Here is a 1,094,527-nt window from a genome sequence, read left to right as displayed (position 1 = left end):
CGCCAGTGTATAGGAGCTGTTTTCGTAGACCTATCCAAAGCATTTGACAAAATCTGGCATTTTGGACTCCTGCACAAAGTTATCTCAGCCGGTACTTCACTAAAAATGGTACATCTAATCCACTCATATCTTCAGAATAGATCGATGCAAGTTAAAATCAACGGTTCTACATCGTCCCATATCTTTGTTGGAGTGCTGCAGAGATCTCTACTGGCTCCATTGCTGTTTTCTGTATACATGTCACGACATCCCGCACAATCCGATGGCTTCCATTTTGGCCCTGTATGCAGACGATACGGCAATACTAACCAGATCTCTCAGACCCCATTTCATTACCAGAAAGCTTCAAGAAAACCTTCTAAAGCTGAAGGGTTGGTTCTCCGAGTGGAGACTGGAAGTCAACCCCCAGAAAAGCTCAGCCGTTCTTTTCTCAAAAAGGCCAATGTCTCCTGCAGGAGATGTGTTACTATTCAATACTAAAATTCCCTGGCAGACAGAAACAAATTACCTGGGTGTAATTCTCGACAAAAAACTATCTTTCAACCAACACATCAAGTCTGTGTGCGCAAAGGCATCTAAAACCATAGCTCAGATCTATCCGCTAATTAATAGAAATAGCAAGCTCAGCAACAGAATCAAATTGCAACTATACCAGATGACGATTCGTTCTATAATCACCTATGCCTCTCCAGCCTGGAGCCACACCTCTAATACTAACATCATCAAGATACAAATATTCCCTATATTTTCTCTTTTCTACAATCCTTAGCATCCAAGTTTTTCCTAAAGATATCCACACACCCCAAATGATTTGGTTCAGCAAGCTGCAGCATACAAGGCAACGGACATATCCAAATATAGAAGACCAAAAGCTATATTAGCCTCCCTATAGCGATGCATAATCTCCATGCCCATTCAGGGCGAGCAAACTGCTCATAAATTTTACCCTCACTGTAACCACAACAGACAGCGGGGAATATGAAAAGCATCTTGCTTCACCCCTAATGACATAAATGTCAATTGTCAAAGTGGCAAGAACAACAACAAACAAGCTGTTTAAAATGCTACAGTTATAAAACAGGTCACTGTATCAAGCAATACATAATCTATATCTGAACTTACAGTCATCAGTTAAAAATAAAGTATGGGAAGTCATTCCGAAAAAATGAAAGTACAGGAAGATATTTGATGCAAAATAAAGTGTGAAACAAGTACGCATAGTATCTCCACTGCTATTACCTATGGATTACATTATGAAGGAGGAAAGTGGCACTAGACCTGACATCAAAACTGGATATGTTAATCTCAATTATTTTATGTACGTTTCTAACCTTTTAAGATCCTGTGGCTTAACAATTAAAAAAATACCTTCACCTATCAAGAAATTAGTTATAACTCTATCAAAATATAGGTTAGACAATTAAATAAGCTTGACAAAGATTAGATAGCATGAAAATACTTTGAAGACTCATTTTGGAAGGACCACTCATTTATATGGACTTCCAAAATTCCACAAAAAAAAGACTGTTCTGTAAGACCAATTGTGAATTGTATTGACTTTCTCACACATACAACTGCAAAGTTTCTTTCACACCTATTGACCACCAATATTGAATAATTCAGATTTTCATGAAGAATTCCACACATTTTCTTGAAAAAACTCAAGGATACTGAAATAGATATTTTAGTCAGTTTTGACCTTGTAGATCTATATAGCAACATTTCATTGTCTGAATAACTATTAGTTTTCTGTACGATGATTTCCCTCCTGATGATGATATGAAGATTTTTGAATTTATTATACAATGATGATATTTCAGTTGGATAAACAAGATCTATAAATGGACTGAAGGCACAGCCATAAGCAATCCTTTGTCATCACCCTAATGAACTATTATTTCAACTATCTATGGAAGATAACTTGTTTTTATCCTCAATCCTCTTTCTGGTTTCACTATGTCGATGACATTTTTGCTGTTTGGCCTCATTCTGAAAACAAACTTGCCACCTTCTTACATAGGATCAATAGCCTTCACCCATGTATTCAGTTCACCATGGAAAAAGGAAGTGCTGGAAGTTTACCATTCTTGCACAGCCTCCAGTACTTTGCCAACCAATGTTTATTGGAAACCTACCTTTACTGGCAGTTATTTACAACAGAAGTCTTCATACCTCCTAAAAATTGGTGTTGTCAAGTCATTAATTAATAGAGTGGATAATGCATGCTCTTCTTCCTCAGGCTTACAAGAGCTTCTCATTATCACAACTATAATGGAATTAAATGGTTACAACTCTTATGAAATCCAACAGATATTTGACTCCTATATTTCAACACCTAAGCATTCTTTGCTAGACTGCAGGATTACATTCCCATTTATTTCTAGCATCTCTGAACCTGCTGGAAGAATTTTGTATGAAGAATTTAACATTTTATTTTGTAATAAAATGTTACCTATATTTCTTAGCTGGTGTTTATCAGGTCCCTTATAAAAAAAATGGAAAATGCTGTGAAAAAAAAAAATAAATAAAAAATAATGAACATTGGTACTACAATGAATACCTGAAAAGTCTGGTCTAGCACTGCATAATACTGATATTAAACATAGTATCCTATGGAATGAAGTTGTCTTCTCCACAGAAGCAGTTTTAATATGACTTTCTTTTCAAAAGAAGTTGTGAAGCCCTTTTTATATTGGCCTAATCTGAATCGGAATGACTCTCTCACCCCCCCCCCAAAAAAAAAACGTTTTGGAGATTCTTATCTTATGTAAATATATCAAAAATATTTTTTTAAATTTATTATTTTTAAATATTTTTCTAGCATTCAGCAACCATCGAATGACTATTTACTTTGTATTCAGGTTCTTTGAATTGCTTGTTGTTTCTACATGCTATGTACTGCTAATTTTAGTATAAAATATCTGTGCTTTACATTAAAGTCCATCAGTGTGGTTATTGTGCCTCCCCAATACATTGTTATGTATATGATCTTATTCTGTTAAATAAATCCAGTACAAGTCTTCAGGATTCCCAAACTAAACTGAATAACTGCTGTCAAATTTAGCATTAACATCAGCAATAAAAAGACAATGACTATGAAAACAGTGTCAGGGAATAAAAAACATCAGATGCACACTGAACAGACAAGTATAAAACAAGTAAAACATTTCAGCTATTAGGTATGATTTTTAGCAAAGATGGCAGATTTAATGATAAAAGGAACAACAGAATTAGCAAAGCCGTTGTAAGGAGTAAACTGAATACATTTTTAACCCATGGATCTGAGTAAAATTAGAAGTGAACAGATGTCAATAACAGAATAATATTAAAAATGAAGATACTAGGAAAGAACTTGAAATTATTAGCATTCAGGAATGTATGATCAGAGCTAATTTCAGATAGTACAGTCACTTAAATAGAATGGCAAAGGAAAAGTTAACAAAACAAGTGTCCGATGGTAGGATGCAAGATGTGAAGGCCACTACATCTCCTACCACCATCTTATAAGATTCAATTATATCACTACTCATGAAGGCAACAAGTTTGAAGGGTGGCAGAAAACTGCAAGACTCCATCTTAACCATAAAAACACCATTCATCTGTGTTCAATTTACATATTTTCTTGAATTTAGAGATGGCAAAAGCGCTTGCCTAGGGATGGCATATACCCTATGCCATGAACTTGAACTCTTTAGTACAAAATGCAGTTTGATCTAGGCCAGTGGTCACCAAAGTGGTTGATATCGACACCCAGGGGTCGATATAACATTGTTAGGGGTCGACAGAAAAATATAAGACATCATTGTACGGGTAATATTTAATTCGGTTAATTTGGATTACCTCCATCCTGAATGACAACGCAATTAAGAGTGAATCGTGGGAACAGTGACATGAATAGGACCTGTAAGATGGAGCAAGGTCACGAAAATAGTTACGGAGGCCAATCAAGTAGGCCAAAATGACGTATTTACCAATAAATGGATGTCTGTGGTTCCCACCTGGCCAGCGTGGCGGGAGCGAGATTGCAACACGCGTGTGGTCGCTTATACTTACACGTATTCAACTCCAGTCTCATTTGAGCATCAACATATAAGTGAGCGTTAATGCTCTAAAATTCATTCGTTATTCATTGACGAACTAAACTTCTCTATGTTGAAGAGTTGAGCAGGGCTGGTAGTAATACCAGTGATATTACTAGTGATAGTAATAGTAGTAATATAATCATATATACTATATTATACATACAATAAACACTAACTATAAAACAAACAATCGAAAAACTCACATAAGTGTCTTTTTTGTTTGTCCTATTATAATTACGTAATAGTAAAATAGAGGGGGGGTCGATAAAAAATCAAACTCTTGAAGGGGTCAACGATCAAAGAAGTTTGGCGACCCCCCTGATTTAGGCATTAGATCAAGAGACAATCATTTTACCTCAACTTATTAGCATTCTTTTCTTCTGAACTAGGCATTTGCTTGCCTGATTTGGCTTCAAAAATTAACCTCCTCATTCTTGCTTTTAATTCTTTCGCTTCATTTTTGTTTTGGAATTTATTACTCTTCTTCTTCCAGCAGTGTTGGCATATTTAACTCCATTTTAAAATCCATATTTCTTCATGTCTTCCCTTTTGTAGCCTTTCACACTTATCCAGAATTCAGATCCGTATATTGAGTACTTGTTATTACAGTTTTTATTGCTTAATCAGTGTTTCTTTGTTTCACACATTCCTTGGAATTTGTGTAATTTATTATCACAACTAAAATATTTTAAGCATGGTACCTACTGTAGAATTTTATTTATTTATTACTGTTTATTCTTTCAGGATATTTCCATTTGAATGAATAGCTTTTATTAGAAATTTGCTTATTACATCCTCCTCAATATGACTTTCACAACTGTTACTGTGCATTCTGTAAACTACAGAAGTCCTTTGAACAACCAAGTCAAAGGTACTATTAGTTTCTCTGCATATTCCATAATACAGATAAGAACAACCCATCCAGTTCCACCTTATTAACACCACGGTTTACTCATTGTTTTAATGAACTTTCATGTTTTCTTCCTTCAGCGTTATATTCAATTGTATTTGCTTTCTTCCAAAATAAAATACATTCACAATTTATTTACAGAACATTTCTACTATATTTTTTGCTGTCTACCTAGCACCATCTTCAACAACTAGTGTTATTTGTCTATACTCACCCATCCTTTATTGGCCACATAACTAATGAACCATAGAAAAGTACCTGGCTTATTTTCATATTCCATTTTCCTTTCTTGACTATACTATATTCTACTACTCAAGCAACTGTTACCTTTTAGAGTAATAAAATTTTTCACATAATGAGCTATGAAAAATCCTTAAAATTTTAACCAGTTAATCTAAGGCAGCAATTTTCAAATTATTTTTTTGAATACGAGGGTGGTCTGAAAAGTTCTCGGCCTTGACCATAGATGGCAACACTATCGACAAGATTTTTTTTTTTCTAAGCTGGTACATCTGTCATAAGCATCCATGTGAAATTGCAAGTCATTCTATCAAGTAGTTTGTTTTATACAACTGTCTGAAGCAAAAGTGTCTGTATCCCTTGAAAGGATAAAATTGAGTATTGTGCGGTTATAAAATTCTTTGTAAAAGAAGGTTTAACGCCAAAAGAAATTCATTTGAAGTTCATAAAGGTTTATGGGCACTCTTCTACTTCGTTTTCAACAATTAAGAAATGGACTGCAGAGTTTACACGTGGCCATACCAGCCTCAAAGATGATCAACATGAAAGACGTCCAAAAAGTGTAACCAGAAATCATTGATCAAGTGCACAGTATGGTACTGGATGATTGGCGAGTCAAAGTGAGAGAAATTATTGAGACTACAGACATTTCAAAAGAACGTGTAGGATATATTTTGTATGAAGAATTACAAATGAAAAAGCTTTACACAAGATGGGTGCAGCAGTTGAACCATTTTAACAAGAATAAAAATGATTTTGTGCATCGATTTATTACTATGGATGAGACGTGGATTCACCATTATACACCAGAATCTAAACAGCAGTCAAAACAGTGGACAGAAGCTGGTTGTTTAGTGCCAAAGAAGACAAAAGTCAGTTCCATCAGCAGGAAAGGTCATGGCATCGGTGTTTTGGGATGCTAAGGGCATTTTGTTTATTAATTACCTTGAAAAGGATAAAACAATAACCGGAGAATATTATTCTGATCTTTTAACCAGACTAGACGAAAAAAATGCGTGAGAAAATACCTGGTTTGCAGAAGAAAAAAAATCATTTTTCATCAGGACAATGCATCTGCCCACAAAAGTGTTTTGGCAATGGGAAAATTAAGGGATCTGCACTATGAATTGTTGGAACATCCACCATATTCCCCAGATTTGGCTCCCTCTGACTTCTATCTATTCCCCAAACTAAAACTTTTCCTCGCTGGTCAACGTTTTTCTTCGAATCAAGAGGTGATTTCAGCTTTAGAGGAGTATTTTGCAGATCTTACTGAGAACCACCACAGGGATGGGATAATGGTGCTGGAGCATCACTGGAATAAATGTATTGGTCTTAAGGGAGATATGTTGAAAAATAAAAGTTTCTTTTTTTATAATTTTGAAATTATAAATTTCTTTTTTCATTGTTAGGCTGAGAACATTTCAGACCACCCTCATAAATGAGAGAAATAAGAATTCACATATAAAAAATATGAATCTAGAGAATGAGTTATTTTTTAACATATACTCTAAAGATCGATTTAATAGATATCAACGAAAAATATAGCAAAAATTTTATGGAAAAACATCAAAGAATAGATATTTATTTCTTGTGTAAGATGCAATATACAAATGAAGCAAGCAGCAGTGGTCATTACAGTATGTATATGAAACATTCCAGAAGCTAAATGTACATTCATTTCTACAACGGCAGTAAACTGAACAGTTTGGCTTACAAAGACTGGTGCCTGCTTATGCAAAATTCTGACACAAGTTGCTTTATATATATTTGTTTTTTTAAAAATCTGCAGTTTATCATACATTTATACAAATGTAGCAAGAACAAGCTAGATTTTCCAAAGGTTAATTTTTACAATAAATTAATTTTATGGCTCTAGAACAGCCACAATATCACCATCGACATTAGCTTTCTTATGAAAGACAAATGAGTTTCACACTCAGTATGAGGATTTTAACTATAGAAATACCAATACAAACATATTGCCATTTCTTGAGAATACAAAACTGTAGCAGCATTCAGTGGTGAGTAAACATAAAACAATGCATGGTAGGGACAAATGAGCAAAAAACTCTGTACATTTTCAAAGTTATTAATTTGTTTTAATAAAACAATGACTTTATTGCAATCAAAAACACATTAAGGCCATAAAATCATAAAGTATGACAAATATTAATATTTCACTTATCAAATGTAAATAAAATTAAATTAAATATTTTGCAATTTCATGCACTGTAAATATGATAACCAAAGAATTTAATAACATATACACATTTAATTTAAGAAATACATATGGATACCAAGAATGATACTTCTCTGTTATAATGTGAGACAGAATTTTGTTACCTTTTTTGGATGGCATTGAAACAACATATTTAGAAACCGTTTTTCTTTACAAATCCAGTTATTTCAAGCATGTGAAATATCAGAATATGACACATACATACACTCATACTTTTTTTTTAAAGACAAATTTGCACAGATAAATAATGCTTTCTTGCTATACAAAAAGCATACCTAAAGTTATTTCATGAGCACTTGATATGCTGTGGATAGAATTTTTGGCGTTTAATTGGTATATAAAAAATTATTTAGAATAAATGCAGAACCACTTTTTAAAGTTGTATAACTAATATCTAATGGGGAACTAGTATACAGCACACAGTGAAAACCTTTGGCTAATGGTTCTATCCTGCAGTGATTTCCTTCAATCCTTTTTCTGCAGAAGTGTCATAACAATGACATTTAGAACTATTCTGTTTATCTCTACATGATGGACTACTGTTTCTGCAGATCTCTGAAATGGTTGCTTATATGTTCATTCTTTCTGATAATCTTAACTGGATAGAATTTTGAATTTTTATAATGCACTTTTCCTGTATTTTAATTAATATTTTTCCATAGATGCTAAATTCTGATATACAATTCTTAAACATCACCAAGAAATATAATAACTAGCAAGAGCATTCACAAAGAGGCATAACTGATCATGAACTTTAAAATATGTTCATAAACTACTAAAACACATTTTATGCTACATCAAGTCTTTTCCAACCAAGAGCAATAGTGAGTGAGTATTCTATACTTATTTTGGCCCACCAGTGATATAATATACATTTCTTTCAATCAAAGTGTAATATTTGAATGTTGCACTACTAATCAAGCTGTTTTTTTTTTTTTTTTTTTTTTTTTTGTAGCTGTGTTTTTATAGTTCAAAAGGCATCACTTTCTCTATTCATTAGATGGCCTATCTATTTTGCCATTTAATTATCATTTATTCATAATAGAGTTACTGTATATTTGTAATATTTATATTTTAACAAATACTTGGATCAGTTTATATTTATGGTGGCAAGAAGAAAATAGTTTCAATTTTAAGAGAACATCCAATTTTCAAGAATGCAGTGAAACCATTGCAAAAAGAAACAAAACCAAAGAAAGTTCTAGAATACTGTATTACTAATAAAATTCTAAAGGAAAATGTAACTTTATGATACCTGATGTAAAAGACATATATATATATATATATATTTTTTTTTTAAATAAAATCTTGGTGAAATGCTCAGGACTTCAATATCACCAGAAGAAATCATGCATTTTTGATACATTATTATAATTACTCCTAATTCAAAAACAACATTTTGAAAAACAAAGTGGAGTAATCATGGTATAGGTTTAATTTCTATAATAATAATCATCATAATCAAGAGATATATAAAAATTGGATACATATGTTCATAAATAGATTATATAGGTAGAAAAAATAAAATTAAATAAGAGGAAGTGAAAGGATCAAAGAATTAAAGGACAGTGGATTTCCAGGAGAGAGAGAGAGAGAATTTTCTCAGAATGTTATAGAGACAAAAATACATTACTGGATGCTATAAAAACAGCAATTATTCTAGATTTTGTAATAATTAGAGACAACTGGTAAACTGATAAACATGCACATGATATATATACATTTGAAGGTAAACTACAGTACAAAATTTGTGCGCAAAGAGTACTTTCAGAAAATGAGAGAATAGGAGATAATGAAATTGAAGTTCATACAAAGAATACAGAAACTGAATAGAGGGGAATCCATTAAAATTTTGTTATTAGAACAAAAATCATATTTAGTCAAATATTTTGAAACAAATATTTGATAAAATATGAAATGTGCAATTGATTTTTTATATATAGATATGCCAGTTCCACATACAAGAATTAGAAGAACCTATAGAACACAATTTCCACATGCAGGGTGTAGAAGAGGGTTGAGACAGTAGGAACCTGTTGACATTTTTTTTTTTTTTTTTTTTTTTGTAAAGCTGAAGGTTGTAAATATTTAGGAACAAATCACTAAAAAGACTCTTCCACAGAATAGAAGCAGATAGGATAAAAGAGGAAGAAAAGCGGGTTCAGCATTTGAAATTAGACTGTTAAGGGCTGTGGTAGATGCTATTTGTTTTCACAGGCCTAGGAGAAAACAGAGGAATGATTACCAGTTCAGTGAAGCAGTGTTCATGGAGTATCTGTAGAAAAAAAACAAGAACTGAAAAAAAAAAAAGAAAAAAAAAAGACATTCTGCAAGAAAGTTGTTTGAAGTGAGTTTTAGTGATGAAGAGAATTATCTTTCAGCCAAATTTCTCTCTCTGGAGTTCACTGAGAATTTTTAGTGAGGTTAAGCATATTAAAGAGTATTTAAGGATAGGAAGATTTGGGATTTGCACAGAGTTAGTAGCTGAATGGGTAATAACATCTTGAATGGAAAATAATGCCTAGTTTTTAGATGCTGAGACAGTTACTGATATGATGTGCTTATTTGCAAGTTTGTTTTTCAAACTGCAGGTTGCAACATGTTGATGGGCCATGAAATGAGCTTAGTGAGTTGTAACTAGCTTTTTTTTTTTTTTTTTTTTTTTTTTTTTTAAACAAAATAAGATCTGAAAGAATGGGCATAGTGAGCAAACATCTGTTTACATGTGTGAATAAAAATAAATTTCTCTATTATTTTTACGGCTATTTAGCCTATTTTTGTTTAGGAGTGCCCCTTTTTATAACGTCATTGGCTTTTTACTCAAATTTTAGGGCATTACTGATGTTTTATATAGATAGATATACGAAGAGTATATAGGAGGAATAATTCAGACATACCTTTTGTAGGATGTTGCTAGCTGTCTACTTATTTGGCAGCATCCCAGTGTGTGGCATTGTTAAAGGAAGGAAGTATGACTGAAAGGGGGGGGGGTGGAAAGGGAGTGGAGAGAGATGTGGGAGAATTATTGGTGAGGCAAGGGATATGTGAACTTTTTGTAAAATCCAGTTTTTTTTTTATATTATTAAAGGTGGGCAGAGAATATTTTGGGAGGTGGGGTGAAAATAGAAATTTTTGGGGAAGGGGAAGGATATGATGGGATAAGATCATGGGTGTGAGCTGTTTTGACAGTGCATTGACTTCGGAGCTTATGGGGGAAGTCCTGATGCTCCATCAGGGAAGTCACAAGCTCCGAAGACAATGCACTGTCGAAACGGCTCACCAGTTACTCACACCCATGATCTTATCTCATCATATCCTTCCCCTTCCCCAAAAATTTCTATTTCACCTCCCTCCCAAAGTATTCTCTGCCCAACTTTAATAATATAAAAAAACCCGGATTTTTCAAAAAAGTTCACATATTCCTTACCTCACCAATAATTCTCTCACTTCTCTCTACCCCTACATTTCCAAACCCCCCCCCCTTCCTTCCTTCCTTCAACAGTAGATGAATGTATATTGCCACAAGCCAGGATGCTGCTGAATAAGAAGCCAGCCAGCAACATCCTACAAAGGTATGTCAGAATTATTCCTCCTATATACTCTTCATATATCTGTCTATATAAAACATCAGTAATGCCCTAAAATTTGAGTAAAAAGCCAATGACTTTATAAAAAGGGGGACTCCTAAACAAAAATAAGCTAAATAGCCATAAAAACAATATTTTCTTAGAGGAGTAACATGGGAATTTTCCAGAAATAGTACCTATAAATCTTTCTATATTTTATGGCAAGCACACTTGTCATATTATACAAAACATGCTCTAATTTCAGTTTGTGTATTTTTTATTTTCAGTTTATTTATTCTTTCAAAGTTGTATTTAATGTAGTTATGTTCGCATATATATAATGTGTGTGTGTGTATACTGGGCAGCAATGTAAAATGTATTTCTTATTATAGGTCTTAGAAAAGTCTGAAAACCTGTTTTATAATATGGTTACAACTATACTGGACAGAGGAGGTGAATACTAGATGATAATTTAGAAATATTTTAAAGATTTTGAAAGAATACTGTATGATAAATTACTGTTGAAACTGAGGGAAAAGAAGCAGTTGGCTAACTGAATGATAGCTTGGATAAAGGGATGGTTGAATGACTGAAATGAGTGAATTGTGTATGAAAGGGCAATATTTTGAAGAATGATGATGTAATACAGTGGTTGGTCCTCAGTGTTGTATAATCTACATACTGATGATATAATTTGAAGTATCATCGGTATGTACTTTGAGAAGAAACATTTCGTTGTTTGAGAATGATGCTAAACTGGATAGAATAACAACAGAAAAGTATGATGTGATATTGTTACAAAAAGATTTGAATTGGTGTTCTGCAGGTGCCAGTTTGATGCTTATAAGGTTCAGATTTGGCACCAGAGGAAATGGAATGAGGTGTACTATATTGGTCAGACATCAATTCAGAATGGTGGCAAATTAGGAAGTTCAATAGAGAGAGAGAGGGGGGGGGAGAGTATCAGATGTTAAAAAGTTATTCAGAAAATTGCTGCCATAATGTGAAAGAGAGCAAAAAGTAAATAGTACTATTGTATAAAGTACTGCTCAGTCCACATTTGGAGTTCTGTGTATGGATCTCTTCACCTGAGTGTTTGAAAAATAAGGAAACACTCAAGAGGGTGTGATGTGAACAGTTAGGACCATCTTGGTGTGGCGAATATTGAGTATGAGGACCAATAGATGGAATGTGTTTTGTTGACATAGATATGACTCCTGTTTTGCTTTAAGGAGATATAAATGTTCAAGAATAATACAGTAATCCTTCAATTATTCAACTATGGAGGAAGAAATTTGCTGGTTGGATAATTGAAGGTGCAGTTACATGGCACTGTATAAGAAGTCAGACTGACACACTAACCCATTCAAAGTTTGGTTAATTGAAGGTACATTCACTTGAAGGTAAGATAATTGCAAAATCATTATAATTAAATAATTTTTAAATTAAATTATTCAATGATATTTTGCCATGGTCACTACAAGGAATTTTTATAGACACAAAATATGATATGCATATGCATGCAGGACTAACTGCAGGAAAGCAAACAGATTGGATTCAAAATGACACAGTCTACTCTCCTAACTGGCACCCTCTGTAGGTGAAGGGATCTTGATTGTTCAGCTGGTCTCATGAAGATAGTCTCCCAGATTTTTGACAGAATGAGGAAGCTAAATTAATTAGTAAATTAGGTGAATGTTTGAGTTGTGGGTCATTTCAAAAACAGTAGCTCAGATTTGTTTTTAGATCTGTAATAGTAAAGAGGTTTTTAGAATAGAATCAAATGATCTGTATTAACAGCATGGTCTGCAACCCCACAGCAAGTATAGTAGAAATAGTGGATATATTTTTTTATGTTAATCCATTTAAATATTGCTCTTTATCCAGTGATCAAAATATATCAGTTTGCAGGATGCAAAGAATGCTGTAGATCCTATACACTGCCTGGAGGCAGTGGAGAGGATCTTTTGATGAACAGATAAAGGTAGCTAATTTATGATAAGACTTGAAGAAAGTCTGTAAGTCCTGAACATAAAGAATGGCAACACATTTTTTTGTGATCTGGGTTTTAGGAAGTGTCTGGTTTGAGAGAAGAATGCAATGTTATTAATTTTTGGAGGGGAAAGCCACTGACTAAAAAAAAGTACCACTAATACGGCTTATTTTCATGGATAGGGTTTCCTGCAGACAGAAAACGATCCATTAGGTAACGTGAACTATTGGACTAAGGTGCAATAACAAAAAAAAAGAAGCAAAGAGAGTATTGTTTTCGTTAAAAATACCAAGCAATTTTATAAGCTAGGTTTTAATCCTTTTTTTCCAAGTAAGCAAACAGACAAGTAAGTCAAGTTTGCACCTGAACATAGTTCAAGTCTGAGGCAACTCGTGGTAAAGGTGGAGTAAGCTCTGCTCACTTTCCTTAGTATTTCCCCCTAATGCAAAGCACATCCCCTTATGGAGATGTATGATGCTATGCATTAAAACCTGACTTACTTGTCTATTTGCTTACTTGGGAAAAAGGATTAAAATCTAGCTTATAAAATTGCTTGGTATTTTTAACATAGTATATCCAAATTAAAAAACTTTCTACATCTCACTCTCATCCTGAGATTTTTATTTAATAAGGACAAAGTACCTTGTGGCAACTTGTTTAGGTAAAATTTATAAGCTCTGCATTACTTCAACCTTGGCATTTTTTGGGTCTGGCTCCCACTGACGAGATGCTATGCATTAAAGGGAATACTAAGGAAAGTGATCAGAGCTTACTCCACCTTTACCACGAGTTCCTCAGACTTGAACTATGTTCAGACACAAACTTGACTTATTTGTCTGTTTGCTTACTTAGGAAAAAGGATTAAAACCGAGCTTATAAAATTGAGTGGTATTTTTAACATAGTATACCCAAGTATTGTTTTCGAGTTAGAATAGTAGAGTTATGCCATTATGAACCCTGTGTTTAGCTTCCTGCACTTGTGCTTGCAAAAATGCATATTATATCTTTGTGTTTAAATTATGCCTTGGCAACCAAAGTGAAATATTGGTTGATAATTTGATAAAGTTATTTAATTATTATTCCTAGATGTCTGTTTCTTCCTTGAAGCAAAAACATAAGTAATAAACAGTGTTTAAAATACCCATTTCAGGTTATGAGGAAGAGAAGTGATATGACAGGCTGCAAACATTAGAATATTTCATAAGAAACGTTCTTCTTCTGAAGGAACTACATCTGCTCAATTTTAAGATTACAATCTCCCCCCTCCAACCAACATCAAGAGCTCTTCAACTTATGATTAAGGCATTGAGATCATCTAGATGGTTGCCTACTCTTTATTCAGTAAGATTATTAATATTATTATTATAGTTTAGTTGTGCAATTGTCCTCAGATGAATTTAAGTAATGTGGTAACATCAATTAATTTTCTTTCATGGTTTTAAGTAGAGGTCATAGCAACATCAAGTTATAACATTTTATTCTATCCTTGGCTTTACTTTGCATGTAATGGTGTAGCTCTACTGGTGGTACTGCTAAATATATCTAACAACCAAGTGTACAGTTGTTAAGGTCAATTAAGTGTCCAAAAATTTACTGCGAGATTCCTCATGCAGTAAGCCACTGGACTCTGTGTGAATATCTTATATAACAACAATAATGTTAAATAATTGTATGTAGATTGCAGACTCTGGTTAACAGGAGAAAGAGGGGTGATATGATGGAGGTCTATAAACTTTTGAATGGGTGTTATAGCATTTCAAATGATGAAATTTTTCGTTATATGGAAGGTGGGAAGAGAACACAGGGGCATCCATGGAAGTTAAGGTTGTTCTCAGTCAAGAAAGGGTTAAGAGCTAGGTTTTTCTCCCAGAGAGCAGTGAGTGAGTGGAATAATTTGCCCTTATGGGTAGTGAGTGCATCTAGTGTGAATGAATTTAAGGGAAGGTATGATAGTTGGATTGAGTAATTTACAGCCTCCCTCGATGAGTACTTGACTCCCTAGAGGTCTCAGACAATAATAACAATAATAATAACAGCCATACAAATTCTGCATTATCCTAGTTTCCAAAAAAGAGAGTAAATACATGCAAGCAAACTTTCAAGCAGATGTATTCTTAATACTACAAACACCTTGATTAGCATTGTAATTATAAAATTTTGCTTATAATAATTTATTTCTTCTCATTATTATTATTTTAATTTTGTAATTATTATAATATTATTTATTATTTTTATATTTATTTTATAACTTAATTTTTATTAATTATAAAATAACAATAATATTAAAGTCCAATATAACTGTCTGCAGAACTGGTATCAATAATGCCACCATTACAAATTGCCATTACATGCCACCATTGGCTTACAAGTCTCATATGACAGGGTCATTTTGAACTTACAGTCTATTAAAATTCTATCATTTATATATTTCATGAAAATGAATACATTTAATGCAATTTCCCTCTACATTTTAATATGTTAAAATTCCTTTTATCAAGAGTGGCATGATATTTTAGTTTTCCAATCTAACAAGAATACTTTATTATTGTATTTGTCTGAAACAACAAAACATCAATATTATGCAATTCTTAGTTACTCTTAACTTGCCCAAATTGATATAACTGAAGATAAGAACTAATATTAACTAATTTATTTTTGTTATTCACTGTTATATCTATTTATTTAAATTTGATGTACTCATATTGATATTTATAAACAACAAAACAGCATAGATGATATAATAACTAAAAATGTAATTACTGTTTACTATTGCTAACAAAAGTCCAACCAACATACAGAGATATGTGCATAGATATATGAGACAAAGATATGTGCACATAAGCATCATGTGAGTGGGAACAAATAAAGAAACAAGACAAAAGCTAAAGTTCTAAAATATGTGCTTGATTAGGTACTGTTTGTCATTAGACCGATGGTATGAGGATAAGCATTTTTCAGATGTTTTATGCATCCAAATTTACTAAAGTTAGGATAGCAATTTTAAAGGAAGATTCAAAGAAGATGTTTTCATATGTGCATTTAATTTTGTGAAGTAAAGTGGCCTTATCCATGGCATTGTCTGCAAATCCTGATTGCTGTTCGGATGATAATAGGCTTTAAGCCTATTATCATCCCATATTCAAGTTTTTTTTGGAGAAGGGGGGGACAGAGTGCATAAGTGCGTGAGGATGTCATATTTTCTTTTAACTGGTGGGAAATGTAGCAATTTGTTATGAAGGTGCTAAGTATGTGTTGAACAGCAGTGGAAGTATTATAATTATTCTGTAAAACTGCATGCCTACTTTCATTCACAAGATATTTTGCACCTTTTAGATGCTTCCAATCCACGGGCAGCCAAATTATTTGAAACAATAAACAGTTTAACACATTGACAAATTCTTCGACCTCATGTAGAATGTTCAGCTTTAAGTATAGCCATCATTCAAGCACAGATTAATTAAGCTTTTTTCTACTACTCACAAGGCAGATGCCATCAGTACACAATCATGGGTTATTTGCAAGTATAAAAATATACTTGCAAATAACTTTGTGTCACAAACTGGGATTCATCCCATCAATGTCATTGATAACATTAGATTTAATATAGCCAATGGTCTCACCTAGACAAAATTTCCAAAAATAACCTTTTCAGCCTAAAATTTACATTAAAATAATTAAAGGATGACAGAAAAAAAAGTAAGGCAGATATGGGTAATCCTTTAGAATTTAAAACTCCTAAAAATGAAAACTCCCTACTTGTTCATAAAGGAGACATCCTGTACCCCCCCCCCCAAAAAAAAAATGACTCTATACATAACTTATAGATGGTAATGGACTTATATACATAAGTCCATTACCATCTCATATGCTTAGGCATACAAAAAACACAGCAAAAAATCCTGAAAAACTACAACAAAAAAATTGCATTCCTTATTTGCTCTTCTAAAATCAGCTACAATCCCTAGATTTAGGTGATATTTACCAGATGACTGCAAAAATATAGTTAGCATATTAGCTCTCCAGCTATAGGGCTGTGGGTTAGAATCCACCTTGGGCATGATGTTTGTGACTGTCTGTGAAAAAATACTAGTGGCGGGCAATAGATGGTGGCAGATGATGCAGTTTTCTGTAGTTGGTGGATTGAGTGGTGGAAACAGAAGTTATAGAGTAGGTGCCCTCCCTCGATGAGTCTTTGGACTCCTTGGAGGTGTCATGTAATAATAATAATAATATATATAATAATAATAATTCTTAGCCCTTCAGCCCAATGGCCAAAAGCAACCAATGTAGCCTATATATGTAGGCTTCACTAGTTGCAATGTAGGGTCTGCCTTGCTTATTTTATTATATCAGTTTCACTTATGTAGCATATGCATATCTCCACCTGCGCGTTGTTCCCTAAAGATGTAAATCTGATTTTGGTAAAATAGAGAAAGACTATATCTGGTATGTTTTGAGCAGGATAAAAATGAATATCATATTGAAAAGAAAAATACTTAAGAAAATTTTAAAAAGAACCAATGTCAAGCTGCTTTCAGAGGTGAACTATATTCAAATATATAAATATTAGAGAAAAAGATGACAGTTTGAAAATGATAATCAAAATTTGATCTCAATGGCAAACTGTGAAGAAAATACAACTGAATTAGCCGAGAGAACATGTGGTGAAGATGACTGCAAGAATAGTAAAATCAGAACACCATGGTGGACGACTCAGGAAGTTAAAGGGGTAATCATGAAAAAGAAGAAAGTGTACTGAAAGTTTCCAGCAAGTATATGCTCCAAGAGGATACAAAGAAAAATATGAGAAAGCAAGGCAACGTGTAAAAAATAGCTAAACAAACGTCTGGCTGGGGAAGACATGTAAGAAAATCTCATGAAGGAGGCAAAATGTTCTAAAAGCTATTGAAAAACGCTTAGAAACTAAGGAAAGAGAACTGTAAAAGGAATCAGAAATGATGGTGAACATCAAACTGAAGATAAATATATGCTAGATGTCTGGAGTAATTACTTTGAAAGAACAGTAATAGAAAATATTACATAAGATTGTAATCAGGAATATATGTTAATACTTGCACAAAAAATAAGCCATCAAAAATCCGAAGTACACAGCTAGAATTGATGATATTTGCCTATAAATGGTCAAATATTTACATATATAGATTTTACAGTGGTTGCAATAAATAATTCACAAAGCCTGGTCAGAAGTTCCAGATGATTGGATTATAGCTCTCACAGTATTCATTTATAAAAAAGAGAAATTAAAACTATGGGAGTTACAGAGGAATTTTCCTACTGTGAATATTCTAGATAAAATTTATGAAAGAATATTTGAGAAGAAGCTAAGAAAAATTGTGCAAGAAGTTCAGGATAAATAGGGATGCTCAGGATTTTCAGATTTTCACTGAGTCAAAAGAGAATACAAGGATTTGTATTCAAGTTTTCGAACTCTAAAACATAAGTACCAAAAGAATAGGTGTTCTAAATGCTACAATTATATAGTGTAAATGGGACATTATATTAAGCAATACACAGTCTATATGTGAGTTGTAACTCTGTAGCTAGAACTGAAGGAGGTACAGGAAGATGTTAAATTAGGTGGGATAAGGAGCACATTATCTTCACTGTTATTCATCATCCATATAGATCATGCTATGAAGGAAAGTTACATTAAATAAACCTTTTATCAAAAAATGAAGATGTAATCTCAGCTGTCTATCTTATGCAGAGGATGTCATGTTCCTAAATAAATCTTCTACCAGTCTTCAACCTGAACTGAATAACTTCCGGAAAAATTTCGAAGGCAAATCAGCAAAAAGACTAAAAATATACAGGAACATTAAAGACATCAACTGCATCCTGAATGGAGAATCTATAGAGCAAGTAAAATGTTTTAGCTATTCAGATTTAATTTTTAGTGAAAATGGCAAATTAAATATGGAAATAGACAACAGAATATGCAAAGCTAGGGTGATGGAATTTATATGAGTAAGAGAGAAATTAGTCAAAATACTAAATTAGTTTCATGCAAGAAATTCAAACTAATTTTAACTTATGGATTTGAGAGCATGGTTAAAAATAAAATAACTTATCAAAGATTAGAAACCATGGATATAAAAGTTCTGAGAAAAATTAATGGAGTGAAGAAATGACATGAATGGCATAATCGCATGAAAAATGAAGATATTAGGCAGGAACCTGACAACATTCACATTCAGGAATGTGCAAATAAATTTAATCTCAGTGGTATAGTCACTTAATGGGAAATGGAAAAGAAAAGGTTAGCACAACAGATGTTTGGTGCCAGAATAACTGGAAAAAGATCTTGGTCATTCTTCTGGATCTTGCCTGTAGGTGGATCGATGATTAAATGTTTTTCAGAAGACTGAAATATAAGATTTGACAATACTGGAATCCTGAGATAACAGAATAATTTGGAGGAAAACTGTCAACAGGAAGTTAGTAATAATTCAGATATTTCACATAGTGCTACAAGAGAGCCCTTAAAGGCACATATTAGCAGTTTGATAACAAGGAAAGAAATTAAATTATTTTACCCTATTATGTCATTCACATTGTCCTTTCCTTCTTAAAAATCTAATATGAGCAACAATCAACAGATAAACTTGAATATCGGAATTTAGTTTTACGAGTTGAATCATAATATTGAATTTCTTTCTTTCTTGAAAGCATAAATTTTTTTATGTTGATGATATTTTTTATTTTGCAAACTTATCTGATAAGTTTATCCACATTGTTAAAATGCTAAAAATAAGTTGTGACCCTTATTGAGGTATTAAGTGAAAGAACCGTATTTGTGCTGTATTTGTGCTAGGCAATACTATGACTGTATTAATTACAGTGATATAATTTATCATCCACTACTTGAATATAAGGTCTGATTGAAATATGAAACCTGCCTAGTGTAAACTATGAAGGGAACCAAATACAACAACCATACCACAAATATTAAATCTAAAATTTGCCTTAATGTCCACAATTAATGTATCTGATATTTATGGAAATTCAAATAATGAACTAAAGAAGTGCTTCAGCAAATATCAGATTTCTAAATTAAAATTTAAAAATGAATATAATAAAAAAAACAGTGACATATAGAAGGCCTATCAAATGATTTCTTTAAAATGAAAAAAAGTTACTCTAAATATAATAATTACAATATTTTATGACTAAATAATTTGAGCTTGGAAAAGGTAGTTAATTTTTTTTAGTCTGAATTTAGAGATGTTTATTGAATCATACAGAGAAACATATTTGTGATGCTGAATATAACGGAGAGATTATGAATTTATAAGGATTAGCACATTATTCTTTATACAGTCTCATATCATATTTTATGAAATGATGGACCTTAAATTCCACACAGTGATAATGTATCACATTAAAAACTCCAGCACCTCCCACATCATGCATTTCAAGGAACTTTTGCAGAGGTAACAGATAACAATCTAATCATGCTAATTAAATTAGTTAACTGAGAATTATAACGAAGTAACTGCACCAAATATTAGTATTTTTTTTTTTTTTTAACAATTATGGAATTTTACACATTCGTGGTGCGTAGCACAGCATTTGCTTTAAGCATGATACAAAAATGCAGCTGCAGTTTCGATGTCTTATTACTTCTGAGTTAATGGACTGTTATCTCATGATTCTATTTTCGATGACTTTCACAGAGTTTTATGACACTGGATAGCAATGAGATTCTAAGCAGGTTGATTTTGCTTTCAAGTCAGAAAGTAATAAGATCAACCAAATTACCTTTGGGCTGAGTCATATGCTCTGGAAAAAATTCTACAAGCCTATCAAAAAGTTGACTTCTACAACGAAAGTCTTCATCCACATCAAATTCCCCTAAAATTAAATAAAATTAAATTTAACATTCATACTCAATAAATAATATCTGAATTTGCAAATGCATTTAGAATACAATAAACAGGATGCTCTGCATGCAAATATTAAAAACTAAGTTCTACAGCTTCATATGTGAGATTGATATTATATATAAAATACACTCTGCTCTAATGACACAGCAAAGTAGTATTTTAAATTAAAGATGCCAAGAAATTTTATATATTTTTAATCCTTTATCAGAGTTTAAGCAAACAAACTGTAAAAACTCGATGTTACGAAAATTAATAAGATCTCCAGTACATCGATTTTTACTATAGGAACACACCTTAAAAACCTTGTATATAATGTATCTATGTTTTGTATGTTTAAACTTTGTATAAAGGTCAAAATAAGCCCAAAGGGAATTAACTCACTCATTTTTTAAGAGCAGAAGTAGGATGTTTGAAACCAAGGGTAGTGTCTGTAAGTCGGCAGTTCCTTTTGAAACGTATTTGCGAGTCCTGTAGCAGGTGACCTTCAAGGTCAGTATTGAAAAGGGATGGCCTTCATCAGTCGGAAAGTCCCGTAGGCCACGTAGCCGGATTAAGGACATCAAAGGGAAAGAATAAGTTTTATCGGTGAAAGTTCGAGAACTGCCAGTCACGTGCTGTTGTACAGGGTTCTCGTAACAAGACATGTACGGGGACATTTGGGGTCCAAGAAACTTAACCCAAAGTTCAGGGTATTGAGAATATAAGGTTTGGAATTTTGTTGAGAAAGGCTTCCTGTTTTCATCTTGTGTGATCTGTCCACAAGAGGTCAAGAAGGAGAGGTGTCGATTAGTTCCGGAGGGGAGAGATGGAAGTCCGTCCACAAAGGGAGTTTCCAGTCCGAAGCCAAGGATAAACTGGAGGTTACAGTCTAAGGGGAAATCTTGTCATACTGGTTCAAGCTTTGCCGCTCTGTTTGAGTACGTGCATGTCCACCAACCTACGCAGTTCCTCGCTGGTCAGTTCAAGATGCCGGAGGAAACCTATCCAGTATCCCGATGGCTGACGCGATCCCTCAATAGTGCCCTGTGACACCCATCAAGGAAAAGAAGAAAACACGGAAGAGAAAAGAAAAAGAAATAAGGAGGGAAGGCGTATGCAAGACAGTTAGAGACCCACGTGAGCCTGAATGTTAATTATTTTATGTTTGTGATTTAAGAGAATTCCCCCTCAAGGAACTGCTGAACTATTTAATATAGAAAAATAGTGGTTTAAGGTACATTAAACACTCGTAGATTTGTGAAAAAATTATAGAGTTTAACGTAAGCATAGTTAATTTCCCTAAGAAAGATTGGCCTAATTAAGATTTCCTTTGATTAATGTGTTTGCTTATTATCACATCATAGAGCTGTTTTAATCAAAGGGAATGAAACATGCCAATGTGATTATCAGTCAATTAACTAAGTCTTTAAGATGAGAATCTAAGAGTCATAATGAGTGTGTGGTGCATGGTTGATAACTAATTACGATTGTTAATGCGCACCTAGAAATTTCTTGTTCTGTGTGAATGATATTTAGTATTTGTGATATAGAATGCATTATCTGAGATTTTAATTAGAGAAAAAATAAGAGAGTTCACTAAGTAATGTGTGTTAATTTAATTGCTTATTATCACATCACAGAGCTGTTCTAATCAAAGGGAATGAAATACGCCAATGTGATTAATAGTCAATCGACTAAGTCTTCTTTAAGACGAAAATCTGAGAGTCATATAACGTGACTCTATGTGTGGTGCATGGTCGATGACTAATTACAATTGTTAATGCGCACCTAGAAATTTCTTGTTCTGTGTGAATAATATTTAGTATTTGTGATATAGAATGTATTATCTGAGATTTAATTAGAGAAAAAAAATAAGAGAGTTCACTAAGTATTACATTTGAGTAATTATTCATGATTAATGAAGTATGAATGAAGTTTTGAATTCATGTATTGTATGGTAACTATTAGATATCAGTAATTTTCTAATTTCTTGTCTTTTGTCATTTCAAGTCTCATTTTCTTGTCTTTTGCAATGCACTGATTCAAAAATAAATATGATAAAGAGATTTTGTTGTGAAAGATTTAATAACCTACTGGAAGTACTATATTTCTTGTACCATATCGAGGCATGGATGGTGTAATAAATCTAAATAAATACTTCCATTGCTTAAATTAAGGGGATATTAAATCCCGCATAGTTTTAAAACCGAATAAGATACTCAAAGATCGGAATCAGAGAGTTTCTTGCCGATTATAGTACTCTAATAGCATAAAGGTCATAAAATAAGAAGAGTTGGCTGATAAGGCCTTATAGGAAAGATTAAAGTGAGTGGATCTTCTTCTTCAAAGTAGAAGAAGCAGAGGATAGATCCAGCTAGGGAACCATGGTAGTGCCACTTCCCTTACAATCAAGATCATTGCCCTTTATGGCCCTGTTGGTTCACAAGTCCTTATTCACTATATCTGGACCACCCCCACCATATATACACACCAGAAAGTATATGAGGAATCAAATAACTTGATGTTAATAGCATGGTTTTGTTAGGGGGGGGGGTAATGTTTCAGCAATCTGAACATGTATTAAAACTAGGTAACAAATTCACTCGATAAAGGAGATGTATATATGGTGGTGTTCTTGGATTATTGAAAGGTCTTTGACAAACTGCCATGCAATAGGCTAGTAGCAAAATTGAAACAGATGGAATTAGATAAGTAAGCAGATAGTAAGCTGGATAGCTGATTGGCTTCAAACAAGATTCATCAAAGACTGTGTATGGTGGAGTGTTATCCCAAATTGTTCTCGGGTAGAAGGAGTATAGAATATAGAAGGTAGGAATCTGGAATATAAAAAGGGGAACGAAAAAAATTAAGTGACAATATATTACACTGTTACAGCATCACCTGGATATATATATAAGTCAAAGCATCACCAGGATATATAAGAATACAGATCAAACAAGTAACTAACGAGAAATAACAAGCCATATTTTTACAAAACTACACATGAAGCATCTTCACGACTAGGCTACTTATATATAGATGCCAGTAACTTCATATATTTTAAATATATAATTAGTGAAAAGGTGTAAAACTGTATTATTAGAATACTCTGGATTAGGGCAAATTGTTGCAAGTTTTTCTTACTAGGTTATAAATTAAATTAAAAATGTGAATAATAACATGAAATCATTTAGCCTCTATATGTAAGTAGCATGCAGTCAGGAATACATATCCATACTTGAAGTAGAAAAAGCCATCAAAGGCTTAAAATGTGGAAAGGCAGCAGGAGTAGATGATATTCGACCAGAAATGCTGAAGTAAGGTGGTATAAAAGTCTTACAGTGGCTGCACTGCATAGTTCAGAAAGCCTGGACAGAGGGACGAATTCCCGATGATTGGAGTACAGCTCTCATAGTACCCATATATAAAAAGGGAAATAAAACTGAATGTGAGAATTACAGAGGTATTTCCCTACTGAGTGTTCCTGGCAAGATCTATGCAAATATACTTGAGAAACGGTTGAGAAGAATTGTGGAAGAAAAGCTTGGTGAAGAACAAGCTGGATTCAGGCCAAATAGAGGCTGTCAGAATCAGATCTTCACTTTACGACAAATAGTCGAGAAAGCATGGGAATATAACAAAGATCTGTATTTAAGTTTTGTCGATTTGGAAAAGGCATATGACAAGGTGCCAAGAGAGAAGCTATTTAATACGCTGCAGTCATATGGTGTCAATGGAGCATTATATCAAGCAACTTAGTCTTTATTTGAGTTGTAAGTCAGCAGTTAGAATTGAAGGAAGTACAGGAAGTTGGTTTAATGTTAAATCTGGTGTGAGACAAGGATGTACATTATCCCCTCTGTTATTCATTATCTATATGGATCACAATATGAAGGAAAGTGGTATTAAACCTGATATCAAAATTGGAGATGTTAATGTCAGCTCTTTGCTTTATGCGGATGATGTTATACTTCTAAATAAATCCGCTACAAGTCTGCAAAATTCTCTGACTAAATTGAATAGCTGTTGTAATAGATATGGTATGAAGGTCAGCAATAAAAAGACAAAGACAATGAAAATAGGCAGAATCATTGAAAATGTCAACTGTGTGGTGAATGGAGAACCTGTGGAACAAGTAAAACATTTCAGCTACTTAGGCACGATTTTTACTGAAGATGGTAAATTAAATATAGAAATAGACAACAGAATCAGCAAAGCTGGTATGGTGGGAAGTCAATTGAATAAATTCATATGGAATAAGAGAGAAATTAGTTGGAGCACTAAATTAACTGTATACAAGACAGTGTTCAAACCAGTTTTAACTTATGGATCTGAGAGCTGGGTCAGAAGTAAAACACTTGACCAAAGATTAGAGGCGTGAACAGATGGCATCAATGGCAATATCATATTAAAAACGAGGATAGGAAATAACTTGACATTGGCAGCATCCAGGAATGCGTTAGCAGAGCTAATCTCACGTGGTATGGTCACCTAAACAGAATGGGAGAGTAAAGATTAGCAAAACAAGTGTTCTCTGCCAGGTTGGTAGGAAAACGACCCAGAGGAAGACCAAGATATAGGTGGATTGATATGGTACAAAGTGCCTTAGACGATAGAAATATAAGATCTGATAATGTTGGAGTCTTGACAAGTAACAGACTGATTTGGAGGAAAATTGTAGATAGGAAGTTAGTAATGAAGTAATTTTTTCATGTAGTACTGTCATATCCTGTACACCCCCTTGAGGGTACATGGCAGGAATTTGATGATGATGTAAGTAGCCTAGTCACGAAGATACTTCATGTGCAAACTTTGTTTGATTACACTTGGATAAAGAATTAAACAAGAACATACTTTCTTGGCATAACCAAACAAACAACAACAATAAAAAAAAAAAAACTTTCAAAAACTAGTTCTAATCCAGAGTATTCTAATAATAAGGCATTACTCCTTTTTGCTAAATGTATATGGGAAACATATGACTTCAGCATTACTTCAACCTTGATATCTGGTTTGAGTCAGACTCTTGCAATGAGACTCCCAATAAGAGTCAAAACTGGGCTGTGTAACGCTCCTCCCATAACGCATAGTATTATACACAACTGAAAGGATGCGTATTTTGCATTATGGGATACTAAGGCAATTAATGTGAAATTCGGCCTCTATATACAGATAGAGGCAGGATTTCTAGTCAAGAAGATGCTTCATGCACAAACTTTGTTTGCATACACTTGGTGATGAATGTATTGGACAAGGCAGATGCATATACTATACCCAGATTCTGCAAAGGCTTACGATAGATTATCACACCACAAGTTGGTAACTAAACTGAAGCAGATGGGACTATATAATAAATTAGTGAGCTGGATAGACAACTGGTTCTCAGATATATATCAAAAGTTGAGTATTGGATACAGTATACCAGAAGAGGAAATAGTCATTAGTGGTGTGCTACAGGGGTTTTTTGTGTTTGGGAACCATTGTTTAATCTGTATATTAATGATATCGGGATGGGTTTAACTGGTGATATAGAATTGTTTGCAGAAGGTGTCAAACTGGGGTGAGTGATGAGGAATCAAGTAGATGTTGTGACCTTAGAGGAGGACTTGAATAGATTATATGTGGCAAAAGTATGGAACTGCCAGTTCAATATTGCAAAGCATAAGGTCCTGAAATTTGGTAGGCAAAAATGGGATGCAAAGTATACACTAGGTGGGGAAATTTTGGAGAAAGTTGAAGAGACAAGAGACCCTGAAGTAATGGTGAATAAGGATTTACAGTTTAGAGGTCATACAGCACAAGTTGTGAAGTCATCACATCAGATTATGGCAATGATAAGGAGGACCTTAACGTGCAGAAATAAAGGGATTTTGGTTCCATGGTATAAGGCCTTGATCAGGACTCACAGGATTATAGTGCACAGATTTAGTTCCCTGGTTTTCATGGTGATGAGGATTTATTGGAAAAGGTCCAGAGAAGACTGGCTAAGGTCGTAACTGGTCTTTGGGATATGAAGGCAAATCGTGGAAATGCAGTTTGCAAAACTTTGTATAGGAGGAAGAGAGGGGATATAATTGAGACATTTAAGTTGTTAAAGGATTGTTACCAGGTTAATGTAGAAGAAATTTTTCATAGAATGGGAAATTCTGCCATAGGTGGAGCTTATGCTCATCCCTATGCTAGTCCTAAGCCCGGGTAAAAGAGGAAGGTTGAGTGATGGGTTAGCCCATCCTTGTAAAAAATCCATGATCACAGAAACCAAGAGTGAAGCAAGAAATCCCTTGGGGCAGAGTGATACAACTCGTGGTCCCCTGAAAAATAACTATTTACAGGACTTTGGCTCATCTCCAAAGTCCTGTAAATAGTCATTCCATAAGGCTTGGACCCATCTACGATGCAGATGCGGTCAATCACTCACCCTAAAATTAAAATTGGAACATGGAATGTTTGCACAATGCATTACATTGGAAAAACTAGTCAGATAGTCAATGAGATAATAGTCAATGAGTAAATACGGTATTGATATCTTAGGAATTGCATACTGTATTCTGGAGATGATGAAAGACATGCGAAAAGGAGTTGCAGTGATTGTAAGTGAGAAAGCAAGGAAAAGTCTGATGGAACCCAGTAAATAATTGAATAATTAAAGCTAGATTTTTCTCCAGGTTCATGAAATTGACCATTGTACAAGTATATGCACCCAAAAATGATGCCGAAGAAATGGAGTAAGCACAATTCTACGAACAACTTCAAAAAAGTGATTGATAAAGTTCCTAAACATGACTTATAAATTTTGATGGGAGACATGAATGCTAAAGTAGGAAAAAGAAAGACAGAAGATGAAAGTGCTATAGGAAATGAAGTGAGTGGTGAACAAAATGAAAATGGAGACTTTTTTACATCCTTCTGTGAATTAAAAACCTCATCATAGAAGGTAGTATCTTCAAACATAAGGAAATTCACAAAATAACATGGACCTCCCCTGATGGAAAAACAAAAAACCAGATCAATCACGTTGCTATATGTAATACTTTCAAGAGGACATTACAAGATATAAGGGTCAAAAGAGGAGCTGATGTAGCTTCAGACCATTTTCTGCAACTGCATTAGTTAAATTAAAGCTAGCAAGAAATTCAAACCAAGAAACAATAAAAAAATTAAATATAACATTAATATACTGAAGGAAAAGAAAACAAAAGAGAAATTTACCAATGACCTAAAGAATGGATTGTCAATTTTGAAAGAATCAAATGAAAATGATGAGGAAAATACGATTGAAGCCAACTGGGAAAAGTGTAAAGAAGTCTTCAACAAAACGGCAACAGATATTTTAGGAGTGGCAAGTGGGAAGTCACACAAAGAATGGATTACAGGAAATACATTATAACTAACTGAAGAAAGGAAGAAGATAAAAGAGAAAATAAATAACTCCAAGTCAGAAAGATTGTGTGGAGAATATCAGAAGCAATACCAAGAAGTACATAAGTTGGCGAAGTGCTCAGCCAGAAATGACAAGAGAAACTACTATCAGCTGTTGACTGAATATGCTCAGAGAGCGAATGATACCGGTAATCTTGGAGAATTTTATAAAATTATAAGGCAACTTGGAGGAACCTATCAGAAGAATGAATGTGGGATTAAAGATAAAAATGGTCAAATGTTAAATACGATTCTATAAACTCGAATATAGAGTCCAATTTCGAAGAGAATAATAAATGAATTTGATGTAAACATGGGAGAGATCACAGTACAAGAAATCATGGAAGCAATTAAGATCCAAAAGAATAGAAAAGCAAGTGGAAATGATAACATTAGTGCTGAACTGCTCGAAGTTGACTTCAAAATATCAGCAACTACTGTATAAACTATTTAATTTCATATGGGCATCTGAGAAGGTTCCGAGTACCTGGAAAGAATCACAAATAGTCAAAATTCCAAAAAAAAAAAAAAAAAAGGTGAACTTACAGACTGCACCAACTGGAGAGGAACTAGCCTACTGTCAGAAACCATCAAAGATCTTCACTAGAATCATAATAAGAATAAAAAAATAGCATTGAGAAAATTCCAAGAATAGAACAAGCAGGTTTTAGAAATGGAAGTAGTACACCGAATCAAATTTTTATTCTTAGAAACATAACTGAACAGAGTGTTGAACTAAATTCAACTATGTATCTCAATTTTATTGATTTTGCCAAAGCATTCTACAGCATAGACAGAGAATGTCTATGAAAATCCTGAAAATTTATGGATTCCCTGATAAAATAATAAATATCATAAAAGATTTGTATGATGGAAGTAAAGGACAAATTCTATTAAATGGAACAACTTCTAAAAGTTTTGACATCAAAACTGGTGTTAAGCAAGGATGTGTCATGTCTGGAACACTTTTCATCATTGTCATATATTAGATAATGCAGCATAACGTGAAAAACCTGATAACTGGAATAAGATGGAACATTGACACCACATTAGAAGATTTGGACTATGATGATGACACTGTACTACTATCAATCTAGATTTGAAGACATGAAAATTAAGACAACAAAGTTAAAGGAAACTGCTAAACTAACAGGCTCACAGATCAATGAGAAGAAAACCAAAATATTAAAAATCAACATTAAAAAGAATGACCCAATCCTTACTAAATGGAAATCAAGTAGAAGTGACAAACACCTTTAATTACCTCGGAGCAACTCTCAACATGGAAGATGGTACCAATGAGGACATTGCAATAAAAAATAAAAAAAATCTAGCTCCATGGAGGAAAGAAAATCCCTTTCTGAGAGATCAGGTTTCTTACCATCGTGTTATGAATTATTTATTTATTTATTTTTTTTTTTTAGAAAATAAAATTGATGCCTTCCAAACAAAATATCTTCGCAGAATTCTCAAAATTTACTGGCCAAAGAAAATCTCAAATATTGAAATATACAACAAAACAAAAACCAAACCCATTACAATAGATTTAAAAAAGGAGATGGATAGGCCATGTATTGAGAATGCCAACACACAAGAACAAAATTGACATGGGCGCCTGATGGTAAAAGGAAGAGAGGAAGACCCAAAATGACATGGCACCAGATGGTAATTGAAGAATGAAACAAAATAGGATGGTCAAGCTGGGAGAGAGCAAGAGAAGCAGCACTGGACCAAAGAGGATGGTGCACTAAACTCGTGGCTTCACGCACCTAATAGGTGTAAAGAGTAATAAGTCAAGTCAGTCAACGGGAAAGGGGACATTTCTGGAAGTTATAAAGAGGGTGTGAGCAGGTTCTCTGCATGGAGAGTGGCCAGTGCGTGCAGCACAATGCATTGCCTGACATTATGGTGATGCAGATACATTGAATGAATTTAAAGCACGGTTTGATGTGCTTTGTGTGTGTGTAACAGTGCATACCTCCCATGATGTCTGACTCCACCGAGGTCTGATGTTAATAATAATTTTGGGTGCAGATAATGCTATGTATTATGCGAAGGATCACTACCCAGACCAGTAAAAATGAATAATTGATGACATCACGAACTTGGATAAATGATTAAACAAGAATATCATTCTTGTTTAATATTAAGGATTAAACAAAAATATAATTTTTTCGCATCTGTTTTATAACCAAGTGAAAATATATATATATATATATATATTTTTTTTTTTTTTAAATAATTCATCTTCCTTTATTACAACACAAATGTTCTGTAAGAATTATGTTTATTTATCAAATAAAGCAAGACTATAAATATATATTAAGTAAAACAACTGACCAGAACAAAGTTTTGGAAGAATTTGTCACCTGATTCAGTTGCATATTACAGTATACATGAAATGATATTTTTCCATGTGTTTCATCCACATGGAAAAAGCAAACTTACACCAGGACCTAAAATGGACTAAATTTGCAGCATTAAGACATTGAAGGAGGCAAAGTAGCCAGGTTCCTCTCCATTTCATTATGTGTAAATTTCATTGAGATTGTCCCCCTCCCCACACACACCACTATCAAGACTTATGGTATGGATGTTCCCTGCCAAGGTTGAGACAATCAGGCTCATTTCTACATTTTGTGGGGCCCTGTGCGAAATGGAAAAGCGGGGTCCATGAAAGTTAGTAACTTTTATGGAAATTTTAAATGGAAGAATATCTTGTTAATTAATTAATTAAATCAAATATGAAAAATATTTATGCACATAAATAAACAAATATGCTCTTTAGCATCAATTTAAGTACGCCAGAATAATGATTTATTTAATAATATAAATAATAATGTAAAAATATGAAAAAAATATCCATTTTTACTGTAAAGAATGAAATATATGTATAACAACTTATAAGATTTAAAAGAAATCTTAATATATTAAATTTTATTTAACCTAATGCGCTTATCAATAAAATCATTGATAATGCTATCAAAATTCAAATTTTTTGCAATTTCATGCTCTATAGATATTATTGCCAGGGACGACAAACTTTCTTGAGACATAGAAGATCGCAAATAGGTTTTTATTAATTTTAATTTGGAAAATGACCTTTCTGCTGATGTGACCGTAACTGGACTGGTCAAAAATAATTTAAATGTCGTAGTAATATTTGGATAAATATCCGACAAATTATTTGCAATTATGAATTTTAAAATATTAACGGGTGCATCTTCTGGAACAATATTTCTAAAAATAATCAATTCATTGTAAAATTCCGATTCATCAATATCTATTTAATTTTTGATACAGCTGTTTGCAGCAAAATATTAATTCATTTTCTGTCATTTTTCTTATTAATTTCATAACATAAAGAAATCCGATTGATTTTTTCTGAATTTCATACAATTCAAATCTTTTTTTTGATAGATTGTAGAGCAGTACAGTAAAACTCCGAAGTTACGCGGTAGAGGGGACCAACAAAAAATCACGAAAGTTGAATTTGCATAACTCGGGGTATAATTTTGCATGTAATTTATATATATAAACATACAATTGGGAACAAAGGTTTACAAAAACACCTATATTTTTTAAGAAATATAATCATAATTGTAGTTTTTCGTACATAAAAAAAAAGAAAGTTATTTCGATGTCGATGGTTTCATAAAATCTAATAGATTCGTCTGACGGCATAATGTCTTTTTCTTGTCATCACGCAAAATTTCTTCATAGCAAGCTAATGATTTTTTTATACCTTGCAGCTACAATTCGTTCCTCGTTAGAATCAATGTCCTCCAAAATCTATAAACCTTTCTTTTATGATTGTTCTTACTGTGGATTCCTGTAGATCAAACTTCTTTGCTAGCTCACAAATTTTCATTCCGCCTCCAAAATCCTTAATAATGTTGAGTTTTGTTTCCAAAGTCAATGTTTTTCTTTTCTTGTTAGCTGTAGACGAATCGGACTTGCTTCTTTTGGATGACATTATTATTTTTTATGTGATAAAATTTTTATCAAGAACATTAAACATTAAACAATCGCAAGGTTTGTAGACTATAAAAATCATGTATGAATGGAGACTATGCAAAACACGTCAGTGCTTGTTCACAGCATGTGTGACACTGGCGAATGCAGCCGGCGCCTGAAAGATCCGACTGGTGGTGAGGCGTGAAGTGGAACAGGAATATGTACATATAAGAAACCGCATAACTCCGGATTTGTGTAAGTCAGGGTATGACTGTATCTAAAATTACAAAAAAGAAATTTATCCTAAAATTATCTTTGTTATCACCTATGTGTGATTCATCAGGCGTTTCATAATCAAAAAATACTTTTCTTCAACGTACTTGACTTTCTTTAAATTTAATTTCTATTTCTAATAGATTTGATAGTTCTTTAGCAATCTCAAAATAGCTATCAAATCCTGATATTCTCTGCTCTTCAAAGTACTGTATTAACTCTTTAATATGCTTAGTTGCTACGTCTATGGGAATTTTTGCATTTTGTAATACTTTACTTACTAAATTAACTTTTGACAAAAGCTCATACCAAATTACAAGGCTTAACATAAATTCAAATGAATGTATTTGTTCAAATATTGAAACTACTTCTACTTTGATAGTATTATCTGACGCAGTTTTAAATAATTCTTTTAGTGCATTTAAAAATTCTGGAATTTGAAAATGTACAGCTCTAACTGATTCTGTTCCACATTCCCATCTTGTATCACATAACGGTTTGGCAGTTAATTGTTCAACAAATTTCTTTAATATGTCCCAACGTGAAGTTGAGGCAGCAAATAATGTATATATTTTTTGTATAACATTAAAAAAATGTATTGTTATAACTGATGATTTTGCGACATCCCCTAAAATCAAATTTAAATTATGACAAGCATAAGGTGTATAAATTGCCTTTTCGTTTTCATTTAAATTGTAAGCACGGACTCCCTTATATACTCCTTTCATATTCGCACCGTTATCATACCCTTGCCCTCTACAATCTGACAATTTAAGATTTAATTTATTCAAAAGTGATTTTATATTTTCATATATACCTTTACCAGTGTCATTAGTTGTTAAAAACGTCAAAAAGTGTTCACGAATTTCAATATCTCATCATCATCAAATTCCTGCCATGTACCCTCAAGGGGTGTACAGGATATGATAGTACTACATGAAAAAAATTACATCATTACTAACTTCCTATCTACAATTTTCCTCCAAATCAGTCTGTTACTTGATAAGACTCCAACATTATCAGATCTTACATTTCTATCGTCTAAGGCACTTTGTACCGTATCAATCCACCTATATCTTGGTCTTCCTCTGGGTCGTTTTCCTGCCAACCTGGCAGTGAACACTTGTTTTGCTAATCTTTCCTCGCCCATTCTGTTTAGGTGACCATACCACGTGAGATTAGCTCTGCTAACGCATTCCTGGATGCTGCCAATGTCAAGTTATTTCCTATCCTCGTTTTTAATATGATATTGATATTGATGCCACCGGTTCATGCCTCTAATCTTTCTCAGGACTCTCATATCTGCGGTCTCTAGTCTTTGGTCAAGTGTTTTACTTCTGACCCAGCTCTCAGATCCATAAGTTATAACTGGTTTGAACACTGTCTTGTATACAGCTAATTTAGTGCTCCAACTAATTTCTCTCTTATTCCATATGAATTTATTCAATTGACTTCCCACCATACCAGCTTTGCTGATTCTGTTGTCTATTTCTATATTTAATTTACCATCTTCAGTAAAAATCGTGCCTAAGTAGCTCAAATGTTTTACTTGTTCCACTGGTTCTCCATTCACAACACAGTTGACATTTTCAACGATTCTGCCTATTTTCATTGTCTCTGTCTTTTTATTGCTGACCTTCATTCCATATCTAATACAACAATTATTCAATTTACTCAGAGAATCTTGCAGACTTGTAGCGAATTTATTTAGAAGTATAACATCGTCCGCATTAAGCAAAGAGGTAATAACATTAACATCTCCAATTTTGATATAATGTTTAATACCACTTTCCTTCATAATGCGATCCATATAGATAATAAATAACAGAAGGGATAATGTACATCCTTGTCTCACACCGGATTTAACATTAAACCATCTTCCTGTACTCCCTTCAATTCTAACTGCTGACTTACAACTCATATAAAGACTAAGTATTGCTTGATATAATGCCCCATTGACACCATATAACTGCAGCGTATTGAATAGCTTCTCTCTTGGTACCTTGTCATATGCCTTTTCCAAATCGACAAAACTTAAATACAGATCTTTGTTATATTCCCATGTTTTCTCAACTATTTGTTGTAAAGTGAAGATCTGATCCTGACAGCCCCTATTTGGACTGAATCCAGCTAGTTCTTCACCAAGCTTTTCTTCCACAATTCTTCTCAACTGTTTCTCAAGTATACTTGCATAGATCTTGCAAGGAACACTCATTAGAGAAATACCTCTGTATTTCTCACATTCAGTTTTATTTTCCTTTTTTATATATGGGTAGTAAGAGAGCTCTACTCCAATCATTGGGAATTCGTCCCTCTGTCCAGGCTTTCTGAACTATGCAGTGCAGCCACTGTAAGACTCTTATACCACCATTCTTCAGCATTTCTGGTCGAATATCATCTACTCCTGCTGCCTTTCCACATTTCAAGCCTTTGATGGCTTTTTCTACTTCAAGTATGGATATGTATTCCTGACTGCATGCCTGGTCAGTGTTTTTTACTACTTTGCTGTCATCACTGCTTGTTTCATTTAGCAGTTTTTCAAAGAAATTACTCCATACCTCAAGGATATCTTTTTCTCCCATTTTCATGTCACCTTTATGATCTCTAACTCCTTTTACAGCACTCTTTCCTCCATTCCTAAGCTTCTTCAACAACCTCCAGAACATTTTGCCACCTTCGTGATATTTATTTTCTATATTCTTGCCAAAGTCCTCCCATGAATTTTGTTTAGCTAGTTTTACAGTGTTTAGCATTCTTGCATTTGTCCCTATATTCTCTAAGGGCACAAGCTGACTTATTTGACAGTAACTTTTGATATGCTTTCTTCTTTTCCTTCACTGCCTCTTTAACTTCCTGTGTCCACCAGGGGGTTCTGATTTTTTTTATCCTTGCATACAACCTCACAACATGCCTCTCTGGCAGAATCAATCAATGTTTTCTTCAGAGTTTGCCACTGAATCTATAAGGTTTGGTTCCTGTTCTCAAACTCTTTCATTTTTTTCTTGAATAATCTTTGTGTATTTTAGTCTACAGTTCACATCTGAGAGCTGCTCAACTTTTATTCGCTTTAAAACTTTCTTACATGTTATTCTTTTCAATATGAAATTCAATTTTATCCTGCTCAAGACTAAATAGTGATCACTTCCAATTTCAAATCCTCTGTACACTCTGGTGTCCTGCACCAGGGAGAAAACATCACTACAACACAATAACATAGTCAATGGGACTTTTCTTATTCCTAGCCTCTTCTCTCCATGTGAATTTGTGCACATTTTTTTATGTTGGAACATGGTGTTAGTAATAACCAGTCCATGTCCTGAGCAGAAATCCAACAGATATTTGCCATTATTATTAGCTTTGCTCTTTTCTCCAAATTTTCCCAAAATATTTTTGTATGTCTCGCAACCTACTCTGCTATTTAGATCCCCAACAAGGACCAACTTTTCCTTTTTCATTGTGTCAGTTGCTTTTTCTAAAGCCTCAAAAAATTCCTCCAGTTCTACCTTGGTAGAACCTTCTGTGGGACCATAGGCACAAATAAGTCTCATTGTCCAGTATCCCATTCTCATATTTGCCCACATTACTCTACTTGAGACTAACTGCCATTCAAGAAGATTAGCCTCGTATTTTGTGTTGAATACTATGGCTACTCCTTCTTTTCCTTGATTGTCATTGCCTGAATATAACATTTTGTATTTATTGCTCAGAAAGATCTCACCCGTTTTTGTCTTTTTTGTTTCAGTCACCCCTATTATGTCGATCTGGTACTTATCTAATTCTTCAGCTAGCTCCATTTCTTTGCCATTCAGGCTTCTTATGTTGATAGTACTGATCTTTAACTCTGGTGATGTTGAGTTGGGGGTTTGTTTTCATATTTGTTCCAGTAGCTGACTTTTCGCTGTTCGTCCTGGCAAAAACAACGGGAGCCTTGTTTAACCGGGCGACGCCCCAGCGCCAGCATGAAATTTTGTCATGTTGTACCATCATTTTTTATTTTGGTTTAACCAATAAGAATACAATTTGGTTGGCTAAATCCCAAATTGTCAGCCCATTCTCGTTCGTTCAGTATCCAAGTTAATACCCAACAGGGTGCACGAGAAGGTGAGGATTGGACATTAGGTCAGCAGCCCTGGTCGGTTCTATGCATTCCTTTAAAGGCTATGTGGAGGTCTCCTCTCAGTTATATAGCTTTGACCCTTAAGCACCCCTTTTTCAATATTTCAATATCTGCTTCAAATATATGTAAAAATCTAAAAATTACTGAAATTTGCTCCTGATGACTAACATCAGGAGTACAATCGAGAATTATTGAATAGTACTTTGCCTGTTGTATCATATTTACAATATTTTGATGAATTTTGGTTCCCATATCAACAATGAATTCATTTTGCACAATGGGTGATAGATACGAATTTTGTTTCTTACCTATATACATCACATTAAATATCTTTTAAAAGTGGATCAAATTCTGCAATTAATTATATGATTCCAAAAAAATTACCATTATGGGCTGTGTACAAAGTATCAAAATTACCTCTAAAAGCTAAATTATGTTCGAATAAATAAAGAAATGCCATTCTGCTTAAAATTTTATCACATTTTGATTTACCTGATGAATTGTATTGTGATTTTTTAAATTACATTCGATTTGTGTCCATGAGTACATGCATTTCACGTACACTGGATTTTGTTCGTGCGACTTTAATCTTTCACTTACATGTTGCCAGTCAGAAAAGTCATTATTAGATAAATAATTATCATCAGAAGAAAATAATTTGCAACAAAAACAAAAAATAGATTTGGAAGAGTTTGAATATGCAAGCCATCTTTTGTTTTGCTTCTCTCCATTTGTAATTGTCCTAACATAGTGAGCTGTGGAAAAACACCTCTTGTTGTCATCTTTTGGAAAATCATTTTCAGTCAGAGGAGATGGTGGACCACGTTGTACAATTTGCGTTAGTGTTGCGTTGTTCAAAATTTTGGGCTATGTTGCTGGATCATCAATAGTAAATAGTTCACCTTCCTCTGGTGTCTCAGTTTTAGGATCTTCAATACTCATTGTTTGACCAAACGCATCGTGTTCTCCCCTTCCTTTGAGTATTTCAGAACTATCATTATTAATTAATGTTGAAGCCGAAGAACTGTTTGTAGTTATTTCAGAACTCCCGTTATCAACTGATATATCTGAACAAATATATGAGTTCAACTTCATAAATTTAAACAGTGAATTTCTTTGCTGTTCCTCAGCCGCTTCTTTTTCTTGTTTTCGCTTTAGTTTTTCATACCCACTTGGGTATTTTCTTCCATAATAATCTCTCTCACAACTAGTCATACTCTAGAATTAAATACAATAGATTTAATTATAAAATAAGTAAATAAATTAAAACAAAATTACTTACCTGATAAATAAAATATATCTCAAATAGATAATATTAGAAAATAAATAAATCTAATATAGAATGAAAAATGCTATTGAAGAAAAATTCTGATGTCGGATAACCTAAAACCAGTTTAAAAAATATATTTTTTAAGATGTTTTGCAAGTAATGTCACATAAAAAAATTGCCATAACAGTATGTATATATACTTACTTGTTCATAAAATCAAACTAAAATCAAAACTCCTTAAAATGATTAAAAACACCTGTTTTAAAATGCACTTTTCCCTATTTAACACCATGTTGTATGATATTGTTATAAATCTTAGAGTAGTTTCAAATACTACCGCTCTAGCGCTATGATCTTATTCGCTTAACAACAACAATAGTTGGTCGTAAAATTATATACATATATTTTTCTATATAATAACATTTTTTTATATAATAATTACAATATTAATTTATATAATAATTAAAAAAATTGATTTTCTTTTTTCAATTTTTTGCATTTTGCGGAGCCCTGTGCCACCGCACGGTTCACACACCCATGAATACGGCCTTGGAGACAATCATCTTCCACTGCATGTCACTGCTCTTTATTTAAGTCGTAAAAGCATAACAATGATAAGCAAATCAAATAAATATAGTGTTGCTATGGTTAAAAAAAAAATCCCTTACCAATTTTTGTGAAAGGTGTATATTTGTTTTTACTTATTTCCTCACACTCCAAGTGGTTCAACTCTTAAATTCATAACAAAAAGAAAACACCTGAACTCAATCTAGTCTGCACACAGATCCATATCCGAGGATATCTCATAAGTAACGTAGACTCTTAAATTCCGATTTAACTCCCATTAAGAGATTGAGTCTTCAAACATCTTATAGCCAAAATAAAAATCTTTAATTTACAAAACCCACAAATATATATAACACCAAATCTTAAATTACTTAACTATGTAAGCACCAACGTATTCTAAAATCACATGAAAAATACTTAAATGTGCATAACTTTCTTTCAGTCTTCATAAGCTAACAGTTATTCTACATGGATAAACCTTTTTTGCATTTCAATTTACTTTCAACAGAAATTTTTATTCCTTTGTGAATTCACATAAGAGAAAGACAGGATTGATTAACACAAAAGCTGCTCTTTATATGACAGAAACATAAGTCAAAAGTCTTCATCTGTAACTCCCTTCCCATATGGAACTAGCAGAAAGCTCCATTAAATAAACTACTTTTTAGCGGTTTACTTAATCATTACCTTATCAACAGTTTTTTCATCACTTCAGAACAACTTTACCTTCTATATGAAAGCTTCTGAAAAAATAACTAAAACCACATCAATAATTTCAATAACTAGTAAGATTGAGAATCCTAAATAAAACAAACATTAATGAGCCAATTTATGTAAAAATGGAGAGAAATAAAGTTCCTTTTGGCTTTAACTGAAATAAATCCTACATGGATTTATTTCAGTTAAAGCCAAAAGGAATATTATTATTATTCTTAATAATAAGAGGGACTCAGGGACTCATCGAGAGAGGTCACATACTAACCACACCAGCTATCATACCTGTTTTTGAATTCATTTCCACTACTTCCACACACAACATCTAATGGTAATCCATTTCAATCACACAATCCAATGCAATGAAACCATCTCTTCCTTTCCCCAAACTCCATAAAAAAAAATTCCATCTACTGATATCCTGTATGTTTCCTTCAAAAGTTTTCCTTCATAAGTCTCAATCATATCATCCCCCTCTTTCTCCTATCTGGTAGTGTCTGCAGTCCATGAATTCTTAATCTGTCTTCATAATTAGTATTCCACAAACCTGATATCATTTTTATCACGCTCCTTTGCGCGCTCTCCACTGTATCAGAATCACCACGGAAACCAGGACCCGTGCACAATAGTTCATGCAAGATCTTATCAGGGTCTTGTAAGTAGGCAAAAATGACTTTCTTATCTTTACATGTCAAGGTTCATTACAGCATTGCAATTATCCTCTGAGCTGTATTTGCAATAAATTGTTATATGCCTCTTAAACCTCAACTTACTATCCCTAGCCCGATCAGTTTCTTCTAGCATAATCCCATCAATATAATATGACACTGGATATCTCATCACATCAAAGTGCATGATTTTACTGTCTGACCACAGATATGAGACCCCCTCGACACCTCTCCACATGGTAGAAAGCAGTGAATCCATTCTGATAATAGGGTAATCAATGAGTGTTTATTATTATACATCAGAAAATTAGCTTTTCTTTGATGACAACTAATTTTTAAAGTGGTAACTATTTTGCTTATACAACAGTTGGAAAATTTTACATATAGCATACATAATTTCACATGTTAGTGACAAATTTGTACATCACCTTATTCCTTTCTCCACTTCCACATGAATTGACTCTTCTTGGTACTGTGCCAGCCAAGGTTCTTGTGTGTGTGGTCGGACAATACTTGACTAACACTGAACTGACAGCCATTTTCACATGCCTACAATTCCAGCTTACTCAAATCACTCTGCAAGTCCTGCATATCAGCCAATTTCTGATTACTCTGTCTATCTTTTTGAATCATCAACAAATAGCTGTATGTCATCTGTTAAATCCTTCTCAATGTCATTAATGTAAAGAGACTGAATAACAATACACCAAGCACTGATCCTTGGGGAACATGACTAGTTATCTTAAATCTTGCAGACTACCATCCCCCATATACCACTTTTTGATATTTGTCAGTCAGCCATTCTCTTATCTACAACAATATTTTATAATCCAATCACATATTCTCCAATTTATACAACAGTCTTCCATGCTGTGTTTTGTCAAATGGCCTTAGCAAAATACAAAAAAATATCATGGTCTATCCATTACACTTGTCTATCTATCTCAGTGGTAACATTAATCTTCACCACCACTGAGATATTGATAGGTAAGATAATTGGGTATATGAGTCTTTGTAACATCCTTTCATAACAGGTGAGTTTCTTTATCCATTGGAGAGGTAGCAATGAGCACAATATTAGACACACCAGGTTGATAGCTTTTTGCAAAATAGGCACTCATTACTTGAACAATCTCTTTTGCATCTATCACCTGCATATCTGCATTGAGTACACTTATTCTTTCATATTCATTCGTTTTACTTGCTTTTTACTTTTAACAAAAGAAATGGCATAAGAATATAATTCTTTTGGGTTGTGTTTAGCTTGTAGAACTAGTTTCTTTTCATATTCAGATTTAGCTTTCTGTACAATAATTGTGACTTTTCTGGCCAAATGCTTATCATTTTCATGAATGACATCATCATCATTCTTTGTACTTAGTAGAAGGGAAATTTCCATTTCACTTCTATCCTATTTATTCTTCCAACTCTAAGGACACATTCTGATATTTCATCATTTAAGTATTTTTTAAGCACTTCCTATGCAGTGTCAATATCCTTCCCACCCTACAACCGATACCATGGTGCAGAATCCTACATGCTCCTCAGTTGCTCATAATTTCATGCTTTATAGTTCAACATGTAATATTTTCTGAACTTAAGAAATTCTTAAACTTAAAGAGATTCTCAAATGAGTAAGACAAGATCACTGTCAACCAACCATAGGAAGAATGGTTACATCTTTAAATGACCCTCCCCCACCAACACTATAATCAGATCTAACACTCTTTTCATCTGGAATTCCTACTGCTTCATGCTGCTAAAGAAAGTTGTTTTGCAACAGTTCAATAAATTCGGTTTCATTCTTCTCATGACATTTCACCGCTATCTAATCAATGTTGAGATAATTAAAGTGCCCCATTATGACTACTATTTTCTCACCCATCATCTTTATTAGACACTTCAGCGGTGCTTATGTCTTCTAAGTAGTCCACACTAAGGCAACTCATGAATGCCAGGGAGTTTATTCCTATAAGCTCTCTGGTCAACTTACTGTAAAAAACTTTCAGTTTCTACATTCGGCTTTGAAATAATGCTGGATCTAATATCCACTTGGCTTATATAATTTTGCATTGCCAAACTAAAGCCTTTTGGCTCTTTATTTTAGTAATTATCTGTATGCATCGACTGAGAGTTTGCTTACAAAAAATACATTTCGATAATTGTTGCCATTATCCGATTTGAAATCATAATGTGGCTCCTGAATTTAAGGTTCCTGTCCACCATCATTCCCAGATCTCTCGTCTCCTCTACTGTAACATTTTCCCACCAAGTGTATACTTTGTATCCAATCATTGCTTATCAAATTTCAAAACTTTACACCTTGCAACATTGAATTGACAGTTCCACTTACCTGCCCATTCCATGCAATCAATTCAAGTCCTCCTGTAAGGCCATAACATCTGCTCGACTTTGCATTGCTTTCCCCAATTTTGTATCATCTGCAAACAGCTGCATATCACCAGTTAAACCCATCCCAATATCATTAATATACGAATTGAACAACAATGGCCCCAAAACTGACTCAGAGGAACACTACTAGTGACCTCCTACCTTCAGAATACTGCACCCCCTCATATACAACTTTCTAATACCTATCTGACAGCCAGTCACCGATCCACCTCAGAAGTGTGTTATCCAATCCGATTCGTTTCAATTTCTTCATGTGTCAGTCAGTCTATCAAAAGCTTTTGCAAAATCTAAGTATACCACCATATATGCATCTCCCTTGTCCAAGACGTATATCACCTTGTACATAAGTTAGTAAAACAATCTCCCTTTAACAAACCCATGTTGATAATCACAGAGAATACTGCTATTATCAACCCATTTCTGCATCCTAGTTCTCACCAATCACTCTCTGATACCTTCATCACAACCCAAAATATACAAGATCAGCCTAATCAGCCTAATCAAAATATACAAGATCAGCCTATCACCTTACTGACATCAAGTTTATTTATTTCCTGGTATGCTTGCTCACAATAAGCACATCCTCTCCTATGTCCTCTACACTTGAGTTTCTCATGATTTCACCCTGATGAAGATGCAACACCCTTATAAATTGATTGCCGAGTACCTCAACAATATCTTCTGCAGCAGTTGCCATTCTATCATTTTCATCCATTAATATCGTCCTACCATATTCATTCTTCCTTCTACTTGCTACATACCTAAAAAAAAAAAACTCCATAGGGTTTTTTTTTTTTTTTTTTGCCTGATTTGCTAATTTCTACTTATACTGTACTTTTGTTGTCCTTACCATGTCACTCTCCTGGCTTGCTCAGGGAGTGTATTCAGGGTGAGCTATGGAAATTTTAACAAAGGGCTCGCATCGGCGAGCAAAAAACAAGCCGTATTTCACACAAAAATTTTTATTAATACAGCTTGTGTACAAATGCCAATCAAAAAGTATGAGGGAACAATCAACTTGAAAAGGCTATCATTTTTAAACAAATATTTCATGATCTAAACATGAAATATTAGTACACAATCATCTGTGTTAATTTATCTTACATAAGAAAAACATTATTTAACTATAAAAATATAATAAGAATAAAATCTTTTATAATCGCACATATGAAATAGTCCGCATTTTTTATAAACAAAATAAATTTCTTTTATTTGCAATAGAAGTTTTTATGACAAACAATCTATAAAGAATAAATATATATTATCTAAACACAATAATATTGAAGTACATTATATTTCTCTCTTGTTTTTATACTTCAAGTGATAATCAACAGAACCAATCAAGGGGAATTATTTTATAGTCCTATTTATTTATATGCGATTACCAAAAGTGAATTCTTATTTGTAAAATGGTGGTAACAGTAACTATAATAGGTTATTTAATAAAATCACCTTGTTAGGTAACCGTATGAGTTTGTCGCTTAATATACATGGGCTGTTCAATAAGTAATAAGATTAATTTTACTGTGGCGAAACCACTCATCACAATATTAATTTCTGTGGAATAAAGAAATGTTGCTGTATGTATTAACAAAAGAGGTGACAGATGGCGTATACGGGCTGATGTACCAGAGTGTCACGTGACTAAACGCAAGTGCTCATCGGCGTGCCTACAAGGTGCGGCCAGTCTTCGAAATGGAAGCGTCCTTGGAACAGCGTTATGCGATTAAATTTTGTGTGCATTTGCAAAAATCGGCATCGGACACTTTTAATCTGATATGTGAAGCTTTCCATGATGAAGCAATGTTGAGGGCAAGTGTTTTTTGCTGACAAAAAACTTTTAAGGAAGGAAGGAAAAATGTGGAAGATCTTGAACGTGAGGGAAGACCTTCAACATCCATCACAGAGACAAGGATCAACACAACAGCGATCATCATCAAGCACGTCAAAAGGAAGCGTCCATTGCTGAAGAATGGCTTCTTATTGCACCACAATAATGCAAAGCCACATGTTGCTGGTTGTGTAGTGGACGTTTTGCAGAAGAACAACACAGATATCCTACCACACCCTCCATACAGTCCTGATCTCGCACCGTGCGATTTCTGGCTGTTTCCTCAGCTCAAGAAACCACTAAGAGGCTGCCATTTCGAAAGCAACAAAGCATGTGTAAAAGCTGCAGAGGCGGTTTTGAAAGAACTCTCAAAAAAACGGACGACTCTCACATGTGTTTAAGAAGTGGACGCATCGTTGGGACAAATGCATCGCGTCTCACAGTAGTTACTTCAAAAAAGACCATGTAAATGATGACGATTAAAGGTAATCTGTTTTCTGTATATATATAGTCTTATTACTTATTGAACAGCCTACGTATTTCAAAAAATTATTTTTATTTATTTATTTTTTTTTGAAAAAGCTCTGGCGAGCCCCTTATAGCTCACCACTCAGTGTATTCCTGTACTGCCTCCAAAGTGTCTTGTTCTTCCAGATTTCATGCTTAATTCTCTAATTCATCCATTTAACACTTACTTTATTCACCAGCCTGGTACTTCTACATGTATCCTTTACTCACAGATATCCACATATGGCTAGACACAACCCAGTTGATCACTTTCACCAACTGGATGAACGTGCAAAACCCCACTCACAATTACATTCTCTGATGAAATGATCAGATCCAAAACTCTCGATCCTCTCATGGCTTCCCTTATATGCTACCTGAGATAGTTGTCTCTCAAGAAATTCATTTTCCTTATTCATAAATGTAACCTCTTCATTCCAATCTATACTGCCATAATTAAAATAACACTAATCCAAGTTGTTTATACACTTTTTCATCACCACCCCCCACATTCCCTGTCCTATAGAAACATCCAACTAAATATCTCTATCCTGTCAACCTCCACCATCATACTGTCTCATAACCATTGCCACTATTTCCGCCTTTCATGTCTACCGTATGTAGACATAATTCCTTTGCTATTATCAACAGCATTCCCTCACTCCCTTATTTCTTTTTTATTCTCATGAAAAACATTGTACCATTCCATTTCTATTCCTGTTAGCATATCATCTTAATTCAACCATATTTCACTTATTCCAATGATTTTGGGGCGAATAAACTCAATATCAGAAACCATTTCATATCCTTTATTTCTGATACTCCTGGCATTTGTAAATAAACACAGCAGTTTACTTTTAGGTGAACTGCTGTCCATATTCAGTAATAATTATAGGTAAATTGCCGAATGATAGCATCTTCATTCTACAATTAATAAGACATAGGTTTGAATTCTATTGTGGAATGGATGATTATCAGTCTTTAGATATAGGTGTCAACATCTTGTGTGAGACCACCACCTAGTTTATTAAAAGTCACAGGGTGGCTTGAGAGAAAATTTCAAGTTTGATCTCTAGAGCAGAGTTCCCAGATTAGCTAACCCTAAGCTGACCTATGGCACTAATGTGATGTTTTTAACTTGTTGCAGATAATTCACATCAAATATGATGATGGTCATGCTTTTACCATCTAATCTGTGTGTTCAAATCTTTAACCTTTTGCTGCACTGTTGCATGTAATGAAGACAAATGGTATTAGCCTTGTTTGAAATTCATGTTTTGGCAGATTTCAGATGAGACTGAAGATGGATCTAAAATGTCTGTCTTCTAGACACTTGGAGTTTGGAATGTTTCCCTGACTGCAAAAATAGTCAGAAGCCAAAGGATAGGGTTTGTTCTTAGGAGAAAAATGTTGCTGGTTTGGTATGTGGTTATTAATGGTGTGAAGATGCAAAATAACCGAAATAAAGATATTATTTCAGTTTTTAAATTAATCCAGCCAATCGTTGTTACATACCAAATCACTGTGTACAAATTGTTTAGCAATTTTTCTGCTTGAGCCTTCAAGATTGGACTGTCTATTGAGAATCTAAGTAATGCTTCATCAGCCTTTGTCGGGCTTGCATTTTCTAATTTTTTTTCTCTCTCTCAGTTATATTGTTTTCCAGTGTCACAAGGTTGAGACTGCTGAAGAAGATTAGGAAAACTTTTTAAGCACTTTGAAAATATGTTCTAACTCATGAATAATTTTGACTTTTTGCGAACAGAGAGACACTTTCTTTCATTAGACATGTTTCTGATGGAAAGGTTCATTTTTAACTGATTTTACATTCATGGAGGTTTGGGTAAAGTAAGGGAGGAAGGCCAGAGGCTAGACACTAGTGAGGTAGGGAGAGAGGGGTTAGTTCCCATGGACAAGATTCTGATGAAGGTGATCATAAAAGCTCAGTTACTCCTTTCATTTTTGTCTATACCAAGAACTACAAAAGCAATTAAGAATGTTTGCATAGTTACCAAAATTTGTATGTTATATCTGTGTAGTACACTTGTCATAAAAGTTAGCAATTTCATGAGAATGTGTAAATTAAAATTATAGCCTTTTGCTCATTACAGTCGTGATCTCATTATTTCTGTGCTCATTACAGTCGTGATCTCATTATTTCTGTGCTCATTACAACAAAGTTTGACTCTGTGTGTATGAGTGATATATACATACACACACACACATATATAATGCATAACTTATTTTAATGGCATTAACACCACCAAATGAACTATTTTATAAAAATTATGTTTATTAACTGGCTTATATTCACTGGATTTCAAACCAGCATGTTAAAGTTTACATGTGACAACGAGTAAGTGAAACAATTCAAATTGTTTCTTTTTTGGCAAATTAATGCAACCATACTTGTTCAGTTTAGGAGAATTCTTCATAGCTATGACTGACTCTAAAATAATTTTTCTGATCTGTAATAACTTCTAAATAACACACTAGTTTTCTTCCATCTAATCTTGTGTGAAAGGGTGTCCAAAGCATAGTCTGCCAGTCCTGACTTGCCATAATAATGGTGGCGAATGTATTTTTTATGTTCTCTAAGACAGATGGTAACAGATCTTCCTGTCTGCCCATAGTAGGCCAAGTCACAGTCACAAGGAACTTCATACACAGGATATGCTAGAAGATGGAGTTTATCCATAAAAATTCACATAGTACAAAACAGATGGTGGAAACAAATCCAATTATATATGCAACACAAAAATACTTCACTGTCAATGACTACTGGTATAAAGAAAAGTGGTTTAACCACTCAACCGGCCAAGACGTATATATACGTCCAGGTCAGTTACCATGGATGCGAAGTGCATATTAAAATTGTAATACCACTGATATTACATTGAAATATATGATGGATATGAAGTGTAGAGGAGTGATGTATTTTATCCATATTGACGGTGACGTGGTTAAAACTTACATAACAGCAATTATGTGATTTCAGACATACTTCTGGAAGTACTATTAGCTCAGTTCTATTTAAAAACTCATTTACTAATCCTGCTGGAATTTTATTATTATTACTACTACTACATGCTCATGAGCAATCCGCAAAATACTGACAGCTCTCACTATATCAACTATAAAGACCACTGGAATAATCTCGTAATTTGAATTTCCTTAAGTACAGTATAGATTCTATTAGATAGTAAGTTGAAATTTTTGATATAACAGGAGTTACTGTATCTTATAATAAAAGCAAAACCAACAAAGTAAATTATATAAATACTACATTAAAAAATATAAAGGAAGCAAAATACCAGAGATATAAAGATAATCATGGAGAAATGTTTTGTACATCTTACTTTCCTCATATTCCTCTTGTTCAGCTTGCTTAAATAATTTAGAAGCCAATAACTGGAACTAAAATGAAATTAATTTAAAAAAAATGCATATATCTTTCCTGTTATATATAATAAAGTATAAAATTGATTTTATATTCTTTTCATAAGTGGTTTTACAAGACATTAAATAGTTCCATTAAATTTCATAGTTCCATTTGAGACCACTACAATTTTATTACATCACAGATTTGAAACGTGAGGTTTATGCTGTAATGCCAAGTCAGTGGAACAAATGGCATGAACACTATAATAAATAGTTTAATCCTTTTTCCAAGTGTAAGTAAACAAAGTTTGCACCTGAAGAAACTTCAGGACTGAGGCAGGCATCTCGTGGTAAAGGTGGACCAAGCTCTCATCACGCCTTGTCTTAGTATCTCCCATAATGCAAAGCACATCTCCTTGCAGACATGTATAATGCTGCATTAAGGGAAGGGCCACTACTTAATGGACCACCTTAATGCAAAGCATTACACATGTCTGCAAGGAGATGTGCTTTGCATTATGGGAGATATTAAGACAAGGAGTGATGAGAGCTTGGTCCACCTTTACCATGAGTTGCCTCAGTCCTGAAGATACTTCAGATGCAAACTTTGTTTGCTTACACTTGGAAGAAGGATTAAACTAAATTTATTATAGTCTGACCAAGTGGGAAAAAACTTCCAACGGCATGAACACTGTTTAACAATATTTTCACTAAACTGTATTTTGGTGCTGACAGTCTGAGCTACAGAGGCTACAAAAATTGTAATAACACAAACAAAAACACAAAAGCCTAATCCTATGAGGGGCACCCTCTATGGATGCTGTTAGGTGAGAGAATTAATGTTTCCCAAATCTTGGGATGTTTAACACAACCATATTTATTTCAATTATTATTATTATTATTTATTTTTTTAATCTGCTGTAGATTCTAAAAAAAAAAGTGTTTGAAGTTTGTACTTGTTGTGGGGAGGCACAGTAGTTTTTTTTCATTGGTTAGACTATAAATTATATATTTAGTTTAATCCTTTATCCAAGTGTAAGCAAACAAAGTTTGAAAAACTTCTCATCACTTGCCTTGGTATCCCATAATGCAAAACATCTCCTTGTAGACATGTATAATGGTATGCATTATGGGAAGGGTCACTACCCAGACTGGTTTCTACCTTTATTGAGGTCTCTTCAGTGGGAGCAAGATCCAGAGGTGATACCAAGGTTGAAGCAATGCATTAGTCATATTTCCATATACGAATTGCCAAAAGGTGTCTCACCTTATTATTAAATTACTCTGGATTAGATAAAGATGTTGGAAGTTTTTTCACTTGGTTAGACTATAAATTATATATTTAGTTTAATCCTTTATCCAAGTGTAAGCAAACAAAGTTTGCGTCCACCTTTGCCACGAGTTGCCCCAGTCCCGAAGATACTTCAGGAGCAAACTTGTTTGCTTACACTTGGATAAAGGATTAAATTAAATTTATAATTTATAGTCTAACCAAGTGAAAAAACTTCCAACATCTTTCTCTAATCCAGAGTAATTTAATAATAAGGTATGACATCTTTTGGCAACTCGTATATGGAAACATGACTTCTGCATTGCTTCAACCTTGGTATCACCTCTGGGTCTGCCTCCCACCGAAGAGACCTCAATAAAGGTAGAAACCGGTCTGGGTAGGGACCTTTCCCATAATGCATAGCATTATACATGTCTGCAAGGAGATATGCTTTGCATTATGGGATACTAAGGCAAGTGATGAGAAGTTTGTCCACCTTTGCTATGAGTTGTCCCAGTCCTGAAGATACTTCAAGTGCAAACCTTGACTTACTTGGATAAAGGATTAAGCTAAATATATAATTTATGATTCTGTGTAAGGTATCCACATGCATGGTCAGCTAGACCTGACTGATTGTCTTCTCCAAGGAGGATGTTGGCAGATCTAGTTTGTCCATAATATGACAAGTTGCAAGAAAAAGGAACTTTGTAAACATTCAGAACAAAGAGGAAAGTGTAAAAACAGTCATAATTTAAAATTATGAATATTTTTACAAATTGTTTATGTTAGTACATTATTAGTTTTGGTTTCATAACGTGCATTGTCGGCACTTGCGATGTGCCTGTTATTGATGTTATTTTGTCAAAATGAAATGTAAAACATTTAAACGATTTATGTACTTACTGGATTTGAATTGTAATTTAAAATTGTGAAGTGTTGAGATATTTATTGTGTTTTGAAAAGACATTCTCATTATGCTAATGGAGACGAGTCAGCCATTATATCTAACTTCTAGCTTGCAACTTACATGGAGTGCGCATGCTCACCGAGGAGTTTGATGTGTGATTGACAGCTGACAAGGAGAGTATTCAGTATCGAAGTAACGGGAGTAATCAAGAAAGAGAGAAAGAGCTAATGGAAGTTTAAGAATGCAGATTAGAGGAATTTTGTTCTTATGAAGTATATTTAGTTTTATGTGGCAGTCGGAAGAATATTAATATTAATAACAGATTCCAAAAAGGAATAATAAAACTGCGAGTCTTTAAACTGGAGGAGTTGAGACTGTCAATAAGTAATTAATAAATAAAAAGAGATATTAACCTTTTTTATTTACTAATTACTTTTTATATTTAGAACAGTCGATGTTCTAAAGGAATGTTCGAGGAAACACTGATTGGAAAGTTTCATCTGTCTTAAGGATGCCAGATATATTTGTTATTTCTACTGGATTGGGCGACAGAATTAGCTCAACTTAGATATGTTGTTTTTGAAGTAGTAGAAGAAACTCCCCCCTCTGGTACAAAAATTAGTATATTGTGTGCTAAATAAAGGGAGAAAAAAGGATCCTAATGGAAAGGAAGAAGAAAATTTTATTTCGGCAATGCACAATTATTCAAATTGTGCATCACCAAAGTGAAGCCTTTTGGCTCTCTTAATTCAGTATTTCTTGGTGCCTTTTGTGATGTGACATCTTTTTTTGGCAAGTCGTATGGTAAAGTATATAAGTTCTGCATCACTACAACCTGAGCATTTACATTTACATCTGGGTCTGGTTCCCACTGACGATACCTCAAGAAAGGTCGAAACCGGTCTGGGTAGTGACCCTCCCTCCCATGATGTATAACATCATACATGTCCGCTAGGAGATGTGTTTTACATTATGGGAAATACTAAGGATAGTGATCGGATCTTGCTCCACCTTTACTACGAGTTGCCCCTGTCATGAAACATTGGCTTATGCTTGGATCTGCCAAAACTTTTATGTTCGGCACGAAACTCTTGTAGTTTCTCTATTTGGCTTTGAAATAATGTTTGATTCAATATCCACTTAATTTGAATAAGAAAATTTTATATTTTTGGAAAAAGGCCTTAACAGAGAAACTGACTATGAACATTTTTGTTGATGTGAAAACAAGGTGTTTAGTCTGGTAGACTAAACATAAGTATAGAATGAGTCAGAGAATGGATGATTTTAATATTTTTGATAAGAAAATATCTAAAGCGTAGATTTATTTTAGAAGCCCTTGGATTCAGTATTTTGTAGTTATTTAAATAATTTTATTTTAATGTATATATTGCTTTCGTTTTATTAAATGTGTATATTTTTTGTATTGGGTCTTGAGTCAGTGATTTTCTGGATTCTGAAAGAAACAGTTTAGTCATTGCACCAATCGGAATTGAACCCTCATGTAATAATAAACACTCGGAATTAAAAAAAAAAAAAAACGTTATAGAGATAATATCAAAACAAGTGGTGCAGCCAATAGGATTGATAATTATCAAAATAAATAATCTAATCTTTACAAAAGGGAATGGATCTTTAGGAGAACAGATAAGGGACTACCAGTTTCAAATGAGTTTGAAAGCAGTACAGATATTATATTTCTTTAAAGGTCTGGATATTTTTTCTGAGGTGTTCCAGATATAGGTAATAGTAACAGCACTTATAATCTATGTGTTGAAAAGGATGGAAAAACAACTATTTTATTAATCTTTGCATTGTAGCTACTGGACAAAAAAAATATGACAAATAAAGAAGAGTTCAGCTGTGAGGGAAGCCTGGTTGGAACAGAGGTTGGAGGCTCTGTTGACAAGGGCTTTAATGCCATATTGTTGGGTGAAAGGGATGAGTTAGGATAAAAATTCTGTATGCGTCTATCATATGGATAGCTTTTCTATAAACTACAAAAAAAAAAAAAAGTGTCTATCGGGAAGATGTGTGATGATACTCTTCGGGAAATGCAGCCTATTGTTATTTTCTTTTTCTATAGTGGACTGAATTCTGGTGTGTGCTGACTGTTGAGGAAGAAAGAGTAATGTATATGAGCTATGAGGCCAAATGGAGAGCACACGATGAATGTACCTCAGCCAGAGAAGGTTTGAGAATGGCAGTATCAAGAGCACGTTTTTCAAAATGTTCCATACAGAAATTAGCTAGCGGAGAGTCCATGGCTACAGATAAAAGGGCAATGCTAATAATAATAAAGGTAAGTACCTGCTGGATTTCTGCTTAGGATATGAACTAGGCATTACTAACACCATTTCCAACATAAAGATGTGCACAAGTTCAGCTGGAGAAAAGACAGACAAGAAAAGCTTCACTGACTATGTTGATTAATTTTAATGGTATAGATGAGAACACAGAATGATAAGAAAATAACTATTTAACTTATTGTTGATATTTCGCTGGTCTATTCAGCATCTTCAGAGCACAAAAACAGTTTGTTACAGTACACGGAACAACAACAATCAGGTATAACAATGAGACTAGTTTGAACAATTGTAATGTACAACATAAAGTTCAAACTAGTCCCAATATTATACTGGATTGTTGTTGTTTAGTGTACTGTAACAAACTCTGTTTTTTTTATGCTCTGAAGATACTGAATAGAACACCAGTGAAATATCAGCAATAAGTTATTAAATAGTTATTTTCTTATCAGTCTGTGTTCTCATCTATACCATTAAAATTAATCAACATGTAAGATGAACTTATGCCTTTCTACATGCCTTCACTGACTATGTTATTGCTGATAGGGATATCTTAATACTGGTTCAAGATATAAGGTACACATAGGCTCTCACACTGGAAGTGATCATCATTTAGTTTTAAGTAGAATAAAAATGAATATCATAATGAAAAGATTAGTATGTAAGAAAGTTTTAAAATAATGAAAGTTTATGCAACTTTCATTCAACTGTACAAGCGTGGGGATGCAACTAGGCGAACATTATTCAGAAAAAAATGAAACAGTTCGAAAACAAGAACCAAACCTTGAAAACATTGAATGATTCAGCATGGATCAAACTTGAATCAAATGGGTTTCTTAAATCTCCTTTCTTTGGTATTTTTGCTATTATTATTCCTGTATTCTAATCCTTAGGGAATGTCTCTTTTCACCAGATATCTTGGAATAATGGATAGAGCATTATTTCAAGATATTGGAATAATGCTCTATCCAAAATCTGACACGACGACAATCTGTGATTGTTGTCGTGTCAGATTTTGGAGCTTCTGCCAAGATACCATCGTGTCCATTTCTTTCATTGACTTTCTTATAAAAAAGAGAATTGGTTGGCTCCTTTTCAACACGTGTTTTTTGCAAGCCTTCCTTTTTGGGTCAATATATATATCCATCAGATGTCAGCTCACCATTCTTCACAAAAACATGACATTATAATAATGCCTTCTTTCCAGAGCTCATTATCTGTGCATCGTCTGATTTACTTCAGAAAGAAATTTCTATAGTTAAAGAAACTGCCATTCTCAACAATTTTTCACCACCTTCTTCTATTAGAAGAGAAGACTGCACAGAATCACCATCCCATACATTAAACGCATTTCAGAATGCATTTCTTGCACTTTAAAGAAGTTTAATATTTCCACAATTTTCAAGCCAATAAATTCAATTAGCTCACTGATATCATCTCCAAAAAATAAAATTCCATCTCTACTGCTACCTGAAGTCTGTTCAGTCCCATGCAACTGCAAGTTATTCTACTTTGGACAAACAAGCCGATATGTTTCTGTATGCCTTTCTGAACACAAATCTTACATTTCCTCCAAGAAACAGAAGAACAGATAGGGTCTAACAGAACATGGGATTACTAATACTAGCCACAGGATCCTTTGGAATGATGAAATTACTATAAAGACATTCCTGTAAACAATGAGCATCTCTTTAAAGAAAGTTCCAAAGAACTCGGAATTGCATAAATCTCAACTACAATGATGGAGTCTATTGCCAAAAATCTGGGAAATTATTAAGAACTATACTGTTCAATAATATAAGTTTTCATTACAATAAATTAAATATGCCAAGAAATTATATTTTTGGTTTAATCCTTTATCCAAGTGTAAGCGAACAAAATTTGCATGTGAAATAACTTCACGCCTGGGCAACTTGTATATAGAGGCCACTGACTTCACATCACTTATCTTACGGACATGAATAATGCTATACATTATGGGAAGGATCACTACTCAGACTAATTTCAATCTTTATTGAGGTCTAATTAGTGGAAGCCCAGAAGGTATACTAAGGTTGAAGTAATTCAGAAGTCATATTTCCATATACAAGTAGCCAAAAGGTGTCACACCTTATTACTAAAATACTATGGATTAAAGATAGATGTTGTAAGTTTTGTTTTTCAACATGCTTATACTATAAATTAAAGATTCCGAGAAATTATATTCTTGGTTTAATCCTTTATTAAAGTGTAACAAACAAATACTAATGTTGGATTCTGATTATATAGAGATTGGAGTAATTATTATTTGTTTCAGAATCCAACATGATCTTCCATCACATAGGCTAGACTTGTAAATATTATTTAATGTAATTCACTTGTTTATAATTTAATATTCATATAACTACCTTTAACCTTATTTAATATTTAATTATTTAATCAAGGATATAAGTATTAATAATGAAAAGACTGTATTAAATATTATTAAGCTATTTTATTTATTACTATGTTAATATTATAAGAATTTGTATTTGATAATTTAACTGCACATTAATTGAAATATAAATATTCTTTATTTATTCCTATTTGTAGAAGTTTAGCGTTATGCAATACCTCAATTTTATTATATTTTGTTTGGTTGTCATGGAAACGTATGTAAGTGAATGAGCACGTTTTTGGAACAGAACGTGAGGAGAAAGCTGAAAGTTTACTAAAAAGGAATTAGTTAAAGAGATCACGAGAAGAATTTAGGTGGGAAAAACGGATATAAAAAGCGAGGAACGCTGGAAAAGGGAGAGCATTGGAGATTTATAAGAGAGAGAGACTGGCATTAGGTTGGAATCGGTGCATTCGGGAATCACAGTACGATAATAGCGAGTCGCCAAGTCACTCAAGCAGCTAATAAAGTCTACTAATCAAGAGGCGGTTAGCTAATAAGTTGTAGAATAACCATTATAGCTACGGAAGAGAGCTGAGTGACTACTAAATAGACTAGCAATACTTGAATTGAGATTTAATTTCAGGGCCGACCTTTCAAGGATACACAGAATCTTGAAATAAAGCATGGAGTTGCTAGAATAGTAGAGGCTGTAAAATTGAAGCTGTGCTTAGAATTATAGTGCCTAAAGAATTAATCGAATGCCGGAGGAATGAACAACTGTGCATATAAAACCTAAAGTTAAGGAATTATTGTGTATTGCCTTAATTCATAAGTGATCAGTAGTATTTCATGCAAGAACGTTTGTTTATGTGTATAGTGACCTATGATTAATTCAGTTATTGCTTAGAAGAATTATTTTAATGAGTGCCTTTTAATGTTTAAAGTGTTTACAGTTATAAAAAGTGTTTACGTATAAGTAGATGAAGAAAGAAGATTATCGGTAAGATTATTCCAACCGTTAATATTCCTATACAGAGAAGTGTGAGAGTTTCATCCTAGAATTTCCTTATATTAACAGTAACTATTGGGGAGAATTAACTGAAGTGTAAAATTAAAAGTGTTTGTTTGTGAAGAGGTGTGTTACTGCAATTTTTATTGTATTTGGAACTTAAGGAACTGTGAGAAGACTGTATTAGAGATAACAAATTTACCATTGTCTGAGTTTGTATGACAGTATTATCAGAAAGGCTGAAGTGTTTATAATAACTTAATTACTGATTTGAATTTAAGTGTAAAATTTGTGATTCTAAATTAAATGTTTGTTTTTGTTTATCTAAAGTTGTATTTTGCCTGAATCTCTTTTACTGCACCATTCATAAAATATTCGAACCAAAGCGGGAGAGATAAATAAGTTAAATATACTCGGCCAGTATATACAATATTAACACCTAAAAAGAGAGATAGTTGTGAGTTGGTTTATCTTCAATTCTTGAACTAATTCAGATATAAAGTGGCGCAGTCTTTAAATATAAATTTTCTTTATATTTGAATTAGAAATCAACTAGCAACCTTCTATTTTGTCTAAGAACATCGTAGTGGCTAATAAGTTGGATCCAAGGTACAGATTAAGAAGAAGTAGGATCCAACACTAAGGCAAGTGACATGAAGTCATTAGCTTATGAGTTGTCCAGTTGTGAAGTTATTCACGTGCAAACTTTGTTTGCTTACACTTGGATAAAGGATTAAACCAAAACTATACTATATTTACTCAAATATAACTCACACTTTTTTACCCAAAATTAAAGTTAAAAAATCATTATGCAAGATATATGCGAGGATTTTCAGAAACTAGAGGTTTTCAGGAAAAAAACTGAAAATGGTATGACTTACCCATTTTCAGTTTTTCCTAATATCCCACATTAAACTCAGTCAGTGTTAACTCACGGCCTGTTGCTCGATTGCCATGTTTTTCTGCAAAATTAATAACTATTTCAAGAAAAAATGACCAATAATTTACAAGATTTCAGATACATAATGAACAATCCTTCATGACTAATGAGAAGTGAGAGCAGAGCATGAAAAATTATGGAAAATTACGGAGACAACTACCGTGTTAGAGCAAAACTTTAGTTTAATATATAAACCAAAATGAACGCTCGATGTTTCTACCTTCATATCAAGGTCATCATCTGGAGCATACATGTATATATTATACAGAGATACAAGCTGCACTACAATCTACATGGTTTGCTAAAGTTACTAACCAACCATTACAACAATGATTGGCATGATCTGAGAGGCCTGCTTCACCAGAATTGTTATATTTAATGTGTTTTTGTGTTCTTTTTTGCTTATAGAGATTGTACGTCCAGTTTCACCAATATAAGGTAAGTTACAGGTGCAGTAGATGCAATAAACTCCAGGATGTGCCAATGGGAGGAGAGGATCCTTAGAGGAGGTGAATATGTTTTTTAATTTTATAGGTAGTTTAAAAGTGGTATTGAGATTATAATGGTGTAGGATTCTATTGATTTTTTCTGATAACCCTTTAATATGGGATGGCTATAGTTTTACTGTAAGCTATATTTTTTTTTGATGAAGTTTTATGAAGAACTTTATTAACAGTATTTTTGTTATAGCCATTATTTATAAATGTGTTGCTAATAATCTTTAATTCTTGTTTAAGATCTTACTGATTACAGCAAATTATTATAGGTCTGTTTTTAATGACTCCAAATTTTTGTGATGGGTGGTGACATGAGATAGCATGTATATTTGGAGTCATTAACACCCTTAAAAACAGAGCTATAACAATTTTCTCTAATCAACAAGATCTTAAGCAAGAATTAAAGATTATTATCAACACATTTATAAATAATGGCTATAACAAAAATACTATTAATAAAGTTCTTCATAAAACTTCATCAAAAAAGAATATAGCTTACAGTAAAACTACAGCCATCCCATATATTAAAGGGTTATCAGAAAAACTCAATAGAATCCTACACCATTATAATCTCAATGCCACTTTTAAACCACCTATAAAATTAAAAAAACATATTCAACTCCTCTAAGGATCCTCTCCTCCAATTGGCATATTCTGGAGTTTATTGCATCTACTGCACCTGTAACTTACCTTATATTGGTGAAACTGGACATACGATTCCTATACTCAAAAAAAAAAACACAAAAGACACATTAAATATAACAATTTTGGTGAAGCAGGCCTCTCAGATCACACTCTCAACAACACCTACACCAAATTGGTTGGAAAAGTACCTGCTCTTTACATCATACAAAAATCTGGTATGAAAGAAAATTTAAAGAAGCCTGTGAAATTTTGATTAACCACCTTAATCTCAACAATAATGCTGGCATAAAAATTCCAAGAATTTGGGTGGTACATATTCAGCCTGCTTAGTTTCTAGCATACTTTAGGACTTTAAGCAATTTTCAGCTTTTATTGGAAACTATTCCATACCAATTGGTTGAAATTTATATGTATAATCACAGTTATATATAAAGATGTTGCCCTCCAGTCCAATTTAATTTTGTAACCTAATAGATAATACTAATTATTAGGACTCTGGCTTTGATGTAGTAAAGGTTTTTTTTTCCCACCAGACTCACACCAATAATTGTTGTAACGGTTGGTCAGTAACTTTAGGAAACCATGTAGATTGTAGTGCAGCTTGTTTCTCTGTATATATGTGTATGCTCCAGATGATGACCTTGATATGAAGGTCAAAACGTCGAGTGTTCATTTTGGTTTATATTAAACTAAAGTTTTGTTCTAACACGGTAGTTGTCTCCATAATTTTCCATAATGCATTCTGATCACCATGTAAGCATGAAAGAAAGGAAACAGAGCATGAAACAGATAGCAATGGTAGGCCAGTAGAGATAGTGCAGCTATGAAGACATGCATATGATTGTTGAGGTATTAACAAAAGATTGTGCAACTCAACGACAAAGGCAAGCATACAATTGTGGAGTTGAAATGCTGATTCTCTTCAACTGAATTCCAAAATATCAGAAACTGCCATACCAACATTCACTCCTTGTCGTCCGGTAGCATCCTCTAGCAAGAGGATTGCAGCAGATGAGCAGCTCTTCTCCATTTCTCTCTGTCTGTCGCTTCCATCATTCTTAAACCAGTCCATTCCACGATGTCATTAAACCACTCTCTAGTTGGTCTTCCACGTCTTCTCTTCCCCTCAACTTTCCCTTGTAATATAGTTCTTGTCAGGTGTCCCGAAGAACCTCTCAGAAGATGTCCTGCAAATCTAGTCTCTCTTTGCATATTCTTTAACAGTGTTCTTTCCATCCCAACTCGTCTTAAAACTTCTTGATTTGATATTCTTTCTGTATAGCTAATCTTTTCCATCTTTCTGTAACACCACATTTCCAACTTAATTCTTTCCATATCTCTCTTTCTTAGTGTCCATGACTCACTTCCATAACTTGCAATACTCCAAACTGTTGCTTTAACTATTCCAATTCTAACACCTATTTTAGTGTTCTTGTTTATTAAAATTCTCTTCATTTCCATAAATGCCGATTTAGCTTTGCCCGTTCTATTTCTAATGTCCAACTCTGAAGTTCCTTTCTCTGAGATCCAGCTACCTAAATATTGAAATCTTTCCGCTTCTAAAATCTTTCCTCCACATCTTATTTTTACATTATCTCCTATTTTTCTACCCATTATCATTATCTTGGTCTTTTTTGTGTTAATTCTTAGTCCATACTCTTTACAAGAGTTTTCAATTCTTTGAATAATTTGTTGTAATCCATTTTCACTTTCTGCTATCACTACTATATCATCTGCATATCTTAAGTTATTAATGATTCTTCCGTTTATTTTTATTCCTTCTTCTACATCCTCAAGTGCCTCTCTAAAGATTTGTTCACTATAAAATGGTGATAACTTGCATCCTTGTCATCCTTGTCTAACAGGGAATTCTCCTGTTTCCTCTCCATTTACACATACTGACGCTATTTGTGACCAATATAATCTCTTTAAAATTTCCAAGTCATAAGAGTCAATATCAGTATTTTCTAGAATGTCAAAAAGCCTTTCATGTTTCACTGTATCAAATGCCTTTTCAAAATCTAGAAATCCCAAAAACAACTTTCCACCATGGTTTAGTGTTTTCTCCCCAATAATTCTTAGAAGACAAGTTATAGACTCTCTAGTTCCTCTGTTGGTTCTGAATCCAAACTGCTCCTCATTCATTTCTTTTTCTATTTTATTCCTAATTCTCTCTAAAATTATTTGCACCAGAATTTTTGCTGTGTGAGTTATAAGACTTATCGTTCTAAAATTATTGCAGTCTAAAACTCCCATCTTTTTTGGAATGGGGATAAAAATTGATCTTCTAAACTCCTCTGGTAATTCTTGTCCTTCATAAATTCCATTAATAATTTACCATAACACTTCCATACCTTTTTCACCTATATTCCTTATAAGTTCTATCTGTATACCATCTATTCCAGAGGATTTTCCTTCTTTCATCTTTTGAATTGCTAGATTCAATTCCTCCCTCATGATGCACAGTCTCTGCCCGCTATGTTCTTTCCTTTGATTTTCTCCTCTTTCCCTGTCTTCGTAAAGTTTACTTACATATTCTTCCCATCTCTGTAATATCTTCTCTTTTTCTATCAGAATTTCACCTCTTTCATTCTTGATTGCTCCAGTCCTTAGCATCTTTCTCCTTCCTGTCATCATATTAATGTTTTTATAAACATCTTTTATGTCCTTTCTTTCTGCCTTTGCTGTTGTATCTTTACTTATTTCATCTAACTATATATTCACTATATATTCTTAATTTTTAATGCATTCATGTAGGGGTGGTGTTTTGTGTACCACTTCCCTGTCATGCGGGCGGACTCAACTAACACAAAGTTTCAACCTTTCAGTTGAATTTTATTGCTGCTTGTTTGCACGCAGCTTACATGTCGAGCTGGCGGATGGACTCATATGCACATTATGCGACATGTTAGTTTCAATTCGCTGGTAGAATTTTATCTGAAGTTAGCCTTTGTGATCTGTCTTAATGACATCGAAAATTTCAAATGCAATCGAACAAACATTTATTTCATGTACCCGTATTTTTCAATAGATAATGCGCACCCCCAATATTTTCGCCACTCCTTATGATGTATAGATAATGTGCACGTACCAATTAGCATAGAGTTAGGAAATACAGACAGAGGATGGAGGAATTCTTTAAAAGCACATGCATTGCTAGTAGCAGTGGCCGATTTTTTTAATTCAAAATTTTACAATTTTCACATTATTGACATTACTATGATTTTTTGTGTGACCTGAAAGATAACTTGTGTGGGCTGCATCGTTCTCTTGTAACTACTTAGTTGCATCAACAATTGAAAGGTAGGTGTACATTTTTTGTACTGTATTTTATGAAGTTACATCATTCTGTACATCCTGTTTTACATTATTTCATAAAGTAAATCATTATTTGTTTATATTTTGTTATTAGATCTGAACTGCCCATGCATGAAAGACAGAAGTACTTCTTGGAGAAAATCCTACACAGTGCAATTCAAGCTAGAAGTGGTAGAAGTAGCAAAGGAAAAAGGGAATCGTGAAGATGGTACATTGTTCGGTGTTGGAGAAAGTAGTGTTCGTGAAAAGCAAAAGGCTAAAACAGTCCTGAAATGTTTGCATACTAGGAAATGTGCTCTGAGGTTTAGAAGGTGCTTGTGGCTAACCATAGGAAAAAACTGTTTGATTGGATTGTTAGTGAAAGAGCAAAAGGTATTGGAATATCTACTATGCGTGTGTTGCAGGAATCAAAAAGAATTGCACAAAATAATATAAAGGATTTCAAGGCCTACCCATCTTGGGTTTTTGGATTTATGAAAAGAAACAATTTAAGTGTGTGCTCCTCCACTAGTGTTGGATAAAACTTGCCGTGCGACTGGGAAGCAAAAGTAGCTAAATTTTGTTTGTTTCTGAGAGAAAACTTGTGTGGTGTTGATGCTTGTCACTTTGGGAATATGGATGAGGTTCCCGTAAGTTTTGACATGCCTAGTTCTAGGACTGTGAATCTGAAGGGAGCAAAAGAGGTTTCAGTAGCTACAACAGAGCACGAAAGATCTAACTGTACTGTGGTTTTCTGCGTAACTGCAGATGGTTCCAAACTGCCACTGATGGTGATTTTCAAAAGAAAGACTGTTCCAAAAGGTTGTGATTCCAAAGATAATATTGTTACTGCTAATGATAAAGGTTGGATAAATTCCAAGATTATAAAATTCAGTTTTGTTATTACATTTGATTTACCTCTCATACCTTTCAAATGTATACCACGCATGTTCATTTTTAATGAATTTAGATTTTTTTGTATAGATAACGCGCACGTTATCTATTGAAAAATACGGCAATTGAAAATTTGGACAAATGTTTGGACAATAGTTTTTAGTCAGATACTGTGTTTGGTGGTAGCATAGTTTCTGTGGGAGGGGAGATGTGATTCATTAGTTAGTACCATTTTTTAACACACTTGTCTCTAATTGCACTATCAATATATATGTTGACAAATATATTACACAGACTGCAAATGTCTATGTACCTTATTCAGTGATACAATAAAACTACTTGTTTTTCTTGCATCTGAAGTTTAGTGGCTGTTAGGGAGGGCAGTTTACTGCAGTGAGCAAGTTAATATCGCCCCGACATGAACATGTTTAAACTTTTTTTGTGTGTGTGCGAGTTATATTACAGTAATTTCTTGGCATCTTTCATTTATAGTATAAACAAGTGGAAAAACTTTCAATGAGTTTTTATTACATGTAACACATCAATTGATCTTTAATATTGTCTGTCCCTGTCTCATAACAGCATATACAGAAATATATATAGCATATCTTGTTTTGTTGTTTAATTTTATGATTTTTAACTATTTTACATTGATTAATGATCCACAATACGTGAATCAAAATATCTGCAATTAATCCATCTTAATTAAAAATATTATCAACTGTATCTACATGTTACTTATTCAAACCGAATAATACAGTTTTCTTTTGATTGGGAGCACCTGTGTGGTCGTTACATAGCAATTACCAAAACATGATAGTGATTTTTACTGAAAAGCCCCCCCCCCCCCCCACTTTTCTCTCCAACCATCATGGAGCTCAATGCATGCCACTGAGAATGTTCTTTCAGGTTCTTTAGGATGAGCGGAATAAGATGTTTGTGACTGGGACTCACTGCCATCAAATCTTACAAAACCTACAGGAATTCATAATGAACAACTGCAGTATTTCTCTCCAGAGTACTCCTTATGGAGCCAGGCTTGGAGAGCAGCTGTTCTGAAATGTTTGGTAGATATCTCAAACGAAATGGTCTTTATATATAATACTGGGAAGTGAAAAACATTAAATGGACACCTATTCAAAAAAAAAGAGAAAACAATCTATCAGCAAATGCATGATTTTTTTCCCCTTAAAATTTTTGAATAACATATAAATGTGATATCACTAGAAGTAATGTTTCAATTAACAGTGACATCCACTGCAGCACAGAATAAAAGAGTAACTAATAACGGGTATATCATATTTTACACTGGTGGGCATCACAAGAGGATTTTACAAAGATTCTACAAAGAATCTCTCGCCAAAAAAAAGGAGCCTAATACAGATGATGTGATAACTCCTGCCTCTCTTAAAATTTAAAAATCCTGAGATATTTACTTGTGAAACATTCATTTTGACTTGTATGACTAGCTCCACCTAACTTTCTTTTGGTGTATCTTACGTATATTGTGTTTGTTTGCATGCTATAAATTTTATTATATACTATTTTACTTAAGCATTTTATTAACTTCAGAGCACAGATTCCAGCTTCTATCTCCATCTCTTTTTTTCATGCAGTGAATGAATGAGTGATAACATTCAAGTCATGCCTAACGTTTAGAAACCCAAAGTTTCCTCCAATTTGAGGAAAAGGCAAGCAAAATGGTTTCTCTAAAGGCTTGGCCAGATAGTATGCAGCTTTGAACCTGATAGTTACACATTTGTAGGCTCTTGATTGGCTGGTGCATAATCCAACTACCACATATCCTGGCACATGCCTAGAGATGGGGGATCAAAGCAGTGGCATGTAAGAGGCACTGCTGAAACCATTGCAGGAAACTGGTTGCTCTCTGAGCACATACTAAAGAGTATCTCCCTCTTACTTCATGTGTCCCTATTGTCTATTCCAGTAATTAAACCATGAAAAGTACAACAAATGATCATAGTGTTACTATAAATTTTAAAAACCTCTTTCAAAGACACTAACAAAAATCATAAAACAAACCAAATATCTTAATCAAAAAATATAAAAAATATCAAATATCCTATAAAAATTCACTTTCAGATCCAATATCTGTGGCACCAATGCCAACATAAATAACATACATCAGTAATTTTTAACCGGGGAGATGTGGAAAATTTTTAGAACGTTACTAGTTTTTAAAATTTTGAAATCTTGTAAAATAATTATTTTTTGCTCTTTATTTTACTTTGTTTCAAACTTGTATCGTTTTGTATTAGTAATCTGAATTATGGTTTAATTCAGTACGTTTAATGCAATAGTTTCTTTTGTGGTGGTGCCACAAGTTGACTTTTCGCTGCTGGCAACACTGCCTGGACATGTGAATATGTGATTCTCTGAAGTTTTAAACAATACTAGAAAAATTCACGGAAGTTAATGTTGTTAAGTGCTACTTGAATTACTTTTCAACCTTTCAGTGCTGTAATGCTGATTTGTTATTTCTTAAAATTTATTCCCTTATAAAATGAGCAAACAAAGAACATTTGATTTTTCTAAATATAAATACACCTGGTATTTCAAAAAGAACACGTGAAATTAGTGATAGTGATAATTCCACAGATGATGTAAATGCATGTGAAACAGAAAATAATGGCAGTCGTAAATGTAAAAAAATAAGTAAAAGTAAACAAAGGAAATATGATACAAGTTATATAAAATTTGGATTTATTAGTGTAGAAATGGATGAAATTCAAAAATCACAATGTGTTGTTTGCAGTGTAGTCCTCTCAAATGAATGTCTGAAACCAAATAAATTAAGAAAGCATTTAGAAACGAAGCATCAGCAGTATAAAGATAAACCAGAAGAGTTTTTTTAATAAGAAAAAAGGATGAACTGAAATATCAGAAGGTTTTCAAGAATGCAATAACTGTTAGAAATAAATCATTAGTTAAAGCTTCATTTATAACAACTTTGCAATTCAAATCAAACCGTTTACGATAGGTGAAAGTTTATTGAAGCCATACATGATTAATATTTGCAAGGGATTGTTTGGAATATCAGAGGCTAATAAAATCAAAGAAATACCTATGTTGAAAGATATTATTTGTCATAGAACTACACTGATTACGGACAATCTCCAAGAGCAATTAATTCAAAATATTAAAAATTATCCATGGTTTTCACTACAAATAGATGAACAACTGACATTTCCAACAAGAGTATCTGTTTGGGATATGTGCAATATACTGACCATAATAAAGAAGATATATTTGAAGAAATGCTGTTTTGTTTAGAAATTGATACAACAAGTGAAAGTATATTTAACAAAATAAATTCATTTTTCACATCCCAATGACTTAGAGTGGCAAAACTGTATAAATCTGTTCAAATTGTGCAGCCGCTATGACAGATCATCATATCAGTGTTGTCTCTCGAATAAAACAAATTGCAAATTCTAATATAATGGCCACTCATTGTTTCATACACAGAGAACAACTAGCTTCTAAAGAAATGAGTGTGGAATTACATGAAGTAATGATGGTTGCTGTAAAAGTTATAAATTTTATAAAAGCAAATGCTCTTAATTCAAGACTGTTTTCTGCTCTTTGTGAAGAAGTTGGTGCTGATCATACATCGCTTCTACTTCATACATAAACTAGATGGCTGTCGAGAGGGAAAATTCTTGCTTGTTTATTAGAATTAAAAATGGAAGTCAAAATATTTTTAAATGATAAAAAATTCAGCCTGGCCATTTTGATGACAAAAATTGGATTGCAAAACTTTCATATTTGGCAGATATTTTTGCTATTCCAAATCAGCTAAATTTATCTTTGCAAGGAAACCAGTCTAACATTTTTACTATGCTAGGTAAAACAGAGGTAATGAAAATAAAACTGGATGAATGGATTCAAAGAGTATATTCAGATGTTTTTGAAATATTTGCGAACTATTCGCAGATGATTTCAGACTATAATTTTAAATTTGATAAACTACACTTAAATTCTTTAATTATATGTCATCTCCAGAGATTAATTGAAAAATTCAATAAATATTTTCCAAATAATGAACTTGATTGTAGAAAATTGTTGATTCAAGATACATATAATAATTGCGAAAATGCAAATTTATCACCAATGAATGATAACACACTACTGAAATTGACAAAGGATTTAAGTCTGATCTCTGTTTTCAAGAAGAAAACTTTCGTCAATTATGGATACATATCCGGAGGGAATATCCACACCTGTTTATGCCATTCAAAATTTGTTGCCTTTTGTTTCTATATATTTGTGTAAGAAAGAAAGATTTTCCACAATGGCAAATATTTATAATCGAAACAACAAAATCAACTCCAAATAGACTCCTGCATGCGAATAGCATTGAGTAACTCAAACGAAGAAAGAATAGATAAATTAGTAAAGAATGTTCAACAACAGAGGTCTTATTAAAATACATTTAAAAGTTGATTTCTGTTTTCTTTTTGTTATTATAATCAGTAAGTAAAACCACTATTTTTTGAAAAAATAGTAATTATTATTATTATTATGTTACTACAAACAACAGGGCCATGAATATATTTTAGGATATTTAGGGGGCTGTGACTACTAAAAGGTTAAGAACCACTGACATACATCATCATATTTGCATCTAGATCAGACCTATTTCTTTCAAAAATGAAAAAAAAAAAAAAAAAAAAAAAATTATCATGGCTGTAACAAACTTACAATCACCACTGTAAATTTAGAATCCTGTGCTTTCAACAACTTCTGTCTTAAAGTTTCTTTGTACCATTTGGTAACATTCATCTGCTGTATTTATCTCTCTCACTCCAAAATCTGAAAATCATCATATTTTACACTAGTGAGTAAACTGACCCTTTCAACTTTTTTATCCCTGTAGATTGGCTTTCTTGTAATCTACTTACCCAAACAGTTAAATTACAGTGAGTGACTTTTAACATCCACAACACCAATTGGCTTTCTTTTTCCAATTCCACTGACCAAGTTGGAAGAGGTGTATCTGCTAAAAGCAATGATCTAATGTAAATCATACATCTACTAACCTGAATGCCTAATAACCCTTTCCACCCTTCCAATACCCTTGACCTTTTCTTAATCAGTTCTTCTGGGCATATAAGTAGAAGGTACTTCTCTTCTTGGTAACTTAGACCATAATTTTGTGCAAGTCTCTCCTCCCACAGAATGCCCCCCCCCAACCACTCTCAAATTTGCAACCTTTAGCACTACAAAGGTGCCAAAGTGGGATGACTTCCAGAACTTCTACTTTCATTTCATGGTAGATTACTGCTTTTGCTCTTATGATCCAAATACCTGGAAGATACTGAAATTATTTTCACAAGGATAAAAGCCTTCATTTTACATTCAATCTAAAATTTCTTTCCACATACCAAAACAGGTGGCTTGAGATGAGAACTCCATCTTTATACTTAAAACTTACACTGAGGCACCCAAAATATGTAAAACAGTCATCAGTAAATCTGCATCTGATGCTGAAACTTGTGTCCTAATGGCAGTTGTGCCTTCTGGTACCTTGCAGAGGCCATCAGATTGAATTACTGCTCACTCACTCACTGGTGTTTCCATTTCTCTCTCTCATCCATATGGCACCACTGTTACAGCACCTAAAGATAAAACTGACCATCTGACATCCTTCTCCTCCTCTAATTCTTGCACAGCTGACCACAAGGCAGATCACTTGTTAACAAGCCAAAAATACCAGATTTTCATCCAAAAGACATCTGAAGAATCTTAAACAACCTAGACATTGAAAAGCTTTCTGGTCATGACTGTATCTTCTCCCTGATAGTACTCAAAAGTTGTGCTTCAGAAATCTGTCAACAGTCGACTTCTTCACTACCTAGAGGCTTGCTTGCTAATTAATCAATGACCACCAATATGGATTCTCCCACTTTGGATCCACAGCAGATCTCTTAGCCTATATCAACCATCACTGGACACATGCCACGGAAATGACTGTAGAAATATGTGCTCTTGATATTTCCATATAGCTAATATTATATCATATGTAGCATTAAGACCTATTCAGTAAACCGCTCTTTTGATTAAACTTTCACCCTCTATAACTGGGTTTCCAACTTTTTATCTAGTTGGTCATGCCATCCTTTTTTTGAGCTTCACCACCACTAATTGTTGACCAATAATCATAACAATAGTTTTATTAATAATAGTCCACTCCATTTCTTACTCGTTTAGCAAACCCTGCAGTAAACAAACATCCTATGCTTCAAGATAATTTATAACAGTGCTTGAACACTGATCAATGAGGCAAGGAAGAATCTCATCTGTTTTTGCCCTCATTTCAGTAATACCAATTATATCCATGTGATACTTCTCTAGTTCTTCTGTTAGTTCAACTTCTTTTTCACTTATGTTGATAGTACCCATCTTGAAACAGCTGATGTTAAGTTTGTTTATAACATTGTTTGCTTCTGGTTTAAGCCAAATATGGAATATAATTTCATCAGTTAAACTGCTATGCATCTTGGTTCATTCAGCATCCAATGGATACCTATTACTTGCATACATTATTTTTTATCTGCCTTATTCGTGTATACAAAATTTGGGAAATTTAAAGAAATGTATGGTAAAGACAATGAAATAAAAGAGATGTCCTTATATATGTTTATTGCAAAATATTTGGCATAGTATCATAGCTATCTTGTTCAATAAGTTAAAATAACCAGAGCTGGATTAGAGTATTTTAAGATAGAACAAAAAAAAAAGCATATAATACAATTCATACAACTGACATGTAATGTAGTATGATACTAGAATATTAGACCTAGCTCACTAGGTAAGAAGCTATGTCTGATATGTCATTAAAGTTTCATAGGTTAATAAACATTTCATAGAGTTTTAATTCCTTATGCCCAAGGTGCTTCAGGAAATATAGTGAGACATCTATGCTCTAGAAACTTGCATATTTCTTTTTGTCTTTTATTTGCAAGCTCTTTCTGCATTCACCATTGTTGGATTTCTGCTCAGGATATGGACTAGGTATTACTAACACCGTGGTAAAACATAAAAATGTGCACAAATTCACATGGAGAGAAGAGGAAAGTAATAAGAAATCTCATTGACTATGTTATTGTTGATAGCGATGTTTTCTCACTGGTGCAGGACACTAGACTGTACAGAGGTAAAAGTGATCACCATTTAGTCTTGACAGGATAAAATTGAATTTCATATTGGAAAGAAGAACATGTAGGAAAGTTTTAAAGTGAATAAACATTGAGCAGAGTAGGAAATGATTGTCAGACATACAAAAATACTGTGGAAAAATTTGGAGAAAAGAGCAAAGCTAATAATAATAGCAAATATTTCTTGGATTTCTGCTCAGAACATGGACTAGTTATTACTAACACCATGTTCAAACATAAAAATGTGCACAAATTCACACAGAGAGAAGAAGCAAGGAATAAGAAAAGTTTCATTGACTATGTTATTGTCGATAGTGATGTTTTCTCCCTGGTGCAGGACACCAGAGTGTACAGAGGATTTGAAATTGGAAGTGATCACTATTTAGTCTTGAGCAGGATAAAATTGAATTTCATACTGAAAAGAATAACATGGAAGAAAGTTTTAAAGCGAATAAAAGTTGAGCAGCTCTCAGATGTGAACTGTAGACTAAAATACACAAACATTATTGAAGAAACAGTGAAAGAGTTTGAGAACAGGAACAAGACCTTGGAACTTTGGGGATTCAGTGGCAAGCCCTGAAGAAAACATTGATTGATTCAGCCAGAGAGGCATGTGGTGAGATTGTCTGCAAGGATAGAAAAATGAGAACTGAATCAGAACACGGTGGACACAGGAAGTTAACTTCCTTTTTATAATAGAAAAATTGCTAAATGAACTAAGCAGTGACAGCGCAGTGGTAAAAAACACTAAACAGACTACATATCATCATACTTGAAGTAGAAAAAGTCATCAAAAGCCAGAAATGCTCAAGTATGGAGATATAAAAGTCTTGCAAAACTTTTATACAGTGAACTTTTATAAAGGTTTCCAGTAAACAGCGAAGGAAAGACTGCCAAAAGGAAGACGTGTGATAAGCGTATCTAGAAACGAAAGTGTGTTCTGCTTTTCAATCTCAATTGTGAACTATATGTGTTTGTGTTGTTTGTTTAGGTGGTTAAGGAAAGTGTCTGGCGGCCATGGGGCAAGATGGTGGCTCCTATTATTTCTTGTTGGTTGCTAATGTTCACTATGGAGAAATTCAAAAATGTCTATTGGTTTTGTCGATCTTTTAGTCTATGAAATTTGGATGTGAGATTTTCTTTCTTAATTTGAAGGATATGGTTTGTTGAGTTGTCTGTAATCTTCTCGAGGATAGTGAAATTATCTGTGTTCAAGTAGCTCAAAAGTTCAGATTTTAAATTTTGTACCTGGTTTTGAGTAAAGGCCAAGTTTTTTCTAGTCATCTGGATCTGTTCTCTGAGTAAACAATCACCGTCAGATAGAAGTAATGTAATCAACCTATCCAACCATGCCTTAAACAAAGATGAACTTTTGCTACTCAGAAAAGGTTTAAACTTTGCCGTAGTACCCAGATCGATGAACAAACTGGATTTTATTTATAATATTGAAAGAGGCTTAAGATTCATCCCAACTACCAAAGCAGATAAAATACATTTAGAAACCACCACCATTTTAAATGTAAATTATAAGAAAACAATAACAAGCAACTTAACAAAACACGAATTAACAGCGGTGAAATCACTAAAATCATATCTAGACATTATAATACCTAGAGCCAAAAAAGGCAATGCCACCATTATTCTAAACCAAACCACATATTTAGAAAAAATGAATCTGCTAGTCTTGGACAACAATACATATCAACTTGTTAACTACAACCCTACCAACAGAATAAAAAAGAAACAGAGGAGCTACTTAAATCAGTTACTACATGGCCTGAAGATACAATCAAATTACTTCCGCACTATGCTCGTTCCCCGAGAATTTATGGGCTATCAAAGATACACAAACAAAACACACCACTCTGGCTGATAGCCAAAGGTATAGACAAGCCAAATTACCACCTAGCCAAAATTAGTGTCAACACTCAAGGAGTTGGTAGGTCATTCCCCCCCCTCCTATATCAGAAACACACAGCACTTCAAAAACATAATCAAAGACATTACATTAGAAAAAGATGATTTATTAGTCAGTTTTGACATTCTGCCTTCTTTATGAATGTCCCAATCAATGACAATTGATTGCCATTATCCCCCTCTCCCATTGCTAACTTTTATATGGAACATTTTGAGCAACATGCTCTAGATTCTTCTCCTTTAAAACCCAAAGTCTGGCTCAGGTACACTGACGATGTTTTAGCAATCTGGCACCATGGCCACCAGACACTAGACACTTTCCTTAGCCACCTAAACAAACAACACAAATGCATACAGTTCACAATTGACATTGAAAAGCAGAACACACTTCCATTTCTAGATACACTTGTCACACATCTTCCTTCTGGCAGTCTTTCTTTCACTGTTTACAGGAAACCTTTATAAAAGTTCACTGTATAAAAGTTTTGCAAAACTTTTATATCTCCATATTTGAGTATTTCTGGCTTTTTGATGACTTTTTCTCCTTCAAGTATGGATATGTAATCTGTTCAGTGATTTTTACCACTGTGCTGTCACTGCTTGTTTCATTTAGCAATTTTTCTATTATAAAAAGGAAGTTAAGGAGTAAAAGGAAGTTAACTTCCTGTGTCTACTGTGTTCTGATTTTTCTATCCTTGCAGACAACCTCACCACATGCCTTTCTGGCTAAATCAATCAATGTTTTCTTCAGGGCTTGCCACCGAATCTCCAAGGTTTTGTTCCTGTTCTCAAATTCTTTCATTGTTTCTTCAATAATGTTTGTGTCTTCCTTCTGGCAGTCTTTCCTTCACTGTTCACCAGAAATCAACACATACTGGCCAATATATATACACATAAACTTCTACCACCGCCCAACACAAAAACTAGGTATCATTAATACTCTAAAAAAAAACAGAGCTTTGACGATTTGTTCCAATGAACAAGCACATAAAGACGAATTTAAAGTTATCAGCATTACTTTCCTAAAAAATGGTTACAGCCAAAATACTATTAACAAAATTCTCTACAAGAACTCAATAAAAAAACAAAGATAAACCAGACTACAATAAAACTATAACCATTCCTTACATTAAAGGGACATCAGATAAAATAAACAGAATACTACAGAAATACAACCTCAAAGCCACCTTTAAACCTCTTGAAAAATTAAAAAGCTTACTCAACTCATCCAGATCCACTCCCTCTGCTGGCCCACCCTGGAGTATACCGTATTTATTGCACCTGTAATCTACCATATATAGAGGAAGCAGGATGCACAATTCCTATCAGGAAAAAAGAACATAAATAACACATTAAATATAATAACTATGGTGAAGCTGGCCTTTCTGATCATGCCCTGAACACTTTACATAGAATTGACTGGAAAAGCTCTAATTGTTTACATCACACCAAAACATGGTATGAAAGTAAATTTAAGGAAGCCTGTGAGATTCTTATCAACAAGCCTAATCTTAACAATAATGATGGTCTAAAAATCCCAAGCATATGAAAGGCACATATTCTACCCACGGAACCTTTCTCCTGAAGAGTTTAACTATAAACAGGACTGCAGATAATCCAGAATCTTAAATCTAATATAACAATTGTCATGTTAAATTAGGGCATCATTGTTATTGTAAGAAAACTATCTATATGAAAGAATGTTTCTCTTATGTTATCTTAAATAGAATTTAGTTTTGATGTAGTTTCTAAATAATTATTTAATTTTATCTGTTTTTTTTTGATATTATATATATACATATAATTTTTTTTATATTTTCACTAGAGGTCATGCCAGTAGAATAACTGTTGATCAAATCGTTGTCTCTTTAGCATACTAAGTGAAATGTAACTCAGCTTGTCCTTGTATATACTCCAGATGATGACCTTAATATGAAGGTCAAAACGTTGGGAAATTAAAATAGTTATTTATAACACGGTTGTAAAGTCCATAATTTCTAAAATGAAAGCTGATCACCGCGCAACACTAAAAGAAAGGAAGTTAGTAAAGATGTAAGTCTTTCATGTAGTACTATCATATCCTGCACACCCTTTGAGGATACATATCAGGAATTTGATATAATAATGATGATAAAGAATAAAATGAATTGTAGCCAACTTGAAACAGTACCATCTCTGGTTTCTAGAGAAAGATTTCTGGTTATTTAACCTATAACAACAACATCCACAGTACTAAACATAAAACATGACCATTTGTGAGTGGAAATGACAAAAAAAAAAATAATAATAAAAATAAAATAAAATGAAATAATAATAATAATAATAAAATAAATAAACAATATATATATGTATAACTAAACTATTTGCTTAGGTAACAAACAATGCAATTTTAGGAAGATACCATTTCTCATATTTTTTAGCAACTTATTTGCTGTACTTTATAACTAATCTAGATCACGGCAAGAAGGTACTAATCTGGCTCTTATTCCAGTTATAATGAATGATTTTTTAATCAACAAGGATGTCATGACTGGATACAAGCATAATTTATTTTCTTATCAGGAAACTTGAGTGATATTTTAATGGCTGCTAGTTACCTCTCTAGTTTCATCAGGATCATTGTGATCTACAGTTACAGCTAATTCAGTTTGCAGATATTGCAAAGCAGCTAAGGGATCTTTACGGGTAATCTCTTGAAACTGATGTTGACGAATGAGACGACGACATTGACGAAGAAGTTGCTCCCTTGTTGGACGGCACAGCTAAGTACATAAATAATAATAATAGTAATTTTAAATATATATAGTTTATTATTATGGCCAAATTTTTGCATTTTTAGATATACAAATACAGAAAATTCAGGTTAATTTTAACATTTGAGACTATTTCATAATCATGGTAACATAAACATAGATTATTGACTTATTCCTATGTAAAGAAGTGAAATGAAGAGCTAGTTTCATAAAACCTGTCATGAAAATAACACCCACACATGTGCACTGAATAGCATCATATATACTAATGAAAAAAAGCTTAAAGAATATGCTCTTATGATTTGGATTATTAATTACAGAAATTAAGTCGCACATTGTGGAGAGCTTGGCTTAATGATATCAAATATCAAATAAAGATGTTCATGATATCAAAGTGCATGATGGTAATTATGTTGTCAGACTAGGTTGTATGATTACATATGAAAATGAAAAAGATATAAACCTAAAAATTGCAAAATACAGGGGGTCCTTGACCTACGTCATTTCGACTTTAAGGCAGTAATCCCATAAATAATTTAAAAAAATAAATTTCGACTCAAAGCAGCACGACGTAAAATTCAAACATCGCGGACGAACTTGTTTGTGAGTGCGGTGGAAGAATACGCCTTTACGCGATGTTTGTTTGGGAGAGGTGGCGTCGCTCGGGTCCCAGCATACACTCTTTGGGTACCGCATGCTTTGTTTACATCTGCTCTCTCACTTTTGTGTTTATATTTTTTTTTGTGGCTTTTTATCTTTCAATATGCTCTCAAACGTAAGGCAGACTCTTCCGATGGCAGTGTGTCGAAGAAAAGGAAAGCCATTACATTAGAAGTGAAATTAGACATTATTAAAAGGGAGAAACGCCAACGAACATCGGCCGCATGTTGAACTTAAGTTATACCACAGTTGGGACTATTATCAAGGATAAAGTTCGCATCCTTGAACACGTGAAAGGATTGCCGCCCATGAAATCGACTGTGATTATGAAAAAACGTAGTAGGCTCATGATTGCGATGGAAAGGCTTCTTGTTCTTTGGCTGGAAGACCAGCATCAATGCTGTATCCCAATTAGCTTCATGTTAATTCAAGAAAAGGCGAAAAGATTGTTCGAGGCATTGAAAAGTGAAAGGGGGAAAATGAGTGCAGGTGAAGAGTTTAATGCTAGTAAAGGTTGGTTTATGTAATTTAAGGCTTGGGGCAATTTACAAATTTACATAACTTCAAGGTACAAGGTGAAGCTGCTAGTGGTGATGATAAAGCAGCTGGTGAGTTTCCTGAGGGGTTGGCTGAGATAATAAGGGAGGGGGGGGGGGGCTACAGTGCTCAACAAGTGTTTAATGTGGATGAGACAAGCCTATTTTGGAAACGTATGCCTAATCGTACCTATATCGCCAACGAGGAGAAGGCAGCACCAGGCCATAAAGCTGGCAAGGAGGGACTGACTTTGCTTCTTGGGGCTAATGCTGCTGGCGACTTAAAACTGAAACCCTTGTTGGTCTATCAAGCTGAAAATCCAAGTGCACTAAAGGGCATTTGGAAGGGTCAACTGCCTGTCATCTCGAGGTCCAATAAGAAGGCACTGACACTTCAAATCTTCGAGGACTGGTTTAGGAACCATTTTGTGCCAAAAGTTCAGAGGTACTGTACAGCCGAGAGTCTGCCCTTTAAGGTCACCCTGCGCACTTGGATGACTTTCACTCTAATGTTAAGGTGGTTTACCCTTCACCAAACACCACAGCCCTTTTGCAGCCTATGGACCAGGGTGTTATTGCTTCCTTTAAGGCCTAATACCTCCGCAGGACATTTGCTATGGCTTTCAGGGCAACTGAAAAAGACAGGAACTTAACCCTCAAAGACTTTTGGAAATCGTATAGCATTTATAATGCCATACAAAACATTGAGAATGCTTGGGATGAAGTGAAGCAGAAAAATTTGAATAGTGTGTGGAAAAAACTGTGTCCCCAGTTTGTGAATGATTTCCATGGCTATGAGGAGACAGTTGAGACTGTCACAGAGAAGGTTGTTGCCCTGGGGAAGCAGATGAATTTGGAAGTGGAGGCCGAAGATGTCACAGAGCTTCTGGCAGCTCATGGGGAGGAGTTGTCAGCAGAAGACCTCATTCAGTTAGAGAAGCAGCTGATTGAGGAGGAGGAAACTCTTCCGAGGGATTGTGGATTGCGTACAGTGTTATAGGGAGATATACGAGGAGAAGAGGATGGTATCATTCCAGACTAGCCTGGAAAATTTTTTCACGAAGGTAGAGAGGCCTGCAGCAGGTGCTGGTACCTCAATTGTCTCTTCAACCACAGGATAAAAGATAAAGAATTGTTTTAATTTTTTTTTTAATCACCTGAACAGAATGTACAGTTTCATTTGTCATTTTGGGGATTGTTCTCATTTTTATGTATTTTTTTTTTTATTACAGTTTCATTTTTGTCATTTTTCTGTACTATACAGTAATTATGTTCTCTCTTTCATTTTCCTATGGCCTAGTTCTGTTTCTTGATATATGCGTATGACTTTAGGGTGTTTTAGGTTAGGTGAGTAACTTAGGCTATGGTAATTCCGATTTGCATCGAAAATTGCCTTACGTCGGTCCGTAGGAACGGATCTAAGAAGTAACTCGAGGACCCCCTGTACTTAAAAATAACAGATGTAATTAACTCTATATTTAAACCAAACCTAGTTCAAAAACAAACCAGACTAAAAGTACACAATACATTAGCCCTACCAGTCCTAATGTATGGAAGTGAAATCTGGACAATAAAACAAAAAGACAAACAAAGATTAATAACTGCTGAAATGAAGTTTATGAGAAAAACTGCAAAGTATACGCTATTTGATCACAAAAGAAATGAAGAAATTATGAAAGAATTAAACCAGGAATCAGTCATAGAAAAAATTAAAAAATATAAACATAAATGGATGGAACATGTTCAAAGAATGAAAACAGAAAGATTATCAAAACAAGCTTTAAAGTATAAGCCACTAGGGAAAGAGAAAACCAGGTCGTCCTCTTAAAAGATTCACTAATGACTTCTAAGGCTGGAACAGGCCACTCTAGGCCTAAATCCTTGATAGGCATGATGATGTTGACTGATTTTTGTCAGTTTTACAACTGATTGGTGAAAATACCACACATTTTATCAACCATATTTTCACTTAATATTAAAGACAAAGCGAGGAAAAAAAATGTGGAAAATAAAAAGGAAAAAAATGTAAGCATTAAAAAGGCATTGAGAAAGCAACAACATGCTACTTATATACAGAAATGTATTGTAATATTATTCACTTATTTTTTTTCACTAAAAGTGCAAAAAATAAAAAATTCTTGATATGATTTGCCTACTGGTATTGAATAATATCTATTTATTATTATTATTACCCAAGACCCCATGGAGTCAAAGACTCATCTAGGAAGTCCTTTTATCATACACACAGCTCATCATACTGTGCTTTAAACACACTCAAATTCTCTGCAGACACCACACTCCAATCATTCACAACTCTGCATGAAAAAAACCTGCTTCTCACTCCCCAACTTGCACCCTCTTTATATAGTTTCTAGGGATGACCTCTAGTTCTATGATCTATCATATCTCCCCCTCTTCCTCCTGTCCACCAGACTCTGCAAGTTGCATCTTCTCAATCTTTCCTTATACTCGACATTCCAGGGATAAGAAACTACCTTAGTCAATCGCCTCTGGACCCTTTCCAACATCTCTTCGTCCTTCTGAAAACCAGGTGACCAAATCTGGACACAATAGTCCATGTGTGGCCTAATCAAAGCCTTATACAACGGAACAGAATCTCCCTACTTTTACAAGTCAGTGTCCTCCGCATCATTCCCAGAAGCCTTTGTGTAGTCTTCACAATTTTGGCTATGTGTCCCCTAAATTTCAGATCCTTATCCACTATCACCCCCAGATTTCCTATTTCCTCCACCTCTGACAATATATCCTCATATATATAACCAAGCATAAATTCTGCATCCCATTTTTGTTTTCCAAATTTTAAAACTTTACATTTTGCAACGTTGAACTCACATCCCCATTCCCGTGCCCAATCACTCAATTTATTCAAGTCTTCTTGTAAAGCCACAACATCTTCTCTACTCTTCATGGTTTGTCCCAACTTTGCATCATCTGCAAACAACTGAATATCTCCATCCAAATCTTCACCAATATCATTAATATACAAGTTAAACAGCAATGGCCCTAAAACAGACCTCTGATGCACACTACTAGTAACTTTCCTTTTCCTGGATATCGCTCCCCCATACACAACTTGTTGATACCTATCAGATAGCCAGTCTCCAATCCAATGCATCAATCTAATATCCAACCCCATCCACTCTAGTTTGACTATCAACTTATCATGAGGTAATCTATCAAAAGTCTTTGCGAAATCTAAGTATATTACTGTGTATCCTTCTCCTCTGTCCATGGAAGCAGTCATCTTATTGTAATAAGAAAGTAGATTACTAAAACATGACCTCCCATTAGGAAATCCATGCTGTCCATCAAAGATTATACCATTGTTGTCAACCCAATTCTGGATCCTAGTTCTCACAAGCTTCTCCAACAACTAGAACACCTGACACACCGATAGGCCTATAGTTTGATGCTTGAGTTCTACCACCTCCTTTATGAAGTGGCACAGTCTTGCCCTCTGCCCACTCCTTAGGAACTTTATACCCAGTGCAAGACTAGTATTAAAAAATTATGTCAACTCCCTGGCACATTCCTTTAGAATACATGGTGATATATTATCAAGTCCCAAAGCCTTATTTACATCTAGTTTGCTCAACTCCCCAGACACCTCTTGCTCACTTACAGTCGGTCTCTCTTCCCCATCATCAACTGGTCTCAATCTCTCCATGAAGTCACATTCACAAGATTGAAAGATCTTCATGAACTGCTCATTAAGTATCTCCACCACACCTTCTGCAACAGCTGTATTTATACCATTTTCTCCAATCAATGTCATCCTTCCATAATCATTCTTTCTTTTGGTGGCTACATATCGAAAGAACTCCTTAGGATTCTCTTTGGCTTCATTAGCTAACTGCTGTTCATACCTCTCTTCAGCTACCCTCATCAACCAAGTCACCTGCCTTGCCTGGTCTTTGTAGTCCCATGAAATTCATTATTTTCACTTCTCTTATGCTGCCTCCATAATGCTCTTTTTCTCTGTATCGCAGTGTTTAATCTCTTTATTCATCCATTTCACACCTACCTTACTAACTCCTCACCCTTGGAATACATTTAGACATTGCATCTACTAGATAATTTTTGAAAATCCCCCAAGCTGCATTGAATCTCTTTTCCAGCTAACTCGTCAATCCATGCTACACCTGCAAGCTGTCTCCTGAGCTCTTCATAATCACCCCCTTTTAGTTCCACATATACCTTTTTCTTACAGAGGTCCTCACACTGCTGGCAACCACCCAGGTAATCACTTCATGGTCACTCTCACCAATTGGTGGGTGACTTGACACTTCATTTATAATTACATCCTCTGATGAGATGACCAAATCCAAGACCCTCAATCCTCGTGTGCCCTCTGTCACATACTGTCTGAAGTAGTTATCCCTCAAAAACTCAAGAAACTCATTTTCTTTAGTTCCAGTTGCTATCTCATCATTCCAGTCTATATTGCCATAATTAAAATTGCCCATAATGATTACTCTTTTCTTATTTGCTAGGCTAATATGATTATACATTTCATAGTCACTACCATCCACATTACCTAGTCTATAACAACATCCAACCAAGTATTTCATTCCATTCACTTCTATCTCACATCACACTGCCTCAAAACCACTGGTACTCTTTCCCTCTTGCATTTCCATTTTGTATGGACATAACTCTTTCTCTATCATCATAGCACTATCCATCACTTTTTATTCCTTATATCCTCATGAAACACATCATACCCTTCCATCTCTATTCCTGTCAGGATGTCGTCCTCATCTAACCATGTCTCACTTATTCCAACAATTTTTGGGTGAACAGACTCAATTAGTGCAACCATTTCACTTACACTTCTAGCATTTGTATACAAACACAACAGCTCATTCCTAGATCTACAGCTAGTTCCACTGATACTACTCATTTGATGTGATCTCTCCATGCTCGACTGGGGCCCATTTCCCTTTCTGCTTATTCATTTTGAATAAGAAGAAAGGGAAACAGTTGGAAACAATTCCAACAACTGTTCCCTCTTGATCCCAGGTCATCCCATTGCTTTCCTGTCTACATATGCTCTCACATCTTCTTGGAGCATCCACATTTCTGACGCTGTGTACCCCTGTCCACCCTAAGCCTCCCTGTTCATCTTGCACACCCATTCTCTCATTTTCCATACTCATGCCATTTACTTCCTCATTCATAACCACCTCTTCAATCTCTCCTGTTGTATTCTCCTGCTCTTCCACATCACTTCCCACTTGATCTGATTCATTCTCTATACTCACTTCTCTACTTCCAACAACAGTCTCTACAAATGACTCACACCATAACCACTCAAATGCAGTCCATTGCTCCCATACAGTTCACTTCGTCCTTCAAACTCATTCCACACATCAACAAACTATACTCTCCTGTCCTCACACATTTCAGCCAACATATCATTCATAATCCTTGCTCTCAGCCTCATCTCACCACAGTCATACCTAGGCAACACGCTTACTACCCTTCCTGTCACACTATTTTCTTTTATCTGTCTAAGCAGCCTCCTGATATCCATTCTTACTGCTCTTTGTCCTCTGTCAAGTCATTCGTACCTATTAAAACCAACTCCTTTGCTTGCTCCCTCCTCATATCCAATGCCTCAATCACTCTATTCATTTTCCTGCCTGGAAAACATACCTTTGGGCAATCTCTCATCCAGCACACCTTTAATAATGTAGTCTCCATACAACGCCACTCACTCGTCTTTCATTAACTCATTCATACCTACTTGATTTAATCCTTTTTGCCCGAATTTTCTTTATTTCATTCCGCATCTTTCATCTCTTGCCTCATCCAGCCCAATTCAACTTTCAAATCTAGCGTCACATTCTCTCTATCATTCAGTCTTTCTCATTTTTGAACTCTCGATTCCTGCTTTACACTTTCACTCTCATTCATCCTTTTGAGTTTCCGTACTTTCGGTCCATGCATCCAACTTTCACTTCCATTCATTCTTTCCATTTTTTCCCCACTTTCAAACGTTGCATCACACTATTTCTGGATTCATTCATTCTTCCAATTTTCCAACTTTCGAACCTTTGGTCATGCTATTTCCGGTTTCTTTCGTTCTCTCAATTTCATTGCCTTCCACCACATTCGCCTCACTTTCGTTCTTTTTACCATCCATTACGGTTTTCAAATCGCTCGTTTTCTTTTTCAATGATTTTTTAACAATTTTTTGCCTTTCTTTCAACACCATGCTTCTCTTTCGAATGAGCAGCACTCACTCTTCATGCGATATTCTGATTACTAACACACATTTATGAAATAACAGTAGTTAACTTTTATTTTTTTGTGAAATACAGTTTGAAAGCCTTTTAAGGACCTTTTTTTAAATGCATAAAAAATGTTCATAAGAATGATTATCATAAATATTCCCAATCCTAAATTTCACCAATAAAAATGATGTATATATTATGTTTTATGTTTTCTGGGTTGAGTTACAATTTTGATTTTCAGTTCTGTAGAGCTATCAGATCTTGATAGAAGAGCCTCATATGAGTATTGTGCAGAGATTTTTTCCCCTGGTTTTCATGTTGATGAAGATATCCTGGAAAAGATCCATAGAAGAATGACTAAGGTTGTAAATGGTCTTCAGTATATGGGATATGAAGGCAGATTGAGGAAATGCAGTTTGCAAAGCCTTGTGAATAGGAGAAAGAAAGGAAATACAACTGAGACAAGTTGGTAAAGGGTTGGTACTGGGTTAATGTGGAACAAAGTTTTCAGAGAATGGGAGAAGGGGACATTCCTTGGAGATCCTTTGCACGGAGAGTGGTTGTTGAGTGGAATGCATTGCCTGTTTGATGGACTTTATGTAACAGCATGTACCTCCTGTGATGAGTCTTTCACACTCCGTGGAGGTCTGCTGTTAATAATAATAAATATGCAAGGTAATAGATATAAACATAATGAGAGGTAACAACAAAAGAGCATACAAAGATATATAAAAACAGTTTTTACAGAAAGGATAAAGACACGGAGCACAAAAGAGAAAGGATGGAAAAGTGCTAATTGAAGATGATAATATAATGTATATTGCACCCAAGATGAGTGCAATATACCGAGACCTTCATAGAGTAGACAAATTACATAAATCACTCTTAGAGGAAGATGCTTCTAAGTCACCAGCCTTAAAGTCAGAATCTGATAAAAGTTTGACAAATAGAACTGAAATGACATAAGGCAACAGTAACCAAATCCCAGGAGAAATTATATAAGGACTGGGTGAAGGAGCAGAAAGTGAAGTATTTAAAATGATCAATTAAATATACAAAACTGGAGAAATTCCAAAAAATTTTGAGCTAAAAAAAAAATAAATAAAAGAAGAAGAAGAACACAAGCATGTAAAGATAACCAGATGTTAAGACTCTTACCTCACAGTTTTAAAATCCTAACTAGAATTATCGATGGCTGTATCAAAAGAAAAACAGAAGGAAAGAAAATCTATTTGTTGAACAATTTGGCTTCCGGAGACAGAGGGACAAGGGAAGCTTTACTAACTCTTTGAATAATCATAGAAAAAAAAAGCACTTAGAATAAATGTATCCCTACTCACAGCATTTAATGATATAGAAAAAGCTTCTGATAACATTGACTGCAATATTAAGTTTAAAGTCCTCAAAAATTTGAAGACCGATTACAATGACAAAAGACTAATTTATCAGTGATATAAAAATCAAACTAAAGTCATCGGAAAAAAAAGAAAGAAGGGAAAGACGCTAAAATAAGAAAGGATGTGGATTCTCGCCACTACTTTTTAATATAATAAATTTAGTTTAATCCTTTATCCAAGTGTAAGCAAACAAAGTTTGCACCTGAAATATCTTCAGGACTGAGGAAACTCATGGCAAAGGTGGACCAAGCTCTCATTGGTCGAAGAGGCACATTTTGTTTGTGTATTTTCGTCGTCCTTGACAGGTCAACATACATACTTCAGATGAATCAACTAGTAGCCGATAACAACACATATAAGCTGGTAAATTTTAACCCAACAAACAAGATAAAGGAAAAAAAAGAGAAACTACTCAAGTCCGTCACTTTTTGGCCACCAGACACGGTTAAAAAACCCAAACCCTGCTATGCCCTGCCCCCCAGAATATATGGGGTCACGAAAATACACAAACAAAATGTGCCCCTTCGACCAATTCGTAGGTCATTCCCCCTCCTACATAAAGAACACACAACACTTTATAAACAAAATTAAAAACATGACACTCGACAAAAATGACTTATTACTCAGTTTTGATTTTTGTGCCCTTTTCACAAATGTCCCCATCAATGCAATTCTCCTACTACAGAACAAATTTCCGTCCGACATTACGTCCCTCTTTGCCCACGTACTACAGTCCGGTTACTTCATCTGGCAAAACAAATTTTACCTATAAAAAGAAGGTACAGCCATGGGCTCACCACTATCCCCTCCCCCAATCGCTAACTTCTACATGGAAACTTTGAGCAAAGGGCTCTTGATTCTGCCACGCTAACACTGACAGTCTGGCTTAGATACATTGACGACGTGTTCGTGATCTGGCCACACGGGTGACAAACGCTAAATACATTCCTTAGCCACCTGAACAAACAACATGAATGCATACAATTTTCCATTGAAATCGAAAATCAAAACTCGCTCCCGTTCCTAGACAAACTGGTCACACGTCTTCCTTCAGGCAGTCAATCCTTCACGGTCTACCGAAAACTGACACATACACGGGCCAATACATACATGCTAATTCATACCACCACCCATCACAAATATATGGAGTCATTAACACCCTTAAAAACAGAGCTACAACAATTTGCTCTAACCAGCAAGCCCTGAAACAAGAACTAAAAATCATCAGCGACACATTCATAAATAATGGCTATAACAAAAATACTATTAATAAAGTACTCCATAAAACAACAACAAAAACGAATCTAGATTACAGTAAAACCATACCCATCCCATACATTAAAGGATTATCAGAAAAAATCAACAGAATCCTACAACATTATAACCTCAATGCCACCCACTAAACTTAAAACCATATTCAGCTTCTCTAAGGATCCTCTCCTCCCACTTGCACATCCTGGAGTCTATTGCATCCGCTGCACCTGTAACTTACCGTACATTGGTGAAACAGGATGGACAATCCCTATAACGTAAGAAAGAACACATTAAATATAACCATTATGGTGAAGCAGGCCTCTCAGATCACGTGCTCAACACCTTACACTAAATCAACTGGAAAAGCACCCTCTCTTTACACCATACAAAAACTTGGTATGAAAGGAAATTTAAGAAAGCCTGCAAAATCCTGATAAACCACCCAAATATCAACAACAAAGATGGCATGAAAATTCCAAGGATCTGGATGGCACACATTCAGCCTACCTAATATATAAGATCCAGCATAAGTCAGGACTCTAGCCAATCTTCAGCTAGTATTAGAAACCATCCCATACCAACTGGTGGGAATGTACATTTATAATCATGATGTTAACATATGCATATAGATAGATACATAAACTTGTTGTTGCGCCCAATGTATTTCTACAACCAACAGATAACACTAATAATAGGACTCTAGCGTTGATGTAAAAAAATTTTTTTTAATTAATTTATTTTTATTATTTTTTTCACCAGAGGTCAGGCCAACAATTATTGTAGCGGTTGGTCAGTAACTTTAACAAACCAGTTTGATTGTAGTGTAGCTTATTGTCTGTGTATAGTTGTATGCTCCAGGAGATGACCTTGACATAAAGGTCAAAACGTCGAATGTAGATTTTAGTTATATTAAACTAAAGTTTTTATTCAAACACAGTAGTTGTCTCCATAATTTTCAAAAATGTATTCGGATCACCGTGTAAGCTTAAAAGAAAGGATATCATTTTCTGCTTGTAGATTGTTATTATTTATATACAAGCAATCCCTAACACACACGCACACACAAATTTGACTTATGCGAATGGAATATGTGGATGCTTGGATCTGGAGTTAAAGATAATGTCAAAAAAACCTCTAACGAAATAATGTAACTTTATGCCAATCAAAAGTTACAGACAGCAAAGTAAAGGCACCAATGAAATTGCATGTTTTAGAGACAGCATATCATCCAATCTAAAACTGACTCATTTGTTTGCTGCACTTTCTACTGACTAGATAGCTATGTAATTGGAACTTTTTTTTAAATGTAATTTCAGATGATGTGACACTAGACGTGCCAGATTTTTATGTGATGCCAGAGGTGTGTTTGCCTGGAGGGATGATAGAAAATGTGGCTATGGCAATTAAGAGGGGTGAAAGGATGGATGAAATGATTGCGTAGTGGGCACGAATGACTTGAGAGGCAGTGTAAATCGGGAAGCAAGAGATCTGAGATTCTTGCTTGAAGTTGTGCAAAAGAAAATGCAGAGAGGGAAGATTGCGTGTGTGTTGCCCAGGTATGATAGTGACGAGCTGAGCAGAAGAGCAGCAATACTGAATCGCATAATTGCCAGAATGTGTCAGAAAAGAGCATTGGAATATGTGGATGCTTGGAGGGCATTCGAGGACAAAAGGGAATATGTTAGCGACTGCTTGAATTTGAATGAGGAAGGACGAAGGCATCTGGAAAAATTGCTGTTTTCTGAATGAGTCAGTGTGTCAATGCAGGGAAACTAGAATTCCCAGGGTGGATGGTAGCAGGGGTGGTCTCTTGTGGGAATGGGTGCTTGGGGCAAGGGGGATGACATCAAGTAACATTGAGCCCAAAGGGGTCGAGAAGGGACAATGATAGCTCTAGAAGCAGTGACGTTTTTATGCTCTATACCAGTGATTTTCAACCTTTTTCATAACTAACACAGCACACCTAGACTAATTATTAAAATTCTGCGGCACACTAAAAATATATTCTTTTATTTTTTTTGATGATCTGGCAAAAAATAGGCATAATTTTGATTGATTTACACACACAAGAAGATGGAAGACCAGACACTAATAAATAAATGCACAAATTACGACATTATTTCTTTCAATTAATTTGTTTTCATAAATCTCGTGGCACACCAGTTGAAAATCGCTGCTCTATACTAATGCCAGGAGTATCTGAAATAAAGGAGATGAATTGGTGGTGCTGATAGCATCAACCTGGCCAAAGATTATTGAGATCTCTGAGACGTGGTTGATGTAAGATGATATAATAACCGGAATTGAAGTGGCAGGGTATTTTTTGGCAGGATAGGAAAGGAAAACGTGGTGGTGGAGTACTGTTTATGATAAGTGATGACTTATGTCCTCTAAGAGTGAAGGCTTTGGAAGGCAGTGACACAAATGGTTTTGAAAGCATATGGTGTGAGGTAGAAGTGTCCAAGACAGGATATTTAGTGGGGTGCTGCTATAAACCAGAGAGGGTGAGGACCAGGAGATACTTAGGCGGTTGAGCTTGGCAAGTGCAAGAAGAATGATTGTTATGGGAGATTTTAACTACAGCTGGGAAGAGGAAAATGCAAGTAGTAAGAAGGGGATAGAATTTCTGGAATTCTTGAGGGACAAATGTCTTCAGCAGCATGTAATAGAGGGAACAAGAGGTTCAAGCATTTTGGATTTGGTCACAGCATCAGAAGAGCTGATTTTAACTGAGATGACATCTCTGTCCCCAGTTGGAGAGTGACCATGTGATTTTGACTTGGAAGATGAACAGACATGCAGGAGTATCAGAGAGAAAGGAATGTGTGTGGAATTATAAGGCAGGTGATTACAATAGTCTTAGACATCAACTTGGGGAAGTTTCATGGAGGGAGGAATTGGAGGGACAGGATATAATTAGTGCTTGGAAAATTGTGAAGGAATATTTGTTAGCAGCAATAGTAAGCTGTATCCCACAAGTGAAGAAGAGGACACAATTTGGTGTAAAGTGGATGACAAATGATATCAAACAGGAACTGCGGTTGAAAAAGAGATTATGGAAGAGATATAAGGAGAGGGGTGGAGGACAGATATATACGAAGAATAAAAGACGCAGGCCAGGAGAGTGACCAGAATGGTTAGGAAGGCAAAACTGGAATATGAGAAGAAATTGGCACTAAGATCCAAAGAAAACCCTAGGGAATTTTTTAGCTATGTGGCCACTAGGCAGAGAAACGATTGTGAAAGAATGACATTGCGGGATAAACATGGGAATAGAGTGACTGATGCAGAGGGAGCGGAGTTGTTCAATGAGCACTTTATTGGAGTATTTCATCCTGGAGGAGGTTTTAATACTAGAGGGATAAGGCAGGTTCAGGATTTACAGGTGCAAGAGGAGAGCGTGTTCCAAATACCGAATACTCTGGATACCAGTAAAGCCGTTGGACTGGATGGTATTTCACCACGGGTTTTGAGAGAATGTGCTACAGAACTGCCAGCTCCGTTGACCTCGCTTTTCAATAAAAGTCTGGCTGTGGGAAAGGTACCCAGGGAATGGAAGGAAGGTAAGATAGTGCCGTTGCATAAGGGCAGTAGCATACTGGAAGTGTCTAATTATAGGCCTGTTTGTGTGTCATCAGTAGTTGTTAAGGTCTTGGAGAAATTAGTGAGGGACTATATACAGCATTGAGCAGATGAGGATAATGTTATCTGTGAGAATCAGCATGGATTTGTTAAGGGGCGCTCTTGCTTTAGTAATATCATTGCCTTTTATAATAAAGTGACAAGAGCAGTTAATGAGGGAAAGGCATATACTACATTTTTTTGGATTTTGCAAAGGCGTTTGACAAGGTGCCACATGATAAGCTGATAATTAAGTTGCAGCGCATGGGTTTAAATGTTGGGTTAGTCAAATGGATTTAGGATTGGCTGACTGATAGGTATAAGAGAGTTGTGTATGGTGGGGCAATATCAAGGAAGCAGAAGGTTACAAGTGGGGTTTCACCACAGGGCTCAGTACTGGGACTTGTATTGTTCAACCTTTATATCAATGATAATGTCAATGGATTGCAAGGGGACATTCAGTTGTTTGCGGATGATGTGAAGCTGGGAAGGGTTATCAGTAATAGTGCAGATGTGGCAGCCCTACAGGAGGATTTGAATAAACTAGACAGATGGGCAAATGAATTGGGATATCAGTTCAATTCAGCAAAATGTAATGTCTTGAGGTTTGGGATCTATCGATGGGAGGATGCATACTCGATTGGAGGAGATGTACTGGAGGAGGTAGGGGAGACAAGAGATCTGGGGTTGATGATTGACAGAAAACTGAAATTCAGGGAGCATATTGTAAAGGTGGTGAGGGTAACTCAGAGGATTGCTGCAATATTGAGAAGGGCGCTGACCTGCAGAGATAAAAGAGTTATCATTCCGTTGTATAAGACCCTGATCAGACCACACTTAGACTACTGTTCTCAGATTTGGTCCCCAGGATTTGAAGGGGATAAAGTGACTGTGGAAAGGGTACACAGGTGGATAACAAAGATGGTTTTAGGACTGTACAATATGAGTTATGAGGATCGACTGAGGGAATATGTACTGCAGAGTTTGGTAGATAGAAGAAGGAGAGGTGATATGATCGAGACTTTTAAACTGTTGAGAGGCAGTTACAGGGTAGACATTGGAGAGTTCTTTCACTTGGTGGAACGGTGGGAAGGAGCGATGACAAGGGGGCCATCCCTGGAAGTCAAGAAAGGAGGCTGTGTGCAAGAGGGTGAGGAGTGGTTTCTTTGTGTGGAGGGTGGTTGAACCTTGAAATGCACTGCCTGAGTGGGAATAGTCAATGAGTTCAAGGAGTGGTATGATAAACTTTGTTTTTCCTAAAAATGACCTCCCACGATGAGTATTTTGACTCCATGGAGGCCTGGATAATAATAATAATAATTTATGGGGTTAAATGATGGCAAGCAAAAGACTAAGTGATATGAGCAGTGCACCTACTTTTAAACAAATATCACCAAGAAGTACAAAGATGCTCATGGCATTGCACTTGCCAAGAAATTATATTCTTGTTTATTCCTTTATCCACACATAAGCAAAGTTTGGGCATGAAGTATCATCACAACTAGGCTACTATAACTTGTGTGTGTGTGGGGGGGAATCCACAACTAGCTCTAAATCCTGATATTTTCATAATAAAGTCTTATACCTTTTCACTACTTGTATATGGGAAATATATGATTTCTGCATTACTTCAACCTTGGTATCTCTTCTTGGTCTGGCTATAACTGATGAGACCTCAGTAACGATCAAAACTAGTCTGTTTGAACAGTGGTCCTTCACATGTGCTTTGCATTATGGGATACTAAGGCAATTAATGTGAAGCCATTAGCCTTTATACACAAGTAACCTAGTCCTGAAGATATTTCATACACAAACTGACTACGAATTAATTTGGTATATATAAAATCAGTTAATATTTAAAAATTTTTTTGTCTGTTATGCTATCAAAGGCTTTCTTGTAATGCATAAAGGCCATGTGCTTCTCTTTAAAATTATTAGTTGAAAAAGAGAAGAGAATTTCATAATAAAAAAGAAAGAATTTGATAGTTATGTCTAGTGGATAGCATATTATATGTCTAATAGTTATTCTAATTCGGCAATGTTATATATGTCAGTAATTTTTATTTGTCTGTGTATAAATGTGTATGGAAAAAAAAAAATAGAAAGATGAGAATGAATGAAAAGGAGAGGATAAGCAGTGTATATACACAATCCCACCTATACGTGGATGATGAATTTTGTGGTATGCATACAATTTAAGGTTGCACTGCTTATCCCCCCCCAAGCCAAGTTAGTTTCAGATAGTAGGATTGATTTGAGCCTCCAAGTACACCAAATTTCCCCATCACAAACATAAAACCAAATCTGAATGCATCTGGCAGTGGCATCAAGGATAAATATAAATTTGGCTATTATGAATAATTATCATGTTAGAGAGCTTACTTTAATTAGATTAAAATAAAATTCATTTCTACCTTCATATCAAGGTCATTCTCAGGAATATATATACACTGGTATATACAACAGGTACATTGGATCTGGTATATACTTGGGTGGGCAAGGGGAGGAATAGAATCTTTAGAAGAGCTGAGTATACTTTTTATTTCTGTTGGTGGTTTAAATTTTTTTCTCCTTATTTTTATCCCAGACACATGAGAGAGAGAGAGATATAAGAACAAGTAACACATTAGAAAAAAGAAATCTATCAACATTTTTCTTGATAGATTTATGAGTTGGGAATTACATTATGAGAAAAGATATTCCAGAGGACAGAGGTTGATGGAACAAATGAGGAAGAGAAATAAGTTCGATGTGTTTCCAGTTGTACTGAAAAGGGATGTTGGGCAGCTGCTGCTCATTTTAACAGGCATAACAGTCAGTGGAGGAATTACGTTCCCCAGTTCACTGAGCAACGATCATGGAGACAAAAATACACGTTAGAGCAATTGCTTTACTTATAATTAAGAAAACAACACTCAATGTTTTGGCCTCTATATTGAGGTCTCCATCAGGAAAACATACATATGAACAAGATACAAGCTAAATGACACTACATAAAAGTAAGCTAATCTAACTGCTTTCACCTGACCTCTGATGGAAAAAAAAAAATAAATAAATATAAAATAAAAAATAAAATAACATAAACATATTTTATGCATAATAAATACAATAACATACAGATGATTTAAAAAAAAATTCCAGTGGAACTACATCAAATGCATCTTTACAGACCTGTTGGGTTAAGGTTTTCTTTTGTTGTGGTTCTGTCATCATGTTTTGGATCCCATATGGGTTGCAAATGGGTCTTCAAGATTCTTGGAATTATTAATCCATCATTCTTGTTATTCTTGTTGAGACCAGGATGATAAAACAACGTTTCACAAGCTTCCTTGAATTTTCTTTCAAAAAACATTTTAGCATGGTCTGCGGACTTAGTGACTTTCCAGTTAATTTTGTGACATGTTTTTGGGGTGTATGGTCTGACAGGCCTGATTACCATAGTGAAGGAATTTAATATAGTATTTGTGCTCATCTTTTCTTGTTGGAATTGTGAATCCTGTTTCCTCTATGTAGGATAAGTTGAAGATGCAGTGGATTTTGTAAATCTTTTGGAAGGCAAAGTAAAGAAGGGGAACATACTTTTTAATTTGGAGGTTTGGAAGTTGCCTTAATATTGTCTTTCTGTAGTGTTCTATATATTTTTTCCAATATTTTTCTGATGTATGGCATGGCTATGGCATTTTTGCAATTTTTTTTACCTTTTGTTTTACTTTTTTTTTTTTATCATTATTGTTCAGGATCTTGTGAAATGTTTTTTTTTTTTTTTTTTGGTGTAGCCATTTTATAATAAAGCCAAACCTTTATCTGAGATCCCTTTTCTGAAAGAAAAGAAAGGACTACATTTTCATGATATTGAAAGGTGATCAGGTTAACCTTGTCCTGAAAGTTTATTTTTCACTGGGTTAGACTATAATAAATTTAGTTTAATCCTTTATCCAAGTGTGAGCAAACAAAGTTTACACCTGAAAATGTCTTCAGGACTGGGGTAAGGTAGTACAACACCAGACAACTCATAGCAAAGGTAGACCAAGCTAACATCACTCCTATCTCAGTATCTCCCATAATGCAAAACACATCTCCTTGCGGATATGTATAATTTTATGCATTAAGGGAAAGCCACTACCCAGACTAGTTTCGACCTTTATTGAGGTCTCTTCAGTGGGAGCCAGGCCCAGAAGTGGAGATACCAGGCAGAAGCAATGGCGAGGTCATCTTTACCTATAGGAGTTGCCAAAAGGTGTGCCACCTTTTTATTAAATTACTCTGGATTTAGAGAAAGATGTTGAAAGTTTATTTTTCGCTTGGTTAGACTATAATAAATTTAGTTTAATCCTTTCCAAGTGTAGCTTGGTCCACCTTTGCTACGAGTTGCCCGGTGTTGTAGTACCTTATCCCAGTCCTGAAGATATTTTCAGTGCAAACTTTGTTTGCTCACACTTGTATAAAGGATTAAACTAAATTTATTATAATCTAACCAAGTGAAAAATAAACTTTCAACATCTTTCTCTAAATCCAGAGTAATTAAATAAAAAGGTGTCACACCTTTTGGCAACTCCTATAGGTAAAGATGACCTCATCATTGCTTCTGCCTGGTATCTCCACTTGGGCCTGGCTCCCACTGAAGAGACTTCAATAAAGGTCGAAACTAGTCTGGGTAGTGGCCCTTCCCTTAATGCATAACATTATACATATCTGCAAGGAGATGTGTTTGCATTATGGGAGATACTGAGATAGGAGTGATATTAGCTTGGTTCACATTTGCTACGAGTTGCACTACCTTACTCCAGTCCTAAAGATATTTTCAGGCACAAACTTTGTTTGCTCATGCTTGGATAAAGGATTAAACTAAATTTATTATAACCTTGTCTTATTGAAGGATGGTATGGGGATCAGTGCTAAAAGTATTGTGTGCAGGTGATCTTGATGCTTGGGAACAACATGGTTTTTTTAATTTTTCGACCACCAACTTTAATTCAATAATAAAATTAGACTGGGATATATTGGCAGGAGATTTTAATAACAAATTGAGCTGACTAGTTTCGTCAACTTGACTGTTGGCTTCGTCTAGGCATACATAAGGTGATAAAAAACAGTTTAAAACAGGTCAAGAAAGAAACATAAATGAGTACTAAACGTTATACCAATTCAAAAGATGCATTACATCAAACACATGGAGCGTGTGTGATGTCACACATTGTTATGCAAGTGAGTTCTGTAATTTGCAGCGAAGTTAAATTATGGTGTGCTAAGTGATCTTATGAGGGTCTTCCATATGTCAGCAAGGATTATCCCTTGATTCCTATTGGGGCTGCCTTTTGAATGGATTACCACAGTAGCTTCTTTGAATTTTCAGTTAGGAAAGTCTTCCTCTATCCAAAAAATTCAATTCAAAAGATACTTTTCTCGAACCCCCTCCCAACAGCAACCCAAAGAAACTCAATACAAATCTTCCATTGCCATTCCTTATGCTGGGACAGTTTCACAGAACACTGCAACCAAATGAAATAAGAGTAACTTTCAAACCATTTAAGACAATCTGCAACTTGTTAAGATTAAGAAAGGATAACAATGCTTTCTTCAAACATCCTGGCATTTACAACATCCCTTGTTCATGTGGTTTAAATTACATAGGACAGACTTCCAGAAGTTTGGAGATAAGAAAAAAAGAACACATCAGAGACGTTAATAATAACAGAAAAGATAATTCCGGGTTAGCCCTTCATTTCTTGAATACCAATCACAACATTGAATGGGACAAAAGTTCTATGCCATATTTAGAGGAAAGATGTTCGTAACCGAAACTTCAAAGAAGCTATCGTGGTAATCCATTCAAAAGGCAGCCTCAAGGAACCAAGGGATAATCCTTGCTGACATATGGAAGCCCCTCATAAGATCACTTAGCACACCAGAATTCAACTTTGTTGCAAATTACAGAACACACTTGCATAACAATTGTCTGACATCACACATGCTGCACGCGTTTGATGTAACACATCTTTTGAATTTTTATAACATTTAGTACTTGTTTATGTTTCTTTCTTGATCTGTTTTAAGCTGATTTTTATCATTTTATGTATGCCCAGGTGAAACCAACAGTCAAGATGGCAAAATTAGTTGGCTCAATTAAAAATCTTTGGCCAATATATCCCAGTCTAATTTTATGATTGAACAACATGGTTTGTTAAAAAATCCATGTGCTAAGGCTTAAGTGCTGGGAGGACATCATGCTGTAAGTTTAATGGAATATTATAGCACTAGGAAAGGATTAAAAACTAATTTTAATGTTTCCAATATTTCATCTCAGTCACTGAGAAATCTTTTGGGATTACAAATAACTCTTGTAACATACACACAAAGACAACACAATCTTAAATTAAACATTTGGTGGTGCATCCTCTACGGGCATGTAGGTGGCCTAGGATGCAAAGTGGGACCTCTGACAATTATGGTTTAAATTTGGTTGATTTCTAAGTGCTGCTGCAGATTCTAATTGTTAAGTTTGTGGATTTTAGGTAAACCATATATCCGGGGGGGGGGGGGGGGGGTTGAATTTTTTGTAATATCTGGTGGACAGGAAGATACTTTTTTTTAAGTAAGTTTTCCAACCAGCACCCCCCCCCCCCCCTTGACAGTATGGCATTATTAAAACTCTAAGCAATAAAGTTCAGTGGAATCTCTCCTTCAACCAAACTCAAATACATACACAACACCTTCTTTCCAATGGCTACAGTGATTACAGAATTAAAAAAAAATAATCAGCCCCACCTCCATTCCTTGGCCATCACTTCAGAAGGATTTCAGAAATGCCATCACTATCCCCTACATCCATGGCACATCAGAAAAAACAGCCAGGTCTTTAAAAAAGTACAATCTCTACACAGCTTTTAATCCTCGCTGGAAAATTGCTATCCTTATCCATTCTACCAGAGACCAACTCCCTCCTCTCAGCTTCAGGAGTATATACAGTACCATGTTCCTGCAAGCTGGCTTATTTCAGACAGACAAGTAAATAGGCAACTATCCATTTTTGAGGAACACATCAGCAATCATGACTACGGTAAATCTGGCCTTGCAGACCATGTACTCAATACAACCCACAGGATCTCCTGGAAGAAAACTACCATGCTCCACCACAGTAAATTCAAAAAGGAAAGATTGTTTTTAGAATCTGCAGTGGAACTGCAGAAATCAACTGAATTTAAATAAATGCAGATGCATAAAATTTCCCAAAATTTGGGAAATGATAATTGTCAGAGGTCCCACTTTACATCCTAGGTCACCCATGCCCATAGAGGACCCACCACCTAGATAGGACTTTAGAGTCACCCATGTGTTTCGTTTAGGATAGTGCTGTCATTGTGCGTGTTACAACAGTTATTTGTAATCCGTGAAGATGCATAAAAATTAGTTTTCAATCCTTTCTTAGTGCTGTAAATATTCCATTAAACCTCCAAGTTTGTCAAAGGAGTAGGATGAATGGACTGTGCTATCATCATCAAAGTTGTAGAGAGGATTGAAGGTGACTGAGAGAAGGTCATTTATGTACAAGAGAAAGATGTTAAGTGAAAGAACAGCGACTCGAAGTATTCTTGCATTCTGGAAAAGCTCAAAGAGAAGGTGCACCCACCATGACATGTAGTTCTAGTAGCAAGGCTTATATGTTGCTCATACATAACTGGTAATTAGTTTACGGAATTAACAACACATATAAAGTATATTAATTAAAGGTAACTTTAATAAATAACTTCTATATTTCGGCAACGTCAAAATGTAAGTCTCCCAAATTTGGGAGACTTACATTATGAGAACTTCAGCCCAACTGCCAAGACAACCAAATTAGTTCGCCAGAGGGCACCATTAGGACTTTAGGAACAATATTAGTTTCTTGCTTTCTTCATCATTTGCCTTTGTTAGTGCCTGCGTGCATATACCATATCTTTATGTTCCTGAAGATGGCAACGTGACGTTGCCGAAATATAGAAGTTATTTATTAAGGTTACCTTTAATTAATATACTTTATATGCGCTGTTAATTCCGTAAACTAATTACCAGTCATGACATGTAGTGAATGACTAGAGAGAAAGGCTCTATCCAATTCCAGAGGGTGGCAGGTAGACTGAAGGAAGGCAGTTTGCAAAGCAGGCCTCAATGCCAAACTCAATTGAAAGTTCTGGAAATGTAAAAGGTGATAGCACGTTTCTCCAAACCTTTCCACTGTATATATCCGGTGGTGGGGTGATGTAGACTAAGAGATCAACAGTGGATCTGGATTGGCAGAATCCATACTGATGGTTACTGATTAACTGGTGGGTTCCTACGTAGTGAAGAAGCTGAATGTTTACAACTTTCTCCATTATTTCAGAGCAGATTAAGGTGATGGTGATTGGTCAATAGTGGACGAAAAGCTTTTATCTTCTTTTATTTTTCTCTTTTTTATCTCCTCCTCTTTTTTTTTAATGGGTTGGATGTATACATGCTTCCATGCATTGGGATGGGTATCAGTTTAGTATAGAAAATTTAAGAGATGATGTTGGCTTTAGAGCACAAAGTCTTAGTACAATACGAAAGATTCCTTTGGGATCAGAAAATGTTTCAGAAACACACTGACAGATTTGTTTTTGTATGAGCACTTTTTCACATGATGATATGAAAAATTTGGAGAAAAAGGTTGAGATGATATATAGGGAGTACAGTTTGTGGATGTATGGCATGTGTTTGAGGGAATAATGAAATTATACAGGCATGATGGGTTGAATTTGAATGGCTTTGGAATGAGTGATCTGAAGAAAAGTGTTGCTGGATGGAAGTAGTGTGTATGATCCATGCAAGAGATCAGAAGAAAGGGTTGAAGAAAAAAATCAGGAGAGTAGTACTGAAGAGACAGAAGTACTTGACAGTGGAAACAGTAGTAGTGTGAGAGATAAAGAGAGAACAAGAATGCAAGAGTAACAGGGAAATTGGAGTGGAAGGAAGCCTGGGTAGGCAGAGAGATATGGCATAGGGAGAGTAGATGTTCAAAGTGGCAGTGAATGTCTGTATGAAGATGGAGCATATTGTGATGTGGGTGGGGAAGTTGAGACTGAGCAGATATACGTGGTAAGTGGGCAGATGTGGTGGGGAAATCATAACCGAAAAGTGGCTTGAATAGGACTGGTTATAGACCTAAAAATGAATTACTGTGTTTGTTTACAAATGCCAGAAGTATCAGAAATAAGGGAGATGAAATGGTTTCACTGAGTGAGTTTATTTATCCCAAAATCATTGGCATGGTTGAATGAAGATGATATTCTACAAGAATAGAAATGGAAGGATACAGTACGTTTTGCGAGGATAGAAAGGACAACAAGGAACGGGGAGTGCTGCTGATGATAGCAGGGGAATTATGTCCACATAAAGTAGACATGAAAGAGGGAAATAGCAGCAATGGTTATGAGGCATTGTGGTGTAACGTGGAGGTTGAGAGGAAGACATATTTAGTTGGATGTTGCTATAGGCCTGGGAATGTGGAAGGTGATGATGAAGAAATGTATAAACAACTTGGTTTAGTGAACAGAGGAAGGATAATTATTATGGGAGATTTTAATTATGGTGATATAGATTGGAATGAAGGAATAATTTGAGAATAAGGAAAATGAATTTCTTAAGTTCTTGAGAGATAACTATCTCAGGCAGCATTTGAAGATCAAGAGTTCTAGATCTAATCATCTCAGAGGACGTAATTGTAAATGGGGTTTCACACTTTCCTCCAGTTGGTGAGTGATCATGAGGTGATTACCTGGGTTGTGGCTAGCCATATGCAGACTTTTGTGTGGAAAGGATATATGTGAATTATAAGGCTGGTGATTATGAAAAGCTTACGAGACAGCTTGGATGCTGTATGGGAGCTGACAAAGAAATACATAACAGCATCAATGTATGAATGTATTCCGAAGGCCAAAAGACTGAATAAGGTAGGTGTAAAATGGATGAATGTGGAACTTAAGCATGAAATTTGGAAAAAGATGACACTCTGAAGGAAGTACAAGATGAATAATGATAATAATCATTTACATGAAGAGTATAAAGAACAAGTCAAGAGAATGACTCAGTCAGTAAGGAAAACAAAATTGTAGTATGAACAGAAATTGGCAAATAAGGTGAAGAAAAACCTAGAGAGTTTTTTTTTTTTTTTTTTTATATGTGGTAAGTAGAAGGAAGAATGATAAATGATGTTAATGGATGAAAGTGGTAGAATGGAAACTGCTGTAGAAGACATTGTTAAGATATTCAGTAATCAATTTATAAGGGTGTTTCATCCTGATTAGGGTGGAATCATGAGGTACTTAAGTGTAGAGGATATAGTAGAGGATGGCTTAATTGTAAATGAGCAGAAGGTAGTTGAGGAAATAAATAAACTTGATGTCAATAAGGAGATAGAATTTGATAACATATCACCACACATCTTAAGGGAATGTTCCAGGAATTGACAGTAACATTGGCATGTCTATTTAATAAGAGTCTTGCAACAGCACAGGTTCCAAGGGAGTGGAAGTATGGTAAAATTGTTCTACTGCATAAAGATGGTGAAAAGGCTGTAGCTTCAAATTATACGCCAATCTATATATCTGGAGATGTGGTGAAGGTACTGGAGAGATTGGTGAGAAGTAGGTACAGAAATGAGATGATAATAGCAGTATTCCCTGTGGTTATCAGCATAGGTGTGTTAAAGGGAAATCATGTTTCTCTAACTTATGTATTATAACAAGGTGACAAATACCTTGGTCATGTGAGATGTATATACAGTGGTGTATTTGGATTTTGTCAAAGCTTTTGATAGACTGCCACACGACAAGCTGTTAAATAGACTGAAATAGATGGGATTGGATAATAGATTTCTGAGTTGGATCAGTGACTAGCTGTCAGATAGGTATCAGAAAGTTGTATATTGGAGTGCAGTATTCCAAAAGAGAAAGATCACTAGTGGTGAACTGCAAGCAGGGCCACCGAGAGAAACCTTAGGGCCTGTGACAAGTCTGTGGTCTGGGCCCCACTTAAATAAGTGCATCACTTTTGTTTAATAAAAAAAAAGTCATATATAATATTAAACATTTATTTAAAAAAGTGTACAATAAATTCAAAATTCGATACATTACATACCATACAAAATACAAACATTAAATAAAAAGAGAATTTTAAAATTTTATTGCCTCATTCACTTTATGGTTAGCGAAATCTTTAATCATCTCGTCATAATCAGTTTTCATTGCCAGGTCATGTTCTATTGATAGCAAAGCTAAGCCGTTTAATCTTTCCTGGAGCATTGATGATCTACAGAAGCTCTTTATTGCTGAAAGTTTACTAAACGCTCTTTCACTTTCGGTAACTGTTACTGGCATTGTGCAAAAAATTCTGATTGAAGTACATTTCGGGAAAAACACCGTGAAGTTGAAATTTATAAATGGTATTTAATAAATCTAGTCCTGGTATAACATCTTTAAACGTGCCATTATAAATCTTTTTATGTGATAGATTTCGTCTTGCAGAGATGATATTAAATCTTTCAAATCTTTATTTATAAAATTATTGCACGAGTCAGAAATTTCTTGATGATTCATTCTTTCTTTTAGGGTTACACGGTGATCCGCATTCATATTTATAAATTACTAATAAAATAAAACTTGAAGTTTTGACCTCTGTATCGAGGTGATCATCAGAAGGATACAAGTGTATAAGGAACCAAGCTACATGCTCTAGCTCTGTATACTGGTAAACTAAATCTACATAGTTAATTAATCCTTTTCCCTAGCCTGACCTCTAGTGATAAAAAAAAAATTTTTTAAATAAATAAAAATAAAAATAAATAAATACAACTATAATAAAACTGCTAAAGTCCTCATGTATTAATATTCTTCTGGATTTGTACAGTTCTGATTGTTATAATATGATTTCTTTCAGTTGCTGTTGAATGTTACAAACACTTCACCAGATTGTCTTCTTGTAGTAGGATTTTTCTATGGCTAGTTTAGGTTGTTATACAGGTTGTAGATGGGTCCTCCACATTCTTGAAATGGTTAGGCCATCATTTTTGTTGAGATTTGGGTTGTGTTTGAGCATTTCACGACTCTTTAAATTTTCTCTCAAACCAGGTTTTGGTGCAGTGTGACTTGGTATTTTTCCAGTCAATTCTGTGGCATGTTTGGAATGCATGGTCAGAAAAGCCGGTTTTTCCAAAATGGAGGTATTTAATGTGTTGTTTGTGTTCATCTTGTCTGATTGGGATAGTTCGCCCTGTTTCCCCTATGTATGGTATGTTACATGTGCATTGTATTTTGTATACCCCTGGGTGGGCTAGGTGTGGAAGAGGATCTTTAGAACTGAATAGGTGTCTTAACTTATTTGGGGGTTTAAAGGTGGTTTTAATGTTGTATTTGCGTAATGTTCTGTCTATTTTTTCAGAAATGCCTCTAACATAAGGAATCTTTTGTGTTCTGACTGGTATCTTTATGGAGGATCTTGTGAATACTTTTTTACTGTATCCATTTTTTATAAACATTTGGTTGATGATCTTGTATTCCTGGTTTAGAGCGTGTTTATTAGAACAAATTATTAGAGCCTCTGTGTTTAAGGGTGCTTATGACACCTAGTTTTTGTGTTGGGTGGTGGTAAGAATTTTTGTGTATGTATTATATTTTTTTATATCACAAACCGACATCATAAGGAGCAGCCAATCACCCACAAACGAAGTTAGGAGCAACCAACCACCATCGGACCACAGCTTGGTTATCAACCAATCAAACCACAATTTCACCCAAGGTGAACTCTCACTGCAAAAGAAAGGTTTGAACTATGCCATTGCTCCGAGGTCAGTGAACAAACTTGATATCGTTTATCATATCGAAAGTGGTTTAAGATCCCTCCGCACCAAATTTGGCTGATAAAATACGAATGGAAACATCATGCATACTAAATTCAAACAAAAAACTAAGCATCAACTTAAATAAAACCAAAAATCTAGCCCTTAAATCCTTAAAAAAATAACCAAGACATTATAATCACGAAAGCAGATAAAGGCAATGCCGCTGTCCTTTTAGATCGTACAACATATATTGAAAAAATGAACCGTTTGATATCAGACCACAACACCTACCAAATTGTAAACTACAACCCCACAAAACATAACAAAAAAAAAAAACAACTGAATTAATCAAATCCGTCCACACGTAGCCCAAAGAAATAACAAAAAAATTATTACCTCATTATGCCCGTGCACCCAGAATTTATGGCCTGCCAAAAATACACAAACCAGGCACACCACTATGTCCAATTGTTGAAGGAAATGACAGCCCAAATTATCACTTAGCCAAAAAATTAGCAGCCACACTCAAGGAATTGGTAGGTCAGTCCCCTTCCTACATAAAAAATACACAACATTTCATTAATAAAATTAAAAACATTACACTCAACGACCAAGATTTATTAGTCAGCTTTGACATAACTTCCCTTTTCACCAATGTCCCAATCTTGCTCCTACAGAACATATGTCCACACAACATCACGGCCCTCTTTGCCCACGTACTCCGCTATTCTTACCACCACCCAACACCAAAACCAGGTGTCATAAGCACCCTTAAACACAGAGCTCTAACAATTTGTTCTAATGAACAAGCTCTAAATCAGGAATACAAGATCATGAACCAAACATTTATAAAAAATGGATACAGTAAAAAAAGTATTCACAAGATCCTCCATAAAGAGATACCAGTAAGAACAAAAAAGATTTCAGGAATGCTATTACCATTCCTTATGTTAGAGGCATTTCTGAAAAAATAGACAGAACACTATGCAAATACAACATTAAAACCACCTTTAAACTCCCCAAATAAGTTAAGACACCTATTCAGTTCTAAAGATCCTCTTCCACACCTAGCCCACCCGGGGGGGGGGGGGGGTATACAAAATACAATGCACGTGCAACATACCATACATAGGGGAAACAGGACGAACTATCCCAATCAGACAAGATGAACACAAACGACACATTAAATACCTTTATTCCGGCCTTTCTGACCACGCACTCCAAACATACCACAGAATTGATTGGAAAAATACCAAGTCCTTACACCGCACCAAAACCTGGTTTGAGAGAAAATTTAAAGAGTCATGTGAAATGCTCAAACACAACCCAAATCTCAACAAAAATGATGGCCTAACCATTTCAAGAATGTGGAGGACCCATCTATAACCTGTATAACAACCTAAATTAGCCATAGAAAAATCCCACTACAAGAAGAAAACCTGGTGAAGTGTTTGTAACATTCAACAGCAACTGAAAGAAATCATAGTATAACAATCAGAACTGTACAAATCCAGAAGAATATTAATACATGAGGACTTTAGCAGTTTATTGTAGTAGTATTTATTTTTTTTATTTTTTATTTTTATTTATTTATTTTTTTATCACTAGAGGTCAGGCTAGGGAAAAGGATTAATTAACTATGTAGATTTAGTTTACTGGTATACAGAGCTAGAGCATGTAGCTTGGTTCCTTATTCACTTGTATCCTTCCGATGATGACCTCGATACAGGGGTCAAAACGTCAAATTTTATTTTATTAGTAATTAATATAATAATCTGTTCAACACGTGTGTTTTTGTGTCCCTAAATTTATAAATATGATTGATGATTCATTGTTTGAAAATTTAATATTGATGAAAATAAATTCTGAATGTTTTTTAAAGATGTGAAATGCATGTGAAGTTGCAAAATAATTGTATTCAGTATAACAAAATATACAGTCCTTTCAAAATGTCCTTGTGTATCATCCCCATGTGCATTTTCTTCATCTGCTAGGTTTATTCTCTTCGCTTTCGACATTTTTCGAAAAATGTTCAAAATGGTCATTATTTCTAAAATGTTCAAGTTCTTTCAGAAGAGACTGAACATTTGCTGTTGCAATATCAATCGATATGGTACTAGATTGCAATATTTTATTTCGTTCGTCAATGGAAGCTAATATTTTAAACCAAATTGTTGCAAAAAGCATTTCTTTGAAATACTTGAAAAATATCGTTTTAGAGCAACAGCTTCAGAATGACCTTCATTTGATAATTTCCCAGTCAAAATTACATCCTCTAAAGCTTTTAAAACACTTGGAAGCTTCTGAACAACTGGGCTAACCGCATCGATTCTACAACTCCAGCGAGTCTGAGATAGAACATGAAGAGAACAGCCAGTTTTGTTCTAATAAAATTTGCTGTCTCATTGGGCTTGAGCTAAAAAAATGCAAATAAACACTCCAAGTTTCCAAAATATATTGTACTTTCCAAACAACATTTGGCTGCATTTATGCCCACTACATTCAGTGAATGTGCTGCACATGGGGAATAAAGAGAAGTTTCGTTTTCTTTTTCAATAAAAGACCGAACACTTTTATTTTTCCACTCATATTTGCAGCATTGTCATATCCCTGACCTCTGCAGTCTTGTAGGTCAATTTCTAGTTGACTGAAGCGTTCTAATAATTCTTTTGCTATATCTTCAGTTTTATGATAAAAATCAAGAAATTCTATAAACCTTTCAAGAATTATCCAATTTTGAGTTAAAGAATCTCTGAAAACATATCGTAGTATTAAAACATTTTGTTCGATATGTGACGAATCTGGAGTTGAGTCACAAATTATTGAATAATAAATGGACTTCTTTCTTTCGCTTCAAGTTTTATTTAATACAAAATTACTGCAAATGTTTTGACCTTTTGTTCTGATTGAATTTATTTTGAGTTTGCCATGATAAATAATGGGCCTGAAGTCGTTGGCCGTTGTTTTGCGATTCTTTTACCTTTTGTAAATGTTCTTTTAGTATGGGATCATAATGCGTAACTAATTCTAATATTCCCCAGAAAGCACCCATTATGTGGATTAACAATTTGTTGATTAGCACCACGAAATGATAAATTTCTGGATGCTAAAAATAAAATTACATGAAGCACTTTTAAGCAATTCATAAATTTTTTTTTTTTTTTGTTTCGTTAATAACTAAATTTTCCATTTTGTTGTTTACTCTGTTACCAGTTAGAGATCATTCTAATTACCTCAAGGATAAGTAGCACTCTTTATGAGATCACGATTTTTCATGATTAGGCAAACGTGTATATAACATTTGCCACTTTTGTTTTAGAGGACAAAACCCTTCTAATTTACTTAAATCGCTGACAAGTTTACTATTTGTATCATTGCTAAATAATAGGCAGGTAACCCAATATAAGGCTTGTTTGCTTGAACTCCAGCGTAACCAGTCTCGAACTAACTGATCATGGCGATTTGATAACTGAGAATAAAGTAAATATGAAGAAAGTTTTCTACCTTTACAATCTTTTGGCATTAACTTGACCATATCATTTAACTCATTCAGATTTTAGTCCTTCAACAACTATTAATTGCTGATTTATATCACTAAAGAAATCTAGCCAAGTACCTGGATCTTCGTAATGTATAACTTCGGTAGCTTCTAAGTTCATAGTCACTTCAGCTTCACCTCCAGTTGACGTAAATTCTTCATATATTAAATCGTTGTTACCAAGTGCATCGGTTGTAGTGCTGATTGTTGCTTCAATTCCAGGTCCAAGCAATTTTTTTCTTTATCTTGAAGGTTTAAATTGTCCCTAGCGTCTATTTCAGTGTTCACTTCAGAGTTAGCTGCTGCAAGTCCATGTGAAGAAGATACTTTATTACTTTTGTCAGCAGTTAAACTATTAGCACATTGTTTACTTGAAATTTCAATATCTTGGTGTTCTTCAGTCTTCAAATATTTCAGTAGTAAATGCTTGTTTTTTAAATCTTCTTTTGCCTTCTCACAATCCCTTTTTTGATTTCCAGTATGATGATACATTTCTGTTGGTCAAATTTTTATTATTAAAAATATAATTTTAATAATTAAAAAATCAAATTAATAAGAATACGTAATTTAATTTTTTAGCGCATGGCCTACACTATACAGTTGCACACTTTACAAACAATAACAAAACCTTCGTCTATCAAAATAATAACAAGAACGAAGCGTTCTGGCAGGGAACATCACTATGAATGCAATTACTAGCTAGTGCAGCCAACTGCAAAACAACCTTGCACGAATGCCTATTGATGCCATCACCTGCTATAACTACAGCAATCTGCGCCGAGAGAATCAGTGTCTTCTGGACATTCACGGCGATCTAAAGAGCGTAGGCGTCTGTCTAAAACAAAACACAGTATCATTCTCGATATGCCATTATTATTTATCATTGTTGTATTATTATCAGAATTAATCAAGGATGATATAGAATATATCATCAATATATCAAGGATTATATAGAAAATGATTCTGTCCTGACAACGAGATGTGATAACGATACCATCTTGTGAGTGTGAAAATTCACAACATAACAATAGTCAATGTCTATAAACCTCCTTTAACATCATGGTCTATAGATGTGATACCTACTTATCAACATCGAACAGTATGGATTGGTGATTTTAATAGCCATCATGAAGAATGGAAGGTACCGTAATAACAACGACTGCGGGACTACCCTCGTTCAATGGGCAGAAATAAATAATATACACCTTGTATTTGATGCCAAAGATAGAAACACCTTTAGATCATCAGCATAGCAAACAGAGTCTAATCCAGACTTATGTTTTGTTTCAATAAACACAGAAGGGCAACCATTACCAGCAAAACGATATGTGCTTTCTAACTTCCCATACAGTCAACATGGACCAGTGTTACTAGAAATTGGCATGACACTACCTATAGCAAGATCCTTTCCACGACCGCGTTGGAATTTTAAAAAAGCAAATTGGAGAAATTTTGTGAATGAATCGGATAAACGTGTTCGGTGGATACTTGCTAGAGTTGCAGAGTACAAGAGATTTGTAGGAGCAATCATATCAACTGCGAAAAAATATATCCCTAGAAGTTACAGAAAAGATTATGTCCCCGGATGGAATGAAGAGAGTGAACATCTCTATAGAGAGTTCCTGAAAAGTGAAGATCCTGAAATAGCAGATGAATTACTACATAGCCTGAACTCATGTCGAAAAACAAAATGGATTGATATGGTTGAAAACCTTGACTTCAAACGATCGAGTAGAAAAGCTTGGAATCTTCTCCAACAACTATCCACAACTAATCTACCTAAAAGAAAAAGCACAATCATCTCCCCTAAGAAAATAGCTAATCAATCGTTAATATATCAAGAGCACCTAGGGACCGTGAACATACCAAGAAAGTTAAGAAAGAACTTAGAGCTTTAAAAATAAATGCCCCTGCTTTCTCACAATATGCCTCAATCTTCAACTATAGATGAAGTAAAAGCCGTCATAAAAGATATCAAAGCAGGCAAGGCCCCCAGACTTTGACGGGGTCCATCCTGAATTTCTGATTAATAGCGGGCCAAATACTATAAAATGGCTCTGTGAATTCTTTTCTGATATATTATTGACAGGCCGACTACCTAGCCAGTTTAAGAAGTCAAAAACAGTTGCTATTCTTAAACCTGGAAAACCACCCCAGGAGGCAAAAAGTTACAGACCTATTGCTTTATTGAGTTGCACCTATAAAATGTTAGAGTGCCTTCTGTACAACAGATTGTCCATACCAATTATGCAGCATGTCCCAAATGAGCAAGCTGGTTTTAGTGAAAAACGTGGTTGCTGTGATCAAGTGCTCACTTTAACATCATACAAAGAAGCTAGATTTCAGAAGCAAGAAAAAACATCAGCTGTCTTCTTGGACCTAACAGCAGCCTATGATACGGTATAGCATGAAGGGCTTATATACAAATTTCTTAGCATTGTCCCATGTAAACAGACTGCACACTTAATTTCCTCCATGCTCACTGAACGTTTCTTTCAAGTTATATTAGGAAATAAAATGTCCCGACAATGAAAACTTAATAATGGTCTTCCACAAGGGTCAGTATTGGCACCCTTACTTTATAACCTATACACATATGACTTGCCTGCTACCATCTCATGCAAGTTCTGTTATGCTGATGACACTGTACTTGCCATTCGACACAAAAACATGAGTCAGACTGAAGACGTACTTACAAAAGATCTGAAAACTGTAGGTGAATATTATAAAAAATGGAGGCTCAATCCAGACAAAAGAGAAGTGTCAAGCTTTCACCTTAATAATCACATGGCAGATGTCACTTTATATATCTTCTTTGAAGGATGTTTACTACGACACAATAAGTTTCCAAAGTACTTGGGCGTTACCCTGGACTGCACGCTCTCTTACAAGCAGCACCTAACAAACGTTTCTGCTAAGTTAAGAACCCGTAATAACATAATACAAAAACTAATAGGCACGACATGGGGAGCAACAGCTGATAATCTGCAGATTACTGCTCTTGGTCTAGTTTTCTCTGTTGTTGCCGAATATTGCTCACCAGTGTGGCTAAATAGCACACATGTTAAACTTGCTGATAGCCAACTAAATAATACAATGAGATTGATTTCTGGCACAATTAAATCAATGCCCACACACTGGCTTCCAGCTCTTAGTAACATTGTTCCACTGAATCTGCACAGGACTAAGGCTCTCTTACAGGAGTATACATTTAGATCTCACATACTTAAGTGTACGACGATTGAGATCAAGACATCCACCACTACAATTATCCCAACTACTACTACATTCTAACTTTGACTTGAAGCAAAAATGGCACAAACAGTGGGAGAGCCATACAGATGACATCACAAAATTTTCTCTCAATGAATTACAAGAAAGTTTTGATGCTTGCTCACACCTCCCACGAAAATCCTGGACTCAGCTTAATAGAATACAAACTGGTCATGGTGTATGTGCAGACATGCTTTTTAAATGGGGTAAACGATCATCCCCGCATTGTGATTGTGGAGCTCAGAGACAGACTGTGAACCATATTGTGACTCAGTGTTATCTCAGAGCATATTCAGGAGACAAATTGGACTTTTTAAGTGCTACACCCGAAGCTATGAACTATCTGACCAATATGGATGTAACCTTTTAATTTTATTGGTTTTTAAAACGACTTTTGATTTTTAATTTTATATGTTATTAAAGTGACAGTGTATTGTACTGCATGTTTTGATATTCATGCCATACGAATAAATAAATAAATAAATAAATACGAGAATTAAAACCATGCATTATAAACACAGTTATGTGTCATGTCAGGCCCTTTTTGATGGTGGGTCTGTGACAAAAGTCTCAGATGTCACCTCCCCCCCTCTCGACGGCCCTAACCGCAGGGGTCAGTTTTGGGACCATTGTTGTTCAATTTGTAGGTTAATGATATTGGGATGGATTTAACTAGTGATATGCAGCTGTTTGCTGATGATGCAAAACTCGGGAAAGCAACATAGAGTCAAGCACATGTTATGGCCTTACAAGAGGACTTGAATAGACTGAAGAAAAGAACAAAACTAATAATAATGGATAATGGTAATAGGGCTTGATAAACACACTTGTCTGCCACATGGAGAGTGGTCCCAGACTTGAGAAAATAGCAGACTAGGTGTTACCCAAAAGTTTGGGAAATTTGAATAGCATGTGAACTGGCTGTAATAAGACCTTCGCCACTAAAAGGGTAAGCAAAAACCCCATTGAATGTTTAAAGGAAGCATTTGGAAGTCAACAAATTTACTGCTGCAGAAAAAAAGTGCATAAAGTTCATAGCAATCAAGTCAATGTTGATCGTTTTTGTTTTGACATCCAAGACACTGTCCATAAGGAATTCTCCCCCCCCCATTCCCAGTCAAACTGTCAATGGGAAATTTTACCATGAGGTTTTGAAGTGACTAAGGGAGAGCATTCGGTGCAAATGTCTAGGCAAGTGGAAGAACAACTTACAGGAATGCATGCAAACATGGAAAAACTGCTGGGATTGCTGTATACATATATGCTCAAGGGAACACTACTTTGAAGGAAACAGCAGAAACTAGAGGTAGGGTAAGCAATTTTTTTTTATGGTCAAATTCCTCAAACTTTTGGATAGCACCTCTTATTTTTATATTCAATAAAAAATTGTAATTCTTTTTTTATTAAATAAAACTACTAATGGAACTCCTACTGACTTATTGAAACATTAAAAAATGGGAAGGGGATTGTCCATTGAGCATATATATTTTTTGTGTGGTTTTGTATAATTTGTTGGGCCCTGATGATAAACTGTGACAATAATCAATAATTTCCAATAATTCTGAATGGAAGACTGTCAATGTTCTCAGTTGAGATGATAACTTTGCAATCACCTAAGCAAACATCTCAAGTGAGTTTTCATTGACAGCAGTGATTGTTATGCTTAAGATACCTTGGAGAACATTCTCCTTTTGGCATAACAATCTACTTCATGTTAGAACTTAAAGGATTTAGCTAGAAATAAATTTTTCGATAAAAAGAGAAAGATACTCCCTAAGACTAAGGTCTTTAACATACTGTTTCCTCCAGTTGTCAGTGCTTTCCATTGCAAAGAAAACTGAAACTATTGTTGAAAGTTTTTCACTTGGTTATACTATAAATTAAAGATACCAAGAAATTATATATTCGATTTAATCCTTTATCCAAGTGCAAGCAAACAAAGTTTGCACCAGAAGTATTTTCACGACTGGGGCAACACGTAGTAAAAGTGGTATAACTTCACATCTCTTGCCTTAGTATCTCATAATGCAAAGCACATCTCCTTGCAGACATGTATAATGCTATGCGTTATGCGAAGGGTCACTACCCAGACCGTTTTTGACCTTTATTGAGGTCTCATCAGTGGGAGCCAGACCCAGAGGTGATACCAAGGTTGATGTAATGCAGATGTCATATTTTCATATAAGAGTTGCCAAAAGGTGTCACACATTATTATAATACAGGTAATCCTTGCTTAATGCGGCGAAATTAATTGCGGCAAGCAATCCCTTGATATACACGGCAAGAGTTTTGATTAACACGCCTTTAACCCTGCAGATCGCAGCTGATCTGACAGATACATGCAAAATGTTTAACATAAATATTCTTACACAATTCAGTGTATAGTTTAGAGGTCATGAGTAGCTGTGCATTCATATGTTACGAGTGATATTCCGCAGTTTTTTGCTGTCAGTTTGGTTTAACATGTTATGTAAAGGTTTGTAATATTTGACGATAAATTGTATCTCAGAGATACTGCAACCTCCAATGTCAGTATAGTATGGTTTAGTTTTTTTTTTTTTTTATTCTTTGTTCAATAATTTCTAGATTGTAACTGAAAATAAATAAACCACCATGTATTACTGAAATAGAGAGCCAAAGGCTTATTTATCATATATGTCCTCTAGGAGATGTGCTTTACATTTATGGAAAATACTAAGGAAAGTGATCTGGAGCTTATTCCACCTTTACTAGAAGTTGCTCATAAGGTTGCTTATGGATGCATCTGCCGAAACTTTTAGTTTCAATATATTCAGCACGAAACTCTTGTAGTTTCTATATTCGGCTATGAAATAATGTTGGATTCAACATCCACTTAATTTGTACCATCATGTATTATATTTGCAGTGTTTTTTCTTTATGTTTTATTGCTTATTTGCCAAGGTCTGGAGAGTCATTTTGCTTGTTATCATAAAATTTATGCCGATAAGAAAAAAACTAAAACTGTTTAAACGACTCTTGATAACTTGTTTTGATAAAAAAATTGCAGTAAATAATGTAGGTACAAGTATTTATTAAACATTTGCTTTGCATTCATTTTTTATCTTTCCTAAGAGTACCATATAAAATGAATTATTAATACAGTAATCGATCATGGACGAATTGTAATTTTTACCTTGATTATTAGATTTGATTAACGTGGTAACATCAAGGGATTAATTAACTGCGTTAATCGAAGGTTACTTGTACTCTGGATTAGAGATAATGAGTTGTTGAAAGTTTTTCACTTGGTTATACCATAAATTAAGTTATACTATATACTACTGCATTACTTCAACCTTAGCATAACCTCTGGGTCTGGCTCCCACTAATGAGACCTCAATAAAGGTCGCAACCTTTCTGGTTAGTGACTCTGCCCATAACGCATAGCATTATACATGTCTGCAAGGAGATGTGCTTTGCATTGGAGTCATACCACCTTTACCACGGAGTTGCCCCAGTCTTGAAAATATTGAAAATATTTCAGGTGCAAACTTTGTTTGCTTACACTTGGATAAAGGATTAAACCAAGTATATAATATCTTAGTATCTTTAATTTATAAAATTGAAACTATATTTCATGTTTTAGGCTGCGTGAAGGTTTCTAAGAACACCAAATGGTCCAATGTTGATTATCAAATTATATTGTGTGTGTTTTCCAGAAATGGATATTACTTTCTTAATACAGTAGAGGTCAGGCATAGACATTTCTTCTGCACGCACGCACGCACGCACGCACGCACGCACGCACGCACGCACACACACACACACACACACACACACACACACACACAAGATTTTACAAAGAACACTGGTCAGAGTGATAAGTTGGGCTCTGTTTGCTAGTTTTGGATTCTTTCCTAATTTCTAAAGCGGTCTACAGATTCACGCCTTATTCTATTAACCTGGAAAACTGATCCTCAGTAAGTATTTTGTTATATAGTAAGAAGAAAAAATCCAGGAATCCAGAAAAATAGTATTTTATCTTATAATGGATATCATTAAAACCCTATAATACTAGCATAGGAGAGCAAAAGTTACTGTATTACATGAAATGGCTGCTTATGGTACTGTCCGACAACAGACCACAAATTTTCCAACTGTTGTACAAGCAAAATAGTTAATACTTTAAAAACTAGAATTTTCATAAAAGAAAAGCTAATTTTCCAACATGTAACAATAAATACTCATCCCACGAAACACACTGATTAACCTATTATTGGAATGGATTCACCTTCTTCTGCCATGCATAGAAGTGTCGAAGGGTCTCGCATCTGTGGTCTGAGGTAATCACTTCTTTTGTTGTTCTCTGAATATCAAAAATTTAGCGTGATATGAAGCTGTTGAGGTTATTTTTGTAAAGCTTTCTCTTAGATGTCTGTAATTGGTATCAACCACTGCATCCATAAATTCTGGATTCAAAGAATATAATTCTATATCTGCTCTTCTTTTTTGAAATCTTATCCAATACCACTTATGTAATGGTTGTATGACTGGCAGATGGTTTCTAGACAGTTTTTGACTGACATATAACTTAACATGCTTAGGCTTCAGCATGTTTATAGACTTGAGATTCAATGTGGTATCGTACCCATCAAATAGGGTTGGTGAGATGGATAGGAGGGTGGTTGACGGAGAGATATCAGAGAGTGGTTTACTCGGGAGTAGAGTCCACAAGACGGCCTGTGACTAGTGGTGTGCCACAAGGATCTGTTCTTGGACCACTGCTGTTTAATTTGTTCATAAATGATATAGGAAATGATCTGAGAGGAACAGTTCATTTGTTTGCGGATGATGCGAAGTTGGGTAGGGCAATAGTGAATGCAGATGACGTCAAAATTTTGCAGGATGATGTGGATAGATTGGAGGTCTGGGCTAAGGAGAATGGATGTCAGTTTAATGTGGCAAAATGTAAGGTTATGCATTTTGGGGTGAAAAGATTGGAGGCAGTTTACTGCATTGGTGGAACCCTGCTCCAGGAAATTGATGAGGCACGAGATTTAGGAGTGTTGGTGGATAGGGAATTGAAATTTAGGGGACACATTGCAAAAGTGACCAAAACAGCTCATCAAATCACTTGGTTGCTGAAGAATACGTTGACAAGCAGAGACAAGCAGGTTATTGTTCCTCTCTATCGAGCCTTGATAAGACCCCATCTAGACTACTGTGCTCAGATTTGGTCACCTAGGTTTCTTCTTGATGGGGAGGATGTGGAGAGGATCCAGAGGCGAGTGACCAAGATGATAGCAGGTCTGTGGAATGAACCGTATGAGAACAGGTTGAGGATTTGTGGGTTGCAAAAATTGGTTGATAGGCGGAGGAGGGGAGATATGATTGAGACATTCAAATTACTGAAGGGTTTCTATAAAATTAATTCAGAAGATATTTTTGAGAACAGGGCTGGTTGTGGGAGGACTAGGGGACATCCATGGAAACTGGGCAAAAGTGTGGTTAGTAAAGGTGTTAGAGCTGGGTTCTTTACTTTTAGAGTAGTGAATGAGTGGAATGCGCTCCCTGAGTCTGTAGTGGATGCTGTGACAGTGAATGAGTTTAAGGCGAGGTATGATAGATACTGTATGAATGTCAGATAGTTGTGATGAATATGATTTGGGGCCTCCCTCGATGAGTCTAATGACTCCCTGGAGTTGCCCGTAATAATAGTAATAATAATATACTCCATGCTCTGTTTTGATCTTTAACACACTAGTACTTGGAGTTCTGGATAGTGGAAATTGAGATAATGATGTTTTCAGATATGTAGTTGTTGCATGGACAATACAATCTGTTAATTCTACTAGTTGTGAAAAGGTAAGAAAGTTATAGTCTGGAAAATTTTTCACCTGGACATCAATGAAGAACATGGCTCCTGTGAAATATACTGCAAAGCATAGGAAACTGAACTTCCATATGTTCTCTTCAAATTCACACGACAAATGGAAGGATAACAAGAATAGATTTTAAGAGCTATTGTAGAGATGAGTGGGTAGGCATATGAAAGGTGCTACTGCTTTTAATCAGAGGAATGCTATGCCCTCTTTCATATAAGTACTTTCTCCCATTGGTGTTTGGACAAAACATAAGTCCATTAAAGTTGCACATAAGTATGAGGAGAGGCATCTGCAATACAAGATTATCAATGCAGGCCAGAGTTAACTCACAACCTGGTATACATATATGGAACATATTGTAATAAGAAATTTTGTTGCCAGGTTAATAGCCATTACTTCTACAGTAGTGTTAAATCAGATGCGATGAAAAGTGGTATGACTGCACATGAGGATAACAATTCCTTCACGAGCAGGCCCAACTCCAATTCTGTCACTGTAAATAAGATCTCAAAATAGCATATGATAAGGTTCCAAGAGAAACGCTGTCCAAAGCACTATAATTATATAGTTAAATGTTTGGTCTCTTTAGAGCAGGGTTTCTGGACTATGTAAAAATAAAAAAATTACAAATAAAATCCTTAGCCTACCCATTGTACAAATGTACTATAGGTTTACTAATGACCTTTCGTGGGTGAGAACTATATAAAAAAAAAAAAAGAATAAATAAATAAAAATGGGATATAATCCAAAGCAATATAAACCTTACAAATAAGATGTGAGTCAGCAGTTCGAATTGAAGGTAGTAAAAGAAATGGTTAGACATAAGACAACTGTTATTCACCTATCATATGAAAGAAAGTGACATTAAACCTGTTATCAAAGTTTAAGATATTCACAACTCAGCTCTTTGGGAAAATTGGCATAAAAAAAGACAATATGGAAATAGACAGGAACGTTGAAAACAGTAGCATCCAGAATGGAGAACTTACAGAAAAAGTTAAAAATTTCAACTATTTAAACACAACTTTTAGTGGAGCTGACAAAAGAATAAAGTTGTTATAGCGGGGGAGTAAAGTGAATATTTATATCTAGGTTCCTAATCATAGATACTTTTCATTTGTGTGGTTTATTACTGAAAATAAAATAAAATAAAATATTTTATTACATTTTATATATTTTATAAAAATACATGAAATTAAATTTTATATATTTTTTATGAATTTATGAAAATTTATATTTATGAAATTTTATTTCATCAATATTTCATTACAGTCAAAACACTAAACAAGCTATATACAAGAAAAAGTAATCAAACCAATATTAACTCATGGATCTGAGAGCACGGTTAGAAATAAAACGGTCAATCACAAGCTGAAGACCATAAATGCAAGAATTCTGATATCAGTAGAATGAATACATGTAATCAATGGAAGAATATTAAAAATGAAGATATCAGAAATGAATCTGGCATTGTTAGCATTCAGGAATGTGTGATCACAATCTCGGGTAGTGTAGTCACTTTAAACAGAATGGGAAAGGAAAAATTAGCAAAACAGGTGTTTGATACCAGGATGGCAAGAAAAAGGGCAAAAAGAATAACCAAAATGAATTGATGCAGTTAGAAGTGCCTTACAAGATGAAAATATAACATCTGGCAATATTCGAATCCTGACAAATAAGACTGTGATAATAATAATACCGATTTTTCATGTAGCACTATCGTAGTATCCTGTACTCACCCCATCCATTAATTTGATAATGTCAACAATTATTCTATACTATCATATTTATAAAGTATACTAACGTTATTCAAAGACATTTGAGCAACAGCCTATTCCTGGATAAGCATCCAAAATTAAGAACTGTCACTTAGTCAGGACAATCTTGGTACCAAAATCATGTGAAAGGAATAAACCAAACAAATTAAAAGTTAGATCTATGACTAGGAACCTGGATTGTAAATGAACAATGACCAGTTGCTTACGTTTTAACCCAGTTTGAGAAGTATATTTATCATCGCCACCTAAAGATACTAGTTTTCTATCAACAATTTCTGAATTTTTCTACTATTAATGATGTTTACAAGAGATTAATTTTAATTTAACAATGGAATTACCTGTAATGACCAAAAATCATCTAGTCTCATTTTTGGTAGATTAGATCTCCCAGGATTTCCTCCAAACAGATAGTGCACCTAAAAAAGAAAAGGTACACAATGCTTATTTAATAATGATAATTTAATAAGATAAAGCTTAATAAACAAACAGTATTTAAATTAAGTCTCTTTAATGTAAATTTTTTAGTATTAAAAAAAATGATAATCAATGCATCCCTCGTTACATGTAAAGTATGATGACCAAAATAGACTAACCCAATCAATTATAGGAATGCGGTCTGCACAGTTAGCCTAGTGGCTTTGTGCTTTGCAACCATATGCCTGGGGAAGGAGTGTCCTATGTTCGATTCCCGTCGATGATGCGAGGAACTTTAGGATCTTCCTCAGCCATAGCCAAGTTAGCCGGTCTTGGGCGTGGACAACAGGGTTTTTTCCTGCCAGTTTATCTAGTGTTTTTCATCCCGCAAGCAGGCAAACCAGTCTGAGGACACACGGATTACAGTCAGGAATACTGACCCAGCTATAGGTCTGGTTCGTCAGTCTATGCCGGTTCCAGAGCCCAGATAAAATTTGGGGGACTGAGATGGTGCTGTACCTCCCCTAAAGGGGACTCATGGCATAGTTCTATCATCATACAATTATTATTATTATAGGAACGCATAAGAAAAAGAGCACATAAGAAAATATTTTCTTGTTTCTGCATATAGTGCACTTAATAATATGCAACCAACAGCTGCATATATATTAAGTTACTTTACATGTATGCTTTGCGTGTATGTTGAGTATAGTATAGTGAATACTGCATAATAGTGTAGCAAATAATTAAATCACCATGAGTTACAGTGGCTTTCTACTGTAAGCCACTATCACAATGCGTTAAACTGGCTTATAGCAGAAAGCTCTAGAATTTAGGAACCTTTCAATGCTCAAAATACCTATCATATCTCATTTTGTGCATTTACTGCTCAGTTTGCAAACACATTCTATACCCACAGACTCCCAAAAAAATCTGCTCCTTACTCCTTTGTTCACAAAACCCTTATATATCTTTCTGGGATTGGCTCTGATCCTCTTATCACCCAGAGCCCTGATCAATATTTCCCCTCTATCTATCTGAGAAACTTCCATCACAAGCTTCAATTAATCATATTTCTTCTCGTGTTCACACCTGCCATATTCTGGAAATCACATTCCCTCACTCTATTCTTATATTTGATGACTCTCACTACAGTAAATACAATAAGAACAAACTCACTCACTAAAACAAATTACCAAAAACTAACTAAAGCACCACAAGTACACTGGTATTAAAAAAAAAAAAAAATTATACAGTAAACTTTTGTTATAACCAATTATTCCTGTGTAGTCACAGTGCATTAAGGATAGTGAAAGCAAATGATAGTTATTTCAATTTCCCCTAGGTATTCAGGAGAGTAGATTGTGCACAACAGTCCAGTGCAGCCTAATCAAAGCCTTACACAATGGCACAGTTACATTCTTAATTTAATAAGACAGCAATCCTATGAAGACTTTCAGAACAATGGAAATTTCTCTTAAAATCTGCTCTTTAACAAATATCATGAATCCCTCGTCTTTCCATTTCATAGATTGTAGTGTCATTGTAGTATATTACACTTAATAATTAAAATGCACAATTTTATACTTGCTAATGTTAAAATGATAATCGCCTCCCCATCATCACCAAATCCAGTGAATCAGCCTATTGAAATAATTCTAAAGTCATACCACATTGCATCAGAATACTTCACTATCACTTTTCCCAATTTTGCAGTATCTACAAACAACAGATTACCTTCCTTCAAACTTTTTATTATATCATAAGAATACAAAATTAAACAGCAGTAGCTCTCGAACATTACTTATTTCCTTCCTTATCTTTGAAACAGCATTTCTTGATTACAGCCTGTTGATATCTAATAGCCAAATGTCTTCATTCTCCTCAGTTTCAATACCATTCTGTCACATAGAGTTCTATCAAATGCTTTTGCAAAATCCAAAAAAATTACAATATATGCATGTCTCCTGTCTAATGCAATTATTCTTCTTATAAACGGTACCAATTATTAGCACACAATCATCCATAACATACCACATCACATAGGAATCTCTACAGATGATTATGCAGAGATTTACTTTCATCAATTTCATCTTGAATTCTTACTCATCAACCTCTCTGACATCCTCACTATTATAATGAATCCCAAGTTAATCTATAGTTTGATACCACTAATTTCCTTTATGCACTGACACTATCTTTCACTCCTCAGGATCTTTTCCTGCTGCATAACTCTCAATGAACAACAACATCAAGTGCAGTATTAGTTCCTTCAAACATGTTCTTAATATACATGGAGATGTACCATCCAGTCTTACAGACTCATTAATATCAATATTACTTAATATCTCAAACACTCAGCATTCAGAAACTTCGCAAGTCTCTTATCTTTCTTCATTGTTGTATTCAATGCTATGCCTTTCTCCTAACAAGGAACACACTGATAAAATAGTCATTTATTTCTTAATTTAATTTTTAAATATTTTTTTATTTCTTTATTTTTGCATAACATAAGAACTCCACTTTATAAAGACAATCACATAGTCTGTTGATTAGAGAGTGGATACGTTAATCATGACCAGCCAAGCTGGTCTATACTGCACCATATGCTGCTGTAATCCCAAGTAATCATCGCTAACAACCGGCATCATTCTTCAATATTCATTCTTCTTTTTAATTGGCCACAATTAAAAAGAAAATCAAAAACTTCCTAGAATTTTATTTGGCTGTAGATTTTCATATTCAATGTTCTCCCTCTTTACCAAACCTGTCACTTTTCTTGCTTGTACTTAACGCTTGTCGTGCAATTATGGTGGACCATTTTCCTGCTTGTGCCTCTTTCATATCTTCCGCAATATTAGTCTTGCATAATTTCATTATTGTTTCATTTCTCATCAACTCTTAAGCTTTTGATCTAGCTCTAGAAATGCAGCCTGACATAGCTGCTTTGAAAGGGTTTGAATTAACTCCCAGAAGCTATTCCTCTCCTAGCTCTTCACATCATGATAAGTCCCAAATGGCCTCCTTAACTTGTCACAAACTACAACTTTGTAGTTTCACATATTATCTTTCCTCACTGGGCAAAGCATTATTCAGTTCATTATACAGTTCTGTTCATCTTGTAAAATGGCTAACTCCTTTTCAGTTTGAAAAGCAACTATAAAGGCTGCTCGAATCTGAGATGGTTCAAATTTAGGTCTTTCCAACAGAAGCTAAGTACTTTTTATCATTCTCACAACTGCAAGAGGTGTCTGGTAGCATAGATACTTCATTTACTATCACAACTTCAAACACTATCACCAAGTCAAGTTCTCACGCTCACTCCTGTTCCCTTAATGAGAGCCTGTGTTAAGGCAATGGCCCTAAGCAACTTGATTCAATGGTCTTACTTTCATATGCTCTTTTTTTATTTCCAATTAATGTCATAAAAATTAAAATCTTCCATGATGATAACCATCCTCTGCTTACTTGCTCAGCCATCTTGTTGTTCTCTTCCTTCACATTTCCAGGCATATAACAGACAACCAAATACTGCAACCTATTCAACTACCCATCATTACAAGCCTCTAAGCCATTGTTAGTGGTGTGTCCTCCTGCATTACTACTCATAAAGGTAACAGTTTATATTATTATTATTTATGGTTAGAGTCATGGGATCAGCAAATCACAAACTCTTTGTCCTCATCTCTAACACTTCTGGCATTTATATATAAGCATAATTTCTATACCTTGGATTTAAACAGCATAGCAATCTTTTCACCCTCCATTCTCTTTCATACTTTTTGCATCTTCATTCCCTTAATGTACTTAATTTTGGTTCTTTCGAGAATGCACCTAGTGACAACTCTTCCTCTTTAGAAATCTCCACATCCAATTCTCTCTTAACATTCTGATCATTTATGGTGTTAACATCATTTACAGATTTCCATTTCTATAGGGCAACACAATTTTTTCTCACCTAATAGCAATCTAATAAATGTCACTCTTAATTAGATACAATTCTTTTTTGTCATTCAATTCCCTTTTACTTTTAAATCTTTGTCAGGACATCACCATTTTTAATTCCCTCTTCATTCATATTCTAGTTATCATATTCTTCTCCAATTACTGCCGTCTTCTTCAACTCTATTATATCTAGGCAAGAAGCCCCATGACATTTTGCCTCTCACTACTGCCAACAACACTTAAAAAAAAAAAAAAAAAAAAATGATAATAATAAAATCCTATACCACATAATTTACACTGACCACTCATTTGTCTCTTCTCCAGCCATCCAATGCTGACTTACAGATTCCTAAAAATGCTCATCAGTCTTAATTTTCTCCTGACTTATTTCACCTAATAGCAATCTAATAAATGTCACTCTTAATTAGATACAATTCTTCTTTGTCATCCAATTCCCAACTCCATTCCATCTGTTTATGTACGAATAGTCTTGCTACACCCTTTGTCCAAAAAAGAAACCAAACTTTTGAAGAAAATAAAACACAGGCCAATTATAATTATTCAAATAATTTATTTCAATCAATATACTCTCCCTCAGCTTCGATACGGCATTTGGCACGGTCAATTAATTCGTTAAATGAGTTTTTGATATCGGTTTTTGGGATACTGTTGGGGGTCGTGGTTACTGCCACGTGAACGTTTTCAATGGTGTCATATCGCTTTCCTTTCATCGGCAAATGAAGTCGGGGGAAGAGAAAGAAGTCACAGGGTGCTAAATCAGGTGAATACGGCAAGTGATCCAACACACAAACTTGATTTTTGCTCAAAAATTCTCTCACAATCTTCGAACAATGAGATGGTGCATTATCGTGCAAAAGTGACCAGCTGCCTGCATGACAATATTCATGCCATACTTAACGAATTCTCGCTATCAATCGCTTCAAAATTTCGAGATAAAACTCGCCATTGACCATTTGGACAGGCAGAACGAATTCTTTGTGAATAATGCCCTTGGAATCATAGAAAAAAATCAGCAATTTCTTTACTTTTGACTTCTCCAAGCAACTTTTTTTTGGATGCCCCTCTTCTGGTGGTCTACACTCAGCACTCTGTTTCGGGCTCATACTCAAAACACCATGTTTCGTCACCAGTAACGATCCTTTCAAGGAAGTTTGAGTCCTTATGAATAGTTTTAATGAGGTCCTTGCAGTGTTCAATTTGATACATTTTTTGGTCATCGGTCAACTTGTGGGGAACAAATTGCGAATTCAATTTACAAAGGCCCAAACTCTCAGTCAAAATGTTGTGCACAATTGATTTTGGAATCCTCAATTCATCTTCAATCAATCTCACAGACGATTTTGGGTTTTCTTTGATGAAATCACGCACTTTTTGAATGTTAACTTTGCCCAGTCCAGCTTTTCGTCAACCTCAAGCATCTCATAAACCACTTTGAAATCGCTTAAACCACTCATAAACTTGAGTACAGGATAAGCATTCATCACCGTATGATTTTTGAAGCATTTGATGCATTTCGGTAAAACTTTTACCAAGTTTAACACAAAAGTCAATTGCAGCTCTTTTAGAAACTCATTTTCCGAACTGTTCTTCAAAACATGCTGTCACTCTTGGCACTATAACTCTACTTCTAATAAAACAGTTGACAACACTAATGAAGGTTGCTGCTTTCGACAACAAAAGATACAACAGGTGCTGCCACTAGTTTCTTCTATTTTCGAAAAGTTCGGTTTCTTTTTGGACAGAGGGTGTACTTTCACTCTATCATTTTTAATTTCATTCACTCTTCCCACTTTTGCTTACTTCCTCATCACTTCTATATGTACTCTTATCTCTCTCTCTCTCTCCCTCTAAAATTATGTTTTTTCTTTCATTACTTTCAGCAACTCTGTTCTCTCTTTCTCTCTCCAGATTCTATTCACTCTTTTTTTCTTCTTCTTCTCACTTTCACCTTTTACTTTTCCTCCTTTTCATTTCTTCTCCGTTGCTTATTCACATTCTTATACTTTCTCACTCTTCCATGCATTAATAAACCTTGTTACTCTACAGTTGCATTTACTTTCTTACCTACAAACATCACACATCTCCAATACATCTGCAAAATAACCACACATTGACACTGTCTAATGTATCCTATGTTCATAAGCACATCTAATGAAGAATACAAAGTAACTGCAACACAGAAGCAGGCTGAATGTTCCCCCAGTTCCTTATTTGCCTAGGCTTGACAAAACATTAATTTCATGGCAATCACTTTCATTTGAAGTCTTAACTCAACTATGCCTTTCTTGTTCACCTTAGCTGAAGTCCACAAGAAACAGCTTAGATGTCAATAAAGAAAAAAGCATCGCAAAAACTCACTAACTTTTGTTAGAAGCCCTCAGTTGTGCCATCAATATATCAAACTCTCTTTGTATCACTCCCATTTTCATTTATTAACAATATACTAAAAAAAAAAAAAATTACAATTGCTTATAATATGTCTTAATAAAAAAGACATGCATGTTGTTTAACATGTTTTTGATGGGCTGTGTTCCTTGTTGACTAGAGCAAAATATGCAAAATGAGATTAGACACTTGCCAGAGTGTGAAAGAATAAAATGAAAGACAGCTCAGAAAAGGAGGTGGTGAATAACTCAAGAGTGATGTTGATGTATGGGATTCCAACATTAAAGATGTAGTGGAAGAGAGAATGGACAATGTTTTCCAGAAGGGAATATGAACAGCCTGACTGATGTTTTCAACATGAAAAGCAAAAGTACAAGGAAGATAGGTGGTAGGCTGAGCATGGAGAGAATGTGAGGATGCATATCAGAAGATTATTAAGGAGAATGAAAGACAATAGTGTGTTAGAAAGGGTAATTGGTGTGTTGTCTAGATATGACAATGATGAACTGAGATGGTGAGCAAAATCATAAATGGTAAGCTAGTGAAGTGTGAGAAGAAAGAAGTGCAAATTTTTGATGTGTGGAATGCATTCCAGAGATGAATAGAATTATAAAAGAGACTGATTATATTTAAATGGAGAGAATGTTGCTAGAAGCAGCATAATGAGGTGTTGCAAACAAGGGATCAGAGGAAATCAGATATGATGTGAGCAGTGAGGAGAGTAGTATGAGATATGAGAACAGGATGAGAAACAGCTGGAAAGGGAAATGGGAAAAGTCAGGAAGATATTCATGACTGCTTCCAGAATCAAATTTGTGTATGGGAATGGATTAGGATATGGAGAAGTTACAGATGAAGGTGGAATGGCTTGTTAGAGATCAAGAAATGAATTTGCAACACTTAAAGATTTTAAACTTTTTTTCCCTTTTTTTTTTTTTTTGTAAACTTATAGAAGTTGTGGGTGAGCTACAGATTTCTTTTTCTTTCTTTTTTTTTTTTTTTTAATTTTTTTATATATATATATATATATATAGTTTTTGTAATTTCATAGTCTGGAAATCCTGCTCTAGAAACCACAAATAGAAATTTTTCAAGCCACTTCAGGATTCCAATAAGTGAGGTGGTGGTGTCATGCTAGAAGATGAAATCATCCCCCACCTATGCTCATGGCAGGATCTGAAACTGTGTCCTGTGATTTGCGAGTGAACACAAACCACTCAGCCAACAAGACCAGTGAATGTTAAAAACAGAGGTGAAACTGTTGCACTGATGGAGTTTATTCACATGAAAGTAAGCTGAATAAGTGAAACATAGTTGAATGTGAATGATATCCTTTGAGTAATAGAAATGGATGGTATGCATGTTTTTTGTTAGGATAGGAAAAGCAACAAAAGGAGGAGGAGCACTGATGATAATGGCAATGGAATAATCTCCACACAACATGAAAGTACAAAGGGAAAATGGTAGCAGTGGTCTTGAAGCAGTATGTGAGAGGTGACGATTGACAGGATAATATATTTAGTTGGATATATGCCAGGGAATGTGGAGGCTGGTGATGAAGAAATGTATAGGTATCTTTGGTTAGTAAACAAGGAAAAAATGATCATTAGTGATTTTAATAATGATAATATTGATTGGAATGAACATCAGGGAATGAATGTTTTGAAGGATAACAATCTAAGGTAACATGTAACAGAGAAGTTGAGTCTTAGGTCTGATCATATCATTAGAAGATGTGATTGTGAATGAGTGTCTAATCTTCTTCTAGTTGGTGAGACTGAACATGAGGTGATCATCTTAGTTGTAGCCAGTCATATGAGAACCTTTGTGAGAAAAGAATATATGTGGAACTACAAGACCAGTGATGATGAAAAACTGAGGAGACAAATGGGAGCTATAACAGAAAGAGGAGTCAAAGTTGTTTGGGCACTGATCAAGAGATATTTAACAGCAGCAAAGTCTGAGTTTATTTCAAAGGTGAAAAGGCTAAATAAAGTATAAGTAAAATAGATGAATGAAGAGATTACACATGCAGACCAGAAAAAGAATGCCCTATGGAGGCAGTACAAGATGAAGGGTAATGATGAAATACACAAGTACAGAGTGGACCAGGAAGGTGACTCATGGTAAAGACAGCAAAAGTGTAGTACGAGCATATATTAATCAATCAAACGAAGAAAAATCTGTACAGTTCTTTTAACATGTGGCAAAAAGAAGAAAAAATTATCATGGTAGGATGGTGTTAGCGGATGAAATCGGTGGATTGGTAACAGGAGAGGATACAGTTGAGATATTCAATGAGTAGGGAGTATAGTAGAGGAGTGATTGATAGTGAGCAAGAGATATACCAAAGAATGAAGTAACCTTGATGTTAATAAGGACTAGAGAGTATATCGACCATGTGTCTTCTTAAAGGAATGCTGCAGAGAATTAATGGCAGTTGAATATATGCTTAACATAAGTCTTGCAACAAGGCAAGTCCTAAAGGAGTGGAAGAGAGTTCCTTCTTTTAAGGTTACATGGTGGTCAGCATTCATAGTGAAGAATTTATGGAGACACAACACATGTGTTAGAATAATTACTTCACTTAACATTAGGAAAGTAACATTCGACATTTCGACCTCTGTAGTGAGGTCATCATCAGGAAAAATACATATGTATAAGATATATATGTATCTTATACATACATATACAAGCTACATGACACTGCACTATACAAAAGTAATATGAATCTAGATGCTTGTTAATCTTTTAACTTAGCCTTACCTCTTGTGGAAAAAAAAAACAAAATTAATAAATAAAAAAAATAAAAAAATAATAAATAAATAAAATAAAAAAACAAATAAATTAAAAACGGAGCTGCATTAAACATTTCTAAAGTCATCTTCTATCGAGGTTTTTTTCCTGGGCTTGTTCTGGTTGTTATAAGGGTTGCAGATAGGGTCCTCCACATTCTTGGAATGATTAATCCATCATTTTTATTCAGGTTTGGATAATGTTTTAGCATTTCACAAGCTTATTTGAATTTTCTTTCAAACCAGGTTTTGGTGTGGTGTAGGGACTTGGTGCCCTTCCAGTTGATTCTGTGGCATGTTTGGAGTGAGTGATCTGATAGGCCTGTTTTACCATAGTGGAGGTATTTAATGTGCTGTTTATGCTCGTCTTTTCTGATTGGGATAGTGCGTCCTGTTTCCCCTATGTAAGGTAGGTTGCAGGTACATTAAATTTTGTAAACCCCTGGATGGGCCAGGTATAGAAGAGGATCTTTGGAAGAGCTAAGTAAATTTTTTAATTTTGTCGGGGGTTTGAAAATAGTCTTAATATTATATTTAAGTAGTGTTCTGTCTATTTTTTCTGAAATGCCTCTAATATAGGGTACAGCTATAGCATTCTTGGAATCTTTTTTTTTTTTTGTTTTTGTTTTTAGTAGTATTTTTATGGAGGATCATGTGAACCATTTTTTACAAATGTTTGGTTAATGATTTCAAATTCTTCATTTAGAGCTCATTCTAATTTGCTCTAATGAACCATCTAAAGTTGTTTTTGTAATATCTTGGGTTCTTCTAATTTATTCCTGTCCCTGATCACTGCACCAATTGTAATATTTTTCTTCTTATTATGTATGTATATTCTCTGTATTCTCACTGTTTTACATATATTCGTAAAATACATACATGTAGTGCCCTCTTTCTATATCTATCCTAATTTTATCTTATTTTCTATTAACTCAAACGTATATATCGCTCCACCTCTAATTTCTTTCTATTCTACCTTCGAGGATTCTATATTCTTTGCACCTGAGAGCATTGGAAATTTATATAGATTTCTGAATGCACCACCTTGCCTCAATATGGTACATGAAATATGATACTTCTGGTAGACCTCAATCATGCAATATTTATTAATTACTTCTTAGAACACTCACAGTTGTGGTCTCTTTACCTTATTACTTCACTCTAATGATTTCCTGCTTATAGGCTAGAATTATTTTAGATCAATGTATTGCAATAAATAAGATCAGGTGACACTCTTTAAGAAAATTCAACAAGCATATTTAATGATCACTAATTAAAGAAATATACAATACAAAGAGCAGGGGAACTATCCTCTGTTAATCTCAGTTCAAAATTCATGCAACTACCTATATATCTCTTACAACATTTTTTTTTTAGTTATTCGAATAGTTTATATTACTTTCCTCAACTTAATTCTCAATATCTACTTCTATTTGCATCAATATAACAACATGACATATATATAGCAATCAATCTTTATCAATAAAACAAAAGGTATTTTCCCAACATTTCTTAGCTAGTTTGTAACACTTTCCTCAGCCTAAGAATTATATAACAATCATAATCATATCAACAATAGGACAAAACTTAAATATCATACAAGTGTCAGATTACCTCCTAATCTCAATTAGCTTCTCAGGAATTAGCTATACTCATATACACATGCATTATCAATTCAATCTTAAGGGACATATCAGTTATTCTCTGGCTATGACTATCCTATCTTATGAATCTTATCAGTTCGTTAAAAACATCATTCTTGCACCACATAATCTTATAAGACACAATATCAGATTCACGTGAACAGTCCTCCTCTTTGATGCAACCTTTTCTTCAATATTTGTCATGCTGTCCTATGTTATCTTTTCCTTTCTGGGTTTTGGATTTTCTACCTCTGGATCCTCGGAGAACCGGCAGCTTCGTCGGGTTGGCAACCGGGATACGAGGAACGATTCTCCAGCGTTGAACACTTGGTCTAAGGATTACGATTGTCGGGCATTCACAGGCTCGGCTGAGCTGAATAGTGTCTGGACAGTTTTGTTTCTCCTTACATATTCACCTCTGGACATCCACACTCCTTGACTCGAACGGCTTAAGGTTGATCGACCTCCAATCTCCTTCCCCGGACCTCTCCGCAGAACCTCCCCATGTTCCTTTCTTTAGATGTCGATGCTGGTTGTCAAATCCCCGATCGTTCCCCAAAACTTGCCTTATATCCTTTTCAGTTTACAAACCTTGGGTTTAGTTTTGGCACCACCTTGCAATATCATGTGATAGCATGTTCTGGAACTTTCGACGACGACTTCTTTCATGTTCCTAATCCGTTTTTGTCGGTGCAGAGGTCACGTTTGATTCCTGCCGTCCCTTTCTGCAATGACCTTGAAGGCCACCTGCAACTGAACATGTAAACAAGAATCAAATGGCCAAAATGGACAGAAAAGAAAACAAATAAAACCGTAAGACAAGACCTAAACTATACAGATTCATTAATAGAAAAAGATCTAAAGAAGACAACTTCAGTGGTATGGACATGTCGAGAGAATGCCACCAAAAAGGCTACCCAACCTCAATCTATATGCAAGACTAGAATAAAAAAGAAAAAAAGGAAGACCAAGAACTAAATGGATAACATCAATAAAGGTCAACTCTGGATTACAAACTTATAGACAGCATACCAGTCACGCAAGAAACCGAGACTCCTGGAGGTTGTTGTGGAAACATGGAAGACTCAACCTGTCCTTGACGGAAGAGGACAGTAAGTCAGTGAGCATCAAGAGGGTGAAATAAAAGAAATATGATAAGCAAGTTAAACAATAAGCAAATTAATGCATGAGATCTACATGCATCAGATTTTTGGTAAGATTACCAAATTTGATATAGGATCATATTTTTTGTTACACTCGTCAGGCTATTTTGACATTTTCAATGGCTCCGAGTGCTCTGACAAAGAAATTGTAATTGATGTAGGAGATTTTGGTATGTTGCATAGTACTTGATATTTTATGTCTGTTGTATGTGCTGCTAGTCTTGATTTGTGTTTTCTTTATGTCCTTGATGTGCTCTGACATGTATCTCTCCAGACTGGCCAATCTATCCCGCATAGCAAATTCAAATGTGAACAAGTGATCTTATATATTTCTGGTTTTTTGAGTAGTGAACGGGGAGGTTCTGGAAGTGAAGGAGCCTTGAGATCTTGTTTGGTGGGGAGCAAGCAACTTTTACTTCTTGTTTATGTAATATCCTTCCATATCTTGTTCCTGCCATGTGTAAGGAAAGGATATTGCTCCTCTATATTCTTCTTTTTTTTCTGTCCATGTTTGTGGGAGGCTTCTTTAGAATGCTCTGAACTTTTCTTTCTTTTTTTTTGGAAGGATTGGACTAAGGTATTCAAGTTCTTAACTTATCTTCTCCATACTGCTAGGGAGACAAAGAGTTTTTATAATACCAATCTACTAATCTTTTTGTATGTTATCAACATTCATCACAGAATCAATTTCACTACAGAACTTGAATTAAATGGGATTATATGTTTCCCTAATGTCCTCATAAAAAGAAAATTGGGTGGTTCTCTATCAACATTTGTTTTTTTGAAACCTTCCTGCTCAGGTCATTATACACATCACGCTTCAGCTTACCATCCCTCACAGAAATATGGCATTATTAAATGCCTTCTTTCAAGAACTCATTATCTGTTCTTTGTCTGATCGACTTCAAAAAGAAATTTCTATAATCAAAGAAATAGCCATCCTCAACAGTTATAATCCCAAAACAACAGATAAGATTATCAACCATTCATCTCCATCCCCATCCTCTATTTGAAGAGAAGATAAGGTATTTCAGAGCACATTTCTTATACCTTAAAGAAGTTTAATTTTTCCACAACTTTCAAATCTATTAAACCTCTACTGTTACCTGGAGTCTATTCAGTCCCATGTAACTGCAAGTTATTCTGCTTTTGGCAAACAGAATAACTTGCAGAAAGTTATTCTGTTTGCACAATTGCACAAAATAAAAACAGAATAACTGTTTTTATTTTGTGCCGATCTGTTTCTATACACCTTTCTGAGCATCAGTCTTACATTACCGCTAAGAAATGGAACAAATTGGGGCTAGGAGAACATGGGATTTCTAATATAGACACAGGATCCTTTGGAATGATGCCAAATTACTACACAGATGTTCCCATAAACATGAGCATCTTTTTAAAGGAAGTTCTGAAGTACTTCGGCAACACCCAAATTTCAACCTTAAATGATGGAGTCCATGCCGAAAATCTAGGTAACTATTATTTAGAACTATATACTGTTTAATTATATAAGATTTTGTTACATGCTTCATTTTTTTTAATCACACACACACTTTATTTGATCCTAATAGTATCAACTCTTACCTAGCTATCTTGCAACCTCCATAAACATGAGCATCTTTTTAAAGTTCTGAAGTACTCCTGCATCACTCAAATTTCAACCTTAAATGATGGAGTCTATGCTAAAAATCTAGGAAACTATTATTTAGAACTATATACTATTTATATATTGTATATGCTGTTTAATTATATAAGATTTTGTTACATGCTTCATTGCTTGTTGTTTACTTTTTTTTAAATTTCCAGTTGTATTATAGTGATGATGATTCATGAATCAAAATATTTATAGTTAATCGATCTTAATTTAATAATTTTTCAACTGTCTATATATAACTTATGAAGAATTACCAACCAATTTTTTTTTTTTTTTTTTTTTGTTATGGCTAGTGAAGAGACTTAGTATGGAGATATTGCCCCATGTGCTTTGGTTTCCTATACATTATTTCTTTGGAGAGTGTCAAAAAAGGAAGGAATTTGTTGTTTTCTAATTCAATAAAGAACTTAATGAGGAAATGAACTGTCTTCATCTCCATATTAAAATAAACAACAAAATCTTGTAGTTTTTCAGAGCCAAGCCACATGATGAACACATCATCCACATATCCTAGCCAAAGTTTATGCCAAAAATGTAATTCCCCAGGGTCCCTGTTTTTCTAACACTACATTTAATCTGTACGACTCCCAACAATATATAAATCTTACATCTATCTAACATTAGAATATGGTCTTAACATTTTGAGGTGATGTTGTGCATAAACAGTCTCATTAACCTTCAATTCACTTCAATGAAGAGAACCTGCGAGAGTGAAGAATAAGTGGAATACGTTGCCAGAGGTAGTTACAAGTGCTCTGTCAATGAGCAATTTTAAGGAAAGGTATAACAGTCATTGTGGATAGTGCAGGCCTCAGACAATAAGTCTTCAGTCTCCACAGAGATCCTGCATAATAATAATAATCTCATCCCAACTGTTAATGTCTTACTATACTATGCAGATGATGCTGTGAGAGGTTCTCCTATATAACTGATAATAATGATTATTCATTATAACCATATTTTTGAATTCTCATTATCAGAGACTTCTCCATGTATGTTAATATTTTCCAGTATGAAAATCATATATTTGAATATTTGAGCAGCTAAATGCTTCAGTAAGAGATTATGTTCTTTTTCAAATGAGGAGCTGCAATGAAAACATTTTACATGTCATCTGATATTTATATATCTTTATTTATAAAATATCATATGCAAATAGTAGTACGTTTTAAATAAAACAAAAAAAAATTACCTTTCTTATGTGATCGTAAACTAACTGATGGGCAAAACGAGGACAAGGTTCAATAGTTTGATGGCCTTTGCTTCCACTATTCTGTTGTGCACCATATTCTGTCTGATATACACAAGACCTAAAAAACAACAAAACAATGACGTTATTTAAATCCCTACTTCACTATTCATTCAGCTTTGCAAAGAACAACAGAAAATAAGACCTGATATTTATTATTATTATTATTATTATTTCGAGCTACTCCAGGGAGTCCTTAGACTCATCGAGGGAGGCCCTAAACATCATGTCCACACAACTATTCGACATTCTCACAGTATCTATCATACCTTGCCTTGAACTTGCTCACCGTCATAGCACCCACAACAGACTCTGGCAGCTTATTCCACTCATTTACCACTCTAAAAGTAAAGAACCCAGCTCTAACACCCCTGCTAACCACACTCTTGCCCAGCTTCCATAGGTGTCCCCTAGTTCTCCCACCACCAGTCCTGATCTCAAAAATATCCTCTGAATTAATCCTATAGAATCCTTTTAACAATTTGAATGTCTCAATCATATCTCCCCTTTTCCGCCTATCATCTAGTTTCTGCAACCCACAAATCTTCAACCTGTTCTCATATGGTTCATTCCATAGACCTGCTATCATCTTAGTCACTCGCCTCTGGATCCTCTCCACCTCCTCCCAATCTAGAAGGAACCAAGGTGACCAAATCAGGGCTCGGTACAGAGGTACAATAACTTGCTTGTCTCTGCTCATCAAGGTATATTTCAACAACCAAGTGAGTTGATGAGCTGATTTAGCTACTTTTGCAATGTGCCCCCCTAAATTTGAATAAAGCATATTTTGTAATTTTTAAAACAATCACCATGTCAATTTTGAAGATTAATTTAAGGTAAAATATACCTAGGGCAAAGGCTTTCACCCATATAAAGAAAGCTTCACGTGAAGACTATGTATAATCTATAATGAGAAATCCATTATTAAAGATGCTTTTGTATGCAATATATCAATGTAATATCAAAAATTAGAAGTTCTAGGACTGCAATGAGATGCTTTTTTAAAATATATTAGCCACATACATGAGAGGTCACAAAATCTATAAACGCAAAGTACTTTTTGTGTAAGTGTGTGTGTGTGTGGGGGGGGGTAAGGACATGGCCAAGTGGGCCTAGAAGAAAGAAGGAATCTATTAATAAGTTTCCTGAAAAGCTGATGGCTGTATTCATATAAATCAGCAAATGGGGGCTGCCTCAGAGAAAAGAATCACATGAAATCATGAAATGAAGGAAGAAAACACAAGGCGCCAGTTCAGTATATCTCAGTTGACAATGAGTGGATTTTCACTGATTTGCATTCATTTGGTTTCTAGTGAAAATATTTACACATTTACAGTAAAATTAATATAACAGATCTATAGAGATGCATTTGACATAGTTCCAATGTAATTTAAAAAAATGATCTGTACATTATTATACTTATATATAAATATTTTGTTATTTTATTTATTCATCAGAGATCAGGCTACAATTGGGTTGGCTCTGATTGTAACGTGCCTTTTAAAGAGCTTTTGGAGCAGTGCTCCTAAAAGTCCCCTCAATAGTCTTCATTCTTTAAAGAAAAGTGCAATTAAGTCAAGCAATGACTCATTTCTCACCAATTTAATGCTCTCTCTCTCTCTCACTCACACACACACACACACACACACACACACACAGATTTTTCAATCGTTGTTATTGCATGTCTCATATAGACATTTATGATAAAATCATAAACAGGAAAATAACATTTCTATAATAACTACAGAATTTTCAGCCATATCTTATGACAAACTGTCAACATAACTAAGTGTTTAAAGGAACAGATTAACAAGTAAATAACCAGAAAGGGCAAGTCAGAATTATGAGGAAGATTGATCTGTATACCTATTAGAATCTAAAGTGAAAAAGTAAATGGTTCAAAAGCTGTTTTCAAGACAAAGTCATTTAAAAAAAACTAAAGCACTACAAAAAAGTTACATATATATATAAAAGATTGTATAGAATAAGTAAGTTGTAAAGCACTGATTCATCAGACTAATAATAATAATGACTTGAAATAATAACTGCCTCAAAATTTCAGTTTGAGAAGTGATGTTGCTAAATACATTTTACTAATATTGTAGTGTGTTGCCCCACTGAATAAATTAATTACTTTTTCAATCTAGACTGTAAATGGTACACAGACTGACACTCCTCATGCTTCTAACATCTCATGTTTATAACTTGCACTTTTTTTTTACATTTAATTTTTTTTTTAAATTAATTGTTATACTGATAATGGTTGTGTAACAAGACCAAAAATTCTGTAGTTATTTTCTTCTTTGTAATTTTTATCATACAGTCTTCTAGTTATGTTTCTATTTTTGATTACATAGATATTTCTATGTATGCTATTGATCTAAACTGGTATTGATAATTAACTTTCCACTAATTCTAAGAAGTGTAGAGATTAGTCACCTCACATTTACAGTTCAACTCCACTTGTAGAACAAACTTTTCTCCTCTTCAATCATCTACTTTTCTCTACTACTGTATTCTGGAACAATCTTTCCTCTTATGTGTATCCTAATGATCAAAGTGCATGCCATAAAATCCCCACGTTTACAAGTATCTCTCACTCTCTACCCTCAGCTTTACATCATCTGCAAATTTTATTGTAATCCCTTGTGTTTGGAATTACAATAAAATAAAAACATGAAGTAAAATAATAAGAACTCACTTGATTTTGTTCAGGATAATTAAAACTGCAAATAACAGCTTATAGGTTATTTGCAGTTTTTCTTAACTGGTAGTCACTTATATTTCATGTTAGTGCATGTGTCCTGTTTCATTCTGATAATTTTTTGTTATGTGCTCATGACAGACAGCTGGTTTTAAATATGAACAATAAATTTCATTCCTCTCATGAGGAGGAATGAAATTGATTGAGATTAATTTTTCAAAATTAATCTGTTTGTATATAGAGGTAGTTGACTTCACATCAATTGCCTTAGTCCAGTAATGCAAAAACATCATGCAATAAGTCACTACACCAAACACAAGGTCAAAACCAGACAGGTTTTGACCAACAAGAGGATACCAAGGTTAATTCATACAGAACTTAAGTCAATCCATATCCAAGTAGAAAAAGGTGTATCACTTAATATTAAACACTTTGGATGAGAAATAGTTATAGAAAGTTTATTTGATTGGTCAATGTATTATTATACATAAAAAAAAATTATATTCTTGTGTTAATCCTCTTTCCTACTTGTATATAGAAAATATATGATTTCTGAACTGACTTAACCTCTTGGATATGGCTTTCACTGATGAGACCTATAAATCTGAAAACGGAATAGTATGACCAGTCATAGTTTCCACATATTCCTTAATGAAGCAAATACATACCTTACCACTTACAGTGTTAAAACCCACAAACCTTTTTGCTAACTGAAAGAAGCATGGAAATAACATTCTTCAATATTAAGACTATTGTTATTATCATCACCATCCTGGTCAGATCTCCATGGAGTCAAAAGACTCATTGCAGGAAGTCCCTCTCTCTCTCTCACACACACACAACTCATTATTATTACGGGCAACTCCAGGGAGTCATTAGACTCATCGAGGGAGGGCCCCAAATCATATTCATCACAACTATTCAACATTCATACAGTATCTATCATACCTCGCCTTAAACTCATTCACTGTCACAGCATCCACCACAGACTCTGGGAGCACATTCCACTCATTCACCACTCTAAAAGTAAAGAACCCAGCTCTAACACCTTTACTAACCACACTTTTTCCCAGTTTCCATGGATGTCCCCTAGTCCTCCCACAACCAGCCCTGTTCTCAAATATATCTTCTGAATTAATTTTATAGAAATCCTTCAGTAATTTGAATGTCTCAATCATATCTCCCCTCCTCTGCCTATCAACCAATTTTTGCAACCCACAAATCCTCAACCTGTTCTCATAAGGTTCATTCCACAGACCTGCTATCATCTTGGTCACTTGCCTCTGGATCCTCTCCACCTCCTCATAAGAAGAAATCTAGGTGACCAAATCTGGGCACAGTAGTCGAGATGGGGTCTTATCAAGGCTTGATACAGAGGAACAATAACCTGCTTGTCAACGTATTCTTCAGCAACCAAGTGATTTGATGAGCTGATTTGGCTACTTTTGCAATGTGCCCCTAAACTTCAACTCCTTATCCACCAACACTCCTAAATCTCGTGCCTCATAAATTTCCTGGAGTACAGTTCCACCCATGCTGCTGCTAATCTTTTCACCCCAAAATGTATAACCTTACATTTTGCCACATTAAATTGACATCCATTCACCTTAGCCAAGACCTCCAATCTATCCAAATCATCTTGCAAAATTTTGCATTCACTATTGCCCTACCCAACTTTGCATCATCCGCAAACAAATGAACTGTTCCTCTCAGATCCTTTCCTATATCATTAATGAACAAATTAAACAGCAGTGGTCCAAGAACAGATCCTTGTGGCACACCACTAGTCACAGGCTGTCTTGTGGACTCTACTCCTGAATAAACCACTCTCTGATATCTCTCCGTCAACCACCCTTCTATCCATCTCACCAACCCTATATCCATCCCATATGCTGATTAGAATTCCATGTGGTATCCTGTCAAAGGCCTTAGCAAGCTCCAGTAGAATCACTGTAAACCCATTATCCTTATCCAGTTCAGCCATCACTGTGTTATAATACGTGAGCAAGTTACTGAGGCATGACCTACCCTTCACAAAACCATGCTGTCCCCGACACAGTATCCCATTTTCTTCTATCCAATCTTGTATTTTCCTCTTGACTATTTTCTCCAAGACCTTGATAATGATTCCTGTTATGCTGATTGGCTGGTAATTTTCAACAGCAGCCTTGGAACCACCTTTATGCAGCGGAACTATTTTCCCCTCTTTCCACCCCCTTGGGACTGACCCAGACCCGAGGCTCAAATTAAACAAAATGGTCAAGGGCACTGACAATTCTTTAGCCGCTTCACATACGACATGAGCTGGTATACCATCCAATCCCACAGATGTATTGACATTGAGGTTCTGTAATAGACTAGTTACCTCTACTTCGTTCATCACAATTCCAGTATAAGCTGTTGGTTCTTCCATTCCTGCAATGTCACCACCTGGATGATATACTCTTGCAAAGTGCTCGCTCAGTAATTCCACTATATCGACTGATTCGGTTACCTCCCTACCCTCAGCATTTTTTAAGATCATTCTACCATGAACATTTTTCCTTTTACTTGCAACATATTGAAAAAACTGTTTGGGATTCTCTTTAGCCTGCACAGCCAATTTTCTTTCGTAATCCACTTTTGCTTTTCTTACCACCCTTGTTATCATCCTGGCCTGAGCTTTATACTGTTCCTGCGCCTGCTGGTCACCTTTCTCCTTAAATTCCCTCCACAATTGTTTCTTTTTTTGCAGCTCAAGCTTAATAGTGTTATTCATCCATTTAACCCCTACTTGATTTATTATTCGGACTCTTGGTATACAGTCAACCATTGCCTCCTGCAAACACTTCTTAACCACCTCCCATGCACTATCAACATCCAGCCCTTACAGTTTTACATGCCATGACACTGAGCCAAGCACACACCTAAGCTTGTCATACTTACAAGCCCGGTAATTCCACATGTACCCTGTCTTAATTGTAAATTTCACGCCTTTAGCCACCTCCCAAGTCATGACCTTAATGACCCAACCATCTATTCCATCACCTGGTCTATAGCAGCACCCAATTGTATATTTTGTTCTGCTAGATTCTATTTCACACCAAACAGCCTCAAATGTGCTCTTTTCTCTATCCTGCAGTTCAACTTCTATACTCCTTGGCTGCAACTCATCAGCTATCATCAATAACACTCCTCCCCCCTTTTTATTCACCCTGTCACTCCTGAACATGCTATACCAGACGCATTCAATCCCACTAGCTTTATCATCTTCTGTCAGCCATGTTTCACTAATACCAACAACCTGTAGCCTGGAAGTGCCAACCAAGGCCAAACACTCTTCCCCCTTGTTCCTAATACTCCTGGCATTAGTGTACATGAATTGCAGAAGCCCATTTGTCCCATCCCTACTTTGATGCCTTATACTAACTATCCCATTCTGATTTGTTGTCCTTCGTACTCACTCAGGCATAATATACTCATTCATACACTCAACTGCCTCCCTAAAGTCTGCATATCTATTTTGTGACTTAAATGCATTCATTGTCTCTGCACTCACCACACTTTGCACTCTGATGTAATGCATTCTAATCGCCTACTATTCTCCCCATAAACCTACTCTCATACCCTTATATAGCTTCCATGTATAAAGGAGTAGGAGTAAGGATGTGAGAACAGGTTTGTGTGGAGGGTAGTAGGCGATTAGAATGTATTACATCAAAGTGCAAAGTGTGGCAAGTGCAGAGACAATGAATGCATTTAAATCACAGTATGATGAGTTATGTGTGTGTGTGTGAGAGAGAGAGAGTAGGGATTCCTGCAATGAGTCTTTTGACTCCATGGAGATCTGATGAGAATGGTAATGATAATAGCAATAGTCTTAATATTGAAGAATGTGATGATTTCCATGCTTCCTTCAGTTAGCAAAAAAGGTTTGTGCAGTTCTAACACAGGAAGTGGTAAAGCATATATTTGCTTCGTTAAGGAAAATGTGGAATTACAGAGAACACTATGAGAGACTCAATAATAGCTTGGGAACATATGTTGACATAAGGAAGTTATTGGGCAGGAGAATAATAGTGATTAGTTGTTAGATGATTATTTGGTAGTAGAGAAGTTAGACTTAGGAGGATATATGGAAAGGGTTTAACCATTTTCTACTGGTAAGAATTCTTTTGAAATGATGAAGATGATTTAGAGACAATTATTAACAGGAAAGAGATCTGAAATTGCACAATGAATATACAGGCTAGAAAAATAAGTGTGGTGAGAAAAAAGAAATTAGAATATGAAACAAGGACTTATGAAGAACTAAAAAGTTCTTTAGTTATGTATTCAGTCAAGGAAGAGAAAATAAACAGTGACTATGAAGGATGATCTTAGATGCAGAGGGTAGCAACCTGAATATGGAAGAAAATATAGTAGAAACATTTTATAAGCACATTTCATACTAGTCAAAATATGTTGACTACGTATTTTGCAAACATTCACAATGTGTCCCTTGGACTTTAACTTTAACTACACTGCACCTGAAGGCAGAAGATAATATGGAAATGGATGAGGGTGAAATATTTGCTATGCTGAGCAAACTTAATACCAATAAAGGAAAACAACTGCAAGAGATACCACCATTCTTTAAGGAAACATACTGGGATTAACTGTGCCTCTGACTTTGTTGTTAAATGAGCCTTTCATTCAGTGCAATTAAATGGTATACAGCTCTCATTTATGATTTGTAGAGTCAACAACCATTTGAGATGAAACTTCAATAATAAAATCCTACATTTCAGCCTTCACGTTAAATCTTCAGGAACATATACATCTATATACAACTGCTATATTACGGCAATTGGCAACATACTATAATAAGGCCACATTATATCTAAAACTACTTAACTTGCCTAGCATGACCTCTTGTGGTAAAAAAAAGTAAAATAAAATAAAATAAAACAAATTAAAGAATAACAGCTAACATAAAATTTATATGTAAAAAAAATGCAAGTAAGATTAATAATTAATTACATCATCCAATCAGAATATTCTTATTTCTGACATCTGGTTCTTACACCTTACTTTTAGTCTTGATACTTTAAATTACTATATTCTTTCACTGATTTGGTTTGACATAAGGTATTTGGCCTACAGTCCTTACATATGTATACACACAATTTTTTTTTTTTTTAAAGAAAGGGAGAGCATTAGGATTTCTTGTTGAAGTTATTTTTTAGTTTCATAATGCCATTATCTGATGTCAATTTATTATTTTTTTGTATTGTTACTGTTGTTGTGGAGACGTGTGTCACTCATGTGAGGTACTCTAGGTAATCAAAGGATGTGCTTTCTGTTGAAAGTTTATTTTTCACTAGGTTAGACTATAATAAATTTAGTTTAATCCTTTATCCCAGTGAGAGCAAACAAAGTTTGCACCTGAAAATATCTTCAGGACTGAATATAGTGTTGTACTATCTTACCTGGGTAAGTAGTGCAACACCAAGGCAACTCGTAGCAAAGGTGGAGCAAGCTACCAACAACTGTGTTATAGAGGTGCTATTTAAAGGGAGATATTTCCTTCTCTGCAGATTATAAAGGGGGAATGATGGATAGAAGTGAATGTTAAGAAACTCCAAATCCATGACACCTTCCTGTGACATAAAAAGAGTACTGGAATGCCATAGGAATGGGCAGGATTTTCATCTTCTAAAAACAGGTAAACTAGCTAGAATATAGCATGCATCTGGCAATATCTATAGACGTGGCCATTTGGGGGGTTAACATTAGAATGTAAAACTGGGTTGATCCTAGGAGAGAAGGAATCTTTCAGACAACACAGACTTGTGAAAAGAATTTGATTATATTTTACAATAAAGTGACAAGAGTAGAAAAGGGCAAGGTTATTCTGTCCTATGTCTTGATTTTGCAAGGGAATTTGAAAAGTTCTACATGATCGCTGGAAACGTAGATAATAGACTGGAGCATGGATTTGAAGATTGGCTAAACAGCAGATAGTGTTGTATGGATGCCATTGATAAATAACTGAAATATTATAGCATAGCACCTTGTTTAAAGGAATTTGGAATATTTATTACAGCTGAATCAACTAAAGATATCAAGACTAGTATATTATGTATGTTACCTGCACTTACTCTCTGGTCAGTTTGTTTTTTAGGATGAGTTTCTGAGAGGGAAAATTCTATTGCTTACATATAAGACTAGCAAATTTAGCCTCAGTTGAAAAGCATAATAAAGTTACCTAATGTCCCAGAAAGAATATGAAGTTAGGTCTTTCCAACTGAAAGACAAATGTCACATATTCTAACAACTGTGTTATAGAGGTGCTATTTAAAGGGAGATATTTCCTTCTCTGCAGATTATAAAGGGGGAGTGATGGATAGAAGTGAATGTTAAGGAACTCTAAATCCATGACACCTTCCTGTGACACAAAAAGAGTACGAATGCCATAGGAATGGGCAGGATTTTCATCTTGTAAAAACAGGTAAACTAGCTAGAATATAGCATGCAATTAACAAATATAATGCACTGCTTAAATAGCCCTATTTGCTTCCTGATGTAATTCTAAACAACAATAACAATGCTGGAATAAGGACACCAGTAAGTTGCAAAAGAAGTGGTTATTCCATTATATAAGACACTGACTTGAATAGATATGAGATGATAGTGCACAATTTGTTTTCTTGGGTTTAAGAAATTATTACTACTACACAGGCATTTCAATGGAGTTCAAAGACTCATTACAAGAGGTCTGCACTAACCATTATTCATACAATGCCATATGTCTTCTTAAAACTGTTCACAACTGCCTCTGGAAACTTATTCCACTCATTTACCATTTTCCAAGCAAAAAATCTTGTTCTTATGCCTTTGATAACCACAATACTGGGATGTCTAGAGTGACCTCTTGTTTTTTTACTGTCCAGCGTTGTATTCCAAATATATTTTTTTTTAGTATATATTCTATAAAATTCCTTTAGTAATTACATAGTTCTATCATATTCCCTCTTTTCTGCCTATAAGCTAAACTTTGTAACACCCCCCTGCAAAAAAAAGCTTCAGTCTACTTTCACAGGAAGCACTCCACAAACCAGTCATTTTGAAAACTTGCTTTAAATTTTCCACTGCTTCTACATATCCAGGAAACCCAGACAATCAAATTTTTCACAATAGTTCAGATGTGGTCATAACAAGGTCATAAAGAACGATCAATTGGATGTTAATCCACGTGCCCCTTTAAGATATTTTTCTCACTTTTACAATGTGTCCCCTGGACTTTAACTTTCTATCCACCATTACCTCTAAATCCCTAGTCTCATCAGTTTCTTATATGGGGTTACATCTATGTAATACAAAATCCTGTGGTTGTCACTCACAAAAAGTACATAACTTTATACTTTGATACAATGAACTGACAGCCTAATATATCTGCTCAAACTAACAGACTATGTAGATGATCTTGCTTGATCTCAACATGACCTTTATTAGCCATTCCCTCCCATCCTCACTCCCCAGTACAGCATAACTGGCAATCATTCTCGAAATTATTATATATACATTGAAGAACAGTAGCCTAAGTACAGGGCCTTATGGCACACCACTGGTGCGTATTTAGGCCAGCATCTAGTTTCTCACTGATACAACTCTCCATCATATATGACCTATGATCTCTCTTTATATCATCCTTTCTTATCCATATCAGCTTTTTAGGTTCATCCCCATTTGTTCCAACTCACATAAGAGTGTTCTGTGCAGAAGCCATCAAATGCCTTTGCAAATTTTAGCAATTGAGGTATAGCCATTTCTTTTAACCAGTAAATTACTAACATACGATTTCCCCTCCTGAAGCCATAGAGTATATATTCCTATCTATCGATTCATAAATTCTGCCATCACTCCAGAGATGCTTACTGAGTATAATTTGCTACATCTATCTTAAAGCTCTTTTATATATGGGGTCATCTTGTCCTCTTTATCCATACCTTTGAGATGCTTGTGCTGAATCTTAAGTTAAAGAGCTTAGTTAGGAGAGACTGTCATTACTTTTGCAGTTTCCCATAAAACACAGTCTGATATCTCAACTATCCACATGGTTATTCATGCTAAGATTTCCTTATGTCTTAAACACTTTCAAGTACATCTACCTCTATTCTCATATCAATCCTGTCATCACATGCCACTGCATTACCTCCACTTGAATAACACACATGTAAAGTGAGTATTCGGTAATTCAACTAGTTCTTCTGCTACTATAACATCTCTGTTAACAGCATTATTTAAAGTTACCTTTCCATAATCATTCTTCCTTTTGCTTGCCACATAGTTAAAGAACTTTTCATGAATTTCTTAACCTGCTTAGTCAATTTCCTCTCATAATCAGAACTGTTTCTGGTCACCCTTCTTGTCTATTTTATACTCTCATGCTCCTGCCTTTCTCCTTATATACTTTCCACAACATCCCCCCACCCTTTTTTTTTTCTTTTTGTAAATCTTATTTAATGATGTTACTTATCCATTTAAGACCCATACAATTTACTCTTCTGATTCTGGATATTCAATCTAAAACCTGCTTTTCTTAAATTCCCGTTCTTTCTATATAATATCCCTTACACTCTATTCCAGTGATGGGGGATGGAAAGTTCTGATAAACACCTAGAACAAAAATCAATTAATTTTATGTCTTCTTATATATCCTAAAAGAAAACAAACAAATTATTACAATTCAATTAAAACATGGAGGTTAAAGGGTTTTAAGATATGTCCTTTCTTGTGGTTATATCAGTTGTTTTAATATCATTTTTGTTCTAGGTAGAATATATGTGTGGTGTAAAAAATAAATAATATATATATATATTTTTTTTTTTTTTTTTTTTTTTGCCAAAATGCAAATATACAGAAGCATTAATGTTGCATGGCTTCATATTTAATAAATTAAAGCAAACCAAAATATAAAGAGCAATTATGATTGGAGTGTAATCTGTTGAGGGAACCTGCTTTTATGGTTAAGCAATCATTTGCAAAGCTTCAAATGTCAAAAGAAATCTGGTACTGTGTATTTAAAAAGAATGTAGATATCCTACCACTACCACTGTCATTTTTTTAAATTATTTTTTTTTAAATATTGAGCCCATGCACGAGAGGTTGGCTGATCAACCTATAGTATATCAATATTGTATATGCATAGTGGGTTGGGAAAAGCAGGAACTTCTTTACATTTGATTTAAAAGTCTATATACTGTATTCCTTGGGAAACACATCGGGGGGGGGGGAATAGTCCACAATACAGGAGCAGGGATGAAGGAAGAGGAAAAGAAACTTGTTCTGCAGGTTTCAAGGTGCACTGTGAAGAGATGTTGAGCAGCAGAAGCTGCACGTGTTCCAACAGGCTTAGTACTAAGTGGAAAATTATTGATGCTATTTTAGATGAACATTTGCCATGGAAATATTTACAGAATACACATATTGCAGAAACCAAATGTCTGTATGAAAGTGAGAGGAGTGAATTTGTAAGAGATTGGTCATTAATTAATTTAATTGCTCTCCTCTGTATTGAGTCAAGCATTTTGAGGGAGTTCCAAGGGGCCCTCACTCCGAATGTGAGAACAATCTTGTTTGGAAATTTGAATGTTGTCAAAACTAATACTGGGAGAAAATGGTTCTTATTTGTGAGAAATAAGACAGAACTAGGTTTTACTAGCATTGAAATTGATGAGGTTATCTGGACCCTACTGGAGGATGGCTTGGAGATCAGAATTTAGAGCAGTGGTTGTTGATGTTCTGTAGGTTGAGGTGAGTTGTGTACAGTAAAGATTATCAAATGAAAGGGAGGAGTGCAGTGTGCTGTCATCTGCAAACCTGTGTGCATTGGATTGGAGGTCAACTGAAGTAGGTCACTGATATACAGAAGGAAGAGGGTTGGTGAGAGAACAGAACATTATGGAACATCAGCATTAGTTGAATGGTGAGAGGATAAGGAACCATCCATACTAAAAATAGTGGGCATCCAGACAGAAAGCTGGCAATCCAGCTGCAGAGATCCTGAGACAGACCAAATGACGGGAGTCTGCTTAGTAAGCCTTTGTGCAAGAACCAGTCAAAAGCTTTGGAGATATCATGTGCAACCACTTGAGATTCACCAAACTTCTCCATGGCATTTTCCTGAGATGGGTGATATATGTGAGTAGATCTGTTGATTGGCAGTGACGGAATCCATACTGGTGGTTGTTTATTAGCTGAGTACCTTCGAGGTAGTGTAAGAGTTGGGAATTGGTTTTTTCCTATTACTTTGGAACCGGACTGAGGTGAGTGATATAGGGCGATAGTTTTACGTCAGTGATTTGTCGCCCTTTTTTGGGAATGGGTTGAATATAGGCCAATTCCAGGCTCTGGGATAGATACCAGTGGAGTAAGAGAGTATATAGAGGCAACATAGGAGAGGAGTCAATTCTGGTGCACAAACCTTTAGTACAATTGGAGAAATGTCATCAAGGCCAGGAGACTTTTTTTGTGTCTAATTTGGACAATATTTTTCTGATCTCTTTCAGGCAAAAGGATTTAAGGGGCACTGTATGTTGGACATCTGGAATGCTGAGGGGAGGGGAGTATTTACCATTATTAGCCGTGCATGCAATCTGTGAGTGATGATGCAATAGAGTCATCTGGGTATGATAGGGATGGAAATAGTGTTGGGCAAAAGTTACGACCAATTGCTTTGGCAAGAGACCAAAAGGCTTGGCTATCATTTGGACAGGCTGCAAGTTTCCTGCTTTTTGCTCTTTCAAACTCTGTTTTGGAAGCATTGATAGTTTTCTTGCATTTATTCCGGGCTTATACTCAAGGGGATGTTAGGGGATGGCAGTTCAGAGTAGTTTGGGGAATGTATGTTTTCATGCCAGTGAGGATTATTTTGTGATACGGTCGGTGCATATTTGGGTTGGGGAGCTAGAAGTAATAGTCCAACCATGGGAATGAGGCATAGAAGTCACAGAGGCTGTCCCATTTGGGACTGTTATAATGCTTAACTACTCTTGTATGGGAGTAGCTGAGTAAGCATTGTTGCATGAAGGAGGAGATGAGCACTAGATTGTGGTCAGAATTATCTAGAGGCACACCACATTCACTGTGTATTTGGAAGGGTCATTGGTTAGGAAGAGATCTAGGGTATTTGGGGAGTGCTTCAGGTTATCTGGTATTCTAGTTGGAATGCAAACAATTTGTGTAATTTAGATGTAAGGTGAAATGTACTTAATTCCTAAGAAACTTTTACTAAGACGAATGCTAAATTTTTAGCCAAATAACAAAGCAAAAAAACTACACAATTTGAAACAGAAGAAATAAGCTAATTTAAACAGCATTTCTATACTTCCTTATTTAGTTGCTTTTGTATAATTTGGGGGGGGGGGGAAATCACAGTAAGGCCCATATGAAATCTGAAATTGCAAGTTCCTCATCTGCTCTTAACTGTAAGGTGTGGAATTCACTTTGCCCATAAGAAATTTGGTATATCATTAAACTGAAACTACCAGATTCTTTTCCCCTCTGTATAATTTTAGTTTCAATGAAAACCATACATCTCAATTTCTAGTATGCATATCCCTCCCCATTGCAAACAAAGTATCAGATGATTAGTCGTAACCCCCCCCAGAACAATTAATTATAAGACTAGTCATCCTTGAATACATTAAGTTGTTCTAATCTTTGCAGTGATCAAAGAAAGCAAAGTTAAAAGCAAAGAGTCAAAACTTTCTGGATCTTTTCTTCACATATTAGTTTAAAAGTAACAGTGAGACAGTAAGGCACATTAGGTATATATCTGTCAAATGTGACCACTAGCCAATTCACGTAAATGCGTGTGTTTGTGCTAGAAAGAAAAATACGAGCATCTTGAAGAAAAAATATTACCAGCTTTGTCCAAACCTTGGTTTAGCTTCTGTGACCAGCATACTTAGAAAATGTTCCTCACAGTCTTGACAGAATTTGAATCCAAGCTTCCAATCAAATTGAATGTGCTATTCTTACTACTATGATATGGAGAAATCATCTCTTTTCTCACAAATTTTTTGATGAAATTTATACAATAACAAAACAGGAATCACACTTTGCACTTGCAAACTTCTTTAAAAGGAATCCTTCAAACCTGTCTGATTTTCTGAAGCAAATAGAGAGAAAATTTCACGGCAGTAAAAGAATAAAGGATTGAGAACAGGATGAATATGTCAGTTCAATGCATGAAGATTGATAACTACTTTAGGTATATAACCTAAACAAAATTTCAAATGTTCTCTTCATTACCTTCAAGGCACCGTAAATCTTTCATTTAAATCTTCATCCTAGCTGAATCAAAGCAACACCACTTGTCTGTCCACAGAATCAAGTTTACTTCTGGCTATATATAAATAAAAAGAATAAAACTCAAGTCCATAATTCCTCTCCTGACAAATGAAATTTTTAGTCATTATTTTAAATTTTCTCATTCCATCTAGAAATGCAGTACAAAATACTGTTCTTATCATAAGTCAACAACACTAGGAAAGTTGTCAAATTAAATCCTGGCTGAATATATCTAACATTTATTGGATTATTTCATCTATATCTTTCACTGAGAGAACAGACCAAAAAAGTTTCAGGAGAGTCCAACATCTTTTTATTAAAAAAACAAACAAACTATGGAATCTCTCACATTCTCACTATAAATAAAAGAATCAAAAAAGTGTTTGTTTCATCACAGAAGACTATAACAAGCAACAGAAATATTCAATAAGTAAACCCGAGTTCCTTGGTATGTCATAATCAAGATGATGATAAGTTCCAACTTTGAAGTACATAATAGCCTGAATGTTTGGTGAAATTTATCCAGTAAAATTAGAAATTAGTCTTTCTGAACTTTTTTTGAAGAAAACTTCCATCAATAAATATAAGTAAATGATTTGCTGTGTATGGGGGAGGGGGGGATTATATTCCTTAAAATCATACAAAAGTGATAATACAAATATTTGAATGATTATTGATTCATGCATCAATGGATATCAAAGGCAGAATTAAACTATATGATTTGCATTCATTTTTCTTTCATACTTACTTTGGCAAAAGTATAGAAAAAATTAAAGGGCAGAGGAAAGAAAAGAAAAGAAAAATAAATAAAAATGAAGTAATTTTTATGAACAAGTGTTCTAGATTACTCAAGACTTGCTCGCTTTTTTCTAACTTTATTATAAATAAAGCTTAAAAAAAAAAAAGTCACTACTGTCCTCTTGCATTTCCATTGCAGCCTAAGTGATCTTCATTACATGCGACTTTTTCAGTAAGTATTGTACTTATAAACAACAAATTACACAATAACCACAGTAATTAACTTTAATGAAATGAAAGTACATGTATTTTGTACTGCAAATAACAGTACATCATCAGTTCGTATAACAATCAGTGTACCAATTAAAAACGGTTGCCACGTGCCAGAAATTAATATATTAATAAATAATATTCAAATTATTTTTGATGTTTAAATAAAATGAGAATCTCCCAAACTTTTGGGAGAGAGAAAAAGACAATCATTCTGATTCAGATTTGGCCAAAGTAAAAGAGCTTCGTAATTTTCTTTGAAAAGGCATTCATAACTAAAACTGCTTCTATGGAGAAGACAAGCTTCACCCCAGATACTGTGGTATCAATAGTATGTTGTGCTAGACCAGACGTTTGAGGTTTTATGTATTCAATGAAGTCAACAAAGACGACAACAATCGAAATTTTATGAAGAACTTGCTACTTACCTTTCAAATCTCCAAATGCATAACTGCCACCTAATAGGCAGAGTTTAACGCACAAATTGGAGCAGACTTAGCAGGATCTACCAGAAATATAGGTCAATATATATATCACTACAAACAGATCACAACGGACACCTGCTTTCAGAACTTTGCAATGACCACAACTATATCGTTCTCCACACCAAATTTCCTCAATGTGCAAATAGAAAATGGACAAGAGAGCACCCAAATGGATCAAAATCCCAACTCAATCATATACTTATAAATGGTAAATGGGTTAGATCAACACAGAACTGTAGTGCCTACTACAACCTCTTTCTTAACTAGAATCACAGAATCATTAGTGCTCATATTAAACTTCAGCTAACAGCTTCCAGCTCAAAGAAAAGAGCAACAAGAAATATAAAATGGAACAGTTTAGAAGATCCCTGAACATATAATAAATATAAAGAAGACATTTGCAAATGACTAAGAAACCTAGTACTTACACATAATAACACTGAAAATAATAACTTCAATAATCTAATCAAAGAAGCTGCAACAGAAGCACTGGATAAATATATCCCTAAACCAGCAAAAAACTGGGTGTCACTGAATTCCATAAAACTGATTAATCACAGAAATATCCTCAAGTAAAGAATGAGACAACCCAACAGTGAACAGATAAAGCAAAACTTTGAGATAACAAATAACCAAGTATATGAGTCCCTAAAAAGAGACAAATAATTCCACGTACAAATGATATGTCAAACTTTGGAGGATTATCATAGAAATCATAAGACCAAAGAAGCTTTTCAGATTGTGAAACATCTTAGTAACAAAGAAAGGAAATCTAAAAAATTAAGAATTAAAGATAAAGATGGTAAAATTATAGACACAAAGATAAAGAATTATCAGAATGGAAAAACTCTTTAAAAGTTTATTTACCATTAAAAACACTTCACAAACTTCAGTGCCCAGAATCAAAATAAGTGAAGAAGTACCTATAAATTGCAACATCTTCACTCTTGACAAACTCAAAACAGCACTCAGCAAGCAAAAAACAGGTAAAGCTGCAGGGACTGATGGAATCACGGTCAAAGCTATACTTTATGGTGACATCCAACTAAAGAATATTTTCCTCAATATATGCAATAATGCTCTCAGAATAGGAGAAATACTTTCCCATTGGAAAGAAGGTATAATTATTCCAATACCAAAAAAAGGAAACCTAAATAAACCAGAAAACTACCGTGAAATAACTCTATTACCTATAGCTCTGAAACTTTATAATAAAATTATTCTTAATCGTATAGAATTTCCCTTATATTTCCCCACTATTAAGGAAAAATCAAGCAGGATTCCTAAAGAACAGAAGCACATACAGTGTAAGAAGATTACTGAAAGGTTCCAAAGACAGGAATATTCTTATCCTCACAATTTCATAGTCTGCACAAAAGTATTTGATTCTTAGTAGAATTCACATGTTTAGCATTCTTTATCATCATGGTATTCTCAAAAAAATTATTGAAGCAATTGCAGTACCTCATCAAGATTTTCATCACATTCTTGTCAATAAAGAATTGATAGAAAAATTTCCTATAACAACAGGAGTTTTACCTTGGCTTCCTTCCTCTTTATAATCACCCTAAACTACATTTTCAGGATAGTTGAGGACTGATTTGGTGCAATGCTAACAATCAATGATAAACAACTCTTCTCAGTGACCTCTGCTATGCAGACGATACAGTATTAATAGATTCACCTTTATCCAAGTTGCAACAACACTTTGACAAACTATGCCAAGCTGCAAAAATATTTCGATTGACAGTTAACTCAAATAAAACTAAAATACTCACAAATATAGTACAAGGTTCCATCAGAACACAACTATTAGAAAAAGTAGACGACCTAAAATACTGAGGTTCAAATATAAATAATAGTGTAAATGACATAATATCAAGAAAATATAAAGCTCTCAATCAACACAGAAATCTAAGAAATTTATGGAAATCACCCCTCATCACCTTAGAAAAAAAATTAGGTTTTACAAAGCAATCTCTCAGACTGTCTTCTTATATGGTGGAGAAACGTGGAACGTTTCCACTCAATAAAGCAATAAAATCCATTAATAGCTTTGATGCAACCTGCTTAAGACTGTTACTTGGTTACTCCTGGAAGGATCATATTCGTAATTCCACTAATTTAGAAGAGGCAAACCAAAAATCCTTGATTGAAACCCAATGCAGATGTCAACCTGATTGACTTGACATCAACTGAGACATCCTCCCCTTACCCATACTTTGATATCTTAGTTTTATATGATCCCTCAAATGGAGAAAGACAGAGAGGAAGACCAACTAAACAATTCTGGCAGTATATTAGCCACCTTATCAGCACAGATACTCTATCTCCATGAAAAATAATTCAACTAAATCAAAACAGAGAAGCATGGAAAGCTTCATATAATAATTAACTTTTTATTGTTCCTATCTATTTAGTTTGTTTCCCTATTTACAAATTGTAAAATTGTAAATAAACCATGATTATGATGATGTATTCAATATAATACTGATGTTCATTAATTCTTTTTTCCATAGAATGGCCTGTCTGCTCAAATTACATTCACAAGGTATCTGGTAAACAGCTAATGACAGAGGTGACAATTTGTCTTTTGTAGATGGTAACAAATGAGAAATTTTGTTGATAGGAAAATATGTGGGAATAAAGTGATACTTCTTTAAAATTCTACCAATAGGTTCAGAGATATGAAAAATCTGAAGGATTGGAACCCTGTGGTCTGTTGAAGAATCCTTAGGTGCTGGAACATAGGAGTTATTAATCTGCTGGATTTGATGAGGGTTATAACCATTAAATTCCATTAAGGTTTTGATAGAGAGAATTTCTTGTTGTAAGCATGAGAGGGAGCATACATTATGTGCTCTATGAATTCAAGACTTGATAACACGAAATTTGTGAGAGGTGTGATGAGCAAACTTCTGCTGAATGTATCTGCCAGTAAAGATAGGTTTTTGATAAGCACGGGTTGGCAAAAATTCATAAAGTATTGATGCTAAACACAGTATGGGATGAAACTTGTCTTCTCCATAGAAGCAGTTTTAAATATGAATGCCTTTTCAAAGAAAGTTGCGAAGCTCTTTTACATCAGCCAAATCTGAATCAGAATGATTGTCTTTTTCTCTCTCCCAAAAGTTTGGGAGATTCTCATTTGATGTAAACATCGAAAATAGTTTTAATATTATTTATTAATATATTAATTTCTAGCAACCAGCAACCGTTTTTAATTGGTATACCAATCGTTGTATGTACCTTGCATTCCTTTGTTTTGCTTGTTTCAACACTGATAATGTACTGTTATTTTCAGTATGAAATATGTGTGCTTTCAGCTTATTAAAGTTAATTACTACAGCTATTGTGTAATTTGTTGTTTATAGTTATGCCACAGGTATCTTTTAAAGATTAGTAAGTAATTATGTAGATTTTTTTTTCTTTATGTGATTCCCACCCATGAAAGGTTATTATTAAATCTTTTTTGTGCTATGGGTGTGGGCAAAGGATTCCCACACCCATAGCAAAAATTCCCAAAGTTCAAAAATCTGCTCTAGAGACCAAACATGGAACTTTTTGAAGCCACTTCAAGCCTCCAATAAGTGTGGCAGTGGTCCCACACCAGACAATGAAATTCATCTCCCACTTGGTATGGTAACCAATATTGGAGAGTGGGTATGGCAACCACTGACCACCATCTTACTTCTTACCCACCATCTCAACTGTTTATTCATTATTCTATATACTAATTAGACTTGCAGTGGTTTGTGTTAAATATTTGTTAAACTGTTAAATATAATTGATATTTTTTTTATCATAATTCAATTTAATAGATTGCTAAATACCACAGAAACATCTTTGTAGCAAGTTTGAAGATTTTTGAAACACACAAGAGATCTCTCTAACATTCTTCCCATCTTTTCTAGCCTCAACTTCGGTTCCCATCCCTTCTCTCTCATTCTGCAAGCAATCTCATTATTTACAAACATTAGTTTTGATTTAACTTATTACAATTTCAGCTCTGGTTTTGTTTTGAATAGTCCCTGAAATGTTATTGTGAAAGGTGCACTTGAATTATTTTATTCTCTATTTAAGAAAACAGATTACTGAACAAGAGCTGAAATTCTGTGATTACAAATTATATCAAATTTATAATTGAGGGTAATATATCAATTACTCACTATTTAAGCACACAAATTCTTATCCATCATCTCAACTGTTTATTCATTATTCTATATACTAATTAGACTTGCACACTTGGGGTTTTATTTATAGTGAACATTTCACCTGACATCACATTACAACAATTACAAATACTTCCTGGTTCAATGTTTTGTTCTTTATTGCTACTCTCAAATACAAGCACATCTTTAATGAAGGCAGTTCCTTCTGCCTACAAGAAAAGTAGTTGTTCATTCATCAGAACTGACATTCCTCATCAGAATGCAAAACATCAACCCCCCCCATATGATTTGCTTTGGCTCAAAAACTTCCTCATGAAACCATGTTACATTCATCTACTCTCTCTCTCTTTTTCCAAATTATGATCTCTTTGATAATCCATCTCTAAAGTTCAATATTCCACAGTCAAAATATTCAAATAACGAGGTTATCCACTATGCAAACTAGCATCTCCAATTTCAATTATCAGCAGACATGAATACCAAGGTTTTTTTTCTTTTTTATATATATACATATATCAGCCCCCCCCCAAACACACACAAGAGATCCCAAGACCAGGGTATCATAGTGCTGTGTGTGGGTGATTAGATGGCAGTGAGAAATCTGTTGATGCATTTTTGAAAACCTCAAAGTGGTAGTCATTGGGGGAGGACAGCATAGGGAACACTATTCCAAAGAGTAGAGGTGTAGGAAATGAAGGCAGAAGATAAGTTGGTTGATGAGTCTGAAGTTGAACTGTAAATGGGTGTTGACTGGCAGCTGCTCATGTTTATATATGAGTACAGGAAATTGGAGGGATTGTAGTGGTCAGCTCAGATGAGCAGTGCTCATGAAAATACCTATAGGTATTTTCATGAGATACAATGCAGCAAAAGAATGTCTATGGACAAATGATTGGAGGGATGTAGTGAGGGAGGTCATCAGTATATCATATTATGAAATAACTGCTTTAAAAAAGTTATATAAGAATAAAAATAGTGTAATTACTAAAGCCGATAAGGGTAATATCACAGTTGTCATCAATCAAGAGGATTACAAAAAGCAGGATCTCCTGGGTGACAGTTCTCTACTTATCAAATTATTAATCAAGACCTCCCCCCCCCCCCACTATGTCTCAAAAGTCTATAAATTACTGAAAAAAAATGCCTTCATAGCCCAAAGAAATCACCAATTAAGTAAAACCTGTTCATGTTAAATCACTCCATATTTATGGGGTACCTAAACACAATCTAATATCCCCTATGCCGTATAGCTGATGGCAGAGACAGTCCTACCTATAAACTTGATCAACACTTAGCTAAGTCGCTTTCCCCCCTTTCTGGCAGCTCCTCTACATTTATAAAAAAAATTCTGCCCATTTCAAATAATTTGTTAAAAATCACATCCTTAAAAATTTATACATAGCAGGTAGTTTCAAAGTCGTCTTTATTTACTAATGTTCCACAAATAGACACTTTTGATTTAATAAAGTCTAATTTCTTCTGATATCTTTGAATTATTCAAATTTACTATGCATGCAGGTTGTTTTACATGACAAGGAAAAATCTATAGCTAATGGTACTGCTATGGCTTCTCCCTCTTTTCCCCTTTTAGCCTTTTACATGGAACACTTCAAAAAACAAAATACTTACACAGCTACATACAAGCCCCTAATGTTGTCACACTATGTTGATGATGTGTTTGACATTTGGTCCGATGGACAAGACACTCTGGATGCTTCTGTCGCCTACTAAACAGCCAACATCCCAAAATTCACACCGCAGTAGAAAAAGAATCTAATAACTGTTTGCCTTTTCCATTTATAGAAAGCCCCCCCCCCTCCCTACACACATTTACATAAACAATCATATTATCAACCAGTCCAACAGTATGGTATTCTAAAAACACTTACATACAGAGAAAGGGCTATTTGTTCTGATGATGCAGCTTCCCCCCCTTTTTTTTATTGAACTCAAATATCTCTGCCATACTTTCCTGGCCAATGGCTACAGCTACTACAAAATAGATAAATACTACATGGCCCTCTTACTTCTCTCTCTCTCCGGTCCGGCAGAGACTAGAACAAAACACCACTATTCCAATTCCCTATGTCTGAGGTATATCAGAAAAGATAGCCAAAATACTAATAAAACATAACCTTTTGCTACATTCAAACTGCACTATATATATTAACAACTCTGATCAGCTCTTAGGGATAAACTCCATCCCCTAGCATATCCTTGAGACTTGTGTCTTTTAGCATTATCAAGGTACTAAATGGAATGTCCTCCATGAATTCTACTCTTCCTTTTCATGGTTGACTACTGATTTTTTTTTTTTTTTTTTTTTTTTAAGTCAAACCACTTGATCAGTACAAATAACAAAAAAATGCTCAGTGAAACAAGAATGTTCATCCCTCAATTCCTGAGTCTAGGCCAGGGTTCAACAAATATGCCAATACAGTTAAAGAAAAAAAATTCAGCACACTAGGAGAGGCTTGAGAGTAAAAATCCAGCATCACACTCAGACAGCAGCTCATAACAATTGCTAAAAAGCATCAACAAATTTAATTTTGATTCTGAAAGGGCCAAATACGTCAAAGTTACTGCCTGTTCAAATGGCCACATGAACCCCTTCTGGTCCCTCACCAAAGCCACTGGATGGAACTTTACCCATCCTCTGATATCCACATGATACTATGGTAACATTGCTCAAAGATAAGGATGACCTACTAGCATCACAAAACTCTTCTCATCAAATTCCTGTACTGATGACCAAGGAAAAGTTCCCCAACATAAACCATCACAACTTTATCACAAACTGATCATTCCATGCTACTTTTGTCAGAAAGAAATCAGAAGAATTCTGAATAACCTGGACACAACCAAGGTATGTAGTCTTGATGGTATCCCCTATATTGTGCAAGACACTTGTGCTCCAGAACTAACACACACACATCATCTCTTTATTTCTTACTCAACTACCGTGCTACATGGAAACAAGCCTACATTCAGCCCATTAATAAAATAAGGAGACTTCAGTTCTCTCAAAACCATAAAGGAAGTCATAACTGCCAACTTCTTCATCACCTCCAGGTGATGAAGAATTTGGCAGTTATGTAACTAATCAGTGACTAGCAATATGGTTTCTTACCATTCCAGATCCACAACTGATTCCATCTTTTCATTCAACCATGAACAGGTTCAAAGAAACTCACAGTTTTTATGTTGCTCCTACTCATGAGAGGTTATCTGCAAACCTACAGTACATTTTAAACCGTTGGTGGGCTAAAGATTTTTTTTCTATTTTTATCAGTTTTATATATTTTTGACATACGAGGCTGGTCTGAAACGTTCTCGGCCTCGGCCATAGATGGCAACACTATTGGCAAGATTTTTTTTCCCCCCTAAGTTGGTACATTTACATTTGTCATAAGCATCCATGTGAAACTGCAAGTTATGAAGTAATTTGTTTTATACAGCTGTATGAAGCAAAAGTGTTATCTGTATTCCTTGAAATGGAAAAAATTGAGTATCGTGCGGGTTATAAAATTCTTTGTAAAAGAAGGTTTAACGGCAAAAGAAATTCATTCGAAGTTCATAAACATTTATGGGCACTCTTCTCCTTCATTTTCGACAATTAAGAAATGGACTGCCGAGTTTAAATGTGACCATACCAACCTTGAAGATGATCCACGTGAAGGACGTCAAAAAAATCCAACATCCAACACCAGAAATCATTGATCAAGTGCACGATATGGTATTGGATAACCGGCGAGTCAAAGTGCGTGAAATTGCTGAGACTATAGGCACTTCAAAAGAACGTGTAGGATATATTTTGCATGAAGAATTGCAAATGAAAAAGCTTTGCGCAAGATGGGTGCCGCGCTTGCTCACAGCAGATCAAAAACGCACTCGCATTAAAATCTCTGAACAGTGCTTGGAGCATTTTAACAAGAATATGATTTTGTGCATCGATTTATTACTATGGATGAGACTTGGATTCACTGTTATACACTAGAATCCAAACAGCAGTCAAAACAGTGGACAAAAGCTGGTTGTTCAGAACCAAAGAAGACAAAGTTGGTTCCATCAGCAGGAAAGGTCATGGTATTGGTGTTTTGGGATGCTAAAGGCATTTTGTTTATTAATTATCTTGAAAAGGGTAAAACAATGACCGGGGAATATTATTTCGATCTTTTAACCAGACTAGATGAAAAAATTCATGAGAAAAGACCCAGTTGGCAGAAGAAAAAAAAAACATCTTTCATCAGGACAATGCTCCTGCCCACAAAGGTGTTTTGGCAATGGGAAAATTATGGGATATGCACTATGAATTGTTGGAACATCCACCCTCTTTCCCAGATTTGGTTTCCTCTGACTTCTATCTCTTTCTCACTATTCAGCATTTTTCTTCGAATCAAAAGGTGATTGCAGCTGTAGAGGGGGTATTTTGCAGATCTTACCGAGAACCACTACTGGGAAGGGATAATGACGCTGAAGCATTGCTGGAATAAATGTACAGTTTTAAGGGAGATTATGTTGAAAAATAAAAATAATTTTGAAATTATAAATTCATTTTTTCATTGTTCGGCCGGGAACATTTCAGACCCTTGTATATGGCTCATGATATTTCTAAGGAATCTGGTATAAATTAGAGGGGTTCCCCAAATCGTAATCTTAACATTATCTTGCTATATTTATATATCAGTTAAAACTAAACTTTTTTTTTATTTATTATGAACTATTTATGCTTTTCCTTTAGGAAATACATCGTTCATAAATCAGGGAGTAAAGAAAAAGTCCGCATTTTTTAATCCCTTTTCTTCAGAGGTTCATACGATAAGTATTTGGTTTCTTTCCATATTTATGGATATTTATTTTTTTATAATGATTCCATACACCAAGAAAGATTAAGCAGTATGTTAGCACCATGGACAGGCAAGAAGGAATTTACTGACATTTAGTTTCAAGAGCTGTAGATTATATTGCTTGGAAAACACATGTGATGGTTCCAGAGGACAAATGGTAGAAGAGATAAACAAGGAGGAGAAGAAATTTGTTCTGTCGGTTTGAAGTTGAACTGTGATGGGGTGTTGGGTAGTTGCTGCAGATGTTTCAACAGATTTATCACATGATGGAGGAATTATTGATGAGTTCAGATGAACATTGATTGTGGAAGTATGTGTAGAAGATGCCTGTGTGAAAGCAGGTGAAATATGAGTCATTAACCAACCTAATTTCTCTCTTCTGTATTGAGTCAAGTATTTTTAGGGAAGTCTTAAAAGAACCACCCTCAGATGTGAGAACAGCATTCAACAGTTGGGTAGATTTGTGATTTACAGGATTAATAGCTATTCAGAGGTAAAATAATGCCTCGAGCAAAAGAAAAATTGTAATTTTTTGAATACTGAAGATGCAATAGCTGTAATGTATTTGTGAGAATAAGACTAGAAGGAAATGGTTCTGTTTTGTGGGAGATAAGGTAGAACTGTGTTTTACTAGAATTGAAATTGACAAGGTTGCAAGAATCTCCAAGGTTTGATTCCTGTTCTCAAACTCTTTCATTTTTTCTTCAATAATCTTTGTGTATTTTAGTCTACAGTTCACATCTGAGAGCTGCTCAACTTTTATTCGCTTTAAAACTTTCTTACATGTTATTCTTTTCAATATGAAATTCAATTTTATCCTGCTCAAGACTAAATAGTGATCACTTCCAATTTCAAATCCTCTGTACACTCTGGTGTCCTGCACCAGGGAGAAAACATCACTATCAACAATAACATAGTCAATGAGAATTTTCTTATTCCTTGCCTCTTCTCTCTCCATGTGAATTTGTGCACATTTTTATGTTGGAACATGGTGTTAGTAATAACCAATCCATGTCCTGAGCAGAAATCCAACAGATATTTGCCATTATTATTAGCTTTGCTCTTTTCTCCAAATTTTCCCAAAATATTTTTGTATGTCTCACAATCATTTCCTACTCTGCAATTTAGGTCCCCAACAAGGACCATGTTTTCATTTTTTTTTGTGTCAGTTGCTTTTTCTAAAGCCTCAAAAAATTCCTCCACTTCAACCTTAGTAGAACCTTCTGTGGGACCATAGGCACAAATAAATCTCATTGTCCAGTTCCCCATTCTCATATTTGCCCACATTACTCTACTTGAGACTGACTGCCATTCAAGAAGATTAGCCTCGTATTTTGTGTTGAATACTATGGCTACTCCTTCTTTTCCTTGATTGTCATTGCCTGAATATAACATTTTGTATTTATTGCTCAGAACGATCTCACCAATTTTGGTCTGTTTCAGTCACCCCTATTATGTCGATCTGGTACTTATCTAATTCCTCAAGCTCCATTTCTTTGCCATTCAGGCTTCTTACGTTGATAGCACCGATCTTTAACTCTGGTGATGTTGAGTTGGGGTTTGTTTTCAGATTTGTTCCAGTAGCTGACTTTTCGCTGTTCGTCCTGGTTCCCTGGCGAAAACAATGGGGGCCTTGTTTAACCGGACGACGCTCCAGCCGGCATGAAATTTTGTCATGTTGTACCATCATTCTATATTTTGGTTTAACCAATAAGAATACAATTTGGTCGGCTAAATCCCAAATTGCCAGCCCATCCTCGTCCGTTCAGTATCCAAGTAGATACCCAACAGGGTGCACCATGAGAAGGTGAGGATTGGACATTCGGTCAGAAGCCCTGGTCGGTTCTCTGCATTCCTTTAAAGGCCATGTGGAGGTCTCCTCTCAGTTATACAGCTTTGACCCATGAGCACCCCCAGCAGTTTTTAACAGGGGAAAATTAACAGAAAATTAATCTAACATAATTTATTTATAAATTTATAATATATGTGTGTGTGTGTGTGTGTGTGTGTGTGTGTGTGTATATATATATATATATATATATAGTATATTCATATTTATATATAATGACTATAACTGAGACTAGAATAACAATTAAATTTATTCAAAACGCAACATGTTTCAGCGGATTGTCCGACTTCTTCAGGCATGGGAACATAGAAAGCAAATAAACACTATAAGAAACATCGTATCACTATACAAACGACTATTATAAAATTCAATTAGTTTTGAATTGTAGCTACAGTCCGTGTTGAAGTTCTATTGTTAAGCAGCTGCATGCGTCTGATAGATTATAGCTAAGGTTATTATTTATGTGATGAGGGTCCATAACAATTTCCTTAGACTCGACTATGCGGCGCTCCACCTCGTCACGGCATATATGAAGGTTTGAGGTTGTTGTCCAGTTTATCTCATGTTGACGGCCTTCATCATTTATGTTTACTGAAAATAGTACATGACTTGACAGGGCACTTGCTCTAGTTCTTTTGTAGGCAATGTCCCTCTGGTGTTCTTCCAGACGTAGGAAGATGGATTTTTCAGTTTAGCCATAGCATTGCTTCCCACAATCACATTTGATTTTGTACACTCCAGGGAATCGTAGATGATTGTGAGCTTGTTTGTATTTGCTAAAAATCGATCTTAGTTTAGGAAGAGTAGAGAAACAGGTTTTTATGTTGAACTTTCGTAAAATTCTTCTTAATTTTGTGGAGAGCGAGCTGATATATGGTAAGGAGATATAACCTTTGGGATTGTCTTGTGTTTCTGAGTTGTTTTGATCAGCGGTATAGATGCTTATTAATAGTTTTCGACGAGTAGCCATTACCTGTGAAGGTTCTTTGTAGATATTGTAGTTCATTTTTTAGATCGTCATCATCTGACAGTACAGATCTGGCACGATGTGCTAGGGTTGAGATGATACCCACTTTCTGTGCAGGATAGTAATGTGAGGACGCATGGAGGTATCTAATCTGTGTGTGTAGATTTTCTAAAGATTGAGATTTTAATAGAATCAGATGTCTTAGTAAGTCTTACGTCCAGAAAGGGAAGAGATCCAATTTCTTCAACTTCCATTGTTAATTTGATATCTTGGTGGAAGTTGTTTAAATGATTTAAAAAAGACTGAAGGTTATCGGTGCCATGTTCCCCGATAAGAAATATGTCATCTACAAATCTCAGCCAAATTTTTGATTTAAGAGTAGCTGAGGAGATTACCTTTTGTTCGAAATCTTCAAAAAATTGTAAAATATTTTAAAATATTTTAAATATTTTTAAAATATTTCGATATTTTTAGATATTTTAAAGAACAAGATTTCAAAAAAGATGTTTTCCATGCTATCACATTGCATTCACTCCGGCTACTTTTAATATGAGAAGAAAATCTACAAACAAAATAAGGGATTGGCAATGGGAAGCCCCCTGTTTCCTATATTAGCTAACATCTTTTTTTGAAGATTTCGAACAAAAGGCAATCTCCTTAGCTACTCTTAAACCAAAAATTTGGCTGAGATTTGTAGATGACATATTTCTTACCTGGGAACATGGCACCGATAACCTTCAGTCTTTTTTAAATAATTTAAACAACTTCCACCAAGATATCAAATTAACAATGGAAGTTGAAGAAAATGGATCTCTTCCCTTCCTGGACGTAAGACTTACTAAGACATCTGATTCTATTAAAATCTCAATCTTTAGAAAATCTACACACACAGATAGATACCTGCATGCGTCCTCACATCACTATCCTGCACAGAAAGTGGGTATCATCTCAACCCTAGCACATCGTGCCAGATCTGTACTGTCAGATGATGAAGATCTAAAAAATGAACCACAACATCTAAAAGAACTTTTACAAGTAATGGCTACTCGTCGAAAACTATTAATAAGCATCTATACCGCCACCATCAAAACAACTCAGAAACACAAGACAATCTCAAAGGTTATATCTCCTTACCATATATCACCACGCTCTCCACGAAACTAAGAAGAATTTTATGAAAGTTCAACATAAAAACCTATTTCTCTACTCTTCCTAAACTAAGATCGATTTTAAGCAAATACAAACAAGCTCACAACCATCTACGATTCCCAAGAGTGTACAAAATCACATGTGATTGCGGCAAATAATGCTATGGCCAAACTGAAAAATCCATCCTCCTACGTCTGGAAGAACACCAGATGGACATTGCCTACAAAAGAACTAGAGCAAGTGCCCTGTCAAGTCATGTACTATTTTCAGTAAACATAAATGATGAAGGCCGTCAACATGAGATAAACTGGACAACAACCTCAAACCTTCATATATGCCGTGACGAGGTGGAGCGCCGCATAGTTGAGTCTAAGGAAATTGTTATGGACCCTCATCACATAAATAATAACCTTAGCTATAATCTACCGGACTCTTTCAGCTCTGCTATCCGATATTGGCACACTCGTGAAATCAGATGCACGCAGCTGCTGAACAATAGAACTTCTACACAGACTGTAGCTATAGTTCAAAACTAATTGAATTTTATAATAGTCGTTTGTATAGTGATATGATGTTTCTTATAGTGTTTATTTGCTTTCTATGTTCCCACGCCTGAAGAAGTCGGACAACCTGATGAAACATGTTGTGTTTTGAATAAATTTAATTAATTGTTATTCTAGCCTCGGTTATAGTCAGTATATATAAATATGAACATATCCCAATACCGAGTTAATACTACAAATTGCTATATATAGTATATATGTGTATATATATATATATGGAGTAAAATATATAATATATAAATGGAGTAAAACCAGGTTTAAAATTGCTTGATATTCTTAATATATATATATATATATATATATATATATATATATTCATTTATTTATAATATTTTATAAATATTTTATTTTATTTATAGTATTTATTTATACATAAATTTATAATATCATTCAGTGTACAATTAATTATTGTATAATTAAAATGATTTTAATGATGTCGGTTTAAAAAAAAAAACGGTAACGAGAAAAATATTTATGCATCATAACTCATCATAGAAGTCAGCTGAGCACGGGAAACAGCAGAAGGATGTCAACTTGTCGGCGAAAAGCTTACCATATTTACTCGAATCTAACTTGCACCCCTGATTTTACTTTATGAAAAAAAGACATTAAAAAGTTTTGTATATACCTCACACACGAAAAATGTTTCAACATGTTCACATCGAGGCAATAGTAACTCGCTCCCTGTGGTTAACAACACGCCCCCCCCCCAACAACCATTATACTGCAGATGCAAGAAAAACAAGTAGTTTTATTGTATCCCTGAATAAGAAGATACAGAGGCTTTTGCAGTCTGTATAGTGATATGATTACAGACTGCTGGAATAAAAACACACTAACTAATGAATCATATGTCCCCTCTCACAGAAACTATGCTGTATAGACTCAAGCAAAACCATATGTTGCACTGGAAACATAGTATCTAACTAAAAACTATTGTCCAATTTTTCAATTACATGAAATAAGTGTTTGTTTTATTGCATTTGAAATTCTCGATGTCGTTATGACAGACCACCAAGGCTAACTTCAAATAAAATTCTACCACGAATTGGAACATGCCATATAATGGGTGTGTGACTTCGTCTGCCAGCTCAAATGCTAACAAGCATCAATAAAAATCAACCAAGGGTTGAAACTTTGTGTGAGTTGAGCTGGCCGGTAATGAGAAGTTCTGTCAGAACGATAAACGACACCGTCGTGAATGTGTTAAAACTAAGAATATATAGTGAATCTTGTTATGACGGTTTCAGATGTTATGGAATTCGGTTGAAGAGAATTAGCATTTCAACTCAATAATTGTTGGTTGCCTTTGTCTTTGACTCATGTGATCTTTTGTTAATATCTGCTCTCTCGTGTAAAACAAAATTTAACTTGAACGTATTGTAACAATTTAAAAAAAAAAGATTGAATAATTTATAAGTGTATAAAAAGATATCACTGACATGCCAGCAAAATTCTCGGATGTGCCACCTCTGGCAAGCTTGCCATAGGTTCGCCATCTACTGCCCACAACCACCACTAGTATTTTCAGACAATTAAAACATGCATGCCATGGCAGGATTCGAACCAACAGCCTTTTGGCTGGAGAACAGATATGCTAACTACTCAGCCAACCAGGCCAGCCATTATTACAATAAAATTAAACTTCACAATAGTATTAGTATATAAAATTGAAAAATTGCAATCTGCATGACATTACTGTAAATGGAGAGGGGATTAAGATTACTTAATGTGTAAATCAGCTAATTTATTAAAACTTATAACGTGGTGTGTGTGAATGAAAATCATTGAATACTTCATAAGCAGTACCACGAAACTCCAGTCACCTTGTTAGCCCCCCTGCTCACATGCATTTTATCTTTCAGTCTTTCATAAAGACAACCTTCAATGAGATGATTTGTAAACTTATACTATCAAAACTCAATCCCAAGAAAGATCTCTCTCACATAACTTCTTACTTGAAATAATACCCAAATATCCAAACATGATCAGATTTCCCTTCTTGTGTTGACCTATGCTTCCAGCCTTTCTTGCCACAAACATATCAATGGCACACTGAATAAATTCCAAATCTGTTCCACATTAGAATACTGCACCAAAACACTCTCTAAGACTGCTTGATGCTATTCAGAAGAGGACAATTCAGTTAATGGATGATCGCTCTCTTACAGATTCGCTCCAATCCCTCTTTCACAGACATTCAATTTCTGCCTTAAGCCTCTTCTGCAGGTTCTTTCAAAGGACAATGCACTGCTGACCTGGCTGCCATCACTTCTCCACCTTCTCCCAAAATGTTAACATCTGCTGATCAATGTCAACATCAACTTACAGTTCATCCCGAAATTTAACAAAGCAACTTCTCCTCCTCTTTCATTTCATCTACCTTATGTGGTTTGGAACATCACACACACACTTGCATGCGTGTGTGTACATTCACTGAGTATTTGAGACAGGCCAGATTATAAATAAGCCATCACATAAAATCTATAATCTACATGTGACATTTCTTCTATATTCTATAATAACTGAGAACAAAAATTGGTCATGCAAATTTTTTTTTTTATTGGATGCAACTGTTGCAAATATATCCATTATTTGTAAAATGATGCTGAAATATTCATTTTCATTATGTTTTAATGCCAATTCGCTATTATTTTCATCTTGTTCAAAGCTGTGAAAACTGTCCCTCTTTTTCTTTCACTTTCATTGAAAAAGCAGAGACGGGGGAAGAGAGGATCCTTTGAAATGAAATCAGGTGCACAGAGTAATTTTAAAGGATTTTATCATGTAATAACAAGAAATAAACTATAATGTTTCTCACACAAACACATTTAACCAGAAGAATAACTAAGATGTCACCAACACTATGCATGATGTTATGCATAGTGAATGCACAAAGGAGAGTGAAGGACTGTCCTATCAAGTGTCATCTCCATCCAGGAGGTTGACTATTATAGATATCTAAGATCCATAATATGCAGTAGAAAGATAAGATGGTAAGGCTTTAATCTCTTCCATCTCACAATTAGTATCCTATGACTGTAGACAGTGTTTGTGGGATCTTGTTTGCCTGTTGTGAGGGATGAAAAAACCCTATAACACATATGAGACCAGCCAACTCACTATTTGATTGAAAGCACCAGACAAAGGTTCCTCTTGTCATTGAGGTGATTAGAAACTGTATCTTTTCAACAAAAAGGCTTCTTTATACCAAATGAGTACAGAGGCTACTAAAGGACGATGGTCAGCCATCAAATGAATGACTGGTTACAAAGTGCAACAAAAATAAAAAATTAAATTTTTGTTTGATTCCGTAAATCAAGGTAGTCTCGCAATTACTGAGACTAAAGAGGAGTAACTTTATTTTTCCTCTCAAGTGCGAGCACAAAATATTTCCTATACATGACAGCTTTCTGCCTACCAGCAAATAGTGGTAATAGCATGAGAAATAATTATGGATTAAATTCACATCAACACTGAATAAAATAATTAGACTTTTTGATGAAGGTAATTTTTGCATGTATTTAAAAGGCAAACATTTTATTTTAATTATTTATTTTTTGGCTGTGCAACTCAAAATAATCTAATTAATTAATTAATGCTCTCATGTTTCTTACTGTGAATATATTTAAAAGAAGAATAAATTGCTACATTAGATAAATACTTTGTTAAAATATCCATGAGATCATTAGTTTCAGTACAATATTAGATATCAACTAAATACACTGGAAATATGGTGTTTCACATTCTTTGCACTTTTAATTCAAGAGTTTACACCCAATTAAGTGGGTGTAAACTTATGAATCTAAATCGCTTTTGATGACACACTTCAGGTTTAATGAAACAGTTTGGGCAATCCAAGAATATGCTTCTTTCTAAAAGCATATGCAAACTTGAATTGACTTAGCTGTGAAACGATGCATGATATCAATCCGATAGAAAAGGATCAAGACCAAAGCTGGGACATTTTTCCATACTTATATCCTACACGATCTTTTGAAGTGCCTATAGTATCAGCAATTTCATGCACTTTGACTTGCTGGTCATCCAATACCATATCGTGCACTTGATCAATGATTTCTGGTGTTGGACGTCGAACTTTTTGGATATCCTTCACGTGGATCACTTCACGATGTTCACTTCATTCGGAGTTCACTTATGAACTTCGAATGAATTTCTTTTGCCGTTAAACCTTCTTTTACAAAGAATTTTATAATTGCACAATACTCAATTTTTTCCATTTTAAGGGATACAGACAGCACTTTTGCTTCAGACAGCTGTATAAAACAAACTACTTGATAGAATGACTTGCAATTTTACATGGATGCTTATGACAGATGTACCAACTTAGAAAAAAAAAAAAAAAAAAATCGTGTCGATAGTGTTGCAATCTATGGTTGAGGCCAAAAACTTTTCAGACCACCCACATATATAAATTCAGTATTTTTGTAACTTTGGTTAGCTAATGTGAATACTAATTATCTGCATACCGAACTAACAATGCCTGCAAAATGATTTGCCAAATGACATGGACAGAAAATCAGGATATTACTGTATTTCAATTATTGAAATATGTTATAAATTCTTCATTCTGCATGCAAGCCCGGTTGACTGGCAGAACAGATCAGGTATCAACCTATCAACCAATAGGTCAGGGATTTGAATCCGACAACTTTGTTTGCAAGCATACTAGTGAAGCAGTAGCAGATAAAGTATTAACTCCTCAGGCAATAGATCATGGATTTAAATCCCATAACTTTGCCTGCAAGCAGACTAACAAATGTCTTTAGGTGGTAACTGAAGTGGCGTGAAAAAGTTCCATGCTGAGTCTCTGGGGAAGGGCTACTGAATTATCTAATCCTTAAGTCTTCCTGCATATATGAAAAAATTAATATAACCAATGAATGTCTTTTGCTTGTTTATTTCTTCAATAATTTTTTTTTTTTCTTGACAGCATGCAGCAGTGCTAACAGCTGTTTTATGAAATAAAGAATATGTTCTAATTATTTGGTAATATAACATTTCAACAATTCACTTTTATAAGAAATGTAAAGCTGATAAATCACTTTAGAGATTATAATCTCCCCTTACAATTCCTCTAAAAATCTATCAATACTGTGCTGCATTAGCTTATTAATATGCAATTTCTTCTCCCCCCCCCAAAGTTTTGCTAACATGGCTTGTGCTTGAATGAATTTGGCATCAAGTGCCTAGAGAAATTATTAATTGGAATGAGACCTAATGCAGAGAGTTAAGGAAATTAGATCATCTTGGGAGGAAAGCTAAGAATGTATATGTAGGTAAGCGCAGCTGGGATTTATAGATGCAATAACGATACACATGTCAATGAACATTGTTATGAATCTGCAGAATGAATTATGGAATGTAGATTATGAGGATAGTTTGAGAATATGTTGACTGTAGACAGAAGAAAGGGGGGGGGGGGTGACATGACAGAGGTCTATAAACTTTTGAGAGGACATTATAAGATATTAATTGATAATTATTTTTTGCTATATGGAAGGTTGGGAGAGGACAAGGAGGCATCTGTGGAAGTTAAGCTTGCATGAAAGAGGTAAAAGACAGATTTTTCTCTCATAGAACCATGAGCTACTGGAACAGTTTGCCTGTTGATTTAGTGAGTGCATCTAGTGTGAATGAGCTTAAAAGAAAGCATGACAGCTGGTATGGGTGATGTAAGGCCTATCTCAGTGAGTCCTTGACTCCTTGGGAATCTAATAATGATAATTAAACTCATGTTTACATGCTCCCAATAGCTGTTATTTCTATAAAATGAAAAATACTGGATTGATATTTTTATCACATGTATCATTGGGCACGTCATGGACAGTCTATAGATTGTTGCATAAATTATGTATGTGTTACATATACTAATTAATGACTTCCAGATGTAATGAAATATAAGTCTTTGTTTCTTTTTAGTGTGCTGTATAAGGAAATAATTGCAAAAGACTCTTTAAAAAATGTAAAACATACTCCAAACCTCAATAAGTATGGCTGTATAAATTTACAAAAAATCTGGGAGACAGTCATTTTAAGATATAATTAATACTTGTTTTCTCTCCTTTTCCAACATAGATGGCGCCAATTAGGACTTTAGTTCTTGTGTTGTGTGCTACAATTTTTTTAAACTAGTCCCACTGTTATATCAAACTGTTGTTTGTGTACTGTGACAAACTGTTCTTGTGCTCTAAAGATGACAGATATAATACAAGCAAAACATCAGCTAATATGTTAACAAATATTAATTATTTTCCTATCATTCTGTGTTTTAATCAATTTGGTTAAAATAAATACATAAGCTTTTCCACTCATTTAAGGAATCTTGTATACCCAGGATATTTGCAGAATGGAACCATGTTTTTAGGGCAATGTATGAAACTTTGTAAGATGTTAAGTGATTTGAAAGTCATTTGAAGGTTCAGCAATTTTAATAATTGTGCTATTTTTCTTAATGTGTTGCCTTAAAAAAAATACAGCTTTAAATAGACTCAAGAATGATGAAATAAAAAAACAAAAAAAAAAAAAAGAACTTAAAATCCTATTTGGTCAGTTCCTCCAAACTGGCTACTCAAAAAAGAGTTGGTAAAGAAACTGTTTTGTTTGAATGAACTGGACCATGTTAATCCAGAAATTAATTACAAAGCCATGGTCACCTTGCCATACATTGGCAACACAACAAGAAAAATAGCCCAATTATCAAAATCACTTAACATCAGAAGAGCCTTTAGACAAGTTAACATCTTAAAAGTTTCCTCTTCAAAAGACAACATTCTGTGTTTCTACAAATATCCTGGGATATACAAGATTTCTTGTTCTTGCAGAAAGGTGTACATGGGTCAAACTGGGAGAAGTTTTGAAATACATGTTCCTTTTTTTATCCTCTTATGGAAAATAAGAGAGAAGAAAGCACTCATAACACATCCTTGCAGAACATCATATGGTAGGTTGGCTAGCTTCCTCCATGCTTTACTTAGAAGAATACTTGCATCAGAACTTTCAATGAGTCTTCTAAGGTCATTTGCTAACATAGAATACTAAACAGAAACCAAGGACATATATTTCATGACATCTAGAAGTCAATAACACAGACTTGCAAAATTAAAGTCATGAAAAGCTGTCTGGAAACTATTAACTGTTTCTGATTTATTTTTGACCACTGATTTCAAATATCTCTTCCATTTTTCTCTATCATGTAAGGATCTTTCAGAAAATGAATCTCAATATTACAGTAAAATAGATTTAAAACACATTATATTAAGTAAAATAATGGTATTTAAGATTTTCCGCAAACATTTTTGGAATGCAAGTATTGTAAAAAAAAAAATTTTAATTAAAGTAATTAGATTAATCTTTTGTACATACTTTATATTTCATTGTGGTGTCTTTCTTTTTCCTCCAAAACTCCTTTTTGAACTTTTTCTGTGAAATTCTTTTCCAGGGTCATCTCTGTGCAACATCCAGCAATAGTCCGCCATCATGTTGACTTTCCACCTACTCTGATACCTTCTTTCCATCTCCTTGTTGTCTTGGTGGAATCGCTCTCCTTGTTGTCTCGGTGGAATTGCTCTCCTTGTTGTCTTGGTGGAATTGCTTTCCTTGCTCTTCGCTGACAGTTCCCAGATTCTCAGGAAAGTGGTCTAAATGAGAGTTGAGAAGGTGCACTTTTAAGCTCATGGAGCATCCCAAATCCTTGAATTTCTATAGCATGTCTTCCACAATCATTTTACAGTTGGGGTCCTTGTGATTTCCTAAAAATTTGGTCACCATCTCTTTCAAAGCTTCCCACGCTTCTTTTTCAACAGTTGCCATTTTTTCTCCAAACAGTTTATCCTTCATAAGTTTCCTGATGTCCGGACTGATAAAAATACCTTCTTTCAATTTTGCTGTAGATAATCCCAGAAATTTTGAACAGATGTATTTGAAACACTCTCCTTCTTTCAACAAAGCCTTGACAAATTGCTTCATCAATCCCAGCTTTATGTGAAGTGGTTAATAAAAGGATTTTTTCCCAAGCAACCAAAGTTTCGTGTAACACATTTTTACTTCCAGGTTCTAATGTGACTCTTTCTGGCCATTCTTTCTTGATCCAATGTTGCTTTCAATCTCGGCTGTCCCACTCACACAAAAAGCACGAGTATTTGGTGTATCCTCTTTGTTGTCCCCAAATCATAGATATGACTAAGATCATCGCAAACTGTCCATCCATATCATTGTACTTAAGTTTGCCGAGAATGAAGGCTAAATTTTCGTATCATTCTTTCAAATGCATGGAATGTGCTACTGGTACTGAAGCATACTTATTGTAATTATGGAGAAGCACAGCTTTGAGGCTTCTTTTTGAGGAATCGATAAACAACCTTCAATCGATGTCTTCATATTTTACATTGAATTTGCTCATTAGTCTGGGAATATCACTATAGTAAACTAAATCACCTTCCTCTGAAAAAGTAAGGAAGAAAATCTCTTTATATCTAAACCATGAGAAAGAAGTGTCAGTGGCTAACAAATTCTTTTTGTTTAGACTCGAGTCCAGCAGTTCTGCAGATTCCTTAGGAAGACCCAAATATCTGACCAAGTTGTTTAAATCGATTTGTGAAAAAAGTTCAGGTGAAAACTTTCAGAAATATGATAACCTTAGTAGTCAACAACTAAAGTTCAACTAAAGAATCACACAAGAAAATGCAAGTGTCTGTGACAACAGGAAAGTCATCTGTTATCTCGGCAAATCAGATTCAAAGTAATCACCTACACTTTTATCTGCATTCCTCCCTCTCCTATCTTAAGAATGAGAAGTTTCGTGGAAATTTCTTTATTTACCATAAAAAGGCACTTCAAAAAAGCACTTATACAACTAATTAACTATAAATAAAGGAGAATGAAAATAAATACCAATGCACCGAATTTAAATCCAAATACTACTAATAAAAATGATAAAATTAGAAATCAGGTAAAATCGGTGGGTGATGGAAATTTTTTACTATTTTTTCTGAACTCAGCACCTAAAAACTATATCAATTATTACTTCTCAGACAACTTTTCCATTATAAGCCTGTGTAATTAGTGTATGCAACATTCACGACCACTCTTATGCCAGCAATCACATGCAGAGATTACACAACAATGCATAGACTGCACGTGATTGTGCCTAATGACACCAGTGTTTACACTATCAATCTAGTGTATTTTTCAATTTATAGAAATAATGGTTGTTTGAAACACTTGAGGTTTTTTTTTTTTTTGTTTGTTTGTTTGTATGTGTTAAATACCTTTTTGAAGATGCTGTCAACCATAAAGATAGTGAAACATGTTGGAATAACATACAGTTTTAATGAATAAAAAGTCTATGAGTCAAACCTGGTTAATCAATCACAGTTGTCTGTTTTTAGGGAGTAAAAATAAGACCACATTGATCTGAAGAAGGGTTATGACAGATTGAGAAAGTTAAATATATATCATATACTATGGGAAAGATGTATGGTGAGAATAATACACAGTAATGCTATAAAGAAAGGAAATCCTAATTACAGAACTTGTTTGCGATAAATGCTAATTAACATAATTTTTCTGGATATTGAGCATGATTTTATGATCTCTGAATCAAAGAGAAGTCAAAATTAATTGAATACAAAAGATGTTCAAGAGAATTTTAAAATATGATTTTGATGTTACATTAATGGCACAACAATGATTCAACCAAAATAAGTAGCACACAAAATGCAGCATTTCCTTGAATGTTGCATTTTGTGAAAAATGAAGTAATTAATAGAAAGTTTTTCTCTGAAGTGAGAAAAACATATTAACAATTCCATATTTAGCAGAAAATGGATGAAGTGCAATTATTTTACATTAATTTTTCTGTAGATTAATATATAATATCGCCTCTGTAGTTGCTCAATTGCAGTACTACACAAGTCAGGCAAGAAGATAATTTAGAGGACAAGCCAGATACCAAAGAGTGCAGACATTGTGTGAGTCAGTGTACATGGTAACTCAAGCAATAAGTCCATAAGATACTGTGTATTATGTTTATAAATTTTATGTAGTATCCCATTGTTTTACAGATGGTCAGCAGCTCAGCTAATGCTTTTTATTTGCTTATAGGGATAAGTAAGGCCGTTTTATTCCTATCTAACTTTTATAGACTGAGTGAGCAGTTCAATCTCCACTGATAGGCAATCAGAGATAGATGGTTTAAGACTATCACTAATTTTAAGCATTTTACAGATGAAAAGATCTTAATTCTTACTTATCAGGAAAATCATGATGATATATTTAAGACTAAACCAATACTAATAAAAAAAAATTTTAAAAGTGAAATGAAATTCAGACTAAACATTTTAAGCATCATTAATGAAAATTACAGAAACCCTTATTCAGAGCTGGGTAATTAGAATTATAGCTAAGACAAATATTAATATTTCAAGTCTGTCAATTATGTGGATTTTCAGCTAATGTGCTTATATTGTAAGAGTCAAAAGCTGAGTTTCCAAAATGGGAAAATTTCTATTATTTTGATATGAGACCCAATAACTGAAATGGTTATAAGAGTCTAAAACATTTGTGTTATTGATGGATCTGAACCTATGTTCCAACCAAGATAGATAATGCCACTCTGAATTGAAGTGCACCACTGAAACACAGTTCTTGAACAGAAGATAACACTAAGATGAGAACAATCTGGTTAATGATCAGGGAATGTTCAGTTTGAGAATAAATATCCCACCCCCCCAGAATATTTCATAAAAAGACTTTAAAGTTACTTCATACAAAAAAACCTACGTGTAGCAAACAAAAACTCAGTTTGCATTATTAGTTGAAAAGATGTGTATGGCATTCCCAAGTGATACTACACATAAGTAAATCCTTATAATTCCATTAAATATATGATTGGGGCATGCACATACCAACACATACAAATGGGCTTGCCTGAAGATTTTTGATCAGGTGTTATGAATAATTATTACTTATAAGTCTAACTTGATAAATTTTAAACTTATCTTAGGAAATGATGTCTTACCACTTGTTATGAGCGATATCATACACCCAGAAAGAATTTTTCACATTTTCTTCTCTTTTATCCTTATTAGAACCCTTTGAAATAAATTGCAAAGAAAAATTTTAAACGTGCATTAATAATCTTAAGTGTAAATAACTGATAAGTAAAAAAAAAATCCAGTCTTTCAGCAAAAACATTGTTTTATAATTAGTTTCAAATTTTCCTCAAGCAAATTCCTTTGGTCTAGGAAAACATGAATTGAAATACAGATAATTTGTATTTTAAAGAAGTTTTCAAAATATTTCACCCTACAAACCTTTGCAAATTCCACATGCAAGGGATACTGGAGGCTGCTTCACAGCTGCATTAAAGCATTACTAAGCACATTTATAGCACAATACATCACATACATTGCATCCTCAACTGTAAAAAAACTTGGTACCTTTATAAATATTCTAATCTTATAGAAATCCCAAATCTACTCTGCTTTATTTTCATATTTGGAATGGTGGACCAAACATTTCATTTCATAATGAAATGTTTGGTCCACCATGATGCTACCGATAAAAGGGAACAAACGATAACTTTCAGATGCTCACATTAATCACCCACAATAAATGCTGTTCATTCTTCCACTTTCCTCAAAGCTTTTAAAGATCGTGCAGCTGCTGAACAATATCCATTCACAGCAGTTTAAAATCTATATCTTGTTCACATTTTATTTCATCTATTCAGTATTTTCAAATAGTTTTTCCACATATTATTTACATCCAGACTTCTAATGTTTCAAGAAAAACACATTATAAACTTTTCTTTTTTTTGAACCACTCACATACCTCACACACTCTTATAGATTTTGCAAACTTATCGCAGCATTGATAAGACAGTTAAACTGCTATTGTAAAATCATTCAAATGATAGATGTTTTCCTACTCTTAAATATAAACCACCAAAGAAGAATCTAAGATAGAATGGGAAGAGCTTGCAATCTCAAAAAAGTATAATAATTTTAGAAGTTATTAAATTAAAACCATCTATTCTTAATTCTAATGACATTAATCAAAACCAAAATAGAAACACAGAATTGCAGATAGATCTTACAATGATAATTCATAAAAACACATTAACAATATCAATTCTGGGATGATAATTTTAAACACAGGCCTTTCCTGACACCATGTTATATGGTGCTTCTACAATACACAAACCAGGTGTCTCAGTGTTACAGTACAGATGGAATGAGCTCTTTTACTTTCTTATTATCAAGATACTTTGCAAAACTTTTGCAACCGTAGGTATGAAATTTATCATTTTTTATTTTAAAAAATTCTACAGGGCTGATCAATAAACTAAAAATGTTAACCCTGTTTGCCATTGTTCTGGTAGGAGAACAAAATTTACAAACACAACCATAAGTTATCCAATGGCTTCAACACTGTCACCACCACCAGCAATCTATATATGTAGCACTTTTAGGAGTTGGCCTTAAAAGATGTTACCTTAACACCAATTGTTTGGTTGAACTAAGTTGACAGATAAGCTTGAATCAATAACATCCAAAATCAAATTCAGAACAGAGATTGAAAACGATGCCATATTACCATATCAAGATATTCAATATCAGCAAAACAGCAATTGGTTTCCTATTTATGTCAATGAAATTGGCATTGATGAAAGTGATGATTCATTGGAATTTATGAAACAGACAAAGAAGAAACCAGGAAATACCAGATGGTATATTTACATACTACCTCTCATCATCATCCTGCAGAAAAAAAAAAAAAAAAAGAGGAATGATCTGAGCATTATTAACCAACTGAGTATAAACAAAAAACACATGTAGATCACCTACTACAATATTATTAAATGGCTACTGAAAACGATATCTATGAAGAATACTTTTTGAAAACAAGTCCCATGACATAATGCCATTCATACAACTTTACCTTTAAGAGGTCATGAAACTTTGCAAGTGAGCTCTAGATGACACAAACTCCCAGCAAGAAAATATCTAAAAATATACAAAATAATTGCAACTGCTGGAAAACTATGTGGGAGAAACTAGACAACGCACAGCAACTACTGTTTTGACAAGACAGGACTTATGGCACATGAATCTATGTAAGGTCATGAAATGGACTAAGAAAACATCTGCATTCTATTTAAAACAGGCTATTATCATTATTATTTGGAAACTCTCTCCTCATGGGCATCATACTGCTGTGTAGATTTTTCAGATAGCAATGGAGAGCACTGTCTAGAGTATTATGTGACAGAAAGAATGCCTGTGTGGATAAAGGGGAATAAATAACAGTAGTATGATCTGCCATTACATATGGTGATGAATGTTGGTCTCTTAAGAAGCAGCAAGAATTGAGATGAAGCTGTCAGGGTGAGCTGGAGGCATTACTATGCTGGATAAAGTGTGCAACAAACATATCTGTGAGAATTAAGTTAGGTCTTCTGGTGATTACAGACTAGGAGAGCAGACCCCAAGTGAAACTGCATAATGGTGAGGACAAAGAAGAGTGATGATATATAGTGAATATATCTTAAAAATGAATACACATATAGTAAAACCAGCACAGGAATGTTTCTTTGCTATGAAAAGAAATTGAGAAAACAAACTGTAGACTGGTGGATGGGTTGAGAAAAGATGATTCTACTAGATTAATATGGCAAGATTTATTTACTGGCCAGAGGGGACAAACAACAGATTATCTTTAGAAGCTGTATAAGAATGTGGTGGGCAATGGCATGTAGAGTACATTTTTTTTTACATGGATGAGCAGAATACGTGACTAGAATGTCTTTTGAATGAGTTTAATGTGCAATATGAGAGATATATATGTTATTGTTTGAGTGACTTTGTAGAGGTGTGTTAATAGTAATATGAATATACATTAAGAACAGCTAGAGCTATTACTGTAAACAATTTCTGAATGAAAGACAACAAAACTGAATCCGTGATTAAATTTTTCTTTGTTTCTTCAGTTTGTCTTTGACTTGAATAATTCTCCAATGATACTTTCACATGGCCTGTCAAAGGCAAGCAGTGTGGATAGCATCAGCATTTTGTAACCAACAAATGTGTTTCTGTCCTGCTATGTCATGAATGTTAAAGTATTTATGTGGTAGATGATCATTCATGGTCCAATGCTCAGTGTGAGACCTTGGCCTTACTTATTTGGAGGCATCTGAAGTGAAAAAAAAAAATCCCTTGTTTATTCTCTAAATCAGAGTTCTTAGATTTATATGATCTTTAGTTAGCTCACAGTACTGAAAATTTACAACCTCTTGTTAGTGTGATTACCATTCTATTCTGAAAACTGCTGACCTGTCCATTCTATAGAAGCTTTTTTTAAAATTTTTTATTTATTTACTTTTTTTTTTCCTCCCTTGTAATCATGCTAACCAACTTCTAGAAGAAATCTCAATGCATTGGTATTGAGAACACACGAGTTTCTCTTTGAATTCATAGCTGATAAAGTGACTAAATTCTGAAACAGAAACACTAATTGTTCACATTTTATCTTGCACCTATCACAGCTGATAAACTGGTAACCTTGTATTGCATGATACAACCATTTGTCAGTCTTAAAGACTGACAAATAGTTGTTACTACTAGCATAAATATGCTATTTGAAAAAAAAATCATAAAAAATGAAATGATATAAAACAATATATATCTTTGTTTTTGAATGATTTTGCCATTAAAATGGTCCACTTGAAACCAAAAATGACTTCAGATTTTAATACATCTGCTAAATACCAAATTTTATTCAATTCTATCCAGCTAAAGAAGAATTTCTAATCATTTCAAATCATTTTACCAAATAAATATTTCCAATTACTGAAAAGAAAAGGAAAGAGAAATATCGAAATACACATCATGTCAGTACACGTAAACTGTTTTAAGGTTTCCATAATTGTTAATATTTGCCTTATTTTTAAAATAATTAATCCTTACCTTTATCTTTGACAAATTTACAGTCCAAGAGCTATATCAAATGATAGAAAATCTGTGTCAAAAGTAAAATAAATAATAATTACATGCTGTAATGCACTTTATTTTTAAAAGGAGTAGGGAGAAGCACTTTTAGCCACAACTCGCCTGATCTTATAGAAGTTAGTTATGCTAAAGGTGCTGCTCGTTTATCCACACAGTCACTCATTGAAAGCAGAGTCCAAAGATATCAATGACACAGATGCATTGGGGAGAAAGAGTACAGAAGACAACTTGTTGTCTGAAATAGCATGAATTCCATTTCTTGAGTTGTAAGGTTAGAAATCCTGTTTTTAGGAGGGGTTTTTTAATCCTGCAAACAGGCAGGCAGCATTTCATGGTCTGTAACCATGAAACACTTTATGCTTGTGCCAAAGATTGACTAACTGAAAAACTGATTAAAAAGAGTGTAGAACTTGTTCTAGCTGGAGACTAGAATTGAACCTGTAAATCTTCTTCTAGGAGTATGATATAGTTCACTTATGTTGTAATTATGGGCTTATTTCTCTATTTTAGATTAAAATATTTCTGAATTTGATATAAAAAAAAATTTTTTTTTTCAATTCCGATATAAATTTTGATTTATGTTTTTTTAAAAAAATATCAAATATATATATATATATATATATATATATATTTTAAGTCCAAGAAAAATATCACGCTTCTTAGTTTATTGATCTGAATTCAAATTGGTTTCCCATTCCTGAGTGCACATAAAATTTCCAAATATTCTGTTCTTATAAATGATGTAATTAAAACAAAAAAATTGGAAGTTTTGTTTTTATTTTTTACATAATCCAGACACCACACTCTTGAAATCAAAAAAACAACTTTTTCAAGTCAATTAAGACCTCCAGTAAGCAATGTGACAGTCTCATACTGGATAATGAAATTCGTCGATCACCTAAAGACAATCACAAACATCCAAGCCCACAACAGGATTTGATCACACAGCATGTTGGTTGGAGAGTGGATAACTAACCACTTGGCCAACCAAGCTGAGATGTTTTGAGAATTTTTTGTAAGAATCTAAATATTAACTTTACATAAACAGACTGATTTGCATATTGTTGATGTATTTCATTAAGAGAATTCTTGTGTTAAGTGTTTTGGTTAATCTCTCTTAAGTCATAATTTACTCAACTATAATGTCAGCCTTGCTTATTCTATTATCTATTTGCTAATAAGAATGCCCTATTTAGAATGCAATTGCTCTTTTCTATATTCCTGTCTAATTTCAGTTTTCATCTTTTTTCTTAATAGTCACTATATAAAATTTGTTACAATTACTAAATTTAGTAAATAATTCTGAAGATTTGTAGCAGATTAATTCAGGAGTAGAACACTGACACACACATAGTAAAGAACTACAGTGAGACAATAAAAAGTGGAGGAAATCTGCACTCCTGCTTTATAAATGATTTTATATCAAACCATCATTATATAGATCCTCCAGTTCTAATTGCCAACTTACAATTTAAGTACAGGCTATATATTTCTCTTTATATAATGTACTATTTACACCATACACTTTAGCATTTTCAACAGCTTTTCTTTTTTTTTGCCTCTTATCATATTCTTCTTTTTCAGATCTACCAACTTAAATATGGGTCCTTGTTATACTTCCACATTTTCTTGTCTATTTATTAGAAAGTAAAATTTTTGTCCCAGTAGCACATTTACCTTGAATCTAATTTGTTCTTCCCCAGATTTCTGTATGAATATTTTCTAGACTTTTTTTTAAAAAATATGTTTGCATAATTCTTATCTGGAACATGGGAAATTCCTATATAATTCTCATACAACAAACGTGTTTGTTTCCTTTTTAATTAACTTGCAAACTAAGAACTCCAACTCCAATTATCTGAGATTTGACACTTTCTGGACAAATCTTCTGAATTATGCATTAACACTATAAAACTGTAATATTCCAGTTTTATAGTTATTCGACAAATTAAGTATTTCTGCTTAAATATTATTTACACCATCTGCATTTCAGATTTCTATTAGGTTTATATATACATATAAACTACTCTATATGTATATAAAAACTACTTTTACAATATAGGTAAGCTATATGTAAAAGTGATTAAACAGAATACCTTTTTTGCTCTATATTCGTACATTTGCTATGCCTCAAAATTTCTTGTGTCCACTATAAAGGTTGAAATTTTCTATCCTTGCAATCCACATTCCTCCATGCTTTTCTAAGGAGTCAGTCAATATTTTCTTCACACTTCAAAAGATCTAAAGATTTCTAAAGTTTGTTACCTGTTCATTATTAACATTAGGTTCAAACATGAAGATGTTCACAAATTCACATGAAGGGAAGAAACAAGAAGCAAAAAAAAATTCTTACTGGCTGTTTTTATATTGATAGTGATATCCTTAAGCTAATTCAGGATGAAGGAGTATGCAGCAGGATCTGAAACAGGAAGTGATCAACATATGGTTCTGAACAGTAAAAATGAATATCATAATGAAAAAATAAATGTGTAAGATAGTTTCAAAAATAATCAAAGTCAAGAAGCAATTAGACATGGAAGAGCAGACTCAATATTGGTGACAACACTTAAGAAAACATTACTAGCAAAGGAGGCAAGAGGCAAATTATTCACTTGCAAGGAGAGGAAAAAATTGAATTTTGTGATGAACTTGAGATATTAAAGAAAGAGGTGGTCTGGGAAAAGAAGAAAGTATATTTTAACTTCTTAGGAATTAAGTCAACAGATGCCATGAAAGAATACTGAGAAAAATATAAGAAAACAAAATTATTTGTATAAGTATCTGAACAAAATTAATCTGTAAAATATTAATTAACATACCTGTGTTTCATCATCTTGCCTTGAAGGTAAAGATGGTGAAAATTTGACTAAGGACTTGATTAGAGCTGAGACAGTATGCAATTTCAAGGTGGATACAAGACAGCACAAGTGTAGAAATTACTTGAAGATAGACAAGAATTTTAAAACACATTTTCACCATCTTTAACTTTTAAGGCACAGGTATGTTAATTAATATCCTTCATTTTAAACCTTATTAAATTCAACTATTAATCCTGTTGTTAAACATGGGTCTGCTCCATTGCCAAAAACAGCTTAGCTTTTTCTTTCATACTGTGAACATTTTAGGAGCATCATGTTTGGTTATCTGAAGCAGTAATCTGAAGACAGTGATAAAAATATGAAAAGATAAATATTATGAAAGTGAGAAAATCTAGAGGCTGTTGGGAAAAAAAAAAGCTCAGAAATGGAGGAAACAGACTATAAGAGGAATCAGAGTGATACAAGTGACAGGAAAAGTAGAGTAATTAAGCTGAAAGGATGTTAAATGAGAGTGACAAAAGCGATAAAAATGGAACATTATAGGGGAATGCAATGAGAGGTACATATCAATACACGAAGTAGAAGAAGCCATTAGAGACCAGAAATATATAAAGCAAACTAGAATAAATTATATTCAACCAGAAATGCTCAAATATAGAATTATAAAAGTTTTATGTTAACTAAACTGCATAATTCAAGTCTAGTCAGAAATTTGAATTCCAGATAATCGAAGCTGAACTCTCACAGTATCAATACAGTTTTAAAGAAAACATATCTTCCCTAGCTGGAGGAAATGAGAACCACGGGTGGTAAATGACTTTCCCTTCGAATAAGCATGGCGGTAGTGAATGGCTACTGCCATGTCTGGTTCCAAGACCAAAACATTCCCAATTTCTACCCTTCCTTTCTGTTCATGTAGTGTGCATGAGAGCCTCATTGGTAGATGAATCACATTGTAGGGATCCTTATATACTTGGTTTAATCCTTTATTCAAGTGTAAGCAAACAAACTTTGCACCTGAAGTATTTTCAGGACTGGGGCAACTCATGGTAAGGGTGGTATGACTTCAAATCACTTGCCTTAGTATCTCATAATGCAAAGCACATCTCCTTGCAGACATGCATAATTATGGGAAGAGTCACTACCCAGACCGGTTTTGACCTTTACTGAGGTCTCATCAGTGGGAGCCAGACCCAGAGGTGATACCAAGGTTGAAGTAATGCAGAAGTCATATTTCATATATGAGTTGCCAAAAGGTATCACACCTTACTATTATAATACTCTGGATTAGAGATAGATGGTTGTTGAAAGTTTTTCCACTTGGTTATATTATAAATTAAAGCTACCAAGAAATTATATACTTAGTTTAATCCTTTATTGAAGTGTAAGCAAACAAAGTTAGCACCTGAAGTATTTTCAGGACTGGGGCAACTTGTGGTAAAAGCAATGTACCAGAGACTATGTACTTTCTCTTTCTCTGTGGGTGGGAGATTACTCTTGAGTCATCTTCACTATAAGTTCATAGTTTAATTTATTAACACATATTAACCAAGTATATAATTTCTTGGTATCTTTAATTTTTAGTATAACAAAGTGAAAAACTTATAACAACTGTAGGGATCCTAAGTGCCCTCATTTGAAGGTATAGCAGTGAAATGGTTCTGCAGGCCAGCTGCTAAGTAGCACACAGGAATGAAATCAATAGTAATACATCAGAAGGCTTCTCTATCAGTTTGCAAATAATCCTATCACCTACTCTGGTAAATCACGCTTGGACAGGGTCCAAATATGGAGGGGTGAGGAATATGTTGAAGCCATGCAATGGACCAGAGACTAGGTTCTTTCTCTCTGAAGAAAAGTGAAGATGACTCAGAGCCAACCTCACTATAAGTTAATAGTTTAATTTATTAATACACATTAACCGTGCAAGTCAACATAATTATATGGAGACCATCGGTGTAGCTACATAGTGAACATCACAAAAGCAACAAATTTTGTATACTCCTGTTTTTTTTTTTTTAATGGGAGGATGCAGAGGTATTGGAGGATGTAAGAACCTCAAAACCTAATACACTGGCAAAAAAGCCAATTTAACATTACAGTCAATTAAACTCAATTTAAAAAGTATACTGGAAGACTACAGAAAATCACTGTTGACTTGACATCCTTCTCAAAGTATCTAAGGAAGAAAAAAGGATTGATATTTTTAGTATACAGAAAACCAACCATAACTGGGAGGTTCTTATATGCTGCTTCATATCATCCACCACAAAAGATAGGCATGATGAAAAGGTAAGCCAGATGGGACACCTGGAGATATGCATGTCTGGACATGTAAAAGCTGAGAGAAAAAAAGTAAGCACAGATGAGGATTAGCCTTCCATATAACAAATATAGGCCACCAAGTAGTTCAGCAAGAAACAAAAATGTCACATATATCATAACTGTTCATCATCATCATCAAATTCCTGCCATGTACCCTCAAGGGGTGTACAGGATATGACAGTGCTACATGAAAAAAATTACATCATTATTAATTTACTATCTACAATTTTCCTCCAAATCAGTCTGTTACTTGTCAAGACTCCGACATTATCAGATCTTATATTTCTATCGTCTAAGGCACTTTGTACCGTATCAATCCACCTAAATCTTGGTCTTCCTCTGGGTCGTTTTGCTGCCAACCTGGCAGAGAACAGTTGTTTTGCTAATCTTTCCTCGCCCATTCTGTTTAAGTGACCATATCACCTGAGATTACCTCTGCTAACGCATTCCTGGATGCTGACAATGTCAAGTTCTTTCCTAATATCCTCATTTTTAATATGATATTGCCATTGATGGCATCTGTTCATGCCTATAATCTTTCTCAGGATCATAACTGTTTTATAAGAAAATTTAAAGATGCCTCAGAAATGCTCTGTATCCCGACACAATGTAACAAAAACCAACGTATAATCCTATACCAAGTTTGGTCTACATTAATTAAAAATCTAACAAATATCGAACTAGAATATGACATGCGTAGTGCTACAGAATGTGACAGCAATAACTAGTGTCGTTCTAATAGTTAAATATCAGTTAATACAATTTTTTTTCCCTTTTTTTTTTTTTTTGGCAAAGAGGCAGAAACATTGAATGCATCAACTGCATTCTGAATGGAGGGTCTATAGAACAAGTAAAATATTTCAATATTCTTACTTACTAAATGTCTTACGGAATTCACAATGTATGATAGAATATAAATTAAATTAATCTGTTCTAATGACAATGCCCTAACCACTGAACTAAACCACATACTCAACACTTTCTCAGTCAATGGCTCCCCCCCCCCCCAAAAAAAATACTAAAAACCAGTAAACCACAGCCCCCCCCCCCTCCCCCTTTCACAAAAAAGATTACTCTAAATTCATCACCATTCCCTACATCCAAGGCACCTCGGAAAAAATTACAAAAATCTTAAAAAAACATGCCTTGACCTCTTGTTACAGACCTCATAGAAAATTGGCATCCATTATCCACTCCACTAAAGACCAACCACTTCCCCTAGACCTACCTGGTGTATACCAAGTCCCTTGCAGCTGTAAGCAGTCCTACTTTGGCTAAACAGGCAGGACAGTGAATATCAGAATTTCAGAACACAAGGACTACATCCGGTTTCACCAGTACAGCCAATCTGGTCTTGCAGATAATGCGCTGGATACCTTCAAACTTCAGCCCAACGGCCAAGAATACCAACATAGCCCGCTAGGGGGCAACATCAGGACTTTTAGGAAAAACAATGGCTTCCTCACATTGTCCTCATTTACTGCATGTAGTGCCTGTGTGCACGTGTCTTTATTGTAAGTTCCTGTGAAGATGGCAACGTAACGTTGCTGAAATATTGGAAATAATTATTAAAGTTTAATTTAATTTATATTCTATTGTACGTTGTGAATTCCTTAAGTAATTTAGTAAGCATGTATAACCAACATATAAGCCTTTCTACCAGAATAGCTTAAGCTATTCTGGTAGAAAGGCTTAAGCATAGTTTTCATTGAAGATGGCAAATTAAATCTGGAAATAGATAACAGAATCAACAAAGCTGGTATGGTGGGTAGCCAGCTGAATAAATTTATATGTAATAAGAGAGACATTTATATTTATAAAGAGAAATTTTTTATATGAGAAATTTATAAATAAATTTATATGTAATAAGAGAGAAATTGGGGTACTTAAGGGTAAAAGCAGTATAACTGAGAGGAGACCTCCATATAGTCTTTAAAGGAATGTGGAGAACCGACCAAGGCTTCTGACCTAATGTCCAATTCTCACCTTCTCGTGGTGCACCCTGTTAGGTATCTACCTGGATACTGAACAAATAAGGATGGCTTGGCAATTTGGTTTTAGCCGACCAAATTATATTCTCATTGGCTTAAACCGAATATTAAATGATGGTACAACATGATGAATTTCTTGCCAACTGGAGTGTCGCTGGTTAAACAAGGCTCCAGTTGTTTTAGCCAGGGAACCAGGGCGAACAGCGAAAAGTCAGCTACTGGAACAAATCTGAAAACAAACCCCAACTCAACATCACCAGAGTTAAAGATCGGTACTATCAATATAAGAAGCCTGAATGGCAAAGAAATGGAGCTAGCTGAGGAATTAGATAAGTACCAGATCGACATAATAGGGGTGACTGAAACAAAAAAGACCAAAACTGGTGAGATCGTTCTGAGCAATAAATACAAAATGTTATATTCGGGCAAAGCCAATCAAGGAAAAGGAGTAGCCATAGTATTCAACACAAAATACGAAGCTAATCTTCTTGAATGGCAGTCAGTCTCAAGTAGAGTAATGTGGGCAAATATGAGAATGGGAAACTGGACAATGAGACTTATTTGTGCCTATGGTCCCACAGAAGATTCTACTAAGGTAGAAGTGGAGGAATTTTTTGAGGCTTTAGAAAAAGCAATCGACACAATGAAATTGATCTCCTTGTTGAGGATCTAAATAGCAGAGTAGGAAATTACTTAATTATAAAGGGCCAATAGGCTTCATTTCAGCAATGTAAACATTATTTAAATTAAGTTATTATTTATTTAAATAATAATATTATTATTATTAAATTAATTATTATTATTATATAATTATAATATTTATTATATTATTTTATAATAATATATAATATATTATATTATAATAATTATTAACTATATTATTCAATAATAATATTAAAAATATCATTTAAATTAATTTAAATAATGTTTACATCACCGAAATGAAGCCTATTGGCTCTTTATAATTAAGTAACTTAATAGGTGCAATTTTTTGGCAACTCGCATAGCAAAGTATATAAGTTCTTTTCGCTATACCCTTGGTATTACTTTGGTCTAGCTACTGACTGATGAAACTTCAATAAAGGTTGAAACCGGTCTGGGTAGTGACCTCCCACCATAATGTATAACATCATACATCTTCTAGGAGATGTGTTTTACATTATGGGAAATATTAAGAATAGTGATCAAAGCTTTACTCACCTTTGCTACGAGTTGCCCCAGTTTGTACTACATACTTTTAACTACATGCTTTAGCTTACACTAGTAGTCGCCGATACTTTTATAGTTTACTATACTATATTCAGCATGAAACTCTTTGATTCCGATCTTTGAGTTTCTTATTCGGTTTTAAAACAATGTGGGATTTAATATCCCCTTAATTTAAATCGAGTAGGAAATGATTGTCAGACATACAAAAACATTTTGGGAAAATTTGGAGAAAAGAGCAAAGCTAATAATAATGGCAAATACTTGTTAGATTTCTGCTCAGGACATGGACTGGTTATTACTAACACCATGTTCCAACATAAAAATGTGCACAAATTCACATGGAGAGAAGAGGCAAGGAATAAGAAAAGTCTTATTGACTATATCATTGTTGATAGCGATGTTTTCTCTCTGAGTGCAGGACACTAGAGTGTACAGAGGATTTGAAATTGGAAGTGATCACCATTTAGCCTTAAGCAGGATAAAATTGAATTTCATATTGAAAAGAACATGTAAGAAAGTTTTAAAATGAATAAAAGTTGAGCAGTTCTCAGATGTGCACTGTAGACTAAAATATGCAAATATTTAAAAAAAAATGAAAGAGTTGAGAACAGGAATCAAACCTTGGAGATTCAGTGGCAAGCTTTGAAGAAAACACTGATTGATTCTGCCAGAGAGGCATGTGGTGAGGTTGTCTGTGGACACAGGAAGTTAAAGAGGCAGTGAACGAAAAAAAGAAAGCATATCAAAAGTTACTGGCAAATAAATCACCTTGTGCTCTTAGAGAATACAGAGACAAATGTAAGAAAGCTACACACTGCGTAAAACTAGCTAAACAAAAGTCATGGGAAGACTTTGGTAAGAACATAGAAAATAAATATCAAGAAGGAGGCAAGATATTCTGGAGGTTATTGAAGAAGCTCAGAAATGGAGGAAAGAGTGCTGTAAAAGGAATTAGAGATAACAAAGGTGATATGAAAGGAGTAATTACTTCAAAAAATTGCTAAATGAAACTAGCTGTGATGACAGCACAGTGATAAAAAACACTGACCAGGTCTCATAGTACCCATATATAAACAGGGAAATAAAATTGATTGTAAGAATTACACAGTGTTTCTCTACTGAGTGTTCCTGGTAAGATTTATGCCAGTATACTGAGAAACGATTGAGAAGGATTGTGGAAGAGAAGCTTGATGAAGAACAAGATGGATTCAGGCCAAATAGAGGCTGTCAGGATCAGATATTCACTTTAAGACAAATAGTTGAAAAGTCATGGTATATAACAAAGATCTGTATTTAAGTTTTGTAGATCTGGAAAAAGCATATGACAAGGTGCCAAGAGAGAAGTTATTCAAAATGCTACAGTTATGTGGTGTCAGTGGATCATTATATCAAGCAATACTTAGTCTTTATTTGAGTTGTAAGTCAGCAGTTAGAATTGAAGGCAGTACAGGGAGATGGAGTGTTAGCACTAGTTCAAGATGGGGGGAGGTGAAGTCCCAAGGTTACAGAGCAGCAACGCGAAGGAGCTATGCACCCCATGCAGTCGCGTGCCGTCAGCACACGTGAGATATAGCGGAGAAAGCTGGATACCATGATGTGAGCCCATGTGAGTGCGTTGGGTGGACGTCACAGAATGTGAGCATCGCCGAGAAAGAAACGTGAAAATATAAAGGTCTAGCAAAAAAAGAGGCTTTTTTGTTCCTGGATCTCCTGGTGTTCGTCTCGCGGTGTTGTGAGCGGGTGAATGGTGGCAGTGCCTCCATTCCGGAGAGTTTCGATAGAGGCAGCGGCGGAACTAGACGTAGTATCTCTGCGGAGGGAATAAGCCCAGCCATCCATAGAAAGCCAGATTGGAGCACATGGGCATTTCGTCTAAGGAGAAGCAGATTCCGGTAGGCCTTTGACGCGATGCAGAGCCAAGGATAGATAAGTTGACTTGATTTGTATTTTGTTGATTGTGAATGAATGATTTGTGCCATGCTGTTACACCAGAGGTAGGAATATTAATGATAATAATTAGGACTGAACTGCAGTGATCTAGAGAGGATTATCTTAAATCTTACTGTCTCCTATTGTGATAGAGTTACATAATATGTTCTAGGAGGATAAGAATATGTTTAAAGTAAGGAATTGCTATCAATGAAGGGATTGTAGAATATATAAGTGCTATATTGTGTGGTTTGAATGAACTACTAAAAAAATAGAGAGTTATTGTGATAATCATGATTAAGGTATTTAAGAGAAAATATAAGAAATCTTACTTCAGAGATTTACAGTTTAATCAGTTTGAGTTATACATATATTATTGTATTGTTCTAATTCTATCCTGACTGTCAGGAACTCCCTTAAGTGGGAATTAAGCTTATTGTATTGTATGTACACTTTTATGATAAACCTTGCTTTTGTACCCAACTAAGACTATCTGTGATTTCTGGAATCCGATGCACTGCTTATAAAAAAAAGTATTACGAACCTAGGTGGGAGACTAGAATAAGAATAGATTTTGGCCACATCTGCATAATTACATGGTATCACTTAAGTACTGTCTTGAGATCACCTCTTGATTGACAATATTGTTTAATCTAAAAGCGCTAAGTGGCGCAGCGAAATATAAATTTCTTAGTGTTTTACAAGGGGTTGATCTCAGATAATCTGATACTCTGGTATTGGCTCGATCTCGAGGCAATTCCTTTGTCCCCCAGATGTACCACGTGATACCCGAATGAGAGTTTAACAAGGATTTGACCCAAAGACTAAAGGATAGATATATGACTAGAAAATACAACATAACAATGGATTACATTATGAAGGAAATGGTATTAAACCTGATATCCAAATTGGAGATGTTAATGTCTGCTTCTTGCTTTATGCAGATAATGTTATACTTCTAAATAAATCCGCTACAAGTGTGCAAGCTTCTCTGACTATATTGAATAACTGTTGTGATAGATATCAAAAGTCTGAAATGTGGAAAGGCAGCTGGAGTAGATGATATTAGACCAGAATGCTCAAGTATGGAGGTATAAAAGTTTTACAGTGGTACACTGCATAGTTCAGAGAAGCTATTTGTAAGAAGTTTTTAATTTGAACTATATGCAATTAGTTGTAAGAAGGACAAATAGTCCTTCTTACAACTCAAATACAGTATGAAGGTTAACAATAACAAGACAAAGATAATGAAAATAGGCAGAAGCACTGAAAATATCAGCTGCATTGGGAATGGAGAACCTATACAACAAGTAAAATATTTCAGCTACTTAGGCACAATTTTTAGTAAAGATGGTAAATTAAATATGGAAATAGACAACAGAATCAACAAAGCTGGTATGGTAGGAAGTCAACTGAATAAATTTATATGGAATAAGAGAGAAATTAGTCAAAACGCTAAATTAGCTGTATACAAGACAGTGTTCAAACCGGTTTTAACTCATGGAGCTAAGAGCTGGGTCAGAAGTAAAACACTTGACCAAAGACTAGAGACTGCAGATATGAGAGTCCTGAGAAAAATTAGGAGCGTGAACAGATGGCATCAATGGCAATATCATATTAAAAACGAGGATATTAGGAAAGAACTTGACATCGTCAGCATTCAGGAATGCGTTAGCAGAGCTAATATCAGGTGGTGTGGTCACTTAAACAGAATTGGCAAGGAAAGATTAGCCAAACAAGTGTTCTCTGCCAGGTTGGCAAGAAAAAGACCCAGAGGAAGACCAAGATATAGGTCGATTGATATGGTAAAATGTGCCTTAGAAGATAAATATATAAATATAAGATCTGACAATATTGTAGCTTTGACAGGTAACAGATTGATTTGGCAGAAAATTGTAGGTAGGAAGTTAGTAATGATGTAAATTTTTCATGTAGTACTATCATATCCTGTACACCTCTTGAGAGTAAATGTCAGAAATTTGATGATGATAAGAGAGAAATTGGTGAAAACACCAAACTAGCAGCATACAAGACAGTGTTCAAGGTAGTTTTAAGTTATGGATCTGAGAGTCGGGTTAGAAATAAAGTACTTGATAAAAGACTGGGGACAACAGAAATGGAGGTTCTGAGAAAAATTAGGGGAGTGAACAGATGGCATAAATTGCAGACAGAATCATATTAAAAATGAAGATAATGTTGTTATCATTCAAGAACATGTAAGTAGAGCTAAACTAAGGTATCCAAACCAAAGTATATTCCTATACCAAGTTTGGTCTACATTCATTAAAAATCTAACAACTGTCAAACTGGAATATGACATGCATAGTGCTACAGAATGTGACAGCAATAACTGATGTTGGCCAAAAGTTCAGCAAAACAGGTGTTTGATGCCATGATGGCAGGAAAGAGACCCAGAGGAAGACTAAGTTCTAGGTAGATTCAGAAGTGTCTTAGAAGCATAAAATGTTAGATATGACAATATTGGAGTGCTGACAAGAAATAGACTAATTTGGAGAAAAATTGTGGACAGGAGATTAATAATAATGTAAACTTAATCATGTAGTGCTGTCATAGTAGCCTGAAAACCCTTGAGGATACATATCAGGAAACTGATGTGAAGATGGAATTTTTTTTTTCCTGATCACTTTTTTACATGTACTAGTTGTGGAGTTGTGATAACATCAGCTGTGTGTGGTCAATTTTTTTTCCCAGTCTTTTGATACAAGTCTTGTACCCCTAATGATATAAGTCTGATTTATGAAACTTGCCAGGTCATATTGTTTATTTTAATAAAGCTGTTTTATGTTTAGAATCATATGGTCTTGGTATCAGAAATTAAATGAACTATTTTTCTTAGTTCTTATAAGGGAAAACATAGCTTCAAGTGTTTGAAGTTATTTTCTCCGCTTAGAAGTTTTGAAATAATAAATTAATTTACATAAAGTATGAACATTTTTATTTTATTTTCCATTAAAAAAACTCAAATGAATTAAGAGCATAAGCAAACAGTTATGTTAATAGTTAAAATGCTTTTAATTGCATTCAACTGCAGTTTGTATATCTGGATGAACAAAGTCTTGTACAATATTTGAATGATTCATGTATAGAATCTTCTTTTAAAATCAAAATTTATTTTTGATGATAATTTAAAAAATAAATAAACCGAATAAATACTTACAGACAAAACGTGAATTTCATTTGAATCAGGGTCGATGGTAGCCCTCTGTGTGAAGCCAGCAGGAGGCACTAAAATAAAATAATAATAATAAACAAAAATGGAAAATGGTTTTGCATATATCATAAAGATATCCATTTCCTTTTTTCTCTTTCCAATCTATGTCCCATATTTGTCATCCTCTATAATGATTACTTGCCATATATTCTTTAAGCTCATTTGCCAATGCATGCTATCAATATCTTGTCCTCTCCTCCTCCTGCCTATAGCCTATGAGATGGAAAAGAGTGACTACTAGGGATTTGAATCAAAGAATAGGCAGGTGACAAGGGTTGTTCAATTTGCATAGGAATGATATCGGTAATAATCTGATGGGGAATATCCAATTGTTTGCCAATGATGATGCTTAACTGGGGAGAGAACAGTTAATAATGGTGATGAAGAGATCCTTCAGGATGATCTAATAGATTGGTAATTTGGGCAAAGGATAATGGCCACTAGTTCAATACTGTCGAAACATAAAGTCGTGCACTTCAGGGTGAAAAAAACTGAAGGGTGTGAATGGAATAAATGAAAATGCATCTGCAAGAAATTGATAAGAATAGGGATTTAGGAAAAGTGAGATAAAGTTTGCAGGACAAAAGGGGACAAATTACACACCACCTGGCATCATTATCAAAAATTAACATAGCATGGTTTGAACCTGAGTTATGGGCCTAGCATGCTTCCACTACACCACTCTACTGGTATGCTAATTTTTGATAATGATGCCAGGTGATGTATACTGTAGTGACAGCGTGAATATGAGCTTAATGAGAAATCATTGTTTTGACATATTATTCATGATTTTTAGATAATGACTGGTTGTAGTATCCTTGTGTGTGACTGTGTTTTATTTTTTTTTGATATATTTATACCATTGTATAAATATATGTGGTTTTATAAATTAAAGCTACCAGGAAATTATATACTCGGCTTAATCCTTTATCCAAGTGTAAGCAAACAAAGTATGCACCTGAAGTATTTTCAGGACTGGGCAACTCATAAAGAAGCTAATGACTTCACATCACTTGTTTTGTGATGGAGGTGAACAGATGAATTATCTAGCTAGTTGTTGCTATAGATCTGGTAATGTGGAGGGCATGAGAAAGAAATGTATAGGCAAATCAGTCTAGCTAATAAGAAAAGGGTGATCATTATGGATGATTTTAATAATGGTAATATAGACTAGAATGAAGAGACAGCATCTGGAGACCAAAGAATGAATTTCTTTAATTTTTTGAGGGACAACTATCTTAGGCAGTACATAAGAGAGTGCACACAGGGATCAATGGTCTTTGATTTGATTATCTCATCAGAGGATGTTACTGAAAATGAGGCATCAAATCTCCCTCCAGTTGGTGAGTGTGACCATCATGGTCACTCAAGATTGCTTGGGTGGAGGTAGTGGTGGCCAGCCATGTGTAGACTTGCAGAGTGAGAAAAGGATATATGTGGAACTATGTAAGTCTGGTGATTATGACCAACTCAGGAGAAAGCTTGTGGCTATATAATGGAATGAAAAGTCAAAAGGAAAGCAGATCAATGCTGCTTAGGACCTGTCTGGCAGAGGCGATGTAGGAATGCATTCCAAAGGTCAAGAAGTCAAATAAGGTGGGTGTGAAATGGATGGAGAAAGACGAGGTGAAGAATGCAATTTGGAAGAAGACATTATGGAGGCAGCATAGCACATGAACAACAATTAACTAATGAGGCCAAAAGAAATCACAGGGAGTTTTTCCAATTCATGGCCAGTAGAAGAAAGAATGATTATGGAAGGATAATACTAGTTGGAGAGAATGGTAGAAGGATAACCACTGAGGAGGATATAGTATATGTTAAATGATCAACTCATAAAGGTATTTCATCCTTGTGAAAGTAACATCACATAGAAGTTAAGAGAAGTGGGGAGGGAGGAGCCACTGATGGTGGCTGAGTAAGAAGTATATGAGGAATTGAGTAAACTTGGTGTTTATAAGGCTGTAGTATGTAATGGTATATCATGATGTGACTTGAGAGAATGTTCCAGCAAGTTAAGCAACAGTTTGAAATCAAGTTTTTAACATGGTCTTAGATTTGCACAAGTTCCACAGGAGTGGAAAGAGTAAAAATTTCTTCTGCTTGATAAAGGCGTGATAAGACCCCTTTTATGGATCCCCTTCGAATTACAGGCCACTCTGTTTGTCTGGAGTTGTGGTAAAGGTGTTAGTGAGGATGAGAAGGATTCAGATTTGGGTTGATGACAACATTCTCCTTGATGGACAGCATGCATTTGCTAAAGGAAGCTTGTATTTTAGCAGTATACTTACTTACTATAACAAGGTGACAGATGCATTGGACAAAAGAGGAAAACATACAAGGTGGTATATTCAGATTTTACTAAAGCTTTTGATAGACTGCCACATGATAAGCTGGTAATTAAACTGGAAATGGGGTTGGATAGTAGATTAGTGCACTGGATTGGAGACTGGCTGTCTGATAGTCATCAGCAAGTTGAGCTCATCAATAGTGATGAGCCCAAGAGTCTGATTTAGGGCCACTGCTGTTTAATTTGTATGATAACAATATTGGAAGAGGCTTGAATGGTGATCAGGTTGTTCAGATGATGCAAAGTTTGGAAAAGCTATGAGGAGTAGAATGGATGCAGCCTTGCAAGTGGACTCGAACTAAATGGGTGAATGAATGTGGCTAACAGGTCAATGTAGCAAAGTGTAAGGTTTTATTCAAGTTTGGGAAGCACAGATGGGATGCAAAGTATAAGATTGGTGGGAATATCTTAAAACAGATGGAGGAGATGAGGGATTTAGGGATGTTGGTAGGTAAGGACCTAAAATTTTGGAGACATTTTGCTATATCATGATGCATTATGGCAATGATGCAGAGAACACTAACATGTAGAAGGATGTCATGATTCCATTGTATAAGGTTTTGATTGGACCGCATATGGATCATTATGCACAGATTTGGTCACCAGGTTTAAAAGATTGAAGAGATACTGGAAAGGGTTTAGAGACTATTGACTAGGGTGGGATCTGGTCTTTGGAATGTAGTGTATGAAAGCAGACTGAGGGAATGCAAATTGCAGAGTCTAGTAGATAGAAAGACAGGGTGGAACATGACTGAGACATAAATTAGTTGGTAGGGTCATTATCAGATTAATGTAGTCAGATTTTTCATAGGAGTGTAGACAGGAGGAGAACAAGATGTCATCCCTGGAAGCTGCATAAGGAAAGTGTGAGGAGTAGAGTTCTTTTGTGGAGAGTTGTCAGTGGTTGAAATATATTGCTTGGAAGTGTAGTTAGTATGGAGACAGTGAATGCATTCAAGTCAAAGTATGACGAGCGTTGTATATGATTTAGGGCCTCCTATGATGAGTCACTGACTTCATGTAGGTCTGATAATATCGCTACCCCTTCAGCCTTGTGGGTGGTGGGGATAGCAATACGCCACCATACTAGGGAGATGATTACAAAGCAAGGTGGTTTCCCATTGCCTTCCTTGCCATAAGTATTTATGACCATAGCCGTATGTGTTCACGGGACCAGTTTGCCTGTTTTGAGGGATGAAAAACCTGAGTTACCAGGAGAAAAAATCCTCCACCACGATACGAGACTGGTTATTTCAACTTTAGTCGAAAGAGACCAGATAAAGGTTACGCACGTCATGGACGGGAATCGAACAAAGGTCTTTCCAACCAAAGGGCTTCATCTATACCAACTGAGCTATGGAGGCTCACTGATAATAATAATAAAAATATTATCAGAAAGGATCAATTGAATGTTAAGAAATGCAAAGACAAGTGAGGATAAGGAAGTTATCATCCCTCTTTATAATGGCTTGATTACACAACTCCTGGGCTAATTTGCCTGGAATTGTGGATGTGAAAATGGCTGCGAGTTCAATGTTAGTAAATGTATGGTTATGCACTGAAAAATCAAGAAACCCATACATTTAGTAACATTGAACTCACAACCATTTTCACATCCACAATTCCAAGCTATTCAACTCATTCTTTAAGTGCTGCATGACTTCCTGATTACCCTACCTATATTTGCATAATCACAAACAGCTGTATGAGGGTGGTCTGAAAAGTTTTGGCCTTGACCATAGATGCCAACACTATCGACAAGATTTTTTTTTTCTAAGTTGGTAATGAAATTGCAAGTCATTCAATCAAGTAGTTTGTTTTATATAGCTGTCTGAAGCAAAAGTGTTGTCTGTATCCCTTGAAATGGATAAAATTGAGTATCGTGCGTTTATAAAATTCTTTGTAAAAGAAGGTTTAACGCCAAAAGAAATTCATTCGAAGTGCATGAAAGTTTATGGGCACTCTTCCCCTTCGTTTTCGACAATTAAAAAATGGGCTGCCGAGTTTAAATGTGGCCATACCAGCCTTGAAGATGATCCACATGAAGGATGTCCAAAAAGTGTAACACCAGAAATCATCGATTAAGTGCACGATATGGTATGGTATGACCAGTGAGTCAAAGTGTGTGAAATTGCTGAGACTATAGGCATTTAAAAGAACATGTAGGATATATTTTGCATGAAGAACTGCAAATGAAAAAGCTCTGCACAAGATGGGTGCCGCGTTTGCTCACAGCAGATCAAAAACACACTCACATGAAAATCTCTGAACAGTGCTTGGAGCATTTTAACAAGAATAAAACTGATTACTATGGATGAGACTTGGATTCACCATTACACACCAGAATCCAAACAGCAGTCAAAACAGTAGACAGAAGCCAGTTCATCAGCAGGAAAGGTCATGGCATCGGTGTTTTGGGATGCTAAAGGCATTCTGTTTATTAATTATCTTGAAAAGGGTAAAACAATGACTGGAGAATATTATTCCAATCTTTTAACCAGACTAGACGAAAAAATTCATGAGAAAAGACCCAGTTGGCAGAAGAAAAAATCATCTTTCATCAGGACAATGCACCTGCCCACAAAGGTGTTTTGGCAATGTGCATATTCAATGTGCAATTCATAGTGCAGATCCCTTAATTTTCCCATTGGGGAAAATTAAGGGATCTGCACTATGAATTTTTGAATCATCCACCCTATTCCCCAGATTTGGCTCTCTCTCTGACTTTTATCTCTTCCCAAAACTAAAACTCTTCCTCGCTGGTCAGCATCTTTCTTCGAATCAAGAGGTGATTGCAGCTGTAGAGTGGTATTTTGCAGATCTTATTGAGAACCACTACAGGGAATGGATAATAATGCTGGAGCATTGCTAGAATAAATGTATTAGTCTTAAGGGAGATTATGTTGCAAAATAAAAATAATTTTGAAATTATAAATCCATTATTTCATTGTTAGGCCAAGAACTTTTCAGACCACCCTCGTGTTGCCTGTCAAATCTTTCCCAATGTCATTAATGCAAAGACTGATCCCTATGGTATACCACTGGTCATCATACAATTTGGAGACCCCACCCCATACCACTTTTTGATATCTATCAATCAGCCATTCTCTTATTATCCATGCTAATATTTGGATTATAAAATATTAGCATGGATACATAGCAAGCACAGATATCCTCCTATTTATGCAGCAGTCTTCCATGGTGTATTCTGTCAAAAGCGTTCAAGTCCAAAATTATAATAGTATAACCATTTCCCTTGTCTAACTCAACAGTAAATTTATTATAAAATGTCAGCAAGCTGTTCAAAACCCATGCTATTCATTGGATCAAGTATAGATTTTCTGCCAACCCATTTCTGTATATATCTCAGCTCTTACTTTTTTAAAATCTTCCCCACCACTTCAGAAATACTTATAGGTCAATACACACATCATTCTTTGCAATAGTATGATGTGTATATTGACCCCCCCCCACCCTGTTTATGCAATGGGATCATCATATTTTTTTCCCATTCCAGTGGAATCATCCCTATTCTGAGGCTCAAATTATATAGCTGGTAAAAGTGACAGCCAATTCAGCTGAGTTCTCTTTTAGCATCAGTGTTGATATCTCTTCAGCCCTATTGCTGAATTCTTATTGAGTTTGTAGTGTTCAGTAAGAGTTTCTTCATCCAGTGAAGAGATATATACCTTTTGTATTCAGCAGAGAAATGTTGAATAGAAAAGGTCAGCAGCTTTTAGCCAAATGGGCACTCATTATTCGAGCAATCTCTTCTGCATCTGTCACCTGTATACCATACTATACCATCTATATTCAGGGCCGGCCCTAGGAATTTTGCCTCTCGATTCAATAGCATATTTTACCACTCCTTCCCCTTAAAAAAACTCATTTAATGACATCATAAAAACCATGATGTTAAGCTAGGCTTTAACATGTCTGATCATAAATTCCAAATAGTAGCATTAGCTAATGAAAATTCGTAAGTGAATGAAAAATGATCATAAACTTCATAAACTATATTTTTTACATAAAGAAAGAGAATTAACCCTTTAACAGTCGAATTTTGTTCTGAAAATGTGTATCTGCATGGGTAATTAAATTCAAGCGAAGACGAGTATATCGTCAAATGCAGAGTAAATGCACTTGCTGTAAATTTCAATTAAATTATAACAAAGCGGCAACTATTAAAAGTTAATTTATTTGAAAAATCAATAATTTTATTGCTCCAAAATTCATTAATATCACAAATATCATCAACACAACCTAAAAAAATATTGTTTTTATAATGTATTACCATTAACTTACATGTAAGTAACTCATAATGTCATGTAGAATGAAGAACTGCTAAATCACAAACACGTAATTGTGGTAAATATAATTTTTTCAGATTTTAGAACACATGTGATGTCTTAACATAATTTACATTTTCACTGTTAAAATGTAAACCTACTTATTAAAATGAATCTTTTCTTGCTTTCATATTCACAAAATCACAAATAAGGCCAGTGTAGTCTTGACCGATTTCATGTTCAATTGAAATCTTGGGTGCAATCAGGTTTCGGCCATTGTAGTACGTAAATAAGTTTTAATAAGCTTTAGTTTTGAAAGACTACACTCGCTGCTTGCAACTGTTACCTGTTATGATAGTAACATTCTTAAGGCCTACTGCAACATTAGGAGCAAAGTTATTTTCAACTATATAACGTAGCACTTCAATTGGTGATGTATTTTCTGGTACTAAATGGGAAACTACTCTCAATTCATCAAATTGCTTAATGGCAATTTTCTATTCAATGTGTCTATTTTTTGATGTGTTAGAATACCTTCTAGATTTTTGTATTTGTTTAAAAGCTCATTTGTCACCCAAGATTTCGATTTAGGGATATTATATAAAAACGAAAAATGTGAACTGTGGTATTCCAATTGGCTAAATCTATCATGGATAGAACTCGTTGCTACATCAATAATAAGAAAGTAAAACTCAATTTTAAGTTTAGTTTTGGGATAGGCTCATCTTTTGCTTCATAATCAAATTTTTTCTGCCGATGCACTCTAGCACTTACAAAACGTTGGTTTCAAATTAGGATCAGCTTCAACATTTTCCGATAATGTTGTAGTAGCAACATTAATTTCATTTAAAACATAGTGCCTATAACTAAACAACATAAAAATTTTAAATCTGTGAGCTTAAGGGCAAGAGTTTCGCTTCGTGTCTCGCCATTTTGTCCACTGACTCGTCATCAGCACTTTCTATCAAAGCATCATAAAATTCGTCAATATAATATCTTAAAGGGCGAATAGCTTTGATTCTAGATTCCCAGCGGGTGGTACTTAGTAGCTTGGGAGTTAGTGTTGTAATATGTTTTTTAAGGAATCCCCATCGCAATGTTGATTCTGAGAAAAACATACAATTTCTGAACTGTTTCAAAGAATGAAATCCCTTCACTAGATGACACAGCATCATTGGTAACTAAGTTCAGAGAATGAAAAGAGCAAGGTATATATATATATAAAAAAAAAGCTCTCGAGTTCAAATCCCTAATGCATTGTCGTCCTATTCATGTTTGTCGTAACCTTGGCCACGCATGTTTGCGATAGGAATATTCATATCTGAAAATTCTTTAAGAATACATTCAGTTAAAACTGAGCCTGTGGTGGCTTCCACAGGAATGAAACCAACAAAGTGCTCATGGATATTAATATCACCTGGATCCACTTTAACGAATCTTACAATTAATGTTAAATGTTCAATATTACTTAAGTCGGGAGTACAGTCTGGAACTATGCTGTAATATTTAGCATTCTGCAGCATAGAAATTATTTAACTTTTTATGGCCCCAGAGAAGAGAAATTCAATTTTCATTTTGAATGTCTTTCCCAAGATAATGTTGGGCTGATCCACGAAATATTCTCAATGTTCAGACATAGCATTATCGAATCTGGCAATTAATTCAACAAGCTTCAAAAAATTGCCATCATTATGAACATACAATTTATCAGATGTTCCCTGAAAAGGGAAACATTGTTGAGCTAAAAATTGAAAAATGGCAATTAGGCATTCTATTATGCTCCTCCAGTGCTGAGCCTCTGCATTTAACAATTTTTGTTGCATTAAATCAATCGTCTGTTCTAATTTAAGCCTAGACGACAACTCAATCCACTTGTTATGGGACTCCAAGTAGTTTTTAGATTTTTTGTGTTCATTAAGATACAGTTATAAATGCCTCCGATCGTTATATCCGTCAGCAGTGAGTGAAAATTTAATACTGGAAAACAACTTAAAACAGAAACAAAATGCAGAATCTTTTTCTTTAGAATAAACTAACCATGACCAATTAATACGTTTTCCATTGCTTAGTTCCCTAGTGTAATGATTTAATGAAATTTCCAACCATTAGAGCTGCGTGGAAAAATAAAATCACTTTTTGGTCTTGCCAGTGGACTTTTCATTTTATAATACATGAGAACTGCAGGTGTATCCAAGTAGTGCCACCGCATCTTTAATGAATCAGGTTGCATTAACATCTTTTTGAAAGATCTGATAATAGCATGGTGTCAAACTCATACCATAATGGTTATAAAAGAAATTAAACGTAAAACCAAAATAGGATGTATTTACCCTCTGTATGGGAACCATCGCAAATAACTTGAACTTCATCCATATCCACACTGTAAGTAAAAAAGTCACTAAGATATTCTTTTGACCTTTGGCCAGCAAAAATATACAGAAGACGAGATTTCTGTTAAGAAATTGGAGAGGGAGTAAGTAAATATTAAAACAATAATAAGGAATTTCTCATATTGCTAACTGCTTATACTATTCTTAATACAAATCAAGTTTTTACAAGCCATTTATAAAACTTTGCTAATATTTATGCAGGGCTAATTTATAATCAAAAATTCTGCATGAAATTTTTGTTAAATTTCATGTTGAATTAAATTTAAATGATAAAGTTAAATGTAGTGTCAGAAGAAAGAATCATAAATAAAATCAATATCCTAATAAATAGCACAGTAAATTTTATTATTTCCCACATATTTCTTGAGATCCTAGTTTACATGAGTTAAATTTTGGGATTAGCTATTTGGTTTAATGCATGTTATTTTTCATTTTGGAACCCACAGCATTTTTATTGTGTCCTGTAATGTGTGCGAGTGAGAGAGAATCTTCTGAATAAATGTTTGGTCACTTCATAAATAGGACAACCAGTATACTATCCACAGTGAGTCGCAAATGTGTATTCTATTGCGCATTTTTGGCAATCCATAAATTTGGGACAGCATATGGCTTGGGATTATATGGTTTGAGTTTTTGGATAGTTTCAGGAGCACAAAATGCTTGTCTAATAATTTTTTGAGAACTTTTTTTTTTTGTGTGTGTGTGTATGTGTGTGTTTGGGTATGCCCATTGTCAATTAGGTGGAATGTAGATTGGTCTGTGATTATGATATTGATATTTTTCGATAATACTCCGAGAGATCAAGTACTGCTATAGCATTATCCCACATCATGATATTCTGGTTTTGTTGTAGCTTTGTAAGTGTGCTAAATTCCTAAAGATAAATTTCTTTTCAGAGGCTTCATTGATTTTAAAATGTTGGCTATGTCTATTATTAGTAATATTAATATTGGGGGAGGGGGGGGGGCTATAGATACTTCATTCTATGTTTGCTATAATTTGCAGACTAGGTATTTTCCTTGGAATCACAGCACAGGTATGCCAAAGACTGAGGGTAGTGATAGCTTTTTTTTAAGACAAGCCTTATAAACTCAAAGAGCTATAGAAACTCATCCAGAGTAGACTTTTGCAAACATTCATGCCCACTGCAGTATTTGAAGCCACAATCTGTTGGCTAGAGAGATAGTATGCTATCTATTCAGCAACCATGCTGGCATTCTTGAGCTGAAAAGATGCCTGATTAATTACAATATGTTCACTTTTAAATTCTTTTTGCACTGAGGCACTGGAGCTGTGTGAGAGAATCGTCCAATGTTTGGCTTTCAACATATCAAACAGTTCATTCTGTGATTCTTGAATAGTGCCACTGGTGTGTCACTTTGACATATATGGCTTTTCTCTTCACAAAATCAACAGTGCTCTCTCTGTCCATCCTCCAAACCCAACTTAATCTCTACTCTGCAAAATCCAGAACACAAAATATTCATTGACATCCTCTACATCTAGGAGCAGCTCAGAAAAAATTGCATGCATTCTTAAAAGATATAACATACAGACCTCATAAGGCCATACCAAAAATTAGCTACCCTTATCTACTTGCTTAGGTAAGCAGATAGATAAGTTTTAGAGACCCACTTTACTTGATCATCCTGGTGTCCACAGTATCCTTTCCTCCTATCTTAGAAACTTAAATACTTCAGACAAACTGAAAGAACAACTGATTTCTGATGAGCACAGAAATGGTTTCTCATTTGCACTACAGCTGTTCCATGCTGCAGACCATGTCATGGATATAGATTGTTGGATCCAGAGGAAAAAACAAAAAAAAAATCTCCCTCTTATATAGCAGCATAAATCAGAGAGAATGTTTCTGGAATCAATCATAACACTACAACATTCTCCAAACCTGAACAAATTCAGTTGCATTATATCATCAAAAATCTGGAACACCATAATTCTGATATCTTCTGCAAACATTCCATCACCATACCAGAGCACAATATAAATAAGAGTATGACTTTAATTCCAATGGTAATATCCCTATGTAGGGTGTGTTAATTACCTCACAGACAAATTTGCAATAATGTACAGTAGTTTACTTTTTCACATATCTTATCTTCTCTTAACTTTTTATTATTGATTTTATTTCAGATGCATTAAGTATATTAAGTGGATCACTCCACTGCATCTGTACATGATCAACCATTATATATATAATCAACCATTCTTTCACAGTCTGCACTGAAGAAGCTCATAATACTAGCAAAACTATCTTTAACCAGTTAAGGTCGACTTTGACAGGACTAAATGGAGAAAATGTACCACCCTGTAAAAGCTGTTGGGTATAACTTTTGTCCACTGGTGTTTCCTCCTCATTCTCATACAAATGATAGCCTTGCCACATCACGCAAAGATAACGCTGATCTCCTGTCAGCCTTATTTTTGAGTAGTGATTAATATTCTTCTTTAAGTCTAATCTTTAAAGGTACTTGTGGCATGACTATAAACAACAAATTACATGATAACCACAGTAATTAACTTAAATGAAATGAAAATACAGATATATTGTCCTGAAAATATATAAAATCAAATAAAAAAATATAAAAAAACCGCATATAAAAAAATCATACATAAAAGGCCTAACTTACGTTGAAAAATTAGAGATATGTTCCATAATTTTCTGAAACCGCATAAAACCGAAGCAATGAATTAAAATAAACCTAAAATCGCATAAAAAAAGTTTATGAAAATTCAGGAAAATAAGAATGCCTAAGTTTGTTTTTAAGCTTTATTCATTTAATTTTATTGAAAAGTAACAATTCTTTTTTTTTTTTTTTTTACATTTTGTCATCAGAATTATCATCGCTATTTGGCAACGTTTGCAAACTGGTACAAAATCACTTTCATCACCAGAAAAGATAGTCAGCACATCAGATCTGTATGGTAAAGGCAATGGTTCTTCACAAACAGCTTCACCCTCGTTCTGTGCTGATTTTTTTTTTGACAATGTAATCAGTAATTAAACTTGATGATTTCACTAATTTTTTATACAGCTTGCGATATCCAGACATACAGTTCTTCAGCTCACGTTGGAATTTAAAGGCTCGTTCAGAATTTGTGTCATTAACAAGAAAATGATTTTCCAATTTATTGCACAGTTCAAGACCTTCTCTAATTATATTTGCAGTGAGGGGGACAGGTTTTTCTTCCGCTTCACTATCGTTTTCTGGATCTTCGATGATATCTAAAGTTAATCATCTTTTTTTTTTCACAATTGCTTCATCTGTTCATAAAACCGAAGAGCTTTTTTGTTTAATTAAATAACCACTTATAGGAATTCTTCAAGTTAATTCTTCAATCCAAATTACGAGCGCTCATTCCCTGTTTTCTAATAAAGAAACTCTTGAGTACGATGATAATTTCGCACTTAGTTTTGTGCCAGAAATGACAGATTTTCTTAATGCAACTTCATTCTTTTTAATTGCTCTTATAGTAGATTTGCCTAAATTGAAATGTTTACCAATCGCCGTAGATCCCTCTCCTTTTGCTATGCGATCTAAAATTGAAATTTTCATTTCCAAAGAAAAGCAATTTCTTTGGTGCTTCTTTCTCTCCATTGGGCCAAATTAAATCTTTAAAATAACAATTAGGAAAATTTAGACTTTCGATAATAAAAAGACAAACACTTACTCACGTGCAAAATTAAACTTCACGAACATTCACTGCTTACACGTCACGCCAAAATGTGCTGCTGCAACACACTGTTCATTATGTACAACAGCAATGAAAGAATTGGTCAACAACATGCAAAATCACATGCTTTATGGTAAAATTTTCCAACTGTTATACAAACAAAATAGTTACCGCTTTAAAAACTACAATGATCATAAAAGGGAAGTTAATTTTCCGCTGTGTAATAATAAACAAATCATTCACAATACGGGTTGATTACCCCAGGGTTTTCCAAACTGTGTTCCATGTAAGGTAAATAAGTGTTCCGCGAGAAGTTCTACTGGAATTTGTCATTTTAGTTTTCTAAGTAGTTTTCATGAATAAATATTTTATAGTGGAAATATTCTGAGGAGAATAACATTTGTGAATATGTCAAAAAGCTCAGACCCAGAACGTCTAAATAACATCTGTGTAGCAAATGTTAGAGACCAAGCCATGTATTTTTAAACAAGGAAGCATTCATGAATTATCGTTAAGTTTCACACATTGAAACCTTTCAATATTCGGGAAAGGGAATACCGCTGTTTATGACCGGTCATAAAAATTGCCTGCAAGCCGATTACAACAATGTGTGGTGTATCCTCTATTCTCAAAACTGAACGAAATAACATCTGTGTTGCAAATGTTAGTGACCAATCAAGCAAGGAAGTATAAAGAAAATTTTCCACTGAAATTGAAGATCAAGGTAGTCTGTATCCGGTTCTCATATCTAGTAATACTGAATACTTTCTTCACAAGTTTGTATTGTAGGGTGAAAGTGCTTGTTTCGAAACCGTAGTGCCGCGATTTTTTTAAAAGTGATAGGCCTACAGATTTAAATTTTAATATGAATAAGAGACAAGGGACTTTGTTTAATTTTGGTGTTAAGAAATTTCTCATTGAAGGTGTTTGTGACACAACAGATAGTGATTCATCCACCTGCAGCCTACAAAGCAATCTCCAGGATGTACAAAAGAAGGGAAAACTATCAGCACACAGGAGAAAAAGTCTGCATTCACTGGTAAGTACTTATAATATCATAAATTTTTGGTGATCAGAATGGGATATGCCAATGAAAATCAGCACAAATTAATTTAATGATGTTTATCTTTAATTAATGTTTAATTAATTAATAATTAATGATCAATTATTAATAAAAAATCTGCTAAATTAACAATTATTAATTAATACATTATAAACTAACCAAGGTGTTCCATGAAAATTTCAGGATTTGTGAAGTGTTCCGTTGTAGGAAAAGTTTGGGAAAAGCTGGATTACCCTATTATCGGAATGGATTCTCCTTCTGTTGACATGTGCAGAAGTGTCGAATGGTCTCGTATCTGTATGCTTACTATACCGCATAACTTCAAATCCGCATAAAAATAGACCCGAGTATACATACAACAATCAGTGGTTTACCAATTAAAGACTGTTGCCATGTGCTAGAAATTAATATTAATAAATATCATTATTAAAAACTGTTTTTGATGGTTACATAAAATAAAAATCTCCCACACTTGGGGGGGGGGGGGGGAAGGCAATCATTCTGATTCAGATTTGGCCAATGTAAAAGGTCTTTGCAACTTTCTTTGAAAAGACGTTCATATTTAAAACTGCTTCTATGGAGAAGACTAGCTTTACCCCACTGGGTAATGTGTTTAGTGTCAATACTATGTTGTGCCAGACCAAACTTTTGACGTTTCATGTATTCAATATAATATTGATATTCATTAATTTTTTTTTCCACAGAATGGCCTGTCTTCCCAAGTATGTCAAGATTATATTCACAAGGTATCTGGTAAATGCCAGCTAATGATAGAGGTGATAGTTTGTCTTTGGTAGATGGCAACAGATGAGAAATTTTGTTGATAGGAAAATATGTGGGAATAATTAGATACTTCTTCAAAATTCTACCAATTGGTTCAGAGATACCAGAAATATAAGGAATTGGAAACCTGCAGTCTGTTGAAGAATCCTGAGGTGTTGGAACATAGGAGTCAATTATCTGCTGGATTTGATTAGGATTGTAACCATTAAATTCCATTAAAGTTTTGAAAGTGAGAAGTTCTTGTTGTAAGCTTGAGCGAGAGGATCACACATTATGTGCTCTATTAATTAAAAATTAATTAAAAACTATTAGTTAAACACAGTTTTTTGAGATGTATGATGAGGGAATTTTGATGAATGTATCTGCCAGTAAAGGCAGGTTTTAGATAAACACTGATCAATGAATTACCAGAGGCTGTGAGCTTAAGAAGGATGTCCAAGAATGGTAAACCACCAGCATTTTCTTTTTCCATGGTGAATTGAATGCATGGATGAAGGTTGATCTGTTGTAGGGAACTTACTATTTCAGAATGAGGCCAAACAGCAAAAACATCATTAACATAACAAAACCAATGAGAGGGTTGGGGATGAACGCATGAGAACATGGAATCTTCCAGATGATTCAAAAAATAGTTTGTCAAAGGTGGAGACAGAGGACCACCCATGGCAGTGCCTTCAACTTGTCTATAGATCTTGTTTAATTACTTACTATTATAATAACGGAATTAACTCATGTAAATTATTTTTTATTCGTAGAATTTTCACCTGAGTATCACAGGCATCATCAGTACAGGTACAAAGGCTAATTAAACAATAACTGTTACATTCACAAAGCACCACCTAAGTAGCTAAGGTTAAATTTCCTAAATTTATTTAAAAAAAAAAAAAAAAAAATTCTTTTTTTTCCTTCAATATATATATGTGTGTGTGTGTGTGTGTGTGTGTGTGTGTGTGTGTGTACAATTACAAGTTAGGAAAGATTTGCTGATTTATAGAGTAGTATCTCCCACAAGGGGGAAAGACATAGACCATTGGATCTGTTTAGGTTAGGGTAGTGAAGTAACGTTTCACGTTTCTTTGTAAAGCCGTTCCATTAGGAACCAACTTTAATGAATGACTTTTGTCTTGTTCCACTGAACTCTATGTCTGGTGTTGATGGCATCTTGTTTAGTGAATTCTTCCCCTAATTCACTTATACCATGAACTCTGGATATTTTACTTGGCAGGGAAAAAAACTATACACAGATTAAAGGAACAGCTGTCAGCCACCCTCCCCCTTTCTCTTTGTCAATATTTCCATAGAACATTTTGAAAATACAGTCTTAAACTACACACCTCTCAAACCTACAACATGGATAGGCTACACTGCAGATGTGCTCTCCATTTGGCTACATGGTGGGGAAGTCCATAATGTTTTTAGTGCACCTGAACAGCCAATTTGTAAGGATCCACTGCACTCATCGATCATTGAAAAGGAAAACAAGAACTCTCTGTCCTTCATTGACAGTAGTTAACGGGCTACTCAACTGATCCATATCCTTTTCAGTCAACAGAAACCATACCCACATTGGAAGGTACATCCATCAACTGTCAGATTACCACTCCTCCCAGGAGTAGTGTTTGCTCAGACCACTAGCCTCTCCACTGAATTCAATCACATTCAGAACACGTTTATAGCTCTCTGTCAATCTCTAAACCCAAGCCACCTCCTACTAAAATCCATTACTATTCCCTATATCCAGAGCACTTCAGAAAAAATTTTATGCATTCTTAACTAGTATAACATAGAGGCTTTCTTGAGGCCATAACAAAAATTAGGTATCCATAAACACTTACCAAAAGATTGTCTCCATTACCTAGATCATTCTGGTGCCTACAGTCTTTCATGCTCTTGCACACTTACATAGTTGGAACAAACTGGAAGAATAGCTAATATGTCTAGAAGAACAAAATGTCATCATCTGCCCTACAGCTATTCTGAGCAGCAGACCATGGATCCAAAATGGGGATGGGTGAGAACCTGTATTTTATACAGAAGTAGATAAAATCATGGAGAAACTATTTCTGGAATCTGTCACAGTGGCATAACATTCTCCAAACCTAAACAAATTCAGCTGCATCACATTACCAAAAATCTGGAAGAATTATTTTGAATCTCAAAAAATCATTTTGAGACCTACAGCAAAAGTCCATCACTGCACACATAGAGGTTGCAAATTTGGACTGTAGGAGTCCCCGTTTAACAGTCTATGTTCACCTCACTTCTGGTATCCTTGCACACAGGTGCTTAGTATGTTTCATTTGCCCATGAAAATTATTGACTTAATAATTAAACTTCTTTGTATTAAAGGAAGTTTATTCAAAGAAAGCATAGAGGCCTTACTCCATCGTCCTAACCTGAATCGGAATGACTATATCTATATCAAAAATCTGGGAAAGTCTAATCAGGATAACTCATTAATTCATATTAATTTTATGTTATTTAATATTATTAATTAATATCTTTATTTCAATCATGTCTCTGCTTAAAAATATTCCCTTTAATACTTAGTGATATAACATCACGCGCTTGTTCTATTTTTAAATGATCTATTGTTAGTATTCCACCTTGTATTTTTTTTAAAACTGTTCTTGTAGTGCCACTGAAGATGGTCTGCTATTTCCAGACCGAAATATTTGGTTAATTAAATATCTTTCTTGTGTTTATGTGCTCATATTATTCTTTGACTTAATAATCTCAACAGCTAAATAAATTTAGTTAGTTAATTATTATCTTTAGATGTCTGTTTTCTCTATTAAGCATCACCATGATTCTGCTGGCTAAATAATCTATTCTTTGATAGAGTAACAATAAATCTTTCTTTATAATACTACAAAAAGCTTAAATACAATATATACAAGCAATTCAATTCAGTCGAAAATAATTGACTATTTAGACTTATATGCTGGTTTGAACTCATTATGGAGTTCAATGGAATAAATACAGCAAATATATATAAACAACATGTTTATTCACTCCTACATTTCATCTCATGAGGGGTACTCTCTATGGGTGCTGTTAACTAGCCTTAGCTATGTTGGGTGGCAGGCCTAAGAATTAATGTTCCCCAAATTTTAGGAAGTTTAATACAACATTTATTAAGTTCAGGTTGTTTTTTTTAAATTCTGCTGCTTATTCTAAAAAGATCTTTCAATTTTGTATTTTTTGTGGTGACATAATAATCTTTCTCCCCCATTTGATTCTGTGCAAGGCATTGCATATTTGATTCTGTGTATTCTGGGGTGCTGAATATCAAAGGCATGGTCAGATAGCCCTGACTGACCATACTCATACAACAGATGTGTTCTTTATGTTCTTCTAGACAGGTCTTTAGGGTAAAAATGACAGTCTGCTAAGATCTCCCATTTTTACCATAATAAGATAAGCTGCAGGAACCAGGAACTTGGTAAACACCTGGAACTGACAGAGAAGGCAGAGGGTCCTTGGGAGATCAGATAAGGGTAGCCAGCTTTAGATAAGGTTTGAATGTTGTGCAGAGTTGCACTTTTTTCGAGTTTTGGCTATTTTTTTTTTTTTTTTGAGGTATCACAGATATAAAGAATAATGAGAGCATTACTATAGTCAGCATGTTGAGAGGGATGCGAGAAAATGGGAGGAATAAATAATTTATTGATCTTTTTGGCTGGGAAATAAAAGAGATCAGCAGTAAGATCAGTCTTGGTAGAACAGAAATTGGAGGATCTATTAACAAGTGTTTTGATGACAACATATTGTTGAGAAGGGGGATGATGGAAAAGTTTTATATACCTGTGCGTGCGTGTGTGTGTGTGTGTGTGTGGGATTTCTGTAAATTTCCAAAGAAAGGATGCATTGAGTATACATGTGATTAGAGTATCTAAAAAAGACAAGCTGTTATTTCCTTTTTCAATAGTGAACTGTATTCTGTAGTGCTGATTGTTGAGATGGAGGAGGAAAAATTCTAATATGTTAGCCATGAGGCGAAATTGAAAATATATCATCAATGTATCATAGCCAGATAGAAGGTTTGAGAACAGCAGTATTATAGTTCGCCCACCGATTAGAGATCCTTCGACACTTCTGCGCATCTCAGAAAAAGGAGAATCCATTCTGATAATAGGGTAATCAGTCTGTATTGTGGGATGAGTTGTTTATTATTACCGGTCAGAAAATTAACTTCTCTTTTATGATTATTGTAGTTAACTATGTTGCTTGTATAACAGTTGGAAAATTTTACCTATAAAGCACGTGATTTCGCATGTTGGCGACCAATTCGGATGTCCATCATTTCTTTCTCCCTTTCAGCATGAATCGACTATTCCTGGAAAGACGTGAAGCAGGGACCTACAAACGGTGGACGAACTATATCAAGAGAATGTTTTTCAAAATGCTCCATATAATAATCGACTAGAGGAGCAAAGTCCATGGCTATATCTAAAGATTTGGAAAACCTTAATCCTTAGGCCTCCCACCCAACACAGCTAAAACTAGCTAACAGTACTCATACAGAGTGCTTTACCACTCATAGGACTTTAGGCTTTCAGTTTAATCATTTCCACTTATTGTTTGTGCAATTTGTGTGTTTTTGCAATTTTAATATTATTTCCCTGATGATGTCTTTTTTACTAAACAGCTTAAGGAAATTACAACGTATACTAGCATATACATTAAAATAAATTTTAATACATTTCCAATAATTCGACATCACGTTGCCATTTTCACAGGAACTTAAAACAAGACACGTGCATGCAAGCACAACAAACAGTAAATGAGGACGAAGCAGGAAGCTATTCTTTCTCCTAAAAGTCCTGATGGTGTCCCCTAGCGGGCAATGTTGGTATTCTTGGGCGATTGGGCTAAAAAGGTCTTCTGATGTAGGTTTCCCAAATTTCGGGCAGTCTCATCCAACCAAATTTGTTGAGGTTTGGATTGTTTCTTAGGGCTAAGGCTGATTCCATGAAAAGCCTTTCGTATTTGAATTTTACAACGGTATTATCGTGGCTTTTTTCCACCGTATTGTGTGGCGGGTATCCAACGCATGGTCTGCAAGACCAGAGTAGATGTGTTGGTGAAACTGGATGTAGTCCTTGTGTTCTGAAATTAGCTGTCCTGCCTGTTTGGCCAAAGTAGGAAAGCTTACAGCTGCAAGGGACCTGGTAAACACCAGGTATGTCTAGGAGGGGAGGTTGGTCTTTAGTACAGTGGATAAGGGATGCCAATTTTTCGTATGATCTGTAACAAGAAGTTAAGTCATGTTTTGTTAGGATTTTTGTAATTTTTTCTGAGGTGCCACAGATATAGGGTATGGTGATGGGTTTAGAGTAGTCCTTGTTGTGACAGGGGAGTTGTGGTTTATTGGTTTCAATATTTTTTGGATTTTTTTTTTTTTGGAGAGGGGGGGTAGCCATTGGCTGAGAAAGTGTTGAGAATGTGGTTTAGTTCTGTGGTTAGGGCATTGTCATTTGAACAGATAAGTTTAGCCCTCTTGTGTAGTGTCTTAATGACTCCATATTGTTGCAAGGAGGAGTGGTGGGATTGTTGGTGAATGCATCTGCCTGTATGGGTGGGTTTTCTATAGACTGAGAAAACCAAGGTTCCATCAGGCTGGCGGGTGACTAGTGTGTCTAAGAAAGGAAGGCAGTTGTTTTTTTTCTTCTTCCAGGGTGAATTTGATTCTGGGTTATTGGTTGTTTAAGTGTGTTAGGAAGGAGAGGAGTGCATCGGACATGTGGCCAAATAGCGAACATATCATCAACATAGAGAACCCATATGGTTGGTTTTTGTGGGACATAGTTTAAGGCTTTCTCTTCAAAAGTCTCCATAAAAAAGTTGGCCAAGGGTGGGGAGAGTGGAGAACCCATGGCTGTCCCCTCTATTTGTTTGTAGAATTTTCCTTGCCAAACAAAATAGTCTGAGTTCATTGTGAACTGAAAGAGAGCTGTGATATCGGTAGAAAATTTAGCTTGGATTAGCTCCAAGGATTCTTTAAGTGGGACATTTGCAAATAAGGAGGAGAAATCAAAACTGACCATTGCATCAATGCGTTTGAGTGTAAGGTTTTCTATGCTGGTTTTGAAGTGGGCTGAGTTTTTTATGTGTGAAGGTGTGTTGCCAGTATAGTGTGTGAGAGCTTTGGTCAAATGTTTAGCTAGTTTGTATGTGGGGGAATCAATGCCATCCACTATGGGACGTAATAGCACATTTTCCTTATGTATTTTTGGGAGTCCATAAATATAGCGGGGGGGGGGGGGGGGTATGAAGTTAAATGGTTTAAATTTGTTAGTGACTTGTACAGGCCAAGAAGTGACCTTCTTAAGGAGCCTGTGGAGTTTTCTAATTTGTGAGTTGGTGGGATCGTACTCGATAGGGAGGTAAGTAGCCCGATCTAACAATAGAGCATTCAGCTTACCTGTGTAATCCTTTTGGTTAAGAAATACTGTGCCGTTCCCTTTATCTGCTTTGGTGATTATTATTTCCTTGTTTTTCTTTAATTCTAGTAGGGATTTGATTTCCTAATATCAGAATTTCAGAACATAAGAACTACATCCGGTTTCACCAACACAACAAATTTGGTTGCATGAGACTGCCCCAAATTTGGGAAACCTACATCAGAAGACCTTCAGCCCAATCACCCAAGAATACTAACACTGCCCACTAGGGGGCACCACCAGGAATTTTAGGAGAAAGAACAGCTTCCTGCTTCGTCCTCATTTACTGTTCGTTGCGCTTGCGTGCACGTATCTTGTTTTTAAGTTCCTGTGAAAATGGCAATGTGACGCCAAAATATTGGAAATGTATTAAAATTTTTTTAATGTATATCCTAATATACGTTGTAATTTCCTTAAGCTATTTAGTAAAAATGTATAACCAAAGTCTAAGCCTTTCCACGAGAATCCTGATGATGTCTCCATAACTGAAATGAAATATAGGCATGATTAAACATATTGTTTATTTTTTTATATGTACTCTATTTATTACATTAAATCCCATAATTAGTTGAAAAACAAATACCATGAAAAGTGAAAAAAAAAAAAGCAAAAAAACTTTGATACACAGAAATTCCACATTTTTTGTGTGAAACATAATAAACCCCACCACCACCACCACCACCATTTAATTCTATGCAAGGTTTATCCAAAGGCATGGTAAGCAAGTGAAAGCTGAAAACCAGAATAAAAGCAAAAAAAAAAAAAAAAAAAAAAAAGGATATTGTTAGTGAAATAAATTGGTGTTATTGAGATGAAGTAGACTAACACAGATGATATCCTGCTAAGACAGCATGTATATTCAAGCAACATAATCAGGGAAAGGAGAAGTAGAGACATTTAACAGCAAACATGAAGATAAACTTCTTAGTTGTCAGGAAGTTTCAAGAAGAGTTCATTCAGGCAAATTTCAAAATGCAGAATTGGAAAATTATGATCATTTGTGCCAGGTCCGACAAAATGATCTAATTAAAAAAAGTGGTGGAATTCTTTGATTCATTAGAGAGAGCAGCTGATAAAGAAAATGGAAAAGCTGCTTCTTGTAGAGATCTAAAAAGTAGGATGAGAAATGAATCCCAGGGAGAGACATAAATGTTTTCGAAAAATTTGGAGAAAAGGGAAAACTAATAATTCTGGTAAGTATCTGCTGGATTTTTGTTCAGGACACAGAGTAGTCATCACTAGAACTATGTTTCAACACATGCACACGTTAATGTAGAGAGAAGATACAAGAAAAAAGAAAAGTCTCATTGACTATGTTATTCTTAATATTGATATTTTTACTAGTTTATGATACAAGAATATGAAACTGGACATAATCAAGTAGGATTAAAATAAATATATAAAAATGAAAAATATGTAAGAAAGTATTAAAAAGAATTAAAATTAAGCAGCTTTTAGAGATGAATCATGAACTCAATTATACAAATATTAATAGAGAAAAAAAAAAAAAAAGAATTTAAACAAGAACTAAGCCAGGGAACATTGATTCAGCTAAGTTGAAATGTGGTGAAGTTTTGAAAGAATGGAAAAATCAGAACTCCATGGTGATCAGACATTTAGGAATTGAGGAAAAGGAGAAAGAATATCAAAAGTTCCTAGCAAATAATTTGGAAGATACCTTGAAAGAATATAGAGAAAAATGTTTGAGAGTGGGTGCATGTAAAATGTGATTTAAAAACTGAAGATGACACTCTTGAAATCTAAAGTAATTACCTTGAAAGATTGCTAAATAAAACAAGAGGTGACAGAATGGCATAGACTATTCAGCTGGTATGTAGTCAGGTGAAATATATCAATATTTGACGGAGCATCTGCCTTTCCACAACATTTCAGGTTTCTGAAATGTTATGGAAAAGCAGATGGAGAAGATAATTGACTAGAAATGCTCATCTATGGAAGTAAAAATTCTGCAATAGCTATCATGCATAATTCTCAGGAATAGTCAGGACTAATTCCAGATGATTGGAGTAGAACTCTCGTAGCTCCCATCAGAAATTAAAATAAATTAAATTAAAATTAAATAAACTAAATTAAAAAAATAAATTAAAATAAATGTGAGAACTTCCCTATAAAGTGTTCTTTATGGAAGCATGCTTGTTAAGAGGCTAAAAAAAATTGTCGAAGAGAAACTTGGATGAAAACAAGCTGATTCCAGGTAAAATAAGGATTATCAGGATAAGTTATATCTCATGGCAAATTGTTGAAAAATCATGGGAATATAAGGATCTGTAATTATGTTTTGCAGATCTGGAAAAGTATATGAATATGTACCAAGTATATCCAAATGCTAAAATTATATGGAATAAACTGGACATTATACAGTGCAATACATCTTCTTCTTCTTTCTCATCTGTCAGGTGATAGCTTGAGTCCTCTTGCTGTATTTCTAGCCATTTTGTTCATTTGGTTATACTATACATTAAAGATGCCAAGAAATTAAACTCTTGGTTTAATCCTTTATCCAAGTGTAAGCAAGCAAAGTTTGACGTGAAGTATCTTTCAGACTGAGTTACTTGTATATAGAACCTAATGACTTCACATCAATTGTCTTAGTATCTCATAATGTAATGTGTGTGTGCGCACACACTTTCGAAATTTATAGTACAACCAACATGTATTCTACTATAATTATGCATTTCCTTTCCATAATGCATCATGGGAAGGGAATGTATAATTATACTGAGACCAGTTTCGACCTTTTTTTTGAGGTCTCATCAGTGGAGGCTAGACCCAGAGAAGATACCAAGGTTGAAGTAATACATACATCATATATTTAACATATACAACTAGTGAAAAGATGTATCACCTTATTATTAAAATAATCAGGATCAGAGATAGATGTTAAAAGATTTTTCACTTGGTTATAATATAAATTAAAGATGCCTAGATATTATATTCTTGGTTTAAGCCAAGTGTAAGCAAACAAAGTTTGTGCAAGAGTGGTCTGATCAATGGGTTTGGCTCCCTCTGTTGAGACCTCAATAAAGGTCAAAATCAGTCTGGGTAGGTGGCCCCCCCTCTCTCTCTCTCCATAGCATCCAAAAGGATGTATGCACTGCATTATGGGATACTAAAGCAATTGATGTGAAGTCATTAGCTTCTACATACAAGTAGCCAAGTGAAACTACTACATGAGCAAACCTTGTATCAATTTCTAAGGGTCACCCCTAGAAGTTATGTAAGAGTGTGGTTAGTAATGGTGTACAGACTAGATTTTTTGCTTGGAGAGTGGCGAGTGATTGGAATGGACTGCCAGAAGTAATTGCAAGTCCCCTGACAGTGAATGAGTTAAAGTAGAGATATAATAAATATTGTTTTTTTTTAAAGGTTAGTATGGTCAGCAGCAATGAATCTTTTAACTCAATGGAGATGCCACATAATAATAATAATAAAATAATGCAATAAGAATGGCTACATACTGATAGCAGGAAACCTAAATGATACAGTTCGAAATATTCAATGTCATGTATAAATATGGAGAAATTTGCATAAATAATCATGGTCAAGAACTATTAGATATTTAAATTTTCAATAATTTATAAATAACTAATATCTTCCAAATAAAAAATATAAATAAATATTCTTGGAATAGAGAAACAAGATGTATAATTGCCTATATAAATACTCATCATAAAATAGGCACCTATACAAAAGAGATCTTTATTTATAGGAAATAAACTCTTTTGACATCATTATTTAGTAGTTTCTGATATAGAAGTACTAACAAAATAGAAAAAAAAAAGAAATAAATAATAAGAAAAAGAAGAAATAGAATAATTATAAAATATAAATAAATATGAAGTTCTACTAAGGAAAAAACAGAGGAATTTATTTTTTGAAACATTGGCACTGGTACAATGAAAAAGGAAAAGTTGGTTCTTGTTGCAGATCTAAATAGCAGAATAGGAAATGATTATCAGATATATAGAAATATTTTGGGAAAAGTTTGAGAAAACAACAAAGCTAATAATAATGGTAAGTGCCTGCTTGATTTCTATTCAGGACATGGCATAGTTATTACTAATACCATGTTCCAACATAAACATTAACAGCGTTACTTAAAATAAGGGGATATTAAATCCCACATAGTTTTAAAACCAAATAAGAAACTCAAAGATTGGAATCAGAGAGTTTCTTGCCGAATATAGTAAACTATAAAGTATCGGCGACACTAGCGTTAGCAAATGCAAGTGATCCTAGTACGTAGTACAATACTGGGCAGCTCGTTGCAAAGGTGGAGAAATTCAGATCGCTATTCTTAGGTATTTTCCATAATGTAAAAACACATTTCTTAGGAAATGTATGCTGTTATTACATTATGGAGGGAGGTCACTACCCAGACCGGTTTCAGCCTTTTTTGAGGCTTCATCAGTGAGTAGCTAGACCTAATATAATACCAAAGTGTATAGCGAAAAGAACTTATATACTCTGCGAACGAGTTATCCAAACAGGTGCAACCATTAAGTTACTTAAATATAAAGAGCTAATAAGCTTCATTTCAGCAATGAAAACATTATATTCAGTTTTAAAACTATGTGGGATTTAATATCCCCTTATTTTAAGTAATGTTTTCATTGCCGAAATGAAGCTTATTAGCTCTTTATATTTAATTAACAGTGTTAATTAACTGAAGAGTGAGAAAGTGAAAATAGTAAGTATATTGCCTCGATATGATAAAAATGAATTAAGAAGAAGGGCTGTGATGGAAAATGATTCGATGCGTAGAAGGAATGGATGCAAGTTTTTGGAAGTGTGGAGTGAGTTTGAGGGAGTTTGTTACTTAACATTGTTAGAGAAACAATGTTAAGTAACAGTTTTAATTAAGGGAATGGTTATTATTATGGAAATGATTATGAAGAGAGAGCGATTCTGTGTACATCCAGTTGAAACCTATCAAGAATGTGTAACAATCTGCATGAGTAAGGAACAGAGATCTGCGTGTTGTTGAACTGTGTCATGCAAACCACAGATTAGTGTATGCAAAAGAGCATGCAGGTAATTTATTATATCTGTATGTGAATGCTTGGAGTATCAGAAACAAATGAGTACAGTTCGTTGCCCCTTAGTTAATATATTGGGACCTCATGTTGTAGGCATTAGTGCTTGGCTATCAGAAGCAGACATAAGTGGTATCAAGTGCAAAGATTATAGAATTTTTAGGGAGGATAGACAGGACAGGAGAGGGAAGGGCATGCTACTAATGATATCAAATGTCTTAAATCCAGTTAGAGTTGATCATGTGGCAGTGAGTTTTGAAGCCATCTGGGGGTGAGGTGAAGTCTAACAAGATTAAATACATAGTAAAAAAGAAATGCATCAACAAATAAATATGATGGGTGCGATAAGAGTAATTTTAATGGGGACTTTAATCTGATTGGATAGCTATGAAACTGCACAAGAAGAATGAAACTGAATTTATTGAGCTTTTACGAGACAACTTCCTCAAGTAACATGTGACAGAAAGAAGGAACTCAAGGTATAAGAGTGTTAGATCTGATTATAGTGTCAGAGAGAATTTCAGTTAAAGATGTAATGATTCTGCCTCCAGTTGGTGACAGTGATCATGCAGTATTCACTTGGGAAGTGGCTAAGTTTATGAATGTTCCATTTAGAAAAGGTTACCTGAACTACAAAGCAGGAAATTATGACCACCTGAGGGATATGCTGGATTCAGTGCCATGGCATCAGTTATTGAATGGGAAGTGTTTAACAAATATTTAAATGATGCAATATCAGAACGTGTCCCTAGAGTTCGAAGAATAAATTGAGTAGGAGGGAAATGGATGTGTAATCTAATTAAGCAAGAGATTCGTAAGAAAAACTGATGTGGAAAGAATATCATATGCATAAGGATGATGTCAGTCATGGTAATTATGAGCAGAAGGCCAGAGAATCACAAATGTTGTACGGAAAGGTAAGTCCAAGTATGGAGCCTCCATATCTCAGTCGGTATAAACCCTTTGGTTGGAAAGACCTGGTTCAATTCCCATCAATGATGTGAGGAACTTTTATTTGGTTTCTTTCAACTAAAGGTGAGTTAGCCGGGCTCATATGGTGGTAGAGGGTATTTCCACCCGAAAACTTGGGTTTTTCGTCCCTCAAAAATCCAATTTAAGTCCGAAATAGTCCGGGTATGAAAAGAAACCGGCTTTGCAAGTTGAAGACAATGTAAAAGAATTCTATCGTTATGATGCAAGTAAAAGAAAGAATGAATTTTAAAGAATAACTCTACTGAATGCAGAAGGTATGCAGGTAACTAATGCAGAAGTGACTGTTCAACTAATGAGCAGCCATTTTGCTAAAAGGTGTTGGTTGGTTAGAGCTCACATTCAGAAATGAGATGACAGAGAATCTTTACTTTGCAATGAATAACACGAGTTTAATAAGGGAAGGTCGTGTTTAACAACTTGCTAACATTCTATAATACTTCTACATAAATCCGGTACAAGTCTGCAAGATTCCTTGACTTAATTGAAAAAAGTTGTAATAACTTTGATATGAAAATCAGCAATAAAAATGGGGAGAAACATTGAAAACATCAATTGTATCCTGACTGGTGAACCTATAGAACAAGAAAAACATGTCAGCCATTTTAGGCACAATTTTTTGTGAAGTGACAAATTAAAGAATGAAATAGACAACAGAATTAGTAAAGCTGTTATGGCAGGATGATGATGACAGGACAGGAGAGGGGGGGGGGCATGCTACTAATGATATCAAATGTCTTGAATCCAGTTAGAGTTGAGACTTATGACTGTAATGCCAATACAGTGACTGTAATACTCTTAGTACCCATATATAAAAAGGGAAATAACACTGAATGTGAGAATTACAGAAGTATTTCTCTACTGAGTGTTCCTGGTAAGATTTATGCCAGTATACTTTAGAAATGGTTGAGAAGGATCGTGGAAGAGAAACTTGGTAAAGAACAAGCTGGATTCAGGCCAAATAGAGGCTGTAAAGATCAGATTTTCACTTTATGACAAATAGTTGAGAAGTCATAGGAATATAACAAAGATCTGTATTTAAGTTTTGTAGATATGGAAAAAGCATATGACAAGTTGCCAAGAGAGAAGTTATTCAAAATGCTACATGTGTGGTGTCAGTAGATCATGATATCAAGCAATAGTTATTTATACTTATTTATATACTTATCTTTATTTGAGTAGTAAGTCAGCAGTTAGAATTGAAGGAAATACAGGAAGATGGTTTAATGTTAAATCTGGTGTCAGACAAGGATGTACCTGATCCACCTCTATTATTCATTATCTACACCCTCTGTGCCCAAAAAGAAACCGAACTTTTCGAAAATAGAAGAAACTAGTGGTGCCAACTGTTGTATCTTTTTGTTGTCGAAAGCGTGAACCTTCATAAGTGTTGTGTCAACTGTTTATGACATCTGTTTCATTAGAAGTTGAGTTATAGTGCCAAGAGTGACAGTGTGTTTTGATGAACAGTCGGCTGTCATGATATTCATTCCGTGTGCAACGAATTCTCATTATCAATTACTTCAAAACTTCGAGATAAAACTCACTATTGACCATTTGGCCATGCAGAATGAATTCTTTGTGGATAATGCCCTTGGAATTAGAAAAATCAGCATTGTCTTTACTTTTGACTTCTCCAAGCAACTTTTTTTTTTGGATGCCCCCTTTTCTGGTGGTCTCCACTTAACACTCTGGTGCTTTGTTTCAGGCTCATACTCAAAACACCATGTTTCGTCACCAGTAATGATAATTTCAAGGAAGTTTAAGTCCTTACGAGTGGTTTTAATGAAGTCCATGCAGCGTTCAACTCGTGGGGACAAATCGTGAATTCAATTTATGAAGGCCCAAACTCTCGGTCAAAATGTTGCACACAGTTGATTTTAGAATCCCCAATTCATCTTCAATCAATCTCACAGATGATTTTGGTTTTTTTTCATGAAATCATACACTTTCGGATATTAACTTCGCTAAGTCCAGTTTTTGGACGGCCCAGCTTTTCATCATCCTCAGCGTCTCACGACCACTTTGAAATCGCTTAAACTGCTCGTTAACTCGAGTATGGGATAAGCATTCATCACTGTATGTTTTTTTTTGAAGCATTTGATGTGTGTTGGTAAGACTTTTACCAAGTTTAACACAAAAGTCAATCTCAGCTCTCTGTTTGAAACTCATTCTTTGACTGTTCGTCAAAACACACTGTCACTCTTGGCACTAAAACTCAGCTTCTAATGAAACAAATGTCATAAACAGTTGACACAACACTAATGAAGGTTGCCGCTTTCGACAACAAAAAGATACAACAGGTGATATGACTAGTTTCTTCTATTTTCGAAAAGTTCAGTTTCTTTTTGGTCAGAGGGTGCATATGGATTACATTATGAAGGAAAGTAGTGTTAAACCTAATATCAAAATTGGAGATGTGAATGTCAGCTCTTTGCTTTATGCAGATGATGTTATACATCTAAATAAATCCACTACAAGTCTGCAAGATTCCCTGACTAAATTGAAGAACTGTTGTGATAGATATGGTATGAAGGTCAGCAATAACAAGACAAAGACAATGAAAATAGGCAGAAGATTGAAAATATCAACTGCATTCTGCATGGAGAAGCTATAGAACAAGTGAAACATTTCAGCTACTTAGGCAGGAATTTTAGTGAAGATGGTAAATTAAAATGTTTTTTTAATTTACCACACCAGCTTTGTTGATACAGAATCAAAAAAGCTGGTATGGTTGTAAGTCAAAACACTAAATTAGCTGCATACAAGACAGTGTTCAAACCAATTTTAACTTATGGATCTGAGAGCTAGGTCAGAAGTAAAACACCTGACCAAAGACTAGAGACCGCAGATATGAGAATCCTAAGAAAGATTAGGTGCATGAACAAATGGCATTAATGGCAATATAAAAAATATCATATTAAAAACGAGGATATTAGGAAAGAACTTGACATTGTTAGCATTCAGGAATGTGTTACCATGCTAATCTCAGGTGGTATGGTCACTTAAACAGAATGGGAGAGGAAAGATTAGCAAAACAAGAATTCTCTGCCAGGTTGGCAGGAAAAAGATCCAGAGGAAGACCTAGATATAGGTGGATTGATATGGTAAAAAGTGCCTTAGAAGATAGAAATATAAGATCTGACAATGTTGGAGCCTTGACAGGTAACAGATTGATTTGGAGGAAAACTGTAGATAGGAAGTTAGTAACGATGTAAATTTTTCATGTATTACTATCATATCCTGTACACCCCTTGAGGGTAAATGTCAGGAATTTGATGATGTTATGGCAGGTATTCAGCTAAATAAATTTATGTAGAATAATAAAGAAATTAGTCAAAACACTAAATTAGCAAGACAGTGCTCAAGCCAAATTTAAATTATGGATCTGAGAGCTGGGTTAGAAATAAAACACATGATCAAAGACTGGAGACCACAGATATGTGTTAATAGAGCTAATATTAGGTGGTCATTATCATCATTAGTGTTCTGTCTCTTGACAGGTCCAATGGTATAACTCAGCAGATTCTCTTCCCCCAATTTCCTCTGTCTCTTGCTTCCTCCTTCTTTTCCTGATATCTTCTTGTTCCTATTATATCATCCAGCATCATTAGTCGTCTTCTTCCTCTTGGTTGCCTTCCTTCAATTTTCCCTTCTATCATTCTTTTTCAGTAGGTTGTTTCCTCTTAATACATGTCCTATCCAGTTATGCTTTATTCTTCTTATGGGCTTTAGTAAATTCCTTTCTTCTTCAACTCTTTGTAATACTTCTTCATTGGTGATTTTTTCAGTCCACTTTATTTTCTCCATAACCAGATTTCAAATGCCTCCAACATTTTAGCTTCTTTCTTCCTAATTGTCCTTGTTTCTGACCCCATATAAGGTCATACTCCAAATATAGCACTTAATAACCCTTTTTCTTTAGATTTTTATTCATTTTATTAATAAACAAATTTTTCTTGCTATAAAAGGCATATTTTCCTTTGTTAATTCTTTCTTTTATTTCCATGTCACATTTTCCATTTTCTTGTATTATACTACCAAGGTATTTGTATTGTCTCACCTGCTCTACACTTTCTCCATTCATCATCACCTTGATACTTCCTTGTTTCCTGGAGACTCCCATCACTTTTGTTTTCTTTGCGTTAATTTTCATACCATATTTCTTGCATATATTTTCAAATTTTTGCATTAGGTGCTGTAGTTCTTCTTCGGTATTAGCTAATATTGCTTCATCATCTGCAAATATAATATTTTGTATTGTTCTTCCTCCAATAGTGATTCCTCTTTCCTCTTCATAAAATGCTTCTTTTATCATTTCTTCTGCAAATATGTTGAAGAGCGTCAGTGACAGGCAGCATCCCTGTCTTACACCTCTGCCAATCACACATTTTTTTAGTTTTTCCTACTTTTGTTCTTATTATGGCCATCTGGTTCATATATAATTCAGCTATTAACCTTCGGTCTCTCCAATCTAAACCTATTTTGCGTAATATTTCTATCAGATTTTCCCATTTCACCATGTCAAATGCTTTTTCAAGGTCAATGAAATAAATATAAACTTCTTTATTTACTTCTATATTCCTTTCGCATATGGTCCTCATTACTCCAATTGCATCTCAGGTTCCTCTGTCTTTTTTAAATTCAAATTGATCATCCCCCAGAAAATACTCCATTCTATTATACAGTCTTTGATTTAATATTCTTAGCAGTACTTTGGAGGCATGTGAGAGTATGCTAATAGTTCTGTAGTCACTGCACTTAGCAGGATTGCTTTTCTTTTCAATTGGTATAAGAATACTCTCTGTGAAATCTTTAGGCCATACTCCTGTTTTGTAAATGCGGTTGCAGAGTTTCCATGTTTCTGTTATACCTTTGTTCTCCAGTTTTAGGATTTCACTAGGTATTCCATCCACTCCTTCCATCTTTCCACTTTTTAATTCCTTAATCGCTGTTTCTACTTCTCTCTTTAGTATTTCAGGACCTCTTTCTTATGTTGAGATTTCATTTTGCTCTTCCAATTCAATTTTTGTTGGTCTTTCATTTTTTGCGTAAAGTTCTTCGATGTATTCCTTTCATCTTTCACCCTGTATTTCAATATCATAAATCAGTTTTCCTTGCTTATCTTCTAATGGCAGATTTCTTATGCTTTTTTTTTAATATTTGTAATTTCTTTTGCTTTTTCAAACATTTTATCATATTGCCCCCTTTTTTTCCATTTCTTCAATTTCTTTGCATTCTGTTTTCAACCATTCCTCTCTTGCTTTATCAGTTTCTTTTCTCAGTTCATTATTTAACTTTGTATTTTCTTCTTCCCTGTTCAGTGTTTACATTTTTCCATCTTCTTCTTTCTTCCATTTTTCTTATCATTTCATTTGTAATCCATGGCTTTTTAATTCTTTTCCCTTCCACAAAATCTATCTCTTCAACAGCTGTTTCATATATCAAGTTTTTCAGTTGATTCCATTTTGCATTAACATCCATGGTTTCTTCAGATATATTCTCTTTGTTCCTTATTTTATTTTCCAGTTCTTCTCTGAATTTCCTACCTGCATCTCCTTTGAGTTTTTCTAGGTTCCACCATTTCTTGTGTTTACCTTTGTTTATTTTCTTATATCGTATTCTTAATTCCATAACAAGCAAATTATGGTCTGAGTCAATATCAGCTCCTGGATATGTTGATATCCTTTTTACACTGTTTCTGTATCTGTTTTGTATTAACATATAATCAATCTAGTGTCTTGCGATATCACCTGGCATTTTCCATGTATATCTTCTTCTCTTTGGAAGTTTAAACCAAGTATTACCAATGATTAGTTTGTGTCTTTTACAAAACTCTATAAGTCTTTCACCTCTCTCATTCCTTTTTCCAAGGACATATCTTCCTGTTATTCCTTTCTCTACCTTTTCACCTACCACTGCATTCCAGTCTCCCATCCAGATGGTATACCTTTTAGTTCTGTGTTCTTTCATTATCTATCTCTTCTACTTAATTTTCATCATGGTCACTTGTGGGCATATATATCTGTATAATCATTATGTCCACAGGCTTTGCTTTCAGTTTAATCATAATCACCTTGTCACTTTTATATATTATTTTTTCTACTGAATTTTTAACCTTTTCATTCAAAACAAACGCTACTCCATTTTTCCCCCATGTTCTACAGGAATATATAATTCTATAACCATCACTTTCAAAATCTCCTATATCTTCCTATCTGACTTCACTTAGACCAACCACATCCAATTTATTCCTCTCCATTTCTTTCTTCAAGTTCTCTAATTTACCAGCTCTTAACATTGTTCTTACATTCCAAGTTGCAACATGTATAGTTTCTATCTCATTCTCTCTTGGATGTCTTATTTTCTTCCTAATTTCTTCAATACTTGAGATCCCATCCTCATTGTCCATTTGAGGATTTCATAGGTTAACAACCTGAGAAGCCTCATTTCTTCTTCTGCCGGGCATGACATCCATCGTTTGCCAATAGACCCCATTTTTGCCAGTTGTGGAAACTAAATTTGCCGAGTTCACCATATTTTCTTGGAAATAATACTGAGGTGGTTTCCCGGTGCCTTCCTCAGGAAACCATTATGGAATGGTTTCAAACCTGGGAGAGCAGCAGACTCCCACTGCTTAAAATAGGCTACTCCTCTCACTACTAAAGGTAGAAAATAACACAGATATGTGTTAATAGACATAATATTAGCTCTCTTAACACAGATATGTGTTAATAGAGCTAATATCAGGTGGTATGGTCACCTAAACAGAACAGGAGAGGAAAGATTAGCAAAACTAGTGTTCGTTGCCAGGTTGGCAGGAAAAATACCATAGAAAAAATGGATTAATACAGTTAAATGATTTAAAAGACAGAAATGAAGACCTAAGCCTGTGTAGCTCAGTGGATGTGGCGTTTGCCAACCACGGTGCTTGGCCGCACGAAGGAAGACTTGGTTTCGAGTCTAGTCGGCGACTAGAGGAAATTTTTCTAAGCCTTTTTTCGACCGGTTCCCGAGTTAGTCGATCTCTGGCATGAGCAAGCAGGTTTTTCCTCCCGGAAACTCAAGAAAATCGACCGTAGAACCCACATTATTTCAGACATTAAATATATTGTGTTAGGGTTAGGGACCACGAGATGGCAGCACATTTGAGCCATCTCTCTTCACTGAGTACCGCTTAATTAGTGATAGCATTGGGCCATCTATCTCTGATTGGTACCAGTGGAGATTGAACTGCCCACTCACTCTCCAAAAGTTAGATAGGGCTAAATGGCCTCGCCTACTCCCCGTATACGGGAATAAAAAGACGTTAGCTGATTTTTTTTTTTTTTTTTTTTTTTGAAATGAAGACCTTATAATGTTGGAGTCGTGACAGATAACAGATTAATTTGAAGGAAAATTTTGATCAGAAGTTAGTAATGGTGTAACTTTTTCTTGTAGTACTATCATAATATACTCTAGAACCCTGAGGATACATGTCAGGAATTTGATAATGATGAATAAATATGAAAAAATAAGAAACAGAACAATTATACAAAGTTAATCTATTACAAGAAGAGAGATTATTAATGTCATTTCAATTGTGATTAACAGTTTACTTAAAGAAGCAGATATTAATGAAGATATTTGTAGAAGAATGGAAAAAAATTACAATAATTCATAAAGCTGAAGTTCTTGGAAAGAAATATATAGCACAAAAATTTTGGATCAAAAATACAGAAAGCAATGAAAAAATAGCAATTAGCATACATAAAAAAAAGACAGAAGAAATATCAAAAACAAAAAAAAAGCAAAAAAAAAAAAAGCTAAATACATAGTAAAGAACACCCACCAAGATTCTTATTAATAAAATAAAAGATATGTGGAAGACAATAAATATACTAAAACTATTAAAGAAACTGAATAAAGAAGAAAGACATATAATACAAAATTAACATTTATAATATGAAAAATAAATACTGAAAAGAACAAACACATATAAAACCAAGTAGATTAGAAGAAGTAAAAAAGCAATGAACTTTTTTTTTCAAAAAATAGAACAGTCTGGATTAGATGCCATAAATACTGAGTTTTGTAAATATTGTGAAGAACATTTCACAAGGGTTCCTAAAGTTAATGACTGGAGGAAATGTGAAATTCCATCTGATTGGTTGAAACTCTTAAGTTATATTTAAAAAAGGAGATAGAAATGACTGCTGAATTATTGAGAAACAAGCTTATTCAATATATCTAACAAACTATCATCATCAAATTCCTGACATGTATCCTCAAATGGTGTACAGGACATGATAGTACTACACTAAAAACTTACATCACCACTAACTTCCTATCTACAATATTCCTCCAAATCAATCTGTTACCTGTAAAGACTCCAACATTATCAGATCTTATATTTCTATCTTCTTCTTTTACTGTACCAATCCACCCATATCTTGGTCTCCTCTGGGACTTTTACCTGCCAACCTGACAGAGAACACTTGTTGTGGTAATCTTTCCTCTCCCATTCTGTTTAAGTGACCATACCACCTGAGATTAGCTCTGCTAACAGATTCCTGAATGCTAACAATGTCAAGTTCTTTCCTAATATCCTCGTTTTTAATGATATTGCTATTGATGCCATCTGTTCATGCTCCTAATTTTTCTCCTGTACACCCCCTTGAGGGCACATGTCAGGAATCTAATGATGATCATGAAGTTAGCAATGCAGATGGTCAGACATCCTAGAGTATATGGATGATCCAAATCAAAGAGAAGATGACTAGTGTTGGACCAAGGAAATATGCTATTGTTTGCTGATGATGCACAACTGTAGAGCAATAGCTGGTAAGAGATAATGAAAAGAGTCTGCATTATGAGAATAGATTGATAGTGAGGTATGGGAAAACAGTTGAATAGTGCACTTGGGAAATGAAGACATTGCAAGCTGCATATTGCATCAAAGGAGTGGACAGCAGGAGGTAGTCAGGGCTGGATTACCTATAACTGGATGAGTAAACCAATCTGCCATTTTGGTCACTCTTATATGGAAACATTCGCAGGTGGACAAAATGGCTCATTGAGCAACACACTGACAAACAGGGATAACATAGCTGTTGTCACCCCCTTATGAGTATTTCATGAGATAACCTATGGACTACTATGTACAGACCAAGTCAACTAAATTCCTGGAGAGTATACTGTATGTGATGTATTTGATATAGTAAGAAGTAATTGGCACAAATGAAAAAATAATTCTGAAGATGTTCATTCTCATGCTGTTTTTATATAAAAACAGTGTTAACATTTCTGATTTTTTCTTCTTTATTGCCTCTGTCATCAGGTGCTTTATTCCTCGCTCATATGCTGTGAAATTTTAGAAATACAAATGATTTCTTGTATAGTTAGTGTATTAAATACCAAGAGAAATACACACAACATACTTCATGAAATAGCATGGAGTGTCCAATTCGAGATCTAATTTCCTGAAGACCTGGACTTGGAGTTGGAGAATCATCTCGAAGTTTGTGCCATGTATTGGTAGGCACATGATAGGCATACAGTCCACTAAAGGATGGTTCTGAACACATTCTTTCATCTACTGTTGCTGAACTACTGCTGAACAATGGAGAAAAAAAATAAGTATATATAATTTCAAATTATAATTTATTTCTAAAAGTTAATTAAAAATTTTTTTTTAAAAGAGACTTTTTAAATCACATACACAGATACAATTTAGATAATAAAAAATACTTTTATATTTACCAAAATATAGAACCAAAAGGCTTCAATTTGGCATAGGTAAGATATTTAAATGGAGGATATTATGGATACAGCCATATTTTACAGCAAGAAAGAAACTCAAGAAAAAGTTTCTTTCTTGCTGTATAAAAGCATAGTTATATATATAGTTATATACAAGGGATGTCCAGAAAGCAAGTTCCTTTTTTAAATATTTTCACTGCAGCACTGCGATCGCAATGGTGCGCATGAGTGCTGAGTTTGTTGATTCCTTAGTAAGGCATTGGTGCCATTTTCAGACATTCTTGCAGTGCGTATGCCTTTTGGTGCATGTTAATTAACATATCTCATGTCTAAGAAAATTGAATTGCCCGCTGCATGTGAAATATTAGATCAGTTATCCGTTTCTATCTTGGGGGAGACCATACTCCTACCAGGCACATACTCCAGGTGGCAGAAATCCAAATGGGTTGCTCTGAATAAAGAGTTGTGGACCAAAGGATGTAGCAGAGGCAAGGCAAGCTGGCTACATTATTATGCTAGTAACTTCCATGAGCCGGAGAAAGTCTACAAACCGAGATAGTGCTACTGCATACAGGACAGTCGAAGTGCCTACTCAAAGACCACATAGAGTAGGTGAGACATCAGCAATGTAGTCAGCCAAGGATATCAAGGACATAGCCACCCTCAACATAAGATCATTATACCAACCTGGTATAATAATAAGTAAGTTCTGTTTTTAAATATTTTCACGACCTGGAAAATTGCAATTAGTCCAGGAAAATTTAAAAAGACTGAAACGGAGTAGTTTAGGTTTATCAGAGACACATTGGTGCGGAGATGGATTCATGGATTTACCAGAAGGAAGACTATATTTGGAAGAAAAAATAACATACACAGAGAAGGAGTTGCACTATTGATTAAGAAGAAACTTACACACTCAGTAATTGAAATAAAACCAGTTTCTCTTAGAATAATCACAGCCAAACTTCAAGCAAAAGAAAAAGGTCAAAAAATTAAAATAATCCAAATATATGCATCAGACAGTAACCATTCAGAGGAGGAAATAGAAAATTTCTATGAAGAACTACAACAGGAAATAGATAATTCCAAAAATAGAGAACTCATGATAGTGATGGGAGATTTTAACACTAAAATAGGACAGTTCATAGCAGACAAAAAAGATGTGATGGGGAAATTTGGATATGGAGAGCTTAATGACAGAGGAGAACAATTGTATAAAAAGTTTAAAAATTACCTGCACAATCAATATTATGAAGACAATTTCAAGTACTATAGGAATCTGATACTTCATAAATTAAAAGAAAGTAAAAACGAGTACTACAGAAATGAATTCCTAAAATGCCAAGGAAACCCCAGAAAATAATGTAAGTTTGTGAATAAATTAATCGGTAAAGATACACACAAACAAAACCTCCCCATACTTAAAGATATCGATAGGAATAGAGAAAATGGAGACAGAGGATTAGCTGAAGAATTCAATAACCATTTTACCACAGTCAGTGAAAGCATTCTGAAAAACTAAACCCACCCCTCAGAATTGCACTCTCAAGAGACTTGATAACTCCATATATCTTTTCCCCACTTGTGAAAACGAAATCAAAAATGTTATAGCTAGCCTAAAAACAACCAAAACTTCAGGATACGATTGTATTAACACAAGCATTGTGAAAGAATGCCAAATGTACATTTTTAACTTATCACTGATGACAGCACGTTTCCATCAGATTTTAAGAAAGCCATAGTTGTACCTATTTACAAAAAGGGAAATAAAAATAACTTAAAAAATTACAGACCGATCTCCCTTGTACCAGTCTTTTCGAAAATATTAGAGAAATAGGTAAAAATTAGACTCGTGAAATTTTTGGACAAAAACAACAACTTCTTTTCAAAGAATCAATTTGGGTTGAAGCAAAAGTTTAGCCCAGAACATGCTTTACTGAACTTCACAAACACAGTTTATACCTCCCTTGACGAACATAAACTAACATTAGCAGTATTTCTAGATATACACAAGGCTTTTGACTCTGTATCACATGAAATTTTAATAAAAAAATTAGAAGTCATAGAAATATGAGGTACTGCTCTAAACTGGTTCAAAAATTACTTAAATGCCAGATAACAAATTGTAAAAATAAACAACAGCTATAGTAGCTCCAAAACAGTAGACTGCAGTGTACCACAAGGATCTGTTTTGGGACCAATTTTATTTAATATTTATATCAATGACTTCTGCAATCTTAAACTAAACAGTAAAATAAATACTTTTGCAGATGATACAGTACTAATTTTCTCTACAGACACAGCCAAACAAATGAAAACCATTGTGAATGCTGATCTTTTGAAAGTAACAAATTGGTTCCAGTCAAACAAACTCAGTCTGAATGTCTCAAAAACTAAATATGTAAATTTTAACTTGCGAAATACAACTGGCAAAATGAACTTCATTGCACAATTAATTTTACAAGACAATTTGAATTTGTCTTGCATGGAATTGCAAGACAAATTCAAATTGCAACTGCGAGAAAATAGAAAAAGTCAGTTTAATAACTTACTTGGGATTAAAAATTGATAGTAATTTAAGCTGGAAACTACATATCACCGATGTTGTAAATAAAGTAAGGATTATGTTAAACAGACTTTACTACCTGAAAAGATTCTTAAATTTAAATATGCTAAAAATATTATATTCTGCCTGGATTCAAAACACACTACAATATGGTATATTAAGTTGGGGAGGAATCTATCGTACTACTCTAAAACCTTTAGTCTTGCAGAATAAAGTAATTAAAATCTTAACTAGAAACAAATATAAGGATACTGCAATGTGTAATAAATACACCATACTAAACATACTACCCCTTAGATATTTATACGTTTATAGGGTACTATTATTCATAAAAAACGACGATGAATAAGTAAATATCAAACAAGATACTTTCCTTAGTAGACATAAGGGCCTAAAATATTTAGTTCCAAAAGCAAATAAAGAAGTAATACACAAACATTATACTTATTTAGCGCCAAAAGTATTCAACACACACACACACACACACACACACACACACACACACACACACACACACACACACACACACACACACACAACCTTTAACAATAAGAAATGAAACTAACCCAAACAAATACAAAACTCTAATCAAAGAGTATTTATTTTCCCACAGAAATGAGGAATCTCTGTTCAAAATAATTGTATAAATTATTGGTTTTTAGCATATTTGTATTCAAGGATCAAGTCTTATGTGTTATTTAACTGCTTTGTTTTATTTTGTTCCTAATTAATTGTTATGTAACTTTCTCTATATGATAGTAAATCACAGATAAAATTTTATTTTATCTGTGATTTTATTATGTAATTATATTATAAAAATATGTAATATGTATATTATATGAATGTACATATGTGTATATAATGAAAATGCATTACATAAATTTTTGTAACTTTATGCATATCGTAACCTGAATGAGCTGTTGCTCTTAGGTTACACATATGATTGTTCAACATGTTGTACTATTATAGGAAGCTTACAAATAAACATGATTTTTTGATTTAAAAAAAAAAAAAAAAATTGCACCACTTCTGTAAAGCAAACAATCTAATGATTGCAAACACACTGTTCTATCAACACCCTAATAATAAATATACATGGACATCCCCAGATGGAAATATAAAGAACTGCATAGACTATATCATCATAAACAAACAATGGAAAAGATCAGTAAATAATGTACGAACATTAAGAAGCTTTGATTTCGACACTGACCACCAAATATTTACTGCCAAATTGAAGATAAAATTCAAAAGGAAAAACAATATCAAAAAAGAAGAAAACATCAACATATCAAAACTAAAAGATAACTCAAGCAGATGTTTATTTTTAGAACAGATGTGCTTGAAATTAAACCCCTCCATCTTCCAAGAAAAGCAGAAAATACTGGGAAAAAGGAAAAGAAACAGTGTTGTCAATTGTAAAAGACACTCTAGGTACCAAACCCAAAATAAACAAACCCAAGAAATTGTAGCTACAATAGAAGAGAAAAGAGAAGCCAAGATACTTATAAACTAAAAAAAACAATGAAGAGAACAGAGAAAAATACAGAGCACTAAAAAATAAAGTTGATAACCCATGCAAAAAAGTCAAAGAAAAGTGGATAGAAGAAAATGCTAAGAAATGCCAAGAAGCATACCAACAAAACAACCTAAAAGTCTTCCATTACACTATAAGAAAAATTACAAAGGAATTCTGAGCAAAAGCAGTAACAGTGATAAACAACAAGATGACCGAAAGCGGGGAATATTGAAGATATAAGAAAAATCTGGTCAAACCATTTTAAGACTATCTTCCACCAAGGAAACAAAACTATAATGCCAACAATAGAAAAAAATAACGACCGCCCAAAACTTTTACAGAAGTTAGATATGTAATAAAACAGATGAAAAACAATAAAGCACCAAGCATTGATACTATCCCTAATGAACTGTGGTCATATGGAGGCAGCATATCAATAGAATATTTAACAACCCTATTCAATAAAATACTACAAACAGGAGAGATCCCAGATGACTGGAAAGATCATCCCAATATGCAAGAAAGGAGACAAAAGAGACTGCAGAAATTACAGACCAATCACAATTTACTCTCCCACACCTATAAAATATTCATAAGAATTATACAAATTAGATTAAAAAACACCTATGAAGAACTGACAGGCATAGAACAAGCTGGTTTCCGAGGAAACTATTCAATAATAGACCAGATTTTCACATTGCACCAACTAGCAGAGCTCAGCTGGGAAGACCATAAAGAACTATATTGCTGTTTAGTGGACTTTTAACAAGCTTTCGATAGCATCAACAGAGAAATCCTTCTTAAAGTTCTACTAGAAAATACAATAGACAAATATATAATACAGTTTCTGATAAAATGTTACTCTAAGACAAATGCAATAATTAAAAAGAATACACTCACAAAAGAACCCATAGAGATCCAAAAAAGGAGTAATGCAAGGATGCCCATTATCCCAATGCCTATTCAACATATATCTAGACAAAGTTGTAAAGAAGGCAATAGACAATGAGATTGGAATCAATGTCAATGGTTTAAATATAAATAATATCAAATATGCAGATGATCTAGTCCTTATTGCAAGAACCCCCAATGAACTACTTTAGCTTGTTTATCTACTTTTGTAGTTCATTGGGGGTTGTCGGTTGTCTATGGAGCAGAAGCGTGGACAGTTAAGAAAAGAGAGGAGAAAAAACTGTTGGCATTTGAAATGAAATGCTTAAGAAAAATAAATGGAACAAATTGGATAGAAAAGAAAACAAACAGCAGAGTCAGACAAGAATTATTGTATAAAAAGACAATAATAGAAAAAATTAGAAAACAACAACTGAGATAGTTTGGCCACACTGTACGCATGGACGTAGACAGACTTCCTAACATCCTAATCAATACTTTTCCAACTGAAAAAAGAAGACCCGGAAGACCAAGAATTATAGTATGCCCACACTTGCAAGAGCTTCACTTGGTGACTTGCCAAGAATAGTCGATTCATGCTGAAGGGGAGAAAAAAATGAAGGATGTACGAATTGGTCACGAACACGCAAAATCACATGCTTTCTTGTCTGTCGCTGTACTAGTAGTAAATTGATTTTTGTTGTTGCAGAAGACGGATCGATTACCCTATATCGGAATGGATTCTCCTTCTTGTGACATGTGCAGAAGTGTCGAAAGGTCTCGCATCTGTGGGCATACTATACCTGGCTGAAATTAATAAAAAACATCTTGGGATGCAGAACATATAAGGAACTTTTTCAAACAGCAAGGAATAGAGAAGACTGGAAGATCCTGCTCAAGAGAAGACTCAACCCGTCTTAGACAGAAGAGAAGAAGATCCATTTCTTGAAAGCAAGGAAGGTTAAAGCAACTAAAATTAATAGGCAAATTATTGAAGTTTATGGAGAACATGAAATGAGTGATTCAATGTATGGAGATGGGTAAGACTTTTTAATGAAAGAAGGCCAGGTGTGCATGATAAAGAACGGAGCGGGCAACCATCTTTAGTGATTGATGATTTGGTGTGTTCAGTTGAAGAGAAGATTCAACAGAATAGGGGATTCACTATGACATCACTCTCGCTGCAATTTCCAGAAGTTTCACGTTCATGAAATTGTGTCGGAGAAACTGAATTATCAGAAATTATGTGCATGCTGGGTGCCGAAGTTGCTTACAGAACAACACAAAGTGCATCAGCTGGGCAGAGCATTGGAATTCTTGACACGCTACCATGTGGATGGCAATGCTTTCCTGAGCAGACTATTGCATGCAACCACTGAATCCAAACAACAGTTCATTGATTGGAGGCACATCTCATCACCAGTCAAGACAAAATTGAAGAGAATGGATTCCACTCGGAAAATCATGTGCACTGTGTTTTGGGACAGACAAGGAATTTAGCTGGTAGACTTCTTGGGTCAAGGCTCTCCACAATCAACGTGAGTATGTACTGCTAAACCCTCAAGAAACTGCATTGTGCGATCCAGAATAAACGACACGGCATGCTTACCAGGGGCATTGTTTTGATTCATTATCATGAATCAAAACATGAACCACCCGCACACGGCTGGCGTAACACAACAACTTCTTGCCACCTTCGGATGGGAACAATTCCATCATCCTCCCATACAGTCCTGACCTCGCGACAACCGACTTTCACCTGTTCAAACATCTGAAATCTTTCCTTGGTGGCAGGAGGTTTCAAGATGACGACGAGGTCAAAGAAGTAATCAATACATAGTTTGCGTCACAGGCAGCAACCTTCTACGACGAAGATATACAATTTTTGGTGCCTTGTTATGATAAGTGCCTGAACAATGCCGAAAATTATGTGGAAAAGTAGTGAAAGATGTCTACTTTAATTTCCAATAAAGTTTTTTTTTGTAAGTACATTTTTTCTCTGACAACCCATTGGAACTTACTTTCTGGATGTCCCTCGTACACACACACACACACACACACACACACACACACACACACACACACACACACACACACACACACACACACACACACAGAGAGAGAGAGAGAGAAAGACGGGGGGAACAGCTTGTGTATGCATTCTAATAACAAAAAATAGAAATGTAAAGAAAATCATGAAATTAATGTGCACTTTTTTCTGTGAATGTGCCACTTCACTAAAAAGTGCAACTACTTGTTAAGTTTTCACGAACCATTAAGGTTCTTAGTTGTGGACTTCATGATTACGACTATCTCGAGGATAAGGTGGTTGGTCCTATGTCTAGAAATGCATGTGTTCACGGGGTCAGTTTGCCTGTTCGGAGACAAAAAAAAACCGGGTTTCCAGGTGAAAAAACTTCCTACCTCCATATGAGACCAGCTAACTCACTTTTAGTCAAAGAGACCAGATAAAGGTTTTCCTCACGCCTTGGAAGGGAATCAAATTCAGGTCTTTCTGACCAAAGCACTTCGTCTATACTGAATGAGCTATGGAGGCTCAAAAAGTGCACCTAAACAGCTGAAATGATTTGATTTACTTATTCAATAGGATCTCCTCATAGAAATCAACTGATATCAATGTTCCTGTCAATTTCAGATCATCATCAAATTCTTGATATGTACCTTAAAGAGTAGTACAGGATAGTACAAAATGAAAAGTTTGCATATTACTAACTTCAATAATATTCATGTTTTCAATTTAAGGATTACACTGAAACATTTGAACAAATTTAAACAAACATAATGACAAAATTTCATTAAATTGCTTCCAGCCAATGCAGAATTATTAACATTAGTTCAAGTCTTTTTGCTAATAAATATGATCTGACAGAAAATAAACCATGGATATTCAAAGTCCCGAATTTTATTAAATTTCAGTCTGATGTTACTTATAATACCATGTAATTCAGATATGCTTTGTCCTTGTGTGATTCTAATGCTCTTACTAAAATATTATCATGATCAAATTTCTGACATATACCCTTGTGGGGTGTACAGGATATTATTGTAATAGTACTATATGAAAATAACGTCATGAGAGGATAACATGATAGAACTGAAAAATTATATAAGAATTTTTAATAGCAATTGTGGCAAAATAATGTTTATTAGATACAGGTATTCACAAGAATATAATTAATTTGATTGCTGCAAATATTTTGACCAGATAGCGGCTCCTCCATCAGAGGTGGAATAGCCTAGAGCAGGGCTGGCCAAAGCACTGCCCACGGGCCACATCCTGCCTGTGGGTTTTGATTTTCACGAGTGAAAAAATAAAATAACAATTTGAATCGAATGTGTATTAGATATTTTAATTCTATCACTAATCAATAATCTCGATGTTGATAATTTTATTTGGTGTTTTTACATCACTATATACCCACGTGTTTTTCAAATATTAGATGTGTCAAAGAAGGCTTTCTTACCACTGTTTTGTTCCAATGCGCATGCTCTGGGCACCCACGGGGAGTCACTGGAGCATGTGAGCGCGCGATTAGTGTGCAATTAGTGTTGTTCATTTGTTCAGCTTTCAAGGTTGTGTCACTGCTACTCACCAAATTACTAGATATGTATTGTGATGCGGCCCTCAGATTACCTAAGGTTGGATAGCCCTTGTCTAGAGCATATCAGATTCATGGGTAAGGTATGAGTAGGACTTTGGAAAGCAAGAGGAGAATTTTGGCTTGAACAAGGAATGCAGACCTTCATGTCAGTGAGTATAATTCCTGTGATTCACTCAGAGTCTGGATGTCTGGATCAGAAGAGCAGAAATTTGATAAGTTGCCCTGATTTAGTACCTTTGAAGTGCCAAAGGTACCAAACACAAGGCACTTGTACAAGACTGTAATCTGAGTTACTGGGAAGAGAAGCGAGTTCTGCAGCTTATCTGGAACATGATTTATAGATCAATAGGACACTGGCACAGTGGGAATTAATGTGGTTTACTAGATGTATAATTTGTATTAGGTTTTTACTTATAGCAAAAATTTTTGCATCTTATCCAGCTTAGTCAGTGGTATTAAAAGAGCTCATTATTTAAGTAGCTGGACTACAAAAAGCCAAGCTTCATGAGTAGGAAGGTGATGTTAGTTTTTTCCAGAATTTGAAGAAGTAAATATTGTAGATGAATGTTAGTAAACAGTGCAAAGAGACTGAGGCAGTGAGGTTAACTGAGATGCTGACAAATTTTTGTAAAGGTTGAAAATACTAAATTTCAGGTTGAATTCATTTCCCTCAGAGTCCACTGAGTATGAATACATTTACCCAGAGATAGAGAAGAAAAAAAAAAAATCTAATAGATGCATATGCATTTTGCAAAATGCACACCTAATAAAACAAATGACAATTCATTTAACTCTATATTATTTATGTGATGAAATTGAAAATGCTTCTATCTTACTTGATAAAAGTAATTTAGTTTTTAGTAATATTTGCATAATTACCTATTTAATATTCGCCCACCAAACACATAGATAGTATTTTTTTCTATATCCATACACATTTGGTGATCAAATATAAGACGAGGTCCTCCCATGGCTGCTGTGTCATCAGTTATCTGGGTCCACTTATTGGTATCAATGTCATAAACATGAAAGTCACTCTGAAATAAATAACATCAGATATTTCTTGCAAAAGTCTTATTTAATCTAGATAATAAAAGAAAGGAGGGAAAATAACAAATGTAAATTAAAAACATGCTCTAGTTTAAAATGTCTCATTCAATGCAAGTAACGCATTGAATGAGATCCAATGCAAGTAATGAATCAAGGGAGATAATGTCATTGATTCCAATTTAATGAATGCATAGTGAACAGAAACTATTAATCCAAAATCTCTTAAGTAAAAAATTCCAAAGTTGCATGTTGAAAACTCAAAAACATGAACTTTTGAAACAAAAATGCATTTTTACTTTGAAAGTACAAGCAGATAAAGTACAGGTGATCAAAATTAAAGTATCTCCATTTATGGTCTTGTGGAGCACAACCCAGTGATTCAAATACTGCGAAACTTTGCTGGAATATATTGTGCACCATGCAGAAGCAAATATCTGAGAAAAAAAGAGTAGATCGAAATTCACTACCAGCATGTTGTATGATTTACTGAATGTAGATATAATTTTTCTCGGTGTGTGTAACAAAAGCATAAATAACATTCTTATTCACTTCTCTTATGCATTCATAGGCTGTATTGACAGAACTGAAAAATTATATATATATATGATATAACTGATTTACTCAGCTGAGAGATAAAAAAACAGAAACATATTTTAATTATGTAATCTGCACAACTAGTTTCATCTTCTTAGAAGACTTCTTTGGATGCATAACATGAAGGAACTACCAACAAACATTGCAAAAGAAAAAATTACTACATTAAAGCATTAAAACATTAACGTTTGAAGCTGTTCTGTGTATCTCATCATTTTTGTAGAAAGTATTTTTAACTTGGGTATAGTTATGTTAAAGATACCAAGCAATTTTAAACCTGGTTTTACTCCATTTTTCCCAAGTAAGCAAACAGACAAAATGTCAAGTTTGCGCCTGCAATTGATGCAAGACTAGCTGATCCCACAGGTAGTGCAAGACCAAGACAACTCGTGGTAAAGGTGGAGCAAGCTCTGATCACTAATCTTAATATTTACCCTTAATGCCAAAACACATCTCCAAGAAGGGTATGCAAGATGTTTTGTATTAAAGGCAAGGGGCCACTACCCAGACCGGTTTCGACCTTTATTGAGGTCTCATCAGTGGGAGCCAGGCTAGAAATACCAAGATTTAGTAATGCAGAGCTTGTAAGTATTTTACCAAAACAAGTTACCATAAGGTGTTATAACCTTATTAAATAAAAATCTCAGGAGGAGATAATACTTTCTACATTTATATCTCCTCCTGAGATTTTTATTTAATAAGGTTATAACACCTTATGGTAACTTGTTTTGGTAATTACAAGCTCTGCATTACTAAATCTTGGTATTTCTAGCCTGGCTCCCACTGATGAGACCTCAATAAAGGTCGAAACCGGTCTGGGTAGTGGCCCCTTGCCTTTAATACAAAACATCTTACATCCCCTTCTTGGAGATGTGTTTTGGCATTAAGGGTAAATATTAAGATTAGTGATTAGAGCTTGCTCCACCTTTACCACGAGTTGCCTTGGTCTTGCACTACCTGTGGGATCAGCTAGTCTTGCATCAATTGCAGGTGCAAACTTGACATTTTGTCTGTTTGCTTACTTGGGAAAAATGGAGTAAAACCAGGTTTAAAATTGCTTGGTATATTTAACATATCTCATCATTGTTGGGCGTGCGCATGCGTTCAAGGGCTCGTGAACACCAAGGTTGGATAGCAGTGAATGACAGTCTGAGAGATTACAGCTGAGGTTAGTGTCGAGATGTACTGGATTGAGGACAATTTCTTTAGATTCTACAATTCTTCTTTTCAGTTCATCATAGCACAGAAAGATCTTCCTCAATCCAGTGCATCTCAACACTAACCTCAACTATAATCTCTCAGACTGTCATTTGCTGCTATCCAACTTTGGCATTCAATATGGCACTCAATATATAGTCTAACTGACTCAGTCATTAAACAAATAAATTGGTTAGACAATAGAGAGTGGGAGATAAGATATAGTAGGAATATATATATGGTGGCAGTCAAGAGTTAAGACAACCTACCATTAACCATAATTAAGCAAAGAGAAATTAAAGACAAAGCAAGATAGTGGAGGTACATAGTATAGTAAAAGGTGCAACCGAGAAGAATACTGAACATATAACCACACAATTATTACAACACTACTTTCTAAATCAAATCTTTATAACTTTAATGATGCTGCATTTGAGTTTTTTTAATCACTTTATGGAACTCCTAATAACGTGACATACTGGGACACAGCATTTAAAATATCAGTTATATTTGATTTTTGTGTGGCAAGTAGGGTTTTGCATAATTTGTTGAGCTATGTATACTTACATATAAATATATATTAAAAGCTATGTCATCATCATCATAATCATGCATATCAAGGATTTAAGCCTAGCATGGCCTGTTCCAGCCTTAGAAGTCATCGTTGAATCATTTAAGAGGGCGTCCTCGTTTTCTTTTTCCTAATGGCTTGTACTTTAAGGCTTGTTTTGGTAATCTTTCTGTTTTCATTCTTTGAACATGTTCCATCCATTTATGTTTATATTTTTTAATTTTTTCTATTACTGGTTCTTGGTTTAATTCTTTCATAATTTCTTTGTTTCTTTTGTGATCAAATAGGATATATTTTGCAGTTTTTCTCATAAACTTCATTTCTGCTCTTATTAATCTTTGTTTGTCTTTTTGTTTTATTGTCCATATTTTGTTTCCATACATTAAGACTGGTAGAGCTAATGTATTGTATACTTTTAGTCTGGTTTGTTTTTGAACTAGGTTTGGTTTAAATATAGAGTTAATTACACCTGTTATTTTTAAATATTTTGCAATTTTTATTTATATCTTTTTCATTTTCATATGTGATCATACATCCTAGGTAGCTAAATGAATTTACCTGTTCTAAGATCTTGTTATCTATTACTATTTTAGTTCTTGCTGGATCTTGTCCTTTAAAGGCACATAAAAGCTATGTGCTATGAATTAAGTTACCATTTTTTAAGTATGCTTTTGTACACTTAATCCTAAAAATTAAGACCAAAGAGGTTATGAAACAAATTAAAACTAATGCTGTTGTAATGGTAATGCAGACATATTTTCAGTAATTTTACACTTTATATGAGAAGTGTTACTATACATTGTTTTCCAATATTAATTATGGTAGGCTCTCGATTTAAAAGACTTCAGATCTAATGGATAAAAAATTTCTGTTCTAAAGGAAAAATTCAGAACTTTTTTTTTAAAATTCATGAATAGAGCACACTAAGTGGTTGGATCGATGAATCAGTATTATCTTATCATGCATCTGGTGTTGGGCTTTATGGTATTATATATCATTTAGGTGAGGGTTAATAGAGGGAGAGCAATTAGCAGTATGTGCATACAACATCAAATCTGCTATCTTGAATATGAGGGAGCATTTACATCTAATTTTTAAGACACTCTTCTGAGGACCAGCAACAAAAATGCAACTGAGAATGATGTGGAATTGGCTGCTCGAAAATGATGAAAGTGATCAGGGCTATTAAGTTTTTTCTGAGGTGAAGATTGTGGAAAATATTCTTCATGGAGAACAAGAGGATGATGATGAAGAATCAGTTGCACCTCATTCTAAATTGTCTGTTATAAGCAACATATGGATGACATCATACATTATATTGAATCATCATCAAACCCTGATTTGTTTCCTTATTATGAACATTTTAGAGAATAAGGAAGCAATAAGGAAGTAGTACCAAGGTGAAAGGCAACTGAAGCTTGATAATTTCTTCAAGACCACTTCATCAAGTGGACCTGTTTCATCATAATCTGCTACCAGCAAGGAATTAATACCTTTCCTGTTATATGACAGTTGTATTTCTGACTTGGAAAATTGTGATTCTTTTAATTAATATTATAGTTTTTGATGTGTTTAAGAATAAATTTTAGTTCCTGTCGTAAATTTATTTTTAACAGTTGTTAAAAATGTTTAATAAGTTTTTAGTGACATATATAAATTACTCAATGTACATTATAGCATTTTATTCATGCTTATACATTACAATAACATTTTAATACATCCTGTACATTGTAAGTTCATTATTAATATATGTTTTTTAAAATACATTCGATTTAAATGGCGATAGCAGACACCCCTTCCCCCCAATTAGTTGGTTAAATCAGGGGCCTACTGTAGTTTTAAAAACAATTTCTTTATGTATACCTTTAGCAAAGTTCACTAGAACTTTAGTTATAATTAAACTGTGCCTCTGTATTATCACTCATAATTCTATAAGACCATAATGTTAATATATTAAGTATATATGCCACTATCTCATCTTACAAATCATAATGAAGGTAATCATGACAAGTTGAGTGAAAATACTATAAATAAAAAAATAATTTTTAAAGGAATCCATAGTATTCCTCATTATGTCAGCTTGTCTCAGTCACAACACAGATCAAAATTCATTATTTCTTAGTAAGGAAAGAAAACAAAATATGACAAGCAAAAAAAGCAGTATGTCAAATATGGAAGTCTGAGCCCTTATAGTTAAGGTAAGATTCACAAGAGTTTGGAAGTTTTGAATATACGGAACCTAACCATAATGTTGCTTTAAATTATGAATATGCATCAGGAAATTTTATTTTAGTAGCCTCACAAAAAATGTAAAGTGCATCAAATTGTCATAAATTTATATTTTAAGATATTTTTTATAAAATGAACACAAACCTTAAGATTTTCCATGGAACGCATAGAAGAATCAAGATACCTTCCTAATGTGAAAATCTTTTTCCTTTCAGGATCAAGGCACATTTTGTGACAGGATCTAGGGCTTGGTCCACCCTATAAAAATCAGACTGCAATTTTTCTTTTTAAACAAAATTTAGTGGATGATTATAATCATGTATGTATAATACTGTAAAATTATAGTTATTAAAAGAACTTTCTATACACAGTCATTCTTTTTATCATATCTGAATTTTAATAAATATATTAAGGATGTTAAACTAATCATGAAATCAATTGTTTTTCACTGCATTATTAGTTAACATGATGCATACTTATGCAAAATGCAATTTTGCATGAGGTATGCTTATCTCATTGTTGGGCATTCATAAATCTAATAAATTAACAATTAGAGATTTCAGCAGCAGAGCTGAAAATTAAAAATTTTTCATAAACAGAAAATAAAAATAAAAAATAAAAAAAGAAATAAAACAACAGAAAAAAAAAACAATGTGTCTATAACTGCAAAGATACTGTTTTTTTTTTAATTCCTTTTTATTATTATAAAAAAAGTTTTCATACTTGATAAGTGCTTTAAGCTAAAAATATTTCAGACCAGAAAATATTTCAACTATTAGGGGGAAATTAATCAGCCACTGTGAGGAGGAAAGAGGGATAGTTTTTTTGGTACACGAAGAAATATTGATTATATTCTACAACTAAGATGAAATATGGACATATTTTTAGTCACAAATTTACTTTCACTTGATTCTACAAAAAATATCTATCTTTAAATCTTTTTTTCTAAACAGAATCAAAACTTTCTGGCACAGGGTTATTACGTGAATGCGAGTTATACGAGTGAGTGAAAAACAATTTGTTAACTATATGCTTTGTATCTTATTATTATCAGACCTCCAAGGAATCAAGGACTCACTGAGGGAGGCCATACATCACCTACACTAGCTGTCATACCTTTTCTTAAACTCATTCATGCTAGAATCACTCACTATTTCAAAAGGCAAACTGTTCCACTCACTCACGGCTCCATGAGAAAAAAATCTAGCTCTTACTCCTTTGTTAATTTTATCTAGCTCTTACTCCTTTGTTAACTCTGCACACAAAGTTAACTTTCATGGATGTCCCTTGACCTCTTCCTGGCTCATATATAATGAAAAATTTTATCAACTGGTATCCTATAAACACTATCTCCAAAGTTTATAGACCTCTATCATATCACCTCTCTATCTTCTGTCTACCAGTGTCTGCAGTCCACATACTCTCATTCTATCCTTGTTACTTCCCATAACACCGATATCATCTTTGTAACTCACCTTTGCAGCCTTTCCACAGCTGCTTTAAACTTTTGGGACTCAGGAGACCAAATCTGCAGACAGTAGTCAAATTTTCTATTCTTTACAAAAGACTGTTCTCTTTTAAAAAAGTATTACTTTTTAAAAAATGACTCTTAACAGTAAGCAAAATCTGTATATTCGATCCAAAACAAACTGATTTAATAAAACTTTTACTCTCAAAAACGTTTCATATAAAGCAATATAAGACTACATAGCAACATTCCTTTTAGACTGTGTAGCAACTGCAAACATACTGCCAAACAAAATCCAAGTTGTTCACTCAATTGTCTAATACTCCCCCCCCCCCCCCCCAAGGAAGATTGAAGCAATCCATCTAACAAAGATATTCAAAATGAAATGATTAGTTAAGAGCTTCAGTGTTCTGTTTTACATACACAGACACTCCTCGACATATGAAAGTAGATGTTCTGCAACTCCTTACGCAAGTCGGATTTCCCCTTCTCTTCCCCTGATTTTTCACAATAGACTTTGTCGTGTCAAACCCATATGCAAAAAATACACATGTAATGCAATAGAGAAATAATAAAATTTAATATTTCATATTAATATATAACAGTTAATATTAATTTTTTAAATATAAAAAATTATAAACATCCTGTATACATAAAAGGTACATACATTTCATACTATATACAGTTGGACAATTTTTAAACACCGAAAACACCAAATATGTTTACAATTTAACCATTTGAAAGCCAACACGATTTTTAAAACATGCAAACAAACTATTACTTGCAGTGAAGAACTTCAGGATTTCCCTTATGGTCCTCAAATAAACTTCTTGCCTTAGCCTGTATTGTCATAAGGCTCAAAGGAACATGTTTTTGGATCTGGTCTTCATTCCATATCATAAGCAATTTTTCCATCTACATCGGTGTGCCATCACGTTTTTTTGTTTTTATGGTTGCATTCATGTGGCTGTTCCTTGAACATGATCTTTTATACATGATTATTTACTGTCAACACTGCAAGACTGAGTTCACATGCCATACCTGATAGGCTTTGTCCACCTCCATATTTCTTTATCTGTAATTTCATGTCTAGATTGATTGCAATATGTTTGCAAGATGGTTCACGTTTTGATTCAAGGGCATGTTTACCACCAGACATTATGAATAACATTTAGGAAAAACACCAAAAAAAAAAAAAAAAAAACTTGAAAATAAGCACAATGTATTATAAGTGTGTTCACAGCAAGAGACATGCAGAACAAGGATGATGCAACATGTAGAGCTGAGCGAATTTCTTACGTAAGTACGGATTTACATATCTTGGGGTTTGTTTAACTCTCTCTCTCTCTCTCTCTCTCTCTCTATATATATATATATATATATATAAGGTCTGATCCTGCCTTAACTTGGATCTTAACTTACATCATCCTCAGATCTGAGTGAGAGACAGCACAATAACAGTTTTCACTCTAGCTGGTAATCCAATCAAATCTCAGGACAAATAGGATTTTACAAGAGTATCTATTTTTCACAAAGACTAATAAATGAATGATTCCTGAATCTTATATCCAAATTCAGAAGTAAATAAATCAGACTTTTTTGTGGGGAAATTAGAGTTTCCTCTTTTACACACACACACACACACACACACACACACACACACACACACACACACACACACACACACACACACACACACAGAGAAACAACTGATTAATAGATTTCATCCCCTTAAAGCATAAACTGAAAGAAATAAATATATTCAGTCTTGGTACTGAATTGAAAAATAAAAAATAAAAAATGAAATTTGCTGCTGACTTTTTTTTTTTTTTTTTTTTTTTTTAAAGACCTTCGAATCATTTGCACTATGAATAATATTTAATTTATAAATGATCCTTATGATGGCTGCAGTTCTTGAAAACAGTTTTACAAATAGTTTCAATAAGAAACTTCTAAATGAACACAACCAATTTTCTCAAAGATTGTGAGCAATATGCTTGTTTTTCAACGTTGGCATAAATAAATAAATAAAGTCACTGATAAGTTATTTTATAGAAATGACCAACACACATCTATAATAGGCATTCTGTGAATTGTAAATAAAATTTGATTTTGAGTATGCTTCCCATATTTCTTATGTTTAACATGAACATAAAATACACTATTCTGAAATAACTACTGAGAGAGAGAGAGAGCACTATATTTTAGAGCAACCTATGTTTCAGGTGCTTCAGCAGTATGTGGATGCCCTTGTGTTCTGACCATACTTTCGACCTTTCTGACTTGGTTGATTTTGGGTTTAATGGTGCAAGGACAGCCTAGGTCATACTGCACTAAAACATGAAAGGATTTTTTAAGCAAAGGATTGTCAAGAAAATGTTTGCCAATCTGAGATAAGATGATATAACGTGATCCAAAAAGGGAGAAAAATGTAACGATAATAAAGAATAATAATTAGTAGTAATGACTGTGATATAAAATAGCATAAACCTGAATATGAAAATTACAAATTTCCCTACTAGATGTTCTAGGGTTGATGTATGTACGCTAAAATGAGAAGAGGCTAAGAAAACCATGGAAAAGAAACTTGAAGAACAATAGGGTTTCAGACAAAGTAGGACTTGTTAAGATCAGATCTTAGGCTTAAGACATAGTTGAGAAATCATTGAAATATAAGAAGGATTTGTTTTTAAGTTTCATAGATCTGGAAAAGGAATAAAATAAAAACAGCTATTCTAAATGATATAATCATAAGATAATTATATGGTTTAAATAGACCGTTATATGGAGAAATATCCAGTCTATAAGTAGTAAATCAGTAGACAGAATTAAAGGAAGTACAGGAAGATGCAAAGTCACATGTAAGACAAGAATGTATACTATCTCTACTAATATTCAGCATCTGTATAGACCACATTGTGAAGAAAAGTAGCATTTAGCCTGGTATCAAACTGGAGATGTTAATCACAGCTCTTCACTTTATGCAGATTACACTTCTATAAAAATCTAATATAAGTCTGAAGGATTGCTTATCACTAAATTCAATAAATACTGTAACAAGTTTGGTAAGAAAATCAGCAATAAAAAGACTAAAAATATGCAAACTGACAGGAATATTGCATTTTGAATGGTAAATCTACAGAATGAGTTATAACATTTCCACTACTATGGCATAATTTTTTATTCAAGATGGCAAAATAAATATGGAAATGGACAACATAATAAAGAAAGTTGGTATGGTGAAGAGTTAAGTGAATAAATTTGTAAGGAGAGAAATCTGTCAAAACAATAAATTAACTATATATAAGACTGTGTGAACCAACATTAACTTATGGATCTAAGTGCAGGGTAAGAAATAACACAGCTGATCAAGGACTGGAGACTACACATGTGAGAATTCTGAAAAAAAAATTAAGGGAGTAAACTGACAGCACCTATAGCAGAATTACATTAAAAATTAAGTACATGATGTTCGATCAGAAATGCTCAAACATGGAGGTGGTATAAAAGTTTATTCAACTTATTGTTTTGTGTGGGTTATTTTCAATTTTAATATTGTATTTCTGAAAAGACGAAATAATGGAATGGTTAAACCTGCTGTTTAGTTATTTCTTTGTGCTGTATTCATTCCATTAAATTTTAATTAGTAGAAACCAGCACCTAAGCCTAAAGACATATATATGAAAGGAACTTATCGAAGTTGGCATTCAGGAATATGTGAGTGGAGCTAATCTAAGGTTATGGTCACAAACAGAATAGGAGAAGAAAGATCAGCAAAGAAAGGCTGATGGAAGAAAAAAAGGTTGTTGTCCATTTCCATATTATTTTGCCATCTTGACTAAAAAATTGTGCATTGGTAGCGGAAATGTTATAACTCATTCTGTAGAATTACCATTCAAGATGCAATGTTCCTGTCAATTTGCCTATTTTTAGTCTTTTTATTGCAGAGAAAGAAAAGATCTAGGTGGAACGATTCTGTTAGAAGTTCTTCAGAAGATTAAAACATTAGATATGACAACAGTGGGCTTCTGACATATAACAGACTATTTTGGAGGAAGCCTGTTAATAGGCAGTTAGTAATAGTTTTCATTTGGTATTATCATAACACCTGGTGCATAAGGAGGATTTGATGACCATAACTTTTTTACTGCATATCATGGTCTTCCAATAATCAAAAGCCCAGGAATGAGGTTCTTTACACCAGTGTAAATCTATACTGCTGTGGTTGCTGTTTAGTCTTATGAGCAGCTACCAACATCTAGAGATGCTATCTCTGCTTGGAGAAAGAGATCTTGTAGTCTTGAGTTGGAAGACTGAAAGACATGCAGAATTTTCTGATAAGTAGAGAGATATATGTGAAATTCCAAAGCAGGTGATTATAACAAGCTGAGGAGTCATCTTTCAGTAGTGTCATGACATAAGAAATTGGAGGGGAGAGATGTTGGTAGTGCATGGGAAGTGATCAAGGGGTGGTTGAAGAAAGCAGTATCAGACTGTAAACCCAGAGTTAGAAGGATAAATCAGGTAGGAGTTAGATGGAGGAATAGGAGCTGTAGTCAAAGAAAAGTTGTGGAGGAAACAAAAAAAATGGTGATCAGCCTGCCACTGAGCAGTACAAGACACAGGTTAGAAGGGTGACCTGTATGGTAAGGAATGCCAAAGCTAATAATGATAGAAGGCTAGCTAAAAGAAATCTTAAAGAGCTGGTCTGCTATCTGGAAAATAAAAACAGGAATGACTATGGAAGAATGACTTTAAAAAGTGCTGATGTTAGGTTGGTAACACAAGCAAACCAAATAGTTCAGTTACTGAGTGATCATTTTGCTAGGACATACATCTATGGGGTAATATTGCAATGCCAGATGCGATGCTAACTGATGGGAGAATAATGAGTGAAGAATTGGAGGTGTTTAGAATATGGTAAAATCTCAATGCAAACATGGTGATGGGATTAGATAGCATATCAGCCTGTGCATAGAATGTGCAGGGAAATTATCAGCGCTCCTGACCTAACTGTTTAATTTAAACCTTGGAATGTGCAATGGTGTAAAAAGAAGGTAAATAGTCTGACTGCATAAAAGTGGCCCCAAGAGAGAAGTGCAAATTACAGGACAATCAGGATCACAGAAATGGAGTTTACAGTATTGGAGAAATTGGTAAAAGACAGAATTCAGGACTGAGAAGATCTGAATCTGATACTTTATAAGGGGCAACATGGTTTTGTGAAGAATAGGTCTTACCTTAGTAATTTGCTTATTTTTTATAATAAAGTAACAATGGAATTGGATAAAGAAAATGGCTACTCAGTGATACTGCTGGATTTCCAAAAAACTCTGTTCCAAAGAAGTCATTCCACATAGAACTCTGTTGCATAAATTGGAACAAACAGGGAGGGATATGAATCTGGTGATTTCAATTAGAGGGTGGCAGATGGACAGATATCAAAGAGTGGTTTATTGAGGAGTTGAGTCCAGGAGAAGGCAGATGACTAGTGGTGCTCAGTATCTGACCCTCATTCTTTCATTTATATATCAATGATATAGGAAATGATTTGACAGGAAATATTCAGTTGTTTGCTGACAATGCAAAACCAGGAATGGCGATAGTATATGAAGATGATGTGGATCCTGCAGGATGATTTCAACAGATTGGGAGTATGGGATGGGTAAATGACTAGCAGTTTACTGTGGCCAAGAGTTTACTAAGCCTATTCTCTTATGCCTTTTAGAGGCCTAAGAGAATAGGCCTCTTTAATTCTCTTTCCATAGGCCTCCCACCCGACATCAAAGCTAATCAACAGCCCCCCCTTAGAGGGGGCCTCTCATAGAACCTCATAAATTAAGACTACAAATTCATAGGAATTTGTAGTCTTAATTTATTCTAATCTTATTTCTTCCACTTATTGTTTCTTGTGTGTTTTTGCATGTGTTATTACAATTTTAACATTGTATTCCTGAAGATTTCTCTGTGACTGAGATGAAATATTGAAATGATTAAATCCGTTGCTTAATTATTTCTCTTTGTGCTGTAACAATTCCCTTAAAGTGTAACATGAATATAAGCTGGCACTAAAGTCTAAATACTTGTTTGCTAAGGTCATCATCATCTAGCACACACAGACAGACAGTCACGTAGGGCTTAAAAAAATATTTAAAACCCTCGGCAAAAAATATATACTTCGCCAAGACCTTCCCCACATGCTCAAACACACAATTTTTAATGATATGTTCCAATAAGTTGATAGGAATTCCATAAAATGATTAGTGATGCTGTATCATGGCTGGAGATTTCCTTTGTTTGCAAACCATTCTGCAAAGAAAAAATGAACAAATAATAATAATAGACAGAACATTAAAAACAGCATTAATTTTATGGACATATAATTTATTGTATTAATTTTTGTTACTAAAATGGGCCTTTATTTATATGATATGATATATTCTTCTTTGCTTTTCTTGAAGTTAAAAATATTGTTTAGACAGGTGGGTGAAGGTATTCATTGAGCCCTGCCCATACAGCATATATATGCACACAATTTAACACTCCTTGAGAGTGCATATTAGGAAATTGATGATGATCTAACAAGCTACATGCAGTACATGTTGTACATGCAGTACAACAAAATATTATGAATTTGGTCAATTGCTGTCCTTATTTGACTGAGCTCGGGTAGAAAAAAAAAGTACCTCAAAGCTAGAGTTACATTTTTTACAGGTAGCTTGAGAATAATTTCCATCATATTATCTACTAGTTTTAGAAGACAGTTTAATACAGTATGGTGCAAATAAAAAAAAAAAAACAGTACTTTTTTTTTTGTGCCATTTCCATCTATATATGTATGTATATATAGATATATATAATATACATCACTCATACACATTACTTCAGGTGTTGACCTTAATATGAATGTTGAAACATTTAGTAATTATTAAGTAATTATTAAGTCATTTAGTAATTTATAATTTTGCCATAATGAATGCAGATCACTGTGTAAAGATGAATAAAAGGATGGTGTGAATAATGGTTAGTGGGACAACAATGAGTCTTTGAAGTTTGTAAAAGAAGTTGGTAGAATGGAAAGGGAAAAAACCCAGAGGAAGACTGGGATTTTAGGTGGCTTGATGTTGGCTATATAATAATAATAATAATAAAGAAAGAAAGAAAGAATAATGTGAGATACCAAAAGAGTACCACATAAATTTATATTATTACTAGCTTCCTATCAACAATTTTCTTCTAAATGTGCTGTTCTTTGTCAGAACTGCAACAATGTCAAGATCTTACGTTTTGGTTTCCTAAGGTACTAACATCAAGCTACTTAAATCTCAGTCTTACCATCCCAGTATCAAACACTTGCTCTTATAATCTTTCCTCTGATTCACTTCGGGTTATCATTCCACATCAGATAAGACTGCTTACACATTCTTTATCATCATCATCAAATTCCTGACATGTACCCTCAAGGGGTGTACAGGATATGATAGTACTACATGAAAAATTTACATCATTACTAACTTCCTATCTACAATTTTTCTCCGAATCAGTCTGTTACTTGTCAAGACTCAAACATTATCAGATCTTATATTTCTATCGTCTAAGGCACTTTGTAACGTATCAATCCACCTATATCTTGATCTTCCTCTGGGTCGTTTTCCTGCCAACCTGGCAGAGAACACTTGTTTTGCTAATCTTTCCTCGCCCATTCTGTTTAAGTGACCACACCACCTGAGATTAGCTCTGCTAACGCATTCCTAGATGCTGACAATGTCAAGTTCTTTCCTAATATCCTCGTTTTTAATATGATACTGCCACTGATGCCATCTGCTCACGCCTATAACCTTTCTCAGGACTCTCATATCTGTGGTCTCTAGTCTTTGGTCAAGTGTTTTACTTCTGACCCAGCTCTCAGATCCATAAGCTAAAACTGGTTTGAACACTGTCTTGTATACAGCTATTTTAGTGTTCCGACTAATTTCTCTCTTATTCCATATGAATTTATTCAATTGACTGCCTACCATACCAGCTTTGGTGATTCTGTTGTCTATTTCTATATTTAATTTACCATCTTCAGTAAAAATCGTACCTAAGTAGCTGAAATGTTTTACTTGTTCCACAGGTTCCCTGTTCACAGCACAGTTGACATTTTCAACAATTCTACCTATTTTCATTGTCTTTGACTTTTTTAATGCTGACCTTCATACCATATCTATTACAACAGTTATTCGATTTAGTCAGGGAATCTTGCAAACTTGTAGCGGATTTATTTAAAAGTATAACATCGTCCGCATAAAGCAAAGAGCTGACATTAACATCTCATATTCTTTAATATTCTTAATATTAAAGATTACACATTCTTAAATATCATTATTATCAACATCCTTTCTAATATCTTAAATTTTTAACATGATTTTGCCATTGATACCTTAATATTCTTCCCTAAATTTTCTTAGCTGATTCATACAGACTCTGGTCTTCGATCAACTGTTTTATTTCAATCTCCACTCTCAAATCAATAATTCAAACAACTTTTAAGTAGTATGGATGCTATTCTGGTGTGGATGATTTGAAGTTAATTGTCGTCATCTTGTTTACAGGAGAAACACACATCTGAGGATAATAATTAACTTTATTCAATTATTATAAAATCAATATTTTGACTTGGACAGAATGTGGCGAAATATTTGTACATCTTTGTGACGAAATATTTGTACATCTTTGTGGCCATATTTTGCCACAACGATGTACACAGTGACCAAGCAAAATATTGATCATATAATCTCATCTCGTCTTCTTTTTTCCCCTTTTGTCGAGGGTTTATTAATCATTGGACCTCAAAGTGTTCACAGGATAAAGTGGTCAGCCATATGCCCTGGTGTATCCTATGTCAGTAGTGTTGAGTTCTCAAGGCCGGTTTACCTTCTTTGCGAGATGAAAAATCTCAGGATAAACAGGGGAAAAAACCCTATTCCACGACCAAGACCGGCTAACTTGGCTATGGCTGAGGAAGATCCTTCAGCTCCTTACATCACCGACAGGAATCGAACCTAGGACATTCCTTCCCCAGGCATATGGTTGTGAAGTGTACAGCCACTAGGTTAGCAGTGTGGACTATTGGTCATATAATGTAATCATTAAATAAAGTTAGTTAATTATTATCCTTATATGTGTGTTTCTCCTCTAATTAACATGAGGGCTTTTAACATTATACTATAATTTACTTTTTTCTAGCTCGTTTCTCTCTTATCCTATTTATATTATTCGACTTGTTTCCTTTTTTCCAACTCCGCTGACCAAGTTGGAATGGAAATGGGGATGTCTGCTATGCAATGACCTAAAGCAAACGATTCATCTTCTAACCAAGGTTCCTGAATAATCTTCTCCACTCACCTGACAGTGTGGATCTTTTCTTGACCAGTTGTTCTTCCAGATAATGATAAAGTGGCAGCTCCTCTTAGTAATTCATATCACAATCTGATCCAAGTTTTATTCCTAGTGGAACACAAGAAATGAAGAGAAAGAAAAATTTGTTCTGTGAGTTTGAAGTTGAATTCCAAAGAATGTTAAACAGTTGTTACATGTGTTTTAATAGTTTACAGAAGCATGGAGATGCCAGTTCAGATGAGCAGGGACTACAGAAATATTTGTGGAAAATGGAAACAGAAGAAAGGGAATGTTCATGCAAAAAAGAATGGAATGAATTGTTGAGAGACAGGTCATTAATCAACACCTTGATGCTTTCTTCTGTGCTATATATACAGGGTGTTCGGGATAAATTTGACAGTTTCGTAAGGAAAAAGAAAATCTTCTTTGTATCTATTAAATTTAATGAATTGACAAAAAAACATTACAGGCAGAGTTAATTACAATACTATCAACAAGATTTACTCAAAATAACCACCATTAGCATCGATCACAGCTTCAATTCTGCTTCGGAACCTCGAACAAGCTGATGCTACAGTCTCCCTGGGAAGGGCCGCAAAAACTGTTTTAATTTTATCCATTAACTGGGCTTTTGTATTACTGGAAGTGCGATTGGTGTCTTTTTCAACTGCGCCCCATACAAAATAATCCATGGGGTTAAGGTCTGGGGAGTTTGGAGGCCAAACATTTGGACTGGTGAAGTCGTAGAAATTTTCAGACAACCATTTTTGACTTTTCCCAGAGGTGTGGCAAGGGGCCGAATCCTGCTGCCATACATACGGCCTACCATTGGCTACCCTTGTTATCCAGGGCTTGACTACAGTTAGCAACTCCACAAACAAAGCCCGAATTCCAATGCCAGGGTTCTTCAACACCTGTTCCTGCAGATTTGCGAGGAATTCTGCTGTACGAACGCAATCAGATCGTCTGCTAGGGATCTTTCTTCTTGCTACATCCTCGTAGTCACCATTGCAAGTCTCTAGTTCATGCCTGATTGTTTTTACTGTATTCAGGGAGCATTGGGCAGCAGTCGTAATATCCTTATTTTGATGGCGGGCACGAATCATCATGATACAAGTTATTCTCTTCCATGATTCAGGTGGGTTCCAGCTATCCATCCTTTCTGACATCTTGTATATGAATGAAGAAGGGTCCAAACTTTTAAATGAAGAGAAGTGTGTGTTAATACATGTAACTTACGGAAAAATATAATTAATTATAAATATGTCAAATTTATCCCGAACACCCTGTATATATAGGATTTCATGGAAATCTTAGTGGCACCACCCAAGGTATCAGTATATGCATAAAGTTAATAGTTGATCAATGATAACATGCCCAGAGGAAACCTAATTTCTAAGGATTGTGAAGAAATGGTGCTCATAATATGATTATGTCAAAGAAGACTAAAAATAAGGGCTATCTGGATGTTTTGAAAAAGAAGACTGAAAGTTTTTTTTATTGGGGGGGGGGGGGGACATAAAAGGGTAGAATGAGTTTTAATAGCATGAAAATTAATAAGATTTTCAGAACATCACAGAAGAATGATGTAACTGAGGATGGTAGAAGGTGATATCACAAATTTTGTTGATTTCTGTAGTGTGATCAGCAAAATTATGTTGCTTTTGCAGTCCGCTGATGGACAAATTGATATATATGAGGGAAGGGGTAGTGGAAAGTTCTAATCAACACCTAGAACAAATGCTATTTTTTTTTTTCTCTAGGTGTTGCTTCTTATACTGTATCTATTCAAATATCACTTGCTCTTGCGTATATCTCATGTCCCTGATTTTACTTTATGAAAAAATAAATTAAAAAGTTTTGCATATACCTTACACATGAAAAAAGTTTAAAAGTTTACTTTTTTCATGTGTGAGGTATATGCAAAACTTTTTGATGAAATTTTAAAACTTTAAGAAATAGATAGTGAATGTTGTTATGGCAGTTTCATATATTTTGGAATTCAGTTGAAGAGAATCAGCATTTCAACTGAACAATCATCAGCTTACCTTGGTTGTTCAGTAATGCGATCTTTTATTAATACTGCAATAATCATATGCATGTCTTCATAGCTGTGCTATCACTACTGGCCTATCATTGTTATCTCTTTCACACTCTACTTTCACTTTTTATTAGTCATTCGTGAAAGACTGTTCAGAAAGATTCTCAAGTCTTGTAAATTACTGATAATTTTTGGCTCGAAATATGGAGAAACGTTCAAGTTACAGTGCTGGTTTTAAACTCAAAGAGCTTATGATTTTGAAATGAAAAAAAGACAAGCAATAAAAACTGTTTGTTTAAATTTAATTACAGAAGAAGTGTCATGAAAGATTCACATATATCGGGTGATCAAGGTGAGCAGCTGATTAGGTAAATAATATTAATAGTTAAAGTTTAAATGGATTCATTTTATAAATCCTCAGTTTTATAAATACAGAGGATTTAATTAAGAACATCGATTTAGTTTTTTCCTGAAAAACTTTAGTTTCTGAAAATCCTCACATATATCTTGCACCACGATTCTTTAACTTTAATTTTGGGGATAAAAGTATAAGTTATATTCGAGTAAATACGGTATATTCTAAAAGAAAAAGAAAAAATTTGATGAAATGCGGGAAATGGTTTTAAGATATGTTTTTTCTTGTGGTTTTATCATCAGTTGCTTTAATATAATTTTTGTTCTAGGTGTTTATCAGCATTTTCCAGCTCCCCTCGTAGAAAGAAAGAAAGATTATATGAAAGAATGCACACTTCAGGAAAATCTCAGAATTAATTGCAAAGTTTAAGGCCAAAGAGCTGCCTAACATGGTATGGAGTGTGCATAAGAGATACAAAGAAACCATGCTGGCTACCGAGTTGTATATGGATGTCTTGATAGTTCAGTCAGTATGAATAATAACCTTTACTTGAAAAGATGTGGGTTCGAATCTCACCTAGGAAGTTACAAACCTTTATAAGTTATTTATTTTTTCATCTAAAGGAGAGTTAGCTGGTCTCATATGAAGGCAGCAAGATTTTTCCTACTACAAAATAGGCAAATCAGCCAAAATAATTCCAAATAGCCAACCAGTAGCAGAAGACAGACCACATGAAGGAAGCTTACTTAATTAAACTTTATGCTAAACATTTTCAAATGGCTTAGAGAGATCAAGAGAAATCACCACATATTCTCCCAAACTTTTCTATTGCATTTGTCTTAAGGTAGCTGACATAAGAAGATCTTATATTTAATAGCAGTGGCAGAATGCAAACTTGCCAATTGTCTATTAACTAAGAGGCTTCCAGTTAGCATAAAAATTGACTATTAATAGTTTTCTTTATTTTTATTTAGAAATAAAGAACTAAAGTGGTAAAAACTGGATGAGAATTTTATGGCCAAGATTAGTCGCTGTTCTTAGGAATGGATTGAATATGTATTAATATCCAAGTTGCTAAACAACCAATGTGGAATAGGAGATGATAATCAAATATTCATCTGATATTCATTAAGTTTTTTTTTTAATTTTCTGTATTCGTCTGACAGTCTTCCTATCAGTTTTCTTTAGCTGCTCTAACACATAACTTAGTTTTCTTACATTTTTCACTCTATTCTTTCTGGGCATATGCTGATTACTTGCAGAAACTATTGATATAATCTCTTCTTTGTCAGAACTGTCTCGAACTTCCTGATTCCAAAGGTGTGATATTTTTGTCCTTGCAGAAAACTTAACCAAAAAAGTTCTTTTTTTAAAATATTTATAGATATTTTATGCAGTACAAAAGATTTTTATCTTGGTTTTACAAAAATTTTGATCACTTCTTATTTTAAATCCCCTGTGTACTCTGATTTCCTAAGACAGTATAACGATATCACTATCAACAATAACAATCAAAAAGACTTATTTCTTGTGTGTTCTCTCCACAAGAATTTAGGCATTATTTTATGCTGTAACATGGAATTATTAATGATGGCTGTTCTGAAAAGAAATCCAGCAGGTCCTTACCATTATTATTAGCTTGACTCTTTTCATCAAATTTTTCCAGCACATTTAAACGTGCCTGTGAATCACTTCTTACCTGCTCTTTAGGTCTACAACAAGACAAGCTTTACCTTTTACCTTAGATGACAGTCTTTGCTCTCAAATGACTCAAAAAAATTCCTATCCTTCTTGTTTACTAGAACTTCTGAAAACCACAGGCATAGATGTCTAATTCCACAATCTGAAATTTGTCCTCATCACTCTACTTGAAACTGCCTACAATTATTTATCTTCATATTTAGTGTCGAATGTCATATTTATCCCTTTCTCAACATTAAACAAATATATCATCATTAACACTAATTATGCCAATATGGTACCTCTCCTCTACAAGCTCCACTTATTTACTCTTGAGGTTTCTTGTGCCCTCATATTTATCTCTGATATCATGTAATACAGAACGTAGTTTGGTTAGCTCAGTCCTAAGTTGTCAGTCCATCATTGTTAGTTCAGTATTCAGTTGGATACTTAATAACACGACGCAAGTTGAGAAGGTGATGACTGGACAATAGATTAAGATCCCTGGTCAGTACTCTGTATCTATTTGGAAGTCTTCTAATTATCTACTTATCGACTATATAAATAAATAAAGCTAACATATTACTGAAATGACATTAGTTAATACAATATTTTGAAATTTATTTACAGAGGGTGAATGAAGTAGTACATACATAAATCCTACCTGAAGCTGTGTATCCCGTGATAAACATGTCCAAGCTCCAGATGGAATATGATAGGCCCAGAGATCAGCCAGATCTTGCATACCATCCCATCCTCCAAATAAATATATAGTTTCTGTAAAGCAAAACATTTTTCTATAAAATTATTTTCTGAATGTCACACAGAAATAAACAGAAATGAATATTATTATTATTATTACGTGACACTTCCAGGGAGTCCAGAGACTCATCAAGGGAGGGCACCTACTCTACAACTCAGTCTCCACCACTCGATTCACCAACTACAATGAACTGCAACTACACCAACACCATCTTCCATCCACTACCACCACTAGTATTTTGATAGACAATCACAAACATCCATGCCCATAGCGAGATTCGAATCTGCAGCCTGGAGAGCGGATATGCTAACCACTCGGCCAACCAGGTTGATTGAATATAATATCAGGATGTTTTATTTTTATTTATTTTTTTTTGTCACATATTATTTAGATTCGGATGGTGGAAGTTAATTCTCTGAGAAATATTTACATGTTATATTTTTAGGATGATAATTATTAGGAAATTGCACAATGTATACAGATGTAAAACCAGTTAGATCTTAAAAGGAAATCTTTAAGTTTCATCATTGAGATATTAGTATAATAAATCATACTTATATGAACTCTAATAATTTGATGTACATTTACCTTTTAATCTATGGTGGCTAGCTTAGCATTGCTTCAATGAAGTTTCTACATGTTCATTTATTTTGAAATATATTTAATTTATAATCTGAATACAAAATGTATAACAGTTAACCATTTCATTCTGATTAATTCAAGGTGTACAAGATCAAATCAATTCTGATAATAATCCATTTATTACCAGAAATGCTTTCTTTCCTCTAAAAACATTTTGGACTTTCAAACAAATTTTGATCCATAAAATCATCTGGATCTTAATAATGAATATATAGAACAAGTAAAAATACTTCAGCTATTTAGGCACATATTTGATGATATGCCTCAACAGACGAAAGTGAACTGAATAAATTACTAAGAGAGAAATTAGTCAAAACACTAAACTAGATATACAGAAGTCAGTTTCAAACCAATTTTAACTTGGAGATTAAAGAATCCAGTTAGAAACAAAACGGTTGATCAACGACTAGAGATTGCAGATATAAGACTTCCAAGAAAAATTAGGAGAGTGAACTAATGGCATCAATGACAGTCATATGAAAATTGATGATAATAGAAAGGAACATGACGTTAGCATTCAAGGATGTGTGAGCAGAGCTAAACCAGGTGATAGCCACTTAAAGAGAATGGGAGAGGAAAGGGATTAGCAAAGCAGATATTTGATGGTAGGAAAAAGAATCAATTTCGGTCTTCTATGTCATTACTTACCGTATCGATCCAGATAGACATGGGCTATCAGGATTTTAATACTGTCAGCTATGATCTGACAGCATTGAAGTCCTGAGAGACAGAAAATTTATATCTAGGAAACATGTAAATTTCATGTATTAGTACCATCATCCTATCACAGTGCTTCCACATCTCAGTCAATTTATATATATATATATATAAAAAAAAACATTTGTTTGGTAAGATGTGGGTTTGAATCCTGTCTAGAATATGAACTTATCATGGCTTTCAAATGAAGGTGAGTCAATCAGAATGATATTGAGATGGCAGTATTTTTCCCTCCTGTAAACTCTGGTTTTTCATCCTGCAACCAGGCAAATTATCCAGGAGAATATATGCAATTTAGACACAAAAATACACATCTAGGTATAAGCCTAACATTATGGTTATGAAAACCAATCTGGGTATGCTGTGGGTTTTCGAGACCAGTAAATATCGTGGATTATTATTTATAATTATTACTATCAATTGTATCCTTTACACCTCTTGAAGGTTATCATGAATTTGATAATGAGGTTTTCCTTTAAATGGCACTGACAGAACTACAGCATCATGGGGGGGGGGGGTGCATATAGCAGAAAAAAACTGCCCTGCTTGTTTGAAGCAGAAAGTGGCTTAAAAAGTTTGTTGTCTGGTCTCTAGGGAAGTGAGAGATTCTTGATAGTTAAAAAAAATTAAATTTTTTTTTATTAAAAAGAAAAAAAACTTGGCCTGCACGTGATATATTAATGCGTTATAGGTTTACAACTTTTATTGTTCACAAGAAAAATATGAAACTATAAACATAGATATATATATCACTGTTAATAATATGATTATTAATGTGTAAATACTATTTTATAAACTCAATAAGTGCAATGGGGATGTTAATCCAAATGCCACTCTTTGCTATTTGCTTCAGTGGTTCCATATTTATCTTATTTCATGTGCAGTTTTGAAAATATACAAGTAATAAAGCTTTCAATTTCCATAAATTAATATTTTGGTGAAGTGATCGTAAAATAGTAATGAAATAAAAATGCAGGACCCTCCTGATTGTTAAAGAAGCTAGATATTTTGTGTGTGATAGATAAAGAAAAATACAACATAAATAATCAGCAAAGGAATTTTGAGAACTTACTATCAATGCAGTTTACCATATGTGAACATGACATCACCATACAAGACAATCTGACACTTTTTAAACTAGCTACTTTCCAGATAAGAAGTAGTAATAGCTATCACTTTACTCATTCATAGCACTGCTCAGCATGTAGGTGATAAAATGACTTTCTATAATCTTTTTAGATATGTTTGGGTAATGTAAGATGCCTTTTTCTAACATTGACTTAAGAATTTTTAAATTAGCTTTAGAATTTACTCATTTACTTAAACCAAGGTATGTGTGTGTGGGGGGGGGTTCAGTATTTTATCAATTTTCACTGCAATTTTTTTAACCCACCTTTGGACACAAGTCACAAAAAGGTTTGGGAAAAATATATGGGATTGCTCTTGACAATAATTTTCAATGCACTTGATCATGCCTGGCAGAGAGGCTTTCTTACCAAAGTAAGATGATATTTATTGTTTCACTCCACTCCCTACTCTTTATGACTGGGTTATTACTGTTACACCCTGATAACTTAAGAATGTGAAAATTTCAGTTATCATGGTGTAACAAGAGAAGAAATAAAAATCCTGTATAGATAACTAAGTAAGCAAGCTTGTTCCTAAACAGATATCATTAAGAGCCTTTGAAAGTAACGAATATAAATAAAATAACTAAATAAAAAGAAAGAAAAACACGCTTGCATCCAAGTGAAAAATATAGCTGAAATTGTTTGTTGAACTTAAAAAAAAAAGGGAAGGGAATTTTATTACAGTCGTGATATGATAAAATAAGGTTAAGTAAAGCAAAGACGATTAGTCATAGGATTTTGTATGTGAGAGGCTAGTTTTTACACTTGAAATAAGAGATTAAAGATTCAATTTAATTCTTAGAAAATTTTGGAAAGGGGATTATTTTAGTATAGATGACATAGAGGTTAGCTTAAACAAAAACCAAAGCTCAAGATCATAATTCCCAAATTGAAACTTCGTCACGTATCAGTCGCGTGTACATGGACCGCATGATGTTTTGGCAGAAAAACGCAGCTCTAATTGGTCAGTGAAATCGACTCCAGTAAAGGGGGAAGAAAAGAAATTGAAGAAGGTGCTGGTAGGGGTCATTGTATAAAAGGGTTAGAATTCCCCCCCCCCCCGAGTTTTTTTTTTTTTTTTTCCCTAAGAGAGTTTTTCTTCACGAGTCTTCGTATAGGTCTCACGCGGTTTTCCTGAGTGAAGGGTTAGGAGTTTTCTCCGTCCAACACAATAAGGAAACAAAGTGTGCGGGATTTCGATTCCATGATCCTATTGTAAGATATGAGGGATGCCGTTTAGTTAAAAAGAGAAAAGATAATGTCAGTGTGTTTCATCGTAATGAGAGAAAGAAAATTCTATAAAGGAGTCAATGCCCACGTGGTGAATTTCACAGCCATAGAATAGATGATCCTATGTATGTCCTTGATTGAAGAATGTAAGGTAAAGATTGTGAAAGCCCATCTTAGTGCCAAAAGAACTTAGGCGTGATAAGTTATAGAAGAGTCCATCCTAGAAAGGTAAAAATATCGGAAAAAGGTAGAGACCAGTGTAGAAGACCCAAGTCAAAAGGTAAAATCTCATGTCAATTCAAACCATATGTAACCATAGTCATTGTTCAATTACTGAACAGTTGAAAGGATTAATGAGAATTATACTAGGATTTTAGTACATGTCAAACTAGAATAAAAATGAGCTTGTTATTATTAATTAATACGTAATTCACGTGCCTAGAGATTTATGCATGTGCACTGTATTTTAATTAAGTGAGTTTTAAAGGTCAAAAGTGTGTATTAGCTCAGCAAAAGGATAAATTTAATCCATATCATCTTAGTGAGAAAATTAGAGTAACTGATTATATGTGTCCTAGAAAATACAGAATTATAGCATGATCAAACCAGTAAGGGACAAAGGATCAACTAGATAACAAAAATAAGTAAATAATAATAAATTTTAATTAATTCTTTTAGATAATCTTCCCAAGACCGTGCGGTTAGCCTAGTGGCTTTGCGCTTCGCAACCATATGCCTGGGGAAGGAGTGTCCCAGGTTCGAATCCCGATGTAGACGTGAGGAATTTGATGATCTTCCTCAGGCATAGCCAAGTTAGCCGGTTTTGGGCGCGGTCAGTAGGGTTTTTTCCGCAGTTTATCTGGCGGTTTTCATCCCGCAAGCAGGCAAACTGGCCCGTGAACATACACCTCTACAGTCAAAAATATATCCCCCCCCCCAGCGGCAGACCAGGCGACGGGTCGGTTGGAAGTAGTACTAACAAGATGTCGCATCTAAGTAACACGCGGACCCTGCGTAGGAAGCGGGAATAACGCGAAGAAGAAGAAGAAGAAGAAGAAGAAGATAATCTTCCCATATCCTCAAGATATGCAGAGAGTTGTTCTTTTTAAGATTTGATATTTAGGTTGATCAAGGAATGCTATTCATAACTGTTGAAACGATCTCTTGAATGTGCAAGAAATACCAAGAAGTTATGTAATTTGATTGAACTGAATCACATGTAAAGATGGAGTTTTCTATAAACAGAGAAGCTTACACATCCACCTGGATGGCTAGCATAATGATAGGCAATATGGTCAAATACTATTGGTTTTCTTTTAACAATGAATCCTATTCTTAATAGAGAATAATGACTCAGATTTTTACTAAATAGCTTAAGGAAATTACAATGTATACTAGGATATACATTAAAATAAATTTTAATACACTTACAATATTTCGGCAACGTCACATTGCCATTTTCACAGGAACTTAAAAAAACAAGACACGTGCATGCAAGCACAACGAACAGTAAATGAGGACAAAGCAGGCAGCTATTCATTCTTCTAAAAGTCCTGATGATGCTCCCTAGTGGGAAATGTTGGTATTCTTGGGCGATTGGGCTGAAGGTCTTCTGATGTATTCCCAAATTTGGGGCAGTCTCATGCAACCAAATTTGTTGAAGTTTGGATTGTTTCTTAGGGCTGAGGCTGATTCCATGAAAAGCCTTTCGTATTTGAATTTACTACGGTGTATTATCGTGGCTTTCTTCCACCATATTCTACGGAGAGTATACAGCATATGGTCTGCAAGACCAGAGTGGCTGTACTGGTGAAACCGGATGTAGTCCTTGTGTTCTGAAATTCTGATATTAGCTGTCCTGCCTGTTTGGCCAAAGTAGGACAGCTTACAGCTGCAAGGGACCTGGTAAACAGAAGGTATGTCTAGGAGGGGGGGGGGGGGGGATGGTCTTTAGTAGAGCAGATAAGGGATGCCAATTTTTTAATATGGTCTGTAACAAGAAGTTAAGTCATGTTTTTTTAGGATTTTTGAAATTTTTTCCGAGGTGCCTCGGATATAGGGTATGGTGATGGATTTAGAGTAATCCTTGTTGTGAGGGTGGGGGGGGGGGTTTGTGGTATATTGGTTTCAATATTTTTTGGATTTTTTTTTTTTTGGAGAGGGGGGGTAGCCATTGGCTGAGAAAGTGTTGAGAATGTGGTTTAGTTCTGTGGTTAGGACATTGTCATTTGAACAGATAAGTTTAGCTCTGTTGCGTAGTGTCTTAATGACTCCATGTTGTTGTGAGGGGGGGTAATTGTTGGTGAATGTATCTGCCTGTATGGGTGGGTTTTCTATAGACTGAGAAAACCAAGGTTCCATCAGGCTGGTGGGTGACTAGAGTGTCTAAGAAAGGAAGGCAGTTGTTTTTTTCTTCTTCCAGGTGAATTTGATTTTGGGATGTTGACTGTTTAAGTGTGTTAGTAAGGAGAGGAGTGCATCGGGGCCATGTGGCCAAATAGCGAACACATCATCAAAATAGTGAAGCTATAAGATTGGTTTTTGTGGGGCAGAGGCTAAGGCTCTTTCTTCAAAGGTCTCCATAAAGAAATTGGCCAAGGGTGGGGAAAGTGGTGAACCCATGGCTGTCCCCTCTATTTGTTTGTAGAATTTTCCCTGCCAAACAAAATAGCCCGAGTTCATTGTGAACTGAAATAGACCCCCTAGACCTACCTGGTGTTTACCAGGTCCCTTGCAGCTGTAAGTGTTAAAACCATTTAACACTTTCCCTTCCCATATTTATGGACTCCCAAAAATACATAAAGAAAATGTGCTATTACATCACATAATGGATGGCATTGATTCCCCCACATACAAACTAGCTAAACATTTGGCCAAAGCTCTCACACACTATACTGGCAACACTCCTTCACACATAAAAACTTAGCCCACTTCAAAACCAGCATAGAAAACCTTACACTCAAACACACTGACGTAATATTCAGTTTTGATGTCTCCTCCTTATTCACGAATGTCCCACTCAATGAATCCTTAGAGCTAATCCAAGCTAAATTTCCTTCCGATATCACAGCACTATTTCGGTTCACAATGAGCTCGGGCTATTTTGTTTGGAAGGGAAAATTCTACAAACAAATAGAGGGAACAGTCATGGGTTCACCACTTTCCCCACCCTCAGCCAATTTCTTTATGGAGACCTTTTGAAGAAAAAGCCTGAGCCTCTGCACCACAAAAACCAATCTTATGGCTTCACTATTTTGATGATGTGTTCGCTATTTGGCCACATGGCTCTGATGCACTCCTCTCCTTCCTAACACACTTAAACAATCAACACCCAAGAATCAAATTCACCCTGGAAGAAGAAAAAAACAACTGCCTTCCTTTCTTAGACACACTAGTCACCCGCCGCCAGCCTGATGGAACCTTGGTTTTCTCAGTCTATAGAAAACCCACCCATACAGGCAGATACATTCACTAACAATTACCCCCCCTCACAACAACATGGAGTCATTAAGACACTACGCAACAGAGCTAAACTTATCTGTTCAAATGACAATGTCCTAACCACAGAACTAAACCACATTCCCAACACTTTCTCAGCCAATGGCTACCCCCACAAAAAAATCCATAAAATATTGAAACCAATATACCACAACCCCCCCCCCCCCACCCTCACAACAAGGATTACTCTAAATCCATCACCATACCCTATATCCGAGGTGCCTCGGATACCATACCTGGTGTTTACCAGGTCCCTTGCAGCTGTAAGCTGTCCTACTTTGGCCAAACACAGCTTACAGCTGCAAGACAGGTGTAAGCTTTGGGCAGGACAGCTAATATCAGAATTTCAGAACACAAGGACTACATCCAGTTTCACCAGTACAGTCACTCTGGTCTTGCAGACCATATGCTGGATACCCTCCATAGAATACGGTGGAAGAAAGCCACGATAATACACCGTAGTAAATTCAAATATGAAAGGCTTTTCATGGAATCAGCCTCAGCCCTAAGAAACAATCCAAACCTCAACAAATTTGATTGCATGAGACTGCCCCAAATTTGGGAAACCTACATCAGAAGACCTTCAGCCCCAATCGTCCAAGAATATACCAACATTGCCCACTATGGGGCACCATCAGGACTTTTAGGAGAAAGAATAGCTTCCTGCTTCGTCCTCATTTACTGTTTGTTGTGCACGTGTCTTGTTTTTTTAGGTTCCTGTGAAAATGGCAACGTGACATTGCCGAAATATTGTAAGTGTATTAAAATTTATTTTAATGTATATCCTAGTATACGTTGTAATTTCCTTAAGCTATTTCTAAGCCTTTCCACAAGAATAATGATTCAGAGTTTAGCCTTCCTCCAACGTATTTTAAGTAACAGGAATGGTGATTTTCCAAATAAAGAACCTGAGCAAACTAATTGCAGCTGGTTTTTCTCTAATGTGAGAGATGCTTGAATGTCTGTATATTATTACTTTATTATTATTATGTGACATCTCTATGGAGTCTCCAAAGACTCATCACAGAAATGCAGTATGCACCACCAACACAATCCTACTACTACACCATGCCATCCACTTTCCACAAAATACACACACACACACACACACACACACACACACACACACATACGTGTGTGTGTGTGTATTTTTTTTTTTTAAAAAAAGTCTCATTGACTATGTTGTTGTTAAAGTAATGCTTCCCCACTGGTTCAGGATACAAGAGTATACAGATGATATGAAATAGGAAATGATCACCATTTAGTGTTGAGAGATAAAATTGAACTTCAGATTGAAAAAAAGGCCGGTAAGAAAGTTGAACAGCTATCAGATGTGAACTGTAGATTCAAATACACAAACATTATCCAAGAAAAACTGAAAGTGTTCGAAAACAAGAACCAAACCTTGAAGATTCAGTGGCAAACCCTAAAGAAAACTTTGACTGATTCAGTCAAAGAGGCATGCGTTTGAGGTAATCTGCAAGAATAGAAAAATCAGAACTCCATGGTGGACTCAGGAAGTTAAAGAGGCACTCAAGGAAAAGAAGAAAGCACATTGAAAGTTCCTGGCAAGTAATTCACCTTGTGCTTTTAGGGAATAGATAAAAAAAATGTAAGAAAGCAAAGCAGTGCATAAAATTAGCCAAACAAACATTGGAAGACTGTAAGACCACTGAAAATAATATCAGGAAGGTGGTAAAATATTCTGGAGGCTATTGAAAAAAGTTCAGAAAAGGAATAAAGAGTACTTAAAAGGAATTAGACATGATAAATGAGGATAAAGATTCCTGATGTATGGAATAATTACTTTGAAAGATCATTAAATGAAATTATCAGTGACAGCATGGTGATAGAAAACACTCAACAGGAATACCATCAGGAATATATATCTGCACTTGAAGTAAAAACGCTATCACAAACCTGAAGTGGGAAAAGGCAGCTGGAGTAGATGATATTAGACCAGAAATGTTAAAATATGGAGTTATAAAAGTTTTACAGTGGCTGCACTGCATAATTCAGAAAGCCTGGTCAGAGAGTGAATTATGGGCAACTCCAAGGAGTCCTTAGATTCATCGAGGGAGGCCCTAAACATCATGTCAAGAACAACTATTCAACATCCACACAGCATCTATCATACTTTGCCTTGAACTCATTCACAGTCATGGCACCCACAACAGACTCTGGCAGAATTAATCTTACAAAAACCCTTCAGTAATTTGAATGTCTCAATCATATCACCCCTTTTCTGCCTATCAACCAATTTCTGCAGCCCACAAATCTTCAACCTATTCTCATAAGGTTCTTTCCATTGACCTGCTATCATCTTGGTCACTCGCCTCTGGATCCTCTCCACATCCTCCCCATCAAGAAGAAACCCTGGCGCCCAGATCTGGGCACAATAGTCAAGATAGGGTCTTATCAAGGCTCGACACAGAGGAACAATAACTTGCTTGTCTCTGCTCGTCAAAGTATTCTTCAGTAATCAAGTGATTTGATGAGATGATTTGGCCACTTTTGCAATGTGTCCCCTAAACTTCAACTCCCAAATCCCTGGCCTCGTCGATTTCCTGGAGTACAGTTCCACCAATGTGGTATACTGCTGCTAATCTTATCACCCCAAAATGCATAACTTTACACTTTGCCACATTAAATTGACATCCATTCTCAGCCCAGTTCTCCAATCTATCCAAATCATCCTGCAAAATTTTGACATCATGTGCATTCACTAGTGCTCTACCAAACTTTGCATCATCAGCAAACAAATGAACAGTTCCTCTCAGGTCCTTTCCTATATCATTAATGAACAAATTAAATAGTAGTAGTCCAAGAACAGAACCCTGCAGCACACCACTAGTCACAGGCCGTCTTTTGGACTCTACTCTTGAATAAACTACTCTCTGATATCCATCCATCAACCACTCTCCTATCCATCTCACCAACCCTATATCCATCACCATATGCTGCAGTTTACTGATTAGAATTCCATGTGGTATCCTGTCAAAGGCCTTAGCAAGGTCCAGCAGTATCACTGTAAACCTATTACCCTTATCCATTTCAGCCGTCACGGTGTTATAAAACTTGAGCAAGTTACTGAGGCATGATCTACCCTTCAAAAAACCATGCTGTCCCCCATGCAGTATCCCATTTTCATCTATCCATTCCTGTATTTTTCTCTTGACTACTTTCTCCAAAACCTTGACAATGACTCCTGATATGCTGATCGGTTGGTAATTTGCAACAGCAGTCTTGGAGTCACCTTTATGCAGTGGAACTATTTTCCCCTCTTCCCCCCCCTCGGGACTAACCCAGACCCAAGACTCAAATTAAACAAAATGGTCAATGGCACTGACAATTCTTTAGCTGCTTCACATAAGACCTGAGCTGGTATACCATCCAATCCCACAGATGTATTCCATTAAGGTTTTGTAATATACTATTCACTTCCATTTCATTCACCTCAATTCCTGTATAAGCTACTGGTTCCTTCATTCCTGCAATATCACCACCTGGATGATATACTCTTGCAAAGTGCTAACTCAGTAATTCCAATATATCAACTGATTCAGTTACCTCCCTACCATCAGCAATCCTTAAAATCATTGTGCCGTATAAATTTTTTTTTTACTTGCAGCATATCAAAAAAACTGTTTGGGATTCTCTTTAATCTAGGTATACAGTCAGCCCATTACCTCTTTCAAATGCTGCTTTACTGCTTCCCATGCACTATCAACCTCCAGCCCTTGCAGTTTTACATGCCATGGCACTGAATCAAGCAATCTCCTAAACTTGTCATACTTACCAGCCTGGTAATTCCACATGTACCCTGTCTTAATTGAAAATTCCATGCATTTAGCCACCTCCCAGGTCAAGACCTTATGATCGCTCTCACTAATTGGTGGCAACGTGGTCATATTCAATACAGTCAAATTCTCGGATGTAATTACTAGGTCAAGCACTCTTGAACCCCTAGTATATTCCATTACATGCTGTCTCAGATAGTTATCCCTTAATAACAGCATAAAATCCAATTCCTTCCTCCCACGTGTCCTCTCCTCCTTCCAATCAATGTTACCATAGTTGAAATCCCCCATAATAATTACCCTCCTCCCACTCATAGTGTCTATTTGCTTATGCATACTATCTCCACCATCTATTCCATCACCTGGTCTATAGCAGCATCTAACTGTATATTTTGTTCTGCTAGTCTCAATCTCACACCAAATAGCCTCAAATGTGCTATTTTCACTATCCTGCAATTCAACTTCTATACTCCTTGGCTGCAGTTCATCAGCTATCATCAATAACACTCCCCCCCCCCCCATTTTTTTCTCTCTGTCCCTCCTGAACACAATATACCCTTCACATTCTATCCCACTAGCTATATCATCTTCTGTCAGCCATGTTTCACTAATACCAACAACCTGTGGCCTGGAAGTGCCAATCAAGGCCAAAAACTCCTCCTCCTTGTTCCTAATACTCCTGGCATTAGTATACATGAAGTGCAGAAGCCCATTAGTCCCACCCCTATCTTCATGCCTTATACTAACTATCCCATTCTGGTTTGTTGTTTTTCATACTAGCTCGGGCATATTATACACATTCTTACACTCAACTGCCTCACTGATGTCTGCATATCCATTCCCCCACCCACCCTGCCTCCCTAATAGCGCTAATTTCCCTGATTCTGAACATCCACTTTCACTTTATTCAGCAACACTTTTTCCAGTATCTGCACACCAAATCCGTTCAGATGCAAACCATCCATCTTGTATAAGTCCTTTCGCCCATCAAACTCACTCCACACGTCCAGATGATTGGAGTATATTGGAGAATTCCAGATGATTGGAGTAGAGCACTCATAGTACCCATTTATAAAAAAGGGAATGCAGCTGAATGTTCTCTACTTAGTGTTCCTGTTAAGATTCATGCAAGTATTCTTGAGAAAAGGCTAACAAAAATTGTGGAGGAGAAGCTTGGAGAAGAAGAAGCAGGGTTCAGGCCAAACAGAGGTTGTCAGGATCAGATTTTCACTCTAAGACAAATAGTTGAGAAATCATGGAAATATAACAAGGATCTGTATTTAAGTTTTGTTGATAGTTAAGCAGTTCAAAATGCTCCAGTTAAATAGTGTAAATGGGACCAAGCAATACATAGTCTCTATTTGAGTTGTAAATCAGCAGTTAGAATTGAAGGATGTATAGGAAGATGGTTTGATGCTAAGTCAGGTTTGCGACAAAGGTGTATATTATCGCCACTGGTATTAATCATCTATATGGATTATGTTATGAAGGAAAGCAGTGCTAAACCTGATATCAAAATCAAACTGTATGTGGATTGTGTTAGATCCTAAATGAAGGAATCTTGTAAAGAAATCATTCATTAGGAATCTAATATATAAAACTTCCTGACAAAGAGAAATACCTGCACATCAGCTGTAAGTGAAACTTCTTCACTTTATGTAAAATTTGTATTCTTTATTTCAAGTGCCTCATATTTAAACTGATGTGATTATATTAAGATTTCATTTTTAAGTATGTCTAAAAAGAGAGATAATCTGATTTAAATTTAAGCCTCACTTTAGCTATGTAAAATTTACTGTGAGTCATCTAAAAAGTTGCTAAATAATAATTCCTGGAAGGCATAAAGCTACACGTGTTCAGCGTAACGCTAGCGGCTATAGCTTACTTGGAAAATTACGTTGCCATGTATTCTGTGAATCCAAGTATAACAGCGAAGGATGAACCCAAAGGGGTGAAAAGATAAGGGCCATGTGCAAAAAAGGGACTGAGAAAAGAGGACGCGCTATAGAAGAATATAAGGGGTTGAGCCCATATCTGAACACTCTCTCTCTGGTCATAACGTTTTCCTGTTTTGGTGGTTCGGAAGTTAGCGGGCAGTTTCACGTGAGGGGGGTGAAGTCTGTGATAAGATGTCGGACTGCGAGCGTTCTTAAAATGAAGTAGGATTCTATGCAAAGCTGAAGGTAAAAATTCCAGTCCTAGCAGAATCAAGCCGTCGCTGAAAAGTCCCATCGAGTTGTTCCTGAAACGCAAAGATTAGAGTCCATTTTCGGCAGAAGGAATGAAGATAGCGTAACCCCTACGTTGGCGTATGGACAGCCAATAGATGAGACGTATCCAGACATACACGTGGTGCAGAACGACGTGGAAAAAGCTCGGCAAGGTGCAATTACTCTAATTTTGTGTGAAAGTTTATTAGAAGAGAGAAGATTGTTCACGAATGTGAAATTAAGAATTGTATTCTAAAGACTCTGTGGACAGTCTCTATTTAGAAAGTTAACCTCCTTTGAGAGTAAGAAGAATTGTTTGGAAGAGATCTTTTATAATTTTGTATGTGATAGGATTAACTTGATGAGATAAGAATAGTAGAATTTAGTATCTCAGTAACATTAGAATGTTTGTTAGTTTTCTCTTGCGAGTAATACTACTGAAAGGTATTTAGCTTAACTTCATATCATTTGCTATCTATCCCAATATGCAGTTACTGTGTTTAGCATGCTTTATAAGATTTAATTAATTTAGAAAGTGTTAACCTCTTAATTCGAGTTTTATTTAGTATTGAGCATAATTGAGTGTATGAATTTTGTATTGTGTTTTAGATATTCCAATAAACATGTCATATTTACCTGAACCTGAGTCATGCCTGATTACGATTCCAACTTACCACTTATAAAAATAGAACCTATTTTGGCAGAAAGGATTTAGAGAGTGAATATAATAAAAGATTTAGGTCATGACTGCAATAATCTAAATCTATACGGCAGTTTAAGTAAGATATCGTGTAAGTAATCTTCAGACTCTAGTATTGTCTCCCTGACCAAGGATCTTTTCTGCTATAGGATACTGGCTGGCATAGCAAAATATAAATTTGCCAGTATCCGAAGAGGAAACAATCCTAGATATAAGAATAAGAGTAAAGTAAATGAATAAAGAGAATAAATCACAAAAGATAAATATTTAACAACAGAGCAGCCGGTAGGATTTTGATTGTATAAGGTTTTAGGTAAGAAAGGACAGATTTAAGTAAACAGCTAATTAAGTATAAATCGTAATAAAACATCGATATAACAACTGATACACTAAAAAAGTGCCTTAGAAGACAGAAATATCTGATATCTGATACAGAAAGATCTGATAATATTGAAATGTTGACAGATAACAGGCTATTGTGGAGAAAAATCTGTTGATAGGAAGGTAGAAATGGGGTAACTGTTCATGTGGTACTATCAGAAGATTCTGTATCCCCCCCCTCCCCCGAGGATATATTTCAGGAATTTGATTTATTTTTTTTTTAATATGAATCCCACTCATGCAGGATGGTACCCAGCTCCCCTGCTCTAGAGACCAAATATGTGTAACGTTTTTTTACAAAAATTCATGCCATTACTAAGTAAGGGAAATTGTCTCACAAGCAACAAAAATCTCTGCCACAAACAGCCATGACAGAGAAATGCTATCCACTCGACAAACCACACACACACACACACACACACATGTATATATGTGTGTATGTGTATGTGTGTATTTTTCAGAGGGGAGGGTTCCCCCTTTACATCATCAATATAAATGTATAAATGTTCGCTTTTAAATGATTGTACTTTAATGGTTTCCAGCCTCTAAAAATGGTAGTTGTTATTTATATATTTATAAAATGTCTTTTTTTTTTTTTTGTTGTTGTTGTTGTTGGGAGTGGGGGGGGGGGTATTTAATTATTCCTCTTTTATATTCAATGGCAAGGAAAGTCAATTTTATTTGGAAGGATAATGTATTTTTTGCAAAATGAATGACCTTTTAAAAAATGAAGTGATCAGGGCTTCTGACCTAATATGACTCTAGATACTGAACAAATGAGAATGCACTGACAATTTGGAATTTAGTTGAAATTTGGAATTAAATTGACTGTATTATATACTGGCCAGCACTGTAGTATGGGTGGGATAAGTGGTGCTCACACCCCAGGTGGCATGTGTTCTGAGCTCTATCCCAGTTGCCAATTTATCTCACCAATACACTGTTACTGGCTTAAACCAATAAACCAAAAAACAATTATGGTACATACAAGCTGGGTCATTGACTATTCAATAGGACCCCGCCCCCAACCCCTTCTGTTTTCATCATAGAAACAGAGAGAGAAAACAATGAAAAGTCAGCTAATGGAACAAATACCAATTCAAAATCAGAAGAATACAAGATAGACACCATTAATGTAAGAAGTGTCAATTGGAAAAGAGCAGGGACTGACAGATGAATATGAGAAGTACCACACTGTCATAACTGACACTGAAAAAACAAGTAAGTCAAAAATAGGCGATTCTTCTAAATAACAATTACAAGATACTATATAAGTCTGTGTAGTCCTATGGAAGTGTCATTGGCATCCATTATGTTAGGCCACCCAAAGAAAGAGCATTCTAAATTTGATTCTAACAAATGATCCAAAAGAACCTTTTCTAAGCCTTTCTTTGACTGGTTATTAAGCTAGCTGATCTCCAGCATGGGCAAGTAGGGTTTTTGATCCCAAAAGCTTTGGGTTTTAATTCCACAAGTAGAAAAACTAAAAAATTATTTCAGGCAACGATATATAGTGTCAGGGGTACAGTTGTCTGCCATACTCTTTTCTCTGTATGCTGCTTAAAATTACAATTTCAAATAGAATGAGGTGGGTAAACATCAAAATGAGAAAGTGAACAATGATAGTTATTTGTGCCTATGGTTCCAGAGAAGGTGGTACTAAGGAAGAAGTAGAGAAATTTTTCTCAATCATTAAAGAAGAGAGAGAGAGAGAGAGATGACAAAGAAAAATTGGTCCTTGTTTGAGATTCAACAGCAGAGTAAGAAATGATGTCATTTCTTACTTTGCTGTTTTTGGAAAAATTTTGAGGAAAGAGTAAAGTTAATAATAATGCTAAGTATCTGCTATATTACTGTTCATAACACAAGACTAATCATTACAAATACCATGATGTTCCAACATAAAGATATATACAAATTCATGTGGAGAGAAGATACAATAAATCAGTATTATGTTATTGCTTTAATTTTAAATGCTGCTGCTTTGAATACTGCATTTTTGTGAAATAAAAGGTACGGCTACCACTTTCATGGAGATAAAACAGAATTATTAGTTGTCTTTATCAGAGTTCACAATGAACGGTATATAGTATAGATTTACACCTTTTACAATTGGGTTGGAAAATTCATCTCTGGTTATTCACAGTATGTAATGGTTGATAGCTTCATCTTCTCAAAAGCCTAGAATCCAGACTTTTAACCACTGTCTTCCTACTGCACATAAATGATCTTTTCTCACTGACCCTAAATCACATCCACAGTTTTGCTGATGATAGTACACTTCATTTATTCATTTGACAAACCCTGTAGTGAATAATCATTAGCCATTTCAAGATTTCCATAAAGAGTATCTAAGTGTGAATATAACTTGATATTCTTCAGTGGGGCAAGAAGGGCGCTGTGCACTTCAAGTAACTGAAACAGGTTTGTCTTATCTCAGCTCACTTCTCCTTCCCCTTCTGATATACCCAGGATCTAAAACATGATCAGGTTTTTCTTCTTTGGCTAACTTTTATCTCTATCCTTTCCTGGTACAAAAACATCTCAGCCATAGCTTCTTCACCCTCCAAAGGTTTTGTACTTTTATGTTCAGGACACTGCTTCTTGCCTGTACATCTACTAACTTGGTACAAATCCCAAATTCACCCAACTGCATTGGAATGTTCTGTTTCTGCTTCACCATGTCTCTCTTCTAAAGTTAGCTCCATTGAAAATATTCAGCTATTCAGCTGAACTGAACACCATCATTTCCTACTTTAATCCAAAACTGTATGGGCACAAACAGCTGTTAGTCAACCTCTATTTACTATCATGCTTCAAATTCTACACAAAGCAATCACTGAATTAGAAACCATTACACAGATGAATGTAAACATCACTTATGCACCCCTGCCCCCCCTCCCACTTTTCAGAGATGTATAATGCTAAGTGTTATGAGAAGGCCCACTACCTAGATCAGTTTTGGACCTTTATTGAGCTATGTTAAAGTGTAAGAATACCTCTCCAAAAACACTGAGTGATCTACAAGATTACTCTAAATCTCATTCACTGACCTTAAAGGATCATTACCAAACTCATCACACCTGAACTGAATGACTCCAGGGCAGGAAACTCAATGGTAGTCCACTCAATGAACTTCCTGCCACCAAGTAGAGCATCTCCACTCCCTAGAAAGCAAGCAAACTCAAAGACAACCAATTATCAAATGTCATGATTGGGAGCCAGACGAGAAGAGATACCAAGGTTGAAGTAATGCAGAAGTTATATATTCACCATATACAAGTAGTGAAAAGACATATCACCATATTTATTAAAATTACCATTAAAATTGTATATATTAATAATATTAAAATATTATTACAATACTCAGAGCCTGTGTAGCTCAGTAGAAGTGGCGTTTGCACTGTACGGCGCTTGACTGCACGAAGAAAGGATTTGGTGGTTCAAATCTAGTCACTGACTAGAGGAAATTTTTCTAAGCCTTTTTTCGACCGGTTCCCGAGTCAGTCAATCTCTGGCACGGGCTAGTGGGTTTTTCGTCCTGTAAGCTCAAGAAAATCGACCGTCAAACCCACACTATTTTCAGACATTAAAAATATTATGTTAGGAACCACGAGATGGCGGCACTAGCTTGCCGTCTTCTTCACTGCGTACCAATGAATCAGTGATAGCCTTGGGCCAGCTATCTCTCTGATTGGCTACCAGTGGAGATTGAACAGCCTACTCAGTCTCCAAAAAAGTTAGATAGGGTAAACGGCCCTGTCTACTCCCTATACATGAACAAATAGGCGTTAGCTGATTTTTTTTCTTTTTTTTTTATATTAGAATATTCTGCATCAGAGATAGATATTGCAATTTTTTTCGCTTCGTTAGCCTATATATTAAAAATTAACAGAAATTATATTCTTGGTTTAATCCTTTATCCAAGTGTAAGTAGACAAAAGTCTGCATTTGAAGTATCTTCACAACTGGGCTACTTGTATATACAGGTGCAAACTTTGTTTGTTTACACTTGAATAAAGGATTAAACCAAGAATATAATTTCTTGGCATCATTAATTTATATTTAAGAATGCTGCTGGTCAGTAATCACCAACAGTGTTCATTGCAATGGGAAAAACAAAAGATCTTTCATACGTTCAATAAAGGGCTTATTGTGGGTGCCTATCTCACTGGAGTCAAGTCACAACTTTGAAAACAGCAGAGCTGGTTTCTCAAAAGATGAGATATTCCAGGTGTTTTATCATTGGAAAAGTAAGCCACATTGCTGGTCTAAGAGGCATAACTGCATTCTTAAGACAATCTGTCAGGCATGAGATCACTGTCATCTGAGAAGGCTTGTATGGACAAAGAGAACTTCCTAAGGTTCTCAACCCATATTGCACAGGAAACTGAAAAGGATGCTACTGATCTTTATTAAAAGAAAAGAAAGTATTAAAAGAAAGTTTCCAATTCAGTGGTAGGTATGTGTATTTAATTTTCAATGTCTATTTATTGCAAGCTTCAAGCTTTAAAAAAGTGAACCTCTTTCCTTATATTTTCTCTGAAACAGCCTTCCTCACTTCTGTTTATCCCAAAAATTAAAATCTGCAGCTGTTCATGAAACACATGATCAACAGATTCCTGTTTTCTTCTCAACTGCCTTGAACAAACATGTGATACTCATTTTTACAGGTTTTGTAATCTGTGTGCGTTTGTGTCTGGATGGGGTTTGAACATATACTGCTTGGGAAGAAGTCAACGGACACCATATGGGCAATTTGCATCATGCCATATAACGAGTCATGTTTGCAGTCAGTATAAATTGTAGGAATATGATTCTCCCAAGTCACTGCAATGTTTCCAGGGGAAATGGCTGCAAGAAGGGAACTGATGGAGTCTAAAAGAGGCATTGTTACAGGCCTACCTGTTTGACAAATTAAGCCATCCCAGGTCAACAATCAGTGATACTATACTGAGATGGAAGCTCAGGGAGTCAACTGCAAGTGCTACCCACAGTGGATGACTCACCACACTCATTGAACATGACTGTAGAGTGCTATGAAGGATAATATGTAAAAATTGCCATTTGTCAGCTGACACATTGAATGTGGAGCTCCAGGCATCAACTGGAACAAAAATCTGCACATAAACATTCAGAATGAAGGCTCACAATATAGCTTTCCATGGTAGGACTGCAATATGTAAACCCCACATTGCCCAAATAGCATACAACATCATCTTCAGTGGTGCAAAGAACATGTACAGTGAGATGAGGAAGCTTGGAAAATTGTGCTATGGGGCAATGCTACATCCTTTTGTTTTTTCCTGGTTTGGCCTTAAATCTCTGTTTGTGGTGTTTCTACGGAACTGACCACCATCTCTTTTGGACAGACAATGCATCACGTCATAATAAATTTAGTTTAATCCTTTATCCAAGTGTGAGCAAACAAAGTTTGCGCCTGAAAGTATTTTCAGGACTGGGGTAAGGTAGTACAACACCAGGACACTCCTTGCAAAGGTGGAGCAAGCTACCAACACTCCTATCTCAGTATCTCCCATAATGCAAAACACATCTCCTTGCAGATATGTCTAATGTTATGCATTAAGGGAAGAGCCACAACCCAGACTAGTTTCGACCTTTATTAAGGTCTCTTCAGTGGGAGTCCTGGTGTTGTACCACCTTACCCCAGTCCTGAAGATACTTTCAGGTGCAAACTTTGTTTGCTCACACTTGGATAAAGGATTAAACTAAATTTATTATACTCTAACCAAGTGAAAAATAAACTTTCAAAATGCATCATGTCATAAGGCTGCTGTTGAAGCAGCGTGGTTTGTGAACGTGAACGTCAACATAACTTGAATGGCTTCCACAAAGTCCTGATCTCAGCCTTACTGAACATCTGTAGGATGGAACATCTGGTGAGGTCAAGGGACGTCTGTCCCACAACAGTACAGGAGCTCATTACATGCCTACAGGAAGAATGGTCCAAAATTCCCATTAATAGCTATAATATGCTTACAGAAAGTATTCCAAATAAGATTGCTGCAGTCATCATAATGAAAGGAGGTCCTACATCTTTTTAAGTTTGGCATCATGGCTGTGTGTTCCTCACACTATGGTGTATGTTGATTTCTTTTCAAGCAGTGTATATAACTTATAATTATGCAATATATTAATATATTTTCCTTTCTGTAGGATATTTCTGTTTGGCAGAAAAACATCACCAGAATTTTATATGAGAATGCATTTGCTTATACTATACTGCTTATATAATTTTCTAATGGAAACTCAGGATTTTTATACTACATACACACAAACCAGCAATGAAAACACATGTAATTTGCAAAAAAAAAAAAAAAAAATCATAATTATATAAGATAGTGCACTTGTTTATACGATACTGCTTATATAGTTTTCTCCTGCAAACTCAGGTTTTTCATCCCACATACACTTCGACTCCTTGGAAATGTTATGTAATAATAATAAGAAGAATTGTATCCTTTCTCTGATTAATGCTAACGAAGTCTTGTAGTATATTCTTTTGGCTGTTGCAGATTGGATATGTCCTTTTACTACTAAGAACTTTGGGATGACAGCAAAATCTCTACATCTCTTCAGAAATGTAAGGTGATTTAGTAACTTAGCTTTTTTGCATATGTCTTTTTCTAAGCACCGAACTTTATGTTTCATCTGTGAAGTTAAATTGTTCATATTTGGTCTAATGTATTAAAACTATGAACTTTTATTGTTAAAAGACCATAAGATTTAATGATTACAAATACAAAGAGTTAACAAGTTTCACTAGCCACTGTTTAGCATTTTCAAGGCTGTACTGGTGTGAAAACAAATGCATCAAGTTACATGAAAACATACACTTTAGTAACTGTTAGGCCGTTACAGTTGATAATTCGTGTTTGATGGTGTGCATGCGTTCGAATGCTTCAGTCAGAATCCAGTACATGACCACGTGTTGTGTAGCTTTTCACATATTGTAGTTCTGTTGAGCTGAGAGAACTGATGAGATATTTCCATATGTCTTTAAGAATAGCACCTTGATTTCTATTTAAAGTATTGCCTGTGCGTAGCACCACTGCTGATTCTTTGAAAGTTCTGTGTCTGTAGTCATTCTCGATGTAAGGCATAGAACTGTTTTTCCAATCTATAACGTGATTTGATGTTGAGAAATGATGAGCTAAACCAGATGTGATGACAGACTTATGTGTTCGTCGAACATGTTGTTTATTATTTTAACGGTATAATAGAACACAGAAACTAAGTAAATAATTAATTTATTGACTTGATGCTGATATTTCGCTGGTATTATAACCAGCATCTTCAGAGCACAAAAACACTGTTTGTCACAATACGCGAGACTAAAACTACATGGTGTACTTAACCAAAATTGTAGCAGCAACACAAAGACTAGAGTCCTGATTTTGGCGCCCTCTATCTGAAAAAAAAAAAAAAAAAAAAAACCGCTATCATATTACTAGAGTCCTAGAAACGTGCTAGTTTTTTCTTAATATGACTGTCTCCCAGATCTTCGGCAAGTTAATACAGCCATATTTGTTGAGATTTGAAGTGTGTTTTAGTGCTTCTGTCGCCTCTAAGAACAATCTCTCTGATTTATATGGGTTTCTGTGTAGTACTTTTGTGTTTTTCCAGTTGATCCTGTGTGCAGGGGTATCCAGAGCATGGTCTGCTAGGCCCGACTTCCCATAATGATATTTCCGGACGTATCGTTTATGTTCGCTGATGCGGATATTCACAGTTCTTCCTGTTTGACCGTAGTAGGCTTGATTGCATGAGCAGGGTACTTGGTAGACTCCTGGATGTGATAAAGGAGGAATGCTGTTCTTGGGTGAGCGGATGAGGGTGGCTAATTTGCTACATGGTCTGAATGTGGTGCGTAGTTTATGTTTATTGAGAATTCTTGAGATCTTTTCGGATGAGCCTTTAACGTAAGGGATGGTGACTGTTTTGTTGTAGTTCTCTGTGGTGGATGGTGGGAGAGGTTTCTTAGGAGTGTTTAGTATTTTGTTTATTTTTTGTGGATTGTAGCCGTTGACCAAGAAGGTGTGGCGTAAGTGAGTCAGTTCAGCAGTAAGAACCTTGTCATTTGAACAGATTGCTCTTGCTCTATGGGTTAGCGTTTTTAATATGCCATATTGTTGAGAAGGATGATGGTGTGATTGTTTGTGTAAGTATCTGCCTGTATGTGTGGGTTTTCTGAAAACTGAAAATGATAAGGAACCATCTGGGAGACGTGTGATGAGTGTATCCAGGAAGGGCAGACAGTTGTTGGCTTCCAGTTCCATAGTAAAGTGGATTTTTGGATGTTGGCTATTTAAATGTGCTAAGAATGTTTTCAATGTCTCAGGGCCATGTGGCCAAATAGCAAGCACATCATCAACATAGCGTAGCCAAAGTGTTGGTTTGAGAGTGGCTGTATTGATTGCTTGTTTTTCCAGGTGTTCTATGTAAAAGTTGGCTGGGGGGGAAAGGGGGGAGCCCATGGCTGTCCCATCAATTTGTTTGTATATTTTCCCTTTCCATGTGAAATATCCTGCATGTATTGTGAATTTGAATAGTTCAAATATATCAGGGAGGAAGTGTGACTTCAGTAGATTGAGGGTTTCTATTAGTGGTACATTTGTGAATAGTGAAGTGATGTCAAAGCTTACTATTAAGTCTGAGCTTTTTAGGGTGAGGTGTTGTAAGATGCTTTTTTTAGGTGTGCTGAATTTTTGATAAAGGAGGGAGAATTGTTAGTGAGAGTGGCTAGTAGCTTCGCTAAATGTCTAGCCAGTTTGTATGTGGGACTATTTATACTGTCCACAATTGGGCGTAGGGGTGTGCCTGGTTTGTGAATTTTTGGTGATCCATAGATCCTTGGTGTTTTAACATGGAAGGGTTTGAGTTTGTTAACTGTGTCTTTGGGCCAGGAAGTGACTTTTTTTAATAATTTTCGTGCCTTATTCTTTTGTGTGTTGGTAGGATTGCGATCTATAATTTTGTATGTTGACTGATCTTGTAATAGTGTGTGCATTTTGTTTTCATATTCAGTTGTGTCCATCACCACGGTTGTATTTCCTTTGTCTGCTTTTGTTATGGTAATCTGGCTGTTGTTGTGTAGCTCTTTTATAGCAATGAATTCCTTATGTGGGATATTATTTTTTGGAGGCTTGGACTTGATTAGGATGTTGGCCACATCTAGATGTATGTTGTTAGCTATTGTTGGAGGAAGGTCGTAAATTCCTCGTTCGATGGACGTGTTTAGTATTTTGTTTTTTTTTTGTGGATTGTAGCCGTTGGCCAAGAAGGTGTGGCGTAAGTGAGTCAGTTCAGCAGTAAGAGCCTTGTCATTTGAACAGATTGCTCTCGCTCTATGGGTTAGCGTTTTTAATATGCCATATTGTTGAGAAGGATGATGGTATGATTGTTTGTGTAAGTATCTGCCTGTATGTGTGGGTTTTCTGAAAACTGAAAATGATAAGGAACCATCTGGGAGACATGTGATGAGTGTATCCAAAAAAAACGCTAACCCATAGAGCGAGAGCAATCTGTTCAAATGACAAGGCTCTTACTGCTGAACTGACTCACTTACGCCACACCTTCTTGGCCAACGGCTACAATCCACAAAAAATAAACAAAATACTAAACACTCCTAAGAAACCCCTCCCACCATCCACCACAGAGAACTACAACAAAACAGTCACCATCCCTTACGTTAAAGGCACATCCGAAAAGATCTCAAGAATTCTCAATAAACATAAACTACGCACCACATTCAGACCATGTAGCAAATTAGCCACCCTCATCCGCTCACCCAAGGACAGCATTCCTCCTTTATCACATCCAGGAGTCTACCAAGTACCCTGCTCATGCAATCAAGCCTACTATGGTCAAACAGGAAGAACTGTGAATATCCGCATCAGCGAACATAAACGATACGTCCGGAAATATCATTATGGGAAGTCGGGCCTAGCAGACCATGCTCTGGATACCCCTGCACACAGGATCAACTGGAAAAACACAAAAGTACTACACAGAAACCCATATAAATCAGAGAGATTGTTCTTAGAGGCGACAGAAGCCCTAAAACACACTCCAAATCTCAACAAATATGGCTGTATTAACTTGCTGAAGATCTGGGAGACAGTCATATTAAGAAAAAACTAGCACGTTTCTAGGACTCTAGTAATATATGATAGCGGTTTTTTTTTTCTTTTTTTTTTTCAGATAGAGGGTGCCAAAATCAGGACTCTAGTCTTTGTGTTGCTGCTACAATTTTGGTTAAGTGCACCATGTTGTTTTAGTCTCACGTATTGTGACAAACAGTGTTTTTGTGCTCTGAAGATGCTGGTTATAATACCAGCGCAATATCAGCATCAAGTCAATAAATTAATTATTTACTTAGTTTCTGTGTTCTATTATACCGTTAAAATAATAAACAACAGATGTGATGATTCTATAGTGATTGACATCCCCTACATGTTCCTTCTGTCTTTTTTCAAAACTTCTAGAGGTCTGTCCAATGTAAGAAAGGCCACACGTGCATGGAATTTCATATACTCCAGGAAATTTGAAGAAAGGTACCTCATCTTTGGGTGATCTTAAGACTTGTCTGATTGTGGTAGTTGGTTTAAAAACTACTCTGATGTTATGAGCTTTTAACATTCTCGCCAATTTTGTGGATACTGAATTAATATATGGAATGACAGCTGTGGACACATACTGGGACTCCATTCCACGTTGTTGGAGGTTGTCTTTAAAAAGCAATTTGTTTAAAATGTTAGAAGGGTATCCATTCAGAGAGTGTTAGCTATTTGTGACAGTTCTCTCTGTACATCTACATCTACGAAATAGACCTTAAGGCTCTATCACGGAGCATATGAATGATGCTGTGTTTTTGTGATCTATGATGGTTAGACGAATAATAAAGCCCACTCCTAGACATGGACTGTAGTTGAGTTATGATAGTTCTGTCTGGATATGCATTATGTAGACAAACGGAAAGAACTCTCTGAATGGAAAAGATGGGAATGAAGATTTCTAAGGAATGAGCAAACAATGAACTTGACAGCAACAGCTATTATCTTTAAGATATATTGAAGTAACAATATAAGTAAATGTTTTTTTAGGTTTCTTTTCTTTCCATATCCTTTGAATCTCCAATTTTTCCAGCTAGCAAAGAACAAGTACTAGTATTTCTTCTTTATTTTTACACACACACACAAAAAAAAGCTTCCGACCTGAAGGGAGTTTGGAAGAAGTTCTTTCCATTGTTATTTGAAGTCTTTAAAGGTTTTGAATTTTCTTTGGAAAAGGTGATTGTGGTTGAAAAAGTAAATCTAACCTTAAATTAGTTGCCTCTAAAAGTCTCTAATGAAGATGAATATGAATTGCTCAACTTGTGAAAAAGAGAATACCAGTGAGGAACTTACTGAAATGGAAGAACAAGTAACTATTAAAGAATAAGAACTGAAGAACCTAATGTAACCTTACCTACACTTAACAAGAAATTACATTCCCGTTAATGACAAGAATGTAACTGCTTGTTAAGTGTACTTTAAATGGTGCAAAAACTTGATACAACATGAAAAAATTTGAAACTTCTTAGGAACGTACATTAAGAATTCATTGGAGTTCATTTATTCTCCAATATATTGGAGAATTCAATATATTCAATTGTTATTTGATAGATACATTGAAAAAAAAAATTATAAAATAAAATAACTAATTGTTCATACTATTATAATTTAACAGAATTAATATCACAATAACTGTGTTGAAGTTTTCATAAAAAGCAAAAACATTACCTGTATACACATCAATGCACATCTGATGACCACCACGCATTCCAGGCCTGTTATCTACCTCACCTTAAAAAAATATATGGAAATAAATTGACATATTACTAGATAGTATCGACAAGACTAGTTTCATCTTAATTAACTTTAAGTAACCATATTCCTATTGTTACTTTATATTGTCTGAATATTTTATTGAAATATTCTATGTAATTCAAGAAATTAATCTCTAAATTTAAATATATACTTCTGATTATGATATAAATCACTGATATAAGGAAAGAACCAATGAGTTCAACTTGAGAGATCAACATGCACTAAAACTTTTTAAATATTAAAAAAAAAAAAAAAATACAAATATCTATTATTATCTTATATATGAAGTGGGCAATTTTTTAAAGCTTCAAAGTGAATAGATTGCCTACTATGTACATATCTGGTCAACTGGGTTTCTTGGGGATGAGAATAAGGAAAAGAGGATCTAGAGGCAAGTGACCAAGATGGTAGCAGGTCTGTGGAATGAATCTATGAGGACATGCTGAAGATTTGTCAGTTACAGAAACGGTTGACAGGCAGAAAAGGGCATGATATGACTGAGGCATACAAAGTACTGAAGGAGTTTTACATGATTAATACAGAGGAAACTTTTCAGAACAGGTTTGATGGTGGGAAAACTAAGGACCATTCTTGAAAACTAAGCAATAGTGTAGTTAGTAGGATGTCAGGACTAGGTTTTTTTTGCTTGGAGAGTGGTAATTGAGTGGAATAGGTTGCCAGAATCTGTTGTTGGTACCATGACTGTGAATGAGTTCAAAGCAAAGTATGATAGTTACTGCATGGATGTTGGAAAGTGCATGGCGTGATGTTTAGGGCTTCCCTCAATGAGTCTAAGAACTTCACAGAGTAGCCCATAATAATAATAATAATATCTAACAGATAAGCTTAGGCGTTGATGGTTATTCATGACTTATATTTCACGGTATTAACAACACCACAAACACTTTTATCAACGCTTATATTTCGCTGATTTTCAACTCAGCATCATCAGAGCACAACACACTTGTAAATGCGACAGTGAGTGAGTGAAACAATATAATTGCAAAAGACAAAAGATCTAAAGTCCTATTTTTTGGCGCCCTCTAACGAAAAAAAAAAAAAAAGCAGTTATCCAGGAGTTTTTCTTAGGATAACTGTCTCCCAAATTTTTGGCAAATTAATGCAACCATATTTGTTAAGGTTGGGAGTATTCTTCAACTCCTAAATAGCACATTCATTTTCCTCCATCTAATCCTGTGTGAAGGAGTGTCCAAAGCGTGGTTTGCCAGTCCCGATTTGCCATAGTAATAGTAGCGAATGTAAATTTCTTGGCCTATTATGGGCAAACAGGAAGATCAGTGAACATCCGCCTGGAAGAACATGAAAGATACATTCGCTGCTATTACTATGGCAAGTCGGGACTGGCAGACCACGTTGGACACTCCTTCATACAGGATTAGATGGAGGAAAACGAATGTGCTATTTAGGAGCCGTTATAGATCTGAAAGATTATTTTTTGAGTCAGCAATGGCTTTGAAGAATTCTCCCAACCTTAACAAATATGGTTGCATTAATTTGCCAAAAATATGGGAGATGGTTATCCTAAGAAAAACTTCTGGATAACTGCTTTTTTTTTTTTTTCATTAGAGGGTGCCAAAAAATAGGACTTTAGATCTTTTGTAATTATATTCTTTCACTCACTCACTGTCGCGTTTACAAGTGTGTTGTGCTCTGATGAAGCTGAGTTGAAAATCAGGAAAAATATAAGCATTAATAAAACATCTTTGTTGATAAAAGTGTTTGTGGTGTTGTTAATACCATGAAAAATAAGTCTCATGAATAATAATAATAGTCATGCTATCTGAATGCAGAAAGGTAAGGTGAAAGAACTAATTGTTTTGAAGGATACTAATGATCTGAGAGGTGAGAAGTATTCTATGAGGAAGGATGTGAAGGAGTTGTTGTTGTTGTTGTTGGACTAACCCAAAACAGAAGAGTGAGAGATTATAATGTTAGATGATGATAAAGATTAAAGTCTCCTGCCATACTAGGAGGAGGATGTTGATAGCATACAAATCAATACACAGGTTGTGCAGAAGGAATGATGTAGGATTTGTGGACCTAAGGTCAGAGTTTGACAGAAAGAAGAATTTATATAATGCTGATGGACTGCATCATAATGATTTCAGCGTTAAGCGTCTAGAGAGAGTTTTATTCACTGAGCATACTGAAATACAAATTCAGGAAAACTAAAACTTAAGCAATTAGGGTGAATGTAGATGGGTGTATATGAAAGCATCCCATGAAGAAGATAAGTGTGAGAATGACTAACAAGTGCAGAATGTAATCTCTCAAGCAGAAATATTGAAGAGGATAAGTCAATTTGGGAATTAAAGATGGTTGGAGATCAAAAGGGGTGCTGCAGTTTCTATATACTAATGCCACAAGAATCAGGAACAAAAGGGAGAAGTTTTTTGCATTGGTTAGTGCAACTTCATCAAAAGTTACAGGCATTAGAGAGACTTGGCTAACAGAGATGATGTAGTTACAGAGATAGAATGCGAGAGGTTTGGTATTTTCATGGAAGGCAAAGAAGATAAGATGGGAGCAAGTATACTGCTGATGATAGCAAATGAATTGCAGCCAAAATGAATAGGAGATGGGTAGGAGGGCGGCTGTTCATCTGAAGCAGTGTGGTGCGAGATCAAGGTCAAGAAGTAAAAATATACGGTCGGTTGCTGCTATAGGACAGGGGGGGGGGGTTCAAGGAATGATCTGGAATCCCCAATCTAATAATGTGAGTGCAGGTGATTGCTATGTGGATTGTTCCAACTATGAAACAATGCAGGAAAGAAATGGAATTTATATACCTATTGAGAGTTAATTACCTGAAGCAGCATGTGATGGACAGGACTCTGAGTGTGAGAGTATTGGACCTAGTCATAGGATCAGAAGAACTATTCATAATCAAGGTGACGCTATATTGCCTCCACTTGGGGAAAGTTGCCATGGTCTTGACTTATAAGATTATAAAACATGAGGAATATTCTGTCAAGAATGGGTATATGTGGAACTGCAAGGCAGGTGATTATAACAAGGTTAGGAGGAAATTTCTAGCTGTGCCATGGTAAAACCCTGCAAGGGAAGGATGTTCGTAGTGTATAGGATAGTTAAGTGGGAAGATGGGAACAGGAATCAATATTAAATTATATTTATTCAGGTAGGTGTCAGATGGATTAGTAATATCATTAAGCATGAGCCAGAGAAAAGAAAATGATGTGGAGGGTATATAAGGAGAAAGTTGACCAGAAAACTCACAATACAATGTTCAATAGTACCATGGTCAGGCAAGAAAGGTAAACCACATGGGAAGGAAGGGAAAAGCAGATTATGAGAAAAAAATAGCCCAGTAGGCCAAAGGAAATCATAAAGAGTTCTTTTGTTATGTGAAGGAAGAATAACCTTAATGAGTACTGATGATCACAAAGTTGAGTTACAGAGAGACCATTGTGCAAGGGCATATCATCCAAGTGAGATTAATGCAGTGACATATGTGACAGAGACTTATGTGAGAACAGAGGTGGATGAATCAGAGATTCATAGGATATTGCAGAATCTCAATTTAAATACAACTGTGGGACTAGATGGGAAATCACCTCCCGTTTTGCAAGAATATGCAAGGGAACTTGCAATGTCTCTGACCAGGATCTTTAATTTATCTTAGGTGTCTGGTAGTGTTTTTAGGTGTTTAACATTCTTCTTCCAATAAATTTAGGCTTATTTCTTCTGCATGTGTTTTTATAGCTGATTTTGAATACTTTTTATAACTTATTTCTAGATGTTTGTTAATAGCTGCTTCTTTAGACTCATCCACTCTCTACTTTTCTGCTACTCCAGTATGCACGTTCATCCTGCAGAACCTAATTTCTCATCCCTCTAGAGTGAGATTCTTTACCAAATTTCTTGTTTTCTTTCATAGCACTAGGTGGTTATTTTGGTTTTTAATGCACTCTTATATTTACTGTCGTCATAAAGTGCAGTGAGAGGTGTTGAGTTCTAATTGCTGAAGATGTGTCACAGTACAAGTAGCAAGTTGTTCTGCTTGATTGTTTAATAAATTTAGTTTAATCCTTTATCCAAGTGTGAGCAAACAAAGTTTGTGCCTGAAAGTATCTTCAGGACTGGGGTAAGGTGGTACAACACCAGAGCAACTCGTTGCAAAGGTGGAGCAATATACCAACACTCCTGTCTCAGTATCTCCTATAATGCAAAACACATTTCCTTGCGGATATGTCTAATGTTATGCATTAAGGGAAGGGCCACTACTCAGACTAGTTTCGACCTTTATTGAGGTCTCTTCAGTGGGAGCCAGGCCCAAGTTGAGATACCAGGCAGAAGCTTTAGCAGGTCATCTCTACCTATAGGAGTTGCCAAATGGTGTGCCACCCTTTTTTAATAAATTGCTCTGGATTTAGAGAAAGATGTTGAAAGTTTATTTTTCACTTGATTGTTTAAATATAGTAGATGTAGTTTCAATCAGCATTCTTGTATGATGAACTGAATGTGGTATCATATGAAACAGCAACTGATGTTTCCTTCTGTTTTACTCCTGTAGATATGTATGTTATATTCCTCACTTTCAGAGCTTTCCTTCTTCTTAATATATGTTTTCTTAGATATTGAGGCTACTTACTGTGATGAAATGAAAGTCTGTAAAGGTTTGGATCAATGTTGGCATTTCTGTGTGTAGAGGCCTAAGTGCTGTGAGGACATCATGTTGGAGGCTTAATGGATTGTATACATTTCCATTGTATTTTCTAGAAGTAACTTCATATATACATATAAGACAGAATTCTTGCATTTTTAAGCAGATCAGTGTTAGACTGGCAATAATGTATGTTGCCTCAAAAAATAGTCCTATATCCTCCAGTTATTTGTATGGCTCTAAGGCACTGAACATTGTTCGATTTTTCTTTCATATTACTGCATCCCTCCAAGCAGATGTAGCATATGTCATGAATGGTAGAATGGATCCTGTATATATTGTCTTCAGTGCCCATAAGCCTAATCCCCAGTTTATCCTTGCCAACATAGCTAGAACATTTACTACTTGTAATAAGATGTTGTCAGCAACATATAAAATTTGCTTGCTGAAGTTAAATTTATTCTCTATTACTAAACCTTAGTATTTTATCTGTGTGGCTACCTATAGAATTTCCCCATTTAGGAAAACTGTAATAGGTTGTTTTCACTGTTTATATGAAATGTGAAACACTTTGGACTTGGTTTTATTGAATGCACTTGGCTCATTCTGCAATTTTAAAAAGTTCTTCATTAGCTGTTGTTTTAGGCTGCAAGCCATTGCATTCTTGAATCATGATCATCACATCATCGACAAAAGATATTACTTTTGTTTCTGAAGTGTAAGGAAGTCACAACGATGAGTGATACTGGCTGTTCCAGAAGCTTGGTCCATAGCAGGAACCTTGTGGACAGCCTTGTTTGAATTCTATCTTTACGGTCACGGTTTTCAACATCACGGTTGCTGTTTTGTCTTTAAATAATTTTCTGTAAGGTTGAACTAGTTTTTTCGGCATTCAAGATCCTTCAGTTAAGTAATTATGGCTCACCACCATGCCATATAAAAAACTGAACATTGAGGAAAGATCAATAGGATGTCATTTTTTTTCTGAGGGCTATCTTGTGTGAAATTTATGATTTCCACAATAGCATCTACTTTGCTTGACTAGGATCTAAATGCATACTGATTGCAGCTTAATAGGTCTCTTGAATATAATGCATTATTCTGTCTATTAGAAGTTCTTTCTAGTAATTTTCCAGTGAAATTTATGAGACTAATTCGTTTGTATTTACTAACTTTGTCAGATGCTTCTTTACTGGATTTGATAACTGGTATAATTTTAGAGTATTTCCATATTAAAGGAAATCTTCCTTTCTTGAGACACTGGCTGTATACAGACGTTATGAATTTGGGAAATTCAAGAAATGTTCTTAGGCATAATGCTGTTAATTATTCTGTCCTCACCAAGGGTTTTCTTTGAATCTGGATTTTCCTCGATAAGGGATAGGACATATAGGATATTATGATAATACTATATGAAAAGTATACATCATCCTATTGACAATTTTGATCAAAATTAATCTGCTATATGTCAGGATACAATACTGTCAGATCTCATATTTCAGTCACCAAAGCATTTGTTACTGTATCAATCCAGAATTTGAGCTTCCTCTGGTATTTTTTTCTACGTCCTGGAACAAACACTTCTTTTGCTAACCTTTCCTCTCTCATTCTATTTAAGTGGCCTGTCAAAGTCAGCTGTTTTTAATTTTTTTTTTTTAAACTTTGAGGCAATTTTTTTCATACTACTTTTCATACACATGCATTTCTGAATACTAAAATGTCAAGTTCTTCCTCATTTTTAATATGACTGTGCCATTAATGCCATCTGTCCGCTTACCTAATTTTTCTCAGAACGTTCATATCTATGGTCTCCAGTTGGTAATCAAATTTATTATTTCTAACTCTCCACTTTCGGATCCACAAGTTTAAAAATTTATCGCAGCTTATTTTCAGATTCTCCAAATTTTTGCCATTTTAATGCTCAAGGTGCATTCTCAAAGTAATTTTTATTTAGTTTTTTTTTTTTTTTCACAAGACAATGGTCACCTGCTTTAGGCGTTCCAAGTAGGTCCTAGATTGAATCATGTTTGCTTTTTTTTTATATGTTTAAATGTATACATATAGTGGAATATGTATGTCCCAAATCACCATGACTGAAATCTTTCTGCACTGAAATAACGTGCCTCAAATTTTACAAAAATAAAATAAAATAAAATAAAAAACCCAGCAGACTGAAGCTCAAAATAGTTGCATGGAGATCCTGATAAAAATTTGACATTTTTATGAGAGATACTCTTGATAGGTGGCTGGAAAAAATATTGGTCCCATTCTATTATTTTCATTCTTTCAGACCAGACAGCCTTTTGAAAATAAAGAAAACTGAACTTTTTTTTTGTTGCATCTTGCAGAATATTTAATTCATCCACTTTGGATATATAGAATTGCTGTTCAATAGACATGAGAAGATTAGAAATTGCTAAAACAACAGTTAGAGAACTGTCTAAAATCTGAAAGGATGGATCTGTCTCCACAGGAACAAAGTTCAGGATTCTGAATGCAGCTGTTTTTCCAACAGCGACTGATGGATGTGAGACCTAGAACCTAAAGAAGTCTGATAGGAAAAGGATAGATGAAAGGCTGTCAAATGAATAGATGCTAGAAAGGATTGGCAGAACTTTAAGGCTCCTTAAAAGATGCTGACAGAAGAAATGAGAAATACTTTGGACACATTGAAAGGATGGAAAGAAGACTCCTCAAACAGCAATAGAAGTTTCTGGAAAAAGAGAAAGAGATAGACCGTCAGTGAGATGGTTGGATGATGTGTCTGGAGTGACTGATCTTCAGAGAACTAAAGCCTCCAGAAGGGCATACAATGAGACCACCTGGCGAGGACTGGTGTGGCACATCACCAAGGAATGGAGTAACCATATAGCATCTGTGATGTATAATAAATAGATGGATGGATGCACTTAGGATAACAGTTTTTTTAAGACCTTCTGGGCAGTGAAATAAAAAATTACACAATGAGAGTTGTACATGTTACCAGCAACATTAGTAAAATATAACTTTTTACTTTCATACCAGTAGCACAGCTAAGCTGGCAATCAAATTTCATATTGTTGCCTTGCAAAGAATAGGAAGACTGTAGTTTTAAGTGCTTGTAAAATTTTGTTCCATTAAAACAGAATTTTACCTAGATAGGTAATAAAAGTAATTAGTACTCATCACTTAAAATGTAATTTTTTTTTTCAAAAAATGAGATCTCACTGTCAATTTTAATAACAATTTTAATTTAATTTTAAAACCAGAACAGGGGTCATGCAACCATTAACGACTCTATGATTACATTAATTTAGTCACCAAAATGGAGTATTCTCTTGAAAATTAAATTGAGTAATTTTTTTTTGGAAAAAAAAAGGGGAGGGATTAAATTATAGATTCAAGTTACTCCAATTAGACTTTAGATGCTTTGTGTAATTTGATGATGACAGATGATCATCATCAAATTTCTGACATGTACCCTCAAGGGGATGTACAGGATAATTATGATAGTACTAGATGAAAAAGTTCCAACAGATCCAAATTAATCTGTTAAGAGCCAACATTATCAGATAATATATTTCTGTTTTAAAGTGATTTTTATTGTATAATCTATCTACATCTGGGTCTTTTTCCAGTTAATCTTGCAAAGAACAAAACACTTGTTTTGCTAATCTTTCCTCTCCCATTCTGTTTAAGTGACCATATTACCTGAGGTTAGTTCTACTAACACATTCCTGAATGTTAACAATGGTAAGTTCTTTCCAAATATTCTCATTTTTGATGTGGTATTGATGCTATCTGTTCACTCCACTAATCTTACTCAGGACTGTCATAACAGAGGTCTCTAGTCTTTGATCCAGATTTATTTCACTCAGCTTTCGAATTCATAAGTTAAAATTGGTTTGAACACTGCCTTGTATATGGCTAATTTAGTGTTTTTGAGTAATTTCTTTCTTATTCCATATAAATTTATTTAGCTGACTTCCTACCATACCAACTTTACTAATTCTGTTGTCCCCTACCATCTTCACTAAATATTGTGCCTAAATAGCTGAAAAGTTTTACTTGCACATTCAGGATACAGTTGATGTTTTCAATAATTCTACCTATTTTCAGTGTGTTTGTCTTTTTACCTAGTCTGATTTTCTAGACAGATGAAAATAAATAAATAAATAATTAAAATAAAGAAATCAAAAAATTGCAGTTTTCTTTATTTTCAAAAGGCAAGCTAGGCTAAAGCGATGAAAATAACACAGAGGCACCAATTTTTTCATTATAGCCACTCGTCAAGAATATCTCTCAAAAACTTAAAATTTTTATTTTGCCCCTACATAATGATTTTTGGACTTCAAAGTGAACTGTTTTTAATTTTTTTAAAACTATGAGGTAATTTTTTTCATGCAATACTCCAGACTTGTAGATTCAATTGTTGTGTATGGCAAATCTGATTGTCTTGCTATTGCACATGCATGACATGAACCAACAGCACCCTCTTCTTGATCGGACTGTCTCTTCAAATTGATGAACCATGTATCACATTGTATTTGGGTATCAATGGGCCTTTTTGCAAAGTCTTTAAATATCTATTCTAGTGAAATGCAGCTGTAGCATTTTCTCTATTCTTCTAGAAACACTTCACAAGCAAGGCAACTTCAGGCAAAGTGAGATCCATTGTGTAAGTCAAATGAAGGTAGTCAGTTATGCTCTTTCATTTATAGTACCTTATGGCTCATGTGGTATGCAAAATTCATTATCTCCCCACCCCCACAGCATCTTTCCCTATTGGTCATTTTTGAACTAATTTTTTTTACTCAAAATTTTTTCTCCATGATCTGGTTAGGGTAACCACCAAGTTTGATGATATTTTGTCTACTTTTTCTCTCTACAGATTGCTCTGAATAGGGATATCTTAATTTGAAATACCTTGAATGTCAAAATTGAACTGTGATATCAGTAGGCTGAAGATAGTTTTTCATTCTATTCTATACAACCTCAATTATCATTTTGTGTTATGTGGATGACATCTTTGCCATTTAGCCTCACTCTAAAGATACTCTAGCTGCTTTCCTAACTAAAATTAACAGCTTTCACCTACTCTGTTCATTAAATATACATCAATGACATTCACAACGCAAAGTCAAATATAAAAAAACCCATATCAACTTCACTACAGAGATGGAAAAAGATGGATAATTATCCTTCTTGGACAACCTCCTCTCCTTCTGATGTACTGACTATTTCTGTTTATCATGAACCTAACTTCAGTGGTCATTATTTATGAGATTTGCACAACATCCATCTCAAAAAGCAGGCATCATCGAAACACTTTGATGAACAGAGCTCATGTTGTCTGCCCCAACCCTCATGATCTCAAACCACAACAGAACAATATCCAATGTATTGTGCAACAGAATGGCTTCTCCCCATGGAAGATTCAGAACATTTTTGACTCTTACAAGCCTACCTATCCCCAAGACCTCCAAAACTTGTACAGAGTACCAATTCCTTACATTGGTGAAATCTCTATATCAGTTTTTAAGATCCTCAATAACCATCAAACAAAGACAAGAACTGTCAAAAAGTTCTTGTCTTTGTTTACCTTCCACACCAAAGATAACTAATCACCTCTACCACTCCAGATGTCCACCAAGTTTCTTTAAAAATTCCAACTTTTAAAAGATATATTTTGGTGATTACACCACATTTTTTTATTATTCAGTTATATAAAACACTGAAATAATAGTTCCCGACAAGTTTCATAAATCTTAGGATTTACATCTTCAGAGGGTAAATAGTATAACTTAAAGTTTAAACAAGAGAATTAATAAATACAAATCAATCATAACCATCTGGCTATTCATAAAACTCAAATAACAGAATGCAGATATATAATGTTATTGACGTTGAACAATACTTGAAGTATTGTTCAACGTCAATAATGTTATATATCTGCATTCTGTTATTTGAGTTTTATGAATAGCCAGATGGTTATGATTTGTATTTATTAATTCTCTTGTTTAAACTTTAAGTTTAAAAGTCAGTGTTTTATATAACTGAATAATAAAAAAATGTGGTGTAATCGCCGAAATATATCTTTTGAACCAATTAGCCACAGAAGTCTATGCCTGCAATTCCAACTTTTGTATTTTGTACAAATAGGATATTTATCGGGGGAAAAAAATACAGGCACTTCCATCTTATATCATCTGTAATAAGTCTGAGAAGTCTGGTTTAGCACAGCATGGAACTGATACTGTCCACAGAATCTTCAAGCTTAAAACTAATCTACAATAGATGATCACTACAGGGACCAGAGACATTATTCATTGTAATGTAAGTTTGCTTTAATAAATTTATGGTTAAAAAACTTTAATCCCCAAACTCCATTCCCATGAAACAACAAAAACAATGAGAAATAAAGAACAGTGGGAAACAGAGCAAAGGAAATCATGAGAAATCAAAGGGAAACAATGCAAAAAAACAAAGGAAATTGCCAAACACAGAACAAAGGAAATGACAGACAAGTATCCTGAGGACAGCAAACAAAGGACTGGCAATATCCATTCATAAAGAACACAAAACACTTTCCTATCTCCCATTACTGTTTTCATTTTGTAAAAATGAAAACAGTAATGGGAGATAGGAAAGAACTATAAGATTAAGAAATTATAAAAATGAAAATCCAGAATTAATGTTTAAATTTCAAAATGTTACTTTCACTTAAATTAATGTCACTTATGTGAAATTTTCATAACAAACTAATATGAACAATCTCACCATTCAGATCAAAAGTAACCTGAACATTTAGTAGTCAATCAACATAGTCACCTCTAATTCCAAAGAGGAAGGTAACTAAAGTGATGAACATTGTTACATTAGTCCTCCTAAGGGGAGGAAAAAAGTGTCACCTGGCATAAATGTCAGCTTCCCAAATAGACAGACACACATTATGGGAAGAGCCACTATACCCAGACTAGTTTCGACCTTTATTGAGGTATCAGTGGGAGTCAGCAGGAGCCCTTCCAATAATACATAGCATTATACACACCTGAAAATATGTGTGCTTTGCATTGTGGGATACTAAGGCAATTAATGTGAAGTCATTAGCCTCTATATACAAGTAGGCTAATCATGAAGCTCCTTTATGTACAAACTTTGTTTGCTCACACTTGGATAAAGGATTAAACAAGAATATAGTTTTTTTTGCGTCTTTAATTTACAGCCAAGTGCAAAAACAAACTTTAAAGAAATAGCTATACTTCAGAGTATTTTAATAATAAGGTGTGACACTTTTCCATTGCCTGTATATGGGAAATATATGAATTCTTTATTACTTCAACTTTAGTATTGATTGAGATCTGGTGGGAATATTGATAGGTTTTCAACAAACAGTATTTTGAGTTGACAAGGTGACTCATTGAGATGTATTCATTCTATCTTTATTGACTTTGGGTTCGAGGCCTCTCCGGAGGTAAGTACCAAATAGTTTCTAGATTTATTCGATTTCTCTCTTCTTATCATTCTTTTTCACCACCATCTCTTAACTTAGAATTTAGGATTGTTCTACAAGCTTTAAATGGACAATTCACAGTGGGAAAGCCTACAGTTTGAGCAGGTTTACACAATTCAGAAGTTTTTATGACTTATTGCAAATGAAATGGCCCAACCAACTTTAGGTAAAGCTTGAGAAGCCAGCAACCACACAGATCATTGACAATAGACCAGAGTCCCAGACTCTGTACTCACATCATATTTAACCCAGGAAACAGCTGAGGAACAAGATGGATTCTGCGAAGGCAGAAGGAAACAACATCAAATGAAATTGCAAACCAATGTAAGGAAAGAGTTCCTTCTGTTATCCTGCGAGCCAAGGAACAATGGATGGAAGTGGCCAAGGCCCACAAAAACCCTAAAATAAATTTTAGGAAAGCCAGGAGCATGGATGAGAGGGGGGGGGGGGGAATGGGTCTGAATATAGCAAGAGATAGGAGCCGACTACCACATACTCACTAAACTTTTAGATAATAAAAACATCTAATACACATATTCTGTTTAAAAAGTGAAATAAACTTCCAAATGATACTGCACAGTATTACAGAATCCATCACCACCAAAGAAATCGTAAGAGACCTCCAAAACTGCAGACTAAACTCTATTAAATTTAGCCATATGCTCCGAATAGATAAATGCCCAATGTCTTGTCCTAGTGGAAATCAACAAACTGAGAAATCTATGACCTAAAAACAGAAACCTGGTTATAAAATCAGAACCATTAAGACAGAAGGCATCAACTGGACAATGCCACCATTGCAAAAAATTTGTCCACTTGCAGTGCTGCTACAAGGCTGATTTCTGTTGTGTTAAATGCAGCAAAAACCATGCAATGGATTCTTGAAAAATATCAAAAACAGAGCCAGCTAAATTTGTCAACTGCAGTGGACTACATTCCATCAACTACAGAGGCTGCAAGCAATACTTGGTCACACAAAAATCAATAAAATAAAATCTAAGATCACCATCAACAACTGCACAGACACCCACAGCAAATAACCCACTCCCCACAACAAACCACCCAAGCATGTGCCTTGCATACAGAGGTGGTGGCTTCAGAACCTCAGGAGAAACCCAAATCCCAATGCTCAAACAAATCTATCAACGATGCAGTCATAGTAGCAACTGTGGGTGAAATGTTGAGTTCAGCAAAGCAAACCCCAGCCAGGACTCCATAAACAAATTTGTGAGATATACACAAACAATTCTTACTTCACTAGTTGTTGGTTAACAAACATAGAAGGCCAAACTCTCTACAGATTGTATTCTGGAATGCTAATACTCTATGAAACAAAATGCATGAACTACGGGAATTTACAGCATGCTATCTCTGATCAGCTGCCATCCAAAGTTCAAGAAGTATGTTCTATACCACAATGACAGAATCAATGCGTGGGGAGAGCAAGCACAGCCATATTTGTCAAATTCAACATAGAACACAATAAAATTGTAAATGCTGCCATTACCAACATAGAAATCATGGAAATGGTTTCTATTTTCCACACAAACAGTTATTGGAAGCAGACCTGAATGCTAAGCATCACACAGCCTAGAACAGCAGAACTACAAATCAAAATGGTTGAAACCCTCAACAACTTTGCTGCCACCAGGAACAATGTGATTATAGACCCTCCAGAACCCACGTACTGCAACGTGGCAGGACTCCCTGATGCCCTTGACATAACGGTGCTACAAAATATCACGTATCAATACCAATAAGTGCAATGGATGACCTCAGCTCTGACCATGACCTAGTTTTGCTCCAAATGGGATTACAACATGAAAATAACCCAGATTGAGTCCTAATTGTCAACTGGAAAAAAACTACTAACTGCCCTACATAAATATGTTTCAAAGTTCGTTATGGAATCAAAGGGAAAAAATTTCAAGCCCAGAAAAACAGATAACTACATAACGGCTGTGATCATGGATGAGACACACACACACAAACTCCGACCAACTTCTAGATGAGATTAAAACTTGATCTCTGAAAGGAACAGAGCCAGGTGTGCTTAAAAAATCAAACCCAACAGTGGGAGACAAAATGTCAGTACTTAAAACAGATACTCTGAGAAATGACCAAAGCTCTACGCACAGACTGTAAACCCCTCCCACCAACCCATGGTGAACTGGTCTGATTTATTGTGATGTAGACACAGTTCAAGCTTTTGCTGACAGCCTAGAGAAGTGTAGTCCAAATTACACCCATATGGATCTAGACTTCATCAGTAAATACACCCTTGGGTACACTATACCTTAAAATGCACAGAGTACATAAACTGCATCCAAATGACATCATCTGCTACGTGAAATCGTCACCAAACTTAAGAATAAGAAAGAACCAGGCCCAGATAGGATTTCTAACATCATCATCAAATCCTGCCACATAAAGCTTTAATACACATTGTCGCTATTATTAATGCAATATTAAGATATCACTCCCTGCACAATGAAAAGTAGTCAATGTAATCTTAATCCCCAAACCAGGATAAGCAGCGTATCTTCCTCAAAGCTATCGCCTAATCAGCCTAGGAAAAATATCTGAGAAGGTAACACTAATAAGACTGCAGAAAGTTACTAAAGAATTAGATTCTGAAAGAGCACCGCTCAACAGAACAACAAGTTCTCATAAACATGGAAAACATCAGTATAATGTTCAGCTGGGAGCAGAACACAGGGCAATCTTCATGGACATTGTCCAAAGCATTCAATTCTGGATTAGAGATAGTTGCCCAGTCCTGAAATTACTTCAGGTGCAAATAAAGGATTAAACCAAGAATATACAGCAATCCCTCGAATAATGTGCTCTTTAAAACAGGTGGATTAATTGAAAATGCACTAATGGAATATAATAACCTATGGGAAAATGTACAATTCATTCCTCAGATTTCTTTTTTGACTCTTAATTTTTTTATAAAAGAATTAGGGTATATCTCGGGGCCTAGTTAAAGGAAAACCATGAAGCTGAAAGACAATAAAACATATTCAGAATATAAATTTGTTATTCTGCTTCTTAATAAAGAATTGAGCTAACGTAGTTTGGCAGGCATTCTGTTTCTTTTTTTCATACAACTGACGGTATGGCCCTATTGTCTCTTCTGCAAATTTTATTGGTTCTCTCTTCACCAGGGTCAGTCTCTAAGCATTGCTGCTTAAAAACTTCGATTGTACAAAAACTATTTTCAAATTGTTTCTGTGAAACCTCTTTGGGCTTGTCAGTGATTAAATTTTCTTCATATTCTTCCCGCTGTGATTCTAAATTTAGCAGGTCGGAATCACTCAACTTCTCAGAATGAGATTTAATTAACTTAGATTCATTTGAAAAGCCTCTAAAATCAATTGCACAATGTGGAAGAATGTGCTTCCAAAAGGCTCGCAGATTGCTAGCAATAATTTCATTCGATTTTACGACTTTATAACCAAGCTGAGATTTCTCTGATTTGGCTAGAAAAGTCTTGGAAGGCATTTGCTTCCAAAAAAAAAGGCTGGTTTCATCAACATTAAATATTTGTTGATCACAATAGTCCTCCTTCTTACACAATTTTCTTCAAAATACTTGGTTTAATCCTTTGTTCGCTTACATTTGGATAAAGGATTAAACCAAATATATAATTATACTTGATCCAGTCCTGAAAATAGTTCAGGTGCAAACTTTGTTTGCTTACACTTGGAAGTATTAAACCAAGTATATAATTTCTTGTTATCTTTAATTTTTAGAATGGTCTATATTTCATCAATTTAGAGTAAGTCTAAAAGATGAATTAAAGGAAGCAGCTTATAAGAAAAAAAATTAAAAATTTAGAATGTTATAAAATTGTTATGAGAAGAGAGGGAAAGGCTTAGAGATATATACCAATCCTCAAATCCCAAACAAGTACATTCTTTGGAACAAAAAAGTTCTATTACAAGTAATGTAGCATGTAATGCCAGAATGAAAGTCAAAATACTAAGGAGAGAAATATTAAGAAAAATTTTAAGGAATCAAATCAAACTACAAATCTTAATGCAGAAAACAATTCTAACAAAAAATCCATAGAATCTCATGAATTAGAAAGCCTTAAAGCTTTTATTAAATAGGAAATAGAAAAACAGCAAAAACCTATATCAGAAAGTCAAGAAAGGTTATTTAAAATGTTAGCTGATTTTAAGATAAGACTCCCTCTTAGTAAATCAGGTAGGTTGTTTAATGATACTGAATCTGATTCTAAACAGTGCACGAAAAGTTTATTCCTAAGTGTTATAATTGTAACAAGTTAGGTCACATATCCAAAAACTGTTTTAAAAAGTTTAATCCTAGAGGAAATAAATGTAAAGACAAGCTAAATTTAAATGTTGGAATGAAATATGATTCAAATATAGTGTTGGTGAGAACAAACTTACCTACAGATATTTCAGTTCAAAGTAATAAGTTAGTTTGTAATTCAAATCATCAAGGTGATTTTGCTGCTAGGTGATATCACATATCAGTAATGATAACCCTGTGACAATTTTATTAGATACAGGAGCACATATTTCTCTTATCTCTTGGTCACTCTCTAATAAAATTAGACTCAATTCCTAATATTATAAGATTGAAATATACAATTAAGTTAAGGTGTTTTTGAAACTGAAATTTCTACTTCTAAAAAGATAGATGTATTTCTTCATATTCCATGTTTTCCTCTGAATGTTTCTCATGAATTAATTGTTTTTCCAGAGACTTCTAATCCAAATATACAGGTTATTCAGGTCTTGATTTCCTGAAGAGATATCAGTTTGCCCGTAATTTCTCAGATGGTACTATTTCTCTTTGTGGATTGGAATACAATCTTAATAAGCAATCTATTAACAACATTCAAATATATACCCTGAAGTTTCTGAAGCCAAACAAGATGAGTATTGCTTGAAATTGAAGCAATAAATATGGATGAAAAGGAAGATTTAGTGAGAATAAAAGAAATCCTAGTAGAAAATATAATAAAGTTGGCAACTATAGTTAATAAAAAGAAGCTAATTAATACATTATTTGAGTCTGCTTTTCGGTTATTTTCTAATGTTTTCATTGAAGATATTTTATCTATGTCTTGTACTAATGCAATTGAGCATTCTGTAAAACAATATCAATCTCCAATGAAATATAGTGTTTTAAATGGTTGTTACAAAAGTATAAAAAGGCAGGAATTATAAAAAAGTCTAACTCAAAATGAAATAGTCCTTTAATTCTAAAGAAAAACCTAATGGAAGTTTGAGATTTGTTTTGGATCTGAGAGAAATCAATAAAATCACAAAGCCCATTGATTTTCCTCTATGTAAAATCAAAGAATTATTAATTGGTTTGGAAGGAGCAGAGTATTTCACTAAACTAGATCTGAACTCTAGCTATTGCAAGATTCCTTTAAAGAAGGAAGATAGAAAATATTTTGCCTTCACAATAAGATGGCAGAAGTACCAATATCATAGTCTTCCTCAAGGAGATAGAAACTCAGTCATGTCTTTTCAGTCACTAATGAATTCTACCAGATATGTTACATAAAGGAGTTATTTGTTTTCAAGATGATTTTCTTGTATACTCAAAGGACCTAACATCTCACAGAAATATTTTAGTGAATATTCTTTCTAGATTAGATGAAGCAAATTTATCCTTGAAGTGTTCAAAATGTCAGTTCTTTTTTTAAAGGAAGTTGAATATCTGGATCATAAAGTTAGTAAAGCAGGAATAATTCCTACTAAATCTCAGAAGAATTTTAAGAATGAGGATTTTCAAATTAAAAAGATAGATGAAATGGATAAGATTAAGGGTAAATCATCCAACTGACAAAACTGGAAAAAATCTCTTATAGTTGAAGATCAGAAAGAAGATTCCATTTTGAAAAATGTATACAAAAAAGTCCAAGGGGTGAAAGAAAATTCCTGAAGAATTTTTTTCCCTTCAAATGCTCTATTTAGATGAGTATGGTTTGCTTCTATCAAGGGAAATGGATGAGGGTAAGATAAAAGTAAAAATTTTAGCACCAGTTATAATGAAACCTTGGATTCTCTATAGATTTCATGATTCTTATCTGGCTTGTCATCAAAGATTTGAGAGAACCTGGCACAGAATTAAGGACAGGTATTTATGGAAGGGTATGAGAAATGATATTAATTCATATATGAAATCCTGTCATTTATGTCATATATTCAAACTAGGTCTACATTTAGGGGTAAAGCAACTCTACAACCCTTTCCAATTCCAGACCCACAACAAAGCAAGGAAATAAGTATATCCTTGTAGTCACTGATATGTTATCACACTTTCCAGAAGAAGTTCCTATGAAGGATCAGACTGCTAAAACTGTAGCTAATAAATTTGTAAAGATGATAATCTCGAGGTATGGTATACCTCAAACACTTTTATTTGATCAAAGTGCAAACTTTACAGCAGAACTAATGTTTCAATTATGTAAGTTAGTTACTAAATATAAAGAAGCAAACTATACCTTATCATCCTCAAAGTAATGGAATGTGTAAAAGATTAAATAAGACTTTAAAATGCACACACTATCTAAACTAGCTAACGGTAAATTGTCAAATTGGGATTCTTACTTGCCACAAGCTTTATTTGATTGGAAGACAGCAGTTCTCTGCTATTAAAGAAAAACCTGCTTTTGCACTATATGGTTTTGATCCTAACTTTCCAAGTGAGTTAAGATCTACACATATTAATTCAGGTTTCTCAGATGTTGATGAATATCTTGAGGATATAGTAGAAAGAAATTCATTTGTTCATGAGCTTATAGCAGAAACTAGTAAATTTAGTTCCCATAAAACACAGGCATTTATAAATAGATTCAAAAAATATAAGAATCTTAGTCCTGGTAATTCAGTACTTCCAGATAATAAGATTAGTCTTAGAAAGGGTGGTAAATTAGGAAAAAAAAGGCTTCAAGTCCTTATAGGATATTAGAACAATTATCTCCTGTAAATTTTAAAATATGAGCTGTAAAGAATCCAACTAAAATACTAATTGTATACATTCTGATAGGTTAAGATTATACCCATTAAGGAATGACAGTTTAGTATGCTTAGGAGATGATTTAAATAGAATAGTAAAGTATGATAGTTTTCCTGGCCTAAATAATAAGAAAGTAAAGGTTTATAATAATAAATCACAATATCAATCTAATTCTTCAAAAGTTCAAGGCAACAAAGTCATAATAATTACAAAAGATCATCTAGCTATGTACATAAGTCCACACCTAAGTTCTCTAAGGAGAAAGTACATAATAAATATAAGCAACATGACAATTCAAGTCATGAAAATAATTGTATTTCAGAAGAGTTAATGTCAGAATATTATAAATGTGTTCATGAAGATTCAATAGGTATTAAAGAAACTACATCTTCTAATTTAGATACTGTTAATGAAGATAACCAAGCTGTAAAACTGTTAATGAAGGCATTGCACTAACAAATGATAACTATATTGAAAATAGGCAAAGGCAATATATTTGAGGTCTAGATATCATTCATATGTGTGACTTTGTTCAAATTTAAAAAAAATGTTGAATTTTTTTTTTCAAAGAAATACTAAGTCATTATAAAAATCTCACAAATGTTTTGCTTATGTTCTTTTTTACAGTTTCTATATATGTTTGGTGAGAATTTTATTTTATCAGAAATACATTTTTTATGATAAGATAATCTGAAAGTATATATGTGATTTGTCATTTAGTATTGCAATTATATACTTAGTATTATCAGAGCTGCCATGTGATTAAGTGGTAGCGATACAAAATAATTTAACTGCAGTTATAAATAAGCAAACTTGCATAAGGGTAGATTGTAATTCACACAGCAGAGGTGAATGCATATTATAAAGTATGTTGTTTGTCATATTGTTTCTATATCAAATACTTGTAGCAGGCAAGCAATGTAGTGACAGCAACCATTTTGTGACTCAAGTTTCGCTTTGGATTTTGGTAACGGACATGCACATTGTTGTTTTAGAACAGCTGTCATTTGGACACAGGAATGCTAGAAAGTAAAGAGTAGGCAAGGGAGCAGAGCCAAAGAAGTTTCCATACAATAGTGGTTAACTAACCTTCAATTGAAAAGCAGCTATTATATGAATTTAATGGATAAAATTTGATAGTGTCCTGATGAATTACAAGATATTTATGGAGAGAGAAACCACATCTCTGATCAGACAGTGATCTACATTTGCACCTGTAGATGTATATCTACAGGAACCTCTATAGGAGACTATCTATAGCAGAAGTTTACTGTGTGGTTTCAAAAATGTTCTATATTACTGGTATAAGAAAGAGCTAATTATATAGCCACAGAGGGCTAATGACAGCTTTCATCAGTTTATAATAGATATTCCATCACTCCCGGACATTCTTTAGAGATATGTTTATATCGATAACAGTGTCATGAGCTGGAATTATTTTCAACTTATTCTGACATAAAATCTAGTTTACTTTCAAAATTTAACCCATCTTCCAGTCACAGATCTTCTCATACTTAGACAACTAGACAATTTTTGTACTCTTTATAAAGAAAGCAAACTAATATAAGCATATACATGGATGTGACATGTCACTATATCAGCCAAATGATGGGTAGCATCAACACATTAATCCATCATGCTCCCACTACTTGTTCCCGATATTACAACAAGAGTGACATTAACAAATTCACTATTGGTTTAAACATTCATATCTCACAGAAATCATAAGAAAAACTATAATCACCATTCTCCCTCCTTAAGAAGATATCCTAAGAGTTTAAGGTTCTCCAAGTGTGCTAGTCATTCTTTACCTGATTTGTAAATTAGCTTCCTTCGTATGTTTCCAAAAGACAGATCCATTTTTTTGTTTGACTTAATATATAACTTCAAACAGGAAAGATGCCATTTGTTCATTTATATGAACATCAAGCTTATATTATAAAGTACAAGTCAGGTCTAGATTAGCATGCAATCTCTTCCATTAAGAATTCAACCAAAGTCCTTTGGAAAAGCTTGTTAATTATCTTTTTTTCTACATTAAACATACCAAGAAATTATATACTTTTTTAATCTTTTCCCAAGGAAGCAAAACAAAGTTTTGGGTGTGAAATATATTGACGTTTGAGCTACTTGTATATAGAGGCTAATGACTTCATATCACTAGCCTTGGTATGTATCCCATAATGCAAAGCACCCCCCCCTTCAGACATGTATAATGCTATGTATAATGAGAAGGGCCACTACCCAGACTGGTTTCAACCTTTATTCAGGTCTCATCAGTGGGAGCCAGATCCAGAAGAGATGCCAAGGTTGAAGTAATGCAGAAGTCATATATATCTCATATACAAGTAGACAAAAAGGTGCTCAAACCTTATTAATAAAAATCTTTGAATGAGAATTTTGAAAGATGTAGAATTTTTTTTTGTTTTATCTTGGGTTTATTATATGTTAAACATCATCATCATAGTTTATTCACAATATGATACAATGTGAAAATGGAAAAGAGATTTATATTAAAAATTAAAGATTGCAAATTATGGTCTTCAGTCTCTCTCTCTCTCTCTCTTAAGCTAGCTGGTAGATGTCAGATGAAGTTTTGCAGTTCAGCCTACTGATGGTTTCCCATATGTATTGCCAAAAATTGTTTGCATGGTCTTCCTCTACTGTGATTGCCATCTTCTGGTTTGTACAGAATGAGGGATTCCAAAAAGGGTGAGACTTCAGGATGTCTGAGTTGATGTCCAAGCCATCTGAGTTGTAGTTATTTGACTATATTGACAAGTGGTTCTTGCTTAGCCAGATTTAGCACACTCAAGTTAGTTACATGGTACATTGAAGTGTATCCAAGGATCAGTCTGAGACATGTAGTTCCAAAGGAGTTAGTTAGATCTGTAGTTTCTTTGGTGCTTATTGTCCAGGTTTGAGAACCATACAATCAGATGGATCTACTGGTTACATGGTAGAGTCTTAATTTTGTCTTTAATAATATTAATGATGATGATTTCCAGATGGGGAGGAGTTTGTTATGGAAGACTAGAGCCAGCTGTTTACATTTTCTAATATCATTTTCTGTATTGCCGATGTATGATCCAAAGTATTGAAAGTCCTTTACTCTTTCTAACGGTTTATTGTTGATATGAAGTATAAAGTTTTCATAACCTACTGAGAATACTTTGGACTTTTGGATGTTGATCTGCACACCAATAAGTTAGTCTACTGTGCCTCTAGTAGACAGATGTTTTGTACATTTGTTGGTTCTGTATCAATAAGTACAACATCATTAGCAAAGCTAAGATCACAAGAACAAATAAGGTGCTAGTAAATCGTCTTGCAGGACTCCTGTTGTCACTGGAAAGGATTCAGATGTTTCTGCTTAAAGATTACTGTAGCATTGTTGTCTTTATAAGGTGCTGAGATTACTTGTATGATTTTTGGTGGTAGACCATAGAAGCTGCATATTTTAAACATTGCTTCTCTATTAATGGAGCCAAAGGCTTTTTTGAAGTCTTTCTTTTAAAACTTATTTTAACCCTATAAAGGTTAAAATAAGTTTTTATCATGTGAACCTTCTATGATTCTTCTGATGCAATGTATCTGTTCCACTGTACACCGTTTTTTTTTTTAGAAATCCAGCTTGGTCTTTTCTTAAAAGTGATGTTAAGTAAGGGTCTATTGTATTGAGTATCATCCTATTGTAGATTTTAGCTGTGGTTGATAGCAAAGTAATACCTCTGTAGTTACCCATTCTATTAAGAATGGATGTTAAACATACCAAGAAAATATATACTTGATTAACTTGATGGCTTTTTCTCCTTTATATGATATTTCACATCCAAGATAATTAAAGTATTTACCTATTCAATTATATTATTATTAATAACTATTTTATTTCAAACTGAAATTTGTCCATGAAATGACATTGTCATAATTGATCACAAAATGCCAATGCATAATTCATCATTAGATATTTTCATTCCAAACTGTTCTACTAAAATGTTTAAACCACATATTCTCTTTTGTAATTTGCATATAAAAATATATTTATTTTATTATTCTGCAAAATTTCTATACCTGTGTTATTTGAAGTGTCAAATTGTATTAACATTTCCTTGATATAAATATTAAGGCTTCCAGAACTTTCACTGACCTAACATCAGCTTATGACACAGTCTTGATCAGGGGCCTCCTCCTAAAGCTAGGAAATATTATAAGGTGCAAAACAACTTTCCAGCTTTTTGAATCCATTCTCCCCAACAGAAAGATTCAGGTCCATATTGGCAGAAAAAGGAGCAGGTCCAGATTCCTTCACAACAGTCTCCCACAAGACTCTGTTATCCCCTTTATCTATGTGTACGACTTACCACACACCAGCTCAAGCAAGTATATGTATGCTGATGACCTAGCGATCCTACATCAATCTACCTCCTTTGCCGTGTTCAGGTCTGCAAATTTCCTGTGGCCTTCATTTTCCTCCTTTCCCGAGCAGTTCTGATGGCATCTTCTGACAGCCATTTGCACTTCTTCTTGTTACAAACTATTGGAATATTCTTCTTTGCTTCTGTTTTAATTATATCTTTAATCACTTCCCATAGTTCATCTGGTTCTCTTTCACACAAATTGAGTGTGTTGAAAAACTGTGTCCACAGTATTTCACCTGAACAATGCAGAGGCAAATCGACACCTCAACCTTCCTTTCTGTGGAAAAATGGTAGAACACGAACCTCACCCAAAGTACCTTGGAATGAGCCTGAACAGAAGCCTAACCTATAAAAGGCACATCACCAGCTAAACTCTACCACGTGCACAATTAGTGGGACAGTGAGAAGCACTCGATTAAGGAATTCAATAAAGCAATGAGCAACCCACTCCTGCCCCTGCACCAGACTCTATCCACCTAGTCTTCACCTAAAATCTAGAAAGCCTTTCTGGTCCATGGAAGAACTCTCTTCAGCTGCCCTGCCATCAATACACGACATGTGGAGAGAATACTGGTCCAACAATCTCCCAACAAACGGCTTCCTGGTAGAAGATCCCTGTGCTCTGCAGCCTGATTTTGCTCTTCCTAGGAAGATTTGGTCATCAACCAACAGGATCAGAACTAACCAGGGCAGACGTGGCTACCTATTACATAAATGGAGGCTGTTAGACCACCCATATTGTGATTGTTCTCCCTTGGCTCAGACGATTACCCATATTGTGAATGACTGCCCAAGGCACCAATTTCACAGTGGTGGCCTACACGATATCCACAAGGTGACAGATGAAGCCTTGGATTGGCTTTCCAGACTGGACATTGACCTGTAGCTGTTCTGTATTTTCCTTTTGCCATAAGAATAAATAAATAAAATAAATATAAATATTAAAATATGTGTTGGAGACAGGACATTCCTGTCTAATACCTTGGTTTATAAATTGTTCTTTAGATATTTTTTCATTTATTTTTATTTCAGTATTGCATGTATTCAATACTGACTAATAAAATATTAGTTATTTATTCTTTGTACATGTACATAAATGTTTACACATAGCATTTGATGCACACTTGCATTAATGTATGTGCATATCAAATTTAAGCTAATTTAATAAAATTATATTTTTCTTTTATATAAATATAATTTATTTCACAGTAGTAAAATTAATCTAGATGCATACATACCAGAAGATTTTGGAGGAGGAATAATAGGAGTCCATTTAGGTTTATACTGCTGCTGCTTAAGGTAGTGGCTAAAGCTACCAGCTGAAAAATTGCAGAATTGAAAATACTAAAACTTGTAATAAGATGATTACATTTTTTCCCCCTCAGAAAAATTTAATAACTTAATAAGAAAGCATTCACTGTGTGATTAAATTTAATTCGACTTAAAATTAATATATATTTTGAATAATCTGAGAATTAATGCACTATAGATCGAATATGGATGCTTGGATGTTGATTATCACTTAAGTTGATGTTTAGGGGAGAAAATCTATCTCTAGAAATATTAATAACTAACTAAATTTATTTATCTAATAGTTTATTAAGCCAATATTTTGCCTTAGTCACCAAAGTATCTATCTTCATGGGCTCAAAGAAATGAAAACTAAGTATATGCACTCAGGCGCACTAACAGAAAGGCAAACACAGACCGAGTATGAAAGGTGAGATCTTACAGTTCTAAATGGTACCCTCTATGGATGTAGTGATGGAATTTTGCTCAAGGTCTCAAGGTAAATCTCCCAGACTTTTAGGTCTCCCTTTCAAATAACTCAAGGATTAAAATAAACAGATAGCCTAGCTGCAACCCTTTTAATTTAGCCTTGGAATATATTATCTAGTCATTGCTAGTAGATACTAAATGTAATGATAAATAAATCAGTGCAGACTGTAGTATATCACATTAACATCATGTCAAGAAACAAACATATTTAGAATTAGAAATTAGCATATGAGATGGGACTAAAAAGTAATAAAAATAAAATAAAATAAATAAATAAATAATAATAATAAATACCAAGCTGATACAAGTGTAAAAATTGGGAATCTTGAAATAGAAAAAGTGGAATAATTTAAATATTTAGGATTAATGATCACAAGTCAATGAAATGAGAAGATAGAAGTGAAGAATCGAATAAAGAGGGGATAATCAGGCTTTTTATTCTGTCTATCTCTCTCTCTCTCTCTCTCTCATGTGTATTCCACTCAAAAGATATCTATTGATATCCATTTGTTGTTACTCAAATGATAATTTTTAATGCTTAATCAAACAGTATTAAATTTTAACCAGTATAAGTTTTAAGTTAACAAAACTGAAATGTGCTTGTGTTACATGAATTTACAAATCATATTCTATATTTAGGATACAGTGTATTTGCATAGAAAAATGTCTGTTGGCAAGGATATCACAATTGTATAATGAAAAAATGAAGTGCTTCTTGGGAATGATGCTGTTGAATGGCTATTATTCACAATCAAGAAGGATGTTTGGGAGAATGCATCTCATATTCATCATTCTCTTGTTGCAAATGCAAGGAATCATGATAGATTTGGGGTTCTCTTTTGAAATTTACACTTTGCTGATAACACGAAAGTAGATGATTTTGATAAATTAACTAAACTCAGAACTATGGTGAATAATCTGAGCGAAAAATTTTTTCGGTACGCTCCCTTGGAAAAATTTTATAGTTTTCAAGAGTTGAGTGAATATTTAGCAAAGCATGGGTGTAAACAGTTCATTCATGGAAAACCAATTTGTTTTGGTTACAAAATTCAGTGTGTCACTACAACACTCAGATATCTGGTATGGTTTGAACTGTATAAAGGAAGAAATCCCACAACTGGAGCAGAGAAAGAAATTAGCTTTGGAATGGGAGGGGGGGGGAATCTTATCATATTTGCTGAAATTCTATTGAAATGCAATTCAAAACCTTTTCATTTCTGCCTAAGACAATTTTTTTCTAGCTAATAAATAGCAAGTTAAAAGCGATGTCAGTCAAAGCTACAGGAACCATTCATGATAACAGACTTCAAAATTGCCTAGTGAAAAAGAAAAATTATTAAAAGGATAGAGGCTTGGTTAACTTTAATACAGATACAAACGATGTATTGGTGTGTAGATGGAATGATAATAATGTTGTGAATGGCTGTTCATATTCAGTAGGTGCTAAAACTATTATTCAGGCTTTGTGCTATTTCTGATGTATCGAAAAAGTGCATGCTTATACAACAGCCATATCGTGTAAAAGTTTACAATGAATACATGGGTGGGTAGACAAAATGGACCAGAATATATCAAACTACAAAACTGATATTCAAGGGGAAAAAAAATAATCATTAAAAAATGATATTCTAGCCATATTACATATTTGATCAATGTAACTATTAATAATGCCTGCAGCTACACAGAATATGCAAATGCAAAGATGTAACGGACTTATTAAGTTTTCATAGAACTATAGTTAGATTTTATTTAGAGTGATATTGCAATGCACAACAAGATCAGCCAAGAAAGACCACAGCAAAACTTGAATAAAAGTCAATTTGACATGCACATCCATTGGGTTGTTCCCCAAGAAAATCAAACATGATGTATGCACTGCCACATGAAAACAACATTAGATGTGAGAAATGTAATAGAGAGTTGCATGTAAAATGATTCAAGGCTTACTTATCGTATTCAGTAACACTTAAATAAAATATTTTTTTATAAGATATTTTCCTATTGTCCTATATATAGGACAATAGGAAAATATTTCTCAACATTGTAAAATTCATAAAAAAAATTATTCCTTTCACTCCATTGGGAGCATAGGGCCTCAACCACAGATCTCCATCTGACTCTGTTTTGTGCTTCTCTCTTCTATGTCCAGATCTTCAAATCTTTCTTTCTTTTTGCTCTTTCCTTATGGATTCCAATCTAAAGCTGGTTTTCTTAGTATATGTCCTATCCATCTCCATTGTTTCTGACTGATGTCATACATTATTGGTTTTTGTTTAGTTTTTTTCCCATAACTCTTTATTGGATATCTTTTCTGGCTGATTTATTTGTAGAATTCTTCTTAAACATTTATTTACAAAGCTTTGCAATTTTTTCCTAATTGCTTTTGTTGTCATCAATGTTTCTGATGCATAGAGTAAAACTTATTTAATATTTGTTAAATAATCTAATTTTGTTTTTAAGCCTATTTGCTTTGATCTCCATATTTTCCCTAACATGTTAAAATTATTTGTGCTCTCTGTGTCTTAGATTTTATATCTTCCTCTGTTCCACCCTGTTTATTTATTATTCATCCTAGGTAATTAGTTCTCCACTGTTTCTAAAATTTTACCATCCAGTACTATATCTTCTTTTTTGTTTATTTCCATTATTTTTGTTTTTGTTTTATTTATTCTTAATCCAACAGTCAGGGCTTCGTCATTGAGTTTTGTTTTTTTCATCATATGTTGTTGTTGTGTATGTCTTAGCAAACATATATCATCTGCAACATCCAGGTCATGCAGCTGTTCTATTAAATTCCACCGTATTCCTTTTGTTTTTGATAGCATTTTTTATAACCTAATCTACAACAATAAGAAATATTGTTGAGGAGAGAATGTAGCCTTGTCTAACTCCTATTTTAATTTCAAACTTATTATTTATTTGTCACCTCCAGGGAGTCTAAAGACTCATCAAGGAAGAGCATCTACTCTGTCTCCACCACTCACAATCCACTAACTGACTGCAACTACACCAATGGCATCTATCGCCGACCACCACCATTAGTATTTCCACAGACAATCACAAACATCAATGCCCATGGCGGGATTCCAATCCGCAGCCTTTTGGCTGGGAGTGGATACGCTAACCACTCAGTCAGCCAGGCCGAGTGGTTAGTGTATAACTCGATCTATACATGACCTATTGGCTCTAAATCCTGCTTGTGTTTCTCTTAGTTTTTGGTCTATTTCTTTCTTTATTCTTTTTAATATTATTCTTGTTAGTATTTTTACTTATGTTTAATAATGATATTCCTCTTCAATTATTGCAATCAGTTAAATCTTCTTTTTTTGGTATTTTGAATCAGTAACCCAATATTCCATTCATCTGGCCATTCTTCCTGCATCTATATTTGAATAAGAAACGGATAGAGTATATTCACCATTAAATCTATATCTGCTTTTAATAGTTCATTTGGTATACCATGTATAGCAGCTGCTTTTCCATTTTTACATTCTTTTAGTGCTGTTTATATTTCACTTTTTTTTTTTTTAATTTCTTTGGTGTCTAGTTTCAATATTTTTTCTTTTCTTTCTGGTATTTGAATTTCTTTTCAGGCTTTTCTCTATTCATTATCACTTTGAAGTATTCTATCCATCTTTCTATTTTCTTTTTATTATTGTTTATATTATTTCCTTGTTTGTCTTTAATAATACCTCCTCCTCCTCTTCTTTTCTTGCCTGTCACTGTTCTTGTAATATTATATAATGTTTTAGTATCAGCCCTATTAGCTGCAATTTCTGTCTGATTTAGTAGATAGGTTTCAATAAACTCTCTCTTATCTTTTCTTGCATTTTTCTTAATCTCTTTATGTATTTCTTTATATTTCCTTTGTAAGCTGAGGTTATTCTTATCTTGTATTATTTTTTCTTAATTTCTTTTCTTTCTTCAATTCTGAGTTTTGTGTGTGAAGATATCCATTCTTTGTCTTTTCTTCTATGCACTCCTAGTATTTTACCATCCAGTACTATTTTTTCTGCTGCTTTATTGTATATTTTTAATACCTGTCCATATTTCTTCTGTTTCTGAATTCTTCATGTTTGTTCTGTCTAGTGTGAGTAAGAACTTCTAATGGTGAATAGAGTATATTCACCATTAAATCTATATCTGCTATATGTATGTCTTAGCAAACATATATCTGCAAAATCCAGGTCATGTAGCTGTTCTATTAAATTCCACTGTATTCCATTTGTTTTTCATAGCATTTTTTATAACCTAATCTACAACAATAAGAAATATTATTTCTTTATATTTATGTTATAAATTTATTAAGGAATGTAGCCTTGTCTAACTCCTATTTTAATTTCAAACTTATTGCCGGCCTGGTTGGCCGAGTCCCTCTCCAGTCAAGAAGCCGTGGGTTCGAATCCCGCCATGGGCATGGATGTTTGTGATTGTCCTTTAAACTTTGTGTGGAAAGGGAACTGCGACCCTAACACTTATTCTAGTAGAAGATATCATTGCCAAAACCATGTGAAGTACGGCAGTAACCACACGGAGTCTACAGACATCAAATGTGAATTTTTTTTTTTTTTCAGTCAGATAAATAAACAAACAAACAAATAAATAAATAATAAGTTTCTTTTTCAGGCTATTTATCAAAAACTTAATGCAAGAATGCCAAACTTAATGTCATATCAAGAGATGGTGTGTGTGTGTTTGTTTTTTTTGAAAGATGATTTTGGTAGCATTTAGTTATTGAAATTTAGTGAAACTATATAGTTATAAATTAAAATTGCTTTCCTTACATTTCAATTTTTTAAAGTACAAATCAAGTTCTTTATTTTCTAAAAAAATTAGAGATTGAAGATGAAATTTAGAGGGAAAAAACAGAGTTTAAAATGCAATTTAAATAATAATTTTAAGTTAGAAATACCATTAATTAAAATGAGAGAGCAAGAGAGAGAGAAATATTTGAATCAAGTAAGCTTCATTCTTGGTATTATTTTTTTTATGTGACTCCCCCCCCCTCACCAAAGTTTTTTTTTTTTTTTTTTTTTTGTAAACCTATAGTATATTTATAATGTGATTAGATCAAGGATTTTTTACATATATTTTTGTATTTTTTAAATTTATTTTTGCACAGCCTAGAAACCTTGCTCTAAAGACCAAACATGAAACTTTTTTCAAGCCACTTCACTAAGTGGAGTGGTAGTCTTGTACCCAGCAACAAAACTCATCCCACATCTAAAGACATTCACAAACATCCATGCCTATGGTGGGATTCAAATCAGCAAACTGTTGATTGGAAAGCAGATATGCTAACCACTTGGCCAACCAGGTGATATACCATACACTGCTATATACTAATACTGAATACCAGTGAAGTAAAGTAGGATAAATATTTTTAACAAAAGCCAAAGAAAATGAAGTCTACATTAAATTATAGTTTTAAATAATAACATAATAATAATAAAAGACCCTGCTAAGTGGTCTGTGGAATATCCCCATGAGGAAAGACTGAGGATTTGTGGGTTGCAGAAGTTGGCTGATAGGGGGGGAAAAAAATTGAAATGACAGAAACATTTAAGTTACTGAAAGGATTTCATAGGATTAATTCAGAGGAAATATTTCAGCACTTGGACAGAGGGGGACAGGACAAGAGGCCATCCTTGGAAACTGAGTAAAAGTGTGGTTAAGCAAGAGTGGGAGAACGAGATTTTTCACTTGGAGAGTGGTGAATGAATGGAATGGGTTGTGAGTGCTTTGTTAATGGATTCAAGGAGAAGTACAATAGATATTGAAAGTTTATTTTTCACTTGGTTAGACTATAATAAATTTAGTTTAATCCTTTATCCAAGTGTGAGCAAAAAACTTTCAACATCTTTCTCTAAATCCAGAGTAATTTAATAAAAAGGTGGCACACCTTTTGGCAACTCCTATAGGTAGAGATGACTTCGCCATTGCTTCTGCCTGGTATCTCCACTTCTAGGCCTAGCTCCCACTGATTATTATTTCCAAGAGACCTCAATAAAGGTCGAAACTAGTCTGGGGTAGTAGCCCTTCCCTTTAATGCATAACATTATACATATCTGCAAGGAGATGTGCTTTGCATTATGGGAGATACTGAGATAGGAGTGATGTTAGCTTGGTCCATCTTTGCTACGAGTTGTCCGGTGTTGTACTACCTTACCCCAGTCCTGAAGACATTTTCAGGTGTAAACTTTGTTTTTCTCACACTTGGATAGAGGATTAAACTAAATTTATTAAAGTACAATAGATCTTATGTGGAAATTTGTATTTTGAAGATTTCCAATTGAATTTTCTCTCCTCTTCACTGCAGGAAGTGAATTATAAATATTGTTATTGCACGGCAATAATGGGCATAATCCTTTCCTTTAGTGTTATATGGGGATCAGTATTCATTTCAGACAAATTATGGAGACTACAACCGTGTTAGAAATAATGTAATTTCCCGACGTTTCAACCTTCTTATTAAGGTCATCATCTGGAGTGTATACACATACATACATATATATATATATATATTACTTGTCTCTGTATATATATATATACAGAGACAAGTAATATTACAGTTAAAAACAAAAAGAACTGCAGACTAACAGTGCAATCTAATATGAATTTTTCCAAACAATGTAGTAAGGCAGCCAAGACTGCAAATTCTGGTGATAAGGTTCATGTTTATTATTACATAATATGTTATTTAAGGAAATGAACTAAAACATTGATAAATTTACTTATTATTTCCAACATTTCACAAAAGTGAAATTACTGCAAATTCTGGTGATAAGGTTCATGTTTATTATTACATAATATGTTATTTAAGGAAATTAACTAAAACAGATAAATTTACTTATTATTTCCAACATTTCACAAAAGTTAAATTGACATCTTCAATAATATGCTTGTATTAATACATGCAAACAGGCATTAATTCAGCATGAGAAATACAGTGATGCCTACAGTCCTAAAATTACACCACCTACTGGATTTGGTTGAATGTTCTTGGCAACTGGACTGATTGCCTGCAGATGAGTTTCCCATATGAGAAATAGTTTGCTGGAACCATATTTGTTCAGGTTAAGATAGTTTAGTACTGAGATTTGTAGATCTGGAAAAGGCATAAGACAAGGTGCCAAGAGAAATTCTATTTGAAATGCTACAGTTATGTGGTGTAAACAGGATATTATATCAAGTAATCATTTATACTTTAGTTGAAAGTTAGCAGTTAGAAATGACCGAAGTAAGCAAAGATGGGTTGATGTAAAGTCAGGTGTCAAAGAATGATATTAAGGGAGTGAACAGCCATCTGTTCACTCCCTTTATTTTTAATGGCATCATAGCAGAAACATTAAAAATGAGGACACTGGGAATGAATTTAACATTAGTATTCAGGAATCTGTGAGGACTAATACAGACTTGTCACTTGAACAGAGCATCAGAGGAAAGGTTAGCAAAACAAATGTTTTTTGTCAGGATGGCAGGAAAAAATCCAAGATCTAGATGGTTTGATAAGCATTTGTTAAATTAACTTAGAAAATCAAACTATGAGATTTGATGATATTAGAATCCTGACAAGTAACAGATTATGTTTGAAAGACAATTGTTGATAGGAAGTTGGTAATAATTTAAATCTTTCGTGTAGTATTATTATACTATCCTGTCTATACCCTGAGAATACATATAAGGAATTTGATGATGATCAATACCCTTTATCCACTGTACATAAAAAATGCAGCCAAAGTGCTAAATAAATATAATCTTCACACCACTTCCTTTAAACCATACACAAAACTACTAACCCTTCTCTGTTTTTCTAAGAACAAACTCCATTTGTTCATAAATTTAAATCACATCAATTATTCACATCATTAGTCTCCTTGTAAATGCTAGTTCTGATCCCATTAATATTTGTTATTGATAAGTCCTTTTCAGCATTTATACTACATCAGAAAATGAGTCTACTTTCAGAAATATGTCATTCCATCTATGATTTAAAAATAATAATTTTAAAAACAATGAACTATTCCTAACCTGTGAACAAGAAGACAGCAAACTGCCAAATTTGATATACCTACAAAACTCCTAAAAATAATACAAAATTATGTTATGGATTCTTTATAATAAAATGTTTAAGACCAGTTTCTGCAATTCATTAAGAATGAAACAACTGGGTGCAGTTTTGAAATTTATTCAGTTGCAGAATAAACAACATAAATCCAATGCTACAATAATTAGAAATTATCAATCAAATAATTTTCGAAGTCTGCAAGAAACAACAAGAGATGAGCTTTCAAGAGAGAAAATAACTAAAAATAAAATAATGAGGAATTCACAATATTAAATCTGATCTATACATATTATATGAACCATGCAAGTGCAAATTCATGTAAACATCAGTTTCAGGCATAAAATTGAAAATACTCACTGTCAGCAGCCTTCTCTAACAGCTGTTCACATGCTGTGAAATCTCCTTCAACCACCTGTAAATAAACTATAACCGTTATATGAACATCAAACTGCAGATCACTCCTTTTATTTACATTTTGAATTATCAGACCTAAAGAATGAAATTTAGGATAATTTTATATTGAATACTAAAGCATTTAAGCAAAATAAAACTTATTATTCCAATATTACTGTAGTGCAAAAAAAATGCACCAGTGTATGAAAAGATGTTCTGCATACAGAACAGTGTGAAAATCATATTAATGATAATTTGTGTTTGATTCTGAAGTTTAATTCACGACAAAAGAGAATAAAATAAATTAAATTAAATAAACAGAAACACCTGATTTTCTTAAATGTTCTATGTAGAAATTTAAAAGGGGGAGAGCTGCACTGCTGTACCATCATCCATTTGTCTATATTGTTCATTTCCGTACGAAATGAAAAGCATGTATTGTAAATATGAATTCAAATAAGTCTGGAGAGAAATGAGATTTCATCAAATAAAGGGTATCACAGTTAGTGGTACATTAGTAAATGGAAATATTGAAGATGATCATTTTGTCTGAACTTTATAGGATATTGTTTTTCAACACAGCTTAAAAAGTGAATAGAATTTTTCACAGAGGAGGAGTTCACAGTTAGAAAAGAGAGAGAGAGAGAGAGGTGGGGGGCAGGTATTATTGGAATTAGCAGCAGCTACATTGTTGTATCAATTTGTTAAACTGGGAAACAATTACTTTAAGACTGACATTACTGTAAACTCAATGCAGTGAAATCCAACACTAGGGCCATTTATCAACAATAAAAGGCACAAATGTAGGATTTCAGTTATTTGTGTTGTCCATTAAAATTTTAAACTATTAATTAATTATTGCTGTTTATGTACTGTGAAGAATTGTTTGTGCTCTGAAGATGATGGGTATAAAACCTGTGAAATACTGCAGCTAAATAATAAAATAAATATATTTCTTTTCTCATTTCTTTCTTTGCTCTTGTGAATTAAATCACAAAATTAAACATGAACAATTACCAACTACAGGTCTACATCAATGACATCTATACAACACTTTATCTCTCCCTCCTTCTGCATGTGTACACACATGGAAGGAGGGGGGGGGGGGGTGAGTTACTCATACAGATGTTTGAAAAAGAACTTCATTAATATACCAGGTGATTATAAAATAACATCAAGTGTTCAGAGTCCTCTAGTGAGTAATGTATTGGACAAAACACACCAATATTCAGTAGACGTACACAGTGGAACATGGGGATTCGATTTAATGAAAAAAAAAATAGTACCAAAAGTCGCCAACAGGGAAAATTTTGGCACTGCCAAATTAATTTTAGTAGGTGTGACTAATGAATGACTAAATGGCAAATGAGAGAAAGCATACATCAATTTCGTGACGTTTATTGTTAATTACAAATGAGGTTCAATATGACCACCATTCTGATGTTCCAGGAACTGCATACAGTGCACATTTTCCACAATGGCTCGCAACACATCAGAATTGATTTGTCTCACGTGTAACGTTATTCGATCTTTCAAAGTTGGAATATTGGGTACATGTCCTTGATACACAATGCTTTTAAGAAATCCCCACAGACAAAAGACACAAGGATTGAGATCAGGCGATCTCGGTGGCCATGGCATGGGAAATGCACGACTAATGATTCTTCTGTCAGAGAAATGTCGCAAAACACGCTATACCTGAAGTCTGATGTGGGGTGGTGCACCATCCTACATGAAGATGGTCGAATCGAGACATCCTCTTTGCTGCAGTTGTGGAACCACAAAGTTCTGTAGCATATTGGCATACCTGTTAGCATTGACGGAACAAGTCACTGGTCCATTTTGGTGATTTTCCTCATAAAAGTATGGACCGATGATAAAAGATGCCATAAATCCGCACCACACTGCGACTTTGGGCGAGTGGATAGGCATCTGCAGACACACGTGCAGATTAGTTGCAGCCCAAATGCAACAGTTGCGTGTGTTAATATCGCCATTCAAATAAAAGTGCGCTTCATCACTCCATAAAATCTGCTATGGTCATGTATCATCCACTTCTATGCGCGCTAAGAATCTCAAAGATAAGTCGATTCGTGTGGTCGCATCACCAGGACGCAATTCTTGAACATGACTGATTTTATAGGAGTAAAACTTCAACATCTGATGTTGAAGTTTTCCACACTGTTGTGTATGTGATATCCGTTTGCTGGGATATTGCTTGTGCACTGCTGGTACCCTGCACATTCTTCATCTCCTGTTCCACAATAGCAGTTGCAACTTGTTCAACTTGTTGGTGATTGATTGGTTTGTGTCCCCTGCCTACCTGCACTGCTAGAGTTCCAGTAATTTCAAATTGCCGAATCAGTTTTCATAAGTTTGTTACGCTAATCGGTCCTTTTCGTAAATTTTTCATACGGCGAAAATCACGAAGACAAGCACTGGCATTATTGTTCCGCTGATAATAGAGTTTGACTAACAAAGCACGCTCACGTAAGGTAGAGGCATCTAAAAGCAGTTCGTCTACGAATGATAAGAAATCTCACAGGCTTTCCTTTTATTGCATGATCGCTCACAAGAAACGAGATAATGCAAACTAATGCATTTTACTCGGTAAACAGTGCCAAAATTTCCCCTGTTGGTGACATTTGGTGCTATTTTTTTCATTAAATTGAATCCTCACGTTCCACTGTGTATGTCTACCGAATATTGGTGTGTTTCGTCCAATACATTACTCACTAGAGGGCTCTGAACACTTGACGTGATTTTATAATCACCCGGTACATTAGCTGCATATTTTAAGTACATCATATATTGTATGTTAAACCACACACACACGCTCTATATATATATTAAACATAATGTTTTACTTTTTGAAAGTGAGTGAAGAATCTCTCCCCCTCTCTCTCTCTCACTAATATCATTTAACCTCCCTACTGGCCAATGTGGATGAAATAGTGACACCAAATTGCACTTCTTATCCATGTTATTCAATGGGTTTTAGAGCTTCGTATCCAGATTTATCTGGACGTCTATAGATAATGCTCATGTCAAAATGATATTTGGGTGTGCGGGGAACAGGCATAATAACAGTCACTAGACCTGCTTCTCTTCTCTAACTTTACATCTTCTTCTGTCTTCCATCATCTATGTGGATGATGATGAGGCTGAATGAACTCTTTCCACTTCTGTCTTCCATCATCTATGTGGATGATGATGATGAGGCTGAATGAACTCTTTCCACTTCTGTCTTCCATCATCTATGTGGATGATGATGATGAGGCTGAATGAACTCTTTCCACTTCTGTCTGTCCCTAGAGCATTTGAACAATTCTGTCCAGTTCGGTGTCGCTTGTTGCGATTTGGTTTTCAGGTTTACTTTTATTTTGTCTATCCATCTAATTCTGGGCCGCCTTTTAGATCTTTTACCTTCCATCGTTATATACAGGACTTTAGTTGGTAATCTTTCTGTTCCAATTCTGGTCACATGGCCAAACCATCGCAGTCTTCCTTCTTGGATTTTGTCTATTATTATTTCTTGTTTTAGTCATTTCCTTAAGTCTTTTTCTTAGTCTATTCAGCAGAAATACTCCAAGTAATCTTCTTAGTCAATCCATTTCAGTAGTTAATAATTTTTTCTCTTAAGCTTTTTTGAGATTCCAGCATTCACTTCCACAGAGAAATATTAGGAGGACCATTGTCTCATAGATTCTTACTTTTGTTACTTGTTTGATGTCTCTTGACTTCCATATTTTATTTAGTTGCCAAAAGTTTGGGATGCTTGGCTAATTTGTCTGTTTATATCTTTTGTAATTTCTACCTGCTCTACATTTTAACTATGAATTTCAGTTTTCAGATTGGTGTTTCTTTTTCCTATTTGCATAATTTTAGCATAATGTCATCTGTTTAAGTTTGTTATATTTTTCCCATATATTTTGATTCTAGTCTTTTTTTGTTTAAGGCTTTACTGGTTGCTTCTTCCAGTGTAAGATTGAACAGGTCTGGTGATAGATTGCATCCCTGTCTTACTCCACTAGCTATGTGGAACCAGTTGGTTAAGGTGTCCTCCACTTGTACTGTACTTTCAGATTTCTCATATAGATTATGTGTAGCTCATTGGATGTGGCATTTGCACACCACGGCACTTGACCACACGAAGGAAGACTCTTTCAAATCTAGTCAGCGACTAGAGGAAATTTTTTTAAGCCTTTTTTCAACCTGTTCCCAAGTTAGTCGATCTTCTGGCATGGGCAAGCGGGTATTTTCTCCTGGAAACCCGGTTCTTCATCACGTAAACTCAAGAAAATCGACCATAAAACCCACACTATTTCAGACATTAAAAATGTGTTAGGATTAGGAACCACGAGATGGGGGCACTTGTTGAGTCACCTCTTCACTGCGTGCCATTTAATTAGTGATAGCCTTGGGCTAGCTATCTCTGATTGGCTACCAGTGGAGACTGAACTGCCCACTCAGTCTCCAAATGTTAGATAGGGCTAAAACAGCCTCGCCTACTCCCTATACAGGAACAAAAAGGCATTAGTTGATTCTTTATTATTCTTATAGTTTTCTTGGGAATTCCAAATTCTTTCATAGTTTCCCACAGTTCTCTTCTATGGATTGAATCAAATGGCTGACGAAAGTCTATGAAATTTATATAGCAACTTTGGTTGTACTCTAGGGTCTTTTTCCATTAGCTGTCTTAAGGTGAATAATTGATCAATTGAGCTTCATCCTGGTCTGAAACCTGCTTGTTCTTCTCTCAATGCTAGTTCCATATATGGCTTAATTTGTTTTTGGAGTACTTTCCTAAAAACCTGAAGAGGCTAATGCCTCTGTATTTATTGCATTCTGTTTTATCTTCTTTTTTGTATACAGGAGTTAGAACTGATTTGGTTTAGATATTGCTTCATTTTTGTAGATCCCTTCAAATAATGTTTTTAATGGTTCCAGAAGTTGTTCCTTTCCTGCTTTTAAGAATTCTGTATGTATCTGATCAATACTGGTGCATTCTTAGTTTTGAGCTTATCTATGCTGTGTGCTATTGTTTCTTTGGTAAAGATATTTGTTTCCTCTTCCATTTCAGTTGCTGGAATAATAACATCCTGAGAGCTGTTTTTATTATATAAGTCACTAAAGTATTCTTCCCATCTGGCCATTCTTCTTGTTTTACTTTCAATTAGTTGTCCCTCTTTGTTTTTGATCGTTATCATTTTTGTTGTCCGTGTCTTACTAATCTGATCTATTTGTTTATATAATCCATGGAAGTTATTTTCTTTTCATAGCTTTTCTGCCATTTTGCATTTTTCTTCTAACCAGTTTTCTAATTTCTCTGGTTACTCTATTATATTCATATCTGTTATAGTTCTATTTTAATTTCATGCTTTTCCTTTGGTCACTTAACCTTTTTACTTCATTTGAGATCCAGTCCTTTTTACTTTCACTTTCTGTGTAACCTATTGTATTTTCTGCCTATTTTAATATTATTTCCTTTAATTCACACCAATATTCTTTGATGCTTATATTCTGTTTTGGTAGTTCCTTCAGGTTTTTATCTAGTTCTAGTTGATATTTTCTTAGAATATTATTGTCTTGTACTTTATTGACATTCAGCCTCCTTTTGACTCTAAAAGTGCTTTCAGATTTCAACTTTATTCTTAGGTTTGCTAGTACTAGCTTATGGTCTGATCCACAGTCTGCAGCAAAGGATCTGCAATTTAAGATACTTGATTTCCATCTTTGGTTTACGATAATATAGTCAATAGTATTCTTGGTTTGTCTGTCTGGTGATATCCATGTCCATTTTCTTTGGGGTTTTGGTTGTTTAAAGAGAGTGCTGATTATTGTTATTCCATCATTTGAGCAGAAATTTAGCAGCCTTTCACCACATTCATTGCTTTCTCCATACCCAAACTGTCCGATTACTCATGGCCAGATATCCCAGTCTTTGCCTACTTTTGCGTTTAAGTCTCCCATTACAATTAGGAGATCTTGACTTGATGTCTGCTGTACTGCTTTTTGCAGATCTGTACAGAACTCCTCAATGTCTTCTTCTGATGATGTTGAAGTTGGTGAGTATACTTGAATAATAAGGAGTGATCCAATTGATGTTTTAAATCTTGATTTAATTATCCTAGATAAGATAAGATTGTAAGACAATAGAGAGTTTTGAGCCTTTGGTTTTAATTTAATATAAGTGCTACTCCCTCTTGTTGTTTGTTGTCCTCCCTGCCTGAAGTTAAAATTTTGTACTGTCCATGGTGAAATTCTCCTTTTCTAGTTCATCTGGTTTCTCAGAGGGGGTGTACATAGGGTGTCGAGGAGAGATAGTACCTCCCCACTTGGATGGTTGCACATAATTGTGGTTCAGCTGGATTGGTTCTCACTGGACACCTAACTCTCACTTATGGCTCCAAGAAGCTACTGTAAACTGGTAGCGACCATACCCTGGTAAACTGTGTCGACCCACAGACTAAACTAAGCGAGGGTAGCCAGATATGGTGATCTCAAGCAGTGACTGTATTCAGTGAATTGGCTGCAAACAGCTTCTGTACTCCATGTTAGGAGTGGCTGAATTCAGGTCAAGGAGTGGTGGTTGACACTTGATGAAACTTAACCATTGAAACTGAATGAACTCAAACAAACTTTACATACCAAGCTAGAAAAGAAGACAGTTTGTTATCATTGATGATTTAACACAAAGTGTTCACAATCCCATAAAAATTCCAGATAACCCTCTTCATTCTTGTAATACTCTGAACCTTTTCCTAACCAGCTCTCCAAAATACACTGTTGTTGTTGGCTCTCCTCTTGGCAAGCCTGACCATTACCTTGTTCAAATCTTCTTTTTTACGGTCTACCTTTTCCAAGTCAGTCATTCTTAACATCATATCCTGTGGAACTGCAATGGTGCCAAATGAGATGACTTCTTTCCATGGTTTGATTATTGCCCACACATGGCACTGTTCTGTCATAGGTTTTGGGACTTCCGTGTGAGGATGATATAAAAAACTCCACTCCAAATTCTCAGATCTTATCCAAACCTTGGTTCTCCAATACTTGTGCCAAAACAGTGAAAGCCAAAAATTCAGCATCATTTAAATATTATTTAAATGAATTCCAAGCACTGCCTATCTGAAATCCTTTCCATTAAGCAACCAATACCATAAAATAGAATCTAATATACTTCTCAGTTGGTCATAAATTTATAATTTCATGCTTTATAGTTCAGCATGTAACATTTTTAAAAGTAAAAAATAAAAATAAAAAATAAAAAAATTCATATACTTAACTGCTTCTCAGATCAGTATAGCATCACCCCTGTTACCAACTGGAGACAACACAGTTGTGTACATTACAATGGGATCTAACACTTTTTGACCTGAAGTTCCTTCTGTCACATACTTCTTAAGGAAGTTGTCTCACAACATATCAAAAGTTCAGCTTCATTTTTCTCATAAGATTTCACTGTTATCCAATCAATATGTAGATAATTAAAGTCGCCCGTGATGATTAATCATGTATTTGATCTTGTTAGATTCCACCTTACCCCAGCTTCAAACTCAGTGCAGCATGGAAAATTGTTACTAATATTGGAATCATAGCTTTGTACCCTAAATGGACTCAAATCATCTGACATTGGCATCACCCCCCCCATCTCCAATCTTATCTCATCATCAAATTCCTACCATGTACCCTCAAGGGGTGTCTATACTTACTAAAAAATACTTTACCCTTTACTTTCAATACCAGTAAGTACATCTGCTTCTTAGAGCCAGGTCTCACTAATGCCCATAATATGAGGATACAGCATATTTACTAAGGCAACAAACTCAATCCTTTTGTTCCTGATACTTCTAGCATTTGTATAGACACAAATAAGTTATCTCCTCTTTATTTATTTTTATTTTTTTTTGTTTACTCACCTCTATAGTCAGCATGACTATAGAGGTGACTATATAGTCAGCATGACCCAGTTGAGCAACTTTCAGATCACATCTAATGCTTCACTTACAAAGACATCCTTGCACGTCTGCACCAGATGAGCATACAATCTTCCTATCTCCATCATCACTTCCATGATTAAGCATATTTGTATCAATAGTGGCAGTTGAATAGCTTAGTCAACTAAGCTATTCAACTCTTAAACAAAGATTGTAACCATTCCTCCCTTGATATGAATCTAGTTCATTTAACTTTTTATGAAATATCTTAAAAAGATTTCTCAAGGACTCTGGAAAGATTCAGGATTCATACCCCGATCTTTTAGACTGTGAAAAGCATGCTGCATGGGACTAAACAAGCTATGGGGGGTTCTAATTTCTAATTTTAAACAGAGTAGTAAACAAGTGTGATACACTGCTGAAAGGTATGGTAAGTGAGGAACAGTGGATGAATTTAAGGCATAGTGCAAAGCACATGTCATTAAGAAATATTTCTTCTTATTACAGTTAAGTCTTATACTTACATGGAACTATGACAATAATGGAACACAGTATTTGAAAACCTTTTTTTTTGTAATTAACAATTTTGATTTAGCTTTCATATCAAATATTATGAAATGTGTGTTGGACTAGTAAATATTACTTATGTTGATGTTTAGTGGAGAAAACATGTCTAAAGCTTAGAAAAATCTAAGCTTTAAACTTAGCTAATTTAATTACTTTAATTATTTCATCATCATCATCATCAAATTCCTGCCATGTACCCTCAAGGGGTGTACAGGATATGACAGTACTACATGAAAAAATTACATCATTACTAACTTCCTATTTACAATTTTCCTCCAAATCAGTCTATTACTTGTCAAGACTCCAACATTATCAGATCTTATATTTCTATCGTCTAAGGCACTTTGTACCGTATCAATCCACCTATATCTTGGTCTTCCTCTGGGTCGTTTTCCTGCCAACCTGGCAGAGAACACTTGTTTTGCTAATCTTTCCTCTCCCATTCTATTTAAGTGACCATACCATCTGAGATTAGCTCTGCTAACGCATTCCTGGATGCTGACAATGTCAAGTTCTTTCCTAATATCCTCATTTTTAATATGATATTGCCATTGATGCCATCTGTTCACGCCTCTAATCTTTCTCAGGACTCTCATATCTGCGGTCTCTAGTCTTTGGTCAAGTGTTTTACTTCTGACCCAGCTCTCAGATCCATAAGTTAAAATTGGTTTGAACACAGTCTTGTATACAGCTAATTTAGTGTTCCGACTAATTTCTTTCTTATTCCATATGAATTTATTCAATTGACTTCCCACGATACCAGCTTTGCTGATTCTGTTGTCTATTTCTATATTTAGTTTACCATCTTCAGTAAAAATTGTGCCTAAGTAGCTGAAATGTTTTACTTGTTCCACAGGTTCTCCATTCACAACACAGTTGACATTTTCAATGATTCTGCCTATTTTCATTGTCTTTGTCTTTTTATTGCTGACCTTCATACCATATCTATTACAACAGCTATTCAATTTAGTCAGAGAATCTTGCAGACTTGTAGCGGATTTATTTAGAAGTATAACATCATCCGCATAAAGCAAAGAGCTGACATTAACATCTCCAATTTTGATATCAGGTTTAATACCACATTCCTTCATAATGTGATCCATATAGATAATGAATAACAGAGGGGATAATGTACATCCTTGTCTCACACCAGATTTAACATTAAACCATCTTCCTGTACTTCCTTCAATTCTAACTGCTGACTTACAACTCAAATAAAGACTAAGTATTGCTTGATATAATGCCCCATTGACACCATATAACTGCAGCGTATTGAATAGATTCTCTCTTGGCACCTTGTCATATGCCTTTTCCAAATCGACAAAACTTAAATACAGATCTTTGTTATATTCCCATGCTTTCTCGACGATTTGTCGTAAAGTGAAGATCTGATCCTGACAGCCTCTATTTGGCCTGAATCCAGCTTGTTCTTCACCAAGCTTTTCTTCCACAATTCTTCTCAACCGTTTCTCAAGTATACTTGCATAGATCTTGCCAGGAACACTCAGTAGGGAAATACCTCTGTAATTCTCACATTCAGTTTTATTTCCCTTTTTATATATGGGTACTATGAGAGCTCTACTCCAATCATCGGGAATTCGTCCCTCTGTCCAGGCTTTCTGAACTATGCAGTGCAACCACTGTAAGACTCTTATACCACCATACTTCAGCATTTCTGGTCGAATATCATCTACTCCTGCTGCCTTTCCACAATTCAAGCCTTTGATGGCTTTTTCTACTTCAAGTATAGATATGTATTCCTGACTGCATGCCTGGTCAGTGTTTTTTATCACTGTGCTGTCATCACTGCTTGTTTCATTTAACAGTTTTTCAAAGTAATTACTCCATACTTCAAGGATATCTTTTTCTCCTGTTTTCATTTCACCTTTATCATCTCTAATTCCTTTTACAGCACTCTTTCCTCCATTCCTAAGCTTCTTCAACAACCTCCAGAATATTTTGCCACCTTCTTGATATTTATTTTCTATATTCTTGCCAAAGTCCTCCCATGACTTTTGTTTAGCTAGTTTTACACACTGTTTAGCTTTCTTACATTTGTCTCTGTATTCTGTAAGAGTAAAAGCTGACTTATTTGCCAGGAACTTTTGATATGCTTTCTTCTTTTCCTTCACTGCCTCTTTAACTTCCTGTGTCCACCAGGGAGTTCTGATTTTTTTATCTTTGCACACAACCTCACCACATGCCTCTCTGGCAGAATCAATCAATGTTTCCTTCAGAGTTTGCCACTGAATCTCCAAGGTTTGATTCCTGTTCTCAAACTCTTTCATTTTCTTTTCAATAATATTTCTGTATTTTAGTCTACAGTTTACATCTGAGAGCTGCTCAACTTTTATTCGCTTTAAAACTTTCTTACATGTTATTCTTTTCAATATGAAATTCAATTTTATCCTGCTCAAGACTAAATAGTGATCACTTCCAATTTCAAATCCTCTGTACACTCTGGTGTCCTGCACCAGGGAGAAAACATCACTATCAACAATAACATAGTCAATGAGACTTTTCTTATTCCTAGCCTCTTCTCTCCATGTGAATTTGTGCACATTTTTATGTTGGAACATGGTGTTAGTAATAACCAGTCCATGTCCTGAGCAGAAATCCAACAGATATTTGCCATTATTATTAGCTTTGCTCTTTTCTCCAAATTTTCCCAAAATATTTTTGTATGTCTCCCAATCATTTCCTACTCTACTATTTAGATCCCCAACAAGGACCAACTTTTCCTTTTTCATTGTGTCAGTTGCTTTTTCTAAAGCCTCAAAAAATTCCTCCACTTCTACCTTAGTAGAACCTTCTGTGGGACCATAGGCACAAATAAGTCTCATTGTCCAGTTCCCCATTCTCATATTTGCCCACATTACTCTACTTGAGACTGACTGCCATTCAAGAAGATTAGCCTCGTATTTTGTATTGAATACTATGGCTACTCCTTCTTTTCCTTGATTGTTATTGCCTGAATATAACATTTTGTATTTATTGCTCAGAAAGATCTCACCAGTTTTGGTCTTTTTTGTTTCAGTCACCCCTATTATGTCGATCTGGTACTTATCTAATTCCTCAGCTAGCTCCATTTCTTTGCCATTCAGGCTTCTTACGTTGATAGTACCGATCTTTAACTCTGGTGATGTTGAGTTGGGGTTTGTTTTCAGATTTGTTCCAGTAGCTGACTTTTCGCTGTTCGCCCTGGTTCCCTGGCGAAAACAACGGGGGCCTTGTTTAACCGGGCGACGCCCCAGCCGGCATGAAATTTTGTCATGTTGTACCATCATTTTTTATTTTGCTTTAACCAATAAGAATACAATTTGGTCGGCTAAATCCCAAATTGCCAGCCCATCCTCGTTCGTTCAGTATCAAAGTAGATACCCAACAGGGTGCACCACGAGAAGGTGAGGATTGGACATTAGGTCAGAAGCCCTGGTCGGTTCTCCGCATTCCTTTAAAGGCTATGTGGAGGTCTCCTCTCAGTTATACAGCTTTGACCCCTTTAATTATTTATATTATTTAATTATTAATAAAATAATTTAATAATTTAGCTAATTAAGTTACTAAACCAATATTTTCGTGTAGTAATTTAATCATTTAGTAATTTAATAATTTAATCTAATCATTTAGATATCTTCATGGGCACAAAGAAATATACTCAACATATGCATGAAAGCATACCAGTAGAAAGGCAAATACAGACTGATTGTAAAAGGCAGGCTCCTCTAGTCCTAACTGGTGACCTCTATGGGTACAGTGATAGAATCATTCTGAAGATCTCAATATGATATTCTCAAAGCTTTCTGGTAAAGTGAGTACAAGACTGGCCATAATGGAAGCATGGGGAGACAAATGCCTCTCCATGCTTGAAGAAAGATGTAGATGATATGATGATGGGGCTGCCAAATTTTGATCCCATAGTGCTGTGGCAGATTTCAGAAATAATCTCACAGATTTATATTTACTGTAAAACAAGGATTTTCCCATTGGAACTGGTGATCTCTGATCATGGCATGCTCTGCAACTCCAGAATTGCTGTAGTGCAGATAATAGGCATAGTCAGTATGCTCTTCTAGATGGATATTATCAGTTCTTCATGTCTGTCTGAAGTATTTAAGTTTGCAAGAGCAAGTGATACTGGAGACACAGGATGGTCTAAAAATTTAAAGAAGAAATTCAAGATGTTTTACGCTCATTCTCCATGAGTAGTGATGCTGCAGCATATTTATCATAAATATTAAAGATAAGGCCACAAATTTGCCATTTCTCTTTAAAATATCCTGAAAAAAGGTTTAATAATGAATCCTATAAGAATTGATTATTAAATCTTTTGGTCTGAAGAAGTCAAAAATGTAAGAAATGTGGGCTGTTTTAGGCTCTTAATTGTCATATATCATCACTCCTAGACATGAGAGGCCACAAGAAAATATGGCAAATAAATGCAGTGTGGGCTCACATAAATGGTCAGAAACTGACTATCTATGCAACAGCAAATGAAGAGAGTCTGTGTAAGATTAACCAAACCTGTCCTTATCAGAACACGTATCGAGAATTTTTAACAGGGGATGTTGGAACATCACCCCTATATGTTAAAGTAGTATTCCAAGATTGGATGGATTTGGGATTTATACACAGTAAGTAACTGGAGAGATAAAATATGACATCTTGGAAAAAAAAAAGTATGACAATTTTTTTGAAACCTGGGGATGCTATAAAGTGATCAGGTTTTTGATCTAATCAGTCCATAGACGTGATGAAATTAAACCATGAAAAACTATGATTGAGAATCCCAGGGGAGGGAGGAAGAGAAAGAGATCTAATCTTGACTGTTAAGTTAAGCATTATCAAAAGGTACAAGGACTAAGAGTTGTTTTTTTCCCCCCAAGGAAAAAGAACAACTATGCGTGAATCAATGAAGTTGATTACACTATTATTTCCCCACAGTTCAGTGTTCAGGACATTTATTGTAGATGATCTTGAGATGGTTGAGCACTGCGAGGTTGGACATATGAACAGGAGAGTGTAATCATCAGCAAAACTGGATGGGAGTTTGAGGTCAGTGAGAGAAGGCCTAAGTAAATGAGAAAGAGGGTGGGTGAAGTAACAGAGCCCTGAGAAATACCTGCATTAGTCAGAAAATGTGAAGAGAGAACACCCTTTACCATTATACATGAATGACAAGAGGAAGAAAGATCATAAAATGGTAATTTGCAAGGAACACTCATTGCCAAACCCTATCAAATGCTTGGGGTATGCCAAATTAAGTGCAACAGTACAGGATTCTAAAGAATTAAAAGCAATGATGGCTCTCAGAAAAAACAAATACTCTTACCTTTCATCAAGCATGAAAGCAAGGACCATAATTAACCTTGATGTACTAAATTATAATTGCATCAGATGGTTAGGCTCTTTAAAGATGCACCATATATAGATTTATGCACTAACCCTACTACTAGCCAAATCAATCAACGAAATTAGTAGATAAAGTTAAGGTGATCTAGATTTAACTAACAGCAAAAGGCCTTCACCTAAAATTTATGGGTTTCCTAAGACATAACTAAAATTGCATAATCAATCAGGCAAACTCACAGGGATTTAGTCACTGTTCTCTAACAAAAAAATAAAACGGATAAAAATAAAATAAATAAATAAAAATAATAAAAACAAAATAATAAAGATATCCATATAGCACTTCAAAGATTTTGTAATGTAAAATTACAATTTCGCCCATCAATCCCAAAGGGAAAAATTATGTAACCACGCTCTTTACAAACATTCTTCTAAGAAACAGTCTGGAATTATCAGACGACTCTCTCTCTCCCACTTCCCATATCCTTATTTCTTCATTATGTACCATGGAGGGAGCAGAATGCTATCATATTAGTACTATATAATTTAGGTTGCATTATCACTAACTTCCATCAACAATTTTCCTCCAAATTAGTCTGTTATTTTGCAGAACTCCAAAATTTTCAGATCTTTTCAGTTTTTTAAGCTATTTCTAACTACATCAATCCAAACAGTCTTCTGAATTTTCCTGCATCCTAACATCAAGTACCTCTTTTGTTCCTCTTTACTGTAACATTCTGTTTAAGCAACAATACCACATTAGATAGCCCTCCTCACACATTCTCGGATGCTAAAAAGTCAGGTTCCTTCCAAATATCTTCACTGCTTTCTATAATTCTGCTACTGATATCATCTGTTCATTATTATTTTTTTCTATTTTTTTCAGAGCTCTCATTTCTGTAGCATCTGATCAACTATTTTAATTTTGACTTTTAAATCAATAAACTGAAGTAAACAGTGTCACATACTCCATTACGGACTAATTCTCTCTCTCTCTCTTATGCAATGGAAATTTAATCATCTGGTTCCCAATCCTATAGGCATTGTTTATTCTATTATCTATTTTGATATAGGTATTCTGGCTGTATTTCTCCTGATTATGTTTTACCAAAAATATTTCCTACTCCCAATCGAATAGTATGCTGTTAACAGTTTATGTAGGTAATCTACTTTATCTATGGAAGTTATTTCACTTAGAACAAATCAAATGAAGCATCTCGATAGACTCATTCCATCCATTTCCTCCCACTCACCCCTTCAACACCCTTTAATTGACAAATTATTCTGTGAAGAAGTCTCAATCAAAAGTGCTTTCTAATGCCAAAAACTAATTACTGAAATCACATTTTTGATCTATTCACCATATAATCATATGGAATAAAAAGCATAAGAAAAATCCTGGCATTCACCCACAGCCAACATCTAAGAATCAATTTATCAATAAAGCAGAGTCAAATAAGTTGCTATTAAAACAAATTCTAATTACAAGTAAATGACAGCTGTCTGTCTTTTTCAATGTATCAGAACAGCCATTCAAGTAAAGCATGACAAGTATTCTTGCTTAAACCAAACATCTTCCAAACACTAATCTCTAAAACATCTCACAGAGCCTGCATCTCTGTTCATCTAATCGACTACTTCAGCTAAAAATTGCAACAAATAAGTACAACTTGAATAGGATAAAACCTCTGTTTAATAATGGAATATATCTTCTCCCATATTACCAAAAGCAGGATATCTTAAGATCAAATCTAATGAAAATTGCCAAAATCCTTAATGAAAACTACAATGCAAATAAAACACAGGTCAAACTATAGAAAAAAAGTAGAACATATTTAGGAATGTAAGATATATATAGGAGATGTGTTTTACATTATAGGAAATATCAAGGATAGTGATCAGAGCTTGCTCCACCTTTACCACAAGTTGCCTTGGTGTTGCACTACCATGAGACTTGAACTACATTCAGGTGCAAACTTATTTGTTTGTTTACTTGGGGAAAAGGATTAAAACCAAGGTTATAAAATTACTTGGTATCTTTAACATATATTATACCCAAGGTAAAAAACTTGCCACATCTTTCTCTCATCCGGAGATTCTTACATGCAAGTTGCCACAAGGTCAAAGCACCTTGTGGCAACTTGCATAGGTAAAATTGATAAGCTCTGTATTACTAAAACCTTGGCATTTCAGGGTCTGCCTACTCACTGATGAGACCTCAAAAAAGGTTGAAACCGGTCTGGGTAGTGACCCCCACCCATAATGTATAACATCATACATCTCCTAGGAGATGTGTTTTACATTATAGGAAATATCAAGGATAGTGATCAGAGCTTGCTCCACCTTTACCATGAGTTGCCATGGTGTTGCACTACCATGAGACTTGAACAACGTTCAGGCACAAACTTATCTGTTTGCTTACTTAGGGAAAAGGATTAAAACCAAGGTTATAAAATTACTTGGTATCTTTAACATATATTATACCCAAGGTAATATATGTTACCTTGGGTATAAAAAACTTGCCATATACATATACAGGGTGTTCGGGATAAATTTGACATATTTATAATTAATTATATTTTTCCGTAAGTTACATGTATTAACACACACTTCTCTTCATTTAAAAGTTTGGACCCTTCTTCATTCATATACAAGATGTCAGAAAGGATGGATAGCTGGAACCCACCTGAATCATGGAAGAGAATAACTTGTATCATGATGATTCGTGCCCGCCATCAAAATAAGGATATTACGACTGCTGCCCAATGCTCCCTGAATACAGTAAAAACAATCAGGCATGAACTAGAGACTTGCAATGGTGACTACGAGGATGTAGCAAGAAGAAAGATCCCTAGCAGACGATCTGATTGCGTTCGTACAGCAGAATTCCTCGCAAATCTGCAGGAACAGGTGTTGAAGAACCCTGGCATTGGAATTCGGGCTTTGTTTGTGGAGTTGCTAACTGTAGTCAAGCCCTGGATAACAAGGGTAGCCAATGGTAGGCCGTATGTATGGCAGCAGGATTCGACCCCTTGCCACACCTCTGGGAAAAGTCAAAAATGGTTGTCTGAAAATTTCTACGACTTCACCAGTCCAAATGTTTGGCCTCCAAACTCCCCAGACCTTAACCCCATGGATTATTTTGTATGGGGCGCAGTTGAAAAAGACACCAATCGCACTTCCAGTAATACAAAAGCCCAGTTAATGGATAAAATTAAAACAGTTTTTGCGGCCCTTCCCAGGGAGACTGTAGCATCAGCTTGTTCGAGGTTCCGAAGCAGAATTGAAGCTGTGATCGATGCTAATGGTGGTTATTTTGAGTAAATCTTGTTGATAGTATTGTAATTAACTCTGCCTGTAATGTTTTTTTGTCAATTCATTAAATTTAATAGATACAAAGAAGATTTTCTTTTTCCTTACGAAACTGTCAAATTTATCCCGAACACCCTGTATATATATATGGCAAGTTTTTTATACCCAAGGTAAAAAACTTGCCATTATATATATATATACACAGTGGTATCTCACTAATCCGAACCTCTTTAGTCAGAAACCTCCAGTAATCTGAACTGCGGTTTGAAAGAAAAAAAAGTTTTATTTATTACGTATTATTTTGTGGACTATTATTTTTATTTAATAATTATTATTTTAACTATTATTATTTATTTTATTATTATTACAGTAAAGTATTTTTTTTCATACTGTCGATTCTACAGTTATAGTGTAGGCCTATTTTGATTTATTGTGTGTTCACTTTTGCTTGGAAGCCGTAGAACCTGAAGCAATTTCAGCATCATGGAAAAAACTGTGGCCTTCTAGAATTTACCAAGATAACTACGGTGATACACAAAAAGAAGACATTCAAAATGTGCATAATTTGGTTAAAATATAAACCAGATGTTGAAATTTCACAAACAGATGTTACGGAACAGATTACAGGTAGAACTGAATGTGAATTCTAATTCGAATCAGATGCTGATATTATAAATATGACGCTATAGAATGAATAAGATGATGACGACGATAAAGAACTCAAAGAAAAAAAAAAGTAAAACATGAAGAGGCAGTTGACAGTTTTAATGTGTATATAGAACGGACTAAGCAGAATAACACGCCATTCTACAAAATTTTATTGCTAATGCAGCTCCGAAAAGAAGCATTCGAAAAAAGTTTAGCTTCCAAGAAGCAAAAGAAAATCAGTGACTTTTTTACAAAGAAATTTAAAAAAAAAACTTTTTTTTGTGTTATTTTGTGAAACTTTTTTTTGTCTTGTGTACAAGAAAGTGATATTTTTTATGCAAATTAAGTTATGTACTAAACTATGCAATTTTATTAAATCAGAATCCTCAACAATACAGGTACATACAAACTAAATTTTTTACTAAAATAAACTTGTGTATTGTATTATTTTTTAAGTTTTACATAACAGTACATGCTGTTGTAGTGTTGTAATGAAGTAGCTTTTTTTATATCAGCTACTTCATTTATTTACAGAATTAAACTGATGTACCATTAGAATCTGATTATTTAACTTAACACTAGTTATTGTTAATTTATTAGTTCGGATTAGCAAGATACCACTGTGTGTGTGTGTGTGTGTGTGTGTGTGTGCACGCGCGTGTGTGTCATCATCATCATCAAATTCCTGCCATGTACCCTCAAGGGGGTGTACAGGATATGACAGTACTACATGAAAAAATTACATCATTACTAACTTCCTATCTACAATTTTCCTCCAAATCAGTCTGTTACTTGTCAAGACCCCAACATTATCAGATCTTATATTTCTATCGTCTAAGGCACTTTGTACCGTATCAATCCACCTATATCTTGGTCTTCCTCTTAGTCGTTTTCCTGCCAACCTGGCAGAGAACACTTGTTTTGCAAATCTTTCCTCTCCCATTCTATTTAAGTGACCATACCACCTGAGATTAGCCCTGCTAATGCATTCCTCGATGCCGACAATGTCAAGTTCTTTCCTAATATCCTCATTTTTAATATGATATTGCCATTGATGCCATCTGTTCATGCCCCCAATCTTTCTCAGGACTGTCATATCTGCAGTCTCTAGTCTTTGGTCAAGTGTTTTACTTCTAACCCAGCTCTCAGATCCATAAGTTAAAACTGGTTTGAACACCGTCTTATATACAGCTAATTTAGTGTTCCGACTAATTTCTTTCTTATTCCATATGAATTTATTCAATTGACTCCCCACCATACCAGCTTTGCTGATTCTGTTGTCTATTTCTATATTTAATTTACCATCTTCAGTAAAAATCATGCCTAAGTAGCTGAAATGTTTTACTTGTTCCACAGGTTCTCCATTCACAACACAGTTGACATTTTTAATGATTCTGCCTATTTTCATTGTCTTTGTCTTTTTATTGCTGACCTTCATAATATATCTATTACAACAGCTATTCAATTTAGTGAGAGAATCTTGCAGACTTGTAGCGGATTTATTTAGAAGTATAACATCATCCGCATAAAGCAAAGAGCTGACATTAACATCTACAATTTTGATATCACGTTTAATACCACATTCCTTCATAATGTGATCCATATAGATAATGAATAACAGAGGGAATAATGTACATCCTTGTCTCACACCAGATTTAACATTAAACCATCTTCCTGTACTTCCTTCATTTCTAACTGCTGACTTACAACTCAAATAAAGACTAAGAATTGCTTGATATAATGCCCCATTGACACCATATAACTGCAGCGTATTGAATAGCTTCTCTCTTGGCACCTTGTCATATGCCTTTTCCAAATCGACAAAACTTAAATACAGAACTTTGTTATATTCCCATGCTTTCTCGACGATTTGTCGTAAAGTGAAGATCTGATCCTGACAGCCTCTATTTGGCCTGAATCCAGCTTGTTCTTCACCAAGCTTTTCTTCCACAATTCTTCTCAACCGTTTCTCAAGTATACTTGCATAGATCTTGCCAGGAACACTCAGTAGGGAAATACCTCTGTAATTCTCACATTCAGTTTTATTTCCCATTTTATATATGGGTACTATGAGAGCTCTACTCCAATCATCGGGAATTTGTCCCTCTGTCCAGGCTTTCTGAACTATGCAGTGCAGCCACTGTAAGACTCTTATACCACAATACTTCAGCATTTCTGGTCGAATATCATCTACTCCTGCTGCCTTTCCACATTTCAAGCCTTTGATGGCTTTTTCTACTTCAAGTATGGATATGTATTCCTGACTGCATGCCTGGTCAGTGTTTTTTATCACTGTGCTGTCATCACTGCTTGTTTCATTTAGCAGTTTTTCAAATTAATTACTCCATACTTCGAGGATATCTTTTTCTCCTGTTTTCATGTCACCTTTATCATCTCTAACTTCTTTTACAGCACTCTTTCCTCCATTCCTAAGCTTCTTCAACAACCTCCAGAATATTTTGCCACCTTCTTGATATTTATTTTCTATATTCTTGCCAAAGTCCTCCCATGACTTTTGTTTAGCTAGTTTTACATCACTGTTTAGCTTTCTTACATTTGTCTCTGTATTCTGTAAAAGCTGATTTATTTGCCAGTAACTTTTGATATGCTTTCTTCTTTTCCTTCACTGCCTGTTTAACTTCCTGTGTCCACCAGGGAGTTTTGATTTTTTTATCCTTGCACACAACCTCACCACATGCCTCTCTGGCAGAATCAATCAATATTTTCTTCAGAGTTTGCCACTGAATCTCCAAGGTTTGATTCCTGTTCTCAAACTCTTTCATTTTCTTTTCAATAATCTTTCTGTATTTTAGTCTACAGTTCACATCTGAGAGCTGCTCAACTTTTATTCGCTTTAAAACTTTCTTACATGTTATTCTTTTCAATATGAAATTCAATTTTATCCTGCTCACGACTAAATAGTGATCACTTCCAATTTCAAATCCTCTTTACACTCTGGTGTCCTGCACCAGGGAGAAAACATCACTATCAACAATAACATAGTCAATGAGACTTTTCTTATTCCTAGCCTCTTCTCTCCATGTGAATTTGTGCATATTTTTATGTTGGAACATAGTGTTAGTAATAACCAGTCCATGTCCTGAGCAGAAATCCAACAGATATTTGCCATTATTATTAGCTTTGCTATTTTCTCCAAATTTTCCCAAAATATCTTTGTATGTCTCACAATCATTTCCTACTCTGCTATTTAGATCCCCAACAAGGACCAACTTTTCCTTTTTCATTGTGTCAGTTGCTTTTTCTAAAGCCTCAAAAAATTCCTCCACTTCTACCTTAGTAGAACCTTCTGTGGGACCATAGGCACAAATAAGTCTCATTGTCCAGTTCCTCATTCTCATATTTGCCCACATTACTCTACTTGAGACTGACTGCCATTCAAGAAGATTAGCCTCATATTTTGTGTTGAATACTATGGCTACTCCTTCTTTTCCTTGATTGTCATTGCCTGAATATAACATTTTGTATTTATTGCTCAGAAAGATCTCACCATTTTTGGTCTTTTTTGTTTCAGTCACCCCTATTATGTCGATCTGGTACTTATCTAATTCCTCAGCTAGCTCCATTTCTTTGCCATTCAGTCTTCTTACGTTGATATTGCTGATCTTTAACTCTGGTGATGTTGAGTTGGGGTTTGTTTTCAGATTTGTTCCAGTAGCTGACTTTTCACTGTTCGCCCTGGTTCCCTGGCGAAAACAACGGGGGCCTTGTTTAACCGGCGACACCCCAGCCGGCATGAAATTTTGTCATGTTGTACCATCATTTTTTATTTTGGTTTTAACCAATAAGAATACAATTTGGTCGGCTAAATCCCAAATTGCCAGCCCATCCTCGTTCGTTCAGTATCAAAGTAGATACCCAACAGGGTGCACCACGAGAAGGTGAGGATTGGACATTAGGTCAGAAGTCCTGGTCGGTTCTCCGCATTCCTTTAAAGGCTATGTGGAGGTCTCCTCTCAGTTATACAGCTTTGACCCTTAAGCACCCCATATATATATATATACATATATATATACACATACACACTGTGCTCCTTCAAGGCATAATTATGGATAGAAACTGCATAGAGCAGAAATATTCCTCTATCCTTATACTAGCAATACTATTTCTAAACACATGTTCATTTTGTCTCATGGTGGTTTAATTAAAATGCTAATACTGCTGGTTTTTAAGTGTATCCCACCTACGAAAGGCTGTAACCTACAGTAAAATGAGATATGTTCCACAGTGCTGCTGATACAAAACTAGACAATGACTTGTAACGACTTTATTGTACAATGAAACCTGTGGAAAATTCATGACCACAGTAATAAGTTTTAATAAGTAAATATTTCATCCTAAGTATCAAAGGCCATCACAGTACAGTTAATTCAAACAATACTAACATACAGTTAGGGTGCATGATTGCAATGGAATCCCAATATGCATGCAGTAACGTGTTATAGAATTAAATTAAAATATATCTGGAGGGGGAAAAAAATAATTACATTAAAATAAGATAACATATATAAAAATTATTATTGTACACAATTTTGTATGACAATTTCCCATATTTTAGGAATAGCAAGAACTTCATTACGGTTTAGATTTGGTCTGTGAAGTAGGGCTTCAGCACTTTCTTCATATAAACATTCATGTTTATATAAAGATCTATGTAGAAGTTTGGTCTTTTTCCAATGGATCCATGTTGTGCAAGGTCAGATTTCAGCAGTTTGATAAGACAGATATGGTCTTGATGTCCTGAAATGCATTTATGAACAGATCTACCTGTCTGTCCATAGTAAGACAATTTACAGGAGCATGGAACCTCGTACACACCAGGTAGCATCAGAGGTGAGAGTTTGTCTTTAGGAGAAAGTAACAAGTTATGGATCTGGTTGATTGGTTTGTAGGTAGTAGCAAATTTTTATTTCTTCATAATTTATGAAAGACGCTCGGAGATGCCTTTGACATAAGGTATGGGAATCCTATGGGCTTGTTCTTGTCTAGGTTGATGTGGGGAAGTGACTGATGATTTTTTGAGTTGTTTTAAGATTATATCCATTTAGTATGGCTGTATTTTTGATTATTTCCAATACTTTGTTCAGAGATTCTTCAGAGGAGCAGAATCTGTGTGCTCTGGTTACTAATGATTTAATGATGCCAAATTTTGGAGATGGACAATGCGATGAGCAAAAGAATTGTGACTGTAGCGACCAGAAAATGTTGGGTTGTGATAGACAGAAGTGGAGATGGAACCATCGTCTTTTTTTTTTTTTGGATGTCTAAATCCAGAAAAGAGATAACCTGTAGAGATTCTTTTTCTAGCGTGAATTTGATGCGAGGATGAAGAAGTTTATTTTATCTAGAAACAGGTGTAGTTCTTGTTCGGAATGACACCAGACAACAAAGACGTCATCAACATATCGTAGTCAAATTTTTGGTTTGGGTTTAAATGTGAAAATTTTTTCTTCGAGGTATACTATTGAAGCCAATAGACTTCGTTTCGAAATAGCCAAAATAATCTATGATGCCAAACCTTCGGATTTGAATACCCCACCATCAGAATTGAAAGTTCTTACCTCCTTAAAACATAATAAGAACATAATCATCAGGGAGCTGACAAGGAAAATACCACTGTAGTTCCAGATACCATATCAAATGACCAAAAAATGAATTTACTACTCCGAGAGTGAAATACATATGCCCAACTTGATTATGATCCTATAAAAAGACAGCTCAAGAAACTGAACAAGCTACTAGATGGAACTATTTCCTTAGATCAAGAAACAATAAAAAAACTCAGGACATACCATGCTAGGCCTCCTAGAATATACGGTCTACCTAAACTCCACAAGAATAAAGTTCCACTAAGACCTGTCGTGGATTCTATTGGCAGACTGACTTACAAATTATCAAGATTTTTATCTAACCTTCTTCATCCTCTCATAGGGCTCAGTATCTTCGATTAAAAATTCCACAGAGTTTCATGCAAAAATAAAAGACATTCAACTGTTGGAAACTGACATGCTAATTAGCTTCGACATTGTCTCCCTCTTCACTAACATGCCCCATAAGGAAACGATAGACTTACTAACTTAGAAATTCCCATCTAGCATTGTCGAATTATTCAAATTTGTTATTACATCTGGATACTTCACCTGGAAAGAGAAAATTTACAAGCAAGAGAAAGGAACAGCAATGGGGTCCTCCCTTATCAAGTAACTTAGCCAATGTCTTTCTAGAACACACCTGGAAGAAAAAATTTTCACGTTTAATCCTAAACCAAAAATCTGGCAATGATACGTTGATCAAAAATCCTTGCTGTCTGGGGTTATTCTGAACAAGAACTACACTTGTTCCAAGATAAAATCAACCTTCTTCATCCGCACATCGAATTCACGCTCAATAAAGAATCTCCACAGGGTATCTCCTTCCTGGATGTACAAATCCAAAAAAAAAGATGGTTCCATCTCCATTTCTGTCTATCGCAAGCCAACATTTTCAGGTCGCTACATTCACAATTCTTCTGCTCATCGCATCGTCCATCTCAAAAATTTGGCATCATTAAATCATTAGTAACCAGAGCACACAGATTCTGCTCCTCTGGAGATTCTCTAAACAAAGAATTGGAAATAATCAAAAATACAGCCATACTAAATGGATATAATCTTAAAACAACTCAAAAAATCATCAGTCACTTCCTCATATCAACCTAGACAAGAACAAGCCAATAGGATTCCCATGCTTCTTCTGTCAAAGGCATCTTCAAACGTCTTTCATAAATTATGAAGAAATATAAACTTACTACTACCTACAAACCAATCAACCAAATCTATAACTTGTTACCTTCTCCTAAAGACAAACTCTCACCTCTGATGCTATCTGGTGTGTATGAGGTTCCATGCTCCTGTAAATTGTCTTACTATGGACAGACAGGTAGATCTGTTCATAAACGCTTTTCAGGACATCAAGACCATATCTGTCTTATCACACTGCAGAAATCTGGCCTCGCACAACACAGAGTTGAAAACCCAAACCATAAGATCCATTGGAAAAAGACCAAACTTCTACATAGATCTTTATATAAACATGAACGTTTATATGAAGAAAGTGCTGAAGCCCTACTGCACAGACCAAATCTAAACCGTAATGACATTCTTGCTATTCCTAAAGTATGGGAAATTGCCATACAAAATTGTGTAAAATAATAATTTTTTATACGTTATCTTATTTTAATGTAATCTATTTTTTTTCCCTCCAGATATATTTTAATTTAATTCTATAACACTTTACTGCATGCATATTGGGATTCTATTGCAATCATGCACCCTAACTGTATGTTATTCCACGTATTGTTTGAATTAACTGTATTGATGATTCCTTTGATACTTAGGATGAAATATTTACTTATTAAAACTTATTACTGTTGTCATTATGTGTGTTTGTTTAGTCTTGTAATGACTTCTATGGAGTCCTCTGAATTTTTTTCATTTAATCCTGTGTGAAAGAGTGTCCAAAGCATGGTCGGCAAGTCCTGACTTGCCATAACAATAGTCACAAATGTATTTTTCATGTTCCAGACAGAGACATCAACATATCTTCCTGTCAATCCACAGCAAGCTAAGTCACAAGTACCAGGCACATCATGTACTCCTGGATGTGATCAAGGATATTGTTTTTCCTCAGGTGAATAGATGAGGGTTGCTAATTTAATATACAGAATGAATTTGGTATGAAGCTTATATTTATTAAACGCTCTAGATATCTTTTCAGATGAACCCTGAATATACAGGATGGTAACAGTCTTGCTGTGGTCTTGTGTAGTAGAGAAATAGGGGTAATTGGGGGACATTTAGTATTTTAGCTATTTTTCGGTGATGAGAGAGGAAGTCATAAAAAATCAGAAATGAAATTCACCATAAATAGTTCAATAAATTATCTATGCATTGTTCTAATAAAGTGACTTCTTAATTAATTAAAAAAACTTCAGAGCACAGATAATAAAATCTTTCAAAGGTTATCTCAAATCTATTAAAAAAAGGAGAGGCTAAATCCTCAAACAATTATTCAAAAATAAACTATGGGATAAGAATACTTACCAAGAGTTTATGGAGATTAGTTAGAAGAGCATCTTCCAACTGAACTCTTGTACGCTTTTGTAGTGATTCAAATGCTTCAATATAGTTATGCTGCCGGAAGTGTTTCAAACATAGTCTGATTGCTTCACGTTCCCTATACTAAAAATTAAGCAAAAAAACAATTTACATCATTTATATAATCTCAGATAATAATAATATCATAAATGAGATAGGAATTTTACGAGTACCAACTAGTGGTTACTGGTTATGGTGAATATATAGTATTTAAAAGTACAAGGGTAACTTGAAATTTGCAAAATCTGACAGTTCGATTATACTAATAACAGCATTAGGACACTATTATATAACAGCCGATCACTATAGCACAAACTCCTCGAGACCAGAGCCATAGTTCATTATAATGCAAGGTTCACTGTAGTGAATTTAGGATGAAAACAATTATGCCGCACTCTATTTCAATGAAACAAAGGAAATTGCTAGAAATAAAACAGAAATCACAGGAAATCATCAGAAACAGAACAAAAGAAATCATGAGAAATAAAGCAAATCATAGGAAATAATACAAAAGAAATTAAAAACATAAAGAACCAGCAGAAATCACCAGAAACAGAACAAAAGGAATTGTGAGAAATAAAAGAAACCAGAAAAAATGTAAAGGATATTTTAAAATCTTTATCAAGAACTGTGGTAAAACTTCATCTTTACATGTCAAAGTTTGTTTCAGCATTGCAATTATCCCCTAAGTTGTATTTACAATTTTGTTATATTGCCCTTGAACTTCAATTTTCAGTCTACTGAAACTCCAAAATCCCTAGCCTGATCAACTTCTTTTAACATAATCCCACCAATATAATACGACATCATAATCACACCAAAGTGCATGACTTTACATTTACTGACAAAGAAGTGACATTTTCCCATGCCCACAATTTCAGTCTATTGAAATCATTCTGCAAGTGTATAATATGATCATTTATATAATCTCAGATAATAATCTCATATCAGGAGCATTCCTGATTATCCTACCTATCTTTCAATCATCAGCAAATAGCCGTACGTCACTTGTCAAATCCTTCCCAATGTCATAAATGCACAGACTGAATAACAGTGGACCAAGGACTGATCCTTGTGTTATACCACCAGTTACCTTAAATTTTGCAGATTCATCCCCCCCCCCCATATACCACTTTTTGATATCTGTGAGTCAGCCCTCTTATCTATGCTAATGTTTTATAATCCAAACCCATCTTCCCCATTTTATGCAAGTCTTCCATGCTGTATTCTGTCAAAAGCCTTAGCAAAATCCAAAAGTATCCATTCCCCATGTCTAGCTCAATTGTAACATTATTAGAGAATGTGAGCAAGTTGCTTAAACATGTACTTTCCTTAGTAAATCTATGCTGTTCATTGCAAAGTAAATTCCTTGTTTCTGAATGCGAGACCTAACCAACTTTTCCAAAATCTTCACTACTCTTCACTTCACTATCACTTCTAAGCGATAGTGAAGAGTGAAGGTCAAAGGAATAGCCAGTTCAGCTGAACACTTTTAGCATTCATGCTGATATCCCATTAGTCCTTATCAGCAAAGTCTTATTCAATTTGCTAAAAAGCTCTAGTATCTCCTCACATACCCGAGTTTCTTCATCCAATAAAGAGGTAGCAGCGAACTCAATGTTGCATACACCAGGTTGATAGCTTTTAGCAAAATAGGTACTCATTAGTCATCCTCACACCATCTGCATTCAGTCAAGTTATTCTTTCATATTCATTCTTTCTTTTACTTGCATCATAACAATAGAATTCTTTAGGGCTGTCTTTAGCTTGCAGAGACAATTTCTTTTCATATTCAGACTTAGCTTTCCATATAACAGTTATGACTCTTCAGGCCTGCTCCTTATAATTTTCATAACCGACATCATCCTTATACACACAGTATTCCTTCCACATCATCCTTTTCTTCCTAATCTCTTGCTTAATAAGATTAAACATACATTTCACTCCTATCCTATCATTCTTTGAACTCTAGGGACACATTCCAATACTGCATCATTTAGGTTTTTTTTTTAAATGCTACTTGTGCACTGTCAATATACTTCCCATTCAACAACTGATACCATGTCAGAGAAACCAGTATACCCTTCAGTTGATCATAATTTCATGCTTTGTAGTTGAGTATATAACCTTTTCTAAATGGAACATTTATAAACACTTCGTCACTTCCCAAGTGAATACTGCATGATCCATCACTATCTGGTGGCAGAATAGTTATGTCTTTAATTGAAACCCACCTCTGACAATAATCAAATTTAACATTCTTTGACCTCAAGTTCCTTCTGTGACATGCTGCTTGAGAAAGTTGTCTTGCAACAGCTCAATAAATTCAGTTTCATTCTTTTCATGAGATTCTACTGCTACCCAATCATCATCATCATCAAATTCCTGCCATGTACCCTTCAAGGGGTGTACAGGATATGACAGTACTACATGAAAAAATTACATCATTACTAACTTCCTATCTACAATTTTCCTCCAAATCAGTCTGTTACTTGTCAAGACTCCAACATTATCAGATCTTATATTTCTATCATCTAAGGCACTTTGTACCGTATCAATCCACCTATATCTTGGTCTTCCTCTGGGTCGTTTTCCTGCCAACCTGGCAGAGAACACTTGTTTTGCTAATCTTTCCTCTCCCATTCTATTTAAGTGACCATACCATCTGAGATTAGCTCTGCTAATGCATTCCTGGATGCTGACAATGTCAAGTTCTTTCCTAATATCCTCATTTTTAATATGATATTGCCATTGATGCCATCTGTTCATGCCTCTAATCTTTCTCAGGACTCTCATATCTGCGGTCTCTAGGCTTTGGTCAAGTGTTTTACTTCTGACCCAGCTCTCAGATCCATAAGTTAAAACTGGTTTGAACACAGTCTTGTATACAGCTAATTTAGTGTTCCGACTAATTTCTTATTCCATATGAATTTATTCAATTGACTTCCCACGAAACCAGCTTTGCTGATTCTGTTGTCTATTTCTATATTTAGTTTACCATCTTCAGTAAAAATTGTGCCTAAGTAGCTGAAATGTTTTACTTGTTCCACAGGTTCTCCATTCACAGCACAGTTGACATTTTCAATGATTCTGCCTATTTTCATTGTCTTTGTCTTTTTATTGCTGACCTTCATACCATATCTATTACAACAGCTATTCAATTTAGTCAGAGAATCTTGCAGACTTGTAGCGGATTTATTTAGAAGTATAACATCATCCGCATAAAGCATAGAGCTGACATTAACATCTCCAATTTTGATATCAGGTTTAATACCACATTCCTTTATAATGTGATCCATATAGATAATGAATAACAGAGGGGATAATGTACATCCTTGTCTCACACCAGATTTAACATTAAACCATCTTCCTGTACTTCCTTCAATTCTAACTGCTGACTCACAACTCAAATAAAGACTAAGTATTGCTTGATATAATGCCCCATTGACACCATATAACTGCAGCGTATTGAACAGCTTCTCTCTTGGCACCTTGTCATATGCCTTTTCCAAATCGACAAAACTTAAATACAGATCTTTGTTATATTCCCATGCTTTCTCGACTATTTGTCGTAAAGTGAAGATCTGATCCTGACAGCCTCTATATGACCTGAATCCAGCTTGTTCTTCACCAAGCTTTTCTTCCACAATTCTTCTCAACCGTTTCTCAAGTATACTTGCATAGATCTTGCCAGGAACACTCAGTAGGGAAATACCTCTGTAATTCTCACATTCAGTTTTATTTCCCTTTTTATATATGGGTACTATGAGAGCTCTACTCCAATCATCGGGAATTCGTCCCTCTGTCCAGGCTTTCTGAACTATGCAGTGCAGCCACTGTAAGACTCTTATACCACCATACTTCAGCATTTCTGGTCGAATATCATCTACTCCTGCTGCCTTTCCACATTTCAAGCCTTTGATGGCTTTTTCTACTTCAAGTATGGATAAGTATTCCTGACTGCATGCCTGGTCAGTGTTTTTTATCACTATGCTGTCATCACTGCTTGTTTCATTTAGCAGTTTTTCAAAGTAATTACTCCATACTTCAAGGATATCTTTTTCTCCTGTTTTCATTTCACCTTTATCATCTCTAATTCCTTTTACAGCACTCTTTCCTCCATTCCTAAGCTCCTTCAATAACCTCCAGAATATTTTGCCACCTTCTTGATATTTATTTTCTATATTCTTGCCAAAGTCCTCCCATGACTTTTGTTTAGCTAGTTTTACACACTGTTTAGCTTTCTTACATTTGTCTCTGTATTCTGTAAGAGTAAAAGCTGACTTATTTGCCAGGAACTTTTGATATGCTTTCTTCTTTTCTTTCACTGCCTCTTTAACTTCCTGTGTCCACCAGGGAGTTCTGATTTTTTTATCCTTGCACACAACCTCACCACATGCCTCTCTGGCAGAATCAATCAATGTTTCCTTCAGAGTTTGCCACTGAATCTCCAAGGTTTGATTCCTGTTCTCAAACTCTTTCATTTTCTTTTCAATAATATTTCTGTATTTTAGTCTACAGTTCACATCTGAGAGCTGCACAACTTTTATTCGCTTTAAAACTTTCTTACATGTTATTCTTTTCAATATGAAATTCAATTTTATCCTGCTCAAGACTAAATAGTGATCACTTCCAATTTCAAATCCTCTGTACACTCTGGTCTCCTGCACCAGGGAGAAAACATCACTATCAACAATAACATAGTCAATGAGACTTTTCTTATTCCTTGCCTCTTCTCTCCATGTGAATTTGTGCACATTTTTATGTTGGAACATGGTGTTAGTAATAACCAGTCCATGTCCTGAGCAGAAATCCAACAGATATTTGCCATTATTATTAGCTTTGCTCTTTTCTCCAAATTTTCCCAAAATATTTTTGTATGTCTCACAATCATTTCCTACTCTACTATTTAGATCCCCAACAAGGACCAACTTTTCCTTTTTCATTGTGTCAGTTGCTTTTTCTAAAGCCTCAAAAAATTCCTCCACTTCTACCTTAGTAGAACCTTCTGTGGGACCATAGGCACAAATAAGTCTCATTGTCCAGTTCCCCATTCTCATATTTGCCCACATTACTCTACTTGAGACTGACTGCCATTCAAGAAGATTAGCCTCATATTTTGTGTTGAATACTATGGCTACTCCTTCTTTTCCTTGATTGTCATTGCCTGAATATAACATTTTGTATTTATTGCTCAGAAAGATCTCACCAGTTTTGGTCTTTTTTGTTTCAGTCACCCCTATTATGTTGATCTGGTACTTATCTAATTCCTCAGCTAGCTCCATTTCTTTGTCATTCAGGCTTCTTACGTTGATAGTACCGATCTTTAACTCTGGTAATGTTGAGCTGGGGTTTGTTTTCAGATTTGTTCCAGTAGCTGACTTTTCGTTGTTCGCCCTGGTTCCCTGGCGAAAACAACGGGGGCCTTGTTTAACCGGGCGACGCCCCAGCCGGCATGAAATTTTGTCATGTTGTACCATCATTTTTTATTTTGGTTTAACCAATAGGAACACAATTTGGTCGGCTAAATCCCAAATTGCCAGCCCATCCTCGTTCATTCAGTATCAAAGTAGATACCCAACAGGGTGCACCACGAGAAGGTGAGGATTGGACATTAGGTCAGAAGCCCTGGTCGGTTCTCCGCATTCCTTTAAAGGCTATGTGGAGGTCTCCTCTCAGTTATACAGCTTTGACCCTTAAGCACCCTGCTACCCAATCAATGTTTGGATAATTAAAGTGCCCCCCCCCACCACAATGATTAATCTTTTTGCACCCATTGTCTTTATTTTGTGATGCATTTCTTCATCACTAGCAATTGATTACTAGGTCAGTAACATTCTTAATAGCTTAAGGAAATTACAACGTACAATAGAATATACATTGAAATAAATTTTAATACACTTCCAATATTTCGGCAACGTCGCGTTGCCATTATCACAGAAACTTAAATACAAGACATGTGCATGCAAGCACAACACACAGTAAATGAGGAATGAAGCAGGAAGCTATTCTTTCTCCTAAAAGTCCTGATGGTGCCCCCTAGCAGGCAATGTTGGTATTATTGGCTGTTTGGGCTGAAGGTCTTCTGATGTAGGTTTCCCAAATTTGGGGCAGTCTCATGCAACCAAATTTGTTTAGGATTGGATTGTTTCTTAGGACTGAGGCTGATTCCATAAATAGCCTTTCGTATTTGAATTTACTACGGTGTATTATCATGGCTTTCTTTCACTACATTCTATGGCGGGAATCTAGCGCATGGTCTGCAAGACCAGAGTGACTGTATTGGTGAAACCGGATGTAGTCCTTGTGTTCTGAAATTATGATATTAGCTGTCCTTCCTGTTTGACCAAAGTAGAACAGCTTACAGCTGCAAGGGACTTGGTATACACCAGGTAGGTCTGGGGGGGGGGGTGGAGGTTGGTCTTTAGTGGAGCAGATAAGGGATGCCAATTTTTTATAAGGTCTGTAACAAAAAGTTAGGTCATGTTTTTTTAGGATTTTTGTAATTTTTTCCAAGGTGCCTCAGATATAGGGAATGGTGATGGATTTAGAGTAATTCTTGTTGCGAAGGGGGGGGGGGTATTGGTTTCAATATGTTTTGGATTTTTTGGGGGGGTAGCCAATGGCTAAGAAAGTGTTAAAAATGTGGTTTAGTTCTGTGGTTAGGGCACTGTCATTTGAACAGATAAGTTTAGCCCTGTTGTGTAGTGTTGTCTTAATGACTCCATATTGTTGTGGGTGGGTGTGTGGGTGGTGGTGGTGGGGGGGGGAATTGCTGGCAAATGTATCTGTCTGTATGGGTGGATTTTCTATAAACTGAGAAAACAAAGGTTCCATCAGGCTGGCAGGTGACTAGTGTGTGTCTAAGAAAGGAAGGCAGTTGTTTTTTTTCCTCTTTCAGGGTGAACTTGATTCTGGGGTGTTGGTTGTGTTAGGAAGGTGTGGAGTGCATCAGAGCCATGTGGCCAAATAGCAAACACATCATCAACATAGCGAAGACATATGGTTAGTTTTTGTGGGGCAGAGTTTAAGGCTTTCTCTTCAAAAGTCTCCATATAAAAGTTGGTCAAGGGTGGGGAGAGTGGAGAACCCATGGCTTGTAGAATTTTCCTTGTAGCTTGAGTTCATTGTGAACTGAAATAGGGCTGTGATATCGGGAGGAAATTTAGTTTGGATTAGCTCTAAAGATTCTTTGAGTGGGACATTTGTGAATAAGGAGAAGACATCAAAACTAAACATTATGTCAATGTGTTTGAGTGTAAGGTTTTCTATGCTGGCTTTGAAGTGGGCTGAGTTTTTTTGTGTGTGAAGGTGTGTTGCCAGTATAGTGTGTGTGAGAGCTTTTGTTTAGCTAGTTTGTATGTGGGGGAATCAATGGCATCCACTATGGGACGTAATGGCACATTTTCTTTATGTATTTTTGGGAGTCCATATATATATATATATATATATACACATATACATGGGGGTGGGGGTATGGAGTTAAACGGTTTCAATTTAACAATAGAGCATTCAGCTTACCTATGTAATCCTTTTGGTTAAGCAATACTGTGGAGTTTCCTTTATCTGCTTTGGTGATTATTATTTCCTTGTTTTTCTTTAATTCTAGTAGAGCTTTAATTTCTTTACTGGGCATGTTAGTTTTTGGTGGATTTGCTTTGATCAGAACACAAGTCACATCCAGTCTAATATCATTGGCGACAAGGTTTGGAAGGTGTCGTATCCAGCATTCAATTCGTATCATAATATCTTCAGCAGGTATTCTTCTGGGTGCAATGGTGAAGTTGTGGTCACATGAGAGAGCGTCGAGTGCTTCAGGTTTCACACTAACTGACGAAAGGTTGACTACCGTATTGGTAGGAAGTTGTGGTTTCGAGTTTGAGTTCTTTTTTAAATTTTCAAATTTTTTGATGTGTCGTTCCCATACTGTTTTAAATTCTTTGTCCGCAGCAGTGCACAAGATGTCGTATATTTGGGAATAGACCAAATCTTGTGGTTTAAGGTGCTGGAAAGCTCATCTTCGAGTGCCTGGATAGCTGAGTTAGCGTCACACAGGTAACGGCAAGTAGCGACGATTTGTTCCCTGAGCAAAGCTTGGCTGGCACGGTTATAAATACAGAGAGCCTTTTGGGAAACGAAACGGTGCTTGAATTTGACACAGTTCAGGATTACCTGGTTATCCTGGCAGCGTTTTAGGAAGCGAGACGATTCAGTTGTCTTGATAGCTTCAACTTCATTTTACCCTAATGTCAGGCCTTACGTCCTTGTTTACTGTGTGTTGTGCTTGCGTGCACGTCTTGTATTTAAGTTCCTGTGATAATGGCAACGTGACGTTGCTGAAATATTGGAAGTGTATTAAAATTTATTTTAATGTATATTCTATCGTATGTTGTAATTTCCTTAAGCTATTTAGTGAGAATGTATAACCAACGTCTAAGCCTTTCCACGAGAATTAGGTCAGTAACAAAACTAAAGGATGCCCTATTAGATTCTTGTTAGACTCTACTCTCCATTAGTTATCACACTAATATCATGTGTTAGATAAATGTATTCACAAGAATATAGTAATTTTATTAATGCAAATATTTCGACCAAAAACTAACTGATCATCATCAGCATAATCACAAGGTGAGGCTAGAACAAAGAATGTTAATCCTATTCACAAAGCTTAACTACGTGCCAGATGACATCCAATGGGTGGTTACAATAAATTAAGATTACAATTAAGGACCAAATTTTAAATTAAGTGATTTAAAATAAAATTTGATGTAATCGGATAATGGAATGACACACCATCATATTAAATTTAAAATAAATAAATAAAATAAAATAATAATTAAAACGACTCTCCCACAAATCTTGGCAATAGAGAGACAGTCATTCTGATTTAAATTTGGGCAGCAGAAGAGACATTTGGTAAGTCGCTCAGCTCTGTAAATAGGATTACATTCTTTGTTCTAGCTTCACCTTGTGATTATGCTGATGAACTAGAAACTAACTGATGATGATGACCAGTTAGTTTCTAGTTGAAATAGTTGTGGTAATAAAATTACTATATTCTTGTGAATACATATGTTTAATAAATATTATCATACCACAAATTCCATTAAAATTTCATCTGATATGATTAGCATCATGCTCCTTCCTTTCCAATTCTGTCTATCCTTCCTAAAAATACTGTACCCTTTATATTTGATACCAGTTAGTATGATTCTGATAGCCAGGTCTCACTAATGGCTTCAATTTCAGGTCTTAACATATTGATAAGGCAACAAACTCTAATCTTTTGTTTCTCATACTCCTAGCATTCATGTATATACATAATAAACTACCTGCATGAATTTTTGTGTACTCTTGTCTGCAGTCCGCATGACACAGTTGGACAACTTGCAGATCTCTGTTCTTATCTAGTGTCTTAATTATACAAACATCTCTGCATATGCTTGACAGGTCTAAACCATATTTGTTTTCTCCTCATAATCATTCCCATGAAAATGCCCATTCCCATCATTAACACAGTTACATAAAATACTCTTATACTTAGATTCTCACCATTCCTCCCAACATTATTTAGTTTCTCTGACTCTGTGTTAAGTTTTATACCAATTAATTACTTCTGCATTACTTCAACCTGAGAAATACTTTTTTTTAACAATAAACTATACTCTTAGAATAAAGGATGCCAAGAAATCATATTCTTGTTTAAACCCAAGTGTACGCAAACAAAGTTTGTACATGAAGTATATTCACAACTGGGCTACATGTATATAGAGGCTAATGGGAAGGACTACTATCCAGACTGGTTTCGACCTTTATTGAGGGTATGTTTAAGTGCAGGAATATCTCTCCAAAAACTTTCAGTGATCTACAAGATCACACTAAATCTCACTGAGTGACCCTAATGGATCACTACTAAACTCATTACTCCTGACCTGAATCACTCCAGGACAGAAACTCAGTGGTGGTTCCACACAGTGATAGGTAAAAACCAGCCATCGAGTAAAACTTCTCTGCTCTTCCCAGCAAGCAAGCAAACTCAATGGTGAACATCATTAAATGTCACCAGTAGTAGCCAGATCCAAAGATATACCAAAGCTGAAGTAATGCAGAATTCATATAATACTCATATATGAATATGAAGTAGTGAAAAGGTGTAATACCTTATTATTAAATTACTCTGCATAAGGTAAGGATGTTGAACGTTTTTTTCACTTGGTAATATTATAAATTAAAGATACCAAGAAATAAAGGTTGAAACCGGTCTGGGAAGTGGCCCTTCCCATAATGCATAGCATTATACATGTCCAAAAGGGGGATGTGCCTTGTATTATAAAGGCAACTGATGTGAAGTCATTAATTTCTATATACAAGTAACCCAGTTGTGAAGATACTTAACAGGCAAACTTCGTTTGTTTACACTTGGATAAAGAATTAAACAAGAATATCATTTCCTGGCATCTTTAATTTAATTTATAATCAAGTGAGGAAACTTTCAACAAAATATATTCTTGTTTTCACTCCACCATTTTAACCAAAGTGTATTATTGGCACAGGTAGCTTGAGCAGAAAAACATATCCACTCTCCAACCAACAGCCTCTATGTTTATATTTCAATGTGGGTATGAATCTTTATGAATGTCATAAGGTGGTAGTAAAGTTCATTATCCTGTTTGAAAATACCATCCCACCTATTCGAGCTGACTAAAGTGGCATGAAAATAGTTCTATGTCTGGTCTCTAGATTGGATTTCGGATAATCTAGCCTTTGGCTCACCAAAGTACTGATCCTAATGTAACACAGATTTCCCACTCAAGAAAGGTTCTATTCACATTATTTAAAAAAAAAAACAGTTTGAACATGAAATTTCTTCATGACTAAGATACTCATGCACAGCAAATTACTGATGTCACATCAAGTTATATGACATAATGTACATCTTTGCTCATGCGTGTATAACACTATGCATTATGGTGAGATTCACTGCTCAGACCAGTTTATCTTTCTTGACATCTTATCTGTGGGAGCTGAACCATTAAAATAGTAGGAGCTATTTATTCATCAAGTTATATGACATAATGTACATCTTTGCTCATGCATGTATAACACTATGCATTATGGTGAGATTCACTGCTCAGACCAGTTTATCTTTCTTGACATCGTATTTGTGGGAGCTGAACCATTAAAATAGTAGGAGCTATTTATTCAGAAGTCAAATTTTTATAGAAACAGCAAACATATACTGAATTCTATATATATTCTACTCTATATACAAGTAACATATTCTATATACATACAAAAATCAACAAGCATAATACCATATTATTACAATATTCTGAATAAGAGATAACTGTAGAAAGTTTTGTAAGAAGAAATATAACTCGGCCATTGAAACAGAACTCAAGTGTCTCGATGAATTAAAGATGTCAACAAATTATATTCTAGGTTTCAGCCTTTATCCATAAGCAAATATAGTTTGCATGTGAAGTAACTTCATGACTTGGCTACTTGTATACACAGGCTAATGACTTCACATCAATTGCCTTAGTATCTCATAATGCAAAGCACATATCCTTTCAGACAAGTATAATGCTATGCATTATGGGAAGGGCCACTACCCAGACCAGTTTCAACCTATATTGAGGTCTCATCGGCGGGAGCCAAACCAAGAAATGATACTAAGCTTGAAGTAATGCAGAAGTCATCTTTCCATATATAGACGTAGTCAAAAGGTGTCCCACTTATTACTAAAATATTCTGGTTTAGGGAGAGATGTTGAAAGTTTTTTCCACTTGGTTATACTATAAATTAAAGATGGCAAGAAATTATAGTCTTGATTTCATCCTTTATCCAAGTGTAAGCAAACAAAGTTTGCACATGAAATAATTTCACAAAGTCCTCAAAGAACTGAACCAATCAGATCAAACTAAGTAGAACCCAATCCACATAGGGACTCTCAACATAATGCATGGCATCATACACTGTTTGGAAAGAAGTCAACAGACACCCCCCATGGGCAAAGTGCATCATGTCATGTAATGAATCACGAGTTTGTAGCCAGTATAAACTGGAGTAATATGATGTTCCAAAGTCAGTGAAACTGTGGAATGTGAAAATGTGAAACTCCAGGTAAAATGGCTGCAAAAAGGGAACTGACAGAGAGTGAAAGAGGCATTGTGATAGGATGCCATGTTGCAGGCTTATCTGTTTGGCAAATTGTTGACAAATTGGCAATCCTAGGTCAATAGTCAATGATACCATACTGAGTGGAAGCACAGGGAATCAACTACAAGTGCTACTCGCAATGGATGATCCACCACATTCACCGAACGCGACTGTAGGGTGCTACGAAGGATAATATGTAAAAACTGCCATTCGCTGAATGCAGAGTTCTGGGCATGAATCTGCACAAAAACATTCAGAACCGAGGCTCACAACATGGCTTAACATGGAGAACCGCAATATGCAAGCCCCACATTACCCAAACCAACATGCAGTGCTGGCTTCAGTGGTGCAATGAGTGTGTACAGTGAGGCAACATGGAAACTTGGAAAGCTGTGTCATCAAGCGATGAATCACACTATGCTCTCTACTGAGTAGATAGACTAGTGTGGCTGATTATTATTATTATCTGAGCCCTCCAGGGAATCAAGGACTCATTGAGGGAGCTATAATTCGCCCAAACCAGCTATCATACCTTCCCTTAAATTCATTCACACTAGATGCACTCACTACCCCTAAGGGCAAATTATTCCACTCACTCACTGCTTTCTGGGAGAAAAACCTAGCTCTTACCCCTTTCTTGACTGCAAATAAATTTAATTTCCATGGATGCCCCCCCCCCTCTCATGTTCTCTCCTCAACTTCCATATAATAAAAAATTTCATCAGTTGATATCCTATAACACCCATTCAAAAGTTTATAGACCTCTATCACATCACCCCCTCTTTCTCCTGTTAACCAGAGTCTGCAATACACATAGTCGCAATCTGTTCTCATAATCTAAATCCCATAATCCAGATATAATCTTCATAACTCTTCTTTGCACCCTTTCCACAGCTTCTTTATCCCCTTGGAACCTAGGAGACCAAATCTGCACAGAATAATCCACGTGTGGTCATATCAAAGCCTTATAAAGAAGCAAAATTACTTCCTTATTATAGATGCCCAGTGAAAGTTTCTTATCAGAGTGCATAACCCCAATTATGAAATTCGGAGGTGGCGACATGATGTATGGTCCTGCTTTTATTGGTTTGGCCTCAGCCCTCTGTTTGTGGTACCAAAAACATTGGAACACCAAGCGGTATCTAAATGTTCTGGACAATACAATGCTTCCTACTGTGTAACATTTCTATGGAACTGGCCATTGTCTCTTTCAGCAAGAAAATGTACTGTGTCATAAGGCTGTTGCTGTAACTGCGTGCTTTGTGGACATGAACATCACCACACTTGACTGGTCTCCACAGAGTCCTGATCTCAACCCTATTGAACATCTGTGAGATGAACTGGAGCATCAGGTGAGGTCAAGGGATGTCTGTGCCACAGCAATCCAGGACCTCATTACATGCCTAGAGGAAGAATTGCCCAAAATTCCCATTGATTACTATCATACACTTGTGGAAATTATGCTCTAGTATGGATTGCTGCAGTCATCGCAGTGAAAGGAGATCCTACATCTTATTAAGGTGGGCGCCAGATGTTTATTCCTCACACTATGGTGTCTGTTGACTTCTTTCCAAGCAGTATATATTAAGGGATTATTCCATAATATATATGCATGTACATTATAAGATAAAGAGCGACTTGATCTGGAAATTAACTACTCTCTATTATACATGTAGCAACTCTGCACAGAGCTGAAGCTTTTGTTTTCTTATGCTTAATATAAAAAAGAAATAAATAGAGGATAAAAACAAGAATATAAAATTTATCTGCAAATATCTATAAATCAAATTATTGTAAAGAATTTTCCAGAATTCTATTACTAGGTGTCAGTAAGAAGCAAATGGGTCTTCTAAACATACAAATTAGCACCCTTTTCTGTGGTGCACCCTGCTGTTAGCACATGTTTGGATAGTGAATGAACAAGGATGGACTGCCTGCAAAAGTTGTATTCACTATCAGCTTAAACCAAAACAAAAATTAATGTAAAACTTAATAAAATTTTCTGCTAGTTGGGAAGGTGCCTAGTTAAACATGGCAACTCAGCTGTTTTCAACAGAGAACTAGAGCAGAATTCAAGATTGGCATCATCAATGTAAAAAGTAACAATGGAAAAGAAGTGGAACTGGCAGAAGAATTAGAGATGTATCAAGTAAACATAATTGGTACTACCAAAACAAAGATGAAAACAGGTGAGATACTGATAAATAACAAATAACAAGATGTTATATTCAGATAATAATAATAATCACAAAAAAGAAGGAATAAGTAAAATATTCAAAACTAAATATGGGGATAATTTTCTTGAATAGAAAGATATCAACAAACTTCAAATTAGGGAATTGGACAATGAGATTTTTTTTTCCTATGCTTCCACAGACTTAAGGATGAAGTGGGGAATTTTTCAAATCAGAGAAGGTTGCTGACATCAACAAAAAATTGGGCTCTAATTGGAGATCTGAAGTGCAGACCAGGAAATGAATATTAGATATATAGAACGCGGAAGAAAATTTAAAGAGGAAAGTTAATAATAATGGTAAGCACCTCACCTGAATAACTGTTCAGGACACAGGATAATCATTACGAATACCAAGTTCCAACATAAACTTGTGCACAAAATCATGAGCAGACACAAGAAATAAGAAGTCTCATTTACTATGTTATTGTTGATACTGATAAATTCATGCATTCAGAACACAAAAGTATACAGGAGATTTGCAATAGGAAGTGATCACCATTTTTAGTTTAGAGCATGATGAAGTTGAGTATCACACTGAAAAGAAAACTATGTATAAAACTTTAAAAAGAATCAGTTAAGCAGCTTTCAGAAGGGAACTGTAAACTCAAATGCACAAATATTATTGGAGAAAAAGTGAGTTTTAAAACAAAATCCACACCTCCAGAGAATTAATGGCAATCACTGAAGAAAATATTGAGTTAGCCATGTGGTGAGGTAGCAAGGATAGAACATTCTGAATTGTATAGTGTGAATTCATCAGAAGTTAAATACACAGTCGCAGCAAAGAACGAAGTTTACTGAAAATTCCTAATGAGAGTCAGCATTTATTTGCTCAGAGAAAAATAGAAGAAAGTGAAGATGTGCAAAAGTAGCTAAATAAAAGTCACGGGAAGTCTGGTAAGAATGCAGAAGACAAATATCAGGGAGGTGGCAGAATCCATATTAGTAATCATTTATTAGTTAGGCACCTTCAAGTTAGTGAGGAATTGGGTATTGATAGTTCTTTAAGAGAGGATTGAGATGAGAGAGAGAGAGAGATTGGCTGGTAGATAGTAAGAATTCATCACCCTTCTCAGTAATGAGTTGTACACAGGCTAGTTTCCAGAGTGTAGGGCAGATGCCAGCAGAATAAGAAAGCATAAACAATGCTACACAGAAGAGATCACTGAAGTGCATCAGGACAACTGAAGGATTCAGGAGTAGAGGATTTTTTTGATATCTAATTTGGATATGCAGGAATAAAAGGTTTGCAGTGGCTATGCTGCATAATTCAGAAGGCCTGGTCCAAAGGTCAAATTCCAGATGACTGGAAAAAAGCTTCCATAGTTCCCATCTGTAAAAAAGAGAATTTAAACTAATGCAAGAATTATTACTATAAAATTTCCCTACTTAGAGTTCCAGTTAAGTACTATGTATGCATGCTTAAGAAGAGACTAAGAAAAACTATAAATTCGAAGGGAATATATATAGGAAGGGAAATTTGAAGAAAAAGAATAGTTAAGTTCAGGCCAAATAAGGAATGTCAAGATCAGATTTTTATGTTATGACAAACAGGAATATTAAAAAGATCTGTACTTAGGTTTTGTAGATCTAGAAAACATATGACAAGGTGCCAAGAGAAAAACATTTTGAAACACTACAATTATAAGTGGAAATTATACATAGCAACACAGTCTACATTTAAGTTGTAAGTTAGCAGTTAAAACTGAAGGAAGCAGAGAAAAATAGTTGGATGTGAAATCAAGAGCAAGACAGGGGCAAACACTATCCCCATTCTTATTCATCATCCATATAGATATCACATTATGAAATAAAGGAAATGCATTAAACCTGATATCAGAATCAGAGATATCAAAGTTAGCTACTTGCTTTGTGGAGATGTACTCTTAAACAAATTCAGTGCAAGACAACGGATTTTTTTAAAACTAAGCTGAATAACAGCTGTAACAAATTTAGTATGAAAATCAGCAATAAAAAGACCAAAACTATTAATATAAACTTCAGCTATATTCTCAATGGAAAATCAACAGAATAAGAAAAATATATCAGCTATTTAAACACAATTGCTTTGTGAAAAAGGCAAATTAAACATGGGAATACAGGTATCCCTCGATTAACGCGGTTAATTAATCCCCCGATGTTATTGCATATATCAAAATTGCATTAATCAAATCTAATAATCAATGGTAAATACAATTCGTCCATGATTGATTACTGTATTAATAATTCGTTTTATATGGTACCCTTTTAGGAAAGATAAAAAATTAATGCAAAGTAAATGTTTAATAAATACTTGTACCTACATTATTTGGTGCAATTTTTTTATCAAAAGAAGTTATCAAGAGTCATTTGAACAGTTTTAGTTTTTTTTCTTATCGGCATAAATACTACGATAACAAGCAAAATGACTCTTCAGACCTTAGCAAAGAAGCAATGAAACATAAAGAAAAAACACTGCAAATATAATACATGATGGTACAAATTAAGTTAATATTGAATCCAACATTATTTCATAGCTGAATATAGAAAATACAAGAGTTTCGTGCCGAATATAGAAACTACAAGAGTTTCATGCCGAATATATAGAAACTAAAAGTTTCGGCGGATGCAAGCATAAGCAACCTTATGGGCAACTCGTATTAAAGGTGGAGTAAGCTCCAGATCACTTTCCTTAGTATTTTCCATAATGTAAAGCACATCTCCTAGAGCAGTGTGCTTCCCAAACTTTTGGATGCCAGGGCCCCCTTTGAAAAAATTAAAATATTTCACGGACCCCCCCCTCGAAAAAAATCTTAATATAGACATATTATTATAATAGTTATTGTATTTATATTTAATACAAAACATACACAGCAAATATTGCAAAAATCAAATGCAAATATTACATTTTTAGCATCTTACATACACATTTGACATGGCACATTATCTCATATTTTTATATATATATATAGATATATTATTATTGTACATTTGCGGTACAAGCACATGAAACATAAAATGATTAGTAATAAAGAAAGGGTTAAAAAAACATAAAAGAAGTTTAATAACAATTTAATGTGATGGATCTATTTCAATACTGCTATACCAATATCAGGTGAAATATTTGAAACTGAAATTCTTAGATTTCTGCTTTGAAATGAAACATATGAATAAGCATATATTTACTAATATTCATTAAGTGCCAAAATATATGAAAGAAGCAAAATTTGTGAACCCACACCAATGTGTAATTTTTTTCCATTAAAATATAAAGAATAACAAAAAAGAAATAATAAATAAAAATTAAATATGTTTCTTTTAAGATAAAAAAATCTACTTAGTCTTAAAACATTTTTAATTTGTTTTCATTATTTCACAGTCCCCTCAACAAAACCTACGGTTCCCAAGGGGGCTGCAGCCCACAGTTTGGGAAGTGCTGTCCTAGAGGACATGTATGATAAATAAGCCTTTGGCTTTCTATTTCAGTAATACATGATGGTTTATTTATTTTCAGTTACAATCTAGAAATTATTGAACAAAGAATAAAAAAAAAAAAAAAACTAAACCATGCTATACTGACATCGGAGGTCGCGGTATCTCTCAGATACAATTTACTGTTAAATATCACGAATCTTTACATAACATGTGTTAAACCAAACTGACAGCAAAAAACAGTGCAGAATATCATTCGTAATATATGAATACTATGCATGACCTCCAAGCTATACACTGAATTGAGTAAGAATATTTATATTAAACATTTTGCATGTATCTGTCAGATCAGCTGCGAGCCCCGCAGGGTTAAAGGCGTGTTAATCAAAACTCTTTCCACATATATCAAGGGATTGGCACAGCTGAATTCACCGTGTTAATGAAATCCCACTTTAAGCAAGGGATGCCTGTATATAAAAGAAAGGCTGGTATTGTAGGGAGCCAAAAATTAAGGAGACAATCAAATCAGGTTCTGCACAGAAGCTTTATCAAAAAGCAAGCAAGGACTTAATGTATTAAATATGTGAAACAAAGAAACAGTTTTATTTAAATAATGTTCAGTTTCTTGAGCTTGAAGACACTTTAAAACACATTCTTACTCAAGACCATTTTGAACTAATTTCTCATATTTCACTACCCTTGGCCAGATAAGCACATTTCATTCATATACATAGACATAGCCTGATTTATAAGTCTGAAATATCAGAAGGAAGAAACCACTACAATATTCAACCAATAACTGAATCTATTCTAACACAACTGGGTTATAAATTTAACCAACAGACCACTCACAAATGATCAACTGAAGTCCTAAATTTGCATAGTCTTCTTAAAGCATACTTCATTTAGAAATTATGTTAATGTGGAAAAAAAGGCACCCGAGAATTACACACAGATGAAGTTAATAAATTATGTTCAGAGATTGTCCAAACTGGATACAAAGAAAAACCACCTCCTTTGAATATACCCTTTTCAGAAGTACAAGATCTTCACTCCCTATACCAGAAAACTAATATTTTCATCACAAAGGCAATTCCTACTGATGCTATGAATACCACAGAGTATAATTGCAAAACTGATTTCTTATTGAGAGATAGATCAACCTATAGTGTGATCAGCAGGAATCCAACAAAAACTCAAATCAAAAAATTAAATAAATTATTGGATAATCTACACAGCTTTTAAAATTATAGAATTACATATGCAATCCAATGTGTAATCCTTTTGCCGAGGAAAGTCCTGGGTTCAAATCCTGTTTAGGACATGAAAAACCTTTATCATGGCTTTTTAACTGAAGGTGAGTAAGCATCTTATATGGAGGTAGCAGGATGTTTCCTCCTGGAAACTTGAGTTTTTCATCTCACAAAAAAAGCAAACTGGATATTAGAACACATGCAATTAACATACATAATACACTGGCCTCATAGCCTGAGTTGCTTCAGCCATAAATCTAAACCAAACCACTGGCTTTACACTGGATATCAGTAGCATCCCTGATTGCCCTACCTATCTTCACATCATCAGTAAACAATTGCACATCTCCTGTTAGACCCTTCCTAATGTCATTCATGTACAGATTGAACAACAATGGCCCAAGGACTAAACCCTGAGGCACACCACTGGTTATCTTAAATCTGGCAGATTCACACCCACCATATACCACTTTTTGATAGGTCTGTCAACCATCCACTGATCCAAGTCAAGAGTTTAAATTCCGATCCCATATTTTCCAGTTTATACAACAGCCATTCATGTGGTGTCCTATCAAACCTTTGCAAAATGCAACATTATCATAGTGTATCCATTCGCTTTATCCAACTTGGCCGTAACATTGCTATAAAATATGAGCAAATTGCAAAAACATGACTTTCCTTTAATAAATCCATGCTGCTCCTTGCAGAGTACAACTTGTTTGTCTACCTATTTCTGTATGCAAATTCTTATCAACTTCTCTAAACTCTTAACTACCCCACCCGAGATACTGATAGGTTGGTATTTAGACACATCAGTTTTTGGACTATCCTTGTATAATGGAACTATCATACATTCCTTCCATTCCTGAGCTGAGACTCAAGTCATGCAATCAAGTAAAAGGCCTAGCCAATTTGGCTGAACATTCCTTTAGCAAATGTGCTGATATTCCATCTGTCCCTATCAACAAATTCTTATCCAGGTTATGCAGCAGCTCTTCAACTTCATTTTCATGCACCTGTAACTCTTCATCCCATGTAGCAGTAGCACTGTGCACCGTTACATACACCTGGTTGACATATCTTAGCAAAGTGAACACTCATTAATCTTTAGCTTGAATAGCCAATTTCTTTTCATACTCCGATTTCCACACAATACTCGCTATTTTTCTGGCTGAACTTTATATATTTCATAACTCCTCTCACTCTTATTCTCATAATATTCTTTCCGCATCACCTTCTTGTGGATCCCTTGATTAATTAATAAGGTTGCACATACATTTCACTCCCAACCTATTTATTCTTTGAATACTAGGGATCATTCAGATACTACCTCATTTAAGTACTTTTTCAAAGATTCCATGCTTTGCTGATGTTTTTCCCATTCAGTAACTGATACCATGTCAACCAAAGATAGTTTTCTCCTATGATCATAATTAAACTAAATTTATTATAGTCTAACCAAGTGAAAAATAAACTTTCAACCCATAAGGTTAAACTGACAATGCATTTCTTCATCACCTACAAATAAACCACCATGTCTGTAGCAAACACTCTGCCATATATTTCATTTTGTTAGCCTCCACTTCACACCAGATAGCCTCAAACTCACTGCTACATGGGACATTATCATTGTTTACTTGCATTTTTACCCTAACTGGACTTAAGTTGTCTGATATCATTAGTAGTACCCTCCCTCCTCCTTTCTTATCTCTTCTGTCATTCCTAAAAATAGTGTACCCATTACACTCGATCCCAATTACCATATCCGATTCTGATAGCCAGGTTTCACTAATGCCAACAATTTTAGGCCACATTGTATTCAATAAAGCAACAAACTCAACCCTTTTGTTTTTGATGCTCCCAGCATTGGTGTACAGACATAATAGACAACTGGCCTATTCTTATAATTAGATATGCAATCTATTTAGACTTGTGGTAAAACTTTCTCTTTTCCCTCCATAAACATACTCAAAAGGTCTGAACTCAAAGCATATAATTCCACCCCTTCACTAGATACATAACCATGTTCAAAACCATTCATATCTTTATAATGTTTGCATACCATAGCCAAACTTCCACAATACATTTTCTTCATTCCTCCCTTGAATAAACTAGTTTCCCTGACTCTCTGCATTAGATCTTATACCAATAAGTAATTTTTCCAGGCTTCTGATACCAAATGAACTCAAGGGCAGGGCATTTCTTTTACACAGTCTGCACATGGAATCATTTGCTATCATTGCCCTCTTTCTTAACTATTGTATCTGTGTAGCAAACCTACAATGTTTACTCTCCCACATTTCATTCTCGTTTCTTCCATCAGACTTTTCATATTCTCTCTCAAATATATATATATATATATATATATATATGAGCCATTCACAAGCCAAATCGATTAACTTCACTTTTTGAATTTTTGTTTTAAATTTTAGTGTCAAAGCACTTGATTGACTCCTAACTTTTTATATTCATAATAAATTTCCCTAATAATAAGGATTAACACCACTAAATAACAAAATTTTTGTTGGCCATCAAATAATAAATAATTTATTTCAGAAGCCAATCTAAATTAACTCCATACTTTAATGTAAATCGTTGCAATAATGCAATTCAAATGCAGAAGTACTTGATGATAATTGTTTAGTGCTGTCTCATCACAAAAAAAAGTAAAATTCAGTTACAGTCTAACTGCCGCAGAAGTAAGTACTTGTGAATTTTAGTGTCAGTTGTTTTAAGGGGTGTTTAAGGGTCAAAGCTGTATAACTGAGAGGAGACCTCCACAGCCTTTAAAGGAATGTGGAGAACTGACCAGGACTTCTGACCTAATGTCCAATCCTCACCTTCTCGTGGTGCACCCTGTTGGGTATCTACTTGGATACTGAACGAACGAGGATGGGCTGGCAATTTGGGATTTAGCTGACCAAATTGTATTCTTATTGGTTAAACCAAAATAAAAAATGATGGTACAACATGACAAAATTTCATGCTGGCTGGAGCGTCATCCGGTTAAACAAGGCCCCCCGTTGTTTTAGCTAGGGAACCAGGGCGAACAGTGAAAAGTCAGCTACTGGAACAAATCTGAGGGTGCACCCCCAACCCAACATCACCAGAGTTAAAGATCGGTACTATCAACGTAAGAAGCCTGAATGGCAAAGAAATGGAGCTAGCTGAGGAATTAGATAAGTACCACATAATAGGAGTGACTGAAACAAAAAAAGACAAAAACTGGTGAGATCTTTCTGAGCAATAAATACAAAATGTTATATTCAGGAAATGACAATTAAGGAAAAGGAGTAGCCATAGTATTCAACACAAAATATGAGGCTAATCTTCTTGAATGCCAGTCAGTCTGAAGTAGAGTAATGTGGGCAAATATGAGAATGGGGAACTGGACAATGAGACTTATTTGTGCCTATGATCCCACAGAAGGTTCTACTAAGGTAGAAGTGGAGGAATTTTTTGAGGCTTTTAGAAAAAGAAACTGACACAATGAAAAATGAAAAGTTGGTCCTTGTTGGGGATCTAAATAGCAGAGTGGGAAATGATTGTGAGACATACAAAAATATTTTGGGAAAATTTGGAGAAAAGACAAAGCTAATAACAATGGCAAATATCTGTTGGATTTCTGCTCAGGACATGGACTGGTTATTACTAATGCCATGTTCCAACATAAAAATGTGCACAAATTCACATGGAGAGAAGAGGCTAGGAATAAGAAAAGTCTCATTAACTATGTTATTGTTGATAGTGATGTTTTCTCCCTGGTGCAGGACACTAGTATACAGAGGATTTGAAATTGGAAGTGATCACTATTTAGTCTTGAGCAGGATAAAATTGAATTTCATATTGAAAAGAATAACATCTAAGAAAGTTTTAAAGCGAATAAAAGTTGAGCAGCTCTCAGATATGAACTAGACTAAAATACACAATGATTATTGAAGAAAAAATGAAAGAATTATTTAAGTTAGGGATTGCCCTTTAGGGAGTGCCTTTTTGGTAATTCTCATAGTAGAGTATATGTGTTCTGTTCGCTACAAACTTGGTATTTCTAAGTCTACCTACTCACCGATGAGACATCAATAAAGGTTGAAACCGGTCTGGGTAGTGACCTTCTCTCACTCATAATGTAGAACAGTAATACAGCTCCTAGGAGCTGGGTTTCACATTATGGGGAAATATCAAGAATAGTGATTGGAGCTTGCTCCACCCTTACCATGAGTTGCCTCAGTGTTGCACTCCCTAAAGGGTCAGTTGTAACATTATCCAGGTATTTGCTTGGACTCGCCAAACTTTATATATTTATTATATTCGGCATGAAACTCTTTGAGTTTCTTATTCAGCTATGAAACAATATTGGATGTAATATCCCTTAACTTAAATAAGTTTATATATCGCCAAATTGAAGCCTTTGGCTCTTCATATAATTAAAAATGAAAGAGTTTGAGAACAGGAATCAAACCTTGGAGATTCAGTGGCAACCTTGAAGAAAGCCCTAATTGATTCAGCTAGAGAGGCATGTGGTGAAGTTGTCTGCAAGGATAGAAAAATTAGAACTCCATGGTGGACACAGGAAGTCAAAGAGGCAGTGAAGGAAAAGAAGAAAGCATATCAAAAGTTCCTGGCAAATAAGTCAGCTTGTGCTCTTAGAGAAACAGAGACAAATGTAAGAATGCTAAACACTGTGTAAAACTAGCTAAACAAAAGTCACAGGAGGACTTTGGCAAGAATATAGAAAATAAATATCAAGAAGGTGGCAAAATATTCTGAAGGTTGTTGAAGAAGCTTAGGAATGGAGGAAAGAGTGTGCTGTAAAAGGAGTTAGACATGATAAAGGTGACATGAAAATGGGAGAAAAAGATATCCTTGAAGTATGGAGTAATTACTTTGAAAAACTGCTAAATAAAATAAGCATTGATGACAGCACAGTGGTAAAAAACACTGACTAGGCATGCAGTCAGGAATACATATCCATACTTGAAGCAAAAAAAAGCCTTTCTGCTGCCTTTTCACATATCAAGCCATCAAAGACTTGAAATGTGGAAAGGCAGCAGGAGTAGATGATATTCGACCAGAAATGATGAAGTATGATAGCATAAAAGTCTTACAGTGGCTGCACTGCATAGTTCAGAAAGCCTGGACAGAGGGATAAATTCCCATGATTGGAGTAAAGCTCTCATAGTACCCATAAAAGGGAAATAAAACTGAATGTGAGAATTAGAGAGGTATTTCCCTACTGAGTGTTCCTGGCAAGAACTATGCAAGTATACTTGAGAAACGGTTGAGAAGACTTGTGGAAGAAAAGCTTGGTGAAGAACAAGCTGGATTCACGCCAAATAGAGGCTGTCAGGATCAGATCTTCACTTTACGACAAATAGTCGAGAAATCACGGGAATATAACAAAGATCTGTATTTAAGTTTTGTCGATTTGGAAAAGGCATATGACAAGGTGCCAAGAGAGAAACTATTCAATACGCTACAGTTATATGGTGTCAAAAGGGCATTATATCAAGCAATACTTAGTCTTTATTTGAGTTGTAGTTAGTCAGTCAGCAGTTAGGATTGAAGGAAGTACAGGAAGATGGTTTAATGTTAAATCTGGTGTGAGACAAGGATGTACATTATCCCCTCTGTTATTCATTATCTATATGGATAACATTATGAAGGAAAGTGGTATTAAACATGATATCAAAATTGGAGATGTTAATGTCAGCTCTTTGCTTTATGCAGATGATGTTATACTTCTAAATAAATCCGCAAGATTCTCTGACTAAATCGAATAACTATTGTAATAGATATGGTATGAAGGTCAGCAATAAAAAGACAAAGACAATGAAAATAGGCAGAATCATTGAAAATGTCAATTGTGTTGAACGGAGAACCTGCGGAACAAGTAAAACATTTCAGCTACTTAGGCACGATTTTGAGTGAAGATGGTAAATGAAATATAGAAATAGACAACAGAATCAGCAAAGCTGGTATGGTGGGAAGTCAATTGAATAAATTCATATGGAATAAGAGAGAAATTAGTCGGAACACTAAATTAGCTGTATACATGACAGTGTTCAAACTAGTTTTAACTTATGTATCTGAGATCTGGGTCAGAAGTAAAACACTTGACCAAAGACTAGAGACCGCAGATATGAGAGTCCTGAGAAAGATTAGGGGCATGAACAGATGGCATTAATGGCAATATCATATTAAAAACGAGGATATTAGGAAAGAACTTGACATTGTCAACATCCAGGAATGCATTAGCAGAGCTAATCTCAGGTGGTATGGTCACTTAAACAGAATGGGCGAAGAATGATTAGCAAAACAAGTGTTCTCTGCCAAGTTGGCAGCAAAACGACCCAGAGGAAGACCAAGATATAGGTGGATTGATATGGTACAAAGTGCCTTAGACGATAGAAATATAAGATCTGATAAAGTTGGAGTCGTGATAAGTAACAGACTGATTTGGAGGAAAATTGTAGATAGGAAGTTAGTAATGATGTAATATTTTTCATGTAGCACTATCATATCATATTCCTGCCATGTACCCCTTGAGGGTACATGGCAGAAATTTGATGATGATGTTGTTTTTAGAAAAAAGAAAAATTATACTATTATAATATCAAGATGGATGAGACTAATAATAATTATTTGGATGTGGAAAATGACGTATCTGATGCTTCTTCAATACGATTTATTAACAGAAAGCTCGGCTCAAGAAAACGTTTATGTATTTCTTCGGATTTGTCATCTGATTGCAGCAGTGAAAACATTACAACAAATAATTCGATTGGGCAGAAAAGAGGTTGTAATCTTGATAAATGGGCTCGAAATGTCCAAAAGCATAGAAGAATAAAAATTTGGAATACAGAAATAGAAGGGGAAATTTAATACCTGCAAAAACATTTGTAGATGGAATATGTTGATGTCGTCAGAAGTGCAATGAAAAAATTACTTCGGATGAAAGAGAAGCTGCCATGGAGACATTTTATAATTTAGACAGTCAACTCGAGCAAAAAAATTTTTTAAGATGTTGTATTAAAGTTAACGAAATAAAAAGAAGGCGCCTGAAGGATAACAGTAAAATGCCAAGATCAAGTTCTTTCACATATTTTTGAAATAGCTGAAGAAATGATATTTATGTTTGCAAAAAATATTTTAAGGATACTTATCAGATAAGTGACGGACGAATATACGACTGTTGTTATAAAGAACAAGTTTTGCCTTTGATTGATCGTCGCGGTTGCCATGTTCCAGGCAATAAAATCGATGACACACATGTTATAAAACATATAGACTCATTTCCCGCCTACACTAGTCACTACACAAGAGCTCACGACAAAAATTCAAGACAAAAATATTTAAATCCAGATCTAAATATTAAGAAAATGTACGAACTGTACATCACGCAATGTGAAGATGAAGATATAGTACCAGTGAAAGAAAAATATTACTACAAGGTATTCTCCACTAAATTTAATTTAAATTTTAAGCAACCATCTAAAGATACATTCCAAACTTGCGATTCTTTGCATATAAAAATTGAGTCTTCGGATAGTGAAGGAATTCGGATGGTAAAACTTGAAAAGGATGCTCACTTACAAGAGGCTGAACAGGCTCGTAGTCATATGGCTGCAGATGGAATGGCAGCATCTGAAGAAATTTTTGTATTTTCTTTCGACTTAGAAAAAGCTTTAGCCTTTCCTAAACTTACTTCATCGGTAGCTTATTATAAGTGAAATTTATATGTTTATAATTTTGATTGCCACGATTTTAATAAAAATATAAGCCACATGTTCGTTTGGCCAGAAACTGAAGGATCTCGTGGGTCTTAGGAAATTTCATCATGCCTAATAAAGTATATAAACACTTATGCTAAAAATTATGAAAAATAATAACCTATTCAGATTTGTGTACCAGACAAAATAGGAATAACAAAACTCTCTTAAGTTTATTGAAACTGGTTCAAAGTACAGAAATAACAGCTGAGTCAATTGAAATGAAATTTTTGGTAAGTGGAAATAGTTATTTGCCTAATGATTCGAATTTTGCCATTATCGAGTCACATGCTAAAAAAATTCAAAACATTTTTGCACCAGATGATTGGTACAATATAATCAAAACCGTAAAAAGAAAGCACCATTTAATGTGGTTCAAATGATTCATCAGGATTTTTTCTCAACAAATCCTTTAGAAAATACTATCATTAACAGAAAAGTAACAGTTACAGGGTTACCAGTAAATTGGCTTAAAATGCACTGGATAAAATAGAAAGGTCGAAACCCCTCGTCATACAATTCAAATATGACTTTAATGAAGATTCAGAATTTCATGCCATTAATATAAGAAAATCTGTAGCAGGTCTGAAAAACATAGACCAGCCTTTGTTATATCCTATAGGTAGAACTGTGATAAGAGAAAAGAGGAAAGATATGATGGATCTGTTGAAATTCATCCCTCCTATTAAACATGATTATTATAAAAACTTAAGAACAAATCGACATGACGGGACCTCAAATGCAGCTGACAAAAAAGACATCATTTATGTTGCTGATGAATCAATTTAAACAAACTAATAATAATAATTGTAACAATAAAAGAACAGTTATTATTCATTTTGTGAAAAATCTTTAATAAAAAATGTATGATAATGAAGTTTTTCTGTAAAAAAAAAATTATTTGAAGACTGAATTTGATGTTATTACTTTTTTTTCACTTGCCTAATCGATTAACTCCCTTAGTCACGTAAAAATTGTAATAATAATAACGATTACTCCAAGGATATTCTATCTTATACATTTTATATGTCGTTAGATAAAAGCTACATCTGCAATAATACATTCTACAATGTTTATTTGAATTTATATTTTAAAAGGAATTTTAAAAAACAATGTATATTATTTTATCACTTTTCGTTTTATGGAGTTAATCGATTTGGCAAGTGAGCAGCTCTCTCTCACACACATACACACACCCATACCAGACTGGTGTTGAAGAAAGGTGAGGGGAAAAATAATAAATAAATAAAAAGAAATCCTGTTTATGCTGAGTTATCACAGCATCCTATACAATTCTCCAGAACTGATTTTAAACAATAAGCAATTTACATTCCAAAAATATGACCTGTGCAGCAGATACATTAAGCAGGTCACATCTGATTATATAATGGAGTTTTTTTTTTTTTCATGTGGAAAATTTTTTACACTGATTTGTTAATTATTATTAAAGATTATAATTTTAAAACTATAAAAGCAATCAATAAAGAACACTACCATTTTCAAGACACTTACATAACTGAACCAATTCATACAAGACTTGACCATATCCCAATCATCAATACCCCGAAGCTCCACGTGCCATATGCTGAAATTAAAGCTTGGGCCCCAAGACTGAATAGGTACTAAAGAAATAATAATTAAATAATACTATATAGAACAATTAATTTGTAAAATAATGACAAATTTTTCTTAGACACTAAAGAATAAAAAGGATGTTTCTAAAGTCCATTTCTTAGAATATAAGAAAATTCATACAGGAAAATATACATGGTTTTCAAGACAGTACATGAACTTGTTCATGATAATTACACAAGTAGAAGATTAAGTTTCTAAAGTATCATAAACAACAACACTGCATAACCTTTGTTGGCCTTAGTAATAACTATGTTCTTATTATGCTTTAGAGAAGATAAGGCATGGAATTCCTTTTTTAGATAGATTGCTTTGAAGAAATATTGATTTGAATAAAATATATCTTGGCTGATATCTAATTTTACTAGCTACAGTATGAAAGTCCATAATTGGAATGGTTTTTGGAGATACAGCATAATTTAATCCTTTCAATAATACTGATATTTCTTCATTGGATAAAGGATGGCCTAAAATATTAATGGAAGTTTTTGAGGAGTCAATATGGTTATTAACTGGCATATTTATCTTATTCAATAGAGATTGAAATTTCTGCATATGACACTAAAGATCATGAAAACTTTTTCTACTGAATTGGAAGAAATCATATATATGGTATAAAATTCTTCAAAGGATAGGATATTAGATAATTCAATGGTAACAGAATTTTGGGAAGTTATCCTAATACTCACCATTCGTGCGTTTCGTAAGATGTAATTAATTAATCATTTACATTTTAAAATATTTTATCATTTTATTTTAAATTTATTTCTCAATATCTATTAATGCAGACAGTTATTCTCCTGCAGCCAACAGCACATATAATATCAAGTGCTTTCAATTTCGTTGTGTTCTCTCTTTTCATGGTTATCATCCTGTAATGTGTTTAAAATGGAAGAAATATAGTCAAAAATTATACAAATAAACAATTTAATACAAGTAACTTCCATCACTAATTAGTATTATAATATTATTATGTAGATTGTAACATAACTGGTTTCTTTGTATATATGTGTATACTGCAGATGATGAAGACACTGATATGAAGGTTGAAACGTTGGGCAATTATTTTGGTTTATATTAAACTGAAATTTTACTACATAATGTTTAAAAATGAAATGATTACCATTTATGAAAGAAAGGATAAAAAAAGTGATGATAAAGAACAAATCTGATAAAAAAAAATCCTTGCGGGCAAACATGGCAAAAAAAAAAATGAATTTTTGGAGTGACACCACTGCAGGCAAAGTATTATTATTTTTGCAAGGGCACCTTCATGGAGTCCAAAACTATCCACACAATATCTATTATTCCTCTCCCTGAAGATAGAGCGCTCACAACTGACCATTCTATTCAATCACCATCCAAGCAAAACATCTAGTCCTCATATCCCCACTAACCACACTCTTACTCAACTTCCAGGGATGACCTCCTGTGCTGCCTCCTCTATCCAGGTGCTGAAACATTTTCCCTGAATCAATCCTATAAAACACTTGAAGTAACTTAACTGTTTATATCATATCACCCCTTTTTTACCTATTAAACAACTTCTGCACCCTATAAACTCTCAATCTATCCTCATAGGGAGCATTCCCAGACCACTTGCCATTTTGGTCACTTACTTCTGAATCCTCTCTACCACTTCTTCATTCCTAAGAAACCCAGGATCAAACCTGAGCACAGTAATCCAGGTGTGGATATATCAATGCCTAATAAAGATCAATAACAACTTCCTTATTTTTATTTGTTAGTGTGTACTTCAACAGCCAAGTAAGCCCTCTACACTTCAACTCTCTATCTCTCCCCCCTAAAATCCCTAACTTCATCTATTTCCTGGAGTACAGTTCCATCAATGTGGTATATAGTTTGTAATCAATCCATCTCAAAATGCATTACTTGGCATTTCTCCATATTAAACTGACATCCATCATCTTTTACCCATAACTGACAGCCTATTTAAATCATCATGCAAGCTCTCCACATCTTAACAATTAATTAACAATTGCTCTACCCAATTTTGCATTATCAGCAAAGAATGGATATTTCCTCTCAGCCTATTTCATGTATCATTTATGTACAAATTAAACAGCAGTGATCCTAGCACAGAATCTTGTGTCATCACTTGCTTTCTCCTGGATTCTGCTCCTCCATGCACCACTTTTTGTAATCTGTCCATCAGCCACCCTCATATCCACATAACCATTGTCATAAAAATCAGCATTTGTTTTAATTTGTGTAACAGAGTTCCATGTGATATTGTGTCAAATGCCTGTGTAAAACCCAGCAGAATCATTGTAGCCATTCCTCCATATTCATCCAACTTAGCTGTCACACTGTATTAAAAAGTTATTAAATTACTAAAGGTATAACTAACCCAACACAAATTCATGCTGCCCCTCATAGTAAAGTAGAGATTTTTTGAATTCTCTCTTTGACCAGCTTTTTCAGTACTTTTACTACCACTCATGAGATACTGATTGATCTATAATTTACTACTGCTGTCTACGAGTCGCCTTTATGCAAAGGAATTATTCTGTCCTCTTTCCACTCCCTTAGGACTTTCCCAGAACTGAGAGTAGTGAAAAATAGTATTTTATCAATATACTCTGGATCAGAGACAGATGTAAGTTTTTGTCACTTGGTTATACTATTAATTGGAGTTATAAATAAATTGAGAATAAATTAAATTCTTTAATTTAAAATATAAGCAAATGAAACAACACTTTCAACATCTCTAATCCAGAGTATTTTATTAATTTCAAGTGATTCACCTTTTCACTACTTTTATATGGGAAACATATGACTTCTGCATTACTTCATCTCTAGTATCTCTTCTGGATCTGGCTGCCACTGAAGATGTTTAATAATGTTCATCATTGATTAACAGTCTTGTTAATCAATGCTTGCAAAACTCAATTCCGTGTTATTTTCTCACTCACTCTCACACACACACTTTTCTTCCAGCCTTACTCTTGACAAAATTCAAATCTCTGAACAAGACGAGGTCACCCAAACATCCAAAAAATTAGACACTGTCCCACTCTACGTCTTTTACATCTGAATACTTATTGCTTATTGTTCACTGCAAATCACAAATCCATTCATCCACCAAATACTGGTCTCACATTCAGAGTGTATTCTTAAGACTTTCTTAAAAGATGCTCAACTTAATACAAAAGAGAACAATTAGACTAACTAATAGCCACTGTCTCACCATCTCAATGCATTCTCTTTCATTCACTTGTTCATGTCTACTGTCTGCATTTTGACAGATTTCATGGTTGCTATTATAGGAAAACCAGATACTGAGAAAACATGAGATGCAAACAGATGCTTTACAAATAGAAATGGACTGATGCTCCATACTGTGTTTGTTGCAATTTTAACCCAGAACATTAAACATATCTGGTGACATATGTTCTTATCTTGGAACATACATGGACTTTTTATGTTAAATGAGAAGCTAATTGTTGATTCAGAACTATGATACCTTTTCTGCGTAATAGTTTTATTCTCTGTTGCTTTCTATCATTCACTAAACACATAATTGCTATTCATCACAAATAGCATGATCACTGCATGCAGCTACTTTACACCATAACTCCTTACAATATAATTCTAAACTTGTAGACTTTTCTTTGTTTGTTGTTTCTACTGCCATTCTTTGGAACAGCTTCTCTTCTATGCATTTCCTTAGGTTTTCAAATACCATGTTAGCAGTTTTCCCATCAACACTATACTGATGTGTCAAACTATTACAATAATAATTAAAAATTTGACTTCATTGCAAAGTCAGAGTGTGCTCTTGTCATTTGTAGCCTCTTTCATTTTTCTATTATTTGTCCAATAAAATTATAAAAGGGTATCTAATGTGAAATAATCATCACCATCATCAAATTTCTGATATACATACCATCAGCAGGTATACAGGATTTTAGGATAGTACTACATGAAAAGAGCCTCTGTAGCTCAGTGTATAAACGAAGCCCCCCTTGGTCAGAAAGATTTGGGTTCAATTCCCATCCATGACATGTGGGATGACCTTTATCTGGTTGCTTTCGACTAAAGGTGAGTTTATCTGGTCTCATACAGAGGTAAAGATTTTTTTACCCGGAAACTTGGGTTTTTCATCCCTCACAACAGGCAAACCAGCCCTGCGAACATATGCATCTACAGACATAAGTCATCCTCTGGAATAAGGATTAACCAACCTATTTCATGGGATTTCAGTCTCGAATGCCTACATGGTGAAGTGTAGGTGTATGCGTGAGCATAAATCAACAACAACAACTAAAAGATAACGTTACATCATTGCTAACATCTATGTATCAACATCATTACTAACTTCCCATCAACAATTTACCTCAAATTTATCTGTTATATGTCAAGATTCCAACATTATAAGATCCCATATTTCTGTCTTCTAAGGGACTTTTTACTATAATCAAACCACCTACATTTTCTTCTTCCTCTAAGTCTTTTTCCTGCCAAATAGCAAAGAGCACTTCTTTTGTTAATCTTTCCTCTCCCATTCTATTTAAGTAACTATACCACTTGAAATTAGCTCTGCTAAAACATTCCTGAATGCTAACAATGGCAAGTTCTTTCCTAATATCCTCATTTTAATATGATACTGCCATTTATGCCATCTGTTCACTAAACTAATCTTTCTCAGAATTTTCATATCTGTGACTCCAGTCTTTGATCAAGTGTTTAATTTCTAACCCAGCTCTAAGATCCATATGTAAAAATTGGTTTCAACACTGTCTTGTATATAGATAATTTAGTGTTTTGACTAATTTCTTCCTTATTCCATATGAATTTATTGAACTGATTTCCTACCATACCAGCTTTACCAATTCTTGTCTATTTCCATATTTAATTTGTCATCTTTATTAAAACTTGTGCTTAACTAGCTGAAATGTTTTACTTGCCCTACAGGTTCTCCATTCAGGATACACTTAATGCTTTCGATGTTTCTACCTATTTTCATTGCCTTTCTTTTTTTAGTACTAATTTTCACATCAAATTTATTACAACAGTTATTCAATTTAGTTATAGAATTCAGACTTGTACAGAATTTATTCAGAATTATAACAACATCTGCATAAACTAAGATTAACATTACCAATTTTGCTATCAGATTTAATACCCCTTTCCTTCATAATGTGATAATATAGATAATGAATAACAGTAGAGGTAATGTGCACTCTTGTCACAAACAAACCTGATTTAAAAAACCATCTTCCTGTATTCCTTCAGTTCTAACTGCTGACTTACAGCTTAAATAGAGACTATGTATTGCTTAATAGAATGCCCTATTTATCCCATATAACTGTAGCATCGTGAAGATTTCCTGGTGGCACCTTGTCATATGTCTTTTCTAGATCTACAATACAAATCGTTGTTATATTCCGAAGATTTCTCATCTATTTGTCTTAAAGTGAAAATCTGATCCTGAAAACTTCTATTTGGACTGAATCCTGCTTCTGTAGGCATATTCATTCACTGAATCCAGCTTGTTCTTTACCAAGCTTTCCTTCCAAAATTTTTCTTAGCCATTTCTCAAAAATCTTACCAGGAACATTTAGTAAGGAAATACCTCTGTAATTCTCAAATTCAGTTTTATTTCCTTTTTACAGATAGTACTATGAGAGCTCTACTTCAATCACCCAGAATTCAACAATCTGACCAGGCCTTGAGAATTATGCTGTGCATCCCCTGTAAAACTGTTATACTTCCATATTTAAGCATATCTAGTCAAATTTCATCTATTCCAGCTGCCTTTCCACATTTCAGGTTTTTCGTGGCTTTCTCTACTTCAAGTATGGATTGTATTCCTGCTGGGAATTTTCTACCACCATGCTGACATAGCTTGTTTCATTTAGCAATCTTTCAAAGTAATTACTCCAGGCATCTAAAATATCTTAATCTTCAGTTTTCATGTCACCTTTAGATATGATCTCTGATTCCTTTTAACAGTACACTTTTTTTTTCTTCCATTTCTAAGCTTTTTCAATAGCTTCTAGCACATTTTGCCACTTTTCTGATATTTATTTTCTATGTTCTTGCCAAAGTCTTTCCATGACTTTTGTTTATATAGTGCTTCACCCTCTTACATTGTATTCTATAAGAGCAAAAGCTGACTTACTTTCCAGCAACTTACGATATGCTTTCTTATTTTCTTTAACTGTCTCTTTAACACTTCCTAAGTTCACCATGGACTTCTGATTTTTGTATCCTTACAGACAACCTCACTACATGCCTCTCTCGCTGAATCAATCGTTTTCTTCAGGGTTTGCCAATGAATCTCCAAGGTTTGGTTCTTCTTTCCAAACTTTCATTTTTTCTTGAATGATGTTTGTGTATTTGAGTCTACAGTTAACCTCTGAAAGCTACTCAAGTTTGATTCATTTTAAAACTTTTGTACATGCTCTTCTTTTCAATGTGAAATTCAATTTAATCCTGCTTCCTATTTCAAATTCTTGTGAACCAGTGGGTAAACATCACTATCAACTATAACATAGTCAATGAGACTTTTCTAATTTCTTGCATCTTCTCTACATGTGAATTTGTTGAGATTTTTATGTTGGAGCATAGTGTTAGTAGTAACCAGTCATGCCCCAAACAGAAATCCAGCAGGCACTTAACATTATTATTGGCTAAATTAAGAGGATATTAAATCCCACATTATTTCAAAGCTGAATAAGAAACTCAAAGATCAGAATCAAAGAGTTTCATGCTGAATATAGTAAACTATAAAAGATTCAGCAGATTGTAGTATAAGCTAAAGCACATAGTTCAACACTAGGGCAACTCGTAGCAAAGGTGGGTAAAGTTCTGATCACTATTCTTAGTATTTCCCATAATGCAAAACACAACTCCTAGGAGATGTATGATGTTATACATTATGGTGGAAGGTCACTACCCACACCGGTTTCGACCTTTATTGAAGTCTCATCAGCGAGTAGGTAGACCAGGTAATACTGAGGTTATAGCAAAAAGAACTTATATACTTTGTATACGAGTTGTCAAAAAGGTGCACCCATAAATGACTTAAATAAAGAGCCAATAGGCTTCACTACAGCAATGTAACATTATTTAAATTAAGGGGATATTAAATCCCGCATTATTTCAAAGCTGAATAAGAAACTCAAAGATCGGAATCAAAGAGTTTCATGCTCAATATAGTAAACTATAAAAGTTTCGGCGTATTGTAGCGTAAGCTAAAGCACATAGTTCAACACTAGGGCAACTCATAGCAAAGGCGGGTAAAGTTCTGATCACTATTCTTAGTATTTCCCATAATGCAAAACACAACTCCTAGGAGATGTATGATGTTATACATTATGGTAAACAAGCCATTAGGAAAAAGAAAACCAGGACGTCCTCTTAAACGATGATTTCTAAGGCCGGAACAGGCCAAGCTAGGCCTAAATCCTTGATACGCATGATGATGCCATTATGGTGGAAGGTTCACTACCTAAACCGGTTTCGACCTTTATAGAGGTCTCATCAGTGAGTAGGTAGACCAAGTAATACTGAGGTTATACCGAAAATAACTTGTATACCTTGCTATACGAGTTGTCAAAAAGGTGCACCCATAAATTACTTAAATAAAGAGCCAATAGGCTTCGCTTCGGCGATGTAACATTATTTAAATTAAGGGGATGTTAAATCCTACATTATTTCAAAGCCAAATAAGAAACTCAATGATCGGAATCAAAGAGTTTCATGCCGAATATAGTAAACTATAAAAGTTTCGGCAGATTGTAGAATAAGCTAAATATTAATATCCCCTTAATTTAAATAATGTTACATCGCCGAAGTGAAGCCTATTGGCTCTTTATTTAAGTAATTATCATTAGCTTTGCTCTTTTCTCCAAATTTTCCCCAAACATTTTTATGTCTGCTAATTAATTCCTATTCTGCTATTTAAACCTCCAAACAAGGACTAACTTTTCCTTTTTCATTGTGTCAACTGCCTTCTCTAATGGAGGAATTTTTCTCCTTGAAAAAATTCCTCCATTTCTTCCTCATTAGAACCTTCTGTGGGACCATAGGCACAAATACATTTCATTGTCCAGTTCCCCATTTTGATATTTGCCCACTTCACTCTACTTGTTGCCTACCATTCAAGAAGATTATACTCATATTTAGTGTTGAGTACTATAGTTCTTTTTACCTGATTCTTATTGCTGGAATATAACATTTTGTATTTGTTGATTAGAAATATCTCACCTGTTTTTGTCTTCTTTGTATCAGTCATGCCTATTATGTCAGTCAAGTACTTATTCAATTCTTCTGCTAATTCCATTTCTTTTCTTTTGATACTTCTTACATTGAGTACCAATTCTGAACTCTGCTGATGTTGAATTGGGATATGTTCTAGGATTTGCTCCAGTAGCTAACTTTGCACTTTTTGTCCTGGTTCTCTGACAAAAATAATGGGGGGGAGAGCTTGTTTAACCAGATGATGCCCTAACCAGCACAAAATTTTATCATGTTGTACCATCACTTCACACTGTGGTTTAAGCCAATAATACAATTTGGTCAGCTAAATGCCAAATTGCCAGGCAATCCTCATTCATGAAGTATCCAGGGAGATACCTAACAGGGTGCACCACAAGAAAGTGAGGATTAGACATTAAGTCATAAGCCCCAGTTGGCTCTCTGCACTCCTTGAAAGGCTATATGGAGGTCTCCTCTAAATTATACAACTCTGTATCATAAAAAATATAAAAAAATAAAATAAAAGTAACTGTGTCACTACTTCTATGACAACCATAAGTTCTTTTCATACCATAACTGCAAGTATCCATTACTGTCTGAAAGATATCAGTAAATAATATTCATTTTAAATAAAATATAATACCAATAAGAGGTGACAAGCAAAGAGTAGTGACAGGTGCTTGGTTTTTTATAACATGCAAGAATTAGCAAGCATTACTGCATGTTAATTCCCTATATGCATTTTCATAAAGGGTGTAAAGTACAGTAAAATCTGAGCAAATATTGTTACATTACTGTACATACATATTTCACATTATGAATCTGAATGATGCCCATGTCATTTCCTGATACAATATATATTAAAAATTAAAAGAAGAGTTATAGAGATAAATTTTTTTTTATATAAAATTAAAAATGAAAGTTCACATATCTGTCATGGAGGGAGTTAATATCAAATGAATAACAAACTTATGAAATAAAAAAAAACGAGGTGACACTTACCAATTTTGATATAGCGACATGCAAATCTATTACCCCCAATAAAATGTTTTACTTTAAATGTTTCAGGTAAATTGTCATTCTTCAAACCACTGAAAGAAAACTAAATACAATTAATACTAAAATTATTCTTAATTACTGCCTCTCCTTTTTAAAAAATTTAATTACTGATTAGTACTTCCTAAATATTTAAGAGAGAAACTTTCCTAGTTTTATTATATTACCAGTTCAAATGCTGAAGAACAAACAATGAATAATATTTTCATATGTTATTAATCAATGATGTGTGTTCATGTTCTTAACCACTGTGAAAATGTCTGTCCACTGCATCTTTTTTTCTTTGAATTGCTTGAAAGATGTAATTTAATATGCAGCTAGACAAATTAATTACACAAACACCCACTATATAAAAACCAATTACATATCAGCATTGTTTGTGTTGTTGTTGTTAATAATGTACAAAACAAAGAAGTATTATCATCTTGAACTGACTCATATGACGAAGATTTTAATTAGCTACTTCCAAGAGAAAGTTTCGGAAAATAGGTAATCTGCAATAAATTGCACAGAAAGTATTAGGTTTGTGGGAATGGCTTTCATAACTTGAAGATGTAGTGGTGTGGTCTATTTTGATTCTGAAAAAAAAAAACTACCAAAACATAAATAAAAATCTCAAATGGATAGAAAACAGGGAGCTATACATTGTCACTTTAAGAGTGTGTGTGCGTGCCTATGTAGGGAAACTAATGAAATGGACCCAGATGCACAATGTATAGCTCCCAGCCAAGCAACTCCCTTCCCACCAAGCATCTGCAGCATGGACTGCTTCAAGAAATGAAGGAACTCTGAAACCCTGGAAAAGTAACCCTAAGGCAGGGTTACTGGTTTCTGCTCCATCCTTCTTATACATTGTGTAGGTGCCACCTTTCACAGGTTGGTCAAACATAGCATAGCATACTGTAACTAGAACTTTCCCATTTCAAAGGATACAACAATAAAGCAGTTCCACAGGCCAGTATTTTGCTTTCACTCTCCTGTAAAAGGTATCACCTACACAATGTATAAGAAAAATGAAGTGGAAACCACTTCATTTTTCTTATACCAAACAATGCAAAAGCCACTGGAGGTCTTCCGTAAATAAATAAGGTGGTGGTGCTCCAATAGACTATGAATGTTCTATACCTAGTAGTCTAATTTCCATTTCCTATAGTAATTTTTTTTTTTTATCTCTACATTGCAGATCCCTATTCTTTAACTCTCTCTTCTATAATAAATGAATAAATACAGTAATATTGCAGATGATAAAAAATCTTCCACAAAATACAATATCAAAAAATTATTTAAAAAAAATAAAACAAAAAAAAAATCACAAAAATCATTACAAAAAAAAAAAAAAAAAAATCATCCACTTAAACCAACATATATGACCAGACCATAATGCAGTTCTTAAAATGTACACAACCACCCAGGCCTAAACCAGATCTACTTCTAACATAAATAATAAACAATAAATAAATAAACCAAACTCTTTACTGGAATCCTCAACTGCCACTGCCCATGTCAATTATGTGAACTCTACTCTGCATGACTCCTTCTGTCACACGTTACCAATTTGCATAAGATCTAACATCCCATGTTAGAGTTTGGTGAAGAATGTTTTTTGATCTACTAAGACCCAAAATTTCATCACTGCACTTGGCTACATTCATTTGTAGTCCTTATTACTTTCCATATCTATCATCTTCCATTGATTATCTCTATGGCTGATTTTTTTGTAGTCAAAATACCAAAACAATAAGGTCGTTTTCCTAGAGGATATCAACATCCACAACTAAAACTGCTTTATTTTCAATTTCTCTTATCAAGCTGGGACAAATCATAAGATATTTACTGTTAGCAATGGGTAATACCACTAATCCTCCATCTTCTGTCACTTTCAATCTCACATCCTCGGGCACAACAACAATGGTACCAAATGTTTTTGTAGCCATTTTGTTCCAAACCATGAACAAAAGACAAAATCTAGTCTTTTTGTTCCATGGTTTGACTATACTTTCCATTTATGATCCAAATACCCACTCTGACATAACCAAAATAATTGTTACTAGAACGAAGGTCTTTCACTTACAATATTCAACAAATTATTTAAGTCCTGATTCTTTAAAGCAAGAGAAAACATTACACTGACTTCAGACAAACCTACACATTTTTTTACTTTCACCCATGCTTTTCCTCTAATAAATACATGACATTCATTAAGCTCAAACCCTGATTCTTCAAGGCATAAGACAATGCAAGAGAAAACATTACACTGACTTCAGACAAACCTACACATTTTTTTACTTTCACCCATGTTTTTCCTCTAAAAAATACATGACCATTCATTAAGCTCAAATCCTAACCATAGTTTTTCAGATGACACCCACTGTTCTTTTTTTTTTATTTTTAGTTACAAATCATATAGTGCTTAAATTCCATAATCAATGCATCTCCTAAATGTTCATCTCCTTGTCATCCATCTATTAAGATGAGGAAAAAATTTGAAAATTGTAATGTTACAAAAACAAATTCTTGTCCACACACCAAAAATCTCACTTTCCTTTACCCTTGATAATGTGCAGATTGCCAACCAAGTTGCATTTTCTCTTCTTTGGTTGACTTAGGCCTCCATCTTGTCTAATACAAGATGGCTTGGTAACCTCTTGCACTCAAAATACTGCTTTTCAACAAAACAAATGCTAATATGATATACAATTATGTCCAACTTTAGAATATCATCATCTAGAGTGGTGATCCAATAAAGCCTTCCTAAAAATAGTTATTGCTATCCAGAAAGGACAGTATAGTTATCAGGAAAACTCTCTCACAAATAAACAAGCACCCCAATTACTTTTCCACTGATTTCTATTTTATGCCTTTTGAAAATACCTATAGGCATTTTCATACAGCTCTTCTGCTAAATTGACTGCCATCATCATTCCTGTACTTTAATAAATTTAGTTTAATCCTTTATCCAAGTGTAAGCAAATAGTTTGCGCCTGAAGTATTTTCAGGACTGAGGCAACTCGTAGTAAAGGTGGATCAAGCTCTCATCACTCCTTGTCTCAGTATCTCCCATAATGCAAAGCACATCTCCTTGTGGAGATGTATAATGCTATGCATTAAGGGAAGGGCCACTACCCAGACCGGTTTCGACCTTTATTGAGATCTCATCACTGGGTCAGTGGGAGCCAGACCCAGAAGTGGTGATACTAAGCCAGAAGCAATGGAGAAGTCATATTTACCTATACGAGTTGCCAAAAGGTGTACCACCTTATTATTAAATTACTCTGGATTTAGAGAAAGATGTTGGAAATTTTTTTCCAATTGGTTATAGACTATAATAAATTTAGTTTAATCCTTTATCCAAGTGTAAGCAAACAAAGTTTGAGCCTGAAATATTTTCAGGACTGGATAAAGGATTAAACTAAATTTATTATAGTCTAACCGAGTGGGAAAAAACTTCCAACATCTTTCTCTAAATCTCAAGTCTCTGTATCTAATAAATGTAAGGCTCTCTGAAAGCCTTACATTTGTTAGATACAGAGAAGAATGAATTTTAAAAGTTCTATATATTTTATTAAGGATGCTGTCTTTTGGAGAACTCAAAAGGCTGTAGAGAGGCTCATAACATCCCTAATATTTAATTCATGAAGCAATACAAGTAGAAATACCACTGAGGCATGGAAGGAGATAGTTACTATTATATATGTAGATTTCAATTGTGGTGGTTTCTTTGTACACAGTAGTTTATAAACTTTTCTTTTTTTAGGATAACCACTGAGGATAAATGAATATTATTTTTCAGGATGTTAATGATGACAAATATTTGTATAAAACTGAAAATTTATGTAGAAATTTAGGATTAAGCAGATATTTCCAATATCTGTAAATTTTTATTTATTATTATTATTTTTTCTTTATTGTAAGTTGATGAAATGAAGATACTGAGATCAGGTTCACCATGCAGGACATGATATATTATTCAAACCCTACTCACCCAAGAACCCCCACCCCCTATTTTTTTTTAATATGTTCAAATAGTGCTTTTTTTCCCCTCTTTTGTCAAACAATAGGTGCCAGTACACATTCTTTGCTGGCAGCAAAAGTTGAAAATTAAAATGACACCACATTTGTATATAATGTGCTACTGTTAATAAAGGTGCTGATATGCCGTGCCATTGTGTACCATCCCAAAAAAAAGAGTTATACAAAATTAACAGTGTGTACTGTGGTTGGAAAAGTTATTTATTTATTATTTTTAAATTAAAAATCTACTTACAATTAGTAAAATCGACTTGCCGTGGGCTAGCAGGCAAATGTATTTATCAGGCCCTGTCACCATGTTTTCAGATATCTCCACCAAATAAGGTTTTAATTTAGCTTGAAAATAAGTTTCTTCAAATCTTTCCATGAACAGATGGGTCTATGAAGAAAGGGAAGTACCTACTACTGAGCGATACTGTTTGCTATAAAAAACTAATCTTTCCATTTGAAGAAATTAGAATGATGATATAATGCTGCCATCTGAACAAAATAGATTTTTGTTGTGAAAGGAAACATCTGCTAGCAATGGTAAATAAGAATATCTAGACCAGCTAGAATTAACAGAGGGTAATCCAAATTCTTTCAAAATTAATTGAGTATTTTTGATTTATGAATTGATATGTTCAATATGGTTCTTTATGAGCACTGCTAAGTGGAGCTCATTCCATCCAAAACATGGTATACTGGAGTGCCTGACTTATGAATACTTGGTAAATAACCCAAAGAGGAGTGGAGTTACAGGATAGTGCACTTTGAGTTTTTTTTAATGGGTTGGCAAGTCAAGTTTTTTTTTTTAAATCTAGTATCAATGAAGCTGAGAATCAGAGTACAGCAGTTAGTTTAGTTTCATAATCAGTCGTATTCATGTTAACTATTGTCTTTGTTTCTCTCTCTTTTTTTTTTCATTTTTGTCCCAAACCAATAACTCATTTCTAAGCTGGTAAAGAATTTATTTCCAAAGCTATTATATTATTACTTTTTTTTTTTTTTGAGCAGTAGCAGTTGACAGACGAAGTATTTTGAATCTGAGAGCATATACGTTACTTTTTTGCTAAGTATCTCATTGCCTTTTATTCAAACACTATATATTTAGTAATTTTTGTGATGTCATCAAGGATTAACATTGAAGCCATAAACCATTTTGACAGAAATAAAATTTCAATAGGTAATTTGAAGGGTGATAATTCTTTCATTGATTGAATTGAATAATTCAATAATTCTTTCACTTACTGAATTGACTGATTGATTCAGCTAAGGAGGTAAGTGGTCGAGTTATCTGCAAGAATAGAAAAATAAGAACACCATGGTGGACACAAGAAGTTAAAGAAGCAATCCTGGAAAAGAAGAAAGCATACCAAAGGTTTCTAGCAAATAAGTCAACAGATGTCCAAAAAGAATACAGAGAAAAATGTAAGAGTGCTAAGCTATCTGAAAGAGCTAAACAAAACAAAAAACTAAAGTCAGGGGAAGACTTCAGTTAGAATGTAGAACGTAAATATCAGGAAGGTGACAAAATGTTCTGGAGGCTATTGAAGCAGCTTAGAAATGGAGAAAAGAATACTGTAAAAGGAAATCAAAGATGATATAGGTGACAAAAACTGAAGATAAGGATAGTCTAGATGTCTGAAGCTGATTACTTTGAAAGACTGTTAAACAAACCAAGCAGTGAGAGAACCATACTAGAAAATTTTCAAGAGGAATGCAAAGAGGAGTAAATATCAATACTTGAGGTAGAAAAAGCAATCAAACACTTGAAATGTGGAAGGGCAGCTGGAATAGATAATATTCAACCAGAAAGGCTTAAATATGGAGATATAAAGATTTTGCACTGCATAATTCAGAGCACCTGGTCAGAAGGATGTCAAATTCCCAATGATTGGAACAGAGCTCTCATAGTCCCCATATATAAAAAAAAAAATAAATATGAATGTGACAATTACAGAAGAATTTCTCTAATAAGTGTTCCAGGTAAGATTAATGAAAGCATACTTAAAAAGAGGTTGAGAAATTGTGGAAGAGAAACTTGAAGAACAAGCTGAATTCAGGCCAAATAAAGACTGTGAAGATCAAATTTTCACAGTAAGACAAATAATAGAGAAATCATGGGCATATTACAAGGATTTGTATTTTTGTATATCTAGAAAAGGCATATGACAAGGTGCCCAGAGAAAAGCTTTTCAAAACACTACAATTATATAGGATGAATGCAACATTATACAAAGCAATGCATAGTCTATATTTAAGTTGTCAGTTATTAGAATTGAAGGAAATACAAGAAAATGGTTTGATGTAAAAGAAGGAGGTAAGACAAGGATGCACATTATCTATACTCTTATTCATCATCTATATCAGCAGTTCTCAAACTTTTTTTTTCTCAGAACCCCTTTACATTCTTAAAAATTACTGAGGCCCCCCCCATGAGCTTTTGTTTATGCCAGCTGTATCATTAGTGTTCACCAAATTGAAAATTAAAACTGAGAACTTTGTAAAATAATTCTTTATTTAATAATAACTCTAATAAAGTCTTTACATACTAACATATTGTTATGAAAAATAAACATTTTTTTCATCAAGTTAGTGAGATGAATGGCTTTGTTTTACATTTTTACATATCTCTTTAAAGTCTTGCTTAGATGATAGACGAATTCATATATCTGCTTCAACATTCAATCTGTTGTGATATGATGTTTGGTTGAGGCATATGAAGAAAATCCAGCCTTACAAAGAAAAGTGGTTGGAAAAGGAAGGAGTATTCTAACAGCCTTTTCAAATAATTTCAAATAAGAATATTCTTCTTTGATGCGGCACCAAAATTCAGGAGGTGGCAGTTTCTGAAAATCCTGTTGCAATGTGCAGTCTAAAACCACGTCAATGAGCTGTTCATAATCTGTTGCATTAAAATCTATTGGTCTATCTTGTACTTTGAATGAATCTATTACCCATGTATGATTTTGTAACATCATGTAGTGGTCATTTGGAAAATAGTGGTTCATAGAATCATTCAGATCTTCCAAATGTTGGCATATTTCATTATATAAAGAACGATTTTCGTTAATATCACCACTGATCTCATCAGAATAGCCTTGAAGTAATGGGAAGATGTCAAGCTGAGTTCGCAACTATGGACAAGTCTTCCAAAATTGTAATTTATGCTTGAAAGCTTCAATTTTATCATTGGCAACAAATACAGTCAGTTGCTTTCCTTGAAGTGACAAATTCACTTTGTTCAATTTCAAGAAAATGTTTGCCAAATATCCAAGTCTGAATAACCATATTCTGTCTATCAGTCTCTTCTCTCCTTCAAGTAAAAATCATGTTCCATGAAAAATGTAGCTAGTTCAGCATGCAATTCAAACAATCGAACAAGTGCTTTTCCCCATCATATACTTCAGTATGTACTAGAAGGGCCTTATGCACACTTCACATTTCATCACACAGAATATTAAAATAGCATGTATACTTAGGGGTCAAGTCTTAATAAAATTAATGATTTTCACTGTTTCATCAAGGTCATTTATAAGTGAAACTGGAACTGCTTTACTGCAAATGAGTGATGGTGAAGAATATGCCTACTAGTAATCCTTGGCCCAACTTCCTTAATTCATGCAATGGCACCAACAGCTTTACCTTTCATAGCTTTTGCACCATAGTGCAAATGTCAACACAATTATTCCAGGATGAACCCTGGGATTCAAAAAAGATTCAGAATACTGAATATTTCAACTTCACTTGTATTTGTTGTCAGATATTCACATAAAAGAAGATCTCATTCAATTATTAGTGGTGTAGATACCAAACAAATACAAGCAAAACAGCCAGTCCTGCAAAGTCAGTAGAATTGTCCATTTGTAAGGCAAAATTGCAATTCTGCAGACGAGATAACACTTGTTCTTAATGTTTGCAGATAAATCTTTAACTTGATGAGTTACTGTATCATTGGAAAGTGATACTGTCATGATTGCCTTTAGTGACTTTTCATCCAGCATGCATATGAGGATATATGAGGAAAGATAACTTTCCTCATATCTTCTTTTCTTATTTACAGCTTCTCCCAGTTTCCTTGGAGTAGATTTCTCCTTTTTCTGAGTCAGGGGGCTGTCTGATATTTCAGTTATATCTCCTACAGCATTTTTATAAGTAGATGTGCGAATGGGAGTTCAGAAAGCAAGACTTCTAATCTGCTATTTTTAAGCCAAATCCATCCTTAAATTAAAAAGCAATATTTTGATATAATATAAAATACTATTAAATTCAATAATAATGAGGTTTGGAAGAGGTTGTAAAAATTTGAATTTATTTAAAAGAAAATATTACTGCAAAATAAGACAAAAAAGTGTACTCACTTCTTTATGTTTTCACATAGAAGCTGATACTTCAAATGATAATCATAATTCACAATCTCAAATTAAGTGGAAAGCATTTGCTTGCCACTTAACTCAAACATCTTTAACAAAGAACAATCCTACTTCTAGAGCAAATGAACGCATAGTCAAGGTGTTGACAGTGATAGGAACTCCTAGTACCTTCGTAGACAGTATTCTGCGACTATGAACAAAAGGTACTATGCGCTCTTCTGCTAGTTTAATCTCGATGCGAGCTCAGTCTTGTGACCATATCTGAGAACCACATTAATAAGACTCCCTTCTCTTGGAACTACAACTAGTTCGTAGAACTCAAAAAGTTTATGAAATAGTTTGAAAGAATGTTTTGTTCTTTCATAACATACAGGAACTGGCTGTATCTCACTTATAGGAATAACAATAATAGCTAGTAAAAGCATATTAAAATTACTGAGAATAACTCAGTTAATCACTAGAAATGCACATACTTGTGTGTGTGTGTGTGTAATATATATATATATATATATATCCTAAGCAAAAAAAATTCTAGTAAACAAGAATAAACAATAAACACATTCTATTACTTGTCAAAGCAAAGAAATCGCACACCATGTAATCATTCACAAACACTTGAAGATCACCTGAGGATGTATCGGAGATCCCCAGGGTCTGTGGACCACATTATGAAAGAAAGTAGCTTCAGGGCAGATATTAGAATCGGATATGTCAAACTTAGCTCTTTGCTTTATACAGATGATGTTGTACTCCAAAACACATCTAGTGCAAGTCTCTAGTATTCTCTAACTAAACTGAATAACAGCTGAAACAAATTTGGCATGAAAATCAGCAATAAAAAGACCAAAACTATGAAAATAGGCAGGAACATAGAAAACTTCAGTTTCATTCTGAATGGAGAGCCTACAGAACAAGAAAAATATCTGTACTATTTAGGCACAGTTTTAATGAAGGTGGCACATTAAATCTGGAAACAGACAACAGAATAAGCAAAGCTGATATGGCCAGTAGCCAGCTGAATAAATTTATATGGAATAAAAGAGAAATGAGCCAAAACACCAAAACAGCAATATATCGTGGTCTCTAGTCTCTTTCATCAAATGCGGGTTCTAAGAAAAATTAGGAGAGTGAACCAATGGCATAAATTAAGATATTAGGAAAAAACTTGACATTATTAGCATTCAAGAATGAGTCAGACTGTAAAAATCTCACCAGGAATACTTTGTGGGTAATGCCTACAAAGTCACTTATGGTCGGAAACGACTAAAAGGGAAAATCAGATCACATCAATGAGTCAGCAGAGCTAATCTAAGGTGGTAGGATCACTTAAATCAGGATCAGCAAACTTTTTAGACCAGTGACATTTTCAGGAATTCTTGATCCCTCATTGACCCTCCATCATGTTAAATAAATGAATAAATTAGGAATTATAGACACGTTAACACAAGAATATTTTAATATTTGCCATATATTTTAGTCTGAAACTAACAGACTATCTTCAGTGGCTACATAGGAACAGTTCTTAACAAGGTGGAATACTAACAATTGATCATTCAAAAGTAGAACGAGTCGCATGATGTTACATTGCTAAGAGAGGAAAAATTTCATCCGAGTGATGATTAAATTATAGGTATTAATTCACAATTTCATATAATAATCTTAATTTATAAATAACATTAGACTAATGTAGGAATTAAAAGTCCCAATTAAAAAATATATATATATTTTAATGTGTTATCCAGATTAAACTTTCCCATATTTTTGATAAGGCTATACAGTCACTTCGATTCAAGTTAGGGCGTTGAAGTAAGACCTCAGCACTCTCTGTCCTACTTTGGACAAACAGGATGCTCTATAGAAAAAAAAAAGAATTCAAGAACATCAATCATACATTCTGCACAACAAATCCAATAAGTCTGGATTGGCTCAGCACAGGATAGAGACAAGCCACAAGATCCTCCGGTCCAAGACTTGCCTTCTATACAGATGTCGCTATAAATTCGAACACCTATTCAAAGAGAGTGCTCAGGCACTACTTCAACATCCTAACTTGAATCAAAATGACTGTATATCCTTATCAAAAATATGGGAAAGTTTAATCCGGATAACACATTAAATTTATTTTTATTTTTTTTAATTGAGACTTTTAATTCCTATATTAGTCTAATGTTATTTATAAATTAAGATTATTATATGAAATTGTGAATTAATACCTATAATTTAGTCATCACGCTGATGAAATTTTTCCTCTCTTTAATGCTTAGCAATGTAACATCACGCGGCTCGTTCTACTTTTGAATGATCAATTGTTGGTATTCCACCTTGTTAAAAACTGTTCCTATGTAGCCACTGAAGATAGTCTGTAAGTTTCAAACTGAAATATTTGGCAAATATTAAAATATTCTTGTGTTAACGTGTCTATAATTCCTAATTATAATGTCACAAGTGTCTCTCAAGAGTAAAATAAATGAATAAATGTTATATAATAAATTTCTCAATTTAAAAATCATAATTCCTTCACCCACTCTATAAGAAATATTTAAAGAAATTTATAAAGAACATCTTACTATAGCCTCCCTTGATGACTCTTGATTCCTGGAGGCATTTGTATAATAATAATAATAAATTTACTGACATTTTATTGATTTCCTTGGAATGGTTAATGAGAAGAATGTGTTTGATGAATAGTACCCAGTTGATGTTGCATGTTTACTGACATTACTCAAAATCGTTTTAGGTGTTTATTGACCCTAGATATTTATTGACCCCTGGATAGCCACATCGACCCCCTAGGGGTCGATATCAACCACTTTGCCGACCCCCCCTGACTTAAATCGAATGGGCGAGGAAAGGTCAGCAAATCAGGTGTTTGATGCCAAAATGGCAGGAGAGATCTAGAGGAAGACAAAATCTAGGTGGATTGGCAATATGACAATATAGGAGTGTTCACAAGTAATAGACTGATTTGGAGGAATCAGGTTAGGTTAGAACACCACTTGAAGGTACATATCAGGAAATTGATGATGATAATAATAAATCTTTCATAAGGAAGTGTAATTATTTCCTTTCTTTTAACTTATTTTTCCAAAAGCATTTTTTTTTCAAAAAAATGGACTTTGCGAGTTCAAATTAGTCTAAGTATGAACTATGAGGTTCATACTGTCTAGAGCAGAGGATAGGCAAAGTGGGTGATATCGATCGCTGGGGGTGTCGATGTGGCTATCGATAAATGTCTAGGAATCAAAAGGGGGTCAATAAACACCTAAAACAATTTTGAGTAGTACCTAATAAATATGCAACGTCAACTGACTACTATTCATCAAACACATCCTTCTCATTAACATTCCAAGCAAATCAATAAAATGTAAGTAAATGTTTAATGTTCTTTATAAATTTCTTTAAGTATTTTCTTTAAATTTAACTATTTCTATCGAGAAGCAGTAATGAAATAAAAGGATGAAGGAGTTATTTTTAAATTGAGAAATTTATTATTGATAACATTCATTCATTTATTTAACATGATGGGGGTCGGAGGGATCAAGGATTCCATGGTCTAAAAAGTTTGCCGACCCCTGGTCCACGTTTTCACGATCTGGTCCCATGGCCATCAGACACTAGACACATTTCTTAGCCACCTAAACAAACAACACAAACGCATATAGTTCACAATTGAGATTGAAAACAGAACATACTTCCATTTCTAGATACACTTGCCACACATCTTCCTTCTGACAATCTTTCCTTCTCTGTTTACCAGAAACTGACACATACTGGCCAATATATATACATAAACTACTACGACCACCACCTAACACAAAAACTAGGTGTCATTAATACTCTAAAAAACAGGACTCTGAAGATCTGCTCCAGTGAACAGGCACTGAAAGACAAATTTAAAGTTATCAGCAATACTTTTCAAAAAAATGGGTACAGCCAAAACACTATTAACAAAATTCTCTACAAGACATAAAAAACAAAGACAAACCAGACTACAATAAAACTATAACCATTCCTTACATTAAAGGGACATCAGATAAAATAAACAGAATACTACAAAAATACAACCTCAAAGCCACCTTTTAAACCTCCTGCAAAATTAAAAAGCTTACTCAACACATCCAAAGACCCACTCCCTCCACTAGCCCACCCTGGAGTATACCGTATTTATTGCACCTGTAACATACCATATGTAGGAGAAACAGAACGCACAATTCCTATCAGACAAAAAGAACATAAACGATACATTAAATATAATAATTATGGTGAAGCTGGCCTTCCTGATCATGCTCTGAACACCTTACATAGAATTGACTGGAAAAGCACTAGTTGTCTACACCACACCAAAACATGGTATGAACGTAAATTTAAGGAAACCTGTGAGATTATTACCAACCACCCCAATCTGAACAATAACGATGGTCTAAAAATCCCCAACATATGGAAGGCATATATTTGACCCAAGGAACCATCCTCTCTAAGGGCAACTATAAATAGGACTGTAGAAAATCCAGGATCCTAAGTCAAAAATAACAATTGTAATGCTAAAAATAGGACATCATTGTTACTGAAAGAAAACCATCTGTAAGAAAGAATGTTTATTCATGTTATCATAAATAGAATTTAGCTTAATGCAGTTTATAAAATTAATTAATTTAATTATTTTATTTTTTTCACTAGAGATCATGCCAGTAGAATAACTTGTGATCAATTCATTGTTTCTCTAGCTTGCTGTATGTAATGTAACCTAGCTTAACCTGTATATTTGTATATGCTCCAGATGATGATCTTAATATGAAGATCGAAACTTCGGGATATTAAAAGAGTTATTTATAACACGGTTGTAAAGTCCATAATTTCTAAAATGAATGCTGATCACCTATAACACTAAAAGAAAGGATTCTTTGTACCCTCTTTTACCTTGCGGTGTTGAAGGTTTATTAATCATCGGACCTCAAACCATTCACAGGATAAGGTAGTCAGCCCTATGCCCTGGTGTATTCTATGTCCTGTAGTGTTGAGTTCTCAAGGTCGGTTTGCCTGCTTTGCAAGACAAAAAACCCCAGGATAAACTGGGGAAAAAACCTACTGTTCACGTCCAAGACCGGCTAACTTGACTATGGCTGAGGAAGATCCTTCAGCTCCTCACGTCACCGATGGGAATAGAATTTAGGACACTCCTTCTCCAGGCATATGGTTGCGAAGAACACAGCCACTAGACTAACTGCACGGACAAAAAAAAAAAGTTTATTATTATTATTAACATTTGACCTCCATGGAGTCAGAGACTCATCGTGGGAAGTATTCACTATTGCATACAATGCTCATCCAACCGTGTCTTAAACTGATTCAATGTATCCACAACACACTCAGGCAATGCATTCCACTCACCAACCACCCTCCATCCAAAGAACCTGCTTCTCACGCCTTTGCTCACATCCTAAAATGTTCATTATAAGTAGAACAGACATCCAAGTAAATAAAAGATCTGATTACTAAATTTACACTATCTTACAAAACAATCAACCTAACAAAAATAAGAAAATCTTTACAATTATAATTACGGCTATTATAGCCTGTTTTTGTTAGAATATTTATAAAGAAAATCTTCATAAATACTAAAACTAAATAACAAATGAACAAAAATATTTTTTTATGACGTTATGAAATTATGAGTGTGCAATTAATCAGAAAATGCACACGGAATAGAAACTTACCTATCTAGGAGTTCAATCATGTTCTCATCGCTTAATCCACCAAATACTTTGAACTTCTTTAGATTACAAACATGAGTCTTTTCATACTTCCCAAATGTAATGGCTTCTACAACAGAAGGGTGTTCCAACTTTAAAATTAAATACTGAAAAAAAGAAGAGGGAGAAAAAAAAAAAAAGAATAAAGATATATAAAAGATAACTTGACTAATAAGTTATTTTCTTACTAACTATTTACAATATGTACAGGAAAAACTGCAAACTAGAAATATTTCAGCAAAAGATAATTAAGACGTTTCATCCCAAAATTTTCAGTGCAGTTCTATATGCATAGTTTACTATAGCAGAATGTAAATTACTTCGTTTCTCTCTGAAATTTATTTATGAATACCATAGTCCTCCCCTCCCTTATCCATGGGTTTGCTTTCTGCAGTTTCAGTCATCTGCAGTGAACCCTGGTCCAAATATATTAAATGGAAAATTCCAGAAATAAACAATTTATAATTACATAGGCAAAGTGAATACCAGATTCAACATTATTTCAAAGCCAAGTATTCATAGAAACAACTTACAAAACTAAAAGTTTTGTAAACTGACCTGAGAGAGTTTACGAGAATACAATCTACAATCCTCAGCATCCCTGAGTTGTTAAGGTGATAAAAATCCCTTGTTGTTTTTCAGCCAGTAAGCGAAACTAAGATCGAAAACTACGATCTGAAAGTTTCATGCCGACGAACTGTCAGCGTATCCAAGCGTAAGTGACTACTTGGTAGTGTCACACCACGGCAGCTCGTTGCAAAGGTGGAGCAAGCTCCCTCACTGTTCTTGATATTTTCTCATAATGTAAAAACACACAGCTCTTAGGAGATGTAGTACTGTTTTACATTATGAGGAGAGGTCACTACCCAGACCGGTTTCAACCTTTTTTGAGGTCTCATCAGTGAGTAGCTAGACCTAGAATATCAGAGTTTAAGTGAAAAGAACTTACATACTGTTGCAATACGATTGCCAGAAAGGTGTGTCACTATATTATATATTATAACATAGTATAATTATGATGAAAAGCCAAACAGCTATTTTTTTCTGGCGAGGTTGATCAGTTAAGGTGATAAAAATCCCTTGTTGTTTTTCAGCCAGTAAGCGAAACTAAGATCGAAAACTACGATCTGAACGTTTCATGCCAACGAACTGTCAGCGTATCCAAGCGTAAGTGACCACTTGGTAGTGCCACACCATGGCAACAGTTCGCTGACAGTTCGTCGGCATGAAACGTTCAGTTTCATGAAACGGCATGAAACGATAAGTTTTAAATTGTGCACCATTCTGAGTAGTTCTTGGTTATCGGATCGACAGTCACAGTATCGCAGTGCTTGTGTTCAAGTAACCCTTATTTTACTTCATAATGGCCCGAAAGCACAAGAGTGATCCTGGCAATTTGCATATGCCAAAGAGAAACCGTAAAGTGCTTCCTTGTGATACCTTATAATTTCAAGGTTTACAAAATTCAAAAGTTCCCATCTTTTCTCTTCTATTTGTGTTAAAGTAAAATTTTGGCCTTTGTTTTTGGCTTGCGTCTCCAGTTCATTTAGAATGAACTGGAGACGCAATATACTTTTATTTATCCTTTTATAGCCTTCTCGACTTCATAAAATAAATAAATAATAATAACAGAAAAATGTATGCTAATATTCCATTCACATTCAGCTAACTTTTATTACAGTATGTTGTTATAATTGTTCTATTTTATTATTAGTTATTGTTGTTAATTTCTGTACCTGTAATTACTGTGATTTATAAATTAAACTTTAAATTAAATCATTGGAAAAAACATAGTATATATAGGGTTTGGTACTATCCTTGGTTTCAGGTATCTGCAGGGTGTCTTGGAACATTTCCCCCCCACCACAGATAAAGGGGGAGGAGGAGGAAGGACTACTGTATCATTTAAATTACACAGGTATTTCAGTGAATGATTTAAAAGAAAATACATACATGGGAATACCAAACCTTAATTCCCAAAGAGAAGGCTTGTTATATATTTAATTCCCAAACCATTAAATTAAGAGTCATAAACCAGCAAATCAGTATAAGCACCTATATAAAAAATACCAAAGACAATGAAGAAAGAGAAGTTATTCTTCAAGGACGATACAGACAAATTTTAAAACAGATGTACAATACATAATTCAAAAAGGTTTATAAGTTTAAAAACAAGCCAAAAACAAAGGCCAAAATTTTACTTTAACACAAATAGAAGAGAAAAAATGGGAACTTTTGAATTTTGGAAACCCTGTAACAATAACGTATCACAGAAAATTACTTCTCAAAGGAACCAATCAACCAGCAACATGTATCATTATGAGCTTTGAAGTTATTTACACTAACTGCACTCACAATACACTCTAATACAATACAATACTAACAACTCTCCACATAGAAAATCTATTCCTCACATCCTTCTACACCATATCTTTGTACAACTTCCAGAAATGGCCTTTCATTGTTCCAATCTTAACATCCACTCTTTTTATAATTCCTTCTATATTAATCTGATAGAATCCCTTAATTAACTTCGTCTCTATCATATGTAAGGTCCCAAGCCTAGATAAAATGGGGGGGGGGGCAGGGAAGCAATGGTGAACTACCCTGTAAAAATCTCACCAGAAACAATCTGTGGCAAGAACACTTGTCTACAAATTTACATCATCATCATATGTACTCTTTTTTTCCTATCCACCAACCTCTGTAATCCACATTCTCTCAAATGCTATTCATGCATTTGATAAAATTTCTCTCAAATGCTCTTCATAACCAACAATCGAGAGTCCTGATATCACTTTATTTGTTTTTGGACCATCCCTAGTGTTTCCACATCAGAAAACTAGGTGACCAAATTCGAGCACAATAGTCCATGTGGTCTGACCAGTGCCTTATTATAGAGGCACCACTACCACTTACGTACTTATCACGACATGTCAATGTACTTTTTATTATTATTATTAAGGGTATCTCCATGGAGTCAGTAGACTCATCACAGGAAACCCAAACTATCAAAAACAATATGTATCATATCTCTTCTTGAATTCATTTACAGACAAAGAACTCACAACTGAGTCAGGCAATGCATTCCACTCATTCACCAACCTCCAGGTGAAAAACCTCGTTCTCACATCCTTGTTAACCACACTTTTCCTTAATTTCCAGGGATGACCTCTTGTTCTTCCATCACTTTCACACAGCTGAAACATTTCCCCTGCATCAATCTTATGAAAACCTTTTAGTAATTTAAATGTTTCTATCATATCCCCTCTTCTCCGCCTACCAACCAACCACTGCAATCCACAAGCTCTCAATCTATCAATGTAGGGAGCATTTTTTTACATCACTCACCAACTTAGTCACTCTCCTCTGAACCCTCTCCACAACCTCCTCATCTCCAAGGAATCCAGGTGACCAGACCTGAGCACAGTAATCCAAATATGGAAGTATCAACGCTTTATAAAGGGGAATAATAACCTCTTTATCTCTAGATGTTAGCGTGTTCCTCAATAACCAAGTAATCCTATGTGCAATCTTGGACACCTTAGCAATGTGTTCCCTGAACTTCATCTCCCTATCCACCAACACCCTGAAGTCCCTAACCTCATCAATCTCTTGGAGTACCGTTCCATTAATGTAGTACATAGCTGGTAATCTTTTAATCCCAAAATGCATAATTTTCCACTTTTCCACATTGAACTGACATCCATTACCTTTTGCCCATTTTGCCAACTTATTTAAATCATCCTGCAAGCTCTCAACATCAGCTTGATTTTTTATTGGGCTATGCAACTTTGCATCATCAGCAAACAACTGAATATCTCCCTTTAAGCCATTTCCGATATCATTTATGTACAAATTAAACAACAATGGCACAAGCACACCACTGGTCACCTGCCTCATCCTGGACTCTGCTCCTCCATACACCACCTTCTGGTATCTCTCCCTGAGTCATTCTCCTATCCATATCCCCATTTTAGTATCCATCCCCATCTGCTGCAATTTGAGCAACAGTATTCCATGGGGTATCCTGTCAAAAGCCTTAGCAAAATCCAGAAGTACCACTGTGTAGCCATTTCCTTTTCCAACTCAAATGTCATTCTATTATAAAAAGTTAATAAATTGCTAAGGCAGGATCGACCTTTAACAAAACCATGCTGGCCCCTATACAGTATCATATCCTGATCCACCCATTCTTGAATTTTGTCTTTAACCAACTTTTCCAATACTTTTACCACCACTCCTGAGATGGTGAATGGTCTGTAATTAACTACTGCAGTTTTAGAGCCACCTTCATGCAAAGGAACTACTTTGCCTTCCTTCCACTCCCTAGGAACCATACCAGAGTTCAAACTTAAGTTAAATAACCAAGTAAGAGGCGTTGACAATTCCTTTGCACATTTACGCAACACCCGAGCTGATATTCCATCTAAACCTACAGCAGTGTTTGCATTTAAATTTTGCAATATACTAAGTACCTCTGATTTCTTAACTTTGATTATCACATTAGTTATTGCTATGGGTACAGAGATATCCTCACTTGAGTGATAGACTTTTGAAAAGTAATCACTCAGTAACTCTACTCTTACATCTGAATTGGTCACCTCAATACCATCAACACCCACTAAAGTTATCCTTCGAAAGTCATTCTTCCTTTTACTTGCCACAGAGTGGAAGAACTCTTTGGGATTACCCTTGATTCTTCCTTGGCTAGGGTCTTCTCATAATCTGATTTAGCTTTTCTTACTATGCTGGTAACCTTCCTAGCTTGAGCCTTGTACTGCTAATGGGTGTACTGATTGCCTTTCTCCTTGTAAATTCCCTATAACATTTTCTTTTTTTGCAGATCAAGCTTGATGCTACTACTCATCCATTTAACACTACCTTGTTTGTCTTCCTGACCTTGGGGACACAATCTGATGTTGCCTTCCTCAGATACCCACTGATTTTATCCCATACACTGCTAACATCTTTCCCCTGCAATATGTTCTGCCATGGGATAGCTGTAAGCTCACTCCAAAGCTTGTTATAATTGCCTAACCTGTAGTTCCGTGTATACCCCTTCTTAAGAAAGAAATCTACAAATTTTGCAACCTCCCAAGTCAATATCACATGATTGCTCTCACCAATTGGAGGTAACGAAGACACCTTACTTATGCAAAGCATATCATAACAGAAATACGATGTGCAGTCTTTGTAACACTTGAGATGTGCCTTCAGAACTTCAGTCCACTGTCTACCATCCCTCCAAGATCCCAAATCTCATCCACTTCTGAAGTACAGCTCCATCAATACAATACATAACCTTATATCTCTGTATCCCGAAGTGTAATAACACCTTGCATTTATTAATATTAAAACTGCAATGGCACTCATTTGTCCAAGCTAAAAGTCTATTCAAATCTTCTTGTAGAGAATTAACATCAGCTCCTGATAATTCTACCTAACTTTGCGACATCGGCAAACATTTGAAGATCCATGTGATAGCAATAAATCCACATGAAATATTATTAACAAATAAGTTAAACAGTAGGAGCTCAAGAACAGAACTCTGAGGTATGATAATGGCAACCTTCCTTTTCTGAGACACTGCTCCATCATACATAACTTGCTGGTATCTTTCAGAAAGCCAAGCTTCAATCCATTCTAACCAATCTGCTATCTAATCCCATCTTTTGTAGCTTTAACACCAATCTGTCTTGTGGTAATCTATCAAATGCCTTTGCAAAGCCAAAAAAAAACTGCTGAATATCCCTTATCCAACACATTTGTCCCCTTATCGTAAAACATAAGCAGATTGCTAAAACAAGACCTGCCTTTCACAAACCCCATGCTGACCATCACAGAAAGTCTTGTGTCTATCAACCCAATAGACACAAGACTTTCTGTGATGGTCAGCATGGAAAGTCTTGTGTCTATCAACCCAATCCTGTATTCCATTTCTAATCAATTTTTCCAACACTTTGATCACAACTGCAGATATACAAATCGGTCTTTAATTGGAAACTTCTGTTCTCAAACTATGCTTGTGGAGGGGTATTATTTTCCCTTCTTTTCACTCCTCAATAATCTTCCCCACTGCAAGACTTTAATTAAATAACCAGGTCAAGGGCACGGCTAACTCTTTTGCATGCTAATGAAGGGTGGTGCTAATTCTTACAACTATGCTTCACAAAAACTTGGAGTCATTAAAACCCTCAAAAACACAAGCACTACAGTATTGCAGTGCTTGTGTTCAAGTAACCCTTCATTGTATAAACAAATTTAGGTATAGGCTTTTTATGTCCTGCTCTGCAGATGAGGTTGATCTTTCCATCTTAATCTTGGATGTCCAAGGTCTCTTCTTTTTATAAATAAAGGCGTAAGACAAGCCACAGGCTTGTCTTACTCCTTTATTTATAGTTATAGGTTCTGACAATGTGTCATCTGCAAATTTGATGCAAAGTTTTGTTTCTCTGTATAGACTTTTTATTGTGTTAATTAATTGAGGAGGTATTTTATCATCTTATAACATTTTCCAGAGTAGATTTCTGTTCAGGTTATCATACACTTTTTCATAGTCAATAAATAGAAGGAAAGTGGACAGGTTAAATTCTTTTCTTTTTTTCTATGATCTGTTGTATTATGCAAGAGGCATCTGTGCATCCTCTCCCTCTTCTAAAACCACACTGTTCTTCTTCTAAATATTTTTCTGTATATTTAATTAGTCTGTCCTTCAAGATATTTGCATATCATTTAATGCCTCTGTAATTTTCACATTGGTCCTTTGGACATTTTTTTGTGAATATTTATTACTATTCCAGTTTCCCATTATTTTGGGATCTTTTCATATTTCCAGCTATTACTGAAGAGTTTCAGTACATTTTCTTTTAAGCTATTGTCTGGATATTTAAAAAGCTCAAACATATTAAATCCAGGATCAGGCATTTTCTACTTCTTGATTTTTTAAAATTCCTTTTCTAATTCCTCCATTAGTATTTCTTCTGTACTTTTCTGTATACTGATATCTTCAGTTCTGTGAGTTATCTCATTGTTTTCTATTTCTTGTTTTTCATTCCACAATATTTTATAGTGTTCTATCCCATACTCTTTGGAAATTAGATTATTTCTTAAATGGATCATTTTCTGCTAGTTGTAGAATCATTTCAAGTTGTTTTGCTACCTTTTCCCCAATTCTAACCACATCTGTAGCTGCTGGTAATATTAATGACTCTCCAATCGTGTGAGGTTTTCCTGCCTTAGCTATTCTTAAACTGACTTCATAAGATGCCTCCAGAGTCTTCGTGTTAAATCCTGAAAATGAGGATATGTGTTTTTTCTTGCTGACAAATTGGACAGTTTTCTCTGGAAATATTCCAAAGGTTTGTGTTTTAAATCGACATGCTTGGTTTCAAAATGACGTTTAAGAAGGGAAGGCTTCATCGAATGTTTTGATGGCGTTTCATAACAAATCACACACTGGGGAACAGTGTGCGGTTTCTTCTCCAATATATGTGAAACCATATGATAAATAACTAAGATTATATTTATGGTGTGCTGTACGGGACTTTTTGTTGCATTCTTGTACAATGATGTCCTCTGTCAGTTGGTTAGGATTCGAAGTAGTGGCTTCTGGCAGAGAAGAATTGTTTCCCCTGCTTACACTCATTTCTCCCTTCGATCTTTTTTGAGACCCGCTCGTTAACCACTTATTCATGTTTTGGTTTCTATCCTCTGGCACAAACTACATATAAATATGACAATTTCACAAATAAAATCTCACATTCAAAGACAATAATCTAACACCACTACTTTCTTAACTGTAACTGCAGCTCGTGGCTAAACAAAGGACAACGGACAAACTGTTTCCCATTGTTGTCTGATCAAATATATTCAAGTGACTTTCTGTCACTGTCATTTGATTAATACTCATTGAATTCAAATTGAACTTCCGAATTATTTTTGTATATTATCATACAAAAATAACTGTTAAATATTTTGTATACATTTTTAATTCTCAACTCATGTTGCGAGTAAAAAAAATATGTTAATTTACCCTTTTATTTTATACTCTTTTTTCATGCCACCCGGCAGTGACTCATGTACCACCAGTGGTAGGCGTACCATAGGTTGAGAATCTCTGCATCAGAGGATGTCAGAAGATACTAGAATATTAAAAAAAAAAGTTAGTTGCACTTAGTCTTTATTTTCATGCTCTTTACTGACACATCCAAGTACAGCAATGACAGGGAGTGTGAGCACGATTGTATTTCTGATTTGAAGGCAAGGGTTCAGGATATAGAGACTACATGGACAATTGAGATACCCTGCTTTCGCTGATGATGCGGTTAACTGTAAGGATGATATTCTTTGTCAGTACTAAGATATTACTAAGATATCATCTATGCAAATGAGAATTTCTCTATAACTGGTCATTCCTTGGTCTCTTTTTTATGTATCTCCCACTCGTGAAAGGATTTTCTGTAAACCTATAATATACATTTGTACTGTAGGTGGACTGATTTTTTTTTTCTACTTTTTATTAATTTTATATTTTTTGATTAATATTTTTAATTTATTTTTATATTTGGTATTTTTAATTTATTTTATTTTTTATATAGTCTAGAAAAACTCTGGAATAAAGACCACACATGGACTCTTTCAAGCAACTTCAGGCCTACAATCAGCAGGGTGGTGGTCTCATACTGAGCAATGAAATTCATCTCCCACCTAAAGAAAATCACAAACATTTATGTCCATGGCAGGATTTGAACCCACAGCCTGTTGGTTGGACAGCAAATACACTAATCACTCAGCCAAACAGACTGCCAAAATTGGGAATACATTTCTTTGAGGAACACTGAGAAGGTTCTAATGTGATATTACTCCTCGAGAAAACTTCAAAGTATTCTCAGGGATTCCCTTGATTGGTATTTCCTTGAATGATGATGCCGCAGTTATTTCTGGGAGGATGTCTCAATAAGGATTCCAGAATGGAGTTTTTACTCACAGTTTTTGTGGGAGATTCTGCCAAACCCTTGGCAGGATAAAGAAGGATGAAAATTTTCCAAAAAACGGACAAACAACTGTTGCACGTATAATGAGAAAAGATGGTATAATTGAAAGTTCTCTTTTTCTGTTTCTTGTTATCTTCTTTTTCCTCTTTCCATTCACTAATGGATATAGGCCTCTCCCTTAATTTTCCAGTTCTGTTCTTTCTTTCCAGAACTGGAACTGGAAAGGCAGTTCTTGTCTATTGATATGCAAAATGTTTCTGTACTGGGTTGGGACTTGTTGAGGAAGCCCTTATAAACTTGAGGATGAAAAACTTATTCTCAAAGGCAAAATCAGAACCTGCCACAGAGCTAGACATGGACACCAGCTATCTGGCAAACAATGACTGTTCCCAAAAGTAGAAACATGAGAGCTATCATAGCACAGTAAGCCTTGGGCCTTTTCCCCAGACCATGGGAAAGAAAACAGCAATGCTCTCGACTCTTGCAGACAAACCAACTAGCAGAAAGCAATGGTTAAAGTAGTTCACAATCCCCATTTTCAGATGTTTGCAATTCATAGGGAACAGAGACAGATGAAAAATAAAAAGAACCAGCAGTACCATCACTGGGAGGTCTCTCACATGGAGGGACTAACTTGATTACCCTCCTCACTCCCAATACCCTTAATCTTTTCTTAATTGGTTCTTCTTCTGGGTATACTGTAGAGGTCACTCACACCATAATCTAGTGCAAGTTTCTTCTAAACAAGAAGATCCTCCAATCGCTCCTAATCCACCTTGTCCTTTGGCCCTACAAAGATGCCAAATGGGACAACTTCTGGAACTCCTGCTCTCCTTTCCATGGTCAGATAATGCTTCCACTCTTCTGATCCCCAAAGACAATTGTTCTAAGTTACAGAATTCTCACCAGCATAACATAACATCAGCATTCTCACTGCTATAATAGAAGTGAATTGAGGAGGAGGAGGACACTGATAGCAAACGAATCAATTCACAAGCTGTGCAGAAGAAATGATGTAGGATTTGTAGACTTATGGTCTGAGTGTGACAGAAAGAGGGATTTCTACAATACTGATAGACTGCACCTAAATAGTTTTGGTGTTAGGTGTCTAGAGAGCTTCGTTCAGTGGGCATGCTGAAGTGCAAATTCAGGAAAACAAGCAATTAGGGTGGAAGTAGGTCTGTGTATGAAGGTACCCATGAGGCAAGTGTGAGAATGACCAATAAGTGAAGAATCAAGTCTCTCAGGCAAAAATATTGAATAGAATAGTCATTCCAGGAAGTAAAAGTAGTTGGGGTCCTAAAGGGATGCTGCAGTTTCTGTATATTAATGCCAGAAGTATCAGGAACAAGAGGGAGGAGTCATGGGCAGTTCAGGGAAGGGATAACGTTCATGAGAGCAGATGAACTACAACCAAAAAGAATAGGAGATAAGCAGGGGGATGGCTGTTCATTTGAAGCAGTCTAGTGTGAAATCAAGGTCAATATGACAAAATGTATGGTTGTTGCTGCTATAGGCCAGGGGACTCCAGGGATGATCTGGAAGACATGTATCAGCAAATTGATATGAGTGCAAGTGTAGTGATCATTATTATTATGGGGGATTTTAACTATGGAAATATAGGTGTGGACAGACTTATGTGTTCGTCGAACATGTTGTTTATTATTTTAACGGTATAATAGAACACAGAAACTAAGTAAATAATTACTTAGTTTCAGTGTTCTATTTCAGTTACGTATAAATCAGAGAGATTGTTCTTAGAGGCGACAGAAGTCCTAAAACACACTCCAAATCTCAACAAATATGGCTGTATTAACTTGCCGAAGATCTGGGAGACAGTCATATTAAGAAAAAACTAGCTCTTTTCTAGGACTCTAGTAATATATGATAGCTTTTTTTTTTTTTTTTTTTTTCCTTCAGATAGAGGGCGCCAAAATCAGGACTCTAGTCTTTGTGTTGCTGCTACAATTTTGTTTAAGTACACCATGTTGTTTTAGTCTCGCGTATTGTGACAAACAGTGTTTTTGTGCTCTGAAGATGCTGGTTATAACACCAGCGAAATATCAGCATCAAGTTAATAAATTAATTATTTACTTAGTTTCTGTGTTCTATTATACCATTAAAATAATAAACAATATGGAGATATAGATTGAAAGAAAGAAAGATCACATAGTAGGAAGGAAATGGAATTTATACACCTACTGAAAGATAACTACTTGGGGCAACATGTGATGGAGAGAACTCGGGGTGTAAGTGTTGAACCTGGTTCAAGACTGACACCCTGAGTTCAGTCTTGACTTGGGAGATTGCAAAACATGAGGAATATTCTGTCAAGAGGGGAATATGCAGAACTACTAGGTAGTTTTTGTGGGAATTTGTTGTGGAGCAGGAGTAGAGAACAGTATCCTTTGTACCATTTTCTTAGCCTATCCATTACTCACCAGTAGTTGAAGTAGAGACTTTACTTCTTCTTTCATTTTTCCTTCATCTCTTGTAATAGAGCTCACCCTTTTCTTGAGTATATGTATAATACCTAGTTTATGTGATATATGGTGCACTGTATGAGTAGGCTTACATACACTCAAGAAATATATTACAAGAGATGAAGAAAAAAAAAAAAAAAATATATATATATATATATATAAGGGATAGAAACTGAGGATCAGTAGCAAATGTTGGGAATCTGTTGTGCAGCAGGAATAGAGAATAGTATTCTCTGTACCATTTTCTTAGAATATCCCTTACTCACCAGTAGTTGAAATAGAGATTGTAATTCTTCTTTCATTTTTTCTTGTAATATACTGTAATCTCTTGTAATATATTTCTTGAGTGTATGTAAGCACACTCATACAGGTCATTATCTATATGCCTCATCAATGCACCATATATCACAAAAATTAGGTATTATACATACACTCAAGAAAAGTGCAATCTCTATTACAAGAAATGAAGAAAAAATGAAAGAAGAATTACGGTCTCTACTTCAACTACTGGTGAGCAATGGATATTCTACAAAAATAGCACAAAGAATACTATTCTCTACTCCTGCTGCACACAACAAATTCCAAACATTCACTACAGAACCTCACTTTCCATCCTTTAGGAGATTGGCAATTTAGAAAGTTGGTAAACTTTCTAAATTGCCAATCTCCTAAAATCTTATGATATAAGAATGGCTTTCAAATCCTTTGTGACTATATGAGATTTATTACATTCACCTAAGAACCATAACCCTTTCAACAAACATCCTGGAGTTTATAATATTCCATTTTCTTGTGGCCTTTCTTACATAGGACAAACATCTAGAAGTTTGGGAATAAGACAAAAAAAGAATATATTGAGATGTAAATAACAACAGAGAAGACAATTCAGGCCTAGCTTTTTGCTTATCTCACACTCACCATAATATTGAATGGGACAAGAGCTCTATGCCTAACATACAGGCAACTTCAATGCCTACAACATGAAAGAATCTACAGTGGTTATCCAATCACAAGGCACACTTAACAGAAACCAAAGAATGCTTATTAATCTTTCGTTACAATGTGTTTTCTGTTTGTTACTTTTATGCAACTGTTTCCTACATGTTCTGTTTTTTTGTTATGTAATGGATCACGTTTACCTTTATTGTATTTTTTTTTTTTATTTGGACAGGTGATTTATTGTACAGATGATTATAGCAAAACTAGTTGCTATAATCATCTGTACTATTATGGCCTAATAAAACCCATTGTCAGTTATTTTACATCATAATGTTTCATACAGTTTATAACTATGTCCAGGAACTCAGTTGGTATTAAAAGTCACTGCTCCTGCAAAGCTTTGTTAAGTCACTAAAGATCTTTTTTTTGGGGGGGGGGGATTTTGAGAGCAGTAACATGAGCAATGGATATTGCTCAGGTTACTGCTCCCATATTGCACTGGCATATGGATGAACATAGGAGTCTAGGAGGATCTCATCTCCATAAGTTTTAGCATTCATGGTTCCACTAGGAAGCACATACAGGTCAGTGCATCCACCTAATGAGGTGCCTCACCAAATCATCACACTACCTCAATCATGTCTCCCTTTCAAGGATATTACAGGGAATGATAATGTGTCTCTAGTTCTCTCTACAAAGTGATACCACGCAGGATCTGATCTAGATGATGGATGCATCTATTGGTGTGAGTGGGTTTGCTGTAGGAATGGGAAAAATCATATCACATTCTCAAGTACATAACTTTGCCATGCTGAATTTTCATACTATTAATCTCAAATTTTCAGAGAATTTAGCATAGCTTATGCTAAACCAGTATAAGTTAAAGCAACAGGATTCAGATTCAAACAAAAACACGACATTGATGAAATATTATATTTTACCCAAACAGTCAGACAGCTAACATCAGTTCTCTACAGCAAGTACTGTGATAATAACATTTCTGGACCACATTAATTCTTCAATTCAGCTTGTCAATTAATTACCAAGCTGAGTAAATACTTTCAAAGAATTTCAAGGAAAAGGTTTTAGCGTAGAAACCAACTTTTTAAACATGGAATTTGAAAAAGTTCCATGTTTTGTCACTAGAGCAAGAGTTCTGAATATGCAAAAAACAAAAATTCAAAAAAATAATTAAGAAAATTCTGCAGCACAGTAGATTAATGAACTATTGGTTTTACAACCTTTTAGGAGAAGAATTCACATAAAAATAAATAACTAAAATCAGGGTCACATTAAAATAATTTTAGGAACTACAAAATTGGCTCTCTTATTACTATGATGTGAAAATTAGTTGAACACATAACAACTAAAATGGAAACATGTATGTAAATTTTATCATCAAAAATGAATTTTCAGCGAAGTCGCATGACAATTATCAGCATAGCTGTATGGTTAAAAAGAGAATGGAATAACAATTAAAAAACTGAAAAAGAGTACCTATTCATTATATTAAATGTTATAAGCATGATGAAATCTTGATTACATACCACTGAAGGCCAAAACAAAAACAAAAAAATAATAATAATAACTACAATGGTGAGACATGTTTCCCAAAAGCCGAAAAATTTGATGAAGTCAGATAATAAATCTGAACTTCATAATTCTATCTGTAATTATATTTCTTTTACAAAAACAGCTTTTACTACAGTTTTTTTTAGCTTTCTTCAAATTAGCTGGATGGTCTAGAAGACAGTGTGATCTGCAAGACCTGATAAAAAAAATTGTGCTCTTTTAACAGTAGCACTGCAGGTTTGACCACTCATAATATGACAACAGCTTGTTTGTTTTAGATTTACAGCCAAAGGAACTAATGCTATAAACCCAGCATTATTATGTCTGTAAATTGCATGTATTCTCCTCGAGAGTTAGTTTGCCTGTTTTGCAAGATTAAAAACTGAAGTGTCTGGGAGGACAACCCATTCACTTCCATGTGAAACACTGCAAAAGTAAGGAACCTGATATACTTCCAACATATGCAGTAAACATCCTTCTTGGTATTTATTTATTTACTTATTTATTCATTACTATTTTTTATGCAAATCCCACCATGAAAAGCTGTAAATCTCAAATATATAATACATTAATACAATGAATGGGATAGGAGAATTTTTTTTAATATATATAATATTTTTTATTTCTTTTTACATAATCCAGAAACTCTGCTCAGACCAAACATTGTACTTTTTGATGCCACTTCATGTTACCAATAATTAATTATTAATTTTTATTATTAATTACATTACACCTCCAAGGAGTCCAAAAACTCATCTGGGAGGGCACGTACTCTACAACTCTCCGTCTCCACTACTCAATCCACCAACTATAGCAAACCACATCATCTACACCAATGCCATCTACTGTCCACTGCCACCGCTGGTATTTTCACACACAATCACAAACATCCATGCCCATGACAGGATATTCAAACCCGCAGCTTTTTGGTTGGAGGGCGGATATGCTAACCACAAGGCCAACCAGGCTAGCCATAAGCAAGATTGTGGTACATATCAGACAAGGAAATTCATCTCCCACATAAAAACATTCTAAAAAAACATCCATGTCCATGGTGGTGGTTGGGGGACGGTGAATCCCTCAGCCTGTTGTTTTAAAAGAATACACTAATCACCATACCATTAAAGGAAGAGTCACTAACGACCCAGACTGTTTTCAACTTCTTCAGATGTTTCATCAGCAGGAGATGGACTTATGGAGATACTGAGAGCTAAATGTTATCAGATACATGTAAAAAGACATGATATCAAATACAACTCTCACTCTATTGAGATCTCAATATAAGTTCCCAAAAAAAAAAGGGAATAAGCTGGTATATACCAGGGTAACCTGATGTGTAGTCAACTGCTTTCTATACAAAGCAGCATAGTGGTGAAGAAATTACATCTGCAAACTTTTGTTTCCTCATGCCTGAGTAAAATAACAATGAAACAAAAATGAAATTTGTCAAGTATAATTTACTTTTTAAAAAAGTAAAGAGAATTTTTAAAAAATAAAAAAATAATAATTTTACAGATGAAATGGGGACAACTAAACAAATATTGTTTAAGATAAATGAAAGAATTCAAAAATAAGAACCAAACCTTGAAGTCTCGGTGGAAAACTGAAAAAAAAACATTGTTTAATTCAGCTAACGAGTTATATGCTGAAGTTGTCAGTTAAAGTTGTCACAGAAAAACCAGTACTCTAGTGGACTTCAGTTAAAGGGGCAGTAATAGAAAAGAAAGCATATTGGACGTTCCTAGCAACTAAATCAGCATATCTCTGAGATAACAGAGAGTGAGAAAAATTTAAGAAAGTGAAGCAATATGTAAAAGAAGCTAAAAAGTAAAAGAAAGACCTTGGTTTGAATATAGAAGATAAATATCAGGAAGGTGGCAAAATGTTCTAGAGGCCATTGTGGGGGGGGGGGGCTTCAAAATGGAGGAAAGAGTACTGTATAATGAGTGATAAAAGTGATGCAAAAACTGAAGACAAGCATATTCTGGAATATCTGGAACAATTATTCTGAAAGAATGTTAAATGAAAAGGAATGACAGAACAATGGGAAAATATTCAAGAGAAATGGAATTAGGAAGTACACATCAATATATAGAAGAGGTTATCAAAAGCCTGAAATGCAGAAAGATAGCTGGAGAAGTTTGAATAGTAGCTACACTGAAATTCAAAAGGCTGAATTTTGAATAACTGGAGGAGAGTAGTTCTCATAGAAAATTGAATCTCATTGAAAAGAAAATGAAACAGTTTGAGAACAGGAAACAAACCTTGGAGATTCTATGGTAAGCCCTGAAGAAAACATTGATTGATTCAGCCAGAGAGGCATGTGGTGAGGTTGTCTGCAAGGATAGAAAAATCAGAACTCCCTGTTGGACACAGGAAGTTAAACAGACAGTGAAGGAAAAGAAGAAAGCATATCAAAAGTTCCTGGCAAATAAGTCAGCTTTTACTCTTACAGAATACAGAGACAAATGTAAGAAAGCTAAACAGTGTGTAAAACTAGTTAAACAAAAGTCATGGGAGGACTTCGGCAAGAATATAGAAAATAAATATCAAGAAGGTGGCAAAATATTCTGGAGGTTGTTGAAGAAGCTTAGGAATGGAGGAAAGAGTGCTGTAAAAGGAGTTAGAGATGATAAAGGTGACATGAAAACAGGAGAAAAAGATATCCTTCAAGTATGAAGTAATTACTTTGAAAAACTACTAAATGAAACAAGCAGTGATGACAACACAGTGATAAAAAACAGTGACCAGGCATGCAGTCAGGAATACGTATCCATACTTGAAGTAGAAAAAGCCATCAAAGGCATGAAATGTGGAAAGGCAGTAGGAGTAGATGATATTCGACCAGAAATGCTGAAGTATGGTGGTATAAAAGTCTTACGGTGCCTGCACTGCATAGTTCAGAAAGCCTGGACAGAGGGACGAATTCCCGATGATTGGAGTAGAGCTCTCATAATACCCATATATAAAAAGGGAAATAAAACTGAATGTGAGAATTACAGAGGTATTTCCCTACTGAGTGTTCCTGGCAAGAACTATGCAAGTATACTTGAGAAACGGTTGAGAAGACTTGTGGAAGAAAAGCTTGGTGAAGAACAAGCTGGATTCACGCCAAATAGAGGCTGTCAGGATCAGATCTTCACTTTACGACAAATAGTGGAGAAAGCATGGGAATATAACAAAGATCTGTATTTAAGTTTTGTCGATTTAGAAAAGGCATATGACAAGGTGCCAAGAGAGAAGCTATTCAAAACGCTGCAGTTATATGGTGTCAATGGGGTATTATATCAAGCAATACTTAGTCTTTATTTGAGTTGTGAGTCAGCAGTTAGAATTGAAGGAAGTACAGGAAGATGGTTTAATGTTAAATCTGGTGTGAGACAAGGATGTACATTATCCCCTCTGTTATTCATTATCTATATGGATCACATTATGAAGGAAAGTGGTATTAAACATGATATCAAAATTGGAGATGTTAATGTCAGCTCTTTGCTTTATGCAGATGATGTTATACTTCTAAATAAATCCGCAAGATTCTCTGACTAAACTGAATAACTGTTGTAATAGATATGGTATGAAGGTCAGCAATAAAAAGACAAAGACATTGAAAATAGGCAGAATCATTGAAAATGTCAATTGTGTTGAACGGAGAACCTGCAGAACAAGTAAAACATTTCAGCTACTTAGGCACAATTTTGAGTGAAGATGGTAAATGAAATATAGAAATAGACAACAGAATCAGCAAAGCTGGTATGGTGGGAAGTCAATTGAATAAATTCATATGGAATAAGAGAGAAATTAGTCGGAACACTAAATTAGCTGTATACAAGACAGTGTTCAAACCAGTTTTAACTTATGGATCTGAGAGCTGGGTCAGAAGTAAAACACTTGACCAAAGACTAGAGACCGCAGATATGAGTCCAGAGAAAGATTAGAGGTGTGAACAGATGGCATCAATGGCAATATCATATTAAAAATGAGGATATTAGGAAAGAACTTGACATTGTCAGCATCCAGGAATGCGTTAGCAGAGCTAATCTCAGGTGGTATGGTCACTTAAATAGAATGGGAGAGGAAAGATTTGCAAAACAAGTGTTCTCTACCAGGTTGGCAGGAAAACGACCCAGAGGAAGACCAAGATATAGGTGGATTGATACGGTACAAAGTACCTTAGACGATAGAAATATAAGATCTGATAATGTTGGAGTCTTGACAAGCAACAGACTGATTTGGAGGAAAATTGTAGATAGGAAGTTTGTAATGATGTAAATTTTTCATATAGTACTGTCATATCCTGTACACCCCCCTTGAGGGTACATGGCAGGAATTTGATGATGATGATGAGTTCTCATAGTTCCCATTCATAAAAAAAAAGGGAAATATTGTTTTATTTGAACTCTCCAACTAAAAACAAAAAATATGTGAACATCAACCTAGATTCGGAACAAATACAGGTTTTCAAAATCAGATTTTCACTTTACAGCAAAGAGATGTGAAATCAGGAGAATATAAAATCTGTGTAAAGTTCTGTAGATCTCAAAAAACATACAAGGTGCCAAGAGCAAGGCTGTACACAGAATGCTGCAATTATATGGTATATGTGGAACATTAAATAAAATATATGATCTAATACAGTGTTTCCCAATCTTCTCAACCTGTTTTTTTTTCTTTTTTCTTTTTTTCGTGTGATGATACAGCGTTCCCACTTTTTATGGGAGTTCATGGTACCATCTAGTACTCCTAAATTTTATCCGTGTTCCAGAACTGGCATAGAATAACGAATCAGACCTATGGCTGGGTCAGTATTCCTGACTTTAATCTGTGTGTGTCCTTGGACCGGTTTGCTTGCTTAAGGGATGAAAAACTCAATCTGTGATCCACAACGATGGGACAGGTGGTCCACAGGCAGACTTAAATTATCATCATCATCATCAAATTCCTACCATGTACCCTCAAGGAGTGTACCGGATATGATAGAACTACATGAAAAATTTACATCATTACTAACTTCCTATCTACAATTTTCCTCCAAATCAGTCTGTTACTCGTCAAGACTCAAACATTACCAGATCTTATATTTCTATCGTCTAAGGCACTTTGTATCATATCAATCCACCTATATCTTGGTCTTCCTCTGGGTCGTTTTCCTGCCAACTTCGCAGAGAACACTTGTTTTGCTAATCTTTCCTCACCCATTCTGTTTAAGTGACCATACCACCTGAGATTAGCTCTGCTAACACATTCCTGGATGCCAACAATGTCAAGTTCTTTCCTAATATCCTCGTGTTTAATATGATATTGAAATTGATGCCATCTGTTTATGCCTCTAATCTTTCTCAGGACTACTCTCATATCTGCGTTCTCCAGTCTTTGGTTAAGTGTTTTACTTCTGACCCAGATCTCAGATCCATAAGTTAAAACTGGTTTGAACACTATCTTGTATACAGCTAATTTAGTGTTCAGACTAATTTCTCTCTTATTCCATATGGATTTATTCAATTGACTTCTTACCATACCAGCTTTGTTGATTCTGTTATCTATTTCCATATTTAATTTACCATCTTCAGTAAAAATCATGTCTAAGTAGCTGAAATGTTTTACTTGTTCCACAGGTTCTCCATTCACAACAAAGTTGATATTTTCAATGATTCTCCAATTTTCATTGTCTTTGTCTTTTTATTGCTGACCTTCATACCATATCTATTACAACAGTTATTCAATTTAGTCAGAGATTCTTGCAGACTTGTATCAGATTTATTTAGAGGTATAAAATCGTCCGCATAATGCAAAGAGCTGACATTAACATCTCCAATTTTGATATCATGTTTAATACTACTTTCCTTCATAATGTGATCCATATAGATAATGAATAACAGAGGGGATAATGTACATCCTTGTCTCACACCAGATTTAACATTAAACCAACTTCCTGTACTTCCTTCAATTCTAACTGCTGACTTACAACTCAAATAAAGACTAAGTATTGCTTGATATAATGCCCCATTGACACCATATAATTGTAACGTATTGAATAGCTTCTCTCTTGGCACATTGTCATATGCCTTTTCCAAATTGACAAAACTTAAATACAGATCTTTGTTATATTCTCATGATTTCTCGACTATTTGTCGTAAAGTGAAGATCTGATCCTGACAGCCGCTATATGACCTGAATCCAGCTTGTTCTTCACCAAGATTTTCTTCCACAATTCTTCTCAACCGTTTCTCAAGTATACTTGCATATATCTTACCAGGAACACTCAGCAGGGATATACCTCTGTAATTCTCACATTCAGTTTTATTTCCCTTTTTATATATGGGTACTATGAGAGCTCTACTCCGATCATCTGGAATTCGTCCCTCTGTCCAGGCATTCTGAACTATGCAGTGCAGCCACTGTAAGACTTTTATAACACCATACTTCAGCATTTCTGGTCGAATACCATCTACTCCTTTCCACATTTCAAGCCTTTGATGGCTTTTTCTACTTTAAGTATGGATATGTATTCCTGACTACATGCCTGGTCAGTGTTTTTTTAACACTGTGCTGTCATCACTGCTTGTTTCATTTAGCAGTTTTTCAAAGTAATTACTCCATACTTCAAGGATATCTTTTTCTCCCGTTTTCATGTCACCTTTATCATCTTTAACTCCTTTTACAGCACTCTTTCCTCCATTCCTAAGCTTCTTCAACAACCTCCAGAATATTTTGCCACCTTCTTGATATTTACGAGGGCAGTTCAATAAGTAATAAGACTAATTTTACTGTCGCGAAACCACTCATCACAATATTGATTTCTGTGGAATAAAGAAATGTTGCTGTCTTTATTAACAAAAGAGGTTGATAGATGGCGTATACGGGCTGATGTGCCAGAGTGTCACGTGACTAAACGCAAGCTTGTTTCGCCATGCCTATGAGCCGCGACCAGTCATCGAAAAGGAAGCGTCCTTGGAACAGCATTACGCGATTAAATTTTGTGTGCGTTTGCAAAAATCGGCATCAGACACTTTTAACATACTACAGAAAGCTTTCCACGATGAAGCAATGTTGAGGGCAAGTGTTTTTCGCTAGCATAAAACTTTTAAGGAAGGAAGGCCAAATGTGGAAGATCTTGAATGTGAGGGAAGACCTTCAACCCAGGAATACTGTAAACAGCTCATACTATGCGGATGTTTTATGGACAATGGTACAGCACGTCAAAAGGAAGCATCCATTGCTGAAGAATGGCTTCTTATTGCACCACGATAATGCAAGGCTACATATTGCTGGTTGTGTAGTGGACGTTTTTCAGAAGAACAACATAGATATCCTACCCCCTCCATACAGTCCTGATCTCGCACCGTGCAATTTCTGGCTGTTTCCTCAGCTGAAGAAACCACTAAGAGGCAGCCATTTCGAAAGCAACAAAGCATATGTAAAAGAGCTGCGGAGGCGGTTTTGAAAGAACTCTCAAAAAACGTACTTTCACGTGTGTTTAAGAAGTGGACTCAACGTTGGGACAAATGCTTCGCGTCTCATGGTAATTACTTCGAAAAAGACCATGTAAATGATGATGATTAAAGGTAATCTGTTTTCTGTATAAATATAGTCTTATATCTTATTGAACAGCCAAAGTATTTTCTATGTTCTTGCCAAAGTCCTCCCATGACTTTTGTTTAGCTAGTTTAGCTTTCTTACATTTGTCTCTGTAATAGGAGCACAAGCTGACTTATTTGCTAGGAACTTTTGATATGCTTTCTTCTTTTATATCACTGCCTCTTTAACTTCCTGTGTCCACCATGGAGTTCTAATTTTTCAATCCTTGCAGACAACCTCACCACATGCCTCTCTAGCTGAATCAATCAGGGCTTTTTTCAAGGCTTGCCACTGAATCTCGAAGGTTTGGTTCCTGTTCTCAAACGCTTTCATTTTTCCTTCAATAATCTTTGTGTATTTTAGCCTACAGTTCACATTCTGAAAGCTGCTCAACTTTTATTCGCTTTAAAACTTTCTTACATGTCATTCTTTTCAATATGAAATTCAATTTTATCCTGCTCAAGACTAAATAGTGATCACTTCCAATTTCAAATCCTCCGTTCATTCTGGTGTCCTGCACCAGGGAGAAAACATCATTATCAACAATAACATAGTCAATGAGACTTTTCTTATTCCTTGCCTCTTCTCTCCATGTGAATTTGTGCACATTTTTATGTTGGAACATGGTGTTAGTAATAACCAGTCCATGTCCTGAGCAGAAATCCAACAGGTATTTGCCATTATTATTAGCTTTGCTCTTTTCTCCAAATTTTCCCAAAATATTATTGTATGTCTGACAATCATTTCCTACTCTGCTATTTAGATCCCCAACAAGGACCAACTTTTCCTTTTTTATTGTGTCAGTAGCTTTCTCTAGGGTCTCAAAAAATTCCTCCACCTTCTACCTTAGAACCTTCTGTGGGATCATAGGCATAAATAAGTCTCATTGTCCAGTTCCCCATTCTGATATTTGCCCAAATCACCCTACTTAACACTGCATGCCACTCACGAAGATGAGCCTCGTATTTTGTGTTGAATACTATGGCTACTCCTTCTTTTCCTTGATTGTCATTGAATTAAATTAAAATTGAAAGACTTAAATTAATTAAATAAATATATATTTTTTAATTATCTAAACAAATTAATATTGAATAAGTAAGTAAAAATTATTGAAATCAAATGGAGACTTAAAAAAAAAAACAAATATTCAGAATGTTCAAAGGCGGAAGTAATAAAACTATGTTGTTGTTCACTTCACCCTTTTTATTATTCGTCATTCTGCCTCTAAATTTGTAGCTGCAGAATGACAATAATAAAAGAGGGGTGAAGTGAACAATAATATAGTTTTATTGCTTCCGCCTTCCTTTGCTGTTTTGTCAGATTTGAAGTGAACATGTGTTATCCACATTTCAACCAATGGCTTGTTGTTTATTGATTTTTATGATTGAAGGTTTCCCTCCTTCAACCAAGTATACGCTCAGTATATCTTGAGAAGTGCTAAGTGATACTTGGACAAAGTGTGTCCTGAGTTAACCCCAGTATTTTATAGCAATATATTTTTCGGAAACGTTTTTTAATAATGGAAAAGTGGCTTAGAAATAGGACTTTGAAAAGAAAAGCAAACGAAACAGGTGATGCTAACCCTAATTGTGATACAAGTGTTGTAACGGCGAGTAAATCTGATACTATTAAAGAAGAAGAAACAAGCAGTTCAAAGAAAAAATACAGTAGGAAATATAACAGTTCATATTTGGAATTCAGGTTTACTTAGTGTGGAGATGAAAGTGAACAGAAACTTCAATGTACTCCATTTGCCAGTGAACTCTGAAGAAGACTCTTAAGTCAAAACAGCTCATACACCATACATTTTTATCTTTCATTTTTAAATTTAGTAGTTCATCCTTGATACAAAGACATTGTGAAACCATTGTAACATCTGTTTTTAGTTCGCAGAATTTTAATTTCACCATTTTTAGTTTCCATATATTTTTCTCCTTTTATCCCCTTCTGGAAGAAAAAAAAAAAAGTTCTAATTTTTAATCCAACCGAAAGTCCTAAATGGGTTTCAATAGTTCATTACTCATAGTTCATTTTTAACCATTTAAAGTTCAGTTATTTATTATGTTTTACCAATTAAGCCGGCCAGGTTGGCCAGCTTAATTGGTAAAACAGTTAGCATGTCCGCTCTCCAGCCAAAAGGCTGCGGGTTCGAATCCCGCCGTGGGCATGGATGTTTGTGATTGTCTGTGGAAATACAAGTGGTGGTGGTGACAGGCGGTAGATGGTGTTGGTGTAGTTGCAGTTAGTGGTAGTTGGTGGATTGAGTGGTGGAGACAGAGAGCTGTAGAGTAGGTGTCCTCCCTCGATGAGTCTTTGCACCCCCTGGAGGACCAATAATAATAATAATAATATTTCTAATGCTGTTCCATCAAAAAGTTAAACTTGGGGATTCTATAAAGGTATGTCAAAAATTATTTTTCTTATATTATTTTTCTTTCAGTTTATGTTTTTAAAATACATATCACTAATGTCTTAATTTAACTGGAGTGAAAAAGCCAATGATTTAATACTTTCTTAGAATTTTTTGTTCTGAATATGATATTCGTTTTTATTCTGCAAACTAAATGGTGGTCACTTCCTAATTCAAATTCAATGTATATAAGATTTGTATCCAAAAACAATATAAAAATATCACATTATCACTATGTGAATTTATGCACACATTTTTTGTCAAAACATGGTATTAGTAATTTTAGTATCTGCTGAATTTCTGTCCCTCAAGCAGGTACTTACCTATTAGTTTTGCAATTTTATCAAAATTTTCCTAAAACATTTCTTTATACATTGCATTCATTACTTGCTGCTGTTTAGATCTACAACAAAACAAGAGCTGTTCCTTTTTCTTTATATATGCTGCTCTCTCTCTCTCTCTCTGATGACCTGAAAAATTCCTCTACTTCTTTCCTACTAGAACCTTCGGAATCAGAAGGTTCTAGTAGGCATAAGTCTCACTGTCAAATTTAGTCTACTCAAAATTGTCTGCCATTTAATAAGCTGAACATGCTTAGAGTGAATAGCACAGCAACTCTATCCTTGATCACTATTGTCTGAACATAGCACCTCATCTCATTTGTTAGTCATTTTTGTCTCTCTGTATACTAGTAAAATAATAGAAAAGGTATTTTCCCATGCAATTTTTTTAATTGCTTATGCAGGTAAAATGAGGGGAAAACAGCAATGTAATTTCTCGTCAAATATGATTTACTTTCTTTCCAGCTTAAAAACTCGCTCCTGCAAAGACAATTCAATGGATGCTATTATAAATTTTCACTACCCTTAACAAGAATGGCTACCTAAAAATAAACCAAAATCTGGAAGGTGAAATTCAGAGAGACATTTCTGGAATGTATCTCCTAACCGACTACACCCTCTGTCCAAAAAAGAAACCGAACTTTTGATAGAAAATAAAACACAGGCCAATTATAATTATTCGAATCATTTATTTCAATCAATATACTCTCCCTCAGCTTCGATACAGCATTTGTCATGGTCAATTAATTTCTTAGAAGAGTTTTTATATCGGTTTTTGGGATACTGTTGAGGGTCATGGTTACTGCTGCTTGAACGTTTTCAATGGTGTCATATCACTTTCCTTTCATCGGCAAATGAAGTCACAGGGTGCTAAATCAGTGATCCAACACACAAACTTGGTTTTTGCTCAAAAACTGTCTCACAATGTTCGAATGATGAGATAGTGCATTATCATGCAAAAGTGACCAGCTGCCTGAATCACGATATTCATGCATACGTGATGAATTCTCACTATCAATCGCTTCAAAACTTCGAGATAAAACTCACCATTGACCGTTTGGCCAGGTGGAAAGAATTCTTTGAGGATAATACCCTTGGAATTGTAGAAACAAATCAGCATTGTCTTTACTTTTGACTTCTCCAAGCAACTTTTTTTTCGGATGACCCCCTCTTCTGGTGGTCTCCACTCAGCACTCTGGCACTTTGTTTCGGGCTCATACTTAAAACATGAAGTTTTGTCACCACTAATGATTGTTTCAAGGAAGTTTGAGTCCTTACAAGCGATTTTAATGAGGTCCTTGCAGTATCTGATTCAATACATTTTTTGGTCGTCGGTCAACTTGTGAGGGACAAATCGTGAATTCAATTTACAAAGGCCCAAACTCTCGGTGAAAATCTTGTGCACAGTTGATTTTGGAATCCCCAATTCATCTTCAATCAATCTCATGGACGATTTCTGGTTTTCTTTGATGAAATCATGCACTTTTTTGGATGTTAACTTCGCTCAGTCCAGTTTTTGGATGGCCCGGCTTTTTGTTGTCCTCAAGCATCTTGCAACGACTTTGAAATCGCTTAAATCACTCGTAAACTTGAGTATGGGATAAGCATTCATCACCGTATGTTTTTTGAAGCATTTGATGCATTTCAGTAAAACTTTTACCAAGTTAACACAAAAGTCAATCGCAGCTCTCTGTTTGAAACTCATTTTCCGACTATTTGTCAAAACACATTGTCACTCTTGGCACTATAACTTGACTTCTGATGAAACAAATGTCACAAACAGTTGACACAACACTAATGAAGGTTGCCACTTTCAACAACAAAAAGATACAACATGTGGCGCCACTAGTTTCTTCTATTTTCGAAAAGTTTGGTTTCTTTTTGGACAGAAGGTACATAACCCAAAGATCCCTTACCTCTGGCAGCATAAGGGATCCCAAAGATCCCTTATGCTGCCAGACTATTGAAATAATTCTAAAGATCTATTAAATCAGCACTACATCTAATAACTCTCCTTGGATTTTAATCATCTGCATATCTTCCAGAAATATATTTGCAATATCATTAAGAATACACAGTACCAAGCCTTGCGGAGCCACTTGTTACTTTCCTTTTATTCTATCCTGCTCCTCTATACACAACTACTTTATGACAATGAATATTTCCGTGGTTTAATAAATCTTCATTTTCAGTTAGAAGACCGATTTTATTAAAATAAACAATATAACCTGATGAGTTTCATAAGTCAATGAGCTTACATCCTCAGGGGGTACAAGACTAGATAAACAGTGGTAAAAAAAAACATTGGATTTAACTAATGTGCAAGTGTCTGTACAATGCTAGTTGTCACTGATATGTTCATTCTGTGGCATAAAATATATCATATCCCAGTTCTGCAGTTGTTAGATTTTTGATGAATGCAGACCAAACTTGTGGAAGGATTAAACTTGGTTTTTGTTATTCATATTCATACTATGTGGGAATATGGAGCAATTCTGAGGCTTTGTAAAATTTTCTTATAAAACAGTTATGATCAATATAAGGCATTTTTTTTGCCAAACTACTTTGTGGCCTATTTGTTGTGTGGAAAGCTAATTCTGATCTGTGCATTGTTTTCTTATTAACATCCTTTATGAGTTCAGACATATGTATCTCTCCAAACTATCCTGTCTGGCCTACATAACAAATGCCACAAGAACAATGAATTTTATATACTACTGGTTTCTTTATGGGTGGATGTGGAGATTTTGATGGATGTAAGAACCTTGAAATCTTATACATTTGGGACAGATGTCAATTTAACACTGTAATTAAGAAAGAAATGCTGCAACTCTGCCTGCAACATTCTTGATGTACAATAATGTGATTGCATTTTTATAATATTGTTTATTTGAAGGAACTCTCAAAGGCAATGTCAAAAATTTTGTTAATCATCTTCATTTCGTATCCACCGAGGGAGAAAATATGCTTAAGGTAAAGTTCTTCATTCCTTTTTTCTGACATACTGGGAATGATATAAGCACTGTGCTGCAATGTTTTTATCGTACTTATCTTTTGTAATGGATGGAGTTGTGAAGCAGCATGCAAGAATTTTCTGGTTGTGGTTGGTTTTCTATATACTGAACAGATCATTCTTTTCTTCTTGTTCTGATAATCCAAGAAGGATGTCAGGGAATAGTGATTGTGATCTTCCAGTTCAAAAGTGAATTTTATATTTGAATGTGTAAAAATAATCATAATTAAAATTCTGAATATTTTTATGAATTGTTTATGTTAAAATGTTTATTAGTTTTAGTTTCATAACATGCATTGTTGGCACTTGCGATGTGCCCGTTATTGAAATTGTTTTGTCAAAAATGATATGTAAAGAAGTTAAAAATTGATGTACTTACTAGATTTGATATTTGTGTTACTTACAAGAATTTTATTGTAATTTAAAATTATCAAAAGTTGTGTTTTATGAAGACATTCTCTCTTGTCGCTAACAGAGACAACGTGTCAGCCATTATTTATAACTTCTTGCTTACCAGTTTCATGGAGTGCACATGCTTGCCGAGATGTTGGATGTGTGATTGACAGCTGACAAGGAAAGCGTTTGGTATCTGAGTAACGGCTGTAAACAAGATAGCGTTTGGAAGGAATTTAGAACACAGGCCGGCAGATATTTAGGTTCAGAGGAAATTTAAGTTTTTTTATGTGACAGTCGGAGGAAAATTAATAGTATATTCCGAAAAAGGAATCGGGGAACTATTAAGTTTTAATGTGGAATAAGTATTGATAAATAAAAGGGAAATATTGCTATAAATTGTTTTAAAAGGAATATTGGAGGAAACACTAATTGAAAAATTTACAGTAGATTCCGGAAAAGGGAATCGTAGAACTGTAAGTTTTTTTTAATTGGAAGAGTTAAGACTGTCAATAAGCATTTCAATAAGCAATATAATAAGTATTTCAATAAGCAATATAATAAGTATTTCAATAAGCATTTCAATAAGCAATAAGACTGTCAAAAGAAGAATTTGCTATTTACATTCTAAAGGAATGTTTGAGAAAACTCTGATTAGGAAGTTTCATCTGTATTAAGGACACCGGATCTGACTATTATTTCTATTGAAGAAAAGAGAATTAAGTTCGGAAGAATTAATGTGTGCTACATGAGTGGTGAGAAAGGATCCTGTAAAAATGAAGAATAGAGTGATATATCTTCAGAAAAGGGCCTTGACAGAGAAAGAAACTGGCTATGAACATTTTTGTGATTGTGCAAACAAAGTGTTTAGTCTAGTCTTAAGTGTAAGTTTATTTTTAAAAGGCCTTGGATCCAATTAATTTGTAGTTACGTGTGTGGAGGCTTAAGTGCTGTGAGGACATCATGTTGGAGGCTTAATGGATTTTTTACAACACTCAAAAAGAATTAAAATAGAATTTAATACTTCCTATATTTCGTCCTAGTCACTAGGACATCTACGGGGATTACAAAAACAATTAATGTAACATATGCACAAATAACAAACAATACTAAGCCCAACCACGTGGGTGACACTAAAGTCCTATCTAGGTAGAGCGCCCTCTAAGGGTAGTAGGTGGCCTGGAATGTAAGGTGGGAACTCTGGTGATGAGTGTTTCCCAAATCTTCGGAAGCTTAATGCAACCGTATTTATTGAGATTTGGTTGGTTTTTGAGAGCTGCTGCTGCTTCTAAGAAAAGTCTCTCTTTCTTGAATTTGCTGTGGTGGAGCATGGTGGTTTTCTTCCATGATACTCTGTGGGTGGTGTCCAAAACATGGTCAGCCAAGCCTGAATGGCCATAGTTGTGTTTGAAGATGTAAAACTTGTGTTCCTCTAGACGGATGGATGCTGATCTGCCTGTCTGTCCAAAGTACGCCAGCTTACAGGAACAGAGTACTTTGTAAACTCCAGGCAGAGAGAGAGGAGGGAGCTGATCTTTCGTAGAACGGATAAGGGTAGCCAGTTTGCGGTGGGGCTTATATGCTGTGTATAGATTGTACTGTTTTAGTATCTTGGCTATTTTTTCAGATGTGCCACGGATGTAGGGTATGGTGATGGCATTTTTAAAATCTTGTTGACGAGAAGGAAGGGGAATGGGGGAGGAGTTGATTATTATTTTATTAAATTTATATTAAATGTGTTTATTTTGTATTTTGGTCTTGAGTCAGTGATTATTTGGATTCTGAAAGAAAGAGTTAAGATCATTGCACCAACTCGAGTGAACCCTTGTGCATATAACAACATATAGGTACACTCAGAATTAAAAAAATAATTGTTAGAAACAGAGATCATCTCTATGGTAGGATTAAATATTATGATAATATCTATAAATATCTCCTCAATATAAAAATCCACCAATTATTAACAAATGCAAGCAATTATGTTAATACCAGTTTTTTTATGTATTGTAATTCATGTGATCACACCAGTAAGGTTTCATTAGGATGTTTCATTGCCATTAGGATGGCAATGTTTCCCCATTGCCGAATGTCAAAGGTTCAGATTATATACCAGAGTATAAGACAACCCCATATTTCAGAAACTTTTTTTCCTAACTTCAAATGCAGACATTTGCAGTAAACTCGTCGCTATAACAGTCTCGACTACATTATTTCAAATGAGCTAACAAGATTTGTAACTTTTAAGATTTTTAAATCTTTGAGGTTCAAAAGCTATTACTTTTCTTTTTAACACATTTCACTATCAAGTTCATCCATTAAGACTTTTTCTCCCTCTTCATTAATACAGTGATCTCTCATTTATTTGGCACTCAAAAAAAAAAACTGAAATAACAGTTTAATTCAACTTAAATGTGTGTTAGCTTGTAACTGTAACCCAGCAAACCCAGCAATCAAACTGATTTCCTAATATAACCAAATAACTAAGAGTTAGGAAAAGTTTAATTTTTGAATGCTACATAAAATCCTTACCTGAGGAGGATTATTAGAATCAGATGACCATCTAGAAGACTGATCACTTGGCTTATCACATAGTATATTTCTGAAATAAAAAAAAAATGTAATCAACAATGCTTTTTGACAAAAACATTGAAGATATATTCAAATAAATCTTCAATAAATTATCTTCAATATAAGCCTTTAGTGTTGATTTATTCTTAATTATATCAGTGTACATTAAATGCTTCACATACCTCATTTCAGAAACAATATTATTATCAATATATCTTGGAGCATCATCCTTTCTCATGCTGTGAGAAAGGATGATGCTCCAAGAGGATGTGAATGCATGTGCAGACAAAAAAGGGAAGGGGATGACCTGGGATCACAGGAAAACAGTTGGATATGAAGAAGATTTTTAAGATAAATAAGAAGAAAAAGAAATGGCTCAAGTATGGAGAAGTCGCATCTAATACTTGAAACTTGCTGTAGATCCAGGAATGAGTTATGTTTGTATACAAATTCTAGAAGTGTAAGAAACAAGGCAAATGAAATGGTTGCATTAATTGAGGCTGTTCACCCAAGAATTGTTGGAATAAGTGAAACATGGTTAGATGAGGATAACATCACGTGTTTCGTGAAGATAGAAAGAGTAAAAAAGGAGGGAGAGTGCTATTGATGATAGAGAAAGAGCATCCATACAAGGTAGAGATGCAGGAGGGAAATAGTGCCAATGGTTTTAAGTAGTATGATATGAGATAGAAGTGAACAGAATGAAATACTTAGATGTTATAGACCTGGTAATGTGGATGGTAGTGACCATGAAATGTATAATCAAATGAGCTAAGCAAATAAGAAAAGGGTGATCATTATGGGCAACATAGACTGAGATGATGAGATAGCAACTGAAAGCAAAGAAAATTAGTTTCTTGAGTTTTTGAGGGACAACTACCTCAGGCAGTATGTAACAGAGGGTACACGAGGACTGAAGGTTTGGATTTGATCATCTCATCAGAGGATGTTATTAGAAATGAGGTGTCAAATCACTCTCCAGTTGGTGGGAGTGACCATTATAAGCCTTTATAGGAGTTATTATTCAACCACATGTTGACTACAGTGCACAGATTAGATCACCGTTTTTGGGGATTGGGAAATGGTGGAAAGGATTCAGAGACGAGCGACCAAGATGGTGGCAGGTCTGTAGAATATTCTCTATGAGGATAGACTGAAGATGTGTGGGTTGCAGAGTTTAGCTGACAGGCAGACAGGGAATATGACAGAAACTTAGAAGTTAATAAAGGAATTCTATAAGACTGACACTGAAGAAATTTTTCAATACATGTCGAGGAGGGGGGAAAACAAAGGGTCACACTTGGAATGGATTGCAAAAGGTGGTTGTGAGTGCCCAACAGTGAACAGATTTAAGGAGATGTATGATAGGTATTGTGTTAATGGATAGAGTGGGTATCCTGCGATGAGTCTTGACTCCATGAAGTGCCCATATAAATTATAATAATAATAATAATAATAATAATATTATAATAAGGTGCCAAATGCATTGAATAAAGAGTACACAATCAGTGGAAATATCTTAGAAGAGGTAGAGGAGATGAGAGATCTGGGAATGATTATGGACAAGGACCTAAAACTTGGGGATATATTGCTAAATTGTGAGGACAGCATGGCAGCTAATGGGAATGATGTGGAGGGCACTGACTTACAGAAGTAAGGATGTTATGGTTCCCTTGTATAAGTCTTTAATCAGGAACATATGGATTGCTGTGACAGATTTGGTCACAGCAATCCAAATGGTTTCTGAAATGCTCAATATGAAGACAAATTAAGAAAATGCAATTTGCAGAAATTGGTGGATAGGAGGAGGAGGAGAGGGGATATGATTGAAACATAAGCTCTCACAATGAGTCTTTTGACTCATTGTGAGAGCTTATGATAGAAATTATTATAATTACACTTTTTCCAGAAGAAGAGATGGACAATGGTCATCCATACTTCCCAAAATCAATTGACAAATACAAGCCAGATAAAGGTAAGTTCTTAACCTCTCAAATCAGACAGGTCTACAAAGCCAAAAGAATAGGAAAATTCTTAGTAAAAATGCCATGGATTCTGCCAAAATATCAATGATATCAAGATCCTTCTACAGAAACACATCAGCTTATTTTTGCCTGCAAGAAACATATTTAAAACCCATTGAGGATCTCACCTAAGGTATTTCATCATTATTTGTAAAGATTGAATGCACCTTCTGTGCTTATCAGAGTGACTGGAATGACTTTTTACAAGTGGCTCCTGAAGCTGTGACCTGGATTACAAACTTAGATCTGAATTTATAATGATATATACTCCTTGGATTAGATCTGTGTTTTTCTTCAAAGTTTTAACTTAAAATATTTTAAATTCTTCAATTCTGTTAATATATAATGACATCATGATTCTCTTTTTTTAACATCATGTTTTTGCCATGAGCTATGTATGTAAAGACAGAACTAGAGATGGTCCTGCTCAATCCTAGTGGTAAACAACCTCCTTTCCAGCATGTCCAACAAAATACTGATCTGCAAACTGTGACCATTCATCAGAAAGTGGGATTTCTAATTTGTCATTGGGTTCAGAGAATAAGATCAACCTTAATCTTACACTGCAAATGCCTCAGCACATAATTCTCATGGGGGACTTTATGGCTCAACATTCTCTGGTGCAGTATCAACATGAATAAGCAAGGATGTATCATTGAGTTTTGCTTAACAATAACTTCTCCCTTCTTAATAATGAATGCAATATCTTTTTCACATCCCTACCCATCATTCTGCTAGAGATCTTACAAAATGCTACCCTGTCATTCTTCTAATGTTCATGTGAAATGCCGAAGAGAACATACGAGGACGACCTGAAAAGTTCTCGGCCTAACAATGAATTTATAATTTCAAAATTATTTTTATTTTTCAACATAATCTCCCTTAAGACTAATACATTTATTCCAGCAATGCTCCAAAGCCATTATCCGGTTCCTGTAGGGGTTCTCAATAAGAGCTGCAAAATATCCCTCTACAGCTGAAATCACCTCTTGATTCAAAGAAAAATGCTGACCAGCGAGGAAGAAAGGTTTCTTTCAGGTTTACAACTTTTCATGGATGAGAGCAGTGCTCAACAAATATGCTCGCTTAGGGTTTTGCATAATTTGAAATGCACTGGATGAGAATCATACAAAAGGAATGCAGCTTGAACTGAAATTCATTTGGCAACCTTCCTAAAGTAGTTAAGGTCTGTTCTCCATGCCATATCAAAAATTGATCTTGTACTCGGTCTTGGAAATTGCACTAAACTTCCCTTGCACTTTAAAATATGAAGAGCTCTGTATGAAAATAAGTTTTAACTAAGAAGGCAACAAATTTGCACAGAAATAGATCTGAGGATCATAGCATATATTGTCAAGCAGTCTTCCACAAAAATCTACAATGCAATTATGATTATTTCGTGACACCTCCGAGAAGTCCAAAGACTCATTGAGGGAGGGCACCTACTCTACAGCTCTCTGAACTCACCACTTAATCCACCAACTACAGCGAATCACAACTACCATCATCTACACAACACCATCTACTACCAACCACCACCACCACCACTAGTATTTTTTGTCTGTAAATTGTGTGTGTTCTCAAGACTGATTTGTCTGTATGCAGGATGGAAAACTGGAGTTTCCAGGAGAAAAAACTCTGCTACCTCTGTATGAGACTGGCTAATTCACCTTCAATTGAAGTTAGGCCTTTTCGAACTGAAGGATGCAACATACCATCATTCTTCCAACTGCACTACAGAGGCACAATTACCCTGAAGATTCAAGGGTAATTAAAGGGTAAAGTGAGTAGCAATGTGCAGAACATTACACACACACTTTAAAAATTGATGAAAGTTCATAGCTGTAGTGGTGCTGAAACTAAAAAAAAAAAAAAAAATAGCTTAACTGCAGCATTCTCATTGAATTGAAGAACATAGATCTGGAGGTAACCTAGCTGATACTATGACTTGCAATGCCTGGTCCTGACTGTAAAGCATGATGATGTAGGAATGTCTTGTATCAGCTAGGCTACCTCTGGATCCATGTTCTTCAATTCGATGAAAATGCTTCAGTGAAGTTATTTTTTTTTTTTTTAGTTTCAGTACCACAACTATGAACTTTCATCAAGTTTTTAAGGTGTGTGTGGGTGTAATGCTCTGCACATTACTACTCACTTCCATATTCCTTTGTGTGATGAAGCAGAATGATGTGTGAAATCATCAATGGAGGCCAATGTTACATTGGAACAAGAGACAATCATGTATTAAGAATGGTCAACCCAATAAATTTCTACGAAATATATGGAAAGCTGATTATAGGCTTACTTCTGTGATATAGGCTGAAGTAGATTGCAACCTTAATTAAGAAGGTAATATTTGGGGTCAATTTTTCTCAGGCATTCCAATACAATTGACAACATAATTTATATTCCAAGTAAGTAATAAATTTATTCCTTTTTTAATTATGTAGCACCCACCCACAAAAGGTTTTTCACAAACCTATAGTTTTGTACTGTGAGTGGACTAACTCCTCAACTACATAATATTCAATAAATTACATGAATATATAGATGAATAAAATATTATTTTTATTATACAGGTATTTCCACAAAGTCAAAAAGCTCACTGAAGAAAAACCATTATTCATATAACCCACATCATACTCCCCCCCCCCCCCCCTCTTAGAATCATTCTTTGATGAAGCATTCACAACCACTTCTGGCAACCAATTTCCTGCTCTCCAGATTATCATATACAAGAAATATTACAGTACAGAAAATAAAATTGTTCTCATGAGTAAAATCCCTATATTTATACACAACTGCAAACTATTAAATAATAACATCATTATGAATATCATTGCTTTTGTGTTTTCTCATTAAAGATTCTGCACACTGCTTATTCATACGCCATTTGCACATCAGTTGCCTTACACTTCATACCTTGTAATACTTCCTAGTTATTTATCATTCGTAAAATGTCAATTACTTACTTATCCTCTTCATGCTTTATGTACATAAGTCCAAGATCTGCTACTTCTAGAAGCCTCTGTTCTGAGCAACCAGTTCACCTTCTCTCCAACTCTTCCAGCCAGCCAGCCAGCAAGTCGTCTTTTCTCTTCTTCCATTCTCTGCCAAGTTAACTTAAGCCTTCCCTTTTTCTGTTTTCCTTCTGGGATCCATGTTAAAGCAACTTGAGGAATCTCTCTCTCTCTGCTGTCCATTCTAAGTATATGTCCAATTTAATCCGATAGCTGTTTTTTTTTTATTTCATCAGTGATGACTTTTTTTGTGTGTGCAGTCAGCTTATGTAAGTCATCATTTGGTATACGTTGGGGCCATAATATTTTACAGAGACATTTGGCTTGAAAACTATTTCATTTAACTTATTAACTGCTGGCCTGGTTGGCCGAGAGGTACCACAACATAAAGAATTAAGAAGAGGATAAATCACACTCAGTCCGGTATTAAACAATATCTTCAAGCTCCCAATACATCCACGGTATAAAACCTTCTTCTTTAAAGTGCACCATGCCTGCCTACCACCCAAGATGTGGATAGTGGCTAAAGGTATACCCCTTGAAGGGCATGCAGCATGTCAGTTTTGCCAGGAACCGGAAACACTATACCACCTAATGTTATATTGCAAGGAAGCAGAAGTAACTTGGAAAGCCGTTAAAAGATGGCTTCCCAAAATCAAAGTAATCAATGAAAAAATGTTATTCTGGCTAAAAGGAAAACATATAAACAGGGTGCAAACAATTGTTCTAATCCTAATGATGTATACAATTTGGGCTCACAGGTGCGACCAAGCATATGAAAGGGAAGATAGTCCCAGAACAATATCTAAATTACATCACTACATCCAGGAGGAGATCACCAATTCAGTACAGTCTAGAAGAATGACTACAGAAGAATGGACACAATTAACCTCCAACCTTACATCAGACGAACCCTCTAACCAACAACAGAACGACACCTTCATCACTCCTAGCGGAAATGGGGCAAATCGGAAGTAAATACGGAAGGATACTAACTCTCCACCTCCAGAGGAAACAGCGCCTGAGTCACTTGGAACAGATCTCCTACTGCAGGAAAAAAGAGTGCTTCCAACTTCATTGCATGTGAATGTCATTTCGCTGTACAGATGTATATATGATTTATCTTGTAGAATATATAGATTGTTAAATATATAATAAGTGTTATATATAATTATATATATGATATGTAAATATAATTAACTGTATATTCTTTAAAAAATAAAAAAATAAAATAAATAAAAAAAGTTGGCCGAGTGGTTAGCATATCCGCTCTCCAGCCAAAAGGCTGTGGGTTCGAATCCCACCATGGGCATGGATGTTTGTGATTTCTGTGAAAATGATAGTGGTGGTAGGTAGTGGATGGCGCTGGTGTAGATGATTACGGAAAGATGTAGAGTAGGTGCCCTCCCTCCTAGAACTCCCTGGAGGTGTCGTATAATAACAACTTCCTGTTTTTTGGTCAGCTTTCCATGTCACTGATCCATATAATAATATTATAGCCTTAAATTGTTACTGAAGATCATTTTGGTTTTATTATGATATTTTGAGGATTTTCATATATTAAATTTTCTGAAAGCAGTATTAGCATTTTTCAGTCTTTGCATTATATTCCTCTCAGTTTCACCTTCAGTATCTATGTTTACTCCCAAATACGTAAAATTCTTAACGTCTTGTATAGCATGTGGTTTGATTTTGATCTCTTGGTGGCATTTGATGTTTAGTTTAAGCACTTTTGTTTTAGTCAGATTTATTTTAAGATCAACCATTTCAGTTGTTTTATACAAGTCTTCCAATTTTATTCATATATCATGGTATTTTGATAATATCAAAACTATGTCATCAGCATTATCTAGATCTTCTGTGACATTGGATTCAGTTTAATTCCTCTTCTTGCACCTGTAAAACACTACCCTGCCTTACACCAGATCTTATCTCAAACCATTCAGATGTTGTTTGCTGTGCAATAACGCAACTCCATTGGAACTGTGGAATGTCGGGAACTTTTAATAATTAACCATAACATTTCTCTGTCAATATTATGGTTAATGTCAAATACTTTAGCAAAATTTATAAAATTAAGATATAACGGGCTTCTATATTCTATGCTTTGTTCGATAATGTTCCTTAAAGTAAAAATGTGATGCATAGTACACCCAGCTGTTCTAAACACAAAATTTTTCATGCCTTAATATCTTCTCTACTTTGTCTATTTCATCAATTGCTTCAGAAAATCCCCTTATGTTCATAACAACTTTTCACCCATGATCAGTATCTGACGAGATGTCAGTAAAAGGTTACAACATTGTTTGACCACTCATATCCAATTAATTACCGATATGAAATTTTCTAGTATGCTTGACTTAATTTATAATTTGATACATTATTTTCAAACTTTTTTTTTCTTTTTTGCGCATGTTCATTCATCCGACCACTTGAAAGGGAGAGAGGAATCATCGATGATTGAGAAGGCTTCCTAAATCTAACCGCAGTTTAGTGTAATGTTGCTTAATTATTATAATCACCAAAGAAATCTAAGTGGAAAGGTTTATTTAAAACGCTATTTCTGCTTTTCATGTACTTCAATTAATTCAAAAAAAAAAAAAAAACATGGGTTGGAATATGGTTTACCAACACCTGAAACATGCCTTCAATTGATTCACAAGTTTTGGAAGATTTAATTATTACATATGCATTTATATTTCCAGTACTGATGGAAAATATAAAATATATATTGTATTTTTATACTTTCCAAATATGTATTTTATATTTTTCAGCAACAAAATAAGAAATGCCATGCACACTGTGACAAGCGAAAAGTTAGGTGATACTGCACACTTCCAAGTCACCAGCAGTTGAATGCACGCATTCAAGAAATACGACTTCAAAATTTCGTAATACTCGGCGAATACGGTCTCCTACTATATATACTTAAGCCCATACATTACTCATAACATACACACATCGATCACAAGACAACTTACTCAGGAACATAACATGATGAATAGCTAGAACATTTATGAATTGAATACTTCAGCCTACGCAACTTTTCCGTGGCCATCTTGGAATTAACAGCCACGTAAAACTAGAGCACTGAATGACAAACTAATAAAAAAATAAATAACAAATAAATACAAAAAAAGTTTTAAAAAATCACGAAGAACGGTAAATCTACAGAATCAGTGATTTGTACTTAGTCATCTATAAATATTACTTGCTTTACTGAATACCATCATTCACACGTTTTTGTAGAAACTGAATGATATATATATATATATATATATATATATATATATATATATATATATATATATATATATATATATATATATATATATATATATATATATATATATATATATATATATATATATGACGATTTATTAACTCGGTTGAAATACATATTGTAAAATAGAGTTGAATGACTTAAACCGAGAGTTAGGTAAAAAAAAAAAAGGGGGGGGGTAATAGTAAAACACGAGTAGTTTCGGCTTAAAACAGCTTTCATCAGGGAACATTATAAAAGAAAAGAAAAAACACTAAACACTGAAGGTTAAAAAACTATGAACAACATAGAGAGTCTCTATACATAATTAGCATGATAACGTTGTAGTTGTATCTATACTGTTCTTTCGTTTGTTGCATTATTGTGAGAGTGCGTGCTTGCAGCATCACGTGAACGCCAGTACATGATTACAGCTGAATGACTATCTGGGAGGTTGTAGCTCAAGTTATTATTTAGATGTTCAGGGTTGAGGATGATTTACCTAGATTCTACGATTTTTCTCTCCAATTCATCATGGCAACGAAAGATGTTAGTAGAGCTGTCCCAGCGGACTGTATGACTTGAGTTTTCGTCATTAGAATCAGCCGAGAAAAGGATATGGCTTGATAAGGCACTGGCTCGCTGTCCCTTATAAGCAATGTCACTCATGTTCCTCCATACATAATTCAATAGATTTGTCCGTCTAGCCAAAATAAGGAATATCACAATCACACCATATTTTGTACACACCAGGTTATTTAAGATGATGATGATGACATGGTTTTGGGTGGCTTATTAAGGAGCGGATTTTTGGAAGTGGAGTGAACAAAGTACTTATATTGTATTTTCTTAGAACCTTAGCTAATTTTTGTAAAACTGAACTTTTGTAAGGGATAGATATATTGGCTTTAAATGCATTTATTTCTTCTGTGTGATGACTATGAGGATTAAGAAGGAATTTTTCGATAATTCTCTCAGAACATCCATTAAGTACGAAAGTAGTTTTAGGTTAGTTGATTTCTTTTTGAACTTCATTTGAATCATTAAGAAGAGAGCAAACTCTATGTCCCAAGGTAGAAATTATTCCAAGTTTTTGGGGAAGGAAGTGATGGGACTGACTAGGAAGTATTCTGTTGGTATGTGTAGGCTTTCTATACATCGAAATATTTTAAGTTTACCAGAAGAGCAGGTGAGCTTTACCTCTAGAAAAGGCGGGGATCTATCAGTTTCAAGCTCTGCTGTGAACTTTATACTTGGATGTCGACTAGTGAGATGTTCTGGGAAATCCATTAGGGAATCATGTGCAAAATGTCATCCACATAACGTTTTCAAACTTTAGGTGGTAAAGCAAAGGAGAGATAGCCTTGGCTTCAAAATCCTCCTAGTAAATATTTGCAAGAACAGGGGATTAAGGATTACCCATCGCCAGACCATGATTTTGTTTGTATATAGTATCTTGGAATCTATTTCAAAAATACTATATACAAGTATCTTCTATATAGTACAAGATACTCGTATATAGGCTTTCAAGTCCGGTTACTTGATTACATCAAGTAACCGGACTTGATGCAATGGGCAAGTAAGGCTAACCTTTTTTTTGGATAACTTGTCTTTGAATAATGTTATGGCTTCCTCTGTTGAGATATTAGTGAACAAGGAAATTATGTCGAAGCTAGCCATTATTTCATCTTCATTAACTGTCACATCCTTATTATATGAAACAAAGTCCGCTGTGTTATTGATAAAGTATGAAAACTTGCCTGAAAAACATTTGAGGTATTTTGCAAGATGTTTAGAAAATTTGTACATCGGAGAATCAATACCTTCCACAATGGGATGTAGTAGGATGTTTTCCTTATGGATTTTTGGAACTCCATATATGCCCAGAATAAGAGGATGGAGAGAGCGAAGAGACAGGAGAACGTTTCGAGACAGTTCAGTGGTAGTTTTCAATAAGTTGTGCCACACTCATCTCTTCCATATGCTCAACTCTTGTGTGTGTGTGTGTGTGTGTGTGTGTGTGTGTGTGTGTGTGTGTGTGTGTGTGTGTGTGTGTGTGTGTGTGTGTGTGTGTGTGTGTGTGTGTGTGTGTGTGTGTGTGTGTGTGTGTGTGTGTGTGTGTGTGTGTGTGTGTGTGTGTGTGTGTGTGTGTGTGTGTGTGTGTGAGCCTGCACGTAATGCAAGTTTAAGTGACCCGTAAAGTAGTACAAATCTAGGCAACTCTTGGTAAAGTTGGAATAAGCTCTGATCACTATTCTTAATATTTACCCTTAATGCAAAGCCCATCTCCTTGAGGAGATGTATGATGCTATGCATTACAGGCAAGGGGCCACTACCCAGAACGGATTCGACCTTTATTGAGATCTCATCAGTGGGAGCCAGGCTAGGAAATACAAAGGTTAAGTAATGCAGATCTTGTAAATATTTTACCAAACCAAGTTACCAAAAGGTGCTTTGACCTTATTAAATAAAAATCTCAGGATGCACAGAGTTTTTTATAATGTCGTTGTACAATGTACTGCAAATCATAATGCATTATTGCAAATCAAGCAGATCGGTTTACCATCCAATTCGAAAAAAATATATAAATATCACCTTTTTTTTCTTCTTTTTTTTTTTGCACTATTCTATTCAGTATCAACTTTTCTTTACTTTAGCATAATGTGGTTAGGAAGATATAAAATAATTTGTAAAACTAAAATTATCTTTAACGAAAGCAGAACACAAACACTGACAAGTACAGTACTTTGCTTTGCTTAATGCAATAAACAGTTTTATAGCCACTATATGTCTATATTAACAAAATAATTTAAAATTAAAAAAAATAATAAAATAACAATTTTTTTATAAAATCCAGCGATGAGCCAGAACCATCACTATGTCCGTATGGGTGACAACGTTGATCTATTCCAGATGAGCCAGGGAGGCTCTTGAATTAGAACTGAATTAACAATATACATTATTATCATATGAAAAGCTATTTAATTACACATAATAATAATCTGAGCTCGGTGGATGTGGCGTTTGCGCACCACGGCGCTTGGCCGCACGAAGGAAGACTTGGTTTCGAGTCTAGTCGGCGACTAGAGGAAATTTTTCTAAGCCTTTTTTCGATCGGTTCCCGAGTTAGTCGATCTCTGGCACGGGCAAGCGGGTTTTTCCTCCCGGAAACTCGGGTTTTTCGTCCCGTAAATTCAAGAAAATCGACCGTAGAACCCACATTATATCAGACATTTGAGCCGTCTCTCTTCACTGTCTACCACTTAATTAGTGATAGCCTTGAGCCATCTATCTCTGATTGGTACCAGTGAAGATTGAACTGCCCACTCAGTCTCCAAAAGTTAGATAGGGCTAAATAGCCTCGCCAACTCCCCGTATACGGGAATAAAAAGGCGTTAGCTGATTTTTCTTTTTTTTATAATTAACTAAAGCTGCATGTTACTATATTACAGCAGCCAGTTTCACGGATCTTAATTTCGCCAAAAATGGGAGCAGGGACAATTTTTTTTATCTGCCAAATGCCAATTTCTTTTGTAAAAAAGCGCTAATCGTCAAGGAAATTTGCAGAGATTTTATTTACCGATGATCTGAATACAAGTTTAGTTTAAAATAAGATACTCCGACACAACTTTTTTTTTTTTTTATTCAATCCCAAAGTAAGTGGCATGCTGTTAGCTCTGCCATATTATAGTCCAGGTGGTCTGCATTTTTTGCACCATCCCCGATGTTCAAACTATATCCACGGCGGGCAAAATAAGATAGAGTGTTCATGATCCTACACGCATGTTAATGTGAGTATTATAATCGTTCATCTGAGTTGTGAGATTAAAAACATGAATAGACTTCGGGAAGCCATTTGCAGATACTGATCAAGAGATGATCAGTATCTGCAAATGGCTGTAAAGTAACTATTAGTACATAGGAACATATGGTCTTTTTGTTACAATCCTAAAATCATTACGCTCTTCGACTAGAAAAGAACTGGGTTCTATTCTCATAGTGACTAGTGGGTTTTTCAATTGAAGGTGAGTTATCCCATCTCATATGAAGGTAGCAGGAGACTAGGTGGGCAGTTCAGTCTTTACTGGTACCCAATCACAGATAGCTGGCTCAAGGCTGTCACTAATTAACCGGAACGCAGAGAAGATCTCATAATCCCTAATCCTAACAAGATATATTTTAATGTCTGAAATAATGTGGTTTCTACGGTCGATAACTCGGGAACCGGTCGAAAAAAGGCTTAGAAATATTTCCTCTAGTCGACGACTAGATTCGAAACTTGACCGCGTGGTTTGCATACCACGCGGTCAAGCGCCGTGGTATGCAAACGCCACACCCACTGATCTACACAAGGCTATCATTGTTTAAAGAATTTAACCAAAGGGACTTCATACAGTTACAGTACAATGCCTGCAAGATAAACGAATTACTAAAGGCAAGTGGAATATGGTTTGAAAACGATAGTAGTGGGAAAGGGTGCAGAAAATGATCTGAAAGGGTGGGACAAAAAGTGCTTCTCAGATCGCGAGATTGAGGTGGTGGAGGGAACTGAGAATACACGTGAAAATGTGTGTGGAAAAAAAAATCATCTAACGCCTTTTTTATTCCCGTATACGGGGAGTTGGCGAGGCCATTTAGCCCTATCTAACTTTTGGAGACTGAGTGGGCAGTTCAATCTTCACTGGTACCAATCAGAGATAGATTGCCCAAGGTTATCACTAATTAAGCGGTAGACAGTGAAGAGAGACGGCTCAAATGTGCCGCCATCTCGTGGTCCCTATCCCTAACACAATATATTTAATGTCTGATATAATGTGGGTTCTACGGTCGATTTTCTTGAGTTTACAGGACGAAAAACCCGAGTTTCTGGGAGGAAAAACCTGCTTGCTCGTGCCAGAGATCGACTAACTCGGGAACCGGTCGAAAAAAGGCTTAGAAAATTTCCTCTAGTCGCCGACTAGACTCGAAACCAAGTCTTCCTTCGTGCGGCCAAGCGCCGTGGTGCGCAAACGCCACATCCACTGAGCTACACACAGGATTGTAAATGAAGATAAAAGTGATAAGATTGAGATAGACAGAGCAAAAGAGTTGATCGAGAGAATATTAGTATCACAGATGTAAATAATAAAGAGTTGGGAGATAGTTTGGTCACGTGGAGTGACACGCACGAGAAGCGAGAGCTGTAAGGAAAGCAGAAACGTCAGGTGAGTGGATCAGCTGATATCAGAAAGAAAGAAGTGAGCGATAAGAGAAATCACGGCTTGAGAGGTGCTAAAAGCAATAAAGTTGGTGTGGCTATTATACTGCAAAAGGGTGAAGTGAAAAAGTTGATCGTTTTGGCTGGAACAAATGATTTGAAAGATAGAGAGGCATGAAAGAGGACATGAAATAATTACTGGAAATAACAAAAGAAAAGACTGAGAGAGTTCAAATAGAGAACCTGTTGCTGCGGTCTCACAAAGTAGAGCTCAAAAGGAGGGCCATAATACCGAATTACTCAATGCACAGGTTATGCAGGATGGGTGGCGTAGAGTTTGTGGATGCATGGAGTGAGTTCGATAGGAGAAAGGATTTATACAAGAAAGATTCTTTGTATCTGAATCGATTTGGTTTTCAGAGTCTGGAAAAAGTGTTGTTGAGTGAAATGTAAGTGGGAGTGCAAAATCAGGTAAACTAGAGCTTTTAGGAAAGGATGAGGTGATGAGTCGATATTAGACATCAATGAAATTAAGTGATATTGCATATTACGTTAGGCGCAGACTACTGTTTATATAAGCGCAATTTATACCAGTGAGTGGACAGAACCTTGACGAAATGCTGAACCTACTTTACAGTTTCAAAATTTAATGGCAGTGATCAATAATCAACACAAGTTTTCAAATTGCTAAGGAATGTAATCCGGCTCTAAATTAAGAAAACATCATAAGTGTACCGTTTCCATGATTACTTAAAAATATCTTTTCTATAATCTCAGGAAAGTTATATTGATGACATTTCCATCATTTGGAGCTGGAACAGATTCTTTAAAAGTGTTCTTGAACCATCTCAACAGTATATATTCGAAAATATAATTTATTTTGGAGTTGAAAGTTAACGGTTCACTATCGTGATATCAGACTTGCTTGTGTGTCACACGTCATTATTATTATCATTATCCTCTCTAAAATCTTAGCATTATTTCTACTTTTGGTAAACGCGCTAACTCTCTCTTCAATGAAGAAGAGGAAGAAAATATCACCAAAGAACTAAAGTTTGCTGTTACGACCTTTCAGAAGAACCGTTATCGTAAACAGATTATTAATCAGCTATTATTTAATCAAATTGTTCACTGTATTGAAGATGGTGATTATTTAATAGGTGTTATATATCTACATCTCTTGGGGGAACCCTGTGACCTCTAGAGAGTGCATCCCCTGGGTGGCGGAATGGGGAGCCCACCATGTGTATGTGTGTGTGTGCGCACGCGGGCGTGCATGTGTGTACATGGTGGGGTGGTCTGACTATACTGAATAAGGACTCGTGAACCAACAGGGCCATAAAAGGCAATCATCTTGATTGTAAGGGAAGTGGCACTACCATGGAACTCTAGCTGGAACTATCCTCTTCTTCTTCTACTACTTTGAGGAAGATCTACTTACTTTGATCTTTCCTATAAGGCCTTATTAGCCAACTCCTCTTATTTTATCACCCTTATGCTATTAGAGTACTCGAGAGACATGGGGGTCTTTTCATTTCTGGCCTTACAACTATGTCCTCGATATAAACCTTGCTATTATTCTTCTATAATCTACTCATTCCCCTTTCAGTATACCCTATTCCTCCTATGGGTTTAAATTCAGAAGAAGGCTAGTTCAGAAGCCTTAAGGTAGCAGCCCTACTACTGAACTATTCCATCGTCAGGCTAGTCCCCTGACATGGAGAACATAATTCTACCGGTAAGTTGATAGAAAAAGATAATCGGATTGAATCTATGGAAAACGACCCTGGAATGGAAAAGGTAAAACAAATACGGAAACGACAAAATGTAATGGACATAGTAAACCAGAATGTAAGAGGAATAGCATATAAAGAAATAGAATTAGACCAACTATTGTATGTAAGAAATTTTAAAATAGCAGTAATCACTGAAACAAAAAAGAAATTGAAAGAACTGTGAGAACCGAAAATTTTAATGTGATATACAATGGAGTCGACAGAGACCAAAGAGCACAAGCAAGAGTCATGATCTGGATTCATCACTCCCTTTCAAAACAGTTAAAATATTATAAATTATGGAATGAAAGAATAATAGAAGCTGGAATAAAAATAGATAGAGGCTAGTTAACAATAATTGGTTTATATGCCCCAGAAGAAGGAAGAGAACAGGATAATATTGATTTTTATAATCACTACAAAACATATATAATAAAGTAAATAAAAATTATTACCTAATTTTAGCAGGAGACGTAAATGCAAGAATTGGAAACACAAAAATTAATAATAATAATGAAATACATGGAGCACATACTCTAAACAGGAATGGCAAAAATATGCATTGACTTTGCAGTTTATAATAACCTAAAAATAATGAATTCTTTCTATAAACATAAAGACATAAATAAATATACTTGGGCAGCAACAGGATCGAAATCAATATTAGATTATTTTATATTAAATGGAAAGACATCAAAATTTTCACTAGATGTTAGAATTCACAGTGGATATGAAATAAGTAGTGACCACTTCCTTGTTAAAATAAAATAAAGATTACCACGTAAATGGCCACAAGTAACATGAACAGAAAGAAAATTTGAAACATTTGTTTATGAAACTAGACTATTGAATGACACAAATGTACAATGGCTATTGAACAAAGAATTAACCAATATCTAGATAATATAAAACAAATTCAAGAAATAGAAATAGAATGGCTTAATATAAAAACGATTTTAAAGCAGCAGCAAATGAAAACTTAGGAAAGACCAAAACATTCAATAAAAATATAAAAACTGAAGATCTGGGATGATACAATAAAAGATATAATCAAAAAGATAAAAGAAGCCTACCACAAATGGTTAAGCAGTAAAAGATTAGAAGATGAAATAGAATATAAAAGAATAAGAGCTATAAGAAGTACAGAATGGATTTAGAAAAGGACGATCATGTATAGACCCAGCCTATTGCTTAAAACTAATAATAGAGAAAAGAAGAGAATACAATTTAGAAACCCATGTTGCATTTATTGACATTGAAAAATCATTTGACAAAGTTAAAAGAAACATATTATTTAACATATTAAAAGAAATACAAATACCAAATAATATCCGAAAAGCTATCACAAGTATATATGAAAGTAATCAAATACAAATAAGATTAAATCACAAGCTATCATATACGAGAGAGATAAACGAAGGAGTCCGACAGGGATGTCCGCTCTCAGCAACTCCTTTTAATATCTACTTAAAGGAAATAATAATTAAATGGAATAAAAATTTACATCAAGGAATTAAACTTTCTCCCACAGTGAACTTAAACACTCTCCTTTTTGCCGAGGACCAAATAATAATTACAAATTCTGAAGATAAATTACAGAAAGCTATTTTAGATCTAAATGATATAGTCAAAGATTATGGTATGATAATATCAACATAAAAATAAAAAATATGGCCTTTAAAAGACAAGATCCAGCAAGAACTAAAATAGTGATAGATAACAGGATCTTAGAACAGGACACTTCATTAAACTACCCAGGATCTATGGTCACATATAAAAATGAAAAAGATATAAAGGTAAAAATTGCAAAATTGCAAGATATTTAAAAATAACAGGTGTAATTAACTCTATAACCTAGTTCAAAAACAAACCAAACTAAGAGTGTATAATACATTAGTCCTACCAGTGTTAATGTATGGAAGTGAAATCTGGACAATAAAACAAAAAGGCATACAAAGATTAATAACAGCAGAAATGAAGTTTATGAGAAAAACCACAAAGAATACCTTATTTGATCACAAAAGAAACGAAGAAATTATGAAAGAATTAAACCAAGAAGCAGTAATAGAAAAAATATAAACATTTATTTATTTATTCGTATGGCATGAATATCAAAACATGCAGTACAATACACTTTAATAACATATAAAATTAAAAGTCAAAAGTCATTTTAAAAACCAATAAAATTAAAAGTTTACATCCATATTGGGCAGATAGTTCATAGCTTCAAGTGTATCACTTAAAAAGTCTAATTTGTCTCCTGAATATGCTCTGAGATAACACTGACTCATAATGTGGTTCACAGTTTATCTCTGAGCTCCACAATCACAATGCGGGGATGGTCGTTTACCCCATGTAAAAAGCATGTCCGCACATACACAATGACCAGTTCGTATTCTATTAATTTGAGTCCAGGATTTTCGTGGGAGGTGTGAGCAAGCATAAAAACTTTCTTGTAATTCATTGAGAGAAAATTTTGTGATGGCATCTGAATGGTTCTCCCACTGTTCTTGCCACTTTTGCTTCAAGTCAAAGTTAGAATGTAGTAGTAGTTGGGATAATTGTAGTGGTGGATGTCTTGATCTCAATCGTCGTACACTTAAGTCTGGGAGATCTAAATGTATTGTTAGGGCTGTGTTCTCCAAGATTTTCTTATACTCATGTAAGAGAGCCTTAGTCCTGCACAGATTCGGTGGAACAATGTTACTAAGAGCTGGAAGCCAGTGTCTGGGCGTTGATTTAATTGTGCCAGAAATCAGTCTCATTGTATTATTTAGTTGGCTATCAACAAGTTTAACATGTATGCTATTTAGCCACACTGTTGAGCAATATTCGGCAACAGAGAAAACTAGACCAAGAGCAGTAATCCGCAGAGTATCGGCTGTTGCTCCCCATGTCGTGCCTATAAGTTTTTGTATTATGTTGTTACGGGTTCTTAACTTAGCAGAAACGTTTTTTAGATGTTGCTTGTAAGAGAGCGTGCGGTCCAGGGTAACGCCCAAGTACTTTGGAAACTTATTGTGTCGTAGTAAACATCGTTCAAAGAAGATATGTAAAGTGACATCTGCCATGTGATTATTAAGGTGAAAGCTTGATACTTCTGTTTTGTCTGGATTGAGCTGGAGCCTCCATTTTTTATAATATTCACCTATAGTTTTCAGATCTTTTGTAAGTACGTCTTCAGCCTGACTCATGTTTTTCTGTCGAATGGCAATTACAGTGTCATCAGCATAACAGAACTTGCGTGAGATGGTAGCAGGCAAGTCATATATGTATTGGTTACAAAGTAAGGGTGCCAATACTGACCCTTGTGGAAGAACAAATATAAACATAAATGGACGGAACACGTTCAAAGAATGCAAACAGAATGATTACCTAAACAAGCCTTAAAGTACAAGCCATTAGGATAAAGAAAACCAGGACGTCCTCTTAAACGATTCAGCGATGACTTCTAAGGCAGGAACAGGCCATCTTAGGCCTACATCCTTGATATGCATGAAAATGATGATGATATATCGACATAGTGTAGCTCTGCTCACCAAAGTTACAGAATGATCTCTAGAAGCACAAATTCGAACTTCTTTTAATCTTGTAATAAAACTGCGTTACTTATTCGGTGTACCTAAATCGAAACGTGACAGCCTGAAGGATCCAGACAATTTATTGGGTTTAGTGAATCGACACTGTGTCCTATTGTTGTTCAGACGGAAATCTCATTGAGTTACTTACAGAAAAACACGTGTGAAAACGAGATCATTTCATTTGAACTTTACTGACACATTGTAGCCATCAAGCACAAATCATTTGATGGCTATAATCTGTTGGTAAAGTTTTTTTTCTAATTATACGAGCCAGCTGCAGAAAAAATTGTATTTTAACTTGGTAGGTACATTTTGGGCCACTTTGTATATAGATATATATATGTATCTATCTATCTAAGAAGTTCAACGAGTACTGAAGTTTTACTAACAGCAACAGTTCCCCTCTCTAGCACAACAACAGGAGTTGAAGGTCACAAGTTTCTGAAAACAAAGGAAGTGAAGCCAGCGATCTTTGACAAATGAATGGATTGCAATTTTAATATTAATTAATGCAAGGTGTTTTTACACTTTGGCATACAGAAATATAAGGCTAAGTTCTGTATTGATGGAGCTTTATTTCACGAACTGGATGAAATTCGGAATCGTGGAATGATCGTAGGCAGTAGACTGATGTTTGGAATGGACATCGCAAGTGTTGCAAAGACTACACTTCTTATTGCTACTATAACAAAAAGTACATTTATTGGTTCCTGTTTATAAGGCACTGGTCAGACCACGTATGGACTATTGTGCTCAAATTTTACTAGTATTCACTGAGGCAAAAATTGTGCCAAAGGCACATGACAAGTGTTGAAGATTCCACTTTTTATTGCTGCTATAATAAAAAGTACATTTACATTTAGGGATAAGGAGGTGGTAGTGGTGCCTCTATATAAGGTACTGGTCACACTACATATGAATTTTGCTAATTAGTTTTCATTGTAATATGGAATTACTAGAGAGATTCCATTGAAGAATGACCAAAGTGATATCGGGACATGGGAGTATTTTTTGTTATGAAGGTCGTTCGAGAGAAAGTGGATCACAGACGTCAGTGGATATGAGGAAAAGAATTTATGATGGAGACTTTCGAGCTAGTTAAGCAATTCTTTCAGATTAATAAAGAATGAATTAACAATAAGTGGTTATTAAGCTGGGAATAATGAAAGGTCATCACTGGAAGATATGGTGAAGAAGGGTGTGAGGAGTAGATTTAAAACCTTGAGTTGTTAGTGAGTAGAATGCATAGTCTTGTGAATGCAGGTTATGTAAATAACTTCAAAACTCATTATGATAGACATGATTCTGGATAACGGAGCCTCCCACAGTGAGTCGTCTGACTCTATCGAGGTTACTAAAATAGTAATATCAATAATAATAGTTGAAGTGGGTTTCCCAAGAAATTATTTGAAATCAACTGAAATGATTTAATGGCAAAAAAGAAATTGAATAACTGGAGTGTAATAGCAAAGCTGAATTCTATGGATTTTAGACCAGATACTTGCTCAGTACTCATGCCCTTTTGGCTGAATATGTTAAGAACCTATTTCATACAGGTTCAATTGAAGATTGGATGGCAACCGTAAGGATTATTCTAATTTTGAAAAAAAAAAAAAAAAGAAATCTGAGCTTTTCAAGTAATTGCTTCCCAGTAACTTGCTTGCGATCAGCATTTATTCGCTGGAGTTCTTCAATTTTTCAATATACGTACATAACGATAACAACTTCTGTCTATTCAACAGAAACTTCCATCGAATAAAAGACCAATTGTTAATTTACAAAATGAATTTGAAAATTTCGAAAAGAGAAACGTCAACTTTTATATGGCACGGATTGACTACCAGAAAGCAACTTGTTCATTGCCACATAGATTAGAAAATGTCTAGAAGAAAACAAAAAAAATCGTAAGAGCTGCTATGGCCACATGGAAAACTCAAATAATAGTCAATGGAGATGGTTTGGATCACTGATTATCAATTTTGGAATTTTCCAAAGTGATTCACTGTTACAGCTGCACCCTTACACTGATACCTCTAACATTAACGCTAAAGAAAACTGGATTCGAATATCTAAGATCAAAACAAGCAGGAAAAATCTCACATTTCTTTTACATGGATGACCTCAAATATACAGAAAATTATTCCGAGAAATGGAGTAATGCTCAATAAAGTCGGAAATCATCAGGGAAGAAATTTTTATAAAATTTGAACTTGAAAAATGCGCAACACCCTCCATAGAAAATAACAGGTAGCGAAAGAATCCCATTTAGAAATAAAAGGAAAAATGAAACTTATCACAGAATGAATCCAGACATAGCTAGGAATTTTTTTGCTACACAGAGTTTTAAGTTTACAAGTTAACTAGAGAGAGTTAGAATGTTCTTAAGTTCAAGTGAAGTGAGGCAACAATGAAATACCTAATCAATGCATGGGTCATCCATGCAATGAGATACACAGCAAGGATAATTGACAGGACAGAAGCTGACTTGGATGCAATTAATCGTAGAACATGGAAATTGATGATTACAGAAGAGAAACCTCAGTTCAAGACTTGGCTGATTGGAGGAACTTTTTCGAAGCTTATTTTCGACCGGATCCCGAGGTAGTCGATTGCTGGCACGGAAAAGCGGGGTTTTATTCCTCGTAATTCGGTTTATTCCTTCCGCTATCTTAAGGAAATTGCCTGTAGAACCCACACATTTCAGACAGTAACATATTCTTTAGGGTTAGGAGGGTATAAAGCGATGGCTGCATGTATGTGCCCGTCTCTTCAGTGGCCGCTTACAATCAGTGATGGTCATAGTCCAGCTATCTCTAGTTGGCTACCAGTGGAGTGCAAGGAGAAAAAATAAAAAATAAAAACTTCAGATTAATTCAGCAATCCGTAGTCAATATTTAAAAGATATTGAAGGGAAGGTTCACAGTTACTTAACTTGGCAATGGCTTCAGTAGGATAGCATCAAGAAACAGACAGAAGATCTGATACTTGTTACTCAAGAACAAGTACTACAAACGAACGAAAGCAATATTGGCGAAGACTGCAAAAAAAAAAAAACATAAGGATATCAATGTGCAGAGATAAAGAAGGGGGAGGGGACCATCTGCTTAGTTCATGCAGCTTTTCTCTCATATCGACTATGAAAAAACATATCGGTTGCAAAAAGTGTACATTGGAGCTTTGGAGCCTGTGTAGGAATTATAGTTTCCGAACATGCGTATTCCATTGGGAAAAAAACACCAAAAAAAAAAAAAAAAACAGTAACACCTTCGATTGTCTTACAGGCAAGGGCGTTTTAGCGATATCTGACTTTGGGTGAATGAGGGGGGGGGGAAGTACAATCTCCACCGGAGGCCAATTAGCTGACCCCTTGTTATCAATAACAATATTCGGTGTGGTTGAAGAGTGGCTGCTGACAAGTACCGCCATCTAGTGGTTCTTAATCATAACACTATATATTTATTATCTGAGATAGTTAGGGCTCTACGGTTGATTTTCTTGAGTGTACGAGATGACAAATTCGAGTTTTGGGGAAAAAAAATTCTTGCTTGCCCTTATAACATCTCGACTAAATCGGAATGCTTTATAAGAAAGGCCTACAAAATGTTCCTCTATTGGTGATTAGATTTGAGCCTAGTCTTCCCCCAGGCAGTCAAGTACTATGGAATGCAAACGCCACTTCCACTGAACAACATAGACTGGTTTGCATAGCGGTTAGCATTGCTGCCTTCCATTAGGTATACATAGTTGAAAAATTTTTAAATTGAAAATACCAAGAAATTTATGGGACTTGACAGACTTCTTGAAAGTAATATGCTAGATACCACTATAGTCTAACAAAAGCATGTTTGGTTTATTGCGGTACAGGGAATAACAGACTAGAGGGGAAAGTGCATGAAATACTGACCAAGTATATGGATCTGGAGATTGAAATGTATGACTTTGGAACAAGAAAAACCGTATGAGTTGTTAAAGAATCTAGGGATGTAAAGAGTTGTGGTTTATCGTGTTATGCGATACGTGTTTCTGTTGTTGATAGGTGCTTTTGAAGTAATTCTTAATAACTTTATTTAGTGTTTCAGATTTTTAATGCTCAGGATTTTGAGCATCGCCCTAAAAGGTTTAGTTATTGGCTATTGTATGTGAGGTCTCTAAATCACTGTTGAAAATAATTATCCTATGTAAAATTTCTTTTTTCGCTAGATGGCTTTTTGATTTCTTTGAGTAGACTGTTGTATCGTATCTGAGTAGCTATTCGCAAGTACCATGATATAGGAGTTTTTTACGTTATATGGAATTATGTCTTTTACTTGTAAAAGTTTTGCTACAATGATGTGGAGTTTAATAGGTAGGTATTCTTTGTTTTGTCCATTTACAGTAACAATCTATATAAAGGCCAAGGCTTTTTGCATGTGTTATGAGTATGATTTCGGGACATTGGCAGCAATTTTTGTTGTTAATATAGCGGTATGTGTGACAATGTAGTAATAGTGGTGCGGGGCGCTTGATTCTCTGATTATATAAATTAACATCTGCGTTTTGGTGCTATTCGTTATAATCGAGTTTTGGTAGCAGTAAGTTGTGATTTCGTTTAGGTCTTGTTGTGCTTTGGAAAGAGCGATGTTGACATCTTTGTGGACTGCTAGTTGTACGGTTTCGTCTGCGATTTGATATAATTTACTTCGTGTGGCGAAGTTGTGAACGTCGTTAATGTATATGTTGAACAGGATAGGTGATAACATGTCGCCCTGTGGACTACGTGTTTTATCTGTATAGCCCTGCTCTAATGTGTGTCTAATTTTGTTACTTGTATTCTGTGTGAGAGATACTTCCTGCATCAGGTATGCAGTGTTTCACTTATACTGACTGAATGTAGTTTGGACAGCAGTATATCCAGTGCGGAATTAACACGGTAAGCAGGCGATGCATCGCATCGGGGCGCCTTCTTCAAGAGGCGCTGAAGTGAGTAGAAAAAATAAAATAAAAACACACATTTTAATATTAGCGTTTATTAAATGTGGGCGCTCAACTTAAAATTGCATCCGGGCGGCAACCATAGAGCCGCCACTGAGTATGTCATGTTTAAGTGTATGAAAAGCTTTAGTTAAATCAATAAATATAAGGATTGCGAAATTGTTTTTATCGAGGGCTATGTTTATGGGGTAGACGATATCTTCTACTAAGGTGATGGCGCGCTTTGTATTCCGAAAAGTGTATTAGTTTTGTGTGATAATGCTGTACTTATGTAAATAGTTCTGTAGTCTAGTGTGTTTCAAGAGAGTGTGTTAAAAGTTCTATGAGTCTTATTTTGTCTATTCCTGAAGTGGTCTTTGGTTTTGGATGTTAGATCGCTTCCTCCAGATCCTGTTTTGTTACTGATGAAAACAGGATTAAACAGTTCGTAATATTTTGTTGATTATCTTTTTTTTTTTTTTTTTTTTGAGTGTGATATTGCTTGTGAATGAGTAATTCAATAAGTCTACCAGTTCATGTTGGTTCATATCCTGGCCAAAGCTTTTTGCATCAAATCTTGCTGTGAGGTTTTCTTTTTTGGACTTGGCAATTCGTTAAGTGTAGCATATGTTTGCTTCATACATGTATTTTCATTATATTCCGTAAATTTCTGATAGCCGTAGTGTCATTTTGCCCTGCGAATTTTTATTGTAATTTCTTGTGTTTTTATATTATGTTTGTAGATGATGGTTACTTGGTGTATTTTTTTAGTCTTTTCCGTAGAAGTTCCTTTACAGTAATACTATTTAGAATGACCCCATTATTCCATCGATAACTGTATGTTTGTTGCCTCATTTGTGTGGCTTTTATTGTTTTTTTTTGTATATTTCTGTGAAGATTAGTTGGAAGATCTCATATAAAGTTACAGTCTCTATACGTTGTTTTGAGTATGCAATTGTAGTCTGTTTTTGTTATTCTGTTGTTGACAATGCTCTTTAATATGAAGCCAGTTGTTCGGTGAAGTCAAGTTGTTCGGTCAGAGGCGTAGCTAGGGAGGGGCGGAGTGGGGAAGTCCTCCCCGGGCGACATTTTGAACTTTTGCAGTGAATTCTAAAATACAGTCTGGAGAACTCGTTTCCAATTATTGTAATAATACCTCGAATTTTCCTCACAATTGCTGTAGATGTTCTGGTTGTGAGAGGAGTTTTTCTAAATAAAATACATTAATTACCTACAATGTCATCGACGATTTTACTAACAGAAAAGCAAGAAAAATAACATTTTAGAATGTTGAAATTAAAGTTTTACTTCGAAAATAAACATATGTTTTCGTTTATTTCCCTATACGTTGTTTTGACTTTTTTTTAGTGTTTTTGGTGGGTATTGAGAAAGTTGAGACAAAGTAGTGAACTGCAATTTTACCGTTAATTACTGATGTGATAAATGTATGGTTGTGAGTCGGTATTTTGATATGGTCAATGCATGGTTGTATTACTGAAATGTTAAGTATTTCATCTCTTATCGGGGAGTTTATGACAGGGTTTACGTATGTTGTACTGACTTAGTATATCATGGTGTGTGTTAATGCTTGAAGTAGTATGGCCAAGATTATTTCTTTTAATGTCTCCTATTAGGATGAGCCGATGTGATGTACAGGGTTAAATGCTGTTTAGCCATGATTCTAATTCATGCAGAAAGCTGAGTGGATTATTGTCTGGCGGTCTGTGTATTATATTATGTTTATCTTTATTTGATGCAATGCTTGTAATTATTTGTGATTTCCAAAATTAGTGTGTCCGCATGTTCGAAACGAGTTTGTTTTTCGGTCACACAGTGTTTTTCTTTGATTAATGCCACCTATTCTTTTGTTTGGTTTGCATAAGGTTTAGGACCAGTGGTGAGCTACAAGGGGCTCGTCCGAGCCCTTTGTTAAAATTTTCAGAAATTTGCGAGCCTCTTGTTCTTCTTGTATACTTTTTTATTAAAAAAAAACCAAAAAATAAACATAATTTTTTTGAAATATATTAAGCGACAAACCCATAAGGTAACCTAACAAAGTGATTTTATTAAATAAAATACTGTTACCACCATTTTACAAGTAAGAATTCACTTTTGGTAATCGGATATAAATAAATAGGACTATAAAAGAATGCCTCTTGATTGGCACCGTTGATTATCACTTGAAGAATAAAATCAAAAGAGAAATATAACCTAATTAAATATTATTGTGTTTAGATAATATTTATTTATTATTTATAGATTGTTTGTGATAAATATTTCTATCGCAAACAAAAGAAATTTATTTTGTTTATAAAATATGCGAACTATTTCATATGTGCGATTACAAAAGATTTTATTCTTATTATATTTTGATAGTTAATGTGTTTCGTATGTAGGATAAATTAATACAGATGATCGTGACAAATATTTCATGTTTAGATCATGAAATATTTGTTTAAAAATGATAGTCTTTACAGGTTTATTGTCCCATCATACTTTTTGATTCGCATTTGTACACAAGATGTATTAATAAACGTTTTTGTGTGAAATAAGGCTTTTTTTTTTGCTCGACGATGCGAGTCCTTTGTTAAAATTTCCATAGCTCACCACTGTTTAAGACTGGTAGATATTAATGCTGATGCATAAGTTTCTGTGTCATTTATTGCAACTTCAGTCAGGATTAGCACGTTTATATATGTAAAGATTTATATGCAGTTGAGCAGTGTTATCAACGTAAGCCAGTGTTTCTTTAGGCTTCTTATGTTTGTGCATATGATAGAAAAGTCGGTATTAGCGAAAGTGTTCTCTATCCATTTCTTCAAAGAGTCAGTCGTTTAAATTTATATTTCCTGCCTGGATGTGTTCGACCAGATTTAAGATCACCATGATATAGATTTTAAAACAATTTTAAATCTTGTTCTTAAGTATGGGAAGAGTTAATGTACGATATTGGTAGACTGCTTAAATTGTATTCTCAAGCAATTATATAAACTGGAATATTTTCATTTTCTCTTAAATATCTATGAAGTCTTTGTTCACAGGAACTTGTAGTTTTTCTCTGTTTTTGTTTTGCTTGCTTGGTATAAATATTTTTAAAGTATGGAGTCCAGATATATATAGATTGGAGTTGTGAATTGCTTATCAGTTAGGATCGACGTTGTCGGCCTCGTTTTATTGCTTGCTATTAGAATGCGGTCTCTCAGATTTCTGCGTGTAAAACGAGTGATGATTAATGGCTCTCTCTCTTTATTTTTCTTGTGATCCTCGATTAACAGAGGTAATAATCCATCCATGGTTGTGTCAGTCAGTTGCACTATGGTGCTTAAATCTTCTGTCTTTTCTTTTGGTATTCCCAATATTTGAAGTTTCTTTTCCTTTCTTTTTGTAATATATGCTCGATTTGGCATTTGCGAGTGCTTAAATCGTTCTGCAATTATTAATTTTCGCGCTTGAGAATTTCTTGCGCTTCTATCGCTACCGTTAATTTTGTTTTTATGTCTCTCATTGTGTAGCTCAGTGGAAGTGGCGTTTTCACTGCTCAGTGCTAAACCTTCCGAGAAAATATCAGCTTTCCCTTCCAATAGAACAACTAACTCGGGAACCGATTGAAGAAAGGCTTATTAAATGTTCTTCTAGTCGGCGACTAGATTTGACCCTAAGTCTTCGTTCGAGCGATCAAGGACGGTCTGCAAACACCACTTCCACTTCCCATTTATTATTATTATTATTATTACGTTACACCTCCAGGGACTCCAAAGATTCATCAAGGGAGGACACCTATTCTGCATCTCTCTGTCTCCACCAACTACAACTAACCGCAACTACACCATTGCCATCTACCGCCCACCACTTATTTCCACATCCACAATCACACACATCCATGCCCACGGCGGAATTCAACCCGCAGACTTTTTGCTGTAGAGCGGATGCGCTAATCTCTCAGTCAACCAGGCCGTCATATATTTATACTATTCCATGTTTACTTAAAGTGAATGAATCTTGACACCTTCACACTTTTGACCATTTGACTGTAGGTGCTTTTGTCCGTTTTCGCACGACGTACACCGGAAAGTGGTTCGCTCCAATTGAATCACAATATTGAGCCTCCCCTGTCCTATCTCAGTATTGTAACGTTCTTTCTTTCTTTTATATTAATTAATTATTAGCGAAGCACTTTGTGAAGCTATCAAATCTCATTTAGATTTGTAACAGATTTCGTAAATTCTCTCTTTCTTGATTACGTTTAGTTTTTGATATATGACGGTATTAAGCCGGCAAAGGTTGGTCGATTGGTAGAGCCTCTGCTACTAATGGCTCGCAAAAAGTTAAGGAAGTTTGAGTGCGGTTAGTAGTTGGACGTCGACCAACTGTTCAATGCTGTTGGTACACTCTCCGTCGATGAGTCTTTGGACACCCTGGAGGTATCTAATAATAATAAAAGTAATAATGACTGAATTTATATCATTTTCGCCTTTTCTTAAATATTGTGGTATTTTCTATTTGTCGAACTTTAGGAGGCAGCACTGTCCTTATAATGGCGACCACGTTAATATTATTGTAGCATGTAGTTGACTCTAGATAAATGTCTATCTTCAGTGTGATCTTCCTGCAATTTGTAGTAACGATGTGGCAGACGAGGATGTGTGTACGAAGTGGTTACTTAGGTACAAACATTTTATGTAACCATAAGAGTAGTTTATATAAACATAAAAATAGTTTTTAATAGTTAACATGTCATTCGGAACATTAGAATTCGATGTTGAGGATGATGTGTGTGACCTACCAGATTGGCAACTGCCGATTGTTTTTACTAGTAAAAGACACGTTGAAAAGGTTGAGGGAAGCAAAACGGAAACAGAAGTGTGGAGAGTAGAGAGGGTAAGCATGGACAGTGCTCATGAATTCGTTATTTAGAATACTTATTTTTTAAATGATGTTTTTATTTTATTTTGTTATATAAAACCATTTTTGTGATTTTATACCAATTGATCACACACCAGGAGTATTTGAAAAATTCAGACACTCGCTTGTTATTATCGTCATCGCACCTCCAAAGGCATCGAGACATTGTGGTGGGTCTCACTATTGTATGCAATAAACACATTCACCATCATTGCATTCTCAGACAATGCATTCTACTCGCCTATCAATCGCAGCCAATGTGTCCTTATCATGTACTATTTTTTATGCAATTGACCTACTCCTCTGGTCACATCCTCCTTATACAACTTCCAGCAATGACCCCCATGTTCTCTCCCTGTCTGCCCAATTCTGTGTAAAACCTTTTTCACATCAAACTTATAATAATCCCATACACCTGATGTCTAAGTCATACTAGCCTGGTTAGTCACGTAGTTATCATATTGGTTTTCCAACTGACAAGTTGCAGGTTTGAATTCTGCCACGTGCTGGTTGTTGGTGATTGCACTTGGGCAGCAAATCAATTTTAGTCAAGTTTGAGACCACTACCCTGTTTATTGGAGACTTGAAGTGGCTATAAAAATTTATTTGTTTGCTTTCTATACCAGGGTTTCCAGATTATGTAAAATAAATAAAATATGACATTTATGAAAATTAATGAAAGTAGAAAAAAAATTGCAAGCATGCCTGTAGTACTAATGTGATATATGTTTACAACTTTTTAGGAATTATTATTATTGTTATTATTATTATTGCGTGACACCTCCAAGGAGTCCAGAGACTCATCGAGAGAGGAACCCACTCTACAACTCAGCATCCACCACTCAAATCCACTAACACAATGAACCACAATTACTATCATCATCTATGCCAATGCCATCTACCAACCACCACCACTAGTAATTTCACAGACAATCGCAAACATTCATGTCCATGGCAGGATTTGAACCTGCAGCCTTTTGGCTGGAGAGCGGATACACTAACCACTCGGCCAACTAGCCAGGATGAGAGTCGTATAAGAAAAAAAAAAATCCCTCCTCACATCCTCTGCAAATTGCATTTCTTCAGTCTTTCTTCATATTCATCGTTTCTCGATCCTTTCCAATATTCTCATCCTTTTGAAAACCAGGTAACCAAATCTGTGTAATGTAATCCATAAGAGGGTGGTCTGAAAGGTTCTCGGTCTCGACCATAGATGGCAGCACTATCGGCATGATTTTTTTTTCTAAGTAGTTTATTTTATACAGCTATCTGAAGCAAAAGTGTTGTCTGTATCCCTTGAAATGGATAAAATTGAGTATCATGTGGTTATAAAATTCTTTGTAAAAGAAGGTTGAACGCAGAAGAAATTCATTTGAAGTTCATAAAAGTTTATGGCCACTCTTCTCCTTCATTTTCGACAATTAAGAAATGGGCTGCCAAGTTTAAATGTGGCCATTTTAGCCTTAAAGATGATCCACGTAAAGGATGTCCAAAACGCGTAACAATACCAGAAATCATTGATCAAGTGCACGATATGGTATTGGATGACCGGCGAGTCAAAGCGCGTGAAATTGCTGAGCCTATATGCATTTCAAAAGAACGTGTAGGATATATTTTGCATGAAGAATTGCAAATGAAAAAGCATTGCGCAAGATGGGTGCCGCGCTTGCTCACAGCAGATCAAAGACATGCATGAAAATCTCTGAACAGTACTTGGGGAGCATTTGAACAAGAATAAAATTGGTTTTGTGCTTCAATTTATTACTATGGATGAAGCTTGGATTCACCATTACAAACCAGAATCCAAACAGCAGTCAAAACAGTGGACAGAAGCTGGTTGTTCAGTGCCAAAAAAACAAAGTCGGTTCAATCAGCAGGAAAGGTCATGGCATTGGTGTTTTGGGATGCTAAAGGCATTTTGTTTGTTAATTATCTTGAAAAGGGTAAAACAATAACCGGGGAATTTTATTCCAATCTTTTAACCGGACCAGATGAAAAAATTCTTGAGAAAAGACACGGTTTTCAGAAGAAAAAAAATCATCTTTCATCAGGACAATGCTCCTGCCCATGAAGGTGTTTTGGCAATGGGAAAATTAAGAGATCTACACTGTGAATTGTTGAAACATCCACCATATTCCCCAGATTTGGCTCCATCTGACTTCTATCTCTTCCCAAAACTAAAACTTTTCCTCGCTGGTCAGCGATTTTCTTCGAATCAAGAGGTGATTGCAGCTGTAGAGGGGTATTTTGCAGATCTTACTGAGAACTACTACAGGGACAGGATAATGGCGCTGGACCATCTCTGGAATAAATGTATTAGACTTTTTTCTGTGGTATAAAAGTGAAGTGTTTATAAGAAGGACCATAATTGCCAATGACTTTATGCACGGATTATGTTGAAAAATAAAAATAATTTTGAAATTATAAATCCGTTTTTTCATTGTTAGGCTGAGAACTTTTCAGACCACCCTCATATAAACAAAATGAAGGAGCGAGTGGAGTGCTGTACGGAGATTCGTTATTAAGAGGTGTGATAGTTGAGAGCTCGACGAAATCGTACCAACTGGGTGCGAACATAAAGGACGTCAGTGAGTCTATTAGAGCGCAAAAACTGAGAGTGAAAGAAATGATAGTTGTGGCAGGAACAAATGATTTGAAAGAAGACAAAATGGAAATGATAGAGGATGTGATGGAATTACTTGAGGTAGCAAAAGAGAACAGTTAGAGAGTTAGGATGGTGAGTATTTTTCTGTGGTATGACAGTGAAGTGTTTATAAGAAGGACCATAATTGCCAATGACTTTATGCGCGGATTATGCATGGAGAGTGGTGTGGAATTTGTGGATGTGTGGAGTGAGTTCGATGGGCGAAAGGATTTATATAAGATGGATGGTTTACGTTTGAATGGATTTGGTGTGCAGAGGCTTGAAAAAGTGTTGATGAATGAAGTGGAAGTGGATGTACAGACTCAGGGAAACTAGGTTTATTAAAGGGGGGGAGGGAAGTAGATATGCAGACGTTAGGGAGGCAGTTGAGTGTATGGATGAGTATAATATGCCCGAGCGAGTACGAAGGACATCTAATCAGAATGGGATAGTTAGTATAAGGCATCAAAGTAGGGATGGGACAAATGGGCTTCTGCAATTCATGTACACTAATGCCAGGAGTATTAGGAACAAGGGGGAAGAGTGTTTGGCCTTGGTTGGCACTTCCAGGCCACAGGTTGTTGGTATTAGTGAAACATGGCTGACAGGACATGATAAAGCTAGTGGGATTGATGTGACGGGTATAGCATGTTCAGGAGTGACAGGGAGAATAAAAAGGGGTGAGGAGTGTTATTGATGATAGCCGATGAGTTGCAGTCAAGGAGTATAGAAATTGAACTGCAGGATAGAGAAAAGAGCACATTTGAGGCTATTTGGTGTGAGATACAGTCTAGCAGTCAAGGAGTATAGATTATCGGAGATTTCAGAGATTTCAACTATGGTCGCATTGATTGGAGTGAGGAGAGGACACACGGGAGGAAGGAATTGGATTTTATGCAGTTATTAAGGGATAACTATCTGTGACAGCATGTAATGGAAAATACTAGGGGTCAGAGAGTGCTTGGCTTAGAAATTGCATCTGAGGATTTGGCTGTAACAAATATGACCACATTGCCACCAATTGGTGAGAGTGATCATAGGGTCTTGACTTGGGAGATCACTAAAGGTGTGGAATTTACAATTAAGACAGGGTACATGTAGAATTATCGGGCTGGTAAGTATGACAAGCTTAGGAGTTTGATTGGTTCAGTGCCATGGCATGTAAAACTGCAAGGGCTAGAAGTTGATAGTGCATGGGAGGCAGTTTAGAAGTGTTTGCATGAAGCAATGGCAGACTATGTACCTAGAGTCCGAAGAATAAATCAAGTAGGGGTTAAATGGATGAATAACACCATTAAGCTTGAGCTACAAAAAAAAAAAAAAACAACTATGGGGAGAATTTAAGGAGAAAGGTGACCGGCAGGCACATGAACGGTATAAAGCGCATTCCAGAAGGGTAACGAGTGTGGTAAGAAAAGCAAAAAAGGATTACGAAAGAACATTGGCCATCCTGGCTAAAGAGAATCCTAAACAATTTTTTCGATATGTTGCAAGTAAAAGAAAAAATGTATATGGCAGAATGATTTTAAAGAATGCTGATGGTAGGGAGGCAACTGAATCAGTTGATATAGTTGAGTTACTGAGTGAGCACTTTGCAAGAATATATCATCCAGGTGGTGACATTGCAGAAATGAATGAACCAATTGATTATACGAGAATTGTGGTGAATGAAGTGGAGGTGAGTAGTATATTGCATAACCTCAATGTCAATACATCTGTGGGATTGGATGGTATACCAGCTCGTGTCGTACGTGAAGTGGCTAAAGAATTGTCAATACCCCCTCGGGTCTGGGTTAGTCCCGAGGAGGTGGAAAGAGGGGAAAATAGTTCCACTGCATAAAAGTGGTTCCAAGACTGCTGTTGTAAATTACCGACCGATTAGCATATCAGGAATCGTTGTCAAGGTCTTGGAGAAATTAGTCAAGAAAAGAATACAGGATTGGATAGATGAAAATGGGATATTGTATGGGGGACAACATGGTTTTGTGAAGGGTAGATCATGCCTCAGTAACTTACATTTTATAACACAATGACGGCTGAACTGGATAAGGGTAATGGGTTTACAGTGATTCTACTGGACCTTGCAAAGGCCTTTGACAGGATACTACATGGAACTCTAATCAATAAACTGGAGCAGATGGGGGATGGATATAGGGTTGGTGAGCTGGATAGGAGGGTGGTTGATGGAGAGATACCAGAGAGTGGTTTATTCAGGAGTTGAGTCCAAGTGACGGCTTGTGACTAGTGGTGTGCCGCAGGGCTCTGTTCTTGGACCACTACTTTTCAATTTGTTCATCAATAATATAGGAAAGGATCTGAGAGGAAGTGCTCGCTTGTTTGCTGTTGATGCAGAGTTGGGCAGAGCAATTGTGAGTGCACAGGATGTCAAAATTTTACAGGATGATTTGGATAGTTTGGAGGACTGGGCTAGGGAAAATGGATGTCAATTTAATGTGGCAAAGTGTAAGGTTATGCATTTTGAGATGAAAAGAATAGCAGCAGTATATCACATTGGTGGAACTGTACTCCAGGAGATTGATGAGGCCAGGGATTTGGGAGTGTTGGTGGATAGGGAATTGAAGTTTAGGGGGCACATTGCAAAAGTGGCTAAATCAGCTCATCAAATCACTTGGCTTCTGAAAAATACTTTAACAAGCAGAGACAAACAAGTTATTATTCCTCTGTATCGAGCCTTGATAAGACCCCATCTAGACTACTGTGCCCAGATATGGGCGCCAGGTTTCTTCTTGATGGGGAGGAGGTGGAGAGGATACAGAGACGAGTGACCATGATGATAGCAAGTCTGTGGAATGAACTGTTGTAATTTCTTTGTCTTTTATTGTACAACGGTTGTATTTTTTTTTTTTATTCAATCTTTTCTACCTAAACCTCCTTCTATATTAACCTTATCGGCTGCGCTATTTATGTTGCAACCTTTTCTTCCTTATTATAACTATCCTACTGCTGCGCCATTTATGTTGTGTCGCTTCTTCTTATTCGCACTTCTTTTAAACCTTTGTTGCTTTATCTCTGTAATACACTATCGGTAGCGCGTGGTACCTCTGAGGGACGGTGGAATTTCCTCGAGATCGAGGCAGTATCAGTGTCTAAGATTTACCTCTCGTAAAACGCCAAGAAATTTATTTGTTTCGCTGCGCCACTTACCGCTATTAGATTATTAAACATTAACAACCAAGAGGTAATCTCTGGACAGTACTTAATGATACCTATCAACTCTGCAGACGTGGCTAAAATATACCCTTTTCAAATATCCCTTTTAATATCCCGCATAGGTTCGCATTAATATTTTATAAGTGGTGCATCACATTCCAGAAATTACAGAAAGTCTTTGTTAGAATCAAAAGCAAGGTTTATTATACTCAAAAGTTGATACACATAATAACACTAAATCAAATCCCATCTTAAGGGAGTTTCAGACAAGGTATATAAAATTCAAACACCACTATTACACTTATAAAATATTATACAATAGCTTCCTAAAGTAAGAATTATATTAACCTTCGCTAATGCATTAATCATGTACTATTATCACAATCAATCTAAGACTCCGTAGCTCTGTCAGACTACACAAGATAACATTCATATCTTTCACAATCTCTTAATATTATGCCAATTCTTTACTCTAAACATATCCTTGATTTCATTCAATATAATGGCGAACTTTAACACAACGACAGGTAATAAACATAAATTCAATATCCTTCTAAAGTCATAGCAATACAACCTTATCCTATATCATTAATGTTCCATTTTATAACATGTTAACATGGCACAAATCTTTCATTCATATTGAGTGAAACACAAACAAAGTCTACTTATCTTCCTTATGGCTCTTTATGGCATCATAAAGAGCCATAATGGGGGGGGGGGTGGGGGGGGGGGGGGGTGGGGGGGGGGGGGGGTGGGGGGGGGGGGGGGTGGGGGGGGGGGGGGGTGGGGGGGGGGGGGGGTGGGGGGGGGGGGGGGTGGGGGGGGGGGGGGGTGGGGGGGGGGGGGGGTGGGGGGGGGGGGGGGTGGGGGGGGGGGGGGGTGGGGGGGGGGGGGGGTGGGGGGGGGGGGGGGTGGGGGGGGGGGGGGGTGGGGGGGGGGGGGGGTGGGGGGGGGGGGGGGTGGGGGGGGGGGGGGGTGGGGGGGGGGGGGGGTGGGGGGGGGGGGGGGTGGGGGGGGGGGGGGGTGGGGGGGGGGGGGGGTGGGGGGGGGGGGGGGTGGGGGGGGGGGGGGGTGGGGGGGGGGGGGGGTGGGGGGGGGGGGGGGTGGGGGGGGGGGGGGGTGGGGGGGGGGGGGGGTGGGGGGGGGGGGGGGTGGGGGGGGGGGGGGGTGGGGGGGGGGGGGGGTGGGGGGGGGGGGGGGTGGGGGGGGGTAAATAAGTAGAATGAGTTATTTCAACCTTTCTTTGGTTCAATCCAGAAAAATAACAATTTCCCAAGTATTTACTTTTTCTGATTTCTGTGCGTATTATATGGCTGCATTTAAAACTGTATCAAAATTCAAATTATCCATGTCTCACTCTAGTATTTGCCAATGATAATCTAATCTCACCACGAAGCATAAACACTTTTGTGCTTATATTAATCTATAAAATTATATTAATTGATATATTAAAGTATTCAGAGTTATCCTATAATTAATTGCATTGGGCCAATTAAGATGAGTGCTGTGCACTCTTAAAATTCCATACATTGATAAAAATGCAATCATACGGTCAAACTGACATGAATTTTGTAGCTTGGGTTGCATAAACCACACAGCAACACACAACTGAAATGAGAATATGATGCCACTGCAATACACATATCCTTAAGGACGTGTAATGCTATGCATTATGGAAAGGGCCCCTATCTAGACCAGTTTCAACCTTTACTTTGGTCTCATCAGTGGAAGCCAGACCCAGAAGAGATACCAAGGTTGAAGTAATGCTGAAGCCATATTTTCATATACAAGTTGTCATTTTATTACTTAAATACTCTTGATTAGAGATGTTGAAAGTTTTTTCACTTGGTTATACTATAAATTAAAGATGCCAAGAAATTATATTCTTGGTTTCATCCTTTATTCAAGTGTAAGCAAAATATGACTTTTGCATTACTTCAACCTTGGTATGACTTCTGGGTCTGACCTCAGTAAAGGTAGAAACCAGTCTGGGTAGTGGCCCCTTCCCATAAAGCTAGCATTATACATGTCTTTAAGTATGTATCCATTTCATTATGGGATACTAAGACAATTGATGTGAAGTCACTAGCCCCTATATAAAAGTAGCCCAGTTGTGAGATTACTTCATGTGCTAGCTTTCTTTTCTTACACTTGGATAAAGGATGAAACCAAGAATATAATTTCTCGGCATCTTTAATTTATAATTGTTAAATGCATTTTGAGTTATATAAATCTGCTATACATAAAGTAGAAATAAAAATGCTGAAATTTAAATTTTCAATAATAAAAAAATTTAATCAGATGAAAGAAATTATTTCTTTTGGGAATAAGTTAGACTAATGACATCCATTTATGTATTAGTTATTTTAAAAATTAACAAATTAGCAGAGAGTTCCAGTCATGTGGTTTGAATTATTTTAATTTAAACTTTTAATGCAAAGACTTTGAACCATTTGCTTGGAATGTGATCATGCCAGTACAGTCCTAATAGAGGTCAGTTGATACATGAAAAGAGACGCATATTGTTTAAAATTAATCCCTTTAAATTTTTTAATTATTAAATAATTAATTATAGAAAAAAAACAACTCACAGTTATCTGCAACAGTACAGCAACAAACACATAAAAGTTAAATAAAAAAAATGGGGATGGGGGGATTACAGTTTTAAGTAATGTGCCCCTACCCCCTGAAGACCTTTTTAGTGTACTGCTTGGTGTATGTATACCACACTTTGGGAAACATTGCTCTATAGCAATACCCAGTTAAATGTTTCATCCTGCTGAATTCTGTATCAAAACCACTATTTGCACCTTGCATCTCTTTGGTTGGGTAGTTCTGCTACAATAGCACTCCTGCTCCTTCCTTTTTTCCCTGTCAATCTCATGAAAAGCATCCCTCTATCCCTATACCTGTCAGAATACCGTCCAGAATATCTAACCACGTCTTTCTTATTCCGACGATTTTGGGTGAAGGAAATGAAGTCTGCCCCCCCCCCTATTTCGGATTCTTCTGGTATTCATAAAGAAGCATAATTGCTTATTTATTCATCTATAACAAGTGAGTTATAGATTCAGAAAGTCCTCCTTACCCTCTTCCTGGCTAGTCCTCTCTATCACCACTCATTCCTTAGTCCTCCCAACATTCAGATGTTTCCTCCACATCCCAGGCCATTCCATTCCTTTGTCTTCTCTCTCAGTCTCTCTTTCCATTTCCTTGTCTCTTGCATTCTTGTTCTCTCATTTCCTTTACTTGCACTATTCATCTCCATGCATGTGCACTTCTTCAGTCTCTTCTGTGACCTACTTTCTTGCCATTCCATATCACCTCTTATTTCCTCAGGAAGTTTATAGGAATGGTTTTATATCTTATGTATCTGAAGTTGTGTGCTCTACTTCCTTAATAGGAAGTTTTGTACTCAACATGAGAACGATATTTTCATTTCACAACATTTTCATGCATAGGTATGAATGATGTAACTATTTTACCTATGATACATAGATGAAAATTAGAAAATTTTACAACTCAAATTTATTTCACATAAGTTTTAGTTTCTTGTTAAATTTTTCTAAGTATATCAACTTAGGCATCAATACTAAAGCAGCTATCAATATAAGGTAGGTGTAATAAGATTTGTCTTGACATTGTATAACTGATTAACATCGGCAGTTATTGAGATGACTTAGGGCTTAATACCAGTGCACTTTTTTTTTTTTTCAGTTACATAAGAGCAGTGGCATTACATCTAATCTTTAGAACTTGATTTTGATGTAGAAAATTGTTAGAACTGGTGTATAAGAACTTTTAGTAAATGCTTTCATTGTTGCTGTTTGCAATTATAGCTACCTATGATGATATATATACACACATCAAAATGTTGCTATAACACTATTGAGTTCTCTCATCTTTGGTATACTTGTCTTCCAAGGTATGCTTATTCAACGTATTTCCAAAATAACAACCGATTTATAACAGTCCCTGTCTGTCATGTTGTAAACATGGGTGTTTTAAACTAGACATTATGTATATTATTTCTGGGAAAACTCCCATGTTACTCCTCTTAATAAATTATAATTACAGCTATTTTGCCTGCTTCAGTTTAGGAGTGCCCCTGTTTAAATGTCATTGGCTATTTACTCATGGATTCTTAGGGCATTGTGAGTGTAAATGTACCAAAAAGTATATGTAGCATAAGGAATAGAAATTTACACATACCTTTTTCTGGGTGTTGCAGCTTTTCCTCTCTTCTGCGATGTCGAAAAACTACTGAGTGTGTGTGTGGGGGGGGGGGGGGGAATTTGGTAGAATTAAGTTAGAAAAACCCGGGTTTTTTTCCGTAATATATATAAACATATATTATATTATATAGGGTGGGGAAAAGGTGAAAGGGTTGATTTTTTAAAATAGGGAGGGGGAAGGGGAAAGGTGGTTGACGGGGTGCGGTCCGTTTCGACTATTCGTGGTCGTCATCTGAACACATTGGGAAAGTGGATGCTATGTCAGGTCGGGTATGCTTCTGCTTTTGAAGTGTTTGTGTTGTCGCCTATTGGTCGAGGTTGTGACCTCAATTTTATGTTGTGAAGCTTCCAAACCTCGGAGATTATGTAGGGCCTGTGTACGTTGATAGAGTTCGTGTCACACTTTATAGCTATTGTTTCCGATATTCTGAGCATTGTTTCATTGTCTTGTCTGTCTACTATGATGGCCTTGTCTATCTGCGGGATGTGTTTTTGTTCAAGGGCGTGAACAGCTATTTCCGTTTTTCCTGTGCTTTGTATTAGATTTTTCTTTTTGATGTTACGTTTTTTAGTGTTTAAATGTTCTGGAATAGGGATGTTACAGTCACGGAAGTGTTCTTGTAGTCTTGCCCATAGAGACCTGATGGTGGAACCTGTGTAGGTGATGTCACAGTCTTTTTGGCAGGGAAATTTATAGACTACATTGTGCTGTTCAAATATTTCTTTCTGTGTGTGAGGTTTGGTGGATTTTAGGAGGTTTGCCAGTTTTTGGTTTGTGGTGAATACCAGTTTGTAGTCAGTATGTTTGAAGATGTATTTATAGGTTTTGGGTGTATGGTAGTTTGATAATTTTTTGTGTAGGGAAGTTCGTTTTGGTACTTTGGTTGTTTTGGCGGTTTTTTGCCGTCTTGTTTGCGTAGTTAATCAGTTGTGTAGGATAGTTGCGATTTAAGAAGATCTGTGTTAGTTTTTTTATTTCTGCGTTTAGACTATTTTGATTGGTTGAAAATTTGTAAGCATTTATGAATTGTGATAAGATGACAGATTTTTTAACAGAATATGGATGGTATGAGTGAAAATGGAAGTAGTTTCCGATGTGTGAGGGTTTGTGGTATATTTTCGTGGCTATTTTGTTGTGTGTTCTAGTTAATGTCAAGTTTAAGAAATTGATGGATTTGTTCTGTTCGGTTTCTGTGGTGAATTTTAATCTGTTGCTGTAACTGTTTAGGGATGTTTTTAAGGTGGTGATGTGTGTGGGATTACCAATGCACAGAATATCGTGTACGTATCTGCCATAAAAGGTGATGCCAGGGGGAAGGGAAGGGTGGAGTAGGAGTGATTCTATATGTGCCAGGAATAATTCCGCTAGTTGTCCACTGATGTTTTGGCCCATGGGGAGTCCGAAGATTTGTATGTACATGTTGTTGTTGAACTTGAAGAAGTTTGCCGAGATTATTAATTTTATTACGTTAATAATGTCAATGGACGTTAGTTTAGTACGAGAGTGTAGGGTGTGGTCTTCTGTGAGTAGCGTGTGTACGATGTCTAAAGTTCTCGGGACGTCCACGTTAGTGTATAAAGAGGCCGCATCCAAAGAAGTGCGGATGTCGTCTTGGGATAGGGTTAGGTTTTTTATTTTTTTGAAAAGGTCGTCTGTGTTTTTTATCATGAAGTTAGACGTTGTAGTTAATGGTTCTAACTTCATACACCCAAAACATACAAAGCCTATAAATACATCTTCAAACATACTGACTACAAACTGGTATTCACCACAAACCAAAAACTGGCAAACCTCCTAAAATCCACCAAACCTCACACACAAAGAAATATTTGAACAGCACAATGTAGTCTATAAATTTCCCTGCCAAAAAGACTGTGACATCATCTACACAGGTTCCACCATCAGGTCTCTATGGGCAAGACTAAGAACACTTCCGTGACTGTAACATCCCTATTCCAAAACATTTAAACACTAAAAAACGTAACATCAAAAAGAAAAATCTAATACAAAGCACAGGAAAAACGGAAATAGCTGTTCACGCCCTTGAACAAAAACACACCCCGCAGATAGATAAGGCCATCATAGTAGACAGACAAGACAATGAAACAATGCTCAGAATATCGGAAACAATAGCTATAAAGTGTGACGCGAACTCTATCAACGTACACAGGCCCTACGTAATCTCCGAGGTTATGTAGGGCGACAACCAATAGGCGACAACACAAACACTTCAAAAGCAGAAGCATACCCGACCTGACATAGCGTTCCACTTTCCCAATGCGTTCAGATGACGACCACGAATAGTCGAAACGGACCGCACCCCGTCAACCACCTTTTCCCTTCCCCCTCCCTATTTTAAAAAATCAACCCTTTCACCTTTTCCCCACTCTATATAATATAATATATATGTTTATATATATTACGGGAAAAAACCCGGGTTTTTCTAACTTAATTCTACCAAATTGCCCCCCCCCACGCTCAGTAGTTTTTCGACATTGCAGAAGAAAGGAAAAGCCGCAACACCCAGAAAAAGGTATGTGACATCACCTATTTGTAAATTTCTATTCCTTATACTACATATACTTTTTGGTACATTTACACTCACAATGCCCTAAGAATCCATGAGTAAATAACCAATGACATTTAAACAGGGGCACTCATAAACTGAAGCAGGCAAAATAGCTGTAATTATAGTAGATATATTATATTATTATTATTATCAGATATGCTTGTTTTAATCCTTTACCCAATTGTAAGCAAACAAAGCTTGTGAGGGAAGTATTTATATATCATTTGGAAAGCATTTTTATTCATGGCACTGATGCATACGAGGAAAATAGTGGCCAAGGCTTCCTTGTTTACCAAGTTTAGCATAAGGGATTTTGTGCAATGTTTTGTACATTTTGTGTATTCACTGCCAAGAGTGAATGGGTAAAGGTATGGAAGTGAGAATGGAGAGAGAGTTTGTTTCATGTGCGAGTGCAAGAAATGTGAATCACGTGGAAAGTGCCATACTATATGAAGTGAGGAATATTAACAATGTTAGGAAAGATAGCAAAAGTGTTCTGGCGAATTTGGAGTAATGATTGTTAGTGTGTCAAATTTTTAGAAGTTTAATGGAACGAATACCATCATCATCATCATAATGCTAATTATGGGTATAGACCATATTGGTCTGTTCTGGTCTCATTATCCGTCCAGTATCCTTTTTTGAGGTCTACCCTGCCTTCTCTTTCCCAGTTGGATAATATTTTAGGATTTGTTTAGGATATCAGGTGTTGGCTATTTGGTTTGCATGTTCTATCCATTTTTATAATTGTTTAGTTTTTCTTCTATTGATTTTGTTTTTAGTTCTTTTAAAATGTCTTTGTTTCTTTTTTGGTCTAATAACGTGTATTTTGCAGTTCTTCTCATAAATCTCATTTCATTTGTTTTTATTCTTTGTTTATCTTGTTTGTTTATTGCCAAAATTTCACTGCCATATAATAATATGGGCACTGCTAAAGTACTGTATATTTTCAAACTTGTTTCTTTTTGTACTGTATTTGGATTGAATGTCCTATTTATCAGGTTTATAATCTGTAAAAAATTTTGAAGTTTTTAATTTTATGTCTTCTTCATATGATATCTCGCATCCAAGATAACTGAAAGTATTTATATGTTCTATTATTTTATTATTAATAACTATTTTACTTCTAACTGGAGTTTGCCCTCAAAATGCCATTATTTAGTTTTATCTATGGAAGTTTTGATTCCAAACGGTTCTACTATAATGTTTAAATTATATATTGCTTTTTGTAAATTGTCTTCCTTATCTGATATTATTAGCTGGTCATCTGCAAATAATAGCATATTTATTTTGTTATTCTGAGAAATTTCTATAGCTGAATTGTATAAGGTATCCCACTGTATTAATATTTCATTAATGTAAATATTGAAAGGTGTTGGAGACAGAGAGTATCCTTGTCTTACTCCTTGGTTTATAGATTGTTTTTCAGACATATTTTCATTTATTTTTATTTCATTATCTTTGTATGTATTCAATATTGCATTAGTATATTTATTAGGTATATTTATTCTTTGTAATATATCAAACAGTATGTCTTTTTACTTTGTCAAACGTTTTTTCATAATCTAAACAAAAGATGAGTTTCTAAATTGAATTCTCTTCTTTTTTCTATAAGTAGTTTTAAACAGAAAGCTGCATCCATTGTAGAGCATCCTATTTTAAATCCATTTTGACATTCTAATAATATTTTTTCGCTGTATATTTTCAGTTTTTCATTAAGTATGCTACTATATATTTTGTAGCATGTATTCAATAAACTAATACCTCTGTAATTAGCAGGTTTTGTTTTATCCCTTTTTTTAAATATAGGTATTACTATACTTTTATTCCATACTATTGGCATTTGTCTATTTGTATATATTTTATTAAAAATTTTAATAATCTTCGATGAAAAATTTTTTCCAGCAAATTTATACAGTTCGGAGTTTATCCCATCTTCTCCTGCTGATTTGTCATTTTTTATTTTATTTAAGTTGTCCTTTAATTCTTTCATTGTTATTATATCATTGAAAGTATTTTGTAAGTTTTTTTTTATTTATTTATTTTTTATTTTTTTTTTATCCAGTATTATCCATTCATAGATCTGTAAAGTAATCCAAGAATTCTTTTACATCTATTTCACAATTTATATTTGTAGTTTCTTTTATATCTGCATTCACGTGTTTTAGCATTTTATGCATTGGATCTTATTTTGTATATGTCATTTTCTAGATATGATATAAATTTTTCCCAGCTTTTTCTGTGTCTCTTTCTGGTTTCTCTTTTGGCTATTGTTCATCTTTTTTTTACATTCAGTTTCATCTTGTTTTTTGCTACTTAACTATCTTTTAAAAGTTAACTTTTTATTTTCAATTATTATTTTTATTTCATTGTCCCGTATATGTAATTTTTTATTTTTATGATATTTTTTGTGTTCCTATACGTTCATATGCTGCTGATGCAATAATTTCTTTTATATTTTTCCATTCTTTCTCAATGTTTTCATTTTCTTGTATTTTTTCTAAGTAGTTATTAATCCTCTGTTTGTATAAATTTCTTATACTTGAATCATTTAGTAGCCTTACTTTGTAATTAGATTTTGTTTCTCTAGTTTATTTTTTTTTGTATTTTTTGTAACCAGGTTGGTGGAAACCTTAGTTTTGTCTGCACTAAGTAGTGATCTGTATCGATTTCTAGCCCTCTTCTAACTAACATCTAGGAAGAGGTTTGCTGCTTTTTCATTTGCTATAAAGTAGTCTATTATTAATTTTTGTCCTCTTGCACACAATGTATATTTATGTATATTTTTATGTTTGTAAAATGTATTCATTATTTTTAAATTATTATATATTATATAATCAATGAGTTGCTTTCCATTTTTGTTTACTGTTGGTCCTCCAAATTTTTGTATATTATTGTTAATTTTTTTTATTCCTATTCTGGCATTAAGATCTCTGGCTATAATTATACAGTCTGTTTTATTTAATTTTTCATATATTCCTTGTAACTGTTTGTAAAAGTAATAATTTTCTTCTTCTTTTCCTTTTTCAGGGGCATATGCTCTAACAACTGTTAAATTTTCTTTATTTAATTTTAATTGCACTTCTAATATTCTTTGTGTATACAATGGCTATATGAACAAAGAATTAACCAGTATCTAGATAAAATAAAACAAAATGAAGAAATAGAATGGCTTAATATAAAAACTATACTAAATGCAGCAGCAAATGAAAGCTTAGGAAAGACCAAAAAATTCAATAAAAGAAAAAAACTGAAGATCTGGGATGATACAATCAAAGAAATAATCAAAAAGAAAAAAAGAAGCCTATCACAAATGGTTAAGCAGTAAAAGATTAGAAGATGAAATAGAATATAAAAGAATAAGAGCCATAGCTAAAAGAGAAGTCAGAAAAAGACATAGAGAATCATGGAATAAATTTGTTTCTAATTTAGAACATGATTTATATAAAATAAGACCCAATGTTTATACGAGTTTGAAACACTTCAATGAAGATACCAAAGAAAACATAAAATTAAACACTGAATTGAAATTAGAAGAATTTCTAAATTACTACACAGAACTGTGGACAGACAAATATTTTAAAAAAGACAACTGGCAAACAATTAATGAAAATCAAAAGGAAATAACTGAAGAAGAATTAGAAATCAGCCTACAAGAAACGGAAAATCACCTGGAGAAGATAAGCTAGGTTCAGAACTATATAAATACGCAGGAACAAGATTCAAAGGAAGACTCTTATTATTTTTAAATAAAATTTACTCAACTGGTATCCTCCCAATAGAATGGAAAAAAGCAATTGTGATTCCTATCTTTAAGAAAGTTAATAGAGATGACCCTAAAAACTATAGAGGTATCAGTATACTAAATTCATGTTACAAAATATACAGCAGAATCTTAAATAACAAACTAATGAAATATTCCGAAAACTTTATTCTAGAGGTACAAAATGGATTTAGAAAAGGACGATCATGTATAGACCCTGCCTTCTACCTAAAATTAATAATAGAGAAAAGAAGAGAATATAATTTAGAAACACATATTGCATTTATTGACTTTGAAAATGCATTTGACAAAGTTAAAAGAAACATATTATTTAACATATTAAAAGAAAGACAAATACCAAATAATATCCTAAAAGCTGTCACAAGTATATATGAAAATAATCAAATACAAATAAGATTAAATCACGAGCTATCATATACAAGAGAGATAAACCAAGGGGTCCGACAGGGATGTCCTCTCTCAGCAACTCTTTTTAATATCTACTTAAATGAAATAATAATAAAATGGAGTAAAAATTTACATCAAGGAATTAAACTTTCACCTACAATTAACTTAAACACTCTCCTCTTTGCAGACGACCAAATAATAATTACAAATTCTGAAGATAACTTACAGAAAGCTATTTTAAATCTAAATGAGATATCCAAAGATTATGGTATGTTAATATCAACGGAAAAATCAAAAACTATGGCCTTTAAAGGACAAGATCCAGCAAGAACTAAAATAGTATTAGATAACAAGATCTTAGAACAGGTGAATTCATTTAACTACCTAGGATGTAAGATCACTTATGAAAATGAAAAAGATATAAACATAAAAGTTGCAAAATATTTAAAAATAACAGGAGTAATTAACTCTATATTTAAACCAAACCTAGTTCAAAAACAAACCAGGCTGAAAGTATACAATACATTAGCCCTACCGGTCTTAATGTATGGAAGCGAAATCTGGACAATAAAACAAAAAGACAAACAAAGATTAACAACAGCAGAAATGAAGTTTATGAGAAAAACTGCAAAGTATACCCTATTTGATCACAAAAGAAACGAAGATATTATGAAAGAATTAAACCAAGAACCAGTAATTGAAAAAATTAAAAAATATAAACATAGATGGATGGAACACATTCAAAGAATGAAAACAGAAAGATTACCAAAACAAGCCTTAAAGTACAAGCCATTAGGTAAAAGAAAACCAGGACGTCCTCTTAAACGATTCAACGATGACTTCTAAGGCCGGAACAGGCCATACTAGGCCTAAATCCTTGATACGTATGATTGATGATGATGAATATTCTTTCATTTCAGTATGTATAATGAGTTATTGTTGCTTTAATTTATGGATCCAAATCATTACACCAGCTTTTGCATGTTTTTGATTTTGTCCACTCCACTTTATATGATATTGTAATTAGCTGTTTCTTTTGTTCCTTTAAGTTTCTTATTTGTTTCTGTAAGACCTGCACTATATTTTCATCATTTAAAATTTTATCTAATTCTTCTTCTTTATGTGCTATACTTCTAATGTTCCATTTAGCATATTTCACCTTTTTTTTTTTCTTTTTTTCAAAATTTCTTAACCTTTTACAGTTTGCAGTCTTTTCCCATGTTTTCTGGTTTTGATTTCATTGAGACTTGAAAGTAATGTGTTTCCCTGTGTCAAATGACTAGCATGACGATAGGTACCCTAGTGGTTGGGGCTGCCACCTTAAGACAACTAGGCTTGCCTTTTTTTTATTTTTTTTTATTTTTTTTTATTTTAGTAGATAGTGGAAACTATAGTTTGAGAGGAAAGAGTCACCTCCCCTCGCCCTTGAATTGCTCTAATAGCACTAGGTGGAGGGGGGAGTAAGAAGTAAGAAAGAGTAGAGGAAAGAAGAGTAGACCAGTCTACAATATGATATACCAAATTTATATTGTAGGAAGTAAGTTTCTAGCTTGGGTATCTCTGGTTTGCCATACCTGTACTCATCAATGTGAGCCTCTGAGATATGGAATAAATACAGCACCTATAAATAATTAAACATGTTTAATCACTCCTATATTTAATCTCAGTCACTGAGACATGATCAGGGAAACAATATTAAAATTGCAAAAAACACAAATTAGCACAAACAATAAGTGGAATAGATTAGACTGAAAGCGTAAAGTTCTATGAGTGGTGTCCTCTATGGTTGCTGTGGGAGGCCTAAGAATTAAATTTCTCCAAATTTTGAGAAATTTAATACAACTATATTTATTAAGATCAGTTTGGTTTTTAATTCTGCTGCTGATTCTAAAAGGTCTTTCAATTTTGTATTTTTTGTTGTGAAGCATAATAGTTTTTTTTTCACCATTTGATTCTGTGCAAGATATTCAAGGCATGGTCAGCAAGCCCTGACTTATCCTGCTTATGGCGACAGATGTATTTTTTATGTTCTAGGCAAATATTAGCAGATCTCCCAGTTTGAACATAATAAGATGAGTTTCAAGAACAAGGAGCTTTGTAAATACCTAGAACTGAGAGAGGAGGTAGAGGGTCCCTTGGGAGAAAGTGGATGAGGGCAGCCAGCTTTAGATAAGATTTGCATGCTGTGCAGAGATGTACTTTTTTAGAGTTTTAGCTATTTTTTCTGAGGTGCCCCAGATATGAGGAACAATGATAGCATTAGTATAGTCAGCATGGTGAGAGAGATGCAAGGAAATGAACAGTTAATTTGTTTATCTTTTTGTCATTGTAGCCATTCAACAGGAAAGTAGTGCATAAAGGAGTTCAGCCTTGGTAGAACATATTAATCCATTTTCCTGAACATATTAATCAGTTCCAAATAAAGTAGGCAGAATGAATGGTTAAACAGATTAATGATATCTGGGAAAAAAACATTTTTTAGTAAATTTCAAGTTTCAGAAAGAGGATTATTCATAAAAAGGGAGGTGACATCAAAGCTTATCATGATATCATTATTATCTCAAACTAAATTTTGAATTAAAGATTTGAAACAAGTGGAATTTTTAATGTAGAAAGAATAATGAGTTGTAAATATGGTTAAGGATTTAACTGTTTAGCTAACTTAAAAGAGGGAGGGTCAGTAGCATCTACTATTGGATGGAGAGGGCTATTATGTGATTAGTTGCATAATTTATATAGAGATAGGAATTGGCTGTGAGAGATTTCTTCTAGGTGGCGCAGCTTGAGAAAAGATGTTTGCTATGCTATGATATTGTTGGAAATGGTAGGAGACAAGTTGTGAATACTGCAACAGCGATTATAATGCACATAGAATGCGGTATCTCAACTTTTTGTAATTGTAATCTATTAACGAGTAATAGATTTTTGCAATTTGTAATCTATTATGAGTTTCTTGAAGAGTTAGGGATAAATGATTCAAATGGAAAAATCCACTACTTCTCTTTCTATTTTGAAAGCCTATTCCGTTAGTCTTATGCAACTCTATATAAATTAATAAGCATTTTTAATATAAATGCCATCATACTACATTACTTCCTTTCTTATTTTTACTCGCATTAATTGTCAAGTGATAGATGAATTTCATTACCCGTTGAGAAACTACCACTTTGTTTCTTGAAGGTCGGAAATGAATTGAAAATGTTCCATGTTTGGTCCCCTAGAGATAATTTAGGGTTTCCTGATTATCTGATCCTTAGTCCATTTATTTATTAATGATATTTATGTGAAAACTGTATTATTTTCCCCCACAAGTCAGTTTTGTTAGCCTTGCAATCTAATGTCCTTTCTATCACATTACTCCTCGGTATAAATCAGTACATTTTGACATAGTACATACTCCAGCAAAATTTATGGATAGTTATTTAAATAAATACTGTAAAATTTATTTTCATTGCATTTAAATTTCTATAAGAAGGTTTCAAGAATAACTTGTTTATGTAGGTTCTCCTTGTGCTTGAGTTTTGCAACAATACCATACTGATACTACAAAATAAGTTATAATTAATCATTACTAGTATGTTTTCTGAAGGCATGGAGATATGAGTGCATATTATTCATACTTTCAAGCAGAAATATAAAAGCCAGATTGACTGCTAACAAAATTTCTGTAGTTGCAAATTTCAGCTATGCTTTACTTTTAAGCTTCATTAAATAACTAATATAAGATCTCCTGTATGCAGAATGTTCTAGTTTTACTTTTTATTAGTTTTTTTTCCCTTAAGTTTTATATATTATATAAATTTACTTTGCATTAAAAAAAATCAGTTCATATTACACATTTGTTCAGGCATTCAGAAATATTTTATGAATATATCATAAAATCAGTTGCTTCCTTAGAAATTACATCAAATTTATTACGTTTCATTGTTCAGATGAAAACAGTAAGTGTAGCACTTGTGTTATGCCTGAATGTAGGAGTGGATCCACCAGATGTGGTGAAGACCCAACCATGTGCTCGATTGGAATGTTGGATTGGTAAATATATTTATTTATTAGAGAATTCATTAGTGTAAAATTCACATTTTCTTTCTTACTTGCTGATTCTTGAATTAGTCAGAATTACTTCCATATATAAGCATGAACTTCATATTTTATACATCTGTTTGCCCTTCAAAGGGAATTATTCAAGATGGATAGATTTTAATGAAATTTGGTATCTGGAATCTTTATATATATGTGTGTGTGTGTGTGTGTGTGTGTGTGTGTGTGTTTGTGTGTATTATTTTTTTTTAATGGGACTTCCACTCATGTAAGATTATAATGCAAACCTATGTACAGTACATTAGTACTGTGAATGGGCTAACTTTTTTTTATTCTTATTATTTTACATTATTTGTTAAGTTTGTTATATATATATATATTTATTTTACATAATCCAGAAATTCTGGTCTAGAGACCAAACATGGGACTTGTTATTGCTGCTTAAGGTCTCCTGTAAGCAAGGCATTGGTCTTACACTGAGTGATGACATTCATCTTTGACTTAAAAGAAATTCATAAATCCATACTTCAGAGAATTTGAACCCACTGCCTATTGGTTGGAGAGGTGCTTAACCTTTCAGCTAACTACACATACCGGCCACTGAATTAGACACTTTTTATGCAGATGTATGTAAACATCATGCATATATATATAATGTAAAGCATATATGCAAAATGCTTGGTCGTGTTCATCACCACATGTTCTAGACAACTATTTAAGAATGCTGCTGGTCAGTAATCATTAATAGTATTGATCACAGTTGGATAAATAATAAATTTAGCTTAACCCTTTATCCAAGTGTAAGCAAACAAATTTTACGCCTGAAGTATCTTCAGGACTGAGGCAACTCGTGGTAAAGATGGAGCAAGCTCTCATCAGTCCTTGTTTTAGTATCTCCCATAATGCAAAGCACACCTCCTTTCGGACATGTGTAATGCTATCATTAAAGGAAAGGCCACTACCCAGACTGGTTTTGACCTTCATTGAATGTTCAAGTACAGGTCAAACTCCAAAAATTCAGTGTTGTTCCCCTCGGTAACAGGCTCACCCTACCACTGAGAAGAACTCTCAAAATCAGTTGGCTCTACACCATGGCAGGCTCACCCCACCACTGAGCAGAGCTGCTCATTTACTCATATCTCAAGGGGTAACAGCCACAGCCGTGCCTCAGTTAACTTTACAGGCTATAGGCTATAGCATTGTCATTCAGTACCCCCACTCTCCATCCAGGACCTGGGTGACAGCAACAGCCGAGCCTCAGTTAAAACTTTATGGGCTACAGCATTACCATTCATCACCCAGGCTTCCAACCGGTTTCGACTTTTATTGAGGTCTTGTCAGTGGGAGCCAGACCCAGACGTGGTGATAGCAAGGCAGAAGCAATGGAGAGGTCATATTTACCTATACGTGTTGCCAAAATGTGTACCACCTTATTATTAAATTACTCTGGATTTAGAGAAAGATGTTGGAATATTTTTTCCACTTGGTTAGACTATAATTAATTTAGCTTAATCCTTTATTCAAGTGTAAGCAAACAAAGTTTACACCTGAAGTATCTTCAGGACTGGGGCAACTCGTGGTAAAGGTGGACCAAGCTCTAGGTAAATATGACCTCTCCATTGCTTCTGCCTTAGTATCATCACTTCTGGGTCTGGCTCCCACTGATGAGACCTCAATAAAGGTCGAAACCTGTCTGGGTAGTGGCCCTTCCCTTAATGCATAGCATTATACATATCCACAAGGAGGTGTGCTTTGCATTATGAGAGATACTAAGACCAGGAGTGATGAGAGCTTGGTCCACCTTTGCTACGAGTTGCCTCAACCGCAAACTTTGTTTGCTTACACTTGGATAAAGGATTAAGCTAAATTTATTGTAGTCTAACCAAGTGGGGGAAAAAATCCAACAGTTGGATAAACAAAGAATCTTTCATAGTTCGATAAAGAGCTTATTGTGGGTTCCTGTTTGGCTGGAGTCACGATTTTGAAAATCACAGCTAACTGGTTTCTCAAAAGGTGGGATATTCCTGGTGTTTAATCAGCGGAAAAACAATTTGCATTGCTTGTCTAAGGGGTGTAACTGTGGTCCTAAGACAATCTGTCAGGAATGAAATTGCGTGGTCTGAGAAGGCTTGTATGGACAAACAGGACTTCATCAATTGACTATTGCTGCATAGTCAATTGACTATGCAGCAATTGACTGAAGCATTTAATGAAGGCTGTTCCTCACCCATATCTTACCAAACTATGCACAGAGAATTGAAGAGGATTTATATTGTCAGTACCATGCCCATATGTAAACCACTGATTTCTGCAAAGAACCAAAAGTTCGTCTGCATTAGTGTCAGCCACACTGTGACGGGACACTGGAAGACTTGAAAAAAAAATCATGTAATGCAACGAGTCACAGTGTAACTGGTTCTTTACCAGTGGTTGGTGGACAGTTTGGCTCGAGCCCCCATGAAGCAAAGAATCCAGCTTGCCTTGTAACACAACTCAAGGTTCTGGAGTGAGGTATCATGGTGTGAAGCATATTCTGTTGGTACTGAACAGGTTTCTTGATATTACTGGAAGGTCGGATGTCCTGCAAGGAATATCTTAATATTGTTGCTGATCAAGTCCATCCTGCAATGTTGGCTTTTTATCCAGCATGTGATGGTTGTTTCATGGATGACGATGCTACTCCATTGCACAATATTGTTCAGCAGTGGTTCTGCATGCATGACAACAACTTCCATAGTCCCTTGCCACCATAAAGCACATGGTTGCCACATAGCTTCATTGAGAATGTATGAGACATGTTAGAAAAACAAATCCAGGAGCAAAGTCCACTTCTGTCAAATCCAAGCCAGTTAAAGAACTGTCTGGTGAATACCTAGTATGTTGTAGATGCAGTCCAACACCTTGTGGAATCTATGCCAAACCATATCTTCTTCTTCTATTGCATCAGTCTTATGACTGGTAGCTCAGCAGCATTTCCTTCCATTCTTCTCTTCTGTTTGCTTTCCTCTTTATTTCATAGCATGTTTTTAGTCCAGTGCTTTATTTTATTTGATCAAAGTATCTTTTCCTTGGTCTTCCTCTTTTTCCTTTGATATGTGCTGTAATTTGGGCTAAAGGAGGTCCAATGCGGTATTAAATAAAAGTTTCTAATTCAGTTGCCAGTATGTGTAGGTTGTCCTTTGTTACAATATTTCAGTTCTTGGCTAAAATTTTACTATGTGCAACATGTTTTGAGATGATACAAATAATAACTCCACTCTGGATTATTGAAATGTAAATATACCTTGATATTTAGTATCATTATTAAATTATGTCACAGGATCTCAGTTTTTGCTTATCAAACCATATCACTTGCAGTGGAAAAATGTTTGATAATTTCCCCTGTCCTGGTTGGATGAAATTTAACTAATGATAATTAAGAAAACTACTCTGATTTGTTGTGTCAGTGCTGTTTTAATTTAAATTGGATAATTTTTACTGGGGAAATTAAGTAAATGATTTTAAATGGTAAATTAACTTATCTAGTTTATAATCTCAAAAAGACTTTAAGTTACTATACCTTGAATCCCTTCAATACAGTCTGCTCTGGCTTAAAATTTCCTCTTCACTTGACTTTCATTTATGATCATTACTGCTTTCCTGATTCAGATTACTGTGCTGATATCTTTAATGATTTATCTATGGAAGTTGATTTCATACTGTAACTGTCGAGAGAAAGATTAGTTTCCTTTAAAATATTAATGTTCATAATTTTAATTGACTTCCCTTCTCTAAATTCAAGGATAGATCAGCAGGATAGGAAGCCAAACTATTTCTTATCAGAGTGATCTAGCACAAATTGTTCACCTATCTTCCAAAATATCGCATAAACCTTGTCCATCTTCCAAATATACACTACATGTTATCTCTCCTCTTGGCAGATCTGACCATAACCTTTTCCATGTTTCCTTTTCTACAGAGTAACTTTTTCCCATCCAGTCACAGCTTTGTTGTATGGCATTGTACTATGAATTGAGATCTCTGAGATTTCCTTGGTTCAGATTACTGAATCTGCTCACTTCATCCAGACAATACCAGCTCTGACAAGATAACTGAAATAATCCTTGCTAGAATGATGGTCTTTATTCCTTCTCCATTCAAAACTCTCAACCACTATTCAATCCTAGTTCTCTAACAGAATATCTGAAAACATTCAAAGATAAAAATTCAGGGAAATTTTAATGGCTCAAGTCAAAAACACCTGCATCTCATTCAGTCTATGCTGCCACTCATAATAAATACTAAAACAGAATCAAGACTAAAGTGAATTTCTTCTTGCCTCAGATGGCTGCTATGCCTTCTGATTCTTTGCTAAGGCTCTTACATCCATTTGGTTTCATGGAACATCATGTAAAGATAAGGTAGATCTCTTGATTCAGTCATTTCATCAACTGTGGTATTTGCCAGAAGCATATAAAAAAAAAAAAAAAACGAATAGTCTTGATACTAATTGAGTATCCTGTTTCAGATGGTATTCCTCCAGTTGTGCAAAAAACTTGACATCTTTGACCCTTGACAGCTCCAGAATTAACACATATCCAGTATCACCTGTATAAGCTATCTTACTCATCTGGTATCTACCTATCAGCATGAAAGTATGCCATTGTTCATTCTTTCCCTGAAAAGGGAAATAAGTCAGCCATAAAACTGTCGTACCATTGCACTCACCTTAGTTTTCTAGAAAGTGAAAGCGAATGGAATTGGTAGCCAGCTTTTTCACTACCTTGGGACCTCATAATTTAATTAGTGATCACTAAAATGGATTCTGTCGATCTTATTCTGCATCAGATCTCTTAGATAACTTGACCCACCTTTAAATACACACAAGCCATGGAAATATATGGCGAAACTTATCTGATTATTCTTGATATTTTCAAGTGTCATTTGATCAAGTCTTGTATTTGGGCCTTCTTACCAAGCTACCATTTTGTGGTCTCCTTCTTGTTTTTTGTGATTTGATTATTATTTAGATTATAGTCACTCATTACATGTCATGGTGAATAATTTCCTCTCATCACATTTCTCTGTCACCTCTATTCCAGGGCTCAATGCTTTCACTTCAACCTTAGGATGTTCTCATATTTGGAATGGTGCACTGGAAATCTTTCTAAGACTGCTTTATTATACCCAGAAGAGGGAAGTCAGCTTAATAGATGGTTCTTCTCTCACCAATTTCCTCCAGTGCTTTTTCACTGGTACTCAGTTTCTGCATTATATCTATTTTTATTAATATTTTCATGCATGATGTTCCACAGAGCAGGCCACTACCACATTGCTGCTTTCCTCTAATCCTGCTGAACAAGAGCTGCAAGTGTACAACTTTGCAAACCTTTCCATATATGTAGGGCACCCACCTGTTCGTGATGAAAGTAGGGGGGACTTCCAGTAATGGTATTGGCTTTTTTTTTTTTCACCTTTGTATATGCTTTTATCTTTATTTTTTCTGTATACTATATTTTCATTCCTATATTTTGCAAATATCCTCATATTTGCAATATAGCTGACATAAAGATGAATCTCCTTTACATCATAGTTTCCACCATTCTGGGTGCAGAAAGATGTTCATTGCTTTGTCAGGCACTTATCAAATTAAGACCTCATTATGGGTTTCAAATTCATGCTTCTGCACAAGACAGAAGCATGGATTTGCTGGAGCATTTTAGACGTCACCTATACCTAGTATTTTTCCCTATGATATGCAACCAAAATAAAATCCTTACCAAGACCATAAGGGATGCCTCATGGGCAGTTATTTTTAGTAATTATTTGATAAAAAAGTAAATTATACTTGAAATTATATTCTTTATTTAATCCTTTATCTAAGTGTATACAAACAAAGTTTGCACTTGTATATAGAGGTAGTATCCGAAGAGGTGCCGTAGTATCCCATAATGCTAAGCACACTTTTTAAGAAGAGCAATATACACCTCCTTTCGAATGTGTATGTTGCTGTGAATTGCATTATGGGAAGGTCACGACCCAGACTGGTAGTGACCTTTATTGACCAATGTTAAAGTGCAGCAATATCTCTCCAAAAACTGACGGATCTACAAGATCATTTTGTTCACTGAGTTGATCACCTGTCACTGAGCAGCGTCTCCCTACTCCTCAGGAAGCAAGCAAACCCAAAGATGAATATTATGAAATGTCATCACTGGCTCCCACTGATGAAATGTCATCAGTGGGAGCCAGATCCAGGACGATACCAAGGTTGAATTAATACAGAAAGTAAAAAGGTGTGTTACCTTATTAATAAAATACTCTGAATCATATATAGTTGTTTTTTTAACTTAGTTAGAAAGTAAATTATTAAATTAAATTGTAACATCAAAAGGAAATGTATGCTGCATTATGGGCTACTAAGGCAACTGATGTAAAATCAATAGCTCTATATGCAAGTAGCCTAGTTGTGAAATAACATCTTGACTGTTTGCTAACACTTGGATAAATGATTACACAAGATTTATTATATAAGTCAAGTGGATATTAGATCCAACATTATTTCAAAGCTGAATGTAGAAACTATGACAGTTTCATAAAGTAAGTTGATCAGAGAGCTTATGGGAATACATTCCCCGGCATTCACGAATTGCCTTAGTATGGACCAATAAAAAGCGAATATATAAACACTTGGGCAGCTCCTATGTCTTTTATATGGTCCATACTAAGGCAATTCGTGAATGCTGGGAGAATGTGTTCTAAGCTCTCCCATAAGAACTTACCTTACGAAACTGTCATAGTTTCTACATTCGGCTTTGAAATAATGTTGGATCTAATATCCACTTGACTTATATAATCTTGTGTAATCATTTATCCAAGTGAAAGCAAACAAAGTCAGTACATGATGTGACTTCACAGCTAGGCTTCTTTCATATGGTATGAATATCAACTGCACTGTGAATGGCAAACCTATAGAACAAGTAAAACATTTCAGCTACTTAGGCACGATTTTTAGTGAAGATGGTAGATTAAATATGGAAATAGACAACACAGTCAACAAAGCAGTTATGGTAGGAAGTCAATTGAATAAATTTATATGGAATAAGAGAGAAATTAGTCGGAACACTAAATTAGCTGTATACAATGTTCAAACCAGTTTTAACTTAGTCAAAACACTAAATTAGCTTTATACAAGATAGTGTTCAAACCAATTTTAACTTATGGATCTGAGAGCTGGGTGAGAAGTAAAACACTTGACCAAAGACTAGAGACCACAGATATAAGAGTCCTGAGAAAGATTAGGGGCACGAGCAGGTGGTATCAGTGGCAGTATCATATTAAAAACGAGGATATTAGGAAAGAACTTGACATTGTCAGCATCCAGGAATGTATTAGCAGAACTGATCTCAGATAGTATGGTCACTTAAACAGAATGGGAGAGGAAAGATTAACAAAACAAGTGTTCTCTGCCAGGTTGGCAAGAAAAAGACCCAGAGGAAGACCGAGATATAGGTGGATTGATATGGTAAAAAATGCCTTAGAAGATAGAAATATAAGATCTGATAACGTTGGCGTCTTGACTGATTTGGAGGAAAATTGTAGATAGGAAGTTCATGAAAAATTTACATCATTACTATCATATCCTATACACCCCTTGAGGGTACATGGCAGGAATTTAATGATGATGATGATAAATAAAAATATAAACAATTTACAGCAATCACTTCCCACAACTTAGAAATGGGTGTACAGTCTGTCCAATTAAGATTAGAATGGTGATATAGGGCTTCACACGATTCAAAAAATAGATGCTCAATTTGAATCTACTATAGAGTGGCATCTTGGTATGGTTCCAGTGAACTCTGTGTCTAAAGTGTCGATGGCATGAGAAGCAAAGTCTGAACTTTTAGAATCCAAAAATCTTATGTAATCTTGATATTTTTTGATTCTAATAGTAGCAGAATGGCCAGATGTTCCTTTAAAGTAGAGTATTCTGATCCTTTTAACATCAGATTGCAGTCTTGATACAGACCCTGATAATTCTGTATCAGGGTCTCACTATCTGTTAAGTAATAGAGTATCTTTTATTTTATTAATTTTTCTAATAGAAGAGACGCAGAAGAACAAATTGTGTATGCTCGGTGTACAAGGCCTTTGATAATACCTATTTTTTGTGAAGAAAGATGATGTGAAGGTGCATGGATATATCTATCTGCTTGTCAACAATGGCTTTTTGTAAGCAGAAAATTCAATATTACCAGCAGAGTCATGATGTATTAAAGTATCCAAAAAGGGAAGAATTGTTATTAGATTCACGTTCAGTAGTGAACTTGATGTGAGTATATAAGGAGTTAATTTTATCCAGAAACTGAAGTAGTCCTGTTTGAGTGAGACCAGATTGCAAAGATGTCATCCATAAAACATAGCCAGATGCAAGGTAAAGAAGAAATGGTGTAGACATTCAGTCCTCTAAATGCTCCATAAAATCATCATCTAAAGCAGGTGATATAGGACTACCTATTATATTACCTTCTATCTGCTGAAATAATTTATTATTCAGCATATAATTAAATTAAACAAGTGAAATAGTTGGCATTGATAGTAAACTTGAATACATTGATGTCAACAGGGAAATCTACTTGTAAAGTTGTTGAGTTTCTTGAAATGGTATAATTGTAAACATTAAACTACATCAAAGGAAACCATCATTTCAGACTCTTGAAGATGAAGATCTGATTTAATTGAAGATTTGAAGTGAAACTATTTTTAATATAAGTGGTGGTTTTCCCAGTGAAATTTTTTAGAAATCCAAAGATATTTTGCAATAATAAGTAGTAGATCCTATGCAATCACCTATGCTAGATCAAACATATTTCTTAGATAATAATGCTATTGAAAAGTTGCAGATTCATCATGCTCATCTCCCACATATTTATGGCCTTCCTGAGGTACAGAAATCTGATTATCAATTACATCCAATGTGCATATGTCAGTTACCAATTTCTGACATGCTTGTCTATTAAACAACTGGTAATTCTAACCATTCTTCATTTTGATACATGATTTGTTTCAACTTTTGCTATGGTGTTGTTTTTACAGCAACTGCTTTTTGGACATTGTAAAGTTGATTGACGTCCCTTTCACAGAGTTGGCATGAGACAACTCTGTGAATACTGAGAGATCAGTTGAATTGCTCAGGTTACTTTATTGTATGCGAGGAACTGAAGGTTGTCGAAAATTTGAGTACAGAAACTTTATAATGAAACAAAGAGGGAAACACTATACTGAGAGAAGATATTTTCTCTCATTTGTATTTGAACTTTTATTGTTAAGTTTAGGGCATAAACTTTTATTTCCATTTGCTTGATTAAAGATAAAGATGTTTATTCTTACTTTGATGAAATATATAAAATTGTATAATAAATCTTTTAAGATTCAATTTTTAAAACATTTTTGGCATGAAAAATATTATATTTTAAAAATGACTTTCTAATTTGAATTTTTGAATATTAAATAGCATAATTTATAATTATAGGAATATGTCAGAGAAATATAGATATAAATATTAACTTCATTTAGATCCTTTGTCCCTTGCACCTCAGAAGGCTCTGGAAATGATTGGTGGTACTCTTCAGCAACAGTATGAAAGGTGGCAACCTCGTGCACGTTATAAGCAAAGTTTGGATCCAACAGTAGATGAAGTAAAGAGGCTATGCACATCATTGCGTAGAAATGCAAAGGTATTGTGTCCGTTTTTTTTTTTTCTTTTTTTTTCTCTTGCATGGTGGTGTCACAAGATTATCTTAAGAATTTCTGAAAGATTTTTGAATGATGGAAACATGTAGCATTTTGCCATGTACAGGCACTTTTTTTAAAATTTAATTTATTAATGTGAATTACTGTAGTAATTTAGGGATTACAACCTGTACTTTCTAAGTCACATGAACGAACTTGGCTTAATGTTTATTGAAAGATGATCACATTATCAATGTGTCCAATCGAAAACTTTCCAGAAGCAAATTTTCACGTCATACGTGTGTGCCAGTGATTACTTCACTTGTGATTAGAAATTCATTAATATAAATGTAGGAATCTTTTGAGTATGCTTGTTTTTTTTTATGTTTTTGGAAGGTCCTTTGCCAATATTTCCAGTGCATTCAGTAGACAGCATTCCTTACTTTATACATGACCAGTGTAATTATTTTTTTCACAGAAGATTTTAATTTTTCAGATATTAAGATTTCATAGGTTATAATAACCTAAATTTGGCACATGTTCCTTGGTTTTGGGAGTTCTGTTTTGGATCACTCAAAGTAGACAGTTCAAATCCTTCAATCTGTATAATTTGGGTTATATCTTAAGAGAAAAACCAAAAAAAAATACATGCTAAATATGATATTAAAAGAATCTATTACTATCATTATCTTTTAGCATGTTTTTTTGTTTGGTTTTTGGCTTTGTTAGAGTTACTGCTAAAGCAGTTGACTGTAAGGGGGGGGAAGCATTCCGTTATGCTAGTTAATTGTCTGATTTGTGTGTATTTTGTGGGATGATAACCAAGTTTCTGGAAGGAAAAAATGTTACTTCTTTGAGCCTTGCTAACTCACCTTCAGCTCAAAAATTTTTCTCTGGTGGAGTGAATTTCATAATTCTAATAACCTGGTGATTGTACTGTATTAAGAGCCTCTGTAGCTCAGTCAGTATAGATGAAGCCCTTTGGTCAGAAAGGCCCAGGTTTGATTCCCATCAGGGATGTCAATAACCTTTATCTGGTCTCCTTCGATGAAAGGTGAGTTAGCTGGTCTCATATGGGGGTAGGGAATTTTTTCACCCAGAAACTTGTTTTTCACCCCCCAGAACAGGCAAACTGGCCCTGGGAACACACACATGGATTACAGTCATGAATACATCCTAGCCATATGTCAGTCCCGAGCCAAGATAAAATTGGGGTGGGGGGGGGGGCAGTGAACTACCCTGTAAAAATCTCACCAGGAACACTTTGTGGGCAATGCCTACAAAGTCGCCTAGGGTTGGAAATGATTGAAGGAAAAAACTGCCACCACAGTGCTATATTAAGCGATCATTGTCCTCCATTAATGTACACCATGTTGTTAGAAGCATCATTGCTATTTGTACAAGTTTTCATGTGGTTATTTGTCCAGTGATGATTATAGAAACCTCCAAGGACTCATCAAGGGAGGCCACATATTACCTGCACCAGCTGTCATCATATCTGTCCTTGAATTCATTCACTCTATTTGCACACACCACTCTGAAAGAAAAATATGGCTCTCATCATCCGTTTGATGGCATTCGTTCTCGATTTTCAAGAATACCATCTTGTCCTTTTGCCACCTTCCATAAAATGAAAAATTCCATCTATTGGTGTCCTTATAAACCTTTCAGAAGTTTGTACGTCTCAATCATATCACCCCTCTTTCTTCTGTTTGCCAGTGTCTGCAGTCTATAAATTCTCAGTCTGTCTTCATAATCAGTATTGTACAATCCTGATGTGAATTTTAATACATCCTTTGCACTCTCTCTCTCTCTCTCTCTCTCTCTACTGTATCAGAATCACTACAGAAACCAGGAGACCAGGCCTGTGTTCAGAAGTCCAAGTGAGGTGTTATCAGTGGCATGTAAAGAAGCAAAATGATTTACTTATATTTGCATTTCATGATTCGTTTCAGCGTTGCGGTTATCCTCTAAGTTGTATATGCAATCTTTGCTATAAGACCCATGAACTTTCACTTCTTGTCAACTAAAACTTTAAGTTCCCTGGCCTGATCAGTTTCTTCTAGCATAATCCCACCGCTATAATATGACATTAGATATCTCACCACACCAAAGTGTATGACACTTTGGTGTGGTGAGATATGACACTTTCCATACAACTTTACATTTACTAACATTGAACTGACAGCCATTTTCACATGCTCACAATTCCAGTTTATTGAAATCATTCTGCAAGTACTGCATATCACCCTCACTCAAGATTACGCTGCCTATCTTTGTGGCATCAGCAAATAGCTGTATGTTGCCCGTCAAATTCTTCCCAATGTCACTAAGGTATAGATTGAATAATAATGAACCAAGGACTGATCCTTGTGATACCCTATTGGTTGCTTTAAATCTTGGATGTGGATGTATATGGAGGATGTGGACTCACATCCTCCATATACAACTTTTTGATGATTGACTGAACATATCAGTCAATCATCCTCTTATCCAAGCCAATATTTTATAATCCAATCTCATATTGTCCAGAGCAACAATATGCAGCAATCTTCCATGCTGTATTCTTTCAAAAGCCTTAGCAAAATCCAAAAGTATAATGTGCATCCATTCCCCTTGTCTAGCTCAATGTAACATTATTACAGAATGTTAAAACATGACCTTAGTAAACATATGTTGTTCATTGCAAAGTAGAGATTCTCTGTCAACCCATTTCTGAATGCAAGCCCTAACCAACTTTTCCAAACTCTTCACTGCTAGTCCAGAGATACCGATTGACTGATGGTTGGATATGAGTCTTTGCATCTTTCTTGTGCAATTGGGTTGCCATACATTACTTCCAATCCTGTGGGATCTTCCCTGTCATGACATTCTAATTATATAGCCTGATCAAAGGAATAGCTAGTTCAGTTGAACACTCTTTTAGCATCAGTGCTGAATATTCTGTCATTCTTTATTGTTGAATTCTTATTCAGTTTGTGCAACAGCTCTAATCTACCTCCCCTCATACACCTGAGTTTCTTCATCCACTGAAGAAGTAGCAGCATTGCATATACAGTTTGATCGCTTTTGGCAAAATGAGCACCCAGTTGAACAGTCTCTTCTGCATGTATTTATTCCTTCATGTTCATTCTTTCTTTTACTTGCAGCATAACAATAGAATTCTTTGGGGTTTTTCTTTAGTTTACAGAGATGATTTCTTTTCATACTTACTTAGCTTTCCATATATACTTTTTAGTTTTATAACTCATATCATTCTTATGCACACAACATTGTTTCCACATAATCTTTTTCTTATGAATTTCTTGCTTAATAAGATTACACATTCTTTTCACTCCTACTCTATTTATTCTTAATACTCAAAGAACACATTCCAATATTGCATCATTTAAGTATATTGTAAACACTTCCCATGCACTGTCAATATACATCCCATCGAACAACTGATAGTGCAGAATCCAACATGCATGGGGTTACCCATGTATGTTACCTGCAGATATTTCAGATTATAATTTATTTTCAACACCATTCACAGGACAGTTGAAAATATAAATCATTTAGGGAGCATGTACAGGTAACCCTCGTATAACGCAGATGTTAGGTTCCACAGAAATGCCGCGTTATATAAATCGCGTTATGCAAGACTCAGATCACATAGAAAAGGTAGGGTTATGTTCCGAAATCGATTTTTTTAAAAATTTATCTAAACAACAATGACTTATCCAACAAAAAAATATCATCATCAAATTCCTGAAAGGTAACCTCAAGGGGTGTACAGGATATGATAGTACTACATGAAAAATTTACATCGTTACTAACTTCCTATATACAATTTTCCTCCAAATCAGTCTGTTACTTGTCAAGACTCCAACATTATCAGATCTTATATTTCTATTGTCTAAGGCACATTGTACAGTATCAATCCACCTATATCTCGGTCTTCCTCTGGGTCGTTTCCCTGCCAACCTGGCAGAGAACACTTGTTTCGCTAATCTTTCCTTGCCCATTCTGTTTAAGTGGAGATTAGTTCTGCTAATGCATTCCTGGATGCTGACAATATCAAGTTCTTTCCTAATATCCTCGTGTTTAATATGATATTGCCATTGATGCCATCTGTTCATGCCTCTAATCTTTCTCAGGACTATCTGCGGTCTCTAGTCTTTGGTCAAGTGTTTTACTACTGACCCAGTTCTCAGATCCATAAGTTAAAACTGGTTTGAATACTGTCTTGTACACAGCTAATTTAGTCTTCCAACTAATTTCTCTCTTTTCCAGGAACTTTTATATGCTTTCTTTTTCCTTCACTGCTTGTTTAACTTCCTGTGTCCACCATGGAGTTTTAATTTTTCTATCCTTGCAGACAATCTCACCACATGCATCTGACTGAATCAATCCGTGTTCTCTTCAAGGCTTGCCACTGAATCGTCAAGGTTTGGTTGCTGTTCTCAAACACTTTCATTTTTTCTTCAATAAGATTTGTGTATTTTAGTCTACAGTTCACATCTGAGAGCTGCTCAACTTTTATTCACTTTAAAACTTTCTTACATGTTATTCTTTTCAATATGATATTCAATTTTATCCTGCTCAAGACTAAATAGTGATCACTTCCGATTTCAAATTCTCTGTACACTCTGGTGTCCCGCACCAGGGGGAAGACATCACTATCAACAATAACATAGTCAACGAGATTTTTCTTATTCCTTGCCTCTTCTCTCCATGTGAATTTGTGCACAGTTTTATGTTGGAACATGGTGTTAGTAATAACCAGTCCATGTCCTGAGCAGAAATCCAACAGGTATTTGCCATTATTATTAGCTTTGCTCTTTTCTCCAAATTTTCCCAAAATATTTTTGTATGTCTGACAATCATTTCCTACATTGCTATTTAGATCCCCAACCAGGACCAAATTTTTCATTGTGTGAGTTGCTTTCTCTAAAGATTGAAAAAATTCCTCCATTTCTACCTTAGTGGAACCTTTTGTGGGACCATAGGCACAAACAAGTCTCATTGTCCAGTTTCCCATTCTGATATTTGCCCACATCACTCTACTTGAGACTGCCTGCCATTCAAGAAGATTAGCCTCGTATTTAGTGTTGAATACTACGGCTACTCCTTTTCCTTGATTGTCATTGCCTGAATATAACATTTTGTATTTATTGCTCAAAAAGATCTCACCAGTTTTTGTCTTTTTTTTATTTCAATCACTCATATTATGTCGATCTGGTACTTATCTAATTCTTCAGCTAGCTCCGTTTCTTTGCTTTCAGGCTTCTTATTTTGATAGTACCAATCTTTAACTCTGGTGATGCTGAGTTGGGGTGTGTTTTCAGATTTGTTCCAGTAGCTGACTTTTCGATGTTCACCCTGGTTCCTTGGTGAAAATAACAGGGGTTCTGTTTAACCGGGCGATGCCCCATCCGGCTTGAAATTTTGTCTGACAATCATTTCCTACACCGCTATTTAGATCCCCAACAAGGACCAACTTTTTCTTTTTCATTGTATTGAGTTGCTTTCTCTAAAGACTCAAATAAATGTTGTACCATCATTTTGTATTTTGGTTTAAGCCAATAAGAATGCAATTTGATCAGCTAAATCCCAAATTGCCAGCCCATCCTCGTTCATTTAGTGTCCAGGTAGATACCCAACAGGGTGCACCACGAGAAGGTGAGGATTGGACATTAGGTCAGAAGCCCTGGTTTGTTCTCCGCATTCCTTTAAAGGCTATGTGGAGATCTCCTCTCGCTTATACCGTTTTGACCCTTAAACAAAAAATATTTTTATTTAATTCAGGTAATTCATGTAATTCATGTTAAGAAAACATAAACTATGAAACAAATACATAGTATAAGCTTATAAAAATACAAATTGTACTTAAACTTCATTACACATAAAGCATAAATGTTTTAGACAAAATAAAATAAAATGCCTATTTTAATCGTCATCACTGTCTTCAAAAATAACATTTCGTATATGGTCTTTATTTACTAGTGACTGGACCATCATCACTTGAATCTCTTGTATATGACTTGTATAATTCTCATTGCATACTTTGGCTGATAACTAAACAGTTATCAAAAAGTCAGTAATAAGACCTTGCTTACCACTATGCTCAATTTTTTATGAAGTTCATAATATGGAGCTGAACAAATATCTAATTGTCTCCTGAATTTTCTGGAGCGATCCATTGAGGGATTATTATCCGTAAAATAACTTCCTTTCTTGCCAAGTCCAATTCTTCTGCTAATTTCTTTAACGGATTGATCACAATCAGAATCTTTGGCAGAACTTTCCCCACCATTTGGTTCGACTTCATCTATTAATTGTACCAGTTTCTCCTTATTTAAATCTATTTTCCCATCAATGAATTCACTAATTTTGTTTTCAACCATATCGCAAAAGAGGGCTTTTGCGATATGGTTGAAAGTGGCTATTATTATAAAAATAAAATTCTTACTAAAAAAGCATTGCATATTGTATGTAACTCACCAGAAAATAAAGTGCTCAGCTTGTGATTAGCACACATGATTTTTAATATGCTTTTCTGGCAGAAGATAGTTTTCAACAATAAACACTTTATATGGTAAACAATTGACATACATGCCTGCTAAAGGGTTTTTTCCTTAATATAAATTCGCTACTTATAACTACATGTGTGATACGGGTAGATGCAAATTTAACGAAGATAAAATATGATTTTTAAGTCGTGCGGTGAAAAATATATGAAAAGATAAAGGGTTACTACAATTTGTAGAATTTGTTATATTGAAACCGCATTGTATAAGTACTGAGTTGAACAAAGGTTACTACAATTTGTAGACCGCTTTATATCGAAACTCCGTTGTATAAGTACTGCATTATATGAGGGTTAGCTGTACTTACACATTTTTAGTGTAAAATAGTAGTAAAACATTGCTACTACCAATTGCCATATATCTAAACTAGCAGTAAATGCATTTCTTTTCAAATGTGCAGTGAGCTCTTTGTACTGCAAGAAAATACTGAATAAGAAAATAATGCATATTTTTCTTATTATTCTGTACTTTTTCTCTTTTTTTTTTCAAAATTAATTGCACAACATTATTTTCTTGCTATTTTTTTTTGCCAAATGAACATCAAAAATAATTATAAGAATGACATTCATAATTGATATTGCTTTAGTTGCATGTTACTTCTAGTTTAGATATGTGACAATTTTGAAGATCCATATGTTTACTACTATTTTACTAAAAATGTATAAGTACATACTTCCTAAATGATTTACATTTTCAGCATACATAATTTGTTTCAATTCGTCATGTGTGATTCTTAGAAATGAGGGGGGGACAATAAATAACATTATACATTATAAATGTCAGTTTGTTTTCTGTTAATGAAAATCCACAAATGAAAACCATACAAGTGTGACCATTCTGTGAAGTGATTTATAACTAGGATTATAAATAAACAAGATAGAATTTTTAGAAGAAATGGTGAACTTTTAATATATATCTTTGCAATAATTCTATGAAATAATTACTTTCATGCAAGTAATTATCTTCAATTTTTGAGAACAAAAATCATCTAACTGTAATTAAGCAATATTTAAAAAAAATTCTGGCATTTCTTTTTATAGCTGATACAAGATTTATTTGCAGTGCTTAATAGCAACCATATTCCATAAACATGATGTTTTTTTTTTTTGTTTTTCCTTCAGATAAAAAATATTTCAGAATGAAAATTTCTCGTATTTTGCCTTGCCATTAATAACAAATGAAAATTATATGATAAAAAGGACTTAGAAATATATAAATATATTGTATGCGTTTAGTCTATATCTGTATTGAAAATTATAGCCATAAAGCATACATGGTAAGGTACTACACATTTTGTGTTGCTAATAGATTGGCTCTGAGAAGCAACTATGAACACAAGTTACTCTGGTTGTATTCTCCTAAGTGTGAAGGATTATCACACCTCTTAATGGTGATAATCTTATCCATGTTTTTCACCTCTTAATGGTGAAAAACATGGATAAGAATTGCTAGGGCTAGCAATTCTTATCCATGTTTTTCCAACTTTGTCATATGCTTCACATCCACATTTTGATGGATGTAAAAATACACCAAGGCCAGTAGGAAGGTTAACATAGTTTATAATTTTTTTTTTCTTTCTCATTTTGTATAATTTAAACATTAAAAGTTGTCCAAATTAAAATTAGAATAACCATTAGAAAGTGGTGGTATTTGCTAGTTTATTCATATTTGTATTTTTTAATGGCAAAAAAGAGAAGTTATTTGTAAAAGAAGCAAAAAAAAAAAAATAAAAAAAATCAGGAGACTTTGGAAAGTATATAGAAGATAATTGCCATGATGGTGCTAAATGTTATGGAGATTTTTAAAGTTTAGAAATGGAGGAGAGTACTATATTATGAATCAGGGATGAATAAGGTGACATAAGAGCTTAAAATAAAGGAACTGTGGATAAATTATTATTATTACATGACATCTCCAAAGACTCGTTGCAGGAGGACACTCCATGCAACTCACCACTCCACTACTTATCCTCTGTCTATTGACAATGCCTACTGATAGTATTTTTTGTGTGTTCTCTGACTATGTGAAATGAAAACCTTGAGTTTCAGGAGAGAAAATTTTACTAGCTCTGTGAAATATAAAGATTCTTCTCATCACTACAAGCACATCCTTGGGTATTTTCCACTTGAAGGGTGCAAAGTAATGTGTGAGAATAGTGGAAGAAAATATTTAGGAGGGATGTGATCCTCACTGCATTTCAGTATTCAAGGTAGAAAAAAAAACTGATATTTGTGTAGAAATGTTCAGATATAAAGGTATAATAGTTTTACCATAGGTACATCAGAATTCAGAAAGTTAAATTCCAGATGATTAGAGTAGTACCAGCATCTTCCTTTTATGGAAGATAAAACTGAATGCAAGAACTAGCAGAAATTTTTCTAATGAGAGTTTTCCAGGTAAGATTTATGCAAGCACGAAGATAAGAGAAGTTATGAAAGAGAAACTTTGGAAAGAGTTTTAAGAAATAATCTTAGTTGACCTGAATTCAGTTTCAGGTCAACTGAGATTATTATGAATAAATTTTTGCTTTAAAACAAATAAACGAGAAATCATCAGAATATAACAAGATCTGCTTTTAAGTTTTATAGCTCTAGAAAAGTTATATGATAATGTGTTAAGAAAATAGTTATTTGAAACATTATAATTATAAACAGCAATATTTATAGCCTATACTGAAGTTGTTAACTGGCAGAATGTATAGAAAGATCGTTTATTTAGAACCAGTGTGAGATATATTTAGAACCAGGTTGTATGATGTTTTCATCTTTAGTTATTTGTATGGATTGTATTATGAAGGAGAACAGTTTTGAATGTAAAATCATGGATAATTTAGCAACTGCTATACCAAATCTGGGATGAAATTCTGCTATATAAAATTATATAGCAAAATAAGTGAAGATTAGTAAATTAGTATTTACTAATCTTCACTAAAAATTAGGCCTAAACCAAAATCTGAGGGCATGAAAAACCCACTGCATTCTCAGATTTTGGTTTAGGCCTAATTTTTAGTGAAGATTGTAAATTAAATATGGAAATAGACATTGATACAAGCAATGCTGGAATGGTGAAGAGCCAGTTGAATAAATTTAGGTGTAATAAAAGAGAAATCAAACAATTTTAACTAGGATCTGAACACTAGGTTAGAAATAAAATAACCAGATATTCTAAATGACTTGATATGAAAATTCTGCATAAAATTAGAGAAGAAAAGAGATTGAATCACTAGTAGAATCTTATTAAAAATGAAGATAATTATGAAGGAACTTGACATCATTAGTATTTGAGGAAGTGTTACCTGTGCCCATCTGAGATGGTATAGTCACTTTAACAGATTGAGAAAGAAAAAGTTAGCAAAGCAGATGTTTGATTCAGGAATGCTCGAACATGATCCAGAGGAATACGAACACCTAGTAAAATTGATTCACTTTATATTTAATAGAATGAGGATGCAATATTTGACAGTGTTTGGAGATCTGGCCAATAATAGATTAATGTGGAAGCATATTCTTGATTGGAAGCTAGTGTAAAATAAATTGTGTATTTATTTTACACTATTTACCTATCTATTTACCCTTTGAGTGTTAAATGTCAGAAAATAATTATTTACTAACAGCACAACAATAAGGAATAAACGAACTATGGATTTATTAATTAATATCAGCAGATACTTCACTGGATTTAAACCAGGAAATACAGTGGAAATATGCATTAAGAAAGAGTAGTTTAGCAGTGCACAGTAGTTCAGGTGTGGTCCTATGAATTATTTTAGAGAGCACAGCTGGGCTTAGAGATACACAACACAGACTGTCTGAAGATCTCTAAATTATAATCTTCTTTGCTACCTTCCAGTAGTTAAATTCAGACAAACACTGCTTCCATTCCAGATGAAGAATAAGAGTTCTTGCAAACATTATGACAGTAGGGGGTGCTTAAGGGTCAAAGCTATATAACTGAGAGGAAACCTCCACATAGCCTTTAAAGGAATGTGGAGAACCGACCAGGACTTCTGACCTAATGTCCAATCCTCACCTTCTCGTGGTTCACCCAGTTGGGTATCTACCTGGATACTGAACGAACGAGGATGGGCTGGCAATTTGGGATTTAGCTGAGCAAATTGTATTCTGAAAATACAATTCAAATTGTATTAAGAAGCTTGAATGGCAAAGAAATGGAGCTAGCTGAGGAATTAGATAAGTACCAGATCGATATAATAGGGGTGACCGAAACAAAAAAGACAAAATCTGGTGAGATCTTTTTGAGCAATAAATACAAAATGTTATATTCAGGCAATGACAATCAAGGAAAAGAAGGAGTAGCCATAGTATTCAACACAAAATATGAGGCTGAATTTCTTGAATGGCAGGCAGTCTCAAGTAGAGTGATGTGGGCAAATATTAGAATGGGGAACTGGACAGTGAGACTTATTTGTGCCTATGGGCCTACAGAAGGTTCTATTAAGGTAGAAGTGGAGGAATTTTTTCAGTCTTTAGCGAAAGCAACTCACACAATGAAAAAGAAAAAAGTTAGTCCTTGTTGGGGATCTAAATAGCAACGTAGGAAATGCTTGTCAGACATACAAAAATATTTTGGGAAAGTTTGGAGAAAAGAGCAAAGCTAATAATAATGGCAAATACCTGTTGGAATTCTGCTCAGGACATGGACTGGTTATTACTAACACCATGTTCCAACATAAAACTATTCACAAATTCACATGGAGAGAAGAGGCAAGGAATAAGAAAAGTTTCATTGACTTTGTTATTGTTGATAGTGATGTCTTCCCCCTAGTGCAGGACACCAGAGTGTACAGAGGATTTGAAATTGGAAGTGATCACTATTTAGTCTTGAGCAGGATAAAATTGAATATCATATTGAGAAGAATAACATGTAAGAAAGTTTTAAAGTGAATAAAAGTTGAGCAGCTCTCAGATGTGAACTATAGACTAAAATACACAAAACTTATTGAAGAAGAAATGAAAGCGTTTGAGAACAGCAACCAAACCTTGGAGATTCAGTGGCAAGCCTTGAAGAAAACACTGATTGATTCAGCCAGAGATGCATGTGGTGAGGTTGGCTGCAAGGATAGAAAATGCAGAACTCCGTGGTGGACACAGGAAGTTAAACAAGCAGTGAAGGAATAGAAGAAAGCATATCAAAAGTTCCTGGCAATAAGTCAATTTGTGCTCTTAGAGAATACAGTGACAAATGTAAGAAAGCTAAACTGTGTAAAACTAGTTAAACAAAAGTCATGGGAGGACTTTGGCAAGAATATAGAAAATAAATATCAAGAAGGTGGCAAAATATTCTGGAGGTTGTTGAAGAAGTTTAGAAATGGAGGAAAAAGTGCTGTAAAAGGAGTTAGAGATAATAAAGGTGACATGAAAACAGGAGAAAACGATATCCTTGAAGCACGGAGTAATTACTTTGAAAATCTGCTAAATGAAACAAGCAGTGATTTTTACAACACAGTGGTAAAAAACACTGACCAGGCATGCAGTCAGGAATACATATCCATACTTGAGGTAGAAAAAGCCATCAAAGGCCTGAAATGTGGAAAGGCAGCAGGAGTAAATAATATTCGCCCAGAAATGCTGAAGTATGGTGGTATAAAAATCTTACAGTGGCTGCACCGCATAGTTCGGAAAGCCTGGACAGAGGGACGAATTCCCGATGATTGGAGCAGAGCTGTCATTATACCCATATATAAAAAGGGAAATAAAACTGAATGTGAGAATTACAGGGGTATTTCATTACTGAGTGTTCCTGTTAAGATATATACAAGTATTTATTATTATTATTATTATTATTATTATTTGACACCTCCAGGGAGTCCAAAGACTCATCGAGGGAGAGTGTGCCAATAGCATCGACCGATTGAACTCCTTGTAACTACTAACTGTGCTCAAACTTACTTAACTGAGCCATTAGTAGCAGAGGTTCTACCAATCGACCAACCTATACTTGAGAAATGGTTGGGTAGAATTGTGGAAGAAATGCTTGGTGAAGAACAAGCTGAATTCCGGCCAAATAGAGGCTGTCAGGATCAGATCTTTACTTTACAACAAATAGTTGAGAAAGCATGGGAATATAACAAAGATCTATATTTAAGTTTTGTAGATCTGGAAAAGGCATATGACAAGGTGCCCAGAGAGAAGCTATTATATACGCTACAGTTATATGGTGTCAATGGGGCATTATATGAAGCAATACTTAGTCTTTATTTGAGTTGTAAGTCAGCAATTAGAATTGAAGGAAGTACAGGAAGATGGTTTAATGTTAAATCTGGTGTGAGACAAGTTTGTACATTATCCCCTCTGTTATTCATTATCTATATTGATCACATTATGAATGAAAGTGGTATTAAACATAATATCAAAATTGGAGATGTTAATGTCAGCTCTTTGCTTAATGCGGACGATGTTATACTTCTAAATAAATTCGCTACAAGTCTGCAAGATTCTCTGAGTAAATTGAATAATTGTTGTATTAGATATGGAATGAAGGTCAGCAATAAAAAGACAGAGACAATGAAAATAGGCAGAATCGTTGAAAATGTCAACTGCGTTGTGAACGGAGAACCTTTGGAACAAGTACAACATTTCAGCTACTTAGGCACGATCTTTAGTGAAGATTGTAAATTATATTTGGAAATAGACAACAGAATCAACAAAGCTGGTATGGTAGGAAGTCAATTGAATAAATTCATATGTAATAAGAGAGAAATTAGTCAGAACACTAAATTAGCTGTATACAGGACAGTGTTCAAACCAGTTTTAACTTATGGATCTGAGAGCTGGGTCAGTAGTAAAACACTTGACCAAAGATTAGAGACTGCAGATATGAGAATACTGAGAAGCATTAGAGGTGTGAACAGATGGCATCAATGGCAATATCATATTAAAAACGAGGATATTAGGAAAGAACTTGACATTGTCATCATCCAGGAATGCGTTAGCAGAGCTAATCTCAGGTGGTATGGCACCTAAACAGAATGGGCGAGGAAAGATTAGCAAAACAAGTGTTCTCTGCCAGGTTGGCAGGAAAACGACCCATAGGAAGACCAAGATATAGGTGGATTGATACAGTACAAAGTGCCTTAGACGATAGAAATATAAGATCTGGTAATGTTGGAGTCTTGACAAGTAATAGACTGATTTGGAGGAAAATTGTAGATAGGAAGTTAGTAATGATGTAAATTTTCATATAGTACTATCATATCCTGTACACTCCTTGAGGGTACATGGCAGGAATTTGATAATGATATATATTGTTTTTTTTTCTGTTGTAGTCACCAGTTATTCTTTTACTTCAAACTTAAACAAATTCCTATAAGAAGTATCTTGAAAATATCACCACGTATCAGCTGCCATTAACAGACTGAATGTGTGTGCACTTATTAATTAAAACTATATTAATTAAAACTATAGAAAACAATAGCCTCCCTTTCCTAGACACACTAGTTACCTGCTAACCTGATGGAACCTTCGTTTTCTCGGTTTATAGAAAACCCACCAATACAGGCAAATACATTCTCCAACAATTCCCCCCCCCCCTCTCACAACAGTATGGAGTTATTAAGACACTATTCAACAGAGCTAAACTAATCTGTTCAAATGACAAAGCCCTATTCACTGAATTAAATCACATCCTTAACAGTGGCTACTCTCTCCCCCCCCCCCAAAATCCAAAAAATACTAAAACTAGTAGTCTACAACCCCCTTCACAACAAAGATTACTCCAAATCTATCACCATTCCCTACATCCGGGGTACCTCAGAAAAAATTAACAAAATCCTAAAAAAACATGACTTGAGCTCTTGTTACAGACCATATAGAAAATTGGCATCCCTTATCCGCTCCACTAAAGTCCAGACACTTCCCCTAGACCTACCTGGTGTATACTAGGTCTCTTGTAACTGTAAATTGTCCTATTTTGGCCAAACAGGCAGGACAGCGAATCTCTGAACATAAGGACTACATCCGATTTCACCAGTACAGCCACTCTGGGCTTGCAGATCATGCTCTGGATACACACCACAGAATAAGGTGGAAGAAAGCTACAGTAATACACCACAGCAAGTTCAAATATGAAAGACTATTCATGGAATCAGCCTCAGCTCTTAGGAACATGCCAAACCTCAACAAATTTGGATGCATGAGACAGCCCCAAATTTGGGAAATATGCATTAGGAGAACTTCAGCCCAATGGCCAAGAATACCTAATATAGTCCACTAGGTGGCACCATCAGAACTTTAGGAAAAAACGGTAGCTCCCTCGCTTCATTCCTCATTTGCTGTGTGTAGTGTGCGCGTGCACGTGTCTTTTTCTTAAGTTCCCATGAAGATGGCAACATGACCTTGACGAAATATTGAAAATATATATTAAAGTTTGATTTAATTTATTTTCTAGTATACGCTGTCAATTCCTTAAGTATTTAATAATCATATTAATTAAAACATCTGTTTTATTCCTTAAATGTATGATTATCCAAATTGTTCCAGACTTCAACATAATGGGAGTACATGTATTAGTATTTTTCTGTTCCAGTCACAGATTGTTCATTTATATCAAGTTAAAACAGATTCCTACAAGTAGTTTGAAAATATCAGCATATACAGGGTGTTCGGGATAAATTTGACATATTTATAATTAATTATATTTTTCCATAAGTTACATGTATTAACACACACTTCTCTTCATTTAAAAGTTTGGACCCTTCTTCATTCATATACAAGATGTCAGAAAGGATGAATAGCTGGAACCCACCTGAATCATGGAAGAGAATAACTTGTATCATGATGATTCGTGCCCGCCATCAAAATAAGGATATTACGACTGCTGCCCAATGCTCCCTGAATACAGTAAAAACAATCAGGCATGAACTAGAGACTTGCAATGGTGACTACGAGGCTGTAGCAAGAAGAAAGATCCCTAGCAGACGATCTGATTGAGTTCGTACAGCAGAATTCCTCGCAAATCTGCAGGAACAGGTGTTGAAGAACCCTGGCATTGGAATTCGGGCTTTGTTCGTGGAGTTGCTAACTGTAGTCAAGCCCTGGATAACAAGGGTAGGCAATGGTAGGCCGTATGTATGGCAGCAGGATTCGGCCCCTTGCCACACCTCTGGGAAAAGTCAAAAATGGTTGTCTGAAAATTTCTACGACTTCACCAGTCCAAATGTTTGGCCTCCAAACTCCCCAGACCTTAACCCCATGGATTATTTTGTATGGGGCGCAGTTGAAAAAGACACCAATCGCACTTCCAGTAATACAAAAGCCCAGTTAATGGATAAAATTAAAACAGTTTTTGCGGCCCTTCCCAGGGAGACTGTAGCATCAGCTTGTTCGAGGTTCCGAAGCAGAATTGAAGCTGTGATCGATGCTAATGGTGGTTATTTTGAGTAAATCTTGTTGATAGTATTGTAATTAACTCTGCCTGTAATGTTTTTTTGTCAATTCATTAAATTTAATAGATACAAAGAAGATTTTCTTTTTCCTTACGAAACTGTCAAATTTATCCCGAACACCCTGTATTAGTTGCTGTTAGTAGACTATATATCCGTGCTCTTAAGTAAAAGTCCATTTTATTCCTTAAATCTATCGAAATTCTGAATCCAAATTATTCCATATTTCAAATTTACCTCTCTCAGCACCATCCTCTCTTACTTGGCTGTTTTTTACTCTCTGAGCATTCTCCATTGCTAGTCGGAGAAATGCTGTGTGATGCCATGCAGATTGTGTTTGTCACATCCACCTTCCTCACTCTGTGCTTAGCTGTATCGCTGTCAACATGTAATTTTGTCCAGAGGTAAATATCTACCAAAAACTTCACTGGAATATCACTCTACACACTTCTTCAGTATTTTCTTTCTCTGTGCACTAAAAATTCACCATGCTGCACCAAAGAAAATTAGTTTTGGCTTTGGAATTGCTTTGTTATGATGTTAATAAATGGTAAGAGCTAACAGTAAATATACTCTACATAATTATTTACCATATACATTCACTTTTGGCCACTTTTATATTGTCAGTATTTTACAACACAAATATGCATTACAATAACCCTTCTTTGCACCCTTTTCACAGCTCCTTTATTCCCTGAGAATCCAGGAGACTAGATCCGCACAGTAGTTCAGGTGTGGTCAATGAAGGCCTTGTAAAAATGCAAAATTACTACGTTATCCTTACAGGTCAGCATTCGTTTCAACATCATAATTATCCTCTGAGTTATATTTGTAGTTTTTGTTAAGTTTACTTTGAACTTCGAATTCCTATCCATCATAATTCTAGCTGGCTTGGTTGGTCATGTGGTTAGTATATCTGTTCTCCAACTAATAAGTTGTGGGTTCGAATCTTGGTGTGGGCATGGATGTTTGTGATTGTCTTACCTGCTATAACCTTTGCTGTCCTTGTGCCACTGAAATCATAAATTGTCATTCTCCTCATCATAATTCCAAGATCCCTAGCCTCATCAGTTTCTTATAGCACAACCCTGCGAATATAATATCCTGTTAAATCTCATCATGCCAAAGTGCATAACTTCATGCTTATTTAACATTGAATTGTCAGCCATTATCATATGTCCTTATTTCCATTGTATTCATATTCTGTAAGTATTGGTTATCCTGCATAACTTTGCATTATCAGCAAGCAGTTGAACATCTGCTGTCAGATCCTTCATGATATCATTAATGTATAGACTGAACAAAATGGTCCAAATATGGATCCCTGGGACACACCACTAAAGACTAAATTTAGTTTTCATATTAGTCTAATTTCGTATCTTCCACTTACTGTTTCTTGTGTGTTATTACAATTTTAACATTGTATTCTGTGACAGAGATGAACTGTTGAAATGATTATACCTGCTGTTTAATTATTTCTTTCTGCTGCTGTAGTTATTTCATTAAATTATGAGTGTAAATTAGCACCTAAGCCTAAATACTCGTTTACTCATTCTTTCCACTCCTGTGAGATCTTTTGTGAGCCAAGATTCAAGTTATACAAACATATCAAATGACAAGCCATTTTAGCTGAACATTCCTTTAGCACATGTACTGATATCTCTTCTGACCCTGATGCCAAATTCTTATCCAGGTTATGCAACAGTTCTTGAACTTCAGTGCCACTATCGCATCTTTTCAATGCAATAGTGGCACTGTACACCATGTTACATATATTTGGTTGATATATCTTTGTACAATTAATGAATGCTGACTTCACTATCTCATCAACTTCTGACCTAAGAGTAGCATTTGCATTCAGTAAAGTTATTCTTTCATATTCATTGTCCTTTTTACTTGTGGCATAATGATAAAATTCTTTTGGATTGCTTTTAACCTGTACAGCCAATTTCTTTTTTTATTCCAATTTAGCTTTCCACACAATTCTCATAACTTTTCAAGAGATCCATAAGAAGATGCATTTAATAAGATTGCACTTCCATTTCACTCCCATCCTATTTGTTCTTTGCTCTAGGGACACATTCAGATACCGCATCTTTTCAAAGCTTCCCATACACTGCTGATATCCTTCTCTTCTCTATCTTCTCTTTATCTACAAGATATCCTTCTCATGCAGTAACTGATACCTTAGAACCAAAGATAGTATTCTCCTGAGTTTGTCATAATTTTCCAGATTTGTGGTTTAGCACATAACTTATCCTGATTATAACATCTATATAATTGGCTACTTCCCAGATCAGTATGGCATGATCACTGTAACCAGCTGGTGGCAAACAGTCACAACCTTAACTGAGACACCTTCTGATGCTATGATCAAACTAACACTTTTTGTTCACAAGTTTCTTTTTTCTCATGCTGCATAAGAAAATTTCCCTTCATTTTTATCATAAGTTTTCTCTGCTACCTAATCAATATTTAGATAATTCAAGTCACCCATGGTAATTATTCATTTAGTACCCATTAGGGTAATTTGGTAATGGTATTTGTATATGAACATAACAATTTGCCTCTCCAGATGCACCCAGAATGCCAGAATTCAAAGCATAACCCATCCCTTCAGTAGATGCATAACCATGTCTATTTATAATCACATCACTATTATGTCTACACAGCTTCAGTATTAGTTTGCATCACTTGTAGATTAGCTACAGTTGTACTGTGAACCAGTTTAGTTGTGTTGATAGGACACTTTTAGCCTCATTCAAATTCTGTGCATAGTCATTTACTTGCTTTACTTCAAGGAAAAACAGAAATTGTCATTTTGATTCTCAGTGCAATTTGAAGTATCAAATCTAATTAATGAAAATTAAACCTTTTGCGAGTAGCAAAAAATCCAGAAAGCATCATTTATTAGACTCTTCTGTAGGTTACATAATTTATTCATTGGTAAACTATTTTGAATTTAGTTGTTTCTTTAAGATTTCCTGTGAATTTATGCAGTTAGATCAAAATTTAGGCAGAAAATATTTTGACCTATTATGGAATATTGTTTCTTACATTACTAAGATTTCCTGACAGTTAAGTACAATTAATCCAAAATGTGAGTTTATTCCCTCCAAAGGTTCTCTACAAGGGTCATATAATTAAGTAGTTTTCAGTAGACTGGTTTATCATTTATGTTGTTGCAACAATGTAAGAAATGACAGAATTTTGGTACATCTTATCTTTCTTTTATATGTTAGGCTCGCTGTCTTGTCACAGCCAAGTAACTTGATTTCAAACATCTGCTTAATGTTCTGTTATTGAGTTTATCAGATTGACTATTGAATTAGTTTCTGATCAGAACAGAATGGGTGTGGCAGAGTCCTCTTCATGGAATTGGGTGTGCCAGAGTCCCATTAGCCAGCAATTTTCAGGGATTCTCTGCAGGGTTCGATGTAACAATCCAAGTGAGGGAAAAGAAAAAAAAAAAAAAAAGGTGGTAGCAGGATTAGACAAAAGAAAACTTTGGTAAGGTACCAGACCAGAAAGTTAGAGGTGGGGAAAAAGGAAGCAGGATTAGGCAGGAAGAAAGTTTTTCATGTTACCATATTGGAGCTTCACCCTACAAAGCAATCCCCTACTTCTTGCTACTTCTGCCTTGCATGTGGGCAAATGCCTTGTGCAAGACAGAAGTGGGGTTGGACTTCTGCAAGGCCAACCAATTTCTGAAAAAGAGTCCTAAATAATTCAATAAAAGGCTTAGAAAGATGGGCAAACTTAAATTACAGATAAACCCAGAAAAAACAAAACTGAGCATCTCCTCCACTGATAGAAAAAATAGACACAATTTCAACCCCCAAATCAAAATATATAACAACAAAATAGAAAAAAAAACAGTCTCCAAAATACTTAGGCCTAACTCTAGATACTGAACTGAGATTTACAACTCATATTAAAAATATATCTAATAAAGCTCTTAAAAAGCTTAATATCATCAAAAAGCTTTGCAAAACAAAGTGGGGTGTGAAACAAGACACTCAAAATTACATATACTGCACTCATACAACCCACTATGGAATATGCATCATCTATCTGGGCTCCAGCTTCTACTAGTTCAAAAGTAAAACTTGACAGAGTACAGTCAAGAGCAGCAAAAATTATTATAGGTGCAGTCTCATTCACAAATAATTTAAAAGCTCAATAAGAGTGTGGACTTCACATATTAAAAGACAGAAGAAAACTCTCCACAGTTAAATTCACTAACAAAATCAGGAGCCAACAACAGGATCACATCTCACTCAGGACTTTTGATGCCTGGACAAGAAAATCTAGACTAAAGGGATCATCCACCCGATCATGAAATTAGAAAACAGATCGACTTAGAACACCTGTCCATTGAAATAAGCAAAGAGCCATTCTTTTCCACTATTCTACCAAAAAACACAATGTTAAACTTAAATCTCCTAGAACCTTGTTCAAAAAAGGATTCATAGGAAGAAAATAAAAGGACTTGACACTATGCATCACTTAAATAATCTAAACCATGCCATTGCCTATACTGATGGATCATCTGATGAAGCACTCAACCAAGGATGTTCAGGGATTTTTCTAACTCTACCTGGAAGTGAGGAAATGCAAATCAAAACCACAGCTGGCAAAATAGCTTCAAACTTCATTTGTGAATTAACAGCCATACAAACAGCTCTCAAGTTCTATCCTCTAATCCAGTAATAAAGATTACAGAAGGAATAACTATCTACAGCGACTCTAAATCTGCACTTGAAGCATCAAAAAATTGAAAAACAAAACTCACACAGGAAATTCATGAACTATTAACAATCTTAAATTTGAAAAATAAGAACTGCACACTACAATGGATTCCAGCCTATGTAAATATTAAAGGCAGTGAAAGAGCAGACAGTCTTGCTTCTTTGGCTAGAAAATTATACCCACTGTCACTAACTGATACTAACTCTGTTGCCAAAATAAGATTGGTTAAAACAAACACTCAAGAAGAAGATTGAAATCAGTGAAATTAATGAAAATAGAGAAATAACCACTATCATCACCAGACTAAGGACAGAACATTTTAGAGGCATGAAAATTCAGCCAGAGGGTAGTAGGAGCTATGAAGCATGCAAGAACTGTCCAGGAGTTGAATTAACACCTGCTCATATCTATTCTTGTCCAGTAATTGCTGCTGCTCTACAGAAAATTGACAATAACCCTAGAGATAAGCTCTACTCCATCAAAGTTCAACAGATTGCCAAAGCAGTTCTACAGTTCCTTGGTTATATCTAGAAGCTCTTCAATGGATTCAACAACAACATTGAATTAGTTATAGGATTTCTATCTGCAGATAGTTAATCATATCTGTATAGTCTGCTCTGTCTGCTGTGAGTTGCATGTGTTCTTCTGCACAGTTTGACTCAGTTGTGTGATGAAAAATTCTTAGTTTCCAGAAGGAATACCCTATCACTACTGTATGAGACTAACTCACCATCAGTTGAAAAGCCCTTATACTATTCACATAATTGAGTGATTTAAAGCTGTTTTTCCACACATTACAGAGCATCATTTATATTTATTTAGTAAATAAATAAGTAAACTAAATAAATATAAAGAATGGACTAAGATAGTTTGGTTTACCCACGTCATTTAATAGGATGTGATTTGTCTTGGTCATCTTTACAACCATTAAAGTAGAAGAAAGATAGAGGTCATCTTTGTGATATTGATGTATAAAAATCATGAAATGTAAAAAAAAATTGAACAGTCTTTTGAAAGCGAGCTGCAATTTAGAAACTTCTGAATTGTTTCACTTTTGAGAATTTCAATGCACCTCTGCAATATCTACAGTAACACTGATAATAAAAAAAAAAAGTAAACTAAGTCATTGCTTCTAAATTGCTTCTAAATTGATGTTTTTAAGGAGATAATTATAATATATTAACCATTGTATGGTTAATATTATTTGTATTTGTTTCTGTCACAACAGCATTATTACTGTGAAGAATAATTTGAAATTATTCTGTAAACTCAGAAAATTTAAATTATATTTTGAATCAATACTTATTTGTATTAAAATTCTCATTTTATAGGATGAACGAGTGCTATTTCATTATAATGGACATGGAGTACCAAAACCTACTGCAAATGGAGAAATATGGGTATTCAACAAGGTAAGGAAGTAGGATTTTTTTTTTTACACTTCACAGAATTAGTTTTGTATTGATCTCATATACAAGAGGTCAGAGAACCTATAAGCACATCACTGATATGTCTGTGTGTGTGTGGGGGGGGGAAGCAAAGGTGAGGATTGAGAAAGATGTGTAACATTTTTCTTGAAGAGTTGCAAATTGTAGGTGTTTGGCAATACTTCATGAGGAAGAGGTAGATGGAGTAAAAGAGGAAGAGGTAAAGCAAGTTCAGTTTGTTTGCAGTTGCACTGAAAACGAATGCTGAACAGTTGCTGCTCTTGTTATAACAGTCCCAATAGAAAGTGGAGGGAATGATAGCTGCCAGTTCACTGGAACAGTGATTATGGATGTACCTGTATAACACAGTGCTGAAACATTACATCTAAGAGAGAGAGAGAGAGAGAGTCTGTAAAGGAGGGATTATCTCTGAGGTGAATTGCTTTCCTTTGGATTTCCTTGATAGACATGTCATTTCAGTCAGGATTTCTCCATGACTGCAGGTCATAAAGAGTCCAGCTGCTCTTGTCTGGAGCCTTTCTTCTCCATTTTCTTCCAACTTTCTTGATCATTGGGTTTTCCCACCTTAAGGCCAGTTTTCCAGGTTTCCTTTTGGTATCTCTCGGATACCAATTTGTTACTCTGACTGTCCATCTGTTGTCTCTCATTCTGGCAAGATGTCCTGCCCATCTGCTTTTGCTGTTGTAGATTGCTTTTATTACATCTTTGAGTCCAGACTTCTTCCTGATTTCTGTGCGACTTACTGTTTTATTTATATTGCACATTCTTCTTTCTATTGCATGTTGAGTTGTTATTAAGCTTTGTTCTTCTTTTTAAATTGTGTTCCATGTTTCACTGACATAAGTTAATGCTGGTAGGATGTGACTGTTGAAAAGATGGGCTCTTATTTCTATGTCTGTGTTTTGGTTGGTAATTGTTGATTTTATTTTGTTGAAGGCCATCCAAGTAGCTCTTTTTTTCTCCTTGATGTTTCATTTGATACGTTATTTATTTTTACGGACTGTCTGAGGTAGATGTAATCTTCAACTTTTTCGATGGTGTGGAGTTCTAAGACTGATTGCATAATCTTTACAGTATACAATTTTCATCCATCGTGTTTTGTCTGAATGTATTTTCAATCCAATTTTTTGGCAGTTTTGGCTAATGTCATTCAGCATTGATTCTAAGAGTTTGGGGGAGTAAGATATTAATACCACATTGTTGGTGAATAATAGAATATTTGACATTTCACCATCAATATTGATTCCACCTTTCATGTCTGATTTTCGAATGATGCTGTCCAGAGTAGATGTGAAGAGATTAAGTGATAAGACATTGCCCTGATGTACTCCTCTACTTAAGTTAATTTATTTTGGTGATTGAAAAGAGTGATATTTGTTGTGCCTTCTTTGTAAATATCTTTTATGAGCTGGTTATATGCTATTTCTACTCCTTGTTCTATTAAAGCTTGGAATATTATGTTATGTTCAACAGTGTCCAATGCCTTTTTAAAATCTATAAAAAGAAAACAAAGTAGCATCTGGTATTCTCTGCATCTTTCTATTAGTTCAGTGATAGTTTGAATATGGTCTATTGTCAAAAAGCCTTTTTTGAAACCCGCCTGTTCTTTGCAGCTATTTTCATTGATGGAGTTTGTATTCTGTTTGGTGATTGAAAAGAGTGATATTTGTTGTGCCTTCTTTGTAAATATCTTTTATGAGCTGGTTATATGCTATTTCTACTCCTTGTTCTATTAAAGCTTGGAATATTATGTTATGTTCAACAGTGTCCAATGCCTTTTTAAAATCTATAAAAAGAAAACAAAGTAGCATCTGGTATTCTCTGCATCTTTCTATTAGTTCAGTGATAGTTTGAATATGGTCTATTGTCAAAAAGCCTTTTTTGAAACCCGCCTGTTCTTTGCAGCTATTTTCATTGATGGAGTTTGTATTCTGTTTGGTGATTGAAAAGAGTGATATTTGTTGTGCCTTTGTAAATATCTTTTATGAGCTGGTTATATGCTATTTCTACTCCTTGTTCTATTAAAGCTTGGAATACTGCATTATGTTCAATAGTGACCATTGCCTTTTTAAAATCTATAAAAAGAAAACAAAGTGGCATCTGGTATTCTCTGTATCTTTCTATTAGTTGAGTAATAGTTTGAATATGGTCTATTGTCGAAAAGCCTTTTTTGAAACCGCCTGTTCTTTGCAGCTATTTTCATTGATGGAGTTTGTATTCTGTTTAGGATGAGTCTGGCAAATATTTTATATGTATGTAATAACAGACAGATGGCTCTGTAATTACTGATGTCCTCTTTATTACCTTTTTTTATGCGGAATTATGGTCTTTGATGTTTTCCATTCAGTAGGTGCTTGTTCTTTGCAGCTATTTTCATTGATGGAGTTTGTATTCTGTTTAGGATGAGTCTGGCAAATATTTTATATGTATGTAATAACAGACAGATGGCTCTGTAATTACTGATGTCCTCTTTATTACCTTTTTTTATGCGGAATTATGGTCTTTGATGTTTTCCATTCAGTAGGTGCTTTCCTTAATTGCATATATCAAGTAAATCTTTCTGCTAGAGCTTTAAAGAGTACTTGTCATTTTTAATTCATCAGATTTTTTGCTGTCAATTCCTGGTGATCAGTCAGTTTTCATATGGTGGATAGCCATTTTTATTTCTTCAGTTAAGACAGATGGTATTTCCAGATATTCCAAATTTTCATCTAGTACTGGAGCTGTGACTACTTGTTTAGATGACTAAAGGTTCTCATAAAACGATTTTATTGTTTTTTCCATTTCACCTCTATTTGTGTGCCTGTTTCCTTGATTGTCTCTGAAGGCTGATGGTAGTGGTTGCTTTAGACATTTCTTTTTCTGCTTGTTTTAGGCTACTGCTGAGCCCAGCTGCTTCTGCCAATTTTGTCATTCTATATATATTATAGTTATCTTTGATATTCTGCCTCAGTTGTTTACAGATAATGTATCTTTCATTTTTCTTCAATAGTTCTGTCCTTCTCTCTCTCTCTCTCTGATAAGCATTCCCTGGTCTTGGAGGAAATTCATAGGAGGCTTTTCTGTTGGAATTCAATAAATTATTATTAAAATTTGTTAAATCTTTGTCAGTGTTGTTTTTTTTTTAATTTCTAGTCGGTTTCTTCCACATTTTTTCTAAATCCTTCTGAATTTATCTATTTTGAGCGCTTTATGGTTGGACCGTGCTCTTATGCATTCTTCATTTTTATTATATATTTTGAGGATAGCTCTTATTGGACAGTGGTCTGAATGAATATCACAGTAGGTTTTACCAGTGACGTCAACATTTTTGACTATTTTTTTGCAATTTGTTAGGATGAAATCAATTTCACTTCCAATCTCTCCATTTGGAGATTGCCAAGTCCATCTTTTTCCAGTTCTCTTTTTCAAAAACTATTCATAATGTAAAGCCTTTCTGCTTCAACAAATTCTGCTAGCAGTTTGCCTTGTTCATTTCTTTCCCCCATGGTTCAACATATTTTTCTTCAATAAGTTCTGTACCAATCTTTGCATTGAAATCCCCACATACACTATATGTATGTTGTTTTCTTCTGTAATGTTTCTCGTAGGTGTTTATAGAAATTTTCTGTTTCTTCTTTGTCAGCTGTTGAAGTAGGTGCATAGACTACTATTATTTTTATTGTTACTGATTCTCCTATTTTTAATTTTAGTGTTCCTAGTTGTTCAGAATGGATTATGCAAGAAATAATATGAGATATTTTTAGTTAGCTTTTTGTTTATGATAAAGCTAATTCCTCCAACTCTTGTGGTGTTATCTGAAGTGCCCAGGAAGATTTGTTTGCCATTGTTCCATTTTGCTGTTAATTCAGAACTTCTTCGGGTTTCACAAATAGCAAGAACATCAAACTTTGCATTTTGCAGTTCTCGAAACAAGAAATCAATTTGGGAGTCTGAAGACTAAGTTCGAGTGTTGAAAGAACCAATAAATATGGTCAAATTTCCAGATGGTGGTCTACCTTCCTCTGCTACATCAAGAATTTTTAGGGAGGTTTTAGGTGCACCACTTCAAACATGGTGAGAAGTATTCTAAGGATGGGCAGATTTTGAATTATTATATAGTTAGTAGCAAAATGGATGAAAAATAGGATCGTGAGTGGATGAGAATGCTTAGCTTTTTAGATGTTGAAGAATGCAGTTGATGTGATGTGTTTATGCCAGGAGAGGCTGTAGGTAAATGTTAGTCTGAGCAAAGAGAGAGAGATCTGATCCTGTCTGGTGATTTGTGTAAGGATATATGAGCTGAGATGGTTGGTTTTTATTTATTTAATTTTTAAATTTGAAATTTAAATCTGTATAACCTCTAGAAATCTACTTTCACAGATTTTTCAAGATGCTGTGATAAGCATAATTATGATTTTGGAGACCTTAAGGTGATTATGTGGATGGTCAGTAACCAACATGAGTTTAAATTAGATTGAAATTTTGAATTTGAAATTTGAACACAAAATGAATTTTTTTCTTATATTGATATTAAGATAACCAAGATTTAGGTATTTCATTATTCTCGGTTGCAGTATTTCTTAATGTTTAATACAATTGTTTAACTTGTTTGGTAATGTTTGTTTATTTATGCTGATTTTTATACAAGCAAGGAAAATAGCTTTGTATAGACCATCAGTATATATGAACATGCTCTACAGTAGTTTTATTAAGAGTTGTAGACATAAATGTTTGCTTTCTAATTACCAGTTTCTTTAGTTGGTGCAAAATATGGTATGAGAAAAGCACAGTTATTTAATTTTTTTTAAAAATACAGTTGTGTGTTGTTTATAGCATTAATTTTTAATGATTGAATGTAGTAGAAGATTCACATGATTCTAAGTTTAGTGTATTCAGTATAAGAATTAATGTTTTGGATGTGTTCAGAATACATAAGTTAAGACTTATTTCATTGAAAGTGTGCATCTCACTGTTTTCATTGAAAGTTCCCTGAGGATAGGATATAATGGCAGATCTTTCTCTCACTTGAAGTAGAAACCAGAAGTAGTACCTCTACTAGAGCATGCATGAATTACAAGAACACGGAAAGTGAGAGATGGAGAAATTTTTGAAACACAGTGGAGATATCTGACACATGGTCTTCCATAAAGGACATTTAAAAGTTTTAAATGTCTGTTAAGTTACAAAGGTTACTAGAATAACATGCAACACATATTACTTTATATGTAACTTTATCATCATCATCATCATCAAATTCCTGCCATGTACCCTCAAGGGGTGTACAGGATATGACAGTACTACATGAAAAAATTACATCATTACTAACTTCCTATCTACAATTTTCCTCCAAATCAGTCTGTTACTTGTCAAGACTCCAACATTATCAGATCTTATATTTCTATCGTCTAAGGCACTTTGTACCGTATCAATCCACCTATATCTTGGTCTCCCTCTGGGTCGTTTTCCTGCCAACCTGGCAGAGAACACTTGTTTTGCTAATCTTTCCTCTCCTATTCTTTTTAAGTGACCATACCACCTGAGATTAGCTCTGCTAACGCATTCCTGGATGCTGACAATGTCAAGTTCTTTCCTAATATCCTCATTTTTAATATGATATTGCCATTGATGCCATCTGTTCATGCCTCTAATCTTTCTCAGGACTCTCATATCTGCGGTCTCTAGTATTTGGTCAAGTGTTTTACTTCTGACCCAGCTCGCAGATCCATAAGTTAAAACTGGTTTGAACACTGTCTTGTATACAGCTAATTTAGTATTCCGACTAATTTCTCTCTTATTCCATATGAATTTATTCAATTGACTTCCTACCATACCAGCTTTGCTGATTCTGTTGTCTATTTCTATATTTATTTTACCATCTTCAGTAAAAATCGTGCCTAAGTATGTGAAATGTTTTACTTGTTCCACAGGTTCTCCATTCACAACACAGTTGACATTTTCAATGATTCTGCCTATTTTCATTGTCTTTGTCTTTTTATTGCTGACCTTCATACCATATCTATTACAACAGCAATTGAATTTAGTCAGAGAATCTTGCAGACTTGTAGCAGATTTATTTAGAAGTATAATATCATCCACATAAAGCAAAGAGCTGACATTAACATCTCCAATTTTGATATCAGGTTTAATACCACTTTCCTTCATAATGTGATCCATATAGATAATGAATAACAGAGGGAATAATGTACATCCTTGTCTCACACCAGATTTAACATTAAACCAACTTCCTGTACTTCCTTCAATTCTAACTGCTGACTTACAACTCAAATAAAGACTACGTATTGCTTGATATAATGCCCCATTGACGCCATATAACTGCAGCGTATTGAATAGCTTCCCTCTTGGCACCTTGTCATATGCCTTTTCCAAATCGACAAAACTTAAATACAGATCTTTGTTATATTCCCATGCTTTCTCGACTATTTGTCGTAAAGTGAAGATCTGATCCTGACAGCCTCTATTTGGCCTGAATCCAGCTTGTTCTTAACCAAGCTTTTCTTCCACAATTCTTCTCAACCGTTTCTCAAGTATACTTGCATAGATCTTGCCAGGAACACTCAGTAGGGAAATACCTCTGTAATTCTCACATTCAGTTTTATTTGCTTTTTATATATGGGTACTATGAGAGCTCTATTCCAATCATCGGGAATTCGTCCCTCTGTCCAGGCTTTCTGAACTATGCAGTGCAGCCACTGTAAGGCTTTTATACCACCATACTTCAGCATTTCTGGTCGAATATCATCTACTCCTGCTGCCTTTCCACATTTCATGCCTTTGATGGCTTTTTCTACTTCAAGTATGGATACGTATTCCTGACTGCATGCCTGGTCAGTGTTTTTTATCACTGTGCTGTCATCACTGCTTGTTTCATTTAGCAGTTTTTCAAAGTAATTACTCCATACTTCAAGGATATCTTTTTCTCCTGTTTTCATGCCACCTTTATCATCTCTAACTCCTTTTACAGCACTCTTTCCTCCATTTCTGAGCTTCTTCAACAACCCCTCCAGAATATTTTGCCACCTTCTTGATATTTATTTTCTATATTCTTGCCAAAGTCCTCCCATGACTTTTGTTTAGCTAGTTTTACACAGTGTTTAGCATTCTTACATTTGTCTCTATATTCTGTAAGAGTAAAAGCTGACTTATTTGCCAGGAACTTTTGGTATGCTTTCTTCTTTTCCTTCACTGTCTCTTTAACTTCCTGTGTCCACCAGGGAGTTCTGATTTTTTTATCCTTGCACACAACCTCACCACATGCCTCTCTGGCAGAATCAATCAATGTTTTCTTCAGAGTTTGCCACTGAATCTCCAAGGCTTGATTCCTGTTCTCAAACTCTTTCATTTTCTTTTCAATAATCTTTGTGTATTTTAGTCTACAGTTCACATCTGAGAGCTGCTCAACTTTTATTCTCTTTAAAACTTTCTTACATGTTATTCTTTTCATTATGATATTCAATTTTATCCTGCTCAAGACTAAATAGTGATCACTTCTGATTTCAAATCCTATGTACACTCTGGTGTCCTGCACCAGGGGGAAGACATCACTATCAACAATAACATAGTCAACGAGACTTTTCTTATTCCTTGTCTCTTCTCTCCATGTGAATTTGTGCACAGTTTTATGTTGGAACATGGTGTTAGTAATAACCAGTCCATGTCCTGAGCAGAAATCCAACAGGTATTTGCCATTATTATTAGCTTTGCTCTTTTCTCCAAATTTTCCCAAAATATTTTTGTAAGTCTCACAATCATTTCCTACTCTGCTATTTAGATCCCCAACAAGGACCAACTTTTCCTTTTTCATTGTGTCAGTTGCTTTTTCTAAAGCCTCAAAAAATTCCTCCACTTCTACCTTAGTAGAACCTTCTGTGGGACCATAGGCACAAATAAGTCTCATTGTCCAGTTCCCCATTCTCATATTTGCCCACATTACTCTACTTGAGACTGACAGCCATTCAAGAAGATTAGCCTTGTATTTTGTGTTGAATACTATGGCTACTCCTTCTTTTCCTTGATTGTCATTGCCTGAATATAACATTTTGTATTTATTGCTCAGAAAGATCTCACCAGTTTTTGTCTTTTTTGTTTCAGTCACCCCTCAGCTAGCTCCATTTCTTTGCCATTCAGGCTTCTTACGTTGATAGTACTGATCTTTAACTCTGGTGATGTTGAGTTGGTGTTTGTTTTCAGATTTGTTCCAGTAACTGACTTTTCGCTGTTCGCCCTGGTTCCCTGGTGAAAACAACGGGGGCCTTGTTTAACCGGATGACGCTCCAGCCAGCATGAAATTTTGTCATGTTGTACCATCATTTTTTATTTTGGTTTAACCAATAAGAATACAATTTGGTCGGCTAAATTCCAATTGCCAGCCCATCCTCGTTCGTTCAGTATCAAAGTAGATACCCAACAGGGTGCACCACGAGAAGGTGAGGATTGGACATTAGGTTAGAAGCCCTGGTCGGTTCTCTGTATTTTAAAGGCTATGTGGAGGTCTCCTCTCAGTTATACAGCTTTGACCCTTAAGCACCCCTGTAACTTTATATATATATACTTATTTAAGTTAAGGGATATTACATCCCATATTGTTTCATAGCCGAATAAAAAAACTCAAAGAGTTTCATGTCAAATATAGTAAATATATAAAGTTCGGCGAGTCCAACCGTAAGCAAATACCTGGATAGTGTTACAAAACGGCCCTTTAGGGAGTGCAACACTGAGGCAACTCATGGTACGGGTGGAGCAAGATCCGATCACTATTCTTGATATTTTGCCCATAATATGAAACCCAGCTCCTAGGAGCTGTATTACTGTTCTACATTATGAGTGAGAGAAGATCACTACCCAGACTGGTTTCAACCTTTATTGAGGTCTCATCAGTGAGTAGGTAGACCTAGAAATACCAAGTTTGTAGTGAACAGAACTTACATATACCCTACCATGAGAATTGCCAAGAAATTGTCCTAATAAATTATTAATTATATGAAGAGCCAAAGGCTTCAATTTGTTGACATATAAGCTTATTTAAGTTAAGGGATATTACATCCCATATTGTTTCATAGCCGAATAAGAAACTCAGAGTTTCTTGCCGAATATAGTAAATATATAAAGTTCGGCGAGTCCAAGCGTAAGCAAATACCTGGATAGTGTTACAACTTACCCTTTAGGGAGTGTAACACTGAGGCAACTCATGGTAAGGGTGGAGCAAGCTCCGATCACTCTTCTTGATATTTTCCCATAATGTGAAAACCAGCTCCTAGGAGCTGTAACACTGCAGTTGTAACACTATCCAGGTATTTGCTTACGCTTGGACTCACCGAACTTTATATATTTACTATATTCGGCATGAAACTCTTAGAGTTTCTTATTTGGCTATGAAACAATATGGGATGTAATATCCCTTAACTTAAATAAGTTTATATGTTGCTAAATTGAAGGCTTTGGCTCTTCATATAATTAATAATTTATATATATACACTAGGGGGGCTACATCCCCCCTGGTGCCTATCATTGGTTTCATTATGTGGATGATGTTTTTTGCTGTTTGGCCTCATTCTGAAAATAAACTTAAACACTTCTCTACAATGGATCAATAACCTTCATCCACACATTCAGTTAACCATGGAAAAAGAAAAGGCTGGTAGTTTATCATTCTTGGAAATCCTTCTTACACACACAGCCTCCGGTAATTTATCAGCCAGTGTTTATCGAAAACCTACCTTTACTGGCAGATACATTCATCAAAAATCTGCTCAACACACCTCTCAAAAAATTGGTGTTTTCAAGCCTTTAATTAATAGAGCACATAATGTGTGTTCCTCTCCCTCAAGCTTACGACAAGAACTTCTGATTATCAAAACTTTAGTGGAATTTGATGGTTACAACGCTAATCAAATCCAGCAGATAATTGATTCCTACATTGTTGAGATTATATTTGGTCATTCAAACATATAATTAAAATGAAATATATATTGATCTTTAATTGACCATGATTTATAAACATCTAATGCCAACAAGTTTCACCAACGGGGGATGTTCGGCTTCTTCAGGATTTATAACGGTAAGAGAAAAACTCAAAGTGGCTAGTACAGAGAAAATGGAGTAATGCTATCATATAAATTAAAAATTAAAACAGAACATGTAACATTACACGCATGGAGCGTGTTGTGTTAGTCACTGTTGTGAGAGCACGCTCTGTAGTTTTGAGCAAAATTAAATTCTGGCAGACTGAGTGATCTTATTAAGGTTTTCCATATGTCAGCTATTATCATTCCCTGGTTTCTGTTAAGATTTTCTCCAGAATGGAGGACTACAACGGCCCTTGAAATTTCTACAACGGAAGTCTTCTTCTAGATAAGGCATGGAGCTGCTATTCCAATCAATGATATGGTTAGTAATCGCGAAATGATGGGCTAGACCTGAGTTGTCTGTTCTGTTATTAACATCTCCTATATGTTCTTTTTTTCGGATTTCGAGGCTTCTCGACATCTGTCCTATATAGTTTAGACCACAAGTACATGGGACGTTGTACACTCCAGCGTGTTTGAAAAAAGCATTAATGTCTTTTGGCGATCTTAAACATAACGGACAGTCTTGACTGGTTTCAATACAACTCTGATGTTGAAAGGTTTAAAAAGTTGTGATATTTTTCGACACTATACCTGCATAAGGAATAACTATGGATGATCTGTATTGAGTGATGGTAGGTTGCTGTTGTTGTGGGGATTGTTATGAAGAACCTTGTTGATTAAATTCCTTGGATAGACATTTTTTATTAATGTCTCTGATATATGAGCAAGTTCATCATAGAGTTCTTTTTCTTCTGAGATGATTCGTGGCTCTATTTTTGAGCGTATGTATTATGCTGAGCTTATGGGAAATATGGTGAGTTGATTTGAAATGAAGGTAGCATCCAGTGTGTGTTGGTTTGCAGTAGACTGTTAGTTTGATATGTCAATTTGCCGGTTTCTTGATTAGGGTATCCAAAAATGGTAGTTGATTATCTTTTTCCAGTTCCAAAGTGAATTGTATTTTTTGATGGAAAGAATTAATTTTGGCTAAAAAGTCCAAAAGAGCTGTTTTTGTGTCCCGCCAAATTATGAAGACATCATCTACCACACCACACTACCATACCTCCACCATTCTAATGGTTTTGGGTCTAATTTTGAGAGGATGTCTGTTTTTAGCTTTTCTGCACAGATCTGCACAGGACAGTGAAAGGGGACTGCTCATAGTTAAGCCATTTAGTTGCTCATATATCGTTTCATTCAGGATTCTTCAACAGACTGCAGGGTTCCAACCCCTTATATTTCTGGTGTCTCTGAACTGATTGATAGAATTTTGAAGAAGTACCACCTTACTCCCACATGTTTTCCTATCAACAGAATTTCTGATCTGTTGCCATCTACAAAAGACAAACTATCACCTCTGTTATTAGTTGGCCTTTACCAGATACCTTGTGAATGTAATCTGACATACTTTGGGCAGACAGGGCATTCTGTGGAAGAAAGAATTAATGAACATCATTATTATATTGAATACATGATACCTCAAAACGTCTGATCAGGCATGACATAGTATTAACACTAAACACAGTATCTGGTGGGATGAAGCTCGTCTTTTTCATAGAAGCAGTTTTAAATATGAATACGTTTTCAAAGAAAGTTGTGAAGCTCTTTCTTTGAAAAGGCATTCTGAATCAGAACAATTGTCTTCCCCCACCCCAAAGTTTGGGAGATTCTCATTTTATGTAACCATCGAAAACAGTTTTAATAATATTATTTATTATATATTAATTTCTAGCACACAGCAACAGTTCTTAATTGATAAACCACCGATTGTTGTATGCACCCGTTTCTTTGATTTGCTTGTTTCTGAGCACTGATGATGTACTGTTATTTTCAGTATGAAATATCTGTACTTTCATTTCATTAAAGTTAATTACTGTGGTTATCATGTAATTTGTTGTTTAATCTTCTTTAGTTAATGAAACTATTTCATTTAACTTCTGCTAAAAGTGCAGATACAGTTAAGAGATGTCTATTTTTAAGATTAAGCAAATTTAGTTTAAAGTACCTGTTGATTAAATAGCACCTCCATAGCACCATTAGAAGTACGATGGTTTATTGTGCCCTTTAGTTGGAAAAGGCCCAAGTTTGATTGTCTTCATGACAAGAAGAATCTTTATATGGGTTTTTCAACTGAAGGTGAGTTAACTGATCTCATATGGAGGTAGCAGGGTTTTTTCTCTTGGAAACTCAGGGTTTTAATCTCACATATGGACAAATCAACCTTTAGAATACATGCAATTTACAGACAAAAAAAACATACTAGTGGTAGTGGTTTGGCAGTAGATGGTGTTATATGCAGATGATGATGATGGCAGTAGTGGTTCTGTGTAGTTCATGGATTATATGGTGGAGATGGAGAGTTAGAAAGTAGAGTGCCCTCCCTCGATGAGCCCTTGGAGGTGTCCCATAATAATAATATATAGATAGCATATTTTGCATCCAGATAATTAGATTTATTTAATTTTCTTTTGTAAATCTTAAAATAAGTTGCTTTCTAAACCTGTGTGTGTGGGTGGGTGGGTGTGCCAGGTATGCAGTGCTCATCCACGAAATATCAGTATCACTGATATTATATTTTTGCATTTATTCCTGTTAAAGACTCACCCAATTGTTTGCAGACTTCACACGCAATTCCTAAAATTGAACACAATATACTGTACTAATGCTTCATTGTCCTCTTCACGAGGATAATAAAATATTAGTGCTTCATGAAAAAGACGCTTTCGCTGTGCGTCACATTCGAACTCACTCAGCACCTAGCAACTGTGATTGGTTATTGTGTCAACCAATCCAATTGAATGTTGTCATGAGTTGAGAGATTACTATATTCGATGACGTTATTACAAACAGCTGTTACACATGTTTTCTGGAACTGAAAATTTGAAAGTGGATGTTAGGAGAAAAATGCTAATTATTTTTTCTTTTGCTTGTGCAGTATAGCATCTGTTGAGGTTGCAAAGTTTTTTAATGGTATAGAGACATTTTCATTTTAGTCTTCGGAAACAACAGACAGTAAAAAATATCTATTCCTGAATAAAAATGAATATTCTGTGTATATTCTGAATATTCTGTGGGGAAGGGACGGAGCACTTCTCCCCGGAATTGATTAAAAAATTCCACAAATTATAATCATAAAATTGATTGAGATATGTAATCTTACACCCTCGACCCTGGGAATGCTTTGTCTGTCTTAAAATTTTATTATGGGTTGGCCTGGTGCGGGGTAGCCATAGAACACGTGTTTTATTGCAGTAATAAAACACGTGTTCCTGTTTTTGGTTCATCTTTTTCTGATATGTGAACAGTGACTGGTTAGTTTGTCCTCTGTCTAGTAAGTTACAGAGTGAAGTGTGAATTGTAAATTTATAGTGAAACAAATTTAAACAAAAAAATACATTTTTAAAAGGTTAATGTATGTAATATTATTTTACTTGTTAGTTTATAATTTTTTTGCTTTTAAACTGAAATAACTTAATTTAGGATTAATTAATTAGTTGATTTTTTAATAAAATGTGCTGGTCAATTTTTTAATATATGAAATTGTGGTAAAAACTATTAATTCTGAATACCTTTTTTTTCCTCCAAGAATTAAAGATCATTAAAATCGATGCAGAATGAAAATAATGTATTTATAGTTTGCATCAACAAATAATTACATAAAAAAAAGCTAAAAGATGTTTATTGATGTAAATATTTAATTAAATCAATAATTATAAAAATTCACTGATGTAATTATTTGTCTCCAAGCTCCCCCCCCCGGAAAACATAACAGTACATCCAACCGAAATGATCACCCAACACCACTGGTGTGTGTGTGTGTGTGTGTGTGTGTGTGTGTGTGTGTGTGTGTGTGTGTGTGTGTGTGTGTGTGTGTGTTTTTAAATTAATGCATCTTAGAATTATTAAATATATTATTAAGAAAGGCCTACAGGGAGTAGGGACTCATCAAAGGAGGCCACATACTACAATCACCAGCTATCATACTTGTTCTTGAATTCATTCACACTGCTTGCACATGCACACCCACCCATACACACACACATCCAGTGGTAATCCATTCCAGTCAGGCACCACCCTATGAAAGAAAAATCTAGACCTCACCCTCTTCTTGGCAGTATTCATTCTCAGCTTCCAAGGAAGCTGTCCTTTCCTCTTGTCCTTTCCCTGCCCTCCATAAAATAAAATTTCCACCAACTGTAATTTTGTTATGACCCTTTCAGAAGTTTGTAAGTCTCATTTATAACCAGCTCTCTTTCTCCTGTTCGCTAGTGTCTGCAGCCTATGCATTCTCGATCTATCTTCATAATCAGTATTTTCCACAATCCTGATATAAACTTTGATACGCTGCTGTGCACGTGTGCATGCTCCCCCTTCCACCATATCAGAATTACTATGGAACCAGGAGACCAGATCTCCATGCAGTAATCCAATTAAGGTCTTATCAAGGTCTTGTAAAGAGGCAAAATGGCTTCCTTATCTTTACACATCAAGGTTAATTTCAGTATTGCAATTATTCTATGAATTGTGTTTACTATACAATCCTTGAAATTCAATTTCCTGTCTACCAAAACTCCAAGACCTACCTTGATCTGTTTCTTCTAGCATAATCCCAACAATATAATACAACATTGGATATCTAATCATGCCACAGTGCATGACTTTACATTTACTGACTTTGAACTGACGTCCATTTTCCCATGCCCACAATTCTAGCCTATTCAAATCCTTCTGCAAGTACTGCATATCATGAACATTCCTGATTACCCTACTATCTTTGAATCATCAGCAAATAGCTGTATCTCACCTTTCAAATCCTTTTCATTGTCATCAATGTACAGATTGAATAACAGTGGACCAAGGATTGATTCTTGTGGTACGCCACTGGTTACCTTAAATTTTGCAGACTCACATCACCCATATACCACTTTTTGATATGTCAGTCAGCCATTCACTAATATTTATAATTCAAGCCTATATTCTTCAATTTATGCAACAGTCTTCCATGGTGTATTCTGTCCAAAACCTCAGCAAAATCCAAAAGTATCATAGTGTATCCATTTCCCTTGTTTAGCTCACTGCACCATCCTTGTACAATGGGATTACCGTACATTCTTTCCACTTCTGCAGAATCTTCCCTGTTTTGAGGCTCAAATTATATAGCCTGGTTAACCTTCCTACCGGCTAGGACGTCTATAGACGTCCAACTAAATCTGGATAAGATTCAGCCCGCCTGTTTAAAGAACCTGGATAAGAAGTGCAATTTGACTGTCATGTCCATTAGAAGGTGTGATAAACCCTCACGCTGAAGAGAAAGGTTAATCGGATTATCTCCCGTTCGTAGCTGCCTCTCAGTTGCCTATAACAAGAAACGGACTTTCTTGTTCCATGCTGGTGAACTGGATTTTAGTTATATATGATAGACTAAAAATAGAGAAATTATTTATATTTTTGTTTTCTCTTTTTATTGTACAATACAATTTTAATTTCTGGACAAAATAAAGGTCTTGCATAATTTCTTCACTTAACCAATTTAATTTTTTTATTTTTTTGCGCTAATTTTTTTCTAATCGCTACTAGACAAAAGATTTTTCTTTGTTCTCGAAGAAATTAATTCACGATAATTATTTGGAATATTCTTTTAAAAAAAGAAAAGAAAAGAAAACCGGCTGCCGACGTTCCAGGTTATATTAATTTTATTTTTGTACAAAACCATCGAAATCGAATAATACTTAACAGATTTCCTTTAGGACACGCTTGAGCAACTTTGCTTTATAGAGAATAACATGAAATTCTTTAATCATATTACTAAATTTTTTCTTCATGTTGTATAGTAATCTGTACTTTCACTTTCTTGGTTTCCTTGTATAATTGGTCATTACAAAATGAAATTAACAGATATGATTTAAATTTATATTTTCTGCATAATTCAGATATTTTATTCTCCAATTTTTAAAGTAAGCGATGCATTTGCTTATTTTTATCATTCGAAATATGTATATCAGATGTGAAATTTCATTTCCATATTTTTACAATAGAATTGAACTTTATTTCACCTCTGATAGTTTAACCCCCCCCCCCGTTGCATTACTATCACACACCCGAAAACTGTTATGAAACATAGGTACAGTTTTTATTTAATTCGTTATTTTTCTCTAGTAAATGTTCCACATAACTTTAATTTTTCGATACTGAAACTATGTGGTGATTATTATAAATTAGCAAATTATAAATCAGACAATATACATATTTCCTGATTATTATAAATCAGGAAATTATGTGATATTTGGATATAGGTGAAATTAATATTTAAAATCACTGTCATCCTTCAAATGCAATATCAGAATAAAGAAAGTGAAAAACCCGAAGTTTCGAAATACATTTCGAAAGCCCGCTCTCGAAATGTATTGGTCTACAGACTGGATTCTGAACACGCCAATGTTTCGAGATGTTATGACTGAAAAACAATTCAGTCTCATCATGAAGTATTTGCATTTTCAGAATAATGAGGAATACGATCAGGCAACACATCCTTGCCCAGTCCTCAACAAAATTTATGATTTTCTGATGAAAATCCGTCAAAAATGCAGATCACTCTACATTCCTGAGAGGTACTTGAGTATCGATGGAAGCCTTATGCCATTCAAAGGTGGACTGAAATGTAAGCAGTATATTCCCAAAAAAGAAAGCGAAGTACGGAATAAAATTTTTTATGCTTTGCGAATCGGAAAGTGGATATCGTTGGGATTTCAAACTTTATACGGGAAAGCAAACTGTAATCGAGCACGATAAATATTCGGATCTCCCCTTGTCGATGCGTGCAGTAATGCAGTTACTAGACCCTTTACTGGGGAAAGGTTACTGCATTATAATGGATAATTACTATATATGTGTCCTGTACTCGCTGATTTGCTTTTACAGCATCTTACAGATAGTTATGGTACTGTAAATGCAAAAAGGCGAGATGCCTCCAGATCTGGCTTCAGGAATGCTATTGAAGGGGGAAATCCGAGCTTATCAGCGAGGGAAAGTCTGCACTACGTTGGAAAGACAAAAAAGATGTTTTTCTGCTATCTTCCCTGCACAATCCATCAGCGGAATTCATGGAGAAGCATGGTTTGAAGAAAGAAAAACCCATTGCTGTGTGTGCATACAACGACACTATGGGTTGAGTCGATAGGTCCGATCAGCAGCTATCATTCTACTCTGTAATGAGGAAACAGCATAAAAAATATTACAAAAAAGTGTTTGGACATGTTATTTGAATTTTGAAGTGTTTGGATTTTGTTATTTGGAACAGTTTCCTCCTGTACAAGAAAAAATTTTTGTCTATCATAACATATCTAGAATACAGAATAGAAATTGCGAAAGCATTGCTGCATGCACATGCACCTTCTTCAGCAAGCAGAAAAACAGGAAATCCTGCCAGACATCTGAGGTTGAACGCTGCTAACTCCAACCATTATCCCGAAAATCTACCACCAACGGCTAATTAAAAAAAAACCTCCACGCAAATATTATGTATGTAATAAAAAAAATATCAGAAAGGAAACAAAAATCTGGTGCCCTGAGTGTAAAACTGCTTTGTGTGTTTACCCTTGCTTCAAGGTGTTCCACGGTGTTCAAGAATTTTAAATTCTGAACAGTATGAAATAAAAAATGTTTGTTTTCAAGGCCATCAAAACAGTCCTTTTCAGGACTACAAATATTGATAGAGGGATACCCGAATGCACTGTTTCTTTTTCATCTTGAAGGCTAATTTTTAAGTTCATTTTATGACACAGAGAAACTGGAAGGAGTATTCCAGGTAAAGTATTTCATAAAAACAATAAAAAATAATGAAATAAAATCTACCCTATATATATATAAAATGATAAGCTTTTTTATGTCATGTTTATTGAAACGTTTTGAAACTCAGGAGCTACCCTGAGTGTCGAGTCTTCAAAATTCGAGTCATCAGAATTCAGGGGCTGAACCCCCTTTCGAGTTATCACAATTGAAGGAGAACTGGTCTACCATACCGGAACACGGGGGGTTGGGCATAGCCCCCTTAGTTAATAAATGAAATATATAAATAATAACGGAAACATTTTCACCTTGCCAACACTCAACATTGATGTGATATGGGTTCCAAATTTCTTGTTTCGGAGATATATATATATATATATATATATATATTACAAAGTTTTGTAATAAAAATTTCTGCTACAATGAAGTTTGGCAAAATCAACAATATTATTACCACCTTATTTCTGTTTCTCGTGTGGGAGAAAAACGGTAAAATGTCACTCTTATAATTATATGAGATGTTATAATGGCAAAAATAGTAAGAAAAAAGTCATTTGCAGTTTCTCTTCAAAACACAAAGAAAGAACATTGTAAATTCAGCCAGTGAAAAAGAAAATACTACATATTTTTCTCCTGTTATCTGATTTTTTTTCTTATAGTTCAAAGAAGAAATCACTGCATATAACATGAAGTCTGCAGGAGGGAAAAAAATCTGGAAATTGGTTACATTATAACGAATAGAGAAATCATGTCAGAAAAATTATTCACGTATGATTCTAATCTCAGCAGACATAACATTTTCTTCTAGATTAGATATCTAAAGTAACTGAACCTTTGCTACTATTTTACACTAAAATGAATGGGTATGTTCCCCAAATGAATAACAAAAAATCGTTTCTAAAACTGAAACGTGATGATCCATATAATGCTATTTCGCTAGAAACGAAAGAAAAAGGACATATTTATTTCAATAAATATTGTTTAAAAATATAAATATTTGACATAATATTTTCAAAGCAAACATTTGAAAATTCTGAAATTCGAAAAAAAATTATGCAATTATTATACGTAAAGTGAAAGATCAATCAGTGCAACTCTTCCGGTGCACTGATTTGTAGAATTACCAAGTATTTAGAAGATGTAGATTATTTCAGAAATAGCTTCCAGCAGCAGAAGAAGTAATATTTAGATTTTTTTTAAAAGAAAAACAAACACAAATAATACTACTGAACTTTCTTTTGTGTGGTATGCATATGAACAATTTTGCATGGTGAAAATATAGCATATTATTTCTAAAATCTCACATAATTTCAGCAGGCAGTAGAACAGCTGGGTTTAGATTGCAAATAAATAGAACAGAATTAGAAGCTTCACGGTACAATCTGATTGCCGTATATCTTTTGTCAAAATGGTAAAATTAAGTAATTGATTTTGAATGCTGTCTAGAAAAGCTTTCAAACCTGTATAGAAATTTAGAGTAGTTATGCAATTCAGTTCCAGGAGAGAATAAGGAGGGGGTGAAGCATTAGAAAATCTTCAAAATGAGCAAAAATGTTGAATCATTCCATATATGATATTTTTCACATTATATTTTCAACATATCTACGAGGTTATGCACTAGATATTATTGTAATATGCATAATACAAATAAATAAATAAATGACGAAGGGGAAGAATCACTGCTAAAATATCATTGGATATAAATTTTTGATACCAAAAAGACACAATCGGAAACCGAGTAAGGCAATATAGCATTTTAACATTTTTTTTTATTTTGTCTTTATGAATAACAAAAAATCGTTTCTAAATCTGAAATGTGATGATCCATATAATGCTATTTCACTAGAAACGAAAGAAAAAGGACATATTTATTTCAATAAATATTATTTAAAAATATAAATATTTGACATAATATTTTCAAAGCAAACATTTGAAAATTTTAAAATTCGAAAAAAAATTATTCAATTATTATACATAAAGTGAAAGAACAATCAGTGCATCTCTTCTGGTGCACTGATTTGTAGAATAAAATACACCAAATTCACTATCACTAAATAGATTCATTGCAAAAGCTGATCAGTTGGCATTTCAGGATTGATTTTTTTTTCCGCATATGTGAAATTGGTTTCAATTTTTGGGAAGAGACACAATAAATCATTTTAGAGGCAAGAAAGGTCAAATAACTTAGGACAGTAAATGAAATTCTAAGCAACACAATAGACGTAAAGACAGGGGGACACAAAGGTCACTCAGCAACAGTTAATCCACTAATGCTATAGAATAGCCGTAACGAGATTAACGGCGGAGGAAGGTAATTGAATGATAAAAGGTAAAATGCCGACGAAGTTTTGATCCATGAAAAAAGCTAGGGAGTGTTGAATATTTCATCCACACCGGCCGGTTGGGAGGTTAAAGGAATAGCCAATTCAGATGAGCACTCTTTTAGCAGCTGTGCAGTTATCCCATCAGTCCCTATTGCTGAATTCTTATTCAGTTTGTGCAACAGCTCTAATACACCTGCCTCTTACACCTGAGTTTCTTTATCCACTGGAGAGGTAGCAGTGAGTTCAATGTTGTGTACACCAGGTTGACAGCTTTTAGCAAAATGGGCACTCATTAGTTGAACAACCTTTTCTGCATCTGTCACCCTCACACCATCTGCATTCAGTAGAGTTATTCTTTCATATTCATTCTTTCTTTTACTTGCACCATATTGATAGAATATCTTTAGCTTTAAGAGCCAGTTTCTTTTCATACTCAGGTTTTCATTTCATTAGTTCTTGATTAGTGCAGATAATAAATTTCATCAAGTGGTTGCACTATTCAAATTTGCACTATTCGAGCTTATAATTATCTATAAAATATGGTAATTGATTCCAGCTCGACGGAAATATGCAGTGAAAAATTTTAAACAAGTTTTTATATGTTTATTAAGAAAATATTACAGTAAAGGATAGAAAGAATATACTTATAATTTAAATTTATTGTTAACAAAGTCACAGTAGTTACAGTGAGCAAAAATAGATTCTGACATTCTGACATCTTGTACTATTTATAGTTGCTATGACCATGCTCATGCCATTCAGCCACATCAAATTTTTGTTCTAATCTAATAACGAGCCACTTCTCTTTTGTGTTTATAGTGTTTTTATCTCGGGGAATCTTCCTTTTGTCCATTTTTTTAAGGTCACTTTTTATAACAATAAAACAAATCACAAAAACTAACTATTATGGCAGGTAGCACTGCACATGCAATGATAAACAAGTGTAGACTGAAGTAGCAGCATTTAAAACCCTAATGGTAACCCAGTAACCTCAACTGCACATGTGCTATTGTTGTGTCCCATTCTTGTTTAAATATATATTTCCCTTATACTTTACTTTCCTTTATATATCTTATCCCTTTTCTCCACGTATCGTCACTTCCGTACTAGAAATCTAAGCTCTTGCTCCTCTTAGTATCCTAAAACATTTATTTTTTAAAGCTGCGCCATTTAAGACATTTAGTTTATAAAGAAATTTAAAACAAGAAGCAACTCCTAAATAAGTCTAGAAGTGAAATAATCATGCAGTCGTAACCTTGATCTTTTTCCCCCTGCACCTAGGTTCGTACGTAATTACAAGTGGTGCATTGAATGCACTGTTGATTATTTGATAAGCAAAGTTTATTAAACTCATAAATACAGTACAATACACAAAATTCTAAAACTTCAATTCAATACTAAATTAATACAATGTTAATAAGTCTAGCAAAATACAAAAATGAAAAATTTACACTAGCATGTGGGATAAACTGTTGTGCCTCTACAAAAGTCTCTACACACACAAGATAAATAGGCTTTCCCGTCAATAATTAAGTTGGCTTAAATCTTTTGCCCTCTTAAGCATAATAATATGACACAATAATTCAATTAGACACAATTGGATTACACACATTGATTTATAAGAGTTATGTGGGCTTAGCAATTCCGTTGCTACAATGAATGCCACATTCAATTCTCTTGACCTTTCTCAGTTAAGGGTAAATTACATATACTAGTATCTATACACATTATCGCTCGTTCAGTGATACTGATAAACTAGTTCCCTCTTTCTCTATACTACTAAGTGAACTAAAGTCCTAGTTCAACTCTCATTCAAGTCCTTCAATTGCTAAGTAATACAAATTACAATTGCAACCATATTAAATTAACAGAATTAACATAAAGCTTTTCATAATACTGTTTGATGAAACTCTTCTACTAAATGTTACTTGTCTGCGATTCCTGAAGAAATATTCCTTCTGTAGTGGGACATATTTGGGGTACTTCGGATCATGAGGGCCACCTCGGTTACACCATATCAGGCTTCTTCTAAGGAAACACGATCTATCTGCTGTTCTGCAGTCATCAGATTTGCCATGAGGATATCCACAATTTCTCCTTCTTTTGATAATCTCCTTCCTTTAGACCAGGGTTGGCTTAGTATACAGTAAATACCTTTCTTCCTGACCATGTGGCAGCCTTTGTTCTTAATAGTAGGAAAACGGGACCTAAAATCTCACCTACTAATATTCCATGTTGTGGCAGATGGAGGGGGGGCTCCTGACCATCATCAGACCCCCTCCCCCCAACATTAGGATACGTTTATCGTAACCTGTTATGGCGGCGTCTCCCTGCTGAAACTTCTACCTTTGGTGGGCCGTGTGCATGCGACTGACCAACGGCAATGTCTAAATCTGGAACCTTGACCTTGGGCTTTACTTTGATTCTAGTTAATCCTATGAGTCAGCTTTATCAAACTCTATCAGCTCACCCAATTTTTCTAAGAATTAGCATAACTTACAATCTCTTGTTTCAAGTGTATAACAAGCAAGCCTTTTACATGCAAAACTTTTATAACTAAATACTGTAAATTAATTATCTTATTTTTCTAATGTTATACAATTAATGTTCTTATACTAGTTAACAATTATTCTTTTCAATATATTTATTTCATTTATACCTTGATGCAAGCACGATTTTTTTATTAAGGTTTTTACTTGTTAAATTGTGATCAAGTAAATTTTCTTATGAAGTTTACAGAAATCACAAATTTAACACTATCCTCACGTTAATTGAATTTTGGTTCACATTAAACATGACCTGGTATCGTACAATTCACTCTAAATCGAATGTCGCATTATTCGAACTTGCATTAATCACACCCTAGTTGTGTGTTTTTATATATATATATATTTATTTTTATTATTTTTTTTTATTAATGTATCTTAGATTTATTAAGCTTGTTTTTTAGTATATAAAAGTGTAATGGCTCAATTTTCTTAATTACTGGGAAGTGAAATCGATTTTTAAAAGTAGGAGACAATTATCATAAAAAAATTTGTACATCTTGGATCAAATTTGTTTGCTTAGATTTCAGTATAGAAACTTAATACTGCTCGTAGCCTAATATTTGGTATTTTTCTGATAAATATGTTATTCATTTTTTTTTAAATTTTATTTTCTAGTCCTATACCCAGTACATTCCCCTTTCTATATATGATTTGCAACAGTGGATGGGAGCTCCCTCTATTTATGTATATGATTGTAATTGTGCTGGTCTCATTGTGGAATCCTTCCGACAGTTTGCAATCCAGCATGAAAGAGGATATGAGGTCAGTTGTATTATTTAAAAAAGTACACAAGTAAAACTATTTGATATGTTACTATTTTAATGCAGGCATTTTCGTTGAGATCAGAGACTTGTAGAAGTACCACACCAACAGTTGTTTACACAATGTCTATCATGTCTCTACTGCAACCCACTTCACTTATTCTCTAAGCAGCAAATCTAGTTTTCATGTCCTTGCTAACTGCCCTGTCACAAACTTTCAGGAGTGACCTGTTATTCCTTTCCCTCTTTTCACCTGTTTTTTTGCAGATATTGCAGAATCCCAATGTGAATACAGCCATGGAGATATTTGTATAAAAGAAGTTATTACTGTTGTTGTGTTGAAGAAGTTATGCAAATTTAGAGGTGCCAAATTAGGACTTTTGATTGTTTGTCCATTACAGTTTGAATTGTTTCACTTATTCATTCTTATGTACAGACTATGCAGGTAGTCTACACATGTTTTGAGGACGCTAGTTTGGAATCCAGCAAAATATAAACCAGTCAATAAACATGTCTTTTTATAATTTAGCGTTTTTGTGTTGCAGTTCTGTTAACATAAGTTGTAGATAACATCCAACACACAAGCCTATCCTCTAGATTGATAATCCTCCAGGGGAGGATATTCTATGCAAAAGTTAGGTAGGTTGAAACTAAAATTGGCTAAACAACAAAAAAATTAACCTTCCTTAATGCATTCACATTGGGCAATGTTTTGATGCTGGTGGGAATTCACTTTACCCTAAATGCCTTTTATGTCAGACAGGCAGACCCATTTTGACAAAGTTTATGTGGCTTGTCCGTTTTTTGTGAATTGTCTTAATGAAAGAAAATTTCAAGTGCAATTCAAAATGATTTTATGATATGGATATGTTGCACATCCTTATTTGCTTTTCATAAATTGTTTGCTTCCTACACCCAGCAACTGCATTATAAACAAGTGTTGCCACTTATTTTTTGCAGTGGAAAATTTGATACAGGATGTTAAATGTAGTTAGTTAGATACTGTGTTTGATGCCACAATAAAACTGTTTTGCTTACATATATTGCAGCATGACTGTAGGAAGGGAGCATGTTTTCCATTATATAAGGTCATTTTCATTCCAATTGTCTTTACACTAATTGTTATTCAATGTATATATAGTACATAGTCTGTAAGCTTCTCTGTACTGTATTTAGTGATCCAGTAAAATGTCTGTATAAAAGATGATATTGTGTATACAAGGCCCTCATTGTTTTCGCCAGGGAACTAGGGCGAACAGCAAAAAGTCAGCTACTGGAACAAATCTGAAAACAAACCCCAACTCAGCATCACCAGAGTTAAAGATCAGCACTATCAACGTAAGAAGACTGAATGGCAAAGAAATGGAGCTAGCTGAGGAATTAGTTAAGTACCAGATCGACATAATAGGGGTGACTGAAACAAAAAAGACCAAAACTGGTGAGATCTTTCTGAGCAATAAATACAAAATGTTATATTCAGGCAATGACAATCAAAGGAGTAGACATAGTATTCAACACAAAATACGAGGCTAATCTTTTTGAATGACAGTCAGTCTCAAGTAGAGTAATGTGGGCAAATATGAGAATGGGGAAACTGGACAATGAGACTTATTTGTGCCTATGGTCCCACAGAAGGTTCTACTAAGGTAGAAGTGGAGAAATTTTTTCAATCTTTAGAGAAAGCAACTCACACAATGAAAAATTTGGTCCTGGTTGGGGATCTAAATAGCAATGTAGGAAATGATTGTCAGACATACAAAAATATTTTGGGAAAATTTGGAGAAAAGAGCGAAGCTAATAATAATGGCAAATATCTGTTGGATTTCTACTCAGGATATGGACTGGTTATTACTAACACTATGTTCTAACATAAAACTGTGCACAAATTCACATGGAGAGAAGAGGCAAGGAATAAGAAAAGTCTCATTGACTATGTTATTGTTGATAGTGATGTTTTCTCCCTGGTGCAGGACACCAGAGTGTACAGAGGATTTGAAATTGGAAGTGATCACTATTTAGTCTTGAGCAGGATAAAATTGAATTTCATATTGAAAAGAATAACATGTAAGAAAGTTTTAAAGCGAATAAAAGTTGAGCAGCTCTCAGATGTGAACTGTAGACTAAAATACACAAAGATTATTGAAGAAAAAATGAAAGAGTTTGAGAACAGGAATCAAGCCTTGGAGATTCAGTTGCAAACTCTGAATAAAACATTATCGATTCTGCCAGAGAGGCATGTGGTGAGGTTGTCTGCAAGGATAAATAAATCGGAACTCCCTGGTGGACACAGGAAGTTAAAGAGGCAGTGAAGGAAAAGAAGAAAGCATATCAAAAGTTCCTGTCAAATAAGTCAGCTTGTGCTCTTAGAGAATACAGAGACAAATGTAAGAATGCTAAACACTGTGTAAAACTAGCTAAACAAAAGTCATGGGAGGACTTTGGCAAGAATATAGAAAATAAATATCAAAAAGGTGGCAAAATATTCTGGAGGGGTTGTTGAAGAAGCTTAGGAATGGAGGAAAGAGTGCTATAAAAGGAATTAGAGATGATAAAGGGTGACATGAAAACAGGAGAAAAAGAAATCCTTGAAGTATTGAGTAATTACTTTGAAAAACTGCTAAATGAAACAAGCAGTGATGACAGCACAGTGGTAAAATACACTGACCAGGCATGCAGTCAGGAATACGTATCCATACTTGAAGTTGAAAAAGCCATCAAAGGCTTGAAGTGTGGAAAGGCAACAGGAGTAGATGATATTCGACCAGAAATGCTGAAGTATGGTGGTATAAGAGTCTTTCAGTGGCTACACTGCATAGTTCAGAAAGCCTGGACAGAGGGACGAATTCCTGATGATTGGAGTAGAGCTCTCATAGTATCCATATATAAAAAGGGAAATAAAACTGAATGTGAGCATTACAGAGGTATTTCCCTACTGAGTGCTCCTGGCAAGATCTATGCAAGTATACTTGAGAAACGGTTGAGAAGAATTGTGGAAGAAAAGCTGGGTGAAGAACAAGCTGGATTCAGGCCAAATAGAGACTGTCAGGAACAGATCTTCACTTTACGACAAATAGTCGAGAAAGCATGGGAATATAACAAAGATCTGTATTTAAGTTTTGTCGATTTGGAAAAGGCATACGACAAGGTGCCAAGAGAGAAGCTATTCAATATGCTACAGTTATATGGTATCAATGGGGCATTATATCAAGCAATACTTAGTCTTTATTTGAGTTTTAAGTCAGCAGTTAGAATTGAAAGAAGTACAGGAAGATGGTTTAATGTTAAATCTGGTGTGAGACAAGTTTGTACATAATTCCCTCTGTTATTCATTATCTATATGGATCACGTAATGAAGGAAAGATTCTGACTAAATTGAATAACTGTTGTAATAGGTATGGTATGAAGGTCAGCAATAAAAAGACAAAGACAATGAAAATAAGCAAAATCATTGAAAATGTCAACTGTGTTGTGAATGGAGAACCTGTGGAACAAGTAAAACATTTCAGCTACTTAGGCACGATTTTTACTGAAGATGGTAAATTAAATATAGAAATAGACATCAGAATCAGCAAAGCTGGTATGGTGGGAAGTCAATTGAATAAATTCATATGGAATAAGAGAGAAATTAGTCGGAACTCTAAATTAGCTGTATACTAGACAGTGTTCAAACCAGTTTTAACTTATGGATCTGAGAGCTGAGTCAGAAGTAAAACACTTGCCCAAAGACTGGAGACCGCAGATATGAGAGTCCTGAGAAAGATTATAGGCGTGAAACAGGTGGCATCAATGGCAATATATCATATTAAAAACGAGGATATTAGGAAAGAACTTGATATTGTCAGCATCCAGGAATGCGTTAGCAGAGCTAATCTTAGGTGGTATGGTCACTTAAACAGAATGGGCGAAGAAAGATTAGCAAAACAAGTGTTCTCTGCCAGGTTGGCAGCAAAACGACCCAGAGAAAGACTAAGATATACGTGGATTGATACGGTACAAAGTGCCTTAGACGATAGAAATATAAGATCTGATAATGTTGGAGTCTTGACAAGTAACAGACTGATTTGGAGGAAAATTGTAGATAGGAAGTTAGTAATGATGTAATTTTTTTCATGTAGTACTATCATATCCTGTACACCCCTTGAGGGCGCATGGCAGGAATTTGATGATGATATATTACTATATTAAAAAAGTACTCTGATCATTAGTAAATAAAAGAAAATTTTTACAAAATAAAGCAAAATAAAAATATGAAACCAATAATACATACACATAACAAGGACAATAAATTGTACAAGATTTGCTACGTAACCGATGATGCATATTTCTGCTACGTATACATAAATCACTTGATCAGCATTAGTTCATTGGATAAGTCCCTCCTTATAGCTTTTTTTTACTAAGTTACCGATGTATTCAACAGCTATTTCTATTGGTTAGTTATTTACATTTCACAAAAAATCTCTTTCTCTCTCCTTATAAGTATTTTTTTGAATTATGTCCATCATAAAAGCCAACCTGCATGTCTAGAGTTTATAAGATTATATTTTTATTATTTATCACGTCTTCAGCTCAGCTGTTCCAGTTATTTAAAAAAAATCTGTCTGCTGTGCTATTTATGTTATATTTCTAAAGAGATTGAGATTGTTTTTGCACCAAGCGTTTATTAAATATACACAAAAGTTCACTCTGATTGGTGAATTGTCTTTTAATCTAGAATTCAAGAAATGATTGATTTGAGACCAAATAAAAAATATATACATTTAATGAAACTAAAACATTATATACATTTTAAATAAAATTACATAAATACTACAAAATTAATTGGATACAAGGCCTTCAAAAATAAGTCTACAATTTAGAGATCGCCTTATCCCAAAAGAATGAAATCATTCACTCTCTGACTCATGCTATTACTGTCTTTATCATCATCATCATCATCATTAAATTCCTGCCGTTTACCCTCGAGGGGTGTACAGGATATGATAGTACTACATGAAAAATTTATGAAAAATAAATTATGTTATAAATAATCTGTGTTGTTTAACATATACTTAACCTTTAACGTACCAATTAAAAATCAGAAAACGGTCGTTTTTCTTCCAATTTTTTGGCGAGGGTGATTTGCTGGATGAAATGCAAATGAAATAGCCGATACATGCCATTGGCAACTTTTCTCGGCTGAAAGGAAATAGGTACAAGATTGTCTAGCGTCTATATTCGGTTGTATTTATATGTGAAACCAAAATTCAAAATCAATTTTAGTCAATAAACAAAAGATGTGTCACAGATTTCTTTTGTATGTTAAGGGGTTAATCATGTCTATCAGACTGAACATTTTCAAACAAATTTCTACAAACAACAAGTGTTCATTAGAGTCAGTATCTTTGTTAGGCTTTTTCTGAAAATGTAAAACTACCTCTTCACTTCCATGGGATCTCTTTTTATTTCTCCATTTAGGATATACCTGCTCCAATCATCCTCTGCCTCACTGGAGTACTTCATTTATTTATTTATTTTATTCATGTTAGTTCAAACATAGTTCAAATGCACATAAATTTACAAAAATTATTGATTGTGTATTGAAATTGAAAAGAAAAAAACAACACAATATTACAGCATAATAAGGCTTTCAGTGGTATGAAGAAAACTTTTCCTGGATTTTAACCATTCATGGACATGTTGATATCCAAATAAAGAATGGTCTGTAGACACGGATGCCTTAAGCCTCTCATTTCTAGCCTCCATCTCACATCTAATATCTGGAGGTGCTGTGTCAGCCAAACAATAGATTTTTTCATAGTGTCAGTCTCAGACAACCAGTAATGAGTCTACATGTCTCATTTAAGGCAACATCCACCTGCTTGGCATAGCAGGATCTATATCATACAGGGCATGCTTATTCTGCAGCTAAGTAACATAGAGCCAAGGCAATGATCCTTATTGTTTGAGCTTGTGTTCCCCAGGTAGTGCTGGATAGTCTAGAGAGTACTATTCCTTGTAGTTACTTTGTTTTGTATTTATACAATGTCTTTCATAAGTGAGGTAACCACAGTCTAAAGTTACCCCTAAATATTTAGGTGTTGGACAATGATCTAAGTGAGTGCTCTCCCAAGTTATTTGTAGTTTCATTGCTGCTTGTTTATTCTTTACATGGAAAGCACAGACAGGTTTCATCTGGCTTCTCACTATAGTAAGGGCTTGGTTCAATCAGTGTTTTAGAGAGTTTTTGTTCTACACTCTCAGAAGGATCCACCTGAGTGGCAATGGCACAATCATCAGTATAGATAAAACATTTTGTATCTTTGGGGAGAGGTTGGGCTTTTGTATAGATGTTAAAAAGCATTAGGGCCAGAACACTTGAGGGAGGGCATTCTCTTGAATCCTCGAATGACTACATTGTCCTTGAAATTCAACAAAAAGAATCTTCGATTCTTCTGAAGGCATCTGACTAGTTGAGTTACCTTATGATCTTTTGTCATTGTGTACAGTTTACTTAACAAGATGTGGTGGTTAACCTTATCATAAGCAACAGACGTTAAGTCTATGAAAACTGCCCGTTATTTTTGTTTCTCAAAACCATCCTCAGTATATTGTGTTAGTTGAAGAACTTGTGATGTACAACTTTTCCCAGCTCAAAAGCCAGGCTTGTTCAGGAATTAGGATAGGATTAGTAGTTTTTTGAGGGTCATTCACTTAAGAATCTTATATAGATGATGCAATAAAGAAATTGGTCTATAATTTTTGGGATCGCTTGCATCTTTCTCTGGTTTGAGAACCTCAATAACTCTAGCTCTTCTCCAGACTTTGGGTATTTTGCAGGTATTAATATAATTGTTCAACAAATTCATTCAGTCTTTGGTCCAAATTCCTTGATTTGCTCAATGCAAACTTCATCCAGACCTGCTGCTTTTCCTTTCTTACAATCCTTTCTTTCATGCTTACACGGTGATCAGAATACATTTTGAAAAAATTATGGAGACAACTACTATGTTATAGAGTAAAATTTGAGTTTAATATAAACCAAAATCAACACTCGATGTTTCGACCTTCATATCTAGGTCATCCTCTGGAGCATACACAATATATACAGAGAAACAAGCTGCACTACAATCTAATGGTTTGCTAAAGTTACTGACCAACTGTTACTACAATTATTGGCCTGACCTCTGGTGAAAAAAAAAAAAAAAAAAAACCTTCATCAAAGCTAGCGTCTTATTATTATTATTATTATCTATTAGGTTACAAAACTAAGAGTTGGGCTGGAGAGCAACAAGTTTATATATATTATATTTAAAAAAAAAATAATAATAATAAAAAAACATGTGATTATACATATAAATTTCAACCAATTGGTATGGAATAGTTTCTTAAAGTATGCTAGATACTAAGTTGGCTGAATATGTGCCATCCAAATTCTGGAATTTTTATGCCACCATTATTGTTGAGATTAGGGTGGTTAATCAGAATTTCACAGGCTTCTTTAAATTTTCTTTGATACCAGGTTTTTGTATGATGTAAAGAGCAGGTACTTTTCCAATCAAGTACTTTTCCCATTGGCACATCCTGGAGTTTATTGCATCTACTGCACCTGTAACTTACCTTATATTGGTGAAACTGGATGTACAATCCCTATACGTTTATAAAAAAAAAAAAAAAAAAAAAAAAAAAAAAAACATATAACGATTTTGGTGAAGCAGGCCTCTCAGATCACACTCTCAACATCCTACACCAAATTGATTGGAAAAGTACCTGCTCTTTACATCATACAAAAACCTGGTATGAAAGAAAATTTAAAGAAGCCTGTTTAAATTCTGATTAACACCCTAACTCAATATTTAATGATGGCATAAAAATTCCAAGAATTTGGATGGCACATCTTAGTATCTAGCATACTTTAGGACTTTAGAAAACTATTACCAATTGGTTGAAATTTATATGTATAATCACATGTATAAATTTTTTTATTATTATTATTTTTTAAATATATATATATAAACTTCTTGTTCTCCAGCCTAACTCTTGGTTTTGTAACCTAATAGATAATAATAAGACTCAAGCTTTGATGTAGTAAAGGTTTTTTTTTTCCCACCAGAGGTTGTAAAGATTGGTTAGTAACTTTAACAAACCACGTAGATTGTAGTGCAGCTTGTTTCTCTGTATATATTGTGTATGCCCCAGAGGATGACCTTGATATGGAGGTTGAAACATATTTTGATTTTGGTTTATATTAAACTAAAGTTTTATTCAATAACATGGTAGTTGTCTCCATAATTTTTTCAAAATGTATTCTTTTCTTGCAAATTTTAATTGCCGTATTGAGTTCTTCCATTGTAAAAGGTTTGAAGAAAATATTTGTTTCTTTACCATATTCCCTCTGAAGTCCTGTCTTTTGTATTTGAACTGGATTTGTAGGTTTGCCACTTTTAAGAAGTTGGTGTGCTATTTGATTTGCCGACATTTTCCAAAACAAAATTCTGACATTACAATGTGTCAGAATTTTGTTTGGATAATTGCTGAGACATCTAAGTAGCCTCCAAGCTTTTTGACTACTCCTTCCCATATCTATTTCATTCATTAACTTTATCCATTGTTCGTGTTTTACTTCAGATATAGATGTAACAACCTGTTGTCTGTTTGCTATAGTTTCATTAATAAAGGAATTCCTTTCAACTAAGTTGCAGTATTTTATCAGTTGAGCAGTTATCTTGGGAATTAATCCCTGGAAATAGTAAAATGTATATCCTCTTGGAATGGCTTCTTGGGAGCATATCCAAATGGCTTCACTGAATTTGTCATAGGCCTCTGGAACTGGGTTAATATTCTTGATTTTCTCATCTAATAGGTTGAAAAATTTATCACAGTTTGCCTTTTTAAAATTATATCTTTTTGTAAAGCGAACAATTTGTGGTCGAATTGCTGCTAGTAGTTGACACATTATAGATCTATGAGTTTCGGATAGACATACAAACAACTTTTATGCACTGGTGGTCTATGCTCTCACTCACAAAGGTGAGATCTAGGTTATAGCTCTGCTTCCATCTTCTGCTTTAAAAGGAAGGGGGATGTTTACTATCATGGATAAGGGATAGCCGGTATGATTTATCCCATTCCAACACAGCCTTTCCATTCGTATCATCTTGCAGGTAACTCCAGATACCGTGGCTATTAAAGTCATGAATAAAGAAAGAAAGAAAGACCTGCTACATTTGGTGGTTTGTAGATGGAACAGATGTTGCGAGGATCTGAAGGTCTGGTCTAATGAAAATGGCACTACCATATTTGCTATGGGGGCAAATATGGTACTGCCAATTTCATTCCTGGAATTTTCAGACATTGATTTATATCTCTGTGTGTTTTCTGTATACACAGCATATCACAGTTTAATTCTTGACAAAGTTTATGCAAGAGTTCTTCTTTATGTATTGATAGACCTTCTATATTCACAGAAATTATCATCATTTTAGGCTCTGATAAAATCTTATCCGTCTTCCGAGAGTCATTTTAAATAGATTAAAAGCTCTAGGCACAATAAATGTGTAAAAGTTGCTTCTGGAGTGGAAGAATCAGCTGGTGTTAACACTGTTGCCCAGGGGAACCCCAAATGTATAAATCACACATTCCATTAGGAGGCACATTCTACATATTCCCCTCTAAGAGTACTAATATTCTTACTTCACACAATCCAATATGACGCAGAAATCACCGAGTCCTTACTTGAGAAAAAAAAGTTTCTTTTACTATTTCATAAATAACACATCTAAGTAGTGCTCTTCATGTTAAGTCATTTAACAGTTTCAGATTTCAACAGTTCTATCGCTCTTTCAAATAGAATAATAATTAGATCCACTTTCCATTCAGCGTCTCCTTGAACATTTAATTAGAATGTGAACTCAGATATTTTCCTTTATTTTATTATCACCTGTTGATAGTCTCAATTCTTCCAGTTAAAAGAACCACTTTGCTACAATTGGTTTTCAGAATCTTCCATTAATATATTCCCAACTGTTATGTTTTCTTAAAATCTTCCTAAGAAACAAAATTCTCTGGTTGCTATTCTCAAATTTCCATTCTCCCTTCTTGTTTTCCTCATTAATCCTAGTGCCAAACACGCTTTTATCAGCTGTCAGTCTCATAGATGAGCATGCACACTTCATGTAAATGGCATGTGAGAAGTTAGATAGTAATGGTTGACATGTTATCATCGTTAGCAAAAAGAGAATGTTTTTGCAAAGAACAGTAGCGATCTCAACACTTAACAGTTTTGAATTACAATAAAGGAGATTGAAAACATTACAACTATCAGAATCTAATAAGTACATCAAATCTCAAATGCTTTTACATTTCATTTTAATATATCAGTATAAGAGACAAAGCAAGTGCTGATCATACGTGTTACAAAACCAAAACTATTATACTAACAGAGAGAGAGAAACAATTGTAAAAAGATTTATAATTTTAAATTGTGATTATTTTTACAACATGCAATTCGTTCCACACCAGCAACTTATTGGACACACCTATATAATATCAGAACTGTAAATGATTAATAATTCATTTGTAAGTAATGAAAGTTTCTATTTACCCCTGTTTTCTCTCTTGCCCTTATATTTGTCATTCTCACATGGTTCATTAATGTTGAGCCATTGATGTAAATATGTGAACGATTAATGTTCATTATTGGTTCACATATTTACATCTTTTAATAATTCAGATATACTAACCAGGTATAGTATTCTCCTTAATTATCAGTTTCTAATATATCCTGAAACATGTTATTCTCCTCCATCCCCCACTGAATTGATCACAATCAAAGAACCATCATGATATGTGGCATGTTCAACAATATGCAAATAGTAAATTGTGGCATGAATAAAAATAGGTACAAAGTGGCCATGTGGCTAGCCCATGGTTAGTTTCTGCTTTATTCATCTGATGATGTTTTCACAGAGCAATGAGTGAGTGAATGGAATAGTTTACCTTTAGGGGTAGTGAGTGCATCTAGTGTTGAATTTAAGGGAAGGTATGACAGCTGGTTTGGGTGATTTATAGCCCTCAATGAATCCTTGACTCCCTGGAGGTCTCAGATATTAATAATAATAATGGATGAAACCAATAATATAATTTCTTGGCATCTTTAATTTATAGCATAACCAAATGAAAAAACTTCAAAAAATATTATTTAATTTATTATTATTATTATTTTTTTCATTAGAGGTCATGCCAGGGTACACAATTAACAAAGAATTTAGATTTATCTTACTTTTGTGTAACGTCATGTAGCTTGTGTTCTGTGCATATGTATGTTTCCCAATGATGAACACATCAGTACAGTGATCGAAACATCAAATGTTATTTTCATAATACAAAGTTTGCACCTGAAAGTATCTTCAGGACTGGGGTAAGATAGTACAATACTGGGCGACTCATTGCAAAGGTGGAGCAAGCTAACATCGCTCCTATCTCAGTATCTCTCATAATGCAAAACACATCTCCTTGCAGATACGTATAATGTTATGCATTAAGGGAAGGGCCACTACCCAGACTAGTTTCGACCTTTATTGAGGTCTCTTCAGTGGGAGCCAGGCCCAAGTGGAGATACCAGGCAGAAGCATTAGCAAGGTCATCTTTACCTAAGACCTCAATAAAGGGTGAAACTAGTCTGGGTAGTGGCCCTTCCCTTAATGCGTAACATTTACATATCTGCAAGGAGATGTGTTTTGAGTGATGTTAGCTTGCTCCACCTTTGCAATGAGTTGCCCGGTGTTGTACTATATTACCCCAGTCCTGAAGATACTTTCAGGTGCAAACTTTGTTTGCTCACACTTAGATAAAGGATTAAACTAAATTTATTATATTCTAACCAAGTGAAAAATAAACTTTCAACATCTAGATGTAAAATAATTACACCAACATTTTTTTTTTTTTTTTTTTGTCTCCTTAAATTCTTCACATTTAAGCAAGTAATGTTATACTCTTAAATAAATCATACAATAGTCTCCAAGATTCCTTAACTAAATTGAATGTGTTTTAAAAAATTTGATATAAAAATCAATAATAACAAGATGCTTTGAAAATATGAACTATATCATGAATGGATTCTTATAGGGCAAGTAAAACATTTCTGTTATTTAGGCAGAATTTTCAGTAAAGATGGCTGATGAAATGTGGAAATAGGCAACAGAATTAAGAAAGCTGCTGTGGTAGAGAGTCAACTGAATAAATTTATTTAATCTTTAAAGATACCTGTGGCATGACTATAAACAACAAATTACACAATAAGCACAGTAATTAACTTTAATGAAATGAAAGTAGAGATATTTTGTACTGAAAATAACAGTACATCATGAGTGCATAGAAACAATCAAATCAAAGAAATAGGAATATAAGGTGCCTGGTATTCCCATTTCTTTGATTTGCAACTTGTCGTAGTGGTCCTTTACATAATGTTTTTGCATTTTGGGATACCGCGGCAGTTGATGCGTGAAGTAACAGCCTCTATATTCAAGTACACCCAGTTTGTGGATGAAGATACTTCACATGCAAACTTTACTTGCTCTTGGGTAAAGGATTAGAACAAGAATATAGTTTTCTTGTTCAATATAGTTTTCTTGTTCAATCTATATTCTATATTCAAGAATATAGAATATAGATTATAAGTATAATACACTTTATAATCCAGTGCTAAAACTTTTTACAGCTGTTTTTTGTTTTAGGTGTTTGTATTGATAGAAAAAGATGATTCAAATTTTGAACCCATGTTAAAACCATTTTCAGTGACAGATTCAATGGTTGGAGAAGTAGACATTTATCTCATCCCTTTGGAAATTAAGAAAAAGAGAATACCATTAATTTTCTGTTAACTTACAAAAAAACTTTTTTCTTCATTATAATTTAAAGGTTATTAGCAAAAACATTATAGTTTATTAAGATAAGAAATGTTAATTTCCCTACCCCTCCATAAAAAATTCAGTTTTGAACGAGATATTGCTCTTCATAGATTGTCATTTAAAATTTATTAGTTATAGTTACAGGAGAGAAAAAAGTGGATGTGAGATGGAAATAATTAAATTTAAAACTTTAGCAAGCATCAGCATGAATTATTTTCCACCACTCCATTAATATATGATTGTACTGTTGCAATATGTTACTTGTAACATTGGGATGAGTACTTTTATAAAAAAGTTGAAGGTCATAATAAAATTCATTAATTCATGGATATTTCATATAATACAGATAAAGGAAAACAAAGTATTTAAAAATAAGCCACTAAAAAACCGTAGAATTTTGCATGCTATTTTTCATTTGTTAGCTTAATTAAATTTATTCACAAAAAGTTCTGTAATACAGTCTTAAAATTTTGGTTGTGTGTTTAGGTAATAAACATGTTCATGCAGATAAGTTCTTCATTAAAGAAGTTTAAAATTATATTTTATATATTATATAGCTTAAAAGTACTAGGGGTGATTAAGGGTCAAAGCTGTATAACTGAGAGGAGACCTCCACATAGCCTTAAAGGAATGCAGAGAACCGACCAGGGCTTCTGACCTAATGTCCAATCCTCACCTTCTCGTGGTGCACCCTGTTGGGTATCTACTTGGATACTGAACGGACGAGGATGGGCTGGCAATTTGGGATTTAGCCGACCAAATTGTATTCTTATTGGTTAAACCAAAATAAAGAATGATGGTACAACATGACAAAATTTCATGCCGGCTGGGGCGTCGCACGGTTAAACAAGGCCCCCGTTGTTTTCGCCAGGGAACCAGGGCGAACAGCAAAAAGTCAGCTACTGGAACAAATCTGAAAATAAACCCCAACTCAACATCACCAGAGTTAAAGATCGGTACTATCAACATAAGAAGCATGAATGGCAAAGAAATGGAGCTAGCTGAGGAATTAGATAAATACCAGATCGACATAATAGGGGTGACTGAAACAAAAAAGACCAAAACTGGTGAGATCTTTCTGAGCAATAAATACAAAATGTTATATTCGGGCAATGACAATCAAGGAAAAGAAGGAGTAGCCATAGTATTCAACACAAAATACGAGTCTAATCTTCTTGAATGGCAGTCAGTCTCAAGTAGAGTAATGTGGGCAAATATGAGAATGGGGAACTGGACAATGAGACTTATTTGTGCCTATGGTCCCACAGAAGGTTCTACTAAGGTAGAAGTGGAGGAATTTTTTGAGGCTTTAGAAAAAGCAACTGACACAATGAAAAATGAAAAGTTGGTCCTTGTTGGGGATCTAAATAGCACAGTAGGAAATGATTGTGAGACATCCAGAAATATTTTGGGAAAATTTGGAGAAAAGAGCAAAGCTAATAATAGTGGCAAATACCTGTTGGATTTCTGCTCAGGACATGGATTGGTTATTACTAACACCATGTTCCAACATAAAAATGTGCACAAATTCACATGGAGAGAAGAGGCAAGGAATAAGAAAAGTCTCATTGACTATGTTATTGTTGATAGTGATGTTTTCTCCCTGGTGCAGGACACCAGAGTGTACAGAGGATTTGAAATTGGAAGTGATCACTATTTAGTCTTGAGCAGGATAAAATTGAATTTAATATTGTAAAGAATAACATGTAAGAAAGTTTTAAAGTGAATAAAAGTTGAGCAGCTCTCAGATGTGAACTGTAGACTAAAATACACAAAGATTATTGAAGAAAAAATGAAAGAGTTTGAGAACAGGAATCAAACCTTGGAGATTCAGTGGCAAACTCTGAAGAAAACATTGATCGAGTCTGCCAGAGAGGTATGTGGTGAGGTTGTCTAAGGATAAAAAAATCAGAACTACCTGGTGGACACAGGAAGTTAAAGAGGCAGTGAAGGAAAAGAAGAAAGCATACCAAAAGTTCCTGTCAAATAAGTCAGCTTGTGCTCTTAGAGAATATAGAGACAAATGCAAGAATGCTAAACACTGTGTAAAACTAGCTAAACAAAAGTCATGGTAGAACTTTGGCAAGAATATAGAAAATAAATATCAAGAAGGTGGCAAAATATTCTGGAGGTTGTTGAAGAAGCTTAAGAATGGAGGAAAGAGTGCTATAAAGGGAATTAGAGATGATAAAGGTGACATGAAAATGGGAGAAAATGATATCCTTGAAGTATTGAGTAATTACTTTGAAAAACTGCTAAATGAAACAAGCAGTGATGACAGCACAGTGGTAAAAAACACTGACCAGGCATGCAGTCAGGAATACATATCCACACTTGAAGTAGAAAAAGCCATCAAAGGCTTGAAATGTGGAAAGGCAGCAGGAGTAGATGATATTCGACCAGAAATGCTGAAGTAATGTTGAAAAGAGTCTTACAGTGGCTGCACTGCATAGTTCAGAAAGTCTGGACAGAGGGACAAATTCCCGATGATTGGAGTAGAGCTCTCATAGTACCCATATATAAAAAGGGAAATAAAACTGCATGTGAGAATTACAGAGGTATTTCCCTACTGAGTGTTCCTGGCAAGATCTATGCAAGTATACTTGAGAAACGGTTGAGAAGAATTGTGGAAGAAAAGCTTGGTGAAGAACAAGCTGGATTCAGGCCAAATAGAGGCTGTCAGGATCAGATCTTCATTTTATGACAAATAGTCGAGAAAGCATGGGAATATAACGAAGTTCTATATTTAAGTTTTGTTGATCTGGAAAAGGCATATGACAAGGTCCCAAGAGAGAAGCTATTCAATACGCTGCAGTTATATGGTGTCAATGGGGCATTATATCAAACAATACTTTATTTGAGTTGTAAGTCAGCAGTTAGAATTGAAGGAAGTACAGGAAGATGGTTTAATGTTAAATCTGGTGTGAGACAAGGATGTACATTATCCCCTCTGTTATTCATTATCTATATGGATCACATTATGAAGGAAAGTGGTATTAAACATGATATCAAAATTGGAGATGTTAATGTCAGCTCTTTGCTTTATGCAGATGATGTTATACTATATAAATCCGCTACAAGTCTGCAAGATTCTCTGACTAAATTGAATAGCTGTTGTAATAGATATGGTATGAAGGTCAGCAATAAAAAGACAAAGACAATGAAAATAGGCAGAATCATTGAAAATGTCAACTGTGTTGTGAATGGAGAACCTGTGGAACAAGTAAAACATTTCAGCTATTTAGGCACGATTTTTACTGAAGATGGTAAATTAAATATAGAAATAGACAACAGAATCAGCAAAGCTGGTATGGTGTGAAGGCAATTGAATAAATTCATAAGGAATAAAAGAGAAATTAGTCGGAACACTAAATTAGCTGTATACAAGACATTGTTCAAACCAGTTTTAACTTATGGATCTGAGAGATGGGTCAGAAGTAAAACACTTGACCAAAGACTAGAGACCACAGATATGAGAGTCCTGAGAAAGATTATAGGCGTGTATTGATGGCATCAATGGCTGTATCATATTAAAAACGAGGATATTAGGAAAGAACTTGACATTGTCAGCATCCAGGAATGTGTTAGCAGAGATAATCTCAGGTGGTATGGTCACTTAAACAGAATGGACGAGGAAAGATTAGCAAAACAAGTGTTCTCTGCCAGGTTGGTAGCAAAACGACCCAGAGGAAGACCAAGATATAGGTGGATTGATACGGTACAAAGTGCTTTAGATGATAGAAATATAAGATCTGATAATGTTGGAGTGTTGACAAGTAACAGACTGATTTGGAGGAAAATTGTAGATAGGAAATTAATAATGATGTCATTTTTTTCATGTAGTACTATCATATCCTGTACACCCCTTAAGGGTACATGGCAGGAATTTGATGATGATGATGATAAAAGTACTATTTATTGCTTTATGGCAGAGGGTCATAAGAAACATTGCAGACATTGCTCACTACCCTGCTCTCTGTTGCTACTAAGCAGACTGAGTGTTTTTTGCTACTGTACACTACTTTGGTGTGATCACTGCATGACATAACAGAAATATAGATCCATTACTCCATTCAGCATTTCTGCTGTCTGTTAGTATCTAATGTTAATTCTTTTTTCTTGCCTTGTCGAAATTTACTATACATATTTGGCATGCCTTAATTGTTGTCTTCTGCTATAACACATTTATGATAATGTACATTGCATTAATGTACACATTTAATGTTCATGTATTTTGGGATACTGGGTTTCTGTTTATCATGCCATTATGTGCATTTCAGAGATACTGTTGTACATGCCTATCTTCACAGAGCGACAGTGCCCCAGAAAATGTCGCTGTTCACAGAGCAACAGTTTTTGAGGCACTTTTACCATCCTTTTGAAGTTTAGCCATGACCTCTTGCTCCTTGTATCATACATACATGAATACAGGCACTGTCTTCCAGAGACGGTCTTTTATTGTTTTATTGCTTATTCATGCAACATGTCATCTGTCACATTATTGCACTCACTCAATTTTTAATATTGGCAACTGGGTGAGCACAGCATGTATATACTATATGGTGTTTTTCTTTGATTATTATATATAAAAAATCTCCACAGATACATAAGAAGTAGGTACATGAACAGAATGAGTGGATTTGCATTGCTAATATTCTGTTTAATTATAATGATCAGTGATATTTCTTTTGTGTAAGTATTGTTGATCAACTAGCAGAACATTTTATCAGTATCATAAATCCATAATGTGAGAAGAATTTTTTTGATTATATAATTAATGTAATTTGATTTCAAAATTGAGTTTTACCATTTTAAGATGCTAGTGGATTTAACTGTAATAGATGTATTTTTTTGCGGTGAAACTAATGTAATGAGAATTATTGAAAATGTCTTTCAAAATTAATTCTTATTCACAACCTTGTTTTTGGTTTTTCTCTGTGAAATGTCACTATAGTTACTATGCAATTCAAAATGTATCATTTTGTACTCTTTCTTGATTTAAAAATTAATAATTCAGGTTGCATTAGCCAATAATAAAGGACAAAATGAAGTGCCTCCACCACCATCCTACAAGTCCTGTATTCAACTAGCTGCTTGCGGACCACAACAGATCCTTCCTATGAATCCTGATTTACCTGCTGATCTATTTACATCGTGCCTCACTACACCTATCAAAGTAGCTCTTAGATGGTGAGAAAATTATTTTTGTTTCTATAATTCATATCATCATAATGATGTAATTCATGATTTCCCATCTCACATGTTACATTATATGAGATCAGAAATTGTAAGATTTTTAGATAGATATTTTTGATATTCATATCTGAGACAACTATCTCGAGCAGTATGTAAAGAAGGGCACTCAAGGATCGAGAAGTTTGGATCTGAACATTTCATCTTTGTGCTTCCATCCAATTGGTGAGAGTGATCAGGAAGTAATCACATAGATTATGACTAGGCATATGAAGATTTCTGTGAGGAAAGGATATATGTGTGGAAGTGCAAGGCTGGTGATTATGAAAAGCTTAGGAGACATCTTGGAACTAGCATGAAATGAGAAGTTGAGCAGTAAGGAAATAAATGCTGCTTAGGAACTGACAAAGAAATACATAATAGCATCAATGTGTGAATGTATTCCAAAAGTCAGAAGGCTGAATAAGGTAGGTATAAACTGGATGAATGAGAGGGAATTAAGCATGAAATCTGGATGAAGGCAATTTGGAGGCAGCACAAGATGAATAATGGTAATAATCGGTTGCATGAAGAGTATTAAGAGCAGGTCAGGAGAGTGAATCAGTTGGTAAGGAACAAAAGTGCAGTATGAGCAGAAATTAGCAAATCAGATAAAGAAAAATCCTTTCAAGTTTTTTGAATGTGGCAAGTAGAACAGAATGATTATGGTAAGATGCTGTTAATGGATGAAAGTGGGAGATTGGCAACTGCTGCAGAGGCATAGTCGAGGTGTGAGTACTTCATCAGGGTGTTTCATCTTCAGTATGAAATCAGAAGCTCAAGTGTAGAAAATGAAATGATAGAAGACTTAATGGTAAGTGAACAATAGGTGTATGAGGAATTAAGTCAGCCTTGCTATACCTATTTAACAAGTGTTTTGCAACAGCACAAATCCCAAAAGAGTGGAAGGAAGGCAAAATTTTTCCACTTCACAAAATGTGGTGATAAGAGTATATATTTTGCAACAAATTATATGCTGACCTGTTTATCTGGAGTCGTAGTTTAGGTATTGGAAAGGTTTGTGAAATATAGGATACAAAAGTGTGGTGATATTAGTCATATATTCTTTTTGCATGTCAGCATGGGTTTGTTAAAGGGAGGTCATATTTTACAAACTTTCTTTAGTAAGGTGACGAACGTATTGGACAAGGGAGCTGCATATATATACACAGGTGTACTTATATTTTGCAAAGGCTTTTGATAGATTACCACACCACACCACAGGTTGGTCACTAAACTGAAGCAGATGGGATTGAATGATAGGCTAGTGAGTTGGATGGGTGAATGGCTATCAGATAGGTTTATTGGGAGGGGGGCACTATATCAAAAGAGAAAAGTCACTAGTGGTGTGCTGCAAGTGTCAGTTTTGGGACCATTGTTTTTAATTTGGATATTAATGATATTGAGATAGCTTTAATTTGTAATATATAATTGTTTGCAGATGTTTGCAAAACTGGGGAGAATAATGAGGAATCAAGCAGATGTTGTGGCCTTACAGAAGGACATGAATAGATCGTATGAGTGGGCAACAGTATAGACCTGTCATTTCAGTGGTTCTGAAATTTGGTAAGAAACAATGGGATGCAAAATATACACTTGACAGAGAAATTTTGGAGGAAGTTGAGTAGATAAGAGACCTTGGAGTAGTAGTGGACAAGGACCTTAAGTTCAGAAGTTATGTTGCACAAGTTATGAAGACGTCACATCAGATTATAATAAGGATGCTGAGGACCTTAATTTGTAGAAATAAAGAGGTTCTGGTTCCATTGTATAATACCTTGGTCAGGCTTCTTGGATTATTCTGTACAGATTTTGATACCCTGGTTTTCGCGGGCTTTTAGGATTATTTACATAGTACAATACAAAGTTATTTTGGTGTGTTTTTGAGATGTGACCTCTGTAAAAGTTGATGCAAGAAAAATGGAAAATTTATACTGCATCGAATTTTACAGTAGCCCATAATGCAAAGCATATCTCCTTGTGGACATGTATAATGCTGTGCATTGTGGGGAGGGTCACTACCCAGACCGGTTTCCCTGTTTAAGTGCAGAATACCACTCCAAAACTCTTAAAATCCCCCATATCACCCAATAATGAGCTACCTGCAGGATCAGAAAGTGAGAAACTCAGTAATAGGCTCACCTTGCCACTGAGAACGTTGACTCTACACTGTGGCACGCTCCACCACTGAGTAGAGCCGCTCATTTGCTCATCTGAGGTGTAACAGCAGCAGCCTTGCCTCAGTTAACTTCACAGGCTACAGCATTGCCATTCATTATTCCCCCCCCCCCCCCCTAGACATGGGTGACAGCAACAGCCAAGCATCAGTTAAAACTTCATGGGCTACAGCATTGCCATTCGTCACCCAAGCTTCCAATTGGTTTCGCCCTTTATTGAGCTCTCATCAGTGGGAGCCAGACACAGGTGATACTAAGGTTGAAGTACTGCAGCAGTCATATTTTCATATATGAGTAGCTAAAAGGTGTCACACCTTATTATTAAAATACTCTGGATTTGAGAAAGTTGTTGGAGGTTTTTCCACTTGGTTATACTATAATTAAAGATACCAAGAAATTATATACTTGGTTTAATCTTCTATCCAAGCGTAAGCAAACAAGTAAATTAATAACATTGTCCCATCTCATTAGAGCTCAGCATTGAAAAAACTTGGTTTCCCTCTTCCATTCAAGACACTGATTCATGTATGTACCATACCTAATGATATATAAATCCCAAATTTCCCCAACCTTGGAATATTGTTCTCACACATAATGCAGTCTAGAAAAGGGCAGTTTGCTTAATAGGTGACCCCTTTCTCTGTATGCTTTCTATCTAGTTCTTGGACATTCTTCCACCTAACTGACTACCATAATTTCTCTACTTTCCTCTAAATATGTTGAAACATCAGCTGCTGCCAGTCAACATCCATATACAGCTCAGTTTCAAACTTATCAAATTTACTTCTCATTATTGTTTATCCCATTTACTATTATTTTTTGGATCGGCTTCCCCATACTGTTTTCCTCAAGAAACACATTTACTGTTTCCTTTTCTCTCTCTCTCTAGTCTCTGTCCCACAGATAGCAATGTTGTGTTACAGTTTTTGTGGTCTGATAATTATGCACTGTTTGATATATAAAAATGAAAAACTCTAAAGTTCAGTCTTTCCGATTTTCAAAGTCTTTTATTATTATCACACTTTTCATGGAGTCAGCAGCCTTTTGTTGGAGGTTTATGCAACGGACAACATACTGAACCATAAAATTATTAACACTCCCTGAATCAAAACATATTCTGGTAATGTGTTCCATTCATCTATAATTCTCCGTGTAAAAAATCTATTCCTTACACCCTCTTCCATCACTCTTGCACAACTTCCAGGGATGTCTTCTGGTTTTCTCTCTCTCACCTTCTACTCTTTACATAATCCACTCTGTATTAATCCAATAAAATCCTTTCACTAACTTAATTGTCTATAATTAAGAACTTTCCACTGCTCTGTAATTACATTTATTTGTCCTTTCTGCATAGAGCATTCCAGAGTCCAGATGGGTATAGGTTTGCTATATATTAAGAATTAACATCGATTAAAGAAATGCTTTTAATATCCATTACTGCTGTCATGGAAATTAAATGTTTTTCTCATTTAATTTACTAAAGGTATTTGATTCTGATTTTCTGCTGGAAAAAAAAAAAATATATATATATATATATATATATATAGTGTTCTGAATTTTGCTTAAAATATTGGACCTAGTTTTATGTGAATTAAAATTTCTTTTAGTTTGTGGCTTGTTTAAAATAAGTATTCAGATATTCTACAAGATATCATGCAGTTGTCACTGTCATGAGTATTATAGTATTGCAAATGGATATCAGTAGGATTAGTCTGAGATCATGAATTGCTCAAGATTGACTCCTTTGTTAACTTTTCATATCTCTCTCTCTATATATATATATCTATATATATATATATTATACCAGGCGATCCAAAAGTAACAGAAAAAGTAATAATTCAAAAAGTATAGACAGTAGCATGATGTGGTTTTCACAGAAATGCACAGAAAGACATGTTTTTTTTTTTTTTTTTAATAATGAAAAATTTTATTCCCAGCATAGTTAGATTTGTAACCGACAGGTGCGCTATATCGGTCCCAGAGCTGCTGCCTGTCGCTATTTAAACAAATCAATCCGGAAATTGTGGAAACCCCTTTGCATCAACCAAAGGTGACAGCTTGGTGCGGGCTCACTGCGTCATTCATTATAGGCCCCTTTTTCTTTGAGGAAGTCCACGGCGGTACATTTCGAACTGTTTCTGTCACACTCAAGTGTTATGCAGTGCTTTTAAGAGACAGCATCAGTCCCTCCTTGCAGGAGAGGCAAGTGCTCCATAGTGTAACATTCATGCAGGATGGAGCGCCTCCACACATCACAGGTCCCATCCAGCACCTGCTGCGATCAACATTTGGCGATGACCGTGTCCTCAGTTGCTCTTTCCCGCACGAATGGCCACCAAGGTCTCCAGACCTTACACCTTGTGACTTTTGGTTATGGGGCTACTTGAAGTCACAGGCATACAGAGGTCGGCTGACATCATTGGCCATGTTGAAAGAAGCTATTTGCCATCATGTGACAGGAATTACAGCTGAAACCCTCTTCGATGCTGTGGGACATCTGACGGCTGTCACATTGAACGTTTGTAATCCTAGCTGCATTGCAAACTGTGCTGCACCACTGCACAAACTACTGACACAACCGAAGCACCACCTATCGGTGGCAAATATAACTATTCTGGCAATAAAATTTTTTGTTATTAAAAAAAACCCCATGTCTTTCTGTACATTCCTGTGAAAACTGCATCATGCTACTGTCTATACTTTTCAAATGATTGAATTTTTACTTTTTCTGTTACTTTTGGATCACCTGGTATATATATATATATATATATATATATATATATATATATATATATATAAAGAGAGAGAGAGAGATAATGTGAATATTGATTATTCTTATATGAAATTTTGTTTGTGTAGGTTTGTTATGCAGAATACATGCAAGCTTCTACCAGAAATGACCTTGGATTTAATAGAGAAGTAAGTCTGCTAAAGTATTTTATTTAAAAATAGATGGCAGATGTTTAGTTATGTGACATCTTTTTTTTTTTCCCTTTATTCTTTTTTTAGTTTTTTTAAATTGATATATTTTTTGAACTAGAAATGTATAATTATAAACATTATACAAATATCTCATTTTTCTTAAATTTGCATTTGCAGAATCCTAGATATGTGTAGACATTATAATCTTACAGTAAACGCTTCTTTTTTCAGCTTAATATTGAGAGCATAAAAAGTCATTCCTTTTCGTATATTAACTATTCTGGTTGACAGAAAAAAATAAATAAAAATTTAAAAACAAATCATCTAATCAAGTTATGTGATGCCTTCAAGGACTTATTTTTTGAAAATTTTATATTAAAGCAAGTACACTTAATAATTTTGTCAGTTTTAAAAATTTATGTGTGTCTACAGTTATTTACATATTTTTGTTAATGCAAAAACATTGCTTTAAAATTAATTGCTGTGGATAGATAACAAATTTACAATTACAATTGCATCTTAATGACACTCCTGTTAATTCAGTATGCCTTTGTGGAAGTGAATTGTGCATCCTTTTGAAAGATGAACAGAGGCTTCCTCTTAAAGTGAGGTACTGTAGATTTCTCGTAAAAATTTCATACACCAATCGTAATCACAAATTAAGATTCAAGACAATCAATTCTTTTTCTAGTTCAAGAGGTATAACAGAGATTCGAAGGAAACAGTTTGCCTGACTTGATCATATCAGACCTAACAGCTCCAACTGCAATTCCTAGAGATTCTTCTTCCAGGAATTCAAAAAAAAGAATGATCTAGAATAAGCTGGTTAGCCAGAAACCATTGTTTAATTATTTATTCATTTATTTAAATGTAAATAAAGAATTGACTTGAGGATTTTTGTGAGGACTACTGATACATGATCCTGATATGGATTATGGAAAGAAGTAACCCTTCATATCAACAACTCAGTACAAGTAATATGAAGGAATGATAGGAGGTGGAGAGCAATCCAGCTTGTCCAGTCCTCCCCTGTTAACTATGTCCTTGTTAATATTCCAGTTCTAAAATAGATGATTAACATGATTGCTATTAGTTAAAAAGTAACAAAGGGAATAAGGTAAAAAGTAATGAACAGAGTAAAATCATTCATTATAAGTCATGTTGGTATGTCTCTATGTCAATTTTAAAACAGTGTTTCTATATATATATATATATATATATATATATAGAAACATATATATACACACACACACACACACACACACCACTCCCATATACTAATGGCCACAAAGCCTATAGGAAATGAAGACCTTGTGTGGGCAGTGGTCAAGAGAAAAATAATTTGTTGATATTCTTTTTAAAGAGCTGTAATCTTTGGACTACAACTAGGTAGGGAAGGCTGTTCAGATAGCTGGAAAGAAAGTCAAAATAACTGTAATAAATTTAGTTTAATCCTTTATCCAAGTGTAAGCAAACAAAGTTTGCTCCTGAAAATATCTTCAGGACTGAGGTAAGGTGGTGCAACTCCGAGCAAAGGTGGAACAAACTGTCATCACTCCTTGTCTCAGTATCTCCCATAATGCAAATCACATCTCCTTGCGGACATGTATACTGCTATGCATTAAGGGAAGGGCTACCCAGACTGGTTTCAACCTTTATTGAGGTCTCGTCAGTGGGAGGCAGACCCAAATGTGGAGATACTAAGGCAGAAGCAGTAGGAGAGGTCATATTTACCTATATAGTAAGGTGGTGTTGCACCACCTTACCTCAGTCCTGAAGATATTTTCAGGCACAAACTTTGTTTGCTTACACTTGGATAAAGGATTAAACTAAATTTATTATACTCTAACCAACTGCAAAATAATCTTCCAACATCTTTCTCTAAATCCAGAGTAATTCAATAATAAGGTGGTACACCTGTTGGCAACTTGTATAGGTAAATATGACCTCTCCTATTGTAGTAAATTTATTATAGTCTAACCAAGTGCAAAATAAACTTCCAACATCAAAATAACTGGTTTGTGTGTTTGCAATTCAACTGTAAAAGAATGCTGGCAATTGTTAACTTGATTTACTGTAGTTTTAACAGAAATGGGAATGGGCATGGTGGTTGCCATTTCTGCTGAACAGCCCTCGTGAAAATACCAGTAAGCGAAACAATTCGGAAACTGATCATTTGTGAGACAGTGGCTGGAGAGAGCCAGAATGTCTGAGAGAGGGTCATCAACTAAACTGCTATTTCCCCCCCCCCCCCCCTTTTTTTTTTTTTTTTTTTGACAGAATTAAGAATTTTTAGAGAGGGTGTTTTGGTACACATTATTCCCAGATGGAGAGCAGCATTCTAAGGGTGGATTTGTGCAGAGTTAGCTGGATAGGTGAAAATTAATATCTTATAATAACCCACATTTTTGCAACCAGTCACCACCACCACCACCACCATTATCAAATTTCTGATATATACCCTCAAGTGTTGTACAGGATATGATAGTACTAGATGAAAAATTTACATCATTACTAACTTCCTATCCACAATTTTCCTCAAAATCAGTCAGTTTCCTGTCAAGACTCCAATATTATCAGGTTTTATATTTCTGTCTTCTAAGGCACTTTTACTGTATCAATCCACCTATATCTTGGTCTTCCTCTGGGTCTTTTTCCTGCCAACCTGGAAGAGAACACTTGTTTTGCCAATTTTTCCTCTCCCATTCTGCTTAAGTGACTATACCACCTGAGATTAGCTCTACTAATGCATTCCTGGATGCTGATTTGTTTTTTTATTTGATATTGCCATTGATGCCATCTGTTCATGCCCCCTAATCTTTCTCGAGACTATTATCTCTGTGCTCTCTAGTCTTTGGTGAAGTGTTTTACTTTTAACCCAGCTCTCATATCCATAAAGTTAAAATTGGTTTGAACACTGTGTTGTATACAGCTAATTTAGTGTTTTGGCTAACTTCACTCTTATTCCATATAAATTTATTCAGTTGACTTCCCACCATACCAGCTTAGTTGATTCCGTTGTCTATTTCCATATTTAATTTACCATCTTCACTAAAAACCATGCTTAAGTAGCTGAAATGTTTTATTTTACTTGTTCTAGAAGTTCTCCATTCACAATGCATTTGATATTTTCAATGTTTCTGCCTATTTTCATTGTCTTTTTAATACTGACCTTCATACCATATCTATTACAACAGTTATTCAATTTAGTCAGGGAATCTTGTGGATTTATTTAGAAGTATATAACATCATCCGCATAAAGCAAAGAGCTGATATTAACATCTCCAATTTTGATATCAGGTTTAATACCACTTTCCTTCATAATGTGATCCATATAGATAACGAGTCTTGTCTGACACCAGATTTAATATTAAACCATCTTCCTGTACTTCAATTCTAACTGCTGACTTACAACTCAAATGAAGACTAAGTATTGCTAGATATAATGCCATATTAACACTATATAACTGTAGTGTTTTAAATAGCTTCTCTCTTGGAACCTTGTCATATGCCTTTTCCAGATCGACAAAACTTAAATTCAGATCTTTGTTATATTCCCATGATTTCCCGACTATTTGTCATAAAGTGACGATCTGATCCTGACAGCTTCTATTTGGTCTGAATCCAGTTTGTTCTTCACTAAGCTTCTCTTCCACAATCCTTCTCAACCGTTTCTCAAGTATACTTGCATATATCTTACCAGGAACACTCAGTAATGAAATGCCTCTGTAATTCTCACATTCAGTTTTATTTCCCTTTTTATATATGGGTACTATGGGAGCACTACTCCAATCATCTGATATTCGTCCCTCTGTCCAGGCCTTCTGAACTATGCAGTGCAGCCATTTTAATCTAAAACTTTTATACCTCCATACTTGAGCATTTCTGGTCGAATATCATCTACTCCTGCTGCCTTTCCATATTTATGGCTTTTGATGGCTTTTTCTACTTCAAGTATCGATATGTATTGCACTGCCTGATTGGTCAGTGTTTTTTACCACTGTGCTGTCACCATTGCTTTTCATCATTTCATTTAACAATTTTTCAAAGTAATTACTCCATACTTCAAGGATATCTTTTTCTCCTGTTTTCATGTCACCTTTATCATCTCTAATTCCTTTTACAACACCCTTTCCTTCATTTCTGAGCTTCTTCAACAACCTCCAGAATATCTTGCCACCTTCTTGATATTTATTTTCTATGTTCTTGCCAAAGTCCTCCTATCACTTTTGTTTAGCCAGTTTTATAGTGTTTAGCTTTCTTACATTTGTCTCTGTATTCTCTAAGAGCACAAGCTGACTAATTTGCCAGAAACATTTGATATGCTTTCTTCTTTTCCTTCACTGCCTCTTTAACTTCCTGTTTCTACCATGGAGTTCTGATTTTTCTATCCCAGACAACCTCACCACATGCATCAATCAGTGTTTTCTTCAGGGCTTGTCATGGAATCTCCAAGGTTTGGTTTCTGTTCTCAAACTCTTTCATTTTTTCTTGAATAATATTTGTGTATTTTATTCTCCAGTTCACATCTGAGAACTGCTCAACTTTTATTTGCTTTTAAACTTTCTTACATGTTTAAAACTTTCTTATATGTCTTACACTTCCAATTTCAAATCCTCTGTACACTCTGGTGTCCTGCACCAGTGGAAAACATCACTATCAACAATAACATAGTCAATGAGAATTTGTGCACATTTTTATATTAGAACATTGTGTTAGTAATAACCAGTCCATATCCTCAGTAAAAATCCAACAGGTATTTGCCATTATTATTAACTTTGCTCTTTTTTCCAAATTTTCCCAAAATATTTTTGTATGTCTGACAATCATTTCCTACTCTGCTATTTAGAACTGCAACGAGGATCAACTTTTCCTTTTTCATTGTGTCAGTTGCTTTCTCTAAAACCTCAAAAAATTTCTCCACTTGTTTCACCTTAGTAGAACCTTCTGTGGGACTTTAGGCACAAATAAGTCTCATTGTCCAGTTCCTTCTCATATTTGTCCACATTACTCTACTTGAGACTGACTGGCATTCAAGAAGATTAGCCTCATATTTTGTGTTGAATACTGTGGCTACTTCTTCTTTTCCTTGATTGTCATTGCCTGAATATAACATTTTGTATTTATTGCTCAGAAAGATCTCACTAGTTTTTGTCTTTTTTTTGTTTCAGTCACTCCTATTATGTCGATCTGGTACTTATCTAATTCTTCAGCTAGTTCCATTTCTTTGCCATTCAGGTTTCTTATGTTGATAGTACCGATCTTGAACTCTGGTGATGTTGAGTTGGGGGCGAGTTTTTTAGCATTTGTTCCGGTAGTTAACTTTTCCTGCTTGCCCTGATTCCCTGGCAAAAACACCTTGTTTAACCGGGCTGCCTCAGCTGGCTTGAAATTCTGTCATGTTGTGCCATCATTTGAAATTTTGGTTTAAGTCACTAAGAATGCAATTTGGTTGGCTAAATCCCAAATTTCCAGATCCTCGTCCTTTCTGTATCCAGGTAGATACCTAACATGGTGTACCACGAGATAGGACATTAGATCAGAACCCCTGGTCGGTTGAAGAGGTCCCTTCTCAGTTATATAGCTTAAGCACCCATTGCAAACAGTCTTGTTATTTGATAGCCTCATATAGAACGTGTAGCACTCCTGTAGTCCACCAGCTATACTTAACATTCATCTTCATCTGCTCCAATTTCTTTAGTTTTGCTGACTTTGTGATTCACACTCTCAGTGATCAAAGCTTTCTCTAGATGCCTAACTCTGGATCCATCGAAGTGCATTCCATCAGTATTGCACAAATCTTTCCATCCTTCAGAATCAGACCATAGGTCCACATATTCTACAATACTTTGCACCACTCAGGTCATTGGTTTTAGCCAAAACAGTCAATTCTTTCATCTTCCCTTTCTGCATTCTAATAGTATTACTAATGTAGTATGACTCAAAAAAAAAAAAAAAGTACTGATCCTCAACATCCCCTTATTCCATAACGTGCATTGTTGTACTTATCCTGTAGCTGTTTTTTTGTGCCATACTGTATTATTAATTTTTGCACCAGGGAAACAATATTTTGTAGTGTTTTAATGAAGTTCTCCCCTTATCATAGAATTGCTGTAAAAAATTATCTGCTTATGTTATTTCTCTTGTTTATTTTTACAATTTTCTTTTTTGGCTTTGGACCTCTTCCTTTTTCATAGTTTCGGTTTGACTGATCTTTTGCTGTTTCTGCAGCCTTTCAGTCTCATGCTTAGTCCTATGAAGGACCATGCAAGTATTCTATTTCTTTATTCAGGTCTTGTACCTTTTTTTTTGAACTTCTACTACCACGCTTTCAGCGTTATAACTGATATTTGCATTTTCTGTCTACTTTCACAAATTGTTCAACTTTTGCAATGAGTACATCTTGCATATTTTACACTTGACAAAATCATGCAAATTTAGCTCACCTAACAAAGATGTCTTTGTTTTGTCATTTTGTTCTGTCATTGTTTTGCTGCACATAGGTGCCATACCAACAATATATAGTTTAAGATGATATACACGTTTACTTACAGCTACGTAACTCAATCTATCTCACACACTTAGAAAACAAATAAATACAATAAATTAACTTAGTGTTATTAGCAAAAATTTGAAAAAAAATGACTTATCTTTCCACAGTGTTATGGATCAGCGACGTTTACCAAATATCCTCAAACCTGAACCAACATTTTACTAATATTAAAATGAACATGATCATGGAAATTTTGTGTAGTGTAAGGATTCTCTTATGAGAAATAGTGTAGTGTAAGGATTCTCTTATGAGAAATAGTGTAGTGTAAAAGAGCAGTGTATTGTTATTAACCAAAATAATGGATTGGATTTGCAGTCATATTTTGAAAAATTGTGTTAATATATAAATGGAAGAAGGTAGATAAAAGAACAGAGCTTTGTGGAACACTAATGTTAGTTTCAAACCTGGAAAAGATCCATTCATGACATGTAGTGTTTGTCCAGGCAGAAGGCTCACCTTTCAGTTATAAAGATAAAAGACTGACCCATATGATGGGAACTTCATGTAGTGACTTTGTGCAAAACCTGATCAGATGCCTTAGAAATATGTAGGGCAGTCACTTGAGAATATTGAAACTTTTCCTGGGACTTGTTCAAAGGTTGATTACATGAGCAATAAGATTTCTTCTCTCATATTGATCATCACTGGTGGGATCCATAATAGCGATTGTTAATTATTTTGAGACTTCAAGGCAATTTCTTAGAAGCTCAGTTATTTGATTCTCTTGTTACTTTATAAAGAACTGAAGTGAGTGATACTGTCAATTTTGAAAAATGGGGAAAATGCCATTGGCACCAAGAGAACTTTTGTATCAAACCTGATTTCTTTCTGAAAAAAAAAATTAAATTAAATTAAAGGAGCATTGAATGTTGTGTTTAGAACTCAGATTTGGGTGTTGAATAATCTTCAACTGGCTTTACTCAGGTTTATTCATTCTAAAATCAAAGCCTTGTTTAGATCTGTGTTGATTGCTGAACAAATTACATAATATGCTCGTTAAATTGTGGATGGGAGTCCTCGTTATTAGAATCTTTATTTTACAGTATCATGAGCAATTTTTTAGCATCAGAAAAATTGTTGTGCCTATTGCCAGTTTTTTTCTTTCATTTATAAAACTCCAAACTGTCTTAGCTGAAAATGTGCAGTATTTCAAACTGGTTTTGACCACTAATTTTTTTTTTTCTGTGTATTTTATTTATCTCCCTATAAGACATTTTGCTGATATTCCCTAAATTCTTTGAATATATTTTCTTGTTATACAGGTATATCCCAGTCATGTGACACCTTAGCTTCCAGGCCACTGTTGTATAACAATTAGTCTTTTTTTTTTTTTTGGTCACTTGTGTGTGGGGGGATATGAAATGAATATTCATATGAATTTAGAATATTCATATGAATATTCTAAATATTCATATATGTGTGTAAGAAAATAAAGCATTAATTTATATCAGTTATGTAAACGAAATATTTAGAATTTTTGTAAACTTCACAGTTATTCTGAAATGGCTTGGCTTAAGGAAACATGCCGACCAGCTTGATCTTTAATCTACATCATTAAAATTTTTCCTTTTCAGTATTCACATTGTCAACTTCATGAATAACTGTAGTATCCACTAGCAAAGCACTTTTCACTTTATTTTTAACAACTATAACAACAGTAGTGTGAGGTAAGTTTGATAGGCCATCACTAAATTTAATAATAAACAGTTTATAGTTCACAGCAGAACCTCAAAACACAGAGAATTTAGCGAGCAATAATATAAACAAACCACAAACTATACATTGGCTGATTCACAGGAATAGTATGTCATTAAAACCACCGTATGAATGAATGCATTGTCATATTGGAAGCTGAGAATGAGTGCTGCTAAAAGGGGATGAGGACTAGATTTTTCTCTCATAGGGTGGTTCGTGAGTGGAATGGATTGCCAGTGGATGTTGTGAGTGCAAACAGTGTGAATGAATTCAAGAATAAGTATGATAGCTGGTTCATGTAGTGAGTTCCCCCCCCCCCCCCCCCCTGGAGGTCTCTCTTAATAATAATAATAATAATATAAATGGGCATTGGTCATAATTGATAAGCATCGTATGAGTGGATCATCGTAAAATGAAGCTTCATAAAGCACGGTATTACTGTATGTGAAATGGACTATAAGAACACTTACTAGCTTCTTTTATTGTCACATCATAGCAGCAATTCTATATGTTTAGCCTGTGCTATTTGTATCTGTACTATTACTAATATTTTTTATTATTATTATTTTTTCAATCAGAATTCCTGGACAGCTGAATGACCGCCGGACCATATTAGGAGAATTAAACTGGATTTTTACAGCTATCACTGATACAATAGCATGGAATGTCCTACCCAAGGATCTCTTTCAGACTTTATTTCGACAAGATCTGTTGGTGGCAAGTCTTTTCAGGAATTTTATGTTGGCAGAAAGAGTTATGAGATCATACAATTGTAGTCCAGTATCCAGTCCAGCTATGCCACCTACATACCATCATCCTATGTGGTAAATTTCAGTTTAATTATTTTGCTCTTTTATGGCTTATTTGTATAAGTGTAGAAGGTGTAAAAAAGACATAATCTTGTTATAATAGAATTGATGATCCTAATAACAGTTGGAAACTTCTTTCATTATATGGCAGTAAACGAGTAAAAACTAGGTCTAATTTTCATTATATAAGCAGATTTGATTTGTAATTCTTGTATTGAAAAAATTAATAGTAATTATTTCAAAAATTTGTCAGCATGCATAGTCATTTTAATTGATACCTGAAAGACCTAAGTTTTTAGAGAATTTTCTTCTTTTTTTTTGTGCCGTTTCTTCATTATAGTCGATGTTAAAAAAAAATATAATATTGTGATAAAAACCTTATTGTATTTACTTAACGTGTTGTAGCATGGTATCATCATCATCAAATTCCTGCCATGTACCCTCAAGGGGTGTACAGGATATGATAGTACTACATGAAAAAAATTACATCATTATTAATTTCCTATCTACAATTTTCCTCCAAATCAGTCTGTTATTTGTCAAGACTCCAACATTATCAGATCTTATATTTCTATCGTCTCAAGCACTTTGTACCGTATCAATCCACCTATATCTTGGTCTTCCTCTGGGTCGTTTTGCTACCAACCTGGCAGAGAACACTTGTTTTGCTAATCTTTCCTCGCCCATTCTGTTTAAGTGACCATACCACCTGAGATTATCTCTGCTAACACATTCCTGGATGCTGACAATGTCAAGTTCTTTCCTAATATCCTCGTTTTTAATATGATATTGCCATTGATGCCATCTGTTCATGCCTATAATCTTTCTCAATACTCTCATATCTGTGGTCTCTAGTCTTTGGTCAAGTGTTTTGCTTCTGACCCAGCTCTCAGGTCAAGGACATAAGTTAAAACTGGTTTGAACACTGTCTTGTATACAGCTAATTTAGTGTTCCGACTAATTTCTCTCTTATTCCATATGAATTTATTCAGTTGGCTTCCTACCATACCAGCTTTGCTGATTCTGTTGTCTATTTCTATATTTAATTTACCATCTTCAGTAAAAATCGTGCCTAAATAGCTGAAATGTTTTACTTGTTCCACAGGTTCTCCATTCACAACACAGTTGACATTTTCAATGATTCTGCCTATTTTCATTGTCTTTGTCTTTTTATTGCTGACCTTCATACCATATCTATTACAACAGCTGTTCAATTTAGTCAGAGAATCTTGCAGACTTGTAGCAGATTTATTTAGAAGTATAACATCGTCTGCATAAAGCAAAGAGCTGACATTAACATCTCCAATTTTGATATCATGTTTAATACCACTTTCCTTCATAATGTGATCCATATAGATAATGAATAACAGAGGGGATAATGTACATCCTTGTCTCACACCAGATTTAACATTAAACCATCTTCCTGTACTTCCTTCAATTCTAACTGCTGACTTACAACTCAAATAAAGAACTAAGTATTGCTTGATATAATGCCCCATTGACACCATATAACTGCAGCGTATTGAATAGCTTCTCTCTTGGCACCTTGTCATATGCCTTTTCCAAATCGACAAAACTTAAATACAGATCTCTGTTATATTCCCATGCTTTCTCGACTATTTGTCGTAAAGTGAAGATCTGATCCTGACAGCCTCTATTTAGCCTGAATCCAGCTTGTTCTTCACCAAACTTTTCTTCCACAATTCTTCTCAACCGTTTCTCAAGTATACTTGCATAGATCTTGCCAGGAACACTCAGTAGGGAAATACCTCTGTAATTCTCACATGCAGTTTTATTTCCCTTTTTATATATGGGTACTATGAGAGCTCTACTCCAATCATCAGGAATTCGTCCCTCTGTCCAGGCTTTCTGAACTATGCAGCGCAGCCACTGTATGACTCTTATACCACCATACTTCAACATTTCTGGTCGAATATCATCTACTCCTGCTGCCTTTCCACATTTCAAGCCTTTGATTGCTTTTTCTGCTTCAAGTATGGATATGTATTCCTGACTGCATGCCTAGTCAGTGTTTTTTACCACTGTGCTGTCATCACTGCTTGTTTCATTTAACAGTTTTTCAAAGTAATTACTCCATACTTTAAGGATATCTTTTTCTCCCGTTTTCATGTCACCTTTATCATCTCTAATTCCTTTTACAGCATTCTTTCCTCCATTCTTAAGCTTCTTCAACAACCTCCAGAATATTTTGCCACCTTCTTGATATTTATTTTCTATATTCTTGCCAAAGTCCTCCCATGACTTTTGTTTAGCTAGTTTTACACAGTGTTTAGCATTCTTGCATTTGTCTCTATATTCTCTAAGAGCACAGGCTGACTTATTTGACAGGAACTTTTGATATGCTTTCTTCTTTTCCTTCACTGCCTGTTTAACTTCCTGTGTCGCCAGGGAGTTCTGATTTTTTTTATCCTTGCAGACAACCTCACTACATGCCTCTCTGGCAGAATCAATCAATGTTTTCTTCAGAGTTTGCCACTGAATCTCCAAGGTTTGATTCCTGTTCTCAAACTCTTTCATTTTGTCTTCAATAATCTTTGTGTATTTCAGTCTACAGTTCACATCTGAGAGCTGCTCAACTTTTATTCGCTTTAAAACTTTCTTGCATGTTATTCTTTTCAATATGAAATTCAATTTTATCCTGCTCAAGACTAAATAGTGATCACTTCCAATTTCAAGTCCTCTGTACACTCTGGTGTCCTGCACCAGGGAGAAAACATCACTATCAACAATAACATAGTCAATGAGACTTTTCTTATTCCTAGCCTCTTCTCTCCACGTGAATTTGTGCACATTTTTATGTTGGAACATGGTGTTAGTAATAACCAGTCCATGTCCTGAGCAGAAATCCAACAGATATTTGCCATTATTATTAGCTTTGCTCTTTTCTCCAAATTTTCCCAAAATATTTTTGTATGTCTCACAATCATTTTCTACTCTGCTATTTAGATCCCCAAACAGGACCAACTTTTCATTTTTCATTGTGTCAGTTGCTTTTTCTAAAGCCTCAAAAAATTCCTCCACTTCTACCTTAGTAGAACCTGCTGTGTGACCATAGGCACAAATAAGTCTCATTGTCCAGTTCCCCATTCTCATATTTGCCCACATTACTCTACTTGAGACTGACTGCCATTCAAGAAGATTAGCCTCCTATTTTGGGTTGAATAGCATGGCTACTCCTTCTTTTCCTTGATTGTCATTGCCTGAATATAACATTTTGTATTTATTGCTCAGAAAGATCTCACCAGTTTTGGTCTTTTTTGTTTCAGTCACCCCTATTATGTTGATCTGGTACTTATCTAATTCCTCAGCTAGCTCCATTTCTTTGCCATTCAGTCTTCTTACGTTGATATTGCTGATCTTTAACTCTGGTGATGTTGAGTTGGTGTTTGTTTTCAGATTTGTTCCAGTAGCTGACTTTTCGCTGTTCGCCCTGGTTCCCTGGCGAAAACAATGGGGGCTTTGTTTAACTGGGCGATGCTCCATCCGGCTTGAAATTCTATCATGTTGTACCATAATTTTTTATTTTGGTTTAACCAATAAGAATACAATTTGGTCGGCTAAATCCCAAATTGCCAGCCCATCCTCGTTTGTTCAGTATCCAAGTAGATACCCAACAGGGTGCACCACGAGAAGGTGAGGATTGGACATTAGGTCAGAAGCCCTGGTCGGTTCTCCGCATTCCTTGAAAGGCTATGTGGAGGTCTCCTCTCAGTTATACAGCTTTGACCCTTAAGCACCCTAGCATGATATTTATTGCTACATTTTATGGGTAGTTATTGAAACCCACCAAACTCCCAATTATTTCTAAGAGATTATTAGCACCTATGTGCTAATAATCTCTTAGAAATTTTCAAAATTTTCAAATACTCGTTGGTGAAAGGAGTATTTGAAAACTAAAACTCAGCTTGGCTGAGGTGTTTAATTTTGATATTAGGTTTAATGCCACTTTCATTATGATGTGATCCATATAAATGATTAACAGTGGAGATAATGTGTACCCTTGTCTCACACCTGATTTATCATCTTCTTGTGCCTCTTTCAGTTCTAACTGCTGACTTGGAACTAAGATATATAGTCTGTGTTAGTTGTCATAATGTCCCATTTACACCATACATCTGGAGCATTTTTAACTTTTCTCTTGATACTTTTGACAAATCTTTGTTATATTTCCATGTATTCTCAACTATTTGTCTTAGAGTGAAAATCTGATCCTGACAACCTCTGTTTAGCCTGAATCCAGTTTGTTCTCCAAGCTTCCCTTCCACAATTTTTCTTAGCCTTTTCTGCATAAATCTTGCCAGGAACACTCAGCAGAGAAATTCTTCTGTAATTCTCTTGTTCAGTTTTCTCTTTTTAATGATGTGTACTATTAGAGCTCTACTCTAATCATTTGGAATTCAACTGTCTGATCAGGCCTTCAACCAGAAGGTCTGATCAGAGGGTTGAAGTTTTTGATTGTTTTTTTTTTTTTTTTTTTCTACTTCAAATAAAATATATATATATTCCTGGTTGCATTTCTGTTGCATGTTTCCTATCACCATACTGACATTGCATGTTTCAATGAAGCATTGAAACTCATCAGAGAGCTAATTGGTCTCCCCCGAATATTTCCTGAATTTTCTCATACATATATGGGGAAAAAAAAAAAAAAAACATGGATAATGACAGCATGTATAATGAGAGTTGCCTATATCCTTTAAAATTGTACATAAGGAAAAAGATGGTTGGCCATGGAAGAATAACCATACTAAATGTCAGAGACAAAAGAAATAACTGAGCTGTAGAGTGTTTACTTTTGTCTCTGACATTTAGTATGGTTATTCTTCCATGACCATTCTTTTTCCTTATACTTGTTGCATAGTAATAAAATTTTTTGGGTTTCCTTTGGCTATCCAGCTGAGTGCTTTTCATAAACTGGTTTTGTGTTCCTTACCATGGTCAGTTCTTCTTAGTCCTATGATCATTCTTCTCAGGATATTAAATTTACAACTCTTACATATACAGGTGTTTCCTATCAAATCATCCTTCAATTTGATAATATGTACCCTTCAAGGAGTGTTCAATTCAACACTCCTATCAACATTTTCCCTCCAAATTAGTCTGTTACTTGTCAGCACTCTAAAATTGTCATAACTAACATTCCATTCTTCTAAGATACTACTGACTGAATCAATCCACCTAGATCTTGGTCTTCCTCTGGGTCTTTTTCTTGCCATCTTGGCATCAAACACCTTTTTGTTAACTTTTCCTCACCTATTCTATTTAAGTGACCATACCACCTTATATTAGATCTGCTCGCACATTCTTGGATGCTAACAATGTCAAGTTCCTTTCTAATATCTTCATTTTTAATATCCATTCTTTTAGGGCATTTGTCAACTTATTTACTAGGAACTTTCAGTATGCTTTCTTCTTTTCCAGGAATGCTTCTTTTATGTGTTGTGACAATTTTGACATTCCTACTTTTCTATCCTTGCACACCACTCCACCACATGCCTCTCTAGCTGAATCAATCATTGTTTTCTTCAGAGTTTGGTGCTACAAGGTTTGGTTCTTGTTTTTAAACTTTTTCATTCTTTCTTCAGTAATGTTTGTATGAAGCTGAGTCTACAGTTTGCCTGTCAAAGCTGCTCAACTTTAATTCTTTTTAGAACTTTTTTTTAGTTCTTTTCAATATGATATTCAATTTTATTCTACTTAAAACTACTGTATTTTTCGTACCATAAGATGCATCTTTTTACATAGAAAATCGACTGAAAATTGGGGTGCGTCTTATGGTTTGAAGGTAATGTTATAATACGAATTTTTACACTGTACTGAAGCTGTTAGCGAAGTTCAATTACTAGCACAATATGTTAATAAAATTAGTATGTACCACTGAAGGTAGGTATCAAAGTTATCTCACTGCATGTGGGTGAATCACCGATTTAGAGCGTCAATAGTCATTAGCGTGTCAACATATGCTCTTTTGTACAGTTCATTTGAATTATTTTTAATAAGTCGTTAAAATTTTTACCTTAAAATTAGAAAAAATGAGTGTAAAACAAAAAAGACTCATATAACGTGAGTTATAAATTAAATGTGATAAATTATGCAAAACAGTATGGAAACAGAGCAGCAGAAAGACATTTTGGTCCACCACCAACAGAAAAAATGGTTCGTTAGTGGAGAAAACAAGAGCAACAATTAAAACTGCTATGTAAACACAAGAAAACATTCTGTTTGCACCTAGAAAAATGGCCAGAATTAGAAGGACAAATGAAAAATTGTGTAACAAATCATCGAAACATGGGAATATCTGTTTCTACGAAAATGATAACTTTTGAAACGAAACGATGGGCAACTGTTAATGGAATTTTAGATTTTACCGGATCACCGTCTTGGTGCTTTAGATTTATGAAAAGACACGGGTTATGCATGCATACAAAAACCACTCTAGCCCAAAAAATGCTGGCTAACTATGAAGCTAAAATTATAGAATTCCATAGATTTGTCATATCAGCAAGAAGGAAATTTAACTTTGAGCTTAATCAAATTGCAAACATGGATGAAGTGCCTCTAACCTTTGATGTTCCTTCAAATCGGAGTAGATTCAAAAGGCACCAAATCAATAGTGATCAAAACAAATAGTGATCACCAAATCAATAGTGATCAGGTCACGAAAAAACTCGCTACACTGTAGTTTTAGCTTGTTGTGCGGATGGAACAAAACTACCCCTATGCTAACTTCAAGAGAAAAACGTTACCGAGAGATGAAATTCCTCATGGCATTATTATCCACATTCAAGATAAAGGCTGGATGGACGAAACAGGAATAAAATTATGGATACAAAAGATATGGGCAAAACGTCTAAGTGCGTTGCCCATAAAAAGCCTGCAATGTTTGCGTGTGATCAATTCAGAGCACATAAAACAGAATCTACAAAGAAGCTTCTAAAAGAAATGAATACAGAATTAGCTGTCATTCCTGGAGGTCTTACAAGTCAATTACAACCCTTAGATGGATCTATTAATAAATCATTCAAAAATTTTATGCAGGAAGAGTGGAACAAATGGATGGCAAAGCCAAATCATGATGTTACAGCAACAGAATGTATGAAACGGCCAACAATTTTAGAAGTATGTACCTGGGTGAAAAATTCATGGGAAGCTGTGAAAGAAGAGACGATTATAAAGTCATTTAAGTAATGCGATGGATGGTACCGAAAATGGCGCAGTTTTTGAAGGGAGTGACAACAATAGTTGAGATGAAAATAATACGAATGGTGACATTAACGAGACGAGTGATAATACCTAGAGTGAAGATGAACTGAATATTGCTAATATAAATGATTGTAACAATAAATAAGTAAGAATTCATAAATATCTTTATATAATAAAATATTTTTTTCCGAAAATCGTCTCATAAATTTGGGGTGCATCTTATTGTCTGAAAAATATGGTAAGTTTTGGTCACTTCCTAAAACCAATGCTAGAAGGTCTTTGGCTGCTTTGAACCCAGGTGCTGTCTTCTCTTTGATATTGGTTATGCCTCTTCATAAGCTTCCAAAACAGGCCAATTTTATTTAATTTAAACCTACTTCGTTATTTAACCTCCTCCTCCTTTGCCTTGAAGATATCGTAAAATTCTTCAATGGTAATGTGAGCTGCAACTTCGCCAGTCATTTTGAGATTGTGACTCTTATAGTGGTTGAAACCCACAAACTTTAGCAACAGGTGTCGGTTGATTTTCATCTCTCATCAAAATCATCATCATATTTTCAGATAAATATAATACTGTATAGATCAATAAGGTATGATACCTTATTGATCTATGCAGATCTAATTTGATACCTTATGTATCAAAATGAAACTACATATATGGAAAAAAAAAAAAACCCATGGATAATGAAAGCATGCATAATGAGAGTCACCTATATCCTTTAAAATTGTACATACATTTGAAGTACTTAAGTAATGTTTTAATGTTTTGCAAAGTAATCTTTAGTTATTCTCATTTTGTTTCCACTGTTATTTCTCTTGTTTCTTTTTTATTGTTATTATTATTATTAACATTATTCTCTGTAGTATTAGTCCATTTTGGCATAGTGTAAAGTGCTGTATTAAAAAGAGGGATAAATTTGGAATAAGCAAAATGAAGAGCAACACTACTCATTATAATATTGCTGTGGTAACTGTTTTGTTATGTTAAATTAAGGATGACAAGAAATTATATTTTTGTTTAATCCTTTACCAAGAATATAATTTCTTGGAATTTTTAATTTATAAACAAGCAAAAAATATTTTGACTACTATACTAAAAATAGTATAACTACTTTCATTATTATGTGAGACATTCCCATCTGCATGAACAATTTTGAATGTTTAACATTTATTTATTGCAGTTGTTTATATTTTCTCCTTTCTTGATACTTGACAAAAAGAAATTGTAAACCCAGGAACTCTTAAAGGGAGAATTTGTAAGGCAGCAACTACCTGTATATATACAGGATGCTCTCCAAAAGTTCGGGGAATTTGAATAGCACACTTGAACCAGTTGTAGTATAGTGTTCTGCTGCTATAAGGGAGCAGTACCCTTTGTGAATCAGTATATCAACAGCCAGCATGCTGAGAGGCTGCATTCTTGGGTTACATATGTTTTTTGTAATACCATGTTTTAGTAGTCTGGCAGTTGTCTTCTTCACCTGAAATGCCACAAGCGGAAGAACAATGACTAAGTTCTCCACCATGATAGTACTATATCTATAATTTGAGCATCTCTTCATGGTGGAGAGGAACTCTCAGTGATGATACTGGCTGTTTTCATTCTTCCCTTTTTCTTTGCTTTTCTTCATGTATTCTTTGCTCTACTTCTTCTGGGTCTTTTTATTAGCCTTTCTTCTAGACCACCATCGCTGGGATCAATGCCCTGCCACTATGTTTGCTGTGTGGTGTTAAATTGGTTGTTTCTATGATTTATGCTTATGCTTAATTCGTAGTTCACTTAAATCTATCCTTTCTTACCTAAAACCTTATTCAATCAAAATCTTACTGGCTGCTCTATTGTTAAATATTTATCTTTTGTGATTTATTCTCCTACTTTTATCTTATTCTTATATCTAGGATTGTTTTCTCTTCAGATACTGGCAAATTTATATTTTGCTGCGCCAGCCAGTATCCTATAGCAGAAAAGATCCTTGCTCAGGGAGACAATACTAGAGTCCGAAAATTACTTACACAATATCTTACTTAAACTGCCGTATAGATTTAGATTATTGCAGTCGTGACCTAAATCTATTATTATATTCACTATCTAAATCCTTCCTGCCAAAATAGGTTCTATTTTTATAAGTGGTAAGTTGGAATCATTATCAGGCATGACTCAGGTTCAGGTAAATATGACATGTTTATTGGAATATCTAAAACACAATACAAAATTCATACACTCAGTTATGCTCAATACTAAATAAAACTCGAATTAAGAGGTTAACACTTTCTAAATTAATTAAATCTTATAAAGCATGCTAAACAAGTAACTGCATATTGGGATAGATGGCAAATGATATGAAGTTAAGCTAAATACCCTTAACTAATGTTCCTGAGATACTAAATTCTACTATTCTTATCACATCAAGTTAATTCTATTACATACAGAATTACAAAAGATCTCTTCCAAACAATTTTTCTTACTCTCAAAGGAGGTTAACTTTCTAAATAGAGACCTGTCCACAGAGTTCTTTAGAATACAGTTCTTAATTTCACGTTTGTGAACAATCTTCTCTCTTCTAATGAACTTTCACACAAAATTAGAGTAATTGCACCTTACCGATGAGATGAGAAGTATCGAAACATACACTACGTGTATGTTTCGATACTTCTCATCTATTGGCTGTAAATACGCCAACATAGGGGTTACGCTATCTTCATTCCTTCTGCCTAAAACGGACTCAAATCTATGCATTTCAGGAACAACTCGATGGAACTTTTCAGTGACAACTTGATTCTGCTAGGACTGGAATTTTTACCTTCAGCTTTGCATAAAATCCTCCTTCATTTTAAGAATGCTCGCAGTCCAACATCTTATCACAGACTTCACCCCCCCACGCGAAACTGCCCACTAACTTCCGAACAACCAAAACAGGAAAACGATATGATCAGAGAGAGTCTTCCAATATGGGCTCAACCCCTTATATTCTTCTATAGAGTGTCTTCTTTTCTCAGTCCCCTTTTTTGCACATGGCCCTTATCTTTTCACTCCTTTGGGTTCATCCTTTGCTTTTATGATGCTGTTATACTTGGATTCACAGAATACATGGCAGCGTAATTTTCCAAGTAAGCTATAGCCGCTAGCGTTACGCTGTACACTTGTAGCTTTATGCCTTCCAGGAATTATTACTTAGCAACTTTTTAGATGACTCACAGTAAATTTTACGTAGCTTAAGTGAGGCTTAAATTTAAATCAGATTATCTCTCTTTTTTAGACATAGTTAAAATGAAATCTTAATATAATCACATCAGCTTAAATATAAGGATCTTGAAATAAAGAATACAAATTTTACATAAAGTGAAGAAGTTTCACTTACAGCTGATGTGCAGGTATTTCTCTTTGTCAGCAAGTTTTATATGTTAGATTCCAAATGAATGATTTCTTTCCAAGATTCCTTCATTTTGGATCTAACAGTGGTGTGACCTGTGGCCATCCGGAAAGGTGGAGATCCTTGGAAGTCTTTCACTACTTTGGCTTCTGCATTTGGCAAGATTTGTAGTCTTGGATGGCATAGCCAGGATCATTTGGCTTGCAGACTTGCTGCAAGGGTGACCAGTGTTGCAATAAGTTTCTCACTCCATGGTCTGTGGTCAGTGCACCAAGGCTTGCTCTTGTGTTGGTATAGTGTTTGTGGTAGCTCTGGCATTCCACTCCTGAGTGCAGTCATTGCCTATAAGTCGGTGGATTTCCATGTTTGGCTCCAGTGGATGGAGAGCCCTTGTACAAAAAATAAATAAATAAATGCCTTGAATGAATTCTTCATCCTCAAATGATTCAGTGGCCTTAACAAGGTCCCATCCAAGTACTCATACCAGAGCTGCATCATTTCATCACAGAAGTAAGAAACAAAAGATGCGATACCAATATAAATATACCAGTGTTTCTGATCATCTATGCCAGTGTTTCTCAAAGTGTGGAAAATTACCACGTACCCCCTGAAGACCTTTCGTGTACCCCCGGGGGTACGCGAAAGGTCTTCAGGGGGTACGTGGTAATTTTCGGTTATGCATCATTATCAATATTGCCACGATTCATGTCCTGGTGATAGTAACTCGCTCCCTGCGGTAAACAACACGCCCTCCCCAACAGCATCACTATACTTAAGACACAAGAAAAACAAGTAGTTTTATTGTATCACTAAATAAGGTATAGAGACATTTGCAGTCTGTGTAATATATTTTTCAACAAATAGTGCAATTAGAGACAACTGGAATAAAAATGGCACCAACTAATGAATCATATATCCCCTTCCCACAGAAACTATGCTATTTAGACTCAAGCAAAACCATATGTTACCAGTGCAACATATGGTTTTGCTTGACACCACCCAGTCGTGATTGTGTTAGAACTAAGAAATATATAGCGAATGTGTTTCAGATATTATGGAATTAGGTTGAAAAGAATTAGCATTTCAACTCAACTGTTGAAATGCTAATTTGTCTTTGGTTTGCACGATCTTTTGTTAATACCGCACCAATCATATGCACTTCTTGATAGCTGCTCTACATATCTCAAGTCTTGTAAATTACTAGTGATTTTTGCTTGAAATAATGGGAAAGAAGATTAAGCTATTTGGGTAGATGACTTTAATGATGCACACAAGGAAACTGTTCTCAGTGCCAAAAGTAGCATTAGCGAATAGGAACTTCTTAGTAAGTCACACCATTTTCAGTTTTTTCTGAAAACTTTAGTTTCGGAAAATCCCTACATATATCTAGCACCACAAATTTTTAGCTTTAATTTTGGGAAAAAAAGTGAGAGTTATATTCGAGTAAATACAGTAATTTTTTTAGCTTTCAAATTCTTAAGTATGGATCATTGGTTAAAGATTGGATTTAGCAAATACAAGTAGCTGTAAGCAACAAGAAAACATTGATATTGCATCTGGATGAAATGAAATTGATAAGGGTGTGTGTTCTGACATCTCTAGAGAACCAACTATGAAGAAGATGAAAAATCTTCTAAGTATGATATGAATTTCTTGAAATGTGTTTTCTTGGACAGGAAGCGAAGAGGAACTTATTCCAAATTTTGTTCTATTAAAAATAAATCATATTTTTTGTTTACATGAACATATAAATTCAAATAAAATAGACATTTACAATAAATATACTTTATTGATTTATTTATTATTTGATAAGGGGGGTACTTGATAATAATGAAATTTAAGAAGGGGTACACGGATATCTGAAGTTTGAGAAACACTGACCTATGCCACTGGTCAAAACCAACAGGGAAAATATCACTATTCTTAATTCTGAAGAATTTAGGACCGACAGGATCTAAACAGTTAAGAAACTATGTTCTGGTGATTTCTGTGTGGACTCAATTTTTGTAGAGGAGTGATCTCAGAATAGGCTCTCCTTTATGTTCCTGATGAGGAGATAAGTTTCGGAGTTTAAAGATTAGAGAGAGAGAGAGAGAGAGATTGGTATGAGGTGGATCCTGATATGTAGTGATAGTCCAGGCAGCAACAGCCTCATTTCCAAAAATATCTCAATTTCCACTCTGTCCAAAGCTTTTACAGAAACCAGAGTGTCAGGCAGAATCAAGACTGAGCATGGGTTATATTTCATAGATACCCTCCACATTAAACTTAATACTGTAGTTTTTAAACATGCTTGGACCAAAGTGTTGTGAAACATCAGACTGAAAAACAATCTTGGATCCACTTTAATCAAAAAACCAGTGCTAAAATTATATGGGATAAAATCTAGAAAAAGAAAAGTAGATACAGAATACACCTTTTGTTGGCCTTAGACCATAAATGGATATGTTGTGGCTGATCCCAAAGTTCTTGCAGACACTTTTTGAAGAAACTTTTTCAGGAATCTCAGCACCAGCTTCATATCATCCAATTTTTAATATTGAAAGCGCAACAAGAGAAACAGCTGATATTGTTTTCTACCAGTGGGCTTGAGCTGTACAATCAGCCATTTGTTAAGGAGGAACTAAAATAAGCTCTTTTCTTGTTTCACCCCAACACACTCATTCCTAATGACATTCATCATGAAATGATAAAATAACTTCCAATATCTTCTATGGATCTCCTTCTCTTCATATACAACTTAATACTTAGAGGAAGAATTTCCATAGAACTAGGTTTCAGAGGACTCCTTCCTGTATTTATTAAAATATATTTACCTGAGCCTTCCAAGTCAGATTGTGAAGTATTGCTGCCGTGGCTGTATCATCAAGAACAGGGTGTTTGCCAAGGACTCTGTCTTAACTTCAGTAGCAAAAAGTGTCACACTTAACTCAATCGCTGAACAGCTCCTCCCACTATAGCCCATGTTCTACATCTTGATGACTTCATGATTTGCTCTCACTCTTGTAACATAAGGGTAACTAAAAGACAACTTCAGCAAGCAGCTGATTGTATCTCTCCCTATGCTCATAATGGGTTTAGGTTTTCAGCAAAAAAAAAAAAAGTGTTTGTGTGCACTTCTGTTGAAAATCCAGTCTTCATCCAGATCCTTAGTTAAGAATGGGACAAACTGTTATTCCAGTAACAACAGATGCCAGCTTCTTGGAACTTATCTTTGATAGAAAACTTATTCCTTGCACAGATTTGCCAACTAAAATAAAAGTTGTTAAGAAAGTTTTTTCACTTGGTTATAAATTACATTAAAGATGCCAAGAAATTATATTCTTGTTTAATCCTTTATCCAAGCGTAAGCAAACAAAGTTTGTGCATGAAGTATCTTCATAACTAGGGCCATTTGTATATAGAGGCTAATGACTTCCCATTAATTACCTTAGTATCCCATAATGCAAGGCACATCCTTACTGGCGTGTATATAATAATAAAAATTATAAAATATATAGTAAAAAGGATGTAACACCTTATTACTATTATTATTACATAGTAATAAGGTGTTACATCTTTCTTCTACTTGTCTGTGGGAATTATGACTTTTGCATTACTTCATCTCTTCTGAGTCTGTCTCCCAGAACCAGAAGCGATACCAAGAGAAAATTGCAAGGGGAGCATTGAATCTCTTTAGCACTTCTGTATAGCCTGTAAAGGTTACATCTCATCCATTATCAGGGTATATGGATATCTATTGATGTGTTTTGCACATTGCCCATTCAAAGCCTATATGTTGAATCAAACAAATTGACTCTGTTGCTTAGATGGAACCAGTTCTCTTAACTATAAGCCTAAAAATAGTCTCTTCCAGAGCATTCCATGTGGGACTAGTCTCTTTTCTTTACATTCAGAGGCTCATTATCATACATATCAGTTTTCCCTATGTCCTTTTGGTATGCATGTTGGAGACTGTTCATAGCATTACCTGCACCAAACACAATAGCATTCCTCCACAGCAGGTTTGCACTCCGTCCTGCAACCTCTCACATCAACTACAGAAGTCTCATACTCCAGCTGTCTACCTTCAATTGTTTAATGCACACAGAGCAGCTCATTCTGATTTTTTGCCTATCTATATTGATGGTACAAGATCTGAGATGTCTGTTGGTTGTGCCGCTGTGTTTCCTTACATTACTATCTCCAACCAGATCCCACTTGATTGCAGTAATTATACAGGAAAGTTGCATGCCATTCAGCTTGCACTTATGCACATAAAAGAAAACAGCTACCAAAAGTGTGTATAATAAAATCCAGTCTTTTTTGAGGTTTTACAATTGCTGTTCAAAATGTGAAGATCCTTAATTTTGATGTTCACTTGTGCTGGATTCTCAGCCACATTGCAATTAAAGGAAATGAGACTGCAGATGAAGCTGCTAGATTAGCTCATTCTTTTCAACATACTGTTTGAACAGACTACAGACTGTTTATGAGATCAAAGCTAATTACCCAGTGGCAGTGTTCATGGCAGGAAGCATTGACAAGCAAATTTCATGTGATTAAGCATGAAATTAAACATGGTAGTCTACTAATCAATGTAGAAATACTGGATTGGAAACCTAGGTGATAAATGTTTTTCATCACCCAGCAAAATACCACCACCTTGCTTATTAGAGACCTGAAGTGACTGCAGTCATGTTTGGTCGCTAGAGCAAGGGTTCAGATTTGTGTTCCCCCACTCTTCCCACATGCAGTGAGAGTAAAACCTTCAATGACGTACCACTCTCACTGTAGGGCACCTGGATCCTCCCCCATTGGAGGGTACAGCAGTAAAATGGTTCCATAGGCCAGCCGATGGTTAGTTCGTAGGACCAAACCAGGTGGTAACCAACTTGGAGGCTTCCTGATCAGCTAGCAACAAATCTTGCAACCTTGTATTTTGCCAGTTCATGATTGGAGGGAGACCAAATACTGTGGCTGCAGGAGGAACTGTCGATGCCACATACGGACAGGAGAATGATTCCCCTCTGTGTGGGCAGTATATTTGCGGGTCTGTCACCCTCACTCCATTTTATCTTTTCCTCACCAAACACAATGAACCACAACCGAAAGAAATGCATTTCTACTGTGGATCTCAAAAATTCTCCTATACGAAATAGTTTTTTTAAAAAAAATAAAACATAAACATCAAAAATCCAACCAAAAAATCATAAAAGACAACAGAAGTCCAACCAAACAACCCACCAACACTAATTCCTACCAAAAAAAATATAATTTTTTTTTCCGCATCCACTTCATCAACATCTGTGGCCTGAAACAGCAATATAGCAGTGTGTACAACCACCACCACCTACAGATATATAAACCAGAACTACTATTCCTTTTGGAATCTCAACAGCCACTGTACACTTCAATTGCCCAAACTACACATTCAGCTCTTTCTACCAAAAGGATGGTAGAAAGAGCTGAATTCATCATAACCGACATACCATGCCAGAGACTGCAAATCCTTGAATCTCCACTGTTTGATCTTTTTTTGGCTCAAAATTTCTCTACCAAAGCAACCTGCCCTTTTCATATGCTCTCCCCCATCACTCTCCAAACTCCATCAACCACTATTACCTCTTCAACTTTCTCTCTCTCTCTAAAGCTTGACTTTCTGCAGTCCTAAATACCCCAATAGTGAGGTCATCCTTTTTGGGGACTTCAGTGTCCACAATTCGTATTGGCTTCCATTCTCCAGTTTCACTGATCAAGCAGGCAGGGATGCTGAGGTGTTTCCAGTTTAATAAATGTATTTTTTTCTCTTCTTTTTGATCTTTTTTCTGATCATCAGTCTTCCTACCAGAATACCAGACAATCTTTTCCAATTTGTCAACACACTTGACCTCTTCCTAACAAGCTCCCCTTCCAGGTATACTGTGGTTGTCCATCTTCCTTGTGGAAACTTGGACTTCAAGTCTCTTTTGCCACAGAACAATCATCATCCGCCGGTTCACAGTCTTATGTCTTTTGGCACTACAAGGGTGTCAACTGGGAGGATCTCTGTGACTTCTATTCCTCCTTCCCATGGAAACTACAGCTTCAGTTTTTCTGATCCAAACACCTGCTCAGACTGAAAAACAGAAATCATCCTCACAGAAATGAAGGCTTTCATCCCTATTTTACTCCCAGTTCTTAGCCACCATCCAAGCCTTGGTTCTGAAAAAAGTGTGCCAATGCTGTTAAAGGCAAAACCTCTACTTACCATAATTGGCTGAAGACCCAAACTCCAGCTGCCTTCTCTGTTTATACTGTTGCTCACAACAGTTGCAAAAGAATCATCACCAAGTAAAAGTTAGACTTTTAAGGGGCCAAATGCTTCAAACTTGCCTCCTACCCAAATCGCAGTCACTCCTTCTGGTCTCTTGCCAAGGCCATTGGGTGCAACTTCTGCCCACCCAGCTTTCCACCACTCTCACATCCCCGATGGTACTAGTCACCTCACCAAAAGACAAAGCCAACTTACTGACATAATTCTTCTCTTCCATTTTCTGCATTGATGAACCGGGCAAAGTCCCCATCCCCCACCCCACCACTCTACAAAGAATGGCTCCATGTCTCCCATAGTCTTCTGACAAAAAGAAATCCGAAGAATCATTAATAACCTGAACACAAACAAGGCATCTGGTCCTGATGGTATCCCACCTGTTGTATTAAAGAATTATGTCCCAGAACTAACACCTATTCTGTATCTCCTCTTCAATCTATCCTGTTCAACTGGCATCCACCCTACAACATGGAAACAGGTCCACATCCCAAAGAAAGGTGATAAAATTCAACCAATGAACTACCATCCAATTGCTCTCACTTCTGTTATCTCAAAAATTATGCAGAAGGTCATCAACAACCAACTCTTGAACACCTAGAGACATATCAACTAATCGGTCACCAGCAGTATGAATTCTGCCACTTGTGATCTACAGCTGATCTTCTTGCTTTCACCACCCAACTATGGACTCAGGCCATGGAGAAATTTGGAGAAACTCACGTGGTTGCCCCCGACATTTCGGAGGCACTTTATCAGGTTTGGCACACTTAACAAACTGCCATCCTATAGTCTGACTTCCTTGCTTTGCAACTGGATCACCAACTTTCTCACTGGTCACTTACTTTGTATCATGGTGGATGGTTTACTCTCGTCAAATTTCCTCACCAATGCAGGAGTACCCCAGAGTTCTATTTGTTCATCCACTCTCTTCCTTTTTTATATAAATGACCTGCTCTCACAGACTTCCAATCCTATCCATAGCTTTGCTGACGACAGTACACTCCACTCTTCTTTTACATTCGACAAACCTTGTAGTGCTCATTCTGAAGTTCTGCCATGACCAGTGACCTGAACTCAGATCTCCTAACTATATCCCAGTGGGGCAAGGTCAACCTTGTAAACTTAATGCCACCAAAACTCAGTTCCATCTGATCTCTCACAAGAAAGCTCTCATCCCTCCTCCTTACCTTCAGTAATATTGAGATATTGAAGCACGATCAGATTCCTCTACTCAGAGTGACCTACACCTCCGATCTTTCCTGGCACAATTACACTGTAACCATAACTTCTGCAGCCACCAAAAAGCTTGGTGTACTTTTTTTTTGCACAAGACACTACTTCACACTTTTTCCACTGCTAACTCTCTACAATCCCAAATCTGCCAAGCCATGGAATATTGCTCCCATGTTTGGGATGAAGCACCAAAATCCTCTCTAAGATTGCTCGATTCTATCCAGAATAAGACAATCTGGTTAACTAATGATCCTTCTCTCACACACACCTACTTCAGTCTCTCTCTCTCTCTCAAAGATGTCCAGTTTCTGCCTTGCCTCTTCTACAGCCACTTTCATGGACAGTGCTCTGCTGAATTATTCCTACTATTATTACTCCACTCTCCTCCAAAATTGTTAAAACAAGAGCCACTGCTAACTACCTCCACCCATTTACAGTCCACCTTAAAACGAACCAACTTCACTGCCTTCTCTTTCATTCCATCTACTTCTCTCCTTTGGAACAGCTTCCCCACTCTGCCTTCCCCAAAGATTACAACCCTCAGCTGTTTAAGAAAAATGTGAACAGACTCCTCCTCTCTTCTATTCTCCTTGCTTACATATGATACTAATGTGCTATAGATCTTGTGACCTTTCGTGTGTGGATCAGACATTAAAGAATGAAAGAAACAGAAGAGAGGGGGAAGAGGTTCTTGCCAGACTTTGCATAGGTCAAACATTGTATACATTCTTAATTACTAAGGGCTGATGACCAAGCTATGTGTGTCTTACTATTCTTCATATTTTGGTGAAGTGCCAGCACATACTGTGTGAAGGAATGAAATTTTTACTAATCTAGCTGAGCAATATACACTCAGTGGATGTTATTACTCAGACAAATTGCATGATGCAATTTAACTTTTTACGCATAATTTAAATAAATTTATTTAAATTTATTTAAATTTATTTAAATTTATTATTAATATAAAAACATTTCATTATGAATTTTATTTATATGCAGATACTTCATTGCTTAACTTTTTGGTACATTACATTATTTACTGCCATATCATTTATGGCTATTTATCAATACGTTGTATACTGCTGTAATCTTGGATATGGCATGTTATGACATTTGCATCCTTGTATCCATCCAACTGCTATAGTAACCTTGCAACAGACACAATTTCTCATATATTTTATTTTCTCTTATATTACTTGATCTGGCCAACAAAATCATGTATATACGTTATTTGCTTGCATATTGCTGTAGTGCACTGCTTGAAAAAAGTGAACAGACACTATAGTGTGAAGAAAAAATAGCCATGGTGTCCATCTTTATAAGTTGTAGGACGTCCTTGCACTGTGATGACTGTAGCTATTGTATGGGGCATACTTTTTACAAGCATGTGATGTGATCAATGGGAATTTTGGGCTGTTCTTCCTATAGGCATGAAATGAGGTCCTGGACTGTTGTGGGCATCCCTTGACCTCACCCGATGCTCCACTTCATCCCACAGATTTTCCATAGGGTTGAGATCAGGGCTCTGTGAAGGCCAGTCAAGTGTGACAACATTCGTTTCCACAAACCATGCAGTTACAGCAGAAGCTTTATGAGATAATACATTGTTTTTTGCTGAAAGAGACAGTGGTCAGTTCCATAGACACGCCACAAAGTAAGGAGCAATGCATTGTCCAGAATGTTCAGATACTTCTTAGAGTTCAGATACTTCTTAGTTTTTGTGGCACCACAAACAGGTCTTAGGCCAAACTAGGAAAAACGGGACCATACTATCACACTGCCACCTCCAGATGTCATAGTTGGGTTATGCACTCTGGTAAGAGACATTCACTGGGCATCTGCCACACGTGTTCATCTGCTCGGTAAAGGGTGTAGCATAATTCATCACTCTATAACAAAGATTTCCATACTTCCACATTCCACTGTACCTGCTCTTTACACCACTGAAGATGATGCTGCATGTTGGTTTGAGTAATGTTGAGCTTTCAGATTGCTGTCCTACTATGGAAACCCATGTTGTGACCCTCGGTTCTGAATGTTTTTGTGCAGATTCCTTCCAGTTGATACCTGGAACTGTATTCAAGTTGTCAGCACGAATGGCGGTTTTTACATATTATCCTTCCTAGCACCATGGTCACATTCAATGAATGTGGTAGGTCACCCACTGCTGGTAGCAGCACTTGCAGTTGACTCCCTGCACTTCCATCTCAGTATGGTATCATTGATTTTTGATCTGGGATGGTCCAATTTGTCAGCAATTTGCTGAACAGATGCAACATGGCATCTTATCACAGTGATGCTTTCATATTCTATCAGTTCCCTTTTTGTAACCATTTCACCTAAACACAGTTGCACTCACTTGGCAGCATCATATTCCACCAATTTATATAGTCTACAAATACGTGACTTGTTACATTGCACGATTTGCCCATGGAAGTGTCCATTGACTATTTTCCAAGCAGTGTATATCATGAACATCGGTCCTGGTAAACATGGTTTTGTTGATTGGTTGTCACGTGTGCTTTTTAAATCTTCCTATGCTTTACATGATTCATCTTGTTTTCTATTTACCAAGCACTTTTTCAGTCTCTCCAATTCCTGTTTTATTATTCTCCAGTAATAGTTGAAGCCTTAATATTTCCTACCTTGTTCTCTATCCTTATTTCTGTTTCTTTAATATCACTTGTTGCACTCCATTCTAAGGACCAGAGACTAGTCCTGGGATCATTGTTGTTCAATCTGTACATTAATGATATTGGGGAGGACCTGATAGCAAGTGTTCAATTGTTTTCTGATAATACTGCAGTTATCTTCTGAGTTGTATTTGAAATTTTTGTTATGTGATCTTTGAACCTCAAATTCTTATCCACTATAACTTCAAGATTTCATGTTGGAGGCTTAATGGATTTTTTACAACACTCAAAAAGAATTAAAATAGAATTTAATACTTCCTATATTTCGTCCTAGTCACTAGGACATCTACGGGGATTACAAAAACAATTAATGTAACATATACACAAATAACAAACAATACTAAGCCCAACCACGTGGGTGACACTAATGTCCTATCTAGGTAGAGCGCCCTCTAAGGGCAGTAGTAGGTGGCCTGGAATGTAAGGTGGAAACTCTGGTGATGAGTGTTTCCCAAATCTTCGGAAGCTTAATGCAACCGTATTTATTGAGATTTGGTTGGTTTTTGAGAGCTGCTGCTGCTTCTAAGAAAAGTCTCTCTTTCTTGAATTTGCTGTGGTGGAGCATGGTGGTTTTCTTCCATGATACCTTGTGGGTGGTGTCCAAACCATGGTCAGCCAAGCCTGAATGGCCATAGTTGTGTTTGAAGATGTACGACTTGTGTTCCTCTAGACGGATGGATGCTGATCTGCCTGTCTGTCCAAAGTACGCCAGCTTACAGGAACAGGGTACTTTGTAAACTCCAGGCAGAGAGAGAGGAGGGAGCTGATCTTTCGTAGAATGGATAAGGGTAGCAAGTTTGCGGTGGGGCTTACATGCTGTGTGTAGGTTGTACTTTTTTTAGTATCTTGGCTATTTTTTCGGATGTGCCACGGATGTAGGGTATGGTGATGGCATTTTTAAAATCTTGTTGACGAGAAGGACGGGGAATGGGGGAGGAGTTGATTATTTTTTTGATACTGTGATCGCTGTAGCCATTGGAGAGGAAAGTGCTGTGTATGGGTTAAGCTCAGTAGTGAGGGCAGTTCCACTGGAACAAAGATTGTGGGCTCTCTTGGTAAGGGTTTTAATAATGCCATATTGTTGAGAGGGGTGGTGGTGGGAGAGTTTGTGAATGTATCTGCCTGTGTGTGTGGGTTTTCTATATACGGTGAAGGTAAGTGTATCATTAGGCAGGCGTGTGACTAAGGTGTCTAGGAAGGGTAAACAATTGTTCTTTTCCTTTTCCATAGTGAACTGGATTCTTGGATGTAGACTATTGAGATGACTGAGGAAGGAGTCTAACGTGTCTGGGCCATGAGGCCAAATAGAGAAACCATGGCAGTTCCCTCTATATGCTTGTAGATTTTGTTGTTCCAAGAGAAATACTCAGAGTTAATGGCAAAGGAAAAGAGATCTAAGATGTCAGAGGGAAAAACGTTTTTTAAGAGAGATAAGGTGTCAATTAAGGGAATATTGGTAAACAAAGAGGAGATATCAAAGCTTACCAATATGTCTGTCTTATTCAAGGTTAAATTTTCTGTGAGGGCTTTAAAGTGGGTCGAGTTTTTTATATAGGAAGGGGGACCAGAGAGTTGGCCAGCTGTTTAGATAGTCTAGAGCAAGGTGCATTGGTGGCATCTACTATAGGCCTGACTGGGAAATTGGGTTTGTGGATTTTTGGTAAACCGTATATTCGGGGGGGGGGGACGGGAGCAGAAAGGTTTAAGTTTTTTCGTGATGTCAGGGGGCCAGGAAGATACTTTTTTGAGTAAGATTTTTAGTTTCTTAGCTTGTGTTTTTGTGGGGTCGTGTTCTAGCGGGATGTAGGTAGCGCGATCGCGGAGGCTAATGTTCATTTTATGATTGTATTATTATTGTTGTTGTTATTATTATTATTATTGTTCTGGGAAACTTTAAGGAGTCGACAGACTCATCGAGGGAGGCCCTAACATCATGTCAAGAACAACTATTCAACATTACACAGTATCTATCATACCTTGCCTTGAACTCATTCACGGTCGTAGCACCCACAACAGACTCTGGAAGCTTATTCCACTCATTTACCACTCTCCAAGTAAAGAACCTAGCTCTAACACCCTTGTCAACCACGCTCTTGCCCAGCTTCCATGCATGGCCCCTAGTCCTCCCACCACCAGTCATATTACCAAAAATATCTTCTGGATCAATCTTATAAAAACCCTTCAGTAATTTGAATGTCTCAATCATATCACCCCTCCTTCGCCTATCGTCCAATTTCTGCAACCCACAAATCTTCAACCTATTCTCATAAGGTTCATTCCACTGACCTGCTATCATCTTGGTCACTCGTCTCTGGACCCTCTCCACTTCCTCCCCATCACAAAGAAACCCTGGTGTCCATAGCTGGGCACAGAAGTCCAGATGGGGTCTTATCAAGGCTCGATACAGAGGAACAACAACTTGTTCGTCTCTGCATGTTAAAGTATTTTTCAGAAGCCAAGTGATTTGGTGAGCTGTTTTAGTTACTTTTGCAATGTGCCCCCTAAACTTCAACTCCCTATCCACCAACACTCCCAAATCCCTGGCCTCATCAATCTCCTGGAGTATGATTCCACCAATGCGATATACTGCTGCTATTCTTTTCACCCCAAAGTGCATAACCTTACACTTTGCCACATTAAATTGACATCCATTTTTCCTAGCCCAGTCCTCCAAACTATCCAAATCATCCTGTAAAATTTTGACATCTTGTGCACTCACAATTGCTCTACCCAACTTTGCATCATCAGCAAACAAGTGAACACTTCCTCTCAGATCCTTTCCAATATCATTGATGAACAAATTGAAAAGCAGTGGTCCAAGAACAGAGCCCTGTGGCACTCCACTAGTCACAAGACGTCTTTTAGACTCCACTCCTGAATAAACCACTCTTTGATATCTCTCCTTCAACCACCCTCTTATCCATCTCACCAACCCTATATCTATACCCATCTGCTCCAGTTTACTGATTAGGGTTCCATGTGGTATCCTATCAAAGGCCTTGGCAAGGTCTAGTAGTATCACTGTAAACCCATTACCCCTATCCAGTTCAGCCGTCACTGTGTTATAAAACGTGAGCAAGTTACTGAGGCATGATCTACCCTTCACAAAACCATGTTGTCCCCCATACAATATCCCATTTTCATCTATCCAATCCTGTATTCTTTTCTTGACTAATTTCTCTAAGACCTTGACAATGATTCCTGATATGCTAATCGGTCGGTAATTTACAACAGCAGTCTTGGAACCACCTTTATGCAGTGGAACTATTTTCCTCTCTTTCCACCCGCTCGGGACTAACCCAGACCCGAGATTCAAATTAAACAATATGGTCAAGGGTACTGACAATTCTTTAGCTGCTTCTCGTACAACACGAGCTGGTATACCATCCAATCCCACAGATGTATTGACATTGAGGTTATGCAATAGACTATTCACCTCCACTTCATTAACCACAATTCCCGTATAATCTACTGGTTTATTCGTTTCTACAATGTCACCACCTGGATGATATACTTTTGCAAAGTGCTCACTCAGTAACTCAACTATCTCAACTGATTCAGTTACCTCCCTACCATCGGCATTCTTTAAAATCAATCTGCCATGTACATTTTTCCGTTTCTTGCTACATATCTAAAAAACTGTTTAGGATTCTCTTTAGCCCTGCATGGCCAATGTTCTTTCGTAATCCTTTTTTGCTTTTCTTACCACACTCGTCACCCTTCTGGCCTGCGCTTTATACCGTTCATGTGCCTGCCGGTCACCCTTCTCCTTAAATTCCCTCCGTAGTTGTTTCTTTTTTTGCAACTCAAGCTTAATGGTGTTATTCATCCATTTAACCCCTACTAGATATTATTCGGACTCTAGGTATACAGTCAGCCATTGCTTCATGCAAGCACTTCTTAACTACCTCCCATTGTATTCACTGGTATTAAGAACGACTGTGGCATTACCCTTATCCGCTCTGGTGATGACGATATTTTTTTCTTTACGTAGTTTCAGGAGAGCTGTACGTTGGGCATATGATAAATTACTTTTTGGCGGCGAAGAATGCACGAGGATGTTGGCTACGTCAAGTCTGATGTTGTTAGCTATCTCCGACGGTAAGCGACCGCTTACCTGTTCGATGTTCACCATTACGTCAAGCACCAGCACTTCCTTCGGAGCGACGGCAAAATTACGGCCGAGGCAAAGGGCGCTGACGGCATCGTTGTTGAGCCTTTTGGAAGAGAGGTTTATTACTGTCTGGAGCGGTTGAATTTGTGGTTGTGGTTTGTTTTTCACAAGGTTGCTATATTTCTTGATGTGTTTATTTTTTATTTTTTGGAATTCTCTCTCTGTGCGGAAGTTTCCGAAATGCCAGAGAGAATCGACCAAAGTTCAGGGTTAAGAACGGTGGAGAGCTCCGACTGTAAGGAGCCAATGGTGGCGTTCGTCACTGCGAGGGTAGCACGTGTAGAGGCGTTGCCTAGATAGTTGTAGTTTTGACTTACCGTATTGCTTGGATTTGCATGCTAATTCTTCTCCATGGATGATTAGAATACTTGTGTAGAGGCATATAAGCCCCACCGCAAACTTGTTACCCTTATCCGTTCTACCAAAGATCAGCTCCCTCCTCTCTCTGCCTGGAGTTTACAAAGTACCCTGTTCCTGTAAGCTGGCGTACTTTGGACAGACAGGCAGATCAGCATCCATCCGTCTAGAGGAACACAAGTCGTACATCTTCAAATACAACTATGGCCATTCAGGCTTGGCTGACCATGGTTTGGACACCACCCACAAGGTATCATGGAAGAAAACCACCATGCTCCACCACAGCAAATTCAAGAAAGAGAGACTTTTCTTAGAAGCAGCAGCAGCTCTCAAAAACCAACCAAATCTCAATAAATACGGTTGCATTAAGCTTCCGAAGATTTGGGAAACACTCATCACCAGAGTTCCCACCTTACGTTCCAGGCCACCTACTACTACCCTTAGAGGGCGCTCTACCTAGATAGGACATTAGTGTCACCCACGTGGTTGGGCTTGGTATTGTTTGTTATTTGTGTATATGTTACATTAATTGTTTTTGTAATCCCCGTAGATGTCCTAGTGACTAGGACAAAATATAGGAAGTATTAAATTCTATTTTAATTCTTTTTGAGTGTTGTAAAAAATCCATTAAGCCTCCAACATGATGTCCTCACAGCACTTAAGCCTCTACACATGTGAACTTCAAGATTCCTGGCCTCATCACATTTTTTTCCAAGCATAATCCCATCCATATAATATGCCAGTGGAAATCTCATCAAGCGAAAGTGTATAACTTGACATTTATTAACACTGAATTGAAAGCCATTGCAATTTGCCCACAATTCTGGCCTATTCAAATCATTCTGTAAGTGCTGGTTTATCAGTAGCATCCCTGATTGTCCTGTCTGTCTTTACATCATCAGAAAACAGAAGGAAGTCATTTTGCCTCTTTACAAGGCCTTCATGCAACTGCACTTGGACTACTGGGTGCAGATTTCGTTTCCTGAGATCTGAGATGATGCAGTTACAGTTGAAAGGGTATACAGGAGGATGATAAAGACGATATCCAGATTTGTGAAATGTAGATTATGAGAATAGATTCAGAATATGTAGACCACAGATGCCAGTAAACAGGAGGAGTGTAATATGATAGAAACCTGCCTAGTAACAATGTGTCATATAGCATGTCAGTAGATGGAATTTTTTATTTTTTGAATGACAGAATAAGGAGATGAGAGGCCAGCCTTAAAAATTAAGAACAAATGCAGTTTAAGAAAGGGATGAGAGTTAGATGCTGTATACAGGCACAAAGGATAAAAAATCAACTATTTTTCGCAAATATTTCTCTAACATAAAATGCTAACAATTGATTTTTAAAAAAATGTTAGTACCAATATAATGAGGTATAATGAGCATAAGTTGTAGGAAAGATATACGGTGGGGGCTGGGAAGTTCTGATAAACACCTATAACAAAAAATTATATTAAAGCTATTAATTTTGGCTATTTTGCATATTTTTCTTTAGGAGTATCCCTTTTATGATATCATTGACTCTTTACTTAATTTTACACATTTTCCAGAAATAATATCTATTATATTAAAGCAACTGATATAACCACAAGAAAGAAAGAAAGAACATAACTTAAAATCCCTTTAACTCCATGTTTCATCATATTGTAATAATTTGTTCTTTTTCTTTTAGAATATATAAGAAGACATAAAATTAATTAATTTTTGTTCTGGGTGTTTATCAGAATTTTTCTAGCTCCACCTTGTAATAAATGATACATAGATGGTAAAAATAAAAATCAGAACCCCTGTCTATCCATGCCAAAAATCTTCAGAAAGTCTTATTCATATCAGCCATCAAGAGAGCTTATTACATCTCATGTTCATTGGACCTTGTTTTATCATGTGATTTTTTTTTTTAATCCATTGTTAGTGTTCTATCTTGTTTGAACTAGTTTAAAACTTGAAGGTTATCTGTTAGTCTTGAAATCATCATCATCATCATGCATATCAAGGATTTAGGCCTAGCATGGCCTGTTCCAGCCTTAGAAGTCATCGTTTCAGAGGACGTCCTAGTTTTCTTTTTCCTAACGGCTTGTACTTTAAGACTTGTTTTGGTAATCTTTCTGTTTTCATTCTTTGAACGTGTTCCATCCATTTATGTTTATATTTTTAAATTTTTTCTATTACTGGTTCTTGGTTTAATTCTTTCATAATTTCTTCCTTTCTTTTGTCATCAAATAAGGTATATTTGCAGTTTTTCTCATAAACTTCATTTCTACTGTTATTAATCTTTGTCTTTTTGTTTTATTGTCCAGATTACCCTTCCATACATTAAGACTGGTAGGGCTAATGTATTGTATACTTTTAGTCTGGTTTATTTTTGAACTAGGTTTGGTTTAAATATAGAGTTAATTACACATTTGAAAAAGTCAAATGCTTTTTCAAAAACCATGAATGCAATATGTGTTTCTAAATTTTATTCTCTTCTTTTCTCTATTATTAATTTTAGGCAAAAGGCTGGGTCTCATCATGATCGTCCTTTTCTAAATCCATTCTGTACTTCTAAAATAAAGTTTTCGGAATATTTCATTAGTTTGCTATTTAAGATTCTGCTATATATTTTGCCACAGGAATTTAGTATACTGATACATCTATAGATTTTAGGGTCATCTCTATTACCTTTTTTAAAGATAGGAATTACAATTGCTTTTTTCCATTCTTTTGGGGGTTTTTCCAGTTGAATAAATTTTATTTAAAAATAATAAGAGTCTTTCTTTGAATCTTGTTCCTGCGTATTTATATAGTTCTGAACCTAGCTTATCTTCTCCAGGTGATTTTCTGTTTCTTGTTTCTTTCAGGCTGTTGTGTTAGAAATAACCAGCCCACTATCAGTCAGCCATTTATTTCGGACCCAACATGTGAAGAAATTGACTTACGATTAAAACATGCTTATACTCTCAAGAGCAGGGGTAAAGAAATAATAAATGAATTGTAATCAAAGAGGATATATCAATTTAATTAGTAAGATTGTTATAAAATAGTCCAAATTGTATTCTAAAATCATGCCCAGTATAGGAAAATTATGTTAAAGAAATCAGAATCATATGTCAACCAATCAACAGAAGGTCAAATCACTATGTAAGAGTCTACAGTGACACAGCAAAAAAACTGTATAGCCATCCAGTAACCTCAGCCATAACAGTTTCATCAAGAGAGGCAGGGAGAAAAGAATGTGACATCATCAATACCTGACGAATTAGGGATAATTAAGTAGGTGACAAAAGTAATGAGAGAGGATACTCGCGGATGAAATATAAGGAGCCGCGCTCACTTTAAACTCTCCCTCATGTTCCTGTTTTTTCCTGTGTTCTTGTTCGAAGGCTGAGGAAGCTTGTCTCCGGTATCCAGCAACATTCCTGTTGCTGTGGGATCCGATATGCACAAGATATCCGACAGAACATCGACAGACCAGCAGACAGAGCCATTGGTAAATCTGCTACCAATGTGAGGATGGCGAAGGAGATCCTTCGAGGATAAAAGAAGGCAACAGACAGTGGAGCGACAAGAGCGACTTGCCACATCCGAAGAAAACCCAGAACTAAAGTTAAGGAACCAACTTCACTAAGGAAATAGCTGGTAAGGTGCAGAACGTTTATTTTATATATAACAAGTCATATAGAAAGAGAGGAAACAAAAGGAGAGAGAACTTTGAGCATAGCTCTGCTCAAGCCATCTAAGTGATCCGTTTGGACTAATCATCTGTGATAAGACCTTCCTATGTTAATTTAATCTCTTGTGTAAGAGAGAGACATTATAGCAGAACAGTTATTAAATGATTTAGTATACGTGATAGTGTGTGAAGGCCCTGTTCCTTATATTGAGCATATAACATATATGAGTTTTACAGGGAAGAGTTTTAGTCTTCTGACTAAAACAGTGACTGTTAATTGAGTGAATATATCATGTACATTTTGCTAAGGTGATAATATTTAAGAATTGCATAACCACGAGAGCATCACTTAATCCTAATGCGAGATACAAGAATAATAAGGATGATTAACTAATAAAATTAAATGAGCCTGTGTGATAAGAGAGATTTTAACATTTAGGAGATTTGAGTGATTTATTACAGCAGTATGAAAATCTATGCATGAGTTTATCCTTATATTATTGAGATATGATTTTAGTGTAAATAACATTTGTTCAAATAAATGTATTCTTTTAAACTAAAACTTGGAGTTCTTGTGTCTGAGACTGAACTATTGCTTAGAAAAGTTCGGACCTGTATAAGTGGGGGATATTGTATAAAGAGTGGGAAAAAGGGAGCCACAACTGCATATCACGTGATCTCTAACCTCAATTAAATTGTTAATATAATTAATAGCTTAAGTCTTAGTATCAGAAAATATTGGTTTCTGGCTGGCGCAGTCGATTCTAAAATAATTTTTCAGGAACTAATTTCAGGTACACATAACTTCTTAAGATAAGAAACTAAATTAGGGTATTATAAGAAAACAAAATAACCAAAAGCCAAAAAGAAAAACCAGAAAGAAGAACCAAGGGACGTAACGATGGTGCAGCCGACAGGACGTGCTTGAAAAAAAAAAAAATTTAAAGTTAGTAATACAAGCACAATAAGTTGGTCTCAGTCTCTCACACCGAACTTAAGAAATTGAAAAATCATAAAGAGAAAAAGGGTCATAATTTATTCCATGATAAAGTGTAACTTAAAAGGGATCAGCATGTCTCTCCCAACTGGTACAGAGCTAAGTGATCCAGAATTCTTTAGGAGCATTAACCCCCAGCAGATTTTCCCTCAGTTTTCGCAGGAAGAAACCGACGATGTGAGGACCTTCTTTGAGTACATTGAGGAACTTAGAAGGATAGGGTGATGGAGCGACTTCCAGTTGCTTATACTGCTTCACAGTAAGTTAACTGGAAGGCCAAAAAGCTTTTTCTACTCCTCACCCCCTCCTGAAAGAAACGTTGGATTACCAGAGATTCAAAGGGATCCTTATTTCCCAATTTGCCAAAGCCAAGAACATAGGGCCTATTCTCTGGAAACTCCAAAAGTTGAACCAGAAAGAAAAGGAAGGCATTCCAGAATATTACAGCAGGTTGCTCACTTTTGCAAACACGCTGAGTGTACCTAAAGACAAAAAACACCATCTAGATTTGGCTGTTTTTCAGCACTTCAGGGTCGGTTTGAGACAGGAACTAAAGGAAGCAGCCTTTGCGAAGGGAATAACAAATCTGAAAGACTGTTACGATGCCATTGTTGAAAGAGAACAACTGCTTGGGGACATCTGTTCCTCAGTGAATAAGGCATGTGAATGCTGTAAGAAATAATGGAGAGGATGATAGGAGCCCAAGTCTAACAAAGGAAGGAATAGCAAAGATGAAAAAATGCCAGATGCAACGAAGTACTGGAGAAAATAAAACTGAAACAGTCTACAGTGTCACTGTCGATGCCTGCAGATTTGACGAAGTCCGCTCCTTGATCAGGCAAGAGGTCGAGAGATAACAACAACCGCTCATGGAACGAGTAGACTCAGCCATCAGTCTGTTAATGCTAGATCGCTGCAGTGACCAGAAGTCACCTGAGTTACAAGAGAGTAAGATTACTACTCTCATTCATAGGGAGGTTCAGAAATTGCAACCACCACTGCTGGACAGAATGGAAAAACTAACGGAATTGTCGGCCAAATGTGAATCTAACTCTCCTTTGTCTTTCAGACGAAGAGGCTAAAAGAGGCCACCGTTGAGAGATTCCCAGGCGTTATAGTTGTAACAGATTAGGACACTTGGCCCGAGACTGGTTTATAACACCCGAATCCTCGAGAACCAGGTACCAGCCTCAAACTACGTCTCACATTTGTGTCAGACCCATTGAATATGAGGAATAACAGGGCAGGGAACAATTCCTGGAACAACAACTAATGCACTGGTATGCAGAAGGAATCTTAAAGTACTTCTTGACACCGGTTCTCAAGTTTCTCTAATCTCTGAGAATTGTCTCGAGGGACTGGGGGCCTGTGTGAGTCAGAGAGCTAAGAGAATCAGAAATCCAGTTAGATTATTAGGAATATCTCCCTCCACAACTCATGCCATTTATTATTGATATGTTAGACTAAGGATTGAGCTACTTGGGTTAAATCTGCATGCATGGCATAACCTCCTAATTCTACTTGGGAACTCGATGTCCCGAGTGGGATTAATCCTAGGAGAGGATTTTCTTTTTGGAAGCATGGTTTCTCATGCGATTACCAAAGATAGAGAGAGCATTAAGTTCCGAGGAAAAGGAAAGGATACTGTAAGAAGTCAGAAGCAAAGAAATCAAAGAGAAGGTGAAGAATCCTCGTCCAACAGATCTGTAGGTTAGAAGGTCATAGAACTCGAGAAAAAGAGGGAAGGGCACGTAGCTGACACCTAGCTGAAATCGAATATCGCCGAGGTCAGGGAAAAGAATGGAAAACCGGAAATTGGTAAAGATCAAGGAAAAGAAGCAAAGAAGAATGATCTAACTAGAGATGAGTGCACTGGTCTGAGTAAGCTGGATAAGGAGAATAAAACAAACTATATGTATCAAGCAACAGTTGAAAGTCCAAGCACAAATCAAAGGATTGCATCAAGGAATGAAACTGAGGACGAATATCTTCTTGGGGAGAAAATTTCATTAGAAAGGGGAGACAAAAATAAAGGAAAATTTTCTGTAATTCCATTAAAGAAAATTTTTTAATTAAAATGGGGTGGGGGGGCTTTGTTGTGTCGGAAATAACCGGCCTACTATCAGTCAGCCATTTATTTCGGACTCAACATGAGAAAAAATTGACTTACAATAAAAACATGGTTATACTCTCAAGAGCAAGGGTAAAGAAATAATAAATGAATTGTAATCAAAGAGGGTACATCAATTTAATTAGTAAGATTGTTATAAAATAGTCCAAATTGTATTCTAAAATCATGCCCAGTATGGGAAAATTATGTTAAAGAAATCAGAATCATATGTCAACCAATCAACGGAAGGTCAAATCACTATGTAAGTGTCCACAGTGACACAGCAAAAAAACCATATAGCCATCCGGTAACCTCAACCGTAACAGTTTCGTCAAGAGAGGCATGGAGAAAAGCATGTGACATTATCAATACCTGACGAATCAGGGATAGTTAAGTAGGTGACAAAAGTAATGAGAGAGGATACTCGCGGATGAAATATAAGGAGCCGCGCTCACTTTAAACTCTCCCTCATGTTCCTGTTTTTTCCTGTATTCTTGTTCGAAGGCTGAGGAAGTTTGTCTCTGGTATCCAGCAACATTCCACGTTGCTGTGGGATCCGATATGCACAAGATATCCGACAGATCAGCAGACAGAGCAATTGGTAAATCTGCTACCAATATGAGGATGGCGAAGGAGATCCTTCGAGCTTGCCACATCCGAAGAAAACCTGGAACTAAAGTTAAGGAACCAACTTCACTAAGGAAATAGCTGATAAGGTGCAGAACGTTTATTTTATATATAACAAGTCATATAGAAAGAGAGGAAACAAAAGGAGAGAGAACTTTGAGCATAGGCCTGCTCAAGCCATCTAAGTGATCCGTTTGGACTAATCGTCTGTGATAAGACCTTCCTATGTTAATTTAATCTCTTGTGTAAGAGAGAGACATTATAGCAGAACAGTTATTAAATGATTTAGTATGTGTGATAGTGTGTGAATGCCCTGTTCCTTATATTGAGCATATAACTTATATGAGTTTTACGGGGAAGAGTTTAGTCCTCTGACTAAAACAGTGACTGTTAATTGAGTGAATATATCATGTACATTTTGCTAAGGTGATAATATTTAAGAATTGCATAACCGTGAGAGCATCACTTAATCATAATGCGAGATACAAGAATAAGGATGATTAACTAATGCTCTTGACATAAAATTAAATGACCTATGTAATAAGAGATATATAAGAGAGATTTTAACATTTAGGAGATTTGAGTGATTTATTACAGCAGTATGAAAATCTATGCATGAGTTTATCCTTATATTATTGAGATATGATTTTAGTGTAAATACCTTTTGTTCAAATAAATGTATTCTTTTAAACTAAAACTTGTGAGTTCTTGTGTCCGAGACTGAACTACTGCTTAGAAAAGTTCGGACCTGTATAAGTGGGGGATATTGTATAAAGAGTGGGAAAAAGGGAGCCACCACTGCATATCACGTGATCTCTAACCTCAATTAAATTGTTAATATAATTAATAGCTTAAGTCTTAGTATCAGAAAATATTGGTTTCTGGCTGGCGCAGTCGATCCTAAAATAATTTTTCAGGAACTAATTTCAGGTACACGTAACTTCTTAAGATAAGAAACTAAATTAGGGTATTATAAGAAAACAAAATAACCAAAAGCCAAAAAGGAAAACCAGAAAGAAAAAACGAGGGTCGTAACAAGGCTGATTTCTAATTCTTCTTCAAATATCTGTTCAAAATATTTTTATTTTATATTCTTGTGTGTAACTGTTTTCAAAGCTCGAATTTTTAAAGGCACTTGTCATTATATCACAAGTGTCTTTGAAAATTCAATCAGTATTTTAGCCTCATAGAATGGTGCATGATTGGAATTGCTTCCCTTTAGAGATGATAAGGCAGGTAGTGTGAATGAATTCAAGAAAGGGTATGACAGCTGGTATGAGTCATGAGTCAGCCTCCTTTGATGAATCTCTGATTCCCTAGAGGTCTATAGGAGGTCATCAAAATGAGATTTGAGTGATGGTCTTGTAGAAACTTGTGTTAGGAAAGAAGTTGAAGGATTTTTCTTATCGTGAGAGAATGTAATTTATTTAAAGAAAGGCTGATTTTGTTGGATATCTAAACAACAAAGTTGAGCCGAGAAGGAGAGCCATATCGGAGCTCCTGAGAGATTTGTGTTTTTTGTTGATTTATTGGTGTTTTGGATTCGTTGATTTATTGGTTGATTTATTGTTGATTTATTGGTGTTTTGGATTCAATTTAATGGACTTAAGTGTTTAATTTTGGTATATTATTGGAGCTTTATTAGCGTGGTTAGTGTACTGAAGTGTTTTATAACATATGTCGGGAAGTCGCCGCTAGATGAATTCGTAATGTGTAGTGTTCGTGCAAGCTCCAGATAAGATAAGTATCATTTTCAGTTATCGATACAAATTACTTAATATTGTGTAGTTTTGTTTTGTTTGCCTTGCGTATTTTAGTGCGTCTATTTTTGGTGTGTTATAACGTATAATTTGACAAAAACGTTACAGATAATTATGGCACCTGTGCGAAGGAAAATGGCGGCCAGTAATGAAGGTTCGCCATCGTTATCAAAGAACGGTAGCATAAAAGAAATGAGTCAGTGTACTAGCTGTGAAATGTACGCTTTGCGGAGTGCGGTCGGAGTGTGGTTAGATGATAATAAAGGATTGAATGTGTGTATAAAATGTAGGGAGAATGCGGAATTGAAGTGTATTTCGGATCGTGAGTGTGATATTTTTGTCAACCTTCAGAATGAAGGAAATAGGGATATGACAAGAAACGGCAAGGTTGTACATGAAAATTGTGAGAGTGTGAATGCAGAAAGTGTGAATGATACTATAAATGGTTTCTCAGAGAACAAAAAAGATGAGATAGATGCATTGAGTGAGATTGCGTTGTTGAATAGTGCGATAGAAAGAGCAAAACAGCAGCTAGAGTGCATGAACAAAAGTAGACTGAATGAACCAACCAATAATAAAAGGTATGACAGGAAAAATAGACGTGTGAATGTGAACATGAACAAAATGAAGGATAGAGGATAGAGTGCTGTATGGAGACTCGTTAGTACGAGGTGTGTTAGTAGAGGATTTGACAAAATCGTACCAACCTGGTGCGACCATAAAGGACGTAACTGCGTCTATTAGAGAGCAAAAGGAAAGGGTGAAAGAAATGATTGTTGTGGCAGGTACGAATGATTTGAAAGGAGATAAAATGTAAATGATAGAAGACCTGAATGAATTGTTTGAGGTAGCAAAAGAAAAGAGAGAGAGAGAGAGTTAGAATGATTAGTCTTTTGCCACGGTATGACAGTGAAATGTTTAAAAGGAGGGCTATAATTGCAAATGACTTTATGCGTGGGTTATGTATGATGAGTGGTGTGGAATTTGTGGATGTGTGGAGTGAGTTTGATGGGCGAAAGGATCTATATAAGATGGATGGCTTGCATTTGAATGGTTACGGTGTAAGAAGACTAGAGAAAGTGTTGCTGAATGTAGTGGATGTACCAATTCAGGGAAACTAGATTTGTTAGGGGGGGGAGTAGAGATACAGTCCTTATGGAGGCAGTTGAATGTAAGAATGAATATAATATGCCAGAGCAAATAAGGACAACAAATCTGAGTGGGATAGTTAATATAAGGCATCAAGGTAGGGTTGGGGCTAATGGGGGTCTTAAATTCATGTACACTAATACTAGGAGTATTAGGAACAAGAAGGAAGAGTTTTTGGCCATGGTTTGCACTTCCAGACCACAGGTTATAGGTATTAGTGAAACATGGCTGACTGTAGATGATATAACTAGTGGGATTGAATGTGATGGGTATAGTGTGTTCAGGAATGACAGAGAGAATAAAATGGGGGGTGGAGTATTGTTGATGATAGCTGATGAGCTCCAGCCAAGGAGAATAGAAGTTGAATTGCAGGATAGAGAAAAGAGCACATTTGAGGCCATTTGGTGTGAGATTGTGGCTAGCAGAACTACATATACAATTGGGTGCTGCTATAGACCAGGTGATGGAAAAGATGGTGGTGACAGTATGCACAAGCAAATAGAAGAAATGGGTGGAAGGAGGGTGATTATTATGGGAGATTTCAACTATGGTCGCATTGATTGGAGTGAGGAGAGGATACACGTTAGGAAGGAATTGGATTTTATGCGGTTATTAAGGGATAACTATCTGTGACAGCATGTAATGGAAAATACTAGGGGTCAGAGAGTGCTTGACCTAGTAATTACATCTGAGGATTTGGCTGTAACAAATATGACCACATTTCACCAATCGGTGAGAGTGATCATAGGGTCTTAACTTGGGAGGTGGCTAAAGGTGTAGAATTTTCAATTAAGACAGGGTACATGTGGAATTATCGGGCTGGAAAGTATGACAAGCTTAGGAGTTTGATTTGTTCAGTGCCATGGCATGTACAACTGCAAGGACTAGAAGTCGATAGTGCATTGGAGGTAGTTAAGAAGTGCTTGCATGAAGCAATGGCTGACTGTATACCTAGAGTCCGAATAATAAATCAAGTAGGGGTTAAATGGATGAATAACACCATTAAGCTTGAGTTGCAAAAAAAGAAACAACTATGGAGGGAATTTAAGGAGAAGGGTGACCGGCAGGCACATGAACGGTATAAAGCGCAGGCCAGAAGGGTGACGAGTGTGGTAAGAAAAGCAAAAAAAGGATTACGAAAGAACATTGGCCATGCAGGCTAAAGAGAATCCTAAACAGTTTTTTAGATATGTAGCAAGTAAAAGGAAAAATGTACATGGCAGATTGATTTTAAAGAATGCCGATGGTAGGGAGGTAACTGAATCAGTTGAGATAGTTGAGTTACTGAGTGAGCACTTCGCAAAAGTATATCATCCAGGTGGTGACATTGCAGAAACGAATAAACCAGTAGATTATACGGGAATTGTGGTTAATGAAGTGGAGGTGAGTAGTCTATTGCATAATCTCAATGTCAATACATCTGTGGGATTGGATGGTATACCAGCTCGTGTTGTACGAGAAGCAGCTAAAGAATTGTCAGTACCCTTGACCATTTTGTTTAATTTGAGTCTAGGGTCTGGGTTAGTCCCGAGCAGGTGGAAAGAGGGGAAAATAGTTCCACTGCATAAAGGTGGTTCCAAGACTGCTGTTGTAAATTACCGACCGATTAGCATATCATGAATCATTGTCAAGGTCTTAGGGAAAATACAAGATTGGATAGAAGAAAATGGGATACTGTATCGGGGACAGCATGGTTTTGTGAAGGGTAGGTCATGCCTCAGTAACTTGCTCACGTATTATAACACAGTGACGGCTGAACTGGATAAGGGTAATGGATTTACGGTGATTCTACTGGACCTTGCCAAGGCCTTTGACAGGATTCCACATGGAATTCTAATCAGTAAATTGCAGCATATGGGAATGGACATAGGATTGGTGAGATGGATAGGAGGGTGGTTGACAGAGAAATATCAGAGAGTGGTTTACTCGGGAGTAGAGTCCACAAGACGGCCTGTGACTAGTGGTGTGACACAAGGATCTCTTCTTGGACCACTGCTGTTTAATTTGTTCATAAATGATATAGGAAATGATCTGAGAGGAACAATTCATTTGTTTGCGGATGATGGGAAGTTGGGAAGGGCAATAGTGAATGCAGATGACGTCAAAATTTTGCAGGATGATTTGGATAGATTGGAGGTCTGGGCTAAGGAGAATGGATGTCAGTTTAATGTGGCAAAATGTAAGGTTATGCATTTTGGGGTGAAAAGAAAGATTGGCGGCAGTTTACTGCATTGGTGGAACCGTGCTCCAGGAAATTGATGAGGCACGAGATTTAGGAGTGTTGGTAGATAAGGAATTGAAATTTAGGGGACACATTGCAAAAGTGACCAAAACAGCTCATCAAATCACTTGGTTGCTGAAGAATACGTTGACAAGCAGAGACAAGCAGGTTATTGTTCCTCTGTATCGAGCCTTGATAAGACCCCATCTAGACTACTGTGCTCAGATTTGGTCACCTAGGTTTCTTCTTGATGGGGAGGAGGTGGAGAGGATCCAGAGGCGCGTGACCAAGATGATAGCAGGTCTGTGGAATGAACCGTATGAGAACAGGTTGAGGAGTTGTGGGTTGCAAAAATTGGTTGATAGGCGGAGGAGGGGAGATATGATTGAGACATTCAAATTACTGAAGGGTTTCTATAAAATTAATTCAGAAGATATTTTTGAGAACAGGGTTGGTTGTGGGAGGACTAGGGGACATCTATGGAAACTGGGCAAAAGTGTGGTTAGTAAAGGTGTTAGAGCTGGGTTCTTTACTTTTAGAGTAGTGAATGAGTGGAATGCGCTCCCTGAGTCTGTGGTGGATGCTGTGACAGTGAATGAGTTTAAGGCGAGGTATGATAGATACTGTATGAATGTCAAATAGTTGTGATGAATATAATTTGGGGCCTCCCTCGATAAGTCTAATGACTCCCTGGAGTTGCCGGTAATAATAGTAATAATAGCGAAGGATTCAATGCCTCAGTTATGCAGGGGGAATTATGTGGAGTTTGTGGGCTGAATTTGATGGATCAAATAATTTATACAAGATGGATCTGAATGGATTTGATGTTCAGAGTCTGGAAAAATGTGTTGTTGAATGAAGTGAAAATGGATGTGCAAAATCAGGGAAACTACCATATTTTCCAGTGTATAAGATGCACCCAAGAAATTTAATACAATTTTCTGGAAAAAACCTAAACTTTAAACCATTTCAAAATTGTAATTTTTTCGATGTTGAATCACATATTTATGAAAAGAAATAATTTTGTCTTCATATTCTTTTGGCATTTTTTGACTGATTTTTGTTTTTGTACGCATACAAAGTCCACCTTGTTTCATGAAACGGTAACACCATGACGCACCACCTTTAAAATCTTCAATGTTACGCTCACAGGCTACTTTGATTGCATGTGTACGAATCATTTTTGTTGAAATGGCAATGCTATTTTGCCAATTTTCTTGCACCCATTTCAAAACTTTAGTCTCTAGTTCTGGCCACTTTGCAATTTTTCAATGTTCCACGCGATTTTCATTACGCAAATTGTACAAAATCTACTTCTGACCACGCCAAGTTCTAATAATTTTTTCTGTAGGCGGAGGTCCAGACTGTCTTTCAGCTTCCCTATTCCCGTGTTCTTCCGCATATTTTACAACCTGCAATTTGTAACTTGAAGAATATGAATGTCGCCTGTTTTTTTCCATCCCTAAAATCTAATGGGAAATATCAAACTGAACACAAAATATCTCAACATGTCAACTTAATGCTGATGAAAATCGGTAACTGATTACTCGGATAAGATATTATGAAACTTGAATAGGGACTCCCCGTTCTTAGCCAATGATGTGCTAGAAGTCACGTGAAGGTCACTCATCAATTTGATTGCACCATTAACTGCCTACAAAGATCTTGGAAAATAAAAGGGAGTGCGTATGACTTTGAAAAGAGGAAATAATCTTTACCTTCATTATATAAGACGCACCCCATTTTTAAGATGAATTTTTAAGGTAAAAAAGTGCATCTTACACACTGGAAAATATGTTATAACTTTTATGTGGGGGGAACTGTTGAGCAAGCACACACAAATACCAGTGAGGTAGTTGAGTGTAAGTATGTGCAGAAAATGCCTAAGTTAGTACCACTGGTAACAATCCAGAATGGGATAGTTAGTATAAAACATAAGTATAGTGGTGAGCCTAAAGGGCTATTACACTTTATGTACACTAATGACAGGAGCATTTGGAACAAGAGGGAGGAATCTAAGGACCCAGTGTTGTTGACCATATTATTATCACAGAATATATTATTATATCTTCAGGCTTGTTCGAGTTGAGATTATTCAGGTGATTTGAAACAAAGTGATCACCATTTGTTTTGAGGAAGATAAAATGAATATCAGATTGAAAAGAAAAATATGTACAAAATTTTTAAAAAGTGATAATTTGAACAGCTTTCAGAGATAAGCTGTAAACTCAGAAGCTTGGTCACGGATGTTGGTGATTGGAAAAGGGAGGCTCCCTGTTTCACAAGAAACCACAGGAAACAAGGAACTTTGAATGTTAGAAGTATGAACCAAGGTTAGCTGGGAATAATAAAAATGGAAATGGAGTGCAAGAAACTGAATATATTGGGAATAAGTGAACTTAGATGGACAGGAATGGGCCATTTTCAGTCAGGGGACTATATGGTGTATTACTCAGGACATGAGACAAGTCTTAAAAATGGAATATCTTTCTTACTCAAGAAAAAGATGGCTAGTTTTGTATTAGGTTATAATCCAGTGAGTGACAGAATAATTCTCTCAGAGTGAGTGGACATCCAATGAATATGACCATCATTCAGGTATATGCACCTACTACGGAGGCACCAGAAGACGACATTGAAGAATTTTATGGCAAGTTACAAGAAGTGATAGATGCAACACCAAAGCGAGATTTATGGACGCAAAAGTAGGAGAGGCTGAGGAACAAGGAATAACAGGTCGTTTTGGTTTAGGTATTCGTAACACCTTAGGGAAGAGACTAGTTGAGTTTTGTGCAGAGAATTCTTTGTTTGTTGCTAACACCTGCTTTAAGCAGCACAAAAGAAGATTTTACACATGGATATTACTTGATGGACAATACAGAAATCAAATTTACTATATACTTAGACAAAGAAGATGGAGAAGTTCAGTTCAGTCTGTCAAGACTTTTCCAGGTGCAGACTGTGGAACAGACAATGAGTTATTAGTGGCTGCGATACATGTGAAATTACGGAAATTGAAAACAACACAAATGTCGATCAGATATGATCTTGGAAACATACCAGCTGAATACAATATTAGCATACGGAACAGATTCAACACACTCAATTTGTGTGTTGAAGAGAACTAGATGAACTATGGGAAGAGATTAAAGATATAATTAAAACAATAGCAAAGAAGAATATTCCAACAGTTTGTAAGAAGAAGTCCAAATGGCTGTCAGAAGATGCCATCAAAACTGCTCACGCAGGAAAGGAGGAAAATGAAGGCCACAGGAAATTTGCAGGAAGTAAGGTATTTGAATGCAGAGTTTCAATGACAAGCCAGAAGAGAGGAAACATACTTTAATCAGGAATGCCAACAAATAGAAGACCAAAACGAGAAAGGAAGATCAGAGAACTAACAGGGAAGTTTAGTGCCAAGGTGACAATATTGAAAAGTAAACACAAAGGATATCTTACAGAAGTTGCAGACATGAAAGAAAGATGGAAAGAGTATACAAAGTCCTTTACAGAAAGGACTCAAAAATTACTGAGAAATTTGAAGAGCAGGATTATACACAGGAGCCAGTACCACTGGAGAGTGAAGTGAGGTGGGCACTGCAACAGCTATCCAGTAAGAAAGCACCAGGAGGAGATGGAATACCTATTGAGCTGTTCAAAGCCCTGGGAGAAGAGGCAGTTAAAATTTTGACAGCTCTATGTCAGCAAATTTGGATCATAACTACATGACTTAGGGAATGGAAAAAGTTTATATACCTTTATTGAAGGAAGGCGATGCAAAAGAGTGCGAAAATTACAGAGCTATAGCACTGATTTCTCATGCATGTAAAGTCTTACTTAAGATCATTCAGAAAAGACTGGTACCGTTCATGAAGAGAGAAATGCCAGATGAACAGGCAGGATTTCAAAAAAGCAGAGGAACAAGAGATCAAGTCGCCAATGTGAGATGGATAATAGAAAGAGCACAGGAATATCACAAGAATGTCTACCTTTGTTTCCTTGACTAAAGCAAGGCTTTTGACTCTGTAGATCATGTGAAACTGTGGAATGTGTTAAGAACACTGGGAGTCCCAGAGCATTTCATTATCCTTCTGAGTTATCTCTATTATGAACAAGAAGCTACTCTGACCAGATTTTGGAGAAACTGAGTATTTCACAATAGGTAAAGGGGTGCGACAAGGATGTATTTTATCTCCCTACCTGTTTAACTTGTACAGCGAATACATTTTAAGAATGGCAGGGCTGGAGGAATCTTCAGTTAGAATTAAAATTGGTGGGAAAAATATTAATAATTTGAGGTATGCAGGTGATACCACCTTGCTAGCAGAGTGCAAAGAAGATTTGGAGGAACTTATTATGAAAGTCAAAGAAGAAAGTGCTAAATATGGTCTTAAACTTAACTTCTTAAAGACAAAAGTTATGGCAACATGTGATGAACTTAATGATTTTGAAGTAGATGGGAAGAAAATGGAAGCAGTTAACAATTTTGTGCTCCTAGGATTGCAAAGTGATAAAGATGGTTATTGTACTGAAGAGGTTAGAAGAAGATTATTACTCGGAAAGACAGCAATGACAAATTTAAGCAAGATCTTTAAGATAAAGATATTAGCTTCCCAACAAAAATCAGAATCGTGAAAGCAGTGGTATTCCCTGTGGTTACTGTATGCATGTGAAAGTTTGACCCTGAGAAAGAGTGAAAGAAGGAAGATAGATACATTTGAATTATGGGTTTGGAGACGCTTACTAAGAATACCATGAACTGCAAAGCAAACCAATAAATCAGTTATAGGCAGAATAAAGCCAGATTGCTTCCTCAAAGTTATGATCATCAAGCAAAAATTGCCATACTTCGGACATATTATGCAAGCAAATTACAGTCCAGAGAAGATGATGATGCTTGCTAAAGTTGATGGAAGCAGGAGAAGAGGAAGACCAAGAATTCGATATATGGATGGAGTTAAAGAAGCAATTGGAGTGTGCCTGGAAATTCTGAAAGACATGGTCAAGGACAGATCTGAATGGAGAGTATGTGTGTGTGGGATCACCAGGAGTCAATGGAACATAACAAAAAAACACCTCTGTAGGGGGGGGGGTTACAGGATATAATGATAGTATTACATGAAAGGTTACACTGTTACTAACTTCCATTCAACAATTTTCCTCCGAATTAATCTGCTATCTGTCAAGGCTTGAACGTTATTGTGCCTTATATTTCTCTCCAAATCATCTTTTTACTGTATCAATCCACCTACATCTCGGTCCTGCTCTGGGTCTTTCCTGCCAACCTGGCAAACAAAACTTGTTTTGCTAATCTTTTCTCTTCCGTTCTGTTTAAGTGACCATACCATCTGAGATCAGCTGTGCTAACACACATTCCCAAATGATAACAATGCCAGGTTATTTCCTAATATCTCCATTTTTAATACAGTACTGCCATTTGATTGCCATCTGTTCACTTTCCTAATTGTTCTCAGAGCTCTCATATCTGTGGTTTTCAGACTTTGATCAAGTGTGCTCAAATCCATAATTTTAAAGTGATTTGAACACTATACTTCTAGTTAGTGTTCTGACTAATTTCTTTCTTATTCTATATAAATTTATTGAGCTGGCTTCCTACCATTCTAGTTCTACTGATTCTGTTATCTATTTCCATATTTAATTTGCCATCTTCACTAAAAATTGTACCTAAATAGCTGAAAAAGTTTACTTGTTCTGTAGTTGTTCTTCATTCAGGATAGAGTTGATGTTTCAACATTTCTTCCTATTGTCTTTGTCTTTTTATTGCTGCTTTTCACACCAAATTTATTATAAAGTTATTCAATTTACTCCGGGAATCTTGCAGACTTGTACTTGATTTATTTAAAAGTATAACATCATCTGCATAAAGAGCTGAGATTAACATTGTCAATTATTTTGATCTCAGTTTTAATACCACTTTCTTTCTTAATGTGATCCATCTAGTACAAATGCTATTCGTTTAAAAAAAAAAAATAAAAAAAAAAAAAAATAAAAAAAAAAAAAATAATAATTTTAAACTTGGCGACAAACTCTGAATGAATCATTGAATCAAGGAGACATTCCTTTTGATAAAATTATGGAGACTCTACTCCCATGTAAAGAATAATTACTTTAATTCCTGATGTTTCAGTAGGCAAGGGTGTTTAAGGAGATCCTTGGAGGAGTTCAATAATTTCTTTAATTTCGCAGAAGGTTTAAAAGTGGCATTAAGGCTGTATTTGTGTGAAATGAACAGAATACTGAACAAATACAACCTTCATACCACCTCGAAACTTTCTGCAAAATTAAAGAGCTTATTTAAATCTTCCAAGGATTCCCTTTCTTCCCTTGCCTAACCTGGAGTGTGCCATATTCCGTGAACCTTGCCTTATATAGGTGCAATTGCAATTTAGATATGCAATTCCTATATAGAAAAAGGAACATAAATGACATAATTTAATAACTCTGATAAATCTGGCCTTTCTGATTATGCCATGGATACTCCATACAGAATTGACTTGAAAGGCACTTGTTTATTGTATCACGCCAACCTGATATGAGTGAAAATTTGAAGAAGCCTGTGAAATTTTAAAATAATTCTGTCCAAATCTCGACAGTAGTAACACTATAAAAATTTAAAGAATGTGAATGGCACATATTTTACAAACTTATTGTTTTGTATTAAAAAGTTATTATAATTAGGACTAATTTGTGTTCTTGCCACAAAGTGTTTCTGGTGACATTTTTACTGGGTAGTTCACCATTGCTTCCTCTCCCTGCTAGATAGGGCTAAAAGACCTCTCCTACTCCCTATACGGGAATAAAAAGGCGTTAGCAGATTTTTTTTTTTTTTTTTTGAATTTGTTCTCTGGTCATATAAAGGAGAAAGCAGCTTTGACCTAGGCTGTATTTTGTTTTTCCCAACAATCTTTGAAGAAGACTGTCAGGAGAATTTTCTGATGACAGTTGAAAAAGCTCAGAAATGGCAGTTATGGTGTCTGATAAAAATATTCATTTTTCATGTGAATCCCACTCATGAAAGGCCTGTAATTTAGTATTAGTCCCTTGGATAGGCCTAGATTCACATAAGGCATATTCCGGTAATTGGACCACATTTTTTTATTAAGCTAAAAGCACAAAGAAATAAAACCCGAAAAGTTTTGTAAGTCGTTCGACTTCATCTTCAGGGGTAAAAGGTAGCTTCAAGTTTGAAACAACAAAAAAGAGAAATTATTCAAAACTAGTTCATACTATACAGTTGTAGCCATCTGACTATTCATAAAATTAAAAAATCAGAATGCAGATTCAAAGCAGTGCTAAGTTTAAACAATGCTGGATGATACCTCATTCTGTTGTTCATGTTCATACTGTCCGAGGTCTGACTGAGGTATATTTTTTATCAAAGCTGAACAAACTTGGTATAGAATCAAGCCTTGGTTTTTATTGCATTGTGTTGGTATTCTAAGCATGTTTGCAGCTTCTTTAAATTTCCTTATGTAACAGTTTTTTTTCTATGTAAGACGTGTTTGTTTTCTACCAGAATACTTTGTGGTCGGTGGAAGTGGTATGAAAAGCTAGACCTGATTTGTGTTCTCTTCTGTTTTGCACATCCTTTTGGTGTTCGTTCATGCGTATTTTCCCAGATCTTCCTGTCCGTCCTAAGTAGCAAATGCCACAAGAACAATAAATTTTATAAATATCTGTTTTTTTTTTAAAGAACGATGTGGAGGTTTCGGGGGATATAGAAATCTTGAAATTTATTCCAGTGGCAGAAAGGCTATTTTGATGTTATGTTTGTTTAGTAATTTAGCCATCTTGTCTGTAACATTCCTGATATATGGAAGCTTGATAACGTTTTTTAAGTCTTGTTTCTATGAGATGTTTGTAGGAGGTGTGTGGAGGATTTTTTTGATAGTCTTGGGTTCATAACTTTTTTTTTTTTTAGGATCTGAGTTAAATATTCCAATTCTTGATTTCTCTGTTTTTTGGTGCTGGAAATATTATAAGCTCTGTCCCTCAGGGTTTTTATTAGACCTATTTTTTGCGAAGGGTGGTGGTGATGTGAGGCCGCATTAAGAAAGCTTATTATCTTTTTCATTGACTTCTAACAGGATGTCAAGAAAAGGAAGTTTTCTAAGTTCTTCTTGTTCTAAAGTAAATTTTATATTCTTATAAATTATTCAGGTAATCTTTGAAAGCAACGAGTTCATCTGTTGTTCCTGGCGATATGATGAAAATATCGTCTACATAGCGTAGCCAAATTTTTGATTTTTTATGATAATCGATTAAAGCATTATTTTCAAAATTTTCCATAAATAGGTTAGCTAAAGCTGGAGAGAGGGAAGAGCCCATAGCCAATCCTTCTTTTTGTTCCCAAAATTTGTCTTGATACATGAAAAAAGTATTATTTATACAATGTTTATAAAGATCTACGATAACCGGAGGAAAGAGGTCTTCAAGGAGATTCATAGTTTCGTTTCTTGGAACATTTGTAAATAGGCTGATAACATCCAAATTTGCTAAGATGTCTGAAGGTCCAATGTTAATATATAATTTACCTTCTCAATAAAATGTGCACTGTTCTGGATGAAAGATGTTTTTCCTGTGTGAGGTAAAATCATGTTGTTGGTGAGATGTTTTGCTAAATTAGAGGTTGGAGAGTCTCTTCCATCCACTATCGGTCTTAAGGGAATACCTATCTTATGTATTTTTGGTAAACCATAAATTCTTGGAACTAATGGATGTTTTGATTGCAGAGTTCTTTTAAGATCTTCAGTCCAATTAGACATATTTTTAATTAGATCATTGGTTTTATTGTGAGCGAGCTTACAAAAACGAATTTACCTGGTGATACATCAGATGAGATCTGATGTATCACCAGGTAAATTTCTTATTCCTTTTTCTATTTGAGCAATTATGTCAATTTTTAGTAGGAAACGTGGCGTTAAAGCAAAGTTGAACCCTTTCAGGAGTAGATTTTTTTCGGTTCTTGATAGGACTCTTGAAGAAAGGTTAAAAACTACTTTGGAATACTCTAGGTTTTTTCTTTGTTTTTGTTTTTCGTGAAGAAGTAAGTTAAATTTTTTGATTAAAGTATGCTTCTTCCAATCAGAAATTGCGGCAGCTTTGTTATATGTGATGATGTCTATGTTGTTCCACAGATCGGACAGAAGAGATGTGGCTAACTCATTATGTAGAGAAAATGTATCTCGGCTTATTTGTGCTAATTCTGATCTAGTGGCTGAAATCCTTTCTCTCAGAATCGCTAGTTCCATTCTTCAGTAAATTCTAATTAAAATTCTAATTAATTGATCTAATTAAAAAGATGCCTAATTGGACTGAAGAACTTAAAAGAACTTTACAATCAAAACACTCATTAGCCCCAAGAATTTATGGTTTACCAAAAATACATAAGATAGGTATTCCCTTAAGAGACTCTCTGACCTCTAATTTAGCAAAACATCTCACCAACATGATTTTACCTCGCACAGGAAAAACATCTTCTTTCATCAAGAACAGTGCACATTTTATTGAGAAGCTAAAAGATATTTACATTGAACCTTCAGATATCTTAGCAAGTTTGGATGTTATCAGCCTATTTACAAGTGTTCCAAGAAATGAAACTGTGAATCTCCTTGAAGACCTCTTTCCTCTGGTCATCGTAGATCTTTATAAACATTGTATAAATAATACTTTTTTCATGTATCAAGACAAATTTTTGGAACAAAAAGAAGGATTGGCTATGGGCTCTTCCCTCTCGCCAGCTTTAGCTAACCTATTTATGGAAAATTTTGAAAATAATGCTTTAATCGATTATCATAAAAAACCAAAAATTTGGCTATGCTATGTAGACGATATTTTCATCATATGGCCAGGAACAACAGATGAACTCATTGCTTTCAAACATTACCTGAATAATTTACATAAGAATATAAAATTTATGTTGAATTTTTTCTTGACAATTATAAGACTATTACACTTTTTTTATATAATCTTTGTCAAGTAGCTTTATTTTATCCTCCTACATATTTCGCCAATTTTTCTATTGGCATCCTCAGGGAATACAAACTAGTAAGCTAAAATGAAGGTTACAGACTAGGTTATAACTGATGGTTCTAATTCATACAAAAAATTGGTATTGTGCGTGACAATGTGCGTGTCTCGTTAACGTGATTTATTCGTTATGGCTCATGACGTAATTGTTATGAAAGTTCATTTCTTTGATGTTTAATGATCTGATTAAAGTTTTCCAAATTTCTGGTAAAATTAGGCCTTGATTCTTGTTTAGGTTTTCAGTTTTACGGGCGACTGTAGCTGCTTCTTTAAAGGTTCTTGAATGGTAGTTATCTTCTATGTATGGCATAAGGCTCTTATCCCACTCAATGTGATGGTTAGTAGAGGCAAAGTGGCATGAAAGGCCTGAAATGTCTTGTCTGTTATTTCTGACATATCCTATGTGTTCTTTCTTTCTCGTTTCAAAGCTTTTAGAGGTCTGACCTACGTAACTAATACCACATGAGCAAGGTATGTTATATACTCCAGAGTACTTGTAGAATGGGTGAGGATCTTTCGGTGATCTTAAAAATTTCCGAATAGTGTTGATTGGTTTGAATGCCACTCTGATCTTATGTGGTTTTAAAAGGTTAGCTAATTTTTTGGAAATGTTGCTGACAAAAGGAATCGTAATTGTACTGATGTATTGGACGTCATCACATTGTCTATGTGGTATGTCAGTATCTTTTTTGGGTAACCATTTAAAGAAAGTTCTCTGGATATTGTAGTTAATTCCGTTAGTAGGTCATCCTTGTCTGTCGTATACTGTATAGCTCTTTTCTTGAGACTATGGATAATGCCAAGTTTCTGAGCTATGTGATGAGCTGAGGTGAAATGGAGGTAACGTCCAGTATTTGTAGGTTTTCTGTACACAGATAGGCTGATACTATTATCGGTTTGTTTGTTTCTTTATTAAAATGTCAAGGAATGGCAGTTTTTCATCTTTTTCCATTTCTAATGTGAATTTGATGGTATTGTGGAAACTATTGATTTGGTTGAGGTAATTCATTAGTTCTTCTTTCATATGATCCCAAATGATAAAGATGTCATCTACATATCTGTACCAAATTTTCGGTTTTGGAATGATGATCTGGGATAAGATTTTTTTCTCTAGATCTTCCATGAATAAGTCAGCACAAGAGGTGAGAGGGGGCTACCCATGGCTAATCCAGTGAGTTGTTTGTAGATCGTTTTTTGCCAAATAAAATAGTTAGACGTTAAACAGTGATTGAACAAAGTAGTGATGTATCTTGGGTCTAAGATTGTCTAAGATGTTGATGACTTCAACCACTGGAATGTTAGTAAACAGAGATGTAATGTCCAGGCTTGCTAGTATATCCTCTTCAAAGATAGGGATGTTTTTTATTTTATCTATAAAATGTTTTGAGTTTTTAATATAAGTATCCGAGACATGAAGTTTTTGTATGAATTAGAACCATCAGTTATAACCTAGTCTGTAACCTTCATTTTAGCTTACTAGTTTGTATTCCCTGAGGATGCCAATAGAAAAATTGGCGAAACATGTAGGAGGATAAAATAAAGCTACTTGACAAAGATTATATAAAAAAAAGTGTAATAGTCTTAATATAAAATTTACTTTAGAACAAGAAGAACTTAGAAAACTTCCTTTTCTTGACATCCTATTAGAAGTCAATGAAAAAGATAATAAACTTTCTTTCTCAATATATAGAAAACCCACCAACACAGAAAGATTTCTTAATGCGGCCTCACACCACCACCACCCTTCACAAAAAACAGGTCTAATAAAAACCCTGAGGGACAGAGCTTATAATATTTCCGGCATCGAAAAACAGAGAAATGAAGAATTGGAATATTTAACACAGATCCTCAAAAAAAATGGTTATGAACCCAAGACTATCAAAAAAATCCCCCACACACCTCCTACAAGCATCTCACAGAAACAAGATTTCAAAAACGCTATCACTCTTCCATATATCAAGAATGTTACAAACATAACGTTAAAGTAGCCTTTCTGCCTCTGGAAAAAACTTCAGGATGTCTATATCCCCCGAAACCTCCACATCATCCTTTAAAAATACCAGGTGTTTATAAAATTTATTGTTCTTGTGGCATCTGCTACTTAGGACAGACAGGAAGATCTGGGGAAATACGCATGAACGAACACCAAAAGGATGTGCAAAACAGAAGAGAACACAAATCAGGTCTAGCTTTCCGTACCACTTCCACTGGCCACAATGTAGTCTGGCAGAAAACAAACATATATTACATAGAAAAAAAACTGTTACATAAGGAAATTTAAAGAAGCTGTAAATATGCTTAGAATACCAACACAATGCAATGAAAACCAAGGCTTAATTCTACACCAAGTTTGGTCAGCTTTGATAAAAAAAAATATACCTCAGTCTGACCTCGGACAGTATGATCGTGAACAACAGAATGTGGCATCATCCAGCATTATTTAAACTTAGCATTACTTTGAATCTGCATTCTGATTTTTTAATTTTATGAATAGTCAGATGGCTACAATTGTATAGTATGAACTAGTTTTGAATAATTTCTCTTTTTTGTTGTTTTAAACTTGAAGCTACCTTTTACTCCTGAAGATGTAAGTCAAACGACTTACAAAACTTGTTGGGTTTTATTTCTTTATTGTGCTTTTAGCTTAATAAAAAAAATGTGGTCCAGTTACCGGAATATGCCTTATGAACTTCTAAACCACAGAAACCTCTACTTACTAGAATCACATGATCCAAAAAAGCCAGCTCTGGAGAACAATCTTAGTATTCTTTTTTTCAAGCTATTCCTAATTATTAGGAAGCTTTCCTTAGGGGGAAAAATTATCATACGAGATTTTCACAGACATCAATGCCACTGTAGGATTGAAAATCACAATTGTTGGTTAGAGAGGAGGTACAGCATCCAGTTAGCCCTATTTAACTGTTTGGTAATATTTGTTTCAAATGCTTTTGAAATGAATCCTACTACTGCATCTCTCCTAAAACAAGAACTTAACATAACTCCCTGCACTTCAAAATGAAAAAAAAAGTAAAAAAGATTTTAAAGCAGAGGGAAATTAATACATACAAGTATTTAATGCAAATTATTTATTTCTAATCGTGTAGTTATTACGTAGAAAGTTGGGTAATTGACAATAAGTAATGATGAAACAGATGATAGATGTCTTTTGTTTTAATATTGATGATAGCAGAAAAGTAATCATAAACTGAAAAATGTGGAAAAAAGCTGAATTGGATGATATTTGACTAGAAATGCTCAAATATGGAGGTGTACATTTTACAGTGGCTATGCTGCATAATTCAGAAAGCCTCTGTTTGGATTGTACAAGAGTTCTGTTCCAGATGATTGGAGTAGAACTCTCATATTAACCATCTATAAAAAGAGACACAAAACATATCTACACTGTTCTAAGAAAGATTTATATAAGAATATTTTGGAATATGCCAAGAAATTAGTCAAAGAGAAACCTGGGAAAGAATAGGCTTGATTCAGCCAATGCAGGGTGTCTTTATGACCAGATATTTACTTCAACATATAGACTTGAAATCATAGGAATATAACAACAGTCTCTATTTTAGTAGATCAGGAAAATTCATTTTACTGCTACTTACTTGATCCTCCTCGTCTACCTTTTATGGCGTTGAGGTTTTATTCTTGCAACCACAGCCATCTCGAGGAAAAGGTGGTTAGCCCTGTGCCTAGTGGTGCAACTTATGTCTGTAGATGCATGTGTTCATAGGGCTGGTTTCCCTGTTCTGGGGGAGAAAAACCGAGTTTCTGGGTAAAAAAAACTCCCTACCTCTGTATGGGACCAGATAAAGGTCTTTCTGACCAAAGGCTTAGTCTATAATGACTGAGCTACTGAGGCTCAAATTTATTTTATAAGGTATTAAAAAAAAGCTTCAAAATGTATACATTTGTAGTAATGAAACATTATACAAGCTGGTATTGTCAGCAGTTAGAATTAAAGCAAATACATGTAAGTCTCAACCATTCTTTAGTGTATCAGCTGCTCTTTAGTAAAGTATTTATCTATAAAAAAAAATAAAAATATCTATAAATTATATAAATATCTATATGTTTATAGATAGATATATAAATATATTATAAAAATATAAATATAAATATTACTCTAACCAATGTAAAAATAATTTGAAAAAAGCTAAAAATTCAACTTTCAGTTGTTTATATTCAAATTGGCTTTTCTCTGGTTATTTCTTTTCATATAAGTTTGTTGGGAAATACTTTTATAGTCATTTTCCTTTTTAGGCAAGCATGGGATTTAGCAGTTGACTTATGTCTATCTCAGCTACCTTCTATATTGAAGGAAGAAGAAAATCCATTTAGGCATAGCTCCTTCTTTACAGAACAGCTCACAGCTTTTCAGGTTTGGCTTTCATTCGGTTCTGAAGCACATAGCCCTCCTGAACAATTGCCAATTGTCCTACAGGTGAGTGCTTTATTAAAAATTAAAAAAAAAAAAAATAGAAGATTATTGAAAGTCTGTAATTTTAGTACTTTTTAATGTTGTAAATGATGTCAGGATATACCTTAAGGATAGAAGTAAGTAAATTTGAGAACAACATGAACCTGATGCATATCTGACATTTATGTTAAGTAATTTGTATTCTGGTGGCTAATTTAAAAATACAAGCATCTATTTGTTATATGCAACCAGCTCTAGATCTTTTGATACAACCATTAGCCAGCTGTCCACAAAAAAAAAAAAAAAAAAAAAAAAATCCTTTAGTACCTTACAAGTTACTGTAGTGAACTTCAATGTATATTATGGGGAAAAAAAAAAAAAACTATATGGTAATATTTGTTTCAAATGCTTTTGAAATGAATCCTACTACTGCATGTCTCATAAACAAAAACTTAACATATCTCCCCGCATTTCAAAATGAAAAAAAAAGTAAAAAGGATTTTTTACTTTTTTTTTTTTTAAAGCAGAGGGAAATTAACACATACGAGTATTTATATGCAAATTATTTATTTCTAAATAATTTATAAAAAATTTTATAGAAAATAACTATGTGTTAAATAAATATGAAAAGTCTGTCTTTCAGAAAAGTCTTTCATAATAATAACTGTGTTAGTGCTACTGCACAAATTTTTAGAAAATAGAAATATAATTAGGACCATTTGGTCCTAATTATATTCCTATTCCTTAAATACTTTAGTGTTTTAGCTGTCAGTAATTATTCTTTTTCAGGAAATAACAATGCACACTAAAATATTAATTATAATAATTTTAATGAATAGTTTGCTATATTTCTGCATTGTTACATTGCCATCATCAGGGATCACAAAATCAATGATATGTGCATGCAGGCACTAACACAGGGCCAATGAAGCTGAAGAAAGGTAACCAAAGTCGGGCCTTGAGTCCTAAATGGCATCCCCTAATGCAGTGCTTCCCAAACTTCTGGATGTCAGGGCCCCCCTGCAAAAATTAAAATATTTCACGGCCCCCCTCGAAAAAAAATCGTAATAGAGATATATTATTATAATATTTATTATATTTATATTCAATACAAAACATACACAGCGAATATTGCAAAAATCAAATGCATATATTACATTTTTTGGCTCTTACCGTTTGGTTTTGAAGACGATTCGGGCTGTTCTGGTAAAATATGAAATACTGTCCTTCTTTTTTTTTTTTTGAGTCTGTTTCTGCTTCTTCTGATTGTTCGCGGGATTTTTTTTTTTTAATTTTTATCAACCACTTATCCATCTCAGGGTTAAATTTTTTAACGTAGAATAGATCAAATAATATCACCACTTACCAATACTGGCACACCACAGACTGATAACATGAAATTAGTGAATATTACCTGAATAAGGGAATCCCCGGACCAGGAACATTTTTCACTTTTGTGACTTTTCTCCTTTTACCGTAATTAAGCCTAACGCGAAACAGACAGCAAAGGCAGTCTGGTTATTAAAACGTGCATATGATTGGTGCGGTATTAACAAATGATCGCGCAACCGAAAGATAAAAGCATAGCTGACAATTGAGTTGAAATGCTAACTCTCTTCAACCGAATTCCATATGTGAAACTGCCATAACATTCATTATATATATATATATATATATATATATTACTTAGTTTTAACACTTTTACGAATTTTAACACGTTCAGTTGAATTTTATTGCCCATGCAACATATGGTTTTGTTTCAGTCTATACAGCATAGTTTCTGTATAAGGGGACATGTGATTCATTAATTAGTGTTTTTATCCCAGTTGTCTCTAATTACACTATTTGTTGAGAAATATATTACACAGACTCCTCATACCTCATTCACACATAATAAAAGTACTTGTTTTTATTGCCTCTGCAGTATAGTGGCTATTAGGGAGAGAGTGTTGTTTACCACTGCAAGTGAGTTACTATCTCCCCACATGAACTTGTTTAAGCTTTTTTTCATGTGTGAAGTATATGCGAAACTTTTATTGGTAACAGAAAACTAGCTCCGATGACAATGATAATATAAAACGAGTTTTGATATGCATATAAAGTCAATATCAACAGTCCCTGATTACGAACGAACGCGTGATGAAAGGGAGAGGAAGATTTGGAACTTCCCTGGAGAGCATTCGAAGTAAATACAATTAACCACTGCTTTGAAATGAAACATATGAATAAGCAATATTTACTAATATTCATTAAGCACCGAAATACGCAGGAAGCAAAGTATGTGACCCAACACCAACACCAATGTGTGAATTTTTCCATTAAAATATAAAAAATAACAAAAAATAAATAATAAAAGTTAAATATGTTTCTTTTAAAATAAAAAAAATATACTTAGTCTTAAAACATTTTAAATTTGTTTTCATTATTTCACGGCCCCCCTCAACAAAACCTACGGCCCCCAAGGGGGTTACGGCCCACAGTTTGGGAAGCGCTTCCCTAATGGACTAGGTTGGGCATTCTTGGCCGTTGGGCTGAAGATCTCAGGATGAGTGCTTCCCAAATTTGGGGCACTCTCATGCACTCAAATTTGTTGAGGTTCAGAAAGTTTTTCAGGGCTGAGCAGATTTGAGGAATAGCCTCTTATATTTGTATTTTCTGCAGTGTAATGGAGTGGCCTTCTTCAAGTGTATCCTGTGATGATTGTAAAACATAATCAGCAAGTCCTTAGTGGCTGTACTGGTGTAACCAGATGTAATCCTCGTGTTCAGAAATTCTGATATTGGCTGTCTTGCCTGTTTGGCTGTAGTAGGACAGTTTGCAACTGCAAAGGGCTTGGTATGTCTGAGGAATGTAGTTGGTTTTTGGTGGAGCAGATAAGGGATTAAAATTTAAAGGCACGTTAATTAAAACTCTTGCCTCGTATATAAAGGGATTGTTGCAATCACTGCATTAATGAAATCCTGCATGAAGTAAAACCGCATTGAGCAAGGGATTCCTATACTTCATTATGTTACGATGGATAGCATGCAATGTTCGGTTCTGAAAAAATCATCTGGATTATTTTTGTAAATATTCTGTTTACTTCTTCCTTTCCTTCATTATTTTTGCATAAAGCATTTTGTACTTATTATCTAGAATGATCTCACCTGTTTTGGTGTTCCTAAATAATAAGTTCTTTCTTTCTTTCTTGTCTTTAACTCAATGACACAAACTTTAATTCTGACATGCTTTTTCTGTAAACAGCAATAACCAAATTACACAGTAATTAAATTTAATGAAAGTACGGATATTTCATGCTGAAAGATCATAAATTTTTCATAAAAATTTCATGATAGTACATCATCAGTGTGTAGAAACAAGCAAATCAAAGAACATACAACAATTGGTTTACAGGTAAACCAGATAACTCTAGCATTTCAACCCCTAAAAATGGTGGGGAAAAGAAAAACGTTTTAACGGTGGAAAATAAATTGGAAATTATTAAAAGATGTGAAAGTTGTAATGAACAGCTACAGAAACATTACTTAATAGCTACAGAAATGTTACTTAAATTCATGGAAAATTAAGATGATGTTGATTACATTGAAGTTTTATAAATTCATGGATGGGTAAGAAAAAATACAACAAAAATAATACGTATGCTATAAAAATAATACGTATGCTATAAAGAAAACAAAATTTGTGGACTTCCTATCTAAATAAGTTTAAACATTGTTTTTTTGTATTTAAATACTACAAGAATGTTTATCTTTTGTTTTTATAGTTTTTTTTATATATATTTAACCCTAATAAAACATAATTTGGATTAACTATGTTTTTCAATTAACCAGGCTTTGGCATCCTCAAATTACCATGGATAATTGGCGTTTTACTGCACTAATTACAGATGTCAACAACTAAAAATCTTTTTTCAAGATATTATTTATCATTGGAATTGGTTGTTTTTTATGCCAAGTGATGATATATATATATATATATATATATATATATATGAGGATAATGAAGTTTATCACAGTCTTTATATATATATATATATAAAAAGACTGTGATAAACCTCATTATCCTCAAAGCATTAAGAAAAGCAGGAAAATTTGGATTTACCTAATTTGAGTTAACTCTGTTTATTAATTATCTGCCCCCCCCCCCCCTAGTTACCTTGCATTATCTGTGTTTTACTGTACTTTAATATTAGCACACTGTCATTACAAGAAATTGTGTTTGGATTGGTTGTTAAAAGATAAAGAATACAAGGAAAACACTGATTAGTTTCAACACCAAGGAATTGATGGTTTGTTAAAAAATCTCACATAATTATGATTTACTAATGTTAATTTTTTATAGTATTATGTATACTAAGCAAAAATTTCAATAATGAGGAATACATTTTTGAATACAATTTCCATGATAATACTGTACGCTCACAGATGCGAGACTCTTTGAAACTTCTGTGCATGTCGAAAAGAGGAGAATGCATTCCGATATTAGAGTAATCAATGTGTTTTGTGGGATGATTGCTTATTATTATACATTGGAAAATTAGCTTTTCAATACAATTTCCATGATAATACTGTACGCTCACAGATGCGAGACTCTTTGAAACTTCTGTGCATGTCGAAAGGAGGAGAATCCATTCCGATATTAGAGTAATCAATGCTTTTTGTGGGATGATTGTTTATTATTATACATTGGAAAATTAGCTTTTCATAAAAGAAAAGCTAATTTTAAAAGAAAAGCTAATTTAAAATTAGCTTTTCTTTTATGAAATCTAATTTTCCAATGTATAATAATAAACAATCATCCCACAAAACGCATTGATTACTCTAATATCGGAATGGATTCTCCTCCTTTCGACATGCACAGAAGTTTCAAAGAGTCTCGCATCTATGAGCGTACAGTATTATCATGGAAATTGTATTGAAAAGCTAATTTTCCAATGTATAATAATAAGCAATCATCCCACAAAACACATTGATTACTCTAATATCGGAATGCATTCTCCTCATTTCGACATGCACAGAAGTGTCAAAGAGTCTCGCATCTGTGAGCGTACAGTATTATCATGGAAATTGTATTCAAAAATGTATTCCTCATTATTGAAATTTTCACAGTTGGAAAATTTACATGATTTTGCATGTTGGTGACCAATTTGTACATCCTTTATTTATTTTTCCCCTTCAGCATAAATTGACTATTCTTGGTATGTTGCCAAGGTCTGCTCTATGAAGTGTGGGTGTACAATATATATCTGTTTATGGCCTTCTGGAGAGCCACCTAGTGAACAAAATGCTGGAAAAATTTTCAGGAATAGGAATACATTGTTATGTGAAAGTGATATCTTTAAAAAAAAAAAAAAAGTAATTCTAAAATACACCATCATGAATATTGTAAACACCAAATGCATGGAATTTGCATATCTCACAACTCGGCAGATGCCAGGAGAGTTTAAAAGAATGGATGGATGTGGAATTTTTCTCTTCTTTCTGGTTGTTAATAGTGTCCACAATGATAGCACTAACCTTAACCCAACGAGCTTTGCTTGTGAAGCTGTACTATATACACATTTTCAGTGCTGTTGCTGAACTCCGACATTTGTTCAAGTGTACAAAATATACAATTGGGTGCTGCTATAGGCCAGGTGATGGAAAAAATGGTGGAGATAGTATGCACAAGCAAATAGAAGAAATGAGTGGAAGGAGGGTAATTATTAATGGAGATTTCAACTATGGTCGCATTGATTGGAGTGAGGAGAGGATACACGTGAGGAAGGAATTGGATTTTATGCGGTTATTAAGGGATAACTATCTGCGACAGCATGTAATGGAAAATACTAGGGGTCAGAGAGTGCTTGACCTAGTAATTACATCTGAGGATTTGGCTGTAACAAATATGACCACATTGCCACCAATCAGTGAGAGTGATCATAGGGTCTTGACTTGTGAGGTGGCTAAAGGTGTAGAATTTTCAATTAAGACAGGGTACATGTGGAATTATCGGGCTGGAAAGTATGACAAGCTTAGGAGTTTGATTGGTTCAGTCCCATGGCATGTACAACTGCAAGGACTAGAAGTCGATAGTGCATGGGAGGTAGTTAAGAAGTGTTTGCATGAAGCAATGGCTGACTGTATACCTAGAGTCCGAATAATAAATCAACTAGGGGTTAAATGGATGAATAACACCATTAAGCTTGAACTGCAAAAATAATAAACAACTATGGAGGAAATTTAAGGAGAAAGGTGACTGGTAGGCACACGAACGGTATAAAGCGCAGGCCAGAAGGGTAATGAGTGTGGTAAGAAAAGCAAAAAAGGATTACGAAAGAACATTGGCCATGCAGGCTAAAGAGAATCCTAAACAGTTTTTTAGATATGTAGCAAGTAAAAGGAAAAATGTACATGGCAGAATGATTTTAAAGAATGCCGATGGTAGGGAGGTAACTGAATCAGTTGATATAATTGAGTTACTGAGTGAGCACTTTGCAAGAATATATCATGCAGGTGGTGACATTGCAGAAACGAATGTACCAGTAGATTATACGGGAATTGTGGTGAATGAAGTGGAGGTGAGTAGTCTATTGCATAACCTCAATGTCAATACATCTGTGGGATTGGATGGTATACCAGCTCGTGTTGTACGAGAAGCAGCTAAAGAATTGTCAGTACCCTTGACCATTTTGTTTAATTTGAGTCTCAGGTCTGGGTTAGTCCCGAGGGGGTGGAAAGAGGGGAAAATAGTTCCACTGCATAAAGGTGGTTCCAAGACTGCTGTTGTAAATTACCGACCGATTAGCATATCAGGAATCATTGTCAAGGTCTTAGAGAAATTAGTCAAGAAAAGAATACAGGATTGGATAGATGAAAATGGGATATTGTATGGGGAACAACATGGTTTTGTGAAGGGTAGATCATGCCTCAGTAACTTGCTCATGTTTTATAACACAGTGACGGCTGAACTGGATAGGGGTAATGGGTTTACAGTAATACTACTGGACCTTGCCAAGGCTTTTGATAGGATGCCACATAGAACCCTAATCAGTAAACTTGAGCAGATGGGGATAGATATAGGGTTGGTGAGATGGATAAGAGGGTGGTTGAAGGAGAGATATCAAAGAGTGGTTTATTCAGGAGTGGAGTCTAAAAGACGTCTTGTGACTAGTGGAGTGCCACAGGGCTCTGTTCTTGGACCACTGCTTTTCAATTTGTTCATCAATCATATAGGAAAGGATTTGAGAGGAAGTGTTCACTTGTTTACTGATGTTGCAAAGTTGGGTAGAGCAATTATGAGTGCACAGGATGTCAAAATTTTACAGGATGATTTTGGATAGTTTGGAGGACTGGGCTACGGAAAATGGATGTCAATTTAATGTGCCAAAGTGTAAGGTTATGCACTTTGGGGTGAAAAGAATAACAGCAGTATATCGCATTGGTGGAACTGTATTCCAGGAGATTGAGGCCAGGGATTTGGGAGTGTTGGTGGATAGGGAATTGAAGTTTAGGGGGCACATTGCAAAAGTGGCTAAATCAGCTCATCAAATCACTTGGCTTCTGAAAAATACTTTAACAAACAGAGACAAACAAGTTATTATTCCTCTGTATCGAGCCTTGATAAAACTCCATCTGGACTACTGTGCCCAGTTATGGGCACCAGGGTTTCTTCGTGATGGGGAGGAAGTGGAGAGGATCCAGAGACGAGTGACCAAGATGATAGCAGGTCTGTGGAATGAACCTTATGAGAATAGGTTGAAGATTTGTGGGTTGCAGAAATTGGTCGATAGGCAAAGGATGGGTGATATGATTGAGACATTCAAATTACTGAAGGGTTTCTATAAGATTGATCCAGAAGATATTTTTGAAAATATGACGGGTGGTGGGAGGACTAGGGGCCATGAATGGAAGCTGGGCAAGAGCATGGTTGACAAGGGTGTTAGAGCTAGGTTTTTTACTTGGAGAGTAGCGAATGAGTGGAATAAGCTTCTAGAGTCTGTTGTGGGTGCTACGACCGTGAATGAGTTCAAGACAAGGTATGATAGATACTGTGTGAATGTCGAATAGTTGTTCTTGACATGATGTTAGGGCCTCCCTCGATGAGTCTGTCGACTCCTTGGAGTTGCCCGGAACAACAACAATAATAATAACACCTTATTATTGAAATACTCTGCATTAGAGATAGATGTTGGAAGTTTTTCCACTTGATTATACTATAAATTAAAGATTCCAAGAAATTATTTCTTGGCATCTTTAAAACAACCAGAGAGTAATATTTATAGTTTTGATAGTGAATCATGAGGAATTGGAAGTGATGCACACATCGTCTGTTTTCTAGCATTGTTTGGAGAGGATAGCTTAAAAGTGGGAATCGGGTATGTCAAGTGATCTAATTAATGATTTGCAGATATCATTTAGGATAAGTCCCCGGTTTTTGTCCAGAGAACCATGTGAAAGAAGAACGGTGTAGATTCTTTGATCTGATGGCTCTTTGATTCAAGATATGGCAATCTTTATTTAAGATGCATCTTTTGGTATGATATGTGTTGGAAGAGTGGTAAGCGAGCTCTGATTTTTCTTTTGTGTTATGAGCTGTATCACTAAGATGTTCCTTCTTTCTTATTTTGGAACTTCTGCAAGAGTAGCCTGTGTAAGGAAGACCACATGAACAAGAAATTGTGTAGACCCCTGGATATTTCTGGAAGAGGTTACTATCCTTTGGGAATGAAGGAAGTTGGCGTATGTTAAGAATAGGTTTAAAGGTCATTCTGATGTTATTTTAAAGTTGGCAATTTTATTGGATAGATTGCCCATGTAAGGAATTGCAATGGTGCCTATAAGGAATCTCAAGATTTAGCTGTTTTGGAAGATTTGAAAATAGTAATTTTTGGACATTTCTCCTTGAATGCCTCTTGAGGATGCACTGGTTGAGTAGAAATTTGAATTCCTTTTTCTTTCTATCCTCATCTGAGGAAGGATACTGCAAATTTTTTAAAGTGTGAATGATGCCTAATTTTTGTTAAGAGATGAACACTGGTAACATTCCATGGGAGTGACTTGTTAATAGTTATCTCAAATGATTTGTTCTCTGATGTTTTTTGGATCAGATCATCAAGAAAGGTAACTTGCTTTCATTCCCCAAAACTTTTTTCTACTGGATGTTACTGTTTTTGAGCCTCATTGATGACCTCTGCTCATTTGATGCTGCAGGACCTTTCAAGTACTGTCTTCAGTCTAATTTCTTCAAATGGAATGATTGCCTGTGTAAACAACTTTATGACTTCATCAGAAGTTTGTTGTCTTCTCTTTATGCTGATTTGTTGGTGGAGGATGTTGAAAAAGGATTTCTCTTTTGCCAATCCAAAGCATGCTATCTGGTGCAGATATGTTGATGAAATTTTTTTTTTTTTCTGGCAGCATGACATTTCTGATTTAAAGAAGTTTTTAATTTCTCTCAATTCATTCCACTCAAAAATTCATTTCCACTTGGAACTGGAGAATGAAAGCAAATTACTATTCCTTGATGTCTCATTCTCAAAAACATCAGGAAATGGATTTACTTTAGATGTTTACTTCAAAGCCCACTCACACATAGCATTATCTTCATTGCCCATCTCTTCACCAGTCTTACTCAGTCTTCTTCATTCTCCAGAAGACTCCTTCCACAAATATCCAAGGGATCTACAGAATTCCTTGCTCATGTGGTCTTCCATATATAGGTCATTTGCAGAAGTTTCAAAGTAAGAAAGAACATCTTTGTCTAATGTGGTTGTAACAGAGAAGAAAAATCATGACTGGCTTACTGCTCTTCTAACACACATCACAATATCAAAAGATATATTTTGGACAAAGACTATGCCACACCTTGACAATAAACTTTCATGCTCATTGGAGTAAATAATCTAGCTCCAATTCATTTATTCACATGGTTCTCTCAACAAACATCAAGAATTTATGGTAAATGATGTCTGGAAAGCATTGATTAGATTGCTTGATATAGTTGATTTCAACTTTTAAGCTGTCTTCTCCAAACTGCTAAAAAAAAAAAAAAAAAAAAAAAAAAAAAAAGATCGTGTACCACACTGTTTCCTTATGCTCTATTTCTATGGTTTTTTCCCCCATTTTTTACAACAATTTTGTATTTTTCTCCTCTCATTTGTATGTTTATTAATGCTAAAGAAGCCACCCAATTCTGGGTGGTAAAACAACAACATAAAAACAAACAAAAAAAAAAAAAAAATAATGTTTCCTTGTATGTTTATATTTTGTTATTGACCAGTATTAAAATACAATTTCTTGTAATAAGTATCAACATTGTAAAATCCATTTCATCAATATTAGTGCATTGTTGCCTCTCCCTGGAGGAATAAAATGAAAAAAAAAAAAAAAAAAAACTGTGGAAGGATTTAGTTTTTATTTGTATATAATGAATTTTCTTTAACATATTTTATAATTGATGTGAATAGTTTAAGGCACAATACTGCAATACCAATTTCTTACCACTTTGCTTTTATTGTAGGTGTTGCTCAGTCAGGTTCATAGACTTCGAGCCCTTGAACTTCTCAGTAGGTTTGTTGATCTGGGCCCATGGGCTGTCAATCTGGTGAGTTCACTTTCCAGCAATTTTTTAATATTAAATTGATTTGTTTATAATTTTCACAAATAATTAAATGCTTCAATTATTTGTGCTTTTTAAGCTAAAGATACTTTTTCCTTCTTGTATTTAGGCTCTTTCTGTAGGAATATTTCCTTATGTCGTAAGATTACTCCAGAGTCCTGCTCGTGAATTAAGACCTCTGTTGGTATTTATATGGGCCAAAGTTTTAGCTGTGGATACTGTAAGTGATGTCATGCAGTATGTATTTTTATATAGTAAAGAAGAAAATTTTCTATGTGATGTTCATTAAGTAAAGCTTTGATTACTTGATGTAGGTACTGACACATACGATTCATCTTCTAAACAGACGATGTAAACTTATAGTATCAATAAATACAGTACGGTACTGTAAATGTATTCTCTTTTCCTTATGATTTTCTTAATAACATTTTATTTTCTCTAGCTTACTTTATTGTAAGAATACAGTATATAATGCATACAAAATAGGTGTTAATCAACTGTTTGTTATCAGTAATGATTCTGGTTAACAGTAGGCTAAGTTTTTGGGGAGTCAAAAGTTATATGCAGATTTTTGACTGGGAGATCAGTGTCCCTAACTCCTCTGTTGTTCAAGTGTCAACTATATTTGCCAGTCATCCACTCCCATCTATTACACAAGCTTATTTTTACATACCCACATTGCAAAAAAAAAAAAAAAAAAAAAAAAAAAAAGCCAGATTTTCTTAGGGTTGTTCAGCCAATTTCTGTTTGTAGTCCAATTTTGTCATCATTGTGTAATGAAGGAGCAAATATATATGATAGAAGACAAGGTAATATACCTTGACAAAATTAACAAAACCTTTAAAAAATGTGGTAACTCATGCAGTTTGTGATGAAACAAAATAGAATAACAGTGGAATGAGAATACAGTTAGAAATGTTACAGTTATAGGGATGTCATATTGGAGTATATAAGAATTACCAAAAAAGATCACATTGTAGAAGTTGACACAGTATGCATGAAAATATTGTCACGTAACATCAGCATATGATCCTAACAAACAGGCCTGACAATAGCGACCAGTGTTCAGTATAAGATGAATGTCTATAATATTCTGAGTAATAAATCCAGTACTTCCACCAGAGCAGACTTTAGCTTGCAAATAACTGATGTGGTTGCTTTTGGCATGCATGTGATGCCCAAGGGCATCCCATACATGTTGTATTAGATTTAAGTCACGTGATTATGTTGGCCATTGCAGTTGTTGAAATATCAGTTTCTGTATACCTTCTCCACCACTTGAGCTCAATGGGAAGTAGCATTGTCATGCATGAAAAGAAAATCGGGGTCAACTGTAACCCCCAAAATCGTACATAGAGTTTCAGGATCTGTTCTTGGTACCTATGTGAAGTCGCAATATCCTTATCAAAATTATGAACAGAAGTGTGGCTTTCATCAGTATTGATGATTATTCTTCTCCACAGGAGAACACTGCCAACACTATAATTGTCCCTTTCTTATTGGAGGAATGGTACTACAGTTTTTATTCTTTCCAGATGAAACAACACATGCAATCAATTTTCAAATTCATAACAGTGCTTGATTTAGGACTAATCAGAGAACAGAACTGTACCCTATTTGTCAGGATTCCAAGTCGCATGGTAATGGTAACAGTTTTGAGTTTTGATAGAATACAATCCACTGTCTTTCTTGAGCAGAACACTTGAATTGAGCTATCTCAGCACTTTACAGTTGGAAACATTTTTACCTGTGGCTGCAGTAACCTCAACAGACAGTAGATGACAGGACATTGTAGGGTTTTATCTAGCTGTCAAAGCCTGATTTGTTTTGGTAGATGCAAACCTCTGTTGACCTTGACCATCTCTCCTGGTAATGGTTTCTTTCTCCTGAAATTGCATCCATGATGCCAAGACAACACTTTGTGACACGTTAAGCCAATTTTTTTTTTTTTTTTTTTTTTTTTTTTTTTTTATATTGGAGAACCCATCCACAAGAGGCTGGTTAACTTCTAGTATGCTAGTACCATGGATGGGACAATAATCCTTTACAATCCTTGGGAAACACCACATGTTTCCCGAGGATTGTATTCCTTGGGAAACATGTGGTACAAGACTGATCCAGAGGGCAGCAGTGTAAGGGATAAACAAAGAAGCAGAGAAATTTGTTCTGTGAGTTTAGAGTTGGAATAGTTTTGGCTTCATTGAGGAGGTGTTGGTTAGCTGCAGTATGCATTTGGACAGATTTGCAAGAGGGTGGGGGAATTATCATGTCAGTTCTAATGAATAGTTGTCATAGAAATATTTAGAGAAGATGCAGGCTGTGGAGACTGAACGCCAGTGCAAAAGTGAATGGAATGTATTGGTGAGAGTGGGGTTGTCAATCTAACTGCTCTTTTGTATTTTCAGGGAATTCTTAGGACACCACTCCAGATATGAGAGCAGTGGTCAGCAGATTTGTGATGATTTTAATAGGGTTAAGAGCTGTTTGGAGTTGAAGTAATGCCCTTAGTGAAAGAGAAAGCCTAATTTTTTTGGATGCAGGGGAGGTAATATTTGTGATATGTTTGTGCCGAGAGAGAGAGAGAGATTTGAGGTTATTCCAAGAACATGAATCTCATCTTGAATAGAGATTGTCAAGGATAAGATTGGAAAACAATTTTTTTTGTGGGAAATAATGCTGAGTGGTGTTTTGCTGGTGTTGATGATGTTATCCAAACCTCTTTCATGAATGTTTTGAAGATCAGAATTTAAGTTAGTAGAGGTTAGAGTTCTGGAGGTTATGGTGATTTGTACTTATAGGGTTTGTCAACGACAAGGAGGAATGCAATGTATTGTCATCAGCAAAACTGTGTACTGGATAGGCAGTCAGCCGGAGTGGATTGTTTATATATATAAAAGGAAGAGGGTGGGTGAATGAACAGAGCCTTGTGGGATCCCAGCATTAGTGGTATAGAAGATATGGAGCCATCCACTATCACTTGGGCATCTGGCCAGAAAGCTGGCTGCTGTATTGCAGAAGTCATGGGGCAAACCGAATGATGGGAGTTTTTTTAATGGTCTTTTGTGGCAAACTTGGTCAAAAGCCTTGGAGATATCAAGAGCAATCACTTGAGATTCACCAAACCATTCCATGGTGTTTGTTCAGAGATGGATAACATAGACTAGTAGTTCCCCTGGTGATCGACAATGATGGAATCCATACTGTTGGTCATTTATTAGATGAGAGTCTTCAAGATGGTTAGGAATTGGCTGTTGATAGTTCTTTCCATCACTTTAGAAAGAATTGAGGTGAGACAAATTGGATGGTAGTTTGAAAGTCACCTTTTTAGGAATAGGTTGTATATGGACTAGTTTCCAAAACTTTAGGATAGATACCAGTGAATAAGAAAGTGTAAATAGGCAACATAAAGTGGGAGTGAACTCTGGGGCATAGACCTTTAGAGCAATTGGAAAGATAGTATTGTGGCCAGGAGATTTTTTGGTATCCAGCTTGAGCAAAATTTTTCTGATCTTTCTATGGTGAAAGGTCAAATGCTTCGTTGAGTGTTTGGAATGGTTGGAGGACATTTATCATAATCAGCTATGCAACAATTGGAGGAGAAGTAGGAATCCAGGAGGTTGGCTTTTTCTGTCAGTGATGATGCGATAGTACCATCTGGGTATAATATTGGTAGGAGTGATGTTCAGCAGAATTTATGGCTTATAGCTTTGGTCAAAGTCCGGAAGGCATGGCTTTAGACAGAATGCACGTTCCCTGTTTTTAACTCTCTCAAAATCAGTTTTTGATGGGTGATAATTTTCTTGCAGCTATTCCAAGCTTTGGCTGTATAGGAAGATGGAGTTTTGGATGCAAACCAGTTGCGGTAACCCTGACGTTTCTTTTTTATGGCCTTGGCACACTTGTGCGGAAATTATTAATATCTGTTTGGGCATGATTCTTCTGATTTCTTTCTGAAAAAAATGTCAGAGAGATCATTTCATGTTTTAAGATAATTCATGCAAGAATTTGAGACAAGTAATAAGATAGAAATGGATCTTTCCCACATAGGTAATGATGTATTTTAAGAATGCAGTGAGAGGGCATTTACCAAGATTATATATGCAAGAATTTGAGGAAAAGTAATATGCATGTTTCTTGCTTTTAGCCCTTTAAAAATTAATGGCAGATGTGTTGGTAATTTGCTTACAGCTATTTTAGGCTTTTGTATAAAAGGATGAGAGATTTACACTTCATGGAAAACCCATGCTTAGATTAAAGATTAATCCTTATTAAAAGTGGAAGGGGAAATCAATATTTCCTTACCAGGAAAAGTGATTTATTGAGACATTCATTGCAAGTGTTTAGGATAGAAGAAACAATCCAACCAAGGAAATGAGCTACAACCGTTTTTTCAAGGAAATTATAATGTACAGGGTGTTCGGGATAAATTTGACAGTTTCGTAAGGAAAAAGAAAATCTTCTTTGTATCTATTAAATTTAATGAATTGACAAAAAAACATTACAGGCAGAGTTAATTACAATACTATCAACAAGATTTACTCAAAATAACCACCATTAGCATCGATCACAGCTTCAATTCTGCTTCGGAACCTCGAACAAGCTGATGCTACAGTCTCCCTGGGAAGGGCCGCAAAAACTGTTTTAATTTTATCCATTAACTGGGCTTTTGTATTACTGGAAGTGCGATTGGTGTCTTTTTCAACTGCGCCCCATACAAAATAATCCATGGGGTTAAGGTCTGGGGAGTTTGGAGGCCAAACATTTGGACTGGTGAAGTCGTAGAAATTTTCAGACAACCATTTTTGACTTTTCCCAGAGGTGTGGCAAGGGGCCGAATCCTGCTGCCATACATACGGCCTACCATTGGCTACCCTTGTTATCCAGGGCTTGACTACAGTTAGCAACTCCACGAACAAAGCCCGAATTCCAATGCCAGGGTTCTTCAACACCTGTTCCTGCAGATTTGCGAGGAATTCTGCTGTACGAACGCAATCAGATCGTCTGCTAGGGATCTTTCTTCTTGCTACATCCTCGTAGTCACCATTGCAAGTCTCTAGTTCATGCCTGATTGTTTTTACTGTATTCAGGGAGCATTGGGCAGCAGTCGTAATATCCTTATTTTGATGGCAGGCACGAATCATCATGATACAAGTTATTCTCTTCCATGATTCAGGTGGGTTCCAGCTATCCATCCTTTCTGACATCTTGTATGTGAATGAAGAAGGGTCCAAACTTTTAAATGAAGAGAAGTGTGTGTTAATACATGTAACTTACGGAAAAATATAATTAATTATAAATATGTCAAATTTATCCCGAACACCCTGTATACTGAATATTAATTATAAAAACTTGAATTGATATTTCCAAAATTTTGTCATAATCAAATTGCCATCATCAGGGATAACAGAACAATTACATGTGCATGCAGGCACTAAAACCAGGTAAATGCAACTGAAGAAAATTAACCAAAATTATTCCTAGAGTCCTAACCCCCCCCCCCCCCTTATTGAGCTAAAATGGATGGTCTTGGCTATTTGGCTGAGGCTGAGTGCTTCAAAATTTTTGAAGTTTGGAATTCTCAGGGCTGAGACAGATTCCAGGAATAGCCTCTCTCATTTATATTTGCTGTGGTGGAGTAGAGTGGCCTTCTTCCAGTATATTCTGCGGTGGGTGTCCAAAGTGGCTGTAGTGTTGGAACTGGATGCAGTCTGTGTGTTCAGAAATTTTGATACTGTCTGCCTTGCCTGTTTGGCTATAAGACATTTTTGCAACTTCAAGGGAACTTGTAAACACCTGGCATGTTGTGGCTGGTCTTTGGTAGAGTGGATAAGGATGCCAATTTTTTATATGGTCTGTATATGGTTATAAACATGGGAATTGTACCCATTAGTACAATTAATTTTGTCCTGTTATATAGGATTTTTTAATCCCATATTGTTGGGGTGGTGGTGTGCCTGTTGGTGAATGTTACCTTTCTTCACTCTCGTTTACCGAGTGTTAGTTCCTGTGTGCATGTCGTTGTTCTGTGATCGCTGATGATGGAAATTTGACTTTCCCAAAATACCAGAAGTATTAATTAAAGTTATTATCATTAATATTCAGTGTACATTGTAATATCTTGAAAAATTATAGTTATAATAGCAAACATATAAGCCTTTCTACCAGAATCAAGGATATGGACATAGAATTTCCTCTCATAGAAGGAGGAGAATGGCTCTGTATCATCCACATTATAGTTAATATGGTCACTAGCAAAGAAGAAATTTAGTCTTTTGGTATTGTAATAGGCCTGCATATGGTTTATCAGATCAATGGGGATAGTAAACATCTCTGCTTACAAGGAGAAAATGGAAATTCAATTTTGGAGTTGTGAACACTAAAATTTCCATGGATGATGACTTCACTATTTGGAAAGTCAGACTTAGAATATGAATATATATATATATATATATATATATATATATATATTCATGAATTGAATGTCTGGTGATATTAAAAGAGTGATAAACACAGAAAATGAATTTGATAGAATTGAGTGGAGAAATTTTTAGCTAAAGAAGATCAAAAAGAGGAAATTCCAAGTTAGAAACTCTAACTTTAACTCTAATAGTATATCTCAGTGACATATGTGCATTATATATATTTTTGTATATGCATTTGTGCATATAAAGTATATGTGCACAAAATGTCACCTTTGAAAAGAATGAAAGATTTCAGGGAGAATAGAGAGAAAAAGATCCAGATGATATTGCATGTGAAATGCTGTTGAGTAGAAGGTAAGTGAATGCAATGCATTTGATGCCATCTGAATGGGATAGAGATCATCAGAACAAAATATATAGTAGGTTTTTGCTTGTAGGTCAGGAGATACAAAGAATAATGTTGAATGGTATGAATCTACAACTAAGTTTCTAGAGAGGAGGGTTGGTTATTAATATAGGGTGCTTCAGCTGTGGATTACATAGATTGGAAGAAAGAAAAAGGACATGGGCAGAAGTAAATGGAATGCATATAGTTACAAAAAATGATTGCATGAAGCAGCATGTGATGGAAGTTACAGGAGTTTGAGAGTGCTAGATTTATTCATTGCATGAGGATTGTTTATGACTTGCAGTGCAACCAGTTGGTGAGAATCATTTGGTGTTTACCTGGGAGGTGGCTAAACATGTGGAATTTTCAGTTAAGAAGTAATGCACATGGAATTTCAATCTAATTATGATTAATTCAGGAGACTGCTGGGAGTAGTGCTGTGGCATGAAGAAACTGCAAGGGCTGGATGTTGATTGTGTAGGGAAGATGATAAAGAGAAGGATGTGGCAGGCTTGCATACCTAGAAACAGGAGGATAAATCAAGTGAGTTAAAATGGATGAGTAGCATCATTAGCAGGAGCTGAAAAAATATAAATAAAAAGTTTGTGAAAGGAATTTGAAGAAAAAGGCAATCAGAAAGCTCACAAGTACAATTCACAGCCAGAAAGATAACAGTATGGTAAGGAAGGCAAAAATAAGATTGAGAGGAAATTAGTTGTGCAAGCTAAAGGTAATACCAAGGAGCTGTTTAAGTATGTGGCATGTAAAAGGAATAATGATTATGGTAGAATAATTTTGATGAATGCTGATGGTAGGGAGGTGACAGAAGTAGATGAAATAGTTGAATTACTGAGTGATCACTTTTCAAGAGTGTTCACACTTGTTACTGCACCTATCTCCTCTTTTCAAGTGGAGATAGGTGCAGTAACAAGTGTGGCAGCAGCTGTGATATGGAAATAGAGGTCGATGACCTGGAGGTGCATAGAATATTAGAAACGCTTGATGTGTGAATATAGTGATAGGATTAGATGGTATATCAATCTCCATATTGTAGGAATGTGCTATGGAATTGGTAGTGCCTATGACCATAGTGTTTAAATCTTAGTTCTGATAGGTCCCAAAGTAGCAAAAATGGTTCCATTGCATAAAGGAGGCTTCAAGATTGAGGTATTAAATTAGTGACTAATCAACATCTTAGATTGGGATCAAAGTACTGTAGAAGTTAAGGGAAAAAGTCCAAGAATCGGTGGATAGGAATGGGATATGTAGGAGACAGCATGATTTTGTCTAAATAAAGTGATGGTGAGTTGGATAAAGGTAGTTACTACTTGGTAAAGGTATTTGATAGAATTCTGTATGGAATCGTGTTACATAAATTGCAATAAATGTGGTTGATTATGAAGTTGTTAATGTTGATAAGCAGTTCCAGGAGAAAGACTCTCCCATTCTGTCCCTTTGCTCTGCACTTGACTACTGTTTAATTTGTGCATTAATGATATAGAAAATATGCAGTTGTTTGCTAGTGCAAATTTGATAGAGGAATAGTTAATAAAGATGATTTAACTAAACTTGCAGTATGGCAAAAGGGAATGTCTATCATTTTAATATGGCAGATTATAAGGTTATGCATTTGGAATAAAAATATTCTAGCTGTTAAAGATACCAAGCAATTTTATATAAACTAGGTGTTAATCCTCTTTCCCAAGTAAGCAAACAGACAAGTAAGTAAGTTTGCACCTGAACGTAGTTCAAGTCTGAGGCAACTTGTTGTAAAGGTGGAGTAAGTTCTGATCACTGTATTTTCCCCCTAATGCGAAGCACATTCCCTTGTGGAGATGTATGATGCTATGCATTAAAGGCAAGGGCCACTACCCAGACCGGTTTCGACCTTTATTGAGGTCTCATTAGTGGAAGCCAGACCTAAAAAAAATACCAAGGTTGATGTAATGCAGAGCTTATAAATTTTACCTAAACAAGTTGCCACAAGGTGCTTTGACCTTATTAAATAAAAATCTCAGGATGAGAGTAAGATATAGAAAGTTTTGGTGGATAGCGAGTTGAAGGAGGGCATGTTCCAAAAAAGTAGTTATTAGTAGTTATTAGTTAAAACTAATAGGATTACCTGGTTATTAAAGAACACTCCTTGACAAGAAGAGATGAGATTATTATCTTTATTTTTAAAGCCTTCGTAATGAAGCACCTGGACTATTGCACACAGCTCTAGTCATTTGGGTTTCATCGGCATGAGGAAGAGGAGTAAGTGACCAAGACAGTGGAAGATGTATGGATGCTTCTTATGAGAATTGGTTGAAGATGTGTGGGTTACAGAAATTGGCTTATGAACCACAGTAGAAAAGGGGAGATATGATTATGTCATATAGGTTACTTTAATGTTATCATAGGATTGATATAGAGGAAATTTTCCAATATGTGACATGGGTAAAGAACTAAGGATCATCCCAGGAAATTTGACAAGAGTATGCAGTCAGGAAGAGTGTGAGGACTTCTTGCTTGGAAAGTGAATGAGTGGAATGGGTTGCCAGAGGCTGTTGTATGGACTGCTTTGTTTGGTGAATGAGTTAAAAGTAATTGTATTGTAAAGATATTGTATAAACATTGATGAATTGGCTAAGGTCTCCCTCAATGAGTCTGAAGACCACATGGAGAAGGCTGTGTAATAATGATGATAAATTGCATGATTGGGAAAAGAGATGGGTAGTTCTTGAAGATGCACGAATTTGAGTTTCTGTTAGAAAAAACAGGTTTCATCTTATAGATTGCAGATAAAATTAACAACGAGGGTGGAACTAAGAGCAAGTGCATACATGAATGAATCTGGAAGACTTTGGTTTTATCTATATGAAAATGGGAGTAACATGGAATATTTTAAGATTCATTTAACTAAGCTATATACATACAGTAGTTCATACACCTTCTTTGTAAAGATTTTATGCTTAAGTTTATAGGTTGTTCTTGTAAATACTTTCAGAATATTTTTAATTAACTGTTTAAAAATGCACTCATATATATTGTTCATTTACTTACAATTAGGAACTCTTTCACAAACACCTTACTCACAAAGAGTCTCCACCTGACATTGTTCGAGAAGGGGGACACAAATACTTTTTGAATGCTCTAGCCGACACCTTTATGCCTGTAAGTGGAGCTATTTTATGGCTTTCTTAATTTATTTTCTAAATGTGTTAATAATGTGTTTGTTAACTTTATGATCAGTTTTTTTTTTTCTTATTTTCAGCACTGAAATTTCAGAGGGTGTTATTATTATTATTATTATTATTATTATCTGAGATATCCAAGGAAGGCTATAAATCACCCAAACCAGCTGTCGTACCTTCTCTTAAATTCATTCACATTAGATACTCACTATCCCTAATGACTATATTCCACTCATTCATTGCTCAGTGAGAGAAAAACCTAGCTTTTGACCCTTTCTTGACTGTGAAAAACTAAACTTCCGAGGATGCTCTTGTGTTCTCTCTCCACATTTCCATATAATGAAAAAATTTCATTAGATGCTATCCTATAACACCCATTCAAAAGTTTACAGACTTCTGTCATATCACCTCCCTCTTTCTTTTCTGTTAACCCAAGTCTGTAATAAGCATACTCATAATCTGTCTTCATAATCTAAATCCCATAATCCAGATATAATCTTTGTAACTCTTCTTTGCACTCTTTCTGCAGCTTCTTTATCCCCCTTGTAATCCGGGAGACCAAATCTGCACACAGTAATCCAGGTATGGTCTTATGAAAACCTTATAAAGAGGCAAAATGACTTCCTTATCCTTAGATGTCAAGGTTCGCTTTAACATTGCAATTATCCTCTAAGTTGTATTTTCAAATTTTGCTATGCGAACTTTGAATTTCAAAATCCTATCCACCAATATGCCAAGATTCCGAGCCTCATAGTTTATTTTGCATACCCAGCTAACATAATATGCTGATGGAAATCTCATCATGCCATAGTGCATAACTTTACACTTACTGCCATTAAACTGATAGCCATTTTCATTTGCCCAAATTTACAGCCTATTCAAATCATTTTGTAAGTGATGGATATCAGTAACATCCATGATTGTTCTGCCTATCTTCGCATCATCAGCAAACAACTGCACTTCTATTAGACCCTTCCTAATGTTGTTGTTATCATTACAGCTTATTATCATATTATCATCATCATGACACCTCCAGGGAGTCCGCAGACTCATCGAGGGAGCACACCTACTCTACAGCTCTCTGTCTCCACTAAACACCAACTACAACTAACTGCAACTACACCATCTACCGTCCACCACCACTAGTATTTCCATAGACAATCACAAACATCTATGCCCACTGCGGGATTCGAACCTGCAGCCTTTTGGCTGGAGAGCAGATACACTAACCACTCGGCCAACCAAACCGGCCAATAAATGTATAGATTGAACAACAATGACCAAAGGACTGAACCCTGAAGTACACCACTGGTTGCCTTAAATCTGGCAGATTCACACTCACCATAGACCACTTTTTGATATTTGTCTGTCAATCCACTGATCCAAGTAAATATATTCCAATCTCATATACTCCAGTTTATGCAACAGCCTTTTGTGTGGTATCTTATCAAATGTCTTAGCAAAATCCAACATTATCATAGTGTATCCATTTCCTTTATCTAACTCGGCTGTAACATTGTTATAAAATATGAGCAAATTGCTAAAACATACTTCCTTTAGTTTAGGATCTGCATTCAATAAAGTTATTCTTCCACATTCATTCTTTCTTTTGCTTGTGGCATAATGATAAAATTCTTTTGGATTGCCTTTAGTCTGCATAGCCAAATTTTTCTTTCTGTGCAATACTCTTTACTTTTCTGGCTTGAGTTTTATATGTTTCATAAACTCTTATTCTCACAATATTCTTTCCACATCATCTTCTTGTGGATCTCTTGCTTAATAAGGTTGCACATCCATTTTACTCTCAACCCATTTATTCTTCAAGCACTAGAGATACATTCAGATACCAGCTCATTTAAGTACTTTGTCAAAAATTCCCATGCATTGCTGACATTTTTCCCATTCTGTAACTGATACCATGGGACCAAAGATAGTATTCTCCTAAGTTGATCATAATTTCCAGCTTTGTAGTTTAACATGTAACCTATTCTAAGGGGAAGATCAATATAATTAGATATTTCCCCAAGAAAGCACAGCAGATCACTGTCACCAACTGGTGATAAAATAGTCATATTTTTAACAAAGATCACATCTGATGCTATGAGCAATAATTCAATAAATTCCTCTTCATTCTTATCATCAGATTTCTCTTTTACCCAATCAATGTTTGAATAATTAAAGTCACCCATAATGAACACTCGTTTAGTACCCATACACTAAATTGGCAATGCATTTCTTCATCCCCTGCAACATAGCTACCAGATCTGTAGCAACATCCTGCCAATATATATCATTTTGTTAACTTTCACTTCACATCAGATAGTCCCAAAATATCTGCTATATGGGACATTGTTATCATCGTTTTCTTGCATTCGTAATGGGCTTAAGTCATCTGATGTCATTAGTAGTACTCCTCCTATCCTACTGTCATTTCTAAAAATAGTATATCCATTACACTTGATCCCATTTACCATATCTGATTCTGATAGCCAGGATTCACTAATGCCAACAATCTTAGGCTACATCATATTCAATAAAGTAATGAATTCAACCTCTTTGTTTCTTATGCTCCTGGCATTTGTGAATAGACATAACATATGACCACCAAGCCAATTCTTATAATTAGATATGCCATCTATTTGGCCTTGCTGTAGAACTTTCTCTTTTCCCTTTCCAGACATACTCAAAATATCCGAATCCAAAGCATATTTTTCTACTCTTTTCCAGATACATAGCCATGTTTGAAGCCATGTCTTTATCACATTTGCATACTATAGCTGACTTTCACACACATTTTTCTCATTCCTTCCTTGATGATCTAGTTTCCTTGACTCTCTGCATTAAGTTGCATACCAGTAAGTAATTTTTCCAGGCTCCTGATGCCAGATGAATTCAAGTGTATTCCACCCCTCTTATACAAGTCTTTTCTACCATCAAACATACCACATTTACAAACTTGCATCCATTTCTTCTACCAAAAAAATTATCTGATAATTTCTTTAGTTTTGAATGCTAAGGAAGTAATTTTGCATTTCCACGTTCGTTAATATCAATATATCATCTAATTAATGAATCTGCTACATATATATTACAGAATACTTACCATCATTATAGGTGAAATAACATTTTACGAAATAAATAAATTAAATAAAATCATATATCTTAAAACAGTCAAGAGAAATCTTTTAGGGAGTTATTAATATACTACTGGTTATTTAACTATAAACAGAACGATATCAGTTAAGATATATTTTTCTCCCCTCTTCCAGCTGAGTATTTGCAATCGTATTTGTATTGATGTTAATGATGTGTAAAGTTGTATGTGTAAACCTTTTATTAACTGACACATATCTTCATTGCCTGGAATAGCTAATATTTCACTAATAGTGAAATATTGGCTATTATTTATTTATGAAATAACCTGCTGATGCTGCTGTTTGTGATTTAAAAGATTGAATTGATTCGTGTTCTCCCTCCATCTATTCACTATCAATGAAATGTGTATATACTTTTAAATTTTCGTTAATCTTTTGTTACTGTTTTGAAACAGCTTGCCTTTAATGAATTGCAAATTTAGTAAATGATTTATTCTGTCAGATTAACTTGTTTGATATTGTAATCCATTATTTCAGTTTATATATTTCTATATATATTATGTAATTCAGTTTATATATTTCTAACTTCATATCTGACATTTGATTGTGTTTAGAGAATACTTTCTAACTGCATATTACTCATGAGTGATTTTGAAAAGTAGAGAATCTCTGAGAGATAGCACTAAGCTTTATAGCAGATAGATAAAAAAGAGGTTTCTCTTTTTTTAATGAGTGCATTTTTTAGTTTTAGGCTTAGGATAAATAACTGTATGTGTGTGTGGTTATTTCTCCTCTCTTTCACTCTTACCCTTTGGTCTATATTTATCCACTTCCTTTGGTAGCTGATATCTTTTCATTGTATATAAATGTTCTTTCCTTTTCTCTCTATATTCCTTTACTTTGTATTTTCAAACTTTTAAGCATTTCAAATACCCAGCTTTCTTCTAATTGTTTAATTTTTTTATGGTCTGATTGTACAGATCCTTAAAAAATCTCATTTCTGCTGACAGTATTTTACTTTGATCTTTCACACTTATACGGACTACTTCACATTACAAAATGTGAGCCTGAGCAATTGGAATGTGGTTCAGCAAGTGGGGAATGAAAGATAGAGTGAATAGGAAAAGCGTTAAAGTGCAAGAAACTGGGAGAAAAGAGAAATTATTGTATGGCAGATTCAATGATAAGAGAGATACTTAATGAGAAAGTGACAAAAGCATGTTTCCCAGGTGCAAAGATAAATGATGTTAGTGAAGCTGTAAGTTTGCAGAAGAAAGAAGTGATCAAGTTAATTGTTTTGGCAGGCACAAATGATTTGAAACGTGCAAAATATGCAATGAGAGAGGACATGAAAGATTTGTTGGAAGAAGCAAAAATGAAGTGTAGGAAAGTATAGATTGTGAGTCTGCTGCCTTGGTATGATAATACAGCATTGAGAAGAAGGGTCATGATTGTCAGTGAGAAAATTATGTTAGAAAGTGTGGAGTTTATATATGTGTGGAGTGAATTTGATGAATGAAAGGACCTCTATATGCCTCATGGACTTCACTTGAATGGTTTTCGAGTTAGATGCTTGGAGAAAGTGTTCACTGAGAATTTGGGATAGATGAATATGAGTGCAGGAATGGTTGTGAAGAGCTGCGTACAGTTCCCCAGGTTTCAAATCTGAATGAGCAGGTAATGACATTATGTAAAGATAACCTTGGACCCAGGGGAATGTTGATATGCATGTTCACAAATGGCCAAAGTATCAGAAATAAATATTCTGGTTATCTGAGAATGACATAGTCTTCATACCCTTGTTACTGTACATGCAGTACAGTAACGAGGGTATGAAGTGCCTGTGGCAAGTGTCTAACTTGCACCCACTAACCCAACGCAAGTGTCTAACTTGCACCCCCCTAACCCAAAAATTACAAAAATTTTGAAAAATTTAAATCTAAAAAGTAAATTTTACTAAATGTTAAATACTTACTATTAACCCCATCAGAGTTGCAGTGTGTTGCAGAATTTGTGTCTAAAGCAGTGTATTGTCGAAATATAAAAATACAATATAAAATAGTGGACTTTTATATCTATCTATTTATTTATTTTTATTTTTTACGTTTTGTGCCCCAAACCTAGTTGCGCCGTGGTGGGCGCCTCTTTCACCATGCCTTTGTTATGGCACTGGTTACATGAATAGAATGTAATCGATGTTGTATTTTCAGAGAAGATAGAGGAATTAGGACAGGAGGAGTGGTATTATTAATGATAGCTGAGAACTTCAACCAACAAAAATAGAAGTTAAGGAAAATTGTAGTTTTGAGGGAAATGATTCATTTGCAGCTGTCTGGTGTGAGATAGAGGCCAATAGGACAAAATGTTTTGTTTGTTGCTGCTATAGACTTGGGGGACCAGAAGATGTGGATGACATGCATTTGTAATATTTTCTGAGTGTGTGTTGCTCTGTGTCTCTAATATTATCTTTCTATCGCTTTAATTACTTGGCCGGCTGCGCCCCTTGAGATATTTTACTATTGCCTTTCTCTCATGTAATCCACTATCTGTGTATCATAATTCACTCTTTCATGCAAAGTTTATCCTACCTTTTGTACTTCCTATTGTATGCCTAAGGGTACTGGAAATTTATTTTCTTTTAGACTGCTCCACCAGTATCCTTCTCAGCATAAGAATTGGTAATACGGTCTCTGTTCCCTCCCTCTCTAACATAAATTCCTTCCAATCAATTAACATATACAGTCGTGGTCCACATGCACATTATCGTCTCTGTTACCCTATTTGTTTCCCGCTTACATGCCCGAGTTTCTTTTGAAACAGTGCATTGTAAGTCAAAGATCAGGCGGCACTCTATTCATCATCATCATCATGAATCATGGGCTCACTGCCCATTGATGTCTGATGCCTGTTTCACTATCTTCTTCCACCTTTCTTTGTCCAGTGCACAGTGTCGCAGTTTTTGTACACCCATTCCACACCAGTCTTTTATATCGTCTATCCATTCTCTGTATGGTCTACCTCTTCTGTTTAAACCATCCAAAATACCAAACATAAATGTCTTTATCTTCTGGTCCTCACTTATTCTACAGATGTGTCCAAATAATTGCAGCTTCCATTTTATAATCTTCTGCATTAGATTCTGTTTTGGTTGTATCTTCTGATAGAGCTCTTCATTGGTGATTTTCTCTACCCATCCTATTCTTTGAATCTTCCTGTAACAAGTTCTTTCAAATGACAAAATTCTTTTTCTTGATTCCTTATTTATTACCCACGTTTCAGATCCGTACAGTACACCGCTGAAGATGCATGTTTCCAATACTCTTAGTTTTGTTTGCAGACTGATCACTTTACTTTTCCAGATGTTATCCATGGCCTTCAGATTTGTTCTTCCCTTTGCAATTCTGATCTTTATTTCTTTTTTACAGTCCAAGTCATATGTCAGTTTACTTCCCAAATATGTGAATTGTTCTACATTATCTATATCAGTTCCATCCACTTGTATCTTTTGTTTCATGTTCTTCTCACCAAATACCATTGTCTTTGTTTTTTCAAAGTTCATAAGTCTAAATCTCTTCCCTTCCTCATTTAACAATTTCAGTGTTTTTTTGTAGTTCTCTTTCATCTTCTTCAATAATAACAATGTCATCTGCAAATCTCAGATTGTTAATTCTCATTCCATGTACAGATATTCCTTTGGCATCTTCTTTCATTTTATCCATTGCTCTTTCTAAATGTGCGATGAAAATGCTTGGTGATATTGGGTCTCCCTGTCTAGTACCTCTGCTTGTTTTAAACCATTTCCCCAAATCATCACCTATTCTAACTGCTGCAACTGCATTCTGGTAAACATCTTCATCATCATCATCAAATTCCTGCCATGTACCCTCAAGGGGTGTACAGGATATGACAGTACTACATGAAAAAATTACATCATTACTAACTTCCTATCTACAATTTTCCTCCAAATCAGTCTGTTACTTGTCAAGACTCCAACATTATCAGATCTTATATTTCTATCGTCTAAGGCACTTTGTACCGTATCAATCCACCTATATCTTGGTCTTCCTCTGGGTCGTTTTCCTGCCAACCTGGCAGAGAACACTTGTTTTGCTAATCTTTCCTCTCCCATTCTATTTAAGTGACCATACCATCTGAGATTAGCTCTGCTAACGCATTCCTGGATGCTGACAATGTCAAGTTCTTTCCTAATATCCTCATTTTTAATATGATATTGCCATTGATGCCATCTGTTCACGCCTCTAATCTTTCTCAGGACTCTCATATCTGAGGTCTCTAGTCTTTGGTCAAGTGTTTTACTTCTGACCCAGCTCTCAGATCCATAAGTTAAAATTGGTTTGAACACTGTCTTGTATACAGCTAATTTAGTGTTCCGACTAATTTCTTTCTTATTCCATATGAATTTATTCAATTGACTTCCCACGATACCAGCTTTGCTGATTCTGTTGTCTATTTCTATATTTAGTTTACCATCTTCAGTAAAGATTGTGCCTAAGTAGCTGAAATGTTTTACTTGTTCCACAGGTTCTCCATTCACAACACAGTTGACATTTTCAATGATTCTGCCTATTTTCATTGTCTTTGTCTTTTTATTGCTGACCTTCATACCATATCTATTACAACAGCTATTCAATTTAGTCAGAGAATCTTGCAGACTTGTAGCGGATTTATTTAGAAGTATAACATCATCCGCATAAAGCAAAGAGCTGACATTAACATCTCCAATTTTGATATCAGGTTTAATACCACATTCCTTCATAATGTGATCCATATAGATAATGAATAACAGAGGGGATAATGTACATCCTTGTCTCACACCAGATTTAACATTAAACCATCTTCCTGTACTTCCTTCAATTCTAACTGCTGACTCACAGCTCAAATAAAGACTAAGTATTGCTTGATATAATGCCCCATTGACACCATATAACTGCAGCGTATTGAATAGCTTCTCTCTTGGCACCTTGTCATATGCCTTTTCCAAATCGACAAAACTTAAATACAGATCTTTGTTATATTCCCATGCTTTCTCGACTATTTGTCGTAAAGTGAAGATCTGATCCTGACAGCCTCTATTTGGCCTGAATCCAGCTTGTTCTTCACCAAGCTTTTCTTCCACAATTCTTCTCAACCGTTTCTCAAGTATACTTGCATAGATCTTGCCTGGAACACTCAGTAGGGAAATACCTCTGTAATTCTCACATTCGGTTTTATTTCCCTTTTTATATATGGGTACTATGAGAGCTCTACTCCAATCATCGGGAATTCGTCCCTCTGTCCAGGCTTTCTGAACTATGCAGTGCAGCCACTGTAAGACTCTTATACCACCATACTTCAGCATTTCTGGTCGAATATCATCTACTCCTGCTGCCTTTCCACATTTCAAGCCTTTGATGGCTTTTTCTACTTCAAGTATGGATATGTATTCCTGACTGCATGCCTGGTCAGTGTTTTTTATCACTGTGCTGTCATCACTGCTTGTTTCATTTAGCAGTTTTTCAAAGTAATTACTCCATACTTCAAGGATATCTTTTTCTCCTGTTTTCATTTCACCTTTATCATCTCTAATTCCTTTTACAGCACTCTTTCCTCCATTCCTAAGCTTCTTCAACAACCTCCAGAATATTTTGCTACCTTCTTGATATTTATTTTCTATATTCTTGCCAAAGTCCTCCCATGACTTTTGCTTAGCTAGTTTTACACAGTGTTTAGCATTCTTGCATTTGTCTCTATATTCTCTAAGAGCACAAGCTGACTTATTTGACAGGAACTTTTGATATGCTTTCTTCTTTTCCTTCACTGCCTCTTTAACTTCCTGTGTCCACCAGGGAGTTCTGATTTTTTTATCCTTGCACACAACCTCACCACATGCCTCTCTGGCAGAATCAATCAATGTTTCCTTCAGAGTTTGCCACTGAATCTCCAAGGTTTGGTTCTCAAACTCTTTCATTTTCTTTTCAATAATATTTCTGTATTTTAGTCTACAGTTCACATCTGAGAGCTGCTCAACTTTTATTCGCTTTAAAACTTTCTTACATGTTATTCTTTTCAACATGAAATTCAATTTTATCCTGCTCAAGACTAAATAGTGATCACTTCCAATTTCAAATCCTCTGTACACTCTGGTGTCCTGCACCAGGGAGAAAACATCACTATCAACAATAACATAGTCAATGAGACTTTTCTTATTCCTAGCCTCTTCTCTCCATGTGAATTTGTGCACATTTTTATGTTGGAACATGGTGTTAGTAATAACCAGTCCATGTCCTGAGCAGAAATCCAACAGATATTTGCCATTATTATTAGCTTTGCTCTTTTCTCCAAATTTTCCCAAAATATTTTTGTATGTCTCACAATCATTTCCTACTCTGCTATTCAGATCCCCAACAAGGACCAACTTTTCCTTTTTCATTGTGTCAGCTGCTTTTTCTAAAGCCTCAAAAAATTCCTCCACTTCTACCTTAGTAGAACCTTCTGTGGGACCATAGGCACAAATAAGTCTCATTGTCCAGTTCCCCATTCTCATATTTGCCCACATTACTCTACTTGAGACTGACTGCCATTCAAGAAGATTAGCCTCGTATTTTGTGTTGAATACTATGGCTACTCCTTCTTTTCCTTGATTGTCATTGCCTGAATATAACATTTTGTATTTATTGCTCAGAAAGATCTCACCAGTTTTTGTCTTTTTTGTTTCAGTCACCCCTATTATGTCGATCTGGTACTTATCTAATTCCTCAGCTAGCTCCATTTCTTTGCCATTCAGGCTTCTTACGTTGATAGTACCGATCTTTAACTCTGGTGATGTTGAGTTGGGGTTTGTTTTCAGATTTGTTCCAGTAGCTGACTTTTCGCTGTTCGCCCTGGTTCCCTGGCGAAAACAACGGGGGCCTTGTTTAACCGGGCGACGCCCCAGCCGGCATGAAATTTTGTCATGTTGTACCATCATTTTTTATTTTGGTTTAACCAATAAGAATACAATTTGGTCGGCTAAATCCCAAATTGCCAGCCCATCCTCGTTCGTTCAGTATCAAAGTAGATACCCAACAGGGTGCACCACGAGAAGGTGAGGATTGGACATTAGGTCAGAAGCCCTGGTCGGTTCTCCGCATTCCTTTAAAGGCTATGTGGAGGTCTCCTCTCAGTTATACAGCTTTGACCCTTAAGCACCCCATCTTCTAATAAACATCTTCTAATATGGCTATTAGTTTTTTATCAATTCCATAGGATTCCAGAACTGCTAATGTCACTTTCTGGTCAATACTGTCGAATGCTTTCTGAAAATCAACAAAGCAAGTATATATGTTTTTGTTTTTTGTCCTAGCTTTCTCTGCTATTAACCTCATTGTCAAAATCTGTTGAATTGTAGTTCTATCCTTCCTAAATCCTGCTTGCTCGTCTGCAAGGTATGCTTCTAATTGTGTTCTCAATCTTTCTGTCAATATGATCATCATCACTTTACCAAGGTGACTTATCAAGGCAATTGTTCTATAATTTTTACATTCTAGCTTATTTCTTTTCTTGTATAATGTTACTAATATTGATTTCACCCACTCCTCTGGCATTTTCCCTTCTTTCCATACCATATTGCATAGTTGGTGCATTTCTGTAACCATACTTTCACCACCATATTTAATCATTTCTCCAGTAATGTTATCGTTACCAGGACTCTTGTTGTGTTTCAGCCGTCCTATTGCTTTTTCTACCTCTTCTCTTAAAATGTCCATATCATGCTCATTACCTGGTGGTGATATCTGCTTCAATTCTTCAATGAGTTTCCCAATGCTATCTGAATCTAGTTTTTGTTCATATAACTCACTACAGTGTCTTGTCCACTGCTGTACAATTTTTTCTTTATTCATCAATACTTTGCCCTTTTCATCTTTAATTGTGGTCTGTTTTGGTTGCCACTTTCTATTAATGGTTCTGATCATTTTGTATACCTCCCTTGTTTTATGCTCCCCATAGTACTGTTCTATATTGTTGCGTTGGACTTCTAACCATTTCGTTTTATCCATTTTGACTGCTTTTTTCACCTCATTACACTTTCTTCTATATTGCTCTTCTATTTGTTCTGATGTATCCCTTCTTATCTTCAACATTCTTTTCTTCTGTACTAACTTCAGTGTTTCTTGTATAATCCATTTCTTCTTGATTTTCTCTTCTTCTGGCACTGTTTCTTCAACTACATCTTCTATCGCCTTCATTACTCTTTTCACTCTTAAATTAGAGTTTTTTTCTTTCTCCACACTTTTAAGTTTCTCTGCTAACACTGTTCTGTACCTTCTTCCTATTTCTGCTTCACTTATTCGTGCTGTATCTCTTCTATTCTGATGTTGGGGTTTATATTTCTTTTTCAGTTTCATCTTGATGTTTGCAATCACTAAACTATGGTCCGAGTCTATATCCGCTCTTTAAAAAGTTCGACATTGCTGTACTGATGTTATCCATCTTCTTTTAATCATATCAATCATGTTTTTGGTTTTCCCATCATTTGATCGGCACGTCCATTTTCTACACTCCTTTTGTTGGAATCTTGTGTTACAGATCATCATCTCGTGGTCCACAGCAAATTCTAATAATTTTTCACCTCGTTCATTTCTTTCTCCGAAACCATATTTTCCCATGACTTTTTCCCAACCATCATTATCTATTCCAACTTTGGCATTCCAATCCCCTTCAATAATTAGCACATCTTGCTTTGGTATTGTTTCTATTGTCTCTGTCAGATCTTTGTAGAATAAGTCAATAGCCTCATCTGTGCTGTCAGATGTGGGTGCATATATCTGGACTATTGATATGTTGAATGGCTTTACCTGAAATCTTGCTACTATGATTCATTCATTTACTGGTTTGTAGCCTAACAGTGCCTCTCGAGCTCTTTTGCTGAGAAGGAAGCCAACTCCTGCTTCGTGCATGGTGTCATGTCCCGACCATATTACTTCGCATCCATTGATCTCTCCAGATGATGTCCATCTCATCTCTGCCAATCCTAGTATATCTCACCGATATTTCTTCATTTCCTTATGAAGTAGTTCTAATTTTCCTGACATCCAGAGTGTCCGCACACTCCATGTTCCTACTGATAACAGTTCTGTTAGTTTCAGTTTCTGTTTCCTTTCGGTATCCCACTTTTCGATCCAACCCCTATTGCTCGATTGGTATCGCGGGCCTTGTTTATCCGAGCGATACCCGAGCCGGCATGTTGTAGCTGTTGGTTGTATAGGCATCAGATAACAATCGTGTTTTTTCTTTACGGTCAGAGCATCGACACTCATCTGACCGACCCTCCTCCTTTATCCAGGCTTGGGACTGGCATGAGACCCCTAAGGATCCCATGGCACTCTATTGGCATAGATTAAACATTTATTTACACTAAGATAAATTACCAATTATATGATGGAGGTATTACTTCTTCTACTTATCCATTAAAGTAAAAATGTTAAACTTCCTTTGCGATTCTTAGCAATTTAACAACATAAATATTCATACACTTTCCTGCTCTCTAAACAAAATTCCTAGCATATTCACTATTAATCAAATTGTTATGCTCAAGTTATTTCATAATACTTGGTATTATGAATTAATTTGTCCAATTACTAACAAGCAAAATTTCACTCATAGACACTGCTAAATTTTAACACCTTAATCTTATCAGTCCACTACAAATAGCTCTCTTATGTTACACATAAAATACATGAAAGGAACAACTCACGTAAGCTCTGTTATCTTCATTGCGCACTTATTCACGGTTCCAGTCTAGAGTCCTATGCTTTTCCTCCGTTGCAGGTTTTGGATTACTTACTATGGGATCTCGTGACCCTGGCTTCTCATCAGGGATGTTGGCGGGATCTGGAATGCAAATTTCCGGCACTCATGAGCTCGGACAAGGGGATCCAATGTACGGATTACATGCAATCTCGTCCAGGCAGCGATGCATTCCTCTTTGGTGATTAGGTTTGCTCCTCGGTCAGTAGCTTCCAGCGACCTTCCACCGCAATGTCATCAGATCTAGACGGCCTCTGGTGGATCGTCATCCTTCTCTTCTCTCCCTCCTTCCGACCTCTGGCGTGACCTAGTCAAATAGTCTCATCCTTGATAATCAACTGCCGATTCTCGATATTCTCGTTGATGCCTTTTACCCTTCTTTCTCAGAACCTTGCATGAAGGGTTGAGACCCCTGAATATTTCGGCATGACTCCTTGATCTAGTGCACTCCTAAATCCGTTTTGTCGGACAGCGGAACCTTGTCTGATCTGTGCCGACCCTTTTAACATTGACCTTGAAGGTGGTCATATACAGAGCTCATATACACTTAGTCAGAGCAATAACATAGTTTCTGGTGGCAAAGCATTACCCTTGTTCTTACCAATTTTAGACATTCTTTGTTTACAAAGTTTGAGCAAGTTAATTCCCATCGGATTACTTATAGGCTTTTAGCATTCTTTATACAGTGACACACAAAGGTTATTTTTATAACAATCTTTTGAGATGTAACCTCTGTAAAAGTCGATGTAAGGCACATAAATAAAATTCTAAGCTACATCGAATTTTACAAAGACCCACCCCTTCATGAAAAAAATTTTAAGCCATAAATGTGGATGAAAACATTTTTCTTTACACTGTTTCTCTGTCATGTTTCATACATTCTCTGGGTCAGACAACACTCAGGGTTATCATCCATTTTTGAGCTGGGAAAGCAGTCAGTCTGATCAATGGACTCTCTCTGGTGTGACTTATGATTGTCATTATTTCTTGAGCATTTAATTCCCTTTTGATACCTTGCTCTCTTTCTATTTCTCCTGCTGCCTGGGTGGTGACTTTCACTACCACCTCTTTCTATAATGTTCACTTCTATTACACCCTTGACATTCTTTATCATGGTCTCTATATCTTCCTTTACATTCACTTCCATCTTGACACTCGAGATGTATAAGGTTTCTCCTCTCCCTCCCTTTTACTTGTTGACTATCTCTAACAGTTGGGGTATCAAGCAAAGAATTTTCCCCATCTGTTTGACCTGAAATTATACATTCCTCTGCTCCCTTCCTTTCTAACTGGAAATCGTCGTTCCCTGTGTTGTTTCACATCAATATTTCTGTCAGCACGATGCCTTTGGGTATCTCTCTCTTCCGGACAACCTGCTTAAATCCCATTATTGAAATTTCCTTTGTAGAAAAATTGCAGGAGAACCTATGTTTCTGTAAAAAGTCAGTTCTGAGTACTACTTTTGCCATAATTCTAGAGGTTTCTGGGAGAATTAATAGCTCCGGTGAGACAGTCAACTCAAAACCAGGCAACCATATGTCTACTTTCAGTTTCCCCGAGGTGTAAATACTGGGGTTTGCAATTTCATTCAACATGACAGGCCTTTTCAGCACACTGATACAGTTGGATACCCGGAATCTCAACTTCCTGAATAATGATCCGGTTATAACCGAAACTTGGGAACCAGTAACCAGTCTAGTAAAACTTTGCATTGTAGCCCTCTTATTTTTCTTTGAATTACTGTCATGGATTTTTCATGTTGACCCGTAATGTTTCTTTGCATTTTCTTTGCTCTTTGTGTGTGATGGCAGTGTCGTGACGGCTTTTTTCTTGTCGTGTTCTAACTCCATCTAGCCTTAAGTCACTTTTATAATTAAAATAACCAATTGCGAAGTGATCACCGATCTAAAAGTAAGGAAATTTATATTTATACTGCGCCACCTTATTCTTAGATTAGTCTATGTAAATAGTAGGATCAATTCTTAATTAGGTTAGCAGTCATCTCATTAGGCCGAATTATCTATTATCATTTTTTTTACTTGGGGTTCCCGCAAGATTCGAATGTTTATGAACGGTGCAATAATAAGGAATTCAGGCAAACACAATATTTAGATCAACAAAATAAAACATTTAATATATGATACTGTACACCCCTTGAGGGTACATGGCAGGAATTTGATGATGATAATATATGATATGGTTAACAAATACAAGAACTCTATTTTAAAATGGAACTATACAATTAACTTAACACATCTTCTTAGTTCACTGATGCTAATTCAATGTTCTAACTTTCATATACTATTCACAGTCTCAAAAACACAAATCTTCTTATCTCGAGTTAATATAACAATTTCACATTTTATTCAGTCTTCACAAATCTATCAGCTCAATGTTTATATTCACAGCAGGCAATAAACTACGTAAGCTATATTCCAAGCAAATATATTCCGGTTCTTGAACATCAGAGATATATCACAGTTAATGCTAGAATAGAGAAACTTATACAACTACTCTTACCAGACAAATTCTTCAATACATCAAATTATTGAGAGAGCACTTATGAATTAACTTAATTAACATTAGCGGAACACACATAACAAATATTCTCCATAGTTTAAACTGTATTACTGTAAGTCACACTTCACTATTCCAAACAACAGTAATTAGGTACTAATATCTTTTCCTGTTCACTTTTCTCCAAGTAATCAATATAACCTTTTCCTAGGGCAACATAGAATTTAATCGTAATCCAGATTAACTGGAACTAATCAGAATTTTCGCATTGACTGTCTAGTTTCCCTTTATCTGATTACGGCATCAACCTTTCTTCATAACAACAGCAGATTTCACTTATAACATTAAACTTTATGTTTCACTACTTATAGGTTCACTTCCGAACGCTATACTCATAAATTTCTGCCCTGAGGATTTTATAATCTTGGTTCCGCAAAACTCTCTCCTCACTCGCTTAATAATAATTCCTTTCTTCCTTCCCTGTCTTATCTATCTATCTATGACCTTTACTCCCTTTCTGTTTCTCTCTCTCTCTATGACCTTCACTCTTACTTTTTCGTTCGAACGCCACGCTCTACTCCACTCGTGGTTGTTTACGCGTGCGTCTCCATGACAATAGACTAAACGTAAACATTTCGCTAATGTAATGTATGCTCTCTTACTACTAGATGAGTGATTACATAACATTAAATATTTGACAAATAAGAACAACAGAATATTTAAGCTACTTCTTCAACCTTTTGATTACGTATACAGTTAAATATAAAATAACACTTTACGTTACATCATATATATTTGGTTATATAAAATTCTATACATTTTATTATTTCATAAATTAATAGTAGGTCAGGTTTAGAATAAACATTTAATTAATAATTCTTATTTAAGGAATAATAAATAATTTTATATAAGTCATGATTAATATTTAATAAGCAATGTTTAATTATTAAAATTTAATAAGCTTTGCTCTTTGTGTGTGATGGCAGTAAGTTACCACCATATTAGATTCAAATCGCATTTTTCTATTGGCGTTCCTTCTACTGTTAAAGCAATATCTGGCAGTGTGCCCAAATTTGTTGCATCTGTAGCACTGGAGTGCTTCTCTCCTGTTTTCCCTTTCGGTAGATGCTTGTTCAGGACCTAAATTTTTCATGGAGGTTTTTTTCCTTGAGCTCTCCTAACTGGCTGAGAATGGAGTCAAGTTTTTCCATCAAGGATTGTTGCAGTTTCTCTACCTCCTTTTTGATTATAAAATGTAGTTCATTCCTGTCAATAGATTCTGCGACAGTCAGTCCATTGTGGTCTATGTTATTTATTTCTACAGCCTTGCTATTTTCATCTCTTCCTCCCTTCTGTTGATCCCTAGTCTTTGTCTTTCCTTTAGGATATCTGGATTTTTCTCTCTTTTCATCTCACTCTTTGGATCTGACTCCTTTTTTATTGTGTGAATCTGACTTGCATTACATGCAGGATGCAGGTTACCTAGCCTTTCGTCTTTTTCTTTTACTGCCAGTTAGCATTCCAAATTATTAATCTTCTTTTTGTATACTGTTTCTCAGAATTCCTCTCTCACTCCTAACCTGAATTGGTTAAAGACTGCCCAATCAAGATGGCTCCTTTCATCAGTCGAAATGCTCAAGCTATTAGTTAAAGTTCTGTAATGGATTCTTTTCTCTCCTGTGTGCACTTTTGTAGCATCACAGGTTTGGGCCTACACTTCTAACCTTGGAAAATTGGGATATCAGGGTATCCTTGAATTTATTGTATTCCAAACTGTCTTTCAGTATAGCAGAGGAATACAAAAAATTCTTGGCCCTGCCAATCAATTTATTTCATAATATGATTAGAAGTCCGACCAGTTGCTGACGTTCCTTAATTTCTCTACAAACTTAAAGAAGGACAACACATCATCATCATTGTGGTCCTCTCCAGAGAATTGTGGGATGATGTGAAGATTAACTGTTCTGAAAAATTCCCTGTCCCCCATCATGTTGCTGCTGGTGGCTTCTGAGTTAACGCTGTTCACATTCATGATTTAAAACTTTTCTTACAATATATATATATATATATATATATATGCACTCTGATTCTACTTAGTTGCCTGATCTTTTTACAAAAGAGTTTCAATCCAAATAACTTGTGATATATTTATTTTGGATTTATCCTGCTGACAGCAGAGGCATTGTAATATTTTCTGAGTGTGTGTTGCTCTGTGTCTCTAATATTATCTTTCTATTGCTTTAATGACTTGGCCTACTGCACCCCCTTGAGATATTTTACTATTGCCTTTCTCTCGTGTAATCTATCTATGTATCATAATTCACTCTTTCGTACTTCCTATCGTATGCCTAAGAGTACTGGAAATTTATTTTCTTTTAGACTGCGCCTCTCGACATAAGAATTGGTAATATGGCCGGCAGTTCCCTCCCCTCTCTAACATAAATTCCTTCCAATCAATTAACATATACAGTCATGGTCCACATGCACATATTATCGTCTCTGTTACCCTATTTGTTTCCTGCTTACAGGCCTGAGTTTATTTTTGCTTCATGTCATCTTCATATCATGTCAGAATGGTAATGGAATTTGTACAGTTACCAAGGGATACTTACCTGAAATGACATGTGATGGAGGGGACCAGGGGTTTGAGAGTGTTGGATCTGGTAACAGCATCAGAAGATGCTATCTATAACTACAGTAGTTATAGTTATGACTCTTCCTCTGATTGGGGAACATGACCATGCTGTCTTGTCCTGGGAGGTTGCTCAACATGTGGAATTTTCGGTCAAAAAAGGGTTTATGTGGAACTACAAAGCTGGCGATTATGACAAACTTAGGAAGCAACTTGGAGCAGTGCCATAGCATAAGAAGCTACATCGATTGAATGTCATTAGTGCATGGGAAGCAGTCAGGTTTGAGTGAAGCAGTATCAGACTCCATTCTCAGGTCAGAAGGATAAACTCAGTAGAGATTAAATGGATGAGTAGCAATATAAAGCAGGAGCCAAAAAAAAAGGGGGGGGGGGTTGGGGAAAGTGATCAGCATGCTCACGAGCAATATTAAACACAAGTAATAACGGTAACAAGCATAGCAAGGAAGGGACCTAAATCAAAATCTGATTTATTCATGGCAAGCATGGCTAAATCAGATTTTGAGAAAAAAGTAGCTAAGCAGGCCAAAGTAAATCCAAATGAGTGTTTTTACTATTTACTATAGCAAGTAAGAAAGAATGATTACAGAAAGATAACTTGACTCACTGCTGATGGTATGAAAGCGACAGAAGCAGAAGAAATAGTTGAGTTACTAAGTGATTAGTTTGCAAGGATTTATCATCCATGTGGTGACTTTGCCATTGTGACATGACAGAAGCTAATGTTAGGTTATTTATTTTGCAAATAAATAACCATAGTAGATGAACTCGAGATACTCACTATATTGAAAAATATCACTGTGCAGTGGGTCTGGACAGTATGTCAGCTCAGGTGCTATGAGAATGTGCATGTGAACCGGCAGTGCCTCTGACGAAGTTGTTTAATCTAAGTCTCAACTCTGGCAAAGTTCCAAGGGAGTGGAAAGAGGGTAAGATGGTTCCATTGCATAAAGATGGCTCCAAGACAGAAGTATCAAATTATAAACCAATTAATATCGCTAAAGTAGTGGGTAAAGTATTGGGAAAGTTGATTAAAAGTAAAATTTTTGAATGGTTCGATACGAATATGATACTCTATAGGGAACAGCATGACTTTATAAAAGGGAGGTCTTGTCTCACAGTACCCATTTTATAATAAGGTTACAGCAGAATTGATTAAAGGAAATGCACACATAATACTGCGTCTAAGTCACAGTAACATGGAACTTCATACACTCGAGAACATGCTAAAGGATGGAGTTATCCTTAGGAGAGTGGATCAGAGTTGCTAATTTAACATTCAGTTTGAATGTGGTGCAAAGGCTATGTTTTATTAGTACTTTGGCTATCTTTTCTGATGTACCTCTGACATAGGGAATAGGAATAGTGATGTTTTGTTCTTGTGTGTTCAAGGAGTGAGAAGTAATGGGCTATGTAGTATTTTATTTATTTTGTAAGAATTTTAGCCATTGGCGAAAAAGGGAGCAGATGTTTAAGTTCTGTGGATAGAACTATATCATTAGAACAAATTGCTCTGACTTTGTGTATAAGTGTTTTTAGAATACCATATCATTGGTATTTTAAACAATCACATGATGATGTGATCGTTTATGTAGATATCATCCCACATGTGTTGGCTTTCTGTAAATGGAAAAAGATAGTGATCCATATGAAAGGCTGGCGATTAATGTGTCAAGTAAAGGCAAATAGTTATTAGATTATTTTTCTACTGTGAAGTGAATATTGGTTTGTTGGCTGTTTAGGTAGGTGACAAAAGTATTCACAGCATCTTGTCCATGGGGGGGCCAAATGACACACACATCAAAAAAGTGTAATCACACTATTGGCTTGTAGGTAGCTGTGGTAAGAATTTTGTTTTCAAAGTGTTCTATGTAAAAGTTAGTTAAAGGGGAGAATCCATAGTAGTACCATTAATATATTTATAGATTTTTCCTCTCCATGTAAAGTAATCTCCATACATTGTATATTTGAATAATTCAACGATATCAGAGAGAAAATTAGACTATTAAATGAAGTGTCTATTAGTGGTACTCTAGTAAATAAAGAAGTGGCATCAAAATTAACTAACCGTTATGTCTGAATTTTTAAGGATATGATTTTTAACTGATAATTTGCAATCGAATGAATTTTTTGACAGAAGTAGAGGAGTTGCCAGTGGGGGGGACAAGAGACTTGACTAACTGTTGGGCAAATTTAAAGTAGGGCTGTATGTAGCTATAGGGCATAGGGGAATATTAGATTTGTGGATTTTAGGTAATCCACAAATATGTTTGGTTGGTCTATGGATGGTTTAACATGAACCAATTTTATTTTGTTGATTTCCTTGGGCCAAGAAGTCACTTTTTTCAATAATTTGTGGACGTTTTTCTTTTGAGACATACTGGGATCTCGATCTATAATTTGATAAGTAGAACTGTCACATAGGAGATCTTGCATTTGTAGTCGTAATCCTATTGATTCATGATAACTGTCACATTACTCTTATATCTTTAGTAATAACACTATTTTTATTCTTATATGATACTGTGTCTTATCGTATATAATACTTGTATGATATAACATTTTTAATGCAGCTATTTCATTTTGTGGTATATTACTTTTTGGTGGTTTAGCCTTGTTTAGGATGCTTGCTGTGTCTAAATGCACATCTTTAGCTATGGAAGATTGTAAATTCCGTGTTCTACATTCATCATGATTTATAGTTTTGGAACTTGATTGAGTGTAATGGCATGTTATGACCCAGACTGAGAGCATTCTCGGCTTCTTTTGTAAGCACCTGTGATAAAGGTTAGGGATCTTGGGGGGAGGGATGATGGCCTTGAAATTCAGAGGACATATTGCAAAATCTCAGAAGATTACTTGGATGTCGAAGAACACATTGAACAGTAAAGATAGGTTATTATCCCTTTCATAAGGATGATAACCTTATGAAAGGTTATCATCCTTATGATAACCTTTTCATAAACTGAATCATAGTCAACACATGGCTATGATTCAGCCACGTGTTGACTATTGTGCACAGATTTGGTCGCCTGTGTTTCTAGGAGACTGGGATAGTGATGGTGGTGGAGAGGATTCAGAAATGAGTGATCAAGCTTGGGACTGATCTGTGGAATGTTCCCTATGAGGTTAGATTGGGGTCCCACAAGGTTCAGTTCTCTCACCGATCCTTTTCCTTCTATGTATATATCAATGATCTACTTCAGTTGACCTCTAACCCAATACACAGTTTTGCAGACGACAGCACATTACACAACTTGCTTCGGCCCACAGAACATCAACCACACTGCCCTTAATTCTGATCTCCAAGCCATCCTCCAATGGGGCTCAGATAACCTCGTCAACTTCAACGCTAGTAAAACCCAGTTCTGTCTTATTTTTCACAAAAAAGAACCACTTTCTCCAAACATTGTTTTTGATAACACTCAAATTCTCACACAAGATGAGATTTCACTTCTCGGAATTACTGACATCAAGACTCTCCTGGCATAAACACATCACAACCATTGTATCCTCAGCTTCCAAAAAACTAGGTTTTCTCTTTCGCTCAAGACACTACTTCACCTCTAAACAGCTGTTAACATTATACAAATCATAAATCTGCCCAGCTATCGAATACTGCTCTCACATTTGGAGTGGGGCTCTTAAAAGCTCACTCAAAATGCTTGACTCAATACAGAGGAGAGAAATTAGACTGATAAATGACCCATCTCTCACCAACTTGCTCCCCTCACTTTCACATAGATGCTTGGTCTCTGCAACTTGTATATTCTATAAATATTTCCATGGGAAATGTTAATCGGAAACAGCATCAATAATTCTCCCACTCTATACTAAGCCCATTGACACACATACAATTGTTGCCGAATTTTCACAGTACACCTTAAAACCCACAGAACAAGTTTCTTTTCCTCCTCCTTCATCCCTTCTACTGCGGTATTGTGGAATAGTCTTTTCCCTGACGTATTTCCCAAGGAATACAACATACAGGCTTTTAAATCAAATGTAAACAAGTTTCTCCTTTCCCAACCCACTACCCATATACAGTACTAAAGTACTATAGGTTGACCAGCCAACCTCTCATATAGCCCTAAAAAAAAGATTGAAGGTGTGGATTGCAGAATTTAGTTGACAGGCGGAGGTTAGGGAATGTGATAAAAACTTATGAGGGGGGGAAGTTTGGAAAGTTCTGATAAAAATCTAGAACAAAAATTATATTAAAACAGCTGGTTATAACAACAAGAAAGAACATATCTTTAAATCCTTTAATCTCCATGTTTTATCAAATTGTAATAATCTGTTCTTTTTTTTTAGGATATATAAGATGACATAAATTAATTTTTGTTCTAGGTGTTAGATGTTTATCAGCACTTTTAGCCCCCACCCCCTCATATAAGTTACTAAAGGGATTCTATAAGATTAACAAAAGGGGTTGCACTTGGAAGTTGTCTAAGAGTGTGGTTAGTGAGCTTGTGTGGATCAGGTTTTTTACTTGGAGAGTAGTGAATGAGTGGAACGGATTACCAGAGATGGTTGTGAGCACTTCAACAGTGAATAAGTTTAATGAGATGTGTGATAGGTATTGTGTTAATGGGTAGTGTGGGTCTCTCGTGATGAGTCTGACTCCATAGAGTACCTGCATAAATGATAATAATAGTGTGAGTAACCATTCCTTTGTAAAACGTGTGGTTTCTTGTCTTTATGTTATTATGCAATCTAAATATTTAAAATAATAGAATTGGTGACACTGTTTATCTTCTTTTTTTTTTCTTTTCTTTTGCAAAATTTTTAAATTATATTGTTGGCTTTTTTTATTTAATTCATAAACTGATTTTTTGAAGGCCATCTTCCTTGTCTTGTAATATAATCTGATCACCTGCATATGGCATTGAATACTACAGTAGAATCTGCTTATTGTGATTGCGGATAATATTATCAATCAGCTATTGTTATCAAAATCAGTCAGTCCCAAAACACACCATTTAAAATGAATTAAAATAATTCGTTTATTATAATCAAAGTTTCGGTTATTGTTATCAAAATCCTTGAATGTTTAGCTTTTTGCATCTCAGAATTCTAAGAAATAAGGGTTAATCAGGAGAAAATTTTACAAAGAACATTTGTCAAAATCTGACTTTTTTTGTTAATCTTCCTTTAATCTTATTCTTCCGTAAATCTTATATCTTCCAGGCAAATGCAGGTGGGTAATTTTAATATTTTTTTTTAATTTTAAATCTTCCAGGCAAAAGCGGGGGGGGGGGGCTATAAATACAGTCTAATTGTGATTTTTTGAGTTTATTTTCATGCTTTCTTTCAGTAAGTGAATTTGACATTAAGTGCTCGTTAAAACAGCCCTTAGCATTATGGCAGAAGCAACTAAAAAATGTAAAGATTTATCTTTTCAAGAAAAGCAAAGAATTTTTTAGTGCTATGATAAGTTGCCCAAAATGAATCAGCATAGTGCAGCTGTTACATTTAACAATTTCACAACCACTCTTGTGTAAGATCTTAAAAAAACAGATCAAACATTGAAACTTCAGGTCTTACTAATGAGAACATGAATCGGAAGAGAGCCCAATCTGGTAAGGATAATCGAGTTGAATCAGCATTAAAAGTTCGGTTTAGTAATGTTCGTGAAAAGAATGGTTTGATTAATGGGCCTTTGATATGTCAAAAAGCAGAACTTGCAAAAACAATAGGCAACGAAAATTTCATCACAACTGATGGATGGTTTAATAGGTGGAAAAAAGTGAGAGAATATTGTGTACAAACATATTCATGGTAAAGAAAAAAAGTGCTGATTTTTTTCAGCTGATGCGTGGATTAAGACCAAGTGGCTAAAAATTATTGCTGAAATTATCCCGAGGATATTTACAATGCAGATGAAACAAGACTCTATTTTCGTGCAATGCCTGATCATATTTATTTGTTTTAAAATGAAAGTACTGAAGGATTTAAATCTTCAAAAGAGTGAGTGACAGTTCTTTGATGTGCTGATATGAAAAGTGAGAAATGAGAGCTGCTAGTGATTGGAAAAACGAAAAATCTTTGGCATTTTAAAGGTGTCAAAAGTATGCCCGTTGACTGCTGTTCTAGTGCAAATGCTTGGATGACTAATGGCATTTACAACAATTGGTTAGTTAAATGAGATCTTAAATTAAAGTGAAAAATTGTCTTGCTAGTGGACAACTTTACTGCACACACAAGCAATTTATCGTTAAAGAACATCAAAGTAATTTTCTTGTCTTCAGACACTACATCGTTAATTCAACCATGTGACCAAGGCATCATAGGAGGCTTTTAAAGCTTATTATTGCAAGGAAGTTCATGCGAGAATTATAGCTGAACTTGATTATATAAAAGACCAATCTGTTGCAAGTGCAGTTGCAAAAAAGATGTTCCTTCTTGATGCATTGCATTTGGTAGCAATGTCATGGAAACAAGTCTCAGAGAAGACTATTGAAAATTTCTTCCAAAAAGGTGGATTTTTTTAAGAAAAACTCTGAAACTCCATCTTCGGAAGAATTTGAATATTTTACAAATGAAATTTTTGATAAAACGGTAGATGGTATGTCAAAAGAAGAATTTGAAAATTGGTTGGATATTGATAAGAATGTTGAAGTGGTGGCTACAATGACAGTGTCGGAAATATGTCAAGCTGCTTCTGATGAGAACTTTAAATTAATAGAAGAAAAGGAACCTAATACAAGTATAGAAGAACAAATTTTAGAAGCTCCTCCAACCAATGCCCAGATGCAAGAAGCTCTCTGAATACTTCATCACAGTGTGCAACATAGAGCAACAAACTTTGAAAGGCATTATGAGTATGAGCAATTTATTCATGAACTACTATATTCAAAGGCAGGACAGACAACACTAGATAAGTTTTAAAATAAATTTTATGTTGTTGTTTATTAAAAAGTTGTTTATAACAATAAATTAAATTAAATACTTCATAACAATAAATTGAAATAAATGATGCATTTTTTTATATCCTTTGCTTAATGTTATCAGCCAGTTATTGTTATTGAAAAGCTACTGTCCCAAAGTGATCACAATAAGCGGTGTCTATTGTATTATTAAAGCACCTACCAGCCACTGACTCAAAAATTTTCATTAATACTGTGTTGGATCTCTTTTAGCCTGAATTACAGCACTTATGCAATTTGGCATAGATTCCACAGTGCTGGATTGCATGTACATCTACAACATACCAGGCATTCACTAGGCAATCCTTTAACTGGCTGTAGATTTGATGGAAGAGGACTTAGCTTCCAAGTCTGTTTTTTAACACATCCTGTACATTTTAATGGGGTTCAGATCTGGGCTTTTTGGTGGCTAGGGATGATGATGGAAGTCACTGACATACTTATGCAATGGACAGTAGCATTGTTGTCCATGAAACAACTGTCGCCTGCTGAAGTGAGCATTACATAATCGACTTAATCGGCAACAATGTTCGGATATTCCTTTCAGGATACCTGACCTTCCAGCAATATCATGTGACCCATGCCATACTAACAGACCATGTCTCACACCTTGACACGACCTCCAGAACCTTGAGTTGTGTTTACAAGGCAAGCTGGATTCATTGCTTCATGGGCTCCGGCCAAACTCTCTACCTGCCATTGGTATTGATCAAGATGTACCATGACTTGTTGAGCCACGGTACATGACTTCTTTCAAGTCTTCCAGTCTATTCCCAGTGTTGCTGATACCACTGTAGACAAACTTTCTCATTTTTCACATGAGACTGCCAACACTGATACTCTTCAGTTCCTTGCTCATAGTTCAGTGAGATATGGGCCAGGAACAGTCTTCATTAAATGCTTCAGTCAATTACTGCACACAAGAAGTTATGTTTGTCAGTATAAGCTTTCTTAGGCTACACCAATCTCATTACTGAAAGATTTTCTTAGGACTACAGTTATTCCTCTTAGACAAGCAATGTTGGTTATTTTTCCACAGATTAAGCACCTGGGATGTTTTCTTATGAGAAACCAGTCTGCTCTGCTATTTTCAAAATTGTGGCTCCAGCCAGATGGGCACTTACAATAAATCCTTTATCGAACTCTGAAAGATCCATTGTTTTTCCCATTGTGATCAACACTATTGATGATTACTTATTTTATTGTTTTCTATATTTTAATAAGTTGATCAATATATGTTGAATAGAGTTGGAGGCAAATTACATCCGTCTTACACCTGGACTAATTTCAATCTTCCTGTTAATTTATTACCTACTTGCAACTTTATTTTTGTGTCTCTATATAAACTTTGTATCAATTATACTGAATGTAATGGTATCCTTGTTTTTTTTCATTATACTCCATAGTTTATCTCTATGTATTTTTCAAGTGTTTCTCATATAAAGTCCAAGCAAATCTCAAAATTAAATTCTCATTTTACTTCAATAATTTGTTTTAAAACTGAAATATGGTCTATATATATGCATGATCATTCATGTCTGAAACCATTTTGTTCTTCTGAGAGTAAATTTTGTCCGGTTATTCTAAGTCTTTTATTCAAAATTTTACTTTATATTTTGTAACTGTATTTAATAAACTTATTTCTGTGTAGCACAATCATCTTTATCTCCTTTCGTAAAAATAGATATAACATTAGCTTTTTTTTTTTTACCAATCTGCATATCCTCCAGCAGTTATTTATTAACCTTAAGAAACTTTGATATAAATATTCTCCTCCATACTTCCAGTGTTCTGTATTTGTACCATCTAATTCACATTTTCAGTTTTTGATAACTTTGTTGCTGCTTTTAGTGTTTGCACTCTAATTGGCTTCTTTATATCAGTACTGATTTCTTCATTATTATTTTCTCTTAATAAATTTGGGTCATACCTTAAAATCATGTTTTCTATCCATTGTTTCTATTATATTAAGTTGATTTGTGCTATATCTCTTTCTTCGTCATTTAATTTTCTTAATATTTTATAGGTTATGTCATGTAGCATACAAATCATTCTTTCAAAAACAAAGGAAACAACAACAACAAAAAATATACATACATACATATACATCAGAGGCTTATATTCATGGTGTGCCAGTTGTGCGCTGCACATCCATGGAATAGCAAACTCACCGATATTATATTTTTGCATTTATTCCTGTTAAAAAAATCTCCTAATTGCCTGGCTTCGTGTGATTCCAAAAATTAAACACAATATACTAATGCTTCATGAAGAGGACACTTTGGCACATAAACATGGGATCACATTCATGTTAATAGCCTGGGTGTGCAATAAAAAATATGGACACCTTTGAGCCCTTTGAACAGACATACAAATGAGGCAGCAAGTCAAATTCTTAATGTTCCAGTGGTTTTAACCCACTCAGAAGGCAAGGGAGGAATGTACATTTAGACAATAGCATCCAGAAATCACTGGTTGTGACTGGTTATTGTGTCAACCAATTCGATTGAATGTTGTCATTTGTCATGAGCTATTTTTGTTTTTTGAGTTTCATCTGTTTTGCATGTGTGAAGTGCGAACTGACCTGTTTAGAATGTCGATATAGACAAGTTTTTAATGTATTCCTTTTTCTCTCTTTAGCTTGCAGTGTTGAGGGTTTTCTATTCATTTAACTGCAACCGTACATAAGGATAAGGTGGTTACCCCTATGCCTCCCTTTGGGAGGCATAGGGGTAACTACAGACTATCCTATGTCTGTAGATGCATTGGGTTCTCAAGGCTGGTTTGCCTACATGTGGGATGAAAAATCCCAGATAAACTGGGGAGAAAAACCCTGCTGTCCACACCCACGACCGGCTAACTTCACTATGTCTGAGAAAGATCCTAAGCTCCTTGCATCAGCGACGGGGAATCAAATCCAGGAGACTCCTTTCCCAGGCATACTGTTGTGAAGTGCATAGCCACTTGGCTAACTGCGTGCTGACATTTTTAATATATAATATTCTATAAATAATTTATAACTTTTTTGCCCATATTTACAACGGAAAAAAGTGTTGACAACTGCTGAATATCCTATTTTCTGCCAAAACTTTTGTGAATTGTATGATTGTATCAAAAGAGGTGAGCCTCATCTTCCTCTTCCAAATTTACTATTATATTTACACCTTTGAGTAATTCAAATATACTAACAAATATAGCATTCTCTTTTATTATTGTTTTCTAATATATCTATTAGAAAACAATCATCTAACATGGTGCATCAAAACAAGCATCTAACTCCAAAACCATTCAAATACAGTCTATCAGGCATATAAAATTCCGTCCGTCCATCAGATTCACTCCATATACATATAAACTGCACACCATTCCTCCTGCACAGTCTTCTTATTGAGTCATTAGTATTTATTTTAAAATTTTTATAGTTAAATGTATAACTGTCTATTTTTGCATAATTATAATGTATTATGAAGAGAATTATACCTCATCGAAATGAGATATTTCTATAGGAATTTTGGGCCATTCTTCCTTTAGGCATGTAATGAGGTACCGGACTGTTGTGGTGCAGATGGTCCTTGATCTCATCCAATGTTCCAGTTCATCCCACAGATGTTCAGTAGGGTGAGACCAGAGCTCTGTGAAGGCCAGTCAAGTGTGGTGATGTTCATATCTGCAAACCATGCAGCCTTATAACATGGTGCATTGTCTTGCTGAAAGGGATAGTAGTCGTGTCCATAGAAATGCCACAAAGTAGGAAGCATTGCATTTTTCAGAATTTCAGATACCTATTGGAGTTAAATGTTCATGGTACCACAAACAGAGGTCCTAGTCCAAACCAGGAAAAACAAGACCATTCTTTAACACTGCCACCTCCAAATTTCATAGGTGGGGTTATGCACCCTGGTAAGAGACAATTCACTAGCATCTGCCACACCCACATCCATCCATCCATCCATCTTCTTAGTAGAGGATGTAGCATGATGAGCCTTCACTCCATAACCAGTTTTCCAAGCTCCCATGTCTCACTGTACATGCTCTTTACATCACTGAAGAAGACTCTGCATGTTGGTTAGGGTAATAATGTAGAGCTTGCATGTTGCAGTTCTACCATGGAAACCCTGTGAGCCTTGGTTCTGAATGTTTTAGTTCAGATTCTTGTTCCATTTTATGCCTGGAACTCTTGCATTCAATATGTTGTCCAGTGAATTGTGGTTTTTACATATTATCGTTCGTAGCACCCTACAATCACATCCAATGAGTATGGTGGGTCATCCACTGTGGGTAGCACTCACAGTTGACTCCCTGTGCTTTCATATCATTATGGTATCACTGATTTTTGACCTGGGATGGCCTAATTTGTCAACAATTTGCAAAACAGATAGACCTGCAAAATGGCTTCCCATCACAACTCCTCTTTCAAACTTCATTATTTACTCTAGTGCAGCCATTTCACCTGGACATTTTTTGACATTGCACTACCCCTTGGGAGCATCATATCCCTCCAATTTAACCAGCTACAAACATGTAACTCATTAAATGGCATGATGCACCTTGCCCATAGGGATGTCCATTGACTTCATTCCAAGCTGTGTACTTATTGAAGGAGCAATTAAGATACAGTCAGAAAAGTTGCTTCATGCAGCATTACATCTATCAGTAATACTAATTATAGTTATCCCCACAAAGCTTTAAACTTTTCCAGAAGTTTAATATCTAAGTACGATCTCTTCAATGTATCAGACAAGAAATTGTGTTCTGAAATGAAAGATCAGAGAGTAACAGCCGTGATAAGAATATTCACATGTAGGGATGGTTACCTGATTCCCACCAGGAACATCTTTACATTCAACATGCCAAAGCCACCAGCATTTATCAAAGCAGGCTACATCAACTGCCCAGTAAGGCTCTACTCCCCTAAATCATTTGCATTGCTTTAAATGTCAGAGGTATGATAATTCTCAAACTACCAATCATGGCTCTTCCTCCTGATGTAGCAATAAAGACCATAAAAAACAAAGATTGTAAAAGGAAAACACTGGAATGCTCTAGCATGCCAAAGGTGGAAGGATAAGAAGTTGATCCCAAAAAATTAAAACACAGTATTTCATCACTTATCAGGAGGAGAATAGGCAATATATCACTACTGTGGCAACAACATCTGGGAAACCTTCTTACTAGATTCCCACAATTACAGCATCTCTGAACAATATGACTTGCTCATCAGGTTCTTAGAGTGAATCAAAGAGAAAAATCGACGTGGACTCACTCCTGAGACATTCAAACATGGTCCCACTACATTCAAAATCCACTAATAAAAAAGATAATGGAATATTTACTGCAGATCGTCAAAGACATGCTTTCAGACCCTTTAATAGATGGACTTTCAACAGATGATACCTCTGTTCCCCTGTACAAGATAACATAATTCATGTTCCTCATATCTAGATGGAGTAACATTTTGATGTCTTGGATATTTTTCCTGATGAAGAAATCATCGATACTTCTCATCCTTAATTCTTTAAAAAGAAAAAAAAAAATCCAGTGCTAATGAAAACAGAACAATTCAACACAGGAAGCCAGATAATACCACCAAAAAGAAACATTGAAAACATTCTTGCAATGGAATTCTCATGGATTCCATCAAAACATCATTACCAAATTATACTGTCATTCATAAAAAGACAGGACAGGGGATGAAGTTGTTAATGGAGGAGTTGCCATCTTTTTGGGCATCAGTAACAGCTTCTAGCAATTCCCACTCAATATCACTGTAGAGACAGTTGCTATCCTGACTCTCATTTCAGACTAATAATAGTATGTTGCATCTGTATTCCTCTTCTGCAGATATCTTGAGATGTACTTGATGACACCGTATTGCAGTTACCATTCTCTTTACTTTTAATAGGGTGGATTTAAATATGCACAACAACACTGTGTGGGATAGTGATCCAGCAAACATCAGAGAAATGCGGATGATAAATATTGTTGAGCATGTGCTCGACAGCAAAAATTTCTCCTTCCTAAACACCTTCTTTCATATTCTTACCCAAACATTCCTGCCATAGATTTGAATATCTGCTCATCCTCCCTTTTCCTACTCTTCAATTAGGAAACTGACAGCTTATTTCAGAATGTTCACTTTCGAATGATATTTGCTTTTCTTCATGGACAGCCATGTACTCTATTATGGATACCATTGTTATTCTACATTTTCCTAAACCGTGGTGGAATGACAGTTGTACAGCCCCAAAGAAGCTTAGAAGAAAGCTTGGGATATTTTCTGAAGATACCTCACAACAAACCTCATTGCTTTTAAACATGCTCAAGCATGATACATCTTATGAAGAGAATTATATACTCTGCTGTCAGAGTCTAAAGGAATCCTGTCTATAGCAAGAACAGCCAACACAAAATCCAGAAAATCAAGGGCAGATATATCATCCACCAATGCTCTATCCTTAAACACACTGGATGCACAGTTGCTGATCCAACGATTGCTGACATATTTGGGGAGATTTTTGTTAAAATATTAGTAACATCATATACCACCAAGTTCCTTGTCAACAAAGCAAAGCAGGAAAACAAGAAATCCATTTTTCTTAAGTGCCATCCAACTGCTTTTGCACCAATAATATTCATTATGAGATGATGAAACATCTGTTGTCATCATGCATAGATCAACTGTTGCACCTTAAATGCAGTTTATATTATAACAGGAAATTTATGCAACTGAAATGTGAATTATACAACTGTATTTTCTGTGAGAACATATTTCTTGATACCTGGCAGAGGGCAATTATTATTGCCTTTCCTAATCCAGAGAAAGATTTGAAATCCCTGAATAATTACCATTCTATTGATCTCACTAGCTTCTTGTGCAAAATTTTGAAAAGAATGATTAACCCTCTTTAACTATTCGTTTGGGCTTATGTTTTCTGGAGAGAAGCAACCATTTTTCCAGAACACAATCTGGCTTTCGAAAATATCATTCTACTATCTAGTCCACCTGAAGGCATCCATTACAGATGCCTTCCTAAAATGCAAACATTTAGCGATTGGTTTTCTTTGATATTGTAAAATTGCATCGTTTGCAGCATTGCAAAATTATATTATTTTTATTTGTATTTGTACTTCAAAGTCTATGTTCAATATTTTCTCCCTGATTGAATTTTACTTTACTTTAACTTAAATACTCTACTTATTATACAGCATTAACTCCAAGTGTTCTAATCCGTTGCTTGATTTAGTCATTTATATTTAATCCTTTTATTCAATTTTAATTCCCCCCCTTTCTCAAGGTAATAACTATGTTATTCATGTGCACGTAATTTTAGATCTTGGGAATTTGCCTTGGGCTAGAGCTGAATTCCTTTGTTATAACAGCAAGCGTATATCTTCAATATTGATTTCTGAAAATTTATTTTTATTTCGACTGCGGCATCAGAAATCGCAGATAAGATTTAAATATCCTTCCAAAGGAAAAACACTTTGCTAAGCACGGAAATACTTCTAACTCTCAACACTCTATCAAACAACGTAAAACTCTATTCTACAGTCGTGGCAAACTATCCCCTTAGGTCACATAGGTTCGATTTTTATGAGCAGTGCATTGGTATGCAGGAATCAGGCAAATTATTTGAGAAAGAAAACAATTTAATCATACTAATCAAGTTACAATAGAGGTTAATACTAAGTATGCAAAATATTTCTGACTCTATACTTCTCATTAACTTTAGCTAGGAGCTTAAACTATTCTACCAAGTTCAACAATCTTTCACTACATACACAGACTATGGGTAATAATTGTGGCTACACTTAATTCATATGTTAGAAATGACTTACTATGCTATACAACAGACAAGTTAAACAATAAGTAACAATAAATGCTATCTTATCTCACAATTAAACAGATAAATTCTCAATGCTCATCTAATTGCCTTCAGTCCTGAGGTTAATTGTTTGTTAGTATTTTGTAGAAATGCAGCAATCTCTGCTACAATTCTTGCCTTTGGTTAATCATATATAGGAGACCTTACTTGATAATAAATTGTTACACCTGATATCTTAAGAATGTAGAATTCTCAGCTATCATGGTGTAACATGAAGAATAAATAAATTAAAAACCCTGCATAAAAGATAATAGATGAATTATTTAAAAGAAAAAGAAATATTCTTGCATCCAATAAAATATATAAAATATAAAGGTGTTTGTTGAACTAACTAACAAAAAAGAAAGAATATATTAATGTTGTGATATGATATAAGAGAGAAAATTTAACTAAATAAGACAGAAAAGGATTAGTCATAAGAGATGATATGTGAGAGGCTAGAGATTAAAATATTAAGTAAATTCATAGAGAAATTTTGGAAAGGGGATTAAGTTAGAGGCTAGCAAAAGAAAAACAACAGACTGTCGCTCCAGGCCGATTCCCGGATTGAGACATCGTTACGGGCTCGCTGACCAAAGGACGTTTGGCAGAAAAATGCCACCCTAATTGGTCGGTGAAGTAAAATCAAATAAGGAGCAGGGAAATGAAGTTAAAGAAGGTGCCATTAGGAGAGCAGGTATGAAAGGGTTGGGAACCCCCCCCCAACAGGACTTTTTGGTTTTTTTGGTTCTGTTCCCAGAGAGTTCTTCACGAGCTCCTTCATATAGGTTTCACGTGGTTTTCCTGAGTGGCGAGATAGGGGTTATATCTCCGTCGCCACAACACGGAAACGAAAGTGAGCGGGATTTTGATTCAGTACTTCCTATGTAAGAAGTGAAGAATGCCATATAGTCAAGGAAAAGAAAGCATATTCTTTGTTTCAACTCCAGTGACAACTATGAGAAAGGGAAAGAAGTAAAGAAATCGATGTCTACGTTGCGAGTTGTACAGCTATTATATAGATGATTCAAAGTGTGTCCTAAGTTACAAGAGGTTAAGACCGCGTAAGCATAGTTCAATTCCAAAAGGAACGTAGGAGAAACAGATTATCGGAGAGGTTATACCAAGATAGTTCGATCAGAAAAAGGTAGAGGCCCATATGGAAAAATCAAGAAAGAAAGGTACTGTAAAATATATCTCGTGTTAACTATAATTCGTCTGTAATAGTTATCATTATTCTGATACTGAACTGTTGAAGTGACCAAGAAAAAAATTATACTAGGACTTTAGTATCTGACAGAATATAATGAAAGTAAGCTTGCTAACATGAATATTATATAAGTAATTACGTGTCCTAAGAATTTTACATGTCCATTGTAATGTATAGCAAATTTTAGATGTCATAGTTATGTGTTAATGTAGTAAAAGGTTTAGTTAATCTACTAAGTTTAGATAGTTAAATAGTGTGAATTAATCTTATATGTCCATGTCATATGAAGTTATGTGTTGAATGTGTATGGCGACATGATCGTAATACCCATTATAGGATCATAGCTTAATTATTTATGATAAGCTAATGTCAGTTTGTAAATATTTAGTATAGCATTGAATTGAGTAATAACTAAAATTTGAATTGTACCATGTTAAGGAATTTAATAAATCTTTTGTCCAATGATAAAACAGTTGTCTGAAATTGCTGTCCAATGCACCACTTGAAAAATTACGAACCTAATCGCGCGGGAAATTAATGTGTTAAGAAACGAGATAAAGTGTCACGACTGCAACATAGTTACACTTTCTGACATATTTTAGTTCTTTCTCCTTGTTTTTGCATATAATATCTTAAACTAAATGTCCCAAAAGGCTCAGTATAATACAAATATTAGGGATACTAAGGGGAGAAATAACTTAGATATTAGTAAAAATTTTGGTGATATCTCGAGCATAGATAATAGTAGAACATAGATAAGCGGAAATTATTAGATAGAATAAAAATCATAAATTGGGACACAACAAAATTGTCTAATCCATGTCGGTAAATCCTTGAGATCATTACCATCTATTTCATTCCAGTAATTCTTTTCACACATGGACACCTCTTTCGACATCGATGGGGCACTTCTACTGGTGACAGGAAGTCCGGAACTCTCTCCTTTCACTGCTTAAACAACCCACCGAATATCTTCAGGTGTCTGTTAGCTGGAATGGGTCACTTGACCTAGAATCAACGGGATATGCACGAACCAGGAGCCAGAACAGAAAACTGGGCGAAAGCATACTTATTCAGTGATGACATCAATAACGGCCTCTCCTCTTTGACAGTCCACTGGCTACCTACGACCGACCTTCCCCGATGAACTCCCGCTATGATGACTGACCTTCTCAGACGAAAATGTGCTGCGTGATCTGCTCTGTGACGACGACCTTTTTGCTCTTGATGTCTCCCCCTTTTAAGCTGCTCCATTGACCTTGGATTTTGCTACCCTTTCATTCCCTTGGGTATTCACATGGGTCTGCACCCGCCACCTCTTTTTGTCACTGCGTTAAAGCAGGAAACCCGTACGTTCTTGACCTTCGTAAGAGTGATAGCCTTAGGTCTTATTTTAATCCGTCTGGGATATTTTTTTGTCTTAAACATTCTATTAATACAATTCTTTTGTACACATTTTTCTTTGCTCTTTGTTGTTGTACAGTAATTCAACAGTTAGATATTTACAAAAATTACAAGCAAATCAATCTCAGTATAGAAAGAATTTAATTTAAAATTTCTGTCTATACAAGATTTTACAATATGGAAAAGCTTTTGACACTGCTTGGAGATTTTGGAATATCAAAAGCCCACTCAGTTTTGGTCTCAGAGGGAATCTCCTTCTTTTCATCAAGAACTCTTCCAAGTCAAAGTGGGAACCACTTTCAGCTTACCATATACCCAAGAGGAGGGAGTCCCACAAAGTGTTTAGCATTAAATTTCACACTTTTTGCAGTCAATGTCAGCTTGATAACAACGCCTTCCTTTTTATATGTGGAAGAGCATAATCTTCTGTCATTCATGTAATATGAAAGTCATAGAAAGTTAGCTGCATTATGCCATTGACGATCTCTCAAAAATCACTACTTGCAAAGGATCAGATTTTCACAGTATGAGACAGTTTGTGTGCACTTTTACTGCAGACATGGTCTTCATCCTGACCTAGAACCCTGACTAGGTCACATATTTATCCCAGTTGCACTAGAAGTCAAGGTCTCGAGACTCATATTTGACAGCAAACCAAGCTTCCTCCCTCAATATGTCTGTTATGTGACAAGTGCTGTAAATCAACAAATATCTTTGCACCCTGTCCTCTACCTCTTTACATGCAAATAGATGTTCTTTTGCTCTATCTGTATCATGCATTTATAAGATTGAAACTTGATGAAATTGCATCTGTTGCATTTCAAACTTGACAAATTCCTTGTCTCTTCAATATCAACAGCTATCTCAATACACAACAAGAATAAAATCCCTGCCAGACTGCCCCACAATGCCAACTATTTTTTTGTTCACTATGGGAGAATCTATACAACATGCGCGTGGATAGGCTTATGTGTTCGTCAGACATTTTTGTAATAGATTTCACGGTTTGATATGAACACAGATGATTAAGAAAATAACTATTTATTAACTTAAAAGCTAATATTTCGCTGGTATTATATCCAACATCTTCAGAGCACACAACCCAAAGTTTGTTACAAATGCAAAACAACCACAATCCGGTGTAACAGTGGGGCTAGTAAAAATAATTGCAGCGTGCATCACAAGACCAAAGTCCTAATATGGCGCCATCTAGGTTAAAAAAAAATAAAATAAAATAAATAAAAAATTCAAAGTTTTGAAATAGTAGTCCAAATGATAGTCTTAAAAAGTTTGAAAAAATGAAATAAAATAAAAGTAATAAATATTAATTTGGTCTTAAGATGACTGTCTCCCAAATCTTTGGTAGATTTATACAGCCATACTTGTTAAGGTTTGGAGTATGTTTTAAGGCTTCTGTTGATTCCAGGAACAACCTCTCTGGCTTGTAGAAGCTTCTGTGCATTACTTTTGTTTCTTTCCAATTGATCCTATGTGCAGGGGTATCCAAAGCATGGTCATAGCGAAAGTGTCGGATATATTTTTTGTGTTCACTGAAGCAGATGTCCACAGTTCTTCCTGTCTGTCCATAGTAGGCTTGATGGCAAGAACAGGGCACTTCATAGACTCCTGGATGTGATAAAGGAGTGCATTTGTCCTTAGGTGAACGGATGAGAGTTGCTAATTTTACATAAAGTTTAAATACTGTGCGTAGTTGGCGTTTGTTAAGCACCCTAGATATCTTTTAAGATGTGCCTTTAATGTATGGGATGGTGATAGTTTTGTTGTAGTCTTCTGTGGTAGATAGAGGGGATTTCTGGGTAGCATTTAGTATGTTATCTATTTTATGGGGATTATAACCATTGGTTAAGAAGGTGTGTCGTAGGTGAGAAAGTACAGCAGTGAGAGTAATGTCATTGGAACAGATTGCTCTAGCTCTATGGGTTAGTGTTTTTAAGATACCATATTGTTGAGAAGGGTGATGGTGTGATTGTTTGTGTAAGTATCTCCCTGTATGTGTGGGTTTTCTATAAACCGAAAATGATAAGGAACCTTCTGGAAGACATGTGATCAGTGTGTCCAGGAAGAGTAGGCAGTCATTGGCTTCTAGTTCCATTGTAAAGTGGATTTTAGGGTGCTGGCTATTTAGATGCACTAAAAATGTATCCAATGTGTCTGGGCCATGTGGCCAAATAGCAAACACATCATCAACATAGCATAGCCAGAGACTAGGTTTGAGAGTGGCTGTGTTGATAGCTAATTTTTCCACATGTTCTATGTAGAAATTGGCTAAGGAGGGAGAAAGGGGTGAACCCATAGCTGTGCCATCTAATTGTTTGTATATTTTCCCCTTCCAAGTAAAACAACCTGCCTGTACTGTGAATTTAAATAGCTGAAATATATCTGGGGGAAATTGTGAATTTAGTAAGTTAAGTGTTTCAATCAGTGGTACATTAGTGAATAATGAGGTGATATCAAAACTCATCATTAGGTCTGAACTATTTAAAGGGTGGTTTTCTAAAATACTTTTTAGGTGGGTAGAATTTTTAACAAAAGAGGAAGAATTGTTTGTGTAAGTGGTTAGTAATTTGGCTAAATGTTTAGCCAAATTAGGACTTTAGTCGTGTGTTGCATGCTGCAATCACTTTTACTAGCCCCACTGTTACACCGGATTGTGGTTGTTTTGCATTTGTAACAAACTTTGGGTTGTGTGCTCTGAAGATGCTGGATATAATACCAGTGAAATATTAGCTTTTAAGTTAATAAATGGTTAGTTTCTTAATCATCTGTGTTCATATCAAACCGTGAAATCTATTACAAAAAATCTATACAACACTCTGATAGACTGCTATAAAGCCAATTGGTTTGTGAATAAATGCTCTCTAACCTCTAGATATTGGGATAGCCAACATATCCTATACACTACTCAATGCACTTCCTCGTAGCATTCATGCATACCACAATGCTTTTCTTTCTGTAGGCTGTGAAATATTACACCCCTTCCTGTTGTCTATCAGCAGCTTACTGAAGCTCATAGAATTGAATACTAATTTTGTTCTTGTCTACATTGACAGTTCAAAACCTGAGGCACTAGTGGTATCTTCTGCTGTTTTTCCAGACAGTGCATTCTCTGCCCAGATCCCAAATGTAGTAACTTGAGCTGTATGCTATTGAGGTTGCTTTGAAATACATAACACTGCATCGCTCTTAAAGGTGCATAATATATACTTATTCACAGAGTTTTTTTACAGGCAATAAGAAAGTTCAAGCTATATATCCAGTGCTCTTTTGAAATCAACATGTTCTTTCTCAATTATGGAAGCATTCACTTGGATCTATGCTTCTGTTGGATTCTAAGCCACATTGGGATTAAGGGAAATGAGACTATTGCAACTCAGTCAGCTCATTTCTCAAGCTTGTGCCATCTGTCTGTACCCTACACTGATTACAGGCAGATCATCATGCACAAACGTTTATCCTGTGACAGTCATCATGGAATAGAGAAACATATAATAGGCTCAATCAATCAATCAATCTGTAATTAAATTTGGCAGTCTAGTCTATTCAGGGCCATAAAAAAGGAAGCTGATCTTGTTCAGTTCTGCATAGGTCATAGTCATCTTACACACTCCTTCTTGCTGAGGGGTGATGACATGCCTACACTGAGTTTTGTGATGCTGGACTATTCATCATTCATATTTTAATCAACTGTCCCTGTTTCACCAATGAGTATAGTCGTTATTTTAGTCACTTTCATTATTTTTCTGAGCCGTATACACTCGGGCAGATTTTATCAGGCTTGTCGAGTGTTACCGTGGTGTGGTGTTTAAATTTTTTACAGAACATTAATATTTACCATCTCACAAAATAAAAACGAATATTAGTTTATGATATATTATGCTTGTAAAAACCTGCGTTTTTAGGAACATTTTATGAATTTTAATACTTTTTTATACTTCTTTTTTTTACATTGCTTTTTATCTGTTTATGCTTTTGCTTATTTATTATCCCCTGTACTTCTACGATATGTTTCATTTATTTTTACATATAGATTTTAGACCTACATATATATGCTGTCTATTTATGACATGTGTTTTGCTGCAGCACGACCATAGATGTCCTTGCACCATTAAACCTAAAACAAAGAAACAAATATTCTTCCTGGATCTCTCTTACTCCTAATGTTACTTCAGTAAAGATTGAAACTGGTCTGGATAGTGACCTATCCCATAATGCATAGCAATATACCTGTCTGAAACTAAATGTGCTTTGCATTATGGGATATAAAGCAGTTGATGTGAAGTCAACAAGCTTTTATATACAATTAGTCTATTCATGAAGATACTTCACACACAAACTTCCTTTGCTTACACTTGGGTAACAGATTAAACAAGAATAATTTATTTTAGAATTATCTCTCATTTATTATATCATACACTGTTTGATATTTTAGTTTTATCACTGCCAGAATCTGTAGAATATACTGTTATCATATGATATCTAAGGAGGTCTAAGGACTTGTTATGGGAGGTCACTCTACTAAACTCACCATCCTTTTACTTAAATCCTTTAGTTGCACATGACATGCCACCAACACGCAGTACTATCTACTGTCCACCATTCAGTACTATTTTTTAGCTGTGAATTGCATACGTTCTCTTGACTACTGTTCTTGTATGTAGAATGATAAACCTGAGTTTCCAGGAGAAAAACTGTCAACATCAAATGAGAGTGACACTCACTTTCAATTGAAAAGCCCATACAAAGATTCTTATTATTATTATGAGAAGAAAACTCAAGTCCAATCAAGGAATGCAATGCCTTGTTCTTCCAGTTGTGCTGTGTAGGCTCTTCAAGTCTATTTCAAAGGAAACAATTTTTTCTCCCATTTGATGCGAGAATTATAAGCAAATTTTTATATTAAAAATATGTTATTGTAAAGTAATATTTATTAACATATGAAGTACTCCTCATGTTTTATTTTTTGTTTTGTGCAGATATTATCGTAATAAATATTCAACATTGCTTTACATGAATAATTGCATTTTGTAACTTTCTGCTGTTGGTGTAATGCTGCATTAACTACTGGTCACAGTAATATTAGCAGTAATCACTAATATATATCTCATATAATGCCCCCCCCCTCCCAAACACATAATCACTAATATAATTAACGTGATGTCCCCAAATTATCACTGATATAACCACTCCTTGCTAATCAACAAAACTGAACTTCCAGTGTTCTAATTCCATTTCACTTTGGTTCAGCTTTGTAACTTAATTTGCCAAGAGGATTGTGGCATTAGTAGTATGTTATAAAAGTATATTTTCCCTGTATACTGTGTCAATACATGGAATAATCCATGTTTCTATGTGATAGAAATGAGGTACTTAAAAACATTGTTGCTTCAGTTTTTCTCAAAGATTGCATAATGTGGTTAAACTAAGATGTTATCTGAGTCGACTAGGATTTTTAAGAGTTGGGAAGAAACTGATGAACTGGTTCTGTAGTCTGCATTTAATTGCCTCTCTTTGAAAATGTTGCAAAGTATAAAATATGTTAAAAATAAAGGTGTAGCTTGACTTATCTGAGAATTTATTTTTTTGATGTTGGAGAGGGGTACAAATAGATTTGTTTGAGATCCTCTGCTGTATGCATTTCATGCATAAAGAAATGATGAATGGAAAGGTGTAAGGAATTCATAAATTTGAATTTGACTTAGGTTAAACAAAGTGCATTATGTTGAATTGCTTAATTTTTTTTAATGTAATTTTCTAGGCTGAACATCGTAGTATGGCAGCATTTGTTATGGCTTGCATTGTGCATAATCATCCCAATGGACAAGTGAGTAATAAAATCATTAGCAATATTTTAATAATCAGAGCTTTGGAGCAATAACCCTATTTTCAGTGAAGCTTGATCAAATTTAAAAAAAGAAAAAATCATTTGGTACTCTAAAAAGTAATTCTAATTATTTTTGAAGGATAAATTATTTATTTCTTAGTAAACAAACAGATTTCCAAAAATGAGTGGCAGTTATTATAGTTTGCCATCTTCGCTACGCTCTCTGAGACATAGTATACAGAGAAGATGATTCTAAATTCTTTCTTTTTTCTTTTGCTTTTATGATTGCACTCACTTGATAGCACTGTTTTCAAACTGACAGTTTCTCCATCAGTGTTAAGCTGCACCCAGATACCTGTATTAAATCCTGTTGAGTGTGTGTGAAGCTTTTAAGTTTGCCATTAATGGAATGCAAAATTGCATCTCGAACTATTTGTCTGAAAAGATTTCACCTAAAAAAGAGGAGCAAAATTGATATTTTTGTAGCTATGTAACACAGTTTACACACTGATGTCCAACTTGCACATCAAGCAGGAACATGCTTGACTCATTTAAATTGTACACGCATTTTTAGAAAGTCTTGAATATATATACCATGCCAATTTCAACCTTTTTTAATATACTTTTATTTGTAAAGTTATTGTTTCTGAACTGTCTATTAAGACAGTTCAGAAACACCAACTCATACACTAGGATTCCATATCATCAGACATAGAGCTCTGGTTGCCAACCCCCATTGCCACAAGCTGCATGTGGTAAAAAGGCAAAAGGTTTTTGACAAATTAGCTCTTCTTGTGTTGCAAATGTCCATTTGTAAATATATATATATATATATACCTAAAAAATACCCTCTTCATGGGACACCTGTCTGTAGTGGACAGGGACCTCCTAGTGATGGTACTGGTCCTTTTCATTCATTTTTTTTTCTTCATCACTTTTCTTCCCTTTTTCTTTACTCTACTTCTGAGTCTGTTACTCTATCTTCCAGCCTACCAATGTCCTACCACTATTTGCTGTGAGGTGCAACACCTAAGGACATGGGGGGGGGGAGAATCCTGTCCGGCTGTTCCACTCTTGAGTGCAGTCATTGGTGAGTGACTCTGGAACCAAGAAATCCTTTGATGACGAATTTTTTTATCCTCAAATTTTTCATGGGTTTTCACAAGGTCCCAACCAAGTACTATACTGTAGTTGCATCACTTGATTACAGAAATAAAAAACAAAAGATGTGACAACAGTATAAATGTACCAGTTTTTCTCATCCATGCAACAGGTGAACTCCCATGTGGTAAATGCTACCCTTTTTTATTCAGAAGTGTTTAGATCTGGCAGGATCTTCCAAAACAGTTAACAAAAACTATGATCTGGTGATATCCCTCTGGAAACATTATGTCCCATTCATGTGTCGTCTCCTATCTAGGAGGTTGACCACCATGATGTAACTCATGGTTAACTACGGGCATAGCGACATGTGGTTATCTCTTTCACATATGTCATAAGTATTCATGACTGTAATCCATGCGTGTTCACAGGGCCAGTTTGCCTGTTTTGAGGGACGAAAAACCTGAGTTTCCAAGTGAAAAAACCCTCTACCTCCTTATGAGACAAGCTAACTCACCTTTAGTCGAAAGAGACTAGATAAAGGTTCCTCACGTCGTAGATGGGAATCGAACCAAGGTCTTTCCGACCAAAGGGCTTCCTCTATATCGACTGAGCTATGAGGCTCTAAACATTATGTCAGCAACACTCAGAAAAATTACTCAGTGCAACATCAATGGTTGGATGTTGATCCCCTCAACTGAAATTTCATCAACTGAAATCCTGTACCCTTTCAGAAGCTTGTAAGTCTCTGTTGTTTGCTAGTGACTACAGTCTACAAATTCTCAATCTGTCTTCGTAATCAGTATTCTACAATCCTGATATGTTGTTAATGCTCTCCTTTGCACTCTCTCCACTGTATCAGAATCAGAATGGAAATCAGAAGACTAGACCTGCACACAACAGTCTAAGTGAGGTCTCATCAAGGCCTTGTAAAGAGGCAAACTTGACATCCTTATCTTTACATGTGAAAGTTCATTAGTTCATTTCAGCATTGCAATTATCTTTTGAGTTGTATTTGCAATCTTTGCTACATGGCCCCTGAACTAGATATCCAACGTTGTCATATTATACTGGTGGCATTATGCTTGAAGAAACTGATCAGTATAGGGATCTTGAAGTGCTAGTACCAAGATCCCTATATTGATCAGTTTCTCAAGTATAATCTCACCAGTATAATACAACATTGGATATCTAACCACACCAAAGTGCATTACTTTCCCTGCCCACAATTCTTGCCTATTTAAATCATTTCTGCAAGTACTGCATATTAGCAGCATTCCTGATTACCCAACCTAACTTTCCATCATCAGCAAATAGCTGTATGTTGCCTGTCAACCCCCCCCCCCCCCCCCCCCCAATATCATTGATGTACAGATTGAATAACAGCAATTGACCAAGGTCTGATCCCTGTGTAAATCTTAATGACTCACATCCTCCTGTATGCCTCTTTGATATCTGTCAGTCAGCCATCCTCTTATCCATGCTGATATTTTAGCATGGATAAGAGGAAGGATCCTTAGCAAAATCCTAAAGTATCATGGTATATCCATTCCTCTTGTCTAACTCATTGGTAACACTATTATAGAATGTGAGCAAGTTACTAAAACATAACCTTCCTTATTAAACTCATGTTGCTCATTGCAAAGTAGAGATTCACTGTCAATCTATTTCTGATTATGGGCCCTAACCAGTTTTTGAAAAATCTTCACCACCACTCCTGATTGGTTGATAGTTGGATATATCGGTCTTTGTATTACCCTGTGTGATGGAATTACAATATATTCTTTCCATTCCTGTGGAATCTTTCCTGTTCTGAGAACTCAAATTATATAGCCTTTGAAAGGAATAGCCAGTTCACCTGAACACTCTTAGCACTTGTGCTGATATCATATCCCATCGGTCCCTATTGCTGAATTGTTATTAATATCTCCTCTTCATACACCTGAGTTTCTTCGTCCAGTGAAACGGTAGCAGTGAACTCAATGTTGCATACACCAGGTTGATAACTTTTAGCCAAATAGGCACTCATTAGTTGAACAACCTCTTCTGCATCTGTCACCATCACTGCATTCAGAAAAGTTATTCTTTCATATTCATTCTTTCTTTTACTTGCAGCATAATGAGAGAATGCTTGTGGGTTGTTTTCATACTCAGACTTAGCTTTCCACACAATAGTTGTGATTATTCTAGCCTACTGCTCATAATTTTCATAATGAACATCATCCTTTCCTTACAAATCTCTTGCTTAATTAGATTACACATCCATTTGACTCCTACCGATGTTTATTCTTCTAACTCTCGGAACACATTCTGATATTGCATCATTTAAGTATTTTTTGTGCTGTCAATATTCTTCTCATCCAGCAACTGATACCATTCTGTTGAACCCAGTATACTTCTCAGTTGGTCATAATTTCCTGCTTTGTAGTTCAGCATGTAACTTTTTCTGAATGGAACATTCATAAACTTAGTCACTTCCCAAATGAGTACTGCGTGATCACTGTCACCAACCAGAATAGTTATGTCTTTAATTGAAACACTCTTTGACACTATAATCAAATCTAACATTCTTTGCCCTCTGTCTTGTTCCTTGTGTCACATGCTGCTTGAAGAAGTTGTCTCACAACAGCTCAATAAATTCAGTTTCATTCTTCTCATCAGATTTTACTGCTACCCAATCAATATATGGATAATTAAAGTTTCCCATTATGATTACTCTTCACTCCCATCATCTCTATTTAGTGATGCATTTCTTTATCCTTCATCACTGTCACATGAAATACTGTTACTAACACCATAATCATAGGTCTCAACACTAACTGAATTCAAGCCATCCAGTATCATTTGCAGCATGCTCCATTCTCTCCTATCCTGTCTGTCCTTTCTAAAAATATTGTACCCTTTGCACTCATTACCAGTTAGTGTGTCTGATTCTGATATCCAGGTCTCACTGATGTCCCAACATATTGACCAAGGCAACAACTCCTACCCCTTTGTTTCTGATACTCCTAGCATTCATGTACAGACATAATAATCCACCTGCATGCTCTTTTGTATACCCTTGACTACAGTCTGCACAGTTGGACAACTTGCAGATCTCTAGTGCCTTATACATGTAGACATCTTTGCACACATTTGATGGGTCCAAACTGGATGAACACAAAGTCAGAATTGTTCTCTTCTTGTAATTATTTCCATAATAATGCCCATTTCCATTATTAGCACAATTATATAACATTGTCACTGTTACACTCATATTCTCACCTTTCCTCCCACTATAATTTAGTTTCCCTGACTCTGTATTAGGTCTCATACCAGTTAGTAGGTTTTCAAGACTCCTGATACCAAACGCATTCAGGTGTAGGTCATCCCTCTTATACAAATCTAATCTTATATCCAACTCACTCCACACATTCAAAAACTCATGCACTCCTTTTACACAGTCTACGCATCGAATTGCTTGCCATCACAGTCCTTCTTTTTAATTCATTTTTTTCATATCAAACTTAATATACTTACTATTTTCACTTTCGTGCCATTCACTCCTGTCTCTTCCAAAAGTTCTTTTATGCTCTCTCTTATACTGAACTTATCACTAATTAAGTCATTAGTATCTACTACAATTACAATCTTGTTTACTTTTCTTTTCTGTTTTTGAATTGCATGTGCTATATTTTTAATTTTCACTCGTGGAAAACATGACGTTATGGCCCTCTCATCAACAGCATGTTTTATGATAGTTGCCATATCAAACAACATCCTTCTTTTTACAAGCAATGTTACTTACTGACTTACCTGATTCCTTGCTTTGTTGTTTCTTATTTTGCTGCTTAATTTTCTTTTCCTCCCCATGTTCATTTAAATGCCTCTCGACTTTCTGTAATTCCTGCATTGTCTCTCTGATAATTTGCTTAATTTCGCTATTTTGGCATTTTCAATAACCTTCTTAATATCTCCAATAACTTCCTTATTGGGGCAAGCTTCTTGTTCTTGATTTTGCTCCTCTCATTAGCGTTACGTTTCTTGTGCATTTTTGGCACCATATTAAGCTGTATTTATTATTGAAATATCTTAAGAAAAATATGTTATAAAACACTAAATACACTAAAAACAAAAATCTACACTAATATGTTATAAAACACTAATTTTCTAAGGGGAAAAAACCAATAAAACAGATTACCAATTTTACACGAGCTCTAAATTTACCAACCAATCACTATGTAGCCTTGATCCTAGTGATAAATATAAATGAAATACAGATGATAAAAACAGAACAAATATATTGTATCAGGATGCAAAGAGAAAGCTAGCCACCACCACTACATCTATCCTGAAATCTTATGCTGAAAAGGTGACAATTAAGAAAATATCATTAGCAATATAATCCTGTATGTCTGTTCTACCATTTGATAATTTTCCCATACCCGAACTTTACAATTGTGAGTGCTTCTCTATGGAGTGCATCACTCATACTAGCTACAGTCTTTTTGTCTCTTGCATCAACTTCAAAAATGATCCCATTTGATGACAACCCATCAGTATGCATCACTCATACTAGCTACAGTCTTTTTGTCTCTTGCATCAACTTCAAAAATGATCCCATTTGATGACAACCCATCAGTATAAATCACCGGACATCCTCATAGAAAAAATGGAGACTTCTGTATCCACTGAAAGTATCCACCCCCAAAAACTCATCATATGATCCCAATATGACAGATGACATATTAAATCTTTTTCCAGAAGAAGAGATGAATACTGGCCATTTATACTTCCCTTACTCAATAGATAAATATAAGCCTGACTAGTAGGTCAGTTCTCCTTAAATTCTGATGACTCGAAATTTGAAGATGCGAAAGCCCCCCCCCCCCACTCTTCGCATCAAGGAGGACTGCCTACAGACCAAAAAAGAAACTGGTGACCAATACATAAAAATATTGGAGAAAAGAGTGGTCCCACAGATCCAAAAAGACAATGAACTCATCTTCCATCAAGATCTTGCTCCACACTTGAAAAAAAGTGAAAGAGTTCCTCATAAAATCACAACATTCAATTGCTTCAGTGGCCAGGTAATTCTCCTGACAATGACCCAAAAGAAAATTTATGGGACTATAATGAGACTTGATTTTTACTGGAACCTGTGGCATAGTAATTAAATAATAAAGCAACACGTAAAAACCCACAGTGATATCGTTAATTAGTAAAAGGACAGATATCTCATACTAAAATTAATAGTACATCTTCAAGATTCTTGAAGATGTATTATTAATTCAAGATTCTTGAAGATGTACTATTAATTTTAGTATGAAATATCTATCCTTTTACTAATTAAAGATATCACTGTGGGTTTTTACGTGTTGCTTTATTATTTAATTACTGTTCCACTAAAAACCAGAATCATCATCCTTCACGGGGAAGAGTTTACTAAACTAACAGGAAAATTATCGGTTCTAAAAGGTAAGCTTTTAGCACGGATTGCTTTCCTCAAAAAGTGCTGTGATACTAAAGTTATTCCCAGTTTCGCTAGATTTAAAGGAACAATTCGGTCTCCTGGAGCCCACTCTATATACGTGCAAGTTTTTCCTTAATTTGTAATCAACTTCGTATACTGCCAAAAAAGAATTAGCTTCTAATATCGATTCTATATCAGTTCTCGAAGAAGACATTTCAGCTGTTCTTAATGAAGAATTATTGGATATTGTTCTTCACTTATCAAAGCAATCCTTATCCCGGTCTTATGAGAGAAATTTTCAAAATCTTATGCAAAAATACAACTCTTTATATAATAAGCAAAAGAAAAACCTTACCTCTGACAGTACATCTACAAATAAATGGATTGTAAACATTTTCAATCTCCCATTATCCACTGCTGAAACCAGTGCTTTAGCAAAGGGCCTTGATTTTGTTGTTATTCCTTCATGCATTCCTTATTTTGATTTCTTACATAATATAGAACACAATCTATCAGGACTGCCTAGCGAAGATGCCAACAAAATACATTTTGAAGTTGCGACTTTGTTATTCAAAAGCAAATTACCTCCATGCAATTTATCAAATGCTGAAATTAAAGATCTAACTTCTTTAAGAAAAGATAATACAATATCCATTTCTAAGGCCAATAAAGGAAAAGCTATTGTAATCATCAATAAGACTGACTATGAGACAAAAGTATCCAGCCTATTAGAAGACACCACAACCTAATAAGAGATCACACGTAATCCTATTAATTCACAAATTAAACAACTAAATAAATTACTTGATGAGGTTATAAGTTGGGATCCTAACTATGTGGATAAAATACGCACCTACTTTGGAAGAACTCCTCGTCTTTATGGACGCCCAAAAATCCATAAAGAGGCTGTCCTGTACGACCCATCGTAAATTGCATTGATTCTCCAACTTATCGGATTGCACAAATATTATCACGTTCCTTAAATGCTCTCACTGGTCATTCTAGATCCTATATAAAAAACTAAACAGATTTTCTTCTTGAAAAAATCAAGGATATTAAAATTACACATTCTGAAATATTAGTTAGTTTTGACATCATTCCTCTGTTCACCAATATCCTATTAAGTGACACAGTCAATTCTTTATATGAAGATTACCCTCTAGATATCGCAAGGATATTCGAATATGTCATCCACTCAGGTTATTTCAGTTGGAAAAACAAAATCTACAAACCAATTGAAGGTACAGCCATGGGTAGCCCTCTGTCTCCACCTTTGGCAAACTACTATTTGAAACAATTTGAGGATACTACATTCTCATCCATTCATCCTCAACCATCTCTTTGGTACCATTATGTCGATGATGTTTTTGCTGTTTGGCCACACACTGAAGATGAACTTTCCACTTTCCTATAACAGATAAATAACCTTTACCCACGCATCCAATTCACTATAGAAAAAGAAAACTCTGGTACTTGAACATTTTTGGACATCCTCCTTACTAAAACGTCTTCTGGTACCTTATCTACCAGCGTCTTTCGAAAACCCACATTTACTGGCAGATACATTCACAAAAAGTCTCCGCACCACATGTCTAAAATTTGGCATTCTTAAATCTCTAATTCATAGAACACATAAAGTTTGCTATTCTCCAATAATCTTACAACAAGAACTTTCCATCATTAAAAAGTTAATGGAATCATAAGGGTCAAAGCTGTATAACTGAGAGGAGACCTCCACATAGCCTTTAAAGGAATGCGGAGAACCGACCAGGGCTTCTGGCCTAATGTCCAATCCTCACCTTCTCGTGGTGCACCCTGTTGGGTATCTACTTGGATACTGAACGAACAGGATGGGCTGGCAATTTGGGATTTAGCCGACCAAATTGTATTCTTATTGGTTAAACCAAAATAAAAAAATGATGGTACAGCATGACAAAATTTCATGCCGGCTGGGGTGCGCCCGGTTAAACAAGGCCCCTGTTGTTTTCGCCAGGGAACCAGGGCGAACAGTGAAAAGTCAGCTACTGGAACAAATCTGAAAACAAACCCCAACTCAATATCACCAGAGTTAAAGATCAGCACTATCAATGTAAGAAGCCTGAATGGCAAAGAAATGGAGCTAGCTGAGGAATTAGTTAAGTACCAGATCAACATAATAGGGGTGACTGAAACAAAAAAGACCAAAACTGGTGAGATCTTTCTGAGCAATAAATACAAAATGTTATATTCAGGCAATGACAATCAAGGAAAAGAAGGAGTAGCCATAGTATTCAACACAAAATACGAGGCTAATCTTCTTGAATGGCAGTCAGTCTCAAGTAGAGTAATGTGGGCAAATATGAGAATGGGGAACCGGACAATGAGACTTATTTGTGCATATGGTCCCACAGAAGGTTCTACTAAGGTAGAAGTGGAAAAATTTTTTGAGGCTTTAGAAAAAGCAACAGACACAATGAAAAATGAAAAGTTGGTCCTTGTTAGGGATCTAAATAGCAGAGTAGGAAATGATTGTGAGACATACAAAAATATTTTGGGAAAATTTGGAGGAAAGAGCAAAGTTAATCATAATGGCAAATACCTGTTGGATTTCTGCTGAGGACATGGACTGGTTATTACTAACACCATGTTCCAACATAAAAATGTGCACAAATTCACATGGAGAGAAGAGGCTAGGAATAAGAAAAGTCTCATTGACTATGTTATTGTTGATAGTGATGTTTTCTTCCTGGTGCAGGACACCAGAGTGTACAGAGGATTTGAAATTGGAAGTGATCACTATTTAGTCTTGAGCAGGATAAAATTGAATTTCATATTGAAAAGAATAACATGTAAGAAAGTTTTAAAGCGAATAAAAGTTGAGCAGCTCTCAGATGTGAACTGTAGACTAAAATACACAAAGATTATTGAAGACAAAATGAAAGAGTTTGAGAACAGGAACCAAACCTTGGAGATTCAGTGGCAAACCTTGAATAAAACCCTGATTGATTCAGCCAGAGAGGCATGTGGTGAGGTTGTCTGCAAGGATAGAAAAATCAGAACTCCATGGTGGACACAGGAAGTAAAAGAGGCAGTGAAGGAAAAGAAGAAAGCATATCAAAAGTTCCTGTCAAATAAGTCAGCTTGTACTCTTAGAGAATATAGAGACAAATGCAAGAATGCGAAACACTGTGTAAAACTAGCTAAAGAAAAGTCATGGGAGGACTTTGGCAAGAATATAGAAAATAAATATCAAGAAGGTGGCAAAATATTCTGGAGGTTGTTGAAAAAGCTTAGGAATGGAGGAAAGAGTGCTGTAAAAGGAGTTAGAGATGATAAGTAAAACACTTGACCAAAGACTAGAATCTGCAGATATGAGAGTCTTGAGAAAGATTATAGGTGTGAACAGATGGCATCAATGGCAATATCATATTAAAAACGAGGATATTAGGAAAGAACTTGACATTGTCAGCATCCAGGAATGCGTTAGCCGAGCTAATCTCAGGTGGTATGGTCACTTAAATAGAATGGGCGAGGAAAGATTAGCAAAACAAATGTTCTCTGCCATGTTGACAGCAAAACGACCCAGAGGAAGACCAAGATATAGGTGGATTGATACGGTACAAAGTGCCTTAGACGATAGAAATATAACATCTGATAATGTTGGAGTCTTCACAAGTAACAGACTGATTTGGAGGAAAATTGTGGATAGGAAGTTAGTAATGATGTAATTTTTTTTTCATGTAGTACTATCATATCCTGTACACCCCCTTGAGGGTACATGGCAGGAATTTGATGATGATGGAATCAAATGATTACAACTCCAATCAAATCCAACAGATACTTAACGCTTATGTTCAAACACCTACAGTTTCTTCAACAGTCTGCAGAGTTCCTATTCCGTACATTCCAGGAATCTCAGAACCTATAGGTAGAATTCTGAAAAAGTATCAATTGATTCCAACATATATTCCTATTGACAAAATTTCTTCTTTATTACCTTCTACAAAGGATAAACTCTCTTCTCTATCTTTGGCTGGCGTTTACCAAATACCTTGCGAATGCGATGTATCTTATTTTGGACAAACTGGCCGTTCTTTGGAAAAAAAGAATAAAAGAACATGAATATTATATTGATTATAACAAACCATTGAAGGCTGGTCTGGCACAGCACAGTATTGACTCTACTCATAGTGTCCAGTGGGATAAAGCAGTTCTCCTCCATAGATGCAGATTCAAATATGAACGCTTATTCAAAGAAAGTTGTGAGACTATCTTACACTGACCAAATTTAAATAGAAATGACTGTATGTCTCTCTCACAGATCTGGGAGACTTTTATTTTATGTAAAAAACCATTTGTCTTAATAGATTAAATTTGTTATTTCTATTATTTCTTAGCATGTGGTAACAATTGTATTTTAATATGTGATCCACCGAACATTTTGCTTGTATTCCATTCCTATTAATGTTACAGACGCTGAAGATGTACTATTAATTTTAGTACAAAATATCTGTCCTTTTACTAATTAAAGGAATGCCAGACGGTTAAGTTGTCTGGATATCCAGACAACTTAACTGTCTGGCATTCCTAAAACGCTGCCGGGATAATCATGTCATCCCGAACTGTGTCAAATTTAAACACTGCTTCATCTCACAGAAAGCTCTCCGTATTTACAACCGCGCTAGCCAGGCATTACTTCGGGAGCAAATTACCGCCACACGCGGTTCCCTAGCCGACATAAACAGCGCTATATCAACGCTGGAAAATGAGCTTTCACTTACGCTGAATCACGAGCTTTGGTCGGTACTACATGACGTCTCGTGTACGGCAGCTAAAAAAAAAGAATTTGAACGAGTACGAAGCCGACATATCAACAAGTTTGATAAATTAACAAAGAACTCGGCACCCAAACTACAAACCAACACTGTTGTTAACCTATCGTCAGCTACCTTAAAGCCAGAAGCACTCCACGCTCTGTCACGTGGTCACAACTTCGCCATTGCTCCTAGGAAATTACCGGCCGAGGAATTAATGATTCAAATTGAACGCGGGATTCGGCAACTGCCTAACCACATCGCCAACGATATCAGATTGGATGTAGCCTGTGTTCTCAACAAAGCAAAACCTCCAAAATTCAACATATCCAGTAGTGAATACAAGGCACTACAAGAATTGAAAAGAAACAAAAAAATAGTGATCACCAAAGCGGATAAGGGAAACGCCACTGTCGTACTTAATCTTAAAGATTACACAGGTAAGCTCAAAGCTTTATTATTAGATCGTTCCACTTACCTCCCCATTGATTACAATCCCACCAACTCAAAAATTAGAAAACTCCATAGGCTCCTTAAGAAGGTCACTTCTTGGCCTGTGGAGATTACCAACAGACTAAAACCCTATAACTCTAGACCCCCCCCGCATATATGGGCTCCCAAAAATACACAAAGAAAATGTGCCATTACGTCCCATAGTGGATGGCATTGATTCCCCCACTTACAAACTAGCCAAGCATTTAGCCAAAGCGCTCTCACACTATACTGGCAATACACCATCACACATAAAAAACTCAGCCCACTTCAAAGCCAGTATAGAAAACCTTACACTCCAACATAATGACATAATGGTCAGTTTTGATGTCTCCTCCCTATTCACGAATGTCCCCCTCAAAGAAACCTTAGAGCTAATCCAAGCTAAATTTCCTCCCGATATCTCAGCCCTATTTCAGTTTACAATGAACTCAGGCTATTTCGTTTGGCAGGAAAAATTCTACAAACAGATAGAGGGGACAGCCATGGGTTCACCACTTTCCCCACCCTTGGCCAACTTCTTCATGGAGATGTTTGATGAGAAAGCCTTAAACTCAGCCCCACAAAAACCTACCATACGACTTCGCTATGTTGATGATGTTTTCGCTATTTGGCCACATGGCCCGGATTCACTCCTCTCCTTCCTAACACACTTGAACAACCAACACCCTAGAATCAAATTTACCCTGGAAAAAGAGGAAAACAACAACCTCCCCTTCCTAGACACACTAGTCACCCGCCAACCTGATGGAACCTTGGTTTTCTCAGTTTATAGAAAACCCACCCATACAGGCAGATACATTCACCAACAATCCCACCACCCCCCCTCACAACAATATGGAGTTATTAAAACATTATTCAACAGGGCAAAAATAATCTGTTCTAATGATCAAGCCCTAACCACTGAACTAAATCACATCCGTGACACTTTCTCAGCCAACGGCTACCCCCTCCAAAAAATCCAAAAAATACTTAACCCAGTTATCCACAACCCACCACCCCCTCCCCTTCACAAAAAAGATTACTCTAAATCTATCACGATTCCCTACATCAGAGGCACCTCGGAAAAAATCAATAAAATCCTAAAAAAACATGACTTGACCACTTGTTACAGACCACATACAAAACTGGCATCCCTTATCCGCTCCACCAAAGACCAACCACTTCCCCTAGACCTACCTGGTGTATACCAGGTCCCTTGCAGCTGTAAACTGTCCTACTTTGGCCAAACAGGCAGGACAGCTAATATCAGAATCTCAGAACACAAGGATTACATCCGATTTTACCAGTACAGCCACTCTGGGCTTGCAGACCACGCTCTGGATACTCGCCACAGAATAAGATGGAAGAAAGCCACAGTAATACACCGCAGCAAGTTCAAGTATGAAAGACTATTCATGGAATCAGCCTCGGCCCTTAGGAACATGCCAAACCTCAACAAATTTGGATGCATGAAACTGCCCCAAATTTGGGAAACTTTTATCAGGAGAACTTCAGCCCAAAGGACAAGAACCACCAATAAAGCCCGCCAGGGGGCACCATCAGGACTTTAGGAAACGCTAGCTTCCTAGCTTCAGTCTCATTTGCTGTTATTAGTACTTGTGTGCACGTGTCTTTTAGTAAGTTCCCAAGAAGATGGCAATGTGACGTTCGCCGAAATATCGGAAAGTATATATTAAAGTTTATTTAATCTATATTTCTAGTATACGCTGTCAATTCCTTAAATATTAGTTATCATGTTTAACCAGCGTATAAGCCTCTCAACAAGAATCATATTTATGCAATATATAAATATTATCAAAATTATCATATATTTTTATTTGCTTCCTGCCCTTTACAGATTGTACAGAATGTCACAACCACCAGCAAAGAAACATACATTGAAATAAATAGGATTCCTGTGAATAAAAATGAACCATATGTTTTACAAGAAAAGAGCTGCATCTGGAGATCTCCAACAATATATTAGCATATCTGGGATCTTTGCCGTGTAAAACGTGTATGCCAATCATAAGTCATTCATTACTGAATAAAAGAAAACAATAAAATTAACTATAAAGAATAAAATGGACACATAATAAGTACAACAAATTGTATGTATGTGATTTGCTTGCTTAGTGCACACACAACTCATGCCAAACTTAGATGAATTACTTGATCAATATCAATGTTTCAGTGGATATGTCCTTCCCTTTAGTCATTTTCTAACAAATTTGTTTGTTTTCACAAATTCTTTTCCTCTCTTCATAAGTTTTTTTTAATTATTCCTATCATAACTGTGAATATGTTTGTCTAGAAATTATAGGATGACATGTTTGTCCTTATCTCCTACAGAAACTTATTCAAAAATTCTTTGTAAATTATAAATAATTCATTTGCTTCTAATGAAAGCATTTCTATCATCATCATCATCAAATTCCTGACATTACCCTCAAGGGGTGTACAGGATATGATAGTACTACATGAAAAATTTATATCATTAAACCAAAATACAAGTATTTCTATTTACATCAATTTTTTTTCTCCCTTGTATATGCCAGTCTTTCTCACATGGTTCATATCTTATTAATGTTAGTTCACACATTTACACCTTTTGATAATTTAAATATACTAACCAAATATAGGGTTACCCTCGATCATTGCTTTTTTTTTAATATACCCTGAAACAAATACATTTTTTTCTCTCCTTTTATGCAGTCGTGCTTTCCATCAAAACATGTAAGTGTAAGATATACTCTCTTACACTTTCTGTTCAGGTGGGCATGCCATAAACTGTGGCATGTTTTGATGGAAAGCACGAACTGCATAAAAGGAGAGAAAAGAATTGTGTGTTTGTGAATGTGAAAGGTATGACAGGAGAGTATGTCTTACACTTTCATAAACAAGTTGATTTTTGAAAACATGTTAATTTATCCTTGCCTAGTGTTGAACCTGTTAATATTAACTGTGATTTTGATATTGACACATATAGCTTTCACATTGCTTTTGCCTTTGACATTTATCTATACTTACTTAGTCACAGTGAAAAAAAGAATAATTACTGATAAATTATCCTTAAGAAAAGGATCACACAAAACATTAAGTTAAAGGAACAAATATTGTGAATAAATAACTCATATCATCGCTAAAAATAAGGTTTGAATTACAAAAGGAGTTACTCATATACGAGGGTGGTTTGAAAAGTTCTCGGCCTTGACCATGGATGGCAACACTATTGGCAAGTTTTTTTTTTTCTAAGTTGGTACATCTGTCATAAGCGTCCATGTGAAATTGCAAGTCATTCTATCAAGTAGTTTGTTTTATACAGCTGTCTGAAGCAAAACTGCTGTCTGTATCCCTTGAAATGGATAAAATTGAGTATCGTGCGGTTATAAAATTCTTTGTAAAAGAAATTTTAATGCCAAAAGAAATGCATTTGAAGTTCATAAAAGTTTATGGGCACTCTTCTTCATTTTCGACAATTAAGAAATGGGCTGCGAGTTTAAATGTGGCCATACCAGCCTTGAAGATGATCCATGTGAAAGACGTCCAAAAAAGTGTAACAACACCAGAAATCATTAATCAAGTGCATGATATGGTATTGGATGACTGGCGAGTCAAAGTGCGTAAAATTGCTGAGACTATAGGCATTTCAAAAGAACATGTAGGATATATTTTGCATGAAGAATTGCAAATGAAAAGCTTTGCGCAAGACAGATGTTGTGCTTGCTCACAGCAGATTAAAAACACACTTGCACGAAAATCTCTGAACAGTGCTTGGAGCATTTTAACAAGAATAAAACTGATTTTGCCCATCGATTTATTACTACGGATGAGACTTGGATTGACCATTACACACCAGAATCCAAACAGCAGTCAAAACAGTGGACAGAATCCGGTTGTTCAGCGCCAAAGAAGACAAAGTCAGTTCATTAGCAGGAAAGGTCAGGACATCGGTGTTTTGGGATGCTAAAGGCATTTTGTTTATTAATTATCTTGAAAAGAGTAAAACAATAATCAGGGAATATTATTCCGATCTTTTAACCAGACTAGATGAAAAAAATTGATGAGAAAGCACCCGGTTTGCAGAAGGAAAAAATCATCTTTCGTCAGGATAATGTATCTGCCCACAAAGGTGTTTTGGCAATGGGAAAATTAAGGATTCTGCACTATGAATTGTTGGAACATCCACCCTATTCCTCAGATTTGGCTTTCTCTGACTTCTATCTCCTCCCAAAACTAAAACTCTTCCTTGCTGGTCAGTGTTTTCCTTCGAATCAAGTGGTGATTGCAGCTGTAGAGAGGTATTTTGCCAGCTCTTACTGAAAACCACTACAGGGACAGGATAATGGTGGTTGAGCATCGCTGGAATAAATATATTAGTCTTAAGGGAGATTATGTTGAAAAATAAAAATACTTTTGAAAATAGAAATTCGGTTTTTCATTGTTAGGCCGAGAACTTTTCATACCACCCTCATATTTGCTTTAGACAATTCAAAAAGTTATCAACAGTCCTTCCATCCCCACCCCCCCAACTTTTTAAATGCTAGCAGATGGAGTTAGTGAAATTTTCATAGCAAGCTGGGCAACAGTATTTGTTTATAGTAATTAGGAGAGTGGAAAAGAAATTAGGTGTTTTTTTGGAATGAAAAGGGGGAATTATAATTCTCCATTTGATTGAAAGGAAGTAAGTAATAAACAGTTCAGGATACAAGTTTTTCATTAGACAGTGAGAGTTTATATAACAAGTGAAACTAATGATGTTGTGATCAACTCTCTTCCTCTCTTTCTCTCTGTGCTTCAATAATCTTCTAAGTGCCAATTTCTTTTGTTGGTTTGTTTGATAGATGTTATGCTGTATATAGTATAACTTCCTTGCAGCATAAGTTATACGCTATATACAACAAATAAATAATAACAGTAATGCAAAAGACCTTCACCCATGCTGGGAGTGGTGCTTCTCTGCAGTGCTTTCACTGTTCTCTTAAGCTTGGAATCCTTGAGATCGGCTATCAAAAAAAAATTGTTTTCTCAATTTTAAATGGATAAACACTAGATTACTGTATATGCCTGTTAATTATTTATATTCTCTGACTTAGTTATTCATGTGCCACCTACCTGCTTGCAATAATAATAAAGACAAAATCATGGGTAAACTCAAATAAAAATAATGTAATGATGTAAAATATTTTTGTATTTGAAAGCTAAGGCTCTTCTTCCTTCCCTTACAAATACAGATTTGGAAAGGGGTGGAGGTAACTAAAAATAATGTAATTAATAGAATCTGCTGGGAATTTGTGATACTGTGCAATAAATATCCTGAAATGTCTTATCAGCAGCTGCACTTTCTCTCTTTCAGTCTTCCCATTCCTAAATCTCTTATCTAGTTAAATTTTCTGTGTGGTTCCCTTTTGTTCTTTTTGATCTTTTTCGCTGCAGTCTTCATTGCATATATTTACTTTTCCTTATTTGTGTTAAATATTAAAACAAGTAATTTAAGCTTAGAGCTAGTAACTAACTTGAGTGAAAATTTCAGATATTAATTAAAAATATTTAAATTCAAACTTTAAAAAAAATATGCATTCAAAATCATTAATTTGTTTTAATAGTAAATGAAATTTGAGGAATGTCAAATACAGCAAGTCCTTGACTTACGTGGTTAATTCATTCCAAATGTTTCCACACAAGTCGAAATCTACGTAAGTCGAATGGTGCTAAAATATGATGCATTTTTTATGTATGTGCTCATTTCAAAGGATAATTAAAGCTGTGAAAGGTTCTGCTTATGAAAATAAAATTTTGAGGAAATGAAAGCTTATTCACTATCTTATTGAGTACATAAATATAAATGCATACATAATTGTAAGAAAACTAATACAAACAGTATTATATATTCATTATGAGTGTGTAATACTGTATGTACAGTCCATACTACTGCAGCTTTTTTTTTTTTTTTTTTTTAACTGTAAAGCAGTTTGTAGCATGTATTTTCACTTGGATTTTCTGTTGTAATAAGCAAAAGTCTTATTTGCATTTATTGCTGCAATCAAAATTGCCAATTGTTTTATATTTTTTCTATTAATATGCCTCTTTTCTTGGAAGCAATTGTGGATTGCATTGACTGCTTTCAGTGCACCTGCTGTATACAGTAATTCAAACTTTATCTTTTATAATACTTCTAACAGTCAATCCATTCATTTTATAAGCCTGTGCACCTTTTATGAATCTTTTTCATGTTGTTTAATAATTTCACCTCTTCTTATCATTGTGAATGCATGTATTCTCATCACTTTTACATTTCTCATGCAAATTGCAGGTTTATATTTTACTTTAATTAAATACCTACCTGGGTTCAAACCAAGATAAAGACATAATTTGGACTCAAGACTGAAAGAAACAAAATGGCAATGAAATTATCACTGTATGTCAGCTTGCTAGGAAAGCTATCTATTATATTAAAATAGAAGATATTATGGATCCAGCCATATTTTATGGCCAAGTGCATAACGAAGCTTAAATTTTTGAAAATTTACTAGAGAGCTTATGGGAGTACAACTTTTGGAGTTACTGTGTCTATTTTAAGTTGTGCAAAACAGGGTAACTCTGATGCTGAAGGTCATGTTCTCATAAGCTCTCTGGTAAATTTTCAAAACTTTAAGTTTCTTTTTACATTTGGCTATAAAATATGACTGGATCCATAATATCCTCCATTTTAATATCTTACCTATGTCAAACTGAAACCTTTTAGCACCATGTTTTAGCCATATATTATGTTCAAAAGTATCACTTGATAGATGGCGCTGCTAGTCATAAGTTGTGGTACCACAACCATGTATTTGCAAGTAGATAACTCAAATCCATGTAAGTTGATGAACCTGCTGTATTATATCTTAATTTTTTTTTTCATTTGGTAAATGAAGTTTTGTTTCTAATCCATATTAATTATTGAGTGCTCCAATCAGATAGCTGTAATTTTTTTTTAGGAGGCTGCGCTTCAGTGCAATTTAATTTCTGTGTGTTTGGAACAACTAAATGATCCTTGCTCTCGCCTCCGACTCTGGCTTGCTATTTGTCTTGGTCTCATGTGGTCAAATTATGAGGATGCTCGCTGGTGTGGTGTCAGGGATCGTGCTCATGAAAAATTATACACGCTACTCACTGATTCTGTTCCTGAGGTGAGTCCATTCACCAGATTTTTTGATTTATGTTACCATTTATAAAATAATTCTTGACCATGTTAAAAACTAAAATAGTTAATTAAAACTAGTTAAAGAGGTTTTATTCTCAGTATCTCAAGACAGGATCATTGTATAAATCTAACATAATGGTAATTCAAATTATTATAATTACGTTTAAAAAAACTTGTTATAGCATAGATATCTTTTTAAATGTAACCATATATATCATACGTTCAAACTGTAAAATTATCAGAAAATTAATGATTAGAAAAATTTTTTTTATAGATCATCTAATTAGGAATTACAGCTTCCCAAATTTAGGAAATAGAAAGTCTATCATTATGATTCAAATATATATAACACTGTTTGAATCATAATGACTTCAGAGCTTAAATTAAAATGCTTCAGCAAAGCAGTTCAGTATTATCCTAAGAAATTCTATTAAATAATATGTATTGCCATCATGCTGGGCCACTAAAGGCTTATGGAGATTCACCTGCCAGATGTTGATAGTCAATGATTCACTTCTCAATTGTGTGGCCTGTTTAGACCTCAGTTAGGTTACATGAGAATGTGACTTGATGAAATCTGTTCCCCAGGGAAATTCCAAGGATTACATACTCTATCTTATCTCTAACCCTCACCCACAATTCCAAACCAAAACAGATGACGTGACGTCAATGACGGATGTGTCACCCCTCCAAAATTCCTAACTTTCCAGACTATCTTATCTCTAACCGCTAGTAAATATTGTTGATGGATGTGAAGCTGGACCCTCTTGAGAACTCTTACAGCATTCTCTGATGCATCTCTTGCATATGGAATGAGGATTCTGCAGGAATTTACTGTGTATCTTGTAAGTGAACCACATATACTGCATTGCCACAATCTCAATTCAAAAAGAAATCAACTTTTTTGATTTCAAAAAAGGAAATCGACCTTCCTTCCATTGATTAGGAATTGTGCTCTTGTTAAGACTCAGCTGAATAACATCCAAAGTACTGCAGATTCTGTTGCAAATTCTTACAAGAGAATCTGCATTTTTAAATGATGTCTTATTGAATCCTTTTGGTGTATTCAAATTATGTTCATACAGCTCTGTTATCTATAATTCATGTAGTTCCATCATCATCATTCTGCTAGTTAATTTGTTCTACCTGGGATGTTTATCTTACTTCCTAATGCTTAATAGCCCTCAATTTGTGAAGCATCCAACACTTTCCTATTTTCCACATTTACTAAGATTATTTTCTACTTATACAGAATGAGAGGGAAATAAATAAATTTCAAAACACTAAATTAGCTGTGTACAAGACAGTGTTCAAACCAAATTTAACTTATAGATCTGAGTATTGGAATAATAAAAAAACAACTTAACCACTGCCCATGGAATAGAGTTTTAAGAAAAATTAGGATAATCATCAGATGGCAGAAATGGTAGAATCATATTGCAATAGTAGGAAGGAACTTATTTAGTATTGAGGAATGTATGAGGAGTGCTAATGTAAGATGGTATGCTATTTAAAAAGAATGGGATGGGAAAGGTTAGTGGAAGTCATGTTAAAATTTTTTTTTAAACAAGCATGTCTGTATTTAATTGCCCTTACCTGTAAAAAAAAAAAAAAAAAAAAAAAAAAAAAAAAAAAAAATATATATATATATATATATATATATATATATATATATATATATATATATATAACACCACAACTTGTGCGGCAGAGGGTGATAAAATCAATGGCACTTCTCCAACGCTATGCGAAAAACAACAGACAGAGATATCCTCTTCACAGATGAGAAGATTTTCACCATGAAGAGTTTTAACTACCAAAATGATTGAGTAGATGCCCTGGATCGCACCTAGGATTCAAATAGGTCATCACCTGGCATTAGTGATGGTGGGGTGATGTATCAGGGAGTATCCAAGTTGCATTTCTGCAAGAAAGGGGTCAGAATCTCTGCATATTGTGCCAAGACTCCATGCTGGAACCTGTGTTATGTCTTCTGAACAACACCTTGTTTCACAACAGGTAGTGGATCTTACAACAGGACTTAGCCTCTCACACAAGGCAAGGACCACACGACAGTGATTGGAGGCAAAGTTCCCTACCACATATCAGCATCTGATTGGCCATCTGGAGGTCTGATCTGAATCTGTTGGATTTCAAATTGTGTCAGAGCTTCAGAGAGTAGTCTGCAAGATACGACACCCAAGTATCACCAGCCTGAAGGTGGATTTGTTTCAAGTGTGTTTTTAATCTGCTGTGAGCCCATGACCATACCTTTTTTGCAGTTAAAAATTATTTTGCCACATGAAGTATCTAGAGCAGTGTTATCCAATGTTTTTTGGATCATGCCCCAACTCAACGCCTCAAAGATTTTGTCCCCCCATCTAGCATAATAGTCAGCTAAGTTCTGAAAAATGATAATATAAATATGTACTTTAAATAAAAAAAGGAACATAGGTAAAACTGTTTTTAATTTGACTTTCTTCAATGAATATAAATTTTATATTACACTTTGTATATCATAAAATATAAATCGAATTGAACTCGGGAAAATAAAATCCAAGTTAATGCGATCCTTGAGCTTGATGTCTGCTACATAGAGTTTTTATTTGAGGTACTAATTTAGTCATTTTCAGTCTCAAATCCCCATGGTTTGTGATATCCCGGTGATTTTTTTTTTTTTTTTCAGTAGCAAGTCATTTACAGCACTAAACCAACATTCAACTTAATATAACGACAGGAAGGGCAATAGTATTTTTTTTTTGCAAAATTAGTTGAATTTTGATATTTCATTTCTGTCTCATCAGAAAGCTATGCCATTGTTCCTTTTATGTTAAATAAATTTCTAATAGGCATAATTTTCTTTTCTGAGAGTTCTTCTTGATATTTATGTTGACTGCTGTATTAGTGATGTTTTTTTCTCTCAAAGTTAGGGTTTGCAACATCGACAATTTATCGCTGACAGTGGTGAGTTATTTGAGTATATCAGCGATGAGGTGACGAATGCAACATCGTTTTCTAATTGTCCCACGTTGGGAAAACACTGATCTAGAGCAAAGGACATAGGCAAAGAGGGCCATGATATCAGGTGGAAAATTTGCTCTGAATGAGAATTGTGCGAACAATTCCTATCAGACAAAAGGGATATAAACGACACATTAAATATAATAACTATGGTGAAGCTGGCCTTTCTGATCATGCCCTGAACACTTCACATAGAATTGACTGGAAAAGCACCAGTTGTTTACATCACACCAAAACATGGTATGAATGCAAATTTAAGGAAGCCTGTGAGATTCTTATCAACCACCCCAATCTGAACAATAATGATAGTCTAAAAATCCCAAGCACGTGGAAGGCACATATTCTACCCACGTGCTTGGGATTTTTAGACTATCATTATTGTTCAGATTGGGGTGGTTGATAAGAATCTCACAGGCTTCCTTAAATTTGCATCTGAACTCGGATCTGTTTATCTATGGATCTGTTTATCGGAGTGTTTATCTACAGTCCCTAAGAGTTAACTATAAACAGGACTGTAGATAAACACTTCACATAGAATTGACTGGAAAAGTACCAGTTGTTTACATCACACCAAAACATGGTATGAATGCAAATTTAAGGAAGCCTGTGAAATTCTTATCAACCACCCCAATCTGAACAATAATGACGGTCTAAAAATCCCAAGCATGTGGAAGGTACATATTCTACCCACGCAACCTTTCTCCCCAAGAGTTAACTATAAACAGGACTGTAGATAATCCAGAATCCTAAATCTAACATAACAACTGTCATGTTAAAAATTGGACATCATTGTTACTGTAAGAAAACTATCTATAAGAAAGAATGTTTCTCTTACGTTGTCTTAAATAGAATTTAGCTTTGATGTAGTTTCTAAATAATTAATTAATTTGTATTTTTTTTTTTTTTTTTTCACTAGAGGTCATGCCAGTGGAATAACTGGTGATCAAATCATTGTTTCTTTAGCTTACTGTGTGTAATGTAACTCAGCTTGTCTTTTGTATATTTGTATACATTTCAGATGATGATCTTAATATGAAGATCAAAACGTTGGGAAATGAAAAGAGTTATAACACGGTTGTAAGTCCATAATTTCTAAAATGAAAAATCAATTGCCTATCTGAATATTCATGAGTATCTATATTAATTTTTTAAGGCTTTCATTTCGCCAATCTCTAAACTTGCCACTCCTAGGCATTGCTTTTGTTGCTATTATACTATTAATGATACTAAATAAATAATACTATGCATAATTATAATTACCGTCCCTGTTACATCGTGATGAAGAATGATTTAAGTATAAGAATGTGTGTTATCTAGAGTCACTCAATCGGCCTGCAAAATTGTCAAACCTAAAATGAATGATTGGGTCTCTGGTACTTTTGTAAGAACCATCTATCCATTGGCGAAGCATAATTGAAATCAGAATCACAACAATGGCTCAAACGAAATTCGTTTTCCTTAGTTTTTTTTTTTTATATTTTTTTATTATTTTTTTTTTAATATAATGCTTCATTCATGAAATTCATAACTTTCAGATGTAGAACAATGGATTAGATTCTGGAGTAAACCACTATGATTGGCTACTCTCCTTGTGTTGCATCACTATTGTATTATATTAATATTATCATTTGTACTACTACTACTTCAGTCTTAATAAATTCAAATTTTAAGATACTGAACTGATTAGTACCATTAAACACGATTGTTGAACTACTCATTCTTCCTTCGTGAGTTGAACTAAAATGATACACATCACCTGTTAGAAAATGTCATTTTACTTTCAACTGTCAGAGTTATTGTAACATTCTAAGTTTCTTAGAGTAAAACACTATTGCCATCTACTAGAAAATTCAGAAAATAATTAATCTATAAGTTGGAAGTTTTTTTACTTGGTTATATAGTAAATTAAAGAAATTATATTCTTGGTTTGCATGTAAAGGTACTTCATGCACAAACTTTGTTTGCATACACTTGGATAAAGGATTAAATCAATAATATAATTTCGTGGCATTTTTAATTTATAATAAACCTATAAATCGACCATCTTTGGACCTGAGAAAAATAGAACAAAAATTGGTTATAACAAAATAGGGAAAAAAAAATCAAAATAATAAAATATCTATGATGTCACTGGCTGCCCCCTTATGCTGCCTTTGTGGCATGCAAAACTTGACAACCTATATTCCATAGCCCTGTACTTAGCTTCTAAAATGATTTTGTATATGTAGAATGTCCTTCAGCATTTTAGGAATGAATGTTAAAATATGGATGTAATGTTGGATTTTCTATCAAAATGTTTATTTTCCTGCTTCTGTTTGTTTTTAAGAAGTAGACACTAGTTTGAATAATTATTTTTCATTGTTTCTTTCATTCAGTTAAAAGTATTTAACCATGATAACTTATTTATTATTATTATCTGAGACCTCCAGAGAATCAAGGCCTCATCAAGGTAGCTATAAATCACCCAAACCAGCTGTCTTACTTTCTCTTAAATTGGATATTTCTCTTAAATGAATTTAAGAGAAAAATTATCCCTAAAGGCAAACTATTCCACCCACTCACTGCTCTGTGAGAGAGTAGTGAGTGAGTGGAAACCACTTTTTATTATTATTTGACACCTCCAGGGAGTTCAAAACTCATCGAGGTAGGGCACCTGCCCTACAAGTCCATCTCCACCATTCAATCACCAACTGACCACAACTACACCAACAGCATCTATCATCCAAGTCAAGAGTTTATATTCCAATCCTATGTTTTCCAGAGTTTATGCTTGCGGCATAATGATAAAATTCTTTTGGATTTTCTTTAGCTTGCATAGTCAATTTCATTTCATACTGCAATTTAGCTTTCTGCACAATACTCTTTAGCTTTCTGGCCTGAGTTTTCTATATTTCATAACTCCTCTCACTCTTATTCTCATGTTATTCTTTCCACATCATCTTCTTGTGGCTCTCTTGCTTAATTAGGTTGCACATCCATTTCACTCCCAACCTATTTATTTTTCAAATACTAGGGATACATTCAGAAACTGCCTCATTTAAGCATTTTTTCAGAGATTTTTTCTGTGCATTGCTGACATTTTTGCCATTCAGTAACTGATACCATGGATCAAAGATAGTATTGCATTGATCATAATTTCCAGCTTTGTACTTAAGAATGTAACCTGTTCTAATGGGAACATCAATATAATTAGGTACTTCCCAAGAAATCATGGCATGATTACTGTCACCAACTGGTGATAAAATAGTCATATTCTTAACAGAAACCCCCTTCTGATGCTTTGAACACTCTTTAACCCAGAGTTCCTTCTTTTACATGCTGCTTGAGAAAGTTTTCACACAACAGTTCAGTAAATTCCTCTTCATTCTTATTGTGAGATTTTTCTTCTGCCCAATCAGTGTTTGAATAATTAACATTTCTTATAATGATCACTCGTTTAGTACCCATAAGGCTAAATTGGCGATACATTTCTTCGTACCCTGCAACTGATTTGCGAGGTCTGCAGCAGCGTCCCAATGATATATTTCATTCTATTAGTCTCCACTTCACACCAGACAGCCTCAAACTCACTTACATGAAACATCACCATCGTTGTTTTCTTGCATTTCTACCCTAACTGGACTTAGGTCATCTGATATCATTACTAGTACTTCCCTCCTCTCCTATCTCTTCTGTCTTTCCTCAAATTGGCATACCCATTACACTCAATCCCAGGTACCATATCTGATTCTGATAGCTACATTTCACTATTGCCAGCAATCTTAGGCCACATTATATTCAATGAAGCAGTTTATTTCTGATGCTTCTGACATTTGTGTATAGGCATAACAAACTACCACCTAGCCTTTACTTATAATTAGATATGCAATCTATTTGGCCTTGTTGTAGAAGTTTCTCTTTTCCCTTCCCAGATATATATTTAAAATGTCTGAATCCAAAGCATATGTTTTCTCTCCTTCGCCAGATGCACAACCATGTCCGAAGCCATTTGTTTCTTTATCACGTTTGCATACCATATCTGAACTTTCACACACATTTTTCTCATTCCTTCCTTGATTATCTAGTTTCCCTGACTCTATGCATTAGGTCTCATCCCAGTAAGCAATTTTTCCAGGCTCTTGATGCCAAATGAATTCAGGTGTAGGCAGTCCCTCTTATAGAAGTCTTTTCTGCCATCATACACACTCCACATATCTAAAAACTTGCATCCATTTCCTCTACACAGTCTGTGCATAGAATCATTTGCTATCATTGCCCTCTTTCTTAACTTAGTTCTGTTGTATCTGGTTAGCAAACCTACAATTTTTACTCTCTCACATTTATTTTTCACTTCTTCCAAAAGACCTTTCATATCCTCTCTCATACTATATTTGTTGCTACTTAAATATTAGTTCCTGCAAGACTACTCTCTCTTTTACTTTTCTGTGTTTTTCAATTACATTTGGCATATCTTTAATTTTTGCCCCCGTGAAACGAAGTAGTGACTCCCTTGGCAGCCCAAATGTTATGATTGAATCATCATACCATATCACCTCTTTTTTTTTATCCTGTCCATTCCTTGTTTTTTCTTTTTTTTTTTTTCTTATCCTGTCCATTCCGCCCAATCAATAAACATTGATTGGGCGGAATGGACAGGATAAGAAAAAAAAAGAATTAAACAATTTTCCACTTCTTCTAATTCTCTGGTCCTTTTCTAATAATTTCTTTCAATCAAGATATTTCCAATGTCAGATTATTCTCTGATATATTATCATAATCATTACTGCAGCAATACTTCTGCCCATCAAGACAAAGGTTCTCCTTGGTAGTAACAACTTTAACTTATGCTTTAGACACTTCCCGTTGTGACAAGTTTTTAGCACACTTCTTAATAGTAGTAATATTTAATAATGTTTCTATAATTATGTTATTAAATGCTGTAGTACAATAAATACACTAAAAAAAAAAACTACCATAATATACTAAATATACACCAATAAGTCTAAAAGAACATTCTATAAATCAACAAAAATCACTTATCTTTCAGGAGCTTCCTGACAGCACATCTTTTCACCAGATTACTTCTAATTTAAATTTAATTAATATTTAAATTACATTATTATAACATCTTTTTGGGAAGCATTTGTGATCTTTGAAGTCTTAATTTCCCAAATGCTTGCTGTTATGGGCAAATATTAATTGTTTTGGAATGTTTTGTTGTGTGATTGATATCATTGTTTTTTATTTTTTTATATTTTAATGCTTATGCTTTCAGTATTATTAAATATATTATTAAAAAGTTTTATGTGTTTATCATATTTTTTTACTGTATTTTATAGGTTAGAGCAGCAGCTGTTTTTGCCCTTGGAACTTTTTTAAATAGCATAGCAGAAAGGACTGATCATGCTAATATTATTGATCACAATATTGGTGTAACACTCATAAATACAGTAGCTTTGGATGGAAGCCCTCTAGTGAGAAAGGTAAGAAATGGTGGGCTGTTATAAAAAAAAATAAAAAGTCTTATGAAACTCCTTTCGACATTATTTTGCAATGGCGCTTCTTAATTTATGTCAACCCTCAAAACTGCAAGATATCACAAAACTTATAGCATGATTGGACCATTTGTGGGCTATCATGAATAGTGATAAAAAGAATTTTTGAATGTGTTTCTCAGAGAGCTGGGGGTATTGATCTTTAGGGAGTTCAGTACTGGGAACTGTTCTATGAATAGCCCTCTCTTATGCTGACAAATTTATAAACAAATTGGATGTTGAACAACAGTTGCTTGTGTTTATACATGTTTAAAAAAAAGTGGAAGATTCATAATGGCAGTTTTATAAGTAGCACCTACAAAAATACCTAAAAGAGACAATGCAGAAAGGCAGAAAGAGTGCCTGTGAGAAAGCAACGAAAGAGAGAGATCTATTAAGTGGATATTTCTCCCTTATCGATAGCATCAAAATTTTTACAAACTATTTTGTAAAAAAATTGATCTTGACTGGAATATTATAAAAAATTCTGAGAAATATTGACAGGCATGTAGTTTGATTAGCATTCATATTCTCTAGATTATCTTCTCCTCACTTGAGAATGTTTCAGACATTGGTTATGGAATATCTAAGCTTGAATTATTTGAGCATTACCTCATCGTCAAATGAAGAAAAGAACTGAAATGCACTATAATAAGCAAAACTGAATAAGATTTGAAGTTAGAGAAAGTTGTATAGGACAAAGAATGTGAATAAAAGAACATAGTCGCAGGTACTCCAGCATCAGTAGAGAAATCAGATTAGAAGTATGCATCCCAACAGAAATCTGATTAGATGAATCCAACCCCACATGCCATAAGCAACCAGAGTGGAAACTGGCAACAGGAAACTGTTCACAGTGAGCAGGAGAGATAGATCCATAAGATGGTAGCATGGTAAGATTACCTTTATGCCAGATCTGATCGAATGCTTTGGGAATTGTCAAGAGTGACAACATCATTGTTCCCAGACCTTTCCATGGCTTGTGTTCAAGGGTGGGTAAGAGAGGCTACAAGATCTGATGTGAAATGAGAGTGGTGTAATCTATATTAGTGATCACTAACAGTCCTCCAAGAAGTTAACTCTTAATGACCTTCTGCATTATTTTTGGTTGGATTCAGATGAGTGAAATGGGACAGTATAGTTTGATCGACTTTTAAGGACAGACTTGAAGGTTTGCTCCCATATTTGATAGATTCTAGATGAGCGAGATATCTTGTATGAGTGATGCAGGATGGGTGTTAATTCAGGAGTACGAATTGTGTTCTTCAAGTTTAAGGGATATAATTTGGATTGTGAGACATTAATATCTAGATTATTGAGGATTTTTCTGATATGTTTCTGATGAAAGATCAGAGAGGGTATGTAGCAGTTAGTTTATGTTATAGTGAAAGTGAATTTCCTTGGTCATCTTTTTCTTATTATTATTGAGTTGGAGAAGAAAGCTGATGCAATGATATCAGGATTAACAGATGGTAAAATCATATAATGGCAGAAGTTGCATCCAATAACTTTCACAAGGGACTAGAATTCTTGGCTGCTACTTGAGCAGAAGGTAGTTCTGCATATAGTTCTTTCCAAGTCCGATTTGGATTTCTTGATGTTCTACATATGCCAAGTGCAAAGATGTTTTTGACTTAGGGCATTAGAGAAGTGTTGAATTTTTGTCCTGAACTGCTTTTGCACCTGTGTTTGTTTAGAACCAAGGCATGAATGTAGTAGTAATTTACCAAGAATGGCAAAGTTGCAGGAGTGGATAGTATACTCCCTGAATTCCTAAAACATCTTGGTCAACATGGCCAAACATGGCTGGCTGCCCTTTTCTCAGAAATCATTGTCTGGTAAATTACCAAAGCTGTGGTGGGAAGCCAAAATAATTGCTGTGCCCAAACCAGGGAAAGATCCAGATGAAGTGAAAAACCTATGCCCTGTCTCCTTGCTTTGCACCACCTTGAAGCTCTTTGAAAGAATTCTCCTTAAAAGAATTTCACCACTCATCAAAAGAGTACTCCCGACTGAACAAGCTGGCTTCAGGCCAGGAAGAAGTTGCTGTGACCAGATCCTTGCCCTGACAACCTCAAATGAAGCAGGCTTCCAGAAGAAACTTAAATCTGGAGCCACTTTCATTGACCTAGCATCTGTTTATGACACTGTCTGGATCAGGGGCCTCCTCCTAAAACTTGGAAATATTATAAATTGTAAAAAAACTCTACAACTTTTTGAATCTATTCTCTCCAACAGAAAGATCCGGGTTCATTTTGGCAGAAAAAAGAGCAGGCCCAGATTCCTTCACAACGGTCTTCCTCAGGGCTCTGTGTTATCTCCTATGCTTTTTAACATCTATGTGTATGATCTACCTCATACCAGATCAAGCAAGTATATACACGCCGATGACCTAGCGATCTTACATCAATCCACCTCCTTTACCAACCTAGAATCAACCTTGAATAGAGACCTGAACACCTTGGAAGAGTACTCCAGGCAGTGGTTCTTGAAGCCAAATCCAACGAAAACAGTGTCCTCAGTATTTCACCTGTACAATGCAGAGGTGAATTGACAACTCAACCTTTCCTTCTGTGGAAAAAATGGTAGAACATGAGCCTCACCCAAAATACCTTGGAGTGAGCCTGGATAGAAGCCTAACCTATAAAAGGCACATCATCAACCTCTCCAATAAAATTAAAACCAGAAATAACATCACTTCAAGGCTTGCTGGAACGACCTGGGGTTGTGGTGCAGAAGTCCTAAGGTCATCTGTACTAGCCCTCACATTCTCTGCAGCAGAATATTGTGCCCTGTCTGGGAAAGAAGTGCACACACGAACATTATAGACACCCAGCTGAACTCTACTGTGTGCACAATTAGTGGGACAGTGAGAAGCACCCCTCTCTCCTGGCTGTCTGTTCTATCCCACATTGCTCCACCACACATACGGAGAAGACAAGCCTCAATTAAGGAATTTAATAAAGCAGTGAGCAACTCACTCCTACCCCTACACCAGACTCTCATAAACCCACCTAGTCTTTGCCTCAAATCTAGAAAGCCTCTCTGGTCCATGGACGAACTCTCTTCAGCTGCGCTGCCATCAATATCTGACATATGGAGAGAATACTGGTCCAACAATCTCCCAACAAACAGCTTCCTGGTAGAAGATCCCTGTGCCTCTTAGCCTGGTTTTGATCTTCCTAGGAAGATTTGGTCATCCATAAACAGGATCAGAACTAGTCAGGGCAGATGTGGCTATCTTCTACATAAATGGGGGCTGTCAGATCATCCTTATTGTGATTCTCCCGTGGCTCAGACGATTACTCATATTGTGTACAACTGCCCAAGGCACCAATTTCATGGTGGTGGCCTACAAGACATCCACAAGGTGATGGATGAGGACTTGAATTGGCTTTCCAGTCTGGACTTTGACTAGTTGGTATGATGATGGCGGTGGTTATGGAGGAAACAAAAGATCACGGTCCCGTCTCACCACGAAAACGTTATTCTCATAGTTACTCTCATAGTCCTCGTCATAATATCAGCAGAACTCCTCTTCGTGTTAGAAGATGATGATACAGTGTGAAATGGGCCTCCTCTAATGGATCAAGTTTTCTCACACAAGACACAACTGCTCTCTACTTAAACCTCGGATATAGCTACTTTTATGTTGTGAAGTGTTGTGAGAACATGAGCCTTGTCATACTTGATGCAGCAGGACGATAATTGTCCCTGGCTTAATTATGACAAGTTACTTTTGCTTTATATTTTTTTTAAAAAAAGGAAAGCCTTAGAAAGCAGGTTGTGCCTTTTATGTAATGAACTTTTATATGTTAAGATTTTCATCATTTGTTTCTGGAAATTGTGATTGTACTTTTCACTTACCAGTTTTCATGTAGCCATAAGCATAAATAAATAAATGTAGTAGTTTAGGTTTTGTGTGAAGCAGGGGATGTAATCCTGACTCCAGGAAAGATTATTTCAGTTATTTGGTTGGAGCAAGTGTTCAGATCAGGAAAGTGGAAACAGTAATCAGACTGCTTGTGCTGTTATAGTTATAAAGAGGATGAGGCTGAGGTTGGCTGGAAGAAGGTAATCTATAGAAAAGGAAAAAATGAACACTGTTGTGGTTATTGTATAGAGAAGTATTAACATCTACATTTCATTTGTGTATAGAGAGTGAGAGAGAAAAGCTAGTTAAGTACAGGTTCTGGGTGTCGAGAGAATGGCGAGTATTATCCATTACTTCAGTTGGTAGACCAACAGTTTGTGTTTAATATTTACTGACAACAAATGATACGGCTTTGATTCCAGCTTGATCTAAGAAATTAGGGAAAGTAATCTGTTTGAGTTTGTATAGAGGTCTTCTAGGAAATTATCTTGCTGTTAGGTAATTAGATTTCAGAAAATCTAGCTTCAGCGATAAATAATCAAAGCAGATAGCATGTTGATCTGAATTAGAAAAGCATTTAGGCTATACATGAAGACAACAAATCAAGAAAAGGAAATCTTGAGCAAGAGCAAATTATATAATGGAAATTGTAGATTTAATAATCTCTGGCATGGAATGTCAGATTTGTCTTCTTATATAAAGAATTGTGTAAGGTGGTTGAGATGTACTGTAGTTGTAGAGGATGCTATTGAGACCTGCTAACAGAAACTGAATGTATGTGTGATAGGAACTCGCAGGAATCTGCCATGCAGTGTTGTCACTAAATCTAGTACTTGTTTTTAACTGCATCAGGGATATTTAATCCCTGTTTAGACAGCATCTGCAGTTGCTGAAACATCTAGTCACTGCACTTTTCTCTAAACTGCAGTGGAATGCTGATTGCCAAGGAAGCTTAGAATAAAGCTTGTAGTATTTTTTTCAGATTTCCAGCATCATGCCTCATCACTTTTAAATGTACTTGAGTCCGAGTAAGACACATTTTCATGCAATAAGGAAATCTTAGATCCAATATACATATTCTATAACAACAGTAACTAACAGCAAAGAAGTCTGAGATAACATACAGAAAAAGAAAGGTAGTTATACCATCCATCCACTTTCAGTCCTTGAAAATAATGTATGTACAATTCTGAAATCAACAGCTATTGCTGTTTAAAGAAATGTTTGTCAAAACATCAGCAATATCTTCTTATATTGCTTCTTGTATCACTAGAGTTCCTTGCAATATCTAAAGCAGAAAAACAACAAATTCTGTTCTTTTTGAGGGATACAGAAGATTACAACAGGCTGTTCAGAAAATGAAAGCAGCTTTGCTTAAATGTTGCACAAATGCTGTTGTACCAGATAACATCCATTATGAGATGATCCAACATCTGTTCATATCTGCCATTAATCAATTTAACATTGGTTTTCTTTGATATGAGAAAAAAACATACATATGCCATTGCTTGAAGATTTGGATCATTGAAGGTGCTACAAAACTATAGTCTCAGAGTGAACGCCTCCCTCTCTCTCTCTCTCTCTTTTATCAGGAACTGTTTATCTAACCAAATCTTCCAGGTCTGAGTGAGAACCACATTGCTAACTGTATATATCCAAAAGGAGGGAGTCCTGCTTTTTTGCAATCAGGCTTAACTTGATAACTGAATAACTTCCCCAATCTGTAAGTAATTCACATGTGGATGATTTTACTATCTTCCACCATTCATGTAATACGAGGACTATAGAAAAACAGCTGCAGAAACCCATGGAACATCTTTCAAAATGGGAACTGTCAAATTGGTTCAGATTTTCACAGCAAAAGACAGTTGTGTGCATTTTTGCTGCAGATATGGTCTTCATCTCAATCCAGAACTCGGACAAGGAAAAACATTAATTATAATTGCCTCAGTTACTAAGTTCTTGGGCTTGATATCTGACAAAAAATATTAATATCCTCCGTCACTGCTGACAGATGTTCTTTGCTCCAGTTACACCGATTAGATCAATATTTCTTTACGAGGTCCAAAGAGTTTGTGCTTCTGCCAAAGAAAGTATGCTGTAATGGTTTTCTCTATGGCAGAGGAGAGTGTGCTGCAATGGTTGGATCCTATCTAACATCAAGCCATACATCCCTAAGAATTGCAACGGAAGCATTTTAGACTTTGCCAATCCCTAGTCTCTGTGCCAAGGCAAATGAACTACCTTTGTCGCTTCAACATTGGCAACTGTCTCTGCTATATGCTATCAAAATAAACTCCCTCTCAGTCCATCTTGCAGGGCCAACTGTGTTTTGCCCGTGATAGGAGAATCTGCACAACACTCATCAAACTGCACATGATCCTTTGGTTTGCGAACAAAAACACCCTTAGAACCTCTGGGTATTAAGGTATTCAATATTGCACAGATGCCATCAATTAAACTCGAGCTGTGGAATTCATATATACTACTATGCAACTTTCTTTTCTGTAAGCTAACCAAACGTTCCATCCCTTGTTGTCTTCCAGTAACTCCTTCATGTTCATAGGATGGAATGTTCATTCTGTGCCTCTTGCACAGAGGGTTCAAAATCAGAGGCTAGTGAGATTATTTGCTGTCTTTTCTTTAAGCTAACCAAATGTTCCATCCCTATTGTCGTCTTCCAGTAGCTCCTTCATGTTCATAGGATGGAATGTTCATTCTGTGCCTCTTGCACAGAGGGTTCAAAATCAGAGGCTAGTGAGATTATTTGCTGTCTTCCTAGACAACGTAATATCTCATCAGATCTGACAATGAATGTAACAACTTCACTGCTGAGATGTGTATGCCATAGAGCTTGCCTTAAATTACATAAGGCTGCAAAGCTACCGGAGGTGCATTTTTATATATATATATATATATATATATATATATTTTTTTTTTTTTTTTTTTTTGAGACAGATTAAATGACTATAAGCCAAGAGATTAAAAAATAGACACACTATTTTAATTTAAATTGATTTTAATTTAATTTAAACTACACAACTATTTTCGTCTTGTTAGAAGACTTCTTTGCTGCATAATGTGAGGACTACAACAAACATTGGAAGAGAAAAAATCTATACATTAACGCATTAACGTATTAATGTTTGAAGCTGTTCTGTGTATCTCTTCGTTTTTGAGTATGCACATGTGTTCAAGGTCTTGTGAAAATGCCAAAGGTGGATAGCAACACAATGAGAGTCTGAGAGATTATAGCTTAGGCTAGTGTTGAGATATACTGGATGGAGGACGATTAGATTCTACAATTCTTCTTTCCAGTTCCTCATAGCATCGAAAGATATTTTCTGATTTGTCCCATATGACTGGACAAATGATAGTTTTCATCATTAACATCAGCAGAATTAGGATGTACATTCGGCAGAACACTTTCTCTGGTTTTGCCACTTGTTTTTGACATCTCTTTTATGTTCCTCTAGACATAATTCAATGAATTTTTCTATCTGGCCAAAATAAGGCATGTTGCAGTTGTACCAAATACGGTATAACCTTTCAGCAAAATGGTTATTCAAAACAAACAGTTAATAAGCTACTATTCAATCCACCTTCATATTGAGGATAGAAATAGTCAAAAAGGATACAATCCCTACCATATATCAATCCCGTTTGACCAAAATTAGCTAAAGTTTCTTAAAAATATAACATCCAGACTTCTTTCACTCCTCTACTTAAACTCCTTTCCTTGCTCAGTATGCCCAAGCAAAAACATAACAACCTGAAATATCCTGGCATTTACTGTATTTAGTGCAGCTGCAACATGCCTTATTTTGACCAGATGGAAAAATCCATCGAATTTACATCTAGAGGAACATGTTCACATATGGCAGAACCAGATTGAGTGCTCTGCTGAATCATATCCTGAATTCTGTTGATGCTAACAATGAAAACGCTATCATTCATCCAGCCATATGGGACAAATTGGAAAATATCTTTCGATGCTATTATCTACTGGAAAGAAGAATTGTAGAATCTAAAGAAATTGTCCTCCATTCAGTTCATCTCAATGCTAACCTAAGCTATAGTCTCTCAGACTGCCATTACACTGCTGTCCAACTTTCACGTTCACGAGAAATTGAATACTTGCACACATCCAACAACGAAGATACACAGAACAGCTTCAAATGTTAATATGTTAATGCTTTTATGTATAGATTATTTTTTTCTTACAATGTTTGTTGGTAATTCCCACATGTTATGCACCTGAAGAAGTGTTCTAAGAAGATGAAACTAGTTGTGCAGTTTATTTAAATTAAAATGGTGTTTTTTTTTTAATCTCTTGGCTTATAGTAATTTAATCTGTTTCGAAAATATGGCTCCCAGCCGAGTAAATCAATTATATCATACATCTAGAGCTTCAGAAACATTTGGGGTTCTCTTGTAATTAACATGTAATATCTCAGTTATGGAAGCTACACTTAGATGTGTGCTTCTGTTGGATTCCAAGCTACAGCTGAATTACAGGAAATGAGGCTGTAGATACTGCAGCTAGGGTAGCTTGTTTCTCAAGTGTCTCCCATCTTCTTGTCCTTTACACTGATTACTAGCAGATCATAAAAAAACGTTCAGAATCTGCTGATGGCAGTCATGGAATAGAGAGACCAACAACAAGTCCCATCAAATTAATTCTGAAATCAAATTTTAGTAGTCTAGTCTGTGCAGGGACTGTAAAGAGGAAGTTGTACTAGACTACCTTTGCACAGGTTATGGTTACTGTACACTCCCTTCTATTCTATTTACATTATATAATTGTAGCATTTACAATAACTTTTTTCTTTGTACCTTGTTATAAGTCTTTTACCAGATAATAGAGATATTGTGTTTCTGAGACTGTTCAAGTGAAAATCAGATTCTTATTTAGTCCAATCTCTGTTTGGACTGAATCCTGTTTGTTCAAGTTTCCCTTCCACTATTTTCCTTAAAATTCTCTAAAATTTATTTATTTAGCATTTCGTTAAAAATGCAAGCAATTAATGAGTAAAACTATATACCAGGGGTGTTCAACTCATTGATTGTGATTGACTGGTCAATCGCGGAGCGATTTTTGGTCGATCTCTTGTGTATTCCTCCTTATAAATTTAATTCAAACTAAAAACATATTTTATTTATCATTATTTTGTATTATTTTTAATTCGCTTTAAGTGTATTGCTATTGTCTATTTATTTTTCGTTAAAATTGTCAAATCAGTAATTTTCTTATAAGTCTGGGTAAGTGAATTAATTCGGATCAGTGGAAGTCAAACAGCGAGCCGAGTGAATACGATTATAAGCAAAGTGTAAAATCTCGATTGTAGCTTAAATATTAAATATTCAAACCACATTACATCGATTTTTTACTTAAGTTAAGTCCCATTGTGAATATTGTAAAAAAAAAATAAACTTTGCTTGTCTCGGTATAGTTTGTATTAGATGTTTTTGTAAATAACTTTTGAAGCTAACTGTATATACTGCTTTAATAAGAATATGTTAGAGTGTCAAAAACAAAGGCAATGTTTTTGTCGCTGTACATGGCAGCATTAGAAAGATTCTTATTGAAACTTGTATGTATGAGAAAGGCTTCTAGGCTCTAAGTGTAAACATCTCCAAAGTCAGTCAGATAGAGTTCAAACAATTTTCCGATGGCTGGCAACTTACAATCAAAAGAAAGCAGAGGAGAACAAAAGGCATGCTGAACTTGAAACTTAAGATGAAAGACCCATACTGATTCTTTGGTGATTGCCAAACTTCATGTGAGGTCTCAGAGGAGGCCTAATAAAAAGGGACTGAAGCAAGCAGAAGGGGTCCCAGTTCCAGGATTGTTGTCTGGGCCATCTGGTCCAGAGTCGCCGTCAGAGAGACTGCCCCGATCCACGTTGCTTGAGAGAGGAGTTTCCCGCTTCCAGAAAGGAGCTTCTCGGTTCAAGACATTGCTAGAGAGAGACTACTTCTAGGCTGCAGACAAGGTTTCAAACTGCCGAAAGGAAGAGTTCCAATTGCCGGAGAAAAGTTTCCAGGCTAGGTTAATGTCAGACATTCACCAGTGTGTTGCATTTTTATTACAATTTGATGAATCAAATGACTTCACTGATATTGCTCAGTTAATGATATTTATTCACATGGTATTTTCATGATTATTAAAGTAAAGAACTTTTGAAAATTATACCATTATTGGGAAGGACTAGGGGAGAAGACATTTTTTCGGCATTTGATGAATTTGTGAAACAACACAAACTTCCGCTTTTTAAACTTGTGTCTATTACTGCTGATGGTGCTCTTGTAATGATAGGTAATAAATCAGCCTTCATTTCATTATGTAAAAACGATGACAAATATCTAGATTTTTTAACGTACCACTGTATTATTCACCAACAAGTACTGTGTAGTAAAAGATTAAACACAAAAGATGTTTTGGATATTATATTTTAAATTGTAAATTCTGTTCAAGGAAAAGCCCTGCAATGGCGGTTATTTAAATTACAGGCATATGATGATAGGGAACTTCTGTTGTACAATAATGTTCGCTGGCTCAGCAGAAGTCAATTTTTAGAAAGATTTCTTGTATTAATTAATGATATAAAAATTTTTCTTGATGAAAAAGGAGATATTTATCCACAATTGAGTGATAAAAGATGGTTGTTACACTTATCATTTTTAGTAGATTTCTGTGCGAAATTAAGCAATTTAAATTTAGAGTTACAAGGTAGAGATAAAAATTTAATTGACTTGTTAAGCTCAATAAAAACTTTCCAACAATATTTACTATTATTAAAGAAAAATATAAATGACCGCAAATTTAGACATCTCCCATATTTATTAAAATTTTTTGAACAAAATCAAAAAATTTAGATTTTTTCCTTATCTTATTCCTTATCAAGAAATGCTGCTTCGCTATGATTTAAAAGAATTTATTCGTGAAATAGAATTAGTTGAGGAAGAAATAAATTCAAGATTTAAAGATTTTAATAAAACTGAAATGATTGTATCTTTTATCAATAATCCATTTAAAGAAAACTTGAACATCACAGATATTTCAAATAAAATTAGTGAGCTATTTGATATAAACCAAGTTGAAGTAGAACTAGAGATAATAAACATTTAGAATAGTTAACATTTAAAATCAATAAACAATGAAGTCATTTGGAAGTATGCACATGAAAAATTCCCAAAATTAACTGATATTGCGCAAAAAATTCTGTCGTGTTTCGGATCTACATACTTGTCAGAATCTGCTTTTTCAAATACGACTGTCATAAAAAAATCAATTAAGAAACCAAATTACAAATGATCATTTGGATGATTGTCTGTGATTGGCCACTTCTTCATATCAACTTGACTATGAAAATATTGCGAGGTCCAAACAATGCCAAATTTCACATTAACTTTTTTTTTTTTTTTTTTTTTAAAATCAACCAGTATTTCTTGTAACATGTGAGTTTGTAATCAATCTGTTGTTTTTTCTAAGTTTGGTTTTCCAAAATAGAGAAATAAATATTTTATTCCAATATATTTCTTTTTTTTTTTTTTTTTGTTGTTGCTGTATTAAAATAATTAAAAGTGATAAATAAATTTTTAAATACACAAATAATTTTTTTTTTTTTTAGTTGTTTATTTGTACGTTATCAGGTTGGGGGAATGTAATCTATATAAGAGAATAGATCGCCGAATAACTTATATATAAGAGAGTAGATCACCGAATAACTTTTATAGAAAAGTAGCTCACGTAGTAAAAAAGGTTGAACACCACTGCTATATACAGTGATTATGTGCCTATGGTCCCACAGAAGGTTCTACTAAGGTAGAAATGAAGGAATTTTTTGATGCTTTAGAGAAAGCAGCTGACACAATGAAAAAGGAAAAATTGGTCCTTGTTGGGGATCTAAATAGCAGAGTAGGAAATGATTGTCAGACATACAAAAATATTTTAGGAAAATTTGGAGAAAAGAGCAAAGGTAATAATAATAGCAAATACCTGTTGGATTTCTGCTCAGGACATGGACTGGTTATTACTAACACCATGTTCCAACATAAAAATGTGCACAAATTCATATGGAGAGAAGAGGCAAGGAATAAGAAAAGTCTCATTGACTATGTTATTGTTGATAGTGATGTTTTCTCCCTGGTGCAGGACACCAGAGTGTACAGAGGATTTGAAATTGGAAGTGATCACTATTTAGTCTTGAGCAGGATAAAATTGAATTTCATATTGAAAAGAATGACATGTAAGAAAGTTTTAAAGCGAATAAATGTTGAGCAGCTCTCAGATGTGAACTGTAGACTAAAATACACAAATATTATTCAAGAAGAAATGAAAGAGTTGAAGAACAGGAACCAAATCTTGCATATTCGGTGGCAAGCCCAGAAGAAAACACTGATTGATTCAGTCAGAGAGGCATATTGAGGTTGTCTTCAAGGGTAGAAAAATTGGAACTCCATGGTGGACACATGAAGTTAAAGAGGCAGTGAATGAAAAGAAGAAAGCATTCAAAAGTTCCTGGCAAATAAGTCCACTTGTGCTCTTAGAGAATACAGAGACAAATGTAAGAAAGCTAAACAAAAGTCATGGGAACACTTTGGTAAGGACATAGAGAATAAATATCAAGAAGGTGGCAAAATATTCTGGAGGTTGTTGAAGAAGCTTAGAAATGGAGGAAAGAATGCTGCTAAAGGAATTAGAGATGATAAAGGTGACATGAAAACTGGAGAAAAAGATATCTTTGTAGTATGGAGTAATTATTTTGAAAAATTGCTAAATGAAACAAGCAGTGACAGCACAGTGGTAAAAAAAAAAAAAAAAAAAAAAAAAAAAACCACTGACCAGGCATGCAATCAGGAATACATATCCATACTTCAAGTAGAAGAAGCCATCAAAAGCCTGAAATGAGGAAAGGCAACTGGAATAGATGATATACAACCAGAAAAGCTCAAGTATGCAGGTATAAAAGTCTTGCAGTGGCTGCACTGCATATTTCAGAAGGCCTGGATAGAGGGACAAATTCCAGATGATTGGAGGAGTAGAGCTCTCATTTTACCCATATATAAAAAGGGAAATAAAACTGAATCTGAGAATTACACTGGTATTTCTCTGCTGAGCATTCCTGGTAAGATATATGCAAGTATACTTGAGAAATAGTTGAGGAGGATCGTGGAAGAGAAACTTGGTGAAGAGCAAGCTAGATTCAGGCCAAATAGACACTGTCAGGATCAGATTTTAACTTTACGACAAATAGTTGAGAAATCATGGGAATATAACAACAGTCTGTATTTAAGTTTTGTAAATCTGACAAAGGCATATGACAAGGTGCCAAGAGAGAGAAGCTATAGTTGTAGCTTGTCTCTTGCAATATTTATTCCTTATCTTAGTCTCTAAGCAGTACTTATTCCTTATCTTAGTCTTTAAGGCGATACTTAGTCTTTATTTGAGTTGTAAGTCAGCAGTTAGAATTGAAGGAAGTACATGAAGATAGTTTAATGTTAAATCTGGTGTCAGACAAGATTCGTCATCTATATGGATCACATTATGAAGGAAAGTGGTATTAAACCTGATATCAAAATTGGAGATGTTAATGTCAGCTCTTTGCTTTGTGTGGATGATGTTATATTTCTAAATAAATCCACTACAAGTCTGCAAGATTCCCTGACTAAATTGAATAACTGTTAATAGATATGGTATGACGGTCAACAATAACAAGACGAAGACAATGAAAATAGGCAGAAAAATAGTTGAAAATATCAACCCCATTGCAAATAAAGAAACTATAGGACAAGTAAAACATATCAACTACTTAGGCATGATTTTTAGTGAAGACAGTGAGTTAAATATGGAAATAGACAACAGAATCAACAAAGCTAGTATGGTAGGAAGTCAACTGAATAAATTTATATGGAATAAGAGAGAAATTTGTCAAAACACTAAATTAGCTGTATACAAGACTATGTTCAAACCACTTTTAACTTATGGATCTGAGAGCTGGGTTACAAGTAACACACTTGACCAAAGACTAGAGACCGCAGATATGAGAGTCCTGAGAAAGATTAGTGCCGTGAACAGATGGCATCAATGGCAATATCATATTAAAAATGAGGATATTAGGAAAGAACTTGACATTGTCAACATCCAGGAATGCATTAGCAGATCTAATCTCAGGTGGTATGGTCACTTAAACAGAATGGGAGAGGAAAGATTTGGAAGACAGCATTCTCTACCTGGTTTTTCTTGCCAGAGAACACTTCTTCTCTGGCAGGAAAAAGTCCCAGAAGAAGACCAAGATATAGGTGGATTGATATGGTAAAAAGTGAATGCTGAGAAAAATTAAATAGAAGTCTGATAATGTTGGAGTCTTGACAGGTAACAGATTGATTTGGAGGAAAATTGTAGATAGGAAGTTTGTAATGATGTAAATTTTTCATGTAGCACTATCATGTCCTGTACAACCCCTTGAGGTTACTTGTCAGAATTTGATGATGATAACAATGAACTATATACTGTTGGATAGTCCAGCTAACCAATTGATGGTGCTATGTGGGCGTGAATGTAAGTTTCTGAGGCCTCCGTGGAAGAGGTGTGTGGAGGTGGACAAAACTGCCCGACACTTTTGCTGACTGCAACTGGATGGGTCCACAGGTTACAGATGGTACTAGATAAGCTTATTCATCCCGGTAACTGGATGAAGAAGTTGCTACTTCCTTGATGGGGGTGTGGAATTGGTGCAGGCTACCATCAATCTCTGAAACAGAGGTCGTTCCTGACAGAGCAAACCCACGTGTAGCTACACCTTACCTGGTGGAAGATGCTACAATTGATCTTTGGGTCTCCTCAGGGGCATACTTATTTAATTAGGACATTGGTCACTATATCACACATCTGTCTTAGGTTTCTATGCTGTTTTTGTTTGAGAGGCCTAGCAAAGGGCCAATCAAGACATCTCTGCTTCACCCTCTGCGCCATATATGTTCTGCTATTGCAGGACATATATGGTGCAGAGGGTGAAGCTTGATGCTTTTCATATTCCCTGTTGTCTGTTTCGGGAGCAGTGATGGGAGAGATTTGTGAGCTATTTTAGCTCGCCCCGAGTGGGCAGAGGTGGTTATTCATCATTGGGTGTTAGGATGGCTTTCGGTCTTTTATGTTTCCGGTGGTCATTACCTTCGTAGTTTCCGGCTTGCTGTATTAGTTGGTTTGGATGCGTAGATGTCTTCATAAAGAATTTCTCTGCTAGGGAGTGTAGTAATGGAGAGATGTAGGGGATATTTATGTCCCGGTGGATCTGGGTGTTCCTGATGAACCATGGGGCATTCAGAATCATTCGCAGGCATTTGTTCTGTAGTCTTTGTAGCTTGAGGATGTTTGTCTTGCAGGTATGGCTCCAGGCTGGGGAGGTGTATATGACTGTGGGACGGATCACTGTCTTGTACAGTAGTATTTTATTTCTTGAACTTAGTTTGCTGTGTCTGTTGATGAAGGGATATAGCTGGGCGATAACTTTGAAGCTTTGGTGCATGTGCTCTTGATGTGGCTGTTGAAGAATAATCGCTTATCGAGAAGTATTCCGAGGTATTTTGCTTCAGTTTTCCAGGGAATTTTAGAGTTGAACAGGGTGATGTCTCCTTTGGGGGATGCTCGTCTTCTTGTGATCTCTGCTATCACTATGGCAAACAACAATTATAATTAACTTCCGTTAGAATTATAATGGTGTCTTTATATCCATTTTGAATTTTCCGACTTGTTATTTTTTTTTTTTTTTTAAAAAAGTAGTCCAGTCATAGTATATTAATTACTGTTATATAATTTATCAAATTTTCGAAATTGTGAATTTAAATTGTTGATAGAAAGTAAATACTTTATGAAATATGATAACGTGTGTTTTGTGCATGCATACTCAAAATTAAACGAAAATTATAATTACAGTGAAACAAATTAGGTATTCAATAAAAGTACAGTTTTAATTTAACAGGTTCGTTGAAAGAAGTGGTTTTCGTTGATCGTGAGTTAGTGACTATTGAAATAATGTAGGGGTTGCGATATGCAATTTTACATATGTGAATTGTGTATTTTGGAAACACAGATAATGTGTATGGGACTGTAAAAAGAAAGAAAGATGACTTACATAATACCTGCATCCTGCGCTATGTTCCCTCCTCACTAGTTTTGTATCAGAGTAATGACCAGAGCATTGCAATCAAGGATGGTGGAGTGGCCCTTTGCTAGGCCCCTTTGATATAGTGACCAATGCCCTAATTAAATAAGTATGCCCCTGAGGAGGTACCCAAAGATCAATTATAGCATCTTCCACAGGATAAAGTGTGGCTACATGTGGGTCTGCTCTGTCAGGAACGACCTCTGTTTCGGAGATTGATGGTAGCCTGCCCCCCCCCCCCCCCCCCAATCAAGGAAGTAGCATCTTCTGTCTAATACCTTGCCTCAGGATACAGATGCCAACAATGATATCCTGGACACTACAATTTACATAAGCACACAGTATACTCTCAAATGAGCTTACATAAATCTTACTTGCAATAGAGAAATTCTTCTAATTCTCAGATTGTTTTTTTTCCCATTTTAGAGATGGGTACGATGAGAGATGTATTCAAGTTATACAGAATTTGACTATCTTACCATGGTGAATTATGCACTGTTGTTACTCTGTTAAACTGTTATATCTGTTATACCTTCATATTTGAGTATTTCTGGTTTAGTATCATCTCCACCTACCTTTCTGCATTTCAGGTTTTTAGTAGTGTTTTTGACCTCAAGTATTGAATATGTACTCTTGACTGCATTCCTCTTGAATATTTTCTACCACATTTCTCTTCTTGTTTCATTTAGTGGTCTTTCAAAGTAATTACTCCAGATATCTAGAATAACTTTATCTTCAGTTTTTTTTTTTTTTTTCCATATCACTTTTATCATCTGATTTCTTTTAGAGTACTCTTTCCTTCATTTCTAAGCTTTTTCAATAACTTCCAGAACATTTTGCCACCTTCTTTATATTTATCTTTTATATTCTTATCAAGGTCTGTCCACAACTTATTTAGTTAGTTTTAATGATTATTTGCTTTCTTTACATTTTTCTCAACATTCCATCTGAGCACATGCTGACTTGCATGTTAGAAACTTTCCAATTACTTCCTTCTTTTCCATGATTTCTTTAGTGTCCATAGTGACCACCATGGAGTTCTAATTTTTCTATCCTTACAGACAATTTCAGCACATTCTTCTCTGGCTGAATCAGTCAATGTCAGTCTGTTTTCATAGTTTGCCAGTTATTCTCCAAGGTTTGATTCTTGTTTTCAAATCCTTCTTTTTTTTTTTTTTTTTTCTGGAATAATAGTTGTATATCTGAGTGTACAGTATGCACACTTCACCCAGGAACCCTCCCAAGCACTAACCATGCTCAGAGTGGCTTAACTTTTTGCATGAGCCATTAGTAGCAGAGGCTCACCAATCAACCAACTTTAGTTGGTTGATTGGTGATCTAGCATCTAAACTTCATGATAGAAATAACTCATACCTTTCAATATTTTTTGAAAAAGTGCCTGAATATGTTATGACTGACATATTGCAAACATTTTTCATGCCTTTGTATGATATTCAATATCTCTTTTGTTTTGTAATGTCGGCTGCCTCATTGTCGTGTCGTCCCTTCTTCTTCTTTTATATTTATTGTGTGTCTTTCCTTCACTGATATATCGGGACAACTTATTCGATTTTAGCCTTTCTTATTGCAGTTGCAATATCAAGTTCTATCGCGCATGTCTCTACGTTAAGTAGGTTGCGTCATTGTTATGCGATCCACATTAATAATAAGCTTAGCCTTACGTCTCGTTTCTCTTATGCTCCTTCTTACATAGCTTAACCTTTAAGGGCCACCAGAAGTTTACCCGTTTCCTGAATTCTATATATTATCCTGATCACTCAGGCAAATTTATTTTTTTACTATGCCAGCCTGAGCCTTAAAGTTAGAGATAGACACTGCCTTTAGGTTAATTATAGTATATATGGTGCTACTAACAACATAAATTAAATTCCTAGAAACCTGGGCTCTGTGGTATAATTTTACTCTTATTTGCAGTTGTGCTCTTACTTTCAATTGGGGTATTCCCGCACACACACTCATTCTCAGGTTCGATATTTTATGAAGGGTCAGTCATCATGATCAGAAACACACATGATTAAAGAATCAAAACATTTATTAAATTCAATTGGTAATGCTATACAAGCTAAATTGATCATCATTGTTAAATCACTACCTTTCATTCACTCTCTCAGTCTTAAATCATTTTAGTATTCTACTTCAAAGTATCAGCAAATTCAATGTCTCAATAACATTTAATATATATCATATCACATTTAAGATTACAATTCATTTTTGACATTAAGGTACTTTAACACATTTTTATAACCTCTCTCAGAATAAACATGACAGAATCTCTATCTGGTTGAAAGTCCTTAAAGTTCGCTTCAAGAAAACAGTCATTTACACAGATCTTAATTTTTCACTCTTTCTTTTAATACAAATTTCAGATTGCGTTCTCTTAAATGATAATCAATTCACAAAAAGGGGCTAGAATAAGTGAGAGTACTTATCTATTCTTTTTCTTCGGTTTCCTGCCGTCTTTCGTTCTTTGTTTTGAATCTAGTTGTCTCGATTTTAATGCCACAAGGGTTACACGCGCTCGCTTGGGCTGGACGCTATACTTCTGCTTAGGTTTTTATGTCGATGATCTTCTCATCACGGCCTGCGGTTAATCTTGCCGAAACTCTACTCCGGTGTCATACCGAACTCTATCGTAAGTCAGCCCTCAAATACGAGAGCTGAACCGCGAAGAACTCTCGGAGCACACGGAGAGAAAACTCAGGAACAAGAAAAAACGGAAGTCATTTACTTCCGTGTCACGGGTTTTATTCGCTCTCCTTTCCGCCACCTTTCCGAGTTTGAAATATCTTATCGTCTTACCCATTGGTCTCCGTTTGGGTGACTTCACCGATTAACATACAGGACTTCTTGTTTCGGGGAACATATGCGTCATGATGCCTTCTAAGATGTAATGCCCACGGGTGCTTTCTCTGATCTTACAGTATTTAGGGTGATCTTTGCCCTATGTCGTTGAATAGTATGCATTCTTTCACTTACATTATTTCATTAATAATTCCCTCTCTTATTTTGCCCCTTTTTCTGACTTACATTCATGCTAAACACTTAAGTATAAAACTTTAAAATTCACAATTTATTATATAGGAAGTTGTTATAAACAAAAAAACATATTTATACTGCTAAAAGATAAGTATGCAAGTATGTTTTTATGTAAATTGTTAGATTCTGAAATGGTGACATCAGGTAAAGTCTGAAGTCACCTATTTCAGATCTAACAGTTTTATATTATGACCTTTTTCTTGACCGCTAATATTAATAAATTAAAGACTTAATTCTGTATGTTAATCAAGTAGATAATAGTTTAATATCCGACGTTTCACTGACTGATATCTGTCGGCATTTTCAAAGGATACACTGGTAAGCAATAGAAAGTAACAAAAACTAGGAAACTAACCGATAATTCTAAAAATTATATAAAGTTATTGCTGTGCGTGATACAATGATATAATACGCGTGTCGCAAGTACAATGTTTTATTTGTTGAGAAATTTATTGTAATTTTCACGAAAGTTCATTTCTTTTTGGTTAAATGATCTGATTAGAGTTTTCCATATATCTTGTAAGATTAGGCCTTGATTCTTATTTAAGTTACCTGTTGAACGGGCGACTGTAGCGACTTCTTTAAATGTTCTGGAATGGTAGTTCTCTTCTATGTAGGGCATATGGTTCATATCCCATTCAGTATTATGGTTGGTAGAGGCAAAGTGGGAAGAAAGGCTTGATATATTCTGTCTGTTGTTCCTTACATATCCTATGTGTTCCTTCTTTCTTGTTTCAAAACTTCTAGATGTCTGTCCAATGTAATTAATATCGCATGAACAGGGTATGCTATAAACTCCAGTGTATTTGTAGAAAGGATGGCTATCTTTCGGTGATCTTATAAACTTTTGAATGGTCTCGATAGGTTTGAAGGTTACTCTGATATTATATGGTTTTAGAAGGAGAGCTAATTTTTTGGATATGGTACTAACAAATGGAATTGTTATAGAGTTGTTGTATTGGGTTTCGTTGTTTCAAGGATACTCGCGACATAAGATTGAATGATTTAATCACAAGAAAGATATTTATTTAACCAAATATTTCGGTCTGGAAATAGCAGATCATCTTCAGTGGTATTACAAGAACAGTTTAAAAAATACAAGCTAGAATACTAACAATAGATCATTAAAATTAGAACACGCCGCATGATGTTATTATATCACTAAGTATGAAACGGAATCTTTTGAAGTAGAAACATGATTGAATTTGCTATTTAAAAAAAAAAAAAAATTAATTAATGAGTAATCTTGATTAGACTTTCCCAGATTTTTGATATAAATATACAGTCATTACGATTCAGGTTGGGGCAATGGAGCAAGGCCTCCATGCTTTCCTTGAACAAACGTTCAAACCTATAATGGGATCTATGTAAGAGGCGAGTCCTGGACCAAAGGATGCTTTGGTCAGTTTCAATCCCGTGTTCAGCCAATACAGACTTTTCAGGTTTGTTGTGAAGAATGGATGATTGATGTTCTTGGATTCTTTTTTCAAGAGAACGTCCAGTCTGTCCAAAATAAGATAGATCACAGTTGCACGGAATTTGATAAACTCCAGGAAGAGATAAAGTTGAGCGTTTGTCTTTAGGAGAAGGAAAATGAGAAGACAATTTGTTAATAGGTGAATACGTAGTTGTTAAATCATATTTCTTTAAAATTTTTGCGATAGGTTCTGAAATACCGGAGATATAAGGAATAGGCACTCAACGTATTGAAACTTTGTTGTTTTGTGGAGGATTATAAGAATTGAGAAGACGTTGAGTACTTTTTTCAGAAAAGCCATTGAGTTTCATGTGTTGTTGGATAGTAGAAAGTTCTTTCTTTAGATAATCAAAAGTAGAACAATTAGTTTTGGCTCTTCTGATGACGCTTTTATAATTCCTGTTTTTTGACATGGATGATGGGCTGATTATTTAAGAATATAACGGCCTGTGAATGTTGGTTTCCTGTATACTGTAGTTGTAAGAATATTTGAAGGTGATCGGATGAGGAGAACGTCTAAAAAAGATAACTGGTTGTTTTCTTCTAATTCCATAGTAAACTTTATGCGATGATGCAAGGAATCAATACTGTTTAAAAAGGAAGGTAAAGCGTTTTTGCTGTGAGGCCAAATAGTAAAGATGTCATCTATATATCTTACCCAAAAAGATGGTTGAGGGAAAATAGATGCGAAGAGGACTTTTTCTAAATATTCTAAATAAAAGTTGGCTAAGGCCAGAGAAAGAGGACTTCCCATGGCCGTTTTCCTTCTATTTGGCTATAGACGTACGAAATATCCAGAATGTATTACAAAATCGAATAGTTTTATAATATCTTGAGGAAAGATGTCAGCACGTAATTTGAAGGTTAGACCTTGATTCTTGTTTAGGTATTCAGTTTTACGGGCGACTGTAAAAGGAAGCAGCTACAGTTGCCCATAAAACTGAAAACCTAAACAAGAATCAAGGTCTAACCTTACCAGAAATTTGGAAAGCTTTAATCAGATCATTAAACATCAAAGAAATGAACTTTCATGACAATTACATCATGAACCATAACGAATAAATCACGTTTCCGAGACACGCGCATTGCCTCGTTCAATACTAATTTTTTGTATGAATTAGAACCATCAGTTATAACCTAGTCTGTTACCTTCATATAACTTACTAGTTTGTATTCCCTGAGGATGCTAATAGAAAAAGATCGGCAAAACATGTAGGATAATAAAATAAAGCTACTTGACGAACATTATATAAAAAAGTGTAATAGTCTTATAAACTTATTATAGTCTAACCAAGTGAAAAATAAACTCTCAACCACTTTATGGGAACTTTATGGAACTACATTCTTTATGGGAACCGCTCATCAGAAATGTTTGATTTCTGTTGAGAAATAAGGGCTTTTTTATGTGAATTATTTTGGGCGGTGCTTAAGGGTCAAAGTTGTATAACTGAGAGGAGACCTCCACATAGCCTTTAAAGGAATGCGGAGAACCAACGAGGGCTTCTGACCTAATGTCCAATCCTCACCTTCTCGTAGTGCACCCTGTTGGGTATCTACTTGGATACTGAACAAATGAGGATGGGCTGGCAACTTGTGATTTAGCCGACAAAATTGTATTCTTATTGGTTAAACCAAAATAAGAAATGTTGGCACAACATGACAAAATTTCATGCCAGCTGGGGCGTCGCCTGGTTAAACAAGGCCCCCGTTGTTTTCGCCAGGGTGAACAGCGAAAAGTCAGCTACTGGAACAAATCTGAAAACACACCCCAACTCAACATCACCAGAGTTAAAGATCGGTACTATCAACATAAGAAGCCTGAATGGCAAAGAAATGGAGCTAGCTGAGGAATTAGATAAGTACCAGATCGACATTATAGGGGTGACTGAAACAAAAAAGATAAAAACTGGTGAGATCTTTCTGAGCAATAAATACAAAACGTTATATTCAGGCAATGACAATCAAGGAAAAGATGGAGTAGCCATAGTATTCAACACAAAATACGAGGCTAATATTTTTGAATGGCAGGCAGTCTCAAGTAGAGTAATGTGGGCAAATATGAGAATGGTGAACTGGACAATGAGACTTATTTGTGCCTATGGTCGCACAGAAGGTTCTACTAAAGTAGAAGTGGAGTAATTTTTTGAGGCTTTAGAAAAAGCAACTGACACAATGAAGAATGAAAAGTTGGTCCTTGTTGGGGATCTAAATAGCAGAGTAGGAAATGATTGTGAGACATACAAAAATATTTTGGGAAAATTTGGAGAAAAGAGCAACGCTAATAATAATGGCAAATATCTGTTGGATTTCTGCTCAGGACATCGACTGGTTATTACTAACACCATGTTCCAACATAAAAATATGCACAAATTCACATGGACAGAAGAGGCAAGGAATAAGAAAAGTCTCATTGACTATGTTATTGTTGATAGTGATGTTTTCTCCCTGGTGCAGGACACCAGAGTGTACAGAGGATTTGAAATTGGAAGTGATCACTATTTAGTCTTGAGCAGGATAAAATTGAATTTCATATTGAAAAGAATAACATGTAAGAAAGTTTTAAAGCGAATAAAAGTTGAGCAGCTCTCAGATGTGAACTGTAGACTAAAATACACAAAGATTATTGAAGAAAAAATGAAAGAGTTTGAGAACAGGAATCGAACCTTGGAGATTCAGTGGCAAACTCTGAAGGAAACATTGATTGATTCTGCCAGAGAGGCATGTGGTGAGGTTGTGTGCAAGGATAAAAAAATCAGAACTCCCTGGTGGACACAGGAAGTTAAAGAGGCAGTGAAGGAAAAGAAGAAAGCATATCAAAAGTTCCTGGCAAATAAGTCAGCTTTTACTCTTACAGAATACAGAGACAAATGTAAGAAAGCTAAACAGTGTGTAAAACTAGCTAAACAAAAGTCATGGGAGGACTTTGGCAAGAATATAGAAAATAAATATCAAGAAGGTGGCAAAATATTCTGGAGGTTGTTGAAGAAGCTTAGGAATGGAGAAAAGAGTGCTGTAAAAGGAATTAGAGATGATAAAGGTGAAATGAAAACAGGAGAAAAAGATATCCTTGAAGTATGGAGTAATTACTTTGAAAAACTGCTAAATGAAACAAGCAGTGATGACAGCACAGTGATAAAAAACACTGACCAGGCATGCAGTCAGGAATACATATCCATACTTGAAGTAGAAAAAATCATCAAAGGCTTGAAATGTGGAAAGGCAGCAGGATTAGATGATATTCGACCAGAAATGCTGAAGTATGGTGGTATAAGAGTCTTACAGTGGCTGCACTGCATAATTTAGAAAGCCTGGACAGAGGGATGAATTCCCGATGATTGGAGTAGAGCTCTCATAGTACCCATATATAAAAAGGGAAATAAAATTGAATGTGATAATTACAGAGGTATTTCCCTACTGAGTGTTCCTGGCAAGATCTATGCAAGTATACTTGAGAAACGGTTGAGAAGAATTGTGGAAGAAAAGCTTGGTGAAGAACAAGCTGGATTCAGGCCAAATAGAGGTTGTCAGGATCAGATCTTCACTTTACGACAAATAGTCGAGAAAGCATGGGAATATAACAAAGATCTATATTTAAGTTTTGTCGATCTGGAAAAGGCATATGACAAGGTGCCAAGAAAGAAGTTATTCAATATGCTACAGTTATATGGTGTCAATGGGGCATTATATCAAGTAATACTTAGTCTTTATTTGAGTTGTAAGTCAGCAATTAGAATTGAAGGAAGTACAGGAAGATGGTTTAATGTTAAATCTGGTGTGAGACAAAGATGTACATTATCCCCTCTGTTATTCTTTATCTATATAGATCACATTATGAAAGAAAGTCATATTAAACATGATGTCAAAATTGGAGATGTTAATGTCAGCTCTTTGCTTTATGCCGATGATGCTATACTTCTAAATAAATCCACTTCAAGTCTGCAAGATTCTCTGACTAAATTGAATAACTGTTGTAATAGATATGGTATGAAGGTCAGCAATAAAATACAAAGACAATGAAAATAGGCAGAATCATTGAAAATGTCAACTGTGTTTTGAATGGAGAACCTGTGGAACATGTAAAACATTTCAGCTACTTAGGCATGATTTTTAGTGAAGATGGTAAATTAAATATAGAAATAGATAACAGAAGCAGCAAAGCTGGTATGGTGCGAAGTCAATTGAATAAATTCATATGGAATAAGAGAGAAATTAGTCTGAACACTAAATTAGCTGTATACAAGACAGTGTTCAAACCAGTTTTAACTTATGGATCTGAGAGCTGGGTCAGAAGTAAAACACTTGACCAAAGACTAGAGGCCGCAGATATGAGAGTCCTGAGAAAGATTATAGGCCTTGATAGTTGGCATCAATGGCAATATCATATTAAAAATGAGGATATTAGGAAAGAACTTGACATTGTCAGCATCCAGGAATGCATTAACAGGGCTAATCTCAGGTGGTATGGTCACTTAAACAGATTGGACGAAGAAAGATTAGCAAAACAAACGTTCTCTGCCAGGTTGGCAGAAAAACGACCCAGATGATGACCAAGATATAGGTGGATTGATACGGTACAAAGTGCCTTAGATGATAGAAATATAAGATCTGATAATGTTGGAGTCTTGACAAGTAACAGACTGATTTGGAGGAAAATTGTAGATAGGAAGTTAGTAATGATGTAAATTTTTTTTTCATCTAGTACTATCATACCATGTACACCCCTTGAGGGTACATGGCAGGAATTTGATGATGATGGTGGTTTTTTTGATTGATTTGAATTTGCAGGCAAATTGGGCTATGAGGAACTTGTATTATGTCTGTTAATTGTGTATGCTTTAATGGCTGGTTTTGGAATGGAAAACCTGAGTTTCTCACAGGGTGTTGGGGGGGGGGGGGAACCCTGCCACCTCCAAATGAGATCAGCTAACTCACCTTCATGTGACTGAAATGTGCTGATAAAGATTCTTTGTGTCCTAGATGGGACACAAAGAATGAGCAAACAACAAAATTAGTTGTTTGCTCATTGTTTTATAATCTTATAATTGTTGCTCTATTTATTATTTATATTTTATTTCTTGCAGGAGTTGGTTGTTGCACTTCAGTGGTTAGTGATGCTTTTTGAGAACCAGTTTGTAGCTGTAGCATACCAGTTTATGGAAGAAGAGAAAATTCGAGAAGCTCTTCCAACACCTAGTCTGTTAATGCCTGGTAATAATACTTTTATTTATTTTATTTTATTTTTTTTGTGGAGGAGAAAATTTCATAAGTTTAAGAGAGTTATACTTTACAATTAAAAACTTACCTTCAAAATATTTTCATAATTATAAATTTTTCACATCGGATTACAGTTGTGCGATTGCTTTATCATGAAACTAAATAAATGGCAAGAGATGACATGATATGACATGACATAGCCTTTTAAAGAATGCAGGGAATATCTTGATGTTCAATCCACCCTTTAATGCACTTCATTAATAGCTATCAACCTGGATAGAACAAAATGACTGTGGGCAGTAATTTGTGATTCAGCTATCTAAATTGCATTCTTTATTTGCTTAAACCAAAATTGCAGCAATGGTTTCGCAACATGAAATGTTTTGCTTGTTGGAACATTGTCCATTTAAACAAGGACCCCACTGTTCCTTACAAGTGAAAATTTTGTTACTGGGACACTTCGTCAGCAGAATTCAAGATGGATAACTTCAGTATATAAGCATCAATAGATAAATAATGTAACTGCCAGAAGAATTAGAAAAATACCATGTTAACACAATTGGCATTACTCACACAAAGTAAACAAAATCAGCTTTTTTTTTCTCCCCAGTAACAGCTAGAGATTAATATTCAGTCAGTATTCAGTACTTATATGAGGATAATCTAGCTTGGCAAGTGATATGAAGTTATGTTAGCAGACAGAATGAGAAATTGGATGATGTGATTTATTTGTGCTTATAGTCCTACAGAAGGGTTCAAGGAAGAAGTTTGGGAATTTTATGAGTCATCAGAGAAGGCAGCTGACATAAATAAGGAAAAGGTGCAGGTGTTAGAGATCTAAACAGCAGAGAAAGTTTTTGAGAAAATTAAGGGGAACGTAGCAAAGCTAATAATAATAGCACGAACCCGCTGGATCTCTCTTCATGACCAGGTCTGTAATTATCCACAGGCACATGTGGCTCTAGCTGTGGGTCCCAAAAAATTTAGGGCCAATTTAAGGGCCCTAAACAATGAGATTTAAAATTGAAGAATTAAAAGTATAAATAATAATTAAAAATGAACATAAAAAAATTATGATTGTTTTCAGTTAAATTTCCTATATCACTATAATATATATATATATATATATATATATATATATATATACATACATACGAGGAACATTCAGAAAGTAAGTTCTGATGGGCTGTCAGAGAAACAAAAATATACTTAGAAAAAAAAACTTTATTGGAAATTAAAGTAGACGTCTTTCACTACTTTTCTACATATTTTCTGCCATTGTTCAGGCACTTATTATAACAGGGCACCAAGAGTTGTACACCTTCATTGTAGAAGGTTGGCGCCTATGACGCAAACCACATATTGACTGCATCGTTGTCTTGAAACTGCTGGCCACCAAGGAAAGATTTCAGATATTTGAACAAGTGAAGGATGCTTGTCAAGAGGTCAGGGCTATATGGGGGATGATGGAATTGTTCCCAGTGGAAGGTGGCGAGAAGTTGTGTTACGCATCAACAACTTCTCGCCACCTTCAGCTGGGAAGTTGTTGTGTTATGCCGGCCGTGTGTGAGTATCATGAATCAAAGCAACACCCCCTGATAAGCATGCCACGTCGTTTATTCTGAATCACATGATGCAGTTTCTTAAGGGTTTGGCAGTACATACTTACGATTGTGGAGCCTTGACCCACGAAGTTTACCAGCAAAATTCCTTGTCTGTCCCAAAACAGAGTGCACATGATTTTCAGTGTGGAAATCATTGTCTTAATTTCATCTTGACTGGTGATGAGGTGTGCTTCACTCCATGGACTGTTGCTTGGATTCAGTGGTTGCGAGCAACACCCAAGTCTCGTCCTTGGTTACAAGTCTGCTCAGGAAAGCAACGTCATCCTCGTGGTAGCATGTCAAGAATTCCAATGCACTGCCCAGCCAATTCACTTTATGTTGTTCTGTAAGCAACTTTGGCACACAGCGTGCACACAATTTCCGATAATTTAGTATCTTCGACACAATTTCATGATGGAATGAACATGAAACTTCTGGAAATTGCAGCGAGAGTGACATCATAGCGAATCCCCTATTCTGTTGAATCTTCTCTTCAACTGAGCTCGCCAAGTCGTCAGTCACTAAAGATGGTCACCTACTCCGTTCATCATCGTGCAGACCTGTCCTTCCTTCATTAAAAAGTCTTACCCATCTTTGTACCATTGAATCACTCATTGTATGTTCTCCATAAACCTCAATAATTTGCCGATGAATTTCAGCTGCTTTAACGTTTCTCGCATTCAAGAAATGGATAGCTGACCCAATTTCACATGCAGCAGGCGATTCAATTTTCTTAAACATTATAAATACACACCAAGAAGCGTATGCACCACGAGACTGTCTGAAAATGACACCACTGCTTTGCTAACAAATCAACAAACTTAGCACGCATGCACACATTGCAATCACAACGTGAAAATATTTAAAAATTACTTTCTAGACGTCCCTCTTTTTTATATATATATATAGAAAGAGAGAGAGCTCTGAAAATGGGTGTCGCTACTTCAAGTCAATATCTAAATAGATTATATGCCTTTTAAAAAAAAAAAAAAAAGAATGAAAATGCTATTTGCATTTTTTTATTTATATTTTTTTGTGTCCATGATTTGTTTGCAGTCATGCTGCAAACAGATAACAGTCATTTTCTGTTATCTTAAAAGGGTGAAAAATTATTTACAAAACTCTTTGCATCAGGATAAAATGTCAAATTTATCACTATTGTTTATTGAAAATGATGGTGAATAATTTGAATTATGATGATATTATTTGAGAGAAGTCTAGGAAAAAAACATTTGTCAAGTCTTTACTTAGTGCTAGCTTGACATTTGTGTTTGATATTTATTTTCTTTACTTATCATAAGTTTTATTAATAAATGTAATAAAAGTGTTTTGTATATATCGATTGTTATTATTTGTCTTTATTCATTTTGTGTGTGTGGGGGGGGCTCTGTAGCCTGACTTCAACTAAGTATTTCTAGCACCAAGTTCTAATATAAAGATGTGCACAACTTCACGTGGATAGATGGCACAAGAAATAAGACAAGTCTCATTTGACTATGCTATTGTTGATAGTAATATCTTCGTGCTGGTTCATGACATGAGTATACAGGGGATTTAAAATAGGAGGTAATTACCATTAGTTTTGAGCAGAATGATATTGAATATCTTATTAGAAAGAAACAAAAAAAAAAAAAAAACGAAAGTTTTAAAAAGAATGAAAATCAAGTGGCTTTCAAAGGTGAACTGTAAACTTAAATGTTATTCAAGAAAGAATTGAAAGAGTTAGACAATGGAGCCTCAGTGGCTGACTGAGGAAAACATTGATGAATTTAGACAGAAAGATGTGGTTATCTGTAAGGATTAAAATCAGAACTAGTGGATTAAGAAAGATAGATGCAGTCATGGAAAAGAAGAAATTATATCATAAGTTTATGACTAACTACTAAGTCAGCATGTGCTCTGAGAGAATGAAGAAAAATGTAAGAAAACAAAGTAATGTGAAAAGTAATCTAAACAAAATGCATGCAAAAACTTTGGTAAAATTATAGAAGATGATTATCACAGTGATGGCAAAATGTTGTGTAGGCTATTGAAACAGCACAGAAATAGAGGAAAGAATACTGTGAAAGGAATCAGAAATAATGAATATGACAGGAAAACTGATGATATAGATTGCTTTGAAGTATTTCTAAGTGTAACAGAAGTTACAGAACAATAGTAAAGAATAAATATTCAAGGGCAATGTAGTGAGGAGTACATATCAATACTTGAGTTAGAAAAAGCCATCAAAAAACTGAAATATGGAAAGGCAGAAGATGTATATGATATTTGACATGAAATGACAACATATGGAGGTGTTTTAAGTCACTGCACTGCATAATTCAGAAGAACTGGTCAGTGGGCCAAATTCCAGATGATCAATTAAATGTCTCATAGTACCTGTCTATAAAATTAAATGACCTTTAAATGACAGCACACGGAGATGTAAAAGCTCTGCAGTCACTGTAGAATTCATGGTCAGGGTGATCAAATTCCAGGTGATTTAATTCGATGTCTCATAGTACCCACTATTAAAAAAAAAAAAAAGTGGGGGGGGATAAAAACTGACTTAAAATTACAGAAGAATTTCACTTTGAATTCTAGATAAGATTTATGAAAGCACAAGTTGTATTCAGGCCAAGAGGTTGTCAAGATCAGATTTTCACTTTAAGACAAATTGTTGGGAATTATGAGAATATAACAAATATCTATTTTTTTTTTTGTAGGTTTAGAAAGGCATATTACAAGGAGCTAAGTGAAAAGCAATTCAAAACATCACAGTTATATGGTTTAAATGGTACGTTGTATCAAACAATACATAGTTGTGAGTTGTAAATCTGCAATCAGAATTGAAGGAAGTTGGTTTAAAGTACGTGTGAAACAGGGTTCTTGCCATCTCTGCTGCTGTTATTTGTCACAAAGGAATATGGTATTATGCCATTAACATCTCCAAAATTGGATATCTTATTTCTTTATTTTATGCATATGATGTTATACTTTTAAATAAACCCATTACAAATCTGAAGATTCATTCCTTAACTGAGTTGAATAACTCCTGTAAAAAATTGGTATGAAAATCAGAATAAAAAAACAAATGCTGAAAATGGTCAGAAACATTGAAAATGCTAACTGCATCCTGAGTAGGGAAGCTGTAAAACGTAGAACTTGCATGTTATGTGTTTGCATAGTTTTTAGTAATGTTAGTCAAAATAACAAAGTTACTTGTTACATCTAAGTAACTTTGTTTCTTTGAAACTTAATTAATGCTTTGATAGGAGCAGTTAAGGTCATTTGTAAATTATATGTGTTCTTCTTGCCAGTTTCTGTGTTTTTCAGAATGAAATATCAGAGTTTGCAGGAGAAAATGTTGCCAACACTGTATGAAACCAGTTAACTCTCCTTTAATTGAAAACAACTGAGAACATTCTTTGCATTCTAGATGGGATTTGAACCCAGGTGTTTCCAACCATTAAGACATTATTGAAAGTGACTGAGTTACAGAGTCTCACAGAATCATATTAAAAATGAGAACACAAGGATGGAACTAGCATTGTTAGCATTCAAGAATGCAAGAGAATGCACAAATAGAGCTAATCCAAGGTTCTATGGTTAATTAGTCAGAATGGGGAAGAAAAGTTTAATGAATGAAGTTTGTTTGTTGGATGGCATGAAAACTCCCAGAGGTATACTAAGGTCTCAGTGGATTAGTGCAGATAGAAGTGCCTTAGAAGACCATCATAATATCCTGTACATCCCTTGTGAGTTCATCAGGAATTTGATAGCGATTGCATAGGTGTGTGTGTGCGTGCACACATGCATGCATTTGCGCATTTGACTGAGAACGTGAGAAATCAAAACTGTTTTAACTGTATAACCTCTGGATTTTGGTCTCTACTTTTCTAATGAAACTTATAAAAATTGTTATAAAATTCATACTGTGTTGAGCCTGAATTCTTACAACTTCTTGCTGCAAAAATTCTTTATCAATAACAGAAGACCATTAACATATGTATAGATATTAATTTACAGTAAACTCTCTCTATAACAAACTAGCTCATTATTACAAACTACTAAAAATTAATAACTCTATATATTTAATATTATTTTAGTAGCAATTATAAAAATTTCCCAACACACACACACACACACACACACACACACACACACACACACACACACACACACACACACACACACACACACACACACACAAGCAGTGATTCAAAGAAATTTCAAATAGTAATGATATGAAAGTGATTAGATATTTAGTATGACAATGCTAAATACCCGATCACTTTCACATCATTATAATTACTGATGCTCAATTATCTAATCTTTTTATCACAGTACCTTAAATTGATAAGTAAATTTATACATACAATTGTAATTTTATATCAAGAGAGATATTTCAGGTTCATTTCACTTGAAAAAGGCCAAGTTTTAGTTTAGGAGTAAGCAATAATCATTGAGTAATTGCATAAAGTTACCATTTTCCTTGCAACCAGTTATCTATTCTCTTTCCTGACAAATATGCTGTTTTAGTCTAAAGACTTACTCTGAAAATAAGTTTGATTTTACATTAATTTAGTTGATATTCTCATTCCAGAGATCATACTCCAAATGTGCAAATATCTTTTTCTGTGGAAGGTCTTCAGCTTGTTCCAAATTTATCTGTGGCAGCTGACTTTTCCTAGAAACTTAGGTTTTTAAGTTAGCACATTTCAAATACACAAATCAGAAATTAAAAAAAATAAAAATAAATGCTGAAATGGGCAGAAACATTGAAAACGTTAACTGCATCCTGAGTAGGGAAGCTGTAAAAGTAGAACGTGCATGTGTTTGCACAGTTTTTAATGACGTTCATAAATTGAATAAGCAAAGCTGATATGGTAATGAGTCAAGTGAATATGGAATTTGACTAAGTCCTCTCAATATGGATTGAGAGAAGTTAGTCAAATCGGTCCTACACCCATTTATTCCATAAAATATATCGTTGTAGTTATTCAGTACTGTTTTTTTTTGCACCATACTGTATATAAAAGTATAAAAAAATTAACATAATAAATAAATTATTTATGTGAGATTTTTAGTCATTATCTGTTATCACTGAAGTCAGTGATTACTTCAAGTATATCCAAAAATTATTTAATAAATTGAATATTATTTTCAGTCATTATATGAATGAATGAAAACAGCCTGTAACTTCCCCACTGATGGGTAAAGGTCTCTCACATTAAGTGAGGGTTGGGTCCATTTCCCCTATGGTGACCCACTTCATCTTAGGAGAGTATATTTTTTTTTCGCGGAGTGCAGTCGAAGTGTGGTTAGATGATAATAAAGGATTGAATGTGTGTAGAAAATGTAGGGAGAATGCGGAATTGAAGTGTATTTATTTCGGATCGTGAGTGTGATATTTTTGTCAACCTTCAGAATGAAGGAAATAGGGATATGACAAGAAACGGCAAGGTTGTACATGAAAATTGTGAGAGTGTGAATGTAGAAAGTGTGAATGATAGTATAAATGGTTTCTCAGAGAACAAAAAAGATGAGATAGATGCATTGAGTGAGATCGCGTTGTTGAATACTGCGATAGAGCAAAACAGCAGCTAGAGTGCATGAACAAAAGTAGACTGAATGAACCAACCAATAATAAAAGGTATGACAGGAAAAATAGACGTATGAATGTGAACATGAACAAAATGAAGGATAGAGTGCTGTATGGAGACTCGTTAGTACGAGGTGTGTTAGTAGAGGATTTGACAAAATCGTACCAACCTTGTGCGACCATAAATGACGTAACTGCATCTATTAGAGAGCAAAAGGAAAGGGTGAAAGAAATGATTGTTGTGGCAGGTACGAATGATTTGAAAGGAGATAAAATGGAAATGATAGAAGACCTGAATGAATTGTTTGAGGTAGCAAAAGAAAAGAGTGAGAGAATTAGAATGATTAGTCTTTTGCCACGGTATGACAGTGAAATGTTTAAAAGGAGGGCTATAATTGCAAATGACTTTAAGCGTGGGTTATGTATGACGAGTGGTGTGGAATTTGTGGATGTGTGGAGTGAGTTTGATGGGCGAAAGGATCTATATAAGATGGATGGCTTGCATTTGAATGGTTACGGTGTAAGAAGACTTGAGAAAGTGTTGCTGAATGTAGTGGATGTGCAAATTCAGGGAAACTAGATTTGTGGGGGGGGAGTAGAGATACAGTCCTTATGGAGGCAGTTGAATGTAAGAATGAATATAATATGCCAGAGCAAATAAGGACAAGAAATCTGAGTGGGATAGTTAATATAAGGCATCAAGGTAGGGTTGCGGCTAATGGGGGTCTTAAATTCATGTACACTAATACTAGGAGTATTAGGAACAAGAAGGAAGAGTTTTTGGCCATGGTTGGCACTTCCAGACCACAGGTTATAGGTATTAGTGAAACATGGCTGACTGTAGATGATATAACTAGTGGGATTGAATGTGATGGGTATAGTGTGTTCAGGAATGACAGAGAGAATAAAACGGGGGGAGGAGTATTGTTGATGATAGCTGATGAACTCCAGCCAAGGAGAATAGAAGTTGAATTGCAGGATAGAGAAAAGAGCACATTTGAGGCCATTTGGTGTGAGATTGTGGCTAGCAGAACTAAATATACAATTGGGTGCTGCTATAGACCAGGTGATGGAAAAGATGGTGGTGACAGTATGCACAAGCAAATAGAAGAAATGGGTGGAAGGAGGGTGATTATTATGGGAGATTTCAACTATGGTCGCATTGATTGGAGTGAGGAGAGGACACACGGGAGGAAGGAACTGGATTTTATGCGGTTATTAAGGGATAACTATCTGCGACAGCATGTAATGGAAAATACTAGGGGTCAGAGAGTGCTTGACCTAGTAATTACATCTGAGGATTTGGCTGTAACAAATATGACCACATTGCCACCAATCGGTGAGAGTGATCATAGGGTCTTAACTTGGGAGGTGGCTAAAGGTGTAGAATTTTCAATTAAGACAGGGTACATGTGGAATTATCGGGCTGGAAAGTATGACAAGCTTAGGAGTTTGATTGGTTCAGTGCCATGGCATGTACAACTGCAAGGACTAGAAGTTGATAGTGCATGGGAAGTAGTTAAGAAGTGCTTGCATGAAGCAATGGCTGACTGTATACCTAGAGTCCGAATAATAAATCAAGTAGGGGTTAAATGGATGAATAACACCATTAAGCTTGAGTTGCAAAAAAAGAAACAACTATGGAGGAAATTTAAGGAGAAGGGTGACCGGCAGGCACATGAACGGTATAAAGCGCAGGCCAGAAGGGTGACGAGTGTGGTAAGAAAAGCAAAAAAGGATTACGAAAGAACATTGGCCATGCAGGCTAAAGAGAATCCTAAACAGTTCTTTAGATATGTAGCAAGTAAAAGGAAAAATGTACATGGCAGATTGATTTTAAAGAATGCCGATGGTAGGGAGGTAACTGAATCAGTTGAGATAGTTGAGTTACTGAGTGAGCACTTTGCAAACGTATATCATCCAGGTGGTGACATTGCAGAAACGAATAAACCAGTAGATTATACGGGAATTGTGGTTAATGAAGTGGAGGTGAGTAGTCTATTGCATAACCTCAATGTCAATACATCCGTGGGATTGGATGGTATACCAGCTCGTGTTGTATGAGAAGCAGCTAAAGAATTGTCAGTACCCTTGACCATTTTGTTTAATTTGAGTCTCAGGTCTGGGTTAGTCCCTAGGGGGTGGAAAGAGGGGAAAATAGTTCCACTGCATAAAGGTGGTTCCAAGACTGCTGTTGTAAATTACCGACCGATTAGCATATCAGGAATCATTGTCAAGGTCTTAGAGAAAATAGTCAAGAGGAAAATACAAGATTGGATAGAAGAAAATGGGATACTGTATCGGGGACAGCATGGTTTTGTGAAGGGTAGGTCATGCCTCAGTAACTTGCTCACGTATTATAACACAGTGACGGCTGAACTGGATAAGGGTAATGGGTTTACGGTGATTCTGCTGGACCTTGCCAAGGCCTTTGACAGGATTCCACATGGAATTCTAATCAGTAAATTGCAGCATATGGGAATGGACATAGGGTTGGTGAGATGGATAGGAGGGTGGTTGACGGAGAGATATCAGAGAGTGGTTTACTCGGGAGTAGAGTCCACAAGATGGCCTGTGACTAGTGGTGTGCCACAAGGATCTGTTCTTGGACCACTGCTGTTTAATTTGTTCATAAATGATATAGGAAATGATCTGAGAGGAACAGTTCATTTGTTTGCGGATGATGCGAAGTTGGGTAGGGCAATAGTGAATGCAGATGACGTAAAAATTTTGCAGGATGATTTGGATAGATGGGAGGTCTGGGCTAAGGAGAATGGATGTCAGTTTAATGTGGCAAAATGTAAGGTTATGCATTTTGGGGTGAAAAGATTGGCGGCAGTTTACTGCATTGGTGGAACCGTGCTCCAGGAAATTGATGAGGCACGAGATTTAGGAGTGTTGGTAGATAAGGAATTGAAATTTAGGGGACACATTGCAAAAGTGACCAAAACAGCTCATCAAATCACTTGGTTGCTGAAGAATACGTTGACAAGCAGGTTATTGTGCCTCTGTATCGAGCCTTGATAAGACCCCATCTAGACTACTGTGCTCAGATTTGGTCACCTAGGTTTCTTCTTGATGGAGAGGAGGTGGAGAGGATCCAGAGGCGAGTGACCAAGATGATAGCAGGTCTGTGGAATGAACCATATGAGAACAGGTTGAGGATTTGTAGGTTGCAAAAATTGGTTGATAGGCGGAGGAGGGGAGATATGATTGAGACATTCAAATTACTGAAGGGTTTCTATAAAATTAATTCAGAAGATATTTTTGAGAACAGGGCTGGTTGTGGGAGGACTAGGGGACATCCATGGAAACTGGGCAAAAGTGTGGTTAGTAAAGGTGTTAGAGCTGGGTTCTTTACTTTTAGAGTAGTGAATGAGTGGAATGCGCTCCCTGAGTCTGTGGTGGATGCTGTGACAGTGAATGAGTTTAAGGCGAGGTATGATAGATACTGTATGAATGTCAAATAGTTGTGATGAATATGATTTGGGGCCTCCCTCGATGAGTCTAATGACTCCCTGGAGTTGCCCGTAGTAATAGTAATATACATATTTGTCTGGATGAATGTATGAAGGTGAAAGACAATCACAAACATTCATGCTCTAGTGAGGATTTGGACCTGCAGCCTCTTGGCTAGAGAACGGATATGCTAACCACTCTGCCAAACAGGCTGGCCATCATTATCATGAATTAAAATGTTAGGTCACTCTCATACACTTTCTCTCAAGTTAAATCACAAACAATTGGAAATAAATGTGTATCGAGTGCAACTAAAGTTTTACAAACTCATGACCAAGATTTCGAATCATACTAATCCATCAACCTCTACTCTAAACAATTTCACGTAAACTTTCAACAGTTCTGAGTGAACTAAACAGAGCCCATAAATTGTATCATTTGCCTGTTCTGCAGTCAAAGGTATTAGTAACCATCCATTCCACCTGCACCATGATAGAAGAATTTAACTAATGAAACAAAATGGTCCTACCTTCCAGTAGTCGAGAGAAAATTCAGACAAACACTGCTTCCATTCCAGATGAAGAATAACAGTTCTTGCATAACACGATGGAAGTAATTTTTTTTCCCCCTCCAGTCACCAGTTATTCCTTTACTTCAAATTAAAACAGATTCCTATAAGACGTATCTTGAAAATATCACATACCAGTTGCCATTAACAGACTGTATGCCCATGGACTTCTTAAATAAAATCTGTTTTATTCCTTAAATTAATGGAAATTTGTGATCCAAATTATTCCATACTTCAAATTTACCTCTCTCGGCACTATGCTCTCCTTCTCGGCTCTTCAGCTGTTATTTTCTAAGTGTTTTCAATTGCTGGTCAAAGAAATGCTGCGTGACATCATGCAGGTTGCACCAGTCACACTGGGTTCCCACACTCTGCTAGGTCATACCTTGTCAACATGTACCAACGTCTGGAGATAAATATTTTCCAAAAACTTCACTGTAGTAATATCACTCCACTCTTTTCTTCAGTAGTTTCTTGTTCAGTGTGCCTAAAAATTGTCTGTGTACACTGAAGAAAATTATTTTTGGTTTTGGAATTGCTGTGCTCTGATGTCAACAATGGGAAGGATCCATTCTAAATATTTCTATATATGTTCATTTGTGGCCTCTCATGATTCACAATGTTTTATAACCTAAATATGCATTGCATTAAAATAATTATAAATAATTCACAGAATATGTAATTTACTTGAATAACTATTCAAGAAATACATATCCCCCCCCCCCCCCCAAATAAACATGATTTTAAACACATTTTTGTTTATGAAATTTATAGCCTTTAGAGCTCCTTATAAGGCATCCAAGGGTATATTTTCTAAATCTAGATTCTTTTTCTACAAGAACCATGAAAATCTCTTTCTATTTGTGATAACAGACTCACTCTGCAGAAAGATGCTGAAAAGGCTTTACAGGAAATTTCTTGAGAAGAATTCCTAACTGGCATATTTATGAGAGAATCTTAAAAAGAAATTTGACATCATTATCTAAACCTGCCCAGTAGTATCTTTCCTTAATTTTCTGTTGTGTTTTTGATAACCAACTGGTCCTGCAAGAGAGAGAGAGAGAGAGAGGAATGTTACTGGATCAATACTCATAGGACCATCACAAAAGGAACAGTGATTTTAAGTAAACTACCTGGTATAGATTTATCACTTAAATATAAAATTTCATCTTTCTTAAAACAAAGATTCTGCATCAATTGGAGAATCCTTAGGAAGTTTTCCAGCCTTTAAATGCATATAAATTTTCTCCCACATCTTATCTTCCTTTTGGCCTTTACCACTTCATCTGACTTCTGAACTCTTAAACATCAAATGATATATGAAACTCTGTTGCATGATCCTTTCTGAGAATTTGAGCTAGGATTATAGTATATCGAGTTCCAAATCTTAGATTTGGAACTCGATATACTATAATCCTAGCTCAAATAACAAAGTATGTCGGGTTCCAGTTCCTTACATATCTGGCATCTCAGAACTCATTTCCAGAATTCTTAAGAAATACAATTTAGTAGCTATTTTTCTTCCTATCAACAGATTATCAGCTATTTTCATCTTTAAAACAAACGATTTCCTCTAGCTCTCTCTGTTATCTACCAAGTTCCTTGTGGCTATCATCATTCTTACTTTGGAAAAGATAATACAAGAACACCAGTCTTACATAGCAACAGTAAATCTGAAAAATCTGTCTTAGCACAGAATAGATACAGACCACAACATCGTATGGTCTGAAACATGCTCACTTATTGGTGTCAGTATAAATTTGAATGTTTGTTCAAAAAAGATAAGACATTCCCATATCTGAGATATGGGAATGTCTTATTTTTTATTTTAATCGAATATCAATAATTTTTTTATTTTTATTCTTAAGAGCTGATGAATTATCAATAGTGTAATATTTCCTCAGTTATACCATTGCATTGTCTTATATATAACATCATGCATCTCTTAATTTTTCAAATCATCCATTGTTCATGTTCTATTTTGTAATTAACTATTGTCACAACTGATGATGGCCTGTAATATTCAGCTGAAATATATGGCCTTAAGTAAATACTATTACTTATTATTATTATTATGATGGCCTGTAATATTCAGCTGAAATATATGGCCTTAAGTAAATACCATTACTTATTATTATTATTCGTGACACCTCCAAGGAGTCCGAAGACTCATCGCGGGAGGACACCTACAACTGTCTCAACTACTACACTGAACCTTTACTACGAATCAATGCCATCTACTGTCCACCACTACCACAACTAGTATTTTTTGTCTGTAAATTGCGTGTGTTCTTATCCCTTGGTGTTTTTTTTAATGTTCATTGAAGAAACCTCTCATGGCACAAGTATCTCTTAAACCACAGATATCAGTGAGTGGTTTATGGAGGAGTTGAGTTCAGTAGAAGGTGGGTGACTAGTGATTTAGCACAGGGCACACCACTAGTCAGTGATATAGGAAATGATTTGATGGAAAATATTCAGTTGGTTGCTGATAGTGCAAAACTGGGAAGAGTGATAATAAATGAAGGTGACATAGAGATCTTGCAGGATGACTTAGACTGGCAGTATGAGCAGAGGTAAAATTGTAGGGGCAAATATTCAGGGTGTGCTAGGTGTATGGTGCACATCCATGGAATAGCAATATCACTGATATTTTTGCATTTATTGCTGTTAAAGACTACCCTAATTATTTCCTGGCTTCACCTGATTCTTAAAATTAAACACAATATGCTATACAATAAACACCCTTTGAAGAGGGCACTTTTTGACTTGTAAACATTGCATCACATTCACGTTAATAGCCCAGGTGTGCAGTCACAAAAAACATACACCTTTGAGCCCTTTAAACAAATGTGCAGATGACGCAGTGGGTCAAATTCTTAGTGTTCCAGTGGTTTTAAACTGTCCAGAAGGCGAGGCACAGTAAGCACACTGAGACAATAGCATCTAGAAATCAATTGCTGTGATTGGTTATTGTGTCAACCAATCCAACTGAACGTTATCACAAGTTCTTTTTGTTTTCTGAGTTTCATCTTGGCATGTGTGAAGTGTGAACTGTTGTGTTTAGGATACTGATATAGACAAAAATAATTTATAACTTTTTTCCCATATTTATAATGGGAAATAGTGTTGACGATATACTCAGTGTCCAGTTTACTGTTGGAGCATTCATGAATCGTATGAATGGTAACGAAAGAAGGTTGGAATTATTGTATAAATAAGTAAAATGAGTTATTTCAGCCTTTCTTTGGTTCAGTTCGTGAAAAATAATACTTTTCCAAGTGATTACTTTTTATTTTTTTGTTATTTTTTTTTATTTCTGTGCCTATTATGTTGTTGTTGTTATGATTCCATGAACATACATTCTCCATTCAGATCTGTCCCTGGCCATATCTTTCAGAATTTCTAAGCGCATTGCAGTTGCTTCTTTAATGCCATTTACCCATCTAATTCTTCTCCTGCTTCCATCAACTTTAGCAAGCATCATCATCTTCTCCAGACTGCCATTTGCTTACATAATATGTTCGAAGTATAACAATTTTTGCTTGAGGAACATAGCTTTGAGGGAGCAATATGGCTTTATTCTGTCTATCACTGATTTATTGGTTTGCTTTGCAGTTCATAGTATTCTGTAGTTTGTTTTGCAGTCCATGAGTAAGCATCTCCAAACCCATAATTCAAATGCATTTATCTTTCTTCTTTTCACTCTTTCTCAGGGTCCAACTTTCACATCCATACAGTACCACAGGGAATGCCATTGCTTTCACGATTCTGATTTTTGTTGCAAGGCTAATATCTCTATCTTTAAAGATCTTGCTTAAATTTGTCATTGCTTTCTTTCCGAGTAATAATCATCTTCTAACTTCTTCGGTACAATAACCATCTTGATCAATTCAGGATCCTAGGAGCACAAAATTGTTAACTGCTTCCATTTTCTCTCCATCTACTTCAAAATCATTAAGTTCATCACATGTTGCCATAACTTTTGTCTTTTTGCGGTTAAGTTTAAGACCATATTTAGCACTTTCTTCTTTAACTTTCACAACAAGTTCCTCCAAATCTTCTTTGCATTCTGCTAACAAGGTGATATCATCTGCATACCTCAAATTATTAATATTTCTTCCACCAATTTTAATTCCAATTGAAGACTCCTCCAGCCCTGCCATTCTTAAAATGTATTTGCTGTACAAGTTAAACAGGTGTGGAGATAAAATACATTCCTGTCGCACTCCTTTACCTATTGTGAAATACTCAGTTTCTCCAAGATCTGTTCAGACAGTAGCTTCTTATTCATAATAAAGATACCTCAGAAGGATAATGAAATGCTCTGGTACTCCCATTGTTCTTAACACATTCCACAGTTTCACATGATCTACAGAGTCAAAAGCCTTGCTTTAGTCAAGGAAACAAAGGTAGACATTCTTGTGATATTCCTGTGCTCTTTCTATTATCCATCTCACATTGGCGACTTGATCTCTTGTTCCTCTGCCTTTTTGAAATCCTGCCTGTTCATCTGGCATTTCTTTCTTCATGAATTGTTCCAGTCTTTTCTGAATGATCTTAAGTAAGACTTTACATGCATGAGAAATCAGTGCTATAGCTCTGTAATTTTCGCACTCTCTTGCATCGCCTTCCTTCAATAAAGGTATATAAACTTTTTCCATTCCCTAAGTCATGTAGTTATGATCCAAATTCGCTGACATAGAGCTGTTAAAATTTTAACTGCCTCTTCTCCCAGGGCTTTGAACAGCTCAATAGGTATTCCATCTCCTCCTGGTGCCTTCTTACTGGATAGCTGTTGCAGTGCCCACCTCACTTCACTCTCCAGTGGTACTGGCTCCTGTGTATAATCCTGCTCTTCAAATTTCTCAGTACTTTTGGAGTCCTTTCTGTAAAGGGCTTCTGTATACTCTTTCCATCTTTCTTTAATGTCTGCAGCTTCTGTAAGATATCCTTTGTGTTTACTTTTCAGTATTGTCACCTTGGCACTAAACTTCCCTGTTAGTTCTCTGATCTATTTGAAAAGATCTCTTGTTTTTCCTTTCTTGTTTTGGTCTTTTCTTTGTTGGCATTCCTGGTCAAAGTATTTTTCCTTGTCTCTTCTGGCTTGTCATTGAAACTCTACATTCAAATGCCGTACTTCCTGCTAATTTCCTGTGGCCTTTATTTTCCTCCTTTCCTGAGCAGTTTTGATGGCATCTTCTGACAGCCATTTGGACTTCTTACTAATTTTATTTTTATTCAGCTGGTATGTTTCCAAGATCATATCTGATCGACATTTGTGTTGTTTTCGGTTTCCCTAATTTCACATGTATCGTCGTCACTAATAACTCATGATCTGTTCCACAGTCTGCACCTGGAAAAGTCTTGACAGACTGAATTGCACTTCTCCATCTTCTTTGTCCAAGTATATAGTCAATTTGATTTCTGTATTGTCCATCAGGTGATATCCATGTGTACAATCTTCTTTTGTGCTGTTTAAAGCAGGTGTTAGCAACAAACAAAGAATTCTCTGCACAAAACTCAACTAGTCTCTTCCCTGCAGTGTTACAAATACTTAAACTAAAATGACCTGTTATTCACAACTTTACAAATGACCTTGCTCATCAGTCTCTCCCACTTTTTCATTCCAATTTCCGATAAGTAGCCATAAATCGCACTTTGCCGTTGCATCTATCACTTCTTAAAAATCGCATCAAAATTCAAATTATCTGTGTCTTGCTCTAGTATTTGCCTGTGATGATTTAATCTCACCACGAAGTATAAACCATTTGTCCATTTCATGTAAAAAGTGCGCGTGAAGCATTAGCTATTGTTCATTTGATCTTTGTGCTTTCATATTTAAAATTATATTAATTGATAAACTAAAGTATTGAAAGTTATCCTATAATTAATTGAACCATTTAAGATGAGTGCGGATGTGCTATGCACTCCTGAAACTTTCATACATTAATCAGAATGGAATCATATGGTCAAATTGACGTGAATTTTGTGGTATGTGTTGTATAAGCCACACTATAGCACACCCAGTCTAAATGATATGCGATGCCATTGGTAAATGGCTATAAGTTTTAAGTGGCCAAGTGTTAGGTGATGAGATCATTTTGGGAAGAAATCAGAAGCTGTTTACTATATTTATGGACAGTACCGGCTCTAGGGGTCTTTGCACCCTGATGCACATTATAGTTGAGAGTCCTTTACTTTTTTAAAAAAATTTAGTTAAAATTTAAAAACTCAAAACACACATATTTTTATGTGAAGTCGTGTGCTTTGTAAAATACATATATTAACAACACAGCAAAAATCGCAAAACATACAAAAATACAGACTGAATTACAGTTACATAAGTTGCATTTTACTGGGCTATTATAACTAGAGATATACAAACCAGAAAAATTGCACAATTATAAGAATAATTTAATTTTTAATGAAAAAGAATTATGAAAAAATTAAATTATTTAAAAATTTACTTTTCTTGATTTTATGGAAGCAAATTATTCAAAATTTCACTTGTTTCTAGTTTCTTGCAGATATCTCCTTTTATTGAAATACTAGATACGTGATATAGTATTTCAGATCTTAGATATGTTTTAATTAGCTTCAATCTTGAAAATGATCGTTCGCCACTTACTGAAACTGGAAGTGTCAAAAATGTTCAAAGTGAAGTTGTTAAATTAATAAAGATGCTGTCTAAATTATTTGCAATATTTTCAATGGGGTCTAAGTTGTCACTATCCTCGTAGACAGGCTTATACGTTGGTTATGCATTATTAAAACACTTAAGGAATTGAACAACGTAGTTAAGGATATAAATTAAATTATACTTTAATGAATATTTTCCGATATTTCGGCAATGTCACATTGCCATCTTCTAAAGGAACTTACAAAAAAAGCACGTGCACGTAGGCACTACAAACACAGTAACTGGGAATGAAGAGATGAAGCTATTGTTCTCCTAAAAGTCCTGATGGTGCCCTCTAGCGGGCTAAGTAGGTGTTCTTGGCCGTTGGGCTGAAGGTCTGCTGATGTAAGCCTCCCAAATTTGGGGCAGTCGCATATAACCAAATTTGTTGAGGTTTGGAGAATTTCTTAGGGCTGAGGCTGATTCCATAAATAGTCTTTCGTATTTGTATTTGCTACGGTGTATTACTGTAGCTTTCTTCCACCGTATTCTGTGGCGTGTATCCAGAGCATGGTCCGCAAGACCAGAATGGCTGTACTTGTGAAACCGGATGTAGTCCTTGTGTTCAGAAATTCTGATATTCGCTGTCCTGTCCTGTGAACAGATTAGTTTAGCAGGGCTAAACTAATCTGTTCAAATGACTTGGCCCTAAACACTGAACTAAATCACATCCTCAACACTTTCTCAGCCAATGGCTACCCCCAAAAAAAGTCCAAAAAATATTAGAACCTACAAACCACAGATCCCCCCCCCCCCCCACAACAAGGATTACTCTAAATCCATCACCATTCCCTACATCCGAGGCACCTCGGAAAAGATTACCAAAATCTTAAAAAAGCATGACCTGACTTCCTGTTACAAACCTTACAGAAAATTGGCATCCCTTATCTGCTCCACTAAAGACCAACCACTTCCCCTAGACCTACCTGGTGTATACCAGGTCCCTTGCAGTTGTAATCTGTCTTACTTTGGCCAAACAGGCAGGACAGCGAATATCAGAATTTCTGAACACAAGGACTACATCCGGTTTCACAAGTACAGCCATTCTGGTCTTGCGGACCATGCTCTGGATACACGCCACAGAATACGGTGGAAGAAAGCTACAGTAATACACCGTAGCAAATACAAATACGAAAGACTATTTATGGAATCAGCCTCAGCCCTAAGAAATTCTCCAAACCTCAACAAATTTGGTTATATGCGACTGCCCCAAATTTGGGAGGCTTACATCAGCAGACCTTCAGCCCAACGGCCAAGAACACCTACTTAGCCCGCTAGAGGGCACCATCAGGACTTTTAGGAGAACAATAGCTTCATCTCTTCATTCCCAGTTACTGTGTTTGTAGTGCCTACGTGCACGTGCTTTTTTTGTAAGTTCCTTTAGAAGATGGCAATGTGACATTGCCGAAATATCGGAAAATATTCATTAAAGTATAATTTAATTTATATCCTTAACTACGTTGTTCAATTCCTTAAGTGTTTTAATAATTGTCACTATCCTGTATGATGTCTTTTAGAATTTGTATTTCATTATATAATTTGGTGGCACAAATATCCTTCTCTTCACCATCAGTCAGCACAATTTGTAAATCATCATAGTGTTTTCTTAAAGTGTCCTCACCCATGTTAGAAATTTCCTTGAAACTGGATAATAACTGAAATATGTTAAAATGACTTGTCAAGAGATCAAACCTTTCAGCAAAAGAATTAAGAATGTCCACAGTTGGAAGGGGAAAAAATGCAACTTTAAAGTTATATTGCAGATCAACTGGCACTTCTTCCGAATATTCCTAACAGAACAATATTTTCTTACATATGCATAATGTATTGTTTTTGAACTCAGGAGAAATTTCTAAATCTAATTCTCACTCTTTTGCTGATTCAAGTATGGCATTAAAATTTTCATCTGATGTAAATTCTTCAGTAAAGTTGATCACATTATTTAGGGTGTTTATAGATTTACTTAAATTTGTGTTTGGATTTCGAAGCATTTTACTCACTACATTGATCCTGCACAAAATTCATACCAGATTGTCCTAAGGTTTTGGGCACCAGTGTATTTTGTTATGACATACATAAGAGAACAAATTATAATGAAACAGGTCACAAAATAAATTAAAAAAATAACGTTGATGTTGCTTGGAAAATAAGAACTTTATTTCATTATTTTTTTGAGAAGACTTCTTGTGCCGTAATAACATCTTGAATTCGACATGATTTTTCTAGCGTTTGGGATAATGGCAAGTACCACTCCTGCATACCTCTATCATCATCCTCCCCCCCCCGATTAAGATCTGGGGCGAGCTAAGGAAGATGACCAATGCTCTCTTTGTATTCTTTATACTACTAAGACAAATCTGGTAGGAGTCATAGGTTTATTATTATAGAATAATTTGGTCACATTCAAGATAAAAATGCAACACTTGAGGATATCTGTTATTTTGCTTTCTACATTTCAGTGTTTCAAAATAATTTGAAGTACCTGTGAAATGAAAGGCCTAAAAGTTTCAAAATAGAAATTTTATGACATCTTTTAAGGGGATTACATTTGATTAGAAAATTTAGCCAATAACTGAAATCCTTCTTCTTTCCACTACCTAGAACGTGATGAAAGAGGAAGTCGGAATACGTGCATGATTGGAGTGTCTTGGGAGGTAAACGACTGTTATAGGTTGATACATGGGTTGCATTAGAACATGGAAGGAAGTGGGCACTTGGAGAGATTGTTGTTCTCTGAAAGCCTGGGATGAAAATGATGAGAGGAATGGCCTCTTACAGGAGTAGTTGCTTAGGAGATGGGAGAATGTATGGTGTGTTGCCAAGTGAAAATCGGAATGTGATGGTCAGCACAAAGTGTAAGAGAAGATTTGGGATGGGTACAACATGTATACAAATACCAGAAGTGTTTAGAACAAGAGAGAACTGAGCAGTGGTTAGTTCTTCTTGGCCAAAAGTAATTGCCACTTACCTAGACATGGCTGACAGAAGATGACATAGTTATGGGGACAGAATATGGACAGAACAGCATTTTCAGGATGGGAAGAGGATAATGCTGATGATAGCAGATGAACTGCAGCTGAAAAAAAAATAAAGCTGATCAGTAACAGTAATGCATTTGAGACCAGTGTGTGTGAGAAAGAGGTCAACAGTATGTTGGTTACAGAGAATTAACTGAATTATCTTATTAGATATTATTAATTATATATAAGATTTTCATCTTATGAGTAATTCACTTATGAACCACTCAGAACAATCCAGCGAACAATCAGTAGAAAAGCCACTGGTTGTCATCATCCCCATCCTTCTGTTTCACAAATGCAGCAAGCAATCTTGAAATGCATCTGCACTGATGAAAAAAAGTTTTGTTCAACCTTGGAAGAATTAAAACTGGTGATTCATGAGAGATGTTTTTAAAAAAATTAAATGATCTCTGTTTTTTAGTTCATTCAGGATCAATTCCAAGCTGATAAAACTTTGTTTAAAATCACACAAGAAATCAATATCCTTTTAGGCATACTCTGTATATACATGTTCAAGTATAAAAATAATATGGCAGATACAAAATTCTGAAATTACTACTTTGTTAAGAGAGCTAGGCTCTTCTAACATTTAGTAAATTCAGGATTAGTCAGATTACCATGTTGTACTTCATATTTTTTTTGTACATTTTTATATATGCTTCTAGCTATTGTATGAGGCATTCGTGGATACAAAATCAGCTGCTCTCTGTGTAGAAGTTCATGAGTCTTTCACCTGAAAGTTCATTCCCTATTTCTTAATCCTTTTTCCATGAACACGAAAGACATTATGAATAGCATTGCTGTGGGTTGTGTGTGGGGGGGACCTCCCATTAAAACAAAACCAATTAAACCGAAAACACAAAAACAACATAAATTCTTGTAAAAGAGAGAGAGGAGGGGGTGGAGGGAGAATTCATTAACATTCATAGCCTTAAAAATATGTGTGATACCACTTAGCAACATTTAAACCAACCTGTTGTTTCTCACAAAACTCTGCTGCTAGCCTATACCAGAGTTCCCAAACTGTGGGGCCCCGGCTCACTTGGGGGCCATTATTATTATGGGCAACTCCAAGGAGTCCATAGAATCATCGAGGGAGGCCCTAAAATCAAGAACAACTATTCCACATTCACACAGTATCTATCATACCTCGCCTTGAACTCATTTACAGTCATGGCACCCCAACAGACTTTGGCAGCTTATTCCACTCATTCACCACTCTCCAAGTAAAAAACCTAGCTCTAACATCCCTTCTAACCATGCTCTTGCCCAGCTTCCATGTATTGCCCCTAGTCCTCCTACCACCAATCCTATTCTCAAAAATATCTTCTGAATTAATCTTATAGAAACCCTTCAGTAATTTGAATGTCTCAATCATATCACCCCTTTTCCACCTACAAATCAATTTCTGCAATCCCTCAAATCTTCAACCTGTTCTTATAAAGGTCATTTCATAGATCTGGATCCTCTCCACCTCCTCCCCATCCATAAGAAACCCTGATGCCCATATCTGGGCATAGTAATCCAGATGGGGCCTTATCAAGGCTCGATACAGAGGAACAATAACCTGTTTGTCTCTGCTTGTTAAAGTATTTTTCAGCAACCAAGTAATTTGATGAGCTGATTTAGCCATTTTTGTAATGTGCCCCCCCCCCCCCCCCAAACTACAACTCTCTATCCACCAACACTCCCAAATCCCTGGCCTCATCAATCTCCTGGAGTACAGTTCCACCAATATGATATACAGCTGCTAATCTTTTCACCCCAAAATGCATAACCTTACATTTTGCCACATTAAATTGACATCCATTCTCTTTAGCCCAGTCCTCCAAACTATCCAAATCATCCTGCAAAATTTTGGCATCCTGTGCACTCACTATTGCTGTACCCAACTTTGCATCATCAGCAAACAAATTAGCTGTTCCTCTCAGATCCTTTCCTATATTGTTAACGAACAAATTGAGCAGTAGTGGTCCAAGAACAGAACCCTGTGGCACACCACTAGTCACAGGCCGTCTTTTGGACTCTACTCCTGAATAAACCACTCTCTGATATCTCTTCATCAACCACCCTCCTATCCACCTCACCAACCCTATATCCATCCCCATATGCTGCAGTTTACTGATTAGAATTCCATGTGGTATCCTGTGAAAGGCCTTAGCAAGGTCCAGCAGAATCACTGTAAACCCATTACCCTTATCCAGTTTAGCCGTCACTGTGTTATAAAACGTGAGCAAGTTACTTAGGCATGATTTACCCTTCACAAAACCATGCTGTCCCCCATACAGTATCCCATTTTCATCTATCCAATTCTGTATTTTCCTCTTGATTATTTTCTCCAAGACCTTGACAACAATTCCTGATATACTAATCGGTCGGTAATTTACAACAGCAGTCTTGGAACCTCCTTTATGCAGTGGGACTATTTTCCCCTCTTTCCACTCCCTCGGACTAACCCAGACACGAGACTCAAATTGAACAAAATGGTCAAGGGCACTGACAATTCTTTAGCCGCTTCACATATGACATGAGCTGGTATACCATCTAACCCCAAAGATGTATTGACATTGAGGTTTTGTAATAGACTATGCACCTCCACTTCATTCACCACAATTCCCGTATAAGCTGTTGGTTCTTTCATTCCTGCAATGTCACCACTTGGATGATATACTCTTGCAAAGTACTCGCTCAGTAATTTCACTATATCAACTGATTCAGTTACCTCCCTACCATCGGCATTCCTTAAAATCATTCTGCCGTATACATTTTTTCTTTTAGTTGCAACATATCGAAAAAACTGTTTGGGATTCTCCTTAGCCTGCATGGCTAGTGTTCTTTCATAATCTGTTTTTGCTTTTCTTACCACACTTGTTATCCTTCTGGCCTGAACTTTATACCGTTCATGTGCCTGCTGGTCACCTTTCTCCTTAAATTCCCTCCACAGTTGTTTATTATTTTTGCAGTTCAAGCTTAATGGTGTTATTCATCCATTTAACCTCTAGTTGATTTATTATTCGGACTCTAGGTATACAGTCAGCCATTGCTTCATGCAAACACTTCTTAACCGCCTCCCATGCACTATCAACATCCAGTCCTTGCAGTTTTACATGCCATGGCACTGAACCAATTAAACTTCTAAGCTTGTCATACTTACCAGCCTGATAATTCCACATGTACCCTGTCTTAATTGTAAATTCCACACCTTTAGCCGCCTCCCAAATCAAGACCTTATGATCACTCTCACCAATTGGTGGCAACGTGGTCATATTCGTTACAGCCAAATTCTCAGATGCAATTACTAGGTCAAGGACTCTCTGACCCTCTAGTATTTTCCATTACGTGCTGTCACAGATAGTTACTCCTTAATAGGGATAACTATCTGTTTTGTTGAGGGGGCTGTCAAATAATGAGAACAAATTTAAAATGTTTTAAGACTAAGAAGATTTTTTTTATCTTAAAAGAAACTTGTTTAATTTTTATTATTATTATTTTTTGTTATTTTTTATATTTTAATGGAAAAAATCACAAATTGTTGTTGATTTCAATGCTTAATGAATATTAGTAAATATATGCTTATCAGGGCAACTGCATTGATAGCACAGATCACATGCATCAGAACTATAAACTGGGGATTCCCTTATTCACACAATTCACTAATTTCATCTTGTTAGTCTGTGGTGTGCTGGTGTTGGTACGTGATGCCATTATGTGATCTATTCTACCTTTAAACCTCAGTATACTGCAATTCACACAGTTTGGGTGAATGGGCTCATACTGAAATTTGCAACTGTAGTACAAGACCCAAAGATGATTAACATCCTAAAGCGCATGACATCAAAACGCAAATTCAAGCTCCTATCATCTGCGTATGCAAACTTTCGAAATGAGCACAGTCTTGGGCATTTTCAACTCAGACTAAACACCTGAAAGAGTCCAAGACTGTGCTCATTTCTGACCTTGAAGTTCTGTACAACTATTACACCAAATGGTGGCCTAAATTCCTCTAAAACTGAAGTTTGCTCATTTCACTTGAACAATCATAAGTTGATAAATGACTGAAGGTCTCATTCAAAGGAGAAACTTTGAAGCACAACCCCAACCCAAAATATCTCGGAGTCATCTTAGATCACTCTTTAACCTTCAGGAAAGACCTGGAAAATGTCTGCCAAAAGCTGAAAACTAGGAATATCATCATCAGGAAGCATGTGTGTTTGTGCTGGGGGGCAGGAGCCAACACTTTAAAATCTGCTGCCCATGACCCAGTGTACTCTTGTGCAGAATACTTTGCTCCAGTGTGGTATTCATGTCACCATGTTAGTAAGGTAGATGTGCAACTTTACAATACCATGAGAATTATCATGGGTTGCATAAAGTCTACACTTGCTGAGTGGCTACCAATACTCTCTAACATCATGCCACCAGACATAAGGAGTGGATAAAATATATGGGAAATAACTTACCCATCCATGAGGACCTCCAAAATCTACCACCTATTTGCTTAAAGTCCCGTAACCCAATCTGGAAAACACTCAGTAACTAGATGCATATTCTCCCGAAACTGAATGGAAGAATCGCTGGCTCACTTGAACAATAAAAAATGGACACCTCATTACAGATCCCCACAACAGATGCCTCTGGCTTTTACCTGCCTAGACAACAATGGAGCACACTCAACTGCCTGAGGACAGGCCATGCCAGATGTGCTACCATGATGTACAAGTGGGGCTTGCGTCAATCCCCAACATGTGACTGTGGTGCTGATCAACAGACAGTCAATCATATTATCCAGGACTGCCCACTGCGATGTTTTAAGAGCACATTGATGGACCTGTTCCAGGCTACCCCGGATGCAGTCCAATGGATTAGAGACAATCAACTTAAATTTCTGATTTTTAGTATCTAGCTTTAGTATATATGTTCATTTTTTTCTGTTTTTATCTTTCTATTTGTACAAATCCAACTCATATACACCAAATGTATGTATGTATGTACCATTCCATATATCTGGGGTACATCCGAAAAATTGACAAAAATCCTAAAGAAATACAAACTTATAACCACTCAGACCATATAAAAATTGGTATTCTTTATCTACTCCACCAAAGACAAACCACATTCCCTAAACCTACCAGGTGTCTACTAGGTTCATTGCAGTTAGAAACTGTCAACCGTCTTACACTAAACAGGTAGTACAGCCAATATCAGAATTTCTGAATATGAGGACTACGTCTGATTCCACCAGTAGGGCTGCTCAGGACTTGCTGACCATGCTTTGCACATGACCACCACTACAGGACATGCTGGAAGAAGGCCACTCTATTATACCACAGCAAATACAAATGTAAAACACTATTCCTCAGATCTGCCTCAGCCCTGAAAAAACCTTCCAAATCTTAACAAATTTGGGTGCATGAGACTGGCCCAAATTTGGGAAGCACTCATCTTCAGATCTTCAGCCTGATGGCCAAGACTCCATCTAGTTCATTAGGGGGTGCCATTTAGGACTCTACTTTGGTTACCTTTCTTCATCCTCATTTGCCCAGTGTTAGTGTCTGCATGCACATATCATTGATTTTGTGTTCCCTGATGATGGCAATATCACATTGCAGAAATATAGGAAACTATTAATTAAAATTACATTAATTAATATTTTAGTATACATTGTTATTTCCTGAAAAAGAATAATTACTGATAGCTTAAACACTAAAGTATTTAAGGAATAGGAATATAATTAGGACCAAATGGTCCCAGTTATATTCCTATTTTTCTAAAAACTTGTGCTGCAGCACTAACACTTATTCAATAGCACATTAACAATTTTTTTATTCTTGAGTAGCTGTTTGTCTTGCAACATAAAAGACGATATGCAGCCCATTACAGAAAACAAATAAAGAAGATAAAAGTCAACCATTGACTTCTCACCACATTGAGTCCAGTTGATTAATTAGTGAGAAAGCATATTTAAATTTGCTATTTATGATCTAAAGCATGGAAAACTTTGGAGAAACTTGCAATTGCTCCTCACATTTCCATAGCATACGATTTACTCAGGAATTATATATACCCAGCTATCATTATATAATTGGCTTTTTACCCTTTTTAATCAGGTTTTTCCTTAAGTACATTACACCAGTACTATCCTCAACCTTCAGAAAGCTTGGTGACCTTTCTTGCTCAAGGTGTTTCCCCTGTCAATCTTCCATCATTTTAGAAATCCTAAATTTTCTGAATGTAGAATACTGCTGTCTTCCTACATTTGGGTGGTGGACCAGAGTCTTTTAGAAAGATATTTAATGTTGATGAAGCCTAAAACATTGCAGTTTGGCTAACTGAAGATCATTTTGACGCTAATATGTTCCCCCCCCCCCCCCCCTAAAAAAAATCTTTTGATTCTGTTGATGCTATTCCACAAAACTTTCATCCTTTTATTTTTCCACTTTTTGTTAAACATATATATATATAAAGAGAATATTCATATATTTCTTGTGTTAATTGTTTCCTGAACAGCACTGATGTGCTGTATATAGCTTCTGCAATCTCTTATGTGTGGGATTGATATATATATATATATATATATAGATATATCATAATTAAATTCCTGGTAAGGGTGTTATAGGTTATTGTGATAGTATCTTCTGAGTCTTTTTCATGCCATCCTGTCCACAAATACCTGTTATGCTAAATTTTCCTTTCTCATTCTGTTTTTTTTTCCTGACCATATCAACTGAGATTTGCTCCATTTACACGTTCCTGAATGCTGACATTGTCAGCTTCCTTGATATCCTAATTTTTAATAATTGTTATGGACTCCATCTGTTCATTTCTCCAATTCTTCTGTGAACTGGGGAATGATCAACTTGTTTTTATGTCTAACCCAGTTCTGAGATCTGTATGTTAAAATTGGTTTAAACTCTTGCCTATAGCTAGTTTGGTGTTTTGATTAATTTCCCTCTTATTCTATATAAAGTTATTCAGTTGAACCTCCATCACAATCTTTGCTTCCATATTTAATTTGCCATAAGCTGAAATATTTGCTTGCTCTGTAGATTCTCCTCCTGATTTAGGAAGTGGCTGATGTCTTCCATGATTCTACTTATTCATAGATCTTTTTACTGAAGACTTCCATTCCAGATTTGTTATAATAGTTATTCAGTTTAGTTACAGAAAGCTGCAGTATTTATTTTTGCACTAGTTAAGAGTATAATATCTGCATAAAAAGTAAAGAGGCATAATTAACATTTCCAATCCATTTTTGTAATCCATGTAGATGAAGAACAAGAGTGGAAATGGTATGCACACCAGTCTTACACCTGATTTTACAGAAAACCATCTTTATGTACCCTCCGCAATTTTAATTGAAGTATGTGGGGAGAGGAGGGGGGTGCAGCCTTTTATCATTGTCTACAAACATTTGCTATCCTCTCCAACCAATCTTAAAAATAAATTGCAGTAGACCGAGAATAGATGCAGTCATTAGTGTTTAAAATGTCCATAAATAGAAACATTCAGAACACATTATCAATGATTATTGTAGGTAGGGCAATCATCTGTCAAACTAAATGAAATGTTTTATGAATTAAGTTCTGGTTTTTTGGAATTTTGATGTTTCTGAGCACAGTATATAGATAACATTTTTTTCATGTAATTTTCTGCATGTTCTCATCTGTCAATTACCGAGACACTTGAAAATCTTTTACAGACTTGATATACTATATAATTGCTTTCTTTGTATCAGCTGTTCTACTGCAGTTTCTTTTTTCAGGCTGATTTTTTTCACTTCCATTCTCAGATAAAATATGAAATTGAAAATTGTTCCTCTTTCTCAGTTTCTGGAAATCTCTGGTAAACATACCAGAGATTTTGAAGACTTGAAACTAGTTGATTTGCCAGTTTTTACTGGTTATTCAGTAATGGTAAAATACTGTTTTTAATGCAGCATTCATAAGCATAACAGCATTAGGTGTTGATACTGCTGCTGGTTGGTGAGAATGATCATGAGGTGCTTGTTTGGGAAGTAATGAAACAAGAAAAGGTTGCTGTCAAAAATGCATATCAATGGAAGTATAAAGCAGGTGATTATAGAAAGCTTTACAGTCAGTTAGCATCAGTACATTGGGTAGATGAGCTGAGCAGAAAAGATGTTGACAATTCATGGAAACTTGCAAGGCAATATCTGACAAAAGCAATGTATAACTGCATACAAGGGTTAAGCGAGTAAATAGAGTAGGAGTGAAATGGATGAACAGTGAAATCAATCAAGCTGTACTGGAAAAGAAAATGCTGTGGAGGAGGTACAAGACAGTTGGTGGTGATTGGATCCATGAAGAGTATAAAGTGCAGGCTAGAAAGGTGATGAGCATGGTAAAGAAAGAAAAGGTGCAGTGTGAGAGGAGATTGGCTGGTCAGGCCAAGGTTAACTCACGGGAATTTTTCTGTTATATGGCAAGCAAGAGAGAGAATAATTATGGCAGGTTGACACTGGTAGATAGTCATGGCAGCAGAATAAGAGCTGCAAAGGATACAGTGGAATTACTGAATGAGCACTTTATCAGCATATATCATACTGGTGTAAATGATGTGGTGCAATATATAGAAGAGAGGCAAGTATTAGGAGGATTTGGAAGTGAAAGAATCGAAGGTATATCAGATGTTGATTGGGTTAGATGTTAATAAGGCTGTGGAATGAATGACATATCACCACGTATTCTTAAGGAATGCACACCACAGTTGGCTATGCCATGACCTGGTTCTTTAACGAAAGTCTTGCAGTAGGTAGGGTTCCTAAGGAGTGGAGAGAAGGCAAAATAGTATCACTCCACAATCATAGTTCTAGGACAGAAGTCTCTGATTATAAACCAGTCTGTATAACTGTGGTTGTGGTCAAGGTGTTCGAGAGATTGGTTAGGAATAGAACAGAGGATTGGTTGATGCCCATAGCATTCTTTATGATGGTCAGCATGGATTTGTAAAGGGTAGGTCCGTTTTAGCAAATTACTTGCATTTTATGATAAGGTAACATGTGTTAGATAAGGGAGAATCATATACAATTATATTCTTGGACTTTGCAGAAGCGTTTGATAGATTACCACATAAGTTCGTGTACAAGCCGCAGAGGATGAGAATAGATAGTATATTGGTTAGAGGGATTGGTGATTGGCTCTGAACAATACCAGCAGGCTGTGTATGATGGGTAGTGTCTCAAAAAAAGGAGGGTAACCAGTGGCTTGCCCCAGGGTTCTATTCTTGGGCCCATGCTGTTTAACTTGTTTGTAACCGGTATATCAAAAGCGTTTGAGAGATTACCACATAAGTTGGTATACAAGCTGCAGAGGATGAGAGTAGATAGTATATTAGTTAGAGGGATTGGTGATTGGCTCTGAACAATACCAGCAGGTTGTGTATGATGGAGCAGTGTCTCAAAAAAGGAGGGTAACCAGTGGCATGCCCCAGGGTTCTATTCTTGGGCCCCCTGCTGTTTTAACTTATTTGTAACCAATATATCTCGTGGACTGACTGGAGATCTTCAGTTGTTTGCTGATGACATTGTTGGGAAGAATTATAAGTAGCACTGATTTGAATAGACTTTTTACTTGGACAAAGGATTGGGGTTGCAGATTTAATATCAATGAGTCCAAGGTGTTGCATTTTGGAGTGCAGAAATATAAGGCTGTGTACTATAACAATGGCACTGTACTACTGGAAGAGTGATGATTGACTGCAGACTGAAGTTTAGATGGAAGATAGAGGCAAATAGAATGAAAGAGAGCAAGAGAAGTTAGCTTGTGAAGTCTGAAGCCGGATCATATATTAGATTATGAATTAGAGGGCATATTGCTAGTGTTGCAAAGGCTGCACATCGTAGTGCTACTATGTATAAAGCACTGGTCAGACCACACTTGGACTATTGTGCTCAAATCTGGTCACCTGGTTTTCAGTGAGATGTGGAGACATTGGAAAGGGCCCAGAGGTGAGTGACTGCCAATATCTATACTTTGGACTGCAGGCTGTGGAGAGAGGTTGAAAAAATGTGGATTGCAGAGTTTGGTGGGTAGGAAGAAAAGAGGTGATATGATACTGACATTTAAGTTAGTGAGAGAATTTTATCAGATTAATCCACATGAGATTATAAAAAGAGTACAAAACAATAGGAGAAAAACCAGAGGTCATTCCTGGAAGTTATGTAAGAGCATGGTGAAGAGAAGTGAGGAGTAGATTTTTTACATGGAAAATTGTCATGGAATCAAACACATTACCAGAACGTGTTGTTAATGCAAGGAGTGTTAAGGATTTTAAGATTCAATATGATAAATATGTTGTCAGTTGAATGAACCCACCATGATGAGTCTGCTGACTCCATGGAGGATGTAATAATAGTAGTGATATTTTCGTATTTGGCATTTGAAAATATGGAGTTCATACTAAATTCAGCATGCATATAATGATCAACTTTACTGGTTGATTACACTGAGTAGATCTCTTATAATTTGTTTCAAGGTGCAAACTATGCATCATATGCAGAAGTTAAAAAAAAAATATATATATATAGCACATTAATGCTGAGTGTAGATATTTGAAGTAATGTGTTGTCATATTTCTTGAACACCTGAAGGTTATCTTTTCGAAATACAGAAGTGAGGATGACTGTTCTGAAGGATAGATGCAAATAGAATGAAAGAGAGCAAGAGAAGTTAGTTTGTGAAGTGTGAAGCTGGTGTAAATTGATGTTGACTGGCAGCTGCACTTGTAACTGCACTGTAGCAAGAATAGGAGGGATTGTGGCAAGTTCAGCTGAACATTGTCTACAAAAGTATCAGTAGAAGAGACATAAAGAAGAAGCCAATTACTTGTGAGAGAGAGAGAGTAGTTGGAGCAAAACCAGTGAGAGAGTGGTTATCAATTTGAATAACTGATTTCAAGTAAGAGTAATAAGAATAATGCTTGTCCAAAAGTTTCTGGAAATCTCATAAACAGGCTTATGAATTGGTTTTAACATCACTAAACTTAATAAATAACAAATAAGCAAGATGTTTATTTGTTATTTATTCAGTGCACACTCTCACACTAATTATTCAACCAGGCAGTCCATGTGGCATGATATGAAGGAGGCATGGACTGCCTGGTTGAATAATTAGGTTGAATAATTGTTATTCTAATTGAATAATTAGAATAACAACTGGACCTAAAATAATACATGAGAAGTCTCCCAAAATGTTACCTGTTGGTAACTCTTTGGGAGACTTCTAATCACCTGGAATCCAAGCGTATTAGATAGCTGGGGTACTGTCAAGTCATGCTTGGATTGGAATCTTGGCACTGCCTTTGTGGAAGTTGTGTCCACTGTCCTTCACCTTACTGTATACCCCCTACTCCCTAACTTTTTCCCAGTGCTCCCAAAATTGCATCTTTACTGTTTCAAAAGATATATTTCGGTGATTACACCACATTTTTTTTATTCAGTTATATAAAACACTGAAATACTAGTTCCTGACAATAATGTTTTATATAACTGAATAAAAAAAAAAATGTGGTGTAATCACCGAAATATATAATAAATTTAGTTTAATCCTTTATCCAAGTGTGAGCAAATAAAGTCTGTGCCAGAAAGTATCTTCAGGACTGGAGTAAGGTGGTACAACCAGGGTTCAGTCCTGAAGATACTTTCAGGCACAAACTTTATTTGCTCACACTTGGATAAAGGATTAAACTAAATTTATTATACTCTAACCAAGTGAAAAATAAACTTTCAACATCTTTCTCTAAATCCAGAGTAATTTATTAAAAAAGGGTGGCACACCATTTGGCAACTCTTATAGATAGAAATGACCTGCTAATGCTTCTGCCTGGTATCTCCACTTGGGCCTGGCTCCCACTGAAGAGACCTCAATAAAGGTTGAAACTAGTCTGGGTTGTGGTCCTTCCCTTAATGCATAACATTAGACATATCCGCAAGGAAATGTGTTTTGCATTATGGGAGATACTGAGATAGGAGTGTTGGTAGCTTGCTCCACCTTTGCAACGAGTTGTCCTGGTGTTGTACCACCTTACCCCAGTCCTGAAGATACTTTCAGGTGCAAACTTTATTTGCTCACACTTGGATAAAGGATTAAACTAAATTTATTATACTCTAACCAAGTGAAAAATACTTTCAACACCGAAATATATCTTTTGAACCAATTAGCCACAGAAGTCTACGCCTGCAATCTTTACTGTTGTTAAAATAGTCTCCTACAAAAACCAACAAAAATTTCAAAAAATAAAAAAAATAATTTAAAAAATACCAAAATATTCCATAAAACGAAATACTCTATTAAAATAAAAATAAAAAAACTTTCACATCGACTTTACCAACATCAGTGTTGTACATCACCACCAATTCGGTATCCAAATTGGATCTGTTATTAATCACTGAATATCAGTGATCAGAATAGTGACTGTTTACGTTTGTTTTAATACAGCTGAAGATGAAAATTTGCAGCTGTATTAATGACTATACTGACATTTTTTATTATGTATCTTTGAAAATTGACTTTCATACACCCTAATCAACCTAACAGCGAGATAATCTTCATTGGAGATTTTAGCATCCTCAAATGTGACTGGCTCCCTATCTCTACCTTCACAGACCAATGTGGAAGAGAAGCTGAATTGTTTGCTGTAATAATAATCTTGCACAAATTATTAACCCAACTACTGGAATTCCAAAGTTTTCCAGTCTTTCTAAGGAAGAGCTAGTTTTCCAAACTAGCTCTTCCTTCAAATACACCTTTTGTGTTAGCTCTTTATTAGGCAACTCTGACCATAACCTTATTCATGTTTCTTTCTCCACAGATCATTCTTATCCAGCTAATTTTCAACATTCCTCTGCCTTCTTTCCATGTCTGATCATTGCTGTTCTTTGCTTCTGTTCTCCTGATCCAAGTGCTTGCTCTGATTTAGCAGCTAAAATTGTTCTTGCTGGAATCATTGTGTTTATTCCCCATTCCACTGAAAATCTGAGTCTTAGTTTCCCAACAAATGCTAAAGCAGTCCAAAATAAAACTGCAGAATGTGCTCAATGGCTCAAGTTAACAACTGTTATAATACCTTTACTTCCTGGTTATTATATATATATATATATATATATATATTATATGTTCCACTGCTCACTCATACACAGTTATTTCCCTTCTATCCTTTTGTAATAAGTTTCCAATAAGTCTAGCAAATCAGCTATCACTCTTCTATCCTTAAACAAACTAAAATTTAGGCCGCTCTTAAGTTTAATCACGTGTAATTCATTCACTCATAAGGGCTTTGTCTAAGTATGGGACAAGGCCTTAAAATCTATTCTCTGAGACAGTCTGCCTGTTAAATATTGACGAATTTATATTTTGCTGCACCAGCCAGCCGATATATAGGATAGATGAGACTTATCCAAGGTGGCTCTCTCAGAGTAATACACAGTAATAAACTTTCTAACACTAATTCAACTAATTTCAATTTGCTTTGTCTTTGCATACAGTCGTGGTCTAAAAAATAAACTTATATTCATATATCTCTCCTGCTAGGTTCGATAATAATTTTATGAGTGGCTATTTGAATTCATAAGACAGGCTAGATTCAGGCGAATGCTATAAAACATATTTATTTAGGTTTAAAAGATATACATGAGAAAATTAAAGTACATGGTTAACTTAATCACTTTCCTAGTAAAATTCTGATATCATTTCTAACACAAGAATACATGCATAATAACTAGATCCCCAGAGTATTTCTATAAACATACAAACTTCAGGCTTAATTTAACATTATCTTCCATCATTCTCTGGTCTCTACACATATCTCACAATATATCTCAGTTATCTCAAACACAGATCCCATCTGGGAGACATTCTTCAAAACAGGGACAGGCACTGCCAAATTGGGATAATCTCTAAAATTCTCTACAGCATGTCCATACACAAACTAACCTATAGAGTTCACACAAATCTTTAATAGGAATTCAGATACTGTAACATTTTTACATTACCGTCCCATGGAATGATTTTCTGTTCTATCCGCAGCCTTGTTTGGACATCAAGGCACCTTTGTTCTGTGATTCTCTGGGTCACTTACGATAACAGCACGGCCTGGTTCCCCGAGTCGATAAGGCGATGTGCCGCTCTGGACTTTCTCTGGTACCGCAGGCACACATCTGGATTACCGGTCACTCGATATGGCATAGCTACTCTGTTATGAAGAGATAGATAACCTTTCCTCACAAACATCGATAGGCCTTTTACGACTTCACAGCCGACCCGGAAACTTCATGTTGTCGAGAGCGCTGGCCAACGTCCATGAGCGCAGGAAACAGGAACCAAAAAGCCACGTGTGGGGGGAGCTTGACCCTTATATTCTTCCCTTTTTTCCTCGGAGATTCTTGCACTTAGCTACGTTTTTTTACCACACGGCACTCGCCCACGTGTGCTGGCACTCTTCTGAGAATGCGTTCTCACTTCATTTTCCTTATAATTTCTCTTTCCCTTAGGCCGTACGCTATTCTAGAGGGCTAAAGTGTGACCTTTGGACTTTGGCTTACATTTAACTTGCATTCATATGATACATGAAATGGGATACTCTAATTAAATTATAATCTTATGTAAATTTCTCTATTTGACTCTGTACAAACAGGTTAAATCTCACATTTCTTATGCTAATATTTCTTCAGTTTTGCCTTAAAGTTATAATATACAATTTTATTTCCTTGCCAAAGCACAACATTCTCTGTCTACAATCAAAGATAGTTGTTCCTGAATAGAATTAATCTTTTATCCCAATTTTTGATTATTCAGGACACAACACAACTCCAGTCTTCCACTCACCCTACAATCCATAATAGCTTAAATACTAACAAATAATTGAAAGAAGTGAGCAAGCCTATTGCCAAAACGCACTAGGCTTGCTTCCTTATCAAATGGCAAAACCTTTTCTGATCCTTTGTCAAGGCTGTTTTGTCAAGCTACTACCCTACTATGTTTCACCCCCCTCTCTCTCATAATCATTTCCTAAAGATAGGTAAGCCTCTTAGCATCATTTCCTTCAATACTTGTTCAGATGAACAAGGAAAATCTTTCCATGAATCAGTTGCATTATACCTTCTCTTATCTTTTGTCAGAAGGATAACAGGAGAATACCCAGTATTGATACTAAGTTATCTGGCCCTCCAGTTTTACTAAGTGCTTTAGCACCAGAAATAAACACATCCATTCTGTATTGTCCTTCCTCATCTCAGTACTCCGAAAAGTGATGGAGAAAGCCATCAATAAGTAGTTCTTTACTGCAAATACCCATCAGTTAGTGATCATCAGCATTGTTTTTTTCCATTTAAAGATTTGGAGAAACTCGTGTTCAGTCTTAAGACATATGAAGCATTTGACCAAATCTGGCATCATGGACTTCTTCCCTTCCCAAGCCACCATCTTTTTGTCATCCTTTGTGAGTGGATGGTTCCCTCTTTCATTTCATTTTTCCACAAATATCAAAGTACTCCAAGGCTTTTTGTTTTCAGCTATACTTTCTTTTATATATATATATATATACAGGGTGTTCGGGATAAATTTGACAGTTTCGTAAGGAAAAAGAAAATCTTCTTTGTATCTATTAAATTTAATGAATTGACAAAAAAACATTACAGGCAGAGTTAATTACAATACTATCAACAAGATTTACTCAAAATAACCACCATTAGCATCGATCACAGCTTCAATTCTGCTTCGGAACCTCGAACAAGCTGATGCTACAGTCTCCCTGGGAAGGGCCGCAAAAACTGTTTTAATTTTATCCATTAACTGGGCTTTTGTATTACTGGAAGTGCGATTGGTGTCTTTTTCAACTGCGCCCCATACAAAATAATCCATGGGGTTAAGGTCTGGGGAGTTTGGAGGCCAAACATTTGGACTGGTGAAGTCGTAGAAATTTTCAGACAACCATTTTTGACTTTTCCCAGAGGTGTGGCAAGGGGCCGAATCCTGCTGCCATACATACGGCCTACCATTGGCTACCCTTGTTATCCAGGGCTTGACTACAGTTAGCAACTCCACGAACAAAGCCCGAATTCCAATGCCAGGGTTCTTCAACACCTGTTCCTGCAGATTTGCGAGGAATTCTGCTGTACGAACGCAATCAGATCGTCTGCTAGGGATCTTTCTTCTTGCTACATCCTCGTAGTCACCATTGCAAGTCTCTAGTTCATGCCTGATTATTTTTACTGTATTCAGGGAGCATTGGGCAGCAGTCGTAATATCCTTATTTTGATGGCGGGCACGAATCATCATGATACAAGTTATTCTCTTCCATGATTCAGGTGGGTTCCAGCTATCCATCCTTTCTGACATCTTGTATATGAATGAAGAAGGGTCCAAACTTTTAAATGAAGAGAAGTGTGTGTTAATACATGTAACTTACGGAAAAATATAATTAATTATAAATATGTCAAATTTATCCCGAACACCCTGTATATATATATATATCAATGAATTTGACAATTCTATTCGTAGCTTTGCTGATTACAGCATGCTCCATTCCTCTTAGTCATTCATAAAATCTTGTAGTATTCTGATGACTTAATCTTCATAGATCTATTGTGATTGAAGGCTTAAACACCACCTTTTAGCCATTCTTGGGGGTGAAGACAATTTAGTAAATTTTAATGCTACCAAAACACAATTCTGTGATATTTCCTGGAAGAAAGACCATGCTTTACTCTCTCCACTTTTGATAACATTCTGCTCACCAATGAAACATGTTTTTCTCTTTTTTGGGTGACTTCCAAGTCTAGCCATTCTTGGTATAAACACTTCATGCCCTTAGCCTCTTCTGCCTCCAAAAAAGCCCGGTATTCTTTTTCATTTTTAACATTCTCTCTTCTGCTCTGCTTGTAATTTTTCATAAATACAAAGCCAACCCCATCTTACAGTACTGTTCTTGCATCTGGAATGGGATACCAGACTTCCTTCTTAATGCTTGATTCTATCCTAACAGGAGTTATTTGCTTAATATATATGATGCCCTCCCCCACCTCTCCTAATCTCCATTTTAATATGCCCTGGTTGGCCTAGTGGTATCTGCTCTTCAGCCAAACGGCTGTGGGTTTGAATCCTGCCATGGACGTTTGTTTGTGAAAATACTAGTGGTGGTGGTCGGCAGTAGCTGGTGTTGGTGTAGATGATGAAGGTAGTTACTGCTGGTGGAGTGGTGGAGACAGAGAGTTGTAGAGTACGTACCCTCCCTCGATGAGTCTTTGAACTCCCTGGAGGTGTTATATAATGATAATAATAATTTGCTTTTCCATAGATACCACCGTCTTTCCTTTTTATTATGTTTCTGTTGTATTTCCATAGACAATGCTGCTCCACCAAACTCTCACCACAATTCTTCCACTTCCCTATATTCATGTGCTAACATGAGCAACTGCTGGTCAACACCCATGTACGGTTCAGCTCCAAACTTAATAAACCACCTTCTCATCCTCTTCTTTCATTCTATATACCACTGTCCTTTGCAACAGTTTTCTCCATACCATTTCCTCCTGTTATATATATAATTTGAGAAGTGGTATAAGAAGTATAATATATGAGAAGTAGATGTATGTTTCAAGTAACAAGAGAGGTCAGGTGACATATAAAAGTCATCATCAAATTCCTGACATATACCATCAAGGGGTGTACAGGTTATGACAGTACTACATGAAAAATTTATATCATTACTAACTTCCTGTCTACAGTTATCCTCCAAATCAATCGTATATTTCTGTCTTCTAAGGCAGAATTCTAATGTCAAGTTCTTTCCTAATATCCTCATTTTTAATATGATATTGCCATTGATGGCATCTGTTCACACCACTAATCTTCCTCAGGACTCATATCTGCAGTCTCTAGTTTTTGGTCAAGTGTTTTATTTCTAACCCAGCTCTCAGATCCATAGTTAAAATTGGTTTGAAAAGTGTCTTGTATACAACTAATAATTTAATGTTTTGACTAATCTCTCTCTTATTCCATATAAATTTATTCAGTTGACTTCCTACCATACCAGCTTTGTTGATTCTTTGTCTATTTCCATATTTAATTCCATCTTCACTAAAAATCATGCCTAAAAAGCTGAAATGTTTTACTTGTTCTATAGGATCTCCATTCAAACACAGTTGACATTTTCAACAATTCTGCCTATTTTCATTGTCTTTGTCTTGTTATTGCTGACCTTCATATCATATCTATTACAACAGTTATTCAATTTAGTCCGGAAATCTAGCAAACTTGTAGCAGATTTATTTAGAAATATAACATCGTATGCATAAAGCAAAGAGCTGACATTAACATCTCCAATTTTGATATCAGGTTTAATACCACTTTCCTTCATAATGTGATCCATATAGATAACGAGTCTTGTCTGATACCAGATTTAACATTAAACCATCTTCTTGTACTTCCTTCAATTCTAACTGTTGATTTACAACTCAAATAAAGACTAAGTATTGCTTGATATAATGCCCCACTGACACCATACAAATGTAGTGTTTTGAATAACTTCTCTCTTGGCACCTGATCATATGTGTTTTCCATATCTACAAAACTTATCTACAAAAAAAAAAAACAGATCTTTGTTATATTCCTACGATTTCTCAACTATTTGTCATAAAGTGAAAATCTGATCCTGACAGCTCTGTTTGTCCTGAATCCAGCTTGTTCTTCACCAAGCTTCCCACAATCCTTCTCAACTGTTTCTCAAGTATACTTGCATAAATCTTACCAGGAACACTCAATAGAGAAATACCTCTGTAATTCTCACAATAAGTTTTGTTTCCCTTTTCATATATTGGTACTATGAGAGCTCTTCTCCAATCATCTGGAATTCGTCTCTCTGTCCAGGTCTTCTGAACTATGCAATGCAGCCATTGCAACACTTTTATGCCTCCATACTCGAGCATTTCTGGTCAAATATCATCTACTGCAGGTGCCTTCTCCACATTTCAGGCTTTTGATGTTTTTTTCTACTTGAAGTATGGATATGTATTTCTGATTGCATGCGTGGTCAGGGTTTTTTATCACAGTGCTGTCACTGCTTTTTTCATTTAGCAATTTTTCGAAGTAATTACTGTATACATCAAGGATTTCAGTTTTCATGTCACCTTTATCATCTCTAATTCCTTTAACAGCATTCTTTCCTCCATTTCTGACCTTCTTCAATAACCTCCAGAATATCTTGCCACCTTCTTGATGTTTATTTTCTATGTCCCTACCAAAGTGGTCCCATGACTTTTGTTTAGCTAGTTTTACACAGTGTTTAGCTTTCTTACATTTGTCTCTGTATTCTCTAAGAGCACAAGCTGACTTATTTGCCAGGAACTTTTGATATGCATTCTTCTTTTCCTTCAATGCCTCTTTAACTTCATGTGTCCACCATGGAGTTCTGATTTTTCTATCCTTGCAGACAACCTCACCACATGCCTCTCTGGCTGAATCAATCAATGTTTTCTTCAGAGCTTACCATAGAATCTCCAAGGTTTTTTTCCTGTTCTCAAACTGTTTCATTTTTTTTTTTTTTTTGAATAATGTTTGTGTTTTAGTCTACAGTTCACATCTGATAACTGCTCAACTTTTATTGGCTTTAAATCTTTCTTACATGTTATTCTTTTCAGTATGAAATTCAATTTTATCCTGCTCAAGACTAAATGGTTATCATTTTCAAATGCTCAGTACACTCTAGTGTCCTTCACCAGAGAGAAAACATCACTATCAACAGTTACATAGTCATTATTACAATGAAACCTATAAAGTATTCATGACTAAATAAACGCACATAACCACAGTAATAAGTTTTAATAAGTAAACATTTCATCCTAAGTGTCATAGGACATTGTCAGTACAGTTAATTCAAACAATACTAGGAATAACATAAAGTTAGAGCGCATGATTACAATGGAATCACGATATGCGTGCAGTAGCGTGTTATAGAATTAATTTAAAATATAGCTGGAGAAAAAAATAGATTACATTAAAATAAGATAACATATATAAACGTTATTTTATACAATTTTGTATGACAATTTCTCATACTTTTGGTATTGTAAGAATGTCATTGCAGTTTGGATTTGGTCTGTGACATAGGGCTTCAGCACTTTCTTTATATAAACGTTCATGCTTATATAAAGATCTATGTAGAAGTTTGGTCTTTTTCCAATGGATCTTATTGTTTGGGTTTTAAACTCCATGTTGTGTGAGGGCAAATTTCTGTGGTTTGATAAGATGGATGTGGTCTTGATGTTCCGAAATGCTTTTATGAAAAGATCTACATGTCTGTCCATAGTGAGACAATTTTCAGGAACATGGAACCTCGTATACACACCAGGTATTATCAGAGGTGAGAGTTTGTCTTTAGGAGAAGGTTATAAGTTATAGATTTGGTTGATTGGTTTGTAGGTAGCAGCAAGTCTGTATTTGTTCATAATTTTTGAAGGATGTTTGGAGATGCCTTTGATATAAAGTATAGGAATCCTATGGTCTTGTTCTTGTCTAGGTTGATGTGTGGGGAAGTGACTGATGATTTTTTTATTTTGAGTTGTTTTAGGATTGTATCCATTTAGTATGGCTGTATTTTTGATTATTTCCAATTCTTGGTTTAGAGATTCTTCAGTGGAGCAGAATCTGTGTGCTCTGGTTACTAATGATGCCAAATTTTTGAGATGGATGATGAGCATAAGAATTGTGAATGTAGCTCCCTCTCAATGTTGGCTTGCGATAGACAGAAGTGGAGTTGGAACCATCTTATTTTCTTTGGATGTGTAAATCTATAAAGGAGATACCCTGTGAAGATTCTTTTTCTAGCATGAATTTGATGCGAGGATGAAGACGTTTTTTTTTTTTTTTTTTTATCTAGAAACAGGTGTAGTTCTTGTTCAGAATGACCTCAGACAGCAAAGACATCATCAACATATTTGTATAAGGTCTTGATCAGGTCTTAGTATGCACAGATTTGATCCTTTGGTTGTCATGGTGATGAGGATATATTAGAAAGGATCCAGAGAAGCTTCATCCCCACTCAGCAAATTTCTGTTTAGAGCATTTTGAAAGCAAAGTTCTCAACACAGCCACACAATCAACAGTTTAGTTGCACTGTGTTTGCTGTTTGGCCTCATGATCCAGACATACTAGATATATTTTTGGTACATCTTAACAGCCAACATTATTATTATTATTATTATTATTATGTAACACCTCCAAGGAGTCCAAAGACTCATCAAGGGAGGGTACTTTACAACTCTCCGTCTCCACCACTCCAGTAACCGTAACTACCTTCATCATCTACACCAACACCATCTACCGCCGACCATCACCACTAGTATTTTCACAAACATCCATGCCCATGGCGGGATTCGAACCTGCAACCTTTTGGCTAAAGAGCAGATACGCTAACCACTCGGCCAACCAGGCCGGCTAAAAAAAAAACATCCTAAAATAAACTTCACCATAGAAAAAGAAAGTAACAATAGTCTATACACAGTCAATAGTGAAATTGCTTCCTTTTAACTCTTACTCACCAACCCAAGGTTATTTGTTCAAATGACACAGCCTTTGAAATTGACTCTTGGGACCTTCTTAACACCTTTTTGGACAATGACTACAGCCCATATAAAATAAATCAAATATTACATGCACCTCCCATCCCTCCTACACTGATAATGTTAAGGATACATCAGAAAAAATAGTCAAGTTCTTTGTGCATATGATCTCAATACCACTTTCAAACCTTTCATTCAACTAGCTACTTTTATATGTTCTCCTAAAGATCAATTACATCTTTTTGAATGTCTGGGAGTATAAAGTTCCTTGTGCCTGCAAGTTAATCTATTTTGGACAGACTGGTGGATCAATTAACATATGTCTTCAAGAACATAAAACTTTCACCCGAGATCATCTGTATGGCAAGTTGAAATTGGCAGACCATGGTCTGGATACTCCATATAGGATCAGATGAAGAAAAACATCTTTTATTACAGGTCTGAAAGGCTATTCTTAGAATCAACATCAGCTATGAAGCACTCTCCCAAGCTCAACAAGTATGGTTGCATTAATTTACCTAAGATCTGGGAGACTGTCTTTAATATCTAATAGCTGGGCTTCTCTGAATTAACTTTGTAGTTATCTGACCCATGGAGGACACTATGTAAGGACTTGAGGCATCAGTTACTTGGTGGCGCACAGCACTAAACTTGGTGGTTTAGTGCTGTGTACCTGTCACTTTCATTGTGCTCTGATGATGCTGGGTAGAAAATCAGTGAAATATTCGTGAGTTTAATAAATGTATATATATATTTTTTCTCTTGGTGTTATACTGTTAAGCTTTATTATGGATAATGAACAACACCTAAGCCTTTCTTTATGAATGTTAATTTCCTTTTTTTTTCTCCACTCTAAGGTATGCCATCCCTCCTGTAGAGAAAATGCTCATTCACTTTATCCATATTCTTGGTTTCCACTGAGGCATTAATTCTTTAAGAACACCATCTTTATATTGGCTGTTATTCAGAAATACCATTTCTTGTTATAACATTGCTCTGCTGAAATAAGATGAGGAATTTTCAAGTAAGCATTGCAAAAAATCTTTTTTTTTTCCCTTCAAATGTTTTTCTGAAGCCTTTTATGCTTTTTATTATAGTGTTTTTCTCCATGCTTATTGGTGACTTCCTTATTTACGAGATTAATCACTGGGTGTTAGTAATGTACGGTTCATAGTACAAAATCAATCAGTTCTTATTACTCATTAGTAATAAGAATTGTATGATTTGGAGAATTCTAATAAGTTTTCAAAGATACTCATTAGTAATAAGAACTGTATGATTTGGAGAATTCTAATAAGTTTTCAAAGCTAAAAAGATTTACAAACATCTCACTTTCCTTTCTTGGAATACTGGTACCTTGACACCACAAAATTGCAGAGCTAACATAATTTTTCTTTTTTTTTTTAACTTTGTATTTAAAGTAAAAAGATGGATATTTTCATAGAACAGTGCCTTATCTCAAATGGAATATTTTATGCTTTTTTATTACAGGATTCAATTCATAGGAAGAATTGCAAGGAGGAGGAGTGCATGTTTATATTTCCAATATGTTTCTCTTATTTGTATTGATTTTTTTTTTTTTTTTCATCTTCAGCATTTATAGATATTTGGGTGTATATTTTGCAATATGTTATGTTTTCACATAATTCAAAACCAAGTTGTTTATTTTCAGAATTAGCAAGCATTGGATTTGAGATGAAAAAAGCAGCATCTCGAGATCGACTTAAGTTATCTGGTTCCCCTGTGATTGGTAGGTTTTCTTTTTATTTTACTTTGACTTCTGTATCATTTAACCTTAGATCTTTAAGCTATTTTGGAATGAATTTAGTGGAAATGTGTTTAAAATTTCTGCTGTTTAAATTATAATTTAAAATATTTAATTATGCTTAAATGTCATTTAACAATTTATTAAAAACCTTACGTTAATATTAATTAATGTAAGGTTTTTAATTAATAAATTAATAATAAATTAATTCATTAATTAATAACTAGAATAAATATTTGTATTCTATCTTGTAGAAAACTGTTTACTGTCAAGCCACTGATAGTTTATTTTCAAACTGAAATATCTGGCAATATATTAAATATACTTTTCTTGTGCTACGTGTTGATAATTCTTAGTTATCAACATGTTAGGGGGAAGCTTTACCAAACAGACCGGTAAACTATCTGTACTACAAGGTAAGCTACAAGCGAGGATTATTTTTCTAAAAAAATGCCATGATAATCATATCATTCCAAACTTAGCTAAGATAAAAGAAACCATTAAATTGCCTGGAGCTCATAATATCTAAAGGAGCACCAGCTTGTCTTTAGTCCACAATCAACTCAGAGCAGCTAAACATGATCTTGCTATTAACATTCGTCAGGTTGCTGTCTCCGAACTTTTATCTTCGCAAACTTACACCCACAACTTTCCTACATTGTTCCTAATGTGGCTAAACGCTCTCTGCAATGTTCATTTAATAAACAAAATCGGCATCTAAACTGTAAATTCGATGTCCTTGTTGCTAGACAAATCAAGCCTTTCCAAGTTCCAGATAATTGGGTTATCATGTCCAGAAACGGATAGTGAAACACTTATTCTTTCAAAAGGACATGAATTTTCTATAGTCTCTAAAAAGATTCCATATTTATAATTCCTTTTAAACATCAAATGGAACTTATTTCACCTCTCCAGTGAAAAGGCTAATACTCTCCACCTAGAAGTTGCATCCACCCTACTTAAAGCCAAGTTTCCTCCATCTATCATATCTCTGTCTGAAAAGAAAGCTCTATATTGCCTAAGAAGCAACAGTCACCTTGTTATCACTAAAGCAGACAAGGGAAAAGCGACAGTAATTATGGATTCTTCAAATTACAAAATAAAAATTTCTCTTTTACTATGAGATCGCTCAACATACCAAGAACTGGATCATGCCCCACTAACAGCAACTGAAGAAATTAAATTCCCCTTCTAGATGGAGTTATAAGTTTAGATGCAGACGTCATAGGAAGGTTAAAAACTCATTTTGTGAGGCCTCCTAGGTTTTATGGTCTACCAAAAATCCACAAGACTGACATTCCTCTCCGTCCTATTGTAGGGTGTATTGATTCACCTACTTACCGCATAGCCAAATATTTTGCGAACTTATCGAAATCACATTTAGGCAAATCTTGCTCTTTTTCGAAAAACTCTTCTGATTTCTTAAACAAATTAAAGAATGTCTCCTTACAACCTACTGATCTTATGATGAGCTTAGATGTGGAATCTCTATTTACAAATGTACCTCTCAAAGAGACTTTACAATTACTTACTGACATCTTCCCACAAGATATCATAAAATTATTCAGATTTGTAATGCACTTCGGATATTTCTTATGTCAAACTTCCTTCTACTTGGTTGTAGAATTTCTTATTTCACTTCGGATATTTCTTATGTCAAACTTCCTTCTACTTGGTTGTAGAATTTGTTTTGACATAAGAAATATCCGATATAAGAAATATGCCATGGGAAGTCCACTTTCTCATGCTCTAGCCAACTTTTATTTGGAGCATTTAGAAGACATTTTTTCATCTATATACCCTCAACCTTCATGTTGGGTTAGATATATAGATGACATTTTTGGAGTGTGGCCTCACAACAAAGATTTCTTACCTTCCTTTTTAGCAAAAATCAATACTTTACACCCTCGTATCAAGTTCACCATGGAAATTGAAAAAGACAACAAATTATCCTTTTCAGAAATCCTCCTCATCTGCTCACATCAGGTAATTTAACATCTGTTTACAGAAAACCCACTTTTATTGGACGTTACATTCTCAAACAATCTGCTTATCATCATCCTCCTCAAAAGACAGGAATCACAAAATGTTTAATTCGATGAGCTAGAACTAATTGTTCAACTCCCCATCATTTATAGAAAGAACTTTCTATTATCAAAATACATGACATTAAATGGCTTCTTCGAAAGGACTACACAACATCTGTTCGAATCCTACAAGCCAAACCAAAACAAAAAAAGAATCAATATGTCGAGTTCCAATCCCATATATCTCCGGAATTTCAGAACCAATTTCAAGAATTCTGAAGAAATATGATGTAAATGCTATTTATATTCCTATTAATAAAATATCCACCTATTTCCCATCATCTAAAAATGGACACTCAACTATGTCTCTTCCTGGTGTATACCAAGTTCCATGTGACTGCCATCTTTCTTACTTTGGACAAATCGGATGCTCTATAGAAAAAAGAATACAAGAATATCAGTCTTATATTCTTCATAACAAATCCGATAAGTCTGGATTGGCGCAATACAGAATAGAGACAAACCACAACATTCTCTGGTCAAAATTCACCTTCTACACAGATGTTGGTATAAATTCAAACACCTACTCAAAGAGAGTGCTGCAGACTCACTTCAACGTCCTAACTTTTCAAAAATATGAGAAAGTTTGATCCGAATAACACATTAATTTTTAAAAAAAAAATTTATATATATATATATATATATATATTTATTTATTTTTAATTAAAACTTTCTAGCAGCTACATCTGTCTAATAATATGTATAGTATGATTTTATAAATTAAGTTTTTTGTATGACATAATTTATTTTTGCACTCTTATGTTTACCTTTCTTCAGTGAAATTATATTGTGATTAGCGATATGACATCACGCAGATCGTTCTAATTTTGAATGAAATGATTGTATTGTATTCTCTCTTCTAAAAAAAACTGCTTCCTGTCAAGCCATGATGATACTTTATCAAATTGAAATATCTGGCAATTAAATATACTTTTCTTGTGCTAACATGTTGATAATTCTTCACTGTCATCAGTGGTAGGATCATATTAATAATGAATATATGATTAAAGAGAAACTGGCAAGAATATGTGAGTAGAACTAATCCAGGGTGATATGGTTGGTTAAATCTGTTGGGAAAGTTAGCAAACAAATGTTTGATATCATGATGTAGTATCAAGATCTAGAATATAGTTAGCATGATCTTAGAAGACACGTGGAAACTGACAGGTACTGCAGACCTGACAAATAACATGAATTTTCAAGAATAAATAGTTGATAGGTAGATATTAATATTTCGTCACTAGGTATGAAAATAACCATCCTCCTCAAAATATTATGTTTGGTCTCTAGAGTGGAATTTCCAGTTATCTGATCTCCCTATTACTCATGTTCAGTAAGTTTTCAACTTTCTTGGGATTTGTTTTAAAAAAAAAATTGATGCTATGAATTTGATTGTATAGTATTGTAGTATGCTGTATACTCCTCAAAGGTGTATATCAGGAAATGATGATGCCTCCACACAATATAAAAAATTTAAATAAAATTTGATTATAAGCAGTGGTGAGCTATAAGGGGCTCGCACGAGCCCTTTAATTTTTCTGAAATTTGCGAGTCCCTTATTCCTCTTGTTTACTTTTTTATTTTTTCAAAAAAAAAAATTATTTTTTTAAACATATTAAGCAATAAACTCATATGGTAACCTAACAAAAATTAGTCTATTTGGAATTGTTGTTTCAACTCCTCTATAACGAATACACCCAAGTGCGGAAAATAAAATAAGCGCATGCGGTATCATTACCCTTCTCCCTTCTGGTAGCCAAAGTATGGTAAAATCAGTAACCAATCAAATGTTTTATAAAAGATTATTAATTTCATTCATATTATATTTTGATAGTTAAAAAATGTTTTTCTTATGTATGATAAATTAACGCAGTTGATTGTGTGCAAATATTTCATGTTTAGATCATGAAATATTTGTTTAAAAAGATAGCCTTTAGAGGTTGATTGTCCTCTCATACTTTCTGATTGGAATTTGTACACAAGCTGTATTAATAAAAATTTTGGTGTGAAATACGTATGCGAGCCCTTTGTTAAAATTTCCATAGCTCACCACTGATTATAAGTATGCACTTAGGTTATTTTATGTTGGCCACCGGTAACTCAGTGAATAGTAAGAACCCCCACCACCTTTCGAGTCTTCAAAATTCGAGTGATCAGAATTCAAGGAGAACCAGCCTACCAGTCCGGAACTCAGGGGGGGGGATGCTGTAGGCACCAGAGGGCATACACCTAGTGTGTGTGTGTGTGTATTTATTATTATTATTATTTTTTTTTTAACATAGTCTGGAATCCTACACTAGAGACCAAACATTGAATTTTTCAAACCACTTCAGGCCTACAGTGGGCTGTAATCTTATAATGGATGATGAAATTCATTTTTCACTTAAAGAAAATAGCAAACATTCATGCACAATGCAAGGTGAATTTGAATAGGCAACCTGCGGTAAGCCTAGTGGCTATGCGCTTTGCAACCATGTGCCTGGGGAAGGAGTGTCCTAGGTTCGATTCCCGTCGGTGACATGAGGAGCTGAAAGATCTTCCTCAGCCATAGCCAAGTTAGCCAGTCTTGGGCGTGGACAGCAGGGTTTTTTCCCCAGTTTATTCTGGGGTTTTTCATCCCGCAAGGCAGGCAAACTGTCCTTGAGAACTCAACACTACAGGCCATAGGATACAGTGGAGCATAAGGCTGACCACCTTATCCTGTAAATGGTTATCCTGTAAACGGAGTGAGGTCCGATGATCAATGGACCCTCGACACTGCAAGGTAAAAGAGGGTATAAGGAAGATGATGATGAACCTGTAAGTTGGAGAGTGGTACATTAACCACTGAAGACAATGAGGCTGGCAAGGCATTAAACCAGGTTGATTTAGTATATCGTTTTGTAGGTTTTACCGTGCAGAAAGGACATATTAAGAATATGTTTTCTGTATTCCCAGTATTTTTTTTTTTTTAACCAAATATCACATAGAATAAGAAACTAAATTTATTTTCTCAACTAGTTTTGTGAAATTTCTTTTGTTTTACTTCATCAGGATGATTACATGAATAAACTAAAACAATAACAGTTAATACCTCTAGTGAAAATATTCGAACATGAATAACAATGGAAAGCATGCATTTGCTATTATGCTGGCTGCTCGTTTGTGGGTTGCTGTATAGTACTAATAGACATAAGTATGTCATAATGAATTAATAAAGACCAAACTTGATGTAAAATATATGATGTTTATTTTTTTTGGAAAAAATACGAGAAAACATTCCTAGCATCCTTTCTCTGCAGAAGCCTATGTGACAGTGTTCTAACTCAGGGCAAGACACTGCTTTTAAAAGTGAATAAATTAGAAAAACTATGAATAAAACAAAAACTTTTCCTTAATAGGTTATTCCTAATTTTTTAAGATTATGCTGGCAATTTACCACAAAGCTTGCTTTAAGAATTTTCCAACCAGAAGTGGCATTACTTAAATCATGCATACATTGCACAAGGTGAGAGCTTTTGTAAATTGACAGTAAGTCACCTATATTTCACACAGAATTATCTTCTCTTCCTGTGGATATTTGTAACAGTTTATGTAGACTTTCTGTGAGAAATTCAAGCATATTGGCACAGTAAGCGAAGAAGGAAAAGTTGAAATTATCAAACCTAATTAAAAACAAAAAATATCCACAATTACTGATTACCACTCAAACAAATAGTCAAGGCCTCAAGAACATTATCTCAATCTCCAATGAACATTCTTTCCTGAGGTTTCAGTTTTGTGATCTCTCTCCCAGTAAGAATCCAAAATTAGATATTATGACAAGTGTAGAAACAAAGCCTTCAAAGAATTCTGAGGTGCTACAGCCTCTATACTTGCACAAGCAAAACTTTCTACTAATAATATTACAAGAGTACAACAAAGGCTTTAAATAATGTTAAGAAAGACAAAAACATCATAGTACTGAAAGCCATCAAAGGCAGCTTAACTGTAGAATACATAGAAAAAATTAATTTGCTTCTATACGATACAAACACCTATGAAAAGTTGGATCACATTCCCACAGATCGTGATAATAAAAAAGATGCTGAACTATGCTGGGGGAGGGTAAAATCTTGAATCTAGATACCTTCTGGTTCCTAGAATATGTGGAGTTGCTAAGCTGTACAAACAAGACTTGCTTGCCATTTTGACATCTATTGTTGACACAAGATACTCCCAAACTTCTTTGCTATCGAAATATATAGCAGACCTATTAAGCTCTTACACCTAGCAAACATCCTGTTATGTAAAAACGCATACACTTCATAGAAAACATCAAAGATATCCCAATGGTTCCTACTGATATACTTGCAGGCCTAGACGTAGTACATATGATCACAAACATTCCGAGAACAAAAACTACCTAATAAAACAGACCTGTAGACCTGGTGGATCGATTGCTAGTGACAAAGAAATACGTCAACAAATAAATATGATAGGTGCAAAAAGAGTAATCATAATGAGATGGGGGCTTTAATTATCTGAACATTGATCGGGTAGCTGTGAAATCGCATGAGAAGAATGAAACTGAATTTACTGAGCTGTTGCAAGACCACTTCCTCAAGCAGCATGTGATAGAAAGAAATTGAGGTCAAAGAGTGTTAGATCTGATTATAGTGTCTGGGGATTTCAGTTAAAGTAACTATTTTGCCTCCGGTTGGTGATAGTGATCAACTGGTACTAACTTCAGAAGTTACTAACTATGACTGTTCCATTCAGAAAAGTTACATGCTGAACTACAAAGCAATAAATTATGATCACCTGAGGGGTATACTGGGTTCTGTGCCATGGTATAGTTATTGGATGGGAAGGATATCGACAGTGCATGGAAAGTGTTTAAAAAATACTTAACTGATGCAATATCAGAATGTGCCCCTAGAGTTCAAAAAATAAATAGAATAGGAGTGAAATGTATGAGTAATATAATTAAGTAAGAGATTCATAAGAAAAGATGTGGAACGAATATAGTACATAATGATGATGCGAGTTGCAGTAATTATAAGCAGTAGCAGGTCAGAAGAGTCACAAGGGTTGTACTCTGAGTATGAAAAGAAACTGGCTCTGCAAGTTAAAGACAACCTTAAAATAATTCTATCGTTACACTACAAGTAAAAGAAAGAATGAATGTGAAAAGAATAACTCTACTGAATTCAGATGGTATACGGGTTTACTGATGCAGAAGTGATTGTGCAACTAATGAGCAGTCATTTTGATAAAAGCTATCAACCTGGTATATGCAACATTAAACTTGCTGCTACCTCTTCACCATATGAGGAAACTTGTAGACGAGGAGAAAGTACTAGTTCAAACTGAATAGGAATTCTGCAATTGTTCAACTAAACTGGCTATTCCCTTGACAGGCTATATAATTTGAGTCTCAGAACAGGGAAGGTTAGACAGGAGTGAAAAGAATGTATGTTAATCTCACTGCACAAGGGTATTAAAAAGACCGAAGTATCCAACTATTGAAATATCAGCATCTCAGGAGTGGTGGTGAAGATTTTGGAAAAGTTGATTAAGGCTCACATTCAGAATTGGGTTGACAGAGAATCTCTATTTTGCAATGAACAGCATGGGTTTACTAAGGAAAGGTCATGTTTTATCAACTTGTTCACATTCTATAATAATGTTGTCATTGAGTAAGATGAGGGAAATGGATACACCATGATACTCTTGGATTTTGCCAATGATTTTGATAGAATACAGCATGGAATACTGTTGCATAAATGGAGAATATGGGATTGGAACATTGGCATGGATAAGAGGATGACTGACTTACAGATATCCAAAAGTATATGGGAGGTGTAAATCTGCAAGATTTAAGGTACATCAATACCATTGGGAAGGATTTGACATGTGACACACAGTTATTTGCAGATGATGCAAAGATAGGTAGGGAAATCAGGATTGCTGTTGATGATATGCAGTATTTACAGAATGATTTGAATAGGCTGGAATTTGGCATGTGAAAATGGCTGTTATTTCGATGTTATTAAATGTAAAGTCATGTGCTTTAGTGTGATCTAATATGACATTAGACATCTAATGTCATATTATATTGGTGGGATTATGCTTGAAGAAATTGATGATGCTAGGGATCTTGGAGTTTTAGTAGACTGGAAGTTGAAGTTCAAGGGTCATAGCAAAAGTTGCAGATACAACTCAGAGAATAATGACAATGCTGAAACAAACCTTGACATGTAAAGATAAAAAAATCATTTTGCTTCTTTAAAAGCCCTTGATAAGACCTCACTTGGACTATTGTGTGTGTGTGTGTGGGTGGGTCTCTGGTCTCCTGGTTTATGTGGTGATTCTGATACAGTGGAGAGAGTGCTGAAGATGATATCAGGATTGTGGAAGAATACTGATTATGAAGAAAGATTGAGAATTTGTAGACTTATAAACTTCTGAAAGGGGTTATACAGAATTTCAGTAGATGGAATTTTTCATTTTATTGAGGGTTGGGAAAGGTTCAAGGGTTTCCATGGAAGTTTAGAATGAATGCTGTTAACAAGGGATTGAGAGCTAGATTTTTCTCTCATATAGTGGTGTATGTTTGAAATGGATTGCCGTTGGATGTTATCTGTGCAAGTAGTGTGAATGAATTCAAGAATGTTTATAACAGCTAGTGCGAATATTATGTCCTCTCTTGATGAGTTTCCGACTCCCTGGAAGTCTCTCTTAATAATAATAACTACCAAAAGACCTTTTCCCATCAGAACACAGTGGATCTCTTTAAATACTGCATCAATAGCATTTTTCCAATTCCAAGAATATTTTGAACAGAAGGAAAGACTAGTAATGGGCTCTCCTCTCACTGTCTCCCTTGTTAGTTAGCCTATTCATGGAGTGTTTTTATTTGGGGGGGGGGGGGGGGCATTGGCTTTAATAACCAGGTGTCTACAAGACACCTGGTTATTAAAGCCAATGTACCCCTCTAAATCAGCAGATTTAGAGAGGTATGTTGATCTAAACATTTCAAAGACGTTGAGAACAAAAGAGACAAATCAGGTCTAGTAGCACATGCAACTGAAACAAAAACATTGAGTAGCATGGCCTCAAAAAAAATGCTTCAAGTAGATTGTATTTTTTTTCCTCAAGAGTGTTCAAAGAATCAGCTGAAATGATGAAACATCCTCTACAGTGCAACAAAAAACAAGGGATAATTTTACATCAAGTTCAGTTTTCATTAATATATCCAAACACACTTGTATCTACCAATAGTATGCAGCAACCCACGAACGAGCAGCCAATGTAATAACAAATGTGCACTTTCCACTTATTGCTTGTTTTCTAGTTTTTTTTAGTTTAGTCATGTAATTATTATTAAGAGAGACTCATCGATGGAAGCCACATACTACACACACACACCACCTATCATACTTATTCTTGAATTCATTCACTCACAACATCCAATGGCAACCCATTCTAATCATGCACCATTCTCTGAGAGAAAAATCTAGCCCTCATGCCCTTGTAAGTGGCCTTCTCAACTTCCAATGATGCCCTTTTGTCCTTTCCCCACAAATTGAAAAATTCCATCAATCGAAATCCTGTATGAACCTTTCAGAAATTTGGAACTCTCAATCATATCACCCCTCTTTTTCCTGTTTGCCAGTGTCTGCAGCCTACAAATTCTCAGTCTCTCATCATAATCAGTATTCCACAATCCTGATATTATTTTTAACACTCCTTTGTACTCTTTCCAATTTATCAGAATCACAATGGAAACCAGGAGACCAGACCTGCCCACAATAGTCTAAGTGAGGTCTTATCAAGGCCTTGTAAAGAGGCAAAATGACTTTATCTTTACATGTCAAAGTTCGTTTCAGCATTGTCATTATTCTCTGAGTTGTATCTGCAACTTTTGCTATATGACCCTTGAACTTCAACTTCCTGTCTACTAAAGCTCCAAGATTCCTAGCCTCGTCAGCTTCTTCTAGCATAATTCCACCAATATAATACGACATTGGATATCTACTCATGCCGAAGTCAATGACTTTACATTTACTGACATTGAACTGGCACCCATTTTCCCCTCCCCATATTTCCAGCCTATACAAATTATTCTGCAAGTATTGCATATCAGCAGCATTCCTGATTACCCTACCTATCTTTGCATCATCAGCAAATAGGTGTATGTCGCTTGTCAAATCCTTTCCAACATCAATAATGTACAGATTGAATAACAGTGAACCAAGCACTGATGCTTGTGATATTTACCACTTGTTACCTTAAATCTTGCCGACTCACTTCCCCCGCATACCACTTTTTGATATCTGTCAGTCAGCCATCCTTTTATCCATGCTAATATTCTATAACCCAAACCCATTTTCTCCAATTTATGCAACAGTCTACCATGCTGTATTCTGTCAAAAGCCTTGAGCAGAATCCAAAAGTATTACAGTGTATCTATTCTGCTTTTCTAGTTGAGTTATGACATTGTTATAGAATGTGAGCAAGTTGTTAAAACATGACCTTCCCTTAGTAAACCCATGTTCATTGCAAAGTAGAGATTCACTGTCAACTCATTTCTGAATGCAAGCCCTAACCAGTTTTTCCAAAATCCTTACCACCACTCCTGAGATACTAATTATTTGATATTTGGATACATCGGTCTTTGCACTACCCTTGTGTATTGGAATTACCATACGTTCCTTCCATTACTGCAGAATCTTCCCTGTTCTGAGACTCATATTAAACAACCTGGCAAAGGAATAGCCAGTTCAGCTAAACACTCTTTTATCACATGTGCCGATATCCCATCAGTCCCTATTGCTGAATTCTTATACAACAGCTCTAATGCCTTGTCCTCAACCAGTGAAGAGGTAACAGTGAGCTTAATGTTGCATATGCCAAGTCGATAGCTTTTTACAAAATTGGCACTTGTTAGCTGAACAGCCTCTTCTGCATCTATAACCCTCACACCATCTGGATTTAGAAGAGTTATTCTTTCATATTCATTCTTTTTTTTTTTTTTTACTGGCAGCATATCGAGAGAATTCTTGTGGATTGCCTTTAGCACCCAGGGCCAGTTTCTTTTCATACTCAGACTTTGCTTTCTGTCCGACAGTTATGACTCTTCTGGCCTGCTGATTATAATTACTGCAACTCATATCATCATTATGCATACTGTATTTCTTCCACATAATCTTTTCTTACAAATCTCCTGCTTAATAAGATTACACATCCATTTGACTCCTACCCTATTTATTCTTCGAACTCTCGGGACACATTCTGATATCGTATCATTTAAGTATATTTTAAATGCTTCCCATGCACTGTTGATATTCTTTCCATCCAGCAACCGATCCCATTCCACTGAACCCAGTATACTCATCAGTTGGTCATAATTTCCTGCTTTGTAGTTCAGCATGTAACCTTTTCTGAATGGAACGTTCATAAACTTAGAGTCACATTTCAAGTGAGTACCACGTGAACACTGTCACCAACCGGAAGCAGAATAGTTACATCTTTAACTGAAATGCCCTCCGACACTATAATGAAATCTAATGATGAGAAAATAAAATTTAGTTTATGGTGTGTGATATTTTTTGTGGAAAAATACCAGAAGACATATATTCCTAACATGGTTTAATGTATGTATTTTTAACATTGTATCCAATTGAAACTTGCTTTTTGATTCACTCTTATATACTGTTGGTATATACAGCAGGTACCCCCAAATCATCTTGAAGAAAAACTGCATCTAGAACTTTGAATATGGATGATTGGCACATCGAATTGATAATACTTGATCAAGTCTCAAAGTACAAATGGCAAATCATTATAAACTGTATTCTTAGATAATTTCTTATTAACTTTTCATGAAAGATTGCAGCATTGAGGCAGTCACTGTTGCCATCCCTCTCTTACACACATGCATGAAATGTTCCTCATTTCAATGTTCCTCATTTCAACACAACTCAGAGGATAACTGTAATGCTGAAATGAACCTTAACAGATAAGGGGTTCAAACTCGCAAACGGTCTTCGTAATCTGTATTTCACAATCCTGATATTATCTTTAATACTCTTCTGTGCGCTCTCTCTCTCTCCACTATATTAGCATCACCACTGAAATCACAAAACCAGACCCTCACATAACAGTTCAAGTGAGGTCGTATCAATGCCTTATATAGAAACAAAATTACTTCCTTATCCCTTATCTGTTAAGGTTCATTTCAGCATTGCAGTTATCCTCTGTTGTTTGCAATCTTGAACTTTAACTTCCTGTCTACTAAAACTCCAAGATCCCTATCCTGAACAGTCTCTTCTAGCCATAATCCAACCAATATAATATGACATTGAATATCTCATTACACTAAAGTGCATGTGTTTACATTTGCTAACATTGAACTGACAACCATTTTCACATATGCACCATTATTATTGCGTACGTTTTAGCAGTTCTGTGAATTTATTTGGAATACTATTTCACTGCCAATTTAAATTAGTGAAAATTTTGAAAATTAATTATTGCTGGTCGTGCAGTTACGTGTTGTGTTAACATTCCGTACAGTCATAATTTATAGAATATGATTCATTTATAAAATTTGCTTAGTAGCTGAATATCACTGAAACTTTTCCTTTAAGACGAAAAACAAGGTAAGTATAGGTTTGATTCTGTTTATTGACAAGATAAACTTTTCTAGCTTCTCCAGACAGTTTCAGAGTTAGTCATTCTTTGTTTGCAGCATATAGGTTTTTCCGTTTGAAGAAATTCAGTTCATTAATTCTGCACCTTAAAAACAAATATGGAATATACATGAATGAATAAATATAAATACTTAGGATTAGGAAATACTGTAGTGCTGCTGGAATACCTCAGTCTTGATGATAGTGAGAAGTGGAGATCTTGTGGAGGCCTGCCAATTTCCATTAATGTCACAATTAAAATAGTACCTTCTATTCTTTTAGGGAATGAAATGGCATAGTAGTATTAATTTAATATTACTTTGTTATCTTTCATTCCTAGCTTAGTTAACTAGAGGCCCTTCTAATTGTTATAATTCAAGTTTTCTGTATTTTTGAAATACATGAAATTTGAAATTGGCCTTCTTCTCTATTGCTTTGTGCCATTTGTAGAATTTTCATGCTACAAATGATAATAAATATTTCCATATTAATTTGGTCATATTATATATGGAATGTTATAAATAAATAACAAAATAAATAATCTGGATTTTCTTCAGGCTTTTCAGAACCATCAGGACAGGGTGATGGAGCTGGCATGCTTACTGTAGATCGAATGAGGCGAGTCAGTTCCAGTACTTCATTAAGTAGTATCTCCCTGAGTCCAGGCTTATCTTTAGGTTATGCAAGTGTGTTCACAAATATTTGGAAATCTTTAATGGTATTGTCAAGTGACCCCTACCCAGATGTTACTTGTGCTGCTCAGATTTTAGTGAACACTGTCAAAGCAAAGGTAAGCAGAAGTATATTTCATTTATTCTTTGGGAATATGATTATATTTGAATGGTTATAAAATAAATACAATCATTAAAAAATTTTGCTGGTTCCTCATCAAGTATATATAACATTTGGATGAGTGTACTTTTGTTTTAATTTACTGAAGAGAATCTTTAATGCTATCAGTGACATGAAAAATCTTTTATCAATGCTTTTGATTGAAAAAGTGTTTTTTTGTCCTGCAAAACAGGCAAAAATGGTTTCTTGAGTGCACATTTGCAGACATAGAATATTATTGGAAAAGGATGACAACCGGGAAACCATCTTGTTCTATAATTATTCCTTAGTAAAGCAGCATTGCTACCCCCTCCGACCTACTGGTCGGAGGAAAATTAACAAGTACTAATGGGAATGTCTAATGATATTTGCAAACTTTTCTGGTTGTTTTCCATGATAAGATTACTATGTATCCACGGTAAAATATCATATAGTTTATTCCAGTACGAATTAAAGGTGCCAAGTTTCTTGGTTTCATCCTTTTATCCAAGTGTAAGCAAACAAAGTTTGTGCATGAAGTAACTTCACAACTAGACTACTTGTATATAGAGGATAATGACTTCACATCAATTGCCCTAGTATCCCATAATGCAAAGCACATATCCTTACTAACATGCATAATGCTATGAATTATGGGAAGGGCCATTCCCCAGACCAGTTTAGACCTTTATTAAGTTTTTGTCAGTGGGAACCAGACCCAGAAGTGATACCAAGATTGAAGTAATTCAGAAGGAAAAAAACTTTCTTAATAAAAACAATTTTGATGCCTTTTGTAATAATTTTATTGTTGACTAATTTTGTGAAATATAGTTCCTTGTTTGAATGAACTGCTTGGAACTTAATTGAGTCTCATGATTATGTAATCACATGCTTCTGTTAGTAGTTGACTGTTTGCATCATTACCATATTAATTTAACTTTGTAGTACTAGTTACTCCTAAAGTTGACACTTGTTGACCATATAATATGTCACTTTGGCATCTGGCAGGCATATTTTTACAAAGTGTTAAATATATGCGGCATGCCAATTTCAATTTAGTAGATATTAAAAAAAAAAATCCCTTTTGAAAATTTGCATTACATAAATCCTGTTTTTGTAAATAAACTAAATAAAAATCAGCATACAGGTAATGTTCACTGTGAAATATATGAAAACAGGAATATCAGTGGAGAGCACACATGTGCTGTGAAGACATTTGCAGGTTTGTGGTCTTTTGTGAACTACTGACAACTACATGTGTTTAGTGTTTAATGAGAGAATACCAGACCTAATGTAATATCACCCCTTGTTTGTTATTGCACTGTTGTGGATGTTTTATCATTTCAGCTGACTCCTTGAATGCTCTTGAGAAAAATCTATAATCTATGTGGAGCATTTCAATTTGTTGCCAGTCTTGATTTGTATTTTTTTTATTTTCCACATCATTATGTGTTCATACTTGCATGTCTTTCTTGACCTGTATTTGTGTCTGCCCAGTAGCACAATCTGCAGACAATTGATCTTGTAGGTACCAGGTTTTTGAAGTGGCAGATAGGGAGGTTTTGAAGGGTTTAGGAGATTAGAGATCTTGCTGAGCGGATAAGAGTCACCCTTTGTACTGTCACAGTAGCTTTGATATCTTATGTGTGACTAACTGTATATAAGAGAGAATCGCTGTTCCTCTGAAATTTTGTGTTCGTCTGACTGTCTAGGAGGTTGATATAGAATTTTCTTGACCAGTGAACTGTTATAACCATTCTTTGGCAGGATGGTACTGAGGAAATTGAGGTTTACTTAGTGGCAAGCTCAGATTGTAACAGGCCCTGCTTTTGGAACACCATAAATTATTGGGACTGGGGGGGGGGGGGGAGTCTTGATATGAGGCATTTTTTTTTTGTCTTCAGACCAGTTCAGTCTTTAATCATATTTTTATTGTTGGTCTTCTTATTATGAGAATCACTCGTTGAGTTTAGTATAAGTGTTTTCATCATTCATCTTTGTATTCTGCAGAATTCATAATAACTGTTGTATTGCCTTTATCCACTTTCAGAACAACAATGCTCTTATCCTGTCTAATATTCTGTAGAGCTATTCAGTCCATTTTTGTTGTGTTTTTACTTGTTTTTGCTTGAAATATGGAAGCTGTTTTGAATGCAGAGAAAATCTGCTACATCTTTAGGGACTCTTTGACGGCCTTTCTCCACATTGGCTATGATATCTGGTTTTGGAATCCACCTCTGTGATAACACAAAATTGAAACCTCGTGTGAGGATGTTGAATTCAGAATTAGATATTAGATGTGATGACATGTCGATGACTATTTCATTGTATGGTAAGTGATAATTTTATTATTATTATTATTATTGGTTATTTAAATTGTTTTATTATTGACCATTTAAATATGATTTTGTTATAGGGTAAGTGATTGTTTTTTTTTATTATTGGTCTAAGTATATCAGCCAAATATATAATTTCCATGACGTGAAACATGTGAATTTTGCAAAATTAGTTGAATAATTAATAAAGTATTTCAGATTTTAGCTGTTTTATATGATAAGAATACCGGCGACACAACTATTACATAAATTCATTTTTTTCTGCACTTAGTGAAGTATATATACTTGTACTTTGTATGGCTTCCATCTGGAACTGTAAGGGAAGGATGTTTTACTGTACAGGGTCATTCATAATTACACTAGTTGTCTCTGATTGCATTAAATACTGTAATTGCTACTAAATAAAATAAATATGCTGTATTTAGTTCTATGATAAAAGTGTTTTGCTTGCAGCTGTTAAGTATGGTGGCTTTTGGCAGAGATATTTTACACTATACAAGGTCCTTTTCATTCCATTACTAAGCTAATGATATACAGGGTGTTCGGGATAAATTTGACATATTTATAATTAATTACATTTTTCCGTAAGTTACATGTATTAACACACACTTCTCTTCATTTAAAAGTTTGGACCCTTCTTCATTCACATACAAGATGTCAGAAAGGATGGATAGCTGGAACCCACCTGAATCATGGAAGAGAATAACTTGTATCATGATGATTCGTGCCCGCCATCAAAATAAGGATATTACGACTGCTGCCCAATGCTCCCTGAATACAGTAAAAACAATCCGGCATGAACTAGAGACTTGCAATGGTGACTACGAGGATGTAGCAAGAAGAAAGATCCCTAGCAGACGATCTGATTGCGTTCGTACAGCAGAATTCCTCGCAAATCTGCAGGAACAGGTGTTGAAGAACCCTGGCATTGGAATTCGGGCTTTGTTCGTGGAGTTGCTAACTGTAGTCAAGCCCTGGATAACAAGGGTAGCCAATGGTAGGCCGTATGTATGGCAGCAGGATTCGGCCCCTTGCCACACCTCTGGGAAAAGTCAAAAATGGTTGTCTGAAAATTTCTACGACTTCACCAGTCCAAATGTTTGGCCTCCAAACTCCCCAGACCTTAACCCCATGGATTATTTTGTATGGGGCGCAGTTGAAAAAGACACCAATCGCACTTCCAGTAATACAAAAGCCCAGTTAATGGATAAAATTAAAACAGTTTTTGCGGCCCTTCCCAGGGAGACTGTAGCATCAGCTTGTTCGAGGTTCCGAAGCAGAATTGAAGCTGTGATCGATGCTAATGGTGGTTATTTTGAGTAAATCTTGTTGATAGTATTGTAATTAACTCTGCCTGTAATGTTTTTTTGTCAATTCATTAAATTTAATAGATACAAAGAAGATTTTCTTTTTCCTTACGAAACTGTCAAATTTATCCCGAACACCCTGTATATACACACACACACACACACAGGTGCTTTTTATTATTGGTTAGTTTAAATATACCAACCAGATATAGAATTGGAATGACATTAATGTGTTAAAGCATCCAAGTACATTGCATATCAGTGACAAAATCATATTCCATAATTTGGTGTGATTGTAGAGAGAGAGTTAGCAGTGTAAGTTATTTACACATTGTGGAATAGGGAAAATCCAAAAGTAAGTATTTGAATAAGTCATATGACTTAATATTTGATAAAAGAAAGTATTAAAAGTTTTTTTTAGCCATGAATAAAAATTTACCATGGTATTATTTTAATCTGTAAACCCCATCTTTTATAGGAGTAGCTTAAGTTCTATGTTTAGTGCACAGAAGGTATGCATAAACAGTGCTCTAAAAAAATCAAGGCAATCAGTAAAGTGCTAGCTTACATAACCATCTTAAAAGCCAGCAAAAAATGAACTTATTAAAATGGGGGGATGGCACCTTCAACTAAATTATTGATCTTAAGACACTAAATAAAAAATAGTTTGAGTTATTCATATTTAGGTGTTCCTTCCTTATCAGCATCTTGTATAGGGCATAGCTTAATAGCTTAAGTTCTGTGCTTAGCCAGCTATTTCACTTGAGTGACTGGTATAGCTGTCCTGTTTGTTTTTGAATAGATATGAAGCAAAGTCCTTTATTTAGTTGTATCTGTAATTATTTAGCTACTGGTTGCCATTGAATAGGGACTATTTCACCCTCTGGGGATACTTGTAAATAGCACAGTAGTGATCTGGTATGTTTGACATCAATTTGCCATTTCTTGAATCAAGATTATATTTTGCAGTGTTTCAGTTGCTAATCTTGGTCTTAGAGAGAGTGTGTATATACCATTATTGCAGTATCATCTGTATGTAGGACCATCGTGGTGGAAACTGTGCATGGAATGTTAGCCACATAGATTGTGAAGAGCAGAGAATAATTGGGGAGTCCTTAGAGCCATCTGCTATGATTTTGCATTGATGACTAATTCTCTGTAGCTTCATTTGATGTTTATGATTGATGAGATAAGATTTGGTAAGTTTGACCTGTCCTAGTGGGAATTTGCCTGCAGGAGTTTCAAAAGCCCATTTTGCCATATTCTATCAAATGCTTGAGCAACATTCAGGAAGATCACCCCTGTGTACTACTTCGAGTTGTATCCTGCACTGATGTTTTCCATGACTGAAACGTTGTTCAGTGGAGTGGAGTGGTTCTCCCAGAATCTAGATTGCTCATCAGGGATGAGATTTAATTCTTTAATGATTTGGCAGTAATTTTGAAAGAATTGTGCTGCTTTTCTTGGTTTTGGGATTAAGATTGACAGACACTTTCCACCATGCTGGGAAGTAGCGATATCTTAATGTTGCGTTAATAACAACAGTATGCATTATGGCTTTATATGACAGGTGTGCATCTGATGATTTTGTCAGAAATCTCATCTGACAAAAGTTCTGTCTTATTCTTAAGTTTGGGGATGATTTCATATACCTTAGTGGGGGTTGTGTAGTCTGCATTTTAGCATACATCAGTAAGGTACACATCAGTAAGGTGTGTACCTTACTGATGATGTCTAGATTTGTGTGGGTGTTGGTTGAACTCTGGTTGAACTCAGATTGAATAAACAAAATCATGTTCACCAAGGATTGGTGGGAGAAGTTGACACTCTGTGTGCAGAGCTTTGGTCATTTTCCAGAGCATCTAACTATTGTGTTTATGGACTGAAGTTTTGTTTCCCACTGTTTTTGTTAGTTTTTAATCACATCGAACATTGTTTGTAATCTTGTTGATTCCTTGTTGCTTTTCTGGGATAAGCATTCTGTGGTATTGGTACCCCTTTTTTTGTGGATGAAGTTTTTAATCTTATCTGTAAGTTGTTTGGAGTTTATTCATTGCAGATTCCATGGTGGTGGCTGTTAATGCAGATGTTATATTCTTTTTCAAGCTCAAAATTAAGTTGTAATTTTTCCCCCCTTTGAGTTGATGGCTAGGAGTTTGACTGAGATATTTTCATGTTGTGAGCCCTGTTGGAGTAAAACTGGTGTATGATTGGAGCTGAGGTTGTCCATCATAGTTATTCAGTATTGGTCTACAATATTTTGTAGTATTGCTACTATGTCAAGGACATCAGGAAGGCCTGCCACATTGTAGTATGTGAGTTCAGGTAAATCCAAGAATCACAATATTCCTAATGGCAGCAGAATAATTGAGGGTTGTACTATTTTGGTTTCTTGGTGTTCAGATTCTACTAACATTGCTAGTTTGTGCCTCCTGAATTGTGTCTGTATATTTTTAGGAGGACCTGCATTTGTGGGTTTGGACCTTTATCTCCATGCTTTCCATTGGAAGTGGCACAATATAGAATACAATTTCATTGTATTCTATATTATGCATGCCAAACCCCCCCCCCCCCCCAATATCTTGGTGTTGGGTCTGTCATTGTGGTATGTGGTATAGAACATACTTCCTGACCCTTGAGTTATAAGCCAATTGCAGATATGATTCATTCACAATGATTACCTCATCACTGTTGTGTGTCATAATTTTTTGTAGTTTGCACATTTTATTCCATAGACTATTGGCATTCCAGAGCACAATCTGTGGAGAGTTTGGTCTTTTATGTGTGTTAACTAATCAACTAGTAATGATTGTTTGTGTATGACTCACAAACTTGTTTATGGAGTCCTGGCTAAGTTGAACTCAATTAACATCTTGCCCAAAGTATCTGCTATGATTGCAGCTTTGCCGGATTGGGATGGATGCTGGAATTTGGCTTTTTCTGTAGGTACAAGGCATGTGGTTGGGTGGGCTATTTTTTTTTTTTTGGGGGGGGGGGGGGATGGCCAAGTATTGCTTCTCCCTTATGTAGTTGGAGAGATGTGGTCTGCTGTAGATGATGCATTTAGTTGGCCTTTTGATTTTTTCAAAAGCTGTTGTGTTGTTTTATCCACATTTAATGCAGTGGAAATTGGCCTTGCAGCAGGGTTGTGAGTGGCCCTATTTTTGACAGTGACAATATCCAGTTGATGCCTGCCTTTCTAATTTTTTTTGGTTTTATATCCAGGTTGCAGAAGGTTTTTAGGTCATAGATTTCTCAGCATTGTTTGCTGATTTACACCAGGGCAAGACAAAACAATTGCTGTTTATCTGCTTGGGGCATATGACTAACTTTAACAGGTTTTACTCCCCGCTTCTGGAACTCTCTTCCTCAATGGTTACAGATTCTATTTAACATTGCAGTAACACTGAAGTTTTTTTTTACTTTTTAGAGTGAACGTGTGGTACTGGATATTTTACTTATCTAAAAATTGAGTGAGTACATGGTAATCAGCTACTTTCTCTGGCTGTATTCAGACCTATTTGTCTGTATAGTAGGCTTTTGTAAATTTTATTTTATAGCTTTTAAGGACTGTGGCTATTGCTATTCATTGTTCCTTAGCTTTGTGGGGAAAGAAAGTAAAAAATACTTATAAATAACCTGGATGACAGAATACTGATGACAACTTTAACAGCAACCCCAGTGGACCTTGCCATAATTCAAGTATATATGCCAACTGATATGGAAGATCATAACATAGAAGAAGCATATGAACAACTGCAGCAACTAATGACATCATTTAATTTAATTATAATGGGGGATTTTAATACAGTGGTTGGAGAGGACAGTGAATGTGAAGCAACTGGTCGATTTGGAGTGAGCAGGAAGAATAAAGGGAAATGAGTGTTAGATTTCTGTAAATAACATGGCCTTATAGTTGGTAATGTGTCTTTTGAAGTACCAAAACAAAGATGCTATACATGGAAATCACCAGATGATGCTGCATGATACCAGATTGATTACATACTAATCAAGAAGAAGAAATAAAAGATACAAAAAAACAACTCAAGTTATTCTACAGCTACTACCCAGGAACAGAAAGTCACCATTCACTTTTTGCAAAATAAATTGTAAAATAAAACATATGAAAATACATAGAACAAGAGGGGAAAAAATGAAATATTGAACTGCTGATGACTTCAGATATAACAAATGAATTTTAAAAAAAATCAGGTTACATGCTTGAGATGAACAGTGAGAAAGACTGGACATTCACCAAGAAAATAACTAAAAGATCAGCAGACATAGTGTTAGGATTTACAAAATTACGCCATGGAAGCTTTGGATTACAAATGCTTCTATTAAGTTAATAGAAGAGCAAAATAAAGCAAGGAAAAGAAGAATATGGAAATCAAGGAACATTATTAAAGACCAGGGAACAAAAATTAAGGAAGATGGTTGCAAAGGTGTACTAGATAGAAGAATATGCATAAAAGTTAAATATAAGTTAAACATGAATAACTAACAAGGAATATTGAATAATTGCTTCCTACACCTGCAATCTTGAAACCAAAAGTAAAGTAGTACTGAAAAAATAAAATAAAAAATAAATTACTTACTGGTAACAAAGATAGCAGAGAGATGGAAGGAATATCTTAAAGGCTTTCTCTGTATAGCAGAGAAAATAGAATGTGAAGTTGTAAAAGAAAGTCTTGGACTAGAGACACTGGATGAAGAAATTAAAAGAGCAATTAATGAATTACCTAACTGGAAAACTGTGGGAACAGATGAAATACCTGCTGAAAGTTAAAAAAAAACGTGTGAGGCACAATACAAGAAGTGATTAGGCTAAGTGGTTAAGAGGGACAGGAAGTATATGATTTTTATGAAAGTATTGATGGTAACAATACCCAAGAAAGTTAATTCAACACACTGTAAAAATTATCATGTTAAATTTACTTAATCATGCCTCAAAGATCATGCTAAATGTAGTAAAGCATAAAATAAAATCAAAAAGTGAATGTCATTTAGATGATCAGTTTGGATTTCAGAATGGTAAAGGAACGAGAGAAGCAATACCAGCCTTATGAATAATAATAATAGACCGAAGAACTGAAATAAATGAACCTACATACCAAGATTTAAAACATATTATCTAGAATGGATGATTTTATCAGATTGTGGATTTAAATGCAGAAAAAATTAAAATCATGATGATAGCATATTCAAAGGAACAAAATAAGATAAATAAAATGATTAGAGGTAAGTATATTGAACAAAAAAAAATCATTCATATATCTTGGAAGGACTATTCAAGAAGATGGAAGTTGTAAATTGGAAACAATGATTGCTATGACAAAAAAAATTAAAGACATACAGAAAAGATGTATCAAAATATTTTTTTGGAGTATTGCTAGGGGTAAATTAGAGAGAAAGAAAAAACAAGAAGTCTTGTGTTGAAATAAAAGAAAATAGAGTATTGAAGAAGACAGAGAAAGAAATATGAAATTTCTGGGACATGTATGGAAACAGTGAATGGATTATAAATATATTAGAAGGGAAGATATCAGGGAAAAGAAGAAAACAACCAAAATATGCATTCTTACAAGAAGGTGTTTAGATTAATTGGAAGAGGTTATAAACTACTAAAGAGGAAAGCTCGAAATAGGATGACCTGGAAGAGGCAGCTCTCCATAGCGACAGGGACTGTCCATTAGAATGATTGGTTTTTTTGTAAGTAGTGGAGCATGCCCCAGTTAAACAAGGCCCCTGTTGTTTTCACCAGGGAACTCGGGAAAACAGTGAAAAGTAAGCTACTAGAACAAACCCCAACTCAACATCAGCATAGATCAAGATTGTTACCATCGAATAAGAGGCATCAATGGAAAAGAAATGGAAAGCAGAGGAATTGGATAAGGATCAGATCAACATAATAGGCATTACTGAAATAAAGAAGACAAAAATAGGTGAGATCTTTCTAATAAACAAATACACGATGTTATATTCAGGTCATAATAATCAGGGAAAGGAAGGAGTAGCTATAGTATTCAACACTAAATATGAGAATAATCTTCTTGAATTACAAGCAATATCGAGTGCAGCGATGTGGAAAAATATCAGAATGGGGAAACTTGATAATGAGACTTATTTATGGTGCACAGAAGGTTTTACTAAGGAAGAAGTGGAAGAATTTTTCAAGTTATTGGAAAAGGCAGTTCATACAATGAGAAGGAAAAAGTTGGTCCTTGGTGGAGACCTAACCAGCAGAGTAGGAAATGATTACCAGACATATAAGAATGTTTTGGGAAAATATGGAGAAAAGTGCAAAGCTAATAATAATGGTAAGTACCTGCTAGATTTCCGCTCAGGACATGGACTAGTTATTACTAACACCATGTTCCATCATAAAATGTGCACAAATTCACATGGAGAGAAGAGGCAAGCAATAAGAAAAGTCTTATTGGCTATATTTTTGTTGTCAGTGATGTTTCCCCACTGGTTCAGGACATGAGTATGCAGAGGATTTGAAATAGGAAGTGATCACCATTTAGTGTTGAACAGGATAAAATTGAACTTCATATTGAAAAGAAGGGCATGTAAGAAAGTTTTGAAATGAATCAGGGTTGAACAGCTATCAGATGTGAACTGTAGACTCAAATACACAAACATTATTATGGATTTAAATACAAAGAACCAAACCTTGGAGATTCATTGGCAAATCCTAAAGAAAACTTTGATTGATTCAGCCAGAGGGACACGTAGTAAGATAATATGCAGGGATAGAAAAATCAGAACTTCATGTCAGACTCAGGAAGTTAGAGGCAGGCAAGAAAAAGAAGAAAGCATATCAATAAAGGAGTGAATGTGTAGAAAATGTAAGGAAAATGAGGAATTAAAGTGTATTTCAGGTTGTGAGTGTGATATTTTTGTCAAACTTCAGAATGAATAAAATAGTGATATGACAAGAAATGGTGAGGTTGTACCAGAGAACTGTGAGGGCCTGAATGTAGAAAGTGTGAATGATGGTATTAATACAGAGCAAATTAATGGTTTAACAGAAAATAAAAAAGATGAGATAGATGCTATGAGTGAGATTGCGTTGTTGAGCGGAGCGATACAAAGAGCAAAGCGGCAGCTAGAGCGTATGAACAAAAGTCTACTGAGTGTACCAGCCAATAATAAAAAGTGTGATGGGAAAAATATGAGTATGAGCGTGAACTTAAACAAAATGAAGGAGAGAGTGCTGTATGGAGATTCGTTAGTACGAATTGTGTTAGTAGAGGATTTGACAAAATCGTACCAACCTGGTGCGACCATCGAGGACGTAACTGAGTCTATTAGAGAGCAGAAGGAAAGGGTGAAAGAAATGATTGTTGTGGCAGGTACAAATGATTTGAAAGGAGATAAAAATGGAAATGATAGAGGACCTGAATGAATTGTTTGAGGTAGCAAAAGAAAAGAGTGAGAGAGTTAGAATGATTAGTCTTTTGCCGCCATATGACAGTGAAATGTTTAAAAGGAGGGCCTTAATTGCAAATGACTTTATGTGTGGGTTATGAATGACGAGTGGTGTGGAATTTGTGGACGTGTGGAGTGAGTTCGATGGGGGAAAGGATCTATATAAGATGGATGGCTTGCATTTGAATGGATACGGTGTAAGGAGACTTGAAAAAGTGTTGTTGAATGTAGTGGATGTGCAAAATCAGGAAAACTAGATTTATTAGGTGGGGGAGTAGATATATAGTCCTTAGGGAGGCAGTTGAATGTATGAATGAGTATAATATACCCAAGCGAATAAGGACAACAAATCAGAATAGGATAGTTAGTATAAGGCATCAAGGTAGGCATCATGGGGCTAATGGGGGTCTGAAATTCATGTACACTAATGCTAGGAGTATTAGGAACAAGAAGGAAGAATTTTTGGCCATGATTGGCACTTCCAGACCACAGGCTTATTGGCATTAGTGAAACATGGCTGACTGTAGATGATATAGCTAGTGGGGTTGAATGTGATGGGTATAGTGTGTTCAGGAATGACAGGGAGAATAAAATGGGGGGAGAGGAGTATTGTTGATGATAGCTGATGAGGTGCAGTCAAGGAGAATAGAAGTTGAATTGCAGGATAGAGAAAAGAGCACATTTGAGGCCATTTGGTGTGAGATTGTGGCTAGCAGAACAAAATATACAATTGGGTGCTGCTATAGACCAGGTGATGGAAAAGATGATGGAGATAGTATGCACAAGCAAATAGAAGAAATGAGTGGAAGGAGGGTAATTATTATGGGAGATTTCAACTATGGTCGCATTGATTGGAGTGAGGAGAGGATACACGTGAGGAAGGAATTGGATTTTAAGCGGTTATTAAGGGATAACTATCTGCAGTATTAAACCTGATATCAGAATTGGAGATGTTAATCTCAGCTCTTTACTTTATGTAGATGATGTTATACTCCTAAATAAATCCAGGACAAGTCTGCAGGATTCCCTGACCAAATTGAATAACGGCTGTAATAAATTTGGTATGAAAATCAGCATTAAAAAGACAAAGATATAGGCAGAAACATTGAAAACATCAATTGCATCCTGAATGGTGAATGTGTTAGCAGAGCTAGTCTCAGGTTGTATGGACAGTTAAACAGAATGGAAGAGGAAAGATTATTTAAACAAATGTTCTTTGCCAGAATGGTAGGAAAAAGACCTAGAGGAAGACCAAAAAGTGAAGTAAAAAAAGTGCCTTAGAAGATAGAAATATAATATCTTATAATATTTGAATGTTTACAGATAACAGGCTAATCTGGAGGAAAATTGTTGATATGAAGGTTACAATGATGTAACTTTTCATGTACTTTTATCTTATGATGGTACTACATGAAAAGTATGTGATATCTATGTAATAACTCCATCGGGGTATATATATATATCAGCAATTTGATGGTGATGTAAGGAATGGTGGGGAGAAGAAACATGTAAGAACTACCAGTGTGGATGAGTATATCTGTACACTGAGAAACAGTCTTTATTGGTCTTCATTAATTAAAAATCTGACATCCACTGACCTGGGCTATGACCTGCATTATTATAGATTGTCACAGTACCTACTAGGTTTCTCGTGCCCTCACATTGCTGCACTAGCTGAGATAAGTGCTGTAATTCGTCAGTTCACCTCTGGCCCATAACTCATGTTTCTAAACACCATTGACCTGGAAACTTTAATTAAATGTCATTCAGTGATTAAATGATATAAGTGAATATAAATGATAGTTATTTTATTGTTTTTATCATGATTCAGAAAAATATGTATAATTTTAAAGCCACTGTAGTGATGAAAAACATTTTTTTTAATCAATGTCACTACTTGACCAGATTTTCTTCTTTTTTAAGCCTACTTGCTTATACCCACGAAAACAGACCCCATTACAGATTTTGTATACACAAGCATCTCTAGAACAACCTTTTTCTCCTTTCCTTTGAAACATTTAATCCTTTGAAGTCATTGCCAACATTTTCATCAGGAAAATTATCAGCCATCGAGACAGACCACAACTTATACCATCATTTCTTTAGTGTTGATATTTGTACCTTCTCTCAGTAACTAAATCAAACCAATCACTTCATGTTAAATTCTTTAATAATTGTCTCTATAGACTTATCAGTATTTACATTTGATAAACGTTTCATGAAAAGTGGGCAATACATAGAATTCACATAGCATAATATTCCTTGGTCTTGGATAAGGGATGTACAGTTTGATAGTAAATATACTCTATAAACATTTTTGTTACACAGGAGTTTAGCTATGAATTGAGCTGCACACTTCTCCAGAATGAGAAGAATTTCACAATTTCCAATAGGCCTACAGAGGTGCAGGACTTCAGTGTTTTTGAACCATTCTAACATAATCTGGATGGTAATCCAGTCCTTTTTATTTATACAGAATACAGTTGACCCTTGAACAGTGGGGGTTAGGGGATCCCCCATGCATTCTTTGAAAATCTGTGTATAACTTTTGACTCCCCAAAAACTACTAATAGTCTACTGTTGATTGGAAGCCTTGCCGATAACATAAACAGTCGATTAACACATATTTTGTATGTTATATGTATTATATACTGTAATCTTACAATAAAGTAAGCTAGAGAAAAGATCATCATCATCATCAAATTCCTGCCATGTACCCTCAAGGGGTGTACAGGATATGACAGTACTACATGAAAAAATTACATCATTACTAACTTCCTATCTACAATTTTCCTCCAAATCAATCTGTTACTTGTCAAGACTCCAACATTATCAGATCTTATATTTCTATCGTCTAAGGCACTTTGTACCGTATCAATCCACCTATATCTTGGTCTTCCTCTGGGTCGTTTTCCTGCCAACCTGGCAGAGAACACTTGTTTTGCTAATCTTTCCTCTCCCATTCTATTTAAGTGACCATACCATCTGAGATTAGCTCTGCTAACGCATTCCTGGATGCTGACAATGTCAAGTTCTTTCCTAATATCCTCATTTTTAATATGATATTGCCATTGATGCCATCTGTTCACACCTCTAATCTTTCTTAGGACTCTCATATCTGCGGTCTTTAGTCTTTGGTCAAGTGTTTTACTTCTGACCCAACTCTCAGATCCATAAGTTAAAATTGGTTTGAACACAGTCTTGTATACAGCTAATTTAGTGTTCCGACTAATTTCTTTCTTATTCCATATGAATTTATTCAATTGACTTCCCACGATACCAGCTTTGCTGATTCTGTTGTCTATTTCTATATTTAGTTTACCATCTTCAGTAAAAATTGTGCCTAAGTAGCTGAAATGTTTTACTTGTTCCACAGGTTCTCCATTCACAACACAGTTGACATTTTCAATGATTCTGCCTATTTTCATTGTCTTTGTCTTTTTATTGCTGACCTTCATACCGTATCTATTACAACAGCTATTCAATTTAGTCAGAGAATCTTGCAGACTTGTAGCGGATTTATTTAGAAATATAACATCATCCGCATAAAGCAAAGAGCTGACATTAACATCTCCAATTTTGATATCAGGTTTAATACCACTTTCCTTCATAATGTGATCCATATAGATAATGAATAACAGAGGGGATAATGTACATCCTTGTCTCACACCAGATTTAACATTAAACCATCTTCCTGTACGTCCTTCAATTCTAACTGCTGACTTACAACTCAAATAAAGACTAAGTATTGCTTGATATAATGACTCATTGACACCATATAACTGCAGCGTATTGAATAGCTTCTCTCTTGGCACCTTGTCATATGCCTTTTCCAAATCGACAAAACTTAAATACAGATCTTTGTTATATTCCCATGCTTTCTCGACTATTTGTCGTAAAGTGAAGATCTGATCCTGACAGCCTCTATTTGGCCTGAATCCAGCTTGTTCTTCACCAAGCTTTTCTTCCACAATTCTTCTCAACCGTTTCTCAAGTATACTTGCATAGATCTTGCCAGGAACACTCAGTAGGGAAATACCTCTGTAATTCTCACATTCAGTTTTCTTTCCCTTTTTATATATGGGTACTATGAGAGCTCTACTCCAATCATCGGGAATTCGTCCCTCTGTCCAGGCTTTCTGAACTATGCAGTGCAGCCACTGTAAGACTCTTATACCACCATACTTCAGCATTTCTGGTCGAATATCATCTACTCCTGCTGCCTTTCCACATTTCAAGCCTTTGATGGCTTTTTCTACTTCAAGTATGGATATGTATTCCTGACTGCATTCCTGGTCAGTGTTTTTTTATCACTGTGCTGTCATCACTGCATGTTTCATTTAGCAGTTTTTCAAAGTAATTACTCCATACTTCAAGGATATCTTTTTCTCCTGTTTTCATTTCACCTTTATCATCTCTAATTCCTTTTACAGCACTCTTTCCTCCATTTCTAAGCTTCTTCAACAACCTCCAGAATATTTTGCCGCCTTCTTGATATTTATTTTCTATATTCTTGCCAAAGTCCTCCCATGACTTTTGTTTAGCTAGTTTTACACACTGTTTAGCTTTCTTACATTTGTCTCTGTATTCTGTAAGAGTAAAAGCTGACTTATTTGCCAGGAACTTTTGATATGCTTTCTTCTTTTCCTTCACTGCCTCTTTAACTTCCTGTGTCCACCAGGGAGTTCTGATTTTTTTATCCTTGCACACAACCTCACCACATGCCTCTCTGGCAGAATCAATCAATGTTTCCTTCAGAGTTTGCCACTGAATCTCCAAGGTTTGATTCTTGTTCTCAAACTCTTTCATTTTCTTTTCAATAATATTTCTGTATTTTAGTCTACAGTTCACATCTGAGAGCTGCTCAACTTTTATTCGCTTTAAAACTTTCTTACATGTTATTCTTTTCAATATGAAATTCAATTTTATCCTGCTCAAGACTAAATAGTGATCACTTCCAATTTCAAATCCTCTGTACACTCTGGTGTCCTGCACCAGGGAGAAAACATCACTATCAACAATAACACAGTCAATGAGACTTTTCTTATTCCTAGCCTCTTCTCTCCTTGTGAATTTGTGCACATTTTTATGTTGGAACATGGTGTTAGTAATAACCAGTCCATGTCCTGAGCAGAAATCCAACAGATATTTGCCATTATTATTAGCTTTGCTCTTTTCTCCAAATTTTCCCAAAATATTTTTGTATGTCTCACAGTCATTTCCTACTCTACTATTTAGATCCCCAACAAGGACCAACTTTTCCTTTTTCATTGTGTCAGTTGCTTTTTCTAAAGCCTCAAAAAATTCCTCCACTTCTACCTTTGTAGAACCTTCTGTGGGACCATAGGCACAAATAAGTCTGATTGTCCAGTTCCCCATTCTCATATTTGCCCACATTACTCTACTTGAGACTGACTGCCATTCAAGAAGATTAGCCTCGTATTTTGTGTTGAATACTATGGCTACTCCTTCTTTTCCTTGATTGTCATTGCCTGAATATAACATTTTGTATTTATTGCTCAGAAAGATCTCACCAGTTTTGGTCTTTTTTGTTTCAGTCACCCCTATTATGTCGATCTGGTACTTATCTAATTCCTCAGCTAGCTCCATTTCTTTGCCATTCAGGCTTCTTACGTTGATAGTACCGATCTTTAACTCTGGTGATGTTGAGTTGGGGTTTGTTTTCAGATTTGTTCCAGTAGCTGACTTTTCGCTGTTCGCCCTGGTTCCCTGGCGAAAACAACGGGGGCCTTGTTTAACTGGGCGACGCCCCGGCCGGCATGAAATTTTGTCATGTTGTACCATCATTTTTTATTTTGGTTTAACCAATAAGAATACAATTTGGTCGGCTAAATCCCAAATTGCCAGCCCATCCTCGTTCGTTCAGTATCAAAGTAGATACCCAACAGGGTGCACCACGACAAGGTGAGGATTGGACATTAGGTCAGAAGCCCTGGTCGGTTCTCCGCATTCCTTTAAAGGCTATGTTGAGGTCTCCTCTCAGTTATACAGCTTTGATCCTTAAGCACCCCGCTAGAGAAAAGAAAATGTTATTAAAAAAAAAGCATAAGTGAAAATGCATTTACAGTACTGTACTGTATTCATCAATAAGTTTATGTCATCTGTTTACAAGATGAAAATCATCTGTCTGTCAGTACCTACATCAATATTGTCGTATGTGATACAGAACACTGTTGATGTTATATGTATTACTAACACTATACATCAAAAATAAAAAGATAATGTGAAAAAGAAATTCATATATATTTACTAGTATAATGATTCATGCACGAAGAAGTTTCAATACACGAAGAAGTTTACACTAGCCTACAATAGAGCAAGCAATATGCTTGCTCTATTGTAGGCTAGTGTAATTGATATTATTTCTTCACAGTAGTCTAACCTATATACTAATGAATGAATCATTCTAAAATTTTTATTTTATGCTAATTAATTAATTTTATGCAGTTATGATTTAACACTGTATCTTTATGTTTGTTTACATTTCTCTTGACTACAAATGGCCATGTACGAAGCGTTTGTGTGCTTAAAGTTTTGATAAATTTTAACTTTTTATGATAGATTTGTGTATACTTCATGGTAGTAAATGATAAAATAGACTAGTATCTACATATATTTTATGCATTCATAACATACCTAACTTTTTCTTAATTTTTTCAATATTTCTAAGCTACATAGTTTGTCTACAACTTTTTTCAAATTGTCGCAAATCTCCAAAAAAATTTTCCAGAATATTTATTGAAAAAAATCTGTGTATAAGTGGGCCTGCAAAGTTCATACCTGTGTTTTTCAAAGGTCAACTGTATTACGATTAATTTTAATGCAAGGCCCTAGAATATTTAGTTTTCCCTTCCACCAGCAACCTACAGTGTGTACTTGCTGCATTTGAGTAACCTAAGAGACAGTAACTGTATCCTTAGATTGTCTGAATCCTGTGAGTCTTTCTTTATCTATGTTGTTAATGTCCTTTGTAGTGTGCATTGCCCACATATTGCAGTTATATCGGCATTACATGCTTGCTTGTGACCAAGATGCTTTTCGGCTATAAGTTGGCAGATTTCTCCACCTATTTGATAGCTTATTCATGGTTTGCAGATCGTTCTTCACCACAAACTTTATGGATAGAAATTCCATGATGCTCCTTAAACCTATGGAATTATCCTTCACTACATTCACATGCATACTAATTAAGCTAGCAAGTACATAATTATTTAAACACGTGCTTGCTGAGTGAACTGATGCCAGAAAATCTTTGGTGTGCCTTTATTTCATTTGAGATCCTTAAATCTTGAATGATAAATTTATATTAACTCTCAAACTCGTGATTACAGATGTGTATATCTCTCAGCATATATATCAGCATATATATCATCTCACAATTCATTTGATTGATTGATTTATAATTTATTTTTTACTTTTTTTATTTTTGAAATAGGTTATTGACATTCATGGCAGTGAAACACCTAGAAATGGAAAATCAACTTCTGCATCTTATTCAGAACCGTCATCTCCTTCAGGCAAACCTGCATTTATATCGTAAGCATTTACTTCTTTGTGTACTTTGTAGACCATATAATTTCCCAATTCAACAATTGGTTATTCGGAGAGTATTAAAAGATAATTTCAGTTGTAATATATTATTATCATCATTTCAAACGATATTATGATATTATGTGAGTGCAAAAGATATTATGATAACAAGATGTAATTAATTTGCATTATTACTAGTTTCCCTACCAGGGGCGCATAAGGGTCAAAGTTGTATAACTGAGAGGAGACCTCCACATAGCCTTTAAAGGAATGCGGAGAACTGACCAGGGCTTCTGACCTAATGTCCAATCCTCACCTTCTCGTGGTGCACCCTTTTGGGTATCTACTTTGATACTGAACGAACGAGAATGGGCTGGCAATTTGGGATTTAGCCGACCAAATTGTATTCTTATTGGTTAAACCAAAATAAAAAATGATGGTACAACATGACAAAATTTCATGCCGGCTGGGGTGTCGCCCGGTTAAACAAGGCCCCCGTTGTTTTCGCCAGGGAACCAGGGTGAACAGCAAAAAGTCAGCTACTGGAACAAATCTGAAAACAAAGCCCAACTCAACATCACCAGAGTTAAAGATCGGTACTATCAACGTAAGAAGCCTGAATGGCAAAGAAATGGAGCTAGCTGAGGAATTAGATAAGTACCAGATCGACATTATAGGGGTGACTGAAACAAAAAAGATAAAAACTGGTGAGATCTTTATGAACAATAAATACAAAATGTTATATTCAGGCAATGACAATCAAGGAAAAGAAGGAGTAGCCATAGTATTCAATCCAAAATACGAGGCTAATCTTCTTGAATGGCAGGCAGTCTCAAGTAGAGTAATGTGGGCAAATATGAGAATGGGGAACTGGACAATGAGACTTATTTGTGCCTATGGTCCCATAGAAGGTTCTACTAAGGTAGTAGTTGAGGAATTTTTTGAGCCTCTAGAGAAAGCTACTGACACAATGAAAAAGGAAAAGTTGGTCCCTGTTGGTGATCTAAATAGCAAAGTAGGAAATGATTGTGAGACATACAAAAAATATTTTGGGAAAATTTGGAGAAAAGAGCAAAGCTAATAATAATGGCAAATACCTGTTGGATTTCTGCTGAGGACATGGACTGGTTATTACTAACACCATGTTCCAACATAAAAATGTGCACAAATTCACATGGAGAGAAGAGGCAAGGAATAAGAAAAGTCTCATTGACTATGTTATTGTTGATAGTGATGTTTTCTCCCTGGTGCAGGACACCAGGTGTACAGAGAATTTGAAATTGGAAGTGATCACTATTTAGTCATGAACAGGATAAAATTGAATTTCATATTGAAAAGAATAACATATAAGAAAGTTTTAAAGTGAATAAAAGTTGAGCAGCTCTCAGATGTGAACTGTAGACTAAAATACAGAAAGATTATTGAAAAGAAAATGAAAGAGTTTGAGAACAGGAAACAAACCTTGGAGATTCAGTGGCAAACTCTGAAGAAAACATTGATTGATTCTCCCAGAGAGGCATGTGGTGAGGTTGTGTGCAAGGATAAAAAAATCAGAACTCCCTGGTGAACACAGGAAGTTAAAGAGGCAGTGAAGGAAAAGAAGAAAGCATATCAAAAGTTCCTGACAAATAAGTCAGCTTTTACTCTTACAGAATACAGAGACAAATGTAAGAAAGCTAAACAGTGTGTTTTACTCTTACAGAATACAGAGACAAATGTAAGAAAGCTAAACAGTGTGACCAGGCATGCAGTCAGGAATACATATCCATACTTGAAGTAGAAAAAGCCATCAAAGGCTTGAAATGTGGAAAGGCAGCAGGAGTAGATGATATTCGACCAGAAATGCTGAAGTATGGTGGTATAAAAGTCTTACAGTGGCTGCACTGCATAGTTCAGAAAGCCTGGACAGAGGGACGAATTCCCGATGATTGGAGTAGAGCTCTCATAGTACCCATATATAAAAAGGGAAAGAAAACTGAATGTGAGAATTACAGAGGTATTTCCCTACTGAGTGTTCCTGGCAAGATCTATGCAAGTATACTTGAGAAACGGTTGAGAAGAATTGTGGAAGAAAAGCTTGGTGAAGAACAAGCTGGATTCAGGCCAAATAGAGGCTGTCAGGATCAGATCTTCACTTTACGACAAATAGTCGAGAAAGCATGGGAATATAACAGAGATCTGTATTTGAGTTTTGTCGATTTGGAAAAGGCATATGACAAGGTGCCAAGAGAGAAGCTATTCAATTCACTGCAGTTATATGGTGTCAATGGGGCATTATATCAAGCAATACTTAGTCTTTATTTGAGTTGTAAGTCAGCAGTTAGAATTGAAGGAAGTACAGGAAGATGGTTTAATGTTAAATCTGGTGTGAGACAAGGATGTACATTATCCCCTCTGTTATTCATTATCTATATGGATCACATTATGAAGGAATGTGGTGTTAAACCTGATATCAAAATTGGAGACGTTAATGTCAGCTCTTTGCTTTATGTGGATGATCATGTTATACTTCTAAATAAATCCGCTACAAGTCTGCAAGATTCTCTGACTAAAGTGAATAGCTGTTGTAATAGATATGGTATGAAGGTCAGCAATAAAAAGACAAAGACAATGAAAATAGGCAGAATCATTGAAAATGTCAACTGTGTTGTGAATGGAGAACCTGTGGAACAAGTTAAACATTTCAGCTACTTAGGCACAATTTTTAGTGAAGATGGTAAATTAAATATAGAAATAGACAACAGAATCAGCAAAGCTGGTATGGTGGGAAGTCAATTGAATAAATTCATATGGAATAAGAGAGAAATTAGTCAGAACAATAAATTTGCTGTATACAAGACAGTGTTCAAACCAGTTTTAAGTTTCAAAGACTAGAGACTGCAGATATGAGATTCCTGAGAAAGATTAGAGGCATGAACAGATGGCATCAATGGCAATATCATATTAAAAATGAGGATATTAGGAAAGAACTTGACATTGTCAACATCCAGGAATGCATTAGCAGAGCTAATCTAAGGTGGTATGGTCACTTAAATAGAATGGGAGAGGAAAGATTAGCAAAACAAGTGTTCTCTGCCAGGTTGGCAGGAAAACGACCCAGAGGAAGATCAAGAGATATAGGTGGATTGATACGGTACAAAGTGCCTTAGACGATAGAAATATAAGATCTGATGATGTTGGCGTCTTGACAAGTAACAGACGGATTTGGAGGAAAATTGTAGATAGAAAGTTAGTAATGATGTAATTTTTTCATGTAGTACTGTCATATCCTGTACACCCCTTGACGGTACATGGCATGAATTTGATGATGATGACCCTATCAGCAATTTTCTTCCCAAATAATCTGTTATTTGTCAAATTCCCTGTATTGTCTACATTTTGGTCTTTTTATGTGTTGCTAACTACCTTTTGTAATGACTCAAAAAAATTCCTGCATTTCTTCCTTAGTACATCCTTCTGTGAGACCATAGGCCTAAATAAGTCTCATTATCCAGTTCCCCGTTGAAAGTTTTTTTCCCATTTGGTTAAACTATAAATTAAAGATGCCAAGAAAGTATATTCTTGGTTTCATCCTTTATCCAAGTGTAAGCAAACAAAGTTTGCACTTGAAGTCTTCATTTGACAACTGGGCCACTTGTATATAGAGGATAGTGACTTCACATCAATTGCATAAGTATCCCATAATGCAGCACATATATCCTTTATGGACATGTATAATGCTGTGCATTATGGGAAGAGCCAATACCCAGACTGGTTTTTTCAACGTTTATTGAAGGTCTTATCAGTGGGAGCCAGGCCAAAAGTGATATCAAGGGTGAAGTAATGCAGAAGTCGTGAAGTGACTTCATGCAGAAACTTTGTTTGCTTATACTTGGATGAAGGATGATTCAAAGAACATAATTTTTTGGCATCTTTAATCCAGTTTCCTATTTTGTTGTTTGCCCACATCACTCTACTTGATATTGCCTGCCATTCAAGATTACCCTTGTGTTTAGTATTATAACTATTGAATTAACTAACTAATAATAGTTATTAATACTAATAATAACTATTATTAGTATTGAACATTATAACTATTTCTTCCTTTCATCAATCATTATTGCCTGAGTGTAACATTGTATTTATTATTAAGAAGAATCTCTCCTGTTTTTGTCTTCCTTTTTTCGGTAACAATCTCTAGATTCTTTTCAAAATGTTTGTTAGTTTTATTTAACCATTTTTATACATAACTTAGCTTTTTTACATTTCCCTCTATTTTCAAATGGCACATACTTCTGATTTTTCTGTCCTTCTAGATATCTTTACAGCAATATCCAAGTCATTCATTGACTTCTTTAGGTTTTTCTGTTTAGGCCATATGTTTTTGTTTTGTTTTCAGACTCTGCTTTATTTCCAGTACTGTTTGTGTATTTGAGCCTACAGTTCTCCATTAGATATTTCTTGATTTTGGTTCTTTGGAACTAGTTTGAGTATTTTTAATTTCAGTATGATTCCCAGTTTTATTCAGAATTATTCATTTTTATTTAAAAATTGCATAGTGAGAACATCTTTGTTCAGGATACAAGACCATACAAGGGTATCTGAAACAGGACATGCTCGCTATCCAATTTTATCCACAATGAGATCTCTATTAGCAATAACATGACTACTTATTCCGTCTATGTTTCCCCTTAATTTTTGTTCATCTCTATGGTTACACTGTCTAATCCATATCCTGAAATTACCTGATGAACCCATATCCATTAGATAATTTCCATTACCACCTGTTACCAGTAACAGTGGTAATGGAAATAACCAAGGTTTTTTACCATTTCTTTTCCTCACACACTGCTTGGAAAGAAGGCAATGGACACCACTACCATGGGCAAGGTACATTGTGCCAAGTCATGTCACATGTTTGTAGCCAGTATAAATTAGAGGAATATGATGCACCCAAGTCAGTGCTACTGTGTCCAGGTGAAATATCTGAAAGAGGCATTGTGATAGGATGCCATGTTGCAAGTCTATCTTTTCAGCAAATTGTTGACAAATTTGGGCATCCCAGGTCAAATCAGTGATACCATACTGAGGAAACACAGAGAGTCAGCTGCAAGTGCTGCTGACCACAATGGACAACCACCACACTCACTGAACATGAATGTAGAGTACTATGAAAGATAATAATATGTGAAAACCACCATTCATTGACCAACACATTGAATATGGAGTTCTGAGCATTGACTGGAACATGAATCTGCACAAAAACATTCAGAACCGAGGAGCACTACATGGTTTTTATGGTAGGACCGCAATGGACAAGCCATGCATTACCTAACCAACATGCAGCATTGTCTTCAATGGTGCAAATAACATGTATAGTGTGACATGGAAGCTTGGAAAGTTGTGTTATGGAGTGGCGAATCATGCTACATACCCTCTACCAAGCAGATAGATGGGTATGAATTTGGTGGATGCCTGATGAACTTCTCTTACCAGAGTGTGTAACCCTAACTCTGAAATTTGGAGATAGCAGTGTGATGGTATGTTTCTGTTTTTCCTGATTTGGCCTTGAACATCTATTTGTGGTGCTACAAACAATGAATTCCAAGAGGTAAATGAATATTCTGGACAGTGTAATGCATCCTACTTTGTAGCGTTTCTATATAACTGGTCATTGTCTCTTTCACCAAGACAGTGCACCATGTCATAAGGCTGCTGCTGCTGCTGTAACTCCATGGTTTGTGGACATAAATGTCACCACATGACTGGCCTCCACATAGCCTTGATCTCAACCCTATTGAACGTGTTTGGCATGAATTGAAGCATTAGGTAAGGTGAAGGGACATGAAGTTTTGGTTTGGCAAGGAAACTTCTACAAAACAGCTATGGGCTCCCCCAACAATTCGTCTAATTCACTTCGACAACTGGACATCAAGTTGTGCATTAATCACTTAGAGTTCTTTAATTAGTAATGTCTTGACATGAATCAATTTTCACATTAATTTCCTTCCTACACTCTAGTTCTGAATCATACAGCAAAATTTTACATTACCCTCACTGAGTATGGAATAGGTCTGCTGGTCTATACTGCCTTTGTTGTTCCCGAGAACTGGATCCTTTCTTGTGCCACGTGCAGTGTCAGACCTTTTTCAGGGTAGGCCTTCCTTCATACACACTTATGGCTACTTCATTTATGGAGATTTTACGGGGGACTTCTACGAGCTTGTGAGCGCTTGCTAGAAAAGTGTTCGCTGACTCGACTGGAATTCCATCTGCTGTATTTCGAGTAGACTACTTCAATTCTCCTGCCGACATGCATCTCTGCCTATCGCATGACCTGGAACCACTTCTCGATCAGACAATCCAACAACCCAGAGTCTGGGAAAAAAGCCTTGTATGTCCTTGTGCAATTGTGCAATCGCTTATATTTTCTTTGCACGGCACCCTCTTTTTCTTTTTTCAGGATCTCCTACATGGCGCTCTGCCATTCTCGTTCTCATGATGATCGCAGCATTTTTCGCTATGGCAGATTTCTCAGAACTGCTTGCGCACTTCGCCTTCTGTGTATTATGCAGCCTCAGGCTATACTCCAGCAAGTATTAGACCTTTGGACTTACCATTACAAGTTGTCCAGTGGAATATTCTTATTTAAGCTAATTTTAACTGAATGATATAATACAAATGATTTCCTGTTGACTTAACAAAAATCTTGAATAATATACCACTTTAATACAATGCTATACCTCATCACCCTTTGTAATTAATACATTCTTATGTGGTTTTAACTAAATGCAAGCCTTTCCTTTCATTAAATTTTAAGTTAATATGTTAAGCCCTGAATGATTTGTTCATGTTCTGAATCAAAACCATTCGGGGTGCAACAAAGGTCCCCCCTTTCTAGAAAAAAAATTAATATTGAAACTGAATTTTTTTCTTTCAGCTCCCCCCCACCCCTTAAAGAGTTTTCCTTCCCCCTTCTGAATATTTCCCTTTTATAATTTCTTTAACCTTCTTTACTTGTAATGTAGAGTTCTAAATGTCCCCTCCCTTTAATTTCCAGGGGGTGGCCATTAAAAAAAAGGAATCTTATTTCCTATCCATGCCCTATACTGTGGATCCCTGTGATTATAGAAGCACCAGGGTTCTCTGTGCTTATATGCATTCTCACTTGTTTTGCTAATGGTATATACTTTTCCTCTTGACCCCTCATCTTCATCTACCCCGCTCCCTGTTCCTCCTTCTTTCAACGTTATAGAAGTGTCTAGTTTATTAAAGAAGCACCAGGTAAATTGGAGACATCTGGCCTTGCCTAGTTCCTTGTCACTATTGAGACTCAATTCCCTAGATTCCCTCCATTCATCTGTTCTATCTCCATCCTCCCTTATCGTTCGCACAGCAGGTGGAGATTCGCTCAACCCTGGGTTTCGTGTGCTTGGGCTTTCCTTTTCAGAGATCCATTCTCTCAATGGGTAGACCCTTGTTTTATGACCTACCTTACTGTTGTGTCGTGATCTGAGGTCATATCTAGTCTGCTTCGGCATCTTGTCTTCATTCTTACAATGATAGTCCTCTCCTGTAATTCTGGATGAGGTTTGTTCATCCAGAGATTCTCCCTCTGGGCAACTTCTTAGTCTGTAGTATCTGTTTGGGGTTTCACTTTCGACAAGACTTTCCTCATCCTCCTCCTTCCTCCCTTTTCTGAAATTCTCTTTTGGCTTCCGATTCTTCTGGAGAGGATTTCCCATCTTCCCCCACACACTTTCCACAGAGTCCCCTTGACAGACTAGTCTTTCTGATCAAGTCTTATATAGCTTCAGTCTATCAGAATGCACTACCCATGTTCTTGCCCTATTTGAAGTTTCCTTAATTTTAAATGTCACGGGAGATAGTTTTTCTTGGATCACAAATGGTGCTACAGCACTCCTTCCAAATTCCCCCCTTTCTTTCCTACAGAACCTCCTTCCATTAGGATGAGGTTGCCTTGATTTAGATCTTTGTATTTCCTCACTTTGTTAGCATAATCTCTGGCTCGCTGGGAACATAACTCACCCGATCTGGCCACCATGTCATATGCTATCATATTGTTGTTTATAAGATCCTTCAAATAGATGTCGATGTCAGGAAACCCAGAATCCACATAGGTGGTCCTGAATTCACTGGGAAAGGAGGGCTCAAAGCCATAGAGTATCACAGCAGGAGTTTCCTTTATGGCTGCATGTAGAGTGGTTTGGCATGTGAACAGAGCATGCTCTATGAAGGTATCCCAGTTTGAGATGTGTTCAGCTAATTTAGACAGGGCAAGCTTCAAGGTTCTGTTCAGCCGTTCACACATGCCATTTCCTTGAGGATGGTATGGTATGGTGTGGTGAACAGCTTCTTTACCTTCAACAGCTTACATACTTGGAGCATCACTTCTGCCTTGAAGTTAGAGCCTTGATTGGTGAGGAGTGTCTGTGGGGTACCATATCGAGTGATTATTAGTTTGAAAAATTCACAGGCCACAGTTTGAGCCGTCTGGTCTTTGAGAGCCACTGCCTCTGGATACCATGAGAACATATCCACAATCACCAATACGAATTTATTTCCATTCTTGGTGACTGGGAGAGGCCCCACAATATCCATGGCTACTGTTTGGAATGGGCGGCTGGGCACTGGAATCGATTGAAGAGGGCTTTGCCCTGTACACCGGATTTCTTTTGGCACAAGTGACAGGAGAATACATATTCTTCAATGTCTCTCCTCATGCCCTTCCAGATATATCAACTTCATACTCTGTTCCAAGTCCCATGTACTCCCTGATGGTCTGCGAAATCAATCGTGAAATGTGTAGAGGATCCAAGGGATCATCTTTTCTGGGACCACAATCTTGTCCTTCCGCCTTCCTACAAGATCCTGTTTGGACAGCATGAGCCCCTCTGGATCAAGGTATAAGGTGTGAAAGAATGACCTGTCATCCTGCGACCCCCTCCTTTTTTTTGACTAGATCATATAACTTCCCCCATACAGGATCCTTCTTCTGCTCTTCTATGATACAGGTTTTGTCCCAAACTTGTTGTTCAAGGGGTGTAACTCCCTTCGGACTCACGGCTTCTGCCATATTCAAGGAAAGAGGCCCTTCTTCTCCTGGACAAGCATTGTCGCTGTGAGTTTTGTCAAGTGACCTAGATAAATAATCTGCTACTACATTGGTAGAACCTGGTATGTATCTTCTGGACAAGAACCAAAGAATCATCCAGTGAGATCTGGAAATTCCTGAATTTCCAGATCTCACTGGATGATTCTCTGGTTCTTGTCCTTCTTAGATGATATGAAGGACAGAGGCTTGTGGCCCGATCGCAATACTATTCGCTGACCCAGCAACATGTATTTGAGTTTCCTCAAGGAGAAAACTATGGCCAGTACCTCTTTCTCAATCACAGAGTAATTAATCTCTGAAGGGGACAATTTATGGCTAATAAAGGCTATGGGTCTGTATTCTTCTCCTTCCTCTTGCTCCACTGCGGCAGCAATTGTGTCCATGGAGGCGTCTGCTGAAAGGCAGAACACCTGACCTAGCTTGGGGTAGGTTAACACCGGTGATTGAGTCAAGGCAAGATTTAAGAGTTGTTGTACTCATTGCTGTTCCTCCCCCCACTCAAATTTCCCTCCTAATCTGCAGCTGCAGTCACTCATACTATGACCAAACATGTAGAACAGCCAACATCCATATATCAGAGCACCAGGAATAGCAGACTATATCTGTTGGAAAAAGCCAGCCACCTGACTCCACCAAGGCAAATTTGAGACTTTTCCTTGAATCTGCTGCAGCTCATACCAACTGTCCTATCCTAAACAAATATGGTTGTATCAAACTGCCTCTCATTTGAGAAACCCTCATCTTGAGACATTCAGCCCAATGGCCAAGAACACTCAATCAATGCCAATAGTGTAATTATAAAACTTTAGGTAATCCTGTATCTCTCCTGTTCTATCTTGTTACTGAAGTGTGCCTCCATGTGTATGTTTGATACCAGTGTACTGATCCCTGAAGATGTCAATTTAACTTTGGAAAAATATAGGAAGTAAAATTAAAATTTTTAGTTTATTATCTAGTTTACATCGTCAATTTCCTGAAACGTGATGCATATTTGCTTTATTAGAGACTTGCGGCCTTCCATAAAACTACATTTAGTCATCAGAGTAGGTTCATGGAATTTCTCACCATTGATTTACTCATAAGACTTGTGTTGTTTCTTAGCTGTTACAGATCTGATTATCATACATACATACTGTATGATTATTAGAATTAATTTAATCCAGTGGAAACTCAGTTGTTGGATTTTAATTACATTTTGTTGTTCTCCCAGACTTTCAAGTCTGATTGCTGTTCAACCAGACTTGAACATAAATATAACATATGTTGTTTGTTGTTAATGATTTTGTACTATATGACAAACTAATTAGACACGCTGTCATATATAACTTACACTATTATTGTACTTGCAAAATGAAACAAAAAATTAATATTTCCACTCACTTTCAAGACATTCGCATCGGGCAGTAATAAATTGTCTTGTGCTATACTGACCTCAAAGCAAGATACAAGAATTTATCTTGCAATTTCTATTTGCATAGTGGGCATGTCACAAATTGTTGCATGTGCTTCAATTAAAACCAAAACTGTGTTTGTTTCATGATATATTAAAAACCTGTAATTGAGTGGAAATTCTATATTTGGTTAGTATATTTAAATACTAACCAAATTCCTGAAACATGTGATGTAAACATGTGAACCGACATTAATGAGACATGAACCATGTGAAAATGATTGGCATGTGTAAGGGAGTGAAAGAATAGGTTTGAATAGAAATGCTTTCATTAGAGACAAATGAATTTTTAACAGTTATGGTTTTGTGTGTATCCAGTAAGTTATGGATTGCTTATCTGATTATATGAACTGGAAAGTCTACACTAGAGACCAAACTGCACTTATTGAACTTGCTTGATGCCTTTCATAAACAGGGTAGTGATATCACACCAGGTATTAAATTCATGTACTACCTAAAATATATATATTTATATTCCATGTATAATTGGATAGCTGGGTTCCAGATGTTTGATAACTCACAGTATTCATATCGTTATATATATTAAGAAATTTTTTTTTTTAATTTCTGAAGAATAGTATGCTGTTTTAATGGAAATATCATTTATTTACAGAGGCGAATCCCCTCCTAGTAATGTGTTTACATCTCAGGATACATCTCGATCAGGGCATGCCCTGAACAAATGGACAGATTCTAAGCCTCTCTTTCAGCAGTACCAGTATTTTGCACAGCACACAAGAAGTCGAAAGATATTTGACAAAGGACCTGATGTGGTAAGAGAATAATTAGAAACAAATATGTGAAACATTCTCTTTGCATTTGTAAAATTTGAGTCTGCCAAGCTGTATTTTTAAATAAACTTACTTAAAAAAGTTAGCTTTTACAAAATGACCTGAGCTCTTAGTAGTATAAATATCCATTATAATTTCTTATTCTTTTAGTATTCCAAAAATGTCAGGCTCCAGGCCTAACAAAATTTTAGAGATGAGGTTATCTGTCCTTAGTTTTTAATTATATTACATTACCCCTGTGGGTCCTCAAATTTGTTGTTTAACTACAGGATAGGCTTCTGAAGCTCTGTGATAGTTTGCACATATATGACAGGGTCATCATTATCATGAAGGTGGAATTGAGATTTTGTGCTTTTTTTTAAGCACTGCTGCAGTTGTTGAGGATCACTGAGTAAGCATAATTGTACTTGATTAAAGCATAATAAATAAGGAACAATGATAAACAGCATTATGTGCTGCTGCACTAATCCTTCTACACCCATACATATGCCTCATGTGATCAATTTATCCCTGAGACTTTAGATACAAACCAGTTGGTAAATATATTTAGGTATACTGATAAAGCACACTTCAAAGAATAAAGATCCAGTACACTGTTGAGTACTGAATGCTGCTCACATCATACAGTGTAGGTTGTGTTAACTCCATATTAACATAAAGTGGATCTTCTTTGAACTAAAATAACTTATTAGTTTTTCTGTGGTTAGTGTCTAAGATCCTTTAAAAAATTTCCAGTGCAAATTTTTTTAAATAGAAATTTTGTACCTAGATTAGGTTGAAAGTGTTTTTTACCATGACAATAAAAATCTTTATCCTTTGAGTTACTTCTCTGGAACCATGAATAGATAATGTTTTGAAAAGGTGATGCATTCTGTTTTCCAAATAGGGAAACTATTTAAGAGATTGGGGAGCTTTTTGCTGAGAGAATGTTATTTTTCCAACACATATAGCAAAATATTGAGATCTCATAGATACTAAAATCTGTGTATGTTAATTTTTAATGTGGTTCAATTAAAGTTTGCTAAAGAAACTTCTACAGTTAATATTCACAGACCCAGAGATCATGAAAATGCAAGTCTTCTTTCAGTCCTAAAGACATTTTTGCAGGTATGATATATTTTATCAAAAGATTTTTATCTTATTAGTCTTCACATTTAAGTGTAGCCCTTATGATGAGAAGAAATACATAAAGCCTTTTTATGAAATGTGCTATTATAAATTACATTAAATATCCAACTCCTAAGTCCCATAGAACTAATACTATGTTAAGCTCATGATTGCAACAAGTAAATACACAAAACCTTCATGATAGCAAACTGAATTTCCTTGCAAAAAAGCATCACAAATTAAGATCCATGCAGCAAGCATTTATAATTTATCTTACATCTCTTAGATGTGAGGAAAAGTACTAACACATCCAAGCACTGTTGAAGAAAACTCGCATTCCAACTTCCAGTCAGTGACACTTTCATGTATAAAAAAACTGGTATCAGGTGTAACGTCAGTGTACAAATGCAAATTAAAAGTTACATATCCTCAAGGCTACAGAATTCCACTTACCATAGATGAGTTATCAGAGACAAGTGGTGAGCGACTTTTCATCCTCATGCTAAGTGCATTAATTTAAATTAAAGATTATTTTCATTTGTTTCACTGTCAACTATAATTCTCCTGGTGAAGTAGGTAATATTCAACTAAAATGCCCCAAATATGGAGGTATAAAAAGTAGTCTACATTGGCTAAATTGAATGCTTCAGAAGGTCAAATTCCAGATGGAGTAGAGCTATCACAGTATGAAATTCCAATCGATGAAAAATTATATTAAAGTGAAATGTAAGAAAATGTTTATTAATTCAGTCAGGTATTTATTATTTTAACCATGTAGGGAAAAATACAGAGAAAAATGTAAGACTGAGCTATGTGGAAAGTAGTTAATCATATGTCTATAGGAAAGACTTTGGTAAGAAGATATTATCATGCAGGTAGCAAAATGTTCTGGAAATGATTTAAAAAAAAAAAAAAAACAGTAAATAAAAGTATACTTGTTTAACAATTTTTCAGAGTAAAATCATTTGAAAAATTGTTAAATATTAGTGATAGAACAGTGGTAGAAAATATACAAGAAGAACATTATCAGGAGTACGTATCAATATTTAGGTAAAAAGCTATCAGAAAACCTGAAATGTGGAAAGGCAGTTGAGGTAGATGATATTTCACCAGAAATGATTGATATGCAGTTACAATGTTTTACATGGCTATACTGCATAATGCAAAAGGCCTGCATAGGAATTTTCCTTCTGAGTGCTCTCAGGAAATATTTTTGCAAGCATACTTGAAATAAGGCTAAGAAAATTTGTGGAAGAGAAGAATGGAGGAATAAGCCGAGAGTAAAATCAGGTATCACATTTTTACTTTAAGAATGAATAGGTGAAAACATCATGGGAATATAAGAAGGATATACTTTTAAGTTCTATAGATCTGGGAATAGCACATAAGGTGCCAGTGTTTGAAACTCTACAATGACAGATACAAAAAGGACACACACACACACCAGCATAAGTTCTATACTTAAGTTGCAAGTCAGCAAAAGAATCAAAAGAGGTAAAGGAAGATAGTTGTAAAATTAGGTATAAGCAAGGATTCTCATAATCCCACTATTGTTTATCATCTGTATCTATTTCATTATTTATGAAAGAGGTATTACAACTGTGAGCCTGTGTAGCTCAGTGGATGTGGTGTTTGCACACCACGGCACTTGGCCGCACGAAGGAAGACTTGGTTTCGAGTCTAGTCGGCGACTAGAGGAAATTTTTCTAAGCCTTTTTTCGACCGGTTCCCGAGTTAGTCGATCTCTGGCATGGGCAAGCGGGTTTTTCCTCCCGGAAACTCAGGTGTTTTGTCCTGTAAACTCAAGAAAATCGACCATAGAACACACATTATTTCAGACATTAAATATATTGTGTTAGGGACCACGAGATGGCGGCACATTTGAGCCGTCTCTTTTCACTGTGCACTGCTTAATTAGTGATAGCCTTGGGCCATCTATCTCTGATTGGTGCCAGTGGAGATTGAACTGCCCACTCAATCTCCAAAAAGTTAGATAGGGCTAAAATGGCTTCGCCTACTCCCTGTATATGGGAATAAAAAGGCGTTAGTTGATTTTTTTTTTTTTAATATACACCTGACGTTGAAATTGGAGATTCCAACTCTATTCTTTAACACAAATAATGTTATACACTGAACAATTTAATACAATAAGATTAACTGTTCTAATAATATAGCACTTACACCGAAATTAGGCAAGCTTGAAAAAGTCCACATGTGCGAGGACACGTCTGCCTTTAATTGAATTGTCATTTGGAATATACTGTTTATTGTAACGGGAAAGATGACAAAACACTAAATACTTATATATAAATGTAAATAATACACTCAGGGCTGTCGGCAGATCAGATTGCTCCCTGAGGCAAACGATTAAATATCATCACTGGATTATAAGGCAAAAATATAAGAAAATATCCAATTGCTTTTTTGTTTTTATTACATGCAAAACAATAACGTTTGCTCTAATCATACAATAAAACTGCTTGTAAGCTGTTCTAAATTTAAATTATTAGCTATGTCCACCTCTATCGATATAGTTGCTAAACCAACCAATCTTTCTTGGGAATGGCACATAAGGAATGGCAGCCTGCCTCTATGCTACACCCTGTCTATACAGAATACAGTAGTATTAAAGTCTTCAAGACTTAAGTTGAATAACCATTCTAACAAGTTTCAGCAGAAAATTAGAAATTAAGTTACTAAAATTATAAAAATAGCAGAAACCTAGAAAATAGCAGATGTATTCTTCCTTTCTTTAAGCAAATTTTTTTTGGGAAGATGCAAATAGATAATAAAATAAACATGGATTTGGGAAGCCAGTTGAATAAATTTATATGGAATAAAATAACAGGTTATTTAGCCAAAGCACTAAATTAGCAGTACACAAGGGTACTGCTATGTTTCAATCTGGTTTTAATGTAAGGATCTTAAATATTTGATCATATCTAGAACCCATAAACATGGCAGTTTTGAAAAAAATTAAGGGAGTGAACAGATCGTAGGATAATATTAAAAACGAAAATTTTAGAAGGAATTTGACATTTTTATCATTCAAGACACCCTGTGAACAAATTAATATTAAGGAGCCTTAGAAGACTGAAATGTTAGGTTTCTGTATTATTATTATTACATGACACCTCCGGGGAGTCCAAAGACTCATCGAGGGAGGGCACCTACTCTACAACTCTCTGCTCCACCAACTGCAACTACCATCATCATCATCTACACTGATGCCATCTACTGCCCACCACCACCACTAGATTTTCACTGACAATCACAAACATCCATGTCCACAGTGGGATTCCAGGCTGAAGAGCAGATACGCTAACCACTTGGCCAACCAAGCCAGCATTGAAGCACCAAGAAATAATGTGTTAATTTGGAATAAAATTGTCATTAGGAAAACAGTAATAATGCAATCATCATGTTACTATCTTAGCATCCTCTACTTGATTGATTATATCAGGAATTTAAGTGAGATGTTATCATTTATTTAGAAGTGAACACCATCAAATTCCTGTCATATACCTCAAGGAGATGTACAGGAGACAGTGAGCTTAATATCTCTGATTTTGATATCAGTTTTAATGCAGCTTTCTTTGTTTTGTAATGTCTATATAGGTGATGAATAATTGCAGATAGCATGTACCATTTTCTTGTATCTCATTTGGATATTAATAAATCATAAAAGAAAACTGAGCATTTTTAGATAGTTTTTTACTTGAAACCATTGCCTTTTTTTTTTAGCTCTACAGACCTTAAATACAGATCCTTGTTATATGTTCATTGTTTCTTGGTTAGTTTCAGAGTAAAAATCTTATGGGATCGCTTAAGAAACAAAGCAACAACTGGCAAGAGACCACCACATTAGAAAAGTAACCTGGGGTTATGACTTAGTGTCCGATCATTTCCTTGTTGTGGTACAATTTTTCCAGTCTTTATCCCATAAGTCCCCTTTCTCCATAGTTCTCACAGTTCACTCTTCAAATTGCCCTTTGTCCTCTTTTTTTACCTTCCTCCTAGGGGTGACCAGTTGAATAATAATTCTCAATCATCATCATTCTTCTCTTATTCTCTGGACGTTTCCATATCATTTCAAGATACTTGTCTCCAAATATATGCATTTCTCAGATGATTGTTACAGGTGACTCTCATACTTTATGAAATGATCCATCTCAATGACTTTCATTTGTTTCCATGTTTTGTTAATTGCTGGCAAAAACTATGTAAAAAAGTAAAACACTTGAATAAATTAATTAAATTTTTTAAAGTTTCATACAACACTATTGTTGTGTACTTCAGATTGGGACAGAGCAAATACCATTGTTTATTTGTGTTCTGTTCCAATCTGAAGAAGTAACAATAGTGTTGCACAAAATAGTAATTAATTTATTCAAGTACTTAGATACAAACAAGCCACAGAAATTTTAACTCTTCCTGGAACCCAGATACAGGAAGTCATCCACTGATATTATGTTTCCCACCTGTAACTTAAGATCCTTTGTACAATGACCTCCAGCTATTAGGTACTTGGTTTTTAACTGATTAACTTTCAGACCCCAACATTTATATTTATCCAACAATTTTCTCATCTGGTATTCCTCGTCCTCTTTGTTCTATACAAAGTTTACCCTGATCGTTAACACAAAGAAGAGAATATAAAACTGGATACACCTTCCATTGCAGTCCTCCAAGATTGCATCTCAGTAGATCTTAAATGTTGATGACATACAGCATCCCTGCTTTGAGTCCCCTTACTAGCATTTAATTACTCTTTCAGTTTGTCACCAATCTTTAGAGCAGACCTTATTCCCTGGTATATCATCTGCACCAGGGAACAAGGTCTGCTCTAAAGATTGGTGGCAAACTGAAAGATTAATTAAAATGTGGCAAGCAATGAAGTGAGTTGGTGTACATGAAGGAACAGTAGAGATGGTGCAGATGCCTTGCCACATCGTCTCTCTTTGGATAGTACTGTAAGATTTCTCCAGATCCACAAAAATCAAATAGTTTTGTTGTTCTTAGCAGCTTGGAGGCCACCTACTTCTTGCACAAGCTGTTATGCTTGGTCTTGAATTCATTCACACTACTTGTACACACAACATTCAATGGCAATCCATTCCCATTATGCACCACTTTGAGAGAAAATTCTAGCTCTCACTCCCACCTTGACAGCATTCATTCTCAACTTCCAAGGATGCTCTTTCACCCTTTCTCCACCTTCCATAATTCCAAAATTCTAAAATAAAAAATTCCATCTGCTGAAATCCTGTACGATCTTTTCAGAAGTTTGTAAGTATCAATCACCTCTCTTTCTCCTGTTTGCTAATTTCTGCAGTCTACAAATTCTCCATCAGTCTTCATAATCAGGATGATATCACAATCCTGATATCATCTTTAACTCTCTCTCCACTGCATCAGAATTATCATGGAAACCAGGAGACCAGACCTATACACAATAGTCTTATCAAAGACTTGTAAAGAGGTAAAATGAAATCCTTATGACTTCCTTATCTTTACATGTCAAAGTTCATTTTAGCATTGCAATCATCCTCCGAGTGCTATTTGCAATCTTTGCTATATGGCCCTTGAACTCCATCTTCCTATCTACTAAAACTCCAAGAACCATAGCCTGATCAGTTTCTTCTAGCATAATCCCTCAAACATAATGTGATGTGATATCTCACCACACTAAAGTGCATGACTTTACATTTATTAACATTAAACTGATAGCCATTTTCGCTTGCCCCACAACTCCAGCCTATTCAAATCATTTTGAAAGTAGTTCATATCACTCACACTCTAGATTACCCAACCTATCTTTGCATCATCAGCAAATAGCTATATGTCACCTATAAAAACTTTCGTAATGTTGTTACTGTATAAATTGAATAATAACCTAGGACTGATCCTTGTATTATGTCAGTGTTACTTTAAATCTTACAGACTCACATCCCTCATATACCACTTTTTGATATCTGTAAGTCAGCCATCATCCAAGCCAAGATTTTATAATCCAGTCCATATTCACCAGTTTATGCAATGTCTTCCATGCTGTATTTTTTATCAAAAGCCTTAGCAAAATCCAAAATTATCATGGTGTATTCAACCCCCTCCCTTGTCTAATTCAGTGGTAACATTATTACAGAATGTGAGCAAGCTTCTCAATCATAACCTTACTTTAGTTAATCCCATGCCGTTCATTGCAAAGTAGAGATTCTCTGTTAACCATTTCTGAATGCAAGCCCTAACTAACATTTCAAAATCTTCACTACCAATCTTCACTTCACTACCACTGATAAGTTGACAGTTGGATACATCAGACTTTTCACCAGCCTTGTGCAATGTTTTCACTCTCCTTGGGAATCATCTCTGTTCTGAGACTCAAATTATATAATCTGATCAAAGGAATAGACAGTTCAACTGAACTTGCTAAATTCTTATTCAGTTTGTGTGACAGCTCTAACTTCCTTCTCATACACCTGAGTTTCTTCATCCAATAAAGAGATGGCAGTGAGTGCACTGCTGCATACACCTGATTGATAACTTTTAGCAAAATTGCCACTGATTAGTTGAACAATATCTTCTTCATCAGTCACCCACATAACATCTGAATTCAGTAGAGTTATTTTTTCATATTCATTCTTTTACTTTTAGCATAACATTAGAATTCTTAATGTGTTTAGCTTGTAGAGCCAGTTTCTTTTCATACTCAGATATAGCTTTCTGTACAATCCATGTATTGCTCATGCAGGACATGAGCAATACATGGATTGCTCATGTCTTCCTGTTGCAAAACTAAACTGTTCTTTCAACATTACTGTTGAACAGTAATAATTCAAGTTTTTCTTACTTCCCTTTCTATAGATGGATGATAAATATGACAAGTTCCATTCATAAGTGATATCCTCATCCACATTCACTTTGTTAAATATCATTGTCAGGATCTGTAATATTTTACTACCACCATACTTGAATATTTCTTTTATTGTTCTTCTACTAGGCTCGGCCATCTTTCCATTCTTTGATGTTTGAAAAGCTCACATTGCCTCTTCTAGTTTACTTCAAATGCCTTTCTACTGACATAGCTTCTCATTTCCTGGATATTCCACTCTATCTTCATATAATAAATCTGCTTAATATCTCTTAAAATCTTGAAGGGAAATAATCATAGCTCCTGCTCAAGATCTATAGGAATCTCACACACATTTTCAGACATCAGCAGAGTGATTATATCTCACTAGACATTCAGATTCTTGTCTGAGAGTTTTACTGATTAACCATGTACAGCAGGTTTCCTGTACTTCATTATCAAGTTCCTGATATGTAACATCAAGAGGTGTACATGCTACTATGAGAGAACTGAAATTAAGTTTGCATTATTATTAATTTCCTATTAGTTTTCCTCCAAATTAGTCTGTTGTTTGTCAATACTCCAATATTGTGAAAATCTCCAATTTGGTCTTCTAAGACACTTCTGACTCGATCTATCTTGGTCTTCCTCTGGGCCCTTTTTTCCTGCCATCTTGTTAGCAAAAACAGGTGTCAAACACCTGTTTTGATAACCTTTTCTCTCTCTCTCTCTTATTCTGTTTAAGTGACCATATCACCTTAGATTAGCCCTGCTCACATTCTTGAATTTAAAAATGTCAACTTCCTTTTTACTATCTCCATTTTTAATATCTTGCCATCACCAGATCAGTTATTGATTTGCCCTTAAGTTGATTAGGTCTGTTGTAAACTTGTATATACACCCAATTCCCCATTTACATGGTAGATTGGTTCCAGAAAATACCGTGTAAATGAAAGCCATATAAAAAAGAATATAGTGCATATGAAACAACAGAAGAATGGTTCCAGATGTGAAAACCCAATACAAACAATAAGTTATTTTCAAAACAAAATATATGAAAACCATTGAATAAAACTATTTAATTTAATGAAATGTTTTTATTTAATTTTAAATACTTATTTAAAGTATATACATATGTATCTTTCTTAAAGAAAACAGTGTGTCACTAATAAAACAAATTCAAAAAGGCTCAAATACACCCCGCATGTGATTATTAGTTAAATTTTATTCACTGTCACTTTCTGACAGTAGCTGCATTCTTTTGTGTGAGACTGGAATTAAATCATTTCCATCACTTGAAATACTTTGGCCTTCTTGTAAATGCAATGATGAAACGTTTTCATACGTTTTTCATACTGCAATGATGAAACATTTTCTTCATTAAAAAGAACTAAATCAGCACTAATTTCTAATAATTCTGAAGGGTTGATTTTTTTTTTTTTTACCACGAACTCTGTAATTAATCATTGAGATTGTATTTTGACTAGATCTTTGTATAATTCTTTATATTGTACCGTACATTATGAAAAATTATAGCTCATGTTTAAACTGTTCAACTCTTTCATTATTTGGATCATGTGTAAGAAAATGATGTTGCAATTTACTAGCCATTTGAAGCCCTTCTTTAATTACTCCTGCAGTGAGTGGAATCTCTTCATCATTATCACTTTTTTTCTTTTTCATCGAGATTCTCAAGGACAGTTATTATTTCGTCATCACTAACAGCCTTGTTAACCATCAGTTCTTCAATATCTGCAGACGAAAAATCATCAGATCCTTCTCTGCCAACTGCATGTGCTAATCTGATGATATAGAGATATTCAGTTGTATGCAAAGGTAGAGTTTTTCCTTTTCACACATTCTGGGCCAAGTAGCTTTCCGGTATGCGTTTAAAGTCGATGGTTTCAATTCTAATAATTCCAACATAGCAAGTTTGATGCAATCCAAAATAGAAAATTTCTTCCACACGTCAATAATTGTCAGTAAATTATCCTTATCTAGTTTATCAAAATGTGTTGGAATGTTCTTCTTATGTAGTAATGATAACTAATAATAAAGGAACTGACAGCGTACACTAGAAATATAAATTAATAAACAGATTAATAAACGAAAATATAAATTCTATAAACAGATAGAGGGGACAGCCATGGGTTCACCACTTTCCCCACCCTTGGCCAACTTCTTTATGGAGACCTTTGAAGAGAAAGCCTTAAACTCAGCCCCACAAAAACCTACCATATGGCTTCGCTACGTTGATGATGTGTTCGCTATTTGGCCACATGGCCCGGATTCACTCCTCTCCTTCCTAACGCGTTTAAATAACCAACACCCTAGAATCAAGTTCACCCTGGAAAAAGAGGAAAACAATAACCTCCCCTTCCTAGACACACTAGTCACCTGCCAACCTGATGAAACCTTGGTTTTCTCAGTTTATAGAAAACCCATCCATACAGGCAGATACATTCACCAACAATCCCATCACTCCCCCTCACAACAATATGGAGTTATTAAGACACTATCTGGATACTCGCCACAGAATAAGATGGAAGAAAGCCACAGTAATGCACCGCAGCAAGTTCAAATATGAAAGACTATTCATGGAATCAGCCTCAGCCCTTAGGAACATGCAAACCTCAACAAATTTGGATGCATAAGACTGCTTCAAATTTGGGAAACATTTATCAGAAGAACTTCAGCCCAAAGGCCAAGAACTACCAATATATCCTGCCAGGGGGCACCATCAGGACTTTAGGAAAACGTTAGCTTCCTAGCTTCGGTCTCATTTGCTGTTATGTAGTACTTGTGTGCACTTGTCTTTGTATTAAGTTCCCAAGAAGATGGCAACGTGACGTTTGCCGAAATATCAGAAAGTATATATTAAAGTTTATTTAATTTATATTTCTAGTGTACGCTGTTAATGCCTTAATTATTAGTTATCATGTTTAACCAGCGTATAAGCCTCTCTACAAGAATTCTTATGTAGTAAATTTTGAAAGTAGTAAGCGCACCCTGGTCTTGCGGTTGTATTAAGGATGATGTATTAGGTGACTGAAAACAAAATTCCACATTTGAGTGTTCTAAAACAGGATGGCCAGCCACATTGTCTATAATCAGTAAAACTTTATAATAAATTTAGTTTAACCCTTTATCCAAGTGTGAGCAAACAAAGTTTGCGCCTGAAAATATCTTCAGGACTGAGGTAAGGTAGTACAACACCAGGCAACTCGGAGCAAAGGTGGATCAAGCTAACATCACTCCTACCTCAGTATCTCCCATAATGCAAAACACATCTCCTTGCAGATATGTATAATGTTATGCATTAAGGGAAAGGCCACTACCCAGACTGGTTTCAACCTTTTTTGAGGTCTTGTCAGTGGGAGCCAGGCTCAGAAGTGGAGATACCAAGTCAGAAGCAATGGACAGGTCATCTTTACCTAGAGGATTTGCCAAAAGGTATGCCACCTTATTAAATTACTCTGGATTTAGAGAAAGATGTTGAAAGTTTATTTTCACTTGGTTAGACTATAATAAATTTAGTTTAATCCTTTATCCAAATGTGAGCAAACAAAGTTTGTGCTGCCTGAAAATATCTTCAGGACTGAGGTAAGATAGTACAACACCGGGCAACTCGGAGCAAAGGTGGACCAAGCTAACATCACTTCTATCTCAGTATCCCCCATAATGCAAAACACATCTCCTTGCAGATATGTGTAATGTTATGCATTAAGGGAAGGGTCACTACCCTTCATACCCTTAATAATAAGCTGGCACACCTTTTGGTAACTCCTTTATCCAAATGTGAGCAAACAAAGTTTGTGCTGCCTGAAAATATCTTCAGGACTGAGGTAAGGTAGTACAACACCGGGCAACTCGGAGCAAAGGTGGACCAAGCTAACATCACTTCTATTTCAGTATCCCCCATAATGCAAAACACATCTCCTTGCAGATACGTGTAATGTTATGCATTAAGAGAAGGGCCACTACCCTTCATACCCTTAATAATAAGCTGGCATACCTTTTGGCAACTCCTATAGGTAAAGATGACCTCTCCATTGCTTCTGCCTTGGTATCTCCGCTTCTGGGCCTGGCTTCCACTGACGAGACCTCAACAAAGGTCGAAACCAGTCTGGGTAGTTGCCCTTCCCTTAATGTTTGGGGGTTCTCCAAACTTCAGGTTTAAGTACATATGTACAGTTTTAGGAAATGATAATTATAATGGAGATTACCCTTTTTAACAGAACTGATTTCAAACAGAAATTTTAAAAATAAGTGCCATTTGAACCGTGCTAAATCAAAATATACAGTGTAAAAATAGAATTGGTTCTGTTTTCTAAATCATTATTTGGAAATTGTGTAAAAAGAGAATTAGCTTTATATTTGTTTTGATAATAGTCATTTAGCACCTGAAATCTCATTTTCAACCACCAGTATCAAACTGTAATCATTTATTATATGATTTTCTCCATGACATCCTGAACTCAAATCTTATGCATCTTTACAGGGGGCATAAGGGTTAGGGAATTAAAAATTTGAACTCATGTACTTCAAGAATTAGTTTTATAAACTCTTTATTTACTTTTTCTCTATTTTTTACTTGGTACTTTTATTGACTTTTAGAGTTTCTGATTTTATTTATCTGTTACACTCCATGTAAGTAGATTTGTACTCAGTATTTCAAAGCCTTAACCTTTCTTCTTTTTTCAGTCAGGACATCTACTTTTCATTTTTTACTTCCTGAATCACCTTGTGATATTTAGTATTTGGACCTCATATATTTCTTGTCTCGTAAACCATTGTCCGTTTCTTGCAATGTCATTGCCAAGAAGATCCACTGGTTCAGAGCAATATTATTTTTAAGCTGACAGGGAGCTGGCCTATCAAGGAACTCCCACTGTCTGACCAGGATTTGATTTCACAATTATCTTTTCTTAGGTATGCTACTGACTAAGCTAAAGAGTCATACCTATTATATACAGGAATTAAGTTAGAAAAGAACCCCCCCCCCCTCAGCTAGCCCAAGTAGAGCAGATAAAAGAAAAGAATCTGACTCACAGTATGTAAAAGAATGGATCAGGCCCTGCTAGTGGCTCCCAGCATGGGATAATCACCTCCCTTGCTATCCATTCAGTATTCTCTGTGATCCAGTTCATTCAAATATATTGAATAATTATCATGAGTCCTTATTCAGTATATTTGGATTACTTACTGTATCTGGTAGAATATCCCATATAACCCTAGAGAACATGTCCTCTAGGGTTATAGAGTTCCCTGAGTGATAATACTAAATACCAGCTGAATTTCTGTTCATATACTTAGTGCACTAGAGAGAGTACAATTTGATGATGTCTTGTGGATATTTTTCTTGATGAAGAAGAAATGATAGACACTGGCCATCTAAAGTTTTCAAGAAAAAAAAAATCCAAGGGCTAATGGAAACAAAACCAGCCAATATAGGATGCCAGATGATAACCACCAAAAAGAAATAATGAAATCATTTCTAAAATGGAATTCTCATGGATTCTTCGAAACCTTAATGACATCAAGGCTATCTTGCAGAAGTATAAACCAATATACTTCTGCCTGCAGGAAACATAAGTGAAGCTGAATGATGATCTTCCATTACAAATATAGCCAACATTTGTAAGGACAAAACCAGGGATGGACTTGCCCATGAACAACCATAACTTTTCTAGCAAGTCCTTCTTAATAATAGCATAAAAGTAGTTTGCTATCAGACTCTCATTCAGAACTCTAATAATAGTATGCTGCATCTTGGAGTGCTTAAGAGTCAAAGCTGTATAACTGAGAGGAGACCTCCACATAGCCTTTAAAGGAATGTGGAGAACCGACCAGGGCTTCTGATCTAATGTCCAATCCTTACCTTCTCGTGGTGCACCCTGTTCGGTATCTACCTGAATACTGAACGAATGAGGATGGGCTGGCAATTTGGGATTTAGCCGACCAAATTGTATTCTTATTGGCTTAAACCAAAATACAAAATGATGGTACAACATGGCAAAATTTCATGCTCGCTGGAGCGTCACCCGGTTAAACAAGGCCCGCATTGTTTTTGCCAGGAAACCAGGGTGAACAGCAAAAAGTCAGCTACTGGAACAAATCTGAAAACACACCCCAACTCAAGATCACCAGAGTTAAAGATCGGTACTATCAACATAAGAAGCTGAATGGCAAAGAAATGGAATTAGCTGAGGAATTAGGTAAGTACCAGTCGACATAAAAGGGGTGACTGAAACAAAAAAGATAAAAGCTGGTAAGATCTTTCTGAGTAATAAATACAAAATGTTATATTCAGGCAATGACAATCAAGGAAAAGAAGTTGTAGCCATGGTATTCAACACAAAATATGAGGCTAATCTTCTTGAATGTCAGGCAATCTCAAGTAGAGCGATGTGGGCAAATATGGAATGGGGAACTGGACAATTTGTCCCTATGGCCCCACAGAAGGTTCTACTAGGGTAGAATTGGAGGAATTTTTTGATGCTTTTAGAGAAAGCAACTGACACAATGAAATAGGAAAAGTTAGTCATTGTTGGGGATCTAAATAGCAGAGTAAGAAATAATTGTCATACAAAAATATTTTGGGAAAATTTGGAGAAAAGAGCAAAGCAAATAATAATCGCAAATACTTGTTGGATTTCTGCTCAGGACATGGACTGGTTATTACTAACACCATGTTCCAACATTAAAATGTGTACAAATTCACATGGAGAGAAGAGGCAAGGAATAAGAAAAGTTTCATTGACTATGTTATTGTTGATAGTGATATTTTGTCTCTGGTGCAAGACACCAGAGTGTACAGAGGATTTGAAATTGGAAGTGATCACTATTTAATCTTAGCAGGATAAAATTGAATTTCGTATTGAAAAGAATGACATGTAAGAAAGTTTTAAAGCGAATAAAAGTTGAGCAGCTCTCAGATGTGAACTGTAGACTAAAAGACACAAAGATTATTAAAAAAAAAATGAAACCGTTTGAGAACAGGAACCAAACTTTGGAGATTCAGTGTCAAGCCTTGAAGAAAACCTTGATTGATTTAACCAGAGAGGCAGTGAAGGAAAAGAAGAAAGCATATCAAAAGTTCCTGGCAAATAAGTCAGCTTGTGTTCTTAGAGAATACAGAGACAAATGTAAGAAAGCTAAACGCTATGTAAAACTAGCTAAACAAAAGTCATGGGAGGACGTTGGCAAGAACATAGAAAATAAATATCAAGAAGTGGCAAGATATTCTGGAGTTGTTGAAGCTTAGAAATGCAGGAAAGAGTGCTGTAAAAGGAGTTAGAGATGATAAAGGTGAAATGAAAACAGGAGAAAAAGATATCCTTGAAGTATGGAATAATTACTTTGAAAAATTGCTAAATGAAACAAGCCGTGAAAGCACAGTGGTAAAAACTCAACAGGAATACAGTCAGGAATACATATCCATGCTTGAAATGTGGAAAGGCAGCAGGAGTAAAAGATATTCAACCAGAAATGCTGAAGTAGTGGTATGAAAGTCTTACAGTGGCTGCACTGCATAGTTCAGAAGACATGAACAGAGGGACGAATTCCCAATGATTGGAATAGAGCTCTCATAGCACCCATATATAAAAAGGGAAATAAAAAACTGAATGTGAGAATTACAGAGGTATTTCCCTACTCAGTGTTCCTGTTAAGATTTATGCAAGTATACTTGAGAAACGGTTAAGAAGAATTGTGGAAGAAAAGCTCGGTGAAGAACAAGCTGGATTCAGGCCAAATAGAGGCTGTCAGGATCAGATCTTGTTAAATTGTGATTGATAAAATTCCTAAGAGAATTTATTCTTTCATAATTTAACAAGCAAAGATCCTTTAATAGAAAATTTGCTTGCATCTAAGAGTATAAATTACATATATGAGAACAAAATTAGGATATATTAAATAAAAAAATAACAATTGTGAAAATGCATAAGAAAAGAGTGTTATTCCATTATGTAGAAAAATTAGTTAACCTCCCTACTGGCCAATGTGGATGAAATAGTGACACCAAATTACACTTCTTATCCATGTTATTCAATGGGTTTTAGAGCTTTGTATCCAGATAGCGCGACGTCGTGGCCGTTTGGGGAGTTAAGCTAGTTAAATTAGATGAATGACTCGTAATTTTTAACGATAATTATAGCGTAATCCAAGGCCAAGAGCACAGAATTAAAGGAAGTTACCGCAAGCATATCGTGTGCACACATCACATTGTGAGTAGGCAGAAAAGAAGAAGAAATCCTCTACTACAGAGAGATATCGCGTTGAACGTGTCGATGAGTTGGGGGGGAGGAGAAGGAAGATTACGGAAGGTGCTGATAGGGTGTGGAGATATAAAAGAGTTAGGGGACCCCCCAGGGCTTGTTCCTGGTGGTTTTGGTGTGTGGACTTCATGAGTGGAGGGACGGTTCCAGAGCACAAGGGGAAATCTCTGCTCTGATGCCTGGCAGAAGGAAAGAAGAAAAAAAAGAAGGAAACGGAAGATGCCGCGTATCCACGGGAAAGGTTATGCGTCGCAAGGTCCAAGGTGAATCACATTACTCCAGAAGAAAAAAAAAGGTAGTCTGCAAAGAGGCCTCATAATCTAGGTAAAAGGGCAACATGTGTGAGAGAGTGACTTTGCCCCAAGAATTCTATTGAAAAGAAGGCATGACTGACTGAAATGAATGGACCTGCACACGATCGAGGAATCCCAGATACTAACCCCAGCATGAAGAAATCAATTTTAGGGTCCAAGGACGAGTAAAGAGTGGACCAAGCACATGAGATAACTATAATATGGTATCGTGAAATTTTATTGTTAAATAGTATAAATGAATGATAAGTGAATGAAGATCTGAGGACTTAACAAAGATAAAATTTAGGAAAGTAGACAAGTGTAATTTAAAGAGTGATAACCTTAAGATGTACAAGGTGATAATGTATGGTTACTAGGTTTTAATTAAGAGTTATGAGGATCTTATGTATGAAGTAATATAGAACAGCCCTATTGTTAATCCTATGTGAGTTATGATAATTTATTGTTCGTGTTTGATAATTATGTTAGCACATAAATTTGTAGTTTAGAAATGAACTTTCCCTGACTTCCATGAACTGTATATATGTTAGTATGTTAAATAAATCTTTTGCTTACTCTGATTCAGTTGTTTGTTAGTACTATCTGATGCACCACTTGCTAAATATGGAAATCTAAGCGGGAGATTTGAGTAGTGTGTTATGATTGTCACGGTTGTTAGTCACTGAGGTACAGCTGGGTATTCACTTCTTTAAGATTTTCTCCTTTAAACTAATTGTCCTAAGTGACACAGCGATAACAAATAAATGTCTTAGGAGTTTATGAGAAGAAGAACCTCAGAAGCTTTGTTGCATTTGGATTTTGGCTCTACCCCAGGGCAATTCCCTTTGTACTTAGATAGTACCACGTGACACCAAGGGGCGAATAAATGTAGAGAGCATAGATATCAAAGTTATTAAGAAAAGGTGATACAACAATCTTCACTTTACGACAAATAGTTGAGAAATCATGGGAATATAACGAAGATATGTATTTAAGTTTTGTCGATCTGGAAAAGGCATATGACAAGGTGCCAAGAGAGAAACATATTCAATATGCTACAGTTATATGGTGTCAATGGGGCATTATATCAAGCAATACTTAGTCTTTATTTGAGTTGTATGTCAGCAGTTAGAATTGAAGGATGTACATTATCCTCTCTGTTATTCATTATCTATATGGATCACATTATGAAGGAAAGTGGTATTAAAGATGATATCAAAATTGGAGATGTTAATGTCAGCTCTTTGCTTTATGCAGATGATGTTATACTTCTAAATAAATCTGCTACAAGTCTGCAAGATTCCCTGACTAAATTGAATAACTGTTGTAATAGATATGATATGAAGGTCAGCCATAAAAAGACAAAGACAATGAAAATAGGCAGAATCGTTGAAAATGTCAACTGTGTTGTGAATGGAGAACCTGTGGAACAAGTAAAACATTTTAGCTACTTAGGCACGATTTTTAGTGAAGATGGTAAATTAAATATGGAAATAGACAACAGAATCAACAAAGCTGGTATGGTGGGAAGTCAATTGAATAAATTCATATGGAATAAGAGAGAAATTAGTCGGAACACTAAATTAGCTGTATACAAGACAGTGTTCAAACCACTTTTAACTTATGGATTCAAGAGCTGGGTCGGAAGTAAAATACTTGACCAGAGACTAGAGACTGCAGATATGAGGGTCCTGAGAAAGATTATAGGCATGAACAGATGGCATCAATGGCAACATCATATTAAAAACGAGGATATTAGGAAAGAACTTGACATTGTCAGCATCCAGAAATATCACACAATGCCATTTGGAAAAGCTGATTTGCTTAATTGGACAAGATAACAGTCATGAGATTATTATACTTCTCTTACTATCAGCCATTGATCAATTGCTGCACCTTTTCAATAGAATTTTCTGTGAGAACTGGTTTCTGGATACCTGGCAGAGGCTATTTGTTAATGGCCTTTCCAAAGCCAGGAAAGGATCCAAACTCCCCAATAAGCTATTGTCCAATTACTCTGAACCAGCTTCCTGTGCAAGATTCTGAACAAATGGTTAATTCTTCTTTTATGGTTTCTCTAGAGAAACAACCTTTTTACCAAAATACACTCTGGGTTCTATAAATATTAGAACCCAGATTGTAAGGAAAGATTAGCAAAACAAGTGTTTTTTGCTAGGTTGTCAGGAAAAAGACCTAGAGGACGACCAAGATATAGATGGATCGATACAGTAAAAAGTGCATTAGACGACAAAAATATAAGATCTGATAATGGAGTACTGACAGGTAACAGACTGATTTGGAGGAAAATTGTAGATAGGAAGCTAGTAATGATGTAAATTTTTCAAGTAGTATTATCATACCCTGTACACATTAAGGGTACATGGCAGGAATTTCATTATGATGATGCATCAGTATACCTTTCTCCTGCCCAGATATATCTTAAGATGACTTGGTGATATCATATTGCACTTACCATTCTCCCTACTTTTAATGGGATATTTAAATGGACACAGCACACTATGTCCATTTAAATAGGGGAAGTGCCCAAACAAACTTCAGAAAAATGGAACATATGTTCGGCAACATTAATCTCTTCCTCTTAAACACAGGAAGCAACATCTTTTTTTATATGCCTATCCAAACATTCATTTCCTTCAGTTTTAACTGTCTGTTCATCCTTTGTTTTTACACTCTTGGGAGATGGATGCAAACTTATTTGAAAGATCACTTTCCTGTGATATTCACTCTTCTGCAAGGGCAATCATGTACTACATCAAGGATATCATGATGGAGAATTGAGCAAGTTGATTGTCCCACCTTTTTTACTTTAGCAGAATTTGATTCTGCAAGAGTCATCTCATCCAGTTAGCGATGCAGTGAATCACATGACAGAGTGCATTACACATGTTGCAACAACTGCCATCCTAGAACCTGTAGTCAGTTTCGATGTTTTAAGCCATGGTGGAATGATGATTGCACAGCAACCAAGGAAGCTCAGAAGAAAACATAAAGAATCTTTCAGACATACCCCACAACAAAATCTCATTGCTTTCAAATGTGCTCATGACTGAGCAAGATGCATTCATTGTCAGAGCCAGAAGAAATGCTGGATCCAGTATAGCGATACCCCGAAGTTACGCGATAGGTGGGACCAATGAAAAGCGCGTACGTCGAATTTGCGTAACTTGGGGTATAATTTTGCATGTAATTTATATATACAAACATACAATTGGGACCAAAGGTTTACAAAAATACCTATATTTTTTAAGAAATATACAGTAATCATAATTGTGGTTTTTCGTACATAAAAAAAAGTTATTTCAATGTTGATTGTTTCATAAAATCTAATAGATTCGTCTGACGACATAATGTCTTTTTCTTGTCACGCAAAATTTCTACATAGCAAGCCAGTGATTTTTTTATTCCTTGCCTTGTGGCTATAATTCGTTCCTTGTTAGAATCTATGTCCTCCAAAATCTGTAAACGTTTCTTAATTAAGCTGAGACCTGTTAATTTTGCAATTGTCATGTGCTTTTCTGGTAAAACTGGATCTGAGGTTTCGGTCTCTTCAGTAGCGCTTTGCTTATGCATCTCTATGAGCTCGTTGATTATAAGCTCCTTGTTATGCGAGTCTAATAGCTCGCTGACATCTTCACTGTCGACTTCTAAATCTAATTGCCTGGCAAGGTTGACAACTTCTTCTATTGCCTCATCAACTTGATCAGTTTCTGGCAACATTTCCGTTTCACATTTAAAAAAGGATGGACAAAGTTTTTTCCAGACACCATTCAAGGTTTTTTGGGAAATTTCACCCCAAGAATCTCCGATAATCCTTACAGCATCTAAAACATTAAACTGTTTCCAAAACTCTTTAACAGACAGTTGCTCATTTTGCCTCATAGCTTCATTCAGACTTGCAAACGAACGCTGCGTGTAGTACGCTTTGAATGTTTTGATAACTCCTTGGTCCATCGTTGAAGTAAGCTGGTTGTATTTGGAGGCAAGAAAACAACTTTTACATGTGGATCAAAATCAATTAAAGTTGCAGGAGGGTGACCAGGTGCATTATCAATAATGAGCATAACTTTAAACGGAATTTTTTTTAAACTGGCAATAATGTTCAACTTCAGGTATGAAGTGGTGACCAAACCAGTCTTCAAAAATAGAAGCTGTCACCCAAGCTTTAGAATTTGACTTCCAAATCACTAGCAAGCCAGCTTTAGATTTTTTTTCAGAGCTCTTGGATTTTCGGAGCAATAAATTAAGAGAGGTTTTAACTTGTAATCACCAGCTGCATTTCCACCAAGCATTACTGTCAACCGGTCTTTGGAAGCCTTAAAGCCAGGAAACGTTTTTTCTTCACATGCAATGAAAATTCTCTTAGGCATCTTTTTCCAGAACAAGCTGGTCTCGTCTACATTAAATATGGTTTGACTGCTATAGCTACCTTCCTCGATGATAGCCTTAAGTGTCTCAGGAAAAGCAGACAAAGCCTCTTTATCAGCGCTTGCTGCCTCTCCACTCTTTGCGATGCTGTGCCAGTTACAGCGATTTTTAAATCCGTTGAACCAACCATTACTGGCCGCGAAATTTTCTTCTTTGGCTGCTTCTCCAGCTTCTACTTTTAGCCTCTCAAAAATCAGCTTGGCTTGGCTACATATCATCGTTTGATCAACTGAGCAATTTTTTTTTTATTCTCACTGGATTATCGCACCATAATTTAAGCATCATTTCCATCTCACCAATAATCCTATGACGTTTACGAATTATGCTTGAATTCAATGATTGGGCATTTTTCACAGCAGCGAGAATTGTTTCTTTATCTTTCATGATTGTTCTTACTGTGGATTCCTGTAGATCTAACTTCTTTGATAACTCACAAATTTTCATTCCGCCTTCAAAAACCTTAATAATGTTGAGTTTTGTTTCCAAAGTCAATGTTTTTCTTTTCTTGCTAGCTCTAGAAGAATCGGACTTGCTTCTTTTGGACGGCATTATTATTTTTTATGTGATTTTGTAGACTATAAAAATTGTGTATGAATGGAGACCGTGCGAAACACGTCAGTGCTTGTTCACAGGATTTGCGACACTGGTGAATGTGGCTGGTGTGGGAAGATACGACTAGTGGTGAGGTGTGATGGGAATACATACATATAAGAAACCGCGTAACTCTGGATTCGCGTAAGTCGGGGTATTACTGTATATATCTTCTGTAACAAGAGCAACCAATAGTAAAGAAGTTTGGGACAGAATCTGAAAAATGACAGATATGTCACTGACCTGCTCTTCATCCTTGAACATAATGGATGCTACAGTTGCCTACCCAACAGCAATTGCCAACACACAGAGATTTTTGCTAAAACATCAGCAGAAAAATAAATGCTCTCTTCTTTGAGCAGGGCTGAAGAATACAACAAGCCATTTGGAAAAGCTGCTTTGCTTAATTGGACAAGATAACATTCTTTATGAGATTATTATACATCTCTTACTATCAGCCATTGATCAATTGCTGCAGCTTTTCAACAGAATTTTCTGTGAGAACTGGTTTCTGGATACCTGGCAAAAGGCTATTTGTTATGGCCTTTCCAAAGCCAGGAAAGGATCCAAACTTCTCAATAAGCTATTGTCCAATTACTCTGAACCAGCTTCCTGTGCAAGATTCTGAACAAATGGTTAACTCTTTTTTTATGATTTCTCTAGAGAAACAACCTTTTTACCAAAATACAATCTGGCTTCTATAAATATATTCAACAACTAAAACCAAACTATTGCAAAAACCAAGTGATGCCACTAGTAGCCACTCTGACATACCCTGCCAGAGAGCACCTAACCTAGAATCGCCCAACTTTGACCTTCTTTGGTTAAAAATATCCTTCCCCACTCAGTAAAATTCATCTGCTGTCTCTATCACTCTCCCAATATCACCAACCACTCCGATCTCTTTAATTTCCTCTCCTCAGAAGTTGATTTCCTCCAGTCCTGCTATCTATCCTAATAGTGAAATCGTCCTCCTAGGTGATTTTAATGTCCATAACATCAACTGGCTTTCCTCTTCCAGTTGTACAGATCCTGCAGGCAGAGAAGCTGAAATATTTGCCATCACCAATGACCTTACACAAATAGTTCACAAACCGACCAGAATACCAGATAACCCAAATACCCTAGATCTCTTCCTTACCAATGACCCTTCCAAATACACAGTGAATGGAATGAGCCCCCTGGGTAATTCTGACCACAACCTAGTGCTCATCTCCTGCCCCATGCAACAACGCTTAAACAGTCACACCTGCACAAGAGTAGTCTGGCATTATAACAGTGCCAAATGGGACAGCCTTTGAGACTACTATGCTTCATTCCCTTTGTTGGACTATTGTTTGCAGTCTTCAAATCCAAAATATGCACCGAGCACATCACCAAAGTAATCCTCACTGGCATGATAACATACATTCCCCACACCACTGAACTGTTGTCCCCTATCCAAACCCTGGTTCTCCAAAAGATGTGCCAAGGCTGTACTAATGAAAAACCAGGCATACCACAACTGGCTCAAATTAAGAATTCCATCTTTCTTCAGTGCCTATACTGAAGCCCGAACCAGATGGAAAAAAGTTATCAATGATTCCTAAACAAAAATCAGGAAGCTGCAGCCTGTCCTAGCGGCAGCCATGCCTTTTGGTCTCTTGCCAAAGCAATTGGTTGCAATTTTTGCCCTACACTACTCCCACCCCTATCATACCCAGATGACTCAATTGCAATAACACCCAGAGAAAAAGCCAATCTCTTGGCTTCACACTTTGCCCCACAGTCATTCCAGCTGCCCAACATACAATGCCCCCTGTATCCTTTTGCCAGAAAGAGATCATAAACCCGTTGTCAAAACAAAAAAGCCCCTGGCCCTGATGACATTCCTCCAATTGTCCTGAAGGTCTGTGCAGCAGAACTGACTCCTATCCTATGCCGTCTGTACACACTATCTTACTCCACTGGTATATATCCCAAAGCCTGGAAATTGGCCTATCAACCCATTCCCAAAAAGGGAGACAAATCGCTGTCATCTAACTACCGCTCTATCTCACTCACCTCAATCCTATCTAAAGTGATAGAGAAAACTATCAATTTTCAACTATTACTCTACCTTGAAGGTACCCAGCTATTAAATGACTACCAGTACGTATTCTGTCGATGCCGATCAACAGGTGACCTGCTCTCATGTATCACCCATCGCTGGACAAATGCCATGGAGAAATTCGGCGAATCCCAAGTAGTTGCCCTCGATATCTCTAAAGCCTTTGACTGGGTCTGGCACAAAGGCTTACTAAGCAAACTTCCATCATTTGGACTGTCTCAGGATTTCTGCAGATGGATTGCCAGCTTCTTGTCTGGACGTACACTATGTGTAATGGTAGATAGCTCCCTATCCTCTCATCCAACTAATGCTGGGGTCCCTCAAGGTTCAGTTCTCTCACCGACCCTCTTCCTTCTATACATCAATGACATACTTCAGTTGACCTCCAACCCAATACACAGTTTTGCAGATGACAGCACATTGCACTCTTCCCTTTCATTTGAAAGGGAAGAGTGCATTGTGCAAATCACTTCAATCCACAGAACATCAACCACCACTTCCCTTAATCTTCAAGTCATCCTCCGATGGGGCTCAGATAACCTCGTCAACTTCAACTCTAGTAAAATCCAATTCTGTCTTATTTCTCACAAAAAAGAACCATTTTCCCCCAACATTGTTTTTGATAACACTCAAATTCCCACACAATATGAGATCTGTCTCTCTTCCCAGAATTACCCAGAATCAAGACTCTCCTGGCATAAACACATCACAACCATTGCATTCTCAGCTTCTAAAAAACTAGATTTTCTCTTTTGCACAAGACACTACTTCATCTCTAAACAGCTATTAACATTATACAAATCACAAATCTGCCAGGCTATTGAATACTGCTCTCACATTTGGAGAGGCTCCTGAAAGCTCCCTCAAAATGCTTGACTCAAACAGGAGAGCAATTATATTAATAAATGACCCATCTCTCACCAACTCATTCCTCACTTTCACATAGACGCTTGATCTCTGTGATTTGTATATTCTATAAATATTTCCATGGAAAATGTTCATCTGAAACAGCATCAATAATTCTCCCACTCTGTACTAAAACCATTGGAACACATACAGCCACCTCCCAACATCCCTTCACAGTACACCTTGAAACCCACAGAACAAGTTTCTTTCCCTCCTCTTTCATCCCTGCTATTGTGGTACTCTTTCCCCTGAGGTATTTCCCAAGGAATACAATATACAGGCTTTCAAATCGAATGTTAACAAGTTCCTCCTTTCCCATCCCACTACCCATATACGGTACTAAAGTACTATAGGTTGACCAGCCAACCTCTCGTATATGGGCCCAACATAAAATAAAATTTTTTTTTTAAATAACCTGTCCAGCTGGAAGCAACCATTCGGGATACCTTACTAAAACGTGAGCACTTAGTATCAGTTTTCTTTGATATGGAAAAAGCATATGCCCATCTTGGAGATCTGAATTATTGCAAGCCCTACACAACTTTGGTTTCAGAAAGAATCTCTCCTTCTTCAAGAATTTTTTATCCAACCAAGTGTAAGTGGGAATTGCTCTTTTTCAACTATATACCTAGGAGGAAGGAGTGTTTTGTCCAGACTGTTTCTATTTCTGTTGAGTTTCTTGTCTTTGTCTAGTGATTGGGTAAGAAGAGTGCTTTTTTTTTTTTTGTAATTTGTTTGATTGTTTTGTACAAAGGTCTGGTGTCATTTTTTTTTAAATGCAACCTTACATTCTTCTGCTTTTTCATTCAACCACTGGGTCTTTCTTTCTCTACATTTTTTGTCTATTTGTTTCTTGGATAAATTATAAAAGATTCTGTTTTCATTGGTGTTTTTTTTACTGATATCTTGTTTTTCATATCTTTCTACTCTTCTAGTTCCAAAATGTCTCCTGTCATCCATTCATTGTTAACTCTTTTTGGTATAACTGAGGATCCTTGCTGCTGTGTCCAGCAATTATTCTTTACCTTATTTCCAGCAATTTCCTATGTCTTCTTCTCTTATCGCTCCAAGTTTCCCAGTGATTATTTCTCCTACTCCAGCTTATATGCTGGATTTAGAAGTATCGTGAGCTGTTATTTTTGCTTTGGATGCTGTTTTCTTTTTGGCACATTTGATGCTTATTTTGTCTGTAAGTAGTTTGTGGTCTTTAGTCTAGTTTACAACATGCAACTTTCATCTCACCACCTTGTTGCTTACTGCATTAGGAAGTAGTGCATTTATGCATAGTTTGTACTTCTGTAGAGAAAGTTGAATTAGTGTGAGAGAATATTAGAACAGCTTTTATATTGATTAGAATGGAGACAATGTTCTGGAAAGATGGAAGTTTAGAGGAGAAATAGTTTAAAGGAATTCTTAAGCTAAAAGTTTGAAAAGAGTGCTACGAGGGAAAACAGTTATCCCAAAATTAATGGATGAATTTCTTTTAAATGAAGCTGAGTTGTGGAATAAATAAAAAGTATATATAATTTATCAAAGCAACATATCAAAAAGAACAGACAGTTACTTTTGATATGTTATGCACACAACATATTCTAGTTAGGCACTGCAAGCCTGAAAGAGATGAATTCTTTTTTTGTTCAGGGATGAGGAAGACGTTTTCACAAAAAAAAAGTAACTTTAAAATTATTATTACATTTCAAGGAAATAAAAAAAAAGTAACTGATATTGCAAATGATTTATAATGGCGATAAACAATAAGCTAAAGGACATTTTCCCCCAGTCACACATACGTCCTCGACCTGATTTAACCTTTGCCCAGAGAGAACAAATACGCCAACTCCGAAGACAACTAGAAGAAAAACGCCAAAATTGGATGATAGACTACAAACAAACCAAACTAGTGCAAAAACCAAGTGACTCCACTAGTAGCCACCAAGGAGACCAGTATGCAGGCACTGCATAGGAAACGTGCAAGACCCTTGCGGTCAAATCCATGCCTCACAGAACATATCCACTTCACCAACATTCGTGTCCTCAATTCCAACCTTAATAGTGTCAACTACCATATGCAGTCTGCCTAACCCACCTACTCTTTTTAACAGAAACTCAAATCTCACCTTCCCCCACCACTATCCATCTCAACCTCCCTAACTGTATACTATTTAACTCCTTTCGACCCAAGGGTGGCATCTGTGCATATATCCGCTTTGACATACCCTGCCAAAGAGCACCTAACCTAGAATCACCCAACTTCGACCTTCTTTGGCTAAAGCTATCACTTCCCCACTCAGTCAAATTCATCTGCTGTCTCTATCGCCCTCCTGATACCACCAATCATTCTGAGCTCTTTCATTTCCTCTCCCTAAAAGTTGATTTTCTCCAGTCCCACTCTCCTAACAGTGAAATCATCCTCCTAGGAGAGTTTAATGTCCACAACACCAACTGGCTTTCCTCTTCCAGTTGTACAGATCCTGCAGGCAGAGATGCTGAAACATTTGCCATCACTAATGACCTTACACAAATTGTTCACTAGAATACCAGATAACCTGAACCACTCCCCAAATATCCTAGATCTCTTCCTTACTAATGACCCCTCCAAATATGTAGTGAGCCCCCTGGGTAATTCTGACCACAGCCTAGTGCTCATCTCCCCCATGCAACAACGCTTACACAGTCACTCCCACACGAGTAGTTTGGCATTATCACAGTGCCAAATTGGACAGTCTCCAAGACTATTATGCCACATTCCCATGGTTGGATTATTGTTTCCAATCTTCCAGTCGAAACATATGCACCAAACGTATCACCAAAGTAATCTTCACTGGCATGAAAACATACATTCCCCACACTACTCTGAACTACCACCGTCTGTTAGATCTTGAATGAAGTGCTTTCATTATAGAAATAATTCATTCAAGATTTAACAAACATATCAAATCAATAAAGAGATACCTGTGTTTAAATAAAGAAGCAAATTGTAAAAGGGGCTATAAATGAATGTCGTTAACGTGGAATTGCAAAAATATATTTAAGTAATGTGATCTGTTTATAAAGTGTAACAATTAAAAGGAGTTCTATGTGAAATGTTTATCACAATGTAAAAACAAAAGTTCGAAGTCCACTGGCGAACTTTCTGGTGAATGCTTGGCCTATGGCAGTAGCACTTGCACAGCGAGCAGCACGCTCATATTTCTCAGAAGTTGCTAAGGAGAAGATCATCCTGTATGTACAAGAAGACGAGGTATGGAGAAACATCTCACGTGAAAAAAAAGGGATCGGTGCCGAGCGGAAAATAGTAGTAAAGAGGGCACAAAGGGTGCAACATAAAAGGAGTCTGCACTTCTTACACGTCTTTTTTTTTTCTTGGATGTCGGGTCATTCTCTTCCGCCTCACTGAGGGTTCCAGATCGCCTTCTGTTGTTTGATGTCGATACCGGTTTGTTCCAGAGTCCAGGCTCAGTACGTCTTCGGAGAGGAATAGCTGTGTACGATAGTTGGGACAGCAATACAGACAAAGACATGCGGCGACAGGGCACGTCAAGCACGGGCACAGCGGCAGCTTTCGAGATAACCAGATTGAATGAACTCCTTGAGCGACCACGTGGATCAAAGCCCAGAAGGAGATGTCTAATCACAATTTCAGAGAAAAGGATCGAGCAGTGCAAGCTGAATTGTGAACTAAGTAACAGACTCGGTGAACATCATAGGAGTTGGTAATGTACAATTATTGTTTTCCTTTTCTGTTTGAAAAGATGAAATTGTGAATTAATGAACAAAGACATTCTAGTGTAGGACTTTTAAGTGATCAGTATAGGTATCAGTGGCATAACTCCTGTGATCATTTCTTTAAAGGATGTTATATTAGATGAATTGTATCAAGTATGTTATTTCAAGGTGATTGATAAATCTTAGTAGAATAACTGTATGGATGAGAATTTAGATCCATATATTGTATGAAGGTAGTGTTTAATTTTATAGAAAGGTTTCATGATTGAATCTAGTTGATTTGAAACTCAGTTGTCTTAAACAATTCCTTAACTTAGGATGACAATATTTTAGTAGAGTGTATGAGTGTAAATTTGTATTCTAACGACTTCAATAAATGTACTGTGTAATTAAGAGGGAGATGTTAAATCCCGTTTTATTTTATAGCTGGATATGAAATGTCGAAATCCATCGACATCCATAGAGTTTCAATGCTGAAAAAAACTATCGGCAGAACCAAGTGTAAATGATCACTTGGATAGTACAACACCAGGGCAACTCCATGCAAAGGTGGAGCAAGCTCCCTCACTAACTTTAATAATATTCTTTCATAATGTAAAACCCAGCTCCTAAGAGATGTATATATATTGTTTTACATTATGAGAAGAGGTCACTACCCAGACCAGTTTCAACCTTTTTTGAGGTCTCATCAGTGAGTAGGTAGACCTGGAATGTTGATGGATTTCGACCCTAGTTTGGTACCCGGCTATAAAATAAAACGGGATTTAACATCTCCCTCTTAATTAACAAATTCGCCGGTAAAATAGCCTTTCGTTTCGGCTTATTATCTTTGTAGTTAAATGTATTGCGTATTTTACCTGATTCTTGGCCTGAGAATGAATTCAATGCACCACTCATTTTTTAATCGGAACAGAATAGCTGAACGGAACTCATTTTTGAGCGAATACTGCTCTCACATTTGTAGTGGGGCTCCTAAAAGCTCCCTCAAAATGCTTAACTCAATACAGAGGAGAACAATTAGACTGATAAATGATCCATCTCTTACCGACCCACTCCCCCCCACTTTCACATAGACCGTTTAGTCTCTGCAATTTGCATATTCTACAAATATTTTCATGGAAAATGCTCATCTGAAACAACATCAATAATTCCCCACTCTGTACTAAACCCGTTGGAACACATACAGCTGCCACCTAACATCCTTTCACAGTACACCTTGAAACCCACAGAACAAGTTTCTTTTCCTCCTCCTTCATCCCTACTACTGCAGTACTGTGGAATAGTCTTCCCCCCCCCTGACTTATTTCCCAAGGAATACAACATACAGGTTTTTAAATCGAATGTAAACATGTTTCTCCTTTCCCAACCCACCACCCATATATGGTACTAACATACTATAGGTTGACCTGCCAACCTCTCGTACATGGGCCCAACGTTAAAAAAAAAAATATACTGATATGAAGGAAGAAATACGTTCTCTCTCTCTCTCTCTTCAGAAAAGTTATGCACAAAATATTTTCATGTTTTAGAGGAAAATGGGTATGAGCTAAGTAATTATATTTTAATTACCATTATTGAGAGCAGAAGAAACTTTGCTTTGTAAGTTTCAGGTTAACTGTTTTTGTCGTGAATTATAATCAAATCCTGTGATCTTGAAGGGAAAACAAGAAATTTTGTGTGATATTTATGTTCCCCAAGTCTAAGTTTCTGGGTCCTTTTCTCTAAGTTTTTATTTATAATGCAAAGTTGTATATAGCATTTATGAAACATAAACATTTTATACACGCTGTTAAGGCCCATAAATTTTCATTAATATTAATGGTTGTAAATAAGATATTATATTTATAATTTCTTTGTCTCTTACTCAGTCTCTTAAGTTATAATAACAATATCCCACATCTGAATCTGTGATATTAATCATTCAACCAGATCAACTCTGGTATATAACGACAATTAGAGAGAAGAAACACTACCAATGTTTTGCCACTGTCATTTATCAATTTTTCAGAGTATTTAACCAGACATCCAGAATAGTTATGTCACCTCTGTGAACTCAGTCTCTTTTTACTGTGCCTTATTTTATTTCTCTTTATTTTTATTTATTTTTATTTTTTTCAATGGTTTTCAGAACATTTTGGCATCTTTACAATATTTTTCTTCTTTCTTTTTACCCATCTTCTGATTGTCTTCGTTTAGTTATTTTTACACACACATTGTCTTTTTTGGCTACAAGCCTTCCCAGCTAAACCTTCCTGGTTAACGTTTTCTTGCTGCTCATTCTCTCCATGGTTTGGTTCTTGTTTTCAAATCTCATTTTTGTTCTCCAATTATATTTGTGTATTTGAGTCAGTAGTTCTCTAATAAATTTAGATGAATTAATTTTTAATTATATCATTTGATGTTTACCTCTGTTGCATGACTGTTCTGCTTAACTAAGAGTGATTCATACACTTTTTATCAGCTTGATATATTAAATAGTTGAATAATATCACATACAATATTGATATTGGATATTCTCTGTATGTTGAATATCTGCATATTTCACCGATAATCAACAATAACCTTTTAAGATAAAATTTTTGTGATTTTTGCCATTCATGAGTGGCATAGACAAAGCAGGAAGAGAAAAGTGAAGCCTACTACTTAAAAGTTCTTAGTGAGAAGAATTTTGTCCTGGGTGTGAAAAGGGAAAAAAAAAATTGTGTCGAAAAACTTTTTTTCATGAATAAACTGCTAGCTTCATATAAGAAATCTTTTTTAAAATTAGCAGTTATTTCTTATTAGTAATAACTGCTAATTAATAATTAGCAGTTATTACTAATAAGAATCTTTCTAACTAATAAATAACCAAATATAACTAATAAATAACTTAACACCAAGGGCAATTAAGGCCTCTGATGGTGCACTTTTAACAACCGAGAAGGATATCCTCCACAGATGGAGGGAATACTTTGAGAGCCTTCGTAACCTGGGTGGCCCAGCAGTTGTGGACATCCAAGAGGTGCAGATCGGGGCAATGACTAGTCTCACAGCAGAAGAGGTCCATTTAGCAATAAAATCGCTAAACTCAGGCAAGGCTGCTGGCGATGATGAAATTCGGCCCGAAATGCTAAAAGCCTTAAATCGAGACGGTGTTCTCTGGCTGACTCAAGTGTGTCAGGCTGCTTGGATATCTGGGCAAGCACCAAAGCAATGGCAGACTGGCATAATAATACCATTCTTTAAGAAGGGAGACCAGAAGGATTGCAGTAACTATCGTGGCTCTCTGCTCAGCCTGCCTGGGAAAGTGTATGCTAAGTGCTTGGAAAGAAGGTGCAAGTGTATAGTTGAGTCAAAGTTCCAGGAAGAACAATGTGGTTTTCATCCTGGTAGAAGCACAACTGACCAAATCTTCACTTTAAGGCAAGTCTTTGAGAAATCTTGGGAATATGCCAAGAATGTCTGCACATGTTTTGTGGACTTGGAGAAGACATATGACCGGGTTCCTTGGGATAAGCTTTGGTAAGTAGCAGGAGTATGGAGTGGATGGTCAACTATTAGCTGCCATCAAGTCCCTGTATGAATGCCCAGAGTTTTGTGTCAGGGTAAACAGCACAAAGTCTAAACCTTTCACAGTCTCTATTGGCCTCTGCCAAGGGTGTGTTCTGTCACCCCTCCTTTTCATAATATTTATGGACTGGATTGATAGGCACAGCCGAGGCAGTGAGTGTGTCAGAATTGGAAAATGTAGCATTGGACATCTGCTTTTTGCAGATGACCTAGTTCTGCTTAGCTCTTCCACAGATGACCTCCAGCGGACCCTGGATAGGTTTGTAGCTGTTTGTACAGATGCCGGAATAAAGATCAGTGTGGCCAAAACTGAAACATTTGTGGTCTCAAGACAACCATCCCAGTGCACTCTAAATGTAAGTGGAGTCCCAACGAGGCAGGTGGAGAAGTTTAAATACCTTGGGTCCATATTCACGAATAATGGAAAATGGGACATAGAGCTAGATACTCGAATTGGCTTAGCAAGCTCAATATTGTGGGAGCTTGGCTGTTCGGTAGTATTGAAGCGGGAGTTAAGCCAGAAGGCAAAGTTGGCTGTCTTCAATACAGTGTATGTCCCCATCCTCACCTATTGTCATGAGAGTTGGGTAATGACCGAAAGAATGTGGACACAAATCCAAGCAGCTGAAATGAGGTTCCTTCGAGGGGTTGTGGGGGCTGACAAAACTCGACAGAGTCAGAAGCTCTGCAATTCGGGAAACCCTCAATACTCAACTGCTGCTTCTCTGTGTTGAGAGATCACAGTTACATTAGTACGGGCACCTGGTCAGAATGCCACAAGAAAGGCTCCCTCAGCAGGCCCTCTTTGCCAAGCTAGAGGGTGGGAGGCCACGTGGAAGGTGTTCTGGTGGGAATCCCACCAGAACACCTGAGCTTGGTGGCAGAGGATCGTGACCATTGGAAGTTCCTCTTGCAGCTGTTGCCCCCACAACCCAATTAGGAAGAGTGAGCCTTGAAGATGTATGTATGTATTTCTTATTAGTGAATTAGTTTGTGAAAATGTGCTTTCTCCCACAATTGTTCACATTCCATGTACCACTTTTCCATTGTGTGGAATATTAAAAACTAGAAAAATAATTAAATAATAGCCAAAGACAAGTCAATAGTGTAGGTCAGGGTAGATAGTACTGGTGATATGTTTCATCTGCATATATGATGGTAAGATATTGATTGTGCAGTGGTTAGTGGTTTTGATTGAAAACACTTGAGTAATACTAGAGTGACCTTAGTAGGCCCAGTCAGAACAAAAATTCTCATGGATATTTAGGGGGTGAGGGATAATCCAAAATTTCTGATTAAGCCACTTTCTTAACAGACAGTAACTTAACTGTCTGTTAAGAAATATCTTTAAACTAATATTTCTTAAGACTTACTTTTTATCACACTTTATGATAATTTTGGATCTCTTTTCTACTGCAGAAAGTATATCAGAATTTCAGATTAATTCCATTCTTCTGTGACATCACAAATTAAGGAGTAAATTTAAAGGTATCAGTAATATAATGTAGATATTAATTTATTAAACTTTAGTGCTATTTGCTTGTAAATGCCTATGTTCAAATCTATTGAAGTCCTGAAGAATAATTATAGGAGCTTTTCAAGGGAAAGCGAAATAGTCAATCTCATTTTTTTCCCTCCCAGAAACTTGAGTTGTTTCCATCTTTCAAAACAAGCAAATTTGGCTAGAAGAACACACAAATGAACAGATTTAATACACTCTCCTCATAGCCTTAATTACTCTGGCTGAAATTTCAAATAGCTGCAGCTACCTACAATTTTCAGATGAATATCTGTTTTTTGGAAATGGTTGTATTGGCTTAATAATGCTCATAATATCATATTTTGAAATGGCAATATAAATCAGGAACTAATTTTTGTTTTTATGCAACATTCTATCCCCTTCTAGATTTTAAACCTCTTCTCTATTTTTAAATGAGAAAATTAATTTTCCAAGATAATTTGATTTTATAATGGCATACACTCTGTTACCATCTCATATACTTTGATTCCATTTCTTCCTTCTTACCTCCACAAGTTTGATATCATTTAACGATAGGTCAGTCTTTAAAAACATGTAATTTGCTGGTGGTTCAGTAGTGAGTTTTAATCTACTCAAAAGAATTTTAGATTTTAATAAGATACATATTGTTGATTTAATTTATGTTTAAAAAAAATAGTGTCAATATTGTATATTAGACTGTATAATTAATTTTATAGGGTCAGTCCAAGGATCAGTCTTTAGAAGATGGAGAAGATCAGGCATCAGAAAAGCAAAGAGTTCCTTTGGTTACAACTGAGTTTGTTGAATGGTGTACCAAGTATTTTCAGCAGCCTGTGATTAGGGTAAATAAAATAAAAACAAAAATGAATATGTTGTGTTTTTAGTTTATTTTTTGACATCTAGCTATTTAAATAGTTTCATAAGGAAAGATTATAAATCTTTGTTTAAAAAAAAATAGTCTTTTTTTAATCATAATAAACAAACTAATAAAATACAGGCAGCAACAAGTTTCTTTACTGAAATGTGAGGTGTTTTGTCAAGATTATTGATACAAAAAATTAACATAATAGGCATCATGGATTGCTTATATATTATACTTGACAAGAAATATTATTCTTGTTTTAATCATTATTAAGTTTAAACAAAGTTTCTTGTGAAGTGTGTTTACAACTAGACTAGCCCACTTGTACAGGATGATCAAAATTAAAGTATTCTGGTTTAAGGCTTTGTGGGGTGCCACCCAGGGATCCAAAATGCTGTGTGAAATTTTGCTGGAATACATTGTGCATCATGCTGAAGCAATATAATATCTGGGGGGGGGGGTAGTTCCAAAATTCACTGCCAGGGATGCTGTATAATGTACTGAATGTAGATGTAATTTTTCTACATGTGAAGAAAGAGAGCTACAAAAGCATAAATCACATATTTTGATTTACTTCCATTGAGCATTCATGGGCCGTAATTGTTTACAATGTGCCTTTTTCAGTATGCCAAAAATGGCATCCTTTGCACAGTGTGTTCTACTGCATTATGCTGTCTTTCAGTGCTGGTAAGTTATCAGGTTGATCCCAATCAACCCTGTCTTTGAGAAATCCCCAGAGCCAAGAGTTCCAAGAGCCCATCCTGCTTGAAAATGACTGAATCATTGCATAAGCATTGCTGTAGCTGTGGCACAGCAAAATTGTTTATCATATTGCGACATCTGTCGCCAGTAACTGAGCAGGTCACATGGCCCGACTGTTGAATGTCCTCAAAGAAGAATGGTCCAATGATAAACAAAGTTGTAAACCCACACCAGGCAGTAACTTTTGGTAAATGCAAAGAAATTTGTTGGATTGTATGTAAGTTTTGTATAGCCCATACCCAGCAATTGTGGGTATTCATATTCACAGCTCCATTCAGGTAACAGTGAGCTTAATCTCCCCATGAAAAAAATCATTTGCGACCGTGCAACATCCAATTTAACTTGAGGAATGTTAAAAACAAATGGCGGTCAACTTTCAAAGTCCTGCAGGTGCAACTCCTGTGTGGGTTATCCTGAATGGGTAGAAATGCAGAATCTTCCATAGACTTTTCCAGACAGTTGTGTAAGACATGTCCTTGTGTCTTGATACAGCAGCTTCACTGCAAGAATCAACACCATTACTCATGGCCTGCTCCACAATGGCAGTAGCAACTTCATTCACCAATTGTGAACTTATTGGTTTGTGACCTCTGCCAGATCTAACTCCCAATGATCCCATTTCTTCAATCAACTAATCATTCATTGGAGAGCACATGAGATTGTAGACCTCTTCGATTGGTTCAGGCAATGAAATTCATGAAGTATAGGAACTGCATTGAAGTAGTACAGCTTCACAAGCAAAGCATGTTGGGCAAGTTTAGTGCCATCACTGTGGATGGTAGTAACAACTAGAATGAAGGGAAAAATCCCGTGTTCAACCTTTTAAACCATCCTGCTCCTGCTGAGTTGCATGATATACAAATTGCACGCATTTGGTGTTTGCAATCCCCTGGTGTGAATTTTGGAACTACTCTCTCCCAGATATTGCTTCCACATGATGCACAATGGATTCCTTCAAAGATTTGCAGCATTTGGATTACTGGATGGTGCATCACATGGCCTTAAACAGGGATACTTGAATTTCGATCACCCTACATATGGGGGGGGGGGCTTGGACTTCAGATCGGTTATCGGTTGCCTTCATATCTAATAATGCAAAGCATACATCCTTCCTTTCAGACATGCATGTTTCTCTGCATTGTGAGAAAGATCACTACCTAAATCAGTTTTGACCTCTATTCATCATAGATCTAGAGTAGTTATTATAGGGGTGATAGTATTAGGAGAAAGAAAAGACAGATTGATCGTATGTGGGAGAGAGAGAAAGGCCTCAGCTCATTTATATTACCATATAGCCATATAATCGGTATCAATTTTCCTTTTTCAATGGTCCTTTGCAGATGAGCAATGAAAAGACCAATTGAAACTAAAGTGCAAAGATGACCGATACCCAAGCCTTATCTGAGTTTAACCCCATTGAGTTGGCCTTCTCTACCTCGGATTGCTCTGTGGTCATTCCTGCAATTGACCATGAGACCACATTGAACTAAGATGATGGAACAATTTAAAAAACCCTCTCATAGTAAAAGTAGATAGAATTTTATTTCCTCTTGTTGAATATTGCATAATGTGGGATGGTCTACACAATATAGCCAAAAATTTGATATCTCCTAGAATGTTTCTAAATACAAAAATCTGTCTGACTGAAGAATAAAATTTCCACAATATAACATCGTCATATTGCTGATTTTCAAATCCACGTTTCTCCCTAACCTTCCATTAATTATAAAAATTATCTAAATAGCAGAGTACAAAATGATTGTCAGACATATAAAAATATTTTCAGAAAATTTGGAGAAAAGAGCAAAGCTAATAAAAATGGCAAATACTTGTTGGGTTTCTGCTCAGACCATGGACTGGTTATTACACACAATTTTCCAACATAAAAATGTGTATGTGCAAATTTACATGAAGAGAAGAGGCGAGGAATAAGAAAGTCTCATTAACTATGTTATTGTCGAGTGATGTTTTCTCCCTGGTGCAGGATAATAGTGTGTACAGAGGATTTAAAATTGAAAGAGGGTCACCATTTAGTCTTGAGGAGGATAATATATTGAAAAGAGGAACATGTTAAGAAAGTTTTAAAGCCAATTAAAGTTGAGCAGCTGTCAAATGTGAACTGTATACTAAAAATACACAGACATTATTCAAAAAAAAATGAAAGAGTTTGAGAACAGGAACCAAACCTTGGAGATTCGGTGGTGAGCCCTGAAGAAAACATTGATTGATTGAGCAGCCAGAGAGGCATGTGGTGAGGTTGCCGGAAAGGATAGAAAAATCAGAACTCTATGTTGGACACAGGAAGTTAAAGAGGCAGTGAAGGAGAAGAAGAAAGCATATCAAAAGCTCTTGGCAAATACGTCAGCTTGTGCTCTTAGAGAATGCAGAAACCAATGTAAGAAAATAAACTGTGTAAAACTAAAACAAAAGTCATGGGAAGACTTTGGTAAGAACACAGAAAATAAATATCAAGAAGGTGACAAGATATTCTGGAAGTTGTTGAAGAAGCTCAGAAATGGAGGAAAGAGTGCTGTAAAAGAATTAGCATTGAAAAAGGTGACATGAGAATAGGAGAAAATAATATCCTTGATATATGGAGTAATTACTTTGAAAAATTGCTAAATTAAACAAGCAGTGACAGTACAGTGGCAAAAAAAAAAAACACTCAGCAGGTATGCAATCAGGAACACATATCCATACTTGAAGTAGAAAAAATCCATCAAAAGTCTGAAATGTGAAAAGCAGTGGGAGTAGATAACATTTTACTGAAATACTCAAGTATGGAGGCATAAAAGTCTTGAATTGGTTGCACTGCATAATTCAGAAGGCCTGGCACGAGAAATGGTTGAGAAGGATTGTAGAAGAAAAGTTTGGTGAAGAACAAGCTGGATTCAGGCCAAATAGAGGCTGTCAGGATCAGATTTTCACTTTACAACAAATAGTTGAGAAATTGTGGGAATATAAAAAAGATCTGGATTTAAGTTTTGTAGTTCTGCAAAAGGCATATGACAGGGTGCTAAGAGAGAAGCTATTTAAAATGCTACAGTTGTATGGTGACTGTGGAACATTATATCAAGCAATACTTAGTTTTTATTTGATTTGTAAGTCTGCAGTTAGAATTGAAGGAAGTACAGGAAGATGGTTTAATGTTAAATCTGGTGTCAGACAAGGATGTACATTATTCCTGCTCTTATTCATTATGTATGTGGGTCACATTATGAAGGAAAGTGGTATTAAATCTGATATCAAAACTGGAAATGTTAATCTCAGCTCTTTGCTTTATACAGATGATGTTATACTTCTAAATAAATCTGCTTCAAGTCTGCAAGATTCCCTGACTAAATTTAATAATTGTTGTAATAGATATGGTATGAAGGTCAGCTATAACATGACAAAGACAATGAAAATAGACAAAAGCATTATCAGAAATATCAACTGCATTGTGAATAGAGAACCTATAGAACAAATAAAACATTTCACCTACTTAGGCATGATTTTTAATGAAGATGGTAAATTAAATATGGAAATAGACAACAGAATCAACAAAACTGGTATGGTAGGAAGTCAACTGAATAAATTTATATGGAATAAGAGAGAAATTAATCAAACCACTAAATTAAGTGTATACAAGACAGTGTTCAAACCAATTTTAACTTATGGATCTGAGAGCTGGGTTAGAAATAAAACACTTTACCAAAGACTAGAGACTGCAGATATGAGAGGCCCATGAACAGATGGCATCAATGGCAATATCATATTAGAAACAAGGATATTAGGAAATAACTTGATATTGTCAGCATCCAGATATTCATTAGCAGAGCTAATCTCAGGTGGTATGGTCACTTAAACAGAATGGATGAGGAAAGATTAGTAAAACAAGTGTTCTTTGCAGGTTGGCAATAAAAAGACCCAGAGGAAGACCAAGATATGGATGGATTGATACAGTAAAAAGTGCATTAGAAGATAGAAATATAAGATCTGATAATATTGGAATTTTGACAGGTAACAGATTGATTTGGAGAGAAATTGTAGATAGGAAGTTAATAATGATGTAAGTTTCATATAGTACTATCATATCCTGGGTACCTGTCAGGAATTTGGTGATGATAATTATAAAAATCAAAATTCTCCTCTGTTCATGTGGTAGGTACTGCAAAAAAAAAAAAAAAAAAAAGAACATGTTCTGTTGTAATTAATGGAATCCCCACAACACATTACATAATCTGTTGCAAATACACAGAGCAAGAGGGCATGTGTAGAATGCAGGTCCTATTGTTTTCCAATCGGTAACAGATATCTCACTGCCTTCTTTTGATGGTATTGACTGGAAGTCAACCATATGCAATTCTCCAAGCAAGATCCCTTCCTGTTAGGTTATCCTTGGAACTTCAAGAAGTTCTGAAACAAAGTGTTGTTGTCAGTACCCAAACTGTGGAAGTCCGTGGCAAAAATGATTAAACATTTCTTTATACCAAATTTTACATTTTTTAATGGAAGGAATGTCAATGCCAGAATGTTGTAGCGATCTTAGACCTAAGCACAGAATACTGTTGTATTTGGGAATAAACTCAGCTTTTGGACCTTTATAATCATTTACTCCAAATGGGGGAAGATTAAAATCCAGGTAGTATCGGAGAAGGTCTGCAGCATTTTATGGATTTTGAAGATGTATTGCTTAAATAACATAATTTTAAGACTGGAAGCCCAAAGCACCAATGCTTCTCTGATAGTTGAAGAAATCCCTTTTTAACTTATAGGTATTGGCTGGACTAAAATTGCACGGCTTACTGTATATAATTGCTTTTCTTCAGCTTCTGTAATGTCTAAAATTTATTATGTACAACTGAGCAGAAAAGATTATGATTTTTAAGTACTATGGCTTTAGAAGAAAAGGAAAGTGGTCCCACACCAGTTTTTCAGTCTTCTAAGGTTTTAATGTTCTTGTATATAAGTTCTTGAACTAGTAATATTAAGTAAGTGGAGAAGAGAATTCCAAGTATCACTTAGGGGTTAGTCCAAAAGGAATGTCGTCAAGATTCTACTTTCCAAAAACTTTTAATTTTGTCCTGTCTGTGTTAGCAGTTAATCCACTAAAGTCAACTTCTTTCAAGAACGGCTCAAGAACCAATGAAAAGAGTAATGGAGCTAAGAGGACAATCTTCCTTGACTCCTTTTTGAATTTTGACTGGGCCTGATAGGAATCTATTAACTAGGAGGTGGGTAATTGAATTGGCATAGGCCCCTTTAATAATGTCTAGTAGCTTTTTACCTGCACCAATTTGCTGGTTCTTGAACCTTTCTTGAAAGAAGTTGAAAATGTGGAACAGAAAGGGATGAATTTCACTAAAGCAGAACCCTGAGTTCTCAGCATCTTTAGCAATATTGATATTTTGGTACTGTAGACCAACCTAGAGATTGCACTGTAATTTTAGATTTTGATTCACTTACTTCTGCAGAAGTAAAATGATACTTATTTGAAGTACCCATAAATCTAACAAAACAACTTGACCTAGGATCTGTAACTGACCTAAAGAGATTAAAGCTCAATTAATATCACATCTTCCTATTTTCCTGCTATTCTATGGAGCACGTGCAATTCACAAACAGGTCACAACAAATATTACAACCAGTTGTAAATGTGAGACCCAACATAAGTGTATACACAAGTTTCTGTTGCCTCACATTGGTAAAACCTTTTGCACCAAGAATTCAGCAGATGATATCCACCAGACACCATACCAATCTTTTCAGACACTGCCTAGATAACACCTTTTTTGCAATTCAAAGAAGAGTAGTCTGAGGTCAAGCAAAGGTCAAGCTCATCCATTTTCAGCACACCAACTAATATGCATGTGGAATTCTTTCATAAATATCCATTGAAAAATACCATAATAAACCAAAAGTATAGCTATGTTACTGTTGTTTTACTCATCTGGCTAGGCTCCAAAGGAAAGTTTAATGATTTCAATACTTACCTGAACATCTCAAAACCCTAAAAATACATTTTACAGTGAAATTGAAGAAAAAAAAGAACACTTTGCATTCCTTCATATCTTGATAAGTTTGAGAATAGGAACCAAACCTTGGAGATTCAGTGACGCAAGCCTTGAAGAAAACCCTGATTGACTCAGCCAGAGAGGTATGTAGTGAGATTGTGCAAGGATAGAAAAATCAGAACTCCATGGTGGACACAGGAAGTGAAGGAAAAGAAGAAAGCATATCAAAAGTTCCTGGCAAATGAGTCAGCTTGTGCTCTTAGAGAATACAGAGACAAATGTAAGAAAGCTAAACACTGTGTAAAACCAGCTAAACAAAAGTCATGGGAGGACTTTGGCAAGAACATAGAAAATAAATATCAAAAAGGTGGTAAGATATTCTGGAGGTTATTGAAGAAGCTTAGAAATGGAGGAAAGAGTGCCATAAAAGGAATTAGGGATGATAAAGGTGACATGAAAATGGGAGAAAAAGATATCCTTGAAGTATTGAGTAATTACGTCGAAAAATTGCTAAATGAAGCAAGCAGAGATAGCACAGTGGTAAAAAACACTTAACAGGCATACAATCAGGAATACATATCCATACTTGAAGTAGAAAAAGCCACCAAAGGCTTGAAATGTGGGAAGACAGCAGGAGTAGATGATATTTGACCAGAAATGCTAAGTATGGTGGTATAAAAGCCTTACAGTGGCTGCACTGCATAGTTCAGAAGGCCTGGACAGAGGGATGAATTCCCATTGATTGGAGTAGAGCTCTCATAGTACCCATATATAAAAAAGGAAGTGAAACTGAATGAAGGAAACGCTCAGAAAAATGAAGGAATCCAGGAACACTCAGTAGGGAAATACAGAGGTATTTCCCTACTGAGTGTTCCTGGTAAGATTTATGCAAGTATACTTGAAAAGAATTGTGGAAGAAAAGCTTGGTGAAGAACAAGCTGGATTCAGGCCAAATAGAGACTGTCAGGATCAGATCTTTATTTTACAACAGATAGTTGAGAAATCATGGGAATATAAGATCTGTATTTAAGTTTTGTCGATCTGGAAAAGGCATATGACAAGGTGCCAAGAGAGACGCTATTCAATACGCTACAGTTATATGGTGTCAATGGGGCATTATATATGAAGCAATACTTAGTCTTTATTTGAGTTGTAAGTAAGCAGTTAGAATTGAAGGAAGTTCAGGTAGATGGTTTAATGTTAAATCTGGAGTGAGACAAGGATGTACATTATCCTCTCTGTTATTCATTATCTATATGGATCACATTATGAAGGAAAGTGATATTAAACATTGTAAAATATTATTTTGTTTTTATTGTTGTTGTACTTTATTCAAAACGTGTTTTCAATATTCTCTCTGTTCTCGAATTTACTTTAACTTAATTGTTTTACTTATTATGCAGTTTAACTCCAAGTTGTTCTTTCCGTTGCTTGATTTAGTCACTTATATTTAATCCTTTCACCAAGTTTAATGTCCCCCTTTCTCAAGGCCGTAACTATGTTATTTACGTGCATGTAATTTTATAACTTGGATATTTGCCTCGGGTTAGAGCCGAATTCCTTTGTTATAATGGCAAGCGTATTTCTTCAATATTGATTTCTGAAAATTTATTTTTATTTCGACTGCACCATCAGAAATCGTAGGTAAGATTTAAATAACTTTCCATAAAGAAAACACTTCGCTTAGCACGGAAATACTTCTAAATCTCAACAATCTATCAAGCAACATAAAACTCTGTTCTACAGTCGTGGCAAACTATCCCCTTAGATCTAGGTTCAATTTTTATGAGCAGTGCATTGGCATACAGGAATCGGGCAAATTATTTGACAAAGAAAACAATTTATTCATATCAAGTTACAATAGAGGTTAATACTAAGTATGCAAAATATCTGTGACTCTATACTTCTCATTAACTTTAGCTAGGAGCTTAAACTATTCTACCAAGTTCAACAATCTTTCACCACATACACAGACTATGGGTAATAATTGTGGCTACACTTAATTCATATATTAGAAATGACCTTCAATGCTATACACCAGGCAAGTTTAAACATTAGGTAACAATAAATGCTATCTTATCTCACAACAAGTTGGTAAATTCTCAATATTTAGCTAATAGCCTTCAGTCCTGAAGCAATATTAACAAACAAATTCACTAGAGCAATCTTTGCTACAATTCCTGCCTTTAGTTAATCATATATAGAAGACCTTACTTGTTAATAAATCATCTAGTCCACATCCGTAGATCTTTGAGATCATTACCATCTATTTCATTCCAATATTTATTTTCACACATTGGCACCTCTTTTCAACATCAACGGGCACTTCTACTGGCAGCTGGAAGTCCAGAACTCTCATCTTTTACTGCTTAAATGATCCACTTAACATCTTCGGTGTCTGTTAGCTGGAACAGTTCCCCTTGACCTAAAATCGACGGTACATACATAAACTGGGAGCCTGAACAGAAAACTGGGCGAAAGCCTGCTTATCCAGCAATGACCATCGATAACGGTCTCTCCTCTTTCAGGTCCTCTGCTTGCCTATGACCGACCTTCCCTGTCAAATTCCCGCTATATCGACTGACCTTCTCTGATGAAAGCGTACTGCGTGACCTCCGAGTGACAACAACGATTGTGGTGACCCTTTTGCCCTCGATGTCTCACTTTTAAGCTGCTCCATTGATCTTGGATTTAGCTACCCTTTCATTCCCTTGGGTAGCACCCACAGCCGTTTTTCGTCGCTGCGTTAAGACGGGAAACCCCGTACAATCTTGACCATTGCAAGAGTGATAGCCTTAGGTCTTATTTTTAATCCTTCTGGGATATTTCTTTGTCTTAAACATTCTATTATTACATTTCAGTTATACATATTTTTCTTTGTAATTCAACAGTTAGATATTTACAAAATTTAAAGCAAATCATCTAATTTAAATTCCTAAGTAAAATCAGTGTAGAAAGAATTTAATTAAAAATTTCTGTCTATACAAGATTTTACAACATTATATCAAAATTGGAGATGTTAATATCAGCCCTTTGCTTTATGCCGACGATGTTATACTTCTAAATAAATCCACTAGAAGTATGCAAGATTCCCTGACTAAATTGAATAACTGTTGTAATAGATATGGTATGAAGGTCAGCAATAAAAAGACAAAGACAATGAAAATAGGCAGAACCATTAAAAATGTCAAATGTGTTGTAATCAGAGAACCTGTGGAACAAGTAAAACATTTCGGCTACTTAGGTACGATTTTTAATGAAGATGGTGAATTAAATTTGGAAATAAACAACAGAATCAACAAAGCTGGTATGGTAGGAGATCAACTGAATAAATTTATATGGAATAAGAGAGAAATTAGTCGGAACACTAAATTAGCTGTATACAAGACTATGTTCAAACCACTTTTAACTTATGGATCTGAGAGCTGGGTCAGTAGTAAAACACTTGACCAAAGACTAGAGACTGCAGATATGAGAATCCTGAGAAAGATTAGTCATGAACAGATGGGCATCAATGGCAATATCATATTAAAAACGAGGAAATTAGGAAAGAATTTGACATTGTCAGCATCCAGGAATGTGTTAGCAGAGCTAATCTCAGGTGGTAACTCTCTTAAACAGAATGGGCGAGGAAAGATTAGCAAAACAGCCAGGTTGGCAGGAAAACGACAAAGAAGAAGACCAAGATATAGGTGGATTGATAGGTACAAAGTTCCTTAGACGATAGAAATATAAGATCTGATAATGTTGGAGTCTTGACAAGTAACAGACTGATTTGGATGAAAATTGTAGATATGAAGTTAGTAATGATGTAAATTTTTCATGTAGTACTATCATATCCTGTACACCCTTTGAGGGTACATGGCAGGAATTTGATGATGATGATATACGAATTGCATTCATTGTGCAAAATAGATTAACATGCTTAGTATGCAGGGAAAAATGCAGCACTGGTGGCCAGCATCTACATTTCACTTCTCACCTCTGCACAAAAATCAGATGTCAAATAACCTTATAGAAAGCATATGCTATATCTAGTGATCACAACAAAAAAGGACAAGAAATAGATCACCTAAGAGATTCTTGTAATGATTATAATCCCTAAACTATTAATAACATCCTACCAAAACCAAAGATCCCTGCAGATATTCAAGGAAATGTAAGTTATAATGGTGAAATCAGTGTACCATACATCAAGAATATTGTTTTCTTTTTATATTATGATGATGAATGCTTTTTGTATTTAATCATCTATTTTAATTGCTGAAACACTAACCAGATTTGTCTCCTATGGAAATGCTGATCTCAGACTCAATTGTTTAACTCAATTCAAACCTTATCTTTAACTATTAATTCAATATATCCAAAAATAATTTAATATATCAATTAATTATATGCACAGCTCATTTAATAAATATATAGACAAATCATTATGTTGTGAATTAAAAAAGATTAAATTACTCTCACTTATTTTCTCTTGATTTAAACTGTACAATCAAATAAAGATGAATGTGCAATTGAGTTCAAGTAAAAATTGATAAACTCATGATGACTAATATGTAGGCCAAGATAAAACACCATAGTAATCCATCAGTGGTACTCCTAATTTTTTTTTTCTACTTAGTTCCTTGAATGGATTAAGCACAACAGCAATTATATCAATCCTAGTACTGAATTTTCAGTTCAAAATTGATTAGCTATCCATTCCACTTTCGATAAAGGAGAGAATTTAAATGAAGAAACAAATTAGTCCTCCCTTCCAGTAGTAAGAAATTATTCAATCATAGCCCTTGCTTCCATTCAGAATGAAGTATAGAAGTTCTTGTATAACATAATGCAAGCACATATTAATGTAATTTCTTTTGTTCCAATGATAGTAGGGATATTGAATAAAATTCTTGTAAATAGTACTTTAAAAAAAAATCAGCATATGTCATTACCACTTATGGAAGTTCTGGATCCATATTATTCCATAACTTCGAATTTTCCTCCTCCTCCCCCCTCTCTCTCCCTCTATGCTACCTTTTTCAGCTCCTCAGCTATTATTTTCTGGCATCTCTGTTGCTAGCCAAAGAAATGCTGCATGACGTTATTAAGATTGCATCAGGCTTTGTCTAGAGGTAAATAACTTCTAAAAACTCACCGAAATATTATTTTTAGCACTTTTATTCAGTATTTTCTGTGAGAAGTATCTAAAATTCCTCAGTTCTTTAAGAAAATTAGTTTTCAAAGATGTAAGTAAGCTTAATGCTGATTACATAAGCTGTAATGCTATAAATATTCCAATATACAATCATTCTTGGTCTTTCATATTATCAGTATTTTAAAACATATATACATAAAAAATATTTAGAAATAATTAACACACTTATTTTATTTGATTATATAGTTATTTAAGACATACACAGTTATAGATAAGATAGCTGGGATGCTGAAGAAACGTTACCTCAAAGTAACTTTCACAACTATGAGAAAATGTTTCTACAATCACCCAAGTAATCTCCTCTGACCTATCAAGAAGTTAGGGGTATATAAATATGAGGCTTTGGCAAAGTTATGTCAGACACAAAATGTTCATGAGAAATATGCATGAAAGACATTATTACTAACATTGAATATCACTCAAATAAGATCTAGCCAATCATACAGCAAATGAAAAACACCAGTTATCTGGAAACTGACAAGAATATCTTATATTGATTTTAATAGCTATATTCATAAGTTTTAAAGATGCCTCAGAAATGGCACAATGTCCAACTCAGTGTGATTTAAAGAGAAAAAAAAATTAGGGCCTTATCCCATACCAGCTTTGGTCAACTTATTATGGACTGAAAATTCGCAGAACTAGGATATGTTGACTTTACACAGCATAGCTTAATGAAATGTATATTTCAAACATGATCTTACTATCATTACAACAATTCTCTTAATACTAGTTGTTTCAAGAATTATTCTGCTTCTGTATGTCATCAACTGATAAATAATTGTATGCCTGATGAAATATCCACATATAACGTTTTTAGTTATATGTGGTCATGCTAGCTCTGTTTAATATGTATATATATCCTGACTTATAAGTCTGTCGAGCCAAGATGAAGTTACGAGATGTTATTTTTGAAATGTTAGAGTATTCTTTTTATAAGATGGGTATTATGAATTTCTGTCATTGGGGATTATTTTCCCCATCTTCCTTTATGTGTTTTCTTCTTTGGACAGTCCAGTAAATCTTCAGCTGTTCATCAAATTGCATAAAATATCTTGTAGAACATGCTGTTCTTTTGGAAAATATAAGTTCCTAAGAGAACAGTTCTCTCTTGGAATGATCACACAGTTTTGCAGCTTTGCTAGATTGCTCTTATCTGAATTGATCTGATAAGTTATATTATTTGTCCTGTTTTGGGGAGATTGTGCTTCCTTAACACTGCACTTCTCAGTTAATGGATTTTCTTTTATATCACCAGGACTTTGGTATGATCAGTGCTACTCTGTAAGAACATGTGTTTTTTACTTTCACAGTTGGTTAATTTAATCTTATGTTACTTATGCCTATTTTGTGAATTTATTAATGCTGAAATCTACTTGATACTTTGAATATTCATTAATAAATAATTTTTTATTATGTTTCTGCTCATCACCAAAGTTCCTTTCTAATAATTTGTACTCCTAGAGAAAAATGCACAAAGATAAATTTTATTTCAAAGCAGCTAAATGGGGATTATTTATCCCATCTTCCTTGATTTTTGATATCCTGCTTTGGCCAGTCCAGTAAACCTACAGCTGTTCATCCTATGGAAAAGCAAATTACATAAATAGTAATGGAAAAGAATAGAACATAAATGTCATAAAGGTGGCAAAATTTTTTGCAGTTGCCAAAAAACTTAAGAAAATGATAACAATAAGGTTCAAAATCAGAACTCAGTCATGATGCAAAAATATAGGAATATTTTGGATGTCAATTCAAGTAGTACCATAGGGTGTAAGAAACTAGTAGAATAAACAACTTTGTCATTGTTGTCTGAGCAATTCAGATATAGGCTTTCTATGTTCCGTTCCTGCTCTGCAGATGAAGTTAATCTTTCCACCTTGATCTTGGACGTCCGTGGTCTCTTCTTCCTGTAAGTTTCTATTTATATGCTAATTTGAGAATCCTATTGTTATCCATCCTTTCTATGTGGTGTAGCCAATTTTGCTGATATTCTTCTATTTCTTGTATAATGTTTTTTTTGTATCTAATCTTTCTCTTATTTCTGTGTTTTCTTTTTATCTAACCTAGTGAGTCATCCCAGTAGAGGTCTTAGAAACTTAATCTGTGCTGCTTCCAGTCTTTGTTTGTTTCTTTGTTTTAGAATCCAAGTTTCATTTCCAAATTTGAGAGATTGTTTTGAGGTCATATTATGTAATCTTAATTGAGTTTCTTTAGTCATTTGTTTTCCAGAATTTCTTTTAATTATGCCATTCATTCTATTGTAAATTTGTAGTCTTGCTTCCAATTGTGAATCAGTATTGTATTGTGAGATTATATTTCCCAAGTATTTGAATTCTGTATTATTTTATTGTTAAGCATGATTTTGACTTTTTGAATGGTGTTTCCACACACCATAGCTTTTGTTTTTGTTTCAGAGATTTTCATTTAAAATTTTTTTGATATTTCATTTAGATGGTTAGTTGCAAATTGGTACTTGATCAGCTGCATAAAGTATTGTATTTAGCTGTATATTATTTGTTAGTTTAACTCCATCTTTGACAGTTGTTTTCTATTCTTTTAGGATTCTGTTTATATAAATGTTGAATAGGATTGGGGATAAGCCACAACCTTGTCTTACGCCTTTATTTATATTTATAGGTTCTGATAATGTTCATCTACAAATTTGATGCAAATTTTTGTTTCTCTGTATCGACTTTTTATTCTATTAATTAATTGAGGAGGTATTTTATTATCTGTAATATTTTCCAGAGTTGATTTCTGTTCAAGCTTAATTATCATAATTAAACAACTTTATTTATGGTAATACCTTTAATGCACTTATTTGGTCTCTAGAGCAGAGCTTCCATATTATTTAAAAAAAGGAAATAAAAAAAATAAATTAATTCAACTAAAAAATAATAAAAAGAAATCCTTAACCCACCCACAGCACTATTGGTATAGATTTACAACTTTTAAGTGGGAGCAACATAAAATATAAATATATATGAAAAATTGTGATATGTCCTCTGAACTTTGTATCTGTCATCACTCCAAATCTCTAGCCCCATAATTTTCTTGCAATCCACTTCCATTTATGTAACAGCTTTTTTTTTTTTAATTCCATTGTACATAACTTTACACTTTGCTACAGTGAACTGGCAGCCCTTTGCCCAGTACACCTCCATAGTTTAGCATCATTGAAAAACAACTGGATGTTTCCTTCAGTTCATGCTCATTATTATTAATGTGCATATTGAACAGCAGCAGACTAAGTACAGAGACCTGACGCACTGGTCACCTGTCTTCTTTATGATTCAAGCTTGCCATATACTACTCTCTGATGTCGTTCAACCATCCTCTTATCTGTATCATTAGCTTCATGTCAATCTGTGATTGTTCCAAATTATATAATAAGAATTTCCATTATCACAATAATTTCACTTTTTTTTACAACAATCTTAAATGAGATATGCCATATGTAGACTGAATCTGGAGCCATTTTTGGTATGTATGCTGTCATAGTTATAATTTATTTTTGCTTAATTTTTGTCTAATTTTGCCATTAATGTGCACGAATGCCATCCTTTGATCTACCTGTCACCTTCTATGACTGGGTAGTGTTTTGTCTCTGGTCACTCACTGATGGATATTTTCTTCTCACTGGTACACCACCAGTGCAGGGAATGGGGCTGTGTTCTATCACTTTCCTTCTTTCTCCCATACATGACCTACTTGCAATCACCACTTAATCCTGTTCACTGCTTTTCTGATAATAATACTTTACATTCATCTTACTGATTTGTCAAACCATGCAGCGCTTAGATGTCCAAGTTCAAGATCATCATCAACCAGTGCCTTAAACATTAATCTGCATACCATCCTTCAATGAGGCAAAAACAGTCCGGTAACTTTCAATGCAATTTTGTCTTTTCTCTCACAAAAGAGATCTTAGCTCATCTGTCATTACCCTCAGTAATTCACAAATCACCACACAGGATCAGATCTCTCTCTCTGCGTGGACTGACCTTCTGATCCCTTCCCTGGCATAAACACTCGCATCACTAGTTTTTTCCTTCTCATCTAAGAAAATAGGCATTCTCTTATGCTAAAAATACTATTTTTCTTTTCACTCACTCAGTTACAAGTCTACACAAATCCCAAATCCACCTATCCTTAGAACTGCTCATATGTTTGAGATGGTGGTGCATCTAAAATTTTCCTAACAATTTCTTGATGCTTTTCAGAGGAGAGCATTTTGGCTCATAGATAATCCCTCTCCCACAGACTCACTTCAATTCTATTTCACAGATGCACTGTTTCAGATATTCTTTATTTTATTCTTCACTTTATTCTTCAGCTATTTCCATGGTCGCTGACTAAGTGAACTGGCACCCATCATTCCTGTTTCTTTCTGTTTACTCTGTTAAAACATGAACACCAGCTACCCACTATCTCTTTTCAGTGCAGCTGCAAACAAACCTGAACTTGCTCATATTCCTCTTATTATTTCATCTGACTCGGTTCTCTGGAACAGCCTTCCTCATGAAATATTCCCAAACAACAAAAAAACAAAACGACACTGCAAATGTTCAAGAAAAGTGTCAATGAATTTCTTCTTTCTCAATCTTCACCTACATCTATCATGTGTCACTGATGTGCTTATAAGTTCTTCTACCTCTCATGTATGAATCAGTATTAAAAGCATTTACTTATATATTCCGTTTTTAAATATTTTCACTGCAGCGCTGCGATCGCAGTGGTGCACATGCATGCTTAGTTTAATAAATTTAGTTTAATCCTTTATCCAAGTGTGAGCAAACAAAGTTTGCGCCTGAAAGTATCTTCAGGACTGGGTTAAGGTGGTACAACACCAGGGCAACTCGTTGCAAAGGTGGAGCAAGATACCAACACTCCTATCTCAGTATCTCCTATAATGCAAAACACATCTCCTTGCGGATATGTCTAATGTTATGCATTAAAGGAAGGGCCACTACCCAGACTAGTTTCGACCTTTATTGAGGTCTCTTCAGTGGGAGCCAGGTCCAAGCAGAGATATCAGGCAGAAGCATTAGCCGGTCATCTCTACCTATAGGAATTGCCAATTGGTGTGCCACCCTTTTTTATAATTTACTCTGGATTTAGAGAAAGATGTTGGAAGTTTATTTTTCACTTGGTTAGAGTATAATAAATTTAGTTTAATCCTTTATCCAAGTGTGAGCAAACAAAGTTTGTGCCTGAAAGTATCTTCAGGACTGGGTTAAGGTGGTACAACACCAGGGAAACTCATTGCAAAGGTGGAGCAAGCTACCAACACTCCTATCTCAGTATCTCCTATAATGCAAAACACATCTCCTTGCGGATATGTCTAATGTAGTGGCCCTTCCCTTAATGCATAACATTAGACATATCTGCAAGAAGATGTGTTTTGCATTATAGGAGATACTGAGATAGGAGTGTTGGTAGCTTGCTCCACCTTTGTAACGAGTTGCCCTGGTGTTGTACCACCTTAACCCAGTCCTGAAGATACTTTCAGGTGCAAACTTTGTTTGCTCACACTTGGATAAAGGATTAAACTAAATTTATTATACTCTAACCAAGTGAAAAATAAACTTTCAGCATGCTGAGTTTGTTGATTCGTTAGCAAGGCATTGGTGCCATTTTCAGACATTCTCGCAATGCTTCTTGGTGTGTGTTTATAATGTCTAAGAAAATCAAATCATCTGCCACACGTAAAATCGAATCACCTGAATCCAAACAACAGTCCATGGAGTGGAGGTACACTTCATCACCAGTCAAGACGAAATTGAAGACAGTGGTTTCCACTCAAAAAATCACGTGCACTGTGGTTTTGAGACAGACAAGGAATTTTGCTGGTAGACTTCTTGGGTCAAAACTCCACAATCAATGCAAGTATGTACTGCCAAGCCCTTAAGAAACTGCATTGTGTGATCTAGAATAAACGACATGGAATGCTTACCAGGGGTGTTGTTTTCATTCATGATAATGCCCATCCACACACGGCCAGCCTAACACAACAACAACTTCTCGTCACCTTCGGCTGGGAACAATTCCATCATTCCCTATATAGTCCTGATCTCTCACCAAGCGACTTTCACCTGTTCAAACATCTGAAATCTTTCCTTGGTGACTTGCGGTTTCAAGACGATGGCAAGGTCAAAGAAGCAGTCAATATGTGGTTTGCATCACAGGCGGCAACCTTCTACAATTAAGTGTATACAACTCTTGGTGCCCCGTTATGATAACTGCCTGAACAATGGCGGAAATTATGTAGAAAAGTAGTGAAAGATGTCTACTTTAATTTCCAACAAAGTTTTTTTTTTATAAGTGTATTTTTGTTTCTCTGACAGCATATCGGAACTTACTTTCTGGATGTCCCTCAGACTGGTAATAATAGTGAATGTTATTTGATATTGGCTATTACTAGTTGTCGCTGGGGAAGGAGTGTCCTGGGTTCGATTCTCATCACCGACGTGAGGAGCTTAAGGATCTTCCTCAGCCATAGCCAAGTTAGCTGGTCTTGGGCATGAACAGCAGGGTTTTTCATCCTGCAAACAGGCAAACCGGCCCTGTGAACACACACGGATTTACAGCCATAAATACTTAACCCCCCATGAGGGGGCTCAACTCGCCCCAATAGGGATGGGGAAGAAAAGGGAGGAAACTCCATATGATAAATAAAAAAACTAGTTATCGCTTAATTATGCAGACCAGTATAATTTAGTGAAGTAAACTATTGTTCATATGTAATAAATGCCCATTGTTATTTTATAGAGTGGGCAAACACTATTAGTCTCTGAACCAGTAAAAGTTTCAAAAGTGATTGAGAACTTATAAGAAGCATTGTTCAGTAGTCTTTTGGGATGTACTGTTTCAATTAAGATTTTACTGGTCCTACATCTGTGAGCTGTTCTTATCAAAAACTATGCAGAAATTGTATGAAAACAGAAAAGTTTGAAAATGTGGTTGCATTGTCTGAACTAAAACACATCCAGATAAAGGTACTTGCAGCATCTGCAAATGTGAAGGTAACGTCTGGTTTCTGAAGATATCAAAATCTATTTTTTTAAAAAAAAATTCTGTTTATTAAATAATAAGTGTGTGTTTGGAAACAGGTGTGTTGGATATACATAATTGCAATATATATATATATATATATATATGAGTGTGTGTACATATTGACTGTTTATAGACTGTAGAAGATGGTGACCCTGAGAGTGCACTTTACTTGGAACGGGAGTGGAGGTTCATGAGAAATGCACAGATTAGGAAAGGACTTCTAGAAGAACAGAAAAGAGCAGGTATATATTTAAAATAATTTATTTCATATTATTGAAATACCATTTTGTATTTCAGTTTCATTCACAAGCTGTATACAAATTATGTAGTATATATTAAATTCAGTTCTAAGTTGTTTATTAACTTGTCTTTCCAAAACTATCACAAATGAAACTTGAAACCTCTGTATTGAAGGTTTTTTTTTTTTTTTTTTTTTTTTTTTTTTTTTTTTTTTGTGACTGACACACTTTTATTTGCATAATTTATATATGAGGATGTTTATAATTTACGGTTTGTAAATTAATTGTAAACATCGTTATAAATAGTTGAAGCTTTCTTATAAAAAAGTTGTTTGCCTTCAGTGTCCCCCCCACACACACACACCAATTTAGAATAAATTTAATTGTGACTTTTCAAAATACTGGAAAAATAATTTTTTTCCAATAATTATTTAATTAATTATTTTAAGGATGCTTCATAATATGCTGCTAGTACAACTGCCCATGTAGAGAATCATCTTTGCTCTCCAGCAAAGTGATGTGTGATTTAAATCCACATCACTTAATCAGAGTGATGGGTTGAGCGACCACAGCTTTGCTTATTGGAGATGTGAAGTATGTGAAGAGCTTCCATGTTTGGTCTACAGGGAACCAGATTATTCTCTTTCCCCATGAAGCTGACTGGAGTGAGCCAAGGAGCTTATTTAAGTCAGAACTAAATAACTGAAGGAGCCTTCCACATAGCCTTTAAGGAATGGCATAGGACCAACAGAGACCACTGACCTAATGACCAGGCTTAACCATCACATGATGCACCTTGTTACTAGGCACCTATCCTCCCTGGATATGGAAAAACTAAGGAGGCTGGCATAATTAAACTTAGCTGAATTTAATTCTGTATCAGCTTACACCAGAACAAAATGGTATTTCAATAATGATGGTTTCTTGTCAACTGGGGTGCCTCCAGTTAAACAAGACACACTTTGAAAAGACAGCTGCCAGAATATACTCAAATGAAATATTGTCAGACTTGAAGATTAGACATCGTCGGCACCAGAAATATTAATGGGGAGGGTTAGATTTCAAAAGAACTAGAAAAGTATCATAATGATGATGATTTATGGTTTTAATGGTGCAAAACATTAAAGGTTATAGCAATACACAAGGTAAGACAATCACAAGCATCCATGCCAGCAGCAGCATTTGAACCCACAACCTATTCATTGGAGAGCAGGTACACTAACCACTCAGCCAACCTGGCTGGCTGAAAAGTACAATATCAACATAATCAGCATTTCTAAGACAAAGACTATAATAGGTGAGATTCTGCTAAATAATTAATTATATATATTTGGACAGTGATGACCAGGAAAAGAAAATAGTTGTAGCAGGCAGTTTTAAATAATATGAGCACATTTCAAAATGGGGATTTAGACAAAACTTCTTTATATCTGAGATTTTGTATTTTTAGATTTTACTAAGGAAGAAGTGAAGAAATTTTTTTTGAGTCATTAGAAAAGAGACATAAAGAAGGTGGTGTCCTTGTTAGAGATCTAAATAGCAGGCTAGGAAATGATGACTAGACATATAGAAATGATTTGGAAACTTTGTAGAGAAAAGCAATGCTAATAACAATGGCAAATGCTTGTTGGGTTTTTTTTTCAAGACATTGAATTATCAATAACACCATGTTCCCTCATGAAATTGTACACAAATTCACATAGAGAAAAGACAAAAGAAATGAAAAAAGAGTTTTATTGACTGTGTTATTGTTAATGTTGATATCTTCATTCTGGTTCAGGATATAATAATATATAGTAGATATGAAATACGAAGTGATCACCATTATGTTTTGAGCAGGACAAAATTGAATATCATATAAGAAAATAAGAAAGTTTTAAAATGAAAGTCAAGCAGCTTTAAAAAGTGAACAGCAGTTATTGTTTATGTGCCATCCAGTCGTTTTCAACTCTTAATGATCCTGTGAACAAGGGCTTTCCATCCCACTCAGCCTCTTGTCCTTTCTTTCATTAATTGTAAGTTCAAGTCGGTAAGTTCTTTTGATGAACCCAGCTGAGGAGATATATGGTAAAGTTGTTTGTAAGAATAGAAAAATCCAATCTTCATGGTCACCCAAGAGATTAAACAAGCAGTTAGGAAATGAAGAGAGCATATTGAAAGTTCTTTGCGAGTAAGTCAGCATGCTTCAAAAAGTAGATTTTAAAGAAAAAAGTAGGGGAAGATTTTGGTAAGAATATAGAAGATAAATATCACAAAGGTGGTAAAATGTTCCATATGCTGTTGATGAAAAGTATAGAAATAGAGGAATACGTACTGTAAGAGGAATCAAGATTGCAAAGGTGATTTAAAATTTGAGGATGGGCGATATTTTGGAAACCTAGAAACTTTGAAAGATTGTTAAATGAGATGAGCAGTGATAGAACTATGGTAGAAAATATTCAAGTGGAAGGCAGTCAGAAATACATAATGGTAATTGAAGATCAATCAATGTTTTCTTCAGAGTTTGCCACTGAATCTCCAAGGTTTGATTCCTGTTCTCAAACTCTTTCATTTTCTTTTCAATAATCTTTCTGTATTTTAGTCTACAGTTCACATCTGAGAGCTGCTCAACTTTTATTCGCTTTAAAGGACATCAGACACCTGAAATGTGTAAAAGCAACTGGAGTAGATGATATTTGACCAGAAATGCCCGATATTATTATAAGAGGCCTCCAGGGAGTTAGGGGGTTCATCAAAGGGAGGCCACAAATATCTCACACAATCTACCAATAATTGTCCAACACCCCTGTTATTTGAAGTTATGAAATATTTTTCATAACTTCAAATTTGTTATTAACAAATTTGAAGTTATGAAAAATAACTTCAAATTTGTAACATTAATTCAAATTCAAATTAATAACATAAAAACCGGTGTATACAGATGGTAGGAAGCAGTATTTCATCATAGCAGTTGAATACAGGTGTTATGGCAACCCAATGTGAACTCAGTGACTTTGAGAGGTGTCATCGTGGGCTGTCACGTTGGTAACATGTCCATATGTACCATTGCCACTCAACTGGAGCATCTAAAATCAATGGTTGGTGAACAAATGGAGACGTTCTGGCATTACTAGTGCAGGAAAACATCCAGGGCTGCCACCGAAAATGACTGACAGGGAGAGAGAAGGGTGTTAAAACAGGTGGTATGCAAAAACCAGCTTTAATGAGCACAGACCATCCATGATGAGTTCCAGAGTGTTTGGAGTGGGACAACTGGTTGTTGACCATGGTTTCATGAAGACCACTCAGTACCTTGATATTCTGAATAATTTGGTGCTGCCTACACTGTGGAATTTTTATGGAACAGACCTGTGTTAATATCAAGATGACAATGTCCCATGCCAAAAAGCTGCAGCTGTTATGGAATGGTATGAAGAGACGGGCATTAAACAACTTCCCTGGCCCGTGCAGAGTTCTGACCTCAACCTGACCTTGTGTGTATGTATATATATATATATATATATAATAGTTATACAAATTAAGTGGATATTGAATCCAACATTATTTCAAAGCCGAATATATAGAAACTACAAGAGTTTCATGTCGAATCCGCTCTTTATTCTATACCCAGCATTGTTTGATAATGCACCAAGTGAAAATGATATTCAAGAAGTAAAATTTTTTGTGTTTTGGAGTGAAATTTATTTGAAGTTGAACTTCTAACTATATCTGTTCACATGGGTCTTTTTTTTTTTACCATCCAGGCATCAGAAACCTGATTTGCTAATTTTTCCTTTCTCATTCAGTTTAAGTGGCCATACCACCTAAGATTAGCTCTGCTCACACATTTATGAATGAAACAATGTCCAGTTCCTTCCCAATATTATTAGTTTTAATATGATTCGAATATTGCTGCTATCAGTTCACTTCCTTGATCATGTGTTGGTCTCTGCTCCTTGATCATCTGTTTTATTTCTAACCCAGTTATGAGATCCAAAGTTAAAATTGTTTAGAACACTGTATTGTATATACAGCTAGTTTTGTTATAGCAGTATTCAGCTTAATTAAATAATCCTGTATGCTGGATTTATTTTGGAATTTTGCATGAGCTGTATAAAATAAAATGCTGAGATTATCATCTCCTGTTTTAATGCCAGTTTCATACTGTGCTCCTTGTAATGTGATTTCTAACATTTTTAACCCGATTCCACTCTTTATTCTATACTGAGCATTGTTTGGTGTTGAAAGTTTATTTTTCACTTGGTTAGACTATAATAAATTTAGTTTAATCCTTTATCCAAGTGTGAGCAAACAACGTTTGCACCTGAAAATATCTTCAAGACTGGGGTAAGGTAGTGCAACACCGGGCAACTCGTAACAAAGGTGGACCAAGCTAACATTACTCCTATCTCAGTATCTCCCATAATGCACAACATATCTCCTTGCAGATATATAATGTTATGCATTAAGTGAAGGGCCACTACCCAGACTAGTTTCGACCTTTATTGAGGTCTCTTCTCCACTTCTGGGCCTGGCTCCCACTGAAGAGACCTCAAAAAAGGTTGAAACTAGTCTGGGTAGTGGCCCTTCCCTTAATGCATAACATTATACATATCCGCAAGGAGATGTGTTTTGAGTGATGTTAGCTTGGTCCACCTTTGTTACGAGTTGCCCGGTGTTGTACTACCTTACCCCAGTCCTGAAGATATTTTCAGGCGCGAACTTTGTTTGCTTACACTTCGATAAAGGATTAAACTAAATTTATTACAGCATTGTTTGATAATGCAACAAGTGAAAATGATATTCAAGAAGTAAAATTCTTTGTTTTGTATTGAATTTTATTTGAAGTTGATCAGTACATAATAAGCATTGGTAAACATCTTAGACCCAAAACTTATATCAACCACTCATAACTGTGATAACTACAATTGTTTTAATTTGAAAATAATGTGCAAGGTGAGGGAGGGAGGGAGGGAATAATAAGTAGGCACTATTTCATTTTAAATCTTTGAATTTCATCTGATAAGCTCTGAACAAATGTACTGTTGTGAAGTGTTTTTGTTTCATTTTTTAATAATAGAAATAAATCAAAAAATATAAATTTCTGTGAGAAATGAATATAGCTCATATATAATGGTTAAAGTGAATTATACTTTTGTAATTCTGTAATTTTCTGCTGCAAAAGAATATGTTCACTTATTCTGATAGTATTCTAATTTGACCTGCCTCATTAAAATAACTTGTTCATTATATAAAAACCTATTAAAACAAATATATAATTTTATACAGCTTTTACCTTGAATTTTAAGCTACTTTTTGATATAAAACGTCATTTTCATTATAGAATGACCTATCAACTATCCAATCTTCAAATAACCAAACCCTCAATTAAGCAATTCTTGAATTGTGTTAGTATGTCATCTTGGCTCTTTAAAATGGCCCTGTGTAACTGTACTTTTCAGTTAACCAACCAGGAAACTGATTTCCTAGACAAAGACAAAACTAATATCAATATGTTTGTCTTTGTCATGAGATGCTCTTTAGTTGATAAATGTGTTTAATTAATCAGCATTGAATCACATCATGATCTGGTTGTATGATCCCCCCCCCCCCAAAAAAAAAAAAAACAAAAAAAAACACCACTCCTCATTCTTTTCTTTATTCACTGTAGCATTACTATCAGAGTAATATGACAGTTATATGCTTATTGTAATAAACATTTCATTTGTTATACCCCATAATGGTAATATGAAAAATACTTTCCTTATTCTAAATTGTTCCATATGCAATAATTGGAATATTATACTGTGTTTAAGAGGTAAAAATCACCTTATGGATAATGGTTTTTGTACTCTTGCATCTTGATTATCGAATATCACTGTCTATTTTTAGAGAATCGGCTAGATGAGCAGTTTTTTATGAATAGAAATCCTAGTGTTCCTTCACTATTGAAGTTTCATCCATATGAGCCTTACCTTGTTGTTACTGATAAAGACTCTTATTGGTAAGAATTTATAAAATATCTACAATTTTGATTGCTATCACACCAGTATTTTATTTTAATAACTGCAATAGTTATTCTTATAGATTATATTTTGTGCTAAAGTACATATAACTTACACTATAATAACAACTTATACTATAATTCTTGGGAATAGAAAATTGGATTCACATTCTATGTGTCCTTTGTTATTTTTATATTCATGATTCATGAGTTCCTAATATCTACACTCATGTGGTGTATGAGATACTGATAGCACTAAATAATCATTTGCATTAATAGCAATTTCATATCAACCATTGTCTTCTAAATTAATCTACTGTTTGTAAGGTCTCCAATATCATCGTATTTTGGTCTTGTAAGTCGCTAGAAACTATATATCAAGCAGCTAGCTCTTTGTTTTCCTTGAGGTCTATCTATTTCTATCAACCTGGTGTCAGTTTGTTTTGCTAACACTTCCTTTCCCATTCTGTTTACTTAGAATAGTAAAAACCCACACTATTAAGATATATATATATATTTTTTATTCTGAGTGTTTATTATTATTTACACAAGGGTTCAATTCCAATTGGTGCAATGACTTTTAACTGTTTCTTTTAGAATCCAGAAAATCAGTGACTCAAGGCCAAATGCAAAAACTATGCACACTTAATAAAATTAAAACAATATATGCACTTTAAAATATATAACTACAAAATAACTGGATCCAAGGCCTTCTAAAATAAATCTACACTTTAGAGATTTTCTTATCCAAAAATATTAAACCACCTATTCTCCGATTCATTCTATTACTGGATTGTTTACCATATACTTAATCACTTCTACCAGAATAAACATCTTTTGCAACAGCAAAAATATTCATAGTCAGTTTCTTTGTTAGGGCCTTTTCCGAAAATATAAATTTTCTTCTTCATTCTTCGTATAACATTTCTTCTTCTTTTCCATGAGATCCTTTCTTATCACCTTTATATAGTATACAATATTATGCCTCACTGAAGTATAAATACTCTTACCTCTTGCAGTTCAGTTTGATGCACAATTTACTAATTTTTGTACTGAAGCTAAAAAAAAAAAGTTTCTTCTACTACTTCAAAAACAACATATCTAAATTGAGCTAATTCCATTGCCCTTTCCAGTTAGCGTTTCCTAGAATGTTCCTTTAGAACATTGACTGCAGTATCTTCTTTTATTTACTAAATACTTGACATCTCAACTCCTCCAGTTTAAAGACTGACAATTCTACTATTCCTCTTCAGAATCTACTGTTAATATTCTTCTAACTGTCGCATAAAACTAAATAGACTTCATAATAACAAAATTCCTCCGGTCTGCATTCTTAAACTTCCATTAGCTCTCTCTTGTTTTTTCTACTACTTCGATACTGAATGCTCTCTGTCAGCTGTTAATCACGCATCAAACTCCTCAACAAACATACTCCATGTAAAATAGCAAGCGAGAAGTTACATATGATGGCTGACAAGTTTCTCCATTACCGTAACAAGAATGTCCTTACAATACACAACACTAGATAATTTTAAACTACAATAAAATTTCTGAAAGTAACACAACTATCAAATCCCGTTAAGCACATAATATTTTTTATGCTTTACATTTAATTTTAACAAATAATATCAATAATGGGCACATCGCAAGTTCAGATGTACATGTTTATGAAACCAAAACAACTGAGAGGAGACCTCCACATAGCCTTTAAAGGAATGCGGAGAACCGACCAGGGCTTCTGACCTAATGTCCAATCCTCACCTTCTCGTGTTGCACCCTGTTGGGTATCTACTTTGATACTGAACGAATGAGGATGGGCTGGCAATTTGGGATTTAGCCGACCAAATTGTATTCTTATTGGTTAAACCAAAACAAAAAATGATGGTACAGCATGACAAAATTTCATGCCGGCTGGGGCGTCGCCCGGTTAAACAAGGCCCCCATTGTTTTCGGCAGGGAACCAGGGCGAACAGCGAAAAGTCAGCTACTGGATCAAATCTGAAAACAAACCCCAACTCAACATCACCAGAGTTAAAGATCGGTACTATCAACGTACGAAGCCTGAATGGCAAAGAAATGGAGCTAGCTGAGGAATTAGATAAGTACCAGATCGACATAATAGGGGTGACTGAAACAAAAAAGACCAAAACTGGTGAGATCTTTCTGAGCAATAAATACAAAATGTTATATTCAGGCAATGACAATCAAGGAAAAGAAGGAGTAGCCATAGTATTCAACACAAAATATGAGGCTAATCTTCTTGAATGGCAGTCAGTCTCAAGTAGAGTAATGTGGGCAAATATGAGAATGAGGAACTCGACAATGAGACTTATTTGTGCCTATGGTCCCACAGAAGGTTCTACTAAGGTAGAAGTGGAGGAATTTTTTTAGGCTTTAGAAAAACCAACTGACACAATGAAAAAGGAAAAGTTGGTCCTTGTTGGGGATCTAAATAGCAGAGTAGGAAATGATTGTGAGACATACAAAAATATTATGGGAAAATTTGGAGAAAAGAGCAAAGCTAATAATAATGGCAAATATCTGTTGGATTTCTGCTTAGGACATAGACTAGTTATTACTAACACCATGTTCCAACATAAAAATGTGCACAAATTCACATGGAGAGAAGAGGCTAGGAATAAGAAAAGTCTCATTGACTATGTTATTGTTGATAGTGATGTTTTCTCCCTGGTGCAGGACACCAGAGTGTACAGAGGATTTGAAATTGGAAGTGATCACTATTTAGTCTTGAGCAGGATAAAATTGAATTTCATATTGAAAAGAATAACATGTAAGAAAGTTTTAAAGCGAATAAAAGTTGAGCAGCTCTCAGATGTGAACTGTAGACTAAAATACACAAAGATTATTGAAGAAAAAATGAAAGAGTTTGAGAACAGGAATCAAACCTTGGAGATTCAGTGGCAAACTCTGAAGGAAACATTGATTGATTCTGCCAGAGAGGCATGTGGTGAGGTTGTGTGCAAGGATAAAAAAATCAGAACTCCCTGGTGGACACAGGAAGTTAAAGAGGCAGTGAAGGAAAAGAAGAAAGCATATCAAAAGTTCCTGGCAAATAAGTCAGCTTTTACTCTTACAGAATACAGAGACAAATGTAAGAAAGCTAAACAGTGTGTAAAACTAGCTAAACAAAAGTCATGGGAGGACTTTGGCAAGAATATAGAAAATAAATATCAAGAAGGTGGCAAAATATTCTGGAGGTTGTTGAAGAAGCTTAGGAATGGAGAAAAGAGTGCTGTAAAAGGAATTAGAGATGATAAAGGTGAAATGAAAACAGGAGAAAAAGATATCCTTGAAGTATGGAGTAATTACTTTGAAAAACTGCTAAATGAAACAAGCAGTGATGACAGCACAGTGATAAAAAACACTGACCAGGCATGCAGTCAGGAATACATATCCATACTTGAAGTACAAAAAGCCATCAAAGGCTTGAAATGTGGAAAGGCAGCAGGAGTAGATGATATTCGACCAGAAATGCTGAAGTATGGTGGTATAAGAGTCTTACAGTGGCTGCACTGCATAGTTCAGAAAGCCTGGACAGAGGGACGAATTCCCGATGATTGGAGTAGAGCTCTCATAGTACCCATATATAAAAAGGGAAATAAAACTGAATGTGAGAATTACAGAGGTATTTCCCTACTGAGTGTTTCTGGCAAGATCTATGCAAGTATACTTGAGAAACGGTTGAGAAGAATTGTGGAAGAAAAGCTTGGTGAAGAACAAGCTGGATTCAGGCCAAATAGAGGCTGTCAGGATCAGATCTTCACTTTACGACAAATAGTCGAGAAAGCATGGGAATATAACAAAGATCTGTATTTAAGTTTTGTTGATTTGGAAAAGGCATATGACAAGGTGCCAAGAGAGAAGCTATTCAATACGCTGCAGTTATATGGTATCAATGGGGCATTATATCAAGCAATACTTAGTCTTTATTTGAGTTGTGAGTCAGCAGTTAGAATTGAAGGAAGTACAGGAAGATGGTTTAATGTTAAATCTGGTGTGAGACAAGGATGTTCATTATCCCCTCTGTTATTCATTATCTATATGGATCACATTATGAAGGAAAGTGGTATTAAAGCTGATATCAAAATTGGAGATGTTAATGTCAGCTCTTTGCTTTATGCGGATGATCCGCTATAAGTCTGCAAGATTCTCTGACTAAATTGAGTAGCTGTTGTAATAGATATGGTATGAAGGTCAGCAATAAAAATACAAAGACAATGAAAATAGGCAGAATCATTGAAAATGTCAACTGTGTTGTGAATGGAGAACCTGTGGAACAAGTAAAACATTTCAGCTACTTAGGCACAATTTTTAGCGAAGATGGTAAATTAAATATAGAAATAGACAACAGAATCAGCAAAGCTGGTATGGTGGGAAGTCAATTGAATAAATTCATATGGAATAAGAGAGAAATTAGTCGGAACACTAAATTAGCTGTATACAAGACAGTGTTCAAACCAGTTTTAACTTATGGATCTGAGAGCTGGGTCAGAAGTAAAACACTTGACCAAAGACTAGAGACCGCAGATATGAGAGTCCTGAGAAAGATTAGAGGCCTGAACAGATGGCATCAATGGCAATATCATATTAAAAATGAGGATATTAGGAAAGAACTTGACATTGTCAACATCCAGGAATGTGTTAGCAGAGCTAATCTCAGGTGGTATGGTCACTTAAATAGAATGGGAGAGGAAAGATTAGCAAAACAAGTGTTCTCTGCCAGGTTGGCAGGAAAATGACCCAGAGGAAGACCAAGATATAGGTGGATTGATACGGTACAAAGTGCCTTAGATGATAGAAATATAAGATCTGATAATGTTGGAGTCTTGACAAGTAACAGACTGATTTGGAGGAAAATTGTAGATAGGAAGTTAGTAATGATGTAATTTTTTCATGTAGTACTGTCATATCCTGTACACCCCTTGAGGGTACATGGCAGGAATTTGATGATGATGATGAAACAAAGATATACAAAACAAAGAGAAACAATTGTATAAAGATTCATAATTATAAATGATGATTATTTTCACATCAGTTTCATCTTTCTCTCAAAGTTTTTTTTAAAAAAAATTTAAACATTTATCTTACATCTAACAAAACTTTTAATGCTTATTCCTAGTTCTTAAATAATAACGTGATTCTTGCTGATCATTATTTATAATCTCTGAATGGGTAATAGTTTCAGAATCATCTGATGCTAGAGATAATCTGTAATTTACATCTTCCAAGTCATTATACTTTTCAAATATTTCACTTAAAGTAATTGAATTATGTCCTAAATTTACAGAATCATCACTATCAGAATCAAATTCTACAGGTCTCTGAGATTCTTTATCTTCACTAAATAAATTAGAGGTATTTTCACATTCCTCTGGTTTATTTAATTCTAAGTTAACTAATGTATGATACTCTTCCACTATTTTGTCCATGTTAGAGTCATCACCCTTATGTAGTACATTATCTGAATTATGCACCCTGGGGCTTCTGGAATTTCTTGCATTAGGTTTTATTTTACCCTAATTTAATTTTCTCCCTTGCTGTTTATTTGAATTACGAGGTTGGAAAGTATTTCCTTTTCTACTATCTGATTGTGAATGAGATGCACAATTAGTATCAGGAAAACAACCCTCATCTTTCAAATTTTTTTTCATATTGTCTCCTAATATATAAGAGTGGTCGGAAAAGTTCTCGTCCTAACAATGAAAAAACTAATTTATAATTTCAAAATTCTTTTTATTTTTCAACGTAATCTCCCTTAAGATTAATACATTTATTCCAGCGATGCTCCAGCTCCATAATCATATCCCTGTTGTAGTGGTTCCTAGTAAGACCTGAAAAATGCTCCTCTACAGCTGCAATCACCTCTTGATTCAAAAAAAAAAAAAAAAAAAAAAAAAGCTCTGACCAGTGAGGAAGAGTTTTAGTTTTGGGAGGAGATAGAAGTCAGAGGGAGCCAAATCTGAGGAATAGGGTGGATGTTCCAACAATTTATAGTGCAGATTCCTTAATTTTCCCATTGCCAAAACACCTTTGTAGGCAAGTGCATTGTCCTGATGAAAGATGATTTTTTTTTCTTCTGCAAACTGGGTCTTTTCTCACAAATTTTTTCATCTAGTCTGGTTAAAAGAACAAAATAATATTCCCTGGTTATTGTTTTTCCCTTTTCAGGATAATTAATAAACAAAATCTCTTTAGCATCCCAATACACTGATTACACTGATGCCATGACGCTTCTTGCTGATGGAACCAACTTTGTCTTCTTTGGTGTTGAACACAACTTGCTTCTGTCCACTATACTGCTGTTTGGATTCTGGTGTGTAATGGTAAATCCATGTCTCATCCATAGTAATAAATCGACACACAAAATCAGTTTTATTCTTGTTAAAATGTTCCAACCACTGTTCTGAGATTTTCACGCGAATGTGTTTTTGATCTGCTATGAGCAAGAGTGGCACTCATCTTGCGCAAAGCTTTTTCATTTGCAATTCTCCATGCAAAATACATCCTACACGTTCTTTTGAAATGCCTATAGTCTCAGCAATTTCATGCACTTTGACTCACCAGTCAGCCTGTACAGTATCATGCACTTGATCAGTGATTTCTGGTGTTGTTACACTTTTTGGATACCCTTCACGGGATCATCTTCAAGGCTGGTATGGCCACGTTTAAACTCGGCAGCCCATTTCTTAATTGTCGAAAATGAAGGAGAAGAGTGTCCATAAATTTTTATGAAATTTGAATGAATTTCTTTTGCCGTTAAACCTTCTTTTACAAAGAATTTTATAACCGCACGATACTCAATTTTATCCATTTCAAGGGATACAGACAACACTTTTGCTTCAGACAGCTGTATAAAACAAAGTACTTGAATAACTTGAATAGAATGACTTGCAATTTCACATGGAAGTTTATAACAGATGTACTAACTTAGGAGGGAAAAAAAATTCTTTCCAATAGTGTTGCCATCTATGGTTGAGCTGAGAAATTTTCAGACCACCCTTTATATATACCCATACCACTGTAATGTTGTTTTTCTTTGATTCTTGTTATTATTGAAATATAGTGATATAGTTCTTCTCTGATCTGAATGGTTTTCATTTCACTTCATGATGTTCTGTTTATTTTCCTCAAACACTTGTTTTCAAAGCCTGCCAATCTTAGTTCTTCCTTCACTTTGATGATCTGAGTATCTACACTGTAAAGAACTGAGGGAATACCATTGAGCTATGTATTTTGATAAATTCTTTGGAAAGATGTGTATTTTTCCATATATATTTAAGTTTGGTCATATCAGATAAACCTAGATTTATTCTGTGTTTAATAGTTTCTTCATAATTTAGCCTGTCATCAATATGCCTAAGTAATTGAGAATTTTTTTAGCATGTTCCAGTTTATTTCTTTCTACTTCTAAGCATAGTTATTTCCATTAAAGTTTGGTAGCTGTGTGGCCATATAAAGAAAACATCATCAGCATATCTAACCAAACCCTGGGTGTTAAAATAAAGTAACAGTGAAGTAGATTACTTCATTAATAGAAGTAAATTAATTTAAAAGCTTTTTTGCTAAGATAAGTTGATGATATTTTCGTTATTTGGCCACATGGCTGCCAAACTTTAAACACCTTCTCAGCCACCTGAACAAACAACATGAGCATATTTATTTAGTGTTGAAATTGAAAATCAGAACTCACTTCCTTTCCTGAATACACTGGTCACACATCTTCCTTCAGGCAGTCTATCCATGTCTACCACAAGCCTACACATACCAGCCAATATATACATGCTAACTCTTATCATTACCCTTGACATAAATTTCGAATCATATAGAATTCTGCACCATTATAATCATATTGCTACTTTTAAAACACCTTTAAAATTGAAAAACATATTCAACTCCTCTAAGGATCCTCTTCCATTATTGGCCCATCCTAGAGTATACCATATCCATTGCACCTGTAACTGATCTTAGATTGGTGAAACTAGATGTACAATTCCTATCCATAAAAAAGCACACAAATGACACGTTAAATTTAACAATTTTGGTGACGCAGGCATCTCAGATCACACCCTTAACACCCTACATCAAATTGATTGGAAAAGTATTTATAAGTGTTTTTCACTTAGTTATGCTATAAATTAAAGATGCCAAGAAGTTATATTCTTGGTTTCATCCTTTATCCAAGTGTAGGCAAACAAAGTTTGCGTATGAAGTCACTTCATGACTGGACTACTTGTATGTAGAGGCTAATGACTTCACATCAATTGCCTAAGTATCCCATAATGCAATGCATATATCCTTATGAAGATGTATAATGTTATGCATTATGGGAAGAACCGTTAACCAGACTGGCTTTAACCTTTATTGAGGTCTCATCATTGGGAGCCAGACCCAGAATCGATACCAAAGTTGAAGTAATGCGTAAGTCATATTTCCATATACAATTAGCCGGAAGGTGTTACACCTTATTACTAAAATATTCTGGATTAGAGAAAGATGTTGAAAGTTTTTAGTTGGTTATACTATAAATTAAGGATGCTAAAAAAACTACTTGTGTTTTTTAGATTAAAAAAAAAATTAGTATTTGCTTATATTTGGATAAAGGATGAAACCAAGAATATAATTTCTTGCCATCTTTAATTTATAGTATAACCAAGTGAAAACACCTTTCAACATCTATCTCTAATCCAGAGTATTTTAATAATAAGGTGTGACATTTTTTTGGTTACTTGTATATGGAAATATGACTTCTGCATTACTTTAACCTGGTATCACTTCTTGGTCTGACTCCTGCTTATGAGACTTCAATAAAGGTTGAAACAACTCTTGGTAGTGGCCCTTCCCATAATGCATTGTATTATTCGATACTAAGGCAATTGATATGTAGCCATTAGCCTCTGTATACAAGTAGTCCAGTCATGAAGTGACTTCACACACAAACTTTGTTTGCTTACACTTGGATAAAGGATGAAAGCAAGAATATAATTCCTTGGTATGAACACAAATTTAAAGAAGCCTGTGAAATTTTGATCAAACATCCTAATCTTAACAATAATGGTGGCATAAAAATCCCAAGAATTTGGAGATGGCACACATTCAGCCCTCTTAAGTTCAAGTTTTCCAGCAAACCCTTACTTTAGGACTATAAGCAATAGTTTCCCCATCCATAATGTTTTGTTTTAAGTTATATGAGTAATTACATGAGAGCATGTTGCTCTCTAGCTTAATATATCTCTAATGAATTGTAACCAAATAGATAATAATAACAAGACTCTAGCTTTGATGTAGTAAGGTTTTTCCCGACCAGAGGTCAGGCCAGTAGTTTTAATCGTTGACCAAATTAATATAACTTTACCATATCATATGGATTGTAATGTAACTGTTTATTTATATATATATATGTGTGTATATGTGTGTGTATCCCAGATGATGACTGTAATGTGGAGGTTGAAATGGTTAGTGATTATTTTGGTTTTTATTAAACGGAAGTTTAATAAAAACCAAACTATCACATGGTAGTTGTTTCCGTAATTTTTAATAATGGATAAGATTATTAATTAAATTAATGAATGATAAAAAATTTATCAACATTGGTCAACACATCAAAACTTTTTTTGCAAATAAAATGAACTGATTTGAATTGTATTTTGAAGTGTTGATTCAAAATCTGCAATAAAAAAAATCATATCATGTGAGGGATTTTTTTGATGGATGTATTCTTTCCAAATTTTTTTGAATTGGTTTATCATGAATGATAAAGGTTAAAACTTTTGCACAAGAAAAAAGTAAATTACTTTAAGTTAAATTTCAACCTTAATGAATTATTCTAATATAAGATTTCATTTCCCAATAATTGATTAAGAATGGGATGGATTATACTATAATATGTAAGGTGAAGAAATCAATCAATCTTTATTTTTGAATTTAACTTCTGATGTATTGCCATGCTGGTGAAATGTAAATAGTGTAGCTTATTGAAAGCCCTTTTTATTTTAAAGGTATGTGTTAATCTTCTGGCACCCAAAGAATATATGAACAACAGCCCAGCCTATAATATAGAATGTTATCAATATATAGATTGTTAAAGAAGTGGTTATAGTCTATGGGAGGGGGGTGGGGTGAAAATTGTGGTTTTTCAAGGAATTTGTGTATTAACATTTTTAAGATTTTTCACTAAAGAAAAATTTAGAAAAAAAAGGCATTTATTGAAGAATTATGTTTACATTAGAAAACGCTTTAGCTCCTTTAGCTTCTACAAACAGATAGAGGGGACAGCCATGGGTTCACCACTTTCCCCATCCTTGGCCAATTTCTTTATGGAGACATTTGAAGAGAAAGCCTTAAACTCCGCCCCACAAAAACCCACTATTTGGCTTCGTTATGTGGATGATGTGTTTGCTATTTGGCCACATGGCTCAGATACACTCCACTCCTTCCTAACACACTTAAAACTAACATCCCAGAGTCCAGTTCACCTTAGAAAAAGAGGAAAACAACACCCTCCCCTTCCTAGACACTTTAATCACCCGCCAGCTTGATGGATCTTTGGTTTTCTCTGTTTACAGAAAACCCACCCAACTGGCAGATACATTCACCAGCAATTCCCCCCCCCCTCACAACAATATGGGGTGATAAAAACACTATATAACAGGGCAAAATTAATCTGCTCAGATGACAAGGCCCTGACTATGGAACTAAACCACATCCTCAACACTTTCTTAGCCAATGGCTACAACCCCAAAAAAATCCAAAAAATACTAAAACCTGTAAACCACAACCCCCCTCCCCCCTCCACAATAAAGACTACACCAAGTCTATCACTATCCCCTACATCCAGGGCACCTCTGAAAAAATAACTAATATCCTCAAAAAATATGACCTTACTTCCTGTTACAGACCATATAAAAAGTTGGCATCCCTTATCCGCTCTACCAAAGACCAACCACTTCCCCTAGACCTACCTGGTGTTTACCAGGTCCCTTGCAGCTGCAAATTGTCCTACTTTGGCCAAACAGGCAGAACAACAAATATCAGGATTTCAGAACACCAAGACTACATCCGGTTTCACCAGTACAGCCACTCTGGACTGGCAGACCATGCCTTAGATACCCACCATAAAATTCGTTGGAAGAAGACAAAAATAATCCATCGCAGCAAGTTTAAATACGAAAGACTATTCAAAGAATCTTCAGCAGCTCTAAAAAACGTTCCTAACCTCAACAAATTTGGGTGCATGAAACTGCCCCAAATTTGGGAGACTTTCATTTTGAGAACTTCAGCCCAACTGCCAAGACTACCAAATTAGCCCGCAAGAGGGCACCATTAGGACTTTAGGAACAAAATTAGTTCTTATTTTCTTCCTCATTTGCTTTGTTAGTTCCTTAGTGCACATACCATATCTTTATGTTCCCGAAGATGGCAACGTGACATTGCCGAAATATAGAAGTGATTCATTAAAGTTATCTTTAATTTATTTACTTTATATGCATTGTCAATTCCGTAAATTAATTACCAGTTATGTCTAACCAACGTATAAGTCTTACTACTAGAATAAGTCTTACTACTAGAAGCTTTAGCTCCTATTTACTGTTTTAATTTGGTGTGGTAATTGCTATTTTTTTCATTTTGTAAATTATGGAGACTGCTATATATTTGCTTGCTAGTTTGAAAATATTATTGTAATAAACTGTATTGTGCTAATTTTGTGTTCCTTTGCCCGATCAACCTCAGTAAACTCTTATTTACATTAATAACTGCTGAAATATTAAAATAGTTATTCATTAGTTGAATAAAATTATATCATTACATATTATTCCAATGGTTTCTTAATGTTTCAATAATTCCATTATCATATATATAGTCATCTGATATAAGAATATGTTAATGTTATTAAATAATTGTTGCATTACTTGACTGGTAACTTTAATGTGTTTGTATGCACTTAATGTATAAATAGTGTATTTCATTTTAGTATTTGGGATTTAGAACGGAGTTTATTACTCGGCTGCCATAGTATAGGAAATTCTCCACTCTCCCGGATTACTGCTGTGGATTTTATTAATGCTCATGATATTACACTTCTAATTCTTGGATCTGGTGAGTGCTTAGTAAAAAAAATTATTATATTACTATATAATGCAATTTTGCACAGTGCAAAACTATGAAAAAATAATGAAATATATATTTTTATCTTCTTTTTCTTCTTCTGCATCTTGTCCCACTTAAGTAGGGTTGCTGTGTGTAGTGAGTCCCCCTCCACAACCTCCTGTCTTGGGCTGTAACCACCACATCCAAATTCTTCATCCTCAAGTCCTCCTCCACCATCTCCCTCCATCTCTTCTTTGGCTGCCCACGCTTCCCCCCCCCCTCCCTGCACATCTGTCTCAACCTTGCCTCCTGAATCTTTGCTCCTAAGTTCTTAACTTTCACTGTTCCCCTTACATTGCCATTTCTCAGACGATCCTTTCTGGTCACACCCCACATCCACCTAAGCTTTCTCATCTTTGCTACCTCCATCCTGCTGATGTTATTTTTCCTCAGGGCCACAGTTTCCATAGCATACACCATAGCTGGTTTGACTACTGTCCTGTAGATTTTGCCTTTTAGATTAATCGGCACCCTCTTATTGCATAGCACTCCAGCCATCTCTCTCTCTCCCTCGACCCTGCTTGTATCCTGCATCCCACTTCCTTCTCAGCCTCACCATCCTCTTTCATTGTTAAACCTAAGTATCTAAAGTCACTTACCTTCCTGATTATTGCATAGCACTCCAGCCATCTCTCTCTCTCTCTCCCTCGACCCTGCTTGTATCCTGCATCCCACTTCCTTCTCAGCCTCACCATCCTCTTTCATTGTTAAACCTAAGTATCTAAAGTCACTGACCTTCCTGATGACATTTCCTTCCAGATGTCTCCTGGTCGCCATCCACTTTGCAACACATATACTTTGTCTTACTTCTGTTCAGTCTTATATCTCTCTCTTCCAGTACTTTCCTCCAACTTTCCAGTTTAGCTGCCACTTCTTCTTGATTCTGCACACAGCATGATGTCATCTTCATACAACACCATCTTCGTCACCACCTCCATCATAATATTAAACAGGAACTCATTTAATGCTGACCCTTGATGCAAGCCAACCATCACTGGAAAACTTTTTGTCTCTTCCAGGCAGGTGCGAACTCTTTTCTTCACATTTTTGTACATCTCCTGCACCAGCCTGACATATTTCTTTGGATATGTTTATCCAAAGATAGCATCTGTTGTCGATCGACCAGGCATGAAGCCAAATTGCTCCTTTGCAATCTCCACCTCCTTCCTCAGTCTTCCATCAAGAACCCTTTCTAGGATTTTCATTATGTGGGACATCAACTTTATTCCTCTGTAATTCTTACAGTCTTGTGCATCCCCTTTACTCTTGTAGATGGGGACAAGAGTACTTTCTCTCCATTCCTTCGGTATATTTTCCTTTTGACAAACTTTTATTAACAGGTCCCACAGCAGGTCAATTCCCTCTTCCTCCAGTGCCTTCCATGCCTCCACTGGGATCCTTTCAGGCCCACCGATTTTTTATTCTTCATCCTCTTTATGGCTCCTTCACTTCCGCTCTACTAATGTTCTTCACCATCCCCTCATAAGGTTCCCCATCTTCTCTGTGAGTCCTTGCATTTTCTTCATTCAAAAGACCTTCAAAGTATATTCTCCATCTGTTTCTTATATCCACATCCCTCCTTAATACCCTATGAAATATATATTTTTACATATTAGTTATATGTGGAAGTTATGTATATCATTATAGAACTGTATGTATGCATTAAAGATGAAAGCAGAGAACTGGAATAAAGATAGATGGATAAAGGAGAATGGGAAGAAAACAGATTTAATGCTGTTCATGTTAACCAGCTTAAAATCTATGGATACCAGATTAGTTGAACAACATCCAGGAAACTATTTGTACTATGATTTATGTGACAAAGTAAAGTGTGTAAATATTTTCTGTTGGAAATATGGTTACAAGATGTTTTTGCACTCCATCCCAAATGTAAGAGCAGAGTTCTAAAGTAGACAGTTACATGAAAGTCAGCACTTTTCAAAAGTGAATAGTCTTGAGTTTTTGTGATTGTGCCTGGAAAAGCTGGATGCAAATTTGACTCATCCATTCATCAAGTGGGCAACATCTTAATTGTCATGCTCTGGATTCAAATCTCACTATAGCCTATTTTGGAACAAGCAATTCATATAAAATAGTAACAGAAAAATTAGGAAAGAGATAAAACTGAAGAGCATATTTAACCAGAAGTTAAATATGTACTTCAGTTTTATCTGCATATCTAAATACCTTATGTCATCCTTTAACTTACCTCTTAAAATTGGAAAACATTGTGTGGCAGGTGACTTCTGGTCAAATGTGCTCTTCAATTTTATCTCTTGAACTATATATTTAATATCATCATCATCAAATTCCTAGCATGTACCCTCAAGGGGTGTACAGGATATGACAGTACTACATGAAAAAATTACATCATTACTAACTTCCTATCTACAATTTTCCTCCAGATCAGTCTGTTACTTGTCAAGACTCCAACATTATCAGATCTTATATTTCTATCGTCTAAGGCACTTTGTACCGTATCAATCCACCTATATCTTGGTCTTCCTCTAGGTCGTTTTCCTGCCAACCTGGCAGAGAATACTTGTTTTGCTAATCTTTCCTCTCCCATTCTATTTAAGTGACCATACCACCTGAGATTAGCTCTGCTAACACATTCCTGGATGTTGACAATGTCAAGTTCTTTCCTAATATCCTCATTTTTAATATGATATTGCCATTGATGCCACCTGTTCACGCCTCTAATCTTTCTCAGGACTCTCATATCTGCGGTCTCTAGTCTTTGGTCAAGTGTTTTACTTCTGACCCAGCTCTCAGATCCATAAGTTAAAACTGGCTTGAACACTGTCTTGTATACAGCTAATTTAGAGTTCCGACTAATTTCTCTCTTATTCCATATGAATTTATTCAATTGACTTCCCACCATACCAGCCTTGCTGATTCTGTTGTCTATTTCTATATTTAATTTACCATCTTCGCTAAAAATTGTGCCTAAGTAGCTGAAATGTTTTACTTGTTCCACAGGTTCTCCATTCACAACACAGTTGACATTTTCAATAATTCTGCCTATTTTCATTGTCTTTGTCTTTTTATTGCTGACCTTCATACCATATCTATTACAACAGCTATTCAATTTAGTCAGAGAATCTTGCAGACTTGTAGCGGATCATCCACATAAAGCAAAGAGCTGACATTAACATCTCCAATTTTGATATCAGGTTTAATACCACTTTCCTTCATAATGTGATCCATATAGATAATGGATAACAGAGGGGATAATGTACATCCTTGTCTCACACCAGATTTAACATTAAACCATCTTCCTGTACTTCCTTTAATTCTAACTGCTGACTTAGAACTCAAATAAAGACTAAGTATTGCTTGATATAATGCCTCATTGACACCATATGACTGCAGCGTATTGAATAGCTTCTCTCTTGGCACCTTGTCATATGCCTTTTCCAAATCGACAAAACTTAAATACAGATCTTTGTTATATTCCCATGCTTTCTCGACTATTTGTCGTAAAGTGAAGATCTGATCCTGGACAGCCTCTATTTGGCCTGAATCCAGCTTGTTCTTCACCAAGCTTTTCTTCCACAATTCTTCTCAACCGTTTCTCAAGTATACTTGCATAGATCTTGCCAGGAACACTCAGTAGGGAAATACCTCTGTAATTCTCACATTCAGTTTTATTTCCCTTTTTATATATGGGTATTTAATATTATATTTGACTTATCCCTTAAAACTGAAAAAAATTACCAAGTAGTCATGGAAAGATGTGCTGCAATGTCAAAAGAATACATTAGCAGATAGCCCATGATTTTAGCATCCACTAACTTTGAAGGTTTTGAATTTTCTAAATCCATCATTGCTAAAAATTTATAAGGTCAAGACTGTGGAACAGGAATAGGCTTCTGTCATCAGCAAAGCAGATGATAACACACTCTATTCCTATTCCCCCACATCTTTTTCAAGCATATATTATATTAGCGGGGTTATGCTACAAGAAACTGAAGGGGCAAGGGATCTTGGTGTATTGGTGGATAAGAATTTAAAGTTCAGGATCACATAGCATAAGTTGCAAATACAACTCTGAGAATAATTTCTATGCTGAAGCAAACCTTGACATGTAAGTATAAGGAAGTAATTTTGCCTCTTTATAAGGCTTTGATAAGACCACACTTGGATTACTGTGCTCAGATTTGGTCTCCCGAGTTCCAAGGGGATAAAGAAGTTGTGGAAAGGGTGCAGAGAAGAGTTACAAAGATTATATCTGGATTATGGGATTTAGATTATGATGACAGATTACGAGTATGTGGATTACAGACTCTGGTTAACAAGAGAAAGAGGGGGTGATATGATAGAGGTCTATAAACTTTTGAATAGGTGGTATAGCATTTCAAATGATGAAATTTTTCGTTATATGGAAGGCGGGGAGAGAAAACATGGGGATATCCATGGAAGTTAAGGTTGTTCTCAGTCAAGAAAGGGGTAAGAGCTAGGTTTTTCTCTCAGAGAGCAGTGAGTGAGTGGAATAATTTGCCCTTAGGGATAGTGAGTGCATCTAGTGTAAATGAATTTAAAGGAAGGTATGAAAGCTGGGTTGGGTAATTTACAGCCTCCCTCGATGAGTCCTTGACTCCCTGGAGGTCCCAGGTATTTTTACTATTATTATAGTAAAAATATTACTATAATAATAGTAATATTTTTGCACAGCATATAAAAACTGAGAACCTTTATATGAGCTGCTTTGATCCTGTGAAGATTTTGCAGGGCATGCAAAACAGTGTCAGATATCCTTTTTTCTTTTCAGCCGTTTTCTATCCACTGCTGGACGAAGGCCTCCTCCAGTTTCCTTCTACCTTTCTCTGTCCAATATATGACCTATTTTTTTGTGAATCCGTTACTCCCACCCATAGAAGGTTGTTAATATGTAGTACATTAGTACCATGATTGGGCTGAGGATTTTTTTGTTCTGTTTTTATTAATTTTATGTTTTTTGTACTTTGTTTATTTTTTACATAATCCAGAAACTGTTCTCGAGATCAAACATGAAACTTGTTCAAGCTACTGCCCAACTATATTAAGTGGAACAGTGATCTCACTGGTGAAATGGTTTATATTGGAGATGATGAACTTCATCTCCCATCTAAACTCAATTACAAACATCCATGGCCAGATCTGAACTCACAGCCTGTGAGCAGGGGTTAGATATGCTAACCACTCAGCATACCAGGGTAGTGAGTACCTCAAATCTCATCATTAAATTCCTGATATATACAGGATATATTAAGTGGAACAATGATCTCACTGGTGAAATGGTTTAGATGGGAGATGATGAAATTCATCTCCCATCTAAACTCAATTACAAACATCCACTAAGATGGTATGATGTGAAAAGTTACATCATTACTAAACTTCCATCAGTTTTCCTCCAAATTAATCTTTTTTGACTTCTAAGGCACTTCTTGTCATCTAAATCTTCATATTCCTCTGGAGATCTTTTTCTTCCTATCCTGGCAAATAACACATGTTTTTTAAACTTTCCTATTCCCTTCTGTGATCATACCACCTGAGATGAGTTCTGCTCACATATTCCTGAATGCTAACAATGCCATGTTCTTTAATAATTTCCTCATTTTTGATATGATATTGCCATTGTCATATCTGTGGTCCCCAATGTTTGTTTCAAGCGTTTGTTTCTACCCTGCTCTCAAATCCATATGGTTTGAAAATTGGTTTGAACACTGTCTTATATATGAGGGTGGTCTGAAAAGTTCTCGACGTAACAATGAAAAAACTGATTTATAATTTCAAAATTATTTTTATTTTTCAACATAATCTCTCTTAAGACTAATACATTTATTCCAGTAAGGCTTCACTGTCATTATCCCGTCCCTGATAATGGCATTTTCTATCCACTTTTCTATCAACTGTGGTTCTCAATAATAAGATTCTGAAAAATACCCCTCTACAGTGCAATCGCCTCTTGATTTGAAGAAAAACACTGACTGGTGAGGAAAAGTTTTAGTTTTGGGAAGAGATAGGATTCAGTGGGAGCCAAATCGTGGGAATAGAGTGGATGTTCCAACAATACATACTGCAGATCCCTTAATTTTCCCATTGCCAAAACACCTTTGTGGGCAGGTGCATTGTCCTGATGAAAGATGATTTTTTTTCTTCCTGCTGATGGAACCAACTTTGATTGCTGTTTGGATTCTGTTGTGTAGTGGTGAATCCAAGTCTCATCCATAGTAATAAATCGATGCACAAAATCAGTTTAATTCTTGTTAAAACAATCCAAGCACTGTTCAGAGATTTTCATACGAGTGCATTTTTGATCTGCTGTGAGCAAGTGCAGCAACCATCATGTGCAAAGCTTTTTCCTTTGCAATTCTTCATGCAAAATGCAAAATATATCCTGCACGTTCTTTTGAAAGCCTACAGTCTCAGCAATTTAACGCACTTTGACTTGCCAGTCATCCAATACAATATCGTGCACTTAATCATCTTCAAGGCTAGTACAGTCATGTTTAAACTTGGCAGCCCATTTCTTAATTGTCAAAAACGAAGGAGAAGAGTGCCCATAAACTTTTATGAACTTCAAATGAATTTCTTTTGCCGTTAAACCTTCTTTTACAAATAATTTTATAACTGCATGATACTCAATTTTATCCATTTCAAGGGATACAGACAACACTTTTGCTTCAGACAGCTGTATAAAACAATCTACTTGATAGAATGACTTGCAATTTCACATGGATGCTTATGATAGATGTATCAGTTTAGGGAAAAAAAAAAAATCTTGCCGATAATGTTGCCACCTATGGTTGAGGCCGAGAACTTTTCAGACCACCCACGTACATCTAGTTTAGTCTTTTGACTGATTTCTCTCTTATTCCATATGGATTATTCATTTGACTTCCTACCATGCCAGTTTTGCTAATTGTGTTCTCTATTTTCAAATTTAATTTGCCACATTGGCCGAGTGGGTAGTTTATCTGCTCTCCAGCCAAAATGCTGTGTGTTTGAATCCTGTCATGGATGTTTGTGATTGTTTGTGAAAATATTGGTTGTGGTGGACAGTAGGTTGCATTGGTATAGATGATGCAGTTCGCTGTAGTTAGTGGTTTCAGTGGTGGAGACAGAGTTGTAGAATTGGTGCCCTCTCTCAATGAGTCTTTGCATTCCTTGGAGGTGTCAAGTAATAATAATAATAATAATCTTCACTAAAATTCTAAATAGCTGAATTGTTTTACTTCTTCTATAGGTACTCTCTTCAGGAGGGAGTTGTTTTCTGTGTTTCTACATATTTTCATTGTCTTTGTTTTATATCCTATTTTTTATATCCAGATTTATTAAGGTCGGTTAAAATGGACTAGCAAAGAAAAAAAAATTGAATTTTACAAAATTTTACAAGCAAATTTGAAGAAATTTGCTTGTGAATTTATCTCTATTTTTGGGTCAACGTATCTTTGCGAACAAACTTTTTCCCAAATGAAATATATCAAGTCAAAATACAAGGCAAATTTATCTGATGAACATTTGAAATCACTACTTGTAATTAGCACTTCAAAATTTGAACCTGAGTTTAACAAGATTTTAAAAACACAAACACAGTTACATCATTCACATTAATCGTTTTATTATAATTTGTGTTAAAAATATGAGAATTTGCTGATAGTGTTCATTGTCATTAATATATGATAATTTAATCTCGCATACTCTGTAATCAGTTTTTATCTGGTTTCAATAAAACTTATATATCTAGTTCTAGAGTTTTTTTTTTACTATGGCCCGCTGAACAGTGCTAAAGTACCCAATGTGGCCTTCATGGTGAAAAGTTTGGAGACCACTGCTCTAGAAGTCTTGGTGATATAATAGGTGTTTCCTGTAACCATAACAACATATTTAAATCTCTCTCATACATCGTTGTCATCTAATTTCCTGTATGATATCTGAAATCGCAAATGTGAATGCATGCTTGGTATTTACTTCATATTAAAGGAAGTAATAAGTGGTGTACGATTTTACTTTTATTTTGGCAACTGTTTATACTATATAACTCCAACCGGCGAAAGTAATCTGTGAATTTCGCATGCTGTATTCAGCGTCACTCAGGCGGTAATTTGTCCTTTTTTGAATAGAGACAAGCATGATCACTTCCAATTTCAAATCCTCTGTACACTTTGGTGTCCTGCACAAGGGAGAAAACATCTCTCCATGTTAATTTGTGCGCATTTTTATTTGGAACATGGTGTTAGTAATAACCAGTCCATGTCCTGAGCAGAAATCCAATAAATATTTGCCATTAATTGTTTCTAGAGTTTTTTTTTAATACAGCCCACTGAACACTGCTGACGTACCCAACGTGGCCCTCACGGCGAAAAGTTTGGAGACCACTGATCCACATCACTAGGACCTTTTCCATCTTCACTCTTGTAATGTCTTTCGTATATGATAATGACTTGCCATCTAATTTTGTTCCATAAAGAACAGATTTCCTAATAGCATCTTCATTTTTATTAATCATTCTCGTGGTAGCTTCATTCAATCCAAAATATTTCCCCAAGGGTGTTGAACCTTCTCCAGCTGCTAAATGATCTAAAATTTGGATGTTAGTTTCTAAAGAAATAGCTTTTCTATTCTTCTTCTGTCTAACTGAATTATCTGACAACCTGATTAATGGGGTAATGTTACTGAAAATAATCAATAATTAATTTTACTCATTTGATATTACGCATACAAAACTTCAAAATTTAATGCATACCTGTATAACTATTGCATGAACAAAACACAAAATGTGTAAACATAATTATAATGGAAATACCCTTTTTAATAGAACTGAATTCAAACAGAAATTTTAAAAATAAGCGCCATTTGAGCCACATTAAATCAAAATATAGCATGTAAAAATGAAATTGCTTGTGTTTTCTAAACCGTGTTATTTCGAAATTGAGTTTAAAAAAAAAAAAGAGAGAGAGAGAGAGAGAAAATTAGCTGTACATTTCACAATGGGTCTCACCAGACAACCTTCTTTATGAATTTTTGGAAACCATATAAATACGGAGTTCTTCCAAAATGGTTGTGTAATTTATCCAAAGTATATTTTGATCCCAGCTAACTGCTTCATCAAAGAGCTTATTTAATTGTTTAGTTTGTGTTTTTGTAGGGTTATAACTAATTTCTTGATAGGTTGGGCGTATCCTGTAAAAAAGCAGTCTATCTTCCTCTCATAGTCGGCCTTATCCATCATCACTACAGCTTTTTCTTTATCCACTTTTGAAATAGATATATGGTTCTTTTGTCTTGATGAAAACGGCACACGGATTTCATTACTGATAAATTATGTGGAGATAATTTACTTCTAAAGAGTAGAGCAGCAACTTCAAAGTGTCGTTTATTAGCATCTTCACTTGAAAGTCCTGACAGATTACTTCACAGTAATTGACTTTCATTAAAGCTAATTACTATAATTTGTGTTTATAGTTATACCACAAGTACCTTTAAAGATTGGTATGTCATAAATATAACTTCCCCACTTGATTAACTCTTAATTGTTTTTAAGATATTGAATTTTCAGACATCTTTATCATTAAATAAATATTTTTAATTTTACAAAACCAAATAAATATATATAACATAAAATCATTAGTACTTGACTATTCAGGTACTGGTATGTACATTTCAGGCCACAACATAAACATCATGAAAATCACTCTCTCTGCCACTTTTAATAATATAATGTCCAATTTCCTTGGGGGGGGGGGGTTAGTCTGTTGCTTCCAAAAGAACTTGCACATTAAACACAGAAACTGTCCCTACTTGTATAATATAGTAGCAACATAAATCAGTTAGGTTGCTTCTGTGTCTTTAACTTTAGAATGCTTTCTATATGAGAATTCCAGCAAAGTTACTCATTTTCTAAGGCTTGCTTTATTCACATATTTTACTATTTTATGCTTTTGGTTATGACATTGATGTAAAAATAGTGATAATTTACAATTATGAATCTTTTCACATTTGCTTCTCTACAATTGTTTTTCATTCATTTCAGTTTCATAACTAACCACATATGATTAGCATTTGCAATATGCCTATGAGAAATTAGAAAATAAAGGTAGTCTTAAAAAAGATGAATCATTTGACTAGAAAAGTTTATTCTGTTCAATAAGTGAATAATAATTAAAGGAGATATTAAGTAGACATTCTATAGACAACATTCAAAGAAAAGCTAAATGGAAAGCATCGTGTTCTGTCTCAAGTGCTTTAATAAAACTGTTCTGCTTGCATGAGCATAGCATAATATGTGGGAATGGATATGTTTTACCTTTAATTAATTAGTTAATTAAAGCACTAATTAAATTGCCTTTAATTAGTGAAATTAAAGGTAATTTAAATTACCTTTAATTGCACTAATTGTTACTAAATATAGTACATAGATTGTAAATCTCTCTGTACCGTATTTAGTGATACAATAAAACTACTTGTTTTTCTTGCTTCTGCAGTATAGTGTCTGTTGAAGATGGGACGGTTTTTACACTATAGTGACATTTTCATTCCACTCTTCAGAAAAACAGACATAGTGGGTAAAAATTCATCTTTACCCAAATAAAAATAAATCCTGGTATATATTATAAGAAGTCAATGGACACCATAGTGTGAGGAACAGTCATGTGCCCACCTTAATAAGATCTAGGACTTTCTTTCGCTGCAATAACTGCAGCAATCCTATGAGGCATACTTTCCACAAGTGTACAATAGCAAACAGGTTGACTCCCTGTGCTTCCTTCTCAGTATGGTATCACTGATTGTTGAACTGGGATGGCCCAATTTGTCACCAGTTTGCCGAACAGATAGGCCTACAACATCTCTTTCAAACCCTGTCAGTCCCCTTCTCACAGACATTTCATCCAGACACAGTTGCACTGACCTGGGAGCGTCATATTTCTCCAGTTTATGTGAGCTACAAACATGACTCGCTACGTGGCACGATGCACCTTGCCAATGGGGGTGTCCATTGACTCCTTTCCAAGCAGTGTATGTTACTATTCAAGTGATCATCACTGAATAAAAGAAAATTCTTAGAAAACTAAGCAGAACAAATAAAATATATAGATAGCACATAAACATGCACATCACAAATTTTACAGGATCATTTACTGTTCAATCAACTCAAGTATTCCTGCCACACCCAGACGAATCATAATCAGTATCATTAGTTCATTGGATAATCCTCTCCCTATAGTTGTTTAGTGAGCTAGTGTACTTAGCTTCTGTTTTATTATTGGTTAGTTATTTATATTTTGCAAACAAATCTCTTTAATGTCTACAGTTTATAGAATCACGTTATTTGCTCCATCCCCAGCATCTTATAGGATTCACATATAATATCACAAATGTAAATTGTTAATAATTCATTTGCCACTAATGAAAGGATTTCTACAATAAAGAGCCAAAAGGCTATTTTTTCGGGGACGTAAATTATTTAATTAAGGGGATAAAAAATCCCTCGTTATTTTAAAGCCGAACAAGAAACTCGAAGATCGAAATCTAAGAGTTTCATGCCGAAGAACGTTCGCCAAGTCCAAGCGTGAGTCTACACCTGGTGGTACAATACTAGGGCAACTCGGAGCATTAATGTTAGTTTACATATTTACACCCTTTTAGTAGTTAAGATATGCTAACCAATTATAGCATTATTCTTAATTATTGTTTTCTACAAATACATTTCTTTCAACCCCTCTCCCTCAATGCTGAGTTATAACACTCAAATAACTCCTCACAGCATGTGGCACTTGCCAATATGGAAGCAGGAAATTTTGGCAGATGTTTTCTCTCTCTCTCTCTTCTTGCCAGAAGATCAAGTTTATATATATATATATAGAGAGAGAGAGAGAGAGAATTTTTATTTGTTTCCGGTGTTGAGCATGTTTAAAGTATTAGGATTATACTGTCCATGCTTGATTGCCATTGCCTCATTTCTACTTTTAGAATAGGGTGGACCACAAGAAGGTGAGGTTGGCTTTTTAGTTCATCATCATCATGTGTTCACTGGGCACCCACAGATGCCGTATGGTCACTCCAATGATGTGGTACACCAGGCCTCGCCATGTAGTTCTGTCATATGCTTTTCTGGAGGCTTCAACACTCCATACACACATACACACCCCATCCATCCATCTCATTGATGGTCTACCCCTTTCTCTTTTTCCAGGAACTTTACCTTCTATTACTTTTCTGAGAAGTCCTCCTTCCATCCTTTCAATGTGTCCAAAATATTTTAACTTTCTTCTGTCAGTATCCTTCCTTACAGAGCCTTGAAGTTCTACTGATCTCTTCTAACACCCATTCATTTGTATGCCTTTCAGTATATGATATCTTCAACAGCTTTTTGTAACACCACATTTCAAAAGCAAACTATCCTTTTCTTATCTGACTTCTTTAGGTTCCAAGTCTCACATCCATAAATCACTGTTGAAAAAACAACTGCATCCAAAATCCTCAACTTTGTTCCCATGGAGATAGCTCCATCCTTCCAGATTTTAGACAAGTCTCTGACTGCTGTTTTAGCTATTCCTAATCTTCTGAACAGCAATTCTGCACATTAATAATGGATCCCAGGTACTCAAACTTACTGACTACCTCAATTCTTTCTCCATTAAGGTACACTTGTTTTTCAAGTGTTCCCTGTTTGTATTTCCTTTGAGAACCATAATCTTTGTCTTGCTAGGATCGAGTTGAAGTCCTCTGTTATTACTGATCTTGTTAACTTTATCAATACTCTGTCATAGTTCTTCCTTGTCATTATAGAGGGATATGGTATCATCGGCATACCTCATATTACTGATATCAATCTACCACCTCTCCTAATTCCTGTCTTGAGCTTATCCAATGCTTCATGCATGATGTTCTCTGCATATATACTAAACAAGTGAAGAGAAAGTAAACATCCTTGCCTAACTCCTTTTCCAACCCGAAGTCAATCAGTTAATCCAACACCTGTTCTTACTGTGGCTTCTTTCTCCCTGTGCAAGTTGGCTATCAATCTGATAGTGTGTTGAGGAAAACCCATTCTTTTCATTACTTCCCCCAGTACATGCTGAACACAGCAAAAGCTTTAAAGTAGTCTAAGAAACACATTATCAGAGGGAGACTAAATTCTATATATTTTTCTATGATCTGTCTAAGGCAGCGAATCTGATCTCTGGTGCCCTTACCTTTCCTAAAACCTGCTTGTTCCTCAGGCATCTCTGCCTCAACTTTGGCCTCAATCCTATTTAGCATGATCTTCAATAAAATTTTGCTTGCATGAGATATTAAAATAATAGTTCTATAGTTCTTGCAAGCCTTCATATCTTCCTTCTTATGTAGTGGTATGAAAACTGACTTTTAGTTGGTGAGGCTATATATTGAACTTCACCACTCCTGTTCACCTCACTAAATAATTTCACAATTTAATATATTCTTATATGGTATTGAAATTTATAATACTGTTCATCTAAGCCTTACTATGCCTTTTCTGTCATCAAGGTTTTCTGCTTTTGCTGTTGTTATCTAAAGTGTACTTTAAGTGTAAATGCACATTATGTCTTAGTATTATTGATGTTGATATTATGTGTGATATCAGCTTTTGGATTTTTATTATTGGATGAAAATTAATGGTCATTTGGAAGTTGTAAATAAAACTTTATCTTTTGTGAAATTCTTTTTAATAACTCATTAATATTTTGCCATTTCTTATAAATTGGTAAAATATTTTATGTTGCATGTTTGTTCTAATTTTTTTTTACCATTAACCATGATGTTTATATTCAAGTATTGCTTTTCAGGGAATTTAAAAAAAATATTTTAATGATAGGCTGTTGATGTGAAATCATTAGCTCTATATACAAGTAGTGCAGTACTTCACTGCAAACTTTGTTTGCTTACACTTGGATAAATGATATTTATATTCAAGTATTGCTTTTCAGGGAATTAAAAAAAAATAATAATTGTTTTATGGAATCAGACACTGATTTGATTAACAGTTAACTTCAATAATATATTGAATATTATGGAAAGAACTAATAACTTCAGTTTAATATAAACCAAAATAATCACCCAACATTTTAACTTTGGGTGATGTGACATATATACAAACAAACGAGCTACATTACAACCATAGTATGCTAAAGTCTCAGTAATTTGGTCAACTGTTTACATTACTGGCCTGACTTCTGGTGGGGGGGAAAAAAGCCCTTACTACATCAAAGCTAGAGCCCTGTTTTTATTATGTTTGGCTAAAAATCATTAAATCATTAATTTATCAGTGAGTAATTATGTGAGAGCCCATTGCTCTCTAGTTTAATATATCTCTTAATGATAGGCTGTTGATGTGAAATCATTAGCTCTATTTACAAGTAGTGCAGTACTTCACTGCAAACTTTGTTTGCTTACACTTGGATAAATGATGAAACCAAGAATATCATTTCTTGTAGTATAGCCAAGTGAAGCACTTTCAACAACTAGCTATAATCCAGAATATTTTAGTAATAAGGTGTGACACCTTTTGAATACTTGTATATGGGAAATATATGACTTTTGCATTACTTCAACCTTGGTATCTCTTTTGGGTCTGGCTTCCACTGATGACATTTATTAATGCTCGTCATTTGGTTTACTTACTTCTAGAGGAGTAGAGAGTTTCCACCTAGTGGCAGGTTTTTGCTTGTCGCTGGTTGGAACCACTGTTGAGTTTCCTATCATGGAGTGATTCAAGTTAGGAGTAGTGAGTTTAGTAGTGATCCTTAAGGTCACTCAGTGAGATTTACCACAATCTAATAGATCACTCAGCGAGATTTACCACAATCTAATAGATCACTCAGTGAGATTTACCACAATCTAATAGATCACTCAGTGAGATTTACCACAATCTAATAGATCACTCAGAGATTTTGGAGAGATATCCCTGCACATGAACATACCTCAATAAAGATATTGAACTTCCAAGGATACCCTAACAGGAGGATCTTGCTTGGAGAATGGCATATAGCTGGCTTCCAGTCAGTACCTTGAAATGGAGGTGTTTCCAATCGGTAACACTGGTTCCCTCTTGCCTTGCATATTTGGAACAGATTGTGTAATATGTTGGGCATTCCATTACTTACAGCAGACCAAGTTCTCTTTTTGCAATACCCACCACATGTCAGCAATGAGAAGAGAATTTTGATTTTTATAATTAATGAATTAAAATACCATTTATGGAAGGTTAGAAAGAAACATGGATTTGAAAACCAGCAACATGACATACAAATGCTTTACGATGTTGTATTGTGGAAATTTTATTGTTCAGTCAGACTATTTTTACATTTAGAAAGAAGCATTCTAGGAGCTATCAAATTTTTGGCTAGGTGGTGTGGACCACTCATTATGCAATAATCACCAGGGGGAAATAAAATTTATCTATTTTTTTACTATGAGAGGTTTTTTAAATGGTTCCATCATCTTAGTTCAATGTGGTCTCATGGTCAATTGCAGGGATGACTGGAGAGCAATCCTAGGCAGAGAAGGCCAACTCAAGGTGGTTAAACTCAGATAAGGCTAACTGCTTGGGTATCAGTCATCTTTTCACTTTAGTTTCAATTGGTTTCCGTTAGGAAATGCCATGAGTAGGCATATTACTTAAAATTACAATAAAGGAATGAACTCACGTAGAATATTATTTATTAGTAGAATTTTCACCTGAATATCACAGGCATCTTCAGTACATGTAAAAAGGCTAATTAAACAATAACTGACAATTCCAAAGGCTGCCACCTAGCTAATGTAAAATAACTAACAAAGGTCATTAAGTTTCCTAACTTATTTAAAAAAATAAAGAAATAAACAACATATATAATTAAAAAGTTCAGAAAGGTTAGTTGATTGAAAAAGTACTATCTCCCATAAAGGGGATAGACGTAGACCATCAGATCTGTTTAGGTTAGGAGAGTGAAGTAAAGTTTCACATGTTTCTTTATAAAGCCATTCCATAGGGAACAGACTTTTGTGAAGGACTCTTGTCTTGTTCTAATGAACTCTATGTCTAGTGTTGTTGGCATGCTCTGCAAGTCCAGACTGTTCAGGTTCAAGGTATTGAATATACGACTTGTGTTCTTCTGTCCAAATAAAAGCAGATCTTCCTGTTTGTGTGAAATAAGCTAACCCACAAGTGCAAGGAATCTGATTACTGAGATGTGGGAGCTTGTTCTTTGGAGAAGTGAGAAAGGTGGCAATTTTTCTGATGGGTCGAAAGGCAACACAAATATTTAGTGGTTTTTAAGACTTAGTATGAGGTGTGTTAGTAGAGGATTTGACACAATCATACCAACCTGGTGCGACCATAAAGGATGTAACTGAGTCTATTAGAGAGCAAAAGGAAAGGGTGAAAGAAATGATTGTTGTGGCAGGTAGGAATGATTTGAAAGGAGATAAGATGGAAATGATAGAGGACCTGAATGAATTGTTTGAGGTAGCAAAAGAAAAGCGTAAGAGAGTTAGAATGATTAGTCTTTTGCCGCGGTATGACAGTGAAATGTTTAAAAGGAGGGCCTTAAGTGCAAATGACTTTATGCATTGGTTATGAATGACGAGTGGTGTGGAATTTGTGAAGTGAATTCGATGGGTGAAAGGATCTATATAAGATGGGTGGCTTGCATTTGAGTGTAAGGAGACTTGAAAAACTGTTGCTGAATGTAGTGGATGTGCAAAATCAGGGAAACTAGATTTATTAAGGGGGGAGGGGAGTAGATATACAGTCCTTAGGGAGGCAGTTGAATGTATGAATGAGTATAATATGCCCGAGTTCAAGGCAAGGTATGAAAGGACAACAAATCAGAATGGGATAGGTAATATAAGGCATCAAGGTAGGGTTGGAGCTAATGAGGGTCTTAAATTCATGTACACTAATGCTAGGAGTATTAGGAACAAGAAGGAAGAGTTTTTGGCCCTGGTTGGCACTTCCAGACCACAGGTTATTGGCATTAGTGAATCATGACTGACTGTAGATGATATAGCTAGTGGAATTGAATGTGATGAGTATAGTGTGTTCAGGAATGACAGGGAGAATAAAATGGGGGGAGGAGTATTGTTGATGATAGCTGATAAGCTGCAGCCGAGGAGAATAGAAGTTGAATTGCAGGATAGAGAAAAGAGCACATTTGAGGCCATTTTTTGTGACATTGTGGCTAGCAGAACAAAATATACAATTGGGTGCTGCTATAGACCAGGTGATGGAAAAGATGGTGGAGATAGTATGCACAAGCAAATAGAAGAAATGAGTGGAAGGAGGGTAATTATTATGGGAGATTTCAACTATGGTTGCATTGATTGGAGTGAGGAGAGGATACACGTGAGGAAGGAATTGGATTTTATGCGGTTATTAAGGGATAACTATCTGCGACAACATGTAATGGAAAATACTAGTGGTCAGAGAGTGCTTGACCTAGTAATTGCATCTGAGGATTTGGCTGTAACAAATATGACCACATTGCCAACAATTGGTGAGAGTGATCATAGGATCTTGACTTGGGAGGTGGCTAAAGGTGTGGAATTTACAATTAAGACAGGGTACATATGGAATTATCGGGCTGGTAAGTATGAAAAGCTTAGGAGTTTGATTGGTTCAGTGCATGGGAAGCAGTTAAGAAGTGTTTCCATGAAGCAATGGCTGACTGTATACCCAGAGTCCCGAATAATAAATCAGGTAGGGGTTAAATGGATGAATAACACCATTAAGCTTGAGCTGCAAAAAAAGAAACAACTATGGAGGGAATTTAAGGAGAAAGGTGACTGGCAGGCACATGAACGGTATAAAGCGCAGGCCAGAAGGGTAACGAGTGTGGAAAGAAAAGCAAAAAAGGATTACGAAAGAACATTGGCCATGCAGGCTAAAGAGAATCCAAAACAGTTTTTTCGATATGTTGCAAGTAAAAGGAAAAATGTATATGGCAGAATGATTTTAAAGAATGCCGATGGTAGGGAGGTAACTGAATCAGTTGATATAGTTGAGTTACTGAGTGAGCACTTTGCAAGTATATATCATCCAGGTGGTGACATTGCAGAAACGAATAAACCAGTAGATTATACGGGAATTGTGGTGAATGAAGTGGAGGTGAGTAGTCTATTGCATAACCTCAATGTCAATACATCCGTGGGATTGGATGGTATACCAGCTCGTGTTGTACGAGAAGCAGCTAAAGAATTGTCAGTACCCTTGACCATTTTGTTTAATTTGAGTCTCAGGTCTGGGTTAATCCCGAGGGGGTGGAAAGAGGGGAAAATAGTTCCACTGCATAAAGGTGGTTCCAAGACTGCTGTTGTAAATTACCGACCGATTAACATATCAGGAATCATTGTCAAGGTCTTAGAGAAATTGGTCAAGAAAAGAATACATGATTGGATAGATGAAAATGAGATATTGTATGGGGGGACAACATGGTTTTGTGAAGGGTAGATCATGCCTCAGTAACTTGCTCACGTTTTATAACACAGTGACGACTGAACTGGATAAGGGTAATAGGTTTACAGTGATTCTATTAGACCTTGCCAAAGCCTTTGACAGAATACCTCATGGAACCCTAATCAGTAAACTGGAGCAGATTGGGATGGATATAGGGTTGGTGAGATGGATAGGAGGGTGGTTGATGGAGAGATACCAGAGAGTGGTTTATTCAGGAGTTGAGTCTAAAAGACAGCTTGTGACTAGGGGTGTGCCGCAGGGCTCCGTTCTTGGACCACTGCTTTTCAATTTGTTTATCAATGATATAGGAAAGGATCTGAGAGGAAGTGTTCACTTGTTTGCTGATGATACAAAGTTGGGTAAAGTAATTGTGAGTGCACAGGATATCAAAATTTTACAGGATGATTTGGATAGTTTGGAGGACTAGGGAAAATGAATGTCAATTTAATGTGGCAAAGTGTAAGGTTATGCACTTTGGGGTGAAAAGAATAGCAGCAGTATATCATATTGGTGGAACCGTACTCCAGGAGATTGATGAGGCTAGGGATTTGGGAGTGTTGGTGGATAGGAAATTGAAGTTTAGGGGGGCACATTGCAAAACTGGCTAAATCAGCTCATCTAATCACTTGGTTGCTGAAAAATACTTTAACAAGCAGAGACAAAGTTGTTGTTGTTCCTCTGTATTGAGCCTTGATAAGACCCCATGTCAACTACCGTGTCCAGTTATGGGCACCAGGGTTTCTTCGTGATGGGGAGGAAGTGGAGAGGATCCAGAGACGAGTGACCAAGATGCAAGTCTGTGGAATGAACCTTATGAGAATAGGTTGAAGATTTGTGGGTTGCAGAAATTGGTCGATAGGCGGAAAAGGGGTGATATGATTGAGACATTCAAATTACTGAAGGGTTTCTATAAGATTAATGCAGAAGATATTTTCGAAAATATGACTGGTGGTGGAAGGACTAGGGGCTATGCATGGAAGCTTGGCAAGAATGTGGTTGACAAGGGTGTTAAAGCTAGGTTTTTTTTTACTTGGAGAGTGGTGAATGAGTGGAATAAGCTTCCAGAGTCTGTTGTGGGTGCTACGACCGTGAATGAGTTCAAAGCAAGGTGTAATAGATTAGATACTGCGTGAATGTCAAATAGTTGTTCTTGACATGATGTTAGGGCCTCCCTCGATGAGTCTGTCGACTCCTTGGAGTTACCCGGAATAATAATAACATAAGGAATAGACAACGTAGATACGAATATAAATTAAATTACACTTTAATAAATATTTCTGATATTTTGTGTCATGTTGCCATCTTTAAAAGGAACTTACAAAAAAGGCACGTGCACGTAGGCCCTACAACACAACACAGTAACTGATAATGAAGTGATGAAGCTATTGTTCTCCTAACCGGATGGTGCCCCATAGCGGGCTAAGTAGGTGTTCTTGGTTGGTGGGCTGAAGGTCTGCTGATGTAAGCCTCCAAATTTGGGGCAGTCTCATACAACCAAATTTGTTGAGGTTTGGAGAGTTTCTTAGGACTGAGGCTGATTCCATAAATAGTCTTTCAAATTTGTATTTGCTATGGTGTATTACTATAGCTTTCTTCCACCGTATTCTGTGACGTGTATCCAGAGCATGGTCTACAAGACCAGAATGGCTGTACCTGTGAAAATAGATGTAGTCCTTGTGTTCCGAAATTCTGATATTTGCTGCTCTGCCTGTTTGGCCAAAGTAAGACAGTTTACACCAGATAGGTCTACGGGAAGTGGTTGGTCTTTAGTGGAGCGGATAAGGGATGCCAATTTTCTGCAAGGTCTGTAACACAAGGTCAGGTCATGTTTTTTTTAAGATTTTGGTAATCTTTTCAGAGATGCCTTGGATGTAGTGAATAGTGATGGATTTAGAGTAATCCTTGTTGGGGAGGGGGTGTTGTGGTTTGTAGGTTTCAATATTTTTTTGGGGGGGTAGCCATTGCCTGAGAAAGTGTTGAGGATGTGATTTAGTTCAGTGTTTAGGGTCATGTCGTTAGAACAGATTAGTTTAGCCCTGTTGTATAGTGTTTTCATCACTCCATATTGTTGTGAGGGGGATGGGAAATGTTGGTGAATGTACCTGTTTTTATGGGTGGGTTTTCTATAAACTGAGAAAACCAAGGTTCCATCAGGCTGGTGGATGACTAGTGTGTCTAGGAAAGGGAGGCTGTTGTTTTCCTCTTTTTCTGGGGTGTTGGTTGTTTAAGGGTGTTAAGAAGGGGAGGAGTGTATCAGAGCCATATGGCCAAATAGTGAACTCATCATCAACATAGCAAAGCCATATGGTTGGTTTTTGTGGGGAAGAGGCTAAGGCTTTTTCTTTAAAGGTCTCCATAAAGAAATTTGCCAAGGGTGGGGAGAGTGGTGAACCCATGGCTGTCCCCCTCTATTTGTTTGTAGAATTTTCCTTCCGAATGAAACAGCCTGAGTTCATTGTGAACTGAAATAGGGTTGAGATATCGGGAGAAAATTTATCTTGGATTAGCTCTAAAGTTTTCTTCAGTGGGACATTTGGGAATAAGGAGGAGACGTCAAAGCTGACCATTATGTCAGTATGTTGGAGTGTAAGGTTTTCTATGCTGGCTTTGAAGTGGGCTGAGTTTTTTTATGTGCGATGGTGTGTTGCTAGTATAGTGTGTGAGCGTTTTGGCCAAATGTTTAGCTAATTTGTATGTGGGGGAATCAATGCCATCCACTATGGGACGTAATGCACATTTGCTTTATGTATTTTTGGGAGTCCATAAATACGGGGGGGGGGGGGGAGATATAGAGTTAAACAGCTTTAATCTGTTAGTAACTTCTACAGGCCAAGAAGTGACTTTCTTAAGGAGCCTGTGAAGTTTTCTGATTTCAGAGTTGGAGGTAAGTAGCCCAATCTAATAGAAGAGCATTAAGCTTACCTGTGTAGTCCTTTTGGTTAAGTACTACAATGGCTACCCTTCCAAAAAAATCCAAAAAATATTGAAACCTACAAACCACAACCCCCCTTCCACAACAAGATTACTCTAAATCCATCACCATTCCCTACATCCGAGGCACCTCAGAAAAAATTACCAAAATCTTAAAAAAAAACATGACTTGACCTCCTGTTACAGACCATACAGAAAATTGGCATCCCTTATTCGCTCCACTAAAGACCAACCACTTTTCTTAGACCTACCTGGTGTATACCGGGTCCCTTGCAGCTGTAAACTGTCTTACTATGGCCAAACAGGCAGGACAGCAAAATATCAGAATTTCGGAACACAAGGACTACATCCGTTTTCACAAGTACACCCATTCTAGTCTTGCAGACCATGCTCTGGATAATACACGCCGCAGAATACAGTAGAAGAAAGCTACAGTAATACACCGTAGCAAATACAAATTCGAAAGACTATTTATGGAATCAGCCTCAGTCCTAAGAAACTCTCCAAACCTTAACGAATTTGGTTGTATGAGACTGCCCCAAATTTGGGAGGCTTACATCAGCAGACCTTCAGCCCAATGGCCAAGAACACCTACTTAGCCCGCTAGGGGGACACCATCAGGACTTTTAGGAACATTGCCGAAATATCGGAAATATTTATTAAAGTGTAATTTATTTTATATTCATATCTACGTTGTCAATTCCTTAAGTGATTTAGTAATGCATAACCAATGTATAAGCCTGTCTACGAGAATTAACATAAGGGATAAGAATACGCATTATTTCTTCTGTATTTGAAGAGGAAGATATATCAAAACTGCTTAAAGCTCTTTTGATGAAAGAATCCTTATATCCATTAGATAGAAAAGAGGAAATAATATATTGCAATTCTTTCTGTAATAGTTCCTCTGAAGAACAAAAGGAGTGGACCTGATGAACCAGTGTTTTAATAGTTCCCACATTTTGACTGGGAGGATGATGATAAGATTCAGCATGGATATAATAGCCCTGTATGAGTCTCCTTCCTATAGATTGAGAAATATAGGTCACTATCTGGTTGGCGAAGAATTAAAAGATCTAAAAAGGCTAATTGCTTATTTACTTCTAGGGTGAACTGGATCCTTGGGTGAAGTGGATTTAATTTAGAGAGAAACTTTGTAATTCATCAGAAGAGCCATTCCAGGTAGCAAAAATGTCATCTATATATATGAACCAACGAGTAGGTCTAGGTGAATTGTTGTCAAAAATACATTGTTCAAAGCTCCATAAAGAAGTTGGCAATAGCAGAAGAAATAGGATTGCCTATTGCTGTTCCTTCATTTGATCGATCACCTAGATTGTATGGTCTTCCAAAATTTCATAAACGAGGCATTTCACTAAAACACTTGAAGAACTGGATCTTCTTTTTCTTCAACCTTTTGGTTCTGTCCACTGCTGGACGAAAGTCTCCCCCATGATTTTTCAGACCACTCGGTTTTCTGCCTCTCCCATCCATCTCAGTCCTGCAATTTGTTCCAGTTCATCCCTCCACTTTCTTCTCAGTCTTCCTCTTTGTCTTGCTCCATCCATTGGTCTCCACTCTGTCATTTTTCTAGTCCATCTCCTGTCACTGCAACTGGCAGTTTGGCCAGCCCATCTCCATTTAGCCTGTTTAATTTATTTTACAATATCCATGACACCTGTTTAAGATCTTATCTAGGTATTTGTCCTCCTATCTCTTAATGTTATTTTTAGCATACTTCTCTCAATGCAATGTTGCATCATTCTCAGCTTTTTGTTTAGGGCTTCTGTTAAAGTCCATGATTCTCCTCCATACGCTAGGACAGAAAGTATGCACTGGGTGAAAGCTTTCCTTTTTTACTCGCTTCTTTAACTAGAAGAACTGCTACTTATATAAAAAAAATTCTTTGGATTTCAAAAATAAAATTTTGGATCTTCATTTGGATGGTTTTGATATTATGATTAGCTTAGATGTTGCTTCATTATTTATGAATATTCCTTTATCTGACACCATTGAATTACTACAACAAGAATTTCTTTCAGACATTGTTAAAATATTTGATTTTGTAATGCATTCTGGTTTATTATTCCTTTAAAAACAAGTTATATCAACAAATCGAAGGAACAGCAATGAGCAATTCTATTTCTCCTGCCATTGCCAACTCCTTTATGGAGCACTATGAAAATCTTATTTTTGACAACATTTCACCTAGACCTACTCGTTGGTTCTGATATGTAGATGACATTCTTGCAATCTGGACTGGCTCGTCTGATGAATTGCAATGTTGCTCTCTAAATTAAATGCACTTCATCCAAAGATCCAGTTCACCCTAGAAGTAGAAGTAAATAAGCAGTTAGTCTTTTTAGATCTTTTAATTCTTCACCAACCTACATTTCTCAGGTGACCTACATTTCTCAGTCTATAGGAAGGAGACTCATACAGGTGATTATATCCATCCTGAATCTCATCACCATCCTCCCAGGCAAAAGGCAGGAATTATTAAAACAGTGGTTCATCAGGCCCACTCCTTTTATTCTTCAGAAGAGCTATTCCAGAAGAATTGCAACATATTATTTCCTCTTTTCTATCTTTTAATATAACAATTCTTTCATCAAAAGAGCTTTAAGTAGTTTTTATATATCTTCCTCTTCAAATACAGAATAAATAAAGTGTATTCCTATCCCTTATGTGCAAGGCATTAGTGAACGCATAGCGAAATTCTTAAAAACCACTAAATATTTTTGTTACCTTTTAATCCATCAGAAAAATTGCCACCTTTCTCACTTCTCCAAATAACCAGCTTCCACATCTCAGTCATCCAGGTGTCTAGCAGATTCCTTGCGCTTGTGGGTTACCTTATTGCGAACAAACAGGAAGATCTGCTTTTATTTGGATAGAACACAAGTCATATATTCAGTAGCTTGAACCTGAACAGTCTGGACTTACAGATCATGCCATCAACACTAGACATAGAGTTCATTGAAACAAGAAGAGTCCTTTACAAAAGTCTGTTCCTCATGGAATGGCTTTATAAAGAAATGTGAAACTTTACTTCACTCTCCTAACCTAAAGAGATCCGCTGGTCTACGTCTATCCCCTTTATGGGAGATAGTACTTTTTAAATCAGCTAACCTTTTCTAACTTTTTAATTATATATGTTGTTTATATATACTATACAACTTATATATGTTGTTTATAAAGCTATATAACTGATAGGAGACCTCCACATAGCTTTCAAAGGAATGCGGAGAACTGACCAGGGCTTCTGACCTAACTCCCAATCCTCACCTTTTTTTGGTGCACCCTGTTAGGCATCTATGTGGATACTGAACGGACGAGGATGGGCTGGCAATTTGGGATTTAGCCAACCAAATTGTATTCTTATTGGCTTAAACCAAAATTTCAAATGATGGTACAACATGACAGAATTTCATGCCGGCTGGGGCATCGACTGGTTAAACAAGGCCCCTGTTGTTTTTGCCAGGAAACCAGGGCAATCAGCGAAAAGTCAGCTACTGGAACAAATCCTAAAACTTACCTTAACTCAACATTACCAGAGTTCAAGATCGGTACTATCAACATAAGAAACCTGAATGGCAAAGAAATTGAGCTAGCAGAGGAATTGGATAAGTACCAGATTGACATAATAGAGGTGACTGAAACAAAAAAGACAATAAATGGTGAGATCTTTCTGAGCAATGAATACAAAATGTTATATTCAGGCAATGACAATCTAGGAAAAGAAAGAGTAGCCATAGATCAACACTAAATACGAGGCTAATCTTCTTGAATGGCAGGCAGTCTTAAGTAGAGTGGGCAAATATGAGAATGGAGAACTTGACACTGAGACTTATTTGTGCCTGTCGTCCTCCAGAAGGTTCTACTAAGGTATAAGTGGAGGAATTTTTGAGGCTTTAGAGAAAGCAACTGACACAATGAAAAAGGAAAAGTTGGTCATTGTTGGGGATCTAAATAGCAGAGTAGGAAATGATTGTCAGACATACAAAAATATTTTGATTTTGAAAAGAGCAAGGCTAATAATAGCAAATAGCTGTTGGATTTCTGCTCAGGACATGGACTAGTTATTACTAACACAATGTTCCAACATAAAAATGTGCACAAATTTACATGGAGAGAAGAGGCAAGGAATAAGAAAAGTCTCATTGACTGTTATTGTTGATAGTGATATTTTCTCCCTGGTGCAGGACACCAAAGTGTACAGAGGATTTGAAATTGGAAGTGATCACTATTTAGTCTTGAGCAGGATAAAATTGAATTTCATATTGAAAAGAATGACATGTAAGAAAGTTTTAAAGTGAATAAAAGTTGAGCAGCTTTCAGATGTGAACTGTAGACTAAAATACACAAAGATTATTGAAGGAAAAATGAAAGAGTTTGAGAACAGGAACCAAACCTTGGAGATTCAATGGCAATCCTGGAAGAAAACACTGATTGATTCAGCAAGAGATTGACATGTGGTGAGGTTGTGTGCAAGGATAGAAAAATCAGAACTTCATGGTGGACACAGGAAGTTAAAGAGGCATTGAAGGAAAAGAAGAAAGCATATCAAAAGTTTCTGGTAAATAAGTCATCTTGTACTCTTAGAGAATACAGAGACAAATATAAGAAAGCTGAACACTGTAAAACTGGCTAAACAAAAGTCATGGGAGGACTTTGGCAAGAACATAGAAAATAAATATCAAGAAGATGGCAAAATATTCTGGAAGTTGTTGAAGAAGCTCAGAAATGGAGGAAAGAGTGCTGTAAAAGGAATTAGAGATGATAAATATGGCATGAAAACAGGAGAAAAACATATCCATACTTGAAGTAAAAAAAGCCATGAAAAGCCTGAAATGTGGAAAGGCAGCAGGAGTAGATGATATTCAACCAGAAATGCTCAACTAAGGAGGTGTAAAAGACATACAGTGATTGCACTGCATAGTTCAGAAGACGTGGACAGAGGGACGAATTCCCAATGATTGGAATAGATCTCTCATAATACCCATATATAAAAAGGGAAATAAATTTGAATGTGAGAATTACAGAGGTATTTCCCTACTGAGTGTTCTTGGTAAAATTTATGCCACTATACTTGAGAAATGGTTGAGAAGAATTGCGGAAGAAAAGCTTGGTGAAGAACAAGCTAGATTCAGGCCAAATAGAGGCTGTCAGGATCAGATTTTCACTTTATTGACAAATAGTTGAGAAATTGTGGGAATATAACAAAGATCTGGATTTAAGTTTTGTAGATCTGGAATAGGCATATGACAAGGTGATAAGAGAGAAGTTATTTAAAATGCTACAGTTGTATGGTGACTGTGGAACATTATATCAAGCAATACTTTGTTTTTATTTGAGTTGTAAGTCAGCAGTTAGAACTGAAGTAAGTACAGAAAGATGGTTTAATTTTAAATCTGATGTCAGACAAGGATGTACATTACCCCCTCTCTTATTCATTATCTATATGGGTCATGTTATGAAGGAAATGGTATTAAACCTGGTATCAAAATTTGAGGTGTTAATCTCAGCCCTTTGCATTATGCAGATGATGTTATACTTCTAAATAAATCCGCTACAAGTTTGCAAGATTCCCTGACTAAAATGAATAACTGTTGTAATAGATATGGTATGAAGCTCAGCATTAAAAAGACAAAGGCAATGAACATAGGCAGAATCATTGAAAATGTCAACTGTGTTGTGAATGAAGAACCTGTGAAACAAGTAAAACAATTCAGTTACTTAGGCACAATTTTTAGTGAAGATAGTAAGTTAAATATGGAAATAGACAACAGAATCAACAAAGCTATGGTAGGAATTCAACTGAATAAGAATGTATGGAATAAGAAAGAAATTAGCCAAGACACTAAATTAGATAATTTAATGTATATAATGATAATTAAATGTATACAAGACAGTGTTTAAACCAATTTTAACTTATGAATCTTAGAGCTGGGTTAGAAGTAAAACACTTGACCAAAGACTAGAGACTGCAAATATGAGAGTCTTGAGAAAGATTAGTGGCATGAACAGATGGCATCAATGGCAATATCATATTAAAAATGAGGATATTAAGATAGAACTTGATATTGTCAGCATCCAGGAATGCATTATCAGAGCTAATCTCAGGTGGTATGGTCACTTAAGCAGAATGGGAGAGAAAAGATTAGCAAAACAAGTGTTCTCTGCCAGGTTTGCAGGAAAAAGACCCAAAGGAAGACCAAGATATAGGTGGATTTATACAGTAAAAAGTGCCTTAGATGACAGAAATATAAAACCAGATAATATTGGAGTCTTGACATTTAACAGACTGATTTGGAGGAAAATTGTGGATAGGAAGTTAGTAATGATGTAAATTTTTCATGTAGTACTATTGTATCATGTACACCCCTTGATGATGATTTTTATTTATTTATTTTTTATTTTTTTTAAATAAGTTAAGAAACTTAATGCCCTTTGAATTATATATTTAGTTTAATCCATTATACAACAAGTGTAAGCAAACAAAGTTTGCGCCTGAATACTAAAGAAAGTCATGAGAACTTAGTCCACCTTTGCCACGGGATGCCCCCAGTTCTGAAGATACTTCAGGCACAAACTTTGTTTGCTTATACTTGGATAAGGGATTAAACTAAATATATAATTCATAGTCAAACCAAGTAAAAAAAAAACTTCCAACATCTTTCTCTAATCCAGAGTAATTTAATAATAAGGTGTGACACCTTTTGGCAACTGGCATATGGAAATAAGTTCTGCATTGCTTCGACCTTGGTATCACCTCTGGGTCTGGCTCTCACTGAAGAGACCTCAATAAAGGTCGAAACCGTTCTGGGTAGTAACCCTTCCCATAATGCTTAGCATTATTACATATCCACAAGGAAATGTGCTTTACATTATGGGATACTAAGGAAAGTGATGAGAACTTAGTTCACATTTGCCACGAGTTGCCCCAGTCCTGAAGATACTTCAAGCCCAAACTTTGTTTACTTACACTCAGATAATGGATTAAACTAAATATATAATTCATAGTCTAACCAAGTGAAAAATCTTCCATCATCTTTCTGTAATGAGCTTTGTTAGTTATCATACATTAGCTACTTAGGCGGCACCCTTTGGAATTATCAGTTGTTTAGTTAGCCTTTTTTACATGTACTGAAGATGCCTGTAATACTCAGGTGTAAATTCTACTAATAAATAATATTTTACATGAGTTAATTCCATTATTATAATTTTAAGTTTCAATTGGTCTTTTGATTGTTCATCTGCATGAGACTGGTGAAAATGGAAAACTGATAGCCTTTGGCTATATGATGATACGAAAGAGCTGAAGCTTTTTTCTCTGTATCTCTTTTCTTTCTCCTAATACTATCTGGCTCTCTTGCACACTATACTAATTACACTAGGCCTATGATGAGCACTCCTTAACTTTTTTTACCTCAGTAAAGGTCAAAACTGGTCCGGGTAGTGGCCCTTCCCATAAATACCTAACATTATACATATCTCTAGGATATGTGCCTTGCATTATGGGATACTAATGCAATTGATGTGCAGGCTTTAGCTTCTATATGCAAGTAGCTAAGTCTACTACTGTCTCTAGTGATTATGATAGGTAATTCAGTGAAATATGGTTTGGATACATTCCAGTCTTGAAATTACTTCATGTGCAAACTTTGTTTGCTTACACTTGAATAAAGGATGACGAAGAATATAATTTCTTGGCATCTTTAACTTTTTGGTGTACCTTCTTATGTATTTCATGGAATACAATCTACAAGTCATCAGCATTAAAAAATTTCTCCTTGACTTTCTTCCTGTCCATGGCATTAATGTATTATAATCTGAAAAACCCATTTTTTTTTGGTGGGGGTGGCAAAAGCCTTCCAGAAATTTCATCATTGTGAAGATTTTTGAGTTGTATGTCTTTGTAACAATATTTTATTCCAGAGACCTATATTTTATTTTAGAAGCATTGCAGCTAAGTCTTATAGACAAAAATATGCATGCAGATATTTTAGCAAACCTGTTATTGGTTAATATTTCTTGCATTTGTATTAGTAATTTTAGGTACTTTTAACTTACTTATGTGCACCCCCCTGCCCCGCCATTCACACACATACCACCACTCACCTCCCCAAATATAAAAGATAATTTTCATTACATTATTGCTCTAATGAGTTAAAAAGAGATAATTCATTGCCCTTCGATGTAAAATATAGTGGTTATTTAGTCAAAATATGTTGGTATTCATGAAGAAACATTTAATTAAATCTTGATTGGCTTTTAAATACCCAGAGATATTCGTTAGTAGCCAAAAGTCATGATGTTGACAAAATTAAGTTTTCATATTATGGACAAAGAATAGCATAGAGTGAGATTGCACAATTATTTTAGGCAGATTAAGTTAATTTGTCATTGAATGACTGCATTATACAATGAAGTAGTTTATTGTGCTTTGTTTAGACACATCTAAACTGATGATTTATTTACTTGGAAACATACTAGAATTCCTAATTGGTTGCTAGTTGCTCTTCATCTGAGTCAAATGGTAATTCTGAATTCTGTGCAATTTGATATTTGGCAGAATTAATATTTTGATCATCAAACTAATGATGTTTGATTCCATAAATCATATAGAATGTCTGTTACCCATGTTTAATACTCAAAATGTTTTTTTTAGAATACATTCAGAATGTTGATTTATAAAAATATATAAATGTTTTTTATATATATATATATATTTTTTTTTTCATATATGTTCTATGTCATACTGAAGATGATGGTGCTATAAGAGTATGGAGAAATTTTTTAACAGAGGAAAAACCTGAATTGGTATCCGGTTTCCAGTCTGTGCAAGATTTGATGCCTTCCGCCCGTGGTATGAAATATTACTTTTAATTTGTTAAGGAATTTTTACGTTCTTTATTAACATATTTTTATTCATTTAAAATTCATTTCTATAACCACGAATTACACTGTGCTCTTACTGTCTCTAGTGATTACGAAAAGTAATGCAATGAAATATGGTTTGGATAAATTCCAGAACTTTCAAAAAAGAATATCAAAGGAAAAAATGAAACAAGTAATAGTAAAAGTATGAAATTTCACTGGCTGGTGGGGAAAGTGGTGCTACCGCTAATTATTAATCCATAATCTGCCTGATGTTACTGCAAGCATACTCGCAGCCAGCACTTTAGTTTCCTATATGATAATAATAATATATAACAACAATGAAAATGAAGATACATATTGGAGATAATAGGTTTTTACAAGTGAGATGCTGCTTTCAAAATCTGCATTAGTACAAATACTTCCCAAGTACAACATTCCATGTGGGGAACATGTTTGTAATGGAGGTGGACCTTGCAGAAAGAGAAGGTACTGGAACTTTTAATTTTTTTTATCTTTGTTTATTCTTTTCTTCCCATATCTTTTAATCTACTTCTGGATTTTTTTTCACTCTTCTATTTTCCTGACTTGTGCTAACTTGTGCAAAATTGAATGACAGGGACCATTGAACATTAACAAGGATATATCCATACAACACAGAACTGCAGCAAAAGTGACTGCTGAACTCAATATTCACCTTGAAGATTCCCATTTCAATTCACTTCAAGATTCCCACGCCAGCATCCATGGACGATCTGTGATTGCTAAACTTTTAATCACAGAATCCAATTCAAAATGGCAAAAAAAGACAGTGTCAGGAACATAAAACTTGGACAGCTGATGACTGGAAACGAGTGATATAGTCCAATGAGTCAGCATATACTTTATTCCCAATGACAGGTCAGGTTTATGTTTGGAGGGACCCCCCCCCCAAGGAAGCATACAATTTGAATTGTCTGGTTCCAACTGTTAAACATGTATGGAGGTGGGTTTGTGATGATTTGAGCAACCGTATCTTGGTATTCAGCTGGCCCTATTATAACTCTAGATGGTCAAGTGACTGCCAGCACATATGTGGGCATTCTGGTTGATCAGGTGCATCCTATGGTCTAAATGTTGTTTTCCAACAACGATACCATTTTTCAAGATACAACTCAGAACAATTCAATCTTGGTTTGAGGTACACCAAGAACTTCATCTGTCCTGCCCAGCTCTGTCACCTAATTTGAATATATCAAACCACTGTGGGCAGTTTTGGAGAGTGAAGTGAGAAGCAGATTCCCTCCTCATCAATCTGTTAAGCATTTGGCAGATATAAAATTAAACTCCCTATATATATATATATATTTTTTTTTAATAAATGTGCTAATGCATCAAAGAATGCATAGGAGTAGCCTAGCTAGTGAATTAAGTGTGCTGTATTCAGTAAACATATATAAAATGTTTGAAGTGGAGATGGGAACTAATACTTGGCAAGACCAGCTTATTACTAATAAGTTCAGAACTAACCTATTATTAAACAATTCCTAAATATATATTCCCATTTTTTTATGTCTGTTTATTTTTATCCTAAAATCCTGTTACAAGAAAGTACATAATGTCTTGATATTAACTCTGAGGGGAGACAGACATCTGTAGAGAACCTGGAATCTTATCAATCCTGAAAGGTTAGACCTTTATTATTATTGCATGAGCAGTCTGCACTGTGAGGAACAAACCTTGATATGGTAAAAAGTTTTTTCCACTTGGTTACAATTTAAAGTTTCCAAGAAATTATATTCTTGTTCAACCCTTTATCTAAGTGAAAGCAAACAAAGATTGAGTTTGCTGTGTGGTTTAATGTTTAGATCGTTTCATTAAACCATGCAGCAAGCTCAGTCAGTTATTTGTTCCACATCTGATGAATTTTAAAATGAAATGGCCAGCATCCATCACATTACTGGCTTGTCAGTGTATATAACAGGGATTTTTTGATTGTTTGTTTCTTTTTATTCTTTATTTTCAACTCCTTAAAATTCTTAATCTGTTTAGTTCATTTCTTTGTTACTGGCTTATTCATATTTTTGGCTATTTGATAAATACATCTATGCTCAGACTATTAGTTCATCTTCAATATCTCCTAATTGCATACCAACTCAGTCTAATCAAGTCCTGGTTCAAAGTACTGTATCATCCTTATCTCCAAAAAATGCATACAGGTATGTCAAATTAATAATTCTTATTAATATAATTCCATTTATTTGGCATCACTGTAACCTGCAAATATTTTAAAACAGTTCTCGCCATTACCAAAAATAAGTTTGCTTTCTGTGTATAAGTTTTTAATTATTATTAATATGTTTGAAAATTTTTAGAGTTACATCTTTTGGAGTCACGTATGTGCAATACTAAAATGGCATTTTATAAATACTGTGTAAACTTTCTTCAGCCAAGGAGTATCCATCCAACAGTGTATGATACTATTGGCTCGAGATGCAAATCTTATCCCATTAGTTAGATGTCTTTCAGAAGCTCTTTGAATTTCTTTATTCAGAATTTGTGATTTCCAGTACATATCATGCTGTATAAATGGTGAAGAACTGTTTCAGACTAAAATGAATGGTAACTTTAGAGAACTAAATTATAAATCAAAGAAAGAGTAGGTTCAGTTTTTGTTCATGGATTATTATGTTATCTTAGTATTTCAGTATTATTTATCCCTTCAAGAATTTGTTCTTCAAAATGAATTATCACAATATATCATCTACAGTTTCTGAATGATACTAATTTTCAGAGGTTGCGTTGAGTTGTGTAGTAATATTGTTATTAGAAAAATATATATCTGGCATGGTAACAAACTTGAACAAAAGTCATCATTTCATCGAGATGCGAGACAACATTACGCTGTATTAAAATATGAATTTAAATGTTCAATGAAAAATATATGTGAAATCTTTGCCAAGAAATGATGGGCAGACAGCTATCAATAGGACTTCTTAGCAGAATTTTTGGTATTCTGTTATGAAATATCTGCCTGACCCTTAAATAAGCCAGGTCTAACTTGAGAATTTGCAGAGTCAAAAGCACCCAGCAACATTCTGGTTTACATCCACAAACTTACATATTTAATTTATCATTGAACATATGGTGCAGGGGCCAGGGCCCTAAGATAATTCCTTCATATATCTTTGTTTAATCATGTAGCATCTAAATAACTGATTAATATTTATATTTTTGTATTAATATTCATATTTACATTTATATTTTTGTATTTACATATTTCACACTACATAAAGCACCTCCATAGCACAATTGGAAGAACGACAGTACGTTGCGCCCTTTGATTAGAAAAGGCCTAAGTTCAATTCTCGTCATGATGGGAGGAATCTTTATATGGACTTTTTCAATTGAAGGCGAGTTAGTCGATCTCATACGGAGGTAGCAAGGTTTTTTCTCCCGGAAACTCAGGTTTTTCATCCCGCATACAGACAAATCAATCCTTCAGAACACACACAATTTACAGACAAAAAATACCAGCTGTGGTGGTGATGGTTGTGGGCAGTAGATGGAGTTGATGTAGGTGATTGGTAGTAGAGGTTCTGTGTAGTAGTGGAGATGGAGAGTGTACGGTAGGTGTCCTCCCACGATGAGTCTTCAGACTCCTTGCAGGTGTCATGAATAATAATAATAATAATCCAAACATTATGAGTAGTTTATATTGCATTACAAGGATTGGAAGTTGATCCTATCGGAAAATTTAAATAATTTTGAGTAATACTTTTGGATAAATCTGTTTTAACACTGGCCACTCATCTCCTGAAGTGATGCTGTGTACTATTAGGGGCATCTTGATAGAGTCCAGTAGCTGACAATCATAGAGTAAGTGATTCACATTCTGTTGAAGGCATGAACAGCAAATGCAAAGTGATTCCAGAATATGGAATCTGTTTAGATAATGTCATAACTTTCCATGTCCCATTAGTAGCATGGTTAAATCTGGAGAGATGGTATTTATTTTCAGCCAGAAACTGTTTCTGATACTTGGCATGAAATCTTTTGTTGTTGATTCATTTTTAGATGGTTTTGATTTTCCCCCCACAAGTTTATATTAGAAATAAGTTACGAAAAGTACCCAAAAAGGGTGCTTTTGGTAACTTATTTCTAACCATTCATTTATAGCTGCTTCTTTAGCCAGCTGATTCTCTCTCTTGTTTCCTGTTTCTCCAGTATGCACCTAGCAGAACTTAATTTCCCATCCTTCTAGAGTGAGATTCCTTAGCAGATTTCATGTCTGCTCTATTAACACTAGGTGATTATTCTCGATTTCCAGAGATACAGTATATGAGCCAATTATACCATGGCAAGTTGATCTGTGCTTGTTGTTTCAACAGAGGGAATGCAGTCTAAAACAGCATTCATGTATAATAGATTGTCTGTAATTATACTCTGAAGGAATAACTGATGTTTCCTTCTGTTTTTACCCCATCAATGTATATATGATATTCATCACTTTCAGTGCCCTTCTTCTCTTTAATATATGTTCTCTTTCCTAGCTGAGGCCACTTACTATAGTGAAGTTAAGTTTGTAGTGGTTTGGATCAATGTGTTGGCATTTCCATTATATCTTCTGGAAGTGACTTCATGTATAAGACAGAATTCCTCTATCTTTGGCCAGATCAGTGTTAGACCAACAATAATGCAAGCTGCCTTGAAAAATATTGTCCTGTATTATTATGTAAATCAAGTGGATATTAAATCCACCATTATTTCAAAGCCAAATGTAGAAACAATTTTTTTTAAATTTTAGTTTAAGTTTCTTTAAAAATGTTCGACCAGAGAGTTTATGGGAATACACTTGATGGCATTCACGAGTTGCCCTAGCACAGAACATATAGAAGACATGAGCACTTGCCCAAGCGTTCATATATTTGCCTTTTATTGGTCCATTTTGATAAGGTTTCATTGGCCTGTGGCCTTACAGCTGTTTTGAACTGGCTGGTTCTCCTCAGAGACCAGGCAGAAACCTTAAGAGAGCAAAAACTCTTGTTCAGTACTAAGGAACTTGAAGGGTCAGAGAAGTATATTTTTTGTAAGTGAACTCTCAGTCAGTGCATAATTATTCGTATGACTATATAAGTGAGAGAGACAGATTGGATCAAAGTAATATCAAAACTGACATTATTCAAGTAAACTACACTGCCCACTGGTACAGTTATATACATTGACATATCTGGACAGTGTGTTACTTGTGTAACTTAGATTACATCGCATTGTACTGCTTAAGTCATTCGTCATAATGTTAAGAATTAAGAAACAATGTTTTTATTAAGTTTTCAATACATACATACACACATCTTCAAGGCCCACCTTTCCTAATTGGGTTGTGGGGGCAGCAGCTGCAAGAGGAGCTTCCAATGGTCATGATCCTCTGTCGCTAAATGTGTCCATCCAAGGTTTTGGATATAATCTATCTAGTGAGTCCTTGGCCTTCCACGTGGCCTCCCACCTTGTAGCTTGGCAAAGAGGGCTTGCTGAGGGAACCTCTCTTGTGGCATTCTGACCAGGTGCCCACGCCAACATAACTGTGATCTCTCAACATGGAGAAGCAGTGGTTGAGTATTGAGATTTTCCCGAATTGCACAGCTTCTGACTGTCGAGTCTTGTCATCCCAGCAACCCCTCGAAGGAATCTTTTCAGCTGCTTGGATTCGTGTCCGCATTCTTTCAGTCATTACCCAACTCTCATGATTCTCATTACCCATAGGTGAGGATAGGGACATAGACTGTATTGAAGACAGCCAGCTTTTGCCTTCTGACTTAACTCCCGCTTCAATACTACCGAACGGCCAAGCTCCCGCAATATTGTGTTTGGTGAACCAGTTTGAGTATCTAGCTCTATGTCCCACTTTCCATCACTCATGAATATTGACCCAAGGTATTTAAACTTCTCCACCTGCCTCAGTGGTACTCCACTCCAATGTAGAGTGCACTGAGATGTTTGTCTTGAGACCACAATACAAAGTTTTCAATACAAACCTATAATAAATACAAATTACCATAAATAGCTTGCACTCATGATGACTTATCATGCTGGCATTTCCAGCAATTTTGCTATTTTAAAAATGAAAGTGCATCTGGATGTCAGCTGAAAGAAATAATCATTTTGCCAAAGTGTGTAATTTAGTTATAAAAATCAAAAAAAGGCTATCATCAATATGATATGCTGAATTTGGCAGAAGAATTCATATCCTCTAATTGGGAATTTCACTGCCACACTTTCATACAGTCATCTTAACTTGTGCTGCACATCTATGGCAAAGCAATTTCTCACTAATGCACTGCCTTTCATACTTGCTGGACATTGATCTGCTATGCTTTCCTTCTTTAATTTAAAAGATATGATTAATAGTTTTAGCACAGTTAGAATAACATGCAATGTGCTAATTTTTATCAGTAATGAAAACTTCATCTAAATGCGTTTCCAGCAGTGGCAAGAAGAATTTAATCCCGTACAACATAAGGACAACATTTTTGTTCCACAGATGCACTCTCAGCTCCATCCTCTCACACAAATATTTTTATTGTTTTCCTTATTCTTATAATAAACATGTTTTATTCTGTGTGAAAATAAAAGAAGCTAACTCAATAAAAGCAACACTAAACTTTTCAGTACATTATCATCATGAATAATTTAATTCTATTTAATTAGGTTCTGGTCTTGTTCTGCACTGGGAACAAGGAAATTCTCAGTTACTGGCATCTGGAGATGTTCGGATAATCAGAATCTGGGATTTAGAGAAGGAAATAAAAATTCTGGTGAGAATTAGCCTACATATTTATAGGAACATGCAGTGATAATAATAATCCATGGTACTTACATTAGAGACTTTTAAGGCATACAACATACCCATATTGGCTCTTTTCTTTCTATAATTTTATGATAAAATGGTTACTATTTTGCATAAACCTATATTTATGTGTGTAACACAACATATTGCATCTACCCCATCCCTCCTACACCGAAAAAATAGCCCAAGTTCACTGTGAATATGATCTCCAATCCACTTTCATTCGGCTAGCTACCTTCATAATTTCTCCTAAAGTCCAGCTGCATCCTCTTCAACATCCCAGTGTATAATGTTCCATGTGCCTGCAGTTTAGCCTACTTTGGACAGACTAGTAGATCAGTTAACATCCACCTTAAAGAATGCAAAAATTACATCTTCTGTCATCGGCATGGCAAGTCAGGATTAGCAGACCATGCTCTGGCTACTCTTTCACATAGGATCATATGGAGGAAACATCTATATGACAGAGAAGTTGTTATAGGTCTGAGAGACTATTTTTAGTATCAACTGTGAAGCACTCTCCCAACCTTGACAAGTATGATTGCATTAATTTACCAAAGATCTGGGAGGCTATCATTTTAAGACCTGTATCCTGACTTCTATAAATTAACTTCATGGTTATCTGACCCATAGAGTGCTCTATGTAAGGACATTAGTTGTCGGTTACAATTTAAATTGTTTCTCACAAATATTTAGTTCTGTGTGGTGGTCACAGTTATAATTGTGCTCTGTTGATGCTGGGTATATCAATTTAATATAATTGATACCATTTAATATATCAATAGTTCAGATATATGCACCCACATCTGGCAGCACAGATTGGGGATATTGACTTATTTTACAAAGATCTGACAGAAATAATAGAAACAATACCAAAGCAAGATCTTCTAATTATTGAAGGAGATTGGAATGTCCAAGTCAGAATAGATAATGATGGTTGGTAAAGTGTCATGGGAAAATATAGTTTTGGAGAAAGAAATGAACGAGGTGGAAAAATGTTAGAATTTGCTGTGGACCACAAGATGATGATCTGTAACGCAAGAGTCCAGCAAAAAGAGTGTAGAAAATGGATGTGGCAATCAAATAATGGGAAAACCTAGAATACAACTGATATGATTACGATTAAAAGAAAATGGATAACATCAGTACAGCAGTGTTGAACTTTTCAAGTAGCGGATATGGATTCAGATCATAGTTTAGTGATTGCAAGCATCAAGTTGAAATTAAAAAGAAAATATAAACTCCATCATTAGAAACGAAGAGATACAGCAAGAATAAGCGGAGCAGAAATAGGAAGAAGGTACAGAACAGTATTAGAAGAGAAACTTGAAAGTGTGGGCAAAGAAAAAAATTTGAATCTGAGAGTGAAAGGAGTAACGAACGTGATAGAAGACTCAGTTGAAAAAACAGTACCAGAAGAAGAGAAGATCAAGAAATGGATTAGACAAGAAACACTGAAGTTAGTACAGGAGAAGAGAATGTTGAAGATAAGAAAGGATACATCAGAACAAATAGAGGAGCAATATAGAAGAAAGTGTAATGAGGTGAAAAAAGCAGTCAGAATGGATAAGATGAAATGGTTAGAAACCCATTGCAATAATATAGAACAGCGCTGTGGAGAGCATAAAACTAGAGAGGTGTACAAAATCATTAGAACCTTTAATGGTGGCAACCAAAACAGATCGCAATTAAAGATGAAAAAGACAAAGTATTGATGAATAAAGATAAAATTGTACAGCGGTGGACAAGATACTGTAGTGAGTTATATGAAGAAAAACTAGAGTTGGAAAACTGATTGAAGAATTGAAGCAGATATCACTACCAGGTAATGAGTATGACATGGATTTTAAGAGGAGAGGTAGAAAAAGCAATAGGACAGCTAAAACACAACAAGAGTCCTGGCAATAATAACATCACTGGAGAAATGATTAAACATGGTGGTAAAAGTATGGTTATAGAAATGCACCATCTATGTAATTTGGTATGGAAGGAAGGGAAAATGCTAGAGGAATGAGTGAAATCGATATTAGTGACATTATATAAGAAAGGAAATAAGTTAGAATGTAAAAATTATAGAACAATTGCTTTGACAATGCAGTTAATATCAGAGAAACCTAGGAGAAAAAACAAAATATATACATTCTTTGTTGATTTTCACAAGGCATTTGACAGTATTGACCAGAAAGTGACATTAGCAGTGCTAGAATCCTATGAAATTGATAGAAAACAAATAGTTATATTAAAAGATGTTTATAACAGTCAGTTGCAGCAGTCAGAATAGGTGATGATTTTGGGAAATTGTTTTGAGAACAAGCAGAAGTACTTGATTGGGGGGGGGGGGGGGGATATCACCAAGCATTTTCATCGCACATTTAGAAAGAGCAATGGATAAAATGAAGGAAGATGCAAAAGAAATATCAGTACATGGAATGAGAATTAACAATCTGAAATTTGCAGATGACATTGTTATTATTGAAGAAGACGAAATCGAACTACAAAAAAAACATTAAAACTGTTAAATGGGGAAAACTGGAAAATTTGGGCTTGTTATGAACTTGGAAAAAACAAAGACTGATATTTGGTGAGAAGAACATGAAACAAAAGATACAAGGATGGAATTGATATAGAAAATGTACAACAATTCACATATTTGGGAAGTAAAATGACATATGATTTGGACTGTAAAAAAGAAATAAAGATGAGGATTGCAAAGGGAAGAACAAATCTGAAGGCCATGGATAAAGTAAATTGATCAGCCTGCAAACAAAATTAAAAGTATACTGGAAACATGCATCTTTTAGCAGTGTACTGTATGATCTGAAACATGGGTAATAAATAAGGAATCAAGAAAAAGAAATTTGATATTTGAAAGAACTTGTTACAGGAAGAATCTAAGAATAGGAGAATCTAATATAGAAGATTATACAATGGAAGCTGCAATTATTTGGACACATCTGCATAATGAGTGAGGACCGGAAGATAAAGACATTCATGTTTGGTATTATGGATGGTACAAACAGAAGAGGTAGACCATACAGAGAATAGATAGATGACATAAAGGACTAATGTGGAATGGGTTTATACAAACTGCAACACTGTGCACTGGTCAAAGAGGCATCGGACACCAACAGGCAGTGAGCCCGTGGTTCGTGATGATGATGCTGGATACTGGCAAAATATTAGTGAGTTTAATAAATGTATTTTTCCTCTCTTGGTGTTGCTTGTACTATAAAGCATTATTATGAAGTTCTCCTGGCCAGTTTGCCTGATTGCAGGATGTAAAACCTGAGTTCCTGGGAGGAAGAACCCTGCCATCTTCATCTGAGACTAGCTCATTCACTTTCAATTGAACAGTCCTGATGAAGGTTCTTTGAAACTTAGACAGAATTCAAACCTGGATCTTTCCATCCAAAGGCTTTGCCAAAACTGAACTGAGCTATAGAGACCTATAGGAACATGTAGTGTGATAATTTGTGAAACATCTGATCTCTCTCAGCACAGGGGGTTGACACAGACATTTGAATGTGTTTGAAATGTTATATCTAGCGAAGCATATTTTGCTTTGTTAGACAAAGCAGTTGTAGTGTAATTACCAGGTTTTATGGCTCAATTAAATTTGCATGGTTGTTAATAAAATAGCACTGGAATAGGTCTGATTGGTCAAGTGGATAGCATCTCTGTACTCAGCCAACGTGCTGTGGGTTGAAATTTCCCTGTGGCATGGCTGTTTTTGAAAGTCTAGCACAGTCATTCATTGTTGAGACATCACCATTTCGTTTTTGTAAGCAGTCTGAAGTGGCTTAAAAACATCGTTTTTGGTCTGTAGAACAGTTGATGGAATTTTGAAATCTTATCTCACATGCTTTCATGTTATGAACCAATTGTTAAGAAGAAGATTGTGTGTGGGTGGGCACATTCTTGCCATATTAAAGGTAAACATCGCATTGATTATTTTCTTATGATACTTAATTACATGCTTTCATGTTTCTGTTACAAAAGTAAATTATTTATTAGAAATTTTTTCAAATGATTTTGAAATTTGAGTTTATCATTCGTATCTTTGTTTGATATTTATAATGTATCCATCAAGATTATTTGTTTTTAAAATTGTGCCTTTCTCACTCGCTCATTGCTGGGATATCCCAGGACTAGAAGCTTTTATCAACATTCTTTCTCCTACATATTAATGACTTTCTTTCACTGACTACAAATCTCATAGTTTGGCTGATGATGGCATACTCTATTCCTTTTCTCATTTTTCCTCATGGAGCTTGTATCCTTAGTGGCAGGGACTTTCTTATTTTTCTTCTTCTTATATTTTTTTTCCTGACTGTATTCTGCACTCTACTTCTCCCAAGTCCTTTATACTATTGTCTCCCAGACCACCAGCTGGGATCCAATACCTTGCCATGTAATGTGACCTGTGGTCATCCAGAGGTGTGTGTGTGGGGGGGGGGGGATTCTGGTGATCTTGTACTACTTTGGCTTGGCCTCTGCCTCAGCAAAATGGGTGGTCCTGGATGGCTTGGCCAGGGCTGTTGAGGTGGAGGAGGAGGGAGTTTAATGTGCCTGAGTCATGAGGTCAAATAGAGAACATGACAGTATATCTTATCTAGATATAAGGTTATCACCAGTTACATATTTGGTTTAATCCTTTATCCAAGTGTAAGCAAACAAAGTTTGTACCTGAAATATTTTCAGGACTGGGGCAACTCGTGGTAAAGGTGGTATAAGTTCTGATCACTTGCCTTAGTATCCCATAATGCAAAGCACATATCCTTATGGGTATATATAATGCTATGCATTATGGAATGGATCACTATCCAGACCAGTTTCGACCTTTCTTAAGGTCTTGTCAGTGGGAGCCAGACCTGGAGGTGGTGATACTAAGGTGGAAGTGATGTAAAAGTGTCATGTCACCATATACCAGTTGGCAAAAGGTGTCAACACCTTATTATTAAAATGCTTTGAATTTTAATAATAATAATTTTAATAATAAGGTGTTGATACCTTTTATCAACTGGTATATGGTGATATGACTTTTCATTACTTCCACCTTAGTATCACCACCTCTGGGTCTAGCTCCCACTGATGAGACCTCAATAAAGGTCGAAACCGGTCTGGGTAGTGATCCTTTCCATAATGCATAGCATTATACATACCCATAAGGATATGTGCATTGCATTATGGAATATTAAGGCAAGTGATTAGAACTTATACCACCTTTACCACGAGTTGCTCCAGTTCCTGAAAATATTTCAGGTGCATACTTTGTTTGCTTACACTTGGATAAAGGATTAAACCAAATATGTAATTGGTTGCACAGTCAAGTGAAAAAACTTCCATATAAGGTTTGAGAATGGCAATATCTAAGGCATATGTTTCAAAATGTTTCATGAAAAATAGAAATTCGCTAGAGTGGGAGAGCCCATGGCTTGTTTATACATGGTGTTCTTCCAAGTGAAGAAGCCAGTATGGATAGCAAAATTAAAAGGTTCAATGACATCAGATTGGAGCCACTGAATGAATGGCTTTAATTCTAGTTGAGAGGGGGAAAAAACTGCTACTTCAACTACTGTATAAGTTATTGAGTTTTATTTAATAAAGATTATCACAAAGATAATCCTCTTGTTAAATCCTGTCTGCATTGAGTTGAAGTGTGGAATTCCTATTAATCATTAATTATGCATGCTATTTCAATAGCAAGAGGTAAAAATTAGGAAGGGATATGATGTATGTGCTCCCCATTTTTAAGAATAAGCGGTTTATGGATTACTTCCCAGACTGACAGATAACTCAATTGAAGAAATGTGAAAACATGACATTCTTGGGGGAATGGGTAGGGGATGTATATGATATAACTGATTTACTTGCCTGAGGCACATATTTGAAGTAGATTAAAGACTCATTAAAGATGAACTTGAGAGAAGAATGTGGAATCTAAGCAGATCATCCTGTCTATTACATCTTTGGTCCAAGTGGTATCTGGAATGCTTTGAAATGTCAGTAATCCGAAGGTGGTCTGAAAAGTTCTCGGCCTAACAATGATAAAACGGATTTGTAAATTCAAAATTATTTTTATTTTTCAACATAATCTCCCTTTAGACTCATACATTTATTCCAGTGATGTTCCAGTGTCATTATCCCATCCCTGTAGTGGTTCTCAGTAAGATCTGCAAAATACTTCTCTACAGCTGCAATTACCTCTTGATTCGAGGAAAAATGCTGAACAGTGAGGAAGAGTTTTAGTTTTGGGAAGAGATAGAAGTCAGAGGGAGCCAAATCTGGGGAATAGGGTGGATGTTCCAACAATTCATAGTGCAGATCCCTTAATTGTCCCAATGAAAGATGATTTTTTTTCCTTCTGCAAACTGGGTCTTTTCTCATGAATCTTCATTTACTCTGGTTAAAAGATTGGAATAATATTTCCTGGTTATTGTTTTACCCTTTTCAAGATAATTAATAAACAAAATGCTTTTAGCATCCCAAAACACCGATGCCATGACCTTTCCTGCTGATGGAACCAACTTTGTCTTCCTTGGTGCTGAACAACTGGCTTCTGTCCACTGTTTTGACTGCTGTTTGGATTCTGGTGTGTAACGGTGAATCCAAGTCTCATCCATAGTAATAAATCGACACACAAAATCAGTTTTATTCCTTTTAAAACACTCCAAACACTGTTCGGAGATTTTCATACGAGTGCATTTTTGATATGCTGTGAGCCGGCGTGGCACCCATCTTGTGCAAAGCTTTTTCATTTGCAATTCTTCATGCAAAATATATCCTACATGTTCTTTTGAAATGCCTATAGTCTCAGCAATTTCATGCACTTTGACTTGCCGGTCATCCAATACCACATCATGCACTTGATCCATGATTTCTGGTGTTGTTACACTTTTTGGACACCCTTCATGGGATCATCTTCAACGCTGGTATGGCCATGTTTAAACTCAGCAGCCCATTTCTTAATTGTCGAAAATGAAGGAGAAGAGTGTCCATAAATTTTTATGAAATTTGAATGAATTTCTTTTGCCATTAAACTTTCTTTTACAAAGAATTTTATAACCGCACGATACTCAATTTTATCCATTTCAAGGGATACAGACAACACTTTTGCTTCAGACAGCTGTATAAAACAATTATACAGCTGTATAAAACAGCTGTATAATTGCAAGTCATTCTATCAAACTACTTGATAGAATGACTTGCAATTTTACATGGATGCATATGAGATGTACCAACTCAGAAAAAAAAAAATCGTGCCAATAGTGTTGCCATCAATAGTATTGATGGCAACACTATTGGCACGGTCAAGGCCTAGAACTTTTCAGACCACCCTCATACGTTGACAATTTAGTTTATAGCTTTTCTATTACAATTTTTTTTTTTTTTCATGCAATGAATTCTAAGAAGACGAAACTAGTAGTGCACTAAAAATAGAAACATTTAGTGTTTCTATTTTTTTCTCATTTAATCCACTTCAAAGATATATATATACACTCAGGTCTCTTTTTTATGTGTGGTTTTGAAGTTATGCACTACATAACTTCAAAACTTATGTATTGTCGTACATAATGAACAGCATGTTGCAGCACATTCTGGCATAACACGAGAAATGGATAAGCAGTCCGTGAAGTTTAATTTTGCATGTGAGTAAGTGTTTGTCTTTTCATTATCGTAAGTCTAAATTTTGCTAGTTTTTATTTTAAAGATTTAATTTGGCCCAATGGAGAAAAGAAAGCACCAAAGAAAAGCAATTTCTTTGGAAATGAAAATTGCACTTTTAGATCGCTTAGCAAAATATAAGAGCAATTAAAAAGAATGAAGTCTCAATACGAAAATGTCATTTCTGGTGCAAAACTAAGTGCCAAATTATCATCGTACTCAAAAAAAGATGCTTTATTAGAAAAAACAGAACGAGCGTCAGCAATTCGAATCGAAGAATTAACTCAGCAGAATTCCTATAAGTAGTTATTTGATTAAACAAAAAGCTTTTCGGTTTTATGAACAGATGAAACAATTGGAGTCATCTGCTTCTGATTACCAGGCTGATACAGAATTTTCGGTTAGCGAAGGGTGGCTAACTGGGTTTTTAAAAAAGGAATGTGCTTCATAACGTGAAGATTACAGGCGAGGTTGCAGTAGCAGATGAAGAAGCAGCCAAAAATTTTCAAGATAAGTGAGCCAAAATTATCGAAGATGGTGGATATTGTCCCAATCAAGTGTTTAACGCTGATGAAACAGGATTTGGAAGAAAATGCCTAGTCGAACTTACATCGCAAAGTTTGAGAAAAAAGCAGGTGGGTTTAAAGCAAGCAAAGTTAGAGTAATGTTTGCTTGTGGATAATGCCTTAAGTGACGACGATATTATTGGATATCGATTAACTTTAGATATCAAAGATTGAGAAAACGATAGTGAAACGGAAGAAAAACCTGTTTCCCTCACTGCAAATGCAATTCTAGAAGGTCTGGAACTTGCAATAAATTGGAAAATCATTTTCTTGTTAATGACACAAATTCTGAACGAGCCTTTATTCCAATGTGAGCTGAAGAACTATATGTCTGGATATCGCGAGCTGTATAAAAAATTAATAAAATCATCATCGCACAAAGTTTAATCACTGATTACATTGTCGGAATAAAAAAAAATCAGCACAGAATGAGGGTTCTGTTTGTGAAGAACCATTGCCTTTACCATACAGATCTGATGCTCTGACTATCTCTTCTAGTGATGAAAGTGATTTCGCACCAGTTCGCAAGCATTGCCAATTATTGTCTAATAGTGACAATAATTCTGACGAAAAACTGTAAAGGAAATTATTACTTTTCAATAAAATTAAATGAATAAATCTTTAAAACAAACTTAGGCATTTTTATTTTCCTGAATTTTTATAAACATTTTTATGCAATTTTAGGTTTATTTTAATTCATTGCTTTGGTTTTATGCGGTTTTAGAAAATTATGGAACATATCACTAATTTTTCAACGTAAGTTAGGTCTTTTTTGCGTGGTTTTTTATATGCAATTTTCTGTGGAACATATCTACCGCATAAAAAGAGACCCGACTGTATATATAGTTCTGTTTCATTTTAATATACATTATGTGAATATATTGCTGTTGTAATTATATTATAGTAATTTATCTACAATTCCTGGAATGAACGTATTTGAAAAAGTGGTATTTAATTTTATAGGATCTACCTACGGGTTCAGATAGCTGTGTAACATGTCTATCTGCAGCTTCAGATATTCCAGAGTTAGTTGTTGCAGGTTGTGGAGATGGTTCAGTCAGGGTTTTTGATAAACGTGTTGCTCACAATGAGAGGTATGCATTTCTTTATGTATTTCATTTAATTATATAATATTTAATTTTTTGACAATCTATGTTAATAAACTGTGAATGTACTGCTGTGATGTATCAAACTAGATGGTAGATAACTTCATGGCCTGATGAAAGTCATCCACTGTAATTATTTAACTAGGAATCCAACACCTCTTCCATTCGAAGGTGCAGTAGTAAAGCTGTCTCTGACTGGCCACCAGATACCAGACAGGATTTGGACTTGTTGGTAACACTTTGGGCTCGTCTAGCCAGAGAATAACTTGGAGGTTATAAGTAGCTGTGCATTCATGTTATGAGTGATATTCCACACTGTTTTTTGCTGTCAGTTTGGTTTAACACATGTTATGTAAAGGTTTGTGATATTTGACAGTAAATTGTATCTGATAGATACCGTGACCTCCGATGTCAGTATAGCATGGTTTAGTTGCTGTTGTTTTTGATTCTTTGTTCAATAATTTCTAGATTGACATCGGAGGTCGCGGTATTTCTCAGATACCGCGACCTCCCTTGAGAAATAGAGAGCCAAAGGCATATTTATCATACATGTCCTCTAGGAGATGTGCTTTACATTATGGAAAATACTAAGGAAAGTGATCTGAAGCTTACTCCACCTTTACTACGAGTTGCCCATAAGGTTGCTTGCGCTTGCATCCGTCAAAACTTTTAGTTTCTATATATTCGGCATGAAACTTGTAGTTTTTATATTGGGCTATGAAATAATGTTGGATTTAATATCCACTTAATTTGTGCCATCATGTATTATATTTGCAATGTTTTTTCTTTATGTTTTATTGCTTGTTTGCCGAGGTCTGGAGAGTCATTTTGCTTGTTATCATAGAAGTTATGCCGATAAGAAAAAAACTAAAACTGTTCAAACGACTCTTGGTAACTTCTTTTGATTAAAAAAATTGCAGTAAATAATGTAGGTAAAGTATTTATTAAACATTTACTTTGCATTCATTTTTTATCTTTCCTAAGAGTACATATAAAATGAATTATTAATACAGTAATCGATCATGGACAAATTGTAATTTTTACCATTTGATTATTAGATTTGATTAACGTGATTTTGATATACACGGTAACATCTTGGGATTAATTAACCGCATTAATCGAGGGATACCTGTACTTTTAACCGCATTAATCGAGGGATACCTGTACTTTTAATAATAAATCTAATCACATTCAACAGTAATAGATTCCTGCACTCAGGGATACTGCATTAGAATGCAGAGTTCTGATACCCTGCATATTTTCTCATCTTTCATCAACTACAAAAGACAAACTTTGTAGTAGTTTAGACAAACAGGCTGTTCTGTCGAAAAAAGGATTAGCAGACATCGTTATTATATTGAATACTTTAAACCTCAAAAGTCTGGTATTGAGGCCAAATACAGTATCCTTTGGAAGGATACTGTATTTGATCTTTGGAGAAGTTTGCCTTCTTCATAGAATGAATGTTTTTTTCAGGGAAAGTTCTGAAACCCTATTACACTGGCCTAATTTAAATCAGAGTGATTACCTTCCTCTCTCTCCTCTAAAAGTTTTGGAGGTGATATCTAAGATGGTCTTCTCACAATGAACCTTGTAACTCTATACAGGTCCTGAATAATAATAATATACTTGATGTGATCCTTCTAGCACATGATACTTGCTTTTATTAATTAACTTTATTATATTTGCCTTATATTCTGTCTGTTTGAATTGCTTGTTTGTTCTAGACTGATGATGTACTGCTGTTTTTGATGCAAAATTTTTGTACTAATTTCATTCAAGTTACTGTGTTTAACATATCTTGCTTTCAATTGCAAAGCTACAGTAATTCATTCTTGATATGGATTATAAAAGTTTCAGGTGTAGTGGTTCCTGTTGCCATCTAGCCAAATAGAATACATCAGCATAGCATAACTTTGTGATGGTTTTCTGGGAAACGTTATGTGATATTCAAACTCACCCCACTGTGCTAATATGGAGTGCTAATTAGGACCATACTACTCAGTCTGTTGGTGATTTTCCTTTTTGTGTACCTATAAAGATGTCTTGATGATTAAGACAAATATTTGCACAATAAATAACTTTGTCAATTATCATCCCAGATGTACGTATTTGTCTCTATGTGTCAAACAACATGAACAATAATAAGTGTCTAAATTTCCTCATGGTTTCATCTTTCTTCTTTCATTTGTACATGGTAAACTTAGGGTAACAAACTGTAAAATAACTAGATAGAAATTACTATTATAATTAGTGCATTTTATTATTTTAGATTATAATATAAATTCTGTATATTACTTTTTCAGTAGAGTAATGGTCTTGCAAGAACATTCAGCATGGGTTGTGAATGCATGTGTTCAGAGGAGGTTTGAAGGCAAAAATAAGATCATCAGTGGCAGGTAACAATTTTGCAATTTTTCTAGTGTACATTTGGTTTTACATTTAGACAAAAATGTTATATATTGAAGTAGGTGTGTGCTTAAACCAATTTAAAATATTTACTTTATCTTTTGCACACACACACATAGTATTGTATAAAATAAAATGGCATAAGACCTTCTAGCAATATCAGAAATAATCTTTCAAGAATACCTCATTATATGACATCACCCAAAATAGGCAGTATTTCATCTATTCATTCAGAACTGATTGTGTGAAAATATTGCAATTGTTATTACAGTTATATAAAAAATAAAATCAATTAAATTAATTTTTGTAAATGGTTTATGACATTTTATAAAGACATTGGGAAATCTGAATGTTGGAAACGAAACTTGAATGAAATGATGACATACCGCATGTTCCAGCGTATAAGATGCACTTTTTTTCTTTGAAAATAAGTCTAAAAAACAGGGTACATCTTATATGCTGATACAGGGGCATGCCAAGGGTATTTGCCGTCCAGGTGCAAACTTTTATCGGCCGCTCCTAATACTGCATTGTATAATCCAAATTAGATATTAGCCATAAAATGCTGCTCTATTAATGTTGCCTCCCAGGTGCAGTGCACCCTCGGGCTGGCACGGCCCTGCGCCGATACTTAGTTTTATTACTTATCATTTCTGGAAATTTTCTCTGTTCTGAGTTACGTGATTTCTTTCTTGCTTCCTTGCGGTGTGTGAGAGCATTACAATTACGTAGAGTTCAGTGGATGTGCATGTGCTGTCATCGACGATCACAGCTGTGTTCCTGTTCGTTTAAACTTTCCAATTGTTGTCGCGGTTGTTTTGAACGGTGATAAATTTCTGCCGTTAAATTTTCTCTAAATATCTTGGCAAATTATGGCTGAAAAATGTCGGCATTGCTACAATATTGCATACAAGCTACGTGTGATATTAGGTATTTATTGAAAGTAGACCTACTTATTACTTTATATTTGAAATACTGTAAATTCATTATAATATTCAGTGATAAAGTTTTTTTCCTAAAAAAATGTGTACAAATAAAGGGTGCGTCTTATACTCCGGCAAATACGGTACTTTGATTCAGAGCATGTGTTAAATCAACCTGATCATTCGTTGATACTTCAGTTAATAATTGTAAATAAGAATTTGATGTGCATACCTTGTTCCTCTGAAAGATGCTTTGATGACAAAGGCAATATATCAGCATAATGCTTTCATACATTTCAAAAAGTCACTCGTCTGTTAAATTCAGTCCAGTCAGATAAAAATTAGATGGGGAGGTTATAAATTAAATTCAAAAAAAAAAAAACATCATTAAATTTTTTGATGATGATCAAAAATGGAGGGCAAAGTTGTGAAGTTCAGAATAGAAAGTAAAATGCTGCAAATACCTCACAGGTTGCATTAATGAGTTATTTGGGAAATTTATTCCTTGACTGTTTTACCTGCATTATCAGAAATTAAGAAAAGAGAAATAAGAAAAAAAAAAATGTGTGTGTCAGTTAAGTGCTGAGAAAGTAGGAAAATTGACTGAACATCATTGTTTCAATTATTGAGAATATAAAATTTCCCAAGTACCTGATTGATGGGAGGAAAAAAAACGAAAAGAAATAAAGATCCAGATTACAAAGGAAAGAACAAATCTAAAGGCCATGGATAACATCTGGAAAAGTAAAGTGATCAGTCTTCAAACAAAGAATACTGGAAATATACATCCTTAGCAGTGTACTCTCTGGATCTGAAACATGGTTAATAAATCCTATTGGAAGATACAACCAAAGAATAATCTAATGCAGAAGATTATACAATGGAAGCTGCAATTAATTAGACACAACTGCAAAATGAGTGAGGACCAGAAGATAAAGACATTCATGTTTGGCATCATGGATGGTGTAAACAGAAGAGGTAAACTGTGCAGAGAATGGATAGACGACATAAAGGACTGGTGTGGAATGGATTTACAGAAACTGTGCACTGGGTGTGTGATGATGAAGTACTTGATTCTAAATAAATCATTCTAAATGTGAGATATTTTTTATAAGACATATAACATAAAATATATCAATTGTTAATCAGTTTTCTCCAGCTCATTTACTCTTTGAGAAAGCAAAGAGGAAAACTAATTACTGATTCACTAGTAAACTGATGATGATTTAACCCTTCAGTCTTGTCGGACTCTTGATAACTTTATAGGCAAATGTTTCTGGTGAGAAGATTTTTACAGGGTAGTTCACCATTGCTTTCCCCAACTGCTCCCTCCCCATTTTATCCATGTTTGGGCCCAGCATATAGCTGATGAATCAGGCCTATGGCTGGGTCATAAGCATTCATGGCTGTAAATCCATGGTGTGTGTTCACTGGGCCAGTTTGTTTCCTGGTGAAAAACCCTCCACCTCCATATGAGATCTGCTAACTCACCTTTAGTTGAAAGACACCAGATAAGAATTCTTCAATTCATGGACAGGAATTGAACCCAGGTCTTTCTGATGAAGTTAGATAGACCTGTGTTTGTATATTTAAAATTAAAAACAGGCATTCCTTTGTCTATACCATCTGAGCTATGTTGACTTTTTACTAAACTAATCTGACTTAAATGAATCAAAATCTCCAAAGAATTAACTATCACAACATTGGATCAGTCTGTAATATCATCTCTCTCTCTCTCTCTCTCTCCTTGAGGTCATTCACTGACAAAGCACTCATGGCCACTTCTAGCAGCCTGTTCCAGTCATTTACAAACACTTACTTACACAACTTCCAAAGGTGACCTTTTGTTTTCTCATCCATTGATGTATTTTGAAAATTCTTTAGCATCTCTTCTATAAAACTCCTTTAGTATTATATGCTTGCATTTCTACCTATCAGCCAAACATTGTAACCCACAAACCTCTTGCCATTTTTGTTACTTGCCTCTGAATCTTTTCCACCCAAATCTGTGCACAGTAGGCAAAATGTGTCATATCTAGGTCTTATAAAGAAGATGTAAATGACTGGAATAGGTTGCTAGAAGTGGTCACCCAAGAAATCCTCAGAGATATTTTGTCTCATTTGCAGATATGTCCTCTGAATGTCAACTTTATATCCTCCATTGCCCCTAGAATCCCCAACCTCATCAGTATCTTTCAGTGTGGTCCTATCTACAGTCTGTAGTTTTTCATCACAGAGTACATAACTTTACACTCTGAGACATTGAATTGGTAGCCTTTGTCCTGACCACCAGTCTATTAATATCATCTTGCAGGATCTCTGCATTACCTTTATTTACTGTTGCCTTCCCCAGTTATCAACATCAGCAAACAGTTGAGTGTTCATTCTCTCTCTCTCTCTCTCTCTCTCTCTCTCTCTCTCTCTCTCTCTCTCTCTCTCTCAGTTAATCAGGGTAGTGGTCTCACTCTGGATAATGAAATTTATCTCCCACTTACACATTCACAAATATCCATGCATATGATGGGATTTGAACCTGTTAACTGCTATCTCAGCCAACCACACCAAACTTTCTTGAAATTCTGTATATTTAAAATTAAAAACAGGCATTCACTGACTCGTTATTTGATGTAGACTGTTAGATCATTTTGCAGATACACCAAACTTAAGATGCCCATCCATTCTGTTTTTGCAAAAATTGTCTCATCATTCCCCAGACATGCTTCAGGACACTAGTATTGTAAAATTCGATGCAACATAAATTTTTCCATTTTTTATTGCATCGACTTTTACAGAGGTCACATCCAAAATTCACAAAAGTAAACATGTAAATAATACTGAAGGCCCATGTATTAAAACCCAGAGGAATTAGCATGATAAATTGTGTGAATATGTTAAGTTCAAGGGCAATGCCTTAGAAATTGGAAATATATTGTAATTTTCTATGTAAGTAATACTAAAAGCCCATGTATTAAAACCCAGAGGAATTAGCATGCTAAATTGTGTAAATAGAAGTTCAAGGGCAATGCCTTTAGAAGTCTGAAATATATTGATGTTAGTATTTAGTATAAAATGTAAAAGAAACCTGTCAATCCGACACTGCCTTCAAGGTCAGTGTTAAAAGGGGAGACATACATCTAACATGGCTATGGTGTTCGTTTAATAAGATTAAGTGTGTACTTCAGGGAGAGCTAGAAGTCCGCATTTAAGAAGGTCAAAAAGTTGCACAGGGAATGTTCGGGGGTCTCGAACTTCCGTCCAGGGTTCCGGAAAACCGAATATAAGGCATCATAGAAAAATTATCGAGATCAACACCAGGAGAAGAAAAAGGAGGAAAAGAGGAGAGAGTATCGTCGATCCACGACTTTCATCCCGTTCAGATGATGTTGAGACGGACAGCCCCAGGAGCTGATTAATTACCGTGGGAGCAGCGGAGCTGGACCTAATGCAGTGGGACAACCTGCATGAGGCCTCAACCATCAGACCTTCGCCTGAGTCTCAAAACACCGGGAAATTGTGCTCTAGGGTGCTCCAGCCATTCGTCGATGAAATGTCGGTGTTCATGAAATCTCCAAGTGAAAGCCCACGACCTGATACAGAAAAGAAGCCAGGGAATCTGTAAAGGAAATGTGAACAAGTGCACTATAGAGAAAAAGAAGTCATGTGAGTTTATTTTTAGTGTAATTTTGTCTGTGTTATAAGAGACTGTTTTAGAAGGACAGATAAGTTTATAGAGTTACTATATATAGTATGGAAATAGTTTGCATAAAAAGAAGTTTATATAAAGTGAAACCTGGAATTTATGGATATAGTTAACAAGGCATGATAATTCCTAAATTGTAAATGGGCTGATAGTTTTCTCTTTAATTTGTTTAATGATTTGTATTATGTTGCATGTGTACATAAATTTTCCTCTATAGCATTAAACTTAGAGTGGAGTAAGAAGTAGTAGTTCATTAATGTGTAAATTGTATAATTGTTTGAGTATAAATAAACATCTTTGTTATATTTACAAAGAGTGCTGCCTGATCTTTTACGCAATGCAGTGTTTCCAACTAAACGTGATCCTGTGAGCAGGGAGTTTACAGATAGCTTCGAATTTAAGTTAAGTGTTAGCCACAACTGTGAAACATTATTGAGAAGGGCCTTAGGATAGAAAGCGAACTTTACTGGCAGTATACCACAATGAGACCTCTAGTGGCACAGTCATGAATTCAAAAATAAATTTCTAGAGAGCTCTGGTATAAGTAAAGAATACTGAAGGTAGAGCAAAGAGAATAAAGTTAATAGAGTACATGAAAAGATTAGATAAAGTTAAAGTGAGGATTGAATAAGGTTAATGAAGAAAAGAGATAAAGTGAAAAGAAAATTAAATATAGAAGGGAAGTAAAGAAAAGATAAAGTAGCTAAAATAATAAGTTTACAGTAGAACTTCAGTGTATCAGTTTACAATAGCCATCAATTTTACAATGGTGCAGCCGGATAATAAGGTGCAAATAAACAGGAGTTTTACAGTATGTCCCATTTTTCAATATCTAATTAAAAAGAGGAAATGTTTTCATGTAACACTCCTATCTATTGCAGAAATAAAGTGTTATTATTCTATTTAATTAATATTATATTCTGATAACTTGTACATCATTCATAGATTTGTTTCTATTATCAAAATGTTTGGCTTTTTCTTAAGTGTAAGAGCTAACCAGTCAAGATAGAAAGAGTAATAGACTGTTTTTATAGGATTAAATCATATTTTTCTTTCATTAATAAACACCCAAAACCTTATTAACCTTTATTTAAAATTCATTTTAGTTTATAATAATACATTTCTTGCACTGTTAACATAAACTATTTTTCATCCACAGTTGAGTGAATCAAAAGACAAAAACATTAGCATTTAAAATCAAAGTTGAGATTGAAATCTTTATTTACAATTTGATTAATTATTTAATGAATTAATCAATTTTTTATGTACATACATTTTTGTTTATGTACATGAATTCTGTAATACAGTAATAGAATACATACAAAAATGGACTCATCCTTTCGAATAGTTTAATTGAAAGTCATTATGGAATTTATTTTGACATTACTAAGTTCTGTTGCTTCAGTAAAATAGAGATTTCTCTTCAGTGAATTTATTCTGGCACATTGAGAAAAATCAGTTGTATATTAACACAATAAAATTGATGGTAATTAAAAAAAACTTTTTTCAAATATTTTCGAAGTGTACTGATTTTCATGAGCTTGTGCCTAAAAAAAATTTAAAAATATATGCTACTGAAAGTATATAAGAAATGAGAACATGTCAACTTCAGGTGCAACAATTAATTAATTTAATTGTTTGTAATTAATTTCACTTTATTTGCTAAAAATGTCAATTTAATATTTTTTTTTTGTTTTATTTACTATTTACAAATTTAACTCTTAATTACTTATTATTACTTAACTATTTAATTCACTACTACAACCACACAACTACTTTACATCAAAATATTATAAGAGATGAAAAAAGAGTTTTTTTTTTAATAATTAATTTTGTTATTCAGGTTTGCTTTAATAATTTTTGTATTCAAGATAGAGAATTTACATCGCTGAAAATAAGTTTTTAGTTTTTTAAGAAAATCTTGACCCTATGCCTCCCTTTGACAGTTAATGTCTCATTTTTATTTTAAATTATGTGCACCCTAACCAGACTACATATAAACAAACTAATAGAAACACGTAAAATTTGTTTATGAAAGTTTATGTTTATGTTAAAAAAAATTATTGACAGCTACATTAAGGATGATCTGGCTGGAAAATAACTTGCAGCCAAATTTCTGAATCTCTTAAACTGCTGAATTACTATATGTCAGTTTCGTATCTCTGGTAACTTCTGCTACTAAGGACTTTGTATATGGACTGAATATTTTTCTAGAATTATCTTTAACTTGCAGGATGAAAACGCCTACCAAGTAATATTTTTTCAGAATAAAGTATTTAGTATTTGAAAGGTGTTCTCAAATTAAGAAAAAAGCAACAATAATCTTCATAACCAAGATTTTTACATTTCAAATCTTTAAAGTTCAGAGGATTTAAATTCAAGACTTGGTTAACTTTTTTTTTCCATAGAAATACTTCTATGGTTTCATGAACATTCTGTTGAATGAATGCCAAATCCTCAGTGCACTAATTTTGGCTTTTCAGAATATACATATTTCATCAATTTTAATCAAATTAAAATTGGTTATCAAATTTTTATTTCATGGCTAATAATATTTAGCCATCAACATAGTTTTATAATGTCAGGCCTTTCATGCCACTTTGCCTCTACTAACCATCACATTGAGTGGGATAAAAGCCTTATGCCATACATAGAAGATAACTACCATTCAAGAACCTTTAAAGAAGCAGCTACAGTCACCCGTAAAACTGAAAACCTAAACAAGAATCAAGGTCTAATTTTACCAGAAATTTGGAAAACTTTTATCAGATCATTAAATATCAAAGAAATGAACTTTCATAACAATTACGTCATGAGTCATCACGAATAAATCACGTTAACAAGACACGCACATTGTCGCGCACAATACCAATTTTTTGTATGATTTAGAACCATCGGTTATAACTTAGTCTGTAACCTTCATTTTGTGCTTACTGATTTGTATTCCCTGAGGATGCCAATAGAAACAGATTGGCAAAACATGTAGGAGGATAAAAAATAAAGCTACTTGATAAAGATTTTATAAAAAAGTGTAATAGTTTTATAATGTTGATGGCTAAACTTTATTAGCTGTCTGCTGACGTTACTTTTTTGGTGAGCTGATTTTCCAAATTTCCAATTTTTAGCAACTTCTTCATCTGTTTGTTCCCATATAGGTGAATGATATCCATCTTAGAAAGGTCTTTTCAGACATGCTCACTGGTTGCATGAACTTTTAAAATGTACAATAACAGCTGTCTCTCATCTAGTTTAAAAGAGCATAATTCTTTTACAGCACCTTGGAAAAAAAATTTTTAGTGCATTTTCATTAATAACATTTACCTTAATCTTGATTTCTAGCAATGTACACATGTCCATGTTAACATACTAATAATAGATTAATAATAGATGGTTTTACAGTTAATAAACTTTTTGTTTAACATTCAAATTATTACTAAATTACTTTATTAATAATGTGAGTTCATAATTATAAAAAAGTGTGAACAATCTGTACGAGACCTTTCATATTACAGTCATCTTAAAAAATGAATAAATAAAAGGCCAAATTCAAATACAGATTTGCAGATTATATTTTGTGTATACAACTGTGCATATCTTAAATTTTTTTGACAATAATTAAGTATGATATTTATAAACTAATTTTATTAAAAATATTGATTTCTTTTTGATAACATTGGCTATTATATTGTGTGTGTGAATGCATGTGCGACAGAATTTATTCAATAGACATAACTCTAGAATTTTTGTTTTATATATAACAGTGTTGCTGGTGATGTCCGATTTTGGGAATTGCCACATACCATATCCACGAAATACATTCCCCCATCTCATCCTTCACATGTAATGACAGCTATGGCAATACATCCAGCACTTGATCTCATAGCATGGTAACTATCTATAAAATATAGTCAGAATTCAACTATATATATATATATATATATATATATATATATATATATTTCAAAAAATAGATTTAATGACTCCAAGACCGAGATAACATATAAAGATTTTAATGATAAATACTACTAGTTTCATTAAAATCTTTATATGTTATCTCGGTCTTGGAGTCATTAAATCTATTTTTTGAAATGTATAACAACCGAGTAAAAACTAATCGCCACATATATATATATATATATATATATATATATCATCCTATTAATTACTTATACATGCTTTTTTGATTTCCATATACCTGCCATAAATTAATTTATCAACGCTAAGCAAAAAATTAAACATTTTTTATCAATCTCTCTCATTTTTGTAGAGTAAATTGAGTGAATCTGATAAATGCTGACAAGTTGCATTTGATTATGAACTTAAAATTGCTTGTCAGCTTTTGGTTATTCATTAATCTAAATCATGTTGATATACTAATTGCATTCATGTAAACATCTAATAAGTGCAAATTTATTATAATTTAAAAAGTTCTCTTTAAAGGCATCTGCTTATAGTTGCCTTAAACAGCTTCTCTAATTTAATTATTTATTTTAATGTAAAAAAAAATAATCCCACACATGAGAGGTCTCAAGACCTATAACACGACAGTGATGCATGTGGATGAATGGTTAGATAGAAAAAAGGAATCTCTTAAGATGTTTCTTGTAGAAAGTATTTTACCTTGGGTATAATAAATGTTAAAAATACCAAGCAATTTTAAACCTGGTTTTACTCCATTTCCCAAGTAAGCAAACAGACAAACAAGTCAAGTTTGCGCCTGCAAGTGATGCAAGTCTAGCTGATCCTACATGTAGTGCAAGACCAAGGCAACTCGTGGTAAAGGTGGCATAAGCTCCGATCACTAATCTTAATATTTACCCTTAATGCCAAAACACATCTCCAAGGAGGGGATTTATGATGTTTTGTATTTGTATTCTGTATTACTAAATCTTGGTATTTCTAGCCTGGCTCCCACTGATGAGACCTCAATAAAGGTCGAAACCAGTCTGGGTAGTGGCCCCTTGCCTTTAATACAAAACATCATAAATCCCCTCCTTGGAGATGTGTTTTGGCATTAAGGGTGAATATTAAGATTAGTGATCGGAGCTTATGCCACCTTTATCACGAGTTGCCTTGGTCTTGCACTACCTGTAGGATCAGCTAGACTTGCATCACTTGCAGGTGCAAACTTGACTTGTTTTTCTGTTTACTTACTTGGGAAATGGAGTAAAACCAGGTTTAAAATTGCTTGGTATTTTTAACATTTAAGATGTTTCTTGATCAACTGTGGGTTTATTCATTGGGGAAAAATGTTATGGGGGAACACTGTTCCAAAGAAGAGAGGAAGATGGAATGAGAAGTTGAATAAGTTTAAAGCTAAACCATGTATGAATGCTGACCATCTTTGTACATAATAAAAGAGAGCTGGGGAAAGATGGTGACCAATTCAGTGGAGCAGTCCTTCTGGAAATACTTGTAGAAAAGGTGTAATACAGAAACAGAACATCTGTGAGAAAGTGATTAGAAGGAATTAGTAAGAGAGAGGATCATCTGTTAAGCAAATTCTGAAATAGGTTTTTGGTGGGCCACCCCAAATAAGAGAACAATATTCTCAACACTTTTTTTTTTTTTTTTTTGGAAATTTTGAAGAGGCTGTGTATGTGTTTTTTGTGCCAGGAGAGAATAGGTGTGAGAGTTAACCTAAGAAGAGAAATTGATCTTTGATCAGTAGAATATTATCAAAAATGAGGGAGAGTAAAGCAGATTCTTTCTTCTGAGATTTCTAGAAGAATTTTTTTTTAGAAGACTAGAGAATTTTAAGGAGATTCTTGATTCAGGGCATTGGTTATAGAAAATTGTGAAGCTTGAAGCATTTGAGCCACCACAAGGTTTTATGAATGAAGAAGCAAAAACATGAATGGGATTTGAGGTCAGTGAGAGAAAGAAATTGATATACACTCGAGTCTCTTTTTATGCGGATTTGAAGTTATGCGGTGCACGCCCACAGATACGAGACCTTTCGACACTTCTGCGCATGTTAACAGAAGAAGAATCCATTCTGATAATAGGATAATCCAGTGTTTCCCAAACTTTTCCTACGACGGAAACACTTCACAAATCCTGAAATTTTCATGGAACACCTTGCTTATTTTTTAATGTATTCATTAATTATTAATTGTTAATTTAACTGATTTTTTTATTATTAATTAAATTTGGCCCAATGGAGAAAAACAATTTCTTTGGAAATGAAAAATGCAGTTTTAGATCACTCAGCAAAAGGAGAGGGATCTACGGTGGTTGGTAAACATTTTAATTTAGACGAATCTACTATAAAAAGCAATTAAAAAGAATGAAGTCGCAATAAGAAAATCTGTCATTTCTGGCACAAAACTAAGTGCCAAATTATCATTGTACCCAAGATATGCATAATTAGAAAACACAGAACGAGTGCTCGTAATTTGGATTGAAGAATTAACTCAAAGAAGAATTCCTACAAGCGGTTATTTAATTAAACAAAAAGCTCTTCAGTTTTATGTACAGATGAAGCAATTGGAGCCGTCTACTTCTGCTTCCCAGGCTGATAAAGAATTTTCGGCTAGCAAAGGATGGTAAACCAGGTTTTTAAAAAGGAATGCACTTCATAATGTGAAGATTACAGGCGAGGTTGCAGCAGTAGATGAAGAAGCAGCCAAAAATTTTCAAGAGAATTTAGCCAAAATTATTGAAGATGGTGGATATTGTCCCAATCAAGTGTTTAATGCTGACGAAACACAATTGTTTTGGAAGAAAATGCCTAGTCGAACTTACATCGCAAAGTTTGAGAAAAAAGCAAGTGGATTTAAAGCGAGCAAAGATCGAGTAACGTTGTTACTTTGTAGCAATGCATCAGGAGATCGAATGTTGAAACCCCTTCCTAGTAAATCAATTTCTAAGACCACATACTCTAAAAGGCAAAGATCTAAAACAGCTGCCGATACATTGGAAGGCTAATACAAAGGCCTGGGTAACAACTGCTATATTTACTGAATGGTTCAATAATTGCTTTGTACCAGAAGTGGAAACATATATGTGAAGTAAAAAGCTGTCGATTTTAAAGTTTTATTAATTGTTGACAATGCACCAAGTCATTCGCATTTAGAACATCCAAATGTGCAGGTAGTGTTTTTCCACCCAATACAAGCATTATTCAGCCATTAGATCAAGGCATAATTGCTACTTTTAAAAAATGTTACGTTAAGCACACTTTTCAATTTATATTGGATAAACTAGAAAATGAATCATTAATGAATGAAAAGGAATCATTAGTGACATTTGGAAAAAAATTTCTATTTCGGACTGCTTAAATCATGTTGCATCTGCTATATCTGAAATAAGACCACAAACTTTAAATGCTTGCTGGAAAGCAGCTTGGCCTGGATGTATTGCAAACAGTGCAACCATGCAAACATCTACATTATCAGCTAAAATCATTGCATTGGCACATGAAATTGGTGGAGAAGGTTTTGATACATTTAGCCAGAACGATGTAGACGAATTGCTTGTGGATAATGCCCTAAATGACAATGATATTATTGGATATCGATTAACTTTAGATATTGTTGAAGATCCAGAAAACGATAGTGAAGCGGAAGAAAAACCTGTCCCTCTCACTGCAAATATAATTCGAGAAGGTCTTGAACTGTGCAATAAATTGGAAAATCATTTTCTTGTTAATGACACAAATTCTGAACGAGCCTTTAAATTCCAACGTGAGCTGAAGAACTATATGTCTGAATATCGCAAGCTGTATAAAAAAATTAGTGAAATCATCATCGCAAAGTTTAATCACTGATTACATTGTCAGGAGAAAAAAAATCGGCACAGAACGAGGGTGAAGCTAATTCTGTTTGTGAAGTACCATTGACTTTAGCAGACAGATCATGCTCTGACTATTTCTTCTGGTGATGAAAGTGATTTTTCACCAGTTTGCAAACGTTGTCTAATAGTGATGATAATTCTGATGACAAAATGTTTTTAAAAAAATGTTACTTTTCAGTAAAATTAAATGAATAAAGCTTTAAAACAAACTTAGGCATTCTTATTTTCCTGAATTTTCATAAACTTTTTTTTATGCGATTTTAGGTTTATTTTAATTCATTGGTTCAGTTTTATGCGGTTTTCGAAAATTATGGAACGTATCCCTGATTTTTCAACATAAGTTAGGTCTTTTTTGTGTGATTTTTTTATGCAGTTTTCTGTGGAACATATCTACCGCATAAAAAAGAGACCCAACTGTATATGAGAAATAGTGTGGGTGAAATCACAGAGCCACTATGTACTCAGCATTGATGGAAAAATCTGAGAGAGCGAGAACCATTCTCTCTGATATGCAGTGAACATCCAGAGAGGAAGTTGGTAATCCATTTGCAAAGGGCAGGAGGGAGACCAAAATTTTCTATGGCTTGTGTCCAAAAAGGCAGGTAATGTCGCTGGGAGATTTTCATGTAGTGTGAATAATTGGTTACCCATTAGTGAAGTAGTTAATCATTAATGATCTTTTCCATTGTTTTCTTGAGTATTGGGTTAGAGCAATAGTTTAAACAGTAGTCTGATGGCTGAATTTTGTCTTTCTGGAACACAACTTTTAGCACAGCTGGGGGGGGGGGGGGATTCCATCTAGACCAAAAGACTTATTAGTATCTAGTATCAAGACTATTGATACTACATGCCACCTCTGATCTTGAAATATCAAAATCAGAGGTAGCATGCTGTGGATAGTTTGTGGTATAGCGAAAGGAGATTTGCCTTGGTTATCTAAACAACAGTTAAAGGAAAAGACTCGTGCCAGGATAAAAGAGAGGTGAAAATATGGACCACAGAAGTAGTGCCCAATGGCATTGACAAGGGACCAGAAGGCTTGACTGTCATTTGAGTAGGAGAAAAGTTTAGTACATTTTGCTCTTATAGACTCTGCTGGGAATTGTTGAGTATTTGTTTACGGTTTTACAGACTGTTGTGTAAGCTGAGCAAAAAGCAGAAGTCATTTTTGGGAGTTGTGAGTGGAGTGAGAAATAAACTCATTCATTCCAGCAAGAATAATTTCTGGATCAGATCAAGTGCTTGGATCAGAAAAATAGAAGCAATAATCAGACCATGGAGAAGAGGTATAGAAATCCTGGTCATTCCACTAGGCACCATTGTAGTGCCATAGTATACAATACTGAAAACTGGCTAGGAGAAATATGATCTGAAGGGAAAAGAAACTTGGATATGGTTATGTTTGGAGTTAACAAGAAGATAGCATGTTTTAAAAAACAAGATCTGGAATATTGTAAGAATGATGAGAATTGTATGCTATGTTGGTGAACAGTAGATCAGTACTGACAGCAAATAATTCATCTTCTCTTCTCTTCTAGCTAGCCCTAGTGGATACTTGTGGTGGTGCATGCCAGTGATGTTAGCACTGAAATCCCATCATAGTGACACTATAATCTGTTATTCTACCTTTCAGTAATAGTGTAATATTGGAAAAAATTGTGGTGGAGGGGCAGTAGGGATGAAGGACTTGTAGACATGACTCCCACATGCCAGAAGTGCCAAAATTCTCTGTTTCCTAACTGCTATATTCAGTTAGCCTACAAAAATGTTTTACTGCTGCACCCTTGAATGGAGGAGATGGGATGGAATGGAACCAAGAGACTTCACTCTGGAGATGAAACATGGCAATAGCCACTTTGTGCCTCCAGTAAGCAAATAAGTAGCGTTTCTCCTGGTAGATGAAAGTCATTTACTACCTAGATGTCCAGTTGGCATTTCCTCCAGCTAGGGAGGATAGCATGCTCTTAAGGCAGCAATATTCACCTTGCCAGAACTCATTTGTGGAAGTAGGTCATATCATAAGAAGGCAAGGCTATATATTGCATGTCATTAATCACCCATTTATGATCTCAAGTTGAATCCCAGCAAAAATTTGGGATCCAAAAATAATAAATTGGACTAAAGTTCAAATTGACTAAGGATCATCATTCCTTACAGACGTGTTCAGTGGGACTGTTGTGTACTTAGTAGTTTATTAACCAGTTTTTCTTTTCTTTTTTTTTAAATCTAGTTTTAAAGCATAAGTTCCTATTCAGAGTATTTCTTATTATTGTTTTTATTTATTTTTCAAGAGTAGTAATGCTTAATAAAGTCTTGCTAAAGGACAAAGCTCGAGTTGAGTGAGAGGCATAAGTTAAAATTAATCTTTTTATACACATACACACACACACAAATAATAATAATAATAATAGTGTAATTTTGATGTGCATATGAATGTCATGTTATGTGCACAATGTTTGTTTCTCATAAACACTACATACAATTCACATAAATCTCTTTGTTATTTCTTGCTCTCTTGTTTTAACTAAACAAACCCATAAAGCTCTGCAGCAACAAAAACTAAATATGAACTTCTCACAGAATTAATTTCACTTTCCTCTTTAAAATCACAAGAAGTGATAAAAACAAAAAATTATTTACTGCTAACTACTTTAAACTTAATAAGAGTGCTAGTGTTTACCTCTCTCAACAGTGGACCATTTTAATCTAATTATTTATCTTGTACCTGTTTTTCTTGCAAATAAAAAATAAATAAATAAAAATTATAAATTCATACATGTTACCAAGAATCGTATTTGGTTCTGAAATTCTGCACATTTTAAATGTTGACTACATTATCCTTTACATCTCTTAAATTAACCTTTATTCTTTATCCTTTATATCTCTTAAAAAGCATGCATTGCTTCATTATGGTAACTACACAGGACGGGACTCTCTCTCTCTTGTATAATGGATCCTGTGGTATTATCATAATTACATAATCAGACATGTACTCCAGTAAAATTATTTATTGTACAGATATTTCATCTTACATATTTTAAGTCATCATCGGTTTAAGTGAAGAGCAACAGTAAGGTATTTTAAAAAAAGAACAGTGTTTGTGTTAAATTAAAATCCCTCCTTATGTACAATCATATGGTCCAACTATTGGACTGAAAATGATAATTAAAATAAATTATTTACAACACAACTTATTTAATATAGTTTTGAGGATGATAATTTCTCAAACTTTAGAGGTGGTGAGGTAGTAATTGTCATTAAGGTTTGGTCAATGAAATAGGGCTTCAGCAATTTCTTTGAATGTGTTCATATGTGTACATATCTCTGTAATAGTTTGGTGTTTTCCCATTGGATCCCATGGTTTGTGTTTTCAGTTCCATGTTGTGCCAGGCCAGATTTGTGTGATAAGCTGGATTTGACCTTGATGTTCAGAGATATATTTTGACGGATCTTCCTGTTTGTCCACAGTATGACAGCTTCACAAACATGGTACTTAGGGTAACTTTCACCAATGATGCTACCCTAAGTACCATGTTTGTGAAGCTGTCATACTGTGGACAAACAGGAAGATCTGTCAAAATATATCTCTGAACATCAAGGTCAAATCCAGCTTATCACACAAATCTTTGGAAAGTGTAACAGACTGTGAATTTGGTTGATGTGTTTGTAGGTAGTGACGAATTGGTGCTTTTTTAATAATCTTTGCCACTCATTCTAAGATGCCCTTGATCTAAAGTATGAAAGTTCTTAAACTATTTAAATTATACATATTTGGTCATTTTATAATAGAAATACAATTTTATTAATACAGACCAGTTTACAATAAAACTTATATTAAAACCTACCAGTTTCGCCAGCAAACTGTGTGGCTTTTTCAAGGCGTTTACGGAGATATGAAAACTAGTAAATGCAAATTGAAAGGAACATAAAAAACGTTGTAAACCAACTAGTAGCTATGGTTACACGTTTCGCGTGACAGAGATGACTTATTGTTCTTATTCATTATCACGCATGCGTTGTAGACGTGTAATGTGATTACTGGCTAGCTGTAGTTCAGATTGATCGAGAGAGAGAGGATCAAGTTTTTCCACGAACTGTTTAGAATTACACCCTGATTTCTGTTGAGGTTTCCACCGGTGATTGACACTATTGTGGCTTCCTTAAACAAACGATGCCTGTAGTCGTCATCAGATATGGCATGGAGCTGTTTTGCCAATCTATCGTGTGGTTAGACGTAGAGAAATGATGTGCTAAGCCGGAAGAGATGCTTCTGTTGTAGTGTACATCACCAACATGTTCTTTTTGTCTAATTTCTAAACTTCGTGAAGTTTGTCCGATGTTGGCAAGATCACAGGAACAGGGAATGTAATATACTCCTGGATATTTGTAGAACGGCACTTTATCTTTTGGGGATCCTAAAACTTGTCTGATGTTGGTGGTTGGTTTAAAGACCACTCTGATGTTATGGGCTCTTAGTATTCTTGCTGTTTGATAAGAAATTGACTTGATGAAAGGTATCACTACAGTAGAAATGTGCTGACAGTGGGATTCTTCTTGTCTGGGGTTGTCATTGTATAGATATTTTTTGATGATGTTTTGAGGATATCCATTTTGTGATAATGTGTTGGCTATTAGTGAGAGTTCATTCTGAGAGTTCATACACATGCCTGTGTGCGTGTGCAGATAAGTGGATGTTATCTCTTATGCTAGCAGTATCTTGTGAATTTGAATCTAGCTATGGTATGATCATTCCAGAAGTCTTTAGTTAGCAGTAGTGATCAAGTGTTGCCTGATCATTACCATCCAATTATTAGAAACTTGCTGGTCTGAGGATTAGATAGTCCAGAAATGCTTCTTTAGAGACAACATGCTGTTCTTTAATGTTATCTCCAATGCAGAATTTCTGGATCATCTTACCCTTGGTCTTTTGAGGTGAAAATGTCTAGATATGTATAGTTAGCATAACTGCCATTTATGATAATAATCTTGTCATCAGTTGGAAAGAGTATCATCCTCTGGATATATATGTTAGATAGCATAAGGATAAATTCTTCATTAAAAAAAAAAAGTAAAGTAAATTTAAATATATGTTTTAAATATTTCTTTTGCATTTTAGTGGATCTGCAAGTCAGCTTATCAATATATATAACCATCAAGGAGATTCAGTGAACTGCATCAAGTATTATGATGGATTTATGAGTCATAGGATAGGTCATGTCAGCTGCTTAGCTTTTCATCCATACAAGGTAATATTTGAACATGATTTTTGTGTTCAATGTTCCTTCATTTTAGTTCCTTTATACCATGAAATAGAAATCTATAAATATTTAAAATAATGTATTTTTTTAAGATGTAGTTTTTCTAATAGTATTTCTGCCTTTAATCGTTTACTTTTTTATACATTAATTCTGCACATGATAGGTTGCAGAAACCTATAGTACATAGTACTGTGTGTGGCTAGGTTAAGGAAGGGAAGGGGGAAAAAATACCTATTGCTTTTTTTTTTAAGCAGTTGAAGGTAGTAGTCTAGCAAAATAGTATGTGGCAGGCTTCTCCAAAGAAAAAAGATAATTGAAATGAGTGAAAAAGATAAGAAGTTGGTTTGGTGGTACATTTGAGGCTGAACTCTGTATGGACTAGAAATTCCATGTCAGCAGAACAGTATTCATGAAAATACCTATAAAGCAAAAACAATGTCTGTAAGGATGTGTCTGTGAGAGAGGGGGTCATCTGTTAACTAGATTGCCTTCTTCTGAAAACCAGCATCAAGCATATTTAGGAAGGTTTTGATGCATCACCCAAAATATGAGAACAGTATTTTAGTTTCTTTGTGCCAGGAAAGACTAAGTATATGTCAACCCAAGAAGAGGAATCTATCTTTTCTGGAGATATAGGTATTATTAGAGGTAAGAGCTGGTAAAATGCAATCATTCTTACATGAAATGAGACTGGACTGTGTTTTGGTAGCATCGAGATCAATAAGGTTGTACTGGAGAATAGCAAGGAGATCGAGTGCTTCAAGCATTGATTTTGGAAAGTTTTGAAGCTTGGAATGGAGGATACTCTCATTAACAAAACTATGAATTGGGTTTGAAGTTAATATGAGAAGATCATATATGTATAAAGTATAGGAGGAAGAGTTCTGGCAGAAGTACGGATTCTGGCCTGTATTTTTGTATAGGTCAGGTGAAAAGCAGTATTTTTCAAATTTTGGGTCGTGACACATTAGTGGGCTATGCAATCAATTTAGCAGTTCACAAGCAAAATTTTTTTGAAATGAAATAAAATAGAAAATAAGAGTGTTCTCATGGATTTCATAGCTTTACGTTTTCACACTTTGGAGTATCAAACTCAGTGTTTCCATTCAAGAGAGAATGTGCTTGACTGTATATTATGTCCATTCTGTATTGAGCAGGTGCATTTTTACAAATATATATGGCATGCTAGTTGAATGTTTCCAGTTAAATTTTAATTGTAAAATTAGGGGAAATTTATCATTGTAGAAGGACATTTCTTTTGGAAAACAAATGAAATAAGCCTAAAAATTAAGTCCTATGTTTTATGGCAAACACACCTATGATATTAAATAAAAATTTCCTAACTTCTGTTTTTGTTGTTAATTTTCAGTTTTTTCTGTGTGTGTGTGTGTGTGTGTGTGTGTGTTTAATTTCTCCCTGAAGAAGAAAGCTGATCTGAGAGGTAGTGCAACACTTAGCTGTCCTTCAAAAATTAATTCAATATTTTGGGGATTATGGAGCATATCTAGATGTTGGTCAATAATGACTCCCAATCGTTACCTGGATATCCTCAGAGTCTTTGCAATTTTTTTTTCTGGTATTCATCTATCATCAAGAATCATTGCATGCACTGCATTAATGTTTTCTGGTGTGATTGCTGTGAAAGGTCTTCCTAATCTTGTCTCAGGATGCCTGGTTTTAAACATGGCCACCATCTGGCAACTGTTGAATGTGCTGGGTCACAGTCACCTAAAGTCTCTCATGAAGTTTGGTGAATCTCAGTTGTGAACGTTTCTTGCAGCAAGAAAAACTTGATGATGACCCACACCTCTCTGCACTCTAATTTCTTCAAAACCTCTGACATGTCTTCTTATATTCCCTAAAAGAAAAAGAACAACTTATTACAGTTGATGAAACATGGAGGTTAAAGGGTTTTAAGATATGTTCTTTCTTGTCGTTATATCAGCTGCTTTAATATAATTTTTGTTCTAGGTGTTTATCAGAACTTTTCAGCCCTCTCGTATACTTAGTTCCCTCAAACTCTAATGGTGCACCCTACTGATCACTCAGCTATGACAAGACATGAGGAATTTTACTTATATTATATGACTAATTCTTCTGATTCATATTTTGAATGTAATAAACAGTCTTCTATACTCTTACTAAATGATGCTCATGTTGTAATAACAATGGGTAAAAGATATTGGAGGTTATATTAAATTCCAATTACCTTTATATATGTAAACTTTTTTAAGATATATACTATTGAAAAAAATCCACTATATACTTGAGAAAGTAATAACGTGTAGCTAGAGTACTGAATTATCTAAACCTTAGATAATCTAGGACTCCTGTGTGGCATAAATTAAAAAAAAAAAAACGTATAAGATTAAGCAAGCTGGAAGATTGCATGGTATGCAGAATATTTGAGTTCAGAATTCATCATCATCAAATTCCTGCCATGTACCCTCAAGGGTTGTACAGGATATGATACTACTACATGAAAAAAAACTACATCATTACTAATTTCCTATCTACAATTTTCCTGCAAATCAGTCTATTACTTATCAAGACTCCAACATTATCAGATCTTATATTTCTATCGTCTAAGGCACTTTGTACCATATCAATCCACCTATATCTTAGTTTTCCTCTGGGTCGTTTTCCTGCCAACCTGGCAGAGAACGCTTGTTTTGCTAATCTTTCCTTGCCTATTCTGTTTAAGTGACCATACCACCTGAGATTAGCTCTGATAATGCATTCCTGGATGCTGACAATGTCAAGTTCTTTCCTAATATCCTCGTTCTTAATATGATGTTGCCTCTAATCTTTCTCAGGACTCTCATATCTGCGGTCTCTCTAGTCTTTGATCAAGTGTTTTACTTCTGACCCAGCTCTCAGATCCATAAGTTAAAACTGGTTTGAACACTGTCTTGTATACAGCTAATTTAGTGTTCCGACTAATTTCTCTATTCCATATGAATTTATTCAGTTGACTTCCTACCATACCAGCTTTGTTGATTCTGTTGTCTATTTCCATATTTAATTTACCATCTTCACTAAAAATCGTGCCTAAATAGCTGAAATGTTTTACTTATTCCACAGGTTCCCCATTCAAAACACAGTTGACATTTTCAACAATTCTACCTATTTTCATTGTCTTTTTAATGCTGACCTTCATACCATATCTATTACAACAGTTATTCAATTTAGTCGGAGAATCTTGCAGACTTGTAGTGGATTTATTTAGAAGTATAACATCATCCTCATAAAGCAAAGAGCTGACATTAACATCTGCAATTTTGATATCATGTTTAATACCACTTTCCTTCATAATGTGATCCATATAGATAATGAATAACAGAGGGGGATAATGTACATCCTTGTCTCACACCAGATTTAACATTAAACCATCTTCCTGTACTTCCTTCAATTCTAACTGCTGACTTACAACTCAAATAAAGACTAAGTATTGCTTGATATAATGTCCCATTAACACCATATAACTGTAGCGTATTGAACAGCTTCTCTCTTGGCATCTTGTCATATGCCTTTTCCAAATCTACAAAACTTAAATACAGATCTTTGTTATATTCCCATGCTTTCTCGACTATTTGTCGTAAAGTGAAGATCTGATCCTGACAGCCTCTATTTGTCTTGAATTAAGCTTGTTCTTCACCAAGCTTTTCTTCAGAATTAAGGCTAATATATTTGCCAGCCTGGTTGATAGCATATTCACTATTCAAAAAACTGGTTGTGCGTTCTTGGGTATGGATGGTTGGCCTAAAAAAGAGCTTTCATAGGGCTTGTCTTGATTATTATTATTATTATTATTTTTTTTTTTTTTTTTTAAAAGGTTTATTTGCAGCCACTCTCTCCTCCCAAGTAATCTGACTTTTTTCATGATTCTTTCAAATGTATGGTTTAATTTGGGATAGACATGAAATATGAAGTGACGAATTCTTCAGTAATCCATCCATGAATTGTTTCATCCAAATTATTGTTTCAACAGTCTTCTGTATATCATTGTTTGAATATCTTCATATTTCTTTTTTGATCACTTCAGGCTTTTGGTAAGTAAAATGGAAGAAATGCACTGGACAAGGAAATTTATATGCCACTTAATAGGCACCTGTTACTGGGAGAAACTTATCAGAAATTGATGCCTAACCTGACTGTACACTTTTCTGTCATGTCTTTATTCCAGTTGAGCACCACATGAAAAATTGTCCAGCCTAGTACAGTAATACCATGGTAGGTTGGGAAGAGAGAGAGAAAAAAGAAACTTATAAACATTAAATCTGTGCATTACAATTAACCCAAAGTAAAGAATAAATTTAGTGAATTCTTATTTTAAAGTATATCAGTGGTTCTTAACCTTTATGAAGTCATGGAACACTTTTGATTATAAGAAAAATTTGGGGAATACCAAAAGAACCAAATCTTGGAGATTCAGTTGCAAACCTTGAAGAAAACCTGATTGATTCAGCCAGAGAGGCATGTGGTGAGGTTGTCTGCAAGGATAGAAAAATCAGAACTCTATGGTGGACACAGGAAGTTAAAGAGGCAGTGAAGGAAAAGAAGAAAGCATATCAAAAGTTCCTGGTAAATAAGTCAGCTTGTGCTCTTAGAGAATACAGAGACAAATGTAAGAAAGCTAAACACTGTGTAAAACTAGCTAAACAAAAGTCATGGGAGGACTTTGGCAAGAATATAGAAAATAAATATCAAGAAGGTGGCAAAATATTCTGGAGGATGTTGAAGAAGCTCAGAAATGGAGGAAAGAGTGCTGTAAAAGGAGTTAGAGATGATAAAGGTGAAATGAAAACGGGAGAAAAAGATATCCTTGAAGTATGGAGTAATTACTTCGAAAAATTGCTAAATGAAACAAGCAATGATAGCACAGTGGTAAAAATCACTCAACAGGGCATACAGTCAGGAATACATATCCATACTTGAAGTAGAAAAAACCATCAAAGGCTTGAAATGTGAGAAGGCAGCAGGAGTAGATGATGTTCGACCAGCATTTCTGGTCGAATATCATCATATGGTGGTATTCCACCATATATAAAAAGGGAAATAAAACTGAATGTGAGAATTACAGCGGTATTTCCCTACTGAATGTTCCGGGTATGATTTATGCCACTATACTTGAGAAACGGTTGAGAAGAATTGTGGAAGAAAGGCTTGGTGAAGAACAAGCTGGATTCAGGCCAAATAGAGGCTGTCAGGATCAGATCTTCACTTTACGACAATTAGTTGAGAAAGCATTGGAATATAACAAAGATCTGTATTTAAGTTTTGTCGATCTGGCATATGACAATGTTCCAAGAGAGAAGCTATTCAATACACTACAGTTATATGGTGTCAATGGGGCATTATATCAAGCAATACTTAGTCTTTATTTGAGTTTCAAGTCAGCAGTTAGAATTGAAGGAAATACAGGAAGATGGTTTAATGTTAAATCTGGTGTGAGACAAGGATGTACATTATCTATATGGATCACATTATGAAGGAAAGTGGTATTAAACATGATATCAGAATTGGAGATGTTAATGTTCAGTTCTTTGCTTTATGCAGACGATGTTATACTTCTAAATAAATCTGCTACAAGTCTGCGAGATTCCCTGACTAAATTGAATAACTGTTGTAATAGATATGGTATGAAGGTCAGCAATAAAAAGACAATGAAAATAGGTAGAATCGTTGAAAATGTCAACTGAGTTTTGAATGGGGAACCTGTGGAAAGTAAAACATTTCAGCTACTTAGGCAAGATTTTTAGTGAGGATGGTAAATTTAATATGGAAATAGATAACAGAATCAAGAAAGCTGGTATGGTAGGAAGTCAATTGAATAAATTCATATGGAATAAGAGAGAAAAATTAGTCGGAATACTAAATTAGCTGTATACAAGACAGTGTTCAAACCAGTTTTAACTTATGGATCTGAGAGTTGGGTCAGAAGTAAAACACTTGACGAAAGACTAGAGACTGCTGATATGAGGGTCCTGAGAAAGATTATAGTCATGAACAGATGGCATCAATGGGAATATCATATGATAATTCTAATTCAAATTAGAATTATGATATTAGAGATTAGAATATTATGAAAGAACTTGACATTGTCAGCATCCAGGAATGCGTTAGCAGATCTAATCTCAGGTGGTATGGTCACTTGAACAGAATGGGCAAGGGAAAATTAGCAAAACAAGTGTTCTCTGCCAGGTTGGCAGGAAAACGACTCAGAGGAAGACCAAAATATAGGTGGATTGATATGGTACAAAGTGCCTTAGATGATAGAAATATAAGATCTGATATTATTGGAGTCTTGACAAGTAACAGACTGATTTGGAGGAAAATTGTAGATTGGAAGTTAGTAATGATATAAATTTTTCATGTAGTACTATCATATCTTGTACACCCCTTGAAGCTACATGTCAGGAATTTGATGATGATGAAGTAACTTAATCTTTTCTTCCAATATTCTTAAATGTTCTGTTATAACTGAAATAATTCTCTCGACATTTTTATTATGGAGCGAAGGAAACAAATGTACTGTATTTTTTTTCTGATATGCGGTTTTTCCAGTTACTTTTTTCTGAAAAGTTGACAGTTTGTCAGTGGATGTCAAAATATTTTTATTTTTCCCTTGGAAACTTGTATTAATGCTATTTAAGTAATTAAAAATATCTGGTAAATATGCCATTTTAGCACACCAAATATCATTTTGAAGATTTAACATTTTACAAAATCATCTGTACCTTCATTTTGAAAAAAAGGTCAATAATTCATTCTTAAGTTCTAAAATTCGGAATAGCACTTTACCCCTGGATAACCATCTTATTTCAGTGTGCAAAAGCAAAGATTCGTACTTGGCTTCCATAGATATGGAAAGTTTTTTTAAAAAGGCATGCTTTTAAAGGTCTTGACTTGATGTTATTTACCGTATTTACAACTTGGTCTAGTACAGATTTTAATATTGCCGGTAATGTTTTTGAAACTATCGGTTCTTTGTGCAAAAAACAGTACGTAGATATAATATTTGAGTTTATTTCTTTGCAAGGGTAACAAATCCTTTAATAGAACCTACAATTGATCGAGCACTGTCCATACAAATTCCTACACGCAACTCCCATGAAATTTTAAAATTTTCTAAATGTGACGCAATAGTCAAAAACATCTTTCCTGTTGTACACTCGGTAAGTTCCCTGCAGCATAAAAATTGATTCACTATTATGTTTTCATTAATGAAACGAACGAATCCTAGTATATGTGGACTCGTCAATTTGTAAAGCAAAATATTGTTTGGAAAGTTTATTGGTAACTGTTTACTCAATATCATTTGATATATCTTTAATTTTATTTTTTATTGTATCACCTGAATGAGGAATTTTCATAATTTTTGCTTCGTTGCCCCTTATTGTGAAATAGTAAATAATGTTTACTATTTCACAACTTGCTGGTAAAATAAGACTCTGCTGTAGTATATGGTTTTAATTTTACAGCTATTAAGTCAGCTACCTTATATCATGCGAGTTGTGCCTTATCGGAGATTTTAAGCCTTTTCAAAATATTTTACTTTTTTAACTTGCATGTCCAACAATCTCTTGAAATAATCTTTAGTTTCTGAAGCAAGATTAGCATGCTTCATAGTAAAGTACCGTTTCAACTTAGCAGGAACCATTGCACTATTTGGATAGTTTTTCCGAGCTTACAAGACACTGGGGAATAGGACATTCTTCCTCATTGGTGCATATAAAACCGCAACTTAAATATTTGTCTGAATATTATTTCTTATTTTACTACATATGTGGTCTTCTGTATGAGACATATTTGCCTCAGAATCACGTTTTCATTTAATAATAAATTTATCCATTGTATGCTACTATGATGTTAGACAACCCACAAACCAAATATCTATTAAAAATGGACTGTGCGCTATTACAGTGTTACACAACACACAAACTAAAACAATCACTGAATTACGAAAAGAGATGGTCCTCCCTGCCCCTCTTGCAAACACATGACCTATAAATGATATTCTATTGGTTTAGAAGTCAACTCCTTCATTTCTGTATATACTGTTGGCAGGAGACACTAGTTGTTAGGATCAGAGTATCCAATTACACTCAGAACTGTCATGTGACATCTTTCACTGGCAGAACACTTGTAACCAGTTCGCGGAACACAAGTGTTCCTGGGAACACCGGTTAAGAACCACTGGTCTATAAGAATGTAATTTTATTAAGTTAAAAAAGGAAAAAAAAAAATGTAAACTACAATATTGGAGATATCCTTTGTTTTACTTGACATGCTACATTAAATATTGAGTGTTATCACTTTTCATTTCCCATCAAGATATTTTCTTACAGATGTAACTTTAATTTTAGGCTCAGTTAGCAGCTGGCAGTATGGATTCCTTCATTTCTGTATATAGTGTTGGTAGGAGACACTAGACCATCAATCATTTTGGTCATGTAATATTACACATTGGTGGACCAATGTTCCTTTTGGCTAGTTAGGCATCCACATCACTGTATCCCTCCAAAGTGCCCAGATGCCTCAACATGTACAGTCACTGTAATCAGTGTAGTCACTATGTACAATCTGTAGATTTTAGGAGAGTCATGTACAGTAATGACAGTATTCAATTAGTATGATTAGCGCCTTCGGTTTCATGTATTAACAATCAGTTTTGAGCAACTGTTGCATTTTCTTCTGATAAAAGAATATCCAATTTGGTATAAAGACTTTGTTAATTTTATACGCAGTATGGACAAAAAAAAATTTACATAGACCGTAATTATGTAATGTGAAAAATGAATTTTTATTTGTGATGGAGAATTTTATGTATGAGTCATTTCTAAAGTCATTATTAAAGATTAAATTTCATGTAATTATTTCATATTAAGGTGTAATTTCAAGTATTAAAAGTATTTGTGATAATATTATTGGAAATATGATTGGACATCCTGTGCAATCAAGAGGCTTAAAAAAAAAAATAACCTCATAGTTGCTCAATAAGGATTCTAAAGAACTTTGAAAGTGTGTATTTTGCATTTCTTGCAAGTTGTTAATGGTTCTTCATATAGCAGAAACTAAACTGTAATTTCAAGATAAATGAATTTATTTCCTGTCAGTGAGATAGGCATTTCTAAACAGTGCAGTTTAGAATTAGAAAAATTAATAACTACTTGAAAGTTTCACACTTGGTATATATGTCAAAGGGAATTGAATTTCTTTATTTTGAAAGATTTTTTCTTTTCTCTGTCATTATTTCTTGTTAAATATCAACCTCAAACTTTGTGTCATTATAAGGGTTTTAGAGGCATATTTGAATTTATGACACTCCACTTGATTAGCAGACTTTTTAGTTTAATATTTTAGTATTTTTGGTATATTTCAAAGTAATATGACTTTAAATGACCCTTAGAACATTAAGTGTGAGAAAATTTGTTGCATTATAATTGAAATATAAACCATATTTGATTTCATTTTTTTCACTATATGTATATATACCTAAGTAGTGCCTTTTGTAATGTGTCAATAGTGGCAAAATGGTTTCGCAGTTCTGAAATATAAACATGGATGCATGCATAATGCAATTAACACTTTTCCTTACAAACTGTAGAACAAGCTGCAGAAAGTACCTGGCATATAGATTTTATCTATTTTATTGTAACAATCATTTGAACAAGCTAGAAAATTTAATACTGTATATAAAAATAAGCCATATATTAAATATATATGACAGAGTAGCATGAAAGTGCTGAAGACAAGTTGAATGTAAATAAAAATGAGAAGATCATGAAAATCTTTATGCATTGTTTGGTCTGAATCTTTAATATATTTTGAATAACACAAATCAAAGTGAACATTCTTTTGTTCATGTCATGTTGCAAGTAAGTCCAACTTGTGGATTTTTTTTTTTTTTTTCCATTTATTATCCAAGCAGAAAAGCTTTCCATATTTAACTCCAATCCACAATTCAGTAAAAATATAGTGATACATCATGCTTTTATATATATGCACATACATACCTAACTTCTGCTTTTGAGTTAGGTCATATGTTAAAGAGGTTACTGCTTACAGTGAAGAGTCAGTAGGTTGAAAAGCATCTCATTGTGAAACCTCCTAATGCATTGAGGTTAGGCAACCTTACACGTGTTAATGACATTTTTATTATGGTAGATACTTGGGATTCTGCATGATGAATTTAACTTTTCTCAGTAAATAACTGAAAAGCATAATTATGAATATATAGTAGATATGCCTATGGTAAACACTATTTTAATCCCACCATTACAAACATTGAAAGCTCAAAGCCTTTAAAGTAACAAACTGGTTTCCTAACAAATGACATCACAATCAGTAGACAAAGTAAATGAGGAGAAATTGTACATTGATAACAGAACAGAGTTCATGAATGGTAGAAATCATACATAAACAATGTATGAAATGGCTGGAAACAGAAAAAGGAAATTGCAGGAGAGCATATATTCACAACAAAATGTTCCAAAAATAAAGGGACACAAAACAGCATGTGAAAAAGTACAAATATAAAGAGTAATGGGAGACATTTAAAAAGGCATATTTTTATTTAAAAAATCTAGAAGAGTTTTATTATAACAACTAGAAATTATTAGAAAAAGAGCACTAAATTATATTTAAAAAAGTAGAATTAATGTTTAAATTTCAGAATTTTTCATTAGCTTAAATTAATGTCAATTACCTAAAATTTTCATAATGAAACTAAATATGTGAAGACAACTTAAAATCAAAGCTTTGGTTGTAGGATATGATAATGCTACATGAAAAAGTTACATCATTACTAACTTCCTACTGATAATATGTTATCTGTCAAGATTGCAATATTATCAAATCTTATATTTCTTTCTTTTAAGGCACTTTTACTGTATCAATCCACCTAGATCTTGATTGTCCTCAGAGTCTTTTTCTTTCCATCCTTTTCTCTCCCATCGTCTGCATAAAGCAAAGAGCTGACATTAACATCTCCAATTTTGATATCATGTTTAATACCACTTTCCTTCATAATGTGATCCATATAAATAATGAATAACAGAGGGGATAATGTACATCCTTGTCTCACACCAGATTTAACATTAAACCATCTTCCTGTACTTCCTTTAATTCTAACTGCTGACTTAGAACTCAAATAAAGACTAAGTATTGCTTGATATAATGCCCCATTGACACCATATAACTGTAGCATATTGAATAGCTTATCTCTTGGCACCTTGTCACATGCCTTTTCCAAATCGACAAAACTTAAATATAGGTCTTTGTTATATTCCCATGCTTTCTCGACTATTTGTCGTGAAGTGAAAATATGAGCCTGGCAGCTTCTATTTGGCCTGAATCCAGCTTGTTCTTCACCAAGCTTTTTTTCCACAATTCTTCTCAACCGTTTCTCAAGTATACTTGCATAGATCTTGCCAGGAGCCCTCAGTAGGGAAATACCTCTGTAATTCTCACATTCAGTTTTATTTCTTTTTATATATGGGTACTATGAGAGCTCTACTCCAATCATCGGGAATTCGTCCCTCTGTCCACGCTTTCTGAACTATGCAGTGCAGCCACTGTAAGACTTTTATACCACCATACTTCAGCATTTCTGGTCGAATATCATCTACTCCTGCTGCCTTTCAAAATTTCAAGCCTTTGATGGCTTTTTCTACTTCAAGCATGGATATGTATTCCTGACTGCATGCCTACTCAGTGTTTTTTACCACTGTGCTGTCATCACTGCTTGTTTCATTTAGCAAATTTTCAAAGTAATTACTCCATACTTCAAGGATATCTTTTTCTCCCGTTTTCATTTCACCTTTATCATCTCTAACTCCTTTTACAGCACTCTTTCCTCATTCCTAAGCTTCTTCAACAACCTCCAGAATATTTTGCCACTTTCTTGATATTTATTTTCTATATTTTTGCTAAAGACCTCCCATGACTTTTGTTTAGATAGTTTTACACAGTGTTTAGCATTCTTGCATTTGGAGTTCTGATTTTTCTATCCTTGCAGACAACTTCACCACATGCCTCTCTAGCTGAATCAATCAGGGCTTTCTTCAAAACTTGCCACTGAATCTCGAAGGTTTGATTCCTGTTCTCAAACTCTTTAATTTTTTCTTCAATAATCTTTGTGTATTTTAGTCTATAGTTCACATCTGAGAGCTGCTCAACTTTTATTCGCTTTAAAACTTTCTTACACATCATTCTTTTCAAAATGAAATTCAGTTTTATCCTGCTCAAGACTAAATAGTGATTACTTCCAATTTCAAATCCTCTGTAAGTTAAAATTGATTTCAACACTGTCTTGTGTATAGCTAGGTTATGGTTTTGATCAATTTCTCTCTTATTCTATATGAATTTATTTAGATGCCTTCATACAATATTAGCTTTGCTAATTTGGTATGAAGTATGCTAATTGTGTTGTCTATTTACAAATTTAATTTGTCATCTCACTAAAAATTGTTCATAAATAGCTGAAATGTTCAACCTACTCCACAGGTTCTCCATTCAGGATGCAGTTGATGTTTTCTATGTTTCTGCCTATTTTCATTGTCTTATTGCTAATTTTCATACCATTTATTTATTTTTTATTTATATTTTTTTTTATTCAGTGTATTCGGGGAATACTATCCGCGCAGTTAGCGGAGTGGTTACATGCTCCATAACCATATGTCTGGGAAAGGAGTGTCATGCGTTCAATTCTCGCCGTTGACATGAGGAACTAAGGATCTTTTTCAGACATAGCCAAGTTAGTTTGGTCTTGGGTGTGGACTGCAGGGTTTTTCTCCCCAGTTTATCCTGGGTTTTTCCTCCCGCAATGCAGGCAAACTGGTCTTAAGAACACACTGCTTCACGGACAATTACACATGATTGAGTGTGGTGATAACGATCCCCACCTCGTAGTGAGGTATGAAACCCCAAAATGGGAGTCCAAGGACCTACATGGGGCTGTTGTGTCAAAGAAGTAGTAGTCTGGGAATACTGCAGTACTGGATTTATTCCGTAATATGACATCATTGAGACTTTCCTTATAATGTGATCCATATAGATGACTGATAGTGGAGATAATGTACACTCTTATATCACACCTGATTTAACATCAAACCATTTTCATGTACTTCTTTCAATTCTGACTGCTGACTTGCAACTCAAATATAGACTGAGCATTGCTTGATATAGTTTCCTGTTTACACCACATAACTGTATCATTTTCAGCAGCATTCTGCTTGGCACCTTGTCATCTGCCTTTTCCAGATCTACAAAACTTAAATACAGATCCCTGTTATATTTCCATGAGTTCTGAACTGTTTGTCTTAAAGTGAAAACTGATCCTAACAACCATGATTTGGCCTGAATCAAACCAGTCTCAAGTATACTTGCATAAATCTTGCCAGGAATATTCAGTAAACAAATTCCTCTGTAATTCTCACATTCAGTTTTATTTCCCATTTTATCGATGGGTAGTACTGTTAAATTATAATATTAGTTTATAATTTAATTATTAATTGACGTCGAATTCACCATTTTAATATTCTACGTCTATTATCAACTTTGTATTATCTCTATCAACCACACCTTTGTTATTCTTTTACACGTGAACCTTACGCCTAACTTACTTCTTCTGCTTTACTCAGTCATAACTATAATCTGCTTAAGATAGACCTCTCTGTTAATCCCTTATAATTTTCTTTATGTTCCCACTGTTAGTGAATGACCTTTGTTATTAGTCTGTTCACGATAAACAGGTTCTCAAGTTCCCAACTCTCAAACTATGCAATTAGAAAAATTTATTTGTTTAATGACTGCGTCATTCTAATTCATATATATGGCTTGAGAATTAAAGTATGAAACATAGGCAAGATCAAATTTAACGTACACAATTTCTTATAGCTAGTTGTGATTTGATTAAAAATTAGCGAGCCTGCAAGCTTGTTTGATTAAAAATCACCACGATTTTAATCAAAATCGTGATTTGATTAAAAATCGTGGTGATTTTTAATCAAACAAGCTTGCAGGTTCGCTAATTTTTTGGAGACAGTGCATTGGCAATAGATCAGGCAAGATAGTTATATAAACAAAACATTTTATTTTGATCTTAGTATGAAACTACAAATCACAATGTAAGAGGGAGAAAATCTTTCTCAACCTAGTCATATACACATTAACTGCAACATACAATTAACTTTCTCTTACATAACACTTGCTTAACCCTTTATATTGTTGACTCATCTAAATTTAACATGCAATTATTCCTTATGTGCTAACTTAGCTAATCTCCATTCATTCTATATACAAAATTTACATTCATTTCCTTCCATGACCATAAATGTTTACTTAACTAGTTATTAACAATTTCCTGTAAGCACTTTCATTACATACATAAATTCCAACAATAAGCTTTTAAAACATTAACAAAATTTATGCTTGCTTACAGTAGCCTTTACAGATACAGTCCAGTTAACACGAACAATTCTTCAGCTAGGTTTGCTTAACCTTGCGACCTTAATACAATTGTTGACTGGACGATATGGCGATTCTTCACTCTTGCAAGTGCCAGGAAATTTAGGTAGATTTCTCTGTCAGAAGCAGGAAATGAACTGTTGATGTCTTTTGCTATGCCCACGGATAGCTGTGCGCTCCAGGCATGTTGTTGCAATCTGGCTGGAGCTCCATCGAAATACTGCCTCACCTTCACCACCAGAACTCCTTCCACTGAAGGGGACCATTGCCAGAAGCTTCCAAAACTCAGGAAGGAGAGCAATAGAGTTACCAGTGAGTGTTCTAAATCCTCTATTCTCTATATTCTTCAGAGTCCTCTTAAATATCTTGTCTCATTCTATGTAACCACATAATTGTTGCCAGGATCACCCACTGGCACAGTGACGTGACATCGGCAGGTTCTGTGCGAGACATATCGTGGGTGCATATTTTTATGTTCGCAAGATCTTGCACTCTCTGCACAGTCATCATTATGATCTCCACTAATCTTCTCCTTCATTTTACATACAACTTAATAAAGCTTATTTTTGTGCACTTTTACAGTAAAATTTAACATTCATACAATTACTACATAAATTCATATTTTATATACATGGAAATCTCTGTAAAGTGGAACTCGGAAAAATTTAATTTAATTTTTCTTGAGAAATTTTACAGTACTATGAGAGCTCTGTTTTAATCATCCAGAATTTAACCCTCTGACCAGGCCTTCTGAATTTTGCAGTGTGGCCACGGTAATGGCAAAATGGTTTCATAGTTCTGAAATAAACCTGGATGCATGCTTTATACCTCCATATTTGAGCATTTTTGGTTGAATATCATCTACTTCAGCTGCCTTCCACATTTCAGGTTTTAATTGGCTTTTTCTACTTCACATATATTTATTCCCAACTTCATTCCTGTGGAGCCTTTTCTGCTACTAAGTGTTTCGTTTAGCAACTTTTCTTAATAATTACTTCAAACATCTAGAATATATCTTCTGTTTTCATGTCACCTTTATCATCTTTGACTTTTTTATAGTACTCTTTCCTCCATTTCTGAGCTTTTTCAATAACCTTCAGACTATTTTGTCATCTTCCTGATATTTTTTTTCTCTGTTCTTACCAAATGCTTCCCATGACTTCTGTTTGCACACAGGTCATGTAAAGTGTTAGTTTTACATAGTGCTTCACTTACATTTTTCTCTGTATTATATTATCTAAGAGCACAAACTGGCTTTCTTCTTTTTCTTCATTGCCTCTTTAACTTCCTGAGCCCACCATGGAGTTCTGATTTTTCTATCCTTGCAGACAACCTTAACACATTCCTCTCTAGTTGAATCAATGTTTTCTTCAGTGTTTGCCACTTAATCTCCAAGGTTTGGTTCTTGTTTACAAACATTCATTTTTTATTAAATAATTGTGTATTTGAGTCTACAATTGACCCTGAAAGCTACTCAACACTGAATGGTGATCACTTCCAATTTCAAATTCTCTATGTACTCTTGTGTCCTGAACTGGTGGAGAAACATCACAATCAGCAATGACATAGTCAAGACTTTTCTTATGTCTTCTCTCCATGTGAATTTGTGCACATTTTTATGTTGGAACATTGTCTTACTAATAACTAGTTTATATCCTGAACAGAAATCCAGCAGGTACCTACCACTATTATTAGCTTTGCTCTTTTCCCAAATTTTCCTAAAGCATTTCTGTATATCTGATAATCATTTCCTACTCTCCAACAAGGACCAACAAAACTGCCTTTTGCATTTCAAATATTTGATGGCCTAATCTACCTCAAATATTGATATATACTCCTCTTTGCATTCCTCTTCAAAATGTTTTAATAGGGTTTTGTCGCTGCTTGTGACAGAACCCTATTCATAATCCTACTCCAGACATCTAAGATATCCTTGTATTCAATTTTCATGTCTCCTTTATCATTGATTCCTTTTACAGTACTCTTTCCTCCATTTCTCAGTTTTTTTTCAATAGCCTCCAGAAGATTGTCACCTTCCTGATATTTATCTTCTATATTCTTACTAAAGGCTTTCCACGACTTTTGTTTAGCTACTTTCACACATAGCTCTTTATTAGCTTTGCCCTTTTCTCCAAAATTTTCCAAAATATTTCTGTATGCCTGATGGATTCATTTCCTACTCTGCTGTTTAGATCTCAGTCTTTTCCATTTTCTTTGTCTACTGCCTCTTCTAATGACTTCTTTCACTTCTCCCTTAGAATCTTCTGTGGGAGACAATAGGCACAAATAAGTTTCATTTTTGTCCATTTCCCCATTTTCAAGTGAGTCCACATCACTACTTGAAATTGACTTCCAGTTAAGTTTATCTTCATGTTTGGTACTAAATGCTGTTAACACCAAATTATTATTTGGTGTCATACTATTATTAGGATGTCATGTTCAGGAAATAATTTCCTGAATATGATGGCCTATAATTATTATTTAGTAAGATCTCACCTGTTTTTATTTTCTTTTTCTCAGTCATGCCAATTATGTGCATGTGGTACTTTTCCAATTCTTCTGCAAGTTCGATTTCCTTTCCATTAACACCTTATATTGATGGTTCCTATCTTCAGTTTTTTTGATGGGTTTATTCTTCTAGAAGTTGAGTTGGAGCTGGGCTTTTCCTTGTTTGCTCTCATTTCCTGATGAAAACAATGGGGGGGGGGGGGGGGGCATTGTTTAACTCTTCAATGTCCCAGCTGGCATTAAATTCATCATATTGTACCATCATGTGTATTTATGGTTTAAGCCAACAGAGTACAATTTGGTAAATTATGTCCCAAATTGCCAGCCCATCCTCGTTCGTTTAATATCCAGTAGATACCTACAAATGGGGTTCAGGTGAAGGTGAGCATTTGCCGTTAGGTCAAAAGCCTCAATCAGTTCTGTGTGTGTGTGTGTGTGTGTGTGTGTACACGCACACACCAACACAGAAGTCTTTAAACATGTACAATACAGTGGTTAGGTAATCTGGAAGCCCTGCAGTGAGATGAAACATGTTAGTTATCAAGCATGTCAAGTTTCCAATAAGTGAGTTAGTAATCTCATACACGGTTAATATCATCTACCACCTAAAAACAAACTGGTCAAAAAAAAGGCAGTATATCTAGTTGCTTTCATTTTTAATTTTTACATTAACCTTTATTATGCCTAATGTATAACTAACGTGTGTTAGAGCCAATTGAGCAAAATATGACACCCAAAGGGACATGTTTTATGGGTATTCCTGTAAAGAAATTCATGATATAAATATTAATATTTAGGACATTTATTGTTAATAAATAGCATGCAATTAATTATTAGATTTTTACTGTTCAGTATTTATAAACTCGTTACTTACAGACTGATCTTGTGGGCCTGTCATTGTGGACACAGAACCAAATTATGGCGACCCTCATGAAGAATGGAACCTGAGAGTTCATGAGGGTGGTCAACGTTTCTATTTGCACTACAAAGGTATGAATAGCACGTTACATGAGCATGGTAGGAGAAACATCTGTTTTGTAAGTTTGGATTTGAAAAAAAAAAAATGAAATTTTGATATCAGCTGCACATGACTTAACTGATTTAAAAGACAGTGGGGAATTTATAATGAAAGTGGCTATTGAAATATTTGTAGAAAATGCAAACAGCATTTTTTCTCTCATGATTGCTCTTTGGTACTGAGTCCAGTATTTTTAGCAGGCTCTTTGCACACTTCACCAAATGTGAGACCATTCAGAGGTAAAGTTATGCCTTGAACCAAAAAAATAACCTAATACAATCATCCCTTACCTTACGTGCTTTCGAAGATACGTCCGTGATCCCATAAGGGAATAAATAACATTGTCCACTATACTTTCGAACAAGACGCAAGCGAGCATAAGGTAAAGCACGCACAGTAACAACAGCACTTTCAATGGTAATCTCCCTCGGCAGTCGGTACTTGTCTTCATCAGTTCGTCTGTTGATTTTGTGTTTGAGAAATGGGTTATTTGTGTATTTATCATTAAATATTTCGCGACGTTTTGTTCAACATGGCATCTACAAGCGCAATCAAAAAACTTAGTGAAGAATCACAGAAAAAGCAAGCAATTGATCTTGAAATGAAATTGCAAGTTATAAAGCAACATGAACCTGCTAAACCTGTCGTGATCGCACATGACTTTGGATGGTTTCATTCTATGGTGACGACCATTTTAAAAAATTAAGGATAAAATCTTAGAGGCTGTGAAAGGATCTGCTTCCATTAAATCGACGATAGTGACGAAGCAACAACAAGGTCCTATCGATGATAAGCAAAAGCTACTTGCATCATGGATAGAGGACCTGAACCAGAAGTGCATATCCCCCCCCCCCCACCACCACACACACATCTCTTAGCACTGTGTCCATAACTGCTAAGGCACTAAGTCTCTTCAACATGTTGAAGGAGAAAGAACCCGATTATGACTACGAATTCAACGCTTCTTTCGGTTTGTTTATGAGATTCAAGCAGCGGTTTGCGCTGCATAATGTGAAAATGTATGGGAATCTGCAAGTGCTGAGAAGGCTGCCAAGGAGTTTGTGGAAAAATTAGATAAAATTATTATGGAGGAAAATTATTTACACAGTAAATATTTAATATGGATGAGACATTCTTGTTTCGGAAAAAAATGCCCGAGCGGACATTCATCCACAAAAAGTTAAAATCTATACCTAGTTTCAAAGCTCTTAATGCCCGTATTACGATTTTGTTACAATTAACGTGGCTAGATATAAACTGAAATCATTTGTGATATGGCACAGTGAGAATTCACGAATCTTCAAAAACCTTAGCAAGCCCAGTTCATTATCAGAGCAATAAGAAGTCGTGGATGACTCAAAAATTATTTGAGGGTGCCTTAATCAGCTGTCATGCAAGTGAAAGAAAATATAGAATTTAAAATTTTATTCTAGATAATGCTGCATGTCATCTGTCTTATAGCAGTGATCTTCAAGGTAATGTTTCTTGCTCCAAATACTACTTCATTGATCCAACCGATGGATCAGGGAGTTCTTTCGGTGTTTAAGGCTTATTTTCTACAGAGAACTTTTTCATGAGCCATTTTTGCTACTGAAGGAAATGACCAGACTAATGCAATTCTGGAACATTGAATATTTATCATGCTATTAAAAATATTGCTGTGGCTTGGGACGAAGTGACCTCTCAGTGTATGAGTGGCATAGGGTAAAAGACATTAAAAAGGTTTGCACATGATTTTGGGAGGTTGTAGTGGGCTAGCAAACAATCTGAATATCAAAGTGAATGATGACGACATGACTCAACTCATAAAAAGTTCCCCAGAAGAGTTGACCAACGAAGAATTGTTCGAACTGGAGGAACAACTTGCAGAAGAGGAAAAACGAGAAAAGGAAAAGAGAAACAGGAAGAGGTAGTTAAACAATTTACAGTGAAGGGTCTTGCAGAAATATTTGCAGTTAGCGATGTTCTCAAAATGGCTGAAGACATGGACTCCAATGTTGAATGCTACATAATAACAAACGAAAGTACATGATGCGTTTGCTTGCTATGAACAAATTTATGATGAAAAGAAGAGGAATAAGCAAAGCACGTCGGACATTTTCGTAAAAAAACAAAAGGTTACACCAGAAGAGCCACAGCCTGATCGTTCACACAAGGGAAGTTAATGAAGATGTGATCGTGGAGGAAGATTTGGGTGATTATTCTTCTGTTTTATAGTGGCAATAACACAGTACAGTTTTATAAGGTATAAAAATTAAAATGACAGTATACTTATTATGGTTAAGTCCCTAACCCTTATAACTTGATTTAATGTATCGACTTACGTCCTGCCGGATGTAATTTGAGGGATGACTATTTTGGATGCTGAGTAAGAGACTGAAGGTTCAGCAACTATCTTGGCTACAGATTTGGGTGTTGACAAAAGTAAGCCTGTAAGAAATTTTGTTTTATTGTATGCCCACAGTTCATAGAACCCAGCTTGGCAGATTGTTGCCAAGAATAGTCAATTCGTGCTGAAGGGGAAAAAGAAAGAATGTACGAATTGGTCACCAACACACGAAATCACATGCTTTATACATAAAATTTTCCAACTGTTATACAAACAAAATAGTTACCACCTTAAAAACTTCAATGTTCATAAAAGAAAAATTAATTTTCCCATAGAAGACATTTGACAATAGAAGATTGCAGGATGTAAACATCCTGCAATCTTCTATTGTGAAGTGAAAGGTACTTGAAAGTCAATGTCGAAGGATGGTTCACCTTTGTAGTCATGCTTAATTGTTGGTATCTTAGTGGAGGGTTGTAAAATCTTATTTCATCATCTTTGTCTATATCCATTAAGAGAATGGGTATTAGATCATGAAGAAATGAATCGCTGTTGAGTGTTGCACAACAGAGGAAAAGCTGTGGACATCTCGCTCGGAAAAACAAAAACTGCAGACCAACTTACAATCTATCAACACTTCAGTGTGTTATCAAGAGAAACAACGGTTATTTGAAATAGGTATTGTATCACATGAGTAGATTTAAAATGCAAATCCTTTCCTATCCATCCCTTAGGAAAGGTGAGTTCTCCCTAATGATGGGCTTACGACGAATTGATGCAACCGGTTCGTCACTCCTCTGCTGCATCCCCTAAGGGCAATATTCATGCCTGTAATCCGTGTGTGTTCACGGGGCTTGTTTGCCTGTTCTGTTGGATGAAAAACCCGAGTTTCTGGGTGAAACAAATCCTCCACCCCACAAATGAGACCAGCTAACTCACCTTTCGTCCAAAGAGACCAGATAAAGGTTCCTCGCGTCACTGACGGGGATCGAACCCAGGTCTTTCTGACCAAAAGGCTTCGTCTATATCGAATGAGCTACAGAGGCTCTGTAAATTCTTTCTGGTAACTTTTGTAACCGTATTGTAATTTTAGATTACAATACTTAATACTGGAGTTAAAACGAAACGATAAATGTAACGGAAATTTAAAGAATGCAAGTCGTATGGGATGTGATGCAGTTTGATGAAATAGCAACGTGGGTAGTTAATAAATCATATTTGGTTTTCTTATGATTCAGTTCGAAATGTCTGCTGATTAATGAATCAAACAGTGAAACTAAGAAGCACTTAAAATTATTAATAATTCGAAATAGTTTGACAAATTAAAAATCAGCATATTCAGGTTAGGTAAATGATTAACGAGTATCAGCTTAAGGGGGGGGAGGGGACTAAAACCAACATTATTAATTTCTTGGGAAATAACATAACAGACAACAGTTTCGTGTGAAAAATAGAATGGCTTAGGCAGCCTTTTGAAGAAACACTAGTCACATATCTTCCAAATGATTCATTATTTTTTTTCTGCTTATAGAAAGCTTACGAACAGTCTCGTCATCATCCAGCCCAGCATCAGTATATTATCCCAAAAATACTAGCACACAGAACTGTTAAAAATAAAATAAAATAAAGAAAGCTTATATACTGTATATTGCTTATGTTGAAATATCAAAATATACTACAAAGGTCCGGAGGTTAAATAGGATTGGTGTGGAATAAATGAAGACGTGCAATCTGGAAGGTGTTATGGAAGCAACATAAGATGAGTGGTAATAACCGGTTGCATGAAGTAAACAAAGCACAGGCGAGGTAAGCGACTTGCTTGGTGTGAGTAGCAAAAGTGCACTACTAAAGACAATTAGTTCACGAGGCTAAAAAGAAAAGGAAACGTAGGGAGTTATTTGATATGTAGCAAGTGGAAGATAGATGATATTTGTTGGTAGAATGATAACTGCAGAGGATATGGTTGAGGTGGTTAATGAGAATTTCATTTTTGTGAATGTAACATCATGCAAATGAATGAAGAGGAAGAGAAGCCACTGATGGTGATTGAGTAGGTATATCAGAAATTGAGTAAACCTAATGTTTGTAAGGCTTGATGACAAATCGCTTGTTGTGAAGGAATGTTCCACACATTTGACACTTTTAACACGAGTCTTGCACTGGGCCGAATTCCAAAGGAGCAAAAAAGATGGTAAAGTCATTCTGCTTCTTAAGGGAGGTGATAAGATTATAGCTTCAAATTATATTATAGTCCAGTCTGTGTGTCTTGAGTTGCAGTTAAAGTGTTAGAGAAATTAACCAGAAACAACATTCCCAATTTGATTGACAACAGTGACATTTTCTTTCATGATCAGCATGGGTTCTTAAGGAAGATCACGTTTTAGTAATCTGCTTACTTATTATAACAAGGTTACGCATTGGATAAGAGTAATGAATACTTATTATTATTCATTCCCTTCTCTTTTACTTTGCGGTGTTGAGAATGTTTTTTTAAAAAAAAAAATCAGCTAACGCCTTTTGTTCTATTCTCTTAACCACTACCGTATCGAGAATAAGGTGGTTAGCCCTGTGCCACCCAGTATGTCCTATGTACATTCATGTGTTCACGGGCTGGTTTCCTGTTCTGGGGACTAAAACCCGAGTTTCAGGGTGAAAAAAAAGCCTGCCTTCGTATCAGACCAGATAACTCACCTTTAGTCGAAAGAGACTAGTGTCCTCACGTCACTAACAGGAATCTAATCCAGGTCTTTCCGACCTTGTTTATACCAAATGAGCTATGGAGGCTCGGGTAATGCATACATAGTGGTATATTTCATTTTGCAAAGGCATTTGATACATTACCACATGATAAGCTGGTAATTAAAGTGAAAAGGATCGGATTGGATATGAAAATGGCTGTCTGATAGTGCAAGTTATGTATGAAGAATGATGTCCCAGAAGAGGAAAGTTACTAGTGATATGCCCAAGTGTGTGTTTTGGGCCGTTTCTGTTGCTTTATATGTTAATAATATCACAAGGGGTTGGAATAGTGATTTGCAGATGTTGCAATATTGAGGAGAACTATGAGGAGTGAAGCAGATATCGTGGGTTTACAAGCGCACTCGAATGTGGCTGTCTAAATGGATAAAGGAATGGAACTGCCAGTTCAATGATGCAAAGTAAAGTTTTAAAAGTTGGGAGCTATGGAATGCAGAGTACTTAATTGATGGGAATATCTTGGAGGACGTGGTGGAGATGTGTTATCTCAGTGATTATGGAAGAGCTTAAAATTTCTGACACATTACTAAAATTGTAAGGACAGCACAGCAGTTTATGGCAGCAATGCAGAGGACACTGACATGTTGAAATAAAGGTGTTGGGGTTCCATTGTATAATGCTTTGACAACCCATATACACTGCTTGGAAATAAGTCAATGGACGCCATAGAGTGAGGAACAAACGCCTGCCTTAATAAGATAAACCCCATTTCACTGTGATGACTCCAGAAATCCTACGGCATGCTTTCCACAAGCGTACAATAGCGATCAATGGGAATTTTGGAGAATTCTTTCCGTAGACATGTAATGAGGTCCGGAACTGTTGAGGCAGATGTCCCTTGACTTCATCCAAAGCTCCCGGTCATCCCACATATGTTCGTTAGGGTTGAGATCAGAGATCTGTGGAGGCCAGTCAAGTGTGGTGACGTTCCACAAACCACGCAGCAGCAGCAGCCGCCTTATGACATGGTACATTCTCTTGCTGAAAGACAATCGTCAGTTCCATAGAAACCCTACAAAGTAGGAAGCATTGCAGTGTCCAGAATGTTACGATATTTCTCGGAGTTCACTGTGGTTCCACAAACAGGTTCATGTCTAAACCAAGAAAAACAGAACTATGCTATCACGCTGTCACCTCTGAATTTCATAGTTGAGGTTATGCACTCTGATAAGAGACATTCAGCAGGCATCTGCTCAATAGAGGGTGTAGCGTGATCCGTCATTCCATAACACAACTTTCCAAGCTTCCACGTCCCAATGTATACACGCTCTTTGTGAAAACAACGCTACATGTAAGTTCGGGTAAGTGGGGCTTACATATTGCAGTCCTACCATGGAAACTCGCATTGTAAGCCTCGGTTTAGAATGATTTTGTGCAGATCCATTTTCCAGTCAATTCCCAGAGATCCGCAATCAATGTGTCAGCCGACGATGGCAGGTTTGATATATTATCCTCAGCAGCACCCTACGGTCACATTCGGTGATCGGGATGGGTCTTCCACTATGCGTAGCACTTGCAGTTGACATTCTAAGCTTCCATCTCAGTATGGTATCACTGATTGTTCACCTGCGATAACACAATTTCTCAACAGTTTGCCAAACAGGTAGGTCTGTAACATGGCATCCTATCACAACATCCTTTTCAAACTCCATCAGTTCCCTTCTCATAGCTATTTCATCCAGAGACAGTTGCACTGACTTCGGACATCATATTCCTCCAATTTATCTTTCTTTGTTAATCCTTCACTCTTCTACCTTTTTACAGTGTCGAGGTTTCCTCCAATTTATACCAGCTATAAACGTGTGACTTGTTGCATGGCACAATGCACCTTGCCCATGGGGATATCCGTTGACTTCTATCCAAGCAGAGTATAATAATATTATTAATCAGAACAATCAGCTAACGCTTTTTATTTGCTTAGAGGGAGAGGTGAAGTAGTTTTAGCCATATCTAACTTTTGGAGGCTGAGTGGTCAGTTCAATCTCCAGCAATCAGAGATAGCTAGCCCAGAGACTATTAATGATTATAAGCGCCATCTGAAGTAGAGATGTTAGTCTACTTCAGATAGCACAGTTGTCTGCTATCAAACAACTGCACCATCTCGCAGTCTTTAAGACTAATGCAGTATATTATTTTTTAAAATAGTGCGAGTTCTACACTCGGTTTTCGTGATTTGCGGGATTCAAAACCCAAGATTTCTAGAGCTGGTTCCAGAGATTGACTAAGTTGCGACCTAACCAAGAAAAGTTTAAAAAAAGTTCTTGTACTTGGCGACTAGAATTAAACTTAGAAGTGGCTTTCTTCAAGTGGCCTATCACTATGAATGCAAACGCCATTTCCACATTACCCAAGCTAAAGCTAAAGACCTCGCATTACATGAAGCTCTGGCTCAGTATAAATTACCTAAAATTTACTAAAGGATGTTTCGTAAAAGTTATAGTATAGGGGCTAAACATTTCATTTTTAGCCCCTAGTGCCAAATGCACCAACATTGCTAGAAATAAATTCTAAACTATCGTCAAGAAAGGAAACCTTGCACTCACATTATAACCTATTGTTAAACTGTCTTCATCATACACAGTCTGATCAAATATTTCGCAATCGCTTGTGCCACACTCCTGGGTAGCATTCATATCACAGTGAAACCAATTTACATGCCACTGGAGGTGTGCGATGTATTTTTCATTCGAAGTTCCTTATTGGTATAGCCGATGAACTTCGTAAAATTTTCTGAATACTGCCACCAGTCGAAGGGTGGAAGTATTCAGGACACTGCCAAAATTGTAGTGTGTGGTCAAAGTTAAGAGTTGAAGAATACTGGGTAGAACAGTAGTGTTATCAGCCAATCGCATGTGCTCAATCGTCATTGATGTTCGTTTTCAAAACAGGTTGCCACCCTTACATTATGAAACTTTGATCTGAAACGCCTGTCCATGAAATTTAATCCCGGACTGAATGGCAGTATATAGTAAACTACAATCTTCTATGCCCATCTTTGGATGTACTCATTGAAGTTACTATGCCTATTCATCGATGACTACATCTACTGTTTGCATCGAACTATTTGAAGTATAAAAAAGTTTCCTTTAAAGAAATCTACTTTCCAGTTATGCTGCTGTGTGAATAATAGGTGGAGGTTTAGGCGAACACCTGTAGTGAATGATCACTCCGATGCTATGATCCAGTAAAAATATGAAGCAGGAGCAGCGTTATGGCATGCGGATGTTTTCATTGAAATCTCGTGGAGACCTGATATATCGTCTACGGGTATCGAAATACTAAGAGATATCCATAAAATCACCTTTCCATTGTAACTCATCAGGTGCATCCTTTCATGTTGATTGTTTACCCAAATGGCACAGGTTTATTCAGTAGAACAGTACATCACGCCACTTTTCTGGTATCATTCAAGATTAGACGCAGTATACGAAAGCGAATTTCATGTATTACTATAGTCATACATGAAATTCTGAATTCGCTGGTTTGAAGGCATCAAGAACATCTCTAGAATTATGTGAAACGAGAAACTTGTTGCTTGAATTGTCCCCATGAAAAATTTGAGATCTTCAGATAGCAACCTGATAACATAGTACAATATATCTCCTACATCATCCAAATGTCATATAAAGTCCATGGCACACTGCATAATGCCATTTCCAGTATCAAGAGGGGGGGAATAGTCTACTTCCCCCTCTTGCAGTGGGAACTGCTGCTAGGAGATATGCCATGGACTCTTGATGGCATACCGCCGCAAGAGGAGGAAGTAGACTATTCCCCTCTTGCTACCAGAAATGCCGCTATATATCCACTGTATAACGATGTAAGAGATATACTGTACTACGATTGATATAATAAAAAAAATCAGCTAACGCCTCTTATTCCATTTAGGGAGTAGGCGAGGCTGTTTTAGCCCTATCTAAATTTTGGAAACTGAGTGGGCAATTCAATCTCCACTGGTAAACAATCAGAGATAGTTGGCCAAAGACTTTTAATTTAAGGCTAATTTAAGTATCAGGCAGTGAAGAGACGGCTAACAAGTGCCGCCATCTCGCGGTCCCTAACAATATTTTTAATGTGTGAAATAAAGTGGGTTCTATGGTCGATTTTAAAATAATGATAATAATAATAATATTATTATTATTATTAATATATTAAAGGGAATATGTATATAATATAAAAGGAATATATATATATATATATATATATATATATATATATATATATATATATATATATATATATATATATATACATACATGGTGGCCATAATTAAAGAGGTGTTCAGAGCACTCTTGCAAAAAATGTATTGGACGAAATTCAACCACACTTGTAAGTACACTCTGGAACATGGGATTTGTACAGGTTGGCCATAAATTAACTTTCCCTCTCTCTGGAGGTATCTGTAGCTAAAACTAATACAGGGAATGAGACCAACCATATTTTATATTGACTTTCGAAGGCATGAGGAGATGAATTTCGCAAAAAAAAGATTTACAACCAAAAGTCGCCGATAGGGGAAATTTTGGCGCTGGCTGAGCCGAAAGCAGTCAAATATTTGCAGTAAACGCAGGTAAAAAGGATTATGCAAATTTTACTGTGCATACATGACAGCAGTGCCACTAATTCCACTTTAAAAGGGATTGGGAATGTTCAGACAGTTATTCGAATGACTGACGAATTGTGCTCAATATGCGTCCTACCTTGCCTAAGCATGCTTTACTTGTTAAGTTGTTTTACCTTAAACAGTGGAATGCTGTAGCGACCCTTCGGAAATTTAGAAGGCTTCATAACCTGCTACAGGTCCTATGTCAGCTGTAGCACTGAGAGTTGTGTTTAAGAAGTTTGAAGAAACTGGATCACTAGGAGTTAGACTTGGCAGAGGACGGAAAGCAGTGCAAGAAGAGACATTAACACGTTGCTGCTGCAGTGTTCGACGACACAGGGACCAGTACGGGTCCAAACACTCATGCCATAGATCGCCAACTTGATATCACTTATGGTACAGTTTGGAAAATCTTATGGAAAATGCTTCACTTCTATCTGTATAAGTTCAGTAGTGTGCACTAACTACTGCAGGTTGTGATAAGCACATGACCTTTGCTCTAACGTGTATTGCCCGAATGGAGGACGACAATGACTGGCCTTGGAGAATATTGTGGGATGATGAGGCTCATTTTTATCTGAATGGGTCGTTCAACACTCACAGCTGCAGAATTTGGGCATCTGAACATCCCCAAGCGATCCAACAAGTACCACTGCATTCTCCAAAATTAACCATGTGGTGTGTGTGGCTTCACAGCTGATTTCATAATAGGACCATACTTTTTTGAGCATATTACCCCTACAGGTCCTGTAACCTGCTTTATTACGGAAGAGATTTATCGACGAATGCTGGAAAATTTTGTCATTCCTGCATTGCAGCAAAGACAATGTTTGGACTCCATAATTTTTATGCAGGATGGAGCACAGCCACACATTGAATGTTCAGTGCAGCACCTTTTACACCAGCATTTCAGTAATGAGAGGGTTATCAGTCAGTTCTTTCCAATAACATCGCCGCCTCGATCCATGGATCGAGGCGGCCATGGATCGATCTTCCTCCATCACTCCATGTGACTTTTGGCTGTGGGGATATTTGAAATCCGTTATGTATGTTCGTGGCATTCCCAACTTGCATGTCTTGAAAGAACATAAAACGGACTGTTATTTACATCCAATCTGACTCCTTACGCTCAGATGTAGAGCATGTTGCACACCGGATGCAAATTGTTGTACACAAGAAAGGTCAGCAAATTGAAAATCGAGTATGTGGTCCAGGAGACCCTGATTCTGATGAATAAAACATTATTTCCTGTGAGTTTAATCACTACATTAATTTTTGTGGCTCTCACAAATTGTTGTTTTAGTTTAATTATTATTATTATTATTATTATCATTGTAACGTGCCACATATCCAGTTGGAATGAGTGATGTGGCTGTCACACCGTCGAAATGTTATTATTCCGTTTTATCTGCCTTTAATGTAATTAGCCGCTTGTTTTTGGCTCTGCTAGCGCCAAAATTTCCCCTATCGGCGACTTTTGGTACTAGATATTTTTTGCGGAAATCATCTCCCCATGCCTTCAAAAGTCTCAATATAAAATTTTGTCTCATTCCGTTTATTGGTTTTAGCTACAGATAACTCCAAAGAGGGAAAGTTATTTTATGGCCACTCTGTATTAACAGAAGATAAACAATAATACAGAATTCTGCCATCAGGGGAAATTTGCGCTATTAGCACGTGATTTGGGATTAATTAAACAGTAATAACTAGAAGAGATGCAATAAACCAATTTTCGTGTTGTACAACAGATGTGGTTCAACATGTCCTCCTTCAGATGTTCTAAGAACTGCATTCTCTGAATGTTATTTTCTACACTGGAACACAACAGATCTGCATTGATTTGCCTCACATGCTACGTTATTCTGTCATTCAAGGTTACTAAATCTGGAACGTATCTGTAGTAGGGGTATCACTATGAACCAGATTAAGATCAAGATAAGATAAGGATTCATGCTGTGATTGGTCAGACACTTTAAACCAAATAGGGGTAGGGTAAATGGAGGAAAGTGACGTCAGGGTCATGGATGTGTGTTGTTATCAGATGTAGATAAGTGAACTAATATGTTAGGTGTAAATAAGTGACATTGAGTTGAACTGAAAAGGGAACGTTATTGTCGTGGGTATATGTGACTTCCAGTGTGTGTTGTGTGCATGAGTTGTGTGAGTGCTTTTGTTTGTTTTCAGTGGTGGCTTATGTGTAATTGGTTTAGTATGGAATTCTAGGTGATGTTTAGAGTATGGAGTGTTTGGAATTTCCGTGGGGGAAAACATCCATCATTGACATCACGTTGTGTCTTTGGTTTGCATGTGGTATTCTGGGTAATGGTTTTAGTATGGTATTCTGGGATCTGGTCATTTGATCCCAGTTGTTGATGCCATCAAGTTTTGTTCATGTGTGGAATTGTGGGTAATGGTTTTAGTATGGAATTCTGGGTGACGTTTAGAATATGGAATGTTTAGAATTTCCCTGGGGGACCATCCATCATTGAAATCACGTTGTGTCTTTGGTTCTAGCATGGAATTATGGTTAATGGTCACAGCATGGAAAATTATGGATAATTGTTCGCGTATGGAATTGTGGGTGATGGTTAGAGATAAGATAAGGATTCCATCTATCTGTGACATCATGTTGTGTCTCTTGGTTCGAGTATGGAATTCTGGGCAATTGTTTGTGTATGGAATTCTGGGTATTTGTTTGCATATGGAATTCTAGGTGATGGTTAGAGTATGGAATCCTTGGAATTTCCTTTGGGGGGCACATTCTGTCAATGATGTCATGTTGCATCTTTGGTTCGAGTGTGGAATTTTGGTGATGGTTGGAGTATGGAATTCTGGAAGGATATCTGGTGAAGTATTTGGCTCAATTGTGGAACTATGGGAAAATATTTGTCAATTGGTACCAGTGGACATTTTTCTAAAATAATTAGCTACTCGATATTAGTGGTGTCCCCTTTCCCCCTCAAACACACACACACTTTTTTCTTTCATGTTCGCATTTTCTGAAATAATTAATTACAGGAATTTTAGTTTTACTGCTTGTATGTCATGTTTAAGATCTTAAAAACTTCGTTACTTTTCTAATTAAATGTTAACTTTATTACAAATTCTAAGCAGAATAAATATTCCTAAATATAGAGAACATGTCAACAATACCTAAATTTGTTAATTTAAGTTTACAAATACACGTTTATTTGACTGAAATATTATTTACAAGTGTATTCACAATGAAAAATTCAAACATGTAATTATCGAGAAATGTTTTACAAGATTTGTCTTTCTTGCTATTTTCCCGAAGAAAGAAGAATTTCAAAGTATTCTTGGGTCATTTATTTTATTTTTTTTTACTTTACAGGATACACAAAACAGTACAGTACATCACAACACACACAAGTTGACCTGGGACCTGAAAGAACGAATTGCAGTAAATAAAGTGAAAATGCACTCCATTCTTGTTCCTTATCTGGTTTCTGCCCATTTCCTTAATATTGTAACATTCGAACTGTGGCTCATGGCAATGTTTTCCCACAGTTGTGGAAGTGACCTTGAAGGGACATTCTATACATAGTGACATTATCTGGGCAGTGTTTATTTATTTGTGTCTGTGGGAATTAAGATCCTAAAAAGTTCATTACCTTTTTCTAATTAAATGTTAACTTTATTACAAATTCTAACCAGAATAACTTAGCAAAAACAGAATTGCGTGTGAATTCACTCTGACTTCAAAATCAGATGCTAATAATATTTTTTTAATATTATTTTTTTGAATAGTTTTCTATTTTCTTCATCCTTATTATGTTATGTATTTTTTCCACCACAAATAAATAATTATTTATTATTATTTCAACTGAATATTAGATCTGGTACATTAATTTTCAACTTAATTCCTCTGTTAGAACTTTCAAAGATTATACTTTAAAACTGCCGTATTTTTCTTTAGCATTAGTGCATTTTGACTAAAGGAAATGAGACAAAGAAGGGATTGGACTCTGCACTAGCGTTTTCTTATTAGAAAGACCCTTTTATCCTATTCTGTTAATTTCACACTATTCTGTGAACAGATGGGCAATACGACGTGGTAATTTGCACTCGTAAATCTTTTTCTAAACATAAATAAACATAAATCTTTATGTTTTCAATAATCTTTCCCCACGTTTTCCCCTTTCGTTCCCTGCATTAATTTTACAGGCAGTGATAACACATGGCAGTAATTTGGTGAATTTAGAGTGCATGATATTTCATATTTACATCTGATAAGAACAGACAGGGATGACAGTGGCATTCCATCCCCACTCCTTTGGTTCTTAGTGCCAGAATTGTATTAAAGGATAACATTATGAATTGATATATCAACTTCTAAGCAGAATAACTGGGTAAAAATCTTAAATATTTTTTGTATGCATAATTAAGCAGAAATCTATATTTCCAATGATCTTTTTACATATATAACTCAACAAAAATGCATTTTCTTTAAAAAAAATGTGTCACTTTTATCAGTTCATAGAGCTCCGAGCAATTCACAATTGAATTCTCTTATTTGAAGGAGACGATTAGTGTTTTCAGTTAAAAAGCAAAATAATTAAATACTAGATATTAGTTTTCCCCACTTCTTTCCCTTTCATTCCCCATATTAATTTCAGAATAGTGATATAGTGATAACACATGGCAGTATGATTTGTGATTTTAGTGTGTGTGATATTTCATATTTACATCTCATAAGAACAGACAGGGATGACAGTGACATTCCATCCCCACTCCTTTACCCTTACTCCTATTTGGTTCTTAGTGCCGGAATTGTATTAAGGGATAAATTATGAATTGATATATCAAGTTCTAAGCAGAATAACAGAGTAAAAATATTAAATATGTTTTGCATGCATAATTAACAAGAAAGCTATCTTTCCAATAATCCCCGAACAATTCACAATTGAATTCATTATTTGAAGAGACGTTTTTTTTTCAATTCGCATTTGAACAGCTTTCTATTTTCTTCATCATTATTATGTTATGTATTTTTTCCAACACAAATGAATAATTATTTATTTTTATTTCAATATTAGGTCTTGTACAATACTTTTCAACTTAATTCCTCTGTTACAACTTCCAAAGATTATACTTTAGGACTGCCATATTTTTCTTTAGCATTAGTAAGTTTTAAAGCAAATGAGACAAACAAGAGATTGGACTCTGCATTAGCATTTTCTTCTTAGAAACTTCTTTTGTCAGCGCAAATAAATAGTTATTTATTATTATTTCAACGGAATACTAGCTCTATAGTATACTTTGTTAATTTCTATGTTACAATGTTCCAAACATTTAAAAATTTAAACTATAGTGTTAACCTTATATGAGTGTAAAAGTAAATAGTGTCTAATCATGAGTTATATCCTCCCTTTTGATGTTTATAAGTGGTCCTTCTGTGATGCTCATGACATGAACATTCTAACTGAGTTTATCAGTTCTGGTTTTGAGTATATGGATGAAATGTTTATAGTAGGGTATGTACCATGGACAACCAATATCGTTTTTGCATGAAAAGGTTTGCCTGTTAAATTTGATTTTTACCCTTACTCCTATTTGGTTCTTAGTGACAGACTTGTATTAACTATGCTACCAGCCAAGGTGTCTATAGACATCAAGGTTATCATGGCTGCAGTGCATATTAAAATTGGAATGCCATTGATATTATAATTTTAATATACATATACACTTCGCATCCATTATAAACTTGAGGTCTATAGACGTCTTGGGCGGTAGCGTGGGATAAAATTATGAAATGATATATCAGCTTCTAAGCAGAATAACAGAGTAAAAGAAAAAATCTTAAATATTTTTTGAATGAATAATTAATCAGAAATCTATGTTTCCAATAATATTTTCACAATTTAACTCAAACAATGTAAATAGGTAGCACTGGACATTTTTTTAAAAATAATTAATTACAGGATATCAACTTTTCCCACTTTTTTTTCGTTCCCAGTATTAATTTCACAGTAGTGATATATATATATATATATATATATACACACACATTTATGTTGTATTATGACATTTTATGATCTGTGTTAATGATTCTGCTTAAAGATTTCTTTGTCACCAAATTTTACACATATGGTCTTCATATAGTTGTCATTTTCTTATAAGTTCAATACTTTTCCTAAAGAAATGTTAACTTTTTTTTACAATAATTAAACAGAATTGCATTACAGTATAAAGTTATGGATTTATATATCAACTTCTAAATAGAATAACTGAGTAAAAATTTCACTGTGGAAAACAGACCAGCAACACAAAACTTTCTTCATTTAAGTTTATAAATGCATATTTTATTTTGCTGAAATATTATTTTCAAGTATATTCAGACAGAAAAATTCGAACATGTCATCACCTAGAGATATTTCCTAGTATCTCTATATTTCCTAGTATCACTATATTTCCTAGTATCTCTGAGTATCCCTATATTTCGTGCTCGATACATCACGTGCAATAATGTTTCCATGTGTTGAATCTTGTTCCACATGTTTGGAATTTAATATTCGGTTCCTGTCTTTGGATGGATATAGTTGGATCCGACGACTAGAGGCCGTTAATATCTATCAATAAGGGGCTCAAAGGCTTCTCCAGCTGGTCTCTGCATAGATCTCGTTGAGAGCTGAATGTGGAGGTAAAGCTGAATCACTGAGAAGGAAAATCAGTTGCTGTCACAATAGGAGGATCGAATCATTCTGGTATTTTCTAGAGCATTCCATAGACCTGTCACTTGATTAGTCACTTGTCTCTGAATCTTCTGTACCATCTGCTGGTCCCCAAGAAACCCAGATGACCAAATCTGTGCATAGTAGTCAAGATGCTACCAACTCGTGCCTTAAAGAGGGATAATAACTTTTCTATCTTTACCAGTTAGCATGACAACTAAATCATCTTATTGAGCTATTTTACCAACTTTTGCAATATGCCCCCTGAAATTCAACTCTCTGTTCACCATTATCATCAACTCCCTAGCCTTTCTTTAGTCCATCAATAAGATACACTGCATGCAACCATTTCAACCTGAAGGGCATAACCTTATATTTTGCAACATTAAATTGATAAGCATTATCCTTTGCCAGTTTATTTAAATACCAGTGTATTTAAATCATCCTGCAGGATATCTACATCACCTTTATCAACTATTGCTCTCCCCTGTTTTGCATCATCATCAAACAACTGAATATCCCACTCTCTTATATCTTTTCCTATATCATTGATATACAAATGAAAGAGTAGTGGCCTTAGTACAGAACCCCGAGAATTCCACTAGTCATCCTCATTCTCCTCGATTCCACTCCATTCCCAATTGATTACAATAATATATATAAAAAAGACTGGACTAGAAGAAGAAGAGTGAGTGAGTAAGTATGGCTAAGGCTACTAGTTTAACATATTAGGGCTTACATGCATGACCTGTAGTCAGTTTGTATGTTTTGTGGGATGAACTTGACCAACTAAATCATCTTGATTTGAAAAGCCCTTGTAAAAGTTTCTTGTAGTCTTGATGGGATTATTCAAAAATAGTTCTTTCAACCAATACATATGCAATCAGGCCATCTTGGTGATTGTGCTGTGAAGATGCTTAGCACAACATTTGCCAGCCTGGTTGGCCGAGTGGTTAGCGTATCCACTCTCCAGCCAAAAGGCTGCTGGTTCGAATCCCGCCACAGGCATGGATGTTTGTGATTATCTGTGAAAGTACTAGTAGTGTTGGTGGTGGATGGGGTTGGTGTTAGATGATGAAGGTTGGTGGAGTAGTGAGACAAGGAGTTGTAGAGTAGATGTCCTCCCTCGATGAGACTTTGGACTCCCTAGAGGTGTGATATAATAATAATATTTCACAAGATTTAGTTTACACTCTTAACATTTTTCAAAGAGTTCAATAAAGAAAATATTCGTTGCTCACTGTTTCTTGTTACATTACATCAAAATAGCTGGTCTCGCAAAAGTCTTAAGAATGGACATAGGAAGCACAGCTCCATTCATCTGATAGGGTGTTAGCCTGGATATGACACTGTGCCTCCTTAAACTTTCCATCTATTCTTTGTCACCAGATATACACAACCAATCTCCATATAGTGTTTGTAAATGTTCCAAAATAAAGAATCTTTATCTAATTGAATAAAATCTTGAAAATCTAATTTAATAATAAATGAATTTAAATGGGTTTTAACAATTCTTCCCATGATACAAATTGCTGGTACTTCAGTTTCCAAAAATAGTAAATGATTACCAATGTCATACATTTTTGGTGAAAATCTCCCAGCTTCTTCACAACTAATAGAGAAAACTTTACTTCCACCATCTCCTGTATCATTGACCATTAGTATGTCAATGAATATGTCCGATTCGTAGTCTACTCTTCTTTGCAAGTAGGCGAGGATATCAGACCACTTCCGGCGTAACTTTTCCCAAGTGCTCCTGGATAACCACATCATAATGTTCATATCTTCTAAAATAATAATCAGTTTCTATCCTTTTAGAGCTATGTGGTGAGTTTTGTCTCATAATAACTGAGTAAACATTTCACTGTGGAAAACACACCAACAACACCAAACTTTGTTCATTTAAGTTGACAAATGCATATTTTATTTTGTTTAAATATTATTTACAACTGTATTCACAGAGAAAAATTCGAACATGTAATTACCTATAAATATTTCAGAAGATTTAATTTACACTCTACTCTTGATACTACTGAGTTTAATTGAAACTCACTCAAATAACATAGAATCAGGGCCAAGTATTAGTTTCTTGTTCTGTATCACCTAAATTATATACTTCTTCTCAAGTTGCACAAAGTATGATAAAAGATATCGAACCTGGTGTCTTACTTTTATTACCTGGAGCTGCAGTTTCACCTTGTGCCAGTTCTTCACATCAAGACAGCAGATCCATGATGATGTCTTGGGATACATCCAGGCTTACTGCTGTTACACCAAACATTCATAAAATAAATGATCAGCAGCTTCCACTACAGGATCAGAATGTTGCTCAGGAGAAGGAAAATGGGTCAATTAACTATCTCCTTGGATATTCTCATCAGAACATCAGTGTGAGGTCTCCTGTAGATGCTGCACAACCAAAAATATCCAAAGACATAATATGAAACTACATGAAAATATCAGACAGGAATATATATTGGATGCAGACATGAAAGAAGAGTTGATTATGATGAGGCAAGAGATGAATTGCATGCGAAATGAAATGAAAAGAATTAGGGACATACATGGAAGATTGAAAATGAGTAAAAGGGAAGATGGCCAATGAAAGATATATCGAATGATTCAAGAGTGGCTCTATGGAAATTCCATTATTAGAGGTGTGGTGAATGAGAAGATGCATAAGGTTTGTTTTCCCGGTGGAAGAATGGAGAGAGTGATTGAAGCGTTGGACATGAGGAATAAGAGAGACAAGAGTTGGCGTTTGTAGTAGGAACAAATGATTTAGATGGGTGGGAACAAGGAAAATGCCAGATTGGATATAAGAAGATTATTAAGGAGAGTAAAAGATAACAGTGTGGTAGGGAAAGTAGTCAGTGTATTATCAAAGTATGATAGTGATGAATTGAGGAGGCGAGCAAAGATTATGAATGATATGTTAGTGTGGTTATGTGAGGAGTATGGAGTACAATTTGTGAATGTGTGGAAGGAATTTGAGGAATGGATAGAATTGTATGAAGAAAATGGGCTGCATTTAAATGGTTTTGGTGTGAATGAGCTGGAGAGATTGTTACTGGCAGGAGAGGTAATGACTAACGAATAGATCAAAAGTGGTGTGAAGTGATGGGAAAGAGCAAAAAAGCAGGGTAGGGAGAGGTATTTGCTCACTTGCAAATGGAGAGGTGAATACCATGAATGAAGTAAATGAGAGAGTGGAGGTACGACACGAACATGGAAACAGGAGGTCAGGGTGGATGGGGAGACCCTTTATGAAACGTGCATGCTGAATTCAGAGGTGATGTGAGTGGGCAAACACAGATTGAGATGACCCGGGATGGGTGGGGAGAGTTTAGATGTGACTTGTGGTGTGCTATGGAATTTTTAACAAAGGGCTCGCATCGTCGAGCAAAAAAAAGTCCTATTTCACACAAAATTTTATTACTACAGCTTGTGTACAAATGCCAATCAAAAGGTATGAGGGGACAATCGACCTGTAAAGGCTGATTGTCCCCTCAAAGATCATGAAATATTAAAACAAATATTTCATGATCTAAACATGAAACATTTGCACACAATCATCTGTGCTAATATATCTTACATAAGCTGGCAAAGGCTGGTCGATTGGTAGAGCCTCTGCTCCTAATGGCTCAGTTAAGTAAGTTTGAGCGCGGTTAGTAGTTGGAAGGGATCCGATCGTTTGATGCTGTTGGCACACTCTCCATCGATGAGTCTTTGGACTCCCTGGAGGTGTCAAATAATAAGAAAAACATTTTAATCAGATCAGCTAACGCCTATGTTCTTCCCGTATAGGGAGTAGGCAGGGCCGTTTACCCCATCTAACTTTTGGAGACTAAGTGGGCAGTTCAATCTCCACTGGTAGCCAATCAGAGAGATAGCTGGCCCTGGGCTATCACTGATTCATCTCTACCCAGTGAAGAAGGCGACAAGCTAGTGCCGCCATCTCGTGGTCTCTAACGCTAACACAATATTTTTAATGTCTGAAAATAGTGTGGGTTCGAAGGCCGATTTTCTTGAGTTTACGGGACGAAAAACCCGAGTTTCCGGCAGAAAAAACCCGCTAGCCAGTTCCAGAGATCGACTAACTCGGGAACCGGCCGAAAAAAGGCTTAGAACAATTTCCTCTAGTCGGCGAGTAGATGCCACTTCTACTGAGCTACAAAACATTTTATAACTATCAAAATATAATAAGGATAAAATCTTTTATAATCGCACATATGCAATAGTCCGTATTTTTATAAACAAAATAAATTTGTTTTGTTTGTGATAGAAGTTTTTATGACAAACAATCCATAAATAATAAATAAATATTATCTAAACACAATAATATTAAAATACGTTATATTTTTCTTTTATTTTTATACTTCAAGTGATAATCAACGGTTTTACCATACGATTAACTACCAGAAGGGTAAAGATAGCGCATGCGCCTGTTTTATTTTCAAACTTGGGTGTATTCGTTATAGAGGGTTGAAACAATAACTCCATATTATCTATACACTGCCGAATAGGCTAATGTTTGTTAGGTTAGCATAAGAGTTTGTCGCTTAATATATTTCAAAAAAAAATTTTTTTTGAAAAAATTAAAAAGTAAACAAGAAGAACAAGGGGATAGCAAATTTTAGAAAAATTTAACAAAGGACTCGCGCGAGCCCCTTATGGCTCACTACTGGATGTGAGGAAAGTTGTAGAATTGGTGGTAATATAGAGGAAGTGACTGGTGAAGGTATTAAAGAGTCACATCGTGGGAATGACGTTCGTAGGACTTGTAGAAGCAGTAATGATTTCTTATGTTTATTCACTAATGCCAGAAGTATTCGAAATAAGGGAACGAAATTGCTGCTTTGCTTGAGTTTATTCGCCCCAAAATTGTTGGTATAAGTGAGACGTGGTTAGATGACGATGATATCCTGACAAGAATAGAGATGAACGGATATGATATTTTTCGTGAAGGTAGACAGGGAAGAAAGGGCGGAGGAGTACTGTTAATGGTAGTAGATGAGTTATGTCCATCTAAGGTGAATTTACAAGATGTAACCTGCAAATAGTGGCCACGGTTTTGAGGCAGTATGGTGTGAAGTAGAAGTAAACAGGATGAAATATTTAGTTGGGTGTTGCTATAGGCCTCGTAATATGCAGGAAAATGAGAAGGAAATGTATTAGGAAAATGTACTAGGCAATTAGGCAATTTGCCTAATTGCCTAGCTAGCAAGAAACGAGTGATCATTATGGGCGACTTTAATTATGGTAAATAGACTGGAAACAAGAGACTGCATCTGGGGATAAAGAAAATTAATTTTTGGAGTTTTTGAAAGACTATTACCTTAGGCAGAACGTAACGGAGGGAACACGAGGATCAAGAGTATTGGATTTGATCATCTCATCAGATGATGTTATTATAAATGAGGCGTCAAATCTTCCACCAGTTGGTGAGAGTGACCACAAAATGATCACTTGCAGGGTGACCAGTCATTCGAGGACGTCTGTTAGAAAGGGATATATGTGGAATTATAAGACTGGTAATTATGAAAGCTCAGGAAACAGCTTGTTATAATAAATTGGGAAAAGGAACTAGATGGAAAGGATATCAATGCTGCTTGGTCCATACTCAAGAACTATTTGGCGGAGGCAATATCAGAGAGTATTCCAAAAGTTAAGAGGGTAAATAGAGTAAAATGAATGAATCAAGAGATAAGGTATGCAATCTGGAAGAAGGTGTTATGGAAGAAACCCAAAATGAGTATTTATAACAACCAGTTGCATGAGAAGTACAAAGAGCAGGCGAGGAAGGTGACTAGCTTGATAAGGGTAGCAAAAATGCAGCATGAGCACCAGTTAGCTAAAGCGGCCAAAAAAATCCTAAGGAGTTTTTTCGATATGTGGCCAGTAGAAGAAAGAATGATTATGGTAGGGTGGGATTGATTGGTGAACACGGATGAATGATAACTGCTGCGGAGGATATAGTTGAGATATTTAGTGAGCAATTTCTAAAGGTATTTCATTCTTGTGAATGTGGCATCATACAGAACTTGAAAGCAGATGGAAAGAAAGAGGAGGAGAAACTATTAGTGAGCGAACAGGAGGTATATGAGGAATTGAATAGACTTGATGTAAATAGGGCTGTGGGACGATGCTATTTCACCACGTGTTTTGAGGAAATGTGTCAGACAGTTAACAACAGCTTTTGCATATCTTTTCAACATGAGTCTCACTGGGTCAAGTTCCAAAAGAGTAGAAAGAGGATAAAGCTGTTCCAATTCATAAGGGAGGTGATAAGAGTAATGCTTTGAATTACAGACCAGTCTGTGTGTCTGTTGTGGTTAAAGTATTAGAGAATTAGTTAGGACTAACTAATTCTCTAATAAGGGTGTTGCATATACTAATGGTATAGTTAGATTTTGCAAAGGCGTTTGATAAATTGCACATGACAAGCTGGTAATTAAATTGGAACGGATGGGGCTAAACAGTAGGTTAGTTCGCTAGATTGGAAATTGGATGTCTGAAAGCTATTAGCGAGTTGTCCGTGGAGGAGCGATATCCCAGAAGAGGAAAGTTACTAGTGGTGTACCTCAATGGTCTGTTTTGCCTCCATTGCTGTTTAATTTGTATGTAAATGATATTTGGAGAGGCAGTTGTTTGCAGATGATGGAAAAGTTTGGGAGCGCTATCAGGAGTTGAGTGGATGCTGTAACTTTGCAACAGGACTTGAGTACACTGGCTGAATGGGTAAATGAGTGGAGATATCAATTCAATGTTTCAAAGTATAAAGTTTTGAAATTTGGGAAGCAGCGATGGGATGTAAAATACACAATCGGTGGAAATATCTTGGAAGAGGTAGATGATAAGAGATCTGGGAGTGATTGTAAACAAGGACCTAAAATTTCGGTGACACGTTACTAAAATTGTGAAGACAACACAGTGGATAATGGGAATAATGCGGAGGACACTGACTTGTAGAAGTAAGGATATTATGGTTCCTTTGTATAAGGCTTTGATCAGGCCACATATAGATTACTGTGCACAGATCTGGTCACCTGGTTTTCAAAAAGATGAAGATTCATTGGAAAAAGTTCAGAGGATTGACTAAGGTGGTTTCTGGTCTCTGGAATGTAGAGTATGAAGACAGATTGACAAAATGCAATTTGCAGAAATTGGTGAATGCAAGCCATTTTCCATGGCTTCTACCCACCAGCATGCGAAAATATCCAGAAATATCCACCGGCATGCGAAAAAATGACCCATGGACATGTTTTCGCATGCTGGTGTATATGATATTGATGAGATTTTATCTTACTTTGTGACATCATGGGGCAAAGCTTATCTATGTGCCTCGAATGGTTTCTATATTATTTATCCTTATTATGTTAAGTTTTTTTTTCTAACACAAATAAAGTAATTATTTATTATTGTTATTATTGTTTAAACTGAACATTAGGTCTGATACTATACTTTTCATGTTAAATCTTCTGGACTAAAAATTCTGGCTATTAATTTTACATCCGATTCCCTATGCTTTCAAGCTACTTCTGTAGCTGCAATTTTTCCCAAAACTTGACACAGTTTCTTGAAATATTTGAAGGTTGGCATGAACAAATAAGACTAATAATTCACTGAGTGGATTTTCAAAAAAGTCTCTGGTTAGTTTGTGACAAGAATGTTCACAAGATTTGTCTGCAAACTAGCAAATTTCTTTTGGTTTATCATAAAATTATTCGATTTCTTGATACACTCTGGATATTTGTTGTGTCAAAACAAATTCCACAACCAAGTGGAAGGAATGGCCATGGGAAGTCCACTTTCACCTGTTTTAGCTAACTTTTATTTGGAACATTTAGATGTCCTGTTTTCATCTATATTCCCTCAACCAACCTTTTGGGTGAGACATATAGATGACATGTTTTCAGTGTGGCATCACAACAGAGATTCCTTATCTTCCTTCTTAGTCAAAATCAATTCCTTACATCCTCGTATTAAATTTACTATAGAGATTGAAAAAGACAACAAGATATCCTTTTTTAGACATCCCTCTCATCCGCTCACCATCAGGTAATTAAACAACATCTGTTTACAGAAAATACATTTTAACTGGACGCTGCATTCTCAAATAATCTGCCCGTCATCCTTATCAAAAAACAGGAATCATAAAATGTTTAATTCGATGAGCTAGAGCTAATTGCTCAACTCCCCATGAATTATAGAAAGCACTTTCAACTATCAAACATCACGTGAAATTAAATGGCATCTCCGAAAAGACTATACAACATCTGTTCTATTCCTACAATCCAATCCAGAACAACAAAGAATCAATACATTGAGTTTTAATTCCATATATTTCCAGGATTTCAGAACCAATTTCAATAATTCTGAAGAAATATGATTTAACAGCCACTTATATCCCTATTAACAAAATATCCACCTATTTCCCCTCTTCTAAAGATAAACGCTCAACTATGTCTGCCTGGTGTATATCAAGTTCCATGTAACTGCAACCTGTCATACTTTGGACAAACTGGACGCTATATAGAAAAAAGAATACAAGGACATCAATCATACATTGTTCACAACAAATCCGATAATTCTGGATATGTGCAGAACGGGATAGAGACAAGCCACAACATTCTCTGGTTCAAGATTCACCTTCAACACAGATGTCGCTATAAATTCGAATGCCTATTCAAAGAAAGTGCTGAGGCATTACTTCAGCGCCCTAACTTGAATCGAAATGACTGTATATCCTTGTCAAAAATATGGGAAAGTTTAATCCGGATGACAACTACATTTTTTTTAATTGAGACCTTTAATTCTTACATTAGTCTAATGCGGTGGTTCTCAAAGGGTGGTTCCCTAGAAGATTTCCGGGTGCGCCCTGTAGTATTCCAGAGAAATATGTGTCCAGATATAAAAAAAAATATAGTTACTCTATTATACCTTTTCATTACGGATATACCGCTCTTTTTGTCAACACATCATTATTATGTTAATTAACAGCAGTTTTTCTTGCAAAGAGAACAAGAATATGGTTTATTCTTGTTGTGTATATTACTTATTTTAAAAGTGTTGGAAGTGGATGTTATGTGCATATTACTTATTTTCAGATAAATACACCAAAATAAAATGGATAGATTTCTCAAAAAGAAGCGTGATATTGAAGAATCAGATTCTGGAAGTGAGCAAAAGTTAAGTGCAAATAAGAAAGCAAAATCGCGGCCTACGCGCAAATATAATGAAAGTCATTTAAGTTTGGTTTCACTTGGACCGGAAGTGAAGATCATCCTTTGCCGCTATGTTTAGTATGTGGATGTAAAATGGCAAATGAATCATTGCTTCCTAGTAAATTGAGTAAACATTTTAAAACTATACACTCTAATTTACAAGATAAATCTGTAAGTTTTTTCAAGAGATTGTCTGAACAGCAAACAAAAGCGGCAAATTCTTTTAAAAGTATAATGACTGTTTCTGATAAAGCTCAAATCGCTTCTTATCAAGTCTCAGAACTGATGGCAAAAAATATGAAAGCTCATACTTTAGGTGAGTCACTTATTTTGCCTGCATGCAAAAAAATGGTCATGACAATGCTAGGAAATGAAGCAGCAATGAAAATCAGCAAGATTCCTTTGTCCAATGATACAGTTCACAGGCGTATTATAGAAATGTCTTCCGATATCGAGAAAAATGTATGCAGTAATAAACTTCAGTATTCAAATTTTGCATTGCAAGTTGATGAGTCAACAGACATTATCAACAAGGCGCAACTCTTAGCATTCGTCCGTTTTATTAATGAAGATCAAATAGAAAATCAGTTTCTTTTTTGCAAAGAATTAAGTGTGTCTATGAAAGGTGAGGACGTTTTTAACATTTTGAATAGCTATCTTGATAAATGGCAGTTAACATTGGAAGTCGTGTGTAGGCATTTGTACAGATGGAGCCCCTTCCATGGTAGGCTGTGTTAAGGGCCTTACATCTTTTGTAAAAAAACAAAATGAGAATGATATCGTAACTCACTGCTTTCTTCATAGGGAGGCATTGATGGCAAAAACATTGGGAGAAAAATTAAGAGAAGTTTTAGATCAAGTTGTTCAGATGGTAAACTTTATTAAAACAAGACTTGTCAAATCGCGTTTATTCGAAAAGCTTTGTATCGATATGGATTCACAACACAGACGGATGCTTTTACACATTGAGGTGAGGTGGCTGTCAAGTGGGAAAGTACTTACCCGTGTACATGAGCTATGACAATAACTTCTTGCGTTTTTTGAAAAGATGAAACAATTACATTTTTGTAACCTCCTTCGGTGCGAATTTTGGATTGCCAGGTTACAGTATTTGGCCGATATATTTCAGCAGCTCAATATTTTGAATAATGGCATGCAAAGGAAAGAAGAAAATATTCTCACATCCACTGACAAAATGAAAGCGTTTCGGAGAAAACTATAGATTTGGAAAAGAAAAGCTGTTGAAGGTAATTTGGAAATGTTTCCATTGGTAAGTAACACTTGCATAAATGAAACACTTCCAATAATAGTTGAACATTTAACAAGTTTAGAAGAAAAATTGAGTTCTTATTTTCCATCACTTAACACTGAACAATACGATGGGATTAGAAACCATTTATGGAAACTTCAACTGAATTTGGTTTAACATTAACAGAAGAACTGGCAGATATATCCACTATCCACTGATCGTGGATTGATGATTAAACATAAGGAATTGTCTCTTGAAGCCTTTTGAATTTCTATAAAAGAAGAATATATGTCAATATCTAAAAAAGCTTTGAATATTTTACTACAATTTTCAACATCAAATTTATGTGAATTAGGATTTTCTACCCTCACCACAATTAAGTGTAAAAAGAGAGGAACTCTTCAATGTATTGACGAGGAAATGAGAGTTTGCCTTTCAAATATATGCCCAAACATTGAAGCAATCGCTAGGACACATCAGGCTCATGTTTCTCATAAACTCAAGAATGAATAAACTTAAGGTATGTTTCATTTTATTTTTTTATCGCATTATTTTTTTTCTGTAATATTTGACTTAATTATTATAACATATTTCTCAGAAATGTGTATATAGTGCGCCTACAGTTATTTGTAGGATTTTAAATGCGCCCCGACTTCAAAAAGTTTGAGAACATTAGCTTCTAATGTTATCTTTAATTGGATTTATAAATTAAGATTGTTACATGAAACTGTGAATTAATACCTATAATGTATTCATCGCGCTGATGAAATTTACCACTTTATTCCACTTTATTATTCACCTTGTAAAAACTGTTCCTATCAAACCACTGAGGACAGTCTGTTAGTTTCAGATTGAAATATTTGGCAAACATTAAAATATTCTTGTGTTAACATGTTTATAATAATAACTAATTTCGTCCATATACTCGAAAAATCAGAACTGATAAACTCAGTTAAAATGCTGGTGTCATTAGCATCACAGAAGGACCATGCATAAACATCAAAAGGAGGATATGAGTCATGACACAAGAATATTTTCTCGTGGAACTTTGTAGCATAGAAATTAACAAAGTATACTACAGAGCTAGTATTCGGTTGATATAATAATAAATAACAATTTATTAGTGATGGAAAAAGAAGTTTCTAAGAAGAAAACACTAACTCATAGTCCAATCTCTTGTTTGTCTCATTTGCTTTAGTTAAAACTTACTAATGCTAAAAAAATATTTAAAAAAATCAGCTAACGCCTTTTTATTCCCGTATAGGGAGTAGCCATATCTAACTTTTAGATACTGAGTGGGCAGTTCAATCTCCACTGGTATCCAATCAGAGATAGCTGGCCCAAGGCTATCACTCTTAAGCGGCACACAGTGAAGAGAGACGGCTCAACAAGTGCCGCCATCTCGTGGTCCCTAAGCCTAACACAATATATTTAATGTATAAAATAATGTGCGTTCTACAGTCGATTTTCTTGAGTTTACGAGAGAAAAAACCCGCTTGCCCATGCCAGAGATCGGCTAATTCGGTAACCGGTCGAAAAAGGGCTTAGAAAAATTTCCTCTAGTCGACGACTAGATTCGAATCAAAGTCTTCCTTCGTGCGGTCAAGCGCCATGGTGTACAAATGCCACATCTACTGAGCTACAGAGGCTCTCTCTCTCTCTCTCTCTCTCTCTCTCTCTCTCTCTTTATATATATATATATATATATATATATATATATATATATAATAGCACACATGGATATTAGAAGTTTGTGTCCAGTCTACAATGTGTTGGCGGCCTTCATATGAATTAACAGAAAAAAGAATGTGGCTAGAGAGAGAGCGCTGGCTCTAGTCCTGTTGTAGAAAATATCTCTACGGTGTTCTTCCATACGTAAAAGGATGGATTTAGCAGTTGGCCGTAATATGGCTTTCCACAATCACATAAAATCTTGTAGACTCCTGGAAACTGAGTAGGAAGATGTTTCTCTTTAGGTTTACTAAGTATGGAGCGAAGTTTTGAGAGTGTACAGAAGCAAGTTCTGAAGTTAAATTTCTTGAGAAGTTTAGCTAGTTTTGGTGAAAGAGAGCTGATGTAAGGCAAAGAAATAAAGGCTCTGGGTGGGGAGAGGGATTTTCAGAAGCAGTTGAGTGACGGAGAGAAAGAAATTTATCAATCTTATTAGGATAGAAACCATTATTAATAAAAGTCTTTTTAAGAAAAAGGAGTTCATTTTCAATTTCTATATATTCAATCTCTCTCTCTCTCTCTCTCTATATATATATATATATATAGAGAGAGAGAGAGAGAGAGAGAGAGAATATTCATCAAAGCTTGATTTGCTTCCTCAGTCTTAAGTAAAAGGCTGGTTATATTCCACTAATTCGAGCCCTAATCAAGGGCCTATGAGTTGTGGAAATACTTTCTGAAAATGAATGCTGTGCCGAACAAAGCTGCTTTTTTGGAGCTGCCCAATTTTTAATCCATCTAACTCGAGTGCTTCTAGATATTTTTTCAACGTTTTAGGGATGGCGCCTAAAGCACCTATTATTATGGGAACAACTTTCGTTTTCTTTTGCCAATTCGTTCAACTTCGACTTGCAAATCGCGATACTTTGTAATTTTTTCATTTTCTTTGTCATCAATTCGACTATCTCCTGGTACTGATATTTCGATAAACTTAACACCCTTGTTTTCACTTTTTTCAACCACTGTGATGTCGGGTGTATTACATTCCAAGCTTTTGTCAGTCTGGATTTTGAAATCCCAGAGTATTTTAGCTTTTACATTCTCAACCACTTTCTGGTGAACTTTATTCTTCCAATAGTCTTTGGACACTTTAAACCCATACTTTTTACATAAATGCCAGTGGATTATCTTAGCTACGTTATCATGCCTTTTACGGTACTCAATTTGTGCGATTTTGCTGCATCCACTTATAATGTGGTCTATCGTTTCTTCCTATTCTTTGCACAATCTACATTTACTGTCTTGATTTTTTTTGTATTTTTGCCTTCATAACGTTGGTTTTAATGGTCTGTTCTTGTGCTACGAAAATTACCGATTCTGTTTCTTTCTTTAGTGCTCCATTTCTCAACATTGTCTGGTCAAGCTGCTCTCCACTATGCTGTGAAGGTATTTTCCATGCAATGCCTTATTTTTCCATCTCTCAGTTGTCACTTTTACTTGGTTGGTTTTGTATTCCAATTTTGTCTCCATGGGTTTAAATAAACCCTCTTTCCTTACCTCAATTACAAATTTTTCTGTTGTTTGCTGCAGATAATCATTCAAATTTCGTTTTTTTTCTTTAATAACTTGCTTTACTTGTAATAATCCTCTTTTTTTGCGTGAGAGATAGAGCCTATCAATGTCACTGCAAGGATTGAGGGCATGGTGAATTGTCATTAATTTTCGAGTTTTTTGGTCTAAATCTTCCATCTCTAGCTGGGTCCATTCAACAATGCCTGCTGAATATCTCAAAACAGGTATGGCCGATTTATTAATTCCTTTTATCAAATTTCTAGCATTAAGCATTGACTTAAGGAGTTTTCTTAGTCGTCTTATGTATTCTGCTCTAGTTCTTTCTTTGATCATATTGTGCAAAATTTCTGATGCTTCTAAAATTCCAAAATATTTGTAGCTATCTTCGTATTTTATTGCCTTGGAATCCTATTTCATGGTGTTCCTATCACCATGGAACATGTGATAGGAACAATTTTCATTATATGAAAGGTGGGGAGAGAACACAGGGCATCCATGGAAGTTAAGGTCATTCTCAGTCAAGAAAGGGGTAAAGGCTAGGTTTTTCTCTCAGAGAGCAGTGAGTGGAATAATTTGCCCTTATGGGTAGTGAGTGCATCTAGTGTAAATGAATTTAAGGGAAGGTATGATACCTGGGTTGGGTAATCTACAGCCTCAGTGGTATGGGTGCCACTTCTGACAAGATCAAGATAAGATAAGGAATCGTGACGTGATTGGTTGTTGAGATGATGACGTCATTTTGTGTGTGACATCATAAGTTTGGAATGTTTGGAATTTTTCTGGGGACCACCTGTGTGTGTGACGTCACGTTATTTGTTTTGTTCGCGTATGGAATTATGGGTGATGATTAGAGATAAGGGTTCGTGTCGTGATTGGTGGGCACTTTGAACAAGATCAAGATCAATAAAAGATAAGGAATCGTGTCGTGAGTCTGTGTTGTTTTCAGATGTAGATAAGTGACATCATTTGTTAGTTGTAAATAAGTGACATAACTTGATATTTGTAAATAAGTGACGTTATTGTATTGAATGGAAAAGGGAGATATATTAGTGGATAAAAATTCGTGTCGTGATTGGTGGGACACTTCTGACAAGATCAAGATCAAGATAAGAGAAGGAATCGTGACGTGTATGTGTGTTGTTTTCAGATGAAGATAAGTGACGTAATTTGTTAGTTGTAAATAAGTGACGCTATTGTTTTGAATGGAAAAGAAGATATAATTAATGGATCAGGATTCGTGTCATGATTGGTGGGATACTATGAACAAAATAGGGGTAGGTTGAATGGGGGGAAGCGACGTCAATATCTTGGATGTGTATTTTTATGAGTTGTAGTTAAGTAAATGGTTTGGGCATGGCATTATGGGTGATGGATGGTGATATGATAAATTTTGCAATGTTTGGAATTTCGCTGGGGCCCACCCCTTCTGTCAGGGACATCACGTGGTGTGTTTGGTTCGCGTATAATATCGTGGGTAATATTCAGAGATAAGAAATCGTGACGTTATGTGTTTGGAAATTTCTGGGGAACATGTCTCTGTGACATCACGTGTTGTTTTGGTTTGCCTGTGGAATCGTGGGCAATGTTTTTGAGATAAGATATCTTGGAATTTTCCCAGTGACAAACATCTGTCATTGTCATCATGTTTTGTCTTTGGTTGTCTATAGATGGCTGTAGTAATTTTCCAATACATTTTGAGGTATTTCTTTCCTGTTAAAAGTTGGGAATTCTTAGAGTATAGTAGAGTCTAGTGGCAGCAGCGTTTAGACTTTTCTTAATAATTTAATTATATGCTGGTGTCCCTCAGAAACACAATTTTTTCCCATAGCTCATCCATATTTTATTCTGTATTCATATTCTAATTCATATTTTATCCATAATTCATCCGAATATTTTGATTTGTCTATAATTAAGATCTTAAAGATCGATAAATTTCAAGTGGGATTATCACACGAAATCAGACTTAAAGGTAAATGGGAAGTTGCTCTTGCCGAAATTCATCTTCCTGGAGAATTTAATAACATCGATTCCGTTTACGATGAGTTTCATATCATACGTGGTGTTGGAGAAGGAGGAGTCAACACTATTGACAACAACAACATCACAGGAAATAAAGTTTTCGAAAAGTCTAAAGAAGGATTTTACAACATGTACAAGATTCCCCATGGCAGTTACAATTCACCCTCTGAACTTCTTCAAGCAGTGTTTGATGTGAGTTCTGTGATTACTGGAAAAAAGAACCCAAACAACAGCATTTCTCTGACAGTCCCAAAAGATTACAACCTGTTGTTTCCCAAGGAGGCCTCGGGTTTGGGCCTTCTACCAGGTATTAATCAGATTGGTGTTAATCTGAAAGGTATAATCACTGGAAAATATCCAGTTCATATAAAGAGGGGTGTAGCCGCATATTTTGTTTATTTTGATTTAATCCAAGAACAGATAGTTGATGATACATGTGCACCATTGTTACGAGTTTTTCAGTGCAGCACCAAGTGTTCCTTCGTTTTTGCTCACCCTGATTATTATCCGTTACGAAAACAAACATTTCAGTGTCAATTAGCATCGAAATTCGTTCTGACAGCGGCGAGTTGTTCCACTTTCGTGGCGGCAAGACAATAGTTAAATTACAGTTCCGACAAGTGAAGGATGACTGATTATCTCAGATATTACACAATGCAGGCAGGTGGGGCTCAAATGTTTACGGGCCCCCAATACAGCGTGGGTACGGATTAGGTAACATTTTCAGAAGTGCCTTCTCCTTTCTAAATCCACTTTTAAAACCTGCGGCTCAATTTGTCGGTCGACAAGCCTTAAAAGCCAGTCAGCATATGATAGGAGATGTATTGGAAGGGGTAGTTGTACGTCGAGCCTTTATAAACAGAGCATCAGAAGCTGGGAAAACCATTGCTGAAAAGGCTCAGAGTCGATTGCTTCAGAGAGGTCAAGGAAGCAAGAAGAAAAACACGAATACTAAAAAGCGCAAGCGAGATGACAGCTTTTGCTGAGGATATGATGTCAGAGTTAGATCTTTTTTCCTACCCTCGTGTCAACATGTGTGTGGAAAGAAGTTCTTATGTCTCCTACCAACCAATATCCAGTACTGACAGTGTCCTGTGGAGTTTTGCATACCAGGTACATCTGAAGAATACTTGGATTTGGGAAACTTATACCTACGCGTTCTTGTGCGCATCACTGAAAATGATGGTAAGCCTATCGAAGATTCTTCAGTTGGTGTTGTGAATAATTTTTTCCATTCCCTGTTCAGTCAAATTGATTTTTTTCTCCAAGATAAACTAGTGAATGTGGCATCAGACACGTATCCTTATAGGGCTTATATTGAAAACCTATTAAATTATGACAGAGATGCTAAAAACAGTCAACTGACAAATGAACTATTTGTTAAAGATGATGTGGCTAATGTTAGTGATATGTTCACCAAAAGTGAATGTGGGATGCGTAGACGACAAGATCGAATTAATCAATCGAAAAGTGTCGAGATGCTTCGGCGAATACACGCTGACATCATGCATCAAGACCAGTACTTGATCAACAACGTTTCTGTTCGTGTTCGTATGGTTCGCAGTTTTCCCGAATTTTGTTTACTGACTGCAAATGCTGATACTAAGGCTAAAGTGCAAATTGAAGAGGCTACACCTTTTGTCCGCAAAGTCAAAATAAACCCAAAGATTCAACTGGCTCACCTTTCTGTGTTAGACACAGGATTGATGGTATATCCCATCAATCCTGTGCAAGTGTCTTATTTTCGATTCCCAAAGGTATGTCAGATGCCACACGAGACAGTCTATATCTAGGTGAAATACTATCTAGATTAATTATTGGACTGGTCGCTAGTGATGGATTTAATGGCACTTTCAACAGAAATCCATTTAATTTTCATCATTTCAATCTGAATTTTCTTGTGGTGACAGCTGACGATATTCAGTATCCCTCACAAGCTTTGACTCCGAACTTCAAAGAAAGGTATTACAGCAGATGTTATATGTCACTGTTCACATCGCTAGGCAAATTGAACATAAACTGTGGTAATGACCACAGTCTATGTTCTTATGAGTAATATGTAAAGGGAAACGTTCTCTATGGATTTGACTTATCGCCAGATCAAAATGCCGTTTCCCCCCCATGTCAGCCTGTTAAGAAGAGGAAGTGTGCGACTCAAAGTTAAATTTGCTCAACCTCTTCCTGAAAACATAACAGTGGTTCTTTATGCAGAATTTGAGTGTACGTTATCCGTAACAAAGGATCACTGAACAATTAGTAAGCATGCTAGAGTTAGAACCCACCACAAGAAAAGCGGGTTTAGGAGTTTGTGCTCGTGATGAATTGCCACAACATCCGATCAGACAACAACAGTCGATGTTCGTCGTGAACACAGATCCGACCTGGTTTCCAGGACAACATTGGCAAGCTATCTATATTAAAGACAAAAACACGGCGATTTTTTGGATAGCTTCGGTCGTCCACCCGAAAGCGATATTGTAAACTTTCTGAATATCAAATTTCTAATATAGAATTTCTAATAAATGGCATGATAATACTGTAGCTGTACAAGCTAAGGAATCTGTCGCGTGTGGTTTGCACTGTGTATATTTTTTTTAATATTAAGATGTTGTGGTCTTTCTATGCAAAATATTATTAGCAAATGTTATTCTAAGGATTTGTGGTTAAATGACATTGTAGTATCTTATGCTGTTACAGATCATTTACTGAAAATAAAAAATAATTTTAAAAAATTGTTTTTTTCACTTACCATTTTTTCCACACCAGTTTCTTATTCCCACGCAGCTTTGGGGGAGATAAATAGACGAACTTGTTATTGGTTCTTCGAGCTCTCCTGCGGACAGGGAGTGGACTGGAAGCATTTTGCTCACTGCGACTAGCTGACGTTGATGGTTGACGGGAATGCTTCTGGGTATTCGGTTCGTTCAGTGTAGGTTCTGGATGTGGCAGTCCATGTTACTGTTGCTCTCCTTCTGTGTGAGCCAATTGGTTTTTCAAACCTAAATACTTTTGCAAAATATTTAAATATGCTTTTACTTTTTCATCTGCATGTTTATTTCTTATTTTTAAAATGGCACTCATTTCATCATCTAGTGTAAACAGTTCACGCTCCTCTGGTGATTGGAGTAGCGTAAATTTTTTAAACATATTCATTTTCTAATAAGTGACAATAAAGTAACAATGATACTGCCTAATAATGGGAACAGTGCTCCCCCGTGCTGTAAAACCAGTTTTCTTCTAGAAATGAAGGGAAGCGATTTGTTACTTAGTGCTCTTATAATTTTTTTTCCCTTCGCAGGCGTGACTTCTGGTTATGTTTTAGTGGAATATTTCCAGATAAAACATTTTTGCAGATTTCACAGAGAGTGGTGATTTGGCTGGAAGTGCAGTGTTTTAAAGCATCACTTGCTTGTTTGGGAGAGGAATGAGATAAATACTTGATGAGATATTCATAGCGTTTGACTCTATCAGAAGAACCCAATACAGGGTTTATCTCCTGGCAAAATCCGTGACCTTAAGCGTAAAATATCAGGTGTTTCCTGTCTAGTCTAAAACTAAATATTAGTGGGGTTCCCATGTTGCATCTTTATAAATCTGAACTAATACGTTCGTTTGTCCTGGAAATACTTGGGAAGCTAAATGAGAAAAACTGTAAAGAGTCTCGGGGATTTTTAAAAGCAATAACACAATGGCTATTGAGAGAAATTGTTCGAAAATGTGTAGCTTTACAGAAAAAATTTTGTGTCAGTAGAATGACACTGAGGTTACGGTGATGTGAACTTTTTATGAAAACATCAGCTATTTCCATGCTGTCCTTAGCCTGGTGAACCAAATCATTGATTATGAGTAAATGTCTCACATTAGAATCAAATTCAGGTAACTTCAAACCATTCACGAATTCTATGTTGGTAAATTTTTTAAATTTATCCTGATTTTCACTGTAACAGTAAACGATTCGCTCCAGTGGTGGTTTGATTAGTTGATTACAATGTTCTATGAGAGACAACACGAATGTTGTTTTTCCTGACTGAGTAGCTCCCCAAATAATGCATGTTAATGGATGTATGAACATGTCGAAAATGATAACATAATTAGACTGATTATTTTTATATAATCAGAGATCATGAAAAACAAATAGATACTTGTTGTTAATATCAAAAAAATCTCCCATCAAGATTTTTTTTATCACAGTCATGTAATCATGCCAAGACGAATTTTTTCTTTTTAAATTCTAAGAAAGAAAAAAAAGCTATTGTGGAATAATAGTAACAATAATAGTGATGTGAAAACTGTTGTTGTTTTCAGAATGTTGTTTAGTTTTCTGTCCCATAGATGGCATCTTTTGCTTATGGGGTATGTGAGTGTAAGGAATTATCCTTTAAAATACCCATAGAGAGAAGTGCATGTGTCTGTTGACACTATGCGCTTCGCAAAAGTGTATCCAAATCTTTTTATTACGCAGGTCGTTTTGAGTTGACAGCTTCATTTGTCTCTATGGACAGAAAATGGTTCAGGAATTTGGATGTTTTGTGGCTCACCCCTTACTGCTACTATCATAAATTCCAGATTAATATCAGTGGCTGCACAAGAATTTAAAGTAATGCCTTTGCATTTGGTCACAATCTTACCCCCCTGCATTCTGTAGGAATAAGATTTGGGACCTGTGGTAACAAACTCAACTATAAAGTCACTGTCGAGTTTCACCTAGCTCTCCAGGGTAGTGACCAGTGGATGGTGAGTATTCTCCCGGTTTTTCACTGAAAATGACAGAATCAGTATCTGTGTACAAAAGCCATCTTTGCAAAGGTTCCATGACCTCATATAACTTTATCCTACCGTAGGCAGTACAAATGAGGAGATGACAGCATTCCCTTTCCTATTTTCAGGCTCGGTGCCTTCAATGGGAGAGTAGGCAACCATCATCTGCTCTTCTGAAACTAACCTGGCATCTTGGATAACTTTACTGTTATCTTAAAAAAGTTCTATGAGGTCTTCATAAGAGGAAATCACCTGCGTCTGAGTTCTTAACATTCTCATGTCAAGCCTTCCCCATAGAGAATTCAAACAAAGCTTAGCAAGTGAACGTTTACCAGGGTTTTTACTAATGTGTTCACTATTTAGCATAATACCTCCCCTTAGCAAAAACACATCAGATAAGACTGTCAGTTTTTACCTTCAGGCCATCTAGATGCTTGCTGTTTCAGCTTCAGAAAGATTCAATTTAGTGAGCCAAGATTTCTTTACCTTCAAATTTTTGAGAAAAATGCCACACCTCGTAAAATTCTATAAATTTATAACTGTGAGCACGTGCTAAATCTAATTCTGGAGTGCACCAAAAACCTGTAAAAGATCGATCCGTATGAGAGCATAATGGGGCCATTTTGGAAGCACACTTTCCACACAGGGAGAAGATTAATTTTTCGTTAACTGTGATGGGCAAAACCGGTACAAAGTGATTGGTAGGCGCTTCCACTTTTGCATGGCAAACGCCAAAGTATACCAGGAAAATAGTCGAAAATTATCGAGAATAACTTTGGATGCCCTATAGGAAATACCTGGTATTTCATTACCCATGGATAAAGGCTATTGAAGTTCAAATAGCGAATAACTTCCCCTTCTGACTGAATTTTTGTGATAAATTTTGTAGCAGTCGGTTCTGCCACCATGCAAAGCACTATGTGGTAAAATGAGATCTGGAATATTAAAAGCAGCAATAAAGTTTTTCATGGCTGTGTTTTCAGAAATTTCTGTATTAAATTGATATTCCCAAATTGAGATCACATCGAATCCTTTGCTACGAAAATAGTTTTTGCCATCCTTTGTTTGCTCAAAGAGGGTGATCACGTTTGTATTTCTATATGGTTGGTAAGTATTTGCTCTATAGAATTCCTGGCATCCATGGTAGAAGCAACCGTAGTATTCATATAAAAAGCTTCCACATTTCCCATCGACAAAATAAGGTCCGATGCAGACTCCCCCCCACAGAACATGCATGTTGTATGGTTATGTTGTTCTGTTGTTCTTGCCATTTGAGCCAAGCCAAAGCCTTTCAACTTTGCACATTTCTCCCCTGTAACCCCAAGCAGGAAGTATGACCAAAGTGTTAGGTTTTAAAAAGTTCTGGGAAATACTCATATCAAACATACTCCTGCAATTGTAATGTCATGGAGAAAGGGATCAATCTGGGTGAACTGTATGAAGAGAGTGCAAAAAGTGTTGTAGCTGTAATGCAAAACATGCATGTCATCCTTCGTATAAGCCAAACGTTCCGTTTTCAAACAGTATTCACTGTCTAGCCGATTTTCGTTCGAAGTCTCGAACTCTGTACCAGTTTCTTTGTTCATGAATTCCGGCTGGAAATATGATTTTTCAGGGATGATTCCGCGATAATCCAGAGAATCGGATGTGTGAAACGTATGAGGAAAGAAATCCTTATGAACTTCTGGGAGATCGAACATGGCTGGTAGTTTTCTTAGAGTAACACTAATGTAGGAAAAACTATCAAGAAATATGATGTTTAAAGGGTCATAATAGATAGCAAATACCTTCGATACATCAAACACTACACGGGGTTGGAAATGTTTTGCAAAAAGGTATTCCATAATAAAGTACCTGTCAAAACCACGAAAATTGTGTGCAATCACACGAACATTTTCGTATTTTGGTTTGACAGTCTGAAGGATCCTACCATCTCGCTCCCTTTTCATGATATTCTTGACAGAAAACAACTCATCTAGGAACTGACCCACACAGTTTTCACCCCAGAACTCGCATTCGTGACTACCGAAATCAGCTATACATAAAAGAGGAACATGACGATGATTTTTTGGCATTAGTTTCTGTGTCAAACAATTCATAGAAACCTGCTTATTTGAGACCTCTGATTTTTGTACAGAACATGTGTTTTGGGTGAACTAACTTGCAGTGGCCTCAGAAATTTTCAGGTGGACATGTTTTATCTGTAGAGAAAGTAGCCAAACACTGTCTGCAATGATGGAGTTTTGAACAAATATTATTTTGTATGTGCAAATTCAGAAAAACGTTGCTGTAGAAAAATCTATTGCATGACTCACACAAAAGAAAGTTCTGCACACTATGATTGGCGTTTTTAAAGCAGCAGGTACACACATTTTTACATTTATGCATTTGCAATTTGATAGAGGTGCCATACGTCCAAAAGCAACTAATGCAATAATAGTTATTCCCAAACAGAGCTATGACTCTATGCACAAAATCATGATGCAAGTTGTGGTATAAAAGACAGATCTGTTTACTTGCATTTGGCCCCTGAAAAACCACAGAAAAATCAGCATCTGCTGAAAAAATTAGTATTTGGCATTCCGGAGTCAAATGCTTTTGAAAGAGATCTGCTTCTGGAATACCACAAGAAATGAGCGGAATCCCTGCAATTTTGTGGAGAGTTAAAGTCCTCTTTGTTTGTAAATTTTTACAATCTAATCATACTTGTCTGTATGTTTTGGCATCATCAACGTGTGACCAAACACCCAGAATAAGTGCTCGTGCAATGCAAAGATTGTCTTTATTGGTAATTTCCACAATAGCTTTTTTTATTTTTACAAATTCATCCAGGCTAAGCAGCGTTCTTCTTTTTACATTGGATCTGCCTCCACCATTGTTACTGATGTTAATAAGTGCAATATCAATAGTAAGATCACTTGCCAAAAGAAAAAACTCACATTTCGATTGGGCAACAGCATAAAATGCATCAACTATTCTTTGGATAGTTAATTCAGAAAGCAAAATGAATGGTAAGTTAATATTGCTTTCTAAACTGGATGCACTAACGCCCAACTCAATGTGAGAAAAAGTTCCTAAACTCGATAAACGCTGAATGATCCCATTAAGTATCTCTAAACATTTCAAAAAACACTCTGGTGGTAGGAGTTCAAGATCACGAAATCGAATTTGATACTCCATTTGAAGAGTTTGATATTTGATAGGATTACATGATCAGCCCACCGAAACAGTATAAAAATCCCTGTAGAGTGAGGGGTCAATAATGGTAGGAGAGCTTTCAGTTTCACATTCAGAATGTAAAAATTGTGGGGGGGTCACGAGAGCTTCCAGCTACACCAGCAAGAACACATGGATTAACGCTATGACCTGTGTGCTGTTGTTCATTTTCACTTACAGATGAATTTGTTAAATCAACTTCGACAATAACTGGTGCATGATTATGCACAATGCCACCACTAACAAACCGAATGACTAATGATCACTATAAAAATTACTTTCTAGATTCAGAAATCTCTTTTATAAATAAATGTTAATCATCATAAATTGATTTTACAATTGCTACACTATGCGATCCATTCACTAACACAATTTTATTAAACATCACCCTCAACATCTTTCCAAAAAACCCTAACAAAGAAACAAACAAAAATAATAATAATAATGACTTATGGACATTTCACTTGACACAAAACCAGTTTGAAGTATTTTCATGAACATGTTTTTAATTCCATTGCAAAACCGCCATATAAACTTATATATTAAAAACTTAGACCTTAAAAAATTACTTTCTAGATTTCAGATAAATGTTACTCATCATAAAGTGTTTTTGGAATTTCGACACTATGCGATGGTTTCACTAACACAATTTACTAAACATCAGCCCTCAAAATCAGACATCAAAAAAAATACTTTCTAGATTTCAGATAAATGTTACTCATCGTAATGTGTTTTGCATCGACACAACATGGTGCTTTCACTAACACAATTTTACTAAGTAACCACACTCAATATCTTTTCCCAATCAATCAATAACAATATATATATATATATATATATATATATATATATATATATATATATATATATATATATATATATATATATATATATATATATATATATATATATGGAAAATCATGAACATGATTTTTACTATTCCATTGAAAAAAACCACCTTATAACTTTATAGACAAAATTCGCTAATGTAGTCACTAAAAAATTCAACTAATGTTAAAATTTTCAAATGACATAAAATTAACTTACATTTTCTCCATAAAAACTCATTTTGGAACTACGAACTTCTGAATGGATACAGATATTCCAAATACTAGGAAGACAAAGGGAAGTACTGGCCCATTAGTCTATTTATAAAAAATCAGAGCCAATGGAAAACCAATAACGACAACATGTGACATCGAATAACTTAGTTCTCATCGAACACACGAGGTCAAATTGCAAGCCTTTGTTACCCAACAGTAGTGTAAGCAATTCTGTATCACCTTGAAACAATTAGTCACAACAGAAATCATGAGTAATGTACCACCCTGGAAAATAATTTTGCCTGTGAAGAAACCATGATACATCTACGAAAGGAAGTGATTTGAATAACTTAGCTCTCATCATCACATGAGGTCAAATTGCAAACCTTTGCTACCCAACACTAGTAAACATCTAGTCACATCAGAAATCATGAGTAATGCACAACCCTGGGAAAATTTTACCTTTGAAAAAACCGCGATACGTCTATGAAATAATCACTATGAAAGTGATGATTTATTTCAAATGTCTAACTAATGTTCCCAGGCTCTGAACGAGAACTTATTGGATATGAGTGACTCAGTTATCTACAAACAAGTCTAATGAAAATTAGCAGTGTGGGAAAATAATTCACACACAGTTTATTTATTTATTTTACTCAGTTATTCTAAGTTATAATATGTAGTTAACTGAATTTTAAAAATAAAATAGAAAATAACCAATCATTTGAAAAAAAAGAACCATATTAAAAAAAATCCGCATTGAAAGTTGGGAAATTACCAATCGATGGCAGATATATTAGTCAGGAAAAGAGAGTTTGAGAGTACATTCACCACTTTGGGAAAAAAAACATAGTATGACACAATGCTAAGGAATTAACAGTGTACCAAATGGACAGAAAATCTAAGGAACAAAAGTCAAATAGCTTTTCAGGTTATTACAGAAATTTCGTTCTTTCAAGATTGTGTTTTTGTGTGTTCTGGTGTGGATAAAAATTCAACTATTTTGGAATATCTATTTGCATTAAGAAGAATCATTCTGGAAAGACTGTAAAAGATGGTAATTTAAATTATCATTAGAATTTCTAGACTACATACTAAAAAGTTATTGTAAGCTTTTAAGTCTCCGTTTATTTTTAATTTATTTTTTTAAATACCGTTTGGTTTTTCTCATGTAAACTAAAAAAACACCATTACCCACACATTAATAAACAAGATAACATTAATTTGAAAAGAGGTTGTAATTTTCCAATAAACTTTTAGTGATGTCACCCCCAACTGATAGTGATAACTGCGGAGAAAAAAAAGTGTATGTTTGAGGGACATCAGCATATAATTAAATTATTCAGAAAAGCCTAAACACTCCCCATCACAAATCTACTCTAAGAATTCCCACCCTTTAACAGGAAAGAAATACCCCAAAATGTATTGCAAAATTAGTACAACCATCTATAGATAACCAAAGACAAAACATAACGACAATGAAGGATGTGTGTCAACCCTGGGAAAATTCCAAGATATCTTATCTCAAAAACATCGCCCACAGTTCCATAGGCAAACCAAAACATCATGTGATATCACAGAGAGATATATGTTCCCCAGAAATTTTCAAACACAAAACGTCACGATTCCTTATCTATAAACATCACACACAATGCTATAAGTGAGCCAAATACACCATGTGATGTCCCTGACAGATGAGGGCCCCCCCAGCGAAATTCCAAACATTTCCAAACTTTATCTTATCACTATCCATCACCCATAATACCATATGCAAACCATTTACTTATCTATAACTCATAACGAAACACATCCAGGACACTGACATAGCTTCCCCTTTCACCCCTACCCCTATTTGGTTCATAGTATCCCACCAATCACGACACGAATGCTTATCCACTAATATATATCTCCCTTTTCCTTTCAAAACAATAATGTCACTTATTTACAACTAACAAATTAAGTCACTTATATTCATCTGATAACAACACATCCATGCCATGATTCCTTATCTATCTTGATTCCATTCAAAACAATAATGTCCCTTATTTACAACTAACAATTACGTCACTTATTGACAACAACAAATGACGTCACTTATTGACAACAACAAATGACGTTACTTATTGACAACAACAAATGACATCACTTATCTAAATCTGAAAATAACACACACCCACGACACAATTCCTTATCTTATCTTGATCTTGATCTGGTCAGAAGGGCCCACCAATCACAACACGATTCCTTATCTCTAGCATCACCCATAATTCCATACGTGAACCAAACACAAGAATTGAAGCCATTGATACATATGCCCCCAGGGAAATTCCAAGCATTCCAAACTCATGATGTCACACAAAAAATGACGTGGTCATCTCAACAATCGATCATGACACGATTCCTTATCTTATCTTGATCTTGATCTGGTCAGAAGTGCCCCACCAATCACAACACGATTCCTTATCTCTAGCATCACCCATAATTCCATACGCGAACCAAACACAAGAACTGAAGCCATTGACACATATTCCCCAGGGAAATTCCAAACATTCCAAACTCATGACGTCACACACAAAATGACGTGGTAATCTCGACAACCAATCACGTCACGATTGCTTATCTTATCTTGATCTTGATCTTGTCAGAAGTGGCACCCATACTACTAGCCTCCCTTGATGAGTCCTTGACTCCCTGGAGATCTCAGATAATAATAATAATAATAATAATAATAATAATAATAATAATAATAATAATAATAATAATATCTTGACTGAATATGTGCACAGAAAAAAATATTATATATGAAAAAATTAGTTTGAATGACTATAATACTGAGAATAAAAAGAATAAAGTAAAAGACCGAAGTACAGTTGTACTTCAGTCTTTTATATTAGTTCTGGTGATGTAATTTTATTATGTCTCTGTTATATATATATATATACTCACGTTTTGTTGACTGGTTGTGCATAGCCATCTCTGATGTCATTTTTATATCTTTTGGATGATTGAGGTAATATTGCATCACTTGTGTTTATTGCACTACTGTACATACTTCACTATTGTATTGTACTGTATTGTAATGTAACAGCTCAATACAATAGTGAAGTATGTACAGTTGTGCATACATCAGTACGTACGTATGTACTGATGTTAATTTAATTTTACGTTATTAATAAAAAAATTAAACCATAAAAGTAAACCCATGGCTCCTGAGCGATTTCAATCTTCTGAAGCTGGTTCTCCAGATAAAGCACCAATAAAGGTCATGAGATTAGCCGCAAAACAAGCAATAATAAAATATCATAATCAAGGGCTTAGTGTTAAGTTAATATGTGAAAAATATACCATTGCTAGGACCACTGCAAATATAATAATTAAGAACAGAGAGGTGCTAGAAAAAATCAAAATGACAGGTTCCTCAACTAGTCTTTTTAAAATGAGAGGAAACAATTGTTGAAATGGAAAAACTGTTAGAAGAGAAAAGCATATGAGAGGTGATTCTGGTTTTCAGATCTTTATTTGTGAAAAGTCAAAGACTATTTTTAATTGAACTAGTTAGTGAATCACCTTCTACGACTTAGTTTTGTAATGTTGGTCCTGTTTTGCAGAAAGTCTTTGAACTAGTTTTGGAATTTTTATCTTTTGCCTATCTCTTTAAGGTTTTTTTATTTATTTTTAATGGTTTTGGTTTAGACATTATTTTATTACGTTAAAGAGATCATCCAATAATATACTGGCTCTTTTATTGTTACGAAATCCATGTTATATCGAATTTCTCTAGATGTATAGATATTTTTATATTTACTATTTTTTCCATGCTTTTTTCTATTACTGACAACTACCATGTAACTGTTAATATCGTCGGATTTTCCTTCTTTTATATAGTGAAGTTATCACTACTGTTTGATCCTCTGTAGCTCAGTCGTTATAGACGAAGCCCTTCTTTCAGTGTAACTGGCGTTACGGTGAAGTAGTACATTTTGACACCCCTTGGTCGTATTTGATCAAATCCAAGGGTTATTTTAAAACTGATTTAAAACTGGGAAGCCGAATAGTCTTATTTTGTGTGTCGTTGGTATTGATGTTAGGCTTTTTAAAACCTGGTATAGTTCGCCTTAAGTTTGCAATTATTTCCATAAACGTATCGTTAAATTTGTCCGCTAGTTGCGTGTTACTTAAACCATGCTTGGCAGAGTTCTGTAAAATAGTCGTTGAGACAGGAGGAGATAGTATTTTATTGAGTTCTTCGTTTACTGTTGTCCATGTTCCTTTAATTTTTCCATCATTAAATTTAGTTTTATTGGTGTAATAATTATTTTTAATACAGAGTATTTCTGATTGGAGTTTGTTTTTTATTCTACGTATTTGCTTTTTAATATTTGATTACAAAATGCTTTCTATTTATTTCTTTTTGTATATTTTAAGTAATATACAAAGATTCGCCTATTCACTTCCCTCTGGCCAGGGCGATAAATCCCTGCCAGTTCTATCTTTATTTTCAGGATGGCTTTCTTGTATATACGACACATAGATTTCGAAAGAGTCATACAATCTTCCAGATTATCGGATTGCATATAAGATGGCACGAGGTTTTCCTAATTTCTTCATCAATAATACTATCGTCTATTACTTTTTTAAAATACTTTGAAGTGAGTAGGAAATTGGAGTCTTGTTTCTCCAGTAATGGGATGTGCAAAGATGTAAAGTAGTGATCTGAAGTAGTTTTGAATTAACAGTTGCGGATTAAAGTCTGTTTTAATACACAAACGTTAATATGGTTTACGCAGAATTATGAAAAATTTCGTTTGTGATTCCCACTCTAGTATGAGATAAAATGGTCTTGTTAAGTCAAAGTTGGATAATATATCTAAATAAGCTGTAGTTATGCTTTATTTGGTCTTTAAGGTGTTAATTTGCGTGTCCCCTGCTATAATTATATTCTGATTATGTTTGTTGTTTATTTTTATCAGCCAGGTTTCTAGTTCCTCTAGGAATAGTTTAGGATTTTTATCTGGTGGCCTGTAAACGGAGTTCAGTATTAAACTGTGTTCGTTGATACAATTCTCTAGCTTTCCGGCAAATGTTTTCGGCTGTCTAAAATTCAACTTACTGTATATTTTTGTTTAATATAAGCAATAATTCACCTACCTTTTATTTTTCAAGACAGTAAGTAAGTAAGGTATATACATTTGAATACGCGAATGTTTCTTCCCAGTCTTCAAATACATTAAATACAATGCGATTTATTGGGTCTTCTATGACACGATCAATTTCGTCCTTCATTGACAGGTTTGAAGAATCTTTGTATTGACAAGCAAGGAATATTTTTATAATTTTTTCAGTTAAAATTAGTGATGGACACTATTCGTGATGTATCTGTTTTCTTCGTGTACAAAAGACATGAAGTACTGACTAGTAGCAGAATTATGAAAGTAATTTATGTTCTTATATTCTTATATCCTCGTATGTTCTTTCTTGTGGTTATATCAGTTGCTTTAATATCATTTTTGTTCTAAGTGCTTATCAGAACATTCCAGAACCCCACGTATTGAGTTTTTGAACCAAAGGTAATTATAGTTCTTGTCTTTTTATTTATTTATTTTCTGAAAGGGTGCATTAGATGTTTGTACGATATCCATTAATAATTTATGTTTGATGTCATTGGTTTAATATTTTTAAAGCAACGTTTAATTTGTATTGACTTAGATGGACTATGATATGTGCGGGGATATCTTTTCTTCCGTTTGTAATCCATTGACTAGATTTTATTTTTTCACTGGTAAGTTCTATTTTCATACGTCTCGCTAAATTTTGTGTTATATTCCGGAATGCCTTCAACTTGTATGCTTTGCTTACAAGCAGATTGATGAGATTCTTCAACTTTTGTTCTTAGTTTTACTACTTAGATCTTAGTTCGTTATTTTCTTTCTTTGGCTCTGTTTGTGTTTCTGTAAGTGATTTTGTTTTCTTTCATTTCTTTCTTCTAGTTTAGCACTTCTTACACGCTTTCGTTATTGAATTTTTTTAAAAAAATTCTTCGTAGGTTACTAATTGTTCTCTTATTTCTTGTTTGTGCGTGTTGAGAATTTCTTTTAGTGTTTCAATTTCTTTTGATGTTGATTGCCCGAGTTCTACAAGAAGAGATCTGATTATTGTTAATTCTTTATGAGATATTTCTATTTTATCAGGTGTTTCGGAAGAGTAGCTTTTATTAAGCGATTCATTGACACTAGTTTGGACCTTATTCTGCTTTGCTGGTTTTGTTCGTTCTCTGCAGGAGCTACAGTGCCACTGAGACTTAACTTAAATTTTGCTTTCCATGTAGTTTCAGATATTCGGAGCAATCAAAGTGCATGTTGTCGCTAAGACATTGCACGTAATCGCCATTAATAAGCAGATTCTTATCACGGCGGCTGCATAGTTCTTTTTCCATTGTGGTGAAAGAATCCTAACAGAAAGAGTTCCAGTTGAAAAAAAAAAAAAAAGGTTGTAAACCTAAAAAATTAAAATCAAAAATTTTAACACATTAAAAATAATTATTTTTTTTTTGTTCACATAGGTTCAGAAACCTTCCTCTAGAGTGCAAACATCGAAAAGAATTTCACTTTCTTCTTTGAGGAAAAAGAAAGCGGATTAATTAATTAGTTTTTATTTCCTGATCTTACAACAGAAACGGAAGAAAAATTAATAAAATGCCAGAAAAAGAAATGAAAATCAAGATTTAAACTGGGCAATGAATGATCTCCCACTAAAGACAATAACAAACATCCATATCCGAAGCGGAAATCGAACCCACAGCGTGGCAAGAGAGCAGATTCGCTAAAACCAGGCCGGCGACTACTAATAGCTATAAAACACTTCACCCAAGTTTCACTAATTGAAGGATATACCAGTCCAGTTTCCTGATTCACTTTATGGCTGGATTAAGGACAAGGTATAGTCATGAGAGCTGGTTGATGTGAATGAAAACCGTTAGCACTTTGTGCATTTGGGGAAGATCAGTGCTGGTAGATCTAACACCGAATATCCCAAGCAGTAATTGTCACATTTCCTGTTTAAGTACGTACAAAGAGAGAGAAAAAAAAAAGACAGACGACCTTCTTTTCCATATAGCCACTTTGCAAAAAGTGTCTGTTTGCACGGAAGTATTGGCAGGCGGATGCCTTTGATCAATGATAGTATATTGTAAATACATTGATGATCGTCTCTGGATACTTATTATCGATGGTGTATAGACAGAAACAGTGGAGGGGGTTGTAACTTGTAGATCCTTAATTATCTATACCTACATGATAGTCTAGATTTCCTATATGGTTATGTGACATACGTAAGTTGAAGGATGTTACAGGTCAGGATTCGTCTGAAATACATTTTGTTGTGTCAGACAGATACTGACTTCTGAGTTAGGTCAATGATTTTTTGCAGTATTGAAAATTCTATCACTTAATGAATCATGGTGAGAGAAGAGGCGGAAGGACAAAACTGGTGAAATTTTTGATCGCTAACTGATTGCATTACACTTTCATGAAGATGTTTAAGAAATGAAGACATTTCAGTAAAATCTACTGATTTTAGTAATTGAGAGAAATCCTAGTTTTCTTTTTATCAAAATTATATTTCTAGTAATTTCAGGATATCACTGTAGACTGTCTTTACACCAACCGGATTTTTTTTTTTTTTTTTAAATTATCTTTTGCTGAAAAAGTACCACCTACATATTCGAGTCTAAAGTGGGCCGAGGAACCGAAATTTCGACTTGCAATAAGTTTACTACAGAATCCACACAATGTACGACATTCCAGAAAATCCTTCGGAATCTTAATATTAAGATGTTGATTTCTTAAAATCGATTAGAAATTTTTATTCGGCTCAATGATCATTTCGGATGAAGCAACTAATGCTACTGGACCTGTATATGACATTTCTACTCCAGTATGAGACAAGCTACTTCATCTTCATTCTGTGAAGAGAGGTATCTGCCAAATACACAACTACGAACTTATCCAAGTTTTAGTAAAGATCATTATTGTGCCTCATTTGGTACGACCTCTACTGTAGCGAAACAATTAATATGATCACATTAATCGTTGCAACCTGTAACAGGTTTATGTCGTTTGCCAGATTTTTCAAATATGAATGTCATTGTTTATATCGAGATTGAGATCACTGATAGATTAGGATTTCTTTTGTCTCTGTAACACAGGGATGCTCAACACACACAAATCTCTGTAGCTGTGGATGCTGTGCTTGGGAAAATATATGGCTATGGAACAAAATAAAAATTATTTTTAACATGCAAGATGTACTGGAGTGTCGAGTGAGATCAAGGGACTTTCGCCTCACAATAATCCAAACCTCATTACACACCTATGGGGCGAATGGTCCAAATTTCCCATTGACCGCTATTGTACGCTTGTGGAAAGTATGCTCTGTAGGATTGCTGCAGTCATCGCAGCGTAAGGAAGATGGCTGTTTGTTCCTCACATTAGTATCCTTTGACTTCTTTGCATGCTGTGTACATCAGGATTCTACTAAACTTGCTCCATACAGAAAACATTATGTCATCAAACTATCGTCTCATTGCTCCCACATCAGTTCTCTCGAAAATTATGGATAAGTTGATCGTCACCCTATTTTTTCACTGCCTGGAGAACAATCAGTTACCTACTAATCAGCAATATGGATTTCGCAATTCTCATTCTATAGCAAACCTCTTCACCAAGCTTACCCAACTTTGAATATACAGACGACGGAAAGATTTGAAGAAATCAGTTTTACCACTCTAAATATCTGTAAAGCATTTGACCGTATCTGGCACCGAGGCCTTCTTAAAAATCGACCAATTTATGGTCTTCTTTCTGCCGTTTATGATTAGATTTCTAGCTTTCTTTTCCATTGTTCTTTGCACGTACAGTGGATGAATTCCTCTCCTCATATTACTTTCTTAATATACTTTCTTTTATACTCTCAGGCACGCTCTTTCTCTTCTACAGTAATGATCTCCTCTCTCTGAATTCTTATCCTATTCATAGTTTTGTTAATCACAGTGCTTTTCATCTTCTTCTTCAACCGAAAATCCTACTCAAATGATTGAAGATGCGCGATCTGACATAACCAATGTCTTAAACACTGATCGCACCATTCTCACGTGGCGCGAAGACAACTTAGTGAATTTTAATGCTTCTGAAAGATAGGCCTATGTTATTACTCGCAAAAGATCATACTTCGCTCCCTCTAACTTTTGATAAATTTCCGTTATCCTTTCACTATCAGCTTTCGCTTCTTGGGCTGACTTTTAGGTCCAATTTATCGTAGTATAAACATATTAGATCAATAGTCTCCTCAGCCTCTAAACACTTTGCATTCTTTTTCGTTCAGAACACTACTTCTCTCTTGTTCAAATCCAAACACGCTATAAATTTCAAATCCAACCAAGCTTAGAATATCATTCTCACATTTGGGATGGTGAACCAAAAACCTTCCTAAGAATTCATTATTGTATACAATAGACTACAATCGTCATCACTCATCAGTGAACCTTCTCTACATTTAGTAACCGAATGTTCTGCATTACGCTTTTATTCACTTTCATGTGTTTCAGGTACTTTCATGGATTTTGCTCTGGTGAACTCTGACTCCAAACATATTGGACCAATTTTTTTTTCTTTTATTCCATGTATTTCTGTTCATTGGATTACTTTCCCCGTACTGCTTTTTTCAAATGGGTATGAAGATTTAAGTGCTTATATAAGCTCAGTTCATAATGATGTTTAATTGATGAATACAGCACACAGAGAAAGAACTAAACACGTGTTTAATAGTTGCAATATTCTGTCTCAGTCACAGACACATCTTCCAGAATACAATATAGAAATTATAACAGCGCACACACACACACACACACACACACACACACACACACACACACACACACACACACACACACACACACACACACACACACACACACACACACACACACACACACACACACACACACACACACACACACTTTTGATAAATTGAAGATGTTGGACTTTTGAAGATGTTGGAGAAGAAGCTTAAAGTCCTATAAGGGGAGCCCTCTATGGTTGTTGGAGGCTGTTAGTTGGGTTGGGTGAGTCTAAGAATTTCCCAAATCTTGGGGAGTTTGACACAATCATAGTTATTTAGATTAGGTTGAGTATTTAAAGAAGGATAAAGAAATATAATCCATGCACTGCTTTCAAATCTCATTTGAAGTTGGTTTGCTCTTATCTGCTCTCCCAAAGATCTACCCCCACCTCCTCTGTTTCAGGTGTGCACAATGTTTCTTGTTCTTGCTGCCATATTATGGACAACATCTATCTTAGTCAAAAAAATCAGCTAACAAACCTGAAAGAATCAGCAGCAGATTTAAAATATTCGTAGTTTTTTCACTTGGTTAGACTTAAATTAGAGTGTAAACAAACAAAGTTTGCGCCTGAAGTATCTTCAGGGGCAACTCGTGGCAAAGGTGGACTGAGTTCTCATCACTTTCCTTGGTATCCCATAATGCAAAGCACATCTCCTTGCGGACATGTGCAATGCTATGCATTATTGGAAGGGTCACTACCTAGACCGCTTTCGACCTTTATTGAGGTCTCTTCAGTGGGAGCCAGACCCTTCCCATAATGCATAGCATTATACATGTCCGCAAGAAGATGTGCTTTGCATTATGGGATACGAAGGCAAGTAATGTGAAATCAGTCCACCTTGCCACGAGTTGTCCCAGTCCTGAAGATACTTCAGGCACAAACTTTGTTTGCTTACACTTGGATAAAGGATTAAACTAAATATATAATTTACAGATTTAAAATAATCAACCTCATCTAAATAAATATGGTTGTGTTAAAGTTTCCAAGAATTGTGAAACAAATTATTGAAACAAATTGACCACCTGTTCAAAAGCCAAGGCTAACCACCAGCACCCATAGAGAAAGCTTCTCATAGAATTTCAGGCATCTCGTCTAACATCTTCCACGTTATTAACTGGTGCAAATAAATGATATGCATGACAATAAACTATGCGCGCATACACATTACAGATTTGTAATTTGTACATTTTATATTTGTACTTTTATAATCAAAAGATGTTACTGAAATGGCAACTTATTAGACTAGTGGGAAAAGTCCTACTTTTTATCTAAATTAAGATTTCTGTGGATGCGGAAATTCCACAGAAATTCTGAAATTCTGAATTTGGAATATTCTTAAGAAATCTCTTTACAGAGATTTCTGCAAAGACATTTCTACAGCTTCCCCTCCCCCTAGATTTCTTTATGAGGTAGTGTTTCTTTGCTGTAAGAGTAGCACACTGCGTATTGGAGTCTGAAGTGGATTGAAGATTCCATATTTGCGTTTTTCAACATAGATGAATCTCTTTGTGCATTTATCATGAGAAGGGTTATCTGACGGAAATGTAATGTTATAAAGTGCAAATTTTAACTTGATAAGTTTCTCACAGAATCCAGACAACGTACCGAACTGCAGATAAACAAACTATTCGGAATCTTAACATTTCAATTAAAAACAATCGTTTAGGAATTCTGATTGCGTTCAATGGTAATTTTGGATGAAACAATTGATGCTACGAGGACAGTATATTTTCAAATGAAAAACCCACGCACACACATATTCGTGTTCTCGAAGAAATTAGAACCAGGCCCTTTCTTACCAAAAAGCATCCTCATTCCTTATTTTGTAAGACCCAGTGTTGCTTGGATCACTTATTAAGATGTTAATCACGGCCAAAACCTCTTAAAAGGTTACTGCTTCTTCCAAATTTTAAACTTACAATGAAAATGTATGCGTCTTGTGTTAATTTTTTGGATGTGATATGTTCCCATATTTCTCATGTTTACAATTATAAGTCATCAATAGTTGCTTATTAATAGCATTATTGCTGTTGTCTGAGTAGCCTGTAGAATGACGATTGCCTCCAATATGTTAGACTGCCCAAAGAAAGGCCGTTATAGGATCGACAGCTTGACTTCGCCATCACTGATGGCTGAAGTTACCGGTTCTATAACCCGTTGATGAAGGCACATGTTTTTCTACAACACTAAAAAATAAATAAATACACTTTGAATATGTTTGATCTTTCGTCTTGACTATGTTTTCATTATATACACTATCATTTCATTATGTCACAGAGACAGCGTAACTTCATAGAAATTTATTCTCTGATAGGACAGTTAATTCTGCCTTTACAGTCTGCTATGTCTGTCAGTTATGTGTATTCTGTTCGGTTTACTATAGCAAAGAAAAAGCACAGTATTTTTAATATTCTTTAGTGTTGTTTCTTATAGTAAATAAAAGGTGAGTGAAAATTGATCTCTGACGATGATTGCAGTCGAGAATGGAAAACTTAATAGTTCTACATCATGGACAAAAGTTAATTCTGAACTTTAATGATTATGTCGATAAAAGCGTTTAATAGCATTTCGTGGCAAGTTAGGATTTTGCATAAAACAAAAAACCGTAATCGCTACGCAAAAAAATTAAATAAATAAAAAAGTACTCGCCGAAGGGATATAACATTTTAATTTTATGTCCCAATAATGCAATAGGAATTCCAAAAAGTGATTCCTGTTGTCTTTGGAGAACATTTCCTTTGTGTGAGAACCATCCCAAGAAAGATAGACTGTTAAATAATAAAAATAGGAAGACGGGTAAACAGTAAAAAAAACATTGATTTTTTTTTTTAAAAATAATATAATTTGTTACATTAATTTTGGTTACTAAAATGGTTCTCTAAAGTATATGACGTGTGTCGTTTAATAAATAAAAAAATTATATTTTATTTGCAGCTACTGGAGTTACTTCCAGTTAGCAAAATCTACTCGCTACGGACGTGTGGGCGAGTTTATTCTTTTCTTCCTGTCAGGAATCGTACATTCCAGGTGCCAATTCTCAGTATTTCTTCTTTTAGTTTCGCTTTCCTTGTTTCTTTGAGTAATTGGATTTAACTTTCTCTGGCGAGCTGCTAACGCAACGTGAAAAACTCTTCCTGTGTTGGTTGGATATACAGATGTAGGTGATCCTCCATAACTAGTGTGATCCTTCTGGAAGTATACACTTCCGGTATGCTCTGCTTACATCACCCGTTGACCTCCACGCCACGATGAGGTACAGGTAAGATGAATGGAGGACAGTTTTTAATTATTCAAAAAAAAAAAAATTAAAACATACCTAAGTGAAGCATTCTTTAGTTGTTTCTAATGAACGGATAACATTTTAAAATGTTAAGAGGATGTTACAAGCTCCTGCAAATTGCCGTTTATAGAAAAACGTAATTGATTTTATAGATTTAACTTTTGTTTTAATACTGGTGTGATCAAACGTGCTGTGTTTACTCTTTTGAACCATTCATTTAGCATGTTAAGATGGCAACATTTCATTCACTGTCTAAATCGTTGCCCACAATCTGTATATGTGCTGAAATATTAATTTCATATATGAACATTTTCATAGCATGCGCTACTTGTGGCACGTGCATTTCCATTTATTAAAAATGTAGAAGGCAAAGGCATGAGCACGTATATGTCCAAAATATAAGGAAATGGAAGGTATCAGAAGACATGTCAGTCATCAAGAATGCAAATGGATGTCAGTTAAGAGTTCAAGTAGTCTCTTTTAAGATGTATGGTGATTGAGAATACAGCAGATGTGAGAGCAATATCGGCTGGACTGGAGGTTCTCTAACGTAGGTGGATTAGAATACTACTGTAGGTCTGGCTATTTCTGATTGTCCTGAGGTGGTAAATGAAACGAACGACCTACTTACTGAAATGACTTGAAAAAAAGTCCGTGTTTGATCTCTGGTTCCTGGATTATCTAATCCTTATTCCAACTCTGTTAAGTTATAGAAGATTGTATTATCCCACTTTTCATTGGTAAAATCCAACACTATGGATAAAAACAAATAGAAGTGGCGAGAAAGGAAGTGCCATGTTTGTGAAATGGGCTGAGGAGAGTGGAGAGAATAGGAAGCCAGCTGTGAACCCTGTAAAAAGAGCTGTATAGAACTTTTAAGCTACTTCCTCCAATAAGCGGGATGATAGTCTCACACCGGGCGATGAAATTCATCCCCCCCCTCAAGACATCATGTACCTCATGTACTGTCTTGAGGTACGATGTCATATACTTCAAGATAGTACATGACATCGCATGCCCACAGCGGAATTCATATAGCACACAGTTAGAAAGGTTAGAACACGGATACGTTAACCACTCGGCCTTAGAGGCCTGCTTACTGACACTCCTGCAAGTTAAAAGTAATCTTAATAATATATAATTATTGTAACCGGATTCATTATTAATTTTAATTTGTGTATTGATTAAAGAAAAGTTAAATACTATCACACCATCTCGGTGTGATAGTATTTATCTTTAATTTTGGAGAAATTCTTTTGGATAATTCCCTCGATGAGTCTGTCGACTCCTTGGAGTTTCCCGGAACAATAATAATAATAATAATAATAACCTCCAGAAAAGGATCTTTGCATACACAAGACTAATTATGTTTGTCAAAATATAATTAAATATACTAAATAAATGAAGTAATAAACAAAAAGGCTAATGAAGTCTCCGATTTTATCATATTAGCTCTGAATATAATTAAGATATGTTACGATGTCTTCTTGTTTTACTAACGTAATGTCTTAACTTAAAATCTACCCAACCACTTTTCCATCTATCTTTTTTTTTGCACAACAAATACGTGATTTAAGAAATGAATTGGAAAGTTTGGATTTTCGTAATGCATGTCTGCTTCATGCAACTGAGCGCGCGCACGCACAAACATACACGCGCGCGCACGAGCAGTAGTCAGTTTCCAAATCTAAACACGAAGCCATTTAATTCCCCAAGATTAAAACTTTTCTAATGTAATTGGCTGGAGAATAGCGTGACGTCAGCTTGTAAATTCATCTTATTTATTCATGACTGTGTATTCTCAAGTCCTTCTCTTCGTCTTCCGGCGCCGCCTCTGCTAACTGAATGACCCGTTGGTGACGTCAGTCGCGGTCGATCACGAGCAATCCTCCGCTATCGAGAGAGAGAAAGAGAGAAAGAGAGAGAGAGAGAGAGAGAGAGAGAGAGAGAGAGAGAGAGAGAGAGAGAGAGCAGCAGCAGCAGCAGCAGCAACCGAACTGACAGATCAGAAGCAGGCGGCTGAGAATAGGCGCTACTCTAACTGCTGTCTCCGTAACTAAATGGATTAACCAGAGAAGCCTCAGCCTTTGCGTGCCGTAAGCTATCCCCCTGAACCACTTTGTGAATGTTCGACAAAAGGCGGTGGACAGCGATGTTTTGGTTGTTTCGAAGGAGAAAGGTCGCAGATAGGCGGTCCGTGACTCCATGTGTTTGCGAGAGCGGTAAGTACAATTGTCCTCCTCTATGTCATTAAATAAACCGACTTATTCCCTCTCTTGCATTCGATAAAATACCAATCTAAGCAGCTCCACTCATTGGAGTATGAAACTGCTCCAATCTTCCTAAAGGAAAGAATGTAACACTTTTCTGGCTGAGTTTTAAAGATATTCTGCAATGAATGAATGAATGAACCAGTTGATTTGTCGTGTGCAAGATGTTATGTACCCTTGGTAATATTTCGATCTGTGCTCACATATTCCATCCTGTCGAGGTATTCATCTCTAACTCATTCACATCCCGAGCTTCATCCACTTGCGGTGAAGACGGGATTTCCCTCCACCATCCATTTCAGACACACATCGATTATTGAATACACATTCCATCCAAACGCCTGCATTGACGTCTGGGGATGCAGATATTGGCATCACTAGAGAGTATACTGTTAGCACCACTATATTCGACTATCAGAGCATATGATGCTTTTTCTATCTCTCTTTTCGTTTTTCACAGCAAACAGTAAAGATTTCGATACAAGAAAACTGACCCCCCCCCTTACTAAAACATATGCGATATGAACTAAGCTTAAAAATCTCAGCTACAACATTCTTCCGTTTGCTGACTCGTCATTCAGAAATCTACGTCAGCCAAGAAACGAATTCAGTTTTCCTGCATGAATTGCTAAGCAAGGAACGATTTATCCGACAACAGTGGGTGTGTCCACAACTCTTCACTTCTCTTTTCTCAGATGAGACATCTTGGGTGGAGCCTACTCATATAGTCGTAGTGAATGAAAATTGTGTGTGTGTGTGTGTGTGTGTGTGTGTGTGTGTGTGTGTGTGTGTGTGTGTGTGTGTGTGTGTGTGTGTGTGTGTGTGTGTGTGTGTGTGTGTGTGTGTGTGTGTGTGTGTGTGTGTGTGTGTGTGTGTGAAACAGTTTTTCATTCCATGCCGACTCCTTTCAGCCGATAGTACTCCCCTCCTGTCGTTGAAAAGACGTAGATTTAAATTACATCAAACACATCAAGAATATTTTACATGCCTTTTCGAATGAGACTGAGTTATATTATCCTAAATAGTAAAGGGATTTTTCTAAAACTTTCATAAACCTCTCTGAGAATACGCAGTTGACATAGAATACTTTAACTGAGGCTTCAACTGCCTCAGTCCCCGACATTAATCTCCCAAACTCTTTCTAAATGCAAGCTTACTAATTAAAATTAGCTACCAGCTGTCCCGATTTTAAGCAACACAGAAAGTTCATAATGCGTTTTAACAATGAGTTAAGTTATTCTTATTCCTTCTCCAATGTCATTCGAGTGGATTTATAGGTGTATAATAAACATATCTGATATGGATGTTGCAGAAATATTCCATCAGTGCATCTCTATTTCTATATATCAACCTTATTCATTTCTTTACATTCACGATGTGCAACAACATGCAACCGATGTGTAACAACGGTGAAATTCGTAATCACAAAATCACCTCATGAAATTCACTTCCATACAACAACAGACGGCAGTACAATGTTTACACCTGGATGAACATTCCCTATAATACGAAAACAGTTTATAAGGAAAACCCATAAACTGTCTTTCAGAAACCCAATCGCTTTTGACATAAAACACTTAACAGCAAACACACATCAGGTCTAATCCCATTTCAAAAGTTACCCAAAGGGGAAGAGAGACATATTCGTTCACCACATTATAATCCCTACGTTGAAAGATAATAATCTGTTATAAGTATACAGTAATTCTGACCACGAGTAGCAGTTTCTCGTTATAAATTAAGAAAACTAAACGAAGTTGTTTCCCCTTAATTTTCAGTGATTACTGTGATAGATGAGTGCAATAATCCATTAGTTAAATAACAAGAATAAATAGATAACAAGCCAAAAGATAACAAGCTCTTTTGGCTTGTTATCGTAGTAATAATAATATATAAGTACACCAGTTTAGCAATTCATTAGTAGAGGTATATGTAAGTTCGGTTCACTTAAAACCTTGATATTCTAGGTCTACCTACTCACTGATGAGACCTCAAAAAGGGTTGAAACCGGTCTGGGTAGTGACCTCTCCTCATAATGTAAAAGAGTAATACATCTCCTAGGAGCTGAGTTTTACATTATGAGATAATATTAAGGATAGTGACGGATTTTGCTCCACCTTTGCTCCGAGTTGCCCTGGTGTTGTACTACTCAAGTGATTACTTGAGTTACGCCGATAGTTTTTTCGGCATGAAACTCTAGGATTTCGATCCGAGTTTCGTACCCGGCTGTAGAATAATACGGGATTTACTATCTCCCTTAAACTTAAGAATAAATAGATTTGTTGAACTTTGCGAGAATCAGCAACGTGCAACAAAATGCCCTTTTTCTCCAATTCGCTTTCTACGGAAACAAGCGTTTATTCTAGAACTACAAAGGTATCCTTTTATACAGTATATCTTAAACATATCTAGATTAAATGCTTATATCCTTTGAGTAGAACATTACGGATAATGATATATATTTATAGATGACAACATATACGAAAATAACACCGGAATCTTTTGTGACAATATCCCGTCATCGTTATAAGTACGCATATTTATGACTTGAAGTCCACTTTATTGCATTAAATACATCTTGCTTTTTGCAAACGGCTGGTAATTGTGATAGAAATGACAGCATCCGAGGAGTAGCAGTCATATGCTCATAACATATTCATAGATTGCATCCTTTATTTTTTTTTTCGACTCCCTGTTTCTGCGCAAATAACTTCCCATAATTTACCTGCATTGCATGGATGAACCCAATCAGATAGTCAGTCGTATAGTAGGTGCATTCTTGTGTAGGAGACAGGTTGAGAGACTCATGACGTGTTTCGACGATGAAATTGCTTTTGGATGAGCTATATATATATCTATCAATAATCAACATTCCTATTTTCTTCTACTGCATATGTAAATATTCGTTGGCATTAAAATGATACAGGAAAATGTCAGCAGCATATTCAACATGAAGACAGTGACACAGTGACTAGTCACTACCGCCCACATCAGCGCAGAGCTTAATACAGTTCGTCTCTCTTTACTCTTTTTCCTTCCAGAGGGGGAAAAAGTCTCCATAGTGTAGTTGGTAAGAGGTACACCTATCTACTGAAAGTACCGTTACATATACCACTATTCGAGAGAACTTCTACAGCTGTGCATTATTAGTAAGGCTAAGATATGCTTTCGTTTTCACTGAATTATAAAATCATTAAGCTTTGTTGTATCCAGTAAGTTAGCGTCAAAAAAGGACGGTTGGCTATAAAATGCTTTTCTTTCAATAAATAGATATTTGGCTGAGACAGAAAAAAATATCGCTATATAATACTTTTTACCATTCATTCTCTCATATTGTATTCACTGCTTGTGTTTTGCAATAGTTTCAGAGCATGTTCGTTTACTGTGCATCAATAAACTGAACGGACAATCTCAGTATTTACTCTACAAAATCGCAATCCTATTTCACAATCAGACAGTGTATTTCACATATGATAACATTTATTTTTTTCTCACTTTCCCCCTTTTGTGTATGTATGTGTATGGGTTCTGAATTCTCAAGGTTCTAACTCTCTAAAAAGAGCAATTAAACCAGAATGAGAAAACAAATCTAAACATATCTGTACGTATGGATTTGTACCATTTGCATGCACGAGAAAAAAATATTGGATCAACCTAATTAAAACTATTATTCTAAAAATAACTGACGTAATTAAATGTTTGCAAAACTCTTAACTCAAATAAACTAGTTTCTTTTCTCGACTTACATGTTGTACCTTCCTTGCTCTGTATTATTTTGTATAAAAAATGGCAGTAAACATTAATTAGTTAGAATGGCAGTAACCTTAACCTTAAATTTTGTTTTTGAAGTAAATGCTTTAAATTGACAAAACCGTGTGATGGTTTATAAGTTATAAATGCAACTTTCCTTATTTATCACTAAGAACATGAAGACAGCAAAAATCTATATAAAAAGTGATTCAGGTCTTTCGAAAATCCACTTTGACTCACTGGATTTTTAGTTCGATGAATCATGGTGGTGATGATGGTGGTTCGCATAACACCAGAATTTTCAATGACTTTTCATTCTAGTATAAGCGTACTGCCCGCTTCTAAAGAGGTGAACCGATAGTGGTGGAAAAGAAATCCAGTTTACCTACGCCTGGTTGAAAAGGCACAGATATTTTTTAATATTAAGATGAAATCCGAATGCAAGATGCTAAATAGAATAAAATACATAAACATGTAAATGAAGTTCTTTAAGAACTAGTTAACTGCAATTCAATGCAAACAGATAGCCACTATGAATACGTATGCTCATCAGGAACTGAGTCTTTTACGATTTAAATGTGTTATGTTTTAGATTATTAGTTTATATCTGGTGTAATATGATTGTTTTCATAATTAATAACAAAATAATAGGTGATAATGTGTAATAATAAAATGAGAACTGCATTCTACTCATCTCTGTTTTCGCGTGCTTGATTGAATTTTATAAAATCATATCGATAGCCATCTCGTACAAAGATGTACTATGGACTACGAGTTACGTTTCATCTATTACCAAGCGAGCCAAAAGATTCTGGGAGAACTAAATAATTATTAAAACAAAGGATAATAAATATCGATTAATATCCAACTAATAAAATAATATTTGCCCTTGAAACTTTCACAAGTTTGGAAAGTGATGGACTGTTTGAAGTTGCATTGGTATTACTCTATTTAACAGGTGACGAATTCTGCTCGGGGTGCTATCCCTAAACAATTCATCTATTAGTGCTTTTCATTAAGGGTTTTCCTTGAAAGGTTGTTGTTAGCTTATGGGAGTATCTAGGATACCGTTATTGGCACGTTTGGTATTTAAGTCCGAGACTAGGTATTGGTCAGATGTTACTACTTCCTAGCCGGAGCCATTGTAGACTACCATCATTCCCCGAATTTTCTATGTCTGTACATGTCTATGTATGTTCATTGGACAGTTTGCCTGTTTTGAGGGGGGAAACCCTCCGCCACCGTATCAGACCAGTCTAACTCACCTTTAGTCGAAAACCTCATAAAGGTTCCTCACGTCATAGACGGGAATCGAACCCAGATCTTTCCAACCAAAGTGCTTCTCTGTGCCGAGCTGCAGAGGTTCACTTGAAAGATGTTTCGAGCTGGTTCTTGAATTTTCGTAAGCTCTCTCTGTCACATTCGAAACCTTTTAAGTTTCAAAGGCAAATATTATTTGTTACGACTATAAATATTTAACCTTTTTTTCTGTTATCTTTTTCTAGCAAACGCGATCTCACAAATCAACAAACGGGGTCATATTTCGCTCCTTGAATTGACATGTAACTGGAGCTTCTTCTGGTATAAACATAACACATCAGCCGCTTCGTCAGCCTCTAAAAAAACTGAGCAATCACTTCCACTTTCAAGATGTTACTTTTCATCCATTCACTTACTAACTTCGATGTCTACCCATATCCTTAAAATACTTTTAAAAAGTTTGGGGTGATCTACCTAAAACCTTCCAAAAAATTCTTGATGCTGTCTAGAGAAGAACATTTCGACTTATATTTCAACTATGATATTTCAACTAAATATCATGGATGCACTGTTTCAGCTCTGTATCTTTTGTGCACGGGCAGCAGCTGTCCAACATCTCTTTTCTGTCTAACTGTAGACGCGTCGAACCTGCTTCTCCTCCTCTTCGTTTATTCCATGTCCTCTAAAACAGCCCTTCTAACGAAGTATTCCCCAACAACTATTACCTCCAATTCTTCAGGAAAAGAAAAAAGAAAAGAAAAAAAAAAGGAAAAAAATGTTTATAAGTATCTTCCTTCACTCACTCACATCCCAAACACTGCACTACGGTTCTATTGGCTATTCTACCGTGTATGGACAAATTTAAAAACAAATAAATAAAAATTGACATTTGTTGCCCTTTCTTTTAACAGTTTTGGGATTTTTATCCTATATTTAAATCAATTATTATTTAAACTCCAATATATTTACTGCCTCTATAAAATTGCATTCTCCTCTGTACAAATTCATTATCTGTATTTGTATATGAGTGCTTAAGATATTTTTATAGTTTGTATAAAATTTCCTACAACAAATCGTCGCACTTGTCCTCTTAATGAACTTGTGCGCAGACAACTGCAAAAGAATTGGATTTTTTAAATTGATATTTAGCTATAAAATTTGAATTTTAAAACGATATAAAAGTGATAAAGTGCATATTACATTTCATTCTTCATAATGTATTGTATAACATTATTTATAGTAGGTCAAATTTATACATTTTAAATCTATAAATATTATCTAAAGTTCGTCCTTTAGGGTTCGTTTTCAATCAGTTGACGTTTTTACGAAATCTCCTTCGTTTTTCAAATAGTTATTTAGTTCGATGATTTGTCGCTTCTACGAATATGGGTTTTTAATTAAATGCTTTATCAAGGAATCATCTTTCAAAACTATGTTTTTGTGACTTGTTGTTCTACAAATTACTTTTTTTTCGGTAAATTGTCTTCAGATGAATTACTGGACGAATTGTCTTTCGATAAATATTCCGTACATCATGCTCCACAGTTCGGTTATGTAGGGAAATTAGGGAAATCTGGAGAAAATATAAGATTGGTGTTCTTTTCAAAACTTGTCCGTATGTTAATAGTTTGATAAAATTATATTATCAGCACCGATTGAATTATGCTTGATAGACCGACAGCTGCTAAATATATACTTGAGTACTCAACTTTGTGTGTGTGTGTGTGTGTGTGTGTGTGTGTGTGTGTGTATGTGTGTGTGTGTGTGTGTGGGATACACATCTTTCTCAATTCACTTACCATCCTATTTATTATTTCCTAACTTAATGCTCATCAGGATTTCATGTCAACATTCCCAGTGAAACCAGGTGTTAATGACAGATTGCCACAATGCCTTTAATAACATTGCTTTTTTTTTCACCTACTGTAGCCAGTTAATACTTCGCGCTGGATCAGACGTTACTTTCTGCATGGGTAACTTAAGAAACACCCATAATAACGCTAGTGGATGTGAAAATGAGAATCTGTGTTCGTGTACTCGAGTACAAGAACACATAATCATATATAACGGTTCTTGGGATTATTATTTTAATTGTGTGCCACTTGATGGTTGTTGTTGGTTATTGTTTATAAGCGCAAAGAAACATACTTTATTATGACACACAGTTTATTATCATTACACGCTGAATGGTCAGTTTATCAGACATGTTCTTATTATTCATGGAATCTACGACTTCATAAATGACATCATTATGTGTTTCTTCCTAGGACTGTATAAAGCAGGTAGGAAGATACTGAGAAAGAGAGAGAGAGAGAGAGAGAGAGAGAGAGAGCATAATTCTCGATACCAGACGTATTTCTGCAAGTATCTCAGAATCTGTCATCCTGCAACTCGTACTGTGTTCACAGGCAGCAGACGGTCTCAACGAATTTTTCACTCCTGTTAGTAAAAATCAGGTAACTTTGGGTATAGTAGACATAGGAAGACCAACACTAAACAATTGAGGGATAGAAAAATCGCCTGGTTCTACGAATCCCAGTTCCAGATGTTCGATGTTTCAGCAGGTCTAGAGTATGATGGCAGCCAGCGAGCATATCAAAAGTTTATGCTCACTGTTCAGATCACAAGTGAAGAGATCCATCGTGCTTCGGATGCAACCCTTATGGGCTAGTGGTGATGGTAGTATATGAGGAGTATTTTATTAGCACGTGCTGTGGAGGATCACTTTCTGAATTCCACAGTCTGTTTAATGTGGTTAAAATCTCTTGATGCCCTGCTAGATTATTCTATGAGGATGTCACCATCGCCATATATAAAGAAATAAGCTCAATATCCCTTACTCGGATACCAGGTTTGATATCACTTTTCTAAATAATATGATCTATAAAGGTATAAATAGCAGCCGATTATTCAAGTTTAACTACTGACAATTTCAACTATTACACATAGTGCCTCTGGAGTCGTGAATCTTCAGTATTATTTATATGAACAACTTCATTTGAAGACGAGTTAGCCGATCATGTAGAGACGTAGGTGAGTTTTCTTCAAAAGATGCATTTTTTTACTCATTCCATGAAATGCTGCAAGAAAACACACAAAATTAATCCATAATACACTTTCCTCATATGCTACTGCTTCCAAACAAGCTAGTTGATTTGCCACTTAAGTATAAGCTATGTATAAATTTCTATTACACCTCTAAATTTATGCTTTTTTCGAGACCGAAAAAATTTAAATAGAGATCATTATTATATTTTCATGATTTTTTTATTATTTGCCCAACGATCTTGGCTATCTATACATAACCTAAGCCCAGCTCTTCATCTTTAAATGTTCAACTTTTAACAATTTTTAACAATTCTCTTTCAACATTTTTTTCCGCCTTATCTCAGGAATACATGCTTCAATCTTTACCGGAATTATGTTATTGTTGGTGTTGAACTTTTCACGGCTCTTTTCTGGTTTCGTTCGAACGTTCGCCTATGAAAAGGTTTCAGCGTAAACTTGAAACACTAAAGCAAACGAAACGTAAGAGACTTCTTGGAAGATTAAGAAAAATGGAATCTATTATTCTTGACTACAGTTATACACAGCCATCTTTTAAACTCTTTAATATTTGCATCCTCTACTTTCTTGTGTTGACCGTATATGACCCTTCGGTCCAACGCTCGCCCAACATATTCCAGTGATTATTACAAAACGGTGGAAAAAGAGGAAATCTCTGCAAGTTGGGTGTTGAGGAAAGCAAGCAAAGCGATGAATGTTTTCCTCCATGCATAAACATGCATGGAGGAAGTAGACAGATGCTTTTAATAATATGATATAGCTAAAGAAAATTTTATTTATATTTAAAAACATTGTTATAAACAGATTTCCATATTATATGCAAACATTTGTTATTGTAGTGACAATTCAATAAGGAATTTAAGGTGATACGAAATCCCATTTTACACAAAACAGTATTCCGATTTACCCGCAGTTCCTTTATACCAAATAATTTGAATTATATGTAATAATTTGAAAGAAAAAAAAAGTCAAATTAACTTTGTTTCCTCTTATTGTTAATAATAATAATCAATATATTAATATTATTAGCTTTCAGCTCCAGAGACTACTACGTTGCTTTAGATTCATTTTTAGAGACGATAAAATGTGAAAAAATATTCAACTTAATGGTTATTAGATACACATGGAAGTGTATAAACATCTTGTTATTCCTTCTGCAAGCATTTTTTCTCTTTTGTAAAATGCAAAGACACGGATAATACAAAGAACGTAATGGAAAGAAATTTATTGAAGTTCGTGCGACATTTTTACATTTAATGTTGTCACGTGCTCTTCAAATTTTGAGACTTCAACATGTGGAAGCTTCCGGGACGCCACAGGCCATCATAAAGGTAGTTCTGCTAGCGAATCTACTAAATGAACCTGGCGTCCATCCACCATTAAATGCCAGCAGGTCCGTTAATAGATTATAGTAGAGTTACTCTGATATCCGGAGCTACCATGAGTTCAACGGTGGATTAATCTGTTATTTTTCAGGCTCCAATATTGTCATATCTAGCATTTCGGTCTTCTGAGGCACTTTTGACTGCACCATTCTACATCGATCTTGGTCATCCTCTGGATTTTCCCCCTGCCATCTTGTTGTCCCCCCATTCTGTTGAAGTGGTCACACCACCTCAGGTGAGCTCTTCTCACACAGTCCCAAATACTAACAATATCATGTTCCTTCCTAATATCTCCATTTCTAATGTGATTCTGTTATTGATGCCGCCTGTTCATTCCCCTAATTTTTCTCAGAACTCTCATATCGGAGTTTCTGGTTTTTGATCGTATCATATTTCTAACTCATCTCTCAGATCAATAAATTAAGATTGGCTTGAAGTTTAGTGTTTTGGAAAATTTCTCTCTTATTCGATGTAAATTTATTCAGTTGATTACACATCATGCCAGATTGTTTATTGTCTGTTTCAATAGTTGCAAAATATTCATTCTTTCATTTTGTACTTAATGCACGCTTAAGAACCACTGGAACCAAATTCCAGAATTTTTATTCTAAATAGTCCGCGCGGTTAGCCTAGTGGCTTTGCGCTTCGCAACCATACTCCTGGAGGAAGGAGTGTCCTAGATTCGATTCTCGTCGGCGACGAGGAGCTTAAGGATTTTCCTCAGCCGTAGCCACGTTAGCCGGTCTTGGGCGTGGACAGCAGGCTTTTTTTCGCCAGTTTATCTGGGGTTTTCATCCGGCAAGCAGGCAAACCGTCCCGTGGACACACACGGATTACAGTCTGGAATATTGATCCAGCCATAGGCCTGATTCGTCAGCTATGCTGGTTCTGGAGCCCGGATAAAATTGGGGGGGGGGGGGGAACTGAGATGGTGCCATACATTCTCGTAAAGGAATGTATGGTATCATCATACGATATCATCATACCGATAATTAATTGATTGTGGCAAATAAGTAGCAGCTAAATTGTGTAGAGCTCATTGTGTAAAAAATATATATTACATATGTTTTTGATTACTCATCGTTTTCTCAAAAATATATCTTTTTTTTTTTTTTAATTCCTAATTAGAATTTTGGTCGCTAACTTCGAAGAAATTGACCAAATATTTGAATCATATTTCACAATAACAAAGAGATCATTGACCTTTTCAAGTATTAGAACTTAGTTTCCATTAAGAAAACGTAATCACTGCCATTGGACAGAAGCCAAAAAATCTCATACTGTAACTGACCAAAGCGGTAAAAACGCACACAAGAAACTAATAAAAATAAAAAATATATATTACATATGTTTTTGATTACTCATCGTTTTCTCAAAAATATATCTTTTTTTTTTTTTTAATTCCTAATTAGAATTTTGGTCGCTAACTTCGAAGAAATTGACCAAATATTTGAATCATATTTCACAATAACAAAGAGATCATTGACCTTTTCAAGTATTAGAACTTAGTTTCCATTAAGAAAACGTAATCACTGCCATTGGACAGAAGCCAAAAAATCTCATACTGTAACTGACCAAAGCGGTAAAAACGCACACAAGAAACTAATAAAAATAAGAAGTAGTGCACGTACCATTTCTTGTCAATGAATATGAAAATTGCAGAAAACAGTCGAAAATAACACCATTTCTTACTTCCAGAAATATGCTTTTATACATATTTAAAACAAATTTAAAAAAAAAAAATCACGCAACCATTAAAGCAATCTTTTGGAAGAGAAAAATCCTGTATCGGATTGGTGGGAATTATATTTAATACTTAATCGGGATATCAATTATTCAGTTTTAACTAAAATGTACGTCTCTGAGAAATCTTTTGGTTTTGTGCTGAGATAATAAAATCGGAAAACCTCGGTCAATGGACTCTGTACTTTTTATATAAAACACATAATAAGTACTGCGATTACGTGTTTCATGGCATTGTACAATTCTCTGAGAACATCAAATTATATACTACAAAACTTTAATTTTTCCCCCTCTTTTCTTTGACTTCATTCTCTATTATTGGATCCCTTAATTTTTACCGAATCAGTCCCATCTCTGTTTGACTACTGCTCCAAAGTGGACATTCAATTTCCTTCCTCCTCCCTGCTTTTTAAATGTCCGGGAACAAAGTTGAACTGGTGGAATATTTCAGCATTCATTGCTGCAAACCTAATTGCAAACGAATATTAAATCCTACAGTTAAAAGTAATCTTATAATCAATAATAGTTACCTTTGTATTATTCTACAGTTAACGGCGTCTGCGCAAGATAATACCGACGTTATTATCTGTGGAACTATTAACAGCACATTCGCTAGGATGACACGTTTGTCCTTCAGTTGAAAAGAGCCGTATTTAAATCCCGCATAAAACGCAGGAATTTTTTTTTTACAAGGACTTATAAACTAAAGGTTAATTAGTTGCTCTCATTCTAGCGGAAGTTTATCTTTTGGTAAAACAAACAAACTGTCACAATTCCCACACACAGCAGAATATGGATATAATTAATTTGTTTGTCATAGCATTAATTAGGTTTATTGCTGTGACAATCCATTCGTGCCTATTTACGTAACAATCACAAGATGTTATATGGTACGGAAGCATATATTGTATTACTTATTCTTATACAAGGGACTGTTCTATTTAAACCGCAACTGATTGGGCTGATAAATTTTAGCACAGACAAGATTTTAAATACCATTGATCGAAATATTGAACGAGATAAAGTAACGAATAGCAACGCATGTGTAAAACGCTCCTAAAATTAAATATATATAACTTAGTTACTAAAATAACCCAGCTTGGGTTGGAAAATGGTGAACTATATTGAGGTGAAAACATTGCAGTATGTTAATGTTCAAGTATGTGCAATTTGCATTATTATTGTTGTTGTTATTATTACGTGACACCGGACTCATTGCTGTCTGTAGAGTAAACCACACTACGAACGTTATACAAATTGCGTGCTACGAATACTAGAATACTTTTATTTTCGGCCTATTACTAGCTTAGCTGCTGTATCAAGGCGATGTTTTTATTATTATTATTTGAAGATTCTCTTCTTCTTTGTCGCAAAGTGTCATAGAGATTCACCCTCTTCTTCCTACTCGATATCATCTCCCATTTCTTTATTTTGTTATATAAAATATATAAATTCAATAAAGGTTTTTCTTTCAAAATTTCTCTCCACTGCGATGAAAATAATGAAAATAATGAAAAAATAATGAAAATCTCGCTTCTTGAGATTTTCATTATTTCCCTTCTCATTACGGAATGTTACATTTCCACCCCCCACCCCCCTCTAAGTTTCCGCATGATTCTGAAAGCGGCCGATAAAGTACTTACATCATTCCTGTTTACATCCTCCACCGCCAGATTACCAAATAGGCAGAGTAGGCACCGGCCTATGGGACCCACGCAGTTCAGGGGGCCCTGCGTAAACGGATCAAAATAATATTGATTTGATCTTGAAAGAAAATTATAATCGAGCTTTCTTAAATTATTTCCAAAAGATAAAAAATAATTATTGTTTAATAAAATAATATGTTTATTTGTTTAACATTAATAATGGTTAATGTTTGTTTTGTGTAATTAAATTGGTTTATTAAAAGTGTTGGTTGGTAAAATTAAAAACGTATTGGGAGATAATTTGCGAGGGGATCCCCGAGACTTCGATTATGTAGGCACTGTCCACTGCATCCCACTTTATCGCGAAATATCCTAGATATCCTTGAAAACTTCGGCAAAGAAAAAAGAGCCCCACGATCAAGCTTAAGATCACTGTGCTGAATTTAACAGACCAATTTCATCAGCTCTTATAGATCAGAAATTTTGTTCATCAGAACATCCTATTAAGCCTAAAATTAATAATTTTTTATCACTATTATGAACTATTTCGTAAATAATTCTTGTAGATAAACTTATACGTTGGTAATACATGTCAGATTTTAGGGAAAGACAACGTATACTAAAATATTCATTAAAAACTTTAATTAATACTTCGCATATTTCGGTTATGTTACATTACCATCTTCAGGGATCACAAAATAATGATATGTACACGCAAGCGCTAACACTACACAAATGTGGCTGAAGAAAGCAACTGAAGTGGTCCTAAGTCCCCTAGCGGGCTAAATTGGGTTGTCTTGGCTGTTGGGCTGATGCTCTTAGAATGCAAGCTTCCCAAATTTGGGGCGGTCTCATGCACCCAAATTTGTTGAGGTTTGGGAAGTTTTTCAGAGCTGAGGCTGATTCAAGGAATAATCTTTCATACTAGTACTTGTTGCGGTGTAGTAAAGTGGCTTTTACATGTTAAGATTTTCATCATTTGTTTCTCGAGATTGTGATTGTACATTTCACTTGCCAGTTTCACAAAGCCATATGCGTAAATAAATAAATAAATAAAGTGGCTTATTTCCAGCCTATTCTGTAGTGTGTGTCCAAAAGCTTTCTTCAGCCACATTTGCTTAGTGTTAGTGCCTGCGTGCACATTATTTTGTGATCCCTGAAGATGGTAATGTAACATTGCCAAAATATAGGAAGTATTAATTAAAGTTTTTAATTAATATTCTAGTATACGTTGTCTTTCCATAAAATCTGACAGTTAATTCATAAATAGTTGAAATATCGACGGAATTTTAGAATTAAGGGGAAAAGGCTTCCTTCTCTCCCTCTAGATATCCCTATTCTAGAACCGCACATAACATAATATGTTTGCGATTGCAAATCGAAAACCAAAAACTGCTCATATGTTAAAACAAATCATCTATTTTTCTCATCTAAAGTAAATATTATTTGACAACTTTTTCGTGAAGTTTGAACTCTTTTAATGCTTAGTCCATATAAAACACCAGTTTATTCCATACTCGTGTGCTGAAAAAATAAAATAAAATGAGCGCCCTACTGACTGCAATTGGGAATTTTAACATCTTCTTTTTCAATGCTCTGTCCTCATGCTATCCATAATTTTCCTTCAGTGCCCACTTTAATTAAAACAGAATTAATTAAAGCAGTACCTGCCTCAGGGAACTAAGCAGAAAGAAACTGGTTAGATTTACCAATACAGTTGCTGCAGTTTTGATAACTCAGTGAAGGAGAATCAATTTACTTGGCGATAACTTGCTGTCCTCCTCCTCCCACAGATCGATAGGTAAATGAGCAGACTCGTTTGGATAATGGATAACATTAAGCGATTTTTTCTACATTTTATATATTTATTAGAATGAACATCTAGATGGGGTGATGAAAATTAATATTAAGTCATTATTTTAGGAATCACAACTTTTAAGGTTTCATAAATTGTGGTTGTTGATTCAGAGTTTAGACAGCGAAATCAGAACTTAAGTATTTTTTTTAATGAATGTATTTTTAGACTGGATGAGAAAGCTTTATACTTCTCATCCAGTCGCATAAACGTTGTGCTTCTAAAACAAAAAGTTTGCTCTCTTTTTTTTTTTGGTCAAGTGTCTCACGCTATCTATAACTTAATTTCTACTTTAAGATAGTGACGATGTTGAGCTATGAAGATCAGTCCTCTTAAAAAAAAAAGTTTGTTTTTGCTTTTCTTCGGAAGTTATCTGAAACTTTTTCATAGAGAAAGGCAAACTTTCGTTAGCCTTTAGTTTGTAAAATGATTCTATTCTGGTCCGTTTAATCTAAACTATACTTAATTTTGCACTAGATACACTTTTACACGCTTTTTTTTTAGATTATAACGTGTTATGATCTTAGTAATCGTTTCATACTGTTTCATGGAGCAATATATTTAAACTTTATACGATGTCAAAGTGGTTCTTAGAATATTTTTACACCTTCTTCATCTGTTCAAATATTCATTAAAAATTTCGTCATTTCAACTCAAGATTTTGTCATCTCAATAAATGGGCTATGCAAAGATGTCTGTACAGTGTCAGAAAATTTGACAGTTCAATTGAGACCGAAGTATATTCACATATCATAATATAAAGAAAATGCACGCTTAAGAAAAGTTACAAGAATTAAGTACGTATGGAAATACTTTCCTAATTCTTGCTTAATCACTCAAAATGCCTTATCGTCTCTGATGAATCATGGTCTTATAATGTAAGCCGTTCTCATCCAATGGATTTATGACTCAACTCGATAGTTAGAAAACTGTGGATTAATCTAGTTAGTATCATAATTGGACAACAAATGCATCTTGCAATTGTTTGGACAATGTCTTTGCCTTGTCACTAACGGGTTGTGGGTTCGTATCCCATGCGGCATTGATGTTTGTGGAGGCCGTTAGTTTTAGATGAACTTCATTATCCCTTTACCACCATAATATTTAGCCTATGCCTATAAAGTAGCAAATTTATCCATCTTGGCTCTTGTAGGTTTCAATGCTTCATGGTTAAGATTGACATAAAAATAAAACGAAATCATAACAGAAGTTGCACATAAAATATAACTGAGTTGTATTTACTACAGAAAAATAGACAATGGTTCGGCGGCTATCTCATGGTTGGTTAGCAAGCTTTTTTGTATTTGAACTAGCCTTTGAGGTATTGCAGCACACTAAATTAAAAAAATCGTGAACTTGTTGTTATTGTTGTTGTTATTAAATAACACTTCCTGACAGTCCACTCTACACAAGACTATACGACCTATTGTCATCTGCCATTAATTTTTTTTGTTTAATTGCGTGTGTTCACTGGTCGATTTGATTGTTTTGAAGGACGGAAAACCGGAGTTTCCGGACAAGGGGAAATTATTACCTCCCGTAACAGGATTTTTCTAATTAAAAAATTTTTTTAAAAATCTGTAGTAAGCTGGATCGAACACAAGAGGTTTGGTAACAGTGCACATCTTTCCATTCGTTACTAAAAGAAAACCGGTTGTTACATATCACATTCGTCTGAAAAGATGAAAGTATGTATTTACAGAAATATGCCAGTAGCTATTATTAAGGTAGTTCTAATCTTGACCAATAGATGGCACCATTTAAATCAACAATGCTCCATTGGATTCCTTTTTTTTTTCTTTCTTTCTTCAATTCAGTGATGCCACAGTTATTATGCTATAGAGAGAAATCTGAAACATATGCTTAATAGCATAATAGTAGAGCTTTCCTCTTCAGTTGCAGCAATGTAAACTGGATAATTCATTTATTTACTAAATACAAATTGCAACTGTTAATTAAATATTTATAAACAGAAAATGTATTAATTCCGAACACAACACAACTGCCCTCAAATATATATATATATATATATATATATATAATATATTGGTGGGGGTGAAAGGATTTAGTCAACTCCTATTATCACAATTTTCATAAATTATCTTTCGTTAACTTTTGCACATTTCCATTAAGATCGATGCGTGAGATCTCCGCAACTGATTTTGAGTGAATTGGATGTTGGGACTTATTTTTGCCACATCTCAGCTGCTTGTACCCGTGAACCAGTTTCTCTTATTTTGTTGGATGGAAACAGGAGTTACAATAAAAATAAAAAATGCAACTCCATATTTTATTCCTATTGTTTTCTGCATCATAATTATCCTAACAGTAAGGCTATCTTCCTGGGGAACTTTAATATTCAAACTAATACTAACTTTCCCCGTCTCTAAATAAATTGATCAAGCTGAACAAAACATGTCGAAGTATTCAAACCTAAATTGTCTATCTATCTACCTACCAGAATAATCCTTTCTCTCCTGCCATCTTATCCTGAACCGTTTGTAACATTCTCTTCTTACACATATGTTGTAAATGTCAGTTCTCCCCTCTTAGTAATTTAGACCAGAACTTTGTCCGCGTTTCCTTTTCTAAAGAAAATTCTCCACACAGTTATTCTCACTTTTGTATCTTTAGTACTACAATAGTGCCAAATGCGATGAATTCAGTGATTTGTGCTCCTTCTCTCCACAATTTCTTACCTCTCTTCCGATCCGAACATCTGCTCCAACCGAAAACTCAAATAATCTTTGCTAAAATGAGGATCTTCATCTCTCATTCAATCAAAAATACCTTGACTTTTGGATCTCCAACAAGAGTCCAATGCTTTTCATTTCTGTATTAAAATAAAAATTTCAATATTGAAATGAAACTCGGTACATTCAGTGGTTGAAGTTAAACATTTCAGCACTCAACGTATCGTGCGACTAGGAATAAACATCTAAAAAAATCCAAATCTGGCTTGGAAACAATCAGATTCAGAACCTACACTCTTCACTACACACACTTTCCCGGATCCCCTAGGAAGATACCAGAACAATACATAATAGCTCGAATATCAATAAGTCTCCTGATCCGGGTAGCAGATCCCTATTTGCGTTCATAATCTGCACTTCATAATATCTATCTGGAGGCAGCAGTTAATTAGTAAATCACCCATACGGATTCTGGCACTTTTACTACACAACAGATCTCCTAACCAATATTAACTGCACCTTGTTTGGATATAAGCTATGGAAAGGTTTAAAAGAACGTGGGTGATCACTCTTAACATTTCAATGTATTTGATCTTATCTGGCATGCAGGGCTACCTTTCCAAGCTATAATCGTAAGGTCAGCCTTTCATCCTTTGGAAATACATAGCTGATTTCTTCTCTGATGATGCACTAGTTGTGTGGTGCAGAGGCTTCCCACGATGAGTTCTGAAACTACAAGGAGGTATAATGTAATAAACAAAATTCTGTAATACATAATATGTTACGGATATCGTATTGCTTTCTATTTTTAAGGATCAAAAAACTTTGTCACTTTCATAATGCTAACAAATCTGTTTTTATGTGCAGAGAAAGAGAGAGAGATTACCTTAATTAACAAAGAAAAATAAATATTATTTACTATCTTTATTGACATATCAGATTTCTAAGCTCAAACAGGAGATTTTTAATGATTATCTGTTAAGTTATTGTGACCAATAACTTAACAGATAAATTATTATCTTTACTTGTTCTTCGCACATTACATTCATGACAAGCATCACAAAATGCTAAAAGTTGCATTTTGTGAAGAAATGTTGTACAAAAATAGAAATTATTTCGCAAAAGAGAGAGGGTCGGACGCATCACTAGTATTATCTGCACGTGCCTAATATTTAATATCTGATTGTTATTCTTCGTGCACAGGAGATTCAAACTGAATTACAATGGAAGTAACCGGAGGTCCAAGAACGCAAAAATTACAGGGTTGCACTTTTAAAGAAAAATATATGGATTTTAGAGCCACAGCAATTTATATTGAAACAAAAAAACGATACAAAAAAAAACATCGACAAAACTTTTGGAAATTTCCACTCAAAGACAAATGCTGACACGTTATTTCTTTCATTGCATTGAGATAAAGGTTGTTTGACTTTCTAAGGTACGACACAATGTTTTTCATGCGTGCTCAGAATGAATTTTGACATAATATTTTTAGTGTTTAATACTTTTAGTCATACCTTCATGTTTCGCTTGCTAACACAGCTATAAAATTCTGTACGTCGGCATTCTATCCATATAATACTGATATACTAAGGTTGTTGACAGTTGGTTTGCTGGCGACACAGATGAAAAAGCGACCAAAATATTAAAAGAAATGAGAAACACTGCTCTAACCTTTATTTAATGTGAACAGTTTCTTTGAAGAATCCAATAAAATCAGTGGTTCTTTATGGATGTATTTTGAGCATAACGGTAAATGAGAGAAGCTTGAACTTTAAATGTTTATAATTTAGACTTCAAGTATTGGCGTAATTAAGGCTTTTTCGACTTCCCACAACAAGCTATTACTGCCCTCTTAAAAACGTTTTTGTTAGGCCCATCTCTTGCTTCCTCTTCCCGCACTATGGACTTTCTCAGACGATATTTTTATCCATTTTTATATCCAAACTTTAGGCCTTCCATAACAACGAAGTTCAATGAAAGGTAGAAGTAATAACCGATAGCTGTTATTTATGTGGATAAAGGAATTTCTAGAGAATATGTTAAAAAATAAGTTTCTTTCATGTGTTCTTGTAACGCTACAAGTTCATGGCATACTGCCGATCTATCAGTCCTGATAGCGGGCTATAGTTGGCATATGTTTTTGTACCAATAGGCCTGCGTGTTTCAACATCCACTGTAGAATGGATGTTTATGAAAGTCTTCATGTGGCGAAAATTTTTTCTGTGCATTGCTTTTTAGAATGAGAGACCGTGTTTGGAGAGAGAGAGAGAGAGAGAGACCGCTACGTTCCCAGATTATCTGACATTTGCTACACTCAACGCAATAATGCTACAGGTTCCAATCTTCTTGTAGGATTATCATTATGTGGCAATGCGATGAATTCTATCGTGAAGTCATTTCGGTGAAGCCTGTCGTGATATTTTTTGACTCTTGTCTATTTGTTATCTGCACATAAACAGTGTACGTTTTATGATTAATACATATCAGGCTTTTTTGACCCTATGTCAATCCATACAGTTGATGAAACTGGAATTCATTCTTCTATCATTCTTCAAAATTCTAACAAAGAACCATAAAAAAGGTAAAACAAAGTATTATCATCGGAAAATCAAAATATAAACGGGATTTTGAGTCTAATAAATTTTATCTTTTAGCGCGTACACTCACACTCACAGAACATAGATGTCTTTACAGTTTCGTTGAAAACAGCAATGGCTGTGGGAATCCCTATTTCACAGAGACTTGCATGTTTACTTGAAGCAGAAATGATGTGACACATAACTATGCGATCTGGTTTCTAAAAAAGACAGCTGCGAAGCCACAAACCTTGTTTAGAATGTGCAAAAATTGCAGGAAGAACGAAAAGTGCTGACCATATTTCACGGTGTGACGAGTTTTCAGCTTCAATCCCACGGACCATTACTTCGCGTTTCTGGTTAGTCAAGCAGACTACGTGTAAGAAGCATTCGTGTGTTCACTTCTTTATGTGAAACGGTAGAAGTGTGCTGAACTCCATGTAGGAGTTAAGAAAATATTGAGTCGTTATTTCTTTCTCTCTTTCGATCACAAAATAAACGGAACAGGATAGGTTGTGGTCGAAATTTTCTTTAAAAATCAACACGTCCATTTTTTTAATCGACTGTCTCTCTCTCTCTCTCTCTCTCTCTCTCTCTCTCTCTCCAGATACTTCTTGTGTAATGTCATCATTATCAGTTTTTCCCTCACTGATCATATGCCAAGGATGTCTGTTTTTATATAGAATAGTTTTATACATTATAATGCCTAAATTTCTCCAGGTAATTCATTGCACTGCGCATGACGGACATCCTCCTATACAAGCTCCACGATCCAGGTATGCATTATAGCCAGCTGTGTTAAGGTTTTCTCCCACTTTTCCGCCTTAGTAACAGCTGTTAAACATCTGTTTCTGTGAACTTAAGTAGTGGATGACAAATAAAAGAGATAAAATGTCACTATCCCCCAAGGGAACGAGTGGCGAGTGTTAAAGTTACCTAGAAAATGAATTAGAGACATGGTGACAAAGAATAAAACTCGAGAAGGTCAGGTAGCGTTGATGTGTAGGTAGTACAGAGGTTTTCACGACTACAATTGAAAAGTAGAATGCTTGGTTGAAAAGGTCTGCGTTCGAATTCCATCAAAAACACGCACACATTTTGCAGTGCTTTTTAGTAGAAGATAATTCAGTTGATCTCATCTCAAAAACTCAGTATCTCTCCCTCCCTCAAAATTAGAGACATATCGAACCACGAAAAAACACCATGTGTATGCAGATATATACGCAAATGATAGCTTTCTATTAATTCTAAATGTCCCTTATCAACAATGGGACAATTGCTAATTTATAAAAGAATGAATAGTGATCATGAATGTTGGGGAATGATATTCATTTCATATCATATATGTAATGACTACATTTCAAACAAAATTGGGATGCAAACTGCTCGATGCTTTATTCTTTTCAAACTGATCGAATTAGAAATTATGACCTACTTCAATGCTTTTCAACCTAAAGCATATGTTGGAGACCTGTAAATGTTTTGAATTTTTTATGATGAACTGACAAAAGTTTCATTTGTTGTCAGTGAATAAGTGCGAACCACATAATACCCAGATTAATCCATTATTGATGACATTGTCTTGAACCTTGAATTACGTGGATGCGAAAAACTTGCTGTATTTTGGTAAGCTTTGTCGAAAATGTTTTATTTTTATTTTTATTTATTTTTAACGTTGCAATACTCGCGTTGTTTAATGCGATGCAAATACTCGTTGCAAATACTCGCGATGTTTGTGGCTGTATAAAGGAAGATGCCGACGCGAGTCGGCATCTTCCTTTATATAGCCACAAACATCTCAATCTATCTTAAGTTTGTAAAAAGGAGTTCGAGTTTTCTTTTTTTTTCCTTGCTTTTTTTTTTCAACAGTCTTCACTAAACATCATAGTCAGAATCCCCTATGCTGTTTAAGGTCATCTCCTATGGCATCACTTGCCCTACCCAAGAATAGAGAGAAAAAATCACATAAATAAAAAGGAAAGTGTTAAGAGAAGGAAATAACTGATTTTACACGTGTTGTGTTCTATTCTTGTCTTATTTCAGAAATCTAAAGAAAATCATTTTCTTTAGATTTCATTTGGAATTTGCTATGTGCAGGCTTTGATTTCTGCACATTGTCCCTGAATGTGCAGGGGTGAAGGGTTCTTTTTTTGATGATAATCTCAAGTATAAAATGTAAATACCCAATGGTACTCTAGCACTGTATGTAATGACTGGAAAACAGAGGGAACATATTAGCAATTATTTAGAATTATGTTCCCTTTCTTTTCAAGTCGTTACATACGGTAAAAAGGATGCCATTGGATATTTACATTTTACACTTGAGATTACCATAAAAAAGGAACCCTCCATCCCTGCACACTTATGAAGAATGTGAGGGAATCCTGCACATCGCATATTCCAGTTATAATAAGTAGAACGATTGGTTAGTCAATTGCTGAAGCAACTAAAGCTGTGAGACTGGTGTAGAATCTCTGTTAATTGCATGTATTCCTCTGGTAGGTTGTATGTGTTTCCAGGATGAAAAAACGTTAATTTAAACAGTAACGTGCTCTTGAACCTCTTGCAGGAAACCTAAATATTTCAAGGGTACCATACGAACAGCTATGATAAGATTTAAATATCCTTTATAAAATATTTCCTTTCATTTTGAAGTGTTGAATTTTATTTCAGCTGAGCTTTAAAGGGACTAGTTATGATTTTTTATAGAAATTCCATCCACGCAATGTTGGTTGAGATTCACATAACACCATTATGTGAATTATTGGAACAATGAAATAGGGTAAGCGATAGATAATCACCATCCTTGCTCTAGAAACCAAATGCAGTGCGTTTTGAAATCATTTATGTGTCCATTATGGAAGTTAGTGTTCTCACATCATGTGGTGAAATTCATTTACCACCCAAACATATTCGTAAACATCCATGTTACAGTGTGATTCGAGCCTGCAGTTAGTTGAGAGTGCAGATGCTATCCATTTGGCCAACCAAGTAGACAAATATTATCCCATATTACTTCATGTAATTAGCGCAATAGCCTTACGATCAAGTAATAGCTTCTTATACATCTAATTCAATTAGATAAGGCGATTAATTTTATTTCACTAGTCTTCTTTGCCTGCCAATAAATTTGTTCATTGGCTAATTTATCTACTTTGAGAGAAAAAGAAAGAAAAAACTTTCAGCTCAAAACTTGACTCATTAATTTTTGCTCATCTGAAAGTCAATTTTAAACGTTCCCCACATCTTAGTTGAGGTTCGAACCTTGGCCGAAGAGTGTCGATATTCCAGTCAAACATTTATATAATAAACACCACTTCCTCCGATGTTTACTGGGATTGCGTTAGACATACAAATAACTTTAAACGGGTATCGAGTACGTGTACCTTTATGCGAATGCTAAAAATATTTTACAATTTTGAGCTAATGATCAGCAGGATGACTCAAGATGTAAAAGATCTAATAGAAATATCATGTCATACTGACATTCATGACTCTGGAACTCACTTAACTTATTGACAGGAGAATATACAACACAGAAAAGGAGGGGGAAAATTATGTTATTAGTAAAACGGCTGTTTATACGAAAAGTTCAAATTAATCATGATTCCGATCCCATAACTCAATCTGGGCAACTTTAAGATTAGGAGTGAAGGTCTGTTACAAAGTAGTCGACAGTTCTGATTAAGATAAAAAAAAAATGAATGGACCAGCCAAAATAAATGTTTAATAATGGGAGATTTAAATTTCTCTGATATTGATTGGGGATTGGCAAGGAAGGCAACGGGAAACCACCTTGCTTCATAATCATCTCTCTGGTATAGCAGCATATTTGCTACCCCCACCAGCCAATAGACTGAAGAGAAAAATACAATATAATTGATTGGGGATTATGGAATGCGTATTTGGCTCATTGCAAATTACTTTTGGATCTATTTGATGAGTTTTTTCATCAACGTATAAAACATGCCATAAGAGGAGAAATAAACTAGACTTGCTACTAACTACTCACTAAAGAACTTTACCATGTGATTACTCTTCAGATTAATGAGTATGTGTTATGAACCTTTAAGTCCGAAATTTTCAAATGGAAATTATGAAAGCATGAGGGAGAAAAATGTAATTTGTAATTACACTACAAAGACTAAACCTCTTTGGTCCCAGGAATGTCCGTTAAGAGAAGTCTGTAAGAACATTTAAATGCTAATCAGAATAATAAGCGATTCGTCGTAACTCAGTTTCCTTAAAGGAATGTTCCGTTTATCAAATTCAGTTAGTGACTATAATACTGTTACTAAGGAATTAGATGCAGTTATAGTTTCTACATCATATATTTGGATTTCGGTAAAGCGCTCAATACGGTGCCTTGTCTTATTTACAAACTGAATTCAGGGTAAGGCATCGAAATGGTTAGAAGGATGATTGAGAGAAAGAAGGATAGAGTGATGTTGAATGGTTGTGTCTACGACAAACGTGCAATAACAGATAGAGATCCATGGAGGTCGGTCCCGGATCCATTGTTGTTCTTAATTTTTATCAATGATATTGATAATGGTATTAAAAGTATATTGTCAAAATTGGCAGGTGACACCCAAGTGGGTAGGGTAGTAAATACTGAAAATCGAGGGTCAATTGCTCTAGACTAATTGACAAATGTGGTATCTCTTTGGTCTCAGGAATGTCGATACATTTAATAGTTTAAAATGTAAAGTTCTTTCATCTAGGTAGCAAAAATCTCAAAATATCGTATAATTTTGATAAGATAAAATTCAAAACGGTGCAAGATGAAAAGGGTTTAGTAATAATAGTGCAATCCAGTATGAAATCTTCTAAACAATATAGTAAGGCACCCAGGATTGCAACGGGATTATTTCACTAATTTGCAGGAACGTTGTTGTTAGACACAAAGATGTAATTAATCTCCTATAGAAAAGAATTATTGGTCTTCACTTATAATACTATATTCAAGTTTGGAGTCTTATCTTAAAAATAGATACAGACATGTTGGAAAAGGTTAGAGAGAAAAAAGACCAAATTGATACCTGGAATTGAATGGCTTCATTCATGAAGAATGACTTCAGTTTTGTATGTTGCTAACTTCGTAGACAAGGCGAATCCCAGTGGACAAGTCTTTAAAATTGCTAAAGGAATAAACAAATTAAATTATGGAGATGTGTATATTTTCACAGGAATCGTATACTCTGTGACATCAGGTTGCTGAAGGTTAGACTGAAATTATTTAGTAAAAAAAAATAGTCATTCAGAGGAATAACCTGGAAATAACTGCAGCAACATATACTTGAGACAAATTTAAAGAACTTCTAGATAAGTATGTGCAGGAGGATTAATTTAGTATAGCTGGTATTCCGTTCCTACAATAGTTGTTATCGAAAATGGTTAATGGTTTTGTTTACTCAAACGCAATAGCTTTCTGTGAAATATTATTTCATTATGTATATTTATTACTATTTGTATGAGCCCTCAGGAGCATTTCGGCCTTGAGGATTCTGTTTGTGTTCTGACATCGATGCTATCTAAATTTTGCATCCTTACGTTAGATTTTATACTAATACTAGACTACACTTTTGTATTAGTATATAATAGTGTAATATCCTTTCTTTGGAGAATATTACGCCTCTTGAATATATTAAATACAACTTTTGTAAAAAAACACACATCTTATTCTAGCCATCTATTCTCTATACCTGATTCTCATAACTCCTTCTTTCGTTCTTCCTTTTTGTTATTTTTCTTTCTGTAATCTTGGGTATAAAAAAAAAAAAAAAAGAAAGAAAAAGAAAGGTGGAGCTTTTGTTTAACTACTGTGGCAGACAGGATGATAAAAACGACCACAAAGTTGGCTTCATGCCAGATCGGTATGTGGCCAGTCACAGCAGACTTCATTGTCAAAGCCTGCGCTAACAGTGACTGATGGTAGCACATTACTACAGAATTGTTAGTAATAAGTATGGTAATGGATGGAGAGAGGTAATTTTTTATGAGTGAAGGTCTTGTGGGATTTCTTCTGGCTTTACCTCACATATTAACTAAGTTGTAATTATTATTCTTCGGAAACCGAGATAGAATGTGTATTTTTTTCATTATTTTATTGTCAAATTGATCCCAAAAAAGAACTTTGCAATATGACTGACGATTTTGTTTGCAGTATTCATTAATTTGCCATTCTTCGAAGGCTTTAATGCTTAATAAGATGACCTTTTGATATTTCCAAAATTATAACAAGCTGAATAATTATAAATGAACTAGAACTATGCGATAAAAGGCGACAGACGATTCTCATATTAAAAATGCCGTTACTTTAATGCTAACACACATACACACATACACCGGATCCCACTGACAATAGGTCAGTTGGATCCAGCTTAAATACTAACGCATCAATACCGCAAAAAAGTTATTAAGATTTTTATATATGATTTATTCCTACACATATGAAAAATTTATAAATCTATAATACATTAGTACCGTGGGTGGATTAAGGATTTTTTTAAATGTTTATTAGTTTTATATTTTTGTATTTTTTATTTATTTTTATATAATTCGGAAACCCTGCTCTAGAGACCAAAATTGGAACTTTTTTTAAGCCACTTCTTTCATGCCCAAAATGGGATTCGAATGTGCATTCTATTGGTTCGAGAGCGGATATCTAACCACTCACCAACCATACAGACAACTTAAATCTATTTATATTTAGCCAACTTGTAACAATAAAACAAAAAGAAAAAGAAAAGAAATTGACATTTATTGATATAGCTGAAACATATCACATCCGTCTTAGTTGAGAACAACAACAAAAAATTATTATTATAGCGAGTGAGAACTAAAACATCTTTTAAAGGTATACTTTTTTATATTATGTAAGAACGTTACAAGTTTTCACATTACATATATTATCAATTCATTATATTATTTTTTATTTATACGCCACTTTTCTATAAATAACATCCTAATGGAGAATCGAAAATTGAAGATGCAACTGCTGTTTATTCCAGGAATTTTACATATATAGAAAATTTATTGTAAAAGTTTGTACAATAAATTTGCGACAAATTTATTGTGATTTAAAACTATAAAAGAAAGTGTTATTTTCTATTTGATCGTAAAAAATTAAAATAGTTTTTAATATTTTTCAAACTTTGTATTTTTGCTGCATAAATTAAGATTGGCAAAAATATTTATTCCATACTTCACAAGACAATTATATAAGATAATCTCGATGGCAGCGGAATAGAGCAGTATATGTCAGCATGAGACAGGAAATCATATTTACTCTGCTCATGTTGTTTGCTAGCATAAATGTAAAAATCTAATCCATGATGTACGATTACGTTTTATAATGTGAACCATTAAATTCAAACTTCAAAGAAATTGGTAGAGCAGATTACCTAATCCAAACTACATTTCAGTACGGATTTCTTAAATTAGCATTCACAAAAATCGATGAAGTGAGTTAAAAAGGGAATCGGTTCCACGACTGGCAGTACATCGAGGTATATTCTGTTACCATCGGATAACCTTGGAAAGGGAAGGCTAACAAATGTAGATCGCAAATCTGACTATAGTTTTAATAATGGTAATTATGAAGAGAGAAAGACATGAGAGAGAGAGAGAGAGAGAGAGAGATTTGTAATTATTGTGATGTTTTGATAGTTTACAGTTGGCCTCATATATTTATATCCTTACTTATGCACCTGGTTTAATTGAATTACGTAACAGCGTTTTCTTTCTCTGCTATTTTAATAGCACGGCTTACTATCCACTTAAGCCACAACTGTTTCCTGTTCTTTCTTTGGAGAAGAAAATACGACATTTTCTTCATAATGGGGTCATGTATAATAGGCTGTTGTGAACAAGTAACTTAGTTTCATATAAACCTAATTAATGTCATGATAGGGTGGTTAATGCTATTTGCATATCCAGCTGTGTCTGTCAGAGCGTACATTCTATCACTAGTTTGCAGTTTATTTGGTTTGTGGAATAAACAAAATCCAAGTTTCCGGATGGCAAAAACCATGCAATATCCGTGTGTGTGAGACTGACTAACTCACCTTCAGTTGAAAAGCCCTTATAAAGATTCCACTCATCTTAGACGGAAATTGATCCCAGACCTTTGCATCCAAATGTCACTGTCTATGCCGAAAGAGCTACAGAAGGGGGATGGGGGTTCAGAAAAAAATGTTATGAATAGAATGTTTGTACCATGCACAGAAGTATCCAGTTTCTGGTTCATCAGCATTCGATATTGTGCTTATTTAGTTATTAATAAAATCTTGGAGACAATAACAGTCCCAGATTTGTTTTTAAAATGCATACGGTTTGCATATTATTATTACCAACAAAAAAAGGGGGGAAATAATTAAACTTAGCATTCACCTGTTGGAACACGAAGCCCTAAATGACCTAACTACATAAAATTCTTAGTTCACCTTTCAGTTCATAAATAAATAATAAAAATAATAAAAAATTCGAAAGTACTAACCTCACTATTTAGGATAGACTAGATACCAGTATACTCTGAGACGATAAATGATTATTATTATTGACTCAGTGGTTTTAAGCTTAAGAACATAAATATCTGCATTTTAGAAGTTTTGATAGTCTCTATTTAGCCCTTTGCGTAACTAAGTGGTATGTTGGAATATTTTTTGTTCTACTTTCGTTCTGTCTGTCTTCATTTATCTGTACTACATCCAGAAAATAAGTTCATTTATTAATAACGTATTACATAAAAATACATCCTTCTCTTGTTTTCATCATATCATGTCCTGAACGATAACTACAGAACAATAAAATAATACTAATATACGTTTTATATCATTATGCAGCGTATATGAATGACTTATCTAAATATACGCGAGCATTGTAGGTTCACTTATCTAATAATCACTTGACTTATGAACATAATAGCTCTGCCTTAAAATGAGGCATGAAAAAAAAAAGGAAAAGCAGGAAATGAATGGTTCATTTTTCGCCAATGTGTTCTAGTCTTATCGTCACTTAAAATCAATTCTTTCCTTCTCGGCGCCTATCTTTTACAAGATAAGCAGCATGAGAAAAGAAAGAAAAAAAAAACGTTCAGTTCCATTTTGCACAATGACCAGAGCAAGTGATTGTTATGTGCGGTGCCCTACAGGAAAAGTAGATTGATTCCATCAGCACCCTGTTGGCCATATTCCAACAAGTAACAAATGCTTACTGAGCGTAACAACACGCAGCTATCTGTGACATCACGTATGTTAGAGATGAATATATAGAAATAGGTATCCTAGCTGTCTACATTATGCGATATAAAAGTCGTTTCCCCAACGGTAAAATAGAATTGCTACTGCTCTAAGTTCACTTTATTTCTAGACATGTCTCGAGTAACTTCGCAGAAGGTCAAGGGAGCATCGCTATTGATTTCTGGCTCGTCTTATTTCAAATATTAGATTGAAACTTGGAAATAGAAATGCTGGATGTTTTTTTACATCTCTCCGAAATTACTGTTGAAGTATCTTCAGTGTATATGAAAGTAAAAGATCTGTATTAAAATGAAAAAAAAATCCTCAAAAGTAAAAAAAAAACGAAAAGTTTAAACCACAATAAAAATAGTAATCCAAGTCACGAGTGTATAGTTTTTTTGTTCTGTCGTTCACACTACCCGAAACCAAATCGAAAAGCTTGTGATAAACAAATACTCTCAATGCCTCATATTGATAATGATCGAAGCAACTAATGAATATTTGGCGTAAAAAATAAAAGAAAATACGTTTGAAGATCAAGTGAAACATTCTTTCCTAAATTAGCAATTGCCTTAATTCTTTTTTTTTTTTTTAATTCATTTCAAATAAAAGTGCTGCAAATGTAGTTGTAAACAAGGGTGGTTCTTCTCCTGGGAACCCGAGTTCATCGCCTGATAATTCAGGTAATTGACTGATAATCCTTTTTGTCAGTCCTATTTGCACAGATTGCGCAAAGGACTACAAATACGATTTGCCGACGTAGTTGTTTGATGGTTAGCGTTATCCGGCCTCTAAACAACACTCTCGACAGATTCGAATTCGTCTTTACGTGGGAGATGATTTCATCGGCCGGTGTGAGACCGTCACGCTTATTAGAGGCTTTCTGGAGTGGCTTGAAAAAGTTCCAAAGTTGGTCTCCAGAGGAGGGTTTACGGAATATGAAAAAAATAAATCAAAATAGAAAAAAAATCCTTAAAACACCTACAATACAAATATGTAAATATAGGTTTGCAGAAAACTTTTCGCGTGTGGGAGCCATAAAAAAAATTGATCGCCTTATCATGATATTAATTAGGTATGTGGAGCCAAGTTATTTGATGACAGGCCATTGAGCGTATTACGTTAAAGGCAACCAGGTTGTTTACAAATATTTGTAAAGAAGCATACTCGGCTATGGAATAATACCAACGATTCCTAAATGCCATTTAGGAATCGTTGCCATTTAGAACTGAATTCAAAACCACATTCAGCTCCTTGTTCATTGCCCTTCTAATGTTATATAAATATTATTTAAAGATATTTCATGTTTTTTTACTCAAAATAACTGTATAATCCTAAATTAATAAGTCGTTGCACATAAATAATCAAAAAAGTTTGTGTAGTTTTTTGTTTTCTTTAGAAAACAAAGTTTAATCCGAGTCAGACTTAAATAGCATTTTTTTGTACAAGTCAGAGAGAACATTTCTACGTCTCTGTCTGTCTTTTAACCAATGCGAACACGTGAACTCTACTAATCCGTTAGAGGACAAAGAAAGTACATCGACCTTTTCTACCCAGCACAGATCAATAGTCTAGCAGCATGAAATCAGCAATGAAAATTCTGCATGAGTACTAAGTTATGAACAGAAAAATTCCAAGTTATTCATTTTAAAATATTTAAAGTATTCTTTAACAATTTCTTTCTGTTCATTTTTCAGTGAGATATAAACTTTGAAAAGGATCCATCGAGGCTTCCATTATTTTCTACCCCCTTCTATCGCGTCATTTCGTGGAAGCTGGGTCACAGTGATTTGTCACCCACCTCTGATTGTCATATTTGTAGAGCGCTGTCACCTACATTAGTGACAATTCTATAGTGCTTTGAAAAAATTTCATTCTTTGGTAATTCTCGTATAAATAAGAAAACGTCTTATACTCGTATAAAGTGATACAAGCTAACGTAATAGGTGCGGCGCCGTGTGCGTTTAAGTCGTTCTCAAGACCCATCAGTTCTTTTTTTTTCATCTTAATTCCTTTCTAATTCCCTTTGTTTCGAATTGTGACGTGTTTAGTGTGACACAAATCTACGATTCTAAATGGATCAAATTCTACCTTATTCAATTTATAAATTTAAATTACATAAAATAGTTTAGCATTACAATTGATACAAAACCTTTGCAAATTAAAAATTCAATGTTTCATGTAAAATATTAGATAATGAAATTATGTACGATGGTTAAATTATCACGTTTGAGAGACAAAGTAGATGCTCTGTTATGCCCTATCATAAATGCTAACCACGTCTTAAATTCCTTCTAATATGTTAAGTTCAAAAGAGCTCTGCCGATTGATCATTCAACGAGACTTGTGAATAAGAAGCATGCTTTGAATTCTCAGACAGCAGTCCATAGGGACTCACCAGAGGGAACTGTTAATAAGAACATCAGTCTCTGCGATTTCTTTCCGCAATGGATTAAATATATCTACCAGTTTAAATTTTTTTTTTTTTTACAGAAAATTGACGACGAATTTTTTTTAAATAAGGCATCTTCTTAGCATTGGCAGCCTCCATCACATGGTTTAAATAAATAAATAAATAAAAAGCCGTTGCTAATCTCATAAGCAATGAATGGGAAGTACTGTTCCTCAACTTTTTTTTCTTTGTTACGATTAAAATAATTTGACATTATTTGTTGGCGATATCATTGCGTAAGTTTATTTTATTCACAAATTTAAGACATTATTGGGCAAAATTGCGCCTCTGTAGTTCAGTAGGTTTCGAGGATGCTTTTCGGTTGTAAAGACCTGGATTCAAATTCCATCTTGAACGAGAAGTTGGACACGTTTTCAACTGAGGATTTTTCAACCTGCATGCTTGGTAAATCCAATGTTAAGCTTAACTGCTATTTTAAAAAAGGATACAGCCTTCATTAGAAGATCCTTATAAAAGTGAATCTGGACTATTGTGCATATCTGATCAGCCAGATTACCAGAAAATAATACGAAGATGGCGGTGAAAGCATGTAGACGTGTGACATAGGGGGATACCAGGAATGTGGAATATTAAATCGTGAAGACAGAAACAAAGAAATATGAACAAATGGTTAGAATTGAAAGAAATACAGGGGATGTTTAATGTAAAATTATGTGTAAAACAGGGATGCACATTATCTCAGTTGCGGGAAAAAATCATCGCAAGGAAAATTCATCACAGAAAGATTCGTCGGGCGAATTATTGATTGCGGAAAAAATTCGCTGAAAATGTTATTCTCTAGAAAATTGAAATGATATTGCATTGATACCGTTATATGAAAAGTAGTGCAGTGCAAGATAAATTTCACGAAATATAATTTTATTATGTATCTATGTATTTGTCCGCGCGGTTATCCGAGTGGCTGGTTGCTTCAACCATATGCCTGGGAAAGGAGTGTCCTGGGTTCGATTCCGTCTCTGATGTGAGGGGCTTAGGATCTTTCTCAGACATAGCCGGTCTTGGGAGAGGACTGGGATCTCCCCCCCCCCCCCCAGTTTATCTGGGGGTTTTCCTCCAGCAAGTAGGCAAACCTGCCTTGAGAACATAACGCTTCTACAAACATAGGATACACTAGGAGGCCTAGGGCCAACCACCTTATCCTCGTATAACGGTTGCAGTTATAAGGAATAGAGCCCCTTGACACCGTAAAGGTTAAAGAGGGAAAGATCTATGCATTATTTATTTAGATTTTAATTAGATTTTCATAATATTTAATTTTCATAAGTTAAGATTTTTTTTATCTGAACTAATTCAGAAGATGAGGTGTTTCAGTTACTGAATACACGTGTATTTTGAAAATACTCCACTTTTCCTACATAGGAAAGATATGTTGTATGCTATTATCGTTAACAGAGCTAGTTTAAGATCATAGGTGCACTTTTGATTAATTATGTTAAAGAAAATGATAAAAAAAAATACGTAAATGCTATCATAATGATGTAAATAAGCATTAGTTAAATTTCCATCTGAGGAAACAATACAATACTAGTCTTGACCTTTTCCTCCAATGCTAGTATTTTCAGACGAAGAAATTCATCTCTCACCTAATAGCAATTACAAACATCCATGCCTGTTGCGAGTTTTTGAATCCACAACTCATTGGTGGGAGAGGGTTATGCCATCTAGTCGGTTGTTCGTTATCATGGTTTATTTACAATTTACAACGTTTAAATAGGGAAACGAACTAAATAAATAGGAATACGAAAAAGTTAATTATTATATGTAGTTTTCCAGGCATCTCTGTTTTGATCCAGTTGAATCTCTTTTTCTCATGGAGAGAAAGAGAGAGGGAGAGAGTATCTGTGCTGACGAGGTGGTTAATATACTGGCAGAACTTCCTCTCCGTCTTTATCCATTTGAGGCGGCGTATAAAAATAAGATGTCAAATTATGGAGGACGATGTCTCAGTTGATGTCCAAGCCAATCAAGTTGACGTCTGCGTTGGGTTTCAATCAAGGGTTTTTGGTTTACCCCTTCTAAAATACTGGGATTACGAATATGTTCCTTCCAAGAGTAACTGGGTAACAGTCTTAAGCAGGTTGTATTAAAGCTATTAATAGTTTTTATTGCTTTTTTGAGTGGAACCATCCCATGTTTCTCCACGATACAAGAAGATAGCCTGAGAGGTTACTTTGCAAAGCCTAATTTTTGTTTCCAAGGTAATGAGGGGCGATTTCGATATATTTCTTAGATTCCTGTGTTGATTGAGAGTTTATATTTTCTTAATAATATGTTATTTACACTGTTATTTATATTTGAGCCTAAGTATTGGAGGTCTCTACTTTTTTTTAAAGGTTGATTGTGTTCTATAATGATGGAACCTTGTACTATATTTGTGATTATTTTAGTTTTATTTCATTTAACTGTCAATCCAAATATTTTTGCAGCTTGGCATAGTTTGTCAAAGTGTTGTTTGCGCCTTGGCTAAAGATGAGTCTCTGTTAATACTATATCGGCTTCATAGATGCGGTTGTTAGCCGGTTGAGTCGATTGTTAACGACATGATATTTCTGATTACAGTTTACTTTTAAACGGTTCACAAGAGAAGTAATTAATTACATATTTCACTTTGGGAGCATCCATCTATATTTTTTTTTCCAGTAAAAAATACTAAATATAAAATTTAAAATTTCTTAGTGTCATAAAATACTAGTATTGAAGGGAAAGGTAAAGACTAGTATTGAAGCAGCAGATTTACGTATGCTGATTTACATCATTATGATATCATTTACGTAATTTTATTATCATTTTCTTTAATATCTTTACTCAAAATTGCACCTATGATCTTAAACTAGCTCTACAGACGGCAGCCTGCAAAATGTCTTTACTATGCAGGAAAAGTGCAGTGATTTTCAAAATGCACGTGTATTCAATAACTGAAACACGTCACCTTCTGAATTAGTTCACGTAAAAAATATATCTCACCTCGATGGATGTCTAAATGCGCAGAACAGAACAAGTGAACGGTTAGAAGAATCAATATTCTTAAATAGGTTGCCCTTTCCGAAATAATAAATCATACATAAAATATTTCTTTTTTTTTTTCACATATGGAAATGACAATGAAACACATGATTTAAATTTTTTTTGCGAAGAATTTTCTCGCGATTAATTTTCCACGCGATGAATTGTCCCCCCCCCCCCCCGATGAATTTCCCGGACACGCTTTTAGCTCCTTGCTTTATGCAGATGATGTGTACTCTTAAACAAATCTAATGCAAGTCTCCAGGATTCTCTGATTAAATTGAATAGCAGCTGTAACAAATTTGGCGTGAAAATTAGCAATAAAAAGACCAGACTTCTGGAACTAAGTAGGTAGGTAGAAAACCCCGATTGCATTCATAGTGAAGAGCCTGTGAACAAGTGAAATATTTCACTGGTTAAGCACAGTTTTTAATGAAGATGGCAAATTAAATCTGGAAACAGATTTAACTAGCAAAGAATTTAATTAGCAAACCTGGTATCACGGGGAGTCAGCTAAATAAATGTAAATGGAATAAGAGCAAAATTTGCCAAAACACTAAACTAGTATACAAGACAGTGCTCAAACCAGTTTTAATTTATAGATCTGGGAGTTGAATTAGAAATAAAGTGCTTAATCAAAGATTAGAGACAATATATATGAGAGCTCCGAGAAAAATTAGAGGAGTGAATAGATGGCATCAATGACAGGATTATATTTTAAAGGAGGATATTAGGAAAGAACGTGACACGTTTTGTATCCAGGAATGTGTCAGCAGAGTTAATCTCAGGTGGTATGACTACAATAGAAGAGAAAAGGTCAACAAAACAAGCGTTATTTTCCAAAATGGCAGGAAAAATACCCAGAGGAAGGTCAAGATATAGGTGGATTGATACAGTAAAAAGTACCTTTGAAGAACGAAATGTTTAATATTAGATATTAATTAAATGCAGTAATATTGGAAGTCATACTGACAAGTAATAAACTAATTTGGAGGAAAATTGTTCATAAGAGATTAACAAATACACTAGTGTAATACTGCAATATAATGAATTACAATATTACAATCACATTGCAGTATTACACTGAAATATTACAATATTTTATTGCGTGCCTACACGTAGTAACTTCCATTACTAGACTAGTACAAGAAAAGTTATCGTTTCAGAACTTTTCTGGATCTTTTTACAACCGATTCCTGAGTTCGTCGATTTGGTAGGTTATTAAAGTTTTGCCCACCTACTCGAAACTTAAAATCCATAACTCAGCAAAATCGATCTTAGAGATCGCAATTTTGACAGTGATGCTCATTAGGATTAGGAACATGAGATGGCTGCAGTTGTTTTCAGAATCCTTGTGTCACTCTTGTCTTGGCTCGGCGACTAGTTTTCCAGTGCCCTCCAATTTTGCAACCCTTACTTAGTAGTTAGAGTATCTTACTTTGAGGAATACTACAGGCTTTTAACCCACATGTCATAAAATCGACCGTAGAACTCATTATTCACTTATAGCGGTTTATTGTATTCTGGAACACCATTACAAGAAAAAGTTCGCACAAATTCGGTCAGCTTCCATAGTAGAGAAAAGTGAACGCCAGCGGACTGATTCCTCCAAAACATTACGACTAAAACTTTTACTCGCTTGGGAGATGAATGGTTTTAGAAACTATATTTATTTGTCTCAATATTCGAATTGTATTGTTCAGGAAAAATCTGATATCGGAACTAACTCTCTTGCAATTAGGTCCGCCTCTTCAAGGATTTAGTCTCCGGGAGTTTGCGTCAACCATCGACAAATGTCTCGCTCCTCGAGCTTCAGGAGGACCGTTGTCTCGCATAACGTTCTCGGACAGTCGACGGGGTGGAAAGATGAATTATCACAAGTTACAAGGGGAGGCAGTAGTAGAAGCCCATCCTGATCTTCCACCTAGCGATCCTGATATTACAAGCTCACCAAGTAGTACGGAGTGTTCGGATTATGACCCAGAAATAGAAGATGACAGCAGCACTAGTGACGATGGTAAGTAAAGATAAAAATATATTTAGATGCTTGATTCCATTTTCGGCCTTTTATAAATTCTTTCAATAAGTATTTTTTTAACCACAGGAACACTCGCTAACTTAACATTACTTTCAAGGAAACTATCACCTAAATATCGTAATCTAAGGACCTTCTCCATAGACTGGAAACACCTGGATTTGAATCCCATCTAGGATAGGTTAAACATTTATTATAAGGACTTTTCAACCGAATACGAGTTAGCCAGTCTTACAGATGGTGGGGTTTTTCTCTTAGAAAACTTGGGTTTTTTATTGGAAAAAACAAACATGATATATTGGCTTTATAGAATTAGTTGCTTGAACCGTAACTCTAATCCAAACCATTGCTTGTTCATCCTGGGAAATTCATGCTGTCAGAAAAATGAAATGATCATGGAGATTCAGCGGGTGCCGACAGCTACCTCTTGGCACCGGCTGATAAATAGGTAATAGTTTATCTTCAGGATACATTTTATGTGTGCGCGCTCTTCATGATGGACAATAATCGGTCATATACTGACTTTATAAAATAAGAGTAGATAATAAAAATACAGCAAGTGAGTGTATGTGAGTGCACCATACATTGGACTGCCCCGAATGAAGAATAAAAGAAAATACCTCCTCCCCCCATCCCACACGCACAACGATGTTAGGACTAAGGTGGATAAGGAACATCGGACATCGGATAACTGAATAAAGGTCGTATGGATTCATTAATCCATGGTTCCTGTTATTTCACACGAACAGAAGAACAATCATCAAAACCAAGGAGCCATCATGATTAAAACAATCCAAGGAGGCGGGTGGTTGGCACTTCGTGATTCCTATCAACAAAACAGCTGAGTGATGCGATTTGAACTTCATTTCCGCCCAAATACATCGAATAATATTTACCATTTACTCTACGTGTGACAGACATTTCCAATTCCGTTGGAAGTTTCCGCTGCATGCAGAGTAAATGCTCAACATGATAGTGACTTTATCTTAATAGATCTTGTGTTGGTTTGTTCTGGAATTACGGCCAAACCATAGTAGACTATCAGTCCAGTATTATTATTATGTCTGCTAATCGCATGTGTTTTCTGGCGGTTTGCCTATTTTTCAGGATGAAAAACTCTGATTTTTCATCCTGAAAGTAAATTATAACTGCGAATAATATTTTGGCGACATTACATTTATTTTGATTTTCATAATCATAAGATGGCAAACAATTTGAATATCAGAGAATTATACTTATGATTAATTTAATGATCATTTTAAGTTTGTAAACAATACATTTTGCTGAAATAAATGGATGATTTAATCATTTTGCAAATAATGAAGTTATCCAAAAGAATATTAAAAATGATGTGTGAAGTATATTTTCAGAAAATATGGTGAAAACATATCAGGTACCCGCACGGTTTATGCCAATTGTACATTTTATACGTTTTAAGTTGTTCAATTACTATTTTGAATTATTTTTTGTATTTACTTGTCTGAGATGTATTTGCATTTCTAAGAGACAAAAGAATTTTGTAATGCAATTTATATTATAATTTGTTATAATTGTTATGATTTTATAACATTACCCTTTTTTCCAAAAGGTACTACATCCTCCCGTAATTCAATAATAACTCTTTTTTTTCACAATTTCGACTAATTGAATGAAATCATCAAATGGTTACATTATTTTCTTTAGCTACATAACTGCATCCAGCCTGAATTGTCAACAGTTAAATATTTCGCTCATTTCCTATGACTTCACTTTCCCACATTTCATTCTTTCTTTCCAATATGTCTTTGTTTCTTCATAATCTTGTTTTCTCTAGAACCTTTCAACTGAGTAATGCATGATATGATGTCGTGATGAGCAAACAATTGATTTTTAGCCTCCATCTGAGCATGCTATTCTACTTATTACTTCCTATTACAAACATGAGTATAGTATGTCTAATAAACTACTGGGTGCAGTAGTCTATATACGTCTTCAGTTAATGAAATTTTAATACTCCACCATACATACTGCATGAACACCGTTACCAGTATATGTTTCTGTTTATTACTTTACTTAATATTTTAAACATAGTATGCATGCGTAAAAATTTTCTGCACACACACACACACACACACACACACACACACACACACACACACACACACACACACACACACACACACACACACACACACACACACACACACACACACACACACACACACACACACACACACACACAAATTCTTACAGAGACAAACCAAATTTAAACATCTTTTGCTACCGTTCATGTCTGCTGAGCGAAAGGTGTTATCCCATCTTCGAGAAGAGAGCATTGGCTACAACCTTAAACCTCGTATTAATAAAGTGTTGCACACGAGTTATTCCATCCTCGATATCACTACTTTTTTCCCTTTAAAAACTATTGCAAAAGTAAAACAACTGATATAAAGACAAGAATAACAGGATATCTGTTGTTACGTGTAATTATATTGAAATTTTAATCTCCAGTTATTTTCAGCCAATAAATAAATAATACTACAATTTTTAGGTAAATTTAAAATTAAATAAATACTTCTTTAAACAAATATGGGAAATCTGAATTGTCAAGTCGCGTTCGAACCTGTGAAGATCAATAATGATAATGAGCTGGCTGGTGTGTAAATGCAAGTTTAACGAAAGAGAAGCATAATATGCGTAATCCAATTTGAATAAGTGCCTTAGTAATGATTGAATTACTCAGGAAACATATCACTACATCCAGGATGATTAGCAGAAACGTGACGGCATTCAGAGAGAGAGAGAGAGAAAGAGAGGATAAACTCTGTAAACTCAAAATAAAATCTTCGCCACATTATCATTTTAGCCATAATAAAATTCACTACAGTGGAAATTAAATTTCTGTTAAATGAAATGAAATTAAAATTAATGTAAATTAAACCAAATCAAATGAAATTAGTAATTAAATTATTGTTGGTGTTGTTTTGAAATAAAGCAATAAACCTCCACTTTACATAAAAACTAATCACGTGCTTTGCACTGGATGACACGGATAACTTCGTGTGAATGCAACTTTTTATATAAAATATCAAATTTGTTTCAAATCCAAACTCATCGATCAGATCCAAACAATGTATATCCCAATCCCTCCCTCCCTCCATACAAATCATCAGTTTACAGCGTTGGGCATTTTCATCCCATGTTTGGGTTCTCCTTTCCCGAAACGTAATCCTGCTTTACAGATGAGGATGAGGATGCGTTGGCCAGACTGACACAGAGGCAACGTCGTTTATCCTTTCACAAACTGGGATTTTATTCTCGAACTACTTTGCATACTAGCATCGTCGAATTATTTGCTTCTGCCCTAATTCCAACCGATTGCGATGGCTAGCATTAACAAAAGATTATGTGCTTTCGTCTATGGAGTTTAGCAAACACTGAAAACTACATACGAAACAAAATCCGAGAAAGGTTTTTTGAGGGGGGGTGTTATACGTTGCAAAGTTTGAAGGTAAAGAGTTTCAGTACATTATCTCGCTTCGCGTTGTACAATGCACCGACTGGAAGGCACTTAGGATATCATCGAATCAAGTTTCCAGAATTCTTTATTATAAACATAATTAATATTCTGATGATAACGAGAACATCTTCGTGGCAATGATGTACATAGGAATGTATAGTAATGCCAGAATTTTCGCATGTAACTATTCAATAAGTCAAATTTGAAATACACAATATATTTCTTTTTGTAATTACTATGACAGTCACTTGGCTTGTACAGTTATTTATATTTCTGAGATAGAGTGATTTTTTAGTACGTTAACGCAGAAACCTATTGCACATTTAGTACCGAGGATAGAGAAAAGGTTAAATAATTTGCTCTACAGAACAAACAGAATTTTTCAAAGCACTTCCAGGGTCTCTAATAAGCTTGCTAGTGGTGGGGTGGATTTGCTTCAAAGGACGGAATTCATCGACGACCTAAAGGAAATTTAATTCACAAACTGTCTCTAACAAAATGCTACCTTTACTTAAGCCATATATTTAAGACTTAAATGCCTTATTAATTAAGGTATTTCACTTCTTTCTGACAAATTATAATACTGATTGCTAAATTCCTTGAAGAATCCTTATTAACATTCTTGGCTTTCAGACAGTCCAACTTCCGGAATTTAAAATTTTCGACAATCGGACTTGTTTTAATTTAAAGAACGTTAAAAATAATATATTTTTATGAAGATACTTTGGTATAGCTTACCATGGCATAAAATGATAATTGTAATGGAATTATAATGCATAAAAATGAAACATTGCTGTTAATAGTGTCTCTATTGGCCATTTTTAAAACTACATTTACTTGTGTTATGAATAATTTGCAGTTATCTTAGATATAAACAATTGGAAATGGTGACATAACTAACGGTTATGTCAATAGTATCACATGATATCTGTAATATCTATTTTTCTTGCAACATTTCGAATTAATATTTGGATACTTCGATATTTCTAACAATTATTTCATATTAGTGAAATGTCTCAGCTTCAGTTTCTGTTTTTACTGTTTTCTCAAGAGCTAGCATTCAAATAGCTATATTTTCTACCTCATATGTACTTTTCTGACTTTTCATCAACCTTTTTCGAATATAAATTATATTTATATACGAAATCAAGAAACCTTGTGAACAATTCTTAAGAAGTAACTACTAAAGAAAGAAATTGGCCTAATCCTTGAATTAACCCATAAATAAGGGCAAACGATATATCTTGTGTTCATTTGCTATTGCTGCTGGTTGATCACTTCGTAGAGGAGTCAAATCTGTGAATCTCATTGTTGGCTCTTCAGATATAATGTGACCTCAAAGAAACCTCAGTAGACTCTTAATATTCTGAGATAGGTTTCAATCCTCCACGATTCAGAAAAACAAACAGTCCCTAGATTTATGATAATTTTATAGATATCACACATGATAAACTAGAAGTTGCTTATGTGGCCTATTTTCTTTAGTTCAGCTGACGACTAGTTTCATCTGTAATTTATGTTGCCGTCTCGATGGCAGTTTCTCCTAGACATTTTCTGTGTTGTACTCAGTTCGTCTTCTGACTGTGTTAAACACTACAGCCAGAAACTAACTGAGAAATAAGTTTGTCTCTAATGTCTTACAAAACTTGGCACCCGTTCAACCTCCTTTCTAGTGTCCGGAATATTTTAACATTCTCAAAACTGCTTATTGTAAAAATGTAAACACAGTTAATTTTCCAGTAGATTAATCCAGTAACCTTAAACATTACAATGATTACTTTCATCATCACACAACATGTAGTCATATTAAAAACAATAAATAAAAGAAATTAGATCCTACAGTGAGGTGGTATATGTTTTAAAAGTCTTCTCTTTGGAGGATATAATGGCTCTGCCTAGTACCGTACTGTGAGCGTTTCTTCTTACTCTTGGCATATTTTTTCATCCTTAGATAGTCTCTAAACGTAGGCATGAGGGTGTCCGCAACCTCATATACCCTTACAGCACTAAGTCAATGGATGAATTTCATCGAATGTAGCATTTTAAAGGGAAGGTTTCAGTACTCCTTCCGATCGACACACACACACACACACACACACACACACACACACACGCGCGCGCGCGCGCGCGCATGCACAAGTACTGAAACATGAGTGGTCTTTATAGTCATAATGGACATCATATGGATTCTCATTTCCCCAATTTCAAAGTACAGTTTTAAAACAATTGTTCTTCAGCTCAACTTATAGAGAATATGCTAGTCTGCACCTTAGACTCGGCCTCTATACTGACTTCGCCATAAGGTATATGGCTAAATATACTAACAGTGCACAGTTCTTCTCCGAGCAAGTATAATTCAACTGAAAAACTCATTGCTGTCTTTGCTGGCAGTCCCCACTTCTGTTTATTAATCCACATAAACATAACCAAAAGAAACATAGGTTAACTTCAAATCACGTAACATATAAGTTGTTTATACAATCCTTACTAAATAAATTTTTCATTATTCCTTATCTGCTTTTCATATGTAGAATTTCTATAATTTCCGCTTATCTGAAAATTATAGAAATTATGGAAATAATTCAAGTGAATTAAACAAACATGAAACAAACATATCATGAACCTCGTTCTGAAAAAAAAAAATACACCTATTGATAAACTCAAAGTATTGACTTCATGGCATTTATCCCCTTAGTAATTCAGCTTAAACCAATGCGACTTAATATATAATTCTCAATCTTCATTTTGAGTACCCTTGATAATTCTTTAGAGGCATTTAATACAGTTGGCTTACCATTCCTCAGTTGCATCCATAATAATAGGTGTGTCATGTCTCTAAATATGTGTATGCTAGAGTGGGAGGAAGATTAAATTACAGAGAATGAGAGAAAGAAAGAAAGAAAGTCGGCCTTTCCAACCACAGAGAAACCGCATGACTGATCTATAGCTCCTGCACTCTTCTAAGGGTACATAACTGTTAATAAGTTGGTACAAGAAATGCTTATATTAATGTTTTTAAAAGAAGAACAGTCTAATCAACAATTCAATCTACAATTCATTAGCATGCAGGTGCAGTGATGTCATTCATTATTACACCAATTATAACAAGACTACTTTTTACTGAAGTGATATTGGCTCAGTTCATTCATGATCGTTTACAATATTATATATATATTTGTATCATTTTGAACCGTTTTGACTAAGTTTTGGAATTATAACTCTTCTCATATTAATTACAAGTGAGATGGTTGCATAGATTTTAGTAAAGATTTCAAATATCAAATTTCATCAAAATCCGTCAAGGTATAGAGGACGTTTGTAATTACCTCCACAGAGTGTTAGGACCCATTTCAGAGGCTACTCTACACTACACAATTCCACTCAATGTTCATAACTTTATCTGTCAATTTCGTGTGTTCTCTAACCAGTTTGTCTGTTTTTATGGGAGAAAAAACCCACTACTTCCATATGTGATCAACTACCTCACTATTAGTTGAAAAAGCCTATAGAAATATTTACCTTTGTCCGCCGTCCTGGGCGGGATTCGAACCTGAATTCCATCCAGGATGGAATTGCACTAGAGAGGTGCTATCTTCATAGCACCTAGTATAATGCACCTCTGTAAGTCATACAGTGTATGACAATACAAACGTGCACTGTCGTGCAGTATATTAGTCACTTTTATCTCTGTTTAGCACCCATCCTTATACACGATATTGATGGAAGCTAAACAGAGATAAAAGGTCAGCTTTATTAAGCTGTCTTAGAAACACATCTGGAAAGCGCATCTAATATCATTTTATCTACTATAAAGAAATCATTCCAAATTAAACTAATACAAGCTAACTTGTGGAAGGATGGGTGCTAAACAGAGATAAAAGTGACTAATATACTGCACGACAGTGCACGTTTGTATTGTCATACACTGTATGACTTACAGATGTGCATTATACTATGTATTTGATCCATAATGTAGGCTCGACATTGCCAAAATGAGTAGGATAAAACAACTATCATGTAATAGTGAATACTGCAATGTAGGAATATTAAGAATGCAAGTAGCTTAAAGAGATATTTTTCTGCTCTTATATTTGAATGTTTTTACGTATTGACTTGATGTATTCATTGATTGCTAGTCTGAAGCAGTCTTCGCAATTGTTTGTTATAAAAGCCATGATTTGCGTCATAACACACACACACACACACACACACACACAAGCTACTAGGAAAAAATAAAATCTTTAAATCAGAGAATTTCGTTTACACATGAAGAGCGAATACTTTATGCGTACTCTTCTGCCCAGCGAGTGATTGACAAACAACGCTACGAAGAAAGCCTGAACAACAGGGGAGTGGGAAGAAAACTCTGCAGGCTATCCGCTCCTATTAACGTAGGAGGCGACCGATTATTAAGCGCACCATTGTCGTAAAGCATCTTGAAAGTTTCAAAGGGCAAAGGTACACGACCGCTGATGGAACTTTTGCAAGCGTCGATGATTTGTTAGGTGGGTGGCAACAGAAAAGCAATGTTAAGCGTGTAGGAGGATTCCCAAGAAGAGAGTTCGATCACGTAGTGTTTTGTAGATGATATTCTCTCTTAAAACTCCTCATACCCTCGGCGACGATAGGCATTCCTTTTTCTTGTTGACAGTAACTCGAAATATGGATTTCTCTAATGCTGCCTTGAACAGATAACAAAAGTGCGATTAAACATGTTTTACAGTCCATGGAGAAGTTTAAAACTCTTCATCCCTTCCCGATACTGAAATAAATTCCCAAAAGACCTTTTTAGAAAGAAAGCGTTTACATCCACATACATACTTGTGCATATGGTCACACTTTTCCTCCAGTTAGTTATACACAAGTTACTTACTGTATTTACTCGAATATAACTTGCACTTTTTTCCCCAAAATTAAAGTTTAAAAAATTGTGCTGCTAGATATAACGGGGAATTTTGGAAACTGAAGTTTTTTATGAAAAAAAATTAAATCTACGTTTATAATTAAATCTCAAATATTCATTATAATTTATAATTGCTCACGTTATTTATAAAATGAATGCATTTAAATTTTAATTATTAATGTTATTTACGCGATCGGCCGCTCACCTTCATCACGCGATATATTTGAATCTTTAGCCACAATGCTTCGGTAATTAAATTAAAACAAACATTTCATTATTACTTGTCCTTTTATCATTTCGGAATCATATGATCTTTGAGTTTATCATAACTTTGAGTTTAAAACCACCACTATAACTTGAACGTTTCTCCATATTTCAAGCAAAAAATACCAGTAATTTACAAGACTTGAGATACGTAATAAACAAAAGTGAAAGCGGCGAGCGAAACAGACAGCAATGGTAGGCCAGTAGAGATAGATCAGCTATGAAGACGTGCATATGATTGGTGCAGTATTAATGATTGAGCGACTCGACGACAAAGACAAGTCGACAATTGTTGAGTTGAAAAGCTAATTCTCTTCAACTGAATTCCATAATATCTGAAACTGCCATAACAACATTCACTATCTATTTTTTAAAGTTTTAAACTTTTTTTCGTGTGCGAGGTATATGCGAAACTTTTTAATTTCTTTTTTCGTAATGTAAAATCAGGGATGCGAGATATACGCGAGGGCGAGTTATATTCAAGTAACTACGGTATATATATATATATATATATATATATATATATATATATATATATATATATATATATATATATATATATATATATATATATATATATATATATATATATATATATATATATATATATATATATATATATATATATATATATATATATACCGTATATATATATATATATATATATATATAACCATGAATGACTTATTTATTCGTTAAAGCATTCGAATTTCATGAAACAAGCTTACATTAGTCTTCCCCCCCCCTTCTTTACATGGGTTTTATACCATTAAACATATTGGTAGGAGGATGGAGCTTCCGGGCTCAGTCGGTATAGACGAAGCCCTTTGGTCGAAAAGACATGGGTTCGATTCACGTCCATGACACGAGGAACCTCTATCAAGTCTTTTCGACAGAAGGTTAGTTATCCGGTCTCATACAGGATGGAGAATTTTTGTAAACCGGAAAAACCGGTGGTTTTTCATCCTTCAAAACAGGCGAACCGGTCCCTTGACCACACATACCATCCAGCACCGGAGACTGTGCTGGATGATAGCCAGCACCGTCTCCGGCTAGGAAATAGTAACTTCTGACCAATACCTCATCAAATGCCTGTATTGGCATCCTGGATACTTTATACGCTCCATACTTTCCTAACAACAGTAGGAGGATCCTACAATATGTACTTACAATTTCAAATACTTTATTTTCCTTGGTCAATTTCGTTGTTAAAAATAAATGACCAATGTTTGATCTTAGCAACAAAATATATTATTCTTTTTAATGACGAATAGATATCTGTTTGTCATTTTCTTATATCCTTTTGATTTTTCTAATACTATGATTTTTGAGTAAGTTAAATATGCAAACTAACTAGCACGCTTTATTTTATTCATCTGTTTGTTTTCTCACAGTTATTTTAAATTCAAACCATAGTGTATAATTGAATGCAAAAACACCAATCATTCGAAATGCCACCAGATATTCTGTAACGATTTATAATATTACAATCGTCGTTGCAAGTCCACCATTTAGTCATAGCAGATGCAAAATTCCCTGAAGCTGCATTTGTCACGTGATACTTTCCCAATACTTCGATTATCGTTAGCGTTACAGTTGAGAGTCATAATTATCAGCACCTAATTACAACCTAGTTTCTGTTGCAGCTTATTGATTTCTTATTCTTGTCGGATCATTGGTATGCTTTTGTATTTGCGTTTGCTCTTCACTGTGATAGATCTTTTATGAATTCTGCACAACATGCTCCGATTAAATAGAAACGACAGGTTTGGAAACTTATTTTTTATATCAAGCTCACATATGCGAGCTCGCAAAACCTATAATACAAGAATACAAAAATGCAGTACGTGAAGAAGTGGAGGGGAAAAAAATAACCTTTTGATGTTTCTTAATGAGCTGAATGGTGCAGTCCTTGAAGAAAGCAGTGAAAAAGGATGTTCTAGAGGAAAAGCTGTTCAAGGTTTTTTTTTGCGAACCTCACTTTGAAAGAATGCATTTTTTATACCTTTACACTGAAGTCAGTACTACGTACTATGGTCCCATGTGTAGGACCAACAGAGGCCTAAGGCTAGCGTACCGTAATTATAATTACTGGGAATTAGTAAATCATTCTCTGGTAAGTTTGCTACGCTGCTAGTGTGCTCTGCAAGACACATACAAAGTATCTCAAGAGAGAGTTCTGAGCTTGGTAAGTTCATATAACTTTGCTGATACCATATACTTCTCAAGGATTCAGTTCCACAAGCAAAGTTTGGTACAATGTAGTGTTTTTCTTGAAGTAGATGCATTAAGTCTTGTTTTTTAGCATAGTAGCAAGCTTTCTCGTGATGGAGGGTAGTGAATGAATGGCTCTGCCTGTCGACCAACGCTCACGAATCGATACATCGATAAGGACAAATTCATCTCCTCCCTTTACTGTAAGGTCAGCCATCCTCAGTCCAACAGTAAGATTCTACTGTTGCTGCTGCTGCTGTTATCAAACATATGTTCTTTAAATCTATTTTCTATAATCTTCACAACTGCATTGTGTCTTTTGACACGGACTCCACGTGTGCGATAGTAACACGGCGCAAGCTAGCCAAAGTTTCTATACAATAACAACCCGCTTTGTCTGTCATAGCATAAAACCTTGGTATATTAACTATAGTACATGAATATTAGCCGTAGGGTGGGCTAAGGATTAATCATCCGGAATGAGAACTTGCTTTATGCTGTCATAAAGCGAGTCCATAACACAACGAGTAATGAGAACTTGCTTTACGAGTATGTGTTATTTGCTGCAATATAAATTGACGGTACGTCCAAACGTTATTGAACATTTGCAAGATCCTTCCCCCTTTCTCTCAAAGCCTAAGTATTCGGTACTAAAGTAGGAGAGGGGAGTTAACGATCCTGCCACATCCCACATTTCCAGCTGAATGACTATAATAGAATCGTTGAAGAAATGTGACTAATTTCACTGTATTTAACATTTAATAGAAAAATACGACCCATTGAAATAACTATCACGTTCAGGATAGCATGTAACCTTTTAGTGCGCACATAATGTGTACAATCATTCTTCATAATATGTGCATGTACATTCTCACATTATTCCCATCAAGCCTGCATAGTTCGCAGGTAGGACAGGAAGATCCATTGCCATGTCGCGGTTTGTTTCCACATTCTACTTTGTTTTTTCAGTGTAGACGTGTGCATCTGACTACAGAGCAGTATTTTTATAATTCTTATTACAGCTTCTTACGACTGTCTTGTACTACCAATAAGCATTTTAAGTTCATTATATCAATTTATTTTGTTGCCCTATTCGCTTACCGTTGAATCTAATCATCTCCAATTTTTATTAGAATCATTTCCTGAATACCTAATTCATTAACATTTCATTTATAACATTTTGATGCTGTACGGTAGAAGGAAGAGAGTTTCCTACTTCATCCAGTTGTATGAGTTGAAGTTTCTCTCTCTATATCACTCACACAACAATACACATCGGTAATTGAGTGCCCCACCATTACTGAAAACGTAAAAGTTTCAAGATGTTGGCATTCGTGCATCAGACTTTTAATTTATTTTGTATTTATCAATTATCGTATTTCAAGGAGACAAATATGATAAGTGCCAAACACTTGCTCGTCTACTAAATAACTTAGTTAAATTAACGCCTGGATGACGATGAGATTGAGAGATTAATTTAACTCTCCTTCCCTTTTCAATTTCTTGTTTCTCGATAAAAAAAAATAAAAAAATAAAAAACGGTTGCATAAAATTAAATAAAAATATCCGGAATGAATTTGCACAAAATGATTGCGAATGATGTATAAAAATGTTGGGAATGTGTGACTAATATTCATTCGTATATATAATACTGAAACATCTGAATAATAAAATAAAAAAATTTAAAAAAAAACAGAGCCTTATGGGTTTTATCTGTTCGTTTCATAACCAGTTCTTTTCTTCATATTTTAATCTGCGTACATCAGTGGACGCTAACTGAATTTGCTACAAGCTGCACAAAAAAATCCAACTATACCGTGCTCTGCTCGATGTTTTTTTTTTTCCCAACTTCCTGAGCCCTGTGAATTCGGACTCTCCTGCGTAGATCTGTAATAATGCAAGGAAGCCATCACCTTGGAGACGTGCGTTATATCAACTGCTGGATCGATATGTTATCATCGTGCTCCGTAGCTCTAGGAGACGTAATGGTTCGCTAAAGCAATGTTTGAGGAAAGTGACCAGTGCCGAGAGTTGTATTAACTTGAGCAGTCGCTGATAATGGCAGGTCTCGGAGTATGAAAGGTTACCAATCTACCATGAAATACTTCTTAATAAACTCGTAGTTCTAATCGCTCACAGTTGGATGGGAAGTTAATTAAAATTCTAACAGATGCAGGAGAATTGGAGAAGAACATTTCATAATCCTTTTAGATGCAGAACGGTTGTTAATTATTGTATTTTTAACTGAAAAAAAGTAAATGTAATTATGACATCCTCATCATTTTATACCGGTAAAACCCCAACTAAAAAAAAGAAAGAGAGAACAAATAAGAAAGAGAATTTCATAGCTCGGTATGTGATACCACTTCTGCTTATTGAAAGACTTGAAAGAGCCTGAAATGGCTTGAAAACCATTTGGTCTCTATCAAAATTAATATAAAACTGAGAAAAAAATCCTTAGTCCATTTAGTACATTTTCATGCATGATTTCCAAACTCATAGCTGCACGAGATATTTTCGTTCCTTTTAAACGTTTAATCTTCCAGGAACAGTAACTCTTGTAAGTTTCAGATACCTGTGAATCCATGTTTGTCAGTTAGATATTCTACTGACTTCTTCCATGGTGTTTGAAAGCACACGGTGTGGTTTGTGACCATCTGAATAGCATACTTATCTCGGTAGAATCGTTAACATGGCCTTTAAATCCTTCTGAATGTATGATTTTTTGAATCTTAACCATACTAACTACTAAATAGTGTCATCTGAAATATAATCATAGTTCGTTTTAAAAAGTTCGTCATAGTAATTTTGTAATAGAACTTTTCATCAGCTGATATACTTTATTAGTTTATTAATAGGGACTTTTCCTTCAGATTACAAAATACTAACACTGAAGATGTTTATTTTCCAACTTTCTAGAAATCAAGTTTCCCTTTAGTAATTTTTGCGATTCGGCACCTACCTACAAAACCTACCAGATACCTACAAAATGGGAAATATTAATTCAATGAGTCATGATAATTTGTGATGCGAATGTTTGTATAGTGATAAAATTAATTTTCTTTCTCTAAAAAGAGAAGAAGCTTTGTAATTTTGGGAGGGTAGGGATTTTTCCCACTCCACGACGTTTCTTTAGTTATTGTTCGAATTTTATTCCACATTTTTCATTCTTTTCTCCTCAGCATACTTGAAAACGTTTTCATAATAGGAAGTTTAATAAACCATACTACTTTTTTATATTTACTGTCTTATTTTATCACTTTATTCGATACTGGTATTTCTTAAGAAGTGTTGAGCTATATTTCGATAAACTGAGCACTAAGATTAAATTTCTGATTCAATCTTAAAAGAAAAACAGTTCAAAACTCTATTTTCTATTACTAGTCATTTACTTTATTAAATCCACAGAGCTGTTCTAGGTATCAATCGGAACTTTGCAATAATCCTTAGTTCGCCAAACCCAAATAATCTGTGATTTTTATCGAAAGTCTCCGCTAGGCGGAAAATGTCGAATTTTCACCCTGGCAAAATGATGGGTGAAATGAAAGTGAAAAGGTTATTATGGAGAAATACAGTTAGATGAATGCATCAAGAATTTTTGAGATGTCACATCACTTTTGACATTTACAAAAAAAAAAAATATATCAAAGATGGTGTGTTGCAAGTCATCATCGAAGAAAGCTTCAATCATTTATCCACGCTACTAAGCCTAATGACTAAGTAACTGGCGCTTTCAAACTCAATGTAATTCGATATAGCCAAATTATGTCTTTCAGCTTTTTTTTTAATTTATAAATCGATATATATTATATTTTGAGAAAGTCTTCCGGTCACAAATGGAGTTTCAACACGTCTCTTTTTTGCCTTAAGTGGTGCGTAGCAATGATCGGTACCCCCAGAAAAGCTACTTCATTTTACTCAAAGTATCTGTATTGATTTTTTGTAAAAGAGCAACGAAAACCAAATCAAATTTATAGATGTGAGTTATCAGCTTTATGCTAAAATAATTTTAAGTAAACTTCATTTTAGCATTCTATCTAGCTATTTGAAACTAACTATTAATGCACACTCATATTCGTAAAAAAAACTATATTTCTGAAACCAGATGATGAATTAATTCTTCAGATATTGATTTTTTTCTTAATCTGAACACATCCGGCAACAATTTGCTATCTAATAAAGATTCTGTGTAATTAAGGAAAGGTATATCTTTTATAATGGAAATACAACTATTATATAAGAGTAATTATTATGACAAAGTAATACGCTTGCCTCTTAAAATGCAAATCATCTCTGTTATGCTTTATGGTGAGCCTGCATTGTCATGTACAAAATTAATTTATACCGAACAGCAGGCAAAAACGAAAACAAAAGGACGATCAATACGGTTAAGATGCTACTGAAGAAGTCTGAAGCAGCAGAAAAGAATCGTTCTACTTGCCTTTGATGTCTAGAAAATAAAAATTGGGGACACATTTATTAAAAAAAAAAAATTGTTCACTGAGTGTTAAAGAACAGATTTCAGTTGAGGAATTGGCTGCTGCAATTTAATTAGAAGAAAATTAAGAGTTGATTTTTTATTTAGGAAAAAAAAAATCTGGAATGACTCCGTCAGAAAAAAGTGTGGCAAAAAATACTCATAAAGAACAGATGGTAGTTGCAAAAACAATTATCATTCAAATTATTATTTAAATAACTTCGAATCTCGAGCCCCTTTTAAAACAGCCCGCATCACCCTGAATCCTTAATATTAAGAAACAAATATATAAATTATTTTTATTTCTTAAAAAAAAAAAAAAGCTCAGATGTTTAATGTTTAAACTCCAAGTCCGGAAATGACTTTATAATTTTTCTAATACTTAGAATTATTGCTCTGATCATTTGTAAACGATAGCATTCTAATATATTCTTTTTTGTGTAGTTTTAGTGAAATAAAACCTTCCTAGAACGATACATTTAACCCACACAAAACTCTTATTTGCTTTGTATTAGTTAAAGGTGCAAGTCTAGTTTTCTTAAACACTTTCAACACTTTCCAGAATTTAACCTATATAATATTAATCTCCTTAAGTGTTTCTTTCTTCATCTCATCCGTCTGGTGACGGGTTGGGAGCCTTTTGTACAATCTGTCTCCAAATGGTTCTATTTCTAGTCTTCTCGAACATAGTAATGAAGTTGAAGAATTCCCCTCTTTCTTTTAAGGATCTGAGCCAACTTTTCCTCGGTCTTCCGGGTGGGTGCTGTTTTCCTGTTCTTCCATTTAGCACGATGTTTGGAAGTCTATGAGGAGGCGTTCTGTGAATATGGCCGAACCATCGGAGCTGTTGCTGAAGAATAATGTCTGTGAGGTTGTCCTGGTAGTTGAGATCCTACTTGTTCTGTAGTTTTAAACACTTGGTCGCTTCCCCTCGAATGCACTTATTTTGAGTAGTTCCTTCTTAGTGAGTCGCCATGACTCACTTCCATATGTTGCTGTAGGGTTTCTTTAATGTTTTTTTAGTCCATAGTAATTTTAATTTCCCTTAAAAATTCTCTTCATATTCTTTTCATTCCTATAGTTTCACAAAAACACATTCCTGATTATTCGTTACATCGGATAGGTCCCTGTTGAATACTAGACCACTAACTTCCCATCTTATGGCATATCTTACTTGGCGATTAAAAAATAATAAATAAAAATAAAAAAAGTTATATATCAGATCTGGAAAAATCTGATGTAAGTCGAATACCCCATAATGTCCAAGAAGCATCTGGTAAATTGAACTATACCATTATTAGACATTTATTTATTTATTTATTTTTTTTTTGCTAGTCAATTATTTGATCTGAAAAGTCCATCAGAACCCAGTTGTCTGTAATAAATCTCTCAAGGTTGAGTTATCGAACTTAATATTGCACCGAACAAATTTAATAATGAGATCGGAATTATCATTAAGTGGGAACTTCGTTACTGAATCCACCCTTGCTCTTTTTTCTGCCTATAATTTTTCTATTAAAATTCAATTCAGAATCCTGAATATCGGACTGATATGTTGATATAGAGCCTTCATAGCTCAGTCGGTTTTGACGGTGCTTTTTTTTGTGGGGGATGGAAAGACCAGGGTTCGAATCCCATCTAGAACACTCGTTTATCACGGCTTTTCGTCTGAAGGTAAGTTAGCTGATCTCCAGGAATCTCATATTTTTCATCCCGCAAACAGGTAAACTGGCCAACAGCATACCCGCAATATGCAGACACAGGACACTACGGGAATAAAGATTAACAACCCTATTTTCCTAGGATTTGTTCGAACGCTTACATAGTGATGCGTGGATCGACGAGGATGCGTAAAACAGGAAGGAACACGTCTGTATAAGACCTGTTATATCTGGATTCCTACTAATGATCATTTTTGAAAATTCTTGATATTTAAAATACACCCTTAGTGTTAGTATCTACTTTCTTTAGTCAAGGAAGAACTGTCCCTCGATTTAAAATTTAGCTTTCTGCTTTGAAACCTAAACTTCACTAACATGCCTCTCTCTCTCTCTCTCTCTCTCTCTCGTTAAATGCTATGCCTCCTGGTACCTCAGTATTCGTGAACAGTGGATGTTTAGTTCTAAGAATTATAGAGAAACAAATCCTCTTTCTGAACCATGGTTTTTATCTCTGAGTCTCAAGCAAGCTTATTAATTATTCTTTCTATTTCACAGTCGTATCGTCATCGTGTATACTATTCTGCTTTCGTATCATTTATCATACTTGCCATTGCTATGGATTCTTTTCTATTCATATGCAGATCATTGTTTATTATTTTTTATTTTTTATTTTTTATTATTTTTATTTTTCTTGCTGTTAACTGAGGAGAGTACCGGAATGTTTTGATGTCAATAGAGATTTCTGGACGCTCCTTAATGTGTTTATCATAACTATCCATCCGACTCGCTGGTTTGTTTGTTCGTTGTCGTTGTTGTATTTGGAATTACAGCCAATGTAAATTAGGCGGCTATGAGGTCAGCGTCCGTAAACTGCATCTATTCTTCTGGCTTGTCTGCCTGTCGCGCCAGAGGGACCCCCCCCCCCTCTAGATGAGACCGACAAAAACTTTCCCGCCCTAAAGATTCTTAGCGTCACAAACAAAATTCGAATCATGTGAATGACTACTTGCCCTTTCGTACATCGTAAGGAATCCAGTTACGTACTTTAGCTCTGATCCCAGTAGATGCATATCCTGATCCTATTCCAATCTGTCTTCTTTGCATAAATGAGTCCCGTTTCGCTTATTATTGGGCCATTGCTGACTGCTTCCTTTCGGTATGTAAAACCGTTTCTTTATTGCCATACTCTCATCAAGATTAATCGCAACTTCTTAGCATTTCTACCCCTTTTATAATGAATTTTGAAGTGTTTAATATATGAATTGCTTGACTTCCTCGACGAAATCTTCTTCTTCATCATCTTTGTTCTTTTCTGTCCCTTTAAAACTCCTTGTTTTTCGTAACCTTAATTTAGTGAATAACATGGTTAATTTTGTGCCCGATGAAATATTTTACCTTTAAATCGCATATGTGTTCTCACTAGTTTTCCTGTCTGCAAGAATGAAAAATTCTACCAACATTGTATGAAGACCGACTCACCTTTTAAAGATTGTTGCATGTTGAGCAAGATTCGAACCGTGGTCGTTCGAATCTTGGCATCATCGTTACCGACTGAGCTAAAGCGGAACATTTTTGAATAAAGACATAAAATAGCGCTCATGTAAATATCAATTTAACAACTAAACGACCAATCGCGATGCATGGAACTTGAAACTAGTCTTCGACTACCATCTCTTCATTTAACATTATGTCAACAATAAAAGGAGAGAGAGAGAGAGCTATGAAGCAACTCCACTCACTAGTGCCACCAGCTGGATAAAATTATAAGAGGTGAAAGCCCTACTACATCCATAAGAGAACAGCAAACTCGCCTTTAGTTAAAAGTCCTTATAAATTTCCTGTTGGTATTACGACAGGAATTAAACTTGTTTTTCCAACAGGCAGTAGTCGCCATTGCCAATTATGCTCTGAAGGCTTTCACATTTCATCTCGTTATAATTTTTTTTTTTAAATTTAGTGTACAGTACAGTCTGTCGTCAGTAAAGAGTTGTACTATCTTAAAATTAATAGAGTCAGAGCGGTTTGGCTCGTCATAAATGTATCAAACACAACATAAAATATACATAAGGGAAGAAATACAAAAGCAACTGCAAAAAATGCTCCTACTATCGTATTATTTATTCCAAGATGAATATCAAATGCAAAGAGATTCATACGTCGTTTAAGCATAGCACACACACACACACACACACACAAAGTAAAGGTATATACGTACTATTTGTGTAAGTCAGAGGTCGTAGCAGTAGGTGATTATCACCGCAACGCTTGATAGTAAGAACGATCGATAAGAAAGAGAGAGAGAGAGAGAGAGAGGATCCCTCAGATAAGAGTAAGCAATCTAAACTTCTCTGCAGTAACCACAGCGATTTATAGTTCATCCCAAGAGGTTTAGAAAATTTCAAGGAGCAGTCTTGCTTGTTACAAATGCGAGTAGCAGAAAATGCTACATGCCTTTATACAATTACTGTTGCGTGTTTGTTTCAACGTTCTGTTTTTTCTCTTGGGCAGAATAGAGGACTTGAATCTCATTACTGTTCACGACATTAATAGATTTATTAAAAATGTATGTTCAGTCCAGACGCAGTTATTTGGAACAAACCCTATCGATCCTTCACGTGTAAAGTAAAAATGACTTCTGAGAATGTGAAGAAGGAAAGGAATAATTTCCAGATGTGCAGAGAAATGCAAAAATTTCTCTTCGCCTTGGAAAGTTTACTGACCGGAACAAAATTCCACATTTATATATTGTGGCTGGAAATGAACATTTGCGTTTTGCACAAGCTGAATGCAGACATAAATGGAAGTCCTTGGAAGCTCGTACTCAACCAAGAAGACAGTTCCTCCAGGTCTCTCTCTCTCTCTCTCTCTCTCTCTCTCTCTCTCTCTCCATGCTTAACATGGAGATAATTTTGTTACTTGAATCTTTTTCTGTAGTCATGCGATTTGTCATAAGCAAACACGATATTTAACTGCAGTGACTTCTGTCCTCTCCTAGTAGTGGTCTTTTTTGTTAGACTCAAATTAAACTTGATGAGCAGTGTCCTTAGCTATCACTAAAATATCCTAGTGTGGCATGATAACGCTCTAAACTTTAGAACGTTATCATGCGTTTATGGCTAAAGCATTGTGCATGCCAGGTATTGCCGAAGGACATTAAATGTTGGGACACATGAAAAAAAGAAATTATAAAGTAAAATTTTAAGAATCAGTGATGTAATATTATGGATTGCATATGATGCAGAGAACTAGACCAGTTGTATTTCAACTGTCCAGAACATTCGCTAATTTTCAGCACATTTTGGCAGTCTTAGTGAGTGAGTGAGTGAGTAGTCTATTCTCCATCTTTCTCTCTCTCTCTCTCTCTCTCTCTCTCTCTCTCTCTCTCTCTCTCTCTCTCCAACATTGGCTAAGGGTTCAAATCCTACCGTGGGCACACATATGTTCATGATTGATGTTTATTATTATTATTATTATTATTATTATTACGGGCGACTCCAGGGAGTCCTTAGACTCATCGAGGGAGGCCCTAAACATCATGTCCACACAACTATACGACATTCTCACAGTATCTATCATACCTTGCCTTGAACTCACTCACCGTCATAGCGCCCACAACAGACTCTGGCAGCTTATTCCACTCATTTACCACTCTAAAAGTAAAGAACCCAACTCTAACACCCCTGCTAACCACACTCTTGCCCAGCTTCCATAGGTGTCCCCTAGTTCTCCAACCACCAGTCCTGATCTCAAAAATATCCTCTGAATTTATCCTATAGAAACCCTTTAGCAATTTGAATGTCTCTATCATATCTCCCCTTTTCCGCCTATCAACTAATTTCTGCAACCCACAAATCTTCAACCTGTTCTCAAATGGTTCATTCCATAGACCCGCTATCATCTTAGTCACTCGCATCTGGATTCTCTCCACCTCCTCCCCATCAAGAAGGAACCTAGGTGACCAAATCCTGGCACAGTAGTCGAGATGAGGTCTTATCAAGGCTCGGTACAGAGGTACAATAACTTGCTTGTCTCTGCTCGTCAAGGTATTTTTCAACAACCAAGTGAGTTGATGAGCTGATTTAGCTACTTTTGCAATGTGCCCCCTAAACTTCATATCCCTATCCACCAACACTCCCAAGTCCCTGACCTCATCAATTTCCTGGAGTAAAGTTCCACCAATGTGGTATACTGCTGCTAATCTTTTCACCCCAAAATGCATAACCTTACATTTTGTCACATTAAATTGACATCCATTCTCCTTATTCCAGAACTCCAATCTATCCAAGTCATCCTGCAAGATTTTGACATCTTCTGCATTCACTATTGCCATACCCAACATGGCATCGTCAGCGAACAAATGAACTGTTCCTCTTAGATCCTTCCCTATATCTTTAATGAACAGATTAAACAGACGTGGTCCAAGAACAGAACCCTGCGGCACACCACTAGTCACAGGCCTTCTTTTGGACTCTACTTCTGAATAAACTACTCTTTGATATCTCTCCATCAACCACCCACTTATCCGTCTCACCAACCCTACATCCATTTCCATATGTTGTAGTTTACGGATTAGAATTCCATGTGGTATTTTGTCAAACGCCTTTGCCAGGTCCAGCAGTATCACTGTAAACCCATTACCCTTATCCAGTTCAGCTGTCACATTGTTATAAAACTTGAGCAAGTTACTGAGGCATGATCTACCCTTCCCAAAGCCATGCTGTCCCCCGTACAGTATCTCATTTTCATCAATCTATTCCTGTATTTTCCCCTTGACTACTTTCTCCAAGACCTTGACAACGACTCCTGATATGCTGATCGGTCGGTAATTTGCAACCGTAGTCTTGGATCCTCCTTTATGCAATGAAACTATTTTCCCCTCTTTCCACACCTTTGGGACTAAACCAGACCCGAGACTCAGATTAAACAACATGGTCAAGGGCACTGATAATTCCTTAGCCGCTTCACGCAAGACCCGTGCCGGTATACCATCCAATCCCACAGATGTATTCACATGAAGGTTCTGTAATAGACTATTCACTTCCACTTCATTCATCACAATTCCCGTATAAACTAATGGTTCCTTCATTTTTTCAATGTCATCACCTGGATGATATACTTTTGCGAAGTGCTCGCTCAGTAACTCCACTATATCGACTGATTCAGTGACCTCCTTACCATCGTCATTCCTTAAAATCATTTTCCCGTGTACAGTTTTTTTTCTTGCTTGCAGCATATTGAAAGAACTGTTTGGGATTCTCTTTAGCTTGCATCTCAAATGAGCTATTTTCACTATCCTGCGATACAACTTCAATTCTCCTTGGCTGCAGTTCATCAGCTATCATCAATAACACCCCCCCCATTTTATTCTCTCTGTCCCTCCTAAACACACCATAACCTACACATTATATCCCACTAAATATATCATTTTCCGTCAGCCATGTTTCACGCCAATAACCTGTGGCCAGGAAGAGCCAATCAAGGCCAAAAATTCTTCCTTGTTCCTAATACTCCTGGCATTAGTATACATAAAGTGCAGTGATCCCTTTGTCCCACCCCTATCTTGATGTGTTATTATAAATATCCCATTCCCATTTTTTGTCCATAGTACTGGCTCGGGTACATTATATACATTCTTACATTCAACTGTCTCACTGATGTCCGCATATCCACTCCCCCCCCCCCTATTTGGTAGTTCTAGTTTCCCTGGTTCTGCACATTCATTTTCACTTCATTCAGCAACACTTTTTCCAGTGTCCGCACACCAAATCCATTCAAATGCAAGCCGTCCATCTTGTATAAATCCTTTCGCCCATCAAACTCATTCCACACGTCCACGAATTCCACTCCACACCGTCTGCATAACCTGCGCATAATGTCGTTTGCGATATGAATTTCATAGCTTTTTGTGGGATCACTACACTGCTTATTTGAGGACTGAATTAATTTATTGATAGTAAGAACGATCATTAAGAGAGAGCGAGAGAGAGAGAGAGAGAGAGAGAGAGAGAGAGGATCCCCCCCCCTCTGTCTCTCTCTTGAAAAAGTTCCATATTGAGAATCTAAGACAGCATTTCCAGATGATCTACTCGACCCATGGTACTAACAAATATCTACTATAGAAACAGCCATTCAGCAGTAGGAATCACATGGGGAAAAAACAACATACGTTTCTGAAAACGGCTGATAGAAATCTACAGCAAATAAGAGGATGAGAGGACCTTCTAATGGATCATCCCTGACAGTGCTGTCAGGAATTCTTTTTATATTATTAGGATTATTTTGGTTCTGCAAAGAGTAACTGCAACACTGCTACCTCCGATCTCAGACGGAGGTAGCAGGGTTTTTTCTCCCGGAAACTCGGGTTTTTCATCCCGCATATAGGCAAATCGGCCCTTCAGAACACACGCAATTTGCAGACATAGAATACCAGTTGTGGTGGTGGTGTTGGAGGTGGGCGGTAGATGGCGTTGATTCGTAGTAGAGGTTCGGTGTAGTGGTTGAGACAGTTGTAGGTCCTCCCGCGATGAGTCTTCCGACTCCTTGGAGGTGTCAGGAATAAATAATAATAATAATAATAATAATAATAATAATAATAATAATAATAATAATAATAATAATAATGTAATGCTTGTTTTTCATTCCAGTTCGATACGGTATCACGCTCTTCCAACTTACGAAAGTGGATACCCAAAATCATAATGAAACAAAACACTATCTAGAACAGGAAAAAATAAAATACAATAAAGAGAAAATTCACCAGATGAATGCAGAAAATCAATCAAAAATCTATTTTCTTTGTATCAAAGACTTTTGAAAGGAATTTTGTAAATTAGAGGCCTGCCTGAAGTGACTACACATCGGTGAGCCTCTTATTTGCATATTATTTCGCCCAATAACCTGTAGTGACGTCATTAAATAATAAAAGGTACTTTACTTTGGTCAAATAAATCTAAGAATATGGAGACAATTACACGAGACAATGGACTTTTCGTTTTCACTGGCACTGTACACACTGGAAAAATAATAGTAATAAAAAAGCATGCTCATATGGAATGGATTTACCATCACTTATACTCTGAAAGGAAGACAAAAATATAATAACAATAGTATTTTAGGTAATGTATATCTTACGATGTTACCATCATGATGGCGATGGTCACTCTAACCATCTCTACCTGTCCATTGCATCAGATTTGTTTTACTGGTTTGAAGGATGTGGTAGTGATTCCAGTTGCCTTTCTTCCTATTCCCAGTTCGATCTCAATTTAAATGAGAATTGTAAGATGCACCACAACGTCTTCGTGGTCCAGTATTAACAAGCTGAATCTTCATCTTCATTCAGAAGCATTATTCACTTTCTGCAGAAATAATTGAATTACTCTAAATGTATTTCACTCTCTGACAGAATCTGTTTCTTCGAATTTATTTATTAATTATAGTTTCGATATGAAGTGAGATAGAAGTTTTAAATTTCTTATCATACAGCACGATGCGAATGATGTTTCAGGTGAAGTTTATTGTGTAGTACAGTTTGTAGCCATTCTATTTATGTTCGCTATTCTACAGGAAACGGTGCTTGCTAACTAAAATAGTAAGTCAGGAATTGGATATTGCAGACAGGAGGTTGCGCATGTGTCGTATAACAAGATACAACGCAACGAAAAACGAAATTTGATGATTACTTTTTATCTGCAAGATGGAATGAATAATTTCTTTTGGTAGGAAATCCCTCTCTCGCAGGAGAATTACAATTAGCCATTGCCGTTTTTAAGTAATCATAGAATTTTAATAATGATTTTTAGTCTTTTTTTTTTTTTTTTTTTCAGGAAAATGAAGAGTTTTACTGTTGTGGACGATAATAGTGTTTTTCTACTAGGGGTCAGTTTGCTGACTACTATCAAAGAATAGTGATCAAAACGGTTAAGGGTTAGATCGTTTGACAAATTACTGGTCTATGAATAGTTGCTACACGACAAACTGTCATTTAGTTAAGTTCAAGTGTTCTGACTGGATATACCTTTTCGTAGACACTGTTACTTTATTTCGACATTATTTCACATCCAGAAAACTGCATCCCTTCTTGTAATCAATGACAGTTTGCTTCTAACTCTAGTAGCCTATCAGCGGAGACCAGACATTACGACAACTTCTTATAATATGTAGACCTGTTAACAGCCTTCCCTATTTAAGTATGTTTTATACTTCATTAAGTACTGCTGAATGAGTACTTAGCGCTTGTAACAATGAATTGTGGAGTTTGAAAATTGTGGCCTAAACCGTCTCAATCGCGATGATATTTTATTTTGACAACACACAAAAAAAAATACGTTAAAAAAGGAAATAAAGTGAAGAGAACAAGACTAAATCGATGGACTTCACAGCAAAGCGTGGAGCTATTCATGCGTCTCACGAATATGGTGCTGGTAGCTCATTAAATGATTTTTCGGATTACCCAGAGGCAGGCCTTTAATGATCACGTATCTTGGTTATCTCCTCAGGGAAGTACGTTAAAAGTATTGTTTCAGTACCTTCGCGCTTCGTGATGATTAGGGTCAGTGAGTCGTGGCCAAGGTATTAAGGCGAAAAAATTTTTCAAAACTGTGCTGACAAGAGGAATTCTGCTTGTGCTAATCACATTTTGAAGTAATGTAAGGTCAAGGCCATAACTTCGGAAGGCTTTCCTTTTCCCAATCCTTCAAAATATATTTTTTTTAAAATAATATTAAAAATGCCTAATTGGTTCATTTCATGGCTGAAAGTAATTTTTTTTCTAATAGAACAACGAAATGTATTAGTTAAAAAAAAATTAAAAATTAAAAACAAAATAAGAAAAAACTATTCGATAATTGTGGATTTTCAAATACAATCGATGTTATTGTGTATAACTGATAAGAATAATTTATGATATGAACACAGATGGCGCTAAGATGATTAGTACCGCTACACAGAAAAAGTTTCTTTTAAATTAATTTTAAGCGACTTGTGTTTTAAGCATTTATTTTTCATCAACACCTTTTTCAACTGAATTGTTCTAATTGCATGCTTTTTTTTTAAATTTTTTCTCCCCTAAATAAGCGGTCATTTTTTAAAAAAAAATGTTTCGGAAAGGTTTTAAAATGGTTTATCTTTATAAGGCTGGCACTTTTATAGTTGAAATTTCCTAAATCGATGCCTTAAAAAAAAAAAAAAAAAATACGGTACTCCATTACCAGCACTCATTTTACCTTCTTAATGTGAGGTAAAATGAGGAATGATAATCTTAAGTTTCAAAGCCAGTGATTCAGGAGAGTATTGATTAAAGCGTCGACCTTATTAAAGCTAAACAATATTGAAATGAAACAGTTTATTTGATAGCTTCCTTTTGTTTTCAGTAATCTAGCTCCATTCACAGAGAATGATTGTGAGTCGCTTCCCAGTTTCCTCTCCTCTTGCATGTGCGACGCATTAACCTGTCAAGTCACGACAAGTAACTTGGCTTCTTAGAAACCTAATTACTATACTAACAGACTGGTTAATCTTATCTACATAGTGCATTATGGCTGTCAATTGCGCGCGCGCGCGTGTGTTCTTCGACCGGTTTACCTGTTTTGTGGAGTGAAATACCAGTCTCCGGAAAGAAAACCCTTTCACCTGAGGTGGAAGGTTTATATATATATATATATATATATATATATATATATATATATGCAAATAATTAGTATTCATATGCATACTATTCATAAAAAGATCTTGCGTTCTTTTTAAATGTCATATGTTTCATCTATAAATCTTATGCTTTCAGATGAGTCGCTCACATGTAATGTATGTGATCGACCCTTTCGTTCGCTACGTCTTTTGGAACGGCACCAGTTAAGGAAACGCCACTACCTCTGCTCGATTTGCGACTCGATCTTCCCCAATTTAATGGCTTTGGAACATCATAAGGAAGTGTTGGATCACTGGTCAGAAGACGAAGGTCACGCTCATGAGTCTGACACCGATGAAGAAAGTTCGGAAGATGATCTTGGCTTATGTGAAGATGTAGAAAGACTGCTATAAATGTCGAAACTACGTTTATCCGTATTTCTCGTATGTTGTTTTACTTCCAGACCTTAGTAGGTATGCTCAACTGCAAGAAAAGCATGTGTCGTTTGCTGTTGTGCAACTCTACAGAAACAATAATACATTTCAAGAGGGGAATGAATACTATATAATATTATTTACATCGAGAATGTCAAAAAAAAATCTTTAATTAATGTATTAGTGTCGATGCACTTTGCAAAACATGTATCTGTTCATTCAAGTATATTAATTCGGTTTGTCAACACATGCATGTTTATTAAGGTTGAGGTATTTCCCATCATGATGTATCTTCTGAATTATGGTTAATTTGAGAAATTTGCATGAACCAAAGAAAACCTGAAACGTATTAGTCTATAAAGTATAACTGCTAATGAATAATCCTTTTGAAATAATCTAGGTATTTCGATTTAAGGCTACAAAGAGGAAAATTTTGACTGCTGTGAACTACATTTCCACTTGTCTAATTATAAATAATAATAATTTCATTCTCAAGAGAGGCGCTCTTTTAGGCCTATCCTTTTCTTGTAACTCAGTAGACAGACAGTTTCTACTTCTCACCATCGCCGAAGTCAAATGCATTCCGATGGTGTCCCAGATCAGCGGGGAATTTCCCAATCCTGACTTGTATTTATTTGTATGTAATCGTGTGGATGTTCTACGGTTTATTTTACTGCGTTGAGGAACTAAAGCTTGAGTTTTTATGGAAGAAAACCTACATTTCTGCGACAAAGATCGACGACCTCTGGAACCAGCTGAAAATGACTATAAAAAGTATCTCTAGTCGCTGACCAAAATCGAATATAAAATGAACTTTCTTTGACAAGCCAAGCGTCATGGAAATAACGATGACTCCTACCTAATTTTTTCATATAATTATTGATTTTTTTCTGTATCTTTAGATAAATATTGTTAAAGACGTCAAAACTAACAATAAATTAATTTCCTCTTGCGTATTAAAGCTTTCATGACAGTTAGGCATAATGAAAAGTCATCAATCTAATCCATATCTTATAGAACTTTAATCGGAAATAACTTTATATTAATTAATATTTATAGTATAGTTTCAAAAAAAATCATATTACAGGTTAATTTAGTAATAATTTAGCTTTAATCTATTTACATAAGCGATTCATTTTGAAGTTCCTGTTTTACTTTCATGAAAATGTTCATTCAAAATATTGCTGAGAGGTAAACAAATTTTCTTCACTGAAATATCTTTTCTAGTTCAGCAAAATCTCTTTTATTAAAAACCGTAATATGTCATTGATTAGGTAAAATAATTTCAATGTTTTGTCTTGAAGTTTTCAAAATTCCAGTTCATTCAATCAGCTCTGTTTATCCAAGCAAATACTTGAATTGCGTCGAGGTTAAAAAATAAACTTGGCAAAAAGTTTTTCTATGGATCCAAAGTTCTGTCGATGAAATCTGGACTCTTAAAGAAACTGGAATTATCTACAGAAAGACTTGCTAAAAACCTTGACTGAGTAGTTTCATCCTTTTCCTCTAAAAATGATGAAACAGATCCAGATTCAAACCCCGCCTACGAAGAGAGAAATGTATAGAATCTTGTCTACTGCATATCAGGCACATTAGCCTATGAACAAACATAGTCATCATAGATAATACATAGACGCGGTCGTCGCAGGAGTATCCATGTGATGGTGTTTCAAAGATTGGGTATCCTGCCTAAATAGTCGAAAATCACCTTACGAATTAAAAAAATAAAGAAACTTT

At 35.2% G+C, this 1,094,527-nt stretch overlaps 3 protein-coding genes across 4 annotated transcripts; 2 read left to right on the top strand and 1 right to left on the bottom strand.

Annotated features, from left to right (window-relative positions):
• Positions 1–20,786: 20,786 nt before the first annotated feature.
• On the bottom strand, positions 20,787–431,851 carry muskelin (muskelin 1). The gene is made up of 22 exons (XM_090406668.1): positions 431,775–431,851; positions 423,711–423,780; positions 393,424–393,566; positions 379,272–379,360; positions 369,921–370,030; positions 341,524–341,661; positions 315,573–315,627; positions 306,607–306,687; positions 281,716–281,778; positions 255,505–255,617; positions 240,060–240,173; positions 235,154–235,311; positions 225,354–225,522; positions 197,843–197,963; positions 188,820–188,887; positions 171,378–171,451; positions 130,218–130,335; positions 115,344–115,421; positions 73,852–74,016; positions 48,014–48,071; positions 27,968–28,000; positions 20,787–20,908 (listed from the first exon to the last, which is right to left on the bottom strand). The coding sequence occupies exons 1-22, from the start codon at positions 431,849–431,851 to the stop codon at positions 20,787–20,789; spliced, it is 2,217 nt and encodes a 738-aa protein (XP_090262794.1).
• Positions 431,852–452,105: 20,254 nt separating this feature from the next.
• raptor (regulatory associated protein of MTOR complex 1) lies at positions 452,106–964,200 on the top strand. 2 transcript variants are annotated; one of them, XM_090406522.1, is made up of 31 exons: positions 452,106–452,436; positions 473,184–473,286; positions 482,851–483,011; positions 505,062–505,142; positions 528,519–528,665; positions 546,569–546,741; positions 551,820–551,879; positions 560,709–560,954; positions 613,128–613,308; positions 623,785–623,868; positions 623,993–624,103; positions 633,745–633,849; positions 675,102–675,167; positions 693,968–694,159; positions 702,513–702,656; positions 728,364–728,490; positions 772,657–772,734; positions 786,052–786,284; positions 804,841–804,941; positions 816,114–816,273; positions 850,345–850,470; positions 869,644–869,752; positions 875,621–875,732; positions 887,722–887,846; positions 918,041–918,142; positions 924,841–924,947; positions 934,174–934,304; positions 936,623–936,715; positions 945,110–945,235; positions 954,262–954,391; positions 962,773–964,200. In XM_090406522.1, the coding sequence occupies exons 1-31, from the start codon at positions 452,290–452,292 to the stop codon at positions 962,836–962,838; spliced, it is 3,927 nt and encodes a 1,308-aa protein (XP_090262648.1). In that variant the 5' UTR covers positions 452,106–452,289; the 3' UTR covers positions 962,839–964,200. The 2 variants fall into 2 exon arrangements, with proteins under 2 accessions (XP_090262648.1, XP_090262649.1); XM_090406523.1 differs by lacking the exon at positions 945,110–945,235.
• Positions 964,201–1,028,816: 64,616 nt separating this feature from the next.
• On the top strand, positions 1,028,817–1,093,199 carry LOC150098052 (uncharacterized). The gene is made up of 3 exons (XM_090406590.1): positions 1,028,817–1,028,935; positions 1,065,420–1,065,695; positions 1,092,513–1,093,199. Exons 1-3 carry the CDS (start codon positions 1,028,839–1,028,841, stop codon positions 1,092,767–1,092,769), a joined length of 630 nt encoding a protein of 209 aa, XP_090262716.1. The 5' UTR covers positions 1,028,817–1,028,838; the 3' UTR covers positions 1,092,770–1,093,199.
• The last annotated feature ends 1,328 nt before the right edge of the window (positions 1,093,200–1,094,527 follow it).

Source organism: Typopeltis vanoorti, chromosome 16 (genome assembly GCF_054136105.1).
Source record: "Typopeltis vanoorti isolate ZY-2024b chromosome 16, IOZ_Tvanoo_1.0, whole genome shotgun sequence".
Lineage (NCBI taxonomy): Eukaryota > Metazoa > Arthropoda > Arachnida > Uropygi > Thelyphonidae > Typopeltis > Typopeltis vanoorti.
The sequence above is the reverse complement of the archived record's forward strand: the minus strand, read 5'-3'. Positions and strand labels throughout refer to the sequence as shown.

Coding starts and splice junctions, on each gene's coding strand:
- muskelin (XM_090406668.1), bottom strand. CDS start 431,851: ATGGCCACGGAAAAGTTGCGTAGGCTGAAGTATTCAATTCATAAATGT. Junction 240,174..255,504: donor CACGGGATACACAGCTTCAG/GTAGGATTTATG, acceptor TGATTTTTATAG/GGTGGACCAAGCCCTAGATC. Junction 48,072..73,851: donor ATCCTGATGAAACTAGAGAG/GTAACTAGCAGC, acceptor ATTTCATTTTAG/TTCCAGTTATTGGCTTCTAA.
- raptor (XM_090406522.1), top strand. CDS start 452,290: ATGTCATTCGGAACATTAGAATTCGATGTTGAGGATGATGTGTGTGAC. Junction 728,491..772,656: donor ACCTAGTCTGTTAATGCCTG/GTAATAATACTT, acceptor GTTTATTTTCAG/AATTAGCAAGCATTGGATTT. Junction 945,236..954,261: donor GCACTTGATCTCATAGCATG/GTAACTATCTAT, acceptor TTTGCATTTTAG/TGGATCTGCAAGTCAGCTTA.
- LOC150098052 (XM_090406590.1), top strand. CDS start 1,028,839: ATGTTCGACAAAAGGCGGTGGACAGCGATGTTTTGGTTGTTTCGAAGG. Junction 1,028,936..1,065,419: donor TCCATGTGTTTGCGAGAGCG/GTAAGTACAATT, acceptor TCTTGCAATTAG/GTCCGCCTCTTCAAGGATTT. Junction 1,065,696..1,092,512: donor CAGCAGCACTAGTGACGATG/GTAAGTAAAGAT, acceptor TTATGCTTTCAG/ATGAGTCGCTCACATGTAAT.